At 45.3% G+C, this 833,500-nt stretch overlaps 2 protein-coding genes, 1 long non-coding RNA gene and 1 pseudogene across 5 annotated transcripts; 1 reads left to right on the forward strand and 3 right to left on the reverse strand.

The window, feature by feature from the left end:
* Positions 1-11,889: 11,889 nt before the first annotated feature.
* On the reverse strand, positions 11,890-26,135 carry LOC134948697 (uncharacterized). The gene is made up of 2 exons (XR_010183004.1): positions 25,515-26,135; positions 11,890-12,169 (listed from the first exon to the last, which is right to left on the reverse strand). It is a non-coding gene; the product is annotated as an uncharacterized LOC134948697 (long non-coding RNA).
* ADGRD2 (adhesion G protein-coupled receptor D2) lies at positions 25,685-637,105 on the forward strand. Of its 3 annotated transcripts, XM_063936865.1 has the most exons (26): positions 25,685-25,963; positions 27,227-27,293; positions 33,449-33,506; positions 34,837-35,028; positions 38,286-38,921; positions 41,290-41,388; positions 42,001-42,089; positions 52,197-52,469; positions 55,767-55,878; positions 55,985-56,104; positions 70,590-70,710; positions 82,595-82,709; positions 83,900-83,958; positions 106,402-106,528; positions 141,612-141,715; positions 147,346-147,448; positions 160,933-161,086; positions 163,258-163,391; positions 179,104-179,219; positions 190,421-190,541; positions 230,957-230,998; positions 232,358-232,411; positions 240,389-240,515; positions 265,434-265,492; positions 471,527-471,557; positions 636,197-637,105. In XM_063936865.1, the coding sequence occupies exons 2-26, from the start codon at positions 27,228-27,230 to the stop codon at positions 636,202-636,204; spliced, it is 3,120 nt and encodes a 1,039-aa protein (XP_063792935.1). In that variant the 5' UTR covers positions 25,685-25,963; position 27,227; the 3' UTR covers positions 636,205-637,105. The 3 variants fall into 3 exon arrangements, with proteins under 3 accessions (XP_063792935.1, XP_063792934.1, XP_063792933.1); XM_063936864.1 differs by lacking the exon at positions 636,197-637,105 and having other exon boundaries at positions 471,527-471,659; XM_063936863.1 differs by lacking the exons at positions 471,527-471,557; positions 636,197-637,105 and adding an exon at positions 280,796-281,040.
* On the reverse strand, positions 120,326-121,655 carry LOC134948013 (sec1 family domain-containing protein 2-like; annotated as a pseudogene).
* LOC134947542 (uncharacterized) lies at positions 518,780-520,212 on the reverse strand. The gene is made up of 2 exons (XM_063935583.1): positions 519,621-520,212; positions 518,780-519,538 (listed from the first exon to the last, which is right to left on the reverse strand). The coding sequence occupies exons 1-2, from the start codon at positions 520,020-520,022 to the stop codon at positions 518,963-518,965; spliced, it is 978 nt and encodes a 325-aa protein (XP_063791653.1). The 5' UTR covers positions 520,023-520,212; the 3' UTR covers positions 518,780-518,962.
* Positions 637,106-833,500: the final 196,395 nt, after the last annotated feature.

Here is an 833,500-nt window from a genome sequence, read left to right on the forward strand (position 1 = left end):
AGCCTTGGGTGACCATGACCCTGTTGCCAGTTCACCAGTTGTCTTTCCTTGGACTACTTTTGATAGTTACTAACCACTGTATAGTGAGAATACCCCAGACCTGTCGTTTTGGAGATGCTTTGATCCAGTCATCACAATTTGGCCCCTGTCAAAGTTGCTCAGATCCTGTTGCACCTGCCTATTTTTCCTGCTTCAAACATATCAACTTCAAAAACTGAGTGTTAACTTGCTGCCAAATATTTCTCAATACTTGTACAGTACCATTGTAATTAAATAATCAATGTTAATCAATTATCAGTGTTATTCAATTCAACTGCCAGTGGTTTAAATGTTATAGATGACTGGTGTATAGAGTGACAGGAAAAGCTGTTGCTATGGGCATCTTCTCCACACTTTCTGGAAAATTTGATACATTACCTCCACTGTCTCCCACTCAGAAGAGCATCTAAAAAAAATGAATACAGGGAGAAGAGGGGCCCCCATTAATTATTAACCTACCTCATTTTGGGGATGGTTCTCAGTGTCACCAGTGGTGTCATAAGGGCGGTGCAGCCGCACACGGGTGGCACCCTCTGGAGGGGGTGATGCCAAAATGTCAGTTCCTCTGCAGTGACGGGAGTCGGGTACTGCAGTATGACATTCTCCTGCAGCACACGGCTCCTGTCAAAGACGAGGAGCCGGCAGTACAGGAAGAATGTCTCCGGGGACAGCCCAGCATCTCTGGAGATGGTGGGCACGCCCCCTGGTCCTGGGCCCACTTTTTGTTTTCCCTTTTCATATAACATTAGTGAAATTTGCTTAATTCTCTACTTTTGGCAATACTAAATGATTCTGTGTAAACTGGATTGAATACATTTGAGATATATATATATATATATATATATAAACCAAGAATGTTCGGCACTCCTCCACACTTAAAAGCACAGCCTGCTCCGGTGCCCGACCTGGACGTACCATACATACAAATGAACCAGCTGGACGGCACTCACGGAGACTTGAATATATTCAACAGACAGACAGCTGAAGCTGGTGGATTGTCAACGTTTCAGAATTTACTTCTTTTTTCAAGACAACCAGATACAGGTACTATAACAAACATTTATACCTTACTCCAACCTCGTGCCGACTGTGCGCTCCCGCACCCGTCGTGGACCGATGACGTCACTGGCTCCCGTCGGCGCCTACGGACCGGCATCACTTGGGGGCGGGGGCCGCAACGTGCAAACCATCACCATGGTGATACACTAAAACAAAAAATAAAAAATAAAATAGATGCATGACACCTCCGTGAAGGGGATCATTATGCAAGACCCGGTGAAGCATTGAATATAGCACATAATAGAGCATTTATGCAAACGGCTGTAATTTATAAAGATCAAATATATTTGAAGATTAATGTAAATCCAATAGATAATGATGTATAGCATAAAGCTATACATCCCATAGTTAATAACATGCCGTGTGCAAATCTGCTCTAAACAAACATAAAAGAATACTGTAAATACAATTATCCTAAAAAGCTAGAAAAAGACAAAATTTCATTAAGACCATGTGGTCGAACAGTCTGAAGACAATGGATCCATCTGGACTCCCGCTGAAGCAATTGACGTCCACGATTACCACCCCTGATGTTGGGAGGTATCCAATCAATCATTTTATATTTAATGGTGGCTAGACTATGCTGGCATTCCTTGAAATGTCTAGCCACCGGTTGTTCCGACCCTTTGCCGTCCAATGCTGCTCGTATCGCAGAACGGTGTAGGGCTATTCTCTCCTTAAATTGCCTAGTTGTTTTGCCCACATAGAATTTTCCACATGGGCAACGGATATAATAGACAACATAACGACTTGTACATGTTAGGGGAAACTTTATCTTGAACATCTTCCCAGATCGTGGATGTCTAAATGTATCTCCAACCTCTAGTGCACTACAAGTAGTGCATCCTAAGCACCTGAAATTACCAGGTTTACGAGACAGAAAATGGGTGGGTTTAACTGGGGTAAAGTGGGTGATATCGTTGTGTACCACTATATCTTTCAAATTCCTACCCCGTCTATATGAGGGGAGAATGGATTGTTTTCTCATCATAGGTAAGGCCTTGTCCTCGGAGATAATCGGCCAGATCGTCCTAGCTTTCTTCATGAGTTCGGAACTGCTGGTGGAATAATCTTGTGTCCAAATAATTTTGTTCTGCACCGGATCTTTAGAGTGTTTCAATAACATTTGTTGTCTATCTAAGGCCAACACTTTACTTTTTGTTTCTTTCAATAACTTAAGATGATAACCCCGTTGTAGAAATTTAATCATCATCAAATCAATCTGAACTTCAGCATCTGTCCTACTGCTGCAGATGCGAAAAATTCTGAGAAATTGCCCATAGGGCAAGCCCCCATTTCATCGACGGCGGGTGATGACTATCCGCATGCAATGCTGTATTTCGGTCAGTGTCCTTGAAGTACACAGAAGTGTGTAAATAATTGCCATCATCCTGATGAACTGCCACATCCAAAAAATGTATGTCAGTAAAACTCATTGTGTATGTGAATTTAATATCAGGATCTAACTGATTGATGTATGTTATGGCCTCAACAAATGACTCTTCTGACCCTGACCATAACATAAAAATATCGTCGATGTAGCGACAAAAAGCAAAAAATTTGATTTGAGATCTCATTCTTTTATGTTTGTTTAGAGCAGATTTGCACACGGCATGTTATTAACTATGGGATGTATAGCTTTATGCTATACATCATTATCTATTGGATTTACATTAATCTTCAAATATATTTGATCTTATAAATTACAGCCGTTTGCATAAATGCTCTATTATGTGCTATATTCAATGCTTCACCGGGTCTTGCATAATGATCCCCTTCACGGAGGTGTCATGCATCTATTTTATTTTTTATTTTTTGTTTTAGTGTATCACCAATGGTGATGGTTTGCACGTTGCGGCCCCCGCCCCCAAGTGATGCCGGTCCGTAGGCGCCGACGGGAGCCAGTGACGTCATCGGTCCACGACGGGTGCGGGAGCGCACAGTCGGCACGAGGTTGGGGTAAGGTATAAATGTTTGTTATAGTACCTGTATCTGGTTGTCTTGAAAAAAGAAGTAAATTCTGAAACGTTGACAATCCACCAGCTTCAGCTGTCTGTCTGTTGAATATATTCAAGTCTCCGTGAGTGCCGTCCAGCTGGTTCATTTGTATGTATGGTACGTCCAGGTCGGGCACCGGAGCAGGCTGTGCTTTTAAGTGTGGAGGAGTGCCGAACATTCTTGGTTTATGTATTGAATGCAGTTGGGTTCTCCAGCGTCCCTAGTCTGCATTTAGTTCTGGCACCCCAAAACTACAGTTCACCTCTTTACAGATTGACTGTGACTGCTGCCGTGCAGTTTATTAGCCAGTAAGTTGCATATTGGCTATAAGATGTCCTCAATAGAGGATCCTCCTGGTTTCAGCAATATTGTTTTACCCACGGGAGAATCATTATGCCTCACTGACTCTGAAGCTGAAAGCATTCTATTTGCTGATAAATTATTTGATACCATTAACAGCACTAATTCCATTGAACAAATCTCAGCACAATTGCTGAAACTAAAAAAACGGGAAGTGGATTTTTATCTGCATGGGGTGACTTTATCTGATTATTTCAGAGACAAAAAAATCCCTAGGGGATTTAGAATCCGTAATATTCCGACTATTGGACGTTATAACAATGATTTTTGCAGACGTTGGGCAGCTGTGCTCAACAAGTGTTCTTATGATTTAATCTTGTTGGTGATAGAGGAGTCCAGAAAGGAACTTAATCTGACCAGAGAAAAAATTGCACAATTTGAACAGCAGCATCTAGAGTCCATCAAGGCTGATACTTCACAGGATTGGCTGGCTGATTTGTCCACCCAGGTCGACAAATATCGATCCGACTTGATTCAGTTTAAAATATCTAAGCGAGCAACTGTGGATCGTGACTATGCAGAGCTCAAAGTCTACAGTTGGGCGTACCACAGGGGAAGTGCCCAAGACCGTAGACCCAAATTCAGAAGCCGTAGACGCCCGGACGCCGGAACAGAAAATACTAGTGAAGGTAACTCTTCGAGTGAGGTAGAAGGAACAAGTAAGTCTACTTCAACACGTAAACCCCCTTTAGGGGTAACCACCCGGGCCAAAAATGCCCCTTCAAAAAAAGAGCAACCCGTCGCGGCGGCCAGTGGGCGAGGCGGGCAAAAAAAGACGTATGCCAAGAAAACATAGTCTTTAACTTGTCCACACGGATCCTGACTACGGATGAAATCCGTGTGTTAAATAAAGGACTTTCATACGTACCAACCAATATTTATGATTCCTTTAACAGCCAAGTAGACCTTTATCATTTCAGTCGGCGAGTGCGCCTGAAAGAATTCTTTGGTCCTGACTCTTTAAAACTCTATGAACCTACACCTGTACATAAGCCATCAGCTTTTGATCCACAATCTGCGAACCCTGCCATTAAGATCTTCACCTCCCACATGAGTCATTTTGTGGAATCCATTTCCCAAAATATAAATGAAGTTGCACATAATTTATCTACAGCTGAAAGAAAAGCACTTCACGATTTGGGGGGATATCAAGACATCGTGATCCGCTGCGCGGATAAGGGTGGAGGCATTGTAGTGCAGGATTTGGAAACGTACAAATCGGAAATATACAGACAACTATCGGAACCCTTGGTATACCAACTATTACAACAGGACCCCACTAAGATTTACAAAAAGGAATTAGATGACATCCTGACTGAAGCAGTTTCCAATAATCTCATTACCAAAAGCATACAGGATAGTCTGACTCAAGAGTGGCCTAAAATTCCTGTGTTATATACGATCCCGAAACTCCATAAGAATGCATCTTCACCACCGGGTCGCCCTATCATTTCTGCCCGCGACTCACTATATTATGGGGTTTCTCAATATTTAGACTTTTATTTACAACCTTTAGTGCAAAAAGAACACACTTTTTTGAAGGACACCACTGCGTTTCTTCTACTGTTGCAATCCCTTTCTCCATTACCTGACAGAAAATTGATGTGCACCATTGACGTCACCAGCCTCTATACTAGCATTCCGCAAAAAAGAGGTATGGAGGCGGTCCGTAGGTTTCTGGTACATAATGTCAACTACACTGGACCTGACATCAATTTTTTCATGACATTATTGGAACTCACCTTATCTAGAAATTATTTTGTCTTTGATGGAAAGTTCTATGCACAGACATCTGGCTGTGCTATGGGGTCATGTGTGGCCCCAAGCTTCGCCAACATTTTCATGTATGACATTGAAAAATGTTTATTTTTCGGTAATAATGAGATCTCAAATCAAATTTTTGCTTTTTGTCGCTACATCAACGATATTTTTATGTTATGGTCAGGGTCAGAAGAGTCATTTGTTGAGGCCATAACATACATCAATCAGTTAGATCCTGATATTAAATTCACATACACAATGAGTTTTACTGACATACATTTTTTGGATGTGGCAGTTCATCAGGATGATGGCAATTATTTACACACTTCTGTGTACTTCAAGGACACTGACCGAAATACAGCATTGCATGCGGATAGTCATCACCCGCCGTCGATGAAATGGGGCTTGCCCTATGGGCAATTTCTCAGAATTTTTCGCATCTGCAGCAGTAGGACAGATGCTGAAGTTCAGATTGATTTGATGATGATTAAATTTCTACAACGGGGTTATCATCTTAAGTTATTGAAAGAAACAAAAAGTAAAGTGTTGGCCTTAGATAGACAACAAATGTTATTGAAACACTCTAAAGATCCGGTGCAGAACAAAATTATTTGGACACAAGATTATTCCACCAGCAGTTCCGAACTCATGAAGAAAGCTAGGACGATCTGGCCGATTATCTCCGAGGACAAGGCCTTACCTATGATGAGAAAACAATCCATTCTCCCCTCATATAGACGGGGTAGGAATTTGAAAGATATAGTGGTACACAACGATATCACCCACTTTACCCCAGTTAAACCCACCCATTTTCTGTCTCGTAAACCTGGTAATTTCAGGTGCTTAGGATGCACTACTTGTAGTGCACTAGAGGTTGGATATACATTTAGACATCCACGATCTGGGAAGATGTTCAAGATAAAGTTTCCCCTAACATGTACAAGTCGTTATGTTGTCTATTATATCCGTTGCCCATGTGGAAAATTCTATGTGGGCAAAACAACTAGGCAATTTAAGGAGAGAATAGCCCTACACCGTTCTGCGATACGAGCAGCATTGGACGGCAAAGGGTCGGAACAACCGGTGGCTAGACATTTCAAGGAATGCCAGCATAGTCTAGCCACCATTAAATATAAAATGATTGATTGGATACCTCCCAACATCAGGGGTGGTAATCGTGGACGTCAATTGCTTCAGCGGGAGTCCAGATGGATCCATTGTCTTCAGACTGTTCGACCACATGGTCTTAATGAAATTTTGTCTTTTTCTAGCTTTTTAGGATAATTGTATTTACAGTATTCTTTTATGTTTGTTTAGAGCAGATTTGCACACGGCATGTTATTAACTATGGGATGTATAGCTTTATGCTATACATCATTATCTATTGGATTTACATTAATCTTCAAATATATTTGATCTTTATAAATTACAGCCGTTTGCATAAATGCTCTATTATGTGCTATATTCAATGCTTCACCGGGTCTTGCATAATGATCCCCTTCACGGAGGTGTCATGCATCTATTTTATTTTTTATTTTTTGTTTTAGTGTATCACCATGGTGATGGTTTGCACGTTGCGGCCCCCGCCCCCAAGTGATGCCGGTCCGTAGGCGCCGACGGGAGCCAGTGACGTCATCGGTCCACGACGGGTGCGGGAGCGCACAGTCGGCACGAGGTTGGGGTAAGGTATAAATGTTTGTTATAGTACCTGTATCTGGTTGTCTTGAAAAAAGAAGTAAATTCTGAAACGTTGACAATCCACCAGCTTCAGCTGTCTGTCTGTTGAATATATTCAAGTCTCCGTGAGTGCCGTCCAGCTGGTTCATTTGTATATATATATATATATATATATATATATATATATTTTTTTTTTTTTTTTTTTTTTTTTGGGGGGGGGGGGGGGGTTGAACAGGGCTTGGACAACCCCGATAAAGTTCACTGACAGAATACAACTCCTCATCTTGCTTTGCAGGAACTCCATCTACAGTACATGATTTTTTTGCTTGGTTTAAACAAATTTAAAAATAGTGTTCTAAGTTAATCCAATCCACAGAATTTGAAGTTGTTGGGTTTTTAAAAAAACAACAGCAAACCGTATCAGTAGATACAGTTAGATGAAGCTGTGATTTACAGAATAGGTCTAGTTTTCTGTTTTTATTTTTTCTCCACATGATGATAATTTACCAATGGTCACGCTACAGCAATGTTTCAAATGATGTCCTTTTGGAAACCTAACAGTGCGTGTTTTCAAGGTATCCTCAGGAATAATTAGTGTCAGATGTAGTTCTTTTGTGTTCCATCTAGATTTGGAAAACATGCACTGTTAAAGGTCTATGTGGACAGGGTTTGAGAAATACTGCTTGCGAACAAACACTTTCCAACTTTGGTTATGAAGCCACACAGTCCTGCTTGAATATAGGTGACCTATTTAATGCTCAGTCATTTTGAATCTACCACCTGTGCCTCAAGCACAAATATCCTTAAAACCAGGACCGTTAAGGGGGATTCAGTATTAAGAATGGCAGCCACTTGAGTAGGGGTTTTTCATTTTGTCTACCTCTGTATTTGTAGTAATTCTGTTTATTTTAAATATCTACTAAAGTTTTGTCTTCTAACTCGCAGATACTTCTATTTATATTTTCCAGTCACTTGTTGAATTTGTAATTTTAACAACTTGGCATGGTGCCAGCTGCCATGTTTTAAAATGGATCTCCAGATTATTTATGAACCGATTACATTTTATCCCTTCAATGCGTCGCCGTTAGTCAATATTCAATGCTAAAGCTGGCGGATAGGAAATTCCAGAATTATAAACGGACTCTTGCGCAGTTTGTATATAATACTATTAAAAAAGCCACAGACAATTAAATTAGACATCTTGTCCATTACAGCGCACCCCCCCCCCCCCCCCACCCCCAATCCTGCCCTCTTTAGTACTTATCTCCCAAACTGCGTGTGTGGTCCAAAAATCATTAACACTTAGAAAAAAAAAAGACAAAATAATTCATCCAACCAAAAATTTGATTTGTCTACTTGTTCTGTACATAGAAATGAACCCATTACCTAAATAGAACATTACAACTTTGTATATTACAAAGTTGCACTCCAGCTCACAGCATTCCACAGGTAAAATGCACAGGTAAGCATTACCCTGCTCTAGTGCAAACATTGTATGTGCTTGCCTTATATACATTGAACATGCAGCATTTGAAATGGAGAAATTGTAGCTTTTAGTTCCGAGCTTCAAAGTTGGTGATTACATATTTCGAATGTAAGAATGACAGAGTATAGGGTAGTACGTTTGTGACACCCGTCCTTATATTACATATTAACAGGGAATGGCATAGCCTGTGACATACATGTGCATTCTGAGTGGGGACACCCTACCCACTAACTGCTCCCACTGCAGCCCGGCAGTGGTGCCGATAAAGAGAGGGAGAGCAGTGTCGGACTGGGGCATGTAGGGTCCACCGGGGGAATTCAGTGGTACGGACTCATGTTAGGGGTGTGGCCAGTATGCAGAGGGGGTGTGGCCTGCTACCTCATTGGTTTGATTAACCATTAGATAGTGCAACGTCTGGGCCCCTTCATAAATATATACAGTAAATTCAGCTGCTGCATGCATGACAATGTACCAGATTAATAACAAATTAATAGCAGTAATGCCCTGTAGAAAATACACTATAGTCCAGTATAAGGCAACATATGTATAATGTATAATTCAAGTGCACAGTCTGGAACCTGATCCTTAGAGCAGAAGGTGGGCCCCCAGACAGTAGGGCCCACCGGTGGTTTCCCCTGTACCCCTGTGGGCCAGTCCAAGCCTGGAGGAGAGGGTACAAATTACCAGGGCCCAGGTCTGATGGAGGGGCCCAGTGAGGGTCCAGTAGGGGCCCAGGCCCCCTGCCCCCTACCTGGCAGTAGTAGCTACAGCTCTTCTCCTCAGCCCAGCACACTCTGCTGTGTACTGGGCTGCAGTGTGGCCATGGAGGTGCTTAAAATACTATTTTTTTCAGTATTTTTTTCTAAGGGTACATGACCACACCTCCTGTGATTAGGCCATGCCTCCTGAAAAGTACCTGGGCCAAGCCTGGTTCTCGATTGCCCTGCAGCCCGGGAGAGCAAAGGCAAATGTGACTGGGATAATTGGAGTTTGGGCAGAACACGGGCAGTCTGAGGTGACTATACATACTGTATGAATGTTCCATTTTACTAGTGTCTTTTAAATTGTAAGATATGGCGAATAAAGACTATTCATTTTACTTTCTGTGACAAGCAGAGAGGTTTAATGATGTGGGATAAGTTGAGAAGTTGTATTTATGGATAACTGTTTTCAGGCCCGCCATCAGGGGGGTGCCGCGGGCACAGCTGGCCTGGACCCGGCCTCTCTAACAGAGAGGGGGGTCCCGGGCCGCTCATGCCGCTGCCCTCCCACTGCCATCCGTCCTCCTGCCTCCGCTGCCCGTCCTCCTGTCGCTGCCGCTGCCCGGCTCCTGCAAGCCTGTTTAAAAGTCCTTCTCAAGATGGCCGCCACCTCAAAGGAGACACTTATTAAAGATACTAGAGGAGGCTCTAGTATCTTTAATAACTGTCTCCTTCGAGGCGGCGGCCATTTTGGAAGGGACATTTTCTATAGTTTTACAAGAAACAGGCTGCCGAACAGTCTCCAGCGGCGGCAGCAGCTGCAGGGGGGGAGAACAAGCAGTATCCCAATGAGCAGGTACTAGGGCATTATAGTGTGGGGGGCACAGATTTTTATTTTTTTATTTTATGTATATATATATATATATATATATAATTTTATATAATTATTATTATTATTTATTTATTTTTATATTTTTTGGGGGGGAGGGGGGCCCTGCCTATTTTGCCATTCCCGGGCCCCGTAATTTCTGATGGCAGCCCTGACTGTTTTTATAGTTTGCAGATTGCAGTTGTAAATGGTTTTCATATTATTTTACTGTTTGTTGACATATATACACTTACAAAACACAATAGAGACACTGAAGGTGCAAACACATGGTGAGATTTTGACTAAGTGCCAATTTTGACGATGCGATTTCCCTTGAACTCCCTGGAGCCCAGAACCACTGATTTTGACTTTATTTACTTGCAATTTTGACTATATACAGTTTCGACTATACTAGAAACTAGATTGTACAAAATATAGTCAAAATTGCCTTGCCTGCACAGTCTATTTTTTCTTGCGATACAGACCTCACGGCAGCGTGCATCAGTATCGCAAGCTTGTATACACGGTGCAATATGTGCTAACTTTTCTTACGATTGTGGATATATAGTCAAAATCGTAAGCACACATTGCACCGTGTGTATGCACCTTTAAATGTATCCCAAAACACTGTAAACACTTGCCAAAATACACGTTGGGTATCATTTTTCTTTCATTAATAAAAGTTGTAATATTTAACTGATACATGATAACAGACTGCAATATTTTACGAATGGCTACTAACAGCCTCCTACACTCCGTAGTGTATCTAGTGGTCTGTGCTCCATTGGCAAAGTGAATGACTTGCTCAGCTGCTTTGTGACCTCATGGGCCACAACATCATGGATGCTTTGTGACAGAGTTCAGGTCAAAAAGCAAGACTGGGGTAATTTGCTGAAAGCCTTTCCCACCAACTTATCCATGGGCTCCTGAGGGATTACATTTGTGGGTGGTTGAGCCAGGTGGTACCCTCTTATTCTGGCTTCATAGGCAAGTGCCATCCTGTCCAGCCAGTCGTTCTGGCCATGCCTATGTTGTCTTTATGGCTACTTGCTGTCTTACTTAACAGGTTGTGTTTTGTTTTTTAAGTTCAGGAAGATTTCTCTGCTCTTTCATGTCCTTCACATTTGTCACACACCGCAGTTAGCATGTGAAACCCATGTGATGGCTGTAACTTCTCTAATTGAAATGCTAGTCATGTTCCAATTTTATTTACAAGACTATAAAGCAATATCACATTGCAAGCCTCACAGTTACAGTGGGAAATGTACTAAGCCTTGAAAAGTGATACATTTCACAGTGATAAAGTGCCAGCCAATCAGCTCCTAACTGCCATGTTACAGGCTGGGTTTGAAAAATGACGGGAGCTGGATGGTACTCTATCACCATTAAATTTATCACTTTTCAGGGATTAGTACATCTGGCCCACAGTTAAACGGGGTACATACGGAGAGATCCGTGCTTAATTTCTAAGCAATCTGACTATATAGCTTAGAAATTAAGCACGGATCTCTCTGTGTGTATGCCCCGCAGTGATAGTGATGCATGGCCCTGTGCATCGCTATCGCCGGTACTAGATTGGTCAATCTAGCACATCGCTCATTTCACCGCTGGGTGAAATGAGCCCCCCCCCCCCCTGTCGTCATCCCCCCACCTCGCTCAGCATACATTACGCTGTATGCTGAGCGGGGTAGAGATGTGTGATGAGCGTTCTGTGCTAGATCGCTCAGCACACATTTCTGGGAGCAATCTCCCGTGTGTATGGCCCTTAACAAATACAGTATCGTGTAAATGCGTCCCGTTATACTGTATTTGCCTGCACTGTACAAACCCTGTACAGTACATTTGATAAAATAAACCAGATTCCTGCTTTTTTATGTTACAAACTCCTTTTCATTATAAAATCTGCATATTACCAGTACAATTGAGGATGAAAAAAACCCTTTGGATGACCCCTGACCTTCATTGTGCAGTGTCCATTATCTTAGACACAGAGAGAGATCACTTTTACTAGGGCAGGATCCTGGTTGGAAGCAGACTGCTGCCTTTCTTGCCCTCTTCACACTGATCTGTAGTTCTATTTGCATCACAAATTACATGCTCAGAAGTCAGAGGGGAACTATAGCATACAGATGACAGTTCACAGTTCCTTATGCAGGATGCAGGGCACATAGCTAAGACTTTCTCATCATCTTCCAGTGTGATGGAATAAATATCCGTAACCTGCAATAACCAAGACCCAAGGTAAGTACTGTATTTCTGATATTATTTAGCAAGGTCTTAAGTTAACCAGTAGCAACTATTGGTGATAAGATTCAACATGTGTGGGGTTTTTTTTTATACAGTTTTAGCAAACTGTACTGTAGATTATTTCAAGAATGACCTGGGTAGTCTGCGGTATAGTGTAAAACAAAGCAAGTGACATTTCCCTCTCTGTTCTAAAATACTGGTTCCTATCTTTAGTTTTGCAATTGCTGCAGTTGACAAAACAACTATATGTTGTGTTTGTTGAATGAGCAACATTGATTTGTGTATGATAGCCGTAGACTGTCTGCTAAAATATATGCACACAAAACATTGTACAGCTTGTAGCAATTTTGACTGCTCAATAGATTGTGTACGTATGTATATAATTACAGTATGCGTAACGTTTCAAATTAGAGAAACTCAATTGTGTTATATTTTCCCTGAGGAATGACAAATGCTTGATACTTGTCAATTATAGTATTCATATGGCTACTTGAATCTAGAACATTTCATAGTAATAGTACAGTGATATAATTTCTGCAGACTGTGCATGACTTGAGAGCGGGATGACTTTTCTTTTTCATACTTTTTAGGTGAAAATTTAGCAATGGGTTATATTCTAGTTACCCCTCGTTACTTATCTTAAATGCTGATCAAATCAATGAGCTCTTGTCATGTGTTTGAAAAATTACAGGAGCTAGCTGATTGCTTGGAGCACCATTTAATGTTAGTAACAAATGATAACTACTGTAGAATGTCACTCATTGTTAAATATGCCCCTTAAATTTAGACTAAATGATCTTCATGCAGGTCGAGCATCCCATAACTGGAATGCCTGGGACCAGAAATATACCGGATATGGGATTTTCCCAGATAACCGAATACCTTTTATCTGGATGGGTCCGGCGCATTGGCTGAGGGGTTCCGGTGGGTACTGGCAGTAGTGATGGTGAGGGAATGGCTGCAAAGCCCCTCCCACACCTGTCTGTGATTGGCCACGGACTCCAGTGACGTCATTACGCCGGTACAGGGCCAAAATACTTCAGTTTTCGGGTATCCGGATAATAGATACCCAACCTGTAGTTATCATTCTTTGTAGATTGTTTTATAAATTGCACAATTTTTAGTGTCCATTCTATGTTACGGTTTATTATTAGATTAGGGCTTAGAAATTGACACTGAGAATCAATGTCTCCAGTAAGTCTCTCAGTGTCAATCCAATATAATAATAGGCTAACGCTGCTCCTCACATCTACGAGGGGAATTCAAGTGTTATGGCCACTAGATGGCGCCCGATGGAGCAATTCTTGGGTTCCTCCGTTCGGGCGCGCACAGCTGCCGCAGCTGAAATCACTGTTATGTTATTCCGTCATTATGACGGGCTGGTAACTAGTATTATAATCACTGATCCACTCTTTACTACAATTTTGTCACATTAGTGAAAACAAATAACCATGCTGCATTCATAAACACTTGGCATGGTAAACATGTTTTCATCTTTGCAAATGTCAATGTTGCCTAGGGATACAGTACATGTTCTTTGCACACCTGGCACTCAGCTTTACTGTATAGGACTATACATTTTTTTCTATGGATATATTTTATGTAGATATGCTATCTGCACCTACACTGGCAATAAAACCTATGTATATCTACACATCATATGCACCAAATGAGCTGAACATTTTATGAATTGTATGTGCCCCAATTAGAGAATGTGTGTGTTATATTGCTCAGCAACATGGCTGCATCATTTTGGTCACCTCCTTTGTGAGAAGAGTGCTTATTATCACTAGACTAGACCACGTCTTTTGTTGCCCTGTAAAAGAAAAGGCATCTGGTTGCTGGGAGATAGGGCTGTCCGGCAGAACATGCAGAATGGCAGCAAGAGAAGATTTATTGAGCAATTGCCAGCTCGTTATAACATCTCTTATGGCTGCAGTTCATTTTCCATATTCTGATTGTGTTTCTTCTCCTATTAACAATAGTGTGCATCAGTGCACATACAGTATGTATGTGTATGTACTGTTAATATATATATATACACACACACACACACACAAATAGAAAACCACAGCACTCACCACCCCAGAAGCGGGATACACAGCTGCACTTACTACTCACAGGGTGGGGTGCATGCAGCCCATGACACATCACTCGAATACATACAAACAGAAAACCCAGCACTCACCAGAGTAAGCTCACTTATCCTCAACAATTCAATAAATAAATAAATGATAAATGTTTAGTTAGTGGATTGGCCAATGCACGGAAGCCTGCAAACCGATCGCCAAGGTACCCCACCTTCATGCAGGTCCTACACTATAACAGAGTCTTAAAACCTGACTACTTTGCTGCTGTTACACACATCATTTGCCTGCTAGATTTAATGTGCACCTTACACACACACTTTATGGCTTTTAAAGATACACTAGTCACCTTACATTATCTTAGATAGATTGCTAAGGAACAGCTGAGACAGGTTCAGGATAATAGAGTCCACACAGGGGTGCATGACAAAGCTAGTGGCCATGGTTAATAAGAGTTAACCACAGATTAACCCCGTCATATACACAAATAGAAAACCACAGCACTCACCACTCCAGAAGCGGGGTACAGCAATGCACTTACCACTCATAGGGTGGGGTGCACGTAGCACAGCACTTGTTTTTGCACCACTGCAAAGAAGTTCAGCGTGCGATCGGGAAGGAATGACCCCCATAGGCTCTGCTGCTTCTGAGGATAGAATGGCTTACATAGCACTAATTAGCTCAGGTATGTCCACTGAGCTGAGACCTTCAGAAGTGCAATGAGTCCTCAGCTAAACATGTGTAGACTGTGAAGATGTTGTATCATGTCTATGTGATTTATTTACCACCAGCCTTTCAGCTTGCCTTTATTAAGAGGCTGCCATTCCCTAGGTGGATAACCTCAGAATGAAAATTGCATGTAAGGGTTACTAGGATAACCTATTGCTGGTATAGGGGCTGGCATTTTCTGCTCAGCTATATTGGATAATGTCTGTGCAAAGTAGCCCATGAAGGTTCAACCAGAACCTGTGCCTACCTTGGTTACTTAAGAGGCTTTGGAGACAACTAAACCATTTTGCACATAATCCCATTGAACCATGGGGAATTATTGAAACTAATTCCTCCTAGCGCTGAAGCTGCTGCCACTAGTTATGACATAGACGATGAAATCCATAGTCTTCTGCCAAGGCTGATGCCCAATGTGATAGTAGAGGGCATGTAAAATCAGAAAATGCCAAAGTTCAGTAAAAAGACCCCAAAAAAATACATTTAAATCGTCTGAGGAGAAACGTAAATTTGCCAATATGCCATTTATGACACGGAGTGGCAAGGAGCGGCTAAGGTCCTGGCCTATGTTCATGACTAGTGGTTCAGCTTCACATGACGATGGAAGCTCTCAACCTCCATTTTGCCATTTAATTCCAGTGATTTGGACGTATAATTCCAGTGATTTTGCCGTATAATTCCAGTGATTTTGCCATTTCATTCCAGTGATTTGGACGAATAATTCCAGTGATTTTCCCATTTAATTCCAGTGATTTGGACGTATAATTCCAGTGATTTGGACGTATAATTCCAGTGATTTTGCAATATAATTCCAGCGATTTTGCAGTATAATTCCAGCGATTTTGCAGTATAATTCCAGCGATTTGGACATATAATTCCAGTGAATTGGACGTATAATTCCAGTGATTTGGACGTATAATTCCAGTGATTTTGCCATTTAATTCCAGAGATTTGGACGTATAATTCCAGTGATTTTGCCATTTAATTCCAGTGATTTGGACGTATAATTCCAGTGATTTGGATTTATAATTCCAGTGATTTGGACGTATAATTCCAGTTGGAATTGTTTGTGTCGCTTGGCTTAGTCATACAGCTACCTCATTGCACCTCTTCGACATGTTTGCATGAGGTGCTGTTTGGGGCCTTGTTTTTGAAAAGTGCCATCCTGTCTGACACTGCTGTATGAGTCCAGAAGTACAGCTGTATTAGTCCTGTGGTACTGCCGTATAAGTACACCAATTGCAGAATTTTTTAAAAATGACAGGGGTGTGCTGGAGATGCTGTCAGTGGACCAAACAATTGTGGCCCACTCTAGACATTCAGCCACTGCGTGACACTACTAGATAGGCCAGGTGGTTGTGTCGCTTACCTTAGTCATACAGCAACCTTGGTGCACTTTTTTGTTTTTTTGCCTCATGTGCTGTTTGAGGCCTTTTTTTTTTATATCTGCCATCCTGTCTGCCACTGCAGTGCCACTCATAGATGGGCCAATTGTTTGTGTCGCTTGGCTTAGTCATACAGCTACCTCATTGCACCTCTTCTACATCTTTGCATGAGGTGCTGTTTGGGGCCTAGTTTTTGAAAAGTGCCCTCCTGTCTGACACTGCAGTGCCACTCCTAGATGGGCCAGGTGTTTGTGCCGCACACTTGTGTCACTTGGCTTAGTCATACAGCAGCCTTGGTGCACCTCTTTTTCTTCTTTGCATCATGTGCTGTTTGGGGCCTTTTTTTATATCTGCTCTCCTGTCTGACACTGCAGTGCCATTCCAAGATGGGCCAGGTGTTTGTGCCACACACTTGTGTTGTTTAGCTTAGTCATACAGCCACCTTGGTGCAACCTTTTGGCCTAAAAACAATATTGTGAGGTGTTCAGAATATACTGGAAATGAGTGGAAATTAATGTTATTGAGGTTAATAATACCGTAGGATCAAAATTACCCCTAAATTCTGTGATTTTAGCCGTTTTTATATTTTTTTCAAAAATAATCCAGATCCAAAACCAAAACACGAAAGGGTGGTTTTGGCAAAATCAAGCAAAAACACAAAAGTGGAATTAGAACTAATACCAAAACACAAAACACGAAAAGTGCCAACCGCAGATCTCTAATTACAAGTAGTAATAGATAATAGATTTGATGGCTTCATTAGTTTAATTATATAAATCAAGTTGAATAGAAATACTTGACATTTGTCAGCCAACAATGTTAGCTGAAGACAGTTTGACAATGCCTCAGTGATTTTTAAAGTGTCATCAGGAGACATGACATAAATTCTTCCAGTTGGAGTTATAGGGTTGACTTTGCATATGACATCTATTAGAGGTATCCATAGTACATCGGGCTTCCTTGGAAGAATAATGGTGAAGGTCCTGCTGGATGAAGAAAGGTCACTTTTAATTCATCGTCATCTTCATTCTTGTCCATCACATAAGCAAGCCACCATTTCTTGTTATACACCCAGGACCGGTGAAAGGCTTCTCTGCACCCTAGGCAAAACTTCTGCCTGCTGCTTCCCCCCGTAACACTGCCCACACCCACACCCACCCACCCATCAGGTAAAAGTGTGGAAGGGGCTTCTTAGAAGTTCCACAGCTGTCAAATAGAGACCGTCCCCTAAAAAAAAATATGTAATAAACAAAACATGCTTACTGACACAGATTCTGCTGACACATATACACTTAGTGACACAGACACACTACCACCACTTACTGACACAGACTTCACTTATTGGCACATACAAACTTACTGACAGACACCCCTAACTGACATAGACACCAGTTACTAGCAGATACCTATTACTGACACAGATACCCCTTACTGACAAATACCCCTGACATAGACACCAGTTATTGACACATACATACCCAGACATTTCTTACTGACATAAAAAATTACTGACACAGATTCTTACTGACATATTCCATTTACTGACAAACACACTGTCACTGGCCTAGACTGAGGGTGTTGTAAACTCAGGGATTCTTCCGATGGTTGGGAAGAGGAACCACAACTGAGCTGGAAAAGGGGAGGCCTAATATAGGATTTCCTCATACAGGACGCTGACAGTTGAGTTTGATGAAATATTAAAGAGCTTTATTGCAGAGGAAAACAATTTAAAGTCAAATGCCAAAAAGGAATAAATGAGAGAAATGTCCAGGCCCACTGAAGTGTTATGTGAGCAGTATTAGAGATGCTGGTAATTGAAGAAACTGTGGGTGATGTTTAAAAGTCACTGATAACTTGTGGAACTTATAAATGATGACTAATAGCACAGATGGTTGAAGAACTTGTGAGCGGTGACAGAGACGCTGATGATGTGAAGAACTGAAGTGCAAGGGTTTAAGACGCTGTTTGATTTGTAGGACTTGTGAACGGTGACTGAGACGCTGGTGATGAGAGGAACTGAAGTGCAGGGGTTTTTGACGCTGTTGATTTGTAGAACTTGAGAACGGAGACTGAGACGTTGATGATGTGAGGAACTGAAGTGCAGGGGTTTTAGACGCTGTTGATTTGTAGAACTTGAGAACGGAGACTGAGACGCTGGTGATGTGAGGAACTGAAGTGCAGGGGTTTTAGACGCTGTTGATTTGTAGAACTTGAGAACGGAGACTGAGACGCTGATGATGTGAGAAACTGAAGTGCAGGGGTTTAAGACGCTGTTGATTCGCAGAACTTGAGAACGGTGATTTAGGCCCGCAGCCACGCTGATTCCTAGGAGCACTGGTGACTGGAACGCAGAGAGATTTACCGGCCACTGAATACGCTGGAACCGGTGCAGCAAACTGGCAGCTGGAAATGCCGGAGACACTAGAGTACAACTGCAGAGATCCTTGCCGGGAACAAGAGCGCTGGCATCTACGTCAGGGAAAGACGATACTCAGGCACTGAAGCTCTGTCCAGCGTCTGACTTTGAATCTCCCGCCAGCGCTGGATTGGCGGAGCAGTCTGATGATGTCACCTGCCCCCCGTCCACGTGATGCCGGGTGTCATGGCGGCGCCCATGCCCCGGAGAACCACCGGGAGCCGCGCCAGCCAGACGCCGGAGCCCGTGGCCCACCGAAGGCAAAGGCCGCAACACCGACCAGCAGACATGTAGGAGTAAGCGCGGCGAACGCCGCCTCTGATGTGTGACAGTACCCCCTCCTCCAGGAGTGGCCCCTGGACACTTTTCAGGTTTTGTTGGATGTCTGGAATGGAACATCCGCACCAGTCGGGGAGCCGTAACTTCAGTAGCTTTGACCCAGCTCCTTTCCTCTGGGCCAAAACCTTTCCATTCCACCAAATACTGTAGATTCTTGGGGAGATAGCGAGAATCAAGAATGGCTTTGATCTCAAAGTCCGTACCCTCTTCAGCCTCTGCAGAGGTTGGCCTTGGGGACTTGGAATGAAACCGGTTCAAAACAAGAGGGCGAAGAAGAGAGACATGGAAGGAATTTGGTATCCGGAGATGGGAAGGCAATCCCAATTTGCAGACAACCGGATTCAAGACTTGTAACACGGGATAAGGACCAATGAACCTTGGAGCGAACTTCATAGTGGGCACCTTTAAACGGAGATTGCGGGTAGAGAGCCATACCCTGTCACCAACCTTGTATTGAGGAGCTGCCCGTCGCTTCCTATCCGCAAAGAACTTATAGCGACCGGAAACTCTCTTGAGGTTGGCATGAACTCGACTCCAGATTTGACTGAAATGCCGGAGAGTAGAGGCTGCAGCAGGAACTTCTTCTGGAGGACAAATGGGTAATTCCGGAACTTGAGGATGAAATCCGTAATTAATGAAAAATGGAGACTCACCAGTCGAGGAGTGATATAGATGATTATGGGCGAACTCGGCCCAAGGCAACAACTCCACCCAATTATCTTGTGAGGGGGAGAGATAAACACGGAGAAAAGTCTCTAAATCTTGATTGACGCGTTCAGTTTGCCCATTGGTCTGTGGATGGTAAGCAGATGAAAACTTGAGTTTTATTTGTAGAGCCGTGCAGAGTGCTCTCCAGAATCTTGCTGTAAACTGTACCCCCCGATCCGAGACTATTTCCAGAGGTAACCCGTGCAGGCGGAAGTGTTCCCGAATGAATAACAAAGCCAACTTAGAAGCTGATGGTAATCCGGTCAACGGAACAAAATGTGCCATCTTTGAGAATCGGTCGATAATCACCCAGATGGTGTTATGACCCTTAGAGAGAGGTAGTTCAGTAACAAAGTCCATAGCGATATGAGTCCAAGGCCTCTTAGGAATGGACAGTGGGTTCAACAATCCCGCAGGAGGCAGACGAAGAGTTTTGTGCTGAGCACATTGAGGACATGAGTTGACATACTCTTGAACGTCCTTCTTCATAGTGTCCCACCAGTAAGATCTTCGTAGAAATTCCCACATCTTTTGAACTCCCGGATGGCCAGAAAACTTGGAAATGTGAGCCCACTGCAACAATTTTGGTCGAAATTTAGCTGGCACAGACATTCTTCCAGGAGGAGGACCCAACGCAGTGGGAGCCGCAGAGATAGAGACAGGACTGAGGATCAACGCCTTTTCAACGGTATTCTCCTCATCCGAAGCCATTAAGGAATGGGATAGGGCATCCGCCTTGGTGTTAAGAGTTCCAGCCCGGTACTTAATGACAAACGAAAATCGAGCAAAGAAGAGTGCCCATCTTGCTTGACGGGGATTCAAGCACTGGGCCATCTTGAGATACAGTAAATTCTTGTGATCCGTGAAAATCGTAATTAGGTGTTTAGCACCTTCCAAAAGATATCTCCATTCTTCTAAGGCAGATTTTATTGCCAACAGCTCTTTATCTCCAATGGTGTAATTTAATTCAGCAGGGGAAAACTTGCGAGAATGGAAACCACATGGATGTAACTTCCCATCTGGAGCGTACTGCGAAAGTACGGCACCTATGCCTACCGTAGAAGCATCAACCTCCAGAAAGAATGGTTTTAGAAAGTCTGGCTGCTGAAGTACCGGAGCGGTCATAAAGGCTGCCTTCAACTGAGCGAACGCTGCTACAGCTTCAGAGGACCAATGGCTTAGGTCAGCCCCTTTCTTGGTTAGGGCAGTAATAGGCGCCACAATAGTAGAGAAACCCCTTATGAATTTCCGGTAGTAATTTGCGAACCCTAGAAATCGTTGCACTGCTTTCAAGGAAAGAGGCTGAGTCCAGTCCCGAATGGCAGAAAGTTTCTCCGGATCCATACGCAACTCCGTACCTGCAATAATGTAGCCCAGAAATGGAATAGATGGGACCTCAAAGGTGCACTTGGAAATCTTGCCATAAAGATGGTTCTCTCGCAACCGAAGGAGTACCTCCTTAACTTGTATTCTGTGCTCAGAGAGATTCTTCGAAAATATCAGGATGTCATCCAAATATACCACCACATTTAGGTATAACATGTCCCGAAAGACTTCATTAATGAATCCCTGGAAGACGGCGGGGGCGTTGCTGAGGCCAAACGGCATTACCAGGTACTCATAATGCCCGTCCCTAGTATTGAAGGCCGTCTTCCATTCGTCCCCTTGTCGGATACGTATCAAGTTATAAGCTCCCCTTAGATCGAGCTTAGTGAAGACTCGAGCTCCGCGAACTCTATCAAAAAGCTCAGTGATGAGCGGCAGAGGATACTTATTCTTAATGGTGACTTCATTTAGACCACGATAATCGATACATGGCCTCAGGCCTCCATCTTTTTTCTTCACAAAGAAGAAGCCTGCTCCCGCTGGGGAAATAGAGGGGCGAATGAATCCCTTCTGCAGATTAGACTTGATATATTCTGACATGGCTTGAGTCTCAGGTACTGACAAAGGATAGGTACGGCCTCGAGGTGGCATTTTCCCCGGAATGAGTTCAATAGGACAGTCCCAGGGTCTATGCGGTGGTAACTTATCGGCCGCCTGTTCCGAGAAGACATCTGTAAACTCCCGATAAGCCTCTGGAATAAGCTCTACGTCCGACTTGGACGATGCACGAAGCGGGTAGACAGGAGTAAGACCATTTGAGTGACAGAATGGACTCCAAGAAATTATCTGTGTCGACCTCCAGTCGACGTGAGGGTTGTGAAGCTTGAGCCAGGGAAGACCAAGGACGAGATCGTGAGACATCTCCTGAATCACAAGGAACTCCAGATGTTCTTCGTGCAAAGCTTCCACTTGCAGCTTGATTGGCATAGTATGACTTGTAATCAGAGCATTAGGAATTTGGGTACCATTAATAGCAGTTATCGTAATAGGTCGTTCGACCGACTGTAACTTCAAACCCAAATTCTGGGCGCAGGAAAGGGAAATAAAATTCCCCGCAGCTCCTGAGTCCGACAGTGCCTTAACGGTTTTGACTTCAGACTCAGAAAACAGAGATACAGAAAGTAGACAGTCCACTGCCGGAGAAGATTGAGAAACAACCCCTAGCTTGACTTCTCCAGAACAAGGTAGGACTGCCTGTTTCCCGGGCGAGACTTGCAAAACTTGAGGAAATGATCCGCGGCTCCACAGTAGAGGCAAAGTCTACCCTCACGCCGACGCTGACGCTCTTCTGGGGACAACCGAGACCGATTAATCTGCATGGGTTCGTCTGGACTGGAATTAACTGTCTGCTTAGAAGGAAGAGATCGGAGTCTCAACCGGTCTGACCGACTACGTTCACCACCTCGTTCCTGCATACGAAGATCCACCTTTACACAGAGTGAGATCAACTGTTCCAAGGAATCTGGCAGATCTCTAGTAATCAATTCGTCTTTTAAACGATCCGAGAGCCCGTTCCAAAAAGCAGCCCGAAGGGCATCATTATTCCAGCTCAGTTCAGAAGCTATAGTTTGAAAGTGAATTACATACTGTCCCACTGTACGAGAGCCTTGTCGAACTCGGAGCAAGTCAGCTGAGGCAGAAGTCGTCCTGCCAGGCTCATCAAAGATCCTTTCGGAATGACGCCAAGAAGTTGGTATAACTAGAAACTAACGGATCTGTTCGTTCCCACAACGGTGACACCCACTCCAACGCTGAACCCTCAAGCAAAGAGATAATGTATGCCACTTTAGACCGATCAGTAGGGAAGTTGTGTGAGAGGAGTTCGAAATGTACCTCACACTGATTGAGGAATCCACGGCAAATTTTTCGGATTCCCGTTATAACGAGGAGGAGTGGGAAGCTGAAGGCGTGACCTGGTTCCAGACAAGGAGGAAACATTGCCAGAGACAACCACTGGAGCGGATACTGGAACTGGAGCTGGAACCACTGAAGCCAGCGAAGTCTGGATTTGATCCAGCCGGCCAGATAACTCCTGGAGATAATGCATCACCTGATTCTGTGCTGCTTCCTGACTCTGTACTCAGGAAACTAGGTCCTGCATGGCGCTTGCCTCTGGGTTCCGATTCCCCGGATCCATGTGGCCTGAGTATACTGTCACTGGCCCAGACTGAGGGTGTTGTAAACTCGGGGATTCTTCCGATGGTTGGGAAGAGGAACCACAACTGAGCTGGAAAAGGGGAGGCCTAAAATAGAATTTCCTCATACAGGACGCTAACAGTGGAGTTTGATGAAATATTAAAGAGCTTTATTGCAGAGGAAAACAACTTAAAGTCAAATGCCAAAAAGGAATAAATGAGGGAAATGTCCAGACCCACTGAAGGGTTATGTGAGCAGTATTAGAGATGCTAGTAATTGAAGAAACTGTGGGTAATGTTTAAAAGTCACTGATAACTTGTGGAACTTATAAATGATGATTAATAGCACAGATGGTTGAAGAACTTGTGAGCGGTGACAGAGACGCTGATGATGTGAAGAACTGAAGTGCAAGGGTTTAAGACGCTGTTTGATTTGTAGGACTTGTGAACGGTGACTGAGACGCTGGTGATGTGAGGAACTGAAGTGCAGGGGTTTTAGACGCTGTTGATTTGTAGAACTTGAGAACGGAGACTGAGACGCTGGTGATGTGAGGAACTGAAGTGCAGGGGTTTTAGACGCTGTTGATTTGTAGAACTTGAGAACGGAGACTGAGACGCTGATGATGTGAGAAACTGAAGTGCAGGGGTTTAAGACGCTGTTGATTCGCAGAACTTGAGAACGGTGATTTAGGCCCGCAGCCACGCTGATTCCTAGGAGCACTGGTGACTGGAACGCAGAGAGATTTACCGGCCGCTGAATACACTGGAACCGATGCAGCGAACTGGCAGCTGGAAATGCCGGAGACACTAGAGTACAACTGCAGAGATCCTTGCCGGGAACAAGAACGCTGGCATCTACGTCAGGGAAAGACGATACTCAGGTACTGAAGCTCTGTCCAGCGTCTGACTATGAATCTCCCTCCAGCGCTGGATTGGCGGAGCAGTCTGATGACGTCACCTGCCCCCCGTCCACGTGATGCCGGGTGTCATGGCGGCGCCCATGCCCCGGAGAACCGCCGGGAGCCGCGCCAGCCAGACGCCGGAGCCCGTGGCCCACCAAAGGCAAAGGCCGCAACACCGACCAGCAGACACGCAGGGGTAAGCGAGGCGAACGCCGCCTCTGATGTGTGACACACACTACTTACTGATATACAGTATACCCCTTACTGACACCACTTACTGGCATGTACATAGACACCCCTTGCTGACAAAGATACATCTTACTGACACACACACACGCACACACACGCCATTTACTGGCACACACTAGATAGACACCACTTACTGAAACAAACACACTACAAAGACGCCACTTACTGACACAGACTACACAGACACCACACTCTGACACACACATTACACAGACACCACTTACTGTTACTGACACACACACACACACACTACACAGACACCACTTACCGACAAAAATACACACAGACACCACTTACTGACACACACTACACAGATACCACTTACTGACACAAACACACACATACACCACATACTGGCACACACACACTACACAGACACCACTTACCGACACAAACACTACTTACTGACACACTACACGGATACCACACACTGACACAAACATACTACGCAGACACCACTTAACCAACACAAACACACACAGACACCACTTACTGACACACACTACACAGATACCACTTACTGATACAGACACTACACCATCACAAACACCATTTACTGACACAAATGCACACAGGCACAACTTACTGACACACACAAACTGCACAGACACCACTTACTGACATAAACACATACACCACTTACTGACACAAATGCACATAGACACCACTTACTGACACACACAAACTACACAGACACCACTTACTGACAGAAACACACACACCACTTACTGACACAAATGCACATAGACACCACTTACTGATGCGCGCACACACACACACACACACACACACACACACACACACACACTACATAGACACCACTTACTGACAAGAATGCATAACACAGGCACCACTTACTTACACAAACACCACTTACTGACAAAAATGCACACAGACAGCACTTACTGACACAGACACCGCTTACTGACACAAACATACTACACAGACACCACTTACTGACACAAACGCACACAATACCACTTACTGAAATAAGGTGAAAGGGTAACCCCTGGATGTCCGCTGCTTCTCGCAGGTGTCAACCCGCTCTGCCATCCACGGACCCGGCTGTCATCTTCTCAGTGCAGCCTCCTCCTCCATGCCCTTTCCTGATAGTGTTGGTTCTACTGTTGTGGCGGCAGGCGGGGCCGGGTTCTCTGGGACACCCGCTTATATTGTCTTGCCTGACTCTGAAGTAGGCTGGTGCAGCGGAGGGTGGACAGGAAGGCACCTGTCCAGCTGGTGCAGCGGAGCAGGGACAGGAAGGCACCTCTCCTGCGCAGTGCATATCCCCCGCTTGCCGCATCACGCCATCACTGACCGTGAGACTCAACACTCATCTGAGCTGCGGTCAGGTGTCTGTGCTGGACGCAACTCGTGTATAATGGCGTCTGATGTAACAGAGGCGAGAGTAGGGTGCTGACACCGGGTCACCAGGTCTGTTTCTGCCAGGCAAGCTGAGCTCAATGCCAACAGGGGTGGCTTCTGGGAGATGAAAGACTATGCCACCCCCTCAGGTCCTGCTGCCCTTAGGCACTGTATACACCTATTAGAAAAAAATCATAAATTTCTTTACACCTAATATTTGCTGTGCTTCAGAACTCAGTTCACGTTCAGGGGTTTATGTAACAGCCCGTGAGATGCAGACACAGGCACCAGAGGCCCAACTACCATTGGTGCAGCAGGTGCATTGCACTCAGGGCCCCTGAGGACTAAGGTGCTCACTGCTGCCCAAACCATTAATGAGTTATCCCCTGGCCCTCCTACAGGCCTTTTTGAGCAATGTCGGATGAATGGCTCAGTGCAGAGAGCAGGGTGTGCCCCACTGCCTGAGGGACCCTTACCTTAGGTAGGCAGGGCTGACCTTGTGTGTGCCGGACCGATAGAGGCGTCCTGCCGCTTATCATTGCTGATGATCACAGCCAGTTGCTGCCTCTAATTAACAGACAGCTCTACATTTTTTCTGATTCACTGCTGTCTTTAAATTATAGGCATCTCACAACTGGTATAACTGGTACTGTCAGAGTCTGCCAAACTGAGGAAAGCACAAGGAGTAAGGGGGCCCTGTCACAGAAAGAGCAGAGGCCGCTCTTTTCCTGCCCCCTGTTCTCCCATTACTGTTACCCATTGTCTCTCCCTGCACCCACTGCATCCCCCTGCATAACGCTGTCACCCTCTGTCTCCCTCTGCCTTATGCTGTCACCCAATGCAGTATGGCATATTGTGAACTTGGGTTGGGGTGGAGGAGGGGGATCCAAATAATATTTTTGCCCTTGGGGCCCCCACTCACAAGTTTCGCCACGGACAGGCATGATTCTGGCAAGTCTATCAGTATTTTTAAAACCTCAATGGTTCAAAAGGCAAAACCAACTTAGTTTTGACTCTTCAATTATTATCACTTTTATAATGTGGTCAGACCCGCCAGAATCCCACATGTGTATGCATCTTGCTGTCTGTAATGTATCCCCTCAGTTTGTTTTACTTTGATCAGTTTTTCGTGATGGCAAATTGCATGAAATACAGTTGGAGGTGTGCATTTTCATTATGTTTATTTGAACGTTGCAGGTAAAACTGCCCATGTACATGAAGCCCTTCAGTAATTCTGTAAAGACTAGTGTATACTTTTTATGAATGAAAATCATTTATATTACTTCTATATCTCATAATGCTTCTCTCTCTCTCTTTTTTTGGTTCCCCAAGTATGAGATCACAAGGCCTAATTGGTACAATTTTCAACATTTTGGAGACTCTACTCAATATATTACTGGTAAGTTAGATTTGCCATGTACAAATAGATGATAGTTTATTATACTGTAATGTAATAAGAAGCAACCAGTGTCATATTGAAAAGCAGAGCTTTACTTACACCTTCCAATTATGACGTGAAGGTTGGAGAATAGGATACATGGCTTTGTGGCAAGGGGCGTGGCATTGCTTTAACCACGAGTCATGCCCCCCTTTGTCATCGCGTTGGGGGCATACCCAGCACTCCAGGAGCTGAGGAGCATGCCTCCAGATCTCTCTCTAGTGAATAGACACTAAGTGCATGCACATGGCATCTATTCACTGCTTGCTTTGCTAAGCAGAGCAGCAGGTGAGAGGAGGCCTCCCCACCCCCGCCTCCAGCTCACCGCAGGATGGTAGGACAGTTCAGAGGTATGCTTTACTTGTTTCAGCAGAGGTGATTGCAATCCTAACTTAAGAAGGAAGTCCAGGTAGAGAGCATTTTGTCCCTCCTGGAATGGATCATGTCGGGAGGTATGGATTGTGTATATTAAATTTAACCCAATGTTGTATATTAGATTTAAACTAATAGTTTAGTAATTCCTGGGTACTATTTATAGCTCCTCCTAATTGAAAGACAACTATTTCATAAATTGTTCTTCTAGTGGAACAAAGACAACTTAAACAACCTTAAAATACACATAGAAAAATAAATATATACTTTATCTTGTCACATGCAAGAATAGCAGCAGACTCTGTACTACTTACACACCGGGACAAGGAAAAAAGGCATTTGTTTCCCCCAGCACCCTGAATGATAACCGTAACCAGATATAAATTCCACATAATAATAGAATTCAGAGATCTTTGTTACACATATTTGCGCAAATGTGTGAATAAGCCCCAAAGCCACATCAAGGCGTCTCTGTATATTTGAGGTCCCTAGCGCTATATCTAGGTGCAGGGTGGCACCCCAAAACACCAGCATAAGCCAGAAAGCCCAGCGTAGCATACCAGTGAAAAAACTATAGTGTTAATAAATTAATATTTAGGAAGCCGATGCTATAGAGAAAGTGATACAAAAATGAAATGCAATTAAAATAGAGAAATAGTGTTAAAAAATGAATAAGTGAAAAGTGTTAATAGAATGTAAAAGTATGCCACACTAAGGCCATCCAGCTCAGCCAGTCCAGAGGCACAACACCTCACACCTCCATTATCTGGGTCTAAGATTAACCAGCAAGGAGCCACATGATAATGGCTCCTTACTACAATATGTCTAAGCTTAGAGCCACCTACCTTGGAGCAACCCCATAATGCTCCATGTGGCATGTCAGGGCCTGCACCTCCTCCTAATGGGACAAGACTCAGGAGGACTGTGTGTGTGTGTGTGTGTGTGTGTGTGTGTGTGTGTGTGTGTGTGTGTGTGTGCCTCTCTCTCTCTCTCTCTCTCTCTCTCTAGACCCTAATTAGATAACAAGTTACACAGGACTCAGACACCCAGGTGTGGAGAGAGCTGTAAATGACACAGGGATCCCACCCTGTGTCACTTGCAGCTCTCTCCACCCTCCTATCTCTCCTCTGGTTGGGAAGCTCCATCGAAAGTTTATGAAATCTGATACTCCTGTGTTTCTGTCTGCACTGCATGCTGTCCTGCTTGCATTCTGGCTGTCTGGTTCTGCTGCTGCATAAGAGGGAAAGCTAGTCATGTCAGTGTGCTCTGGCCGGAGGGCCCCCTGACAGAGGGGGGCCCGGGGTACAGTATGCCCTGCATCCCCTCCTTAATCTGGCTATGGTCCCACAGCCTAAACACTCCCCCCAGAATGCCAGTGTTGGGATTCTGGAGTCTGTATTTTGATCACGTTGATCAGCTGTGAAGAAGAAGCACTGAAAGCTGTTATATCAGGACAGGCCTAAAAAAATTGCTAAGAATGGCTGAGTTACAGATGTAGCCAAAGTCAACTTTGCCACTGAGCGTCTTATCTGCATAAAGCTGGGGCGGCTAGTGTGCCCGCGACTATGATGCTTTCGTATGCACGTGCACAGCCATAGAAACTAATGAAAGGCATACCGAGGTGCAGCAACGTGTATGAAGTTGCAATCACAGCTCAGTGCAACACTTGTCCCCGTGCTGCCCTGCCACAGGTAAGATGAGTATGGTTACATCTGTATACTCGGCATATACACATAGATAATATGTCTGTCAGACCGACAGGCATTTTATCTGGCAGCCTCGGACACTGTAAATACTGTGGACATACACAGTGATATCGCTCACATTTTCCTTATGTACTAAGCCCTGGGCACCGAGGCGTCGGTATGGAGGGTTTTTGCCAGCTTTTTCTGGTGATACCCTATAGAAGCCTTTTTTTGCATCTTCGGATACCTCCCAGCATACCCTATAGAAAACTATGGACTTCTTTCTGTCCTGGCTTCGCAAAGGTCATTTCTTTTTGGAAGAGCTATCCTTTGCAATACTAAGTACATATGTTAGTACATACTAATCTATACAGTATCAATACGAAGTGTGGCGGAATATACCGCAATACGTTAGTACTGTACATCCTGCCCACAGTGTATTGGCCACGATTTCTGCACCCCGCCCCCAGGCAGGAGACATTTACCCATTCCTTCCTATGTGAAGGAACAAGGGAAATGTCCGTTGGTCAGCCATGGTAGGGCATACACATGCTGCAGACCTTCATCTTAGAAAACATTGCGACGTACATGCTGGATAATCTGGCATGCCTGCCCGATCAATATTTTCGATATTTACATGCTGCAGTTATATTGGTGATCCGCTGATATCAGGTGGATCAGCCAGATCATTGTGGAAAGCAGTTGCCTAGCAACCTCAGTACTAAAGGTGGGTACACACTGGCCGATATATCGGCCGTTCTCTTGCACGGCCGATATATCGCGGGTCCGTCGGACAGTGTATACGGGTGATATGTCTGTGAACTCCCTCGTTCACAGACGTATCACGTCGGCCCCATAGCACAGCCAACGGCCAATATATCTATCGATATATTGGCGTGTCGCTGTGTGTGTACGGGCAGTCGGCCAACCGCCCGTACACATGCTGCGACAGCCGGCGGTGATTGACAACTGCACTGGGCGGGCGTGTGTACACGCCCACCCAGTTCATGACGTCAGTCCCTGATGGATCGGGCAGTGTGTATGCTCAACACACTGCCCGATCCATCCATAGATATATCTGCCGATCAATTGATCGGCAGATATATCTACCAGTGTGTACCCACCTTAAGAAAACCCTTGCAAAAGGCAGATCAGAACAGAAGAACGTAACAACTTGTGGCAAAGTACCCAAAGAAGGACTGCAGCAAAGAAGGCCAATATGATATTAGCATGCATAAAACGGGGAATTGATGCTAGGGACGAGAGTATTATACTCCCATTATATAAATCACTTGTGAGGCCACACATTGAATATGGTGTACAATTCTGGGCACCTTACTACAAAAAGGATATCCTGGAGCTAGAAAAGGTTCAAAGGTGGGCGACCAAACTAATTAAGGGTATGGAGACGCTGGAATACGAGGAAAGGCTTGCAAGACTAGGCATGTTTACACTGGAAAAGAGGAGATTAAGAGGGGACATGATCAACATTTACAAATATATAAGGGGACATTATACAGATCTTGCGCAGGACCTGTTTTTGGTTAGATCAACACAGAGAACTGTGGACACTCGCTCAGGTTAAAGGAGAGGAGATTCTGCACAATACGGCGTAAAGGCTTTTTTATGGTAAGGACGATACGTGTTTGGAATTCCCTGCCTGAGGGAGTTGTAATGGCGGACTCAGTCAACACCTTTAAGAATGGGTTAGATAAATTCCTAATGGATAAGGATATCCAGGGTTACGGGGCATAGTCACGCACTATGGTTATTATAAAAAGGAGAGGTAAAACGTAACGGCAGCCGTCAACTTCAGTCAAAATTTTCTACAAAATAATTGTGCATAGGAGACCACAAATAGGTTGAACTCGATGGACAATTGTCTTTTTTTCAACATGTTACTATGTTACAAATAATACAACTGTCTGACATTACATGATGCAATGAATAAGTAAGTGTTGAAAAACAGTTTCTCCACACAGTGATAAAAATAAGTGAAGACAAAAGAAACACTGATTCCAGATCAACAATACCCCAATCTACTTATAACGATATAAAAAGACAAAGCCAGGAAAACCATTGAACCAGAGGCGTAACTAGAATTTGTGGGCCCCATAGCAAAATCTTGTAAGGTGCTCGTAGGTTGGCGGTGCTGTCCGAACAGGACCCGAGTGTGAAAGATGTAGGCAGACACTGCCAGACAGTGTTCAACTCCTCCTATTTATCGTTCCACTCCGGCCTCTAGTGTACGGTCCCCTGAGCATAGACTGTGAGCGTGCCCTTCCAATACATGCGTGACTGGGAGGAAGCCTGGGCCCCATAGCAGCTGCACTCATGGTAGTTACGCCATTGCATAGAACTTAGAAAAAAACATGTTCATGTATGTATATGTTACAAAAAGATCAAATTACCCCTGTGGCTAGAAAAAGGGATGTTCCGGAGCTCCATAAAAAGCAAGCGAGAACCAAAATTCTATATTTTGCGGTATCTGCTAACAGTCAGAAATAAACGAAACTGTAGCAATCGTGATCATTACAACAATACTCAGTTACCAAGGCAACAACAGTGTTAGTGGTAATGAAACAGTGCAAGCAAGGCATGAAGCTCAATCACAGTACATGGTCATCCTACTAGAATCTAAAGGGATTATAACTGTAGTTCATCCAATTAAATACACAACTTCTGGTAACTTTCCAGGAAGAAACAAGCAAGATAGGATGTTTTAGATGCATTAAATGTTTAACCCATCAGGCAGTGTTGACCCATCTTAGGCACAAATGACCTTTTCTCATGAAATATTCCCTATGGACACATTTTATACTATCAGGGCAGTTTAATAAAAAGTACTGCAGCCAATAGTGATATCTACGGTGTTCCCTCTTTGTTTGATAACAAAAACATTCCCTTTATCTTTCTATTGAGACTGCGATAATGGCTCTGAAACCCATAGGTTTTTGGTGCTTGTCCGTGAAAGCTTACATGGAATTAGCCATTGTAGACTGAGGGGTCTATTTACTAAACCTTGAATGGAGATAAAGTGGACAGAGATAAAGTACAATCCAATCAGTTCCTAACTGTCATTTTTCAAACCCAGCCTGTGACATGGCAGTTAGATACTGATTGGCTGGGACTTTATCTCCGTCCACTTTATCACTATCCAAGGCTTAGTAAATAGACCCCTATAGACTAAATTTTTTTTCTGCAAGGGGTCATTGTGATAGCTCTTCGCCAGCCTAAACTCCACATGTGCAGCCAGATGACCCAATTGTGGTTCATGAAAAATCAGCTCAATAAAATCTTAGCATTTATATTCTGATTCATGCCTGGGCTTAGAAATAATTAAACCAACAACATGAAACTGCAGAAGTTTGATGGTGGGGGCTCAGGATGTGGATCATCAAATCGACAGTGTTTAGGACCACTATAGGTCGACAGTCACTAGGTCAACAGGGTTGGAAGGTCGACAGGGTTTCTAGGTCGACAGGTCAAAAGGTCGACATGAGGTTGGTTTTTTTGTGTCGTTTCCTGCGTACAGTGACCGGGAAGCCGAATTAGTGCACCGTGTACCCTCACATGGCTCACCATGCTTCGTTCCAATCGTAGTCCACGTGGATCGTTAAGTATGAAAAAGTTTTAAAAAAGTAAAAAAATGTGAAAAACTCATGTTGACCTTTTGACCTGTCGACCTAGCACATGACCTTCCAACCCTGTCGACCTAGTGACTGTCGACTTATAGTGGTTGACAGGGGCGTTTCTACCCATTGGCCAGGATGGCACTCGCCATGGGCGGCAGCCGAGGAGGGGGCGCCGCCCGGCATGTTCTGGAACATTATTAAATATGCTGGCCGGCTTATGCTAATTTTATATTGTATAAATGTTGTAGATAATATATATAAACTTTTTTTGGAAAAATAAAAATAAGACATTTTCCCATATACCAGCGCTTTTCTTCTTTGTATATATTTTCATGGTTGTTTTGGGTTGCGTATACCCATAGAATAGCAGCAGGTGTTTGGGTAAACTAATAGGCGCCTGATCACATTCCTGCTTTTGTTGCAGGTGTGTGGTGTATGCAGCTGCTGGAGAAAGCCTGAATCAAGTCAGATGCATCTAATAGGTAGGTATTTACTAAAGATAAGTGAGCCATCTCAATTTTTTTTTGTTTAATCCAAAACGATCCTCATGTTTAGTTTTGGTTTTGGAAAAGTTAGGTGAATGTCCTACTTTTGAACATAATTATGTTAATTTGAAAACAATGTAAGAAACTCCCATAAAATCATGTAAATTTCAACAGATTTTTGTTCCTCCGTTAATATTTATGAAGTGAGCATGCATTTTGCTTAAATAAACAGTCTATGGATAGTGATGTATTATTTTAGAGATTTGTTGTACATGTCAACACTATTTCTCGCTCTAGGCAGGGCCGGTGCAAGGTTTCCACTTCCCTGCCTCTCGGGTGAAAGTGTGGAGAGTGCATTTTATAAGTACCACAGCTGCGTCCTGCATTTTGCCTTTCTCAGACATCCTTAACTTTACAATAGGCAGACTCAGTGGCACCCCCTGTATTTTGGTGCCCTAGGCAGCTGCCTAATGGCAGAGCTGGCCCTGGCTCTACACACTCTTTACAAACTGTTTTTTTTTTATTGAAGCAGTTGCATGGTGTTTTATAACAGAGTCCGATCAGTCATTGGGCAATCTAGGTGGCTACCTAGACCTAGTGACCCCATGGGCTTTCTGATCGCTTTCCCACAACATTATTTTTTTTCCATAGTCTACTAATGCCCTCTCTCATTGGGCCCCAGGTTTCTAGCTGTACAATGGACTGTAAGATGCAGTACCCAGAGTACTACTGGTCTTGTTGATCCAGAATTATGGGGATGACTTCTCCATTGCTGAGCTTTCCAGAGACTGATCTCTGTCAATGACCCAACCACCAATGAGCAGCATAGGTTTGAATGCCTGACCCTACCCTGGTATCTCTTGAGTCTTCATTCTCTTCCCACTACACAAAGAACACAGCACTTAGCGTGTTGAAGTTCACCTTACATCAAGTACCCCGTGCTACAATATCACACAAAAATAATGGTTGTACTGTAGACCGGAACAGAAAAAAAACAAAATAAAAAATGTTTCAAACTAAGGGATCTATTCATGAAGCAGTGAAAAGAGTGGAGAAGTGAGCCTGTGGAGAAGTTGCCCATGGCAACCAATCAGCTGCTCTGTACAATTGTATAGTATGCAAATTAAAAATGTTACTTCAATGCTGATTGGTTGCCATTGGCAACTTTTCCACTGGCTCACTTCTCTACCCTTTTCACTGCTGCATGAATAGACCCCTCTGAAAGTCTTTGGTGGAGTATGTGAGTATGTCATTTAAAGACCTTGACACTTCTGGACCTAAGTGCAGCTTTGTTGTTTGCTGTTTTCACAATAACTTTGATTTTTAGGTTCCTATAACTTCACTGAAACCCGTCACGGTGTATATGAGTTTGTTAGCAAGCCTACGGCTCATCAGCAAGCTGACAAATACTGTAAGTACAAGTTTGCATCTCTGCTCTCTGATACAAGAGGAATCCAGAAACTGAACAGAAATTTGATACAGTACCCAATTTGGCTTAATGAGGAAACCACTAAACCAAGTAAGTTCTCGATGAGTGAAAAGTTTGCACATGTAAAAAGTCACATGTCTTTACATACTAACACCAGAGCAGTTATCAAGTAGGTGTCCGGAATGTCATCTGAGATGCTTATTAGGGGATTCTGGAGAGCTGGTGAAGTGAATGGATAATTAGTACAATTGTCATAAAAACCAGATCTTTTTATCAGAGAAAATATGTATTTTTTGTAAATCTTCAAGCTGGTAATGGGCACATTTTTGCTACACCAGAAAGAGGGTTAATGCTTGAGCATTGCCAAGAAACATACAACCCCTTCAGTCATTTATACAACAAGAAAAGGAAATTGTTGTAGAAGAGACATGTAATTGCAACCTCTTTACAGCTGTAATGAGCGCTCCCTGCTTAGTACAGCATTGGTGTGTTGATGTGTCTAGATTTAGAGAATAATGCAAAAACCAAATGTCATTTTTTGCATAGTTGCCTACCCTCCCTCATTCTGCAGGAGACTCCCTGAAATAATAGCAATCTCCCTGACTCCCTGAATAGTCCATCAATCTCCCTGATTGCCCCTTACCCCCATTATGTAGGTGTTACATTCTTGGGGAAAAAGAGAAATCAGAGATACATACATTCATATGGGCTCATCAATGCTATTTCCCTGCATTGGTTAAAAGGCACAATGATTCCTATGGCTACATGCATTTTAAATAAGGTTTCTCGTGGCCACTTACAGTATATGGAACCTCTTGTAAAACACAATGGTCGGGAAGTATTATCATACATCGCCGCCCATTGCAGCGATGTTGATCGCATATGTACTAACATATGCGATCAACATCGCAATGTGGTTATGGAGGCCACTCGCGATACCTGTAAGGTGGTGTGTGTGGGGGTCTCCGTCACCTCTGTGGGCTTTCCCTCTCCTCAGCTGCCGGAAACAAGGAAGCAGGCTGTCCCTGGCACCTCCTCCTCCCCCCTGCACCCAGAAGGACCTCCGGCTGCGTTGCTAGGGGGAGGAGGAGATTACCTTCCAGGTCCAGGCTGCCTGGAGGAAGATACACCGGGGGGAGGCATCTGCGGCGGGGGGGCGCCGCCAGCGATAAGAAGCCCATAGGCTTCTTTAGGGTATCATCATCCAGAGATGGCGATACCCTGGGCGGCGAAAAACCAGCGGTGGGGTCTTAGTACATTTGAAAATGTGGTAAAACCCCTGAAAACGGGGGTTTTACCACATTTTTCCCTTAGTACATCCTGCCCAATACACGAACAAATCCTGAAAAATATCAGTGTCTTTTCTTCAACAAGCAGATCTTACTAACTTGGGGCTCATTTACATTTGGATGTAAGTAATGTTCATGACACGCCTCTCAGATGTAGAAGTACACGTCAGCACTAATAGATGTTACTTTCACAATCTCCCTGAAATGCTTTTTCAAAAGTAGGCAAGTATGTTGTTTTGTAGTGATATTACTGTAAGATAAAGGGGTATATAGGGCATATTTTTGTTTCTTGATGTGCAGAAGGGCAGAAGTAACCATTTCTACTCACTTAAAGGATTTTATGTCTGATCCAGAAATGGACAGTAATAAAAAATAATAATTCTGCAATGAGCTGATGTTTTTGGATCCGCACTGCGTATGTGCAGATTTCAGGATGCGATGTTGCTCACAGTGTCCCGAATGTCACAACATGAGTGACATGCTGCTGGTGTTTGGGTGTAGCGGCAGAAAAATATTCCAGAAAACGGGGCCATGTTTTCTGGATGTGCAGAAGCCAGTGGCTTCCCAGAGTCCCTTTCTTGTTATCACTTATTCTACAGTGTTTTTAGGTATTGGAACCTTCATTAGGTTTTAATTTTTGCATTCCATTCATCATCAAGAACAGATCTAAGTAGAAAGCCTGCAACTAATACTAGTTACAAATTAAGGCTTTCACTGTAATTCCCCCTTCTTTCCCCACATGTATGAATGTCTGTTATAGTACATTGGGCCTAATTTAGACCTGCGAATTTACAGAAGTTTGCGATCAGATAGTCGCCACCCAGACAGAGTGAAAACCTGCCCCATGCAAGTCTGTGTACACAGTGCGAAAATCTCTGCAAACGTCGGTCAGCTGCAAATCCGTTTGCAACTCACTCACCATTGAATGATTTTTCCATACTGTGCAGTCTGTGTGTAGCCCAGGACTTACTCGTACAGTGCGATAGAATCAGGCTGATTGGAGCCTGAGGCTGACGTCCCTGAAAACGCTTGGGAATATCTGCATTTTTCCTGATACTCCCAGGAAACGGCCAGTTACCACCCCCCCCCCCCCCACACACACACACACACACACACACACACACACACACACACACACACACACACACACACATGCCCGCTTCCTGTCAATCACCTTGCATACGCCTGGCAATCAAAAAGTTGCTGGATTTTTTTCGCAGTTTGGCCTTGCGCGTGTGCACTACAATCCATGCGCAGTCGATTAATAATAGGCCACCTTGCAAATTCGCTCAACAGTGATCCGGTCTGAATTACCCCCATTGCTTTGATTTTTAAAGCAGCAATCCCACGTAGGTTTTTTCTTTGACCCCTTTCCCGTTGAGGATCTTCTAACCCCTATGCTGAGTCTATTCTGCTTTTTGGGTACTCATGAATCTCTAGGTGCCAGGATTCGCACCATCTGGCACTTTTAATGCTTCCCCATCTACTGGCTCTCTAGATATTACTGTAGTGCAGGCGACTGTGCACAGTGTTGTCCGTTATGTTTTCTCTTCCCTCTCCCCAGGCCCAATCTGGCAAGACATGTTCGCTATTCCTGCAATACACTAGACTTTAGCACTTAATGGGTTAATAGAATGATCCATACTTTTAGGCATTTTTCCTTTGAAGTCCTTCTATAAATCATTATTTCCTTTTCAAAATATCTTGAAAGGTTGCAGCGTTACACTGGTATGTGAATGCTTTTACTGTACACTAAGCAGACAAAGCTCAGAGGGGCATTTCAAAGCCTCTCTGCTCTGCATGCAATAATGTTAAATGCAAAACCAGGCATGTTTTGATTTTAATATTAGTGTCATTTTAAATTTTGAGGTTCAACCCATTGAGAATCAGCAGATTACAAAAGTAGCCGCTTAGTACAACCAGCCCATGGTCTAATTTTATTTTCATGCTTACATTTTAAAGTCTTTATTGTATGGCTCTACTATTTAACTATTAAACTATTTGAATGAGTCATTAAGATCACACTAAAGACATTTGTTTTTTTCAATCTTCCTTTAGAGATCCAGCCACTCACTGTTTTGGTTTTTGAGAACAGAACGGACACTAAACATGCAAAATTAATGACACACTTCACATCAATGCCAGAAATTACAGTTTGCGCACATATCCAATGGGAAAATACAAATAAAGACTTTACAACAGTCTTTTCTTATGCTGTGCCAAAATGTAATAATGAATTTCAGCTGCGGGGAATGATCGATGATGATGGTTTTGTCAGGTTTGCCATTATAGTTCACGGCCAGCATTCACGCTACTCTCCCGTGTTTCCCAATGATGGACAATGGCATCATGTCTGTGTAACCTGGCAAAAATGGAACAGAACCATGGCTCTCTATGCTGATGGCGAATGGAAAGACTCCTCAAAACTATCTGCATCAGAAGATATTATTAAGGAGGGTATCTTTATTATTGGGCAAGATCAGGACTCCTATGGAGGTACATTCAAAGAGAAGGAGTCATTTAGTGGTAATATCACAAACTTGAACATGTGGGTAAAAGTTCTCAGCCAAGACCAGATAAAACGAGTTGCAATGTGCAGTACACTGGAAAGGGATGTTGCGTTTAGATGGGGGACCTACCATCTGGAAATTGAGCCGACGGTGAAAAGACTAAAGATGGATTCTGTTTGTTCAGGTAAGGAATAGGGAAAGAGCTATATGAAAAACATTTATGAGTTTTGGGCTTCAAATGAAATTGTGGAAGAATAAATTGGATTTTGTTTAACAGTCTCACAAACTGGATTTTCAGAGCATAGCACTGTTGTGGTTGGGCTCTCTTGCAGGAGATAACTATATGAGCAACATAACTTTTACTTATTTTTTATTAAAATGATAGCGCCTTCAGAAATAACACATTATACAAAAATGTTTAAATATTGTCAATATAGTGAAAAGTGCAAAAGAGTGATTAGCATCACATAGATGGATATCAAGAGGGAAAATGTCCAAATAACTGAACTAGTTAGTGATGTCAAAATATAAAGTAGAGTGCCAACACATAGGTGTAGTCACAAAAAGATTGAAATTGCAATACACCACAATTTTGAACTACATATGCAACAAAGGACAGAGATGACTGATATGCAACAAACGGCAGGGATGTAAAGAAATATGTAGAGCTTGCATAGAGATGAAGCTTTGCATCTGCTGCCTACCACGTGTCTGAGGCAGTGAATGGCAAATGAGATAATTATTCACACATGTAAATGATTGACAAATTAATGTACATCTGCTGACAGAAGTCTTTTGCATATTACATACCCTAAAGGATGGATTCAATTAGGCTAGACACTTACCACGTAAGGGAAATGGTTTGTAGCCTCTGACTTTTATACCTGGAGCTTCTCAATTTCAAGATTTTTTGCTCACATGGGAAATCCAGGGCTAACGCGCGTGAACCCATAGATTCCGGGATAACTGCTCTGAGCTATGGGTTAACGCATGTGTGATAACCACAATACGGGTAGAAACCCCTACTTACCGTGGATTTCTATTTGAGCCTCAGTAAAAATATTTTTTCTCTCCATTTGATAAATAGACACAGTAGTCTTTACAATGCACATAAGCACATTTAAAAAGCATGAACTGAGTTATAACCTGCCAGTAAAATCAATATAAAATATTTGTTTCAGTTACCAAACACTGATGTACTTTTGATCAAATGAATCTGTAAAAATAGCTTTATGATTAAGAAAGTTGTGTACTTGCACCTTCCGTACATGGGAAGTGTCTGTACTGAAAACTGCATTTGAACTATGTTGTCAGGAATCTGCATTCTCCATCACATCACTTCCTATGAACAGGCGTCCCCTGGCTTCAGTCCTCTGTCTTCAGAGTATCCCCTGTGAATTGGACCTGTGGAACTACAGGTCCCAGCAGTTCCGTTCCAGTCTCCTGCAGCCTACAGCGCACTGTGCTCCACCCAACCAGTACGATCATTTGGTAAACTACTGGTTTCAGTCAGCAGCCTGGAGTACACAGTGCTTCTAGTTTACAGCAATTACTCCTGGTGCACTACTGAGCCCAGCCAGCAATCAGCAGTGCATTACAGAATTACTCTCCTGATGAATCATTAGCTCCAGCTAACTCACAGCTGATCTGAACACCCAAACCATCAGGGTGTGTTATAACAGAGATGCAACATCCAATCATCACAGACCAAGGGGTATAAACTCCAGTTCCTGGCTCAGTCTCATTGCCTTGGACGAGTCACATTTGGTGTGTCAAGTTCTCCAGTGGTTCCCCGTGTTCCTGTCTCCAGTAGTTCCCCGTGGTTCCTCTCATCATTTCATTCCATTCATCATTCTGCATTTCTCCTGTTCGCTTCAGACTCCAGCCACAGCTCATCAGCAATAAGAGACTTTCCTCAGGTGTTTGTTTCATTGCCTAAACCTGTGCACCTCGTTAATACATACCATCTTGTGCAAGCTTGCTGCGTTGGGACTGTCTCCTGCCTGGGTCTTGTGTAGTTATAAGAACTTGAGTTATATACAGAGACTGTGTTCTTTCCAAGTAATACCGGAGTTCTGTTTACAAAACCATTTGCAACCAGTTACCAAATTATTCTACGTTTATGTTACCAGAGACTTTGTTTTACTTTAAACCATTTGCATTCAGTCATCAAGTTATCTTCAATATATATTTGTGTTGCCAGAGACTTTTGATTATTACCTTGGATTCAGTTACTGCTTATTATTTCATCTCTGTTAATGCCGGTTCTAAGTTATCATCCATTGCTATATCATTACTCTGTGACCTTTGTGTTTAATAAACATCAGTGCATATGCGCAGGACTTTATGCAGCCTCCACGTTTCATACGTCATTCCAACACTGACCCACTAGTGCCCCCTCCGGGAACAGACAAAATCAGAATCCTGACATATGCTTTGTACTGACACTCTCTTTGAGATGAAATCCTTCATCACAACTCTCACTGGTATGAGCAGATTTTCTTTTCCATCTGTGGCTTGTCATCTTGCCTCATTTTTTTCCCTTTGCTTAGGCCATACTGAAAAATGCCGAGTTCTGCAAAACAGCGATGGCGGCACAAACTACACAAGTTGCACAGCTGAATTACCATTTGTTTGCTACTACACACAAGGTAAAAATACAACCTGCATAAAATGCATTTTTGTTTCCAATTAGATCACATTGATTACTAGGTGTTGAAAATTAACTCATTTACTAATGCTAGTTGATAGTCCTGTCTTCCTTAGCAGTATGCTGTCTGCATTTAGTATGGTTTGAGCAATAGTTACCACAATTTGCAAAATGTTGAATAATGCCCAAAAGCTTTATCCAATCAGCATTTACTGCCAGACACACTACAACAATTGTGAATTTCTGTCCACTTCTCCACTGTGTTATGTTGGGACCCATAGCAGTTCCCCAGAAACAGAAAGAGAGCTACACACGGAGCCCCACATTTCTGCTACTAGTTAGGAGAGCTGATCCTTAATTCAAAATTAGCTGGTGTTCTTCTTTTGATGTGTAAGTGAAACCTGAATTGCCTATGGTAAATAGTGAACAGCCCTTTCTCCAGCAGAAACAGCCTTTTTCTCAACAGATATTGGACTTTTCTATGCTTGATAAATCAACCCCAATAAATTTTGATAAAATATGTAGTTCATTAATTTCTTTAAATAAGAAATGCACCTATGTCTCTTCTATGGATTTAGATTCAAGAAATGTATGTGATTTGTATTATTTTCAGAGGTTTATCAGAAATTGAAAAACACCAACACAATGAATCGAGATCGAACATTTTCTAACAGAGTCAACATGATGGCAAATCGTACTTTGGTGAGTTCCACTGATTTTTTGGCAATAGTTGTAAACACCTGTATACCCATTGTTGGGTGATAGCCTTTTTTTAGGGTATTAGCCTTCTTAAAACCACCTGAGGATTTTTCAGGAGAATGTTCTTGAGCAGAAAATATAAAGGTTAAACATCTCAATGTTTTGTAAGGACATATTGTATTTATTTACCTTTCAAATTCACATTATAAGTGGTAATATATCTATCTATCTATCTATCTATCTATCTATCTATCTATCTATCTATATATTCTATGTGTTTCATTTATATACATAGATTGAAATGGTTGCATTTTTGTTATGTTTTGCATGCTTTGCAGTTCCTGTATCTTGTGTAACCCTTGAGTGTTCTCTGTGTTCATGTTAGTGGTTGTAGTTTTGAGGAAATTGGGTACAAACTGCGGTTTCTTGATTTTATTTGTCACTTCTTTAAATGATGCACTGTTTTGGTGCCTTTTTTATTTTGTAGCTATCTTTATATTGTGTTATGTTACATATCGGATGTATTCCTTTTTTAGTTCTGTGGATTAGGTTGGAGATTCTTGATTGTTGCTAATCTGACAATTTCTTCTAATATGTTTATGATATCTGTTGTTATGTGAGTGCTGTACTCTTTCTTTCTTAGCCTTTTTCTCATGTATTTAGCTTGATGTGATGATAATATTTCTGCAATTTATTTTTACCATGTACAAGAGTAAGGAAGTCATTTAGCTACTCAAATACTCCTGTGGGTTAATATATGCAGGACAAACTAGCAGAAAAGTGAAAAGCAGACTTATGGAACACAAAAGAATGATAAGAAAATATAGGATTAGAGGGGTATGGGTAAATATGAAATTTGAGGACTATGGCTAAATATTTTTCTTTGAGGTAAGACATAAATCTCAAATACCAAGGATATAGCTAAGGTGCTGTTGCCAAATACAGGAAAACACTAAATATATATATATATATATATATATATATATGAAAATATTTAATATACAAATATACATAAAATAAAGAAAAATGTAACCTAAAAAATTATGATCCACACTCATTATTTTATTTTATTTTTTTAATGTATTTTCCATTCATATATTTTTATTTAACATTATATTCACATTGGTGGAATTAATTATGCCTCAGGATTTACAGACTTAGTGATGTTTATTTCTTTCTTGTTATTCGTAAATTCAAGGACTGTAAACCTTGACCTACAGCGTTTAATTCTTTTTATTTTCCTGGTACTGTATATATGCCGTAAAATCTAATTTAAATTGTTGCATATTTATATTCAGTTAGACTGTGCCACTGCGTTATTAGAAGCGCTGTGAACCGCAGTGTGAAGACATCATCCATTGTTAAACAGAAAAAAGTTTTTTGTTTTCTTTTATAACTTGTGTGTGCTCAGGGACAGGCAGTGCCACTGCATTAATAATAAAAGCACAGTGATTAACAGCGGCGTGTAAAAAAAATAATGAACAAAATAAACCCCCTTCAAAAAATAAAAAAAATGGTGTGTGTTCAGCGCCAGGCCGGGCCCCACTACAATACTAAATATAAGCACTGTGAGTCTGCAGTGTGAGTTGTCATTTGTGGAAAAAGAAGAGTTGCTTTTAATTTTTTTTGTACAACTTGTATGTGTTTGATAAAGCTCAGTAAGTACCGTGCCCCACTGCATTATTAAATATAAGCACTGAGTCGATATCGATCATGATCAGTCGATAGAAGAGCACGAGCTGAAACCAAGCAATAGTGCTGTGGCTGCTACCAGTCATGATAGTAATACAACATCTACAAAAGTAGCAGGTGACAAAAAGTTTAGGAAAGTGCAACTGAAATCAAAAGCTTTCACAATTCTAAATAAAAGGAGTAGAGGTGTTACATTAAAAACTGAAAAATCAGTGTCCAAGAAAACCCCCACTAAGGATGAAGAACAAACTGTTTGTTTACAAATCCCTGAGGAGAGTCTAGGGGTGTCCACATTAGCTATGCGTGAAAATGACATTTCTCACACTGTAGTAATAGAGAAGCCTCCTTCCACCATGTCTGCACTAGAAATGTGGGGATGAGCAGTACAAATAAAGATGGTGATGATGACATAATAGAAATTGAGGATGCAAGTGTGGAAGTGGAACGGGATGAGGGGATATTTGTGTACTATCTGACACTGAGGATGATGAGAATGTTGATGTTGTTCTTATGTATGTCAGCCACCAGTGAGAGCAGTTCTTGGCTGTGATTAAAAAAAAAAAGCCATTCTGATGCTTGGGCATTAAGACCAAAAAAGCCACCTCTTGGGTGTGGGATTATTTTTACCCAAATCCTGACAACTGTGTGAAGACATCTGCTCCATTTGTGAGGCCAAAGTTAGTAGAGGTAGGGTCATTAACCATCTAGGCACCTCGTCCATGTTACATCATTTGTGGCGAGTTCATGAAATTTATTTTACAAATTTCTAATTATATTGAAATTAATAACAAGCAGTCCAGTATGAGCTGCAGCAATTTGGACCAGCCCATGCAATATCCACCACTAGCATCCACATCATAAACTTGATCATTAGTGATCAGAAGAAGTTCTTCCAAACAATTGGTTTAAGGGGGCCCAAAAAACCAAGCACTTCAGCCACAAAGCATCAGTTCCTGTTGTTGAAGTGCTTGGTTTGTTAAACTGTGTATGTCCTTTTTAATGTCCAACATAAGGGGGGGTGTGAGGGCCCAAAGACAATTCCATCTTGCACCGCTTTTCTGCCACCGCTGTGTGCAATGTTTCATAGATGTGCTATCAACTGCGATGTGTTTGTGATGCTGCTCTGTTGCTTAGCAACCAGCCAGCTTGCTGCAGCCTTTGGCCAGTATTGATGAAAACAATACTATGTATTGTGAGGTGGTCAAAATTGACTGAAAATGAATTGCATTGAGCAGGGCTGGCTCCAAGCCTACTAGCACCCTGAGTGAGAATGTTTGAAGTCCCACCCGCCAATGCGCATGATGAAATCATGTGCACTCCTGGAAAAGTGGGCGTAGCCTCACTACTATATTTTATGTAAAATATATAAATATATATACTATCACACTCCCCTCTATACACACACAATTAGCAGCCTTACACATAATGGACCCAGTATTAGCTGCTTACACATACTGCTTACACATACTGCCCCCAGTAATACTCATTACACATAATGCTTCCAGTATAGTGCCTTATACACATAATGCCCCTGGTAGTGCTAGATACACATAATTCCCCCAGTATAGTGGCAGATACATATAATGCCCACAGTATAGTGGCAGTAACACATAATGCCCCCAGTATAGTGGCAGTAACACATAATGCCCCCAGTATAGTGGCAGTAACACATAATGCCCCCGGTATAGTGCCAGATACACATAATGCCCCAGTAGAGTGGCATGAATGCTCGGATGCGCTTCCCAGCATTCACAGCGGCAGGGGACAGCCTATGGTGAAGGAGAGGGACAGCAGCAGCAGCGCCTCCACCAATTACACAGCGCTGCTGCAGCTCCCTCCTTCACCTCCCTCCTCCTTCTCCCCCGTGGCCGTTGCGCACCTCTCCTCAGCGGGTTGCTGTGTGCTGCGGGCGGCGGTTGCCCACAGCATACAGCGGCATGTAATGAGTCAGTTTGACTCATTACATGCCACGCTGCTTTGGGCCCCTTGACAGTGGCGGGCCCCAGTGCAAGGCACTGCTTGCACTGGCAGTAGTTCCGCCACTCTTCACCAGTTTAGTGCTAGCTACACATAATTCCCCCAGTATAGTGCCAGCAACACCTAATGCCCTCAGTATAGTGCCAGATACACATAATGCACACAGTATAGTGCCAGCTACACATAATGCCTCCAGTAGTGCTAATTACACATAATTCCCCAATAAAGTGGCAATTACACATAATACACCCAGTAGGGTTCACTATGGTATGCCGGCAGTCGGGCTCCCGGCGACCAGCATACCGGCGCCGGGAGCCCGACCTCCGGCTTACCAACAGTGTGGCGAGCGCAAATGAGCCCCTTGCGGGCTCGCTGCGCTCGCCACGCTACGGGCACGGTGGCGCGCGACGCTATTTTATTCTCCATCCAGGGGGGTAGTGAACCCCCACGAGGGAGAATAAGTGTCGGTATGCCGGCTGTCGGGATCCCGGCACCGGTATACTGTGCGCCGGGATCCAGTCAGTCGGCATACTGAAGACCACCCCACCCAGTATAGTGCCAGTTACACATGATGCCAAAGCAGGGCCACCATCAGGGGGTACTGGGGGCACAGCTGCCCCAGGCCTCTCTGACAGAGAGAGGAAGGCCCGGGCCACTCATGCCACTGCCTGCCTTCTGCCTTCCCTGCCGTTCTGTTGCTGTCCCCACCGTTCAGCCACCATCCTCCCACAGCTCTATATTCAAAATGTTCCTCCCAATATGGCCACCGCAACAGAGGAGTTGGTTATTCAAGATACTAGAGGAGCCCTCTCGTATCTTTAATAACTGTTTCCTCTGAGGCAGTGACCATTTTGGGAGTTACGTTTTCAATAGATTGAAGCAAGAAGCAGGAAGGCGTCAGACCCTCAGCAGCAAACCCGCAGCGATAAGGTAGGGGGGAGGAGGGAATCCTCTGACAATGAGCAGAACCGCTGACAATGAGCAGGTACTTGCACATTATTGTGTGGCCATAATATGGTGACAAGGGCATTAATGTGGGGGCATAATATAATGTCAGGGACATTACTGTGTAGGGCATAATATGGTGACGGGCATTAATGTGTGGACTTAAAATAGTGCAAGAGGCATAATATGGTGTTGCTCTGAGTGGGCATTTAAATTAGATTTTGAATTAACTTTTTTTATATTTTTTTTTTTGGGGGGGGGGGAGTGGGGTGGGGGTGGTTGCCTTATTTGTCAATCCTGGGCCCCACAATTTCTGATGGCAGCCCTGGACCCCAGAATAGTGGCAGTTACACATAATGCCCCCAGTAAAGTGCCAGTTACACATAATGCCAACAGTAAAGTGCCAGCTATACGTAATGCACCCAGCAGTGCCAATAACAATATACCAATATAGTGCCAGATACACATAATGCTCCCAGTATAGTGCCAGATACACATAATGCCCCAGTATCATGCCAATTACACATAATGCCCCCAGTATAGTGCCAATTACACATAATGCACCCAGTATTGTTATAGGTACACATAATGCACCCAGTAGGGCCAATTACACAGAATGCCTGCTGTATAGTGGCAGATAAACATAATGCCCCCATTATAGTGCCAGTCACACATAATGCCCAAGTATAGTGCCAGTTACACATAATTCCCCCAGTATAGTGCCAGTTACACATAATGCCCCTAGTTAAGTGCCAGCTATACATAATGCCCCGGTAGTGCCAAAAACACATAATACCCCAGTATAGTGCCAGATACACATAAAGCCCCGGTATAGTGCCAGACATAATACCCCCAGTATCATTCCAGATACACATAATGCCCCCAGTATAGTGCAAGTTTACACATATGCCCCAGTATAGTGCCAGCTACACATAATGCCCCCAGTAATGCCAGCTACACATAATGCCCCCAGCAGTATAGTTATAGGTACACATAATGCCCCCAATAGTGCTAATTACACATAATGCCCCCAGTATAGTGCCAGTTACACATAATGCCCCAGTATGCCAACTACACATAATGCCCCCAGTATAGTGCCAGATGCACATAATGCCCCAGTATAGTGCCAGATGCACATAATGCCCCCAGTATAGTGCCAGATGCACATAATGCCCCCAGTATAGTGCCAGATGCGCACAATGCCCCCAGTATAGTGCCAGAGGCACACAATGCCCCCAGCAAAGTGTCAGCTATACAAAATGCCCCCCAGTAGTTCCAGATACACATAATGCCCCCAGTATAGTGAAACTTACACATAATGCCCCCAGTAGTTCCAGATACACATAATGCCCCAGTATAGTGAACCTTACACATAATGCCCCAGTGGTGCCAATTACACAAAGTACAATTTACACATAATGCCCCAGTATAGTTCCAGATACACATAATGCCCCAAGTTAAGTGAGGTACAAATAATGCCCCCAGTAGTGCCAATTATACATAATGCCTGCATCATAGTGTCAGAAACATATAATGCTACCAGTGTAGTGCCAAATACACATAATGTCCCCATTATAGTGCCAGATACATATAATGCACCTATTATAGTGCCAGCTGCATATGATGTCCCCAGTATAGTGCCAGATACATATAATGCACCTATTATAGTGCCAGCTACATATGATGTCTCCAGTATAGTGAAGTTACACATAATGCCCCAGTATAGTGACAGCTACACATAATGCCCCCAGTATAGTGCCAGCTACACATAATGCCTCCAGTATCTTGCCAGCTACACATAATGCCCCCAGTATAGTGCCAGCTACACATAATGCCCCCAGTAGTGCCAGCTACACAGAATGCCCAGAGTATAGTGCCAGTTACACATAATGCCCCACTAAAGTGCCTTACACATAATACCCCCGTATAGTGCCAGATACACATAATGCCCCAGTATAGTGTCAGATACACATAACGCCCCCAGTATAGTGCCAGTTTCACATAATGCCCCAGTATAGTGCCAGTTACACATAATGCCCCCAGTAAAGTGTCAGCTATACAAAATGCCACCTACTTTTGTGTTCTGCCCTATCTAAAGTGCATTTGGTCTCATCTACAGGACTCTATCTTATTCCAAGGTCACTTTGTGAATTGGGGGCAATGTAGAACAATGGGCCTAATTCAGACCGAATCGCTTGTTTGCACTGCTGCGATCAGATAGTCACCGCCCACAGGGGAGTGTATTTTAGCTGTGCAAGTGTGCAATCACATGTGTAGCAGAGCTGTGCAAACAGATCTTGTGCAATCTCTGTGCAGCCCAGGACTTACTCAGCTGCTGTGATCACATCAGCCTGTCCGGGACCGGAATTGACGTCAGGAACCCTACCTGCAAATGCATGGACACGCCTGCATTTTTCCAACCACTCCTTGAAAACGGTCAGTTGACACCCACAGACGGCCTCTTCCTGTCAATCTCCTTGCGAAAGCCTGTGCGAATGCATTCTTCACACAAACCCATCGCTGAGCGGCGATCCGCTTTGTAACCGCGCAATGCACCTGTGCATTGCGGTGCACACGCATGTGCAGTTTAGACCTGATCGCAGGCTGTACGAAAACGCAGCCTAACGATCAGGTCTCAATTACCCCCAATGTTACCTGGAGGCACTGTGGCATAATGTGACTTGGGACTCTGTGACATAATGTAGAATTAGACCACTTTGTGGCATAATGTGAACTGGGGGCACTATGATATAATTTAAACTGGAGGCAATACAATGTGGCATAAGGTGAACTAGGGCACTACTACTCATCATAAAATTAACAAAAGTTATGGAGGTGTTTCCCTAAAAGCATTGGAGACAATTTCAAAATGTACATGCTTCAGGAGGCATACAGTAATTTCTAAAACACAAGTAAAATTGTGTATCAAACATAGCTGCATAACAGACAATTTAAGACATGCAGATGTAATACTGTTGAATAATTCTTAATTACAGTAATTCTTTAATGCTGCTAAATCGTTAAATGGTATACTACATGGCCATAAGTATGTTGACACATGACTATAACACCCATATGTGCTTTTTGAACCATGGTCGGATTAAGGCTAGTGGTGGTCCTGGAGCAACTAAGTCGTTAAGGCTCCCACCAATAAAATTGTTTCTGCCACCCGCCGATGACACTACTATTCCTCCTAAGGGAACAGGAGAGAGAGACAGAGAGGATGTCAGGGAGAGAAAGGGGAGAACTAGAGAGAGAGAGAGAGAGAGAGAGAGAGAGAGAGAGAGACAGTGTCAGGGAGAGAGGGGAGATTAAGAGAGAGTGAGAAACTGTCAGGGAGAGAGAGATAACTAGGGGAGCAAGGGAGAGGGTGTCAGGGACAGAGAGAGCCAGATACAGAGAATGGGGGACAGAAAGAAAGGGGACAGAGAGAAAGGAGAGAGGGTGTCAGAGGGAAAGGGAGGGGAGAGAAAAAGAAGTGACAGAGAGAGTGAGGGTGTCTTTAGATCTTTGGAGGGCATTGCCCTGTAGAAGCCTGTGGGATTCTTTCCATGATTCTCCCTGAGAATGATCCAATTGGATCCTTCCCAGCTCTGCCTTTTGGCACATGCATCACTCACTGGGTCCTAAATCCTGAAGGCCTTCTATTACAAAGGACAGATCTCACCGGTAGAGCTATACTTTGTGATTTTCTTCAAGCATACAACATTAATAAAAGCCATTATGCTTGTAAAGAGTGGTGGGATGGCATCACATTCAAAATGTGATGTGTCATGCATCCAGCCCAAGGAGAGAGAGAGAGGGGGGGGGGAGGTAGTAAGAGTGAGAGGGAGGGTTGTTGGAATGGGAGAGAGAATGATAGAGAGAGAGAGGGGTAGGAGCAAGGGAGAGAAGGAGCGAGCAAGAGATCGGAGCAGGGAGTGAGAGAGACAGTACCATACCTGTTACAGCCAAACTGCCAAGGTCTCTACTGGGGGCAGGCACTTCATTGCATTACACCCTGCCCCCTTTCCAATACACTTGCGAATCACAGCATTATGAAGCAAGAGGGTGATTCTTCGATAGTCTGGCACAGTATGCGGTTAGCATACCGCTCATCGGGATCCTGGCTGTCGCAATAACAACGCTGAGACGTCGACAAAGCTGTCTAAGTCTCAAAAAATAAATATCCAATCACTGGCTATGATACTTCTTGGAGCTGGACGGGTTGGGGCAAGGTTTGCCTCAGTGTGAGATGCCCCAATGTGTCTGCCCCACCTATAATCTTGCCCTCTGTTGAACATCTTATTAGAAAAACATGGACATACATTTGAAGTTGGTCTCCTCTCTGCTGCTATAACAGCGTCCACTCTTCTGGGAATACTTTCCACTAGATTTTAGAACACAGCTGTAGAGACACGCAGCCATTTAGCCACAGTAATCGCATTAGTGAGGTCAGGCACTGATGTTGGGCAATAAAGCTTGGCGAGTCGCATTTGACATTGCAATTCAAAGGTGTCCATTGGATTTGTTGTCAGAGCTCTGTGCAAACCTTTCAAGTTCTGCACTCCAAGCTCTGTTAACCATTTTTTTTATAGTCCTCACTTTGTGCATGGAGGCATTGTCGTGCTGAAACAGGAAGTGCCTTCCCCAACCGTTGCCACAAGGTTGCAAGTACATTCTTTTGGTTGTTATTGTATGCTGTTAAGTCAAGCAGTGCTACTAAGAGCTCATGTGGGCCATGAACCTTGGAAGGGGGCTTGGAAAAGAGGCTTTGCCACGTCCCATTGGGTGAGGTGAGTATTGAGGGGGCATAGTCACGCCATTTTGTGGAGGTCCAGGTATAGTGCTTTTTACCTTCTACGCCCTCTTGACACCCCTGATGTTAAAATGTTTCCTCTGATATTACTCCTAGATGTTTCCACTTAACATTAACAGCACATATAATTTACTGGGGCAGCTTTAGCATGTCAGAAGTTTGACAAAATCACATGTTGGAAAGGTGACGTCCTAAGGCAGTGAAACATTGAAAGCCACTGAGCTCTTCAGCATAATCCATTCTACTGCTAGTGTGTGACCATAGAGACTACATGGCTATATACTTGGTTTTATACACTTGTTAGCAATGGATGTGGCTGAATTGGTCAAAGGCCAGTAAGTAACAAAATGCACAGTTTTTCCAGAACACATTTTAGTTGCGTACTACTCTGAGGGGGAGATGCACCAAACCTTTGAGAGAGATGAAGTGAAGAAGCTGCCCATGGCAATAAATCAGCTTTAGTCATTTTATAGACATAGAACAATTATAACTAGAAGCTTATTGGTTACTATGAGCAACTTCTCCACTTTATCTCTCTCAAAGGTTTGAGACATCTACCCTTTTATGAGAACCTGTATTTCAAAGGTAACAACATATAACCATGTATCATTACTATCTTCACAACCATAATTTATAAGATAACCTCATATTTATCTTTATATAGAATGCTAACCTTATTATGTTTGATTTTGTTGTAGATTTCTGAAAACCCTCTTACTAGCGACTTCAACCAGCTTAGCCCATCGGAGGCTTTGGCATGCCTGGAGGCCTTTGAGAAAGGGCTAGCGATGGAGGAAAGCCCTGTAGACTCTGTAGATGTTCTCGGTGTCATCCAGTTTCTTAAGGAAGTGGCGGATATGGATTTAAACAACAGCAGTGAGACCTTAGAAGAACTGGGTCAGCATTTTGTACACGTCACAGGAGAGCTCCTTGAACAACATGATCCAGACTTGTGGTCTGAAGTTAATCCGGTATATACTGCTTATTTTGGGGCTGGTTGGGCGCTGACTAAAACAATATACCAATTTATAAAACAATTAGGACAACAATTACATAAAGTCATGGGGGAGATTTATCAAACTGTGTTGTTTCAGCCAGAAAAGCTCTCTGAAATATGAGTTGGTAGCAGGGCCACAGCTAGGGGTAAGTGAGCACGGTGCCATTGAGGATGCTTCATGCAGTGCTGTACTTACCGGTGCTGGTGGGCCCACCCCCCTTGGAGCAATGTCATGTGATTTTTTTTATTTTTTTTTGGGGGGGGGGCGGGATTTGCATAAGGTGCTCTTCCGCCGTATTACTGCACTGGTTAGTGGGGACAAGCGAAGAAGCTCCAATCTCGGCACACAAGCAAACACAAAACACTTATTATGAGTGCAATTAATATTATTTAAGGAGGCAAAAATCGATGTAGAGTGCTCAGTGCTGTCTCTCGTCTTTGTTCTGGGCACAGCGTACTAGAGGCCTAATTCAGACCTGATCGCAGTAGCAACATTTTTCTCTAATGGGCAAAACCATGTGCACTGCAGATGGAGCAGATATAACGTGCAGAGAGAGTTAGATTTGGGTGGGTTCTTTTCTTTCTGTGCAGGGTAAATACTGGCTGGTTTATTTTTACACTGCAATTTAGATTTCAGTTTGAACTCACCCCACCCAAATCTAACTCTCTCTGCACATGTTATGTCTGCCCCACCTGCACTGCATATGGTTCTGCCCATTAGAGAAACATTTTGCTGATGCGATCAGGTCTGAATTAGGCCCTACGATCTGGAGCAGCAGCCGGAGGCGTGATAACCGACCTGCCTACTGCGCATGTGCGTCTTTCTGTTCTGCAGCATCTATAGTATCAGATGTGCCCCTGAATTCCTACATTAACGGAGACTATCCTTACCATATAGAAACTCCAAACTATACTGTACCACCACTGCTGTTTTTATATTATATAGATCCCAAAACCACCACTTAATTGATTTTTAATAAGGCAATAAAAATGTATTTGTGATTGGGGCAACAATTATTATATTATGGCACAAGAAATGGTGCCTCCTTAACGATTTTTGTCTCTTCAGTCAGTCACTAATAATGTGCAGCAGTTTCAGACAGCTGCAGAAAAGGATTTTAAATAAATCGTCCCCCCTGCCATTATAACTAATGGACCTAGAAGCTGTTATACACAGGGGTTAAAGTGAGGTGGAACTGAGTTCCACCACCTGTAATGATAGGGTGAACTAGTTCCACCACCTCCATTGCCCTGCACAGTAATTCCAACAGAAAAACCTGTCCCATCATCTACATCAGTAGATGATGCAGGAGGCACTAGTGTTACTGATGAGCTGCAGCCACCTCCCCCTTTCTCAGGTCTTGGTGGCTCCACGGTACTCCTCCAGTTACAGCCCATTCCTCCTGGTATTCACACACGCTGTGTCTGTTGGACAGCATTCATCCCCTCTTCAGGTCCCAGTGGTTTCCTTTTCTGGCACAGTATATGTGATATCATGCTGTCACCGCTGCTAAAGCAAAGAGGAACCATGAAGAGGAGCAGGCTCTGTGTATCTTGAAGACATGATGAGAGGTGGCTGGAGGAACAAGAGAGGTGGGGAAGCTGCCGAAGGGATACAGGGCATGGAGCTGCTGGAGGGACAAAGGCGGTAAGCTGCTGGAGTGACAGAGGCAGGGATGTGTATAAGGGGCACTACTGTGGGCATTATGTGTAAGTGGCACTACTGTTGTGGGCATTATGTATAAGGGGCACTACTACTGTGGTCATTATGTGTAAGGGGCACTACTATTGAGGGTATTATGTGAAAGAGGCACTACTACTGTGGGAATTGTGGGCATTGTATATAAGGGGCACTACTGTGTGGCATAACGTGCATAAAGGGTACTATTGTGTAGTGCAATGTGAATAAAGGGCACTATTGAGTGACGTAACCTGAATAAGGGACATTACTATGTGGTGTAATATAAATCAGGGGCACTACATGCAGTGTAATGTGAATAAGATTGTGCTACTGTGTGGTGTAGTTTGAACTGGGGGGTACTATTATGTGATCACGCTACTTCTTTGTGAGATTAATGTCTCTTTATAAAGTATGGCAGGTAGGGCAGTAATTTTATAGTTTGCATGGAGGTGCCGAAAACACTAGCACTGGCCCTGGGGGGGACGGACGGTTAGGTGGCAGGGAAAATGGTTTCACCACCTCTCCAGGACCACTTTATGCCCTGGTCATACTGCGGCTGCACAGCCACAATTTTTCTTCCTCTCATTTCTCTCCCAAGCTTGGCTAGACTTCTTTGCACGCGCAATAAATTTTTATGGAGTTGGGGGGGGTGTGTGTGTGTGTGTGTGTGTGTAAATCTAACAGGGAATTAGTTGCCGATGGTCCGATATTTTGTCAGAGAGAGGCCGTATTTTTAAAGATGCATTCATTTAGAAGGCAAAACCAACCTGGTATTGCTTTATAAATGATTGCCTCTTTAAATAGGCCGTTCTCGGACGAAATTCCAAACTTACAGCAATTCGGACCCTATTGCATTTACCCCTGGGTTGGGACTGACGTGAGCTATAATCTGGACAGCCCCATCGACTGAAAAAGGTAGGAACTGCTACTGATTAACTGATTATTTATAACTAATAAAACATTGAAATTAGAACCAAAATATTTGAAATAAACCCAGATAACAAAACCATAAAAATATACAGACTAGACCAGTGGTTCTCAAACCAGGATCAGAAAGTAGTTCATATTTTCCAGGTCACCTGTGGATCTTTAAAATGTGACAGTTGGTAATACACCTGTGTGCCTGCTGGGTGGACTGGAAAAGATGACCTCTCAGGTAGGGCCATCTTAACCACATTGTTGGCCCTGGGCAAAGCAATGCACTGGGGCCGCTACCCCACCCATTTACGATAATAAGTAAAAAAGCAAAAACATATTTTTATCCCCCCTCCCCTGCGGTCCCGCGCCATCTCTTCACATGCTTCCTTACATTGAATGGCTATCAACACTCTGATTGGTGGATAGCTCCAGCCATCTGCCAATTAGCATGTTGGCAGTCATTCACTGTCTGGCTGCAGGCTGGTAGGCAGGTAGGGAAATGCTGCACTCTCATTTGCCCAGCCCTCCCCTGTTTAAAGGCCCCTAGAGTTGTAGGGCTCCGGGCAGCGTCCCATTAAGCCCATACATTAAGATGGCCCTTCTCTTAAGAGTCCTGTGGAGTGGGGTTGAGAAACGGTGGACTAAACTTATTTTTTCTTTTTTTTGTCTTAGATCATCAAAGGACCTATGACAATCATTCAGACAGTGGAGAAAATGGCTTCTAACCTTGTCCAGCTTCTGTCTGATGAGAGAGAGGAAATCTTCATCCATCACAAGAACATTGGTTAGTGCATACTATAAATAAAACCGTATTGGAAACATGAATGACTTGGTTGAGCACACTCAATGTTTGTGACATTCATAAATGTGAACATAATTTTCTTTCTTAGAAATTGGTGTCAGTCAAGTGGATTTAAATGATGACAGACACATTTACAAAGTGCAGAGTACTGAAAGGGTGGATGAAATTGAAGTTCCTGGTACTGACCTCAAGAGACTTATGCAGGAAGGTAAGGCCTAGAATTCTCTGGAAACAGAAGTGGTAACAGCAATCTCATCAAAGTAATTCCCAGCCAGTTGGTGGTCAGTGTTTGTTCTGTAAACATTTAATGCTCTGTGTTTCTCTGTCATAAGTCAATATTCACTGTTTATAGGGGGTCATTCCGAGTTGTTCGCTCGCTAGCAGATTTTAGCAGCATTGCACACGCTAGGCCGCCGCCCTCTGGGAGTGTATCTTAGCATAGCAGAATTGCGAACGAAAGATTAGCAGAATTGAGAATAGAAAATTCTTAGCAGTTTCTGAGTAGCTCGAGACTTACTCCTACACTGCGATCAGCTCAGCCCGTTTCGTTCCTGGTTTGACGTCACAAACACGCCCTGCGTTCGGCCAGCCACTCCCCCGTTTCTCCAGACACTCCCACGTTTTATCCTGGCACGCCTGCGTTTTTCCGCACACTCCCAGAAAACGGTCAGTTTCCGCCCAGAAACACCCACTTCCTGTCAATCACACTCCGATCACTTCAACGATGAAAATTCTTTGTTCGGACGTGAGTAAATCTACTAAGTTTTGTGCTAAAATACTTAGCGCATGCGCACTGCGTACCATGCGCATGCGCACTGCGTACCATGCGCATGCGCATTTTTGCCTTAATCGCTCCGTTGCAAAAATCAGCAACGAGCGAACAACTCGGAATGACCCCCATAGTTCAGTATTTTATAGCTTTTAGGACGGTATTAAATTGTTATTGCGGGTCTCTATACTCGTGCGCACCAGCCGCCAGCTATCCAATTGTTTCTGCCGACGGGCACAAGAACGTTTTTCAGCTGGCTTCCTCTGGGGGTGACGAGCTAAAATGCGCAAAAGGTGACCTGTTTGAGTGCCCCAACAGGACTTTTCACGATCGCGTCCATTACTTTAGTCGTGTTTAGCCGTGTACCCGACTGCTATGGGTGGGATAACGGGGAACAACTGAATATCACCCCGCGGTCTCCCGTCACTTTAGATGGGAGATCGGGCGTGATATATCAATTGAATACTGCCCTTAGAATATCAAGTGGCACAATGCCTAGAAACTGTGTTAACTATTTGGACTCTTTTTGCTGCATTTATGATGAGCTATAAAAGTACAGTTGTGCTGATAAGTTTACATACCCTAGCAGAATTTGTGATTTTCTGGCCATTTGTCAGAGAATATGAATGATAACTCACAAACTTTACTTTCACTCATGGTTAGTGGTTGGGTGAAGCCATTTATTGTCAAACAACTGTGTTTACTCTTTTTAAATCAGACTCAGAAACTAGGCAGGAAATAGGGCAGGCCAGAGGCAGCAGGAGACACTGACAGCCAGCATATGCTGGAGGCGGAGCTCTTCCACCTTCATTATGTGTCTCACTGTAGCTGTATGGCAGGGTTACTTTGCTACACCACTCTCTGTCCCGGCTGCTGCAGCACCTCTGTCTACCCTGCCTGTTGCAGCATCTCTCTCTCTGTCTCAGTTGCTGCAGCACCTCTCTCTCCCAGCTGTTACAGCACCTCTTTCTGCATCGGCTGCTGCATCACCTCTCTCTACCCCAGCTGTTGCAGCACCCCTCTCTACCCCGGCTGCTACAGCACCTCTCTCTACATTGAGGCTGCAGCACCTCTCTCTGCCCCAGCTGCTGCTACAGCACCTCTATCTGCATTAGAAGCTGCAGAGTAACAAGTATAAGTGGCTCTACTGTGGCATAACATCTATAAATGGCTCTACTGTGGCGTAACGTGTATAAGCAGCTCTACTGTGGTGTAACATGTATAAGTGGCTTTACTGTGGCATAACATCTATAAGTGGCTCTACTGAGGCATAACATCTATAAGCGGCACTACTGTGTTGTGTAACGCGTATAAGGGGCTCTAATGTGTGGCATAATGTGTATAAGGAGCTCTACTGTGTGGCGTAAAGTATATAAGGGGTAATAGTACTGTGCGGTGTTATGTGAATAATGGACAATACTGTGCGATGTAATCTGAATTGGTACTATTTTGTGGCCACGCACCTTCTCCATGCAGCTACGCACCTATATTTTTGTTGGCGTGCACTGTCCCTGTTTTACCAATTGGGTTGCTCAAAGGACACTTTTGCGCTGAGCTCCACAAGGTCTAGAACTGGTCCAGTCACAAATTTAGAATTTTTTTATATTTTTACTTCGCAAATGTAAAATGCTCCCAATTCAGTACAGGGTAGGGGGGCACCAAAACATACCCTTGCTCCGGGCACCATGTCACCTAGCTACACCTCTGTGTGCAGGGTAAATACTGGCTGCTTTATTTTTACACTGCAATTTACATTTCAGTTTGAACACACCCCACCCAACTCTAACTCTCTCTGCACAAGTTATATATGCCCATCCCCCTCCCCCCCCCCCTCAGTGCACATGGTTTTGCTCATTAGAGAAAGATTTTGTTTTTGCGATCCATGCTAAATTAGGCCCACTGTAACGATTGTTACTTTTGTCTTAGGGTGTGTACACACGGTGAGATCCTTGCTATGTTCGATTTTTACTTGCGATTTCCCTTGAACTCCCCGGAGCCCAGATAGGACAGATTTTGACTAACTTTTCTTGAGATATGGACTATGGGGTATATGCAATTGCGGTCGAATTCCCGAAATTGTCGAATTTCGGGACATTTTCGCCAAAAAAAAAATATTCGTCAATGCAATTCAGTACTTTCCGTCTAAAAAACGGACTTTTAAAATTCTACTTTTTGAAATTCGACTTTTTGCAAATTCGACTTTTCTGCAATGATACAAGTGCTGCAATTCGACAAAAGCATATTCAATTCAAGTTTGGAAATTCGACAGCAGTGCTTTTAGACAGTAAATTCGTCATTTTCAATCCGCCACACTTTGGAGGGTGAAAACAATAAAAAAAATTTTAAACATGTTTTTTTTTTTTTTTTAGGGAATAGCATATCTATTTATATTAGAAGGGATTAGGTACTTTTTTTTTTTTTGGGAGGCACAAGTATTATTTATATATTTTTTTAAATATATATTTTTTTTAATTGCTGGAACTGTAAAATAAATAAAAAAAAATGGCGTGGGGTCCCCCCTCCAAAGCATAACCAGCCTCGGGCTCTTCGAGCTGGTCCTGGTTCCAAAAATGCGGGGGAAAAATTGGGCAGGGATCCCCCGTATTTTTAAAACCAGCACCGGGCTCTGCGCCTGGTGCTGGTGCAAAAAATACGGGGGACAAAAAGAGTAGGGGTCCCCCGTATTTTTCACACCAGCATCGGGCTCCACTAGCTGGACAGATAATGCCACAGCCGGGGGTCACTTTTATACAGTGCCCTGCGGCCGTGGCATTAAATATCCAACTAGTCACCCCTGGCCGGGGTACCCTGGGGGAGTGGGGACCCCTTCAATCAAGGGGTCCCCCCCCAGCCACCCAAGGGCCAGGGGTGAAGCCCGAGGCTGTCCCCCCCATCCATTGGCTGCGGATGGGAGGCTGATAGCCTTGAGTAAAATGACAGAATATTGTTTTTTCCAGAAGAACTACAAGTCCCAGCAAGCCTCCCCCGCAAGCTGGTACTTGGAGAACCACAAGTACCAGCATGCGGGAGAAAAACGGGCCCGCTGGTACCTGTAGTTCTACTGAAAAAAAAAAACCCAAATAAAAAAACAGGACACACACACCGTGACAAGTAAAACTTTATTACACACTGCCGACACACACATACTTACCTATGTTCACACGCCGACTGCCACAGTCTCCGACGATCCGAGGGTACCTGTGAAAAAAATTATACTCACCTTCCAGCGTCCAGAGGTACATCCACGTCCAGAGATAATCCACGTACTTGTTAAAAAAAGAAAACGAACACCCGTACCACCGGACTGAAAGGGGTCCCATGCTTTCACATCAGACCCCTTTCCCCGAATGCCGGGACACCACGTGACTCCTGTCACTGAAGTCCCTTCAGCCAATCAGGAAGCGCTACTTCCGTGGCCCTCACCTGATTGGCTGTGCGCTGTCTGAGCTGTCAGACAGCGCATCGCAAAGCCTCTCCATTAGTTTCAATGGTGGGAACTTTGCCGTCAGCGGTGGGGTTACCCGCGGTCAGCCGCTGACCGGCGGGTGACCTCACCGCTAGCCGCTAAGTTCCCACCATTGAATATAATGGACGGAGCTGTGCGATGCGCTGTCTGAGTTCAGACAGCGCACAGCCAATCAGGTGAGCGCAACGAAGTTGCGCTTCCTGATTGGCTTTAGAGACCTTTCTGTGACAGCTGTCACTGAGAGGTCTCATTCGGGGAAAGGGGTCTCATGTGTCAGCATGGGACCCCTTTCAGTCCGGCATGGTACGGGTGTCCGGTTTTTTTTTTTGCCAAGTCCGTGGATTTATCTCTGGACCCTGGTTGAGGTGAGTATATTGATCTTTTCTTTTCAGGTATCCGTGGATTCTACATGGAGAAGAGGACCGATGTCGGCGTGTGAACATAGGTAAGTATGTGTGTGTCGACGTATGAAATAAAGTTTTACTTTCACGGCGTGTGTCCTGTTTTTATTTGGGTATTTTTTTTCCAGTAGAACTACAGGTACCAGCGGGCCCGTTTTTCTCCCGCATGCTGGTACTTGTGGTTCTCCAAGTACCAGCTTGCGGGGGAGGCTTGCTGGGACTTGTAGTTCTTCTGGAAAAAACAATATTCTTGACATTTTACAAAGGCTATCAGCCTCCCATCTGCAGCCCTTGGATGGGGGGGACAGCCTCGGGCTTCACCCCTGGCCCTTGGGTGGCTGGGGGGGGGGACCCCTTGATTGAAGGGGTCCCCACTCCCCCAGGGTACCCCGGCCAGGGGTGACTAGTTGGATATTTAATGCCACGGCCGCAGGGCACTGTATAAAAGTGACCCCCGGCTGTGGCATTATCTGTCCAGCTAGTGGAGCCCGATGCTGGTGTGAAAAATACGGGGGACCCCTGCTCGTTTTGTCCCCCGTATTTTTTGCACCAGCACCAGGCGCAGAGCCCGGTGCTGGTTTTAAAAATACGGGGGATCCATGCCCAATTTTTCCCCGCATTTTTAGAACCAGGACCAGCTCGAAGAGCCCGAGGCTGGTTATGCTTTGGAGGGGGGACCCCACGCCATTTTTTTTATTTATTTTACCGTTCCAGCAATAAAAAAAAAAAAAAATTTTTTTTAAAAATATATAAATAATACTTGTGCCTCCCCCCCCCAAAAAAAAAGTACCTAATCCCTTCTAATATAAATAGATATGCTATTCCCCAAAAAAAAAACACAAAAAAAAACATGTTTAAATTTTTTTTTATTGTTTTCACCCTCCAAAGTGTGGCGGATTGAAAATGACGAATTTACTGTCTAAAAGCACTGCTGTCGAATTTCCAAACTTGAATTGAATATGCTTTTGTCGAATTGCAGCACTTGTATCATTGCAGAAAAGTCGAATTTGCAAAAAGTCGAATTTCAAAAAGTCGAATTTTAAAAGTCCGTTTTTTTGACGGAAAGTACTGAATTGCATTGACGAATATTTTTTTTTGGCGAAAATGTCCCGAAATTCGACAATTTCGGGAATTCGACCGCAATTGCATATACCCCTATGTGTGCTTACGATTTTGGCTTATGTGAGATGTCATTGACATGTGAGATGAACTAGATAGTACACCGGTCTAGCAAGGATTGACTTGCCTGCACAGTCTATCTTTTCTTGCGATGCCGACCTGGCGGGGCCGCGCATCGGGATCGCAAGGTGATTTTCACCTTGCGATTTGCACTAACTTTTCTTGCGATTTTGACTATATAGTCAAAATCTCAAGAAAAAATCTCACCGTGTGTACACACCTTTACAAGCATTTCAGGCATCAGTTCTAAGTCAAAGCTCAGTGTGACATACCCTCATTTATCAAATGCTATAAGGTCTGTGCCTCATAGTGAAGAATTGCCAGTGCCAAAGCCTCCAGAAAATACAAAAGTGGTATCAGTGATTTCTTTACATACAGGAGTGGTGTATCTAAATATATTTCAAGCAGTGCCGTAACTAGGTATTTTGACGCTGTGTGCAAGAAACGGCATTGGCGCCGCCCCCCCACGCAAGACAGGAGCAGTGCGTGCCGCAGGCGCGCGCAAAATATATAGGGGTGTGGCTTCATGGGGAAGGGGCGTGGCCACAAAATAATGCCAATTCATACTACGGTGCATAGTAGTCTCCATTATTCAAATTACGCTGCACAGTAGCGCCACTACACCAGGTGGAGCCCCTTTTTACACATTACGGCAGACAGCGTCCCCTTTTTACACATTACGGCAGACAGCGTCCCCTTTTTACAAATTATGGCAGACAGCGTCCCCCTTTTTACACATTACGGCAGACGGCGTGCCTTTTTACACATTACGGCAGACAGCGTCCCCCTTTTTACACATTACGGAAGACAGCGTCCCCCTTTTTACACATTACGGCAGAAAGCGTCCCCCTTTTTACACATTATGGCAGACAGGGTCCACCTTTTTACACATTACGGCAGATAGCATCCCCCTTTTTACACATTACGGCAGACAGCGTCCCCTTTTTTACACATTACGGCAGACAGCGTCCCCTTTTTACACATTACTGCAGACACCGTCCCCCTTATTATACATTACAGCAGACAGCGTCCCCCGTTTTACACATTACAGCAGACAGCATCCCCCGTTTTACACATTAAAGCAGACAGCGTCCACCTTATTACATATTACAGCAGACAGCGTCCACCTTATTACATATTACAGCAGACAGCGTCCCCTTTTTGTACACATTACGGCAGACATCGTCCCCCTTTTTTACACATTACGGCAGACAACGTCACCCTATTTACACATTACAGCAGACAGCGTCCCCTTTTTACACATTACGGCAGACAGCATCCCCTTTTTGTACACATTACGGCAGACAGCGTCCCCTTTTTACACATTGCGGCAGACACAAGAGAGAGAGAGAGAAAGAGAGCGAGAGATATATACTTACCATCTCTCCCTGCTGGCAGTCAGGCTCCTCGTGCAGGCAGATGATCAGATCCCGGGCAGCAGAGAAGGAGGAGGAGGGAGGGGGACTGGAGTCGCAGCAGCGCTATGTCATTGGTAGTAGTGCCCCTCTCCTTCCGCATTGGCTGCCCGCCACTGAGAATGCTGGGATGAGGGAACTGCATGCCAGCATTCACAGTAGCGCCGGGCAGCCAATACAGAAGGAGAGAGGACTGTTGCAGCGGCGCTACTACCAATGACATAGCGCTGCTGCTGCTACAGTCCCCCTCCCTCCTCCTCCTTCTCTGCCTCCGGTGTGGCTGCTGCTCTCCCTCCAGCGCGGCGCATGGCACACAACAGACGGTTTGTAATGAGTCAATTTGACTCATTACAAGCCGCTGGCTGTGCGCCCTCAAGATAACTGCGCTGTGTGCCAGGCACACCTGGCACACACGTAGTTACGGTGCTGAAAGCTGCATGGAACCAGAGTATGGAACAAGGGGACATTGCATAATTTATATTCCTACCAACTCTGAACCTCTCTTTTTACAGAGGTGTATCAAAAGTTCTTAAAAAAAAAAAACCTATCAGAAAGTGGGGTCTTATTTAGAGGTGGATGCAAGAGGGATCGGTGCTGCGTTTGGCGCAGCAGATCTGACTGAGTCCATATGCTAATACTGCGGGAGACCTTTTTGGTAGAAAGATGCCCACTGCCAGCTTCTTCGATCTGCTGCCTAGAGGGGTCATTCCGACCTGATCGCACGCTGCCATTTTTCACAGCGCAGCGATAAGGTCACTACTGCACATGCTTATGCACCACAATGCGCAGGCACGTCGTACGGGTACAAAGCGGATCGTTGCTGTGCGATGGATTTAACGAAGAATCCATTCGCACAGCTGATCGCAAGGAGATTGACAGGAAGAAAGCGTTTATAGGTGTCAACTGACTGCTTTCTGGGAGTGGTTGGAAAAACGCAGGCGTGTCTAAGCGTTTGCAGGGCGGGTGTCTGATGTCAATTCCGGGACCGGACAGGCTGAAGTGATCGCAGCGGCTGAGTAAGTTCAGACCTACTCAGAAACTGCACAAACTGTTTTTGTATTGCTCGGCTGCACATGCGTTCGCACACTTGGCCAGCTAAAATACACTTCCCTGTGGGCGGCGACCATGCGTTTGCATGGCTGCTAAAAACAGCTAGCGAGCGATCAACTCGGAATGACCACCTAAGTCCAAAGACCAAGCATCAGATCAACATCGGAGCAACCCTATGGTAACTACTATAAGCTGCCAAAGTTAGTGAATCTGCATCAGAAGATACAGTCACTGGCTTCTGCGCGGCCGGTCATCGCCCCCAAATTCCAGAAGCCTGTCAATCAAGCTGCTTTTAGAGCTGCATTGTGACCACTTCACAAGACCATAGCAGCATATGCGCAGTGCAGTCGCGATGTATGCATAGAACTAATACCAATGGTCATTTGTGACCAAATCAGAATATCATCCACCTCTGAATCCGGACCACAGTGTTGTGCCGCCCCGCGATGTGGTCGCAATTTAATTGTGAACGCAACGATTAGAGGATGACCTCTGCCAGCGCAGCCTGGCCGCGCTGGCAAGTGGTCTAGCACCATTTTTTTTCTGCGTTGTCCGGACCACACTCACCCATTTCTGCATGAAGCCACTAGTACTGGTTTTGCCTATAACTGTATCAGGGACGTGCAGTCAGGGGAGGCAGGGGAGGCAGTGCCTCCCCTGCCATTAATGATTAAAATAATATAAAGAAGATACTGACACATATTCTGTGTCAGGAGTAGTTTCTTTATATTATCCTAATCATTTTAATGCTAAAAAAGTAATTTGGGAGGCACTGATAGCAGTGCCTCCCGTTAACTATAAGAACAAGTCATGGTGCTGGGGGGGCGGGGCCAAGCACTGGGCTGTAAAAGCCCAGTAAAAACCAGAGCGGAAAGCGGCACTTGTACAAGTGCCTCGTTGACAGGGAAAACCCGCCCCTGTCAGCGAGGCAGATGTGATTGGACAGCGGATCCAGTGCTGGATCCGCTCGTCCAATCACCTGTATGTGGCGGGGTGAAGCGGCGGCGGGACCCGGCGCTACTGTGGAGCTCAGCCGCCCGTCACTAGTACAGTAGCACGGCGGGGTCAAGAGGCAGCGGGACCCGAGCTCTTTCTCCGAGTAATGCACCCTTCATCAAGCTGTGAGTATGCGCTGGGAGAAGGGGAGCTGTGTGTGTGGGGATGGGGGGGGGGGGGGGGGGGGGGAGGGGGGGAATTTGTACAGTATGTATGCGCAGGTATGGGAGGGAGGCTGTACTGTGTATGCACGGGGGAGCTGTACTTTGTGTTTTCGTGGGGGGGAGGGGGTTGTACTGTTTATGCGCAGGTGAGGAGGCAAGCTGGTAAGATGTACTATGTGTATGCACGGGGGTTGCTGTACTGATTCGGGCAAGTTCGAGGGGGGTAAGTGGAAGGGGGATTGTGATGTCATAGGGATAATATAATGTATGCATGTTAGAATACTTTTTTGGATACCTTGGCTTTTTGGGATTTAAAGAGGCTATTTAGTGAGGATTTTAGGCAGGATTAAAGTGCTAGGGCTACAAATTGTGTATATATTATATGTGTATATTATTCTTTATCATGCAAGGTGGATTTGTCGATCTGGGGTTAAGGGGGAGGTGGTCGCGGGGTCCAGACATGTCAATGTGCCGGGCTCCAAGATTTCTTTTGCTGGCCCTGTGTGCACATATATATGTAAATTCACAGAGTGCATTGCCGGATACACGTTACACACACGCACACACACGCACACATATATATTTCTATATATATTATGTATATGTATGTATGTACGTACGTACGTATGTGTGTATATATATATATATATATAAAATCTCAGTGCCTCCCTAGCCAGTGACCTCACCGCACGCCACTGCTGTACATTGACCATAAATCATTTGAATTGGTCCTGGACCACCAACCCATGGCACCCCCTATGCATATAATGGAGTAAGGGACCATCTTTGCCTTCAGAAAAACATTCATGAATAAAAATGTTACAAATGTATAAGGCAGTGGTTCTCAAACTGTGTGCCGTGGCTCCCTGGGATGCCTCGGGAAACTTTTAGGTGTGCCCTGGGTTGGTAGTCCAGGACTAATTCAAATTGTGGTCAATGTAATAGGCAAAGTCAGTGCTGGTGGCTGCCAATCATAACATATGTAGACAAACAGAAGGAAATCTTGTCCCCACACCACACAATTGAATTTAAGGATGCCATATAAACACAATTTACTAAATTTAATATTTCTTTTCAAATTTCTCAATTATAATTTTTTATCCTTTGGGTGCCGTGATAAAAATTCTGATACTCCAGGGCGCCGTGATTCAAAAAAGTTTGGGAACCACTGGTATAAGGTTTCACCTCCTGAAAATGACGACAAATCACAGTGGAGCATTGCATTTTACAGCACAAGAAATGCAACTCAGAAGCTTTTATTTCATGATTGAATAAACTGTCTCTTAATTGCTGACGTGGAGGTAGGAGCAGTGCCGTTTCTAGCGGCGGGCGAGCCGTGCAACCACACGGGGCGCCCGCCGCGGCACTTCGTGACTACTCCTCTCCTCCCTCTCTCTCCCCCCGAGCGCTCCTGCTCGGGGGGCGGGGCTTCGCGGAATGACGCGTTTGCGTCGTGACGTCACGACGCAAACGCGTCATTCCGCGAAGCCCCGCCCCCCGAGCAGGAGCGCTCGGGTGGAAGAGAGGGGGAGGAGAGGACTGGAGAAGATAACCATCGACGGAGGAGGCGGCCGGCGCGCGGGACCCGAAGAGCGGCAAGTTGTAAGTATTCTCTCTCTTTCTCTCTCCCTCCCCACTTGACACCTGCCGCACTGTGTAAAATGGGGATACCTGCCGCACTGTGTAACATGGGGATACCTGCCGCACTGTGTAAAATAGGGATACCTGCCGCACTGTGTAAAATGGGGGCACCTGCCGCACTGTGTAAAATGGGGGCGCCTGCCGCACTGTGTAAAATGGGGGCACCTGCCGCACTGTGTAAAATGGGGATACCTGCCGCACTGTATAAAATGGGGATACCTGCCGCACTGTATAAAATGGGGATACCTGCCGCACTGTGTAAAATGGGGATACCTGCCGCACTGTGTAAAATGGGGGCACCTGCCGCACTGTATAAAATGGGGATACCTGCCGCACTGTATAAAATGGGGATACCTACCGCACTGTGTAAAATGGGGATATCTACCGCACTGTGTAAAATGGGGACACATGCCTGCGTACTGTGTAAAATGGGGATACCTGCCGCACTGTGTAAAATGGGGGCACGTGCCTGCGTACTGTGTAAAATGGGGGCACGTGCCTGCGTACTGTGTAAAATGGGGACACCTGCCTGCGTACTGTGTAAAATGGGGATATCTGCTTACCGTACTGTGTAAAATGGGGACACCTGCCTGCCGCACTTTGCTAAATGGGGACACCTGCCTGCCGCACTTTGTAAAATGGGGACACCTGCCTGCCGCACTTTGTAAATGGGGACACCTGCCTGCCGCGCTGTGTAATATGGGGACACTTGCCTGGTGTAATGTGTAAAAAGGGGACTTTTTTATTTTTATTTTTTCCCCCTGTGGTGGGTGTGATATCAGACGAGGCCACGCCCACAGAAATGAGACCACGCCCATTTTAATCAGGCCACACAGCCTTGTCGGGAGCGCGCGCGCCTTCGGCGCGCGCATGCTTTTTTTCTGGCTATATGGGGGGCACGCAATTTTTTTTTATACCAATGGGGGGGCGCATTTTGAAATCTCGCACTGGGAGCCAAATTGTCTAGAAACGGCCCTGGGTAGGAGGATGGCTCAGTGGTTTCTGTGTGTACCAATAGGGCTTGAGCCAGAGATGGATGCTGCTCTTGAACCTGTTGTAGGATTTGCAGACCAGTTGTAATAATATGCAAATGCTAGTATAAGCCCATCCCCTGGCGTAGATGCCTGCGTCTGAATGTGCAAGCACTGAGACACACTTTTAACGTATTTGCACGTTGTAACCGTGCCAGCGATTCTTGACTCGCCGCCATTGGTGTACCATCTCCATGACTGTGGCCTCTGTTGCAGTTACTGTGGATCTGGGAACATAGCTGCTTTCACTGACAAGCCCGCAACACTCCCATGACGCTATTTTTTTTGTATTCACTAAAGGCCACCACACAGGGGAGATTAGGGTTAGGGTGCGGGGGAGGGATGGTTAGGTTTAGGTAGCGGAACAGGAGTTAGTATTAGGCACCTGCGAGGGGGGGTTAGGGTTAAGTACTAAGGGGGGAGGATAGGGTTAGTCTACAGGAAGGGTGGGTTAGGAGGGTGGAGAGTGGTTAGAACACCCCTTACTCACCCCTGTCGGTCTTCTCATCAGCGGGATCCCGGCGTCGGTATTATGATCGCTGGGATTCCCTCCGCTGGCATATCATACTGATTCTCTTTAAACATATTATAAATAATGTGAACTCTTGCTTTAACATGGGCTCTATGGCTTAAAAATGAATATGCCCTTAATACATTCTTACCTACTTTTATGGTCTCCTTTCCGTGAGAAACCCGGAGAGGAGACACTGCAGGACACTTTGGGGGGCGGGGCTGGGTTGTCTCTTTAATAAGCCCCGCCACCGATGCGATTTGTGGGTCTGCGGCGAGGATGCAGGGCTAAATGATGCAAATTTGCATCATTTAGCCATGCACCCTCTATACGGAGCCATGAATCCCAGGTATAATCCTGCTAGGAAACGGGCGGGATGTGGGAAATTCAGCCACTCTTCCATATGTGCAGGAGACTACCTGAAAAATCGGGAGGGCAAATATGCCTTAATGCCAGATAATAAAATAAGTTGGAAGCCTGATCCAGTCTATTTTCACAGTGCAAAAAAGAGGGCAAATTGGCAAGTATTTGTACATATAGGGGTATATTCAATTAAAGTCAGATCCATTCCAACATGCATTTGTCGGAATGGACCTATTCAATGAATGGCCAAATTCGACAGGATCCTGTCAGATTTGGCCGTTCTCGACAATCATTACGACATTTTTTAAAGTTGGTATGATTGTCAAAGGACACTGAACAAGCGCCCTCCTGCTCCATCCTGCTAGCAGGTCATCGCAGTGGGCAGAGCAAGGAACACTGCAGCAGCGTAGCAGGAGCTCACGGCACTCACTCGGCTCTTGCTGGAGGACCCGGCTCCAGCAGGAAACAACCTCTCCCTGCACCATCACCTCTCCCGTCCTCCTCACCCGCCCGTCGGTCCCTACACCCCTCAAAACAACGTGTCCCCGCTCCCCCGTCTCAAATTAACTTTTTTTAAAGTCGGATTGAGATTGTCAGAAACGAGGCCAGAACCCGTCGTTTCCGACAGAAGCACACGGATCGGCGTCTATTCCGCCGATCCATGTGCTTTCCGACAGCTTTCCGACAAGTTGGATTTCCCGACTTGTTGGAAAAAATGGGGCTGGATTGAATAGGTCGGAACCCCTTCTGACCTATTCCAGTCGGAAACTGCCGTCTTTCCGACAAGACGCCAGTTTCCGACTCTAATTGAATATACCTCATAATGTGCAGTCTGTCATTTCTACAATTACATGTTTGTAAGACCTTATACTTGATGGCTTTTTATTATTAAAAAAAAAACATTGAAAAATGCATAAAAAACCACATGCTTTTGATGTGTTCTTACTCACATGCTCAGAGCTAGATCAACAACAGGGCAAACAGGGATCTTGTCCAGGGCTCTCACATTTAGCTACATCACCATCGTAGGAGCACGGTGTATAAGTGAACTGGGGTTTCTGTGTGGTATAATGTGAACTGGGCGCTCTACAGTATGTTAAATACGTTTGTCTGCTATGCTGGGAGTATTTACACATTATACTTTTTAATAACATTGCCAGCATATATTTTTTTACAGTTTTATTGGTTGGGGGTCCCCACAAACCTTAATCCAGCCCTGCACATACTATATGGGGAATTTAAGACAGAAGGCATGAGTACGCAAATCTGCATTTTCCATCTAGGATAATATGATGGCCCACTGTACCTCTAAGCCAGGCCTGGCCATCCGGTGGCTCACCAGCAGTTGTGAAACTATACATCCCAGCATGCCCTGCCACAGTTTAAGCATTCCCTAATTGCAAAACTGTGGCAGGCCATGCTGGAACTTGTAGTTTCACATCAGCTGGAGAGCCACAGGTTGGCCAGGCCTGCTCTAAGCGAATCCTCATTTCCCTCACAACCCCAGTAAAAAAAAAACATGGTGGATGGTGAATCTCAAGCCATTATCAAGAACCATAATCTCATTTTCACCTACAGATGAATGTAGCAGCCCTTGGGACATCTATGGAGAGAGGTCACCCTGAGAAATAATTTTCCTAGCTGTAGTGCAGCCTTGGAAGTGTTTGCTTTGGTTGTTTCCATTACAATTTTGTTTCTTTGCTTCAGGTCTCACAGAAGTCGCTGTGGTGAACACGTGGTTCAGTTCGAACTCCTTTGAGCACTTATTTGGTGGCCGCAATCAGAACTTTGTACATGGAGAGGCAGCCATTTCAGATGGAGGATACAAGTGAGTTTTGGGGCTGCTATCAATGAGGTTGATATGAATATGCAGGGTATCTGGCAGTCCTACGCTAATACACTCATATAGACTCTATCCCTGTTTTCTGTCAGACAAACTACATTAAGTGTCTCCCTGTAGCCCTCACCAAAATCTCTCACCATGCTCCTCTTACCACCTTCCCCCACTTCAGTTTGGGCCTGATTCAGAGATTTCCATAAACCGATGTTTACACAAGTCCCTGATGTAGCTAGATCTGTGCATGCGCATAAGCTGTAGCACGCAGTGCCCCAAAAGCAGCAGCATAGTTGACATACTGATTGCGTTTAGGGGACGGGCAGCATTCCAGAAAATTGGGGCATGCAGGCCCTATTGTCTGGGCGTGTTGAAACCAGTGGCTGCGTACTCAGACAAAAGCCATTTAACACTAGATGTTCTGCTCTTGTGGTCCACTCAGGGATCTGTGCACACATGTACTTGTGTTGTGTTGTTGGCAGCACTGCATGTAACGGTGGAATGCAGGGATGGACTGTGGCTTTAATTTGGCGCTGGCAGACCCGGAAAATGCCTGGTGGAGCTGCTTGGCCAGTCATTTTGACAGCCGACAGCCTTTCTTGCATTTGGCAAACATGCCAGATAGCCAGTACGGCCCCGGTGACATGATTTAAGTAGAGCAACTGAGACACCCCATTACACCTACGAAACTGTTTTCTTGCGCACGCTTGCATTGTCATTGCTGTTGCAAACCAACAATGCTCATTTAGCGGCTGCAGAGAAAAGGTTGAATGCTGTACACCTCCTGAATGGGATCCGGTTAGTTTGCCGGCTGTCAGGATCCCGGTGGTCAGGATACAGACGCCGGAATCCCGCCAGCCAGCAATGCCGCCAGCCGGAATACTGGCGCACAGGAGCTATTTCCACTTGTGGGTGTCCACGACACCCATAGAGTAGGAACAGAACCTGTGGCGACCGCAGTAAGGCCGCAAGGGGACTCGCACTGCTCTCCCCGCTGCCAACATTCCGCCAGACGGGATGCCGCTGTCAGGATACTGACAGTCGGCATCCCGCCCGGATTAGCCTACAGTCACAAAGACGCATACACAGCCCAGGGACATGCAAAAAATTACTAGATGCAGCCGGATAAGAAGCTGCACGAAAGTTAGAATCAGGCACCAAACCACCTACTGTATTAATACTGTCAGCAAACCTCATACTTCAAATAACTAATAAAAAAGCAAAAACTTGCTTGCATTATTTTTTTCTTATGCTGGTTTGTCAGATTGACTTTAGGTACACTAAAATCAAGGGCGTAACTACCATAGGTGCGGGGAGTGCAGCTGCTATGGGGCCCACCTTTCCTGCCACAGTATCATGTGTTTTGTAAATATTTCACTATGGGTGGTACATAGGGGTCCTACTCCTAACAAACTTTTACCTGGACCTGCTCATTGTAATGTGGTATAAAAATTAGTGATGAGCGGATTCGGTTTTACTCGGTTCTCAAAACCGAATCTTATTGGCTCACTGATGTCACGTGTTTTGGATAGCCAATAAGATTCGGTTTTGAGAACCGAGTAAAACCGAGTAAAACCGAATCCGCTCATAAGATTTTACTTACCGGTAAATCTATTTCTCGTAGTCCGTAGAGGATGCTGGGACTCCGTAAGGACCAGGGGGATAGACGGGCTCCGCAGGAGATAGGGCACTTTAAGAAAGCTTTGGATTCTGGGTGTGCACTGGCTCCTCCCTCTATGCCCCTCCTCCAGACCTCAGTTAGGGAAACTGTGGCCAGAGGAGATGGACAGTACGAGGAAGGATTTTTGTAAATCTAAGGGCGAGATTCATACAAGCCACACCAATCACACCGTATAACTTAAGATAAACTTACCCAGTTAACAGTATGAACAACAACATAGCCACGGTATCACCGAAAACTATAACATAACCCTTATGTAAGCAATAACTATATACAAGTCATGCAGAAGAAGTCCGCACTTGGGACGGGCGCCCAGCATCCTCTACGGACTACGAGAAATAGATTTACCGGTAAGTAAAATCTTATTTTCTCTAACGTCCTTGAGGATGCTGGGACTCCGTAAGGACCATGGGGATTATACCAAAGCTCCCAAACGGGCGGGAGAGTGCGGATGACTCTGCAGCACCGATTGAGCAAACAGGAGGTCCTCCTCAGCCAGGGTATCAAACTTATAGAACTTTGCAAAGGTATTTGTCCCCGACCAAGTAGCTGCTCGGCACAACTGTAATGCCGAGACCCCTCGGGCAGCCGCCCAAGAAGAGCCCACTTTCCTAGTGGAGTGGGCCTTAACCGATTTCGGTAACGGCAATCCTGCCGTAGAATGCGCCTGCTGAATCGTGTTACAGATCCAGCGAGCAATAGTCTGCTTTGAAGCAGGGGCGCCAACCTTGTTGGCCGCATACAGAACAAACAAAGCTTCAGTCTTCCTGATCCGAGCCGTTCTGGTCACATAAATCTTCAAAGCCCTGACTACATCCAGGGACTCGGAATCCTCCAAGTCCCTTGTAGCCACAGGCACGACAATAAATTGGTTCACATGAAAAGATGAGACCACTTTTGGCAGAAAGTGAGGACGAGTCCTCAACTCTGCCCTATCCACATGAAAAACCAAGTATGGGCTTTTATGCGATAAAGCCGCCAATTCTGAAACACGTCTCGCCGAAGCTAACGCCAACAACCTGACCACTTTCCACGTGAGGTATTTCAACTCCACAGTTTTAAGTGGTTCAAACCAAGGTGACTTGAGGAAACGTAACACCACGTTAAGATCCCAAGGAGCCTCCGGAGGCACACAGGGAGGCTGAATATGCAGCACCCCCTTCACAAAAGTCTGTACCTCAGGAAGAAAGGCTAATTCTCTTTGAAAGAAAATGGATAAGGCCGAAATCTGGACCTTTATGGACCCTGCCTTTTCCTCTGGTAACAAAGGACGATCCCCGCACCTTCTTGTTTTTATTGGAACGAAAGGACTGCATTTGATAATGAGGTGCCTTCTTAGTATGCTGCGGGGGCACATAAGGTAAGAAATTTGACTTACCAGCCGTAGCCGTAGAGACAAGGTCCGAGAGGCCGTCTCCAAACAACTCCTCCCCCTTGTACGGCAAGGACTCCCTGTGCCGCTTAGAATCGGCATCTCCCGTCCACTGCCGGGTCCACAGGAGTCGCCTAGCAGAAATAGACATAGCATTTATTCTGGAGCTTAATAAACAAATGTCTCTCTGAGCATCTCTCATATACAAGGCAGCATCTCTGATATGCTCTATGGTCATTTGAATGGCGTCCCTATCTAAGGTGTCAATCTCCGTAGATAAGGAATCTGCCCATGCCACAACTGCACTACAAACCCAGGCCGACGCCATAGCCGGCCTAACAATAGTACCTGAATGAGTGTAAATGTGCTTCATGGTAATTTCCTGCCTGCGATCAGCCGGTTCCTTGAGGGAAGCCATATCCTGAGAAGGCAGTGCCACCTTTTTGGACAAGCGTGTCAGCGCCTTGTCTACTTTAGGCGAAGATTCCCAGCGTATCCTATCAGTTTGTGGAAAAGGATACGCCATAAGAATCCTTTTGGGAACTTGTGGTCTCCTATCCGGAGAGTCCCAAGCCTTTTCGCACAATTCACTTAATTCAAATGAGGATGGAAAAGTGACTTCAGGCTTTTTCCCTTTATACATGTGTACCCTCGTGTCAGGGACAGGGGGTTCCTCAGTAATATGCAAAACCTCTTTAATGGCCATAATCATGTACCGAATACCTTTTGCCACCTTCGGCTGTAATTTTGCATCTTCATAGTCGACACTAGAGTCAGAATCTGTGTCGGTATCTGTGTCATCGATCTGGGATATGGTGCGCTTCTGAGACCCCGACGGGCCTGGCGCCACAGGGACAGGCATGGACTGGCTACCTGACTGATCCCTAGCTTCTGCCTTGTCTAACCTTTTATGCAATAGATTGACATTTGCATTCAAGACATTCAGCATATCCACCCATTCCGGTGTCGGCGTTGCCGATGGCGACCTGACATTCAAACACTCCCCCTCCACAGTAAGCGAGCCTTCCTCGTCAAACATGTCGACACACGCGTACCGACACACTTCACACACACAGGGAACCCCTTTTCTGAAGACAGTATCCCTGTCAAGGCCCTTTGGAGAGACAGAGAGAGAGAGAGAGTATGCCAGCACACACCCCAGCGCAATAACCCTGGAGACCAACACAAAATGTTTTTCCCCAGCAGCGCTGTGTAATATGTAAACCGCCAATTATGTGCCCCCCCCCTCTCTTTTAAGCACCCTTTCACCGTGCGTAAGCAGGGGAGAGTCCGGGGAGCTTCCTCTCAGCAGTGCTGTGGAGAGAAAATGGCGCTGGTGAGTGCTGAGGGAGAAGCCCCGCCCCCTCGGCGGGCGGCTTCTGTGCCGCTCAAACTTAGTAAAATATGGCGGGGGCTCTTTTATATACATGTACAGAGCCCACCTGTACATGTATATAGTCTTTTTGCCATGCAGAGGTTTTTTATTGCTGCCCAGGGCGCCCCCCCCCTGCGCCCTGCACCCTTACAGTGACAGGAGTGTGTGAGGTGTATGGGAGCAATGACGCACAGCTGCAGTGCTGTGCGTTACCTCAGTGAAGCTGAAGGCTTCTGCCGCCTGAGACGTCTTCTGACTTCTGTACTTCTGGCTCTGTGAGGAGAACGGCGGCGCGGCTCCGGGGGTGGACGCCCAGTAAGAACCTGCGTTCACCCCCTCTGGAGCTAATGGTGTCCAGTCATAGGCGTGCGCAGCACATTTTATTAGGGGGTGCACCATCGGAGGGGTGTGTCTAGCACCGCCTTTTGGGCGTGTCTAGCACCATCTATTGAGGTCAACGCAATATAAAATATCCACCCTTGTACCAATCCTAATAAAGCAGATACATTGTCACATGTTGTGGTGTGCACCAAACAAACACCCCTGAACGCACTCACTGCAATTACAGTGCTCCTCCTCAGCCTGGTCTGGCTCCCCCTCTCTTTCCCCTGCAAGCTGCAGCAGCTTACTTACAAGTCAGTCACTCACTCACACTGACAGTCGCAGACTAGTACTGCTGCTGCTGGAAAAATGAGTGACGTGTCAATGTTGCTGCCAACCGCCTGCCAGTATTGAATTTGTCTTCCTAAGAGGAACGCTGGCTGCATGCTGATCCTCATCAGTGGCTGGCGTTGGCATAGCATAGAAGGAGAGAGGTGGGCATGTGGCGGGTGTGGCGGGTGGGCGTGCGAGCAGCATGACGTAATCACATCATGCTGTTTTTGTACATGGAGGTGGAGCTGGGAGTTTGAAAACCGGTGGCAGTGGCACCCTTTATTAACCCAGGCGTCCGGTCAGTAATGCAGTCCTGACAGGGTGCAGCGCAGCAGAGGGGACAGTAATCAGCCTGCTCGGCAATCGCTGCATCAGGCATGTGAGATCGGGGTGCCAGACATTAGGGGGTGCCTGTGCGCACCAGGCACCCCCCCCTGCGCACACCTATGTGTCCAGTAGCCGAGGAAACAGAGCCTATCTTTGACAAGAAGGTCCGCTCCTCTCTCCTCAGTCCTTCGATGCAGGGAGCCTGTTGCCAGCAGTACTCCCTGTGAAAAAGTAGTAAAAAGTAGAAAGAAAAATCCAAACAAAAATGTTTTCAGGCAGAGAACTCTGGAGAGCTCTCTGCAGTGCACCCATCTTGCTCTGAGCACAGTATAAAACTGAGGTCTGGAGGAGGGGCATAGAGGGATGAGCCAGTGCACACCCAGAATCCAAAGCTTTCTTAAAGTGCCCTATCTCCTGCGGAGCCCGTCTATCCCCCTGGTCCTTACGGAGTCCCAGCATCCTCAGGGACGTTAGAGAAATGAACTGGAGGGCATTATAATGCTACATAGGATGAACTGGAGCACTGTAATGTGGCACTATATAGTGTGGCGTAATATGAACTAGGGGCAGCACTGTAATGTGACCCAATATGAACTGAGGACACTGTTATAATGTGAAGTAGCGGTACTGTGTACTGGCAGCCCTACAATGAGGGGAATTTAATTGTGCCACTTGCTCCCTGCTGGCCATCTATAGTAATGGGTGTCTCTCAGAGCAATTTAGTTGTTGCTCAGATCAGGCAACCATTAGCAGCAGCAGTCACTTTGTGTGGCTAAAAGTGCTGCTTTCAGCAGCATTAAATGCTAATAGACATCTGACCAGAGCAATTGAATTGCTCTGATAGACACCGATTATTCTAGATGGCCAGCAGTGGGCATGCAACACAATCAAATTCCCCCCGATGTGACATAACGTGAACTAGGGCACTATTGTGGGTCATATAATGAACAACTGCTGCAGAGAGGTGTCTCTCTAGAAGTATTGGGACCCCTTTGAAATGTTGCTGTGTGACCCACAAAGTTCTGGCTACGCCCCTGACTAAAATGTTGTAGTTAAATTCAAGCAAGGCTTCCAAGATTCTCATCCTGTTTCAGAATATACAATTCAGATCAAGCAGTATGCTGTTTGTACCAACTTTGTAGGGAGTTCAGTCTAGTAATATTTACCATGCAGTTAGTTCATTCTGTAATATACATTATGAACACCGGGGGTCACTATGACTCCACACTGTATACAAGACTGGCTTATTTACAGATTACATATGTGATCTCAGCCATGTTATTTCCTAAAAGTGTTATATGCTATGCTGTGAGCAGAGCAATTCTTCAATAATGCTTGGGGAAATACATCCAGGTTAACAACCTCTAAACATACTTTGCGTTATGAAAAAATAGTTTTCTTTACAACCTGTATAAAATAAGGCCACAGTAAGTGCCCTTATTGATCCATAAATCAATACTACACTTCAGCTATTGTTATTTTTATAGCATTTTCTGAATATGAACAGTTGATATCATGTATCACGCCATTTATAGTGCACGCTTCAAGTAAGGATAGCAGTTATTTTACAACAGTATAGTAGCACTGTGGCAAAGAGGTCAGCGTTGCAATCTCATAGCTCTGGAGTCATAGGTTTGATTCAGGCCAGTGCACTATTTGTCTGGAGTACACATGTTCTTCCAGGGTTTGTGTGGGTTACTGCATACTGCAAAGACATATTTATTAGAAATATGCAGGTTCGAATTTAACCTGATCTCAAAATGGCATCTTATTGGCTCTCAGATGTCACTTGTTTTGGAAAGCCAATAAGAAAAATCTGGATAAAGCCGAACTAGCGTTAATTTTGGTGTCAAGAACCGATTAAATACCAACCCGCTCATCTGTAATATTTATTAGATTTATTGGGTTATGATTAAAAAAATTAACTATAATGTTTGTTTGTTTGTTTGGTAAGTAAGGGAATATAGATTACAAACTACAGTGGGGCAGGGACTCATGAATTAAATGATTAAATAAAAACTGTAACTATATTTTTAAAAGATATGTCCAATCGCTCTGGTAAGCCCAGAAAACCAGCCACATGCCTCCTCTTGGCCTGCGACTTAAATTATGACAATAGCAATAGTATGTAATACGATTACTAGAGCTGCCGCCACAACATGCAGTATAAGGGACAGAGTGAAGCTGCTGCACATGCCCAGTGGTAGCAGCTTCTACTGCCAAGTTCGTTGTTTGCGTGGATCAATCAGTGCACTGGACTAGAGAGTAACAGCCAGGAATAGAAGAGACAGGCGACATACCATGAGGTGGAAGAATGTATGCTTAGAAAGTGCAGTTATGGCTCCTACTGGTTCTATTATGTTTGTAGATTTATTTGTTATGGGATGTTTAACCTTTTTTCCAGACCACTTATTTTATTATTATTAGTTAAATATGTTTGCTGCAGCCTATAATATAGACTATCTATTGCGTTACATATTAATACTGTATCCATATAGTATCCAGTGTATAAAAAGTCCAATGTGTACATTAATGTCCAGGGTTGGTACTAGGGAGGTCATACTGATCTGATGGCTGGGCAGCGTTTTTTGCTGTCCTGCGTTCATATAGTCGCTGCCTACAGGGGGAGTGTATTTTCACTGTGCAAGTGTGCAATGCTATGTGTACGCCGAGCTGCTAAAATTCTGTGTGTGCAGTCTCTGCGCAGCCCAGGACGTACTCTTCCAGTGCGATAGAATCAGGCTGATTGGGGTCCGAGCTGACGTCAGACACCCTCCTTGAAAACACTTGGGTATGCCTGCGTTTTCCCAAACACTCCCTGAAAACGGTCAGTTACAAACGACCTCCTCCTGTCAGTCACCACGGATTTTTTTGCACCATTCTGTCTCTGACCGGCGATGCCCGTTGTTGTTGTCCGACGCGCGTGCGCTTTGTGGTGCATACCCATGCGCCGTTAGTACCTGATCACCCGCTGTGTATAAATGGGGCTGAGAATGGCGTCCTCAAGTGCAGTAAATAGTGATTCTTAATGATCTTCCAACAACATTTCACACCAATAAAATTAATAGGTACCATATGGGGTGGACCGAGCCCCTCTATGAGATGCCTCTGTTCTGCTATTAGGGTAGAACCAATCCTCAATATACTGTACCAAGCCGGCAGTGTCCCCCAAAATGGATTCAGTCAGTCACAATGCAGTACCCCTCTTAAATTGTGGTGGGATAGGCATATTGTCAGTCATATTCAATAACCAGGAATAGATTGCCAGGATGATATACAGGTTGAGTATCCCATATCCAAATATTCCGAAATACGGAATATTCCGAAATACGGACTTTTTTGAGTGAGAGTGAGATAGTGAAACCTTTGTTTTTTGATGGCTCCATGTACACAAACTTTGTTTAATACACAAAGTTATTAAAAATATTGTATTAAATGACCTTCAGGCTGTGTGTATAAGGTGTATATGAAACATAAATGAATTGTGTGAATGTACACACACTTTGTTTAACGCACAAAGTTATTAAAAATATTGGCTAAAATTACCTTCACGCTGTGTGTATAAGGAGTATATGTAACATAAATGCATTCTGTGCTTAGACTTAGGTCCCATCACCATGATATCTCATTATGGTAAGCAATTATTCCAAAATACGGAAAAATCCCATATCCAAAATACCCTCTGGTCCCAAGCATTTTGGATAAGGGATACTCAACCTGTATTATCAACACAAGAGCAAATTAGACATTGTTTGCACTTTGCTGTAAGTACTTTCTGCCACATGCCAGCGGAGGCAATGTAGCCACCAAGAGAGCAAGTTACCGCATCAAACTCCTAGAAGTCTTGAGGAATCTGTTTAGTATGGTGTTAGCACTTTTGGATAATGAGAGATTGTAGTTGGAACTATTGGGAGGAATGACTGAGGAACTTGAGAGTGGAGGGGATCGACCCTGCGGTTTGTCTGCAGTGGGATGTCCAGAACAGCATTGTACAGGGGCGTTTCAACAGAAGAGGGGGCCCATGTGCACCTCCGGGTGGGCCCCCTCCTCTGTACGGCGCTGTAGACTCCGGCATTGTGCCGGAGTCTACTGCGCATACGCAAGTCTCCAGAAACATGGCGCCCGCCATGATCCGGAGACCAATTTGGCTACTGCGCATGTGCATTGCGACCGTAGCACCCGACGCTGGACTCCGGAAAGGTGAGTATTAAAATGGGTGCAGTGTGTGCGGTGTGGGGCCCCCCTGGACCCAGGTGCCCGTGTGCACCGCACACATTGCAGCCATTATAGAAACGCCAATGGCATTGTAGTTGATATTGTCTCTTCTGAAGATGTTGTTCAGTGGATTGTAGTTTATTGACTTTAGTTCACAGAGTGGCTCAGTCCACCCCATATGGTACCTATTCATTTTATTGGTGTGAAATATTGGTGGAGGATCATTAAGAATCACTAATTAGTGCACTAGAGGGCGCCATTCTCAGCCCCATTTATACACAGCGGGTGATCAGGTACTAACGGCGCATTGGTATGCACCACAAAGCGTACGCGCGTGTGTACTTTTATAGTATGCAATTTATAAATGTTACGTCAATGCTCATTGGTTGCCATAGGCAACTTCTCCACTGGCTCACTTCTCCACTTGTATCACTGCTTAGTACATATCCCCCCTAATTGTGAAAAACGATTGAACAACAGTTGTTTGACGCTGGGCTGCCACCTTGCACAGAGACGGCAAAATGCAGAAATAGGAACCAGACAGCATTCGCCTGTTTTTTTCAATATGAAGTAACGTGTATTGAACAGCTGATTAATGTGCAGGCATATTTACCATGATAATGATTCTGAATTTTTTATTTTCATCTCCATTCTTCATAAACAGACCCTAGAAGAAGGGTTTTGCACAGACACAACCCTTAAAGTTGTATATAGTGTGTGTGTGTGTGTGTGTGTGTGTGTGTGTGTGTGTGTGTGTGTGATTTGAAAAGGAGTCACAGCCTTCCTGAAAACATTTGGTGTTATTGCACTGCTGCCATTTGTATTGCCCCAGTCTTCATCGTCTTAGGTATTTGTGCTCTTGGCATTCCTCCCACCCTCTAATCTGTGTAAGGTCAGGCAGCATTATTGCTTGTTAGAGCACAATATATTATATAGAGAGAGCTCAAGCATACCTGTATCACAAAAATGTATTACAAAGAGTAGATAAAGATGCCATCATTCTGTTACAGACTTTACCCCATTCATAGCCATTGATAAATAAATAGCCTGATTGCAGCAATATAAAGCACTACAGTATACACACAATACAAATATTACATTTTTCTCTCTTACCTGTGTATATATATATAATTTGAAAATAAATCAAAGCATTTCTGAAAACATGGAATTATTTTGGTTTTATTGCACTGCTGCCACTTGAATTGCCCCGTTATCAGCAATGTGGTAGACATTTGTGCTCTTGGCATTCCTCCCGCCTATCAATCTTTGCAAGGTCATGCGCCATTATTGCTTATTGGAGCACAAGCTATTCTATATAGAGAGCTCAAGCACACCTGTATCACAAATATGTGTTACAAAGAGTGGATACAGCAACAGGCTGATTACAGGCCATTCAACTCTGCAAACAGATCAAACATTTCTAGATAAATTTGCTCTTCAATAAGAGTGTAAAATATATTAATTCTGATTGAAACTCTGTATGCACAAGCTCTGTAACAAAAGGCACGCATCAGTCTGTTGACAACCAGTGTTATAATACAAATGTAATAATAACAACCTGTATATTGCATGAATTAGTGTCATTTTGGTTATATAGCCAATAGATTTAATGCTGCAATTAGTGTTAAAGCAAAACCAACCTGGTGCCTGTGAATTGTAAACTATTACAGTTGGGCCTATGTCTTTGTTTATCATTATATATATACAGAGTTTGGGAACCTCTGCCATTACATGTAGAAGCACTGACCTCTCAGAACAGACTGGAATCTGAAGGAGCAATAGCATATTAGGCACCAATTACTACATGATAGATGTCTGAATAGTGCGAGCTGAGGCTATAGAAACGTGAGTGACCGTTACATCCAGGAATTTATTGTCAGAAGCGGGGAATATCTGGACATTTTAACACGTTTTTTAACACGCTGCTTAAAGGTGGTTATAAGACCACTCAATACGGTACACATGCTCTTTGGTGGAGGTTAATTATTCTGTCTGTACTGCACTAGGAGGCGCCTTTCTCATCTTTTGTTTTTTAGAATTCATTAAGATCTGTCTGAACAGCGGATCGTCTGGAGATTAGGCAGCTACCCCGTAAAACATAGGGGAAGTGCTTAGGACAAAATAAAAGTTTCTACAAACTGTATGAACATTTAGAGGAAGGTTCTGTGCGCCAACTATCACCCTTTGAGTACTACATACATACATATATATATATATGGACATACACGTGTTTAAACTAATTTTTGTCTTGTAGTAGGTACGTGGGCACATACCTGGGATCAGCTGTTATATCTTCTACCATATTAGTTGGAGAGAAAGAGATCAGTACATCTGTTCAATATTATCTGTGGCACAAGAATGATATACCAGTGAGTATTAATGTACGCGTCATAACATGGGATGAATGTGTTATAGAAGCCATGTATTCTTTAAAGAGGGTGTGCACTAACCCTTTTGCTGTATGAATTGGCATTTAAAGAAAGGCCAGTCCTAGATAGCATGAGTGAGGCTACAGAAAGACATACAGTAGGATTGGGTTAGTTACTGTAGCTTCCATTTGTTGCTGGATGTATAGCACTGATTTTATTAAAGGCGAAACAGCACCTTTTTTTGTAACTCAATAATTTTTTATACAAGGGTAAGACCATTCAATTTGGACAGAGATCAAATACAGTCATAGTTCACAAATGACACAGAAACTGGGAAACGAGGATGAAGAGAGGGAGGGAGAAAAGAAGGGAGTACAATAAGTTCAAAGGAAATCAAATAAATACACACCATCCAAGAGGTTAATACTAAAATGAATATACAGTACTACTACAGGTATTTTCCTAGCTTATGAAGCGGAGGAGGAACCAGACGTACTGATAAGAGTCTGCATGTAAAAAAAAAGGCACCTTTTAATAAAATTACCACTTTAAATTCTGCAATCTGCTCATTAAATAATCCCCGGTGGCCTCTAAACACTTTTTTTACTGGCCCATTTTGTTTTCTTTTCAGCAAATTGACTTACAATTTTAGTTGCATAAAAAACACACACTCTACCCAGCAGTTTGGTAGACTGTCAATAAAGTTTTCTTTTCCATATTCCTCCATCCGTCCTCTTTTACCGTTATGGGTTTATACTACCTTAAACAAAACAAAGACAATCGGCTATAGCTTTTTATAAACTGTAATAAATATGTACAAACATTATCTTCTAAAGCTGATTTATATCTCTATAAGTCATTTATACTGTTGCTATTTCCTTCAATTTTTGCCACCTTAATCCTGCTGCCACCGTCTGTTTTATTATGCTGTAGGAACTTTCTTGGTCTCCTAGCTATATATCCTGAAATGCTGAATGTGAACAATTCCTCCTGGAAGATCACTCACATTTTTCTCAGCAGATTTCAGATGAGCTTCTTCCAAACTGGCATTTTGTTTCTTTAAATAGCTTGTGTGATGTGAGACATTTCACGGTGTTACATCTTCTGTATAATGACAACTGTTATGATATTTGATTTTAAATGTCAGTTTTAAAGTCAGGTCACTAATGCCTCTTTATGTTGCCTGGTAGCGTCACTCAGACAAGCTTCATCACATTCCTGTCTGTGCCTTTTGGGATTTCAGCATCAGGTGAGTGAATAAGAATTATATTAAATGTAATACATAGCTCAAAGATTGAATTTCTCCTGAAATACTACTAACTGAAGCTTCATATGTTAATTAAGACATTTGAGAAAAAGGACATTGAGGAAGGGATCAGGACATTTTGTTATATAGGGGCATATTTATCACAATCCGCATCTCAGATGTGCATGTAATGTGATAAATTTGCCCAAATTCGCACTGCGATATTTGAATACATCGTAAGCATGTACATACAGTACCCCCCAACTGTACCTTTGTGGCAGGTACTGTACCTTTTTTTATGGTCTGTACCGATTTTTGCCTCTCCAAACTTCCATTGAAAGTATAGGAAAAGGGGCGTGGCCACACCACTTTACCCATGCCCACGCCCCCTTTTCGAATTTGTACCAATTTTTATGTGTAAATTGTTGGAGGGTATGCATTTATCAAATATTGCATGCAGGGACGGTATCCCGTCTCTAGGTTGACCACACTTAGGTCAACAGTCATTAGGTCGACCACTATTGGTTGACATAGCTTCTAAGTCGACATGGTCCCTAGGTTGACATGTACTAGGTCGACATGACAAAAGGTCGACTTGAGTTTTTCATTTTTTTTAGCTTTTTCATACCTGTGCCAAGCGCAGCGAGGCATCTTACCCGAAGCATGGCGAGTGAAGCAGTGCACTAATTGGGTTTCCCGGTCACTTAACAAATAAAATAACACAATTTTTTTTAAAAAAAATTCATGTCGACCTTTTGTCACGTCAACCTTGCTCATGTCGACCTAATGCTTGTGTTGACATATTTTGGGTGTTGACTTAGTCACTGTTGACCAATAGTGGTCGACCTAGACACTGTCGACCTAAGTGTGGTCGAACCTATGAACCACACCCGCAGGAACAGAGTTTGTGAAAAAGCTCTGTCCCTGCGATCTGCTATCGCAGTTTTCAGGGTACTTTTAATGAAGAATACCCTGAGTGTGTGACCCCCGCTGAGCTGACACTTACCTGCATGCTGCTGCAGCTACAGCATACTTGTCAGCTTTGTCCTTATCCTCTCTGGAAGAAGCCCTGGCGGGTCACATCGCTAAGCCCTGCCCTTTTTGGCAGAAATCTGCGATTGGTTCATATTTTCACAGGGGTGGGGCCAAAATTACACATTTAAATTGAAATGTGTCAGTAGGCTCCACCACCTCCCCCTCGAGGACCACCGGGGTTCCCAATATTAAACTCTGCATTCTGCACACTTCACTAGGAAATGGGTGGGATGCGGGAGGGGTTCCCACTCTTCCGGGTCTGCGGGGGGACTACCCCAAATATAGTGTGTCTCCTTCAGGATCTGTGAGAGTAGGCAAGTATGAGCTACAGATCGGTGACCAGCTCCTTCTCTGTGTGTCTCCAGCCAGCAATGTCTGTGAAACTCCCAGTGGCATCTCACTTTACAACACTGGTGCCACCCGGGAGTTCCACAGCATCAGCTGATTGGGGACACACAGAGCTGGTCACCAGTCCATGTTTTTTTTTTAAACTTTTTTTCTTCACTCGTCAGCCTATGGTCTATGCAGACAACACATGACTGATCACAGCAGGCAGAGAAGGCTGAGCTAGAGTAGGGGAACTGGAGGAAAATAAGAATTTATTCACCGGTAATTCTATTTCTCGTAGTCCGTAGTGGATGCTGGGTACTCCGTAAGGACCATGGGGTATAGACGGGCTCTGCAGGAGACTGGGCACTCTTAAAAGAAAGATTAGGTACTATATCTGGTGTGCACTGGCTCCTCCCTCTATGCCCCTCCTCCAGACCTCAGTTAGGGAAACTGTGCCCGGAAGAGCTGACATTACTAGGAAAGGATTTGGAATCCAGGGTAAGGCTCATACCAGCCACACCAATCACACCGTACAACTCGTGATAACTATACCCAGTTAACAGTATGAACAATAACTGAGCCTCTCTCAACAGATGGCTCATACAATAACCCTTTAGTTAAGCAATAACTATATACATGTATTGCAGAGAGTCCGCACTTGGGACGGGCTCCCAGCATCCACTACGGACTACGAGAATTACCGGTGAGTAAATTCTTATTTTCTCTGACGTCCTAGTGGATGCTGGGTACTCCGTAAGGACCATGGGGATTATACCAAAGCTCCCAAACGGGCGGGAGAGTGCGGATGACTCTGCAGCACCGAATGAGCAAACTCAAGGTCCTCCTCAGCCAGGGTATCAAACTTGTAGAATTTTGCAAAAGTGTTTGAACCCGACCAAGTAGCAGCTCGGCAAAGTTGTAAAGCCGAGACCCCTCGGGCAGCCGCCCAAGAAGAGCCCACCTTCCTCGTGGAATGGGCTTTTACTAATTTAGGATGCGGCAGTCCAGCCGCAGAATGTGCAAGCTGAATCGTGCTACAGATCCAGCGAGCAATAGTCTGCTTTGAAGCAGGAGCACCCAGCTTGTTGGGTGCATGCAGGATAAATAGCGAGTCAGTTTTTCTGACTCTAGCCGTCCTGGAAACATAAAGTTTCAGGGCCCGGACTACGTCCAGCAACTTGGAATCCTCCAAGTCCCTAGTAGCCGCAGGCACCACAATAGGTTGGTTCAAATGAAACGATGATACCACCTTAGGGAGAAATTGGGGACGAATCCTCCATTCTGCCCTTTCCATATGGAAGATCAGATATGGGCTTTTACATGACAAAGCCGCCAATTCTGACACACGCCTAGTCCAAGCTAAGGCCAAAAGCATGACCACTTTCCACGTGAGATATTTTAGCTCCACGGTCTTAAGTGGCTCAAACCAGTGGGATTTTAGGAATCCAACACACGTTAAGATCCCAAGGTGCCACTGGAGGCACAAAAGGGGCTGAATATGCAGCACCCCTGTAACAACGTCCGAACTTCAGGCAGTGAAGCCAGTTCTTTTTGAGAGAAAAAGGGATAGGGCCGAAATCATGGCCTTTATGGATCCTAATTTTAGGCCCATAGTCACTCCTGACTGTAGGAAGTGCAGGAATCGACCTCCCTGGAATTCCTCTGTAGGGCCTTCCCGGCCACACACCAAGCAACCTATTTTCGCCATATACAGTGAAAAAGTCTTGCTGTCACGTCTTTCCTAGCCTTTATCAGCGTAGGAATAACTGCATCCGGAATGCCCTTTTCCGCTAGGATCCGGCATTCAACCGCCATGCCGTCCAACGCAGCCGCGGTAAGTCTTGGATCAGACAGGGTCCCTGTTGCAACATGTCCTGACTGAGAGGCAGAGGCCATGGGTCCTCTGAGAGCATTTCTTGCAGTTCCGGGTACCGAGTCCTTCTTGGCCAATCCGGAGCAAAGAATATTGTTCACACTCCTCCGTTTATTACAATTCTCAGCCCTTGGGTCTGAGAGGAAGAGGAGAGAATATATAGACCAACTGGAACACCCAAGGTGTTACTAGTGCGACCACAGCTATCGCCTGAGAGTCCCTTGACCCAGCGTAAAACCTTTTTTATCTTTTTATTGAGGTGGGACGCCATGTAGTCCACCTGAGGCAGTTTCCATCAATTTGCAAAACTGCGTGAAGACTTCCTGATGATGTCACCACTTTCCCGGGTGGAGGTCGTGTCCACTCCCGGAATGAACACTGCTGACAGTGCGCTTACTTGATTCTCCGCCCAGCGAAGAATTCTGGTGGCTTCTACCCTCGCCACCCTGCTCCTTGTGCCGCCCTGGCGGTTTACATGAGCCCCTGCGGTCAAGCTGGATCAGAACCGGTTGGTCGCGAAGCAGGAACTCCGCTTGACTTAGGGCGTTGTATATGGCCCTTAGTCCAGGTTATTGATGTGAAGGCAAGTCTGTTGGCTTGACCACAAACCTTGGAATTTTCTTCCCTGTGTAACTGCCCCCCACCCTCGGAGGCTTGCATCCGTGGTCACCAGGACCCAGTCCTGAATGCCGAATCTGCGGCCCTCGAGAAGGTGAGCACTCCGCAGCCACCACAGTAGAGACACCCTGGCCCTGGGGGATAGGGTGATTAACCAATGCATCTGAAGATGTGATCCGGACCACTTGTCCAGTAAGTTCCATTGTCCTTGCATGGAACCAGCCAAAGGGGATGGCCTAGTATGATGCCATCATCCTTCCCAGGACTCGAGTGCAGTGAAGCACTGACACCTGTTTTGGTTTTCAATAGATTCCTGACCAGTGTCATAAGCTCCTGAGCTCTCTCTATCGGGAGATAAACCCTCTTCTGGTCTGTGTCTAGGATCATGCCTAGGCGAGGCAGATGAGTTGTAGGAACCAACTGCGACTTCGGAATATATAGAATCCAGTCGTGTTGCCGTTTCACTTCCAGAGAAGGTGATACGCTGTCCAGCAACTGCTCTCTTGATCTCGCTTTTATGAGGAGATCATCCAAGTATGTGATAATAGTGACACCTTGCTTCCGCAGGAGCACCATCATATCCGCCATTACCTTGGTGAAATTGGTAATGACAATCCCGTACCGCAATTCTGAGGTACGCCTGATGAGGTGGATAAATGGGGACACAAAGGTATGCATCCCTTATGTCCCGATTAATTTCAGGCTTGCAATGACCGCTCTTAGCGATTCCATCTTGAACCTGAACCTTTTCAGGTATATGTTCAGGGATTTTAATTCAATATGGGTCTAACCGAACCGTCTGGTTTCGGGATTATAACATGGTCGAATAATAACACCCTCTTGTTGAAGGAGGGGACCCTTGACCACCACCTGTTGAAGATACAATTTACGAATTGCAGTTAACACTGGCTCCCTCTCTTGGGGGGAAGCCCGCCGGGTCCTCGGTGAGGGGGCATCTTCTCACAGTCCAGCCTGTATCCCTGCGATACAATTTCTATTGCCCAGGGATCTAACAGGGAGTGAACCCACTTGTGGCTGAAGTTACGAAGGCGTGTCCCCACCGGGCCTAGCTCCGCCTGTGGAGCCCCAGCGACATGCGGTGGATTTTTGTAGAGGCCGGGGAGGACTTCTGTTCCTGGGGACTAGCTGTGTTGTACAGCTTCTTTCCTCTGCCCCCGGCTCTGACAAGAAAGGACGCACCTCAGACTTTCTTGTTTCTTTATTCGAAAAGCTGCATTTAATAATGTCGTGCTTTCCTAGGCTGTGCAGGAATATAAGGCAAAATATCAGAATTACCAGCTATAGCTGTGGAGACCAGGCCCGAGAACCTTTCTCCACACAATCCTCAGCCTTCCATATGCCTCTTAAGTCGGCATCATCTGTCCAATGTATATTCTACAGGACACGTCAAGCAGAAATCGACATAGCTTTTGTCTCTAGGACCCAGTATACTCATGTCCCTTTGGGCATGCTTTATAATTATATATCTATCACTTAAGACAGCATCTTAAAATATTTATATGCATACTAGGGTCTCAATCTCTGCTGATAAGGTACCTGTCCACGCTGCCACAGCGCTATAAACCCATGCCGACACAATCGCCGGTCTGGGTAGTATACTAGAATGTGCACACTATCTGCAGGATCCCTGAGAATAGCTAGTGCAAACAGGACACCCAAGGGGAAGATTCTCAACACATCCTGGCCCTAGTGGGGAAAGGATACAGCCTGAGAATTCTCTTGTGGGAAGCTGCCGTCTCTTGTCTGGAGATTCCCGCTCTTTTTCCTCATGAGAGGAGGGAAATTTACCTCAGCATTCTTCCCCTTAACATGTGTACTCTCGTGTCAGGGACAGATGAGTCATCAGTGATATGCAAATCATCTTTTATTCCAATAATCATATATTGAATATCTTTTAGCCCTCTTGGCTGTAACTTTGCATTATCGTAGTTGACAGTGGAGTTAAACTCCGTGTCGATACTTTGTTATTTTGGATAGTGAACATAGAGAGACTCTGAAGGACTCTGTGACATAGGGACAGACCAGGGAAGATTTCCTTTCTGTTCCCTAACCTTTTGTGCAATAATTTTACCTCAGCACTTACACATATCCAAACAGGTGTCGGCGTTGTCGACGGAGACACCCTCCCACACACATATCCGCTCTATCACCTCCTTAGAGGAGCCTTTTACCTCATACATGTCGACACACGCGTACCGACACACCACACACACAGGGGATGCTCTATTTGAAGACAGTTCCCTCACCAGGCCCTTTGGAGAGACAGAGAGAGAGTATGCCAGCACACACCACAGCGCTATATAATACAGGGATGTACACTATACTGAGTGATTTTTCCCCTATAGCAGCTTATATACACAGTTTTGCGCCTAAATTTATGTGCCCCCCCCTCACTTTTTTACCCTTTGTGTACCAGGATACTGCAGGGGAGAGCCTGGGGAGCTTCCTTCCAGCTGAGCTGTGAAGAGAAAATGGCGCCGGTGTGCTGAGGAAGAAGGCCCGGCCCCCTCAGCGGCGGGCTTCTGTCCTTTTATGTACTTTAATGGCGGCGGTTAATGCACATATACAGTTTATCAGACTGTATTATGTGCTTTTCGCCAAGTAAACTAATCTAATTGCTGCCCAGGGCGCCCCCCCCCCAGCGCCCTGCACCCATCAGTGACCGGAGTGTGTGGTGTGCTAAGGGAGCAATGGCGCACAGCTGCAGTGCTGTGCGCTACCTTAATGAAGACCGGAGTCTTCAGCCGCCGATTTTCAACTTCTCTTCGTTCTTCTGGCTCTGAAAGGGGGACTGCGGCGCGGCTCCGGGACCGGACGACCGAGGACTGGGCCTGTGTTCGATCCCTCTGGAGCTAATGGTGTCCAGTAGCCTTAGAAGCCCAAGCTAGCTGCAAGCAGGTAGGTTCGCTTCTCTCCCTTCAGTCCCATGTAGCAGTGAGTCTGTTGCCAGCAGATCTCACTGAAAATAAAAACCTAACAAATACTTTCTTTTCTAGGAAGCTCAGGAGAGCCCCTAGGGTGCATCCAGCTCTGGCCGGGCACAGAAACTAACTGAGGTCTGGAGGAGGGGCATAGAGGGAGGAGCCAGTGCACACCAGATATAGTACCTAATCTTTCTTTTAAGAGTGCCCAGTCTCCTGCGGAGCCCGTCTATACCCCATGGTCCTTACGGAGTACCCAGCATCCACTAGGAAGTCAGAGAAAGCCCTATTAATATCATCTGAAGATAGCGTTATTGTTACAGGGCTTCCTCCGGTATTTTTTTACAAGTTATTTTTATTAAAGTAGAGCAGATTGCATTTCTTATTACAAGTATGCGAATTGCAATCTGAATACTAAAAAATATGCAATTTTAAGGCATGAAGGAGAATTTTGCGAATTCTTCTCCAATTGCCCATTAGTAAATGCCTGTGATACTAAAATAATGAAAAAAAAAGGGTGAAAACACCCATTTCACATTATTTTAGTAAAAATAATACTGATATATACTGTATGCTCACTAATGTGTTAGATTTATTTATTATTTTAATTGGTGGTTTATGCATGCCTTAGATATAAATATGGACTGGCGAAAATACACCCTTTTGAATATACTGGACAGCACTCGGTCACTGTACCTTGAATTTTATCATGTAAATATGATGTTTTGGATGCATTTGCATTCAAAGGGTATTATTGGCTATGGGGGTGATTCAGACCTGATCGTTTCTGTGCGTTTTCACACAGCGGGCGATCAGCGATTAACAGCGCATGCGTATGCACCGCATTGCGCACACGCGTTAGCAAACAACAACAGGCATCGCCGGTCAGCAACAGGCTGGTGCGAAAATTCTAATCGCACAGCCATTCACATGCTGATTAACAGGAGGAAGCCGATCGTGGGTGGCAACTGACCGTTTTCTGGGAGTGTCAGGGAAAACACAGGCGTTCCCAAGCCTTTTCGGGGAGGGTGTGTGACGTCAGCTCCGGATCCGATCAGCCTGTTCTCATTGCACTGTAGGAGTAAGTCCTGGGCTGTGCACAGACTGCACACACTGGTAAAAACCATTCACTGGTGAGTGAGGTGCTGACGGATTTGCAGCTGTCCGCTGCCTGAGGGATTTTTTAGTAGCTCGGTGTACACATATGATCACACACTTACACGGCGAATATACTCTCCCCTTGGGCGGCGACTATCTGATCGCAGGACAACAATTTTAGCAGCCATGGGATTAGGTCTGAATCACCCCCAATGTTTGCTGCTGCTCAGATACATTTTAGGTTGTGTGCCAGCATATTTATATTCTTTTTTAATACAGTAAAGGTAGGTTGTAATCATCAACATCAGCAGCAGCACAGACCTTGCACCAGAGGTCAGACACCCACAACAGTTACAACTCCTGATGGGCATTTCTGCACCTGCTCAGGGCCGGTGCAAGGTTTCCCAGCACCCTAGGCAAATCATCAGCAACCTCCCCCCTAAAAAATAATAATAATAATAATAATAATAATAATTATATATATATATATATATATATATATATATATATATATATATCAGAGGCGTAACTAGGGATTTTGTAGCCCAGGGCAATATCATTAATGCCCCCCCCCAAAAAAAAAGCGAAGGTTAAAATCATGCGCGCGGGCTCCGGAAGAGGGGCCGTGGCCACTAAACAGGGGGCATGTCCCTCGGTGTAGTAATACCCCTTATACTCTCTAGTACTGGTGCCCCTTTCACCTTGTAACACACTGAATGAGCAGACATTCACCTTTTAGCACACTGTATGAGCCGACATTCACCTTGTAGCACACTGAATGAGCCAAAATTCACATTGTAGCACACTGAATGAGCCGAAATTCACCTTGTAACACACTGAATGAGACGAAATTCACATTATAGCACACTGAATGAGCCGAAATTCACATTGTAACACACTGAATGAGCCGAAAATTCACCTTGTAGCACACTGAATGAGCCGAAATTCACCTTGTAGCACACTGTATGAGCCGACATTCACCTTGTAGCACACTGAATGAGCCAAAATTCACATTGTAGCACACTGAATGAGCCGAAATTCACATTGTAGCACACTGAATGAGCCGAAATACACATAGTAACACACTGAATGAGCCGAAATTCACATTGTAGCACACTGAATGAGCCGAAATTCACATTGTAGAACACTGAATGAGCCAAAATTCACATTGTAGCACACTGAATGAGCCGAAATTCACATTGTAGCACACTGAATGAGCCGAAATTCACATTGTAGCACACTGAATGAGCCGAAATTCAAATTGTAGCACACTGAATGAGCCGAAATTCACATTGTAGCACACTGAATGAGCCGAAATTCACATTGTAGCACACTGACTGAGCCAAAATTCACCTTGTAGCACACTGAATGAGCCGACATTCACATTGTAGCACACTGAATGAGCCGACATTCACATTATAGCACACTGAATGAGCCGAAATTCACATTGTAGCACACTGAATGAGCCGACATTCACATTGTAGCACACTGAATGAGCCGACATTCACATTGTAGCACACTGAATGAACCGAAATTCACCTTGTAGCACACTGAATGAGCCAAAATTCACCTTGTAGCCCACTGAATGAGCCGACATTCACATTGTAGCACACTGAATGAGCCGAAATTCACCTTGTAGCACACTGAATGAGCCGACATTCACATTGTAGCACACTGAATGAACCGAAATTCACCTTGTAGCACACTGAATGAGCCAAAATTCACATTGTAGCACACTGAATGAGCCGAAATTCACCTTGTAGCACACTGAATGAGCCGACATTCACATTGTAGCACACTGAATGAGCCGACATTCACATTGTAGCACACTGAATGAACCGAAATTCACCTTGTAGCACACTGAATGAGCCAAAATTCACCTTGTAGCACACTGAATGAGCCGACATTCACATTGTAGCACACTGAATGAGCCGAAATTCACCTTGTAGCACACTAAATGAGCCGACATTCACATTGTAGCACACTGAATGAGCCGACATTCACATTATAGCACACTGAATGAGCCGACATTCAAATTATAGAACACTGAATGAGCCGAAATTCACATTGTAGCACACTGAATGAGCCGAAATTCACATTGTAGCACACTGAATGAGCCGACATTCACATTATAGAACACTGAATGAGCCGAAATTCACCTTGTAGCACACTGAATGAGCCGAAATTCACATTGTAGCACACTGAATGAGCCGACATTCACATTGTAGCACACTGAATGAGCCGACATTCACATTGTAGCACACTGAATGAGCCGAAATTCACCTTGTAGGACACAGTGTGAACTGAAATTCACATTCTAGGCCTGAAGAGAGATGGGGCATTAAGAGGGAGAGAGGAGGGGGGCTTGGCATGAGGAGAAAGAGGCATATGGGGGGAGAGAGCGCAAGGGAGAGAGGCAATGGGGAGAGATTTCAGCAGAGGAGAGGTGCTCTGGACAGCAGTTACACATCCAGACTGTACCTTCAGGTGGGGAGGCAGCTCTGTGGTGTCACATGCTGGGCGATCTGGTATTTGCAGTGCTCAAATGCTTCTGGACCCCGCAGCCCAGCAAAACATTATGCGGCCATGGGGGGGGATATAAAATAAGCGGGAGGAGACGCAGAAGGCAGGAGGAGGCGATGCGGGAGATTAACGGGGATAGGCAGAGTTGCGCAGCGGCTGATCCAGGAGTCCAGGACAGACTCTTCAGACTTATACTGTCCTGGACTCCTGGATCAGCCGCTGCGCAACTCTGCCTATCCCCGTGAAGTGAAGAGGAGCCGAGCCCGCTTGCCTGTGTACAGCTCCGGGAGCGTGACGCTGTCACTGCGGTCACGCTCCCGGCTCCCAGCACCAGCACACACATGACGGAGGCAGCATAGTGCGCCAGCGCGGTGCGGCGCTATAGTAACGGGCGGCAATAGCGGGGGCGGGCGGTGTCGGATGTGCCTTTCCTCCCTGGGTGAATGTGCCGCCCCCGGACATCGGGGCGGGTATGATAAGGGAAGGGGAGTTAGCGACGCAGGCGCAGCAGTGAAGGAGCAAGAGGAAAGACACTGGTGAGCCGGGACGCGGTGGCCTTACATTTTTTTTTTTTTAACTCAGCACCGCCCTTAAAGTGCTGGCGCCCATAGGCAGCTGCCTAAAGCTGCCTAGTGGTAGCGCCGGCCCTGCACCTGCTGCCATATCTGGTTGTGCAAAACTTTGGAAATTTATTATTATTGTTATTATTATTATTATTATTATTATTATCCATTATTTACTGTATATGGCGCCACAAGGGATGTGCAGCGCCCAATTACAGAGTACATAAACAAATAAGGAAAACTGTGACTTATAGTTGAAGACAATATAGGACAAGTGCAGTGTACATAAACGGTATCCGGTCTCTAGGTCGACATGTACTAGGTCAACATGGAAATTTCGACATGAGTTTTTCAATGTTTTCCCCATTTTTTGAACTTTTTCATACTTTATGATCCACGTGGACTACGATTGGGAATAGTAACCTGTGCCGAGTGCAGCGGTAGCGGAGCGAAGCGAGCCATGCGAGGGGACACGGTGCACTAATTGGGGTTCCCGGTCACTTTCCAAAGACAACAACACCAATTTTTTTATTAAAAAAACTCATGTCGACCTTTTTCCATATCAACCTTGTTCATGTCGACCTAAAGACCATGTCGACCTATTTCAGGTGTCAACCTAGTCACTGTCAACCAGCAGTGGTCGACCTAATGACTGTTGACCTAAGTGTGGTCGACCCCATGATCCACACCCACATAAACATAGCTGCATCAGTAGATTACATTGAAATACAGTAAATTTCAGCGTTGCAGAAAACTGCAGGATTTGGTGCTGTCAGAGATGGCTTAAGTAAGAGAAGGAAAAGCACATGAAGGAAGAGGGCCCTGTGCGTGAGAGCTTACATTCTAAAGGTAACTGAGTCATAAGTAGAGATGAGCGGGTTCGGTTTCTCTGAATCCGAACCCGCCCGAACTTCATGTTTTTTTACACGGGTCCGAGCGACTCGGATCTTCCCGCCTTGCTCGGTTAACCCGAGCGCGCCCGAACGTCATCATCACGCTGTCGGATTCTCGCGAGGCTCGGATTCTATCGCGAGACTCGGATTCTATATAAGGAGCCGCGCGTCGCGGCCATTTTCACACGTGCATTGAGATTGATAGGGAGAGGACGTGGCTGGCGTCCTCTCCGTTTAGAAATTAAAATAGATAGGAGAGTGAGAGTGAGACACTTCATTTACTTACTGGAGCTTAGGAGGAGTTATACTAGTGACTGATGACCAGTGACCTGACCACCAGTGCAGTTTTATAATTTATTATTATTTAATAATCCGTTCTGTTCTTGTTCTCTGCCTGAAAAAAACGATACACAGTGACTCAGTCACACTCACATACCATATCTGTGCTCAGCCCAGTGTGCTGCATCATCTATGTATAATATCTGACTGTGCTCACACAGCTTAATTGTGGGGGAGACTGGGGAGCAGTTATAGGTTATAGCAGGAGCCAGGAGTACATATTAAACAGTGCACACTTTTGCTGCCAGAGTGCCACTGCCAGTGTGACTGACCACTGACCACTGTGACCAGTGACCTGACCACACTGACCACCAGTATAGTATATTGTGATTGAATGTCTGCCTGAAAAAGTACACTCGTCGTGTGACTTGTGTGGTGTTTTTTTATTCTATAAAAATTAAAAAACTCATTCTGCTGACAGACAGTGTCCAGCAGGTCCGTCATTATATAATATATACCTGTCCGGCTGCAGTAGTGATATATATATATTTTTTATATCATTATTTATCATCCAGTCTATACTAGCAGCAGACACAGTACGGTAGTTCACGGCTGTAGCTACCTCTGTGTCGGCACTCGGCAGTCCATCCATAATTGTATACCACCTACCCGTGGTTTTTTTTTTCTTTCTTCTTTATACATACTACATCTCATTATCATCCAGTCTATATTAGCAGCAGACACAGTACAGTACGGTAGTCCACGGCTGTAGCTACCTCTGTGTCGGCACTCGGCAGTCCATCCATAATTGTATACCACCTACCCGTGGTTTTTTTTTTCTTTCTTCTTTATACATACTACATCTCATTATCAACCAGTCTATATTAGCAGCAGACACAGTACGGTAGTTCACGGCTGTAGCTACCTCTGTGTCGGCACTCGGCAGTCCATCCATAATTGTATACCACCTACCCGTGGTTTTTTTTTTCTTTCTTCTTTATACATACATACTACATCTCATTATCATCCAGTCTATATTAGCAGCAGACACAGTACAGTACGGTAGTCCACGGCTGTAGCTACCTCTGTGTCGGCACTCGGCAGTCCATCCATAATTGTATAACACCTACCCGTGTTTTTTTTTTTCTTTCTTCTTTATACATACTACATCTCATTATCATCCAGTCTATATTAGCAGCAGACACAGTACAGTACGGTAGTCCACGGCTGTAGCTACCTCTGTGTCGGCACTCGGCACTCGGCAGTCCATCCATAATTGTATACCACCTACCCGTGGTTTTTTTTTTCTTTCTTCTTTATACATACTACATCTCATTATCAACCAGTCTATATTAGCAGCAGACACAGTACAGTACGGTAGTCCACGGCTGTAGCTACCTCTGTGTCGGCACTCGGCAGTCCATCCATAATTGTATACCACCTACCCGTGGTTTTTTTTTTCTTTCTTCTTTATACATACTACATCTCATTATCATCCAGTCTATATTAGCAGCAGACACAGTACAGTACGGTAGTCCACGGCTGTAGCTTACCTCTGTGTCGGCACTCGGCAGTCCATCCATAATTGTATACCACCTACCCGTGGTTTTTTTTTCTTTCTTCTTTATACATACTACATCTCATTATCATCCAGTCTATATTAGCAGCAGACACAGTACAGTACGGTAGTCCACGGCTGTAGCTACCTCTGTGTCGGCACTCGGCAGTCCATCCATAATTGTATACCACCTACCCGTGGTTTTTTTTTTCTTTCTTCTTTATACATACTACATCTCATTATCATCCAGTCTATATTAGCAGCAGACACAGTACAGTACGGTAGTCCACGGCTGTAGCTACCTCTGTGTCGGCACTCGGCAGTCCATCCATAATTGTATACCACCTACCCGTGGTTTTTTTTTTCTTTCTTCTTTATACATACTACATCTCATTATCATCCAGTCTATATTAGCAGCAGACACAGTACAGTACGGTAGTCCACGGCTGTAGCTACCTCTGTGTCGGCACTCGGCAGTCCATCCATAATTGTATACCACCTACCCGTGTTTTTTTTTTCTTTCTTCTTTATACATACTACATCTCATTATCATCCAGTCTATATTAGCAGCAGACACAGTACAGTACGGTAGTCCACGGCTGTAGCTACCTCTGTGTCGGCACTCGGCAGTCCATCCATAATTGTATACCACCTACCCGTGGTTTTTTTTTTCTTTCTTCTTTATACATACATACTACATCTCATTATCATCCAGTCTATATTAGCAGCAGACACAGTACAGTACGGTAGTCCACGGCTGTAGCTACCTCTGTGTCGGCACTCGGCAGTCCATCCATAATTGTATACCACCTACCCGTGGGTTTTTTTTTCTTCTTTATACATACTACATCTCATTATCATCCAGTCTATATTAGCAGCAGACACAGTCCAGTACGGTAGTCCACGGCTGTAGCTACCTCTGTGTCGGCACTCGGCAGTCCATCCATAATTGTATACCACCTACCCGTGGTTTTTTTTTTCTTTCTTCTTTATACATACTACATCTCATTATCATCCAGTCTATATTAGCAGCAGACACAGTACAGTACGGTAGTCCACGGCTGTAGCTATCTCTGTCTCGGCACTCCATCCATAATTGTATACCACCTACCCGTGGTTTTTTTTTTCTTTCTTCTTTATACATACTACATCTCATTATCAACCAGTCTATATTAGCAGCAGACACAGTACAGTACGGTAGTCCACGGCTGTAGCTACCTCTGTGTCGGCACTCGGCAGTCCATCCATAATTGTATACTAGTATCCATCCATCTCCATTGTTTACCTGAGGTGCCTTTTAGTTGTGCCTATTAAAATATGGAGAACAAAAATGTTGAGGTTCCAAAATTAGGGAAAGATCAAGATCCACTTCCACCTCGTGCTGAAGCTGCTGCCACTAGTCATGGCCGAGACGATGAAATGCCAGCAACGTCGTCTGCCAAGGCCGATGCCCGTTGTCATAGTACAGAGCATGTCAAATCCAAAACACCAAATATCAGTAAAAAAAGGACTCCAAAACCTAAAATAAAATTGTCGTCGGAGAAGCGTAAACTTGCCAATATGCCATTTACCACACGGAGTGGCAAGGAACGGCTGAGGCCCTGGCCTATGTTCATGGCTAGTGGTTCAGCTTCACATGAGGATGGAAGCACTCAGCCTCTCGCTAGAAAACTGAAAAGACTCAAGCTGGCAAAAGCACCGCAAAGAACTGTGCGTTCTTCGAAATCCCAAATCCACAAGGAGAGTCCAATTGTGTCGGTTGCGATGCCTGACCTTCCCAACACTGGACGTGAAGAGCATGCGCCTTCCACCATTTGCACGCCCCCTGCAAGTGCTGGAAGGAGCACACGCAGTCCAGTTCTTGATAGTCAGATTGAAGATGTCAGTGTTGAAGTACACCAGGATGAGGAGGATATGGGTGTTGCTGGCGCTGGGGAGGAAATTGACCAGGAGGATTCTGATGGTGAGGTGGTTTGTTTAAGTCAGGCACCCGGGGAGACACCTGTTGTCCGTGGGAGGAATATGGCCGTTGACATGCCTGGTGAAAATACCAAAAAAATCAGCTCTTCAGTGTGGAGGTATTTCAACAGAAAAGCGGACAACAGGTGTCAAGCCGTGTGTTGCCTTTGTCAAGCTGTAATAAGTAGGGGTAAGGACGTTAACCACCTCGGAACATCCTCCCTTATACGTCACCTGCAGCGCATTCATAATAAGTCAGTGACAAGTTCAAAAACTTTGGGCGACAGCGGAAGCAGTCCACTGACCAGTAAATCCCTTCCTCTTGTAACCAAGCTCACGCAAACCACCCCACCAACTCCCTCAGTGTCAATTTCCTCCTTCCCCAGGAATGCCAATAGTCCTGCAGGCCATGTCACTGGCAATTCTGACGAGTCCTCTCCTGCCTGGGATTCCTCCGATGCATCCTTGCGTGTAACGCCTACTGCTGCTGGCGCTGCTGTTGTTGCTGCTGGGAGTCGATGGTCATCCCAGAGGGGAAGTCGTAAGCCCACTTGTACTACTTCCAGTAAGCAATTGACTGTTCAACAGTCCTTTGCGAGGAAGATGAAATATCACAGCAGTCATCCTGCTGCAAAGCGGATAACTGAGGCCTTGACAACTATGTTGGTGTTAGACGTGCGTCCGGTATCCGCCGTTAGTTCACAGGGAACTAGACAATTTATTGAGGCAGTGTGCCCCCGTTACCAAATACCATCTAGGTTCCACTTCTCTAGGCAGGCGATACCGAGAATGTACACGGACGTCAGAAAAAGACTCACCAGTGTCCTAAAAAATGCAGTTGTACCCAATGTCCACTTAACCACGGACATGTGGACAAGTGGAGCAGGGCAGGGTCAGGACTATATGACTGTGACAGCCCACTGGGTAGATGTATGGAATCCCGCCGCAAGAACAGCAGCGGCGGCACCAGTAGCAGCATCTCGCAAACGCCAACTCTTTCCTAGGCAGGCTACGCTTTGTATCACCGGTTTCCAGAATACGCACACAGCTGAAAACCTCTTACGGCAACTGAGGAAGATCATCGAGGAATGGCTTACCCCAATTGGACTCTCCTGTGGATTTGTGGCATCGGACAACGCCAGCAATATTGTGTGTGCATTAAATATGGGCAAATTCCAGCACGTCCCATGTTTTGCACATACCTTGAATTTGGTGGTGCAGAATTTTTTAAAAAACGACAGGGGCGTGCAAGAGATGCTGTCGGTGGCCAGAAGAATTGCGGGACACTTTCGGCGTACAGGCACCACGTACAGAAGACTGGAGCACCACCAAATCTACTGAACCTGCCCTGCCATCATCTGAAGCAAGAAGTGGTAACGAGGTGGAATTCAACCCTCTATATGCTTCAGAGGTTGGAGGAGCAGCAAAAGGCCATTCAAGCCTATACAATTGAGCACGATATAGGAGGTGGAATGCACCTGTCTCAAGCGCAGTGGAGAATGATTTCAACGTTGTGCAAGGTTCTGATGCCCTTTGAACTTGCCACACGTGAAGTCAGTTCAGACACTGCCAGCCTGAGTCAGGTCATTCCCCTCATCAGGCTTTTGCAGAAGAAGCTGGAGACATTGAAGGAGGAGCTAACACGGAGCGATTCCGCTAGGCATGTGGGTCTTGTGGATGGAGCCCTTAATTCGCTTAACAAGGATTCACGGGTGGTCAATCTGTTGAAATCAGAGCACTACATTTTGGCCACCGTGCTCGATCCTAGATTTAAAGCCTACCTTGGATCTCTCTTTCCGGCAGACACAAGTCTGCTGGGGTTGAAAGACCTGCTGGTGAGAAAATTGTCAAGTCAAGCGGAACGCGACCTGTCAATATCTCCTCCTTCACATTCTCCCGCAACTGGGGGTGCGAGGAAAAGGCTCAGAATTCCGAGCCCACCCGCTGGCGGTGATGCAGGGCAGTCTGGAGCGACTGCTGATGCTGACATCTGGTCCGGACTGAAGGACCTGACAACGATTACGGACATGTCGTCTACTGTCACTGCATATGATTCTCTCAACATTGAAAGAATGGTGGAGGATTATATGAGTGACCGCATCCAAGTAGGCACGTCACACAGTCCGTACTTATACTGGCAGGAAAAAGAGGCAATTTGGAGGCCCTTGCACAAACTGGCTTTATTCTACCTAAGTTGCCCTCCCACAAGTGTGTACTCCGAAAGAGTGTTTAGTGCCGCCGCTCACCTTGTCAGCAATCGGCGTACGAGGTTACATCCAGAAAATGTGGAGAAGATGATGTTCATTAAAATGAATTATAATCAATTCCTCCGCGGAGACATTGACCAGCAGCAATTGCCTCCACAAAGTACACAGGGAGCTGAGATGGTGGATTCCAGTGGGGACGAATTGATAATCTGTGAGGAGGGGGATGTACACGGTGATATATCGGAGGATGATGATGAGGTGGACATCTTGCCTCTGTAGAGCCAGTTTGTGCAAGGAGAGATTAATTGCTTCTTTTTTGGGGGGGGTCCAAACCAACCCGTCATATCAGTCACAGTCGTGTGGCAGACCCTGTCACTGAAATGATGGGTTGGTTAAAGTGTGCATGTCCTGTTTATACAACATAAGGGTGGGTGGGAGGGCCCAAGGACAATTCCATCTTGCACCTCTTTTTTCTTTAATTTTTCTTTGCGTCATGTGCTGTTTGGGGAGGGTTTTTTGGAAGGGACATCCTGCGTGACACTGCAGTGCCACTCCTAGATGGGCCCGGTGTTTGTGTCGGCCACTAGGGTCGCTTATCTTACTCACACAGCTACCTCATTGCGCCTCTTTTTTTCTTTGCGTCATGTGCTGTTTGGGGAGGGTTTTTTGGAAGGGACATCCTGCGTGACACTGCAGTGCCACTCCTAGATGGGCCCGGTGTTTGTGTCGGCCACTAGGGTCGCTTATCTTACTCACACAGCTACCTCATTGCGCCTCTTTTTTTCTTTGCGTCATGTGCTGTTTGGGGAGGGTTTTTTGGAAGGGACATCCTGCGTGACACTGCAGTGCCACTCCTAGATGGGCCCGGTGTTTGTGTCGGCCACTAGGGTCGCTTATCTTACTCACACAGCTACCTCATTGCGCCTCTTTTTTTCTTTGCGTCATGTGCTGTTTGGGGAGGGTTTTTTGGAAGGGACATCCTGCGTGACACTGCAGTGACACTCCTAGATGGGCCCGGTGTTTGTGTCGGCCACTAGGGTCGCTTATCTTACTCACACAGCTACCTCATTGCGCCTCTTTTTTTCTTTGCGTCATGTGCTGTTTGGGGAGGGTTTTTTGGAAGGGACATCCTGCGTGACACTGCAGTGACACTCCTAGATGGGCCCGGTGTTTGTGTCGGCCACTAGGGTCGCTTATCTTACTCACACAGCTACCTCATTGCGCCTCTTTTTTTCTTTGCGTCATGTGCTGTTTGGGGAGGGTTTTTTGGAAGGGACATCCTGCGTGACACTGCAGTGCCACTCCTAGATGGGCCCGGTGTTTGTGTCGGCCACTAGGGTCGCTTATCTTACTCACACAGCTACCTCATTGCGCCTCTTTTTTTCTTTGCGTCATGTGATGTTTGGGGAGGGTTTTTTGGAAGGGACATCCTGCGTGACACTGCAGTGACACTCCTAGATGGGCCCGGTGTTTGTGTCGGCCACTAGGGTCGCTTATCTTACTCACACAGCTACCTCATTGCGCCTCTTTTTTTCTTTGCGTCATGTGCTGTTTGGGGAGGGTTTTTTGGAAGGGACATCCTGCGTGACACTGCAGTGCCACTCCTAGATGGGCCCGGTGTTTGTGTCGGCCACTAGGGTCGCTTATCTTACTCACACAGCTACCTCATTGCGCCTCTTTTTTTCTTTGCGTCATGTGCTGTTTGGGGAGGGTTTTTTGGAAGGGACATCCTGCGTGACACTGCAGTGCCACTCCTAGATGGGCCAGGTGTTTGTGTCGGCCACTAGGGTCGCTTAGCTTAGTCATCCAGCGACCTCGGTGCAAATTTTAGGACTAAAAATAATATTGTGAGGTGTGAGGTATTCAGAATAGACTGAAAATGAGTGGAAATTATGGTTTTTGAGGTTAATAATACTTTGGGATCAAAATGACCCCCAAATTCTATGATTTAAGCTGTTTTTTAGGTTTTTTGGAAAAAAACACCCAAATCCAAAACACACCCGAATCCGACAAAAAAAATTCGGTTAGGTTTTGCCAAAACGCGGTCGAACCCAAAACACGGCCGTGGAACCGAACCCAAAACCAAAACCCGAAAAATTTCCGGCGCTCATCTCTAGTCATAAGTGTGAGATGCTTCCAAGCAGTGTGTGACTGGGGCATGAAGGGCCCTCCGTGGGAAATTTAGTTGTAAGGGTCCATGCTTAAGGGTGTGGCCAGGCTCCAGTGAGGTGTAGCGAACCACCACAGAGGTTTGGCTAACCATTTGTGCATGGTCTGGGCCCCTTGATAAATCTATATATAGTAAATATTACTAGTGCATGTGCATGCATGATAATTTATCAGATTAATAACAGCAAATACACCATAGTCCTGTGCAGTATAATGTAACATATGTACAGTATAATGTATAATTCAAGGGCACCAGGGTAGAGTCTGGAACCTGATCACTAGAGGAGGAGGTGGGCCCATAGGCAGTGGGGCCCACCAGGGGTTTTCCCTGTGGGCCAGTACTGCAGACAGTGATTATTCTAACTTCTGTCTGGACTCATCGGCCTCTGTTGTCGACATGCGGCAGTAGAGAATACAGCTTGCCTGACCTCTGTGATCTGTGGCCGAATTCTTCTGCGGCAGTGTTCACATGGTGATGCCCTGTGCTGTGTGTGCACGTGTAGCAGCCGCACTGCACATGCGCACACAGTGAGATGTGATGCCATTTTCCTTGTGCAAACACTTCTGCCTGACTGACAAGCAGAGGCGTTCACGGGGCGTTGTGGTGGTGTTAAAGGGGCATCGACACGGCATTGGGGGGGGGGGGGTGCGCGCGGTACGGACAATGCAGACGTATCCAGACCGTTTGCGGGGCCGGCCACAGAGGCTGCATGGCATCACACGCAGCCGCTGTGACCCGAAACATGGCAGGTAGCAGCCTGTCTTTGCAGCTAGGCTACCCTAAACATGCGAAAGCATCACCTCTGTGCGATGCTTTCGCATGTTTGTGGGTGGGGGGGGGGGCTGGATCTTGCATGCAGAGCGGACTTGCCCTGTGCTGGGCGTACCCCTGCATGTCAGGGTAGTGGATTGAAAAAACCCACATCTATGATCCTTGCTGAATTAGGCCCTGTATCTTCTTATCTCAGGTGCTAGTATGTGTTACAGTAGCTGTGGAATGTTTTATTAGCAATCTTTAGTTAAACACACAAAAAGGACAATCCAACAAAAAGTTTTAAAATCCATTTTTTTCCAGGAGATGATCATTAAACTAAGAATTCACACAAGGTCAAATTGTATTTGGAATTTATTGCATAGCCAGCACATTTATCATGTTATATTGGGCTAGTGGGAAGATGAGAAATATCACAGCGAATAGTTGCAAACAAGAAATCCAGTATTGCAACCAGCAATGTTAGTACCAATAATTGCAATGCTACTACTAATGTGGGCAGCACGGACGGTGTAATGGTTAGCATTACTGCCTCACAGCACTGAGGTCATGGGTTCGATTTCCACCATGGCCCTGTGTGAAGTTTGTATATTATCCCCGTACTTGCGTGGGTTTCCTCGGAGTACTCCAGTTTCCTTCCACATTCCAAAAATATACTGGTAGGTTAATTGGCTCCCAACAAAATAAACCCGAATGTGAATGTGTGTGTACATGTGGTAGGGAATATAGAGTGTAAGCTCCACTGGGGCAGGGACTGATGTGAATGGCCAAATATTCTCTGTAAAGCGCTGCGGAATATGTGTGCGCTACATAAATAACTGGTAATAATAATAATAATCTTAATAATGTTATATAAAAATATCTTGCAACAGCCATTTAAGTATTGATACATTCATGTGTATAACTTGACACACCCTTTGGGTGGAGCATGATTTGACAACCCCCCTTCCCCCACACACACACTTCCTCAACAGTGTGCTTCGTACGGTGTATTCTGCAGCCAACTTTAATCTCCCTGGATTCAATTGGATTCAATCCAATTAGCCGCGATGATATCGCGGGAGCGGCCACATTTTACTGCGGCCCGAACTCACTTAGAGGTGCTCGCTGGAGCAATTTTGAGCGAATTCAGGCAGAATTCAAGCTGCGATGGGTGCGAGATCAGGTGCCGTTGCCGGCGTTTAAATGCTGCGGTAACAACATTTCGCACCCTTTGCAGCTACTTAGATTGGCCCCCTAGTATTGCATAATTTCTGGAATGAGCCTAATGCCCTTCTGCGAGGCCAGATTAGTTGCCACATGGGCCTGGGGCTCAAAATGTTCAAGGGCCTATACTGAGGAGGGGTGGAGCTGTGGCCAGGGCTGTGTGGGAGTGGCCAGTGCCATGTGGGCATATACAGCCGCAATATCTCCTTACCTACATAAAAACAGAAAAATTGCATAATTTTGTGAGAAAACTAGAAATCTAATTTAAATACTTATGATTTATTATGTCTGATTGTGTGGTCATCGTCATGTTACCATGATGATGGGCCTAATTTTATGCGGTGGATCTGTAGTTCTGTCCACTCTATTGGTAATCTGGCCCTGCCCCTCTGCATTCTATTAATATTACTGTATTGTCTAGGCCAGAGAATGGAGGCAGTTGGTCTACCGCTGGATGTTACATTAAGAATAACCTAAATGATGCAACCGTTTGCTTCTGTAATCACACCACCACTTTTGCTGTCCTATTGCAAGTTTATGATGTCCAGGTAAGAAAGTTTATGTCGAGTGAAAATTTGCTTTCAGAACTATGATATAATTGTATTTTTATTTTTTCATTGATGGGAGTAAAATATATTGGCATACATTAGATGCAACCATACCAGCAGGTGTCTTATCTGACCTGGTCGCACAGGATGCAACAAGTCAGATAAGCAGTGTTAGCAGTGGCAGGGAAGGGAAACTTCCCTCCGCTGCTGCTCTCAGTTGGACCAGAAGGTCCCTCTGTCTCCCTGCACCCTCCCCTCAGTGTTGCCGTGCTGCCGATCATTGCTGACCGGTCAGCATGGCAGGACCCCCCCACCCAGCGACTGCAGACAATGGCAGCTGCTGGGAAAGTGTAAAACAACCCCCCCCCCCCCCCACCCCTGTGTACCTGGCAGCTGTCTTGGGGGTAAAAAGTTATGTCGCAATGCTACCTATGTTCCAATGTTACTAATCTTCCCGACCGATGTTCTGATGTTTGAGAAACAATTTCGAAGCGGTTTTTGGGGAAAAAAATCATCAGTTAACTGGTTAAAAAGCAATAATGACTGTTGTATTGCATTGTAATATTGCTCAAATGCAGTGATAGATCTCATGGCGTCCCGTCAGAACAACAAAATTCTTGCATAGGGGTCAAGAACAAAGGATCCCAAAGCGATCTTTGTGGATGCCCTGTTAGAGAGATGGGACTTTCTTCAGGCCTATGTGATTCCACCAAACCCAGAGTGATGCGGAAGGCAGAGCCGGCCCTAGGCATAGGCAAACTAGGCAAATGCCTAGGGCATTTGGAATACCTAGAGGCACAAGCAGCTTCTGCTGATTAAAATGATATGCAGCATGCCTAAAAGTATAGAAAGGGCATTACTGTGTGGTCTAATGTGAATAATCAGCAATATGGTGTGGTGTAATGTGAATAAGGGACAGTACTGTGAGGAGTAATGTGGTACTACTGTGTGATGACTAAGAGACACTATTGCATGATATAATGTGAACAAAGTTGCAGTACTGTATGGCGTAATTTGAACTGGGGGTATTATTGTGTGGCCATACCCCTTCCCAGCAAGAACACACACCGTTTTGGGCTGCGCATTGAATGTGCACACTGTTTCTATGTAAAATATAGGGGGTAGGAGCACCAAAATGAGGACTGATATGGGTGTGGGGTGATAGTGCTGGGAAAGGAGTACAGGGTGAGAATAGGAACTAACGTCTGTACAAGGGGGTACCAGCCAAATCTTGCCTAGTGCATCATATTGGTTAGGGACGGCTTCTGACGGAAGGCAAAACAAGGAAGGGACGCCGTGATACTAATAGCTCCGGCTTGGTCCAGAAGACATCGGTACACAGATCTGCAGAGGATGTCGATGGATGCTCCATTCCTACTTACTCAACGTCCACATCTACTGTATCGATGTCCTTGCTATTACAAGCACCTGAATCGACTGTCTTTGACGGCGTGGCTCTTGAAACTTCCATCCTGAAGTCAAGAGGCTTCTCATTACTGGTAATACAAACTATGCTCAGAGCAAGGAAACCTTCCTCAGCTCGCATTTATCACCGAATATGGCAAGCTTATATTCAATGGTGTAGTGACCAGAAATGTGACCCTAGGTCTTTCAAAGTTTCCAGAGTCTTAGCATTCCTTCAAGCAGGAATGGACAAAGGTTTACAGGTGGCTTCCTTGAGAGTACAAGTGTCAGCATTGACTGTATGGTTCCAAAAGAAAATTGCTAACCTACAGGATGTGCGCACTTTTTCCAAGGAATGCTGCACATTCAACCTCCTTTTGTTCCTCCTACAGTGCCTTGGGACTTAGGTGGTAATTCAGACCTAATCACTCGCTAGCGTTTTTTGCAGCGTTTTTTTGTGCAGTTTCTGAGTTGCCCACAACTTACTCAACCGCTGCAATCACTTCAGCCTGTCCTGGGCCGGAATTGACGTCAGACACCCGCCCTGCAAACGCTTGGACACGCCTGCATTTTTCCAAACACTCCCAGAAAACGGTCAGTTGCCACCCTCAAATGTCTTCTTCCTGTCAATCTCTTTGCGATCGCCCATGCGAACGGATTCTTCGTAAAACCCATCGCTCAGCAACGATCCACTTTGTACCTGTGCGACGCACCTGCGCATTGCGGTGCATATGCATGTGCAGTTCTGACCTGATCGCAGCGCTGCAGAAAATGCTAGCGAGCGATCAGGTCTGAATTAGCGCCTTAGTTCTAAAGGCCCTTCAAGTTGCTCCATTTGAACCACTAAAATGAGTGGATCTTAAATGGTTGACAGCAAAAGTTATCTTTCTACTGGCCATTGCTTCAGCTAGAAGAGTTTCAGATATAGGGGCATTGTTATGTCGCCCTCCTTTTCTGTTTTTTTTTTTCCAGATAGGGTGGTTCTCTGAACCAAATCTGGATATCTTCCTAAGATGGTGTCTAAATTCCACCTTAACGAAGAAATTGTAGTCCCGGACTTCCATTGGCCGGACCTTTCTGCGAGAGATGCATCGTTGGATGTAGTCCATGCCTTAAGGATTTACGTGGATCGTACCAGTGCCATCAGGAAAACAGACGCTCTCAGATTTCGCAAGAGAGGATGGCCTGCTGATAAGCAGACACTGGCGAGGTGGCTTCGGATGACGATTTCAGAAGCATATTCTCAAGCTGATCTCCCTCTTCCAGCTAATGTCTCTGCTCACTCTAGTTGTAAGGTACTGTAGGTCCATCATGGGCAGCACAATGTGGGGCTTCAGCAGAACAGATATGTAAGGCAGCCACATGGTCTTCCATTAACACATTCATTAGACATTATGCCTTTGATACCTTTGCCTCTCAGGATGCTGAATTCGAGCAAAGGATTCTCCTGTCCAATCAGGAGCGTCCCCACCACTAAATTGCTTTGAAACATCCCATTGTTATCCTGTGGATAACCTGTGGACCCTGCCGGACAAATAATCGTTGTGGTAAACTTATCGTTGATAACGCTATTTCTCCTAAGTCCACAGGATCCACAGGGATCCCACCCTGACGCACCTGATTTGAGGATCCTTTCACTCACTAACCTCTTCCTTCTTATACAGAAGGGTGTGCATGTGTGTTCTTCTCGCCTGATTAGGGCTCTCTATGATGCTCCTGCCTTGAGCTTTGGAAAAACAACTGATTTGCTTGAGCCAGGAGGCAAGGATATAGGGACGGGCCCGTTGCATGCTGGGAGGCCGAAAGCTTTGACCGTTTGTTGCAAATCCGCTGTCGCATCATCATAACCCAATGTTATCCTGTGGACTTAGGAGAAATAGCATTATCAACGGTAAGTTTACCGCAACGATTATTTTTTCCTGTGCTTTAACAAGCTTTATTTTTTGAATTTTTCGAGAGGGATGGGGGCTTCCATCTTCATGAGAAGCCTTACCACCAGTCATGAACAAAGGCCAAGGCCTTAGCCTTTCCTTGCCACTTCGTGTCGTGAATGGCATATTGCCAATTTTACATTTCTTATCAGATAATTTCTTCTTTTTTTGGTTATTAATTTTTGCTTCTAGGATTTTACATGTCCTCTGTGACATTGGGCATCGGCCTTAGCAGACGACGTTGATGGAATTGCATTGTCAATTTCATAACTGGTGGCAGCAGCAGCTTTAGCAGTAGTACTAGGAACTGGAAGTAGTTACTCATCTTTCACTATTTTTTCCTCCAAATTTTTGTTCTCCATTTCAAAGGGCAGTACCCCTTTATTATTACAGCACACAGAACAGTCCCCTTTCCCTCCCCCTTTCTAGCACCTGATATATAAATATCTCCAGGAATGATTGAGCAACTGCCACTGTTTGTCTGCATGTGTGATAAAGGCATTGAATGGGAGCAGTATTTGGAAGGCATGCTGTTCCTTGTAGTGCTAATGGGAGATCCTGGGGGTGGCTCCCGGGTAAGTTAGCTCTTTGGATGTGTTTTAGTAATAGCTTTTATCATGAGGCCTACTGTAGACAAATGACATGGCCCTATGTGGGCACTGCTATTATGTAGTGTTAGCACTGCTGATATCAGAGAAGCCGAGAAGTGGCTCAGCATCTAAACATGTCTTTGAAAACACGTGTGACCAATTCTCTGAATTTCTATTACCAGATAGGTTCAGGTATGGTTTCAGGTAATTTTTTTGTGTGCTGGGGGGATACCAGGGGGGAAAAGCACCCCCCCCCCCCTCTGTCTACAGGATGACTACAGTAAGGCGCAAATTGATAAAGCCTTATCTGAATATTTTGATTTTAATGATAATGAAGATGTTTCTAAAATAAGCATCTGGGAGGCTTATAAATGCTCCCTGAGAGGTAAGCTTATTTAATTGGGCTCCTATATGAAGCAGCAGAGATCAGCTCACATCACTGCATTGCTCCAAAAAATTCATTCCTAAGAAGCTTCACACAAAACTACTTTGTCTGGGGTGATTTATGCTGAGTTGGTCAAAGCTAGGGCACAATTACGGAAAACCCTTAATGAAGGTGTTCAGCTTTCCATTAGAAAGTGTAATACCAAATACTACCAATGGGGTAACAAGCCAGGTCGTCTACTGGCCAAGACATTGCGCATCCAGCAGATGTTCTCGTTTATTAGCAGTATGAAAGATGAGACAGGCTCGTTACGCCACAAAACACCTGATATTGCATCCTATTTCAGGCACTATTACGCTATTTTATGTAATATTCATAATTGCCCTCCTGGTACTTCTCCATTGCCTGACAATTCCCAATACAAAACCTACTTGAGGAATGGTGTCTTTCCCACCCTCCCACTCACTGATAGAGAAGCTTTGGAAAAACCTTTCTCCTTGATAGAAGTAGAAGAGGCCTTAGCATCTACCACCTCAGGGAAAAGTCCGGGACCAGACTGCTTTACTTCTGTATATTACAAGACATGTAAAACTGTACTGACCCCCAGGCTTCTGCAAGCATTCAAGTCAGTCTCTGCAGACACCCACTTCTCCAGATAATCCCTCGAGGCCCACATAACGGTGATTCCCAAACATGGGAAAGGCCCCTCTGTGTGTTCCAGCTTCAGATCCATTTCTCTACTGAATGTTGACGTCAAATTGTTTGCAAAACTAATGGCAAACAGATTGAAATTGGTTCTCCCCTCTTTGATTCATAATGACCAGGTAGGCTTTGTCCCTAGGCGAGAGGCTAAGGATAATACGACCAAGGTCTTGAATTTGATCCATCTGGCCTCCCATGGCCAAACGCCAACTATACTACTTTCCACAGATGCCGAAAAGGCTTTCGATAGGGATAGTTGTAGTTTTATGAGGTCTGTGGTGGAACACATCGGACTGGGTCCGCAAGCACTTCACAGGATCTTAGCACTTTATAACAGGCCTACGGCGCGGGTTCATGTCAATGGTCTGCTCTCTGACCCCTTCCCTATACATAATGGGACCAGACAGGGATGCCTCCTATCCCCCTTGATCTTTGTCCTCTGTATCGAAGCCTTGGATAGACCTATTAGAGCGAACAGACAAATCCTTGGTTTAACAGTAGGTGACGTGGAATACAAATTATCTATGTTTGCTGACAATCTTCTAGCTATAATCTCTCAGCCAACATCCTCCTTAACCTATTTAATGCGTGTACTAGACTTCTTCGGTCGCCTCTCCAATTTTAAAGTACATATGTCCAAATTGTGTGCCTTGAATATTTCGGCCTCTCCTGCCATGGTGACCACCTTGATAAGTTCCTTCCCCTTTACATTGAAGACCTCACATAACTTATCTGGTACTTCAACTACCTCGTGACTTATCCCAACTATTTTCTCTGAACTTTCAACCCTTTATCTAAGCCCTGAGGATTGACTTTAGTAGCTGGCACCTGAAACAACTTTCCTGGTTTGGGAGGGTGAACATCATTAAAATTAATACTTTGCCCAAACTCCTTATACGCTACAGACACTACCTATTTTTGTTCCAGACTCCTGGTTCCGGTCCATACAACTCCTGACTAAGCAATTTGTATGTTCTTGCAAGAGGCCACAACTTAAACGATCTATACTGACGAGGCCTGTATGTTGCAGAGGTTTTCAACTTCCTGACATAAAACTTTATTATCATGCAATATTGCTGAATAGGGTCTTGGACTGGACCAGATGTCGGGAGACAAAGCAGTGGGTGGCCTTGGATGGTTTATACATGCAGCAATATCCCAAAATGTTTCCCTGGCTCCCTGTTTTGCCTAAGCCTCCCCTCCCCCACCTGACCATTTCTCCCACTTTTTCCATTTGGAAGGTTTTACGTTGCTAAACTCACATCTCCTCTGACTTTGGTCTCCTAGCAATTGTAGAATTCCTACCAGGTCTTACATTATCGCATTTCTCTGGGCGGACGACTGAGGGTTTCTTCAGGGTTGGACAACGGACGCCACCCTCCGGTGTGAAACTTTTTACTGAGATTCAGGTAAAATGGGGTATACTGTACCTCAGAAAGACTTTTGGAAATATTTACAAATCAGACATTATTTACCCTCGTGTAGCAGAATCCCCCTGGTGTCTTGAGAACTGTCGGCTTTTGAAAGATTATGTGTTGGCTCCTGTGACCCCAGACATACTGTGTCTACTCTATATAAACTTCTCCCTCGACCTCTGCCTGGGAGAGACACCTGGGGATATCGCTATACAACAAAGAGTGGGAAACTATCTTCTTTAAAGCTTACAGGAGCTCAGTATGTGTCCAAGTGAGAGAGACCCAACATAAAGTCTTAATGCGTTGGTATAGACACCCCTCTCTTCTGCATGCTATGTACCCTTCAGTGCCTGCAAACTGCTGGAGATGTCGGAACTGGACAGGGACCTCATTACATCTATGGTGGGAATGACCACTCATTCGCATTTTTTGGGATGATGTTATAGCGACCTCCTCTGTGATACTCGATATGGCGATTCCTACTACTCCTGCTTTCTGGGTACTAAATTATTCCTCTATTACCTTGTCTAACTACAAACACTCACTACTCCACCATCTGATCAATGCTATGCTGCCTGTGCATCCATACCTATTTTATGGAGATCTTCCCTACTGCCCACTCGCAACACCTGGTTTACTAGGTTAGATTTCTTCCAGATCATGGAAGAAATCCTCCTGACCTCTGTAGATACATTGTCTGAGTTCATGTTGGACTGGTCCCCCTGGATAGAATATAAAACCTCGAGAGCCTATAAAGACTATATTGCTAAACCGAACAGTTAAGTCATGCCTCCGCTTACTAGAAAGCTTTAGGGGTCTGCCCTCCCTAAGTACTTTACTGTACCATTCTTTCTCTTTTCTTCTTCATACCTTTCCTCTTTGCTCTCCTTCTCTACTTCTGCTACCCCCCACCCTCCCCTCCCTTGTTCTCAGTCATCTTGTTTGGAATATTTTCTATATATTATATGTTTTTTTATATAATGTCCGATACTCAAGACTGGCTATTCTGTCCACGATTTGACTTATTTTATTTATTTTTTGTTATATGGCTATATTGTCTCTCACTGTGTTGAGTGTCTACAGTTCTGTGTTATTATTCTTTTATTCCACATTGCTTTGTATATGCAAATATCTCAATAAAAACTGATTATATAAAAAAAAATACAAGGGTGTTGTACAGGTACACTGGCCCTGTCTTCTATGCTGTCAAATACAGGGGTGCTGTGAAAATAAATATACACCGGCCCTGTCTTGTATGCTGTAAAAATACAGATGTGCTGTGAAAATAAAGGTACACTGGCCCTGTCTTGTATGCTGTAAAAATACAGGGGTGCTGTATAAATAAATGTACATTGGCCCTACCGTGTATGCTGTAAAAATACAGGGGTGTTGTGAAAATAAATGTACATTGGCCCTGTCTTGTATGCTGTAAAAATACAACGTCATCTGCTAAGGCTGATGCCCACATGTAAAATCCAAGAAGCAAAAATTTTATAACCAAAAAGAAATAAATTATCTGATAAGAAATGATACAGAAAAGTGTCTACAGTAAGGCCTCATGATAAAGGCTATTACTGAAACACATACAGACAGAGAGCTAACTTACCCGGGTAACCAGGTATGGTTACAGGTAATTTTTTAGTGTGCTGGGGAGATACCAGGGGGGAAAAAGCTCCCCCCATCTCTGTCTGCTGTTTGTCTGTGACCCCTCCCCCTTTCTAGCACCTGATATATAATTATCTCCAGGAATGATTGAGCAACTGCCATTGTTTGTCTGCATGCTGTTCCTTGTAGTGCTAATGGGATATCCTGGTGGTGGCTCCCGGGTAAGTTAGCTCTTTGTCTGGATGTGTTTTCGTAATAGCCTTTATCATGAGGCCTTACTGTAGACAAATCACATGGTCCTATGTGGGCACTGCTATTATGTAGTGTTAGGACTGCTGATATCATAGAAGCCGTGAAGTGGCTCAGCAGCTAAACATGTCTTTGCAAACACGTGTGACCAATTCTCTGAATTTCTATTACCAAATAGGTTCAGGTATGGTTACAGGTCATTTTTTAGTGTGCTGGGGGGATACACCTCCCCCCTCTCTGTCTGCTGTTTGTCTGTGATCCCTCCCCCTTTCTAGCACCTGATATATAATTATCTCCAGGAATGATTGAGCAACTGCCACTGTTTGTCTGCAATAGTCATCCTGTAGTAAGGATTCATTTAAACGCCAAGTCCATTGACCAGGGGAGTTATACGGAACTGTCAAAGTCAAAGATACCAGGGCATGGTCGGACCATGTAATAGGGCTAATTGAAGCCTCTAACAGTAGGGGCAGGTGTCTGTGGACCAAAAACAAATAATCTAGAAGTGAATATGCCTGGTGAGGAGCCGAGTAAAATGAGTAATCACGGCCAGTCGAGTTAAGAACTCTCCAGGAGTCTGCCAGTTGGAGTTCATGAAAAAGCCATTTAACCTGGCGGTGCTGTGTGTAAGATGAGACTGAAAAAACGAGGGATGGTTACAAATAGGTGCATAGATACAACAAAAGTATAGGATTGTGTAAAGATAGTACAATTCACCAGGAGTAGCCTACCTGGGACCAATTTGTGTAACAACGTCGGACACAGGCAAATTTCTAGAGAACAATATCGCAACTCCTTTCGATTTAGTGTCCAGGTTATTGCAATATTAAGCCAAGGGGAACCTGTGGTTGGTAAGTGATGGAGTACGAACCGATATTTTAAAGTGTGTCTCCTGTATAAGAGCTACATCTACCTTATCCACCCATAGGGACCTAAGCAGTGTGGACCTCTTTTCAGGCACATTAAGACCTCTAGCATTAATCAAGGAGATTTTAGGTGTACCTTGTACTGTCATGGGGGCAATAAGGGAAGAACATACTCCCAATAGCTCCCAGAGAGTCGAAGAAGAAAAAAGATAGAGAGACAGATAAGAATGAAAAAGGAAAGGGAAGGAGGTTGAGAAACATGAAAACAAACAATAACAATAATACAAAACCCACTGTGGAGAGACTGGTTAAATTGTGGTCCGGGGCCCCAGAAGGCATACAGTAACTGCCAAAGGCGGGAATGGGGCAGGGGAGTCAATTTTGAGGGCTTAGTAGACAACGAATGAACAACATATGAAGTGAAACATGCATATAAACATTCAGAACACATGATGAACTCACCAAGAGCTACAACACTCGTCTTTTAACTATAGTCAAAATAGAAGAGGACGATCCAACCATCTAGGACGAAAAATGCAAATAAAATAGAGGGGAGGGCTGGGAACAGCAGAATATATAAAAGCAACACGTTAATGTTCCCACCAACCACCGAAATCCTTGAAAACAAACATGTCCAGCGAGGGTCGGAAAAGCAAGAGAAAGCTTCCCAGGAGATGAGTACAGTCATTCAGGTGACGTCCACGTCCTGGTGAACTAGTGACACTTCCGGATTAATCTTGCAATAGAGGACTACTTGCCAGGAGGTGGACTGTATGGCATGCCTCGGAAGCCGTAATTCAGGCACATTGTATTCCCAGTTAGGCACGTCAATCATCGGGAGACCAAGTCCAGAATAGAACGAAGCGATCTCTGACAGAGAATTCAAAGTATGCATCTTCCCAGATAGGAGAACTTGGAGACCGAAGGGGAAGCACCACCTATATTTTAATTGGCGTTTCCGAAGCTCATCAGGGATTGGTTTAAGAGCATTCCTTTGCTGGAGAGCATACCACAATAAATCTTGGTAGATGTGAATCATTGTGCCGTTAAAGTCAACCCGGTCAATTTGTCTCACCTTACGCATAATGCAATCCTTTTGGGTGATATAGTGTAAACGGCATATGAAATCACGTGGGCGATCAGTAGGAAGTCCTCTCGTCCTAAGTGCCCGATTGGCAGGGCTGGCTCCAGGCCTACTAGCACCCTGAGCGAGAATTTTTAAGCGCCCCCCCCCCTTCCCCACAATGTGCATTCCTGGGAAAGTGGGTGTGGCCTCACAACTATATATTATGTTATCAAATTATAATTATATATACCGAATTATCGCCCCCCCCTCTACATACACAATTGGCAGCCTTACACATAATGCCCATAGTAGTTCTCCTTACACGTAAGGCCCCCAATAAAGTTCCAGATACGCATAATACCCCCAGTATTGCCAGAACACAAAATACCCCCAGTATTGCCAGATCACAAAATACCCCCAGCAGATGCCAGATAGACATAATACCCCCAGCAGTGCCAGATCACAAAATACCCCCAGCAGTGCCAAATCACAAAATAACCCCAGCAGTGCCAGATAGACATAATACCCCGAGCAGTACCAGATCACACAATACCCCCAGCAGTGCCAGATCACACAATACTACCAGCAGTACCAGATAGACATAATACCCCCAGCAGTGCCAGATCACACAATACTCCCAGCAGTACCAGATCACAAAATACCCCCCAGCAGTACCAGATCACAAAATACCCCCAGCAGTGCCAGATACATATAATACCCCCAGTAGTGCAAGATACACATAATACCCCAGTAGTGCCAGATACACATAATGAAAAGGAATATCTGTGAGTAGTATATATGAATTCTGCTTCTATAAGTGTCCCAGATGTAACCTATATAGCTGGAAGTGAGAATCCAGCATGCGCACACATACTGTATGCATACACACAGGCACACAACTGCTGCATCCACCTCAGCAGGGAAACATGTCTGTGCTGATACTCTACTGTGCTGGTCCAGGCAGATCCATTAACTGATTTACTGATCCATTAATCTGAAGTTATTCCCAGTTATAACACGATATGGCAAATATATTATAATGTTACATTTCTATTATATTATAGTGTAAGCACTTTGGGAACAATTGCATTAAATATTCCAGCAATGCAGTGCACATCCCACATCAGCCATACATAAGGTAGCCCAATATTGAGTATTCTACCCCACATCACAAAAGAACAGATTCAGAGATGGACGCTATTCTCATCACTGCTGTATTGTGGGGAAAAAGGCGCCCTCAGGCAGCATTGCAGATTAGAGAGCTGCGTCCAAAGACATTACAATCATCAGTCGCAGCCCTCGACTGGTGGAACTGCTCAGCTGGGGCCAGGAAGTCTGGATCTGAAGACACAGACCTTGGGATAGGCACACCTACAAAATGAGTGTGACACGTCCTCATTTTGGAGAACAGTCTTCGTCACCACCCCACTGGGTCCAAGGGGGAAGTGCGTGTGATCTCAAAGGAGACCGGTGCATGCGTACAGATCCTGTGCATGCACCGATCTCTAAAAACTGGAGATGAATGCAAACCATTGGGTTTACGTACATCTCTGAATGAGGCCCTAAAATGCATGATTTCGGAACAAAATCGCAGTGACTTAGGATGCTGTTGCCAGCATTCCAGCAATTTGAGCAGAATAGACCATACTTAAACATAAAACTGGGATCAAGGATTTAAGCAAATGTAAAATAAAAGAAAGCCCAGGGGAAGATATCACACTATGCACGTGCCTAGGGGCAGCACTTGCTGAGGGCAGCAATCTGTTCCGAAACATCAGAGCAGCTAGCACTTTAAATAATTGCATGGTGTGTAGGATTGTTGACAGGCCACATGCTTATTAAATGATCTTATATTACTAGAGGCAACACTTTTTTCTCTTTAAGGGAGGAGCAGCAATGATGTTTTTTAGGGGGGCAGCAATATTGTTGAACCTATGGGCAGCCTGAAGTCTAAATCCATCTCTGATAAAACCAAACAAGTATATTTCAAAGTTTTGAAAATAAACTCAATTGGGGAGTGCAGATTTATCCAATAGTACAGTTGTACGGGATCCAGTCAGGATCCCGACAGTCACAATACCAACGCCAGAATCCTGACACTATTCGGAATGCAGACAATGGCATCCCGAATAGGTTCACCATCCCAGCGCCGGAATCCCAGCACCTGGGATGCCGAACAAGGAAACACCGCTGTGCTGGGGGAGTTAGGGTTGGTCTGCGGGGGGAGGGTTAGGGTTAGGCAGTGCCTTGGGGAGGTTAGGGTTAGGTTGTGGGGAGGTGGGTTTAGGGTTAGGCACCCCCAGGGAGTGTTAGTATTAGGCTGCAGGGGAAGGGGGGGTAGGATTAGGCTTTGGGGAGGGGGGTTTAGGTTTAGGCACTACTGGAAGGGTTAGGGTTAGGCTGAGGGGGCGGGGGGGTCAGGTTTAGGCTTCGGGAAGGGTGGGTTAGGGGGACGGGATTTCGAAAATCGGAATGCTATGGTCAGTATTCTGACCGCTGGCACCCCAACTGCCAGCAAAACAAACCCAACCCAGTTGTACAGATGCCAGCAGTGACACATCCAACACTGCTATATAACAAAGGGTATTGTACCTAGAACATTACCATTTTGGACTTAGCATTTCTAGTAATACATTGGACTGATAACACAACCTTGTATTTAGTGCTACCAGATAAAAGAAAATTAATCACATTTCGCAAAAACCTGTGATCATTCACTATTGCCACATGGATATAGATCGCATCATAAAACGGAAATAATGTACAACAGTCTTAAAATGTACTGGTTAGAAACATTTCCCATTTGCTCCAACAGGAAAAGTCGTCAAGCTGTCACCATATTGTCTATTTACATCATCAACACAGAACGGATTTAGTATGATATCTCGATGGACGGGATGCCGGCGCAGAATACTGTCAGCGCCATCCTGTCCATCAGAATCCCGACAGCCCCCCAGTACGTACGCTTACCCTCACCTGTTACCTACCCTAACTCTCCCTTGTGGGTGCCTATCCCTAACCCTCCCCGGTGGTGCTTAAACTTTACCCTCCCTTCCCTACTACCTAACCCACCTCGCTTGATGCCTAGCCCTAACCTCCCCTTCTTATGGTGTGTACACATTGCACAATGTGCCGTATGCCCGACATTGACTATTTGACGGGGCCGGAGTCCGGTCCCGGCAATATAGTCAATGTTGGGATGCCTGCACAGTCTATTTTTCCTTGCCATTTGATCCTGCGGGACCGCGCATCAGCATCGCAAGGACTATACACACGGTGCGGTATGCACTATATTTTCTTACGATTTTGACTATATAGTAGTATATTAAAGAAAAATCGCACCATGTGTACACACCTTTAGTGACTAACCATAACACCCCCCCCCCCCAGGTACCTAAATATAACTTTCCCATCCCTACACCCTAACCATAACCCCCCTTTTAGTGCCTAAACCTAAACCCCCAGATCCCCCTCCTTTGTGGTGGGACACTGTCCTGCTGTCAGAATGATTGGGATTCTGGACGTCTGTATTTTGACGCTGCATCCCCACAGAACGTGTGGCTGGCTGGTTTGCGATAAACAATCTAATTGTGTCTGAAGATGGTCCTCATACCCGTAACATTGAGGATCCTGTCTATGAAGAGCAGTGATACCTTGTTCTGCGCTGTATTCCTGCAGTTCTTGGCTTGAGGGTAACTGGCCAGTTCTCCAGGAACGATCCAGCTAAGGTGACCCACGGAGTAGCACTCATCCTGCACTCCAATGTGTTCCATGAGGTGGTGCAGCCCAGATACCAGGCTCCTGAGGTGAGTATGGAGCTCATGAGGGCCGCAAAGGGAAGTCCACATCATCAAACAGTTCAAGGAATCACGGCTGGTGTTCACAGCCTGTAGGTCCTAGGCTGGAATGCGAGGAGGGGGAAGAGGGGAAGGAGGGCAGGGGCAAGAAAGAAATGGGGACTGTCAGGGGCCAGCAACATCGGGGCCCACAATACCGCCGCAGTATAGCCCATATTCCCAATCCCCATCCACTCACACAACTGCTCCTGCAGGGGTTCAGCGCCATCACCACAACACAGTACCGGAAGCAGCTATAGATGACCACATCGCGGATCACCTCCAGCACCCAGACCTGCAGCAGGCTGCACACCAGGTACACTGCCTTGGGCTGTCCGTGTCTGCCATACTCGAAGTTAGAGAAGTACTTGCGGCTTCTGGCACAGGGAGAAGGGAACCCACTGATTGTGCCGGCCGCACTGCTGCAGCTCAGAGTGTGTTCTGGCAGCGGGAGGAGGAAGAGGATAGCACTGACTGCAGTGCTCTGATTGTCTGACGGCCATGCACCCTTAGTAGCCCAGCGCCTAGCACGGCCGCTCAATTCGAATGTGTCTGGAGCCGGCCCTGTCGAATGTGATGGAGGAGCTGGGATCTTCGCCTAGGATTTCATTGAAAATCTTCTTTGTTAGGACTTCCACCAAGCCCGAAGGTGGGACCTCTTCAGGAAGACCCCTGATGCGGATATTGTTCCGCCTCCCCCTGTTACCAAGGTCTAAAAAATGAAGGTGCAATGAGTGGATCTCAGCTGATTGAGCCGAAACGACATCTTGTATAGATCTTGGTAGTCCTCCAACGCAGAGGCACGATCATTGAGCTGAGAGATATCTTGTCATATAGTAGCAAGTTCCCTATGAACAGTATCCTAAAGATCCTGTTTAGTGGGGAGGGTCTTCATAAACGACAGAATATCTTGTAAATCCCTGTCGCCCCTGGAAGAAACTCAAGGTGTGTCTGCAACTAGATTGGGTTGGGGTCTAGATGGGGTGGGTTGCAGAAAGGGCCTGAGATCCGTCTGGGACATGGCCTCCTTTAGGAGAGGCGTATTACCTTTCTGGGAAGACTTCTTGTTCCTGGGCATAGTGAAGTAAATAAGATTTTACTCACCGGTAAATCTATTTCTCGTAGTCCGTAGTGGATGCTGGGACTCCGTAAGGACCATGGGGAATAGCGGCTCCGCAGGAGACTGGGCACAACTAAAGAAAGCTTTAGGACTATCTGGTGTGCACTGGCTCCTCCCACTATGACCCTCCTCCAGACCTCAGTTAGGATACTGTGCCCGGAAGAGCTGACACAATAAGGAAGGATTTTGAATCCCGGGGTAAGACTCATACCAGCCACACCAATCACACCGTATAACTCGTGATACTATACCCAGTTAACAGTATGAAATATAACTGAGCCTCTCAACAGATGGCTCAACAATAACCCTTTAGTTAGGCAATAACTATATACAAGTATTGCAGACAATCCGCACTTGGGATGGGCGCCCAGCATCCACTACGGACTACGAGAAATAGATTTACCGGTGAGTAAAATCTTATTTTCTCTGACGTCCTAAGTGGATGCTGGGACTCCGTAAGGACCATGGGGATTATACCAAAGCTCCCAAACGAGCGGGAGAGTGCGGATGACTCTGCAGCACCGAATGAGCAAATTCTAGGTCCTCCTCAGCCAGGGTATCAAACTTGTAGACTCTTGCAAAGTGTCTGAACCCGACCAAGTAACAGCTCGGCAAATTTGTAAAGCCGAGACCCCTCGGGCAGCCGCCCAAGAAGAGCCCCTTTCCTCGTGGAATGGGCTTTTACAGATTTAGGGTGCGGCAGTCCAGCCGCAGAATGTGCAAGTTGAATCGTGCTACAGATCCAGCGAGCAATAGTCTGCTTAGAAGCAGGAGCACCCAGCTTGTTGGGTGCATACAGGATAAATAGCGAGTCAGTTTTCCTGACTCCAGCCGTCCTGGAAACATATATTTTTCAGGGCCCTGACTACGTCCAGTAACTTGGAATCCTCCAAGTCCCAAGTAGCCGCAGGCACCACAATAGGTTGGTTCACAGATTCTATCACTAGGGGACTGTTTTATTGGAACAGGTTTGAACTGCTTTCATTGATTCGTATCAGGACTGAGAGGGGCACTGCTGCTTTGTGATCTGACACCCACCAGTGTCTTCTTATATATACACCCATGTATATTTTATACCATTTTAATTGTATTCTTTTACATTATTAAATATGTGGTTTTTCATGTGACCTGCTTCTCTCATATATGACCAAGTTAGCGCTTCAATTCTTTTCTTTGTATACATTTGTGGTTCACATGAAAAACTGATACCACCTTAGGAAAGAATTGGGAACGAGTCCTCAATTCCGCCCTATCCATATAAAAAAATTAGATAAGGGCTTTTGCATGATAAAGCCGCTAATTTTGATACACGCCTGGCCGACGCCAAGGCCAACAGCATGACCACTTTCCACGTGAGGTATTTTAGCTCCACGGATTTAAGTGGCTCAACCCAATGCGACTTCAGGAAATCCAACACCACGTTGAGATCCCACGGTGCCACTGGAGGCACAAACGGGGGCTGACTATGCAGCACTCCCTTAACAAAAGTCTGAACTTCAGGCAGTGAAGTCAGTTCTATTTTGGAAGAAAATCGATAGAGCCGAAATCTGGACCTTAATGGAACCCAATTTTAGGCCCATAGTCACCCCTGACTGTAGGAAGAGCAGAAATCGACCTAGCTGAAATTCCTCCGTTGGGGCCTTCCTGGCCTCACAGCACGCAACATATTTCCGCCATATGCGGTGATAATGGTTTGCGTTCACTTCTTTCCTAGCTTTAATTAGCGTAGGGATAACTTCCTCCGGAATGCCCTTTTCCTTCAGGATCCGGCGTTCAACCGCCATGCCGTCAAACGCAGCCGCGGTACGTCTTGGAACAGACAGGCCCCCTGCTGCAGCAGGTCCTGTCTGAGCGGCAGAGGCCATGGGTCCTCTGAGATCATTTCTTGGAGTTCTGGGTACCAAGCTCTTCTTGGCCAATCCGGAACAATGAGTATAGTTCTTACTCCTCTCCTTATTATTCTCATTACCCTGGGTATGAGAGGCAGAGAAGGGAACACATACACCGACTGGTACACCCACGGTGTTACCAGAGCATCCACAGCTATCGACTGAGGGTCCCTTGACCTGGCGCAATATCTTTTTAGCTTTTTGTTGAGGCGGGACGCCATCATGTCCACCTGTGGCCTTTCCCAACGGTGTACCATCATTTGGAAGACTTCTGGATGAAGTCCCCACTCTCCCGGGTGGAGGTCGTGTCTGCTGAGAAAGTCTGCTTCCCAGTTGTCCACTCCGGGAACGAACACTGCTGACAGTGCAACCCATGATTTTCCGCCCATCGGAGAATCCTTGTGGCTTCTGCCATCGTCATCCTGCTTCTTGTGCCGCCCTGTCGGTTTACATGAGCGACCGCCGTGATGTTGTCTGACTGGATTAGCACCGGCCGGTGTTGAAGCAGGGGTCTAGCCTGACTTAGGGCATTGTAAATGGCCCTTAGTTCCAGAATATTTTTGTGTAGGGAAGTCTCCTGACGTGTCCATAGTCCTTGGAAGTTTCTTCCCTGTGTGACTGCCCCCCAGCCTCGAAGGCTGGCATCCGTGGTCACCAGGACCCAGTCCTGTATGCCGAATCTGCGGCCCTCTAGAAGATGAGCACTCTGCAGCCACCACAACAGCGACACCCTGGCCCCTGGAGACAGGGTTATCCGCCGATGCATCTGAAGATGCGACGTGGACTACTTGTCCAACGGATCCTACTGGAAGATCCTTGCATGGGACCTGGCGAATGGAATTTCTTCGTAAGAAGCTACCATCTTTCCCAGGGCTCGCGTGCATTGATGCACCGACACCTGTATTTGTATTAGGAGGTCTCTGTCTAGAGACGACAACTCCTTGGACTTCTCCTCCGGGAGAAACCCTTTTTATCCTGTTCTGTGTCCAGAACCATACCCAGGAACAGTAGACGCATCGTAGGAACCAGCTGCGACTTTGGAATATTCAGAATCCAGCCGTGCTGTTGTAACACTTCCCGAGATAGTGCTACTCCGACGAACAACCGCTCCCTGGACATTGCCTTTATAAGGAGATCGTCCAAGTACGGGATAATTATTTCGGCCATTACCTTGGTAAATACCCTCGGTGCCGGGGACAGACCAACGGCAACGTCTGGAATTGGTAATGACAATCCTGTACCACAATTTTGAGGTACTCCTGGTGAGTAGGGTAAATAGGGACATGCAGGTAAGCATCCTTGATGTCCAGTGATACCATGAAATTCTCCAGGCTTGCAATAATCGCCCTGAGCGATTCCATTTTGAACTTGAACCTTCGTATATAAGTGTTCAAGGATTTAAATTTTAGAATGTGTCTCACCGAACCGTCTGGTTTCGGTACCACAAACATTTTGGAATAGTAACCCCGGCCTTGTTGAAGGAGGGGTACCTTGATTTCACCTGCTGGAAGTACAGCTTGTGAATTGCCGCCAGTACTACCTCCCTTTCTCCGAGGGCAGCAGGCAAGGCTGATGTGAGGTAACGGCGAGGGGGAGTCGCCTCGAACTCCAGCTTGTATCCCTGTGATAATACTTGCAGAACCTAGGGATCCACCTGTGGGCAAGCCCACTGGTCCCTGAAGTTCCCGAGACGCGCCCCCACCACACCTGTCTCCACCTGTGGAGCCCCAGCGTCATGCGGTGGACTCAGAGGAAGCGGGGGAAGATTTTTGATCCTGGGAACTGGCTGTCTGGTGCAGCTTTTTCCTTCTTCCCTTGTCTCTGTGCAGAAAGGAAGCGCCTTTGACCCGCTTGCTTTTCTGAAGCCGAAAGGACTGTACCTGAAAATACGGTGCTTTCTTAGGCTGTGAGGAAACCTGAGGTAAAAAATTTTCTTCCCAGCTGTTGCTGTGGATACGAGGTCCCAGAGACCATCCCCAAACAATTCCTCACCCTTATAAGGCAGAATCTTCATGTGCCTTTTAAAGGCAGCATCACCTGTCCACTGCCGGGTCTCTAATACCCTCCTGGCAGAATGGACATTGCATTAATTCTGGATGCCAGCCGGCAAATATCCCTCTGTGCATCCCTCATATATAAGACGACGTCTTTAATATGCTCTATGTTAGCAAAATATTATCCCTGTCTAGGGTATTAATATTATCTGACAGGGTATCAGACCACGCTGCAGCAGCACTATTTATGCTGAGGCAATTGCAGGTCTCAGTATAGTACCTGAGTGTGTATATACAGACTTCAGGATAGCCTCCTGCTTTTTATCAGCAGGCTCCTTCAAAGTGGCCGTATCCCAAGACGGCAGTGCCACCTTTTTTGACAAACGTGTGAGCGCCTTATCCACCCTAGGGGATATCTCCCAACGTGACCTATCCTCTGGCGGGAAAGGGTACGCCAGCAGTAACTTTTTAGAAATTACCAGTTTCTTATCGGGGGAACCCACGCTTCTTTACACACTTCATTCACTCATCTGATGGGGGAACAAAACACTGGCTGCTTTTTCTCCCCAAACATACAACCCCTTTTATGTGGTACTTGGGTTCATGTCAGAAATGTGTAACACATTTTTCATTGCCGAGATCATGCAACGGATGTTCCTAGTGGATTGTGTATATGTCTCAACATCGTCGACACTGGAGTCAGACTCCGTGTCGACCTCTGTGTCTGCCATCTGAGGTAACGGGCGTTTTTTTGAGCCCCTGATGGCCTTTGATACGCCTGGGCAGGCGCGGGCTGAGAAGCCGGCTGTCCTACAGCTGTTACGTCATCCAGCCTTTTATGTAAGGAGTTGACATTGTCGGTTAATACCTTCCACCTATCCATCCACTCTGGTGTCGGCCCCACAGGGGGCGACATCCCATTTATCGGCCTCTGCTCCGCCTCCACGTAACCTTCCTCATCCAACATGTCGACACAGCCGTACCGACACACCGCACACACACAGGGAATGCTCTGACTGAGGACAGGACCCCACAAAGTCCTTTGGGGAGACAGAGAGAGAGTATGCCAGCACACACCAGAGTGCTATATAATGCAGGGATTAACACTATAACTGAGTGATTTTTCCCCCAATAGCTGCTTGTATACACATATTGCGCCTAAATTTAGTGCCCCCCCTCTCTTTTTAACCCTTTGAGCCTGAAAACTACAGGGGAGAGCTTGGGGAGCTGTCTTCCAGCTGCACTGTGAAGAAAAAATGGCGCCAGTGTGCTAAGGGAGATAGCCCCGCCCCTTTTTCGGCTGACTTTTCTCCCGCTTTTTTCATGGATTCTGGCAGGGGTAATTTATCACATATATAGCCCTGGGACTATATATTGTGATGATTTGCCAGCCAAGGTGTAATATTGCCCTCAGGGCGCCCCCCCCCCCCCCGACCCCCCCCCCCCCCAGCGCCCTGCACCCATCAGTGACCGGAGTGTGAGGTGTGCATGAGGAGCAATGGCGCACAGCTGCAGTGCTGTGCGCTACCTTGTTGAAGTCGGAAGTCTTCTGCCGCCGATTTTCCGGAACACTTCTTGCTTCTGGCTCTGTAAGGGGGCCGGCGGCGCCAGAGCCGTCTTAACAGCAGTGTAGGCCCCTGGGCACAGCAATGCACTGGGCCCCCTACCCATCCTCCAGCAGTACGGGTGGGGGTGCTATCAGCGGCAGCATTGATGTCCGGCGGGCGGTAGGGGCTGTTCTATCTTCCGCTCAGCATGTAGGACTTGGAGCAGTAATTTCTCTAATTACTCCTTTACTGCACAGATGGGGCTAAACTGTATAATGGGGCATTGGGCTGAATGAAGAAGTCCTGGTACATGACTTCCAGGGTGGTAGGGGGTGTTTAATACATAGGGGAGGGGTGGCTAGTGGAGTGGGCTTAATATTTATAATTTTCCAGTGGGAGGGCAGCTTGCTTGACTGCAGATATCTCAAGTTCTTGAAAATATATTTCTTAGCTTTGAATGGGATAAAAAAACTAGAGAGTCCCACCTTTCAGAAGGTTCTGGGGACTTGGGGATCAGAGTTCAGGAGCCAGAGCAATTCACCAATGAAAATATAAAACTGCATACCAGGAGTGTGGAGCTGGAGCAGGGACCAGCTGCTTGAAGGCTGATATCTCTGGTTCTGGGCATAGTAGAGACAAGCTTCCAGTGTCCACCAAAAGGGGAGAGTCACAGCTTTTGGTTTATACCCTCAGAAATACTCTAAGTCAGACAGAACCCGAGAACTCAGGCTGGGAAGAGCAATTTACAGGCTTGGATGCAGAGCCGGCCCTAGCCAATTTGAGGCCCTAGGCAAAATTTTGTCTGGTGCCCCCTAGCTCCGCCGCTAGTTCTGCATCTGTACCTGCAACACTCAGGTAGTGGGGCCCACCGGGGGGTTACCCTGTGGGCCAGTTCAACTCTGCACAATGCCACACAGTAATTACCATAATACATATAATTCCACACAGTAAAGGAACCTTACACATATGCCCCACATTAGTAATGCCCATAATACACATAATGCCACACAGTAATGCACCTTACACATATGCCCCACATTAGTAATGCCCATAATACACATATACTGCCACACTTTCTGGTTATACAAAAAGATCAGTATCAAACATGTAGAAACTGTCCATTCTCTTCACTATTCAGTGTGTTTGCTGGTGTCTGTTACTCCCGTTAACTGCATGCCCTTTACTTTATACTGTGGGAGTGATATGCTCTGCCCTCCAGTCTGATGTGTCCGAAAGTCACGCTGCACTGATGTTTCATATAGAAATAGCACAACGCAACTTGCTGACCACGTTACAGTGCTAGATGGCAGGGGAATTTGGACTGACTAGGAAATAAAGTCTGGGGAGAACACTGCCCATGTTATGTCCCTGCAGACACCTGGGGTTTGCACAGGGATAAGGGACACACACAGGATGGCAGGGTCCCCCTCCCCCATGTGCACAAGCAGTATAGGTGATGTCAGGTTTCTATGAAGCATTCTTCCAAAATACACGTGTTATCATAAGAAGCCATCCAGTAATAACCTTATATAGTCATTGAAAATGTCACAGGTCCAGGAATTGCATTTACTGGGCTTCTGCTGTCTGTCTGAGGTCTCACAAGTCAGGGGCATTCAAGCATGTCAGAGGAAGTTTAAGGCACAGTGTGCATTTTTTTTGACAAATGTAAACAGCAGTGTATACAAGTACTGATTGAATACATTTGGAAAGTAACAGTTAGTTTGCGGACTGTCCCTCTCAGCATGAGATGCTGCAGGGACATGCTTGGATGCCCCTAGACATGCTTGAATGCCCTAGGCAAATGCCTAGCCTGCCTATAGCTAAGGCCGGCTCTGCTTGGATGGGGACCACTGCTTTCAAGTCAGATATCTCCAGTTCCCCCGGGCTGATTTTAAAAAATCTGGTACCCCTGGAAAGAGGAGACCCTCAGCTATCAGCCTAGGGTCCTTATTCTCTTGGGGCCCTTGGGAAAGAGCCCATTGAGCCCATACGAAAAGACGGCCCTGGGCGGCGCGGCTCCGGGACCGAACATCGAGGTCGGGTCCTGTGGTCGATCCTTCTGGAGCTAATGGTGTCCAGTAGCCTAAGAAGCCCAAGCTACCACCAGTTAGGTAGGTTCGCTTCTTCTCCCCTTAGTCCCTCGCTGCAGTGAGTCTGTTGCCAGCAGATCTCACTGTAAAATAAAAAACCTAAAATATACTTTCTTTCTAGGAGCTCAGGAGAGCCCCTAGTGTGCATCCAGCTCAGCCGGGCACAAGATTCTAACTGAGGTCTGGAGGAGGGTCATAGTGGGAGGAGCCAGTGCACACCAGGTAGTCCTAAAGCTTTCTTTAGTTGTGCCCAGTCTCCTGCGGAGCGGCTATTCCCCATGGTCCTTACGGAGTCCCAGCATCCACTTAGGACGTCAGAGAAATAAAGAATCAGCGAAAAGTCATATAGGCCAGGACAGGTAGCAGCAAGGTGTGTGTTAGTTACATCAGTAAAAGCCCTCAAACATTGACTCCCGGTGGGTTGGCCTCAACAGGCCATCAAGTGGCTGCGGGTAACCCGACTAACATCTCCAGCAGCAGGCAGCAGGGCCTCCATGTCGTGAGAGGGTTAGACATTATATGCTATTGCAGATGAAACCGGACACCAACAGGGGTCAATAGCATAGAATGGTAATCCGTAACCCACCACCACCATTCAGTGTGCAAGATAAACAAGGGGTGGTATCTTCAGAAGTACCAAACTTCCCATGCCTGAGATAGCAGCTGGAAAGGGCGAAAAGTTCCCTAGGTAGCCTGAACAGGGATAGTAATAAGAGACAATGCTATGGGGTGTGAGGTGTTACAGAGGCTGGAGAACATTTGTGAGTTACCTGTGTGTCCCCTGAGTGCAGCAGTAGTATACTGTTGGTATTGTGTGAGCCGGCCGATGTCTGGAAAACTAATAATGTATCAGCCCCAGGTTTGCAGCAGGGAGGGCCACAACTAAATCTCACAGCAGTAGGAAGGATCAGGGTGGCAGAGAGAGAAACTAAGGAGCTGGAGACTCACCAGGTCCCCTAACTTAAATGAGTGTGGCCCCCAGCAGCAGTGCTCCTCAGAAGCGCCGGTCCCCTAGTGCGCTGTGGCTGCACGCAGAGTGGGGGGAATCCAAGATGGTGGGTGGCACTCTGTTCCGGTGGCCAAACAGCCGGCGGCTCCGGCAATGCAGCTCAGCGTGCACAGGAGGCCGGACACAGCAAAGGCAGGGGTTACACGGTCGGGCGCCGCCAGGTCAAGGTGTAGCTGCAGGAAGATGGGCACCTCTGGACTTCACGAAGCCTGGGCGGATCCGCAATCCAGGTCCCGGTTCAGACTTATTAGGAAGCCTGGCAAAGGGTAAAAGGACGTGTGGTGTAACAGGGGAAGCTAGAAATTACAATTCGGGCCCATAGCTCCTCCACCACACTGTCGCTCAGAATGGCTGCCAAGCCACGCCCCCACACCCTTATATTTTTTACAGCATACAGGACAGAACCAGCACCCCTGTATTTTTACAGCATACAGGACAGGGCCAGCACCCCGGTATTTTAACAACACCCCTGTAATTTTACAGCATACAAGACAGGACCAGTATACCTTTATTTTAACAACAGAACCCCTGTATTTTTACAGCATACAGGACAGGGCCAGTGTACATTTATTTTCACATCACCCCTATATTTTTACAGCATAAAAGACAGGGCCAGTGTACCTTTATTTTCACAGCACCCTTGTAATTTTACAGAATACAAGACAGGGCCAGTGTACCTTTACCACACCCATGTATTTTGTACAGGACAGCAACACCCCTAACAGCACAAGACACCACAGTGACAGGATAGCACCCCTAAAGAGCACACACTGACCCCACCACAGAGAGACAGAGGTCTGTCTCCCTCACTCTCCAAGTCCGGAGTAAAAATGGCGGCAATGGTGGTCATTCCGAGTTGTTCGCTCTCTAGCTACTTTTAGCAGCAATGCAAACGCAAAGCCGCCGCCCTCTGGGAGTATACGTATCTTAGCATAGCAGAATTGCTAACAAAAGATTAGCAATTCTGCTATTAAGTATTTCCTTGCAGTTTCTGAGTAGCTCCAGACCTACTCCTAGATTGCGATCACCTCAGTCCGTTTAGTTCCTGGTTTGACGTCACAAACACGCCCAGCGTCTGGCCAGCCACTCCCCCGTTTCTCCAGCCACTCCTGCGTTTTCTGCTGGCACGCCTGCGTTTTTTAGCACACTCCCAGAAAACGCTGTTACCACCCAGAAACACCCACTTCCTGTCAATAATTCTCCGACCAACAGAGCGACTGAAAAGCTTTGTTCGCCCATGAGTAAAATAGCATAGTTTTGTTTGAAATTGCTTAGCGCGTGCGCCCTGCGGTGCATACGCATGCGCAGAACTGCCGAATTTTAGCCTATTAGCAATTCTGCAAAAATTGCAGCGAGCGAACAACTCGGAATGACTACCAATGTGCGGCTCCTTATATGGAATCCAAAACCCACAAGAATCCGATAGCGGGATGATGACATTTTGCCTCTTTCTCGGATCCGAGTCTGGCGGGAAGTCCCGAATTGTGAAGTTTGGCGGGGAAGGGCGGGGGTCTTTGGGGGGGGATTCGGATCTCTGAGATCCAAACCCACTCATCATATATATATATATATATATATATATATATATATAATTTTTTTTTGTCAATCCACATTACCCCATTAACCACCTTGGAACATCCTCCCTTACATGTCACTTGCAGTGCATTCATCATAAGTCATTGTCAAGTTCAGAAACTTTGGCGTAATTAACTAATAGCGTAAGCTGTCAACTGACACCTAAATAATGTGGTTTTGTATGTTTGAATATTATTTCTCTGTGAGGGTGAGGATGTAAACACTGAAGGGGTGGGGGGGGGGGAATATGAGGATGAGGACGACATCTTGTTGCCACTGTAGAGCCAGTTTGTGCAAGGAGAGATTAACTGCTTCTTTTTTTCGTGGGGGCCCAAACAAACCAATAATTTCAGCCACAGTCGTGTGCCAGACCCAGTCGCTGTAATGATTGGTTTGTTAAATTGTGCATGTCTTGTTTATACAACATAAGTGTGGGTGGGAGGGCCCAAGGACAGTTCCATCTTGCACCTCTTTCTCTTTTTGCATTATGTGCTCTTTGGGGCCTAGTTTTTGAAAGTGCTATCCTGTTTGACACTGCAGTGCCACTCCTAGATGGGCCAGGTGTTTGTACCGCCCACTTGTGTCGCTTAGCTAAGTCCCCCTGCGACCTCGGTGCAACCTTTTGGCCTAAAAACAATTTCTGCAGCGGGGTACACTGGGGTTCCACAGGGATAACATCGGGGTGTAGAGTTGAATCTTGATCCGAGGCACCAACAGGCTAAAAGCTTTGACTGTTCCCAAGATGCACAGCGCCGCCTCCTCTATAACCCCACCTCCGTGCACAGGAGCTCAGTTTGTAAGTTGGTTCCTGCAGTGCACCTCTTTCTTCAATTGAAAAGAGCTTTCAATTGAAGAAAGAAGACTTCAGAGCCGCAGCATAGGCACTTAAAAGTGCTGTGTCTTACCTCCCAGTGACACTGTACACTCCCGCGCCCTGGTTGCCGGGTAACTACAGCGCTGGCTTGGACACTGTGGCCGTGCAGGGACCCCATTTTTAGTAATAATCCATTTCTATACAACCCGCAGTACCCGGTGGTGAAGTCCAGCAAGGGGATCTGGCTCTGACCTGTAGCCCCTCCCCCAGCCCCAGGGCGCCATTTACTGCTAATGTTCCCGCCCTGGAACTGCATCTCTCTCTCTCCCTCACTCCCTGTCAGCGTTTTGGAGTCATTACACACAGCTGCGCTGATCTGGGACTGCTGGGCAATGCCTCCTCTGTAAAGCCGCCTGCATCATCAGCGCTGTGCATTTACAGGACACTTAAGTATTCTACATGTCTTTAGACAGTGGTGGTCATTCCGAGTTGATCGCTCGCAAGCTGCTTTTAGCAGCTTTGCACACGCTAAGCCGCCGCCTACTGGGAGTGAATCTTAGCATAGTAGATTTGCGAACGAAAGATTAGCAGATTTGCGAATAGACAGTTCTTAGCAGTTTCTGAGTAGCTCGAGACTTACTCTGCCACTGCGATCAGTTCAGTCAGTTTCGTTCCTGGTTTTACGTCACAAACACACCCAGCGTTCACCCAGACACTCCCCCGTTTCTCCAGCCACTCCCGCGTTTTTCCCAGAAACGGCAGCGTTTTTTCGCACACACCCATAAAACGGCCAGTTTCCGCCCAGAAACACCCACTTCCTGTCAATCACACTACGATCACCAGAACGAAGAAAAAACCTTGTAATGCCGTGAGTAAAATACCAAACTTCTTAGCAAATTTACTTGGCGCAGTCGCACTGCGGACATTGCGCATGCGCATTAGCGACTAATCTCTCCGTTGCGAAAAAAAAAAATAACGAGCGATCAACTCGGAATGACCACCAGTGTTAGTTAAGAACAATTGCACTTTGTCAGGGATATTTAGTACAAATACCATGTGATATACACACAGGCCCTCATTCCGAGTTGTTCGCTCGGTATTTTTCATCGCATCGCAGTGAAAATCCGCTTAGTACGCATGCGCAATGTTCGCACTGCGACTGCGCCAAGTAACTTTACTATGAAGAAAGTATTTTTACTCACGGCTTTTTCTTCGCTCCGGCGATCGTAATGTGATTGACAGGAAATGGGTGTTACTGGGCGGATACACGGCGTTTCAGGGGCGTGTGGCTGAAAACGCTACCGTTTCCGGAAAAAACGCAGGAGTGGCCGGGGAAACGGTGGGAGTGCCTGGGCGAACGCTGGGTGTGTTTGTGACGTCAACCAGGAACGACAAGCACTGAAATGATCGCACAGGCAGAGTAAGTCTGGAGCTACTCTGAAACTGCTAACTCGTTTGTAATCGCAATATTGCGCGTACGTCGGTCGCAATTTTAAGAAGCTAAGATTCACTCCCAGTAGGCGGCGGCTTAGCGTGTGTAACTCTGCTACATTCGCCTTGCGAGCGAACAACTCGGAATGAGGGCCACAGTCTTTACTGTGCATTGTTATATCTATATACCTAATTAGCTTTACTTGTGTAGTGCAGGTACTACAGTATTGCTAGTCCAGTGCAGTTTTATTGTTATTTGTGATAATTTCTGCATTGTACATGTGACTGTGTGTGTGCCAATAGCTGCTGTGTGATTTGCATTCAGTGTATCTCACATCTACTGCTATCCCTGTATTCTGTACCCTGAGGGGGGCTCTATGCGTCAGGGTTTTCATGTAATATAGTGGTTATCCCAGGATATACTCTTTTGGTATTTTCTCTGTGTATTATAGTCACTCTATCTGGGGGTATTTTTGTTAGGTACTTTGGCCCTCATTCCGAGTTGTTCGCTCGCTAGCTGCTTTTAGCAGCAGTGCAAACGCTAAGCCGCCGCCCTCTGGGAGTGTATCTTAGCTTAGCAGAAGTGTGATCGAAAGGTTAGCAGATTTGCTCGAAAATCTTTTCCTGCATGTTCTGAGTAGCTCCAGACCTACTCCTAGATTGCGATCACTGCAGACTGTTTAGTTCCTGGTTTGACGTCACAAACACGCCCTGCGTTCGGCCAGCCACTCCCCCGTTTCTCCAGCCACTTCTGCGTTTTAGCCAGACACGCCTGCGTTTTTTAGCACACTCCCGGAAAACGGTCAGTTTCCGCCCAGAAAAACCCACTTCCTGTCAATCACTCACCGATCAGCAGAGCGACTGGAAAGCGTCGCTCGGCCCTGTGTAAAATTGCATAGTTTTGTGTGAAATTACTTCGCGTGTGCGCCCTGCGGCCCAAACGCATGCGCAGATCAGCCGATTTTTAGCCTGATCGCTATGCTGCAAAAAACGTCAGCGAGCGAACAACTCGGAATGAGGGCCTTTGTCTGCTTATATTTTACTGTTCCACCCTAAGGTAAAGCTTTCATATAATGTCAGCTCATCAGGGTGAGGGTTCTGTGGCTGACCCTGCGTCCTTCAGTGTTCATGCCATGGATGTCTCTGTGGAAAATATTGCAGCTGAGGGTTCAAGTGCTGGGGGCTTTGTACCCCTCAGTCAATCTACTACAGCGGGGGCAAATACTGACCCGCCGTGGGCTACATTTTCTAATTTACTGACTACGCTGGTAACTAGACTTGCGCCCCCTATGGGACCTCCTGTGCTATTACAGCCACATATTGTCCCTGCTGTTAATCCACCATGGGCAGATACTCTGTCCTCTCAGTTACAGCGATTAAATCAGTCTTTGGCCAAGCAAAATCCTAACCCTCACCCGCCTAAGACCAAGGGGTCATCTAAGTGGGCCATTACGTCCTCTCAATCCACACATGTTACAGACACTTCTTCTGATGAAGATGGCGCATATACTGATCCCTCAGACACTAATCCAGATGCTTCTGATGGGGACTCCCTGACCCAAGTGGATGTTCCTGACCTCTTAGAGGCTATAAGGCTGATTCTTCAAATTGATGACGATGAAGAACCACCGGCTCCCTCTAAGAAACCAGATAAGTTCAAGCGTCAGAAGGTTACTAAGTTAGTTTTACCACATTCTGACCATTTAGTTGACATACGTCAGGAATCCTGGGAATATCCAGGAAAGAAATTCTCTCTGTCTAAGAAGATGCTAGCTCGCTATCCCCTTGCTGCAGAGTTAAGCAAAAATAGGGAAACGCCGCCACCGGTGGACTCACAGGTCGCACGTCTGGTGGTATCATCTGCTCTGCCTGTCACTGCCGTCACCTCTCTGAAGGAACCGACGGATAAGCGTGTCGAGGGTTGCTTGAAGTCCATTTATACTCTGGCTGGATCTGTGCATAGGCCTACTATTGCGGCCTCTTGGGCTGCTAAAGCTATAGAGGCCTGGGTTCAGGAAGTTGAAGCGGAGCTACCGTTAAATTTTCCTGATAATGCAAAACAGTGTCTTTCGTACATTGTTACAGCCTCTCATTATATTCAGAGGCGGCATCAGATGCAGGTGTCCTAGCGGCCAAGGCATCTACCACATCTATTCTGGCTCACCGGATCCTCTGGTTGCGGTCCTGGTCAGTAGATCTGGACTCGAAAAAGACCTTGGAGGGAATCTCTTTTAAGGGGAACATTCTTTTTGGGGAAGATCTCAACAAGATTGTCGCTAACTTAGCGTCTGCTAAGACTGCATGTCTGCCTACTGCACTACTCTTTCAGCCACGAAGGCTAAGAGTACTTCCTTTCGTTCCTTTCGACCTCCAGGTAAAGCAAAGGGTCAGGCGTACCCGAAACAGGCATGCACTTCCAAATCCACTAAGCCTAAACCTAAACGTGCCTGGGCTGCCAGTCAGCCTGCTGCCAAAACAGACAAGCCTGCTGCATGACGGGGCGAGCCCAGAGCCGGATTAAGTCGCTGGGGGGCCCGGGGTACTTAAAACAGTGGGGCCCCTATTCAAGAGAGGAGGAGGAGGACCGGGGGGGGGGGGGATGTCACTCACATACCATCCAGTGAACGAATTGCGCTCCCGTCCCCGCCAACCCCACAGACAGCAGAGCGACGGATCAGCTCTCCAATCATGTATGAATGAAGCAGCCTGCCGCTCAGCCATTGGGGCAGCCTACTTCACTCATACGTTATTGGACAGCTGAGCCGTCCGTGCATTTCACAGTTTTTTGGTCTATTCGACCCCCCAAAAAAAGGCATGGAGAAAACGGTGCAAAACACTGTCGAATACTCCCGCTATTGGCTACCAAACGGTCGAATTAGTGCCGATTTTCCGACTGTCGGAAAACTCGGCACTAATTGAATATCCCCCTATGCCTCAGACATGGGCACACTAGTCATGAGCATGGCTATATCTGTAGATATTGATATATGTACTGTATACACACACATAGTAAAACACACACATTAGAATACATATATACACACACACCCATAGAGAAAAAACACCCACACCTACAGCTAAACACACATAGCAAAACACATATATACACACAAACACACACCCATAGGAAAACACATACACACACTAAACACCAATAGCAAAACACATACCCATAGGAAAACAGATATACACATATACACACCCATAGCAAAACAAACACACACACAGCTAAACATACACACACAGCTAAACATACACACACAGTCAGCAAAACACACACACCCTTGTATTTACAGTACATGTGTTTTCTTTATTCACAACTTACTTTGCGGCACTTCCTGGCTCTGGCTCCGGCAAGGCTCTTCACTGCAGGGGCTGAGTGCTGACGTCTCCAGTGCACATACAGCTGCCCTGTCAGTGACTCTCCCTCCTCCCTCCCCCTTCTCCCAGCATGCAGTGTGGACAACACACAGTAACAGAGCCAGCTGGAAACTGATAGCTGCTGCTGCAGCAGCGCGGTGCCGAGTTGAAGGGTGATGAGATCACCCTTCTCACTCACTGGCACCGTGTTCCGTGTGCAGACTACCTTCTTTGACAGGGCCCACGGCGCAGCGGCAGGCAACGTGTAATGAGTCAGGCTGTCTCATTACACTGCTGCTGGCTGTTGGCCCCTTCATAGTGCTGGGCCTCTCTGCATTGCACTGGCTGCCCTGGCGCAAGTTCCGCTGCTGGTGGTGTGGCAGGGGGCCCTTTTGGGAAGGGGGGCCCGGGGGTACGTATCCCCGGGACCCCCCCCCCCCTTAATCCGGCTCTGGGCGGGCCTCCATCAGGGGGGGAGGCCGACTTCTACGTTTTGCTCAGGTATGGTTACAGACCACTTCGGACGCCTGGGTTAGGGAAGTCGTCACTCATGGATACGCCATCTCTTTCAAGAAACGTCCCCCTCGTCAGTTTTGCTTAACAAACATCCCTTCGGAGCCGGTAAAAGAAAAAAACTCTTCATCTGGTGGTACAATCCCTCCTGGATACGGGAGTGGTAGTGCTGGTGTCTCTGGCACAGAGAGGCAGGGGGTACTATTCAACGCTGTTCCTAGTCCCGAAACCGAATGCATCTTCCCGGCCCATTCTCAACCTAAAGTTTCTGAACAAATTTGTGAAAGTTTCCAAATTCCGTATGGAAACTCTTCACTCTATTGTTCTGGCCCTGAAGCCCAAGGACTACATGGTATCCCTGGATATACAGGATGCTTACCTACATATACCTATTGCAGTGTTGCATCAGCAATACCTGCGGTTTGCTATTGACAACCTACATTTTCAATTCCAGGCCTTGCCTTTTGGTCGGACCTCGGCTCCTCGAGTTTTCACCAAGGTCATGGCGGTCTTGACGGCCCTACTCCGCCGTCAGTGTATCAGGATCCTGCCGTACCTGGGCGACTTGTTGATCCTGGCAAACTCCCAAGAGGTTCTCCTCCATCATCTGGAACTGACGGTCCAATTTCTGCAAGCCCACGGGTGGCTCATCAACTGGAAGAAATCATCCCTGGTCCATGCTCAGAGCATGGTGCACCTGGGAGCACTACTGGACAACCACAACCAACGGTTGTTTTTGTCTCCAGAGAAGGTCCTGAATCTTCAGGACAAGATAAGATGCTTCCTCTCTCGCCCACGTGTGTCAATACACTTGGCGATGCAAGTACTAGGCCTCATGGTGTCGGTTTTCGACATGGTGGAGTATGCTCAATTTCATTCCCGCCCTCTGCAGAGGTTAAATCTCTCTGAGTGGGACGGCCTACCTCACTGGATCAGGTCTCACATAATAATCTTGACCTCGGTGGTGCGTCTGTCACTGACTTGGTGGCTGCAGGACCATAAACTGAGCAGGGGTCGTCCATTCTGGATCTCCAACTGGGTACTTCAGACGATGGACGCCAGTCTGCGGGGTTGGGGCGCGGTGTTGGATCAACACTTTCTTCAGGGTCGGTGGACCAGGGAGGAATCTCTCCTCCTGATAAACATTCTGGAATTGTGGGCAGTGTTCAATGCGTTGACACTAGCCCTGCCTCTGGTACAGAACAGGCCTGTTCAGGTACAGTCAGACAACGCCACCATGGTGGCGTACATAAATCATCAAGGCGGCACCCAAAGCCGCAAAGCACTGATGTAAGTGTCAAAGATTCCACGTTGGGCAGAACGCCATCTGCCAGCCATATTGGCAGTGTTCATTCCAGGGGTTCCTAAACTGGGAAGCGGACTTCCTCAGTTGTCAGGACGTACACGCCGGAGAATGGAGCCTTCATCCGGAGGTCTTTCAACTTCTCGTGGAACAGTGGGGTCTACCAGATGTAGACCTGATGGCGTCTCGACACAATCACAAGGTTCCGGTCTTCGGAGCAAGGACAAGGAATCCTCAAGCAGCGTTCGTGGACACACTGGCAATTCCATGGAACTTTCGGCTGCCATACGTGTTCCCTCCGGTGTCACTTCTGCCCAGGGTGATAAGGAAGTTCAAGCAAGTAGGAGGAATACTACTTCTAATCGCTCCGGCGTGGACCAGATGGTATTGGTTCTCAGACTTGTAGGGTCTATCGATAGAGCGTCCTCTTCTGCTTCAGCAGTGCCCAGACCTCCTCGTTCAGGGCCCTTGCGTCTACCAGGATTTGGCCGGCTGGCTTTGACGGTGTGGCTCTTGAAGCTTCCGTACTAAGGACCAAAGGTTTTTCTGAGGCGGTCATTCAAACTATGTTAAAGGCCCGTAAGCCGGCTTCTGCTCGGATATATCATAGGGTCTGGAATTCTTATTTTGTTTGGTGTGCAACTAACAATTATGATGCATACAGGTTCAGTACCGCCAAACCCTTGGCTTTTCTGCAACAGGGCCTGGACTTAGGTCCTTGTCTGGCCTCCCTCAAGGTTCATATTTCTGCCTTGTCGGTATGGTTTCAGAGAAAAATTGCGACTCTGCCTGATGTTCATACTTTAACTCGGTGTTTTACGGATTCAACCTCCCTATGTCCCGCCTGTGGCTCTTTGGGATTTGTCAGTTGTTCTGGATGCCTTACAAGAGTCTCCGTTTGAGCCTCTTGAGTCTGTAGACCTTAAATGGCTTACTCTTATGGTCTTGTTTCTGCTGGCTATTGCCTCTGCTAGACGGGTTTCAGACTTGGGTGCCTTGTCCTGTCGGTCACCCTTTCTGATTTTTCACCCTTGTTATCTCCCTAAGGTGGTGTCATCTTTCCACCTTAACCAAGAGATTGTGGTTCCGGCTTTTACCTCTCCAGTTTTATCCTCCAAAGAGCGGTCTTTGGATGTGGTATGGGCTCTCCGTATTTATGTGAAGAGGACAGCTTCTCTTCGGAGATCTGATTCTCTCTTTGTCCTTTTTGGTTTTCACAAACGTGGCTGGCCTGCTAACAAGCAGACCTTGTCCAGATGGATTAGAATGGTGATTGCACATGCTTATGTACAGGCTGGCCTTCCAGCTCCTGCTACCATCAAAGCCCATTCTACTCGGTCTGTTGGACCTTCTTGAGCAGCCCGCCGTGGTGCGACTCTTGAACAATTGTGCAAGGCGGCTACGTGGTCCTCAGTGAACATGTTCATAAGGTTCTGTGCCTTCGATACATCTGCCTCCCAGGATGCCTCCTTTGGACGCCGGGTTCTTGTGCTCGCTACAGTGCATCCCCTCCCATGAGGAACTGCTTTAGAACGTCCCTGATGTTATCCCTGTGGAACCCCAGTGTACCCCTCTGCAGAAAAGGAGATTTATGGTAAGAACTTACCTTTGTTAAATCTCTTTCTGCGAGGTACACTGGGTTCCACAGGACGCCCACCCTGACGCACTTAGCTTCTTTGGGTTCGTGTGGCATTAGCCGCTGATACCTTCTCCTGTCGTGAGAATGTGGTGTATGTGGCTACTAACAGTTGTCGTCTCTTTTACCTGCTACTGCAATGGACTGGTTAACAAAACTGAGCTCCTGTGCACGGAGGCGGGGTTATAGAGAAGGTGGCGCTGTGCATCTTGGGAACAGTCAAAGCTTTTAGCCTGTTGGTGCCTCGGATCAAGATCCAACTCTACACCCCGATGTTATCCCTGTTGAACCCAGTGTACCTCACAGAAAGAGATTTAACAAAGGTATGTTCTTACCATAAATCTCTTTATTGTGAAGTGTTCAGAATAGACTGCAAATGAGTGGAAATGAATGTTATTGAGGTTAATAATACCGTAGGGTCAAAATTACCCCCAAATTCTGTGATTTTAGCTGTTTTTATGTTTTTTCAAAAGACATCCAGATCCAAAACCAAAACCCAAAAGGTTGGTTTTGGCAAAACCAATCTCCAAATCCAAAACCAAAACCCGAAAAGTGCCCGCCGCACATCTCTATAAATAGCCATATACTTAGTAAGGCTAGTTGTTTTGTTAAACTGTAGTTCTGTTCTCTAATGCACATATTGTCCTTTTACTGAATAATACATTGACGTGTTCTGAGCTGAGTTGTGGATTGTTTTCAGACAGGTTTTTCTGAAGCTTTGGACGTATTATTAAACACTTTATTTATGTGCAGAGAACTATGGAAGAAGAGTGGATTCTGAGAACCTTGACGTTTATCGGCTGTGGAGTATCACTGTGCGCACTTTCTGTAACTTTTATTCTCTTTCTTGTTGTTGGGTAAGTACCCCCTTTGTTGTAGCTCTAATAACATTGTGATCATTATTCTGTAAGGCGCCAGTATATCAAACTTGTACAATGTGAAGTGACAAAACAAATGTAACAAAAGCACAATGGAGCTTTAATACGGATAAAGTGTACTGGGGCTGCAGGGGGCCCATCCTATTCTATCGCAAAGATTTACGGGCTGATGTAGAGTTAGCAGCGATAGCCAGGGGCACTGAGAAGGGGGTGGGGGATCTAATTACCTGGTCCGGGGCTTGTTGCGGGGGCACCTACCAGCTGGCCACGTCCCCCATGATCAACTGATCATGGGGGGCATGGCCATGCCTCACGGATTTGCTACAACCTCCCCCCCCCCCCCAGTACTCATGCCCCCTTTCAGCTCTCAACAGCCCTGGCAATTGCACGCATGTCTCTGCCATAAACTTACATTAATTAAAAAATATGCAATTGCGTGTATATGCGAAGTGACAACTACAGCGAAATGTGTGTATCAGTAAACTGTGCACCCAGTATACACCTTGCATGCACAACATACACTGCACCCTAGGAATTTACTATTTTTTTGCTTTGGAAATACCTGTTCGCTATTGTGCTTAAATAATAGTTCAAAAACCACTCTAGTACAGTAGGTCCAATTCCTCATCTCATGTACAACAAACTAAAAGAAAGCTGCTAAAACGGGTGTAGTAGGGTATGTCGGCGGCCAGCATACCGGCGCCGGAATCCCGACCGCCGGCATACCGACAGCTGGGCAAGCGCAAATGAGCCCCTTGCAAGCTCATTTCGCTCGCCGCGCGCCGCGCTATCTATTCTCCCTCCAGGGGGGTCGTGGACCCCCAAGAGGGAGAAAATGTGTTGGTATGCCGGCTGTCGGGATTCCGGCGCCGTTATACTGTGCGTCGGGATCCTGACAGCAGGAAAACTGTAGACCATCCGCTAAAACAAGCACACAAAAATACTAAAATAGGCATGAGCAACAAAGAAAGCATCTATCAGTGTCAACGGTGCATTTATAATCAGCTAATTACAGGAATAGTGGTTCCTTAAAGCCAGTGACCAATATTATTATTATTATTATTATTATTATTATTAGCAGCGTTATCATTGTGTATTTGCACCTTCCCTCAATCAACTGCAAATGTTACGGACATCTGAGGGGGTGTGGTATGGAAGGTCGACAGTAACTAGGTCGACAGTGTCTAGATCAACCACTGTTGGTTGACTGTAAGTAGGTCAACAGGGTTTTAGGTCGACATGGTCTAGGTCGGCAGGTCAAAAGGTCGACATGGAATTTTAATGTTTTTTTGGTGTCGTTTTCTCGACACAGTGACCAGAAACACCAATTAGTGCACCATGTCCCCTCACATGGGGGGTAATTCCAAGTTGATCACAGCAGGAAATTTTTTAGCAGTTGGGCAAAACCATGCGCACTGCAGGGGGGGCAGATATAACATGTGCAGAGAGAGATAGATTTGGGTGTGGTGAGTTCAATCTGCAATCTAAATTGCAGTGTAAAAATAATGCAGACAGTATTTACCCTGCACAGAAACAAAGTAACCCACCCAAATCTAACTCTCTCTGCAAATGTTATATCTGCCCCCCCCCCTGCGGTGCACATGGTTTTGCCCAACTGCTAAAAAATATCCTGCTGCGATCAACTTGGAATTACCCCCATGGCTCGCTTTGCTCGCCATGCTTCGGACAAGGTTACCGTTCCCAATTGTAGTCCAGGTGGATTGTTAAGTATGAAAAAGTTCAAAAAAAGAATTTTTTTTTTAAAAACTCATGTCAACATTTTGACCTGTCGACCTAGAACATGTCGACTTAGAAACCCTGTCGACCTAGTTACTGTCGACCAATAGTGGTCGACCTACACACTGTCGACCTAGTTACTGTTGACCTAGAGACCGGATACCATCTGAGGTGTATAGGTATATGTATACTGTCAGGCTATGTATGCAGGCGCTACACCTCCATCTTCTGCTTTGCATCGGCTGCATGTGACATCATGCAGCCGCCCCGAAAATGGTCTGGATACGTCTGCAATGTCAGGGCCGAAACTAGGAGTTTTGTCACCCGGGGCGAGACATTAACTTGGCGCCCCCCCCCCCCCCCCCGCATTCAATTGTAAGTATATATATATATATATATATATATATATATATATATACTGTATATATCATAAATTCCATAAGGGCAAAGGGGATAGCTAGGCATTTTCACACTTTTTATTTTTAATTTTTAATTTATTTGGGCTACAGATGAAGAAAAAAATAGAATAACTCACACATTGATACATAAAATCACTCCCCTAAACACATACACGCACACATACATTCACTTACATACATACGTACATATAATCACACACCTGTATAAATATATATGGGTCGGGGCTGTTTCGCCAACAGTCAGCACCCCGACACTGGGATCCCAGCCGTAAAATGGTGTCGGCGGGGTGGGGGGCCAGCGCAATGACGGTTCTATTCCCACAGGTTCTACTCCCTCGCCACAGGTTCTATTCCCATCCTATAACAGGGAATAGTCCCTGTTAGTCGGCATGCCAATTGTCGGGATGTTCAGGGGACGGGATGTAGGTGCTGGTATTGTGACCGGCGGTCAGGAGACATAACTACATCCCATACATATATAGTGACACATATACATACAGTGACACACGAGCGCACATACACCTTTTCACATACAGTCACACGCAAGCACACATTCATACACACATACTGTATATAGTAGTCACACACACACATACACTGCCCCTTCCTTGAGTCATACTCACTATTTAGGCTGTGCTGCTGCTCTCTTCTCCTCCTCCTCTCTCCTATGCTGCTGCTGGCATGACACTGTGAACAGTGCCGTTTAGCCCTGCCCCCTTTTTGGACCACAGGGTGCTTCTTTTCCAGTGCAGCACTGCAATGCACTGGCAGGGAGGGAGTGGAGGGGCAGTGGCAAACACAGGATTTGCATGGTTTTTTTTCCAGAACTGGGTGGAGCCAAGCACGGGGGTGGGGACTGAGGTGACCCAGTATGTGCTGGGGCCGCAAAACTAGTGTGTCTGTGTGTGTGTGTGTATATATATATATATACATATATTTATTTTATATCTACACACATATATATATATATATATATATCTATCTATCTACACACATATATATATCTACACACATATATATATCTACACATATCTATCTATCTACACACACATATATATATATATATATATATATACCGTATATATATATACCGTATATATATATATATATATATATATATATATATATATATATATATATAGCATGTGGAATCCTGCACTCACATCAGACAAATAAGCAACAATGAGGTGCTCCCTAGTGGGGATCTCCCTAAATGGGTAGACCCACAGTATTTAAACAAGAGTCCAACAATGTGGAGGTGCACTCGTCGATTTCAAGTAGTCTGCAACTTCATTTTGTTCACAACAACTTTATTTCAGTCGATATTCGGCTCTTTAGGTCGACGTTTCGATCCTCATTCTAGGATCTTTATCAAGACAAGCTTCATTTTATACGTAATATTTTGAAAGCATCATAAATTGATTATTACTCAGAAAATCAATATGCCATGTTCAGACAGTAACAATGCTGTACGGCTAGTCAGGCTTAATTCAAATAGGATTAAGTGTGGTTACTTAAACTCACAATTATGGAGCAATTCAGACAACCTGGGAGATCACTGCAGTGAATGAAATCCTGACAACCTCTACAGCCACACGGCTGTAGAGGTTGTCAGGATTTCATTCACTGCAGTGATCTCCCAGGTTGTCTAAATTGCTCCATGATTGTGAGTTTAAGTAACCACACTTAATCCTATTTGAATTAAGCCTGACTAGCCGTACAGCATTGTTACTGTCTGAACATGGCATATTGATTTTCTGAGTAATAATCAATTTATGATGCTTTCAAAATATTATGTATAAAATGAAGCTTGTCTTGATAAAGATCCTAGAATGAGGATCGAAACGTCGACCTAAAGAGCCGAATATCGACTGAAATAAAGTTGTTGTGAACAAAATGAAGTTGCAGACTACTTGAAATCGACGAGTGCACCTCCACATTGTTGGACTCTTGTTTATATATATATATATATACATATACACATAGCATATTAAACAGCCATACATATATATATATATATATTGCGAAAAAAATGGAATGACACAGCGCCACTTGTGAGGTGGGTTCTCAGTAAAATATATAAAATATATAAAACAAAATTGCTGATAAAACACACGTAACCTTGCTAGAAGGTGTCTGCCAACCCTTAAGAATGCAGTCCTGGTACAGTACTGCTGGGAAATGTATAGAAATGGGGGGAATAAGGGTACCGGCGACTTGTGTTGTTTAAAATGCAATAGTTAAAAATAGATTTTAAAAGCCAAAAAATATGTAATAATACAAACGAGCTTTAATATCACATAAAAGCGAATTACAACATAAAACGTACTTCAGAATATTAATAAAAGCATAAAAACATAAACATAAAAGGTCTTTGTAAAAAGGTAAGGAAGTTCTGACTTAACTCTTTAAAAATAGGCAAGGGAGTCACCACAGGGAGCCCTATACTCAAGGTATATATATATATATATATATATATATATATAAATATATACATACAGTACATGTATATATATATATATATATATATATATATATACACGCAAGTATATATATCATATGTGTGTGTATATATATATATATATATATATACATGTGTGTATATGTATGCACATGGATATATATGTACTATAATTAAAATAAAGTTAACTTTTATTAAGCACTTACAAGTGCCACCAGGAAGACAGAAGGCTGCAGAGGACGCTAGCCAACCATTAACAATACTCATGCAACTAAAAAAAAAAAAAACTTTTTTGGTGGAGGGGGTTTCTGGGTGCTCGGAAACCCCCCCTAGGTGCGCCACTGAGGGGGTAACTTGTCCCCTGTGCCCACTCTTAATCCTGCTCTGCCGATCACACGCTGCAAAGATAAAACTGAAAGTAAACTACAGCTCCCGGCAGCAAGGGCTGCTGGGAGATGTTGTTTATTTTCAGTTTCAGCGATGCGGTGTGCTCGGCTTCATAGGCGGCAGGGTAGAGTCTAGTTTCCCACCTAGGCGGCACTGGCTCTAAGTCAGAGAATTTTGCCGCATAGGGAGGGGGCGTTAGGGGGGATTGAAGTGTCAGTCTCGGCGCCCTCTCCAATGCGGCGCCCAGGTCACATGCCCCTCCCCTAGTTTCGACCATGGCATTGTCCGGACCTTTCCCTCAAAGCACTGCGTCATTGTCCCACCCCACCCCCCACCCAGAAGGCTGCCGCTGTCAATCATAGTGCAATCGCATCCTTCCGGGATGCAATTGCACTGTGAGTTTGAACACGAGCTCTTCGGCCGCTGCACATGTGCAGAAGTCTGAAAATCGCACGATTGCGAATACTGTCTACAAAAAGGAATTTTTACTACTCTTTTCTTCTGACTATTACTTCTCCCCAGACATTGATGTATGTGTTTCCTACACTTGTTTTCTTTGTTTCTTTTCTTACCTTGAGTCACCACCAGTTTTTCTCTCATTTCAGTGTTCCCAAATCAGAGAGGACAACTGTCCACAAGAACCTAATATTTGCTCTGGCTGCGGCTGAGGCTTTGCTCATGTTCAGCGAGATGGCTAAACCAAATGAGGTTAGATCTTAATTCAGAAATGAGAAAAAAAGGGCATTGACACTGACAACACATTTCTTGCCTAAAATATATTTTGGAAATATTGTATATGTGTATACAGAGGAATCATTAAAATCTGTGTAATAAACTCCAGGTTTTTCCCAAGAAGTTTCGCTTCTGTTATTTGGGGCTGGACGTCACCTAATAATGGAAGGATTCCGCACAGTGATGTTTTGTTTAAACTGCACTTAGGTTTATTGAACAATTACAGATAGGTTTCAATATATCAAAAGGATGACATTGTCTTACAGTATCTCTCCATATCTATATGATAACACCCCAAGGGGTTCAGGCCCATGCTATTAAGTAAAGTAGAGATAGCAACATCTTTATCTGTAGAGGATTACCAAGTAATGTTACCACCTGGTATTTCTCCGGCAGGGTCCACAGGTTATCCACAGGATAACATTGGGATATGGTGACGCGACAGCGGATTTGCACCAAACGGTTAAAGCTTTCGGCCTCCCAGCATGCAACAGGCCCCTCCCTATACCCCCTCCTCCCGGCTCAGGCAAATCAGCTTTTTATTTGGTGCGGCAGGAGCTGGACCATGGTCAATGGGCTTCTGATTTTTAGCAGCCATAAGCTTTTTTATTTTATTTTTATAGTCTTACAATTTTTTTTGAGCGATCTTTCTAAAAAGCGTCTTATACGTACCTTAGAAAGAGTCACTCCAACAACTCCCCACCGGGTTGCGACAATGCTTACCCACACGTATAGTGCTGTTTCGGTGCGTCTGTGTGGGATGTACTAGCAAGTCCAGCAGACATTACCAGGCTGTGGCCGGAGCATGGGGAGAAGGTAAGGCATCGGTTCCGCTTAGCAGGGGAACACGGACACAGCCGCACTGTTTCTTGAGGAGACTACCGAGTGGTCGCTGAAGCAGCTGCCGCCTCGGGTGCACCAGCGCTAGGCCTTAGGGATTATAGGCTGAGGCCGCGATCCATAGGGTTGATGTCAGCAGTGGGGAGTAAGACACTCCCTTGGTCGTCCCTCCACCCGGTTCATAACCAGTTTCCTCTGAGTTTCCAGCCATGAACTGAGTTCCCGCTTCCGTCTGAGACGCTGTGTATCTAAAAGGACCCAGTCGCAGCATAGGCGGCTGTGTGACTGGTGAGTCAGTGTTCACATGGGCGTCTGTGTTCACTGTAGGTTCACGGGGTGAGTGTGTACACTATTAGCGTCTAGATCCACTCAGCGTTCACTAACGTATTTGATCGATCCTGGAAGCGAGGGTTAAGTCTCCTTGTATCCCGCTGTCCTGAGCCGGGTGATACAGCACTAAGTCTCTATCTACCTTTGAGTACAAATAGTTGGATAAGTGCCTGATGCATATGAGTCTAATAACTATTGCTTGCAGCTCAGAATACATACCTGAGCTGATTAGTGCGATGAAAGCCATTCTATCCTTAGAGGAGGCGGCAGAGCCTGTGTTAAAATCTAAGGCACCTGTGTTTAAATGTCCCAAAACAGTTAGGACTGAGTTTCCTGGGTCAGAACAGCTGACAGAAATTATGCAGGAGGCTTGGGTTACGCCCAGTATGAAGTTTAGAATTCCAAGGAAATGGAATTCCAATTATCCTCATCTGGCTCAAGACTGTTTAAAAAGGGAGGTGGCTCCCAAAGTAGATACGCATGTGATTCGATTGGTGCGAAAATCTACATTACTCTGCCGTCAACATCATTAAATGATGTCACAGATAGGGGTGTCAATGGTTTTCTAAAACCCATTTTTCCTTGTCTGGGGCAATCATAAGACCAGCCATGGCTTCAGCCTGGATGGCAAAAGCAGTGGCAGCCTGACAGGGCAACGTTTATGGAAGAAGCAGCCTTGGATATGGGTACAATTGCCTCTCAGGCATCAGCCTCAGTAGCAGCTCGCAGAGTGGTTTGGCTATGTACATGGAAATCTGACTAAGAATCCAAGAAGGTTCTGGAATCTTTGCCTTTACTGGAGATATTCTTTTTGGTAAAGAATTAAACAGTATTTTGGAGTCAGAAAAGTGAAGTTTCCTTCCATGCGCAAATTCAAGTCTATATTTCCAGCTTTTCGGCCCTTTCCAGCTCAAGGAAAAGCAAAAGGAAAGGGTGATTGCAAACAGTCCCAATCCAACAAGTCTGGTTACACTAAAAAGCATTGGGCTACCAGAGAACCGGCTTCCAAATCAGAAAATAAGCCATCAGCCTGATGGTGCGGCCTTCCATCTGGGGGACCCCAGGGTGGGAGGCCGACTTCTTCAGTTTGCACAGATCTGGCAGCAGTCTACAACAGATGCCTGGATGCAAGAAACGGTACAGTATCTCACGGTTATGCATTTGCTTTCAAGAAACACCCTCTTCAAAGGTTTTTTGTACCAGCCCGTCTTCAGTGGAAATGAAGGCTAGGGATTTGCAAGAGGCAGTTCAGAAAGTGCCTCTGTCAGGAGTAATCATCCCAGTTCCTCCTGTGCAATGAGGAAAAGGTTTAATTCCAACCTGCAGAAGCCAAATGGGTCGTTGCGGCCCATACTCAGGGGTATATTCAATTAAAGTCGGATCCATTCCGACATGTATTTGTCGGAATGGATCCGACAACCCCTATTCAATCCCATCTAAAATTCGACTTTTTTAAGTCGAATTTTAGATGGGACCCAGAGGAGGAGAGGGGGGGGCGAGTCGCCGGGGCACAGCCGGCGGCAGCCAGAGGAGATCAGTGCTATGGAGTAGCACTGCAGCAGGATGTCACAGCAGGATGTCACTCACCCGGCCTCACGGCAGCTTCCACCCGGCTCCAGCACGCTGCTGGAGCCGGGTGGAAGCTGCCGTGAGGTCGTGCGGGTTAGTGACATCCAGCTGCAGCGCTGATCGTAGCACTGATCTCTTGTATGCCCGCCGCCTGTCCCTGCGGCTCCCCCCCACCTCGCCTCCTCCGAGTCCATCTCATTCCGGCATCATTTTGATGTCGGATTGATGTCGGATTGAGATAGTCGAAAAGGGGGCCAAACGTTTCCGACATCAACACGTGGATCGGCAGCTATTCCGCCGATCCACGTGCTTTTCGACAAGTTGAATGCCTCAACTTGTCGAAAAGCTCTGAATAGGTCGAATCAGGATTCGACCTCAAAAAGTCAAAAACTGCCGTCTTTTCGACAGACGGCAGTTTTCGACTGCAATCGAATATACCCCTCAATCTCAAAGTGCTGAACAAGTACATTTGGGTGCCTCGGTTTCATATGGAGACTTTACGTTCCGTTATTTTGGCATGGAGTCGGGGGATTTTATGGTATCCCAGGATGCTTACCTACATGTTCCTATAGCACTGTTCCATCAGCACTATCTCAGGTTTGCTATCCTCCAGCAGCATTTTCAGTTTCAGGCCCTACCATTTGGACTAGCCACATCTCCCAGAGTATTCACCAAGATTATGGTGGTAATGGCATCTTATCTTTGTTAGCAGGGGATCAGAATCTTTCCATACCTCGATGACTTATTAATCCTGGCACAATCTCAGGAATTGCTTCAGTGTCATCTGCAGCAGATAATACAGTAGGTTGTTTACAGAAACACGGTTGGCTCATAAATTGAGCCACTCTGGTTCCGTCACAACGGATGACTCAATTGGGGGCTGTGTTGGATTCAAGCCTTCAGAGAGTAATTTTACCTTTGAACAAAGGCCCACATTCCGAGTTGTTCACTCGCTAGCTGCTTTCAGCAGCAGTGCAAACGCTAAGCCGCCACCCTCTGGGAGTGTATCTTAGCTTAGCAGAAGTGCGAACGAAAGGATCGCAGAACGGCGGCAAAATATTTTCAAGCAATTTCAGAGTAGCTGCAGACCTACTCCTACCTTGCGATCACTTCAGTCTATTTAGTTCCTCTTTTGCAGTCACAAACATGCCCTGCGTTCGGCCAGCCACTCCCCTGTTAACCCAGGCACGCCTGCGTTTGTATCTGACACGCCTGCGTTTTTCAGCACACTCCCGGAAAACGGTCAGTTACCTCCCCGAATTGCCCCTTTCCTGTCAATCACTCACCGATCAGCAGTGCAACTGAAAAGCATTGCTAGACCTTGTGTGAACCTGCATCGGCTTTTGTGAAAGTACGTCGTGCGTGCGCACTGCGCATCATACGCATGCGCAGAAGTGCCGATTTTTAGCCTGATCGCTGCGCTGCAAACAACGGCAGCTAGCGATCAACTCGGAATGACCCCCAAAATATCCAAAGTTCAGTCAAGGATTCAGGAGCTGCTACGCAGATAAAAGGTATTTATTCACGCAGCAATGCATGTGATGGGATTGATGGTGACAACATTCGATATGGCGGAGTATGCTCAGTTCCACTCGAGGCCTCTGCAACGTCTGATACTTGCAAAATGGAAAGGTTTTAATCAGACAATAAAAATGCAGACATGGTCCTTCCTCGAGAAGTAAGGAGGTCATTAGCCTGGTGGCTACAGACAGCCCATCTGGACAAAGGGAGACCCTTTTGGATATCAGATTGGGAAATTCTGACAATGGATGCCAGTCTTCAGGGCTGGGGAGCGGTGTCAGGAAGTAGTTGTTTCCAGGGGCAGTGGACTAAGGAATAAATTTGCCTGCCAATACATATATTGGAACTTCGGGCCATATATATGGCACTTGTTCAGGCAAAGGATATCCTTCAGGGGAAACCAGTGCACATCCGCTTGGACAATGCAACTGCAGTAGCATACCTCAACCATCGGGGAGGATCTCACAGCCAAGAAGCGATGAAGGAGGTGAGTCACACGTTACAGTGGGCAGAACTTCATCTTCCAGCCTGGTCTGCAGTGTTCATTCCGGGAGTCCTACACTGGGAAGCGGATTTTCTCAGTCAACACGTCATTCATGCAAACGAATGGGCTTTACATCCCGAGGTCTTCCAAAGTGGGGGCTACCGGAGATGGATCTCATGGCGTCCCGTCAGAACAACAAAGTTCCTGCATACGGTTCAAGAAAAAAGTATCCCAAAGCGATCTTTGTGGATGTCCTGTCAGTGAGATGGGACTATCATCTGGCCTATGTGTTTCCACCAATCGCCCTATTACTAGTGATGAGCGGGTTCGGTTTTACTCGGTTTTACTCGGTTCTCAAAACGGCATCTTATTGGCTCACGGATGTCACGTGTTTTGGATAGCCAATAAGATGCCGTTTTGAGAACCGAGTAAAACCGAGTAAAACCGAGTAAAACCGAACCTCGCTCATCACTACCTATTACCCAGGGTGATTGGAAGGAAGGAAGAAAGGGGCGTCGGGATACAAATAGCTCCGGCTTGGCCCAGAAGACACTGGTACACAGATCTGCAGAGGATATCAATGGATGCTCCATTCCTACTCCCTCAACGTCCAGATCTACAGTCTCAGGGTCCTTGCTATCACAAGCATCTGGATCGACTGTCTTTGACAGTGTGGCTCTTGAAACTTCTATCCTGAAGGCAAGAGGATTCTCACAACAGATAATACAAACTATGCTCATAGCAAGGAAACCTTCCTCAGCTCGCATTTATCATCGAATATGGCAAGCTTACATTCAATGGTGTAGTGACCGGAAATTTTACCCTAGGTCTTTCAGAGTTTCCAGAGTCTTATCATTCCTTCAAGCAGAATAGGACAAAGGTTTATGGTTGGCTTCCTTGAGAGTACAGGTGTCAGCATTGACTGTATGGTTCCAAAAGAAAATTGCTAACCTACAAGATGTGCACACTTTTTTTCCCGGGAATGCTGCACATTCAACCTGCTTTTGTTCCTCCTATAGTGCCTTGCGACTTAAACTTAGTCCTAAAGGCCCTTCAAGTTGCACCATTTGAACCACTAAAACGAGTGGAGCTTAAATGGTTGAAATCTAAAGTTCTCTTTCTACTGGTCATTGCTTCAGCTAGAAGAGTTTCAGATTAGGGGCATTGTTATGTTGCCCTTCTTTTCTGTTTTTTTTTATCCAGATAGAGCGGTTATCAGAACCAAATATGGGTATCTTCCTAAGGTGGTGTCTAAATTCCACCTTAACAAAGAAATTGTAGTCCCGGCATTACAGGGGCCGTACCTTTCTGCGGAAGATGCATCGTTGGACATAGTCCATGCCTTAAGGATCTATGTGGATCGTGCAAGTGGCATCAGAAAAACAGACACTTTTTTCGTTCTCTACGGATTTCACAAGAGAGGATGGCCTGCTGATAAGCAGACACTGGCGAGGTGGCTTCGAATGACGATTTCAGAAGCATATTCTCAAGCTGATCTCCCTGTTCTGGCTAATGTCTCTACTCATTCTACTCGTAAGATAGGTCCATCATGGGCAGCACAACGTGGTGCTTCAACAGAACAGATATGTAAGGCAGCCACATGGTCTTCTATTAACACATTCATTAGACATTATGCCTTTGATACCTTTGCCTCTCAGGACGCTGAATTTGGGCGAAGGATTCTCCTGTCCAATCAGGAGTGTCCCCACCACTAAATTGCTTTGGGACATCCCAATGTTATCCTGTGGATAACCTGTGGACCCTGCCGGAGAAATAATCGTTATGGTAAAACTTACCGTTGATAACGCTATTTCTCCTAAGTCCACAGGATCCACAGGGATCCCACCCTGACGCACCTGATTTGAGGATCTTTTCAAAAATCTCATCTAATTGGATACCACCTGTAGAATGTGTTGGCAGATAAGAACCACTTGGCACATCTGGTCTGCCCCTTTTTTAACCAAATTGTTACCTCAAACCCTATTTGATCCTTATTTCCCTGTAAGGATATACTATGCATGTTCAAATTGCTCAACTGTCTTAGCCTCTACCACCTCTGCTGGAAGGCTATTCCACTTGTCCACTACACTTATGTGAAGTAATTTGTCCTCAAGTTTCCCCTGAACCTACCTCCCGCCAGTCTCAGTGCATGTCCTCGGGTTCTAATACTTCTCTTCCTTTGAAAAATGTCTCCCTCATGTACCTTGTTAAACCCCTTGATATATATGAATGTTTCTATCATATCCCCCCTTTCCCATCCCTGTTCATAACTGTTCTTGTTAAGATCTTTCAGTCTTCACAGGTAAATTTTGTGGTGTAGACCACGCACCATTTAATTGCCCTTCTTTGTACAGTCTCTAATGTATTAAAATAATTTTGAAGATATGGCCTCCAGAATTGAACACAGTATTCTAGATGAGGCCGCACCAATGACCTATACAGTAGTAATAGTCCTTCTTTCTTTTTGCTGCCGTTTCTTCTCCTAATGCAGCCAAGCATCTGACTAGCCTTCCTCATTGGTTTGTTATATTGTTTACCTGCCTTTAAGTCACCTGAAATAGTGACTCCTATAGTAGATCCCTTTCCTCCTCATTAGTTTCCAGTATAGTACTATTAACACTATATTTAGCCTTTAGAGTTTTGAGGCTCAAGGGAATGATTTAGCATTTTTTTGGCATTAAACTATAAATTCCACGCTCTTGACCATTCCTCTACTCTACTTAGATCATCAATCATTTGTTTTACCCCACCTGGTGTGTCTACCCTGTTGCATACCTTTGTGTCATCTGCAAAAAGGCATACCTTCCCTTCAATGCTATATGCAATGTCACCAATAAAGATATTAAAAAGCACTGGTCGAAGGGCCTAATTCAGACCTGATCGCTGTTGTGCGAACTCGCACAGCGGATGATTATCGAATGACTGTGCATGCATATGCACCGCAATCCGCAGGCACGAGGCCAAACAGCGACAGAATGGTGCAGAAATTTAAATCGCTAGGTGTACGCAAGCTGATTGACAGGAAGCGGACGTTTATGGGTGGTAACTGCCCATTTTCTGGGAGTATCAGGATAAATGCAGGCGTTCCCAAGCATTTTCTGGGAGGGTGTGTGACAGCAGCTCTGGCCCCGATCAGCCTGATTCTATCGCACTGTAGGAATAAGTCCTGGGCTACGCACAGACTGCACAGTATGGAAAAATCATTTAATAGTGAGTGTGTTGCGAATGGATTTGCAGCTGTCCGCTATCTGGCAAAGTTTTCGCACGGCATACACATGAATTCACACACTTGCACGGGGCAGATTTTCACTCTCTATGGGTGGCAACTATCTGATCGCAGCCCTCTGCAAATTTGCAGAGGAACAATCAGGTCTGAATTAGGCCCCAAGTACAGATCCCTGGGGTACTCCACTGGTAACATTTCCCTCCTGTGAATGCACTCCATTTACTACAACTCTCTGTTTTCTATCCTGCAACCAAGATCTTATCCATTCAAACATCTTCGTATCCAGTCCAATGCTTTCAAGTTTATTTAACAGTCTGCAATGTGGGACAGTGTCACTCGCGGTTAAGTAGAAGGTATTTTACATCTGCAGTGGATCCAGCTCATGATTCTGCATATAGAACAAATAGACTGAGTCCTGCAGCTTAGGACTACATGAGAACTCTTTCGATAACAGTCATTGAGGCAAATCCAATTGCGGTCAAAGGATGTGATTTGCTAACATATCTTGCACCCCTCACAGCCAGCCCCCTTCCCCCCCAGTTAGCACAATTTTGTACACAGCGCTATCCACCTGCAAAAAAAATTGTGCGAGTCTGAGGTTCTGTAAAGTGCGGATGTTGCTGCACTAAGTCAAGGACATGAGAACGTCATCCACAATTAGATTCCCCCTATGGTATGCTCCATCTGACTAAAGTGCCCTAATAGAAGAATGGAAAGTCAGCCAGATCAGGCCACCAAGCAGCAGCAGCATCAACTTTAGGCTTAGCTGAGAACTGGCATTAGTGGAGAGGCAGAGATAAGAGAGATCAAGGATCATATATCAGATTCAAGGCCCTAGCTTGGAGCACTCTGTAACATAGCTAAGCCTGGTTCTTTAATAAATATGATTTTATGCTGCTATAGTAGAAGCAGCAGATAGAAGCCAGAAAGGAAGCCAGAAAATGGTAATGTGATAGAAGGATCAACATGTGCAGCTCTACTACTGTTTGCTTTCCTCTGGATAAATGCAACACAGCGAGAATTTATAAACTGATTGACTTGTCTAGCTGTTTTATTGATCAATTCAACACAATTAAAATAAAAAATCGATGCACTTTATCCTACCTATATACAAATATTTTCAGCTAACATTGGTTGCTAGAACTGATCTGTTTACTTTATAGTCTACTCTCTTATAAATAACATGCAGCCAAGACGATGTGATCTGACATATTGGTTTCTACATGGAATGTGGGATATCTGGGAATACATGAGTAGCTGTGGATTGGGACAAATGTTCCGTTCTGGAACTGAAAGCCCATACACCGTGCACGTTCTGGCTCTGCACATGGGCCCTCATTCCAAGTTGATCGCTCGCTGGCTACTTCTAGCAGCCGTGCAAACGCATAGTCGCCGCCCACAGGGGAGTGTATTTTCACTTTGGAAGTGTGCGAACGGCTTTGCAGCCGAGCGCTGCAAAAACATTTTGTGCAGTTTCTGAGTAGGTCTGGACTTACTCAGCCCTTGCGATCACTTCAGACTTTTTGTTCCCTGAATTGATGTCAGACACCCGCCCTGCAAACGCCTGGACACGCCTGCGTTTTTCCAAACACTCCCAGAAAACTGTCAGTTGCCACCCACAAACGCCCTCTTCCTGTCAGTCTCCTTGCGATTGGCTATGCGTATGGATTCTTTATTAAATCCATTGCCCAGCAACGATTCGCTTTGTACCTGTACGACGCGCCTGCGCATTGCGATGCATACACATGCGCAGTAGTTACCTGATCGCTGCGCTGCGAAAAATGGCAGCGAGCGATCAACTCGGAATGACCCCCATGCTCTGATGCTCAGAACGGAAGTTTGTGTAGCTGATGGATCAGCAACTTCAGGCCCACCTCACCACTGGGCCCCATAGCAGCCACATGGGCTACTGCATTGGATACATCTGAAGATTGTCTTGCCACACACAGAGGCCCTCATTCCGAGTTGTTCGCTCGCTAGCTGCTTTTAGCAGCAGAGCAAACGTTAAGCCGCCGCTCTCTGGGAGTGTATCTTAGCTTAGCAGAAGTGCGAACGAAAGGATCGCAGAGCGGCTACAAAAAAGAATTGTGCAGTTTCTGAGTAGCTGCAGACCTACTCCTACCTTGCGATCACTTCAGACTATTTAGTTCCTGTTTTGACGTCACAAACACGCCCTGCGTTCGGCCAGCCACACCTACGTTTTTCCAGCCACTCCTGCGTTTTTATCTGGCACTCCTGCGTTTTTTCTCACACGCCCCGAAAATGGTCAGTTACCACCCAGAAACACCCACTTCCTGTCAATCACTCTGCGGCCAGCAGTGCGACTGAAATGCATCGCTAGAGTAAAACTACAACGACTTTTGTGAAAGTACGACGCGCATGCGCAGAATTGACAATTTTTTGCCTGATCGCTGCACTGCGAACGAAAGCAGCTAGCGATCAACTCGGAATGAGGGCCAGAGGCAAGTTATTTGCACTACTTTAAAGATAACTGTATTCAATACTTGGTCAGTACTTAGTTTCAGTAAGAAATATTGCGCAGGTTTGGTGCATTTTATAGACAAAGTGTATTAATATTTGAAAATAAAGCAGTGTAATAGAAAATGGAATATATAAAGTTTGTTAAATAATTCAAATAACCACACTCCTGATGTCCCTGGATTTTATGACATAAACATAAAGAATATGACAGTATTTTAAGGAGAAACTTAATAAATAAATATGGCACATATCACCCATTGTTTAAACTTTTGTTTCAGGAAAGGATGGTGAACACCCTGTGGTGGGCAGGTGTGTGGTTGTGCCACCAGGGTTATAGTTGTATCACGATGATGTCACACCCGCTGGGGGTACACTTAGTGCCTCTTACGTGTTAAACGGCACCTAGGGCCCCTCCTCCTCACTGACAATTTGGCAACCCCCTTTCATTGTTGCACACACCAGTGTTAGGTAGGCACAGCACCCTGTCACTGCTGCTGTGCTGTGTAGAGCAGTGACTGGGGCATGCATCCCAGCAGCTGAGACAAACGCCTTGGTACAGTACACTATGGCCCAGATTTATCAAGCCTTGGAAAGTGATAAATTGCACGGTGATAAAGTGCCAACCAATCAGCTCATTGCTGTCATTTTTCAAACACAGCCTGTAACATGTAAGTTAAGAGCAAATTGGCTGTTACTTTATCACCATGCTATTTATCACTCTCCAAGGCCTTCTTTGCAGTTTCCAAATGCTTTAATTAGACACTGTTCAACCTAATGAAAATATTCAAACATACATTAGTTACATGTTTATTATAGACAGCCCCTGTATCCTCTCTCATGGTTGATGAAGCATACACAGTGTTGGGATTGGCATGCACTGGGGATCAGGACTGTAATGATGTGGTTCCCCATGAATCATGGCATGATGTCCCATCCATTTCAGTGGGGAAATGGGTGGGATTTGGGAGGATGCCTTGCTCTTCTAGGAGTCTCATAGAACTCCCCTGCAATTCCTAAGCATATAGGTACCTTCTAATATGAACTTTCAAGTGATAATATTTAGTTATTTTATCTGTAACCACTATGGACATTTCCTTTTGGACCTGCAGCCTAGCACCTAATGGTTTTCATGGGAAGTCCCAAAGAGCTGGGATATGAGTTTTCCCAATCTATACCCAAGAAGAATAAGCAGGCACATTGTGAAACGTGTTGCTGTGTGCTATTTTCCAGTTCCTAAATTAACCTGTGTTTTCTCTATGCCTTATTTACCCTGGCCTTTGTGAAAGATGTGATACCGTATGTTCTGCTTTTGTGCACTGTTCAAAAAAGAAAGAAGGCGCATGTACACGGTTGACATATACAGTACATCCATACAGTAGGTCAGAGCTGCAGGTGTAGCGGATGCTTAAAACAAGAACAGATTGGTTCGTCGGCAGCTGCTAGTATACCAAGACTCCTAGCAGGCTATTGAGCAGTTTTACTTGCAGCATTAACCGTAACCTCTTGTTTCACTTGTTCCTGTTGTGTTCTTCTCCTCTCATTCAGCATGTGAAAGTTATTTTTATCATACAGTATCTCACTTCTATCTCTGAAGTGTCTACTGCACAAATGTAATGTGACATACTGGGGAAGGTCTTTTTTATATGTTCTTCAAATTAGACTATAAACAAACTCTTGGAACGGTTTTTGAAACAGAAACATAGAAACACAGAATTTGACGGCAGATAAGAACCACTTGGCCCATCTAGTCTGCCCCTTTTTTTTTTTATCCTTTAGGCAATCTCAACCCTTTTTGAACCTTAATTCTTTGTAAGGATATTCATATGCCTATCCCAAGCATGTTTAAATTGCTCTACAGTCTTAGCCTCTACCACCTCTGATGGGAGACTATTCCACTTATCCACTACCCTTTCTGTGAAGTAATTTTTCCTTAAATTTCCCCTGAACCTCCCCCCCTCCAGTCTCAGTATATGTCCTCGAGTTCTAATATTTCTCTTCCCTTGAAGAATGTTTCCCTCCTGAACTTTGTTAAGACCCTTGATATATTTGAAACTTTCTATCATGTCCCCCTTTCCCTTCTCTCCTCCAAACTATACATGTTAAGATCTTTTAGCCTTTCCGGGTAAGCTTTGTGATGTAGGCCATGCACCATTTTAGTTGCCCTTCTTTGTACACTCTCTAATGTATTTATATCCTTCTGGAGATATGGTCTCCAGAACTGGACACAGTATTCCAGATGGGGCCGCACCAATGACCTATACAGTGGCATTATCACTTCAACATAGCTACAGTAAGGGCTGCCATCAGAAATGATGGGGCCCGGGACTGACTATATAGTCAAAATCGCAAGAAAAGTTAGTGCAAATCGCAAGGTGTTATGCCACTTGCGATCCCGATTCGATCCCGATGCGCGGTCTCGCCAGGTCGGTATCGCAAGAAAAGATAGACTGTGCAGGCAAGTCAATCCTTGCTAGATCGGTGTACTATCTACCGTAGTTCATATCACATGTCAATTACATCTCACATAAGCCAAAATCTCACATAAGCCAAAATCGTAAGCACACATAGTCCATATCTCAAGAAAAGTTAGTCAAAATCGGTGGTGCTGGGCTCCGGGGAGTTCAGGGGAAATCGCAAAGTGAATATTGGGCATAGCAAGGATCTCACCATGTGTACACACCATTAGGCTTTTCACAAACACAAAAAAAGTGTCCCCCCCCAAAAAAAATAAATAAATAAATAAATAAATAATATATTAGACCTAATTAATGCTGTAATAACACAACCTACAGGGATAACAGATGCAAAACCTACAGGGGCAGCAGATGAAGTCACATTTTCCAATATGAGACAAGGTCTCAGCGTAAACTTAATGCCATTACCATATTTTATGAAGTCTTAACACTTGATGCTAGAGAGACTGTTATCACGTTTACATTTTAATTTTGTTTTATAGTAAATAGCAATATTTTTCAGGGAGTTCTGATGTTTTCCCAATGTCTTTATTAGGTTGTCTGCATCACAGTCACAGCTTGTCTCCATCTCTTCTTCATGGCGGCCTTTGCATGGATGTTGGTGGAAGGCTTACTGCTGTGGAGCAAAGTTGTTGCAGTCAACATGAGCGAGGATAGAAGGATGAAATTTTATTACATTACTGGATGGGGTGAGTGGGTGTTACTTTCTTATTACATTACTGGATGGGGTGAGTGAGTGTTACTTTATTGTTACATTACTGGATGGGGTGAGTGGGTATTACTTTCTTATTACATTACTGGATAGGGTGAGTGGGTGTTACTTTCTTATTACATTACTGGATGGGTTGAGTGAGTGTTACTTTATTATTACATTACTGGATGGGGTAAGTGGGTGTTACTTTATTATTACATTACTGGATGGGGTGAGTGGGTTTTACTTTACCTTGAGCAGAGGTCAATTTGTTTTAAGTCATAGCATCATGCTATGTGAACAGAGTGCACTGCAAGTAGGACTCAAGACTGAAGAAGCCTCCAAACAAACTGTAGATCAGAGCTTCCCAAACTTCACCATTACAGTCCAGGTTTTACATATATTCATGCTTGAGTCCAGATGGTTAATTCAACTTGACTGAGGTACTAATAAGTTGCCTGTGCTCAAGCATGGATATACTTACAACCTGGACTGTAATGGCGGAGTTTGTAAAACTCTGCTGTAGATGTTTTTTTCAATGTATCATGTATATCATGTATATTTTAATACCTTTTAGTAACTATTTTAATTTTATTTTGTGTCAAATAACATATCATGATCATATCGGGTTCAGCCCCACAAGCTTTACATGAGTAAGCTTGTTCACAAAGGGTCCGGTGCTGAGTCCTGTAAATCGGCCACTATTGCAACCAGATTGCGGGCATAGATAAAAATGTGGATTTTCACCAGTGTGCAGCGTTGTATGCATCTATGCAACTGCTCCATACCTATGCTTAGTTTTACAGTCATCATTAGTATCAATTCGCACTTGCACAAACCCCATGCCTGGTAAAAGGGGTCCATCCAAAAACCGACGGATCCATACTTAGCTACTATCCCGAAACCTCCAGGAGGCTCCTGAATGTCAGTGGCTCTCCCGGATACCTGAAAGAGTATTCAAGTCTCCTGGGGGCCTGCCTGCGGTCCGGGTGGCTGATGTCTCCCAGGGTCCTGAAATGGGCAGTCCGGGTGGCCGATGTCGCATTTTCACGTTTTATCATATGATTGTGGCCTTGCCCCCTGCCTTATAATGGCAGTAGTCATGACCCCTGCACCACCCACTTCTGTGTTGTACTACCCCCCCCCCCCCCCCACCACCACCACCACCACCCCCACCACCACTTTCACATTGCTGATTTGGCTGCTCCCTCTGGAGCAAAACCAAAAAGGTAAATGTATGGACTTTAAAAAGCTCACAATTCCTTCGCCATCCTCTAGTTAAGCTTGGCCTACTTGCAAACTGTCCATTACCATATACTTACGATGCTTCAGCCACAAGTGGAGATACTACTGAGTAGCGTTGGACTCAGTATTGCCCTTCTATTTGTGCCCTTGGCTCTGCAGCATGTGCCAGGTGAAAACACTCTAGACCCATATACAAAATAGACTTGCTTGCAACTCTGTTTTGATCTCATAGTTTCTGGCTAATGTACACATTTTATACACTCATCGTATCCTTAATAATTTTATTTTACAATTCCTTTTTCTTCATCAGGTAGTGGTATAAAAGATATTTATACTGTGTCGTAGAGCTACCTTGTAAGTTGTACTGGTGCAAAGAACTCAATATAAAATAATGCTTATACTTTTATAAAACAGAAAACCAGGACATACATGGAACCTACGTGTTTCTTAGTCAATGTCACACATCTTGTTCTTTCAGCAAAAATAAGACTTCTAGCAAACTGTTCTAAGCGTGTAATCTTTTGAAATGTAATCAAATGCATTTGGGATCAAAATTTTACAGACATAAACAATCACCATTTGGGTTACATTTGTACATTTTTCCAGAAGTACTAAGAAAACAATAGGATCACCTGAAATATGTGGCAAACATCCCTAAAATTCTAGTATACAGTGTATTCTAGTCACTGTAGAAGGTGGTGTGATATGGGATGATTGAAGTTGGAAGTCTCCTGTGCCTTCTAGTAGAGTAAGCAGGTATGATTTAGAATGATAGACTGTTTTGGAGGAATGGCCATCAGTGCAGTAAGGTAGCCCTTAGAGGTTGGTGCTCAGATGCAACAGACTTTACTTTGACCAGATCCTCAAGATCTCCCCTATATCATATCCTGTATGTTACTGGTAAATCTCTAATGTCTTTTACAGGTCTGCCAATCATTGTTGTAAGCGTGACCTTGGCAACCTCATTTAATAATTACGTAGCAGATGGTCACTGTTGGCTGAATGTTCAAACTGACATAATCTGGGCATTTGTTGGGCCTGTTCTCTTCATACTAACGGTATGTATTTTCAATTCGATATCTACTGATCAGTAAATTTAAGATTTATGTTTTGCCAGTTCAGCAGAGACCAAGCACTGATTTACGTATCCAATAAAAAAAAAGAAATTCCTCACTCTGGACTCTAAGCACATCATTGTAGTTTTCAATCACTTCTCAAGTGATAATGCTGATTTAGATTACCTTATAACTTCACAATAATGGGTAAGAGACACAGTACGCGTATGGGGTACCGTAAGGGTACGTATTTAGCGTAGCATACGCTAGGCCGTGATCGAGACGCACATGCGGCACGCTCGCTCACAGCTTAATGCGTGGTGTCGAGCACGCTATAGGCGAGCGACTACCGTAATGCTACGCTATCAGCGTAGCAGACGCTCGAGACCACGAGGAGATCACGAGCGGCGCAGACGCTCACAAGATGACAATCAGTAAACCTTGAATGTAACACACAGAAAGGATATTCTTATACTGTAAACCTTGTACTGAAACACTGTAGCGATATAACACTGCTTAACCTTGTTAACACTAAAGCTGTTTGAGCGATTGAGGCGCTCCAATTACCCTCTGCAATGTAATGAACACACAATACCGTGTTAAGGATCCAACACCTTTACTAACAAGCTTTTAGTTATATCGAAAAGGGGTAAAACAGTTACAAGTCATACACTACAGACTAACATATAATTCTAACAGAATAACTAGACAGAAATATATAATAACGTTACAATATTAAACTAAACAGAGAGAGAGAGAATGTGGCCAATACAGACAAAGAGCGAGATAATCACAGAGAATTACTTACACACACTGGGAACGATCGCAGCGCAGCCTGGTACCAGCTCCGAGTTAGTCAATATGAAAACCGTTTGTGGAGAGTGAGGGAGCTGTTCAGGCTGGCTGATCTTATATACACTGAGTACAGTATACTACAAAGGGACCTACAATCTCATTGTTCATTGGACACAGGAATGTCTCCTCGCATCATATCAAAAGGTCATAGGTTAGTTTGAACAGGTGGGCTGTGACTATTTCAAACAGCTCAGGTGGGTGGGAATCTCCGGATTCCCGCCGCAGGGATAATGAATCGCAAATATATGAAATGTCCAGAATCTACTAATGGCCATAACTATACGCAGGAGCGATTAATCTTTACCTAACCAGCACCGGATTGTTGCTATTAAAATACTCTTCAGTTAGGTATCAGACACAGCTGTTCAAACCCTGTCTGATCCTTCGTACCATACAAAGAGGGATTCCCAAGTCCGTGAACAAGTCACATTAAACAAACTTACAGTTATTACTAAGGGGAACATTATCTATAAAACATGCTATATGGATTTATTATTAAACGATTGAGTCGCCCGCTAGACGCACACAAAGTCTACCGTAAATGCACATACCACGCGCTCGAGCGCATGGCCGAGGCGCCATGCGCGGCTGCGAGTATCCGCACGCACGGGAGAGAATGTGCACGTGCAGCAGGCACGCGCATGAGGTGAATATATGGCAACATGCAGCGTGATATTTTTCTGACTTTGACAGTCCACCCTTTGGCAGTCATCAATAACTGCCACTTCCTAAAAACAGTTCAAAAAGAGAAAAATATATGCCATGTAAAAATACATTTCTATGATTGGGTAAGGGAGAAGAGAAGAAGGTGGGAAAAAGGTATGACCTAGTGAGATAGTAGAAGCATGTATGTATGAGTCCATGTTTGAGGGGTCATGTATCATCGTGCCGTACGTGTTTTAAATCAAGCTTCGAGGTATTGCGAAGTATACATTTGAATTCCTTCTTATCCCGTATTACAGGTCTGTGGATGGGCTGTCAAACTTTACCGAGCTCTTTTCGGCTTTTGGTTGCAACAAAATGGGGGAGCACATTTTAGTTGATGATACATGAATGGGGGGATATGTGAGTGCTGATATCTGTGCCTGTATTCCCTATCGACTATGTGTGTCATTACCTGAAGGTTGTAGAGATGAAGATAAGAAGCAATTATGGTAAATGCAGTCATAAACTATGTGAGTTTAATGTACATTTGCCGATTGAGGTCTTGTCTGATGTCTTGTCTCGATGTACATGTTGACTGTAGTCTCCCGATGCTTTTGCTATAATTGCTTGAGCAAAAAGCTTTCTCAATGTCCATAGACTTACAATCTTTGAAGTGTTGGGCTATCGTAAAATTTTAGAGTCACTAGGGAAAATGGGGGTCTATGGCATTGTCCATCAATGGTCTGTGTAAAAGGTTGTCAAATTCTTCTTCCAAGCGGATGTCTTTGTACCTTGGAGGAAAACAAAGGAGAAACGGGTGAAAGAAACGGACCGTGGAATCACATTTTCATCACAACATTGTCTCTATTGTTGGGTCATACATCAAATTAATCGTTGTTAATACAGTGTCCTCGTTCCTTAGACTCATCACCCTGGTATTACTTTTACGCTTCGCTAAAACCCGAACGCATCTAAATATCAGACCGACCAATATGATGACTCCCAGAATACACAAAAGAAATTTCCCTACATCCATGATAATACCTTGGGCCCATTCTCCTAAACCAGAGAACCAATTTTGTGGGTTCAACCATGACACCCAACTGGTCAGCTCATTACCCACAGCAGCAAGGGTGAGATTGTGTTTCCTTCGGAACTCCCATTTTAATTGTAAAATGTCATCCATCTTTTGGTCTATGACCTCGGCTGGGTCCTCCGTGCTGTTTGTAATGTACGTGCAGCACTTGATTCCATATTGAGTTGCCAGGGTTACACAATACCCGCCTGTCACAGCTGTGAGGTAATTGAGAATCATCCTATGCTGAACCAGTTCCGTTTTGTAGGCTTGTAACTCTTTCCCAGTGTACCTGAAGGTGTCGTCATACATTTCGGTGATATTGTCTAATAAATTTGCAAGCGCAGATATATATTTATAATTTATCACTCCTCTAGCGGTACGAGTGATATCTAACGCGAGTAGGAATTGAATCCCAGTGGATTCATGGATCTGGTCAGAGGCTGAATGCTCTGTTCTTTCTATCAGGTGCCGTTTAACGATGTGCTCGTAATGAGTGTGAGTATAAGGAGCTTGGGCACTGCAGTGAATATCTTTCATTTTAGTGTGGGATACAGTCATTACCTCAGGCAGTACTTTTCCAATATAACATAACCCTTCTGAGTTTGGGGCAAGCCACTTATACGCCTTCCTCCCGCATATGAAGTATGCATCATCGGGGAGAACATATGGGACGGAGTGTGACATAACCATATTACAGATTTTCCATGTGAACTCTCCTAACCCTAATTCTTCCATCTGTTTAGTACACGTATCAGTTTGTACGATCTGTGCACAGTATCCTGGTGATACTTCTCCAACTCGCATGATCCTACTTCCTAAGGTGTACCTATACCGAAAGAATTTCCTATGGTCGGCTATCTGGCGTATAAGTTCTGTGTCTATGGGCAATCTGTCGGCTCTATGTGAGAATGTCATGGTTTGATTACTCCATGACACTTCCCAATTTCCCGGCTTTCGGGGATTGGAAATGTTAAAGCACACTAAGGACCTATCCACATGGTATTGGTGGAGCTTCAAACTAGGAGGACTAGAGATATTAAACCTCTTGTCCACCGGCCTCCCACCACTTAGCTCAAGTACCTCTCCTACAGTTAAAGGGAATGGTACTAATCCTGATTTACTATGGCCTTGAGGTACTTGAGAGCATACCCAACAGTCTGTCTGGTTTAACACTTTACCCACTAAGGAGTGATAGTCACTCAATGGATGCCGGTCCATGTGGACATTAAAACTGGACTGACATTTCTTTATGCACCCATCCTCAACTATATTGTCACAATGCCTACAGATGCAGTTCTCTTCAGCTAACAATCCTTCACAATTCCTTCTATTGTCAATGCTACCAGATCGTTTTCTGATACTCGCCTTTACTCGGAGATTATGTTGTTCTTGGAAATCTACGCCTGCATCCTGGTCATCAGAACCCATTCCTGATCCTTTGTCGACCTCCATGGTACTCTCACCGAAACAGACTGCTCTGGTCAACATCAGGGTCAACAGGAAAATCCGGATCACAGTCTCTTGGGGCAAGTCCATCTTAGAGGAGTAAAAGGAGAAAACTAAGAAGGGGGAAAGGAAATAGGAGGGAGGTGGGAGCTGGAGAAAATAACAAATGGGAAAAAGAAATCTGGCTCGACAAGCTTCCGGTCTTGTTATTCTCAGCGCTCAGGTGTCGTCTCAATCCTCCCTGAACAGACACTCTAGTGATACAACCTCTACCGTCTGCTCTTTATCACGGGACCTCTCTGGGTCAGTGACCTTTTTACAATGAGACGAATGGACCCAAGTCTCTCTCTCGGCAACCTTCAAAGCAGTTGTGCTGGTTAATAAGACTTGATATGGTCCTTCCCATCTGTCAATAAGGCAACCTGAGCGTAGAAAATTCTGTATCATTACATAATCCCCAGGTTCAATGTCATGACAATTACTGTCTGGCAAATCAGGAATCACCAACTTTAGATTATCATTCTGATTCCTCAATTGCTTACTCATCTTAACCAAGTACTTTTACGGTTACTTCATTGTTACATTTCAAATCATCCTGGGGGTTAATCACAACATGGGGTTGTCGACCAAACAGAATTTCAAAAGGAGACAGATTAAGAGGGGACCTGGGAGTGGTTCTGATGCTGTATAATACGATTGGCAAAGCTTCAGGCCATAACAGTCCTGTTTCAGTCATTACCTTGCTCAATTTATTTTTAATAGTGCTGTTTACTCTTTCCACCTTCGCGCTCGCCTGGGGGCGATACGGAGTATGCAGCTTACTATTAATTCCCATCAACTTACACATTGTTTGAAAGACTTCACCTGTAAAGTGGGTACCCCTATCACTTTCAATTATTCTAGGGACACCGCACCTACACACAAATTCCTGCACAATTTTCTTTGCAGTAAATACAGCGGTGTTTGTGGCCGCGGGAAATGCTTCGACCCAATTTGAAAACACATCTATACAGACCAAAACATACTTTAAATTTCTACAAGGTGGCAATTGTATGAAATCAATTTGTATCACCTGGAAAGGGCCATCTGTTGGAGGGATATGAGATGGCTCTGTCGGTATTGCCTTTCCGATATTCTTCCTCAAGCAGGTGAGGCATGTCATCGCTCTCTTACCCGCATGGGAAGAAAATCCTGGGGCGCACCAATAAGCTCTTACTAGCTTACACATCCCTTCTTTGCCTAAATGAGTCAGCCCGTGTGCTGCTTCCGCTAGACTTGGAAGGTATGCTCTTGGTGCCACTGGTTTACCATGTCCATCTGTCCAGAGTCCTGAGGACCCCTGGCCATATCCTTTTGACCTCCAGACTGCCTTTTCCTGTGGGGAACACACATTTTGCATTTCACACAATTTCTGTGTGTTTACAGTATTAAATACCATCAGTCGTGTACTATCTGTTTGTATGGGGTTACCAGCTGCTGATTTAGCAGCTTCGTCTGCTCGGCTGTTACCAAGTGATACCGGGTCTTGGCTATATGTGTGAGCTTTACACTTGATAACAGCCACTCTGTCGGGTTCCTGTATCGCTGTTAGAAGTCTTTTGATGTGGGCTGCATGCGCTACTGGTGTGCCAGCTGCCGTCATGAAATTTCTGAGGCGCCATAGGGCTCCGAAATCATGGACTACTCCGAATGCGTACCTAGAATCTGTGTAGATATTGGCTGACTTGCCCTTAGCCAATTCACATGCTCTGGTTAGGGCAACCATTTCAGCAACTTGTGCTGAGTGAGGTGGGCCTAGCGGTTCTGCTTCTATGGTACCTTGGTCATCTACGACTGCGTATCCAGTACACAAGTCTCCCGAGTCCGTCTGTCTGTGACAACTACCGTCAGTGTAGAAAGTAAAATCTACATCTTCCAGTGGGTTGTCACTGATGTCAGGCCTTGCCGTGAAATTTTGGGTCAAATATTCCATACAATCATATGTGTCATCCTCTGTATTAAATCCTCCTTCACCATTATTCTCATCCCCCACCCTTTGTGCCTGTCCAGGCACACCTGGGAGATACGTTGCAGGATTTAATGCGCTGCATCTCCTTATGGTAATGTTTACGGGGGCCATCAATGCCAATTCCCATCTTGTAAACCGCGCTGATGAGACGTGTCTGGTTTGGGCAGAATTTAGTAAGGCTGACACTGCATGTGGTGTATGAATTGTGAGGTTGTGTCCTAGCACTACATCTTCGCTTTTCGTGACTAGCAATGCTATTGCTGCAACGCTTCGCAAGCATGTGGGGAGGGATCGCGCTACCGTATCTAGCTGAGCGCTGTAGTAGGCTACCGGCCTGCTGGCATCACCATGCTTCTGGGTTAAAACACCTGCTGCGCAACCAGCACTCTCTGTTCCGTACAGCTCAAAGGGTTTCCCATAGTCAGGCATACCTAATGCCGGTGCCTGTGTTAGGCACTGTTTTAGTCTTTCAAATGCCATCTCAGATTCGTCTGTGTGCGAGATCCGATCAGGTTTACTTGATGAGACCATCTCCTGCAAAGGTAGGGCTAGTATGGAAAAACCTGGGATCCAGTTACGGCAATACCCACACATTCCTAAAAATGTTCTGATCTGTTGCTGGGTTTGTGGCAGGGTCATGTCACGAATTGCTTGAATTCTATCAGCGGTAAGGTGTCTCAGTCCTTGTGTTAGACAGTGTCCCAAATACTTCACACGAGTCTGGCATAATTGTAACTTGTCTTTGGAAACCTTGTGTCCTGTGTCTGAAAGATGAGACAGGAGCTGTTTCGTATCTCTCAGGGACGCTTCCAATGAATCTGAACACAGTAGTAAATCGTCCACGTACTGTATCAATACTGATCCACTCACTGGTTGGAAAGACTGTAAACAATCATGCAGAGCTTGTGAGAAAATACTTGGACTGTCTATGAAACCTTGGGGTAAGCGAGTCCATGTGTATTGAACTCCTCTGTATGTAAATGCAAATAAGTATTGGCTGTCAGGGTGTAGAGGTACCGAGAAGAAAGCGGAGCAGAGGTCAATCACAGTGAAAAATTTGGCAGTGGGAGGGATTTGCATTAGGATGACAGCTGGATTAGGCACTACGGGGAATTGACTCTCAACTATTTTGTTGATCCCTCTTAGATCCTGCACTAATCTGTAACCCCTCCCCCCACTCTTTTTAACAGGGAAGATGGGACTATTTGCAGTGCTGGACGTCCTTACCAGAATGCCCTGTTGTAGCAAGCGCTCTATTACAGGGTAAACTCCTAACTCCACCTCTGGCTTCAGAGGATATTGTGGGATTTTTGGAGCTATCCTACCATCTTTTACTTGCACAACTACTGGGGCTACATTTGCCATCAATCCAGTGTCTTGTCCATCTTTGGTCCAAAGTGACTCCGGTATCTGGGAAATCATTTCTTCTACCTTGGACGGACACCTATTTATAATAACAGTGTGTGACATTAATCTTGTTGGGGAGTCTAGCATATCTTGCGCTTCCTGAGCGTGGTTTTCGGGTATATCCAAGAACACACCTTCAGGAGTACAGTATATGACGCATCCCATTTTGCACAGTAAATCTCTCCCTAAGAGATTAGTCGGAGCCGATGCAGCCAGCAGGAAAGAATGCTTGGTATGCAAAGGCCCTATCGTAATCTCTGCGGGTTTGCTTAAAGGGTAGTGCTGTACTACTCCTGTTACTCCCATGGCTGGAATTGTTTTACCAGTGGTTCTCATGCCCACGGTCGAATTTATCACTGACTTGGCCGCCCCCGTATCTACAAGGAAATTTAGAGATTTACCAGCTACATCAATTGTGACCTCAGGTTCACTTCCAAGGTTCGCAATTAATTTCACTGGCTGCAGATTACAGGTGTGGCCTCGCCCCTATGGTGCGTGGTGGCCTCCCTGTATTGCGCTGGCAGCTATTACCTGTGAAGGGGGTAAATGGGATCTATCAGTGACTTGCCAGTCTCTTTTTGGGGGATACCTTTTTGTTTCCCCTGCGTGTGGCTCATAACTCCGTCTCTGCGGTCCTTGATCCCAATTTCGTGTGTCATGTCGTTGTCTAGGGGGTTGGTATGATCTTTGTGCATTCTTTGATCTACAGTCTCGTGCAAAATGTCCCTCTTTATGACAGTAATAACAGGTTACCACATTTGACTTACCCACAGGGGTCGGAGATTTATACAGAGGTTGCCTGGTAGTCAGGGCCTGTATACTTACGGCCATTAACTTATCGCTCTGCGACTCCCTGTTTCTGGTGATATTCCGATCATGATCAACAGCGGCCTCTCTCAAAGTAGCCACCGACAGACCTCGCCAACATGGTTGGGTGGTCTGTACCCTTGTCCTTAATACTTCTTTTAAACCTTCCATTAACACAGATACTGCTACTGCTCTATGATTTACATTTGTCGAAATGTCTCTATGCCTGTATACTTAGCCATTTCCTGTAGTGCCCGATGAAAATAATCAGCAGCTGTTTCTCCCTCTTTTTGTTTGATGGAAAAATTTTATTCCATTTGGCAACAGCTGGAAAATACTCTTTTAACTGTAAATTTATTCTCTTTACATTATCTTGGTTGTACACATCCGTAAGGGGTACATCTTCATCTAATTTACAGTCAGCTAAAAATCTTGCTGAGTCGACATTGGAGGGTAAGCATGCCCTCAGCAATATCTGCCAGTCTTTGTTATTGGGCTCCACAGTATTTCCTAGATCTCTAATGTATTTCTGACTAGCAGCTAGATCTTTCCTAGGATCAGGGAATTCAGACACCATTGTTCTTAATTCCATTCGGGAAAAGGGGCAGTGCATGGCGATGTTTCTGACAGGAGTGATTCCTGAAGTGTCAGTTTTCCCATTTGGCACTGCTATTACCCTAACGGGATTAAGTCCAATAACATCCTTCTGAGTAGATTCTACAATATGTGGTGAAATGGTTTCAGCATAGTGTATGGTGCCGTACTTACCAGATGATACGACCTCACCTGTCCCTCCGCTAGGGGGCTTTGACGCTAATCTTACGGGTTGGGCCATGCCCACTGTTGTTTCTGCTATGGTGGCTGCTAGAGAGAGTGCCGATATTGTTGTTGGCTCATCCTCTTGATCACACTCCTGGGAAAAGTTTAAAACAGGGTACAGCTTGCACGGGTTAGTATTTGCATCAATAATCTTAGTCACATTATTCTTAACATCTATACAGTTACTAAGTGCATGTTTATCATTCACCAGTGTGCCATTCTCTGTGACCACTTGCTCTCCCGTTATGTATGGTGGCGGTGGCGCCGTGGCCATCAGTTTCTTGATAGGGTTAGATCCAGCCGCCTGAGCCAATCCTCTCTGTATTTCACCCTCCTGCTGCCATAACTGTAAATAGTCATAATGTTTGATTCGTCTCTTTGCAGATTTAATGAGACATATCCTTCTCCTTAGATTTTGCAACACATCTGGGCTAAAACTGCCTACCCGTGGGAACTTTTCCCCATCGTGCACAGTCATTCTTTCCCATTCATCGCACAAAACCTCTGTGTGTGATCCGTATTTCTCACACATTACATACCTTGCCGACCCGATTGGTCGGTTTACTAAGTCAACCCGAACCGAGGTTGATCCCCCCCTACCTGAACAACTGGCCCCCATCCTTGCAGGTGTTGCTTTCACTACCTCTGACCTTCAAATCAGGGTCTTACAAAACCAAGATGTCCTGGGCAGGCCGGCGGCGAAGTTTACCGAGTACTCCACTCACTCGCCCACGTCGACCAATACGCCCACACACTGCCTTAGCGCTGGCGTACTCAACCTAGGGCCCCTGCGACCTGAACCTCTATTTTCTGGAACATGTGGGTGTGATCCGAAGAGCACTTAACCCTTTCCAGTAACTATTGGTTGTTGGATAGTTCCCAAGTGACTAGCGAACTTCCCTTAAAATAAAAAAATATTACACAAATCACGTTAGAATGTACAAATAGCGTTTATGACCCCTCTAACGTATGCAAATGGTACTGGGTCAAGTTACTAACTAATGCACACAATTACGTGCGGTACAATCGTTCTGCACATAAGCAACTAATCTTATGTGCGGAGCGACCAGTGGAATCGAAAATTGTGGCTGCGAATTCCTTCAGCCTGAGCTTAATGGCCTATATGGGTATCGCACCAACCCTTTCTTGTGTTGTGCTACTCTTTATCTATAGCGGACTTCTTAGTCTGCTGTACCTGGACCTCCTGGTCTGTCTGGACCTCCTGGTCTGTGCTACAGTAGACCTCCTGGTCTGCTATACTCTAATGCTCTTTTTTTTTTTTTATGTTTAACAAGGGATGCCTCCCAAGCCACCATGCAGTCACTTACACGTATGTACCTTCACGAGAACTCGATGATTTCCTTTGGTTCAAACCCCAAAAATTAGAAACTTATATATATGTATACACACTCTTTCACCTCATATACACTTTACTTTCGTTTCTGCGCAGAAATCCCTTTCATTCAGTAACACAGTTCAGTTCAGATGAGTTGCAAATTAGAGAAGGATCTATTAGCTTAAAATTTTGGACACTGAAATTGACTTGCGCTATTATCGCGTTGCCTCCTTTTCGCCTATTTAAAATAATACTATCATGTGATTTGTATTATGTGGGCGTACCCAGATGCTCCGTTGCGTAATATACGCTCCGTGCGTCGTCCCTTGCGTCGCGTACACTCGTTCTGCCCTTTGTTAGAGACACGTGTACGCAAGCCAGGTATGTCCACAGTAACACAACTAACACGTTTATCAATGTAAATGACCTTTAATTGTAATCATCTACTGAACACCACACAGAGCTTCCTTGTATTTTAGGCAAGCCGTGTGCGTGTTTTACAAATTACTTCCTTACGTATTAATATTAACTTTTAACTACCAATAGCAACAAATCTTTCTCAGCACGTTATCGATTGTGAAATGGCAAACAGGAAGGTGATATGTGAAAATACACAAATGAAAAGAGATACAGTTGTGTGCGTGCGTGTGTACGTAAAACAGAAATAAACAGTTTTAAAAAACAATAGCGTATTGTTCTTACCTTCGGTTCCGGATCCCACCAGCACTCCTTCAATCTAGCGAAACAGACGCTTATCTAGTCAGCACTACTGTATCCCGATACGAAGGGATACTGCCTTCCCGCCCTTGCTGACAGATAACGTTTGTTTTCGCTAGTGCGGATATGTGGAGGACGGACGAGCCGCCAATTGATAATGCTGATTTAGATTACCTTATAACTTCACAATAATGGGTAAGAGACACAGTACGCGTATGGGGTACCGTAAGGGTACGTATTTAGCGTAGCATACGCTAGGCCGTGATCGAGACACACATGCGGCACGCTCGCTCACAGCTTAATGCGTGGTGTCGAGCACGCTATAGGCGAGCGACTACCGTAATGCTACGCTATCAGCGTAGCAGACGCTCGAGACCACGAGGAGATCACGAGCGGCGCAGACGCTCACAAGATGACAATCAGTAAACCTTGAATGTAACACACAGAAAGGATATTCTTATACTGTAAACCTTGTACTGAAACACTGTAGCGATATAACACTGCTTAACCTTGTTAACACTAAAGCTGTTTGAGCGATCAAGGCGCTCCTATTACCCTCTGCAATGTAATGAACACACAATACCGTGTTAAGGATCCAACACCTTTACTAACAAGCTTTTAGTTATATCGAAAAGGGGTAAAACAGTTACAAGTCATACACTACAGACTAACATATAATTCTAACAGAATAACTAGACAGAAATATATAATAACGTTACAATATTAAACTAAACAGAGAGAGAGAGAATGTGGCCAATACAGACAAAGAGCGAGATAATCACAGAGAATTACTTACACACACTGGGAACGATCGCAGCACAGCCTGGTACCAGCTCCGAGTTAGTCAATATGAAAACCGTTTGTGGAGAGTGAGGGAGCTGTTCAGGCTGGCTGATCTTATATACACTGAGTACAGTATACAGGTTGAGTATCCCATATCCAAATATTCCGAAATACGGAATATTCCGAAATACAGACTTTTTTGAGTGAGATTGAGATAGTGAAACCTTTGTTTTCTGATGGCTCAATGTACACAAACTTTGTTTAATACACAAAGTTATTAAAAATATTGTATTAAATGACCTTCAGGCTGCGTGTATAAGGTGTATATGAAACATAAATGAATTGTGTGAATGTATACACACTTTGTTTAATGCACAAAGTTATAAAAAATATTGGCTAAAATGACCTTCAAGCTGTGTGTATAAGGTGTATATGAATCATAAATGCATTCTGTGCTTAGACTTAGATCCCATCACCATGATATCTCATTATGGTTTGCAGTTATTCCAAAATACGGAAAAATCCGATATCCAAAATACCTCTGGTCCCAAGCATTTTGGATAAGGGAGACTCAACCTGTACTACAAAGGGACCTACAATCTCATTGTTCATTGGACACAGGAATGTCTCCTCGCATCATATCAAAAGGTCATAGGTTAGTTTGAACAGGTGGGCTGTGACTATTTCAAACAGCTCAGGTGGGTGGGAATCTCCGGATTCCCGCCGCATGGATAATGAATCGCAAATATATGAAATGTCCAGAATCTACTAATGGCCATAACTATACGCAGGAGCGATTAATCTTTACCTAACCAGCACCGGATTGTTGCTATTAAAATACTCTTCAGTTAGGTATCAGACACAGCTGTTCAAACCCTGTCTGACCCTTCGTACCATACAAAGAGGGATTCCCAAGTCCGTGAACAAGTCACATTAAACAAACTTACAGTTATTACTAAGGGGAACATTATCTATAAAACATGCTATATGGATTTATTATTAAACGATTGAGTCGCCCGCTAGACGCACACAAAGTCTACCGTAAATGCACATACCACGCGCTCGAGCGCATGGCCGAGGCACCATGCGCGGCTGCGAGTATCCGCACGCACGGGAGAGAATGTGCACGTGCAGCAGGCACGCGCATGAGGTGATTATATGGCAACGTGCAGCGTGATATTTTTCTGACTTTGACACAAGTCAACAGCATACAGTACTTCAGGTATTTACAACCACCAAGATAATAGCTTCCACCTAACGGACACAGAATACGGACATTCACTTTTTTTTTTTTTAAGGATGTGAACCTCCTGGATACACTCCAGCTTGTAATCTAAATTGAGAAGTGATAGAAGTGACTGTATTATTGGCTGGCCTCTATGGCATATTATGGGTGTAGTAGGGTATGCCGGTGGCCGGGCTCCTGACGACCAGCATACCGGCACCGGAATCCCGAATGCCGGCATACCGACAGTTAGGCGAGCGCAAATGAGCCCCTTGCGGGCTCGCTGCGCTCACCATGCTGTGGGCACGGTGGCTCACTACATGCACCACGCTATCTATTCTCCCTCCAGGGGGGTCGTGGACCCCCAAGAGGGAGAAAAAGCGTTGATATACTATGCGGCGGGATCCCGACAGCCGGCAAACTGAAGACCACCCACATATTATATATGAAGTATATAGAATTGTTCTGGATCCAAGGCAAACAGTTGTGTTACTATTACGTTGCAATATCGCTAAGTACATTAGAAATACTATACTTATACTAATATGTTATCTTTTATTAGACATCTAAATCCCTGAATTAATGACAATTAATTTACTTTGGGTTGCTACAGTGCCATCTACTCTAGTACTATACATTCTATGTAATGCATGTACCGTAGGAGTTTTTAGGGCTTTTCGCTTACATATAGCAGCAAATAAATCGCTCAACTATGTGAACAGTAGCATTGTGGGCGTAACTCAGGTTGGATTGCAAATCGCGAACCAACCGGAATTTATGCATTCACCCAGCAAGTGCATGTGCAGGGCCCATCCTGCGCATGTGCCCACATTTACTGCACGTGACCTGCAGTAAATGCTTATGCCTCTGCCTGCTTGACAGGCAGAGGTGTTCGCGGGGCAGCACCACTCCACTTCAAGGCGGAGATGTAGCGTTTCGGCACACGCAGCCGATCCGATCAAAAAGATGGTGGCGGGCCTCCTGCTGTCGCAGCCAGGCTTTGCCAGCAGGAGGCTTCCCTATTTTCTGCGACCATGCACTAATTGCAGCCCGATCACAATTAATGTGGGTTGCAGAGGGTAGGCGGTGGTTAGCAAGCTGGGCGGCCTTGCCCTGGGATGGGCGGCCCCAGCATGCTAGGCAAAGAATTGCAAATTCTGCTTACTGAATAGGATCCGGTGTGCGGTCTGAATCAGGCCCTATGTTTTGACCTGACTTTCCTTCCCTTCGGAATTTTATTTGATTTGAAGTAACTAATAAGAATCACAAGCAGTAGTGTCAAGAAATCTATGGTGGCGGCTAGGACTAAATCTAGGTTGGTGGGGGCTAGGGCTAAATTTTGGGGGGTGGCGGCTACGATTAACCACCCCCCTAGTGCCTAACTCCCCCTAATGCCTAACACTACCCCATGGGGCCCTAAATCTAATACCTACAGCGATTCTTACCTTCAGGATATCGGCTGTTGGTGTCCTAGCGCCGGTCCCCTGAGCTGTGTCAGGATTGCGGCGTCTGTCACATGACTGCCGGCATCACAATTGACGGGATGCAAAGCGCATCCCTGCTGAACAACCTTATAACGTTTAAACTAGTGGCAATCTGGCAAAAATCCCACACTGGTTCCCTTATGTCTAAACTTATTACATAACTCTCTAAGGGGGACATTTACTAAGCAGTGATAAGAGCGGAGAAGTGAACCAGTGGAGAAGTTGCCCCATCAACCAATCAGCAGCTCTGTATAATTTTATAGTATGCAAATTATAGATGTTACTTCAGTGCTGATTGGTTGCCATGGCACTTCTCCACTGGCTCACTTCTCTTCTTATCACTGCTTAAAAATCTTAACGTCCAGAGGCAGGTCTAGGGAACAAGTGTAGAATAAAAATGTTCAAGACCCAAAGCGTTTCTTCAGCACAGAACTTTCACATGAACACTAGAGATTCAGATAGAGCTACTATACATGTTTCAGACATGAAACTTTGACCAACAACAGTTATAATCATTCTTAATTTATAAGGTACGCATGCACTAGTATGGTCTACTAATGGAAAGGTAATACAGGTTGTGTATCCCTTATCCAAAATGCTTGGGACCAGAGGTATTTTGGATATCGGATTTTTCCGTATTTTGGAATAATTGCATACTATAATGAGATATCATGGTGATGGGACCTAAGTCTAAGCACAGAATGCATTTAAGTTTCATATACACCTTATACACACAGCCTGAAGGTCATTTTAGCCAATATTTTTTATAACTTTGTGCATTAAACAAAGTGTGTCTACATTCACACAATTCATTTATGTTTCTTATACACCTTATACACACAGCCTGAGGGTCATTTAATACAGTATTTTTAATAAATTTGTGTATTAAACAAAGTTTGTGTACATTGAGCCATCAAAAAACAAAGGTTTCACTATCTCACTCTCACTCAAAAAAGTCCGTATTTCGGAATATTCCGTATTTCGGAATATTTGGATATGGGATACTCCACCTGTAACATAGAATTACAGTAAATATCCAGTAAATAAGGTTGATTGTATCAAAAACTTGCAAAGTTTAATTGACTCACCTTCTTCATCCTTACAGGTAAATACATTTGTCCTTTTCCGAGTGGTGATGGTCACAATTTCTAGCGCCCGCAGACGCTCCAAGATGCTGACACCCAACTGCAGCATAGAAAAGCAGATTGGCATACAGGTCTGGTAAGTAATTATACCTCTGAGAAAATGAAAATTATCAAAATTAAGCTAAATATCAGTGGGAATCTTTCTGCCTGGGTGACATCACAATACATATTTCACACAATGCAGTATTTTTTCTTTTACTTAAACTTCTTCATGATGATAAAGTGAATACTATATTTTTTATGTTAAATATTATTAAATGTATATCTGTTATTAGCAGTTTCTCAGAATCCTCTAATATATACATGTATGGTTTATGAGAGGGGTTTTCAAACTGTGTGCCAGGGCACTTACATGGGTGCCCTAGCAGTGGCGGAACTTACGAGTGGTGGGCCCAGGTGCAAAAAATTTGCTTTGGGCCGCCTCTGCCGCCTTTCGGGGAGCGGCAGTGAGCGACAGGTAAAAGCAGTGGGTGATGGGGAGAGGCAGTGGACAGGGCCGGATTAACAATGGGGTGGGTGGAACTGCAGCTCCAGGCCCTCCCCCATCAAAATAGGCCCACAGGATCCCCTGCTGCTGGAAGCAAGAAAAAAATGTTTTTCCTGTTACACAGCAACTCAGTAGCACTGGAAAGCCTCAGTTAGAAGCCCCCCCTTTGCCGAAAGCTTTCTCTCCTCCTACCCTGCGCCGTGATGTCACATTGAGACATGCCATAAGTGCCTCCCCAGTGGGCCCTGCTCCCCACCACCATGCAGAACAGCGTCAGCCTGCGGTGGACTTGCCTGCTGGGACGCAGGGTGACTTAGCCGCTTGTTCAGTCCCGGGACCCATCTGCCGGGCGGGCTAGTGGTGCTTGCTTAATGGTATTGTAGCGTCTAGTTTCCCTTAGTGGAGACGACCTTTCCCATAAGCCCCTGGGTGCATGTCACAAACTATTTGGAATAGTAACCTGTGGCGAGCGTCCAACGGAGCATCGGAAAAAAAAAATAACAACCTCAAACGAACGGAGAAAACATTTAGGTGCTTGTAAGGGTGGAAGTTCTCTCCTCCCCTCTTGTTATGTCACTTCCAGGTCCTGATCACGAAGGGAACATAGACACAACCATCTGACTACTCCTGCTGTGTCTGGAAAGTTCAGTCAGTCAGTGTCACTGGGGAAAATGGGGGAGAGTGGGAGGGCTGTGGGGAACAGGGTATGTGTGTTGGAAGGGACACTCTGGGGGTATGTGTAGGGACTGGGGTGAACAGAGTGAGTGTGTGTGTATGGTGACTCGAGGGGACAGGCTGTGTGTGTGAAGGGGGCTGGAGGGGAACAGGCTTTGTGTGTGTTGTGTGTGTGTGTGTGTGTGTGTGTGTGTAGGGAGTGGGAGGGGCAGGCTTTCTGTGTGTGTGTGGTCAGATGGGCTTATGCTGGGGTTAGTTGCATGCACAGACTATGGGTTGCTCACACTGGGGGCTATGTTCAGGCAGGTGATCTGAAGCTCTGTGGACACACTCGGTTCATGTGCATTCGGCTGGGGAGGGGCTTTGTTGGCGGAGTTGGACTGTTGGCTACGTGGAGGGGGATGTGGGGAGGGTCGCTGTACGTCCAGCTCAGGGGATCTCACCAGTTGTGGTTTTAGGTGTTGGCTAGCAAGGCGGGCACCCAAGGGCACTGCAGCCTGAGGCTGCAGTCACCCCACCAGCACCATCAGCCCCCATCTGCTACTTGCATCTCAATGCCCCCTGCCACTTCCTGCTGCCAGCCAGCCGCCTCCCATCCTGTCCACTTCACGCTGCCGGCCAAAACCCTCTCCTGGCGACTTCCTGCTGGCTGCCTCCTGCCACTACTCACTCCCCCTCAGCTTCACGCTGGGTAGAAGTATGAGAAGAACATAGAGCCAGGGAACCACAGGCGCCGGATGGTGAGTTATGGCTAGCTGGTGCAATCTGTATAATGGGCTACCTGGTGCAATGTGTATAATAGGCTCTTCCTGGTGCAATGTGTATAATGGGAAACCTAGTGCAATGTGTATAAGGGGCTACCTGTGTATAATAGGCTCTACCTGGTGCAGTGTGTATAATGGCCTACCTGGTGCAATGTGTATAATGGACTACCTGGTGCAATGTGTATAAGGGGCTACCTGTGTATAATAGGCTCTTCCTGGTGAAATGTGTATAATGGAAAACCTAGTGCAATGTGTACAAGGGGCTACCTGTGTATAATAGGCTCTACCTGGTGCAGTGTGTATAATGGCCTACCTGGTGCAATGTGTATAATGGGCTACCTGGTGAAATGTGTATAATGGAAAACCTAGTGCAATGTGTACAAGGGGCTACCTGTGTATAATAGGCTCTACCTGGTGCAGTGTATATAATGGCCTACCTGGTGCAATGTGTATATGGGGCTACCTGGTGCAATGTGCATAATGGAAAACTTGGTGCCATATGTACAAGGGCTACCTGTGTATAATAGGTTCTGCCTGGTGCAATGTGTATAATGGGCTACCTGGTGCAATGTGTATAATGGGAAACCTAGTGCAATGTGTATAAGGGGCTACCTGTGTATAATATGCTCTACCTGGTGCAGTGTGTATAATGGCCTACCTGGCGCAATGTGTATATGGGGCTACCTGGTGCAATGTTTATAAGGGGCTACCTGGTGCAATATGTATAATGGAAAACCTGGTGCTATATGTACAATGGAAAACCTGGTGCAATGTGTATAAAGGGCTACCTGTGTATAATAGGCTCTACCTGGTGCAGTGTGTATAATGGGCTACCTGGCGCAGTGTGTAAAAGGGGCTCTACCTGGCATATTGTGCATAAAGGGCTCTACCTGGCATGTATAAGGGGTACTACTGTGTGGTGTAATGTGACTGACGGACACTACTGTGTGGTGTAATGTGAATTGGTACTATTTTGTGGCCAAGCCCCTTCCCTCGTGAAGCCCCTCCCCTACATTTTTGGTATGCGCAATCAGCGCGCACTGTCCCTGTTTTGAATGGGGAAAAGGGGGCACCAAAGGAAATGTTCACCCTGGGCGCCACAAGGTCTAGAACCAGCCCTGGATCACGCCCCCCTCAGCAAACCCAGCCTCCATTGGGGCTGCTTACGGAGCTTTCCCCAGCTGGTTTTCTATCCCAATCTACCCCTGGCAGCAGTCAAGCTCAGCTCCATGAAGATGGCTCGGGAGATCGTGACTGAACTATCTGGCTGTTGCTCATTGCTAAGGGAAGCCGGGATAAGTGGCTGCTGCAGAGACATAGGCACGCATCTCCCACCAACTGTAAGTTATACCACCCACCGGCATTTAACATCAGCAAGGCACCACAACACCGCAAGCCCACACTCAAAGCCGAATGTCTAGCTATTATCCCCAGAACACTGCTATACACGTGTTCCCCTAGTGCAGTGGTTCTCAAACTTTTGGGAGTTACGGCACTCTTGAGTAACAGAACTGTTTTCACGGCACCTCTAGGCCAAAAGTTTCTTATTAAGAAATTCAGAAAGAAATATTACATTAAGTAATTTGTGTTTATACGTCATCCTTAGGCTCAATTGTGCGGTGAGGGACAGGATTATCTTCTGTTTGTCCACATATTTTATGATTAGAAACCAACAGCACTTGTTTTGTCTATTACAGTGACCATAAATTATTTGAATTGGTCCTGAACCACCAACCCAGGGCACCCCTGCAAGTACCCTGAGGCCACGGCACACAGTTTGAGAACCACTGCCCTAGTGTACGTCTACTGACCGTCGGTGCTCCCCACACCCATACCTGTCTACACACTTCCCTCACACACCCACCCTGAGTACTGTCAAATATTTAATGTTGTATGTGTTGTACACACATTATATTCTGCACACTTCTATTAGACACTGGCCAGCACCTAAATCACCTACCTTAATAGGTTTTTTTGATTGTTTTGATACTCACTGCGGGTCCACTTTGAATACCTTGATTGAAATGTATTGATTTATTACTAATAGAATATACCTGCATCACAACCTCACTGCACTGTATTTTTCCTACCGCACGCCACCACTGATTAATCACCAACACAGACACCTAGGCTAAAAAGCATTTACTGATATATTTGATTTGTTAGTTATGTACAGTATATGATTTGTCACCCACTCCTGGGTTTCACTGACTACACTGTACTGTATTAAGCTAATTAATAACTAATTTACATGCTACATCCTCTTTACCCTGTGGTCCTTCTACCTACCACCACACACCACCATCACCTCCAACCCCAGCAGCTTCCAACTCAGAGGTGATTGGCACTTTAGTGCATCTGCACACAACTAAAATTATATACAGTGTGTACAGTACATATAGCTATATATATATATATATATATATATATATAGAGAGAGAGAGAGCGAGCTATATATATATATATATATATATATATACTAGGCGATTCATCGCGCCCTACGGGCGCTCTTCACACCGTCGTTTGTGGCTACGCCCCGTTAACCCCTGCACTCCTTTGAACATACGCAAGCCGGTAGAGAACAGATGCAGAAACGCAGGGCAATATAGAGGGCATACAGAAAAGAGAGAGGCGTAGGGGGGAGGGGTGCCGCGGGTGGGGGTGGGGTGCGTGCCGCGGGTGGGGGAGGGGTGCATGCCGCGGGTGGGGGAGGGGTGTGTGCCGCGGGTGGCGAGGGGTGCCGCGGGTGGGGGAGGGGTGCGTGTCGCGAATGGGGGAGGGGGCGGGAGTGCCGCGGGTTGGGTGGATGCCGCGGGTGGGAGGGTGCGGGATGCCGCGGGCTGTGTGCCGTGGTTGGGGTGGATTCTGTGGTTGGCGCGGGCCGCGTGCGGCGGGTGGAGGTGTTGGGTGGAGTGTGTGCCGCGGGTGCGGCTGTCAGCGTTGGTTCTCTTCCACACTGTGCGGCAGGCAGCGGTGAGAGCGCCGCTTACAGTCCTCGGCTGCAGTGTCACCACCAGGTGCAGCAGGGAGTGTACGGGGAAGGGGGAGAGAGGGGAAGGGGCGGAGATGGGGAGGGGACTGGGCGGGGATGGGTGGACAGAGGGAGGGGACTGTTCCTGCCCTGCATCCAGCCGCCCAGATCTGTGCCTGTGACTCCGCCCAGCGTTACGGCCAGCACAGAGTCACAGACTAAGGCTAATATATAGGAGATGACTATCTCACAGATGTCTCCCGGTCTCTTACAGTCTCCCAGTCCCTGTCTCACATAACTGGCTCCCAGTCCCTGTGTATCACATATAACTGTCTCCCGGTCCCTTACTGTCTCCCAGTCCCTGTGTATCACATATGACTATCTCACAGATGTCTCCCGGTCTCTTACAGTCTCCCAGTCCCTGTCTCACATGACTGTCTCCCAGTCCCTGTGTATCACATATGACTATCTCACAGATGTCTCCCAGTCTCTTACAGTCTCCCAGTCCCTGTCTCACATGACTGTCTCCCAGTCCCTGTGTATCACATATGACTGTCTCCCAAATCCCCAGCAGTGTCCCGGATCAGAGCACCCACCTTTCGGGCCAGGCGCATCACGCACAGCACGCAGCTCAGCACAGATTGCCGGAACTCCTCGGATGTCAGCCAGTCCCAGAGCCGCTGAAACAGGATGGAGAGGCGGGACCCGGCCCAGCGAGCCCCCTTCCTGAGCTGCCGAGCGCCGGACGCGGCCGCTCTACTGCCCAGAGCCCGGAGCAGCACGGTGCGGAGCAGGAGGAGCGGGGCGGGCATAGTGCGGGGGCGGCTGGGGGGAGATGGGCAGCGGTCCCAGAGGGAGGGGACTGTTCCTGCCCTGCATCCAGCCGCCCAGATCTGTGCCTGTGACTCCGCCCAGCATTACGGGCACAGAGTCACAGACTAAGGCAAATATATAGGAGATATATATATATATATATATATATAGAGATAGATAGATAGATAGATAGATATAGACGAAATAATGGAAATGTAATACCACCAGAAACAGAATAACCTACATCACATGTTGTACCAGAGGATGTCAATAATATAGTCACCTGAAGTGTCAAGTGATTATATTCCGGACCAATTTCAAGACCACCAACAATTACAGCAGTTACTTGTTGGCTTAAGAGCGGCTGCTGTAATTATTGGTCATGGGGCAGAGGGTGATGGTGAGGAGGAGAGGGTGATGGTGAGTGGCAGAGGGTGATGTTGTGACAGGGAGATGCAGAGGATGGAAGAGGAAAGCTGGGGGTGGAAGTGGGAAGCCAGAGGGTGGTAGGACAGACAGTGGGTGGCAGGAAGAGGCAGAGTGTGACAGATCGAAACAATGGACAGAGAGAAGCAGTGGGTGGCAGAGAGAGGCAAAGGCTGGCACTGAGAGGTGGTGGGAGACAGGGAAAGGCAGAGATAATAAGGGGCAGAGAGTGACAGGGAGAGGCTGAGGGTGGCAGGGAGAAGCAGTGGATAACTGAAGAGTAAGAGGGTGGCAGGGAGAAGCAGTGGTCGACAGCGGAGGCAGAGAGCGACTGGGGTACAAACACACAGTTCAGTATGGTGCGGCTGCCTCTCTAAGGAGGGGTCCCTTAAGGCAATGGTGCTAACCCAGAGCTGTAGCACTAGAATTGTTTGCGCCCTTAGCGAGAAAGAGCACTGGCATCTCCCTCCCCCAACACACACAAGATTCACACACCATTAGCCTCTATATTTTGCCCCGACAACCAAATAGTGTTTATATACAGTGTATATATATATATATATATATATATATATATATATATATATAGCAATGGAAGAGAAAAAGACAACTCTCTTTTGTTGGGGCACTCTTGAGGATAAATTAGAACTTAACTTTTAATAAGACTTTTTAAATAACTAGCACAGACATAACATGTAACATATAATGGTAAGACCAGGGGTTAAAGTGAGGTGGAACTGAGTTCCACCACCTCTAATGGTAGGGGGAACTAGTTCCACCACCTCCATTTCCCTGCACAGTAATTCCAAAATCCTGCCCCATCACCTACATCAATAGATGTGTTACTGATGAGCTGCAGCCACCTCCCCCTTCCTCAGGTCCTGGTGGCTCCATGGTCCTTCTCCATCTACAGCCCACACCTCCTGGTACTCATACACGCTGTGTCTGTTTGACAGCATTCATTCCCTCCTCAGGTTCTTGTGGCTTCCTTTTTCGTCACGGCGTATGTGAGGTCATGTTGTCACCGCTGCTGAAGTGAAGGGCCATGGAGAGGAGCAAGTTCTGTGCATCTTGAAGACAAGATGAGAGGGGGCTGGAGCGACAATAGAAGTGGGGAAGATGCTGGAGGGATACAGGGCATGAAGCTGCTGGAGGGACACAGGCAGTGAGCTACTGGAGTGACAGAGGCAGAGATGTGTATAAGGGGCACTACTGTGGGCATTATGTGTAAGGGGCACAACTACTGTGGGCATTCTGCATATAAGCGGCACTACAACTGTGGGCATTATGTGTAAGGGTCACTACTACTGCAGGCATTCTATATATAAGTGGCACTACTACTGTGGGCATTGTGTGTATAAGCGGCACTTCTGTGGCCATTATGTGTATAAGTGACACTACTGTGGTCATTATATGTAAAGGGCACTACTACTGTGGGAATTGTGTATAAGGGGCACTAATGTGGGTACTGCATATAAGGGGCACAACTGTGTGGCATAACATGAATAGAGGGTACCACTGTGTAGTGCAATGTGCATTAAGGGCACCATCGAGTGATGTAACCTGAATTAGGGGCATTACTATGCTCTGTAATGTGAATAAAATTGTGCTACTGTATTGTGCAATTTGAATTGAAAGTACTATTATGTGACCATGTTGCTTCTTTGTGAGATCAATGTCCCTCTATAAAGTATTGGAAGTAGGGCACTAATTTACAGTTTGCAGGGGGCTGCCGAAAACACTAGCACTGGCCCTGGCTCCGCTTAATGTGAGGAGGGGGGGCACGTGGCCGGTAAATGAGTTCCACCACCTCTCCAGGACCACTTTAAGCCCTGGGTAAGACACACAGATGAAACCGTGTGTAGTGGACTCTCTCCTATTTAGAAAGTGAAAAATATGATTACGTTATTAAATCATTACCTTTATATCTATTATGTAATAATTATGTGATAATCAAGGCATCTATTAGAACAACCAGAGAACTCTGACATTAGAGCTTATGAAAACACATATTTCAGAATATATTCTTCTGTGTCTATGGATTGGCAGCAATTTATCAGAGTGCAACTTACTCAAAAATTGGATACAAACATATTGCCAATGTAACATTTTCAAATCAGAAACATTTGTTGCTAAACACGCTGGTTCCATTCATGGCCCTTAAGCAGATAATTGCTGAGTAATATCACATAGTCCTGATGTATATATAGCTCTTAAGAATTATCACATATATAGTGGATAGCGATATACAGTCAGAAGGAAGAAGGGTATATATAATGTACCCGGTTTCTGCTTTCGCAAATCTGCTAGTTAGCATCGAATTTGCAATGAGAGAACTGTGTTGGCACACGTATAAACCCCAAAGATCCGTATCTGCTTTTAACCTATCATGTGTCCGTGGGTTGGCACAGGTTAATGAGAGTACAGAGGAGAGGTCCATACTGGAGACAGATATTTCTATTTAGATAGTGCCCACCAAAAAATAATGTAATAAACAATTGGACATTGTACCTGCCTATGGCAAGCACAAACTGTCTGTGGGTCCATGGCCGCTGATGTCGGAGGAACTGTGTCTTTAGTCACTGACATACACTCCTCGAAGTGGGCCAGTATACACCAGTATAGCATACCAATAGAACACTAGCACTATTTCAAAAGAGAAAATAAAAGAAAGAATGGTTGCACTGAAAGCAAAGAGATCCGCAGACTTTATTTCAACTGGGTATCTGTGTCTGTATGAATACTGAAAGTGTAAATGATGGAATAAACTTTGTTTCCCAAACGTCAGCAGTAATGGGGTGAAAGATTGAAGTGTTGTGCGTGGCCCGAAATACCTGAAAGCTTAGGACCCTGGCCATGGGTTAATACGGTCCTAATTAGAACCTACCTCAAAATACCTAAGTCTCCGTCCCTTCTTTGTTATTATCTGTAGTGTAATGTGAGAGGCTACACATGAATAAAGTAAAACACCCACTGTTAACGTGAGCCTATTAAGGCTAAAAAACAAAAATGACACTTAATGAAGATGTAAAAGTAAAACCCCTCTACTAAAGAGCATCAGTAAGTGATGTCAGAAACGTGAAATCTCTCTATATAAATGAAGAGACCCCTTATGTTATTATTAGTAGCTATATTGAGAACATAGTGGGAGCTGGGGAATGTGCAACCCATTTAATGACTGTCTCTGCTAGGGAGACAGAATAGACCCAGCCAGAGAGGAGGACACGCCAGGTGTCGGGAATGGGGCAAGTATGGGGGTGGCGCAAAACAGGGGGATTGAAGGAGCTCGGGTGCAGGACAGGACGGAACAATGGGGAGGGAAAAACAGAGCAGCAGAGAGGGGAAAGCCGCAGTCCGGGCAGGGGCAGGAAGGAATGGAGCTGGGGGCAGCCTGAGACGTGTGTGTATGTATATATATATCTATATATATCTATATATATACTGTATGTATAGATATAATATACAGTATATATATTATTATAGGATAATATATATACTTTAAAAATTAACTATCTTACTTACATTGGTCTTCCATTTCATTTAGTAGCAGTCCAAAAATCTAAAAATATACAGTAACTTTTAAAAACTTCTGTCTATGCAGTCTGTACACAGTACCATACCTTTTGCAGAGGCAGTGCAGCACCACAGTCAGCTTTAGCTGGAACTCCTGGCTCAGAGGGGGTAATTCAGACCTGATCAATGGGCAGCGATTTTTGCAGTCCTGCGATCAGATAGTCGCCGCCTACTGGGGGAGTGTATTTTAGCTGTGTAAGTGTGCAAATGCATGTGTAGCAGAGCTGTACAAACTGATTTTGTGCAGTCTCTGCGCAGCCCAAGACTTACTCAGCCGCTGCGATCACATCAGCCTGTTCGGGACCAGAATTGACGTCAGACACCTTCCCTTCAAGCGCATAACACGCCTGCGTTTTTCCAGACTCCCTGAAATGGGCAGTTGACACCCACAAATGCCCTCTTTCTGTCAATCTCCTTGCGATCGTCCGTGCGATCGCTTTTTTCGCACCATCCCGTCGCTGTGCACCGATGCCCGGTGCAGTCGTCCAATGCGCCTGCGCATTGCGGTGCATACGCATGCGCAGTTCGGACCTGATCGCAGGCTGTGAGTAAACGCAGCCTTGCGATAAGGTCTGAATTACCCCCCAGAGTCCACTGGAAAAGGTCTAAGTGAGGAGAAGTCCAGGCCTACTTCACAGAACTCAGCTGAGCCAGGCCTATTTTCATGGGAGGGCCTGGAACTGTGGGCTGTATTATTACGCTGTTTGTGGACAATTGGATTTTTGAATTATACATTATTCATGTCACCTCGTGTGATAAAATCAAGACTGAGATTGACTGGGATATAATTGAGATAGATATAGAAAGATATGTACAGTATATTATAAAGCAAGTAAACGATCTGTTAATATTTGTGAGATACAAGCTGGTGTGATTATTTAGTACTAGTTTTTAAATCTGTATTATTTAGTTTGTGTCAAATGTATGATTGATACATTTTTTTTAAATAAAAGGATTCTAATACTACATGAGAGATATTATCACTGCATTCTGTTGCTTCTCTTTTGAATTTACACTCTGCCTGTGATATTGTTGTTATTAAGCGCCCCTTTGATTTTTCTTTTTGTGTAATTCATCAATTTTGAGCTGTATTTTTAATATATAACATTCAAAGCAAACAGATAAAACATCGTTTGCAACTTTATTAGCTGTATTATGTTATGAATAACTGAATACTGTGGATATTTTGTCCTTTTTGGTATGATATTGGTTTAAACTTTTTTTTATAAAGCATGTTGCAAAAAAATAAAATAACGTTGTTTTATATATTACAAAAAGGTGTGTGTGTGTGTGTGTGTGTGTGTGTGGTGGGGGGGGGGGATTTATCAAGTTTTGGAGAGAGATTAAAATACCAACCAGTCGGCTTCTGTAATTTTTCAAGCACCGCCTGTAAAATGATTGGTTGGTACTTTATCTCTCTCCCCTTTAACTCTCCCCAAGATTTGATGAATCTCCCCCTTTGTTATTAATTTGGTCTGTCACCAAATTACTTGTGATCTTTACAGAATTAAATTGCCCAATAGTCCATTGCAGTTACTGTACTTACACTAACTGTGTTCCTTTTGCAGGGCCACTGCGAAACCTATCATCGTTCTTCTCCCCGTCCTGGGGCTGACCTGGCTGTGTGGTATTTTGGTGCACTTAAGTGTAATCTGGGCATACACTTTCATTTTTCTAAATGCGTTCCAGGTATGAACTACAACACCTAACATCTTTGGCTTTTATTTATGAGGTTGATTTATTATATTGTTTAGTAAATTATATTAATGCTGCAGGACATAATTCAGTATAATCAGGTCTAGTGCAGTGTCCAATGAATAAGTCGACAGTGTCTGCTGTAGAACTAGGTAATAAATAGGGGTGTGGTATGTTAGGTAGATAAGACTTAGGTCGACAGTGTCTAGGTCAACCACTATTGGTCGACGTGGTTTCTAGGTCGACGTGGTTTCTAGGTCGACAGGGACTCTAGGTCGAAATGAGAAAAGGTCGACATGAGGTTTTTTTACTTTTTTTGTGTCGTTTCTCTGTACAGTGACTGGGAACCCCAATTAGTGCACCGTGTCCCCTCACTCCGCTACCGCTGCGCTTGGCACAGGTTACCATTCCCAATTGTAGTCCACGTAAATCGTAAAGTATGAAAAAGTTCTAAAAATGATTTCTTTTTTTAAAAAAAACTCATGTCGACCTAGAACAAGTGGACCTAGAGTCCCTGTCGACCTAGAAACCATGTTGACCTGCTTACTGTCGACCAAAAGTGGTTGACCTACTGTAGACAGTATCGACCTACTTACTGTCGACCTAAAGACCGGATCCCAATTAACAGATAATATAATTTTACCTTAATGACAATCTTTAGATATACAAAATATATTATTATTATAAAACTAATGTTGTAACCTTTCGCTTATGGTTCCATGATTCAAATTAAAACAAGAGAAAATTATTTAAATCACTGACTGCTAATTTTGCCTTAAATGTTGCACATAATGCAATGACTGATTCAGAGGTGGATTTAGGGCTTAATTTAGACCTAATCGTAGCAGCAAATTTGTTAGCTAATGGTTAAAACCATGTGCACTGCAGGGGGGGCAGATGTAACATGTGCAGAGAGAGTTATGGTGCCCATACACTTGTGCGATGCATCGCTCCAGCAGTTCACCTGAAATGCCAAAGTGATTACCATGCGATCATGTGATAGATTGCATGGTAATCACGTGATGGGTACGTCACCGCCGAGTGGGAGCAGCCTCTGCCTGCTCCCGGCGGGTGCCCATCGCAGTGCGATTTATTGCATGTGTTAAAAAAAACACATGCGATCGCACTGCGATGCGAGAAATATTATGTGCAGCACATACTATCATGAGACGCGACATTCAAGCGGCGTGCTAGCACATCGCGTCTCATGGTACCTTAAATGTGCATACAATCCTTTGATTTCTCTCACAGATCTGGTCGAAATCGAAGGATAGCACCGATTATCTCACAAGTATATGGGCACCATTAGATTTGAGTGGGGTGTGTTCAGATTGAAATCTAAATTGCAGTGTAAAAATAAAGCAGCCAGTATTTACCCTGCGCAAAAACTATATAACCCACCCAAATCTAACTCTCTCTGCAAATGTTATATCTGCCCCACCTGCAGTGCACATGGTTTTTTCCCATTAGCTAACAAATTTGCTGCTGCAATCAGGTCTGAATTAGGCCCTTAGTGCCATAATATATGCAGTTGACAGAAGTATTTTGTACTGCGTATGCAAAGTTGCACAATGCACGTGTCCTGTTTGTCTACACACAGGGTTAGGCTGCAGGAGGGGTTTATGGTTAGGCAGCAGGAGGGGAGGGTTAGGGTTAGGGTGCGGGAGGGAGGGTTAGGCTGTGGAAGGAAGAGTTAGGGTTAGGCTGCGGAAGGGAGAGTTAGGGTTAAGCTGCAGGAGGGGAAGTTAGGGGTAGGCTGCGGGAGGGAGAGTTAGGGTTAGGCTGCGGAAGGGAGAGTTAGGGTTAGGCTGCAGGAGGAGGAGTTAGGGTGAGGCTGCAGGAGGGAGAGTTAGGGTGAGGCTGCAGGAGGGAGAGTTAGGGTTAGGCTGCAGTAGGGGAAGTTAGCACTAGGCTGCGGGAGTTAGCGTTAGGCTGCATGAAGGGGAGTTAGCGTTAGGCTGCATGAGGGGGAGTTAGCGTTAGGCTGCATGAGGGGAAGTTAGCGTTAGGCTGCGGGAGGGGGAGTTAGCGTTAGGCTGCGGGAGGGGGAGTTAGGATTAGGCTGTGGGAGGGAGATTTAGGGTTAGGCTGCGGGAGGGTAGGGTTAGGGTTAGGCTGCGGGGTGGGTTAGGGGGAGGGTAAGGATAAGTCTTACAGCAGGCATGTCAAACTCGTGGCCCTCCAGTCTCAGCATGCTTTGCCTGCATACCTTCCACTGATCAGCTGGTAAAGCATGCTGGGAATTGTAGTTTCACTACAGCTGGATGACCATGAGTTTAACATGCCTGTCTTACAGTACTTACCAAAATGTGTTGGGATGCAGTTGTCAGTATTTTGACCATCGCCGGTATCCTGATTGTCGGGATCCCGTACCCAACCCCGAGAAAGATGTGGAGAACTTTACTTATATTGCACATACTGTATGCCTATCTGTTCATGCAAATGTGCAAAGGTTCTGTAGATAGAGTGGAAACATCACATCAAAGTCCATCTTTTCAGGACCACCAGCTGTAATCAGTTTAAATTTAAAATGAATGTATCTCTTAAATAAGAAATGAGAGTACGAGTGACATTTTTCTTTTATTATGTAAATACAAGTATAAATGTGCTTTTCAAAACAAAGGGGTAGCTTGTACTCATGCCCAATTGTGGAATGTACTGTACCTTGCATGACTTTGTGCAGCGGCACAGGCAATGCAGGACCATACAACATTTGAACTCATCTACACTTTCAACCGAATAGGCAAAGTTCAATGAGAGTGTGTCCAGGATAATGTGGGTTTGACAGACATACAGTAAGGTAAAATCTGCCTGTCCATTTGTGACCACGGCATTGTTAGCGCCTATGGAACAATGGCATGGCCACACCTCCCGGAGACATGACCTTGTGGATCGCCACGTCTGCCTACATGCTGGCCAAGCAGCTCTGTCAAGCTTTCAAGTGGCAAGAGTGGCCCATTTTACCATCAGCATTTTTGGTATTTGGCAATTGTAAGTACTGAATACAGCTGCATGCTTTGAGCAATCTACACCATACCGTATATACATCTATCTCCATCTCCATACTTCCACCGTCTTCTGAAACTGACTTTCCCATGGAAAGTAGATGATGAGTCCCAATTACAGGCATTTCCTCACATGAAAATGCTAAAATGCTGTGTAGCCCCCACTGACAGGGAACATTCACAAAGCCAGGGGTGTCACTATTCTCTTTAACGCCTAGTGTGACAGAGGGGATGTGGCTGCGCAGGAAGGGGGAGTGGCCTTATGCCCCGGCCCTAATTTTCTTCACTCCAGGGGTCCTGAAGATGCTGTGCTGCCCCCTAGGTGGTGTCGGCTAATACACTGTCACAGTAATGTTACAGTGCAGCACCCAGCCCCTGTCACTGAGGAGGAGCCGGCATCTTGGTGTCACTCCTCGGAGGGTGATACCCAGGTGCGGACCGCACCCCCCTAGTGACGCCACTGCACAATGTGCTTTCTTCACCCCTACATACGGTACTAAAAGACTGTTTTTGCAATATTTAAAAGTAATTGAAGTGGAAAGAGAATACTTATTCACAGTTTGAATTCATAAAATGTTGCTCAGGCTTATATTCTTTTTCTGCAGTATGATCAGCGTTTTCTCTAGAACACATAGGGGTTAAATATTTCCTACAAACCCAACCCTCCCCACCCCCAGTGCCACCACCTTCCCCAAATAAAATTACAGAAAACAACTTAAACAACTATATGTTGTATATAAATATACTGTTTGTTGTTGGACAGCTCCACTGCCAGATGCCCAGCAGCTGTGACTCCCCTTCCCTTAATGTCCTACATCATGGAGAACTTGGCAGTTGTTCCAGAATAGAGCAGTGTGGGAGTGCCCAGTGTTTCTTTTGAAGGACTGAGCTTGTAGCGGTTCTGAATATTACTCTGCATGCCTACTAGGAAGGGCACCGTTAGTGTTGATGAGATGCATTGCTTTCTGAGGCACAGCTGATTTATTTGGCAAGGAGAGTAAAAAGGTGCATTGTAAATCAGGCTGAGAGGAGAGACAGTTTTCGTTTCAAAATATAATTAATCTGTGATGCATGGCCGAGTTCTGACCTAAACAGGGCTTTGTGTGTACTCTCCTCCTCAAAATAATTTCTCTGAGTTTTGAGCAGCAGATAGCCAAATATTTGGCCAGATAAACAGTTAAAATATTCTGTGTGAAAATGTATGAACAGACACACCAGTGTTTCTTAGGCTGTTCCTACTGTATACTTCAGTTATTCTGCAGTTTGCTTTAGCAAATTTTCTAAACTTCAGAATAAGTGTTGTTATTATTATTATTATTATTATTGTTGTTGTTATTATTGTATGCAGGGTCCCTGCACTATTGTAACTAACTGTACCTATATTTCTGTTTCTGAAACATGTGCGAGAATCCTTAACCTCGAATGGCAAGTCGCCCACTGGCCCCTCACTACCGCCTACTGCTGCCCACTTACTGTGTGAAGTGGCCGGTGCAGATGGATCAATGATTTGCGCTGAATCACATTATCATTGCTAGGGCCAAGGTTAGGATTTTAGGCACCCAGGGCAAGGTAGTAATTTATCCCCCCCCCCGCGCCCCCCAACAAAAATTATATTACGTCACACTGTAGTGCAACCTTACACACATTACACCACCCTTGTGTAGCCCTTATACACATTATGCCATACAATAGAGCCCCTTATTCACAATATGCCACAGTAGTAATGCCCTTTATAGCACATTATGCCACACAGTAGTATCCCTCATACATGTTATGCCTCACAGTAGTAATGCACCGTATACACATAATGCCACACAATGGTAGTGCCCTTTGGCTCAAGCGTGATGAGAGCGGAGAAGATATTCTGAAGCAGTCAATAAACAGTACAGTACATATACACACATAGAAACATAGAAACATAGAATTTGTCGGCAGATAAGAACCACTTGGCCCATCTAGTCTGCCCCTTTTTTTTTTTTTATATTATTTTTTATCACTAACCTTATTTGATCCTTATTTCTTGGTAAGGATATCCTTATGTCTATCCCATGCATGTTTAAATTGCTCTACTGTCTTAGCCTCTACCACCTCTGATGGGAGGCTATTCCACTTGTCCACTACCCTTTCTGTGAAATAATTTTTCCTCAAATTTCCCCTGAACCTCCCCCCCTCCAGTCTCAGTGCATGTCCTCGTGTCCTATTGCTTCTCTTCATTTGGAGAATGTTTCCCTCCTGGACTTTGTTAAAACCCTTCATATATTTGAAAGTTTCTATCATGTCCCCCCTTTCCCTTCTCTGCTCCAAACTATACATATTGAGATTTCTCAGTCTTTCTGGGTATGTTTTGTGATGTAGGCCATGCACCATTTTAGTTGCCCTCCTTTGTACAGTTTCTAATGTATTAATATCCTTTTGAAGATATGGCCTCCAGAACTGAATACAGTATTCTAGATGAGGCCGTACCAATGACCTATACAGTGGCATTATTACTTCTTTCTTTCTGCTGCTGATTCCTCTCCCAATGCAGCCAAGCATCTGACTAGCCTTCCTCATTGCCTTGTTACATTGCTTACCTGCTTTTAAGTCATCTGAAATAGTGACTCCTAGATCCCTTTCCTCCTCAGTAGTTTCCAGTATAGTGCCATTAATACTGTATTTAGCTTTAGGATTTTTGAGACCCAAGTGCATGATTTTGCATTTTTTGGCATTAAACTGTAATTGCCAGACTCTTGACCATTCCTCTAGTCTACCTAGACCCTCAATCATTTGTTTTACCCCACCTGGTGTGTCTACCCTGTTGCATACCTTTGTGTCATCTGCAAAAAGGCATACTTTCCCTTTAATGCCATTTGCAATGTCACCAATAAAGATATTAAAAAGCACTGGTCCAAGTACAGATCCCTGGGGTACTCCACTAGTAACATTTCCCTCCTGTGAATGCACTCCATTTACCACAACTCTCTGTTTTCTATCCTTCAACCAAGATCTTATCCATTCAATAATCCTAATATCCAATCCCAAACTTTCAAGTTTATTTAGCAGTCTGCGATGTGGAACTGTGTCAAAAGCTTTACTAAAGTCTAGATAAGCTATATCCATGGCTCCACCTTTATCCATCACTTTAGTCACACAATCAAAAAAGTCAATAAGATTTGTTTGACATGATCTCCCCCCAGTGAATCCATGCTGTTTGGGATCCTGTAAATTGCCAGTCCCTGAATATACACATACCACCCAATAAACATAAATGCATGCTCCTGTATATACACATACCCCCCAATATACTGTGATAATATACACCACTCCATGTACCGACCCCGGGGACCAAATGTTACACCACACTACTCCAGCAAACACACAAGCACACCCACTGGGTTATACTGCACTGCTCCAGAACTCACACATGCTGGGTTACACTGAATGGCTCAAGCACACACACACTAGGTTACACTGCACTGCTCCAGCACACACACACACACACACACACACACACACACACACACACACACACACACACACACACATCGGGTTACACTGAAAGGCTCCAGCACACACACTGGGTTACACTGCACTGCTTCAGCACACACACTGGGGTACACTGAACAGCTCCAGCACACACACACTTGGTTGCACTGCAATGAACGGCTCCAGTATGCACACACTGGGTTGCACTGTACTGCTCCAGCACACACACCAGGTTACACTGAACAGGTCCAACACACACACACACACACACACACACACACACCGGATCACAATGAACGGATCCAGCACACACACAGTGGGCAACACTGCACAGCACACATACACACTCACTGGGTTACACTGGCAGGCTCCAGCACACACACACTGGGTTACACTGAACGGCTCCAACACACATACAATGGGTTACACTGCACTGCTCCAGCATACACACACACGGTTACATTAAATAACTCCAAAACACACAGTCAGTTACACTGCACTGCTTCAGTACACACACACACCAGATTACAATGAACGGCTCCAGCACACACACAATGGGTTACACTGCACTGCTCCAGCACACACACACATACACACTGGGTTACACTGAAAGGCTCCAGCACACACACGCACACTGGGTTATACTGAACGGCTCCAGCACACACCCACATACTGGGTTACACTGCACTGCTCCAGCACACACACACACACGGTTACACTAAACAACTCCAAAACACACACATTGGGGTAAATTTACTAACATTCGTATTTTCCCGTTTCAGGTCAAAGATCAATCACGAATGACATCGAAAGTGTAAAACTGCAACTTTTTGAATTTATTACGACTAATTTACTAAGCTGTCGTATTCGGGTTTTTCTTTTGTTCCGATGTCGATGTCATTCGTGTTTTTTTTTTTTTTTTTAACGGCAGTGATTAGCAAAACACTGCCGACTTTTTAAAAATGAATCTCGGACGGATCTGTGTGATCCGTGCTGGGGTTCATTTTTTTTTTTTTTTTTAAATTAAACAGTGTAAAATAAAAAAAAAAATTGCGTGGGGTCCCCCCTCCTAAGCATAACCAGCCTCGGGCTCTTTGAGCCGGTCCTGGTTGCCGAAATATGGGGAAAAAAATGACAGGGGTTCCCCCATATTTAAGCAACCAGCATCGGGCTCTGCGCCTGGTCCTGGTTCCAAAAATACGGGGGACAAAAAGAGTAGGGGTCCCCCGTATTTTTAAAACCAGCACCGGGCTCCACTAGCTGGACAGATAATGCCACAGCCGGGGGTCACTTTTATATAGTGCCCTGCGGCCGTGGCATCAAAAATCCAACTAGTCACCCCTGGCCGGGGTACCCTGGGGGAGTGGGGACCCCTTCAATCAAGGGGTCCCCCCCCCCCCAGCCACCCAAGGGCCAGGGGTGAAGCCCGAGGCTGTCCCCCCCCATCCAATTGGCTGCGGATGGGGGGCTGATAGCCTTTTTTGAAAATGAAAAGATATTGTTTTTAGTAGCAGTACTACAAGGCCCAGCAAGCCTCCCCCGCATGCTGGTACTTGGAGAACCACAAGTACCAGCATGCGGCGGAAAAACGGGCCCGCTGGTACCTGTAGTACTATTACTAAAAAAATACCCAAAAAAAGACAAAACACACACACCGTGAAAGTAAAGATTTATTACATACATGCACACAAACAAACATACATACATACTTACCTTATGTTCACACGCAGGTCGGTCCTCTTCTCCAGTAGAATCCAAGGGGTACCTGTTGAATAAATTCTACTCACCAGATCCAGGGTCCCAGGGTCCTCGGGGCAACCATTTGTAATCCAGGTACTTGAATAAAATAACAAAACGGATACCCGAGCCACGAACTGAAAGGGGCCCCATGTTTTCACATGGGACTCCTTTCCCCGAATGCCAGAAACCCACTCTGACTTCTGTCTAAGTGGGTTTCTTCAGCCAATCAGGGAGCGCCACGTTGTAGCACTCTCCTGATCGGCTGTGTGCTCCTGTACTGAGTGACAGGCGGCACACGGCAGTGTTACAATGTAGCGCCTATGCGCTCCATTGTAACCAATGGTGGGAACTTTCTGCTCAGCGGTGACGTCACTTTAGGTCAACCGCAGGGCAGAAAGTTCCCACCATTGGTTACAATGGAGCGCATAGGCGCTACATTGTAACACTGCCGTGTGCCGCCTGTCACTCAGTACAGGAGCACACAGCCGATCAGGAGAGTGCTACAACGTGGCGCTCCCTGATTGGCTGAAGAAACCCACTTAGACAGAAGTCAGAGTGGGTTTCTGGCATTCGGGGAAAGGAGTCCCATGTGAAAACATGGGGCCCCTTTCAGTTCGTGGCTCGGGTATCCGTTTTGTTATTTTATTCAAGTACCTGGATTACAAATGGTTGCCCCGAGGACCCTGGGACCCTGGATCTGGTGAGTAGAATTTATTCAACAGGTACCCCTTGGATTCTACTGGAGAAGAGGACCGACCTGCGTGTGAACATAAGGTAAGTATGTATGTATGTTTGTGTGCATGTATGTAATAAATCTTTACTTTCACGGTGTGTGTTTTGTCTTTTTTTGGGTATTTTTTTAGTAATAGTACTACAGGTACCAGCGGGCCCGTTTTTCCGCCGCATGCTGGTACTTGTGGTTCTCCAAGTACCAGCATGCGGGGGAGGCTTGCTGGGCCTTGTAGTACTGCTACTAAAAACAATATCTTTTCATTTTCAAAAAAGGCTATCAGCCCCCCATCCGCAGCCAATTGGATGGGGGGGGACAGCCTCGGGCTTCACCCCTGGCCCTTGGGTGGCTGGGGGGGGGACCCCTTGATTGAAGGGGTCCCCACTCCCCCAGGGTACCCCGGCCAGGGGTGACTAGTTGGATTTTTGATGCCACGGCCGCAGGGCACTATATAAAAGTGACCCCCGGCTGTGGCATTATCTGTCCAGCTAGTGGAGCCCGGTGCTGGTTTTAAAAATACGGGGGACCCCTACTCTTTTTGTCCCCCGTATTTTTGGAACCAGGACCAGGCGCAGAGCCCGATGCTGGTTGCTTAAATATGGGGGAACCCCTGTCATTTTTCCCCCCATATTTCTGCAACCAGGATCGGCTCAAAGAGCCCGAGGCTGGTTATGCTTAGGAGGGGGGACCCCACGCAATTTTTTTGGTGAAAATAACCTCTTTCCCACCCCTTCCCACTGATATACATGCACGGATCTCATGGATCCGTGCATGCCTATCCAATCACGGATATAAAAAGCAGGTCTGTTTTTTTTAAGCACTTTTTTACGAGTTGTAATTTTTCACGGCAGTGTTTTCCTCTTTTGAGATTTGCACTTTTTAGTAAATGACCGAGTTCTACTAATTTGCTGGCGTATTTTGACCGATGGTGTATTCATTCGTATTTTTTTACAACTATTTCCAAAAAAATACGAATGCCCTCATCACTGCCGTGATTTGAGTTTAGTAAATGACCGAGATGACACTTTGAAGAAAAAACGGGATCTCGGTCAAAATCGGGACCTTAGTAAATTTACCCCAATGGATTATACTGCACTGCTTCAGCACACACACACACACACACACACACACACACACACACACACACACACACACATACACGCCAGGTTACACTGAATGTCTCCAGCACACACACACCGGGTTACATTGAAAGGCTCCAGCACACACACAATGGGTTACACTGCACTGCTCCACCGTACACACACACACGGTTACACTAAATGACTCCAAAACACACAGTTGGTTACACTGCACTGCTTCAGTACACAGACACATGCACACCGGATTACAATGAACGGCTCCAGCACACACACAACAGGTTTCACTGCACTGCTCCAGCACACTCACATACACACTGGGTTACACTGAAAGGCTCCAGCACACACACACACACACACACACACACACACACACACACACACGCACACACGCACACACTGGGTTACACTGAACACACACACAGTTACACTAAACGACTCCAAAACACACACACACACACACACACAATAGATTACACTGCACTGCTTCAACACACACACACACACACACACACACACACACACACACACACACCATACTTGCCTACTCTCCTGGAATGGCCGGGAGGCTCCTGAAAATCGGGTGACCCTCCCGGCCCCCCGAAACAGCAGGCAAGTCTCCCGATTTCAGGAGTCCCCCCTACCCATCCGCCCACTTAGTGTAAAGTGGACGGTCCGTGCAGTCAATAACGCGATTCTTGCTGAATCGCGTCCTCATAGCCACGCCCCCTGCAGTGTAATGCCGGTGATCGCGGCATTACAGAGGAGGGGGCGTGGCCTAAAGGATGTGCCCCCTGTAACCCCACCCCCATCCCGCCCCCATCACGTCTCCCGATCCAACCCTCCACACATCACAGCCCTCCCCTGCCCCCCTGATGAGCCGACACAGCTGCTCTCTCCCGCAGAGAGCAGCCAGAATATCGGTAAGTATGACACACACACACACACACACACACACACACACACACACACACTCACACCGGGTTACACTGAATGGCTCCAGCACACACACACTGGGTTACACTGAATGGCTCCAGCACACACACACACACACACACACTGGGTTACACTGAATGGCTCCAGCACACACACACACACACACACACACACACACACACTGGGTTACACTGAATGGCTCCAGCACACACACACACACACACACACACACACACACACACACACACACACACTGGGTTACACTGAATGGCTCCAGCACACAGACACACACACTGGGTTGCACTGAATGGCTCCAGCACACACACACACACACACACACACACACACACACACACACACTGGGTTGCACTGCACTGCTCCCTAAGCAGCTGAACTGAACCCCTGCCAGGCCACTCCAACAAGCCCAGGACAGAAACCCAGTGGCCTCTGCTCTGTCTGTGACAGGGGCCCCTGTCCCTTGTGCTTTCCTCAGTTTGCCATTCGGTCAGGCAGACTCTGACAGTGCCAGTTACAGCGTTTGTGAGCTGCCTTTAATTCACAGACAACAGTGAATCAGAAAAAAAATGTACAGCTGTATGTGACAAGAAGGGTGAGAATGCAGTGTCCCCAAATGGATTTAGAGAAAATGAGTAAATGGTAAGTGCAAAATCCTATTTCCCCTTACATTCAAGTTTAGGGGACACTAGTACACTTGGGGATGTTCCCCTACAGGTGTTGACATGTAGTTAAATGGTTAAACGATACAAGTTATCTCTTATCTAAGTGTTACTCTGCAGTGCATGACTCATAAGCCACAATAACATCATATGTCTGAGTCACCAGACTAAAGGGCCCCATACACTACAGCGACATGCCTGACCTTCATGTCGCATAAGATTTCCCTTGAACCGCCTGGCAGCCTCCCGGGCGGCAGGATTGCATAAGATATATCGTATGCGGTCCTTTTGCATACGATGTATCTTTTGCAATCCCAGCCATGCCTGTGGGATCAGAGATATCATGAGTGCAGATTAACGATCTAGGGGCTCCATTCCGTTGCTCACAGGACCGCGCATCGGATCGGATGTAAAACACATTAGATTTGCCACTTTTCATCCGATTTATCAGCCCGGAAGTTCGAAATCGGATGAAATCGGGCATTATCGTCGTAGTGTATGGGGCCCTTTAAAGTTCAGGCTGATTATACAGCAGGTGCATGTTTTTTCTTTTGGCTGTATAAAAGGGTCTGCATATGCCCAAGCCTGTGATTGTGTTATCTTCTATCAGCTATATCCTGTTATCCCCAATAATACCTACTCTGGTTTGGAGTTAATGTGTGGACTAACCTCCTTGCTTACTTCTGCTATGCTTCTACCAACTTGTAGGTACAGTCAGGCCCGCCATCAGGGGGGTGCTGCGGGCACAGCTGTCCTGGGCCCTGCCTCTCTAACAGAGAGGAGAGCGCCCGGGCCGCTCATGCCGCCGTATGCCCGCTGCGAGGCTCCGTCCACTTTTCATGACCGAGTTCTGGCACTGTCACAGGAGGGAGGAGAGTACGCTGCAAGCTTCTATTGTAAAGTCCCTGCCAAAATGGACGCCGCCTCAGAGGAGATGGTTATCAAAGATACCAGAGGAGGCTCCTCAAGTATCTTTAATAACTGTCTCCTCTGAGGCGGCAGCCATTTTGGCAGGGACTTTTCAATAGAAGCTTGCAGCGTACTCTCCTCCCTCCTGTGACAGTGCCAGATCTCTGTCATGAAAAGGGGCTGAGCTATACGAAATGGAGGGGACAGAGCTACACGGGACTAGACTGCTATCCAGGGGCGGATCCAGAAGAAAATAAAAGGGGGGGACCATGATAGGGGAACGGTAAAAGTTATATTTACATGCACCTAAGGCACGCGTGCTCCCAGATAAGGGGTGTGGTATCACAGGGGGCATGGCCTCAAAGAATACGCCATCAGGTAATGATTGGCTGTAGGAGCGCATCCTGGTTTACTGCCAATGTTTCACCCTGATGAAAAGGCTGATTGGGCTGTGAAATGTTGGTCACCTGTTCCATTAGTTATGGGAGCCTGGAAGGCACCCCAGCACAATATAATTATAATAGTTTTTAGTTGGTGGTGGCAATTGCAGCATACCTTGTTTTGGGCACTGCACTGAGACTCAGACTGTAGCACACGAACTGCCCATCTTTGATTTTCAGAAGCAGCCAGCTGGATCTCCAACAAGCAGCATAAGACATCTGCAGGATAGCCCTGTCACAATCACACGGACCGCCTTCTCAAAGCTGAGGCTGAGTTTGACAGCACCTAGCATGGTGGTAAAGGGAGTGGAGGAGGAAGCGCGGGGATACTGTGTGGTGCAGTGAGGGCTAATGAAGCCTTCTGCACCATCATAAGTAACAGTCTTACTCGATGCTGGCATTTGAACCCCACGTCTGGGATGGACTGTGGCCGGCTGGCAGTGGGAGAGGTAGGTTGCAGTGTGAGCAGGGGGAGGCTCCAGCCTCCCCATTGGTAACCACACGGACTTACTGTTAGAGCCGCGGCGCCTCCTAGTGCCTGCCGGCTCTTTTATCAAATCTGACTGGTGGAAATACAGTAGTCCTGCTGCTGTTCTCCCTTTGGAAAAAAGAAGTCAGAAACGACAGGGGGGGGGGGCACGTGCCCAAGTGCCCCTCCCTTCCTGGATCCGCCTATGCTGCTATCACATCTGCTACAGCTTCGGCCAACCTGTGTTAGGTAAGTTGAGGGAGCGTGAGTGGGAGAGAGAAAGTGTGTGTGTGTGTGTGTATATGTGTATCTGTGTGTGTATGTGTGTATATATATTTATTTTTGGTTTTTTCTTTATATATATATATATATATATATATTTATTTATTGAATTGTTGAGGAAAAGTGAGCTTACTTTGGTGAGTGCTGGGTTTTTTGTTTGTATATATATATATATAGATTTTATTTCTTTTATTTTATTATTATTATTATTTTTATTATTTTTTATTTTCATTTTTTTTGGGGGGGGGGGGGCTGCCTATTTTGTGAATCCCGGGCCCCAGAATTTCTGTTGGCAGCCCAGTGTTCAGTATCTGCCAGTAACAGGAGGGTATGCCCAGCACAACAAACAACTCTAGCCGAAACTAACTACTTTGGACACACAACACTATACACTGTAAGGGATCTGGTCAGCATACCGAAGTGTCGGGATGCCAGCAGTCGGCATCTCGACACTGGTCTTAATGCCAATGCCGGGATCTCAACATGGATGAAAATGCCGGCACTGGAATGCCGAATGCTGACATCCCAAATGTAAGTATGCTGGGCCACTTAGGGTCAGGCTGCGGGGGTGATGTTAGGTTTAAGTTTCGGGGGGAGGACTAGGCTGTGGGGGGAGGGAGGGTTAGGGTCAAGCTGCAGGAAGGAGGGTTAGGGGAGTAGAAGAGGAGGGTTAGCATATACAGTGGAGCAAAAAAGTATTTGGACAGCCACCGATTGTGCAAGTTGACCCACATAAAAAAGATGAGAGGTCTGTAATTTCCATCATAGGTACACTTCAACTGTGAGACAGAATCTGAAATAAAAACCCCAGGAAATCACGTGGAAAATAAATATTTGGACACCTACCAAGCAGCAAGATTTCTGGCTCTCACAGACCTGTTACTTCTTCTTTAAGAAGCTCTTCTATCCTCCACTCGTTACCTGCATTCATGGCACCTGTTTGAACTGGTTATCTGTATAAAAGACACCTGTCCACACCCTCAAACAGTCAGACTGCTACCTCTCCACCATGGCCAAGACCAGATTGCTGGACACCAGGGACAAAATTGTAGAGCTGCACAAGGCTGGGATGAGCTAATCGACAAATAGCAAGCAGCTTGGTGAAAAGAGATGCAAGATCTCACCTCGTGGGGTATCAATGATCTTGAGAACGGTCAGGAATCAGCCCAGAACTACTCGGGGGGACCTGGTCAATGACCTCAAGAGAGCTGGGACCACAGTCACAAAGGTTACCATTAGTAACACACTACGTCGTCATGGATTGAAATCCTACAGCGCCCGAAAGGTCCCCGTGCTTAAGCCAGCACATGTCCGGGCCCGTCTAAAGTTTGCCACTGACCATCTGGATGATCCAGAGGAGGATTGGGAGAATGTAATGTGGTCAGATGAACGCAAAATTGAACTTTTTGGTATAAACTCCACTCGCTGTGTTTGGAGGGAGAAGAATGATGAATGGCATCCCAAGAACACCATACCCACTGTGAAGCATGGGGGTGGAAACATCATGCTTTGGGGCTGCTTTTCTGCAAAGTGGACAGGACGACTGATCCGTATTAAGGAGAGGATGAATGAGGCCATGTAGCATGAGATTTTGGGCAAAAACCTCCTTCCCTCAGTAAGAGCATTGAAGATGGAACGTGGCTGGGTCTTCCAGCATGACAATGACCCCAAACACACCGCCCGGGCAACTAAAGAGTGGCTCCAAAAGAAGCATTTCAAGGTCCTGGAGTGGCCTAGCCAGTCTCCAGACCTCAACCCAATAGAAAATCTGTGGAGGGAGTTGAAGTCCGTGATGCCCGGTGACAGCCCAAAAACATGAAAGATCTAGAGAAGATCTGCATGGAAGAGTGGTTCAAAATACCTGCTACAGTGTGTGCAAACCTGGTCAAGAACTACAGGAAACATTTGACCTCTGTAATTGCCAACCAAGGTTATATTACAAAGTATTGAGTTAAACTTTTTGATTGTCCAAATATTTATTTTCCACAAGAATATACAAATAAATTGTTTAAAAATCATACAATGTGATTTCCTGGTTTTTTTTTTTCAGATTCTGTCTCTCACAGTTGAAGTGTACCTATGATGGAAATTACAGACCTCTCTCATCTTTTTAAGTGGGTCAACTTGCACAATCGGTGGCTGTCCAAATACTTTTTTTGCCCCACTGTATACCTTCTAGGTGTCGGGATCCTGCACATCAGGATGCCCCTGTCAGTATTCTGACCACCAGCATCCCAAGCACCAGGATTCCGATACCATCCCCACTGTAACAGTCTTGAAGTGTGGTTATTGAATCTGCAAAACAAGGACTCCATGCCTCACTGCCTAAAAAACACTGATGTAGTGGAGGTGCCCCAAAACTGGCAATGATATTGTTCTGTCGGGACAAAATCCCAAGCTATCAGGCCATGTCAATAAGGTATCCAAATACCATCAGTAACAGAAAACAGAAGTTTGACTAAGTGACAATAAACCCAACGCAACTATCAATTTTAACTAAGTGCCACTTTGCCATCTGAACAAGGTTTAAATGGAGATCCATCAATCTGACCATCCCTCAACTCCTCTCATCGCGGATACATCATGAAGGACAGACTAAAAGGAATCCTTCGAAGATGATTACAAAGGGTCAAAGTAGAAGAACTAGAGGTCATGACAGATCCCAGATTTAGCAGTGGAAGGAATCTGATCAGAAAATAAGTTTTCAGCCCATAAGTAAAAGATGGCTTAGCAATGAACCAGGATATCACTTATACTGGGTATCAGGAAAAACTGATAAGCATTACCAACCCTGACATTCACTATCACACAACAATCTGCAACTGGGACAGGAAGGATGTGGATCCACCCTGAAAGAGGGACATGTGACAATTCATTACAAATTATAAATTCATTGATCCCAGTAGAGTCCCCCATTATATGCAATCCCACCCATTTTCCTTGTTGCGCTGTTGCGCCGGCGCATGCCAGAGATACGATCGGCATCTCTGCCCAGCGATCGCCTCTGCCTGATTGAAAGGCAGAGGCATTCGCTGGGCGGGAAGGGGGTGGGCCGGCGGCGTTGGGCTACCATTTTGGGGGCACGGTGTGGGCAATGCAAGCATGCGCAGACCATGCGTGGGGCGGGCCGCGGTAGCTGCATGACATCACATGCAGTGACAGGTAGCTCCCTGCCAGCTCGCAGGAGCTGCGCTGGTAGGGAGCTACTCTTCAGGTACAACAGCTTAACTGCCGTGCGATGCTTTTGTACCTGTGCAGCGGGGGGAGGGCTAGACATGCGGGGCGGACTAGCCCTGTGCTGGGTGTCTCCCCGCATGTCAGGGTGGCTGATTGTAGCCCTGCAAAGCTACAACCAGGTCTGAATTAGTTCCAAAGTCTAATAAGTATGAGATACAAGTCTGGAGTTGGAAGGGGAAACCTAGGATCATAGGGGGTCATTCCGAGTTGTTCGCTCATTATTTTTTTCTCGCAACGGAGCGATTAGTCGCTAATGCGCATGCGCAATGTCCGCAGTGCGACTGCGCCAAGTAAATTTGCTATGCAGTTAGGTATTTTACTCACGGCATTACGAGGTTTTTTCTTCGTTCTGGTGATCGTAATGTGATTGACAGGAAGTGGGTGTTTCTGGGCGGAAACTGGCCGTTTTATGGGAGTGTGTGAAAAAACGCTACCGTTTCTGGGAAAAACGCGGGAGTGGCTGGAGAAACGGAGGAGTGGCTGGCCGAACGCTTGGTGTGTTTGTGACGTCAAACCAGGAACGAAACTGACTGAACTGATCGCAGATGCCGAGTAAGTCTGGAGCTACTCAGAAACTGCTAAGAAGTGTCTATTCGCAAGTCTGCTAATCTTTCGTTCGCAATTTTGATAAGCTAAGATTCACTCCCAGTAGGCGGCGGCTTAGCGTGTGCAAAGCTGCTAAAAGCAGCTTGCGAGCGAACAACTCGGAATGACCCCCATAGTCTCTCCAGGACTGAATCTGACTTCTATCGGGCTATAAGGCTACACACACAGCCAGGCACTGCCACAGTCTTAGCATGCCCTGATAGCAAAATTATGGCTTATTCTGGGACTAAATGGTCAGATAAAATGCCTGCCAGACTGACAGACATTTTATCTGACAGCCATGTGAAGGAACAGGGCAAATGTCCATCATTCATGGTGGCTGATTTGCAACTCCAAGAATATTGCATCATATGAACATGCTGGATTCGGAATCTCTCACCGATTGATAATTTGAGGCCGATTGCATGAATACGCAGCATAATTATCTGGAAAATCTATCAATATAAGTGGATTTGCTCAGATCATTGTATAATGTATGCCAAGCATTGCTTCCATGGAATATGTAACCAACTGTGCCTGCTGACTGGGGATGATAAGCTAACATCAGCTTCCTAGTGCAAGTGAGGTGAGTAGGGTTCTACTGCCAGCAGCTTTCTATCTTTCAAGTTATAATGTAGCCCTAAATAAGGATGACAGGGGGATAGCTGTGGAACATAAGATGTGACTATACAGAAAGTGAGAATTTATTTATTAAATTTTCTCATACGTCCTAGAGGATGCTGGGGTCCACTTCAGTACCATGGGGTATAGATGGTTCCGCAGGAGCCATGGGCACTTTAAGACTTTTCAAGGGTGTGAACTAGCTCCTCCCTCTATGCCCCTCCTCCAGACCTCAGTTTAGAAAATGTGCCCAGGCAGACTGGATGCACTCCAGGGGAGCTCTACTGAGTTTCTCTGAAAAGACTTATGTTAGGTTTTTATTTTCAGGGAGAACTGCTGGCAACAGTCTCCCTGCTTCGTGGGACTTAGGGGGCAGAAGTAGGAACCAACTTCCTGAATAGTTTCATGGCTCTGCTTCAGGCTGACAGGACACCATTAGCTCCTGAAGGGAATTGAACGCTAGCTGCGGCTATGTGCTCACTCCCACAGCCCGCCGTCACCCCCCTTACAGAGCCAGAAGTCAGTAGACAGGTGAGTGTAAGAAGAAATCTTCAGACATCGTGACGGCTAAAAGGTACCGCGCAGCGGGCGAGAACGCTGCGTGCCATGCTACCTACACATACACAGGCAATGCAGGGGGCAGGGCGCAGGGGGGGGGGGGGAACCCTGGGCAGCATGAAACCTAGTAAAACTGGCAAATAAAGGGGCATAAGATGCTGAGGCACAGTCCTACCCCCGCCAGTATAAAAAAATTACCTCATAAATGATGAGGAGAAATGCGCCATTACGGGGGCGGGGCTTCCTCCTCAGTCAGTCAGCACACTGCTCATCACCATTTTCTCTCCTTCCAGGCTGCAGAGAAGAACACTGGTCCTCCTTCACTGCTGTATCAGGGTGCAAAACAGGGGAGGCACAGTGAAATTTGGTGCTATATATTGTGTGATTACCATTATAAAAGCGTTGCATGTCAGTGGGCATTTTGTGTTTCACAGAGAATTTATTACTGGCACTGGGTTGTGAACTGGCAAATCCTATCTGTGTCCTTCTTACAGATTTTACTGTGGGTCTGTCCCCTATAAGCCCCGGAGTGTCTGTGGTGTGATTGTGCACGTGTGTGACATGTCTGAGGCAGGGAGCTCTTCCCCTGAGGGAGCCATTTTAGGGACACAGAGTTGTAATGTGGTGGTGCTGCCGGCACACCAAGAGCCTGAATGGGTGAAAGAATTACGTGATAGTGTGAATCATATCAGTAAGAGATTGGATAAGTCTGAGTCTCATGCAGAAAGTTAGAGAAAATCTGTCAAAGATGTGATTTTTCAGAGTTCTGCTTTTTTATCCACAGGGGACCCCTCTGGGTCACATAAAAGGTCATTTGCACAAGTTGTACAAACTGATACCGACACGGACTCTGCTTCCTGTATCGACGATAGTGATTCCAGGGGGATAGATCCTAAATCCTGATTGTTGCTATAAAGGAAGTTTTGGAAGTTACGGAAGCCCCTCCTGTACCTCAGGAGAAGGCTTATTTTTATAAAGAAAGAAAAATTAATGGAACTTTCCCTCCTTCTCATGAGCTTAATACTCTATTTGAGGGAGTTTGGGTAAACCCTGAAAAGAAATTTCAGATTCCCAAAAGGATTCAGGTTGCTTATCCTTTCCCGGCAGAGGACAGGAAAAGATGGGAGTCACCCCCCGTATTAGACAGTGCCCTGTCAAGGTTTACTAAAAAGGTGATTCTCCCTTCACCTGGGACGGCTTCACTGAAGGAGCCGGCAGACCGCAAGTTGGAGACTACGTTAAAATCTATCTATGTGGCCAATGGTACATTGCTCAGGCCCACCATTGCTTGCGTGTGGGTGAGTAGGGCTATCGAAAAATGGTCAGATAACTTGTCATCGGAAATTGACTCGATAGAAAGAGACAAGATACTCCTAACGTTAGGTCATATCTAAGACGCTGCTGCATACATGCTAGAAGCCATGAAAGATATTGGACTCTTGGGTTCAAAAGCCGCTACCATGGCAATATCAGCTCGGAGGGCGTTGTGGATTCGCCAGTGGAATGCTGATGCAGATTCCAAAAGAAATAAAGGTGAGGCCTTGTTTGGAGATGGGCTGGATGCGTTAGTCTCTGCAGCTACCGCAGGTAAGTCGACATTCTTGCCTTATGCTCCTGCACCGGCGAAAAAGACACAGCACTCTCACATGCAGTCCTTTCGGCCCAACAAATACAAAAAGGCCAAAGGTTCCCCCTTCTTTGCAGGTAGAGGAAGGGGAAGAGGAAAGAAATCCGCAGCATCTCCAGGATCGCAGGAGCAGAAATCAACCCCTGCTTCTGCCAAATCTGCAGCATGACGCTGGGGCTCCCTTGCGGGGGTCCACTCGGGTGGGAGCACGTCTGAAACTTTTCAGTCAGATCTGGCTTCAATCTGGCCTGGACCCATGGGTCTTACAAAAAGTGTCCCATGGATACAAACTGGAGTTTCAAGACGTCCCCCCATGCCGATTTTTCAAATCGACCTTGCCAGCTTCTTTTCCAGAGAAGTCGTAACAGCTGCAATTCAAAAAATTATGTCAGGATCAAGTCATTGTCCTAGTACCCTTGTCACAGCAAGGAGAAGGTTTTTATTCAAGCCTTTCCGTAGTTCCGAAGCCGGACGGCTCGGTCAGACCAATTTTAAACCTGAAAAATCTGAATCTCTACCTCAAAAGGTTCAGGTTCAAGATGGAATCTCTGAGGGCAGGGATTTCCAGTCTGGAGGAAGGGGAATTCATGGTGTCAGTAGACATAAAAGATGCTTACTTGCATGTTCCCATTTATCCTCCTCACCAAGCTTATCTGAGATTCGCAGTACAGGATTGCCATTCCAGATCCAGATGTTGCCGTTTCGGCTCTCCACGGCACCGAGGGTATTCACCAAGGTGATGGCAGAGATGATGGTCCTCCTTCGACAACAAGTAGTCAATATATTGCCTTACCTGGACGATTTCCTGATAAAAGCGATATCCAGGGAACGGTTGGTGCAGAACATTGCACTTTCCCTGTCAGTACTCCAACAACACGGTTGGATCATGAATTTTCCGAAGTCACAATTGGAAACAACGACAAGATTGTCCTTTCTGGAGATGATACTGGACACAGAAGTACAGAGAGTATTTCTTCCAGTATAAAAGGCTCTGGAAATCCAGAGAATGGTCAAACAGATTTTGAAACCAACAAGAGTGTCAATACATCAATGCATTCGGTTGTTGGGGAAAATGGTGGCGGCCTACGAGGCCATACAGTTTGGCTGATTTCATGCCAGAGTATTCCAGCGGGACCTGTTGGACAAGTGGTCTGGATCCCACCGGAAGATAATTCTGTCCTCCAAAGCCAGGATTTTGCTCCTGTGGTGGCAACACAGTTCTCCCCTACTAGAGGGACGCAGGTTCAGGATTCAGGGCTGGGTCCTAGTAACCACGGATGCAAGTCTCCGAGGCTGGGGAGCAGTCACACAGGGAGAAAGCTTCCAAGGAAAATGGTCAAGTCAGGAAACCTGCCTTCACATAAACGTTCTGGAATTGAGAGCCATTTACAACGGCCTTCTACAAGCGGTACATCTTCTTCAAGATCAACCCGTGCAGATCCAGTCGGACAATGTAACAGCAGTCACGTACATAAACCGTCAAGGCGGAACGAAAAGCAGAGCGGCAATGGCAGAGGTGACAAAGATCCTCCTCTGGGCAGAAAGGCATGAAGAGCTCTGTCAGCAATTTTCATTCCGGGAGTGGACAACTGGGAAGCAGACTTCCTAAGCAGACATGATCTCCATCCAGGAGAATGGGGCCTCCACCAAGAAGTCTTCACAGAGGTGACAAGTCTTTGGGGAATTCCTCAAGTAGACATGATGGCATCTCGTCTCAACAAGAAGTTTCAGAGATATTGTTCCAGGTCGAGAGACCCTCAAGCAATAGCAGTGGATGCACTGGTGACCCAGTGGGTGTTTCGGTCGGTATATGTCTTCCCTCCACTTCCACTGATACCGAAAGTTCTAAAAATCATAAGAAGAACAAGGGTTCGAGCAATCCTCATTGCCCCAGACTGGCCAAGGAGGGCTTGGTATCCAGATCTTCAGGAGTTGCTTATAGAAGAGCCTCGGCCTCTTCCTCCTCGCGAGGATCTGCTGCAGCAGGGCCCGTGTGTGTATCAAGACTTACTGCGGCTACGTTTGACGGCATGGCTGTTGAGCGCCGGATCCTAGCCCGAATGGGTATTCCCAAAGAAGTCATCCCCACTCTTATTCAGGAAAGGAGTAATGTCTAAACATTACCACCGTATTTGGAGAAAATATGTGTCTTGGTGTGAATCCAAGAAGGCTCCTACGGAGGAGTTTCAGTTGGGACGTTTTCTCCATTTTCTGCGGGCTGGTGTGGATGCGGGCCTAATATTGGGTTCAATCAAGGTCCAGATTTCAGCCTTGTCAGTCACAAACACAATTGGCCGCCCTTCCAGAAGTTCAGATGTTCATGAAAGGGGTGCTGCACATCCAGCCTCCATTTGTGCCTCCAGTGGCACCATGGGACCTTAATGTGGTGTTGCAGTTCCTTCAATCGGATTGGTTTGAACCTCTACAGGAGATAGAATTGAAGTTACTCACTTGGAAAATGGTGATGCTTTTGGCCTTGGCATCCGCAAGGCGGGTGTCTGAGTTGGGGGCCTTGTCTCACAAGAGCCCTTACCTGATCTTTCATGAAGATAGGGCAGAGTTGAGAACTCGCCAACAATTTCTTCCAAAGGTGGTTTCGTCTTTCCATATGAACCAACCTATTGTGGTGCCAGTGGCTGCTGACACTTTCACTGAGTCAAAGTCTCTTGATGTGGTCAGAGCTTTGAAAATTTATGTCGCAAGAACAGCTCGGATAAGGAAAACAGAGGCTCTGTTTGTCCTGTATGCTCCCAACAAGATTGGGTGTCCTGCTTCTAAGCAGACTATTGCACGCTGGATCAGAGGGACGATTCAGCACGCCTTCCATGGCAGGATTGCCGATACCGAAGTCGGTAAATGCCCATTCTACTAGAAAGGTGGGCTCATCCTGGGCGGCTGCCGGGGGGTCTCGGCATTACAACTTTGCTAAGCAGCTACTTGTTTGCAAAGTTCTACAAGTTTAACATCTTGGCCGATGAGGACCTCAAGTTTGGTCAATCGGTGCTGCAGGGTCATCCGCACTCTTCCGCCCGTACTGGAGCTTTGGTATAACCCCATGGTACTGAAGTGGACCCCAGCATCCTCTAGGACGTATGAGAAAACAAGATTTTAATACCTACCGGTAAATCCTTTTCTCCTAGTCAGTAGAGGATGCTGGGCACCCGACCCAGTGCGTACTTTACCTGCAGTAGTTACTTTGTTATAGTTACACAAGTGTTGTGTTACAATTATTTTCAGCATGTGGCTGCAAATGGTTCATGCCTGTTGGCATGTATTATGTTGAATGCCATGTTGTGCGGCATGGTTGAGGTGTGAGCTGGTATGAATCTAACCGTTAAAAATTAAAAGTAAATCCTTTCCTCGAAATGTCCGTCTCCCTGGACACAGTTCCTATACTGAGGTCTGGAGGAGGGGCATTGAGGGAGGAGCCAGTTCACACTCTTGAAAAGTCTTAAAGTGCCCATGGCTCCTGCGGAACCGTCTATACCCCATGGTACTGAAGTGGACCCCAGCATCCTCTACGGACTAGGAGAAAAGGATTTACTGGTAGGTATTAAAATCCTGTAATTTATTAGAGATGTGCGCCCACCCCCGTGTTTTGCACCTGCATTGAGTTTGTGTTTTGTATTTTGGTTCTGTATTTTTCTGAAATTTCTAAAAAATCTGCTAATATCACATATGATGTGTCCTCATACATCTTGCCTCAATACACCACGCAGCGGGAGATGTTTGGCGTGAGTGAGCTGACAGGTCCAGTGCAACTACGTTAGCATTGGGCAGCTTTTTTGTCAAAAAGCATCTTATTTGCATTGCTCTGTGAATAAGATGTACAATTAGACTCTGCTAATTAAAATTATATGCGGCATGCCTATATTCTGTGTGCGACCGCACCTGTATCTGCATACTAAATGCTAGATTACACTCTTTTCTAGTTAAATACTGTAGTGTAGCATTTCGTATAGAATATAGGCATGATGCATATCATTTTCATCAGCAAAAGCTGATTGTGCATACTATATACATCGTTTTGTTCATAGGGGGTAATTCTGAGTTGATCGCAGCAGCAAGTTTGTTAGCAATTGGGCAAAACCACGTGCACTGCAGGGGGGGGCAGATATAACATTTGCAGAGAGAGTTAGATTTGGGTGGGTTATTTCATTTCTGTGCAGTGTAAATACTGGCTGCTTTATTTTTACACTGCAATTTAGATTTCGGTTGGAATACACCCCACCCAAATCTAACTCTCTCTGCACATGTTATATCTGTCCCCCCTACAGTGCACATGGGGGGTCATTCTGAGTTGTTCGCTCGCTAGCTGCTTTTAGCAGCAATGCACACGCTAGGCCGCAGCCCTTTGGGAGTGTATCTTAGCAAGCAGAACTGCTAATAAATATTTTCTTGCAGTTTCTGAGTAGCTCCAGACCTACTCCTAGATTGCGATCAGCTCGGTCCGTTTAGTTCCTGGTTTGACATCACAAACACGCCCTGCTTTCGGCCAGCCACTCCCCCGTTTCTCCAGACACTGCCGCGTTTTTTCCTGACACGCCTGCGTTTTTTAGCACACTCCCGGAAAACGCTCAGTTACCACCCAGAAACACCCCTTTCCTGTCAATCATTCACCGATCAGCAGTGCGACTGAAAAGCGCTGCAGGATCCACAGCAAATATACTAAGTTTTGTGTAAAATAACTTAGCGCATGCGCTCTGCGTACCATGCGCAGTTAGCAACAAATCGCAGCATAGCGAAAATCGTCAATGAGCGAACAACTCGGAATGACCCCCATGGTTTTGCCCAACTGCTAACAAAGTTGCTGCTGCGATCAACTCAGAATTAGGCCCATAGGGCCTAATTCTGAGCTGATCGCAGCATCAAATTTGTTAGCAGTTGGGCAAATCCATGTGCACTGCAGGGGGGACAGATATAACATGTGCAGAGAGAGTTAGATTTGGGTGGGGTGTATTCAAACTGAAATCTAAATTGCAGTGTAAAAATAAAGCAGCCAGTATTTACCCTGCACAGAAATGAAATAACCCACCCAAATCTAACTCTCTCTGCAAATTTTATATCTGCCCCCCCCCCCCCCCCCCCCTGTAGTGCACATGGTTTTGCCCAATTGCTAACAAACTTGCTGCTGCGATCAACTCAGAATTACCCCCATAGTACCCATTTTAACCAAAAACAATGAAAATAAGCTTGGTGCTACCAAGTCACGGCATGGCTGTTTAACGTGCAGGGAGGCTAGATGAATGTGGACGCATCTGTAATTTGGGCCTTTTTTGTTTCTACAGTAGTATTAACAGCAATACTAGTAATTTCCAGTAATTTGGTCACCTTACAGCTCACAATATTGTTTTCATCCAGTTTAGGCCAAAGTCTGCAGAGAGCTGGCTGGCTGGTTACTAAGTGACAGAGCAGCAGCACAAACACACAGCAGTTTATAGCACTTATTTGAAATTGACACACAACAGTGGCAGAAAAGAAAAGTGGTGCAAGATGAAATTGTCCTTGGTCCCTCCCACCCACCCTTATGTTGAATATTAAAAAGAACATGCACAGTTTAACAAACCAAGCACTTCAGTGATAGAGACTGCCACTTTTGTGGCTGAAGTGCTTGGCTACCAATGGGCTTAAGGCAGTTAAGCTAACGCCGGCAATGATCCCCCGCTGGAATCCACCACTACAGAAGTATCTGTAGTTTGATGTAATTGCCGGTAAAGGTCTTCCTCATGGAATTTCAAGTACATTTTGATGAACATCATCTTTTCCACATTTTGAGGAATTAGCATCCTTCTCCGATAGCTGACAAGGTTCCCAGCTGTGCTGAAACCTTGAGTACAGACTGGAGGGTAGGCAGTTTAAGTAATGCAAAACAAGTTTGCACAAGGGCCTTTAAATTGCCTTTTTTCCTTCCAGTACTCAAAGGGACTATGGGGGTCATTCCGAGTTGTTCGCTCTGTAAATTTCTTCGCATCGCAGCGATTTTCCGCTTAGTGCGCATGCGCAATGTCCGCACTGCGACTGCGCCAAGTAAATTTGCTATGCATTTAGGAATTTTACTCACGGTTTTTTCCTCGTTCTGGTGATCGTAATGTGATTGACAGGAAGTGGGTGTTTCTGGGCGGAAACTGGCCGTTTTATGGGTGTGTGTGAAAAAACGCTACCGTTTCTGGGAAAAACGCGGGAGTGGCTGGAGAAACGGAGGAGTGTCTTGCCGAACGCTGGGTGTGTTTATGACGTCAAACCAGGAACGACAAGCACTGAACTGATCGCAGATGCCGAGTAAGTCTCGAGCTACTCAGAAACTGCACAGAGATGTATTTTCGCAATAATGCAAATCTTTCGTTCGCAATTTAAAGAAGTTAAGATTCACTCCCAGTAGGCCGCGGCTTAGCGTGTGCAAAGCTGCTAAAAGCAGCTTGCGAGCGAACAACTCGGAATGACCCCCTATGTGACATACCTATTTGTAGACATTTAAATAATCCTCCACCATTATTGGAATGTTGACCATATCAGAGGGAGTTATGTAGAGGTGTCACTAATTTTTGGCAATTCTTTTAGACCCAACCAGAAGTCAAAATGTTGTGTTAAATCCTCAGCATCACCACTCACTGTGTAGTCACAGTACTTATATGTTATGTGAACGCAGTGGGGTACGCCTTCAGAATCGCAGTACTAATATGTTATGTGAATGCAGTGGGGTACGTAGGGCACATACACCACACACCAGTTGTACAAAAAAAAAAATGATAGTATTTATTTGAACAGGTTTTTTTTGCAAATGACAACTCACACTGCATATTGACAGCACTTCTGTTTATGTGAATGCTGTGAGGTACAGCACACACAAGTTGGAAAAAAGTTTTACTCTTATCTTTTTTATTTAAAAAAAATTTTATTTTACTCTTTTACCTTTTCTATTTAAAAAAAATGTATATATTTTTTTTGTAAATGACCACTTACACTGCGGAGTCACAGTGCTTATATTTATGTGAACACAGTGTGGTATGGTCTGCCAGTGCAGCACCAGTGTGACACACTTAGACAATCGATGTAACTAAGTTCATGACTTTAAAAAATATTAAACAATGACTTGCTAATTGCCTGTACTGTAATCAAGCTTGGCCAATATTAACAACACTAAGGAGCCTGAGGGGACTCGAGTGGACAGATACGTCAGCAGGACTGGAGTTGATGGAAACTGGACAGGCACATCAGCAGCACTGGAGTGGTTGGACACTGGATAGATATGTCAGCAGCACTGGAGTGGATGGACACTGGATAGATATGTCAGCAGCACTGGAGTGGATGGACACTGGACAGACAGGTCAGCTGAGCATTGGAGTGGACGGACACTGGCAGATAGGTCTGCTCAGCAGCACTGGAGTGGACAGATAGTTCAGCTCAGCCATTGGAGTCAGCACAGAGCAGCGGTCCTGTGTGAAATGGCACCGAATCACCCCCAGGGCCTTACTGTATATGAAATCCAAAACCTGCGAGAATCCGACACTGGGATGATGATGTTTTGCCTTGATTTGGAACCCGGTAAGACAGGAAAACCAGAGCCACCACTTGGATTCCCTACACGCAATGGTTTTAAAATTCAGCAACGGTTCTGAAACGTTGCTGAGTATTGCAAATAAACCATAGTATTTCTGCAAATAATGTTTGGACTTCTGTTCTCTTTTTCTGTATTACCAATTCATATTTGAGTCACCCTACTTTAAATTTAACTACTTCTTCTTTGGATGCTCAGTCCCACCATCTATCTATCTATCTATCTATCTATCTATCTATCTATCTATCTATCTATCTATCTATCTATCTATCGAACACCCATATAACAGCATGTGAATGGTCAGTTCTTGAAGTTGATGTGTTGAAGTAGGAAAATGGACACGCATAAGGATCTTAGAGACTTAGTGATAAGGGTCATATAGTGATGGGTAGATGACTGAGTCAGAGCATCTCCTAAATGGTAGGTCTTCTAGGGTGATCCTGATATGCAGTGGGTAGTACCTACCAAAAGTGGTCCAAGGAAGCACAGCTGGTGAACCGGCAACAGTGTCATGAGTAACCAAGGCTCATTGATGTGTATAGGGAGTGAAGTCTAGCCCATTTGGTCCCATTCCACTCTTGACTACACCACCCCATCCACTGTCCAACCTCCATTCTCTGTTTAACCTCTATTCCCAGAGACATGATGCACTACTTATTCAATTATTATACAGTATATGCATGCATGCATGTGTGTGTGTGTATATAGATAGATAGATTAGAAATGCACATCACCGTGGACATGTAGGTGCGACCAGATAGGTTTGCAAGCAAGGGATTGGTTAAGTTAGTGGGGAAGACTTTAGGGCCTTCCTGTCTTAAGTGCGCCAGGCCCCCCAAAGCCTAAATCTAGCTCTGTGTGCTGCCCCACACAAGTCCACAATGGTGATCACGATGAGTAGTAAAAGGAACATATCATGTACTCCACAAGATGTGTACAACTCTACATACTGTATGGGTGACACATTTATTTCCCTGCACACACAAAGAAGGAGCATATTCATCCATTCTGTGTTCATCCCTGCGTAAAGGCCAAAGACTCACAGCTAGTTTTGGCAAAAATTATGATGAAACTAATTGCAAAATAAAACTCACAGCATACAATTACAATTATACTAAAGTAGTGCAGGCCAGTATATTATTTACTTTTAACCTTCCATTCTTGTCAGTGCAACTGATTTTTTAATACGTTTTCTTAACATGCATTAAAATTCTTTCTGTGCTTAGTACAGTATATTCTTTTATACAGGAACACACAGCATACATAATTTTGTTCTATTTAATACAGTAGTTCACTCACCAAAAATGTGCACTAAATGATGACTCTTTTGGATGCTCAATACTGTTGCAAAACAATGCAAACTAAATAAAAGGTCAATGAAACGGAAAAAAACATCTACTTTAAACATTGTGTTATTCTGTTTCATAAATCCTCCTATAAACCCACAAAGTTATAACTTTTGAGCAGATAGTGGCAAAACAATTCTTTGAGTCACAAAAGCAATAGAGTAAGGTCACTACTGAAACAAATGTTTACGCTCACAATATTCATTAACCTGGAACTTCACCAGTTTAGGCGTAGACACAATGCGAACACAAAACACAGTGTTTTTATTTCTTCTGCTTGGAAGACAATAGAATATAAACATGAAAATAAATATATTTTCTTATCCGCAGTTTCCTCATAAAATACATAGCACAGGAATAAGATTATTCAAGAGTGCTTGAGGTTGATAAAAAGTTGACATGTGTATATTTCAGGTCAATTACATTGTCTCTATTTCTATAAACTGTTTTATTTGAATTACTGCTTTATATTGTGTTTGTGCTGTCGGAGAATTTTTCTAAAAGAGGCCTTGATTTATGTGAACAACTACATAGCTATTACAAAATGATTTCTTTCTACAGTATGAGGAGGCTATCTGGAGAACTAAAGGCTGCAAAAAAGCCTTGGAGGGCCATATGGTGTAACTGTAATTGTATAGAACTGATGTAGGTGTTCTTATAGTGTCTATTACTGTCATAAAGCCAGTCTCTTTTTGTTGCTACATTGATACTATTACTAAGAGTTTCAATCAGCAAAAATGTTTAGGCCCAATGATCCCATGGCTTGGGTTGAAATCCAGGTTAGCATCCCGATGTTGAGATACCCGACAGGGGTAATTCCGCCAATGGCCCCCTACACCCCTCGCATGGCTTACCTCTCAGGCGCACAGTCAGGATCCTGACGGACAGGATTCCAGCGTCGGGCTTCTGACCCTAGTCGGGGGTCGGCATTCCGAGTAGTGTTGGGATTCAGTGCCGGTATTTCAACGGGTCTCATACCCTCTTCCACCTATGACCAGTAGCAGCATGGCAATGACTTTTGGATCTCTCATTTTCACTACAAGTGAACCCCAAAGACAGCCCCCCTCCAGATACAGTAGCAAGATTAAAAAAGGAGGTTATGACTATAAGATGCAGTTTCTCTCATGTACTTTGTCTGTGGTATGCTAGTGGAGTGAACAAGTCACTGTTTATACTTAAAAATCTTTTTGTTTAGACTTTTTACAGTTATTTTGCACAAATCTGTTAATTGGCCCATTGCCACCAAAATTGGCATAGTACAGCTGGACTGTGGCAGTGATGTTGCAGATGATGTGATTCACTCACCATGCCCCCCTTTCCTTCTAGTTGGTATAATGACATTAGCAGACTTCCAAGGGGTGACACCAAAATTCCTGCTCATCCACAGTGACAGGAACCAGGTGTAGCAGTGCGGCACTAGTCTCCAGGAGGAAACCCAGTATCTCTGCGGTAGCTGGCATGGCCCCAGAGTGATAAAGCGGTGGCCGGGGTGGGCTTCCCGTGAAGCAATGCCCTCATGATAATGCAAATGGGGACTCCTGAAAGGCCATGTCTTCTACCCGCAAAGTCACACTTTGAAGCGGCGCCAGTGCCTTTGGCGTGCACAGGGGGTCTCTTGGCCGCACCGGCTGTCATCGGTGGCATCACTGGAAATTAGAAGCAACGAATCTTGTTGTCAAGTCCAATTACTGCTTTATCTAGCGCTAAAAATGCTACAAAATGCTTGTAAACACCAGCGAATCTGAGGCCAATGGTAAAGCACTTTAAAGGTCCATATAGATGGGCCGATGCGGGAGAGATGTGTGCTGAGCGAACCGCTCAGCGCACATCTCTCCCGCTGCTCAGCACAGCGCGATCTGTGCAGATAGAAGGTTGAGTATGTGCTAAATCTCACTTTACTGGAGACTGCGTGGATAGGCTGGTTCACTATTATAAAGGCAGGAGAGTTATTAGACATACCTGAGAAGTTGAACCATAGCAACATTTTGAAGACTCATAGAAACATAGAATTTGACGGCAGATAAGAACCACTTGGCCCATCTAGTCTGCCCCTTTTTTTATCCCTTAGGCAATCTCAACCCTTTTTGAACCTTAATTCTTTGTAAGGATATTCATATGCCTATCCCAAGCATGTTTAAATTGCTCTACAGTCTTAGCCTCTACCACCTCTGATGGGAGCTATTCAACTTATCCACTACCCTTTCTGTGAAGTAATTTTTCCTTACATTTCCCCTGAACCTCCCCCACCCCCCCAAGTCTCAGTGTATGTCCTCGAGTTCTAATACTTCTCTTACTTTGAAGAATGTTTCCCTCCTGAACTTTGTTAAGACCCTTGATATCTTTGAAAGTTTCTATCATGTCCCCCCTTTCCCTTCTCTCCTCCAAACTAGAGATGAGCGGGTTCGGTTCCTCGGAATCCGAACCCGCCCGAACTTCAGCTTTTTTTACACGGATCCGAGCGACTCGGATCTTCCCGCCTTGCTCGGTTAACCCGAGCGCGCCCGAACGTCATCATGACGCTGTCGGATTCTCGCGAGGCTCGGATTCTATCGCGAGACTCGGATTCTATATAAGGAGCCGCGCGTCGCCGCCATTTTACACGTGCATTGAGATTGATACTAGTGAGAGGACGTGGCTGGCGTCCTCTCCGTTTAGAGAAGAAATAGATAGGAGAGTGAGAGTGAGACAGTGACACTTCATTTACTGGAGCTTAGGAGGAGTACTCAGACAGAGAGTGCAGAATTTTGCTGATAGTATTAGTTAGTTATACTAGTGACAGAGTGAGACAGTGACACTTCATTTACTGGAGCTTAGGAGGAGTACTCAGACAGAGAGTGCAGAATTTTGCTGATAGTATTAGTTAGTTATACTAGTGACTGACCAGTGACCACCAGTGCAGTTTTATATTATTTAATATAATCCGTTCTCTGCCTGAAAAAACGATACACAGTGACTCAGTCACATACCATATCTGTGCTCAGCCCAGTGTGCTGCTGCATCATCTATGTATAATATCTGACTGTGCTCACACAGCTTAATTGTGGGGGAGACTGGGGAGCAGTTAGGTTATAGCAGGAGCCAGGAGTACATATTAAAAAATTAAACAGTGCACACTTTTTTTCTGCAGGAGTGCCACTGCCAGTGTGACTGACCAGTGACCTGACCACCAGTATATAGTATACTATATTGTATTGTGAATGTCTGCCTGTAAAAGTTAAACACACGTCGTGTGACTTGTGTGGTGTTTTTTTATTCTATAAAATAAAAAACTCATTCTGCTGACAGACAGTGTCCAGCAGGTCCGTCATTATATAATATATACCTGTCCGGCTGCAGTAGTGATATATATTTTTTTTATATCATTATTTATCATCCAGTCGCAGCAGACACAGTACGGTAGTTCACGGCTGTAGCTACCTCTGTGTCGGCACTCGGCAGTCCATCCATAATTGTATACCACCTACCCGTGGTTTTTTTTTTCTTTCTTCTTTATACATACTACATCTCATTATCATCCAGTCTATATTAGCAGCAGACACAGTACAGTACGGTAGTCCACGGCTGTAGCTACCTCTGTGTCGGCACTCGGCAGTCCGTCCATAATTGTATACCACCTACCCGTGGTTTTTTCTTTCTTTCTTCTTTATACATACTACATCTCATTATCAACCAGTCTATATTAGCAGCAGACACAGTACGGTAGTCCACGGCTGTAGCTACCTCTGTGTCGGCACTCGGCAGTCCGTCCATAATTGTATACCACCTACCCGTGGCTTTTTTTTCTTTCTTCTTTATACATACTACATCTCATTATCATCCAGTCTATATTAGCAGCAGACACAGTACAGTACGGTAGTCCACGGCTGTAGCTACCTCTGTGTCGGCACTCGGCAGTCCGTCCATAATTGTATACCACCTACCCGTGGTTTTTTTTTTCTTTCTTCTTTATACATACTACATCTCATTATCAACCAGTCTATATTAGCAGCAGACACAGTACGGTAGTCCACGGCTGTAGCTACCTCTGTGTCGGCACTCGGCAGTCCATCCATAATTGTATACCACCTACCCGTGGTTTTTTTTTCTTTCTTCTTTATACATACTACATCTCATTATCATCCAGTCTATATTAGCAGCAGACACAGTACAGTACGGTAGTCCACGGCTGTAGCTACCTCTGTGTCGGCACTCGGCAGTCCGTCCATAATTGTATACCACCTACCCGTGGTTTTTTTTTCTTTCTTCTTTATACATACTACATCTCATTATCATCCAGTCTATATTAGCAGCAGACACAGTACAGTACGGTAGTCCACGGCTGTAGCTACCTCTGTGTCGGCACTCGGCAGTCCATCCATAGTTGTATACCACCTACCCGTGTTTTTTCTTTCTTTCTTCTTTATACATACTACATCTCATTATCATCCAGTCTATATTAGCAGCAGACACAGTACAGTACGGTAGTCCATGGCTGTAGCTACCTCTGTGTCGGCACTCGGCAGTCCATCCATAATTGTATACCACCTACCCGTGGTTTTTTTTTCTTTCTTCTTTATACATACTACATCTCATTATCATCCAGTCTATATTAGCAGCAGACACAGTACAGTACAATAGTCCACGGCTGTAGCTACCTCTGTGTCGGCACTTGGCAGTCCGTCCATAATTGTATACCACCTACCCGTGGTTTTTTTTTCTTTCTTCTTTATACATACTACATCTCATTATCATCCAGTCTATATTAGCAGCAGACACAGTACAGTACGGTAGTCCACGGCTGTAGCTACCTCTGTGTCGGCACTCGGCAGTCCGTCCATAATTGTATACCACCTACCCGTGTTTTTTTTTTTCTTTCTTCTTTATACATACTACATCTCATTATCAACCAGTCTATATTAGCAGCAGACACAGTACGGTAGTCCATGGCTGTAGCTACCTCTGTGTCGGCACTCGGCAGTCCATCCATAATTGTATACCACCTACCCGTGGTTTTTTTTTCTTTCTTCTTTATACATACATACTACATCTCATTATCATCCAGTCTATATTAGCAGCAGACACAGTACAGTACAATAGTCCACGGCTGTAGCTACCTCTGTGTCGGCACTCGGCAGTCCATCCATAATTGTATACTAGTATCCATCCATCTCCATTGTTTACCTGAGGTGCCTTTTAGTTGTGCCTATTAAAATATGGAGAACAAAAATGTTGAGGTTCCAAAATTAGGGAAAGATCAAGATCCACTTCCACCTCGTGCTGAAGCTGCTGCCACTAGTCATGGCCGAGACGATGAAATGCCAGCAACGTCGTCTGCCAAGGCCGATGCCCAATGTCATAGTACAGAGCATGTCAAATCCAAAACACCAAATATCAGTAAAAAAAGGACTCCAAAACCTAAAATAAAATTGTCGGAGGAGAAGCGTAAACTTGCCAATATGCCATTTACCACACGGAGTGGCAAGGAACGGCTGAGGCCCTGGCCTATGTTCATGGCTAGTGGTTCAGCTTCACATGAGGATGGAAGCACTCAGCCTCTCGCTAGAAAACTGAAAAGACTCAAGCTGGCAAAAGCACCGCAAAGAACTGTGCGTTCTTCGAAATCCCAAATCCACAAGGAGAGTCCAATTGTGTCGGTTGCGATGCCTGACCTTCCCAACACTGGACGTGAAGAGCATGCGCCTTCCACCATTTGCACGCCCCCTGCAAGTGCTGGAAGGAGCACCCGCAGTCCAGTTCCTGATAGTCAGATTGAAGATGTCAGTGTTGAAGTACACCAGGATGAGGAGGATATGGGTGTTGCTGGCGCTGGGGAGGAAATTGACCAGGAGGATTCTGATGGTGAGGTGGTTTGTTTAAGTCAGGCACCCGGGGAGACACCTGTTGTCCGTGGGAGGAATATGGCCACTGACATGCCTGGTGAAAATACCAAAAAAATCAGCTCTTCGGTGTGGAAGTATTTCAACAGAAATGCGGACAACAGGTGTCAAGCCGTGTGTTGCCTTTGTCAAGCTGTAATAAGTAGGGGTAAGGACGTTAACCACCTCGGAACATCCTCCCTTATACGTCACCTGCAGCGCATTCATAATAAGTCAGTGACAAGTTCAAAAACTTTGGGCGACAGCGGAAGCAGTCCACTGACCAGTAAATCCCTTCCTCTTGTAACCAAGCTCACGCAAACCACCCCACCAACTCCCTCAGTGTCAATTTCCTCCTTCCCCAGGAATGCCAATAGTCCTGCAGGCCATGTCACTGGCAATTCTGACGAGTCCTCTCCTGCCTGGGATTCCTCCAATGCATCCTTGCGTGTAACGCCTACTGCTGCTGGCGCTGCTGTTGTTGCTGCTGGGAGTCGATGGTCATCCCAGAGGGGAAGTCGTAAGCCCACTTGTACTACTTCCAGTAAGCAATTGACTGTTCAACAGTCCTTTGCGAGGAAGATGAAATATCACAGCAGTCATCCTGCTGCAAAGCGGATAACTGAGGCCTTGACAACTATGTTGGTGTTAGACGTGCGTCCGGTATCCGCCGTTAGTTCACAGGGAACTAGACAATTTATTGAGGCAGTGTGCCCCCGTTACCAAATACCATCTAGGTTCCACTTCTCTAGGCAGGCGATACCGAGAATGTACACGGACGTCAGAAAAAGACTCACCAGTGTCCTAAAAAATGCAGTTGTACCCAATGTCCACTTAACCACGGACATGTGGACAAGTGGAGCAGGGCAGGGTCAGGACTATATGACTGTGACAGCCCACTGGGTAGATGTATGGACTCCCGCCGCAAGAACAGCAGCGGCGGCACCAGTAGCAGCATCTCGCAAACGCCAACTCTTTCCTAGGCAGGCTACGCTTTGTATCACCGCTTTCCAGAATACGCACACAGCTGAAAACCTCTTACGGCAACTGAGGAAGATCATCGCGGAATGGCTTACCCCAATTGGACTCTCCTGTGGATTTGTGGCATCGGACAACGCCAGCAATATTGTGTGTGCATTAAATATGGGCAAATTCCAGCACGTCCCATGTTTTGCACATACCTTGAATTTGGTGGTGCAGAATTTTTTTAAAAACGACAGGGGCGTGCAAGAGATGCTGTCGGTGGCCAGAAGAATTGCGGGACACTTTCGGCGTACAGGCACCACGTACAGAAGACTGGAGCACCACCAAAAACTACTGAACCTGCCCTGCCATCATCTGAAGCAAGAAGTGGTAACGAGGTGGAATTCAACCCTCTATATGCTTCAGAGGTTGGAGGAGCAGCAAAAGGCCATTCAAGCCTATACAATTGAGCACGATATAGGAGGTGGAATGCACCTGTCTCAAGCGCAGTGGAGAATGATTTCAACGTTGTGCAAGGTTCTGATGCCCTTTGAACTTGCCACACGTGAAGTCAGTTCAGACACTGCCAGCCTGAGTCAGGTCATTCCCCTCATCAGGCTTTTGCAGAAGAAGCTGGAGACATTGAAGGAGGAGCTAACACAGAGCGATTCCGCTAGGCATGTGGGACTTGTGGATGGAGCCCTTAATTCGCTTAACAAGGATTCACGGGTGGTCAATCTGTTGAAATCAGAGCACTACATTTTGGCCACCGTGCTCGATCCTAGATTTAAAGCCTACCTTGGATCTCTCTTTCCGGCAGACACAAGTCTGCTGGGGTTGAAAGACCTGCTGGTGAGAAAATTGTCAAGTCAAGCGGAACGCGACCTGTCAACATCTCCTCCTTCACATTCTCCCGCAACTGGGGGTGCGAGGAAAAGGCTCAGAATTCCGAGCCCACCCGCTGGCGGTGATGCAGGGCAGTCTGGAGCGACTGCTGATGCTGACATCTGGTCCGGACTGAAGGACCTGACAACGATTACGGACATGTCATCTACTGTCACTGCATATGATTCTCTCAACATTGAAAGAATGGTGGAGGATTATATGAGTGACCGCATCCAAGTAGGCACGTCACACAGTCCGTACTTATACTGGCAGGAAAAAGAGGCAATTTGGAGGCCCTTGCACAAACTGGCTTTATTCTACCTAAGTTGCCCTCCCACAAGTGTGTACTCCGAAAGAGTGTTTAGTGCCGCCGCTCACCTTGTCAGCAATCGGCGTACGAGGTTACATCCAGAAAATGTGGAGAAGATGATGTTCATTAAAATGAATTATAATCAATTCCTCCGCGGAGACATTGACCAGCAGCAATTGCCTCCACAAAGTACACAGGGAGCTGAGATGGTGGATTCCAGTGGGGACGAATTGATAATCTGTGAGGAGGGGGATGTACACGGTGATATATCGGAGGATGATGATGAGGTGGACATCTTGCCTCTGTACAGCCAGTTTGTGCAAGGAGAGATTAATTGCTTCTTTTTGGGGGGGGGTCCAAACCAACCCGTCATATCAGTCACAGTCGTGTGGCAGACCCTGTCACTGAAATGATGGGTTGGTTAAAGTGTGCATGTCCTGTTTATACAACATAAGGGTGGGTGGGAGGGCCCAAGGACAATTCCATCTTGCACCTCTTTTTTCTTTTATTTTTCTTTGCGTCATGTGCTGTTTGGGGAGGGTTTTTTGGAAGGGCCATCCTGCGTGACACTGCAGTGCCACTCCTAGATGGGCCCGGTGTTTGTGTCGGCCACTAGGGTCGCTTATCTTACTCACACAGTCAGCTACCTCATTGCGCCTCTTTTTTTCTTTGCGTCATGTGCTGTTTGGGGAGGGTTTTTTGGAAGGGCCATCCTGCGTGACACTGCAGTGCCACTCCTAGATGGGCCCGGTGTTTGTGTCGGCCACTAGGGTCGCTTATCTTACTCACACAGCGACCTCGGTGCAAATTTTAGGACTAAAAATAATATTGTGAGGTGTGAGGTATTCAGAATAGACTGAAAATGAGTGTAAATTATGGTTTTTGAGGTTAATAATACTTTGGGATCAAAATGACCCCCAAATTCTATGATTTAAGCTGTTTTTTAGGGTTTTTTTGAAAAAAACACCCGAATCCAAAACACACCCGAATCCGACAAAAAAAATTCGGTGAGGTTTTGCCAAAACGCGGTCGAACCCAAAACACGGCCGCGGAACCGAACCCAAAACCAAAACACAAAACCCGAAAAATTTCCGGCGCTCATCTCTACTCCAAACTATACATGTTAAGATCTTTTAGCCTTTCCGGGTACGTTTTGTGATGTAGGCCATGCACCAGTTTAGTTGCCCTTCTTTGTACACTCTCTAATGTATTTATATCCTTCTGGAGATATGGTCTCCAGAACTGGACACAGTATTCCAGATGGGGCCGAACCAATGACCTATACAGTGGCATTATCACTTCTTATTTCCTGCTACTGATTCCTCTCCCTATGCAACCAAGCATCTGACTTGCCTTTCTCATTGCTTTGTTGCATTGCTTTCCTGCCTTCAAGTTACTTGAAACAATGACTCCTTAATCCCTTTCCTCCTCAGTAGTTTCCATTATAGTACCCTTGATACTATATTTAGCCTTTGGGTTTTTGAGACCCAAGTGCAAGATTTTGCATTTTTTAGCATTAAACTGTAGTTGCCAAGTTCTTGACCATTTCTCAAGCCTACCTAGGTCATCAATCATTTGTTTTACCCCTCTCGGTGTGTCTACCCTGTTGCATATCTTTGTATCATCTGCAAAAAGGCATACTTTCCCTTCAATACCATCTGCAATGTCACCAACAAAGATATTAAAGAGAACTGGACCAAGTACAGATCCCTGGGGTACTCCACTGGTAACATTTCCCTCCATAGATTGCACTCCATTAACTACAACTGTCTGTTTCCTATCCTGCAACCAGGTTCTAATCCATTTAACTGTTTTATAATCCACCCCCACGCTTTCAAGTTTATTTAGCAGTCTGCGATGTGGGACAGTGTCAAATGCCTTACTAAAGTCTAGATATGCTACATCTACAGCTCCCCCTTGATCTATTATTTTCGTCACAGACTCCACGTACTCTACCACCCAACGTTGAGAATCTTACCTACTGTGTAACAATTTTACTGGGAAGGCAACAGCCATGGCTGTAATTTGTTTTAACAACATATTTCCAGCCCATGATTTTCGCCAGCAGCTCCCTTTAGTCTCTCTACATGGTTACCCCTTACTGTCTCTCGACATGGTTGCGGCACTGTTTGGGAACAGGTTATGCCCTATGGCACCTAATGTATATTTGGAAGGTTGGGGCAATGGCAATCAACTAATGCCCCATCACCCTTACACCTATGTTGACAACACTGCCTGAACCACACTTGTTATGGCCCTATCTGAGTTGTATTCCATGCTATTATTCTAGTTTTGGCCATTAATCAATAACCACATTTATGGTACTATTTATTTTTATTAAATTAAAAAAGTATCCATAAATATCCAGATGTTTATACACATGGCAAATGGGATTCAGGTTTTGCCAGGCTTCCACAAGAATGATCCTACTTTAAGACCAATACGTATCATGGGCTTTTAATAATGATCTGCAAGTTTCTGGATGAAGGGCCACATGGGCCTGGGGCTGAACATGATCAAGGACCTATTATGAGAAGCAGAGTAGCTGTGACGAGTGCTGTGTGAGTGTGGCCTGACCATGTGGGTGTGTATATTGCCCACACTATCATCCCGATGTCTACATAAATATGTAAAGGTATTAAAATGATACCTCCTAACTGTCCCTCTTTGGGTGTGATATACCACTTTCCAGAGACTGTCCCGTCATCCCACCAGAGGGCCGCTCAACATCTACACATTGCAGGGAGAATCTATGGGGACAGCCCAGCATCTCTGGACCTCCAGAAAGTGATGAAAGTGGGGCATTCCAACAATCAACATCCCCAAACCCTTTGGCACATGCATGCTCCCAATTTTAAGATCTCAAATGTTGAGAAACAGTATGTTAAAATTGCTACAGTTTGTGAGGAATTATTAGAACTGGTGGCTGCTGATATTCATGATGCCATGATGATAGGCCTATTTTTCTGGGGAGGCCTGGAACTGTAACCATTGTTATTCTGACATGACACTACTTGGCATAACACCAAAAGCCACTTACCTAAGCAGTTTATAATTTTACATGTAAGGAATTTTTTGACAAATAAAATCTAATCTCCTGTTTTTCCTCTCTTGCAGGGTCTTTATATTTTCTTAATCTATGCCATTTATAACACAGAGGTAAGAAAATCAATTTATTATTGTTGATTTCTGTGAGTAACAATAACTTTTATAGGGGTCTATTCATGAAGCAGTGAAAAGTGTGGAGAAGTGAGCTAGTGGAGAAGTTGCCTATGGCAACCAATCAGCATTTATAATTTGCATACTATACAATAGTACGGAGCAGCTGATTGGTTGCCATGGGCAACTTCTCTACAGGCTCACTTCTCCACTCTTTTCACTGCTTCATGAATAGACACAAATGTCTGCAGCTCTCATGGTGTGGTCCAGGATAGAGGCAGCAATATATGTTGCTTGAAAAAAAACAAAAAACGATCTTTAGTAAGTCTACCCCCAAATCTCTATAAACACCAGAGCCTTGGATCATCCTGCTTTTAAATTTGCCAAAACAATTTGCTCTGTTGATTTATAATATTATCCAAATAATTTATCAGATTTTTTTAATTTAAGAGAAAAATAATTTTCAGTTTCTTATATCACCCTTAAATATTGCTGTCTTGAAAGTAATGAAACCCACACAGGGGAGTTCCTGATTACCCCACCCCCACCGTCAGGCCAAGCATTTTTTTGAGACGTAGACAACTCTGTCTCTACTGTTACTGTGGTGGACGTGATTGTAGCTGCTATGAAAATGCAATGGATAGCTGAAAGGGAGCTGCTCCTTCTGCCCTAGAGTGGTCCACAGTTGGGCAGCTATACAGTATATATGTCTGGAACCACTGTTCCCCTACAAATCCCACGTTTGCCCCTAAAACCAATTTATGAGAAAAAAAATTGCTAACATTAAGAAAGCAAATAGCCCCCAAAAATTGTCAACATGTTTTTTGTTTTTTTGTTTATTGCTGTGTTGAGACACCGTTGGTAATAAAAGTTTATTAATCTGATGCTTTTTAATCCCAGTAACTTCATGTAGCATGGAATTAGGTATGGAAGTGGAACCCATTCGTTTCAGATACCACAATCCTACTAGCATTTGTGCTGACAGACAAAAGCTTTTGCATTGTGGCACCGTTCTCTAAATGCTGCATGCTCCATTTATTCAATTTCTCTGCAAATTAGTGTACAAGGATGAATGGCGTGCTGTGGATTCAGCTTCAAGTGTTTCCTAATATGGCTTGTCAAATATGATTGCGTACAACGTGTTACAGTACAGTATGTCACTGACATCGGGTAAGCAGCCTAGAATGTACTGACATTATTGATCTCTGCCATACATTGCAGGAATATAATAACTGCATTCTTATCCTTGATTACTAATGTAAAATATAACCATGCAATAGGAGAAGGAATAATTGAATAAGTAACATTTAACCTTTATGAATACATAGTTGCTGTATCATTATATTTGTCTGATTCTAGGTGAGAAGTGCCATTCAGAGGATGAAAGAGAAGAAAAAGGCTCTTTCATTTACGGTGAGTTACAATTAAAATGTTTTTCATATCTAATATTACTTGAATTATTGAGATTAGTGTCTCCATATGAGTATCAGGACTCACTTATATTTCAATGTAAATTGTGGGAGAAATTAGAAATAGTATAATAAATCACTACTTCTTACAGATATGCAGTAGGAGTACAATACTGTATGTACTGCTTGTGTAGAGCTTTGTAAGATTACCAGTATATGGTTCCCTCAAAGGAAAAACATCTGTGGGAAAAAAAAATCCGCCTTTAAATTTGTTACAGTGGTACAGTGGTAACAGGCCACTATCACTACATCTGTCTTATGTCCCTTTTCCGACATAAATCCCATGTCCGGTATGGGATAATAAACAGGGTTTCAACCTGTAATGATATCCCATTCACACAGAGGCCTGGGAAATATCCAGGTCAATTGTCAGTGTGAATAGGTTGAAAAGATTTATGTATTTATGTGACCCGGGTTCGCAAGGGTTGGGGTTAGGAGAGAGGTGGGAGGGGATCTGGTCAAAGGGGGAGGTGGAAGGCGGGGAACGACCATATGAGTACCAAGACATCACCTGATACAGGTTAAAAATAAGTCAGTGTTGGTAAGACATATGGGGAGGGGTAGGCTGTGAAGGGAGACGGCAAGGTGCTGAGGGCTGGTGGGATGTGATGCGCTGACATATGGGGTCATTTTAAAATATGAAGTGGAGTGCAGAGGAGAAAGTGACGAGGAGACACCAGAAGTTTTAGGACTGGGAGGAGATGAGGTTCTTGAAACATGACTGCTTAGAGAGGAAGAGGGCAGCACTGTAGTATGAGAGCATGAATTTAAAGTAAAGGAAGTCTGCCTTGGGGTGTGATTTCTTCCACAGTTGGTTGTTTGTGAACTTTTTTGCAGGTATTTGGCGCATTTTGAATGCCAGGGTTGAGATGTAGATCTGCGCAGGTGAATAGTGATTGCTGGAGATAGAGTTAAGGGCAGAAGTAAGGGAGGCATTTTATAGGGAGGTGGCTAGCTCAGCACAGGAGAGAGAGATTAGGGGGTCTATTCATGAAGCAGTGAAAAGAGTGGAGAAGTGATCCTGTGGAGAAGTTGCTCATGGCAACCAATCAGCTGCTCCGTACAATTGTATAGTATGCAAATTATAAATGTTACTTCAATGCTGATTGGTTACCATGGGCAACTTCTCCACTGGCTCACTTCTCCACACTTTTCCCTGCTTCATGAATAGACCCCTTAGAGAGAGACGTGAGCAGGGAGAATAAGGATTTGGTGTTGATAGCCTCAATGTTACGTTATTGATTGAAGAGGCAGAGGTGGAGAAGAGAGGGATAAGTTAAAAGAGAGGAGGTGATTAAGAGGGTAGGGTAATCAGGGAGAGTATCTTGTATGTTTTGTCATCCTCTTGGACCAAGGGTATGCAAGTGCGGGCAATGCAGAGTCATATGCATGTCTGGTGCATCTTTACTTGCGGCTGAAGGGATGTAAATGGGCTGTAATGGGGTGTTCCCATGTAGGTAAATCCAGAAGGTGCATGATGACAGAATTGCAGGCTATACAGAGCTGTCTGGAAGCATAAATATACCTGTTTTCAGTTGATGATGATGATGGCTATCAAGCAGACTGCAAACAGAGATGCATAAAACTACGGCTGACTTTCATTGATCTCTGCATCTGCAGCAGAACAGTTTTGGTCTAGCTTAGTATGCCTCAATATGTATTATCTAAATACATATTGAAGTGTACTACTGGATGTTTATGTATTTTCAGTCTTATTCTTCTATGAGTCAGACATTATGATTAGTATAAATGCCTTTAATTACTTATTTTTTCTGCTTTAAATCTAGTATTTGACAGTAATGGGAATTCCGAGGCATTTGGCAGACCCCATTGCTAGGCAGTTGAGCATGGCACAGAGGCATGGTCAGACAAGCTCAGAGACAGATTGTGCGTACCATGGGGGAGGGGGGGGGTTGGGGCGTGTTACTCCCCCTCCATGGCTAGCCTGAGCCTCCATTTTGGCACTTAAAGGTGTGTAGACTTGGGTGACCGCTCCAGACTTCTCTCTGCGCCACCACTCAATGTGCACAGAATTAGTATAAGTGGCAAATGTGAGACTCAATCTCATAAATGATTCTGTTTCTTTGAGCATAGAAAACTCGTGTTTGAAAAGAATAACACATTTCAACAAAGTGAGAAAGTAATAAAAACTTTACAAATGCATCTATAATTTTTAAAGTATCAGTAATCTGAAAAATCTAAAAAAAATTGCAACAAGTGTTAGAGGAAAATCACACAGAAATATTGAAAAACAGGTAATATGGGGGTATTCAATTAGCTCCAGCATTTTCGGAGCTATCAAATTTACCCCCCTGTGTATTCAATTTGCAGGCCATTTTTGCCCATTTTTAAGGCATTTTCGCCAATGCCTTTTCACTTATTATTGTTAGTAAAAAAAGGCATTTGGTGAAAAATGCCTAAAAATTGGCGAAATCAGCCCACGTTTTTGCTGGCACAGGTGCGAAAATACATTGATTCGGCGATCCACATGTTTTTCATTCCTGACGAATGTTTCATCTAGGCAAAAAAAAAGTCCCTGCTATTGCATAGGTTGAATTCCCATTTGCACTAAAAAATAGTCTAGGCGAAAAACGGCACTAATTGAATACTCCCCATAGTGTATAAAGATGACAAAATTCCAAAGGGATATGGAAAGCTCCAGTACATAAATAATAGAGTCAGAGGATGATTTAACAAACCATACAGAAACCATTAAAGTGAGAGTAGTGTCTAAACATTTACAGTACAATTAAAAAATGTGAAATACCGTACAGATGTGTCTTCATACATCATTGCCACAGTCACATCTTCAGCTCCTCTCAGCATGCCAGGTCTCGTGAAACTGTGCTAGCGTTGGGTGTCTTTTTGTATCTTTTTTGCTGAAAATACATCTTGGTTGCAATATGACTAAGACATAGTTTTCAGTAAAAACAATCATGGCGTATTGAGGCTAGATGTATAAGGACACATCTGTATCTAAGGTCGATAGTGGACCCAAGTTAATAATACACAACCAGTTTAAAGTCTTAAGGGGGAATTCTGTTGCGAGTGGGAAATTTAAAAAACCTGCACGGTTTTTACTGAACCTGCAGGGTTTTGCTATTCAATTGCAGGACAAAAAATGAGATGCAGTAAATTTCTATAGAAATCACTGCGTCTTTTTTCACGCACCTCCAGAGCAAGTCTAATTGTTCCTAAAATGGTTATACTTAGGAAAAATCACCGGGACTTGTGCTGATGCCCCGGCGGCAAACCCTGAGGACTAATTAGGTAACTGGAAGTTTCCAATTTGCTTAATTAGTCTATAATTGCTCACCTTCCGAAGCGTTATCTTCTGCCGCAGCGGTAAGTGTGTATGGTTATCTATGAGTATGTGTGTGTGTGCATGCATGAGTGTCTGTGTGCGATTCTCTGTTTAATTCCCCGCTGGTGGCAGCAGGTGGGAGAACTACATTTCCCAGTAGACCCTGAGCCTCCTAGCAGCCCCCCGTGTAAAGATGGAGATGAGACCACCAGACAGGTGAGTATCATTTTTTTAAAGTCCCGCGGTGGGGTTTTCAGAGTTGAAAACCCAGAAACCATTTTTTAAAAAATTAGATACCACGAGTATCAGGAGTGCGCATATCCGCGGTAATCCAAAATTGGGCACAAGCTTTTTTTTACCACACTAAACCATATGCCCAATTGAATCCACACATTAAAGTTCCCCAACTATGTAGTCAAAATTAGGATTATGCTCTGTTTCAAAAATGTTTCCATTATGGTTAATAGAAGTTTAAGTAGAAGCAAAAGAGCTGAAATAATAAATCCTAACAGAAGACATGTGCTGTAAATATGTTGAATTTCCAAGAGTTACACTATCACATGCTGGCCAAGTGCCTTTAATATTTTTATAGTGCTAGGTAGATTTTTTTTGCAGTTTAAAATTAACAGTAAAGTAACACCCATCAGCCAAGTTTCCTAAAAATAAATATTCAGCTCATATCCTTAACTGGTTAAAAAAATACTACGAGGATGTGATGTATGAGTTGGCCAAGAAAGATGTTAAAATGTATAATTGTGTACAAATAAGAGACGTATATATGGTCCATAATATAGTAGACAGTAAAAGAGTGAAAGTTATTTGACAATTTCTAAAGAAACATTCCACATTTTACTAATGAAAAAAGATCCTATAAATTATTTTATTTTTGTCGATCACTTCTGCCTATAGGTGTGTGGCACTGCCCCGGAGAGAATTTTGGTGCCGAGTTAGTTGAAAATTGCTCTTTGTAATAGAAACATTGATGAAATACTCATCACTTGGAAATGAATAATGAAGAATTTCAAATATTTTGTAAACATTACTAAAAATTGGAAATTCACCTAAGAAATCTGTAATTGCATCTTGAGAGTTATTCTGCATATAGCTGAAAAAAAGCTTACCTTGAGTCACAACTGTGTAAGAAATTTAGAAATATTTATTAGCATAGTCTTCCCCCCCTCCCTCCCTACATACACATACATACATATACCCACCATCCCACCCACCCCACCTACCCACCCACCCACCACACCTGTAATCCATCTCTGCACATCTGTAGTGCAGACTCCAAGTGGTAGTCCACCAGTCCTCATTATCATTTGCAATTTTGTGGTAGCTTTGGCACAAGTGCTTGGTACATTATATGTGCCCCTCAGCATCTTTGGGTGGATACCGTATACACAACACGCTTTCCTCATGTGACAATTATATGACAAGATGCAGCTTTAATTTGTTGTATTTCAGATATGTAACTGTGAGCAGCGGTTACCATGAGACGGGGAGGGGGGGGGGAGCAGGTACTATTAACCTCGGTCCAGGCCTGATGGAGGGGCCCAGCAGGGGCCCAAGTCCCGTCCCCCAGAGCTGTATTAAGGCTTCGGGGGGCCCGGGGGTACTTAAGACAGTGGGGCCCTAAAATATAAAATTAAAATCATAACATCTTTAATTACTACAAAGAAATTACAATTCGGTGGTAAATTTGAAAGAATCTTTCATATACATGTATGTATATAAAATATATACGTGTGTATGTATATATATATATATATATATATATATATATACCTATGTACAGTGGTCGAAGCGGAAATTTTGAAGTTGGGGTATGGAAAAGTGGAGGTTGCTATTATGCAAGTGCCTCCAGGGAAGGGGGCATGGCCACTCAAAAGGAAGCGTGTCCTTCAGTGTAGTTTACAACACCATATACCCCTTATACACATTATGCAACACAATAGTAGGACCTCTTATACTACCTAGTACTGATGCCCCTTTCACATTATACCACACAGTATGAGCCGAAATTCACATTATACCACACTGTATGAGCTGAAGTTCACATTATAGCACACAGTATGAGCCGAAATTCACATTATAGCACACGGTATGAGCCGAAATTCACATTGTAGCACACAGAATGAGACAAAATTCACATTATAGCATACAGAATGAGCCGTAATTTACATTATAGCACACTGAATGAGCCGAAATTCACATTATAGCACACGGTATGAGCCGAAATTCACATTATAGCACACGGTATGAGCCGAAATTCACATTGTAGCACACAGAATGAGACAAAATTCACATTATACCACAGAATGAGCCGAAATTCACATTATAGCACACTGTATGAGCTGAAATTCACATTATAGCATACTGTATGAGCTGAAATTCACATTATAGCACACGGTATGAGCCGAAATTCACATTATAGCACATAGAATGAGACAAATTTAACAATATAGAACACGGTATGAATCGAAATTCACATTATACCACATGGAATGAGGAAAAATTCAGGGAGAGTGACAGAGGGACAGGGAAAGTGACAGCAGGGACATAGGGACATGGAGAGTGACAGAGGGACAGGGAGAGTGACAGCAGGGACATAGGGACAGAGAGTGACAGCAGGGACAGGGAGAGTGACAGGGAAAGTGACAGCAGGGACAGGGAGAGTGACAGCAGGGACAGGGAGAGTGACAGGGAAAGTGACAGCAGGGACAGGGAGAGTGATAGCAGGGACAGGGAGAGTGACAGGGAAAGTGACAGCAGGGACATAGGGACAGGGAGAGTGACGGAGAGAGGGACAGCAAGGGCGTACAGTAGGGACTAGGGAGATGGAAAGGCAGCAGGGTAAGATTACCTACAGTATTTAGCAGCGGCGGTGCTGAGGATGCTGTGGTCTGTGGTGCGGTGGATGGGGAGGCTGTGGCCGACGTGGTGCGAAGGAGGCGGAGATGCAGAGTAGGACTGAGGGTGGCGGCGGGGCAGCACGGGAAGCCCGGAAACGGTGTATAAGATGAGTGTTTAATACATCTTTGTGAATTGCTTCAAAGACTCTGAGTGCCGCCTTGTCTCTTTTCAAATATTGCTACCAATTTGGAGGGCACACACACACACACACACACACACACACACACACACACACACACACACACACACACACACACACACACACATATCAATTTATCTATCTATCTATCTATCTATCTATCTATCTATCTATCTATCTATCTATCTATCTAATCTATCTCTATAGCTATCTATCTATCTCTATATATGTCCATATTGCCTGGTTCTCCCAATAAACAGTCAAATGCAATATATATTACATACAGTATCCGGAGGTGCGGCACTCCTGGTGGCTTAAAGAAAAAAGTCTGTATAGCAGCAAGTGAAGACAACGTTTCAAAGACTTTTATTCCGTCATTTTCATACCTGATGAAAATGACGGAATAAAAGTAATTTTCCAAGCTGCCAGGAGTGCCGCACCTCCGGATACTGTGTGTGTGCGTGTATATATATATATATATATATATATACTGGAGGCACCGGGGCGCATTTACCATTTGAGGATTGCCGGGCTATATATATATATATATATATATATATATATATACATACATATATATATATATATATATATATATATATACACACATACATATACATATATATATATACATATACATACATATACATATATACACACACATATATACACACATATATATATACATATATATACACACACATATATATATACATATATATACATATATATATATACATATACATATATATACATATATATATATATATATATATATATATATACATATACATATATATATATATATATTAATAACCCAGAACCTAATACTGCTCTGCTCTGATGATGGTGCTGGCTGGGTGCTGTCTGGGTGCAGGCTAGCTCCACACGCTGTCCTCCCTGCAGCCTGTGCGCCCAGCCAATGGCTGAGCCACAGGCTGCTGCTCCACAGATGATTGGACAGCTGAGCCGTCGCTCAGCTGTCCATCCTCCATACACTCCCTGCGTGCGGCGCCGCTGCCGCCAGCATCTGATTGGAGAGAGCCGCGCCGTATTGAGCCGCCGAGGGAGTGGGGACAGAGATTTCACAAGTGCCCTGCATGTGGAGCCGCCGCACCGGCTCCCGGGAGCGCAGCACCGCAGATCGGACTAGAGATCCGAGCTGTTGCTGCAGCGGGGGCCCTTTTAAAAAGGGGGGCCCGGGGTACTTATCCCCGGGGCCCCCCTCTTAATCCGGCTCTGCCGTCCCCCCCCCTTTTACCTGGCAATAGCAGCTGTGGCTCATCTCCTCAGCCCAGCATACACTGCTGTGTGCTGGGCTGCACTGTGGCCAGGGAGGTGCTTAAAGTACTATTCTTTTTCTGTATTTTTTTCTAAGGGTGCAGGGCCATATCTCCTGTGGTTAGGCCACACCCTCTAAAAAGTACATGAACCCGGCCAGACTCTCAACTGCCCTGACTGTAACGCATCTGTTCCTGTAACAAAACTAATTTTGACATTCAGAACCCCACCGGCATTTTATTAGGGTACTAAAGATGTCATGTAACAATGTTTTCTTGCTTCAGAACTGCTCTCAACCAACAAACTACTTATCAAGCCCGAGGAATACTACATGGGACGTTAATAAACCAAGTCTCACCCCACCTAAAAGTAATTTCTCAGAAGCACCTTTGAAGAACGCCATTAACAAGGGTAAGATCGCTGACAATGTTTTTCTTTTGGTGATCACGTAATTAACTGTAAATGAGTCAGTCAATTCGCAGAATTTGACGCGGCACTTGCCTTAACCTTAAACCATATCAATGGAAGAGACATATTGCAGATAACATTTACCAACATGACAGGTGCTGTTGATGGGCTACGCTTATTTCCTAATTTAGGGTCAAAAGTAAATCCAACTAGAAGGTGCAATTTTACACATCACAAAAAAAAACATTTTGTGCTGCAGGAGCAATTTTGTTTTTGTTTTAAATAAACTTTTAATCAGTGACAAATTGACAATACAATGTAGTGTATAAGCACCATACATGACATATCGGTACATGTACACATCATCTAATAATATGAGCCATGGAAGAAAAAAAGCTTAGACTGGACATGATAACAAAATGTTACGCCTAGTGAAGTACCGACAGTGAAAATGTCTACTCAACTTCTAACAGTTGTGAGTTCTAACAGTATTATAATAGAGGGGAAAAAAGAGCAGACAGAGTAGGTAAGAGGGGTGTAGTATGGTATGCCTGCAGACGTGGTCCCGGCGAACAGCATACCGGTGCCAGAATCCCGACCGCCGGCATACCGACAGCTGGGCGAGCGCAAATGAGCCCCTGCAGGCTTGCTGCGCTCTCCACGCTGCGGGCACGGTGGCACGCTACGCGCGCCATGCTATCTATTCTCCCTCCAGGGGGCTCATGGACCCCCAAGAGGGAGAAAATATGTCGGTATGCCTGCGGTCGGGATTCCGGCGCCGGTATGCTGGTCGACAGGGGCCTGGCCGCCGGCATACAGAAGACCACCCGGTAAGAGAGAAAGAAGTAAAGATAAAGGAGCAAGTAGGCCACCTGCTAGGAGGGGAGAGGGGGGGGGTGTTTGCCTCATCTGGAGGGAGGAGCAAATTTTGAATGTGAAATGTAGACATCCCAGCTCTGCCCAGTATATGTGTGCTACATGTATTTTCTCTGCATGCAAAAATAGTTGCATTTCTATACTCCTTCTGTTGCATCATTGATTTAATTTCTGCTTGATTCAGAGGTACAGATGTGTCCTCTTACAACTTTGCTCCATGCACTACAAGACGTAGCGCTGAGCATCTTTTGCCGCGAAAATGTGTCTTAGACGCAATGTAATGCAACAGGATGCACAAGCAGATTCTGCTGATTAAAATGATATGCAGCATGCCTATATTCGATGTGTAACTGTGACTGTAATAGCATACAAAATGCTATGCTACAGTGTTTTCCTGGAAAACACTAACGTTTCATTTCAGATACAGATAGAGCCGCTATTACACACAGAATATAGACATATAATTTTAATCCGCAGAAGCTGCTTGTGCGTCCTAATACATGACATTGCGTTTTTGTAGCAAAAGATGCTAAAAAAGACGCTAGGCGCTACCGAGTCCTGATACGGCATGGTGTGACTTGAAGGGCTGTTTGGCGTGACTGCAGCAAGGATGCAAGGGGACACATCTGTAACCCCAGACTTTCAGTGGTCGTCCATCTGCAGCTTTATCCAAATGCTGCTACAGCGCCCTTCCCTGATATACATCCATACTTATGAATGTGTAAGGACTGAGTCGTCCACTATGAGATTACTTAAACACCAACATCAGTCACAACCTTGAAAATGTAACTATGGCCTTTAATGTGACTGATTGAGTGTCTGTGTACACAAACACTTTAACGCCACTCCAACCAGCTTAGTTTTGCTGTGTAAATAATTGCTGCTTTAAAAAACTGTGCTAACTCCCCCAAGCCCTGCACCTAAGGCTATTACATTTTACCACAGGACTCTGTTTAATTGCCTGGTCTGCCAGTTTCAGCAATCTCCTACATATTAGCCCAGATCTGTCACTGTGACTGTGTAGCTAATGCTGGGCGGAGTCACAGCGATGGGTGGAGATACAGCCATACAGGTACAGCATCTGCAGGGAACTACACCATGCCCTGTGCCAGCAGCAGACTGAGGAACAAAGTGCCCAGTGACACTACCAACCTACAGTACAGGGAGGTGACCATGCCTAGCCGGAGCAGCAGCGAGAGGTACACGATGGCCGCTGACAGCATCTGCAGGGAGGGGAACACCGTGGACATGGAGGGTAGTTGCAGGCAGCAGGTTGCCGCCCGCAGCTCCTCTCCCGGGTAAATACCATGGGTGGCGGATCACGCCCACACCCCACCCAGGGGACTCTAGGTCATGCACTACTGTATGAGCACCTGCCGCAGACAGACATGGAGGTGCCATGCTGGACGGCAAGGATGGAACTCTCACCAATGACCATTGCTGTTGCGCCGGAGCTCCCTCCGTCTGCAGACTTAGCCCGGGATGTAGTAACCTCTTCCGCTGCCGAAAAAACCCTCTCTGCAGCTCATACTGGCCGGCGCAGCCTTTCACTGACAGTCCCTGTAGTTTACACATCTCTCGTTCCGGCTCCTCACCGCCGCGGACACTTTCATCTCTGCGTTGTCTCCTGCGAATGTGCATATCATACAGTCTTCCGTCATGCGCACACTCGACTGTGGGATGACAGAAGGAGGGAGGCTGGGTCATATGCGCATGCGCAAGAGACAACGCACAGATCAGAGTGGTCGCGGCGTGGAGGAGGCGCAACGGGAGTTAAGAAAACTACAGGGACTGGGATCCAGGGACAGCACCGGTCAGTAGGAGACGCAGAACGGGGTCTTTCCACAGCAGAACAGGTTAGTGCATCCCGCCCTAGAGACGCCTGACTCATACAGTCACATATCTGGCCAATTCAACTTTTTGGAGGAGTCTCAAACACTGATGCACCTAATACCCTCAGATCACACTATTTGTCTGATCACAGCCTGCTGTGCCTATTACCCATCCACAGCAGCACAGCCGACCCCTCCACCACCCTCAGCACTGACCCACACATCACTCACCCACCGACACACCCCTAACCCACCCACGGCACCCTCGCACCCGCACCTCACACAGTTGCAGCACCCTCGCATCTGCCCCTCCACCAAACACCCCACCCCCGACCCCTCTTCTACTCCACCCGCAGCACCACTCCTCCGCACCACTCCTCCAGCCCCTCCCACAACACAAACATTCACGCTCCCTACCCCAACTCCTGCCCACCCAAACCCCCTGCCCCATCCCTACCAACCATCCACCCACCCGCAACACCTCCTGACCCCCTACCCCTCCCGCTGTCAAAGTCAGAAAAATATCTCTATGCACACTGCCATATTTGCACCTCACACTGGTCCGCGCTGCGCATGCGTGCGCTTTCCCGTGATAGCGCATACCCGCTGATGCGTGCACCCGCTCGCATCGGTATGCGTATTTACGGTAAGGAGTATGTAGTCGTAGCGTGCGACCCAATCGTTACATATTTCCACAATTAACGTAGTTTAAAGATCATGATCCCTTTGATAGTTTCTGAAAGTTTGGTTAATATAGAATGTCCCTGAACGGAGGAATCCCTCTTTGTATTGTACGAAGGGTCTAACAGGAGTCATACAGCAGTGTTTGGTACCCATCGGAAGAGTATTTAATTAACAATATTCCGGTGTTGGTTTGGAGCGTATTAATCGCTCGTGCGGATAGTTATGGACATAAGAAGTTTATGTCCATTTCTATTATTTACTCATACTCAGGTATGCGGCGGGAAACCCAGTTTCCCACCCACCTGAGCTGTTGGAAATCGTCACAGCCCACCTGTATGAATCAACCTATGACCTTTTGTTATGATGCAGGGCCGAATTCCTTCGTCCAATGGACAGTGGGATTGTAGGGACTATGAGATTGCATTGTGTGTGGGGCATAAATAGGCAGGCCGACCATATCCAACTTCACTTCTCTCATCAACGGTTTTCTTGCTGATAATCGGGAGCTGGATATCGAGGCGCATGCGATCATACCCTTTGTGCGTAAGTTTCTCTCCGTAATCATTGTCTTACTGTGAGTCAATTTCTCTCATCTCTCTCCATTTCTCTCTCTCTCTCTCCCTTCTCTTTTCTCTCACATCTCCCCTAGACTAGTATTGTATCGTATTAGATAGTATCGTATTTTGGTTAGGAAGTATCTGTTATATTGTAGTGTATCACTTGTACTGTTATTCTCTTTTACAAGTATATTAGATATAATACAGTTAATAGGCTTTGGACCCTAAACCAGTATCTGTGTATTTCCTATAGTTTTAAGTGTTCACTTGAGCGTCGGTGACGCTCAAGCAGCTTTGTAATTAGTCAGGTTACACAAGGTTGCACTTACACCCTGTATTCACATTAAGGTATTCTGTGTATTTCATTGATAAAAGGTTTAGACATAAAGGTATAGCGTTGTGAGCGTCTGCGCCGTTGGTGATCTCCTCGTGGTCTCGAGCGTCCGCTACGCCATAGCGAATCATTACTCTAGTCATAGCCAATAACGTGCTGTCCTGTGATCACTGGGCCGTGAGCGAACGTGACGCTTGAGCGTCTCGCCTTCGGCTGAGCGATCGTTACGCAACTAGCGTACCCTTACGGTACTTCTTAAGTAAACAGCGTACAGTGTTCTTAGACTTCATTAAGGGTTGTTTATACGACAAAAGAATTTAGCATTGTCAATTGGGGACTCGTCCTGTCCTTCTCATATCTGCACTAGGTAGATCAGCAGACATTATCCCCCAGCAAAGGGTGGGAGGTTGTCTCGCAGTGCTGACGGGATAAGCGTCTGCTTCGCTTAGATAAAGAGTGCTGAAGGAATCCGGGAACCGGAGGTAAGAACAAAACGCTTGTGTTTTTTTTAAAACTGTTTATTTTTCTTCTGTCTTGCGTATATACGCACGCATACATATATATATCTACATTTCTTTTCCATCTGTGTATTTCATTTTTCGTATATCACTATCCTGTTTGCCAGTTTTATAGTTGAAAGAAAGTGCTAAAAGAGATTTGCTGTTATTTCATAGTTTAAGAATAGAGGTAATAGTTAAAAGTGTAGACAAACACACAGGTTTGCCTGGGAGATAAGGCAAAGCCAGTGGGGTACGCGGTAGATGATCAGGGATCGTTTACATTGATAAAAGTATATTGTGTTACGGTGGATCTTTGTTTTGCGTACACGTGTCTCTAACAAAGACTAGCGTACGCAATCCAAAGGCCGACGCACGCAGCGTTCATTACGCAACGTAGCGTCCGGTTACGCCCACGTAGCTCAAGTCACGATAAGCGATAATTAGCGCAAAGCGGTAGATAACGCGACGCGGTAAATAACGCAAGTCTATTTTTGGAAATCTGAAATTTAGTTTAACAGATCCTGCTCCTAATTGGTAACACAGCTGGGCTAAAGAAAATTTCTGCGCAGAAATAGATATAGAAACGAAAGTGTACATGTGTTGAGTGAGTGTGTTTTTGTATTACATAAGTTTATATAACTTAGAGGTTGAACCAAAAAGAAATCGGGTACTCGTAAAGGACATACGTGTAAGTGACATATACGGTGGCTAGGGAGGCATCCTTGGTTAAATAATATTTGAGCATTAGAGTATAGCGGACCACAAGGTAACAAGACCAGGAGGTCACAAGAACAAGACCAGGAGGTCATAAGGAGACAAAGAAGTCCGCTATAAAGGTAAGAAGCACAACCCCGGGGGTTGGTGCTAAAACCCATATAGGCCATTGGAAGCTCTGGCTGAAGGAATTCGCAGCCGCAATTTTCGATTCCATTGATCTCTCAGTACATAACAAGTAGTGCTTATGTACTGAACGATTGTACCGCACGTCATTGTGTGCATTAGTAAACCTGACTAGTATCATTTTGCGTACAAAGGTCATAAACGCTAGTTGTACATTCTGACGTGATTTGTGTAATTTTTTATTTTTAAAGGGAAGTTCGCTGGTCACTCAGGAACTATCTAACAACCCCACCTTTACTGGAAAGAGTAAGTGTCCTTCGGGTAACCCTCGTATGTTCCAGTAAACAGAAGGTTTTTTGGTAGGGCCCTGTATCGAGTACGCCAGCACCATATCGGTGTGATCAGGTCGTATTGGTCGAGGTGGGCGAGTGAGTGGGGTACTCGGTAAACCGCCACCGCCGGCCTATTTTGAATAATTTGGTTTGCTGTAAGGGTTCGCTGAAGACCGTGATATAAAGATCAAAGGAGTAGTAAGCAACACCTGCAGATTATGGGGGCCAATTGTTCAGGTAGGGGGCGATCAACCTCGGTTCGGGTTGATTCAGAGAACCGACCAGTCGGGTCGGCAAGGTACATCATGTGTGAAAAATACGGAAGTCACACAGAGGTTTTATGTGATGAATGGGAGAGAATGACTGTACAAGACAGGGAGAAATTCCCAAGAATAGGTAGCTTCAGTCCAGAAGTGTTACAAAATTTAAGGAGGAGGATATGTCTCATAAAATCAACAAAGAGACGAATTCAGCATTATGATTATTTACAGTTGTGGCAACAGGAAGGTGAGATACAGAGAGGTTTGGCTCTGGCGGCGGGATCTGGGGCAGTCAGGAAACTGATTGCCACAGCCCCGCCACCACCATACATAGCAGGAGAGAAGTTGATTACGGAGAGAAACGCACTGGGTTGTAAAACACAAACACTTAGTAACCCTGTAAATGTTAATGATGTTAACCAAGTAACTCATGCAAGTATTAACCCGTGCAAGTTGTACCCTGTTTTGAACTTTCCTCAGGAGTGTGATCAAGAAGACGATTCGGCAACAATTTCAGCACTCTCTCTAGCGGCCACCATATCAGAAACCACAGTAGGAACTGCACCACTCACGAGATTAGTGAAGGCCCCTAGCGGAGGGATAGGTGAGGTCGTGTCAACGGGTAAGTACGGCACCATGCATTATACCGAAACAATTTCACCACAAGTTGTAGAATCTACACAGAATGAGGTTGTTAGAGTTAACCCTGTTAGAGTAATAGCAGTTCCCAATGGGAAAACAGATGTATCAGGAGCCACTCCCATAAGGAACATTGCCATGTACACTCCATTTTCCCGAATGGAATTAAGAACAATAGTGTCCGAATTTCCTGACCCCAGGAAAGACTTAGTTGCTAGCCAAAAATACATCAGGGATCTAGGTAACACTGTAGAACCCAACAACAAGGATTGGCAGATACTGCTAAGAGCTTGTTTACCTTCCAATGTCGACTCAGTTCAATTCTTAGCTGATTGTGGACTAGATAAAGATGTACCGCTTACAGACGTGTACAACAAGGATAACGTAAAAAGGATAAATTTACAGCTAAAGGAGTATTTCCCAGCCGTAGTTAAATGGAACAAGATATTCTCCATTAAACAAAAAGAGTCCGAAACGGCAGCAGAATATTTCCACCGGGCACTATTAGAAATGGCAAAGTACACTGGAATAGAAGACATTAGGACCAACCCAAACCATCAAGACGTAGCAGTATCTGTACTGATGGATGGTTTAAAGGAAACATTAAAGACTAGGGTTCAGACCACGCAACCATGTTGGCGAGGTCTGTCGGTGTCCACATTGAGAGAGGCTGCTATTGATCACGACAGAAACATCACTAGACACAGGGAGTCGCAAAGTGATAAGTTGATGTCAGTTAAGTATACAGGCGCTGACCACAAGGCAGCCTGCGTATGCACCACCGAATCCTGTGGGTAAGTCAAGTGTAATAACATGTTTTTCTTGTAACAAACAGGGACACTATGCACGAGACTGTAGAACAAAGAGTGTACAAAGATCTTTTCAACCCCCTAGACAACGACACGACACACGACATTGGGAGCAGGGTCCACAGAGGCGGAGTTTTGAGCCACATACAGGGGAAACAAAAAGATACCCCCCGAACAGAGATTGGCATGCCTCTGGTAGTTCCCAGCTAACTCCCCCACAAGTAGTTGCTGCCAGCGGGATTCAGGGAGGTCAGCATACCCAATAGGGGTGTGGCCATACCTGTAATCTGCAGCCAGTAAAATTGATTGCAAGCCTTGGAAATGAACCCGAGATCGCAATCAATGTAGCTGGTAAAACTTTAAACTTTCTTGTAGACACAGGGGCGGCCAAGTCAGTGATAAATTCAACAGTGGGCATGAGAACCACTGGTAGGACGATTCCAGCCATGGGAGTAACAGGAGTAGTCCAGCACTACCCTGTTAGCAAACCAGCCGAGATTACAATAGGACCCTTGCATACCAAGCATTCCTTTTTGCTGGCTGCATCGGCACCGACAAATCTCCTGGGTAGAGACCTACTATGTAAAATGGGTTGCGTCATTTATTGTACTCCTGAAGGTGTATTCTTGGACATTCCTGAGAATCACGCTCAGGAAGTACGAGACATGTTAGACTCCCCATCAAAATTAATGTCACACACCATCATGACAAATAGGAATCCATCCCAAATAGAAGAGATGACATCTCAGATACCAGAGTCACTTTGGACAAAAGATGGACAGGACACTGGATTAATGGCAAACGTAGCTCCAGTAGTTGTACAAGTAAAAGATGGTAGGATAGCTCCAAAAATCCCACAGTATCCTCTGAAGCCAGAGGTGGAGTTAGGAGTTTTCCCAGTAATAGAGCGCTTGCTACAACAGGGCATTCTGGTAAGAACGTCCAGCACAGCCAATAGTCCCATCTTCCCTGTTAAAAAGAGTGGGGGGAGGGGTTACAGACTAGTGCAGGATCTAAGGGGGATTAACAAAATAGTTGAGAGTCAGTTCCCCGTAGTGCCAAATCCAGCTGTCATCCTAATGCAAATTCCTCCCACTGCCAAATTTTTCACTGTTATTGACCTCTGCTCCGCTTTCTTTTCGGTACCTCTGCACCCTGACAGCCAATATTTGTTTGCATTCACATACAGAGGAGTCCAATACACGTGGACTCGGTTACCCCAAGGTTTCATAGATAGTCCAAGTATATTTTCTCAGGCTTTGCATGATTGCTTACAGTCTTTCCAACCAGAGAGTGGATCAGTACTGATACAGTATGTAGATGATTTACTGCTGTGTTCAGATTCGCTGGAAGCTTCCCTGAAGGATACGAAACAGCTCCTGTTTCATCTTTCAGACACAGGACATAAGGTTTCCAAAGACAAGTTGCAATTATGCCAAACTAAGGTAAAATATTTGGGACACTGTCTAACACAAGGACTGAGACACCTGACCGCTGATAGAATCCAAGCCATTAGAGACATGACACTGCCACAAACCCAGCAACAGATCAGGACGTTTTTAGGAATGTGTGGGTATTGCCGTAATTGGATCCCAGGGTTTTCCATATTGGCACTACCTTTGCAGGAAATGGTCTCTTCAAACAAACCTGATCGGATTTCGCATACAGACAAATCCGAAATAGCATTTGAGAGACTTAAGCAATGCCTAACGCAGGCACCAGCACTAGGTATGCCAGACTATGGGAAACCCTTTGAACTATACGGAACAGAAAGTGCTGGGTGCGCAGCAGGTGTACTAACCCAAAAGCACGGTGACGCCAGCAGGCCAGTTGCATACTACAGCGCTCAGCTAGATACGGTAGCGCGATCCCTCCCCACATGCTTGCGTAGCGTTGCGGCGATAGCATTGCTAGTGACAAAAAGCGAAGATGTCGTGCTAGGCCACAACCTCACAATCCATACACCACATGCGGTATCTGCCTTATTGAATTCTGCCCAAACCAGACACGTCTCATCAGCAAGGTTTACAAGATGGGAATTGGCATTAATGGCCCCAGTAAACATCACCATAAGGAGATGCAGCGCATTAAATCCTGCAACATTTCTCCCAGGTGTGCCTGGTCAGACACAAAGGGTGGAAGGTGAGAGTGATGGGGAAGGAGGATTTAATACAAAGGAAGATACACATGATTGTATGGAATATTTGACCCAAAATTTTACCGCAAGGCCTGACATCAGTGACAATCCACTGGAAGATGCAGAACTCACGTTCTACACTGACGGTAGTTGTCATAGACAGTCAGACTCGGGAGACTTGTGTACTGGATACGCAGTCGTAAATGACCAAGACACCATAGAAGCGGAACCGCTAGGCCCACCTCACTCAGCCCAGGTTGCTGAACTGGTCGCCCTAACCAGAGCATGTGAATTGGCTAAGGGTAAGTCAGCCAATATCTACACCGATTCTAGATACGCCTTCGGGGTAGTACATGATTTCGGAGCCCTATGGCGCCTCAGAAATTTCATGACGGCAGCTGGTACACCGATAGCGCATGCAGCTTATATAAAAAGGCTTCTAACAGCGATACAGGAACCAGACAGAGTGGCTGTTATCAAATGTAAAGCACATACATATAGCCAAGACCCAGTATCCCTTGGTAACAGCCGAGCAGACGAAGCCGCAAAGCTTGCAGCTGCTACTCCCATACAGACAGACACCACACAACTGATGGTATTTAATACCATCAGCACACAAAAGTTGTGTGAGATGCAGAATTTGTGTTCCACACAGGAAAAGGCAGTCTGGAAGGCAAAGGGATATGGCCAGGAATCCTCAGGGCTCTGGACGGATGGACATGGTAAACCAGTGGCCCCCAGGACATACCTTCCATGTCTGGCTGAAGCAGCTCACGGGTTGACTCATCTAGGCAAGGAGGGAATGTGCAAATTGGTAAGAGCATACTGGTGCGCCCCAGGATTCTCCTCTCATGCGGGTAAAAGAGCAATGTCATGCCTTACCTGTCTGAGAAAGAATATTGGAAAAGCAATACCCACAGAACCATCCCATATCCCACCTGCCGGCGGCCCTTTCCAGGTAATACAAATTGACTTCATTCAATTACCCCCATGTCGAAATTTGAAATATGTACTTGTTTGTATAGATGTTTTCTCGAATTGGGTCGAAGCATTTCCAGCAGCTACAAATACCGCTATGTTTACAGCTAAGAAAATTGTGCAGGAATTTGTATGTAGATATGGTATCCCTAGAATCATTGAAAGTGATAGGGGTACCCATTTTACCGGTGATGTCTTTCAAGGAATGTGTAAATTAATGGGTATTGATAGCAAGCTGCACACTCCGTACCGTCCACAGGCGAGTGCGAAGGTCGAAAGAGTGAACAGCACTATTAAAAATAAATTGAGTAAAGTAATGGCAGAGACAGGATTGACGTGGCCAGAAGCTTTACCCATTGTTTTGTATAGCATCAGAACCACTCCCAGGTCCCCTCTTAACCTGTCCCCTTTTGAGATTCTGTTTGGTCGACAACCGCATGTCATGATTAACCCTCAGGATGATTTGAAATGTAACAATGAAGTAACTGTAAAATACTTGATTAACATGAGTAAGCAGTTGAGGAATCAAAATGATAATCTGAAGTTGGTGATTCCTGATTTACCAGATAGTAATTGTCATGACATTGAACCTGGGGATTATGTAATGATAAGAAATTTTCTACGCTCAGGTTGTCTTATTGATAGATGGGAAGGACCATACCAGGTCTTATTGACTAGCACCACAGCATTGAAGGTTGCTGAGAGAGAGACTTGGGTCCATTCATCCCACTGCAAAAAGGTTGCTGATCCAGAGAAGTCCCGTGATAAGGAACAGACGGTAGAGGTTGTATCACTGGAGTGTCTGTTCCAGGAGGACTGAGGCGGCACCTGAGCCGTGAAGACCGAAAGCAGCTGTCGACTCCCCATTCCCTTTTATTGTTTTCCTCCACTTCCCATCCCTTCCCCCAAAACATTTCTTTTTCCCCCTTCTCATTCTTCTCTATTTCCTCCTCAAAGATGGACTTGCCCCAAGAGACTGTGATCCGGATTTTGATGTTAACCATGATGTTGACCAGAGCAGTCTGTTCCGGCGAGAGTACCATAGAGGTCGAGAGAGGTTCTGGAATGGGTTCCGACTATGATGATGGAGGCGTAGTTTTCCAAGATCAACCAAACCAACAAGCAAAGGCGAGTATCAGAAAACGATCCGATAGAAGAAATTGTGATGGATTGTTAGCTGAAGAAAACTGTATCTGTAGGCTCTGTGACAATTTGATTGAGGATGGGTGCATAAAGAAATGCCAATCCAGTTTTAATATCCATATGGACCGGCATCCATTGAGTGACTATCACTCCTTAGTGGGTAACGTATTAAACCAAACAGATTGTTGGGTATGCTCTCAAGTACCTCAGGGTCATAGCAAATCAGGGCTAGTACCATTTCCTTTAACGTTAGGGGAGGTACTTGAGCTAAGTGGTGGGAGACCGGTGGACCGGAGGTTTAATATCTCCAGCCCTCCTAGTTTGAAGCTCCACCAATACCATGTGGATAGGTCCCTGTTATGTTTCAACATCTCCAATCCCAGAAAGCCGGGAAATTGGGAAGTGTCATGGAGCAACCTTACCATGACCTTTTCACACAGAGCAGATAGAATGCCTACAGATACAGAGCTTGTACGCCACATAGCCAGTAGAGGAAAATCTTTCCGGTATCGATATACCTTAGGAAATAGGATTACTAGAGTTGGAGAAGTATCACCAGGATACTGTGCACATATCGTACAAACTGATACGTGCATTAAGCAGATGGAAGAACTAGGGTCAGGAGAGTTCACCTGGAAGGTGTGTAATATGGTAATGTCCTTCTCCGTCCCATATGTTCTCCCCGATGATGCATATTTCATATGCGGGAGAAAGGCGTACAAGTGGCTTGCCCCAAACTCTGAAGGATTGTGTTATATTGGAAAAGTATTGCCTGAAGTGATGACTGTAACACATGACAAAATGAAGGACATACACCGTGGTGCCCAAGCTCCTTATACTCACACTCATTACGAGCACCGAGTTAAAAGACAACTGTCAGAAAGGTTGGAGCATCCGGCCTCTGACCTGATCCATGAATCCACCGGGATTCAGGTTCTGGTAGCGTTAGATTTCACTCGCACCGCTCGAGGAGTGATGAATTATAGATACATTTCCGCACTCGCCAATTTGTTAGATAATATCACTGAAATGTATGATGACACGTTTAGATACACTGGAAGAGAACTTCAAGCTTATAAAACAGAACTAGTTCAGCATAGGATGGTTCTTAATTATCTTACAGCAGTAACAGGCGGATATTGTGTTACATTGGCAACACAGTACGGTATAAAGTGTTGCACGTATATCACAAATAGCACCGAGGATCCGGTAGAGGTCATAGACCAAAAGATGGACGATATTCTCCAATTAAAGTGGGAATTTCGCCGAAAACACAATCTCACCCTTGCTGCTGTAGGTAATGAGCTGACTAGTTGGGTGTCATGGTTGAACCCGCGAAATTGGTTCTCCGGTTTAGGAGACTGGGCTCAAGGAGTCATAATGGATGTTGGAAAGTTTCTCCTATGTATTTTAGGTGTTGTTATATCTATTGGATTGATATTTAGATGCGGGCAGGCTTTAATGAGGTGCAAGCAAAGTACAAGAGTGATGAGTTTGAGGAGTGAGGAAACTGTAATTAACCTGGATTTGATTTATGACCCAATGATAGAAACCATGATGTGATGAAAATGCGATTATAAGGTCCGTTTCTTTCACCTGTTTTTCTGCTTTTCACCAAGGTACAAAGACCCCCTTGGACGAGGAAGTTGACGAGACACTATACAGACAACAGACAAGCACCAAAGATGAAGTTTTGACAACCTATGATATGGACACTTGATGAACTTTGCCATGGATCCCCAGTTTCCCTAGTATTTTTAAACTCACGCTAGCCCAACATTTTTGTAAATCTGATGGCACTGACAAAGCTATTTGCTCATGCCCAAGGAGCAATACAGCGCAAAGAAGACGACTCTCAACAGATACCGAACAAAACTTCAACAACAGATGTACATTTCCCTGACATAGAATACCACCGCATTTACCGTAATTATGTCTTTTCTTCATTTCTACAACCCTCAGGTAATGACACACATAGTATAGGGAATACAGGCACAGATATCAGCAATCACATATTCCCCCATCCATGTATCATCAACTAAAATGTGCTTCCCCATTTTTGTTACAACCACAGCCGAAAAGAGCTCGGTAGAGTTTGACAGCCCATCCACAGACCCGTACCACGGGATAAGAAGGAATTCAAATGTATACTTCGCAATACCTCGAAGCTTGATTTACAACACGTACGGCACGATGATACATGACCCCCCAAACATGGACTCATACACACATGCTTCTGCTATCTCACTAGGTCATACCCTCTTCCCACCTACTCCTCTCTCCTCCCTTACCCAACCATGGAAATGAATTAACCCCTGACATATATTTTTCTCTTTTTAAAATGTTTTCAGGAAGTGGCAGTTATTGTTGACTGCCAAAGGGTGGACTGTCAAAGTCAGAAAAATATCTCTATGCACACTGCCATATTTGCACCTCACACTGGTCCGCGCTGCGCATGCGTGCGCTTTCCCGTGATAGCGCATACCCGCTGATGCGTGCACCCGCTCGCATCGGTATGCGTATTTACGGTAAGGAGTATGTAGTCGTAGCGTGCGACCCAATCGTTACATATTTCCACAATTAACGTAGTTTAAAGATCATGATCCCTTTGATAGTTTCTGAAAGTTTGGTTAATATAGAATGTCCCTGAACGGAGGAATCCCTCTTTGTATTGTACGAAGGGTCTAACAGGAGTCATACAGCAGTGTTTGGTACCCATCGGAAGAGTATTTAATTAACAATATTCCGGTGTTGGTTTGGAGCGTATTAATCGCTCGTGCGGATAGTTATGGACATAAGAAGTTTATGTCCATTTCTATTATTTACTCATACTCAGGTATGCGGCGGGAAACCCAGTTTCCCACCCACCTGAGCTGTTGGAAATCGTCACAGCCCACCTGTATGAATCAACCTATGACCTTTTGTTATGATGCAGGGCCGAATTCCTTCGTCCAATGGACAGTGGGATTGTAGGGACTATGAGATTGCATTGTGTGTGGGGCATAAATAGGCAGGCCGACCATATCCAACTTCACTTCTCTCATCAACGGTTTTCTTGCTGATAATCGGGAGCTGGATATCGAGGCGCATGCGATCATACCCTTTGTGCGTAAGTTTCTCTCCGTAATCATTGTCTTACTGTGAGTCAATTTCTCTCATCTCTCTCCATTTCTCTCTCTCTCTCTCCCTTCTCTTTTCTCTCACATCTCCCCTAGACTAGTATTGTATCGTATTAGATAGTATCGTATTTTGGTTAGGAAGTATCTGTTATATTGTAGTGTATCACTTGTACTGTTATTCTCTTTTACAAGTATATTAGATATAATACAGTTAATAGGCTTTGGACCCTAAACCAGTATCTGTGTATTTCCTATAGTTTTAAGTGTTCACTTGAGCGTCGGTGACGCTCAAGCAGCTTTGTAATTAGTCAGGTTACACAAGGTTGCACTTACACCCTGTATTCACATTAAGGTATTCTGTGTATTTCATTGATAAAAGGTTTAGACATAAAGGTATAGCGTTGTGAGCGTCTGCGCCGTTGGTGATCTCCTCGTGGTCTCGAGCGTCCGCTACGCCATAGCGAATCATTACTCTAGTCATAGCCAATAACGTGCTGTCCTGTGATCACTGGGCCGTGAGCGAACGTGACGCTTGAGCGTCTCGCCTTCGGCTGAGCGATCGTTACGCAACTAGCGTACCCTTACGGTACTTCTTAAGTAAACAGCGTACAGTGTTCTTAGACTTCATTAAGGGTTGTTTATACGACAAAAGAATTTAGCATTGTCACCGCCACACCAACTCAAGAAACCCTCCTACACCCACAGCTCCTCCGGACCCCCTACCCCACCCGCTGCAACAGCGCACCCGCCCATTCAACACCCGCTGTGCCTCACAAGCCCCTCCAGCAACCAAGGGACCACCATACCTGCCCCCACCCCCCAACCCCACCACTCCCTGCACCTCAGGCCAACCTCCCACATCCGCCTACTCCACTCCAGGTAATACTCCATATTTCTGCTGCGGGGTACACTGGGCTCCACAAGGATAGACATAAGGGTGTAGAGTAGGATCTTGATCCGAAGCACCAACACTCTCAAGAGCTTTGACCTTCTTCCCAAGATGCATAGCGCCGCCTCCTATATCACCCCGCCACCGTGCACAGGAGCTCAGTTTGTAGTTGGTGCTTGCAGTGCAAGCATGTGACAGGAAGAGCTGCTCACAGCAGCTCTAGAAAAAGCTTTTTCTGAGGAATAAAGAAGACTACAAGGGCTGCAGCAGAGGCACAGATTGTGCTGGATGTCAGTAGACATTGCCTGCTGCAGCTCCAGCTCTCCCCAGCGGCGCTGTACACTCCCAAGCCCTGGCTGCTGGGTACCTACAGCGGAGGCTCCGGTTTTCTTCACGTTAGACACACACAGCTGGGGCTCTCCAGGATCGCGTGGCCGCGCTTCAGGAGGTGGTAAGTGGGTCCCGCTTGCGGGACCCGGTCTTTATCGCGATCCGACGCGGTCAGTGGGAAGCGGGCCGAGCGCGCTGGTGGTGGACACTGTGGCAGTACAGGCGATCCCACTAGATCACCAGGTCATGGGCGCAAGTCAGGTTTTCTCTCTAAACCATTTCTTATATTGCCCACAGTACCCGGTGGTTTTGCCAGCAGAGGGGATAAGGCTTAGTGTTCCCGCCCTGGAGCTGCATATCTGTCTTTTCCTCACTCCCTGTCAGTGTCTGCGGCGCCATTATACCTCAGTTCACTGTTCCTGGGACTGCTTGGGCAAATCCTCCTATGTAAAGCCGCCTGGTTTTCAGCGCTGTGCCTTTACATGCCACTTAAGTATTCTACCTGCCTTTTTAGACAGTGATAGTTAAGAAAGAGTGCACTTAGTCAGGGTTTTATAGTACAATTACCCTGTGATATACATCCAGTTCTTACTGTGTACTGTTATATCTATTGTTATATAGCTGTTTAAGCTAGTCCAGTGCAGTATTATTGTCAGTAATAACCTCTGCATTGTACAAACTGTGACTTTCTGTGTGTGCATTTGATAGCTGAGTGGTGTCCATTTCGTGTCTTTCACTCAACCTGCTATCCCTATATTCCATAATCTGAGGGGGCTTGGTGCGTCAGGTGTTATCTAATATAGGATTTTCACAAAGATATACTGTATTACGTATTTTTCTCTGTGATTTAGTCACCATAGCTCTCCTTTATCTCTGCTAGTGCTGACTACACTGCGCAGGGGTTTGGGTTCAGAGGTATAGTGCTGCTGATAATTGTACTGTGTTACCTCATACTGCAAGTTATATCATGTCTGCTTCTGAGGGTAACGGTTCTGGGGCTGAACACACTGCCGGTGTTGCTGACGCCACGGGGCCATATGAGGAGAAAATAGCAGCTGTGGGCTCTGGTTCTGGGGGCTCCTTGCCCCCCAGTGGGACTGTGGCAACGGAGGCACATACTGACCCACCGTGGGCCGCTTTTTCCATGCTTCTGCATACGCTAGTTCATAAACTAACTCCCCCTATGGGACCCCCAATGCAAGTACAACTGTATGTGGTCCCTGCAGCTAACCCGCCGTGGGCGGACGATTTATCTGCTCAAATGAAGAAGTTGAACCAATCCTTGACTACTAAAAAGTCTGACCAATGCTCGCCTAAGTCCAAGAGGTCCTCTAAACGAGCGCTTATCTCCTCACAATCCACTGCTGTCACTGACACCTCGTCTGATGAAGACAGCACATTTACTGACCCCTCAGGTTCTGACTCAGATACGGCTGATGGAGAGGGTAGTTCACATGTGGATGTTCCTGATCTTTTGGAGGCTATTAAGTTAATTCTGCAGATTACGGATGATCCCGAGCCATCCGTCCCTCCTAAGAAACCAGATAGGTTCAAGCGTCAGAAGGTGGTTAAGCAAGTTTTACCTCACTCTGACCACCTAGTGGATATACGTCAGGAACCCTGGGAAAACCTGGGTACGAAGTTTGTGCCTCAAAAGAAGATGCTGGCTCGCTATCCCCTCGCGCCAGAGCTGTCTAAAAATTGGGAAACGCCTCCTCCAGTAGACTCACATGTGGCTAGGATGGTGGTTTCCTCAGCTCTACCTGTCACTACCGTCACGTCTCTAAAAGAGCCTACGGATAAACGTGTGGAGGGTTGTCTGAAAGCGATTTACACCCTCACGGGTGCTGCACAAGGGCCCACTATTGCAGCTACATGGGCTGCAGAGGCTATTGAAGCATGGGCCTTGGAGTTAGAAGCTGAAATCTCTTCTGACCATGCTAGACAATGTTTGTCATATATTGTCACAGCTTCTCGATATATTAAAGAGGCGGCTTCTGATGCCGGTATCCTAGCAGCCAAGGCCTCTACTACGTCAGTCCTGGCTCGACGGATATTGTGGCTGAGATCCTGGTCTGTGGATCTGGACTCTAGAAAAACCCTGGAGGTACTCCCTTTCAGCCCTGACTGCCCCCACGTTGCCCTTAGCAACAGCATTTCGGGTTCTCTACGTATTAAATCACTACATCTCGCTTCTTTCCATCTGAGCTTTCCTAATACTAGGGAGACACCCAGTTTCTTAGCCTTTGGGCTTCTCTGTTCACTTTGTGTTTATTTTGTTACCCTATCACCTTCTGTGTATGTAATGTCATATTCCCCAGTCTGTCTGTGAGTTCATTTGTTTTGCATCCCTCACCGTTCAGACACCAGTACATTCCTGCTGGCACTGGTGTGCATAACAAAGTCGTCACTCGAGGTTACGCCATAGCCTTCAAATACCGACCCCTCATCGATTTTGCCAGACAGACGTACCTTTGGACCAGACAAAGGCAAAAACTCTACACTCGGTGGTACAGACCCTCCTGGATACAGGAGTCGTAGTACAGGTGCCTCTTGCTCAGAGGGGCCGGGGTTACTATTCTCCGCTGTTTCTAGTCCCGAAACCGAATGGGTCCTCCGGGCCCATTCTCAACCTCAAGGCATTGAACAGGTTTGTGAAGGTTTCCAAGTTCCGTATGGAAACCCTTCACTCTATAGTTCTGGCCTTGGAACCTGGGGACTACATGGTCTCCCTGGATATACAGGATGCTTACCTGCATATTCCTATAGCAGTGTCACATCAACAATACCTGAGGTTCGCTATTGGCAACCTACATTACTAGTTTCGGGCGTTACCTTTTGGTTTAACAACGGCTCCGCGAGTCTTCACCAAAGTTATGGCGGTGTTGACGGTACTCCGCTGTCAAGGGGTCAGGATACTGCCGTATCTGGACGACTTGTTAATCCTGGCAAATTCCCCAGATCTTCTCCTGCGTCATCTGGATATGACGGTCCGGTTTCTACAAGCCCACGGGTGGCTCATCAACTGGAAGAAATCCTCTCTGGTCCCTGCTCAGAGCATGGTTCACCTGGGAGCATTGTTGGACACTCACAACCAGAGGTTGTTCTTGTCTCAGGAGAAAGTCCTGAAGATTCAGGACAGGATTCGTTGCTTCCTTTCTCGTCCGCAAGTGTCGATACATTTGGCAATGCAGGTGCTGGGCCTAATGGTATCAGCATTCGACATGGTGGAGTATGCTCAATTCCATTCTCGCCCCCTCCAGAGGCTGATTCTAGCCAAGTGGGACGGCCTGCCTCACCAGTTCAGATCTCAAATGATCTTCTTGACTCCGGAGGTCTGTCTGTCGCTACACTGGTGGCTCTGGGACCAACAATTGTGCAGGGGTCGTCCCTTCTGGATATCCAACTGGGTCCTGTTGACGACAGATGCCAGTCTAAGAGGTTGGGGCGCGGTGCTAGAGCAACACTCCCTTCAGGGTCGGTGGACCAAGGAGGAATCTCTCCTCTCGATCAACATTCTGGAATTGCGGGCGGTCTTCAATGCGTTGAACCTGGCCCAGCATTTAATTCAGAACCGTCCTGTTCAAGTACAGTCGGACAATGCCATCACAGTGGCTTACATAAATCATCAAGGCGGCACTCGAAGCCGTTTGGCAATAAAGGAAGTCTCACGGATTCTACAGTGGGCAGAACGCCATCTACCGGCCATATCGGCCATATTCATTCCGGGAGTCCTGAATTGGGAAGTGGACTTTCTCAGTCGTCAGGACGTGCATGCCGGCGAGTGGGGCCTCCATCCAGAAGTGTTTCAACTCATAGTGGAAAGGTGGGGCCTTCCAGACGTAGATCTGATGGCGTCTCGACACAATCACAAAGTTCCGGTCTTCGGAGCAAGGACAAGGGATTCTCAAGCAGCATTCGTGGATGCACTGGCGGTACCGTGGAGGTTTCGGCTGCCGTACGTGTTCCCTCCGGTGTCATTCCTGCCCAGGGTAATTCGGAAGTTCAAGCAAGAAAAAGGAATTCTGCTTCTCATAGCTCCAGCGTGGCCCAGACGGCACTGGTTCTCAGACCTGCAAGGCCTATCGTCAGAGCGTCCAATTTTACTTCCACAACGCCCAGACCTCCTCGTTCAGGGCCCCTGTGTCTACCAGGACCTAGCCCGGCTGTCTTTGACGGCGTGGCTCTTGAAGCTTCCGTCTTAAGGGCTAAGGGGTTTTCTGATGCGGCCATTCAAACTATTTTGCGGGCCCGGAAACCGGCTTCGGCTCGGATTTACTATAGGGTCTGGCATTCTTACTTTGTTTGGTGCGCATCTAACGATTATGACGCTTCCAAGTTTATTATAGCCAAGTTGTTGGCTTTTCTTCAGCAGGGCCTGGACTTAGGCCTGCGTCTGGCCTCCCTCAAGGTTCAAATATCTGCCTTGTCGGTGTGGTTTCAGAGAAAAATTGCGACCTTACCTGATGTGCATACCTTTACTCAGGGCGTGTTGCATATCCAACCTCCCTGTCTCGCTTGTGGCTCCTTGGGACTTGTCGTGGTTTGAACCTCTTGGTTCAGCTGACCTTAAGTGGCTTTCCCTTAAGGTGGTGTTTCTGCTGGCTATTGTTTCAGCTAGAAGAGTGTCGGATTTGGGTGCCTTGTCCTGTAGTTCCCCATATCTGATATTTCACCGTGACCGGGCGGTTCTTAGGACTTGTCACGGCTATCTACCTAAGGTGGTTTCTTCGTTCCACCTTAATCAGGAGATTGTAGTTCTGGCACTTGTTTCTCCTGATCTGTCTCCCAAAGAGCGGTCTTTGGATGTGGTACGGGCTCTCCGTATCTATGTGAAGAGAACTGCTCCTATTAGGAAATCTGATTCTCTTTTTGTTGTGTTTGGGTTTCTCAAACGGGGCTGGCCTGCTCACAAGCAAACTCTGGCCAGCTGGATTAGAATGGTGATTGCACATGCTTATGTGAAGGCTGGTCTCTCTGCTCCTAATCACATTATGGCCCATTGTACTCGGTCTGTTGGATCTTCTTGGGCGGCCCAACGTGGTGCGACCCTTGAACAATTGTGCAAGGTGGCTACGTGGTCCTCTGTGAACACGTTCATAAGGTTCTATGCCTTCAATACTGCCGCTTCCCAGGTTGCTTCCTTTGGACGCAGGGTTCTTGTGCCCGCTACAGTGCGTCCCCTCCCATAAGGAACTGCTTTTGGACATCCCCTATGTCTATCCTTGTGGAGCCCAGTGTACCCCGCAGCAGAAAACGAGTTCTATGGTAAGAAGTTACCTTTGTTAAAACTCTTTCTGCGAGGTACACTGGGCTCCACAAGGCGCCCACCCTGACGCACTTAGCTTCTTTGGGTTGGTATGGCATTAGCCGCTGACACTTCTCTTGTCGGGAGAGTGTGGTGTTTGTGGCAACTGGCAGTTGTCGTCTCTTTTACTTGCTACTGCATTGGGCTGGTTAACAAAACTGAGCTCCTGTGCACGGAGGCGGGGTGATATAGGAGGCGGCGCTATGCATCTTGGGAAGAAGGTCAAAGCTTTTGAGCCTATTGGTGATTCGGATCAAGATCCTACTCTACACCCCTATGTCTATCCTTGTGGAGCCCAGTGTACCTCGCAGAAAGAGTTTTAACAAAGGTAAGTTCTTACCATAAAACTCGTTATTACAACTATTAAACACCACAAAGTCGTGCGGGGGTTAAGGGGGCATAGCGCCTTACGATGGTGTGAAGAGCGCCCGTAGGGCGCGATGAATCACCTAGTGTTTCATATGACTGCATATATGACATAACCATACCTCCCAACTGTCCCAATTTTCGCAGGACAGTCCCATTTTTTTTGGACTGTCCCACTTGCCGGCCGCAGTGTCCCGCGGTGAAGGTGGGGCAGTTGGGAGGCTCCTGTCATCGCTGCCATGCTTAGCACAGCAGAGGTGAATAGACGCTGTGTGCATGCGCACAGCGTCTATTCAGCGAAAACAGAGGGAGAGAGGACATGCCAGCAGCTCACAGAGTGCTGGCCATGCCCCTTTAGTGACAAGGCCACGCCCCTTTAATTTGGGCCACGCCCACTTTCAGACGCGCATGCGCTGGAGTCCTGCTTATGAATCCCCAAATGTTGGGAGGTATGCATAACTGTTTCCCATCTGTATCATTTAATATTTTTTGCCCTTAGTTATTAGTGTACCATAAACTTGTAATTAGTTCTGTCTTAATTATAAGCAGTGGTGCAAGTAGAAACAATTTCTTCTAAGTACTGTGTGCGCATTGTCAATGAAAATAGGGGCGTGATACACATATTGGGGGGTGGGGGCAGATACACATATGACCCCAATAGTGCCAGATACACGTTGCCACACAGTGCCAGATATACATTGCCCCAGAGTGCCAGATACATAAATGCCCCCACAGTGTCAGATACACAAATGCCCCCACAGTGTCAGATACACAAATGCCCCCACAGTGTCAGATACACAAATGCCCCCACAGTGCCAGATACACAAATGCCCCCACAGCGCCAGATACACATTGCCCCACAGTGCCAGATACACATTGCCCCACAGTGTCAGATACACAAATGCCCCCACAGTGCCAGATACACAAATGCCCCACAGTGCAAGATACACATTGCCCCCACAGTGCCAGATACACAAATGCCCCCACAGTGCCAGATATACATTGCCCCACAGTGCCAGATATACACTGCCCCAGAGTGCCCCCCCCCCCGCTCACAGCTGCTTTTGTTTGTGCTGTGTGAGGGGAGGAGAGCGCAGCGCCTCTCCTGCCCCTCAATGCTCGTGAAGTCCGGTCTCCGCAGCTCCGGCGGCGGGTATCTCAAATGAGGTGCCGGATCATTAGCCAAACAGAGCTCGCGGACCGGCAGCCAATCAGAAGCCGCGGCTGCCAGTCCGCGAGCTCTGATTGGATAGCAAACCGGTACCTAATTGAGATCACCGCCCGCCACAACAGCCGCCGGAGCGGAGACTGGATATCACTGTGCTGCGCTCTCCTCCCCTTACATAGCAGCCAGCGGGATGTAGGTATGGTGGAAAGCCCGGCGTACCGGCTGGGAATTTCTTACCGGTACGCCGTACCGCCCCGTCACGTAATTATTGGTTACATTTATTATAGATATTATATATGTAACCTACAAGCTGCACACAGGCCAAATCCACTCCCCTATAGTCTCTTACTAGTGTCAGGATAGTAATATCTTTCACCAGCTTGACTAGCCAAATATAAGTTAGACTACTGTTAGGACTGTGTGTTTACCTTGGTGTGTATATTTTGTTTTGTGGTGCAGCGCATTTTGCACAACAATGCTGTATCTGAAACTATATTGTGCTGTGTCCTTTGTGGCAGAGTTTGCCAACCTCTGCCATCACAATCCTGGTTTTAAGGATAGCCATGCTTAAGCACAGGTGACTTAATAAGTACCTCAGTAAGTTTGATTTATGCAATGATATCCTTAAAACCAGGACTGTAATGGAGTTTCAGAAACTGCTTTGTGGGATGTCCTCCTGTTGATGACCTCACTCACCCAGTGGCTGGTAACTCCTCCACAATGGGCCCCTACCATTGCATTCCCCTGGTGTGCTCTTCAAGCCATGACGCTGGGGGATACTTATAAAACTCTTCTAACCAGTGGAGATGTTCTCTATAACAAACAGCTTCAAGCAAGCATTTACCAAGTACATTCTATAAAATGATACGTAGAAGCTGATTGGTTGCTATGGGCAGCTTCTTTATTTGTCCACTTCTCCACTCTTTAGAAGATTTGATACCACTCAATTTATATTCTTAATTGGCAAATGAAACTTACAGTAGTTGAAGGACAGAACATGTAGTAATTAATTTAATTGGTATTTGTTACTTTATGGGCTCTTAATTTTTATTGACAAAAAAATGTATGGACTTCCGAAGTTGCAGAAATGTAGACCAATACATTGTTATGCCAATTAATGATAGACTTAAGAAATGACCTTACCATGTGTGTGAGATGGGATAGTATGTACTGTGGGGCGTAGTTTATGGTATACAGGTTGAGTCTCCCATATTCAAAATGTATGGGGCCAGTAGTATTGTGTATTGTATATCATATATATAATGTTGTGCATTAAACAAAGTTTGTGTACATGGAACCATCAGAAAGCCATACCTCCCAACTGTCCTGATTTCAGCGGGACAGTCCCGCTATTCGTCCACTGTCCCGCTGTCCCTCCCAAGGGTTGCAGTGTCCCGCGGGCGGGGGGGGGGGGGGGAGTTGGGGGAGGCTTTTGCTCACCCGCTGCTCTGCTCTGTAAAGCGGCGAGTGATCTCCTGAATAGATGCCGTGCGCGTATTCAATGCTGGGAGGGGAGCAGGGTGCTGCCCAGCTGCTCGGGGAGTGCTGGGCACGCCCCCGAAATCCCGGGAAAACGGGTCCGTGATGCTCGGTCACGCCCCTCTCACTAAGCTCCCTTTTCGGGTTGCGCACGGCTACGCCTCGCGAATGTCCCGACCCAGGATCTTGGAATCTTGGGAAGTATGAGAAAGCAAATATATCACTATCTCAGTCGTGCTCAAAATATTCCATATTTTTACTGTAGATGGGCACAAATCAATGTGCAGAGTGGCAGTGATGTGCAATAACTTAATAATTTTATGTCCTGTTCTATTTTTCAGGAAACGTAGTTGTCAAACACCCTGTAAATATATATTCCATATTTCCAACGGACAACACAGTGAGTAGTTTTAATTCTTTGTGTATGAGATAATGCCAGGACTAGAAATAATTGCACAGCAGCACTCTGTTACCCTTACAAGGAGGTTACATACTGGTGTATTGCTTGTTTTGGAAACAATAAGGTTGTCCATGTATGCATCATACTAGGGCAGGCCTGGCCAAACTGTGGCTCTCCAGATGTTGTGAAACTACACACCCCAGCATGCCCTGCCACAGTTTTAGCATTCCCTAATCGCAAAACTGTGGCAAAGCATGATGGGACTTGTAGTTTTACAACAGCTGGAGAGCCACAGGTTGGCGAGGCCTGTACTAGGGCTATGACTGTGGCTGTTTGTATGCTATTACTGATCTGCTAGCACACACAGCTCCATGAATTTGTATAGTAATGGGGCACAGCAACACCCACTTGTATTTTATGTGTGTCAATAGTGTTGTCCATATTTCTTCTTTGTGTGCAATGCAATGAAAGGTAATTCTCAAAAGACCAATCTGCACTACATCATGAGCTCCTTCTGCGCTAATTTGTCTGCATAGTCCGCAAGTTCCTTTCTAGGTGCACGTCTACCCCTGCTCCCAGGACATTTATTACTTTAGTATGTAAAAAATTTCTCCATAACTGCTAAGGGGTAGCAGTTCATTTATCGTCAGTCAAAATGCCGACATTCATTATGCTGACATGTTCAAAATGGTGACGCAGTCAGAATACCGACATTTAAAATGCAGACATGTCAAAATGCCGACATGAGTTTTTAAGGAATTTTTGCCCCAAAACAGACTTGTTCATACTTTACCATCCCAGCGGACCTGGACGGGGGTAATAATAGCTATGTAAGGGGACGCGTACACTTAGACGGTGTCCATGTCGACCTATGTTTTGTTTGATGTTCAGATCAAAACCAAATAAAAATAGGCAGAGAGAAGAACATAGCTAGGAACAGGAAAAGCACAAACAAAACTCTAAAAGCTATGTGTGCAAATGCTAGGAGGTTAGGAAATAAAATCCCAGAACTAATTGCAATAATGGCAAGGGATGATGTAGACATTGTGGCAATTACAGAGTCATGGTACAATGAAAATCATGACTGGGACATAGCTATACCGGGATATACTTTATTTAGGAAGGACAGAATTGGAAAAATCGGAGGAGGGGTAGCAATGTATGTAAAAAAATGCATAAATACTACATTAATACAAAGTATTGAAGAAAAAACTGAGGCCCTTTGGGTGACCATAGAAACAGGGGAAAAGTCGAGTATTCGTATTGGCGTGATATACAGGCCACCAGGTCAGGAAGAGGAACTCGACAAGTACCTATTGCAGGACATAACTAAAATGGCATTAAAAGGAGAGGTAATAATCATGGGAGACTTTAATCTTCCTGATGTAAACTGGGAAGTGTCTGTTGCTAGTTCCACTAGTTGTAGGGACATTTTAAATTCCCTTCAGGGAGCATCCCTCCACCAATTGGTGAGGGAGCCCACTCGGAAAGACGCTATATTAGACTTAATACTTACAAATGGAGACAGAATATCGGACGTAAAAGTGGGTGAAAACCTGGGATCCAGTGAACATCAAGCAGTATGGTTCAGCATAAAGACGGAGACTGACTCATCCCATACAAAAACAAAGGTGTTGGATTTTAGGAAGGCTGATTTTGTAGGGATGGGAAAATGTGTAAGCGATTCTTTGGTAGAGTGGAGGAACTTGGAAGCCGTGCAGGAGAGGTGGGAAACATTAAAATGTGCAATATTAAAGGCAACAGACCTTTGTATCAAAAGTGTTAGGAAAAACACAAGGAAAAGGAAGCCAGTGTGGTCTGCAAAAGAAGTAGCAAATATTGTGAAAGCAAAAAAGATGGCTTTTAGGAAATATAAGCAGACACAAAATAATGAAGACAAAGAGATATATCTTGTTAGACAGAAGGATACTAAGAAGGTAATCAGATGTGCAAAGGCACAAGCTGAGGAGAAAATGGCCCAGTCAGTGGGTAAAGGAGGCAAAACGTTTTTTAGGTATATAAGCGAAAGAAGAAAAACAAAAGGCGGAATAATAAAACTAAAGACAGACACTGGGAGTCTTGTTAAGGGAGACAATTTAATAGCAGCTCATCTTAATAATTATTTTTGCTCAGTATTTACTACTGAAAGAGAGGGGAAGGGGCCACAGTTAAGTTTCAGGGATATTCAGGAAAATGACACCAGTACATTTACAGAGGAGAAGGTCCTAACAGAACTCTCAAAGCTGAAAGTGGACAAATCTATGGGGCCAGATGGGATACATCCAAGGATACTAAAAGAACTTAAAGAGGTGCTGGTAGCACCATTGACAGAATTATTCAACCAGTCATTAGCTACAGGAGTAATTCCAGAGGACTGGAAAAGAGCAAACGTAGTCCCACTGCACAAAAGTGAAAGCAAGGAAGAGGCAAACAACTACAGACCAGTGAGTCTTACATCAGTAGTAGGGAAATTGATGGAAACACTCTTAAAAGAAAGAGTTGTAGATTATCTTAAATCCGTCAATTTACAGGATCCCAAACAGCATGGATTCACTGGGGGGAGATCATGTCAAACAAATCTTATTGACTATTTTGACTGTGTGACTAAAGTGATGGATAAAGGTGGAGCCATGGATATAGCTTATCTAGACTTTAGTAAGGCTTTTGACACTGTTCCACATCGCAGACTGCTAAATAAACTCGAAAGTTTGGGATTGGATATTAGGATTATTGAATGGATAAGATCTTGGTTGAAGGATAGAAAACAGAGAGTTGTGGTAAATAGAGGGCATTCACAGGAGGGAAATGTTACCAGTGGAGTACCCCAGGGATCTGTACTTGGACCAGTGCTTTTTAATATCTTTATTGGTGACACTGCAAATGGCATTAAAGGGAAAGTGTGCCTTTTTGCAGATGACACAAAAACAAATGATTGAGGACCTAGGTAGACTAGAGGAATGGTCAAGAGTGTGGCAATTACAGTTTAATGCCAAAAAATGCAAAATCATGCACTTGGGTCTCAAAAATCCAAAGGCTAAAAATAGTATTAATGGCACTATACTGGAAACTACTGAGGAGGAAAGGGATCTAGGAGTCACTATTTCAGATGACTTAAAGGCAGGTAAGCAATGTAACAAAGCAATGAGGAAGGCTAGTCAGATGCTTGGCTGCATTGGGAGAGGAATCAGCAGCAGAAAGAAAGAAGTAATAATGCCACTGTATAGGTCATTGGTACGGCCTCATCTAGAATACTGTGTTCAATTCTGGAGGCCATATCTTCAAAAGGAAACTGTACAAAGAAGGGCAACTAAAATGGTGCATGGCCTACATCACAAAACATACCCAGAAAGACTAAGAAATCTCAATATGTATATGTCACGAACCGGTCTCTCACCTTTGCGGGTTCTGGGGTTCATCCGTTGCCAGTGCGGTTGCTCGCGGTGCTGTGCGCCCGTGTGGGGACACGGCGTGATCAATGGCACAGGTAATGCAGAGTCTGGGAACTGTGAGTGCGGGGACCAAATGGCCTAAGGCACTGCGGTGTGTCTGCTGTATAGGAGGTGGCCATGTTGGAGACCAAATAGCTAATACAGAGCACTTGTGAAAACACCTGTGGGCAGGTGTAAGCCAATCCCGTGCTTGTGCTGCCTTTAAGTAGGCTGGGATTATGTTACTCTGGGCCAGTGCTTTGTTGTATCAAAGCTGTGCTCTAGCTCTGAGCTCTCTCCGTGCATTCCTGTGTGATTCCCGTGGTCCAGATATCGCCTCCGTTCCCAGAGGTCCGTCTGCATCCTTCACTGCTGAAAGATCCACCGGCTCTCCGCTGTGCTGTCAGTTAATTGCACTCCTATTGGAAATAGTTGGATTCCCAGTGTCCTGCATGAGGTTACCTTGTCAGTCTGCCTATCATTCAAAGTCTGGAGGATTCCGTTTCTCTCAGCTGTTCGTTTGTTCAACTCTGCATTTAACCCATTCATCACCTTGTCTTCTACTACAGTTTCACAGTGATCTCCGGAACCCGCAAGTAACCCAATTCAGTACTTTTATTTGCTATGTTGTCATTACAAGGATAATTCATCACAGTCTCTCAGTTAACTCTCAAAACTCCATTGCCAATTCTTACAGTTAATTCTCCATGTCTGCATTAACCAGTTAAACACAATCTGCAGTTCAGCATCAAAGCTTGTTTATATTTGCTATGTTGTCATAACAAGGATAATTCATCACAGTCTCTCAGTTAACTCTCAAAACTCCATTGCCAATTCTTACAGTTAATTCTCCATGTCTGCATTAACCAGTTAAACACAATCTGCAGTTCAGCATCAAAGCTTGTTTATATTTGCTATGTTGTCATAACAAGGATAATTCTTCACAGTCTCTCAGTTAACTCTCAAAACTCCATTGCAAATCCTTACAGTTATCTCTTCATGTCTGCATTATCCAGTTAATCACATTCTGCAGTTCAGCATCAAAGCTTGTTTATATTTGGACAATCCAACATTTATTCATCAGCTTGTTTTGCATATGTTTCCATGAACATTTCTTTTATTTATTTTTGAGTTTTCTCTTGCATATTATTCCTGCAATACTTCAGTATAATATGATGATTAACAACTTGTCAGTTAACCCTTTACTGAATTGTTATTTTGAATAAATATATGAATCGGAACTTTCTTCGTCCTCCCTGCTTTCTTCATAGCCCAGCACCTACACCTGTGGTTGGTTCCGGGTTAACGGATTCACAAAAACACCCGGACCTGACAGTAAGCACTGGCCACATGGATCCGTCAAGTGACCAATTCGCAGGAGGCGGTGCTACGTCAGATATCCTTTCCCGTCTGGAAAACCAGGAGTCTATACAGACACAAATAGTGCAGTTTATGCAAACTATGGCAGACCGTTTAGAGACTCTTCATACGGCTATTAAAACGTCCCAAGTCCAGATTCTAACCCCGGATGTCCCAGTTACCACTACAGCTTCTCCTGTGACGCTGCCTACGTCCCGCTTGCAGTTACCCTCTCCGAGTAAGTTTGACGGAACTCCAAAACTTTGCAGAGGATTCCTGAATCAATGCGAGATCCAGTTTGAACTGATGTCTGCCAGTTTCCCATCAGCTCGTTCTAAGGTTGCATATATTATTGCCCTCCTCTCCGGTCAGGCTCTGGAGTGGGCATCACCATTATGGGAGAGAGGTGATCCTATCCTCTCTAATTACAAAGAGTTCGTATCTTCCTTCCGGAGAATCTTTGACGAACCAGGCAGGACCACCTCAGCATCCTTGGAGATTCTCCGTCTACGTCAAGGTTTACGTCCTGTCAGTCAATATATTATTCAGTTTCGCACGTTGTCTTCAGAGTTAAACTGGAATGAGGAGGCCCTGATCGCCGCGTTTTGGAATGGACTTTCAGAAAGAATCAAGGATGATTTAACTATCCGGGATGTGCCAATTAAACTGGATGAATTGATTTCTCTCTGTAACAAACTTGACCTACGCTACAGGGAGCGATGTTTAGAGAAATCCAGGGCAGAGCGATCCAGTCCACGTGATCATCCTAGACCTCGACAAGATTCTTCATCACAGTCTCTAGTAATGACTGAAGAACCTATGCAGATTGGGCGCTCTCGCCTCACAGAGGAGGAACGACTTCGTCGTCGACAGGGTAACCTCTGCATGTACTGTGGGTCTTCCGAACATTTAGTTAAATTCTGCAAACTCCGACCGGGAAACTCTCGCCTCCTAGCTTATTCAAGAGAGGTTAAGCTAGGAGTTACTTTAGAATCACGTTCTGGGAAAGAGCCGACCTTGTCTATTCAATTAGAAGTTCCAAGTTCTACAGTGAAAGTTTCAGCTCTCCTAGATTCCGGGGCAGCCGAGAACTTCATCTCCTCAGCCTTTGTCATACGGTCTAAAGTTCAAACCATGCCTCTGGAAGCAGCAGTTGCCGTTACAGCAGTGGATGGAAGTCGAATTCCAGATGGTATAATTACTCATCGAACCGTATGTCTCAAGATGAAAGTTGGTGAGCTCCATTCCGAATACCTCTCCTTCTACGTGATTCCCAAAGCCTCTCAAGATGTGATACTTGGTTTACCTTGGCTGCAGAAACATAATCCTCAACTTAATTGGCAAACCATGGAAGTCCTTTCATGGGGTAAATCTTGTACCAAGGACTGTGTAGCTACAATTGTACCTCTTCGGTCAATTAGCCTTTCCGATCTACCTCCTCATCGTGAATGGGACTGCCCAGTCGTCCTGGTTCCGGGCAAGACCCCTCCTAGGGGACAAATTCATCCGCTATCCATCCCAGAGACGCGAGCTTTCCGGGATTGGTCCACTCCTACAACTCTCAAGGGGATTCAGCGATTTCTTGGCTTTGCTAATTTCTATAGGAGATTCATTAAGAATTATTCTACGTTAGCTGCTCCTATCACAGCCCTAACTCGCAAGGGAGCAAATCCTACGAACTGGTCTTCTGAAGCAATCAAAGCCTTCTCTGATTTAAAGCAAGCCTTTGTGTCAGCCCCCATTCTTCGACAGCCTGATTTGAATCGTCCCTTTCTACTAGAGGTGCATGCATCTACAGAAGCAGTAGGAGCTGTGTTGTCACAAGACTTTGAAGATGAAAAAGGTCCATCCCTGCGGATATTTCTCCCGTAAGTTCCTCCCGGCAGAACGTAATTATGCAATCGGTGAGCAAGAGTTACTTGCCATCAAGTTGGCATTTGAGGAGTGGAGATACCTTCTAGAAGGAGCTCAACATCGCATTACAGTTTATACTGATCATAAGAATCTTCTGTATCTGCAGTCAGCTCAGTGTTTGAATCCACGACAAGCTCGATGGGCGCTTTTCTTCTCACGATTTGATTTCAAACTCACCTATCGTCCAGGGTCTCAGAACAAAAAGGCAGATGCCCTTTCCCGGTCCTTTGCTTCTTCTGAATTAAATGATGCTACCACGAATCAAGCCATTGTGAATCCTACGTCCTTTTTAATGACTCGAACCTCTCCAGTTCCTCCGCCTGGCAAGACCTTTGTCGCCACAAGTCTTCGAAAACGGCTGCTTACCTGGGCTCACTCCTCTTCCTTCATGGGTCATCCTGGGGTTCTAAAGACTCTCAAATTTATTCAACAGTCTTATTGGTGGCCACGTCTCAAAGCCGATGTCCAAGAGTTTATAGCAGCATGTCCTAAATGTGCCCAACATAAGAGTCCAAGAAGTTCTCCACCAGGGTTTCATCCATTGCCAGCCCTAGAGGTTCCAGCAGCAGATCAAGAGCTTCAACGTCTATCTAGCATCTGAAGTTGTGTACGTAAGTCCTTGGTCAAAACTTTCGCTCGTTATAAATCTTTTGTAGATAGAAAACGTAAAACTGTACCGAATTACAAAGTGGGAGACCAAGTTTGGATTTCTACGCGCAATCTCAAGTTCAAAGTTCCTTCTAAGAAATTTGCTCCCAAGTTCATTGGTCCATTTCCCATTGTAAAGGTACTCAACCCTGTGTCATACAAAGTCAAGTTGCCACCGTCTTTGAGAATTCCTAACGCCTTTCATACATCTTTACTGAAGCCTTTGATTCTCAATAAGTTCCGTACTACCCAGTCCAAATCTCCTAAAGTTCACTCTTTGCAGAATGAGGAATTTGAAGTTAAAGAGATTGTGGATTTACGTTTCCGATATGGACGTTTACAGTTTCTGGTCGACTGGAAGGGTTACGGTCCGGAGGAGAGATCCTGGGTTTTCTCTGAAGATGTTCAAGCTCCAAGTCTGGTACAGAAATACTTCTCCAAAAATCCTGACAAGGTTCAAAGGTGTTCGGAGACCACCCGTAGAAGAGGGGGTACTGTCACGAACCGGTCTCTCACCTTTGCGGGTTCTGGGGTTCATCCGTTGCCAGTGCGGTTGCTCGCGGTGCTGTGCGCCCGTGTGGGGACACGGCGTGATCAATGGCACAGGTAATGCAGAGTCTGGGAACTGTGAGTGCGGGGACCAAATGGCCTAAGGCACTGCGGTGTGTCTGCTGTATAGGAGGTGGCCATGTTGGAGACCAAATAGCTAATACAGAGCACTTGTGAAAACACCTGTGGGCAGGTGTAAGCCAATCCCGTGCTTGTGCTGCCTTTAAGTAGGCTGGGATTATGTTACTCTGGGCCAGTGCTTTGTTGTATCAAAGCTGTGCTCTAGCTCTGAGCTCTCTCCGTGCATTCCTGTGTGATTCCCGTGGTCCAGATATCGCCTCCGTTCCCAGAGGTCCGTCTGCAGCCTTCACTGCTGAAAGATCCACCGGCTCTCCGCTGTGCTGTCAGTTAATTGCACTCCTATTGGAAATAGTTGGATTCCCAGTGTCCTGCATGAGGTTACCTTGTCAGTCTGCCTATCATTCAAAGTCTGGAGGATTCCGTTTCTCTCAGCTGTTCGTTTGTTCAACTCTGCATTTAACCCATTCATCACCTTGTCTTCTACTACAGTTTCACAGTGATCTCCGGAACCCGCAAGTAACCCAATTCAGTACTTTTATTTGCTATGTTGTCATTACAAGGATAATTCATCACAGTCTCTCAGTTAACTCTCAAAACTCCATTGCCAATTCTTAGTTAATTCTCCATGTCTGCATTAACCAGTTAAACACAATCTGCAGTTCAGCATCAAAGCTTGTTTATATTTGCTATGTTGTCATAACAAGGATAATTCATCACAGTCTCTCAGTTAACTCTCAAAACTCCATTGCCAATTCTTACAGTTAATTCTCCATGTCTGCATTAACCAGTTAAACACAATCTGCAGTTCAGCATCAAAGCTTGTTTATATTTGCTATGTTGTCATAACAAGGATAATTCTTCACAGTCTCTCAGTTAACTCTCAAAACTCCATTGCAAATCCTTACAGTTATCTCTTCATGTCTGCATTATCCAGTTAATCACATTCTGCAGTTCAGCATCAAAGCTTGTTTATATTTGGACAATCCAACATTTATTCATCAGCTTGTTTTGCATATGTTTCCATGAACATTTCTTTTATTTATTTTTGAGTTTTCTCTTGCATATTATTCCTGCAATACTTCAGTATAATATGATGATTAACAACTTGTCAGTTAACCCTTTACTGAATTGTTATTTTGAATAAATATATGAATCGGAACTTTCTTCGTCCTCCCTGCTTTCTTCATAGCCCAGCACCTACACCTGTGGCTGGTTCCGGGTTAACGGATTCACAAAAACACCCGGACCTGACAGTATAGTTTGGAGCAGAGAAGGGAAAGGGGGGACATGATAGAAACTTTCAATTATATCAAGGGTTTTAACAAAGTCCAGGAGGGAAACATTCTCCAAATGAAGAGAAGCAATAGGACACGAGGACATGCACTGAGACTGGAGGGGGGAAGGTTCAGGGGAAATTTGCGGAAAAATTACTTCACAGAAAGGGTAGTGGACAAGTGGAATAGCCTCCCATCAAAGGTGGTAGAGGCTAAGACAGTAGAGCAATTTAAACATGCATGGGATAGACATAAGGATATCCTTACAAAGAAATAAGGATCAATTAAGGTTAGAGATAAAAAAAAGGGGCAGACTAGATGAGCCAAGTGGTTCTTATCTGCCGACAAATTCTATGTTTCTATGTATGTCGACATTGACAAAAGAAAAAAAGACATGTCTGTATTTTGACATGTTGGCATTTTAAATGTCGGTATTCTGACTATGTCGGCATTTTCAACATGTTGGCATAATGAATGCTGGTATTTTGTCCAAACCGATATTTTGACTGTAGGTCAATAGCTGTCGGAATTATGACCGTCGGTATTGTGTCCGTCGGTAAATCATACTGGACCCTTGCTAAGTACCTGATTTTACAGTGATTGTTTAACAGGTATGACTGTGTGAAGTATCTGGATGGCCATATTATTCATGTGTTTGTCTTGTTCCACTATTAGTAGAGGGAAAAAGTTGGGTCAAAATGTATAGTTTCTGGAAAAAGTCTGCTGAACATGGCTGTATTTCTCTACCAACTCTCCAACAGGGAGGGGGTGGAGAGCAAACCATATTTCTGTTTTAATTTAGTGGGTTTTAGGTACTATCTACTGTATAGTAGACGCCGCTATACCTTATAAGGTGTTTGAACTTCTTTCTCTAAAGGCTTTCTAAGAGTTTTGCTTTGGCAAATTCAACCAAAATCGCTTGCCAGTTAGTATCATCTTTTAAGACTAGAGGGTAAATTTGCCATTAGTAATGGTTTAGAAGTATACATATCATATTTCTTGTTTGGGGTTTTAGGTAGCCAATCAATCTAAACAATGTCAATGATCTTGTGATGTCAACATTTTTGGAAGGGATTTGATAAAATGTCTACCCTGGAAATATTCAAAAACTTTAGCCTTTGGAAGGTTACTATGTGCCTAATAATGAGCAGACATCTTTTTTATGACATCTACCTCCAATCTGGAACCTTTATTAAACCAGATGATAAAGTTTGTTGGAGGATGTCCAGGAGGAAATTCAGATTTGACCAAAAGAGTAAAAAAGGGTGAAGGAAAAGTATTGATCTTGAAATACTATTGGGACATGAGTAACTGATAACCGAATGTGAAGACTAAACAAGGTCTATTTTTAAAAGCATTTCCAAGTATTCAAGATAGGAGATGTATCAAAGCTTGGAAAGCGATAAAGTAGAGAGGGAGATAAAGTATCAACCAATCAGCTCTAAAGTAACATTTTACAGGCGGTATTTGAAAAATGCCTGGAGCTTATTGATACAGTAGGTACTTATCTGTCTTCATTTTATCTCTGTCTATGCTTTGATACATTTCCCCTAAGAGAGCACTTCACAAAAGCTTGTTTCTAAGTCAATATACCATCATTTGTGTTTATTGGCAAATAAGCTGGGAGGTGGTTGATAGGTAGACAGTTAAAAGGTCGACAGTCAATTGGTCACTACCACAGGATTGACAGTCAAAAGGTTGACAGGGGCAAAAGGTCGACAGTCAGCAGGTTGACAGGGTCAAAAAGTCGACAGGGTCAAAAGATCAACATGAAAAAGGATGACAGGGTCAAAAGGTCGACCTGAAAAAGGTCGACACACATATTGTCGACATATGGTTGACCTTTATTTATTATAGGGTTTTTTCATGTTTTTACAACTTTTGCTGCATTTACTATACATGTCACAAATGACTACCTTTTGGTGAGCAAAGCGGAGCGAGCCACCAAGCCCAAAGCATTTCAACAAATTTGGTTATTTTTTTTTAAAAACACACAAATAAAAACAATTTTTTGTGTGTCACCCATTTGACCCTGTCGACCTTTTGACCAAGTCGACCTTTTGACTTTCGACCTTATGGTGTAGACCTAATGATTGTCTATCTTTTTAATGTTTATCTTCTGTACCACACCCAAATAAGAACCTAATTCAAGTGAGATGCCAAGTAGTAATCTGACATCTAGGAAGTATGTCACTAAGCCAGTATGTATTCAGGCACGTTTACTGGCATGGTTTGGAACACATAAAGTAGTTGCAGCAGCAGATTCACTTTGATTGCCATAATCAGTGTCAGACTGGGGCATGAAAGACCCACCACGCAGTGGCGGAACTGTGGGAGGCAGTGGAGTCGGCTGCCGCCGGGCTCCTGACCTCAAGGGGGCACCTGTCCTCCATTGCCTCCCACTGCCCGACAATCAATCGCCGCTCTGCCAAATGTGGATGGAGGATCGGTGTCAGTGTCGTGACACGGCTGCAGCAGCTGCCTCCTCGTATCCACAGAGACGAGCTGGCAGCTGGCTGCAGCTAGGGGGAGCTCCAGCGCACAGCTGATCACAGGCACTTCCAGAAGAGCTGGCCGTCTATAGCTCTCTCTTCCTCCATCCTGCTGCTAGCCGAAGGTAGGCACTGGCACCACCTGCCTCATGCTGCTGCACTGTGTGTGGTGTGTGTGTGTGGTGTATGTGTGTGTATGGGGTTGATTACTGGGGGTATCTTTAATAAATATTGGCAACACTGACTGTTTATGTGTGTTGATAATTTTAAGGGAGGTGTGTGTGTGTCTGTGTGTTTTAACGAAAGTTGTGTGTTTAAGTGAAAAAGACGTGTGTGTGTGTGTGTGTGTGTGTGTGTGTGTGTGTAATTAAATGAGGCGTGGTGTGTGTAATTGTGTGTAAGTGTGTGTGTAATTGTGTGTGTAATTAAATGAGGTGTGTGTGTGTAATTGTGTGTGTGTGTGTGTGTGTGTGTGTGTGTAATTGTGTGGGTAATTAAATGAGGCGTGGTGTGTGTGTGTAATTGTGTGTGTAGTTGAAAGAGGCATGTGTGTGTCTGTTTAATTGAAAGAGGCATGTGTGTGTAATTGTGGGTGTGTAACTGTGTTTGTGTGTAATTGAAATAGGCGTGTGTGTATGTAAGTGAAAGGCATGTAAGTGTGTAAGTGAAAGGCATGTGAGTGTGTGTGTGTGTAATTGAATGAGGCGTGGTATGTGTGTGTGTGTGTGTGTGTGTAATTGTGTGTGTGTAATTGAAAGAGGCATGGGTGTGTCTGTTTAAGTGAAAGAGGCATGTGTGTGTGTAATTGTGTGTGTGTGTGTGTGTAATTGAAAAAGGCGTGTGTGTGTAATTGTGTGTGTGTAATTGAAAGATGCATATGTGTGTAAGTGAAAGAGGCATGTGAGTGTGGGTTTACGTGAGAGGCATGTAAGTGTGTGTAAGTAAAAGACATGCATGTGTGTGTAAGTGAAAGATGCGTGTGTGTAAGTGAAAGGCGTGTGTGTGTAAGTGAAAGATGCATGTGTGTGTGTGTGTAATTGAAAGAGGCATGTGTGTGTCTGTTTAATTGAAAGAGGTTTGTGTAAGTGAAAGAGGTATGTGTATCTATGGGATCAGTACTAAATGCCGCCAACCGGAATCCCGGCGGTCGAAATACCGACGCCGGAATCCCGACCACACAATCCCGACAGGGGTGGCGAGCGGAACGCAGCCCCTTGCGGGCTCGCTTCGCTCGCTACGCTGCGGGCACGGTGCCTCGCTACGCTCGGCACACTATTATATTCTCCCTCTATGGGTGTCGTGGACATCCACGAAGGGAGAATATGTCGGGATTGTGGCGGTTGGGATTCCGGCGTCGGTATTTCGACCGCCGGGATTCCGGCCGGCGGCATCTTGACCGCATCCCGTATCTATACTACTATTGTGAAAGTACTATTGTGAGTACGCTGCTACTGTTCACCCCAAGTACCAGATATCTACATATGGTGTGTGTGTATATATATATATATACTTGCAATTGTCGGATCGGCACTCTCCTAGCGATGGATATGTTGCTCAGGTGCCATCTGGAGGAATTAATGCAGGTAGCAAACTGTGTAACAAACAGCGGCACTCAGAGACTGACACAGCGTGAATAAAGTGCTGGTGCTTTTAATTCATGGCTGGTAACTCCAACGTTTCGGGGCGCGCAAGCCCCTTTTTCAAGGTGAGCCAAATATATATATAAAAGTGCCGGCACTCTCTCCTCCTCCAGTTAATGCCCAGGTGCCTCCTAACAGGTCTGTGGGACCTTGTAGCTAAATCAATGAAGTGGCACTCACGGGACTTGATTGATAAAAATAAGACTCAGGACACGGCGGTCTCAGCTGAAAGATCTTTCATCTGAGACCGCCGTGTCCTGAGTCTTATTTTTATCAATCAAGTCCCGTGAGTGCCACTTCTTCATTTTATATATATATATATATATATATATATATATATATATATTCCTATATGTATAGGGGGGGGCACCAGCATTTTATCATGCCTCCGGGCGACTGGGGCGAACTTACGCCACTGCCACCACGGGAATACAATCATAGAGGCCCACTAATGGGTGTGTGGCCAATCTCCAGAAGGGGTGTAGCCAGCCATTATAGCAGCATTATAGTATGGATGGTGCGACCAATGGTGGTGTAGAAGGACGCACTAATCGGTATTGCAGCATGCATAGTCACTAAAAGTGGGCATCTCAGTTCTTTCACATTCGGCCGCACGCATGTACACAAATATTAATGTATGTGCAGCGGCTTCCCATCCAGATTGACTGTGGATGTAGTGTGGCTGGCTTAGCCCTGCCCACCTACAGGAATGGTTGGAGCTATAAGTCAAAGGAGCCCACCAGGGATTTCCCTAAAGCCCGGTCCTCCCTGTCCCACCTGAGCTACAATCTTACCTAACCTAAGATATCACTTTTTTCAAGGACTGCCTTAATGAAGGCAAGAGCTTACAAATAATTTTTGGGAGGTGGTTATTCTATAGATAGTGGCAGGGACGTACCCATGTGCTGGCTTCGTCTGGGCCCCCTCCTACCTAGCCGGCGGCAGCGCTGTGCCTCTAGCGCTTTCCCAGAGTTGTCTAGAGCGCATGCGCAGATCTCCAGGAAAATGGCACGGTAGCCATTTTCCAAGTGATTTTCCTACTGCGCATGCACGCAACACCGGGAAAATAGTGCCGCAATATTTTCCCAGTGATATCTGCAGTGCTGTTGCTTCGCTGCAGGACTCTGGAAGGTGAGTATTACAAATAATGGGTGCAGGGTGTGCGATGTGGGCCCTCCTGGACCCCGGGACCCATTATAATTACACCAGTGGATAGTGGTTGTAAAAATACAGAGAACATAAATCAACTTTACTGCACTGGTAATTGAAGTAATTAAACACAAATACTCAAATCACAATGGGTACCTATTGGCATAAACTCACTTCTAAGTTACCTTGCGTTGGAAAAAATAGCTTTTCAGTTATCCTTATTAATTTGTATATAAATATCTAACACGCATACAATGTTTTGTCTAATGAGCTTCTCATACCTAGAACTGTGCTTCTCACATGGGGACATCCAGTGTGATACATTGTTAGAGTAATCAGTCAGTAGGAATCTTTATTACTATTGGAGGTGGTGGTCATTGATTAAAATTGATTGACGCTAACTAGCCAAAACACATTGATGCTCTCTCCTTTTACACTGGATCTGAGTTGCAGTCTTTCCCAATAACGGACCTCTACTACCGTGTATGTTAGGATCATAGAATTCCAACACGCACGGCAGTAGGAATCTGTTATTGGGAAAGACTGCAAGTCAGATCATTGTGAAAGAAGAGTGCAGCAACGTGTTTTGGCTAGCTGTAGCTGATCAACAGTGATTTTCACCAAATTACTTGGAGGCCCTCATGGTGTTCATTTTGAGTTCCGTACTGTATATGGTGGTCATGGGGCCAAGAATCAATCTGTTGGATTTTTGGTTCTGAGACACCAGATGTCTCAAATGTGATTTGCAGCAGTGGTTTGTGTTTTACAGGGGGCCTCAGGAAAGCCATTTATATGTGGAAGAACAGCTATAAGACCCGGTTAGTCTGCCATGTATAATTGGGAATCAGCCAACTACCAGTTAAGCATTCATTCAAGAAGAGTGTTGTCATCTATTGGCTGTATCCACTCATGGGAGAATCTTGAAGGCTTGAATTATCATTTCATTATTTATTTTTTCTTGAATAAATAAATCTTTTTTATTTTTTTATTTTGACCATTTAAAAAGAAGAAAAACACAGCCATTCAAGGAGACCAAGGTTCTGCCTGACAATGTTTGTTAGGGCCTTGGCCTTCCTTAGTACAGTAAGTGTGTCCTTTCACCATTAAAATGGATTACACAAGGAAAAAAATGTTTTTTTATTAATTCAAGTCTTAATGATTCTCAAGTTAGTTGAAACAGAGAACAAACTGCAAACATGAATTCTCCTAAACTACAGCTTCATTTCATAGGTGTTATGTGGAATTCTTCAAATATTGGACACAACAGTTCAAGTAGCCAGTATGGATGGTGTAATGGTTAGCATTACTGCCTCACAGCACTGTAGTCATGGGTTAGATTTCCACAATGGCCCTAACTGTGGGGAGTTTGTGTATTCTCCCCGTGCGTGCGTGGGTTTCCTCCGGGCACTCTTGTTTAATTACACAATCCAAATATATAGTGGTAGATTAGTTGGCTCCCAACCAAAAAAATTAAGCCTAACGTGTGTGATTGTGTGTACGTGGGCAGACTAGATGGGTCAAGTGGTTCTTATCTACCATCAAATTCTATTTTTTTTTTTCTAAGTGCAGCTCTCCAAACTATAGTTATATTCCTACTTCAGACTGATATCTTAATTCGGAATCCAAAAATCAAACATCCTTCTCTAAAGAAAATAAAGCTTTTTTGAGGAATTCAGTTTACAGTGGGTGGCAAGAGGGGGGTTGAGGTACAAAGTACCTAGATCCGAGCCACTCTGAGAGGCCTGTGCTGGAATATAGGATTAGCTACACCCCAAGATGGGGCCTTCTATCCCCTTGGTGCACTGCTCACTTGTGCAGAGGGAAACTGATGGTATGTGGTCACACCCTCACACTTAAGCTGGGCATACACACTACAGTTATCTGGCAGATCTGACCGATATCAGCGGATTGCCCTGGTAATTGTTCATTGTATGTGGGCAATCAATTAGAAAATATAAATCGTTCTGGCATGCCAGGTCATCCAGCATGTCTGTCCAATGCAATATTTTCTAAGTTGAAAGTCAAGTGCATCAGCAGGGGTGTAGCCAGAACTTTGTGGGCCTCATAGCAACATTTTGAATGGGCCCCCATCCCAATGCTTCTAGAGAGACACTTCTCTACAACAGCAGTTAATTTTATGCCCTATAATAGTGCCCTAGTTCATTGTCTGAACCATAGTAGAGCCTTATTTAATGTTATGCCCAATAGAAGTGCCCTAGTTTCTTTATGAATCGTAGTAGTGCTTAACCCTCCGTCAGGCGCACCTCTGGGACTCCCGGGTTCAGGCGCAGTGCGCCTGACAGGCGCATGTTAGAGAATCGTCATTAGCACCTAGTTAACTCAATTCTAACACTCTTAAAGTGATCAGTGACCTTCACTAGGACATACAAAGAGATAAATCGTAGGTTTTATGGGCCATTACAGCAGAGAATCTGAAACAAAGAAGAGAAAACACAAACATGAGTATAAGTTTGAGCACAATGTACCTGAGAGGCCACCTTGGACAAACATACATATTTCCGCAAAAATTCCACAACCTTTGTAATTTTCATCCATAAAATGAGCAAAATAAACAATAGATGAAAATAAAAGGAAAAACAAACCTTCATAAGTCGGAGGAGTTTGGGCGCAGTGTGCCTGAGAGGCCAGGAGGGTCAATACTGCACTCCACGTAGGCGGCGGGAAAACTGACTAGGGGGGTTTCGAACAGCAGCTAGAGATAGGAAGGTACTAGGAGGGACAGACCCCTCCACCCCCTTGGGGTGGAGAGCGAGAACAGCTTTGCGGTGCCTGTTAGGCCAGCTGCGCCTCACTGAGAATTAAGTTCACCCTATGTCACATTTCAGAGCTGCAAGTACACATTATACCGCACAGTATCCCCAATTCACATTATGATAATCGTCCATATTGTGCCTTATTACAGTGCCCCGTTTCATATTATATAACATTAAAATGCCCTCCAGTTCATTGTATACCACACTTCAATGAGCAGGTCTAGGGGCATACCTAGATATATTGCAGGCCCCAAGGAAAAAGTTTGAAAGGACCACTACGTACCACCCAATGTATATAACACATGTAACTTTGTCGGGGAAGGTGGGCCCCTCTTAGCTATTGGCCCCATAGCAGCTGCACTGCCTGCACCTATGGTAGCTAAGCCCTTCCGCATCAGTCAGTGTATGCCCTGCCACGACCGGCCGATGAACATTTTCCCTGTTCCTTCACAAGAGACGGAACGGGGAACTGTCTCCTACCCAGGGAAGGAATGCTGATATCCTGGCCAATACACTGTGAGGCATTTTATATGCACATATATGAACAGCATTACTCATATAGATTAGTAACATAGTAATACCCCTTTCAGACAGCCTGAGGCGGGTCGCACACAGGAGCCTGACACGGGAGCTCCCAGTGTGTGACCTGCCTCAAGGCGCCCTGCATAATGATCACATGATCTCCAAGTGCCGCCCGTACACAAAGAGTGAACGGGAAATGGGTCGCATCGACCCAGCTCCTGTTCACACTGCACAGTGAGCCAGGTTGAAAACGCGTACAACCCTGCTCACGACCAGTGCTGAAATACCAGGACGCACGACCCGGTATTTCAACCCTTGCACCTTTCAGACTGCATCTGAACACGTGTTATGCACGCTCATGTGCCAATAACCCGTGTTCATACTGTAGGTGGCAGTCTAAAAGGGGTATAACATAGTTAATGAAGTTGAAAAAAGATAAGTTGTCCATTAAGTTCAACCTGTATTAAATTTTCTACACTATTTTATAGTAACTATAGTTTTACCACTTGTCTGGCATGGTCGCATCAGATGTGACCACACCAGCAAGTGATTTATCTGACCTGGTCGCACAGGATGCGACCAGTCAGATAAAGAGTGTTAGCAGCTGCAGGGAAGAGAAACTTCCCTCTGCTGCTACTGTCAGGGGGATCGAAAGGTCCCTCCGCCTCCCTGCACCCTCCCCTCAGTGTTACTGTGCTGCCGATCGGTCAGCACGGTAGGACCCCCCACCTAGCGGCTGCAGACAATGGCAGCCGCTGGGAAAGTGTAAAACACTTTTCTCATAAACACTTTTCTCCAACTTTTCTCATAATCTAGTGCCTCTAACCCCTTTATCAATATGGTAGCTCTCCTCTGAACCCTTCTGAGTTCCAAGATATCTTTTTTATAGTGTGGTGCCCAGAACTGTACACAACATTCATGGTGTGGCTGTACCAATGACTTATACAGAGGAGTGATTACACTCTCATCCCTTGTCTCAGTTCACCGTTTTATGCATGCTAATACCTTATTTGCCTTTGTTGCTGCACTTTGATATTGGTTACTGCGGCTAAGTCCACTGTCAATGAACACCCCCAAATCTTTTTCTATTACTGTTTCCCCTAAATTTTTCCTATTTAATTTGTAGGTTGCATGTTTATTTTTAGTCCCAAAGTGCATAACTTTACATTTTCTATATTAAACCTCATTCTCCATTTAGCTGCCCAAACTTCCATTTTAAATAAGTCGTTCTAAAGAGACTCAGGGGGTAATTCCAAGTTGATCGCAGCAGGAAATTTTTTAGCAGTTGGGCAAAACCATGTGCACTGCAGGGGAGGCAAATATAACATGTGCAGAGAGAGTTAGATTTGGGTGGGTTATTTTGTTTCTGTGCAGGGTAAATACTGGCTGCTTTATTTTTACACTGCAATTTACATTGCAGATTGAACACACCACACCCAAACCTATCTCTCTCTGCACATGTTATATCTGCCTCCCCTGCAGTGCACATGGTTTTGCCCAACTGCTAACAAAGTTCCTGCTGCGATAAACTCAGAATTACCCTCTCAACATCCACGTCTGAATTCATTACCCTACACTGTTTAGTATTGTCTGCAAAAATTGACACTTTGCTTTCCAGACCTCCTAGGTTGTTAATAAATATGTTAAACAAGAGGGGACCGAGTACAGACCCTTGCAGTATTCCACTGAATACTGTGGCCCAGTTGGAAAACATCCCATTAACCACCACTCGCTGTTCCCTGTTATCCAGCCAATTACCTACCAAAGTACAAATAGTGTTACCTAGACCAAGCTCTCTTAATTTGTAAAGTAGCCTCAAGTGAGGCACTTTGTTGAAGGTTTTAGCAAAATCTAAATAGACCACATCCACTGCATTTTCCTGGTCAAGATTATCACTTTCTCATAGAAGTTAATTAAGTTAGTTTGACATGACCTATCTCTCACAAAACCATGCTGGTTCCTATTAATAACCTTGGAGATCTCCAAGTACTCTAGCATGCTGTCCCTTAATATACCTTCCAATATTTTCCCCACTATAGATGTCAAGCTTACTCGTCTATAGTTACCAGGATGAGTTTTAATTCCCTTTTTAAATATTGGCACTACCTTAGCTTTACGCCAGTCCTTTGGTACCATGCCTGGTTTGAATCAAAGAAAATACTATATAAAGGCCTTGCTAGTTCTGGTTTTAGCTCCATTAGAACCCTAGGGTGAAGTCCATCTGGACCGGAGGATTTAGTAATCTTAATTTTGCTTAATTGCTCATGTACTACTTCCTCACTCAAACAAGTATTAACCAATGGGACATTATCATTACTATTGTTATGCATTGTTATGCACTATTCCTACCATCTTGTCCTCTCTTGTAAACAATGATGAAAAAAATTGATGCCCCCTAATACCACAACCTGGCCAATCTGTTAGCAACTCTGAGTATGGGATTTGCTCATATTTATTTTTAATGTTTCTTGATTTCAGTAAACTGATCATACAGCACATAGTACCTTTAAGGTGACTGCATGCTTCACCAGGTAACACGCTAGGGTTTAGTGGGGTTCTGTTCAATTTGCCAACTGTCGGGATCCCGGCGGTCAAGATATCGACACCCATAGAGTGGGAATAGATCTTGCGGCGAGCGCAGTGAGTCACAGAGTCCACAGTGTGGCAATCACAGTGAGCATTTGCCCCACTACCGGCATTTTGGCGGGTGGTATGCCGCTGTCAGGATATGGACAGCTGGCATCCCACCCACCGGTAAATCATATGTATTCCGTTTAGTGAACACTGAATTGAGCCATCTAAGAAACCATAAGGTTGTCATACAGGTTCATTTCAGAAATACAGTATAGAGCACTTAGTCAAGTAATAAGATCATCGCTGATATAGAGAGAGTAAATTACAGTAATCAGAAAACAGCACCAAAACTGTTTATGCAGTATTCAGTGGGGGTCATTGCACTTCTTTTGACACTATCAGTGACTTCCCCAGTGGGTTCCATGAGCATTAATAGATGTGATGGGTATAGTGAGAAAATCCTGTAATATAAATGGAAGGAGAAGGAGTCAGTAATAATGAAAATACAATGTAGTAAGGTTCGAGAATGAAGAGGATGTCAATAACATACATGAGAGTGGTAGCATTTCAAGCAAGAACTTGATGTGTTCAGGATCATGTGGCTTCTTTGCGCAGGGGAGATAGAGGCTCTATGTAGTGTTTTCAGGTCTACTTCTGGTTATAATATGTAGATTTTAACCATTTAAGAGTTTTTTCATAGTGTTTACTTAGAATAAGGGTGGAGTTGACATCAGGGATGTCTGTCTGCCATGAGGTCATTAAGGACTGCCAAGGTTTTGTGTCAGAGTCTGGCAGGAGGATGGAATAAAGAAATCTGGTGCGATAAGGGGCATTTTGAATAAGGCAAAGCAAAGAGTTCACAGGTTCTAGGAAAGGAGTGAAACGTATTGGGGTTTAGGTCTAAGGCATAGTGCCTGGACTGCAGATACATGAAAAAATTATTGTTTGTTAATAGAAAGGTCAACTGCAGGTCATGAAAAGTCAGCAGGTTTCCACCTGGGTCAAGGACTAGTGAAGTAAGAGATAAGCCTTTATCTCTCTGCAAGTAGAACTGTGAGTTATTCAATGAAGGTGGGAAGGATGGGTTACCCCAAAGAGGAACATATGGAGAGGTCAAAGTTTCCATGGATAACTTTTTGTTGATAGTTTGCCAAGCTATATACGACTCATGAAACATGATGTGGTATAGGATATGCTGAGGAATATCTCATTTCCTGGAATGTATAAGGGCACTGGGGGAGTAGGTGGCGAAAAGGGCCAAGTGTAAGGATTGGATTGCATACGTGGAATTGGAAAGGAGCCAATCATAGATATATCTAAATTGAATGGCTAGAGTGTAGAGATGGAGCTTTGGAAGCAATAATCCGCCTTTAGATCGTAGGGAATAAAGTTTATGGAGAGCCATCCTGGGGCATTTATTTTGCCATAGGAATTTAGAAGTAAGGAGGTCAAAATGTTTTAAATTGGTTTTAGTTAGGCTAATGGGTAGCATCTGGAGTATGTAAAATATTTTAGGAAACATTATGCTTTTCACAACAGCTATTCGCGCGAGGAGGGAAAGTGGTAGATAAATCAAAGAGTCAAATAGGGAGAAGATTTTTGTAACGAAAATTTCCTTTGTATAGTAAGGAAGGATCTGAAGGGATATGTAACCCTAGATATTTTACGTCCTATTTGTTGACAGGGAGGGGAGAGAGGGATGCAGAGGGTTGTTGGGTAATGTCAGTGCCTGAAACGGTGAGTATTTCCGATTTGGAGGTATTGATCCTGAAGCCAGCACAATCACCAAACTTATTTATAAGTGACAATAATAGGGGATTTGAGGATTGGGGATTAGATATGAGCAGCAGCATGTTGTCTGAATAAAGGGTGAACTTCAGGTCAACATCTCCAATCGTTATGCTGATAATGTAAGGAAATTTCTAATTTGGATTGTGAGGTGTTCAGTGGTTAGTGCGAAAAGTAAGGGTGAGAGAGGACAGCCTTGCCGTGTACCTCTGTGTATAGTAAAAGGCATGGACAAGTGTCCATTACAATAAAGTTGTGACTTAGGTGAAGTATACAGAGTCTGTAGGAGAGAAATTAAGAACAATGGATAGCCAAAGTTCTCCATGGATTGGAAGAGATGGGGCCATGTTGTAAGGTTGAAAGCCTTTTCAGCATCTAACGCTAAAGTAATTTGGTGTACTGGGGACAGGTTTGAGGATAGATGGTCAATGACAGAGAGAACTTCGGCCCTCATTCCGAGTTGTTCGCTCGCTAGCTGCTTTTAGCAGCAGTGCAAATGCTAAGCCGCCGCCCTCTGGGAGTGTATCTTAGCTTAGCAGAAATGCGAACGAAAGGATCGCAGAACGGCGTCTACATTTTTTCAAGCAGTTTCTGAGTAGCTGCAGACCTACTCCTACTTTGCGATCACTTCAGACTATTTAGTTCCTGTTTTGACGTCACAAACACGCCCTGCGTTCGGCCAGCCACTCCCCCATTTCCCAGGCACGCCTGCGTTTGTATCTAACACGCCTGCATTTTTCAGCACACTCCCGGAAAACGGTCAGTTACCTCCCAGAAACGCCCCATTCCTGTCAATCACTCAGCGGTCAACAGTGCGACTGAAAAGTGTCGCTAGACCTTGTGTGAAACTGCATCAGCTTTTCTGAAAGTACGCCGCGCGTGCGCAGTGCGCACCATACGCATGCGCAGAAGTGCCGCTTTTTTGCCTGATCGCTGTGCTGCGAACAACGGCAGCTAGTGATCAACTCGGAATGAGGGCCTTTATGTACATACGTCACTGAGTGACGTCCCCAAATTAATCTCGTGTGGTCTGGGTGGACTATGTGGGGAAGGGAGAATTTGAGGCGATCTGCTAGGATTTTTGTAACTATAAATGGGGATGGTATGGGATTCCATTATTGAGTTGTACAATGCTAGGAGAAGGGAATCAAGTTTGGCTATTAATAATTTGTAGAACTAACCAGAGAATCCGTCTGGGCCGTGCTTTGTTAGATTTTAAGTGCTGGATAGTGGCACAGATTTCGTCAAGGGTTATGGGTGATGTAAGAGAAGAGACAAAGGGGTCTATTTACTAAGCCTTGGATGGAGATAAATGGAGATAAATTCATTGGAGATAAAGTACCTGTCAATCGGCTCGTAACTGCCATGTCACAGGCTGTGTTTGAAAAATGACAGTTAGGAGCCGATTGGCTGGTACTTTATCTCCAGTAACTTTATCTCCATCCAAGGCCTAGTAAATAGACCCCAAAGTCAGAAGGGATCTTTGGCAGTTGAGAGAAAGTCCAGGGAAGGGAGGCTGGAGGAAGAGTTGCAGGGCATGTTTCAGAAGTAGATGACGAAGTCGAGCTATTGGGTTGTGGAGTGGTGTGTTGGACAATCATGGGAGAAGTGGTACCTTTTAACAAATTTGTAAGAAGCTTCCCAGTTTTGTTCCCGAACTTACGAAAAAGAAAGTCCACTTTGAACTTATATTTGTCACCCATTGATGTTAAGAATTCATGAAATTGTAGTTTCAACTTAAGGTACTGTATGTGTTTTAGTGTGTTTTAGTGTGATGGTGAGGGGTCAGTTTTGAATGCTTGGCAAGCATCAGAGATGGATTGTTACATTTCAATGTAAGATTGGGCATATTTCTTTCTAATGGGCCCTACACATTGGGGGTCAGTCCGAGTTGATCGCTCGCTGACGATTTTTGCAGCGCAGCGATCAGGTGAAAAAGTGGCATTATTGCGTATGGGCCGCAATGCACACGCGCGTCATACGGGTACAAAGCCCGTTGTGGTTGTGCACAGGTTCTAGCGAAGTTTTTCCTCGCATTGACGGCCGCAAGAAGATTGCCAGGAAGGGGGCGTTTCTGGGTGTCAACTGACCGTTTTCAGGGAGTGTTTGCAAAAATGCAGGCGTGTCTAAAAAAAACCACAGGCGTGGCTGGGCGTTCGCTGGGCGGGTGTATGACATCAAATCCGGACACGAATAGGCTGAAGTGATCGCAAGCGCTGAATAGGTTCAGAGCTACTCTGAAACTGCAAAAACTGTTTTTGTAGAGCTTGGTTGCACAAGCGTTCGCACTTCTGTTAAGCTAAAATACACTCCCCAGTGGGCGGCGGAATAGCATTTGCATGGCTGCTAAAACTAGCTAGTGAGCAATCAACTCGGAATGACTCCCATTAGACGATATGCCGCCGAGGTGCCCAACAGCTGATACGGCCGACGGGTGACTCGGCGGCGAGGGGGGGGGGAGTGACGGGTGGAGTGAAGTTTCTTCACTCCACCCGGCTCTAAATCAGTGCATGCTAATATGGACAAGAGTGTCCATATTGGCCTGAATGTATGAGCACCAACGATGAACGAGCACGGGGCCACGTATCGTTCATCGTTGTTGCCTACACACTGAAAGATATGAACGATATCTTGTTTATTAATGAACGAGGTCGTTTATATCTTTCATTGATGTCGCCTAATGTGTAGGGCCTATTAGGGCCGAGGAATTTGAGATAATGTTACCTTTCAGGACTGACTTTGCTGTTTGCCAGAATAAGTGAGACTTGGAGAAAATAGAAACAGTCCCATGCCCCATGCAAGGAGTCACAAAATTTTTCAGAGTATGTTAAATGAGATGGGAATCTCCACTGAGGTGTGTGAGGGCGATCAGGATGGATTGTTAAGGAGAACCAGATGAGAGCATGGTCAGATAGAAGGATGGATTCAATGATGGATTCTGTGACTGTAGGGAATAGCTGTTGTGAAATAAACATATAGTCGATGCGTGAGAACCTGTCATGAGCTGCTGAGTAGCAAGTAAATTCTTTATCTATAGGACGTAGCGCTCGATAGATATCAATTATCTGAAGCTTTTTGGAAAAGTGGAGGATGCCAAATTTAGGTAGATGATAAGATGTGTTGGGAGGATTTGAATGATCTAAATATGGAGAGGATATCCAGTTAAAATCACCACATAAAATGAGATTATCACTACTGTAAGCAGTCCTACTGTAAGGAGTCAATAAAGTCTGGAAAAAAGGTTTGTTTTAAGAATTTGGGGCATAAATATTGCACAAAAAACAAATGGATGATCGTTTATTGGCCCTCATTCCGAGTTGTTCGCTCGGTATTTTTCATCGCATCGCAGTGAAAATCCGCTTAGTACGCATGCGCAATGTTCGCACTGCGACTGCGCCAAGTAACTTTACTATGATGAAAGTATTTTTACTCACGGCTTTTTCTTCGCTCCGGCGATCGTAATGTGATTGACAGGAAATGGGTGTTACTGGGCGGAAACACGGCGTTTCAGGGGCGTGTGGCTGAAAACGCTACCGTTTCCGGAAAAAACGCAGGAGTGGCCGGGGAAACGGTGGGAGTGCCTGGGCGAACGCTGGGTGTGTTTGTGATGTCAACCAGGAACGACAAGCACTGAAATGATCGCACAGGCAGAGTAAGTCTGGAGCTACTCTGAAACTGCTAAGTAGTTAGTAATCGCAATATTGCGAATACATCGGTCGCAATTTTAAGAAGCTAAGATTCACTCCCAGTAGGCGGCGGCTTAGCGTGTGTAACTCTGCTAAAATCGCCTTGCGACCGATCAACTCGGAATGAGGGCCTTTGTTGTTTTAAGAAGAAGATAGCAACCATTCGGGTCCGCATCTGTGTGAAGCAATTTAAAGTTAATGTTACGCTTAGCTAAAAGAACCATGCATCTAGACTTTGAATTGTAGGGGGCAGCAGCAATCAAGGACCAATGTAACATTTGTAACTTCAGTGTTTCAGGTTCAGTCAGGTGGGATTGTTGTAAGAAAGCTAAATCTATATTTAGTTTGGACTAGTACAATAGAATTTTGTTGCGTTTCGCTGGGGTATTAATACCTCCAACATTTAATGAACCAACTTTAATCTCAGTCATTTGCACACCAAATGAGGGTAATTAGCAGGATCAGAGTGCTGAAGTCACTGTTGATCTGAGTCTGAGTAGGCAATGTGGAAGTTGGGATAGAAGAAGGAGGGACAAAAGGTAAATCTAAATACAAGAAAACAGATATGAGAATGGTTTAATATACAAACATACTTCCAGTACACAAATACAACATAGAAATATGGAGAGTGCCAACCGCACAGGATACTGTCTGTATCAATACTTCAGAAACAAAGGATACCTTATTGTTATTGTATATATCTGCACTAATGCACTTGACACGGGGTGTGCTACCACTTGACGAATAATAAACACATAATAAAGAAAAAGAAAACCATTCGTCTTGGTGTGGTGTATCTCAGAATAAAAATTTACTTTTATGAATTCATTAAGATTGCTTAAACAATGCGAAATACTAAGAAAGAGAAAGTGAGAAAGTAGGAAATTTGTAATAATAAAATGTGCTGTGTGTGAGAATGTCAATGTACATTGGGCCTAATTCAGATCTGATTGCAGCAGTAAATTTTGTTAGCTAATGGGCAAAACCATGTTCACTGCAGGTGGGGCAGATACAGGGCCGGCGCTACCATTAGGCAACTTTAGCTTTGCTCACTATACCCCTCATACACCCCTGACTGCCCCCTATCCCCCTGCTCCCTATTCCCCTGATACATCCCTGACTGACCCCTATTCCCCTGACTGCCCCCTATACCCCTGCTTACTATGTCCCTGATACACCCCAGACTGCTCCCCATGCCCTTGATACACCTCCGACTGCTCCCTATGCTCCTGATACACCTCCGACTGCTCCCTATGCTCCTGATACACCTCCGACTGCTCCCTATGCTCCTGATACACCACCGACTGCTCCCTATGCTCCTGATACACCCCCGACTGCTACCTACTCCCCCGATACACATATTTATACATACTGTATACTCCTCCAAAGCAGCACAGTACTCGCAGGGACTCGTCTCACACCGTGATCAAACATGTTTTGAGACGAGTCCCTGCGAGTGCTGTGCTGCTTTGGAGGAGTGTATGATAATTGCACTAGGCATCGGGACCAGCTGTTTTTAAGCACGGAGTGCCGGCTGATTTGGAATAGCATATATATATATAATAAGATTTTACTCACCGGTAAATCTATTTCTCGTAGTCCGTAGTGGATGCTGGGGACTCCGTAAGGACCATGGGGAATAGACGGGCTCCGCAGGAGTCTGGGCACTCTAAGAAAGATTTAGTACTACTGGTGTGCACTGGCTCCTCCCTCTATGCCCCTCCTCCAGACCTCAGTTAAGGAAACTGTGCCCGGAAGAGCTGACATTATAAGGAAAGGATTTTGGAATCCAGGGTAAGACTCATACCAGCCACACCAATCACACCGTATAACTTGCGATAAACTTATCCAGTCAACAGTATGAACAACAGAGCATCAAACAATGGATGCCAACATAACATAACCCTTTATTAAGCAATAACTATATACACGTATTGCAGAAAGTCCGCACTTGGGACGGGCGCCCAGCATCCACTACGCACTACGAGAAATAGATTTACCGGTGAGTAAAATCTTATTTTCTCTAACGTCCTAGTGGATGCTGGGGACTCCGTAAGGACCATGGGGATTATACCAAAGCTCTCAAACGGGCGGGAGAGTGTGGATGACTCTGCAGTACCGAATGGGCAAACACAAGGTCCTCCTCAGCCAGGATATCAAACTTGTAGAACTTAGCAAATGTGTTTGAACCCGACCAAGTAGCTGCTCGGCAAAGCTGTAATACCGAGACCCCTCGGGCAGCCGCCCAAGAAGAGCCCACCTTCCTTGTGGAATGGGCTTTCACAGATTTTGGATGCGGCAATCCAGCCGCAGAATGAGCCTGCTGAATCGTGTTACAGATCCAGCGAGCAATGGTTTGCTTTGAAGCAGGAGCACCCAGCTTGTTGGGGGCATACAGGATAAACAGCGAGTCAGTTTTCCTGACTCCAGCCGTCCTGGCTACATAGATCTTCAAAGCCCTGACTACATCAAGCAACTTGGAATCCTCCAAGTCACGAGTAGCCGCAGGCACCACAATAGGTTGGTTCAAATGAAAAGATGACACCACCTTCGGCAGAAATTGTGGACGGGTCCGTAATTCTGCCCTGTCCATATGGAAAACCAGATATGGGCTTTTGCATGACAAAGCCGCCAATTCTGACACACGCCTAGCCGAAGCTAAGGCCAATAGCATGACCACTTTCCACGTGAGATACTTCAGCTCCACGGTCTTAAGTGGCTCAAACCAGTGGGATTTCAGGAAACCCAACACCACGTTGAGATCCCAAGGTGCCACTGGTGGCACAAAAGGGGGCTGAATATGTAGCACTCCCTTAACAAACGTCTGAACTTCAGGAAGAGAAGCCAGTTCCTTTTGAAAGAAAATGGATAGGGCCAAAATCTGGACCTTTATGGACCCCAACTTCAAGCCCATAGTCACTCCAGACTGTAGGAAGTGTAGGAACCGGCCCAGCTGGAAGTCCTCTGTAGGGGCCTTCCTGGCCTCACACCAGGCAACATATTTTCGCCATATACGGTGATAGTGTTTTGCTGTCACGTCCTTCCTAGCCTTTATCAGCGTAGGAATAACTTCCCCCGGAATGCCTTTTTCCGCTAGGATCCTGCGTTCAACCGCCATGCCGTCAAAAGCAGCCGTGGTAAGTCTTGGAACAGACAGGACCCCTGTTGCAACAGGTCCTGTCTGAGAGGCAGAGGCCACGGGTCCTCTGTGAGCATTTCTTGCAGTTCCGGGTACCAAGTCCTTCTTGGCCAATCCGGAACAATGAGTATTGTTCTCACTCCTCTTCTTCTTACGATTCTCAGCACCTTGGGTATGAGAGGAAGAGGAGGAAACACATAGACCGACTGGAATACCCACGGTGTTACCAGTGCGTCCACAGCTATCTCCTGAGGGTCTCTTGACCTGGCGCAATACCTTTGTAGTTTTTTGTTGAGACGGGACGCCATCATGTCTACCTGTGGCAGTTCCCATCGATTTGTAATCTGAGTGAAGACTTCGTAATGAAGTCCCCACTCTCCCGGATGGAGGTCGTGTCTGCTGAGGAAGTCTGCTTCCCAGTTGTCCACTCCCGGAATGAACACTGCTGACAGTGCTTGCACGTGATTCTCCGCCCACCGAAGAATCCTGGTGGCTTCCGCCATCGCCACTCTGCTTCTTGTGCCGCCCTGGCGGTTTACATGAGCCACTGCGGTGATGTTGTCTGACTGAATCAGCACCGGTTGGTTGCGAAGCAGAGGCTCCGCTTGACTCAGGGCGTTGTATATGGCACTTAGTTCCAGGATATTTATGTGCAGACAAGCCTCCTGACTTGACCACAACCCTTGAAAGTTTCTTCCCTGAGTGACTGCCCCCCATCCTCGGAGGCTCGCATCCGTGGTCACCAGGACCCAGTCCTGTATGCCGAACCTGCGGCCCTCGAGAAGATGAGCACTCTGCAGCCACCACAGAAGAGACACCCTGGCCCTGGGGGACAGGGTGATCAGCCGATGCATCTGAAGATGCGATCCGGACCACTTGTCCAACAGATCCCATTGAAAAATCCTCGCATGGAACCTGCCGAAGGGAATGGCTTCGTATGATGCCACCATCTTTCCCAGGACTCGTGTGCAGCGATGCACCGACACCTGTTTTGGTTTCAAGAGGTCTCTGACTAGAGTCACGAGCTCTTGAGCCTTCTCTGCTGGGAGAAACACCTTCTTCTGGTCCGTGTCCAGAATCATGCCCAGAAAGGGCAGACGCGTTGTAGGAATCAGCTGCGACTTTGGGATATTCAGAATCCAGCCGTGCTGTTGCAACACTGCCTGAGAGTGTGCTACGCTGATCAGCAACTGCTCTCTGGACCTCGCCTTTATGAGGAGATCGTCCAAGTATGGGATAATTGTGACTCCTTGCTTTCGAAGGAGCACCATCATTTCTGCCATAACCTTGGTAAATATTCTCGGTGCCGTGGAGAGCCCAGACGGCAACGTCTGGAATTGGTAATGACAGTCCTGTACCACAAATCTGAGGTACTCCTGATGAGGTGGATAAATGGGGACATGCAAGTAAGCATCCTTGATGTCCAGAGACACCATAAAATCCCCCTCTTCCAGGCTTGCAATGACCGTTCTGAGCGATTCCATTTTGAACTTGAATCTTTTCAGATAAATGTTCAGGAACTTTAAATTCAATATGGGTCTGACCGAACCGTCCGGTTTCAGTACCACAAACATTGTGGAATAGTATCCCCTTCCCTGTTGAAGGAGGGGAACCTTTACCACCACCTGCTGGAGATATAGTTTGTGAATTGCCGCTAACACTACTTCCCGTTCCATGGGGGAAGCTGGCAGGGCCGATTTGAGGTAACGGTGAGGGGGCATCACTTCGAATTCCAGCTTGTATCCCTGAGACACAATCTGTATAGCCCAGGGATCCACCTGTGAGCGAAACCACTGGTGGCTGAAATTTCGGAGACGCGCCCCCACCGCTCCTGGCTCCACCTGTGGAGCCCCAGCGTCATGCGGTGGATTTAGTGGAAGCCGGGGAGGACTTCTGTTCCTGGGAACTACCTGTATGGTGCAGCTTCTTTCCTCTACCCCTGCCTCTGGCAAGAAAGGACGCACCTCTGACCTTCTTGCTTCTTTGTGAGCGAAAGGACTGCATTTGGTAATACGGTGCTTTCTTAGGCTGTGAGTGAATATATGGCAAAAAGTTTGACTTCCCAGCCGTAGCTGTGGAAACCAGGTCCGAGAGACCGTCCCCAAACAATTCCTCACCCTTGTAAGGTAACACCTCCATGTGCTTCTTGGAGTCGGCATCACCTGTCCACTGCCGAGTCCACAGGACCCTTCTGGCAGAAATTGACATTGCATTTATTCTAGAGCCCAGTAGGCAAATGTCCCTCTGGGCATCCCTCATATATAGGACAGTGTCTTTTATATGCCCCAGGGTCAGCAAAATGGTATCCTTGTCTAAGGTATCCATTTCCTCAGACAGATTATCTGTCCATGCTGCTACAGCACTACACATCCAAGCCGACGCAATTGCCGGCCTCAGTAGACTACCTGAATGTGTATAAACAGATTTCAGGATACTTTCCTGCTTTCTATCTGCAGGATCCTTTAGGGCGGCCGTATCCTGTGACGGCAGGGCCACTTTCTTAGATAAGCGTGTGAAAGCTTTATCTACCCTAGGGGAGGATTCCCAGTGCATCCTGTCCGTTGGCGGGAAGGGGTACGCCATAAGTAACCTTTTGGAAATCAGCACTTTCTTATCGGGGGAATCCCACGCTCTTTCACATAATTCATTTAACTCATGTGAAGGGGGAAAAGTCACCTCTTGCTTTTTCTGCCCATACATATAAACCCTCTTGTCAGGGACAGGGTTTACCTCTGAAATGTGCAAAACATCCTTCATTGCTATAATCATGTAGCGGATGGCTTTAGCCATTTTAGGCTGCAATTTTGCATCATCGTCATCGACACTGGAGTTAGAATCCGTGTCGATATCTGTGTCAACAATTTTGGATAGTGGGCGCTTTTGAGACCCTGACGGCCTCTGCGCTGTAGGATCAGGCATGGGTTGAGACCCTGACTGTCCCAAGGTATCAGCTTTATCCAACCTTTTATGTAAGTAGTTTACATTATCATTTAACACCTTCCACATATCCATCCAATCAGGTGTCGGCACCGTCGGTGGTGACACGTCATTCATCTGCACTTGCTCTGCCTCCACATAGCCCTCTTCGTCAAACATGCCGACACACGCGTACCGACACACCACACACACAGGGGATGCTCTATATGAGGACAGGACCCCCACAAGGCCTTTTGGAGAGACAGAGAGAGAGTATGCCAGCACACACCCCAGTGCTATATGACCCAGGAATCACACAGTAACTTAGTGTTTACCCAGTAGCTGCTGTATATATGATTAATGCGCTAAATTTATGTGCCCCCCCTCTCTTTTTACCCTCTTTCTACCGTGAATCTGCAGGGGAGAGCCTGGGGAGCTTCCTCTCAGCGGAGCTGTGGAGAGAAAATGGCGCTGGTGAGTGCTGAGGAAAAAGGCCCCGCCCCCTCAGCGGCGGGCTTGTCCCGCGATTTTGTGTAAAAATAATGGCGGGGGCTCATGCATATAACAGTGTCCAACTGTATATATGCTGCTTTTGCCAGGAGGTACTTAATTGCTGCCCAGGGCGCCCCCCCCCTGCACCCTACAGTGACCATAGTGTGTGGGTTAGTGTGGGCGCAATGGCGCACAGCTGCAGGGCTGTGCGCTACCTCATATGAAGACAGGAGTCTTCTGCCGCCGATTTTGACGTCTTCTTGCTTCAACCCGCCAGCTTCTGATTTCTGGCTCTGCGAGGGGGACGGCGGCGCGGCTCCGGGAACGGATGACAAGGTCAGGTCCTGTGTTCGATCCCTCTGGAGCTAATGGTGTCCAGTAGCCTAAGAAGCGCAACCTAGCCGCAGTTAGTAGGTTTGCTTCTCTCCCCTCAGTCCCACGTAGCAGAGAGTCTGTTGCCAGCAGAAGCTCTCTGAAAATAAAAAAAAAATAACTAAAATACTTTCTTATTAGCAAGCTCAGGAGAGCTCACTAAAAGCACCCAGCTCTGGCCGGGCACAGATTCTTACTGAGGTCTGGAGGAGGGGCATAGAGGGAGGAGCCAGTGCACACCAGTAGTACTAAATCTTTCTTAGAGTGCTTAGTCTCCTGCGGAGCCCGTCTATTCCCCATGGTCCTTACGGAGTCCCCAGCATCCACTAGGACGTTAGAGAAATAAATATATATATATATATATTCATATATATACATATATATATATATGAAAAAAAGAAATAATGGAGGGCGCAATGGTGAGTATAGAATTACAAGTTTTTACTGGCATCAGTATCACTCACGTACATTTAAAATAAAAGTTAACCAGCGCGATGTAGATCATCAGTGGAGCCTCCGGAAAACCGCACCAACGAACCGCGTCGCTCACAGGATAACAGCAGCCGCTAAATCCTTCTAGCCGCACGGACTTGAATAACGGACCACACGCGCTGACACTTCAGACAATGGATCCTTGAACCTCGTCCTGCTGGCCACGCCCAATGCGTTTCGTCGTAAGACTTCGTCAGGGGGTGTGGCTAACATCAATGTCCCATACAATTTATAGCAGACCAGCATAATTGACTTTGAGCAGCATCAATAATTAAATTACATCATATAAAATGCAAATAACATCAACAAACAACATACAATATTCTTAAAACATATATGTTATCCATAGTAACAACACTGGCAGTTTTTATATAGTTTAAAATACATAAAAGATAAAATACACAATAATAATAAAAACAAAATAACACTAATTATGTCAATTAAACATTTAGTATCACCTGAAAAAGTAAAACCTCCGTTTCTATGTGGTTTTTAACTCCATCTATACTGATTAGACACTATTATAAACAGGAACACAATGGAGCCAATGGCCCTACTACTATGCGTAAGAGTTAATAGCGTCTAAACAGCAAGTTTATAGTGCAGAAAATAGGTATTTAATGTAGAAAAGGGGTAATGTCATGACATAATTAGTGTTATTTTGTTTTTATTATTATTGTGTATTTTATCTTTTATGTATTTTAAACTATATAAAAACTGCCAGTGTTGTTACTATGGATAACATATATGTTTTAAGAATATTGTATGTTGTTTGTTGATGTTATTTGCATTTTATATGATGTAATTTAATTATTGATGCTGCTCAAAGTCAATTATGCTGGTCTGCTATAAATTGTATGGGACATTGATGTTAGCCACACCCCCTGACGAAGTCTTACGACGAAACGCGTTGGGCGTGGCCAGCAGGACGAGGTTCAAGGATCCATTGTCTGAAGTGTCAGCGCGTGTGGTCCGTTATTCAAGTCCGTGCGGCTAGAAGGATTTAGCGGCTGCTGTTATCCTGTGAGCGACGCGGTTCGTTGGTGCGGTTTTCCGGAGGCTCCACTGATGATCTACATCGCGCTGGTTAACTTTTATTTGAAATGTACGTGAGTGATACTGATGCCAGTAAAAACTTGTAATTCTATACTCACCATTGCGCCCTCCATTATTTCTTTTTTTCACATGTGCTGAGGAGTACGGGTTTACTCCTAGAGGAGGACTGCTGCAAAAGTACATTTGGACTGATATATATTTCAAAGACTCTGTGTGAGATTGCGCGACATCTTTTATATATATATATATATATATATATATATATATATATATAAAGTGCTTAAAGTGGTCCTTGAGAGGTGGTGGAACTGACCTCCCCTCCCCCCGGCGCCCATGCAATAATGAAAGGGGCTTGGTCACACAATAGTAATAATGCCCACAATAGTAGCACCCCTAATACACAATGCCCACAGTAGTAGCGCCCCTTTTACAATGACCACAGTAGTAGTGCTCCTTATGCAATGTCCACTGTACTGGTAGTGCCCCTTATATAGAGCCCATAGTAGTGGTGCCCCTTATGCAATGCCCCCAGTAGTAGTGCCCCTTATGTCCCCAGGAGTGATGCCCCTTATGAAGTGCCCCCTTTACAATGCCCTCATTAGCAGTGCCCCCATTAGTAATGCCCTTAATGGTAATGCCCCTGTGTAGTATTGCCCCCAGTAATGTTGCCTGTAGTAATGCCCCCAGTTGTTTAGCCCCAGTAGTTATGCCCCCAGTAGTTTAGCCCCCAGTAGTAATGCCCCTGCAGTTATGACCCCAGTAGTTTACCCCCACTTTAGTTTAGCCTCCCAGTGGTAATGCCCCCAGTAGTTTAGCCCCTGTAGTTTAGTCCTCATGTAGTTTGCCCCATGTAGTTTAGCCCCCAGTGGTAATGCCCCCTGTAGTTTAGCCCCTGCAGTTATGCCTCCAGTAGTTTAGCCCCCCCCCAGTAGTAATGTTCCCAGTAGTTTAGCCCCATGTAGTTTGCCCCAAGTAGGAGTGCCCCCAGTAGTTATGCCCCCCTGTAGTTATGCCCCCTGTAGTTTGCCCCCTTGTAGTTTAGCCCCCCTGTAGTTATGCCCCCAGTAGTAATGTGTCCCTGTAGTTATGGCCCCAGTAGTAATGCGCCCCTGTAGTTTGCCCCCTTGTAATTTGCCCCCAGTAGTTAGCCCCATGTAGCTTGCCCCCAGTAGTTAGCCCCCTGTAGCTTGCCCCAAGTAGCAATGCCCCCAGTAGTAATGCCCCCTTGTAGTTTAGCCCTGCTGTAGTAATTCCCCTGTAGTTTGCCCCCAGTAGTAATGCCCCTGTAGTTATGCCCCCAGTAGTAATAAGCCCCTGTAGTTATGCCCCCAGTAGTAATGCGCCGCTGTAGTTATGCCCCCAGTAGTAATGCACCCCTGTAGTTTGCCCCCAGTAGTTAGCCCCATGTAGCTTGCCCCCAGTAGTTAGCCCCATGTAGCTTGCCCCAAGTAGTAATGGCCCAGTAGTAATGCCCTCTGTAGTTTGTCCCATTGTAGTTTAGCCCCCTTGTAGTTTAGCCCCCCTGTAGTTTAGTCCCCAAATAGTAATTCCCCCAGTAGTTTAGCCCCTGTAGTTATGCCCCCAGTAGTGTGCCCCAAGTAATAATGCCCCCAGTAGTAATGCGCCCCTGTAGTTTGCCCTAGTAGTTTACCCCTTGTGGCTTGCCCCCAGTAGCTTGCCCCCAGTAGACGTACCTTAAAAAAAACAAAAAACACCATACTTAACAAGCTCCACTCCCGCGTTTCGACCGCTGTGATCTCCTGGCGTCTGGCTCCCTGCACTATGAGAGAGACGTCATGACGCGTCTCTCTCATAGCGCACACTAGAGCCGGGAGCCAGAAGCAGGAGCTCAGTAGTGAGCTCCTGCCGCCGGGCTTCCACTGTGCGGGGAGAGCTGGGCGCCGCTGGTAGCAGCGGGCACCCCGCATCTCCCTGCGGCGCAAGCACACATCGGGTGAGGTGAGCCGGAGGAGGCGGAGCTCCGTTCCGTCTCCAAGTGGAACTGACGGAATGCAGATTCGCCCCGTTCCAGATCACTTTAACCCCTGTATATATATAATCTCTATCTCTCTATAAATATTTATATACAGGTTGAGTCTCCCTTATCCAAAATGCTTGGGACCAGAGGTATTTTGGATATGGGATTTTTCCGTATTTTGGAATAATTGCATACCATAATGAGATATCATGGTGATGGGACCTAAATCTAAGCACAGAATGCATTTATGTTTCATATACACCTTATACACACAGCCTGAAGGTAATTTTAGCCAATATTTTTTATAACTTTGTGCATTAAACAAAGTGTGTCTACATTCACACAATTCATTTATGTTTCATATACACCTTATACACACAGCCTGAAGGACATTTAATACAATATTTTTAATAACTTTGTGTTTTAAACAAAGTTTGTATACATTGAGCCATCAAAAAACAAAGGTTTCACTATCTCACTCTCACTCAAAAAAGTCCGTATTTCGGAATATTCCGTATTTCGGAATATTTGGATATGGGATACTCAACCTGTATATATATATATATATATATATATAAATATATATACACTGCTCAAAACAATAAAGGGAACACTTAAACAACACAATGTAACTCCAAGTCAATCACACTTCTGTGAAATCAAACTGTCCACTTAGGAAGCAAAACTGATTGACAATCAATTTCACATGCTGTTGTGCAAATGGAATAGACAACAGGTGGAAATTATGGGCAATTAGCAAGACACCCCCAATAAAGGAGTTGTTCTGCAGGTGGTGACCAGAGACCACTTCTCAGCTCCGGTGCTTTCTGGCTGATGTTTTGGTCACTTTTGAAAGCTGGCGGTGGTTTTCACTCTAGTGGTAGCATGAGACGGAGTCTAAAACCCACACAAGTGGCTCAGGTAGTGCAGCTCATCCAGGATGGCACATCAATGCGAGCTGTGGCAAGAAGGTTTGCTGTGTCTGTCAGCGTAGTGTCCAGAGCATGGAGGCGCTACCAGGAGACAGGCCAGTACATCAGGAGACGTGAAGGAGGCCATAGGAGGGCAACAACCCAGCAGCAGGCCCGCCTCCTCCGCCTTTGTGCAAGGAGGAACAGGAGGAGCACAGCCAGAGCCCTGCAAAATGACCTCCAGCAAGCCACAAATGTGCATGTGTCTACTCAAACAATCAGAAACAGACTCCATGAGGGTGGTATGAGGGCCCGACGTCCACAGGTGGGGGTTGTGCTTACAGTCCAACACCGTGCAGGACATTTGGCATTTGCCAGAGAACACCAAGATTGGCAAATTCGCCACTGGCGCCCTGTGCTCTTCACAGATGAAAGCAGGTTCTCACTGAGCACATGTGACAGACGTGATAGAGTCTGGAGACGCCAAGGAGAACGTTCTGCTGCCTGCAACATCCTCCAGCATGACCAGTATGGCAGTGGGTCAGTAATGGTGTGGGGTGGCATTTCTTTGTGGGGCTGCACAGCCCTCTGTGTGCTCGCCAAAGGTAGCCTGAATGCCATTAGGTACTGAGATGAGATCCTCAGACCCCTTGTGAGACCATATGCTGGTGCGGTTGGCCCTGGGTTCCTCCTAATGCAAGACAATGCTAGACCTCATGTGGCTGGAGTGTGTCAGCAGTTCCTGCAAGACGAAGGCATTGACGCTATGGACTGGCCCGCCCGTTCCCCAGACCTGAATCCAATTGAGCACATCTGGGACATCATGTCTCGCTCCATCCACCGCCTCGTTGCACCACAGATTGTCCAGGAGTTGGCGGATGCTTTAGTCCAGGTCTGGGAGGAGATCCCTCAGGAGACTATCCGCCACCTCATCAGGAGCATGCCCAGGCGTTGTAGGGAGGTCATACAGGCACGTGGAGGCCACACACTACTGAGCCTCATTTTGACTTGTTTTAAGGACATTACATAAAAGTTGGATCAGCCTGTAGTGTGTTTTTCCACTTTAATTTTGAGAGTGACTCCAAATCCAGACCTCCATGGGTTAATAAATTTGATTTCCATTGATAATTTTTGTGTGATTTTGTAGTCCGCACATTCAACTATGTAAAGAACAAAGTATTTAATAAGAATATTTCATTCATTCAGATCTAGGATGTGTTATTTTAGTGTTCCCTTTATTTTTTTGAGCAGTGTATATATATATATATATATATATATATATAGAGAGAGAGAGAGAGAGAGAGAAAGAGGGATGGACGGCGGCACTCAGGAAATAAAGAACGCAGACACAGCCACTTGTTCAAACCAACGTTTCAAAGCTGGTGCTTTTTCGTCAGGGCACCTGCTTTGAAACGTTGGTTTTGAACAAGTGGCTGTGTCTGCGTTCTTTATTTCCTGAGTGCCGCCATCCATCCCTCTTTATATGGCAGTGCAAACTGCATCCACGGAAGGCAACGAGGACAGTAATTACAAGTAACAGTGAGTGCCGGACCTACTGCCCCTACGCTTGCTGACGTGTGTGATCGTGCCCCCTCCTGCCTCTCCCGGTATCGGCGAGTGACGGTGTCCTGACGTGTGGCGGCTGTGTCCAGCGGTCTAGCGGCACGGGGCTGTGGTCCTGTCCTGGATGATCACCGGAGGTTTGGAGAATTGCCGGGGGCATATGTTTTAAACCATGTGGTATTAAGTCCACAGCGGAGTGTGTTTTGGTACAAGCATCAGCGTTGTGATTTTTAACCAGAGTGTTTGTGTGCTTTTATGGAATAAATTGATCTTGCACTATGGAGCGCCCCCCCTGTCTCTTTTTCTAGATGTCTGTTTCCCGTGGAATTCCGGGCCACTTATGACGGCGGGGTGCTGTGGTTCTATCAACAGTAGGACACTAGTGCATTTACTCCCTTTTGGTTTACGAGAAGTGATTTAAAAGCTTTACTGGTTAAAGACTTTTTTTATTTGAATATTATTCTATTATACTGAGCGCACCTGATTATCTCAAATTTTGTGTGTATATATATATATATATATATATATATATATATATACATACATACATATATACACACACACTCCCCTAATCATTACACCTAACCTTTATACCGTAACCCAAAGAGGTAAATCATCCCTAATATCCTGTCCCTAACACCCTAACCCCATCCCCAAAACTAACCGTAATACATTAACCCAAACCACTAAATTATCAGGCGGTGGCTGTGGAACTTGTAAAAGATGCAGTGTCCGCACATATTCACCTGAGGGGCTCGGTATTTTGCTGAGTGGGGTGGGGGTGGGGGTGTTGCTTTCGATATGCCTAGTGAGCTGAAAAACCTTGCACCGGCTCTGTGCAGATATAACATTTGCAGAGAGAGTTAGATTTGAGTGGATTATTTTGTTTCTGTGCAGGGTAAATACTGGCTGCTTTAATTTTATACAGCAATTTAAATTTCAGTTTGAACACACCACACCCAAATCTAACTCTCTCTGCACATGTTACATCTGCCCCCCCTGCACTGCACATGGTTTTGCCAATTAGCTAACACATTTGCTGCTGCAATCAGATCTGAATTAGGCTCCTTGATCACTCCTTTATATGGGTGGTCTTCAGTTTGCAGGCTGTCGGGATCCCGGCGCACAGTATACCGGCGCCGGAATCCCGACACCCGGTTTACCAACACCTTTTCTCCCTCTTGGGGGTCCACGACCCCCCTGGAGGGAGAATAGATATCATGGCACGTGTAGTGCGCCACCGTTCCCGCTGCGTGGCCGCCGGCATACCATACAACACCCCTTAATACAAGTAACATCAATAATCTCAGATATTATTGCATCTTGTGATGAGTCTTTTTTATTTCAGTCTCCTCTCTTATATATGAGATTAATATCACCCCTCAATCAAATTGTGGTGCTACAGTAGTTTGCCAATAGAGTTGTACTATGAATCCCCTTAGGTTGTGTATCACTTTCACTAGTAAGTAATATAGATAATGATCTAAATAAACCTGTATTGTTAGAACAGGAGTATCAAAAATAATAAAACCACCATGGGTATATTTTTACATTAAGCTTAAGGTGCATACACACAGTGAGATTCGGGCTAACCCCGATTCTCACTATGCGACAGGGGCTAGGTCGGCATCGCAAGCACATAATGACTGTGCTTGCGATACTGACTATGTGCAATTTTGGCTAAGTGTCAATATTGACTATCTTTTCTACGAGATAGTCAAAATTGACTTGCCTGCACAGTCTATTGAGGCTTGCGATGCCGACCGCGCGGGACCACGCATCGGCATCGCATCGGGATCACAAGGTGACTTTCACCTTGCGATCTGCACTAACTTTTCTTACGATTTTGACTATGTAGTCAAAATCGTAAAAAATATCTCACCGTGTGTACACACCATAATAACTATTCATGTGTTCTATTCCTGTGAATGTCACTTCTTTTTATATATCTTTATTATTAATCATCATCATGATACATTGTTTCAATATTGCAGCATAATGTTGTTACAGTGAGACCAATTCAGGGTGGTGCAATTCACTTTAATAAATATAGGTGGTAGTATAGTATGGCAATATCTTGTATATGACACTCAGTTTGATGTATATAACTGATGTTTATATGTAGGCTCTATCGGAATAATTATGTAATACTACACCTTGGGCCGAAGTGGGGGTGGATGCTGTGTGTTGCTTCCATTTTGGGGGAGTGACAAGGCCAGCATCTCCATTAGAAGACTGAGATTTCCTGGCATCTTTGTTGTATCTGCAACGGACGGCTTGTGCGACCCCATGGGTCAAGCAGCCGTACGATGGTGTCAAGGTGATCAGATGCCGCAGACTGGGACGCAACTAGGATCACTTATGCAAACAGAAGATGTCTACTTGTATCAGACGCCTGGTGTTGCATTAACATGTTACTGCTTTTGTTTATGCTTCAATGTAAGCAGCAGCGATAGCACCACCTTCCACATCTGTATCAAGCCCATAGTTTACATGAGCAACAATTAATTGAATACAATCCTGTGACACGGTATATCTGCCGTCATTTGGAAGATTGCATAGTGTGTACGTTCTATGGGCCTAATTCAGACCTGATCGCAGCAGCAAAATCTTTCTCTAATGTGCAAAACCATGTGCACTGCAGGTGGGGCAGATATAACACGTGCAGAGAGAGTTAAATTTGGGTGGGTTATTTTGTTTCTGTGCAGGGTAGATACTGGCTGATTTATTTTTACACTGCAATCTAGATTTCAGTTTGAACACACCCCACCCAAATCTAACTCTCTCTGCACATGTTACATCTGCCCACCCTGCACTACACATGGTTTTGCCCATTAGAGAAAATTTTTGCTGCTGCGATCAGGTCTGAATTAGGCCCTATATCATGCATTGTGGGATTTAGTGACATTGGAACGACAGTCACATCGTTACTTACATCGTATAGTGTGTTCCCAGGTTTAGGGGTATATTTACTTAGGTGCAGGTTTTTAGAAGTGGAGATGTTGCCCATCAGATTCTAGCTACTATATTCTTATAGGTGCTAGATACATGATAAATAGAATCTGATTAGTTGCTATGGGCAACATCTCCACTTCTAAAAACATGCACCATAGTAATTATACCCCTAAGAGTGACACTTATAATACCTTCCAAAGCAGCAGACACTGCTTCTTCTTTTTACCTAAACCGCTTGTAGACTTTGGCCAAATACTAATCCCCAAAATCCATCTGTTTATAAAAAAGGAATAAGCCTATTACAATTTAAATATTGTTATCTGATATTGGTCAAGCATAAAGCTCACACCAAATCAGAAAAGTAACCCGCACCAAGAGAAATTAATTCAGTTATGTTACAAGGTTGGGGTGCCTTACATGATGTGTATTTCCACCCTTAATATAAAATCTCGTGTATATATGAGACATAGGGATAAAGGCTCATAAGGTGCTACCAACTGGTTTAAACAAGGATATAAAATCAATTCCCCGAAGGGAGGGGAACGAGAAAAAGAAACCAGGTACAATTTAAGGTGCACTCAACCCAACCAACAAGTTTTACTGTATTATTTTCAAAAAGTGTATGTCCACACTGCAATGTCAAATAAAGGCTCAAATGCCCATTAACTAAGATTAGTACTGAGAATTATTATTGTTTGAGGGACTGAGACATGTCCTTTATTAATAATAGAGCGAAATATTAAAATCTAACAAAAAAGAAAAAGTTTGTGACAGAAATTAACAAATTGTGAATAAAGATTAAAAACAACGCTGATGTGTCATACCCTTAATATATATCCTTACGAATTATTCCAAATGTACATGAATGTGCATGTATTTATGCAGCACTGTATCTGTGCTAATTTTAATAGAGATCTGTACTTAATGTATTAACTGGGGCTTAAATCATATGCCACAGAGGGAGATATATTATTTGGCTGTTTGAATCACAAGTTGTTACAGTACATTGTAACAGTGGTGAGTAGAATGTTACTTAGTGTTGTGATTGAAACTAGAAGAAACACTGTTGCTAAATATATGATTCACGCATTTAGATATATAAAGAGGGTAGATTAGTATTTACTGTATCATATAAATGCACAATGATTGATAATTATGCCGCACTAGATTAGTGAGACATAGATTTGATACAATCTAATCTAGTGCTGCATAATTATCAATCATTGTGCATTTATATGATACAGTAAATACTAATCTACCCTCTTTATATATATATCGTTAACAGGATTTATAGATATCCTATGCTGTTGTGATTTATTAAATAATCATATTTCAATACAGTGTAATAAGGCAGCATATTACCCAAGATTGATACTATATATAGGATATCCATTGATGCATTTGCACACTACTTTACAAATGCTATTGTAGCCAGATATTTCCCTTATTAGCTCTCTCTACCACATGGTGATTTGTATCTAAATGCGTGAATCATATATTTAGCAACAGTGTTTCTTCTAGTTTCAATCACAACACTAAGTAACATTCTACTCACCACTGTTGCAATGTACTGTAACAACTTGTGATTCAAACAGCCAAATAATATATCTCCCTCTGTGGCATATGATTTAAGCCCCAGTTAATACATTAAGTACAGATCTCTAGTATAATTAGCACCGATACAGTGCTGCATAAATACATGCACATTCATGTACATTTGGAATAATTCTTAAGGATATATATTAAGGGTATGACACATCAGCGTTGTTTTTAATCTTTATTCACAATTTGTTAATTTCTGTCACAAACTTTTTCTTTTTTGTTAGATTTTAATATTTCGCTCTATTATTAATAAAGGACATGTCTCAGTCCCTCAAACAATAATAATTCTCAGTACTAATCTTAGTTAATGGGCATTTGAGCCTTTATTTGACATTGCAGTGTGGACATACACTTTTTGAAAATAATACAGTAAAACTTGTTGGTAGGGTTGACTGCACCTTAAATTGTACATGGTTTCTTTTTCTCCTTGCCCTCCCTTCGGGGAATTGATTCTGTTACAATTTAAACTGTCTGGGAATATAAAACCCAGTAAATAAACAGATATCAACCAGTCATTGAACACAATGAAAAATGTTGTTCAATTACTGGCTACATTCACTGAAATTGTGGATGGCTCCTGTCGGCGCAGTCTGGCTGGGATGGCAGGAGGCATGCCACCATCTTTTTGATCGGAGCGGCTGCAGGTGATGTGATGCAACCACTGTGATCACGCCCACGCCGCCCATGTTTACCTGCTGCCGCCCCCACAATGTTCCATCTCCGCCTTGGAAACGGAGTACTGCCGCCCCCCTCCTGCCCTGCGAACATCTCTGCCTGTCAATCAGGCAGAGGCGTTTGCATTTGCTGTGGGACACCCGCAGTAAATGCGGACCCATGGCAGGACGGGCCCTGCACATGCGCCCGCCCCACAAATGCAAAAATTCTGGTTGGATCATGCTTTGCACCCTGAGCCTGAGCCTCACATTATCTCCCTTCCCAGTGGGAAGGTGGAGAGGATACCTCCGGGAGCCGCGAACACCACTGGAGGGATAAGTATAATTTGTTTACTTATTCACGGGCCAAAGACCTAAAAACCCTGCAACCATTTTTTATAATTTGGATACCGTGGATATTAGAAGGGGTGTGGATCCTTAGATCGACAATGTTTAGGTTGACCACTATAGGTCGACAGTCACTAGGTCGACAGGGTTGGAAGATCGATAGACATGTGCTAGGTCGAAAGGTCAAAAGGTCGACATGAGGTTTTTTTTTTTTGGGGGGGGTTGTTTTTTGCGTACAGTGACCGCAAAGCCGAATTAGTGCACCGTGTCCCCTCGCATGGCGAGCGAGCTTCAGGCAAGGTGCCTCGCTTCGCTTGGCACAGATTACCGCTCCAATCGTAGTCCACGTGGATCGTTAAATATGAAAAAGTTCAAAAAATGAAAAAAAAAGTGAAAAACTTATGTCGACCTTTTGACCTAACACATGTCGACCTTCCAACCCTGTCGACCTAGTGACTGTCGACCTATAGTGGTCGACATAAACATTGTCGACCTAGACAGTGACGATCTTCAGACCGGATCCCATTAGAAGTGCTCATACACATGGTAATCCAAATTTGGACGTGGTTTTTTTTTTATCTCGCTACACCTCATGTCCTATTGAATTCCCCCCATAAATTAAAATATTATATGACCAATTTTTATTTTGTGAAATTGAAACTTGTGTCCAAATAAAGCAACATATAGACAAATGGTGCAGTCTAGCACCTCCAGAAGTGAGAAAGAGACCCTGTAATCAGTGCCAGATTAAGGTCCACATGGGCCTGGAGCAGAAATTTATGAAGGGCCTATTGTGTGCCTCGGCAGGAGGTGTGACAAACGTTGCAGTGAGGAAGGTCTAAATAGGGGGTGTGGTCTGTGCCATGGGTGTGGCTATCTCCATGGAGGTCATAGCTAGTGCCTACCTTCAACCACTTAATAGTGGAGCAGAGCAATAGTGACCACCGTATAATACAGAGAGCATCGCAGTGACCGCCATATGACAGAGAGCTGTATCAACATGCAAAGAAGGTGGGAAGGGGAGCAATGATGGGAAAAAAACAGAGCAGATATGGAAAGATTAGAAAAGATGGGGGCAATACAGAGCAAATGGGGAAAGGGGAGCAGAGATGGGGGCAAAACAGAGCAGACAGGGAACTGAGGGCTCCTGGGACACACTTACTGACACAGATACTTACTGACGTAGAGACCACTTACTGACACAGACACCTCTCACCGACACAAACACACTGACACAGATGCTATTACGGACACACACACACTTACTGACACAAACATTTGACACATACACCACTTACTGACAGATACCCCTTACTGACACAGATAACACTTATTGGCACATACACTAATACACTAATGACAGATACCACTTACTGACACAGAAAAATCTTATTGACAGACACCCTTACTGACAAAGATTCCCTTACTGATACAAACACACTTATAGACACACCTTACTGACACAGAAACACTTACATACACAAATACCCCTTACTGATACAAACACATTTACTGACGGATACCCATTACTGACAGATACCACTTAATAAAGCAGACACCTCTTACGGACATAGATTACACTTACTGACACACACACGATTTATTAGCACATACATACTTACTGACAGACACCCATTACTGACACAAACACATACAAATTTACTGACACAGACACCACTAACTCTCAGAAGCCACTTACTGACTCACAAATACATACAACACATATAAACTTACTGACACAGGCACCATTCAAATGGGATGAGGAGACCCTGGGGCCTTGTCCTCCCCCCCCCCCCCCCCCCCGCCACCCCTTCCCCTGTGACATGCACAGAAATGCCAGGGCCGAAAAGCAGCCCCAGTCCGTCCCACACTCCTAGTCTATGTATTAGTGTGCCCCCCCCCCCCCCTCTTAGTCTGTATATGTATAAGCGTGCCCCCCTCCCCTCCTAGTCTGTACTGTGTGTGCATTATTGTACCCCCTCCTCCTGGTCTTTATGTACATATTGTGTCCTGACCCCCCTTCCCTATAATTTGTAGTCTGCATCCCTGCCCTTGGTGTTTACCTGCTTTCCTCATGGCAGCTCAGCTCCTCCTCCGGTCTCACCATCTGGCATCCAGGAATGCAGGATAAATGGACACTGAGGTGCACACTTCACTCTTCCTGCAGCCAAGTATAGCTAAAAAATTGTGTAGTGTGCTGCGCTCTATTGTATAAAGCAGCTCAATAAACAGAAGGCAATAAAAAGTGAAAAGATTGAGCGCTAAATGTGTGAGGTAATGCTGGGGCTTGTAGTGCGGGAAAGGGTGTGAGGAAGCACTATCAAGCGCCTGGACGGCTGACATCACCTGGCAGCCGCCGCAGCAGAGGTCCTGGAGCTCTCCTGTACAGACACAGCGGTAAAGCAGACGCCGCCAACGGGAAGATAGCGTAAGACAGGGACAGCGAACTTGAACTGTATTAGCCCAGGTGGGCATGCAATGAACTTTTGCTCCGTTTTAACAGCGACCTCCCACTGCTAAAATATTTCTACAAAAGAAGCTGTATACATTTGTTTGCTTGTTTTATTTATTTTGTTTTCATTTTTATTTTATTTATTTCCATTTGCTTTTAACCCCTTCTCAGCTTTACCTAACCTTTCTTGTTTCCCATGCCCTTTCCCGCACTACAGGCCCCAGCATTACCTCACACATTTAGCGTTTAATCCTTTCAGCCAAAAATAGCTGCTGTCCCAGGGCTACATTGTGCAGCCATTTTGGTTGCCCATGCGGTGCATGTCTGCATGAGCCACAGCAGGAAAGGGGCGGAGTTGAGAGAGCGGCCCCTCCACCCCCTCCGGCCGGCCCGTCCTCATCACTTAGCAGCACTCTCTGGGGGGGAGGAGCTGGAAGCAGATGGGCGTGCTGCTCCTCCCCCTTACCACGCGTCACTAAGCACAGCAGCACGACGAATAGGCTGCGGGGAGGAGGCGCTCAGGAGGAGAGATGCGATCGGCTCCCGCTGCGGCCAGGACAGCAGGAGTCGGACTTCAATGAGTGAGTGACTGGGGCACTCTCTGGCAGTGGCAGCGCGTCAGGTGCAGCGCTGACGGCGGCATACAATGAGTCAGTGTGACTCATTGTAATGCTGGCAGCTATGGGTCCCTTCACTGTGGCTGTGGGCCTATTTTCAATGGGGGGCCTGGAGCTGCAGCTCCATCCGCCCCATTGTTAATCCGGCCATGCCTGTAATACCCAAGCCCTCTCCGTTGTACATGGGAAAGTTGCACAGTCCAAAGGTGTGTGGTATATTAGGTAGATTAGATTTAGGTCCACAGTGTCAAGGCCAACCACTATCGGTCGACAGTAAGTAGGATTACATGGTTTCTAGGTCGACAGGGACTCTAGGTCGACATGTACTAGGTCAACATGAGTTTTTTTAACCTTTTTTTGGTGTTGTTTTCTCCGTACAGTGATCGGGAACCCCCAATTAGTGCACCGTGTCCCCTCACATCTTTGGGCAAGGTGCCTCGCTGCACTCGGCACAGGTTACCGTTCCCAATTATAGTCCGCGTGGATTGTAAAGTATGAAAAGTTCAAAAATTTTTAAAAATTTTAAAAACTGATGTCAACCTTTTGTCATGTCGACCAATAGCGGTCGACCTAGACAGTGTCGACCTACTTACTTCGATCTAAAGACCGGATCCCGTCTAAAGTGGGTGGATCATAATTATAATCATAATATGATTATGATCATTACATAATTATTAAAAGTATTTTATTTTAATTGTAGCAACTTAATATATTTAAGCTTTCTCCGAAATGTTACAACTAGTTTAGAAAGAATAGTTATTTCATTAGTTTAACTTGTTACATTGGGGCAGATGTATTAACCTGGAGAAGGCATAAGGAAGTGATAAACCAGTGATATGTGCAAGGTGATAAAGGCACCAGCCAATCAGCTCCAATATGTAAATTAACAGTTAGGATCTGATTGGCTGCTGCCTTTATCACCTTGCACATATCACTGGTTTATCACTTCCTTATGCCTTCTCCAGGTTAATACATCTGCCCCATTATTCTGTGTCTGAACATTGTAGGAAACAAATGTGATAAACTTAGTTGTGGTTCTGCCTTTTGATAATCTAGCAATTTCCATAATAACAAATAATCTAAGAAATTGGAATTCTAAAATAGTAAAATGATATGGAGACTAATATGGATAAATACATTTAAAAACTAAGTTTATTTGGGGGGAAATTATTTTTTGCTCAACCAAATATCTAAATTTATACATTACTTTTGCCATCTTGCATCATGGAGACTATCACTTAGAGTTTAGATTTTATATGTGTAATAGGTGACTGAATTCAATTTCCAGTGAACTCATTAGGATTAAGAAACAATAAAATTCTTGATATAAAATGATTAGAGGGATTTTAACCAGAGCTTCTGTACATGATTAAATTAATCTCATCTGATCTGTTCCTGCCACCTACTGCTAGCTTTCTCGCACTGAACATTTGAGAGTGACTTAAGAGCTTACAAGAAGACCAATGTTTTATAGAGTTAACGATCTCTAAAATATAAAACTCTGCCTTTTCAAATGCCAAGGACACTGATTTTCCTGGTAAGATGAAGATAAAACTAAGAGTCATTGGCATGAAAATGCATTATTTATGTCTTTACTGCTTACAATAATTGTATTGAAAATGTTATCAAAAGCCATTGAAATGGTAAAAAAATTAAACATGGGGAGGTGTAGAAAAGAATAGATAATGGGAAATAATACAATACTTTTTTTACATTAGGTACTAGAAAAAAAACCCTTCTCAACTGTGTGTGTGTGTGTGTGTGTGTGTGTGTGTGTGTGTGTGTGTGGTATGTATGTAAATCTATGTATGTAAATCTATCTATCTATACATACTAAAAGTGAAAATATCTACAGTATGTATATTTGTTCTTCATAGGCTTCTATGTGACTTGATGGATCTGGACCAAGCTTGGTACACTTACCCTTCATTATCCAACTTAAAATACTGGTGGGGTTTAAAGTAAAAAATCCGGGCCAGGGCCATGTGTGTGTGTATATATATATATATATATATATATATATATTCCAAAATAACAGCCCGGCACTCCGCTGTCCCCGTAGGGGTATCGCTCCGGTGCCCTCCTAGGGGTATGGTAGCCCCAATATGCAGTAGAGGGGGTGATGGCGGCACTCAGAGTCTTTCACAATGGAGTAAATCAAAAAGCAAAGTGTATTTATTGACAATAAATACACTTTGCTTTTTGATTTACTCCATTGTGAAAGACTCTGAGTGCCGCCATCACCCCCTCTTATATATATATATATATATAATGTCCAATGTGTACAGACAGCGGCACTCAGAGGCTTTTAGACAAAAAATGTGTATTTCACATCACAAAGCAATCCAAAGTTTCAGGGCTCACAAGCCCCTTTGGCTCAAGGTTTGTAACGTTTGCTTGTTTGTTTGTTTGTCTGTCCGGTTATGTATTCGGACACCCCTGCGCTGATTGGAATGAAACCAAAGCGAGGTGGTCCAGTTGGATCCCAGACAGGTTTTAGGGGGGTTAGAGTCCTGGTTGGACCTCACGGCAGAATGTGCTAGGCAGTACTTTTACTCAGGGAGTCTGTTCTGGGCCTTCCACTGGATAGATTTAGAAGAAAACTTCACAGAGTGGTAACATTGGATCGCAGAAGACATACTAGGGAGTTGGGGTCGGTCGGACTTCATGGTGGAATGCACCGAACAGTACTTTGGCCCAGGGAGCCTGTGACATGGAGGGTATAGCAGTAGCATTCCTGAGATGCAGTGTTTGAGTGATCATTTCATTTTAAGGATTGAGATTAGTACAAAGTCAAAATCCAGTTAAAACTCTGACTGTAACTCCATGATTTAGATAACATGCTTGAAATGCATGCTTTCAGATGGCAGGCAAGCTTTCAGATCATACACTTTTGTGGTAGATGCTGGGTCAGCTGGTATAGGTGGAGGAGAGGGAGTGGATGAACAATTTGTACAACAAAATTTAAAAGGGATGATTTTGGGAGTAGGGTGTACTGGGAATATGGTATGGTGTTGGGCTGTGCGCCCACAGTTGTCCCAGTAGTCAAATTTATTTTTACAATTTCTATGGCGGCACTCAGATTAATAAATGGTAGACCAAACTGCTGAATGATGAGTTTGGTCTGCCAATTATTTCTCTGAGTGCCACAGTAGAAATTGTGTATTGAGGACCCCTTGCTTGGGGTATCCAGGAGGGCACCAGGACTTTACCTGTTTCATGGAGTAATTGCTGCCCATCAAAATTCATTATTTATTTATATTTATATATATATATATATATATATATATATATATATATGTACCAGAGAAGCTATCAGCGCCACAGATACAGTATCTAAAATCAAAACATCAGTACTGGAACCTGTATTCTGAATAATTTCCAAGGTGGACCTGGTAGACACTCCCTCTAGACTATTAGGGCGTCAGCTTATTAACCTCAAAAATATTAAGGCACTGGTATATATGCCAAAGTTTTAAATTGGTGCAAAGGGATGAGGTGTTGGCAAGCGACCAATGGTGTCAATTATTCTTATGGAACCAGGTATTTATGAAAACATAAAATTTATTTCAGAAACATCGCACTAAAAAAAGGGTAGTATAAAATAATTGCAATAAAAAAACAACCTATGCAAAGTGATGTATATATAAAAAAATGATATATAAAAAAATTCAATATGCCAAATTCCACTTTGATTACACCTCAATCACTGAAGTTAAGCTAATTCTCTCCTTTTTTATCTTTTATCCTGTACATTTTATGCCCTATCTCTTATGTTTTTATGTTCTCTTTTTATGAATTTGGCATATTGAATTTTTTATATATCATTTTTTTTATATATACATCACTTTGCATAGGTTGTTTTTTTATTGCAATTATTTTATACTACCCTTTTTTTAGTGCGAGTTTCTGAAATAAATGTTATGTTTTCATAGATACCTGGTTCCATAATAATAATTGACACCATTGGTCGCTTACCAACACCTCATCCCTTTGCACCAATATATATATATATATATATATATAACCAAGATAAACCCCGGCACTCCGGATTTACGTTTGTCCTGCTCAGGTTCCTTCCCCTCAGAGCTTAAAATCACTGCTGCATATATTCCATAGGGTGGGCGGCACTCAGAGACTTTATCATCAGAATAGTGAACAAGCCCCGCAGGGCAAACTTTAATGTGACGTTTCTGGGTTTTCTCCCCCTCCTCAGACTGAGGAAGGGGAGAAAACCCCGAAACGTCACATTAAAGTTTGCCCTGCGGGGCTTGTTCACTATTCTGATGGTAAAGTCTCTGAGTGCCGCCCGCCCTATGGAATATATATATATATATATATATATATATATATATTAGACAAAAAGACAACCCCCATGGGCATGTTGCTGCAATTGTAATGGTTGTTGTTGCCAATTACAGGCAGCAGACAAGATTGCAGTTAAACAACAATGTCTACAAGTTATTTAACTATCACTAAAACGAACCATGCAGACACAGACTGCTTTGGTTTGAAGGTCATATTTTTTTAAATAAAGGAATGTCCCTAAATTTTTACTTAAATTGGGAGGCAAAGAAGGTTGCTACAAACACTCAGCTCCAGCCAGGTATGATTTTAAACTAAATTAGGAGGCGACTAATATTCCTCCACCCCCGTGACAATGTAAGCTGAGCTGCGAAGACTCAACAACCCCTTACTAAAGCATAGCACTAGTGGATTTGCTGAGACAGATGCCGAAAGATCTCTACAGAGGTAGGGCATACTAGTCATCCTTCAAAGGGCATGTGTTCTACAATGGCTTTTTACATCTTATGCAGCCTCAGGTTTGTAGTGCCTTTCTGCCATTGCCAGCTTCCAAGTACCACAGCTTGCTACCCAACCAACTAGACCAAATCCTAAAAAGAAAAAACATCACCCAAGAACAAACCAAGCCCTAACTCAGACAAATGCACCCCATCAGGGTGTAAAAATTGAGAACTATCCAAACACAACTGTGGGTGCCCAACTACCAACCCACCAGTCCTAAATAAATGAATGGCTTACTAGCCACACTTGCTCAGAAGCTACGGACAATGCTGTAAAAGAAAAACAAAACTCAAAATGACAGAAATTCGCAAGACTAAAAAAACAGCAAAGAAACGGCAACCAAAATTGTACAACCCAAGTGATGGAGACAATCTAAACAACCTCCCATGGACCATGAAAACTATAAGCCAATTGTAATTGAAGCCCCCGTCGTAGGAAAAATAAAAAAATTCCCTTCACACCCCCTATTTTTAAATGCTAGCCATTCAAAACCTGGTAGGTAAACAACGTTTATGGGCAGAAAAACACAACTTAAACCTTATCACATCTAACATAAGACTTAAAAGCAACCAACTTCCACCAATCAATAGCTTAAATTGCAGATGGAGGTAACCTGCTGGTCGTCTCTCAAGTTGCAGCCCCAATATGAAAGGAGTGCGTACCGTACTACACACTATCCAAACCCAAATGGCCCAAACAGTGCTTAAACACAACAGAAAACTGGAAGTTAGTCAAGGGTGAAGCATCAGCATGCAACAACCATTGCTAACCCCAAGTTGGCATCATCCTGGTGGTATAAACCAGCCAAGCGCAAAGTACAATTTCCTGGATAGAATGAGGCTTGATGGGCAACCAACGCCACAACCCTAACTGATCTGTCTTGGAATGGGGAATCTTGCAAAGGATAGACTAAGCCTGAAGCAGCATATGCGTGTGCAACAAACCAGAGTCCATAGACATCTTCCAAGTTAATTTGCTAATATGAAAGAAAGACAATTCAAATACCAGTCAGAACAAAACAGAATCAAACTCAGAGGAAGAGAAAAGTACCAATTGGTATAACAGGCGCTGAAGCAGTTTGTTTCTATCTAGCAGCTGGTGAATGGAGATAGTCAGTCTCCTATCAACAAACAACAATCTGAAGCAGTGCTCATGTACATAAAATGGGTAGCTGAGGTTAATAAAATAAGTACTTTTCAAGGTGTAAAAAACTGCCACATAGAGCAGCGAAACGCATTGGCTCCACCCCATCCACCCACAGGATATTAATTTGCCTGAACCAGCTCCAAAATTGTTCCAAGAAAAGGTGTAACGAGCACGGAAAAATTTGCTTTTTAGTTGCCGAAGAAACAGACAGTGCTGAGGACAGACAGAGACCACACTACAACTGAGGACTCTGGCCTATTCACTGAGAGCTGGATTTAGGAAGATTCACTTTGGGCGGTGAGCATAAAGAGTCCCACTGTACATGGCATACTATCTTTCCGACACAAAGCACTATGGGGGTCATTCCGAGATGATCGTAGCTGTGCTAAATTCACACTGACATGCGGGGGGATGCCCAGCACAGGGCTGTCCCGCTCCGCATGTCAGTGCCGCCCCCCCCCCCCCCCGCGCAGAAGTGCAAAGGCATCGCACAGCGGCGATGCCTTTGCACTTCAAGAGTAACTCCCGACCAGCGCAGCTTTAGCGTGCTGGCCGGGAGCTACTCATCGAGCGATGTCACGCAGCCGCTGCGGCCCGCCCCCTGGTCGGTCCGGTCACGCCTGCGTTGGCCACACCGCGCCCACGAAACAGCACCCGTACCGCCCCTCCCCCCGCCCAGCGACCGCCTCTGCCTGTCAATTAGGCAGAGGCGATCGTAGCACCCCGACAGCCTTCGGCCGTCTGCCATGCGCCGGCACACTGCTACGCTGGCGCAGTTCTGACCCGATCGCACCGCTGCGATAAACTGCAGCGTGCGATCGGGACAGAATGACTCCCTATAAACTAGGCTGATCACCCAAGGACACACCAAAGAATCCTATAAAGAACCTAGGACTAGGTGCTTCACTAGACTGGCAGCATCATAGGAACGGGCACACATATGTTGGACTAACACTATTGCTCTGACGTCCTAAGTGGATGCTGGGACTCTGTAAGGACCATGGGGAACAGCGGCTCCGCAGGAGACTGGGCACAACTAAAGAAAGCTTTAGGACTACCTGGTGTGCACTGGCTCCTCCCTCCATGACCCCCCTCCAGACCTCAGTTAGAATTTTGTGCCCGGCTGAGCTGGATGCACACTAGGGGCTCTCCTGAGCTCCTAGAAAAAGAAAGTTTATTTTAGTTTTTTTATTTTCAGTGAGATCTGCTGGCAACAGACTCACTGCTACGAGGGACTAAGGGGAGAGAAGTGAACCTACCTGCTTGCAGCTAGCTTGGGCTTCAAAGGCTACTGGACACCATTAGCTCCAGAGGGATCGAACACAGGGCCCGACCTCGATCGTCCGTTCCCGGAGCTGCGCCGCCGTCCCCCTTACAGAGCCAGAAGCAAGAAGAGTCCTGGAAATCGGCGGCAGAAGACTTCGGTTTTCAAACAAGGTAGCGCACAGCACTGCAGCTGTGCGCCATTGCTTCCCATGCACACCTCACACTCCGGTCACTGATGGGTGCAGGGCGCTGGGGGGGGGGGGGGGGGGGCGCCCTGGGCTGCAATATTAAGTACCTTGGCTGGCATAAAAACACATAATATAGTCATAGAGACTATATATGTGTAAAATACCCCTGCCAGATATACATAGAAAAAAGCGGGAGAAGTCAGCCAAAAAAGGGGCGGGGCTATCTCCCTCAGCACACTGGCGCCATTTTCCCTCACAGCTCCGCTGGAAGGATCGCTCCCAGGCTCTCCCCTGCAGTTTCCAGACTACATAGGGTAAAAAAGAGAGGGGGGGGGGCACTAAATTTAGGCGCAATATTGTGTATACAAGCAGCTATTGGGAAAAATCACTCAGTTATAGTGTTAATCCCTGTGTTTATATAGCGCTGTTGGTGTGTGCTGGCATACTCTCTCTCTGTCTCCCCAAAGGGCTTTGTGGGGTCCTGTCCTCAGTCAGAGCATTCCCTGTGTGTGTGCGGTGTGTCGGTACGGCTGTGTCGACATGTTTGATGAGGAGGCTTATGTGGAGGTGGAGCAAGTGCCAATAAATGTGATGTCACCCCCTGCGGGGCCGACACCTGAGTGGATGGACTTGTGGAAGGAATTACGTGAAAGTGTCAACTCCTTACATAAAAGGTTTGACGACATATCAGATGTGGGACAGCCGGCTTCTCAGCTTGTGCCTGCCCAGCTGTCTCAAAAGCCATCAGGGGCTCTAAAACGCCCGCTACCTCAGATGGCAGACACAGATGTCGACACGGATACTGAATCCAGTGTCGACGACGATGAGACAAATGTACATTCCAATAGGGCCACACGTTACATGATTGAGGCAATGAAAAATGTGTTGCACATTTCTGATATTACCCCAGGAACCACAAAAAAGGGTATTATGTTTGGGGAGAAAAAACTACCAGTGGTTTTTCCCCCATCTGAGGAATTAAATGAGGTGTGTGAAGAAGCGTGGGCTTCCCCCGATAAGAAACTGGTAATTTCTAAAAGGTTACTAATGGCGTACCCTTTCCCGCCAGAGGATAGGTCACGTTGGGAAACATCCCCTAGGGTGGATAAAGCGCTCACACATCTGTCAAAAAAGGTGGCACTACCGTCTCCGGACACGGCCGCCCTAAAGGAGCCTGCTGATAGGAAGCAGGAGGCTATCCTGAAGTCTGTATATACACACTCAGGTATTATACTGAGACCAGCTATTGCTTCAGCATGGATGTGCAGTGCTGCAGCTGCGTGGTCAGATTCCCTGTCGGAAAATATTGATACCCTAGACAGGGACACTATATTGCTATCCATAGAGCATATAAAAGACGCAGTCTTATACATGAGAGATGCACAGAGGGATATTTGCCGTCTGGCATCTAAAATAAGTGCAATGTCCATTTCTGCCAGGAGAGGATTATGGACTCGGCAGTGGACGGGTGATGCAGATTCTAAAAGGCACATGGAAGTTTTGCCTTATAAGGGTGAGGAGTTGTTCGGGGATGGTCTCTCGGACCTCGTTTCCACAGCAACAGCTGGGAAGTCAGCATTTTTACCCCATGTTCCCTCACAGCCAAAGAAAGCACCGTATTATCAGGTACAGTCCTTTCGGCCCCATAAAGGCAAGCGGGTTAAAGGCGCGTCCTTTCTGCCCAGAGGCAAAGGTAGAGGGAAAAAGCTGCAGCATACAGCCAGTTCCCAGGAGCAAAAGTCCTCCCCCGCTTCCTCCAAGTCCACCGCATGATGCTGGGGCTCCACAGGCGGAGCCAGGTACGGTGGGGGCCCGTCTCAAAAACTTCAGCAATCAGTGGGCTCGCTCACGGGTGGATCCCTGGATCCTTCAAGTAGTATCTCAGGGTTACAAGCTGGAATTCGAGACGTCTCCCCCCCGCCGTTTCCTCAAATCTGCCTTGCCAACAACTCCCTCAGGCAGGGAGGCAGTGCTAGAGGCAATTCACAAGCTGTATTCCCAGCAGGTGATAGTCAAGGTGCCCCTCCTTCAACAAGGACGGGGTTACTATTCCACAATGTTTGTGGTACCGAAACCGGACGGTTCGGTGAGACCCATTTTAAATTTGAAATCCTTGAACACATATATAAAAAAATTCAAGTTCAAGATGGAATCGCTCAGGGCGGTTATTTCAAGCCTGGACGAGGGGGATTACATGGTATCACTGGACATCAAGGATTCTTACCTGCATGTCCCCATTTACCATCATCACCAGGAGTACCTCAGATTTGTGGTACAGGATTGTCATTACCAATTCCAGACGTTGCCGTTTGGTCTGTCCACGGCACCGAGGGTATTTACCAAGGTAATGGCCGAAATGATGATACTCCTTCGAAAAAAGGGAGTTTTAATTATCCCGTACTTGGACGATCTCCTGATAAAGGCAAGGTCCAGGGAGCAGTTGTTGGTCGGGGTAGCACTATCTCGGGAGGTGCTACAACAGCACGGTTGGATTCTAAATATTCCAAAGTCACAGCTGGTCCCTACGACACGTCTACTGTTCCTGGGGATGGTTCTGGACACAGAACAGAAAAAAGTGTTTCTCCCGGAGGAGAAAGCCAAGGAGCTGTCATCTCTAGTCAGAGGCCTCCTGAAACCAAAACAGATGTCGGTGCATCACTGCACGCGAGTCCTGGGAAAAATGGTAGCTTCCTACGAAGCAATTCCATTCGGCAGGTTCCATGCAAGGACTTTTCAGTGGGACCTGTTGGACAAGTGGTCCGGATCGCATCTTCAGATGCATCGGCTGATAACCCTGTCCCCAAGGACCAGGGTGTCTCTGCTGTGGTGGCTGCAAAGTGCTCATCTTCAAGAGGGCCGCAGATTCGGCATACAGGACTGGATCCTGGTGACCGCGGATGCCAGCCTTCGAGGCTGGGGGGCAGTCACACAGGGAAGAAACTTCCAAGGACTATGGTCAAGTCAGGAGACTTCCCTACACATAAATATTCTGGAACTGAGGGCCATTTACAATGCCCTAAGTCAGGCAAAACCCCTGCTTCAAAACCAGCCGGTACTGATCCAGTCACACAACATCACGGCAGTCGCCCATGTAAACCGGCAGGGCGGCACAAGAAGCAGGACGGCGATGGCAGAAGCCACAAGGATTCTCCGATGGGCGGAAAATCACGTGTTAGCACTGTCAGCAGTGTTCATTCCGGGAGTGGACAACTGGGAAGCAGACTTCCTCAGCAGGCACGACCTCCACCCGGGAGAGTGGGGACTTCATCCAGAAGTCTTCCAACTGATTGTAAACCGTTGGGAAAGGCCACAGGTGGACATGATGGCGTCCCGCCTAAACAATAAGCTAGAAAGATATTGCGCCAGGTCAAGAGACCCTCAGGCGATAGCTGTGGACGCTCTAGTGACACCGTGGGTGTACCGGTCGGTTTATGTGTTCCCTCCTCTTCCTCTCATACCCAAGGTACTGAGGATAATAAGGAGAAGAGGAGTAAGAACTATACTCATTGTTCCGGATTGGCCAAGAAGAGCTTGGTACCCGGAACTTTAAGAAATGATCTCAGAGGACCCATGGCCTCTGCCGCTCAGACAGGACCTGCTGCAGCAGGGGCCCTGTCTGTTCCAAGACTTACCGCGGCTGCGTTTGACGGCATGGCGGTTGAACACCGGATCCTGAAGGAAAAGGGCATTCCGGAGGAAGTCATTCCTACGCTGATTAAAGCTAGGAAAGAAGTGACCGCAAACCATTATCACCGCATTTGGCGAAAATATGTTGCGTGGTGTGAGGCCAGGAAGGCCCCAATGGAGGAATTTCAGCTGGGCCGTTTTCTGCACTTCCTACAGTCAGGGGTGACTATGGGCCTAAAATTGGGTTCCATTAAGGTCCAGATTTCGGCTCTGTCGATTTTCTTCCAGAGAGAACTGGCTTCACTACCTTAAGTTCAGACTTTTGTTAAGGGAGTGCTGCATATTCAGCCCCCTTTTGTGCCTCCAGTGGCACCTTGGGATCTCAACGTGGTGTTGGATTTCCTAAAGTCACATTGGTTTGAGCCACTTAAAACCGTGGAATTAAAATATCTCACGTGGAAAGTGGTCATGCTGTTGGCCTTGGCTTCGGCCAGGGGTGTGTCAGAATTGGCGGCTTTGTCATGTAAAAGCCCTTATCTGATTTTCCATATGGATAGGGCAGAATTGAGGACTCGTCCCCAGTTTCTCCCTAAGGTGGTATCAGCCTTTCATTTGAACCAACCTATCGTGGTGCCTGCGGCTACTAAAGACTTGGAGGCTTCCAAGTTGTTGGACGTAGTCAGGGCCCTGAGAATTTATGTTTCCAGGACAGCTAGTGTCTGGAAAATTGACTCGTTGTTTATCCTGTATGCACCCAACAAGCTGGGTGCTCCTGCTTCAAAGCAGACTATTGCTCGCTGGATCTGTAGTACGATTCAGCTTGCACATTCTGCGGCTGGACTGCCGCATCCTAAATCAGTGAAAGCCCATTCCACGAGGAAGGTGGGCTCTTCTTGGGCGGCTGCCCGAGGGGTCTCGGCTCTACAACTTTGCCGAGCAGCTACTTGGTCGGGGTCAAACACATTTGCTAAATTCTACAAGTTTGACACCCTGGCTGAGGAGGACCTAGAGTTTGCCCATTCGGTGCTGCAGAGTCATCCGCACTCTCCCGCCCGTTTGGGAGCTTTGGTATAATCCCCATGGTCCTTACGGAGTCCCAGCATCCACTTAGGACGTCAGAGAAAATAAGATTTTACTCACCGGTAAATCTATTTCTCGTAGTCCGTAGTGGATGCTGGGCGCCCATCCCAAGTGCGGATTGTCTGCAATACTTGTATATAGTTATTGTTTAACTAATGGGGTATTGTTGAGCCATCTGTTGAGAGGCTCAGTTATTGTTCATACTGTTAACTGGGTGTAGTATCACGAGTTATACGGTGTGATTGGTGTGGCTGGTATGAGTCTTACCCGGGATTCAAAATCCTTCCTTATTGTGTCAGCTCTTCCGGGCACAGTATCCTAACTGAGGTCTGGAGGGGGGTCATGGAGGGAGGAGCCAGTGCACACCAGGTAGTCCTAAAGCTTTCTTTAGTTGTGCCCAGTCTCCTGCGGAGCCGCTGTTCCCCATGGTCCTTACGGAGTCCCAGCATCCACTACGGACTACGAGAAATAGATTTAACGGTGAGTAAAATCTTATTATTGCTATACTCCAGTGGGTGAGACTTCTGCTTTTATAGGATATTTCACAATTGTTATTGGTTTTAAATTGTTTATTATATGGTATGTAACTTTTTTTAAACAACATTAAATATGTAAATAATTTAATAACCTCAGCTATCCATTTAATGTACATGAGCGCTGCTTCAAACTCAAAGTAAGCAATTAAAAGAACAACCCCAATTAAACGTTGCAGCAACACAATAACATTCGGATGGGCGATAGTCCCACACACAATGGTTCTCCTTAGCTCAACCCTTAAGTGCATTAGAAAGCACAAAAGACTTGGAGGGTATAGGTATTTGCATATGTGAAGGGGCAAGAGTGGAAGAATAGTCTCACCATGTCATTTAGGATAAATTGAAGTGGGGATAGATATGTGAGGTTAACACTACACAGGCAAAGGTTTTAACAACTGAGGTGAGAAATTTTGCGAGTGTAAGAAAATATTTTTGTAGCAACTTGGGTAATAAATACTTGGATGGAGGTATCAGGCCTGCAAGTGAGACTTGTGGAAAAAGTAAAGCGCACAAGGCCAACATTGACATTAAGGGCAGGATGTAATGCCGCCCGAGTTCAGCGGCAGTGCGGGATGCCAGCCGAACTCTGACTTTTTTTAAAGGAGCAATCACTTACAAGGCCATGCCCGGTAAGTGATTGCCCCTTTAAAAGAAAGCCCAAGACCAGCCGGCATCCCGCATGACCGCCGAACTGGGATGGCACTACATCCCGCCCCCTGAACAACAATCTTGGGCAACTGGGAAAGATGGGGATGGAGATGGAGATTTGATAGGAGATGGTGACTCTGAAAAGCACATGATGCACTGTAGGTAGCATTCCACTTTATTGTGGAAATAACAAAAATACTGTTGATCACATAGGATAGTAGAATAAAGGGAGTAAAGGTAGATTTTGATGTCCGCATAGTGTCATAGGCCATATGAATAAACTATTTCACCTATAGAGCAATTGTACAGTGAGATATGAGCCAAAGATTTTTGAACCCGACTGATAATGGGAGTGGAGAGGAGAATATGTCAGCAGTAGAAACTTTATAGGAATGGTTTGGTAATTGAAAGTGAACTAGAGGCCTAATTCAGACCTGATCGTAGCAGCAAATTTGTTAGCAGATGAGCAAAACCATGTGCACTGCAGGGGAGGGGGGGGGGCAGATATAACATGCGCAGGGAGAGTTAGATTTGGGTGGGTCATATTATTTCTGTGCAGGGTAAATATTGCCTGCTTTATTTTTACACTGCAATTTAGATTTCAGTTTTTAGACACCCCACCCAAATATAAATCTCTATGCACATGTTATATCTGCCCCATTCCCTGCAGTGAACATGGTTTTGCTAACAAATTTGCAGCTAGGACCAGGTCTGAGGGCCTAATTCAGACCTGATCGCTGTTGTGATTGATAGGCAGAGGCGGTCGCTGGGCGGGAGGGGCTGGCCGGCGGCGTTGGGCCATAATTTTAGGGGTGCGGTGCAGGTAACGCAGGCGTGCCCGAACTGAGCATGGGGCGGGCCTCGCCGGCTGCGGGATGTCACACGCAGCCACTGTGACCCGAACAGCGGCGGGTAGCTCCCTGCCAGCGTGCAGGAGCTGCATTGGTATTGAGCTACTCTTCAGGTACAAAAGCATCGCCGCGCAATGCCCAATGCTTATGTACCTGTGCGGGGAGGGGGGGGGGCTGACATGCGGGGTGGACTAGCCCTGTGCTGGGCGTCACCCCGTATGTCCGAGTAACTGATCATAGCCAAGCAAAATTTTGCACGGCTACGATCAGGTGTGAATTAGGCCTTGAATTAGGGCCTAGGAGAGAACTGTTGCATGCAGGAAACAAAAATCTGTGGCGTTGAAAACAACTGAGAAGTTCAGGAGTCTGAGTATGGAAAAGTAGACCTTATATTCTTCCTTAAGTAGCTCATTGATAACTTTGAGTGTATGTAATACAAGGGGTGCAAAACCAAATGTCGGGATCAAGACAGGAGTGAGAGAAGAGAGACTCAGATAGTGGAAGGAGAGATGGAAATACACATGCACAAATGAATGCAGCATGGGACATACATATGCATCTGAGAAAGCCATCTGATTTGTAGGTGATCAAGGGCATTTGTGCATTCCGATTGCTGAGGATAACAAACTGCGTGTGATTGGCTTGTTGCAATTCATCTCTAATGCTGGTTGGTGTTTGCTTTGTTGCTCATTCATATATTACGTTTTTTTTTTTGTCTTTTTTCTCATACAGGGGATGGCCTGTTATATTCACTGTGTTTGATAGCATTTTATGTTCTGTCTATTCTTAGTAGCAAAACAAATAGTAAAAATGTGTGTAATTGAGTTTGGAGCTGGATGTAAACCTGACATATATCCTCTTGAAACAGACCTGTATGTAACACTTTGCATACAGTATGCTCACAATGGAGACTTCTTAATAAACACAGTTTAGCCACTGCATTAGGAAGCTAAAATTTTTATTATGTTCATAAGAGGGTACATAAGTACACTACACAACATTTTGGGGAACACTCCCATTTTTTTAAGAGCAATAAAATAATGCATTAATTAAATGAATTATTATTATTATTACTAGTTGATGTGCCTAGTTTCAACTAGAAAAAAGTTTGCTTGGAGGAATATACACCTTTTCACCCCCTTAGGAGTCGAATTTTTAAAAAACCCTGCTTAATTTGTGGCTGCAAATAACTGTCACAGTGCCCAGACTACCCAGCAGGTCACATGTTCCAGGTCACTTAGCAGGTACAAGGGGAGAGTTCACCAACTGTCACATTTTCCAGAGCATAATGGTGATGCAGTGTACATGTCAGGTGGATGTTTTGCCACACAGTTGAAGGCAGACAGATGGAAATTATCTGTCAAGTACTGACAAAACTGTACCAGCCACTGTATACAGGCAGGAAAGATATGAGACAATAATCAAGCCAAAATATTTCAGTAACAATCTGTAGTCAGGGTCACAAACAGGCAAGGGGCAAAGCATAGTACAATACAATAAACAATACAAGGTTAGGACAGGCAGCGGGCAAGAGAAAGTCCAGAAAATAATCTAAGTTCAGGGCAGGGAGCAGACAAAAATAAATCCAGTAAAAGTCCAAGTTCAGGACAGGAGATGGAAGCAGAATTCAAAGACAGTCTGGGTCACAACAGGGAAAGATTCCCATGAGCACAGGCTCAGCACACTGGGTCAAAATAAACTACCACAACACAGGAGCACAGAAGAGTGACCCTTTACAGCCTGAGACACTGTCATAATATCACACTGCCTATGGGGTATATTCAATTGAAGTCGAAAGCTGCAGTATGTCGAAAAGACGGCAGTTTTCAACTTTTTTAGGTTGGAATAGGTTCCGACCTATTCAATCTAACCCCAAATTATTCGACAAGTCGAGGAATTCGACAAGTCGAAAAGCACGTGGATCGGCGGAATAGCTGCCGATCCGCGTGCTTGTGTTGAAAACGGGGCCAAGACCGACAAGTTTAAAAAAAGTCGAATTGAGATGCGGGAGCAGAGACAGGGGAGAGCCGCGGGCAGACGGGGGAGAGCAGCGTCGGAGGATGTGTCACAGCTGCCGCTCACAGCAGCGTCCACCCGGCTCCAGCAAGCGAGACCTCGCTTGCTGGAGCCGGGTGGACGCTGCCGTGAGCGGTGGCTGTGATGCGGGAGCAGAAATGGGGGAGAGGAGGAGCCGGTGGGGAGGGGGGGGGGTGGAGCCGTGGGCAGACGGGGGAAAGCAGCCCAACAGCAGCGGGCAGCATAGCCGAAGGATGTCACAGCCGCCGCTCACAGCAGCATCCACCCAGCTCCAGCAAGTGAGACCTCGCTTGCTGGAGCCCGGTGGACGCTGCCGTGAGTGGCGGCTGTGACACATCCTCCGGCTACGCTGCTGTGGCGCTGATGTCCCTCAGCTGCCCGTGGCTCTCCCCTGTCTTAGCTCCCGCATCTCAATTCAACTTTTTTTAAAGTTGAATTGAGATTGTATTGAATAGCCCAGGTCGGATCCATTCTGACAAATGAATGTCGGAAAGGATCCAACTTCAATTGAATATACCCCTATGACTGTTCAGCATAATAAATAAAATGTAAAAAAAAAATGCAAATACAGGTTGAGTATCCCTTATCCAAAATGCTTGGGACCAGAGGTATTTTGGATATCGGATTTTTCCGTATTTTGGAATAATTGCATACCATAATGAGATCTTATGATGATGGGACCTAAATCTAAGCACAGAATGCATTTATGTTACATATACACCCTAAACACACAGCCTGAAGGTCATTTTAGCCAATATTTTTTATAACTTTGTGCATTAAACAAAGTGTGTGTACATTCACACATTTCATTTATGTTTCATATACACCTTATATACACAGCCTGAAGGTCATTTAATACAATATTATTAATAACTTTGTGTATTAAACAAAGTTTGTGTACATTGAGCCATCAAAAAACAAAGGTTTCACTATCTCACTCTCACTCAAAAAAGTCCGTATTTTGGAATATTCCGTATTTCGGAATATTTGGATATGGGATAATCAACCTGTACATCTTTATATGGCAGTATACAGAAGAGGACATCATTTGTCATCGACTTAAAAAAAGAAAAAAGTGGGTTCAGCACCAACCAAACAATACTGTAAAATAGCACTCTCTCTCTTAAACAATTCCACGCACCATCTTTTTCCCATTTAAATGAGGGGTGGGGGGATTGTAGTTTGTTCTTCCTGAAAATATATTTGTTTTAAATATTTTTTTTTCAACAACTAAAACTTCATTCTGCATCACCATCAATTTGAATTGCACATGTCATATGAAAGTAGAAGAAAACTGTAAATTAGCCTTACTATTATGATTGCAAAGTATTAATTTAAATTATTGGGAGATACATTCATACAGTAGGAAGCATACTCTTAATTAAACAGAAGTTCCATACCTCCTGAGTTTGACAATTAGTGCATTCTAAGTTCGGGATCAGTACGTAATCCCGCTGGACGGGATCCCGGCGGTCGAAATTCCGACGCCGGAATCCCGACCACACAATCCCGACAGGGGTGGCGAGCGGAACGCAGCCCCTTGCGGGCTCGCTTCGCTGGCCACGCTGCGGGCATGGTGCCTCGCTACGCTCGGCACACTATTATATTCTCCCTCTATGGGTGTCGTGGACACCCACGGAGGGAGAATATGTCGGGATTGTGGCAGTCGGGATTGTGGCGGTCGGGATTTCGACCGCCGGGATCCCGTCCAGCGGGATGTTGACCGCATCCCCTAAGTTCTATGGTCACACCTTCCCTTTCTAAACACAACCCATTGTGATGTGGCATGGCCACAAAGTGGAGTGGAACAGGTCAGGACACAAGTTTTGATTGTTGGAGATAGGGGAAAAATTGGGTCATTTTTATTTACTTTTCTCTTTTACATTTTTAAATAATTTCATGCCTTCATTTACACTAGCGGTTAACAAAAACAATGACATATTTGTAGTTTTACACTCACCAAGTTGGTTTTTTATCATCAATAGTTTTTATTGAATTTTTAGTGTTGCAAAACAGGGGTACAGAAGGAAGAAGGGGGGGGAATAGGTACATGAATACATGAGACAACGTAATGGTAAACATGTACAAACAGTTCAAAGTCAATCAGACAGGTACATCAGAGAAGTACATCAAAGAAATTGCAGTGAACCTAAAATAATTGAAGATAGTAATACAAGGAGAAGAAAAACAAAAAAGGGAGAAAGGCGGCAATGGGCATATTATATATACAGCACTAAAGAGAAGGCCATCCCAGGCTTAGGGAGGGGGGGGGGCCTCATCAGCCGAGAGGTCCGGAGGTTGCATGTCTGGGGGAGGGAAACGTAGTATCAGTGTAGCACCCTCACCCTCCGTGATAAACAGATGCCAGGGCATCCAACGCACCAGGGGGGATTTAGCGGAGAAGGAGTATGGGATGTGCCCAGTCTCCATCAAAAAGTGCAGCTGTATTTTGTGTATAACCTTCAATAGGGGAGGTGATGTGGGTTGTTTCCAGTTTTGGGCTAAAGCCGCACGTGCAGCCAGACAAATATGTCCTAAAACATCATGTAAATGTGCACCCACGGATCATGGGTATACATTCAATAAAGCTATAAGGGGGGAAGGGGACAAATCAAGATTCAGAACTTTATTGATGAGCCCAAATACCTCCACCCAGTACAAATGAATATGGGAACATGTCCAAAAAATATGGAAGAGGTGGCCTACCTCTCCGCAGAGACGCCAACAAAACTTCGAACATGCAGGCAAAATCGTATGCAACCTATCAGGTGTGAGGTATAATCTATGTAGTAACTTGACATGCATTTCGGAGTGATTCAGGCATTTAGACATAGTAAAAGATGACATAAAAATGTGCTGCCATTGAGAATCATGGAGGATACAGCCAATATCCGCCTCCCACCTGATTTGGGCTCTAGATTTAGAAACGGGGATCAGTGACAGTAATGTTCTATACCAGAAGGAAATCTCCCCCTTAGAAGTAACACTAAAAAGTCGGCCTATGACATGCAGAATAACAGGGGGTGGTGGGGTGAGAGTAAGGTGGAGGCTAGTCCACCAGTGCTGGATTTGATAGTATCGAAGCCTCTCAGAGTTAGGCAAAGAGAAGCATCCCTGAATATCAGAAAAGGAGGCGAGCACAGACCCATTAAACAAATCTCCCAGGACCCCCATCCCCCTGGACCGCCAGCCTGCCAGATTAAGATTAGGGACTAGGGCGGCCACCGTTCGTAGTGATACTAAAGACATATTATGATAAGAGGGGGATATGGCCATAGTCAGTTTGTCCCAAACCTGGAGCGTGGCTCGGGTAGAGGGAAGGAGGTTTAAGCCCTGTGGCCGAAGGGGTTTGGGCAGCCAGAAGAGATCCTTCAGGGGAAAACGGGGGCAGGCCGCCTCCTCCAGACATGTCCACCCCGGACGCATATCTCTACAGAATTCTTTAATCTGAGCCAAGAGGCAGGCTTCCTGGTACAGTGAAAGATTAGGCATATCCAGGCCACCGGCTCTCCTCGGCAGAGACATCCTCGCGCGAGCAAGTTTAGGCGGGCGCGAAGACCATATATAATTGGTAAGAATTGCAGTGGCCTTATCTAGATATTTCTTAGGGAAAATAAAAGGGATAGTACGGAACAGGAACATTAATTTGGGGAGCAACGACATTTTAAAAGCGGCCAGACGCCCCAACCAAGAAACTTCATGATTGAGCCATGATTTGGTGAACAGCTGAAGGGAGGACAACAGAGAAGGAAGATTAACCTCAAAAACAGAAGGGGTAGATGGGGGGATGAAGATGGTTGCCAGTTGTATGGGTACTTAGCACGTAAGGGGGTCAAGGAGTGTGTGAGATTAATGGGCAAAGCATCGGTCTTAGAGGCGTTTAATTTATAATAGGATGCTGCAGAGTACATATCTAAAATATTGTGCAAATGGGGGAGTGTAGTGCAAGGGTCAGTTACAAATAAAAGAACATCGTCCGCGAACAAACACAGTTTGTGTAGAGAGGCGCTTAATCGCAGTCCAGGGAACTGCGGGTCTGCTCAAAGCTTAGCTGCCAAAGGCTCAATGGCCAGGACAAAAATGAGAGGGGAGAGAGGACAGCCCTGGCGGGTGCCATTGTAAATTGGAAAAGAGAAATAAAAAAAACATTACTGAAGACCCGGGCCGACGGGGAGCTATACAGGGCTAATATCGAAGAAAGGATGCGATCACGCAGGACAAATTTTAGTAGAGCTTCTCGCATATAAGACCAGTTTAAGCGGTCAAAGGCCTTTTCTGCGTCCAAAGATAGCAGAAGGAGACCGTGCTTAGGGGCTAGGGAATCAACAAGGTTAAAAACCCTGCGTGTATTATCAGACGCTTGTCTTACCGGGATAAAGCCAACCTGGTCCGGATGTATCAGGGAAGGGAGGAGGGCATTCAATCGAGAAGCTATTAATTTAGCATATATTTTAATGTCCCCGTTCAATAGCGCAATGGGACGGTAATTTTGACAAGAGGTCAAATCTTTGCCCGGTTTGGGGATCGTGACAATACGCGCCTCGAGCATCTCCTCAGGGAGGGTACTTCGAGAGGTAATGTCATTGTAAACTGCCACCAGAGAGGGAGCTAGGAGGTCTTGGAGCGAAAGATAAAAGTAATTAATAAAGCCATCGGGGCCCGGCGCCTTACCTCGAGGAAGGGACTTGATCACCTGAAGGGTTTCCGATAGGGACCAAGGGGCATTCAGTAATGCTAATTGATTGTCTGAAATAGTTGGGAGGCTTATATCAGCTAAAAAGAGTTGATAGAGGAGGAGTGGGCTGAGGGGTAGAAGCATCAGTCGAGAGGTTATAAAGTTGGGAGTAGAAGTTGGCAAACTGATTCGCTATCTCCCTCAGGTTAGAAATTTTGGCGCCTGTGGGGGACACAATGAGCCTGATTCTATTCCAAGCCTGCTGAGCTCTGAGCTTACGGGCAAGCATTTTCCCCGGCCTGTTCCCTGCTAGATAAAATTTCTGACGCATCCTATTTAGTGAGGCCTGGGTGCGTGCCATAAGAAATTTCTGGAGTTGGGACCTAGTGTCGGCTAACTCCTTCTGTAGGGTTTTCGTAGGCCTAGATTGATTTTTGTCCTCTAAGTCCTTCAACTTAAGCTCCAAATCGGCCTGGCGTTGTTGATTAAGTTTCTTAAGCTGCACTCCTGCCTGAATCGCTGCCCCCCTGGTAACGGCCTTAAGTGCGCACCAAAAGTTCAGGGTGGACGTGTCCGAGGGGGAATTAAATTCCATATAGGACGAGATACTGTCAACTTTGATTTTTTTTGAGACGGGATTAGACAGCAAGTGAGGAGAGAGTCTCCAAGTGCGGGGGGGGGGGGATTGCTGACTAGCAACATCCCATTTAAGAGTCAGCGGTGCATGGTCTGACCAAGTTATAGGGAGAATGTCCATGGATCTGACAAACTGGAGGGTCCATTTGTCCGAAAACATAAAATCAATACGGGAGTAAGAGTTGTGGACGGGGGAATAATAAGTGTACTCCCGACCATTAGGGTTTTGCACTCGCCAAATATCATAGAGGTCAAGTTCAGCTAAGAGGTTACGAAAGGCTAAGGAGGGGGCGTTGGGGGAGGCTGAAGAGGAGGGAGAGGGCCTGGGAGACCTGTCTAGTTTAGGGTCAAGGACTAAATTAAAATCCCCCGTGAGAAGAAGGGAGCCCGTACGAATCTTCTGAATAGCTACACATAACTTACGGATAAAAGCAACTTGGTTTGAGTTCGGGGCATATGCTGAGACCAGAGTAACCGGCCTATCGTTTAAAAGGCCGCTCAATATAAGATACCAGCCATTTTTATCGGCTGAGAATGCAAAATAAAGGAGATGGAGTTCCTAAACAATATGGCCACACCGTTCCTCTTAAAAGGGCCATTTGCAAAATAATTCAAAGGGAATCTGCGATCTTTAAAAATAGGGGGTGCTACAGATGAAAAGTGTGTCTCCTGCAGCGTGACAATATCTGCTTTATGCCTAGCAAAATAACCCAAAGCCAGCCTTCGCTTATTAGGGGAGTTCAACCCCTTGACAATCATGGATAAGACCTGAACCATCGGAGCAAACTAATGCATGTTGTGGGTGGTGAAAGACCTTGACACATACAAAGATAAATTTGTCTCGAACAACGAATACCTACATCATAATATAGGGGGTGGGGGGGAGAGGAAGGGTAAAGGGAGGGGAAAGGAAAGGAACAAACCAAAACGACCCAGTACATCGGGTCGGCATAACTACTGCAAGGAAAGCAAAAAAATGCAGTAGTGTATTACCAGGGGGGAACATGTGGCCTAGCGCCACCACCCATGAAACTGAACAGGGAAAAAAAAAAAAAGAAAGCAGGAGCAAATATGCCTACCAACAGTACAAATTAGAACAAAAAAAAAAGATACATATAATCTAAGATATAAACATGGAGATGGGACACCATTAACACAACTACGAGCAGGGCAACTCATGTGACCTCAACAGGGATAATGACTGAGTCCCTTCTATGACAGCGGTACAGGATAAAGTCCAAAGTGAAAACCAAAGCTGAAGGAGTCGACATCAGGCGGTGAACCATTCTGATTGAAGGGTTGGCTGTTTCTTGGATCCAGGAGGCAGCGTGACAGAGATATCCCACTCCGCCAGTAATTTGACTCCAGCCTCCAATGAAGTCACTGTGTAGAACTTATTTTCATACGAGATGACATGCTTCACCGGAAAACCCCATCTATAAGTGATGTCTTTGTCGCGAAGTGCCAAAGTGATAGGAAGGAATGATCGTCGTTTGGCCAAAGTCAGGGCAGAGAAATCCGGAAACAGTTGTAATCCGCCAAGCACATCCGATTCGGAGTCACCCGCTTCCCTGGCCGCTTTCAGGATGCATTCTTTGGTTGTGAAGAAATGCACTCTCATGAGCGTATCTCTCGGGAGCAACTGAGCGTGGTTTATGCAGTCTATGAATCCTGTCTATAAGCAGCTCTCTGGGGTCGCTCTAGGCAGAAGTTTCTGGAACAGCGCGGTAGCGTAATTCTCCAACTCGGAATTCTGCACGGAGTCTGGAATGCCTCGGATCTTGATATTATTACGCCGGGATCTGTCCTATATATCTGCAATCTTGAGTTTAAACGCCTCAAGGTCACTTTGCTGCTGATCGTGGGCCGCTATAAGGTCATTATGAGACGAGACCAGTTCCTCTACTTTCCGCACTAAATGGTCCGTACGGTCTCCTATAGCGTGCAGCTCCGTCTTAACCTCCCAAACAGCAGCTGTGAGATCTTGAGTCAACTCAGACTTAAACGCTGAGAGGGTCTGATACAGAGTTTTGACCGTGAGAGGGGCATCAGAGTCAGGGTCAAACCCCGGCATAGAGGCAGGGCTGCAGAGGGTATCCTGTGGGGAAGCGGCAACCGGGGACTTCCGTAGAGAAGAGGCGGCAGGGGCCGCTTTCTGAGATGGAAAAGATACTCTGGGAGGCAGCACCCCTTTAACCTTTTTTGGAGGCATTCTATTGAAATGAGGTTCCGTAGGCGGGGTGACGATGATAAAGAAGCTCAGGATCTCGTAGAATATATGACGGAGAGTTAGGTAAGCATAAAGAACAAAGGTGGTGGCGGGCAAGCGGTCTGGACTACATCAGAAGATTGGTGTCACACAGGGCCAGGCAGAGGATCATCTCCAGCCTGCGGCACCCAGACGGTAGGCTCCCAGCCGGGAGAGAGGGGTGAGAGGTCAGGCACACAGCTAGAATCCAGCAGCACTGCACCTTAGGTGATAGGAAACAGAACTGGACTGATAGGGCACACTTCCCTCCAGGAACTCCCCAGTAGCAGAATGTAGGGGTCAGCAGGTAGGAGAGGAGCAGGTAAATGATAATTGCCACCCAGGAGTGCAGGCAGGCTGAGGGAAGGCCAGCTCCGGGTTTCCATGCTGATATGGAACTTCCGGCGGGGGGAGGCTCAAATCTAGGCCGCGGCTCCCGGTTCTTGTATAGGCCGCGAACGGCCGGAGCTCGGAGGAAGGCAGCAAGCCACTCCACCTCCCCACGGGAGGGCGTCTAGACGATCCGGCATGTGCAGAAGCGCGGCCGGCGCCCGCTGGAGCGGGACGGGGCAGCCGAAGAGGAGATCGGGTGGAGGAAGATGTCCGCCGGGAGGAGAGGGGCAGACGCAGATACGCCGCAGCCGCGGCTCAGGAGGGCAGACAGAGGAGCCCTGGTCTCACCGCCGGTCCCGAAGCTCCAGAGCAGGTGGGAGGCAGCGGGGGAACTTCGTCAGGGGCGGGAGGGAGCCACCACCGATCCCGGTCCGGCTCCAGCACGTTCCCGGAACTCACGGCCGGGGAGGCGCCAAACTCAAGGCCCCGGTCTCAACAGGGGTGGTAGGCCTCAGTCGTCTATCGTCACGGGGGACCACTTTTAAGCCTCCCTGAGACCAACACGCCAAGCAGGGCTACGGGTAGAGCAGTTTAGGATGATATAAGCCGTAGGGGCCAATTATTTAGCAGAAATCAGGCCTCAGGCAACAGGAGCTCTAAAACTGCACGTCTGCACAGAGCCAGATCCAGGCTACGCCCCACCACCAAGTTGGTTTTAAATAATTTTGTGAGCTGATATTTGATTCAAAATACATTGTTTTAGATATTGTAAAGCACAAGAGGTTTGATTTCCAACTCTTTTTTTTTTCCAGAGGAAAACCCCTCCAAAACATTTATTCTTTTTAATCGCGATAACCAGAAGGAATTCACCAGTGTATCTTTTGATGATTCAGTTAATCTCACCAGATCCATTCATTCCCTTTATTGCTTCGCTAAAAATAGCGAAGATGTGAAACGGCATTAAGGGCTTAATAAAAAAAAGACCGATACATTGCGGAGTTTCAAATCTCTAAAATATAGGGCTCTGACCATATAAATGCCAAGGACACATTCATCATAGTAATATGAAGACAGCAAAATATCATTTTATTTTGTTAATACTCCTATTTCTACATGTAGTGACAGAAACAACACATAAAAAAGATAAAATAATTTGTTGTTAGCTAATGTTTAACCTGTGCGTAATATTTAACTAATTGTGTAGAATTGTAGAAACTGTCAACACTTTCTAGATGCTGCTAAATAATAATCATCATCATCATTATCACCACCACCACCACTACCAGAAATAGAGGGATAGCAACTGCAACATACTGTAAATACAAATAAATATTTATGAGCAGTGTAATGGTTAGCATACTGCCCCACAGCATTGTGGTCATGGGTTCAATTCCCACTATAACCCTTACTGTGTGGAGTTTGTATATTCTCCCTGTGCTTACATGGGCTTACTCCGGGTACTCCAGTTTCCTCCCACAATCCAAAAATATACTAGTAGGCTAATAGGCTCCAAACAACCCTAGTGTGAATGTGTGTGCATGTGCATGTGGTAGGGAATATAGATTATAAGCTCCACTGAGGCAGGAACTAATGTGAATGGCCAAATATTCTCTGTAAAGCGCCGCGGAATATGTGTGTGCTATATAAATAACTGGTAATGAATAAATAAATAATAAATACAGACTTTGAGATGATTTTGATACAGGAATAATTGAAATTATACATCATTACATACTGTAAAAATATACAAAGAAAATGTAATTAAAATGTATCACATACAGTTGCTTGTTTAACTTATTAAAAAGATGTAATCCGTTCAGTGTATTAAAACAATGCAAACTTTTAAGACATGGCTCTCATTGGAGACAGTGGTCAAATGTATTTTTATTATTATTTTAAACATGATACCTATGTAAAATTGCTTGATTTACAGATTACCATTAAAAGTAGCTGCAGAAATATATTTAGACGCACATATTGTGATGTGCAGACTTGAATTATAGGAAACAAATAGTCACTTTCTAAAGTCACTGTACTTTCGATACATTTTTACACAAATACCAAATGAATAAAAACTGTAGTTGTGTTTGAAAAATGCATCACATTGACGGCAAACTTAAAAAAAGCATAATAAACAGCACTTTAATATATTAACCATAAATAGTGGGCATGCATCACAATTTAAAAAAGAACTCACGTCAATAGCACAATCAGAATAAATATATACTCACAATTGCAGAGCAGAGAACCAGCATACTGTAAAGGTGGGTATGCACTAGGCGATGTGCTCTATGAGCGACGTCGTCTTGTTTGTTCCCTTCCCTGCCAGGGCGATCGTCGCTAGTGCATACACACTGAGTGATATGCAAATGATATCGCTCAGTGACGTCACGCCGCGGCCGGGCCGTGAATGCAGCTTTTGGACGACAGTCCAAATTGAACTGCATGCATGGCCGACAGTGAGGGTCGTTAACATCGCCGCGCATCGCTCATCATTAGGCAGCATATACACTAGTCGATATGGTAAGCTACGTCACTTAGAATGGGCAAAATGAGCGACGTTGTTTACTTTATCGGCAAGTGTGTTTGCACCTTAATTCTGATATATATTGTATTATTAAATATGAAACCTGCAATATTGATTTAAAAAAAACAACAACTGTTAGGGGTGCGCTCAGTCTGTTATGTTATTTACATATTTGTTAAAATACTGTAGAAGTGAGCACTCCATACATACAGTGTAAACCTGGATGCCAGATAGAGCAGTGTTTATACAGGTCACACATGGAATGACACTACAGTTAGCTTGATAAAGGGTACTTTGCTGCCTAGAAAGTTGCTCATACTTACCTACTTTGAATGTCTCCTCTTCGGGAGAAGCCTGAAGAGGAGATGCTGCAGAAGACTTCAGGATGCGGGGCTGTGACATCATCAAGCCCCGCCCCCACATCCAGAAAACGCTGCGATTCGCAGGTCTGCGGGAAGGGGGTGGGGCTAAAATGATGCAATTCGCGAACTCAGGAGAGTATCTCTCCATCCTGCCCGCATCACTAGGATGCGAGCAGGATGTGGGAGACTTGCCTACTCTTCCGGGGGTGCGAGGGGCTACCCCACTTTACTTCCCTGTCACTAGGATGCGAGCAGGATGTGGGAGACTTGCCTACTCTTCCGGGGGTGCGAGGGGCTACCCCACTTTACTTCCCCGTCACTAGGATGTGAGCAGGATGTGGGAGACTTGCCTACTCTTCCGGGGGTGCAAGGGGCTACCCCAAAAAACAGGAGCCTCCCGCAGCTTCCGGGAGAGTAGGCAAGTATGAAGTTGCTATATGAAAAAATAAACACTTTGGTGTGTTAATTGCATTTACTGGAGTGCCATTACTTTTATTTTATTTTTTTTCTTCTCCTCACTCTCTATTAAATAAATAGCAGTTCATCAAATAAAGTACTACCTCAGCGTGGACAAGGCAACAGGTCCTCTAAAAATAAACCCGCCATTCACGCTTATATAGTATCACTCTTCCTCCTTATGAAGTTCTGTGCTGTTTAGAAAAATACTTGAAATACAATACTGACCAATACAACTATCCAGACCTGATGAAAAGTATGTGGGGAGATAGATGGGGCCCAGTTAAGTTATCATGGAAGTACTTAAGCGCTGAGAAGAGTGAGGATTCCCCACAATGCAACCAATAGCACATGAGGATCTGCTGCCATATGAAAGTAGGCGGTGGACAGTGGCGTATTTATAATGGGAGTAAAGTGTGCAGACCCCCCTGGGTCCAGGGGTACCCACACTGCACCTGTTTCTTGAACACTTAACCCTATAGAGTCTCACGTTGGTGCCAGCTGGGCTGCAGAAATCAGCAGGAAAATGGCATGGTGTCCCAACAATTTGCACAGTAGGAAAATCACCGGCAAAAGGGCCACTGTGCCATTTTCCTAGTGACCTGTGCATGCAAACTACACTCTGGTACAACACTTGGGTCTCCTAAACCCTAGTGCTCAGAGTTTACTGATAGAGAGAGGAGGGGGCCCGGATGGAGACTGCACATGGGCCCCCTCCTCTCTTAATGCACCCCTGGTGGAGGAGCACTATCAACACTGATAACTGTGCATACTTTTTCACTTACTACAGTCAGCACATGCTGAATGCTAAAATGCAGTGGTGAACCAAAAGTTCATGGGATTTAGCAACTAGTACAGATATTTTATCTGAAATTTCTCAATTGTTATTCCTAATCAATCTTAACTTGAACATAACATACATTTCTAGTTCCAGCAATGTCAAGGTTGACGCACACTCATGTTAGTACATTCATGAATGACCTGTCATGGTGAACAAAGCCATTATTCCTTCAATCGGAATTCCAGGAGCAACTACCTCTTTAGAGTTTCTACTCCATCCATTTAAATACACTCAAATGCATACTGAGATGACAATATATACACAGTGCAGTAAATGTGTAGTGTGTGCAAAGAATGTGATGCATTCCTTAGGTCTTTTCATTAACTTTGAAAGAAAATCATACTGTATATGACTAAACTGCGGAAGACAAGTAGCATACATATAGCCTTAGATCCTAAGCTTAGCTACTGGATTTATTATAATTTTTTGGGAATTTGGGGGGTACCCACGCCAAATGTACTTTGAACAGACAATGGACCGGATTGAAAATATGTGAACCACACATAGGTGTAACCTTACTGGTTTTACTTGTGTATTTTTATTTTCTGTGTCTTACAACACATACAGCTTAACATACTGCTTATACTGTAGATGTGGCTGGATCACAGATACTGTACAATCTTTCACATACAGTAGTTGTGAACAGCGTAAAAGATGCAGCCACCAATGTAATAATGATTACTGCTTTATTGTTATGGTTTTATATATTTTTTTAAGTGTTTAACACCCCCCCACTACCACCCCTCCCCCCACCAGAGATGAATAACTAACAACAATTTACTGCAATCCACAAAATGTATTACGATGTTACAGTGTAGCCGTAGAACCAGAAAAGGGCGGGTTACGGTCGTTAGGTCGACAAAACTTAGGTCGACACTCATTAGGGCGACCACTGAAGGTCGACAATGCCATTAGGTTGACATGGTCGTTAGGGCGACATGTACTAGGTCGACAGGTCAAAAGGTTGACATGAGTTTTTCAAAAATTTTTCATACTTAACGACCCACGTGGACTACGATTGGAACGGTAATCTGCCCAAAGCACGGCGAGCGAAGCGAGTCATGCGAGGTGACACGGTGCACTAATTTGGGTTCTCCGTCACTTTACGGAAAAAACGACACCAAAAACAGTCAAAAACCTCATGTCGACCTATTGACCTTTCGACCTACTACATGTCGACCTAACGCCCATGTTGACCTAATGCAAGTTGACCTAATGGCAATGTCGACCTAATGAGTGTCGACCTAAGTTGGGTCGACCCAACGACCCATACCTAAAAGGGCTGTGCAAAAATTGTTAAACATTGTTTATATATTCAATGTACTGTAGAGATTAAATAATGGTAAAGTAAAATATGTTATGGATCATTTGCCACATGATTATGAATTTGACAAATGAGTCCACATGGTTCATATTATCATCAGTGTTACTGCTGCCCCTGGGTTTGAATAACTCCCAGCAATCAGTTCAGGAGCATTCTCATACATGTTTGTCTTGAGACTCTAGGATAGGGGCATTGTTAGATGATGTCTGCAGCATTTTCTACATTTCAAAAGGAAAAATAAAATAGAAAATCTAGAGTGTATTACAAAGCTGACTGATGCCATTGATAAATGGGTTGGGGAAACAGCTGTGAATACAATGGTGGAACTGAAACAGCTTTGTATGAAATTCTTCCTCGAATAAGATAGCCAGGATCTAAGAAAAAAAAGATATTAATAGAGACCCACAAACCATTGAAGAGTCAGCCAATTTGGCTGTCAGTTTTATACTGAAATTTGGTTAATCAAAAAGAGAAAGATAGCCAGGTCAATCCCAAAAAAATAAGAATTTACTCACCGGTAATTCTATTTCTCGTAGTCCGTAGTGGATGCTGGGTACTCCGTAAGGACCATGGGGAATAGACGGGCTCCGCAGGAGACTGGGCACTCTTAAAAGAAAGATTAGATACTATATCTGGTGTGCACTGGCTCCTCCCTCTATGCCCCTCCTCCAGACATCAGTTAGGGAAACTGTGCCCGGAAGAGCTGACATTACTAGGAAAGGATTTGGAATCCAGGGTAAGACTCATACCAGCCACACCAATCACACTGTACAACTTGTGATAACTATACCCAGTTAACAGTATGAACAACAACTGAGCCTCATTTAACAGATGGCTCATAACAAAACCCTATAGTTAAGCAATAACTATATACATGTATTACAGAAAGTCCGCACTTGAGACGGGCTCCCAGCATCCACTACGGACTACGAGAAATAGAATTACCGGTGAGTAAATTCTTATTTTCTCTGACGTCCTAGTGGATGCTGGGTACTCCGTAAGGACCATGGGGATTATACCAAAGCTCCCAAACGGGCGGAAGAGTGCGGATGACTCTGCAGCACCGAATGAGCAAACTCAAGGTCCTCCTCAGCCAGGGTATCAAACTTGTAGAATTTTGCAAAAGTGTTTGATCCCGACCAAGTAGCAGCTCGGCAAAGTTGTAAAGCCGAGACCCCTCGGGCAGCCGCCCAAGAAGAGCCCACCTTCCTCGTGGAATGGGCTTTTACTGATTAAGGATGCGGCAGTCCAGCCGCAGAATGTGCAAGTTGAATCGTGCTACAGATCCAGCGAGCAATAGTCTGCTTAGAAGCAGGAGCACCCAGCTTGTTGGGTGCATGCAGGATAAACAGCGAGTCGGTTTTCCTGACTCTAGCCGTCCTGGAAACATAGATTTTCAGGGCCCGGACTACGTCCAGCAACTTGGAATCCTCCAAGTCCCGAGTAGCCGCAGGCACCACAATAGGTTGGTTCAAATGAAACGCTGATACCACCTTTGGGAGAAATTGGGGACGAGTCCTCAATTCTGCCCTGTCCATATGGTGAGATACTTCAACTCCACGGTCTGAAGTGGCTCAAACCAATGTGATTTTAGGAAATCCAACACAACGTTGAGATCCTAAGGTGCCACTGGAGGCACAAAAGGGGTCTGAATATGCAGCACTCCCTTAACAAACGTCTGAACTTCAGGCAGTGAAGCCAGTTCTTTTTGAAAGAAAATAGACAGGGCCGAAATCTGGACTTTAATGGATCCCAATTTTAGGCCCATAGTCACTCCTGACTGTAGGAAGTGCAGAATCGACCCAGCTGAAATTCCTCTGTTGGGGCCTTCCTGGCCTCACACCAAGCAACATATTTTCGCCATATGCAGTGATAATGTTTTGCTGTCATATCCTTCCTAGCTTTAATCAGCGTAGGAATGACTTCATCTGGAATGCCCTTTTCCATTAGGATCCGGCGTTCAACCGCCATGCCGTCAAACGCAGCCGCGGTAAGTCTTGGAACAGACAGGGCCCCTGCTGTAGCAGGTCCTGTCGGAGCGGCAGAGGCCAAGGGTCCTCTGAGATCATTTCTTGTAGTTCCGGGTACCAAGTTCTTCTTGGCCAATCCGGAACGATAAGTATAGTTCTTACTCCACTCTTTCTTATAATCCTCAGTACCTTTGGTATGAGAGGAAGAGGAGGGAACACATAAACCGACTGGTACACCCACGGTGTCACTAGAGCGTCCACAGCTGTCACCTGAGGGTCCCTTGACCTGGCGCAATATCTTTTTAGCTTTTTGTTGAGGCGGGACGCCATCATGTCCACCTGTGGCCTTTCCCAACGATTTACAATCAGCTTGAAGACTTCTGGATGAAGTCCCCACTCTCCCGGGTGGAGGTCGTGCCTGCTGAGGAAGTCTGCTTCCCAGTTGTCCACTCCTGGAATGACACCGCTGACAGTGCTAGCACGTGATTCTCCGCCCATCGAAGAATCCTTGTGGCTTCTGCCATCGCCATCCTGCTTCTTGTGCCGCCCTGTCGGTTTACATGGGCGACCGCCGTGATGTTGTCTGACTGAATCAACACCGGTTGGTTTTGAAGCAGGGGTTCTGCTTGACTCAGGGCATTGTAAATGGCCCTTAGTTCCAGAATATTTATGTGTAGGAAAGTCTCCTGACTCGACCACTGTCCTTGGAAGTTTCTTCCCTGAGTGACTGCCCCCCAACCTCGGAGGCTTGCATCCGTGGTCACCAGGACCCAGTCCTGAATGCCGAATCTGCGGCCCTCGAGAAGATGAGCACTCTGCAGCCACCACAGCAGAGACACACTGGCCCTTGAGGACAGGGTGATCAACCGATGCGATCCGGACCACTTGTGTAACAGATCCCACTGAAAGATCCTTGCATGGAACCTGCCGAAGGGAATTGCTTCGTAAGAAGCTACCATCTTTCCCAGGACTCGCGTGCAGTGATGCACCGACACCTGTTTTGGTTTCAGGAGGTCCCTGACCAGAGATGACAGTTCCTGGGCCTTCTCCTCCTGGAGAAACACCTTCTTCTGTTCTGTGTCCAGAATCATGCCCAAGAACAGCAGACGCGTCGTAGGAATCAGCTGCGACTTTGGGATATTCTGAATCCAGCCGTGCTGTTGTAGCACTTCCCGAGATAGTGCTACTCCGACTAACAACTGCTCCTTGGACCTTGCCTTTATAAGGAGATCGTCCAAGTACGGGATAATTATAACTCCCTTCTTTCGAAGGAGTATCATCATTTCGGCCATTACCTTGGTAAATACCCTCGGTGCCGTGGACAGACCAAACGGCAACGTCTGGAATTGGTAATGACAGTCCTGTACCACAAACCTGAGGTACTCCTGGTGAGGTGGGTAAATGGGGACATGTAGGTAAGCATCCTTGATGTCCAGTGACACCATAAAATCCCCCTCTTCCAGGCTTGCAATAACCGCCCTGAGCGATTCCATTTTGAACTTGAACTTCCTTATATAAGTGTTCAAGGATTTAAAATTTAGAATGGGTCTCACCGAACCGTCTGGTTTCGGTACCACAAACATTGTGGAATAGTAACCCCGTCCCTGTTGAAGGAGGGGAACTTTGATTATCACCTGCTGAAGGTACAGCTTGTGAATTGCCGCCAGTACTACCTCCCTTTCCTTGGGAGCAGCTGGCAAGGCTGATTTGAGGTAACGGCGAGGGGGAGACGCCTCGAACTCCAGCTTGTATCCCTGAGATACCACTTGTAGAACCCAGAGATCCACCTGTGAGCGAACCCACTGGTCGCTGAAGTTCCAGAGACGCGCCCCCACCGCACCTGGCTCCACCTGTGGAGCCCAGCGTCATGCGGTGGACTTAGTGGAAGCAGGGGAGGATTTTTGTTCCTGGGAACTGGCTGTCTGGTGCAGCTTTTTCCCTCTACCCCTGCCTCTGGGCAGAAAGGACGCGCCTCTGACCCGCTTGCCTTTCTGAGGCCGAAAGGACTGTACTTGATAATACGGTGCTTTCTTAGGCTGTGAGGGAACCTGAGGTAAAAAAGTCGACTTCCCAGCTGTTGCTGTGGATACGAGGTCCGAGAGACCGTCCCCAAACAATTCCTCACCCTTATAAGGCAAAACCTCCATGTGCCTTTTAGAATCAGCATCACCTGTCCACTGCCGAGTCCATAATACTCTCCTGGCAGAAATGGACATTGCATTAATTCTAGATGCCAGCCGGCAAATGTCCCTCTGTGCATCCCTCATATATAAGACGACGTCTTTAATATGCTCTATGGTTAGCAAAATAGTATCCCTGTCAAGGGAATCAATGTTATCTGACAGGGTATCAGACCAAGCAGCTGCAGCACTACACATCCATGCTGAAGCAATTGCAGGTCTCAGTATAGTACCTGAGTGTGTATACACAGACTTCAGGATAGCCTCCTGCTTTCTATCTGCAGGCTCCTTTAAGGCGGCCGTGTCTGTCCGTTGGCGGGAAAGGGTACGCCATTAGTAACCTCTTAGAAATCACTAATTTCTTATCTGGGGAACACCACGCTTCTTCACACAATTCATTTAACTCATCAGATGGGGGAAAAGTCACTGGCTGCTTTTTCTCCCCAAACATGTGGTAACCGGGTTAATGTGGTAACCGGGTTAATGTCAGAAATGTGCAACACATTTTTCATTGCCGTAATCATGCATCGGATGGCCCTTGTGGACTGTACATTTGTCTCATCCTCGTCTACACTGGAGTCAGACTCCGTGTCGACATCTGTGTCTGCCATCTGAGGTAGCGGGCGTTTTTGAGCCCCTGATGGCCTCTGAGACGCCTGGGCAGGCGCGGGCTGAGATGCCGGCTGTCCCAAAGCTGCGTCATCGAACCTTTTATGCAAGGAGTTGACACTGTTGGTTAATACCTTCCACATATCCATCCACTCTGGTGTCGGCCCCGCAGGGGGCGACATCGCACTTATCGGCACCTGCTCCGCCTCCACGTAAGCGTCCTCCTCAAACATGTCGACACAGCCGTACCGACACACCGCACACACACAGGGAATGCTCTGACTGCGGACAGGACCCCACAAAGTCCTTTGGGGAGACAGAGAGAGAGTATGCCAGCACACACCAGAGCGCTATATAACAGAGGGATTTACACTAACACAAAGTGAATTTTCCCCCAATAGCTGCTTATATCACCTTTTGCGCCTAAATTTATGTGCCCCCCCTCTCTTTTTTACCCTTCTTGTAGTGTATACTGCAGGGGAGAGCCTGGGGAGCGTCCTTCCAGCGGAGCTGTGAAGAAAAAATGGCGCCGGTGTGCTGAGGGAGATAGCCCCGCCCCCTCCGCGGTGGGCTTCTCCCGCTTTTTTAATAATGTGTATGGCGGGGGATTAGGCACATATACAGTTTATAACTGTATTATGTGCACATTTGCCAAAAAGGTATACTTATTGCAGCCCAGGGCGCCCCCCCCCCCAGCGCCCTGCACCCACCAGTGACCGGAGCGTGTGGTGTGCTGTGGGAGCAATGGCGCACAGCTGCAGTGCTGTGCGCTACCTTATTGAAGACCGGAGTCTTCAGCCGCCGATTTTCTCCTGGTTCTTCCGTCTTCTGGCTCTGCAAGGGGGACGGCGGCGCGGCTCCGGGAACGGACGATCGAGGTCGGGCCCTGTGTTCGATCCCTCTGGAGCTAATGGTGTCCAGTAGCCTTAGAAGCACAAGCTAGCTGCAAGCAGGTAGGTTTGCTTCTCTCCCCTCAGTCCCTCGTAGCAGTGAGTCTGTTGCCAGCAGATCTCACTGAAAATAAAAAACCTAACAAATACTTTCTTTTCTAGTAAGCTCAGGAGAGCCCACTAGGTGCATCCAGCTCTGGCCGGGCACAGATTCTAACTGAGGCTTGGAGGAGGGGCATAGACGGAGGAGCCAGTGCACACCAGATATGGTACCTAATCTTTCTTTTAAGAGTGCCCAGTCTCCTGCGGAGCCCGTCTATTCCCCATGGTCCTTACGGAGTACCCAGCATCCACTAGGACGTCAGAGAAATATAACAAATAATATTGCAGTACAGCTTAAGGGGTCAATCCAGTTTGGTGCCAGTTGGGAGATGTTTCAAGAAACTTGCAGACATTCGCATGAATGTGCGCTCCTGAGAATTCTCCAATTCAATTAAAAATGTCTATGCGCAGTACTGACCATTGGCAAACAGTGGAAGTTTGCCAATGGTCAGTCATATGCGATGTGAGAGGAGAGCATGAAAAAGTAAGGGTGACCTTCCTGGACCCTAAAAAAAAAAATTACAATTTCATTTGCAGCATCATAAAGTACTGGAGATTTTGAAATTGTGTTAAATGGCTGGTTTGTGCATTTTTAAAAAAAAAAAGTAAAAAAAAAATGATAAAAAGCAAACTTTTTTCATTTATTTCATATGAAAAAAATGAAAAATGCAGAAAAAAGTAGGGAATAAGATGCTTTAGGGGTAATTAATTTGAAGGTAAATTGAGGCCATTTTTTAACCCCCCTAAAATGTAATTATTGGACTAATTAAGCTAATTGGAAACTTCCAATTGCCTAATTAGTCATTTCGAGGGGTGTCCAAGAGATTCTGCATGGGATCCCAACATTTTAACCTTAAAATATAGATTTTTCCATACCATCTCTCACCCTCAGTGAGGTGCGAGTGTAAAAAAATGTGGGGTTGCTCTGCCTGGTTTAGTTCGAGTTTCTAATTGGATTGCTAAATGTGAATTTGCGGAGAAACGGCAACTCGCATCACGCATCTCGCACCTGATTTGCACCTAATTGGATTGAGCCCTATGTTTGCAAAGTTGCTCAGGAAGAATTTTTTCTGGAAAACAGGCTTGGAGTGGAGTGCAGATCACTAGGGGGTTTATGTATTTATATCAAGCATTGAAAAGAGTGTACAAATGTAAGTGGAGAGGTTGTCCATAGCAACCAATCAGCTTTGAGGTAGCATTTATCAAGTACATTCTATAAAATGATAGGTACTATACAAGCTAATTGATTGGTATGTACAACTTCTACACTTGGCCAATTCTCAACTCTTTTCACTTCTTGATTAATCAACCCCTATGTTTTGTGAAAATGAAACATTACTTGTTACAAGAAGCTCCTACCAATTGTCAAGCTCAGTGTTAGAGATATGTGATAGAGATTTGATGATTTTTGTATAGGGATGTGCGCTGGCCCAAATCCATGGGCAGAGCCGGCCATAGGCATAGGCAAACTAGGCAATTGCCTAGGGCATTTGATATGCCTAGGGGCATCAGCAGCTTTTGCTGATTAAAATGATATGCGGCATGCCTATATTCTGTGTGTAGCATTTCATATGCAGATACAGCCACAGTCTCACACAGTATATAGGCATGCTGCATATCATTTTAATCAGCAGAAGCTGCTTGTGCATCATAGCCACATAGCAATGCAAATAAGATGCATTTTCATAGAAAAAAGGTGCCCGACATTAGCACTGAGGCAAGATTTATGAGGACACATCTGTATCCAAGCAGAGGCAGAGGTCACAGTGTTAGTGGCAGTGTGATTGCTAGGTGCATGTGAGTGGGTTGGTTGTGCAGTAGTGTTTGGAATATGTGTAAGGAGCATTATGTGTGTCATGTAAAAATGCATTAATAATGTGCAGCATATGTGTAAAGAGGCACTACGTGTATAAGGGCATTAATAATGTGCGGCATATGTGTAACAGGGTACTACTGTATGTGTGTCATTATGTGTATAAGGGCACTAATAATGTGCGCAAATGTGTAGGGGGCACTGTGTGTGTCATTATGTGTATAAGGGCGTTAATAATGTGCGGCATATGTGTAAGGGACATTATGTGTAAAAGGGCATTAATAAAGGTTGTCATATGTGTAAGGCACATTATGTTTATAAGGACATTAATAATGTGTCTCATATGTGTAAGGGGCATTACTGTGTGGAATTATGTGTATAAATGCATTACTAATGTGTGGCATTATGTGTATAAGGTGCTCTACTATGTGGCATTGTGTTAGAAAGGGCACTACAGTGTCATCTAATGTGAATAAAGAGCGATAGGGTGTGATGTAATGTGAATAAGGCGCTCTACTGTGAGGAGTAACGTTTATAAGGTAAAGTGATACTTCTGTGGGATGTAATATGAATTATGGACACTATCGCATGATAAAATGTGAATAAAGTTGCAGTACTGTGTGGTGTAATTGGAATTGGGGTTACTATTGTGTGGCCATGACCCTTGCCAGCAAAAACACGCCCCTTTTTGGGCTGTGCGCCAAATGTGCGAAATGTTCCCATTTAAAATATAGGGGGTACAAACACCAAAATAAGGACTGCTATGGGTAAGGGGTGATGGTGCTGGGAAAGAGGTGCAAGTTCAGAGGCGGAACCAGCGTTGGTGCTAGGGGGCACCAGCCAAAATCTTGCCTAGGGCATCATATTGGTTAGGGCCGGCTCTGTCCATGGGTTTTGGATCTGTATCTCCTTCGTGTTTTGGATCTGTATTGGTATTGCCCCAACCACCCTTGTGGCTTTTGGATCTGTAATTTTTTTTAGAAAATAAAAACCGCTAAAATCACAGAATTTTGGCCTGTTTTTGTTCTAACAGTATTTTTAACCTCAATAACATTCATTTGCACTAATTACCAGTCAATTTTGACCACCTCACAGCTCACAATATTGCTTTCATCCATTTTAGGCCAAAGGCTGGTTACTAACTGACAGAGCAGTGGCACAAACATACGGCAGTTTATAGCACATCTATGAAACACTGCCACACAGCAGTGCAGAAATAAGTGGTGCATCCTTATGTTGGATATTAAAAAGGACATGCACAATGTAAAAAATCAAGCACTTCTGCGACAGGGACTGACACTTTTGTGGCTGAAGTGCTTGCTTTGTTTGGGCCCCCATAAAACCATTTTTTTGGAAGGACTACTTTCAATCATTAATGAGGATGTTCATGATGAGGGTGTAAATTACATTATAATCTTGTAAAATAAATTTCATGAATTCAACATAATTGACATAACCTGGATGAGGTGCCTAGATGTCTAACATCTCTATCTCTACTAATTTTTGCCTCACAAATGGAGCAGATGCCTTCACAATCATTGGCAGGATTTGTGGAAAAATAATTCCATACCCAAGAGGTGACTTTTTTGGTATTATGCCCAGACATCACAATGGCTTTCTTTTTATCATGGGCAAGAACTGCAACCATTGGTGGCTGACTTACACACACATCATCAACATCCTCAGTGTCAGATAGTGCAGATCCCACATGTGCAGATGGTGCAGTAATGGTGGAAGGAGGTGAAAGAGGCTCCTCTATGAGGACAGTGTGAGGAATGTCAGACTCACACATAGCTAATGTGGACACGCTTAAACGTTACTCAGGAATGTGTGACGGTTCTGAAAGCACAGTGTGTTCTACTGCTTTATTTTTTATTTTTTTGACACCTCTTCTAGACTGAGTGAAAAGTTCTTGTATTGTCATGACAGTTGCAGAACCACCACTTATAAATAAAGGCCAAGGCCTGAGTCTTCTTTCTGTGGTGAATGGCATATTGCCAATTTTATGTTTCTTTGCAGCTAACTTTCCTTTTGATTTTTTTTCCTTTACCACTGTAAAATTATATTGCTTCTTTGCTTTTACATGCCATGACTCAAGCCCTCTATGCCCTCGGACATCGGCCTTAGTAGATGACGCTGACGAACTTGTATTGTCATAACTGGTGGCAGCAGCTGCAGCACTAGTATGTGCTTCCTGCTTTCCTCTCAATTGTTTGTTCTCCATATCTATCAAGTATCAACAAACACGAATAAAGTGCGGTACAGCACACACCACAATTTGTAAAAAAAAATAAACCACCTACAGTGTCACAATACATGAATGAGTCAGAAATAGTAATCAAACACTGCGGTTTAATTTCACCAACAGTGTCACACAATACATGTATAAGTACAAAATAAAATATATTACTGTGGGGTACCACCTTCACCCACAGTGTCACACAATACATGTGTGAGTCAGAAATAGTAATCAAACACTGTGGTTTAATTTCACCCACAGTGTCACACAATACATGTGTGAGTCAGAAATAGTAATCAAACACTGCAGTTTAATTTCACTAACAGTGTCGCACAATATGTGTATGAAAAATGTATATAAAAATTGTATAGTACACTGGGGTACAGCACAAACAAAAAATATTATTTTTTTAGAATTATATTTTAGGCTTTTTAGTTTTAATAAGATTTTAAACCTACCGGTAAATCTTTTTCTCGTAGTCCGTAGAGGATGCTGGAGACTCCGTAAGGACCATGGGGATAGACGGGCTCCGCAGGAGACACGGGCACTTTAAGAAAGACTTTAGATCTGGGTGTGCACTGGCTCCTCCCTCTATGCCCCTCCTCCAGACCTCAGTTAGAGAAACTGTGTCCAGAGGAGACGGACAGTACGAGGAAAGGATTTTTGTTAATCCAAGGGCAAGATTCATACCAGCCACACCAATCACACCGTATAACTTGTGATAAACTACCCAGTTAACAGTATGAAACAACATAGCATCAGTTCAAAACCGATGCAACTAAAACATAACCCTTATTTAAGCAATAACTATATACAAGTATTGCAGAAGTAGTTCGCACTTGGGACGGGCGCCCAGCATCCTCTACGGACTACGAGAAAAAGATTTACCGGTAGGTTTAAAATCTTATTTTCTCTTATGTCCTAGAGGATGCTGGGGACTCCGTAAGGACCATGGGGATTATACCAAAGCTCCCAAACGGGCGGGAGAGTGCGGATGACTCTGCAGCACCGACTGAGCAAACAGGAGGTCCTCCTCAGCAAGGGTATCAAACTTATAGAACTTTGCAAAGGTGTTTGACCCCGACCAAGTAGCTGCTCGGCACAGCTGTAGTGCCGAGACCCCTCGGGCAGCCGCCCAAGAAGAGCTTACTTTCCTAGTGGAATGGGCCTTGACCGATTTTGGTAACGGCAATCCAGCCGTAGAATGCGCTTGCTGAATCGTGTTACAGATACAGCGAGCAATAATCTGCTTTGAAGCAGGGGCACCAATCTTGTTGGTCGCATACAGGATAAACAGTGCTTGTTTCTCTGACTCTAGCCGCTCTGGCCACGTAAATTTTCAAAGCCCTGACCACATCAACGGACTCGGAATCCTCCAAGTCACTCGTTGCCACAGGCACCACAATAGGTTGGTTCATATGAAAGGATCTATCCATATGGAAAACCAGATAGGGGCTTTTATGTGACAGAGCCGCCAATTCCGACACTCGCCTAGCCGAAGCCAAGGCTAATAACATGACCACCTTCCAAGTGAGATATTTCAACTCCACCGTTTGAAGTGGTTCAAACCAGTGTGACTTAAGGAAACTTAACACCACGTTAAGGTCCCAGGGCTCCACCGGAGGTACAAAAGGAGGCTGAAAATGCAGCACTCCCTTCACAAAAGTCTGAACTTCTGGGAGAGAAGCCAATTCTTTTTGAAAGAAAATGGATAGGGCCGAAATCTGAACCTTAATGGAGCCTAAGTTTAGGCCCAAATTCACTTCAGTTTGTAGGAAGTGAAGGAAACGGCCCAGATGGAATTCTTCCGTAGGAGCATTCCTGGCCTCACACCAAGAAACATTTTCGCCATATACGGTGATAATGTTTAGATGTCACGTCCTTCCTAGCCTTTATCAGCGTAGGAATGACCTCATCCAGAATGCCTTTTGCTAGGATCCGGCGTTCAACCGCCATGCCGTCAAACGCAGCCGCGGTAAGTCTTGGAGCAGACATGGCCCCTGTTGCAACAGGTCCTGTCTTAGAGGAAGAGGCCACAGATCTTCTGTAAGCATTTCCTGCAGATCCGGATACCAGGTCCATCGTGGCCAATCTGGAACAATGAAGATTGTTCTCACTCCTCTTTTTCTTATTATTCTCAACACCTTGGGTATGAGAGGAAGAGGATGAAATACATAGACTGACTGGAACACCCACGGTGTCACTAGGGCGTCTACCGCTACTGACTGAGGGTCTCTTGACCTGGCGCAATACCACTGTAGCTTTTTGTTGAGGCGGGACGCCATCATGTCTATCTGTGGCAGTCCCCACCGACTTGCAATCTGTGTGAAGACTTCCTGATGAAGTCCCCACTCTCCAGGATGTAGGTCGTGTCTGCTGAGGAAGTCTGCTTCCCAGTTGTCCACTCCCGGAATGAACACTGCTGACAGTGCACTTACATGATTCTCCGCCCAGCAAAGAATTCTGGTGGCTTCCGCCATCGCCACTCTGCTCCTTGTGCCGCCATGGCGGTTTACATGAGCTACTGCGGTGACGTTGTCTGACTGGATCAGAACCGGTTGGTCGCGAAGTAAGGTCTCCGCTTGACGTAGGGCGTTGTATATGGCCCTTAGTTCCAAGATGTTGATGTGAAGACAAGCCTCTTGACTTGACCAAAGACCTTGAAAATTTCTTCCCTGTGTGACTGCTCCCCAACCCCGGAGGCTCGTGTCCGTGGTCATCAGGATCCAGTCCTGAATGTCAAACCTGCGGCCCTCTAGAAGGTGAGCAGTCTGCAGCCACCACAGGAGAGATACCCTGGCCCTGGGGGATAGGGTGATCAACTGATGAATATGTAGATGTGACACCTGTCTTGGTTTCAATAGGTTCCTGACCAGAGTCATGAGTTCCTGGGCCTTCTCTATCTGAAGGTAAACCCATTTCTGGTCCGTATCCAGAATCATACCCAAGAAGGGCAGACGAGTCATAGGAACCAACTGTGACTTCGGGATATTGAGAATCCAGCCGTGTTGCTGTGACACCTTCAGCGAAAGTGACACGCTGTTCAACAACTGCTCTTTTGATCTCGCCCTTATTAGGAGATCGTCCAAGTATGGGATAATTGTGACTCCTTGCTTGCGTAGGAGCACCATCATTTCCGCCAATTACCCTGAAATTGGTAATGACAATACTGTACCGCAATTCTCAGGTACGCCTGATGGAGTGGATAAATGGGAACATGAAGGTATGCAGCCTTTATGTCTAGATACACCGTAAAATCCCCCCCTTCCAGGCTGGCGATGATCGCTCTGAGCGATTCCACTTTTAATTTGAACCTTTTCAAGTATAGGTTCAGAGAATTTAATTTTAAAATAGGTCGGACCGAACCGTCCAGTTTCGGGACTACAGCCAAGGTTGAGTAATATCCCCTTCCTTGTTGCAGGAGGGGAACCTTGAGCACCACCTGTTGGAGATACAATGTGTGAATTGTATTTAATATTATCTCCCTTTCTGGGGGAGAAGCCGGTAGGTCCGATAAGGAAAAACCGGCGAGGAGGTACCTCTTCGAATTCCAGCTTGTAACCCTGAGAAACAATTTTTTTATTGCCCAGGGATCCACCTGTGAGTGAACTCAGATGTGGCTGAAGATTCGAAGACGTGCTCCCACTGGGGCGGACTCTCATAGCGTAGCCCCAGCGTCATGCGGTGGATTTAGTAGAGGCCAGGGAGGACTTCTGTTCCTGGGAACTAGCTGTGCCCTTACCTCTGGTAAGAAAGGACGCTCCTCGTACTTTCTTGTTTTTCTGCGACCGAAAGGACTGCATTTGATAATGTCGTGCTTTCTTAGGCTGTGAGGGAATATAAGGCAAAAGATCAGAATTACCAGCTATAGCTGTGGAGACAAGGTCCGAGAGCCCTTCTCCACACAATTCCTCAGCCTTGTAAGGTAAAACCTCCATATGCCTCTTTTAGTCGGCATCACCTGTCCATTGCATGTTCCATAGGACACGTCTAGCAGAAATCGACATAGCGTTGACTCTAGAACTCAGTAGACCAATGTCTCTTTGGGCATGTCTTATATGTAAGACAGCATCTTTTTTTATATATATATATATATATATATATATATATATATATATATAGAAATGTACAGTCTGGCGGCACTCACGGATTTCAGACAAACGAGTAAGGAAGCAACACCGGCTCGTGTTCTTCTTCTGAAGACGGTTAATAAACCGAAACGTTGAGAACACGAGCCGGGGTTGCTTCCTTACTCGTTTGTCTGAAATCCGTGAGTGCCGCCAGACTGTACATTTCTACATTGCTGCATACGCTGTGGAAGGCACCCGGTGAGCTGATACTTACAAATCTCATTGAGTGCCGAGTACCATTGTTCTAATATATATATATATATATATATATATATATATATATATATATATATATATCCTAGGGTCAATAACCTGGTGTCCTTATCTAGGGTTTCAATCTCCGCTGATAAGGTATCTGTCCACGCTGCTGCAGCGCTATAAACCCATGCCGACACAATCGCCGGTCTGAGTAGTGTACCAGAATGTGTGTAAATGGACTTCAAAGTACTTTTACTGCATGCTATCTGCAGGATCCCTGAGGATAGCTGTTAAGTCAGTGCTACCTTTTGGGTAAACGTGTCAACGTGTCAATGCCTTGTCCACCCTAGGGGAAGATTTCCATCGTATCCTGGCCATAGCAGGGAAAGGATACGCCATGAGAATTCTTTTTGGGAATCTGCAGTTTCTTGTCTGGAGATTCCCGCTCTTTTTCTTCATGAGAGGGGGGGGAAGTTACCTCAGCTTTCTTCCCCTTAAACATGTGTACCCTCGTGTCAGGGACAGATGAGTCATCAGTGATATGCAAAACATCTTTTACTTTTCTGCCAGTTTTGGCTGTAACTTTGCATTATCGTAGTCGACACTGGAGTCAGACTCCGTGTCGGTATCAGTGTCTATTATTTTTGATAGTGGGCGTTTTGAGACCCTGAAGGTCCCTGCGACATAGGGACAGACAAGGGTAGATTCCCTGTCTGTTCTCTAATCTTTTGTGCAATAAATTTACCTTAGCACTTAATTCCACATACCCAGTCAGGTGTCGGCGTTGTCGACGGAGACACCACACATACACATTTGCTCCATCTCCTTCTTAGGAGAGCCTTTTACCTCAGACATGTCAACACACGCGTACCGACACACCACACACTCAGGGAACCCTCTTATCTGAAGACCGTTCCCCCACAAGGCCCTTTGGAGAGACAGAGAGAGAGTATGCCAGCACACACCACAGCGCTATATGACCCAGGAAAAAAACACAGTAATTTAATGTTTTACCCAGTAGCGATGTTATATATTATCTGCGCCGAATTATGTGCCCCCCCTCTTCTTTAAAACCCTCTTTTCTACCGTGGTATAAGCAGGGGAGAGTCCGGGGAGCTTCCTCTCAGCGGTGCTGTGGAGAAAAAATGGCGCTGGTGAGTGCTGAGGGAGAAGCCCCGCCCCCTCGACAGCGGGCTTCTGTCCCGCTCAAATATACTGTACACTGGCGGGGGCTCTTTATATATACAGTGGTTAGCTGTATAGATCCTATTTTGCCAGAAAAGAGGTTTCCATGCTGCCCAGGGCGACCCCCCCCCCCCCCTGCACCCTTACAGTGACTGCCGTGTGTGAGGTGTATGGGAGCAATGACGCACAGCTGCAGTGCTGTGCGTTACCTCAGTGAAGATCATGAAGTATTCTGCCGCCTCTGAAGTCTTCTTTACTTCTCATACTCACACGGCTTCTATCTGTCCAGTAGCCTAAGAAGTAGAGATGAGCGCCTGAAATTTTTCGGGTTTTGTGTTTTGGTTTTGGGTTCGGTTCCGCGGCCGTGTTTTGGGTTCGAACGCGTTTTGGCAAAACCTCACCGAATTTTTTTTGTCGGATTCGGGTGTGTTTTGGATTCGGGTGTTTTTTTCAAAAAACACTAAAAAACAGCTTAAATCATAGAATTTGGGGGTCATTTTGATCCCAAAGTATTAACCTCAAAAACCATAATTTACACTCATTTTCAGTCTATTCTGAATACCTCACACCTCACAATATTATTTTTAGTCCTAAAATTTGCACCGAGGTCGCTGTGTGAGTAAGATAAGCGACCCTAGTGGCCGACACAAACACCGGGCCCATCTAGGAGTGGCACTGCAGTGTCACGCAGGATGTCCCTTCCAAAAAACCCTCCCCAAACAGCACATGACGCAAAGAAAAAAAGAGGCGCAATGAGGTAGCTGTGTGAGTAAGATTAGCGACCCTAGTGGCCGACACAAACACCGGGCCCATCTAGGAGTGGCACTGCAGTGTCACGCAGGATGTCCCTTCCAAAAAACCCTCCCCAAACAGCACATGACGCAAAGAAAAAAAGAGGCGCAATGAGGTAGCTGACTGTGTGAGTAAGATTAGCGACCCTAGTGGCCGACACAAACACCGGGCCCATCTAGGAGTGGCACTGCAGTGTCACGCAGGATGTCCCTTCCAAAAAACCCTCCCCAATCAGCACATGATGCAAAGAAAAAGAAAAGAAAAAAGAGGTGCAAGATGGAATTGTCCTTGGGCCCTCCCACCCACCCTTATGTTGTATAAACAAAACAGGACATGCACACTTTAACCAACCCATCATTTCAGTGACAGGGTCTGCCACACGACTGTGACTGATATGACGGGTTGGTTTGGACCCCCCCCCCCAAAAAGAAGCAATTAATCTCTCCTTGCACAAACTGGCTCTACAGAGGCAAGATGTCCACCTCATCTTCACCCTCCGATATATCACCGTGTACATCCCCCTCCTCACAGATTATCAATTCGTCCCCACTGGAATCCACCATCTCAGCTCCCTGTGTACTTTGTGGAGGCAATTGCTGCTGGTCAATGTCTCCGCGGAGGAATTGATTATAATTCATTTTAATGAACATCATCTTCTCCACATTTTCTGGATGTAACCTCGTACGCCGATTGCTGACAAGGTGAGCGGCGGCACTAAACACTCTTTCGGAGTACACACTTGTGGGAGGGCAACTTAGGTAGAATAAAGCCAGTTTGTGCAAGGGCCTCCAAATTGCCTCTTTTTCCTGCCAGTATAAGTACGGACTGTGTGACGTGCCTACTTGGATGCGGTCACTCATATAATCCTCCACCATTCTATCAATGTTGAGAGAATCATATGCAGTGACAGTAGACGACATGTCCGTAATCGTTGTCAGGTCCTTCAGTCCGGACCAGATGTCAGCATCAGCAGTCGCTCCAGACTGCCCTGCATCACCGCCAGCGGGTGGGCTCGGAATTCTGAGCCTTTTCCTCGCACCCCCAGTTGCGGGAGAATGTGAAGGAGGAGATGTTGACAGGTCGCGTTCCGCTTGACTTGACAATTTTGTCACCAGCAGGTCTTTCAACCCCAGCAGACCTGTGTCTGCCGGAAAGAGAGATCCAAGGTAGGCTTTAAATCTAGGATCGAGCACGGTGGCCAAAATGTAGTGCTCTGATTTCAACAGATTGACCACCCGTGAATCCTTGTTAAGCGAATTAAGGGCTGCATCCACAAGTCCCACATGCCTAGCGGAATCGCTCCCTTTTAGCTCCTCCTTCAATGCCTCCAGCTTCTTCTGCAAAAGCCTGATGAGGGGAATGACCTGACTCAGGCTGGCAGTGTCTGAACTGACTTCACGTGTGGCAAGTTCAAAGGGCATCAGAACCTTGCACAACGTTGAAATCATTCTCCACTGCACTTGAGACAGGTGCATTCCACCTACTATATCGTGCTCAATTGTATAGGCTTGAATGGCCTTTTGCTGCTCCTCCAACCTCTGAAGCATATAGAGGGTTGAATTCCACCTCGTTACCACTTCTTGCTTCAGATGATGGCAGGGCAGGTTCAGTAGTTTTTGGTGGTGCTCCAGTCTTCTGTACGTGGTGCCTGTACGCCGAAAGTGTCCCGCAATTTTTCTGGCCACCGACAGCATCTCTTGCACGCCCCTGTCGTTTTTAAAAAAATTCTGCACCACCAAATTCAAGGTATGTGCAAAACATGGGACGTGCTGGAATTTGCCCATATTTAATGCACACACAATATTACTGGCGTTGTCCGATGCCACAAATCCACAGGAGAGTCCAATTGGGGTAAGCCATTCCGCGATGATCTTCCTCAGTTGCCGTAAGAGGTTTTCAGCTGTGTGCGTATTCTGGAAAGCGGTGATACAAAGCGTAGCCTGCCTAGGAAAGAGTTGGCGTTTGCGAGATGCTGCTACTGGTGCCGCCGCTGCTGTTCTTGCGGCGGGAGTCCATACATCTACCCAGTGGGCTGTCACAGTCATATAGTCCTGACCCTGCCCTGCTCCACTTGTCCACATGTCCGTGGTTAAGTGGACATTGGGTACAACTGCATTTTTTAGGACACTGGTGAGTCTTTTTCTGACGTCCGTGTACATTCTCGGTATCGCCTGCCTAGAGAAGTGGAACCTAGATGGTATTTGGTAACGGGGGCACACTGCCTCAATAAATTGTCTAGTTCCCTGTGAACTAACGGCGGATACCGGACGCACGTCTAACACCAACATAGTTGTCAAGGACTCAGTTATCCGCTTTGCAGTAGGATGACTGCTGTGATATTTCATCTTCCTCGCAAAGGACTGTTGAACAGTCAATTGCTTACTGGAAGTAGTACAAGTGGGCTTACGACTTCCCCTCTGGGATGACCATCGACTCCCAGCGGCAACAACAGCAGCGCCAGCAGCAGTAGGCGTTACACGCAAGGATGCATCGGAGGAATCCCAGGCAGGAGAGGACTCGTCAGAATTGCCAGTGACATGGCCTGCAGGACTATTGGCATTCCTGGGGAAGGAGGAAATTGACACTGAGGGAGTTGGTGGGGTGGTTTGCGTGAGCTTGGTTACAAGAGGAAGGGATTTACTGGTCAGTGGACTGCTTCCGCTGTCACCCAAAGTTTTTGAACTTGTCACTGACTTATTATGAATGCGCTGCAGGTGACGTATAAGGGAGGATGTTCCGAGGTGGTTAACGTCCTTACCCCTACTTATTACAGCTTGACAAAGGGAACACACGGCTTGACACCTGTTGTCCGCATTTCTGGTGAAATACCTCCACACCGAAGAGCTGATTTTTTTGGTATTTTCACCTGGCATGTCAACGGCCATATTCCTCCCACGGACAACAGGTGTCTCCCCGGGTGCCTGACTTAAACAAACCACCTCACCATCAGAATCCTCCTGGTCAATTTCCTCCCCAGCGCCAGCAACACCCTCCTCATCCTGGTGTACTTCAACACTGACATCTTCAATCTGACTATCAGGAACTGGACTGCGGGTGCTCCTTCCAGCACTTGCAGGGGGCGTGCAAATGGTGGAAGGCGCATGCTCTTCACGTCCAGTGTTGGGAAGGTCAGGCATCGCAACCGACACAATTGGACTCTCCTTGTGGATTTGGGATTTCAAAGAACGCACAGTTCTTTGCGGTGCTTTTGCCAGCTTGAGTCTTTTCAGTTTTCTAGCGAGAGGCTGAGTGCTTCCATCCTCATGTGAAGCTGAACCACTAGCCATGAACATAGGCCAGGGCCTCAGCCGTTCCTTGCCACTCCGTGTGGTAAATGGCATATTGGCAAGTTTACGCTTCTCCTCCGACAATTTTATTTTAGGTTTTGGAGTCCTTTTTTTACTGATATTTGGTGTTTTGGTTTTGACATGCTCTGTACTATGCCATTGGGCATCGGCCTTGGCAGACGACGTTGCTGGCATTTCATCGTCTCGGCCATGACTAGTGGCAGCAGCTTCAGCACGAGGTGGAAGTGGATCTTGATCTTTCCCTAATTTTGGAACCTCAACATTTTTGTTCTCCATATTTTAATAGGCACAACTAAAAGGCACCTCAGGTAAACAATGGAGATGGATGGATTGGATACTAGTATACAATTATGGACGGGCTGCCGAGTGCCGACACAGAGGTAGCCACAGCCGTGAACTACCGCACTGTACTGTGTCTGCTGCTAATATATAGACTGGTTGATAAAGAGATAGTATACTCGTAACTAGTATGTATGTATAAAGAAAGAAAAAAAAAACACGGTTAGGTGGTATATACAATTATGGACGGGCTGCCGAGTGCCGACACAGAGGTAGCCACAGCCGTGAACTACCGCACTGTACTGTGTCTGCTGCTAATATATAGACTGGTTGATAAAGAGATAGTATACTCGTAACTAGTATGTATGTATAAAGAAAGAAAAAAAAACCACGGTTAGGTGGTATATACAATTATGGACGGGCTGCCGAGTGCCGACACAGAGGTAGCCACAGCCGTGAACTACCGCACTGTACTGTGTCTGCTGCTAATATATAGACTGGTTGATAAAGAGATAGTATACTCGTAACTAGTATGTATGTATAAAGAAAGAAAAAAAAAACCACGGTTAGGTGGTATATACAATTATGGACGGGCTGCCGAGTGCCGACACAGAGGTAGCCACAGCCGTGAACTACCGCACTGTACTGTGTCTGCTGCTAATATATAGACTGGTTGATAAAGAGATAGTATACTCGTAACTAGTATGTATGTATAAAGAAAAAAAAAAAAACCCACGGTTAGGTGGTATATACAATTATGGACGGGCTGCCGAGTGCCGACACAGAGGTAGCCACAGCCGTGAACTACCGCACTGTACTGTGTCTGCTGCTAATATATAGACTGGTTGATAAAGAGATAGTATACTCGTAACTAGTATGTATGTATAAAGAAAGAAAAAAAACCACGGTTAGGTGGTATATACAATTATGGACGGGCTGCCGAGTGCCGACACAGAGGTAGCCACAGCCGTGAACTACCGCACTGTACTGTGTCTGCTGCTAATATATAGACTGGTTGATAAAGAGATAGTATACTCGTAACTAGTATGTATGTATAAAGAAAGAAAAAAAAAACCACGGTTAGGTGGTATATACAATTATGGACGGGCTGCCGAGTGCCGACACAGAGGTAGCCACAGCCGTGAACTACCGCACTGTACTGTGTCTGCTGCTAATATATAGACTGGTTGATAAAGAGATAGTATACTCGTAACTAGTATGTATGTATAAAGAAAGAAAAAAAAACCACGGTTAGGTGGTATATACAATTATGGACGGGCTGCCGAGTGCCGACACAGAGGTAGCCACAGCCGTGAACTACCGCACTGTACTGTGTCTGCTGCTAATATATAGACTGGTTGATAAAGAGATAGTATACTCGTAACTAGTATGTATGTATAAAGAAAGAAAAAAAAACCACGGTTAGGTGGTATATACAATTATGGACGGGCTGCCGAGTGCCGACACAGAGGTAGCCACAGCCGTGAACTACCGCACTGTACTGTGTCTGCTGCTAATATATAGACTGGTTGATAAAGAGATAGTATACTCGTAACTAGTATGTATGTATAAAGAAAAAAAAAAAAACCACGGTTAGGTGGTATATACAATTATGGACGGGCTGCCGAGGGCCGACACAGAGGTAGCCACAGCCGTGAACTACCGCACTGTACTGTGTCTGCTGCTAATATATAGACTGGTTGATAAAGAGATAGTATACTCGTAACTAGTATGTATGTATAAAGAAAGAAAAAAAAAACCACGGTTAGGTGGTATATACAATTATGGACGGGCTGCCGAGTGCCGACACAGAGGTAGCCACAGCCGTGAACTACCGCACTGTACTGTGTCTGCTGCTAATATATAGACTGGTTGATAAAGAGATAGTATACTCGTAACTAGTATGTATGTATAAAGAAAGAAAAAAAAACCACGGTTAGGTGGTATATACAATTATGGACGGGCTGCCGAGTGCCGACACAGAGGTAGCCACAGCCGTGAACTACCGCACTGTACTGTGTCTGCTGCTAATATATAGACTGGTTGATAAAGAGATAGTATACTCGTAACTAGTATGTATGTATGTATAAAGAAAGAAAAAAAAACCACGGTTAGGTGGTATATACAATTATGGACGGGCTGCCGAGTGCCGACACAGAGGTAGCCACAGCCGTGAACTACCGCACTGTACTGTGTCTGCTGCTAATATAGACTGGTTGATAAAGAGATAGTATACTACTAATATTATATATACTGGTGGTCAGGTCACTGGTCACTAGTCACACTGGCAGTGGCACTCCTGCAGCAAAAGTGTGCACTGTTTTAATATAATATTATGTACTCCTGGCTCCTGCTATAACCTATAACTGGCACTGCAGTAGTGCTCCCCAGTCTCCCCCACAATTATAAGCTGTGTGAGCTGAGCAGTCAGACAGATATATAATATATATAGATGATGCAGCACACTGGCCTGAGCCTGAGCAGTGCACACAGATATGGTATGTGACTGACTGAGTCACTGTGTGTATCGCTTTTTTCAGGCAGAGAACGGATATATTAAATAAACTGCACTGTGTGTCTGGTGGTCACTCACTATATAATATATTATGTACTCCTGGCTCCTGCTATAACCTATAACTGGCACTGCAGTAGTGCTCCCCAGTCTCCCCCACAATTATAAGCTGTGTGAGCTGAGCAGTCAGACAGATATATATAATATTATATATAGATAATAGATGATGCAGCACACTGGCCTGAGCCTGAGCAGTGCACACAGATATGGTATGTGACTGAGTCACTGTGTGCTGTGTATCGCTTTTTTCAGGCAGAGAACGGATTATAAATAAAACTGGTGGTCACTATCAGCAAAACTCTGCACTGTACTGAGTACTCCTAATGCTCCCCAAAATTAGTAAATCAAGTGTCTCTCTAATCTATTCTAAACGGAGAGGACGCCAGCCACGTCCTCTCCCTATCAATCTCAATGCACGTGTGAAAATGGCGGCGACGCGCGGCTCCTTATATAGAATCCGAGTCTCGCGATAGAATCCGAGCCTCGCGAGAATCCGACAGCGTCATGATGACGTTCGGGCGCGCTCGGGTTAACCGAGCAAGGCGGGAAGATCCGAGTCGCTCGGACCCGTGAAAAAAAACATGAAGTTCTGGCGGGTTCGGATTCAGAGAAACCGAACCCGCTCATCTCTACTAAGAAGCAGAGCCTTGAAACTCACAGAAGTAGGTCTGCTTCTCTCCCCTCAGTCCCTCGATGCAGGGAGTCTGTTGCCAGCAGTGCTCCCTGAAAATAAAAAACCTAACAACTATACTTTCTGCCAGGAAACTCAGGAGAGCTCCCTGAAAAGCACCCAGCTCCTCTGGGCACAGTATCAAACTGAGGTCTGGAGGAGGGGCATAGAGGGAGGAGCCAGTGCACACCCAGATCTAAAGTCTTTCTTAAAGTGCCCATGTCTCCTGCGGAGCCCGTCTATCCCCGTGGTCCTTACGGAGTCCCCAGCATCCTCTAGGACGTAAGAGAAATAGTTTTACTTTTACACTGGTGCGGAGCCCCTGGATGGAAGGACAGAGCACCCCTGTACTGACACAGAAGCCCCTGGGTGTATACTGGGGTACAGAGCAAAAATATATATATTGTTTTATTTTAAATTTATAAAATATTAGTTTTATTTTATTGACACTGGGGCAGAGTCCCTGGATGTATGGACAGATAACCCCTAGGTGGACAGAGCACTCCTTGTCAGATACAGCAGACCACAGATGAGACACCCCTGGACTGATACTGATAGGACACACAAGCCCCTGGATGTACACAGTTTACTGGATTTTTAATTAACATTGGGGCAGAGTCCTTGGATGTAGGGACAGATGACCCCTAGGTGGATAGAGCGCCACTTGTCAGATACAGCACCCCTAGACTAATACACCCAGGGCTGATGCTAGGGTGTTCGGCGCCCCCCTGCAAACTATAAAGTTGCGCCCTCCCATACTTTACAAAGGGACAGCGCACATCTTAACGCCCCCTGTACCAGTGCCGTTTACACACGTAACACCCCCTGTACCAGAGACGCTTACACACGTAACGCCCCCTGTAGAAGTGACGCTTACACACATAATGCCCCCTGTACCAGTGACACTTACACACATAGTACCAGTGACGCTTGCACACGTAACGCCAACTGTAATAGTGATGCTTACACATGTAACACCCCCTGTACCAGTGACGCTTGCACACGCAATGCCCCCTGTACCAGTGACGCTTACACACGTAACACCCCCTGTACCAGAGATGCTTACACACGCAACGCCCCCTGTACCAGTGACGCTTGCACACGCAACGCCCCCTGTACAAGTGACGCTTGCACACGCAACGCCCCCTGTACCAGTGATGCTTACACACGTAACGCCCCCCTGTACCAGTGACACTTTCACAAGCAATGCCCCCTGTACCAGTGACGCTTGCACACGCAACGCCCCCTGTACCAGTGACGCTTGCACACGCAACGCCCCCTGTACCAGTGATGCTTACACACGTAACGCCCCCTGTACCAGTGACACTTTCACAAGCAATGCCTCCTGTACCAGTGATGCTTGCAGACGCAACGCCCCCTGTACCAGTGACGCTTGCACACGCAACGCCCCCTGTACCAGTGATGCTTACACACGTAACGCCCCCTGTACCATTGACACTTTCACAAGCAATGCCCCCTGTACGAGTGACGCTTGCACACGCAACGCCCCCTGTACCAGTGATGCTTACACATGTAACGCCCCCTGTAATAGTGACACTTACACACGTAATGCCCCCTGTACCAGTGACATTTACACACTTAATGCCCCCTTTACCAGTGACACTTACACATGTAGTACCAGTGATACTTGCACACGAAATGCCCCCTGTACCAGTGACGCTTACACACGTAACACCCCCTGTACCAGAGACGCTTGCACACGCAACTCCCCCTGTACCAGTGATGCCTACACACGTAACGCCCCCTGTACCAGTGACACTTTCACAAGCAATGCCCCCTGTACCAGTAATGCTTACACACGTAACGCCCCCTGTAATAGTGACACTTACACACGTAATGCCCCCTGTACCAGTGACACTTTCACAAGCAATGCCCCCTGTACCAGTAATGCTTACACACGTAACGCCCCCTGTAATAGTGACACTTACACACGTAATGCCCCCTGTACCAGTGATGCTTTCACACGTAATGGCCCCTGTACCAGTTACGCTTACACACGTAGTACCAGTGACGCTTGTACACGTAACGCCCAATGTACCAGTGACGCTTGCACACGTAACGCCCCCTGTACCAGTGACGCGTGCATACGTAATGCCCCCTGTACCAGTGATGCTTACATACATAATGCCACCTGTACCAGTGACACTAACACACGTAACGCCCCCTGTACCAGTGACTCTTGCATACGTAACGCCCCCTGTACTAGTGATGCTTGCACACATAACGCCCCCTGTACCAGTACCGCTTACAAAAATTATGCTGCAGTCACACTTGCACACACAGATATATACACTAGAGATGAGCGCCTGAAATTTTTCGGGTTTTGTGTTTTGGTTTTGGGTTCGGTTCCGCGGCCGTGTTTTGGGTTCGAACGCGTTTTGGCAAAACCTCACCGAATTATTTTTGTCGGATTCGGGTGTGTTTTGGATTCGGGTGTTTTTTTCAAAAAACCCTAAAAAACAGCTTAAATCATAGAATTTGGGGGTAATTTTGATCCCAAAGTATTATTAACCTCAAAAAACATAATTTACACTCATTTTCAGCCTATTCTGAACACATCACACCTCACAATATTATTTTTAGTCCTAAAATTTGCACCGAGGTCGCTGTGTGAGTAAGATAAGCGACCCTAGTGGCCGACACAAACACCGGGCCCATCTAGGAGTGGCACTGCAGTGTCACGCAGGATGTCCCTTCCAAAAAACCCTCCCCAAACAGCACATGACGCAAAGAAAAAAAGAGGCGCAATGAGGTAGCTGACTGTGTGAGAAAGATAAGCGACCCTAGTGGCCGACACAAACACCGGGCCCATCTAGGAGTGGCACTGCAGTGTCACGCAGGATGTCCCTTCCAAAAAACCCTCCCCAAACAGCACATGACGCAAAGAAAAAAAGAGTCTTTTTACTGATATTTGGTGTTTTGGATTTGACATGCTCTGTACTATGACATTGGGCATCGGCCTTGGCAGACGACGTTGCTGGCATTTCATCGTCTCGGCCATGACTAGTGGCAGCAGCTTCAGCACGAGGTGGAAGTGGATCTTGATCTTTCCCTAATTTTGGAACCTCAACTTTTTTGTTCTCCATATTTTATAGGCAGAACTAAAAGGCACCTCAGGTAAACAATGGAGATGGATGGATTGGATAGTTTACTAGTATACAATTATGGACGGACTGCCACGGTTAGGTGGTATAAAAAAACCACGGTTAGGTGGTATATATTATAATAATAATACAATTATGGATGGACGGACTGCCTGCCGACTGCCGACACAGAGGTAGCCACAGCCGTGAACTACCGCACTGTACACTGGTTGATAAAGAGATAGTAGTATACTCGTAACAACTAGTATGACACTATGACGACGGTATAAAGAATGAAAAAAAAACCACGGTTAGGTGGTATATATTATAATAATAATACAATTATGGATGGACGGACTGCCTGCCGACTGCCGACACAGAGGTAGCCACAGCCGTGAACTACCGCACTGTACACTGGTTGATAAAGAGATAGTAGTATACTCGTAACAACTAGTATGACACTATGACGACGGTATAAAGAATGAAAAAAAAACCACGGTTAGGTGGTATATATTATAATAATAATACAATTATGGATGGACGGACTGCCTGCCGACTGCCGACACAGAGGTAGCCACAGCCGTGAACTACCGCACTGTACACTGGTTGATAAAGAGATAGTAGTATACTCGTAACAACTAGTATGACACTATGACGACGGTATAAAGAATGCAAAAAAAACCACAGTTAGGTGGTATATATTATATTAATAATACAATTATGGATGGACGGACTGCCTGCCGACTGCCGACACAGAGGTAGCCACAGCCGTGAACTACCGCACTGTACACTGGTTGATAAAGAGATAGTAGTATACTCGTAACAACTAGTATGACACTATGACGGTATAAAGAATGAAAAAAAAACCACGGTTAGGTGGTATATATTATAATAATAATACAATTATGGATGGACGGACTGCCTGCCGACTGCCGACACAGAGGTAGCCACAGCCGTGAACTACCGCACTGTACACTGGTTGATAAAGAGATAGTAGTATACTCGTAACAATTAGGATGACACTATGACGGTATAAAGAATGAAAAAAAAACCACGGTTAGGTGGTAGGTATATAATAATAAATAATACAATTCTGGTCGGACGGACTGCCTGCCGTGTGCCGACACAGAGGTAGCCACAGCCGTGAACTACCGCACTGTACACTGGTTGATAAAGAGATAGTAGTATACTCGTAACAATTAGGATGACACTATGACGGTATAAAGAATGAAAAAAAAACCACGGTTAGGTGGTAGGTATATAATAATAAATAATACAATTCTGGTCGGACGGACTGCCTGCCGTGTGCCGACACAGAGGTAGCCACAGCCGTGAACTACCGCACTGTACACTGGTTGATAAAGAGATAGTAGTATACTCGTAACAATTAGGATGACACTATGACGGTATAAAGAATGAAAAAAAAACCACGGTTAGGTGGTAGGTATATAATAATAAATAATACAATTCTGGTCGGACGGACTGCCTGCCGTGTGCCGACACAGAGGTAGCCACAGCCGTGAACTACCGCACTGTACACTGGTTGATAAAGAGATAGTAGTATACTCGTAACAATTAGGATGACACTATGACGGTATAAAGAATGAAAAAAAAACCACGGTTAGGTGGTAGGTATATAATAATAAATAATACAATTCTGGTCGGACGGACTGCCTGCCGTGTGCCGACACAGAGGTAGCCACAGCCGTGAACTACCGCACTGTACACTGGTTGATAAAGAGATAGTAGTATACTCGTAACAATTAGGATGACACTATGACGGTATAAAGAATGAAAAAAAAACCACGGTTAGGTGGTAGGTATATAATAATAAATAATACAATTCTGGTCGGACGGACTGCCTGCCGTGTGCCGACACAGAGGTAGCCACAGCCGTGAACTACCGCACTGTACACTGGCTGATAAAGAGATAGTAGTATACTCGTAACAATTAGGATGACACTATGACGGTATAAAGAATGAAAAAAAAACCACGGTTAGGTGGTAGGTATATAATAATAAATAATACAATTCTGGTCGGACGGACTGCCTGCCGTGTGCCGACACAGAGGTAGCCACAGCCGTGAACTACCGCACTGTACACTGGCTGATAAAGAGATAGTAGTATACTCGTAACAATTAGAATGACACTATGACGGTATAAAGAATGAAAAAAAAACCACGGTTAGGTGGTAGGTATATAATAATAAATAATACAATTCTGGTCGGACGGACTGCCTGCCGTGTGCCGACACAGAGGTAGCCACAGCCGTGAACTACCGCACTGTACACTGGTTGATAAAGAGATAGTAGTATACTCGTAACAATTAGGATGACACTATGACGGTATAAAGAATGAAAAAAAAACCACGGTTAGGTGGTAGGTATATAATAATAAATAATACAATTCTGGTCGGACGGACTGCCTGCCGTGTGCCGACACAGAGGTAGCCACAGCCGTGAACTACCGCACTGTACTGTGTCTGCTGCTAATATAGACTGGTTGATATTTAAAGAGATATTAGTAGTATACAACAATACTATACTGGTGGTCAGGCACTGGTCACCACTCCTGCAGCAAAAGTGTGCACTGTTAATTAATATAATTGTACTCCTGGCTCCTGCTAACAACCTGCAGTGCTCCCCAGTCTCCCCCACAATTAATTATAAGCTTTTAATTTATACATTGATGACTGTGCAGCACACTGGGCTGAGCTGAGTGCACACAGACTGAGTCACACTGTGTGACTGACTGTGCTGTGTATCGTTTTTTTTTTCAGGCAGAGAACGGATATAGCAGAGAGAAGTGAACGGATATATTATATTAAATAAAAGTTAACTAGCAACTGCACTGGTCACTGACTGTGGTAAACTAACTCTGTCTGCGACTCTGCACAATCTCTCTCTATCTAATCTATCTATCTCTATTCTAATGGAGAGGACGCCAGACACGTCCTCTCCCTATCAATCTCAATGCACGAGTGAAAATGGCGGCGACGCGCGGCTCCTTATATAGAATCCGAGTCTCGCGATAGAATCCGAGCCTCGCGAGAATCCGACAGCGTCATGATGACGTTCGGGCGCGCTCGGGTTAACCGAGCAAGGCGGGAAGATCCGAGTCGCTCGGACCCGTGGAAAAAAAAGTGAAGTTCGTGCGGGTTCGGATTCAAAGAAACCGAACCCGCTCATCTCTAATATACACCACATACACATATACATACACACACACACTGTACATACATTACACACACACATACTGTACATACATTACACACATACACAGTCACACATATATACAGTATACACAGACACTGTATACACACACACACACACACACACACACACACACACACACACACACACACACACACACACACACACACACACACTTTCATTCACTCACTGTCTTTCCAGACACTTACCTAGGAAGTCTGGCTGGCTGGAGCTGTATCAGCTCATCCTCCTGCTGCAGCCTGGAGCGTGTAGCCCCGTCCCCTTTTAGGTCTGTGCACTGCCACAAGGGAGGGGTAGAGGAGGCTTCGTGCTGCAGACGCCGCTGCTTGTCATAGAGTGTGACAGGCGCAGCAGCTGGCAGCAGCAGGGGGGACAGGATGTGCAGCATAGGAATGCAGAGCAGGAAGAGCGCCTCTCCTTCTTGGCGCCTCCCTGCACTGCATCCCTTTGCTGAGCGGCTAGCGCCGGGCCTGGATACACCAGCCCCACACCACACAACCCAGCACTGAGACGGATACATCCGATTAGTACACTCTCCACAGCCGGAGTGAAAATGGTGCCGATCACTGGGACCTTTATAGAAAACAAAACACTGCGAGAATCCGACAGCAGGATGATGACGTTTTGCCCCGTTTTGGGATTCAAGTTAGGCGAGAAAACCTGAGCCAGACTTGGATCCTTATCCCAGATCGGTAAGTTCGGGGGGGTCCCGTTCTCGGAGAACCAGACCCGCTCATCTCTAGTTCTGTAGCCATCATACTGGTATAATGAAAAATGTATGCGCCCGCCTTGTTTTATGAATTTTGCGGGCTTCTTGAGTAGAATTCCCTCCCACCACATACAGATGCAGAACTGGTTTCCTACTGCTGGTCCAGCACCCTGGTAGTGATGTAGCAGTCTGTAACCACCAACATCACTGCCAGTTTTGAGCCCCAGAATCTGGTGCAATGAGCGAACTGAATTTTTCCTGCGGGCATTGATTCCCTTCGATCCAACTGATGATTAGTCAGTTGGATCGAAGTCAGTTGTGCTCAGCAAGAGAGGAGGGGTTAGTACACTGTAACACTGTGGGAGGGCATATATAGCCACAGTGGGGTTATTGCAAGTTAGGGAGTAGTGATACTATTAATTCAGGAGTTTTTGCCGCAGTGTGTGTGGGGGGGGGGGGGGGGGTATGGCGCTGGTGGCTCTTTTACTACTATTGCTGGAGGGGGACTAAACCCGCTCCAGGATAGATTTCCACTTCCACTAGGGAGATTGCGGCTATGGTAACAATGGGGACCTATGGATACTGGGGAGGGTCCTAGACCACCCCACTGTAAATGTATGTTTTCACTAAATTATTTTAGTAAGAAGATGCTATTGACTTAATTATAATGAGAATTTACTTACCGATAATTCTATTTCTCATAGTCCGTAGTGGATGCTGGGAACTCCGAAAGGACCATGGGGAATAGCGGCTCCGCAGGAGACTGGGCACAAAAGTAAAAGCTTTAAGACTAGCTGGTGTGCACTGGCTCCTCCCCCTATGACCCTCCTCCAAGCCTCAGTTAGGATACTGTGCCCGGACGAGCGTACACAATAAGGAAGGATTTTGAATCCCGGGTAAGACTCATACCAGCCACACCAATCACACCGTACAACCTGTGATCTGAACCCAGTTAACAGCATGATAACAGAGGAGCCTCTGAAAAGATGGCTCACAACAATAATAACCCGATTTTTGTAACTATGTACAAGTATTGCAGACAATCCGCACTTGGGATGGGCGCCCAGCAGGGGTGTATCTAGGGGTCCGAGCGCCCCTGGCAAAGTAAGGGGCTGCCACCCCCCCCCCCCCTCCCCTCGCACACACACATTTGGAATAAGATGTGAGTATTGGAAATGGGGCATGGTCTTGTGGGGGAAGGGCGTGGACACAATAGTACTTCCAATTATGCCACACAGTAGTGTCCCTCATTCACATTACACCGCACAGTAGTGTCTCGTATGCACGTTACACCATCCCTCCCCCCTAACCCACCTTTCCCACAGCCTGAGCCTAACCCGCCCCCCCCCCCAAAGCCTCTCCCTCCCTGCAGCCTAACCCTAACCCTCCCACGTGGCTTGCCAGTGGAGTCTTTGGCACCAACTCGATCCGGATTTTGGCATTCTGCATCGCTATCTATGTTGGGATGCCAGCATCAGCATTCCGAGCAGTTTCGGGATGCTGGCGTCAGCTTTCCGACCGCTGGGATGCCAAACGCCGGCAACTTGACTGCATCCTGAATGAAATGCTAATGAGCTGCTGTGAGATGAGCCTCAAATGGACCCAGCCATTAACCAAACACCATTAGTTGGATGGTAGAAGTGCTTCCAGGGTGCCATCGCTTCCAAGATAAAATGATCAATTATACAATTAACTGATATACATTTAATTGAACCTGGCCTTGAAATAGGTAAGATATGTATTTTCTTTATTACACTCAACAAGTTAAAGTTTTCGCTTACTTGCTACTTACTTACATCTAACATGCATGGAAATCGTGTAGTTTTCCAGGTACTACAGTCCCTTCTCCCAAACACTGACACTTTATTATCTTCAACAACAAATAGATCTATAGCACTGTGCTATATAACAATTGCTGTGTACCTGGTGACAGGCTGTTACTGCCGGCGCGGCGCCGGTGTCCGTCAGCACCGCACTGCACTAGTGATCAGACTAGTGCCCAGCAGCACCGCACTTGTAATCAGACTCACAATAAACTACAGTTCCCAGCAGCCCTTGCTGCCGGGAGCTCCCAGCAACAAGGGCTGCTGGGAGCTGTAGTTTATTTTGAGTCTGATTACAAGTGCGGTGCTGCCGGACACCAGCGCCACTCCAGCAGTAACAGACTCTCACCAGCTACAGTCTGACAGTACTGCTTTTCTATCCTTTGGCCGCGGGTGGCACAGCCAGGCGGCGCCCCCTCCTTGCCTGGCGCCCCTGGCGAGTGCCATCCTGGCCAATAGGTAGATACACCCCTGGCGCCCAGCATCCACTACGGACTATGAGAAATAGAATTATCGGTAAGTAAATTCTCATTTTCTCTGACGTCCTAGTGGATGCTGGGAACTCCGAAAGGACCATGGGGATTATACCAAAGCTCCCAAACGGGCGGGAGAGTGCGGATGACTTTGCAGCACCAAATGAGAGAACTCCAGGTCCTCCTCAGCCAGGGTATCAATTTTGTAGAATTTTACAAACGTATTTGCTCCTGACCAAGTAGCTGCTCGGCAAAGTTGTAAAGCCGAGACCCCTCGGGCAGCCGCCCAAGATGAGCCCATCTTCCTTGTGGAGTGGGCATTTACAGATTTTTGGCTGTGGCAGGCCTGCATACAGGATAAACAGCGAGTCAGATTTTCTGACTCCAGCCGTCCTGGAAACATATATTTTCAGGGCCCTGACAACGTCTAGCAACTTGGAGTCCTCCAAGTCCCTAGTAGCCGCAGGCACCACAATAGGTTGGTTCAGGTGAAACGCTGAAACCACCTTAGGGAGAAACTGAGGACGAGTCCTCAATTCCGCCCTGTCCGAATGGAAAATCAGATAAGGGCTTTTACAGGATAAAGCCGCCAATTCTGACACGCGCCTGGCCCAGGCCAGGGCCAACAGCATGACCACTTTCCATGTGAGATATTTTAACTCCACAGATTTAAGTGGTTCAAACCAATGTGACTTTTTGGAACCCAAAAACTACATTGAGATCCCAAGGTGCCACTGGAGGCACAAAAGGAGGCTGTATATGCAGTACCCCTTTTACAACGTCTGAACTTCAGGGACTGAAGCTAGTTCTTTTTGGAAGAAAATTGACAGGGCCGAAATTTGAACCTTAATGGACCCCAATTTCAGGCCCATAGACACTCCTGTTTGCAGGAAATGTAGGAATCGACCCAGTTGAATTTCCTCCGTCGGGCCTTACTGGCCTCGCACCACGCAACATATTTTTGCCAAATGCGGTGATAATGTTTTGCGGTTACATCCTTCCTGGCTTTGATCAGGATAGGGATGACCTCATCCGGAATGCCTTTTTTCCTTCAGGATCCGGCGTTCAACCGCCATGCCGTCAAATGCAGTCGCGGTAAGTCTTGGAACAGACAGGGTCCTTGCTGAATCAGGTCCCTTCTTAGAGGTAGAGGCCACGGATCCTCCGTGAGCATCTTTTGAAGTTCCGGTTACCAAGACCTTCTTGGCCAATCCGGAGCCACGAATATAGTGCTTACTCCTCTCCATCTTATCAATCTCAGTACCTTGGGTATGAGAGGCAGATGAGGGAACACATACACTGACTGGTACACCCACGGTGTTACCAGAGCGTCTACAGCTATTGCCTGAGGGTCCCTTGACCTGGCGCAATACCTGTCGAGTTTTTCCCAACGGTTTATAATCATGTGGAAGATTTCTGGGTGAAGTCCCCACTCTCCCGGGTGGAGGTCGTGTCTGCTGAGGAAGTCTGCTTCCCAGTTGTCCACTCCCGGAATTGCTGACAATGCTATCACATGATTTTCCGCCCAGCGAAGAATGCTTGCAGCTTCTGCCATTGCCCTCCTGCTTCATGTGCCACCCTGTCTGTTTACGTGGGTGACTGCCGTGATGTTGTCCGACTGGATCAACACCGGCTGACCTTGAAGCAGAGGTCTTGCTAAGCTTAGAGCATTGTAAATGGCCCTTAGCTTCAGGATATTTATGAAGTGATGTCTCCAGGCTTGACCATAAGCCCTGGAAATTCCTTCCCTGTGTGACTGCTCCCCAGCCTCGCAGGCTGGCATCCGTGGTCACCAGGACCCAGTCCTGAATGCCGAATCTGCGGCCCTCTAGAAGATGAGCACTCTGCAACCACCACAGGAGGGACACCCTTGTTCTTGGTGACAGGGTTATCCGCTGATGCATCTGAAGATGCGACCCAGACCATTTGTCCAGCAGGTCCCACTGGAAAGTTCTTGCGTGGAATCTGCCGAATGGGATTGCTTCGTAGGAAGCCACCATTTTACCCAGAACCCTTGTGCATTGATGCACTGAGACTTGGCTCGGTTTTAGGAGGTTCCTGACTAGCTCGGATAACTCCCTGGCTTTCTCCTCCGGGAGAAACACCTTTTTCTGGACTGTGTCCAGGATCATCCCTAGGAACAGAAGACGAGTCGTCGGAACCAGCTGCGATTTTGGAATATTGAGAATCCAATCGTGCTGCCGCAACACTACCTGAGATAGTGCTACACCGACCTCCAACTGTTCCCTGGATCTTACCCTTATCAGGGAATCGTCCAAGTAAGGGATAACTAAAATTCCCTTCCTTCGAAGGAATATCATCATTTCGGCCATTACCTTGGTAAAGACCCGGGGTGCCGTGGACCATCCATACGGCAGCGTCTGAACTGATAGTGACAGTTCTGTACCATAAACCTGAGGTACCCTTGGTGAGAAGGGTAAATTTGGACATGAAGGTAAGCATCCTTGATGTCCCGAGACATCATGTAGTCCCCTTCTTCCAGGTTCGCAATCACTGCTCTGAGTGACTCAATCTTGAATTTGAACCTCTGTATGTAAGTGTTCAAAGATTTTAGATTTAGAATCGGTCTCACCGAGCCGTCCGGCTTCGGTACCACAACAGTGTGGAATAATACCCCGTTCCCTGTTGCAGGAGGGGTACCTTGATTATCACCTGCTGGGAATACAGCTTGTGAATGGCTTCCAAAACTGTCTCCCTGTCAGAAGGAGACATCGGTAAAGCCGACTTTAGGAAACGGCGAGGGGGAGACGTCTCGAATTCCAATTTGTACCCCTGAGATATCACCTGAAGGATCCAGGGGTCTACTTGCGAGTGAGCCCACTGCGCGCTGAAATTCATTGAGACGGGCCCCCCACCGTGCCTGATTCTGCTTGTAAAGCCCCAGCGTCATACTGAGGGGTTGGCAGAGGCGGGAAATTGTTTCTGTTCCTGGGAACTGGCTGATTTCTGCAGCCTTTTTCCTCTCCCTCTGTCACGGGGCAGAAATGAGGAACCTTTTGCCCGCTTGTCCACGAAAAGACTGCGCCTGATAATACGGCGTCTTCTCATGTTGAGAGGCGACCTGGGGTACAAACGTGGATTTCCCAGCTGTTGCCGTGGCCACCAGGTCTGAAAGACCGACCCCAAATAACTCCTCTCCTTAATAAGGCAATACTTCCAAATGCCGTTTGAAATCCGCATCACCTGACCACTGCCGTGTCCATAACCCTCTACTGGTAGAAATGGACAACGCACTTAGACTTGATGCCAGTCGGCAAATATTCCGCTGTGCATCACGCATATATAGAAATGCATCTTTTAAATGCTCTATAGGCAATAATATACTGTCCCTATCTAGGGTATCAATATTTTCAGTCAGGGAATCCGACCACGCCAACCCAGCACTGCACATCCAGGCTGAGGCGATTGCTGGTTGCAGTATAACACCAGTATGTGTGTAAATACATTTTAGGATACCCTCCTGCTTTCTATCAGCAGGATCCTTAAGGGCGGCCATCTCAGGAGAGGGTAGAGCCCTTACAAGCGTGTGAGCGCTTTATCCACCCTAGGGGGTGTTTCCCAACGCACCCTAACCTCTGGCGGGAAAGGATATAATGTCAATAACATTTTAGAAATTATCAGTTGTTATCGGGGGAAACCCACGCATCATCACACACCTCATTTCATTTCTCAGATTCAGGAAAACTACAGGTAGTTTTTCCTCACCGAACATAATACCCCTTTTTGGTGGTACTTGTATTATCAGAAATGTGTAAAACATTTTTCATTGCCTCAATCATGTAACGTGTGGCCCCACTGGAAGTCACATTTGTCTCTTCACCGTCGACACTGGAGTCAGTATCCGTGTCGGCGTCTATATCTGCCATCTGAGGTAACGGGCGCTTTAGAGCCCCTGACGGCCTATGAGACGTCTGGACAGGCACAAGCTGAGTAGCCGGCTGTCTCATGTCAACCACTGTCTTTTATACAGAGCTGACACTGTCACGTAATTCCTTCCAACAGTTCATCCACTCAGGTGTCGACCCCCTAGGGGGTGACATCACTATTACAGGCAATCTGCTCCGTCTCCACATCATTTTTCTCCTCATACATGTCGACACAAACGTACCGACATACAGCACACACACAGGGAATGCTCTGATAGAGGACAGGACCCCACTAGCCCTTTGGGGAGACAGAGGGAGAGTTTGCCAGCACACACCAGAGCGCTATATATATATATAGGGATAACCTTATATAAGTGTTTTTCCCCTTATAGCTGCTGTATTGTTTATACTGCGCCTAATTAGTGCCCCCCTCTCTTTTTTAACCCTTTCTGTAGTGTAGTGACTGCAGGGGAGAGCCAGGGAGCTTCCCTCCAACGGAGCTGTGAGGGAAAATGGCGCCAGTGTGCTGAGGAGATAGGCTCCGCCCCCTTATCGGCGGCCTTATCTCCCGTTTTTCTATGTATCCTGGCAGGGGTTAAATGCATCCATATAGCCCAGGAGCTATATGTGATGTATTTTTTTTTTGCCATATAAGGTATTTTTATTGCGTCTCAGGGCGCCCCCCCCCAGCGCCCTGCACCCTCAGTGACCGGAGTGTGAAGTGTGCTGAGAGCAATGGCGCACAGCTGCGGTGCTGTGCGCTACCTTATTGAAGACAGGACGTCTTCTGCCGCCGATTTTCCGGACCTCTTCTGCTCTTCTGGCTCTGTAAGGGGGACGGCGGCGCGGCTCTGGGACCCATCCATGGCTGGGCCTGTGATCGTCCCTCTGGAGCTAATGTCCAGTAGCCTAAGAAGCCCAATCCACTCTGCACGCAGGTGAGTTCGCTTCTTCTCCCCTTAGTCCCTCGATGCAGTGAGCCTGTTGCCAGCAGGACTCACTGAAAATAAAAAAAACTAATTTAAACTTTTACTCTAAGCAGCTCAGGAGAGCCACCTAGATTGCACCCTTCTCGTTCGGGCACAAAAATCTAACTGAGGCTTGGAGGAGGGTCATAGGGGGAGGAGCCAGTGCACACCAGCTAGTCTTAAAGCTTTTACTTTTGTGCCCAGTCTCCTGCGGAGCCGCTATTCCCCATGGTCCTTTCGGAGTTCCCAGCATCCACTAGGACGTCAGAGAAATATGTTTTTAAATAAACAAATTTGTATTTAAACAAAATCACTTAGTTCCTGTTACTTAGCACATCACATATTTCACTATCTCCCAAACTACCACCATCTCATTCCATACCCCCATACCTGCTATTTGTCTTTCTTCTCATCCATCCTCACACCCCCCATCCTTCCTCATCTACCTCCCCATTCCTCTTAATACCCTCCCTATTCCTCCTCATCTTCACTAACCTTAATCACACAATGGTAGTAGTGGCTAGAAGAGGCCTCCTCCCGCCCATCTCTTTGGATACATACATAGGTTCACATCCAATTCTCTCCCTGCCACAGTGGAAGAGCTGGATCCTTGCACTGTATGACATAAGGCAGCTGCTAATGGCTACTGATGGAAGTATATTTACTTTTAGTGCTTGCCGCGGCACCGATCCTGTCATTATTACTGTATCTCTTCCCACTCCATAGAGATAAACAATATGTTGTGACTCTTTAACCAGTTCTAATGTTTCATTGTCCTTCATCAACGTCACCACTTGGTCATGATCGTCTGGTTTCCAAGTTGTTCAGAAATTGACAAGCACAAAAAGAAATACACTTTGTTAAACAAATTAATAACACAAGCAAATGTCTCTGTCACAACAATGCTCTCACTTCTCTTCTCTAACCTGGACATATTCTAGTTAGAGGAAAGAGAATATGAGAACATTATTTTTATTAGAGATTAATGACCTCTTCCAGTGATGCCATTCACTCCAAACAAACTGATATAGTGAAGAATCTATTGTCCTGGAGTACTCAATCTTCTTATACTGTAATTATTCTGCTGTTGAATTTTTTTTTCCATCAAACTATAGCACTGAATAAGTGTACAAGTCAGGAAGTAAAAAGCCTTGAAAATATCAATAGCATTTTTGTAAGGCCTACCTGATAGACATTGACTATCATTTAATGTTGTGTAGGGCTCATTTCAGTAATTAGAATAAGTATTTATTCATTCCATTGTTGCTTACAATTTGCTTAAACATATGACATTAATCAGGTATGTACAGTACACTGAGCTGGAGAATAATGTTACTACTAACATGTCTGAACATTTTGTAGTTCCAGTATTAGTTCAAAAACACTGTTTTTGTTACTGCTATAATGAATCATTATTATCCGATGCCCTTGATGAATAATAGTCACCTCTACATATCTTGTAAAGAAAACAATTAGGCATATATTATGTAAGAGCACTATTTACAAAGTCATACTGTTATAGATTATATGAGAAAATCAACTTAATTGTGATTTCTGTTGACAGTGGTATATAAAATGTCATATACAGTATACTGTATTTCATCATATCATGCCAAGGTTATTTTTTATTTTTCAGTAAAGTATGCTATATATTAGATCTAGGTTTTATAAAAAAATTTTTTTAAAAGTCACAATAAGTTATGCTACCTTGAGAAAAGAGTATTGTTCCTCTACCTCCTCAGGTTCTAGCTGGCAAATTTTAGGCCAAGGTAGGGCCAAGAGCACCGCACCATAACCCCAAATTGTCCTGCTTTGGGTGGGACAGTTACTCTTCTTGTAGACTGGCCCACCGCCCAACCCACAGGCCACATTGTCCTGTTGGGGGGGGGGGAGTATTTTTTGGGGGTACACTCGCACCTTTATTCTGCACAGTATGGGGCAGCCCAGCTTCTGCAGGCGTGATGTTCACACCCCCAGAGTGATGGAAACGGAAGCATGCTACGAGGTCACGCTGCTTCCCTCAATGCCATACCCATTTTTTCAGGCACACACGAGGGTTCCTGAATTGTGACTCCCACATATCGGGAGGCTTACAGCACTGGCCCATGAGCAGCTAGGGTTGCGACCTCTCCCGGGATTCTTCAGGATGTGGTGGTAATCCTCCAGGAGGCTTTTCCCCTCACCTGGATTCCAGGATTCTCCCAGAACAAGAGGACCCTGGGGGCGGAGGCGAGGACAGGCACAGCGCGCAGCCGTCAACACACCACTGACACAGACCTGTGAGTCTTAGCAGAGCTCCGCCTCCACCAGTCCACAAACCAGTGCTTGCGGAGGGACTGGTGGGGGCTGCATCGGTGCATGCGGCGCGCACATAGGGGCGGCCATGACTGAGTGAGGGGGTAAGCTGGCACTGTCTGCTGCGCTGAGTGACACTGGGCACTAGCCTAGGTGAGTACATTTAAATTATAACAACTGATGTAATTAATAAGTGCACTGAAAAAGTTATTTCTGAAGGAGGTCACTGACATAACAGCCGGGGCAACAGGTGGCCCCCGGGCGGGCAGTGCGGAGAGCGGCGGCTGCAGTCTGTCAATGCATCCACGGGAGAGAGGCTCATACACAGCAACGAGGGGGAGCACAGGACAAGGGGGGCACACTGCACAGTGACAGGACAGAAGGGGGGGCACGGTGACAGGACAGGGGGTGCAGGGCACAGTAACAAGACAGGAGGGGGGACACAGTGACATGACATTGGGCGGCAGTCCGGATGTAATTGCTGGTGGGCCAGCAGCAATTACATCTGCTGCCCTGTCAGTGACCTGCTTCAAAAATAACTTTTTTTCTCTGACGTCCTAAGTGGATGCTGGGGACTCCGTCAGGACCATGCTGGGGACTCCGTCAGGACCATGGGGAATAGCGGCTCCGCAGGAGACAGGGCACAAAACTAAAGCTTTAGGATCAGGTGGTGTGTACTGGCTCCTCCCCCTATGACCCTCCTCCAAGCCTCAGTTAGGTTTTTGTGCCCGTCCGAGCAGGGTGCAATCTAGGTGGCTCTCTTAAGGAGCTGCTTAGAAAAAGTTTTTAGGTTTATTATTTTCAGTGAGTCCTGCTGGCAACAGGCTCACTGCATCGAGGGACTTAGGGGAGAGAAGTTCAACTCACCTGCGTGCAGGATGGATTGGCTTCTTAGGCTACTGGACACCATTAGCTCCAGAGGGAGTCGGAACACAGGTCTCACCCTGGGGTTCGTCCCGGAGCCGCGCCGCCGACCCCCCTTGCAGATGCTGAAGATTGAAGGTCCAGAAACCGGCGGCAGAAGGCTCTTCAGTCTTCTTGAAGGTAGCGCACAGCACTGCAGCTGTGCGCCATTGTTTGTCACACACTTCTCACCAACGGTCACGGAGGGTGCAGGGCGCTGCTGGGGGCGCCCTGGGCAGCAATGTAAATACCTTTTATGGCTAAAAAATACATCACATATAGCCCTTGAGGCTATATGGATGTATTTAACCCCTGCCAGATATTACAAACTACGGGAGAAAAGCCCGCCGGAATAGGGGGCGGGGCTTATTCTCCTCAGCACACAGCGCCATTTTCCTGCTCAGCTCCGCTGTGAGGAAGGCTCCCAGGACTCTCCCCTGCACTGCACTACAGAAACAGGGTAAAACAGAGAGGGGGGGCACTTTTTATGGCGATATTTTATATATTTAAGCTGCTATAAGGATACAACACTTATATAAGGTTGTTCCCATATATATTATAGCGCTTGGGTGTGTGCTGGCAAACTCTCCCTCTGTCTCCCCAAAGGGCTAGTGGGGTCCTGTCTTCGATAAGAGCATTCCCTGTGTGTCTGCTGTGTGTCGGTACGTGTGTGTCGACATGTATGAGGACGATGTTGGTGTGGAGGCAGAGCAATTGCCGGTAATGGTGATGTCACCCCCCAGGGAGTCGACACCGGAATGGATGGCTTTGTTTATGGAATTACGTGATAATGTCAGCACATTACAAAAATCAGTTGACGACATGAGACAGCCGGAAAACCAGTTGGTACCTGCCCAGGCGTCTCAGACACCGTCAGGGGCTGTAAAACGCCCTTTACCTCAGTCGGTCGACACAGACCCAGACACGGACACTGAATCTAGTGTCGACGGTGAAGAAACAAACGTATTTTCAAGTAGAGCCACACGTTATATGATCACGGCAATGAAGGAGGCTTTGCATATCTCTGATACTGCAAGTACCACAAAAAGGGGTATTATGTGGGGGGTGAAAAAACTACCTGTAGTTTTTCCTGAATCAGAGGAATTGAATGATGTATGTGATGAAGCGTGGGTTAACCCAGATAGAAAAGTGCTAATTTCAAAAAAGTTATTGGCATTATACCCTTTCCCGCCAGAGGTTAGGGCGCGCTGGGAAACACCCCCTAGGGTGGATAAGGCGCTCACACGCTTATCAAAACAAGTGGCGTTACCGTCTCCTGATACGGCCGCCCTCAAGGATCCAGCTGATAGGAGGCTAGAAACTACCCTAAAGAGTATATACACACATACTGGTGTTATACTGCGACCAGCCATCGCCTCAGCCTGGATGTGCAGTGCTGGGGTGGTCTGGTCGGATTCCCTGACTGAAAATATTGATACCCTGGATAGGGACAGTATTTTATTGACTATAGAGCAATTAAAAAGAGGGCAAAAGGACAGTCATATCTGCCCCGGGGCAGAGGAAGGGGTAAGAGAGGGCAGCAAGCAGCCCCTGCCCAGGAACAGAAGCCCTCCCAGGGTTCTGCAAAGCCCTCAGCATGACGCTGGGGCTGTACAAGCGGACTCAGGAGCGGTGGGGGGTCGACTCAGGAATTTCAGCGCACAGTGGGCTTGCTCACAGGTGGACCCTTGGATCCTGCAGGTAGTATCTCAGGGTTACAGGTTGGAATTCGAGAAGTCTCCCCCTCGCCGGTTCCTAAAGTCTGCTTTGCCAACGTCTCCCTCAGACAGGGCGACGGTATTGGAAGTCATTCACAAGCTGTTTTCTCAGCAGGTGATAGTCAAGGTACCCCTCCTACAACAGGGAAAGGGGTATTACTCCACGCTATTTGTGGTACCGAAGCCGCACGGCTCGGTAAGACCTATTCTAAATCTGAAATCTTTGAACCTGTACATACAAAAATTCAAGTTCAAGATGGAATCACTCAGAGCAGTGATAGCGAATCTGGAAGAAGGGGACTTTATGGTGTCCCTGGACATAAAGGATGCTTACCTGCATGTCCCAATTTGCCCTTCACATCAAGGGTACCTCAGGTTCGTGGTGCAAAACTGTCATTATCAGTTTCAGACGCTGCCGTTTGGATTGTCCACGGCACCTCGGGTCTTTACCAAGGTAATAGCCGAAATGATGATTCTTCTGCGAAGAAGAGGCGTATTAATTATCCCTTACTTGGACGATCTCCTGATAAGGGCAAGGTCCAGAGAACAGCTGGAGGACGGAGTAGCACTAACCCAAGTAGTGCTGCAACAACACGGGTGGATTCTGAATTTTCCAAAATCTCAGTTGACCCCGACAACACGTCTGCTGTTCCTGGGAATGATTCTGGACACGGTTCAGAAAAAGGTGTTTCTTCCGGAGGAGAAAGCCAAGGAGTTATCCGAACTTGTCAGGAACCTCCTAAAACCAGGAAAAGTGTCTGTGCATCAATGCACAAGAGTCCTGGGAAAGATGGTGGCTTCTTACGAAGCAATTCCATTCGGCAGATTCCACGCACGAACTTTTCAGTGGGATCTGCTGGACAAATGGTCCGGATCGCATCTGCAGATGCATCAGCAGATAACCTTATCGCCACGGAAAAGGGTGTCTCTTCTGTGGTGGTTGCAGAGTGCTCATCTGTTAGAGGGCCGCAGATTCGGCATACAGGACTGGGTCCTGGTGACCACGGATGCCAGTCTGAGAGGCTGGGGAGCGGTCACACAGGGAAGAAACTTCCAGGGAGTATGGTCAAGCCTGGAGATGTCTCTTCATATAAATATACTGGAGCTAAGAGCCATTTACAATGCTCTAAGCCTGGCAAAACCCCTGCTTCAGGGTCAGCCGGTGTTGATCCAGTCAGACAACATCACGGCAGTCGCCCGCGTAAACAGACAGGGCGGCACAAGAAGCAGGAGAGCAATGGCAGAAGCTGCAAGGATCCTTCGCTGGGCGGAAGATCATGTGATAGCACTGTCAGCAGTGTTCATTCCGGGAGTAGACAACTGGGAAGCAGACTTCCTCAGCAGACACGATCTACACCCGGGAGAGTGGGGACTTCATCCAGAAGTCTTCCACATGATTGTGAACCGTTGGGAAAAACCAAAGGTGGATATGATGGCGTCTCGCCTCAACAAAAAACTGGACAGGTATTGCGCCAGGTCAAGAGACCCTCAGGCAATAGCTGTGGACGCTCTGGTAACACCGTGGGTGTACCAGTCAGTGTATGTGTTTCCTCCTCTGCCTCTCATACCCAAAGTACTGAGAATTATACGGCAAAGGGGAGTAAGAACGATACTCGTGGCTCCGGATTGGCCAAGAAGAACTTGGTACCCGGAACTTCAGGAGATGCTCACGGAAAATCCGTGGCCTCTACCTCTAAGACGGGACCTGATTCAGCAGGGACCGTGTCTATTCCAAGACTTACCGCGGCTGCGTTTGACGGCATGGAGGTTGAACGCCGAATTCTAAAGGAAAAAGGCATTCCAGAAGAGGTCATTCCTACACTGGTTAAAGCCAGGAAGGAGGTGACTGCACAACATTATCACCGCATTTGGAGAAAATATGTTGCGTGGTGTGAGGCCAGGAAGGCCCCCACGGAGGAATTTCAACTGGGTTGATTCCTACATTTCCTGCAAACAGGATTGTCTATGGGCCTCAAATTGGAGTCCATTAAGGTTCAAATTTCGGCCCTGTCGATTTTCTTCCAGAAAGAATTGGCTTCAGTTCCTGAAGTCCAGACTTTTGTAAAAGGAGTACTACATATACAGCCCCCGGTTGTGCCCCCAGTGGCTCCGTGGGACCTGAATGTAGTTTTGGATTTTCTCAAATCCCATTGGTTTGAGCCACTCAAATCGGTGGATTTGAAATATCTTACATGGAAAGTAACCATGCTACTGGCCCTGGCTTCAGCCAGGATAGTATCAGAATTGGCGGCTTTATCGTATAAGAGCCCATATCTGATTTTCCATTCGGACAGGGCAGAACTGCGGACGCGTCCTCAGTTTCTGCCTAAGGTGGTGTCAGCGTTTCACCTGAACCAGCCTATTGTGGTGCCTGCGGCTACTAGCGATTTGGAAGATTCCAAGTTGCTGGACGTTGTCAGGGAATTGAAAATATACATTTCAAGGACGGCTGGAGTCAGAAAATCTGACTCGCTGTTTATACTGTATGCACCCAACAAGCTGGGTGCTCCTGCTTCTAAACAGACGATTGCTCGTTGGATTTGTAGCACAATTCAACTTGCACATTCTGTGGCAGGCCTGCCACAGCCTAAATCTGTCAAGGCCCATTCCACAAGGAAGGTGGGCTCATCCTGGGCGGCTGCCCGAGGGGTCTCGGCATTACAACTCTGCCGAGCAGCTACGTGGTCGGGGGAGAACACGTTTGTAAAATTCTACAAATTTGATACCCTGGCTAAAGAGGACCTGGAGTTCTCTCATTTGGTGCTGCAGAGTCATCCGCACTCTCCCGCCCGTTTGGGAGCTTTGGTATAATACCCATGGTCCTGACGGAGTCCCCAGCATCCACTTAGGACGTCAGAGAAAATAAGATTTTACTTACCGATAAATCTATTTCTCGTAGTCCGTAGTGGATGCTGGGCGCCCATCCCAAGTGCGGATTGTCTGCAATACTTGTACATAGTTATTGTTACAAAAAAATCGGGTTGTTATTTGTTGTGAGCCGTCTGTTCAGAGGCTCCTACGTTTGTCATACTGTTAACTGGGTTTAGATCACAAGTTATACGGTGTGATTGGTGTGGCTGGTATGAGTCTTACCCGGGATTCAATATCCTTCCTTATTGTGTACGCTCGTCCGGGCACAGTATCCTAACTGAGGCTTGGAGGAGGGTCATAGGGGGAGGAGCCAGTACACACCACCTGATCCTAAAGCTTTAGTTTTGTGCCCTGTCTCCTGCGGAGCCGCTATTCCCCATGGTCCTGACGGAGTCCCCAGCATGGTCCTGACGGAGTCCCCAGCATCCACTACGGACTACGAGAAATAGATTTATCGGTAAGTAAAATCTTATTTTAAATATGGTACATAATTTTATTTACATGAACATTGCTTGGTGTCGGGGAGGGGGGGGGGGGAGGGGGTGTTGGGATTGGGGGGGTGGATCTAAAGGAATCAATGATGCATGAGGTGGCAACCCTATGAGCAGACCATACTTTAAGGTCATTTTATGTACGGAGCTGAATTTTGAAGAGTAAAAAAAAACTTTTATTGGAGAAAAAGGTTTTCACCAGCAAAATGATTTGTGTTTTGCCTCGTTTACAGTGGTGCTAGAATGTTTGTGAATGCTTTAGAGTTTTCTGAAATTCTGTGTAAATGTGTTTAGACTAGCTTGATATAAGTCATAAAAATACTGTAGATATAAAGAACCAGATGAATGAAACGCAAAAGGATGTCTCTTTTCATTCATTAATCAGTTAAAATGATCTAACATTAATGCAAATCAGGCAGAAAGTGGAGGAGAAAACAGAGAAAGAAGTAAATTATATATACTTTTAGCTAGGATAGTTGGATGTTCAGTATTTTAATAGTATATTATTTTTAATATAAAAAAATAGCCTTGATTGTTACTTGTATAGCTCTAGGCTGCCACACCAGTTATATAGGGCGTCAATTTCAAGTTGGGCAGTTATTTGGCTTTAGTAGCAGCTCTGCTATGATTGCAGAACTGCTACTGCTTAAAATTGCATGCTGAGAACTGCCCAGCATGTGATGCGCCGTCCAGCGCTGCGTTCGCATTTGAATGTGAACACAGTGCAGAAATTGAGAAACATCAGGAATACCGGTTGCTTTCTTGCATAGGCAGCCAGGCTGTGTATGCAGGCACACCGGCGCCATGTTTCCCATTGCAGCAATCGCAGGTGACATCACTTGCCCCGAAAATGGCCAAGACTCGCTTGCATTTTCCACAGTACTACCCACCAATGGACAAACAAAGGGTTTAAGTCTCACTTTGCGCTTTCCAATGTCCTTAAATTCTTCATAATATGTGGATATGATCCTCAATAAGTCATTGTATATGTGAAAAAACAATATACAAAAAACAACAATGTGTGAAACTGTATAAATAAGTCCACTGAAACAATCCCAAATGTGCAGGAAACAGGAAGGTGATGAGTCCTCTCCCCAGCATGCATCAAAAGGATCCCTGAGCAAGCATTCAACACCAAAGGTGTTTGAATGATATAAGATATATGCTCACATGTATGTTTACATGAATATAGCAAAGACTTGCACGTAAAGGTTTCTTTACACGTCCCCTCATAGTATTGGAGCAATCATACGTTCCTCACATTATGTCTCAAAATAAATGAAAAGAAACGTGTATGTACTGTAGTTTCCGTTTGCAGGAAACAATTTTATTTATTTTAAAAATAGAAACTGTCCCTACCCAAACAACGTGTATATAGTATATAAACAGAAGAAAAGGCGGCACTCACAGTCTTGCAATGTGTGGTGAAGAAACACCCATACCCCTGGATGGGTGTTTCTTCCCCACACATTGCAAGACTGTGAGTGTCGCCTTTTCTTCTGTTTGTATCATGGTGGAACAGCCCCCACAAGGAAGGCACCACAGCAGGTAAAGAGTCGCTGGAGTGACGGAGCTTACTATTGGTATATACAGTATATATATATATTATATATATATATATATATATATATATATATACACACATACAGGTTGAGTATCCCATATCCAAATATTCCGAAATATGGAATATTCCGAAATACAGACTTTTTTGAGTGAGAGTGAGATACTGAAACCTTTGTTTTGTGATGGCTCAATGTACACAAACTTTGTTTAATACACAAAGTTATTAAAAATATTGTATTAAATGACCTTCAGGCTGTGTGTATAAGGTGTATGTGAAACATAAATGATTTGTGTGAATGTACACACACTTTGTTTAATGCACAAAGTTATAAAAAATATTGGCTAAAACTACCTTCAGGCTGTGTGTACAAGGTGTATACAGTATGTAGCATAAATGCATTCTGTGCTTAGATTTAGGTAACATCACCATGATATCTCATTATGTTATGCATTTATTCCAAAATAAGGAAAAATCCGATATCCAAAATACCTCTGGTCCCAAGCATTTTGGATAAGGGATACTCAACCTGTATATATATATATATATAGATATATATAGATATATATAGATATATATAGATATGTATTATATACAGTATATATATATATATATATATTACATATATTTCTAATATTAATTATACATATATAATATATTTATGTTACATACAAATATACATTTATATAATAATATATATTATATATATATCAAATAAATGAGCTCCATATATTTTTTATACATGTAATATATATGAAGCTATTTACTGCATACTGGCTGCCGTTTCCTGTGTTCACTTGCTTGTTCAGACAGGCTGGACAGGGCTGAGGGAGGACTCAGAGGCGGAGCTGTCAGTAGTGACTGACGGCCCGGATCGGCAAAGACCCATGAAGGGGGGGGGGGGGGAGGGGGCTGCTGTGGCTGCACATGCGCAGCAGCTCCGCCGGCAGAAATTTTTCTGTGTCCAGTTAACGCTGCCTGATCGGAGCTGAGCTCCGATCGCGGCAGCCAGCCAGCATGGGGATGACGAGCGGCCAATGAAGGGACGAACGGAATCTGGTCCGGCGTTCCGGCGCACCAATCTGCCCCTAATAATAGCAAAGTGTGATGTTAAAGGTGAGAACAATGGTTCTCTTAATGTATGAGTTCTTGCAGCGGAAATACATATGCTTTACCAGTGGCCGGGATCCCGGCTGTCATGACCCAGACAGCGGGATCTTAGTTACCAGTATGTCGGCAGCTGGGCGAGTGCTAGAAAATAGGATTTTATAAATCTACCGGTAAATCCTTTTCTCGTAGTCCGTAGAGGATGCTGGGTTTCCATTTAGTACCATGGGGTATAGACGGATCCTTTGGGAGCCACTGGCACTTTAAGAGTTTAATAGTGTGGGTTGGCTCCTCCCTCTATACCCCTCCTACCAGACTCAGTCTAGAAACTGTGCCCGAGGAGACGGACATCTTCGAGAGAAGGAAATACAGAGATAGTGGTGAGATTCACACCAGCTCACACATAACAAAAGGAAAGCCAAGCTAACCAACTTGAAACGATTCAGCAACGACTGAACCACCAATACTTAACCAAGTAACAATGCAGGAATACGAAGCACTGGGCGGGCGCCCAGCATCCTCTACGGACTACAAGAAAAGGATTTACCGGTAGGTACTGTATATAAAATACTTTCTCATACGTCCTAGAGGATGCTGGGGACTCCAAAAGGACCATGGGGTATAGACGGGATCCGCAGGAGACATGGGCACACTATAAGACTTTGAATGGTTGTGAACTGGCTCCTCCCTCTATGCCCCTCCTCCAGACCACAGTTAGACTCTGTGCCCAGAGAGACTGGACACACACACTAGGGGAGCTCTCCTAAGTTTCTCTGAAAATACTTTATGTTAGCTTTATTATTTTCAGGGAGACCTGTTGGCTACAGGCTCCCTGCATCGTGGGAGTGAGGGGAGAGAAGCAGACCTACTTCTTCTGAGTTCAAGGGCTCTGCTTCTTAGGCTACTGGACACCATTAGCTCCAGAGGGTCTGATCATTTGGTTCGCCTAGCTGCTCGTTCCCAGAGCCGCGCCGTCACCACCCTCACAAAGCCAGAAGAAAGAAGCCGGGTGAGTATTAGAAGAACAAGAAGACTTCAGTGACTGCAGAAGACATCAGATCTCTGAGGTACCGCGCAGCGGTTGCGCTGCGTGCCATTGCTCCCACACACACAGGCAGCACTACATTGGTGCAGGGTGCAGGGGGGGCGCCCTGGGCAGCAATATACCTCTTGGATGTGACCTGGCAAAGTAATATACAGTGCTTAGGCACTGTATAATGACCCCCGCCAGTATAAAAATATACAAAAATATCGGGACTGAAGCGCACCGAGAAGGGGGAGTGTCATAGCTCTCACAACTCTATACAGCGCCATTTTCTCCTCACAGAGATGCTGGGCCCGCCAAAACACTGCTAAACAGTTACCAGTGTAAAATGAGGGGGGGGGGGGGGGGCACAGTTATTTAGTGCAATAATAGGTCAACATGAAGCACTAAATATATATATATATATATATATATGTATATATAATGGGCGTGTGTACAGTGAGTTGGTTAAAGTTTCTGTGTTTTCCCTGTCAGAAATCTGCCCTTTTTAACAATGTTGGTGGGTGTTTAGTACACGCGTGTCGACATGTGTGAGTGCTCTACCACAAACAGATATGGGAATCCCTCTGTCGGCATTGCCGACTTCAGATGATACTTGATTCATGAGATTAAGTGTCAGTAGGTCAGTAGTGTAAGCTTTTCTAAAGTACACACTGTTTGGGAGACACGGACGTATGTGGGTGACCCTGTCGGCACCAACTATTAGGACTGGGTGTACAATAATGTAAAAAACCTATACCTGTATGTTTATATATGTATGGTACGTTTGCATTGAGCTGTAGCTTGAGTACAGACGTGATAGTATTTGTGGGGGCGTCCTAGTGAAATTAGGTATATGTTTCCCCCAGACCCCTCGGGGTCACAAAATTTTTATTTTGCCCAGTTACTACTCCCTGTTGTCGACACGAATACTATGTTCTATGTCGGCCATAATGTTTCCTGATTAGATCCGCAACATTGGCATTCAGTACATGTTCATACACATTCAGAACACATTAATGTCACTAGGGACCCTGATGTTCCTAACAGATTATATTTATATATATATATATATATATATATATATATAAATATGAGATGTATATATAGATATATGTGTATATATGTGTACAGTATTTAAATGTGTACATTTATATTACAGTTTATTATGAATGCTGAAGTAAAGTTATTCCTTCTCATGTGCTGGTCGCTCTGTTGATGAAGCTCTAGGTCAGCCGTGACAAGATGGTCTCAGATCCTCATGAGGAGTGCGAGTGTTTATTCTTCTCCCGCCGTGGATAGAATAAAGTGAATGTCAACCCCTGGTCTGCACGGGGCCACAAAGGATCGTATACAGGAAGCTAAGTGATATTTTAATTATATGCTTTGATGATATTTGCATTACATACGCATGGGGGAGTGCTTGTATTCAGAAATGGTCGGTTACCTTGTTATCCGATATAATTACCCTGGGGAGAAATGGGATATTCCTTGGGTCTTATCTAGTACATTGCAGCTTGCTGCCGTGCGACTACAAGAGGTATGCACTGACTCCGAGACAGTAGCGGATCTTGCCACGGGCAAGCAGGACTTTTGCCCGGGGCGCCGACTTCCGGAGGGCGTCGGCGCCATCCGGAGGGCGCCGCACCATGGCAAGATCCGCCACTGTGCCCCACGCAGTGCCCCCGCTTTGAAGGGAACCAGACGTGTAGCGTCTAGTTTCCCTTCATGGAGAGGACCTTGTTGTGCAGTGCGCGATGACGTCATCGCGCACCGCACAGCAAAGGTCCTCTCCATGAAGGGAAACTAGACGCTACGGTCTAGTTTCCCTTCATGGAGAGGAACTTTTCTGTGCGGTGCGCGATGACGTCATCGCGCACCGCACAGCATAGTGGCACAGACACTAGGGGTCATAATTGACCTCTAGTGTCTATGCTGTTCTATGGGAGAGACGTAATAACGTCTCTCCCATAGATCGAGGAGAGGTGAGGAGAAGAGCGGCGCGGCGTCAGCGGAGGAGGTCTGCAGCAGTCTGGATCAGGAACGGGGATAGTAAGTATATATTTTTTTATTTTATTTTTTCTTTCAGCGGCGCTACAGGGGGCACAAATGGGGGCGTAACTGGCCACACCCCCATTTGAAGCCACCCCCTATACTTTGCCCGGGGCGCTACAAGGGCAAGAACCGGCCCTGCTCCGAGAAATACTGGGGTATCTTCCCTATGAAGGCATAATCTGGTTTGGGGATGACTTGGTTAAGTTGATCTCGGCAGATACCACTGGTAAATCTACCTTCTTGTGCTATGTTCCATCACAACGGTTGGTGACGCATTTGTTGTAGGATGCAGTCATTTTGACCGGATGGATACCGTTGTTATTCCCCTTCTTTGTAGGTAGAGGGAGGTGAAAAGGTAAGCAGCCTTTTCAACTTCACAGAACCTGATATTGTCCTCTGTGTCTACCACATCCACCGCAGGTCGCTGGGTCTATCTTGCTGGAGCCCACACCGGTGGGAACTCATCTAATACTCTTCAGTCAGTCCTAGAATGGACTTGACACAGTGAGTTAAGAATAGAGTCCAAAGGGGGACATACTCGAGTTGTCCAAATGATTCCCCTCACTGAGTTTTCAAATAGATCTTACCGATTCTCCTCGGAAGAGGTAGTATGCGACGCGATACAAGAGTTGGGTCAGGATCAGGACATTGTCCTGCTGTCCCTGTCACACAAAAAAAAAAGCTGTTATTCAAGCTTTTTCGTGCTTCTGAACCAGGACAGCTCGGTCAGAACAATCCCAAAAAAAGATTTCTACTCAAGAAAATTAACTACAAGATGGAATCTCTCAAGGTAGGGGTCTCCAACCTGTAAAAGAAGAAAGAGGGTTTAAATGCGGTCATCCGCATTAAGCTTACCTAGTTTTGCTATTCAGGATTGTCATTGCCATTTCACCGGAGTGATAGCAGTATGATGGTTTTCCTTCTATAGTAAGAGCCATTATTATCCTGTACTGGGACGCTCTCCTGACTACGGCAAGGTCAAGAAACAAGTGGTACAATTCGTTGTTTCTCTCTGACAGTTCTTCAACACAAAGAATCGCTGTTGATCCCTCCGACGCAGAGGTCGGAGTTGGGAATAAGATTAGATACTGATCTGTTAAGAGTTTGTTTTTTCCTGTGGAAAGAGATCTGATGATCCAGAGTCGGATCAGATTTGCAACAGGGTAAACCCGTCAATACGTTCCGTTGATGCAGGAGATGGTTGCGGCCTACAAGGCCATTCGGTGAGCAGGTCAAATGTTAGAGTTTTTTTTGCGGGACCAGTTGGACAGTTGGTCCGGGTCTTACCTGCACATGCACTGGAAAATAACCCTATTTTCCAGGACCAGGATATATCTCCTGTGGTGGCTTCACAGTTCTCACCTCCTAGAGGGACGAAGGTTCGGGATCCAGGATTAGATCCTGGTGTCCATGGATACAAGTCTCCGAGGCTGGGGAGCAGTCTTTCCAGGGGGAAAGGATCAAGCCGGGAAGCTTGTCTGCAATAAGCATTCATGGATTAAGAGCTATTTACAACGGAACATCTTCGTGTTCTGCCCTACTTTTTTATGTCGAACGACTAAACAGCGGTGGCGTAAGTAAGCCGCTAGGGCGGAACGAGGTGCAAAGCGGAAATGGTAGAAGCCGCAAAAGTTTCCGAGGAGCGGAAAGGCATGTAAACGCTCTATTAGAGGTCATCATTCTGGGTGAAGACAACGGAGAAATAGACTTCCTCAGCAGACACGATCTCCATCCAGGAGAGTGGGGTCTTCATCAAGAAGTTTTCACAGAAGTGACAAGTCTTTGGGGAATTCCTCGATTAGACATGATGGCGTCTCGCCTCAACATGAAACTTCAGGGATATTGTTCCAGGTCAAGGGACACTTAAGCTATAGCGGTGGACGCTCTCGTGACACCTTGTGTGTTTCAGTCGGTCTATGTGTTCCCTCCACTTTCACTCTTTCCGAAGGTGATAAACATAAGAAAAACAAAGGTTCAGGCGATCCTCATTGTCCCGGTCTAGCCAAGGAGGGCTTGGTATCCAGATCTTCAAGACTTACTCATAGAAGATCCCTGGCCTCTTCCTTTACAAGAGGACCTGTTACAGCAAGGACCGGGCGTGTATCAAGACTTACCGGGGCTGCGTTTGACGGCTTGGAGGTTGAATGCATATCCTAGCCCAAAAGGGTATTGCCGGTGAAGTCATTCCCACATTGCTTCAGGCTAGGGAAGAAGTAACGGTGAAGCTTTACCACTGTATTTGGAGGAAGTATGTGTCTTGGTGTGAATCCAAGAAGGCTCCTACGGAAGAATTTCAGCTGGATCGTTTTCTCCATTTTTTGCAAGCAGGTGTGGATGCAGGCCTATAGTTAGGCTCCATTAAAGTGCAGATTTCGGCCTTATCAACTTTCTTTAAAAAAGAATTGGCCACCTTTCCAGAAGTTCAGACTTTCGTGAAAGGAGTGCTGCACATCCAACCTCCATTTGTGCCCCCAGTGGCACCAGGGGACCTTAACGTGGTGTTGTAGTTTCTTATGTTACACTGGTTGGAACCTTTACGAAAGGTTGGGTAAAAATTTCTCACTTGGTAAGTGGCCATGCTATTGGTCTTGGCGTCCGCAAGGCGGGTGTAGGAATTGGCGGCTTTGTCTCACAAGAGCCCCTATTTGATCTTCCATGTGGATAGAGCAGAAATGAGAACTCGGCAACAACAATTCTGCCAAAAGTGGTTTATGCGTTTCACAGGAACCAGCCTATTGTGGTGCCTGGGGCTATTTAAGCCTTGGCTGATTCGAAGTCTCTCGATGTAGTCAGAGCTTTGAATATTTATGTCGCCAGAACGGCTCAGATTGGGGAAACAGACGCTCTGTTTATCCTGTATGCTCCCAACAATAGTGGGTAGCCTGCTTCTAAGCAGTCTGTTACACGCTGGATCTGTGATACGATTCGGCATGCTCATTCTACGCCTGGATTGCCGGTACCGAAGTCCGTGAAGGCCCATTCTACCAGGTCGGTGTGCTCTTCTTGGGGCAGATGCCCGAGGAGTCTCAGCAGTTCAACTTTGCAGAGCGGCTACTTGGTCGGGTTCAAACACTTTTGATAAGTTCTACAAGTTTGATACCCTGGCTGATGAGGACCTCATGTTTGCTTAATCGGTGCTGCAGAGTCGGCCGCACTCTCCCGCCCGGTCTGGAGTTTTGGTATAGACCCCACGGTCCTTTTGGAGTCCCCTTCATCCTCTAGGACGTATGAGAAAATAGGATTTTAATACCTACCGGTAAATCCTTTTCTCTTAGTCTGTAGAGGATGCTGGGCGCCCGTCCCAGTGCGTACTGTATCTGCAGCTATTGGTTGTCGTTACACTCATGTGGTGTTTCTTTTCAGTCAAGTCTGTTGCTGCTGTTATTCATGCCATGGCATGCAGCATGTGATTATTGGTCGTGTTTACACACAGGTTGTGTTACATTTTCGGTCAGCATATTGCTGTATGTTTTTTCCATGCCATCAGCTGGTGTTCTATTGAATGCCACGTACTGCGGCATGTTCGAGGTGTGAGCTGGTTTGACACTCATCGTGTTTAAACAATAAATTAGTTCCTCGAAATGTCCGTCTCCCTGGGCACAGTTTTCTAACTGGAGGAGGGGCATAGAGGGAGGAGCCAGTTCACACCCATTCAAAGTCTTATAGTGTGCCTATGTCTCCTGTGGATCCCGTCTATACCCCATGGTCCTTTTGGAGTCCCCAGCATCCTCTATGGACTAAGAGAAAAGGATTTACCGGTAGGTATTAAAATCCTATTATTTTCTCTCACATCCTAGAGGATGCTGGGGTTCCATTTAGTACCATGGGGATGTACCAAAGCTCCCAGTACAGGAGGGAGAGTGCTGAGGTTCCTGCAGAACAGATTGACCAAACTTTGGGTCCTCAGCCGCCAAAGTATCGAACTTGTAGAACTTAGCAAACGTGTTAGACCCTGACCAAGTAGCTGCTCAGCAAAGCTGTAAAGCCGAGACACCCCGGGCAGTCTTCCAGGAAGGACCCACTTTACGAGTTGAGTGGGCCTGAACAGATCTTGGAATCGGCAAGCCTGCCGTAGAATAAGCATGCTGGATAGTAAGCCTGATCCAGTGAAAAATTGTCTGCTTAGAAGCAGGACACCCAACCTTGTTGGGTTCATAAAGGACAAATAGTGCGTCCGACTTCCTGTGACGAGAAATTCTCTTCACATATATTTTCAAAGCCCGCACAACATCCAAGGACTTTGAGGAAATTAAGGTGTCAGTAGCTACTGGCACCACAATAGGTTGGTTGATATGAAAAGCCGACACAACCTTTGGAAGAAATTGCTGACACGTTCTGAGCTCAGCTCTATCCTCATGGAAAATCAAGTAGGGGCTCTTGTGCGACAATGCCCCCAATTCTGACACACGTCTTGCAGATACCAAGGCCAACAGTGTGACAGCCTTCCACGTAAGAAACTTTACATCAACCTCCTTCAAAGGCTCAAACCAATCCGATTGCAGGAACTGCAACGCCACGTTAAGATCCCAAGGTGCCGTAGGAGGCACAAAAGGCGCTTGGATGTGCATAACCCCTTTCAAGAATGTTTGAACCTCAAGGAGAGAAGCCAATTGTTTCTGGAAAAAAATGGGCAAGGCCGAAATCTGGACTTTGATGGAGCCCAAGCGAAGGCCCACATCCACACCTGCTTGCAGAAAGAGGAGAAAACGTCCGAGTTGAAACTCCACCACAGGAAACCGCTTGGATTCACACCAAGGTACAAACTCTTTCCAAATCCGATGGTAATGTTTGGACGTTACTCCTTTCCTAGCTTGGATCAGAGTAGGAACTACTTTGTGCGGAATGCCCTTCTGATCTAAGATCTGGCGCTCAACTTCCATGCCTTCAAACGTAGCCGTGGTAAGTCTTGATAGACGAATGGCCCCTGTTGTAGATGGTCCTAGCGAAGAGTAAGAGGCCTCAGATCCCCCAGTAGTAAATCCAGAAGATCCGCGTACCAAGCCCTTCTTGGCCAGTTCAGAGCAATGAGGATTGTTCTATTTATTAGCTTGAGAATCCTTGGGATGAGCGGAAGTGGAGGGAACACATATACTGACTGTAACACCCACGGAGTTACCAGTGCGTCCACCGCCACTGCAGGTGGGTCTCTTGACCTGGAACAGTACCTCCGAAGCTTCCTGTTGAGTCGAGAGGCCATCATGTCTATCTGAGGTACACCCCACCAGCTTGTTACCTTCGCAAACACCTCCTGGTGGAGGCCCCATTCTCCTGGATGGAGATTGCCGACAGCGCCACTGCGTGTCTTTCTGCCCAGAGGAGGATTCTTGTTGCAGTACCTCTGATATTGCAGCTCAGCTCTTAGTTCTGCCCCGTCACTTTATATAAGACACCGCCGTTACATTGTCCGACTGAACTTGAATGGCTTGATCTTGCAGAAGATGTGCCGCTTGTAGCAGGCCGTTGTATATGGCCCTTAGTCCCAGAATATTTATCGGAAGGATGGCTTCCTGACTTGACCACTTTCCTTGGAAGTTTTCCACTTGGGTGACTGCTCCCCAACCTCTGAGGCTTGCATCCGTGTTAGAAGGATCCAATTTTGAATCCCGAACCTGCGACCCTCGAGCAGGTGAGAAGTTTGCAGCCACCAAAGGAGTGAAATTCTGGCTTTTGGTGACAGGCGTATCCGCTGGTGCATGTAAAGATGTGATCAGGACCACTTGTCCAGGAGATCCAGCTGGAAGAATCTTGCGTGGAATCTTCTGTACTGCAGAGCCTCGTAGAAGGCTGCCATCTTTCCCAGAAGGCGAATGCACTGATGAACCGATACCCGGGCTGTCTTCAGGACTTCCCAAACCATTGACTGGATCACCAACGCTTTCTCCACTGGTAGAAACACCCTCTGTACTTCCGTGTCGAGAATCATCCCCAGGAAAGGCAGTCTCCTTATAGGTTCCAAATGCGATTTGGGAAGATTCAGGATCCACCCAAGATCCTGGAGCAGTTGAGTTGAGAGAGCAATACTCTGTAACAACCCCTCCCTGGAAGATGCCTTTAGCAGCAGATCGTCTAGATATGGAATTATGTTCACTCCCTGCTTGCGGAGGAGTAGCATCATTTCTGCCATGACCTTGGTGAACACCCTCGGTGCTGTGGACAGGCCAAACCACAGGGCCTGGAACTGGTAATGACAGTCCTGTCGTGCAAATCTCAGATAGGCCTGGTGAGGCGGCCAGATAGGAATGTGAAGGTACGCATCCTTGATATCCAGGGATACCATGAATTCGTTCTCTTCCAGACCTGCGATCACTGCTCTCAGAGATTCCATCTTGAATTTGAATACCCTCAAGTGGGGGTTCAGTGACTTTAGGTTCAATATAGGTCTTACCGACCCGTACGGTTTCGGTACTACAAACAGCTTGCTGTAAGATAGGGTTTTCTGTCTGAGAAGCTGGTAATCCTGATTTGAAAAATCTGTGAGGTGGGAGTTCTTGAAACTCCAGTCTGTACCCCTGGGCCACAATATCTATTACCCAGGGGTCTAGGCATGATGTCACCCAGTTGTGACTGAAATCTCTTAGTCTCGCTCCCACCTGCCTGATATCCAGGCTGGGAGGTACACCATCATGAAGTTTTTGAGGAAGCAGAACCTGGTTTCTGTTCCTGGGAACCTGTCGCTGCAGGTTTTCTTGATTCCCACGCAGAGGCGTATCTAGCACAGGGCGAGCAGGGCACGTGCCCTGGGCGCCGTGGCAGCCCCAGCAGAGGGGAGCGCCACCGGCACCTGCATGGCCCGCTCACCCCATGCGACAGGACTTTTGCCCGGGGCGCCGCCTTCCGGAGGGCATCGGCGCCATCCGGAGGGCGCCGCACCATGGCAAGATCTGCCACTGTGCCCCACGCAGTGCCCCCGCTTTGAAGGGAACCAGACGTGTAGCGTCTAGTTTCCCTTCATGGAGAGGACCTTGTTGTGCAGTGCGCGATGACGTCATCGCGCACCGCACAGCATAGTGGCACAGACACTAGGGGTCATAATTGACCTCTAGTGTCTATGCTGTTCTATGGGAGAGACGTAATAACGTCTCTCCCATAGATCGAGGAGAGGTGAGGAGAAGAGCGGCGCGGCGTCAGCGGAGGAGGTCTGCAGCAGTCTGGATCAGGAACGGGGATAGTAAGTATATATTTTTTTATTTTATTTTTTCTTTCAGCGGCGCTACAGGGGGCACAAATGGGGGCGTAACTGGCCACGCCCCCATTTGAAGCCACCCCCCTATACTTTGCCCGGGGCGCCACAAGGGCAAGAACCGGCCCTGCTCCGAGAAATACTGGGGTATCTTCCCTATGAAGGGATAATCTGGTTTGGGGATGACTTGATTAAGTTGATCTCGGCAGATACCACTGGTAAATCTACCTTCTTGTGCTATGTTCCATCACAACGGTTGGTGACGCATTTGTTGTAGGATGTAGTCATTTTGACCGGTTGGATACCGTTGTTATTCCCCTTCTTTGTAGGTAGAGGGAGGTGAAAAGGTAAGCAGCCTTTTCAACTTCACAGAACCTGATATTGTCCTCTGTGTCTACCACATCCACCGCAGGTCGCTGGGTCTATCTTGCTGGAGCCCACACCGGTGGGAACTCATCTAATACTCTTCAGTCAGTCCTAGAATGGACTTGACACAGTGAGTTAAGAATAGAGTCCAAAGGGGGACATACTCGAGTTGTCCAAATGATTCCCCTCACTGAGTTTTCAAATAGATCTTACCGATTCTCCTCGGAAGAGGTAGTATGCGACGCGATACAAGAGTTGGGTCAGGATCAGGACATTGTCCTGCTGTCCCTGTCACACACAAAAAAAAGCTGTTATTCAAGCTTTTTCGTGCTTCTAAACCAGGACAGCTCGGTCAGAACAATCCCAAAAAAAGATTTCTACTCAAGAAAATGAACTACAAGATGGAATCTCTCAAGGTAGGGGTCTCCAACCTGTAAAAGAAGAGGGTTTAAATGCGGTCATCCGCATTAAGCTTACCTAGTTTTGCTATTCAGGATTGTCATTGCCATTTCACCGGAGTGATAGCAGTATGATGGTTTTCCTTCTATAGTAAGAGCCATTATTATCCTGTACTGGGACGCTCTCCTGACTACGGCAAGGTCAAGAAACATGTGGTACAATTCGTTGTTTCTCTCTGACAGTTCTTCAACACAAAGAATCGCTGTTGATCCCTCCGACGCAGAGGTCGGAGTTGGGAATAAGATTAGATACTGATCTGTTAAGAGTTTGTTTTTTCCTGTGGAAAGAGATCTGATGATCCAGAGTCGGATCAGATTTGCAACAGGGTAAACCCGTCAATACGTTCCGTTGATGCAGAAGATGGTTGCGGCCTACGAGGCCATTCGGTGAGCAGGTCAAATGTTAGAGTTGTTTTTGCGGGACCAGTTGGACAGTTGGTCCGGGTCTTACCTGCACATGCACCGGAAAATAACCCTATTTTCCAGGACCAGGATATATCTCCTGTGGTGGCTTCACAGTTCTCACCTCCTAGAGGGACGAAGGTTCGGGATCCAGGATTAGATCCTGGTGTCCATGGATACAAGTCTCCGAGGCTGGGGAGCAGTCTTTCCAGGGGGAAAGGATCAAGCCGGGAAGCTTGCCTGCAATAAGCATTCATGGATTAAGAGCTATTTACAACGGAACATCTTCTTCGTGTTCTGCCCGTCTTATTTCTGTCGAACGACTAAACAGCGGTGGCGTAAGTAAGCCGCTAGGGCGGAACGAGGTGCAAAGCGGAAATGGTAGAAGCCGCAAAAGTTTCCGAGGAGCGGAAAGGCATGTAAACGCTCTATTAGAGGTCGGATAGAACTTATAGGGATAGTTCCGCAACAGGTTGTTGATACAGACGTTAACCAAAATAGGTTCTTGGTCTGTGACCGACTTTAAACAAATAATGTACACTAAGTGTATCAATTACCAGTCGGTGGTGCTCCCAGAGTCAGTAGGTTTAAAGCAAAAAAACGAAGAGGAGAAAGACTCTTTGTTGGGGCACTCTTTGTCAAATATTAGACATTAAAACATAACTTTTAATAATTGTATTAAAAATAAAGTGACACAGTTAGTAGAGATATGTTTACAAATAGTGATGCATATCAATTATGCTAATCTTAACAAATTATTTAACAAATGTAAAGATAATAAACGCCTTGGTGAAGATTGTTAGTAATTAATAGATAATTAATTAAGCTGGGAATAGGTCTGTCTATAATGTACGACAGATTGTTTTTCTGATCCCAGAAAGAAAAGGATACCTTGGTTTAGTTACCTCCGTGTTTATGAATGCTTCCAATGAGAAGGAGAGTAGATGTGATCTGACAAAATTGAATGTTGCCTATGTGGGTTCTTAAACACCTTCTGCTCTATGTTTAGGCAGCCGTGTACCCGGGAAGGCTTTTACTTGATAAATATTGTATCATTCGACTTTTTGCTACAGACAGAAGTCTGAAAGTCCGAATAATTGCTGATTTGGTATGAGAATATACTATTCACACAAGTAGTATAATAAAGATAAATGGAGAAAAGATTGATTGGGTATATAGTATATGTGATAGTTACTGCTAGATTTTTTAGGATACCGGAAAGACAAGGTGAAGAAAAAGATGGAATAATTTGAGGGGGTGTCTTACTTCTGCTGTTCAGCTGGGTTGTTTACTGCACCTGGTGTTCACTGCTGGTCCCCCACACAGTTACTGACCAGGCCTGCCACAGATTTGCTTCCAAGATCGAACAGGATCAGGCGTATCCTGTGGAGTATGGCCGTAATCTGCTGAATGAGAGAGTATGACTACCAAAGTGCTTCTGCTGTCCAGATTAGTGGATGAGAGAGCATGAAATTTATAGGCTGTATATCAGAAAGAACACATATAAGCTGTATATCAGAAAGAGCATACATCAGAAAGAGCATAAACCAAACATTTGGCTTATATTGCTGATAGAGGACTGAATGCCCTAGGTTCTTGTCAATGTTATTGGCCTATGCAGTTTAAATACCAAAAGAGGAAATCCTTGCTCCACCTTGCAAAGAGGATATTTTTCTAAGAATAAGGTTTTTCTAATCCCTAGTGCAAGGCAGACATCTGTGCACTGTTGTTGATAATTTAATATCAGATTAAATAGCAAATTAAGCAATAGGGAATAATGAAAAAACAAACAACAAAACAAACACACACTGGTTTGCTATTTGTAAGAAAAAGGCTAAAGTATTATATAAATTGCTGCTTTGAAAATAAAGGATAGTATTGTGTTTAGATCACACAATTATATCCCTCACAGTTTTACTCCTATTGCAATTTAAAGCACATGAACAATTGCTGCTTTGAGAAAAAAGGAATAGTATTGTGTTTGGATCACATAGATATATCCATAACAGTTTTACTTCTATTGCAGATTAAAACACATAAACACAGGAGGTCACAAGATAAATAATGGTAATAGAAAATAAAAATAATGTGGTAAATCTTGTTGCCCTAAATGGGCGCTTCCTAGATGTATAATGATAGAAAATAGAAAATGATATCTTGTTGCCCTAAATGGGCGCTTACTAAACCGTAGTATTCCTTGTCTGGGAGTGGGCTGCGCAATCCCACTGGATCCCACTACACCAAACGGACCGTTTCACCATGGAATAGGCTTGCTCACTGGTGGTTAGTGTGGCTAATAATAAGGGTATATATGAGGTAAGTTTAATTACCTGAGTGGCCGCCGGTGATTAGTAAGAACACGCCGTGTGTAGCTGGCGGTTCCGGAAATGACGTAGAGGCCAGGACCGGAGTCATGGGAACGCAAAGCGTTCCACAGCTTTGCGTGTCACAGCCATTACGTTCGGCTGTTTGTCGGAGAAAGCTCCCCGTGGCGTCTGACATATGACGCATGTTGGGGGGCGGGGAAGCTGAGGCTGGCGGTAGTCATAGAAACATAGATGCTGCTGACAGCTGATTTTATTGGGAAAGAGGAGATGAATCGTTCGGTCTGTGAACATGGAGGTGTGGTCATAAGGATAAGCAGTGACTAATGGAAATATGGGGAGACGTTTTCTGATTACGCACAGCCTGATGTTAATTGTAAAAACATATCAGTGGTCTGTGTTAATGTATAGGCATTCGAAGGAAATATTGGTGTTTAAGATGCAGACGAGTAAAAAGATTAAATGAATAAAAGACGGATTATCAGAGATAAGGAGGATGTATAATGATATACCCTCCTTCTAAGATGTAAAATGTGCTATATATTATTATAGCAGACACTAGAATAATTATAGAAAAAATAATTATAATATTTAAAAGAACAAAATTTATAAGAGCAAAATTTAGGAGAAAAGGATAAAAATAGGAATAAAGGTGATAATAATGAAAATGATACAGAATAATGTATAGGAATAATAATAAGAAGCTATAAATAAAATTTATTTATTTATTATATTATTGATTGATGCTTGTGGAACAGATATCCTAATGTGTATGTATGGGGCTATATTGAGAATAATTGAAAATTGAAAAAATATATATTAAATATATGAAAAGGTGAAAAAAGTGAAAACGTAAATACAATACAAGTGAGAAGGAGTGACTCTAAGTGGAAAGATTTTTTGAAAATGAACTAATATGCCTGAAAAAGATTGTTGATGAGTGTGCTGAGAGTGTGAACCATGGTGAAAGCTCATTATATCTGTTAAGTATAGACTTGTAAAAGGGAAATAGGGAAGTATTAATGAATAACCTGGAAGTGTATATTGTGACCTGGAAAGAAAAGGGGGGAGATAAAGAAAATTTGAGTGTCAAGGGAGTGTGTGTTTAAACCCTAAATCACCTTGCTGTGATAGGTGCCTAAGGGTCCTAAAATGCTTTGAGGTAAAGGGCCCAAGGTTTTGATTGGTGTGACGTGGATATAAGGCTGATAAAGTGTTTATTAGGAAAGTTCTAGTGTAAGCATGTGTAAAATGCTCCGACCTGTGAAACTTGTTTGTAAAATGAGTGATAAAACCTAATCCCGCTGAGAACTAAGATAGAAATATGTGACAAGGTTATTAATTGTTGTTTATGATTGTAACTTATATATAAATATTGTGCTCTAACCAAATCGTGAGTAAATGCTTGAAGAGGTATAGATGTATATAGCATCTGGTATATGGTATGAAAAAATAGATAAATGAATATACCAGAAGAGATTTATAGGAATATACCAGAAGAGGTATAACAAAAAAAGGCCGAAGAGTATAAAACTGTTGAAGTTTGTATCAATGTTATAGGTATATTTATATGAAGATCCCATAATTGATGTATTCATTGAGACCGTGGGGTGTCAGACTATTGAGGTTATAGGTCCATTCTGATTCTCTTTTAAGGAGTTCCTGGGTTAAGTCTCCTCCTCGTATCCCTAGTTTGATTTGTTCTAGACCAAAGGCTGTCATTTCCCTGGGGTTGCTCTTGTGATGATGGTGGAAGTGTCTAGCCACCGATGTTAATTTTCGCATTTTGGCTAGATCCGTGGCACTGTTTCTTATGTTGCCTGCATGCTCTAGGATGCGAAGTTTCAATTTTCTGGTTGTCATCCCTACGTAGCGAAGTCCACAAGTACAGACAAGGCAATAGACCACCCCTGTTGAGTTACAGTTGAGAAATTGATTAATATTTCTTGTGTTCCCATATCTGTCTCTAACGCTAGTGGTCTTTATCATAAGAGTGCATGCTTTGCATTCTCCGCATGGGTAAGATCCATTAATAGCCGGTGGTCGTGTAGGATGACTGAGGAAATGGCTTGAAACTAGATGATCTTTTAAATTGCTTGAGCGTCTCCAGCTCATGGAGGGTTTGGTCTCGAGATTTTTCAACAGATCATCATCTAGGAGAAGTACAGGCCAATGTTTTTCAATGGAGTCTCTGATTTCCTTCCATTCTCTGCAGAATGTTCCTACAAATCTCAATTTGTTGTCTGATGTTGGTTTCTCTCCTTCGTTCTGTCTACTGGAAAAAATTAAGGAATTCCTTGTTGTTGATAAAGTTTGTTGTTTTGCTTTTTTGATAGATCTACCGCTGTATCCTCTTTCTTTAAGTCTAGATGAAAGGTCATCACATTTTTCCTTGAAGGTGGTGGTATCCGAACAGTTTCTCCTTAGGCGTAAAAACTCCCCTTTGGGGATGTTTTCAACTGTCGGTGGGAAATGAGCACTAGTTTGATGGAGTACACTGTTAGAGGCAGTGGCTTTGCGATATAGTTTTGTGTGTACCTGTCCCGTCATGTCTTTATACACAGTGAGATCCAAAAAGGGAATAGAGGATTCACTTATGTGGTGGGTTAATTTCAAATTCAAGTTGTTATGATTTAATATATCGATGAATTTTAAGAGAGATGTTCTGTCTCCTTCCCATATCATAAAGATATCGTCGATATATCTCCACCAAACCGTAATAAATTGTGTGTATATCTCATTTTTCGGGTTGTGCACTATCTCCCTTTCCCACCAGCCTAGATATATGTTGGCATAGGTGGGGGCACAGGCCGCCCCCATTGCAGTGCCCCTAGTTTGGAGGAAGAAGCGGTCATTGAACGTAAAATAGTTTCTTGGCTACAGGAACTCAATAAATTGAGATCATATCTCCAGAAAAGAACACGAGCAACCTGGGATATTAAAACTCTGGAGAGTTATGCTAAGAACAAAATCACCCCCAGAGGTCTTCGACCGAAAATATTCCCGGCTTTCCCTCTAATAACAGAGAACCTTACAGCAGAATGGGAAGGCGCACTCATGAAATGCGCTCAGGACTTAATGGCGGTGCTAGTAAAACATAGTCATCTCACACTAAATGCTGTCGAAAAAGAAATTGACGACCTAGGTAAAAACCTTGAAAAATGGGAAAAAGAGACAAATTTCCAACAGACCTTTGAGAAAATCAAAAAGGAATTGGAACCATACGAGCAAAGGATCATTGACCGGAAACGAAATAAATTTGCGAGGGACATAAGAGATTTCCAAGAAAGAAACGTTTTCAACTAGAAAAGATCGACTACAACAAGGGAACGGGAACCAAGCCATAGAAGGAACTACGAGCATGCCTATGAGGAGAACTCATCCTCGGAGGCGGACTCCTCTGGAGGTGAATATTTTTCAGACTCCAATAACACAGTTCGGGAACCTTACCGCTATGCGAATACAGACACGGGCAAGAACATGGGATCCACGTCTTCTTTTTTAGGGGTTACCAGGAGAAGAGGAAGATCCAAGTCACGACCAGGAGAAAGACGCGCAGGAGCAAGAAGAGACCCCAGGGACGAACCAGACTGGTCACCCCGATATCCCACCCGATATTACCAGAAAACAGACAGGAGAACTCCAATTTAAAGGTCATAAATCTCTCAACAAAACAGCTCACAGAAGATCATATCATGGTACTCGGTAAAGGTCTGTCCTTTTCACCAATGAAATCACTCAACAGATTTCAATGGGAAAAGGACCTTAAGCTTTTTGGCCGCAAACTCCTACTTAAGAAATTCTTCGCTCATAAAAGAGATGACAGCCTCAGAAGATAATAGCACAGAGGATCAAACTATTACGGCAGAAGACCTAGAAGCCATAGCTACCCTGGAAGAACTCCAATTAGAAAACCAAGAACCAACAACCAGACCCAAGTGCAAGTTAAAATCAACCTTTTTTCCAACAGAGAATATCTGCCCAGAAATAAGGGTCTTTCAGGAACTTATCTCCAGAGATCTTGACCATATACACAAGAAATCCAAAATCAAGATGAATAGGACAGATAACCTCAACAAACAAGAAAGACAAGCACTCAAAGAGATCGGGTCATGGAAAGATATTGTGATAAAACCCTCGGACAAAGGGGGGAACATCGTACTATGGCCAGTACATATGTACATTAAAGAAGCAATGAGGCAATTAGGAGACCAAGATTGTTATAAGCCTACACTATTCAACCCAACAGAAAAATACACAGCAGAATTGAAAAGAATCCTTAATCGTGCGCAATCAACAGGCACAATTACCAATCAAGAATTCAAATATCTGCTACCGACCAATCCTAAGACTCCTACACTGTACCTCTTGCCCAAAGTCCATAAAAACATCACCACACCGCCAGGTAGATCGATCGTATCAGGCCAAGATGGGCTTCTGGAAAAACCCAGTACCTTTTTAGATCTTCATCTGAGGAAGCATGTCCTAACACTTCCATCTTATCTAAAGGACACGATGGACGTACTACAGAGACTTCACGATGTCAAACTAGAAGGAAAACATCTCTTGGTAACATTGGACGTTGAATCCTTATACACCAGTATAGACCATGAAGCAGGACTACGGGCTGTTAAATATTTCCTGGACATGGAGGGACAGAACGAATTCAACGATTTTCTGATGCAACTTCTAACTTTTGTCCTCACAAGAAACTATTTTACGTTCAATGACCGCTTCTTCCTCCAAACTAGGGGCACTGCAATGGGGGCGGCCTGTGCCCCCACCTATGCCAACATATATCTAGGCTGGTGGGAAAGGGAGATAGTGCACAACCCGAAAAATGAGATATACACACAATTTATTACGGTTTGGTGGAGATATATCGACGATATCTTTATGATATGGGAAGGAGACAGAACATATCTCTTAAAATTCATCGATATATTAAATCATAACAACTTGAATTTGAAATTAACCCACCACATAAGTGAATCCTCTATTCCCTTTTTGGATCTCACTGTGTATAAAGACATGACGGGACAGGTACACACAAAACTATATCGCAAAGCCACTGCCTCTAACAGTGTACTCCATCAAACTAGTGCTCATTTCCCACCGACAGTTGAAAACATCCCCAAAGGGGAGTTTTTACGCCTAAGGAGAAACTGTTCGGATACCACCACCTTCAAGGAAAAATGTGATGACCTTTCATCTAGACTTAAAGAAAGAGGATACAGCGGTAGATCTATCAAAAAAGCAAAACAACAAACTTTATCAACAACAAGGAATTCCTTAATTTTTTCCAGTAGACAGAACGAAGGAGAGAAACCAACATCAGACAACAAATTGAGATTTGTAGGAACATTCTGCAGAGAATGGAAGGAAATCAGAGACTCCATTGAAAAACATTGGCCTGTACTTCTCCTAGATGATGATCTGTTGAAAAATCTCGAGACCAAACCCTCCATGAGCTGGAGACGCTCAAGCAATTTAAAAGATCATCTAGTTTCAAGCCATTTCCTCAGTCATCCTACACGACCACCGGCTATTAATGGATCTTACCCATGCGGAGAATGCAAAGCATGCACTCTTATGATAAAGACCACTAGCGTTAGAGACAGATATGGGAACACAAGAAATATTAATCAATTTCTCAACTGTAACTCAACAGGGGTGGTCTATTGCCTTGTCTGTACTTGTGGACTTCGCTACGTAGGGATGACAACCAGAAAATTGAAACTTCGCATCCTAGAGCATGCAGGCAACATAAGAAACAGTGCCACGGATCTAGCCAAAATGCGAAAATTAACATCGGTGGCTAGACACTTCCACCATCATCACAAGAGCAACCCCAGGGAAATGACAGCCTTTGGTCTAGAACAAATCAAACTAGGGATACGAGGAGGAGACTTAACCCAGGAACTCCTTAAAAGAGAATCAGAATGGACCTATAACCTCAATAGTCTGACACCCCACGGTCTCAATGAATACATCAATTATGGGATCTTCATATAAATATACCTATAACATTGATACAAACTTCAACAGTTTTATACTCTTCGGCCTTTTTTTGTTATACCTCTTCTGGTATATTCCTATAAATCTCTTCTGGTATATTCATTTATCTATTTTTTCATACCATATACCAGATGCTATATACATCTATACCTCTTCAAGCATTTACTCACGATTTGGTTAGAGCACAATATTTATATATAAGTTACAATCATAAACAACAATTAATAACCTTGTCACATATTTCTATCTTAGTTCTCAGCGGGATTAGGTTTTATCACTCATCTCACAAACAAGTTTCACAGGTCGGAGCATTTTACACATGCTTACACTAGAACTTTCCTAATAAACACTTTATCAGCCTTATATCCACGTCACACCAATCAAAACCTTGGGCCCTTTACCTCAAAGCATTTTAGGACCCTTAGGCACCTATCACAGCAAGGTGATTTAGGGTTTAAACACACACTCCCTTGACACTCAAATTTTCTTTATCTCCCCCCTTTTCTTTCCAGGTCACAATATACACTTCCAGGTTATTCATTAATACTTCCCTATTTCCCTTTTACAAGTCTATACTTAACAGATATAATGAGCTTTCACCATGGTTCACACTCTCAGCACACTCATCAACAATCTTTTTCAGGCATATTAGTTAATTTTCAAAAAATCTTTCCACTTAGAGTCACTCCTTCTCACTTGTATTGTATTTACGTTTTCACTTTTTTCACCTTTTCATATATTTAATATATATTTTTTCAATTTTCAATTATTCTCAATATAGCCCCATACATACACATTAGGATATCTGTTCCACAAGCATCAATCAATAATATAATAAATAAATAAATTTTATTTATAGCTTCTTATTATTATTCCTATACATTATTCTGTATCATTTTCATTATTATCACCTTTATTCCTATTTTTATCCTTTTCTCCTAAATTTTGCTCTTATAAATTTTGTTCTTTTAAATATTATAATTATTTTTTCTATAATTATTCTAGTGTCTGCTATAATAATATATAGCACATTTTACATCTTAGAAGGAGGGTATATCATTATACATCCTCCTTATCTCTGATAATCCTTCTTTTATTCATTTAATCTTTTTACTCGTCTGCATCTTAAACACCAATATTTCCTTCGAATGCCTATACATTAACACAGACCACTGATATGTTTTTACAATTAACATCAGGCTGTGCGTAATCAGAAAACGTCTCCCCATATTTCCATTAGTCACTGCTTATCCTTATGACCACACCTCCATGTTCACAGACCGAACGATTCATCTCCTCTTTCCCAATAAAATCAGCCGTCAGCAGCATCTATGTTTCTATGACTACCGCCAGCCTCAGCTTCCCCGCCCCCCAACATGCGTCATATGTCAGACGCCACGGGGAGCTTTCTCCGACAAACAGCCGAACGTAATGGCTGTGACACGCAAAGCTGTGGAACGCTTTGCGTTCCCATGACTCCGGTCCTGGCCTCTACGTCATTTCCGGAACCGCCAGCTACACACGGCGTGTTCTTACTAATCACCGGCGGCCACTCAGGTAATTAAACTTACCTCATATATACCCTTATTATTAGCCACACTAACCACCAGTGATCAAGCCTATTCCATGGTGAAACGGTCCGTTTGGTGTAGTGGGATCCAGTGGGATTGCGCAGCCCACTCCCAGACAAGGAATACTACGGTTTAGTAAGCGCCCATTTAGGGCAACAAGATATCTTTTTCTATTTTCTATCATTATACATCTAGGAAGCGCCCATTTAGGGCAACAAGATTTACCACATTATTTTTATTTTCTATTACCATTATTTATCTTGTGACCTCCTGTGTTTATGTGTTTTAATCTGCAATAGAAGTAAAACTGTTATGGATATATCTATGTGATCCAAACACAATACTATTCCTTTTTTCTCAAAGCAGCAATTGTTCATGTGCTTTAAATTGCAATAGGAGTAAAACTGTGAGGGATATAATTGTGTGATCTAAACACAATACTATCCTTTATTTTCAAAGCAGCAATTTATATAATACTTTAGCCTTTTTCTTACAAATAGCAAACCAGTGTGTGTTTGTTTTGTTGTTTGTTTTTTCATTATTCCCTATTGCTTAATTTGCTATTTAATCTGATATTAAATTATCAACAACAGTGCACAGATGTCTGCCTTGCACTAGGGATTAGAAAAACCTTATTCTTAGAAAAATATCCTCTTTGCAAGGTGGAGCAAGGATTTCCTCTTTTGGTATTTAAACTGCATAGGCCAATAACATTGACAAGAACCTAGGGCATTCAGTCCTCTATCAGCAATATTAGCCAAATGTTTGGTTTATGCTCTTTCTGATGTATGCTCTTTCTGATATACAGTTTATATGTGTTCTTTCTGATATACAGCCTATAAATTTCATGCTCTCTCATCCACTAATCTGGACAGCAGAAGCACTTTGGTAGTCATACTCTCTCATTCAACAGATTACGGCCATACTCCACAGGATACGCCTGATCCCGTTCGATCTTGGAAGCAAATCTGTGGCAGGCCTGGTCAGTAACTGTGTGGGGGACCAGCAGTGAACACCAGGTGCAGTAAACAACCCAGCTGAACAGCAGAAGTAAGACACCCCCTCAAATTATTCCATCTTTTTCTTCACCTTGTCTTTCCTGTATCCTAAAAAATCTAGCAGTAACTATCACATATACTATATACCCAATCAATCTTTTCTCCATTTATCTTTATTATACTACTTGTGTGAATAGTATATTCTCATACCAAATCAGCAATTATTCGGACTTTCAGACTTCTGTCTGTAGCAAAAAGTCGAATGATACAATATTTATCAAGTAAAAGCCTTCCCGGGTACACGGCTGCCTAAACATAGAGCAGAAGGTGTTTAAGAACCCACATAGGCAACATTCAATTTTGTCAGATCACATCTACTCTCCTTCTCATTGGAAGCATTCATAAACACGGAGGTAACTAAACCAAGGTATCCTTTTCTTTCTGGGATCAGAAAAACAATCTGTCGTACATTATAGACAGACCTATTCCCAGCTTAATTAATTATCTATTAATTACTAACAATCTTCACCAAGGCGTTTATTATCTTTACATTTGTTAAATAATTTGTTAAGATTAGCATAATTGATATGCATCACTATTTGTAAACATATCTCTACTAACTGTGTCACTTTATTTTTAATACAATTATTAAAAGTTATGTTTTAATGTCTAATATTTGACAAAGAGTGCCCCAACAAAGAGTCTTTCTCCTCTTCGTTTTTTTGCTCTATCAGAGGTCGTCATTCTGGGTGAAGACAACGGAGAAATAGACTTCCTCAGCAGACACGATCTCCATCCAGGAGAGTGGGGTCTTCATCAAGAAGTTTTCACAGAAGTGACAAGTCTTTGGGGAATTCCTCAATTAGACATGATGGCGTCTCGCCTCAACATGAAACTTCAGGGATATTGTTCCAGGTCAAGGGACACTTAAGCTATAGCGGTGGACGCTCTCGTGACACCTTGTGTGTTTCAGTCGGTCTATGTGTTCCCTCCACTTTCACTCTTTCCGAAGGAGATAAACATAAGAAAAACAAAGGTTCAGGCGATCCTCATTGTCCCGGTCTAGCCAAGGAGGGCTTGGTATCCAGATCTTCAAGACTTACTCATAGAAGATCCCTGGCCTCTTCCTCTACAAGAGGACCTGTTACAGCAAGGACCGGGCGTGTATCAAGACTTCCCGGGGCTGTGTTTGACGGCTTGGCGGTTGAATGCATATCCTAGCCCAAAAGGGTATTGCCGGTGAAGTCATTCCCACATTGCTTCAGGCTAGGGAAGAAGTAACGGCGAAGCTTTACCACTGTATTTGGAGGAAGTATGTGTCTTGGTGTGAATCCAAGAAGGCTCCTACGGAAGAATTTCAGCTGGATCGTTTTCTCCATTTTTTGCAAGCAGGTGTGGATGCAGGCCTATAGTTAGGCTCCATTAAAGTGCAGATTTCGGCCTTATCAATTTTCTTTAAAAAATAATTGGCCACCTTTCCAGAAGTTCAGACTTTCGTGAAAGGAGTGCTGCACATCCAACCTCCATTTGTGCCCCCAGTGGCACCAGGGGACCTTAACGTGGTGTTGCAGTTTCTTATGTTACACTGGTTGGAACCTTTACGAAAGGTTGGGTAAAAATTTCTCACTTGGTAAGTGGCCATGCTATTGGTCTTGGCGTCCGCAAGGCGGGTGTCGGAATTGGCGGCTTTGTCTCACAAGAGCCCCTATTTGATCTTCCATGTGGATAGAGCAGAAATGAGAACTCGGCAACAACAATTCTGCCAAAAGTGGTTTATGCGTTTCACAGGAACCAGCCTATTGTGGTGCCTGGGGCTATTTAAGCCTTTGCTGATTCAAAGTCTCTCGATGTAGTCAGAGCTTTGAATATTTATGTCGCCAGAACGGCTCAGATTGGGGAAACAGACGCTCTGTTTATCCTGTATGCTCCCAACAATAGTGGGTAGCCTGCTTCTAAGCAGTCTGTTACACGCTGGATCTGTGATACGATTCGGCATGCTCATTCTACGCCTGGATTGCCGGTACCGAAGTCGGTGAAGGCCCATTCTACCAGGTCGGTGGGCTCTTCTTGGGGCAGATGCCCGAGGAGTCTCAGCGGTTCAACTTTGCAGAGCGGCTACTTGGTCGGGTGCAAACACTTTTGATAAGTTCTACAAGTTTGATACCCTGGCTGATGAGGACCTCATGTTTGCTTAATCGGTGCTGCAGAGTCGGCCGCACTCTCCCGCCCGGTCTGGAGTTTTGGTATAGACCCCACGGTCCTTTTGGAGTCCCCTTCATCCTCTAGGACGTATGAGAAAATAGGATTTTAATACCTACCGGTAAATCCTTTTCTCTTAGTCTGTAGAGGATGCTGGGCGCCCGTCCCAGTGCGTACTGTATCTGCAGCTATTGGTTGTCGTTACACTCATGTGGTGTTTCTTTTCAGTCAAGTCTGTTGCTGCTGTCATTCATGCCATGGCATGCGGTATGTGATCATTGGTCGTGTTTACACACAGGTTGTGTTACATTTTCGGTCAGCATATTGCTGTATGTTTTTTCCATGCCATCAGCTGGTGTTCTATTGAATGCCACGTACTGCGGCATGTTCGAGGTGTGAGCTGGTATGACACTCACCGTGTTTAAACAATAAATTAGTTCCTCGAAATGTCCGTCTCCCTGGGCACAGTTTTCTAACTGAGGTCTGGAGGAGGGGCATAGAGGGAGGAGCCAGTTCACACCCATTCAAAGTCATATAGTGTGCCTATGTCTCCTGCGGATCCCGTCTATACCCTATGGTCCTTTTGGAGTCCCCAGCATCCTCTATGGACTAAGAGAAAAGGATTTACCGGTAGGTATTAAAATCCTATTATTTTCTCTCACATCCTAGAGGATGCTGGGGTTCTTTTTAGTACCATGGGGATGTACCAAAGCTCCCAGTACAGGAGGGAGAGTGCTGAGGTTCCTGCAGAACAGATTGACCAAACTTAGGGTCCTCAGTCGCCAAAGTATCGAACTTGTAGAACTTAGCAAACGTGTTCGACCCTGACCAAGTAGCTGCTCAGCAAAGCTGTAAAGCCGAGACACCCCGGGCAGTCTTCCAGGAAGGACCCACTTTACGAGTTGAGTGGGCCTGAACAGATCTTGGAATCAGCAAGCCTGCCATAGAATAAACATGCAGGATAATAAGCCTGATCCAGTGAAAAATCGTCTGCTTAGAAGCAGGACACCCAACCTTGTTGGGATCATAAAGGACAAATAGTGCATCCGACTTCCTGTGACGAGAAATTCTCTTCACATATATATCAAAGCCCGCACAACATCCAAGGACTTTGAGGAAATTAAGGTGTCAGTAGCTACTGGCACCACAATAGGTTGGTTGATATGAAAAGCCGACACAACCTTTGGAAGAAATTGCTGACACGTTCTGAGCTCAGCTCTATCCTCATGGAAAATCAAGTAGGGGCTCTTGTGCGACAATGCCCCCAATTCTGACACACGTCTTGCAGATACCAAGGCCAACAGTGTGACAGCCTTCCACGTAAGAAACTTTACATCAACCTCCTACAAAGGCTCAAACCAATCCGATTGCAGGAACTGCAACGCTACGTTAAGATCCCAAGGTGCCGTAGGAGGCACAAAAGGCGCTTGGATGTGCATAACCCCTTTCAAGGATGTTTGAACCTCAAGGAGAGAAGCCAATTGTTTCTGGAAAAAAATGGGCAAGGCCGAAATCTGGACTTTGATGGAGTCCAAGCGAAGGCCCACATCCACACCTGCTTGCAGAAAGAGGAGAAAACGTCCGAGTTGAAACTCCACCACAGGAAACCGCTTGTATTCACACCAAGGTACAAACTCTGTCCAAATCCGATGGTAATGTTTGGACGTTACTCCTTTCCTAGCTTGGATCAGAGTAGGAACTACTTTGTGCGGAATGCCCTTCTGATCTAAGATCTGGCGCTCAACTTCCATGCCTTCAAACGTAGCCGTGGTAAGTCTTGATAGACGAACGGCCCCTGTTGTAGATGGTCCTAGCGAAGAGTAAGAGGCCTCAGATCCTCCAGTAGTAAATCCAGAAGATCCGCGTACCAAGCCCTTCTTGGCCAGTTCAGAGCAATGAGGATTGTTCTATTTATTAGCTTGAGAATCCTTGGGGTGAGCGGAAGTGGAGGGAACACATATACTGACTGTAACACCCACGGAGTTACCAGTGCGTCCACCGCCACTGCAGGTGGGTCTCTTGACCTGGAACAGTACCTCCGAAGCTTCCTGTTGAGTCGAGAGGCCATCATGTCTATCTGAGGTACACCCCACCAGCTTGTTACCTTCGCAAACACCTCCTGGTGGAGGCCCCATTCTCCTGGATGGAGATTGCCGACAGCGCCACTGCGTGTCTTTCTGCCCAGAGGAGGATTCTTGTTGCAGTACCTCTGATATTGCAGCTCAGCTCTTAGTTCTGCCCCGTCACTTTATATAAGACACCGCCGTTACATTGTCCGACTGAACTTGAATGGCTTGATCTTGCAGAAGATGTGCCGCTTGTAGCAGGCCGTTGTATATGGCCCTTAGTCCCAGAATATTTATCGGAAGGATGGCTTCCTGACTTGACCACTTTCCTTGGAAGTTTTCCACTTGGGTGACTGCTCCCCAACCTCTGAGGCTTGCATCCGTGTTAGAAGGATCCAATTTTGAATCCCGAACCTGCGACCCTCGAGCAGGTGAGAAGTTTGCAGCCACCAAAGGAGTGAAATTCTGGCTTTTGGTGACAGGCGTATCCGCTGGTGCATGTAAAGATGTGATCAGGACCACTTGTCCAGGAGATCCAGCTGGAAGAATCTTGCGTGGAATCTTCTGTACTGCAGAGCCTCGTAGAAGGCTGCCATCTTTCCCAGAAGGCGAATGCACTGATGAACCGATACCTGGACTGGCTTCAGGACTTCCCAAACCATTGACTGGATCACCAACGCTTTCTCCACTGGTAGAAACACCCTCTGTACTTCCGTGTCGAAAATCATCCCCAGGAAAGGCAGTCTCCTTATAGGTTCCAAATGCGATTTGGGAAGATTCAGGATCCACCCAAGATCCTGGAGCAGTTGAGTTGAGAGAGCAATACTCTGTAACAACCCCTCCCTGGAAGATGCCTTTAGCAGCAGATCGTCTAGATATGGAATTATGTTCACTCCCTGCTTGCGGAGGAGTAGCATCATTTCTGCCATGACCTTGGTGAACACCCTCGGTGCTGTGGACAGGCCAAACCACAGGGCCTGGAACTGGTAATGACAGTCCTGTAGTGCAAATCTCAGATAGGCCTGGTGAGGCGGCCAGATAGGAATGTGAAGGTACGCATCCTTGATATCCAGGGATACCATGAATTAGTTCTCTTCCAGACCTGCGATCACCGCTCTCAGAGATTCCATCTTGAATTTGAATACCCTCAAGTGGGGGTTCAGTGACTTTAGGTTCAATATAGGTCTTACCGATCCGTCCGGTTTCGGTACTACAAACAGCTTGCTGTAAGATAGGGTTTTCTGTCTGAGAAGCTGGTAATCCTGATTTGAAAAATCTGTGAGGTGGGAGTTCTTGAAACTCCAGTCTGTACCCCTGGGCCACAATATCTATTACCCAGGGGTCTAGGCATGATGTCACCCAGTTGTGACTGAAATCTCTTAGTCTCGCTCCCACCTGCCTGATATCCAGGCTGGGAGGTACACCATAATGAAGTTTTTGAGGAAGCAGAACCTGGTTTCTGTTCCTGGGAACCTGTCGCTGCAGGTTTTCTTGATTCCCACGCAGAGGCGTATCTAGCACAGGGCGCCGTGGCAGCCCCAGCAGAGGGGAGCGCCACCGGCACCTGCACAGCCCGCTCACCCCATGCGCCAGGGATTCCGCCGGCGCTACCCGCGGTGCCCTCCCTGTCTCCTCGGCTGCTGTGCTTGTCACACAGTACAGGCAGCGGCAGCCAGGAGCCTCGTCCCCCCCCCTCCGCAAAATCTACATTCCCTTCGTATGTGCGCGACCGCGGCGCACATACGAAGGGAAGCAGAACGGGGAGCCGCAAGTGCTTTCAGAGAGTGAGGGCGGGCTCTAGCAGTGTACACTGCTGCCTGTCCCCTCTCTTTCTCCTCAACGCTGCAGGTTAACATAAAAAAGAACTGGTACTGTGGAGCAATGTATCTGGCACTGTGGGGCATTGTAACTGGCACTGTGGGGCATTGTATCTGGCACTGTGGGGCATGTATCTGGCACTGTGGGGGCATGTATCTGGCACTGTGGGGCATTGTAACTGGCACTGTGGGGCAATGTAACTGGCACTGTGGGGCATGTAACTGGCACTGTGGGGCATTTTCAGTGGCCACACCCATTTTTTCAGCACGCGCACATACACCTTTTTTTTGGGTGGGGGTGGGGGGGGGGGCGCCACTCTTCATCTTGCCCTGGGCTCCGAAAACCATAGTTAAGCCTCTGTTCCCTTGACCTCCTCGAAAGAAGGTGGGGGAACGCTTGGAATTATTTTTGAATTTTGCAGTGTGAAAGGACTGCAGAGTAGGTGTAGGATATGATTTTCTAGCCGGTGGAGCTGCGGAAGGAAGAAATGTCGACTTACCCGCCGTTGCTTTGGATATCCATGTATCCAGTGCATCCCCAAACAGGGACTCACCTGTGTAGGGTAGGTTCTCCACACTTTTTTTGGATTCTGTGTCGCTGACCATTGCCATAGCCATAGTCCTCTGCGTGCCGACACCGCCATGGTTGAGGCCCTTGCATTAAGCAGGTCAAGGTCCTTCATGGCTTCTACCATGAAACCTGCAGAATCCTGTATGTGATGTAAAAATAAATCAATGTCACTCCTATCCATGGTATCTAATTCATCAAGTAAGGTGCCTGACCACTTTACTATGGCCCTTGAAATCCATGCACAAGTGATAGTAGGTCTCTGAGCCATCCCCTGTAGCAGTGTATAGTGATTTGAGAGTAGTCTCAATCTTACAGTCAGCGGGCTCCTTTAAGGAGGCTGTGCCAGGGACAGGTAGAACCACCTTCTTTGACAATCTAGATACAGAAGCGTCCACTATAGGTGGACATTCCCACTTCTTTCTGTCCTCATTGGGGAAAGGGAAAGAAATTAGTATTATTTTTTTAGGGATTCGGATTTTTTTCTCTGGGTTTTCCCAGGTTTTCTCAAATAAGCAGTTTAACTCCTTAGAAGTAGGGAAGGTAACTGAGGATTTCTTATTTAATGTAAAATAAGTCTCATCCTGAACAGGTACCTTCTCAGTGATATTTAAAACATCCCTAATTGCCTCAATCATCAGTTGCACCCCTTTAGCCAGGGCTGCTTCCCCCCAACCCCCCCCCCCGGCATATCCCCATCATCGTTCCCTGTATCAGAGTCGGTATCAGTGTCAGTTTGCATTATCTGGGCAAGTGTACGGTTTTTTGGGGTGATGCAGGGGGGTTGAGAGATGTAGCAATGGAGTTTGAATACATCATATCCTCCACAGATTTCCTCAAAAACTGCGTCCCTTTCTCAGTATGTGACGCCTTAGCCGAAATCTGAGATATCATCCCTCCCATGTGGGTTCGGACCCAGAAGGCTGAGAAATAACATTACAGTCTTGAGTACATGGAATAGACTCCTCAGGAGAAGATAAACATTCTGCTGCACAGGACATAGAGTCCTTAGACATGGTAAAGTGCACTTACACACACACAGGAAATTATCAGACACAGTTTTCCCCAGAGTACCTTCAGAGAGTTACAGAGTATAAGGAGCCAGCCAGCCACACCGCGCCCTTTATGGGCAGTTATTATGATAAAAACCCGGCACTGACTAGCTAACCTTAATAGGGTAGCTAGTACTGTATTTACACTCCCCCCTTCTATAACACCCTGGTACCGCAGTGGAGTTATGTGAAGGGCAGCGCTCCCTGTCAGCGTCCATATCTGAGGATCTGCAGGGAGAAAATGGCACTGGTGAGTGCTGGATCCGCTCTGAGGAGAAACCCCACCCCCTTCAATGGCGCGCGGCCCCAGCACTTATTATTTATACTGGCCTGAGGGATTTTGTGTTAATAGAGGGATTAGCCCCTATTAATTATATTACTAGTGTGGGGTCTGCTTGCTGGCTCAGGACGCCCCTCCAGCGCCGACATCAGAGATGTTGCTGAGCCTTCCATGGAGCGCAGCCAGTTCAGAGCTGCGCTCCTACCCTTGTGCCGCCATACCTACCGACGACCCGCTAACTGGGACGCCGGCGCTGTACTCACCACTCTTCTATCTTCTGGCACTGTTAGGGGGTGGTGGCCGTGATGTGGGAGTGAGTGGCCGCCTTATGGGCTTGCGATCAGCACCCTCAGGAGCTCAGTGTCCTGTCAGCGAAGTAGAGAACCATTAACTCTTTATTAAGTTTTATCCTACTCCCCCCCCCCCCCTCCCAAGTCCCATGAAGCAGGGAGACTGTTGCCAGCAGCCTCCCTGTAAAATAATAAACTCTAAAAAACTTTAACTAAGAGAACTCCTGGGAGCTCCCCTAGCTGTGACCGGCTCCTCCGGGCACACTTTCTACACTGAGTCTGGTAGGAGGGGTATAGAGGGAGGAGCCCGCCCACACTATTAAACTCTTAAAGTGCCAGTGGCTCCCAAAGGACCCGTCTATACCCCATGGTACTAAATGGAACCCCAGAATCCTCTTGGACGTAAGAGAAAGCCCCTTTGCGGGCTCACTGCACTCGCCACACCAGGTTATATTGGACACCCATAGAGGGAGAAAAGCCTGTGGCACCGGTATACCGGCGGCGGCATTTCATCAGCTGTCGGGATTCCGGCATCAGGATTGTTACCGCCGGGATCCCGACTTGCGGTCTCGTGATTGCTTCCCCTTGCAGTGATCTGCATGAGAAGGATACAGTAAAATGCACAAAAGTTCACAACCAGTCTTTGGTCGGTGTTTCATCTCCATTACAGTAGGTTTCCACTGGCTCTTTATGTTATGTTAAGTCTGTGTGCTGCTGATACAGAGATTGTGGTCTGTATGTTTCCCTCTTCTTGTTCACTCAAAGGGGGGAATTCAAATGTTTGAAAAGTCAGTTGGGTGTCTGTTTTTTCGTATCTAATAGACAGGAAAAAACTGACACCCAACCGACTTTTCAAACATTTGAATTTCCTCCAAAGAGTAGTTTGTTTTATCTTTAATTGCAGATCTGGTTATTAGCTGTCTCACTATTGCACTGATTACAGTACCTCTCCTCATGACCTGTGGAACACACTCCCACACTAACCACTAGTCTCCAGATGTCAAGCGTGCCTACAAAACTTATTATTATTATTATTATTATTATTATTATTATGATGCGCCTAACAATGTACATAAACAAGTGAGCAAAACAAGAAAACAATGACTTACAGTACAAGACAATGTAGAACAAGTACATGGTATATAAACATTGCTGCATCAGGAGACAGAACACTGAAATAATCATCAGGGTGGCAGAAACTGAGGGTTAGGTGCCATTGTAGGGAGTATGGAGTAGAAAATAGTCTAAGAGAGGGAAAAGCACATGAGGGTACAGGGCCCTGAGAGCTTACATTCTGAAGGGGACGGGCAGATAGACAGGTGACACATATGGGGTAGAAGTAAGCCTGTATTCATGTCTGTAGAATAGATGAGAGTGCGCTGTAAACAGCTGCTGGTGTAGGGGGTAGCAAGTCCCCAAGATATAATATAAATAGTAAAAATAGTCGTCACCAGCACTAGTTGTAAAATAAAAATATAACTAAAACAAATCAATCAAAATAAATTATAAATCCAGGACGGTAGGTTCAATATTGAAAAAAGTATATATTACATTTAATATAACCATTTGCTTTAAAACAACAGGTATCGTTAGAACAATTACTTAAAAAACACACATTTATGCGTCATGACACAATCATATGTCCCCTTATTGAAAACTGAATCATACCCCGGCTAGGACTCCCTCTGGAAATGATTCCACGATAGATGATTGGAGGAGATGTAAAAGAAGCGGTGGAGTTCTATTTAGTCCCCAATTAAGCACAGGAGTGCAAGCGTTTTTGCAGATAGGGGTGGCTCCAATTCCTCCACAGGTGGTATAGCCCAAGGGAAATGCTGTCCAATAATTGCCGGGTAGGTAGAGCTGAATGGAAAGTCCAAGCAGTGATGAGGGGATTTCCAGTGATGTGTCAGACAAACTCAACGCGTTTCGCTGTTGTCAGCAGCCCAGCTTCCTCAGGAGTGAATGATGGAGTCTAGCCTGGGACTCCTTTTATACTATACAAAATTGATAAGATCCCAGACACCTGTGTGCTATGTAAATTCAATGAACCTAACCGTCCATAGAAACAATAAAAAGCTGTAGTATTCATAAAGCTAATGGTCTCATATGGTAACAAACCTAAAGATATTATTGAAACGATCAATGGAAAGCAATAAAAATGTATTTATTCATATTCATTTTGTCTGATCACATGACCACACTTCGTCACGTGACCGGAATCTATATATCATAAATCTCCCATTGGAGCAATAGGGTCATCTTGTCATTCCGAGCACGTGACGCGATCACACATGACCGGCATACGGACGCCACCCCTAGACGGACCCACACCCCACCCACTAACAGCCACGCCCCACTGCGCAACGCCCATAGCGCTGGACCACGTGATCAAACACGTGACCGATGCCCGAGCATCGCACTATGGTAATGGAGCCGTGGGCTTAACAGAGAGGACACCCCCCCCCTTCCCCGGACCACATCTGCACGTCGGCCAAGCGCCCACCACGTGAACCGACACCTGGAAATACACTCAATATGTACAGAGTTGTCATGGATTCTGACAACTCTGAGCATATAATTGCTCGGTTAATAGATAGATGATATCATCTCAGCATCATCAAAACACCGTTAAGCAGAGAGAAAGAGCACATCCATTTGTTTTGTAATACGGTCATGGATGAAATATATTCATATAAAAATCATTCTCTATAAAAAGTACATTCTAACCAAGCAGATATATATAAAATCATAACAATGAATTTATATAACATGTAAACTATATAGATCCCTTAATAAAGATATAATGAACCCTAGAGACACTAGGCAAATGCTATAGGTCTTATATTATAGTACAAAACGTCCAGTAAACCTCTACTACATAATTTATTGAACCTGTCGCCACCCCTAGCTGTTGGAGCGACAGATTCAAGACACGCTATAGTAAGACTACTGGGGTCATTAGAATGCACTTGATTAAAATGTCGTGAGACACATGGGGGGTAATTCCAAGTTGATCGCAGCAGGATTTTTGATAGCAATTGGGCAAAACCATGGCCCTCATTCCGAGTTGTTCGCTCGCAAGGCGAATGTAGCAGAGTTACACACGCTAAGCCGCCGCCTACTGGGAGTGAATCTTAGCTTCTTAAAATTGCGACCGACGTACGCGCAATATTGCGATTACAAACGAGTTAGCAGTTTCAGAGTAGCTCCAGACTTACTCTGCCTGTGCGATCATTTCAGTGCTTGTCGTTCCTGGTTGACGTCACAAACACACCCAGCGTTCGCCCAGGCACTCCCACCGTTTCCCCGGCCACTCCTGCGTTTTTTCCGGAAACGGTAGCGTTTTCAGCCACACGCCCCTGAAACGCCGTGTATCCGCCCAGTAACACCCATTTCCTGTCAATCACATTACGTTCGCCGGAGCGAAGAAAAAGCCGTGAGTAAAAATACTTTCTTCATAGTAAAGTTACTTGGCGCAGTCGCAGTGCGAACATTGCGCATGCGTACTAAGCGGATTTTCACTGCGATGCGATGAAAAATACCGAGCGAACAACTCGGAATGAGGGCCCATGTGCACTGCAGGGGAGGCAGATATAACATGTGCAGAAAGAGTTAGATTTGGGTGGGTTATTTTATTTCTGTGCAGGGTAAATACTGGCTGATTTATTTTTACACTGCAAATTAGATTGCAGATTGAACACACCCCACCCAAATCTAACTCTCTCTGCACATGTTATATCTGCCTCCCCTGCAGTGCACATGGTTTTGCCCAATTGCTCACAAAAATCCTGCTGCGATCAACTTGGAATTACCCCCTATGTGTGTTACAGTTCTTAATAATATTACGATGATGTTCCATAAATCTCGTCTGGAGGGGCCTTGTGGTTCTTCCTACATAGCATAGGCCACAACCACATTTAAGAAGATAGATTACATATCTTGAGTCACAGTTCATGAAGGATTGTAATAAATATTCCTCATTGTTTGATGGCAAGTGTATAGAAGTGATTTTTCTGGGCATTTAAGAACACATAGTGCACCTTGTTTTGCCACATCTGTAGAAGCCACATGGTCTCTGTACTAACCAGTTGCAATCTAGAGTCTTAGTATTGTCCCTTGTTGGTGGCTAGGTGCTAATATAGTTTTTAGTGTTTTGTTTTTCTTATAAATTACTTGTACATTGTTTGGCAATAATTTGCCCAATATAGTATCCTGCTTAAGTACTTTGAAGTTGCGGGAAATAATAGCTTTGATTTGTACTGAACAGCCACTCCCCCGTTTTCCACGGCACGCCTGTGTTTGCATCTGACACGCCTGCATTTTTAGCATACTCCCTGAAAACGGTCAGTTACCTCCCAGAAACACCCCATTCCTGTCAATCACTCAGCGGCCAGCAGTACGACTGAAAAGCGCCGCTAGACCTTGTTTGTGAAAGTACGCCACGCGTGCGCATTGCGTACCATTTGTCACACTTCCCTGGTCTGTTTACAGAGCCCCCCCTGTTGACATAACAATCTAATTGAGCTTATCAGACCTCAATGTCCAGAGCTTGGTAATAGCTGCTTTGAACATATGCTTTTGATGTAAAAATGCAATCGCCTTTTGCAACGTCATGTCAGAGTCCCCAGCCACATATAATTTATACTTTTGACAATACACAACTCTGAGGTCAGTTCACAGGAGAAATTATGATATTTCCCTGACACCCAGGTACAGTATAATTTTCAAGGCTGTTAATAGACCATATCCAGATGTGGATTTATTGGCAAAAAATTGGACATGTGACCATGGCAGTTTAGGTGGTGATCGGACAGCCATTAGTGGGTTGATGCAATTTTGAGATAAGAACATTTTTTTTACTTGTAGTATGGACTTGTAATGTAAACTTTGCCATTTGTTTGTTATACTTATATAGTGACAGATAATATCCTTGACTCACCATATGGGGGAGAGATAATAAATTAAATTTGTTCCTGCTTAAAAGAATTGTAAGATGACATTGTAAATGTATGGGAAGTGAGATAATTTGATTGAAAGTTAGTAATTTCGTACACCTATGACATTAAAGCACTTTTGAATTCATATGTGAAAATAAAGGAAAGTATTTTGTTGCTAGAGCTTACTAATGCCATCACCCTTTCATTTTTGCACTTCAAATAAGCAATATTACTTAGCTTTTATTCTCTGGTGAATGCACTTTTTTTTCAGAATGATATTGCTTTTATTGTGTATATCCACTGACACACTTCAAATGACACTATAATTGCAACCCTTTATAAAGCTGTAACTACTGCAGTGGGAAACATGAGGACTTTACAAAAGCGGTTTGATGAACATTTTAAAAAGTTTTCATCTAGCAAAACATAATGTCCATGAAAATATTGTCGGGAATGCCATACAGGCTTGTGAAACCAGTCCTACTTGCTCTAGCTAATTAATGGTCCTATATTGTTGCTACCTTTCAGTTGAAACATACTAAAGGGTATCTGGTTTTTCAACAAAAAAGTTTTAATAATTGCTGGTGTTTGTATGTGCAGAATTATGCAGTTGAAATTATATTGGGCATATGGTTTTCTCAAACTGAATGCATGGAATAAATGCATATAATCTTCTGGTAAAGTTGTAGGAATTCTTATATAGCATATTAGATAGAATGAGTGTTCTAGTGACTGCCGGATTGGTTCCTTATTGTTGGACTGAAATCCAGAGAAGTACTCCATTTTATTTTCCTGTACGTGTTTCCTATGTTTGTTGGTACAGTTGATATAATATTGCGAAACTGGATAATGCTCATAGTTGCCCACCATCCCGCATCCTGTGGGAGACTCAGGTACACTAAGGAGGCTCCCGCTGCCCCGGAATGTAAATAAAAAAAACACAGATTCACCCTTTGTGCGGAGCTTGTCACCAGAGCTGGTTCTAGACCTTGTGGCAGTCATGGCAAAAATTTCCTTTGCCCCCCCCCCCCATATTTAAAATAGGGAGAGTGGGCACCGAAGCAGGGCCTCAAAAATATAGGGGCATGGCTTCATGGCAAAGGATAGTATCAACTGACATTACAACTACCAGTAATGTGCGTTTGTCACATTATACCACACAGTAGTGTCCGCTATTCTCAGTACACCACAAAGTAGTACCCTTTATACACGTTACACTACACAGTAGTGCCCCTTATACATGTTATGACACACAGTAGAGCCGCTTATATATGTTACACCACAGTAGAGCCCCTTGTACACATTATGCCATAGTAGAGCCCTTATACACACTACACCACTGTAGAGCTGCTATGGAAGTAGCTGTATTTAACCATTTTCTTGTTCAATCCAATTAAATTAAAAACTAACATCGCAGCGGGCCAGCACACTAACACTGAAGTTTTCACTGATTGGTGGATAGCCACATGTATTATAGTAACAATGGAGTCTGCATCCCCTGTACTATAGTAACAGTGGCGTATGTCCCACCTGTATTATAGTACTAGGACACTACAGTGTAACCCACATGCACAATAATAAGTCTGCCCTGGCTGTACTAGAACAAGACATCAGTGCCTGCTCCCCTTGTAGTACAGTAACCTGACACCAGAGCCTGCTAAGCCTATAGACTAATAATAATAATGTAATTACCTGCTGCCAGACACAGCAACTGATGCTCTCTGTTCATGCTTCCTTGTTGGAATGATAGAAAGAAGGCAGAGCTGAGACCAAGGCAAAAGGGACGCTGCCCCTAACTTAACTATACTGCCATGGAATATTTTGCTGCCGGACTGGTATACAAGAAAATGGCTGCTGACCTCCTGCAGTGGGGATATATATTGTAATACTCTTTGCAGAGGGTCATACCAGAGCATTTCAGATGGAAGGGAAGGGTCCCTAGGGATATCTCTCAGCCATCCTCCTCCTGCTCCCAGACAGCAGAGGCTGTGGTCGTGGACAGGACATAGGTTGATGGCAGGTGACAGCACACAGCAGGTAGCCGTTGGCAGGGTGACTGTGGCTGCACCCTCAGACCGCAGAGCCCCGGGCCTTAGCCCTGCTTGCCCGCAACTAGAAACACCACTGCTCGTCACCCCCTCTTCAATGCCATGCCACTGTTAGGTGGCGCATTCAACTATAAACTATAATCTCATTGAAACTAGTTTTCAAACGTAGGCAAGTTTGATTATGCTATGTTGTATGTTTTGATCTTTGCTTCTGAGAATTTGCCTGTGGTCCTAAATGAGGATTTGTTCAGATAACCAGTGGTGTCGTGAGGGGCAGGTACTATTTACCCTGGCCTAGTCCTGATGGAGAGGCCCAGCAGGGGCCCAAGCCCCCCCCCCCAAATCACCTTGCAACACCAGCTGCAGCTCTTCTCGTCAGCCCAGCATACACTGCTGTGTGCTGGACTGCACTGTGGCCAGGGAGGTGCTTAAAGCACTATTTTTTCTATATTTTTGTACTAAGGGTGCAGGGCCAAGAATTATACAGAAAATAAAATAAAAACAAATGTAAGATTAAGACACTCGATGTAGTAGTGCCCCTTAAACATGTTATGACACACAGTAGAACCTTGACAAATACTTAATTTAAAATCGAAACATGTTGGTCTAGGAGCATCGCTGATTTATTAGTTTTAACCATCTGGGATAAGGACACATTGGTATTCTCTGAGAGGCATCCAAACGGACGTGTCGTGCCATTCAGGTATACACATATTTCCATCGAGTGTCTTAATCCTACATTTGTTTTTCATTTTTTTCTGTATAATTTATTAATTAAATCTTTTAAGCATTCTAAAGTTTTTTTTCTGGTCCTTTTTACCTCCGTGTGCCATTTATTGGAGAGTGAGTATAAAACCCACTCCCTTCAGAAAGAACACACACCGAAAGTAAGCAGTAAAGAAACCGGTACGTGATTAGAACCTACTTGTGTTATGTGAATACGGTACGTCCCTGGATTGGGATCACTGTGTGAAGGTGATTGCCTATTCTGATTATTTACACATCTGGTGGTTAAAGATACCTTTATGGGAGTCATTCACCGTTTGATAGTGTGAGTTCGTTACGCTGTTCTTCTGGTTCACTGGATTACACTAGTTCACATTGGTGCATCAGTTACATTTTTAAAACAATATTACAGGAATTTACACCTGGCGCTGTCACCTTACAAGGTGAAAGCAGCTAGTCTCGGGGGACTGATCCCAGTTCTCCCAAAGATATATAGAAAGGAATCAAAGAAATGAGACAGCGCTATTCACTTTGTATAGAACCTTTTTGTTCACTTTTTTATATATATATGTAAAAATACAACATAAAAATATATACAATATCTAAATCTATAGTGCAAATTTTATGCAATAGCACCGGCCGGTACTGGTATTAATCTATTCAAAAATTAGTAATTATTAAAAACATCTGCTATACCAAAGCTAGATATTTCCACAATGAAGCAGCTTTTTTAACACCTGTGATAAAGGACTCTGTCCCTTTAAAGAGAATTCTTTTATAGAGTCTCTGTATCACAGTGGCTAATCAAAAAACAGATAAATCAATTTCTCAATCTAATATCAACACGATGTCAATCCGCTATAGCAATTTATCAGTATTGTTGCCGTAGCAATAAACATTGATTAATCCTAGCAGGCAATATGTTAAACCATTTAAAAATATAATCAACGACACAATGTTAATTTGTAGTCAGCTGTTTTGCGATCTATCCAGCAAGATGTAATTATCAAATGTGTCACCTCCTTTATAATAGTTAGAGTCCGTATAATTCAACACAGTCACCTGTTATAGATTAATATGGTTAAACCCACTTGATGGATATCTTTTATGATGATTACCGTCCATACATATTAATCAATTTTGGTTGTTACAATCTGTAAGGTGGTTGATAATTCCGTTGTTAAATATTTGATTAAATGAAAAAATTGAAAAAACGGCTCCTTGATATATAAATGAAAGTTAATACTTGATCAGTATTGGTTAGAGATTCAGTTGCTATTTTGGATATAATTACAGCTATTTATATTCAGAGGGTCCCAAATTTCACCTAGAGTGCCGTGTACTGAGCACTCAGATATGTACCTTTCCTCAAAATGCTGTAGGCATGGCAGCCGCTCCAACGAGGATTAGTGGTGATAGGGATCCACGCAGCACTCTCCGGTATTATGCTTCTCTCCTTAGTATAGCTTGAAAAACAGACACACTTCAAACAGCTCCAGCGGCAGCTGTATATAGTGCTGCTCGTCCCAGTGTTATGCACACCAGTGCCTGCAGGAAAGTACTAGTGTCAGAACTGTTATGCACTCCAGTGTCTGCAGGAATGTACTGGTGTTTGAACTGTTATGCAAAACAAATGGACTCACAGACAAACTGGGGAATATGACATAACGTACACAGAAGGTGATAGGGTAACAAAATACACACACAGTGAACAGAGAAGCCCAGAGGCTAAGGAACTGGGTATCTCCCTTGTATTAGAACTGCTCAGATGTAAAAAGCAAGATGTTGTGTTTTAATACGTAGAGAACCCGAAATGCTGTTGCTAAGGGCAACAGCAAAACCCTAAAGGGTTACCAACGGGTGTGGCAGTAAACTCCTTGGTCAGAGATGGAATGATAGACACAAGGAGAGCCTCCACAATCCTGATTCTCACTTGCAGTGCACAGGTTTAAGCTTACTGCCACTAAACTGACCCCTGACACCTAGCACAGTGAGACAGGATTAGACAGGCAAGTGTTAGAATACAGCCGCAAACTTGCTAAGTTCACAGAGTAATAACAGAACCCCAGCAAGCTAAACGACTGACTCCAGTCTTACTGCTAGGTCTGGATTGGCAGAGTGTAATACCAAATCCCCAGGCCTATTTGCAGTAAGCAACAAACAAATACAAAGCTACACAGTACTGGCTAACTTTCATGAACTGACTAACCAACAGAGATTCAGCAGCATCTGCTTACCCTGAAAAGAGGCCTTATAAAGCAGGTGCTGTCCACGCCCCACTCAGACCTCACAGACTGTGAGCACAAAAACCAGCACCGGATCCCCTGCCGTGCACAGAGCCTATAACCACTGCACAGCAAAAGACCCGAACCGGAGTATCAGCTGCGCTCAGGTTACTCCACTAGCACTTGTCTCCCGGTTGCCATGACGACGTGGCAGCACAGGGCAGGAGACCCTAACAGTACCCCCCCTCTGACGAGGGGTCAAAGAACCCCTACCACCGGGTTTATCGGGGAACTGCGAGAAGAAAGAGCGTATCAGTCTGGGGGCATGAAGATCACAACTGCGCACCCACGACCGCTCCTCCGGGCCATACCCCTTCCAGTGCACCAAAAATGACAGCCGACCCCGAACCACCTTGGAGTCAAGAATCCTTTCAACAACAAACTCCCTCTGGCCACGTATCAGAAGAGGGGAAGGTCTTCCACTGGAAGAAGGATTACTAATCGCCCGTTTTAAAAGGGAACAATGAAATGTTTTATTGATACCCAAAGAACGGGGCAGATCTAGCTGAAATGCCACCGGATTGATAACCCTGGTGATCTTATAAGGGCCGATGAACCGGGGCCCTAACTTATGAGATGGCTGTCTCAACTTCAAATTCTTGGTAGACAACCAGACGAAGTCTCCTAATTTGAAGCTGCAGGGTCTTTTCCGCTTATCAAAAACCCTTTTGGTCACTAATGACACAGACACAAGGGCTTTCTTCACTTTCCGCCAAATACCTCTAAGGACCGAAACCACAGAGGAACCACCAGGCGTGGAGTCCAGGGGGTCAAAAGAATTGGCCTTAGGATGATGCCCATACACACAAAGGAAGGGAGAGATCCCTGTAGCAGAGTGAGCCGCGTTGTTATAGGCAAACTCCGCCATGGACAGATGAGCAACCCAGTCAGTCTGACACTTGGAGACATAACACCTGAGGAACTGCTCCAAGGACTGGTTCACCCTTTCAGTCTGCCCATTAGACTGCGGATGGTAGCCTGACGACAAGCTGACAGAAATCTGGAGATCGGAACAAAATGCCCTCCAGAATTTGGCCACAAACTGGGATCCGAAGTCAGAGACCACATCAAGTGGCAACCCGTGGAGACGCACAACATGCAGCATAAATAATTCAGACAGGCGTCTGGCTGATGGCAGCCCAACCAGTGGAACGAAGTGCGCCATCTTCGAAAACCTGTCAACGACAACCCAGATGGCTGTCATCCCCGAGGATTTGGGCAAGTCCACCACAAAATCCATTGAAATGTGGGTCCATGGCTTAGATGGGATAGAGAGTGGATGTAATGGGCCAACAGGAACCCCTCTAGGAGTCTTATTTCGGGCACAGATGTCACATGCCCGAACCCACTGATCCACATCCTTAGCCACCGAGGGCCACCACACCGCCCTAGATAGCAACTCCCGAGTTCTGGCAATACCCGGGTGACCTGCCGACTTCTTGGCATGGAATTCCAGGAACACTCGCTGTCTTAACCTAGGAGGCACAAACAAAAGACCTACCGGAAGGTCTGGAGGAGCCTGCTCCTGTGCTCTAAGGACTAATGATAAGAGGTCCTGGGTAATGCCCACTTTAATACATGATGGGGAAACAATGGGCAACGGCTCCTCGGTGGTCTCCTGGATTGGAGCAAAACTCCGCGAGAGCGCATCAGCCTTGATGTTTTTTGACCCAGGGCGATATGTTATCAAAAAATTAAAGCGAGCAAAAAACAAAGCCCATCGTGCCTGCCTGGCATTGAGACGCTTCGCTGACTCTAAATATGCCAGATTCTTATGGTCAGTGAGAATTGAGACCACAAACTTAGCCCCCTCAAGCCAGTGTCTCCACTCCTCGAGTGCATCCTTAATAGCCAACAATTCCCGGTTACCCACGTCATAATTCATCTCGGCAGGCGAAAATTTACGGGAAAAGTAAGCACAGGGATGAAGGCGATTATCAGACACTCCCATCTGAGAAAGCACTGCCCCAATACCCATCTCAGAGGCATCCACCTCCACCACAAAAGGACGCTCTGGATCTGGGTGTCGCAGCACCTTGGCCGAAACAAATGCCCTTTTGAGACGGGCAAAAGCCGCTTTAGCCTCACAAGACCAGTGAGCAACATCCGCCCCTTTCTTAGTGAGTGCCACCAAGGGCGCCACTATAGACGAAAATCCAGCGATAAATCGTCTATAAAAATTCGCAAAGCCCAGGAAACGCTGAAGCGCCTTCAAACTAGTGGGCTGCACCCAATCCAGGACTGCCTGTACCTTGGAACCCTCCATTTGGAAACCTTCTGGGGAGATAATATATCCTAGAAATGCGATTTGCTGAACTTCAAATTCGCACTTCTCCAGCTTCGCCCCAAGCCGGTGGTCTCTGAGTGTCTGGAGGACTAAGCGTACATGCTTCCGATGTTCCTCCAGGGAATGGGAGAAGATTAGGATGTCATCTAAGTATACAACTAAGAATCTATCCAAATATTCCCTGAGCACATCATTCATGAAATCCTGGAAGACTGCCGGGGCATTACAGAGCCCAAAAGGCATCACCAAATATTCATAATGCCCTGAGTGGGTATTAAAGGCAGTCTTCCATTCATCCCCCTCTCTTATTCGGATTAGATTGTACGCACCGCGTAGGTCAATCTTAGAAAAAATGGTGGCAGTACGAAGCTGGTCAAACAAGACCGAAATGAGAGGCAGTGGGTATGAGTTTTTAATCGTGATACGGTTCAATTCCCTGAAGTCGATGCAGGGTCGCAACGAACCGTCCTTTTTACCCACGAAGAAGAACCCCGACCCAACTGGAGACTGTGAAGGTCTGATAAATCCCTTAGCCAAGTTCTCCTGAATGTACTCTGCCATAGCCTGAGTCTCAGGACGTGACAGGGAGTACAACCTGCTCTTGGGAAGCTTAGCATTTGGCAACAAATCAATGGCACAGTCATAGGGGCGATGGGGAGGTAGTACCTCTGCAACTTTTTTGGAGAACACGTCCGCAAAATCTGCATAACACCCTGGCAATCCTGGCAAACTTAGCTGTGAGAGCCTGACTGGAAGGCTCAAGCAACTCCTGAAACAATCAGTACCCCAACTAAGAATCTCCCCAGAGACCCAGTCAAATTGAGGATTGTGGGCCCTTAACCAGGGTAACCCCAACACCAATGGGGCAAAAGTACAGACAGTCACATAAAAGGACAATTTTTCAGAGTGTGTGGCTCCAATAAACAAAGAAATCTGGCTAGTGCAAGAGGTAATTTTACCTTGGGATAATGGTTCCCCGTTTAACCCACAAATCTCAATTTCTGATGCCAAGGGTACTAAGGGAACAGAGTGTTTTAGGGCGAATTGGCGGTCCATAAAAACCCCGTCGGCCCCACTGTCCACAAAGGCCTCAGTCTTGACAGTTTGACCGAGGATCTTCAAGGTCACCGGAATGATAAAAGTCTTCTTGGGAAATTCTGACTTCTGGCCTGACAGGATATTTCCCATCACCCTCAGGCCCTGAAGTTTTCCGGCTTTTCTGGGCATGATACTACCACATGACCTTTATTCCCACAGTACAAACACAACCCCTGCTGTCTCCTCCGCGTCTTCTCACGCGAGGAGAGGCGGGTAGCCCCAATCTGCATAGGCTCCTCAGAAAATTCCTCAGAGTCTGAGGTTCCCTTGGGAAGGAAGGAAATCTCAGTCTCCCTTTCAAGCCTACGCTCTCTCAGCCGTCTATCCACCCGGATGGATAACTGCATGAGCTGATCCAAGCTATCAGGCAAGGGATATTGTACCAGTTGGTCCTTTATCTGGTTAGAAAGACCTCTTCGGTACTGGTGTCTCAGGGCTGGGTCATTCCACTGGGTATCATGGGCCAACCTCCGAAACTCCGTACAGTAAACCTCAACTGGCCTTCGCCCTTGCTTAAGGATCGAAATCTGAGCCTCGGCTGAGGCCGTCTTGTCAGGGTCATCATACAACATGCCCAGTGCCGTAAAAAAAACATCAACACTTTTAAGCGACGGACAGTCAGGCTGCAACCCATATGCCCAGACCTGTGGGTCTCCTTGTAGCAAGGAAATCACTATGCCCACCCGCTGAATCTCCGACCCAGAAGACTGAGGCCTAAGCCGGAAGTATAGCTTGCAGCTCTCCATGAAACAAAAGAACTGCGAGCGATCTCCAGAAAAACGATCCGGGAGATTTACTTTCGGCTCCTTAACCCCTGCAGGTGCTGCTGCTGCGGGAGCTCCGCCAGCAGCCTGGGAGGTGTGCATTTTAATGGACAAATCATTAAATTGTCGAGTCAGGACCTGCACCTGATCGACCACCTGTTGCAACGTATTTTGAGGGGTATGCTCCATATTCCCACAAAATTTCAACAGGAGTATTAGGCTGCTGAATATGTTATGCACACCAGTGCCTGCAGGAAAGTACTAGTGTCAGAACTGTTATGCACTCCAGTGTCTGCAGGAATGTACTGGTGTTTGAACTGTTATGCAAAACAAATGGACTCACAGACAAACTGGGGAATATGACATAACGTACACAGAAGGTGATAGGGTAACAAAATACACACACAGTGAACAGAGAAGCCCAGAGGCTAAGGAACTGGGTATCTCCCTTGTATTAGAACTGCTCAGATATAAAAAGCAAGATGTTGTGTTTTAATACGTAGAGAACCCGAAATGCTGTTGCTAAGGGCAACAGCAAAACCCTAAAGGGTTACCAACGGGTGTGGCAGTAAACTCCTTGGTCAGAGATGGAATGATAGACACAAGGAGAGCCTCCACAATCCTGATTCTCACTTGCAGTGCACAGGTTTAAGCTTACTGCCACTAAACTGACCCCTGACACCTAGCACAGTGAGACAGGATTAGACAGGCAAGTGTTAGAATACAGCCGCAAACTTGCTAAGTTCACAGAGTAATAACAGAACCCAGCAAGCTAAACGACTGACTCCAGTCTTACTGCTAGGTCTGGATTGTCAGAGTGTAATACCAAATCCCCAGGCCTATTTGCAGTAAGCAACAAACAAATACAAAGCTACACAGTACTGGCTAACTTTCATGAACTGACTAACCAACAGAGATTCAGCAGCATCTGCTTACCCTGAAAAGAGGCCTTATAAAGCAGGTGCTGTCCACGCCCCACTCAGACCTCACAGACTGTGAGCACAAAAACCAGCACCGGATCCCCTGCCGTGCACAGAGCCTATAACCACTGCACAGCAAAAGACCCGAACCGGAGTATCAGCTGCGCTCAGGTTACTCCACTAGCACTTGTCTCCCGGTTGCCATGACGACGTGGCAGCACAGGGCAGGAGACCCTAACACCCAGCAACAGCCTTTACTTTCCGCTCTCTATTCCACAGCATACGCTGATGAGAGCCCTTCAGCCAGCCACATATGCAGTAGCGCAGTGAGGTGTGGAGTATCTGTATTGATCTCCCGAGTCTCCAAACGCGTTTCTCCGTCTACCCTCCGGCTTCGACGGCTTCCTCAGTGTAAGAATAACTTGTCACCATTCATCCATCCTTAAATACCGGATCTCCGGTTTTGCACATGCTCACTAGCATATATGTTACAAGCCTCATTTGCATCTGTTTTAAACGGACACACTATATCCTCTATCATCTTAATTACGTCTATTTATATAACTTAAAAAAGGACATTTTTATTTTCCACAATGTGGGATGAAAGACTTACTCCCAATAAGAATTAATAAATAAACAAATAAAATAAAAAATATATAATATAAATAATATAATAAATAAAAAACAAATTGAGGCACTCCTGACTCGCATCTACACAGTGAAATTGTAGCATTTCAATCCCTATATATAATTTTCAATTTTTATTATATATAAAAAAATTCTTAGACCCTATATAAATTTAAGTCCAAGAATTTTTATTTTTATTTTCATTATTATTTATATTTATATTTATTTCTCCCCAATTATAGGCTATCATATAACTGCTTATTATCTATCAATCCATTCATAAATTTAGATTCTTGATGCGACTTCTATATTGATTCCCCATGATATATATGTATATATACACAGGAATTGTCATATTTTATTATGCATTTCTGAATGTATCAATTTATGACAAGGATTAAGCCCATGATTTTATATATCTATGGCATAAAATTAACCCCACAATTTCACTGTATATTTCAATGTAAATTAATATTTTTTCATCATAGACTAAGCCCGTGATCATCACCATTAAATCTATCTATACACTACAACATCACATCATTATATAACTATTTGTAGTGTATAAATATACTCATATAATAATAACCCAACAGACTTAGCATACTTGGCATCTTTATCCTATCACAGCCATTGAATCATTTTCTGAAGAAAACTAGATTTAATTTAACAATTTTATTATTATTACTCCAATCAATCTAGATTCCATTAAGTTCAACTGTATCGTTTAATCCATTTGGCACAAGAGTATCCATTTTGTATATCCAATATGCCTCTCTTCTACATAATCGATTAAATCGATCCCCTCCCCTTGCTGTATTTTTAATTTGCTCTACTGCTACCATAGTACAATTATCAAAGTTATTAGACTGACAATGTGCAACATGGCTAGACAATGGATGTTTTGCTCCTTTTAAAACATTTCTTCTGTGTTCCATATATCTAATATGCATAGTACGTATAGTTCTCCCAATATATTGTCTACCACATTTACATGTAATCAAATATATAATATATGTCGAATTACAATTAAGGAATTCTTTTATCTGGAATACCTCACTAGTATTATTTGAAACATATGTTGTTTGTTTCCTAGGTGTATTTTTACATGATAGGCAATTGGGTTTACCACATTTATGAAATCCAGGTGGTTTTACAGGTATCCACATGTTAGTTTTAGATTCCATTACCCCTCTTTTGAAATGGCTTGGTACCAAAATAGAACGTAAGTTTTCAGCCTTACGAAAAATCATTCCTCCTCTCTGATCTAATTGTGGTTTGAGAACTTCATCTAGCATCAATAAGGACATATTCCGTTTGATAGTTTGTTGGATCTGATGTGCGCAGCTATTATATTGGGTGACAAATAGCATATTTCTTTTTGGATCTTTTCCCCTACTATTTTTTCTTTCTTTTTCTTTTGGTTTAAGTAGTAAGGCCCTGTCAAGTTGTTCTATTTCCAACATTGCTTCCTCCAGCAACATGGGTGGATAACCCTGTTCTATAAATGACGTCATAAGGATTTTTGCTTGTGTTCTATACATTGTCACAGACGAACAATTTCTTCTAATCCGGACAAATTGACCCCTAGGAATATTTTCCTTCCATTTCTTTTTATGGGAGCTACTGAACTGTAAATAGTTATTTTGATCGACCTGTTTAATAAATGTTTTAGTGGTCAAATTTCCATCTTCTACCGCCAGTGCCACATCAAGGAAACTCAATTCTGTATTACTATATGTATAGGTGAACTTTAATCCGTATTGATTATTATTTAAACCTTCCGTGAAATTAATCAAGTGTTCCAAAGTGCCCCCCCAAATTATAAATAAATCATCTATAAAGCGGCCATAGTACACCAGATCCGCGCCAAGTCCACCCCCCCACACATGTTGGTCCTCAAAGACCCCCATGTATAGGTTGGCTAGACTCGGCGCGAATCTGGCCCCCATAGCTACCCCTAGTGTCTGTAAATAATACCGTGAATCAAATAAAAAATAGTTGTGTGTTAATATAAATTTAATCGATTTAAGTAGAAAGGTACGTAGGTGGTCTGAGATCCCGTCATGTAATAAATATGTTTCTACTGCATTTAAACCACCAAGATGGGGTATATTAGAATAAAGAGATTCCACATCACATGTGACTAAATAATAATTCGATTTCCAAGTAATTTTATTAATAATATTAAGGAAATGTTGTGTATCTTTAATATGGGATCTCAGACCCTCCACATGCCCCTGTAAATAGTGATCAACAAAAAAAGATAAATTATTTGTGAGAGAACCCACCCCCGAAATAATAGGACGCCCAGGTGGATTAATCAGTGTCTTATGAATTTTGGGTAAATAATAAAAAGTGGCAGTGATAGGGTGTGGACAAAGTAAAAATTTGAATGTTTCCCTCGATATGGCACCAGCGGCAAGTGCGTCATCCAATAATTCAATATATTCATTCTGGAATAAGGTGGTGGGGTTGCCTCCCAGTTTTTCATAGGAGGAACTGTTATTCAGTTGTCTATAGCATTCTTTTACATAATCCTCAGTATTTAACACAACAACCCCACCACCTTTGTCTGCAGGTGTGATTGTCAATTCTTTATTTTGTAATAGACCCTGCATCGCTTTACGCTCCCCAGGAGTCAAATTGTCACCATATGGATTTTTCTCTGAATCCTCACAGATCTTCCTAAAACTAGCCAGAGTGGATTTGTAAAAACTTTCTACATATGGTCCCTTATAACCAAGTGGATAAAAATCCGATTTCTTCTTAAATGATCCTTTTACATTATACAATTGAACCTCTGATCCCTGACTTCCATTCAAATCATTTCCAGTATCTTGTTTTAGTGATTCCAGGATCTCAATGGCCATGTCATCACCACTATCTAACAAGATAGGGCTTTCCTCACTTTTGTTCATTTTTAATGCTTTAAGTGCAAAATATCGCTTGCGACTCAAGGTACGTACATAACGATTGAGATCCACGAATAATCTAAACAGATTAGGTTTAGATGTTGGCGCATAATTCATGCCTTTCTCTAGTATACTGATTTCTTCTTCCGTCAGTGTTTTTTTAGAAAGATTAAATATACCTTTACCCTTTTTGCTGTTTTTATTTTTACTTTTGTTTCCCTCTACCTTCTGCATGGAGTTTTTGTTCTGTTTTCTTCTTCCTCCTCTACATCCTCTGTATCTCTGTTTCTGTATCTCTTTCTTTGATCTTTCACTAGGTGCCAACTCGTGTTGTCCTGATATTTGCCTGTCTCTAAAAAAGTACTCCCACCAGGTGTGGTTTCATAGTCATCCTCTGTTTCAGATGGTCGGGTTCTGCTTATATATCTAACCCTTGGGGTAAAATGAGTTTGTTCTTTAACAGGAACATAATTTTTCTTCTTATTATAATAAGTCCTATTTACACTCAATTTTCCCCTTTCATTGTTCTCTCTCTCTCTCCATTCCTGTCTGTTATCTCTTTGATAACCCCAAGGTTTATATGTTCTCTCCCTATATTCCTGAGGTCTGGACTGGGCATAATGGTTGTAACTCTTTTTATTATATGTACGAATATTCCCACTCTGGTAATCTACCACATCCCTCTCCATTTTGTTATCCTTTTTAGTTATCAAGGATTGTTCAAACTCCTCTAATTTTTTATTTACTTTTGAATCTCTTATCTTATATTCCTCTGATTTCTCAAATATTTTTAATGAGGATTGTACTTTTTCTATTTCTTTTTGGAGGTCACTAACTCTTTGTTCTCTATATTTTATAAGTAATTTAATTAGATTTTTGGAACAATTGTCTAGACAATTGTTCCACTCATCTGAGAATTCTTTATCCTCTTTAAAGGTAGATTCTTTAAGAATCCTCAAACCTCTTGGTATGAGATTCCTATCAAGGTATTTTTGCAAAGATATCTGATCCCACCATTGCTTAGTTTCATTTATGCACAGCTGTTCTAATTTATTGAACAGCCTGTGCATATCTGTAGTTTCCTCCTGATGGATATCAGTGGCTATGATTTTCTTGCCTTTTAAGTAATGATCACGTCTTTCTAATCTATTTGTGATGCAGGTCAATTGTGCCATACCAACTTATATCCCACAAAATACCAAATTATTAATAAATTAATATAAGGTTATGATGACAGCAGCCCGTGCAAGGGATCAAACAAAAGCCAAAACAATATTACAGGAATTTACACCTGGCGCTGTCACCTTACAAGGTGAAAGCAGCTAGTCTCGGGGGACTGATCCCAGTTCTCCCAAAGATATATAGAAAGGAATCAAAGAAATGAGACAGCGCTATTCACTTTGTATAGAACCTTTTTGTTCACTTTTTTATATATATATATATGTAAAAATACAACATAAAAATATATACAATATCTAAATCTATAGTGCAAATTTTATGCAATAGCACCAGCCGGTACTGGTATTAATCTATTCAAAAATTAGTAATTATTAAAAACATCTGCTATACCAAAGCTAGATATTTCCACAATGAAGCAGCTTTTTTAACACCTGTGATAAAGGACTCTGTCCCTTTAAAGAGAATTCTTTTATAGAGTCTCTGTATCACAGTGGCTAATCAAAAAACAGATAAATCAATTTCTCAATCTAATATCAACACGATGTCAATCCGCTATAGCAATTTATCAGTATTGTTGCCGTAGCAATAAACATTGATTAATCCTAGCAGGCAATATGTTAAACCATTTAAAAATATAATCAACGACACAATGTTAATTTGTAGTCAGCTGTTTTGCGATCTATCCAGCAAGATGTAATTATCAAATGTGTCACCTCCTTTATAATAGTTAGAGTCCGTATAATTCAACACAGTCACCTGTTATAGATTAATATGGTTAAACCCACTTGATGGATATCTTTTATGATGATTACTGTCCATACATATTAATCAATTTTGGTTGTTACAATCTGTAAGGTGGTTGATAATTCCGTTGTTAAATATTTGATTAAATGAAAAAATTGAAAAAACGGCTCCTTGATATATAAATGAAAGTTAATACTTGATCAGTATTGGTTAGAGATTCAGCTGCTATTTTGGATATAATTACAGCTATTTATATTCAGAGGGTCCCAAATTTCACCTAGAGTGCCGTGTATTGAACACTCAGATATGTACCTTTCCTCAAAATGCTGTAGGCATGGCAGCTGCTCCAACGAGGATTAGTGGTGATAGGGATCCACGCAGCACTCTCCGGTATTATGCTTCTCTCCTTAGTATAGCTTGAAAAACAGACACACTTCAAACAGCTCCAGCGGCAGCTGTATATAGTGCTGCTCGTCCCAGCAACAGCCTTTACTTTCCGCTCTCTATTCCACAGCATACGCTGATGAGAGCCCTTCAGCCAGCCACATATGCAGTAGCGCAGTGAGGTGTGGAGTATCTGTATTGATCTCCCGAGTCTCCAAACGCGTTTCTCCGTCTACCCTCCGGCTTCGACGGCTTCCTCAGTGTAAGAATAACTTGTCACCATTCATCCATCCTTAAATACCGGATCTCCGGTTTTGCACATGCTCACTAGCATATATGTTACAAGCCTCATTTGCATCTGTTTTAAACGGACACACTATATCCTCTATCATCTTAATTACGTCTATTTATATAACTTAAAAAAGGACATTTTTATTTTCCACAATGTGGGATGAAAGACTTACTCCCAATAAGAATTAATAAATAAACAAATAAAATAAAAAATATATAATATAAATAATATAATAAATAAAAAACAAATTGAGGCACTCCTGACTCGCATCTACACAGTGAAATTGTAGCATTTCAATCCCTATATATAATTTTCAATTTTTATTATATATAAAAAAATTCTTAGACCCTATATAAATTTAAGTCCAAGAATTTTTATTTTTATTTTCATTATTATTTATATTTATATTTATTTCTCCCCAATTATAGGCTATCATATAACTGCTTATTATCTATCAATCCATTCATAAATTTAGATTCTTGATGCGACTTCTATATTGATTCCCCATGATATATATGTATATATACACAGGAATTGTCATATTTTATTATGCATTTCTGAATGTATCAATTTATGACAAGGATTAAGCCCATGATTTTATATATCTATGGCATAAAATTAACCCCACAATTTCACTGTATATTTCAATGTAAATTAATATTTTTTCATCATAGACTAAGCCCGTGATCATCACCATTAAATCTATCTATACACTACAACATCACATAATTATATAACTATTTGTAGTGTATAAATATACTCATATAATAATAACCCAACACACTTAGCATACTTGGCATCTTTATCCTATCACAGCCATTGAATCATTTTCTGAAGAAAACTAGATTTAATTTAACAATTTTATTATTATTACTCCACTCAATCTAGATTCCATTAAGTTCAACTGTATCGTTTAATCCATTTGGCACAAGAGTATCCATTTTGTATATCCTATATGCCTCTCTTCTACATAATCGATTAAATCGATCCCCTCCCCTTGCTGTATTTTTAATTTGCTCTACTGCTACCATAGTACAATTATCAAAGTTATTAGACTGACAATGTGCAACATGGCTAGACAATGGATGTTTTGCTCCTTTTAAAACATTTCTTCTGTGTTCCATATATCTAATATGCATAGTACGTATAGTTCTCCCAATATATTGTCTACCACATTTACATGTAATCAAATATATAATATATGTCGAATTACAATTAAGGAATTCTTTTATCTGGAATACCTCACTAGTATTATTTGAAACATATGTTGTTTGTTTCCTAGGTGTATTTTTACATGATAGGCAATTGGGTTTACCACATTTATGAAATCCAGGTGGTTTTACAGGTATCCACATGTTAGTTTTAGATTCCATTACCCCTCTTTTGAAATGGCTTGGTACCAAAATAGAACGTAAGTTTTCAGCCTTACGAAAAATCATTCCTCCTCTCTGATCTAATTGTGGTTTGAGAACTTCATCTAGCATCAATAAGGACATATTCCGTTTGATAGTTTGTTGGATCTGATGTGCGCAGCTATTATATTGGGTGACAAATAGCATATTTCTTTTTGGATCTTTTCCCCTACTATTTTTTCTTTCTTTTTCTTTTGGTTTAAGTAGTAAGGCCCTGTCAAGTTGTTCTATTTCCAACATTGCTTCCTCCAGCAACATGGGTGGATAACCCTGTTCTATAAATGACGTCATAAGGATTTTTGCTTGTGTTCTATACATTGTCACAGACGAACAATTTCTTCTAATCCGGACAAATTGACCCCTAGGAATATTTTCCTTCCATTTCTTTTTATGGGAGCTACTGAACTGTAAATAGTTATTTTGATCGACCTGTTTAATAAATGTTTTAGTGGTCAAATTTCCATCTTCTACCGCCAGTGCCACATCAAGGAAACTCAATTCTGTATTACTATATGTATAGGTGAACTTTAATCCGTATTGATTATTATTTAAACCTTCCGTGAAATTAATCAAGTGTTCCAAAGTGCCCCCCCAAATTATAAATAAATCATCTATAAAGCGGCCATAGTACACCAGATCCGCGCCAAGTCCACCCCCCCACACATGTTGGTCCTCAAAGACCCCCATGTATAGGTTGGCTAGACTCGGCGCGAATCTGGCCCCCATAGCTACCCCTAGTGTCTGTAAATAATACCGTGAATCAAATAAAAAATAGTTGTGTGTTAATATAAATTTAATCGATTTAAGTAGAAAGGTACGTAGGTGGTCTGAGATCCCGAAATGTAATAAATATGTTTCTACTGCATTTAAACCACCAAGATGGGGTATATTAGAATAAAGAGATTCCACATCACATGTGACTAAATAATAATTCGATTTCCAAGTAATTTTATTAATAATATTAAGGAAATGTTGTGTATCTTTAATATGGGATCTCAGACCCTCCACATGCCCCTGTAAATAGTGATCAACAAAAAAAGATAAATTATTTGTGAGAGAACCCACCCCCGAAATAATAGGACGCCCAGGTGGATTAATCAGTGTCTTATGAATTTTGGGTAAATAATAAAAAGTGGCAGTGATAGGGTGTGGACAAAGTAAAAATTTGAATGTTTCCCTCGATATGGCACCAGCGGCAAGTGCGTCATCCAATAATTCAATATATTCATTCTGGAATAAGGTGGTGGGGTTGCCTCCCAGCTTTTCATAGGAGGAACTGTTATTCAGTTGTCTATAGCATTCTTTTACATAATCCTCAGTATTTAACACAACAACCCCACCACCTTTGTCTGCAGGTTTGATTGTCAATTCTTTATTTTGTAATAGACCCTGCATCGCTTTACGCTCCCCAGGAGTCAAATTGTCACCATATGGATTTTTCTCTGAATCCTCACAGATCTTCCTAAAACTAGCCAGAGTGGATTTGTAAAAACTTTCTACATATGGTCCCTTATAACCAAGTGGATAAAAATCCGATTTCTTCTTAAATGATCCTTTTACATTATACAATTGAACCTCTGATCCCTGACTTCCATTCAAATCATTTCCAGTATCTTGTTTTAGTGATTCCAGGATCTCAATGGCCATGTCATCACCACTATCTAACAAGATAGGGCTTTCCTCACTTTTGTTCATTTTTAATGCTTTAAGTGCAAAATATCGCTTGCGACTCAAGGTACGTACATAACGATTGAGATCCACGAATAATCTAAACAGATTAGGTTTAGATGTTGGCGCATAATTCATGCCTTTCTCTAGTATACTGATTTCTTCTTCCGTCAGTGTTTTTTTAGAAAGATTAAATATACCTTTACCCTTTTTGCTGTTTTTATTTTTATTTTTGTTTCCCTCTACCTTCTGCATGGAGTTTTTGTTCTGTTTTCTTCTTCCTCCTCTACATCCTCTGTATCTCTGTTTCTGTATCTCTTTCTTTGATCTTTCACTAGGTGCCAACTCGTGTTGTCCTGATATTTGCCTGTCTCTAAAAAAGTACTCCCACCAGGTGTGGTTTCATAGTCATCCTCTGTTTCAGATGGTCGGGTTCTGCTTATATATCTAACCCTTGGGGTAAAATGAGTTTGTTCTTTAACAGGAACATAATTTTTCTTCTTATTATAATAAGTCCTATTTACACTCAATTTTCCCCTTTCATTGTTCTCTCTCTCTCTCCATTCCTGTCTGTTATCTCTTTGATAACCCCAAGGTTTATATGTTCTCTCTCTATATTCCTGAGGTCTGGACTGGGCATAATGGTTGTAACTCTTTTTATTATATGTACGAATATTCCCACTCTGGTAATCTACCACATCCCTCTCCATTTTGTTATCCTTTTTAGTTATCAAGGATTGTTCAAACTCCTCTAATTTTTTATTTACTTTTGAATCTCTTATCTTATATTCCTCTGATTTCTCAAATATTTTTAATGAGGATTGTACTTTTTCTATTTCTTTTTGGAGGTCACTAACTCTTTGTTCTCTATATTTTATAAGTAATTTAATTAGATTTTTGGAACAATTGTCTAGACAATTGTTCCACTCATCTGAGAATTCTTTATCCTCTTTAAAGGTAGATTCTTTAAGAATCCTCAAACCTCTTGGTATGAGATTCCTATCAAGGTATTTTTGCAAAGATATCTGATCCCACCATTGCTTAGTTTCATTTATGCACAGCTGTTCTAATTTATTGAACAGCCTGTGCATATCTGTAGTTTCCTCCTGATGGATATCAGTGGCTATGATTTTCTTGCCTTTTAAGTAATGATCACGTCTTTCTAATCTATTTGTGATGCAGGTCAATTGTGCCATACCAACTTATATCCCACAAAATACCAAATTATTAATAAATTAATATAAGGTTATGATGACAGCAGCCCGTGCAAGGGATCAAACAAAAGCCAAAACAATATTACAGGAATTTACACCTGGCGCTGTCACCTTACAAGGTGAAAGCAGCTAGTCTCGGGGGACTGATCCCAGTTCTCCCAAAGATATATAGAAAGGAATCAAAGAAATGAGACAGCGCTATTCACTTTGTATAGAACCTTTTTGTTCACTTTTTTATATATATATATGTAAAAATACAACATAAAAATATATACAATATCTAAATCTATAGTGCAAATTTTATGCAATAGCACCAGCCGGTACTGGTATTAATCTATTCAAAAATTAGTAATTATTAAAAACATCTGCTATACCAAAGCTAGATATTTCCACAATGAAGCAGCTTTTTTAACACCTGTGATAAAGGACTCTGTCCCTTTAAAGAGAATTCTTTTATAGAGTCTCTGTATCACAGTGGCTAATCAAAAAACAGATAAATCAATTTCTCAATCTAATATCAACACGATGTCAATCCGCTATAGCAATTTATCAGTATTGTTGCCGTAGCAATAAACATTGATTAATCCTAGCAGGCAATATGTTAAACCATTTAAAAATATAATCAACGACACAATGTTAATTTGTAGTCAGCTGTTTTGCGATCTATCCAGCAAGATGTAATTATCAAATGTGTCACCTCCTTTATAATAGTTAGAGTCCGTATAATTCAACACAGTCACCTGTTATAGATTAATATGGTTAAACCCACTTGATGGATATCTTTTATGATGATTACTGTCCATACATATTAATCAATTTTGGTTGTTACAATCTGTAAGGTGGTTGATAATTCCGTTGTTAAATATTTGATTAAATGAAAAAATTGAAAAAACGGCTCCTTGATATATAAATGAAAGTTAATACTTGATCAGTATTGGTTAGAGATTCAGCTGCTATTTTGGATATAATTACAGCTATTTATATTCAGAGGGTCCCAAATTTCACCTAGAGTGCCGTGTATTGAACACTCAGATATGTACCTTTCCTCAAAATGCTGTAGGCATGGCAGCCGCTCCAACGAGGATTAGTGGTGATAGGGATCCACGCAGCACTCTCCGGTATTATGCTTCTCTCCTTAGTATAGCTTGAAAAACAGACACACTTCAAACAGCTCCAGCGGCAGCTGTATATAGTGCTGCTCGTCCCAGCAACAGCCTTTACTTTCCGCTCTCTATTCCACAGCATACGCTGATGAGAGCCCTTCAGCCAGCCACATATGCAGTAGCGCAGTGAGGTGTGGAGTATCTGTATTGATCTCCCGAGTCTCCAAACGCGTTTCTCCGTCTACCCTCCGGCTTCGACGGCTTCCTCAGTGTAAGAATAACTTGTCACCATTCATCCATCCTTAAATACCGGATCTCCGGTTTTGCACATGCTCACTAGCATATATGTTACAAGCCTCATTTGCATCTGTTTTAAACGGACACACTATATCCTCTATCATCTTAATTACGTCTATTTATATAACTTAAAAAAGGACATTTTTATTTTCCACAATGTGGGATGAAAGACTTACTCCCAATAAGAATTAATAAATAAACAAATCAAATAAAAAATATATAATATAAATAATATAATAAATAAAAAACAAATTGAGGCACTCCTGACTCGCATCTACACAGTGAAATTGTAGCATTTCAATCCCTATATATAATTTTCAATTTTTATTATATATAAAAAAATTCTTAGACCCTATATAAATTTAAGTCCAAGAATTTTTATTTTTATTTTCATTATTATTTATATTTATATTTATTTCTCCCCAATTATAGGCTATCATATAACTGCTTATTATCTATCAATCCATTCATAAATTTAGATTCTTGATGCGACTTCTATATTGATTCCCCATGATATATATGTATATATACACAGGAATTGTCATATTTTATTATGCATTTCTGAATGTATCAATTTATGACAAGGATTAAGCCCATGATTTTATATATCTATGGCATAAAATTAACCCCACAATTTCACTGTATATTTCAATGTAAATTAATATTTTTTCATCATAGACTAAGCCCGTGATCATCACCATTAAATCTATCTATACACTACTATTATGTTCCTGTTAAAGAACAAACTCATTTTACCCCAAGGGTTAGATATATAAGCAGAACCCGACCATCTGAAACAGAGGATGACTATGAAACCACACCTGGTGGGAGTACTTTTTTAGAGACAGGCAAATATCAGGACAACACGAGTTGGCACCTAGTGAAAGATCAAAGAAAGAGATACAGAAACAGAGATACAGAGGATGTAGAGGAGGAAGAAGAAAACAGAACAAAAACACCATGCAGAAGGTAGAGGGAAACAAAAATAAAAATAAAAATAAAAACAGCAAAAAGGGTAAAGGTATATTTAATCTTTCTAAAAAAACACTGACGGAAGAAGAAATCAGTATACTAGAGAAAGGCATGAATTATGCGCCAACATCTAAACCTAATCTGTTTAGATTATTCGTGGATCTCAATCGTTATGTACGTACCTTGAGTCGCAAGCGATATTTTGCACTTAAAGCATTAAAAATGAACAAAAGTGAGGAAAGCCCTATCTTGTTAGATAGTGGTGATGACATGGCCATTGAGATCCTGGAATCACTAAAACAAGATACTGGAAATGATTTGAATGGAAGTCAGGGATCAGAGGTTCAATTGTATAATGTAAAAGGATCATTTAAGAAGAAATCGGATTTTTATCCACTTGGTTATAAGGGACCATATGTAGAAAGTTTTTACAAATCCACTCTGGCTAGTTTTAGGAAGATCTGTGAGGATTCAGAGAAAAATCCATATGGTGACAATTTGACTCCTGGGGAGCGTAAAGCGATGCAGGGTCTATTACAAAATAAAGAATTGACAATCAAACCTGCAGACAAAGGTGGTGGGGTTGTTGTGTTAAATACTGAGGATTATGTAAAAGAATGCTATAGACAACTGAATAACAGTTCCTCCTATGAAAAGCTGGGAGGCAACCCCACCACCTTATTCCAGAATGAATATATTGAATTATTGGATGACGCACTTGCCGCTGGTGCCATATCGAGGGAAACATTCAAATTTTTACTTTGTCCACACCCTATCACTGCCACTTTTTATTATTTACCCAAAATTCATAAGACACTGATTAATCCACCTGGGCGTCCTATTATTTCGGGGGTGGGTTCTCTCACAAATAATTTATCTTTTTTTGTTGATCACTATTTACAGGGGCATGTGGAGGGTCTGAGATCCCATATTAAAGATACACAACATTTCCTTAATATTATTAATAAAATTACTTGGAAATCGAATTATTATTTAGTCACATGTGATGTGGAATCTCTTTATTCTAATATACCCCATCTTGGTGGTTTAAATGCAGTAGAAACATATTTATTACATGACGGGATCTCAGACCACCTACGTACCTTTCTACTTAAATCGATTAAATTTATATTAACACACAACTATTTTTTATTTGATTCACGGTATTATTTACAGACACTAGGGGTAGCTATGGGGGCCAGATTCGCGCCGAGTCTAGCCAACCTATACATGGGGGTCTTTGAGGACCAACATGTGTGGGGGGGTGGACTTGGCGCGGATCTGGTGTACTATGGCCGCTTTATAGATGATTTATTTATAATTTGGGGGGGCACTTTGGAACACTTGATTAATTTCACGGAAGGTTTAAATAATAATCAATACGGATTAAAGTTCACCTATACATATAGTAATACAGAATTGAGTTTCCTTGATGTGGCACTGGCGGTAGAAGATGGAAATTTGACCACTAAAACATTTATTAAACAGGTCGATCAAAATAACTATTTACAGTTCAGTAGCTCCCATAAAAAGAAATGGAAGGAAAATATTCCTAGGGGTCAATTTGTCCGGATTAGAAGAAATTGTTCGTCTGTGACAATGTATAGAACACAAGCAAAAATCCTTATGACGTCATTTATAGAACAGGGTTATCCACCCATGTTGCTGGAGGAAGCAATGTTGGAAATAGAACAACTTGACAGGGCCTTACTACTTAAACCAAAAGAAAAAGAAAGAAAAAATAGTAGGGGAAAAGATCCAAAAAGAAATATGCTATTTGTCACCCAATATAATAGCTGCGCACATCAGATCCAACAAACTATCAAACGGAATATGTCCTTATTGATGCTAGATGAAGTTCTCAAACCACAATTAGATCAGAGAGGAGGAATGATTTTTCGTAAGGCTGAAAACTTACGTTCTATTTTGGTACCAAGCCATTTCAAAAGAGGGGTAATGGAATCTAAAACTAACATGTGGATACCTGTAAAACCACCTGGATTTCATAAATGTGGTAAACCCAATTGCCTATCATGTAAAAATGCACCTAGGAAACAAACAACATATGTTTCAAATAATACTAGTGAGGTATTCCAGATAAAAGAATTCCTTAATTGTAATTCGACATATATTATATATTTGATTACATGTAAATGTGGTAGACAATATATTGGGAGAACTATACGTACTATGCATATTAGATATATGGAACACAGAAGAAATGTTTTAAAAGGAGCAAAACATCCATTGTCTAGCCATGTTGCACATTGTCAGTCTAATAACTTTGATAATTGTACTATGGTAGCAGTAGAGCAAATTAAAAATACAGCAAGGGGAGGGGATCGATTTAATCGATTATGTAGAAGAGAGGCATATAGGATATACAAAATGGATACTCTTGTGCCAAATGGATTAAACGATACAGTTGAACTTAATGGAATCTAGATTGAGTGGAGTAATAATAATAAAATTGTTAAATTAAATCTAGTTTTCTTCAGAAAATGATTCAATGGCTGTGATAGGATAAAGATGCCAAGTATGCTAAGTCTGTTGGGTTATTATTATATGAGTATATTTATACACTACAAATAGTTATATAATGATGTGATGTTGTAGTGTATAGATAGATTTAATGGTGATGATCACGGGCTTAGTCTATGATGAAAAAATATTAATTTACATTGAAATATACAGTGAAATTGTGGGGTTAATTTTATGCCATAGATATATAAAATCATGGGCTTAATCCTTGTCATAAATTGATACATTCAGAAATGCATAATAAAATATGACAATTCCTGTGTATATATACATATATATCATGGGGAATCAATATAGAAGTCGCATCAAGAATCTAAATTTATGAATGGATTGATAGATAATAAGCAGTTATATGATAGCCTATAATTGGGGAGAAATAAATATAAATATAAATAATAATGAAAATAAAAATAAAAATTCTTGGACTTAAATTTATATAGGGTCTAAGATTTTTTTTATATATAATAAAAATTGAAAATTATATATAGGGATTGAAATGCTACAATTTCACTGTGTAGATGCGAGTCAGGAGTGCCTCAATTTGTTTTTTATTTATTATATTATTTATATTATATATTTTTTATTTTATTTGTTTATTTATTAATTCTTATTGGGAGTAAGTCTTTCATCCCACATTGTGGAAAATAAAAATGTCCTTTTTTAAGTTATATAAATAGACGTAATTAAGATGATAGAGGATATAGTGTGTCCGTTTAAAACAGATGCAAATGAGGCTTGTAACATATATGCTAGTGAGCATGTGCAAAACCGGAGATCCGGTATTTAAGGATGGATGAATGGTGACAAGTTATTCTTACACTGAGGAAGCCGTCGAAGCCGGAGGGTAGACGGAGAAATGCGTTTGGAGACTCGGGAGATCAATACAGATACTCCACACCTCACTGCGCTACTGCATATGTGGCTGGCTGAAGGGCTCTCATCAGCGTATGCTGTGGAATAGAGAGCGGAAAGTAAAGGCTGTTGCTGGGACGAGCAGCACTATATACAGCTGCCGCTGGAGCTGTTTGAAGTGTGTCTGTTTTTCAAGCTATACTAAGGAGAGAAGCATAATACCGGAGAGTGCTGCGTGGATCCCTATCACCACTAATCCTCGTTGGAGCGGCTGCCATGCCTACAGCATTTTGAGGAAAGGTACATATCTGAGTGCTCAATACACGGCACTCTAGGTGAAATTTGGGACCCTCTGAATATAAATAGCTGTAATTATATCCAAAATAGCAGCTGAATCTCTAACTAATACTGATCAAGTATTAACTTTCATTTATATATCAAGGAGCCGTTTTTTCAATTTTTTCATTTAATCAAATATTTAACAACGGAATTATCAACCACCTTACAGATTGTAACAACCAAAATTGATTAATATGTATGGACGGTAATCATCATAAAAGATATCCATCAAGTGGGTTTAACCATATTAATCTATAACAGGTGACTGTGTTGAATTATACGGACTCTAACTATTATAAAGGAGGTGACACATTTGATAATTACATCTTGCTGGATAGATCGCAAAACAGCTGACTACAAATTAACATTGTGTCGTTGATTATATTTTTAAATGGTTTAACATATTGCCTGCTAGGATTAATCAATGTTTATTGCTACGGCAACAATACTGATAAATTGCTATAGCGGATTGACATCGTGTTGATATTAGATTGAGAAATTGATTTATCTGTTTTTTGATTAGCCACTGTGATACAGAGACTCTATAAAAGAATTCTCTTTAAAGGGACAGAGTCCTTTATCACAGGTGTTAAAAAAGCTGCTTCATTGTGGAAATATCTAGCTTTGGTATAGCAGATGTTTTTAATAATTACTAATTTTTGAATAGATTAATACCAGTACCGGCTGGTGCTATTGCATAAAATTTGCACTATAGATTTAGATATTGTATATATTTTTATGTTGTATTTTTACATATATATATATAAAAAAGTGAACAAAAAGGTTCTATACAAAGTGAATAGCGCTGTCTCATTTCTTTGATTCCTTTCTATATATCTTTGGGAGAACTGGGATCAGTCCCCCGAGACTAGCTGCTTTCACCTTGTAAGGTGACAGCGCCAGGTGTAAATTCCTGTAATATTGTTTTGGCTTTTGTTTGATCCCTTGCACGGGCTGCTGTCATCATAACCTTATATTAATTTATTAATAATTTGGTATTTTGTGGGATATAAGTTGGTATGGCACAATTGACCTGCATCACAAATAGATTAGAAAGACGTGATCATTACTTAAAAGGCAAGAAAATCATAGCCACTGATATCCATCAGGAGGAAACTACAGATATGCACAGGCTGTTCAATAAATTAGAACAGCTGTGCATAAATGAAACTAAGCAATGGTGGGATCAGATATCTTTGCAAAAATACCTTGATAGGAATCTCATACCAAGAGGTTTGAGGATTCTTAAAGAATCTACCTTTAAAGAGGATAAAGAATTCTCAGATGAGTGGAACAATTGTCTAGACAATTGTTCCAAAAATCTAATTAAATTACTTATAAAATATAGAGAACAAAGAGTTAGTGACCTCCAAAAAGAAATAGAAAAAGTACAATCCTCATTAAAAATATTTGAGAAATCAGAGGAATATAAGATAAGAGATTCAAAAGTAAATAAAAAATTAGAGGAGTTTGAACAATCCTTGATAACTAAAAAGGATAACAAAATGGAGAGGGATGTGGTAGATTACCAGAGTGGGAATATTCGTACATATAATAAAAAGAGTTACAACCATTATGCCCAGTCCAGACCTCAGGAATATAGGGAGAGAACATATAAACCTTGGGGTTATCAAAGAGATAACAGACAGGAATGGAGAGAGAGAGAGAACAATGAAAGGGGAAAATTGAGTGTAAATAGGACTTATTATAATAAGAAGAAAAATTATGTTCCTGTTAAAGAACAAACTCATTTTACCCCAAGGGTTAGATATATAAGCAGGACCCGACCATCTGAAACAGAGGATGACTATGAAACCACACCTGGTGGGAGTACTTTTTTAGAGACAGGCAAATATCAGGACAACACGAGTTGGCACCTAGTGAAAGATCAAAGAAAGAGATACAGAAACAGAGATACAGAGGATGTAGAGGAGGAAGAAGAAAACAGAACAAAAACTCCATGCAGAAGGTAGAGGGAAACAAAAATAAAAATAAAAATAAAAACAGCAAAAAGGGTAAAGGTATATTTAATCTTTCTAAAAAAAACACTGACGGAAGAAGAAATCAGTATACTAGAGAAAGGCATGAATTATGCGCCAACATCTAAACCTAATCTGTTTAGATTATTCGTGGATCTCAATCGTTATGTACGTACCTTGAGTCGCAAGCGATATTTTGCACTTAAAGCATTAAAAATGAACAAAAGTGAGGAAAGCCCTATCTTGTTAGATAGTGGTGATGACATGGCCATTGAGATCCTGGAATCACTAAAACAAGATACTGGAAATGATTTGAATGGAAGTCAGGGATCAGAGGTTCAATTGTATAATGTAAAAGGATCATTTAAGAAGAAATCAGATTTTTATCCACTTGGTTATAAGGGACCATATGTAGAAAGTTTTTACAAATCCACTCTGGCTAGTTTTAGGAAGATCTGTGAGGATTCAGAGAAAAATCCATATGGTGACAATTTGACTCCTGGGGAGCGTAAAGCGATGCAGGGTCTATTACAAAATAAAGAATTGACAATCAAACCTGCAGACAAAGGTGGTGGGGTTGTTGTGTTAAATACTGAGGATTATGTAAAAGAATGCTATAGACAACTGAATAACAGTTCCTCCTATGAAAAACTGGGAGGCAACCCCACCACCTTATTCCAGAATGAATATATTGAATTATTGGATGACGCACTTGCCGCTGGTGCCATATCGAGGGAAACATTCAAATTTTTACTTTGTCCACACCCTATCACTGCCACTTTTTATTATTTACCCAAAATTCATAAGACACTGATTAATCCACCTGGGCGTCCTATTATTTCGGGGGTGGGTTCTCTCACAAATAATTTATCTTTTTTTGTTGATCACTATTTACAGGGGCATGTGGAGGGTCTGAGATCCCATATTAAAGATACACAACATTTCCTTAATATTATTAATAAAATTACTTGGAAATCGAATTATTATTTAGTCACATGTGATGTGGAATCTCTTTATTTTAATATACCCCATCTTGGTGGTTTAAATGCAGTAGAAACATATTTATTACATGACGGGATCTCAGACCACCTACGTACCTTTCTACTTAAATCGATTAAATTTATATTAACACACAACTATTTTTTATTTGATTCACGGTATTATTTACAGACACTAGGGGTAGCTATGGGGGCCAGATTCGCGCCGAGTCTAGCCAACCTATACATGGGGGTCTTTGAGGACCAACATGTGTGGGGGGGTGGACTTGGCGCGGATCTGGTGTACTATGGCCGCTTTATAGATGATTTCTTTATAATTTGGGGGGGCACTTTGGAACACTTGATTAATTTCACGGAAGGTTTAAATAATAATCAATACGGATTAAAGTTCACCTATACATATAGTAATACAGAATTGAGTTTCCTTGATGTGGCACTGGCGGTAGAAGATGGAAATTTGACCACTAAAACATTTATTAAACAGGTCGATCAAAATAACTATTTACAGTTCAGTAGCTCCCATAAAAAGAAATGGAAGGAAAATATTCCTAGGGGTCAATTTGTCCGGATTAGAAGAAATTGTTCATCTGTGACAATGTATAGAACACAAGCAAAAATCCTTATGACGTCATTTATAGAACAGGGTTATCCACCCATGTTGCTGGAGGAAGCAATGTTGGAAATAGAACAACTTGACAGGGCCTTACTACTTAAACCAAAAGAAAAAGAAAGAAAAAATAGTAGGGGAAAAGATCCAAAAAGAAATATGCTATTTGTCACCCAATATAATAGCTGCGCACATCAGATCCAACAAACTATCAAACGGAATATGTCCTTATTGATGCTAGATGAAGTTCTCAAACCACAATTAGATCAGAGAGGAGGAATGATTTTTCGTAAGGCTGAAAACTTACGTTCTATTTTGGTACCAAGCCATTTCAAAAGAGGGGTAATGGAATCTAAAACTAACATGTGGATACCTGTAAAACCACCTGGATTTCATAAATGTGGTAAACCCAATTGCCTATCATGTAAAAATGCACCTAGGAAACAAACAACATATGTTTCAAATAATACTAGTGAGGTATTCCAGATAAAAGAATTCCTTAATTGTAATTCGACATATATTATATATTTGATTACATGTAAATGTGGTAGACAATATATTGGGAGAACTATACGTACTATGCATATTAGATATATGGAACACAGAAGAAATGTTTTAAAAGGAGCAAAACATCCATTGTCTAGCCATGTTGCACATTGTCAGTCTAATAACTTTGATAATTGTACTATGGTAGCAGTAGAGCAAATTAAAAATACAGCAAGGGGAGGGGATCGATTTAATCGATTATGTAGAAGAGAGGCATATAGGATATACAAAATGGATACTCTTGTGCCAAATGGATTAAACGATACAGTTGAACTTAATGAAATCTAGATTGAGTGGAGTAATAATAATAAAATTGTTAAATTAAATCTAGTTTTCTTCAGAAAATGATTCAATGGCTGTGATAGGATAAAGATGCCAGGTATGCTAAGTCTGTTGGGTTATTATTATATGAGTATATTTATACACTACAAATAGTTATATAATGATGTGATGTTGTAGTGTATAGATAGATTTAATGGTGATGATCACGGGCTTAGTCTATGATGAAAAAATATTAATTTACATTGAAATATACAGTGAAATTGTGGGGTTAATTTTATGCCATAGATATATAAAATCATGGGCTTAATCCTTGTCATAAATTGATACATTCAGAAATGCATAATAAAATATGACAATTCCTGTGTATATATACATATATATCATGGGGAATCAATATAGAAGTCGCATCAAGAATCTAAATTTATGAATGGATTGATAGATAATAAGCAGTTATATGATAGCCTATAATTGGGGAGAAATAAATATAAATATAAATAATAATGAAAATAAAAATAAAAATTCTTGGACTTAAATTTATATAGGGTCTAAGATTTTTTTTATATATAATAAAAATTGAAAATTATATATAGGGATTGAAATGCTACAATTTCACTGTGTAGATGCGAGTCAGGAGTGCCTCAATTTGTTTTTTATTTATTATATTATTTATATTATATATTTTTTATTTTATTTGTTTATTTATTAATTCTTATTGGGAGTAAGTCTTTCATCCCACATTGTGGAAAATAAAAATGTCCTTTTTTAAGTTATATAAATAGACGTAATTAAGATGATAGAGGATATAGTGTGTCCGTTTAAAACAGATGCACATGAGGCTTGTAACATATATGCTAGTGAGCATGTGCAAAACCGGAGATCCGGTATTTAAGGATGGATGAATGGTGACAAGTTATTCTTACACTGAGGAAGCCGTCGAAGCCGGAGGGTAGACGGAGAAACGCGTTTGGAGACTCGGGAGATCAATACAGATACTCCACACCTCACTGCGCTACTGCATATGTGGCTGGCTGAAGGGCTCTCATCAGCGTATGCTGTGGAATAGAGAGCGGAAAGTAAAGGCTGTTGCTGGGACGAGCAGCACTATATACAGCTGCCGCTGGAGCTGTTTGAAGTGTGTCTGTTTTTCAAGCTATACTAAGGAGAGAAGCATAATACCGGAGAGTGCTGCGTGGATCCCTATCACCACTAATCCTCGTTGGAGCGGCTGCCATGCCTACAGCATTTTGAGGAAAGGTACATATCTGAGTGCTCAATAAACGGCACTCTAGGTGAAATTTGGGACCCTCTGAATATAAATAGCTGTAATTATATCCAAAATAGCAGCTGAATCTCTAACCAATACTGATCAAGTATTAACTTTCATTTATATATCAAGGAGCCGTTTTTTCAATTTTTTCATTTAATCAAATATTTAACAACGGAATTATCAACCACCTTACAGATTGTAACAACCAAAATTGATTAATATGTATGGACGGTAATCATCATAAAAGATATCCATCAAGTGGGTTTAACCATATTAATCTATAACAGGTGACTGTGTTGAATTATACGGACTCTAACTATTATAAAGGAGGTGACACATTTGATAATTACATCTTGCTGGATAGATCGCAAAACAGCTGACTACAAATTAACATTGTGTCGTTGATTATATTTTTAAATGGTTTAACATATTGCCTGCTAGGATTAATCAATGTTTATTGCTACGGCAACAATACTGATAAATTGCTATAGCGGATTGACATCGTGTTGATATTAGATTGAGAAATTGATTTATCTGTTTTTTGATTAGCCACTGTGATACAGAGACTCTATAAAATAATTCTCTTTAAAGGGACAGAGTCCTTTATCACAGGTGTTAAAAAAGCTGCTTCATTGTGGAAATATCTAGCTTTGGTATAGCAGATGTTTTTAATAATTACTAATTTTTGAATAGATTAATACCAGTACCGGCCGGTGCTATTGCATAAAATTTGCACTATAGATTTAGATATTGTATATATTTTTATGTTGTATTTTTACATATATATATAAAAAAGTGAACAAAAAGGTTCTATACAAAGTGAATAGCACTGTCTCATTTCTTTAGTTACATTTTTACATTTACGACACTGTGGGGGTCATTCCGAGTTGATAGCACGTAGCAACTTTTTGCTGCGCGTGCGATCAACCTGACGCCGCCTATGGGGGAGTGTATTTTAGCATAGCAGGGCTGCGAACGCTTATGCAGCCCTGCTATGCTAAAAAAGTTTCTAGCAAAACAAGACCAGCCCTGTGCCTACTTACAATTTGCAACGGATCCAGCGATGCAGGTCCCAGATTTGACGTAAGACATCCGCCCTCAAAACTCCTGGACACGCCTGCGTTTGCTGGACCACTCCCGGAAAACGGTCAGTTGACGCCCCGACATGCCTTCCTCCTGTCAATCTTCTTGCGGTTGCTGCTGCAACCGCTTTCCTTGTTCCCTGCGTCACGCACGCCGCGCTTGTGCAGTTCCGACATGATCGCACCGCTGCGCAGAGAGCAGCGTGCGATCGGGTCAGAATGACCCCCTATGTACCATCCATCTGGTTCTTTTTGAGGTATATTCCTTGCTAATGAAATTACACAGTGAAGTAAACAGAAGTTAACAATTTCTACAAGCTGGTTATCGACTACACAGATCACATCCTGAAAAGGTCATATTTGGACATTTATATGTGTTGGAACGGGACTGAGCGCTAAACTATACTCAATTTTTGTATTCTGTCTGACATGCCTACTTGGATGCTTTCACCGATATAATCCTCCACCATTCTTTCAATGGTGACAGCATCATATGCAGCGAAAAGTAGACATGTCAATAACTGATGGCAGCTCCGTCAGTCCGGACCAGATGTCAACACTTGCTCGTGACTGCCCTGCATCACCGCCAGCGGGTGGGCTAGGAAAATGTTTTCTTTTCCTCGAAGCCCCAGTTGCGGGAGAAAATGAAGGAGGAGCTGTTGATGGGTCACATTCCGCTTGAGTTGACAATTTTCTCACCAGCAGGTCTTTACACCTCTGCAGACTTGTGTGAGCCGGAAAGAGAGATACAACGTAGACTTTAAACCTAGGATCGAGCACGGTGGGCAAAATGTAGTGCTATGATTTCAACAGATCGACCACCCTTGAATCCTGGCAAAGCGAACGAAGGGCTCCATCCACAAGTCCCACATACTTAGCGGAATCGCTTCGTCTTAGCCCCTCCTTCAATTTCTCCAGCTGCTTCTGCAAAAGCCTGATGAAGGGAATGACCTGGTTGGTGAACCTTGCACAACACGGAAACCATTCCTCACTGAGCTTGAGTCAGGTGCATTCCCCCTCATTTGCCTATATCATAGGTAGATGTATAGGCTTGAATAGCCTTTTGTTGCTCCTCCATCCTCTGAAGCATATAGAGGGTTGAATTCCACCTTGTTACTACCTCTTGCTTCAGGTGATGGCAGGCCAGGTTCAGGATTTTTTGCTGGTGCTCCAGGCTTTGGCACACAGTTGCTGAATGTCGAAAGTGGCCTGCAATTTTTCGGGCCACCGATAGCATCTCCTGCACGCTGCCATTTTAAAAAAAATTCTGCACCGCCAAATTAACTGTATGTGCAAAACATGGGACGTGCTGGAATTTGCCCAGATGTAATGCACGCACAGTATTGGTGGCATTGTCAGATACCACAAATCCCCATGAGAGTCTAAGTGGGGTAAGTCATTGTGCAATGATGTCCCTCAGTTTCCGTAAGAGGTTGTAAGCGGAGTTCCTCTTACAGAAACCGGTGATACACAGCGTAGCCTGCCTAGGAACGAGATGGCATTTGTGAGATGCTGCTGCTGGTGCCGCTGCTGTTGTTGCTGCGGAAGGCAATACATCTACCCAGTGGGCTCTCACAGTTATGTAAACCTTAGTTTGCCCTGCTCTACTTGTCCACATGTCCATGGTTAAGTGGACTGGGGGTACAACCGTATTTTTCAGGACACTGAGGACACTTTTCTTAATGTCCCTGTACAGTCCGGGAATCGCTTGCCTAGTGGAGTGGAATCTAGACGGGATTTGGAACCGGGGACACAGTACGTCCATCAACTGTCTAAATCCCACTGCACTAATTGTGGATACTGGATGCACGTCTAACAGCAGCATAGTTGTTATGGCCTCAGTAATACACTTTGTAACAGGGTGACTGCTGTCATATTTCATCTTCCTCGCAAAAGACTGTTGGACAGTCAATTGCTTATTTGAAGTAGTACAAGTGGTCTTCCGACTTCCTCTCTGGGATGACAACTGACAAATGACAAGCAGTAACAGCAGCAGCAGTGGCAGCAACAGTAGGCGTACCACTCAAGAATCCTCAGAAGGAATCCCGGATAGGAGAGGACTCATTAGTCATGCTAGTGAAATGGCCTGCAGGACTACTTACATTCCTGACTGAGGAGGAAATTGGTGTTGAGGGAGTTGGTGGTGTGGATTGCAGGAGCTTGGGTACAACAGGAAAAAGTGATTTAGGTGTCAGTGGACTGCTTACGTTATTACCCAAATTTTCTGAACTTGACAATGACATGATGATTGTGCTGCACATGACGTATAAGGGAGGATGTTCCTAGGTGGTTAACATCCTTACCGCTACTTATTATGGATTGACAAAGGAAACACATGGCTTGACACCTGTTGCCCAAATTTGTGGAGAAATAATTCCACGCCGAAGAGGTGGCTTTTTTGGTATTTTGCCCAGGCATGACAATGGGTTTTTTCATCCCATGGCCAACAACTGCCTCCACTGGTGCCTTATTCAAACAAACCACATCCCTATCAGAATCCTCATTATCAACTTCCTCCTCAGCGCCAGCGACACCAGTATACTCCTCATCAAGGTGTACTTCTATAGTGACATCCTCAATCTCAATAGCAGCAACTGGACTGGCGGTGCTCTTCCTCACTTGCAGGCGGCGTGCAAATGGTGGTAGGAACCTCCTCTTCCCATACAGTCTTGGGAAGGTCAGGCCTAGATATCGCATCCGCAGACACACTTCACTGCACCCCTGAATTTTTACAGCATACAAGCCAGGGCCAGTGTACATTTATTTTCACTGCACCCCTGAAATATTACCGCATACAAGACAGGGCCAGTGTACATTTATTTTCACAGCACCCCTTAATTTTTGCAGCATACAAGACAGGATCAGTGTAAATTTATTTTCACTGCACCCATTAACTTTTTACAGCATACAAGACATGGCCAGTGTACATTTATTTTCACTGCACCCCTGAATTTTTACAGCATACAAGACAGGGTCAGTGTACATCTATTTTACTGCACCCTAGAATTTTTACAGCATACAAGACAGGGCCAGTGTACATTTATTTTCACTGCACCCCTGAATTTTTTACAGCAGACAAGACAGGGCCAGTGTACATTTATTTTCACAGCACTCCTGAATATTTGCAGCATACAAGACAGGGCCAGCACCCCTGTATTTTCACAGCATACAGGAGGACAGTGCCCCTGTACAGCACAGTGACAGCCAGGATAGCAACACCCATGTACAGCTGCAGCACCTATAACAGTACATGAAACACCTGTGACAGCCAGGACAGCACCCCTAACATCACAGGGACACCACAGTGACAGGACAGCACCCCTAGAGAGCACACACTGACCCCACTCAACTCCACCACCCACAGAGAGAGACAGAGATTGTCAGCCTCACTCTCCGGAGTGAAAATAGCAGCGATGCGTGGCTCTTTATATGGAATCCAGAACCCGCGAGAATCCGACAGCGGAATGTTGATGTCAGGAAGTCCCAAGCCGGACTCTGTTCCCGGCTTGGATCATGAATTTCGGAGGGGGGACCAGGGGGGTGGGGGGGCGACAGTGGGGGGTTGGGGGGGAGGGGGGGGCAAAGGGGGGGGGTTCAGTTCTCTGAGAACCGAACACGCTCATCTCTAATATATGTTAGGCTTTATGACATGCTTTTGTGGCATACTACATATACCTTATGATATGAGCCAACTGACATGAGTATCAGTTCTTTGGTTACCATAGTTATCAGCTGTGGTGTTAATCATTGTGATGTTGCAACTGTCAGATTCTACATTGATGCATCCAGTTTCAGGGGGCTCTCAGTTGCACTAGTGTTAAGAAGACAGCATGATATGGTAAAGAAAGGCTTATTTTAGGGGTCTATTTAACAAGATGCAGCATATCACAGTGCCACATAATGTAATGCCAATATTTACCTTTCCAGATGTCCTTGTGGACCCTCATCAAAATTTGTGTTCTTCTGTGAGGACATTCTCACTTTTCTACTACTAAAATGTGCATCTGCAGCTTATGTTTTACCATGTGTTTCGTTGTTTAACATGCCATTGATCCAGCATAGCCTTTCTACTTCATTGGTCCTAATTGCTGGGTCAAAGCTCTGCTTTTTGTCAAACAGCTGTTCCCATAGAGGTTTATGGGGAAATGATAAGCGTCTGTCTGAGATGTAGGAGAAAACAGGATTTTAATACCTACGGTAAATCCTTTTTTCCTAGTCCGTAGAGGATGCTGGGGTCCACTTCAGTACCATGGGGTATAGATGTTCCGCAGGAGCCATGGGCACTTTAAGACTTTTTCAGAGTGTGAACTGGCTATGCCCCTCCTCCAGACCTCAGTATAGGAACTATGCCCAGGGAGACGAACATTTCGAGAAAAGGATTTACTTTTAAGTTAATGGTGAGATTCATACCAGCTCACATCTCAACCATGCCGCACACATGGCATTCAGCAAAACACATGCCAACGGGCATGAACATTACAGCAACCGTGCTGAAAACATTTTGAACAAAATAACAACTGCAGGTAAAGTACGCACTGGGCTGGGTGCCCAGCATCCGCTACAGACTAGCGAAAAGGATTTACCTGTAGGTATTAAAATCCTGTTTTCTCATACGTCCTAGAGGATGCTGGGGTCCACTTCAGTACCATGGGGTTATACCAAAGCTCCAGTACGGGCGGGAGAGTGCGGATGACCCTGTAACACCGACTGACCAAACTGTAGGTCCTCATCGGCCAAGTTGTCAAACTTGTAAAACTTAGCAAACGTGTTTGCCCCAGACCAAGTAGCTGCTCGGGAAGTTGTAATGCCGATACCCCCTGGGCAGCCTCCGAGGATGAGCCCACCTTTATAGTAGAATGGGCAGTCACCGAATTCGGTACCGGCAAACCTGCCGTAGAATGAGCGTGCTGAATCGTACCTCTGATCCTGCGCGCAATAGTCTGCTTAGACGCAGGACACCCAATCTTGTTGTGAGCATACAGGACAAACAGAGACTCTGTTTTCCATATCCGAGCCGTTCTTGCGACATAGATTCTCAAAGCCCTGACCACATCTAGAGACTTTGAAGCAGTGATGGTGTCAGTAGCCACTGGCACCACAATAGGTTGGTTTATATGGAAAGAAGAAACCACCTTTGGAAGAAATGTTGACGAGTTCGAAACTCAGCCCTATCTTCATGGAAAACCAAGTAAGTGCTGTTGTGAGACAAGGTCCCTAACTCAGACACCCTTCTTGCGGATGCCAAGGCCAACAGCATGACCACTTTCCAAGTGAGAAATTTCAACTCTATCTCCTGGAGAGGGTCAAACCAATCCGATTGAAGCAATCGCAACACCACGTTAAGATCCCATGGTGCCACAGGAGGCACAAATGGAGGTTGGATGTGCAGCCCCCCTTTCACAAATGTCTGAACTTCTGGAAGGGAGGTCAATTGTTTCTGAAAGAAAACGGACAAGGCCGAAATCTGGACCTTGATTGAGCCCAATCGTAGGCCCGCATCCACACCGCCCTGGAGAAAATGGAGAAAATGTCCTTCTTGGTTTCACACCAAGACACATATTTTCTCCAAATACGGTGGTAATGTTTAGACGTTACTCCTTTCCTGGCCTGAATAAGAGTGGGAATGACTTCTTTGGGAATACCCTTTCGGGCTAGGATTCGGCGCTCAACAGCCATGCCGTCAAACGTAGCCACGGTAAGTCTTGATACACGCACGGCCCCAGCTGCAGCAGGTCCTCGCAAAGAGGAAGAGGCCGAGGATCTCCTATGAGTAACTCCTGAAGATCTGGATACCAAGCCCTCCTTGGCCAGTCTGGGACAATGAGGATTGCTCGAACTCCTGTCCTTCTTATGATCTTGAGAACTTTTGGTATCAGTGGAAGTGGAGGGAAGACATATACCGACTGAAACACCCACTGGGTCACCAGTTCATCCACTGCTATTGCTTGAGGGTCTCTCGACCTGGAACAATATCTCTGCAGCTTCTTGTTGCGATGAGACGCCATCATGTCTATTTGAGGAATTCCCCAAAGACCTGTCAACTCTGCGAAGACTTCTTGGTGGAGGCCCCTTTCTCCTGGATGGAGATTGTGTCTGCTAGGGAAGTCTGCTTCCCAGTTGTCCACTCCCGGAATGAAAATTGCTGACAGAGCATTTGCATGTCTTTCTGCCCAGAGGAGGATCTTTGACACCTCTGCCATTGCCGCTCTGCTTTTCGTTCCGCCCTGACGGTTTATGTACGCGACTGCTGTTACATTGTCCGACTGGATCTGTACGGGTTGATCTTGAAGAAGATGCACCGCTTGTAGAAGGCCGTTGTAAATGGTTCTTAACTCCAGAACGTTTATGTGAAGACAAGTTTCTTTGACATGACCATCTTCCTTAGAAGCTCTCCTCCTGTGTGACTGCTCCCCAGCCTCGGAGACTTGCATCCGTGGTCACCAGGATCCAGTCCTGAATAAGGAACCTGCCTCTCTCTAGGAGGTGAGAACTGTGTAGCCACCACAGGAGTGAAATTCTGGCTTTGGATGACAGGATTATCCTCTGATGCATGTGTAGATGGGAACCGGACCAGTTGTCCAATAGGTCCCACTTAAATACTCTGGCATGGAATCGGCCAAACTGTATGGCCTCGTAGGCCACTACCATCTTTCCCAACAACCGAATGCATTGATGAATCGACACTCTTGTTGGTTTCAGAATTTGTTTGACCATTCTCTGGATTTCCAGAGCCTTTTCTACTGGAAGAAATACCCTCTGTACTTCTGTGTCCAGTATCATCCCCAGAAAGGATAATCTTGTCGTCGGTTCCAATTGTGAGTTTGGAAAATTTATGATCCAACCGTGATGTTGAAGTACTGTCAGGGAAAGTGCAATGTTTTGCACCAACTTTTCCCTGGACCTCGCTTTTATTAGGAGATCGTCCAGGTAAGGAATTATATTGACTCCTTGCTGTCAAAGGAGGACCATCATCTCTGCCATCACCTTGGTAAACACCCTTGGTGCCGTGGAGAGTCCAAACGGCAACGTCTGAAATTGGTAATGGCAATCCTGCACTGCGAATCTCAGATAAGCTTGATGTGGAGGATAAATGGGGACATGTAGGTAGGCATCTTTTATGTCCACTGACACCATGAATTCCCCCTCCTCCAGACTGGAAATCACTGCCCTCAGAGATTCCATCTTGAACTTGAACCTTTGCAGGTAGAGATTCAGATTTTTCAGGTTTAGAATTGGTCTGACCGAGCCGTCCGGCTTCGGAACTACAAATAGGCTTGAATAAAACCCTTCTCCTTGTTGTAACAAGGGAACCAGGACAATGACTTGATCCTGACACAATTTTTGTATTGCTGCTGCAACCACTTCCCTGTCCGGGATAGATGGTAAGGCCGATTTGAAAAATCGGCATGGGCGAATGTCTTGAAACTCCAGTTTGTACCCTTGGGACACTATTTGCACGACCCACGGGACCAGGCCAGATTGAAGCCAGAAGTGACTGAAGAGTTTCAGACGTGCCCCCACCTGAGCCCCAGCGTCATGCTGAAGCTTTGGCAGGAACAGAGGTTGATTTCTGCTCCTGTGATCCTGGAGACACTGTGGACTTTTTTCCTTTTCCCTTTCCTCTACCCGCAAAGAAAGGGGAACCTTTACCCTTTTTGTATTTATTGGGCCGAAAGGACTGCATCTGAGAGTGATGTGTCTTTTTCGCTGGTGCAGGAGCATAAGGCAAGAATGTAGACTTACCTGCGGTAGCCGCAGAAACTAACGCATCCAGCCCATCTCCAAACAAGGCCTCACCTTTGTACGGGATAGCCTCCATATTCCTTTTGGAATCTGCGTCAGCATTCCATTGGCGAATCCACAACGCCCTCCGTGCTGATATTGCCATGGTAGCGGCTCTTGATCCCAAGAGACCAATATCTCTCATGGCTTCTAGCATATATGCAGCAGCGTCTTTGATATGACCTAATGTTAGGATTATCTCGTCTCTATCTATTGTGTAAATTTCTGATGACAAGTTTTCTGACAACTTTTTAATAGCACTACTCACCCACGCACCGGCAATGGTAGGCCTGAGTAGTGTCCCATTTGCCACATAAATAGATTTCAACGTAGTCTCTAACTTGCGGTCTTTCGGCTCTTTTAGTGAAGCCGTCCCAGGCGCAGGGAGAATCACCTTTTTTGTTAACCATGACAGGGCACTGTCTAAAACGGGGGGGGGGGGGGGGGGGTGACTCCCACCTTTTCCTGTCCTCTGCAGGGAAAGGGTAAGCTAACTGAATTCTTTTAGGAATCTGAAATTTCTTTTCAGGGTTTGCCCAGACTCCCTCAAAGAGACTGTTCAGCTCATGAGATGGAGGAAAAGTTAAATTGATCTTCTTAATAAAAGTAAGCTTTCTCCTGTGGTAAAGGAGGGGGTTCTGTTACTTCTAACACCTCCTTTATAGCAATAATCATGTATTGTATGTTTTTTGCTAACTTTGGGTCTATTCCCCTGGAATCACTAGTGTCGACACAGGAGTTTGAGTCCGTGTCGGTATCAGTTTGTACAACTTGTGCAAATGACCTTTTACGTGACCCAGAGGGGTCCCCTGTGGATAAAAAAGCAGAACTCTGAAAAATCACATCTTTGACAGATTTTCTCCAACTTTCTGCATGAGACTCAGACTTATCCAATCTCTTACTGATATGATTCACACTATCACGTAATTCTTTCACCCATTCAGGCTCTTGGTGTGCCGGCAGCACCACCACATTACAACTCTGTGTCCCTAAAATGGCTCCCTCAGGGGAAGAGTTCCCTGCCTCATACATGTCACACACGTGCACAATCACATCACAGACACTCCGGGGCTTATAGGGGACAGACCCACAGTAAATCTGTCAGAAGGACACAGAAGGGACTTGCCAGTTCACAACTCAGTGCCAATGTAAAAAATCGCTGTGTATCTACAGAGACCTTTAGCACTTTTATATGCCAATTTAAGCACCACTTTTCACTCTGCCCCCCCCCCTAATATACACCCTGATACTTGATTCATACGTGGAGGAGGGCAGCGTGTCCTCTCCCTGCAGCTTGCCTGGAGAAAATGGTGCTGAGCAGCGCTGGCTGACTGAGGAGGAAAGCCCCGCCCCCTGCAACGGCGCATTTCCACTCAGAAAACATGAGGTAATATTTATACTGGCGGGGGTGTAGGATTGTGCCACGGCCCAATATGCTACCTTTTTGCCAGTCAGAGTAGGTTTTCATGCTGCCCAGGGCGCTCCCCCCGCAACCCCCCCCCCCCACCCCCCCGCGCCCTGCACCCTGCTGTGCGCTGTGTATGGATAGCATGTCCACGCAGCGTTCCCGTTCGCTGCGCGGTACCTTGAGCCATCACGATGACCGGAGGTCCCTCTTGCAGATCTCTGGTAATGATACTCACGCGTCTTCTGACTTCTGGCTCTGTTAGTGGGGTGCCGGCGTGCTGTGGGAGTGAGCGCATAGCCGCAGCTAGTGTTCAGTACCCTTCAGGAGCTAATGGTGTCCTGTCAGCAAGAAGTAGAGCCATGAAACTCTTTAGGAAGTTGGTTCCTACTTCTTCCCCCTAAGTCCCACAAAGCAGGGAGACTGTTGACAGCAGTCTCCCTGAAATAAAAAACCTAATATAAAGTCTTTTAGCGAAACTCAGTAGAGCTCCACTAGAGTGCGACCAATCTGCCTAGGCAGATTTTCTAAACTGAGGTCTGTAGGAGGGGCATAGAGGGAGGAGCCAGTTCACACTCTGGAAAAGTCTTAAAGTGCCACTGCGGAACCGTCTATACTCCATGGTACTGAAGTGCACCCCAGCATCCTCTAGGACGTATGAGAAATTGGTGAAAATGCCAGATTAATGGCTTATCTCATCTTCAAAATAATAATGTTTATTAGCAGTATATAATGCTTTTGCCCAAGGGACTCAAAGCGCTTTATATTTGCAGAAAATAAACATATCACAAAAGAGGCAGCCATCGTGGGTGCATTATAGTGGTCACAGTTAGTGAGGACAAAATCTGAAATGCAAACTACAAAGCACATTTAGAATGATCTGTTTAACGGTTTGTTCATCTCAATCATGAAAGGACCAGGAGAGGCAATACATAGGTTTCAATAAGTGAGGATAAGCAATATGCAGAGATCTGATTACACTTTGGGAGATACAAGCTATGGGTGGATTAATGCCACATGGGCCTGGGCTGGAAAATGACCAGTGGCCTATTGTGAGAAGAGTACAGTGACCAGTGCTTTGTGGATGTGTCCAGCACCATCTGGATGTGTAAACCAGGATTACCGACTATCCGGCTGCCCCATGTGGGAGGGGGGTAGCCAGGTCGGTATTACAGGGGTTGTGGGCAGTAGGGGGGCGTGGAAGCACAAACGCATCATTGTGGCCCCGTTCCCAATAGTTAATGCCCTGATTGCTGGCACTGAATAGGATGACGCGATTCAGTGCGAATTGCGTCATTAGCCTCCCTGGAGCGCCCACTATGAAGGACAGCTGTGGGGGGGATAAGCCGGATCCAGGAGACTTTCCTACCTTTCTGGGGGGGCAGTAGCACCACACATTTTTCGGGAGCCTCCTGGCCGATCCGGGAGGGTAGCCTTACCCTGCCCATATGTCTCTCTAAATACCTAATAGTAGGAAAATGTCATAATTTTGTGAGGAAAATTTATATAAAATCTGAATACTTTTTGATATATGACAAGTAAAGCCTTATCAACAATTAGAAATGCAAGAATTTAACATAACCACGGGCCTAATTTAGACCTGATCGTAGCCGTGCATGTCTGGTTAGTCCGCCCAGCTTGTCTCGCCCTACCCCCCCCCCCCCCCCCCCCCCCCCACACACACACACACACACACACAAGTACAAAAGCATCGCACATCAGCCATGCTATTGTACTTGATAAGTAGCTCCCTACCAGCGCAGCACCTGCGCGCTGGCAGGGTGCTACCCGTCGCTGTCCGGGTCGCGGCGGCTGCGTGTGACGTCAAGCAGCCACCGTGGCTCGCCTCCCGCACGGTCTGCGCTGACTTTTCATGACTATGTGATAAGTAGGCCTACTAATGGTTCCCATCACTTTATAATGTACCAGCCACAGCAGCGGGATAAAATAAGTTTTGTTTTGTTTGCTCATTACCATAGGCAACATGTGTTACATTTGGAGGTGGATTGCTGACAGTTGCTGCTGCTTTTAATTTACCTGGGTTGAGAGAATGATATACAAACGTATTTCAGATACTTATACTGTAGGTAACATTTTAATAAGACTTGTTTTTATTTTATATCTATACAGTACATGTAGTTTATACAAAATCTGATAAATATTTACCATTTCATATATTTCGTCATGATGACATTGAGAAAAAAGTGTTATATGCATGTTATGTTATAAAGCAATGTTTATTCATATTTAAAATTTTCATGATATTAGGGGTTATTCAGGTCGCATCGCGATACCGCAATTTCCGCGCTGCCGCAGCCAGTGCGCACGGAAAATGGGGGTGGACCGGCTGCATTTTCACACGCAGCTGCTCCGATTGGAAAAATGCCGACTGACCGCCTGCACACGGAGCCTAGTTGCACCTACAAGGGGTCGTCCACAATTGCTGTGACCGCAAAGAAAATTGCGGTCGCAACTGGTTGACTCCTATTAGCATACTCGGTGGCCTTGCCCTGAGATGGGCAACCCCAGCATGAGTTTTATTGTTTGAGTCTAATTCCCTGGAAAAACAACAACATATGTACTCTATGGTAAGAACTGTGGATGTACTGTATGGTGTTTCTCTCTTTACAAGAAAACAGAATTCTATTTATTTTATTTATTTATTTCTCCATTCTGTGTTGACTATTGAAATGTGTTTTTCTTTTTGCTTTTCTCACAGGCTGTAGAACTCACCTCTTTCAAAACATCAGGTACTGTCTGTTTCTTTTGAATCTGGACAATGTTATTTTCACTGCAAGGTACAATTTACCATACAACTGAGTAACAAATGAGTATTTTAGGACTCTCAACATCTAGTTCTGATGTTTTATTACAGGTTTTTTTTTACTGTTATTTGTTAAAGGACAGAGGAATGTAATTAATAATATTGATAAACATGATGCAGTAAAGTATAGGACAAGAGAGTGAGTGAGTGAGTGAGTGAGTGAGTGAGTGAGTGAGAGAAAGGAAGGCAAATACTTAGTGCAAATTGTTAAACAATTGAATAAAATAATGAAAATAAAACACAGTCTTACCAATCAGGAGATATGTGGCAGCCTCACAATTAGAGCAACCTAAAATACAAACTCTCATTAAGGGGCCTATTTATGTGTCTTCTCCCCTGAAAACCAAGCACCAGTGGCAGATTCCGCATTACTTAAGTATACCTGCTATAGTTCAAAAGCTGAATGCAGGAGACATTAGATATATATGTATTCTTTGTTCATCTAAATAACGAAGAACATGCCACAATCTCTCACTGTGGTCTCTTGGGCAAAAGCTTACCTTCGCAGAGCTTGGCCACACTTCACACATTTCGTCTTGCAGCTTCCAAGGTGGTGACACCAAATGTGCAAAAAGTCCATTGTTTGAGCACCTAAGCAACTCTTGGGTATCCTAACCAGGACTTTAGATAGATGTGTTTAGCCACTGTATGCGGCTAAAGTGTCTATTTGGCTTCGACAGACATGATAATTATTGGGTGTTCAAAAGAACTGACTTGCTCTGACAGGCACCCATTAATTGAATTCCCCCCTTATAGCCACAGTTTTGCCACATAGGGATTTTTGGATGTACTGTGCCCACATGCCCAATACAAACATATCCTTTAAAACTGTCATAAGCAAGAAGTGAATGAGATTCTAATGAGGGAAAGTCATTACAGAGCATACTTACCAACTTTTAAATTGTCCTCTCTGTGAGAAGCCCGGGGGGGACAAGTAGGTGGGCTGTTATGGGGGCGGAGCTGGAGCACTCACGTCATTAGGGCCCAGCCACTTGCAGCAAAGTGCTGCAAATTACGCATATTCGAATAGGGTCAGGGTCTAAATAACACTACTAACATAGAATTGCATCACTGAGCCCCGCCCCTTCACATGGATTGCAATCTCCGTTTACTGTTCTCCTCATTCTGCCCGCTTCACTAGGTAGTGAGCAGAATGCAGGAGGAATGCCCACTCTTCCGGGGGTGCGGGGACTACCCCAAAAATCGAATGTTCCCCGCAGGATCCGAGAGAGTAGGCAAGTATGTTACAGAGACAGTCCTTTATCAGATGTGCTGCCCCAGCATGACTTACTGTAAATGATAAATGGTTAATGAATCGGTTATCACTGTCAGTAGTGGTTATTATAACAGATGTCAACTAATTTTGCTAAAATAATAAATTGGCTCCATAGACATGACATAACATAACCCCATTTTGCATGGAAACCTCTGAGTAAGGACTACTCCAGTAGACTTTAAGCACAAGAAAAACACTCTGGTGGTCATTCCGAGTTGTTCGCTCGCAAGCTGCTTTTAGCAGCTTTGCACACGCTAAGCCGCCGCCTACTGGGAGTGAATCTTAGCTTCTCAAAATTGCGAACGAAAGATTAGCAGAATTGCGAATAGACACTTCTTAGCAGTTTCTGAGTAGCTTCAAACTTACTCGGCATCTGCGATCAGTTCAGTGCTTGTCGTTCCTGGTTTGACGTCATAAACACACCCAGCGTTCGTCCAAACACTCCTCCGTTTCTCCAGCCACTCCCGCGTTTTTCCCAGAAACGGCAGCGTTTTTTCACACACTCCCATAAAACGGCCTGTTTCCGCCCAGAAACACCCACTTCCTGTCAATCACACTACGATCACCAGAACGAAGAAAAAACCTTGTAATGCCGTGAGTAAAATACCTAACTGCATAGCAAATTTACTTGGCGCAGTCGCAGTGCGAACATTGCGCATGCGCAGTTAGCGGAAAATCGCTGTGATGCGAAGAAAAATACAGAGCGAACAACTCGGAATGACTACCCCTGATCCTATGGTTGGCATTATGAGGAGGCCTCTGACTGGAGAATGCAGAGTTCAGCCATGCTGGCACTTCTTTTAAAACGTGACTTTCTCAAAGGTAATGATTTAGATGTCAATCTCCATTTTAAAATAAAGCTGCTGAGTGTTATTTTGTACATGCAAACAGATAATAGTGTTTGCACAAATGTGCACTATTTTACTGATCGCAGTGAGGATATTTTTTTGTAACTTGAGTGACAGGCAGGGAATGTTTGTGGGAGGTAAGAAGCAACTAAAATGCAGGCTTATTACATTACTAGGTGCTTCATCGCGCCCTACGGGCGCTCTTCACACCGTCGCAAGGGGCTACGCCCCCTTAACCCTTGCATGCCTTTCTGGGGTTTAATATTTGTATTATATGGAGTATTACCTGCATTCCTTTGTTAGTTGTTAAATATTGCACAATGAAAGGGCGTGCGATGGTGAAGGAGGCGCAGCCCCTTGCGACGGCGTGAACAGCACCTGCAGGGCACGATGTACAGAATGTAGCGGGTGCGGGGGGGACTGCGGATGGTGTCTGTAGATGCTGCGGGTGGAGGGAGGCAGAAGTGGGGGTGGGGCCCGGATGGGGAAGGTTCGGGAGGTGCTGCGCGTGGGGGAGGGGCAGAGGAGTGGGGGATGCAGATGGGGGAGGGGTCCGGAGGCACTGAAGGTGGGGGAGGGGCAGGGGTGCCACGGGTGGGAGAGGGGCAGGTGTGGGGATGTTGTGGATGGATGAAGGGTTCCGGAGGTGCTGTTGGATGGGAAGGGACGGGAGTGCCGGGGGTGGGGTAGGGGACCGCAGGCACCATGGGTAGGGTAGGGGCAGGTACAGGTGTTGCGGCGGATGGGAAAGGAGGTCCGGAGGTGCTGCAGGTGGTGGAGGGGCAGGTGCGGGGGTGCCATTGGTGGGGGAGGGGTGGGTGAGAGGGGGACCGCTGATGGAGGAGGGTGTCTGCAGATGCTGCGGGTGGAGGGGGGCAGGTGTGGTGGGAGACATATAAGGGGGGTGAATGGTGGAAGGGGCCTGGAGGTGCTGTGGGTGGTGAAGGGGTGGAGGAGTGGGAGCCACGGGTGGTGTAGGGGGTTTGGAGGCACAGCATGTGGGGGAGGGGTGGAGTGCCGCATGTGGTGGAGGGGAAGGTGCGGAGGTGTGGTGCATTGGGGAGAGGTTTGGAGGCGCTGCGGGTACTGTACATGCCATAAAAGGTAGTTGGAGGGTATGCAGTAACAGAGCCAGGACAGGGGTGACAGGGTCAGTACAGGGATGACGTGGCCAGGACAGGGGTGACAGGGTCAGAACAGGGGTGACGGTGCCAGGACAGGGGTGACGGGGCCAGGACAGGGGTGACGGGGCCAGGACAGAAATGATAGGGACAGGATAAGGGTGACAGGGCCAGGATAAGGGTGAAAGGGCCAGGATAAGGGTTGCAGGGCAAGGCCAGGGGTGACAGGGACATGACAGAACACAGGGCACGGGAGAGATTGGTATTTGGGACAAAACAGTGGTGACAGACAGATGTGTCTTACCGGAGTCACTGCTGCTGGCTGCTGCTGTTCCACTCCAACCTGTTGGGATCTGCTGCTGCTGGAGACTTGGCATGGCTGACTCTCTCAGGCTGGAGTCCTGCTTCCTCTGCCCGTCCGCATCCCTCCCCCCCTCCTCAGTCACACACCGCAGACCTCGCGCAGCTGCCGGGCACTGTGGTAAGGTGAGACTGGAAATGACTAGTTAGCCCCCAGGAGATGCTGCGGCTGGAGGGAGGAGGGGGTCATAGCATGCACGTGGCGCGGACCTCACGGCTTCCGGGCACTGTGGTAAGGGGAGACTGGGAGTGACTAGTTAGCTCCCAGGAGACGCTGCGGCTGGAGGGAGGAGTGGGTCAGAGCCTGCAAGCAGCTCGGATTTCTGCAGCGCTACCCGCCAGCTAAAGTGTGTGAATGAGCTGGGCGCACTCCACTGCGGGTGGCAGCGCTGCAGCTAGCGGTGGGGTTGCCGGGGCTGGAGATAACAGAGGCAGTATGGAACCTGCACAGCGGCTGGTGCCCCACTAAACTGCAGCTAAGAAGCGTCGAGTGTGCCAGAAAGTGATGCTCCTCCGCACCAGAGAGACCCTGCTGAGTATGCTGATGTGGGGGGTCAAGCACACAGTGAGCCGGTGCCCGTCTGTCTGTATGACATACCCCTCACACACCCCCATACCTCCCAAATGTCCCGATTTTCGCGGGACAGTCCCATTTTTGGGGGCCTGTCCCGCTGTCAAACCCGCGGGTCGCAGTTTCCGGCGGTGGGGGGGGGGGCAGTTGGAAAGCTCCTGTACTCGCTGTTCTGCTTAGCAGAGCAGCGGTGAATAGTGGAGACAGAGGGAGAGGGGGCATCAGGGGGTACGGATTAATGGGGGGGTTCCAGCAGCAGAGCCGGATTAAGGTGGGGGGGGGCAGGGGATACGTACCATTGGCCCCACAGTTTTAGGGGACCCCCCGGCTGGAGTAGCTCTGTCCCAGCTCAGAAGCCCCCCCCCCGTCCTGCCAGCAACAGCGGCAGCATTGTGCTACAGTCAGCACACGCTGCTGCATATTGGCAGGTCTGTGGTGTTGCAGGGAGGCAGCAGTCTCCCTGCTTTCTTCTCCCTGTGCGGGTGTGTAGGGGGGAGCGACTACCTCCTCTGGATTTAGCCCTAGCTGAGGGGCCAAAATCCCATAAAAAAAAAAAAAAAATCGAAATTTGCATAAGGGGACGTGGCCGCGCGGTCCGCGATTAGGCCACGCCCCCGACCCACAGCAGGCACAGCAATGAGATAGGGCTCCCCTGTCACAAGTGCCCTGGGCCCCCCGGACTCATAATCAGCCCCTGGGGGCATGCCAGCAGCTCACAGAGCGCTGGGCATGCTCCCTCACTGACGAAAACGGGGACCCTCCCGTGAAGCCACGCCCCCTTTTTGCCGAGTGTGTTTCCCTCCTTCTGCCTGGAGAAAGCTCCTGCAGAAAGCTGGGAGGTCTGCACCCCTGCCTGTGCCATGCCCAATGCCCATGCTATCTGCTTCTGCTCCTAGTCTCCTGTAGATTTGGCCAGATCTCTGTGACTCATTTGACTAACTCCGCCCAGTGTTGTAACTCCGCCCAGCGTTAGCAAATGAATCACAAGGTCACAGAATAGGGCTATTATATAGGAGATTGTGACTGCGATCTTGGAGCATTCTGGAAAAACTTTTGACTTTGCTGGATTAGTGATGCCATAAATGTTAGTTTTAAGTTAAAGTGTAGTGTTTACCATATACTGGCTCTCCATTCCATATTATGTACTTGTACTCCCACTTCTATCATAAACAAGAAAAGCACATCACACCTTGTGATCAAATAGCACAAGGCTGCTTATGTTTGTGAAAAGAAAGCTGAAATATCAGCAAGCAGAGTATGCTTTAACTGAAAATGTGAAAGTTTTTTTCAGGTATCTCTTATCGTGCCCTTGAATGTGTTGCCACTATGGGGTACATTTACTAACATTCGTAATTCCCGAAAATAGGTCAAAGTTCAATCACGAATGACATCGACAGTGTAAAACTGCAACTTTTTGAATTTATTACGATGGATTTACTAAGCTGTCGTATTCGGGTTTTTCTTTTCTTCCGATGTCGATGTCATTCGTTTTTTTTTACCTAATTTTACGGCAGTGATTAGCAAAACACTGCCGTTTTTTTTTACAATCAATCTCGGCCGGATCTGTGTGATCCGTGCTGGGGTTCTTTTTATTTTTTATTTTTAATTAAACAATGTAAAATCCCCCAAAAAAATGCGTGGGGTCCCCCCTCCTAAGCATAACCAGCCTCGGGCTCTTTGAGCCGATCCTGGTTGCAGAAATATGGTGAAAAAAATGACAGGGGTTCCCCCATATTTAAGCAACCAGCATCGGGCTCTGCGCCTGGTCCTGGTCCCAAAAATACGGGGGACAAAAAGAGTAGGGGTCCCCCATATTTTTAAAACCAGCACCGGGCTCCACTAGCTGGACAGATAATGCCACAGCCGGGGGTCACTTTTATACAGCGCCCTGCGGCCGTGGCATCAAAAATCCAACTAGTCACCCCTGGCCGGGGTACCCTGGGGGAGTGGGAACCCCTTCAATCAAGGGGTCCCCCCCCCCCAGCCACCCAAGGGCCAGGGGTGAAGCCCGAGGCTGTCCCCCCCCATCCAATGGGCTGCGGATGGGAGGGCTGATAGCCTTTGTTGTAAAATAAAAGATATTGTTTTTAGTAGCAGTACTACAAGTCCCAGCAAGCCTCCCCCGCATGCTGGTACTTGGAGAACCACAAGTACCAGCATGCGGCGGAAAAACGGGCCCGCTGTGACGTCACCGCTGAGCAGAAAGTTCCCATCATTGGTTACAATGTAGCGCATAGGCGCTACATTGTAACACTGCCGCGTGCTGCCTGTCAGTGAAGACAGGAGCACACAGCTGATCAGGAGAGTGCTACAACGTGGCACTCCCTGATTGGCTGAAGAAACCCACTTAGCCAGAAGGCAAAGTGGGTTTCTGGCATTCGTGGGAAGGTGACCCATGTGCAAACATGGGTCACCTTTCAGTTCGTGGTCGGGCAACCGTTTTTTTGTTTTATTCAAGTACGTGGATTAACCCTGGATTATCCGAGGAGCCTGGACCACTGGATCTGGTGAGTAGAATTTCTTCAACAGGTACCCCTTGGATTCTACTGGAGAAGAGGACCGACCTGCGTGGGAACATAAGGTAAGTATGTATGTATGTGTGTATGTATGTAATAAAATTATACTTTCACGGTGTGTGTGTCTTGTGTTTTTTTGGGTATTTTTTTAGTGGTAGTACTACAGGTACCAGCGGGCCCGTTTTTCCGCCGCATGCTGGTACTTGTGGTTCTCCAAGTACCAGCATGCGGGGGAGGCTTGCTGGGACTTGTAGTACTGCTACTAAAAACAATATCTTTTATTTTACAACAAAGGCTATCAGCCCTCCCATCCGCAGCCCATTGGATGGGGGGGGGACAGCCTCGGGCTTCACCCCTGGCCCTTGGGTGGCTGGGGGGGGGGACCCCTTGATTGAAGGGGTTCCCACTCCCCCAGGGTACCCCGGCCAGGGGTGACTAGTTGGATTTTTGATGCCACGGCCGCAGGGCGCTGTATAAAAGTGACCCCCGGCTGTGGCATTATCTGTCCAGCTAGTGGAGCCCGGTGCTGGTTTTAAAAATATGGGGGACCCCTACTCTTTTTGTCCCCCGTATTTTTGGGACCAGGACCAGGCGCAGAGCCCGATGCTGGTTGCTTAAATATGGGGGAACCCCTGTCATTTTTTTCACCATATTTCTGCAACCAGGATCGGCTCAAAGAGCCCGAGGCTGGTTATGCTTAGGAGGGGGGACCCCACGCAATTTTTTTTAAAAAAATAAGCACTTTCCCACCCCTTCCCACTGATATACATGCACGGATCTCATGGATCCGTGCATGCCTATCCAATCACGAATTAAAAAAAAAGTTCTGTTTTTTTTTAGCACTTTTTTACGAGTTGTAATTTTTCACGGCAGTGTTTGTTCTTTTTTGGCTTTGCACTTCTTAGTAAATGACCGAGATTCATACTTAAACAGCCGCGTTTTGACCGATGGTGTATTCATTCGTAATTTTTTACCTGAACTTGCAAAAAATTACGAATGCCCTCATCACTGCCGTGATTAGTGTTTAGTAAATGACCGAGATTAACCGAGATGACACTTTGAAGAAAAAACGGCATCTCGGTCAAAATCGGGAGCTTAGTAAATATACCCCTATGTCTGTTACCTCTGAAACTGCAAGTCAATAAAGTATACACTGTAGTGCCCCAGTTCCCATTATGCAACAGTTCCCCCAGTTCCCATTATGCGACTGTTCCCCACAGTTCACGTTATTGCACAGTTTCCTCAGTTCCCATTATGCGACAGTTCCCCACAGTTCACATTATGGCACACAGTTCCCCCGGTTACCATTATGCCACACAGTTCTCCCGGTTCCCATTACACAACAGTTCCCCACAGTTCACATTATGGCACACAGTTCCCCCGGTTACCATTATGCCACACAGTTACCCCAATTCCCATTACACAACAGTTCCCCACAGTTCACGTTATGCCACACAGTTCCCCTAGTTCCCATTATGCAACAGTTCCCCACAGTTCACGTTATGCCACACAGTTCCCCCAGTTCCGATTATGCAACAGTTCCCCACAGTTCACGTTATGCCACACAGTTCCCCCAGTTTCCATTATGCAACAGTTCCCCACAGTTCACATTATGGCACACAGTTCCCCCAGTTCCCATTATGCGACTGTTCCCCACAGTTCACGTTATGGCATACAGTTCCCATTATGCAACAGTTCCCCACAGTTCACATTATGGCACACAGTTCCCCCGGTTACCATTATGCCACACATTTCTCCCGGTTCCCATTACACAACAGTTCCCCACAGTTCACATTATGGCACACAGTTCCCCCGGTTACCATTATGCCACACAGTTACCCCAATTCCCATTACACAACAGTTCCTCACAGTTCACGTTATGCCACACAGTTCCCCCAGTTCCCATTATGCAACAGTTCCCCACAGTTCACGTTATGCCACACAGTTCCCCCAGTTCCGATTATGCAACAGTTCCCCACAGTTCACGTTATGCCACACAGTTCCCCCAGTTTCCATTATGCAACAGTTCCCCACAGTTCACATTATGGCACACAGTTCCCCCAGTTCCCATTATGCGACCGTTCCCCACAGTTCACATTATGGCATACAGTTCCCATTATGCAACAGTTCCCCACAGTTCACATTATGGCACACAGTTCCCATTATGCGACAGTTCCCCACAGTTCACATTATGCCACACAGTGCCTAAGTTCACATTATGCATCCCCGCTGCTACTGATCTCCCCTGTGATCTCAAATCTTGGAACCTACAGTATGTGGGGGTGATTCCGAGTTGTTCGCTCGCTAGCTGCTTTTAGCAGCATTGCACACGCTAAGCCGCCGCCCTCTGGGAGTGTATCTTAGCTTAGCAGAAGTGCGAACGAAAGATTAGCAGAATTGCGAATAGAAATTTCTTAGCAGTTTCTGAGTAGCTCAAGACTTACTCAGCCATTGCGACCAGCTCAGTCCTTTTCGTTCCTGGTTTGACGTCACAAACACACCCAGCGTTTGCCCAACCACTCCTCCGTTTCTCCAGCAACTCGAACGCCTGCGTTTTTCCGCACACTCCCATAAAACGGCAAGTTTCCGCCCAGAAACACCTACTTCCTGTCAATCACACTACGATCAGCACAGCGATGAAAAAGCTTCGTTATGCCGTGAGTAAAATACCTAACTTTTGTGTAAAATAACTAAGCGCATACGCTCTGCGAACCTTGCGCATGCGCAGTAAGCGACTAATCGCAGTATAGCGAAAATCGGCAACGAGCGAACAACTCGGAATGACCCCCATGGTGCAGCACAATCTTTTGTCTGCTATGCTGTATTCATACCACTAGTGCCACCCAGTACCTTTTCATTCCTCCTCTTGTCTCCTACCCGCCCACACTGAACTTCTTTTACAGGAATGCAAATTTTAGGTGGGTTTAAAAAAAAACCTGAGAATTCCGAACACTTATGACCACATTCTACCAGTGAAATGTGTGAAATGAAATGAGCAAATGTGTAATGAGGCAAATATTCTTCAGAACAGTTTTGAAAGTTTTCACTCAACTCTTTTCTGCTGTAGTAGTAGTCCACAATTTTGCAATATTGTCTATGCAAATTAAAGGAATACCCCCCTAATCACACAATTGCAATACTAACAATGCATTTCAATCTGTTTGCCTTTGGATGGAAATTTCACTTTGGAGTAGATTAATTTTTCTATCTACATTTAACTGTCCATATTAATACTGTTGAATGATAGGATTGTAATGCGTGTGGCCCTTATCAAAACATGAATTTATGTGCCATACACCTTACTTTTTCTGTCTAACCATCCAGCTTCAGTAGTTGAGCTGGTTCAAACAAAGGCCCTCATTCCGAGTTGTTCGCTCGGTATTTTTCATCGCATCGCAGTGAAAATCCGCTTAGTACGCATGCGCAATGTTCGCACTGCGACTGCGCCAAGTAACTTTACTATGAAGAAAGTATTTTTACTCACGGCTTTTTCTTCGCTCCGGCGATCGTAATGTGATTGACAGGAAATGGGTGTTACTGGGCGGAAACACGGCGTTTCAGGGGCGTGTGGCTGAAAACGCTACCGTTTCCGGAAAAAACGCAGGAGTGGCCGGAGAAACGGTGGGAGTGCCTGGGCGAACGCTGGGTGTGTTTGTGACGTCAACCAGGAACGACAAGCACTGAACTGATCGCACAGGCAGAGTAAGTCTGGAGCTACTCTGAAACTGCTAAGTAGTTAGTAATCGCAATATTGCGCATACATCGGTCGCAATTTTAAGAAGCTAAGATTCACTCCCAGTAGGCGGCGGCTTAGCGTGTGTAACTCTGCTAAATTCGCCTTGCGACCGATCAACTCGGAATGAGGGCCAAAATTCGACCATTTTCTCCCAAACACTGGAAAACAGACAGGACTGGTCATTGAACAAATTGGTTCAATCCATTAAATTAACCAATTTGTCTGGAAGACCGTTTTTCTCAGTTTTACAGGATTTTGGAGCAAATATTCAATTGTTGTTTGATTATCATTATTGTCATTATAATTATTATTATAATTTGTTATCTGTTATACATTACCAGATTTCTGTTCCAACTAGCCAACTAGTTGCATGGTTATGTGTATATGTGTACACTTGAAGTTTGAGATTGCATCAGTCTAGACTGGCACCCCTCCCCCACCTCCCTCTGTTTTCAAGCAGAAAACTAGCATCTGACTGTACATTGAATCAGGCATAATCAAAAGTAAGGCTGTGTACACAAACACACTAGGACGATGTGCGCACAATGCACACCCGGCGTACACACTTGCCGATGTCAGGAGCGACGGGGTAGCCATGCTGCATTCGGCATGGCCCTCATCAGCAATATCACCTGTCAAACCTGCATGTAGGTCCGACGGGCGATGCCGCATACGACCCACAGGAGCATGCATCATACATGATATAGGGGGTCATTCCGAGTTGATCGCTCGCTGCCGATTTTCGCAGCGCAGCGATCAGGTAAACAAGCGGCAAAACTGCGCATGCGTATGCACCGCAATGCGCAGGCGCGTCGTACAGGTACATAGAGTATCGGTGCTGGGCGATGGATTTAGCGAAGATTCCATTCGCACAGCCGATGCAAGGAGATTGACAGGAAGAAGGCATTTATGGGTGTCAACTGAGTGTTTGGAAAAACGCAGGCATGTCCAAGCGTTTGCAGGGCGGGTGTCTGACATCAAATCCGGGACCGGACAGGCTGAAGTGATCGCAAGGGCTGAGTAAGTCCAGAGCTACTCTGAAACTGCAAAAAACTTTTTCGTCCCACTCGGCTGCACACGCGTTCCCACACTTGCAAAGCGAAAATACACTCCCCCGTGGACGGCGACTATGCGTTTGCACGGCTGCTAAAAGTATCTAGCGAGCGATCAACTCGGAATGAGGGCCATAGTGCGTACACACTATACGATGTGAACCATATATCGTACGGTCAGGCCGATATCGGCCGGATAGTACCCGATATCACCTAGTGTGTGCACACCCTAAGTCTTATTTATATAGTGTCAGTTTATTTGGGATGAGCGTTGGGGCACGGGCAGTGCCGGTGCAAGGGTGTTCGGCGCCATCCTGCAAAATATAAATTTTGCGCCTTTCTACAAATACAAATGTGACTGCTCTCATCCTCTCAGAGTTGTAACTAGACATTTTGGTACACCCTCCTCAAGATCTATAACATGGACAGTGTGCGCCAAGGGTACGCCGCAAAAATATAAGGGCATAAAATAATTATGACGCACAGTAGTCTCCATTATTCAAAATTACGCCACACAGTAGTACCACTTCTATACATTACACCAGGTAGAGCCCCTTATATACATTACGCCAGATAGAGCCCCCTTTTACATATTGCACCAGGTAGAGCCAGTCACACATTATTCCAGATAGAGCACCCTTTTAGACACTATGCAAGGTAGAGTTCCCTTTTACACTTTGCGCCAGGAACAGCACCCTTTTACACATGCCACTTTTCCCAGCACACATTACTATGAGCCCCCCCTTTTCACAACACACATTAATTACACCTCTCCGCCCCAGCACACATTAACTACACCTCCCCCAGCACAGCACACATTAACTACTCCTACCCCAGCACAGCACAAATGAATGACTCCTCCCCAGTACACATTAATTACCCCCCCTCCCCAGCACACATTAACTACACCTCCCCCACCCCAGCACACATTAACTACACTTCCCCCAGCACAGCACAAATGACACCCCCAGTACACATTAATTATCACCCAGCACATAATGACACCCCCCACCCCAGCACACATTAACTACACTTTCCCCAGCACAGCACAAATTAATGACACCCCCCAGTACACATTAATTACCCCCCAGCACACATTAATGAAACCCCCAGCACACATTTATGAAACCCCCAGCACAGCAGACATTAATAACACCCCCCCAGCACAGAACACATTAATGTCACCCCCAGCACACATTAATTACCCCCCTCCCCTGCACACATTAATGACACCCCCCAGCACAGCATACATTAATAACACCCCCCCAGCACAGCACACATTAATAACACCCCCTCCCCAGCACACATTAATGACACCCCCCCAGCACAGCACACATTAATAACACCCCCCAGCACAGCACACATTAATGACACTCCCCCAGCACAGCACACATTAATGACACCCCCTCCCCAGCACACATTAATGACACCCCCCCCAGCACAGCACACATTAATGACACCCCCCAGCACAGCACACATTAATGACACTCCCCCAGCACAGCACACATTAATGACACCCCCCTTTCCCCAGCACACATTAATGACACCCCCCTTTCCCCAGCACACATTAATGACACCCCCCTCCCTAGAACACATTAATGACACCCCCCTTTCCCCAGCACACATTAATGACACCCCCCTCCCTAGCACACATTAATGACACCCCCAGCACAGCACACATTAATGACACCCCCCTCCCCAGCAAACATTAATGACACCCCCAGCACAGCACACATTAATGACACCCCCCTTCCCAGCACACATTAATGACACCCCCCTCCCCAGCAAACATTAATGACACCCCCAGCACAGCACACATTAATGACACCCCCCTTCCCAGCACACATTAATGACACCCCCAGCACAGCACACATTAATGACACCCCCTTCCCAGCACACATTAATGACACCCCCCAGCACAGCACACATTAATGACACCTCCCCTCCCAGCACACATTAATGACACCCCCCTCCCCAGCAAACATTAATGACACCCCCAGCACAGCACACATTAATGACACCCCCCTTCCCAGCACACATTAATGACACCCCCAGCACAGCACACATTAATGACACCCCCTTCCCAGCACACATTAATGACACCCCCCAGCACAGCACACATTAATGACACCTCCCCTCCCAGCACACATTAATGACACCCCCCCTCCCAGCACACATTAATGACACCCCCCCTCCCAGCACACATTAATGACACTCCCCCAGCACAGCACACATTAATGACACCCCCCTTCCCAACACACATTGACACCCCCAGCACAGCACACATTAATGACACCCCCCTCCCCAGCACACATTAATGACACCTCCCCAGCACAGCACACATTAATGACACCCCCCAGCACAGCACACATTAATGACGCCCCCCCTCCCAGCATACATTAATGACACTCCCCCAGCACAGCACACATTAATGACACCCCCCTTCCCAGCACACATTAATGACACCCCCAGCACAGCACACATTAATGACACCCCCCTTCCCAGCACACATTAATGACATCCCCCAGCACAGCACACATTAATGACACCTCCCCTCCCAGCACACATTAATGACACCCCCCCTCCCAGCACACATTAATGACACTCCCCCAGCATAGCACACATTAATGACACCTCCCCTCCCAGCACACATTAATGACACCCCCCCTCCCAGCACACATTAATGACACCCCCCCTCTCAGCACACATTAATGACACCCCCCCTCCCAGCAGACATTAATGACACCCCCCCTCCCAGCACACATTAATGACACTCCCCCAGCACAGCACACATTAATGACACCTCCCCTCCCAGCACACATTAATGACACTCCCCCAGCACAGCACACATTAATGACACCCCCCCTCCCAGCACACATTAATGACACTCCCCCAGCACAGCACACATTAATGACACCTCCCCTCTCAGCACACATTAATGACACCCCCCCTCCCAGCACACATTAATGACACCCCCCCTCCCAGCACACATTAATGACACTCCCCCAGCACAGCACACATTAATGACACCCCCCTTCCCAACACACATTACACCCCCCCACCACACATTAATTACACCCCTCCGCCCCAGCACACATTAATGACACACCCCATTACACATTAATGACACACCCCATTACACATTAATTACACCCCCCAGCACACGTTTATCTACAGCAGTATATTTGCCTGAGTCTCTGCTCCTCCCTCTGTGTGGCTGGCTGCTCCTCTTCTCATGTCTAACTCTGCAGGCTCCTCCAGCGCACACATGACTTCCTGTGTATTGGAGGAAGTGCCCGAACTCCACCACCGAGTCACAGGGGAGGGAGGGGTGACACTGCTGCCTGTTTTCCTGCTTGACAGATGCAGCAGGAGGAGCAAGGGGGAGAGAGAAGGGCTCTGACATAGACAGGATGTGTCAGCACTCAGCAGCAGATGGATGTTCCAGTTAAGGTTGGTTCTATATCGGAGTGGATAGTAGAGGAACTATCCCGCTGGCCTAGCTCCTCCCCCTTGCGTCGTAACTCCTCCCCCTTACGGAAAAGGTCCCTTAGCCCACTTGATTCTAGCATCTACCTTCCAGTTAATGCTGCCGCCTCTGCTGCTGACAGACAGTGTGACAGGCACGCTCCGCACTGAACATCAGCAAGGTAGCAGGGAGAGCACCTCTCTAGCCCAGCGCCTCTCTGCTTTGCAGACCTCAATGAGCGGGTAGCGCCGGGCCTGGGCACAGGTCCACCTGAACTATTCTGACTGGGCTACTTCAGGGCATCACTGCTTAATACTTACATACATTCACATTAAATACTGTATCCCTTTATTTGTTTGTTTTTTTCCATGTATTTTTTTCACACATTTTTTACTCTTGCATACCTCCCAACTTTTCATCCTGCTTGGTAGGGACACTTGCACGGTGAAAAGGGGGCGTAGCCTCATTTGGGAGAGGCGTGGCAATGGTTGAGTGGGCGTGGCTGCATGCCGAGGACCCCTTTTCCGTCATTTTTGGGGCATGTCCAGTGCTCCCCGAGCAGCTGGGCAACCCCCGGCTCACTCCCCGCACTAAATAGATGCTGTGTGCATGTGCACAGCAGTGACGTGCGGTGAGGTTAATGACTGGGGAGGCACTATACATTGATAACGGGATCCCAGCGGTCGTCATGCATCAGCGACATCCCGATATTTAAAATACCGACACTGGCTGATTCTAAAGACTAACCCTGATCCCTGATCCCCCTAACCATCCCTCCCCCACAGAGCAACCCTAACCTTCCCTGCCCTGCAGTCTAACCATCAATCCCCCCCACCCCCTGCAGCCTAACCCTAACCATTGGTCTGCGGGGTAAACCTAACACCCATCCCCCCCCCCCCCCCCAACTTACCTCACCGGCAGCCCGTGATAGCATCATTTGGGATCCCAGCGCCGGGATAGTGATGAACGCTGGGATACCGATGCCGGCATTCTGAGTAATGTCGGGATTCCAGCGTCGGTATTGTGACTGCCAGGATCCCAACCAGATCATATATATTAAAGAACAATTTTAGGTCTTAAATCTTTATGTTTTTAAATTGACCTTCAGAGCGATGTAAAACAACATCTTTAAAGTAGTGCCCGAGTGGAGCATAATCTATGCGGCACAGGGAGAAGGACAATACTGTATGGAGATGCTGTGTATGAGTAGCATCTCCCACTCACTCACAGGCACTGTAGGAAGACTTTACTGGCAAGAGCTCCTTGCAGGCTGCAGCGGTAGCTGCGATCGCGAACGCGATCGCGGACGCGGTCATTCTTGAGACGGAGACACAGCTGTCTCCGTCTCTAAAAAGCAAATTCACTCCATCAGGTGTGTGTGTGGGGGGTGGGGGGTTACCCCTCCTGCATGCGCTACTGGGGTACCTGCTGGTCACATTTTCCCCCCGACTTCTGCTGGCAGTGCTGGGGTACTCTCCTGTCCCTCGGCCACTGGAATTATGAGCTGTCAAAGGAGAGACTGAGCTCGGTGTCTGCGGCGGTCCAGGGTCTCGGGTCTGCGGCTGCGCTCCTCTCCTCCAGTATACGGCCAGGCTTCCTCCGGTAAGCGGGTCCCGGCATTGCAGTGGCGGGGCGCTCACTATAACAGCTGGTCCGGGCTGCAGAAAATGGCCAGCCTCGGCCATTACGCTCCTAACGCAGTGCTTCAGTCTCTCTCTTCCTGGATGGTCACATGACACATCCGAGGGGTCTCCAATCACCGCTCAAGCTACTGTGAGGCATGCCTCACTTGGCTCTATTTTAACGGGTGTGATTGGGCTTCTGTGTAACCCCGCCTCACTCTATAGACAGCGCTGCAGTAGTCCCCATCTATGAGACGTGAGGCAGAGCTTTTGCTGCCTCACATCTAGTTTCCCACTGCAGTTCCACAGAGATCCTAAACTCTGAAGAGTATTAACTATACAAATGATTACTTTAATACAAAGAAGATGATTATTTGTTATAAATATCTTCTTTGTATTATTTTAATAATTTTATAGTAAAAACTCTGGAGAATGACAGGGAGTATGACAGGTGAGGCACTGCCTCCCCTGCCTCCCCTGACTGCACGTCCCTGGTGCACAGCATCTATTCAGAGATCACTCTCTGCTTTGCAGAGCTGCGGGTGATCACTGGCACCCCCAACTGCCCCTTCCCTGCCTGCGGGACACTGCTGCTCGCATGAGGAACAACGGGACAGTGGCCAAATAGCGGGGCTGTCCCGCTGGAATCGGGACAGTTGGAGGTATGCTCTTGTAAGTCTCTCAACAATGAGTAGCTGCTTTCACTCACCTGATATTCTGTAACACTCCACTGCTATCATTCATTAGTGTGATGCCCTGGAGAAATTTAGTTAGGCTGCCCTGCGCCCAAGACATAAACCCCAGAGTGTTAGGGAATTGCCTGACAAGAAGTGACCGGGATGTTGGTGGGCAGGCCCATTTCTTTGGCCAAATATATGCTAGCAACCTCTTATATGATATTTAATTGTAATATATATTTCAGTTTTGAGTAGTACTGATTGTATAGTGCATCTGCATCCATATTTTTAGTTGCATGGTTAAGGTGGGTACACACTGGAAGATATATCTGCAGATCAGTTGATTGGCAGATATATCTATGGACGGATCGGGCAGTGTGTTGAGCATACACACTGCCCGATCCGTCGGGGACTGACGTCATGAACTGGGTGGGCGTGTACACACGCCTGCCCAGTTCAGCTGTCAATCACCTCCAGCTGCCGCAGCATGTGTACGGGCGGTCGGCCGCCCGCCCGTACACACACAGCGACGCGCCAATATATCGGTAGATATAATGGCCGTCGGCTGTGCTGCGGGGCCGACGCCATCCCTCTGTGAACGACGGAGTTCACAGACGTATCGGCCGTACACACTGGCCGACGGACCGCGATATATCGACCGTTCAAGAGAACGGCCGATATATCGGCCAGTGTGTACCCACCTTTAGGAAGATAATCTTAAAGTGTATGGCCAGCTTAACATTCCTGGAAATATGTCTGAACTACTTTAAGCATCAGAATCAGAATCAGCTTTATTGGCCAGGTGTATTCACGTACACTAGGAATTCTTTGTGGTACAATGCATCGTCAAGCAGCAACATGAAGGAGGAAAAACGTAGCATACATTACAAACATTACACATATGAGTTCATACTGCACATACGCAACTGTACAGTAGACATATTATACATTTAAGACTAAAAACTAAGGCTGCTTGACAGAGCAGCACCGAGGCAGCCATCCGCGGCGCCAACTAGAACTCACACAATGCACATAATACAGAAGATTTAAGTATTACATCAAAAGATAAACCACACAGACAAAGACACAGAAAGAATAATGCATGATTGGTGTAGGCATTTTGGGTAATAACCTCCAGGGGTTGTGTATTCCACCCTCACAAGGCACCAGGTGCGGCAGCCATCTTAGGCGCACTGCGTAGGATTACCCAGGGTGGAATAGTCCACCCCTAGAAGAGAACACAAAATGGGGAGATTGCAGAGTCCTTAAGTTCAGAGTAGGGTTCCAATAAAAACATCAGGTCCACGCATTTTTCATCCCATCCACAAGCGCACCAGATAAGGCAGACATGTTCGGCGCACTACAAAGGTTACACAGTGGGAGATGAGCCATACAGGGGCCAAATGCATGTATGGGAGAACTGACACATGTGTAGGAGAACGCTATACCCTGCATGGAAAGATCCAAATGAAGCACACCCCGCCCACCGAGGAACCATCCGAGGCAGCCATGTGGGGCGCACTGCATAGGTTACTACTGGCAGGGTGTGCAACCAATGGAGGCACACATTACGGGAATAGCACACAGTGGGTTGGAAGTACCGTGTAAGAAGAAAGAGAAGAGAAAGACACATTTGCAGGAAAACTGTACTAACATTATTTTGTGAAAAAGATAAATGTCCTGGTCTCATGAGAGCAGTGCGGGTGGGTGTGAGAATGTGGGGTGCACACTAATGTCCAATGGAACTGACCCAGCAAAGTCTGGTCCTGATGCGCACGTCCCTCAGTTCCCTGCTCAGCTTGAGGGGTAGTCCCGGGGGCAGTCATGATGTTCTTGGACAGAGAAGTAGTAGGCATTGGTCCTGGTGTTCTCATGGCAGAGGTGAGGAGAAGCCACATAATGTTCCAGATTTCTTTCTTGATGCTGGTCAATGTTTTTCATCTGTTTTTTTAATTGTTCATTTTCAAAACGCTTAGAGAAAGGAACGCTTTGAGTATTGGAACGCACAGCTGACATGCACAGCTGTGCATGGTTGAAGTTACAGATATACTATGGGAAATTGACCCAACTACAGCTGAGGCAAATGTCCCACTAATCAAAGGTGTTACATTACACAGTGTTTGACTAAACAAACACCAGCCCAGTCAACCTTAATTAAATATGCGCCACTTACCAAGCTTTGAAACACAGGTATTTTAAATTACAAACAAAAGCATAGATCACAAAACTGTCTAACAAATGATTTGAACATACATTTGGAATAGAGATGATTTGCATAGGTGTAGATAGCAATAGGCAGATTACATGGTGAGATTTGAACATACATTTGGAATAGAGATGATTTGCATAGGTGTAGATAGCAATAGGCAGATTACATGGTGAGATTTGAACATACATTTGGAATAGAGATGATTTGCATAGGTGTAGATAGCAATAGGCAGATTACATGGTGAGATTTGAACATACATTTGGAATAGAGATGATTTGCATAGGTGTAGATAGCAATAGGCAGATTACATGGTGAGATTTGAACATACATTTGGAATAGAGATGATTTGCATAGGTGTTGATAGCAATAGGCAGATTACATGGTGAGATTTGAACATACATTTGGAATAGAGATGATTTGCATAGGTGTAGATAGCAATAGGCAGATTACATGGTGAGATTTGAACATACATTTGGAATAGAGATGATTTGCATAGGTGTAGATAGCAATAGGCAGATTACATGGTGAGATTTGAACATACATTTGGAATAGAGATGAATTGCATAGGTGTAGATAGCAATAGGCAGATTACATGGTGAGATTTGAACATACATTTGGAATAGAGATGATTTGCATAGGTGTAGATAGCAATAGGCAGATTACATGGTGAGATTTGAACATACATTTGGAATAGAGATGATTTGCATAGGTGTAGATAGCAATAGGCAGATTACATGGTGAGATTTGAACATACATTTGGAATAGAGATGATTTGCATAGGTGTAGATAGCAATAGGCAGATTACATGGTGAGATTTGAACATACATTTGGAATAGAGATGATTTGCATAGGTGTAGATAGCAATAGGCAGATTACATGGTGAGATTTGAACATACCTAGTTAAGCTACAGTACAAAACAACAGCAAATTCAATGCTGACTAAAATAATTATAATAATGTCTAGAATGCAAACCTAAAAAAATATAACATCAAAAGAATAATTTACAGGCCTGTTGAAGAGGCAGATATTGAATATGTCATAGTTTTAAATCTATTCATGGCATGAAAGAACACAAGCAGAAAGAAATATTATTTCTTTTACATATTGCGGAGGGAACAAAAGAAGACACATCACATCTCACAAACTACATGCTACGCCTTCCTGAACCTGATGAAATTCTACTCTGAATAGAAAATGGTTTTAAATGTATTCATCCTGATTGGAATATGAATTTTATTATTGTGTTGCTGAAAGTTTTCTATTTGTTCATTCCAATAGAAATTTTACATAAGCATCGTTAGCAGATACAGGTATTTTTTCCCCACAAGTAGTGTTTCAGCCAACACTTTCAGTGCGAAATGTCAGCATATAATAGGTCTGCATGTAACCAATTTCCTGATGTGCTGAGACGCAAAGTGAATCACCTGCATGAAGAAAAGCAATATACTGTATACACAAACATATGTTGAATACATTGTTTACTACTAGGCAGTGCTATTTTAGTAAAAAAAGTTCAGGAACTCCCTGGAGTGAGCAGTAGTGGGCAAACATTTGGTAATATGTGAGGAGCTACAGTGGTGGGCAGAGCTTTGGGTAATGTGGGACGAGCTGCAGTAAAATAAAGAACAAAGAATATGCGCACAATGTAGGCCTGTGCCCCAAAAAAGAGGAGGTGTGGCCTTGCTGTAAGTGGCGTGGCATTGCTGCAAGGGGCATGGCCTTGCAGGAAAAGACTACCTTATACCCCAGTTTTGCAACCTGCACACCCAGACATTGCCCACCACAGGAAAAAAGAAAATCTTGATTCATGCCCCATACATTTTTCTTCATTTTTCCTCCTTATAGTAATGCCCCCTTTCACAATCTGCCACACACTGTAATGCACATTGGCCCTCATTCCGAGTTGTTCGCTCGCAAGCTGCTTTTAGCAGCATTGCACACGCTAAGCCGCCGCCTACTGGGAGTGAATCTTAGCTTAGCAAAATTGCGAACGAAACATTCTCAAATTTGCGAATAGAAATTTCTTTGCAGTTTCTGAGTAGCTCGACACTTACTCTGCGACTGCGATCAGTTCAGTCAGTTTCGTTCCTGGTTTGACGTCACAAACACACCCAGCGTTCGCCCAGACACTCCTCCGTTTCTTCAGCCACTCCCGCGTTTTTCCCAGAAATGGAAGTGTTTTTTCACACACTCCCATAAAACGGCCAGTTTCCGCCCAGAAACACCCACTTCCTGTCAATCACACTACAATCACCAGAACGAAGAAAAATCCTCGGAATGCCGTGAGTAAAATACCAAACTTCTTAGCAAATTTACTTGGCGCAGTCGCAGTGCGAACATTGCGCATGCGCAATTAGCGGAAAATCGCTGCGATGCGAAGAACATTACCGAGCGAACAACTCGGAATGAGGGACATTACACATTATTCTACACACCGTAATACCCGTTACACATTATGCCACACCCTGTAATGCCCATGGCCCTGACACCATTTTATGCCACGCACACTATAATAGGCTTCTAATTACTTTTAAATCACCTGCTCATTGTCAGGGTTCTAATGCTCATTGCCAAGGATTTCATGCTCGTTGTCAGGGGTTTCATGCTCTGGGTTATATGCTCGCTGCCAGGGGTTTCATGCTCATTGCCAGGGGTCTCATGCTTGTTGCCAGGGGTCTCATGCTTGTTGCCAGGGGTCTCATGCTTATGTCAGGAGTTTCATGCTCGTTGCTAGGAGTTTCATGCTCGTTTGCAGGGGTTCCATGCTTATTCCCAGGGATTTCATACTCTGGGTTCCATGCTCATTCCCAGAGGTATCCTGCTAGTTGCCAGGTGTCTCAAGGTCATTGTCAGGGGTTTCATGCTCATTACTAGGGGTTTCATGCTAGCTGACAGTGGTTTCATGCTTGCTGCCAGGGGTCTCATGCTAGTTGTCAGGGGTCTCATGCTAGTTGTCAGGGGTCTCCTGCTCATTGCCAGGGGTTTGATGGGAGAAGATGCATTTCTGCATCTTCTCATGGTGCAGGGTTCCCAGCACTTCCGTGCTGGTTTGAGGAAACATAACAATAGGCCCTGCAGTGGCTTGAGAGCACCAGGGGCTGTGGGGCGCTTCCACCAGTAGCCTTTTACAAAAAAACTCTAAAAATGTCTGCTACCAAGGAGGAGACAGGCAATAAAGGTCCTACGTGACCTCTAGCATCTATCTACTTGGCGGTAGCCATTTTTAGTGTTTTTTTCTTTGGCAGGGTCCACAGGTTAGCCACAGGCAGAGTCGGAACTACCGCCAGTGCAACCAGTTCGTTGCACTGGGGCCTGCCTCTGTCCAGGGGCTCAAAGCATGTAATGAGTCAAACTGACTCATTACATGCCGCTGTGTGCTGCGGGCAACCGCTGCCCGCAGCTCACAGCCGCCCGGACAGGAGAGGAGCAGCGGTACGGGGGAAGGAGGAGGAGGGAGGTGGAGGAGGGAGCCGCAGCAGCGCTTTACTACTGGTTGAGGCGCTGCTGCTGCTGGCCCTCTGCTTCACTATAGGGTGTCTTCCGAGAACAGCCTATAGTGAAGCAGAGGGGCAGCAGCAGCAGCGCCTCAACCAATAACACAGCGCTGCTGTGGCTCCCTCCTCCACCTCCCTCCTCCTCCTTCTCTCCTGCCCGGGAATTGTGAGTGACCAGAAGCTGCACCGAGGAGCCTGAGTCAGCGGAGAGGGTAAGTATAATTCATTCTTTCTTTTCTTTTCTTTTCTTTCTTATCTTTCTTTCTTTCTTTCTACAAAAAGGGGAAATCTGCCTGCCGCAATGTGTAAAAAGGGGGAATCTGCCTGCCGCAATGTGTAAAAAGGGGGATGCTGTCTGCCGTAATGTGTAGCAAGGGCACGCTGTCTGCCGTAATGTGTAACAAGGGCACGCTGTCTGCCGTAATGTGTAAAATGGGGACGCTGTCTGCCGTTATGTGTAACAAGGGCACGCTGTCTGCCGCTATGTGTAAAAAGTGTACGCTTTCTGTCGCTATGTGTAACAAGGGCATGCTGTCTGCCGTTATGTGTAAAAAGGGTACGCTGTCTGTCACTATGTTTAACAAGGACACGCTGTCTGCCGTTATTTGTAAAAAGTGTACGCTGTCTGCCGCTATGTGTAACAAGGGCACGCTGTCTGCCATTATGTGTAAAAATGGCACGCTGTCTGCCGTTATGTGTAAAAATGGCACGCTGTCTGCCGTTATATGTATAAAGTGGACGCTGTCTGCCGTTATGTGTAAAAAGTGCACGCTGTCTGCCGCTATGTGTAAAAAGGGCACGCTGTCTGCCGTTATGTGTAAAAAGGGGGACGCTGTCTGCCGTAATGTGTAAAAAGGGGAATCTGTCCGCCGTAAGGTGTAAAAGAGTCTCTACCTGGTGTAGTGGTGCTACTGTGCGGCGTAATTTGAATACCGGAGACTACTGTGCACCGTTTCATGAATTGGTATTATTTTGTGGCCACACCCCTTCCCCACGAAGCCACGCCACTATGTATTTTTGCGCGCGCCTACGGCGTGCACTGCCCCTGTTTTGCATGCAGGGGTTGGGCTCCGATGTCGTTTCTTGCACACAGTGCTAAAATGTCTAGTTACGGCACTGTTGCTAGGTATCCATTTCTCTGGCCCTGCAGCAGGTCCCCCTCACTAGATCCTCTCCAGGGGTGAGGGGGTGGACTTGGATGGGATGGGGGGCCCAAAGCATTTTGTCGCACCTGGGCCCACCGCTCGCTAGTTCCGCCACTGGCCACAGGAGAACATTGGGATATTATAACGCGACAGCGGATTTGCACCGAATGGTCAAAGCTTTCGGCCTCCCAGCATGCGATGGGCCTGTCCATATATCCACGCCTCCTGGCTCAGGAAAATCATTTTTTATTTGGCGCGGCAGGAGCTGTTACATGGTCAATTGGGCTGGTGTTTTTTTAGCAGCCATAAGCTTTTTTATTTTATTTTTATAGTCTTACTATTTTTTTTGAGTGATCTTTCTATAAAGCGTCTTATATGTACCTTATAAAGAGTCGCTCCAACAACTCCCTGCTGGGTCACGACAACGCTTACTTATGAGTAAAGTGCTGTTTCGCTGGGCGTCTGTGTCGGATATAGTAGCAAGTCCAGCAGACGTTACCAGGCTGTGGCCGGAGCACGGGGAGAAGGTAAGGCATCGGTTACATTTAGAAGGGGAACACAGGCACAGCCGCACTGTTTTGGGAGGAGACTACCAAACAGTCACTGATGCGACTGCCACATAGGGTGCACCAGCACTAGGCCATAGGGATCACAGGCTCCAGGGGGTATTATGAGGCTGCAATCCCTAGGGTTGATGTCAGCAGTGGGGAGTCAGATGCTCCCCTGGTCACCCCTCCCCCCGGTTCATGACCAGTTTCCTCCGAGTCTCCCGCCATGAACTGATTTCCCGCTTCCGTCTGAGACGCTGTGTAGCTAAGGGGACAAAGTCGCAGCATAGGCGGCTGTGTGACTGGTGCGTCAGTGTTCACTTGGGCATCTGTGTTCACTATAGGTTCACGGGGCGAGTGTGTACACTATTAGCGTCTGGATCCACTTAGTGTTCGCTAATGTAATGATCGATCCTGGAAGAGGGGTGAGTCTCCCTGTATCCCACCCCACTCTACCGAGCACGGGTAATACAGCACTAAATCTCTATCTACCTTTTGAGTATGAATAGTTGGATAAGTGCCTAATGCATATGAGTCTGATAATTATTACTGTAGTTTTCTTTCACTGTGTGACTGAATACGGTTTAATCCTATATAAGGTAATGCAGTAACATGTTTCTCCTACATACTTGAAATGTATTTGTAGTTGATTATGTGCTCATATTGCTTATTATACTAATGTATAACCTGTGACTGATTGCTAGTGTGATTGCTGACTTTACTATAATTCTACCAGTTTTTCCTGTCTATTCCGATCCTCAATGCTGGTGCAAATCAGGATAGGGTCAGATTGTATGTCACTTTAACAAAATTGAAAGTGATTACAGTCACAAATTGTGTAGTTATACTGTACAAGTGTGTGACTATTTATCATGTCTAAGAGCGGCAAGGGTGAGGAAAATACACTCACAGCTGCACCAAAACTCATGTCATTTTTGTCTTGCAAAGCTGGATTAACCTCTCAGGACCTGGTTCAGAATGGTGTGTGTAAATTGTTTTAGCTTTCACCAAAGTCTCCTGAAAAACACAAGGCAGACACAGGTGCAAGTTGAACCCCCATGGGCTATGTTTGCACAGACATTATCCAATATAGCTGAGCGGATAATTACAACTTCTGTATCAGGTATAGGTTACACTATTAACCCTTATATGCAGCATCCACCTTGGGTTTATTACATCCAGCAGGGGAAGCAGCAGCCTCTCAACAAAAACAGGCTGAAAGGCCGGTGGTAAGTAAATCATATAGACATGAAACATCTTCACAGTCTACACATGTTTCAGATGAGGATTCGTTGGAGGATGAAGATGCATTACACTTCGGTTCTGCATACAGAGATGAGGATGAAACTCTCAGCTCAGTGGACATATCTGAGTTAAATAATGCGATGAAAGCCATTCTATCCTTAGAAGAATCAGCAGAGCCTGTGTTAAAATCTAAGGCACCTGTGTTTAAATGTCCCAAACAGTTAGGACTGAGTTTTCTGGGTCAGACCAGTTGACAGAAATTATGCAAGAGGCTTGGGTTACGCCCAGTAAGAAGTTTAGAATTCCAAGGAAATGGAATTCCAATTATCCTCTTCCGGCTGGGGACTGTTTAAAGAGGGAGGTGGCTCCCAAAGTAGATACGCATGTCATTCGATTAGTGTGAAAATCTACATTACCTCTGCTTTTAACATCATTAAATTATGTCACGGATAGGGGAGTTGATGGTTTTTTAAAAAACATTTTTTCCCTGTCTGGGGCAATCGTAAGACCAGCCATGGCTTCAGCTTGGATGGCGAAAGCAGTGACTGCCTGGGCTGATGCATTGGAGGGGGATCTTTCAATGGCATCTAGAGAGCAAAAATCCCATGTTGCACATATCAAACAGGCAGCAATGTTTTTGGAAGAAGCAGCCTTGGATATGGGTACAATTACCTCTCAGGCATCAGCTTCAGTAGTAGCTGCTTGCAGAGCAGTTTGGCTACGTACATGGAAATCTGATTCAGAATACAAAAAGGTTTTGGAGTCTTAACCTTTCACTGGAGATACTCTTTTTGGTAAAGAATTAACCAGTATTTTGGAGTCAGAAGCAGACTCCAAGAAAGTGAAGTTACCTTCCACACACAAATTCAAGCCTAAATTTCCAGCTTTTCTTCCCTTTTGGTCTCAAGGGAAAGCAAAAGGAAAAGGTCCCAATCCAACAAATCTGGTAACACTAAAAAGCATTGGGCTACCAGAGGACCGGCTTCCAAATCAGAAGATAAGCCATCATGGTAGAAGATGGAAGATAAGCCTGATGGTGCGGGCCTCCACCTGGGGGATCCCACGGTGGGAGGTCAGCTTCTTAAATTTGCACAGATCTGGCAGCAGTCTACCACAGATGCCTGGGTGTAAGAAATGGTATCTCACCATTATTCATTTGCTTTCAAGAAACACCCTCCTCAAAGGTTTTTTTGTACCAGCCCGTCTTCAGTGGAAATGAAGGCCAGGGCTTTGCAAGAGTCAGTTCAGAAATTGCTTCAGTCAGGAGTATTCATTCCAGTTCCTGCTGCACAGCGAGGGCAGGGTTTTTACTCCAACATGTTTCTAGTCCAGAAGCCAAATGGGTCGTTCCGGCCCATACTCAATCTCAAAGTACATTTGGGTGCCACGGTTTCATATGGAGACTTTACGTTCCATCATTTTGGCCATGGTGCCAGGGGATTTTATGGTATCCCTGGATATACAGGATGCTTACCTGTATATTCCTATAGCACTGTCCATCAGTGCTATCTCAGGTACGCTATCCTCCAACAGCATTTTCAGTTCCAGGCCCTTCCTTTTGGATTGGCCACAGCCCCCAGAGTATTTACCAAGATTATGGTGGTAATGGCAGCTTATCTCCGCCAGCAGGGGATAAGAATTTTTCCATACCTCAACGATCTCTTAATCCTGGCACAGTCTCAGGAAATGCTTCTGTGTCTTCTGCAACAGACAATAGCTTGTCAGCAGAAGCACGGTTGGCTCATAAATTGGTCAAAGTCATATTTTTTTCCGTCACAGTGGATGACTCACTTGGGGGCTGTATTGGATTCGAGCCTTCAGAGAGTAATCTTACCTCTGGACAAAATATCCAAAGTTCAATCAAGGATTCAGGAGCTGCTACACAGTCAAAAGGTATCCATTCACGCAGCAATGCGTGTGATGGGATTGATGGCGTCAACATTCAACATGGTAGAGTATGCTCAGTTTCACTCAAGACCTCTGCAACGTCTGATCCTTACCAAATGGAATGGTTTTCATCAGATAATAAAAACGCAGACTATGGTCATTACTCTAGAAGTAAGGAGGTCATTAGCCTGGTGGCTACAGACATCCCATCTGGACAAAGGGAGACCCTTTTGGATATCAGATTGGGAACTGATACCAGCCTTCAGGGCTGGGGAGCGGTGTTAGGAAGGATTAGTTTCCAGGGGCAGTGGACCAAGGAAGAAAGTTGGCTGGCAATAAATATATTGAAACTTCGGGCCATATACATGGCACTGATTCAGGCAAAGTACATCCTGCAGTAGCATACCTCAGCTATCAAGGAGGAACTCGCAGCCAGAAAGCAATGAAGGAGGTAAATCACACTTTAAAGTGGGCAGAACTTCATCATCCAGCCTTGTCCACAGTGTTCGTTCTGGGAGTCCTAAACTGGGAAGCAGATTTTCTCTGTCGACACGCCATTCATGCAAATGAATGGGCTTTACACCCCGAGGTCTTCCAAACCCTGGTCAACAAGTGGGGGTTGCCGGAGATAGATCTCATGGCGTCCCATCAGAACAACAAAGTTCCTGCATACGGATCAAGAACAAAGGATTCCAAAGTGATCTTTGTGGATGCCCTGTCAGTGAGATGGGACTTTTGTCTGGCCTATGCGTTTCCACCAATCGCCTTGTTACCCAGAGTGATGAGAAAGGCAAAACAAGGAAGGGGTGCCGTGATACTAATAGCTCCGGCTTGGCCCAGAAGACATTGGTACACAGATCTGCAGAGGATGTCGATGGATGCTCCATTCCTACTCCCTCACCATCCAGATCTATGGTCTCAAGGTCAAAGTTATCACAGACACCTGGATCGACTGTCTTTGATGGCATGGCTCATGAGACTTCCATCCTGAAGTCAAGAGGATTCTCACAACAGGTAATTGAAACAATGCTCAGAGCAAGGAAACCTTCTTCAGCTTGCATTTATCACAGAATATGGCAAGCCTATATTCAGTGGTGCATTGATCGGAAATTTGACCATAGGTCTTTCAGAGTCTCCAGAGTCTTAGCATTGGATCAGGCAGGAATGGATAAAGGTTTAAGGGTGGCTTCCTTGAGAGTGTAAGTGTCAGCATTGACTGTATGGTTCCAAAAGAAAATTGCTAACCTACAAGATATGCGCACTTTTTTCGAGGGAATGCTGCACATTCAACCTCCTTTTGTTCCTCCTACAGTGCCTTGGGATTCAAGTTTAGTTCTAAAGGCCCTTCAGGTTGCCCCATTTGAACCACTTAAAAGAGTGGGTCTTAAATGGTATACAGCTAAAGTTCTCTTTCTACTGGCCCTTGCTTCAGCTAGAAGAGTTTCAGATTTAGGGGCATTGTTATGTTGTCCTCCATTTCTGATTTTTTTTATCCAGATAGAGCAGTTCTCAGAAATAAATCTGGGTACCTTCCTAAGGTGGTGTCTAAATTCCACCTTAATGAAGAAATTGTAGTCCTGGCCTTCCAGGGACCGGACCTTTCTGCGGGAGATGCATCATTGGACGTAGTCCGTGCCTTAAGGATCTACGTAGATTGTACCAGTGCTATCAGAAAGACAGATTCTCTCTTCATTCTCTATGGATTTCGCAAGAGAGGATGGCCTGCTGATAAGCAGCCACTGGCGAGATGGCTTCGGATGACAATTTCAGAAGCATATTTTCAAGCTGATCTCTCTGTTCTGGCTAATGTCTCTGCTCACTCTACTAGTAAGGTATGTCCATCTTGGGAAGCACAGGGTGGTGCTTCTGCAGAACAGATATTTAAGGCAGCCACATAGTCTTCCATTAACACATTCATTAGACATTATGCCTTTGGTACCTTTGCCTCTCAGGACACTGAATTCGGGCAAAGGATTCTCCTGTCCAATCAGGAGCGTCCCCACCACTAAATTGCTTTAGGACATCCCAATGTTATACTGTGGATAACCTGTGGACCCTACCGGAGAAGTATGCATTATGGTAAAAACTTACCATTGATAATGGTATTTCTCCTAAGTTCACAGGATCCATATGATCCCACCCTGACACACCTGATTTGAGGAACCTTTTACTCACTAACCTCTTCCTTCTTGCACGGAAGGGTGTGCATGTGTGTTCTTCTCGCTTGATTAGGGCTCTCTATGATGCTCCTGCCTTGAACTTTGGAAAAACAAATGATTTACCTGAGCCAGGAGGCGGGGATATATGGACGGGCCCGTTGCATGCTGGGAGGCCAAAAGCTTTGACCGTTTGGTGCAAATCTGATGTCGCGTCATCATATCCCAATGTTATGCTGTGGATCCTGTGGACTTAGAGAAATACCATTATCAACGGTAAGTTCTTACCATAATGTATATTTTTTCAAGCTGTAACCGGTGGAAGCACCGCAGACCGCAAAGTTCCCATCATAGGCTATAATGGAAGGCCGCGATCCTCCATTCTAGCCGCTGCGCTGAGCCTGATTGACAGGCAAGGTGCACACAGCCAATCAGGAGAGCGCCATGACGTAGCGCTCCCTGATGTGCTGGTGGGACCTTCACTGACAGAAGTCACGGGGGGTCCCGGCAGTCGGAGAAAGGGGTTCCATGTGTAAACATGGAACCCCTTTAGTAGCGTGGATTGGGATTTTCGGTTTATTATTTTAAACAAGTCCCTGGATTACGTCGAGAAAGAAGAGGACAGAACTACACTGGATTGGTTGTAAGTATAATTTTATTTTTCCAGGTACCCCGTGGATGCTACTGGACAAGTGGACATGAATCGCAGCCTTGGATGTAGGTAAGTATGTGAGTGTGTAAGTGTGTATAATTAAAATTTTACTTTGACGGTGTGTGTCTACTTTTTTTGGTGATGTTTTTTTTGTAGTAGAACAGGTACCAGCGGGCCCATTATTTCCCCACATGCTGGTACTTGTGGTTCTCCAAGTACCAGCTTGCTGGGACTTGTAGTTCTCCTACAAAAAAAACAATAGTCTGTTTTTTACACAAAGGCTATCAGCCTCCCATCCACTGCCCACGGATGGGGGGACAGCCTCGGGCTTCACCCCTGGTCCTTAGGTGCCCGGAGGGGGGGCCTCTTGATTAAAGGGGTCCCCACTCCTCCAGGGAACCCCGGCCAGGGGTGACTAGTTGGGGGGGGGGTAATGCCACGGCCGCAGGGACCAGTATAAAAGTGTCCCCCGGCTGTGGCATTATCTCTCTGGCTAGTGGAGCCCGGTACTGGTTTAAAAAATACGGGGGACACCTACATCTTTTGTCCCCCGTATTTTTTGAACCAGGACCGGATGCAGGGCCCGGTGCTGGTTGTTTAAATATGGGGGGACCCTACGCATTTTTCCCCTGTATTTTTACAACCAGGACCGGCTCAAAGAGCCCGAGGCTGGTTATGCTTAGGAGGGGGGACCCCACGCAATTTTCTTTTCCTATTTTTAACACTTTCAACACTTATTATAATGTACACAATGAAGCCCTGCATGGATCTCACTGATCTGGCGGGGCTTCATTGTGTTAAATCCGGCAGTGTTTTACTTATCACTCCCATAAAACACTGCCCGACAATACGATTAGCATCGACATTGGAAAACACAATTCAAAAAGTTGCAAAAAAACACGACCGATACTAATCGAGATGAAACTCCCACCAAATCGCCACAAATACGAACCTTAGTAAATATACCCCTTTGTCAGGGGCATATTTAGGGATCATGGCTCCCCTAGGCACAGCAGTAATGGCTGCCCCACTCTGTCTAATTTTATTATTTTCATGATTGGTTATAAGCTCTCATTTGACGATTGGCAATTAAATATAATAATATTAATAATAATAATAAAGCCATGAACAATTACATTTTGTTTTATTTTTAATTAGGTATACATATTTACTAAGTAGGACAGCTTACAGTTGTAGTATTACCCATTTACTCTCCACTCAAGATGCCGTATGGTACAGTAGAGTGGAAATACTTTGCAGTTACTGGTAAATTTTGGTCTGACAGTACTAATACAAGCATCCAAGTGCTGCCCCCCCAACGAGTGCCGCCCCCTCACAAGTCTAGTGGGGAAATTCATCAATGCTCTTTGCGCTGGCATACCTCTATGCAACATTCTGTCCCTTCCTCGTGGTGGTTGGAAAGGAGACGGAGTTAAAGGTCAGATGGCAGTTTTACTCAGGCAGATGCAGCACGGCTGACAGTAGAGGTGCTGTGCCAGAGCTGTAGTGGGATTCTGTACAATAGAGTTATACTTGTCAATATTAGTTTTCATTCTGTATGTATAAGCAGCTATACAGTTAGACATCTGTGGCTTCGCTGGTGTGGCATATCATTGTGAAAAATGTGTGACATTTCCTGAAGCCTCCTTCTATTGCATTTTTACGTACTCTATGCAGTCCTAATTACAGCTCTGCCAATCAGTTTTTGTAATTGAAATCACAATTATGTCAGACACTAATTAAGTCATATCAATTATGCAAAATGCTAACAATACCATTGTTACTATTTTATATGTGCAAGTGGTACCTTTAATAATTTCATAAGGGAATTTCAAGGTGCATGCCCTACTGTACTTCATCTTTGGAAACACTACCATACGCAATGTCTAATGCAGTATACAGTACATTATTTAATTTTCAGATATTCTGGAAAATGTACATATAGAAACAAAGGCAATGCCACAAACTAATTCCAATTTGCGAAAACAGAGGGAGCCTACGGTGATAATGAGTGGTGTGAAAGCTGCTATGCAAAGGGATGTCAGCTTCTGGCTACAAAAGCAAGACTACTACTGTTTATGGGAAAAATGGGGATTCTGGTGGTTAAAATGTTGAAGGTCAAAACACTGACTGCGGCATCCTGATGGTAAGTACTGGGGTAAGTTTAGGTACTAACCTGTAACCTGGGTTAGGGTGCGGGAGGGGTGGATTAGGGTGCAAGAGGGGTGGATTATGGTTAGGGTAAAAATACTCATCAGGATCTGTTGGGATTTTGAACGTGAAGATTATGCTATCTACGTTCTGACTGTAGACATAAAGCCCATTTCATATTGGACTGGGCATAGTAACAGTGGAATTGGTAACAGTATGTACTATGATTGCCTGTATATATGTTTAAATTGTATAAACTAACTAAATGATTTGCATGTTCAGCTATAGAAAATTCCTACCAGACTGGAATGTTTATATTTATGCAAGAGCTAATTAAGCATCAGAGGATGCGGCTGATGTCCTGTGTGCAATTTGAATGCCAAAATAATGAGCCATTGTATTGGGTAACTAGTACCACAAGGGCCGAATGGGCTCTAGGAATTCACATATGTAGGTTGTCTGAAATCTAAGCCTCTCTCCTCAGTATTTAAGAACAGGAAGAGGAAGACAAGATCACTTGATCATGTCCTATTTCACACTGCCCATAGTGTCATCTCTATTTGCAGGACAGGAACTCTGTTCTGAGATAAGGGTCAGGAAATCACAGCTAGTACCAGGAAAGTAATTAAACCTCAAACTTTCAGTCTCCTTCTTCCATGCACTGAAGAGGAACCATCCGTTTTCTGCGAGATAGAAAGTATGTCAGAATAGGTATATTAACCAGGCAAACTGTACAGCCAGTGTCATTTGCTTAAGGTAGCCAAGCGGCTAGGATGCCCAATTTCTGTCAGGAGGAACCTTATTCTGAAAATTGTTCTATTCAAAGGTGATACCTGAACTTCGTTTTTATCTTTTTTGATTTTCTTTGCAATTGTCTGTAATCTGTGTATACTTTTAAATAATCATAGACTCTTTTTAATTATTTTTGTAACTGTAAGCTTTGTAGTTATTCTTGAAATTAAATTTTAATTTCTAGTTCTGATATACTGTGTTCTTAGACCTAAGGCCTTGTGAGTCACATGCAACTGATTTTTAAAGCACATATACTGTGAGGGGAACCGAAGGGGCTTTGTGGGAGGAGTCCCCTCCTACAATAATCCCCTTGGTGGTGGCAGACTGATATATTTTGTTGTTAGGATAATTTACAATACTCCAATGTCATTACTACCCAGCTTGGAAGGAGTTCTGAGTGTGGGTGTGATCGTGACACTGATCGTCAGGATTTTGACTGCCAGGATATCATTACCATCCCAAAAAGCGCTATAAACAATATAATGTATAAATAAATTATTTTAATATGTCTTATTTCATTAATATAAGCACTTATTCACATACAAATTAAAAAATATTCCTCAAATTAAAAAAATATTCCTCATGTATAACATGATCTATAGCAAAAAAAAAAAAAAAAATATATATATATATATATATATATATATATATATCAATAGATTGGTGCAACATATAAGAACAATGAAAAAGTATATTCACATAAAATGGACTGGGGGCTGATAATAGATGGATAGTTCAATCCCTTACTCCATATTATTGGAATTGAACTATTATATCACGTTATACATGAGGAATATTTCTATATAAGTGTGTGAATAAATGCATATATCAATGACATAACAGATCTACATAATTTATTTTATTTGATCATTTGTTTATATATTATACATTACTTTTTTTTTTAGTAAATGTTTTTATTGAAACACAGCAAAACAGTACATTTTCAATTTTGATTTCCGAAATCCAAAATACATACACAATACAACACATTGAGGGATATTCAAATGTTTGAAGAGTCAGTTGGTTATCTGTTTTTTCCTATCTAATAGACAGGAATGTCATACAAATAATATAAGTACATTTATTATTATCCTTTATTTATATGGCGCCACAAGGGATCTGCAGCGCCCAATTACAGAGTACGAAAACGAATAATCAAAACAGGAAAATAGTGATTTACAGTTGAAGATTAATATATGACAAGTTAAATATAAGCATATGTAATTAATACAAATAATCACAATTCAGGAAATAAGTTCGGCCCTCATAAAATCACTTGAGAGGGTTATGGAAAAGGTGAGAAAAGTGTAGTCCTGAAGTGGGTCCAGGGAGCCAGCTACCAACCTTAAGAAAAATAAAAAGGGGAGCATAAATCTAAAATAATCTGAGAGTCATTAGACAGCACATGGAGACTATACCATTGAGAATGCTTAAGGGATTCACGGGTTCTTCATTGGAAATCAAGACATAAAATTGATATACTGTATAACTCTCCCATGTTTCAAAAATCTTCTAAACATGAGTTTCTTTCTCCAGTGTGTTCTCTATCAATTCCATACTGAAAATATGAAAAATCGCATCCTGAAGCACTTTCAAATTGAGAGACGTCACACATATCCACATTTAGAATATGGCTTTGTGAGCCTTTGCACTTATAATGAATTAAAGTTTCTCACAACCTTTTGACACTGTTTGTACCTCTGGCAATGGGGGTAATTCCGAGTTGATCGCAGCATCAAATTTGTTACAGTTGGGCAAAACCATTTGCACTGCAGGTGTGGCAGATATAACATTTGCAGAGAGAGTTAGATTTGGGTGGGGTGTGTTCAAACTGAAATCTAAATTGCAGTGTAAAAATAAAGCAGCCAGTATTTACCCTGCACAGAAACAAAATAACCCACCCAAATCTAACTCTCTCTGTAAATGTTATATCTGCCCCCCCTGCAGTGCACATGGTTTTACCAACTGCTAACAAATTTGATGCTGCGATCAACTCGGAATTACCCCTATTATTCCATATATTGCCAATACATTAGTAAGTGGAAGATAATTCATCCAATGTTCTACGGCATATTTTCTAATCTGTACCCTCAGGAGGGGGCAATTACAAAAATAATGATACAGGTTTGCAATTAGGGACTGGAGCGAGGACAAGAGTGTGTGGTCGATATTCCTGCTATAAACGGTCTATGGTGTAAGACAAAGTACGCTTTATGAAATATATTGAGAAACGTCTGATACTTAGTCTCAGGGAGCATTTACTTGAATTGCTCAGCATTTTCAGTAAAAAAATAAAAATTACACGATAAAGATGGAATGATCTGAGTTCATCAACTCATACCAGAGCGCGCTTGTTGATAGTTTATCAGTGTCAATATCAGAGTAATTTATAGAAATTGCACACCTAGAAGACAGTGGAGACAAGAGCAGCCCATCCAATAAATTTCCCAATCATACCCCATTCAGACAGAAACTGAAATTACCAGTTGAAGCAGTTCCACCCGGTAATTTCATTAAACACACGGGTCCTTTTTCTGTGTGAAAGGGTCGATCCGAGTAGAAATTCCCGGGACTTCGACCCTGGAATCTACCAGGGTTGGAGACACAGGAATTTCATCACGGGTTGACCCTTTCACACAGACAAAATACTCGTGTTGATCTGCAAATTACTGGGTCGAAATTCTCAACCTGGTAATTTGCATGTTTGTGTGAAAGGGGGGGGTCAGGCAGGTCCCGGCAAAACGACCCGGCATAATTGCCAGGACTTTCAGAGTTTTCTGTCTGAAAGTGGTATCAGTATCTGAAAACCATCTGGTAATCATATTGGTATAATGGTTACCCTGCATATATGCAAAAGGAGAGGGACAGAAGGTGGGGAATTTCTCTTTAGCTTATGCATATGACAAGGGACACTTAGGATGTCTGTCCAGAAAGGTACCAATCTTATACAACCACTTCCAATACAATATATTAAAAGGAAATGGCGCCATCCCACTCTGAAAGTCTGGGTTACCTAAAAGGGTAAAATATTGACATATAGGAGTTCAGGTTATATTTGCACCTCAGAATATGCCACAATTTACATGTGGACCACAGGAGTGGGTTGTCATGCAGCTGCTCAGAAATCACACTATCATGCTGAGGTAAAAATCCTAGACTGTAATACTACAAAATGTGTTGTTCAAGTGATATGTTGGTGTATAATTCTTGCACATGCAACCAATCTCTAAATCTCTTAAAATATCTTAAAATGGCCATGTGATTATAATTTAAATTGTGTGGAAAGTTGATGCCTCCATTATTTATTGTTTGCTGCTAAACCAATGCAAGTATATTTAACCCCCCAAATTAATTTTGAAACAAAGAATTCAACAATTGCAAGTCTCTGAGATAAGAGAGCTTCCATTATGTATAATAATCTGGGTAATGTCACTGTTGTGATCAGGTTCACTCTTCACATGTCAGAAAGAAGAATGCTCCAGCCCTCCAGTTCTCTCAAAAATGTGTGAAATAGCCTTTGTTATATTAAGATAGTACAACTCTGAGGATTGCTTAGGAAGTTGAATACCCAGATAATCAATAAAAGATTTAGCACAAGTTATAGGGAGATTGTGGCACATGAACTCACGAAATGCGAAAAAACAGCCTTTGATTTAGACAAATTGACGGTATACCCTGATATAGCTCTAAAATCCCGTAATTTATTCAAATTCTGCTCAAAAGCATTCATGGGGATGGCAATATGTAACTTTATTTCAGCCTCCCCAATTATGACTGCTTTAGAATCCGGCCAAGATTGAAGAAAATAGAACAGAGGATCAATGCAGAGATTGAATAGGAAGGGGGGTATGGGAGAGGAGGCAGTGGGCAACCATGAAGAGTACCTCTATGCATCCTTATACGATCCCCTTGAACACCATTCACGGGGTCGTAGTGGGCTGGGAGAAGGAGTAATGAATCACACTAACAAAAGTGTGATTAAAATCCCTTTTTTCCAAAACAGAAGAGGTGTGGCCATGCTATTGTATCAAAAGCTGTGTGCATGTCCAAGCTAAGGATCATCCCCCCAAGGGACATTGATTGAGTTCTTGCTATCACCATAGCTATAGCCATACATATCGCCCTAACAGATTATCTGCCACGCACAAAGCCTGTTTGACGTGGCGTAAGTAAATTTGGCAATATAGACTGAAACCTGTTGGCTATAATTTTAGTTAACAATGTGAAACCAATATTCAAGAGAGAGAGAGAGTGCGTTATGAGTCAACTGAAAGGGGATCTGTACTGAGTTAGTGTCATATAAACTTCCGTGAAAAGAAGGAAAAGATGGAACATCTCTCAAAATCTTATTATATAATTCCAAAAGAGTAGGCGTTAGGTTAGACTGTAATATTTTATAATAAATGGCAGTAAACCCATCAAGCCCAGATGATTTGTGAGGGAGCAACTTTGAAATAACTTCATGTAATCCTACGTCTGTAATATCAGGATATAATATGTTGTATTGTTCTTGTGTCTAGTAGATAAATTGGCATCAGAGAGCACCTGCTCTGGAAGCCCCTTCTCTACCGTAAAAGATTGATACAAGTTGAGCATACCATATCCAAATATTCCGAAATACAGAATATTCCGAAATACAGAATTTTTTGAGTGAGACTGAGATTGTGAAACCTTTGTTTCTGATGACTCAATGTACAAAAACTTTGTTTAATACACACAATTATTCAAAATATTGTATTAAATGACCTTCAGGCTGTGTGTATAAGTTTTATATGAAACATAATTAATTGTGTGTATGTACACAAACTTTGTTTAATGCGCAAAGTTATTAAACATATTGGCTAAAATGACCTCCAGGCTGTGTGCATAAGGTGTATATGAAACATAAATGAATTCTGTGCTTTAGACTTGGGTCCCATCGCCATGGTATCTCATTATGGTATGCAATTATTCCAAAATACGGAAAAATCCAATATCCAAAATACTTCTGGTCCCAAGCATTTTGGATATGGGATACTCAACCTGTACAAGGTTGAATAAAATTCATGGAACGGTGACAAAATATCTTTAGTACAGATATGGATTTTGTCAATAGTGGGATCTTTGATGGCCATTATTAAGGTGTGTTTCCTCCAAGGCTTTGACATAACAGAAAGTAACTTCCCGATTTGTTAACCCATTTATAAAACTCCTGTTTGGTATAATTAAGAGTCATCTGTGCTTCTGGCGTTAAAAATAATTCCAAAAGTCGTTTACTATGAAGATAAGTTTCAAGATAAACATCTGATTGATGTGTTTTAGGATTACTAAAAGCAGAGCCCACTGACTCTTAGAGTGCTATATACTGTTTAGAGGGCTACTTTTGAAGCTTAGAGACACATAACTACCCCTTTTCCACTAGCTTAAAAAACACGGGTAAATGCATGGGGGCGCGCATTTACCCATGTTTTTTGCTAGTGGAAAAGGGTCCCTCTGCAAAAACCCGGATCAAGTGAATCCTACCCGGGTAGCTTACCGAGTTGAACACGAGTTCAACCCGGTAAACTGTGCAGTGTAAACGGAAGCCACGCCGATGCGACACGGCTCCCGTTCACCGTGTATGTGATCTCCTAGCGCCGCCCCTGGTGCGTCGCCAGCAGCGTCACCAACCCGGCAATATGCCGGGTTGGTGAGTGCAGTGGGAAAGGGGGCTGAGCACGGGCCGCAGCCGGGTAGCACACTTGTCAGGCTCCCGGCTGCGACTTGTGCTTCTAGGTGAAAAAGGGGTATTAATAATACTGTTTGACCCCTCATGGCCACCTTCAAAGCTAACCAGAAGAGGATGAGTCATCCCAATGTTTCAAATTTTCGTCCAAATAATTGGCCCAAGATAGAGACAAAAAAACATTTAAAATCCACAGATTTAGAGAGATAATCATGGAAATGTCAAATGCGGTCAGTCAGACTTGTGGTGGTATGCCATAAATCTAAGGTTACAAGGGCATGAGCCAATATCACTATGGCCCTCACTCCGAGTTGTTCGCTCGTTAATTTTCTTCGCATCGCAGCGATTTTCCGCAAACTGCGCATGCACAATGTTCGCACTGCGGCTGCGCCAAGTAAATTTGCTAAGAAGTTAGGTATTTTACTCCCGGCATTACGAGGTTTTTTCTTCGTTCTGGTGATCGGAGTGTGATTGACAGGAAGTGGGTGTTTCTGGGCGGAAACTGGCCGTTTTATGGGTGTGTGTGAAAAAACGCTCCCGTTTCTGGAAAAAACGCGGGAGTGGATGGAGAAACGGGGGAGTGTCTGGGCGAACGCTGGGTGTGTTTGTGACGTCAAACCAGGAATGACACTGACTGAACTGATCGCACTGGAAGAGTAAGTCTCGAGCTACTCAGAAACTGCACAGAAAAATCTTTTCGCAATATTGCGATTCTTTCGTTCACAATTCTGCTAAGCTAAGATACACTCCCAGTAGGCGGCGGCTTAGCGTGTGCAATGCTGCTAAAAGCAGCTTTCGAGCGAACAACTCGGAATGAGGGCCCATGTCTCATATCAGCAGACTGCACCTGTGCCATTAAGAAATTAAAAATTAAAAAATAATCTATCTGGGATTGTGAATGCTGGAGCAGCAAGAGGTGAGTATATGATCTGTCTGTGCCATTCAGTAGCCTCCAGGGATCACTGAACTGAAGAGTGGTTTTAAGCAAGGGCATGTATATGATACCAATATGGTTTTGATCTTCGGGGTATTAGAGGAGATTTATCTAATATCAGGTCATCAACTGTATAATCTGGGTATATAGCGTTCGATGGGCCAATATTTGAGTTATCTGAGACAAAACCTGTCCAGGAGAGTGATTTGAAGTGTACAGGTTAACTATAGTGTACTTCTGGCCCTCAACTTCCACATCCACAAGTAGGAAGCACCATTCAGGGTTTGACAAAGTATCATGTACTGAGTAAAGTAAATCTCAATGAAATATAATGGCTATTCCTCTAGATTTTGGCCTGTAGGATGCTGAAATGCACTCCCTGTTCATAGAGCCCAGAGGGTGGAGCCAACCCCCCCCCCCCAGCACCCAATGCGTTTTCTGACAGACAACCAAATCTGGGTGAAGCGTGAGCAAATGTGTCACTACTTTCTTACATTTAATTGGAGAATTGAGACCATCAACATTCCACAACACCAAATTTAAGTAGGGAGGAGTAAGGAAGCTATCCGTTTGAGTTAACTGAGACGACATGGTTCAGAGGATTCAAAACACCCTTCAAGATCCCAAAGATGTGTAAAACAAAAAGTGAGGTAGTCAACACCTGTTTACAAACACCCGCCCCCACACCTCCCAAACACAAAATGTACAGGCTGAAAGTTGAAATTGCCACAGGAATACATGACAATCCAAAGAAATTAAATTTATAAGTGTAACTGAAGTATGGTGTTCATCTTTTTTTCCTATAACACTCTGTGATGGAATCCATCCACCAATACCAGCTGAGTATCCCATCCCAAAATCAGACGGACACTACAGTAGTGAATAAGCCATTATAAAATAAAACAAGAAAAAGGTGCTATGAGGTACTAAACAATGAATAGTAAAATAAATAATCAGGCAAAACATAACCACATTGCCCGTAAATTTGACAATAAAGCTAAAAGGCATTTCAACCGTTCAATACCAGTTTAGTCTCAGCTAAATGTAGTACAAAAATACAATTTAAATATAACACATTACAGTCGTGCAATAACCCCTAAATATAAAGTAAATACACTCTAGTAGTCAATACCAGTTCCCTTCCAAATTTAAAAAATGTTCTTACCAAAAATAGTGTGTTCTCAACATGGGATCAGACTCTTTAAGATAGATCAAGGGGTAAAAACTAGGGATGAGCGGATTTGGTTCTCTGAGAACCGAACTCTACCAAACTTCCCGTCCTGAGCCCGGATCCGAGTCAGGCTCGGGTTTTCCCGCCTGACTCAGAAACCCGAACGGGGCAAAGCGTCATCATCCCACTGTCGGATTCTCGCGGGATTTGGATTCCATATAAGGAGCCGCGCGTCGCGGCCATTTTCACTCCAGTATCGGAGAGTGTAGTGAGAGGATGTGTCTCCATCCTCAGTGTCTGTGTGGGGGTGGGAAAGTGGGGTGGCGGGTCTTGTGCTGTCTTGTGCTGCTCAGTCCAGTCCAGTGTAGTCAGTGTATTGTGCTGCATCAGTCCAGCCAGTCACAGTGTTGGTGTCCTCTGCTGCTATATGTCCCCAGTGCTGCTGTATAAGTCCCTTGCATTTTTGCTGTGTTGTCTTGCATCAGACCAGGGGTAATGTCTTGTGCAGCATCAGTCCAGTGACCAGTCACAGTGGTGGTGTCCTCTGCTGCCATATATCCAGTGTTACTGCCGTATAATTCCCGTCATACTGGCGTATAATTCCTGTGATAATGCTGTATAATTCCAGTGATATTGCCATATAATTCTCGGAATACTGGCGTATAATTCCTATGATATTGCTGTATAATTCCAGTGATATTGCCATATAATTCCCGTGAAACTGGTGTATAATTCCTGTGATATTGCCATATAATTCTCGGAATACTGGCGTATAATTCCTATGATATTGCTGTATAATTCCTGTGATATTGCCATATAATTCTCGGAATACTGGCGTATAATTCCCGTGACATTGCTGTATAATTCTCGGAATACTGGCATATAATTCCTGTGACATTGCTGTATAATTCTCAGAATACTGGCGTATAATTCCTGTGATATTGCCGTATAATTCTCAGAATACTGGCGTATAATTCCTGCGACATTGCCGTATAATTCTCGGAATACTGGCGTATAATTCCTGTGACATTGTCGTATAATTCTCGGACTACTGGCATATAATTCCTGTGATATTGCCGTATAATTCTCGGAATGCTGGCGTATAATTCCTGTGATACTGCCATATAATTTCCGTGATACTGGCGTATAATTCCTATGACATTGCCGTATAATTACTGTGATATTGCCATATAATTCTCGGAATACTGGCGTATAATTCCCGTGATACTGGTGTATATTTCCAGTGATTTTGCCAATTAATTCCAGTGATTTGGATGTATAATTCCTGTGATTTTGCCAATTAATTCCAGTGATTTGTACGTATAATTATTAATTACAGTGATTTTGCCAATTAATTCCAGTGATTTGGCCGTATAATTACAGTGATTTTGCAGTATAATTACAGTGATTTGGATGTATAATTATTAATTACAGTGATTTTGCCAATTATTTCCAGTGATTTGGACAGCTAATTACAGTGATTTTGCAGTATAATTCCAGTGATTTGGACATATAATTATTAATTACAGTGATTTTGCCAATTTATTCCAGTGATTTGGCCGTATAATTACAGTGATTTTGCTGTATAATTACAGTGATTTGGACGTTTAATTATTAATTACAGTGATTTTGCCAATTAATTCCGGTAATTTGGATGTATAATTCCATTGATTTTGCAGTATAATTCCAGTGATTTGGACGTATAATTATTAATTACAGTTATTTTGCCAATTAATTCCAGTGATTTGGACGTATAATTCCAGTGATTTTGCCAATTCATTCCAGTGATTTGGACGTATAATTCCAGCGATTTGGACGTATAATTCCAGTTGGAATTGTTTTTGTCGCTTCGTTTAGTCATACAGCAAGCTCGGTGCACCTTTTTTCTTCTCTGCATCATGTGCTGTTTGGGGCCTTTTTTTTTTTATATCTGCCCTCCTGTCTACCACTGCAGTGCCACTCCTAGATGGGCCAATTGTTTGTGTCGCTTGGCTTAGTCATACAGCTACCTCATTGCACATCTTCTACATCTTTGCATGAGGTGCTGTTTGGGGCCTGGTTTTTGAAAAGTGCCATCCTGTCTGACACTGCAGTGTCACTCCTAGATGGGCAAGATGTTTGTGCTGCCCACTTGTGTCGCTTAGCTTGGCCATCCAGCTACCTAGTTGCACCTCTTTTTCTTCTTTGCATCATGTGCTGTTTGGGGACTAGTTTTTGAATAGTGCCATCTTGTCTGCAACTGCAGTGCCACTCCTAGATGGACCAGGTGTTTGTGCCGCACACTTGTGTCATTTAGCTTAGTCATACAGCCACCTCGGTGCAACTTTTAGGCCTAAAAACAATATTGTGAGGTGTTCAGAATAGACTGGAAATGAGTGGAAATTAATGTAATTGAGGTTAATAATACCGTAGGAGCAACATTACCCTCAAATTCTGTAATTTTAGCTAGTTTTGTGTTTTTTTCCCAAAAATCATCCAGATCCAAAACCAAAACACGAAAGGGTGGTTTTGGAAAAACCAAAACACGAAAGTGGAATTAGAACCAAAACACAAAAGGTGCCAGCCGCGCATCTCTAATTATTTACATACCAGTCCTCATACCCCTGTCCTAATAGATTTTTTTTGCAAAATCTGAACCACACAGCTCTACTAAATTAGGGCCTAATTCAGAGTTGATCACAGCAGCAAATCTGTTAAGGGGGGTACTCACGGAGCGATATTCTAAGCAATCTGACTAGATTGCTTAGAATATCGGCAGGATCGCTCCGTGTGTAGCCCCCTCGGCGATAGCGATGCGCGGCCCCGCACATCGCTATCGCCGCTGCTAGATTGGCCTGCATGCAGGCCAATCTAGCGGGTCGCTCACTTCACCCGCTGGGTGAAGTGAGCGGCCCCCCCGTCTCCCCCCGCACGCTCAGCACAGATCGCGCTGTGCTGAGCGGCAGGAGAGATGTGTGCTGAGCGGTTCGCTCAGCACGCATCTCTCCTTGATCGGCCCGTGAGTACTGGGCTTTAGCTAATGGGCAAAACCGTGTGCACTGCAGGGGGGGGGGGGGGGGGGCAGATATAACATATGCAGAGAGTTAGATTTGGGTGGGGTGTGTTCAAACTGAAATCTGAATTGCAGTGTAAAAATAAAGCAGCCAATATTTACCCTACACAGAAACAATATAACCCACCCAAATCTAACTGTCTCTGCACATGTTATAGCTGCCCCCCTGCAGTGCACATGGTTTTGCCCATTAGCTAACAAATTTGCTGCTGTCAGATCTGAATTAGGCCCTAAGAGGGTCATTCTGACCCGATCGCACGCTGCGCTTCTTTGCAGCCGTGCAATCGAGTCGGATCTGCTCATGCGCGGCGGCCGCATTGCGCAGGCACGTCATTGCCTGGCAACAGCCGTCGCCAGGCAGCGACACCGCTACCGAAGAAAGCAGTCGCTGCAGCGACCGCAAGAAGATTTACAGGAGGAAGGCAGATCCAGGCGGCAACTCACCGTTTTCGGGGAGTGGGGAGTCCAACGCAGGTGTGTCCAGGCGTTTGGAGGGGGATGTCTGACGTCAATTCCGGGACCTGCATCGCTGGATCGATCGCACAGGGTAAGTAACTCTTACCCTGGTCTTCTATTTCAGGAAACTTTTTTTGCATAGCAGGGCTGCACAAGTGTTCGCGCCCCTGCTATGCAGAAATAAACTCTCCCCCATAGGCGGCGTCTAGTTGATCGCACGGGCAGCAAAATGTTGCTGCGTGTGATAAACTCGGAATGACCCCGTAAGTGTGAAGCTGAGATAAGGCTCCACAATGTTCTCAAGAATGTTCCATTGTTCAAGGTCTTAATATGTGGTATCAGGTACTGATTTGGGCAACTTAAGGCCCATACTCACAGAGAGATTTCTGCAAGAGATGTGTTCTGAGCAATTTATCACGGGAGATGTCCCTTGAACATCCCGGTGTCTAGATCTCCCATACACACGTGAGATCTGTGTTGAGCAATCTGTGCTGAGCAATCTGTGCTGAGCAATCTGTGCTAAACAAAAAAAAAACCTATTTAAATAGTGGGTTGGTATTATAGTGAGGGGGGTGGGGAGAGTGTGTCTTTTTCTAAACAAAAAAAAGACCTTTTTAAATAGTGGGTTGGTATTATAGGGGAGGGGAGGGTGTGTCTTTTTCTGTTGTGTCCGCATCTCTCCTCCTACAAAAAGTGGATCTCTATAATATAACTATAAAGGTTATTTTAGCATAGTCTTGATGGCTATAGTTAATGCCAACTATGAGTTCATATTTGTGGATGTGGGGAAAAATGGAAGAGCATCCGATGGCGGATCAATCAAAGATACTGTGTTTTATGAGAGGCTGCTTTGCAACCAATTAGACCTACCGAAAGCTGAGGACTGCATGCATGGCTTGAATTATGTGTTTGTGGCAGATGAAGCCTTTGCTCTGCACGAGCACATCATGAAACCCTACCCACAAAGGAACTTATCCAAGGAGAAACGCATTTTTAATTATCGGCTCTCAAGGGCCCGCCGCATAGTTGAAAACGCATTTGGGATCTTGAGTAGTAGGTTCAGAATTTTCCACTCTGCTATTGGCCTAAGGGTGGATAAAATAGACTGGGTTGTGTTGGCCTGCTGTGTTCTACACAATTATCTAAGGCGTAAGACTGGCCCAAAATGCCCCCCATCTACTACTCCGGCTAACAACCCTGATGTGGACTCTGCCAGGCTGCCTGCTCAGGCCGACAACTCTGATGTGGACTCTGCCAGGTTGCCTGCTCAGGCCGACAACTCTGATGTGGACTCTGCCAGGTTGCCTGCTCAGGCCGACAACTCTGATGTGGACTCTGCTAGGTTGCCTGGACTTGAAAGGCCACAGTCCACACCTAATCCCACTTTAAAGGCTAGAAAGGTCAGGGACGACTACCTGACCTTTTTTAATGGAGTAGGTGCAGTGGATTGGCAAGACTCCTACATTTAACTGCTTTTATGTTTGATAGACATTACATATGCTTGATTGGTTTTATATTTTATTGTATTTTTTTTATTTATTTCCAAAATAAAAATGTATCTTGTTTTAAACTTCTGTTGTCAGAGTATGTACCTGTGTGTGTTTTGCATGTATATTAAAAAACAACGTAGCCATGAGGAACTCTGGGGTCAGGTATACCCAGGACACTTCACGACTGCGTCGTTTTTTGTGGGGGATAAGTGAGGACTAATGGGATTCAACAGTGTGAACCAAGTCAGGCATACCTGTGTGTGCCATCACCCCTGTGTTCCGTCCCAGTCACTGTATCACCTCTGTGTCTGAGGGGGCGCAAATTTACAGTTTGCAGGAGGGCGCCGGACACCATAGCACTGGCCCTGGGAATCAGTATGATATCCCGGCAGCAGGCATCCCGACAGTCATAATCCCAACGTCGGGATGGCGGCCACCGGAATGCCGGCAGCGGCTCGAGCGCAAAGAAGCCCCTTGTGGCTCGCTTTGCTTGCCAAATTTTTAGTCTCCCTCTATGGGTGTCATGGACACCCACAGGGGGAGAATATGTCAGGATTGTGGCTATTGGGAACCCGACGCAGAGATCTTAACCGCATCCCTCTGTAATAAATGTCCCCTTTAACAGTACCTTGAAGGTAGGATTGTCCTCACTTATCTCCCATTAAAAAAATTTTTTTTAAGGGGGGATAAGTGAGGACAAATTTGGTCCAACAGCATTCCTATCATAACTCCCCCAAAAATTAAAAATATAATGATAAACCATAAAAAATACACAACACTTCTTTTTTGTTTTGAAAATAATTTACTTATAAAAATATATTAATTTTTAACACTTATGCAACTGGATTCATCGATAAGAATGACCAATATCCCAACGTTCAAAAGTCCAGGACAAAAAACCGACACTATGGTAACTATGAACAACATAAAAGAGTCGAGGAAACATGGAACAATTTGTCCAACGGAAACTAAAAAACTAATAAAAAAAATTATAATTTAATAATTGAAAAAAGTAGCCTCGTCCTCTGGGGGGAGCTGTGTACTCAGCATTGCTGAGTACAATCCAGTGGACAAAGTGCTGGTGGGAGGAGTGGGCAGAGTGGGTGTTGGTGGGGGTCCCGGCGAAAAAAAAGGGCGCTGTGGCGGAGGATTACCCGGCGGATAATAGTATGGTTGGGGATAAGGATACTGGGACTGTGGGGCATTTCGTGCGCGCCGCACAGGATTTGACATTAGATCCAGGTCATCGGATAGGTCATTATCCTCGGCCCTTCTCAATACATCAAATACTATGCGCCTGAAAGTTCTAAAAACAGTTTCGGGCATTACACGTATCTGAGATTCTATCGTGTTTGAAAATTGACGATAGAAGTCTGGTGGCCTATTAAGCATTTCCTCTGCCCGTTGGATAAATTGAACCGTGCTGGAGGATGCAGAATCGGAACTCAATGATGAATTCTTTTGTCTCCGCCTTGGTGGTGCTGTCGACCGAGATGGTGCTGACTCCTCACCACTGAGCTCCAGTTCTGTTGCCTCTGTTGCGGAAGTGTTCATTACCTCCGGGGTAGATTCCTGTAAAAAAAAAAGAAAATAAAACATTAGGGCGTTGATTAAACAATGATAAAGTTGAACATTTTAAAGTGTTTTAACTTACCGGATTAAGGGTCCCCTCTTCCTCTGGCGTCTTAGGAGACTCTTTATCCAGGCTACCCTGTCCATGTAATTTCGCCTCTCTCTCCAAAAGGAACTTCATCTGTTCATAATACCATAGCGTCGGCTGGTAAACATCATCAGTTCCGGCTCCTGAACGTTGAGACTCGATCACGCGTGTGTGTTCCTTCTTGAACACCGTCCGCAAGTTTGCTATCTTCTTCTTCGCCCAAAGTAGATCAGCATCACTGTTATGGGCTTTGCTGTACTCCACCAATTGTCTGTAGGCCTGATCCTTCTTCTGTCTGTTTGAAAAATCCTTGCTACGGACCTTCCACAGACATTCGCTGGCCCGATACACATCAATGAATCCAGTTGTGAACTCCCGGTCCATGTAAGAAGCCATTGCTGTGAGAAAAATAAAACAACACTATTTAAATAACAAGCAAGCAAAAACTTTAATAAAATATGTTGACCCTCGCATTAAAAAAACCATGCCGCTTATACACGTGTTGCGCCAGGAAATGGTGCTTATACACACGCTGCGCCAGGTAAAGCCGCTTATACACACATTGCAACCAGGTAAAGCCACTTAAGCACCACAAACATATAGTAACACCCCCTATCCCCCCCCCCCCGCCTGCTAATACAGCTTCAAAGCACATTAAGCAGCCTGTCTAATCATACGGATACATCCATCTTCTCCTAGACCGCTATCACCAGCCGCATCACACTCCCCCATATATGTATCGCTCGATACACAGGACAGCCTCATAAAAACATAATTAATAACAACCCCCCCCCCCACCCGGCTGTTAATACAGCCCACACTCCAGTGGCGTGTGGCGAGGTCAGTGGCTGGTGAGGCACTACAGCCATAATGTTCGCCGAATCCTGCCGATGACCCCCTACTGCCGCCGAGCCAATGCCCGCTACTGCCCCTGTGCCGATGCCCGCTGCCACCGCCAATGGCTTACAAACTCGCCCACCATCAACTTACCCAGCCCTCCACCCAGGGCCGGTGCTAGGGTGTTCGGCGCCCCCCCTGCAAACTATAAATTTGCGCCCTCCCATATTCCTTTGGCGCGCACCGGGAAAAGGGGTGTGGTCTCACAAGTAAGGGGCATAGCCACACAATAGTACCCCCATTCAAAATTACGCCACAATGTAGCACAATCTTATTCATCATATACGTAATGCCCCACAAGTAGTAGTAGCATCCTTATACATAGTGCACCCCCAGTAGTAGTAGCGTCCTTATACGTAAGGCCCCCCAAGTAGTAGTATTATTGTTATATCTAATGCCCCCCAAGTAATAGTAGCATCCTATACATAATGCTCCCCCCAAGTAGTAGTATCTTCCTTATACGTAATGACCCCCCTAGTAGTAGCATTGTTACACGTAATGGCCCTCCCATTAGTAGCGTTGTTACACGTAATGGCCCCCCCCATTAGTGGACATTACTTAGTGGACATTCCCCATTAATGGAGAAGGGTCTGAATGGGTTAAAAAATAAAAAAAATGCGTGAGGTCCCCCCTCCTAAGTATAACCAGCCTCGGGCTCTTTGAGCCGGGCCTGGTTGTTTAAATACTGGGGAAAAAATTGGACAGGGGTTCCCCGTATTTAGACAACCAGCACCGGGCTCTTAGTCCGGTCCTGGTTCCAAAAATACGGGGGACAAAAGATGTAGGGGTCCCCCGTATTTTTAAAACCAGCACCGGGCTCCACTAGCCAGGGACATAATGCCACAGCCGGGGGACACATTTATGTAGGTCCCTGCGGCATTACCCCCCCAACTAGTCACACCTGGCCGGGGTTCCCTGGAGGAGTGGGGACCCCTTAAATCAAGGGGTCCCCCCTTCAGGCACCCAAGGGCCAGGGGTGAAGCCCGAGGCTGTCCCCAGCACCCCTGGGCGGTGGGTGCCGGGCTGATAGCCATGAGTATGTAAAAAAAAAGAATATTGTTTTTTGTTGTGGAACTACAAGGCCCAGCAAGCCTCCCCCGCTTGCTGGTACTTGGAGAACCTCAAGTACCAGCATGCGGGGAAATAACGGGCCCGCTGGTACCTGTAGTTCTACAAAAAAAAAAATACCCAAATAAAAACACAACACACACACCGTGAAAGTAAAAATTTATTAAATACACACTTACACACTCACACATACTTACCTACATCCCACGCCGGTCACGTCCACTTGTCCAGTAGAATCCAATAGGGGTACCTGTAACAATGAGAGACAGATTACTTACCTACATCCCACGCCGGTCACGTCCACTTGTCCAGTAGAATCCAATAGGGGCACCTGTAAAAATTAAAATTACACTGACAAACGAAGTAATCCACAGGAGGAGAGAGATAGAGAGAGAGAAATAGAGAGAAATTAATGAATATTATGCAATCACTGATGTGGGAGGACGTTAGCACAGACAGGGGGGAGTGCTGCTACTGGCTGGGAGGACGGAGCCGGGGGAGGAACGAGGGGGAAGGGGAAATTCCTACCCAGCCACCGCACACATGCGCCGCGCCGGAAGAGGCAGTTATTATTAATGTACTGCCGGGGTGGGGGGGGGGGGGGGGGGGCTGGGTGTGACACTGTTATTATTAATATACTACCAGCGGGGGAGGGGCGGGGGCACCGTTATTGATGTTAACTGGGCTGTATGTATTTACAGCCGGGGGGTGGGGTGACACCATTATTATTAATGTACTACTAGCCGGTGGGGGGGGGGGGGAGAGACCATTATTATTGATGTTAACTGGGCACTTGTGTGGGTTGTATTAACAGCCGTGTGGGGGGGGTTCACTATGATCTGCCGGCGACCAGCATACCGGCGCCGGGAGCCCGACAGCCGGCATACCGACACTTATTCGACCCCCCTGGAGGGAGAATAAAATAGTGTGGTGCGCCACCGTGCCCGTAGCGTGGTGAGCGCAGCGAGCCCGCAAGGGGCTCATTTGCGCTCGCCACACTGTCGGTAAGCCGGCGGCCGGCCTCCCGGCGCCGGTATGCTGGTCGCCGGCAGATCGTAGTGAACCCCCCCCCACACGGCTGTTAATACAACCCACACAAGTGCCCAGTTAACATCAATAATAATGGTCTCCCCCCCCCCCCCCCCCCCACCGGCTAGTAGTACATTAATAATAATGGTGTCTCCCCACCCCCCGGCTGTAAATACATACAGCCCAGTTAACATCAATAACGGTGCCCCCCCCCCCCCCCGCCCCACCCCCCCCTCCCCCGCTGGTAGTATATTAATAATAACAGTGTCACACCCAGCCCCCCCCCCCCCACCCCGGCAGTACATTAATAATAACAGTGTCACACACCCCCCCCCCCCCCCCCGGCAGTATATTAATAATAACAGTGTCACACACACACACTCCCCCCTGTAAATACATGCATGAAAATGGTGTGTGTGTGTGTGTGTGTGTGTCCCCTCACGGCTGTTAATACAGCCCGGTCGATAACAAGGGGCTCAGCGCACCGCACGCAAACACCCCCCCCCCCGGCACCCATCAATGCCGTTTATGCTGCCCACAGCGCACCCGTTGGCACTTACCGTTTTGCTGCTGCTGCTGCTGACGTGCGTTGCGCTGGCTGGCTGTAGCTGGTGTGACTCTAGTCTGTGGTGGTGAAGCAGGAGACGGAGACGGAGGCGGGACCAGCAGAGGAAGAAGACGAAGGCGGGACCAGGAGAGGCAGGAGGCGGAGGTTGGACCCGGCAGAGGACGGAGTGGCAGAGGAGAGTGACGTACATCGCTGTAGCACGTCGCTCATTCTGTACACACGAGCGATGTGCTAAGCGACTGTACTAGATTTTGCCTGCATGCAGGCCAATCTACAATCAGCGATAGCGATGCGCGGGGCTGCGCATCGCTATCGCTTTATGGCATACACACTGAGATATGTATGCTTAATTTCTAAGCAATCTAGTCAGATTGCTTAGATTTTAAGCACAGATCTCTCCGTGTGTACCCCCCTTTAGTATTGGAGACTGAAGTTGCAAATAAAGATAATGTAAGATCACAATGCAGCACCTGGCTCCTGTCACTGAGATGGAGGCGACATTTTGGTGTTACCCCTCAGAGGATGACACCCAGGTTCACACCCCCTAGTGGCGCCACTTCATCTATGACTATACAGCTGTCATTACAGTCAGTGTACATCTCACAATACATTACATAACTAAGCCATACATCGCTATAGATATTATAATAAGTTGCAGCACTAATGACAGAAAAATGGTTGCCACCGCAAAAAGGTTAATGCTGCAATTATGGCGGTACGAGGTGGTATTGCGTACCGGTAAGATATTGCCAGCCGGTACACAGTACCAATGGTCGGACGCCATGCTTGCAGCCACTGCTGTGTGTGAGGGGAGGAGAGCGCAGCGCGCGCCTCTTCTGCCCCTCAGTGTTCAGTTTAGGCTCCAGCAGCAGTGTGTATCTCTAATGAGGCACTGGTTCGTTAGCCAACCAAAGCTCGTGGACTAGCAGCTGTGGCTCCTGATTGGCTGCCGGACCGCAAGCTTTGATTGGCTCACAAACCAGCACCTGATTGGAGATACATGCCGCTACCGGAGTGCAGAGACCGGACTGAAAACTGAGGGGCTGGAGTGACGCGTGCTGCACTTTCCTCTCCTTACACACAGCAGCCAGTGGCGGCAGCGTGGTGTGCGGAACTGGGAGGGGGGGGGGGGGTGTACCTGGCACTGTGGGGTGGTTGGGGCATATGTTTAACTGGCACTGTAGGGGCATATCTGGCACTGTGGGAGCATATGTGTAACTGGCACTGTAGGGCATATCTGGCACTGTGGGGGCGTATGTGTATCTGGCACTGTGGGGAAAAATTGTATATATATATATATATATATATATATATATATATATATATACAGTGGGTCAAAAAAGTCACCGATTGTGCAGGTTGACCCACTTAAAAAGATGAGAGAGGTCTGTAATTTCCATCATAAGTACACTTCAACTGTGAGAGACACAATCTGAAAAAAAAAAACCCTTGGAAATCACATTGTATGATTGTTAAACAATTTATTTGTATATTCTTGCGGAAAATAAATATTTGGACAATCAAAAAGTTTAACTCGTAATATAACCTTGGTTGGAAACTACAGAGGTCAAACGTTTCCTGTAGTACTTGACCAGGTTTGCACACACTGTAGCAGGAATTTTGCCCACTCTTCCATGCAGATCTTCTCTAGATCTGTCATGTTTTGGGGCTGTCGCCGGGCAACACGAACTTTCAACTCCCTCCACAGATTTTCTGTTGGGTTGAAGTCTGGAGACTGGCTAGGCCACTCCAGGACCTTGAAATGCTTCTTACGGAGCCACTCCTTAGTTGCCCGGGCGGTGTGTTTGGGGTCATTGTCATGCTGGAAGACCCAGCCACGTCCCATCTTCAATTCTCTTACTGAGGGAAGGAGGTTTTTGCCCAAAATCTCATGATACATGGCCCCATTCATCCTCTCCTTAATACGGATCAGTCGTCCTGTCCCCTTTGCAGAAAAGCAGCCGCAAAGTATGATGTTTCTAACCCCATGCTTCACAGTGGGTATGGTGTTCTTGGGATGCCATTCATCATTCTTCTCCCTCCAAACACAGCGAGTGGAGTTTATACCAAAAGTTTTGACTTTGCTCTCATCTAACCACATTATATTCTCCCAATCCTCCTCTGGATCATCCCGATGGTCACTGGCAAACTTTAGATGGTCCTGGACATGTGCTTGCTTAAGCAGGGGGACCTTTTGGGCGCTGCAGGATTTCAATCCATGACGACGTAGTGTGTTACTAATGGTAACCTTTGTGACTGTGGTTCCAGCTCTCTTGAGGTCATTGACCAGCCCCCCCCCCCCCCCCCCGTGGGCTGATTCGTCACCGTTCTCAAGATCATTGATACCCCACTAGGTGAGATCTTGCATAGAAACCCAGGTCGAGGGAGATTGTCAGTGATCTTGTATTTCTTCCATTTTTTTATAATTGTGCCAACAGTTGATCTCTTCTCACCAAGCTGCTTGCCTATTGTCGAGTAGCTCATCCCAGCCTTGTGCAGCTCTACAATTTTGTCACTGGTGTCCTTGGCCATGGTGTAGAGGTAGCAGTCTGACTGTTTGAGGGTGTGGACAGGTGTCTTTTATACAGATAACCAGTTCATACAGGTGCCATTAATACAGGTAACGAGTGGAGGATAGAAGAGCTTCTTAAAGAAGAAGTAACAGGTCTGTGAGAGCCAGAAATCTTGTGCTTGGTAGGTGTCCAAATATTTATTTTCGATAAGAATATACAAGTAAATTGTTTAAAAATCATACAATGTGATTTCCTGTTTTTTTTTCTCCAGATTCTGTCTCTCACAGTTGAAGTGTACCTATGATCGAAATTACAGACCTCTCTCATCTTTTTAAGTGGGTCAACTTGCACAATTGGTGGCTGTCCAAATACTTTTTTTTTTGCCCCACTGTGTCTGGCCCTGTGGGGCATATGTGTATCTGGCACTGGGGCATTTGTGTATCTTGCAGTGTGGGGGCATCTGAGTAACTGGCACTGTAGGGGGATATCTGGCACTGTAGGGGCATATGTGTATATATGGTACTGTGGGGGCATATATGTATCTGGAACTGTGGGGGCATATTTTTATCTGGCACTGTGGGAGTGTATGTGTATCGTGCTGTGAGGGCATATCTGGCACTGTGGGGACATATGTGTATCTTGCACTGTGGGGGCATATGTGTATCTGGCACTGTTGGGTATATGTGTATCTGGCACTGTGGGGCATTTGTGTATCTTACAGTGTGGGGGCATCTGAGTAACTGGCACTGTAGGGGGATATCTAGCACTGTAGGGGCATATGTATATCTGGTACTGTGGGGCCATATGTGTATCTGGCATATAACATGTGCAGAGAGAGTTAGATTTGGGTGGGGTGTGTTCAAACTGAAATCTAAACTGCAGTGTAAAAATAAAGCAGCCAGTATTTACCCTGCACAGAAACAATATAACCCACCCAAATCTAACTCTCTCTGGAAATGTTATATATGCCACACCTGCAGTGCACATGGATTTGCCCAAATGCTAACAAATTTGCTGCTGCTATCAACTCTGAATTACCCCCATGGTGCGCTCTGTGCCGGTCTCCTTCTACATAGAAGTCTGTGGGCGCATTCCCTAGTGTTAATTCCCTAGTGCCCAAGAGTCACTCGGAAGTGGAGCTATGTGATGTAATCCCTGCTCCTCCATCTTAGAGTGAGAGAGTAAGAGAGACAGAGGTGCAGTTTATTAAGCCTGGTGAAGTGATAAAGTGGAAGGTAATAATGCACTGGCCAGTCAGCTTCTAACTGTCATTTTTCAAACCCAGCCTGTAACATGGAAGTTAGGAGCTGATTGGCTGGTGCCTATCACCTTCCACTTTATCACGTCACCAGGCTTAATAAATATGCCCCAGTGTCCTGGTGTGTGCAAGCATGCAGAGCTGAGATCGGGAGTGGATTTCAGCTACAGAGACTCACAGCATTCCATTGCATGTATCGCGGCTTTTATTCTGCACCATACACTTGCCCTTCTGAAATTGGAGTTTGTAGCTGTGCAGTCCTCCGTCCCTCACCACCGGAGACAACTCCTGATAATTACCGATACCACTGCTGTTACCTTGTATTATATAAGGGCCCCTAATTGCCTATATCAGTATTACATCTGAGTCACCTGTGTTCACTGAATAAACCTGCATTACTGTTTAAGTCATTAAGTGTGTGGACTGACGTCACTGCACCAGGCAATTCAATACACTCTGCCAACACTGATAAGTTTGCTATGTTTAGTAAGGCACATACAGTAAGTAGCAGGGGCGGATCCAGAAAAAAATTACAGGGGGGGGCACCGTAAGGGGCGTGGCTTTGTTGGAATGGGCGTGGCTTCGTTTGAATGGGCGTGGTATTGCAGGAAAAGACTACCTTATACCCCAGTTTTGCAACCTGCACGCCCAGACGTTGGCCACCACAGGAAAGAAAATAATCCTGATTCATGCCCCTTACATTATTTGTCATTTTTCCTCCTTATAGTAATGCCCAGTATACATTATTCCACATACTGCAATGGCCCTTAGACATTATTCCACACACAATAATGCACATGACACAATATGCACACACTGTAATGCCCCAGACACATTATGCCACACACCGTAATGCCTGTGACACATTATGACAGGAATCGCAATGCCCGTTATACATTATGCTACACACTGCACTGCCCCTGATACATTATAGCACATACAATGTCTGTGACACATTATGCCACACACTGCAATGACCTTGAGACATTATACCACAATGCCCGTGATATAGTATACCATACACCGTAATGCCTGTGACACATACCGCAATGCCCGTTATACCCTATGCCACACACCGCAATGCCCGTTATATATTATGCCACACTGCAATGACCCTGAGACATTATACCACATACCACAATGCCCGTGATATAGTATACCACACACCGTAATGCCTGACACATTATGACACACACCGCAATGTCCGTGATACATTATGCCACACACTGCAATGACCCTGAGACATTATACCACATATCACAATGCCAGCGATATAGTATACCATACACCGTAATGCCTGTGACACATTATGACACACACCGCAATGTCCGTGATACATTATGCCACACACCGTAATGCCCATTACACATTAAGTCCTACAGTAAGGCTTCTAATTACTTTTCAAATACCTGCTCGTTGTCAGGGGTTTCATGCACTGGGTGTCATGCTCGTTGCCAGGGGTTTCATGCTCTTGGTTCCATGCACGGTGCCAGGGGTTTTCATGCTCAGGGTGTCATGCTCGTTGCCAGGGGTTTCATGCACTGGGTGTCATGCTCGTTGCCAGGGGTTTCATGCACTGGGTGTCATGCTCGTTGCCAGGGGTTTCATGCACTGGGTGTCATGCTCGTTGCTAGGAGGTAGTCCTTGTTGCTAGGGCTGTGCTCCCAGTGCCACATATGTCCCCAGTGCCAGATATTCCCCCACGGTGCCAGGTACTCACATGCCGCCAGTGCCAAATATAGCCCCCCCCCATGTGTGCCAGGTACACATATACCCCCAGTGACAGATATTCCCCGACAGTGCCACATATGCCCCCAGTGCCAGATATCGCCCCCCCCCCAGTGCTATATATGCCCCCAGTGCCACATATGCCCCAGTGCCAGATATTCCCCCCCCAGTGCCACATATGCCCCCAGTGCCAGATATCCCCCCCCCAGTGCCACATATGCCCCCAGTGCCAGATATTCCCCCCCAGTGCCATATATGCCCCCAGTGCCAGATATTCCCCCCAGTGCCATATATGTCCCCAGTGCCAGATATTCTCCCCCCCCCCCCTCCCTGCCAAATATACCCCCAGTGCCAGATATTCCCCCCCAGTGCGTCCCCACCCCTTCCTCCGCCGCCGCCGCTGCTCCCCCCGCTCCCCTGCTGTTAGGAGGGACACGGAGGGCACAGTGCACGCCTCTCCTGTGTCCCTCCTGTGTCTCCGGCGGCCGCGGGTCACTGTAATAAAGGAAGTGCTCACGAACGGCACTTCCTTCATGAGACCAGCGGCCGCCGGAGACCCAGGAGGGACACAGGAGAGGCGCGCACTGTGCCCTCCGTGTCCCTCCTAACAGCAGGGGAGGAAACGAGACCGCAGACTGACATGCGGACGTTCGTCCGCATGTCAGTCTGCACTAAAAATGACAGGGGGGGCACGTGCCTTGGTGCCCCCCCCCTAAATCCGCCACTGGTAAGTAGCACATGTGTATGTGTATTCATAGACAAAATATATACAAATGTCAGCCAATGTAAACAGTGATTTCCAATTTTTGGGGAATAAATTCGTCCTGTTAATCACATTTCTCTAACGTCCTAAGTGGATGCTGGGGACTCCGTAAGGACCATGGGAAATAGCGGCTCCGCAGGAGACTGGGCACATCTAAAGAAAGCTTTAGGATTATCTGGTGTGCACTGGCTCCTCCCCCTATGACCCTCCTCCAAGCCTCAGTTAGATCTTTGTGCCCGAACGAGAAGGGTGCACACTAGGGGCTCTCCTGAGCTTCTTAGTGAAAGTTTTAGTTTAGGTTTTTTGTTTTCAGTGAGACCTGCTGGCAACAGGCTCACTGCATCGAGGGACTAAGGGGAGAAGAAGCAAACTCACCTGCGTGCAGAGTGGATTGGGCTTCTTAGGCTACTGGACATTAGCTCCAGACGGACGATCACAGGCCCAGCTTGGATGGGTCCCAGAGCCGCGCCGCCGGCCCCCTTACAGAGCCAGAAGGCAGAAGAGGTCCAGAAAATCGGCGGCAGAAGACGTCCTGTCTTCAACAAGGTAGCGCACAGCACTGCAGCTGTGCGCCATTGCTCTCAGCACACTTCACACTCCGGTCACTGAGGGTGCAGGGCGCTGGGGGGGGCGCCCTGAGACGCAATAAAAAAACACCTTGGTTGGCAAAAAATGCATCACATATAGCTCCTGGGCTATATGGATGCATTTAACCCCTGCCAAAATACATAAAAAAACGGGAGATAAGGCCGTCGATAAGGGGGCGGAGCCTATCTCCTCAGCACACTGGCGCCATTTTCCCTCACAGCTCCGTTGGAGGGAAGCTCCCTGTCGCTCCCCTGCAGTCACTACACTACAGAAAGGGTTAAAAAAGAGAGGGGGGGCACTAATTACGCGCAGTATTAAAGATACAGCAGCTATAAGGGGAAAAACACTTATATAAGGTTATCCCTGTATATATATATATATATAGCGCTCTGGTGTGTGCTGGCAAACTCTCCCTCTGTCTCCCCAAAGGGCTAGTGGGGTCCTGTCCTCTATCAGAGCATTCCCTGTGTGTGTGCTGTATGTCGGTACGTTTGTGTCGACATGTATGAGGAGAAAAATGATGTGGAGACGGAGCAGATTGCCTGTAATAGTGATGTCACCCTCTAGGGGGTCGATACCTGAGTGGATGAACTGTTGGAAGGAATTACGTGACAGTGTCAGCTCTGTATAAAAGACAGTGGTTGACATGAGACAGCCGGCTACTCAGCTTGTGCCTGTCCAGACGTCTCATAGGCCGTCAGGGGCTCTAAAGCGCCCGTTACCTCAGATGGCAGATATAGCCGCCGACACGGATACTGACTCCAGTGTTGACGGTGAAGAGACAAATGTGACTTCCAGTAGGGCCACACGTTACATGATTGAGGCAATGAAAAATGTTTTACACATTTCTGATAATACGAGTACCACCAAAAAAAAGGGGTATTATGTTCGGTGAGGAAAAACTACCTGTAGTTTTCCTGAATCTGAGAAATTAAATGAGGTGTGTGATGATGCGTGGTTTTCCCCCGATAACAACTGATAATTTCTAAAATGTTATTGGCATTATATCCTTTCCCGCCAGAGGTTAGGGTGCGTTGGGAAACACCCCCTAGGGTGGATAAAGCGCTCACACGCTTGTAAGGGCTCTACCCTCTCCTGAGGTGGCCGCCCTTAAGGATCCTGCTGATAGAAAGCAGGAGGGTATCCTAAAATAAGAATTTACTTACCGATAATTCTATTTCTCGGAGTCCGTAGTGGATGCTGGGGTTCCTGAAAGGACCATGGGGAATAGCGGCTCCGCAGGAGACAGGGCACAAAAAGTAAAGCTTTTCCAGATCAGGTGGTGTGCACTGGCTCCTCCCCCTATGACCCTCCTCCAGACTCCAGTTAGGTACTGTGCCCGGACGAGCGTACACAATAAGGGAGGATTTTGAATCCCGGGTAAGACTCATACCAGCCACACCAATCACACCGTACAACTTGTGATCTAAACCCAGTTAACAGTATGATAACAGAGGAGCCTCTGAAAGATGGCTCCCTAAACAATAACCCGAATTAGTTAACAATAACTATGTACAAGTATTGCAGATAATCCGCACTTGGGATGGGCGCCCAGCATCCACTACGGACTCCGAGAAATAGAATTATCGGTAAGTAAATTCTTATTTTCTCTATCGTCCTAGTGGATGCTGGGGTTCCTGAAAGGACCATGGGGATTATACCAAAGCTCCCAAACGGGCGGGAGAGTGCGGATGACTCTGCAGCACCGAATGAGAGAACTCCAGGTCCTCCTTTGCCAGGGTATCAAATTTGTAGAATTTTACAAACGTGTTCTCCCCTGACCACGTAGCTGCTCGGCAGAGTTGTAATGCCGAGACCCCTCGGGCAGCCGCCCAAGATGAGCCCACCTTCCTTGTGGAATGGGCCTTAACAGATTTAGGCTGTGGCAGGCCTGCCACAGAATGTGCAAGTTGAATTGTGTTACAAATCCAACGAGCAATCGACTGCTTAGAAGCAGGCGCACCCAACTTGTTGGGTGCATACAGTATAAACAGCGAGTCAGATTTTCTGACTCCAGCCGTCCTTGAAATGTATATTTTTAAAGCTCTGACAACGTCCAACAACTTGGAGTCCTCCAAGTCGCTTGTAGCCGCAGGCACTACAATAGGCTGGTTCAGGTGAAACGCTGATACCACCTTAGGGAGAAAATGCGGACGCGTCCGCAGCTCTGCCCTATCCGAATGGAAAATTAAATAAGGGCTTTTATAAGATAAAGCCGCCAGTTCAGATACTCTCCTGGCGGACGCCAGGGCCAGTAACATAGTCACTTTCCATGTGAGATATTTCAAATCCACATCTTTTAGTGGTTCAAACCAATGGGATTTGAGGAAATCTAAAACTACATTTAGATCCCACGGTGCCACCGGAGGCACCACAGGAGGATGTATATGCAGTACTCCCTTTACAAAAGTCTGGACCTCAGGAACTGAGGCCAATTCTTTTTGGAAGAATATTGACAGGGCCGAAATTTGAACCTTAATAGATCCCAATTTGAGACCCATAGACAATCCTGATTGCAGGAAATGTAGGAAACGACCCAGTTGAAATTCCTCCGTCGGAGCACTCCGATCCTCGCACCACGCAACATATTTCCGCCAAATGCGGTGATAATGCTTCGCGGTGACTTCCTTTCTTGCCTTAATCAAGGTAGGAATGACTTCTTCTGGAATGCCTTTCCCTTTTAGGATCTTGCGTTCAACCGCCATGCCGTCAAACGCAGCCGCGGTAAGTCTTGGAATAGACACGGTCCCTGCTGAAGCAGGTCCTGTCTTAGAGGTAGAGGCCACGGATCGTCCGTGACCATCTCTTGAAGTTCCGGGTACCAAGACCGTCTTGGCCAATCCGGAGCCACTAGTATCGTTCTTACTCCGCTTTGCCTTATGATTCTCAATACCTTTGGTATGAGAGGCAGAGGAGGAAACACATACACCGACTGGTACACCCAAGGTGTTACCAGCGCGTCCACAGCTATTGCCTGCGGATCTCTTGACCTGGCGCAATACCTGTCCAGTTTTTTGTTGAGGCGAGACGCCATCATGTCCACCATTGGTCTTTCCCAACGGTTTATTAGCATGTGGAAAACTTCTGGATGAAGTCCCCACTCTCCCGGGTGAAGATCGTGTCTGCTGAGGAAGTCTGCTTCCCAGTTGTCCACTCCCGGGATGAACACTGCTGACAGTGCTATCACGTGATTCTCCGCCCAGCGAAGGATCCTGGCAGCTTCTGCCATTGCACTCCTGCTTCTTGTGCCGCCCTGTCTGTTTACATGGGCGACTGCCGTGATGTTGTCCGACTGGATCAACACCGGTCTTCCTTGAAGCAGAGGTTCCGCCTGGCTTAGAGCATTGTAGATTGCTCTTAGTTCCAGAATGTTTATGTGAAGAGACTTTTCCAGGCTCGACCACACTCCCTGGAAGTTTCTTCCTTGTGTGACTGCTCCCCAGCCTCTCAGGCTGGCGTCCGTGGTCACCAGGATCCAATCCTGTATGCCGAATCTGCGGCCCTCCAATAGATGAGCCCTCTGCAACCACCACAGAAGAGATACCCTTGTCCTTGGAGACAGGGTTATCCGCAGGTGCATCTGAAGATGCGACCCTGACCATTTGTCCAACAGATCCCTTTGGAAAATTCTTGCATGGAATCTGCCGAATGGAATTGCTTCGTAAGAAGCCACCATTTTTCCCAGGACTCTTGTGCATTGATGTACAGACACCTTTCCTGGTTTTAGGAGATTCCTGACCAGGTCGGATAACTCCTTGGCTTTTTCCTCGGGAAGAAAAACCTTTTTCTGAACCGTGTCCAGAATCATCCCTAGGAACAGCAGACGAGTTGTCGGCATTAATTGGGATTTTGGAATATTCAGAATCCATCCGTGCTGCTTTAGCACCTCTTGAGATATTGCTAATCCCATCTCTAGCTGTTCTCTGGACCTTGCCCTTATTAGGAGATCGTCCAAGTATGGGATAATTAATACGCCTTTTCTTCGAAGAAGAATCATCATCTCGGCCATTACCTTTGTAAAGATCCGAGGTGCCGTGGACAAACCAAACGGCAGCGTCTGAAACTGATAGTGACAGTTTTGTACAACGAACCTGAGGTACCCCTGGTGTGAGGGGTAAATTGGAACGTGGAGATACGCATCCTTGATGTCCAAGGATACCATAAAGTCCCCTTCTTCCAGGTTCGCTATCACTGCTCTGAGTGACTCCATCTTGAACTTGAACTTCTTTATGTACAGGTTCAAGGACTTCAGATTTAGAATAGGCCTTACCGAGCCATCCGGCTTCGGTACCACAAATAGAGTGGAATAATACCCCTTCCCTTGTTGTAGAAGAGGTACCTTGACTATCACCTGCTGAGAGTACAGCTTGTGAATGGCTTCCAAAACCGTCTCCCTTTCGGAAGGGGACGTTGGTAAAGCAGACTTCAGGAAACGGCGAGGTGGATCTGTCTCTAATTCCAACCTGTACCCCTGAGATATTATCTGCAGGATCCAGGGATCTACCTGCGAGTGAGCCCACTGCGCGCTGTCATTTTTGAGACGACCTCCCACCGTCCCCGAGTCCGCTTGAGAAGCCCCAGCGTCATGCTGAGGCTTTTGTAGAAGCCGGGGAGGGCTTCTGTTCCTGGGAAGGAGCTGCCTGTTGCTGTTTCTTCCCTCGACCTCTGCCTCGTGGCAGATATGAATAGCCCTTTGCTCTCTTATTTTTAAAGGAACGAAAGGGCTGCGGTTGAAAAGTCGGTGCCTTTTTCTGTTGGGGAGTGACTTGAGGTAGAAAGGTGGATTTCCCGGCTGTAGCCGTGGCCACCAAATCTGATAGACCGACTCCAAATAACTCCTCCCCTTTATACGGCAAAACTTCCATATGCCGTTTTGAATCCGCATCGCCTGTCCACTGTCGCGTCCATAAAGCTCTTCTGGCCGAAATGGACATAGCACTTACCCGTGATGCCAGTGTGCAGATATCCCTCTGTGCATCACGCATATAAAGAAATGCATCCTTTATTTGTTCTAACGACAGTAAAATATTGTCCCTGTCCAGGGTATCAATATTTTCAATCAGGGACTCTGACCAAACTACCCCAGCACTGCACATCCAGGCAGACGCTATAGCTGGTCGTAGTATAACACCTGCATGTGTGTATATACTTTTTTGGATATTTTCCATCCTCCTATCTGATGGATCTTTAAGTGCGGCCGTCTCAGGAGAAGGTAACGCCACTTGTTTTGATAAGCGTGTTAGCGCCTTGTCCACCCTAGGAGGTGTTTCCCAGCGCTCCCTAACCTCTGGCGGGAAAGGGTATAATGCCAATAATTTCTTTGAAATTATCAGCTTTTTATCAGGGGCAACCCACGCTTCATCACACACGTCATTTAATTCTTCTGATTCAGGAAAAACTATAGGTAGTTTTTTCACACCCCACATAATACCCTGTTTAGTGGTACCTGTAGTATCAGCTAAATGTAACGCCTCCTTCATTGCCAAAATCATATAACGTGTGGCCCTACTGGAAAATACGGTTGATTGGTCACCGTCACCACTGGAATCAGTGCCTGTGTCTGGGTCTGTGTCGACCGACTGAGGCAAAGGGCGTTTTACAGCCCCTGACGGTGTTTGAGGCGCCTGGACAGGCACTAATTGATTGTCCGGCCGCCTCATGTCGTCAAACGACTGCTTAAGCGAGTTGACGCTATCCCGTAATTCCACAAATAAAGGCATCCATTCTGGTGTCGACCCCCTAGGAGGTGACATCCCCATATTTGGCAATTGCTCCGCCTCCACACCAATATCGTCCTCATACATGTCGACACACACGTACCGACACACAGCAGACACACAGGGAATGCTCTAAACGAAGACAGGACCCACTAGCCCTTTGGGGAGACAGAGGGAGAGTCTGCCAGCACACACCAAAAAGCGCTATATATGACAGGGATAGCCTTATAATAAGTGCTCCCTTATAGCTGCTTTATATATATCAAGATATTGCCATTAAATTTGCCCCCCCTCTCTGTTTTACCCTGTTTCTGTAGTGCAGTGCAGGGGAGAGACCTGGGAGCCGTCCTGACCAGCGGAACTGTGAGAGGAAATGGCGCCGTGTGCTGAGGAGATAGGCCCCGCCCCTTTTTCGGCGGGCTCGTCTCCCGCTATTTTGTGAATACAGGCAGGGGTTAAATATCTCCATATAGCCTCTGGGGGCTATATGTGAGGTATTTTTAGCCTTTTAATAGGTTTTCATTTGCCTCCCAGGGCGCCCCCCCCCAGCGCCCTGCACCCTCAGTGACTGCGTGTGAAGTGTGCTGAGAGGAAAATGGCGCACAGCTGCAGTGCTGTGCGCTACCTTTAGAAGACTGCAGGAGTCTTCAGCCGCCGATTCTGGACCTCTTCTTACTTCAGCATCTGCAAGGGGGCCGGCGGCGCGGCTCCGGTGACCATCCAGGCTGTACCTGTGATCGTCCCTCTGGAGCTGATGTCCAGTAGCCAAGAAGCCAATCCATCCTGCACGCAGGTGAGTTCACTTCTTCTCCCCTCTGTCCCTCGTTGCAGTGATCCTGTTGCCAGCAGGAATCACTGTAAAATAAAAAACCTAAGCTAAACTTTCTCTAAGCAGCTCTTTATGAGAGCCACCTAGAATTGCACCCTTCTCGGCCGGGCACAAAAATCTAACTGGAGTCTGGAGGAGGGTCATAGGGGGAGGAGCCAGTGCACACCACCTGATCTGGAAAAGCTTTACTTTTTGTGCCCTGTCTCCTGCGGAGCCGCTATTCCCCATGGTCCTTTCAGGAACCCCAGCATCCACTAGGACGATAGAGAAAATGTATTTACACACATACTGGTGTTATACTGCGACCAGCAATCGCCTCAGCCTGGATGTGCAGTGCTGGGTTGGCGTGGTCGGATTCCCTGACTGAAAATATTGATACCCTAGATAGGGACAGTATATTTTTGCCTATAGAGCATTTAAAAGATGCATTTCTATGTATGCGTGATGCACAGCGGAATATTTGCCGACTGGCATCAAGTCTAAGTGCGTTGTCCATTTCTACCAGTAGAGGGTTATGGACACGTCAGTGGTCAGGTGAGGCGTATTCCAAACGGCATTTAGAAGTATTGCCTTATTAAAGGGAGGAGTTATTTGGGGTCGGTCTTTCAGACCTGGTGGCCACGGCAACAGCTGGGAAATCCACGTTTGTACCCCAGGTCGCCTCTCAACATGAGAAGACGCCGTATTATCAGGCGCAGTCTTTTCGTGGACAAGCGGGCAAAAGGTTCCTCATTTCTGCCCCGTGACAGAGGGAGAGGAAAAAGGCTGCAGAAATCAGCCAGTTCCCAGGAACAGAAACCCTCTCCCGCCTCTGCCAAGCCCTCAGTATGACGCTGGGGCTTTACAAGCAGAATCAGGCACGGTGGGGGGCCCGTCTCAATGAATTTCAGCGCGCAGTGGGCTCACTCGCAAGTAGACCCCTGGATCCTTCAGGTGATATCTCAGGGGTACAAATTAGAATTCGAGACGTCTCCCCCTCGCCGTTTCCTAAAGTCGGCTTTACCGATGTCTCCTTCTGACAGGGAGACAGTTTTGGAAGCCATTCACAAGCTGTATTCCCAGCAGGTGATAATCAAGGTACCCCTCCTGCAACAGGGAACGGGGTATTATTCCACACTGTTGTGGTACCGAAGCCGGACGGCTCGGTGAGACCGATTCTAAATCTAAAATCTTTGAACACTTACATACAGAGGTTCAAATTCAAGATTGAGTCACTCAGAGCAGTGATTGCGAACCTGGAAGAAGGGGACTACATGATGTCTCGGGACATCAAGGATGCTTACCTTCATGTCAAAATTTACCCTTCTCATCAAGGGTACCTCAGGTTTATGGTACAGAACTGTCACTATCAGTTCAGACGCTGCCGTATGGATGGTCCACGGCACCCCGGGTCTTTACCAAGGTAATGGCCGAAATGATGATATTCCTTCGAAGGAAGGGAATTTTAGTTATCCTTTACTTGGACGATTCCCTGATAAGGGTAAGATCCAGGGAACAGTTGGAGGTCGGTGTAGCACTATCTCAGGTAGTGTTGCGGCAGCACGATTGGATTCTCAATATTCCAAAATCGCAGCTGGTTCCGACGACTTGTCTTCTGTTCCTAGGGATGATCCTGGACACAGTCCAGAAAAAGGTGTTTCTCCCGGAGGAGAAAGCCAGGGAGTTATCCGAGCTAGTCAGGAACCTCCTAAAACCGAGCCAAGTCTCAGTGCATCAATGCACAAGGGTTCTGGGTAAAATGGTGGCTTCCTACGAAGCAATCCCATTCGGCAGATTCCACGCAAGAACTTTCCAGTGGGACCTGCTGGACAATTGGTCCGGGTCGCATCTTCAGATGCATCAGCGGATAACCCTGTCACCAAGGACAAGGGTGTCCCTCCTGTGGTGGTTGCAGAGTGCTCATCTTCTAGAGGGCCGCAGATTCGACATTCAGGACTGGGTCCTGGTGACCACGGATGCCAGCCTGCGAGGCTGGGGAGCAGTCACACAGGGAAGGAATATCCAGGGCTTATGGTCAAGCCTGGAGACATCACTTCACATAAATATCCTGAAGCTAAGGGCCATTTACAATGCTCTTAGCTTAGCAAGACCTCTGCTTCAAGGTCAGCCGGTGTTGATCCAGTCGGACAACATCACGGCAGTCACCCACGTAAACAGACAGGGTGGCACAAGAAGCAGGAGGGCAATGGCAGAAGCTGCAAGGATTCTTCGCTGGTCGGAAAATCATGTGATAGCACTGTCAGCAGTATTCATTCCGGGAGTGGACAACTGGGAAGCAGACTTCCTCAGCACGACCTCCACCCGGGAGAGTGGGGACTTCACCCAGAAGTCTTCCACATGATTATAAACCGTTGGGAAAAACTCGACAGGTATTGCGCCAGGTCAGGGGACCCTCAGGCAATAGCTGTAGACGCTCTGGTAACACCGTGGGTGTACCAGTCAGTGTATGTGTTCCCTCCTCTGCCTCTCATACCCAAGGTACTGAGATTGATAAGATGGAGAGGAGTAAGCACTATATTCGTGGCTCCGGATTGGCCAAGAAGGACTTGGTAACCGGAACTTCAAGAGATGCTCACGGAGGATCCGTGGCCTCTACCTCTAAGAAGGGACCTGCTCCAGCAAGGACCCTGTCTGTTCCAAGACTTACCGCGGCTGCGTTTGACGGCATGGCGGTTGAACACCGGATCCTGAAGGAAAAAAGGCATTCCGGATGAAGTCATCCCTATCCTGATCAAAGCCAGGAAGGATGTAACCGCAAAACATTATCACCGCATTTGGCGAAAATATGTTGCGTGGCGCGAGGCCAGTAAGGCCCGACGGAGGAAATTCAACTGGGTCGATTCCTACATTTCCTGCAAACAGGAGTGTCTATGGGCCTGAAATTGGGGTCCATTAAGGTTCAAATTTCGGCCCTGTCAATTTTCTTCCAAAAAGAACTAGCTTCAGTCCCTGAAGTTCAGACGTTTGTAAAAGGGGTACTGCATATACAGCCTCCTTTTGTGCCTCCAGTGGCACTTTGGGATCTCAATGTAGTTTTTGGGTTCCAAAAGTCACATTGGTTTGAACCACTTAAATCTGTGGAGTTAAAATATCTCACAGGGAAAGTGGTCATACTGTTGGCCCTGGCCTGGGCCAGGCGCGTGTCAGAATTGGCGGCTTTATCCTGTAAAAGCCCTTATCTGATTTTCCATTCGGACAGGGCGGAATTGAGGACTCGTCCTCAGTTTCTCCCTAAGGTGGTTTCAGCGTTTCACCTGAACCAACCTATTGTGGTGCCTGCGGCTACTAGGGACTTGGAGGACTCCAAGTTGCTAGACGTTGTCAGGGCCCTGAAAATATATGTTTCCAGGATGGCTGGAGTCAGGAAAACTGACTCGCTGTTTATCCTGTATGCACCCAACAAGCTGGGTGGCTCCTGCTTCTAAGCAGATTATTGCTCGTTGGATTTGTAGTACAATTCAGCTTGCACATTCGGTGGCAGGCCTGCCACAGCCAAAAATCTGTAAATGCCCACTCCACAAGGAAGGTGGGCTCATCTTGGGCGGCTGCCCGAGGGGTCTCGGCTTTACAACTTTGCAGAGCAGCTACTTGGTCAGGAGCAAATACGTTTGTAAAATTCTACAAAATTGATACCCTGGCTGAGGAGGACCTGGAGTTCTCTCATTGGTGCTGCAGAGTCATCCGCACTCTCCCGCCCGTTTGAGAGCTTTGGTATAATCCCCATGGTCCTTACGGAGTCCCCAGCATCCACTTAGGACGTTAGAGAAAATAAGAATTTACTTACCGATAATTCTATTTCTCGTAGTCCGTAGTGGATGCTGGGCGCCCATCCCAAGTGCGGATTGTCTGCAATACTGGTACATAGTTATTGTTACCAAAAAATCGGGTTATTGCTGTAGTGAGCCATCTTTTCTAGAGGCTCCTCTGTTATCATGCTGTTAACTGGGTTCAGATCACAAGTTGTACGGTGTGATTGGTGTGGCTGGTATGAGTCTTACCCGGGATTCAAGATCCTTCCTTATTGTGTATGCTCGTCCGGGCACAGTATCCTAACTGAGGCTTGGAGGAGGGTCATAGGGGGAGGAGCCAGTGCACACCAGATAATCCTAAAGCTTTCTTTAGATGTGCCCAGTCTCCTGCGGAGCCGCTATTCCCCATGGTCCTTACGGAGTCCCCAGCATCCACTACGGACTACGAGAAATAGAATTATCGGTAAGTAAATTCTTATTATTGCATATGGCTATATTTTTGAACATAACATCAAAGTAGTGTTAGTAATTGTAGGCGAAAATATAGATTTAGGACAATTGTAAATCAATATAAATACGTATAGGCAACATAAGAAGCAATCTTCAGGTATCTGTGTATGTCTATACAATGTTAGTTAGGTATTACAATTCGTCCAGGTGTTGTGGAGCATACAGCAAATTTAGTAATCACTGGTGATGTGTTTTAGGATTAATGTAGATATATTTATGTATGGAGGAGGCAAAGACTTATACGGACCACCCCACTTCTACTGTCCTCTCGTATGTCCTAAAGGACAGTGAACATGAGGATGAGAGCGTGGGAAGATGGGCCAGAGGTGAGAGAGTATAGAACAGGTGAAGGATCTACTGCTGTTGGGCACCAGCACTGATACCCCTGTTGGTAAGTAACCAGTGAAGGGGAGTCAAATGGGTACCACACAGTGATAGTCCCTCCGAGTTATGAATGATGAATGTGAGAATCGGATATATATACTGTCAATAAAGATAACCTCTAGTAGCAGAAAATTCAGACAGTTTAAATAGGGTGTAGTATGTTATGCCGGCGATCGGGCTCCCGGCGGCCACATACCGGCACCGGAATCCCGACCGCCGGCAGACCGACAGCTGGGCGAGCACAAATGAGCCCCTTGCAGGCTCGTTGCACTTGCCACGTGCTACTAAGCGCGCCACGCTATCTATTCTCCCTCCAGGGGGTTTGTGGACCCCCAAGAGAGAGAAAAACTGTCAGTATGCCGGTGGTCGGGATTCCGGCGCCGGTATGCTGGTCGTCGGGAGCCCGGCCGCCGGCAAACCAAAGACCACCCTTTAAAAAATAGGGGTTTGTAAACAGTAAGCTCTGGTATCTCACAAGTGTTTACTAAGACACATCCTGACATAGCCATCATATGCATATAAGACAGAACAGCATCCATTTAAAATTAAGAAAAAAATATTATTTAGAAAAAAATGTATGATGCTCATCCAGTTGCCGATGTTCCTGGAGTCAGGTCCTTTTACATAAGGTCCTAGACCCCCCAAAAAGGGACACGTGTTTCGCCTAATGAGGCTTGTTCACCCCACGTCATAATATACCTGTGTGACCCCTGAGAGCAGTTCTTTGTGGAATCAACACCATTCTCTTTGATACTATAATATTGGTCAGGTGGTCGGCGGTTGAGTCTGAACTGTCACAAAACGGAGGTTCACAGCACTTCCCAGTTGCACCTTGACCTACCTGCAGCGCAGTCCAAAGCGCTGATCTTCCATTCACTGGTCCATCCGGCGTCCCTCGCTGTCAGTCACAGCATCCATTTCAGGATAGTTAGGCTTCGGCTCCTTCCTGGCCTCCTAGGTCTCAGTCCACTCTGAAGCCTAGCCTGGAGTAATGCATGTTACTTCCTGATCAGCTGACTCTGCAGAGAACTCTCCAACCGGGTAGTGTTTCTCTGACATGTGATCCCTTTAGCCTATCACCAGAGAGCCAGGGGTATATATTCCAGCACCAAGCACTGGGAAGCTGTCAGTGCTTTGTTGTTCTCAAGCCTGTAGAGAGTTCCTGCAATCTCTTGCTTAAAGAGACAGTGCATTACCAACTTCAGCACTAGAGATGAGCGCCGGAAATTTTTCGGGTTTTGTGTTTTGGTTTTGGGTTCGGTTCCGCGGCCGTGTTTTGGGTTCGACCGCGTTTTGGCAAAACCTCACCGAATTTTTTTTGTCGGATTCGGGTGTGTTTTGGATTCGGGTGTTTTTTTCAAAAAACCCTAAAAAACAGCTTAAATCATAGAATTTGGGGGTCATTTTGATCCCAAAGTATTATTAACCTCAAAAACCATAATTTACACTCATTTTCAGTCTATTCTGAATACCTCACACCTCACAATATTATTTTTAGTCCTAAAATTTGCACCGAGGTCGCTGTGTGAGTAAGATAAGCGACCCTAGTGGCCGACACAAACACCGGGCCCATCTAGGAGTGGCACTGCAGTGTCACGCAGGATGTCCCTTCCAAAAAACCCTCCCCAAACAGCGCATGACGCAAAGAAAAAAAGAGGCGCAATGAGGTAGCTGACTGTGTGAGTAAGATAAGCGACCCTAGTGGCCGACACAAACACCGGGCCCATCTAGGAGTGGCACTGCAGTGTCACGCAGGATGTCCCTTCCAAAAAACCCTCCCCAAACAGCACATGACGCAAAGAAAAAAAGAGGCGCAATGAGGTAGCTGACTGTGTGAGTAAGATAAGCGACCCTAGTGGCCGACACAAACACCGGGCCCATCTAGGAGTGGCACTGCAGTGTCACGCAGGATGGCCCTTCCAAAAAACCCTCCCCAAACAGCACATGACGCAAAGAAAAAAAGAGGCGCAATGAGGTAGCTGACTGTGTGAGTAAGATAAGCGACCCTAGTGGCCGACACAAACACCGGGCCCATCTAGGAGTGGCACTGCAGTGTCACGCAGGATGGCCCTTCCAAAAAACCCTCCCCAAACAGCACATGACGCAAAGAAAAAAAGAGGCGCAATGAGGTAGCTGACTGTGTGAGTAAGATAAGCGACCCTAGTGGCCGACACAAACACCGGGCCCATCTAGGAGTGGCACTGCAGTGTCACGCAGGATGGCCCTTCCAAAAAACCCTCCCCAAACAGCACATGACGCAAAGAAAAAAAGAGGCGCAATGAGGTAGCTGACTGTGTGAGTAAGATAAGCGACCCTAGTGGCCGACACAAACACCGTGCCCATCTAGGAGTGGCACTGCAGTGTCACGCAGGATGGCCCTTCCAAAAAACCCTCCCCAAACAGCACATGACGCAAAGAAAAAAAGAGGCGCAATGAGGTAGCTGACTGTGTGAGTAAGATAAGCGACCCTAGTGGCCGACACAAACACCGGGCCCATCTAGGAGTGGCACTGCAGTGTCACGCAGGATGGCCCTTCCAAAAAACCCTCCCCAAACAGCACATGACGCAAAGAAAAATAAAAGAAAAAAGAGGTGCAAGATGGAATTGTCCTTGGGCCCTCCCACCCACCCTTATGTTGTATAAACAGGACATGCACACTTTAACCAACCCATCATTTCAGTGACAGGGTCTGCCACACGACTGTGACTGATATGACGGGTTGGTTTGGACCCCCCCCAAAAAAGAAGCAATTAATCTCTCCTTGCACAAACTGGCTCTACAGAGGCAAGATGTCCACCTCATCATCATCCTCCGATATATCACCGTGTACATCCCCCTCCTCACAGATTATCAATTCGTCCCCACTGGAATCCACCATCTCAGCTCCCTGTGTACTTTGTGGAGGCAATTGCTGCTGGTCAATGTCTCCGCGGAGGAATTGATTATAATTCATTTTAATGAACATCATCTTCTCCACATTTTCTGGATGTAACCTCGTACGCCGATTGCTGACAAGGTGAGCGGCGGCACTAAACACTCTTTCGGAGTACACACTTGTGGGAGGGCAACTTAGGTAGAATAAAGCCAGTTTGTGCAAGGGCCTCCAAATTGCCTCTTTTTCCTGCCAGTATAAGTACGGACTGTGTGACGTGCCTACTTGGATGCGGTCACTCATATAATCCTCCACCATTCTTTCAATGTTGAGAGAATCATATGCAGTGACAGTAGACGACATGTCCGTAATCGTTGTCAGGTCCTTCAGTCCGGACCAGATGTCAGCATCAGCAGTCGCTCCAGACTGCCCTGCATCACCGCCAGCGGGTGGGCTCGGAATTCTGAGCCTTTTCCTCGCACCCCCAGTTGCGGGAGAATGTGAAGGAGGAGATGTTGACAGGTCGCGTTCCGCTTGACTTGACAATTTTCTCACCAGCAGGTCTTTCAACCCCAGCAGACTTGTGTCTGCCGGAAAGAGAGATCCAAGGTAGGCTTTAAATCTAGGATCGAGCATGGTGGCCAATATGTAGTGCTCTGATTTCAACAGATTGACCACCCGTGAATCCTTGTTAAGCGAATTAAGGGCTCCATCCACAAGTCCCACATGCCTAGCGGAATCGCTCCGTGTTAGCTCCTCCTTCAATGTCTCCAGCTTCTTCTGCAAAAGCCTGATGAGGGGAATGACCTGACTCAGGCTGGCAGTGTCTGAACTGACTTCACGTGTGGCAAGTTCAAAGGGCATCAGAACCTTGCACAACGTTGAAATCATTCTCCACTGCGCTTGAGACAGGTGCATTCCACCTCCTATATCGTGCTCAATTGTATAGGCTTGAATGGCCTTTTGCTGCTCCTCCAACCTCTGAAGCATATAGAGGGTTGAATTCCACCTCGTTACCACTTCTTGCTTCAGATGATGGCAGGGCAGGTTCAGTAGTTTTTGGTGGTGCTCCAGTCTTCTGTACGTGGTGCCTGTACGCCGAAAGTGTCCCGCAATTCTTCTGGCCACCGACAGCATCTCTTGCACGCCCCTGTCGTTTTTTTAAAAATTCTGCACCACCAAATTCAAGGTATGTGCAAAACATGGGACGTGCTGGAATTTGCCCATATTTAATGCACACACAATATTGCTGGCGTTGTCCGATGCCACAAATCCACAGGAGAGTCCAATTGGGGTAAGCCATTCCGCGATGATCTTCCTCAGTTGCCGTAAGAGGTTTTCAGCTGTGTGCGTATTCTGGAAACCGGTGATACAAAGCGTAGCCTGCCTAGGAAAGAGTTGGCGTTTGCGAGATGCTGTTACTGGTGCCGCCGCTGCTGTTCTTGCGGCGGGAGTCCATACATCTACCCAGTGGGCTGTCACAGTCATATAGTCCTGACCCTGCCCTGCTCCACTTGTCCACATGTCCGTGGTTAAGTGGACATTGGGTGCAGCTGCATTTTTTAGGACACTGGTGACTCTTTTTCTGAGGTCTGTGTACATTTTCGGTATCGCCTGCCTAGAGAAATGGAACCTAGATGGTATTTGGTACCGGGGACACAGTACCTCCAACAAGTCTCTAGTTGGCTCTGCAGTAATGATGGATACCGGAACCACGTTTCTCACCACCCAGGATGCCAAGGCCTCAGTTATCCGCTTTGCTGTAGGATGACTGCTGTGATATTTCATCTTCCTCGCAAAGGACTGTTGGACAGTCAATTGCTTGGTGGAAGTAGTAAAAGTGGTCTTACGACTTCCCCTCTGGGATGACCATCGACTCCCAGCAGCAACAACAGCAGCGCCAGCAGCAGTAGGCGTTACACGCAAGGATGCATCGGAGGAATCCCAGGCAGGAGAGGACTCGTCAGAATTGCCAGTGACATGGCCTGCAGGACTATTGGCATTCCTGGGGAAGGAGGAAATTGACACTGAGGGAGTTGGTGGGGTGGTTTGCGTGAGCTTGGTTACAAGAGGAAGGGATTTACTGGTCAGTGGACTGCTTCCGCTGTCACCCAAAGTTTTTGAACTTGTCACTGACTTATTATGAATGCGCTGCAGGTGACGTATAAGGGAGGATGTTCCGAGGTGGTTAACGTCCTTACCCCTACTTATTACAGCTTGACAAAGGGAACACACGGCTTGACACCTGTTGTCCGCATTTCTGTTGAAATAGTTCCACACCGAAGAGCTGATTTTTTTGGTATTTTCACCAGGCATGTCAACGGCCATATTCCTCCCACGGACAACAGGTGTCTCCCCGGGTGCCTGACTTAAACAAACCACCTCACCATCAGAATCCTCCTGGTCAATTTCCTCCCCAGCGCCAGCAACACCCATATCCTCCTCATCCTGGTGTACTTCAACACTGACATCTTCAATCTGACTATCAGGAACTGGACTGCGGGTGCTCCTTCCAGCACTTGCAGGGGGCGTGCAAATGGTGGAAGGCGCATGCTCTTCACGTCCAGTGTTGGGAAGGTCAGGCATCGCAACCGACACAATTGGACTCTCCTTGTGGATTTGGGATTTCGAAGAACGCACAGTTCTTTGCGGTGCTACTGCTTTTGCCAGCTTGAGTCTTTTCATTTTTCTAGCGAGAGGCTGAGTGCCTCCATCCTCATGTGAAGCTGAACCACTAGCCATGAACATAGGCCAGGGCCTCAGCCGTTCCTTGCCACTCCGTGTGGTAAATGGCATATTGGCAAGTTTACGCTTCTCCTCCGACAATTTTATTTTAGGTTTTGGAGTCCTTTTTTTACTGATATTTGGTGTTTTGGATTTGACATGCTCTGTACTATGACATTGGGCATCGGCCTTGGCAGACGACGTTGCTGGCATTTCATCGTCTCGGCCATGACTAGTGGCAGCAGCTTCAGCACGAGGTGGAAGTGGATCTTGATCTTTCCCTAATTTTGGAACCTCAACATTTTTGTTCTCCATATTTTAATAGGCACAACTAAAAGGCACCTCAGGTAAACAATGGAGATGGATGGATACTAGTATACAATTATGGATGGACTGCCGAGTGCCGACACAGAGGTAGCTACAGCCGTGGACTATTGTACTGTACTGTGTCTGCTGCTAATATAGACTGGATGATAATGAGATGTAGTATGTATGTATAAAGAAGAAAGAAAAAAAAACCACGGGTAGGTGGTATACAATTATGGACGGACTGCCGAGTGCCGACACAGAGGTAGCTACAGCCGTGGACTACCGTACTGTGTCTGCTGCTAATATAGACTGGTTGATAATGAGATGTAGTATGTATGTATAAAGAAGAAAGAAAAAAAAACCACGGGTAGGTGGTATACAATTATGGATGGACTGCCGAGTGCCGACACAGAGGTAGCTACAGCCGTGAACTACCGTACTGTGTCTGCTGCTAATATAGACTGGTTGATAAAGAGATGTAGTATGTATGTATAAAGAAGAAAGAAAAAAAAACCACGGGTAGGTGGTATACAATTATGGACGGACTGCCGAGTGCCGACACAGAGGTAGCTACAGCCGTGGACTACCGTACTGTACTGTGTCTGCTGCTAATATAGACTGGATGATAATGAGATGTAGTATGTATGTATAAAGAAGAAAGAAAAAAAAACCACGGGTAGGTGGTATACAATTATGGATGGACTGCCGAGTGCCGACACAGAGGTAGCTACAGCCGTGGACTACCGTACTGTACTGTGTCTGCTGCTAATATAGACTGGATGATAATGAGATGTAGTATGTATGTATAAAGAAGAAAGAAAAAAAAACCACGGGTAGGTGGTATACAATTATGGATGGACTGCTGAGTGCCGACACAGAGGTAGCTACAGCCGTGGACTACCGTACTGTGTCTGCTGCTAATATAGACTGGTTGATAAAGAGATGTAGTATGCATGTATAAAGAAGAAAGAAAAAAAAACCACGGGTAGGTGGTATACAATTATGGACGGACTGCCGAGTGCCGACACAGAGGTAGCTACAGCCGTGGACTACCATACTGTGTCTGCTGCTAATATAGACTGGTTGATAAAGAGATGTAGTATGTATGTATAAAGAAGAAAGAAAAAAAAACCACGGGTAGGTGGTATACAATTATGGATGGACTGCCGAGTGCCGACACAGAGGTAGCTACAGCCGTGGACTACCGTACTGTGTCTGCTGCTAATATAGACTGGTTGATAAAGAGATGTAGTATGTATGTATAAAGAAGAAAGAAAAAAAAACCACGGGTAGGTGGTATACAATTATGGATGGACTGCCGAGTGCCGACACAGAGGTAGCTACAGCCGTGGACTACCGTACTGTACTGTGTCTGCTGCTAATATAGACTGGATGATAATGAGATGTAGTATGTATAAAGAAGAAAGAAAAAAAAACCACGGGTAGGTGGTATACAATTATGGATGGACTGCCGAGTGCCGACACAGAGGTAGCTACAGCCGTGGACTACCGTACTGTGTCTGCTGCTAATATAGACTGGTTGATAATGAGATGTATGTATAAAGAAGAAAGAAAAAAAAAACCACGGGTAGGTGGTATACAATTATGGACGGACTGCCGAGTGCCGACACAGAGGTAGCTACAGCCGTGGACTACCGTACTGTACTGTGTCTGCTGCTAATATAGACTGGATGATAATGAGATGTAGTATGTATGTATAAAGAAGAAAGAAAGAAAAAACCACGGGTAGGTGGTATACAATTATGGATGGACTGCCGAGTGCCGACAGAGGTAGCTACAGCCGTGAACTACCGTACTGTGTCTGCTGCGACTGGATGATAAATAATGATATAAAAAATATATATATATCACTACTGCAGCCGGACAGGTATATATTATATAATGACGGACCTGCTGGACACTGTCTGTCAGCAGAATGAGTTTTTTATTTTATAGAATAAAAAAACACCACACAAGTCACACGACGTGTGTTTAACTTTTACAGGCAGACATTCACAATACAATATAGTATACTATATACTGGTGGTCAGGTCACTGGTCAGTCACACTGGCAGTGGCACTCCTGCAGAAAAAAAGTGTGCACTGTTTAATTTTAATATGTACTCCTGGCTCCTGCTATAACCTAACTGCTCCCCAGTCTCCCCCACAATTAAGCTGTGTGAGCACAGTCAGATATTATACATAGATGATGCAGCAGCACACTGGGCTGAGCACAGATATGGTATGTGACTGAGTCACTGTGTATCGTTTTTTCAGGCAGAGAACGGATTATATTAAATAATATAAAACTGCACTGGTGGTCACTGGTCAGTCACTAGTATAACTAACTAATACTATCAGCAAAATTCTGCACTCTCTGTCTGAGTACTCCTCCTAAGCTCCAGTAAATGAAGTGTCACTGTCTCACTCTGTCACTAGTATAACTAACTAATACTATCAGCAAAATTCTGCACTCTCTGTCTGAGTACTCCTCCTAAGCTCCAGTAAATGAAGTGTCACTGTCTCACTCTCACTCTCCTATCTATTTCTTCTCTAAACGGAGAGGACGCCAGCCACGTCCTCTCACTATCAATCTCAATGCACGTGTAAAATGGCGGCGACGCGCGGCTCCTTATATAGAATCCGAGTCTCGCGATAGAATCCGAGCCTCGCGAGAATCCGACAGCGTCATGATGACGTTCGGGCGCGCTCGGGTTAACCGAGCAAGGCGGGAAGATCCGAGTCGCTCGGATCCGTGTAAAAAAAGCTGAAGTTCGGGCGGGTTCGGATTCCGAGGAACCGAACCCGCTCATCACTATTCAGCACTTCCTGACTCCTATCTCCAGGATATCTGCAAACCTGCATCGCCGGTGATCTCACTTCCAGGATATCTGCAAAGCTGCATTGCTGGATATCTTATCTCCAGGATATCTTCAAACTTGAACCACTGGTTATCTCATCTCCAGGATATCTGCAAACCTGCATCGCTGGATATCTCATCTCCAGGATATCTGCAAACCTGCACCGCTGGTTATCTCATCTCCAGGATATCTGCAAGTCTGCACCGCTGGTTATCCTATCTCCAGTATACCTGCAAACCTGCACCGTTGGTAAATACAATCTCCAGTATACCTGCAAGCCTGCATCACTGAGTATCCTATCCAGCTATCTGGCTATCCTGTACTGCTGGTTGAATCCCAGCTTCCAACTATCCAGCTAACCTGTACTGCGGATTCAATCCCAGCTTCCAGCTATCCAGCTATTCTGAACTGCTGGTTCAATCCCAGCTTCCAACTATCCAGCTATCCTGTACTGCTGGTTCAATCCCAGTTTCCAGCTATCAATTTCCACCACAAGTGTCATTCAACTATCATTGCACTGGTATCCCCAGTGTTCTAGTTCCCCGTAGTTGTACAAACACCTGTGGCCAGCCATAGACTTTAGCCAAACCTGCCACGCCTGTATGAGCAGGTCATTTGTCAAGCCCGCACTAGACCTCGTCCGGTTCCACAAGTACCAACAACCGTGACATGAACATGCTTAAAAACCAGGAGACCAGACAGGTGACCAGCATTGGGGGAAAGAGTCGGTCGGCAGAGGGTATAAACTTCTGCAATGTCGGACAGGCCAGCTGATCGGGAGTCAAATCTGCCGTGGATTGGACAAATGTTTACCCAGCTTTATTCAAGGATCAGCAGAACAAAGCAATCATGTGCTCCGGAGCACATGACCGTACATGGGGGGTCATTCCGAGTTGTTCGCTCGCTAAAAATCCTTGCATCGCAGCGAGTTTCCGCTTAATGCGCATGCGCAATGTCCGCACTGCGACTGCGCCAAGTAAATTTGCTATGCACTTAGGAATTTTACTCACGGCATTTTCATCGTTCTGGCGATCGTAATGTGATTGACAGGAAATGGGTGTTACTGGGCGGAAACAGGCCGTTTTATGGGCGTGTGGGAAAAACGCTACCGTTTCCGGAAAAAACGCAGGAGTGGCTGGAGAAACGGGGGAGTGTCTGGGCGAACGCTGGGTGTGTTTGTGACGTCAAACCAGGAACGACAAGCAGTGAAATGATCGCAGATGCCGAGTAAGTCTGAAGCTACTCAGAAACTGCTACGAGGTGTGTAATCGCAATATTGCGAATACATCGTTCGCAATTTTAAGATGCTAAGATTCACTCCCAGTAGGCGGCGGCTTAGCATGAGCAAATCTGCTAAAATTAACTTGCGAGCGAACAACTCGGAATGACCCCCATGGGATGGTTCGGTGCCGCAGGCACTGAGGAAGTGCAGCACTGATTGAAGCAGCCAGCACTCTGTGTGGCAGCATTGCTCGCACACCCCTAGTTATGGCGTCTTATGTGCTGAGTGTCTTCTCTGTGTCTCAGGAGAAGCACAGCAGCGTTGCCAGGACCATACCCCCAAAATGGCAGCCAAACGCCAACGGCCCGCCCCCTCCCGCCCAGTGACCGCCTCTGCCTGTCAACCAGGCAGAGGTGATCACAGGGTTGAGATGTGAAGTTCAGACTTGATCGGCTGCTGTACGAAAATGCTAATCGCAGCAGCAAATTTGTTAGCTAATGGGCAAAACCATGGGGGTCATTCCGAGTTGTTCGCTCGTTGCCGATTTTCGCAATGGAGCGATTAAGGTGAAAATGCGCATGGTATGCAGTGCGCATGCGCTAAGTAATTTAGCACAAAACTTAGTAGATTTACTCACGTCCGAACGAAGCATTTTCATCGTTGAAGTGATCGGAGTGTGATTGACAGGAAGTGGGTGTTTCTGGGCGGAAACTGACCGTTTTCTGGGAGTGTGCGGAAAAACGCAGGCGTGCCAGGATAAAATGCAGGAGTGGCTGGAGAAACGGGGGAGTGGCTGGCCGAACGCAGGTCGTGTTTGTGACGTAAAACCAGGAACGAAACGGACTGAGCTGATCGCAGTGTAGGAGTAAGTCTCGAGCTACTCAGAAACTGCTAAGAATTTTCTATTCGCAATTCTGCTAATCTTTAGTTCGCAATTCTGTTAAACTAAGATACACTCCCAGAGGGCGGCGGCCTAGCATGTGCAATGCTGCTAAAATCTGCTAGGGAGCGAACAACTCGGAATGACCCCCCATGTTCACTGAAGGGGGGCGGCGGCAGATATAACAAGTGCAGAGAGAGTTAGATTTGGGTGGGGTGTGTTCAAACTGAAATCTAAATTGCAGTGTAAAAATAAAGCAGCCAGTATTTACCCTGCACGGAAACAATATCATATACCCCACCTAAATCTAACTCGCTTTGCACATGTTAGCTAACGAATGTGCTGCTGCGATCAGATCTGAATTAGGCCCTATGTTCTTTTTATGATGTCCAGTTGCAGTTCACCACCAATCATAGTAAAGTATTATTTTTTCTTTTAAATTATGTCAGTCCTTTGTCAGTTTTTTTGAGTCATTATTATTGGTTGTACTTGTAAACATGTTAGTTTACAAACTATGGGGTTAATTCCAAGTTGATCGCAGCAGGAAAATTTTTAGCAGTTGGGCAAAACCATGTGCACTGCAGGGGGTGCAGATATAACATGTGCAGAGAGAGTTAGATTTGGGTGGGTTATTTTGTTTCTGTGCAGGGTAAATACTGGCTGCTTTATTTTTACACTGCAATTTAGATTGCAGATTGAACACAACACACCCAAATCTAACTTATCTCTGCAAATGTTATATCTGCCCCCCCTGCAGTGCACACGGTTTTGCCCAATTGCTAAAAAAATTCCTGCTGCGATCAACTTGGAATTACCCCCTAGGTTAGGTCTGGCCTACCTGTGGCTCCCCAGCTGTTGTGAAACTACAAGTCCCAGCATACCATCCCACCAATCAGCTGGTAAAGCATGCTGGGACTTGTAGTTTCACAACACCTGGAGAGCCATGGGTTGGCCAGGCCTGAACTACGTACTCATGATAGCATAAACAAATGCATTTTGCTTGCAGACCAGTCAATGGCATCAAACACAGTCAATGCTGCGAGAATTCCCATCTCTATGGTAATAATTTTATGCATACTTATAAGAGCTCCATAGGTATATTCCTTAACACCATTAACGCCTTATGACTGTTAACCTTCATTTACTCAAAGAAGTAGGTACTTAACAAAACCAACCTGATATCATTACCCTTTTGACCATAATGCTTAACTTATCACTAAAATAAACGACACAGACGCAAATAATTGACACTGACACACAAACGGCTTGGATTAAAGGTCACAGCTATTTATTCCAAATGTGATTGACCTACTAGGTAAAAGGTGACCAGGAGACGCTGCAATCTCAGTTCTAGCCTTGACTACTGGATCGGGCCCTAGGGGTCGACTGTCACGACCCCCATGCAATGACGCACTAGCACCGCGGGGACTCAGCACACCTCCTGGCCAAGACTGAAACGCCCCTGCACAAAGGGCGTCCAGGTCCCCCGCACTGAGCAGGACAAACTCGACAAGTAAACAGAGGGTAAGTACCCCACGACGACATCTTGCGCCACAGTAGGCCACTGAGACTGCAGCGCTCTCCCGCGACAGACAGGCGCCAAAGTCCTGACCTGCCACCAAAAAACCTAAGTCAATCCAAAGGACAACAAATCCCTGATAAACAAACCAAGCCCCAAGGCACGAAGACACATTCCAACTATGACATTCCAAACTATGACAACCGCCAACAACCAATGAACCAAACAAATATAGACACCGCCACATAAAACTAACAGTGTGCACGTTCCAAAGTACTAGCACGCCCCCAGACCAACCTAAGCATGACAGCGGACCGTACAATCCGCACAACGAGCCGTAACCCTCAACTAAACTCCCCGTAAACGAACCATCAACTACACCCCCTTCAAATGACCCTTGCCCCTTGCAAGAAGAACAAACCACTAGGAACCCCATATAGTTCAACAGAAGACAACAACAAACCCAACAAGGCCACACAACGAAGCCCCCGAACTCCAATCCAACGAACGCAGTGCCCCCCTACCATTCATAAAGTCCGCAAATGATACAGAGGTCTCACATCCAGCATGGGACCAGACCTAAACTCACGTAACTACCCAAAGTATTGGGAAGGTAGAGTACCGCACTAGTACTTGTAAATATGCATAGCCTGCCGGGTTCTACTAGGTATAGAACCCACCACAGGACACACTGTAAACCGTTGCCCTACCGATGCACCATCCGGCTAAAGTATTAGCCAGCCCATGATGCCTGCCCAAAAACTGACACGAATGACCAACCAACCATCCTACCCTGATGAAGCCCCTACAGCTGAAAAACAACCCAACCTAAAAGCATGAGTCACCGCACCAACCCAGTAAAGAACAACACACAACAACTCATAAGAATGTAAAATATAAACCTGTGAGGAAAAGGGCGAGAGGGCAAAACAAAACAACCTACCGTGAACCAGCGGGGCCAAACCATGGCACCCGGGAGGAAAAATAAAAAGGCACCTTTCACACCCTCAGTTGCCTACTGCTAACCATTCCACTACTGAGTGGTAAACTACGTTTTCGGGTCATCACAGGGCGCGCAAAACTACCACGTAGTGCAGCGCACATAGGACAGGTAGGCTGAGCATTCCCATGTAACTCACTAGGGAAGCCTCCCAGTTACACCAAACTGTCAAGAACGACTCCCCCCCAGGTAACAGGGTCCCACGACCACCGCGCCATGGCCCATATGTCGACATGATAATCTAATACAAAGGAGAGCAAAGTAACCCGCAAAGGAAGTGCCATGCGCACGCTTCCTAAACTAAACAAAATAAAGCGTGAGAGCGCATCCACAATAGCATTGGCCACCACTGGAAAATGCAGCGACCCCATCTTGAAATCCACTTCCAAGCAACGCAAAACCAAATGTCACCAAAGCCGTAAAGCCAGAGGAGAATGCAAATTAACGAGAGAAACACACCACAATTCCGCAGCAACAATAAACGGAAATATAACCAACAACAACAAATACGTAGTTAAACCTCCTAAACGCCAAGACAGCAGCCACCATGCAGCGCGCCAATGACCACTGAATAAGGCCCCAAATCCAGGCGCCCCAGCGCCATCAGTAAACAGCTGAACGGAGAGTTGGCAACCTGCAAAAAAACAAACAGGCCAACACCCTCACCATGAGAATGCACCAAAAACCTGGGCCAAACCTGGAGATCCCCAGTGATCCTGGCACAGAGCCAGTCATAACGCTGCAGAAGGGTCGCCTTGGCCGCGCTCCACCTCAACAAACCACATAAAACACCCAGACCAGTGGAAGCACACAACAAGAAAAAAGCCGGAGGTCCTAACAAAGACTAAACCGTATGCAGACGCACAGATACAGCCACAAACATGCCATCTGCCCTATCACCTTCCCCAGACAAGCGACAACAACCCAAAAACCCATACTAGGACAGGGAGTATGCACAGATTCAAAGTAATTGAACCTGTAACCAAATCCTAGGTGTCATCTGTGCCACCGAAAACTATCACAACAAGCACTGGACGGAGTGGTGATAGAACCCGTGGAACTCCAGCCCGCTAACTTACGGCTCTAACCCCTAAGCCACAAGGCTGCTAAAAGGAATAACTGGAAGAGATCTCTGGGACCTGAACCTGGTAAGAAGGGACTCTGCTTAGCGATATGCGGCCTAAGCCCACTAGGCTACGGGAAACAACCTACGTACCAACCTAGATCCCTAAGAATGATAAACAAGAGACAGGACCTCCTGCCGTGCCACTTGCCACTGCAAAAACCGAGCACTGCGCACAACAATGAGCTGAAAAAAGGGGGGGGGGGGTGCTCCACACTAAACACCACGCGCACCCAGCCCCACAAAAAGAAAGCCATCTAGGTAGCGCGCACTCCCAACATGACCCGTGCCGACCAAAACACACCAAAGAAGAAAGAACCAAACACCACAATAAAAAAGAAAAAGGAAAACACACAGGACAACGCCCAACGCTTGTGCAAACGGAGAACTACAGAAACAACCACCCAACCTGAATCCCATGAAATGAAAAGAAACAGGACACTGCGGAAACAAATGAAACCCAGATTCCACAACTAACTCATCCAACCGGGCCCATGACCAAAACTTCTAAAAAGCCAGAGCACCATCAAACGACTGCTAAACAAACCGACAACTAGAGGAGGAACAGCGCCGTTGACAACGCAGACCTCAAATTGTGTTCGGCTTGCACCCTGAACTGACCCTCAATCGGCAAGCAGAAACAAACCGCAATCCCTTATGTAAGAACACCGCTACCGCACACAGCAAGTAACGGGACAATCCCCATTTTACCCGGCCAATGCAACCAGGGGAGGGGGCTCTAGCTAGGTTCAGGACGGTAGTCGGCCAAAACGTTAACAGGGGGTGCTGCACCACGACAACAGTCCTTCGCGGTACGCCCCCCGTCGCAGAAGTGGCCGGAATGGCGGAAGGAGCGAGATGACCCTACATCTCAACGAGGACTATGAAATGGAAAACACGGGGCTTCCACCAAGCCAGACCTGCCAGCATATAAAGCAGTAGGGAGAGAACGCGCTTGCAACATCTCAGCAGGAGGCATACGCAATTGAGAAACCTCCAACCAAACCTCAACATCCCAAGACCCTAATGGCAGGACCGCCACACCATCAGGCTTCGTCAGAAACAGCACATCATACCATCTCCAACCAGCCCAGTCATGCCTCACAGACAAATCCCTGACCAAATAAATATACTTAAGCACATTCAAATGCTCGCCGGGCCGTGTTTCTGTGTAACAAGCTGTAAAAACCAACATGCCTTTCAACCAAAGACTGAAACTACAATAGGCCTCTTCACCAATATCACCAGGCCTCTTAGCCATGTCAAAACCTCTCCTCATCTCATACCTGAGGTTGAAAAAGTCTACAAACTTCCCCTTGCAAATTTTTCCACGTACGCTCCTACGCAGCCCACGCAGAATAGTCGCGGAAGCGCAATGAGCTGCATCCGCACCTCTCCCGGAAATAGAAGGCAAGCCCGTACCAGCAGGGGAAGCCACTGCCGGGGTGGAACCAGCCCTCTTGACAAACCTTTGCGCAATCTGCCTAGCTAACCTGCGCAGACGCGGGCGTGACCCAGAGGAAAGCGAATTGGAACCAGCGGAAGAACAAGAACCATTAACCGTACCTAAAGCAGAAAATAAATCATACTCACCGACCCCGGACGGCGAAACCACAGGAACCGCAAGGGTGGACGGAGGAGCCGCACCTCCAGCCAGAGGGGCCATCCCGTTACCCGCCGGAATCTCTGCGATAATCGACCCAGCAGCTACATCAGTACCTCCAATCAAACCCGGTGCTGAAACTAGAAGAGAAGCATCAGGGGACAAAGACACAGCAAGAACGGACCCACAATCCGCTGGGGGAGCGACTGGCAAGGGGAAGGGGAGGGGTGGTGGGGGTGCAAGGGAGGCGGGACTGCAGGCAAGGGGGAGGCGGGAAGCTGTGGGCAGACGCATAGGAGGGAAGCGAGGTGGGGGGAGGTGTGGCTGCAGAAAAAGAGAAAGGAGGGGCGGGCAACATTATGGAGGGCCCCCCCATCCCCCCCCGATTCCGGCAGGGAGGGGGGCTGTACCCAAAGCAAAGGGCCTACATAAGGCGGGGACCAATATTGAAAAGGACCAGAGCCAACATAGTGAGGGGCCATGTAAATGCCCGGAGCCACCGGGGTGGCTGGACAAACCACTGGCACCAGACCAGGACTACAGTACACCTGCTGCAGTGCCTGGACCGGCCCGTCAGGGTGAAACCCGGAATAACCCCACGCGCTTGACCCCCCCCCCCCCCCCCCCTCGTGACCCAGCACAGGGCAAAACTCAGGAATAAGCAGGCATCCCCAATCTACTGGGGACGCCTAGTGTACTAAGGAAAGATAACGGCCCCTGCCCCAATGCCCACGCAGTGACTGTGGCCGGACCTAAGATGGCCCCCGTATTCAAAATGGCTTCCCCTCCCACCGCACTAGCGCGCGTGGGCGCCAGAAACATAGAGCGGCGCCGTCCTAACCACTAAATGTAGCCGGCAACAAGGCTGTCACATTAACCAATGGGAAAACACCTAGGATTCTTATACTTCCTCATTTCTATTCAGAAATTCGTCTGCTTAGCTGGGTACACACTGAGCTATATATTGGGCGTTTAATCGAAAGTATAAAAGGAACATTTAAATGCCATCCCAGTTGTGACATCAGGCACGAATCATCGGACAATTGGTAAGTGTGTTTGCACTTCCTAATTGTCAGATAGGTTGGCAGATCTGCCAGGTGTATACCAAGCTTTACTGTAGTACTGAACGTGCCTGAAACACTCACTGTGTGGTAAAATGTTATTTTAGGCTGAACTAATAGACTTTTACTTTTTTAAATATACATTTTGTCTCAATCTTATTAGAGATGACTATGAATTAGCAGCACTTCGGTACTGAACCATACTTGTTATGTATGTTAAGCAATTTGCCTACATAGAAGTGCCTGTTTCAGGATTATCTTCTGGCAGCCGCCCACTCTGTGATTCTGACTGGTCGCACTTTTTCTGGCCAGGTCAGATAACAATCAGTCTGATATGGTCACAAACAATGCGACCATGCCAGGCAAGCGGTTAATGAAGCACCGCAGAGCAGTAATTCTAATTAGTATCCAACTCTAATGTGCTGCAATTTGAGGCGGTGGATACAAAAACAATGGATCAATTCTACAGCAATCAGCTGGTCATGTGATACTGTACATATCACCGTTATTTTCAATAGCAGTGAAACTTTACACTGCCCGAACAGGAGGAAATTTAGGGGCCAGGCTGCCTCTAGGCACAACAATATCGCCTGCTCTCCATCATGTCGCTGCCCCCTTCATGTTAGGGCCTCCCGACTGCCAAAGCAGCCCCAACCTCACTTCCCCTCCACCACCACAATTTACCGACCACTGGTCCCTCCTCCCTCACCAGTTACAAAATATAAACATGTCATGATGGCAAAAGAAAGTATCACCTGGCCTTATCTGGCCATCGGCCCAGCATGGCTCTCATGTAAGTAAGTATGCTGTGCCACCCCCCCACCCCCCCTCAGCAAGTGTCACCCCTAGACACGTGCCTCACGTGCTTAGTGAGAAATCTACCACTGTGAATCGGACCCAACAATGGCCCTCATTCCGAGCTGATCGCTCGCTAGCTGCTTTTAGCAGCAGTGCAAACGCTAAGCCGCCGCCCTCTGGGAGTGTATCTTAGCTTAGCAGAAGTGCGAACGAAAGGTTAGCAGAACAGTGTTGAATTTTTTTCAAGCAGTTTCAGAGTAGCTGCAGACCTACTCCTTCCTTGCAATCACTTCAGTCTGTATGGTTCCTGGTTTGACGTCACAAACACGCCTTGCGTTCGGCCAGCCATTCCTCTGTTTGGCCAGGCACGCATGAGTTTTTGGCTGACACGCCTGCGTTTTTTGCACACTACCAGAAAACAGTCAGTTACCACCCAGAAACACCCACTTCCTGTCAATCATTCAATGATCAACAGTGCGACTGAAAAGCGTCGCTAGACCTTGTGTGAAACGGCATAGTTTTGTGTGAAAGTACATCGCGCGTGCGCATTGCGGCCCGTACGCATGCGCAGAAATGCCGATTTTTTTGCCTGATCGCTGCGAACAACGGCAGCTAGCGATCAACTCGGAATGACTACCAGTGCTAGTGCACATACGTGAGCTGAAATCATACTAGACGGACCATGCAAGGATCCAAATGAAGGTGGAGGGCTCTGAAAAGGTCCCTTTTTGCAACCTGTACTTCCTTCCTATCGGCAGGAGTGGGGGACCTGAAACCGTTTCCCCCAGTCGAGTTCAGAAAATGATGTGTTTTCGGAGCTTGATGAAATGAGGTCCCCTACTGTTGTATGAGGATGACATCCAGCAGGGCCATAACTACATGTGTGCCAGGTGTGCCTGGCACACAGCGCAGTTGCCCTGAGGGTGCAACGGCCAATGGCATGTAATGAGTCAAATTGACTCATTACATGCCGCCTCTGCTGTGTGCCGTGCGCCGCGCTGTGTAGGAGAGCAGCAGCCGTGCCGGGCAGCGGAGAAGGAGGAGGAGGGAGGGGGACTGGAGCCACAGCAGCGCTATGTCATTGGTAGCAAGCGCCGCTGCAGCACTCCCCTCTCCTTCCGTGAATGCTGAGATGCGGTTCCTCCATCCCAGCATTCACAGCGGCGCCGGGCAGCCTATACGGAATAAGAGGGGACTGCTGCAGCGGCGCTTACTACCAATGACATAGCGCTGCTGCGGCTCCAGTCCCCCTCCCTCCTCCTCCTTGTCCGATGCCTGCACCGAGGGAGCTGCCAGCACGAGGAGCCTGACTGTCAGCGGGGAGATGGTAAGTATATCTCTCTCTCTCTCTCTCAGGGGGACACCGTCTGCCGTAATGTGTAAAAAGGGGGACTGGCTGCCACAATGTGTAAAAAGGGGGACACCGTCTGCCGTAATGTGTAAAAAGGGGGACTGGCTGCCGCAATGTGTAAAAAGGGGGACGCTGGATGCTGCAATGTGTATAAAGGGGGACACCGTCTGCCGTAATGTGTAAAAAGGGGACGCTGTCTGCCGTACTGTGTAAAAACGGGGACGCTGTCTGCTGTAATGTGTAAAAAGGGGACGCTGTCTGCCGTAATGTGTAAAAAGGGGGATGCTGTCTGCCGTACTGTGTAAAAACGGGGACGCTGTCTGCCGTAATGTAAAAAGGGGACGCTGTCTGCCGTAATGTGTAAAAAGTAGAGATGAGCGGATTCGGTTTTACTCGGTTTTACTCGGTTCTCAAAACCGAATCTTATTGGCTATCCAAAACACGTGACATCCGTGAGCCAATTAGATGCCGTTTTGAGAACCGAGTAAAACCGAGTAAAACCGAACCCGCTCATCTCTAGTAAAAAGGGGACGCTGTCTGCTGTAATGTGTAAAAAAGGGGACGCTGCCTGCCGTAATGTGTAAAAAAGGGGACGCTGTCTGCCGTAATGTGTAAAAAAGGGGGACGCTGTCTGCCGTAATGTGTAAAAAGGGGATGCTGTCTGCCGTAATGTGTAAAAAGGGGGACTGTCTGCTGTAATGTATAAAAGGGGCTCTACCTGGTGTAGTGGCGCTACTGTGTAGCGCATTTGAATAATGGAGACTACTGTGCACCGTAGTATGAATTGCTATTATTTTGTGGCCACGCCCCTTCCCCATGAAGCCTTGCCCCTATATATTTTCCGTGCACCTACGGTGCGCAATGCCCCTAACTTGCATGGGGGGCGCCAATGCCGTTTCTTGCACACAGCGCTATAATGCCTAGTTACGGCACTGGCATCCAGATCAGCACTCAAAGGTAAGCAGAAGATATTCCTGTCCCACACGTTATCTGTGCCATGAATGGCACTTAATTTCTACTTTTGTATAAGTTAAGTGATAATAGGCCCCTATGTCCATTATTCTGAACAAGTAATCTGAACTACACTAAACTATAGCCAACAGCAGACATGACATACATGCATCTGCATAATTACAGTAGCAGCGAGAGTAGCAGTACGCTCAACTGTTAGGCTCCATGCACCTGCCATACTGCTCACAAGCATTACACCCTTACTGCATTGCTTGCGGTTACTGCAGTGAGTTGGATTCCTCTGCATGCAAATTGCCTTTCTAGGGTTAATTTGTTTAAATTCTGTTCAGAGGAGAGTGTTCCCTTTCTCTCAGAACAGTCAATAAAGGGCAGACGGAGGCAGAGAACGAGGTGGCGGACTGTTAAGGTGATGGGAGAGTGGGGCTACATATCTTTTAGGCCCCAAGAATTCTAGTTACACGTGATTAGAAGATACTGTATGCAAGAAATACTATAGTTACTCTTCTCTTTTGCATTTTTTTCTGATCACTGCTGTTTGTGGCCCAGGGGTCACTGCTCTTTGTTATGACATTGGAACCTAGGTAACATGAGAAAACAACATGGCAATTCATGACTTAGTTAAATCAAATTACAGTGCCTCCACTGTCATTAATGATTAAAATAATACAAAGAAGATACATAAGACCAGGCCTGGCGCTAACCGCTCAGCTAGGTCTGCAAAGCAGGGAGGCGCCGGGCAGGAGAGGCGCTCTCCCCACTCTGCCACCTTGCTGAGCTATTGTGTGCACTGTTAGTCCTGCCGGTTGCTGCAGACTACGCCTGTCATAGTGATATATGGCAGGAGCAGCAGTGCCGGCAGCATGAAGGTCCCGCTCCTTCCTCTCTGTCTCCTTATTGATTGTGCCTGGCAAAACAAAGGGGTGGGCCAGGTGTGCAGCGGACCACTCATTACCCATATAGCTTACATTTTTAAATATATTAACATCCGCTGTTGCCGCCCACCCAGATTAAACTAGCAGGTTCTTTAAACCAGGTGCTGGATGCTCCTGGTTATTGCGTGCCACTCCTACCCGGTTAGTCATTGCAGGGGGAGGGTTAGGCTTTGCTCCTGGTGTGACATCACGTGATGCCGCAGCTACCCCTGGATTTAAAGAAGCACACATGGGAGGCGGAGCCCGGGAGGAGGCATCAGAGACCCACGTATGACAGCTGCTTGTCCTGGAAGAAGCGAGGAGGCACTGCTTCAGCCAATATCATGTACTGTAACTTAAGTGACAGTCACGGAGGCTCGTTGCATAGCATATACTCTACATATGAAGTTTAATTGTCATCTTAGATTTAGCTGCATTCTTTTATTCTAATACTGTAAATCTATATTTTTTAATGTTACACACGAACACACACATTTATATACAGTACACATAATTTAAAAAAAAAATCTACAGAAAGCATATGTCTGGAGAAGTACAGATGGAGCTGCACTCATCTGAGGTGGCTCCATCGCAGGCGTGTACTCCCGGCGTGACTAGGCGATCCGTTCGCCTAGTCACGCCGGGAGTGCACAGAGACGCTCCCATTGTAAGTGTCTCTATCTGGGCACGCAGACAGAGACTCTCTCCATTCAAGTGAATGAGGCGCGTGTTTGTCGAGGGCGCGTCCGGCAGAATGGGGATGCTCTTGGCGATAGGTGCGCTCGGGCGGGCGTGCTTAGTCACAGACGGAGCCAATCACAGATGGAGCCACAATTAGCGTGGCTCCATCAGTATGTCTTACTTACACACGCCCTCACCCTCGCTCTAACTCCCCCTCAGTGTCCCTTCCCTCTAACTCTCCCTCAGTGTCTCTGCCTTCACCATCCCCCTAACTTCCCCCCTCCAGCGTCCCTGCCTTCACACTCCCCCTAACTTCCCCTCCCAGGTCCCTGTCTTCACCCTCCCCCTAACCCCCCCCCCAGCATCCATGCCTTCACCTTCCCTCTAACTCACCCAGCGTCCCTGCTCTCACCTTCCCTCTAACTCCCCCTTAGCGTCCCTGCCCTCACCCTCCCTCTAACTCTCCCCCAGCGTCCCTGCCCTCACCCTCCCTGTAACTCCCCCTCAGCATCCCTTCCCTCCCCCTCACTCTAACTCCCCCTCAGCGTCCCTGCCGTCACCTTCCCTCTAACTCCCCCTCAGCGTCCCTGCCCTCACCCTCCCTCTATCTCTCCCCCAGCGTCCCTGCCTTCACCCTCCCTCTAACTCTCCCCCAGCGTCCCTGCCTTCACCCTCCCTCTAACTCTCCCCCAGCGTCCCTGTCTTCACCCTCCCTCTATCTCCCCCTCAGCGTCCCTGCCCTCACCCTCCCTCTAACTCCTCCTCAGCATTCCTTCCCTCCCCATCCAACTCCCCCTCAGTGTCTCTTCCCTCCCCCCTCCCTCTTAATCTCCCCCAGCGTCCCACCCTCTCCCTCTGTGTAACTCTCAAAGTAGTGGGAGTAAGAAGAGGAAAGAGGGGAGGGAAAACAGATAGAGGTGGGTGTGTTTTATTTTTATATATATATATATATATATATATATATAAAACTATTTATAGAAATAAATATATATATATATATATATATAAATATATATAAATAAATATATATATATATATATATATATATATATATATAAGTATATCTCCAAAATGATCAGCACTCTTGCCTTAAGTGCAAGTGGCAGGGGCAGCTTCCCATGGAGCAATACATTCACATATATCCCTCTAATTACTAAACTACAAAATCAGGGGTCAACTCTCCAGTCTTCTTAATGTGTTTTATTCATATCCTTTCAATAAAATTGCATATGTATACATCGACATTTCGATTTGAGTGTACTCCTGATTATTTTGGGCAATAGAGTAGGACCTGCAGAATAGTGGAGTTCCTTGCCAGGGGCTGCAGGCTTAAATGCATTGATCAATACATGTACTTTTGTTATTGTTACAAAATACATATATAAACCCCCTCCCTAAAAATCCTGTCCAGGATTTGTTCCTGGCCACCTCTCCGTCTCCGGACATCACAGCTGCAGCCAATAGGGTAGGGGCCCCTGTGCATTGCTTTACCCAGGGGCCTATACTGCTGTTAATGTATTGTGTATTAGGGGCACTACTGTGGAAATTGTGCATAAGAGTTACTACTGTGTGGTGTAACATATCTAAGGGATAATACTGTATGGTGCAACGTTTCTAGAGACACTACTATGTGGTGTAATATGATTCATGGGGACTACGTGCAGTGTAATGTGAATAAGATTGTGCTACTGGGTGGCATAATTTGAATTGGAGGTAATAGTGTGAAGCCATGCCCCTTCTATGTGAGATCAGACCCCCATTTTTTGCAGCGTATGCTTGCCGTGTGTGCTGTCCCTTTCTAAGTTAAGGGAGGGCGCAAAATTATAGTTTGCAGGGAGGCGCCGAAAACACTAGCACCGGTCCTGAACAAGACACACATTCTGTGTCATATGTATCCTCTTTATATTATTCTAATCATTTTAGTCCATTTAATTAATTTTGCAGTGGGAACGGGTGCAAAGTGGGGGGCGGGGCCAAGCGCTGGTCTGTAAAAGCCCATTAGAAAAAGAGGGGAATGTGGCACTTATAAAAGTGCCTCGCTGGCAGGGGCGTAGTGTCCCTGTCAGCGAGGCACTTTTATAAGTGCCACATTCCCCTCTTTTTCTAAGTGCTGGATCCGCTGGACCAATCACACATACATGGCGGGGAGAAGCGGCGGCGGAACCCGGCAGTTACTGTTGGAGCTGTCCCGGGTCACTACAGCAGTGGCGGCCCTGGGAAGCCCAAACCAGGAGTGCATGCGGCGGTGGTGGCCAGCACTCCCCCCTCTCGTTCCTCATCCTCCGCCCTCCCAGCCAGCAGCGGCGCCTACACTCTGGTCTGCACATGGCACACCTCAGGTGAGAGAAGGGGGCAGATGGAGATATATATTTTATATATATATATATATATATATATAAATATATATATATATATATATATATATATATGTGTGCCTCCCCATCCAAAGACCTCACCGCACATCACTCATATAGATATGGAATATGTAAAAAATGTTGCACTCCTTAAAATGATTACTGCTTTTTAGTTTTACTGCTATGGGTCATTGGAAACGGATGGCAGTCAATGAACCTAGGGGGTCATTCCGAGTTGATCGCTCGCAAGCTGTTTTTTGCAGCACGGCGAACAGATAGTTGCCGCCTATGGGGGAGTGTATTTTTGCTTTGCAAGTGTGTGAATGCTTGTGCAGCTGAGCGGTACAAAAACAGTTTGTGCAGTTTCTGAGTAGCTCTGAACTTACTCAGCCGCTGCGATCACTTCAGCCTGTCCTGTGTCGGAATTGATGTCAGACACCCGCCCTGCAAAAGCTTGGACACGCCTGCGTTTTTCCAACCACTCCCTAAAAATGGTCAGTTGACACCCATAAACGCCTTCTTCCTGTCAATCTTCTTGCGATCAGCTGTGTGAATGGATTCTTTGTTAAATCCATCGCCCAGCAACGATCCACTTGTATCCATACGACGCGACTGCGCATTGCGGTGCATACGCGTGCGTAGTTTTGCAGAGTTTTGACCTGATCGCAGCGCTACAAAAAAAGCGTGCGATCAGGTCGGAATGACCCCCCTATTCTGCATGTATTATTGATTGTTTTTTTTCTATATGACTAATAAATTGCAAAGGTTACATTTCATTAAATGTCTTCTGCGTTACAAATATTATTATCGTTTTGACACTGCCTGAACAAAAGAGGTCGCTCATCATCTATTAGAAATGAATATTTCCCAACATAACTTCTTTAATTATCAACAATTCGCTTCTTGCTGAAAAGAAAGCTTAAATAACTGGCCTCTTGTAACACACATGGGGTGATAAACACTTCCCAGAGTTCCATCAACATACAGGTAATTGTGCTTCTACCACAAAGGACCCACTTCTCCACCTGCTCCCAGCTCCCCATTATTCACAGCCTGGCTTCCTTGAACATGTCGTCTGCTAAAACAAAAGCAAGTCAACATACACAACTATTGTATCCAGAAATCGCAGGCCTTATATGTTCCATCTTTATTCTGGCAGAACGCTCATCACATTGTGTACTGAGTCTTCCTTCTGTTGCAGGTTGTGTTTGACAGCACGTTAATGGTATACGACAAACAAATCTCAAGATAGATGTATTTTCTTAAAGAGGACATGCCAGCAGCAATTTTCTGTTGTCTAAACTGGGAAGAGTGTAAAAATCATCTTTCCTTTCTGCACCATTTCTTATTACAATTAAATACTGATTTTCACTTTATAATATTCCAATTCTGCACGACAGAGGTTTGGTATTATGACTGTCACATTCTGTCACTCCCAGTGCCAAGGCCATAACTATGGGTGCCATTGCACAGGATGCAGGGACTGCCCCATGGCACCTACATGTGGCCTGCATGGTGCCTGAAATGGCATCCTTTAGACACCTGGAGCATCCTTAGGACTTCCCAGAACTAGCGGCAAACGCACCATAGGGTGACATCATGGGTTTAGGGTGCACTTCTGCCCTGTTGCGACGCTGCCCAGTGCATTTGCTACTTCACAAATTAGTAAATGGAGGAGGGTATGGTTAGGCTGTGGGGGGTGGAGATGGTTAGGATTAGGTTGTGGGGTGGGGGGCATTTAGGGTTAAGGTGTGGAAGGGGTTGGTTAGGAATAGGAATTTGATTAATATACTTAACGGGGTCCTTCTTGATTCCGCTGTTAGTCTTCTGACTGTCGGGATCCTAACTGCCAGGATTTCATACCAAACCCCTCATTGGAGCTATTTTATTGAAGAATCACAGATATACAGGGTGCACCCTGGGTAGCTCTACAAGCGGCAAGGTGAGTATCCCGGGTGTACTGTGTGTTTATGCTACACTTCTGGGTGAGCTGGGGTCTTGTCTGGGAGCAGGATGCTGCGTGGGCTCGAAGCGTACTGTCCTGCTTCTGTTGGCCCAGATATGGGTAATGGATTTTTTCACAATGCAAGTGTTCATTTCAAATCTGCCTCCACGTTGTTGATTTACACATTGAAAACTGGAACTCATTAACCGAGTCATTTATTTCCCTGCTAGGTTGTAAACAAGAATGATAGACACAAATGTTCAGTTGTAAAAAGGGAATATATCCTGTTTGCACAGAACCTAAATATTTGAAATCTACTAACAAAGTTTCAACAGATTTTATTTGTTTTTATGATTTAAACTCATCTTGATATATTTGCACACTTTGTTATTTTGTATTACCATGTCAGAAATTGATTATAACCAATCTGATCATCCTATGGGGGTGTATTAATCACTTTATAATGGATATTTCTTGGAGAGGTATAAGCATGCAGGGCCCACCAGAGGAATGCAGTGGTAGGGGCCCATGTTAGAGGTGTGGCCAGTCTGTAGAGGGAGTGTGGCCTGCCACCTCATTGGTTTGACTAACCATTAGAGAGTGCAATGTCTGGTCCTCTTCAAAAATATATACAGTAAATTCAGCTGCCGCATGCATGATAATGTACCAGATTAATAACAGTAATGCACTGTAGAAAAAATACACCATTGTCCAGTATACGGTAACATACCATATGTATAATGTATAATTCAAGTGCACAGTCTGGAACCTGATCCTTAGAGCAGGAGGTGGGCCCCCAAGCAGTGGGGCTCACCGGTGGATTCCCCTTGCCCCTGTGAGCCAGTCCAAGCCTGGGTATAAGTACCATCCAATCAGCTATTAACTGCCTTATCACAGGCTGTGTTTTTGAAAATGACAGTTATGAGCTGATTGGTTGGTACTTTATCTCTCTCCAGTTTTAGCTCTGCCATGTCAGTGGACAAATAGAAAATATAAAATTTACATACAAGACACCTACAAGATTATCAATCCTACAGATTATTCATCCCTTACACAAAATTAACAGGCAGTCATCTTGAGTGAACTACATAGGTTACAATTAGAGATGAGCCGAGTCCGGCTCGGGACTTCCCGCCAGACTCAGAAACCAGAACAATGCAAAACGTCATCATCCTGCTGTCGGATTATCGCAAGATTTGGATTCCATATAAACAGCTGTGCGTAGCTGCCATTTTCACTCCGAACTTGGAGAGTGAGGGAAACAGACCTCTGTCACTCTCTGTGAGTGGTGGCGTCAGGTGGGGTTAGTGTGTGCTCTGTAGGGGTGCTGCTGCAGTCACTGTGGTGTACCTGTTCTGTGTTAGGGGTGCTGTCCTGTCTTTCCTGGCTGTCACTGGTGTTTCATGTGCTGCAGCTGTACATGGCTGTTGCTGTCACTGTGTTGTATAGGGGGCAGCGGCACTGTCCTCCTGTATGCTGGAAAATATAGGGGTGCTGATGGCCCTGTATGTTGTAAAAATTCAGGGGTGCAGTTGCTAAAAATTAAAAGCACACTGCTCCTGTATGCTGTAAAATATTGGGGTGCTGCTGGCCCTGTATGTTGTAAAAAATCAGGGATGTAGTTAAAAATTAAAAGCACACTGCTCCTGTATGCTGTAAAATATAGGGGTGCTGCTGTTCAAATAAAATTACACTGGCTCTGTATGTTGTAAAAATTATGGGGTGCAGTTATTAAAAATTAAAAGCACACTGCTGTATTCTGTAAAATATAGGGGTGCTGCTGGCCCTGTATGTTGTAAAAATTCAGAGGTGCACTTGTTAAAAATTAAAAGCACACTGCTTTTGTAGGCTGTAACATATAGGGGTGTTGCTGTTCAAATAACATTACACTGGCCCTGTATGTTGTAAAAATTCAGAGGTGCAGTGAAAATCAATGTACACTGGCCCTGTCTTATATGCTGTAATTGTTCTAGGGTTCAGTGAAAATCCATGTACACTGTCCCTGTCTTGTATGCTGTAATTATTCTAAGGTGCAGTGAAAATCAATGTACACTGGTCCTGTCTTGTATGCTGTAAAATTTGTATATCAAGTGTGAGCGCACAGGGAAATAAGAAACTTCTAATTTATTTGCAGGCTGCTGGTTTAATAAAAATAATCCTTTATGAATCTCCTAAAAACAATGAATTATATATACATTTATCAAGAGGACATCTCAATAAAAATAACAATCAAAAAGAATAAAAAAATGCAATATAAAATGTATATAAGCTCTGGCCAATTAGACTTTTGGGTCAATTAGTAATTTGCATGCATACCGGTATGTTAGTAGTTAATTCAAGCAAAGCACAGTCTTTTCATGCAATCCTGCTGGTTAATAAAGCTGTTGTCTTCCTCCAGGGAATTTGTTGGTATCAGTGTTAAAAAGCTGTTAAATAAGCATGCTTAGAACTCTAATGAAAAGTCATAGTCCTGTATTGCTGATTGCTGAAATATTCGTTACTAGTGCAATTTCGTTCAGGCAACAGTGTATGGCAACAGTTTACACTGATCTCGGGATGTAGTGCTGGCAGATTTTGAGATCACTTATTCCCCGGCGTGACACTCATATGGGCAATGCTTACCCCTTCACACTGCGGTGGTTCTGGTGTCTCCTGCCGGGCTATATTGTACTGGCGACGTGCAGCTGTCTCCGGCTGAGCGGTATGCGCTGGAAGCGTGTGGTGTGGCAGGGAGCGCTTAGTCACGTGCCGCGACTTCCGGTTTTTCGGAACTTCCGGCTTCCGGTGCGTTCCACCTGACGTTCTCAATCATCTGACGCATTTCTCCGCCTTTTGTGGGTGGCGGTTTCCTCAGAGGTTTAGATTTCTATTTGCACAGTCTCTATCTATCCCCCTCAGGGACTCCTCATTGGTCAGAGATTTATTAACCATTGTTGGTAACAACTATTCGGTTCTTACTTGAGATACCATAATTAGACCAGCTGTATCATTCAATTATGCCTTTTTATAGAGCTTTTATGTTAAATAATACACACTATATATAAAAAAAATATATACATATATAAAATTAATATATAAAGAAAATATTAAATATTCTAATGACCAAATTGAGGTGTCACATAGGTCTTAAGATAGATATCTAGTTTATACACATGTATTTCACTTATCACTCATATGATTTAGGCCATTGATGGCAATTAATTGTAATTATAATCACAGAGAATACTTTCAAGCCTTAATGGCTAAGAAATGCTCAGCCTATTTTCTCCTTAATACTTAATACTTAACCATAAGCATAAATAGGATAGAATGGGATAAAGCATACACACGAACATGAATATATGTATACAAGGTATACAGATCTATTTCAAAGGGTGACACAAATAAGGAGATCAGTAGCAAAAATACATATCCTATATATACTTGAAAAGGGATTGTATATATAGTGTGAAAGCTTATTAATACGCATATTAATTTGGAACTGCCCCCTCTGATATTCTACCATAAGGGTAGCATTATCCACACCATCTAAAAAATATCATTATTTAATATAGGAATAATAACATATGCTGTACGGCACCCGCTGATACATTATAATAAAGGGTGCACTATTTTATAGATGAGAAGGCAAAGGGCACACAATTATCAACCTTATATCTACATTTAGAGTGCTCTAGAGAACACATCTATATTGAGAATATTTTCCCAGGGAGACATATATATATAGAACATTTAAAATGCTCTAAAAAACAATTCTATATTAAGAATGTTTTATTAAGAAGACATACAGTATATGTATATATATATATATATATATATATATATATGACCATTAGTTTAAACATAACGATGTATAACTAGAACAATCATTTTTTGTATTATTGTATTATTATTATTTATGTATAGAGAAACATTTATGTATATCCTTGTAACTGTTATATGTTGTTAAGCTCTATGTTCTCATTTAAGCTTAGGGGTTCCAGGGTCTTTAGGCAAAAAATCCAGAAAGCTTTTTCTACATAAGGCATTAAATCTATTGCCTCCTCTTTCCGTTAGCTCAATCTGTTCAAGAGCCTTTAATCGGACATTAGAGATGTTTCCTTGTTTGCATTGGTTCGTGTGTCGTGATACATTATGTAAGATACTCCTATTTATAATATTTCTCCGGAGTTCAAGAAAACGTACCTTTAGTTTTCTAATGGTACGTCCCACGTATTGGTACCCACAACCACATTCAACGAGGTAGACCACATATGTGGATTCACAATTCAAAAAACCATCTAGGGCAAAGGATTCACCTGTGACTCTTGATTCAAATGTCTTATTGCACGAATTTACATTCATGCAAGTAAGACACTTGGTTCTAGCACACCTAAAGAAACCCTTAGGCTTTTCTCTCAATCTATCTAGGGAATTAGCAGTTGTTATTGTCCCTATCCCCCTATTATTTGCTATCAAGTGTCTTTTCTTTTTATCAATATTAAACATACTTGGTGCTAGTTTTGCTTGTAGCATTTCAGATTTCTTATACACAATTTTAATGTTTTTCCCTATCTTTGATTCTAACAGGGGATCTATTGCTAGAAGCGGAGTATTTTTCTTTATTATTTGATTAATCTTAGTGGCATGGGTATTATACTGTGTTACGAAGACACATTTTCCATTATAGGTGTCTCCCTTTCTATGTTTTTGTTGTTTTTTTAGGAGATTTCTTAACCAACAGACTATTTCTGTCCTGTTTTTTTTACATCCTCCAATGCTTTTCCTAGAATATAGTCTGAATAGCCCTGTTCTTCAAAGGAAGAATGTACTCTCACGACTTGTTCTTGATATCTATGGTCTCTAGAACAATTTCTTTTTATTCTCAGGAATTGGCTCTTTGGGATATTATCCCGCCAAGCCCTTAGATGGCTACTACTGTATTTTAGGAAGTTGTTGGTGTCGACCGGTTTAAAGTAAGTTTCAGTATGTATATTTTCACCATCGGACAGGAGAGCAACATCCAGGAAGGTAATGTGTTGAGGATCACACATATGGGTGAACTTTAAACCATAAGTGTTATTATTCAAATGTGATAAAAGTGATGTGATAGGATTAAGATCCCCATCCCAAATAAAAAAATAAATCATCTATATATCTGCTATAGAGGACCAGGCCCACCCCAAGGTCCACCCCCCAAATGAGCTCCTCCTCAAGTGCACCCATATAGAGGTTGGCGTAACTCGGGGCAAACCTGGTCCCCATGGCAGTCCCCCGTGACTGTAAATAAAACTTGTTATTAATTCTAGGGTGCAGTGAAAATCAATGTACATTGGCCCTGTCTTGTATGCTGTAATTATTCTAGGGTGCAGTGAAAATCAATGTACACTAGCCCTGTCTTGCATGCTGTAATTATTCTAGGGTGCAGTGAAAAATCAATGTACACTGGCCCTGTCTTGCATGCTGTAATTATTCTAGGGTATAGTGAAAATCAATGTACACTGGCCCTGTCTTGCATGCTGTAATTATTCTAGGGTGCAGTGAAAAATCAATGTACACTGGCCCTGTCTTGCATGCTGTAATTATTCTAGGGTATAGTGAAAATAAATGTACACTGGCCCTGTCTTGTATGCTGTAATAATTCTAGGGTGCAGTGAAAATCAATGTACACTGTCCCTGTTATGTAGGCTGTAATTATTCTAGGGTGCAGTGACAATAAATGTACGCTGGCCCTGTTCTGTATGCTTAAAAAATACATGGGTTGTATCACATATGTTGTGAAAATACAGGGGTGCTAGCACTGTCTGCGGTTGCGATGTCTAGGCCTGACCTTCACAACACTGTATAGGAAGTGGAGGCTCCTACCATCATTTGCATGCCCCCTGCAGGTGCTGGTAGGAGCACCGCCAGTCCAGTTGCTGATATTGAGATTGAGGATGTCACTGTAGAAGTATACCAGTATAAGGAGGATATGGGTGTAGCTGGCACTGTGGAGGAAGTTGACAGTGAGGATTCTGATGGAGATGTGGTTTGTTTGACTAAGGCACCAGTGGAGACAGTTGTTGGCCATGGGATGAAAAAGCCCATTGTCATGCCTGGGCAAAGTACCAAAAAAGCCACCTGTTCAGTGTGGAATTATTTGTCCACAAATCCGGACAACAGGTGTCAAGCCATCTGTTGCCTTTATCAATCCATAATAAATAGGGGTAAGGACGTTAACCACCTAGGAACATCCTCCCTTATACGTCACCTGCAGTGCATTCATCTTAATTCATTGTCAAGTTCAGAAACTTTTGGTAATATCGTAAGCAGTCCACTGACACCTAAATGATGTGGTTTTGTTTGAATATTATTTCTCTGTGAGGATGAGTATGTAAACACTGAAGGGGGGGGGGGGGAATCTGAGGATGAGGATGACATCTTGCCACTGTAGAGCCAGTTTGTGCAAGGAGAGATTAATGATTAATTGCTTCTTTTTTTGGTGGGGGCCCAAACAATGGAATCTTTTCAGCCACAGTCGTGTGACAGACCCAGACCCTTTCGCTGAAATGATTGGTTTGTTAAAGTGTGCATGTCCTGTTTATACAACATAAGGGTGGGTGGGAGGGCCCAAGAACAATTCCATCTTGCACCTCTTTTTTTTCCTTTGCATTATGTGCAATGTTAACAAACATTGATGGCTTCCTTCCAATGCTAAAGTTTTCCCATTGATGGTGGAGGTCCAATTTTTCTTCTCTATTAATGTCTGTGTTTCTAAGTGGATTTTCATTTCCATGTTACACATCCTTTAGCCTCCCCCTCCCATCATACTTCCTATTGTCCCCCTCTCCTTCTTTGATTGGCCCACCACTGTCACATGCCATCCATTGATGGTTCCAACCATCAATGTTTTTCCTTTAATGACATTCTGGCAACACTGGAAAGTACTAATGAAACCATGTAATGTCAATCCCTACTACCAGGGCCCTGGCACTTTAAAGAGGCATGACCAATCAGGGAACGTGGCGAAACCCATATCAGGTCTACCAGAGACAGCTGTGCCACTATAGTATTAGGGGCATGGCTATAACTCATTGGCTAACAGGCCTGAGTCTATAAACGTTGTATCTGCCCTCCCTCTCCACATTCCTGCCTACAAAGGATAACCTAGCTGCTCTGAAAATGAAAATGTTTGTGGTTAGGTTATGTATCAGGCTGCAGTATCCTATTTAAATATATTTTTTCTGATTCTATCAGAGACAACATTGTGCATCGTCGGTACTGTGCACACCTTAAATGTATCCACCTTGTCAATGATGATGACACAACTAGAAGTAGCTATTTCAGCCTAACAATATGAAATCTCCCACTCATATATTTAAGTGCAAATATGCATTTACTACTCATATAAATACTTTCTTTAGGTTGTACTGTCTATTGTTGAGTAGGTCTTGTTCCTTTTAAAGAGTGCCTATAAATTTTATTATATGTCTCCTAAATGGATGTGCATTTTTGTCATGCAATCATGGAACTGTAGAGGGTAAGGAAAATAAATACATTTGCATAAGTGATATGCATATATATTTACATCTGTATGCACATGGCACAATGCCTTCTATTTCATTTTTATGTACTGCTGCTTGCTCTTCCAAAATGCTACTAGGAGATAATGCATACAATTGAATAGATGGTTTACATTAGCATAGACTAGTGAATGTAAAAGCTAGACTTTGAAGATCAGTGATGGTTTTAGTGCAGAATAATGCATATGTTGCATTTATACATATGACCACTAGGATAGGCTGCTGCACCTTTTGTTTGGGATTTTTAAGGCATAACAAGGTTTTGTTTTCTTGTTCTGAGCGGCAGAAGAGTTAACCCTTAAGTGAGTGACCATTGTGTGTCTTACTGTATGTTATCTCATTGAAATGCCTTATTTTTCAAGTGCAAATTGATATATATATACAGGTTTATGCATTCATCTACCGTATATCTTTTCTAGATTGTTCTTCTAACTCTTACACAAGATATTAAAACATTTAAAAGTGCAATTATTATCATTGTCATTTGCATAATCTTAAATTTTCCAATTGTAAGGATCTAAGGAACTACCCATATAATTTACCACAGCTAAATATCCAGCAAAATTAATGGCTTTGTACTAATCTCAGCTATAGTATGATCCAAGATAATAAGAACCCACTAATGGCTATGCAAAGGTTATCAATTCTCAGTGCTTGATGACTGTACTATGGTCATACATACCCACACTCCCAGAACATCCAGGACAATCACAAATTTTTATGGAGTCCCACAAAGTCTGGGAAAAGTAGGTGACTGTCCTGTATCCTGCCGACTTCCTATTGAAATGGGTAGGACGGGGAGAATAATGCTGCAAATCGTGGGTTCAATGCCAGAGTACTTAAGTCCAAAATGATTAGAAGAGAGGAGAATCGCCAATATTTTCAGAAGCTCATAATAGGTAGTGGAAACACTTAAGAGATCTAGAAGGAGAGGTTAGAGGGTATTGCCTCACCAACAATCTCAGCATAGAGCTTAAGCAGTGCGTCCCAGTAGGGCTTAAGCATGGGACAGTCCCAACAAATATGAAATGTAGTGCCAAAGGATGTAAGGTCTTTGCTAACTTCTGGCATATTTGGTGAAAATGTGTCTGTTTCACCAGCTGACTGTGCTGATTACTGTTATATGTGACTCTTGTATATTGTGTGTGATGGAGTCTGCATATGAAGAACAATGTAACTTATCAAGTATAAAAGCCACAGTTGCTGTATCCTAGAACTTTATATACAGATTCAGAGACTCAGTAACATACAGATATACAAGTGTTGCATACTAATTAATCATCACAGTCTCCTGGTGGGCCTTAGACACATTTTTGGGAAAAAGCTGCAAAAATAGACTGCCAGCACTAGCAGAGTCTCACGGGCAGGGGCATATTGGCCTTAGGGTTCACCAGGAAGATTCCTGGTAGGCCGATGTGTCTGTGGGGCCTGTTTTATGTGTTGTCATGTGGCCCCACCCCCCACATGACAGGCAACCCACTGCACTCAGTACACTGCATTGTCCTCATTCTTTCTGTTATTCCATCTCTGCAGTACAGCAACTCTGCCATCCAGTGATGCTGCCATAGCTACAGGGTCTGTTAAACCTCTCGTGCTGCCCATGTTGGGCCACTTCTACTTAATTTTACAGGGCTACTATTAGTTCCCAATCCACCCCTAGTCTCAGACACAACTGCAGCAGAAGACGCATGGAAGGCCGCAATTGCATACAATCAGGCCCTATGAAGAGGGACACCACCCTACTCCACAGACCTTGCCCCCTCATCAGACCACACCCCATTAGGGCTGCTTCCATAAATTTCCCAGGCTGGTTTTCCATCCCAATCCACCCCTGCTCATTGGACTTGGGGTGCCGAGGCGGTGTGTATGGTGTAATTGCAGCAACTATGCATGAGGACACATTTGTAGTATGCTCAAATGGACTAGGGAACTAGCATAATTGCTCAAAGGGCGGAGAGCTCCCTGCAGGAAGGCACAACGAGGCGACCTTTGGACAGGAAATGGCAAACCTGTAGGTAACTCCATTCCTTCACAAGGGCAAGGGTCCATGTAGTGTGTAATGTATCAAATGAGCGAATGTTCCCAGCCCCCTCCAGCTGCCCAATTTAAACAATTCCCCTAGACAACCAATATTGAAATGTCTATAAGTCTAAGCCTAGGGAAGAAGCTGTGGAAAAGAAGTGAGGTGAGTGTGGGAAAACTGTGAAGAGAAAGAATTGTGCACCCGTAAAGATTTAGAAACTTGTATATTGGGGGTAATGGTAGAGTGGTTTATCGTTGGCAGCGCAGTCAGCAGGGGAGGATAGTTAATGGAATTTGGTTAATCTGTTAATCAATCCAGATCCACTGCTTGCCCAGGGAGCCACTGGTCATCTCTAATATCCAGTTGGGGAAAGTAGCTTGATAATAGCCATGAATGTTAGGAATCTGAATGCTGCCATGTGTCCTAGGTCTTTAAAGGTCAAAGATATCTGGTTTCAGATGTGGACATCTCCTTCCCCACAGGAAATCGTGTTTCAGTTTCTTGACATCTAAGAATCACTTGGGGGGAATCTGTACAGGGAGATCCTGGAGCCATTGGATTTTTTTTAACACGCTAGAATGAGATACAGTATATGCAGTATTGGTACCAGTGCCACTACCAATTATCAGTACTGGCAATATATCTCTATGAATTGTGGCTAAACAAATGTTGATTAAGTGTTTCACTACATATTTTAGATACACTTTAGAAAGAATGTACCTTGGTTACACTCAAACATACTCTTGTCAGCCTCTTCTACAATGAGCAGGCAATTTACATTAAGTTAGGTTGAAATTTCAAATAGATTGTCTGCTCTATGTAAAGTTGTACTAGTTTAAAATACTCTAGTAGAACCCCCAACAGGAATATGTCCTACAGTATGTCAACCTTCCTATACACTATGTAAAATATAAAACCTCTTATACTAAACCCTAACCCTCATTCACCATGTTTATCCTACTCTGACACATAGCAGAAACTCAACTAAGACAGTTTTGTCACAGGGAACATTTTTCAAAGAAAAATATTGTTATTGAATTATAACCATTGTTACATTGATGCAAATGTTGTAAAGTCAGTTGGACCTGGGTTGGTTTGCTAGAAGTGCTCCTAAGGATGTCCATGAATAGCCTCTTTAATTACACTGATGCTACAATTTCAGTATCAATCTGGTAATTCCAACTGCATCCTTGGTGATAAACAGTACCTACAGTATTGCAAAAAGTCTCACTTAACGTGTGCTGAACAAAGTAGTTGTCTCACTGAGTAGTTTTTAAAATATGACAAGCAGTATGTATCACAATATCTCATACTTTTGTGTTTGCGGAACAAGGTGACTACCACCACATCTGTTCATTGAGAACATGCCTTCCTTCTCTTCCCCGGCTGCTTAGATTACACTACTCCTTTTTATGTATCTTTTTCTCTCCTCTTGAGCCTATACCCTCACAAGTACGTAAATCTCTGTCTCCTGTGCTCATCCGAACCTTAACTAACATATGTAATCTATCTCTCTCTACTGGTATCTTTACCTCTCTGTTCAAGCATGCAGTGATTACTCTCATTCTGAAAAAAACTAAATTCTGACCCTAACTCAAACTACCGTCCCATCTCTCAGCTCCCATTCCTCTCCAAGCTCCTCGAGAGAATTGCCTACACTCACTTCACACACTTTCTTAATTCACACAACTTATTGGACCCACTTCAGTCAGGCTTTCATTCACAACACTCCACAGAGACAGCACTGACTAAAGTAGTGAATGATCTGGTCACTGCTAAGTCCAAAGGCCATTATTCACTTCTTATTCTTCTAGATCTCTCTGCTGCTTTTGACACGGCTGGCCACTCTCTTCTCATACAAACACTACAATCTCTAGGTCTACAAGACACAGCCCTTTCTTGGTTCCGATCCTACCTATCTAATCGCTCCTTCAGTGTCCCCTTCTCTGAAACCACCTCCTCTTCGCTGCCTCTATGAGTTGGAGTACCACAAGGCTCGGTCTTAGGTCCTCTGCTTTTCTCAATCTATACTTCATCTCTTGGTAAACTAATCAGCTCTTTTTAATTTCAATATCATCTGTATGCAAATGATACTCAAATCTATCTATCCTACCCAGATATGTCACCATCTGTATTGGTCCGTGTCACTGAATGCCTTTCTGCCATTTCATCTTGGATGTCATCTCGCCACCTTAAACTTAATATTTCCAAAACAGAGTTAATTATATTTCCACCGGCCAATGGTAGTTACCAACTTGATATCTCCATCACTGTTGAGAACTCAACAATCAGTCCCATTCCACAAGCTCGTGGCCTGGGTGTCATACTTGACTCAGAACTGTCCTTTGTTCCCCACATTCAATCTGTTTCAGAATCATGTTACATGCATCTAAAAAAACATATCCAAAATATGACCAAACCTTACACAAGACACTGCAAACTCTAATCCATGCTCTCATTATCTCCTGCATTGATTATTGCAGTAGTCTTCTTACTGGTCTTACCAAAAAGAGACTCTCACCTCTACAATCTATTCTAAATGCAGCTGCGAGGTTAATCTTCCTCGCTAGACATTCATGGTCTGCAGATCCACTCTGTCAGTCCCTCCACTGGTTACCTGTATTCTACAGTATTCAATATAAAATACTTTTACTCACACACACGGCTATTAACCAAACTGCACCAACATACATCTCTTCACTTATTTCAAAATATTTTCCAACCCGGCCCATTCGCTTTTCACAAGATCTACGTATCTCATCCACACTCATTACTTGCTCCCATTAACGATTACAGGACTTTCTTTGGGCTGCACCCATTCTATGGAATGCCCTCTCACGTACAATAAGACTTTCCTCTAGTCTCCAAACCTTCAAGCGTTCCCTGAAAACTCACCTATTCAGACAAGCTTATCAAATTCCAGAACCGCGCACATAACCTTCATAAACTTTCTTATCCAATTATATCCCCACTGTACAGTCCACACATATCCAATGGCGCACGCAAGGGGGGGTTTCCGAGCACCCAGAGACCCCCCCTGATGGACCAAGTTGTTGTTTTTTGACGGAGACGTTTGAGATGGAGAAGCTGTCTCCGTCCTTGTGATGGCTGCTACTGCGATCGCGCCAACTCTCTGTGCTTTGCAAAGCACAGGAAATTGCACAGGCAGGGGTGGGTTGCGGTATTCAGCATGTCGGACCCCGACATTCAGCATGACAGGTGAGATGAGCTGCCTGCAAGTAGGATGCAGAAACTCACACCAGTGGCGCAAGCAGCTGGGCTTGCGGGGGCTGTGGCCAGTTGGCTGAAGTTGGCATTCAGCTGCAGTACAGTCTGTCAGAGGAGGGCGGCAGGCAGAGGAGGTGGATGTACAGTATTTATTTATTATTTGTGTGTGTATGTATGTAACAGGTAAGTATAGGTGGGAATGTCAGTGCAGGTGTCAGTGGACTTACCTGGATTCTTCACCCGGAATTACCTCTTCAACCGGATCTCACTTTCAAAACCCTAGGCGGAAAAGCAAAAAACCCCAACCCCAGAGGACCCAACACGATAGTCACCACGCGTTAGGACGGTGACAGAAAGATTTATTTGATAGACAGAATAACTGGTCACTGCTGTGAGTTCAACTTGGTTAAGCTTTGCAAGAATTGGTGATATAACATTACATAACAATTATAACAACAATGCAGGCGAGATATACTTTCAATAAGAATGATGCTGTAGTACCCTAAACTGTCCACAGGGTGGCACACTAAGCACTGTTATTGAATAGTTCTTTGCAATGTTCTAAATGCCCACCGGGTGGGGTCTAGAGCTCTCTATAACTCAGTCCCTATATCTTGGGACCTTCCAGATAAAAATCTGCTCTGTCCACTATAGGCCCTTTAGCAAGTAAGAATAAAACCCTTAAATATTTAAATGTTCCAGAGTAATAGAGTAGAGTCATACTTTAGCATTAAGTGTAGAAGAGGCTGCAATTCCTGAAGCTGTGTGGTCAAGCAGTAAAGAGGGAGAAGTACAAACTGTAGCACAAATAACGGCAGGAAGGATTTCCTCAACAGAGGCTTTTTTCAGACTCCAACTGTATAAGTGAAAGTAGCTCCTGTTATGTTATGTATGACTCTGTTCCTAAGGCTGGGGCTGCGAGGTAAAGAACACATGCTTGTTGCCTTGGAGCTATAATGCCCACCACTATAGCTGTGCCTGGGTCCCTAAATGTGACTGATAAGTCTCTAGCACCTTGTCACAATACAGCTGAGATGTCTCTCCTCATGTGCTCATACTGTCTGGCTGTGTGGATGGAAGGGTAGTGGCAGTTCAATACAGTTCTGTGTGGGTAAAAGCCATATACTGACAGGAAATGTTTCTCTAACTGACTGGGAAACTTAGAAGCGTTAGCTGGGTGGCTGCATAAAATCTCTCTCTGACTGGAAACCTGTGTTTAACTGGCTGATAAGGGTAATTGAAGCTGGCTATTACATGCCCTGGTTGTTACTGACTGTATAAGTACCTCTCTCTCTTTCCCCTCTCTGTTCTCTGGTACTTAGCTCTCTCACAAACCCTCCCAGTGACTGACAGTCTGCAATGCCCCAAGTCAGGTGTTTTACTACTCACGCTGACCGGTGGACACAGGTTACACGTTGCCCCTTCATTCCAATTCCCTGTCTTGTTTTCCACAGCTCTCACTCCTCACTGTCCTCCAGTGTCTGTGAGGATGCTCTGTCAAGTGGGCGCAATGATTCCTCTCCACGGTGCTCTCTCTCACAACCAGGCTTTCTCACACCGCTGCGCATGATGGACTGCCTGCCCTCTCCTCAGCGCACAATCCTCCTCACAGCGGGGCAGACCAGCAGCGTTCCTCCCTAATGTCTCCTCCGATCACCTCAGGGAACTCTCAGTGGAAACTCCACCTCCTACTCTTCCCGCTCTGCACCACCCAATCAGCAGCTTAGATTCCTCCTGCTCTGCAGGTCTGCACCTGAGTCCCAGCGCTCCACAAGTTGCCTCCTTTGGTTGCTGGCGTTGGCTAGCAACCTAAGCAAGGGGAAGCTGTTAACCCTTTCAGCTGCACCGTGTTGGCTAGTGAGAAGTTAGGGTTTCTTTTAGGGAAAATTTAGGTGCCTCACCCAGGTTGTCTCCAGTATATGGGTGATGGTGTCTATATAGCCACATATATCCCCATAAATCCAAGTTAATAGGATACCCATGTCAGAGTGTCACATGTATGTGTAACTATGTATATGTATCAATATATACATAAATACAGTATATATATATATATATATATATACACTATTGGAAACCAGTTAGTAAATTTATATTTGTTTAAATTATCACTATATAGCCTTGCTGTTAACGAAAGCATAAGTGATTATACTTTTGGTTGGCAAGAGGTGGGATGTTACTCCCACACGTTGGTTGGCAAATATGTCACTTCCTATTGAATTACACCACTTTCTTTGGCAGAGCGCGCCACTTCCGGTGATTTGATGACGTGACTGGAAGTGACGTGATCACAGTAACCGGCGGAGCTGGTGCCTGCTGTGCTGGTTGGCAGGATGCGTCACTTCCGGTGACTGGATGACGCGGCCGGAAGTGACGCGACCGCGGGAATCGGTAGAGTTTGAGCCTGCTGAGCTGATTTAATTGATCAAGCTGGCCCCAACCCCTGGTATGGATTTAAGTCAATAAATATATATATACATGTATGCTTTGGACTATCCTGGTTTTATATAGGTGGCAAACAGAACTCCATATATAGTATTTCCGTTTTTTCATTGTTTGAATGCTTGCAGGTGTTTTGTATATTCATCACATGTAGTCTCAGGTATATATGTCCGACATTGGCATTTTGTAGCTAGGCAGTCCAGGATGAAGGTGCATGTGGCACCGAAATGGTTCCGTCGACTTTGACAATACTGAAGCACTTTATTTTGGATGGGTGAATATACTGTACCCTTTTTGATGACTGCAATTTGTAAATACTTTTGATATGCTTAAATGTTCTGGCCTACTATACCATGGATTTTAATATGTTGCTCTATTAAAGATACATTTTTAACTTCTAAATGGTGTGCTGTCCCCCATACTTTGCCCTTTGTCTGAGGTCTTTGTGGTTATTGAACTGAATTGAACTTGCACCCAACTATTTTTGACTAAACATGTGCGAAAACTGGGGGAGGGGGGCGTGGCCTAGATGGATATGGAGTAGGACGTGATCTCCTAGCTCCCCAGCCTATATTCTCCTGTAAGGTATCCTGTTGCCCTGAGTGAATGCCCACTGGGCCCTGCACAGCTATCTGAAGGGCTACTGACCACTCTGAGGTGTACTGCTGGGTGAGTCTGTGCCCTGATCCCTGGATAAAGACACTTACGGGTGCTGCACTGTTCTGGCCGGGATCGGCCGGCGCCTTCTTGGAGTTCCCCTGCCTGAGCTCGTGGCTCTGATTGTGCCTGTGAGGATACTGGGTTCCAAATCACTCAGTCATGGTGGTAGATGAAAAACCAACAGTGGTTTATTGAACAGAATGGGTTATAAACAGCTCAGCACACTTCTGTGATCCAATTCGACACGACAATTCCCTCCTGGAACGCCTGACAGAACATTACTTCTTAGCCAGTCTCCTGCCACTCTCTGACCTTCTCTGTCAGATCTTTCTCAATCCCCTGTTTGCTATTATTAAAACCTTTGTCTTTCCTACCATTAGGCGACACCCACAGAACAGTTTCAGATCAGACCTACTTTCACATGCCCAGGCATGTCCCCTAGGCCACAATAGATGTTAACTAAATTAACCTTACTTAATCTGATTGTGTGGCCTGGAATCCATTGTGTGGGGAAGAATGAGGGGGTTGTGTGGCCTGACATCTGAGACTGGTTGTATCTACCCAACAGCAAACACACAGGTTATCTGAGCAGTCACATGGGGGAAACATTATTTTACAAACTATAACACAATAACCAATACATTCATATATATACATCGAAAACATAACTGTACCCTTGTAACAATAACATCATACAATATTGCCTAGTATATAGCCAAATACAGATCAACAATTAGTGTAGTCCATGGGTAGGACCAGGGCTAGGAAAGTAACCACGTGTCTTTTACCACTGTGCGACACGACGCGCCGGCTGTGTCATCACGTGTCGTCACATTACCTTCCCCTACTTTCTCGCCCTGTGTCCTAAGTAGCTTAAGCTTGCTGAGCGCAGTGATGCTCTTCTACATCAGACAGTCTGTGCCCCGTCATAACAATGACTGGCTGGTTTCTCTAGTGGGTCTGGTGGTTTAATGAATAGCATTGTACAGCTTGTAGGGAGCCCACCAGCGTCCCATGTCCAAAGTCTGTGGTAATTGTCATGAGGCTTGTGTGGGAATTTCTTTCCCCGGTCTGGTGGGTGTGTGGCCCACAGTACATAAATCAATACAGTCTTACCAGGGTCCGGTGGAAACATGATCAGCAGTCCATAGTTCTTGTATTCCCCCCCCCCCCCGGTGTCCAATCCAAATACATTAATCAAAGTCCCCTTTGTAGACAGCCGCTGGGTTGGGGTAACAGCATGTGCAACAGTGTAATTCAGTAAGTCCAATAACTGTGCCTGGGGACTTAATAATTCCCCTACACCCAACTGGGTAACCTCAAATTTCAGATAGTCACAGTTTTCCTCCATAAACAAAATCTGATCTCTGGGGCCCTCACTCTCCCTCCCCAACAATGTATTCCCTGGGAACCCCACTTCCATCACCTCTGGTGCATTAGGACAGTGGCTTGCCTCCCCCAAACAAGAACCACGTGTATGGTAATTGTCAGGGCACAATGGGGATTCCTTCATGCCAGAAGTTTCTTCTGTGCTATCCTGGGTAAATGCTTCCTCCAGCCTGGCTGGCTGGGTAACTTGTGGGATCCTACTCTGAGTCTTGTATGCTTTGGCCTGGAGTACAATCTGCTCAGCTTCCTTGTGTGTACCCACCAACTCGACCATGGTTGTACTGGAACATGGATGTAGGTTCACAGGGACAGTGGCATTACCTTCTCTATTCACTGCTACATGTCCTGGCTGAACACCATTGTCCTGGTTAGAGTCAGTCATTTCACCTTGCACACAATGCCAGTCCAAAACACATCCAGGTGACCTAGAGTAGAGCAACATGTTCCCTTCCAGTTCCTGAGCTGATGCTATTTTCACCATGTCTGATACCTGGATTTTCTCTGAGTCACAGGGAAGATTCTGGCATTCAGACTGCAGCTCCTTACCATCAAGTTCACTGAATGGGAACAGACCTCCAGAATCTTCTGGGAGAGATACAATAGCTGGGGATACACTGGGCCCTTCCTGAACATCCTTTTCTGATCAAATAACTGGGGCAGCCATGAACATAGCTTCACAATAGGCCTCCCTCAGCCGAATATGCTGATCAGCCTGAAGTGAGACACTGCACTAGCCATGCTTATAGTTGGGACATTACCACCTACTGCTGCCCTCGCAGAGATCTCCTCTTCCACCTCTGCAAATGGGAATGCATAGTGCATCTTCTCCTGGGGTGTTTGAATGACAGACCCCACTTCCTTCTCATTTTCAGTAGCCTCCCCCAAACACAACACCGTAAATGGCTCAGTAGCCAGGACTGGTTGGTGCTCACCTGAAGGATTCCCTTGGAGGCTCTGTTGCTCGAGTGGTGGTCGGGTGATAGTAGCGACTTCTTCCTCAATGTCTCGCCATGCTGGGGTATCTAGGGCCCCCCGATCCAAAGCCACTTCCTCTGGCTCTGTCCAGGAAGAGAATTTACTCTGCTCTTGCCCTTCCGTCTCTGTATATTGTATACTTTGTGTCATTTGGGCCACTGTTTCGATCACTTCCTCCCTGAATTCCTCAAACTCTGGCTCCCCTAGCAGATTCCATGTGGCTGCTTCACTTCTGCAGTGCATGAACGCATTCCCCAGATGACACAACTTGTCCTGTATGCTGGATACTCTCTACCTGCTGATTACCCGCTGAGCTTCATTCCAGTACTCCCAAATGTACTGCATTTTGGTAACTATAAATAACAGATCCGGCTTCCCAGCCTGCCGATATGCTGACGAACTTCCAACCACAAGCTCCACTGCCCTGGTTCCATTACTGGTCTCCGCTGAGGCCTGGACCGTATCCTCCTCTTCCTCCTTATCACAAGGGTGCTCAAAGTCCCATTGAGCCAGTTTTCCAATTAGGGATTCCTTGGTATCCACTGTATTGATTACAATTTTGTTTCCATGACACAGTCCTTGCAGGACTCCCTTCTTGATGTCTTTGTAATATTGTGCTGCTGCCTCCGATCTGCTGTAATATCTTGCATCCATGCTTGTAACCTGAGTGATCCCTCTGCTTGCCACTAAATGTGAGGATACTGGGTTCCAAATCACTCAGTCATGGTGGTAGATGAAAAACCAACAGTGGTTTATTGAACAGAATGGGTTATAAACAGCTCAGCACACTTCTGTGATCCAATTCGACATGACAATTCCCTCCTGGAACTCCTGACAGAACATTACTTCTTAGCCAGTCTCCTGCCACTCTCTGACCTTCTCTGTCAGATCTCTCTCAATCCCCTGTTTGCTATTATCAAACCTTTGTCTTTTCTACCATAAGGCGACACCCCCAGAACAGTTTCAGATCAGACCTACTTTCACATGTCCAGGCATGTCCCCTAGGCCACAATAGATGTTAACTAAATTAACCTTACTTAATCTGATTGTGTGGCCTGGAATCCATTGTGTGGGGAAGAATGAGGGGGTTGTGTGGCCTGACATCTGAGACTGGTTGTATCTACCCAACAGCAAACACACAGGTTATCTGAGCAGTCACATGGGGGAAACATTATTTTACAAACTATAACACAATAACCAATACATTCATATATATACATCGAAAACATAACTGTACCCTTGCAACAATAACATCATACAATATTGCCTAGTATATAGCCAAATACAGATCAACAATTAGTGTAGTCCATGGGTAGGACCAGGGCTAGGAAAGTAACCACGTGTCTTTTACCACTGTGCGACACGATGCGCCGGCTGTGTCATCACGTGTCGTCACAGTGCCCCTCAGTCGACCTGATTTGCCCTGCTGGTGCGCGGACCGCGGGACCCCACCGCTGAGAGCGCCTGGTGATCTGGCCCCCTCCTGCACTGGATCTCCTGTGGAGCTGCTGCTCGTGAGTGTCCGGCGGGCGCCATATTGCGGTTGGCGGCGGCCGTGACCTCCGACCGCTCTGTGACTGACTGCCCTGTTCTCACCTGCGGGGGCGGCCCGCCGCGCCCGCTGCTCTACGCGAGCTGTGTCCTGGTCCCCTTCTGCACCGGCTTTCCTGGACGAAGGTGCTGAATACATGAGGCTGTCGGGCGCCATCTTCTGATTGGCGGTGAGCGCGGCTCTGCTCCCGCCTGAACTCCTCCTGCTACCTGGTTTGCCTGGCTTAACTGTGTGCCTGGATAGCTGTGGGGCTCTGCTCTTCACAGTACTCTCATATTGACCCCTGACACCTGAAGAGTGAGTGCAATTTATATAGCTCTGCTGCAGCTTGCTGGTCTTTAAATATACAGTGCCTGAAGAGTTGTGGGGTTGCGCGGGCTGGTGGTCATGCTCCTGCACTTACCCCCCCCCCCTCTCCTCTGCGCTCCCGTGCTGCATATCTCACCGCAGGCACTTAACGCAGCTCATCTACTGCAGCGCATATCCCTGAATTGGCACTGATACACTGGTGCCTCCCTTTTCTACATTGTGCCTGTCCTGTGATTTATAACATAACTTTCATTCATGTGGCCCTGTTCTATCAACCTGATGGTCCGTAGACGTTGTTCCTCTGCTGCGGCCCGTTTAGCACAATTTGCTCACGTAGAACGCACTCCTGTTTCTCCTGCATCTTCTGCATCGTCGCCGGCCCCCTCCTCTCCCCCTCTATCCAGCATGGCGGAGGCTGCTGAGGTTGCTATGTCTCAACTTTTGCAAGCCATTATGGATTCTGAGAAGCGGCTCGCGGATAGAGTGTCGGAAGTTCATATTGACATTTCGCTTATACGCCAAGATATGCAGAAACTCCGGGATAGAGTTGGGGAAACAGAGAACCGTATTTCGTCGCTGGAAGACTCCTGTACACCTGTACCCGCCCGCCTCGCTTCCCTGGAAACAGAGATGTCTGCGTGCAAGGTTAAATTGACAGATATCGAGGGGCGCCTCAGACGGAATAATGTTCGTTTTGTGGGCCTACCAGAAAAGGCGGAGGGTTCTCAACCAGAACAGTGTCTGGAATCCTGGCCGTTATCCACATTCGGCAAGGATTCGTTTACCCCACAGTTTGCTATTGAAAGGGCCCACCGTGTTCCTACTCGTCTCCTTCCCCCGGGCGCACCGCCTCGGACCTTCATCGCTAAGACTCTTCATTACAAGGACAGGGATACTATTTTGCTACTCGCTAGGCTCAAGGGCCCGCTGCAACATGGAGGTCAGAGGATCGCTGTGTTTCAGGACTTTTCGGCTGAGGTCCAGAAGTCCCGTTCGCAATTTACGCAGGTTACACAGCGGCTTCGTGCTCTTCAACTACAATATTCTATGTTGTATCCTGCTCGTCTTCAGGTGGTTTCTGGCAACCTCACACATTTCTTCGATACTCCGAGAGAAGCATCTGCATGGATTGATCTACAACCTCAACCTCATGTTGCTCCGCCCTGAGGGACTTTTATACATATATATGTGTTTCATATTTGAATGTTGCGTTTTTCTGGGAAAGTTTTCTTTTTGCCAGGGCTGGTGAATGCTTGACATGGGCGAGTTTCTTTTGATGTTAGGCTGGGGACTTCATGTCCTCAGGGTTATGGGGTTTAGTTGCCCCACAGATAGTTTATTTTAGGTTTATTGATTCTCTTCCAGAGTCAATTTAATGTTTGGGAATAGGTGTACCTCTGTCTGGGTTGGTATGCGGGGAGGTGGTGGTTGGGTTTTGTTAATTTTCTTATCATTGTTATAATGTTCTCTTGTTTTTTTGTTTTTCTCTTGCAAAACAATAAAAAAGTAGCTGATTTAAAAAAAAGTGTGCGAAAACTACAAGTTTGTGTGTGTATATATATATATATATATATATATATATACATACACACACACACACTTACATTACATCCCCTTGATGAAGTCCTATGCTACAGGACGAAACGCGTCGGGACCGGGACTTACTACTCACCCTTGACTTCCTTGAATGGACAGATAAGCCATTTTAATCTATTTATTCTGTACGTATGCTACCTGCATTTGCTTCAGGACACTTGTTTACGTGCTAACAGGATTGGGCTGCTGCTCTCCTTGTGACTTTTACTTATGGATAGATAAGCTGTTTATTCATTTTTATCTTGTACGTGTGCTACCTACATTGGCTTCAGGAGATATTATATTAAAATTATTGTTTATGTATTACAATTGTGTATAGCTCCTACTTATTGGAATTGGAATTGCTCATCCAGTTCTTTTATTTATATTGGGACCAGCAAGGCCCCGAAACTTTTGGAGCATTGTATACCATTTAAACAGTACACACTATGTTGGCTTTTTCTATTTTGCATGTCTCAAAAGTGTCATCAGACTGAAGCAGTTTCCCAAGGAAGCTAAGTCGATCCTTTTAAAATATATATATATATATATATACATATATATATATATATATATATACACACACACTTATATTACATCTGCAGGGGGCTTTCAGATATATATATACACACAGGTTGAGTATCCCATATCCAAATATTCCGAAATGCAGAATTTTTGGAGTGATAGTGAAATAGGGAAACCTTTGTTTTCTGAAAGCTCAATGTACACAAACTTTGTTTAATGCACAAAGGGGGTCATTCCGAGTTGTTCGCTCGTTATTTTTTTCCCGCAACGGAGCAATTAGTTGCTAATGTGCATGCGCAATGTCCGCAGTGCGACTGCGCCAAGTAAATTTGCTATGCAGTTAGGTATTTTACTCACGGCATTACGAGGTTTTTTCTTCGTTCCGGTGATCGTAATGTGATTGACAGGAAGTGGGTGTTTCTGGGCGGAAACTGGCCGTTTTATGGGTGTGTGTGAAAAAACACTTCCGTTTCTGGGAAAAATGCGGGAGTGGCTGGAGAAACGGAGGAGTGTCTGGGCGAACGCTGGGTGTGTTTGTGACGTCAAACCAGGAACAACACTGACTGAACTGATCACATATGCCGAGTAAGTCTGGAGCTACTCAGAAACTGCTAAGAAGTGTCTATTCGCAATTCTGCTAATCTTTCGTTCGCAATTTTGATAAGCTAAGATTCACTCCCAGTAGGCGGCGGCTTAGCGTGTGCAAAGCTGCTAAAAGCAGCTTGCGAGCGAACAACTCGGAATGACCACCAAAGTTATTAAAAATATTGGCTAAAATTACATTCAGGCTGTGTGTATAAGGTGTATATGAAACATAAATGCATTCTTTGCTTAGACTTAGGTCCTATCGCCATGATACCTCATTATGGTATGCAATTATTCCAAAATACGGAAAAATCCGTTTTCTCTGACGTCCTAGTGGATGCTGGGAACTCCGAAAGGACCATGGGGAATAGCGGCTCTGCAGGAGACTGGGCACAACTAAAGAAAGCTTTTAGGTCACCTGGTGTGCACTGGCTCCTCCCACCATGACCCTCCTCCAAGCCTCAGTTAGATTTTGTGCCCGGCCGAGGTTGGATGCACACTAGGGGCTCTCCTGAGCTTCTAAAAAGAAAGTATATAATTAGGTTTTTTATTTTACAGTGAGACCTGCTGGCAACAGGCTCACTGCAGCGAGGGACTAAGGGGAGAAGAAGCGAACCTACCTGCTTGCAGCTAGCTTGGGCTTCTTAGGCTACTGGACACCATTAGCTCCAGAGGGATCGACCGCATGGAACTGGCCTTGGTGTTCGGTCCCGGAGCCGCGCCGCCGTCCCCCTTACAGAGCCAGAAGCAAGCAGAGGTCCGGAAAATCGGCGGCAGAAGACATCAGTCTTCACCAAGGTAGCGCACAGCACTGCAGCTGTGCGCCATTGCTCCTCATACACACTTCACACTCCGGTCACTGAGGGTGCAGGGCGCTAGGGGGGGGCGCCATGAGCAGCAATAAAAACACCTTGACTGGCAAAAAATACCACAATATATAGCCCCAGAGGCTATATATGTGATAATTACCCCTGCCAGAATCCATAAAAAAGCGGGAGAATAGTCCGCGAAAAAGGGGCGGAGCTATCTCCTTCAGCACACTGGCGCCATTTCTCCCTCACAGCTCCGCTGGAAGGAAGCTCCCTGGCTCTCCCCTGCAGTCTACACTACAGAAAAGGGTAAAAAAGAGAGGGGGGCACTAAATTTAGGCGCAGTATATATAACAGCAGCTATAGGGGACATAATTCAGTTAGTCCCTGCATTATATAGCGCTCTGGTGTGTGCTGGCATACTCTCACTCTGTCTCCCCAAAGGGCTTTTGTGGGTCCTGTCCTCTGTTAGAGCATTCCCTGTGTGTGTGCGGTGTGTCGGTACGGCTGTGTCGACATGTTTGATGAGGATAATGATGTGGAGGCGGAGCAGATGCCTATAGAAGGTATGTCACCCCCTGCGGGGCAGACACCTGAGTGGATGGACTTATGGAAGGAATTGCGTGCACGTGTCGACTCCTTACACAAAAAATTTGACGACATGCCAAATGCGGGACAGCCGGCTTCTCAGCTCGTGCCTGTCCAGGCATCTCAAAGGCCACCGGGGGCTCTAAAACGCCCGCTACCTTAGATGGCAGACGCGGATGTCGACACGGATACTGACACCAGTGTCGACGACGATGAGTCTAGTCTAATGTCCACTAAGGCCATTCGTTGCATGATTGAAGCAATGAAAGAGGTGTTACAAATTTCTGATATAAACCCAGGTACCACTAAAAAGGGTATTATGTTTGAGGAGAAAAAACTACCCGTAGTTTTTCCCCCATCAGAAGAATTAAATGAAGTGTGTGAAGAAGCGTGGGCTTTCCCTGATAAAAGATTGGTAATCTCTAAGAAGTTACTAATGGCGTTCCCTTTCCCGCCAGAGGATAGGTCACGTTGGGAGACACCCCCTAGGGTGGATAAAGCGCTCACACGTTTGTCTAAAAAGGTGGCACTAACGTCTCCGGATACGGCCGCCCTCAAGGAACCTGCTGATAGAAAGCAGGAGGCGATCCTGAAGTCTGTATATACACACTCAGGCATTATACTTAGACCAGCTATTGCGTCAGCATGGATGTGCAGTGCTGCCGCTGCATGGTCAGATTCCCTGTCAGAAAATATTGACACCCTAGACAGGGACACTATTCTGCTAACCATAGAGCATATAAAAGACTCAGTCTTATACATGAGAGATGCACAGAGGGAGATCTGCCGGCTGGCATCTAAAATAAGTGCATTGTCCATTTCTGCTAGGAGAGGCTTATGGACTCGCCAGTGGACAGGGGATGCAGATTCAAAAAGGCACATGGAAGTTTTGCCTTATAAGGGTGAGGAGTTATTTGGGGATGGTCTCTCGGACCTAGTTTCCACAGCAACTGCTGGGAAGTCAGCATTTTTACCCCATGTTCCCTCACAGCCTAAAAAGGCGCCGTTTTATCAGGTACAGTCCTTTCGGACTCAGAAAAACAGGCGTGGAAAAGGCGGGTCCTTTCTGTCCAGAGGCAGAGGTAGGGGAAAAAGGCTGCAAAAAACAGCAGGTTCCCAGGAGCAAAAGTCCTCCCCCGCTTCTTCCAAGTCCGCCGCATGACGGTGGGGCTCCACAGGCGGAGCCAGGTACGGTGGGGGGCCGCCTCAAAAATTTCAGCGATCACAAACTGGAATTCGAGGCGTCTCCACCCCACCGGTTCCTAAAATCTGCCTTGCCGATTACTCCTTCAGACAGGGAGGCTGTGCTAGCGGCAATTCACAAGCTGTATTCCCAGCAGGTGATAATCAAGGTGCCCCTACTTCAACAAGGACGGGGTTACTATTCCACACTGTTTGTGGTACCGAAACCGGACGGTTCGGTGAGACTCATTTTAAATTTGAAATCCTTGAACACATACATAAAAAAATTAAAGTTCAAGATGGAATCGCTCAGGGCGGTTATTGCAAGCCTGGACGAGGGGGATTACATGGTATCCCTGGACATCAAGGATGCTTACCTGCATGTCCCCATTTACTATCCTCACCAGGAGTACCTCAGATTTGTGGTACAGGATTGCCATTACCAATTCCAGACGCTGCCGTTTGGACTCTCCACGGCACCGAGGGTGTTTACCAAGGTAATGGCGGAAATGATGATACTCCTTCGAAGAAAGGGAGTTTTAATTATCCCGTACTTGGACGATCTCCTAATAAAGGCGAGGTCCAAGGAGCAGTTGTTGGTGGGAGTAGCACTATCTCAGGAGGTGCTACACCAGCACGGTTGGATTCTGAATATTCCAAAATCACAGCTGGTTCCGACGACACGTCTACTGTTCCTGGGTATGATTCTGGATACAGTCCAGAAAAAAGTGTTTCTCCCGGAGGAGAAAGCCAAGGAGCTGTCATCTCTAGTCAGAGACCTCCTGAAACCGAAACAGGTATCGGTGCATCACTGCACGCGGGTCCTGGGAAAGATGGTGGCTTCTTACGAAGCAATTCCTTTCGGCAGGTTCCATGCCAGAATCTTTCAGTGGGACCTGTTGGACCAATGGTCCGGATCGCATCTTCAGATGCATCGCCTAATAACCCTGTCTCCAAGAACCAGGGTGTCTCTGCTGTGGTGGCTGCAGAGTGCTCATCTTCTAGAGGGCCGCAGATTCGGCATACAGGACTGGGTCCTGGTGACCACGGATGCCAGCCTTCGAGGCTGGGGGGCAGTCACACAGGGAAGAAACTTCCAAGGACTATGGTCGAGTCAGGAGACTTCCCTACACATAAATATTCTGGAACTAAGGGCCATTTACAATGCCCTAAGTCAGGCAAAATCCCTGCTTCTACACCAGCCGGTACTGATCCAGTCAGACAACATCACGGCAGTCGCCCATGTAAATCGACAGGGCGGCAGAAGAAGCAGGATGGCAATGGCAGAAGCCACAAGGATTCTCCGATGGGCGGAAAATCACGTACTAGCACTGTCAGCAGTGTTCATTCCGGGAGTGGACAACTGGGAAGCAGACTTTCTCAGCAGGCACGACCTCCACCCGGGACAGTGGGGACTTCATCCAGAAGTCTTCACGCTGATTGTAAATCGATGGGAACGGCCACAGGTGGACATGATGGCGTCCCGCCTAAACAAAAAACTAGAGAGATATTGCGCCAGGTCAAGGGACCCTCAGGCGATAGCTGTGGACGCTCTAGTGACACCGTGGGTGTACCAGTCAGTTTATGTGTTCCCTCCTCTGCCTCTCATACCAAGGGTACTGAGAATAATAAGAAAACGAGGAGTAAGAACAATACTCGTGGTTCCGGATTGGCCAAGACGAGCGTGGTACCCGGAACTTCGAGAGATGATCTCAGGGGACCCATGGCCTCTGCCGCTCAGACAGGACCTGCTGCAGCAGGGGCCCTGTCTGTTCCAAGACTTACCGTGGCTGCGTTTGACGGCATGGCGGTTGAACGCCTGATCCTGAAGGAAAAGGGCATTCCGGAGGAAGTCATTCCTACGCTGATTAAAGCCAGGAAAGATGTAACTGCAAAGCATTATCACCGCATATGGCGGAAATATGTTGCTTAGTGTGAGGCCAAAAAGGCCCCAACAGAGGAATTTCAACTAGAGATGAGCGCCTGAAATTTTTCGGGTTTTGGTTTTGGGTTCGGTTCCGCGGCCGTGTTTTGGGTTCGAACGCGTTTTGGCAAAACCTCACCGAATTTTTTTTGTCGGATTCGGGTGTGTTTTGGATTCGGGTGTTTTTTTCAAAAAACACTAAAAAACAGCTTAAAACATAGAATTTGGGGGTCATTTTGATCCCAAAGTATTATTAACCTCAAAAACCATAATTTACACTCATTTTCAGTCTATTCTGAATACCTCACACCTCACAATATTATTTTTAGTCCTAAAATTTGCACCGAGGTCGCTGTGTGAGTAAGATAAGCGACCCTAGTGGCCGACACAAACACCGGGCCCATCTAGGAGTGGCACTGCAGTGTCACGCAGGATGTCCCTTCCAAAAAACCCTCCCCAAACAGCACATGACGCAAAGAAAAAAAGAGGCGCAATGAGGTAGCTGTGTGAGTAAGATTAGCGACCCTAGTGGCCGACACAAACACCGGGCCCATCTAGGAGTGGCACTGCAGTGTCACGCAGGATGGCCCTTCCAAAAAACCCTCCCCAAACAGCACATGACGCAAAGAAAAAAAGAGGCGCAATGAGGTAGCTGTGTGAGTAAGATTAGCGACCCTAGTGGCCGACACAAACACCGGGCCCATCTAGGAGTGGCACTGCAGTGTCACGCAGGATGTCCCTTCCAAAAAACCCTCCCCAAACAGCACATGACGCAAAGAAAAAAAGAGGCGCAATGAGGTAGCTGTGTGAGTAAGATTAGCGACCCTAGTGGCCGACACAAACACCGGGCCCATCTAGGAGTGGCACTGCAGTGTCACGCAGGATGGCCCTTCCAAAAAACCCTCCCCAATCAGCACATGATGCAAAGAAAAAGAAAAGAAAAAAGAGGTGCAAGATGGAATTGTCCTTTGGCCCTCCCACCCACCCTTATGTTGTATAAACAAAACAGGACATGCACACTTTAACCAACCCATCATTTCAGTGACAGGGTCTGCCACACGACTGTGACTGATATGACGGGTTGGTTTGGACCCCCCCCAAAAAAGAAGCAATTAATCTCTCCTTGCACAAACTGGCTCTACAGAGGCAAGATGTCCACCTCATCATCACCCTCCGATATATCACCGTGTACATCCCCCTCCTCACAGATTATCAATTCGTCCCCACTGGAATCCACCATCTCAGCTCCCTGTGTACTTTGTGGAGGCAATTGCTGCTGGTCAATGTCTCCGCGGAGGAATTGATTATAATTCATTTTAATGAACATCATCTTCTCCACATTTTCTGGATGTAACCTCGTACGCCGATTGCTGACAAGGTGAGCGGCGGCACTAAACACTCTTTCGGAGTACACACTTGTGGGAGGGCAACTTAGGTAGAATAAAGCCAGTTTGTGCAAGGGCCTCCAAATTGCCTCTTTTTCCTGCCAGTATAAGTACGGACTGTGTGACGTGCCTACTTGGATGCGGTCACTCATATAATCCCCCACCATTCTATCAATGTTGAGAGAATCATATGCAGTGACAGTAGACGACATGTCCGTAATCGTTGTCAGGTCCTTCAGTCCGGACCAGATGTCAGCATCAGCAGTCGCTCCAGACTGCCCTGCATCACCGCCAGCGGGTGGGCTCGGAATTCGGAGCCTTTTCCTCGCACCCCCAGTTGCGGGAGAATGTGAAGGAGGAGATGTTGACAGGTCGCGTTCCGCTTGACTTGACAATTTTGTCACCAGCAGGTCTTTCAACCCCAGCAGACTTGTGTCTGCCGGAAAGAGAGATCCAAGGTAGGCTTTAAATCTAGGATCGAGCACGGTGGCCAAAATGTAGTGCTCTGATTTCAACAGATTGACCACCCGTGAATCCTTGTTAAGCGAATTAAGGGCTCCATCCACAAGTCCCACATGCCTAGCGGAATCGCTCCGTGTTAGCTCCTCCTTCAATGTCTCCAGCTTCTTCTGCAAAAGCCTGATGAGGGGAATGACCTGACTCAGGCTGGCAGTGTCTGAACTGACTTCACGTGTGGCAAGTTCAAAGGGCATCAGAACCTTGCACAACGTTGAAATCATTCTCCACTGCGCCTGAGACAGGTGCATTCCACCTACTATATCGTGCTCAATTGTATAGGCTTGAATGGCCTTTTGCTGCTCCTCCAACCTCTGAAGCATATAGAGAGTTGAATTCCACCTCGTTACCACTTCTTGCTTCAGATGATGGCAGGGCAGGTTCAGTAGTTTTTGGTGGTGCTCCAGTCTTCTGTACGTGGTGCCTGTACGCCGAAAGTGTCCCGCAATTCTTCTGGCCACCGACAGCATCTCTTGCACGCCCCTGTCGTTTTTTTAAAAATTCTGCACCACCAAATTCAAGGTATGTGCAAAACATGGGACGTGCTGGAATTTGCCCATATTTAATGCACACACAATATTGCTGGCGTTGTCCGATGCCACAAATCCACAGGAGAGTCCAATTGGGGTAAGCCATTCCGCGATGATCTTCCTCAGTTGCCGTAAGAGGTTTTCAGCTGTGTGCGTATTCTGGAAACCGGTGATACAAAGCGTAGCCTGCCTAGGAAAGAGTTGGCGTTTGCGAGATGCTGCTACTGGTGCCGCCGCTGCTGTTCTTGCGGCGGGAGTCCATACATCTACCCAGTGGGCTGTCACAGTCATATAGTCCTGACCCTGCCCTGCTCCACTTGTCCACATGTCCGTGGTTAAGTGGACATTGGGTACAGCTGCATTTTTTAGGACACTGGTGACTCTTTTTCTGAGGTCTGTGTACATTTTCGGTATCGCCTGCCTAGAGAAATGGAACCTAGATGGTATTTGGTACCGGGGACACAGTACCTCCAACAAGTCTCTAGTTGGCTCTGCAGTAATGATGGATACCGGAACCACGTTTCTCACCACCCAGGATGCCAAGGCCTCAGTTATCCGCTTTGCAGTAGGATGACTGCTGTGATATTTCATCTTCCTCGCAAAGGACTGTTGAACAGTCAATTGCTTACTGGAAGTAGTACAAGTGGGCTTACGACTTCCCCTCTGGGATGACCATCGACTCCCAGCGGCAACAACAGCAGCGCCAGCAGCAGTAGGCGTTACACGCAAGGATGCATCGGAGGAATCCCAGGCAGGAGAGGACTCATCAGAATTGCCAGTGACATGGCCTGCAGGACTATTGGCATTCCTGGGGAAGGAGGAAATTGACACTGAGGGAGTTGGTGGGGTGGTTTGCGTGAGCTTGGTTACAAGAGGAAGGGATTTACTGGTCAGTGGACTGCTTCCGCTGTCACCCAAAGTTTTTGAACTTGTCACTGACTTATTATGAATGCGCTGCAGGTGACGTATAAGGGAGGATGTTCCGAGGTGGTTAACGTCCTTACCCCTACTTATTACAGCTTGACAAAGGGAACACACGGCTTGACACCTGTTGTCCGCATTTCTGGTGAAATACCTCCACACCGAAGAGCTGATTTTTTTGGTATTTTCACCTGGCATGTCAACAGCCATATTCCTCCCACGGACAACAGGTGTCTCCCCGGGTGCCTGACTTAAACAAACCACCTCACCATCAGAATCCTCCTGGTCAATTTCCTCCCCAGCGCCAGCAACACCCATATCCTCCTCATCCTGGTGTACTTCAACACTGACATCTTCAATCTGACTATCAGGAACTGGACTGCGGGTGCTCCTTCCAGCACTTGCAGGGGGCGTGCAAATGGTGGAAGGCGCATGCTCTTCACGTCCAGTGTTGGGAAGGTCAGGCATCGCAACCGACACAATTGGACTCTCCTTGTGGATTTGGGATTTCGAAGAATGCACAGTTCTTTGCTGTGCTGCTTTTGCCAGCTTGAGTCTTTTCATTTTTCTAGCGAGAGGCTGAGTGCTTCCATCCTCATGTGAAGCTGAACCACTAGCCATGAACATAGGCCAGGGCCTCAGCCGTTCCTTGCCACTCCGTGTCGTAAATGGCATATTGGCAAGTTTACGCTTCTCCTCCGACAATTTTATTTTAGGTTTTGGAGTCCTTTTTTTTCTGATATTTGGTGTTTTGGATTTGACATGCTCTGTACTATGACATTGGGCATCGGCCTTGGCAGACGACGTTGCTGGCATTTCATCGTCTCGGCCATGACTAGTGGCAGCAGCTTCAGCACGAGGTGGAAGTGGATCTTGATCTTTCCCTAATTTTGGAACCTCAACATTTTTGTTCTCCATATTTTAATAGGCACAACTAAAAGGCACCTCAGGTAAACAATGGAGATGGATACTAGTATACAATTATGGACTGCCTGCCGAGTGCAGACACAGAGGTAGCCACAGCCGTGAACTACCGTACTGTACTGTGTCTGCTGCTAATATAGACTGGTTGATAAAGAGATGTCTATGTAACTATGTATGTATAAAGAAGAAAGAAAAAAAAACCACGGTTAGGTGGTATACAATTATGGACGGACTGCCTGCCGAGTGCAGACACAGAGGTAGCCACAGCCGTGAACTACCGTACTGTACTGTGTCTGCTGCTAATATAGACTGGTTGATAAAGAGATGTCGTAGTAGTATGTATGTATAAAGAAGAAAAAAAAACCACGGTTAGGTGGTATATACAATTATGGACGGGCTGCCGAGTGCCGACACAGAGGTAGCCACAGCCGTGAACTACCGCACTGTACTGTGTCTGCTGCTAATATATAGACTGGTTGATAAAGAGATAGTATACTCGTAACTAGTATGTATGTATAAAGAAAGAAAAAAAAACCACGGTTAGGTGGTATATACAATTATGGACGGGCTGCCGAGTGCCGACACAGAGGTAGCCACAGCCGTGAACTACCGCACTGTACTGTGTCTGCTGCTAATATAGACTGGTTGATAAAGAGATAGTATACTCGTAACTAGTATGTATGTATAAAGAAAGAAAAAAAAACCACGGTTAGGTGGTATATACAATTATGGACGGGCTGCCGAGTGCCGACACAGAGGTAGCCACAGCCGTGAACTACCGCACTGTACTGTGTCTGCTGCTAATATAGACTGGTTGATAAAGAGATAGTATACTCGTAACTAGTATGACTATAAAGAAAGAAAAAAAAACCACGGTTAGGTGGTATATACAATTATGGACGGGCTGCCGAGTGCCGACACAGAGGTAGCCACAGCCGTGAACTACCGCACTGTACTGTGTCTGCTGCTAATATAGACTGGTTGATAAAGAGATAGTATACTACTAATATTATATATACTGGTGGTCAGGTCACTGGTCACTAGTCACACTGGCAGTGGCACTCCTGCAGCGAAAGTGTGCACTGTTTAATTTTAATATAATATTATGTACTCCTGGCTCCTGCTATAACCTATAACTGGCACTGCAGTGCTCCCCAGTCTCCCCCACAATTATAAGCTGTGTGAGCTGAGCACAGTCAGATATATATATACATTGATGCAGCACACTGGGCTGAGCAGTGCACACAGATATGGTATGTGACTGAGTCACTGTGTGTATCGTTTTTTTCAGGCAGAGAACGGATATATTAAATAAAACAAACAACTGCACTGTCTGGTGGTCACTGTGGTCGTCAGTCACTAAACTCTGCACTCTCTTCTACAGTATCACAGCCTCAGGTCAATCTCTCTCTCTCTCTCTCAACCCTAATCTAAATGGAGAGGACGCCAGCCACGTCCTCTCCCTATCAATCTCAATGCACGTGTGAAAATGGCGGCGACGCGCGGCTCCTTATATAGAATCCGAGTCTCGCGAGAATCCGACAGCGTCATGATGACGTTCGGGCGCGCTCGGGTTAACCGAGCAAGGCGGGAGGATCCGAGTCTGCTCGGACCCGTGAAAAAAACATGAAGTTCGTGCGGGTTCGGATTCAGAGAAACCGAACCCGCTCATCTCTAATTTCAACTAGGTCGATTTCTGCATTTCCTACAAGCAGGAGTGACTATGGGCCTGAAATTAGGCTCCATTAAGGTACAGATCTCGGCTCTGTCGATTTTCTTCCAGAAAGAACTAGCTTCAGTACCTGAAGTTCAGACGTTTGTGAAAGGAGTGCTGCATATTCAGCCCCCGTTTGTGCCTCCAGTGGCACCTTGGGATCTCAACGTGGTGTTGAGTTTCTTAAAATCACATTGGTTTGAGCCACTTAAAACCGTGGATCTAAAATATCTCACGTGGAAAGTGGTCATGTTATTGGCCTTGGCTTCAGCCAGGCGTGTGTCAGAATTGGCAGCTTTGTCATGTAAAAGCCCTTATCTGATTTTCCATATGGATAGGGCGGAATTGAGGACTCGTCCCCAGTTTCTCCCTAAGGTGGTATCAGCTTTTCACTTGAACCAACCTATTGTGGTGCCTGCGGCTACTAGGGACTTGGAGGATTCCAAGTTACTGGACGTAGTCAGGGCCTTGAAAATTTATGTTTCCAGGACGGCTAGAGTCAGGAAAACTGACTTGCTATTTATCCTGTATGCACCCAACAAACTGGGTGCTCCTGCTTCTAAGCAGACTATTGCTTTGTAGCACAATTCAGCTGGCGCATTCTGCGGCTGGACTGCCGCATCCTAAATCAGTAAAAGCCCATTCCACAAGGAAGGTGGGCTATACTTGGGCGGCTGCCCGAGGGGTCTCGGCTTTACAACTTTGCCGAGCTGCTACTTGGTCAGGGGCAAACACGTTTGCAAAATTCTACAAATTTGATACCCTGGCTGAGGAGGACCTTGAGTTCTCTCATTCGGTGCTGCAGAGTCATCCGCACTCTCTCGCCCGTTTGGGAGCTTTGGTATAATCCCCATGGTCCTTTCGGAGTTCCCAGCATCCACTAGGACGTCAGAGAAAATAAGATTTTACTCACCGGTAAATCTATTTCTCGTAGTCCGTAGTGGATGCTGGGCGCCCATCCCAAGTGCGGATTGTCTGCAATACTTGTACATAGTTATTGTTAACTAAAGGGTTATTGTTGAGCCATCTGTTGAGAGGCTCAGTTTTTTTCATACTGTTAAACTGGGTATAGTATCACGAGTTATACGGTGTGATTGGTGTGGCTGGTAGGAGTCTTACCCGGGATTCAAAATCCTTCCTTATTATGTCAGCTCGTCCGGGCACAGTGTCCTAACTGAGGCTTGGAGGAGGGTCATGGTGGGAGGAGCCAGTGCACACCAGGTGACCTAAAAGCTTTCTTTAGTTGTGCCCAGTCTCCTGCGGAGCCGCTATTCCCCATGGTCCTTTCGGAGTTCCCAGCATCCACTACGGACTACGAGAAATAGATTTACCGGTGAGTAAAATCTTATTATCTAAAATACTTCTCGTCCCAAACATTTTGGATAAGGGATACTCAACCTGTATATATATATTATACACACACATCCAGATACCTTGCACTCCTAAATGAATGTGAATACTTGCCCGAGTGCCCATGAGGTGATGACCTCCAATATATTACCTCCAATATATATAGCATGATGGTGTCACTCTAAGACTGTAATAACTTGAAAAAGTACTTTATTCTTTCAATGTTTCGGGATTGTACCCGTTGTCATCTCCTGACAATGGGCAGGGCCGTAACTACGTGTGTGCAGAGTGGGCATTGCACACAGCGCACTAGTGATGGAGGCGCATTGTGCGCTGACCCCCCAATTGGCTGCTCTGTTGTGTTCCATAGTGGTAGCACTGCGAATCCCCCGCTGTGCAGGAGAAGTGTGTTGTGTTCCACTGTGGGAACGCGCATATCCGTCTGCGGGGTCATCAGCTGGGAGAGGCAGTCGGCAGCATCACTGGAGCAGGTGAACACTGGGGCTGGGCTGTGCCTGCTGTGTGTCAAACAGCGCGGCTCAGCCTCAGCATCTAACATCGGCCCGTGCTGTCTGTAAAGGAGAGGGGGCGGGCTGCGGGGGGAAGGCTGCCAGACCACCCACCAAGGTTAGCAGCTGCTGCCACTGCCGGAAGCCGAATTGCCAGGCACCCGCTGTGATACATGTTCTGCTAGCGGTGCTTGGCGTCGGCTGATCCAATTATGTTTACCTTCGTGTCCCCAGCAGCCCAGCCTCCTCCACACTGCCCCAGCCTGTGGGATAAGAAATCATGCAGGGGGAAGCTAACGTCCAACGTCCTGGAGGTTCCTCCCCTAGCCACTTCCTAGTGTGTGGAAGGAGGTGCCTGCTCTATAGGTCGGAAATGTTTTTAAAAAAGGGGGGTGGTCACGGAGATCCGAGATTAGGCCACGCCCCCGACTTGGCCTGGGGCCTGGGCAGATTGTGTGCAGCCCTACCTGATCGGTGTGCTATCACCTTTTGACTATTCACCCTGGAGGTAAAGTGTGCGGTGACTGGAGGGGACAGACAGAGTGTGTGTGTGTAGGGACTGGTGGTGAACAAGGTGTGTGTGTGTGTGTGTGTGTGTGTGTGTGTGTGTGTGTGTGTAAGGACTGCTGGGGAACAGGCTCTGTGCGTGTGTGTAGGGACTGGTGGTGAACAGGGGGGGGGGGGGGGTGTGTGTGTGTGTATGTATAAGGACTGCTGGGGAACAGGCTCTGTGCGTGTGTGTAGGGACTGGTGGTGAACAGGGTGTGTGTGTGTGGATGCTGTCTGCCGTAATGTGTAAAAAAGGGGACGCTGCCTGCCGTAATGTGTAAAAAAGGGGACGCTGGCTGCCGTAATGTGTAAAAAGGGGACGCTGGTTGAGGTAATGTGTAAAAAAGGGGACGCTGTCTGCCGAAATGTGTAAAAAGGGGACGCTGTCTGCCGTAATGTGTAAAAAAGGGGACGCTGGCTGCCGTAATGTGTAAAAAGGACGCTGGCTGCCGTAATGTGTAAAAAAGGGGACGCTGTCTGCCGTAATGTGTAAAAAGGGCACGCTGTCTGCTGTAATGTGTAAAAAGGGGGACTGTCTGCCGTAATGTGTAAAAGGGGCTCTACCTGGTGTAGTGGCGCAACTGTGCAGCGTAATTTGAATAATGGAGACTACTGTGCACCGTAGTATGAATTGGTATTATTTTGTGGCCACGCCCCTTCCCCATGAAGCCACGCCCCTATATTACATAGGGGGGGGCACCAATGCCGTTTTTTGCACACAGCGCTAAAATGCCTAGTTACGGCACTGACAACGGGTACTGTTATTAAACGTTGTTAGAATAAAGCACTTTCTCAAGTTACTACAGTCTTGGAGTGTTGCCATCACACACACATATATATATATATATATATATATATATATATATACTGTGTGTGTGTGTATATATATATATATATATATATATATATATATTGTGTGTGTGTGTGTGTGGTGCAGGTAGCGCTAACCCTTAAATATTCAGAGTACTCAAAAGTGCCTTAAAAAACATATTTAGTATAATCAAATAAATAAATCAGTAAAAAGTCCCTAGCCATAGGCTAGTCAGACATATAAACTAGTGATGAGCGGGTTCGGTTCCTCGGAAACCGAACCCCCCCGAACTTCACCCTTTTTACACGGGTCCGAGGCATACTCGGATTCTCCCGTATGGCTCGGTTAATCCGAGCGCGCCCGAACGTCATCATCCCGCTGTCGGATTCTCGCGAGATTCGGATTCTATATAAGCAGCCGCGCGTCGCCGCCATTTTCACTCGTGCATTGGAAATGTTAGGGAGAGGACGTGGTTGGCGTCATCTCCGTTTATTAATAATATTTGTGCTACTGCAGTGCTTATTGCTTAATTGTGGGGACTGGGGAGCAGCTGTATTATATAGGAGGAGTACAGTGCAGAGTTTTGCTGACCAGTGACCACCAGTATACGTTGTCTGCCTTAAAAACACTCCATATCTGTGCTCAGTGTGCTGCATATATCTGTGCTCACACTGCTTGATTGTGGGCACTGGGAGCAGCTGTATTATATAGGAGGAGTACAGTGCAGCGTTTTGCTGACCAGTGACCACCAGTATACGTTGTCTGCCTGAAAAACACTCCATATCTGTGCTCAGTGTGCTGCATGTATCCATACCTCCCAACTTTGTTTTCTTGTGGAGCGGGACACTCGCGCGGCAAAGCCGTGCGCGTTCCAGAAAAGGGGCGTGGCCTATGAAAAGGGGCATGGCTTCAGGGGAGGACCCGCGATCGCGAGCCACGCCCTCGTTTTCGTCACTGAGGGGGCATTCCCAGCGCTCTGAGCCGCTGGCATGCTCCCTCTCCCACTGACTCCATTGAATAGACGCTGTGCGCATGCGCATAGCGTCTATTCACCGCTGCTCTGCAGCGATTGACAAAGCCTCCCAACTGACCCCCCCACCGCGGGACACTGTGGCCCGCGGGTGGGACAGCGGGACAGTCCACAAAGAAAGGGACTGTCCCGCGAAAATCGGGACAGTTGGGAGGTATGATATATCTGTGCTCACACTGCTTTATTGTGGGCACTGGGGACCACCAGTATATTATATAGGAGGAGTACAGTGCAGAGTTTTGCTGACAGTGACCACCAGTATATATAGCAGTACGGTACGGAAGGCCACTGTTCTACCTACCTCTGTGTCGTCAAGTATACTATCCATCCATACCTGTGGTGCATTTCAGTTGTGCGCAGTTTATATAGTAGTAGGCCATTGCTATTGATACTGGCATATAATTCCACACATTAAAAAATGGAGAACAAAAATGTGGAGGTTAAAATAGGGAAAGATCAAGATCCACTTCCACCTCGTGCTGAAGCTGCTGCCACTAGTCATGGCCGAGACGATGAAATGCCATCAACGTCGTCTGCCAAGACCGATGCCCAATGTCATAGTAGAGAGCATGTAAAATCCAAAACACAAAAGTTCAGTAAAATGACCCAAAAATCAAAATTGAAAGCATCTGATGAGAAGCGTAAACTTCCCAATATGCCATTTACGACACGGAGTGGCAAGGAACGGCTGAGGCCCTGGCCTATGTTCATGGCTAGTGGTTCAGCTTCACATGAGGATGTAAGCACTCATCCTCTCGCTAGAAAAATGAAAAGACTTAAGCTGGCAAAAGCACAGCAAAGAACTGTGCGTTCTTCTAAATCACAAATCCCCAAGGAGAGTCCAATTGTGTCGGTTGCGATGCCTGACCTTCCCAACACTAGACAGGAAGAGCTTGCGCCTTCCACCATTTGCACGCCCCCTGCAAGTGCTGGAAGGAGCACCCGCAGTCCTGTTCCTGATAGTCAAATTGAAGATGTCACTGTTGAAGTACACCAGGATGAGGATATGGGTGTTGCTGGCGCTGGGGAGGAAATTGACAAGGAGGATTCTGATGGTGAGGTGGTTTGTTTAAGTCAGGCACCCGGGAAAACACCTGTTGTCCGTGGGACGAATATGGCCATTGACATGCCTGGTCAAAATACAAAAAAAAATCACCTCTTCGGTGTGGAATTATTTCAAAACAAATGCGGACAACAGGTGTCAAGCCGTGTGTTGCCTTTGTCAAGCTGTAATAAGTAGGGGTAAGGACTTTAACCACCTCGGAACATCCTCCCTTATACATCACCTGGACCGCATTCATCAGAAGTCAGTGACAAGTTCAAAAACTTTGGATGACAGCAGAAGCAGTCCACTGACCACTAAATCCCTTCCTCTTGTAACCAAGCTCCTGCAAACCACACCACCAACTCCCTCAGTGTCAATTTCCACCTTACACAGGAAAGCCAATAGTCCTGCAGGCCATGTCACAGTCAAGTCTGACGAGTCCTCTCCTGCCTGGGATTCCTCCGATGCATCCTTGAGTGTAACGCCTACTGCTGCTGGCGCTGCTGTTGTTGCTGCTGGGAGTTGATCGGCATCCCAGAGGGGAAGTCGGAAGACCACTTGTACTACTTCCAGTAAGCAATTGACTGTCCAACAGTCCTTTGCCAGGAAGATGAAATATCACAGCAGTCATCCTGCTGCAAAGCGGATAACTCAGGTCTTGTCAGCCTGGGTGGTGAGAAACGTGGTTCCGGTATCCACCGTTAATTCAGAGGCAACTAGAGACTTGATTGAGGTACTGTGTCCCCGGTACCAAATATTATCTAGGTTCCATTTCTCTAGGCAGGCGATACCGAAAATGTACACAGACGTCAGAAAAAGAGTCACCAGTGTCCTAAAAAATGCAGTTGTACCCAATGTCCACTTAACCACGTACATGTGGACAAGTGGAGCAGGGCAGACTCAGGACTATATGACTGTGACAGCCCACTGGGTAGATGTATTGCCTCCCGCAGCAAGAACAGCAGCGGCGGCACCAGTAGCAGCATCTCGCAAACGCCAACTCGTTCCTAGGCAGGCTACGCTTTGTATCACCGCTTTCCATAAGAGGCACACAGCTGACAACCTCTTACGGAAACTGAGGAACATCATCGCAGAATGGCTTACCCCAATTGGACTCTCCTGGGGATTTGTGACATCGGACAACGCCAGCAATATTGTGCGTGCATTACAACTGGGCAAATTCCAGCACGTCCCATGTTTTGCACATACATTGAATTTGGTGGTGCAGAATTATTTAAAAAACGACAGGGGCGTGCAAGAGATGCTGTCAGTGGCCCGAAGAATTGCGGGCCACTTTCGGCATTCAGCCACCGCGTGCCGAAGACTGGAGCACCACCAAACACTCCTGAACCTGCCCTGCCATCATCTGAAGCAAGAGGTGGTAACGAGGTGGAATTCAACCCTCTATATGCTTCAGAGGATGGAAGAGCAGCAAAAGGCCATTCAAGCCTATACATCTGCCCACGATATAGGCAAAGGAAGGGGAATGCACCTGACTGTTATGAGCCACGGCTGTGGCTCATTCCTGTTTTGCATTTTGGTTATGTATTTTATGTTATACTTCTGTTTATGTTCCCCGTGGGTGTCATGGGGTGTTCGGAGCTCACCCTTAAGGAGAGGGTACTGTTATGAACCACAGGTAGTGGTTCATTCCTGTTTTCCGTATTTTATGTTTATAGTTCTCTTGCAGGCCAGGATTTCTCGTTGCTCTGGTTTAAGAAGACTCTTGTTTGCTGCCGGTGGTGAGTCTGTGTAATTGCAGCTTGTTCCCATGTGTTCAGCCTCACCTGTCTGTTAATTGCACCTCTCAGTTGTACAGCAGGGCAGCTGCACAACATAATTAATTAGGACTCTCTGTTATATTCTGGCTCAGTGCAATTCACAGACGCTGGTGATAGTTCCAGAGTTCTTGAGTTCTGAGCTAGTCCCTGCCAGTTCCTGAGCTCCTGTCTAGCAGTGTCTGTCTAGCTGCTTCCAGTGTCGGTTCCAGTGTCGGTTCCAGTGTCTGATCCCGTGTCCTGCCGTGAAGCGTCCCTGTCCAGAAGTCCTGTGGCTTTGTCTGTGCCTGGTCGAGTGTCTGGCTTCTTGGTGTCCACCGGTCTGTCGTTTGGGATTCTGCCTGTCCTCCGGTTCTGAGAGTCTGTGTCGGCTGCATTGGGGGTTCCTGTCCGTTTGCCAGTATTTGAACCGGTTCCGTGAGTAGCGGCTTTGCCGCGTCCGTCGGCCTAGGCCGCAGTATTCTTTGGTTATATTTTGTTACTGGTGTTTTGCAGAGGGTTCTGCTTATGCTGTCACCGCCGGTACACAACAGTATTGTGTCGGCGTGTGGACAGCATTTCCTTTGTTGTACTTTTACTTTGGCGGCGTGCCGCACATATATTTAGTTTTAGGGTTGTTAGTAGCCCCTAGCCTTCTGTTTGCTTTAGTTAGAGGTCCCCTTGTTATTATCCTGTCTCGGTTCACGCCTTGTCTCACTCTAAGACCTGGGGGCATCGGAGTTGGGCAGACCTAATCCGCCCTTCAAACGCGGCTGCCGTGGGCCCAAGAAACCATAGTCACTCAGGCGTGAACTGACCACACGGGTGAAACAATGGAGGTAGGGTGCTAGGGGCTATTTCCACACCACACCTTATTTCAGCGTCACGTTCTGGTGCTCTGGACTCACTACGCAACATCTCCCTTGTTCTGAGCACCAGGAACCTAACACTGACTCAAGCGCAGTGGAGAATGATTTCAACGTTGTGCAAGGTTCTGCAACCCTTTGAACTTGCCACACGTGAAGTCAGTTCAGACACTGCCAGCCTGAGTCAGGTCATTCCCCTCATCAGGCTTTTGCAGAAGAAGCTGGAGACATTGAAGGAGGAGCTAAAACAGAGCGATTCCGCTAGGCATGTGGGACTTGTGGATGGAGCCCTTAATTCGCTTAACCAGGATTCATGGGTGGTCAATCTGTTGGAATCAGAGGACTACATTTTGGCCACCATGCTCGATCCTAGATTTAAAACCTACGTTGTATCTCTCTTTCCGGCAGACACAAGTCTGCAGAGGTTCAAAGACCTGCTGGTGAGAAAATTGTCAAGTCAAGCGGAACGTGACCCGTCAACAGCTCCTCCTTCACATTCTCCCGCAACTGGGGGTGCGAGGAAAAGGCTAAGAATTCCGAGCCCACCCACTGGCGGTGATGCAGGGCAGTCTGGAGCGAGTGCTGACATCTGGTCCGGACTGAAGGACCTGCCAACGATTACTGACATGTCGTCTACTGTCACTGCATATGATTCCTGCACCATTGAAAGAATGGTGGAGGATTATATGAGTGACCGCATCCAAGTAGGCACGTCAGACAGTCCGTACATATACTGGCAGGGAAAAGAGGCAATTTGGAGGCCCTTGCAGAAACTGGCTTTATTTTACCTAAGTTGCCCCCCCTCCAGTGTGTACTCCGAAAGAGTGTTTAGTGCAGCCGCTCACCTTGTCAGCAATCGGCGTACGAGGTTACTTCCAGAAAATGTGGAGAAGATGATGTTCATCAAAATTAATTATAATCAATTCCTCCGTGGAGACATTCGCCAGCAATTGCCTCCAGAAAGTACACAGGGACCTGAGATGGTGGATTCCAGTGGGGACAAATTAATAATCTGTGAGGAGGGGGATGTACACAGTGAAAGGGGTGAGGAATCGGAGGATGATGATGAGGTGGACATCTTGCCTCTGTAGAGCCAGTTTGTGCAAGGAGAGATTGATTGCTTTTTTTTTGGTGGGGGCCCAAACCAACCAGTCATTTCAGTCACAGTCGTGTGGCAGACCCTGTCGCTGAAATGATGGGTTCGTTAAAGTGTGCATGTCCTGTTTATACAACATAAGGGTGGGTGGGAGGGCCCAAGGATAATTCCATCTTGCATCTCTTTTTTCTTTCATTTTTCTTTGCATCATGTGCTGTTTAGGGACAATTTTTTTGAAGTGCCATCCTTCCTGACACTGCCGTGCCACTCCTAGATGGGCCAGGTGTTTGTGTCGGCCACTTGTGTCGCTTAGCTTAGTCACACAGCGACCTTGGTGCGCCTCTTTTTTTCTTTGCATCATGTGCTGTTTGGGGACTATTTTTTTGAAGTGCCATCCTGCCTGACACTGCAGTGCCACTCCTAGATGGGCCAGGTGTTTGTGTCGGCCACTTGTGTCGCTTAGCTTAGTCACACAGCGACCTTGGTGCGCCTCTTTTTTTCTTTGCATCATGTGCTGTTTGGGGACTATTTTTTTGAAGTGCCATCCTACCTGACACTGCAGTGCCACTCCTAGATGGGCCAGGTGTTTGTGTCGGCCACTTGTGTCGCTTAGCTTAGCCATCCAGCAACCTCGGTGCAAATTTTTGGACTAAAAATAATATTGTGAGTTGTGAGGTGTTCATAATAGACTGAAAATGAGTGGAAGTTATGGTTATTGAGGTTAATAATACTATGGTATCAAAATGACCCCCAAATTCTATGATTTAAGCTGTTTTTGAGGGTTTTTTGTAAAAAAACACCCGAATCCAAAACACACCTGAATCCGACAAAAAGTTTCAGGGAGGTTTTGCCAAAACGCGTCCGAATCCAAAACACGGCCGCGGAACCGAATCCAAAACCAAAACACAAAACCCGAAAAATTTCCGGTGCACATCACTAATATAAACACTCCAAATTTTCGCTGTGGCTGCAGCCAGATTTCAAAATAGTCCAATTTCCAATGGAACAAGCCCTCAGCTTGTGGAATCGTTGCATCTTGGCTGCTCTGTCATAGCTGTGAGGGAGGGGTATTGACAACACAGCTATGACAGAGCAGACAAGAGGCAACGATACCACAAGCTGAGGGCTCCTGGACAGCTTGGCTGCATAGGACTTTTCCCCTACCACCTAGATTCTGCTCTCAGTTACCACAAGCATCAGGCCCCAGAGACACCGGAAGATACTCTTGATCAGGGTACCCTGGTCTGGTGAATGATTTTGAGTTCTCCATCTAGCTACATGTTTTTTTTGAAAAACGTGAGTGCTGCCATGAAATTTTAATTTGTATGGTGCCACACCTTTATTACTGGTTAATAAGCATATTACCAGAAGGGTGTTCTCTCAGAACCATTCTGGCACAGTATAGCACAATAGCACTTTATTGCACCTTTTTTTGCACTTTAAGCACAGTGTCACTTTATCCCATTATTGATCCACTGTCCTCCATTTCTTGTATAAATGGAATACCTTGTAAATATCCGGATGGATATGAGAAGAGAAGGCGAGGAAAGAGGGAGACAGTCGATGTAAAGGAAATTCTGAAAAGCGAATATTCCTTATGTGTCTGGTACGCATATTAAATTGCTATCTAAGGATATCTTGCTAAGTCACTTTAGAACACTGAAGGCGCAGTTGATTTACCACTTAATTGATACTAATATATCTATATATATATATATATATATCTATATCTATATATATATATCTATATATATATATATATATATATATATATTAGGGATGTGCACCGGCAATTTTTCGGGTTTTGTGTTTTGGTTTTGGGTTCGGTTCCGCGGCCGTGTTTTGGGTTCGAACGCGTTTTGGCAAAACCTCACCGAATTTTTTTTGTCGGATTCGGGTGTGTTTTGGATTCGGGTGTTTTTTTAAAAAAACCCTAAAAAACAGCTTAAATCATTGAATTTGGGGGTCATTTTGATCCCATAGTATTATTAACCTCAATAACCATAGTTTCCACTCATTTTCAGTCTATTCTGAACACCTCACACCTCACAATATTATTTTTAGTCCTAAAATTTGCACCGAGGTCGCTGAATGGCTAAGCTAAGCGACCCAAGTGGCCGACACAAACACCTGGCCCATCTAGGAGTGGCACTGCAGTGTCACGCAGGATGGCCCTTCCAAAAAATACTCACCAAACAGCACATGACGCAAAGAAGAAAAAAAGAAGCGCAATGAGGTAGCTGTGTGAGTAAGCTAAGCGACCCTAGTGGCCGACACAAACACCTGGCCCATCTAGGAGTGGCACTGCAGTATCACGCAGGATGGCCCTTCCAAAAAATACTCCCCAAACAGCACATGATGCAAAGAAGAAAAAAAAGAGGTGCAATGAGGTAGCTGTGTGAGTAAGCTAAGCGACCCTAGTGGCCGACACAAACACCTGGCCCATCTAGGAGTGGCACTGCAGTGTCACGCAGGATGGCCCTTCCAAAAAATACTCCCCAAACAGCACATGACGCAAAGAAGAAAAAAAAGAGGCGCAATGAGGTAGCTGTGTGAGTAATCTAAGCGACCCTAGTGGCCGACACAAACACCTGGCCCATCTAGGAGTGGCACTGCAGTGTCACGCAGGATAGCCCTTCCAAAAAATACTCCCCAAACAGCACATGACGCAAAGAAAAATGAAAGAAAAAAGAGGTGCAAGATGGAATTGTCCTTGGGCCCTCCCACCAACCCTTATGTTGTATAAACAGGACATGCACACTTTAACCAACCCATCATTTCAGCGACAGGGTCTGCCACACGACTGTGACTGAAATGACTGGTTGGTTTGGGCCCCCACCAAAAAAGAAGCAATCTCTCCTTGCACAAACTGGCTCTACAGAGGCAAGATGTCCACCTCATCATCATCGTCCGATTCATCACCCCTTTCACTGTGTACATCCCCCTCCTCACACATTATTAATTCGTCCCCACTGGAATCCACCATCTCAGATCCCCGTGTACTTTCTGGAGGCAATTGCTGCTGGTGAATGTCTCCATGGAGGAATTGATTATAATTCATTTTAATGAACATCATCTTCTCCACATTTTCTGGAAGTAACCTTGTACGCCGATTGCTGACAAGGTGAGCGGCTGCACTAAACACTCTTTCGGAGTACACACTGGAGGGAGGGCAACTTAGGTAGAATAAAGCCAGTTTGTGCAAGGGCCTCCAAATTGCCTCTTTTCCCTGCCAGTATACGTACGGACTGTCTGACGTGCCTACTTGGATGCGGTCACTCATATAATCCTCCACCATTCTTTCAATGGTGAGAGAATCATATGCAGTGACAGTAGACGACATGTCAGTAATCGTTGGCAGGTCTTTCAGTCCGGACCAGATGTCAGCATCAGCAGTCGCTCCAGACTGCCCTGCATCACCGCCAGCGGGTGGGCTCGGAATTCGTAGCCTTTTCTTTGCACCCCCAGTTGCGGGAGAATGTGAAGGAGGAGATGTTGACAGGTCGCATTCCGCTTGACTTGACAATTTTCTCACCAGCAGTTTTTTGAACCCCTGCAGACTTGTGTCTGCCGGAAAGAGAGATCCAACGTAGGTTTTAAATCTAGGATCAGCTTCAGCACGAGGTGGAAGTGGATCTTGATCTTTCCCTATTTTTTTAACCTCCACATTTTTGTTCTCCATATTTTGCGCACAACTAAAAGCCACCACAGGTATACAATGTAGATGGATGGATAGTATACTATTATTACTTATACTTATGGACGACGAGTGACGACACAGAGGTAGGTACAGCCGTGGCCTACCGTACTGCTGCTTAGTGCTTATATATATAATATACTGTATAACGGACCTGGTGGACACTGTCAGCAGACTGCTAAACAAACTAGTATGAAGAAAGAAAAAAAAACACCACAGGTATACAATGTAGATGGATGGATAGTATTAGTATTACTTATACTTATGGACGACGAGTGCACTGACGACACAGAGGTAGGTACAGCCGTGGCCTACCGTACTGCTGCTTAGTGCTTATATATATAATATACTGTATAACGGACCTGGTGGACACTGTCAGCAGACTGCTAAACAAACTAGTATGAAGAAAGAAAAAAAAAACACCACAGGTATACAATGTAGATGGATGGATAGTATTAGTATTACTTATACTTATGGACGACGAGTGCACTGACGACACAGAGGTAGGTACAGCCGTGGCCTACCGTACTGCTGCTTAGTGCTTATATATATAATATACTGTATAACGGACCTGGTGGACACTGTCAGCAGACTGCTAAACAAACTAGTATGAAGAAAGAAAAAAAAAACCACAGGTATACAATGTAGATGGATGGATAGTATTAGTATTACTTATACTTATGGACGACGAGTGCACTGACGACACAGAGGTAGGTACAGCCGTGGCCTACCGTACTGCTGCTTAGTGCTTATATATATATAATATACTGTATAACGGACCTGGTGGACACTGTCAGCAGACTGCTAAACAAACTAGTATGAAGAAAGAAAAAAAAAAACACCACAGGTATACAATGTAGATGGATGGATAGTATTAGTATTACTTATACTTATGGACGACGAGTGCACTGATGACACAGAGGTAGGTACAGCCGTGGCCTACCGTACTGCTGCTTAGTGCTTATATATATAATATACTGTATAACGGACCTGGTGGACACTGTCAGCAGACTGCTAAACAAACTAGTATGAAGAAAGAAAAAAAATACACCACAGGTATACAATGTAGATGGATGGATAGTATTAGTATTACTTATACTTATGGACGACGAGTGCACTGACGACACAGAGGTAGGTACAGTCGTGGCCTACCGTACTGCTGCTTAGTGCTTATATATATAATATACTGTATAACGGACCTGGTGGACACTGTCAGCAGACTGCTAAACAAATTAGTATGAAGAAAGAAAAAAAACACACCACAGGTATACAATGTAGATGGATGGATAGTATTAGTATTACTTATACTTATGGACGACGAGTGCACTGACGACACAGAGGTAGGTACAGCCGTGGCCTACCGTACTGCTGCTTAGTGCTTATATATATAATATACTGTATAACGGACCTGGTGGACACTGTCAGCAGACTGCTAAACAAATTAGTATGAAGAAAGAAAAAAAACACACCACAGGTATACAATGTAGATGGATGGATAGTATTAGTATTACTTATACTTATGGACGACGAGTGCACTGACGACACAGAGGTAGGTACAGCCGTGGCCTACCGTACTGCTGCTTAGTGCTTATATATATAATATACTGTATAACGGACCTGGTGGACACTGTCAGCAGACTGCTAAACAAACTAGTATGAAGAAAGAAAAAAAAAACACCACAGGTATACAATGTAGATGGATGGATAGTATTAGTATTACTTATACTTATGGACGACGAGTGCACTGACGACACAGAGGTAGGTACAGCCGTGGCCTACCGTACTGCTGCTTAGTGCTTATATATATAATATACTGTATAACGGACCTGGTGGACACTGTCATCAGACTGCTAAACAAACTAGTATGAAGAAAGAAAAAAATAAACACCACAGGTATACAATGTAGATGGATGGATAGTATTAGTATTACTTATACTTATGGACGACGAGTGCACTGACGACACAGAGGTAGGTACAGCCGTGGCCTACCGTACTGCTGATTAGTGCTTATATATATAATATACTGTATAACGGACCTGGTGGATACTGTCAGCAGACTGCTAAACAAACTAGTATGAAGAAAGAAAAAAAAAACACCACAGGTATACAATGTAGATGGATGGATAGTATTAGTATTACTTATACTTATGGACGACGAGTGCACTGACGACACAGAGGTAGGTACAGCCGTGGCCTACCGTACTGCTGCTTAGTGCTTATATATATAATATACTGTATAACGGACCTGGTGGACACTGTCAGCAGACTGCTAAACAAACTAGTATGAAGAAAGAAAAAAAAAACACCACAGGTATACAATGTAGATGGATGGATAGTATTAGTATTACTTATACTTATGGACGACGAGTGCACTGATGACACAGAGGTAGGTACAGCCGTGGCCTACCGTACTGCTGCTTAGTGCTTATATATATAATATACTGTATAACGGACCTGGTGGACACTGTCAGCAGACTGCTAAACAAACTAGTATGAAGAAAGAAAAAAAAAAACACCCCAGGTATACAATGTAGATGGATGGATAGTATAGTATTACTTATACTTATGGACGACGAGTGCACTGACGACACAGAGGTAGGTACAGCCGTGGCCTACCGTACTGCTGCTTAGTGCTTATATATATAATATACTGTATAACGGACCTGGTGGACACTGTCAGCAGACTGCTAAACAAACTAGTATGAAGAAAGAAAAAAAAAACACCACAGGTATACAATGTAGATGGATGGATAGTATAGTATTACTTATACTTATGGACGACGAGTGCACTGACGACACAGAGGTAGGTACAGCCGTGGCCTACCGTACTGCTGCTTAGTGCTTATATATATAATATACTGTATAACGGACCTGGTGGACACTGTCAGCAGACTGCTAAACAAACTAGTATGAAGAAAGAAAAAAAAAAAAAACACCACAGGTATACAATGTAGATGGATGGATAGTATAGTATTACTTATACTTATGGACGACGAGTGCACTGACGACACAGATGTAGGTACAGCCGTGGCCTACCGTACTGCTGCTTAGTACTTATATATATAATATACTGTATAACGGACCTGGTGGACACTGTCAGCAGACTGCTAAACAAACTAGCATGAAGAAAGAAAAAAAAAACACCACAGTTTTTTTCAGGCAGACAAACGTATACTGGACTGGTGGTCACTGTCAGCAAAACTGTGCACTGTACTCCTGCTATAACTGCTCCCCAGTCCCCACAATTAGGCAGTGTGAGCAGTGCACTCAGCACAGATATATCATGCAGCAGTGCAGCACACTGAGTGAGCACAGATATGGTGGAGACTTTTTTTCAGGCAGAGAAACAAAGGATTAAACTAATCAAAACCCTGCACTGTACTCCCTAACAGCTGCTCCCCGTCCCCCCAATTATAACTAACTAAGTCACTCTGTGTTCTACTATAACGGAGAGGACGCCAGCCACGTCCTCTCCCTATCAATCTCAATGCACGTGTGAAAATGGCGGCGACGCGCGGCTCCCTTATATAGAATCCGAGTCTCGCGAGAATCCGACAGCGGGATGATGACGTTCGGGCGCGCTCGGGTTAACCGAGCAAGGCGGGAGGATCCGAGTCGCTCGGACCCGTGTAAAAAAAAGGTGAAGTTCGGGCGGGTTCGGATTCCGAGGAACCGAACCCGCTCATCACTAATATATATATATATATATATATATATATATATCCTGTATATACATATCTGGAAACCCCCTCTTGAAAATCCTGCATTTGCCCCTGATATCCTCACATATTTTCTCTTCATTTACTTTCCCTTCCTCCTGACCCCGGTTCATCATCGCTGTGATGTGATATCATGCAGCCCACCAAGAACCTTTGCAATCTGGTGGACAACCATGCAATAGATAGCAGCTATCCTTGTCTGTTTCCCCATAGATTGTAAGCTTGCGAGCAGGACCTTCCTGCCTCTATGACTGTTTGTCATTAATTATACAGTGTTGTCGTATCATTGTGTCAAGTTGTAAAGTGCAACGGCGTTTGCTGCGCTATATAAGAAACTGTTAATAAATAATAATAATAATAATAGTAGTAGGAAAGCATTTATAAATCACTCCCATCTCTCCGCATTATTGAGAGCTGGAGGTTCATCTCAGCACCGGGTTTGTTCTCTCCAATAACCGTTACCCGAGAAATCAAACTTACTGATTGGTAACCTGCTATATTTATATTGACAGTGGTGCTAAACACTCCACTCTCCCACTCACAGCTTGAGCCCTGCAGTTTACCACTTGTGGTTGCTCTAAACTCTGCATAACATACGGTCTCCATGGGAACCCAGCAATCCTCACTGAGTCAAGCTCTAATGTAATTTCACATTAATCCTGTCACTGGCATTCTTCTCGTGTCAGCAATAATGGTTGTTTGAGGGTAATTAAATATCTGCATTTACTACTAACAAACAATCATCTACACTACCTGTACATTATCATGGGGCATAGGTATGCACACCTGTATGCATGAAGTATGTCTGGTGATGCAGAAGCCGCCTGTCGCATAGGCCAGGAAATCTCTGTGCAACCACGGAGCTCCTTGGCCTCTTCCCTTCCTGGCGGTGACATGCCTCTGTTTGGAGAAATGGAAGCCGCCACCACCCCCTCCTCACCCCCAAACAGCTTCAGACTGTTAATCACTGACAGTTTTATACTGATCACCGCCCGACGTCACAGGACCCATTTGCACATGCGCAGAAAGGGTCCTGCACAACGTATCGATAATAATTGGTACTTTGTTGCATGAAAAGCAACTCTGTCCACATTAAATAACCCCCAGGGTGCGACTCTGAATCAAGACCAATGTGTTCAGATCCAGGCTTATGGTACCTGTTTTCCATGGCATCTTTTGGGTGCAGCAAATTTTGAGGAATTGATAAAAAAGTGAATTGGAACCTCAAGCCTTTAAGTGTTTTCTACTTTCCTGGTAAATCTATAAATAGGTTAACTTTTATTTATAGAAAGGCTTATGAGTACATTTACTATGCAGCACTTTCAAAGCCCCTTGATGTTTTAGCTTTCAGGATTTAAAGTGCCCAAGGACGTAGCTACAATAGGTGCAGGAGGTGCAGCTGCTATGGGGCCCAGGCAGCCTCAGGGGCCCGGCCCTTCTCCTGCACCTAGCTGTTGAGCCCCATTGCTTTTATTTCTCAGCAGTGTGCTGGTGCTCTGGTGGTTGTCTCCATCTCCTCAGTCCTAACTGATGCTGGTAGGAAGCATGGCTGAGCCTGCAGGGACATCCCGGACCGCGGGCACGTCTCCTCCCAGCATCAGTAAGGAGAGACGAGACAGAGCCGGCTGGGACGGAGAGCGGAGCAGTACACTGCTGAGAAATGAAAAGCAGGCAGCGGGGCACCGATAGTGAGTGCCGGCCTGCTGGCACTTGGGGTGGGGTCTTTGGTTAGTTCACGGGGGGAGGGTGTCTCCGTGAGTAATCCACGGGGTGGGATGTGGGGGAAACTTCGGTGTGTGTGCGTAGTCCATGGGGGGGGGAGAGGGGGGCAGTCTCAGCAGTCAGCCAGGGGGGCCCCATGTTGATTGTGCTGTGGGGCCCCCATTGGTGTAGCTACGCCTCTGAAAGTGCCAATAAAACTAAATACAAAACCAGGCATGTTTTCTATTTATTATTATTGCACCTTCAATACAGTGCCTGAAACTCATGAATAAGTGAAATTTACAGCACAGTAAATGTATCCCTTAGAAAAGTACCATTACAGTTTTCATAAGAGACATAGGGGTGTATTCAATTGATGTCGGATCCTTTCCGACTGAAAGGATCCGACATTTGAGTATTCAATTCTTGGCCAAATCTATACGGATTTGGCCGTTCTCGACAATGATTGCCAATCTGACTTTTTTTTAAAGTTGAATTGACATTGTCAGAAATGGGGCTAAAACCTGTCGGATTTGGCTGGTGATCCACTTGTTCTTCCGACTTGTCAAAAAAACAGCAGGAGGATTGAATAGGTCGGAACAGTTTCCGACTTAAAAAAGTCAGAAACTGGTGTCTTTTTCCGAAAAGACGGCAGTTCCGACTACAATTGAATACACCCATAGGGGGTCAATTTACTAAGCCCTGGATGGAGATAAAGTGCACGGAGATAAGCTTGTAACTGTCATTTTTCAAACACAGCCTGTGATATGGCAGTTAGGAACTTATTGGCTGGTACTTTATCTCCATGCACTTTATCTCCACCCAAGGCTTAGTAAATAGACACCTGAAAAATACACTTGACCCCCTGATAGTAAAATGTCCAACAAGCAGTATGTAGAAACTATACAAAATCCAATGCGGACACTGATGGAGGTAAAAATAACAGTATTTACTTAGCAAAAGCATTGGATGGAGATAAAGTTGCCAGAGATAAAGTACCAACCAACTAGCTCCTAACTGTCATTTTTCAAACCCAGCCTGTAACAGTATTTTCTTAGCAAAAGCATACATAAAAGTAAAATCACAAGTAACATTTCATATAGACAGAAAGTCATGCAGCAAAATCTGCACTAACTTGTTAAAATACTTGTTTGAATATATCCTCCTTAATAACAAAATGTCCAGCAATTAGTACAGTATGTGTGTCATACAAAATCTAATGAGGACAGTGATGGAGGTACAGTAGCAAAAACATGCAAACAATAAATCACAAGCAAAATGATCCAAGCAAAGGGCTATCAGATGGGTGAGTATAAAACGGGCATGTGGTATATAAAAGTCAGAGGTATCATTCATTTTTGTGCAGCTTGTCTATATTGGAAGGGCTGCTAGGTTATCATTCTCCCCCACCCCGCTTTTACCCTTTAATAATTTTTCCGTTACAGTTCCATCTCTGCCTATCTGGGCGCACACATAAACAGCGCTGGGAATGTTGTTTGGGCTCTTTCCCCCATCTTCCCACACCAATCTTCCATTCTTCTGCAGAGACCTAATGTAGCTTCAAAGGTCTGGTGCCAACATTTGCCTCACTGGGGCTTTGATTTCACATTACATTGCTAAAATGAAGGAGCAGATTGACATGTTGGGAGGAAAGAGCACAGATCTATTTTGTGAAAGGTAAAGTTCATTAGAGATCCGCTCCATTGTCCTGGTTTAGTCGAGACAGTATCCGCATGAGAATATATTTTTTTGTAAGGTTGTTTCCTAAGGAAAAGAGTCATATTTTTGTATAATAGTATTTATGTGTGTTCCCCCTCAATCCAAGTTCTTCATATTTTATAATCTGTGTCGGCCGCTCTTTCAGTATCCTCCCCCAAATCACTTATTACAGGTCGCTTTAGAAAAAAATATGTATTATTGTTGAATCAATGGGACCTGCAGGGGTTTCTGAGTAAGACATCTGTTCGTCTCAGAACATAAACTCTTATCAACAGCTTTTAGCTTTCTCCACGGAAAAGTTCCTTTTTATCTCTGTCCTTCTTTAGGGCAACAATCTGTTTTTCCTGAAAAATTGGAATTATTGTTGTCATTATGTGCATCTTCAGGTTAGAAAATATGAAAGCACTTTCAAGGGAGAAACTTAAATGTGCAAACTCGGGTTAGGTCAACTCATTTGGCAGAACCTGTAATAATGGTATCTAGAGCGAACGATGTGGTATGAATAGCATGCAGTCTGATTGTGTTCCTGTGACTTGAGACTTACAATAAAGTTAGTACGGGTTCAGCACAATGATTTGTAATACAAGGTCTAAGGATTGGTGACAGCTTGAGGAATGCTTCTGCAATTTTATTTTTGCAACACATGAATAATCATTTTTATGTAAGTTGTTATGGCACATAAAGACGGCCCATGTCCAGTATTTATTCACCCATTTACACGTCTGTACATTACAATATTTTGTATTATTATTATAGAAAATCCTTAAATAATACTGAAAATACTTTGAAAATTTACTTAAGTGGTTTATGGCAAGGTGCCAAGAATCATTTGTTAAAACGCAATTCTTGCCTGTCCTTGACAGTGAATTATTATTTATTTATTTATTAGCAGTTTCTTATATAGCGCAGCATATTCCGTTGCGCTTTACAATTAGAATTGCGCTTTACAATTAGAAAGTGGACAGTAAGAAAGAATATCTTTTCTGGCTTCATTTTCGAGCTGTGAAATCAAGAAGAATGGAGATTCTATTACAAACAAAGAAAAATAAAAAAGATTTGTTTACAAAAATATAAATTATCTATCTATCTATCTATCTATCTATCTATCTATCTATCTATCTATCTATCTATCTATCTATCTATCTATCTATCTATATTACATAGAAGAGTTACCAGTGGTAATGCAAATGTGTCCTAATACATCTTAGCTGCAGTCGTGCCAAACAGCCCCAATCAGCTCACCAAGTACTGTGAGACTTTGCTATCATCAATTTGGTTAATTTGATATGCAACACTTGTATATCTGTTTGCAACTGAGTCTCTTAATCTGCATATGAAGTGCTATGATGCAGAGGGTGTAGTATGGTATGCCGGCGACCGGGCTCCCGGAGACCAGCATACCGTCAGTGTGGCGAGCGCAAATGAGCCCCTTGCGGGCTCGCTGCGCTCGCCACGCTGCGGGCACAATGGCGCGCTCACGCTATTTTATTCTCCCTCCAGGGGGGCCGTGGACCACCACGAGGGAGATACCTGTCAGTATGCCGGTTGTCGGGATTCCGGCGCCGGTATACTGTGCGCCGGGATCCCAACATTCGGCATACTGAAGACCACCCGATGCAGAGACAGCGGCTTTTTTCCATACCAAGTTCCGTTGTGCATCACATACAGACTCAGTCACACACATATATACAAGTGTTGCATATCAAATTAATCAGCACAGTCTCCTGGAGCATCCTACAGTAGTTGCATCACATTGCGATTAAGACACATTTTATAAAAAAAAGACTCCCAACCCTAGCGGAGTCACACGGGACTTGTCAGCTCGCTCATGCAAGGCAACTCCTGATGTGTGGCGTATTGAGGCTAGATGTAGGAGGACATTCATATCTGCATGTGTCTATGAATATAAAGATAAGAATGACGCCCATATGGTGGATTATTTGAACACATTCCAAATAAACAGCAAATAAAGGCTTATTTAAGAGCCTCAGTAACCAGGGACGTGCAGTCAGGGGAGGCAGTGCCTCCCCTGTGATTAATTATTAAAATAATACAAAGAAAATACTTATGACACATATTCTGTGTCATAAGTATCTTCTTTATTTTATTCTAATAATTTTATCTCCTCAAATTAGTTGAGAGGCACTGATAGCAGTGCCTCCCATAGATAATGTGAACGGGAATAGAGAGGGGGCGGGGCCAAGCACTGGGCTGTAAAAGCCCATTTAAAAAAATGCTGAAAGTGGCACTTAAACAAGTGCCTCGCTGACAGGGACACCATGCCCATGTCAACGAGGCAGCTGTGATTGGACAGCGGATCCAGTGTTGGATATGCTGTCCAATCGCACATAAGCGGCACAGCGGGCGGAAGTGGCGACGGGTCCCAGCGGTGGAGTGGGTCCCAGTGGTGAGCAGAGGTGGAGCGGGTCCTGGCGGTGAGCAGCGGTGGAGCGGTGGCCCTGAAGGCGATAGCGGTGGGAAGCCCAGAGTTGTGGTGCGTGCGGCGGTGGAAGCCAGCGCTCTTCCCTCTCCTTCCTCCGCCCTCCCAGGTGAGAGAGGGGGGCCGCTGGGCTGGGTATTGCATTGCTTGAGATTGATATATATATATATATATATATCAATCAGTGCCTTCCCAGCCTATGACCTCACCGCACGTCACTGCAGTAAACCTCCTCTCTTGCAGTCTCCGGGCTACTGTATATTTACAAACAAGGGCTATTATAAGCTACCGCTTCTCAACAGGTTTCAGGTTAAAAGTTAGAGTGGCTCTCACATTAAGTATAGAGTTATGTGAGTACATTTTAAATTTTCACCTGAAATCTGACAGGAGGCAGCTTTTTTACTTTGTGAATATAACCCTTCATATCTCATGGGCCCTACACACTTAGCGATTACACTGAAAGATAAGTACGATCTCATTCATTAATGAACGAGATGTCAATCATATCTTTCAGTGTGTATGCACTAATGATGAACGATGCGTGGCCCCGCGCTCGTACATCATTGATGCCGGCTCGTTTATGCCTGCAAGCCAATATGGACAATCTCGCCCATATTATCATGCAGGGCTATGGGGACGGGTGACGGGGGGAGTGGAGAAACTTCACTACCATCCCCCCCGCCACCGGGTCGCCTGTCTGCCGTATAGGCTATCGGGCATCTCGGTGGAAAATGCCCAGCGTGTAGGGCCCTAAAGACAATACCACCATACAGACTAAATTGTTTTTTCACAAATATATTAAGATAGGTTACACACTGGCAGATATAGCTGCAGTTCAATCGATCTGCAGATATATCTGCCAATTGTGGTTGTTCATACACACAGAAAGATGTGCTAATATAGCTGCTGTTCTCACTATATCTGCAGCTATATATGCAGATGGGGGTTGTTCATACACACAGAAAAATGCACCAATATATCTGCAGATATATTGGCCATCTCCTGTGTTGCACAGCAGATGCAATATATCTGTGAAAGACGTCTTTCACAGCCATATTGCTTGTACACACCTGCAGATTAGCAAAAGATATATTGGCAGATCAATTGATTGGCTAATATATCTGCCAGTGTGTACCCAGCATTACTTTTGAAAACAGCATGTGTTTTTTGGAACAGAGTGAGGATATTTTTACTGTTCAATCGAGGCAGCCATGAAGATATACATGTTCATTGAAAGAACTTCATCAGCACATTAAGTTGTAATTTTATTTCTTCTACGCTACTTCATGGCAGCCATAACTACTGGGAATGTATCCCATTCCTAACCTTAGAGAGGGAGTTTTTTTTTTTTTTACACTAAGGACCACCCACTATGGGTACATAACAGCACTCCAACCCCTTCTCCTTAGTCTTTTTCCTGTCTGCTAACTAGACAGGGTAGGAGTTGTTGTGTTTTTCAAGGGCTTACCTCATTTTTTGTTCCCAGCTAATACGTCTCCTTGGTAGCCGTGCTGGAAGAGGGTGGCTCCCTGGGTGTTTGGCTAGTGTGCTGGGGCAGTCAAGTAAGTCCCCTCTTATCAGCTTAAGGTGTCTGCCTGTCACCTCTCGTTTTTCGGACCCCCTCTGGTACTTAACCGCCGCCCGTGGCCGCCGTTCTGCTGCCCTGCGCTGTGTGAGGCCGTCCAGTGAAGGGGACGCGTGTGTGCTGGCCGGGAAGTCCGCTCACGGAAGGTAATGTGTGCGACTTCCGGCTAGCAGGGGCCGCGCACTGAAGGGTGTGTGCGCGGCGGTCCTCTTAGTGAAGGGGATGTTCGCGGCTTCCGCCGGAAGGTCCCTGCGAGGAAGGGAATAGGCGGCGGTGGGCGGAAGTACTAGGGGGAGGCGGCGGAGGCTGGCGGGCGGAAGCGCTGTAGCGGCCATCCCAGATGGTGTGGGGGACGGTCTGCAGTGACGCCGCAGCCTTTTATAAAGGCACAGGTATTTTAAATTAAAGGCGCTGCACACAGGAGTGAGGAAAGCTCCTTTTTGGTTGCTGGGCTGGTCTCTGAGCTTACCAGCAGGATGGAAAGAGCGCCTTCTCCCCAAAAGCCGATCGGTGCCCTAAAGAGGTAAGTCCTCATAGAGGGCATGGTTTTTACTCTGTTGTTGAGTATTAGATTAGGTTTTAAGGTGGGTTTTATTTTGCTATTTGTAGTGTGTCTCCACCTAAGAAGAGATTGTGTAAGAAGAAGCATAAGGACATGCAGTGTGCAGCTTGTGATAAAATCTTTGCAGCTGCTGAAAATGTTAAATTCTGTGAAGAGTGCATGCAGAGTGATTCTCAGGAGTCTGTGCAGTCCAAACAGATACGAGATTTGATGAGATGGATGATGGAGTCTTTTGTTACTAAAGAACAGCTCTCGGAGTTCCAGGGGAATAAAAGAGCTAGATCTCTGGATAGAATTGATGCAGTGGATGAGTCAGGCTCTCAGGATTTTGATTATGATGATTATCAGGTTGTCTCTAGTGCAGAGTCGGTTGACATGCAAGAGGAGGATAGAAAGTTTAACCTGGAGCTGGTGGGCAGTACGGATGATGTAATGGTTAGCATTACTGCCTCACAGCAATGAGGTCATGGGTTCGATTCCCACCATGGCCCTAACTGTGCAGAGTTTGTATATTCTCCCCGTACTTGCGTGGGTTTCCTCCGGGTACTCCGGTTTCCTCCCACAATCCAAAAATATACTGGTAGGTTAATTGGCTCCCAACAAAAATTAACACTAACGTGAATGTGTCTGTGTACATGTGATAGGGAATCTAGATTGTAAGCTCCACTGGGGCAGGGATTGATGTGAATGGGCAAATATTCTCTGTACAGTGCTGCGGAAAATGTGTGCACTATATAAATAACTGGTAATAAATAAAATAAATAAATAGTCTTCTGAAGGATATCTTTAGGACTATGAATTATAAAAAGCCTGAAGACAGACATACTGATGAGGATATTCTGTTTGGTGATAAAGCTAAAAAGAACAGGTGTTTTCCAGTCCATAAGGCATTGAAAGATGTTGTGAGTAAGGAGTGGAAAAACATTGATAAAAGGCTGGGTAATACTAAGAGACTTGATCGTATGTTCCCAGTAGAGGATGAACAATTTACTAATTGGTGTGCAATCCCCAAAGTTGATGCAGCGGTCGCAGAGATGGTATCAAAAACCACCATTTTGTTAGAAGACGGTGCAGTCTTGAAAGATGGGATGGATAAACGCATGGAGAGTGCGTTAAAGAAATTGCATATGTCTTCAGCAATATCGCTTAAATCCGGTGTGGCGGTAGCGTCTGTCTCTAGAGCATTGAGAGTCTGGGGGTCGGTGTTGTCGACTGATCTAGAAGAAGGTATTTCAAGGCAGTATCTGGAAAGAAGTCTAAGCATAATGTCTAAAGGGATCGAGTATATCTGTGAAGCCTCTTTGGGTGCTCTAGATTTTGCTGCGAAGTCTATGGCAGCAGGTGTGATGGCAAGGAGAGCTTTGTGGCTTCATTCGTGGTCGGCGGATATGCACTCCAAGAATAGGTTGGTGTCCTTGCCATATGAGGGCTCTCTGCTATTTGGAAATAAGTTGGAGGCCATCATACAAAAAATGTCAGGAGGGAAATCGGCCAAGTTACCTCAAGACAGGAGGAATAGGTTTCTAATACCTTCCTCTAAGCAGCAGTTTAAGGAGGCAAGAGGATATCGACCGGGCCGCATTTACTCAGGGAGGTACTCCTCAGGTACCAGTAGGCAGTCCTTTCGGCAAGAATACAGGAGAGGTGGTTGAAGAGCATGACCATTACAGGCTTCCGGTATCTTTCCCAGTAGGGGGCAGGCTTCAGGAATTTGTAGGCCATTGGATGGAGTCTGTACAGGATACGTGGGTGATAGATGTCATATCCCAAGGATACCGGATAGAATTTTCAAAACTTCCAGTATGGGACAAGTTTCTAAGTTCAGAGACACCAACTACAGATCTAGAGTTAAGAGCCATGGAGGACAGTTTAAGGAAACTGGTAGAAGCGAGAGCAGTAGAGACTGTCCCTTTTCTGGAAAGAAGGAGTGGTTTCTATTCAAGACTGTTTCTGGTGAGGCAACCTTACGGCGAGTTCAGAACTTTCTTAGAACTAAGACAGCTCAACAAGTATATAGAAAAGAAAAGATTTCGTATGGAGACTTTAAAGTCCATTCTGTTAGGCATGAGAAAGAAAGACTTTTTGGCCTCTGTAGATTTAAAGGATGCTTACTTCCATGTTCCCATTTGCAAGCGGCACAGGAAATACCTAAGGTTTTGTGTCCTCGGCAAACACTTTCAGTTCACTTGCCTGCCGTTCGGTCTGAAGACATCTCCAAGGGTGTTCACCAAAGTTCTGACATCACTCATAGCCGTGATAAGAAGTCAAAAAGTAGCAATATGGTCATACCTGGACGACCTGCTGGTGTGTGGAGAGTCAATAGAGAAAGTGGAGATAGCGTTAGGTGTGACGCTACAGATTCTGCAGGAACATGGTTGGCTCATAAACTGGGAAAAAAGCAGACTGTCGCCAAAACAAATAATACAATTTCTAGGGGTGCAAGTAGATACCCTCGACTACACGATAAGCCTTTCAGAAGAGAGGTGTCTAAAACTTCAAAGTCTAGCTACCCTCATAAAGGGGTGCAACAGTGTGAAGATTCGTCAGGGAATGCGTCTTTTGGGGATGATGTCATCCACCATAGATGTAGTTCCTTGGGCGAGGTGGAGGATGAGAGATCTTCAATCGGACATCCTGAACTACATCCGAAAAGGGTATTCTCTAAATTATCGTATGAGACTAAGTTGGAAGGCAAATGAATCTTTAACCTGGTGGACGGACGAACGGCTGGTCAGCAGGAAGACGTCTTTATAGGACCATCATTCTCTGGTTCTGACAACGGATGCGAGTGCAACAGGTTGGGGTGCACATCTGTTGCACAGAAGCTGTCAGGGTACATGGAGCAAGGAGGAAGCACGTTTATCTTCGAATCACAGAGAGATGAGAGCAGTGTGGAATGCCATACAGCATTTTCAGAAACAGCTTCAGGGAAGGCATCTCAAAGTTTTCTCGGACAACGTATCCATGGTGGCGTATCTCAATCGCCAAGGGGGCACCAGGAGTCGAGTGCTGATGGAAGAAGTGTCGAAGATATTGAGGTGGGCGGAATGCCATCTCAGAACTCTGGCAGCCCTACATGTTCCAGGGGTGAACAACATGGTGGCAGACTTCCTCAGCAGACAGGAAGTATTAGCAGGAGAGTGGGAGCTGAATGATGTAGTTTTTCAGCAGATCATGCAGAAGTTCGGAAGGCCTCAGGTAGATTTGATGGCCACACAGGTCAATGCAAAAGTACCACTCTTTTTCTCCCGATATCATCTCCCAGGAACGGGGGGAGTGGATGCTTTCTCCCTTCCTTGGACATTCTGACTAGCGTATGTGTTTCCTCCATTCCCCATGATTCCAAGGACTCTCAGGAAGATCAGGGAAGAGAAGGCGCAAGTAATAATAATTCTTCCTTACTGACCGAAGAGGGTTTGGTTTCCTTCAGTGCTCAGGATGGCGGTGCAGGGTCCTAGGTGGTTGCCGTTGAAGAAGGACTTGCTACGTCAGGGACCGTTGTTACATCCGAATCTGCAACAGCTTCATTTGACGGCATGGAAATTGAACGGCAGTTGTTAAGAAATAGAGGCCTATCTGAGCAAGTCCTTAATTTGCTTATTCAGTCAAGAAAAAGAGTGTCCTCTAGTGTTTACTATAGGGTCTGGAAGAGGTTCATCTCGTGGTCTGGATCAAGGTTTAATCCATTGGAAGCAGAAATATCTCAAGTTTTACAGTTCCTGTTTGAGGGCTTTGAGAAAGGATTGGCAGTGTCCACTATCAAGGTTCAAGTATCAGCCCTGAGTATTCTATTAGAACGGAGGTTGGCTGAGGAGGACTTGGTTAAAAGGTTCTGTCAGGCAATTAAAAGAATAAGACCTTGAGTTAGGTCAACTCTTGCTCCTTGGGACTTAAACTTAGTTCTCAATGCTTTGATGCTGCCTCCGTTTGAGCCTCTGCAGGATATTTCGCTGAAGTTCCTAACTTGGAAAGTAGTGTTTCTGGTAGCTATCACAACTGCCAGAAGAGTTAGTGAATTACAGGCTCTGTGTTCGGAGGAGCCTTACCTCAACTTTTTTCCGGATAAAATTGTTCTCAGAACTAATCCAGATTTCCTGCCGAAGGTCGTGTCGGAGTTTCACCTCAGTCAGGACATTGTATTACCATCCTTTTATCCAGATCCGCAGAATGAGGAGGAGCAAGCAATGCATAACTTAGATCTAATTAGAGCAGTTTCAATCTATGTGGAAAGAGTTAAGCAGTTTCGCAAAATGAAGCATCTGTTTGTGCTGCACTCGGGTGTAAAGAAAGGTGAAAATCCTACGAAACAGACCATTTCCAAATGGATAACGGAACTTTTGACGTTTATTTATGAGAGAAGTGGACGTAGAGTTCCAGAAGGTTTAAAGGCACACTCTACTAGGGCCGTGGCAACTTCTTGGGCTAAGAGGAGTCAAGTGTCGGCGAAAGACATTTGTGCAGCAGCTACGTGGTCTTCAATACACACGTTTTCTAATCATTATGCGTTGAATATTGTTGAAACCCATTTTGGGAAACAGGTCCTTCAGGGAGCATTAAAATAAATAAGTATTATTTAGCATCAGAACAATGCTTCTTGTGTGTTTATATTGCCCTCCCTATGATAAGCGTTGGTATATCCCAGTAGTTATGGCTGCCATGAAGTAGCGTAGAAGAAAGAAGCAAATTATACTTACCGATAATTTCATTTCTTCGAGATACTTCTCTCTTACCAGGTATGTCTAGTGGAACAACACTGCCCAGCAAGCTGTACTGAGTCTGCTAATTATCATATAGGAATATCCTGAATGCTTAGCCATAGGTATGTCTAGTGGAACAACACTGCCCAGCAAGCTGTACTGAGTCTGCTAATTATCATATAGGAATATCCTGAATGCTTAGCCATAGGTATGTCTAGTGGAACAACACTGCCCAGCAAGCTGTACTGAGTCTGCTAATTATCATATAGGAATATCCTGAATGCTTAGCCATGGGTATGTCTAGTCACTAGTGTATTAAATATCAGCAGATTTATTCAAGTTTTATTTGTAGTTATTTGGGGAATGTGTAATGGTTTCATCCCTACACATCATTTGTTTGTTTAAGTTTTATTGCTCCAAATGGGTGATGGGCTAGGGGAGGGTCCAATCAATCAATGTGCTTACATACACATGTTTGGGCTTTATATTAGTGTGTAGTTTAGCTGAATTAGCGTAGCTGAATCATTGTGTGGAGAAAGATCTCAAAGGGAGAAAATCTCTAAGGGATTCGTCTGGGACTTATACTGGACTTTAACTGGACGGAAACTGCATGGAAACTCCAAACAAAAGCAAATAAATCATCACAATCCACCAAAACTTGGACTGCAGCTACAAATGTATGTACACACCTATTATTCTCCAAACCTCACTTACCCGGACACTAAACATTCACTTTCTGCAAAAAACCTGCAATACAACTTTTACTCTGACCCTGCAAATACCTGGAAAACAAATGTTTAATTGAGAAGCATATTTGATGAAGTAACACTGACTTGTGGTTTGCCAACACTGTGTAATTTTCCATCTAACATCAACAAATATTTGATTTACTGGTAATCTGTAGATATTAACATCATTTTAAATACTTGCAAATCGTATTTCTTTCTGCAAACTTCACTGCTCTCTCATACAGCCACCACCCCTCCTCCTATTCTCATTTTACTACCAGTTTACACACCATCCACACTATGGCCAGGCTGGCAACCCCCATTACTCATTGTCCTTCTAATCCTTTATTCTGTCCCCTGTTACCACCTCTATCCCTCTCTCACAGTCTCCTACATCTCATCCTCTCTCCTCTCCTCTGTCTGCCTCCCTACCCCTCTTCTATTTCCCCATTGCAATTCACTTCTGCCCCTTCACACCACTTATACCCCACCACTCAACCCTGCTCTCTCCCTCCTCTGCCTGTCTCCTCACCTCTCCTCCACCAGTATCAAACTGCACTCCCTCCCTGTTTCACGCATGCAGTCTCCCTTCCTAGCCAAGGCCCCAGCACCATCATCACACCCTCTTTATCCTCTCCTTCCAAATTACTCCTACCTCAACGCTACAGCAATCCTGATAATCTCATTCACATCTCTCCCACAAACTCATACCCCCTATCTTGTGCACTCTGGAATGCCAGATCTATTTGCAACAAACTGGCCCCCACTCATGACCTTTTCATTTCCAACTCCCTGCACCTCCTGGCCATTACAGAAACCTGGATTACTCCTCATGACACCACTTCTCCTGCTGCTCTCTCTGCTGGGGGCCTCACATTCTCACACACACCCCGACCCGGGGGTCGCCATGGGGGTGGTGTTGGGATCCTTTTACCCTCAAGCTACACATACCAACTTATACCTCCAGAACCTTCTCTTACATTCTCTACATTTGAGGTCCATGCATTACGCCTCTACCAACCTACTAATCTTCGAGTTGCTGTAATTTACCGTCCACCTGGCATTTCCTCCAAATTCCTTGACAACTTTGCTTCCTGGCTACCTCACTTCCTCTCTTCTGACATTCCCTCCATTATTCTAGGTGATTTCAACATCCCTATCGATAACCCCACAAAATCACCTGCCTCTAAACTCCTTAACCTCACCTCTTCACTTGGTCTCTCCCAGTGGACCACCTCACCCTCCCATGTGAACGGGAGCTCACTGGATCTGGTTTTCACTCACCGCTGTGATATTTCTGATTTCTCCAATTCCCCTTTTCCCCTCTCTGACCACCACTTGCTCTCTTTCAACTTATCTATCTCTGCTTCCCCATCTCTCCCTCCTAAGGCTACCATCACGAAGCGTAACATTGAGGCTATTGACACCTCATCCCTGTCCTCCCTGTTTGACTCCCTTCTCTCTCCTCTTCTCTCTCTCACATGCCCTGAACAAGCCACATCCCTATACAATGCATCTCTTACTTCTGCCCTTGACTCTGTTGCTCCGCCAACCACTATTCACCCTCGCAGATCAACACCTCAACCCTGGCACACCAAATGCACCAGATACCTACAAAAATGCTCACGTACTGCCGAGCGACAGTGGAGGAAATCACGCTCTAAAGCAGACTTCCTCCATTTCAAATTCATGCTCTCATCCTTCAGTACTGCCCTTTCCCTTGCTAAACAATCATACTTCAAAATCCTCATTTCTACACAGTCTTCCAACCCCCGGCGCCTCTTTGCCACTGTTAACTCCCTCCTCTGCCCACCACCACCTCCTCTCCCTTCCTCATTGTCTGCTCTTGACTTTGCCACTTATTTCACATCCAAGATTGACTCCATACGTCAGGATATCACTTCCCACCAGACCAGCAACCAGCCACCACCCATCCCTTGCCACCCCTTCCCTTCCCTCTTACCAACTCTGACATCTTTCTCCCATGTATCTGGCGAGGAAGTCATGGCCCTCATCCGTTCCTCCCCCCCCCACAACCTCCCCGCTCGACCCTATCCCCTCCCACCTCCTCCGTTACCTCTCCCCTTCTGCCTGTTCCCATCTTGCCCACCTTCTCAATCTCTCCCTTTCATCAGGCACTGTCCCCTCTGCCTTCAAGCATGCTCTTGTCTCCCCTATTCTTAAAAAACCTACCCTTGATCCTAACACTCTCTCCAACTATCGACCCATCTCTCTCCTCCCCTTTGCCTCCAAACTTCTTGAGCGTATTGTCTATAATCGCCTCACTGCCTTTCTTTCCTCTCACTCACTGCTTGACCCATTCCAGTCTGGTTTCCGTTCTCTCCACTCCACTGAAACTGCCCTCACAAAAGTCTGCAATGACCTCCATGCAGCCAAATCTAAGGGCCACTACTCTCTGCTTATTCTTCTTGAACTCTCTGCTGCTTTTGACACTGTGGACCATCCTCTCCTTCTGCAAATCCTTCACTCTCTTGGTCTGCGTGATACTGCCCTCTCCTGGCTGTCCTCCTACCTCTCTGATCGTTCCTTCTCTGTCTCCTCTCATGATGCTACCTCCCCCCCACTTCCACTAACTGTTGGTGTCCCCCAAGGCTCTGTTCTTGGTCCTCTCCTTTTCTCTCTCTATACGTCCTCTTTAGGTGAACTCATTAGTTCTTTTAACTTCCAATATCACCTCTATGCTGATGACACTCAAATCTACCTCTCCTCCCCTGATCTCTCCACGGCTCTCCTCACTCGTACCTCAAACTGTCTTTCTGCTATCTCTTCCTGGATGTCTCAGCGCTTTCTTAAACTCAACATGTCTAAGACTGAGCTGATCATCTTCCCACCCTCCCGCACAGCCTCACCTCCCACAATCTCATTATCCATTGATGGCACGACTATCTCCCCTAGCCCCCAAGTACGCTGTCTTGGCGTAATCCTTGACTCCTCCCTCTCCTTCAAACCACACATTCAGCACCTCTCACAAACCTGTCATTTTCATCTCAAAAACATTTCTAGAATCAGACCTTTTCTCACACAGGATGCCACTAAGATCATTATTCACTCACTGATTATTTCCAGACTGGACTACTGTAATCTCCTCTTAACTGGCCTCCCTGACAATCACCTCTCTCCACTCCAATCTATCCTCAATGCTGCTGCCCGGCTCATCTTCCTCACCAAACGCACTACGTCTACCTCCCCTCTCCTACAGGCCCTCCACTGGCTTCCCTTCCCTTTCAGAATCCAATTCAAACTTCTCACACTCACTTGCAAAGCCCTCACCCCCTCCTCTCCCATCTACATCTCTGACCTTATCTCCCTTTACTCTCCCACCCGTCCTCTTCGCTCTGCTAATGCACGCCGTCTCTCCTGTCTTCTGATTACTTCCTCCCACTCCTATCTCCAAGATTTTTCACGTGCTGCTCCCTTTCTCTGGAATTCTTTACCTCTCCCCCTCAGACTCTCCACCTCTCTACAAAACTTCAAACGGGCTCTTAAGACCCATTTCTTTACCAAACCTGGCCAAATCTCAACATAACCCTCTGTTCCACGCTCTCTATGTACCCCATCTGTGTCATCCCTGTCTGTCTACCCCTCCCCTTAGAATGTAAGCTCTCACGAGTAGGGCCCTCTTCCCTCATGTGCTTATACTTTTCTTACTTTAATAATCCTCAACTGCCCAGATCCCACAGTTTTTTGACCACCTGGAACTTATCTCTATGTTTACTGGTGTAGTTATTCTTAGTTGCCCTGTACTTGTCCTGTATTGTATTCAACTGCAAGTCACTGTTTTCCTATTTTTTATGTGCATTTGTACTCTGTAATTGGGCGCTGCGGAACCCTTGTGGCGCCATATAAATAAAGGATAATAATAATAATAATAATAATACTTCATGGCAGCCATAACTAAGCCTCCCTTAGTTGGTTTTTCTCAGAGGCACTTGTCATAGGAGACACTCAAAAGACTAAGGAGAAGGGGGTGGAGTGCTGTTATGTACCCATAGTGGGTGGTCCTTGGTGTAAAAAAAAAAAACTCCCTGTCTAAGGTTAGGAATGGGATACATTCCCAGTAGTTATGGCTGCCATGAAGTATCTCAAAGAAATGAAATTATCGGTAAGTATAATTTGCTTCTTTACTAAGTGGACTTTTTACATTATTCTGGAAACTATAGACTAAGGTGCATATTTATCTCAAATTTACTATAAATTCCTTGCCAGGAAATAGGGTCCAAAAAGTATAACACCTTCATACTGCTTTCTGGTTTGGGTCTCTGGCAGCCAATGTGCAGGTGTGGGCGTTGGCCAGTGCATGCATCACTAAGGACCAACAAAGAGTGATCCAGAGTCTCCCTCTCTGGAAGAATTTGCAATATGGTAGCCCAGATGGGAGAAGGTGTTAACTGGACTTCACATTCTGAAGCTTGGTTAATTTGACAGCTTTGCAGCCCCCATATCTGATGCTATATCCAGGTATCCTCAATAATATTATTTGATAAATAGGTCCCTAAGGGCCTAATCCTGAGTTGGAAATAAAGTAAGAAATAGCAAGTAACTATGCTCCTGGACAGACTATGTTGCAATGCAGAGATGCAAATACAGTACATTGAATTTGTTTGCACGCAGGGTAAATACTGGCTGCTTTTGCATGTAGACCACAAATGCTGGACAGCTTTATTTTTACACTGCAATTTAGATTGTAGTTTGAACACATTTTAATATAAAAGCCTATAACACTTACTAAATATTTATCAATGTACATTTTTCAAGCCCTTGTCATAACTGTAGATAGCAACTAAGGCAAGAGTCTTCATACCTGCTATTCTTACTCTATAAAATATATAGTAGTAGCCACTTGGAGCTCCTCAGCAAATGTCTTAAATTATACATTTTATATATCTGTAAATTTTGTGTGTTTAAAGTTTGAACTAATGATCTATTTCATTATATAGTTGTTTTGATTTAAAAAACTAAAGCATTATAGCTTGTAATTAAACAGTTTCCATGTACCATGCCCTGTATAGTTGTTTTTCTAAATAAACCCAAGGGCTGGTATCTTTATTGCATGCCTTCCCAAAGCCTGTTGCCTCCATTCTGAAAAGCACTGTAGTACTTCCTGGTCGTAAATGGAGACTCACATTTCTGATACCTGCTGCGTTTCCGGGGGATACTTAATATTTGCGGGTGTACGTGCAAATTGGTGTTTCGGGTGGGGGGGGGGGGGTAACCTGCAAAAATTTTGTTGATGATAACTAAGCCCCTAGGTGTATTTAATGAAATATTTTGTATCAAAAAGGAGTCTTTCCACTTAAGGTTCCTTCCAGTCACCTCATGCTAGAAACCACCAGGAGTCATATTACACTGTGACAGTACAATGCATGAGTTATCAGTGTATCCAGTTCAGTGCTATTGCAAGGGACTAGATGGGTCACTCAACCCGCAGTGTAAGCTCCCAGCACAATAGTTTCCAGCAGTTCCCAACTACAGGCAGTGTGATAGGTGTCAGGGATACAACCCCCAAGTTCCTATTTGGGCACAGGGAAGAGGTCATTAATATGGAGATGTCTACCAAATTGTAAATTAATTTCTTGCCTGATTATTTGTATTTGTCTTCCTTAGGTTGCTGAATCATTCCAAAGGGTAGATACCTGGGCTTGCATCAACCATGGATTTGACGGAAAAGCCACTGTATGATAAATGGACTTTGGGTATAATAAAGAACACCTCTGTGTTATTACAGTATACTAACGTGAAGCTGTCACTTACTTATGATATTGTGGAGTAGATATCCAGAGAATCCTTTTCATCAATCACCACGGATAAGTGAAAATAATGGATACAACAATGGACATGCCTTTTTGTACCAAGTCCCATTAGTCACACATCGTGAGAATTGGAGTGGGTGTAGTCAATACGGAATGTTCTGGTACATACTTCCCATGCGGAGATGTCCCAAATTAAATAATACTACATTTATACACTCTCGTTATTATGGGAATAATCACACTTATGGGCTCATACAATGGATTTCCAACTCTAATTAGACAATCCATTCAGAAATCATCACACAAGGATACTACAGTAATACTGTAAGTTATGCTAAACAAAAGGGTGTTTTTTTTAAGGAATGTGTAGGAAGATGTAATGTCCGCCATCTGCTGTCTTGCCAGATAATGAAGTAACTGACCACTTACGTTTTGCTAGAAGACAACTTGTCCTCTACATTTTCCTTTGAAAAAAATATTGCCTTGGCTACTAGCTTAACTAGAGCATGGTATAAAATTAACATATGTTTGTATATTATTCATCAAAGTTAAAATACAAACATATTATTTATTCCATCATAAAGGTATTCATGCTGTAGTTTTGACCTCGCTGTTAACTGATATTGAATGATTTGAAAAGTTTGTACTTGTTCATTGTATGCACTGTAATGCTAATGCACTGTATCAACTTGATTTGCGTCCCTCTTCGAAATCTCAAACTGACTGGTTCAAGTCAGTGAATAAATTACCACATTACCAGGCAGCAGGAGATTTGAAAATATCTGCTTTGATGATCCTATTACATACAGGGCAGATTTATTAAGCTCTGTGAAGTGATAAAGTGTAAGGTAATAAAGGACCAGCCAATCAGATCCTAACTGCCATGTCACAGGCTGGGTTTGAAAAATGACAGGAGCTGACTGGCTGGTACTTTATCACCTTCCAATTTATCACTTCACCGAGCGTAATAAATCTGCCCCAATGTTTGGGTTAAGCAATGGCTCTGCTTTCGGTGCTGTAACTGTATAGGGTGCCTGGACCATGCACTGTATTACAGGTAGTAGTGTGCAGGTTCACTACAGGTTGGCCCTTGGACTACTAATACCAAAGCCATTGGTAGACATTTGCTGGATCAGTACAGTTAAATCAGACAGCATAGAGGTTGCAGGGCAGTAAAGAGTCTGGCTGGGCCAAGGTACTTTTCGGAGGGTAAAGAAAGGTTATACTAAGGTATATTCGGGTGCTTGATGTATGAGACACTCTTGCTAAGCTGCAGCCAAAAATAGTCACTCCCTCAATAATACAAAAAAGCGTAAGGAAGGCTTTGCTCTAATAATAAAAGACAATGGTTGCTAGTAGCGATTGCATACAATTAAAAATGACATTTTAATAAAAAAGCACAGATATGTGTACAAACGACATATACCTGGCGGGATATAGCAAAGATGTATGTGGACACATCTGTAACATGAATTCATGTATGTTAATAAAATGGTATATATTACCCTGGGTATTGGGTCAGGTAGTAAGGTTTCATTGGAGGAGTCCGTTCCAGAAAGTTGCCCTTGTCTGTGTAAAAGTCCAGTCCAGCAAGAGTCTCTTTAGTATGGAGAGAGCAGTAGTGATGCAACTGATAATTCACCATTAGACAGGGGCGTAAGTTTATACCTGGCGCCCGGTGGCAAAATTGATGGGGGTGCCCCCTCCCCACCAGTGGCTGATCGGCAGCCAGAAAAGCCATTGGGTGAGAACATGGATAAAGGGGCAGTGGTAAACAGGGATCAGCAGCATAGATAGGGAGGAAGAAGAGGCACAGATTAGGGGCAACAGAGGAACAGAAGTGATGGCGACAGAGGCACAGATATAAGGGGGGGCAGAGTCAAGGATATGGGGAGGGGGCAAAGGAAAGATGAGAAAGGGCAAAAGCACATAGACAGAGAGGGTATAAGCACAGATATGGGGCAGGGGCACACAGACAGGGAGTGGTTACAGCAACATAAGTGAGGGGGGCAGATGCACAGATATGAGGGGGGCAGAGTCATGAATATGGGGAGGGGGCAAAGAGTAGATGGGAAAGTGCAAAATCACACATAAAGAGAGGGCATAGGCACAGATTTGATGAACGGGCAGGGGCACACAGACAGGGAGTGGTCAGAGGAACAGAAGTGAGGGGGGCAGAGGGACAGATATGGGGAGGGGGCAGTGCACATATATGGGGAAGGGACAGAGGCAGGAATGGTAAGGAGGACAGTGAAACATACTGTACAGCAGAGAAGGGATATACCTCTGTGCCCTGCAGCGCTGTCCCACTTGCAATGGCATCTTCTGTGTGTGTACAGTGCACTGACTGCAGAGCAGCACACTATACCCTGGAAATGGGAGCAGGAGGGAAGAGTGGAGGAGAGCAGGGGGCGGGCCAGGCAGCTGTAGAGGCAGAGCTGAAAGGGATCCGTTGTGATCCCAGAGAGTGGGGACCTGCATGTAAGAGTGAGTAGAGCAGGTGGCGTGGCCTGACTGGCAACTGGAGAGGTTGTGCTTTTGCAGAGCTCCTGACCGACGGTCATATAAACGGGCTTTTTTTTACATTTATCCCAAATTGCTGCGGACCGTAGCCCGCTTAGATACACTCTAACAGCAGCCTGCTCACATTGGGTGTTTCAGGCCTCGGAGCCGGGAAGTGCCTCCTGCATTTCTGCGGGTTGAGGCCTGTACACTCCACTGAAGCCGGGGACTAAATTTGCACTGGAGCCCGGAGGTGATGCCTAAGCCCTTTCATCCCGTGGGTCTGGCCCTCCCCCTGCACTGAAGACCTGCCGCTGCCCCCTCTCACCTGCTGCCCCAGAAGCGGACTTATAGGTGAGGCTGCCTCCTGCTGCGGTGGTGCGGCGCTGAGTCCCGGCGCTCGTGACCGGAAGTGCCGCGGCCGGGGATAGCTGTCCCCTTTCTCCTCCAGTGTATCTTTGTCGGCGGTGACTGACGCCTCCCGGCCCCTGCCGGCTCCTGGGGAGTAGCGCGCCGTGTCCTCTGGCGTGCTGCTGCTTCCTCTCCCCTGCTGCCTCGACCGCTAACTCTGGCGCCGGATCCCGGCTCCCGCGACCGGAAGTGCCGCGGCCAGGGTTGGCTGTCTCCTCTTTCCCCCAGTGGGTCTCTGTCTGCAGCGGCTGCTGCCTCCAAGCCCCGGCCGGCTCCTGAGGAATCTGATGAGCAGTCTTTACTGCTGTTCTGTGTGCACGCTCCCCCTGGCTATTTCTCCCTCCGCTTTTCAACAGATACCCCGCTGTTTGTATTTGTTGACACTGTCTGTGGACTGAGGTCTGCCTGGCAAAATCTACAGTGGGTCTACATTTTCATATACAGGGCACATACATTTAAAAAAAAATAAAACATAAAAAAAATGGAAAAGGAAAAAAAAACGGGGGGCGTGGCTTAGCAAGCTAACCGAGAGGACGCGTTTTGGCTGAGCTCTGGCAAAATCCCTATCATTTAGCCTCCTATTCAGTGCTAAATCCTGCCCAAACCCACTAGAACAACCGTCCCGTTACATACACTCGTTCGGGCAGCCGGGGGTGTGCTGCGGAGCCAGAGGACAGAGATTCTCTGCCCTTGCAGGTTGCGGCCCCCCCGTGACCAAGAAGCCGGGACCTGCCGGAGACCGCAGGGCGGACTTCAGCCCGTCTGGCGTCACGCACCCACTGACAGGGTGACAGTGAGACCTACAGCGACTGCCATCTTGAGCCTGCTCCCCGGCCTCCGGACAGCTGCTGACTCCGTGTGCCTCCCCAACTTAGCTACATCTTCTGTCTCATCTACCATAGTGGGGGGGTCTGTGCAGCACCCGCGGTGGACTTGCATCTGCCATTTTGTGATCCCGGACGCACTGTGGTCGTACCCGTCGGTTTGAACCCAGGGTGCAGCTATTGAGCTACCCCTCTTCTCTGCTACACCGGACCTGGATTTACTTCTTCAGTCCTAAGATGCCCAGACATGGTATCATTATGCTTCTCTGAATGTGTGACGCACGGCTGTCCTGATTTATTGATATTTACCTTTGTGACGACCGGTGGCTTCCCTTGCCCCCCCCTTTTTTTTGTGATATACCATAACTATTTTTCTTTGAAGATTGAATCTGCTTTCATGTGTTGATTATGGCACAGAACAAGAAGAAAAATCCCCCAGCTTCTACAAATTTTTTTGGCAACAAAGCTAAAAGTGCCGCTTCTCAAATGGCTTCTCCGGAATCTCCCTCCTCCCCTGTCTCTTCGGTACCGAGCATTGATCCACAGATCCAAGCAGTAATGACGGGCCTTTTGGAAGGCGTCCAATCGGCCTTTAAACAAGAACTGTCTAAAGCGGTATCGGAATTTAAAACTGAGATTGCTTCTCTGGGCAACAGAACGGATAAGGAACTTTGCAGGCTTCATGAGGAGGTGGAATGGTTAAAGGAACGCCAAGAAAACCAAGAAAATCGTTCGCGCCGTAATAATCTTAGAATCCGCCATGTGCCGGAATCGATCCAGAGTTCGGCGTTTCCTGCTTTCTTAAAAGATCTGTTCCAATTTCTAGTGCCTGAACTTACTGAAGAGGACTGCATGTGCGACAGAGCGCATAGAGCTCTACGTTCCAAACCCTCTCCGTCTCAACCACCTAGAGACGTGATAATACGCCTACACTACTACCGCTCCAAAGAAAGAATCCTATCATTAATCCGTGATACCCAAGACATTACTTTTCGAGAGATACAGATTCAAATATTTCAGGATCTGGCACCCTCGACGATCCAAAAACGTCGAGATCTCCAACCAATCACAAGAGTCCTCCGTCAACAACAAATTCGTTATCGTTGGGGATTCCCTTTTATGCTTCATGTTTTTGCCAACAACACGGTTCATGCTATTAAAACCCTGACGCAGGGACAGGAGCTATTGGATAAGCTTGATATTCTTCCGGATGAGGCTTCTTCTTCCGCTACTTCTGCATTTCCCCGAAGCCTCAACGTCCCCTACCACCGCAGCTGGAGTGGACAAGGGTGACCCGTCGACAAGAAAAGACTGGCGAACATACTTGAAAATGACTGGCTGCACCGGGGCTCTCCATGGTTTTGTTGGTGATTTTTATATGTTACCTCATGGTCTTTATTGATGGGCAGGCGTGTCCTTTTGCACAATCTGACTGCAATAATGATATCCTTTCAATAGTTATGTCATAATGTGATAGATGTAGCCTTCTACACACTGTGATTTTTGATGAGAGTATGTTTCGGTGTGTTGCCTTTTTTTTTTTTTTTTTGTCCCTTCCTCCCTCTCTCTTCTCCCCACAGGTTCGACGACGATAACCCCCTCATGATGTTGGGGACTTGTTTTAAATGTTTAAGCTCGGGCTGAAATCTATAGGTTCAGGTTTTCAAACAGCCGTGTTATATGTTTTTGCCACTACCCATGCTCCCTTTCTTAATTGTTCATTTTGATGGATTGTATTTTTTGTGGCGGTCCCTACGCGGGACCCATCTTTACAGGGTTCTTGCCCATATGGGCTCTTCTCTCCTATTTAACTTTTTTCTCTTGACTGTATCTTTATTCCTCCCTTTTTCTGTTTCTTTTTTCCATCTTTGGGGCGGTCCTCGGCGGATTGTGAGGACTGACTTTCCTTTCATTATAGAATGTCGACCGTGGCAGGTTATGTTAGGATCCTCCCTTGTAGTACCCTATGGCACTTAAGCTTCTCTCCATTAACGTAAACGGACTCAATTCCCCTAGGAAACGCACTATTGTCCTGAGTGCATGCAGACGGGAGAAAGTAGATATAGTATTTCTTCAGGAGACTCACCTCACTGGTCATCACTCACAGCTTAAAGGTAAACAATTCTCTCAGACTTTCTTTGCATCCGCCAATTGCAAGCAACGAGGCGTTGCTATCCTAATTCATCGCAGCATCCCGTTTTTACATACCCACACAATAGCAGACCCAGAGGTACGCTATATAATGGTGTCAGGCACTATTAGGTCAGAGACCCTGACTATGATCTCAACATATGCTCCCAACCAAGACCAGTCCCAGTTCTTTCACTCACTATTTAGACATGTCGGTAGATCTGCGCAGGGACACATAGTTTTGGGGGGAGACTTCAATACTATACTTTTGGATAGACTCATTCTCGGCACCTCTCCTCATCCTCATAAACTGACTCCCGCCTCCTTGAAGGCCTCAAACACTCTTATTTCTTCCCTGAAGCAATACAGTTTGTGTGACTCTTGGCGTTTAAAACATTCCTCGGCAAAGGATTACACTCACTTTTCAGCTCCTCATAAACTGTACTCGCGGATAGATATGTTACATATATCTCACTCTATCTCTTCTCTGGTTGTTGATGCAGGGATAACACCATTCATATGGACCGACCACTCTGGGGTCTATATCCTATTGGATATCTATAGAATCCCTCGTGGGGAGCGCAAGTGGCGACTCAATTACTCTATTTTACAACACCCCTCCACTCAAGCTGAAATTAAGGTGGCCATACAACATTATTTTGAGGACAACTCCTCCCCTGATATCTCTCCTGGGGTTCTTTGGGAAGCTCATAAGGCCACTCTTCGGGGTCATCTAATAGCCAAATCTGTTGCGATTAAAAAAAAGGCTACCCAGGAAATCTCTTCCATTGAATCTCAAATAGCTTCTTTAACTGCACAATACAGACAGTCTCCTTGTGCTACCTTACTGTCACAAATTGACAGACTCAAAGGTCAATTAAATACTTTATTGTCTAATCGTGCAGCGACTATTCTCCAGAAACTACGGCAACGTTTTTACGACAAAGCCGATAAAGTAGATACAGTCCTGGCAAACAAATTGAGAAGTCAACAGGCGAAAAATATGATCACTAAAATGTATTCTAGCAAACTGAAATCTTACACTTATGATCCCAAGGTTATGGTGGATGAATTCAAAGAATATTATACTTCGCTTTACAATCTGCCAGACCCAAACTTGTCTTCCCCTAATAGAGCCGAGGAGGTGCAATCATATTTGTCATCAACACCTTTGCCCCGCATTTCCGAATCCCAGCTTTTAGTACTAAACAAACCCATTTCTATAGAGGAGACGACAATGGCTATTCAGTCAATGAGATCTTCAGCAGCCCCAGGCCCTGATGGGCTGACTGCCCAAATTTATAAGACATTTCTCACGGAACTGGTACCCCACCTTACATCTCTCTTCAATAACATTTTGGATGGAGCATCATTTGACTCGGCTACTACTCAGGCTGGTATTGTGGTAATCCTGAAGCCCGATAGGGACCCCACACTTTGCCAAAACTATAGACCAATATCTCTGCTAAACGTTGACCTGAAAATTTACGCTAAGATTTTGGCCTCTCGTTTGGCTCCCCTTCTTTCTTACTTGGTCCACCCCGACCAGGTAGGTTTTATTCCTGGTCGACAGGCACCCGATAACACCAGGAGAACTATTGACTTATTGCACTCTATTCACAAGCACAAAACACCCGCCCTCCTAATGGCGTTGGATGCGGAGAAGATGTTTGACCGTATTTCGTGGCCTTCGCAGTTCTCCGTACTATGGGGTTCTCTGGAAAATTTTACGATGGTATTTCGGCTTTATACTGATCTCCAACGGCAAGAGTCTTCGTTAACCAAATAACATCCTCGGGCTTCGGGATAGCCAATGGTACTAGACAAGGTTGCCCACTCTCGCCCCTGATTTTTGCGTTAGTAATGGACCCCTAGCTGCCAGGATTCGCAGCAACCCAACTATCTCGGGGGTGAGAGTTGGCTCCTCAGAGCACAAAGTAGCCTTATATGCAGATGATGTTTTAATTTCTCTTTCCGACCCTATCCAGGCTTTACAACCACTACTTTCTGAAATCGGTCTTTACTCCTTATATTCAGGTTACAAAATTAATACGAGTAAGACTGAGGTACTTGATTTCTACATACCAGCTCCCACCAAACGTGTGTTGGAAACGTCATTCCCCATTCATTGGCATAAACAAAAGATAAAATACTTGGGTATTTTCTTGACACGTAGCCTTCACCAGCTTTTCCAGGCCAATTTCCCGTGCATTCTAGACCAAATCAAATCCGACCTTCAAGCGTGGTCGTCTCGATATATCATGGATCGGTAGAATGAATTCGGTGAAGATGAATGTTCTTCCTCGGCTCTTATATCTCTTTCAAACTCTGCCAATTTATATACCTCCCTACGTTTTCAAATTTTTACAATTTCAAACTTCTCACTTTGTTTGGAATGGCAAGTGCCCTAAAGTTAGGTTGAAAATATTACAGCGACCTTCGCACGCTGGAGGACTGGGTATTCCCGACTTTAAGAGATACTACTTGGCATCCCAACTGGCTCAATGTGTCCAATGGTGCCGCTCTGATATGAAAAAGGTTTGGGTCGATATTGAAGCTGATGAATTGGGTCTTACCACCACCTCCTCCCTCCTTTGGCTAACTAGAGAGACCCGCCCACGGTCTGTGAGGGCACATCCTATTGTTTCTCGTTCCTTATCTATCTGGGATTTTGCCAATAGGAAATATAAACTGGCCCCCACTCCATCTCCGATAATTTCCCTATTTCATAACCCTGATTTCCCTCCCAGGATGGTTAAAACATCCTTTGCCTGCTGGAAGCTGAACGACATTCTATTTCTTAATGATATCACTAGAGACCTCCAATTTCCCCAGTTTTCTCAGATTCAGGAGAGAGTAGATCTCCCATCCAAAGATTTCTTCTGTTTTCTACAGATCAGACACTTTCACTCTACAAAGGGTAATCTATTGGTTAATATGCCCCTTACCAATTTTGAAACTCTTTGCCTACGTCGCTCCTCTACTAAAGGTCTAATTTCTACCTTATATACGTTAATGACTGAGGAAGCCCCCGCCATACGAGACCCCCATGAATCGGCTTGGGAAAAGGATTTAGGCATCCAGTTAGATCCTGAAGAATGGGAGGAGATCTGGGGAAATGCCACCTCAAGCTCAATTTGTGTCAAGGTAAAAGAAAATATTTATAAAATTCTGTATAGGTGGTACTATGTGCCCTCCCGTTTAAGTGCTATGTACCCGAATACCTCAGATAGTTGTTGGAGGGGCTGTCAAGAGGAGGGCACCTTTATTCACATATGGTGGTCCTGTCCGAAACTAACTGCACTTTGGAAAGAAATCATCGCTCTTAATTCACAGATCCTTGAAATCTCCGTCCCCCTCGACCCTAAATTTGTACTACTCTCATTGGGTTTCCCGGCATTAAATAGGCATCAAAATAAACTGATTCGGCACATAATTTCAGCTACTACATGCCAAATAGCTGTAGACTAGAAGAAACCCACTGCACCCTCATTACAAACCGTTCTCTCTCGTATATGGTACATTTATAAAATGGAGTAAATGACAAGCTTAATTAATCACTCCGCCTCTTCATTTGGCAGAGTGTGGGGTCCTTGGATGGCTTCCCAGAATGCTCAGTCTCCTTTTTTCTGAAACTGCCCAGGCCTGGTATTAATTATTGATACGTCCTCTCCCCCCTCCGAGGTCCTGCCCCAGGGATACTATCTTTTTCTCTTGCTCTTTTTTTCTCCTTTCTTCCTTCTTTCTTTCTTTCTTTCTTTCTTTCTTTCTTTCTTTCTTTCTTTCTTTCTTTCTTTCTTTCTTTCTTTCTTTCTCTCTTTCTCTCTTTCTCTCTTTCTCTTTCAGCTTATACCGGTTCTCTGACCGGTTCAATTGAGGAACTCTTCCTCGTCCCTCACTTATGTTAAAAATGGATCACTATATGTCAATTACCAATATAGCATTAATGTTTCTTATTCTGATATTTGTGATTGCATCACCGGTAATTATCTTTTGTTAATGGTATTGTGTTGTGACCATCTCAATAAATTGTTTATTATTAAAAAAAAAAAGAGTGAGTAGGGCAACAATCCTAACTTTATCTAGCAAGTGCCAGGGATCCCTGTGGTGATCTGCAGAACACCATCCTATACAATTGAGTGTGTGCAGGTCGGGTATGGGGCCAGCTGTCATGGGGGCGGGGCTTCAGACGGGCATTGCTAGCCAGCCTGTCACCATTTATACACAGTGAGTGAGTGTGTGGTGAGCCTCTGCCCACTGCAGATGCCGGCACCGGGCACAACTTGGTATGTATATAGTATATGGCCAGCCCTAGGAGCATAGTTGCTTGCCTCCTAGCTCAACCCGCGACTGTGTTGCAGGGTCTGCTCATCTGTGCCCACCTGATCGCTGGAGCCTGGCGGCAAATGACTCATTTGCCTCCGGGACTTCCGCCACTGCCGTTAGAGGAGAAAGCAGCTTGAAAACGGCCCATTGTAAGTGGTTCCTCATGCAATACGTGTTGATATTAAGTTGGTAATCTCTCTGAGTCTCTTCTGATAAGATTTTTTATTATTGCTGTGTGCACCTTAACAGTACAACCACATTCTCTCTCCCTTATGTTTCTGGACTGGACTTTTACACAGACAAGGGCCACTTTCTGGAACAGAATCCACCAATGAAACCTTACTACAGTATATTTCCTGACCCAATACCCAGGATAATATATACCATTTTATTAACATACATGAATTCATGTTATATGTTGTTTGTACACATATCTGTTCTTTTTTTATTAAAATGTCATTTTTCATTGTATGCAATCGCTACTAGCAACCATTGTCCTTTACTTTTTAGGGGGTGTGGCCTAACCACAGGAGGCGTGGCCCTTCACCCTAAGAATAAATACAGAAAAAATTGTACTTTAAGTGCCTCCCTGGCCACACTGCAGCCCAGCACACGGCAGCATGTACTGGGCTGAGAAGAAGAGCTGCAGCTGATGCTGCCAGGTAAGGGGTTCACGAGGGACCTGGGACCCCACTGTGCCCCTCCATCAGTCCTGGGCCTGGGTAAATAGTACTATCTCCCTCCTCCCCTCTGCGCCACTGAGTGCTTGACAGGTAGTTGTGTAAGGCTCCAGCTGCATTACCAGAAAACCAACAAAAAGAGACCATTTACTAAATTGTATAATGTACAGTGTTAAATTGAATCAGGTGGCACCCATATAATTAACGAGTATCCAATAGGTCTTTTTCTTGTTGATTACTTACATTATGGGCCTAAGTCAGACCTGATCGCTGTTGTCCGAATTCACACAGTGGCTGATTATTGAATGACCGCAATGCGCAGGTGCCAAACACCGACAGAATGGTGCACATGCAAGGTGATTGACAGGAAGCAGACATTTGAGGGTTGTAACTGCCCGTTTTCTGGGAATGTCAGGAAAAACGAAGGCGTGCCCAAGCGTTTTCAGGGAGGGTGTGTGACGTCAGCTCCGACACCGATCAGCCTGTTTGTATCGCACTGTAGGAGTAAGTTCTGGGCTACGCATAGGGTGCGCAGACTGGAAAAATCATTCGATAGTGAGTTGCAAACGGATTTGAAGATGTACACTGTCTAGTGAATTTTTCGCACGGCGTACGCATGCATTTGCACACTTGCACGGGGCGGGTTTTCACTCTCAATGGGCGGCAGCTATCTGATCGCAGACCTCTGCAAAAACGCAGAGGAGCCATCAGGTCTGAATTAGGTCCTATGTTGTAAGAGCTCTTATAAACTGTCATACGTTTATTAAGGAGAATTTGTTTTTTTTTTAGGTAAAGCATACAAGAACATTTCATTATGGATTTCATGATTTAAAACTGCTAATAAATACATACTGTAGCACCTTTCTGTAAAATGTTCACTTTAAATATACTCTGCAGAAAGTTAGTTGGTACTGCTACAAACATACTCATATGATGCAAAGACATATTTTGAGTTAGATTTCCATAAAATGCACTGTTTTTGCTGGTTACACAGTAGAATGTATATATGTAGTATGATGATGTACAGTATTTACTTAGAATTTTTACTACCAGCTACAGTATGTAAATGACCACTTTTTTTTTTGCAAACTGTTTATGTAATTATTTTCTTTATTAGAAACAAAATGTAATCATCATATAAAGTTTTCCTAATTTTAGCTATTGTTATATGTAACCTATAGGCAACCTTAATCCAACTATTCAAATGTGTGCATTATTTGGCCATTCAGCTTTTGACTTTACTGTCTATTAGTAAAACAAAGTGTAAAATATATAAATACTATTATTGATGTGCTCTTTATTATTATATTTTGTTATGATACATTATACATATATGCCAAAATAGATTTTGAGTTTCATTTTAAAATCACAAGGTGATGTGACTTCTATTTGAAGTTCTAAATCTGGTGAATTCATACACAAATCGACTCAAAAATTATTTAAAAATTACTGAAAACTGAGTTAATTAAACAAATGCTTTTCTATTGGCAAACACATGTCATATGCACAAATTACCCACAAACACCTTAATTCCTGTGCTAATTTGCATATTTATTTATTTTTAAATAATTGCTGTGCCTTTAAATACCATTATTTATGCAGCCAGAGTGCCCCATATACTTTTCTCCCATGTGTTATTCCATCATATTGAGGTTTCAGACAATTCCACATGATTTAAAATCAAATAGAACTGTTTCTGAATGTTCTATTGTAAATGGTGATCTTTGGTCGATTTTTATTTCTATTGAGGTTCTATTTTCAAATCAACTGTTAGTAAATGAGGTTTTCCTATTGATGTATATGGGTAAGTACTGATGGTCTATTTGAGGTTCTGTTTGTGTGTGAAGTCAAATTTCTGGCGATTTTGAGTCGGTTTTGTCTTTAATAAATACCTGATTGTCAAAATCACCGCCAAATCACCTCAAAATCAAATGGAACAGAAAATCGACCCTTAGTAAATTTACCCCTTGAACTCTCAGTGCCAGATCTAGGAAAGCAAAAATGAATGTGACTATCAATGATAACAAATGTTCCAGTCATCAGTTTTATACATAAATCTCAAAATCCAGTTATTCATTTTTATAGAAAAAAATAAATTGAGCCACCTCTGTCACTATGGTCCTGCGCAATCAAAGATCAGGTATAGATGAGACTTTCTTTTCTCCCTTTTGTTCCGTCTGGATGCCTTACACCTCCTTCATTGATTGCCCTTAGCCTATTGTTGCCGGTATCTAAAGTACCTTTTTTTCTCAGTGTTTCCTTAGTAGTGATTTCCTTTGCCTAAGCTAGTTTTATAGATGACAAGGCACCAGTGTCACTTATTCATTGTTCCTCTAATTAATCACTATTATTTTAGTTATTAGTCTATTAAGTAAAGAGTTAAAAGAGTATACATTTATACTGTTATTGTTCATTATTATTAATAGAGATGAGCGGGTTCGGTTTCTCTGAATCCGAACCCGCCAGAACTTCATGTTTTTTTTCACGGGTCCGAGCGACTCGGATCTTCCCGCCTTGCTCGGTTAACCCGAGCGCGCCCGAACGTCATCATGACGCTGTCGGATTCTCGCGAGGCTCGGATTCTATCGCGAGACTCGGATTCTATATAAGGAGCCGCGCGTCGCCGCCATTTTCACACGTGCATTGAGATTGATAGGGAGAGGACGTGGCTGGCGTCCTCTCCATTTAGATTATAAGAGACTGAGAGAGATTTACTGGAGCTGACTAGGAGGAGTACTGTTACTGTAGAAGTGTAGAGACTGAGTGGAGAGAGTTTACTAGTGAGGACAGTGCAGTTTACTTTATAATCCGTTCTCTGCCTGAAAAAAGCGATACACAGCACACAGTGACTCAGTCACATACCATATCTGTGTGCACTGCTCAGGCTCAGGCCAGTGTGCTGCATCATCTATTATCTATATATAATATTATATATATCTGTCTGACTGCTCAGCTCACACAGCTTATAATTGTGGGGGAGACTGGGGAGCACTACTGCAGTGCCAGTTATAGGTTATAGCAGGAGCCAGGAGTACATAATATATTATATAGTGAGTGACCACCAGACACACAGTGCAGTTTATTTAATATATCCGTTCTCTGCCTGAAAAAAGCGATACACACAGTGACTCAGTCAGTCACATACCATATCTGTGTGCACTGCTCAGGCTCAGGCCAGTGTGCTGCATCATCTATTATCTATATATAATATTATATATATCTGTCTGACTGCTCAGCTCACACAGCTTATAATTGTGGGGGAGACTGGGGAGCACTACTGCAGTGCCAGTTATAGGTTATAGCAGGAGCCAGGAGTACATAATATATTATATAGTGAGTGACCACCAGACACACAGTGCAGTTTATTTAATATATCCGTTCTCTGCCTGAAAAAAGCGATACACACAGTGACTCAGTCAGTCACATACCATATCTGTGTGCACTGCTCAGGCTCAGGCCAGTGTGCTGCATCATCTATTATCTATATATAATATTATATATATCTGTCTGACTGCTCAGCTCACACAGCTTATAATTGTGGGGGAGACTGGGGAGCACTACTGCAGTGCCAGTTATAGGTTATAGCAGGAGCCAGGAGTACATAATATATTATATAGTGAGTGACCACCAGACACACAGTGCAGTTTATTTAATATATCCGTTCTCTGCCTGAAAAAAGCGATACACACAGTGACTCAGTCAGTCACATACCATATCTGTGTGCACTGCTCAGGCTCAGGCCAGTGTGCTGCATCATCTATATATATTATATATCTGTCTGACTGCTCAGCTCACACAGCTTATAATTGTGGGGGAGACTGGGGAGCACTACTGCAGTGCCAGTTATAGGTTATAGCAGGAGCCAGGAGTACATATTATATTAAAATTAAACAGTGCACACTTTTGCTGCAGGAGTGCCACTGCGAGTGTGACTGACCAGTGACCTGACCACACTGACCACCAGTATAGTTAGTAGTATACTTATATTGTGATTGCCTGAAAAAGTTAAACACTCGTCGTGTGACTTCACTTGTGTGTTTTTTTTTTTTTTATTCTATAAAAATAAAACTCATTCTGCTGACAGACAGTGTCCAGCAGGTCCGTCATTATATAATATATAATATATACCTGTCCGGCTGCAGTAGTGATATATATATATTTTTTATATCATTTATCATCCAGTCGCAGCAGACACAGTACGGTAGTTCACGGCTGTGGCTACCTCTGTGTCTCTGCACTCGGCAGGCAGTCCGTCCATAATTGTAATACCACCTAACCGTGGATTTTTTTCATTCTTCTTTATACATACATAGTTACATAGACATCTTCTCTTTATCAACCAGTCTATATTAGCTGCAAACACAGTACAGTACGGTAGTTCACGGCTGTGGCTACCTCTGTGTCTGCACTCGGCAGGCAGTCCATCCATAATTGTATACCACCTAACCGTGGTTTTTTTTCATTCTTCTTTATACATACATAGTTACATAGACATCTTCTCTTTATCAACCAGTCTATATTAGCTGCAGACACAGTACAGTACGGTAGTTCACGGCTGTGGCTACCTCTGTGTCTGCACTCGGCAGGCAGTCCGTCCATAATTGTATACCACCTAACCGTGGATTTTTTTCAGTCTTCTTTATACATACATAGTTACATAGACATCTTCTCTTTATCAACCAGTCTATATTAGCTGCAGACACAGTACAGTACGGTAGTTCACGGCTGTGGCTACCTCTGTGTCTGCAGTCGGCAGGCAGTCCATAATTGTATACTAGTATCCATCTCCATTGTTTACCTGAGGTGCCTTTTAGTTGTGCCTATTAAAATATGGAGAACAAAAATGTTGAGGTTCCAAAATTAGGGAAAGATCAAGATCCACTTCCACCTCGTGCTGAAGCTGCTGCCACTAGTCATGGCCGAGACGATGAAATGCCAGCAACGTCGTCTGCCAAGGCCGATGCCCAATGTCATAGTACAGAGCATGTCAAATCCAAAACACCAAATATCAGAAAAAAAAGGACTCCAAAACCTAAAATAAAATTGTCGGAGGAGAAGCGTAAACTTGCCAATATGCCATTTACCACACGGAGTGGCAAGGAACGGCTGAGGCCCTGGCCTATGTTCATGGCTAGTGGTTCAGCTTCACATGAGGATGGAAGCACTCAGCCTCTCGCTAGAAAAATGAAAAGACTCAAGCTGGCAAAAGCAGCACAGCAAAGAACTGTGCATTCTTCGAAATCCCAAATCCACAAGGAGAGTCCAATTGTGTCGGTTGCGATGCCTGACCTTCCCAACACTGGACGTGAAGAGCATGCGCCTTCCACCATTTGCACGCCCCCTGCAAGTGCTGGAAGGAGCACCCGCAGTCCAGTTCCTGATAGTCAGATTGAAGATGTCAGTGTTGAAGTACACCAGGATGAGGAGGATATGGGTGTTGCTGGCGCTGGGGAGGAAATTGACCAGGAGGATTCTGATGGTGAGGTGGTTTGTTTAAGTCAGGCACCCGGGGAGACACCTGTTGTCCGTGGGAGGAATATGGCCGTTGACATGCCAGGTGAAAATACCAAAAAAATCAGCTCTTCGGTGTGGAGGTATTTCACCAGAAATGCGGACAACAGGTGTCAAGCCGTGTGTTCCCTTTGTCAAGCTGTAATAAGTAGGGGTAAGGACGTTAACCACCTCGGAGTCGGAACATCCTCCCTTATACGTCACCTGCAGCGCATTCATAATAAGTCAGTGACAAGTTCAAAAACTTTGGGTGACAGCGGAAGCAGTCCACTGACCAGTAAATCCCTTCCTCTTGTAACCAAGCTCACGCAAACCACCCCACCAACTCCCTCAGTGTCAATTTCCTCCTTCCCCAGGAATGCCAATAGTCCTGCAGGCCATGTCACTGGCAATTCTGACGAGTCCTCTCCTGCCTGGGATTCCTCCGATGCATCCTTGCGTGTAACGCCTACTGCTGCTGGCGCTGCTGTTGTTGCCGCTGGGAGTCGATGGTCATCCCAGAGGGGAAGTCGTAAGCCCACTTGTACTACTTCCAGTAAGCAATTGACTGTTCAACAGTCCTTTGCGAGGAAGATGAAATATCACAGCAGTCATCCTACTGCAAAGCGGATAACTGAGGCCTTGACAACTATGTTGGTGTTAGACGTGCGTCCGGTATCCGCCGTTAGTTCACAGGGAACTAGACAATTTATTGAGGCAGTGTGCCCCCGTTACCAAATACCATCTAGGTTCCACTTCTCTAGGCAGGCGATACCGAGAATGTACACGGACGTCAGAAAAAGACTCACCAGTGTCCTAAAAAATGCAGTTGTACCCAATGTCCACTTAACCACGGACATGTGGACAAGTGGAGCAGGGCAGGGTCAGGACTATATGACTGTGACAGCCCACTGGGTAGATGTATGGACTCCCGCCGCAAGAACAGCAGCGGCGGCACCAGTAGCAGCATCTCGCAAACGCCAACTCTTTCCTAGGCAGGCTACGCTTTGTATCACCGCTTTCCAGAATACGCACACAGCTGAAAACCTCTTACGGCAACTGAGGAAGATCATCGCGGAATGGCTTACCCCAATTGGACTCTCCTGTGGATTTGTGGCATCGGACAACGCCAGCAATATTGTGTGTGCATTAAATATGGGCAAATTCCAGCACGTCCCATGTTTTGCACATACCTTGAATTTGGTGGTGCAGAATTTTTTTAAAAACGACAGGGGCGTGCAAGAGATGCTGTCGGTGGCCAGAAGAATTGCGGGACACTTTCGGCGTACAGGCACCACGTACAGAAGACTGGAGCACCACCAAAAACTACTGAACCTGCCCTGCCATCATCTGAAGCAAGAAGTGGTAACGAGGTGGAATTCAACCCTCTATATGCTTCAGAGGTTGGAGGAGCAGCAAAAGGCCATTCAAGCCTATACAATTGAGCACGATATAGGAGGTGGAATGCACCTGTCTCAAGTGCAGTGGAGAATGATTTCAACGTTGTGCAAGGTTCTGATGCCCTTTGAACTTGCCACACGTGAAGTCAGTTCAGACACTGCCAGCCTGAGTCAGGCCATTCCCCTCATCAGGCTTTTGCAGAAGAAGCTGGAGGCATTGAAGAAGGAGCTAAAAGGGAGCGATTCCGCTAGGCATGTGGGACTTGTGGATGCAGCCCTTAATTCGCTTAACAAGGATTCACGGGTGGTCAATCTGTTGAAATCAGAGCACTACATTTTGGCCACCGTGCTCGATCCTAGATTTAAAGCCTACCTTGGATCTCTCTTTCCGGCAGACACAAGTCTGCTGGGGTTGAAAGACCTGCTGGTGACAAAATTGTCAAGTCAAGCGGAACGCGACCTGTCAACATCTCCTCCTTCACATTCTCCCGCAACTGGGGGTGCGAGGAAAAGGCTCAGAATTCCGAGCCCACCCGCTGGCGGTGATGCAGGGCAGTCTGGAGCGACTGCTGATGCTGACATCTGGTCCGGACTGAAGGACCTGACAACGATTACGGACATGTCGTCTACTGTCACTGCATATGATTCTCTCAACATTGATAGAATGGTGGAGGATTATATGAGTGACCGCATCCAAGTAGGCACGTCACACAGTCCGTACTTATACTGGCAGGAAAAAGAGGCAATTTGGAGGCCCTTGCACAAACTGGCTTTATTCTACCTAAGTTGCCCTCCCACAAGTGTGTACTCCGAAAGAGTGTTTAGTGCCGCCGCTCACCTTGTCAGCAATCGGCGTACGAGGTTACATCCAGAAAATGTGGAGAAGATGATGTTCATTAAAATGAATTATAATCAATTCCTCCGCGGAGACATTGACCAGCAGCAATTGCCTCCACAAAGTACACAGGGAGCTGAGATGGTGGATTCCAGTGAGGACGAATTGATAATCTGTGAGGAGGGGGATGTACACGGTGATATATCGGAGGGTGAAGATGAGGTGGACATCTTGCCTCTGTAGAGCCAGTTTGTGCAAGGAGAGATTAATTGCTTCTTTTTTGGGGGGGGTCCAAACCAACCCGTCATATCAGTCACAGTCGTGTGGCAGACCCTGTCACTGAAATGATGGGTTGGTTAAAGTGTGCATGTCCTGTTTTGTTTATACAACATAAGGGTGGGTGGGAGGGCCCAAGGACAATTCCATCTTGCACCTCTTTTTTCTTTTCTTTTTCTTTGCATCATGTGCTGATTGGGGAGGGTTTTTTGGAAGGGACATCCTGCGTGACACTGCAGTGCCACTCCTAGATGGGCCCGGTGTTTGTGTCGGCCACTAGGGTCGCTAATCTTACTCACACAGTCAGCTACCTCATTGCGCCTCTTTTTTCTTTGCGTCATGTGCTGTTTGGGGAGGGTTTTTTGGAAGGGACATCCTGCGTGACACTGCAGTGCCACTCCTAGATGGGCCCGGTGTTTGTGTCGGCCACTAGGGTCGCTAATCTTACTCACACAGCTACCTCATTGCGCCTCTTTTTTTCTTTGCGTCATGTGCTGTTTGGGGAGGGTTTTTTGGAAGGGACATCCTGCGTGACACTGCAGTGCCACTCCTAGATGGGCCCGGTGTTTGTGTCGGCCACTAGGGTCGCTAATCTTACTCACACAGCTACCTCATTGCGCCTCTTTTTTTCTTTGCGTCATGTGCTGTTTGGGGAGGGTTTTTTGGAAGGGCCATCCTGCGTGACACTGCAGTGCCACTCCTAGATGGGCCTGGTGTTTGTGTCGGCCACTAGGGTCGCTAATCTTACTCACACAGCTACCTCATTGCGCCTCTTTTTTTCTTTGCGTCATGTGCTGTTTGGGGAGGGTTTTTTGGAAGGGACATCCTGCGTGACACTGCAGTGCCACTCCTAGATGGGCCCGGTGTTTGTGTCGGCCACTAGGGTCGCTTATCTTACTCACACAGCGACCTCGGTGCAAATTTTAGGACTAAAAATAATATTGTGAGGTGTGAGGTATTCAGAATAGACTGAAAATGAGTGTAAATTATGGTTTTTGAGGTTAATAATACTTTGGGATCAAAATGACCCCCAAATTCTATGATTTAAGCTGTTTTTTAGTGTTTTTTGAAAAAAACACCCGAATCCAAAACACACCCGAATCCGACAAAAAAAATTCGGTGAGGTTTTGCCAAAACGCGTTCGAACCCAAAACACGGCCGCGGAACCGAACCCAAAACCAAAACACAAAACCCGAAAAATTTCAGGCGCTCATCTCTAATTATTAATTAGAATGTGTTTGGTTAGACCCAAGTCCTGGCTCAGGTCTTCTCGACAAGTTCAGATCTCAAAACAAGTGAAAATTTAATTTTCCTGGAAATCTTGGATCTCCTGTGTTTTGGATTGCATATAAGAGTCTGCCCCTCGTGATCAGGTGACGTTTCACTCAGGAGAGTGTAGGGAGAGGTTCTGGACTTCAGACAGGGCATCTTCGAGAGGAGAAGGCTTGTGTGCAGTCTCCTTCTGGGCTACCTCCTCTCGAGCCAACAGCACTCTTGACTCTGGGCACTAGGGTCTTTAGGGGACCCTACCACTGTCCCAGAATCTAGTGCGAATGCACAGGTCTCCGGGAACATGGCGTGGCAGCCATTTTCCCAGTGATTCTCCTACTGCACATGCTTGAAACACTGGGAAAATGTCTGCCATGCCATTTTCCCAGTGATTTCTGTAACGCTGCTGCTATAACTTGGGACTAAAATAACACCATTAGGATGCTAATCGAACAACTTTAGGAGGATAGGGTGAATTGTAATAGATAGATGGAGTAGGTGGGAAGATTGACTGCAAGCATCTTTGTCAGCATGTTTGTCAGACACAATAGCCGCATTTGCAATTGAGCGCACTGCAAAGCAAACTGCAAACAGGCTACTGTGTGTTTGTTATACACTAGTAGCACTTGAAATCCAGGCTATGTGTTGAACTTGCATTTGGTTTTAACTTTTAACAAGGATATCTGCACTGCAGTATATCATAGTTGCCTACCCTCCCTCATTCTGCAGGAGACTCCATGAAATAGTAGCAATCTCCCTCACTCCCTGAACAGTCCAGCAATCTCCCTCATTGCACCTTATCCCCATTATGCAGCTGTTACATTCTTAGGGTAAGAAAAGAAATCAGAGATACAGTACATACATTCAAATGGGATCATCAGTGCCATTACCCTGTATTGGCTATAAGGCACAATGATCCCTATGGCTACATGCATATCAAATAAGGTTTCTCGTGGCCATTTACAGTATATGGAAGCTCTTCTAAAACACAATACACAAACAAATCCTGAAAAATATTGGTGTCTTTTCTTCAACAAGTAGATATTACAAACTTTGGCGCTTATTTACATTGGGACGTAAGTCATTTTCATGACACGCCTCTCAGATGTAGCAGTACACGTCCACACTGATAGGTGTTACGTTCACAATCTCCCTGAAATGCTTTTTCAAAAGTAGGCAAGTATGCAGTATATATTGTCACATGCATATGTGGGCAGAGACAGTGTGATTTTAGGATTCCAAGCAATACTGTGCTGTATCTGAATAAGTTGCACCCAGGACTGCCATCCGAAATTGTGGGGCCCGGGACTGACAAAATAGACAGGGCCCCCCTCCAAAAACAAAGAAAAAAGATTCTGCCACACCGCTACACCCCAGGAAAGGCTTGTTTTAAGTTCTCTATGCGCATCAGCCCGTTGTTGTTGTGCAGCCTGTGCAGCACTCCAGGTATTGGCAGAAGGAGCCAGGGGTGGGCCCCCTCTCTATAAGGGCCCGGGACTCCAGTCCCTGCAGTCCCCCCTGATGGCTGCCATGGCTGCACCCCAAATAAAGTGTTGGGTATGGGTGACGCCAGGATCCCGATGTTTAGAGTGCTGGTGGTGGTGGTGGTGGGGGGGGGGGGACGAGCGCAACAGGCTCGCTGTGCTCGCAATGCAGCGGACATGGTGGCTTGCTGCACTCACCACAGGTTCTATTCCCACTCTATGGGTGTCGTGGACAACTACAAGTGGGAATAGTCCCTGTTAGTCGGCATGCTGACTGTCGGGCTTTACACCGGGTGGTATTCGGTATCACATAACCGCATCCCCAAATAAGACCTGTTTTCCTGTTACAAAGAAAATAAATATTGCAAAAAATATATATTTTATTATAATTAAATTTAAACCTTACCTTATCTCAGGTGTGTGTTTTAGAGGCAGCCTATATTACTGTACTTAGGCGGTAATTCAGAACTGATCGTAGCAGCAAATTTGTTAGCAGTTGGGCAAAACCAAGGGGGTCATTCTGAGTTGATCGCACGTAGCAACTTTTTGCTGCCCGTGCGATCAACTAGACGCCGCCTATGGGGGAGGGTTTTTTTGCATAGCAAGGCTGCGAACGCTTGTGCAGCCCTGCTATGCAAAAAATGTTTTGTGTAGAACTAGACCAGGGTAAGCGTCACTTACCCTGTGCGATGAATCCAGCGTTGCAGGCCCCGAAATTTACGTCAGACATCCGCCCTCCAAACGCCTGGACATACCTGCGTTCGCCACACCACTCCCAGAAAATGGTCAGGAACGTCTCCTCCTGTCAATATTCCTGCAATCGCGGAAGCGATCGCTTTCTTCGGTCTTCTTGTCATTGCCCAGCAACGGCCGTAGCTGGGCAATGACGCGCCTGTGCATTGCGGCCACCGCGCATGCGCAGAACCGACCCGATCGCACCACTGCAAAAGACAGCAGCGTGCAAACAGATCGGAATGACCCCCCATGTGCACTGCAGGTGGGGCAGATATAACGTGCAGAGAGAGTTAGATTTGGGTGGGGTGTGTTCAAACTGAAATCTAAATTGCAGTGTAGAAATAAAGCAGGCAGTATTTACCCTGCACAGAAACAAAATAACCCACTCAAATCTAAATCTCTCTGCAAATGTTACAGTATATCTGCCCAGTGGTGCAAGTAGAAAAAATGTCTTACAGGTACTGTGTGCGTGCACCGAAGGCGCGCGCGCCCCACAAAATGGGTGTGGCCAAATGCCATCTGGGGCGTGGCCAATGAAAATGGGGGCGTGATACACATATGGGGGAGGGGCAGATACACATATGACCCCAATAGTGCCAGATACACGTTGCCCCACAGTGCCAGATATACATTGCCTCACAGTGCCAGATACACATTGCCTCACTGTGCCAGATACACAAATTCTCCCAGAGTGCCAGATATACATTGCCTCACAGTGCCAGATACACAAATGCTCCCAGAGTGCCAGATACACATTGCCCCCAGAGTGCCAGATATACATTGCCACACAGTGCCAAATACACATTGCCTCACAGTGCCAGATACACAAATGCCCCCAGAGTGCCAGATATGCATAGCCTCACAGTGGCAGATACACATTGCCCCACAGTGCCAAATACACAAATGCCCGCAGAGTGCCAGATATACATTGCCTCACAGTGCCAGATACACATGTTCCCCCCAGTGCCAGATATGCCCCCAGTGCCAGGTATACATGTTCCCCCAGTGCCAGATATGCCCCCAGTGCCAGATATACCTCCAGTGCCAGATATGCCCCCAGTGAAAGATACACATGTCCCCCCAGTGCCAGATATGCCCCCAGTGCCAGGTACACATGCCCCACCCCCCCCAGTGCCAGATGTGCCCCCACTCCCAGATATGCCCCCAGTGCCAGGTACACATGTCCCCCCAGTGCCAGATATGCCCCCAGTGCCAGGTATACATGCCCCCCTTCCCTTGCTGCTCACCGCTGCTGCTGTCCTGTGGGTGTGTGTGTGTGTGTGTGTGTGTGTGTGTGTGAGGGGAGGAGAGCGCAGCTTGCACCTCTCCTGCCCCTCAGTCGGTGCGGGTGTCTTTCTTCAATTCAGCACTGATCTGTGAGCCAATCAAAGCTCGCGTGAGCTCTGATTGGCTCACGGGCCGGCGCTGAATTAAAGGAAGACACTGAGGGGCAGGAGAGTGATTGCTGCGCTCTCCTCCCCTCATGCAGCAGCGGTGAGTGGCGGTGATCAGCGGAGGAAGAGAGGGAGCGAGCGGCGAGTAGTGTTGGCCCGTCAGTGTGGGTACAGCGTACCCACAGCTAAATTCTTAAAGGTACGCCATACCCACCCGTACCCGCACACTTGCACCGCTGTTTCTGCCACACCTGCAGTGCACATGGTTTTGCCCAGCTGCTAACAAATTTGCTGCTACGATCAGGTCTGACTTACCCTCACAGTGGATGTGGACTTGTAAAACCAAGGGATAAAGAAACTTTTCCGTGCGCACGAGCAGCCGGTCAGTGGTAAACTCCAGAAGGTATCCTTAACCCTTCACCAATAGTGCAAATATAAACAAGAGAATGGAAAGAACCACTTAACTGGCGCTTCTGTTCAACCAGTAATTCACTTGATTCTCTTCAGGTCATCCCCATCACATGTATATGAAACACAGAATATGGGATAGAGAGTATAGTGTAACACAATTTTTTAATTATACAAGCAGCATAAAAAAACATATAAAAAAATCTAAAATCCAAAGGTCTGTGCAAATGGCATAAATTTGACAAGGTAGGTAATCCAGTCAGCTTATACAATGGAGGTTTACCAAATCAGGTGGAACTGTGTTTTAAAACAGTTCAAGTCAGCTCAAGTAATGAAGTGGCGATCCCGGGAACATCACTCACGTCCACCCTTATCGCTGGATCCAACAGGTTTGATCTCCAACAAAGCCAGCACTGGAATGCCTCCTCCACCAACGCGTTTCCTCCCCTCAACTGGGGTCTTTTTCAAGGTGTCAGTATGCCATACATCTGTTCCTATTTAAACTAGAGATGACCAATGAGGTACCACCGTGCACAGCTGTCTGTGATCTAGACAACCAAATACTACAAGTCCCAGCATCCTCCAGCCGCGCACGGAGCTCCCGTTAGGTCACTTCCGGTATCGCGGGTTGCTATGGTAACGTCGGATTTTCTTCCGAACGTAATCATATACCCGCTCACCTATAGCTCATTGGAAGAACATATTCAAAAGTCACAGTTTACTGTAATAATAGTTCCACTATTAAAATAAATCGTCCAGATAGTTGTAATCCCGTCGCGTCACTTCCGGTATCGCCGGTTGTCATGGCGATACCGAGTATCCAACGGCATAATCAGCTCATTAGCGCTTCGTTTTTCCTTGTCAGTGATAAGTCCTTGTTCGAGGTCGTTTTCTCAATAAACATCACAAAGAAAAACGTCCAGGCATTCACAAACATGATGTCCTATCCAGGGGAGTTTTTCAAGACACACAGCCCGGTTGTCATGGAGACAGGGGTACAATCTAGAATATTCATAAAAATACTTTTTTTAAAATCAGATAAATACTAAAACCATCAGATAAATCAAAAGAAACCTAATTTAAGAACCATTTTAACTCGAAATCGGCATTCATGCCGCCAGGTATTAGTGTCCCAAATAATAAATGGCTTGCATTTCAGCCTTGGCAAGCTGACTTGCCAGATCTTTTTTTCTCCAATGATTTTTAATGTGTTTAATTCCACAAAAACACTTTATCCCTGTTACACTGCAATTATGGTGAACCCTAAAGTGCTCTGATAGTGCGTGGGTCGTAAGGCCTTTTTTAATATTTCGTAAGTGTTCGCTAATTCTAATTTTAAGCGATCTTGAAGTGCGGCCTATATACCATAAATTGCATGTGCATTCAATCGCATAAACCACACTAGCGGTATTACATGTTATAAAATCCTTTATTTTAAAATCCTTATTGTTAATTGAGACTTCTACAATTTTTCCACCACTGCTTGGAGTGCTCCTACATGCTCAATACATAACCCGCATCGAAAAAAACCTTTTGATTTTACTGTACACATTGGTTTCTTCGCAGGTAGGGCACTTTTCACCAGGTTTGTTCTTAAATTCGGGGCCCTCCTATAGATACACTTGGGTTTAACTGGCAGTAATTTGCCAATAACAGAATCTTTTTTTAGAATTCCCCAATGTTTATTAAGGGACTTCTCCAGGATCCTATGTTGACTATTAAATGTGGTGATGAACGCCCAATCGTGTTGAGACCCCTCATTTCTATCTTCCTTCTTTTTAGGTTGTAATAATTCTTTACGATCAAATTTTGCCACCTTCATTTTGGAGTTTTCTATTTTCTCTGCTGGATATCCAGAGGCCTTAAACCTTGACTCTAACTCCTCCGCTTGGACTTCGTAAAGATCGTGGTCAGTGCAGTTACGTTTTAAGCGTATAAACTGGCTATCAGGAATGGAGTTAAGCCAATTCGGATGATGGCAACTTGTAGCATTATTATATGCACCTGAATCGGTGGGCTTCACAAACGTCTTGGTTCGTATCCTGTTATTTTCAATATAAATAGTAATATCCAAAAAATAGAGGGTTTCCTTACTACTATCAAACGTAAAAAATATGTTCTCAGTGTTGGAGTTGAGGTATGTAAAAAACTGTTTCAGTGTTTCCTCATTTCCCTTCCAAATAAAAAAGACGTCGTCTATGTACCTCTTCCAGGACACCAGGTTCGCCCCGAAGGGGCAATGGTTCCAGATAGTCCGGTCCTCCCATTGAACAATTGGTGATTCGCAGCGCTCAACCTATATGAGTATATAAATGATGATGCTGTGAGACAGAGTGAAATATCAAGAATGACTTGGTTTTATTACTAAAAAAGGCAAATGCACAATTAATATGTATGCATAACGAAATAGTGATCAAGAATTAATCTGTTGAGGATATGTTGTGGGTAGTGATGTAATTGCTGTTGGTGACGGTAAATTTATGATAGGATGCTAAGGCAGAGTTATGGGATGCACAACCAGGTTGGTACACCTGCTGAATAAAAAGTTCTGTTAAGCTGTGACCCAGCTGGTTGTGAGAGATCCAAATGGCAGTAAGGAATAAAGTCACTTTCAGGATAGTCAGCGGCGTCCCGCTGACTATTTGCACGAGCTAATGATGATGCCGGCTTACGGTGATTGCGGTGTTCCCCCGGGGTTCAAGGTGCACCGCAATCACCGTAAGCCGGCATCATCATTAGCTCGTGCAAATAGTCAGCGGGATGCCGCTGACTATCCTGAAAGTGACTTTATTCCTTACTGCCATTTGGATCTCTCACAACCAGCTGGGTCACAGCTTAACAGAACTTTTTATTCTATTTTTTCCCTTGTTTTCCCTTTTTTTTTTTTACATTTAACTGGACATTTTTATACCACCAGAACTACATTCCTCAGCAGGTGTACCAACCTGGTTGTGCATCCCATAACTCTGCCTTAGCATCCTATCATAAATTTACCGTCACCAACAGCAATTACATCACTACCCACAACATATCCTCAACAGATTAATTCTTGATCACTATTTCGTTATGCATGCATATTAATTGTGCATTTGCCTTTTTTAGTAATAAAACCAAGTCATTCTTGATATTTCACTCTGTCTCACAGCATCATCATTTATATACTCATCTAGGTTGAGCGCTGCGAATCACCAATTGTTCACTGCTCTCCGTAGGTCAGTCACCCTACTTTGTAAGCAGCTCGCCGACCTCATTTAAACCTAGTGCACTGGTACACCCCCCCTTCGGTCCTCCCATTGCCCCATGAAGATGTTAGTGTTAGGCGCCGGGGTCCGCTCGTCGGTGCGGCCCGGCGCCTAGCAACCAGGGACGCCGTGCGCGTTCAGCCGCCGGCTCCCTGGCAACGCTAGACGCCGGGCGCACGGAGCCGCACGGACCCTAGCAACGGGGACGCCACTTACGGACTGCGTTTCCCCGTTGCTGGGTTCAATTTAATTAATAGATATCTGTTTTCCTGGCCATGCAGCTTGGCAGCTGTATGGCATCTAATCCAATCAGCCTCCAAACAGCTGATTGGAGGACTCCCTGTTAAATACACTTCCTGGGCTTCTCACAGACGCCGGTAATAGCTTCCTGCATGCTGAATCTGTTTGCTGTGAGTGTTTCCAGTCCTGCTGTATCCGGTCGTTCCTGTTCTCAGTTGTCCTGAACTCGGAAGTCGTCATCTGTTCCTGGAGTCCTGACTGAGCACCTTTTGAACATCCAGTGGTGTTCGTGAGTCACGGCGTAGCCGTGTGTTGCGGCTTGGGCCGCTTTATTATTTGTTATTTATTATTTGTGTTTCGGAGCTTTTGCGGAGGATTCCGCTCCCACAGATCCACTCTGGTATCCAGCGGTGCTGGGTAGGAGTACGGACTAGTGGATTTTGGTTGTCCTTTTCCCTGGCGGGTTACCGCACATACCTCAGGTTTAGTCAGTTAGCTTGTAGCCCCTGGCCTGGTTGTTTAGTCAGAGGGCCCCTTGTTATCACCCTGTCTCGGATTTCCCTTTGTCTCCCATTAAGACCTGAGGGGGCATCGGAGTTGGGCAGACATAATCCGCCCTTCAAACGCGGCTGCCATGGGCTCAAGCAACCATAGTCTCGCAGGGGATTTCTGACAACACGGGCGAGACAACGGAGTTAGGGCGCCAGGGGCTACTTTCTATTCCCGCTCCCTTCCCCAGCATTCCATTCCAGTGCTCCGGTCCTTGCAATAGGACCACCTCAGACCAGAGTGCTGGAATCATAACATTATTACCGGCCAAACCAAAACTTAAAATTAAACAGGGTTTGATTTTTTTCCCTTATTCAGTTTTGTAAGAATTGTCGGCCCCATGAATCCCACTGGTTTAGGGCCAAATCCTGGCCAGCTTCTAGTTAGCCAGATTCAAGAACTTACTCAAATGGTTCAGGATCTTTCCCTTCGGGTGAAGTCGCAGGAAGATCTTTTACGAACTTCCCCGAGGGTAGTCCCTGAACCAAAAATGCACTTGCCTGACCGTTTTTCTGGTGATAGGAAGCAGTTTTTTAATTTTAAAGAGTCCTGTAAACTTTATTTTCGTTTAAGACCAATCTCCTCAGGTACTGAATCTCAGCGGGTCGGAATTATTATTTCTTTGCTCCAGGGGGATCCCCAGACCTGGGCTTTTGGTTTAAAAGCAGAGGATCCGGCATTGTTGTCAGTAGACGCCTTTCTGGGGTCTTTAGGGCTTTTGTATGATGACCCTGATAGGGAGGCATCCGCCGAGAGTCAGTTACGCGCTCTCAGACAAGGTAGAGATCCTGCAGAGGTTTATTGTACAGAGTTTCGCTGTTGGTCGAACGACTGTGGCTGGAATGACCCAGCTCTGCGCAGTCAGTTTCGCCTCGGCTTATCTGAGTCTATAAAAGACAGTTTCCTTCAGTATCCCGCTCCTGAGACGCTCGATAAACTCATGGAGCTTTCTATTAAGATTGATCGTCGTCTCAGAGAGCGGAGGGCTGAAAAAGGAGCACCTGTCAGGTCTACTCCTTGTGTATTTTCCATTCCTGAAGACATAGAGGAGCCCATGCAGATGGGTCTCTCCAGGCTGTCCCCAGAAGAAAGAGCCAGAAGGCAAAACTCTGGTCTTTGTTTGTACTGTGGGGGTAAGGGACATTTTGCCCGTAATTGTCCGAACAAGTCGGGAAACGCCTCGACCAAGTGAATGGTGAGGGGGTTCACTTTGGTCTGCAGCTTATCTCCTCGAGTAACTCCCTGTTAGTCCCAGCTAAAGTTTCCTTTGGCAGCCTCAGTTCTTCGGTGTCGGCTTTTGTTGACAGTGGAGCTGCAGGGAACTTTATGGACTTAACATGGGCCAAGGCCTTAGGTATTCCTCAGTTAACCTTGGGTAGGTGTATCACCATGCATGGTTTAGATGGGAGTCCCTTGTCCAATGGGGTTATTTCCCTCTGTACACCCCCTGTACTACTTACGGTAGGAGCTCTTCATTCCGAAAAGATTGAGTTTTTCCTTACCCATTGCCCAGCAGTTCCAGTGGTTCTGGGTCACCCTTGGCTGGCCTTTCATAATCCCATCATTGATTGGCAGTCGGGGGAGATCTCACAATGGGGTACCATCTGTAATAAGGAATGTATTACGTTTCCCGTCAGAATAGCTGCTGCCATTCCTGAACCCATTCCCGTGGAATACCAGGACTTTGTTGATGTATTTTCCAAGGGCAATGCGGACATTCTGCCTCCCCATCGGCCTTATGATTGTGCTATTGAGCTAATTCCTGGTGCCACATTGCCAAAGGGAAGGTTATATGCATTGTCCGGACCAGAAACTGCGGCCATGGATGAGTATGTTAAGGAGAGCCTAGGGAAAGGATTTATCAGGCCATCTAAATCCCCTTTAAGTACAGGCTTCTTCTTTGTGGAGAAGAAAGATGGATCACTCAGACCTTGCATTGACTTTAGAGCTCTGAATAAGATCTCAATTAAAAATACTTACCCTCTGCCGCTGATTTCTGTCCTCTTTGATCAGCTGCGTTCGGCTGTGATTTTTTCTAAGATTGACCTGAGGGGAGCGTATAACCTCATCCGAATCAAGTCGGGAGATGAGTGGAAAACGGCGTTCAGTACTCAGTCGGGTCACTACAAGTATCTGGTGATGCCGTTCGGCTTGTCTAACGCTCCGGCAGTTTTCCAGGATCTCATTAACGATGTGCTCCGTGATTTTCTTGGAAGATTTGTGGTCGTTTACTTAGACGATATCCTGATCTATTCTGACTCTATAGAACAACATGTTACCCAGGTGCGTCAGGTTCTTCAAAAATTACGTGAAAATCACCTTTATGCCAAGCTGGAGAAGTGTGAGTTTCATGTCACGGAGGTATCCTTTTTAGGGTACATTATTTCCCCTCGGGGATTCTGTATGGAACCAAAGAAGCTCCAAGCCATCCTTAGTTGGGCGCAACCCACCAACTTAAAAGCAATTCAGCGCTTTTTAGGGTTTGCGAATTATTATAGAAGATTTATTCATTCGTTTTCCGACCTGGTTGCTCCCATTGTGGCACTGACTAGGAAGGGAGCGGATCCTACCAACTGGTCACGTGAAGCTGAGTTATCATTTCAGGCCTTGAAACAAGCTTTTGTCTCAGCCCCAGTCCTCAGACATCCCAACCCAGAATTGCCCTTCATTGTTGAGGTTGATGCCTCGGAGGTTGGAGTGGGGGCTATCCTATCTCAGAAGGATCCGGACTCTCTAGAATTACATCCTTGTGCCCTTATGTCCAGGAAATTCTCTTCCGCTGAATCCAACTACGATGTTGGTAACCGGGAGTTACTGGCTATTAAATGGGCTTTCGAGGAGTGGAGGCATTGGCTTGAGGGAGCAACACATACCATTTCAGTATTGACTGACCACAAAAATCTTCAGTACATCGAATCAGCTAAACGGCTGAATGCCCGGCAGGCTCGTTGGGCTTTATTTTTTACTCGTTTCAAGTTTATTATCACCTTCAGGCCAGGTTCCAAGAATACCAAGGCGGATGCCCTGTCACGCAGTTTTCTTCCAGTTCATAATAACAGTCCTGTTACTCCCATACTTCCGTCTTCAGTCATTTGGGCAGGCCTCACACAAGATTTATTTACCCAGTTAAAGCAGCTTCAACATCAAGCTCCTGGAAATACTCCTGCTGGTCGTCTTTATGTCCCTGAGTTTTTGAGAGCTACTGTTTTGACTGAGTTTCATGATAGCAAAGTTGCCGGGCATCCGGGGACCTCTAAGACTTTGGAAGTCTTTTTGTGCCTCATTAAAGATGAAATTGTCTTTAACATCCGGCTACCATCCCCAATCCAACGGGCAGACCGAGCGAGTTAATCAATCATTAAAACAGTATTTGCGTTTGTACTCAGCCAAACTCCAGAATGATTGGTCCGAGTTTCTTCCTTTGGCGGAGTTTGCTTACAACAATTCTTGTCATTCCTCCACTAATGTGTCTCCATTCTTTTCAGTTTTTGGTTTTCACCCCAGAGCTAATTCTTTTTTTCAACATTCCTCTGTCTCCTCGCTAACCTTAACTTCTCATCTCAGACTCATTTGGAGAAAAGTGCACCTTGCTCTCAGAAAAGCGGCATTTCGAGAGAAAAAAATTTCTGACAGGCTCCGGCGGCCTTGCACTTTTAAGGTGGGAGATAGGGTATGGTTGTCGACTCGTAACATTAAACTTCGACAAACCTCAGCTAGATTGGGCCCCAAATTTATTGGACCATTTCATATTATTAAAAAAATCAATCCAGTTGCTTTCCGGTTACGTTTATCAAGAGCTCTCCGGATCGGAAATACGTTCCATTGCTCCTTGTTGAAACCATACGTTTCTTCCAGTAGATTTCCTCGGAAGATCTCTCAGGGGAAATCACCAGTAGATGTACAGGGTCATCAGGAGTTCTTGGTGGAGAAGGTTCTCGATTCCAAATTGTCCCGGGGTCGGCTTTATTTTCTGGTGCACTGGAGAGGCTATGGTCCAGAGGAAAGGTCTTGGGTCCTGGATAAGGATCTCCATGCCCCGAGGCTCAAGAGGGCATTTTTTCGGGAATTTCCTCGGAAACCTGGCTTTAGGGGTTCCTTGACCCCTCCTCAAGGGGGGGGTACTGTTAGGCGCCGGGGTCCGCTCGTCGGTGCGGCCCGGCGCCTAGCAACCAGGGACGCCGTGCGCGTTCAGCCGCCGGCTCCCTGGCAACGCTAGACGCCGGGCGCACGGAGCCGCACGGACCCTAGCAACGGGGACGCCACTTACGGACTGCGTTTCCCCGTTGCTGGGTTCAATTTAATTAATAGATATCTGTTTTCCTGGCCATGCAGCTTGGCAGCGGTATGGCATCTAATCCAATCAGCCTCCAAACAGCTGATTGGAGGACTCCCTGTTAAATACACTTCCTGGGCTTCTCACAGACGCCGGTAATAGCTTCCTGCATGCTGAATCTGTTTGCTGTGAGTGTTTCCAGTCCTGCTGTATCCGGTCGTTCCTGTTCTCAGTTGTCCTGAACTCGGAAGTCGTCATCTGTTCCTGGAGTCCTGACTGAGCACCTTTTGAACATCCAGTGGTGTTCGTGAGTCACGGCGTAGCCGTGTGTTGCGGCTTGGGCCGCTTTATTATTTGTCATTTATTATTTGTGTTTCGGAGCTTTTGCGGAGGATTCCGCTCCCACAGATCCACTCTGGTATCCAGCGGTGCTGGGTAGGAGTACGGACTAGTGGATTTTGGTTGTCCTTTTCCCTGGCGGTTTACCGCACATACCTCAGGTTTAGTCAGTTAGCTTGTAGCCCCTGGCCTGGTTGTTTAGTCAGAGGGCCCCTTGTTATCACCCTGTCTCGGATTTCCCTTTGTCTCCCATTAAGACCTGAGGGGGCATCGGAGTTGGGCAGACATAATCCGCCCTTCAAACGCGGCTGCCATGGGCTCAAGCAACCATAGTCTCGCAGGGGATTTCTGACAACACGGGCGAGACAACGGAGTTAGGGCGCCAGGGGCTACTTTCTATTCCCGCTCCCTTCCCCAGCATTCCGTTCCAGTGCTCCGGTCCTTGCAATAGGACCACCTCAGAGCAGAGTGCTGGAATCATAACAGTTAGCATAGCTCGGAGCGAACCTGGTGCCCATGGCGGTGCCGACGTCTTGGAGGTAAAAAGTACCCTCAAAAGAAAAATAATGATTTTCCAATATGAAAAGAACCCCCTTTTTAATGAATTCCTGTAGAAGAATGTTTAGTTCGCTGCCCTGTAAGGCCTTAGTCACTGCTTCGAGTCCCTTTTGATGTTCGATAATAGAGTACAGTGAGCGTACATCCGCCCCTACCAGGATGTAATCGTCTTCCCATTGGATAGTTTCCAATATTTTCAGAAAATCTCGAGTGTCTTTAAGGTGTGAAGGATATTTATCAACCAGAGGTTGCAGATGATAATCCAGGAATTCCGAAAGATTTGAAGTAACGGATCCAATCCCGGAGACTATCGGTCTTCCTGGGGGATTCTCTAAGTCCTTGTGAATTTTAGGAAGAAAGTATCTGAAGGTTTTATAACAAGGTCCTCACGCTCTCGTAGTCTTTTCAGGGCTTGACGTTCTTTGAAGGTCAAATTCGAATGGGGTACTTTGTTCTCCATTTCCCTAATATCGTCTGCAACAAGTCTTGAGAACGTCTCCAGGAAATTTCCCTTATAAAAGTTGGATTGAAGACAGACCTAGGCTTAAATGGGGTCACCTCCACTTCTCCTAGGTCAGAGTTCTCTTTAGTGAGAAATAATTTTTTTAAACTAAGCTTTCTTATAAACTTTTGCAGATCGACAAAAGTACTGAATTTGTTTAGGGGTACGGATGGGGCAAATTTTAATCCTTTTTCAAGGAGTGATATTTCCTCTCTGACTAGCAAATGGTCAGTCAAGTTAAAGATTTTTATCTTTCCTTGACTAGTATTGCTCATCGTTGGAGTTGCCCTTACATCAGAACTTTCTTTTTCCTTGGAGTGTTCCTTCGTTCCCTTTCTTTTCATTCTCTTTCTTGCCCGTTTATTCTTTTTTCCCCCTCTACATCCTCTATATCTTATCTTCTGGGGTATTGCCCCTTCCTTCTGGATAAAAAAGAAGAGGAGGGGTTAATCTCATTCTCTTGGTCTTCAAATCCATTGTGTGTCCTCAGGCTTGGGGTAACCGGGCGAGAATCCCCTCTCCGATATCTGTTTCCTGGAGGTGATCTTGATCTAATATCCCTACTTTTTCTCTCACCATCTTTATATCTCGTCCATCTTTGTCTGTTTTCCACATAATGGGTTTTCTCTAGATGTTTTCTTGTAAGTGGTCTTAGTATCGGGTCCGTGTAGTCCCTTACAGGTTAACCCTTATCATTATTCCACCTGATTTGGTAAACCTCCATTGTATAAGCTGACTGGATTATCTACCTTGTCAAATTTATGCCATTTGCACAGACCTTTGGATTTTAGATTTTTTTATGTTTTTTATGCTGCTTGTATAATTAAAAAATTGTGTTACACTATATTCTCTATCCCATATTCTGTGTTTCATATACATGTGATGGGGATGACCTGAAGAGAATCAAGTGAATTACTGGTTGAACAGAAGCGCCAGTTAAGTGGTTCTTTCCATTCTCTTGTTTATATTTGCACTATTGGTGAAGGGTTAAGGATACCTTCTGGAGTTTACCACTGACCGGCTGCTCGTGTGCACGGAAAAGTTTCTTTATCCCTTGGTTTTATATTCACTTTATCCTTTTTAAGAATTTACTTGTGCTGCATGATGTTCAAAATAAGGGAAAATAGAAAATCAAAATTTGATTACGTGTTCAGAGAAGAAGGAGATTCTATTGTTTGAGTTGATGAGAATTTGGAAAGCCTAATGAAAAAATTAGAGGTGATCCTATTAAAAGAAAATAGAATCTGGTGGGAGATGGTAACACTAGAAAGGTACCTCTCCCACCAGATTGTACCAAAAGGACTCCTCATCAATAAAGCAGCTACTTTCTCATCAGCAAGCGAGGAGTTTAAATCAGATTGGGAAAGGACACTGACTGTGTGTTCTACTTCTCTAATGAAATTGATTATACATGATAGAAAGCAGGAGCTAGAACGCCTGGAGGGGGAGATCACAAATTATAAATCATTGATCCACCCCTTCATAGATCTACAGGAATATAAAGATTTAGAAAAAAGAGTTGAACTTGCTCTGAAAAAGAATGAAAAGGCTCTTATTGAACGCAAAGTGCGTAAATTTAATAGAGACAGAAAAAGGGATATTGGAGAGGAAGAATCAGGACAGGAAGTGACAGAAGAAGAGGAAAATATTGATTATTCCCCTTCACCTGTCCCAATATCCCCTAAGAATAAAAATAGAAACAATTGGATTCCAGTACAAAGGAGGAACCAAAGGAAAAGGACAGATAGAGGGAATAATGATAAGGGTTTACCTGTAAGGGACTACACACAGCGAACTAAACATTCTTCTACAGGAATTCATTAAAAAGGGGGTTCTTTTCATGTTGGAAAATAATTATTTTTCTTTTGAGGGTACTTTTTACCTCCAAGACGTTGGCACCGCCATGGGCACCAGGTTCGCTCCGAGCTGTGCTAACATCTTCATGGGGCAATGGGAGGACCGGACTATCTGGAACCATTGCCCCTTCGGGGCGAACCTGGTGTCCTGGAAGAGGTACATAGACGATGTCTTTTTTATTTGGAAGGGAAATGAGGAAACACTGAAACAGTTTTTTACATACCTCAACTCCAACACTGAGAACATATTATTTACGTTTGATAGTAGTAAGGAAACCCTCAATTTTTTTGATATTACTATTTATATTGAAAATAACAGGATACGAACCAAGACGTTTGTGAAGCCCACCGATTCAGGTGCATATATTAATGCTACAAGTTGCCATCATCCGAATTGGCTTAACTCCATTCCTGATAGCCAGTTTATACGCTTAAAACGTAACTGCACTGACCACGATCTTTACGAAGTCCAAGCGGAGGAGTTAGAGTCAAGGTTTAAGGCCTCTGGATATCCAGCAGAGAAAATAGAAAACTTCAAAATGAAGGTGGCAAAACATGATCGTAAAGAATTATTACAACCTAAAAAGAAGGAAGATAGAAATGAGGGGTCTCAACACGATTGGGCGTTCATCACCACATTTAATAGTCAACATAGGATCCTGGAGAAGTCCCTTAATAAACATTGGGGAATTCTAAAGAAAGATTCTGTTATTGGCAAATTACTGCCAGTTAAACCCAAGTGTATCTATAGGAGGGCCCCGAATTTAAGAACAAACCTGGTGAAAAGTGCCCTACCTGCGAAAAAACCAATGTGTACAGTAAAATCAAAAGGTTTTTTTCGATGCGGGTTATGTATTGGATGTAGGAGCACTCCAAGCAGTGGTGGAAAAATTGTAGAAGTCTCAATTAACAATAAGGATTTTAAAATAAAGGATTTTATAACATGTAATACCGCTAGTGTGGTTTATGCGATTGAATGCACGTGCAATTTATGGTATATAGGCCGCACTTCAAGATCGCTTAAAATTAGAATTAGCGAACACTTACGAAATATTACAAAAAGGCCTTACGACCCACGCACTATCAGAGCACTTTAGGGTTCACCATAATTGCAGTGTAACAGGGATAAAGTGTTTTTGTGGAATTAAACACATTAAAAATCATTGGAGAAAAAAAGATCTGGCAAGTCAGCTTGCCAAGGCTGAAATGCAAGCCATTTATTATTTGGGACACTAATACCTGGCGGCATTAATGCCGATTTTGAGTTAAAATGGTTCTTAAATTAGGGTTCTTTTGATTTATCTGATGGTTTTAGTATTTATCTGATTTAAAAAAAAGTATTTTTATGAATATTCTAGATTGTACCCCTGTCTCCATGACAACCGGGCTGTGTGTCTTGAAAAACTCCCCTGGATAGGACATCATGTTTGTGAATGCCTGGACGTTTTTCTTTGTGATGTTTATTGAGAAAACGAACTCGAACCAGGACTTATCACTGACAAGGAAAAACAAAACGCTAATGAGCTGATTATGCCGTTGGATACTCGGTATCGCCATGACAACCGGCGATACCGGAAGTGACGTGACGGGATTACAACTATCTGGACGATTTATTTTAATAGTGGAACTATTATTACAGTAAACTGTGACTTTTGAATATGTTCTTCCAATGAGCTATAGGTGAGCGGGTATACGATTACGTTCGGAAGAAAATCCGACGTTACCATAGTAACCCGCGATACCGGAAGTGACCTAACGGGAGCTCCGTGCGCGGCTGGAGGATGCTGGGACTTGTAGTATTTGGTTGTCTAGATCACAGACAGCTGTGCACGGTGGTACCTCATTGGTCATCTCTAGTTTAAATAGGAACAGATGTATGGCATACTGACACCTTGAAAAAGACCCCAGTTGAGGGGAGGAAACGCGTTGGTGGAGGAGGCATTCCAGTGCTGGCTTTGTTGGAGATCAAACCTGTTGGATCCAGCGATAAGGGTGGACGTGAGTGATGTTCCCAGGATCGCCACTTCATTACTTGAGCTGACTTGAACTGTTTTAAAACACAGTTCCACCTGATTTGGTAAACCTCCATTGTATAAGCTGACTGGATTACCTACCTTGTCAAATTTATGCCATTTGCACAGACCTTTGGATTTTAGATTTTTTTATATGTTTTTTATGCTGCTTGTATAATTAAAAAATTGTGTTACACTATATTCTCTATCCCATATTCTGTGTTTCATATACATGTGATGGGGATGACCTGAAGAGAATCAAGTGAATTACTGGTTGAACGGATGTGGACTTGTGCCCATCAGCTGCACACCAAAAACAACAAGTGCCAAACAGACATTTTTTTTTTTTTTTTTTTGCTGGTGTCAACAAAAATCTCCAGTCTTTAAATAAAACTGCGTGGTAAAGGTAACAGTCTCTCATTTCCCTATCTCAATGCATGTTCACTTGGTGTGGTGGCAGTTAAGTTCAACTACAGTTACTTTACTCCTGTCCTTGTGTAAAAAATTAAATCAGTCATGGATCAGCCATTAGAAGAGCAGGAGCAACCCAGTACTAGTGCTGGCAGTCATAGGGGGTATTTAATTAGGGACGTTTTTTCGCCTAGGCAACAAATGTCACTTTTCGCTCTTTTTTAGGGCGAGTGGGTATTTGTCCTATTCAATAGCAGGGCTGTTTTTTCACCTAGGTGAAAAATTCGGCAGGAGCGAAAACATGTGTATTGGTGAATCCACTTGTCTTTGCACCGGCGCCAGCGAAAATGCAGGCTGTTTTTGCCTGTTTTTAAGGCATTTTTTGTCAATGCCTTTTCGCTAAAAAAAGAAGTGAAAAGGCATTGTCAAAAACAGTCTGCAATTGAATATGCAGGGGGGTTAATTCAATAGCTCAGAACTGATCAGAGCTATTTGAATACCCCCATAGTAATACTTCAAAATCTACTAAAGGAAGTCAAGAAGAAAGAAGGTGTAAAGGGCAACTCAGTTCTAAACATTTCAAAATCTTAGACAAACATCACCTCTCTGAAGGGATACGTTACTGCAGAATAACGTAACTTTGCCAACATGCCATGCACCACATGCAGTGACAAGGAAAGGCTCAGACCATGGCCTTTATTTGTGAGTGGTGGTCCTGCTACTACTCTTTTATGCACTCAATGGCCTATTGTGAGAGCCAGGGACAAACACAGTCAGGAATCTTCTGCAACCTCGCATGCATCTCACTCTGTGTCTAGTAGTGTTACCGTACCTTTAAAACAGAAAAATGATTGCACAAAAAGAACACTAATGCTGAAGAAAAATCTGTGTGTACGCAAACTGCACAAATCCCCGTGGAGAGTCTAAGGGTGTCCACGAGTGCTTTGTCTAATTCTGACATTTCTGATACTGGCACTGTAATCATAGAGATGCCTCATTCCACCTTTTCTGAACCCTCTGAAAATATGAGGATGTGTAGTAGTAAAAGTAATAATGGGAATGGTTTAGACATTGAAATTGATGTTACTTTGGAAGTGCAACAGGATGAGGGGGATAATTATCTATCTGACGCTAATGAGGATGTTGATGAAGAATGTGTTGGTCAAAAACAAGTTGCTAAAACTCAGGAGGATGATGTTTGTATCAGAGTCAATCAGCCACTCATGGCCAAAGTTCTTGCTAGAGGTCAACATAAGTGCATTGTCATTATTGGGCAAAAGACTAAAATAGTCACCTCTTCCAAGTAAAAATTCCTTTATTCCAAATCCTGACAACATTTGTCAAGACATCTGTTCTATTTGAAGAACCAAATTAACTAGAGGTAGGGATGTTAAACATCTAAGTATTTCCTCCTTGTTATGTCATTTGAAGCAAGTTCATTCAAACTATTTAACAACATCTGGAAAATGATGTATAACAAGCAGTCCAGCATCAGCTACCAGCAGCATGCACATGCAATTTCTACTGCCAACACCTTCATCATCAACCTCCTAATTAGCAATTTGATGTGACTTTCCCCCTATCCAGGATATCCATGAAGATTCCTTGTGCTCTTGAGCTACTGCTGCTGGGGGTGAATCTCCATCAAATAAGGACAAAGAAGAAAACTAGTAATTTCACACAATTCTATGTGAAATAATCTTTCGCTAGAGGAACCAAGTATGACTGCCATCCTGTTGCATGGCGGACCACTGAAGCCATGATGGCTATGTTAACGTTAGATCTGTTTCCAATATCTGCCATCAATGCATCTGGTTTTAGTGTCTCCGCTACCAAATTCCATCTCAATTCCATATTACTAGAACAGCAATTTCTCATATGTACTCACATGGGGGGTAATTCCAAGTTGATCGCAGCAGGAATTTTTTTAGCAGTTGGGCAAAACCATGTGCACTGCAGGGGAGGCAGATATAACATGTGCAGAGAGAGAGAGATTTAGGTGTGGTGAGTTCAATCTGCTATCTAAATTGCAGTGTAAAAATAAAGCAGCCAGTATTTATCCTGCACAGAAACAAAATAACCCACCCAAATCTAACTCTCTCTGCACGTTTTATCTCTGCCCCCCCTGCAGTGCACATGGTTTTGCCCAACTGCTAAAAAATTTCCTGCTGCGATCAACTCTGAATTACCCCCATGGACAATAGACATTAAACAAAAATGTATTCTTTGCCTTTAAAATGCCATTGTACTGACTATCCACTTCACTACTGATATGTGGACAAGCGGTACTGGACAAACTAAAGATTACATGACTGTGACAGCCCACTGGGTGGGTATATCGCCTTCAGCAGCAGCAATAGGATCAAACACACAACAGCAGTTATTTGTGCTACTCTCTTTATCACTGGCTTGACTAAGAGGCATACAGGTGTCAATTTGATAGAAAAATTCAGTGATATGATATAAAAATGGCTTACACCACTACGATTCACCTCAGGAATTGTTATTTCTGATAATTCATGTAGTGAAACATTGGGGGTCATTCCGAGTTGTTCGCTCGCAAGCGGATTTTAGCAGATTTGCTCATGCTAAGCCGCCGCCTACTGGGAGTGAATCTTAGCATCTTAAAATTGCGAACGATGTATTCGCAATATTGCGATTACACACCTCGTAGCAGTTTCTGAGTAGCTTCAGACTTACTCGGCATCTGCGATCAGTTCAGTGCTTGTCGTTCCTGGTTTGACGTCACAAACACACCCAGCGTTCGCCCAGACACTCCCCCGTTTCTCCGGCCACTCCTGCGTTTTTTCCGGAAACGGTAGCGTTTTTTCCCACACGCCCATAAAACGGCCTGTTTCCGCCCAGTAACACCCATTTCCTGTCAATCACATTACGATCGCCAGAACGATGAAAAAGCCGTGAGTAATAATCCTAACTGCATAGCAAATTTACTTGGCGCAGTCGCAGTGCGGACATTGCGCATGCGCATTAAGCGGAAAATCGCTGCGATGCGAAGATTTTTACCGAGCGAACAACTCGGAATGACCCCCCATTGTACAAGCATTATGACTGGGTGAATTTCAACATGTACCATGTTTTGCGCATACAATAAACTTAGTGGTTGAGAATTTCTTAACAAAATGCCAGGTCCATGCAGGAAATGCCGGCAGTGGCCCATAAAAGTTCTGCCCTTTTTCAGCATTCAGCAACCACATGTAGAAGATTGCAGAGCAGCAAGAAAAGTTCAATTTGTTATGCCACCAACTGAAGCAAGAGATTGTAACCCAATGGAATCCAATCTATTTCTCTAACGTCCTAGAGGATGCTGGGGTCCATTTAGTACCATGGGGTATAGACGGGTCCGCAGGAGCCTTCAGCACTTTAAGACTTCTTTGCAGTGTGAACTGGCTCCTCCTTCTATGCCCCTCCTCTAGACCTCAGTTTAGAAAATGTCTCCGGCGAGACTGGACGCACGCTAGTGGAGCTCTACAGAGTTCTACTGGAAAATACTTTATTAGGTTTTTTATTTTACAGGGAAGCTGCTGGCAACAGCTTCCCTGCTTCGTGGGACTTAGGGGAGGAAGTAGGAACCGACTTCTCATTAAGTTTAATGGCTCTGCTTCCGCTGACAGGACACCATTAGCTCCTGAGGGGTACTGAACATAGCCCAAGCCTGGCTAGCACTCACTCGCACAGCACTGCCGCCACCCCCTAACACAGCCAGAAGTCAGAAGAGTGGTGAGTATATCACCGGAGACCTACAAGAGAGGGGCCCTCCGGTCATCGTTGGCGGCAAAAAGGTACATGCATCTCAAAACACACAGCCATTCACAACACAGGGTGCATGGCGCGGGGGAAGGTGGGGGTTTGGGGGGGGGGGGGCGCCCTGAGCTGCATGAAAAATCCTTACTCTCACTGGCAAAATGGTAAATATATGTATAGCCTCTGATTTACAAACCACAGCCAGTTTAAAAATCATTGTTGCTGAGGCAGAAGGGCGGGGCTTCTCCTCAGACTTGCCAGACACTCAGTGCCATTTTCTCCTGCACACAGAGAGACGCTGACAGAAGCTGTTTCCTCCTCATAACAATGCTGAAACAAGTACCAGTGTGTTATAGAGGGGGGGGGGGGGGGGGGGGTTTATTACATTGGGTGAGCATGCCTAATATTGCAATAAAGCGCTGAAGGTTTTGTATAATGAATATACATATACAATTCTCTTCATATAGGGCACAGTGTGTGAGCTGGCAAATCTCTCTGCGTTTCTCTGACAGATTTTAGTGTGGATCTGTCACCGATAGCTCCCATGTGTAATTGTGGTGTGAAAGTGCACGTTTGTGACATGTCAGACAATGGAGAGAGTTCTTCCCCTGAGGAGGCCATTTTAGATACGCAGGAGTGTAATGTGGTGGCCCTTCCCTCACAGAAGGAGCCAGAGTGGGTGAGAAAATTATAAAGTAATATGTTAAAGCTTTCTAGAAAATTCTCTGAGTCTGAACAACAGGCAAAATACTGGAGAAAGTCAGTGGAGGATGTACTATTTGCTGATCCCTCCACGTCATCCACACGAGACCCCTCAAGTTGCCAAAAGAGGTCACTTGCGCAGATTATGCAAGGTGACACAGACACAGATTCCGACACTGGTGATTTGAGAGGGGTGGACCCAAAGTTAGCAAAAAGCATTCAGTGTATGATAATTGCTATTAGGGAGGTGTTAGAGATTACAGAAACAACACCTGAACCTGAGGAAAAGGCTTATTTTAATTTAAATAAGAAACTGGTGATAACTTTTCCTCCTTCAAAGGAATTGAATACATTCTTTTAAAAATCCTGGTCTAACCCAGAAAAGAAATTTCATATTCCTAGAAGAATAAGTTTAGCGTACCCCTTTCCTAAAGAAGACAGAAAAAGATGGGAGTCACCCCCCCCCCCCCCCCCATGGTAGACACCTCAGTTTCTAGGTTGTCTAAGAAAATCATTTTACCTGCCCCAGGGTCAGTTTCATTAAAGGAGTCTGCTGACCGTAAGTTTGAGACGACCTTAAAATCCCTTTATATGGCTACCGGAACGTTACTCAGGCCCACCATTGCTTGTGCATGGGTAGGTAACGCTATTGGAAAATGGTCAGACAACTTGCTAGCAAATATAGGCACAGTTGATAAGGATGATATGGTCTTAACTCTCGGTCACATAAAGGATTCTGCAGGATACTTGGTGGAAGATATGAAGGATATTGGGTTATTAGGATCAAAATCCTCAGCTATGGCGATTTCAGCTCGCAGGGCACTGTGGATTCAACAAAGGAATATTGAAGCGCTCCCCTACAAGGGTGAGGCGCTATTTGGGGATCAGCTGGATGTCATGATTTCAATGACTACATCAGGTAAATCAGCATTTCTTTCTTATGCAGCGGCACCTGCAAAGAAAGCATATAATTTGCATCCGATGCAGTCCTTTAGGCCTAACAAACACAAAAAAGCCAAAGGTACCCCCTTCTTCGCAGGAAGAGGGCGGGGAAGAGGTAGGAAACCTACAACAGCATTAGGATTGCAGGAGCAGAAGTCAGTCGCTGTTTCTACTAAAACCACAGCATGACGCTGGGGCTCCCCTGCGGGAGTCCGCTCAGGTGGGGGCGCGTTTAAAACTCTTCAGTCAGATCTGGGTACAATCAGATCTGGATCCTTGGATACTACAAATAGTATCTCAAGGTTCCAAGTTAGAATTTCAAGATCAGTTTCTGTTCAAGACAGAAGAAATATAATGGAAACAATACAGAAATTATGTCAGGACAAGGTAATTACCTTAGTCCCTTGGCTACAACAGGAAAAAGGATTTTATTCAAGCCTGTTTGTGGTACCGAAGCCAGACGGCTCGGTCAGACCGATTTTAAATCTAAAATCGTTGAATCTTTACCTAAAAAGATTAAAATTCAAGTTGGAGTCCCTGAGAGCAGTAATCTCCTGCTTGGAGGAGAAGGAATTTATGGTGTCAGTGGACATCAAGGATGCTTACTTGCATGTTCCCATTTACCCTCCACATCAAGCATACCTGAGGCTTGCGTTTCTGGACTGCCACTACCAGTTCCAGACATTGCCATTTGGGCCCTCCACAGCACCGAGAGTATTCACCAAGGTGATGGCAGAGATGATGGTTCTGCTTCGCAAGAAAGGAGTCAACATAATTCCTTACCTGGATGATCTCCTGTTAAAAGCGAGATCCAGGGAGAAGTTAGTGCAGAAAATTGCACTATCCCTGACGGTGCTTCAACAGCATGCTTGGATCATAAACTTTCCAAAATCACAGTTGGAACCGACGATGAAATTATCATTTCTGGGAATGATACTGGACACCGAGGTACAGAAAGTATTTCTACAAGTGGAAAAGGCTCTGGAAATCCAGAAGATGGCCAAACAAATTTTGAAACCAGCATGTGTGTCGATTCATCAGTGCATCCGCCTGCTGGGGAAGATGGTAGCAGCCTACATGGCTCTACAATATGGCCGATTCCATGCCAGGGTGTTCCAGTGGGATCTACTTGACAAGTGGTCTGGATCGCATCTACACATGCACCAGAGGATACTCCTGTCGACAAAAGCCAGAATCTCGCTCCTGTGATGGCTATGCAGTTCTCATCTCCTAGAGGGATGCAGGTTCAGGATTCACGCCTGGATCCTGGTAACCACGGATGCAAGTCTCCGAGGTTGGGGAGCAGTCACGCAAGGGGAAAGCTTCCAAGGAAGATGGTCACGTCAAGAAGCACTTCTTCACATAAACATTCTGGAGTTGAGAGCAGTTTACAACAGCCTTCTACAAGTGGCGCATCTTCTTCAAGATCGTCCCATACAGATCCAGTCAGACAATGTAACAGCAGTGGCTTACATAAACCGTCAGGGCGGAACGAAAAGCAGAGCGGCAATGGCAGAGGAGACAAAAATACTCCTCTGGACAGAAAGACATGCAAGAGCTCTGTCAGCAATCTTCATTCTGTGAGTGGACAACTGGGAAGCGGACTTCCTCAGCAGACACAATCTCCATCCAGGAGAATGGGGCCTCCACCAAGAAGTCTTTGCAGAGGTAGCAAGTCGTTGGAGCGTTCCTCAAGTAGACATGATGGTATCTTGTCTCAACAAGAAGCTTCAAAAATATTGTTCCAGGTCGAGAGACCCACAAGCAATAGCAGTGGATGCACTGGTGACCCAGTGGGAGTTCCAGTCAGTGTATGTGTTCCCTCCACTTCCACTAATATCAAAAATTCTCAAGATCATAAGAGAAAAAGTTTGGGCGATCCTCATTGTCCTAGACTGGCCAAGGAGGGCTTGGTATCCAGATCTTCAGGAGTTACTGATAGAAGATCCTCGGCCTCTTCCTCTTCGCGAGGACCTGCTTCAGCAGGGGCCGTTTGTTTATCAAGACTTACCGCGGCTACATTTGACGGCATGGCTGTTGAGTGCCAGATCCTAGCCCAAAAGGGTATTCCCAACAAAGTCATTCCCACACTTATTCAGGCCAGGAAAAGAGTAATGTCTAGACTGTCAGGAATCGATCGACTCACCACGGTCACATCTGTCCGCCGGTGCGGACTCCGTCCAGGGTCCCTGCGTTCCACTGTCATCCGCACCTCTGCCATCAGACGTCATCCTGGGCCTGGGAGCGCTCCTGTGACAGCGGGCGTGTAGCACGCCGCGTTCCCGCTAGGCCGCGGCATGGGCGCCGCCATGACAGTCTCCATCGGTCAAAGCACGGCGGCCAATCCGGTGCTTGGCCGCACCTACTTTCCTCACTCCCACCAATGACTGCACATCAGGGGGTATATCAGGAGCTGCAGGATCAGTCTGCAGGCATCCTGAACTTTGTGTCACTCCTGCGACCCATGTGTCTGGATCTGGTTACCTGTTCCTCCGTGTTCCTGGTTACCTGCCTATACCTCCGTGTTCCTGGTTACCTACCTGTGACTTTCTGCTCCAGGTATCCTCTACAGCTCCGTGGAACTACAAGCCTCAGCATTACCTGCTTCTGTTTACAGGCTTCACACTAATCACCAACTCAGTGTGCTTCAGCCTAGCAGTAGAGACTCGCTCCAGGTGCATTCCATCTCCTCACCTGTGATGCAGCTTGCTTGCTGCCTGTGCCTCATCACCTGCACTGTGAACATTGCCAGTCTCCTGCCTCTGCTACCAGGTTTGCCATCTATTACCATCTCTGCTGGCTCCACGTTTTAAACTGCTCTGGTTCCCATACCAGATTATCTCCTGCCAAGTTATTATTCATCAGTGTACATTCATCAGTTATTATTATTACCAGTTATCATTCATCAGTTACCAATTATCCATTTGCCATATTTCTGTTGCCATAGACTTTCAGCTTCCACGCTGCACTATTGACATTTGCATTTCTTATTGTTTATTTTCTGCTGCCGTTGTGAACTATCTGTATAATAAATATCATTGCGCCCATGCGCAGAAACTTAATCCAGCCTCCTCGCTTTCTCCCTTCTACCTCCACTGACCCACTAGCGCCCCCTCCGGGGACACAGACAAAACCTACTCTGACATAGACGTTACCATCGTATTTGGAGAAAATGTGTATCTTGGTGTGAATCATAAAAATTCTCCAACAGTGAAGTTTCAATTAGGACGTCTTCTCCTATTTCTACAGGCTGGTGTGGATGCAGGCTTAAGATTGGGTCCAAATTTCGGCCTTGTCCATTTTCTTTCAGAAACAGTTGGCTTCCCTTCCTGAGGTTCAAACGTTCGTGAAGGGGGTTCTGCGCATCCAACCACCATTTGTGCCTCCTACGGCACCATGGGATCTTAACGTAGTGTTGCAGTTCCTTCAATTATATTGGTTTGAACCTCTGCAGGAGGTTGAGTTAAAGTTTCTCACTTGGAAAGTGGTCATGCTGTTGGCCTTGGCATCCGCAAGGCGGGTGTCTGAGTTAGGAGCCTTGTCTCACAAGAGCCCTTATTTGATCTTTTATGAAGATAGGGCTGAACTAAGAACGCGTCAGCAATTTCTTCCAAAGGTTGTGTCTCCTTTCCATAAAAACCAACCTATTGTGGTGCCAGTGGCTACTGACACCTCAGCTGTTTCAAAGTCCTTGGATGTGGTCAAAGCTTAGTAGACTTATGTCACGAGAACAGCTCGTATAAGGAAAACAAAAGCATTATTTATCCTGTATGATCCCAACAAGATTGGGTGTCCTGCTTCTAAGCAGACGATTACACGCTGGAGCAGATGTATGATTCAGCATGCTCATTCCACAGCAGCATTGCCGATACCGAGTTCGGTAAAAGCCCACTCTAGGAGGAAAGTGGGTTCTTCCTGGGCGGCTGCCCGGGGTGCCTCGGCTTTACAGATTTGCCGAGCAGCTACTTGGTCAGGGGCAAACACGTTTGCTAAGTTTTACAAGTTTGACACCTTGGCTGCTGACGACCTTAAATTTGGTCAGTCAGTTCTGCAGAATCATCCGCACTCTCCCGCCCGTACTGGGAGCTTTGGTACATCCCCATGGTACTAAATGGACCCCAGCATCCTCTAGGACATTAGAGAAAATAGGATTTTAATATACCTACCGGTAAATCCTTTTCTCGTAGTCCGTAGAGGATGCTGGGCGCCCGCCCAGTTCTCCTTTTTCCTGCATTATATTTTTTCTTCTTACACAAGTTATCACGTGTTAAGTTGTTATTCAGCAGTTGCTGTAGAGTTCATGCTCGTTGGCATGTTTTGAGTTGTATGCCATGTTGTGCAGCATCGTTGAACGCTGTGAGCTGGTGTGAATGTTGCCAATAGCTTAAAGTAAATCCTTCTCTCGAAGTTTGTCCGTCTCCTCGGGCACAGTTCCTATACTGAGGTCTGGAGGAGGGGCATAGAGGGAGGAGCCAGTTCACAATGTAAAAAAGTCGTAAAGTGCCAAAGGCTCCTGCGGACTCGTCTATAACCCATGGTACTAAATGGACCCCAGCATCCTCTACGGACTACGAGAAAAGGATTTACCAGTAGGCATATTAAAATCCTATTTTTCTTCAGGTACTAGACCAACAAAAATAACCCATCCTAACATACACATCAAGTCATGAGATAGGAAGAGGGGGTGGGGACTTATTACCTTAGTCCATCACACTGGAGAATACACTTGGTTTTATGCAAGCTATTGAAACCATTTGAAATGGTAAACAATTGAGTTCAGACACTGCCAGAACAAGTCAGGTCATACTCTTAAATAAACCAGTTGAAAAGTAGCTAGAGAAGTTGAAGAATGAGTTGAAACAAAGCGAGTATGTTCTTCAAGTACTTTTTTCACTTTACCAGGACCAAAGGGTGTTTAACATCTTGAATCAGTACGTTTTGGCAAACAATGCTTGATCCCACTGTAGTTTAAGTTCTGTGTAACAACTTTCCAACTGACACAGATCTCAAGAAATGCAAAGAACTCCTTGCGAGCAAGTTCTCAGCTCAAGCGTCTCCAACTTCAGCTTCTCCTGCTAATGCTGCTGTCAGGAATAAACTGACCTTTTCTAGGAAACACAATGGTATGATCAGGGCTGGTGCTAGGGTGTTCGGCGCCCCCCCTGCAAACTATAAATTTGTACCCTCCCATATTCCTTTGGCGCGCACGGGAAAAGGGGTGTGGTCTCACAAGTAAGGGGCATGGCCACACAATAGTAACCCCATTTAAAATTACGCCACAATGTAGCACAATCTTATTCATCTTATACGTAATGCCCCACCCGTAGTAGTAGCGTCCTTATATGTAATGCACCCCAGTATTAGTAGCATCCTTATACATAATGCCCCCCCAGTAGTAGTAGCATCCTTATACATAATGCCCCCCCAGTAGTAGTAGCATCCTTATGCATAATGCCCCCCCAGTAGTAGTAGCATCCTTATACGTAGTGCACCTCCAGTAGTAGATGCGTCCTTATACGTAATGCACCCCCAGTAGTAGTACTGTCCTTATACATAATGCACCCCCAGTAGTAGTAGCTTCCTTATACATAATGCCCCCCTGTAGTAGCATACTTATACGTAATGCCCCCCAGTAGTAGTAGCATTGTTATATGTAATGCCCCCCCAGTAATAGTAGCGTCCTTGTACATAATGCCCTCCCAGTAGTAGTAGCATCCTTATTCGTAATGCCCCCCAGTAGTAGTAGCGCCCTTATGCGTAATGCCCCCCCCAGTAGTAGCCTCCTTATACGTAATGCCTCCCCAGTAGTAGTAGCATCGTTATATGTAATGCCCCCCCAGTAATAGTAGCGTCCTTATATGTAATGCCACCCCTGTAGTAGTAGCGTCCTTACATGTAATGGTCCCCCCAGTAGTAGCGTCCATAAAGTGCGAGCACAGACATACCTCACACACACACAATTCACACATATACACACACATACACACCCACCATATACACCCCCCCCCACCATGCACACACACACGCACACCATACACACCCCCACCACACACACACACACACACACACATTTCTCTCTCACCCTCCACTTACCAAGTCTGGCTGGCCGTCACTGCAGTGCTTACTCTCCCACTGCTCAGCTGCCTGGTCCCGTGTAGCTCCGCCCCTCTACCCAATGTAGCTACACCCCTCATGCCATCGTAGCTCTGCCCCCTTTTCAGGACCTGCACTGCACACAGAAGCTGTCACAGGTTATTGGGGGGGGGGGGATGGGTTTTTCATGCTGCCGATACACCGATACCTGTCATACAGTGACAGGCACAGCAGCTGGCAGCAGCAGCAGGGGGGACAGGACGGCACTGCAGCAGGGAAGGGATGCAGAGCAGGGGGAGCGCCTCTCCATCCCAGCGCCTCCCTGCACTGCATCACTTCGCTGAGCGGGTAGCGCCAGGCCTGGGTATGATGTTGAGTAAACTCTGAGCACCAGAGTGAAACATTAAGTCATTTGATCAGGCTTAAAGAATTGTCCACATATATTATATTGACACTTCTACAGTAGTCTGTAATTCAATATGAATGGTGGAGAATTACTTTAATGATAATGTATTTTGGTGTGAGGGAAAAAGAAGACTCTATACTGGGGTCACTCTTAACTATAGTAGGAAAAATAATCCAGAACGGTATCAATGTTGATCAGTCTAAAATCTACTATTTATTAGATATGCATTAAAATAAAAGGAACAACACAGACACACATAGACATAAAAAAGGGGAAAACTATGTTCCTGGGCAGTGAATAAATGCTGTATAGGTTTCAATAATTTATTGATTAAACCTATGCAGGTACATTATAAATAATGCGTGGATTTTATTGACCAAAATATTATTCGGACTGTAATGAGTCGTGATTGTTATATTGCTTGCATGCGCTTAGAGAGGACACTCCAATATTATGTAATAATCACTAGAACGTCCATTGGGCTTGTTCAATATACACCACAGATAAAGAAGTCCCTGAAAACGCTATTTTGTAATTAAGATAGGGAAATGTTACCAGTATCAGACACATGTAATGAGTATTGTTAATGGGGGTAATTCCAAGTTGATCGCAGCAGGATTTTTGATAGCAATTGGGCAAAACTATGTGCACTGCAGGGGAGGCAGATATAACATGTGCAGAAAGAGTTAGATTTGGGTGGGTTATTTTATTTCTGTGCAGGGTAAATACTGGCTGCTTTATTTTTACACTGCAAATTAGATTGCAGATTGAACACACCCCACCCAAATCTAACTCTTTCTGCACATGTTATATCTGCCTCCCCTGCAGTGCACATGGTTTTGCCCAATTGCTATCAAAAATCCTGCTGCGATCAACTTGGAATTACCCCCAATGGTTCCATCTAGAACAACATTCAGCTTAGAAACAGTGTCAAATCCCCTATAAGTAACACAGAGACAAAATTGTCTCACTCCTTGAATGCCAGAGAATAATTCCCTTTAGTAGCAGAATAACTGCTCCTGTATCAGACAGCAATGTATCAAGTATACCTTCAAGTTGTAAGGTACAGCAAAACAGTATAAAGTACAAAATCTTTAACTGACACTGTACCTCTTAAGGCACTTATCCGGTGCAATCGCTGCTCCTAATTCAACAGCAGTGTATCATATAAACCTTCAGGTTGTAAGATACAGCACAACAGTATGAAACACTGAATCTTTAACTGACACTGTACCTCTTTGGGCCCTTATCCAGTGCAATCTCAAATAGTAATTGGAATGATAGAGCATTATAGGGCACATAAATAATTTGCAAACCTGGTGGCTGTGTAGAAAATCAATACCACTGTATCACATATATTAATTCAAAAAATTCTCATAGCATAGCTTATAGTCCAAATAATATCATGTGAGCATCCAGCAAATGATATCACCAGCAATATAAGCTTAACGACCTTGATGCAAATGATATTCACCTCAGGAATTATTTCTGATAATTCATGTTGTGAAACATTGTACAAGCATTATGACTGGGTGAATTTCAACATGTACCATGTTTTTCGCATACAATAAACTTAGTGGTTGAGAATTTCTTAACAAAATGCCAGGTCCATGCCGGAAAATGCTATCTCTTACTCATTGATGCTATCTCTTACTTCCCGATATGTTAGGAAGCTGAAATCTAACATACGTATTCTTCAGGGGGGAAATAGTAAAACTACGTAACTAGAATTTTTTTTAATCTGTTTTATTGGTTTTCAAAAGTCAAGACAGCATATACAGACAATGATCCTGTACAAGCATATACACAACATGGTATTGGTAAAACAAAATCTATCATAGGCAAGAAAGCCCACAACATCTTACCAGAAAAGAAAAAAAAACAAGAGCAGCAATAACATGCGTTAATGTTCAAAGAGACATATGCAACAGGCCAATGACATGACCTGCAGGACTTCTGATGTTCCTGATTGAGGAGGAAATTGATGTTGAGGGACTTGGTGATGTTGCTTGTAGGAGCTTGGTTACAACAGGAAGAAGGGATTGAGGTGTCAGTGGGTTGCTAACGCTCTTACCCAAAGTTTCTGAACTTGACAATGACTTCTGATGAATGCGCTGCAGGTAACGTATAAGGGAGGATGTTCCTAGATAGTTAACATCCTTACCCCTACTTATTAAGGATTGACAAAGGCAACAGATGGCTTGACGCCTGTTGTCCGGATTTGTGGAGAAATAATTCCACACCGAAGAGGTGGCTTTTTTGATATTTTGCCCAGGCATGACAATGGGCTTTCTCATCCCACAGACAACAACTGTCTCCACTGGTGCCTTATTCAAACAAACCACATCAAAATCAGAATCCTCATCGTCAACTTCCTCCTCAGCGCCAGCTACACCTATATCCTCCTCATACTAGTGACATCCTCAATCTCAATGTCAGCAACTGGACTGACGGTGCTCTTCCCAGCACTAGCAGGGGGCATGCAAATGGTGGTAGGAGCCTCCTCTTTCCATACAGTCTTTGGAAGGTCAGGCCTAGACATCGCAACCACGGACACACTTGAATTCTCCTTGGGGATTTGTGATATCTCTGAATGCACAGTTGTATTTTCCTGTGCTTTAACAAGCTTAATTTTTTTTAATTGTTCGAGAGGGAGGAGGGCTTCAATCTTCATGAGAAGCTGAGCCACTAGTCATGAACATAGGCCAAGGCCTTAGCCTTTCCTTGCCACTTTGTGTCATGAATGGCATATTGCCAATTTTACGTTTCTCGTCAGATAATTTTTTTTCTGATTATTAATTTTTGCTTTTTGGATTTTGCATGCCCTCTATGACATTGGGCATTGGCCTTAGCAGACGACGTTGATGGAATTTCATTGTCAATGTCATAACTGGTAGCAGCAGCAGCTTCAGCATTAGTACTAGGTACTAGAAATGGTTCCTGATCTTCCACTATTTTTTCCTCCAAATTGTTGTTCTCCATTTCACAGGATAGCACCCCTTTATTATTACAGCACACACAGAACAGTGCTCCTTTATTTTCATATTTACAGCATACAGGGCCAGTGTAATGTTATTTGTACAGCAGCACCCCTATATTTTACAGCATACAGGAGCAGTGTGCTTTTAATTTTTAACAACTGCACTCCTGAATTTTTACAACATACTGGGCAGCAGCACCCCTATATCTTACAGCATAAAGGAGTAGTGTGCTTTTCATTTTTAACAACTGCTCCTCTGATTTTTTTCAACATACAAGGCCAGCAGTACACCTATATTTTACAGCATACAGGAGCAGTGTGCTTTTAATTTTTACAACTGCACCCCTGCATTTTAATAGTATTCATGGCCAGTGTAATTGTATTTAAACACTAGCACCCCTATATTTTACAGCATACAGCAGTCTGCTTTTATTTTTTAACAACTGCACCCCTGAATTTTTACAATATAAGGGGCCAGCAGAGCCCTATATTTAACAGCATACAACAGCAGTGTGCTTTTAATTCTTAACAACTGCATCCCTGAATTTTAATAGCATACAGGGCCAGTGCAATGTTATTTAAACAGCAGCACCCCAATATTTTACAGCATACAGGAGCAGCATGCTTTTAATTTTTAACAACCGCACCTCTGAATTTTTACAACATACAGGGCCAGCAGCACCCCTATATTTTACAGCATACAGGAGCAGTGTGCTTTTAATTTTTAACAACTGCACTCCTGAATTTTTACAACATACAGGGCCAACAGCACCCTTATATTTTACAGCATACAGGAGGAGGACGGTGCACCTGCACCCTGTACAACACAGTGACAGCCAGGACAGCAACACCAATGTAAAGCTGCAGCATCCAGCCATAACAGCACATGAAACACCAGTGACAGCCAGGACAGCACCCCTAACACTGCACCCCTGCAGAGCACGCACTAACCCCACCTGATGCCACCACCCACAGAGAGAGAGGTTTGTCTCCCTCACTCTCCAAGTCCGGAGTGAAAATAGTAATGACGCGCGGCTGTTTATATGGGATCCAAAACCAGTGAGAATCTGACAACGTTCTGGTTTCTGAGTCTGGCGGGAAGTCCCGAGATGGACGGGATGTTCGGGGGGTGGGGGGATTTGGTTCTCTGAGCACTGAACCCACTCATCTCTAGTAGGAACCAGTCAGTTTTATCAAAAACTTTAAGAATCTGTGCCTGAGTGGCACTATCAGAATACACTATGTATAAACCCCACTTCTTGTAAAATGCAGCGGCACCCTTTTCCCCATTATAGATAGATTTTCTATCAAAATATAACATCTGCAGCAACATCCTCTGAGTCTCCGAGAAAGAGGGGAAGGACTTAGAAGTCCAACGCTGCAGAATGACCTTTTTGGAAACAGTCAACAAAATTGTCAGCAGACGAATAATCTTGGACTGGGTAGAGCCCAGATCCCAACCTGAAAAATTAAAAAATATACAAGTAAGTGGGTCAGGAACAACCTTGATATGGAAAACATCAGAAACATAGTATACTGTACAACTTTATTCCAGAAGCGTTTAATATATCCACACCCCCACATACAGTGAAAAATATAGGCTGAGGAAACATGGCATTTATAACATTCCCCTGACATTTCAGGATGAAAACGGGCATATTGGGAGGGGGAGATATAAGAGCGCAGAATAGTGTGTAAGTGTACTTCCTGTAAATAAAAGGAAGATAATATTCTCATGGTGGAGTCATAATTTTTTACTAATGTGTGTAGATAGAACCATATGAGGGAGGTCTTGCCACCACTGCAGGAGTAATCTATCCCATTGAGAGGTAGAGGAAATATTAATAAGAATATTATATACCTATCTAATACGAAAAGGAGCATGCAACGGGAGTGACCATAAGGCATGTAATGAGTTTTTATCTGGTATAGTGGAAACAGAATGGGGACATTTTAATTAAGGCGTTAAGAGAATGGCGAATCTGCAGATACATATATAAATGGGTATGAGGAAGTTTATAAGTCTCATGGAGGGTAGAAAATTGATACATCCTGCCACCCGGGCTAAAGAAAATTAGTGAATGAAGGAGGGAATGCCGGATTTCCCCAGAGAGAAACCCTGGCAGATATCATAAAGGACAAGCCTACTTATTTATGAAGAGCTAACCATGAGTAGTATATATCATGGAGGAAGGGGTGACTTAGAATTGTATATGGGATATCTGAAGATTTCGTATGGAGGAGACCATCTGAAGAGAATGGGAAGAAAAGTGCTTCATCCAAATTTAGAATCAGCAAATTTGTCACTTGACAACAGCCAATCAACAGCATATCTAGTCATAACTGATTGTTATGAGCCACTGCTGTGGCTCATTCCTGTTTTTCATTTTGGTTATGTATTTTATGTTAATACTTCTGTTTATGTTCCCCGTGGGTGTCATGGGGTGTTCGGAGCTCACCCTTAAGGAGAGGGTACTGTTATGAACCACAGGTAGTGGTTCATTCCTATTCTATGTTTATAGTTGTCTTGCAGGCCAGGATTTCCCGTTGCTCTGGTTTGAGAAGACTCTTGTTTGCTGCCGGTGGTGAGTCTGTGTGATTGCAGCTTGTTCCCATGTGTTCAGCCTCACCTGTCTGTTGATTGCACCTCTCAGTTGTGCAGCAGGGCAGCTGCACGACATAATTAATTAAGACTCTCTGTTATATTCTGGCTCAGTGCAATTCACAGATGCTGGTGATATTTCCAGAGTTCCAGGGTTCTTGAGTTCTGAGCTAGTCCCTGCCAGTTCCTGAGCTCCTGTCTAGCAGTGTCTGTCTAGCTGCTTCCAGTGTCGGTTCCAGTGTCGGTTCCAGTGTCGGTTCCAGTGTCTGATCCCGTGTCCTGCCGTGAAGCATTCCTGTCCAGAAGTCCTGTGGCTTTGTCTGTTCCTGGTCGAGTATCTGGCTTCTTGGTGTCCACCGGTCTGTCGTTTGGGATTCTGCCTGTCCTCCGGTTCTGAGAGCCTGTGTCGGCTACATTGGGGGTTCCCGTCCGTTTGCCAGTATTTGTACCGGTTCCGTGAGTAGCGGCTTTGCCGCATCCGTCGGCCTAGGCCGCTGTATTCCTTGGTTATATCTGTCACTGGTGTTTTGCAGAGGGTTCTGCATATGCTGTCACCGCCGGTACACAAACAGTATTTCCTTTGTTGTTCTTTTCCTTTGGCGGCATGCCGCACATATACTTAGTTTTAGGGTTGTTAGTAGCCCCTAGCCTTCTGTTTGCTTTAGTTAGAGGTCCCCTTGTTATTATCCTGTCTCGGTTCACGCCTTGTCTCACTCTAAGACCTGGGGGTATCGGAGTTGGGCAGACCTAATCCGCCCTTCAAACGCGGCTGCCGTGGGCCCAAGAAACCATAGTCACTCAGGCGTGAACTGACCACACGGGTGAAACAATGGAGGTAGGGTGCTAGGGGCTATTTCCACACCACACCTTATTTCAGCTTCACGTTCTGGTGCTCTGGACTCACTACGCAACATCTCCCTTGTTCTGAGCACCAGGAACCTAACATTATCACCAGCCATACAACAAAAAAGAAACAAAGCTAAATAGTAGTTTTTTCTTTTTTGGTCCAGTGTCTAGTCTAGAATCCAGTCCTGTCAAGAATTCAGTCCTGTCTAGAACTCAGTGTGCAGAATCCAGTCCGGTGTTTAGAATCCAGTCCTGTCTAGAATTCAGTGTGCAGAATACAGTCCTGTCAAGAATCCGGTCTTGTCTAGAACTCAGTGTGCAGAATCCAGTCCGGTGTTTAGAATCCAGTCCTGTCTAGAATTCAGTGTGCAGAATCCAGTCCGGAGTTTAAAAATCCAGTCCAGTCTTGTCTTGTCTAGAATCTTGTCTAAGAATCTTGTCTAGAATCTTGTCTTAGAATCGTGTCTAGAATCGAGTCTAGAATCTTGTCTAAGAATCTTGTCTAGAATCTTGTCTTAGAATCGTGTCTAGAATCGTGTCTAGTCTTGTCTTGTCTAGTTTGAAATCCTCCTATGCCTACTATGCAAGCCCTGCAAGCATCTCTCTCAGCCCTGAACTCTGCTTTCAGTGCTTTTGAAACCTGAGCGGCTGGAAGTTATGCAGCAATCCTTAAAGCAACTGCAAAACCTTCTGACCAAAATTTTGCTTATTTTGCCAGAAGTAGTTGAGAGTTCATTCTCTAAAGAGACTCTTGTTCACAGTATGGTGACAAGTGAATCCTCAGGTTTAATTAGAGAGAAAAAGTTTGAAAGTTTTCTGCGGCCCAGGCTCTCAGAAGAGGAGCGTCTGCGTTGCAGAAACTTAGATTTATGCCTATATTGTGGGGGTTTAGGCCACTATCTGCAGACCTGTGAGTTGCGCAAGCCAAAGTGTGGCGACAAGTCCTGCCCTCTGGCCAAGTTGAGTCAGGATACAAGACCTACTCCTGTCTCTACTGTGGCAGAGGTACTTGTCACACAACCCACACTAAAAAGCACTCTGTCCTATAATTGGGGTCCTTGGGCTAGGGAGCCCCATTATAGATTCAGGAACCAAAGGAGAATGTTTCTCTCCTCTCTTGATTTTCCTGTTGAAGCAGAGTTGCAAACCCCTGGAGCGGTGTCTGATGCCCGGGGTCCTGGAGCGGTGCCCGATGCCCAAGGTCCTGGAGCGGTGCCCGATGCCCAGGGTCCTGGAGCGGTGCCCGATGCCCAGGGTCCTGGAGTGGTACCCGATGCCCAGGGTCCTGGAGCGGTACCCAATGCCCAGAGTCCTGGAGCGGTACCCGATGCCTAGAGTCCTGGAGCGGTACCCGATGCCTAGAGTCCTGGAGTGGTACCCGATGCCCAGAGTCCTGGAGTGGTACCCGATGCCCAGAATCCTGGAGTGGTACCCGATGCCCAGAGTCCTGGAGCGGTACCCGATTCCCAGAGTCCTGGAGCGGTACCCGATGCCCAGAGTCCTGGAGCGGTTCCCGATGCCCAGAGTTCTGGAGCGGTACCCAATGCTCTAGGTTATAGAGGGACATCGAATATTATAGCTCAGGTGTCAATACCAGAAGGGGTCTCAGAAGCTGTTACCCCAGGTAGGGACTTGAAAAGCGCAACCCCAGAAAGGGTATCTAAAACCATAGTTCTAGAAGGGAACTCGAGAAGCAAAACCCCAGAAGGGATCTTTGAAGTAATATCCACAAGTGGGGTCTCGAGAGACGCAGCCCCAAAGAAGGGTCTAGAGGTCGCTTCCCCAGGAAAGAACTTAAGAGGCATAGCGTTAGTGGAGGTTCTGAAGGTTAAAGCTTCAGCAAAAGTCCCAGAAGTCATAGTCCCGGGAGAAGTTTCGATAATTATCGACTCAGAGAGGGAGGCCGACGGCCCGGCCCCAGAAAGGGAGGCCGACTGCCCGGTCCCAGTAAAAGAATCCGAGGTGCTGACCCCAGCGGGGTTCCCGAAGACCACTGCCCCAGCGGGGTTCCCAAAGGCCACTGCCCCAGCGGGGTTCCCAAAGGCCACTGCCCCAGCGGGGTTCCCGAAGGCCACTGCCCCGGGTGTGGTTTCCCGAAGGCCACTGCCCCAGCGGGGTTCCCGAAGGCCACTGCCCCAGCGGGGTTTCCGAAGGCCACTGCCCCGGGTGGGGTTCAGAAAGTCACTCCCCCGGGTGGGGTTCAGAAAGTCACTGCCCCGGGTGGGGTTCAGAAAGTCACTACCCCGGGTGGGGTTCCGAAGGCCACTGCCCCAGGTGGGGTTCAGAAAGTCACTGCCCCAGGTGGGGTTCAGAAAGTCTCAGCCTCGAGTAAGGTCAATAGTGACCAGGTCCTAGCAAAGCACTCTAGTCAGTCAGATGGGAAGGAAGCAGATCCTGACTCTGTTGATATCTCAACATCTATAATCTTTGATGGGGACTTAGTCCAATTTCTGGCGCTTTACAAACACTATTACACCATTTTGTTGTCTAGACCATTTCTGGGCATCACTTCAGAGAACCTTGTGCTCTATCTGATATATTCCTTTAGAGGAGAGCCTTTTGAGTGGGCGACCAGCCTAATGAAAGCTGTGATGCAGTTATTAAAAGATATGGTTCCAAAGAAATTGGTTCAGGTTCCTCTAGGTCACCCGTCTTATCTGCTGAGAGTTCACCGTATACTGTAAACTCGGCACAAAGATCACAGCCTATTACCATTGCTACTGGATGTGCTTTCCTGTCTTCTCCCTACGGGAAATCTTCTAAAGTTTCAGTACCTAGGGGAATGGAACCAATCTATGGTCTGTTCTCAGATTCCGAAACTGATGAGGTTTCTTATATGCCGGGGCACTCTGGTAGGAGACGGAAGAAGCATCTGATTGATCGACCTATATGTTTTGAAGAATTTTTTGAGCCAGAGGTTTCTTCCTTTCCTGGTGTCGCCAAGCAAGCACAGGGTAAAAAGAAGAAAAAGAAAAATAAATATTGCTGACTCTTGCCTTGTGGTGTATATAAAAAAAAAAAAAAAGGTTTTTTTTTTCCTTGTCTTGTGTCCAGTGGCCACCGTCAAGGGGGGGGGGGGGGGGGCACTGTTACAAGCTGTTGCCACAGCTTGTTTCTGTTTTCTTGCCTGTTAGACCAGTGTGTCAGTTTTTTTTTTGTATCCCTTGTTTTGGAAAGGCTGAATTTTGGGGTCAGTTGACCCCTCCTCAAGGGGGGGGTACTGTTATGAGCCACGGCTGTGGCTCATTCCTGTTTTGCATTTTGGTTATGTATTTTATGTTAATACTTCTGTTTATGTTCCCTGTGGGTGTCATGGGGTGTTCGGAGCTCACCCTTAAGGAGAGGGTACTGTTATGAACCACAGGTAGTGGTTCATTCCTATTCTATGTTTATAGTTGTCTTGCAGGCCAGGATTTTCCATTGCTCTGGTTTGAGAAGACTCTTGTTTGCTGCCGGTGGTGAGTCTGTGTGATTGCAGCTTGTTCCCATGTGTTCAGCCTCACCTGTCTGTTGATTGCACCTCTCAGTTGTGCAGCAGGGCAGCTGCACGACATAATTAATTAAGACTCTCTGTTATATTCTGGCTCAGTGCAATTCACAGATGCTGGTGATATTTCCAGAGTTCCAGGGTTCTTGAGTTCTGAGCTAGTCCCTGCCAGTTCCTGAGCTCCTGTCTAGCAGTGTCTGTCTAGCTGCTTCCAGTGTCGGTTCCAGTGTCGGTTCCAGTGTCGGTTCCAGTGTCTGATCCCGTGTCCTGCCGTGAAGCGTTCCTGTCCAGGAGTCCTGTGGCTTTGTCTGTTCCTGGTCGAGTATCTGGCTTCTTGGTGTCCACCGGTCTGTCGTTTGGGATTCTGCCTGTCCTCCGGTTCTGAGAGCCTGTGTCGGCTACATTGGGGGTTCCCGTCCGTTTGCCAGTATTTGTACCGGTTCCGTGAGTAGCGGCTTTGCCGCGTCCGTCGGCCTAGGCCACTGTATTCCTTGGTTATATCTGTCACTGGTGTTTTGCAGAGGGTTCTGCATATGCTGTCACCGCCAGTACACAACAGTATTGTGCCGGCGTGTGGACAGCATTTCCTTTGTTGTTCTTTTCCTTTGGCGGCGTGTCGCCCATATACTTAGTTTTAGGGTTGTTAGTAGCCCCTAGCCTTCTGTTTGCTTTAGTTAGAGGTCCCCTTGTTATTATCCTGTCTCGGTTCACGCCTTGTCTCACTCTAAGACCTGGGGGTATCGGAGTTGGGCAGACCTAATCCGCCCTTCAAACGCGGCTGCCGTGGGCCCAAGAAACCATAGTCACTCAGGCGTGAACTGACCACACGGGTGAAACAATGGAGGTAGGGTGCTAGGGGCTATTTCCACACCACACCTTATTTCAGCGTCACGTTCTGGTGCTCTGGACTCACTACGCAACATCTCCCTTGTTCTGAGCACCAGGAACCTAACACTGATATAGCATACAGTGCAAAGTCTTGGACCCCGATACCTCCCAATTTTCTAGGAGCCTTCAGTTTGGCCAGGGCAATTGATGCTTTCTTACCTTTCCAAAGAAATGTAGTCATAAGTTTATCAATGCACAATAAGTCAAATTTGAAAAAGACAATAGGAAGCATTTGCATTAGGTAAAAAATCTATGGGAAGAAAATAGATTGGAGAGCCGCCACATGCCCCAACAAGGAGAGCGAGAGTTATTTCTATGAATACAATAAGTGAGACAACGTCAAAATAATGGGTGAGAAGTTAACCTTATACAAATTTGTAAGGGAAGATGTGATCTGAATCCCTAAATAGGTCAGATGCAAAGCAGTAATTTTGAAAGGGAAAAAAGAAAAATTCACAGAGAAGTTGAGAGAGGCCCCTGCACAACAGAGTGATAAAAGTTCTGATTTGGTCACATTGCTCCAATATCCAGCCCTAGCTCCAAAGGCTTCAACTAGATGGAGCAGTTCAGGGATGGACGAAGTAGGATTGGATACTAAGAGCATCATAACATCAGCAAACAGGGCTAACCCAGAACAATCCCACCATCTTGGATACCAGTAAATAAATCAGATCTCTGCAATGCCATAGCCAACGGTTCCAGGGCCACAGCAAACAAAAGAGGGGAAATGGGGCACCCCTGTCTAGTCCCTTTATACAAAGTGATCAGTCAGATAGGCAACCATTACAAGCAACTCTGGTCTATTGGTCACTAAATAGCACTCGTAGTAAAGACACAAAAGAATCTGGGAACCCAAACATCTTCAGGGTAAAGAACAAGTGATCCCATTCTATCAGATCAAATGCATTTTCTGCACATAGGGAGGTCAAGCATTTTGCATCCATAGAGGGGGAGGAGGTGGGAACATATACTGTATATAGCAAAATAACCCTACAAACATTTACTTCAGAATGGCGACCCCATATAAATTCCGTTTGATCCGGATGGACAATGGATGGAAGAATGGATTTCAAACGTAAAGCTAAAATTTTCGTGAAAAGCTTATAATCAGCGTTTAACAACGAAATAGGGCGGTAGGAGCCAGGTAAGGAAAGATCCCTACCCGGTTTCGGAAGAACTTTCAGGGCAGGGGAATTAAAATATAAAGGGAGAGAACCTGAGGAGGAAATATTAAAATTAAAAACTTTAATAAGAGTGTCACCAATCTGAGGTACTGTAAAAGAGATTTATAAAAATCATTACTATTTGCTGGACCACTGTTTGGACCTCAATAAGAGTGTGAGGGGCAGTCATGGAGATAGCCATCTCCGGTGTCAGCTGTGGATAAGGGAGAGTATCCCAAAAGTCTGATGTGAGGGGAGGGTGTGGAGAATAATTGGCAATGGGGGAGGGAAGGCCTGAATATAAATCAGCATAAAATGATCTCATCACCTCTACAGTTTCAGAGGCAGAGGTGGTGAGAATGTTGTGAGAGTTGCGCAAGGGTTGGGTAACCACGGGGATGATTTATTTCCAAATTTATGATAACGATAATGAACAGAAAACAAGTAATGATCACCTTGGGATTGCATGAATTCATCAAAGTGAGTCTTAGCTAAAAGATAAAGATGTTTGTTATGAGGCATAGGGTCAATTTTATACTGCTGGAAGGCTGTTGTCAAGGGGACTTGGATGTCTAAATATTTTATAGTATTTTTGGTATCCGGTCTCTAGGGCGACCACACTTAGGTCGACAATGTCTAGGTCAACCACTACTGGTCGACAGTAAGTAGGTCAACATGGTTTCTAGGTCGACATGGTTTCTAGCCATGCACTAGCCCAGGGAGACAGAGGGAGATTAAGGAGGTAAATGTGTGGCTTAAGGATTGGTGCAGGAAAGAAGGGTTTGTGTTCCTAGAACACTGGGCGGACTTCTCAGGCGCCATCTTTTTTGTCGTGATAGATTGCACCTGAATGAGGAGGGGGCAGCGGTTCTGGGGGGAAGGATGGTTAGAAGGTTGGAGGAGATTTTAAACTAGGTGCCTGGAGGGAGGGTTTAGCAAGAAATTACGGGTCATTCAGTAAGAATACCAGGGGTGGCGTTAGTGAACAAAACAGGGGAGGAGTAGAGCAGACGGCAAGGGTAGTAATATGGGAACTGAAAAGGTTTTTAGAATAACAGTATCCAATGACGATAACGGGTCATCTTTACAGCATAAGAATTAGGATGTCCCTACCATAAGGGGAAATACATATCTCAATTGTATTTATGTAAATGCTAGAAGCCTTACAGGTAAAAAGGGGGAACTAGAAATCCTCGCAGCAAGCAGGGAATATGATATTATAGGCATTACTGAAACGTGGTGGGACGAATCTCATGATTGGACAGTCAATCTAGAGGGTTACACGCTGTACAGAAGAGACAGACTAAATAAATGGGGTGGATGGGTGTGTCTTTACGTAAAGCCATTTCTAAAATCTGTTATACGGGAAGATATTCAAGAAGGGACTGTAAATACTATGGAGACGTTATGGGTAGAAATTGCATGCAGGGGTAAAGGAATAAAGAAGTTATTATTGGGGTTATGCTACAGGCCGCCTGGTATTAATGTGTCTGACGAGAAATTGTTACTGAACCAAATTGAAAGAGCAGCAGGAGTAGGAGACATAGTAGTGATGGGAGACTTAAGGCCCATATAGACGGGAGAGATGTGTGCTGAGCGAACCACTCAGCACACATCTCTCCCGCCGCTCAGCACAGCGCGATGTGTGCTGAGCGATGCGGGGAGGGCGGGGGGGGACGCTCATTTCACTCAGCGGGTGAAATGAGCGACGTGCTAGATTGGCCTGCATGCAGGCCAATCTAGCACCGGCGATAGCGATGTGCGGGGCCGCGCATCGCTATCGCTGTGGGGGAACACACGAGTGATCTGTGCTTATAATCTAAGCAATCTAGTCAGATTGCTTAGATTTTAAGCATGGATCTCTCCGTGAGTAACCCCCTTAACTATCCCGAGATAAACTGGAAAATCAATTCAAGTGATTCTGCTAGGGGCATTATGTTTTTAAACATGCTAAATGATAATTTCTTAGTTCAAGTAATTGAGGAACCAACTAGGTACAATGCAATCTTAGACCTGGTATTAACTAACAATGGGGAATTGGTATCAAATATTGAAGTGGTAGAGCCCATAGGTAACAGCGACCACAATAAACTTTAGCAAAGCCAACTTTGACATGATGAAGGAAGCATTAAGGGACACTGAATGGGAGATTCTGTTTCAAGGAAAAAATACTACAGAGAAATGGGATGAATTAAAATCACTGCTAATTAATAATACTCGTAAATTTATTCCCAACAGCAGCAAAAAAAGGAATAAAAATCCCAAACCAATGTGGTTTAACAAAAATATAAAGGAATTAATGGACAAAAAAGACGAGCAATTAAAAAATACAAATCTGAGGGGGATGCGGAGTCATTTTAACACTACAGGGACTGTAACAAAATATGCAAAAAAGGAATTAGAGCGGGTAAAGTAGAAACTGAAAAACTAGTAGCAAAGGAAAGCAAAGCGAATCCCAAATTTTTTTTTTAAGTACATCAACAGCAAAAGACTAAAGAAGGAGAGTATAGGCCCTTTAAAGGACAAGAGGGGAGTCTTGATCAAAATTGATAATGACATAGCAAACAAACTAAACAAGTTTTTTTCAACAGTATTTACCAGAGAGGACCAATTCTGGGTCTAACACAAAATCTCAACAAAGATAATGTCCCACTGCTAAATGCTTATTTATGTGAGGAGGTAGTTTGTGACCGATTAAAAAAGTTAAAGATTAATAAGTTACCTGGTCCCGATGGAATTCACCTGAGGGTTCTTATGCAGCTGCACGCTGAACTAGCAAGACCTCTATTTTTGATCTTCATGGATTCGGTTAAATCGGGTATGGTACCCAAAGCGATCAAGTCTGAATTAGGCCCGATATCCCTCCGAAGGACGGATTTAGCTGTAATCCAGAACAATACCGGGTATGAGTCAATATGAGCTTGGATAGCATCAGAATATTCTATCCAAGCAGCCTCCAACTGATTCTTAAACTTAACAGAGGAAGACAAATATGAGGGATATCTCCACAGTTTAGGGGTGCCAGCCTCTGAGGAGAAAGTCAGCATAACCGTAACCAGGGCATGATCAGACAATAAGATCGGCTCGATCTGAGAGTCAACAACATTAGGGAACAAAGTTTGAGAAAGGAGTATATAATTGATCATATAAATGGTATGGTGGGCAGCAGAGAGGCAGGTGTATTCTCTATTAACAGGATGAAGGGCTCTCCAGACATCAACCAATTGTAAAGTGTGAGACAAGGCCGGAACCCCTAATTTAGGCAAATTGGTCAGTTTATGGGAAGCACCAGGCCTATCCAAAATATTAGAAGATAATAAGTCAAAGTCCCCACAAATTATCAATGGAATAGAAATATAAGGGCTGAGGATAGCAAGCAATCTCTGAAAAAACACTCTAGAGCAGTGGTTCCCAAACTGTGTGCCGTGGCTCCCTGGGGTGCCTCGGGACACTTGCAGGGGTGCCCTGGGTTGGTGGTCCAGGACCAATTCAAATTATTTATGGTCAATATAATAGGCAAAACCAGTGCTGGGGGCTGCCAGTCATAAAATATGGGGACAAACAGAAGCAAATCTTGTCCCTCACCACACAACTGACCCTAAGGAGGACATATAAACACAATCTACTTAATTTACTATTTCTTTCTAAATTTCTCAATAAGAAATTATTGGACATAGGGTGCCGTGAAAAAAATTCTGATCCTCTAGGGCGCCATGATTCAAAAAAGTTTGGGAACCACTGCTCTAGAGTATACATTGGGAGCATAGATATTACAAAGGAGAAAAGGGTGACACCTTAGTTTAATAGAGACTATAACATATCTCCCTTCCGGGTCGGTAATTGTTTCCAAAACCTCAATAGACAATGACTGTTTGGCTAAAATAATGACTCCCCTAGCTTTCAAGTTAAGGGACTAGTGGCCAACACAGACCATTGTAAAATGTTACATTTTGTAATCTCTGCTGACACCAAATGAGACTCCCAAAGGAACACCAAATCAACATGCTGTTTATTTAAATAGAGAAGAGTCTTCCTTCTCTTGGCTGGGGAGTTAAACCCACCCACGTTCCAGGAACCAATAACAAGGTCAGCCATTAGTCATCAGGGAGTACAAAAAGGAAATAATAAATATACATCAAAAGGAGAGCAACATGTTGAATAAGACAAATATGGGAGACAGCGGGAAGAGCCAACACAAATACAGTAAACTCAATATAGAGATAAACTCGGGTGGGGGAGGGGAAAGGAGGGAGGAAGGGAAAGACACAAACACAGGGAGGGTAATCACAATCCAGCGAATACCAGGTAGAAAGTAACCCGGTACCAGACTTCCAGGACATAAAACAGAAGAAATGTAAACAAAACAAAAAAATGTAATATGAAAATACCAGCAACATACAGTAAGGGGCACCAGCCGGGTACCCCATCATAACAAGTAACAATGAGCGCCATGGGCCTTCTAAGAAGTGCATCAGATGAGTATACTTCACCAGTGGGTATGTAGCATACAAAAAATATCAGCAGCAATCAATGTGAAAAAATGCAGCATGAAGAAGGTCAAAGGAGTACCAAAGGACACCATCGCAGAACAGGAGAAGAAAACTTTCGGAGATGATGAGAAAGATAAAAATCCAGAACCCAAAACATATAAATCAGCAGGAATAACAACAACTCATGATCATGTGGGAATCTTAGGGTTGTTATGTGAAGAGGCAAAAATAATCCATTTTATTATAAACAAAAGAATGAGCGCGGTCAAATCCAAATGGACCGGTGAATCAGGTAGCAGAGGAGGACAGGTCACTAATGTCCACTGACTCGGCAGTGGAGGAGTCCCTCAGCTAAGCAAGTGCATGAGCTGGAGAGAGGAAATCTTTATGGGAGGAGCCATCATGCAAGCGCAGACGTTCCAGATACAGGAGGCCAAACTTGCAACCCTGAACAATTAATTTAGAACATATTGGTGAGAACACCTTACGGGCCCATGTCAATTCCACAGAGTAGTCCTGAAATATGAACAATTTATGTCCGTCCCATTGTATATCATGTTTCATCCTGGAAGCCGTCCAAAATGCCATTTTGTGCAAATAATTGAGGCAGCGGAAGAGAGTGACCCGTGGTCTGGGTTTATGTAGTGTAGGCAGGCCAGCAACCGAAATCTTGGGGCCCGGTACAGTGATATCTCTGGGGCCCCTCAGATTATATATATATATATATATATAGAAACAAGGATTAATACTGCGCCACATGTGATATGAATTAGATATGTTTAAGAAATGGCAATATATTTGTGACACTCCCCTATGTTATAGACGGGGCGTCAGCTGTGTCCCTCAAACTGTACAGGGGTGGTAATTCCCTGAGAAAAATGCAATGGAATGGGGGGATGAGGGATAATTAGCGACCACCGGTGTCAAAGTAAAAATTGCCAATAATATGTATATAAAAGAATATTTATTTAGTATAAAAATAAACAATAAAAGGCATATCTATAAAATTGGGACTAAAACACAATCACAACTGGTCTATAACACTTAAATGGGCCCTGTGATGAAGTCCAAGTGACGAAACGCGTTGAGAGTCCTGCACTTACCTCATATCACAGATAAGGAAAAATATGCTTATTTGATTTCATTGTAGTTTTTATTCGTATTCATTTAAGTGTTATAGACCAGTTGTGATTGTGTTTCAGTCCCAATTTTATAGATATGCCTTTTATTGTTTATTTTTATACTAAATAAATATTCTTTTATATACATATTATTGGCAATTTTTACTTTGACACCGGTGGTCGCTAATTATCCCTCATCCCCCCATTCCAATATTATATATATATATATATATATATACATATAGTATCCACTGGGGTGTCACCCAAAATACTGAAAAGTATTAATGTATAGAAATATAGCAGGGGCACTCTCCAGATTTTCATATGAAGCAATCAATTTATTGATTAAATTTGCATACTCAGGTCAACTCAAACGTTTTCGGTCCATCCAGACCGTCCTCAGGAGTCACTGCAACATAGTACATATAATATGCATTCCTCAGCTCTGTCCAACAGCAAGGCTGGTAATGCCACAAGGCTCCCTTTAAACCTCCCCTGATCACAAAAGGCGCCAAAACACCTACTTCCGCGTTCCACGCTGTAACACATGTGACATCACATCCTACTTAACTGTAACCAGTAATATTATTCAGTGACATCTATAACATCAATCAATATTGTATCACTGCACCATCCATCTATAAACTGGCGCATCTATATACTGGCACCATCTATATACTATGCGCATCCTGGTTATCTGATGCGCACTAAAACAACCCCTCCATGCCGAGCGCTCACGGGCACGGCACTTCCAGTATTTGACACTCATCGCTTCAGTCCAGAAGCAACCGTGGAACACAAGTCGCTGCCATGACCACACTCCACGGCGCAATAGATAATACACATTGTGACACATAAATATAGTCATTTGACCAGCACATCAGGGATGAACATGTGCAAATTAATTCTATCCATCTTATCCATATTTTCAAAGTAGTGTATTACTCAATATTACCACCCCACATATAGTATATGAATTTAAGATAATAATTATAATAATAGTAGTATCACTGTGTCAGGTTCCTGGTGCTCAGAACAAGGGAGATGTTGCGTAGTGAGTCCTGAGCACCAGAACGTGACACTGAAATAAGGTGTGGTGTGGAAATAGCCCCTAGCACCCTACCTCCGTTGTTTTACCCGTGTGGTCAGTTCACGCCTGAGTGACTATGGTTTCTTGGGCCCACGGCAGCCGCGTTTGAAGGGCGGATTATGTCTGCCCAACTCCGATGCCCCCAGGTCTAAGCGTGAGACAAGGCGTGAACCGAGACAGGATAATAACAAGGGGACCTCTAACTAAAACAACAGAAAGCTAGGGGCTACCGACTACCCTAAAACTAAATATATGTGCGGCACGCCGCCAAAGGAAAAGAACAACAAAGGAAATGCTGTCCACACGCCGACACAATACTTTTGCGTACCGGCGGTGACAGCATAAGCAGAACCCTCTGCAAAACACCAGTAACTAAATATAACCAAAGAATACTGCGGCCTAGGCCGACGGACGCGGCAAAGCCGCTACTCATGGAACCGGTACAAATACTGGCAAACGAACAGGAACCCCCAATGTAGCCGACACAGACTCTCAGAACTGGAGGACAGGCAGAATCCCAAACGACAGACCGGTGGACACCAAGAAGCCAGATATTCGACCAGGCACAGACAAAGCCACAGGACTTCTGGACAGGAATGCTTCACGGCAGGACACGGGATCAGACACTGGAATCGACACAGGAACCGACACTCAAAGCAGCTAGACAGACACTGCTAGACAGGAGCTCAGGAACTGGCAGGGACTAGCTCAGAACTCAAGAACTCTGGAACCCAGAAAATATCACCAGCGTCTGTGAATTGCACTGAGCCAGCATATAACAGAGAGGCCTAATTAATTATGTCGTGCAGCTGCCCTGTTGCATGACTCCAAACTGACAAGATGCAATTAGCAGACAGGTGAGGCCAACCACATGGAAACAGGCTGCAATTACACAGACTCACCACTGACAGCAAATAATAATCTTCTAAACCAGAGCAAAGGGAAATCCTGGCCTGCAAGAGAACTATAAACATAAAATAGGAATGAACCACTACCTGTGGTTCATAACAGTACCCTCTCTTTAAGGGTGAGCTCGGAACACCCCATGACACCCACGGGGAACATAAACAAAAGTATAACATAATATACATAACCAAAATGCAAAACAGGAATGAGCCACAGCCGTGGCTCATAATATTACCCCCCCCCCCTTGAGGAGGGGTTAAAGGACCCCAAAATTCAGGTTATCCAAAACAAGGTATACATTAATAAACCTGACACTGGAATAAACAAACAAAGATAAGAAACAGAAACAAGCTGTGACAACAGCTTGTAACAGTGCCCCCCTCTTGACGGTGGCCACTGGACACAAGACAAGGAAAAAAAAAATCTTTTTTTTTTTTTTATTATCTCAAGGCATGAGTCAATAATTATTTCTTTTTCTTCTTCTTCTTCTTATTTTTACAAAGTTCTTGAGGTCTGACCAAGGTAATTCCCCAAACATTGTCTGAACTGATGGTACCTCCCAACAAGGCTGGGTTCAAATCAGAGATTGGTTTCTTAAACTTGGGAACTGAACTTTCAGGCAAAGTACTCCTATTAGAAGAAGACAGAAAAGCACATCCTGCAGTCAAAACAACGGGCTGAGACTCTTGTGCCGAGTTTACAGTATTTGGTGGACTCTCAGCAGACAAGACGGGTGACTTAGAGGAACCTGAACCAATTTCTTTGGAACCATATCTTTTAATAACTGCATCACTGAATGCTGGGGGATCCTGAAGAATGGGATCTTCAGCTTTCATTAGGCTGGTCGCCCATTCAAAAGGCTCTCCTCTAAAGGAAGATATCAGATAGCGCACAAGGTTCTCTGTAGTGATGCCCAGAAATGGTCTAGACAACATAATGATGTAATAGTGTTTGTAAAGCACCAGAAATTGGACTACGTCCCCATCAAAGATTAAAGATGTTGAGATATCAACAGAGTCAGGATCTGCTTCCTTCCCATCTGACTGACTAGAGTGCTTTGCTAGGACCTGGTCACTATTGACCTTACTCGAGGCTGAGACTTTCTGAACCCCACCTGGGGCAGTGACTTTCTGAACCCCACCCGGGGCAGTGACTTTCTGAACCCCACCCGGGGCAGTGACTTTCTGAACCCCACCCGGGGCAGTGACTTTCTGAACCCCACCCGGGCAGTGGCCTTCGGGAACCCCGCTGGGGCAGTGGCCTCCGGGAACCCCGCTGGGGCAGTGGCCTCCGGGAACCCCGCTGGGGCAGTGGCCTCGGGGAAGCCTGCTGGGGTCAGCACCTCGGATTCTTTTACTGGGACCGGACCGTCGGCCTCCCACTCAGGGACCGGGCCGTCGGCCTCCCTCTCTGAGTCGATAATTATCGAAACTTCTCCCGGGATTATGACTACCGGGACTTTTGCTGAAGATATAACCTTCAGAACCTCCACTAATGCTATGCCTCTTAAGTCCTTTCCTGGGGAAACGACTTCTAGACCCTTCTCTGGGGCTGTGTCTCTCGAGACCCCACTTGGGGATATTATTTCAAAGATCCCTTCTGGGGTTTTGCGTCTCGAGTTCCCTTTTAGAACTATGGTTTTAGACACCTTCTCTGGAGTTGCGCTTTTCAAGTCCTTACCTGGGGAAACAGCTTCTGAGACCCCTTCTGGTATTGACACCTGAGCTATAATATTCGATGTCCCTCTATAACCTAGAGCATCGGGTACCGCTCCAGAACTCTGGGCACCGGGTACCGCTCCAGAACTCTGGGCACCAGGTACCGCTCCAGAACTCTGGGCACCGGGTACCGCTCCAGAACTCTGGGCACCGGGTACCACTCCAGGACCCTGGGCATCGGGCACCACTCCAGGACCCTGGGCATCGGGGACAACTCCAGGACCCCTGGCATCGGGCACCACTCCGGGACCCTGGGCATCGGGCACTGCTCCAGGACCCCGGGCATTGGGCACCGCTCCAGGGGTTTGCAACTTTGCTTCAACAGGAAAATCAAGAGAGGAGAGAAACATTCTCCTTTGGTTCCTGAATCTATAATGGGGCTCCCTAGCACAAGGACCCCAATTATAGGACAGAGTGCTTTTTAGTGTGGGTTGTGTGACAAGTACCTCTGCCACAGTAGAGACAGGAGTAGGTCTTGTATCCTGACTAAACTTGGCCAGAGGGCAGGACTTGTCGCCACACTTTGGCTTGCGCAACTCACAGGTCTGCAAATAGTGGCCTAAACCCCCACAATATAGGCATAAATCTAAGTTTCTGTGACGCAGACGCTCCTCTTCTGAGAGCCTGGGCCACAGAAAACTTTTAAACCTTTTCTCTTTAATTAAACCTGAGGATTCACTTGTCACCATACTGTGAGCAAGAGTCTCTTTATAGGATGAACTCTCAACAACTTCTGGCAAAATAAGCAAAATTTTGGTCAGAAGGTTTTGCAGTTGCTTTAAGGATTGCTGCAAAACTTCCAGCCGCTCAGGTTTCAAAGCACTGAAAGCAGAGTTCAGGGCTGAGAGAGATGCTTGCAGGGCTTGCATAGTAGGCATAGGAGGATTTCAAACTAGACAAGACAAGACTAGACAGGATTTTTAAACACCGGACTGGATTCTAAACACCGGACTGGATTCTGCACACTGAGTTCTAGACAGGACTGGATTCTAAACACCGGACTGGATTCTGCACACTGAATTCTAGACAGGATTGGATTCTAGACAAGACACTGGACTGGGCCAAAAAAGAAAAAGTTTTATTTCTTTTTTGTTGTATGGCTGGTGATAATGTTAGGTTCCTGGTGCTCAGAACAAAGGAGATGTTGCGTAGTGAGTCCTGAGCACCAGAACGTGACACTGAAATAAGGTTGTTTTACCCGTGTGGTCAGTTCACGCCTGAGTGACTATGGTTTCTTGGTCCCACGGCAGCCGCGTTTGAAGGGCGGATTATGTCTGCCCAACTCCGATGCCCCCAGGTCTTAGCGTGAGACAAGGCGTGAACCAAGACAGGATAATAACAAGGGGACCTCTAACTAAAACAACAGAAAGCTAGGGGCTACCAACTACTCTAAAACTAAATATATGTGCGGCACGCCGCCAAAGGAAAAGAACAACAAAGGAAATGCTGTCCACACGCCGACACAATACTTTTGCGTACCGGCGGTGACAGCATAAGCAGAACCCTCTGCAAAACACCAGTAACTAAATATAACCAAAGAATACTGCGGCCTAGGCCGACGGACGCGGCAAAGCCGCTACTCACGGAACCGGTACAAATACTGGCAAACGAACAGGAACCCCCAATGTAGCCGACACAGACTCTCAGAACTGGAGGACAGGCAGAATCCCAAACGACAGACCGGTGGACACCAAGAAGCCAGATATTCGACCAGGCACAGACAAAGCCACAGGACTTCTGGACAGGAATGCTTCACGGCAGGACACGGGATCAGACACTGGAATCGACACAGGAACCGACACAGGAACAGACACTCAAAGCAGCTAGACAGACACTGCTAGACAGGAGCTCAGGAACTGGCAGGGACTAGCTCAGAACTCTAGAACTCTGGAACCCAGGAAATATCACCAGCGTCTGTGAATTGCACTGAGCCAGCATATAACAGAGAGGCCTAATTAATTATGTTGTGCAGCTGCCCTGTTGCATGACTCCAAACTGACAAGATGCAATTAGCAGACAGGTGAGGCCAACCACATAGAAACAGGCTGCAATTACACAGACTCACCACTGACAGCAAACAATAATCTTCTAAACCAGAGCAAAGGGAAATCCTTGCCTGCAAGAGAACTATAAACATAAAATAGGAATGAACCACTACCTGTGGTTCATAACAGTACCCTCTCTTTAAGGGTGAGCTCCGAACACCCCATGACACCCACGGGGAACATAAACAAAAGTATAACATAATATACATAACCAAAAAGCAAAACAGGAATGAGCCACAGCCGTGGCTCATAACACACTGATACCACCGATCTTAGATAGAAGATCAAAATGGGAGATCAAAGGGAGCCAGGTGATTAAATGAGCATGTCCATTCCTATAGGGAAGTGATTACTATACCATGCGTCAATTAATGCTCTTTTCTAATAATTTCAAGAACAATTTTTAAGAAAAATTCCTTTAGGAAAAAACTCCTTTTCAAAAGAAAAGGAAAGGGCTCGTCATAACCAGCACACACATTCTTTTGTGCGTGATGCTCAGGAAGAGACCATATCTATAATCAAAATAGGAAGGACTTGCTCATCCCATTACATAATTAAATATCACAAAACAAGAATAATAACATCACTCATAAAAATAACTCCAAAAAAATTAACTCTAAAAAAAAATTGAAAATAGGTTTTGCATTGGTCCTAAGTGCACTAACTTTTCTTGCGATTTTGACTATATAGTCAAAATCGAAAGAAAAAATCTCACCGTGTGTACACACCATAAGATCGGTGGTATCAGTGATACTACTATTATTATATGATTTTTCCTAAAGGAATTTTTCTTAAAAATTGTTCTTGAAATTATTAGAAAAGAGCATTAATTGACGCATGGTATAGTAATCACTTCCCTATAGGAATGGACATGCTCATTTAATCACCTGGCTCCCTTTGATCTCCCATTTTGATCTTTTATCTAAGATCGGTGGTATCAGTGATACTACTATTATTATAATTATTATCTTAAATTCATATTCTATATGTGGGATGGTAATATTGAGTAATACACTACTCTGAAAATATGGGTAAGATGGATATAATCAATTTGTACATGTTCATCCCTGATGTGCTGGTCAAATGACTATATTTATGTGTCACAATGTGTATTATCTATTTCACCGTGGAGTGTGGTCACGGCAGCGGCTTGTGATCCACAGTTGCTTCTGGACTGATGTGATTAGTGATGAGCGGGTTCGGTTTCTCGGAAACCGAACCCCCCCGAACTTCACGCTTTTTACACGGGTCCGAGGCAGACTCGGATCTTCCCGCCTTGCTCGGTTAACCCGAGCGCGCCCGAACGTCATCATCCCGCTGTCGGATTCTCGCGAGGCTCGGATTCTATCGCGAGACTCGGATTCTATATAAGGAGCCGCGCGTCGCCGCCATTTTCACACGTGCATTGAGATTTATAGGGAGAGGACGTGGCTGGCGTCCTCTCCGTTTAGAGTAGACTAGAGAGTAGTAGAGACACTTGATTTACTAATTTTGGGGAGCATATTAGGAGTACTACTTGCTGATAGTGTGACCAGTGACCACCAGTTTAATTAATCCGTTCTCTGCCTGAAAAAAAACGATACACAGTGTGACACAGTCACATACCATATCTGTGCTCAGCCTCAGTGTGCCCTCAGTGTGCTGCATCATCTATGTAATACTGTATATCTGACTGTGCTGAGTGCTCACTGCTCACACAGCTTAATTGTGGGGGAGACTGGGGAGCAGTTATAGCAGGAGTACATATTTTAACAGTGCACACTTTTGCTGCCAGAGTGCCACTGCCAGTGTGACTGACCAGTGACCACTGACCACCAGTATATTGTGATTGTCTGCCTGAAAAAGTTAAACACTCGTCGTGTGGTGTTTTTATTCTATAAACGCATTCTGCTGACAGTGTCCAGCAGGTCCGTCATTATATAATATATACCTGTCCGGCTGCAGTAGTGATATATATATATATTTTTTATATCATTATCATCCAGTCTATATTAGCACTGCAGCAGGCGCAGTACGGTAGTCCACGGCTGTAGCTACCTCTGTGTCGGCAGTCGCTCGTCCATCCATAATTGTATACCACCTACCCGTGGTGTTTTTTTTTCTTTCTTTCTTCTTGATACTAGTAGCTTACTTTAGGAGTCTGCAGTGCTGAGCTGACAGTGTCCAGCAGGTCCGTCATTATATAATATATACCTGTCCGGCTGCAGTAGTGATATATATATATTTTTTACATCATTATCATCCAGTCTATATTAGCAGCAGACGCAGTACGGTAGTCCACGGCTGTAGCTACCTCTGTGTCGGAAGTCGCTCATCCATCCATAATTGTATACCACCTACCCGTGGTGTTTTTTTTTTTTCTATCTTCTTGATACTAGTAGCTTACTTTAGGAGTCTGCAGTGCTGAGCTGACAGTGTCCAGCAGGTCCGTCATTATATAATATATACCTGTCCGGCTGCAGTAGTGATATATATATATTTTATATCTCATTATCATCCAGTCTATATTAGCAGCAGACGCAGTACGGTAGTCCACGGCTGTAGCTACCTCTGTGTCGGCAGTCGCTCGTCCATCCATAATTGTATACCACCTACCCGTGGTGTTTTTTTTTTTTCTATCTTCTTGATACTAGTAGCTTACTTTAGGAGTCTGCAGTGCTGAGCTGACAGTGTCCAGCAGGTCCATCATTATATAATATATACCTGTCCGGCTGCAGTAGTGATATATATATATATATATATATATTTTATATCATTATCATCCAGTCTATATTAGCAGCAGACGCAGTACGGTAGTCCACGGCTGTAGCTACCTCTGTGTCGGCAGTCGCTCGTCCATCCATAATTGTATACCACCTACCTGTGGTGTTTTTTTTTCTATCTTCTTGATACTATTAGTAGCTTACTTTAGGAGTCTGCAGTGCTGAGCTGACAGTGTCCAGCAGGTCCGTCATTATATAATATATACCTGTCCGGCTGCAGTAGTGATATATATATATTTTATATCTCATTATCATCCAGTCTATATTAGCAGCAGACGCAGTACGGTAGTCCACGGCTGTAGCTACCTCTGTGTCGGCAGTCGCTCGTCCATCCATAATTGTATACCACCTACCTGTGGTGTTTTTTTTCCCTATCTTCTTGATACTACTAGTAGCTTACTTTAGGAGTCTGCAGTGCTGAGCTGACAGTGTCCAGCAGGTCCGTCATTATATAATATATACCTGTCCGGCTGCAGTAGTGATATATATATATATTTTATATCTCATTATCATCCAGTCTATATTAGCAGCAGACGCAGTACGGTAGTCCACGGCTATAGCTACCTCTGTGTCGGCAGTCGCTCGTCCATCCATAATTGTATACCACCTACCTGTGGTTTTTTTTTTTCTATCTTCTTGATACTAGTAGCTTACTTTAGGAGTCTGCAGTGCTGAGCTGACAGTGTCCAGCAGGTCCGTCATTATATAATAAATACCTGTCCGGCTGCAGTAGTGATATATATATATATTTTTTATATCATTATCATCCAGTCTATATTAGCAGCAGACGCAGTACGGTAGTCCACGGCTGTAGCTACCTCTGTGTCGGCAGTCGCTCGTCCATCCATAATTGTATACCACCTACCCGTGGTGTTTTTTTTTTTTCTATCTTCTTGATACTAGTAGCTTACTTTAGGAGTCTGCAGTGCTGAGCTGACAGTGTCCAGCAGGTCCGTCATTATATAATATATACCTGTCCGGCTGCAGTAGTGATATATATATATTTTATATCTCATTATCATCCAGTCTATATTAGCAGCAGACGCAGTACGGTAGTCCACGGCTGTAGCTACCTCTGTGTCGGCAGTCGCTCGTCCATCCATAATTGTATACCACCTACCCGTGGTGTTTTTTTTTTTTTCTATCTTCTTGATACTAGTAGCTTACTTTAGCAGTCTGCAGTGCTGAGCTGACAGTGTCCAGCAGGTCCGTTATTATATAATATATACCTGTCCGGCTGCAGTAGTGATATATATATATATATATATTTTATATCATTATCATCCAGTCTATATTAGCAGCAGACGCAGTACGGTAGTCCACGGCTGTAGCTACCTCTGTGTCGGCAGTCGCTCGTCCATCCATAAGTATACTAGTATCCATCCATCTCCATTGTTTACCTGAGGTGCCTTTTAGTTGTGCCTATTAAAATATGGAGAACAAAAATGTTGAGGTTCCAAAAATAGGGAAAGATCAAGATCGACTTCCACCTCGTGCTGAAGCTGCTGCCACTAGTCATGGCCGAGACGATGAAATGCCAGCAACGTCGTCTGCCAAGGCCGATGCCCAATGTCATAGTACAGAGCATGTAAAATCCAAAACACCAAATATCAGCACTCAGCCTCTCGCTAGAAAAATGAAAAGACTCAAGCTGGCAAAAGCACAGCAAAGAACTGTGCGTTCTTCGAAATCACAAATCCACAAGGAGAGTCCAATTGTGTCGTTTGCGATGCCTGACCTTCCCAACACTGGACGTGAAGAGCATGCGCCTTCCACCATTTGCACGCCCCCTGCAAGTGCTGGAAGGAGCACCCGCAGTCCAGTTCCTGATAGTCAGATTGAAGATGTCAGTGTTGAAGTACACCAGGATGAGGAGGATATGGGTGTTGCTGGCGCTGGGGAGGAAATTGACCAGGAGGATTCTGATGGTGAGGTGGTTTGTTTAAGTCAGGCACCCGGGGAGACACCTGTTGTCCGTGGGAGGAATAGGGCCATTGACATGCCTGGTGAAAATACCAAAAAAATCAGCTCTTCGGTGTGGAAGTATTTCAACAGAAATGCGGACAACATTTGTCAAGCCGTGTGTTGCCTTTGTCAAGCTGTAATAAGTAGGGGTAAGGACGTTAACCACCTCGGAACATCCTCCCTTATACGTCACCTGCAGCGCATTCATCATAAGTCAGTGACAAGTTCAAAAACTTTGGGCGACAGCGGAAGCAGTCCACTGACCAGTAAATCCCTTCCTCTTGTAACCAAGCTCACGCAAACCACCCCACCAACTCCCTCAGTGTCAATTTCCTCCTTCCCCAGGAATGCCAATAGTCCTGCAGGCCATGTCACTGGCAATTATGACGAGTCCTCTCCTGCCTGGGATTCCTCCGATGCATCCTTGCGTGTAACGCCTACTGCTGCTGGCGCTACTGTTGTTGCTGCTGGGAGTCGATGGTCATCCCAGAGGGGAAGTCGTACTCGTAAGACCACTTTTACTACTTCCACCAAGCAATTGACTGTCCAACAGTCCTTTGCGAGGAAGATGAAATATCACAGCAGTCATCCTGCTGCAAAGCGGATAACTGAGGCCTTGGCATCCTGGGCGGTGAGAAACGTGGTTCCGGTATCCATCATTACTGCAGAGGCAACTAGAGACTTGTTGGAGGTACTGTGTCCCCGGTACCAAATACCATCTAGGTTCCATTTCTCTAGGCAGGCGATACCGAAAATGTACACAGACCTCAGAAAAAGACTCACCAGTGTCCTAAAAAATGCAGTTGTACCCAATGTCCACTTAACCACGGACATGTGGACAAGTAGAGCAGGGCAGGCTCAGGACTATATGACTGTGACAGCCCACTGGGTAGATGTATGGACTCCCGCCGCAAGAACAGCAGCGGCGGCACCAGTAGCAGCATCTCGCAAACGCCAACTCTTTCCTAGGCAGGCTACGCTTTGTATCACCGCTTTCCAGAATACGCACACAGCTAAAAACCTCTTACGGCAACTGAGGAAGATCATCGCAGAATGGCTTACCCCAATTGGACTCTCCTGTGGATTTGTGGCATCGGACAACGCCAGCAATATTGTGTGTGCATTAAATCTGGGCAAATTCCAGCACGTCCCATGTTTTGCACATACCTTGAATTTGGTGGTGCTGAATTATTTAAAAAACGAGAGGGGCGTGCAAGAGATGCTGCCGGTGGCCAGAAGAATAGCGGGACACTTTCGGCGTACAGGCACTACGTACAGAAGACTGGAGCACCACCAAAAACGCCTGAACCTGCCCTGCCATCATCTGAAGCAAGAAGTGGTAACGAGGTGGAATTCAACCCTATATATGCTTCAGAGGTTGGAGGAGCAGCAAAAGGCCATTCAAGCCTATACAACTGAGCACGATATAGGAGGTGGAATGCACCTGTCTCAAGCGCAGTGGAGAATGATTTCAACGTTGTGCAAGGTTCTGCAACCTTTTGAACTTGCCACACGTGAAGTCAGTTCAGACACTGCCAGCCTGAGTCAGGTCATTCCCCTCATCAGGCTTTTGCAGAAGAAGCTGGAGACATTGAAGGAGGAGCTAACACAGAGCGATTCCGCTAGGCATGTGGGACTTGTGGATGGAGCCCTTAATTCGCTTAACAAGGATTCACGGGTGGTCAATCTGTTGAAATCAGAGCACTACATTTTGGCCACCGTGCTCGATCCTAGATTTAAAACCTACCTTGGATCTCTCTTTCCGGCAGACACAAGTCTGCTGGGGTTCAAAGAACTGCTGGTGACAAAATTGTCAAGTCAAGCGGAACGCGACCTGTCAACATCTCCTCCTTCACATTCTCCCGCAACTGGGGGTGCGAGGAAAAGGCTCAGAATTCCGAGCCCACCCGCTGGCGGTGATGCAGGGCAGTCTGGAGCGACTGCTGATGCTGACATCTGGTCCGAACTGAAGGACCTGACAACGATTACGGACATGTCGTTTACTGTCACTGCATATGATTCTCTCCCCATTGAAAGAATGGTGGAGGATTATATGAGTGACCGCATCCAAGTAGGCACGTCAGACAGTCCGTACTTATACTGGCAGGAAAAAGAGGCAATTTGGAGGCCCTTGCACAAACTGGCTTTATTCTACCTAAGTTGCCCTCCCACAAGTGTGTACTCCGAAAGAGTGTTTAGTGCCGCCGCTCACCTTGTCAGCAATCGGCGTACGAGGTTACATCCAGAAAATGTGGAGAAGATGATGTTCATTAAAATGAATTATAATCAATTCCTCCATGGAGACATTCACCAGCAGCAATTGCCTCCACAAAGTACACAGGGAGCTGAGATGGTGGATTCCAGTGGGGACGAATTGATAATCTGTGAGGAGGGGGATGTACACGGTGATATATCGGAGGATGATGATGAGGTGGACATCTTGCCTCTGTAGAGCCAGTTTGTGCAAGGAGAGATTAATTGCTTCTTTTTTGGTGGGGGTCCAAACCAACCCGTCATTTCAGTCACAGTCGTGTGGCAGACCCTGTCACTGAAATGATGGGTTGGTTAAAGTGTGCATGTCCTGTTTATACAACATAAGGGTGGGTGGGAGGGCCCAAGGACAATTCCATCTTGCACCTCTTTTTTCTTTCATTTTTCTTTGCGTCATGTGCTGTTTTGGGGGTGTTTTTTGGAAGGGCCATCCTGCGTGACACTGCAGTGCCACTCCTAGATGGGCCAGGTGTTTGTGTCGGCCACTAGGGTCGCTTAGCTTACTCACACAGCTACCTCATTGCGCCTCTTTTTTTCTTTGTGTCATGTGCTGTTTGGGGAGTGTTTTTTGGAAGGGCCATCCTGCGTGACACTGCAGTGCCACTCCTAGATGGGCCAGGTGTTTGTGTCGGCCACTAGGGTCGCTTAGCTTACTCACACAGCTACCTCATTGCGCCTCTTTTTTTCTTTGCGTCATGTGCTGTTTGGGGAGTGTTTTTTGGAAGGGCCATCCTGCGTGACACTGCAGTGCCACTCCTAGATGGGCCAGGTGTTTGTGTCGGCCACTAGGGTCGCTTAGCTTACTCACACAGCTACCTCATTGCGCCTCTTTTTTTCTTTGTGTCATGTGCTGTTTGGGGAGTGTTTTTTGGAAGGGCCATCCTGCGTGACACTGCAGTGCCACTCCTAGATGGGCCAGGTGTTTGTGTCGGCCACTAGGGTCGCTTAGCTTACTCACACAGCTACCTCATTGCGCCTCTTTTTTTCTTTGCGTCATGTGCTGTTTGGGGAGTGTTTTTTGGAAGGGCCATCCTGCGTGACACTGCAGTGCCACTCCTAGATGGGCCAGGTGTTTGTGTCGGCCACTTGGGTCGCTTAGCTTAGCCATCCAGCGACCTCGGTGCAAATTTTAGGACTAAAAATAATATTGTGAGGTGTGAGGTGTTCAGAATAGACTGAAAATGAGTGGAAATTATGGTTATTGAGGTTAATAATACTTTGGGATCAAAATGACCCCCAAATTCTATGATTTAAGCTGTGTTTTAGGGTTTTTTGAAAAAAACACCCGAATCCAAAACACACCCGAATCCGACCAAAAAAATTCGGTGAGGTTTTGCCAAAACGCGTTCGAACCCAAAACACGGCCGCGGAACCGAACCCAAAACCAAAACACAAAACCCGAAAAATTTCCGGTGCTCATCACTAGATGTGATGCGTGTCAAATACCGGAAGTGCCGTGACGCGCTTACCGCTAAGTGAGCTCTCGGCATGGAGGGGTTGTTATTGTGCGCATCAGATAAACAGGAGGTATGTGTGCCACCAGTATATAGATGGATGGTGCAGTGATACAATATTGATTGATGCTATAGATGTCACAGAATAATATTGCTGGTTACAGTTAAGTAGGATGTGATGTCACATGCGTTCCAGCGTGGAACGCGGAAGTAGGTGTTTTGGCGCCTTTTGTGATCAGGGGAGATTTAAAGGGAGTCTTGTGGCATTACCAGCCTTGCTGTTGGACAGAGCTGAGAAATGCATTTTATATGTACTATGTTGCAGTGACTCCTGAGGACGGTCTGGATGGACCAAAAACGTTTGAGTTGAGCTGAGTATGCAATTTTAATCAATAAATTGATTGCTTCATATGAAAATCTGGAGAGTGGCCCTGCTATAAATAAACAAATATATATATATATATATATATATATATATATAAATATATAGATATAATGGATCGATATACCCTTATCCTGCACTGAATGGGGGCTGCACCTCTAGGATAACCCTTCCTCTAGCACAGGGTTCAAGAAACACATAGAAAACAAATTCACAGGGCGCACAATAATGTAAAATTAAAACAATGCAGTATCCAGTTGATATTAGAAACCAACCAAAAATATAGAAATACATTAACATTTATTAAAACATAACAACTGAACAAATAAACACCTAAAGAACTGATCATTTCTGGGGCTTGTTGTCCTTTAAGAAGAGACTTAGTCTTTGATCCCATCACATTTCTTCCTTATAAGGACTTCATCAGGGGAAATCGATTTGGAGCTGGTATAATAAAGAGGAAAAGGAGAGAACAACATTTATATCCAAAATACAGAATATACAAAATGATTACAATCGGTATTCCATTACTTAGACAAAGATAAGGATATACATCAAATAATTAACAACCATAAGTAAATTGACAAAAATGATTTTTCAAAGCCTCATTTTACAGAATCATAATCCAATACATAAAATCAAATCAATTAGTTTGGTTATGGAAAATTCATTTGTAAACAGTTATCTATTGAGACCACTATGGTCAAAAAAGAAAAGAAAATCTGCTGAACAGATTGAATAATTATAATTTACAAAGTAATTAAATAATTAAACATTGACTGTGAAAATGCATAATCTTAGATCATTGAAGGAAGAGTGTATTCATACCCTAATTTACTCACAGAAAGCTCTTTTTAGAAGCCACCTTCCAATAAGTGATGTATTCTTTTCACAAATGGTGAAGCAAATCCACAATGGAACTTGATAATATAGCACTGCCTATAAATAATAATTACTGTAAATGTCATATCCCGCTTCTTAAAAGTAAAAAATAAGGAATAATGTAACTTATTTGCTAACTAATAAAAAAGAAGTATGATCGTGAAAGTGACCTCACTTCACCAGGTCTGAGATTTAGTGGTGGACAATAGGTGATAATAGGTGATACTAAAAAATAACGATTATGAATTTAAGACTTAAAAGATCATAAATGTATATAATATTATTAATGACATGATTGAAAATATTACTCACATACTATAATTAGTGAAATTGTGTCTTCATTTTATACGTCAAAAATAGTGATCCACTAAAATATATTGTATTAAATTTTATTATATTTAGTAATTAACCTAATTCATTTGCATTCTAAATCAAAACGTGAAATAATATAACGAAATCAATTAATATAAAATAGGTATCACAAAAGTAAATATTAAAAACGTAAATATATATATATATACATATTTTTTTAAATTCTTAATTTTTAATTAGTGCAATATAACTATCAAACATTATAATGACTTACTAAATGTGGCGCCAACAGGATGTGAGTCTGTCTCTTTCCAAATAGATAATGAACTCCAGGAGACAGAATCCCTCCATTTATACTCTTAGATTTGATACCTCACTTCCTTACGAGTATTAACCAATAGGAAAGTAGTATAATTTAATTAAGGTAGAATTTAAATATTATAAGACCACTTTATTTGTGGTACAACGTCAATAGTGCAGAATTATACCTACTAAATAACATTCCATAAAAAAGCTTTGAAAATGTGTTAAAACATTTATTTGTACCAGTAAAGGTACAATTACGTAATTTCCGCCATGCGATCCAGCTAGATTCGGTGGAACGCATGGCAGGTAGCACCAACAGGGACTAAAAAAAGTACAGGTGGAAAAGAAAAGCTTGCAATGTGGACAATGCACAATTATACCTGAGGGAGCCGGGAACGGCTCTTCTCAATTCATAGTGTCCCGCTCGTGGTGTGCATTCCACCTCACTCGTCGGTGGAACGCACCGGAAGAGGGCCGCGATGTGTGTTCCACGTGATCCGTCGGTGGAACGGACTAGATGCAAGCCGCGCATGTGCCTGTCGTGGTACTGTGCGTTACACTCCAATTAGATCGTGGAACGCATCAGGATTCAGCAGGCAGGCGCCAATCCAGCACCTCTGCACTGAGTTCCACACAAGCTGGTGGGGCGCACAGAAGCGGCAAACAGGAATGACAGTATCTGAATACAATAGATCCTCATTTGGAATATTACACAAGTATGCTTTTAACAAAGGTTTACTAGGATTATACATATTAGGATACATTTAGAAGATCACCTGTTTACTAATGATAAATAATTCAGTCTAAACAGATAAACATAAGGACATTCCTATTATACCCATACCGAGTTAAATAGAAAAAACTGATCAATTAAAATAAACTGGTTATTTGGGCATGCCCCATATTTAATATAATCATGCCTGAACCCATAATCATTACTAAGTTTCAAAAAGTAGGCAAAAAAGAGAAAGAATGTAATACAATATTCATTCAATGTCTTTACATTACCATTAGAACATAAATTAAGCACAGATTAATAATTGAGTACACATAGGTATAGAACCCTTATTACCCCAAAAAGACCATAATGTCTACACTCTCATTTAGCCCATTGGGAAATAAAATATTAAGGGTATAAATCCAATAAGTCTCACATTTAGATAACAATAAACCTCTGTCGCCACCTCTATCATTAGTTTTAACATGTTCTAGCACCACAAAAGTTAGTTTGTTCACATTAGAATTATGATGTTCGAAAAAATTTCTGGGTAAACTATGTGACATTATTCCATTTTTAATATTCCTTAAATGTTCTTGAATACAAATTTTTATTTTTATTTTAATTTTCCCTACATAAGATAGTTTGCACGAGCAATCTATCTTATAAATAACATATTCAGTATTACGTTACTCTATCTTTAAGTACAAATGTTTTCCCATCTTCTAATTTACATTTGAAATAATTTTTCTGCATGAACTTATAACAAATACAGTGATTACAAGGGAAACACCCCCATCTGCTCCCCAGAAAATTTGATTCTGATATGTGTTGTTCATTAATTTGTTTTAATCTGCTAGGTGCTAGTATATTTTTTTAAATTGGATGCTTTTCTGTAGACTAGTTGAGGTTTATTAGGAAGATTGGGTCCTAATATTGGATCCTTTTTTAGAATATCCCAATGTTTAGACATACTTTTTCTTATTTTAGTTGCATCTTTGCTATACTGTGTAATAAATGGTCGCATATAATTCTCATCTTTGCCATCAGAGATTTTATCGTTTATGAGTTCTTCCCTATTCAGTTGATAAGCTCTATATCGAGCATCTTCTAATAAGACTGGATCGTACCCTCTTTCAACAAATCTTTCAAAAATAATAGCAGATTGTACCCAATCATTCTCCATGCTACTGTTATTTTTCCTTATTCTAACAAACTGTGAGTAAGGAACACTATTTTTCCAAGAAGGATGATGGCAACTGGTTTGTGGGATGTAGCTATTTGCGTCTACATCTTTAAAGTAAGTTTTAGTAGTCATTTGTCCTGTAGAGCAGCCTTTAAGTACTAAGTCAAGGAAATCTATACTCTTACAATCAGTTTTATAGGTAAAACTCAGATTGTAATTATTATTATTAAGATGATCGATAAATTTAGTCACATCTTCTTGACTACCCTCCCAAATGAACAGAAGATCATTGATATATCTCTGATATAATTTAATATGCTGATTCTCATGTATTGTATTATATACATATTTATCTTCCCATTCCCTCATAAAGATATTATCATATGAGGGGGCAAATTTGGTCCCCATAGCGGCTCCCTGCTTTTGCAAATAATAATGACCATCAAACTTAAAATAATTATGTTCAAGTATAAACTTGATACAATCTACAATAAAATTAATATGTAGGTCTGTATTATTAGAATCTTTCACTAATACATCTTTAACGGCCTCTTTTCCTTTTTGATGGGGAATGGAGGAATAGAGAGCTTGGGCATCTACAGTTATCCATCTATATTCCTCACACCAATATAAATGATCAATTAACCTTAAAATACTTGTTGAATCTTTTAGATGTGATCTATTCAATTTAACATAGGGTTGAAGTTTGATGTCGATATAATGCGACAAATTGGCAGTAAGAGAATCAACTCCCACTATGATAGGACGTCCAGGTGGATTTATTTTATCTTTGTGAACTTTAGGTAGCTGGTAAAAAATAGGCATAATAGGATGCCTCTTATATAAGTATTCAAATTCCTTCTTACCAGCATTATTTCTCTACTTAGGAGTAAATACATAGCTTCTTGGAATTCTATAGTAGGATCTTTTTCTAGTTTGACGTAAGTGGAAGTATCATTAAGAATCTTATAGGACTCTTCTTAATAAGGTGATCTATCAAGGAGGACTACTGCTCCTCCTTTGTCAGCAGTTTTGACTACTAATTGTGTGTCTTTCGTTAAATTCTTAATTGCTTATTTTTCTTGAGGATTAATGTTATTATAAAATTTGCTATAAAATGTTTTGATTTTTCTGAAATCATTTTTCACAGATTCGTACAAAATATCAATATAACTTCCCCAGGATTCTACTGGATAAAATTTAGAGAGGAGTGCTACTAGAGATTTCTCTTCTGGTACGTAAGAAAGCTTAGGGACAGGATTTTTAAGAAAGTGCCTCTGGATAGTCAAATTCCTGACATATTTGTTCAAATCAATGAACCAATTCAATTTGTTAACTTTTTCTTTAGGCGCAAACTTAAAGCCTTTATTTAATACCGAGTTCTCAGCTGTGGAAAGTATTTTCTCTGATAGATTGATGATTCCTGTCTCGCATTTTCTTGATATGTTTGGGTTGCTCTTATTTTCTTAGGAGTGTTGTTTTCTGCCTCCTCTCTTTCCTCATTTTCCTCTAGAAACCCTCTTTTTGTACCCTGGGAGGACACCTTCTCCTGTTTTTCTTCCACTTTCCGTCTCATAGGTTCCTTGAAAGTATTTTGTTCTCCTAAAAAATAATTATTACGGTCTGTAGTTGAGGGGAACGGAGATCTAAGATTATCATAACGATTGTAATGAGAGGGTATACGTTCTCTAGATTGATATGGAGAAAGTCTTCTCTGTATGAATTAGAGGGGAACCTTTTTCTTTGATAATGATTTTGAAATGAATTACTTTGATTACCATAAGGAGACTTATGGTTAAATCTGCCTCTCTGATTTCTAAAAGGGAATCTTTGATTAGTTCTACCTCTATGATTGTATTGCACTTTTTGACACCCATAATCATTATGGTCTAGATGATGAGTTTTATTTGGTTTTGCCATTTGATTGGACCAGTTATGAACATGGCCCTTGGTGTAATCATCCTTATCGCAGGCATACTTTCTTTGTTTTCTAGTAATGATTTAATTCTCTAGATTATCTAGTTTATATAACAATTTATTCGTATCATTTTTATACTTCTCACTACTTTCAAATTTTTCCATTGTGGACTCAAGTGTGGATATATCATCATCTAATTTAGTTAGCTGTTTTTTTCCGTTCATTAATGATTAAACTCATCAGTTTAGTGGAGCAATCATCAAGGATCAAATTCCACTCTAATAAAAACCTTCATTATCTTGGCCATAAGTGGTTAATTTCATTATTCTAAGTCCTCTCGGGATTCTACCGACTTCTACATATTTTTCCAAAGTGATGATATCATACCATCCTTTGATTTCTTTAATTGATCATTTTTCCATATTGTTGAGAGAACTGTAATAAACCTTTTTGTTTTCCTCCATTACAAACGATTGATCATCATCTATAAAAATGCATTTAACCTTTTGTGAGATATTAATTCTATCTTTAAAAACAGGCATGGTCAAGCAACAGTTACAGGTACTTAGCAGACAGAAAATGCAATGGATCGATATACCCTTATCCTGCACTAAATGGGGGCTGCACCTCTAGAATAACCCTTTTGCTATCACAGGGTTCAAGAAACACATAGAAAACAAAAAGAATACATCACTTATTGGATGGCGGCTTCTAAAAAGAGCTTTCTGTGAGTAAATTAGGGTATGAATACACTCTTCCTTCAATGATCTAATATTATGCATTTTCACAGTCAATGTTTAATTATTTAATTACTTTGTAAATTAAAATGACCCAATCTGTTCAGCAGATTTTCTATTCTTTTTTGACTATAGTGGTCTCAATAGATAACTGTTTACAAGTGAATTTTCCAATAATTGATTTGATTTTATGTATTGGATTATGATTCTGTAAAATGAGGCTTTGAAAAATCATTTTTGTCAATTTACTTATAGTTGTTAATTGTTTGATGTATATCCTTATCTTTGTCTAAGTAATGGAATACCAATTGTAATAATTTTGTATATTCCGTATTTTGGATATAAATGTTGTTCTCTCCTTATCCTCTTTATTATACCAGCTCCAAATCGATTTCCCCTGATGAAGTCCTTATAAGGACGAAATGTGTCGGGATCGGAGACTAATTCGCTTCTTAAAGGACAACAAGCCCCAGAAATGATCAGTTCTTTAGGGGTTTATTTGTCCAATTGTTATGTTTTAATAAAAGTTAATGTAGTTCTATATTTTTGGTTGCTGGTTGGTTTCTAATATCAATTGAATACTGCATTGTTTTAATTTTACATTATTGTGCACCCTCTGAATTTGTTTTATATATATATGGTGGCCGTCATAGTGGGCGGCCGGCGCTGCAGGGACTGATGAACGGAGGAGATCAGGTGAGTCACCAGCAGGTATTTAAATGTGTGTTTGTCCCTGTTTTAAATGTTATTGTCTATTTGATCCTGACGAAGGGGCTGTGTCCCCGAAAACGTTTACGTTCGATTTCAACTACAATACAACGTTTGCATATTTACTAGTCCCTGAGTGCCGTTCTTTTTGGAGAGATATGGATTGCTTATGAAATGGACACCGGGGCAATTGTCTTCTGTATGTGAGTGCCGACTGACTTGGAACTGTATATTATGTGCAATTGTGCACCAGCTGTATGGCACCTTAAGAATTTCTGCTGTTACATACATTTATTTATTCTGACATTGGGTCTTGGACATTGCACTAGTTTTTAAACCTTTCACTTAGGGTACATGCCAGTACACCTAATGGTTGGAAACCTCTATTAATTGGATGGGACCCTATCTTCAGTGTATCTGTACTCTTTTTCTACACGTGTATAACACTTTGTTTGAACACAATGGAGGATATAGCACCGATTGCTGAATCTTCAGGTTGCTGCATTATACCGGCACCTCCGCAAGGGACAACATTTAGCTACACTGCTGCCCAGATAGAGACCATCTTATGCAATGATGTCATGAACACTAGTGATCCGGTAATTAACTCAGAGGACCTGTATCAACAGCTGCTGAAGCTGAAACGCCGCGAAACCGATTATCTGCTGCATGCGATTTCGCTATCAGAATATTATCGCGAGCAGAAAATTCCTAGAGGCTTCAGGGTCCATAACGTGCCTACGATTGGCCGCAACAATCCTGAGTTCGTTGCTCGTTGGATCGCAATTTTGAACAAGTGTTCATTTGACCTAATGGTGTCTGTTATAGAGGAATCCAACAGAGAACTGCTTATCACGAAACAGAGAATTGCCAATTTTGAGAAAGACCATCTTCATACCTTGGAGGGTGAATCCAGTCATGATTGGTTGCACAAATTGGAGCTTCAACACAATGAATATAAGAACAATCTTATTAAATTTAAGAAACAAAAGAAACGCACCGTTGATGGTGACTATGACGACAATCATGTCTATAAGTGGCTTACAGGCGGAGACAATGGGAACCAAGGTCGCAGAAATACATTTCGGAGACGCCCATGGCAAAAACGCAATCCTGGCGCTCGAAAAGATCAACAAACATCTAATAGCGACAGTGACTTCATTGTCTCTGAATCAGAAGACACGTCACGTCCAGCAAGTGTCCCTTTAGGCAGGGGACCCAGGAATGGTATGGACCCACAAGCCATCCTCCCACCCGCCGGGGGGGCCAAAACAAGAGGGGGAAGAAAAATTCAAGAAACCAAGAAGACCTAATATTCAATTTGTCACAACGACATTTGAAACCTCTTGAAGTACAAGTATTGAATAAAGGCCTAAGTTTTGTACCGACCAATAAACATAATGAATTCAACTGGAAGAGGGACGCTCACAAATTCTCTAGGAATTTACGATTAAAAGAACATTTTCAATACCAACAAGAACCTGCGGTGACCACTATTTTGGATCCTTTCTTAAAGTCATCCTCGAGCTCCAAATATGATCCTGTCTCCAATAATGCTTCATTAAAAACATTTGGACGACTATTGGATGGTGCAGTTTCAAGATATACAGCAGCACCAGGAGCCATTCGACACAACTTGACGAGAGAGGAAACCTTGGCTTTACGTGATCTAGCCCAGTATGACGATATAGTTATCAGGCCAGCCGATAAGGGCGGTGCCATCGTCATCCAGGACATTGGAGACTACCGAGCAGAAATTAAGTCACAATTATCTGATAAATTGGTCTATCTAAAATTACCTAGAGATCCTACTGAGCAGTACCAATTAGAATTAAATAGCATTCTTAAAAAAGCCTGTGATGACCGGTTGATTTCTAGTAAGGTATATCATAAATTGGTGGTACAATTTCCGAAGGTCCCTGTCCTATATACCCTACCTAAAGTGCATAAAGATAGGGCACACCCACCAGGTCGCCCTATCGTGTCAGCACGTGAGTCACTGTATCAACCAGTGGCTCAGCTACTTGATTGTATCCTACAACCACTTTTATCTAAGAAAAAAGCATTTCTTAAAGACACCACAATGTTTCTGTTAGAACTCTCTAAATTTGATAGAGTCGTTCCGGGAACATTGATGGTGTGTATGGATGTCTCCAGTCTGTACACCTCCATACCCCATGACGGGGGTCTAAGGGCCATGCGCCAATTCCTCAATACATTCTTAGATGCTGAAGAATTTAATCATGATTTATTTTTGACCCTCTTGGAACTGACATTACGAAGAAACTATTTTTTGCATGATGGTAATTTTTACCTGCAGCTACGGGGGTATGCCATGGGGTCGCCTGTGGCCCCCTCGTATGCCAATGTTTTTATGTTTAGTTTTGAAGATGTCATGTTCTTCGAGGATCTGGAAATCTGTCACAATGTATTATGGTACACCAGATACATTGATGATATGTTCATGTTATGGACGGGCGGTGTAGAGAAGTTAGAACAGCTGTTGGCAGTGATTAATGGTGTACAGTCTCCCATTCGGTTGACGTATACTTATAGTCTAACAGAAGCAGTTTTTCTAGACGTCAAGATTACATTGAATAACTGTAAGTTTGAGACTGAAATACACCATAAAACTACTGACCGTAATACCCTGCTTCAAGCATCTAGCCATCATCCCGATTCCTTGAAAAAGGGCCTCCCACTCTCTCAGATGATGAGGATTGCTAGAATCACTAGTGATTCTTCTAAAATTGAAGGGTATATAGACAGCCTCATAGTCAAATTTCTTGATAGAGGTTATGATAGGGCTGTTTTGTTAGAACAAAAATGTAAGGTATTGGGTATGTCTCGCACAGATTTACTCTACCCACAACGTAAAGCTGAACAGGACATATTACCTATGGTATCGGACTATACAGTGGCTAGTCCCATTATTAGAAGAGCTACACATGCGTTGTGGCCTTTGGTAAAGTCCGATCCAGATTTACCAATTTTCAGGAATAGTAGACCTGTAGCGGCCTTTAGGAGAGGGAGCAACCTGCGTGATCGTCTTGTCCACACAGACATCACGGGCCTTGGGGTTATTAGACCTCATAATGTATACACTAAAAAGCCAGGTTGCTATAGGTGTGTGAACTGTGCTACATGTACTCATTTAATAGCCTGCAAATCCTTTAAGCATCCACATACTGATAAGAAATATGAGATCAGACATGTTCTCACCTGTAGCACTTCATTTGTCGTTTACGTAATAGTTTGCCCATGTGGGCTTTACTATGTGGGTCAAACTATACGTAAATTTAGTGAGCGTATGGCGGCACACCGGTCGGCCATACGTCTCACGTTAGAGGGGAGACATATTGATCAACCTGTGGCCAAACATTTCAAGGAATTGGGTCACCCCCTGTCCTCTTTGAAATATTTCATTATTGATCATATTCCAGCATCATTACGTGGGGGGAATAGACCCAAAAACCTGTTAATTCGAGAATCCCAATGGATTCTGCGACTGGGTACCATTTACCCTATGGGTCTTAATGAAAAAATAAACTGGAACACCCTGTAATATTACTCTGAATATTTAACATTATCAGGTAGCGGTATTGATATCACTTGATGGTATTTTTACAGAGGTGGTTTCCATATATTGGCTCCCCTTTGTTTGTATGTGGCAGTCTGTTATTATTAATTATGTTTAATTGCACTTTTACTGTGGATGTCATTATTCATATGCATGTCATGTTTCACAATGTCTTTTTTGCTGTGTGTGTCCTTGTTCTCTCCATTCATAGGAACCACGGCGTCTGCACATGCGCACTAACGACGGCTGTGTCAAACAGGAAGCCCAGCAGGTGAGACGCAAGCTTAGCGTCTCCATGGTTACGGTTCCTGTCTTCACAGGAAGTTCGTCATAGTGGGCGGCCGGCGCTGCAGGGACTGATGAACGGAGGAGATCAGGTGAGTCACCAGCAGGTATTTAAATGTGTGTTTGTCCCTGTTTTAAATGTTATTGTCTATTTGATCCTGACGAAGGGGCTGTGTCCCCGAAAACGTTTACGTTCGATTTCAACTACAATACAACGTTTGCATATTTACTAGTCCCTGAGTGCCGTTCTTTTTGGAGAGATATATATATATATATATATATAGTAAAGTGCAATGGAATTTGTTGCACTATATAAGAAATTTAATTAATAAATATATATATTTATACGCATATTTATATATGTATATCTCTCCTTCCTTCCCTAGTCACACCACAGTCTATGTCTCCCTCTCTCCTTTCTCCCACACGCCTTACAGTCTGTCTCTCCCCAATGACTCCAATCTACATTCCCAGCTCCCCCACCCCATCCCAAAGCCCTGTGTTTTCCCTCACCAAACCACTCTTACCCCGGGGAGAGACTCACCTGCACTGCACTTCCCTGTATTCAGACCCAAACACCGCACAGCAGGTACCATGCAGCCCCCACACCCCTCAACAAGAGGGCAGGGCACGGAAATCCAGGAAAGCAGAGCTGCTGCCATGCCCCATAACTGCCTGTAACACAGAAGGACCTGGAAGAGCAGGTGCACATTCGCACTGCAAAGTAAGTGTGTGTGAGAGGCTCCTGTCACTCTGAGGCTGCACCCACACTGCCTACAGCTCGCTGTCTTATGTGGACAAGAAAGCTCACATCCCTGCTGGGCACTAACCAGTGTATTCTTGGGGCCCCTCTGATCCTTGGTGCCTGGTGCAGGTGTCCTCTTTGACCGCCCCCTGTTGCCGGCCCTGGTTGTAGGTGCAGGACCAACAAGGTAGACATGCTCAGTAACGAGATCATGACATTCTTCTTTTATATCTAAAAGCGCAGGCAATGTATTCTTCACAACGTGAGCATGAGCAGGGCCTTTTACAGATTCAGGTAGTCCCACAAGCTTGATATTATTTCTCCTTGAGCGACTTTCAATATCATCTAGCTTGTTCCAGATATGATTATTAGAGGTTAACTCTTTAACAGACTGCTGGAGTCCTTCCACATCATGCACTACAGACCCCAGGACATTTTCAGTATGTGCAACCAGCTGTGTGAGTGACTTAAGCTGGGAGGTGATATCACTGACTGCTTGAGAAAGGAGGGGGACCATGGTAGCCTTAATAGCTTCAACGACATCCCCATAAGTAACAGGGGAATCAGGAGAGTGGCATACCTTAGCCCCTGCTGAGTCCTGCTCAGCAGTGGATTTCTTAGAGTCAGGGGACACAGGCCCCGGCCCTGTCTCCCGCACCATATTGTCTGGTGTGCGCCATTTCTCCTGGTGCAGCGGCTGGTCTCCAGGAGGTGCGGCGGTGGTCACAAAGCTGTCCATGGGGGTCACAATTAGTAGCAGTGACCGGCAATATAAAAAAGGAGGCCAGGGATGGCTGTGAGAATCTTCAGACTGGGGCGCGGCATGAAGCACAGGCTGAGGAATCCCAACTCCATGGACGCCAGAACCGAAAGACACGTAATTAGAATTTTAATAAAGCTAATAAAAGGGGGTTGATATAATGATGCCATTACTGAGGCTTGTGTTGCGTGAACAATAGCACCCAAACAGACAATCAGATCAAAATTTGGATTGCATCTCCAGTGATTAGAATTTCATAAACTACAAAAATTGTCCTTTCACTTTTCACTGTATGTCTCACTGACTGACTGATCACTAATTCTCTTACTTCCCGTTATGTTAGGAAGCTGAAATTTAACAGAGATATTCTTCAGGTGGGAATCAGTAAAACTACGTAATCAGAATTTTAATGAACCTCCCCATAGGGGATAAAAAGGGGGCTGACATAATGACGTCATTACCGATGCGTGGCTTGCTTTGCATGAATGATAACACCCAAACAGACAATCTGATCGAATCAGATATATATATTAGGGATGAGCAGGTTCAGTTTCGTGAGAACCGAACCCCCTGAACATCACGTCCTGAGCCCAGATCCGAGTCTGGCTTGAGTTTTCTCGCCAGACTCGGAAACCAGAATGAGTCAAAACGTCATCATCCCGCTGTCAGATTCTCACGGGTTTTAGATCCCATATAAGGAGCCATGCGTCGCCGCCATTTTCACTCCAGTCCTGGAGAGTGTAGCGAGAGGACGTGTCTCCTCAGTGTCAATGCGGGAAAGTGGCGTGGCGTGTGGGGTGGTGACCTGCTCTTTTGTATCATTCCAGTGGTGCTGTCTTGTGCTGCATCAGTCCAGTGGTGGTGTCCTGTCCTGCCATAATTCCAGTGCTGCTGTATAAGTTTAGTCCAGTGGTGCTGTCTTGTGCTGCATCAGTCCAGTGGTGGTGTTTTGTGCTGCCATAAGTCCAGTGCTGCTGCTTTATAAGTCCAGTCCAGTGGTGCTGTGTTGTGCTGCATCAGCCCAGTAGTGGTGTCCTGTGCTGCCATAAGTCCAGTGGTGGTGTCCTGTGCAGCCATAAGTCCAGTGGTGCTGCTGTATAAGTCCAGTACAGTGGTGCTGTGTTGTGCTGCAACAATCCAGTGGTGGTATCATTGTCTGCCATAAGTCCAGTGGTACTGCCGTATAAGTCCATGGGTACTGCCGTATAATGCACATATATTGGCAAGCTGCTCAATCACAGGTCGGCCACCCCAGGTCAGCACACAGGTGAAAATTAATAAGGGTTAATAAGAAGCACATAAGTGCTATGTAAGTGAAGTGTGATTAAAACAATACAAAAATATATAAAAAGTGATAGGGAAAATCATAAGTCTTAATAAATTGTTAGGGTGTGCCGACCTGAAGCCGACCAGCCATACTGACATAGGGGCCACCGCACCCCACACCCACCCCATAAATAATTACACATATGTCTGGGTCTAAATGCCCAGTGTAACGCCACATGATAATGGCTCCTAAAGCCTCTGAGAGCCAGCTTACCTGGAGACACACCTAACTTCTCCAATGGCACTCTGGAGTCAGCAATCCCTCCTAATGCTGACCCATCCATGCCTCTCTAAATACAATGCACATATATTGGCAAGCTGCTCAATCAGATTGTGATGTCACTCAGGTGCTAAAAGGGAGGGGTAATTCTGTGTATGAAAAAACAATTTGTGTTCCTAATGCACACTGAGTGAAAAATAATACTACATAATAATCAGATAATACAGAGATCTTAGTTGCGTACATCTGCAGATATAGGGTTAAGCCTGCTGGCCGATCGGCAAGGCGTCTCCATCACTGGGGGTCCCTAAGACTAGGTATGGGTCCGGGGTGCAGGACCCCATCTCGCCGGCACAGGTCGGCCTCCTCAGGTCAGCACACAGGTGATAGTTAATAAGGGTTAATAAGAAGCACATAAGTGCTATGTAAGTGAAGTGTGATTAAAATAATACAAAAATATATACAAAGTGATAGGGAAAATCATAAGTGTTAATAAAGTGTAAGGGTGTGCCGACCTGAAACTGCCCAGCCATACCGACAAAGGGGCCACCGCACCCCACACCCACCCCATAAATAAATACACATATGTCTGGGTCTGAATGCCCAGTGTAAGGCCACATGATAATGGCTCCTACAGCATCTGAGAGCCAGCTTACCTGGAGACACCCCTAACTTCTCCAATGGCACTCTGGAGTCAGCAATCCCTCCTAATGCTGACCCATCCATGCCTCTCTAAATACAATGCACATATAGTGGCAAGCTGCTCAATCTGATTGTGATGTCACTCAGGTGCTAAATGGGAGGGGTAATTCTGTGTAAGAAAAAACAATTTGTGTTCCCTAATGCACACTGAGTGAAAAATAATACTACATAATAATCAGATAATACGGAGATCTTAGAACAGAGCAGAGAGGTCGGGTAGGGAGATATTTTGAGATGAGTGAAGAGATGTATGTTGGTGCAGTTTGGTTAATAGCCTTGTATGTAAGTAAAAGTATTTTATATTTAATACGGTAGACTACCAGTAACCAATGGAGGGACTAACAGAGTGGATCTGCAGATGATGAACGTCTAGAAAGGAAGATTAGTCTTGCTGCTGCATTCAAAATGGATTTTAATGGTGAGAGCCTATGTTTGGGAAGACCGGTCAGGCGACTATTACAATAATCAATGCGGGAGATAATGAGAGCATGGATTAGAGTTTTGTGTAAGATATTGTCTTATTTTGGATATGTTTCTTAGATGTATGTAACATGTAGAGATGAGCGGGTTCGGTTCTCAGAAAACCGAACCCTACTGAACTTCACGTCACAAGCCCGAATCCGAGTCAGTCTCGGGTTTTCCCGCCTGACTCAGAAACCTGAACGAGGCAAAATGTCATCATCCCCCTGTCGGATTCTCGTGGGGTTTGGATTCCATATAAGGAGCAGTGCATCGCCGCCATTTTCACTCCGGCATTGGAGAGTGTAGAGAGAGGACGTGTCTCCGTCCTCAGTGTACTCAGTGTCCGTGTCTTGTGCTGCATCAGTCCAGTCACAGTGGTTGTGTCCCCTGCTGCCATATGTCCAATGCTGCTGTATAAGTCCAGTCCAGTGGTGCTGTGTTGTGCTGCATCAGTACAGTGGTGCTGTGTTGTGCTACATCAGTCCAGTCACAGTGGTGGTGTCCTCTGCTGCCATATGTCCAGTGCTGCTGTATAACTTCAGTCCATTGCAGTGGTGCTGTGTTGTGCTGCATCAGTACAGTGGTGGTGTGTTGTGCTGCATCAGTCCAGTCACAGTGGTGGTGTCCTCTGCTGCCATATGTCCAGTGCTGCTGTATAAGTCCAGTCCAATGGTGTTGAGTTGAGCTGCATCAGTCCAGTGGTGGTGTCCCTGTGCTGCCATATATGTCCAGTGGTACTGCCGTATATGTCCAGTGATCCTGCCGTATATGTCCATATACTGCCGTATATATCCAGCGGTACTGCCGTATATGATCCTGCCATATAATTCCAGTGATACTGCTGTATAATTCCAGTGATCCTGCCATATAAGTCCAGTGATCCTGTCGTATAATTCCAGTGATCCTGTCGCATAAAATAAATCCAGTTATTCTGCCGTATAAGTCCAGTGATCCTGCCGTATAATTACAGTGGTACTGGCATATAAGTCTAGTCCAGTGATACTGCCGTATATTTCCAGTGATCCTGCCATATATGTCCATTGATACTGCCGTATATGTTAGAGAAAAGCGGGTTCGGTTCTCAGAGAACTGAACCCTACTGAACTTCACGTCTCTAGCCCGGATCCGAGTCAGGCTCGGGTTTTCCCGCATGACTCGGAAACCCGAACGCGGCAAAACGTCATCATCCCGCTGTCGGATTCTCGCAGGATTTGGATTCCATATAAGGAGCCGCGCGTCACGGCCATTTTCACTCCAGTCTCGGAAAGTGTATAGAGAGGACGTGTCCTCAGTGTCTGTGTGTTGGGACGGGAAAGTGGGGTGGCAAGTGTTGTGCTGCTCAGTCCAGTCCAGTGTAGTCACTCTGTGTATTGTGCTACATCAGTCCAGCCAGTCACAGTGTTGGTGTTCTCTACTGCCATATATCCAGTGTAGCTGTATAAGTGGGGCTGTGTTGTGCAGACCAGTTCAGTGTAGTGAGTGTATTGTGCTGCATCAGTCCAGCCAGTCACAGTGTTGGTGTTCTCTGCTGCCATATATCCAGTGTAGCTGTATAAAGTGGTGCTGTGGTGTGCAGACTAGTCCAGTGTATTGTGCTGCATCAGTCCAGCCAGTCACAGTGTTGTTGTTCTCTGCTGCCATATATCCAGTGTAGCTGTATAAAGTGGTGCTGTGTTGTGCAGACCAGTGGTAGTGTCCTGTCTCATCAGTAATTCCAGTGACGATATACACTGCTGCTATATGTCCACTGCTGCAGTATAATAATTATAACAACAACCTGTTGTGCTGCATCAGACCAGTGGTAGTGTCCTGTCTCATCAGTAATTCTAGTGACGATTTACGCTGCTGCTATATGTCCACTGCTGCAGTATAATAATTATAACAACAACCTGTTGTGCTGCATCAGACCAGTGGTAGAGTCCTGTCTCATTAGTAATTCCAGTGACGATATACGCTGCTGCTATATGTCCACTGCTGCCATATAATAATAACAACAACAACAACCTGTTCTGCTGCATCAGACCAGTGTTAGTGTCCTGTCTCATCAGTAATTCCAGTCACGATATACGCTGCTGCTATATGTCCACTGCTGCAGTATAATAATTATAACAACAACAACCTGTTGTGCTGCATCAGACCAGTGTTAGTGTCCTGTCTCATCAGTACTTCCAGTGACGATATACGCTGCTGCTATATGTCCACTGCTGCAGTATAATAATAATTATAACAACAACCGGTTGTGCTGCATCAGACCAGTGGTATTGTCCTGTCTCATCAGTCATTCCAGTCATTCCTGTGCCGCATATTGTCTCATATAACTCCCAAAAAATAATGGAGAACAAAAATTTTGAGGAGAAAATAGGGAAAGATCAAGAAGAACCACTTCCTCCTAGTGCTGAAGCTGCTGCCACTAGCCATGACATAGATGATCTAATGCCATCACTGCCGTCTGCCAAGGCCAATGCCCAATGTGATAGTAGAGGGCGTGTAAAATCCAAAAAGCCAAAGTTCAGTAAAATGAACCAAAAAAAAGAAATTTAAATTGTCTGAGAAGAAACGTAAACTTGCCAATATGCCATTTATGACACGGAGTGGCAAGGAACGGCTGAGGCCCTGGCCTATGTTCATGGCTAGTGGTTCAGCTTCACATGACGATGGAAGCCCTCATCCTCCCGCTAGAAAAATTAAAAGAGTTATGCTGGAAAGAGCACAGAAAAGAACTGTGCGCTCTGAGATGGTATCACAAATCCCCAAGGAGAGTCCAAGTGTGTCGGCGGTTGCGATGCCTGACCTTCCCAACACTGGATGAGAAGATGTGGCTCCTTCCACCATTTTCACACCCCCTGCAAGTGCTGGAAGGAGCACCCACAGTCCAGTTCCTGATATTCAAATTAAGATGTCACTGTTGAAGTACACCAGGATGAGGTTATGGGTGTTGCTGGCGCTGAGGAAGAAGTTGACGATGAGGTTTCTGATGGTGATGTGGTTTGTTTAAGTCAGGCACTGGGGGAGACACTGTTGTCCTTGGGACTTAGAAGCCCATTGTGATGCCTGGGCAAACTACCAAAAAAGCCACCTCTTCGGTGTGGAATTATTTCTCCACAAATCCGGACAACAGGTGTCAAGCCATCTGTTAAATAAACAGGTAATAGTGTAAATTGGCGCAACAGGTTATCAGCCCAATCAGAATCCTCAATCCGTCCAAATAACAGATCAAACAATAAAATACAAAAAAAGTGAGGAAATAGATCAAAGGCGATAACAAAATAAATTAGTAAATGGATATACGTCACATATTAAGATGTCCTTTCCTGATTGATCACTCTTTGAATCGTCTCACAACATCCAGATAATGGACATGAAAAAAAGAAAATAATACACATACATGGGTGGTATTGCTTTGAGATTAATTGTTTCGCCTATAAGTGTCCAGAAAAAGAAAGCCTAAAGTGCCGGACCGATTTTGATAGGAGATGAGGACAGTGTCTCGCCACCACTCTTATTATATTCGTAGACGTACCGAAACTCACATCAAATAAGGTAGGGACAGGTATATAAAGGTATCTTTTGATGATCTATCCCACATGATATAATGCAAAAGAGGGTTAATACAGATGACGTACCCCACTTACTTCAGAAGGGGGATTGTTCCCACGTATCAAGGTTTCTTTCAAGCCAGGACCAGAAATAACGTCCAAAATACTTCAAAAGGGTTTATTTAGGAAAATGTCCGTAAAACCAGCAATCTATTACTTTTCTATGTTGTTTTCCACTCTCTGGTTTATACAGAAGGCATGCAGGTCTGATGTAATAGACAAGGCAGCTGATGTAATCCGGTTTTACACCAGTGCTGTCATGCTACGCATAGTCCAAAGTGGTGTCTCATGAAAAGTGCAGAATGTCTTTCTGTGATATAATCACTGTCCTATTAGTCCAGATGTCCAAACACTTGCTGCTACTTCTGGTACTACTGGCTTCTGTGCATACTGCTGTGCTAAATCTTCTGCTGGGTGTTGTATAGGTGCAGCTGCAGCAGCACTATTGTTATTGTTATAAGGATGTTAACCATCTAGGAACATCCTCCCTTATACATCACCTGCTGTGAATTCATCAGAAGTCAGTGTCAAGTTGTGAAACTTTGGGTAAGAGCCTAAGCAGTCCACTGACACCTAAATCCCTTCTTCCTCCTGTACCCAAGCTCCTGCAAGCCACACCACCAACTCACTCAACTTCAACTTCCTCCTCAGTCAGGAATGTCCATAGTCCTGCAGGCCATGTCACTGTCAAGACTGAGGAGTCCTCTCCTAACCGAGATTCTGCCATAGGATCCTTGAGTGGTACGCCTGCTGTTGCTGCCGCTGCTGTTGTTGCTGCTGGGAGTCGATCGTCAACCCAGAGGGGAAGTCTGAAGACCACTTGTACTACTTCTAGTAAGCAACTGACTGTCCAACAGTCCTTTGTGAGGAAGATGAAATATGACAGCAGTCATCCTTTTGCAAAGTGGATAACTGAGGCCTTAACAGCTATGTTGATGTTAGAGGTGCGTCCGGTATCCACCATTAGTTTAGTGGCACTTAGAGATTTGATGGAGTTAGTGTGTCCCCGGTATCAAATCCCATCTAGGTTCCACTTCTCTAGGCAGGCGATACAGAGAATGCACACAGACGTAAGAAAAAGAGTCACCAGTGTCCTACAAAATGCGGTTGTATCCAGTGTCCACTTAACCAAGTACATGTGGACAAGTGGAACAGGGCAGACTAAGGACTATATGACTGTAACAGCCCACTGGGTAGACGTATTGCCTCCCGCAGCAACAACAGCAGCAGCACCAGTAGCAGCATCTTGCAAACGCCAACTCGTTCCTAGGCAGGCTATGCTATGTATCACCGCTTTCCATAAGAGGCACACAGCTGAGACTGAGACTGACGAATATCATCGCAGAATGGCTTAACCCAATTGGACTCTCCTGGGGATTTGTGATATCAGACAACGCCAACAATATTGTGCGTGCATTACATCTGGGCAAATTCCAGCATGTCCCATGTTTTGCACATACAATTAATTTGGTGGTGCAGAATTTTTTTTTTAAAATGAGAGGGGTGTGTAGGAGATGCTGTCGGTGGCCAAAAAATTGCGGGCCACTTTCGGCATTCAGCCACCGCGTGCTGAAGAATGGAGCGCCAGCCAACACTCCTGAACCTGCCCCGCCATCAACTGAAATAAGCGGTGGTAACGAGGTGGAATTCAACCCTCTATATGTTTCAGAGGATGGAGGAGCAGCAAAGCTCATTCAAGCCTATACAACCACCTACGATATAGGCAAAGGAGGGGTAATGCACCTGACTCAAGCGCAGTGGAGAAACGATTTCCGTGTTGTGCAAGGTTCACCAACCATTCGAACTTGCCACACGTGAAGTCAGTTCAGACACTGCCAGCTTGAGTCAGGTCATTCCCCTCATCAGGCTTTTGCAGAAGCAGCTGGATAAATTGAAGGAGGAGCAAACACGGAGCGATTCTGCAAAGTATGTGGGACTTGTGGATGGAGCCCTTCATTCACTTTGCCTGGATTCAAGGGTGGTCAATCTGTTGAAATCAGAGCACTACATTTTGGCCACCGTGCTCGATCCTAGGTTTAAAGCCTACATTGTATCTCTCTTTCCAGCAGACACAAGTGTGCAGAGGTTCAAAGACCTGCTGGTTAGTAAATTGTCAACTCAAGTGGAACGTGACCCGTCAACAGCTCCTCCTTCAATTTCTCCCGCCACTGGGGCTGCAAGGAAAAGGATAACATTTCCTAGCCCACCCGCTGGCGGTGATGCAGGGAAGTCAGGAGCGATAGCTGACATCTGGTCCGGACTGAAGGATCTGCCAACGATTACTGACATGTCTACTGTCACTGCATATGATTCTGTCACCACTGAAAGAATGGTGGAGGATTATATGAGTGACAGCGTCCAAGTAGGCACGTCAGACAGTCCGTACGTATACTGGCAGGAAAAAGAGGCAATTTGGAGGCCCTTGCACAAACTGGCTTTATTTTACCTAAGTTGCATCCCCTCCAAAGTATACTCCAAAAGAGTGTTTAGTGCAGCTGGTAACCTTGTCAGTAATCGGCGTACGAGGTTACTTCCACTAAATGTGGAGAAGATGATGTTCATCAAAATGAATTATAAATTCCTCCGGGAAGACCTTTACCAGCAATTGCCTCCAGAAAGTACACAGGGACCTGTGATGGTGGATTCCAGTGGGGACGAATTAATACTCAGTGAGGAGAATGTACACGGTGAAAGGGGTGAGGAATCGGAGGATGATGATGAGGTCGCAATCTTGCCTCTGTAGAGCCAGTTTGTGCAAGGAGATATTGATTGCTTTTTTGGTGGGGGCCCAAACAAACCAGTCATTTCAGCCACAGTCGTGTGGCAGACCCTGTAGCTGAAATGATTGGTTTGTTAAAGTGTGCATGTCCTGTTTATACAACATAAGGGTGGTTGGGAGGGCCGAAGAAAAATTCCATCTTGCACCTCTTTTTCTTCTTTGCATCATGTGCTGTTTGGGGACTAGTTTTTGAATAGTGCCATCTTGTCTGCAACTGCAGTGCCACTCCTAGATGGGCCAGGTGTTTGTGCCACACACTTGTGTCGCTTAGCTTGGACATCCAGCTACCTCATTGCACCTCTTTTTCTTCTTTGCGTCATGTGCTGTTTGGGGCCTATTTTTTAAATCTGCCATCCTGTCTGCCACTGCAGTGCCACTCCTAGATGGGCCAGGTGTTTGTGTCGCACACTTGTGTCGCTTAGCTTAGTCATACAGCTTCCTCATTGCACCTCTTTTTCTTCTTTGCATCATGTGCTGTTTGGGGCCTATTTTTTAAATCTTCCATCCTGTCTGTAACTGCAGTTCCACTCCTAGATGGGCCAGGTGTTTGTGCCGCACACTTGTGTCACTTAGGTTGGCCATCCAGCTACCTAATTGCACCTCTTTTTCTTCTTTGCATCATGTGCTGTTTGGGGACTAGTTTTTGAATAGTGCCATCTTGTCTGCAACTGCAGTGCCACTCCTAGATGGGCCAGGTGTTTGTGCTGCACACTTGTGTCGCTTAGCTTAGTCATACAGCCACCTCGGTGCAACTTTTAGGCCTAAAAACAATATTGTGAGGTGTTCAGAATAAACTGGAAATGAGTGGAAATGATTGTTATTGAGGTTAATAATACCATAGGAGCAAAATTACCCCCAAATTCTGTGATTTAACTGTTTTTATATATTTTTTTAAAATCATCCATATCCAAAGCCAAAACCAAAATACGAAAGGGTGGTTTTGGCAAAACAAAGCCAAAAACAAAACACGAAAATGGAATTAGAACCAAAACCAAAACACAAAACACGAAAAGTGCCCGCTGCACATCTCTAGTATATGTCCAGCGGTACTGCCGTATAAATCCAGTGATCCTGCCATATAATTCCAGTGATCCTGCCGTATAAATACAGTGATCCTACCGTTGAAGTCCAGTGATCCTGCCATATAATTACAGTGGTACTGCAGTATAAGTCCAGTCCAGTGGTGCTGTCTTGTGCTGCATCAGTCCAGTGGTGGTTTCCCTGTGCGGCTGTATATATGTCCAGTGATCCTGCCGTATATGTCCATTGATAATGCCTAATATGTCCAGCGGTACTGCCGTATATGTCCAGCAGTACTGCCGTATAATTCCATTGATACTGCCGTATAATTCCAGTGATCCTGCCGTATAAGTCCAGTGATCCTGCCGTATAATTCCAGTGATTCTGCCGTATAAAATAAATCCAGTGATTCTCTCGTATAAGTCCTGTGATCCTGCCGTATAATTCCAGTGATTCTGCCGTATAAAATAAATCCAGTGATTCTCTCGTATAAGTCCTGTGATCCTGCCGTATAATTACAGTGTTACTGGCATATAAGTCCAGTCCAGTGATACTGCCGTATATGTCCAGTATCCTGCCGTATATGTCCATTGATACTGCCGTATATGTCCAGCGGTACCGCCATATAAGTCCAGTGATCCTGTCATATAATTCCAGTGATCCTGCCGTATAAGTCCAGTGATCCTGCCATATAATTACAGTGGTACTGCTGTATAAGTCAAGTCCAGTGGTGCTGTCTTGTGCTGCATCAGTCCAGTGGTGGTGTCTTGTGCTGCCGTAAGTCCAGTGGTGGTGTCCTGTGCTGTATATTATTTTCTCCAAATAAAAGGGTTATATACATTACTTATATTATCCAAATAATTTTTACAGAGTTTGCCTTGTGTGGTATAGGGGTACGCTCGCCTGTGCTGCATATTATTATAATAGCTTCAAATAAAAAGGTTATTATTATCCAAATTGATTTTACAGGCTTTGCCGTGTGTGAGTTTGGTTTAGGGGTACGCTATCCTGTGTCACCAATATTGTGCGTGTATTAAATCTGGGCAAATTCCAGTGCGTCCCATGTTGTTTGTGCTGCACACTTGTGTCGCTTAGCTTAGTCATACCTCATTGCACCTCTTTTTCTTCTTTGCATGATGTGCTGTTTGGGGCCTAATTTTTTAAAGTGCCATCCTGTCTGACACTGCAGTGCCACTCCTAGATGGGCCAGGTTTTTGTGCCGCACACTTGTGTTGCTTAGCTTAGCCATACAGCTACCTCATTGCAACTCTTTTACTTCTTTGCATGATGTGCTGTTTGGGGCCTAGTTTTTTTTTAGTGCCATCCTGTCTTCAACTGTAGTGCCACTCCTAGATGTGCCAGGTGTTTGTGCCACACACTTGTGTCACTTAGCTTAGTCATCCAGCTACATCATTGCACCTCTTTTTCTTCTTTGCATGATGAGCTGCTTGGGGCCTAGTTTTTAAAAATGTCATCCTGTCTGACACTGCAGTGCCACTCCTGGATGGGCCAGATGTTTGTGCCGCACACTTGTGTCACTTAGCTTAGTCATACAGCGACCTTGTGCAACTTTTAGGCCTAAAAACAATGTTGTGAGGTGTGAGGTGTTCAGTATAGGCTGGAAAGGAGTGGAAATGAATGTTATTGAGGTTAATAATACAGTAGGATCAAAATTACTCCCAAATCCTGTTATTTTATGTTTTTATGTGTTTTTCAAAAATCATCCAGATACAAAACCAAAACCAAAACACAAAAGGGTGGTTTTAGCAAAACCAAGCCAAAACCAAAAAACGAGCGGGGAATTAGAACCAAAACCAAAACACAAAACACGAAAAGTGCCCGCCACACATCTCTAGTAACATGATCTTGAGACAGATAGAATGTGGGGAACAAAGGACAGTTCATAGTCAAAAATGACACCTAGGCAGCGAGCTTGTGGGGTAGGGATGATTGCTGAGTTATCAACAGTGATAGATAGAATCCGCTCATCTCTAGTGATAGAGATATCAGGTTGGTAACTACTATTGACTGGTGGAAATATAATTAATTCTGTTTTGGAAATATTAAGTTTGAAGTTGCGAGATGTCATCCAAGATGAAATGGCAGAAAGGCATTCAGTGACCCGGCCCAATACAGATGGTGACAAATCTGTGGAGGATAGGTAGATTTGAGTATCATTTGAGTAGCATACAGATGGTAATGAAATCCGAAAGAGTTGATTAGTTTGCCAAGAGATGTGGTATAGATAGAGAAAAGCAGAGGACCCAAGACTGAGCCTTGCGGTACTCCAACTGAGAGAGGTAGCAAAATGACTGGAAATTAATGTTATTGAGGTTTATAATACCGTAGGATCAAAATTACCCCCAAATTCTGTGATTTTAGCAGTTTTTGTGTTTTTTTTTTTTTCAAAAACCAAATACCTAAAAGGGTGGTTTTGGCAAAACCAATCCAGATTCATAACACGAGTGGGGATCCAGATCCAAAACCTAAATACAAAACACGAAAAGTGCCCACCGCATATCTCATATATATATATATATATATATATATATATATATAAAAAGAATGTATACCTTTCCTGCTCTGAAAATAAGCAGCACAACTGAAAGTCCCCCTGTTAGCGGGGACTTAGAAATGAATAGAACAACCAGAAAACAGAGTGCGCTATAATATATACAATGATCAAATAATATTTAATTCACAGAACGTGATGACAGGTTCTCTTGAATTCTGTTCCACTTAGTGCCTTCACAATTGGGGCCTACAGAGAAACCCACTCACCAAAAAAGAAATAATCACCCGACAAAAGATACAATGGATTAATACCGGAATAATGAATAAAAAAGGTTTTTATTACAAGGTTTTTGTATAAAATGTACAATTGATTGGATACACATCAAATTGCTTTAGATGGTGTGACAAAGTGACCTCCTCACCTAACGGTGTGAGCTCAAAGGAAGACACTTGAAGGCAACAGGACAGTGTACAACAATCGATGAACCCTACGCGTTTCGTCCTGACGGACTTCTTCAGGTTTTTTTTTTAAATGTCTAAAAATTTAGTATATAGATGTCCTCAAAGGGAACTATCAGGATATGGTTCAGTTCTTAGTTGACCAAAAATATGCTTGGTGTAATATAGTCCTTGGAACATCTAGACTTTCTTAAATTTGGTGTAATTGACAGTGCTCCTCAGACCAGATAAAATTGTTAGGGGCAGTACTCGCCTCTATAAGAGGGTCCAAGGTGAATCGTCTTTTACCATAGGACTTGATTAAAGTGAGTTAAAAATTAGATAAACATTTTTTTTGATAAAAATTTATCAAAGAACCCTCTTCGCAGTGAAAAAAACCAGGATCTATATCGGTGGCATGGGGCAAAACTGAACCCAAAAGATCGCTCTTCTCACAGCATGAATAATTGATTTGTAAACAGAAATGTATACAAAAAGTGGAAGTCCAATGGTTACCACTTGATTGCAGTTTGTCCCTGGATCAACTGTTCCTGACAATCAGCAAGAGAGGAGTAACTGCTGTGTGCAGCTGGTTGATTTTGACGGTAAACTGCTCCACTGTAGCGTGCCGGTCGGCCCTCATGCACCTCCGTAGCCGACATTCACCTCTCACATCAGTGGTATGCGGTGCTCCGCAGTTTCCACGTCAGAGCCATTTGTCCAGTCACTATACACCGTCACCAGAGCAGCACACGAACAGTTCACAAACTGCACTGTTTCAGAAGTCCTGCCACCCTTGGTCAAAAAGCCGATAATCATCCCTTTTTTGCAACTCAGATAAATTGTCCCTTTTATCCATGACAGTAATGAGTGATATGTGTGCAGACGTCCTATTGCACACCTTATATACCCACCAAGCCAGAGCACAACGATAAGTGCTGCCGACGTCAAATGTAGGATGTGGTCATAATAATGTCGACTGTATATATATATATATATATATATATATCTGTGTATCTCAGTTGAACACAGTGTTTATTTAAGCAATGTGGTCACATACCACCTTGCACCCGAAACCTCAAAATGGTTGAGTGCAGTTTATATTAGAGATGTGCAGCAGGCATTTTTCGTGTTTTGTGTTTTGGTTTTGGATTCAGTTCCACGGTCATGTTTTATATTCGGACGCGTTTTGGCAAAACCACCCCTTCGGATTTTTGTCGGATTCGGATGCGTTTTGGATTCGGGTGTTTTTTCAAAAAACCCTCAAAAACAGCTTAAATCATAGAATTTGGGGGTAATTTTGATCCTATAGTATTATTAACCTCAATAACCATAATTTCCACTCATTTCCAGTATATTCTGAACACCTCACAATATTATTTTTAGTCCTAAAATTTGAACCGAGGTCGCTGGAGGACTAAGCTAAGTGACCCAAGTGGGTGGCACAAACACCTGGCCCATCTAGGAGTGGCACTGCAGTGTCAGACAGAATGGCACTTAAAAAATAGTCTCCAAACAGCACATGATGCAAAGATAAATAAAAAAGAGGTGCAAGATGGAATTGTCCTTGGGCCCTCCCACCCATCTTTATGTTGTATAAACAGGACATGCACACTTTAACAAACCAATCATTTCAGCGACAGGGTCTGCCACACGACTGTGGCTGAAATGACTGGTTGGTTTGGGCCCCCACCAAAAAAGAAGCAATCAATCTCTTGCACAAACTGGCTCTACAGAGGCAAGATGTCCACCTCATCCTCATCGTCCGATTCCTCACCCCTTTCACTGTGTACATCCTCCTCCTCACAGAGTATTAATTCGTCCCCACTGGAATCCACCATCACAGGTCCCTGTGTATTTTCTGGAGGTAATTGCTGGTAAAGGTCTCCACGGAGGAATTTATAATAAATTTTGATGAACATCATCTTCTCCACATCTTCTGGAAGTAACCTCCTACGTTGATCGCTGACAAGGTGACCGGCTGCACTAAACACTCTTTCGGAGTACACACTGGAGGGAGGGCAACTTAGGTAGAATAAAGCCAGTTTGTGCAAGGGCCTCCAAATTGCTTCTTTTTCCTGCCAGTATACGTACGGACTGTCTGACATGCCTACAGTGATGCTGTCTCTCATATAATCCTCCACCATTCTTTCAATGGTGACAGAATCATATGCAGTGATAGTAGACGACATGTCAGTAATCGTTGGCAGGTCCTTCAGTCCGGACCAGATGTCAGCACTTGCTCCTGACTGCCCTGCATCACCGCCAGCGGGTGGTTTTGGAAACGTTATCCTTTTCCTGGCAGCTCCAGTGGCAGTAGAAAATGAAGGAGGAGCTGTTGGCGGGTCACGTTCCGCTTGACTTGACAATTGTCTCACCAGCAGGTCTTTGAACATCCGCAGACTTGTGTCTGCCGGAAAGAGAGATACAATGTAGGCTTTAAACCTAGGATCGAGCACAGTGGCCAAAATGTAGTGCTCTGATTTCAACAGATTGACCACCCTTGAATCCTGGTTAAGGGAATGAAGGGCTCCATCCACAAGTCCCACATACTTTGCGGAATCGCTCCATTTTAGCTCCTCCTTCAATCTCTCCAGCTGCTTCTGCAAAAGCCTGATGAGGGGAATGACCTGACTTAGGCTGGCAGTGTCTGAACTGACTTCACGTGTGGCAAGTTCAAAGGGTTGGAGAACCTTGCACAACATGGAAATCATTCTCCACTGCACTTGAGTCAGGTGCATTCCCCCTCCTTTGCCTATATTGTAGGCAGATGTATAAGCTTGAATGGCCTTTTGCTGCTCCTCCATCCTCTGAAGCATATAGAGGGTTGAATTCCACCTCGTTACCACCTCTTGCTTCAGATGATGGCAGGGCATGTTCATGAGTGAATTTTTTAATGTGTGGAATTATATGCCAGTAATATATCTGGAATTAGACTGCAGTAATGTCTGGAATTAGACACCACTAGATAGATACCAGATATCACTGTGACTGGAAAGATGATGACCTATGCACAGTGACAGGACGGGTCTGGGACTCAGGGTCGACAACAAAAAGGTCGACACACCTTAGGTCGACGCCAATTGGTCGACACACCTTAGGTCGACATGGACAAAAGGTCGACAGGAACAAGGTCGACATGGAAAAATGTCGACATGAGTTTGTAATGTTTTTTTTTGGTGTCGTATTCTACGTAGAGTGACCGGGAACCCCAATTAGTGCACCGCGTCCCCTCGCATGGCTCGCTTCGCTCGCCATGCTTCGGGCATGGTGCCTTCGCTTCGCTCGGCACAGATTACCGTTCCAATCGTAGTCCACGTGGTTCGTTAAGTATGAAAAGGTTCAAAAATAGAAAAAAATTGTGAAAAACTCATGTCGACCTTTTGTTCATGTCGACCTTGTCCCTGTCGTCCTTTTGTCCATGTCGACCTTTTGTCCATGTTGACCTAAGGTGTGTTGACCAATTGACGTCGACCTAAGGTGTGTCGACCTTTTTGTTGTCGACCTGGAGTCCGGATACCGACAGGACACTACCACAGCACCCTACAGCAGCAAGATGCAGCACAAGACACTGTACTAGTATTAGTAATGTAGTATTACTGAGCACCACAAGACACTGAGCACTGATTATACTGAGCACTGATGATACTGAGCGCTGATTATACTGAGCACTGATTATACTGAGCACTGATGATACTGAGCACTGATGATACTGAGCACTGATACTGAACACTGATGATACTGAGCACTGATTATATTGAGCACTGATGATACTGAGCACTGATACTGAGCACTGATGATACTAAGCACTGATGATACTGAGCACTGATTATACTGAGCACTGATGATACTGAGCACTGATACTGAGCACTGATGATACTGAGCACTGATGATACTGAGCACTGATACCGAGCACTGATGATACTGAGCATTGATACTGAGCACTGATGATACTACGGAGAACTGACACTGAGCAGCACGATTAGCACAATACACTGTACTAGTATTATTAATGTAGTATTACTGAGCACCACAAGACAATGAGCAGTGATACTGAGCACTGATGATACTGAGCGCTGATGATACTACGGAGAACTGACACTGAGCAGTACAATGCAGCACAAGACACTGTAGTAGCATTAGTGAGCAGCACAAAAGCACTCTGGAATTGTCACCCCCCAGATACCACTGTGACTGGAATGATGATGAACGATACACAGTCACAGGACACTACTACCACAGCACCCTACAGCAGCAAGATGCAGCACAAGAGAGACACTGTACTAGTATTACTGATCAGCAATAAGCACTGATACTGAGCACTGATACTGAGATTTGACACTGAGAGAACGTAGCCACGTCCTCTCTGTACCCTCTACAATGCACAAGTGAAAATGGCGGCGACGCGTGGCTCTTTATATGGAATCCGAAACTCGCGAGAACCCGTCAGCGGGATGATGACGTTTTGCCTCGTTCGGGTTTTCCGAGTCAGGCGGGAACAACCAAGCCTGGCTCGGACCCATGTACAACATGTGGAGTTCGGGGGGGTTCGGTTCTCGGAGAACCGAACCCGCTCATCTCTAGTTTATATATATGGTTTATAGCTCAAATGAACAAAGGAATGGAACTGATCGGCCCATTATTACCGTTCATTTAGTAGATGGGAAGCGGGAGACATCAGTCAGTCAAGTACTGTGTGTATATGGGGGGTGATTCAGAGTTGATTGTAGCAGCAAATTTGTTAGCAGTTGGGCAAAATCATGGAAGTCATTCCGAGTTGTTCGCTCATTGCCGATTTTCGCAACAGAGCGATTAAGGTGAAAATGCGCATGTGCATGGTACGCAGTGCACATGCACTAAGTATTTTAGCACAAAACTTAGTAGATTTACTCACGTCTGAACAAAGAATTTTCATCGTTGAAGTGATCGGAGTGTGATTGACAGGAAGTGGGTGTTTCTGACAGTTTTCTGGGAGTGTGCGGAAAAACGCAGGCGTGCCAGGATAAAACACGGGAGTGTCTGGAGAAACGGGGGAGTGGCTGACCGAACGCAGGCGTGTTTGTGACGTCAAACCATGAATGAAACGGGCTGAGCTGATCGCAATGTAGGAGTAAGTCTCGAGCTACTCAGAAACTGCTAAGAAATTTCTATTCGCAATTCTGCTAATCTTTCGTTCGCAATTCTGCTAAGCTAAGATACACTCCCAGAGGGCGGTGGCCTAGCGTGTGCAATGCTGCTAAAATCTGCTAGCGAGCGAACAACTCGGAATGACCCCCCATGTGCACTGCAGGTGTGGCAGATATAAAATTTGCAGAGAGTTAAGGGCCCTACACATTTTACGATGCGCCGCCGAGGTGCCTGACGGCCGATACGGCCGACGAGCGACCCGGCGGCGGGGGGGGGGGCAGTGACGGGGGGAGTGAAGTTTCTTCACTCCCCCCGTCACGCGGCTGCATTGAAGTGCAGGCAAATATGGACGAGATCGTCCATATTGGCCTGCATGCACAGCCGACGGGAGACCAGCGATGAACGAGCGCGGGGCCGCGCATCGTTCATCGCTGGAGTCTCCACACTGAAAGATATGAACGAGTTCTCGTTCATTTATGAACGAGATCGTTCATATCTTTCTGAAAATCGGCCAGTGTGTAGGGCCTATTTGATTTTGGTGGGTTATTTTGTTTCTGTGCAGAGTTAATACTGGCTGCTTTATTTTTACACTGCAATTTAGATTTCAATTTGAACACACCCCACCCAAATCTAACTCTCTCTGCACATGTTATATTTGCCCCCCTGCAGTGCACATGGGGGTCATTCTGACCCTATCGCACGCTGTAGTTGTTCGCAGCGCAGTGATTGGGTCGGAACTGCGCATGTGCCCGTGCCACAGTGCGCCGCCACATGCCAGACGGCCGAACGCAGTCATTACCTAGCGATCACCTCTGCCTGATTGACAGGCAGAAGCAGTCGCTGGGCGGGAGGGGGCGACGTGGCGGCATTTGGCCGCCATTTTTGGGGCACGGTCCAGCCAACGCAGGCGTGGCCCGCCCATGCGGGGGTGGGCCGTAACAGCTGCGTGATGTCACACGCAGCAGCTGGGACCCAGGGCAGCGGCGAGTAACTACCGGCCAGCCGCAGTAGCTGCACTGGCCGGGAGTTACTCTTCAAGTACAAAAGCATCGCCTCTGTGCAATGCTTTTGTACTTGTGCGGGGGAAGGGGGGGGGGCTGACATGCAGGGCGGACTAGCCCTGTGCTGGGCGTCCCCCCGCATGTCTGGGAAGATGATCATAGCTGTGCTAAATTTAGCACAGCTACGATCAACTCGGAATGACCCCCATGGTTTTGCCCAACTGCTAACATATTTGCTGCTGCGATCAGCTCTGAATTAGGCCCATGGTTTATTTGTTTGCAAACTGCCACCAAAGTAGGAAAAAAGAAGGATTTTCTGTGCAAATAGAATAAAATAAAAAAAGACTAATTAAGACCTTGACAGAAAACACATTTCTGTACAGTCATTGTATAAGGAGTAAAGAGTCAGCTGGATTTATGAACGAAAAACAATAAGCAATTGAAATCATCAAAAGAGTTTCAGAACTGTTCCTTTTGCTGTTTCACTATTAAGCTAATCCTTTCAGGGTTTTTTTTTCTGTTTTTTTTTTTTGTGTGTTTATTATGATATTGAGGTTTTGTGTGTTTCCAGAACTTCACTTCCTACTTAGAACAGTAATTGTTATTCCTGTAGCATGAATAATATATAGTATAATGCACCGCCACTGTGATATATAAATATATTAGAGCTGCCAAGAAGTTGAATGACCATATAATGGTATAAAAGATGCTTTAATGCAGTTAAAAAGCTACTTTTCTTTTCCCTTTCATTTCCTCTTATTTTCACAAAACTGGATTATAATCTAAAACATTTAATTTATCTTTATATTTCACATATTAAATGCACAGTACTAGCTACAGTGTTATAATTACTCAATAACTCACAGACATGTTTAAGATATGCTGTTACCAGCGGCGTTTCCAGTAGAGATGAGCGGGTTCGGTTCTCCAAGATCCGAACCCCCCTGAACTTCACCTATTTTACACGGTTCCGAGTAGTGATGTGCACCGGACATTTTTCGGGTTTTGTGTTTTGGTTTTGGATTCGGTTCCGCGGCCGTGTTTTGGATTCGGACGCGTTTTGGCAAAACCTCACCGAAAATTTTTTGTCGGATTCGGGTGTGTTTTAGATTTGGGTGTTTTTTTCAAAAAAACCTAAAAAACAGCTTAAATCATAGAGTTTGGGGGTCATTTTGATCCCATAGTATTATTAACCTCAATTACCATAATTTCCACTCATTTCCAGTCTATTCTGAACACCTCACACCTCACAATATTATTTTTAGTCCTACAATTTGCACCGGGTCGCTCGATGGCTAAGCTAAGCTACACAAGTGGCCGACACAAACACCTGGCCCATCTAGGAGTGGCACTGCAGTGCCAGGCAGGATGGCACTTCCAAAAAATTTTCCCCAAACAGCACATGATGCAAAGAAAAAAAGAGGTGCACCAAGGTCGCTGTGTGACTAAGCTAAGCGACACAAGTGGCCGACACAAACACCTGGCCCATCTAGGAGTGGCACTGCAGTGTCAGGCAGGATGGCACTTCCAAAAAATTGTCCCCAAACAGCACATGATGCAAAGAAAAAAAGAGGCGCACCAAGGTCGCTGTGTGACTAAGCTAAGCGACACAAGTGGCCGACACAAACACCTGGCCCATCTAGGAGTGGCACTGCAGTGTCAGGCAGGATGGCACTTCCAAAAAATTGTCCCCAAACAGCACATGATGCAAAGAAAAAAAGAGGCGCACCAAGGTCGCTGGATGGCTAAGCTAAGCGACACAAGTGGCCGACACAAACACCTGGCCCATCTAGGAGTGGCACTGCAGTGTCAGGCAGGATGGCACTTCAAAAAAATTGTCCCCAAACAGCACATGATGCAAAGAAAAATGAAAGAAAAAAGAGGTGCAAGATGGAATTGTCCTTGGGCCCTCCCACCCACCCTTATGTTGTATAAACAGGACATGCACACTTTAACAAACCCATCATTTCAGCGACTGGGTCTGCCACACGACTGTGACTGAAATGACTGGTTGGTTTGGGCCCCCACCAAAAAAAGAAGCAATCAATCTCTCCTTGCACAAACTGGCTCTACAGAGGCAAGATGTCCACCTCATCATCATCCTCCGATTCCTCACCCCTTTCACTGTGTACATCCCCCTCTTCACAGATTATTAATTCGTCCCCACTGGAATCCACCATCTCAGGTCCCCGTGTACTTTCTGGAGGCAATTGCTGCTGGTGAATGTCTCCACGGAGGAATTGCTTATAATTCATTTTGATGAACATCATCTTCTCCACATTTTCTGGAAGTAACCTCGTACGCCGATTGCTGACAAGGTGAGCGGCTGCACTAAACACTCTTTCGGAGTACACACTGGAGGGAGGGCAACTTAGGTAGAATAAAGCCAGTTTGTGCAAGGGCCTCCAAATTGCCTCTTTTTCCTGCCAGTATACGTACGGACTGTCTGACATGCCTACTTGGATGTGGTCACTCATATAATCCTCCACCATTCTTTCCATGGTGAGAGAATCATATGCAGTGACAGTAGACGACATGTCAGTAATCGTTGGCAGGTCCTTCAGTCCGGACCAGAAGTCAGCACTCGCTCCAGACTGACCTGCATCACCGCCAGCGGGTGGGCTCGGAATTCTTAGCCTTTTCCTCGCACCCCCAGTTGCGGGAGAATGTGAAGGAGGAGATGGTGACGGGTCACGTTCCGCTTGACTTGACAATTTTCTCACCAGCAGGTCTTTGAACCTCTGCAGACTTGTATCTGCCGGAAAGAGAGATACAACGTAGGTTTTAAATCTAGGATCGAGCACGGTGGCCAAAATGTAGTGCTCTGATTTCAACAGATTGACCACCCGTGAATCCTGGATAAGCGAATTAAGGGCTCCATCCACAAGTCCCACATGCCTAGCGGAACCGCTCTGTTTTAGCTCCTCCTTCAATGTCTCCAGCTTCTTCTGCAAAAGCCTGATGAGGGGAATGACCTGACTCAGGCTGGCAGTGTCTGAACTGACTTCACGTGTGGCAAGTTCAAAGGGTTACAGAACCTTGCACAACGTTGAAATCATTCTCCACTGCGCTTGAGTCAGGTGCATTCCCCCTCCTTTGCCTATATCGTGGGCAGATGTATAGGCTTGAATGGCCTTTTGCTGCTCCTCCATCCTCTGAAGCATATAGAGGGTTGAATTCCACCTCGTTACCACCTCTTGCTTCAGATGATGGCAGGGCAGGTTCAGGAATGTTTGGTGGTGCTCCAGTCTTCTGTACGCGGTGCCTGAATGCCGAAAGTGGCCCGCAATTCTTCGGGCCACCGACAGCATCTCTTGCACGCCCCTGTCGTTTTTTAAACAAATCTGCACCACCAAATTCAATGTATGTGCAAAACATGGGACGTGCTGGAATTTGCCCAGATGTAATGCACGCACAATATTGCTGGTGTTGTCCAATGTCACAAATCCCCAGGAGAGTCCAATTGGGGTAAGCCATTCTGCGATGATCTTCCTCAGTTCCCGTAAGAGGTTGTCAGCTGTGTGCCTCTTATGGAAAGCGGTGATACAAAGCGTAGCCTGCCTAGGAACGAGTTGGCGTTTGCGAGATGCTGCTACTGGTGCCGCCGCTGCTGTTGTTGCTGCGGGAGGCAATACATCTACCCAGTGGGCTGTCACAGTCATATAGTCCTGAGTCTGCCCTGCTCCACTTGTCCACATGTCCGTGGTTAAGTGGACATTGGGTACAACTGCATTTTTTAGGACACTGGTGAGTCTTTTTCTGAGGTCTGTGTACATTTTCGGTATCGCCTGCCTAGAGAAATGGAACCTAGATGGTATTTGGTACCAGGGACACAGTACCTCAATCAAGTCTCTAGTTGCCTCTGAATTAACGATGGATACCGGAACCATGTTACTCACCGCCCAGGCTGCCAAGGCCTGAGTTATCTGCTTTGCAGCAGGATGACTGCTGTGATATTTCATCTTCCTCGCAAAGGACTGTTGGACAGTCAATTGCTTACTGGAAGTAGTACAAGTGGTCTTCCGACTTCCCCTCTGGGATGACGATCGACTCCCAGCAGCAACAACAGCAGCACCAGCAGCAGTAGGCGTTACACTCAAGGATGCATCGGAGGAATCCCAGGCAGGAGAGGACTCGTCAGACTTGACAGTGACATGGCCTGCAGGACTATTGGCTTTCCTGGGTAAGGAGGAAATTGACACTGAGGGAGTTGGTGGTGTGGTTTGCAGGAGCTTGGTTACAAGAGGAAGGGATTTAGTGGTCAGTGGACTGCTTCCGCTGTCACCCAAAGTTTTTGAACTTGTCACTGACTTATGATGAATGCGCTGCAGGTGACGTATAAGGGAGGATGTTCCGAGGTGGTTAACGTCCTTACCCCTACTTATTACAGCTTGACAAAGGCAACACACGGCTTGACACCTGTTGTCCGCATTTGTGTTGAAATAATTCCACACCGAAGAGGTGATTTTTTTTGTATTTTGACCAGGCATGTCAAGGGCTATATTCATCCCACGGACAACAGGTGTCTCCCCGGGTGCCTGACTTAAACAAACCACCTCACCATCAGAATCCTCCTTGTCAATTTCCTCCCCAGCGCCAGCAACACCCATATTCTCATCCTGGTGTACTTCAACAGTGACATCTTCAATTTGACTATCAGGAACTGGACTGCGGGTGCTCCTTCCAGCACTTGCAGGGGGCGTGCAAATGGTGGAAAGCGCTAGCTCTTCCCGTCCAGTGTTGGGAAGGTCAGGCATTGCAACCGACACAATTGGACTCTCCTTGGGGATTTGTGATTTAGAAGAACGCACAGTTCTTTGCTGTGCTTTTGCCAGCTTAAGTCTGAATTTTTCTAGCGAGAGGATGAGTGCTTCCATCCTCATGTGAAGCTGAACCACTAGCCATGAACATAGGCCAGGGCCTCAGCCGTTCCTTGCCACTCCGTGTCATAAATGGCATATTGGCAAGTTTACGCTTCTCCTCAGACGCTTTTATTTTTTATTTTTGGGTCATTTTACTGAACTTTTGTTTTTTGGATTTTACATGCTCTCTACTATGACATTGGGCATCGGCCTTGGCAGACGACGTTAATGGCATTTCATCGTCTCGGCCATGACTAGTGGCAGCAGCTTCAGCACGAGGTGGAAGTGGATCTTGATCTTTCCCTATTTTAACCTCCACATTTTTGTTCTCCATTTTTTAATGTGTGGAATTATATGCCAGTATCAATAGCAATGGCCTACTACTATATTTACTGCGCACAACTGAAATGTACCACAGGTATGGATGGATAGTATACTTGACGACACAGAGGTAGGTACAGCAGTGGCCTACCTTACTGCTATATATAGTATACTGGTGGTCACTGTGTCAGCAAACTGCAAAACTAAAATGCACCACAGGTATAGAATGTAGATGAATAGTATACTTAATGGATGACGACACAGAGGTAGGTACAGCAGTGGCCTACCGTACTGCTATATATAGTATACTGGTGGTCACTGTGTCAGCAAACTGCAAAACTAAAATGCACCACAGGTATAGAATGTAGATGGATAGTATACTTAATGGATGACTACACAGAGGTAGGTACAGCAGTGGCCTACCGTACTGCTATATATAGTATACTGGTGGTCACTGTGTCAGCAAACTGCAAAACTAAAATGCACCACAGGTATAGAATGTAGATGGATAGTATACTTAATGAATGACGACACAGAGGTAGGTACAGCAGTGGCCTACCGTACTGCTATATTTAGTATACTGGTGGTCACTGTGTCAGCAAACTGCAAAACTGTCTAAAATGCACCACAGGTATAGAATGTAGATGGATAGTATACTTAATGGATGACGAGTGACGACACAGAGGTAGGTACACAGCAGTGGCCTACCGTACTGCTATATATAGTATACTGGTGGACACTGTCAGCAAACTGCTAAACTAGTCTTAAAAAATGCACCACAGGTATACAATGTAGATGGATAGTATACCGTACTGCTATATATAGTATACTGGTGGTCACTGTGTCAGCAAACTGCAAAACTAAAATGCACCACAGGTATAGAATGTAGATGGATAGTATACTTAATGAATGACGACACAGAGGTAGGTACAGCAGTGGCCTACCGTACTGCTATATATAGTATACTGGTGGTCACTGTGTCAGCAAACTGCAAAACTAAACTGCACCACAGGTATAGAATGTAGATGGATAGTATACTTAATGGATGACAACACAGAGGTAGGTACAGCAGTGGCCTACCGTACTGCTAAAAATATAGTATACTGGTGGTCACTGTGTTAGCAAACTGCAAAACGAAAATGCACCACAGGTATAGAATGTAGATGGATAGTATACTTAATGAATGACGACACAGAGGTAGGTACAGCAGTGGCCTACCGTACTGCTATATATAGTATACTGGTGGTCACTGTGTCAGCAAACTGCAAAACTAAAATGCACCACAGGTATAGAATGTAGATGGATAGTATACTTAATGAATGACGACACAGAGGTAGGTACAGCAGTGGCCTACCGTACTGCTATATAAAGTATACTGGTGGTCACTGTGTCAGCAAACTGCAAAACTAAAATGCACCACAGGTATAGAATGTAGATGGATAGTATACTTAATGGATGACGACACAGAGGTAGGTACAGCAGTGGCCTACCGTACTGCTATATATAGTATACTGGTGGTCACTGTGTCAGCAAACTGCAAAACTAAAATGCACCACAGGTATAGAATGTAGATTGATAGTATACTTAATGAATGACGACACAGAGGTAGGTACAGCAGTGGCCTACCGTACTGCTATATATAGTATACTGGTGGTCACTGTGTCAGCAAACTGCAAAACTAAAATGCACCACAGGTATAGAATGTAGATGAATAGTATACTTAATGAATGACGACACAGAGATAGGTACAGCAGTGGCCTACCGTACTGCTATATATAGTATACTGGTGGTCACTGTGTCAGCAAACTGCAAAACTAAAATGCACCACAGGTATAGAATGTAGATGGATAGTATACTTAATGAATGACGACACAGAGGTAGGTACACAGCAGTGGCCTACCGTACTGCTATATATAGTATACTGGTGGTCACTGTGTCAGCAAAACTCTGCACTGTACTCCTCCTATATAATATTAATTATACTGGTGGTCCCCAGTCCCCACAATAAAGCAGCACACTGAGCAAAGATATGGAGTGTTTTTCAGGCAGACAACGTATACTGGTGGTCACTGTCAGCAAAACTCTGCACTGTACTTCTGCTATATAATACAGCTGCTCCCCAGTTCCCACAATTAAGCAGTGTGAGCACAGATATATTATGCAGCACACTGAGCACAGATATGGTATGGAGCGTTTTTTTCAGGCAGAGAACGGATAAAAACTGGTGGTCACTTATCAGCAAAACTCTGCACTGTACTCCTCCTAACAGCTGCTCCCCAGTCCTCCCCACAATTAAGCAATAAAGCAATCAAGTTCAACAATAAACGGAGAGGACGCCAGCCACGTCCTCTCCCTATAATCTCCAATGCACGAGTGAAAATGGCGGCGACGCGCGGCTGCTTATATAAAATCCGAATCTCGTGAGAATCCGACAGCGGGATGATGACGTTCGGGCGCGCTCGGGTTAGCCGAGCAAGGCGGGAAGGTTCGAACCTGCCTCGGACCCGTGTAAAAAGGGTGAAGTTCGGGGGGGTTCGGTTTCCGAGAAGCCGAACCCGCTCATCTCTAGTTCCGAGGCAGCCTCGGATATTCCCGCCTTGCTCGGTTAACCTGAACGCGCCCAAACGTCATCATCCCGCTGTCGGTTCTCGCGAGGACAGTGTAGCATTTTGCTGACCAGCAGTATACATATAATACAGTAAAGTAGGCCATTGCTGTATCTTGCAGCTCTGTGTCAAGTATATTATCTCTGTGCTGCATTATTGTGAGCAGTATATAGTAGGACAGTGCAGCATTTTAGTGACCAGCAGTATACATATAGTACAGTACAGTAGGCCATTGCTGTATCTTGCAGCTCTGTGTAAAGTATACTATCTCTGTGCTGCATTATTGTGAGCAGTATATAGTAGGACAGTGCAGCATTTTAGTGACCAGCAGTATACATATAGTACAGTACAGTAGGCCATTGCTGTATCTTGCAGCTCTGTGTCAAGTATACTATCTCTGTGCTGCATTACTGTGAGTAGTATATAGTAGGACAGTGCAGAATTTTGGTGACCAGCAGTATACATATTATACAGTACAGAAGGCCATTGCTGTATCTTGCAGCTCTGTGTCAAGTATACTATCTCTGTGCTGCATTATTGTGAGCAGTATATAGTAGGACAGTGCAGCATTTTGGTGACCAGCAGTATACATATAGTACAGTACATTAGGCCATTGCTGTATCTTGCAGCTCTGTGTCAAGTATATTATCTCTGTGCTGCATTATTGTGAGCAGTATATAGTAGGACAGTGCAGCATTTTGGTGACCAGCAGTATACATACAGTACAGTACAGTACAGTAGGCCATTGCTGTATCTTGCAACTCTGTGTCAAGTATACTATCTCTGTGCTGCATTATTGTGAGCAGTATATAGTAGGACAGTGTAGCATTTTGATGACTAGCAGTATACATATAGTACAGTACAGTAGGCCATTGCTGTATCTTGCAGCTCTGTGTCAAGTATACTATCTCTGTGCTGCATTATTGTGAGCAGTATATAGTAGGACAGTGCAGCATTTTGGTGACCAGCAGTATACATACAGTACAGTACAGTAGGAAATTGCTGTATCTTGCAGCTCTGTGTCAAGTATACTATCTCTGTGCTGCATTATTGTGAGCAGTATATAGTAGGACAGTGCAGCATTTTAGTGACCAGCAGTATACATATAGTACAGTACAGTAGGCCATTGCTGTATCTAGCAGCTCTGTGTCAAGTATACTATCTCTGTGCTGCATTATTGTGAGCAGTATATAGTAGGACAGTGCAGCATTTTGGTAACCAGCAGTATACATATAGTACAGTACAATAGGCCATTGCTGTATCTTGCAGCTCTGTGTCAAGTATACTATCTCTGTGCTGCATTATTTTGAGCAGTATATAGTAGGACAGTGCAGCATTTTGGTGACCAGCAGTATACATATAGTACAGTACAATAGGCCATTGCTGTATCTTGCAGCTCTGTATCAAGTATACTATCTCTGTGCTGCATTATTGTGAGCAGTATATAGTAGGACAGTGCAGCATTTTGGTGACCAGCAGTATACATATAGTACAGTACAGTAGGCCATTGCTGTATCTTGCAGCTCTGCGTCAAGTATACTATCTCTGTGCTGCATTATTGTGAGCAGTATATAGTAGGACAGTGCAGCATTTTGGTGACCAGCAGTATACATATAGTACAGTACAGTAGGCCATTTCTGTATCTTGCAGCTCTGTGTCAAGTATATTATCTCTGTGCTGCATTATTGTGAGCAGTATATAGTAGGACAGTGTAGCATTTTGGTTACCAGCAGTATACATACAGTACAGTAGGAAATTGCTGTATCTTGCCAGCTCTGTGTCAAGAATACTATCTCTGTGCTGCATTATTGTGAGCAGTATATAGTAGGACAGTGCAGCATTTTTGGTGACCAGCAGTATACATATAGTACAGTACAGTACAGTAGGCCATTGTTGAATCTTGCAGCTCTGTGTCAAGTATACTATCTCTGTGCTGCATTATTGTGAGCAGTATATAGTAGGACAGTGCAGCATTTTGGTGACCAGCAATATACATACAGTACAGTACAGTAGGAAATTGCTGTATCTTGCAGCTCTGTGTCAAGTATACTATCTCTGTGCTGCATTATTGTGAGCAGTGTATAGTAGGACAGTGCAGCATTTTGGTGACCAGCAGTATACATATAGTACAGCACAGTAGGCCATTGCTGTATCTTGCAGCTCTGTGTCAAGTATACTATCTCTGTGCTGCATTATTGTGAGCAGTGTATAGTAGGACAGTGCAGCATTTTGGTGACCAGCAGTATACATATAGTACAGTACAGTAGGCCATTGCTGTATCTTGCAGCTCTGTGTCAAGTATACTATCTCTGTGCTACATTATTGTGAGCAGTATATAGTAGGACAGTGCAGCATTTTGATAACCAGCAGTATACATATAGTACAGTACAGTAGGCCATTGCTGTATCTTGCAGCTCTGTGTCAAGTATACTATCTCTGTGCTGCATTATTGTGAGCAGTATATAGCAGGACAGTGCAGCATTTTGGTGACCAGCAGTATACATATAGTACAGTACAGTAGGCCATTGCTGTATCTTGCAGCTCTGTGTCAAGTATACTATCTCTGTGCTACATTATTGTGAGCAGTATATAGTAGGACAGTGCAGCATTTTGATAACCAGCAGTATACATATAGTACAGTACAGTAGGCCATTGCTGTATCTTGCAGCTCTGTGTCAAGTATACTATCTCTGTGCTGCATTATTGTGAGCAGTATATAGCAGGACAGTGCAGCATTTTGGTGACCAGCAGTATACATATAGTACAGTACAGTAGGCCATTGCTGTATCTTGCAGCTCTGTGTCAAGTATACTATCTCTGTGCTGCATTATTGTGAGCAGTATATAGCAGGACAGTGCAGCATTTTGGTGACCAGCAGTATACATATAGTACAGTACAGTAGGCCATTGCTGTATCTTGCAGCTCTGTGTCAAGTATACTATCTCTGTGCTGCATAATTGTGAGCAGTATATAGTAGGACAGTGCAGCATTTTAGTGACCAGCAGTATACATACTGTACAGTACAGTAGGAAATTGCTGTATCTTGCAGCTCTGTGTCAAGTATACTATCTCTGTGCTGCTTTATTGTGAGCAGTATATAGTAGGACAGTGCAGCATTTAGGTGACCAGCAGTATACATATAGTACAGTACAGTAGGCCATTGCTGTATCTTGCAGCTCTGTGTCAAGTATACTATCTCTGTGCTGCATTATTGTGAGCAGTATATAGTAGGACAGTGCAGCATTTTTTTGACCAGCAGTATACATATAGTACAGTACAGTAGGCCATTGCTGTATCTTGCAGCTCTGTGTCAAGTATACTATCTCTGTGCTGCATTATTGTGAGCTGTATAAAGTAGGACAGGGCAGCATTTTGGTGATCAGCAGTATACATATAGTACAGTACAGTACGCCATTGCTGTATCTTGCAGCTCTGTGTCACTTCTAGTATCCTGATCAGTGCTCAATATCTGCTGCATTGTTGTGACCAGTATGTATACTGTACTGTGCAACGTGTTTTATACCCTTGGTGATTTTATACATCCTGTAATCTGTACTGAGCAATGTGTGAGATACACTTGGGGATTATACACCTTGTATACTATACTGTGCAACGTTTGTGATACACCTGGTGATTATACACCCTGTATACTGTACTGAGCGATGTGTGAGATTCACCTTGGGATTATACACCCTATATACTGTACTTTGCAACGTTTGTGATACACCTGGGTATTACACACCCTGTATACTGTACTGAGTGATGTGTGAGATACACCTTGGGATTATACACCATATATACTGTACTGTGTGATGTGTGAGATACACCTGGGGATTATACACCCTATACACTGTACTGTGCTACGTGTGTGATACACCTGGTAATTAATTATACACCCTGTATACTGTACTGTGCGACGTGTGTTATACACCTGGTGATTATACATCCTGTAATCTGTACTGAGCGATGTGTGAGATACACCTGGGGATTATACACCCTATATACTGTACTGTGTGATGTGTGAGATACACCTGGGTATTATACACCCTATATACTGTACTGAGCGATGTGTGAGATACACCTGGGGATTATACACCCTATATTATTATTATTATTATTATTATCCTTTATTTATATGGTGCCACAAGGGTTCCGCAGCGCCCAATTACAGAGTACATAAATAATCAAATAGGAAAACAGCAACTTACAGTTGATGACAGTATAGTACAAGTACAGGGTAAATAAACATAGTTACATCAGCAGATGACACTGGAATAAGTATCAGGTGGCAGAAGACTGCTGGATGTGGTACAGTTGAAGATTATTAAAGTAAGACAAAGGATAAGCACATGAGGGAAGAGGGCCCTGCTCGTAAGATCTTACAATCTAAAGGGGAGGGGAAGACAGACATGGGTGACACAGATGGGGTACATAGAGAACGTGGAACAGAGGGTTAGGATGAGATTTGGCTGGGTTTGGTGAAGAAGTGAACCCCCAGAAGGCACAAGTCAATACTTAACATTGCAACATTTTATTGGGCTATGCAGGAGAAAATTAAAAATAGGGGATAATAAAAATAAAAAAAAAGAATCGATAACTTCTACCGCTTTCAAAAAGGTCCATGGAAGCTGAAATAATGGACAACTACCTCATGGAAGCCAGATACAGTATACCAAACAGTACTTAGCAGAGTTAGGAATGAGTGCTTATGAAACACAGTAACATTTTGTCATAATATTTCAGCAACTTCATGGCTGGTCTCTTGCACTCTTTTGCTCTAATACACCACGTGCTTTAGGATTTATATTCGAAAACATTTTGGCCAGTATTTACTAAAAATCCGAGTTTGGCCGATTTGTGTTTTTTTTTCTAAGTCCCAATCCGGGAATTCACTAAGCAGAAAACTCGGCAGTGTCTGGTCTATTCATAATGGTTTGATTGGCAAAGTTCTGAAATACGAATGAATAGACCATCGGTCAAACGCGGCTGTTATTTCATACAATACGGGCATTCACTATTCATTCGTATTTGGGTGTTAGTCTCTGAGTGCTCAAGTGCGGGTCTATTTTTTTTCGATTTGTTAAAAAAAGCTGCAAAAAAAATAGACCTGCTTTTTCCAGTCGAGTTTGGATAACTATGCACGGATCAGTGAGATCTGTGCATGGTTATCTATGGGAAAGGGTCTGTTTAGTGTAAAAACTGAAAAAAAATTGCGTGGGGTCCCCCCTCCTAAGCATAACCAGCCTCGGGCTCTTTGAGCCGGTCCTGTTTGAAAAAATATGGGGGGGAAAATGACAGGGGTTCCGCCATATTTAATCAACCAGCACCGGGCTCTGCGCCTGGTCCTGGTTCCAAAAATATGGGGGACAAAAAGCGTAGGGGTCCCCCGTATTTTTGAAACCAGCACCGGGCTCCACTAGCCAGGTACATAATGCCACTGCCGGGGGACACTTTTATAGTGGTCTCTGCGGCCCTGGCATTACATACCCAACTAGTCACCCCTGGCCGGGGTACCCTGGAGGAGTGGGAACCCCTAAAATCAAGGGGTCCCCCCCCCTCCAGGCACCCAAGGGCGGCGGATGGGGGGCTGATAGCCTTTTGAAAAAATGTGAATATTGTTTTTAGTAGCAGTACTACAAGTCCCAGCAAGCCTCCCCCGCAAGCTGGTACTTGGAGAACCACAAGTACCAGCATGCGGTGGAAAACCAGGCTCGCTGGTACCTGTAGTACTACTACTAAAAAAATACCCCCCAAAAAACAGGACACACACACCGTGAAAGCGGTTGACCGAAAGTAACCTCACCGCTGACCGCAAAGTTCCCACCATTGGATACAATGGAGCGCATAGGCGCTACATTGTATCTCTGCCGTGTGCTGCCTGACAGACACTACAGGAGCACACAGCCAATCAGGAGAGTGCCACGACGTGGCGCTCCCTGATTGGATGAAGGGACCCTCTTTGACAGGAGTCAGGGGGGGTCCTGGCAGTCGGGGAAAGGGGTCCCATGTGTAAACATGGGACCCCTTTCAGTGCGTGGTCGGGTTTCCGTTTTATTATTTTGACAAGTACGTGGATTATACAAAGGTCTGATTCTACACTGGATTATGTGAGTATAATTTTTTTGACAGGTACCCCAAGGATTCTACAGGGACAAGAGGACAGAGCCTCGTGTGAACATAGGTAAGTATGTATGTTTGGAGGTGTGCATGTATGTAATAAAATTATACTTTCACGGTGTGTGTGTCCTGTTTTTTTGGGGGTATTTTTTTAGTAGTAGTACTACAGGTACCAGCGGGCCCGGTTTTCCACCGCATGCTGGTACTTGTGGTTCTCCAAGTACCAGCTTGCGGGGAGGCTTGCTGGGACTTGTAGTACTGCTACTAAAAACAATATTCACATTTTTTCAAAAGGCTATCAGCCCCCCATCCGCCGCCCTTGGATGGGGGGGACAGCCGCGGGCTTCACCCCTGGCCCTTGGGTGGCTGGAGGGGGGGGACCCCTTGATTTAAGGGGTTCCCACTCCTCCAGGGTACCCCGGCCAGGGGTGACTAGTTGAGTATGTAATGCCAGGGCCGCAGGGACCACTATAAAAGTGTCCCCCGGCTGTGGCATTATGTACCTGGCTAGTGGAGCCCGGTGCTGGTTTAAAAAATATGGGGGACCCCTACGCTTTTTGTCCCCTGTATTTTTGGAACCAGGACCAGGCGCACAGCCCGGTGCTGGTTGATTAAACATGGGGGAACCCCTGTCATTTTTCCCCCCATATTTTTTCAACCAGGACCGGCTCAAAGAGCCCGAGGCTGGTTGTGCTTAGGAGGGGGGACCTCACGCAATTTTTTTCAGATTTTTTAAGACTTTAATCAACTTTTTAAGGTACACAATGAAGCCCTGCACGGATCTCACAGATCCGGCCGGGATTCCTTGTGTTTTGTCATACGGGAGTGATGAGTAAAACACTGCCTGATATTACGAATCACATCGACATCGGAAAAAACAAATGTGCAAAACTCGGCAGCTTAGTGAATGATCGTATCAGGATTCAAAAAGTTGCAGTAAAATGCACCCGATACCATTCGAGTTCAAACACCCTTCAAAACGGCCAAAACACGAATCTTTGTAAATATACCCCTATGTCTCCATAATCCCAAAAACGTCAGTCTTCTTGGAAAGTGGTTTGTTCCTTTGTAAGGGAAAGAGAACAAACGTTCTCAAACAACGGTTTCTCAATTTCTTTTTCCTCTGGGAAGGGATTGTGGATTCACAGGAATATCTGAGCATTTCTGTAATCAAAAAGCAGCGACTTTCTACAAATGTTTACATTTAATTAAGTTTGGCAAAAAAAAATAAAAAGTACAGAATCCCATTTAGGATGTCTTCACCAAATCGTAGACATAAATATGGGAATCGTCATCAAACTTAATGAAGTACACAGATGGTTTAGCTTCAACTTGATGAATAACCATGCCAGTCCTTTTTGAGCCATCTTCTTTGGCATATTCCACTTGCTTGCTCACCAGGCTGTCCACAACCTCCCCTGGTTCTCTTTCAGCTGGAGGGGAATCATTTGAGTCTGGCATGATCCGAAGATCTCCTTCTTTATAGTCAACTAAAAGTTGATACATATATAAGACTGGGTCCTTTTCATAGGTTATATAATAATAAAACCATGTGTTCATAATAGGTGCTAGTGCTAATACCATCCCTCGCCACTCATCCTTGGAACCATCCTCTGTTTCAAACATATGCTCCACTCAGTGGCGGAACTAGTGAGCGGTGGGCCCATGTGCGAAAAAATGCTTTGCCCCCCCCCCCCTCCCATCTAAGTACACCGCCTCACCCCTGGAGAGGATCTGGTGAGGGGGACCTGCTCAGGGCCAGAGAAATGGATACCTAGCAACAGTGCCGTAATTAGTCATTTTAGTGCTGTGTGCAAGAAATGGCATCGGAGCCCTGCCCCTCTATGTAAAACAGGGGCAGTGCACGCCGCACGCGCGTGCAAAAAATAGGGGCGTGGCTTCATGGGGAAGGGGTGTGGCCACAAAATAATACCAATTCATATAACGGTGCACAGTAGTTTCCATTATTCAAATTACGCCGCACGGTAGTACCACTACACCAGGGGAGACCCTTTTACACATTATGGCGGACAGCTTCCCCTTTTTTACACATTACGGCAGACAGCGTCCCCTTTTTTACACATTACGGCAGACAGCATCCCTTTTTTACACATTACAGCAGACAGCGTCCCCTTTTTACACATTACGGCAGATAGCGTCCCATTTTTTGCACATTACGGCAGACAGCGTCCCATTTATTACACATTACGGCAGACAGCGTCCCATTTTTAGCATATTACGGCAGACAGCGTCCCATTTATTACACATTACGGCAGACAGCGTCCCATTTTTTACACATTACGGCAGACAGCGTCCCCTTTGTACACATTACGGCACACAGCGTCCCTTTTTTCACATTACAACAGACAGCGTCCCATTTTTACACATTACGGCAGACAGCGTCCCATTTTTTTGCACATTACGGCAGACAGCGTCTCATTTTTTGCACATTACGGCAAACAGCGTCCCATTTATTACACATTACGGCAGACAGCGTCCCATTTTTTGCATATTACGGCAGACAGCGTCCCATTTATTATACATTACGGCAGACAGCGTCCCATGTTTTGCACATTACGGCAGACAGCGTCCCATTTATTACACATTACGGCAGACAGCGTCCCATTTATTACTCATTACGGCAGACAGTGTCCCATTTATTACACATTACGGCAGACAGCGTCCCATTTATTACACATTATGGCAGACAGCGTCCCTTTTATTGCACAGTACGGCAGACAGCGTCCCATTTATTACACATTACGGCAGAGAGCGTCCCATTTTTTGCATATTACGGCAGACAGCGTCCCATTTATTATACATTACGGCAGACAGCGTCCCTTGTTTTGCACATTACGGCAAACAGGATAGATAGATAGATAGATAGATAGAATAGGTATACTTACCGTTTCCGCTGGCTCAGGCTACTCGTGCAGCTTCTGTTCTGGCAGGGGAGAAAAAGGAGGAGGAGGGGTGGAGGAGGGAGCCGCAGCAGCGCTATGTCATTGGTAGAAGCGCTGCTGCTGCTGGACCTCTCCGTTACCATAGGCTGCCCTCCGCCGCTGTGAATGCTGGGATGCGATGCGCATCCCAGCATTCACAGCGGCGGAGGGCAGCCTATGGTAAAGGAGAGGGCCAGCAGCAGCAGCGCTTCTACCAATGACACAGCGCTGCTGCGGCTCCCTCCTCCATCCCCCCTCCTCCTCCTCCCCCCCTGTAGCCGGTGCACGCATCATCTCCTCGGCGGCGGCGGAACACAGCGGCAGCCAGGCGGCATGTAATGAGTCAATTTGACTCATTACATGCCGTTCTGGCTGCGGGCCCCTTGACAGTTGCGGGCCCCAGTGCAAGGCACTGCCTGCACTGGCGCTAGTTCCGCCTCTGGCTCCACTGCTTTACCAATCATTGTGTCAGCCAAATGGGCATCGCTGATTCGGGATGAGGCAACTCTGTCTGGTAGAACTTCAAGAGCAGACACCCTTTCATCCTTGTGAAGCTCAAGTCCATAGACACAATCAAATCCATCATACTTTATAAGATAGAGGGAGGGATTCACTGGTACTTGATCCAGAACTGTTCCTTTCCACTGGGTTATTAGCCCACTGCCCTCTTTCCACCCATGCTGTATTCTACAGCCTACTATATTTCGCCTTGGTTGGGAGATTGGTTTACTTGGTCCCATATTGTTGCAATGTTTTTTCTGAAATGTTCTTTTCTTTATCATATTTGCAGAAACACCTGCATGTGCTGCATCAGCTCTTGATCGCTGAGTGGCCGCCTTTCCAAATGGAGTTTTCATTCATCTGTGTATTAAAGGGCAGCAGTGCTGCCGAACTAGGGTGAAAAGTGTAGTCACTCCAAGTTTGTTGTAGTCCTTCCAGTCTACATGAAAAAGAACCCCTTCCTTTCCACCTTTCAGAAAAACTCCAACCCTCAATTGCTCTGATCAGAAGTCACTTATCTGGGGCAGATAGGATGTGTTTCCCTCCACTCCCCCTGCAGGTGATGGCTGCGGCACAGTGCTCCCCTGCGGCCAGTAGCCCCAATCTTCCTCCTCCCTCCTTTGTCAGACTCCGTCACCACCACTGTGCGCTGCTATGGAAGATCAGCTCCCGCCTCACTCCCCTGAACTTCCAAGCCCTCCGCTCAGACACTCCAGCGCTCGTTCCCTTCCCTCACCCCCTCCCTCTCCACACACTGCCAGATTTGGAGCTGGCTGCTACTATACGGCCGCCTGTCACTCTGCTGCCAGGACCAGGCCTCGCCTTCCTGCCAAATACTAATCCCGCCAGAGCTGCATACTGTATACTGTACTGTGCGACGTGTGTTATACACCTGGTGATTATACATCCTGTAATCTGTACTGAGCGATGTGTGAGATACACATGGTAATATCTGTGCTCAGTGTGCTGCATTGTGGTGACCACCAGTATATAGTGGTACAGTAGGCCATTGCTGTATCTTGCAGCTCTGTGTCACTTCTAGTATCCTGATCAGTGCTTAATATCTGTGCTCAGTGTCAGTGCTGCATTGTGGTGACCAGTATACTACAGTACAATAGTCCAGTGCTGTTCTCGCTGCTCAGTGTCAGTTCTCCGTAGTATCATCAGTGATCAGTATAATCAGTTCTCAGTATAATCAGTGCGCTGTTAGACGTGTGCCCGTTTTCCGCCATTAGTGCATTAGGATTTAGACAATTGATGAAGTTATTGTGTCCCCGGTACAAAATCCCATCTAGATTCCACTTCACTAGGCAGGCGATAGCGAGATTTTACCAATTAATATCAGTGATTTATAATTATTAATTACAGTGATCTTGCCAAATAATTCCAGTGATTTTGTCATTTTCTTCCAGTGATTTGGACCAATAATACCATTGATTGGAACGAATAATTCCAGTGATTTTGTCATTTTCTTCCAGTGATTTGACCAATAATACCATTGATTAGAACGAATAATTCCAGTGATTTTGTCATTTTCTTCCAGTGAGTTGGACCAATAATACCATTGATTAGAACAAATAATTCCTGTGATATTGAGGTGTTTGTGTCGCTTAGCTTAGCCGTCCAGTGACCACAGTGCACCTCTTTTTCTCTTTTCTTTGCATCATGTGCTGTTTGGGGCCAATTTTTTGAAGTGCCATCCTGTCTAACACTGCAGTGCCACTCCTAGATGGGCCAGATGTTTGTGTCGCCCTCTTGGGTCGCTTAGCTTAGTCATCCAGTGACCTCGGTGCAAATTTTAGGACTAAAAATAGTATTGTGACGTGTGAGGTGATCAGAATAGACTGGAAATTAGTGTAAATTGTCGTTATTGAGGTTAATAATACTATAAGATCAAAATTACCCCCAAATTATATGATTAAAGCTATTTTTGTGGGGTTTTTAAAAAAAACACCCAAATCCAAAACACACCCGAATCAGACAAAAACATTTCAGGGAGGTTTTGCCAAAATGCATCCGAATCCAAAACACAGCCACGGAACCGAATCCAAAACCAAAATACAAAACCCGAAAAATTTCCGGTGCACATCTCTAGTTTCTAGAGAGAAGGGTACCCGTGTGCAGACTCCGTGTGTGGGCCCCCTCCTCTCCTTTAGCCGTCACCGCCGCTGTCCGTGCTGAGACTCTGGCACAGTGCCAGAGTCTACAGCGCATGTGCAGGACTCCGAAAAATGGCTGCCAAGCCACTCCATCCAAGGTCTAAATTATCTACTGCCGCCCTAAATTACCTGCACTAGTTAGCTTAACTGAATAGCTACAGGGTGGTGTTTGTATTGTGCAAGATGGATTACTATTGCCACCGGAGTCCGGCCCTAGAAGTCTGGGCCGTATGTCGAAGGCTGCCCAGACTGTTAGCCCACTCAAGTTCAGTCACTATTGTGATTCCTCACCCTCAATTTAGCCTCCAGGGGAAGTTTTTCCTACTGAAGGGTGCTGTGATCGCCTGCTGCGGCAAGTCTCAGGCGTTGGTGTGGCTCTCGAGAACGTGGGGTGTACAGCCTGTATTTTATCTTCAGCCGCGAGATCCGGTGAGTCGTGGTCCCGAGGTTCGCGGGAGGCTTCCCTGAGGCGAAGGCAGCGGCTCTTCTCACACTGCTCCTTCGGCGGCTGCTGGCGGTGCTCCGTACACTGCACCTGGCTTCTGCTCTCCTGTAACACCTGACGAAGTGAGCGAGCCTGCCTGACAGATCCCGGCTCCTGGCACCCGAGTCTCTGGTGTGTCCTGCCCATGGTTCCTCCTCGAGATTCCCGAAGATGCGGGGCGGGCGGCCTTGAGCTGTGCTTTAGGCTACTGGCGGGGTGTGGAACCGGTGTTCTTGCAGCGGGGGGGAGGCTCCCCTCGAACACCGGTGACTCCTCTCCTCTGCTCCTCTGGCAGCTGCTGGCAGAGCCCCGTCCAGATACCCGGCTGCTCAGCTCAAGTACCATCTGACGGAGCAGGCGACCTTCATTACGGGGATTGTCGAGGTGGAGATCCAGCAGAGAGAGATTCTTCTGAGGTAGCGGAGGCAGTTTCCATCACATTGGTTCCCCCGGCAGCTGCTGGGGGGCTGCACCTCTGCAGTCCTCTTATACCATCCTTAAGGGGGAGAGGGTGGTCTGTTGCGTTCCTGCTAAACCAACCCCAATATTGTCCCTACCGAAATCAATCTTTATTAAACATTACCTTATTTGCATTTTACATTTTGCAGGGTAGGGACAGAGAAACGGTGGGCAAGGCACAAAAACCCTATTAATGCCCATCATTGATTTATGATGGGGCGTGCCACATACCTACTCCGTAGGCCCTCAGCAACGCCCCCGCTATGGAGCCAGCCCCCACAGATCACTCTGGCCTGGTGCGCAACCAACAGCCCGCCGCCAACAGCTGGAGTCTGGTGTGCGCCACCTTGCCGTCAGTGAATCTGCAACCTCAGCTGGCTCTCGTCCTACACCTGCCTTGCGCACCGCTACTTCCCACCAGTGAGTTTCCCAGGGCTGCCTGAGTACTGAAAACCCCCCACCCTGCAATTCGCCCTTCCCTAGACTTCCAATGCCTCTTGCAAAGCGTTGTTGAACAATTCAATGCCAAAGTCCGACAAATGCATCCCATCTGCCCTGTACACTCCCTTGACCTTCTGACTGATGTCCACGTGACGGATGACCTTTTCCCCCAGTGCCCTCACGCACTTACTCACTGCCACATTGACCTTTTTCCTTGTCCTCTCTACAGAAGTCACTTTGCGCGCACTGTGCCAGGTCAGCCTGGGGATGATGCTAGACCACACAATGTTAGCTGCCTGCCAACGAACTTTGGCACATGCCAGGTCAGTGCCGATCCTTCTTACCATATTAAGGGACTTTGTGTCCCCTAAATTGTTACCTCCCAAATGAATGACTATTGTGTCGGGGCTGCCCGCCGTTTGCTCACCCCGCAGCAACGCCTCCCTGAGGCCGTGCTACCTCATCCCCCTCCACCTGAACCAAAACACTCGTCCGATGCTCCTGCCGTAGGGCCTGGTGGTGGCCCTCTTCTCCGCCCAGCGAATGTAAGAGTGGCTGACAATCCAAATGCGCTTCGGCTCTTTGTTTTCTGTGGAGGGTGGGAGATTTAATTAGATGTTAGATCGCTGGTAACTGGCCTGACATAAACCTTTTAGCGATCTGTCTTCCACCTGCCCAGGGCTCTGATCTCATCGCCTGCGCAGCCCTCACTAGCTGCCGACGTGGCAGCATCGATTCTGAATGAATGAGCGCTAAATCTCTCCGCCGGCCACCCACTGGCCATTACGCATCTTTTCAAGATTGCCAAAACTGATATTTAGTTAGCAGTGAAATTATCCAAGCCTTGCGGCCTGATGCCCAAGAAGGCACTGGCCACCGCAACCAGACATGATGCAACGTCTGCATGCCTGCACAACTGAACCCATTTTCCCTGACTTTGACCTTTGTATTTTGCATAGCACAGCCTGCTTGGTTACTGTCACGTTCTTATACTGTAGATCGTCGCAGTTTACAAGCTTAGATCTTGCTACCAGCTCGCTTATCCTGAACGCTCCACTAAAAGCCATCATGAATGCGGCCCCAAACAGGGCAGTCGGACCCTGATCCCTGTACACCGATGGGATTCGGCCAAGCAGCGTCCTCAATCTCTCTATTCTAATAGGTTCCCTTGTGTCTGGCCTCTTAACCTCTGTCCTGGCCAAGCCCCTCATTATTGTACGTACCATAAATGACTTTGTCTCGTCATTTCTCCCTGCCAACTTATAAAAAAATGCAATGCCTGCTAGCATGGCGCTCACCCTGGCCCTGGACGCCTGCTCCTGCCTGAGCTTGGCTAGGAAAGCAAGCAGCTGCTGCTGCGCATTTTTCCCCTTAGCGCTTACCGTAGCCTGTAACTCTTGCCAACATCCCCAGGCGGCCTTGTATGCCTTCCAAGTCCTCGTCGCCAGTGACTGCTCCACCAGCCTGCCTAATTCGGCTTGACTATCTGCCAGAGACATGAGGGGCATGTTAGGCCAGTCGGGCTTTGCCAATAGCGCTGCTGCCCTGAAAGCTTCCCAGGTCTGCCGGGACAATGCATTTGCTATCACATTCTTTTCCCCCGGCACGTGCCAAGCCCTGAACGTAATATTATGCTGCAAACATGCCAGCACCAATCTTCTGATCAACCTGACAACTGGCGGCGATGACGCCCGCTGACTATTTACTGCCTGCACTACCCCCATGTTGTCTCACCAGAATTGAATCTGCTTGTTGGCGAGCCTCTTGCCCCAGATTGTCACTGCTACGACTATTGGGAATAACTCTAAAGGCCGCCAAGTTCTTGGTGAGCCGTGCCTCTTCCCATGGTGGAGGCCAAACCTGTGGGCACCACTCACCCTGCCAATATGCCCCAAAGCCTGTCGCCCCCGCGTCATACGTAAGTAAATGCATTGCATGATTGGACCGTACTTCCTCGGGCCACATACGCACTCCGTTGAAATGCAGGAGGAATTCCTCCATACTCGCAGGTCCTCACTCAACTCCTTATTGATTCGTAGAAAGTGATGTCTTTGTGACGCCCACGGTGGCTTGCTTGAGCCGCCGCTTAAATATCCCGCCTATAGGGATCACCCTGCAAGCAAAATTGAGGCTTCCCAATAGTGATTGAAGCCGCTTCAATGTAGCCTTTTTTGCCCTTACGGACTGGCCGATTTCCTTTCCCAGCCTCTGAACTTTTTCCTCAGGAAGCCTGCACTCCTATTTGTCTGTGTCAATCTCTATCCCCAAGTAAGATAGGACTGTTTTGGCACCTTCAGTTTTTCTGGCGCTATAGGCACGCTGAATTTCTCCAGCATGACCTGCAGCTCGCTCAGAAGGTAAGCGCACCATGGCGAATCTGGTAGCCCTGCCACCAGGAAATCGTCCAGGTAGTGTGCTATTGCTTTTGACCCCATGAGCTCTTCACAGCACCATTGCAGGAAAGAGCTGAAAGCTTCAAAAAATGCGCACGAAATAGCGCAACCCATTGGTAAACATTTATCTATAAAGAAGAAACCGTCAAAGTTTATCCCCCTAAGCCTAAAACTCTCAGGATGCAGGGGGAGCAGCATGAAAGCAGACTCAATGTCTAATTTTGCCATCAGAGCCCCCTTTTCCTGTGCCCGCATCGACCTGACAGTCGAGTAAAATGACTGGTACTGCACTGAGCATTCGTCCTTGTCCAAAGCGTCGTTTACTGATGCCCCTTCTGGATAGGACAGATGCTGAATGAGCCTGAATTTTCCAGGTGCTTTCTTGGGGACCAGCCCCAACGGTGATATAACCAGTCCTGCCACTGGGGGGGGCGGGCTACAAATGGCCCGCCATTCGACCTAAAGCTAGCTCCTTGATGATTTTTTCCTGCACCTCTCCCGGCTGCTCCCTGATAGACTTTAAATTTCTAGAGCTGCCGGAGGGTGTAACTTCCTTAGTTATAGGTATCTTAAAACCATCCCTGAACCCTGTTCATAGCAAATTGGCTCACTGCCTCTTGAGATACCTGGCTAGCCAATCCAGGATCCTGCTCGTGTTCACAGGATTAATTGCTTTTGTTAGGCCCTGCTGCTGTGGGTACCCTTTTCTGGTTATTTCCCCTCTGTCTGCTGCACTCCTTGGCGGCGTGTTTTGCGCCACAGACTGAGCATGTGTGCTTGAATCTGCACTGAGCGCGGGTACAACGCATCTCGTTAAATGTCCAGCATTTATGATCCGGTTTGTGCATGCTAGGCCTTCCTGCACCAGGCTTTTGCCGTGCTAAGACCTTTTCCGATACCCCTGAGCCATTCATCAACGTCCCTGATACCAAAGTCAATCAGCTTTCCGCCCACTGCCCTTGTCCTAAAACCTTCATCATATTTTCTCCATACTGTCCCCCCAAGCTTCTTATACACAGCATAAATGAAGTTTGTATACTTTAGCATGCCCGCGGCTGCCTCAGGGTACGCCTCTGTATAAAAAGCAGTATAGGCAAACATACCACTCAGCCAATGCTCAATTGTCTTATAGCTTTCTGACTGCCTTTCCCCTTTTGGCTTTGCTTTCTCCTTGTCCCTCAGCCCTGCTTCCGTCAGTGAACATATATCTATGAAAGACCCTTTTTCAATTTCCTTTCTAGTCAGCGCAGGCAAAAGGGCTGCTACTAATCTGAACGCGCATACTAGTCCTATGGATCCCTGCACAAAGGCTGCCCCCTTATCTTGCTGTACCAAACCCATTTCCTTCCTGGCTGCGTCAGCCCCAGGGATGCCACTCTTCTTACTCTTCCATTTTGCAACTGCTGCCAGCCTCTGCTCCCTCAACACTCTGCATGTGTCATCCTCATCAGACTCCGCCGGGGTCATTCCCAATTCTGAGCCTAGCTGCACCTCTTCCCCAACACTCTGTGCCCCTGCAGTTTTGCCGACAGCAATACTATAACTCTGTACTTCCTGAGCACTTCCTGGCATAACACACATTTTATGCAAGCTATTATTATTCAGCCCCCCTGCCGCATTACACACCTCGCTGCATATATTCAGCACATTCTGACAACTTTTGGGGGTAATACAAACATTATGCAAATCATTATTGTCGACATTGTTCTTATCGATCCCGTGCACCGTCCCTTCTATGCTTGTGCCTCCATCGATGACTATCCCTCTGAGTACTGTGTGTCCTGCGCCGACCATGGCGCATGGAGATGCCACCATTGCCTGGGTGTGTCCCACGTGAATCCGTGGAAGTGGTGGCGCATCACCGAACAAAGCGTAGCCCATGCTCTCACATCCTTGCCTCTGACCCCTGCTGCTCGGCCGCCTCTCGCAATGATCTCTCCATGGTGTGCTGTACAGCTGCCTGCGATTAGGGTAGCTCCTTTGCGGTGTTGTGTTTATGCTAATGAAAGTCATTGCTCCCTGATCCCGATGCCTCATGCTCCCGAAGCAAGGCCTCTGTGGGCTGCGATGACGTCTGTCTGTGCCACTGTATTCCGCCTGATGAACTCGCTCCCTGGCATGGCAAGATTGCTCCCGCCTTTCTGATCGCCCCGCGCAGCTGCAGCTCCGGCAATCCCAGTGCTGTGTGCGGTAGTTCCTTGCTGGTGAGACCTGGCAGCAGTTGATCTCCGCCAGCAATGCCCTACCATGAAACCTTGAGTAATGGCGGCTGCTTCTCATGGGTGAAAGGTACCGGGGTGTGATGACGGTGACAGTAATCCCTCGCCGCATGCCATCTGCATTGAATATCTCCCTCGCCACAATGCGCTGATTCCCGTTCCCTTGACCTCTTTGATGCGGCTGCCGGAAGTTGTACCAGCTCCTTAAACAGCTGCGTAGATCCCTGATGTACCCATGCTGCTGCAGTGCTGATGTCCTGCTTGCTGGGCTTTGTGGCGTGCCAGGTCCGATTGCGCGGGCCGCATCATATGCACTCTGCTCCGCTGCGCAAGACTCTGCTCCATCTGATTCTGCGGCTGCCGGAATGCCATCGCATTCAGCTGGTGATTGGTTCCTCTCCCAGTGCTGCTCTCCATTCTGTCTGTATGCAGCCTCCTTTACACTCCTGCGCATGGCTGCCAGTGACCGTTCTTTCACCCTCAGGCCACTAGGGGAAGCTCCCTCTGCCTGAGCTCCTCCACGATGGAGATGCTGCTGGTTCCTCACTCTTTTGTTCCCTTTCTTCTGGATGCACTCCTCCCCCTCCTCTCTGAAGCGACTGCTGACTGAGGACTTTTCTCTGTCTGCTGGATCGTGCAGTTTGTGGCTCCATGATGTCCTGCAGCTGCTGCTAGTTCCCTGGAACTTGTAGTGCGACTGGCTGGATTTATGCTGCCCCTGCACTCTTTGCTGGAACTCTTTCCCTGATTTGGGCAGTGTACTTAGCTCCTGGTAATGAGGGAGCTGGCTGCTGCTGTGACGCTGGGGCTGCTGGTTGATGTTCTCAATATTTAGATTATATGGAGTATTACCTCCAATCATAATTCTGTGAGTGGTTAAATATTGCACAGACAAAGGGCATGTGATGGTTAAGGGGCCGTAGCCCCTTGTGGCATGAACAGCACACGCAGGGGACGATGAATCACCTAGTAGGTGCTGTGGTTGTGGGGAGTGGTGGGTGCGGGGGTGACGCTGATGGGTGAGGAGTCCGTATGGGGGGGAGGGGCAGCTGCGGGGGTGCTGCAGGTGGCGGAGGGGCAGTTGCAGTGGAGCGACAGATAAGGGAAGGCCACATGCAGCAGTGCCGTGGGTGGGGGTGGGAGTCCGGAGCCACCACGGGTGGGGGAGGGGCAGGTGCGGGGGTGCCATGAGTGGGGGAGGGACGGTTGCAGGGGTAGCATGGGTGGGGGAGGGACGGGTTTTGGGGTGTCTCGGGTGGGGTAGGGGATCCGGAGGTGCCGCGGGTGGGGGAGGGGCGGGTGTGGGGGTGCCGTGGATAGGGGAGGTATGGTGTGCAGTGTATGTATGGTGTGTAGTAATACAGTGTATGTATGTATGTATGTATGTATGTATGTACAGTAATGCAGTGTATTATGTACAGTTTGTATATATATATATGGGTGGTGTGCAGCAGTGTATGTATGCAACGTGTGCAGTGTATATGTATGTATATATATATATATATATATATATATATATATACTGTATGAAATTTGTGCAGTGCATGTATGTAGTGCAGCAGTGCAGTGTATGTATGTGTGTATATATATATATATATATGTAATGTGGGCAGTGTACAGTATGTATGTAGTGTAGCAGTGTATCTACGTATGTACTGTATATACAGATGGAGCCACAATTATCTTGACTTCTCTGCTGCGCCTAGGCACACCATGGTTTATTAGCATAAGCCTTTCATCTATTGTTCTCAGCTGCAATACAATAAGAGAGAACAATACAGCAGGGGATTAAGTCTGACTGCCCTGGCTCAGTTAATCCTATTAAAGGCCAAGATAAAGGTGGCTCTATCTGTATACAGTATATATGTAATTTGTGCAGTGTATTTATGTAGTGTAGCAGTGTAGTGTATCTATGTATGTATATATTGTAATGTGTGCAGTGTGTGTATGGTGTGTAATAATGCAGTGCATGGGTGGGCAGCAGGTAGGGGAGCAGAATCCGGGCTGCGTGTGCAGTAGATAGGGGATATTATCCCCTGTACCACAGGCCGATGGAGCTGGAGACAAAGGGGCAGCCGGGCCAGGTGGAGGCCGCTCTGGGAGAATACTCACCTGCTGCTTCCCTTGCCACCCGCTCTGCGGATTCTCCACACGGTGATATCAGACGGCCTCTCTCCGCGTCAGCTTGGGAGTCACCACTGGCCAGGAGGAGGGAGATGGAGCCGGGAAGAGGGGAGGAGGCGGGGGCGGGAGACAAAGCGGCCAAAAATACAGCGGTGGCACTGGCTGATTGAGGGACGCCGTCCTCCTCCTCTTATTGGCCTATCTCTGTGACTGTGACTCCGCCCAGCATTAGCCACACAGTCACAGAGTGACAGATCTGGCCAATTATATAGGAGAAAAAGATATATTGTAGGCTTAATAGCCCAAACACATAAAGCACTTCCTGTAGGCTTGATAGCCTAAACAGAGCATTTCTTATAGGTTTAATATCCTAAACACATAAAGCACTTCTATTAATAATCTAAACACATAAAGCACTGCTTATAGGAGTAATATCCTAAACACATAAAGCACTGCTTATAGGATGAATATCCTAAACATATAGGCCCTCATTCCGAGTTGTTCGCTCGCTAGCAGATTTTAGCAGCATTGCACACGCTAGGCCGCCGCCCTCTGGTAGTGTATCTTAGCTTAGCAGAATTGCGAACGATAGATTAGCAGAATTGCGAATAAATAATTCTTTGCAGTTTCTGAGTAGCTCGAGACTTACTCCTACACTGCGATCAGCTCAGTCCGTTTAGTTCCTGGTTTGACGTCACAAACACGCCCTGCGTTCGGCCAGCCACTCCCCCGTTTCTCCATACGCTCCCGCGTTTTTCCCTGACACGCCTGCGTTTTTTAGCCAACGCCGGGAAAACGCTGAGTTGCCGCCCAGAAATGCCCCTTTCCTGTCAATCATTTACCGAACACCAGTGTGACTGAAAAGCGCAGCAGACGCTACAGCAAAACAGCTAACTTTTTAGTAAAATAACTAAGCGCATGCGCTCTGCATACCATGCGCATGCGCAGTTAGCGACTAATCGCAGTATAGCGAAAATCGTCAACGAGCGAACAACTCGGAATGACCCCCATAAAGCACTGTTTATAGGAATAATATCCTAAACACATAAAGCACTGTTTATAGGAGCAATATCCTAAACACATAAAGCACTGCTTATAGGATGAATATTCTATTATAGGATTAATATCCTAAGCTTCTTGAAGTCAGTAGACTGTATTAACTGCTTATATACCCTCCCCTTTGAGGGGAATCACTTCCATGACTCTCCCCTCACTATTTGCGGTGAGGGGAGAGCCACTGTCTGGCAATTTGTGCCCGGCTACAAAGAGCTACCTCCTCCTTAGCTATGCTAAGAGAGTGGTGATGGCTGCCCGCAGCAGCAGTGTAGCTGTCCGCGGGTGAAACAGGGGAGTGCTGTGTGGAACACTGCAGCAGTGAGCGCTGTCTGCGTCCAAATTAGGGGAGCGTCAGCAGTGAGAGCTGTCCATGTGTTGAAGGCAGTGGTGACGGATGGCCTGGGGCTGAGAGCTGAGCGCAAATTTCTGGGGAGTGGTGGGTGCCCAGCGGCAGCAGTGAGACTGACTGCGGCTGGGCACTGGGAGGCCTCTCTCTGCCTCAGCCTGGGTGTCACCGCCGGCCGCGGGGGTTGAGATAGAGCCGGGGAGAGAGGAGGAGGCGGGGTTGGGAGACAGAGCATCCATTCATACAGCAGCGGTGCTGACTGAGGGGTGCTGTCTTCCTTCGCCTATTGGCCTAGCTCTGTGACTCTGTGACTTTGACTCCATCCAGCATTAGCCACACAGTCACAGAGTGACAGATCTGGGCACTTACATAGGAGATATCTGTTATTTTTTGTTGTTGTTTCCTTACCAATATTTAGGGTGAGCTTCCGTAGCCAATATTAGCTGATACACTTTTTTTGTGGGTTGTCCTATTTACCTACAATACGTTATTGCAGTATTTAGGTTAGAGTACTTAGGAGGTATTAAAAACATAGATTAATATAGCTTGGGTATTACTATTTCCTTAAAATAACCTTCTTTTCAGCTACATCTTCTATTCCTATATATTACTATATAATGTAATTACCACATTATTACATTGAAGGATGTCTTGACTTAATATTTCCTCAACCAGATAGGTACCACATACAGTCACCTGCCTAGATTATTATAGCTACCTTTGAATATTTTTTCCTTTTATTTGTTTGTGCATGTTATGGATTTTTTTTTAAATAAGGTCACACCCCTACAGCAAAGAATGGCTAAACACAAGCACCAACATCTCAACAAACTAAACATATTTTATCACCATCTCTGGTACCTTTGGAAGACTCACAATCTTCAATATCTACAGCTCACATTAACCCCCCTTCCCCTAACTCCGATTTGTCGCAGGATGACTTATCCTTATTCCATCAGCTGGATAAGAACCTGAATAATTTAGGAGTCGATGGGGAATAAGTTTTATTCCATTCAGGTACTGTAGCTATTAATACCATGTTATCCAAACTTGAATCAAACACCAAAAGAGTTAATGACTTAGAACAAAGAACAAGTGACAATGAGGATGCTTTACTCATTCTGCAAAATACTGTTGATTCAAAAAACAAAATAATAGAGGACCTACTGTAACAGGTTAGATGACCAGGAAAACCGCAATAGTCGGAACAACTTGAGCTTCTTTGGGATACCTGAATCCATTAAAAGGGTCGGAACTCAGTGATTTACTTAGTGTTGACCTTATACATATTGTACCTACTTCCACTGGCACGGTTACCATAGAATGATTCCACCGAATAGGACCTGAACGCACATCACAAAATAACATTCCTAGGCAGGTGATAGCAAGATTCTTAGATTTTAGGGATAGATCAAATATTCTGAGGGCGTATAGGAAAGTCCAATCACTTCAGATTTGAGATTTCAAAATATTAATCTTTCAGGACTTCTCTGCTGCTTTAACAGTAAAGAGAAGGGAATTCTCACCGATTTGAACAATGCTCTATGAGAAACAGGTTAAATTTACCTTGCAATATCCTGCTAAATTGAGGACTTTTTTTGACGGTAAGTCCACCTTGTTTGAAAGACCTCAAGCAGCTAAAACATTTTTTTGAAAATTCACCTATTCTCACTCCAGCCATTAACTCATCTATTCCTACATTAGTTATTGATGAGGTACCTGCTAACGGTTGAATAATTACAACACTTTTATAATTCATGCCACTATATAAATTTTAAGCTTTATGGCATCTATTGATGTTATCTAATTGTGCAATTATGTACTTACAAACTTTAAAAGATTGTTTTGTGTTCTTTCTGATGTTGACAATTTCTCTAAAAAGCTTCAGAGACTTCATTTCTGTTGTCTTACTTATGCTAGTTTTAACTTTGTCTTTTTCCTTCTCTCCTTTTCTATTTTTTTCTGGTGTCAATTTTGGCATTGACTTCAAGGTATACTTTGATCCTACTTTTGTACATTTGTCACTAATGTTTCTATATATACATGAGCATATATCTAGATTATTGGGTTACTCTACTCACTTTATAAATTGTACACTATGCAAAATAACCATTTAATTCATTCCTAAATGATGACATCTTTTAATAATCATATCCCATCTGTGATCACAACGATATCACATTTATGTTTCCTCTCATGGAATACTGCCGGCCTTAATTAGGCAATTAAAAGGAAAAAAGAGTCCACACACTTTAAATCATATAATGCCAACATTATAGTACTTCAAGAAGCCCACTGGGTAGAGGGTCCTTACTCTAAACTGTCGGCTCCATAGATAGGTGACTGCGTGGCAGCCCCTTACAAGAAAAAGAAAAGAGCTGTAGCCATCCTACTTCATAAACGCTTAAATTATGAGATTCTTGATTCGACAATTGATCCCAAAGGCAGATTTATTCTGCTACATATAAAAAAAATTCACTATACTTAACATTTACGCTCCAAATTCACCTAACTTTGAATTTTTCACAAAAATTTCTAATATACTAATGAAAACGAATACTTCTAATATACTAATAAAAACGAATACTTCCAATCTCATCATAGGAGGCGAATTTAATTAAATTATTGATGCAACCCTCGATAGATTACCTTAGCTATCTTCACAACCAACGTCAAATCGGTTTAAGTTTAGAGGCAGAAAAAGCATTTGATAAAATCTCATGGAAATATTTGTATCAGATATTAGAAAAAATACATTTTGGTCCTTGCTTTACCAATTTGATTAGATTTTTCAATAATGAGCCCCAAACCACCCTCATAATTAACAATTTGTTTATTGATCCAGTTGATCTCAAAAGAGATACCAGACAAGGCTGCCTCATGTCTCCACTTTTATTCAATATAGCGTTGGATCCCTTATTGAGAATTCTTCAAGACATGGCGGCCTTTGAAGGTATTAAGATTGGAACACATTCTCATAAATTGTTAGCTTTCGCTGACGATTTATTATTATTTTTTTCTAATCCCAAAAATAGTTTACAGTTAATTATGGATACCATTAAATAATTTGGTCTTATATCGAGGTTTACTATTAATTTTCAAAAGTCAACAGCAATGTCTCTAACACAAGAAACGTGTCCCGCTTGGGCAAGGAATTTCACTATCTCCTAGGCCCCAACTAGTATTTCATATCTAGGTATACAAGTACCAAAATATATCCTTATTGTATCCACTTAACATATCGAAAATAATTAACTAAATCACAGCCGAACTTAAAAAATTGAGTAATTTACAACTTTACTTTTTGGGTAGAGCTCAATTAATAAAAATGACAGCCTTTCCTAAATTATTATATCCTCTACAGGTTTTACCATTGCTCCTTACTACTAAAGATGAGAACTCTCTAAACGCCACATTCTGCCAATTTGGAATGGAAATAAACCAAAAATCAGTCTAAAAATTTAGCAAAAAAGAAAGGTGGTATTAATTTCCCTCATTTATTGTTTTATAATCAAGCGGCTATATGCAGATATATAAAAGACTGGATCTATAATCATAACATTTATGCCAACTGTACTTTAGAATAACAACTCATTCCTGATATTCACCTTATTGCCTTTTTACATATAGCCAAGAAAGATATTCCACATTCTTATTTACACAATCCCTTGTTAATGTCCATCAGATCGGTATGGTGTAAACTGCGTGAGAATTGGAAATTACAATATCAACATTCTCTATTTCTTCTCTTTCTGGGAAACCCAGAATTTCAGAAAGGGAAAGCACATCAACCTTTTAATTCATGGATGGATCTAGGTCTATCCTCAATTAGAAATCTAACTACTTCCTCAAATTTTTGCGATATGTCAAGCCACGCATTATACTCGATGTGTCTTACGTAGATTAACACTTTCTGATTGGTGTAACAGTTTAGATACTGCTTTTTTTATTACCATCACACCCTTCAAATCCAATTTCTTATTTTTATTCATTAGCTCGCTCTCCTTCATTTTCTCGAGAGTTTCGTATGGGGATTTCGGATTGGCATGAACAATTTCCAAATATACATTCAGATATAATTATTTCTACCCTTGCATTTTCTATGAAATCTTTATATGCAGTCTCATATAAAGAACTGCTACTCAAAATATTTTATAGAGGATATCTGTCCCACACGAGAGCACTCCGTCTCTGGACACGGCTGGCTCCTCTCTATGGGAGAGACATCATGATATCGCTCCCATAGCCCCGCACAGGGTCTGTCAATGGAGCTGGCTGCAGTGGCTCCGGATGCTGTGAGCGCCCACACTGCCCATGGTGCTTGCTGCAGCCGGAGTACGGGTGCCTGGGGGGGGCAGGATAGGCGGGGAAAGCTACTGCACATGACGGGCTGCCTTTGCAAAGGTCTGCCCCCCCACTGCATCTCTGGAGTTGCCATGCCCTGCAGGAGTGCCCAACTGTCCTACTTGCAGGAGGATTCTCCTGGAATCTGTATAGAGAAACAGCTTTCAATGAAGAAGTTAAATTGGAGGCACAAAGGGCTTGTGACTAGAGGGAAGGCATAAGGGGCAAGAGGGGACACCTGGGAGCATGTGGTTGGACTGGAGGAACAGAGGCGAGGCTGCAAGTGACACATTTTACTAGCATACACTGATAATGTATTATCAGGGTTGTAACTATGTGCAGAGTGTGCCTTGCACACAGCAGACTTGTGGGGGGAGTGCATTGCTGGTGATGGAGAGTCCCCTGCTGCACTGCGGGGGTCATCCGGGAGTCAGGACAATGAATGGAGAAAGAAGCAGGACAGCTCCAGAGCTGTTCCCGTGCCTGCCCGAGCAGCCAGGGCCCCCTACTCGACACTCCCAACGCATCTCGACTGCCACTGGGATCTCTTTCCCTTCATCTTCCCAGAATGCCAGTGCGGGCGTGAGGTCTTCGCACACGGCATTCTGGGAGCGGACATGGTGGTGGGAGCGATGGTGCGTGGTGTTCGGCGTGGCCACCCATAAGCACCAGCCAGATCTGCAGTCTGCCTGAGCCCCTGGCACTGAAGGAATCCTGCCGGCTGCCACCCATGCAGTCCAGGATCCCGGCACCAGTGGTAGCACAGCACTCGGCATTCTCTTTTGTCCTCACCCCCACTCTCTCTCTCTTTTGCCCTCACCACCAGGGCCGGTGCTAGGGTGTTCGGCGCGGGTGTGTATCATTAGATCGACAGTGTCTAGGTCGACAATGTTTAGGTCAACCACTATAGTTCGACAGTCACTAGGTGGACAGGGTTGGAAGGTCGCCAGGGTTTCTAGGTCGACGTGCTAGGTCGATAAGTCAAAAGGTCGACATGAGTTTTTTTGGGGGGTTTGTGTAATTTTCTTCGTAGAGTGACTGGGAACCCCAATTAGTGCACGGTGTCCCCTCACATGGCTCACTTTGCTTGCCATGCTTCGCCATGCTGATTCCAATCATAGTCCACATGGATCGTTAAGTATGAAAAAGTTCAAAAAAATATATATATTTTTTTAAAAACTCATGTCGACCTTTTGACCTGTCCACCTAGCACATGTCGACCTAGAAACCCTGTCGACCTTCCAACGCTGTCAACCTAGTGACTGTCGACCTATAGTGGTTGACCTAAACATTGTCGACCTAGACACTGTCGATCTAATGATACACACCCGCGCCGAACACCCTAGCACCTGCCCTGGTGGTGAGGGCAAAAGAGAGAGTGGGGGTGAGGACAAAAGAGAACGGCCGATATATCGGCCAGTGTGTATGGGTCTTAAGAGTGCTCTAAGAGCGGTAGTCAGGGCAGCTGAGCGACGGCTCAGCTGTCCACTTGCTGTCCGGCTCAGCAAGCCTGCGGCTCAGTCATTGGCACACCGCAGGCTGCACTGAAGGAGGAGAGATGCGTGGCGCCCCGGAGGCTGTAGCTGTGACTGTGTTTGCGTCCTTGGAGGAGAGGCCGAGAGAAGCTAGCTCTCGGTCTCCAATTGAACAGTACTATCTATCTATCTATCTATCTATATATATTCTATACCAGACTGGAGAGTGTTGCGTCAATCTTTCTATAGTGGAGGTCGCCATACCCAGAGCTGGATTAAGGAGGGACACTAGGGGTATGTACTTCTGGGCAATTTTAGACCTTAGGGCCCACCTGTCTTAAATACCCCGGGCCCCCCAAAGCCTTAATCCAGCTCTGCATCCATGTAGCCCCGTCCCCTTTTGCCCATGTAGCTCCGCCCCCTTTTCCCGATCAGTTAGTCACAGTTACAGGAGGGGGGGAGGCTTTAAGCTGCTGGTGCCACTGCCTATCATACAGTGACAGGCACAGCAACCGGCAGCAGCAGCAGGGAGGCCAGGTGCAGCAGCAGGGATGCAGTGCAGGAAAAGCGTCTCTCCTCCCTGGTGACTACCTGCACTGCATCCCTTTGCTGAGCGGGTAGCTCCGGGCCTGCTCACCACCACTCTCACTGTCCCTCTGTCCTCCTCCCTTCTCTCTCTATTTTGTAAAAGGGGGACTCTGCTGCTTAATGTGTAAAAAGGGGGACTCTGCTGCCTAATGTGTAAAAAGGGGGACTCTGCTGCCTAATATGTAAAAAGGGGGACTCTGCTGCCATAATGTGTAGAATGGGGACTCTGCTGCCATTATGTGTAAAAGGGTGACTCTGCCTGCTGTAAAGTGTAAAAAGGGGACTCTGCCTGCCTAATGTGTAAAAAGGGGGACTCTGCTGCCATAATGTGTAAAAAGGGGACACTGCCTGCCTAATGTGTAAAAAGCGGGATTCTGCTGCCGTAATGTGTAAAAAGGGGACTCTGCCTGCCTAATGTGTAAAAAGGGAGACTCTGCTGCCATAATGTATAAAAAGGGGACTCTGCGTGCTGTAATGTATAAAAATGGGGACTCTGCTACCCTAATGTGTAAAAAGAGGGACTCTACCTGCCGTAATGTGTAAAAGGGGGACACTACCTACCGTAATGTGTAAAAGGGGGGACTCTACCTGCCATAATGTGTAAAAGGGAATGCTACCTGCCGTGATGTGTAAAGGCGGACTCTACCTGCCGTAAAGCGTGACAGAGGCTCTACCTGGTGTAATGTGTGTAAGTGGCGCTACTGTGCGGTGTAATTTGAATAATAGAGACTACTGTATAGCGTAATATGAATTAGTATTATTTTGTGGTCACGCCCCTTCCCCATGAAGCCATGCCCCTATATTTTTGATGCACGCCTACGGTGCACACTGGCTATTAGACTTTTTCTTTTTCTTCCAGCCAACATAAGACTTAGACCTTGATTAATCGGCCCAGTTGGGATTTTGAGTTTGACATGTCTGGTCTAAAGCAAACAAAGCATTGGCATTTCTATAATGGGTGCAATGTGTTCAGTGCAAATGCCCCCCTGGGTGCACACATTGCACCTATGTTTTAATACTTACATTTCTGGAGTCATGCGTTGGGCACTGCTGTTACAGCAATAATCATGTCCAAAATGGCCACCGTGCATACACAGTAGTAAAAATAGTCTGCGGAACATGGCAGGCTCCATGATTCCAGAGACCTGCAAATGCGCATGTAAACTCTGGCACAATACTGGAGCCTACAGCATTGGGTGAAGGAGAGGGCCCACCCAGAATCTGCACAGGGGCCATCTCCTAGCCACCAAAATCCTTCATTAACTACGGTCATGTAGCTTCTCTGGGTCTGAAGCAAGAGATAGTAACAGTTGATAAAATCATTATTCTGAGAACTGAGGCAGGACAGTAATAGACTTACAGTTCATCCTCCTAAAGTTCTAACTTATAATTAGGGATGAGTGGGTTCGGTTCCATGAGAACCGAACTCCCCCAAACTTAACGTCCCGAGCCCAGATCCGAGCCCGGCTCAGGACTTCCCACCAGACTCGAAACCAGAGCGAGGCAAAATGTCATCATCCCGCTGTCGGATTCTCAAATGTTTTGGATTTCATATAAGGAGCCGCCCGTCGCTGTCATTTCCACGCCAGTCCTGGAGAGTGTAGCGAAAGGACGTGTCTCCTCAGTGTCTGTGCAGGAAAGTGGTGGGCGTGTGGGGTGGTGAACTGCTCTTATGTGTCATTCCAGTGCTGCCTTGTGCTGCATCAGTCCAGTGGTGGTGTCATTTGCTGCATAAGTCCAGTCACAGTGGTGGTGTCCTGTGCTGCCATAAGTCCAGTGCTGCTGTATAAGTCCAGTCCAGTGCAGTGGTGCTGTGTTGTGCTGCATCAGTCCAGTGGTGGTGTCCTGTGCTGCCATAAGTCCAGTTCTGCTGCCGTATAAGTCCTGGGGTACTGCCGTAAAAGTCCAAGGGGTACTGCCGTATATGTCCAGTGGCACTGGCGTATAAATCTAGTAGTCCTGCCGTATAAGTCCAGGGATACTGCCGTATAAGTCCAGTGGTACTGCCGTATAAGTTCAGTCCAGTGGTGCAGCCATATAAGCCCAGTGGTACTGCCGTATAAGTCCAGGGGTACTGCTCTAAAAGTCCAGTCCAGTGGTGCATCCGTATAAGTCAAGGGGTACTGCCGTATAAGTCCAGGGGTACTGCTGTATAAGCACAGTCCAGTGGTGCAGCCATATAAGTCCAGGGGTACAGTCGTATAAGTCCAGGGGTACTGCGCATAAGTCCAGTGGTACTGCCATATAAGTCCAGTACAGTGGTTCTGCCATATAAGTCCAGTGGTACTGCTGTTTAAGTCCAGTAGTAGTGCCATATAAGTCAAGTGGTACTGCCGTATAAGTCCTGTCCAGTGGTACTGCGTATAAGTCCAGGGGTACTGCTGTATAAGTCCAGTTCAGTGGTGCAGCCATATAAGTCCAGGGGTACTGCCGTATAAGACCAGTCCAGTGGTGCAGCCGTATAAGTCCAGGGGTACTGCCGTATAGGTCGAGGGGTACAGCTGTATAAGTCCAGTCCAGGGGTGCATCCATATAAGTCCAGGGCTACTGCCGTATAAGTCCAGGAGTACTGCCGTATAAGTCCACCAAATATTGTGCGTGCATTACATCTGGGCAAATTCCAGCATGTACCATGTTTTGCACATACAATTAATTTGGTGGTGCAGAATTATATGAAAAATTACAGGGGCGTGCAAATGATGCTGTCGGTGGCCCGAAATATTGTGGGCCACTTTCGACATTCAGCCACTGCGTGCCACTCCTAGATGGGCCAGGTGTTTGTGCCGCACACTTGTGTCACTTAGCAAAATCATCCAGCTTCCTCAATGCACCTCTTAAACTTCTGTGCATGATGAGCTGTTTGGGGCCTAGTTTTAAAAGTGTCATCCTGTCTGACACTGCAGTACCACTCCTAGATGGGCCAGGTGTTTGTGCCGCACACTTGCGTCGCTAAACAAAGTCATCCAGCCACCTCATTGCACCTCTTTTACTTCTTTGCATTATGAGCTGTTTGGGGCCTAGGTTTTAGAAGTGCCATCCTGTCTGACACTGCAGTGCCACTCCTAGATGGGTCAGGTGTTTGTGCTGCACACTTGTGTCGCTTAGCTTAGTTATCCAGCTACCTCATTGCACCTCTTTTTCTTCTTTGCATAATGTGCTGTTTGCAGCCTAGTTTTTAAAAGTGCCATCCTGTCTGACACTGCAGTGTCACTCCTAGATGGGTCAGGTGTTTGTGCTGCACACTTGTGTCGCTTAGCTTAGTTATCCAGCTACCTCATTGCACCTCTTTTTCTTCTTTGCATAATGTGCTGTTTGCAGCCTAGTTTTTAAAAGTGCCATCCTGTCTGACACTGCAGTGCCACTCCTAGATGGGCCAGGTGTTTGTGCTGCACACTTGTGTCGCTTAGCAAAGTCATTCCGCTACCTCGGTGCAACCTTTTGGCCTAAAAAAATATTGTGAGGTGTTCAGAATAGACTGGAAATGAGTGGAAATGAACGTTATTGAGGTTAATAATAGGATCAAAATTACCCCCAAATTCTGTGATTGTAGTTGTTTTTGTGTTTTTTTCAACAATCATCCAGATCCAAAACCAAAAGCAAAACCCAAAAGCGTGGTTTTGGCAAAACAAATCCAGATCCAAAACATGAGCGAGGATCCAGATCCAAAACCAAAACACAAAAAGTGCCCGCCGAACATCTCTACTTGTAATTACCTACCTACAGATGTAGCCACGCTTATCATTTCATCGTGGCAGTGAAGGAGCAACAAGTGTGCCCACGACTCTGTAGTCTATGGAGCAAATGCCAACCGCGACCAGTCACAGCCAGGTGCTTTTGCACTATGCCGCAATGTGTATACCCGTGCATACGCATCACGGCATAGATCAGCGTGGCTACATCTGTACTTTGGAGAGAATTATAAACTGCTCAGCAATCTCATGATTGTACAGTTTAAACACGCTTAGACCTAGTTAAAGCTACTGTAGCTGCGCTAATGAGTATATAGTATATTTGAGCAACAGTGGTCCATATTTGGAACTAGAAAAAGTACAGTAGTGTCATATTCCATCTAGACGTCCGAGCTACATTCAACCAGGCCAAGGCTTACAACATACAGTACAAAATTTACGGATTATCTAGTACAAGCTAATTTGTCCAGGATTCAGTGGTGGAGTGATACCAACAGAGTAGGAATAACAGCTCTGTCCTCATTAGAGCACTGGAGGATCGCTTCCGCTATAACGTGTTTCACTATAATCTGTGTATACTGACACTTAGTGCCTGGCCAGCAGATACAAACTTTAGTTAGAAACTGAGTTTAGAACATTTAATATATAGCTAAATGTATTTCAATAAGTGACGTGTTTAATAAAAGTAGGATGTATCCATTTAATGGTTATATTGTGAATTGCTGACCCAGTTGCATCTGTAGCATGAATATAGAAGACATTCCAGTACAATAAATATTATACCTGTGTTAGTTATGTGAGTAATATAACTGTAACAGAATTTTTTTTTATTGCTTTGGTGTACATTGTTGCAGTTGTATTGTCATACTTTATTGAGAGTGTTACCTGGTTGTACTTGAAGTTAATTTATTCTCTTGAATAAAGACTTTATTTGGTTAAATTTAAACTTTCTGTTAAAGAAATGCCCTACCTTCACTTCTCTGCCGCATGAAAAGGACCTGTGCTAAAAGGTAGTTAGTGTTGATCTCCGTAGCTAAAGATATTGAGTATCACACATCACCTCACCAAAAAAAAAAGATACAGTAATGTCTCCCTTTCTAAAATGGTTAATAATCACTTAAAAAATGTTTTTATTTTAAATTGAGTATTCTTTATTGTTTTCTTTACATATAAATAAAAAGAAATAAATACATACTTGACATTACAAGACATACTAACATGCATACAGAGCAGTGTAGTTAGATATGCAATGGTTTATAAATTAACATTTGTGTGTACATAATAGTTTTTTGTACAATTGCCAACATTGGTATAAGTATTTTAATAAGTCTTAATAAGTCTTATTGGGCGTTCTTTGCATGTAGACATCGATTAACCTTGCCTCCCTCCCTATAAAGCCTTAATCCACTGACTGTATTTGTTGATTCTATGTGGCCTGTATACACCCTGTATTTATTTAGCAGGTTTTATATTTGTCCTGCTCTACTTACTCTGCAGGTGGTTTTGTATACCCTATAAGTGTGCACCCTATGTGTTCCTTTAATAAATTATATATTCTACTCAAGGTTATTTATATCCTCTATAAATCATGAATTTAAATTCTATCAGTATTTTCAAAAGATATACAGTATCATTATTTGTGTTTGTGCTCTTTTAACTTTGTGAAAAGATATTAAAAAGAAAAAATACTTAATTATGTGTTTATTTTAATAATATCGAGTTACTGATTCATTTCCATCATATGCTATATTTACTTTTCTTCTTCTTCTTCTTATTATTATTATTATTAATAATAATTATCCTTAAATGTGGTTTGGTGTAAATAAGTGTATGTATGTGTATATACGCAGGAACTAAGACAGAGTGTATATGGACTCCTTTATATTTCTTTATTCATGCTAATATTAAGGGCAGTGAAGACGGGTGTGGATCATCAAATCGACAGTATCTAGGTCGACAATGTTTAGGTTGACCACTATTGGTCGACAGTCACTAGGTCGACAGGGATGGAAGGTCGACAGGGTTTCTAGGTCGACATGTGGTAGGTCGACAGGTCAAAAGGTCGACATGGTTTTTTTTGGGGGGTGTCATTTTCTTTGTAGAGTGACCGGGAACCCCAATTAGTGCAACGTGTCCCCTCGCATGGCTCGCTTCACTCACCATGCAGATTACCGTTCCAATCATAGTCCACGTGGATCGTTAAGTATGAAAAAGTTCAAAAAAAGAAAAAAAATGTGAAAAGCTCATGTCGACCTTTTGACCTGTCGACCTAGAAACCCTGTCGACCTTCCAACCATGTCGACCTAGTGACTGTCGACCTATAGTGGTCGATCTAAACATTGTCGACCTAGACAGTGTCGATCTTCAGACCGGATCCCATATAAGGATTGTAAAATTCCTATAGTAATATGCATATTAAAGTGTGAACGGGGCTGATTGATCAAGCTGTAAGCAAATACAAGGTAAGTTTATGCAAAAGCTCGCGGTCGCAAGTCCATACTGCTAAGACCCCGCACATACAGTAATACATTTTCAAAAATCTAAAAAAAAATTTTTTCACGTTGCCATTATGGGGTTTTGTGTGTAGAATTTTGAGGGAAAAAATTAATTTATTCCGTTTTGGAATAAGTGTAACATAACAAAATGTGGAAAAAGTAAAGCGCTGTGAATACTTTCCAGATGCACTGTATAGTCATTATGTAAATAAAGGGGAAGTATTGCCTTCCTAGATATGTGTGTCATGCTTAAAACAACACACATACCTGTATCTAGGAAGGCAATCCTTCCCTTTATTTACATAATGACTATATATACCGTAGATATTTGTGTCCTGTGGGGTCTCAGCAGTACGGACTGATGGCCTTGAGCTGTTGAATAAACCTTCCTTGCATTTTCTTACAGCTAGATCATTCCTGCTTTTGAACGCATAGGAAATGTTCAGTCCTTATATATGGTATATTTTATTTTTTATACATCTGCATGCAGCCAAGGGGTTTATTCAACTTGTTGTAAAACACAGGCATAATACACTTTATGTAATTTTGTGCTGTGATTTCACAGCGAATAACATCACACCTGTCGACCTAGCACATGTCGACCTAGAAACCCTGTCGACCTTCCATCACTGTCGACCTAGTGACTGTCGACCTATAGTGGTCGACCTAAACATTGTTGACCTAGACAGTGTCGACCTTCAGACCGGATCCCGTGAAGACACCCCTATATGAGTTTTATCTGAGCCTCATACCTCAGGTAAAGGTTTATCTAATTACTGCAATAGATTCCCACTTGCACTTATTGCATTTTAACAAATGTAACAGTTTATCGACTACCATCCTATTATGCCTCTGTATTACTAAACTACACTACCCCCCCCCCCCCACCTCCCCCCACCTAGACAAACCAACCTAACAACCACATAAAAATACTGTACTCTTGCTGGTTTCACAGATTACCTTCTGATATATTATTATATTTACAACCAATCACCTCGCGGCCCCCTATGCTCTATGTTATGACATCCGCGGTATAAAACGGAGTCTCCATCCACTTTGACCATATTTTGTTACATTTAATACTGGCATGCCAGCACATATGTACATAATGCTCATGTTTAATTGTAGAGTTGGTCAGTGCCGAAAAGAGGCAAATTCTGGCCCATCAGGTGCCATTCATGCACGTGCGATGATAACTTTAGCCAGTGCACATACATTTTTAACATACATCGCATCTGACCGGACAAGGACCCCTACTGCCTTAGCCCCTAGCACACACATTTTTGGTGTTAGTAATATTGGTGCAATCCCTGTGTATTCTAATACCTGTTTTACCTCAGCCCAGAAATTCTGGACATTCGCGCAATCCCACATAAGGTACCAGAAAGTGCCTAATCCCTGTATATATTTGGGACAGTTATTCACTCTGGAGTTAGATACGTTCTATGAAGAATAAATAGTTGTATTTGTTGGAACCGAATACAGGTGGTGGTTACATGGGGAAGTTCTCTAGCGGCAGACAACTCATCATTATCCAGAGGGTCTAAGTCTTGTTCCCATTTACCATGGAGAAGTAGCAGATAATCCATATATTTGTTACTTAACAGTAATGACCACGTTAAGGAAACAGCCTTCTGCTGGCTGAGTGCAGACATGAAGGTGAGAATAGGAGAAGGAATCAAATTCGGGGAAGTTTCCCCAAACTGAGCCTGAAGGGCATGACGGATTTGCAAACAACGAAAGAAATATGATTGGGGTATATCAAATTCCTCTTTAAATTGCTGAAAAGTCTTTAATACCCCATCACTGTATAATTGACCCACCGAGTATATATCCCTACAACACCATACCTGGTTACCATCCGTACCTCGCAACTCCGTTAGCTGGCTTGAATACCAAAGATAAGTCTTCGGGTCCAGTTCAGCAAACCTAGCTAAAGTCTGTGCTTCCTGCCAAGTTTTTAGCACCTGGGTTATAATAGGAGGGCATCAGGAGGTATCTTATCACTTAAAAGTAATTGCAAAGGATTGCATCCCGGTATCAGTTGTTGTATAAAGACATAATGAAGGGAATCGATGTTATTATCCTGGACCCATACCCTAACATGTGCAAGCTACACTGCATAGTGATATAGTTTGAAATTTGGGAGGGCTAATCCTCCATCCGCTTTAAGTCTAGTTAGGGTGTCCAGCTTGATCATTAGTTAGCCCATATAAGTGAGCTAAGCATACTAATCAATTTCCTGAAAAAGGAAGAGGGAAGATATACCGGTGACTGCTGCAAGATATACTGACTAGCAGTTTAGGGAGTACCACCACTTTAATTAAATTAACCCGCCCTGTAACTGTTAATGGGAGCTTGACCTACGTTTTAGACCTGTCCTTAATAAATGATAGTATTTGTGTAAGATTAAGATAATAATAATTATGCACAGTGCTATTAACAATAATTCCGAGGTATTTGAAATGGGACACCCAGCTTAAGGGAAGAGATATCACAGGAGACACAGGCGGGGATCCTATCAATGGCATAATGGCCGACTTACTCCAATTGATAGTTCAACCCGAGTAAATGCTGTATGCCTCAAAAATTGATAACACTGCCATCATCGATACCCTGTAGTCCCTAAGAAAGAGGAGAATATCATCCGCATATAAAGCTATTGTATCCTTTCTAGGGCCGATTTCCAGGTCCCTAATACCCGGATGGTTTCTAATAAGACATGCCAATGGTTCAATTGCTAATGAAAACAGTGTAGGAGACAAGGGGCAACCCTGTCTGGTGCCTCTAGCTAGGGCAAAGGAAGGAGAAGTAAAGCCATTCACTGCTATTCTAGCTCTAGGCTGCTGGTAAAGCAACTATACCCATTTAAAAAAGATAGGGCCAAAGCCCATGCATCTCATTACCTCCCACAGGAAGGGCCATGCCACAGCATCAAATGCCTTAGCAGCATCCAAAGAAACCAGAATGGAAGTGGCCTCCCCCTGTGCGAGGCCTGAAGATGCGTATATACCCGGCGTAGTGCGCACGGTCTTGTGAGTTATAACCTGGCCGTCATCATAATGTGAATTATTATAGTTTTCCCAAAATGTATATTTTATGAATGTCTGTATTACTAGTTTCACTATTATTTTTGCATTGTGTAAGTCTTGACTAGGTGGAAACTAGGATCTTTTGAAGATTGGAGTTCCTGGGACAGTGTTTTCTTTTCACAGTGGGGGAGCCCCTGCTCTGACACTGGAGACAGGCAGGATGGGAGAGTGTTAGCTAGTCTTTTCATTCAGTCTCTCCTACCATAAACTGCTCGTAGGATGGGAGATGCAAATTATGCCAAAAGGTATAACTAATTAATAGAGAAGTGCAGCGGACACTTTTCGTGTTTTGTGTTTTGGTTTTGGATCTGGATCCCCGCTCATGTTTTGGATCTGGATTGGTTTTGCCAAAACCACCCTTTCAGATTTTGGTTTTGGATCTGGATGATTTTTGAAAAAAACATATAAACACCTAAAATCACAGAATTTGGGGGTAATTGTGATCCTATTATTTTTTTTTTTTTTAAATAACGTTTTATTGATTATATAAGCATATAAACAGACAGATACATCGTTGTAAACAGTAGAAGGCAAATAAGAAAATAATAGGACATTATAATCAGGAGGGGGGGGGGGAGCTCAATAGACATATCAATAAGTAGTTATCACACTTGCCTCCATGTAGACAGATTACCTAATTGTTACAACTATCCATTAGAGTTAGGAGAGGGGATGAAAGAGAAACAGGGTCCGAGGACCGGGGGAGGGAAGAAAAAGAGAGAGAAGAGTCGACCAGTCTGAGCTATATAAAGGAGCAGATTTATGGTGTAAATAAAGTCTAGTTTAAGTCTCAAATATTCAGTATCAAACATTAAGAATTAGGCACTAAACATTAGATGTTAAATGGTTGTCAATGGCGGTTCAGCATTAAAATGCAGAGTCCAAGGTGTCCATGTCTCAGTGAAGGAGATTGGGGAGTCTCGGAGAGAAGCAGTGATTCGCTCTAGCCTATATGTGAACCAAATTGCGTTAATAGTAGCGGTCATAGTGGGAGGGGCCACAGACTTCCAGTTAGACGCTATTAGACATTTAGCTGTGTTCAAAATATGTTTAATTAGGGCTCGTTGGTGGCGCGAGGAGTCAGGGATGGGGCGGGAAAGTAGTGAATAAAAGGGCGATTCCGGAACGGATAAGTGCGTAACTTCTAAAACCAATTTATGAATTTGTCTCCAATATTGGCGAATCGTTGGACAAAGCCACCAAACATGCAACAGGGTCCCTCTGGACCCACATAGTCTCCAGCACTCGTCTGAGCACATTGGATAGATAGAATGTAATCTAGTAGGGACCAGATACCAGCGATAATACAATTTATATGAATTTTCAGCTATACGAACTGAGATAGAGCTTTTGGTAATTTCCTGTCTAATATCCTCCCATTCCTCTACGGTTAAAGTCTCTCCCACCTCCCTCTCCCAGGCCAGCTCGTGACTCTCCTTGGGGGGGACATTGTGTGTCAGTAACACCCGGTAAATGCGCGAGAGGAGTCCCTTCGTTAAGCGTGAGCCGCAACACCATATTTCCAGAGGGGTAGCTATGATAGGGTGGGTGGATTTAGGGAGTGTTCCGTAGAAGTGTCTAATTTGTAAAAATTGGTAAATTACTGAGTGGGGAAGCGAGTAGCGGGATTGTAAATTTGCAAAGGATGGGAATGAGGAAAGAGGGGCAATGTCCTGAAGAAAGAGAATATTGTGCGTTGTCCAATGATGAAATGCAGAGTGGTTATTGCCTGGCGGAAAGTGTGGATTGTTCCATAGAGGAGTTAGGTAAGGGTTGTGAGAACGGAGTTGATAGAAGCGAGTACAAAAATCCCATATTGACAAGGAAAAGCGCAATGTTGGTAAGAGGAGGTTAGAGGCGGGTCGGGAACGGGCTGGGCACCATAGTAGGGTTGAGGGTGAGAACATACGGAGAGAATGCGCCTCAATGTAAGTCCACGTTCTCTGTGCCGGAGGTGAGTGCCAAAGAACACAAGAGGCCAGGTGTGTGGCTCGGTAGTAGCGAGTAAGGTCTGGTACACCAAGACCGCCTTCCGAGCGGTGTTGTTGAAGCAGCCGTATCTTAACCCTGGGTTTCTTCCCAGCCCAAATAAAGCTAGATATATCTCGCTGTAGATTCTTTAATATTTTAACTGGGATGTGAATAGGCAAGGTTTGCCATAGGTACAATATCCGTGGCAGTAAATTCATTTTGACTGCTGCGATGCGACCAAACCAAGAAATAAATAATTTATTCCAGGAAGCGAGATCTGCTCTAAGCCGAGATACCAACCGTGGAAAGTTAGCAGCATACAGCGATGAGTAAGATTTGGTTAGGTAAATGCCTAAATATTTAAGTTTAGCGTTTTGCCATTTAAAGGCATGGGAAGAACGTAGAGGACTGAGATCCCGTGGAGGGATGTGTAGGTCCAGAACCTCTGTTTTATCAGCATTGAGTTTATAGTTTGAAATGGAGCTATATGTGTGGATCTCCTTAAAAAGCTGTTGTAAGGACGTGTGTGGGTCGGTCAGAGTCAAAATGACATCATCTGCATACAGTGCGATTTTATATTCATGGTTATCCACCAGAATACCTGAAATGTTGGAGTTTAGACGGATTTTCGCCGCCAGCGGTTCCATTACTAGGGCAAAAAGTAAGGGGGAAAGTGGGCATCCCTGTCGGGTGCCATTTCTAATAGGCAATGACGAAGAGGTGAGGCCATTAACCAGAATTGACGCTGAAGGGTTAACATAAAGCGAGGTGATGGCATTATAAAATGGACCTTGAATTCCCACTGCCTGAAGGGCTTGCTGCATGAAGGGCCAGGCTACCCTATCAAAGGCCTTCTCCGCATCAAGAGCCACCACCAGAGTTGGGGTGGAGTCCCGATGGGAGAGGTGAATGAGATCTATAAGACGCCTAGTATTATCAGCAGCCTGACGATTGGGGATGTGATCCTATTATTAATCTCAATAACATTAATTTCCACTCATTTCCAGTCTATTCTGAACACCTCACAATATTGTTTTTAGGCCAAAAGGTTGCACCGAGGTTGCTGTATGACTAAGCTAAGCGACCCAAGTGGGCGGCACAAACACCTGGCGGGTGTAGTATGGCTGACCGCTGCGCTCGCCACGCTGCGGGCTCGGTGGCGACCTGCGGTCGCCACGGGTTCTATTCCCACTCTATGGGTGTCGTGGACACCCACGAGTGGAAATAGTCCTTGTTGGTCGGCATGCCGACCATCGGGAAAGTGAGCCGTCGGGCTCGTGGAGGAGGTCATGTGACTGTCGGTCAGCTGACCGGCGGTCACATGAATACCACCCCACCTGGCCCATCTAGGAGTGACACTGCAGTGTCAGACAGGATGACACTTTCAAAAATCAGGCCCCAAAGAGCACATAATGCAAAGAAGAAAGAGAGGTGCAATGAGGTAGCTGGATGACTAAGCTAAGCAACCCAAGAGGGCGGCACAAACACCTGGCCCATCTAGGAGTGGCACTGCAGTGTCAGACAGGATGGCACTTTTAAAAACTAGGCCAAAAAAGCACATAATACAAAGACGAAAAAAGAGGTGCAAGATGGAATTGTTTTTGGGCCCTCCCACCCAGTGGCAAACGCAGGATTTCTAGAGGGGGGTTTCCAAATGAAGTCTACAATCTCCATTTCTATGGAACATAGGAGTAACTGCGGGAATCTGGGGAGCAGTAGAAGAATCTATTAACGTCCCTGGACACTAATGTAAACATTGGTCTTTTTATACACTGGATGCTGTATGGAAAACAGTATTAATATTTAACACTATAGACTGTCTCTAGTATAGGCTGCATCAAATATTTAAATAATATAAAGGAATGGTCAGGAAAATGTTAAACATTCCATAATAAATAAATAATTAAATAAATAAACATAATAGAACCAGTACCGCACTTTCTAATCACACATTCTCCCACTTCAAGGTAAGACTCCTATCTCTTCTTACTGGTAGCTACTCTCTGGTCCAGTGAACTGATTGAGGATCAATCATATCCACACACGCAGCAAACTTGGTAGAAGAAGCTGCCACCACTGGGTATGAAAACTGCATGATGTGGCAGCAGCTGTATTAATCGTATGATATACCATTGCAGTTGTTGTCATAATTTGAACTACTTGCCAAGAGGAGGGGGGCTTACAGGCAACTGGAACACCCCCCCCCTCCTGCGTTTGCCTATGGCAGCCACAGGAGAATGCGGTTGATGCGATCTGAATAAGGCCCTCGGGCTCTAACTGTGTGGAGTTTGTATGTTTTCCCCATGCTTGCGTGGGTTTCCTCTGGGTACTCCAGTTTCCTCCCACAATCCAAAAATATACTGGTAATTGACTCCCGACAAAACTCTCCCTAGCCTGAATGTGTGTGCGTGTACATGTGGTAGCGAATGTAAGCTCAACTGAGGCAGGGACTGATGTGAATGGCCAAATATTCTCTGTACAGAGCTGCGGAATATGTGTGTGCTACATAAATAACAACTCTGATTATACCGTTGATTCTGTGGCCCAGGCATGACAATGGGCTTATTCATCCCACGGACAACAACTGTCTCCCCAGGTGCCTGATTTAAACAAACCACATCACCATCAGAATCCTCCTCGTCAAATTCCTCCTCAGTGCTAGCAACAACCATATCCTCATCCTGGTGTACTTCAACAGTGACATCTTCAATTTGAATATCAGAAACTGGACTGTGGGTGCTCCTTCCAGCATTTGCAGAGGGTGTGCAAATTGTGGAAGGAACCACCTCTTTCCGTCCAGTGTTGGGAAGGTCAGGCATTGCAACCACCAACACACTTGGACTCTCCTTGGGGATTTGTGATACCATCTTAGAATGCCCAGTTCTTTTGCCAGCTTAACTCTTTTCATTTTTCTAGCGGGAGGATGAGGGCTTCCATTGTCATGTGAAGCTGAACCACTAGTCATGAACAGAGGCCAGGGCCTTAGCCATTCCTTGCCACTCCGTGTCGTAAATGGCAAATTGGCAAGTTTACGTTTCTCATTAGACAATTTAAATTTTTTTTTTGGGGTAATTTTACTGAACTTTGGCTTTTTGAATTTAACATACCTTTTACTATGACATTGGGCATCGGCCTTGGCAGATAACATTGATGGCATTTCATCATCTATGTCATGACTAGTGGCATCAGCTTCAGCACTAGGGGGAAGTGGTTCTTGATCTTTCCCTATTTTATCCTCCAAATTTTTGTTCTCCTTTATTTTTCTGGAGGTAAATAGCAATGGTGGTCATTCCGAGTTGTTCGCATGGTAATTTTCTTCGCATCGCAGCGTTTTTCCGCTAACTGCGCATGCGCAATGTTCGCACTGCGACTGCGCCAAGTAAATTTGCTATGAAGTTTGGTATTTTACTCACGGCATTACGAGGTTTTTTCTTCGTTCTGGTGATCATAATGTGATTGACAGGAAGTGGGTGTTTCTGGGCGGAAACTGGGTGTTTTATGGGTGTGTGTGAAAAAACGCTACCGTTTCTGGGAAAAACGCGGGAGTGGCTGGAGAAACGGAGGAGTGTCTGGGCGAACGCTGGGAGTGTTTGTGACGTCAAACCAGGAACAAAACTGACTGAACTGATCGCAGTTGCCGAGTAAGTCTGGAGCTACTCAGAAACTGCTAAGAAATTTCTATTCGCAATTTTGAGAATCTTTCGTTCGCAATTTTGCTAAGCTAAGATTCACTCCCAGTAGGCGGCGGCTTAGCGTGTGCAATGCTGCTAAAAGCAGCTTGCGAGCGAACAACTCGGAATGACCACCCATATGCGGCACAAAAGAGCATACCCCTACACAACACAGGGCAAACTCTGTAAAAATTATTTGGATAATAACCCTTTTATTTGGAGTTATTATAATATTATGCAGCATAGGAAAACGTACCCCTAAACCACACACACATGGCGAAGCCTGTAAAAATTATTTGGATAATAACCCTTTTATTTGGAGTTATTATAATATTATGCAGCATAGGAAAACGTACCCCTAAACCACACACACATGGCGAAGCCTGTAAAAATTATTTGGTTAATAACCCTTTTATTTGGAGTTATTATAATAATATGCAGCACAGGAGAGCGTACTCCTAAACAACGCACACGGCAAAGCCTGTAAAAATTATTCGGATAATAACCCTTTTTTTGGAGTTATTATAATAATATGCAGCATAGGGGAGCATACCCCTGCACCACACAGGGCAAACCCTGTAAAAATTATTTTGATTAAATATTAATAACCCCTTTATTTGGAGTAAATAGTATACAGCACATGACCGCACCACTGGACTTATACGGCAGTACCACTGGAGTTATACAGCAGTACCGCTGGACTTATACGGCAGTACCCCTGGACTTATACGGCAGTACCGCTGGACTTATATGGCTGTACCACTGTACTGGACTTATACGGCAGTACCCCTGGACTTATATGGCAGTACCCTTGTACTTATATGGCAGCACCAGTGGACTGGACTTATACGGCAGTACAACTGGACTTATATGGCAGTACCATTGGACTGGAATTATACGGCAGAACCACTGGACTTATACGGCAGAACCACTGGACTTATACAGCAGTATCCCTGAACTTATATGGCAGTACCACTGGACTTTTATGGCTGTACCGCTGGACTTCTACGGCTGTACTGCTGGACTTATACAGCAGTACCACTGGACTTATACGGCAGTACCAATGGACTAATACGGCAGTACTGCTGGATTTTTATGGCAGTACCCCTGGACTTATACGGCAGTACCACTGTACTGGATTTATACAGTAGTACCCCTGGACTTATATGGCAGTACCACTGTACTTATATGGCAGCACCACTGGACTGAACTTATACGGCAGTACCACTGGATTTATACAGCAGCACCACTGGACTCACGGCAGCACAGGACACCACCACTGGACTTATGGCAGCACAGTACACCAACACTGGACTGATGCAGCACAAGACAGCACCACTGGACTTATGGCAGCACAGGACTCCACCACTGTGACTGGACTGATGCAGCACAAGACACCACCACTGGAATGATACACAAGAGCAGGTCACAATCCCCTCATGCCACGTCACTTTCCCGCACAGACACTGAGGAGACACGTCCTCTCGCTACACTCTCCAGGACTGGAGTGAAAATGGCGGCGACACGTGGCTCCTTATATGGAATCCAAAACCCACGAGAATCCGACAGCGGGATGATGACATTTTGCCTCATTCTGACTTCCGAGTCTGGCTGGAAAACCCTAGCTGGACCTGGATCCGGACTCAGAGCGTGATGTTCAGGAGGGGGGTTCGGTTCTCAGGGAACCGAACCCGTTCATCTCTACTAATTAAGTCATGTCCCTTGAGACACCTTCTTTGCTTCTACACAAGTTTGTGAGAACAAAGGACAATCCTTGCTCAGCCTGGAAAAGGTGGAGGCTGCTGGGAGGAGTGGCTGTAGAACCATATGGATCAGAAGCTCACACTGCTGATGTTCACTCTTCAAGGGAGTAACTTCATGCTAGGAGTGGTCTCAATGGATTTTGTACAACTCCGATGGCAGGTGGACTGCACATAGTGGACCCATTTTGCACATACAGATGGGTCCACGGTTATCTTGGCTAGTTTACTGCGCCTAGGCACAACATGACTTATTAGCATAAACCCTTCATCTATTGTTCTCAGCTGCAATACAATACAGAGAACAATACAGCAGGGGATTAAGTCATTACAGCAGGGGATTAAGTCCGACTGGCCAGTCTCAATTAATCCTATTAAAGGTCAAGATAAACGTAGACCCATCTGTATGCAGAATGAATCCTGTGTTGTGGCATTCGCAATGCCCCCTAGCTGCAGCATGAGTGACATGCTGCAGCCATTTAGGGGGGCGGAGTGGGGGTGTCGATGGGGATCGTTCTTCAAAGAAGGTGGCCTGCGTTTTGTAGGTACACCAAGGCAAGGCCCCCGGCAGGGGAGTTCCAATGGTCATTCTGAGCAAGTTTAGGCTTCAGGCACAGCACTGAATGTGTGATGCTGGCAGGAGGTGTCTTTTGTCTTCAGATGCCTACTGCAGCGTTAGCTTATTGCCACATACTGTAGCTGCCACATCCAAAGATGTAGCAGTGATGCAAACTGCGCTCATCTCTAAATCACCCTCTACGGCTGCTGCTAACTACAAGACATTATTTGCACCTTTTAAGATATAAAAAATGCATAAAGCAAAGAAAAGGGCTGCACTATTCTAGGCAAGAAAAAAGCAGAACATATATATTTAAACAATTTATAAAACTATAGAGGTAAAAAAAAAATGACTGCAGTCATCAATTGTATATATAAAAATAGATTATATTGCCACAATGAGGGCTAATTGGATCTTATATAATAATGCAAAAGATTATTAAAAAGCTGAATGTATGATATTATTCAATTATTTATATAGAATCCACTTAGAATTCAAAGAGATTTCTGTATGTTATAAACAATACAGCAGATAGATATTATCTGCTCACTGGTTATGAGCAGTGAATATTTCTGAATGACACAAAAAGCTGCATCTGTTGAAAAAAGCCCAATAGTGATAGAGACAATCATCATATAAAAAACAATATGCAATGAAAATATAGAGGGGCCGATTTATCATTAATTAAATTTTCATTGTGATCTGGGTGTGAAATTAGTTACAGAACTGCACATGTGTATGCACTGCAATGCGCAGGTGCGTCGTACAGGTACAAAGCGAATCGTTGCTGAGCGATGGATTTATGAAGAATCCATTCGCACAGCCGATTGCAAGGAAATTGACAGGAAGAGTGCATTTGTGGGTGTCAACTGACCGTTTTCTGGGAGTGTTTGGAAAAACGCACGTGTGTCGAAGCGTTTGCAGGGCGGGTGTCTGGTGTTAATTCCGGCCCCGCACAGGTTGAAGTGATCGCAAGGGCTGAGTAAGTTCAAAGCTACTCAGAAACTGCACAAAATATTTTTGTACCGCTTGGCTGCACATGCGATCGCACACTTACAGGGCTAAAATATACTACCCTATAGGCGGCGACTATCTGTTTGCAGCGCTGCAAAAAAATAGCTAGTGAGCGATCAACTCAGAATGACCCCCCCTTGTTCCTCTGTGTGGGAGCCTAGGTTTGTGTGTTTACTGTCTTCCTTTCTTCCTCAGCTGCAGCTTTGCGTAACCCTTATCGTTTGTGCCTGCAATCACTTCATTCTTTGTGTCTCTGTTCCATGTGCTATTGGTAGGTGTACATTGTGTTATTCATTGTATACTAAACAGTAATCACCTCCCGAGTACCTAGCACTCCTGACACTGTCATCATCTCTTAACAGTAGTATTGCTCCTTTGTGTCTGTTACTGTGGTTGCCAGGAGTAACAGCCACTGGCCTGGATCATTCCTTGTTATTTATGTACCAGTTGATATGTGTCTCATCCAGTCCTGATCCCACTGTGTATTATACTCCTGCTATTTACCAGTACCTGCCGGTCCAGTTTTCTCCCAGGGACGTGCAGTGAGGTAAACGGCTCAGGAGGCACGGGCTTGCACCAGTGCTAGATTTAAACGCAATATATGAGCCAAAGGGGTATATTTAATAAGAGTCGGAAACTGCCGTCTTGTCGAAAAGACGGCAGTTTCCGACAGGAATAGTTTGGAAGTGGTTCCAACCTATTTAATCCGGGCTCAGTTTTTCCGACAAGTCGGGAAATCTGACTTGTCGGAATGCTGTCGGAATACACGCGGACCGGCGGCTTCAGCCACCGAGCCGCATGTATTGTCCGAAGCGGGGACAAACGTGACAGATTTTAGCCCAGTTTACGACAATGTCAATCTGACTTTAAAAAAAAAGAAGTCGGATTGACGTTGTCGGGAACGCGCCAAACTTGTCGGGTTTGGCCCAGCATTTAATAGAGAGCTCTCGGGTCCCCCTTAGACTTGTTGCCCACAAGATTAAACAGAGGATTACTCACCAGCAGTATAGACTCTTTTGAAACCTCTGACTCTACCTAAGATCACTTTAGAAAGGAGCAGGGCCGGTTTAAGGGTAGTGGGGGCCCAGGGCAACGTAGATTGTGGGGGCCCCCACTTATGATTTCTGGCAAAGTCCTTGCCCCCCGCTTCCCAGGGGCCGTGCACACATGCACACATACACACATACATACATACAGGGCCGGCTCCAGGCCTACTAGCACCCTGAGCGAGAAAATGTAAAAGCGCCCCCCCCCCCCATTGTGCGCTCCCGGAAAAGTGGGCGTGGCCTCTGGAAAAGTGGGCGTGGTCTCGTAACTTCATATAATCAAACTATAAATATATTTTCACACAATTAGCAGCCTTACACATAGCCACAGTAGTGTTCCTTACACACAATGTCTCCAGTACAGTGCCAGATACACATAATGTGCAGTGCCAGATAGACATGACATGCCCACCAGCAGTGCCAGCTACACATGACATGCCCCGCAGCAGTGCCAGCTACACGTGACATGCCCCCCCAGCAGTGCCAGCTACACGTGACATGCCCCCCAGCAGTGCCAGCTACATAAATGGCCACACAGTGCCAGATATGCACCCACAGTTCAGATACATAAATGCCCCCAGTGCCAGATACATAAATGCCCCCAGTGCCAGATACATAAATGCCCCCAGTGCCAGATGCATAAGTGCCCACACAGTGCCAGATACATTATTGCCCCCCACAGTGTCAGATACATTAATGCCCCTAGTGCCAGATATGCCCCCACAGTGCCAGATACATTAATGCCCCCAGTGCCAGATATACCTCCACAGTGATAGATACATTAATGCCCCCAGTGCCAGATATGCCCCCACAGTGCCAGATACATTAAATGCCCCCAGTGCCAGATATGCCCCCACAGTGCCAGATAAAAAAAATGCCCCCCACAGTGCCAGATAAATAAATTCCCCCCACAGTGCCAGATAAATAAATGCCCCCCACAGTGCCAGATAAATAAATGCCCCCACAGTGCAGATATACCCCCACAGTGCCAGATACATAAATGCCCCCACAGTGCCGATATGCCCCCACAGTGCCAGATACAGAAATGCCCCCACAGTGCCAGATACATAAATGCCCCCACAGTGCAGATACATAAATGCCCCCACAGTGCCAGATATACCCCCACAGTGCCAGATATGCCCCCACAGTGCCAGATACATAAATGCCCCCCACAGTGCAGCTGACCCGACAGTGCCAGATATGCCCCCACGGTGACAGATCCGTAAATGCCCCCAGTGACAGATCCATAAATGCCCCCACAGTGCAGATGACCCCACAGTGCAGATGACCCCACAGTGCCAGATATGCACCCACAGTGCCAGATACATTAATGCCCCCAGTGCCAGATATGCCTCCACAGTGCCAGATACATTAATGCCCCCAGTGCCAGATATTCCCCCACAGTGCCAGATACATTAAATGCCCCCAGTGCCAGATATGCCCCCACAGTGCCAGATAAAAAAATGCCCCCCACTGTGCCAGATAAATAAATTCACCCCACAGTGCCAGATAAATAAATGCCCCCCCACAGTGCCAGATAAATAAATGCCCCCACAGTGCAGATATACCCCCACAGTGCCAGATACATAAATGCCCCCACAGTGCCGATATGCCCCCACAGTGCCAGATACAGAAATGCCCCCACAGTGCCAGATACATAAATGCCCCCACAGTGCAGATACATAAATGCCCCCACAGTGCCAGATATACCCCCACAGTGCCAGATATGCCCCCACAGTGCCAGATACATAAATGCCCCCCACAGTGCAGCTGACCCGACAGTGCCAGATATGCCCCCACAGTGACAGATCCGTAAATGCCCCCAGTGACAGATCCATAAATGCCCCCACAGTGCAGATGACCCCACAGTGCCAGATATGCACCCACAGTGCCAGATACATTAATGCCCCCAGTGCCAGATATGCCTCCACAGTGCCAGATACATTAATGCCCCCAGTGCCAGATATTCCCCCACAGTGCCAGATACATTAAATGCCCCCAGTGCCAGATATGCCCCCACAGTGCCAGATACATTAAATGCCCCCAGTGCCAGATATGCCCCCACAGTGCCAGATAAAAAAATGCCCCCCACTGTGCCAGATAAATAAATTCACCCCACAGTGCCAGATAAATAAATGCCCCCCCACAGTGCCAGATAAATAAATGCCCCCACAGTGCAGATATACCCCCACAGTGCCAGATACATTAATGCCCCCAGTGCCAGATATGCCTCCACAGTGCCAGATACATTAATGCCTCCAGTGCCAGATATTCCCCCACAGTGCCAGATACATTAAATGCCCCCAGTGCCAGATATGCCCCCACAGTGCCAGATAAAAAAATGCCCCCCACAGTGCCAGATGAATAAATTCCCCCCACAGTGCCAGATAAATAAATGCCCCCCACAGTGCCAGATAAATAAATGCCCCCACAGTGCAGATATACCCCCACAGTGCCAGATACATAAATGCCCCCACAGTGCCAGATACATAAATGCCCCCACAGTGCAGATACATAAATGCCCCCACAGCGCAGATATGCCCCCACAGTGCCAGATATGCCCCCACAGTGCCAGATACATAAATGCCCCTCACAGTGCAGCTGACCCGACAGTGCCAGATATGCCCCCACAGTGACAGATCCGTAAATGCCCCCAGTGACAGATCCATAAATGGCCCCACAGTGCAGATGACCCCACAGTGCAGATGACCCCACAGTGCCAGATATGCCCCCACAGTGCCAGATACATTAATGCCCCCAGTGCCAGATATGCCTCCACAGTGCCAGATACATTAATGCCCCCAGTGCCAGATATTCCCCCACAGTGCCAGATACATTAAATGCCCCCAGTGCCAGATATGCCCCCACAGTGCCAGATAAATAAATGCCCCCCACAGTGCCAGATAAATAAATGCCCCCCACAGTGCTAGATAAATAAATGCCCCCCACAATACCTGAGGCGCGGGAGGGAGGCACTGCTGCTGTCAGAGGGCGCGGGCCGGGACCGGAGGACTCTTCCAATGGTGCGGTGGTGTGATCTGCGGGGAGGGGGATTGTGGCTGTCTGCAGGCGGTGGTCGGTGTACTGTATGCGCGCTGCGCGGCGCCGGCGTCTGACGTCAGACGCCGGCGCCGCGCAGCGCGCATATCGCGCACCACAGTTAAAGGCCGGGGACTCGGGGAGAGCTGCACAGCAGGGTCGGCTCCAGGTACGAATATGGCGGCGCCAGCGCGCGGCGCCCATTAAGGGTGGCGCCCTGCGCGGCCACTCTATTCGAACATGCCTGGAGCCGGCCCTGCATACATACATACATACATACATACACACACACACACGCACATGTCCATGCACATACATACACACACACCTTCACTTACATTGCAACAGGGAGCACAGGCGGTCCGTCAGCTTGCAGTCACTGTCTCGCGGGATTTCCCTGTCCCGCGAGACTAACTGTGCAGGAGCTCCTCGGCGGCCGCTGTTACTGAACAGCTGAGCCGCCGAAGGAAGACTCCTACAAAACGTAGGGTGTGGGGGCACCTAATGTGTGGGGGCCCCGGGACAGCCGCCCCTCTCGCCCCTGCCTTAAACTGGCTCTGGAAAGGGGCCTGATGTTAAGCAATACACTTGGAGTTTTCATTCAAGTAATAGAGTGAACTCGCTCCTACTGAACACATCATGCTCCTATGTTGTCTGACTGTGCATTAATCCAACATCTATTCCTTAAACACAAGCTGCCTGCAACTCCATCATATCAAGATTCATGTGGTTTGTTTGGGCAGAACTAAACAAGAATGCAAGTCAAGATGAAGCACTAAGCTGAGAATAACTGATATCCTGCCCTGCAATGTAAGCAGGCACTTGCTGGAAGACCTTTCAATAAAGTGTACACTGGTATTCCGAACCCAACCTGAGTGCACAACCTATAACAGTGTTTGAATACCATCCTTCACCAGCAGGGTGCATACCCTCAGAAGTACAGTATATGCAGTTACTTCATCAGCAGGAGTTGGGTAAAGGACACTGGCAGTGATGATGCTGGCGGTCAGGATACCAACACTGGCATCCCAACTGCCAATATCCCATCAGGTGCCAGTAACTGAACTAAACTTAACCCTAGCCCTTCCTTCCTGCAGCCTAGCCCTAAACCACAGCCTATCCCTAACTTTCCCTTCCCACAGCCTAACCCTCCCCTGCCACAGCCTAGCCCTAAAAACCTAACACTCCCAGAGTCCCTCAGCAGCCTAACCCTAACCCTCCTCTGCATACTTACATTCGAGATTCCATCTGTTGGGATTCCAGTATCGGCATTCTGACAGGTGTCCGGAGTCCGGCAACGTCAGTTGGGATGCCAACTACATCCCAAGTTGTTTTAAAAGTGGTAATGCATACTGGTAATGGATGTGCGCTCTGCAGACTGAATAACAATACATGCATGTGTAGGATGTGCACTCTGTGGGCCTAATTCAGATGTGGTTCTTGTTCTGCTATTCCTATCTTTTGCTATATGCAATTGCAATTATATTCTAATATTGGTAGAAGCTAACCTGAGCATAGGGATGCATCATTTCCGTCTGACGTCATATAATAGCTGATGCATCAGTACCATCGGTACGATCATTGCAAATTGCGTTTGCAGACTGAATGATAACATAGTAACATAGTAACATAGTAACATAGTATTTGAGGTTGAATAGAGGCAAATTGCCCATCGTGTTCAACATGTTTTAAGTTGTGATGATTCTACATACTTGCTAAATAATGTTTTATGACTAGTTAGCTACTATAACTCATGTTACCCCCGGATTAACCACGTTGATATTTTAAGTATTATAACCTTGGATAGCTTTTTCATTCAGAAATTAATCCATTCCTTTTTTAAATCCAATTACAGAGTCCGCCATTACCACCTTCCCTGGCAGGGAATTCCACATCCTGATTGCCCTAACAGTGAAGAACCCTTTCCTCCGTTGTGTTCGGAACTTTCTCTCCTCCAGTCGCAGCGAGTGCCCACGTGTCCTAAACTGTGTTCTTTTAATAAATAATTCCTCTGATAACTCTATCTGATGTCCCTTTACATATTTGAAGATATTAATAATATCTCCTCTTAGGCGCCTCTTTTCTAGTGCATACATATTCAGTCTAGTAAGTCTTTCCTTATAGTCCAGTCCTTCTAGGCCTTTAATCAATTTAGTAGCTCGCCTTTCGAGTTCACTGATGTCTTTTTTATACAATGGTGCCCAAAACTGAACACAATATTCCAGGTGCGGACGTACCAATGCCTTATACAGCGGCATGTTACATCCGAGTCCCTTGTCTCAATTCCCCTTTTTATGCACGCTAGCACCTTACTTGCCTTCTTTACTGCGTTTTGACATTGTGTATGGTTATTAAGCCTATTATCAATGAATACCCCCAAATCTTTGTCCAACTCTGTTTCCCCTAGGCGTTCCCCATTTAATATGTAGGATGCAAGTTTGTTTTTAGTCCCAAAATGCATAACCTTGCATTTGTCTGTATTGAACCTCATTTTCCATTTAGATGCCCAGAGTTCAAGTTTAGATAGATCATTCTGCAAGGACTCCACATCCAATTCTGAACTAATTACCTTACAGGGTTTAGTATCATCTGCAAAGATTGACACTGTGCTTTCCAGGCCTATTTCTAGGTCATTGATAAATATGTTGAACAGTAGTGGTCCGAGTATGGACCCTTGTGGTAATCCGCTGACTACTGCACGCATGTACTGTTTGTGAGAAGAATTAGCAGACTGGAACTGCACAGAATAGCAGTGGTTAATTTCACATTCTTTGAAAAGTGGAGATAATTAGTAATGTGGGGAACTGCTCAGGATTGCAGACAAAAGCAAGCTAGGAGAAACTAAAGCAGAGAACAGTAACTGATGAACTCAGAGCTTACACCATAGAAGGAGCACAAGAGCCCAAATTCAGCAATCCAAACAGGAATCAGAAAGCAGAGCTGCAAGAACTAAAATTAGGAAATGATAAGATACAAGTAGTACTGGCAATGAGCAGATGCAAGTGAGGGGTTTAAATAGGGTGCTCTGATCAGTCATTGGTGCTTCTGGTCAGGCAAGAGTAAGCACCTCTGTGATTGGGAGAAACCAAAGTTAGCTGATCAATCTAACATGGTAGTGCTCATGCAGTGCAAAAGCCAGGAATAGGCAACAAATCACCAGCAACTAACCAGGCTCAATATGTTTATGTTTACTGTAGTGGCCAGCTGGAGAGCCCCAGCAGGTGAAGCAACAGGGCCAGGTCTGGGAAGAGGGAGTCAGAGTCTGTTGCATGATACATCAGTGTTAAGCTATCCATACACAGAGTAACCACTAATGCCTGCTCTGATAACCTAATTGCTACATTGTAATGAACTTAGATACATACCTGACAATTACGGGTGTAGTATGGCTGACCGGTGGTCTCCTGACCGCCGGTCAGCTTACCGACGCCAGGATCCCGGCAGCATACCGACGCCGGGATCCCGGCGGGGAGGGGCGAGTGCAGCAAGCCCCTTGCGGGCTCGCTGCGCTCGCCACGCTGCGGGCTCGGTGGCGACCTGTGGTCGCCACGGGTTCTATTCCCACTCTATGGGTGTCGTGGACACCCACAGGTGGAAATAGTCCCTGTTGGTCGGCATGCCGACCATCGGGATAGTGAGCCTTCGGGACGATGGAGGAGGTCATGTGACTGTCGGTCAGCAGACCACCGGTCACATGAATACCACCCGACAATTACACCCTCTGCTGCTAACTACTCGTATACCGAAATAGGCTCCATTCATTACTATTATTAAAGGTACATCCCTATAAGGGCCGTTTTAGGGCCGGGCAAGCAGTGCGATCGCAAGCGGCCAGTGTTTGCATAGTATTTCATGCGGTCTCGCCATCCGCATGAAATACTATTGAAAATGTTCCTCCAAAAATGGCCGCAGCTACAGAGGAGACAGTTTTGAAGGATGCTAGAGGTGGCGGTGGCCATTTTGGGAAGGACATTTACTAGTGACATAGCTCCCCTGAAGTGCTGGGATCGAGGAACGACTGCAAGCAGCTAGAGGAAGGCAAGGGGCATTTACTCTGTGAGACATATGGTGCAAGGGGCATTTACTATCTAGGGCATATGGTACAAGGCATATTTACTGTATGGGGCATATAGTGCAAGGGGCATTACTGTGTGGGGCATAATACGGTGCAAAGGGGCATTACTGTGTGCGGCATAATATGGTTGGATTTCTTTTTCCCTGTGTTTGCCAATGTCTGGGGTTGCAGGGTCAAAAACTGGGGTGTAAGGTAGCCTTTTCTGCAAGGACACACCTATTTTATGGAGGCCATGCCCATTTTAGTGAGGCCATGCTCCCTTTTGTGGTGCAACACTGCATTTGTATTTGCCCTGCTAAAATATGTGCCCACTGTTCTGCTAAACTCTGAACTATCCTTTTACTACTAAGCTCTGCAGGTGCAGAATAGATCTAATACGGGTTGAGTATCCCATATCCAAAATGCTTGGGACCAGAAATATTTTGGATATTGGATTTTTCCGTAGTTTGGAATAATTGCATACCATACCATAATGAGATGTCATGGCGATGGGACCTAAGTCTAAGCACAGAATTCATTTATGTTCCATATACTCCTTATATACACAGCCTGTAGGTAATTTTAGCCAATATTTTTAATAACTTTGTGCATTAAACATTCACACAATTCATTTATGTTTCATATACACCTTATAAACACAGCCTGAATATTTTTAATAACTTTGTGTATTAAACAAAGTTTGTGTACAATGAGCCATCAGAAAACAAAGGATTCACTATCTCAGTCCTACTCAAAAAATTCTGTATTTCGGAATATTTGGATATGGAATACTCAACCTGTACAGTGGTTCTCAAACTCGGTCCTCAGGACCCCACACAGTTCAAGTTTTGCAGGTCACCTAGCAGGAACACAGGTGTATTCACTACTCACTGACACAATTTAAAACATCAACAGGTGGCGCTAATTATTCTCTTCTGATTCTGTGAGGAGGCCTGGAAAACATGGAACTGTTTGGGGTCCTGAGGACCACGTTTGAGTTCCTGTGATCTAATAAATCAATTGCTGTCTAATAACAAACCTTACATCTCAGTCTGATGTCAATGCTACATTTATATGTTGCTCCTTTCCAGAGGTGGATTTAGACCTCATTGGTCCCTAAGCAAGACACCGATTTAAGGCCCCCTCCCTCAAACAATCAATATCACTATATTTTCATTCCTGATTTATGCCTCTTACCAGGGGCGTTTTAAGAGAGGAGGAGGCCCAGGTGCAGTCTCCTCCATTCAGGCCCCCTCCTCTCTGCCAGCAGTGCTGAGAGTCTGAGCACTAGAGTGCTCAGACTCTACTTCGTATGCGCAGATCTCCGGAAAAATGGCGTGGCAGACATTTTTACCAGTGATTTTTGTACTGCGCTGGCACTAAACTCTGTGAAAATGTCCGCTACGCCATTTTCACAGAGTTTTAACACCGCCGTGGAAGTTAGCGCGGGACGCCAAAGGGGTGAGTTTTTAGAAAATGGGTGACATCAGAAACATGTGGTGGGGGCCCCCTTTGGACTCAGGGGCCCATGTGCACTGCACACACTGCATCCATTATAGAAACGGCAATGCCTTTTACATTATTTGTTGTTTTAAATCCTTATATTCTACTACAGTATATTACTTCCCCCTTCACTGATTGCACCATGTCCCCTCACCTCTAACTTCCATTAGTACACCACTCAGTTACTGCATGTTAAATCAGTGCTCCCCTCACTGACTGTAGCAGGTCCCCCATACCCCATTATTACATCCTCACTCACTGATCGCATTGTATATGAGTGATCGAGGCTTACAACACTGCAGGACTGGAGACACAGGCATGTGCTGGAGCCGGCATCCAACAACTGTCCAATCACTAGCAGCCTGCTGGGATTATTCACACTGAATAAAGGCATCTCAGTCCTTGCATATTTTGATGCACGTATGTAGACTAGGGTACTGCATTGTAGCAACATTAGCATAAAGTCACAGAAGCCAGTGGCGCACCCAGGGGGGGTTTCCGAGCACCCAGAAACCCCCTTCACTAAAAAAAAAAAAAATTTTTTTTTTTTTTTTTTTTTTTATAGCTGCATGAGTATTATTAATGGCTGTCTAGCGTCCTCTGCAGCCTGCTGTCTTCCTGGTGGCACTTGTAAGTGCAATAAAAGTTTACTTTATTTTAATTATAGTATAGTACATATATATCCATGTGCATACATATATACACATGTATATACATACATACATACATATAAACACACACACATGATCTCCTATATAATAGCCCTATTCTGTGACCTTGTGATTCATTTGTTAACGCTGGGCGGAGTCACAACAGTGGGCGGAGTTATTCAAATGAGTCACAGAGATCTGGCCAAATCTACAGGAGACTAGGAGCAGAAGCAGATAGCATGGACATTGGGCATGTCACAGACAGGGCTGCATACCTCCCAGCTTTCTGCAGGAGCTTTCTCCAGGCAGAAGGAGGGAAACACTCGGCGAAAAGGGGGCGTGGCTTCACGGGAGGGTCCCCGTTTTCGTCAGTGAGGGGGCATGCCCAGCGCTCTGTGAGCTGCTGGCATGCCCCCAGGGGCTGATTATGAGTCCGGGGGGCCCAGGGCACTTGAGACAGGGGAGCCCTATTTCATTGCTGTGCCTGCTGGGGGCGTGGCCTAATCGCGGACCGCGCGGTCACGCCCCCTTATGCAAATTCCGATTTTTGTTTTTATTTTTTTTATAGGATTTTGGCCCCTCAGCTAGGGCTAAATCCAGAGGAGGTGGTCGCTCCCCCCTACACACCCGCACAGGGAGAAGAAAGCAGGGAGACTGCTGCCTCCCTGCAACACCACAGACCTGCCAATATGCAGCAGCGTGTGCTGACTGTAGCACAATGCTGCCACTGTTGCTGGCAGGACGGGGGGGGGGGAGCTTAAGAGCTGGGACAGAGCTACTCCAGCCGGGGGGGCCTCTAAAACTGTGGGGCCAACGGTACGTATCCCCCGCCCCCCCCCCCCCCCCCCCCCCCTTAATCCGGCTCTGCTGCTGGAACCCCCCCATTAATCCGTACCCCCTGATGCCCCCTCTCCCTCTGTCTCCACTATTCACCGCTGCTCTGCTAAGCAGAACAGCGAGTACAGGAGCTTTCCAACTGCCCCCCCCCCCCACCGCAGGACACTGCGACCCGCGGGTGGGACAGCGGGACAGACCCCAAAAAATGGGACTGTCCCGCGAAAATCGGGACATTTGGGAGGTATGGGGGTGTTTGAGGGGTATGTCATACAGACAGACGGACACCGGCTCACTGTGTGCTTGACCCCCCACATCGGCATACTCAGCAGGGACTCTCTGGTGCGGAGGAGCGTCACTTTCTGACACACTCCACGCTTCTTAGCTGCAGTTTAGTGAGGCACCTGCCGCTGTGCAGGTTCCATACTGCCTCTGTTATCTCCAGCCCCGGCAACCCCACCGCTAGCTGCAGCGCTGCCACCCGCAGTGGAGTGCGCCCAGCTCATTCACACACTTTAGCTGGCGGGTAGCGCTGCAGAAATCCGAGCTGCTTGCAGGCTCTGACCCACTCCTCCCTCCAGCCGCAGCGTCTCCTGGGAGCTAACCAGTCACTCCCAGTCTCCCCTTACCACAGTGCCCGGAAGCCGTGAGGTCCGCGCCACGTGCATGCTATGACCCCCTCCTCCCTCCAGCCGCAGCATCTCCTGGGGGCTAACCAGTCATTTCCAGTCTCACCTTACCACAGTGCCCGGCAGCTGCGCGAGGTCTGCGGTGTGTGACTGAGGAGGGGGGGGAGGGATGCGGACTGGCAGAGAAAGCAGGACTCCAGCCTGAGAGAGTCAGCCATGCCAAGTCTCCAGCAGCAGCAGATCCCAACAGGTTGGAATGGAACAGCAGCAGCCAGCAGCAGTGACTCCGGTAAGACACATCTGTCTGTCACCACTGTTTTGTCCCTAATACCAATCTCTCCCGTGCCCTGTGTTCTGTCATGTCCCTGGCCTTGCCCTGCCACCCTTATTCTGGCCCTTTCACCCTTATCCTGGCCCTGTCACCCTTATGCTGGCCCTGTTACCCCTATCCTGGCCCTGTCACCCCTGTGCTTGCCCTGTGAACCCTATACTGGCCCCGTCACCCCTGTCCTGGTCCTGCCGCCCCTACCCTAGCCCTGTCACCCCTATCCTGTCCCTATCATTTCTGTCCTGGCCCCGTCACCCCTGTCCTGGCCCCGTCACCCCTATCCTGGCACCGTCACCCCTGTCCTGGCCCCGTCAACCCTGTACTGACCCTGTCACCCCTGTCCTGGCCCTGTTACTGCATACCCTCCAACTACCTTTTATGGCATGTACAGTACCCGCAGCGCCTCCAGACCTCTCCCCAATGCACCACACCTCCGCACCTTCCCCTCCACCACATGCGGCACTCCACCCCTCCCCCACATGCTGTGCCTCCAGACCCCCTACACCACCCGTGGCTCCCACTCCTCCACCCCTTCACCACCCACAGCACCTCCAGGCCCCTTCCACCATTCACCCCCCTTATACGTCTCCCCCCACACCTGCCCCCCTCCACCCGCAGCATCTGCAGACACCCTCCTCCATCAGCGGTCCCCTCCTCACCCACCCCTCCCCCACCAATGGTACCCCTGCACCTGCCCCTCCACCACCTGCAGCACCTCCGGACCTCCTTTCCCATCCGCCGCAACACCCGTACCTGCCCCTACCCTACCCATGGTGCCTGCGGTCCCCTACCCAACCCCCGGCACACCCGTCCCTTCCCATCCCACAGCACCTCCGGAACCCTTCACCCATCCACAACATCCCCACACCTGCCCCTCTCCCACCCGTGGCACCCCTGCCCCTCCCCCACCTGCGGTGCCTCCGGACCCCTCCCCCATCTGCATCCCCCACTCCTCTGCCCCTCCCTCACGCGCAGCACCTCCCGAACCTTCCCCATCCGGGCCCCACCCCCACTTCTGCCTCCCCTCCACCCGCAGCATCTACAGACACCATCCGCAGTCCCCCCCGCACCGGCTACATTCTGTACATCGTGCCCCGCAGGTGCTGTTCACGCCGTCGCAAGGGGCTGCGCCTCCTTCACCATCGCACGCCCTTTCATTGTGCAATATTTAACCACTAACAAAGGAATGCAGGTAATACTCCATATAATACAAATATTAAACCCCAGAAAGGCATGCAAGGGTTAAGGGGGCGTAGCCCCTTGCGACGGTGTGAAGAGCGCCCGTAGGGCGCGATGAAGCACCTAGTATATATATATATGTGTATATATATGTGTACTGTACATATATATATATATATGTATGCATGTTTAATATGCTATGTATATGTGTATATGTATGTGTGTATGTATATATATATATATATATATATATACATGTATATATATATGTGTAGATATATGTACAGTATATATATATATATATACACATATATATATATATATATATACACACACACACACACACACACACACACACACACAGACACCCTAGTTTTACGGACCCAGCATATACTGGGTCACCTCAGTCCCCACCCCCGTGATTGGCTCCGCCCAGTTCTGGAAACCCCCCCATGCAAATCCTGCGTTTGCCACTGGAAGCAACTACGCAAGGAAGGCTACGACTGCATCCAACTCATAATCAGACCCTTTTCCATCCCAATCCACCACTGCTTGCTGGCATATACTGTACAATACTGTCACACCAAATATTAGTTTGCTTTAGATTTCTCTTCTGTTCATTCACTTTGCATTTTGTTATTAATAAACGTAAACTAGTATTAACTAGAGATGAGCGGACCCGTGGTTTACACGGGTCCGAGGCTGGCTCGGTTCTTCCCGCCTGACTCAGAAAACCCGAACGAGGCAAAATGTCATCATCCCGCTGTCGGATTCTCGCGAGATTCAGATTCCATATAAAGAGCTGCGCGTCGCCGCCATTTTCACTCGTGCATTGTAGAGAAAGCGGAGAGGACGTGGCTACGCTCTCTCAGTGGAAATCTCAATCTCAATATCAGTGCTCAGTATCAGTGCTAACTTATTGCTGCTCAGTAGTACTAGTAGTGTGTCTCTCCTGCTCAGTGTCAGTTCTAGTATCCTCATCAGTGCTCAGTATCACTGCTCATTGCCTTGTGCTGCATTGTGGTGACAACTATACTACAGTACATTACTAATAGTCCAGTGCTGCATCTTGCTGCTCTGTGTCAGTTCTAGTATCCTCATCAATGCTCAGTATCACTGCCCATTATCTTGTGCTGCATTGTGGTGACCAGTATACTACAGTACATTACTAATAGTCCAGTGCTGCATCTTGCTGCTCTGTGTCAGTTCTAGTATCCTCATCAGTGCTCAGTATCACTGCTCATTGTCTTGTGCTGCATTGTGGTGACCAGTATACTACAGTACATTACTAATACTCCAGTGCTGCATCTTGCTGCTCTGTGTCAGTTGTAGTATCCTCATCAGTGCTCAGTATCACTGCTCATTGTCTTGTGCTGCATTGTGGTGCTCAGTATACTACAGTACATTACTAATAATCCAGTGCTGCATCTTGCTGCTCTGTGTCAGTTCTTCTCAGTATTAACCTCATCAGTGCTCAGTATCACTGCTCATTGTCTTGTGCTGCATTGTGGTGCTCAGTATACTACAGTACATTACTAATAGTCCAGTGCTGCATCTTGCTGCTCTGTGTCAGTTCTTCTCAGTATTATCCTCATCAGTGCTCAGTATCACTGCTCATTGTCTTGTGCTGCATTGTGGTGCTCAGTATACTACAGTACATTACTAAAAGTCCAGTGCTGCATCTTGCTGCTCTGTGTCAGTTCTTCTCAGTATTATCCTCATCAGTGCTCAGTATCACTGCTCATTGTCTTGTGCTGCATTGTGGTGCTCAGTATACTACAGTACATTACTAATAGTCCAGTGCTGCATCTTGCTGCTCAGTGTCAGTTGTTCTCAGTATTATCCTCATCCGTGCCCAGTATCACTGCTCATTGTCTTGTGCTGCATTGTGGTGACCAATATACTACAGTACAATAGTCCAGTGCTGCATCTTGCTGCTCAGTGTCAGTTCTAGTATCCTCATCAGTGCTCAGTATCACTGCTCACTGTCTTGTGCTGCATTGTGGTGCTCAGTATACTACAGTACATTACTAATAGCCCAGTGCTGCATCTTGCTGCTCTGTGTCAGTTCTAGTATCCTCATCAATGCTCAGTATCACTGCTCATTGTCTTGTGCTGCACTGTGGTACTTAGTATACTACAGTATATTACTAATAGTCCAGTTCTGCATCTTTCTGCTCTGTGTCAGTTCTTCTCAGTATTATCCTCATCAGTGCTCAGTATCACTGCTCATTGTCTTGTGCTGCATTGTGGTGCTCAGTATACTACAGTGCATTACTAATAGTCCAGTGCTGCATCTTGCTGCTCAGTGTCAGTTCTTCGCAGTATTATCCTCATCCGTGCTCAGTATCACTGCTTATTGTCTTGTGCTGCATTGTGGTGACCAGTTTACTACAGTACAATAGTCCAGTGCTGCATCTTGCTGCTCAGTGTCTGTTCTAGTATCCTCATCAGTGCTCAGTATCACTGCTCACTGTCTTGTGCTGCATTGTGGTGCTCAGTATACTACAGTACATTACTAATAGTCCAGTGCTGCATCTTGCTGCTCTGTGTCAGTTCTAGTATCCTCATCCGTGCTCAGTATCACTGCTCATTGTCTTGTGCTGCATTGTGGTGCTCAGTATACTACAGTACATTACTAAAAGTCCAGTGCCTTGTGCTGCATTTTGCTGCTGTAGGGTGCTGTGGTAGTGTCCTGTCACTATGCATAGGTCATCATCATTCCAGTCACAGTGGTATCTGGTGTCTATCTAGTGGTATCTAATTCCAGACATTACTGCCGTCTAATTCCAGATATATTACTGGCATATAATTCCACACATTAAAAAAATGGAGAACAAAAATTTGGAGGGTAAAATAGGTAAAGATCAAGGTCCACTTCCACCTAGTGCTGAAGCTGCTGCCACTAGTCATAGCAGAGATGATGAAATGCCATCAACGTCATCTGCCAAGGCCGATGCCCAATGTCATAGTAGAGAGTATGTAAAATCCAAAAAACAAAAGTTCAGTAAAATGACCCAAAAATCTAAATTAAAATCGTCTGTGGAGAAGCTTAAAGTTGCCAATATGCCATTTATGACACGGAGTGGCAAGGAACGGCTGAGGCCCTGGCCTATGTTCATGGCTAGTGGTTCACCTTCACATGAGGATGGAAGCACTCATCCTCTCACTAGAAAAATGAAAAGAGTTAAGCTGGCAAAAGCACAGCAAAGAACTGTGCGTTCTTCAAAATCACAAATCCCCAAGGAGAGTCCAATTGTGTCGGTTGCGATGCCTGACCTTCCCAACACTGGACGGGAAGAGGTGGCTCCTTCCACCATTTGCACGCCCCCTGCAAGTGCTGGAAGGAGCACCCACAGTCCAGTTCCTGATATTCAAATTGAAGATGTCACTGTACACCAGGATGAGGATATGGGTGTTGCTGGCGCTGAGGAGGAAATTGACAAGGAGGATTCTGATGGTGAGGTGGTTTGATTAAGTCAGGCACCCGGGGAGACACCTGTTGTCCGTGTGATGAATAAGGCCATTGACATGCCTGGTCAAAATACAGAAAAAAAATCACCTCTTCGGTGTGGAATTATTTGAACAGAAATGCGGACAACAGGTATCAAGCCGTGTGTTGCCTTTGTCAAGCTGTAATAAGTAGGGGTAAGGACGTTAACCACCTAGGAACATCCTCCCTTATACGTCACCTGGAGCGCATTCATCAGAACTCACTGACAAGTTGAAAAATTTTGGGTGACAGCGGAAGCAGTCCACTGACAACTAAATCCCTTCTTTCTCTTGTACCCAAGCTCCTGCAAACCACCCCACCAACTCCCTCAATGTCAATTTCCTCCTTAGACAGGAAAGCCAATAGTCCTGCAGGCCATGTCACTGGCAAGTCTGATGAGTCCTCTCCTAACTGGCATTCCTCCGATGAATCCTTGAGTGGAATGCCTGCTGCTGTTGTTGCTGCTGGCACTGCTGTTGTTGCTGTTGGGAGTCGATCGTCATCCCAGAGGGGAAGTCGGAAGACCACTTGTACTACTTCCAGTAAGCAATTGACTGTCCAACAGTCCTTTGCAAGGAAGATGAAATATCACAGCAGTCATCCTGTTGCAAAGCGGATAACTCAGGCCTTGACAACTATGTTGTTGTTAGATGTGCGTCCGGTATCCACCGTTAGTTCACAGGGACTTAGAGAATTGCTTGAGGTAGTGTGTCCCTGGTGCCAAATACCATCTAGGTTCCACTTCTCTAGGCAGGCGATACCGAGAAGGTACACAGACGTCAGAAAAAGAGTCACCAGTGTCCTAAAAAATTCAGTTGTACCCACTGTCCACTTAACCACGGACATGTGAACAAGTGGAGCAGGGCAGACTAAGGCCTATATGACTGTGACAGCCCACTGGGTAGATGTATTGCCTCCCGCAGCAACAACAGCAGCAGCGGCATCAGTAGCAGCATCTCGCAAATGCCAACTCGTTCCTAGACAGGCTACGCTTTGTATCACCGCTTTCCATAAGAGGCACAAAGCTGACAACCTCTTATGAAAACTGAGGAACATCATCACAGATTGGCTTACCCCAATTGGACTCTCCTGGGGATTTGTGACATCGGACAACGCCACCAATATTGTGCGTGCATTACATGTGGGCAAATTCCAGCACTTCCCATGTTTTGCACATACCATGAATTTGGTGGTGCAGAATTTAAAAAAAAAATTACAGGGGCGTGCAGGAGATGCTGTCGGTGGCCCGAAGAATTGCGGGCCACTTTCGGCATTCCACCACCGCGTGCCGATGACTGAAGCACCAGCAAACACTCCTGAACATGACATGCAATCAGCTGAAGCAAGAGGTGGTAACGAGGTGGAATTCAACCCTCTATATGCTTCAGAGGATGGAGGAGCAGCAAAAGGCCATTCAAGCCTATACATCTGCCTACGATATAGGCAAAGGTGGGAGAATGCACCTGACTCAAGCGCAGTGGAGAATGATTTCCATGTTGTGCAAGGTTCTCCAATCCTTTGAACTTGCCACACGTGAAGTTAGTTCAGACACTGCCAGCCTAAGTCAGGTCATTCCCCTCATCAGGCAAGAGGCAATTTGGAGGCCCTTGCACAAACTGGCTTTATTTTACCTAAGTTGCCCCCCCTCCAGTGTGTACTCCGAAAGAGTGTTTAGTGCAGCCAGTAACCTTGTCAGCGATCGGCGTAGGAAGTTACTTCCAGAAAATGCGGAGAAGATGATGTTCATCAAAATGAATTATAATTCCTCCGTGGAGACATTTACCAGCAATTGCCTCCAGAAAGTACACAGGGACCTGTGATGGTGGATTCCAGTGGGGACGAATTAATACTCTGTGAGGAGGGGGATGTACACAATGAAAGGGGTGAGGAATCGGACGATGAGGAGGAGGTTACATCTCTGAAATGATTGGTTTGTTAAAGTGTGCATGTCCTGTTTATACAACAGAAGGGTGGGTGGGAGGGGGTGGGAGGGGGTGGGAGGGCCCTCACCTCTTTATTTTTTTATTTATCTTTGCATTAGTGATGAGCAGGTTCGGTTTCTCCGAAACCGAACCCTCCCGAACTTCACCTTTTTCACACGGGTCCGAGGCAGGTTAGAACCTTCCCGCCTTGCTCGGCTAACCCGAGCGCGCCCGAACGTCATCATCCCGCTGTCGGATTCTCGCGAGATTCGGATTCTATATAAGCAGCCGCGCGTCGCCGCCATTTTCACTCGTGCATTGGAGATGATAGGGAGAGGACGTGGCTGGCGTCCTCTCCGTTAATTGTAGAAGTTGATTGGTTTACTTTATTTCTTATTTGTGGGGAGGATTGGGGAGCAGCTGTTAGGAGGAGTACAGTGCAGAGTTTTGCTGATAAGTGACCACCAGTTTTTATCCGTTCTCTGCCTGAAAAAAACGCTCCATACCATATCTGTGCTCAGTGTGCTGCATGATATATTTGTGCTGAGTGCTCACACTGCTTAATTGTGGGGACTGGGGAGCAGCTATAGCAGGAGTACAGTGCAGAGTTTTGCTGACAGTGACCACCAGTATATGTTGTCTGCCTGAAAAACATTCCATATCTGTGCTCACAGTGTGCTGCTTTATTGTGGGGACTGGGGACCACCAGTATAATTAATATTATATAGGAGTAGTACAGTGCAGAGTGCACTGCTGTACCTACCTCTGTGTCGTCACTCGTCATCCATTAAGTATACTATCCATCTGCATTGTATACCTGTGGTGCATTTTAGACTAGTTTAGCAGTTTGCTGACAGTGTCCACCAGTATACTATATATAGCAGTACGGTAGGCCACTGCTGTACCTACCTCTGTGTCGTCACTCGTCATCCATTAAGTATACTATCCATCTACATTCTATACCTGTGGTGCATTTTAGACAGTTTTGCAGTTTGCTGACAGTGTCCACCAGTATACTATATATAGCAGTACGGTAGGCCACTGCTGTGTACCTACCTCTGTGTCGTCACTCGTCATCCATTAAGTATACTATCCAACTACATTCTATACCTGTGGTGCATTTTAGACAGTTTTGCAGTTTGCTGACAGTGTCCACCAGTATACTATATATAGCAGTACGGTAGGCCACCGCTGTGTACCTACCTCTGTGTCGTCACTCGTCATCCATTAAGTATACTATCCATCTACATTCTATACCTGTGGTGCATTTTAGACAGTTTTGCAGTTTGCTGACAGTGTCCACCAGTATACTATATATAGCAGTACGGTAGGCCACTGCTGTGTACCTACATCTGTGTCGTCACTCGTCATCCATTAAGTATACTATCCATCTACATTCTATACCTGTGGCGCATTTTAGACAGTTTTGCAGTTTGCTGACAGTGTCCACCAGTATGCTATATATAGCAGTACAGTAGGCCACTGCTGTGTACCTACCTCTGTGTCATCACTCGTCATCCATTAAGTATACTATCCATCTACATTCTATACCTGTGGTGCATTTTAGACAGTTTTGCCGTTTGCTGACAGTGTCCACCAGTATACTATATATAGCAGTACGGTAGGCCACTGCTGTGTACCTACCTCTGTGTCGTCACTCGTCATCCATTAAGTATACTATCCATCTACATTCTATACCTGTGGTGCATTTTAGACAGTTTTGCAGTTTGCTGACAGTGTCAACCAGTATACTATATATAGCAGTACGGTAGGCCACTGCTGTGTACCTACCTCTGTGTCGTCACTCGTCATCCATTAAGTATACTATCCATCTACATTCTATACCTGTGGTGCATTTTAGACAGTTTTGCAGTTTGCTGACAGTGTCCACCAGTATACTATATATAGCAGTACGGTAGGCCACTGCTGTGTACCTACCTCTGTGTCGTCACTCGTCATCCATTAAGTATACTATCCATCTACATTCTATACCTGTGGTGCATTTTAGACAGTTTTGCAGTTTGCTGACAGTGTCCACCAGTATACTATATATAGCAGTACGGTAGGCCACTGCTGTGTACCTACCTCAGTGTCGTCACTCGTCATCCATTAAGTATACTATCCATCTACATTATATACCTGTGGTTCATTTTAGACAGTTTTGCAGTTTGCTGACAGTGTCCACCAGTATACTATATATAGCAGTACGGTAGGCCACTGCTGTGTACCTATCTCTGTGTCGTCACTCGTCATCCATTAAGTATACTATGCATCTACATTCTATACCTGTGGTGCATTTTAGACAGTTTTGCAGTTTGCTGACAGTGTCCACCAGTATACTATATATAGCAGTACGGTAGGCCACTGCTGTGTACCTACCTCTGTGTCGTCACTCGTCATCCATTAAGTATACTATCCATCTACATTCTATACCTGTGGTGCATTTTAGACAGTTTTGCAGTTTGCTGACAGTGTCCACCAGTATACTATATATAGCAGTACGGTAGGCCACCGCTGTGTACCTACCTCTGTGTCGTCACTCGTCATCCATTAAGTATACTATCCATCTACATTCTATACCTGTGGTGCATTTTAGACAGTTTTGCAGTTTGCTGACAGTGTCCACCAGTGTACTATATATAGCAGTACGGTAGGCCACTGCTGTGTACCTACCTCTGTGTCGTCACTCGTCATCCATTAAGTATACTATCCATCTACATTCTATACCTGTGGTGCATTTTAGTTTTGCGCAGTAAATATAGTAGTAGGCCATTGCTATTGATACTGGCATATAATTCCACACATTAAAAAATGGAGAACAAAAATGTGGAGGTTAAAGGGAAAGATCAAGATCCACTTCCACCTCGTGCTGAAGCTGCTGCCACTAGTCATGGCCGAGACGATGAAATGCCATCAACGTCGTCTGCTAAGGCCGATGCCCAATGTCATAGTAGAGAGCATGTAAAATCCAAAACACAAAAGTTCAGTAAAATGACCCAAAAATCTAAATTAAAAGCGTCTGAGGAGAAGCGTAAACTTGCCAATATGCCATTTACGACACGGAGTGGCAAGGAACGGCTGAGGCCCTGGCCTATGTTCATGGCTAGTGGTTCAGCTTCAAATGAGGATGGAAGCACTCATCCTCTCGCTAGAAAAAAGAAAAGACTTAAGCTGGCAAAAGCACAGCAAAGAACTGTGCGTTCTTCAAAATCACAAATCCCCAAGGAGAGTCCAATTGTGTCGGTTGCGATGCCTGACCTTCCCAACACTGGACGGGAAGAGCTTGCGCCTTCCACCATTTGCACGCCCCCTGCAAGTGCTGGAAGGAGCACCCGCAGTCCAGTTCCTGATAGTCAAATTGAAGATGTCACTGTTGAAGTACACCAGGATGAGGATATGGGTGTTGCTGGCGCTGGGGAGGAAATTGACAAGGAGGATTCTGATGGTGAGGTGGTTTGTTTAAGTCAGGCACCCGGGGAGACACCTGTTGTCCGTGGGAGGAATATGGCCCTTGACATGCCTGGTCAAAATACAAAAAAAATCAGCTCTTCGGTGTGGAATTATTTCAACACAAATGCGGACAACAGGTGTCAAGCCGTGTGTTGCCTTTGTCAAGCTGTAATAAGTAGGGGTAAGGACGTTAACCACCTTGGAACATCCTCCCTTATACGTCACCTGCAGCACATTCATCATAAGTCAGTGACAAGTTCAAAAACTTTGGGTGACAGCGGAATCAGTCCACTGACCACTAAATCCCTTCCTCTTGTAACCAAGCTCCTGCAAACCACACCACCAACTCCCTCAGTGTCAATTCCCTCCTTACCCAGGAAAGCCAATAGTCCTGCAGGCCATGTCACTGTCAAGTCTGACGAGTCCTCTCCTGCCTGGGATTCTTCCGATGCATCCTTGAGTGTAACGCCTACTGCTGCTGGCGCTTCTGTTGTTGCTGCTGGGAGTCGATCGTCATCACAGAGGGGAAGTCGGAAGACCACTTGTACTACTTCCAGTAAGCAATTGACTGTCCAACAGTCCTTTGCGAGGAAGATGAAATATCACAGCAGTCATCCTGCTGCAAAGTGGATAACTGAGGCCTTGGCAGCCTGGGCGGTGAGAAACGTGGTTCTGGTATCCATCGTTAATTCAGAGCCAACTAGAGACTTGATTGAGGTACTGTGTCCCCGGTACCAAATACCATCTAGGTTCCATTTCTCTAGGCAGGCGATACCGAAAATGTACACAGACCTCAGAAAAAGACTCACCAGTGTCCTAAAAAATGCAGTTGTACCCAATGTCCACTTAACCACGGACATGTGGACAAGTGGAGCAGGGCAGACTCAGGACTATATGACTGTGACAACCCACTGGGTAGATGTATTGCCTCCCGCAGCAAGAACAGCAACGGCGGCACAGTTTGCAGCATCTCGCAAATGCCAACTCGTTCCTAGGCAGGCTATGCTTTGTATCACCGCTTTCCAGAATAGGCACACAGCTGAAAACCTCTTACGGCAACTGAGGAAGATCATCGCAGAATGGCTTACCCCAATTGGACTCTCCTGGGGATTTGTGACATCGGACAACGCCAGCAATATTGTGCGTGCATTACATCTGGGCAAATTCCATCACGTCCCATGTTTTGCACATACCTTGAATTTGGTGGTGCAGAATTATTAAAAAAAACGACAGGGGCATGCATGAGATGCTGTCGGTGGCCCGAAGAATTGCGGGCCACTTTCGGCATTCAGGCACCGCGTACAGAAGACTGGAGCACCACCAAACATTCCTGAACCTGCCCTGCCATCATCTGAAGCAAGAGGTGGTAACGAGGTGGAATTCAACCCTCTATATGCTTCAGAGGATGGAGGAGCAGCAAAAGGCCATTCAAGCCTATACATCTGGCCACGATATAGGCAAAGGAGGTGGAATGCACCTGACTCAAGCGCAGTGGAGAATGATTTCAACGTTGTGCAAGGTTCTGCAACCCTTTGAACTTGCCACACGTGAAGTCAGTTCAGACACTGCCAGCCTGAGTCAGGTCATTCCCCTCATCAGGCTTTTGCAGAAGAAGCTGGAGACATTGAAGGAGGAGCTAAAACAGAGCGATTCCGCTAGGCATGTGGGACTTGTGGATGGAGCACTTAATTCGCTTAACCAGGATTCACGGGTGGTCAATCTGTTGAAATCAGAGCACTACATTTTGGCCACCGTGCTCGATCCTAGATTTAAAACCTACGTTGTATCTCTCTTTCCGGCAGACACAAGTCTGCAGAGGTTCAAAGACCTGCTGGTGAGAAAATTGTCAAGTCAAGTGGAACGTGACCCGTCACCATCTCCTCCTTCACATTCTCCCGCAACTGGGGGTGCGAGGAAAAGGTTAAGAATTCCGAGCCCACCCGCTGGCGGTGATGCAGGGCAGTCTGGAGCGATTGCTGACATCTGGTCCGGACTGATGGAACTGCCAACGATTACTGACATGTCGTCTAATGTCACTGCATATGATTCTCTCACCATTGAAAGAATGGTGGAGGATTATATGAGTGACCGCATCCAAGTAGGCACGTCAGACGGACTGTACGTATACTGGCAGAAAAAAGAGGCAATTTGGAGGCCCTTGCAGAAACTGGCTTTATTCTACCTAAGTTGCCCTCCCTCCAGTGTGTACTCCGAAAGAGTGTTTAGTGCAGCCGCTCACCTTGTCAGCAATCGGCGTACGAGGTTACTTCCAGAAAATGTGGAGAAGATGATGTTCATTAAAATGAATTATAATCAATTCCTCCGTGGAGACATTCACCAGCAGCAATTGCCTCCAGAAAGTACACGGGGACCTGAGATGGTGGATTCCAGTGGGGACGAATTAATAATCTGTGAGGAGGGGGATGTACACAGTGAAAGGGGTGAGGAATCGGAGGATGATGATGAGGTGGACATCTTGCCTCTGTAGAGCCAGTTTGTGCAAGGAGAGATTGATTGCTTCTTTTTTGGTGGGGGCCCAAACCAACCAGTCATTTCAGTCACAGTCGTGTGGCAGACCCTGTCACTGAAATGATGGGTTCGTTAAAGTGTGCATGTCCTGTTTATACAACATAAGGGTGGGTGGGAGGGCCCAAGGACAATTCCATCTTGCACCTCTTTTTTCTTTCATTTTTCTTTGCATCAATCCTCCTCATCCTGGTGTACTTCAACACTGACATCTTCAATCTGACTATCAGGAACTGGACTGCGGGTGCTCCTTCCAGCACTTGCAGGGGGCGTGCAAATGGTGGAAGGCGCATGCTCTTCACGTCCAGTGTTGGGAAGGTCAGGCATCGCAACCGACACAATTGGACTCTCCTTGTGGATTTGGGATTTCGAAGAACGCACAGTTCTTTGCGGTGCTTTTGCCAGCTTGAGTCTTTTCAGTTTTCTAGCGAGAGGCTGAGTGCTTCCATCCTCATGTGAAGCTGAACCACTAGCCATGAACATAGGCCAGGGCCTCAGCCGTTCCTTGCCACTCCGTGTGGTAAATGGCATATTGGCAAATTTACGCTTCTCCTCCGACAATTTTATTTTAGGTTTTGGAGTCCTTTTTTTACTGATATTTGGTGTTTTGGATTTGACATGCTCTGTACTATGACATTGGGCATCGGCCTTGGCAGACGACGTTGCTGGCATTTCATCGTCTCGGCCATGACTAGTGGCAGCAGCTTCAGCACGAGGTGGAAGTGGATCTTGATCTTTCCCTAATTTTGGAACCTCAACATTTTTGTTCTCCATATTTTAATAGGCACAACTAAAAGGCACCTCAGGTAAACAATGGAGATGGATGGATACTAGTATACAATTATGGATGGACTGCCGAGTGCCGACACAGAGGTAGCTACAGCCGTGGACTACCGTACTGTACTGTGTCTGCTGCTAATATAGACTGGATGATAATGAGATGTAGTATGTATAAAGAAGAAAGAAAAAAAAACCACGGGTAGGTGGTATACAATTATGGATGGACTGCCGAGTGCCGACACAGAGGTAGCTACAGCCGTGGACTACCGTACTGTACTGTGTCTGCTGCTAATATAGACTGGATGATAATGAGATGTAGTATGTATAAAGAAGAAAGAAAAAAAAACCACGGGTAGGTGGTATACAATTATGGATGGACTGCCGAGTGCCGACACAGAGGTAGCTACAGCCGTGGACTACCGTACTGTACTGTGTCTGCTGCTAATATAGACTGGATGATAATGAGATGTAGTATGTATAAAGAAGAAAGAAAAAAAAACCACGGTTAGGTGGTATACAATTATGGATGGACTGCCGAGTGCCGACACAGAGGTAGCTACAGCCGTGGACTACCGTACTGTACTGTGTCTGCTGCTAATATAGACTGGATGATAATGAGATGTAGTATGTATAAAGAAGAAAGAAAAAAAAACCACGGGTAGGTGGTATACAATTATGGATGGACTGCCGAGTGCCGACACAGAGGTAGCTACAGCCGTGGACTACCGTACTGTACTGTGTCTGCTGCTAATATAGACTGGATGATAATGAGATGTAGTATGTATAAAGAAGAAAGAAAAAAAAACCACGGGTAGGTGGTATACAATTATGGATGGACTGCCGAGTGCCGACACAGAGGTAGCTACAGCCGTGAACTACCGTACTGTACTGTGTCTGCTGCTAATATAGACTGGTTGATAAAGAGATGTAGTAGTATGTATGTATAAAGAAGAAAGAAAAAAAAACCACGGGTAGGTGGTATACAATTATGGACGGACTGCCGAGTGCCGACACAGAGGTAGCTACAGCCGTGAACTACCGTACTGTGTCTGCTGCTAATATAGACTGGTTGATAAAGAGATGTAGTAGTATGTATGTATAAAGAAGAAAGAAAAAAAAACCTCGGGTAGGTGGTATACAATTATGGACGGACTGCCGAGTGCCGACACAGAGGTAGCTACAGCCGTGAACTACCGTACTGTGTCTGCTGCGACTGGATGATAAATAATGATATAAAAAATATATATATATCACTACTGCAGCCGGACAGGTATATATATTATATAATGACGGACCTGCTGGACACTGTCTGTCAGCAGAATGAGTTTTTTATAGAATAAAAAAAAAAACACCACACAAGTGAAGTCACACGACGAGTGTTTAACTTTTTCAGGCAATCACACAATATAGTATACTACTAACTATACTGGTGGTCAGTGTGGTCAGGTCACTGGTCAGTCACACTGGCAGTGGCACTCCTGCAGCAAAAGTGTGCACTGTTTAATTTTAATATAATATGTACTCCTGGCTCCTGCTATAACCTATAACTGGCACTGCAGTGCTCCCCAGTCTCCCCCACAATTATAAGCTGTGTGAGCTGAGCACAGTCAGATATATATACATAGATGATGCAGCACACTGGGCTGAGCAGTGCACACAGATATGGTATGTGACTGAGTCACTGTGTGTATCGTTTTTTTCAGGCAGAGAACGGATATATTAAATAAAACTGCACTGTCTGGTGGTCACTGTGGTCAGTCACTAGTAAACTCTGCACTCTCTACACTTCTACAGTACTCCTAAACTCCAGTAAATCAGGTCAATCTCTCTCTCTCTCTCTCTTCTAATCTAAATGGAGAGGACGCCAGCCACGTCCTCTCCCTATCAATCTCAATGCACGTGTGAAAATGGCGGCGACGCGCGGCTCCTTATATAGAATCCGAGTCTCGCGATAGAATTCGAGCCTCGCGAGAATCCGACAGCGTCATGATGACGTTCGGGCGCGCTCGGGTTAACCGAGCAAGGCGGGAAGATCCGAGTCGCTCGGACCCGTGAAAAAAAACATGAAGTTCGTGCGGGTTCGGATTCAGAGAAACCGAACCCGCTCATCTCTACTTGGTGCGCCTCTTTTTTTCTTTGCATCATGTGCTGTTTGGGGACAATTAATTGGAAGGGCCATCCTGTCTTGATTGACACTGCAGTGCCACTCCTAGATGGGCCAGGTGTTTGTGTCGGCCACTTGTGTCGCTTAGCTTAGTCACACAGCCACCTTGGTGCGCCTCTTTTTTTTCTTTGCATCATGTGCTGTTTGGGGATAATTTTTTGGAAGGGCCATCCTGTCTTGATTGACACTGCAGTGCCACTCCTAGATGGGCCAGGTGTTTGTGTCGGCCACTTGTGTCGCTTAGCTTAGTCACACAGCCACCTTGGTGCGCCTCTTTTTTTCATTGCATCATGTGCTGTTTGGGGAGTATTTTTTTGGAAGGGCCATCCTGCCTGACACTGCAGTGCCACTCCTAGATGGGCCAGGTGTTTGTGTCGGCCACTTGTGTCGCTTAGCTTAGTCACACAGCCACCTTGGTGCGCCTCTTTTTTTCTTTGCATCATGTGCTGTTTGGGGACTATTTTTTTGAAGGGCCATCCTGCCTGACACTGCAGTGCCACTCCTAGATGGGCCAGGTGTTTGTGTCGGCCACTTGTGTCGCTTAGCTGAGCCATCCAGCGACCTCGGTGCAAATTTTAGGACTAAAAATAATATTGTGAGCTGTGAGGTGTTCAGAATAGACTGGAATGAGTGGAAATTATGGTTATTGAGGTTAATAATACTATGGGATCAAAATGACCCCAAAATTCTATGATTTAAGCTGTTTTTTAGGGTTTTTTGAAAAAAAAACACCCGAATCCAAAACACACCCGAATCCGACAAAAAATTTTCGGTGAGGTTTTGCCAAAACGCGTCCGAATCCAAAACACGGCCGCGGAACCGAACCCAAAACCAAAACACAAAATGCAAAAAATTTCCCGTGCACATCACTACTTTGTATCATGTGCTGTTTGGGGACTATTATTTATGTGCCATCCTGTCTGATACTGCAGTGCCACTCCTAGATGGGCCAGGTGTTTGTGCTGCCCACTTGGGTCGCAAAGCTTAGTCATTCAGCGACCTTGGTGCAAATTTTAGGACTAAAAATAATATTGTGAGGTGTGAGGTGTTCAGAATAGACTGAAAATGAGTGGAAATTATGGTTATTGAGGTTAATAATACTATAGGATCAAAATTACCCCCAAATTCTATGATTTAAGCTGTTTTTGTGGGGTTTAAAAAAAAAAATACACCCGAATCCAACAAAAATTCGAAAGGGAAGTTTTGCCAAAACGCGTCCGAATCCAAAACATGACCGCGCAACCGAATCCAAAACCAATACACAAAACCTGAAAAATGCCGGCTGCACATCTCTAGTATTAACACTTCTATTTCTGAAAGCATTCTTACTTTGCAGCTTTTTTTGTACAACTGCCTAAAACTTTTGCACAGTACTGTACACTGTCATAAACTGGACGTTATAGTAAACATACATCATTATTGTGAAACCTTTCAAATTAGGGGAGTAATTCAGAGTTGATCGTAGATGTGCTAAATTTAGCACATCTACGATCAGTTACTCTGACATGCGGGAGGACGCCCAGCAAAGAGCTAGTCTGTACTGAATGTCATCCCCCCCCCCCCCACTCTACCCCCGCACAGGTACAAAAGCATCGCACGCTGGCGATGCTTTTGTTCCTGGCGAGTAGCTCCCTGCTTGCACAGCTCCTGCGCTCTGGCAGGGAGCTACTCACCGTGGCTCAGGTTGCAGCGGCTGCGTGTGATGTCACATTGCGGCCCGCCCCCATAACGGTCTGGACACACCTCCATTGTCCGGGACACACCCCGCCAACAGACCATACCGTTGGGGGGCATGTCCGGACCCACCTCAGTTGTCCGGACCGTGCCCCGCCAACGGCGTTCTAACGTCGTTGGCACACCCCGCGACCACCTCTGCCTGTCAGCCAGGCAGTGGTGAACGCACCAGTTAGCATCTCACTGGATGCACATGTGCAGTGCGCCCGCTGCGTGTGCGCACTGCGTATAGTAATTCAGACTGCGATTGCTGCCGCTGCAGCGATCCAGTTTGAATTACCCCCTAAGTGAATAGCTTGGAATTACTGAGCCAAAGTACCCCCTGGAGAGTGACACAGTGCGTCATTTGGCAAAACACTACCTAGTTGTGTATGTAGCAGACCACAAATACTGGGTGATTATATTTTATCACACTGATTTAGGAATGAGCTAGGCATGGCTGCGTCCTGAGAGGCCTGAGCCCAGGATCATCTGTGGACAATCAGTAGTGCATGCTGGTTAGTCTAGGCACCCAGAGCCGGCCTTAGCTATAGGCAGGCTAGGCATTTGCCTAGGGCATTCAAGCATGTCTAGGGGCATCCAAGCATGTCCCTGCA

This window comes from Pseudophryne corroboree, chromosome 8 (assembly GCF_028390025.1).
Source record: "Pseudophryne corroboree isolate aPseCor3 chromosome 8, aPseCor3.hap2, whole genome shotgun sequence".
NCBI lineage: Eukaryota > Metazoa > Chordata > Amphibia > Anura > Myobatrachidae > Pseudophryne > Pseudophryne corroboree.

Bases quoted from the DNA above. Each gene is read 5' to 3' on its own strand.
- ADGRD2 (XM_063936863.1), top strand. From the start codon at position 27,228: ATGAGATCACAAGGCCTAATTGGTACAATTTTCAACATTTTGGAGACT. The intron at 56,105-70,589 runs GTAAGGCCTAGA...TCTTTGCTTCAG, and splicing joins CAAGAGACTTATGCAGGAAG to GTCTCACAGAAGTCGCTGTG. The intron at 147,449-160,932 runs GTTAGATCTTAA...TGTCTTTATTAG, and splicing joins AGATGGCTAAACCAAATGAG to GTTGTCTGCATCACAGTCAC.
- LOC134947542 (XM_063935583.1), bottom strand. From the start codon at position 520,022: ATGGCTTCTTACATGGACCGGGAGTTCACAACTGGATTCATTGATGTG. The intron at 519,539-519,620 runs GTAAGTTAAAAC...TTTTTTTTACAG, and splicing joins AAGAGGGGACCCTTAATCCG to GAATCTACCCCGGAGGTAAT.